Source organism: Ctenopharyngodon idella, chromosome 10 (genome assembly GCF_019924925.1).
Source record: "Ctenopharyngodon idella isolate HZGC_01 chromosome 10, HZGC01, whole genome shotgun sequence".
NCBI lineage: Eukaryota > Metazoa > Chordata > Actinopteri > Cypriniformes > Xenocyprididae > Ctenopharyngodon > Ctenopharyngodon idella.
Genome location: NC_067229.1, coordinates 2,450,001 through 3,287,500, shown reverse-complemented (window position 1 = coordinate 3,287,500; position 837,500 = coordinate 2,450,001). Strand labels below are relative to the sequence as shown.

Genomic DNA, 837,500 nt, shown 5'->3' with positions numbered 1-837,500 from the left:
CTCACCTGCTGACACTAGACAATAGCTCTCCTCATTACAGCATGTCTCAGTGTGGCAGTGTGTGTGTCTCATGAATAATCAGGCTGCGATCAAGAGCTCTCGGGTCCCTGATGTGTGTGTTGTGCCAGACGCAGGTGCAGTGCTGCAGTGCAGCTGCTCAAATCTGCTGTTCTCGAGAAACTAAAGATGAATAAGACAGTGTACTCCCGTCAGATCTTACTACACCACATCCTACTATACTATACTGTGAAAACATTTTCTTAATCAGTATTTTTGTAATCCGTACTACACAACAAACTATCCTGTTAGACTTAAACTGTTTACCATGCTGTGCATTACTATAACATGCTTTTATATGTTATAGCATACTTTATACTTTGCTATATCCCGCTTGAGATGGACAATTTTTACCGATATTTACAATTTTAAACTTATCGGTTTGTAATATTGAGTCTACCGATAAACAGTGATAAACAACCTATTAATCCTTAAGGGAGAAATGTGTAGACATAAGCAAATACAAAGATGAAAATAAATTTGCGACCATTTAAATCACAATACAACTTTACATCAATATAATGGCATAAATAACAACAACAGAAATATATTTAATATTATTTAAAAATAAAAACATTTTAATGTTTAATGTTATTATAATATTTAACTTTATTATATATCTATAATGCTTTAAAATGCTTTTATTAGTGTAGTCTAACAGCATAAATAAAAATAATAATTATTGGCTATCAGACACTTAAAAATTAAAATTATCGGTATGTATTGGTAAAAGTCATTAAAAGGCAATATTCGTCAGTCTCTATAATACTATGCCTACTATACTTGCGATATACTGTACTGTACAAAATTCCACTTCAATCATACCGTACTACAACCAACAATACTGTGGCATATCATAGTACAATGTAAGCATGATTTGGAGTAGCAGAGTCTGGCAATTGCACAGTATACTACAGATACAGAGTTTATACTCAGCTCTGTGTTTTCTGTTTTTGCAGATTTATGTTTCCGACATGTTTGCTTTCTTTTAATCAGATTACAGCCCTTCATCTCCAGAACCGTCATCTTCACCACTTTCTCTGAGCCAAAAGCCCAGTGAGACAAACTCCTCTTCTTTGTTCTTCATCCCTACGGCTGAGCCCGTGGACCCAGAGCAATGGGAGAGTGATTCAGAATCTAGCGGCTTCCCCCTCCACCCCTCACCCGGGCCGTCAAGAGCAGGTGCTGAAGACCACGCCCAATCCACAGCCACAGCAACGCCCTCTGCCCTCGGACTCGCCCGTCAGAAAGAACAAGAGGCCACAGCTGGGCCTGACAAACGCCTGGCGTCCCAGGACCCGTTTGATGATGAGAAGGGCCGTGCAGTCACTCAAGTGCCCACAGCTCCTGAAATCGGGACCCTGCCCAGCCGGGAGCCCCTGCAGCCTGATGTACCACACCGGGATGATTCTGAGGAAGAGGAGGATGAAGAAGAGATGGTGGTTTTCCCCACTGAACCGGATGAGGAGGAAGACGACAACTGGCGGTACCTCACGCCGCTCACGACCGGGCCCTCGTCCTCCCCCGCTTCAGATCTGCCACCCGTGGTCTTCACCGAAACCTCCTGGCAGGGGGCGCCGCTCACCACAACAGAGGATGAGGAGGGGGCGGAGCTTCGTCACGGCGGCACCGAATATCTTGCAGAAACGGAGCTTCACGACTCAGAGCTGTCCCAGGAGGCCGAGCAGGTACTCAGTGACAGAAGATACCAATTAATTGAGCACTAATTTAGTTCAAAGAGATTCATAGTCAGTTTGCTTAAATATCATAACAGTAAAATTTTCTTTGAAGCAGAGAAACAGCTCAAGACCTTCAGAATTCAGTTGTAGGTCAGATACTCTCTGTTCGAAAATAAAAATATGTATCATTGAATATTTTTTTAATATTTTTAAATGTATTTATATGACTATATAAAATATATTTTTAATTTAAAAAAATGTAAATATATATATATATATATATATATATATATATATATATATTTACTTTTACTAATTTTATAACTTAACTGAAACTTTCAGTTAGATGCCAAGGTAATATTTCTAATATTCATCTAAATGTTTTTCTTTAATCCAATATTTAGATTTTATTTTATTTCATCATTTTAGTCAATAACAAGAAGTACAAGTAATTTTTATGTGTCATTTTCCATTACAACTTCGTAAAAAAATGTTGACAAAACATGTTTGAATTCTACAGGTGGTTCTTCCTCAGTTCCTCAGTTGTTTGTTTGGATGAAGTATGTTGTGTCTTGATGGAAATGATTTTACGATTGATTTATCTGAATGCGTTGGAAGAGTAATGCTTTTATAGATTTGTTCTGCAGGCAGCGCGGCAGGTTGTCAGCGAGCGCTTCGGCAAACCACAACAATTCAGTGCAATAAAGTGGCTGTTACACCCTCTTTTTTCTCATTTTGTGCAGGTGATTTGTGTTGACTGGAGCAACCTCGCAGGAAAGGGCTACGTTATACTCAACATGACGGATAACTTTGACTGTGTAAGTCCCTTTTTTGTAACAAAAACTCACCCAGAAAACTCTTGCTAACCCTAACCCAATGTACCATGCATTGTTCTTGCATGAGCACATTTTCTTCATAAAAATCTAGTCGTGATTTTAGATAATTGCACTTAATTAAGGTGTATGTTCTGTTCAGACCCTCATTTCACATACTGCAGCAGAAATGCTGAACGGCGCAGGAAGATATCTGTCTCGGAAACATGCTGACTGCACAACTAACGACATTCAGCACAAACAATGACACACGCTGTGAGCTCAGAGAACATTTGTTTTATTAGCAGCCTGAGCAATCCTCACGCTCTCTGGCCTTTATAGTGAAGAACAAAGAAAAATGTGATTCTTAATCTTATGTACTAGTTAGCAGCACTGCAAAACACACACAGAGGCAAGTGTTCTTGCACAGAGGTTAATCTTGACCTATTGTACTTGACATTTATATTTCATTTAAAGGGATAGTTCATCCAAAAATTAAGTCAGTCAGCAGAGCTACAAAAATGACAGAATGGCATGATAAAAGTGGTACCAGTGTATTAGGGGTGTGACGAGATTTCTCGTCGAGTTGAAAAGCTGTCTTGCGATATTGCCATGATGGAGTGTTAGGGTGAAATTAGGATAGAATAGTCGTTTTGCTTTTTATAGAAATAAAAGCCATTTAAGTCAGTTGGATAACAGTCGCTTCAATCCCATCCAGCTCATCAAACATGAGCTGCAGAGTTGTACGTGGTGCAGCAGGAATCAGAGTTCACAGATCACGTGACGAGATGACTGACAAGACCATGGCGGAGGATTCGTTGCACAACAGAGCCTAAGCGTCTGACAAATGTCTTTTGTAGAATGCGTGCTCAGCACCGCGGCTCCCTATTCAGAGTATGCGCAATCGCGAAAGTAAAACGTGCATTCAAACACGATTTCAGTACCCCACATTTTGAAAGCGGCTCCTTGATGCATGCAAATGTCTCCCAATATGAAAGCTATCTTAGGCAGGGTTGTGTAATTGTAAGCATCTCTCAGCTTTTTGCACTTTGAATATTGAGAGAGCACTTTGATTATGTGTTATTGTTTGCGCTTAAGAAGACTAAGAGAAAATGGTGTTATTCATTTTTATTTATACTGTTTTTATTTCTATGATCAATTTGTGGTTAGGAGGTCAAAAGTTGTGGTTTTACAGTAGGCCACGTTGTGCTAATCCGTTCCCTCGTTTTAATAAATTGTGGCCGCGTTGTGCTAATTTGTTCCCTTGTTTTAGTAAATCGTGGCCATGTTGTACTAATTCATTCCCTCATTTTAGTAAACTGTGGCGCGTTGTGCTAATTCGTTCCCTGATTTTAGTAAATCGCAGCCATGTTGTGCTAATTCGTTCCCTCGTTTTAGTAAATCGTGGCCGCGTTGTGCTAATTCGTTCCCTCGTTTTAGTAAATCGTGGCCGCGTTGTACTAATTTGTTCCCTCGTTTTAGTAAATCGTGGCCACGTTGTGCTAATTTGTTTCCTCATTTTAGTAAATCGTGGCCGCGTTGTGCTAATTCGTTCCCTCGTTTTAGTAAATCGTGGGCGCGTTGTAATAATTAGTTCCCTCATTTTAGTAAATCGTGTCCACGTTGTGCTAATTCGTTCCCTTGTTTTAGTAAATCGCAGCCACGTTGTGCTAATTCGTTCCTTCGTTTTAGTAAATCGTGGCTGCGTTGTGCAAATTAGTTCCCTCATTTTAGTAAATTGTGGCTGCGTTGTGCTAATTCGTTCCCACGTTTTAGTAAATCGTGGCCGCGTTGTACTAATTTGTTCTCTCATTTTAGTAAATCGTGGTCACGTTGTGCTAATTCGTTCCCTCGTTTTAGTAAATCGTGGCCGCGTTGTGCTAATTCGTTCCCTCGTTTTAGTAAATCGTGGCCGAGTTGTGCTAATTCGTTCCCTCGTTTTAGTAAATCGTGGCCACGTCGTGCTAATTCGTTCCCTCATTTTAGTAAATCGTGGCCACGTTGTGCTAATTCGTTCCCTTGTTTTAGTAAATCGCAGCCGTGCTAAGCTAATTCGTTCCTTCGTTTTAGTAAATTGTGGCTGTGTTGTACTAATTCATTCCCTTCTTTTAGTAAATCGTGGCCATGTTGTACTAATTCCCTCGTTTTAGTAAATTGTGGCTGCGTTGTACTAATTTGTTCCCTCATTTTAGTAAATCGTGGCTGCACTGTGCTAATTCATTCCCTCATTTTAGTAAATAGTTTTATTATAAGTATTTTAGTTTTATTTAACAATAGCAACACTGTCTCTGACTCAGATTAGTGCAGTTTGATACATTGTTAAAATCTGAAACTCTAGAGGAGATATATGTGATTACTACGTTCTTTTGCTCAGGAAATACATCTGAGACTTCAGCATATGTCCTTTTGCTCTCCATTGAATCTTACTGCTGTCTAAAAAGATTGTGTGATGATCCTTTCTTTTACATCTTCACTAACACACACATTACTGGCACATACACATTCGCACCAGTGTAGAAGCAGCCAGTTGTCTGTTGCCACGGTAACACTCTAGTGCCACGTAATTGCAGCATGATCGCAAAGAACTTTCCCCCCACTGGCTCTCTGACAGCTGTGCACTAAACCGTCAACGTCTCCTGTGATAGAGCATTCTGAACCCAAGCAGCACTGCAGAGCGATTGATCAGAAACCAATACAGCCCACAGGACGAGAGCTCTCAGCAAGGCGCACAGTCTCTCTGTCTGAATGACTCAGCGCTTGCTGTGAATGGCCTGAAAAAAAAAAAAACAGATTCTGATTTCTGTAGCCTGTCTGATGTGTGTCTGTTTCTGAATGGAGGAAGTCTGTTACTGAGTCTCACTAACAAAGCAAACCAGTTTTTTAGGTGGGTCATCTGTCTGTCCGGAAGCTCCTGATTCAGATACAGGAGAAACAGAGCATGATTTGGCCTCGTATTTCATTTCAAGTCATATTTTATGTTACTTTTCTTTTCTACTATATCATCAATAAGTATTTAATTATATCATCATATTTGATTTTGTTTTCTGTATTACATTTCAATGTGTATTTTCATATGTATGTTTCTTTACAAAAACACAATTTACGTTACAATTATTTATTGTATTATTTATTGATTACACCATTTTATGATGCACTTAACCATTTAGTTTTTTCTTATTTTGTCCACTGTTACATTGAGATGATTTTCATTTTTACATAAATTTTGTGCACATTTATACTCCCATTTTATTGCATTTATGTTTTTGCACCATTGTATGATGTCTTAAAGTATTTCATATAATTATTTATTTTGTCCGCTATCTTACATTTTAATGTGTATTTTCTGACAAATTTCATGTCATTTTTTTCATTTACATAAATAATTAACACCCTATCTATGCTTACATTTTACTGTACTTTTGATCGATTACACCATTTTATGATGTACTTAATCATTTAGTTTCTTTCTTATTTTGTCCACTATATTACTTTGAAATGAATTTAATTTTTACATAAATTTATTACATAAATATATTTTGTCGTTTTATTTTACATATGAATATTTATGATTTTTCGATTGAATCAAAATGAAATACATTTTTTCATTATAGTTTTTTAAATCCCTCCATACAATACAGTGTAGAAGACATTTAAAAAAATCAATTTTTTCATGCTATTTTTCTTTTTTCTCTCCTCTCTTAAGGAATATGTCTTTGTAAGCATTTATTTAAAACAAAAAAATTAAAACAAACTGATTTTGTATGTGCTCACACTGAGAGCAAATATTCAGCATGAGATATGAAAAAGTATAGATTTTACATCCCCGTATTGCTCTGTTTTTCCATTCTATTCCTTTTGTGTCTCTCACAGGATGAGTTTCGTATGGAGAGTGGCGACAGACTCTTGGAGATGCTGGAAAACACTTTCTCCCGAAAGATGAACATCCCACAAGGCTCCTGGCTCATTTTCCTCAGCAAACCCACACAGCAGGACCACCAGCTCCTGATGGCCTTAGCCAGCGAGCAGGGTAACACACACACTTATTCAGGGCCTCTGTGGTTAGATATGTCATGTTTATGGTTTAGATGAGAGGTGTTCATAATTTGTAAGCTTTTAATTTCATGCTCTATATAAAGGATAAAAATAGCATGTTTTATCTCACACATCTCTGTTCGGTGCATTAGTTAGATCTTACAAAGCCCGTCAGAGGTCATATTACATTGCAAAATCAAAAGAATTAAATGAGAAATTATATTTTGCACAAAGAAAATAGAGCCTCTTTAAGTACAATTAAGATGTTATGCATTATGACATTTTAGCAGCATTTTCATGATATTGCCCTCAATTGATATTATTATTGTAATAAAGTAATTTATTTAAATTTAGTATTTATATGACATGGTAGTATTTGTTGTAATTTATGCTAAATTATTTTAAAAATGTAAGAATAATTTTCTCTATCATATTAAAATTTAGATGTCAATACAGAGAATTTGTGCTTAATTGTTATGAAAGCATAATGTCACAATGCCAAAACTATTTATGGTCCTAAAATTTTTTACTTTATTTTCCTCTTTCGATTCAATAATTCTTGATTTGATTTATTTCCTTTCATAAACAACATTCTATAATATTTTTGTCTAATTTTCTGTTCCTAATGTGAAGAAATCATAGCCCCAAAAGACGTCCTATCAATGCTGGGGGAAATCAGAAGAGGTCTATATGAGGTGGGACTGAAATGCACCAAATAATAATGATCCATTTAATTAAAATATTTAAGGTTGTGAACGATTTACGTAGCATGAATAATATGCATAATAAATAATTCCAATGAATTTTCTCAGATTGGAATCCAGAATTATTCAACGGTAAACACGTGCCACTCGAGGCCCAGTCAGACCCGCAGCGACTACGGGAAGCTGTTTGTGGTTCTCGTGATCATCGGATCGGTGTGTGTGCTCATTATTGCTTCTGGAATCATCTATATCTGCTGGCAGCGTCGTTTACCCAAACTCAAGAACATGGTAGGTCGTATCGACAATCGTGTTTCCTTAAATAAATAAATAAAAAACACTGAGGTACGAGTCAAAATGTTCTGTGGTAATCGAGTCTAATACTGTCAATATTGAGCTTGATCGCAATTAATAATGGAACTCGAATGCTCGAATTACTAACCTCAACATTCTCTGAGTGAAGCTTTGGGTTCAGATTAATTAACTATTTATCTTGGTTTTTGGTTTGTCTCTTCTGGTTTATGTCGTGTATCAAGTCGCGAGGCGAAGAGCTCCACTTTGTGGAGAACGGTTGCCATGACAACCCCACACTGGACGTAACCAGCGACAGCCAATCAGAGATGCAGGAGAAGAAACACAGTGCCAATGGTGTGACGGCGGGAGGGGACGGAGGAAGCGGTTGGCAGGTGCTCGTCAATAAGCCCGGGAAAGACGAGGAAGACAACCAAGAGGAAGATACTCACCTTTAATCCCGGGAACAATCAGCAAACGGCATGGGAAAGCAGCATCGCATTAATGACTATGGAGGCAGAAAACATTTTCAAGCTTTTTCGAAACGTCTGCTGTTTAAAATGTGATGTCTTTTGGCTTGTATGACGTTTTTCTTTATCTGCATCACTAAATTCAAACGGACTAAAGTGCTTTAAAATGCGACTTGTGTGATATGGGACAATTTTCAGTGCAGGAGCTAACCATTGGAATTTATTTAAATCGAATGTGTCAAACAATCATGTTTAAAAATGTTATAAGGAAATTGTTTCTTGCACTGTTTAAGCAATAGTTCACTCCTAAACATGAAATATTTCGTTTTACTCAACCACATGTTGTTCCAAACGGTTAATTTTTCTGTGGAAAAAACCCCCACTAGAATTTACATACAATTAACGGTTTATAGTGACCACGTCAAGTTCCAAAAAAGTTGAATATTTGGCTTATTATGTGCTGTATTACAAGACTTCTAAAGTCATTCTGTAGCTTTTTACTATTTTTTGTAAGATACCCCTGATGACCAATGGCAGCGAACCTGACGCGATCTCTATTTAAAAAAAAAAAAAAAAAAAAAAAAAAAGTTGTATGGAAATAACTACATTAAAGTTCTTAAAGGTGCAGTGTGTAAATTTTAGCGGCATCTAGCAGTGAGGTTGCAAACCGCAAGTGATATTAGATAAACGTAGGAGGGCGCGTGTCCTAAAAGGTTGAAAACCCCTGACAAAGAGAAGCTACGGTTGCCGTCTGGCCGATACAAGACAAAGATGTCGTCTAAGACAGCAGAGAGTAGCCAGTCAAGCAATGAGGTTTCTTTTTCTAACAAAGAACGGTCTCTGCTTCTAATAAACCAGATGGCTACTACTACTACTACTACTACTACTACTTCGTATTCAATGTAGTGACAATGCAAGCTGCCTCTATAAACAAGAACATAGTGATGAAGCACACTCTGTAAAGCAGTCCATTGGCTTTTTTTTTTTTTTTTGGCCGATTCGGCATTGAATCGGTGTCGGAGCTCGTCGATCAGTCAGGCTATCTGATCATTCTGATTGACTGTTCAGCTACTGCCACCTGCTGGTACGGAAAGGCATTTCTTCTTACGCAGGCACAGAATGGACGTACTACTTGGCCATCGGCTGTCGAGCGTCGGTTTGGTGTGTCGGCAACTTTGGACCCAGACGCTGCCGACGTGAGCCAACCCCGCAGTCTGCTTTCGTCGCCACTAGTTCGTCAGCGTCGGCTTGGTGTGCTTCGGGCTTTAGGTGACCCACGGTGTATGAGATAGAAATGGCTCATTCTAAGGTAATAAAAACATAACTGTTCATTATGTAAGGTCTTTACCACTGAAAACATAGTTATGTATATTTTATTGCATTTCTGTCAATAGATCCTCCTAAATTTTACACACTGCACCTTTAAAATGTTATTTCATAGAAAAATGACCTACAGGTTTGAAACGACATGAAGGTGATTAAATGAATTTTCATTTTTGAGTGAATTACAGAAAAACACTAATGTACTTGAAGACAGAGAAAAAGATTGTACCAAGGATTTTTTTGTTGTTTTCTTGAAGATGTAGACAGTGTATCTCTAATAATACACTATAATCAGTCATTCTGAATTTTACTTATTTTAATGCAAGTATTTACTGTTTAGCAGGCTGCATATTGTGTTTTTACATGCTGAATGCTGGATGGACGCCTACCTGCCTTGCTCTTTTATTGCGCATCGATCGGAATGGCTGCTCTGTACTGGATTAATGTCGCTATTTGTTAATTTTTTTATATATATATATTGCACCTTTAACGTTGCTCAGCACCAACGGCATCCAAAGCAGAACAAGGTTCTTCTTACAAAAGAATCTTTAATATAGAAATGTGTCGAATGGCGCTAGGTAACGATTTCTTTGTTTTCTACATGTTTTCAGTGTTTTTAAAAGCAAAAGAAAACGATCAAAAAAGTGTTAAATTAGCTATCTTCATGGTGGTTATCTTGTTTATGGTACAGTCTATTTGTCACAATAGATAAAAAAAAGGCTATTCTTTACTCATTTTAAGTGCATGAAACATTGTATATAAGTCTATGCACATGTCGGGGGTCAAACTGATTGTACACAATTTATCAAACGTGAACAGTTCTTGTTAAACAGATTTAAATGGTTAGTACTCCAGAACGCTCTATATAACGTACATGCATTTTTGTTTCTTTAATAAGCCTTGATGTAGGAGAGTTTGACGCCCGTGTAGAACGCTGTTGAATGCTTCTGTTTTGTACCGTTCTGTCCTGGTACGAGAGCTATTAGCAAATTTGCACTTCTCCCATTTTGATTTTGTACCTCAAACTGCTTTATGTATCTGATTGTAAGGAGATTTAGATCTCGTTGTTTTCTGGTATTTTTATGTTATCCCATCTCTTAAAAAAGCTAAATAAATAAATGTTTTGAGAAGGCTTGTCCGGTATTTTGTAACGCACCATAAAGTTTGAAAGGTCACTGCTGCCCCCTACTGGACTTCACATATAAATTGACCAGTTAAAACAGTTTAAATCCATTTTATTTTACTTAAAATGTATAAAGCAATAGGACATTTTAACATCGCATTGATCATGCTTGTGAGCTCTGTGAACGATGACAGAGTTTAACTTCTAAACGATGGCACGAGAAGATTCTTCTGAATTGGATATAACTGCTTTAATACATTCAGTCATGATGATTCTAGAACACTTCACATCACATCCAGAATCTACAATCAAGAGCTACATTAGAAGCATGAACATTAAAATACATCCCAGCATTCCAAACATAAAATTTTGGCAAAGTGTGAGGAAAGAAATAAAAACATTAAAAACAAAATTAAAAAATAATTTTCTTGCCATGGTGAATACCAAGAGCAATGACTTGAACACTTAATCGAAGTAGTAATTTTGTAAGAAGATGCTGTCCAGGCCTTTGAAGACGGGCTGATAGTTGTAAATCAGAGCCTTTTCCTCCTCACTTTGCAAAGAAAAACGATGATGGTTTTTCATTGCTGAAAAAGACGATACATATTTCAGTGGTCAGAATGTCAACTGTTTTCAAAACAAACGTTTTAACACCAAGTTAAGTAAAATTAAAAGGGTAAAAGAAGGTCAAGTTAGCATTGCAACTTCTATTTTTTACACAACCAACCTTCAGAAACAAAGAAGTGGGCAGTGTAGAAACTGGCTTTGATAGCTGAGGGGGTGTGCACCATACCAGCTTTCTCAATCCACTCAAACGGGCTTTTCTCTGGGTGCCATTGCACAGCGTAGAAGGGATATCGAGACGCTACAGGATATATGACAGAGGTTCATCAAACATTTTTGGATATAATTCACAGACAAGTATATAAACACTTGCTAAAAATGTGAACAATCCAATATGTACTTCTAAATGTAAAACAGAGCAGTTAGTTTACTACATCACAGTATTATGGGTGAAAAAGTGGTGTAGTCTAGTTTTTTGTAGCGAGTATACCGCAATTTTTCCCTCCCAGCCTCATACTCACCCATCCCTGAGCGACACCCCATAAGCACCACCACACTCACTAATGCATATAGTATGCATGTGATCTAGGCTACATTATTGAGAGCATTTTGAAAGACTGCTTATGTGTGTGTTATCAACATGTCAATTTATTATAAGCAACACAAGACTTTAACAGCCAATGACATTTACAGCTGGACTGATCTTCTACTGTTTAGTGTCAATCACCAACTAACTCAGCCAGATAAGATCTACATTTAGCCTTATTAGATGTTATATAAATAGGTTATCATCAACTGGCAAGTTTCAATGCACATTTAAGAGTGCAAGTTTCAACTATTATAACAATAATGGAAAGATGAGGCTTATCAGTATGTCATAATATCACCCCGTTTGGATGGTTTGAAAATGGTGCACTGTTTTGCAACATTTCCTGCCAGTCTGTCATCATAGTCATGCATTTCAATTCACTAACTTGCTATTCGATTCTAGATCAGTTATTTTGGAAATACTGTATATCAGGTACAGTACAGGCAAATTTTCTCAAGAGAAAAAAAAAAAAAAAAAAATCTCTAAACTTATGCTGTAAAATATAAATGGGAATCAGTTGGTACTACATTAATATTGAAGGTTAAAATGAACTGATTTGTACACAAACTTAAATTACACTTTTTATAATAATAAAGTTATAATAGGCCTACTAACTTAAATTATTTCTACTCAAATTCGTTTTTTTTTTAAATATTAACATTTAAACAGTGGCTGTCAACTTGACGGATTTATTCAAACGTGCATAATATAGGCTACTGAAGAACATTAAAAATTATAATTAATATGTAATACAGTGCATATATTTAGCTAAATGCTCCTCTCTAGAGTTAATTTTTCTAGCTGACTAACAAGGTTATGGTCACTGAATATATTTGTTCTGAGGTAGCCTAAATTTTGTGACATTATGTGACATTGTTTACAAGCTGTTATTAACGTCTTTCCGCAGTTAAAACACAGATGAAGCAATTACACGAGGCATGATACGGATTTCGGTAAGTTGTAGTGTATCTTTTAACATACCTTGAGATGTTCATTCATGTTTATTTCGCGCTGTAACTGGTATTAAAGCGGAGGAGATGATCAATTTACGTGCGCTTCACGCTGCCGCTTCTCTTCAACTGAGGCACTGTGATCGGTCACGTCACATTAAAGAGTGCCAAAATGGTATTTATGTTTATTTATTTCGAAGTAAAATGGGCAGAATTTTAAATATGACTTTGTTTCATGTCAAAAGCAACAAACTACAAATCTTATTGTGATTTATTGGATGGTTATGTATCCTCGCGCTTTTTTAAGTGGGTATACGGAAATCCTTGACCTTTCCTAGTGCGTATACGGCGTATACCTGCGTATCACGTAGACTACACCACTGGCGTGAAATCAGTTTAATGAGGATCAGCCGACCGTGAGACTGTCTGAACAATGGGTTATATCACACAGATACACACACAAAGAGGTGCTCTGTGATGTACAGAGCGACATTCATACCCTCCATGGTGGAAATGAACTCTTTCCTGCCATCTGTGTTTGTGGTCAGGACTCGATAAAAACGCTTCAGCTTGGCATTGCCACTGTAATTCTGTAAGAGCAAATCATGTTTATACAGTGAATATACAGTGACTAATCAGTATGCAAAAAGCAGTACTGTGGGAAATACAGAAGTCAACGTTCCTGGTTTAAATGTTGGTTCTGTTGCTCCATTTTATGCATTGTGAAATTACTTCTGACAATAATTCTCATATGCATTTAAAAAAAAAAAAAAAAATGAAATTGGTACCTGCATGGACAAGCTCCAGCTGTGGAAATTAGACGTGATGTTTTCTTCTGCCAGAGACTGAAGAACATCCTTTGGAAATTTTTTGAACAACCTGCTGTTTTGGGCTCCTGTAATCAATCGAAATCATTGACCAAGCATTAACTATAGCTGATGCACAAAATTGGTAAACCAGACAACACAAATTGTGGTTAGAAATATCTGTCATTTGACTTTCAACTAGTTTATAGTGGTTCATCTACATATAGGCCCTGTTTACACCTGGTGTTTTAATCCGTCTCTTTAGTCCACTTTCAACCACTTCTGTCCTGAATTTTTCCTCGAGCGGAGGGTCTGTGGGTGGGTAAATGTATGGGCTTTTTTAGACCTTTCCATCTAATGGATAAAATAAGCCTGCACATTTTACATATATGAACGCGATCAGAGATGACAAAAACATACAGAGAGCATCAGCTTTCGTTTCTGCTCTGACAGCCGCAAGACCAGCTGAACGCTGTGAGTGTGTGTTTTAAATCAGGAATGGTTAGAGAACATTGTGCTTGGTATGTTTTTCTTCTTCAAACCAAACTTTAGTCTTCAGCTGACAAATTTTAAATCCCGTCTGGCTAGCACGCTTCCCATAATGTTTACATATTAGGTCAGTAGGCGGAGAGTGGGCGGTAGTGTGGTCAAAAGTACCAACCGAGATACCAAGTCGGTACTGAAATATTAAAAAAATGTGATGCTTTGAGCACTGTTGAGTGGATTCGTAAACACCTCTGATTGGCCACTGTGGTTCACTCACTCAACATATATGTCTGTGATTGGCTACAATGATCAACGTTGTTACTAGTTATCAATGAAGCTCTTCACCGAGCGCTTACACTCGGAAGCGTTTGAAAGCAGGCTTCTATTAGCGAATCGGTCCGCTGATAGACGCCTGCCTTCAAATTCAAACCCTTCCGTGTGCTTTCAAACGCTCCCGTGCTCTGATCATTGTAGCCAATCACAGACATATCTGATGAGTGCCTCAACACAAAGGCCAATCAGAGGTGTTTATGAATCTTCTCAACAGAGCTCAAAGCGTCACATTTTTAAAATTTCAGTCCTGACTTGGTATCGCGGTTGGTACTTTTGACCACACTAGTAGGCGGTGTTTTGTATTGTTCGACCACACGAGCGTTTACAAAGCAATCCTGTTGAATGCGTTTTTGACTACCTCTGAAAGTGGACAAGCTCAAAACATTTTAGATCCTGCTTAGACCTAAATATTGGCCTAAGCAGGGTCGAAAATGTTTTGAAGCTGTATTAAGCACCGTCCACTTGTAATCGATTGACCAAAATGCATCTTAATACCAGGTGTGTAAACAGGCTCATAATGAAGAACATGAAAATTGCACAAGATTAGAAAAAGTGTTGCAAATGTATAAGAGTAGTTAGCCACATCCTCATGTTGCATGTTTAACTCAGCGACTGTCCGCTAGTTTATCATCTTGTTAATAACTGAACATATATGCTTATAAAAACTTATACAATAAAAGTATGCATTATTATATGTTTCCACCCATTAATTGTCAACAGTGCTGTAGAGTTTGCCATTCCAAAATGGTGGAAAACACAGGGTTACCAACCTGGGCTGAAGGTCAACGGTAGGGTGACTGCTTTGGTGTCGGTCAAGGTCAACAAGTTCTTGTTGCTGGTCAGAACCGTGAGCTGCTGCAAGCCCTGGCAGGTGCCCCAGATCGGAAAATAATCCGAAGCATCATTAGCCTGTTGTAGATCATAAAGAAGAACCCTCAACGTACATTCAGATCAATTCAAACAAATTTTCACATATGACTATTTTTTTTAACATACCTTTATTGCAAGTTCATAGAAAATCTTCGCCACTCTGGTAAACTGAGACTTTTCAATGTCCACATTCCCTCCAGGTAGCAACAAACTAACCAGGTAAAAACAGTTAACAATCAGCAGATTAAAGGTGAATCAAAAACCCTTTTGGAAAATCCAGTTTGAAATACAAGCAGTTTTGTAACATGGTATCTGTTCTCTAGTTGGACAAGCTAAAGACCAGCTACCACGTTTATTTTTATTTATTCATTACTTAGCGTGGAACATCTCATTGAGATAACACAATCTCTTCTTCCAGAGAGCCCTGGTTTAAAGGATTAGTTCACTTTCAAATGAAAATTAGCCCAAGCTTTACTTACCCTCTAGCCATCCTAGGTGTATATGACTTTCTTGTTTCTGATGAACATAATCGGAGAAATATTAATAAATATTCTAACGCATACGAGCTTTATAATGGCAGTGATAGGGATCAATGGGTATGAGCTGAAGAAAGTGTCTCCATCCACATCCATCCATCATAAACATATTCCACGCGGCTCCGGAGGGTTAATGAAGCGAAGCGACGCGTTTGTGTAAGAAAAATATCCATATTTAACAAGTAATGAAGTAAAATATCTAGCTTCCGCCCGACTGCATTCTGTATTCAAGCTACGAAGAAACTGTAAACTGGCGTCACATCAGTTAAGCTTTTTCCGTAACTTGAATAGGGAAGGCGTAGGACGTAGCGTAAGCTTTTTGAACTGCTAGAGTTTTCACTTTCTTCGTAAGTTGAATACGAAAGGCGGTCTGGCAGAAGCTAGATATTTTACTTCATAACTTGCTAAATATGGATTTTTTTTTTTTTTACACAAATGCATTGCATCGCTTCGCTTCAGAAGGCCTTTATTAACCCCTCTGGAGCTGTGTGGAGTATGTTTATGATGGATGGATGTGGATGGAGACACTTTCTTCAGCTCATACTTGTTTGGTAACGCTTACTGCCATTATAAAGCTTGAATGCATCAGGATATTTATTAATATTTCTGTGATTGTGTTCATCAGAAAAAAGAAAGTCATATACATCTAGGATGGCTTGAGGGTGAGTAAATTTCATTTTAAAGTGAACTAATCCTTTAAGACAGAAGCACATGTTTTCCTTTACTTTTAAAACTTTAAGGCCTGGTTTCACAGACAGGGCTTAGACTAAGCCAGGATTAAGCCTCAATTAGGGAATTTAAGTAGCTTTTATAAACATGCCCTAGAGAAAAACATCACTAGTGTGCATCTTGAGACAAAACAATGGCACTGACATATTTGAAGATATGTCAGTGCAAGTTGCTTTCAGTTAAAACGGCTACAATATGCATTTTAGTCTAGGACTAGCTTAAGCCTTGTCTGTGAAACCAGGGGTATAGGTCTTCAAAGGAGGAACTGTATTTTTCTCAGTTATTTTTTGCAATTCGTTCCATGCCCAGAGAGCATGAAAAGAGGAAGAAATTTTACCAACTGCTGAATGACTGTAGATCAGATCACCATAATCTAATACAGATAGAAAAGCACTCTGCACTATTTTCTTTCTGGCTCTACATTTCTGCCAGCATATGTCAAACTATTCAGAAACACTCACCCATTTATTGCGTTGAATAGTTTTTCATACTCCTCCTCTGTGCGATTTATGCTGCAAACAAACATATTTATCTGTGTGTATTCTTTATTTTTTTATTAATAGCATGTTGCTTGTGTTGAACGTACCGGATTGGTACAACCCTGGCACCAGCTGACTCCAAGTGTTTCACATATGATGCAGCTATATAAGAAGATCCCTGTGCATGAGGGTCGTCCTCTAGGTTTTCCTGGGCTAAAATTCCTGAAACACAAAAGATAGAAAAAAGGGGATTTAACTAGTGAAGAAAAAAACAAAAACAAGCTACATATAGCTCCTCTTGAAATCACGCTGGCGTTTAGCAGCTGGTTTAACAACCACAAGAGCCCACAACCCCTCGAAAACATCAAACATTACTAATTTGGACAAGATAACAGGCCAGTTAACCACTGACTTGTTTAAGCATTTTCTTTTTTGTCAGCAAGGTTAGGTGGTCTCCAACCATATGTTTAAACCCCATTACGTGTTGCCGTGGCAAAGCATTGAAGAGTTAAAAATAATCTAGAAGAAACGAGAACGTTCCAGCAACTGAGCTGCAGAGATGCTCCGATAGATAATAAATAAATAAAATAATAAATCGCATGACATCGCAAAAATAGTAGATGTAATATCTTAGTATCACCTACCATACACTACTTTACCCGTAAGTACCACGTTAAAAAAAGACAGAAATCGCTTGAATCCACCTCAAAGAATCACTTTTATTCTTACCGATGATTGGTCTGTAATTTAAATTACGAGCGCATGATGCTGGAAACCCGCATAGAATAGCGGCGAACACCGCGAGCACGAGCACCTGGCGATACATCCACCTCAGGTAGCACACCAAAGGACGAAATAAATTAAAGCTCCTTGATGTTATCAATAAAGAAGACAATGTCAGCTCCACTGGCGATGATGGTGATGATATCGGGCTTTTTAACGAAAGCTGCACCCGGATCTGCTAATCCTGCTTTCGTCAGGTTAAACAAACAGCGTCTCGACACGCGCGTGAATTATTAAGGCGTGGATGTTCTTTCGCAAGGATCAGCGCTGAAGAATTCATAATCCAATGAGAGCGAAAAGTCACGACTGGCCCCGCCCACTTGATGCCTCACTTTATTTTAAAATGTTATTAAATTAAAATGTCAGTAAGGCTAAATTATTCTCAATTATTATTTGTTGTCTAATGACGCTTAATCATGACGCCTTTCTTTTTATTATTTCCTAAGTTATGTTCCCATCTATAGAAGGTACTTAAAATCAGCATGCCATTGTAAAACTGCTTAGGCAAACAAAAAAATGAAACACTTATCACCTTGCTCATATACCAACAGCAATATTAATCATATTTAATGAACAGGCACTGCCCAATATTTTGCAAGCCTTTAACTGTTGAATAGTCTACTGGAGAATTAATGACACATGACATAATAAAATGCAGATATTTTGTATTTTACGTTTAATATTCTTTGAAGTGCACAATTTATTTTGCATTTAAAAGGTCTTTTACCTGAGGTAAAGAACACTGTTGACCAGTATGTTTAATATGACACTCACATGAGATGAACGGCTTCAGTATACAGACTTCAGTTATACCAGTTTCCTAGAAAAAGCTATAAACACACTGTCTATACTTAAGTTATAAACAGTGCATATAAAAATACATTTTATTCCTTTGTAAAAGAAAAAAAAAAAAATCCAAAATGCTCAGAAAGAGAGGAAGAGGAGCAAAATCAGAATGATAAAAAATAGATTATTGTTGTTTTAATAGAGAATCAGAGTAGGACTGATGTTGAATTCTGAGTTCTTCTTTTCTGTTCAGCTCTTCTGGATGTGATGTCAAAACCCAAAACAACAACAGTAGCCACGCCCACCAGAGCAGAGAGGACCAATTGGATCACAGCTTTAGTAGAATCACAACAGCAGATACAGTCAGAGTCTGAGTCTGAGGAAATAAAAGAGCAATAAACATGACTAATAAAATGACTAATAATATGCTGCTGACTTAAGTAAATAAAAACTAATATCACCTGAACGTATCTGACAGAGTTCACTGATGTCCAGATGTTGAGTCTGGTTGCTGATGAGATTGTTCAGCACACAGCTGTAGGTGTTTTTATCCTGATATTCCACCTCCAGATGTAAAGAGACGGTGCTGCTGAGATCAGACACACTGATGCTGGACAATAAATTGTTTCCTTTGTACCAGGAGAGAGTCACATGACTCACATTCACAGCTGAACACACCAATGAACATGATGATGATGATGATGAACAGTCTCTGGTGATGACAGGAACAGGAAGATGAGCTACAAAAGATTAGAAAAATCAGTATAAATCAAATCAGCTGCAAGTTTTATTTTACAATAAATTAATGTAGTCAGAAATTTACAGTGAAATTAATGCATGCTGGGTCATTTTCTTATGAATTACTGTTAATCAACAGCAAAATGATGCTGACATCACAGTAACTTACTGCTCTTGTTTTACTCTGAATTCACATGATAAAGTTGTCTTTATCCATGCCACTGTAAGGAATTGAATTGTTTAGTACTGTAATTGTTTTGAAGTCACCATAATGGTGATCAGTGTTCCTCTTGCTTGCGATCTTGAACCTTGTATATTCACATTCAGCCAAGTTAGTCAAACTATTCTTAGCAAGAATATAATTTCGTTTTAGCATTATTTCAGCATGAAGATTTGCCAATATCTTATTTCAAATTCATAACTGTTTGTAGATTTTTATTTTTGAAAGATGTGACATCATCTTGCAACACAAGACTTTTTTTTCTTATAAACATCACCTAATGATACACAGACATCAATACTACAAAACACAACAATGGTGACACTAAACAAATAATAATAATAATAACAATACTGTAAACTCACAGTAAAACCAAGGTTTTTTTTTACAGTACAACTGTAAAAACATGACTGAAATTGGCAGTAAATTACTGTAGATTTTACAGTAAATTTCTGCGAGTGCAGTTATATACAAGAGAAGTCCTACTGTGAAATTACTGAGAAATTAACGCAATTATTAATCCAATTAATAATCCTTCAGGGTGTCGTGGAGGGGTGAGGTGAAGTGTCGAAGTCACAACATCTAGCTACTGGGGTGCCTCAGGGCTCAGTGTTTGGACCACTTCTGTTCTCCATCTACATGTAATCACTAGGATCTGTCATTCGAAAACATGGCTTTTCTTATCACTGCTATGCTGATGATACACAACTCTACCTCTCTGGATGATCTGAGCGTAGCTGCTCGCATCTCTGACAGACTGCCTGACAGACATTTCTGGCTGGATGAAGGTCATTCAACTCAACCTTGCAAAGACAAAACTGCTTGTGGTTTGGCCAACCCAACACTTCATCACAAAAAAAACATGTAATTGTAATGTAAATATAATCCACATTAACGCTCATTCTGACAGCACCCATTCACTACAGAGGATCCATCGGTGAGCAAGTAATGCAATGCTGAATTTCTCTAAATCTGTTCCACTAAAGAAACAAACAAATTTTCATTTTCATTCATTTCAAACAGCTAATTTTCATTTTTGAGTGAACTATTACTTTAAATAACTACAGGCAACATTGTAATTGACATTTATTATATTTGTCATTTATATATAGTGTTATAATTAACACTATATTCATATTTATAGTTTATATTAATCAAATGCTTATTCCAGACAAGTGAAATACTGTGGGACTCCTATAGTCAACATATGACAACAGAGAGAGATCTGTAAATCAGTGTCAAACACAAATAAAGTCTTGACTCGGTAATTAACTCACCATAAACAGTGACATTGAACATTTTCGTTGACACCTTATGTCCAATGATCTGTGCTTTATAAATTCCAGAGTGGTTGGTTCTGATGTTCCTGACAGTGAGAGATCCAGTCTGGGGGTCCAAATGCAATCGGTCTTTGAATCCTTCAGTACTTCCAGATATAGAGATGATCTGGGCTGAACTATTGACTTCAGCCATAGGAGAGTCTTCAGTTCCAAATCTCCATAGTATCAGATCGTCTTTTTGTATTTCCGTGTCAGTGTGTAGAGTGACAGAATCTCCCTCCATCACTGACACTGACTCTGTCTCCGCACCAAACACGCCTAAAGAACAAACAGAAATGGTTAATCAGACAGAGAACTAAATGTTTGATTAGTGTAATTGATTACTGAAGAGATTATCTTACCAACAAGACACAACCAGCACAAATAGAACAAAACAAACACATGGACCATTTTTTAAGCCGTTCACAATAAGTGACCATTCGCTGCATGTGAATTCTCCCCTAACAGGATGTGACACCTCTGCACACACCGGCTGTGGTCGCAGTGATGTAAGAGATGCAAACATGTTTTATTATATGCAGCATTTAACTGTTGGCAGAAAGGCACAGGTAGTTAAAATGGTCTTTTTGCTGGATCCTATATTTTTAAATGTGAAATAAAATCAGAAAATGAAATACAGTGTAACTGAATTCAACTACATTATTTCACTGTAAATCTGTTTTGTTTGATGTCGAATTCGGACTATGATATTCATGTTAGCAGAAGAAAAGACACACTTCACCCACAAACATGTGTGCACACACATGCACAAGCTTTCTGTCCACCCAACAACTAAAACCGCATATTGTTCCAGATAAGGTTTCTCTTTGACTCACAAACTGAACTGATTGCTTTCAGTGAATCATATCCATTTTTTCTTTTTGCTTGACAAAAACATATAGGCTACCTTTTGTTGGTTGATTTTAGATTGCTTAAAAGTAACATTTATATCAAGCACCATTGTGCCTAATTATACAATTAACAAACTTAATTAAAATAACATTTAATTAAATTAATTAAAATAACATTTATATCAAGCACCATTGTGGCTAATTATACAATTAACAAACTTAATTAAAAACACAGTTAAAATCCCTTTTTCACTATGTAGCTCATAGCAAGGAGTTATTAAAACAAGACAAAAAGTGAAATTGATATGACTTAATTTGGGGTGTTCTTGATCAAGTGAAAGTGCACTGCATGTTATATCAAGTGAAGCTGAGGCAAGAGGCATGCTTTTGGGATTCTTGTTTCAAACTCTCTGAACTGCAGAATTTCGGGCTCTCTAGCGACATCTGGTTAAAACATGACATTACAAGTTACTTGTGGAGGGACTGTGGTCGGTAGTGGATAGCCTTTAAAAAAATGTAAATTATCATAGTTGTGTTTGATAGTTTCTCTATTTATAAAAAAGTTTGTATTTCTATATAGGCTATCCGTGTTTTTGTCATTGTCATTGTTTTCATCGAAACATGCATCTTGAAAAAAAATCTGTTAATATTGTAAATTGCAGCTGTTTACAAATGTAGAGTTACCCTGAAAATGCTCGAGCTTCAGGAAATCTGTACTAGAAGAGATTAAAAAACAAGTAAACAAGTATGTGTCTGCAGGAAAGTAATAGCAGTTTCCCGATCGCTCGGTGGGCGATTTCATAACAACTTTAGTAGGTGGGGATCAAACCTGTAATCCTATCTCTAAGCCACCAGGAAGTTTTAATATCACTTTTCGCGCATGTTTTTTTTTCTTTCTTCGTTTCCCCCCCCTTTCACTATTTTTACATGAATAGCCACCAGTGGATCTCATTCAGTATAAAGTTTGTCTGTAATGGGGTTAAGTGTCGTTTTAAATTAATGTCAAACGCTGCATTCTGTCAGTTTAGAAATCAGTTCTGAGCTGCGACAGAACGATTAGCCTAACAAGGAGCAGTCCCGCCTTTCATCTTTTTTACTCAGATTTTATTTAACTTTTTTTTACTAGCGATATGAAGATAATCGTTTTACTATTATTATTACTACACATGCACGGTAAGTGGTAGATGTTTATTGCTTTTGGTTTCTTTTCGCATCGTGTTTCTTTAAGCATAGGCTACTATCAACACCGTAGGCTAATTGCAGGGTGCGAATTACACAGTGGCCTTTTTTTTTTTGTATAACAAACCTCTGCATGACTTTATCTTCTAATATTATAGTATTAGTTTTTTATTGACAGAAACAGTGCGCTCTTATTTCAGTGCAGTGTTGTGGATATTTTCAACAGTTTGCTTCGTTCTTTCAGTTTAACAACGTTAAAGAGAGCAAATGTTATCATTCAGCTCAACTGCATTTTAAACACATTCTTCATCCATATGATAAATACAGGTCCCTGATCGTCTTTAAGATGTCTGCTAAAGATCTGGAAGTCTGTAAAACATCTGCTTCAAACTGCATAGAGATGCAGTTTTACATACATTCTAAAGCATCTAAATGTCTATATGACATCTTACAGGAGACGTCCTAGAGCAATTGCAAACACTCAAACAAAACAAAATACATCTTGCAGATGTAAATGCAGACATAGATATCTCCGAGATGTGTGTGTGCTATCTTGGGAATGTGTGTGTGGTTTTAGCATAGTTAAAGAGTTAGTTAAACCAAAAATGAAAATTCTGTCATTAATTACTCACCCTCATATTGTTCCACACCCATAAGACCTTTGTTCATCTTCGGAACACAAATAAAGATATTTTTGATAAAATCCGATGGGTCAGTGAGGCCTGCATTGACAGCAAGTTAATTTACACTTTCAATGCCCAGAAAGATACTAAAGACATTGTTAAAACAGTTAAAACGTTCTGACATATGACCCAGAAATGCAGGGCTGTATTTACAGAGGAAGACACACGCTCAACATAAAACAGTTCATAACTATGTCTGCAGATTGACACAGCATGAATTGCATTTTTTGCACAACCTTACTTATTCGAATAAAGAATATACAGAGAAGAAACTAAAAGAGATGGAAGAGTCTGCAACACAAACACAACCACAGCCACAAGCTTCTGAAAGACAGAGAGCGATGGAGAGCGTGTGCTGCATTGATTGTGATATTGGCCAAATCCCAAATGGCAGCCTAAACCCTCACAGTCTTCCTCTGAGTCCGCACTTTCGTGACGTAATGCCGCTTTGACTGCCGGGTAAAATCCTCTGCGTAGCTCGCAGACTTGCGGGCTCAACAGAAGTGGGCATAGCGGCCGCAAAGGAGGTGCTCACGAGCACCCATCTGAAAGTTAAAAAGACGAATGGGACACCCTACGGTCTTGCGCATTCAGCAGCGATTGTAAATCCACGAGACCGAAAATGCGCATGAAGTGTGCCATTTTGGCAAGGGCCATTGTCATGCCACAGCTTGAAAGTTTGGATAATCCAGCTCCTGCGTCATCACCACACGCATGCGTCGTGGTGCTCTCGTGAACGCGCATCGGAGACTGATTGTTGAAAAAAGTTGTCATTTTGTTTTTTGGCGCTCCAAAAGTATTCTCGTCGCTTCATAACATTAGGGTTGAAGTCACATGAACTTTAAATATGTTTTTAGTACCTTTCTGGGCATTGAAAGTGTAAATTAACTTGCTGTCAATGGAGGCCTCACTGAGCCATCGGATTTTATCAAAAATATCTTAATTTGTGTTCTGAAGATGAACGAAGGTCTTACAGGTGACATGAAGGTGAGTAAAGCTTCATATTACGAGCAGACTACTTTTTATGACCCTCCCTCCCTATGCATTTTGGTGCTATGTGAAACATTGTGAAAAGTCTTTGGGCAGGGCCAAGGAAGTTTGAAATTTTCATGAAGCAAGTAAATGTATGTCAGGCATTAGTGGGTTGGAGAAATCATGCATGCAGAGCACAAAGACTATTTAATATTGTTATTATTATTATATACACCACTTTTTCCTAATTCATTGATAAACTAAACTACCCAGATAGCAACATTGTGTCGGCCCAGATCCGGCCCACATCTGGCACATGTGGCATGATGATCTGGCCCACATGCTGCACTGAATTACGGTCTTTGTGTGGGCCGCTTCTGTTTGCCAGATCTGACCCACAAGCAGGCAACAGCAATGCCACATGTCAGCTGAGACCAAAGAAATAAACCTAAACTGGACCTTATCTGAGCCACAAAATCTGTGTATATTAAATATAGTCATCTTAGATGAAATCAACTTAAGATAAAAGACATTAAATCTCTCAAGATCTCAACAGAGGATGATTAAACACCTCCACAAACAGCATTACCAGCTTCACTTATTAATAACCAGATTGACTTTTTGTTTGACATTTACAATTCTTTCTGAGAATTAACAGATGTTTAACTCTGTTTCATTTGAAGTCACCATAGCTGTGATTAGTGTTTCCATTAGTTGGACTCTTAACTTTAATTATGTGTTTGCCTGTGTAAAACACATTTGTAATGCCAAAGAAAGCTAATGCAAAATTACATCAATCATGAAATATCTTGATTTCATTTGAATCTAACAATTGTGTTGGGCTATTAATATCTTCACATCATAAACCATGGGTATTTTAACGAACACGAGCACACACACAGACATCAACAATCAGCACATGAATCTCAATAGTGGTGACAATCAACAAAATGTTCAGATAATCATATCAACTCTGGACATCACAAAAAACTACTAAATGTCACAACAAAAACAACAGCAAAAATAAAAGCAAATATTTACAGTTAAACAAAATAATAGGACAATTCAGCTGCATATTCATGCTGCAATGCATGCTGGGACTTTTGATTGTCACCACTGGTGAGATTCATACGCTGATTCTTGATGTCTGTGTGTGTCATCATAGATGAACTTTCAGTGCTCATGTCTGTTAAAATCTTCTAACCGATTGCGGCAGGAACTCATGCTGTAGTAATGCAGGGTTTGTAGTGTAAGTGTATCAATCACACAACACAATTGTTAGATTGTCAGGCTATTTTATGATGACTACAAAACAAACAACAGACAACCATCATCAATTGATGTTATCTTGCTTTAGCTTCCTTTGCTACTGCAAACATGTTTAACAAAAACACTTTCACAGCAGCCAGAAAAGACAAACGTATGATAAGAGTTAAGAACCCAACTAATGGAACCACTAATCACCATTATGGTGACTTCAAATGAAACACTTTAGAGTTAAACATCTGTTAATTCTCAGAAAGAATTGTAAATGTCAAACAAAAATAAAGTCAATCTGGTTATTAATAAATGAAGCTGGTAATGCTGTTTGTGGAGGTGTTTAATCATCCTCTGTTGAGATCTTGAGAGATTTAATGTCTTTTATCTTCAGTTGATTTCATCTAAGATGACTCTATATTTAATATACACAGATTTTGTGGCTCAGATAAGGTCCAGTTTAGGTTTATTTCTTTGCTCTTGGCTGACATGTGGCATTGCTGTGGCCTGCTTATGGCTCAGATCTGGCAAACAGAAGCGGCCCACACAAGGACCGTAATTCAGTGCAGCATGTGGGCCAGATCATCATGCCACATGTGCCAGATGTGGGCCGGATCTGGGCCGATACAATGTTGCTATGTGGGTAGGAGTTGATCACTCCCTTTGCCACTTGATTCTGACCTTTCTTTGATACAGAACAAACACTGATTCTTTGACCACCTGTCTGCATTTCACATACTGATTGTGTTGTGGTTTTGCAAATCAGTCTCTATCTGAATAACCATTTCTGTTTGTTCTTCAGGTGTGTCAGGTGCTGAGACAGATGCAATAGAGTCAGTATCAGTGATGGAGGGAGATTCAGTCACTCTACATTGTGAAATACAGACAGACGATCTGAAAGTGTGGAGTTTTGGACCTGACGATACTGTCATAGTTATGAACTCTGAAATTAGGATGTTTAGAGACAGATTGCTGGTGGACCAATCGACTGGATCTCTTACCATCAAGAACGTCACATCTAATTTTTCTGGAATATATAAATTAAATATTGTCAGGAAGAGCTCATACAAGACATTTAATGTTACTGTCTATGGTGAGTAGCTCAAGTCTTTCAGTGGATTATCTTTGTCGAAACTTTTGATGTGTGGCAATTAACACAAGTTTGCGTTAAAATAAAAATTACTTTATTATTTAAAATTTGACATATCTAAAGGAATTCTTCTTCTTGAAGGTCTATGATATGTTACTTGAGTTGTTTGCCTGATGATCTAAGGACTGTTGTAGACAAAGCCGACATACTGACTGTGTTTAAGATTGCAGTGTTATTTTGATTCTGACTCCTCCCTCTACTCCTCCCAAATGGAAACATACAACCTGCAATAGAGTGGAGTAGGCACTTGCTGCGATAGTCGGTGTTGACGGTGTTACTGGTGTTCAGCCGCAACACCGGTTACGTCACTTGCCCACCGCGACACTGCCACCCACCGTCATTTAGATTTTTTATAGTAATAAAAATAATTTAGTTCAGTTAGAAAACAGACACTGCAATTAAAAACTGAACACGTCTGCTCAATGCAGCACAGATCAGCATCAGGAGTCAGATTTCATTTATCATGAGAGTGAGGAACTGACTGACAAGATGATAGCAGAAGGTTTTTGGTTTTTGCAGTATTTTGGATTTAAACCCAGTGCTAATAGGGAACCTAGGGAACTAATAATAGGATTATTTCTGTTTTTTCTAGTTGTTGTGTTTTTCATTAAAAATAATAATCAACCCACCATTCAAGCAATTGCCACCCCCAAACTGGCACTAATTTGAAAGCGAAAGTAAAATGCGCATGGCTGCAGGGACATTCATAATGGTGCGTGTCTACTGGCATGGACCGTTTTCAGTTCATACCTATGGAAGCTCAAATTCAGCCGTACGCATTTTACTTTCACATCAAATTAGCGATGTAAAAGCGAGGTGCATAAGAGGGAACACCCCCCATCCCGGTGATACCGGTATTAATGGTGTTGTCACACATCGATTAACCGGTGGGAAAATTTCCTCACCGTCACAACCCTAGAGTTGAGCAGGTATGACATCAGAACCCATGGAAGATGCTAATTTGCCGCTGGTTTCTTAGAGATTTTCCTATGGAATTTTCGCATTTTTAAGTGAAATAAAGCCTGTGGTAAACATAACTTGATGATACTTTGACGTTTTGTTGTACACTGCACACACTCACACCCCAAACTGCCTTATATAGTTACTTTTGGAAAAAAACGTACGTTTTCAAAAATCATCATAACTGCTTCAAAATTCACTATGGTGTGTGTAATTTACCTTGTAGAACAAAACGTCAAAGTATTGACAAGTTATGTTTAGCATAGGTTTTGTTTTAGAAATATATTGAAAATCCCATTATAAAACCCCATAGGAAAATCTCGAAGGAACCAGCAGCGAATTAATCTTCTGGGTTCTGACATTATATCCGCACAAATCTATACAGCAATTCTTGACAACACTTAAAAGGGTACTTCACCGCTGGCAAAATAGGCTTTCAATAAAATTTGACTGAATATGCAGGAGAAAGGCTAAAAAAATTGAAATCGGTGCTACACTGCAACCTGACTAGAAAACAGAGAAAAAAATCTCCCCTTTTGCCAAATAGCTAGGAAAACTTCAACACCTATAATGCACTGGACAATGCACTGGACACATTGCCATCCAAAGCCACGCCCAACCAGTCTGCTGTGGATACGCTTACCAGAGTCAAGCCTTGCTTTAGTAGGAAATACTTCTTGGCAAACTTTTAATCATAATGGTGTTGTATTGTTACTTTCTCCACACCCCTATCTTTCGGCACATATACATATATATTACAAGAACAATCCATCGTAGGCTAGACCGTCCCATTTAACAATGCTCAGTCCGACCTTGCAGCCTCTGATTTGGGACACAGCCAATGTGTGGGAAACAAAATGTGAAAGTACAATCTGTAGTTTACACAAAAGCCCTGGAGCTGTCAATAGGCAAAACGCTTCATCCGGCGGACTTTTGATTACAAATAAACATGAATGTCTCAATCAAAATAAAGTAACTCGGAGAATGAGTAAACATATACTTCCGACATTGTAGCAATACGCAAAGTGGGTTGAAAATCAGCAAAGCTACACTTTAAACTTTAAGCATGTTATGATGAGATTGTGATAGATTCACTTACCAAACTGTTTTTAGTTATATCTGTTCTCTCAATTCCTGTTATGACCATGTAAAAGGTAAAAAAAAGCTGGTAAAAGTTTGATTTATCTGTAAATGATCTTTTACCTGTTTATTATCCCATGTTTTCAGCTCCTCTGCCTGTTCCTGTCATCAGCAGTAAATCTTCACAATGTTCTTCATCATCATCATCATGTTCATTGGTGTGTTCAGCTGTGAATGTGGGTCATGTGACTCTCTCCTGGTACAAAGGAAACAGTTTATTGTCCAGCATCAGTGTGTCTGATCTCAGCATCAGTCTCTCTCTACCTCTGGAGGTGGAATATCAGGATAAAAACACCTACAGCTGTGTGCTGAACAATCCCATCAGAAACCAGACTCAACATCTGGACATCACTCAACTCTGTCACACATGTTCAAGTATATACACCCATATAAATATGATACTCCTACAAACTCTTAATTATAATAGAAATGATTCAAAATGAAAAGCTAGTGGAACAAAACAAACACTTTTCATTCATTGCTATCTCTGCTTAGAGACACAGAGGTTGCCATAAGGAACCTGTTTAATTCTGCCCAAGTTAAAGAGGGCCACGGAACTATATAATATTTTTCTAGATTACAAATATGTTTGTTTTTTCTCCATTCTGTAATGCATTATGAGTGTTAGTTGCAGATGCAGTTACGATTTCTGTAGTTTTTGCTCTACACATTGAAACTAAAATAACCATGGATATATAATACTTGGCTATCTATAATAGTAAAAAGAGTCTCACAGCAAATAGTCTTACAGCTTTTGATCATGAACAGGTATTGCCAGGTCCAGTAAACTAACTAATGTCTTTACTTCTCCATATAGCACCCTTAGGTGTTATAGTGGGGGGATGTGTTGGTGCCCTCCTGTTAGTTGGGGGAGTTGCTGTGGTTTATTGCTTCATTAAAAAGCGAAAAGGAAGAGGTAAGTGTTATTTTAAAGCTAATACAATAAAAATGTTCAGATACTTTGTAATCACAATTTAAAAAAATTAGCTAGATTGTGGCAGAATTTAATAGTTCTGCTATATGGACTTACATCATTGTTTAAATGAAGTCCTCATTTTATAACAGAGCAAGCTCCTGAGCCACAAGCTATTCCACTAAACAATGGTAAGGTACTATTTCTTGATATATTGCCGTATACTGATAACTGACTGCTGTGTTTGAATGTATGCGATGTATGCTACATGGCTTCATTCAGTTTACCTATTTCTGTTAAAGACAACAGATTATTTGTCTAAAGAGTTAGAGTTGAGATGTTCAAGATATGGAATACTGGGTTATTGCCATTCTCTGCATTGGTATAATAGAAGGTACAGAGTTAGTACAGTCCAAACCACAATGTGTCGATTAACTAAATGACCATTGGGTCATTCTGTGTCAACTCAACCAGAGGTCCCCAGCTCAAATTTTTGATTTTGTTAATATTTTTTCTGTAGAAAGACTAATAGTGATGAAAGCCAAAATATTAAATATCACAGATGTATATTGACAGAGTAATCCGCTATTTTGTAGAGGGGGGTCAAAATGACAATTTTCACCTGAGCTTTGGAGCCAATTTACAGGGGTGCATTATTTTATTTTTACACAGAGATTGGTAGGTCTGTTAGTAAAGTCTGTTGACTTTAGCCATCTTTGTTTAATTAAATGCCAACAGTGACCATTCAAAAATGGGGAAGAAGCACTTCTTGTTGTTTGTCTCAAGTTTGCATGACTGTAACTCAAGAAGTATTAAAGATATCTTAATATCCTTTTAGATTTTAGTTCTTAACAAACTTTCCTTTTGGTATCTTCATTTTAAAGGCCCTCAGTAGTTTAATCCCAGAGAAATGGAGATCTTAATGTAGCTCCATGAGTAAACTGGTAAATTGAACACATTTTTAGTGGTCAAAAAACCAAATGTGGGTCACTTTGCATACAGCTGATACTTTTTTTTTTTTTAAGAGGAATATCTGAAGATCAAATAATGTTGAAACTAAAAATGTATCTTGTGTTTTCTATCATCTCAATTGCATAGAACATCCCTGATTGCCATAAATACTCCTTTTCCAAAGTTTGCATGCCTGTAACTCAAGAAGAATTCAAGATATCTTAATGTCCTTCTAGATTCTCATTTTTAATAAATTTTCCTTTTGAAATCTTCATTTTCAAAGCCCTATATAGTTCAGTCCCATAGATATGGGGATCTCAAAGCAGCTCCATGATCAAATTGAATTTTACCCATATTTAGTGATCAAAAACCAAATGTGGTTCACTTTGCACACAGATGATACTTAATGCATTTAAAGAGGAATGTCTGAATAATATACATAATGTTTAAACTAGAAATGTTTCTTGTTTCAATCTATTACCTCATATTTGTGTTCTATTGATCAAGTCTGATGATTGTTTGAACAGGTCGAGAAGTTAAAGAAGGTCATAATAACCCAAATAATGGTAAGATGTTGCATTACTTTGTGAACTGGATCTCTCTGTGTGTTTGAGTACAAATCAGATTAAAATCTTTGTCTTCAGCAGGTCTGGAAATGCCCTGTTCTGGAGAGAGCTTTACCAAACAGTAAGTTACTGTAAAACAATGTACATTTTCATTGTCTGTTACAAGTAATCAGAAATAACAACTAATAAATAAATAAAAATAAAATAAAAAAAATCTGTGATTATTGTTCAAACAGGTCAGGAAGAGTGTCATCCACTTATTGATGGTAAGATATTTAAATACTGTGTCCACTGTGTGCTTTTGTTTGTTAAAAAAAAAAAAAAAAAAAATCACCCTTTAATACAGATTAAGATCTGTCTTTTTACTGGACAAATGTCCAATAGGAGAGATATTTCTGAAATGCTCCATTATTTTGAATCAGTTTGACAGAAAGACATTGTGAGTTTTACACCAACAGCGTAGGATTTTGTGTTTATAGAGTGATGTTTGTGCTAAAATGGACTTTTGATCTGGCCATTCATCAAATTAGTTCTTATGATGTATTTATTGTTCATCATTTACATACTATATTTCAAGTACAATAGCAGAGCAAAATGTAAGATGTTCACTGACAATCTTCAGCTCTGCTGTAGCTCTTATACCAAATATGTTGCTGTAAGTTGCTGCCTCGGGTTTAATGATATGAGGTTCACAAGACAAGTGAGAACTGAAGGTGTGTGAGGGCAAAGTGCCATTTTATGATCCATATATGACTTTTGTAGTCAATTTCAATGAATGGGAAGATATTAAGATAAATACATTTAAGTTAAACAAGATCTTCACACAGTTCTATGACATCAGAAGCCTTGTTATATATAGCACACACATACTGTATACTATGTTATTATATCTACTGTTATCATCTATATATACTCTGTGTTCAATGGAAAAAGTCATGAGTTTAGAATGACTTGAGAATGGTTAAATGATGACATTTTTTTTTATTTTTAGATTAACTAACCCCTTTATACACTTGATACAGATAGTAAATATTAGGGAAAAAGAGACCTCTTGTGTGGAAATGAAAAGTGCAGGGAATGTGTAAAAAGTACACTTCATTTCCCAGAATGCCATTGTTGAATTTCTCAGAATTTCAGTAAGTTCCACTTCCTTTAATTCCAATTAAACTTCCTGTGTGCTGTGGCCAATTCACTTCAAATTCAAGGCAGCCTGTTCTTTACCGTAGTTGAAACTTTATTTTATTATATATAGCATTTAGTATAACAGAGAGAGAGAGGATACTTCCCTGGAAACTAAGTTGAACACTGGGGAAATAAATTCTGTTCTGAGCAAAAACATAAAAGGGAAAAAAGTACAACTCTGAAACCACAAGATCCAATTGATATGTTTCATTGAATCAAGTCTGATGATTGTTTGAACAGGTCCAGTTCTTAGGGACGAAGTTGATAACCCAAATAATGGTAAGATGTTGCATTATTTTGTGCACTGAATCTCTCTGTGTGTTTGAGTACAAATCAGATTAAAATCTTTGTCTTCAGCAGATCTGGAAATGCCTGATCAGGAGAGAGATTTATCAAACTGTAAGTTACTGTAAAACAATATGCATTTTCATTGTCTGTTAATCAGAAATAACAAAAAAAATAAATCAGTGATTATTGTTTGAACAGGTGATGAGGAATGTCATCCACTTCAAGGTAAGATAATGAAATCTAGTGATTCACCTCTCTTACAACACCAGCTGTGAGCAACTTTACCATTGCTTGTGTTATGCATCCTCAAAGATGATGTTATCATTGAAAATATCACACTTAGGCCCTGATATTAAAAGGTTAGTTCACCCAAAAATAAAATTTCTGTCATTTATTACTCACCCTCATGTCTTTCCACACCCGTAAGACTTTTGTTCATCTTTGGAACACAAATTAAGATATTTTTGATGAAATCCAAGAGGTTTTTTATCCTCCATTGAAAGCAATGAAATTACCACATTTATGGTCCAGAAAAGTACTAAAGACATCGTTACAATAGTCCACGTGACTGCAGTGGTTCAACCTTAATGTTATGAAGCAACTAGAACACTTTTTGTGTGCAAAAACAAAACAAAAATAATGACTTTATTCAACAAATTCTTCTCTACCTTGTCAGTCTCCTACACTGTTTACGTCCAGCACTTCCGTGTTTTACGTCAGAACGCCGGCTCAGTATTGGCCAAAGCTGATCATGTGAGCACCATGATGCATGCGTGTGATGTTGACGCAGGAGCTGGCCAATAATGAGCCAACGTTCTGACATGAGGGTGAGTAATTAATGACAGAAATTTCATTTTTGGCCGAACTAACTCTTTAAGATGCATTTTGGTTGATCAGATTGCAAGTGGACTAAATACAGGTGTAAACGTGGTCTAAAATGTTTTCAGCTTGTCCACTTTCGACCACTTCCAGAGGTAAACTTTGTTGGCTGAAGACCCAAGTTTGGTTTGAAGATGAAAAATGTACCAAGCACAATGTTCTCTCACCATTCCTTATTTCTAACACATGCTCACAGCGTTCAGTTGGTCTTGTGGCTGTCAGGGCAGAAAGGAAAGCTGGTGCTCCGGTCTTGTTCATATGTAAATTGCATGATATATTTTGTCCATTAGCTCAAAAGATCTGAAAAAGCTCATACATTTACCCGCCCTCAGACCCTCCACTCAAAGAAATCAGGACAGAAGTGGTTGAAAGTGGACAAAAGAGACGGATTAAAATACCAGGTGTAAACAGGGCCTTAGTCACATAAAATTCAGTTGCATACCACCTATACATGTTTAATTCCTATCTTGAAAAAATTATTTTTTTTCCCTCCAGATTTGTTTCATGATGGGAAGGATAAAATGAAGAAAATAAAAGTGGAGCCAGGAGAAACTGTCACTCTAAAATCTGGTGTTACTGACATTCAGAGAAATGATCGGCTACGGTGGAAATATGCTGATCGCAGAATGACTGATTCCACAACCTTATTTAGTGTCATAGCTGTATGCAATAAAATGAACAATAGGTTCTCATTAAGGGATGGTCCTGGTGGAAAATTCAAAGACAGACTGACGCTGGACCATCAGACTGGAAATCTCACTATCAAGAACATGAGAGTCAAAGACTCTGGGCATTTTAAACTAGAGATCTACAGCAACACAAATCCTCTTACGAAAACCATCAAAGTCAATGTCCGTGGTGAGAAGCTTAAGCCAACTTCCATTTTGACTTGTTTTTTGACGCAGTCAACTATTACAGCCATAGTATTAGTAATAATAAGTTAGAATATGTTTCTGTCCACACTTCACAATTGCACAATTTTTTTAATAGCATATATTTGTAGTTTTTTTCCTCCATATAAATAGTAAAAGGGACATTTCTCTATGCTTGTGTTATTGTATGTACAATTATGATATAATTATATAACTGCGATCAGGCAGTTGTAATGTAAAAAACATTGCTGGGCCTAATGCTGAAATCTATGTTTGAAATCAGGAGTCACATGATGCAGATTTGGATATTTAATTTGCTATACAGTGCAATTTAACACTGCTGCTTCTCTCTTTTTACTTTGTTTTTCTTTGTTTTCTTACAGCTTCCACACAAAAGAAAAAGGATGATCCAAATGAGACAGATTTGTCCTTGATACCAGACGAGGACCCCAACAACACCACTACATATACTGTGCAGCCAACGGACCCTTTATCTAATGAGGATGAGGAGTCTGGTGGGGAACGGTGACACAATTTCACATGATAATGCCAGTATGGCAGATGTAGTCTGTATGGATTGTATTCATACTACATGCATACTCACTTTTTAAATGGTAAATGATTCAGCAAAAACTGGCGCACTTTGTGTTGATGAGCTAAAAGTTCATTTGATTTGGCACTACTAGGACTACATACTTATTAACTGACAAAATATTTAGCTAAACATAGTGCTAAAAACACACAAAGTATAATTTCAATACATATTTTCAATATGCTAATCTCTGGACCAAAATGACTCAAAATGCCAGTCCCAAAACATTTATGAACTTTGTATTGTACATAAACAGTATCAGGGTTTATTTGTATCATACATAATAAATTGAGAGTGACATATTGCCATTAAAGTTTGTGTAAATATTTGTGAGCATGTTGTGATATACTGAGTTTTTAATATTCATTCATATCATATTTTAATATTCAGTCCAGTGTTTTTTTACATACTGTGATGTTTGAGAAGCTCTTTGTAAATTCACTGTGAAAACACTCTGTATTTTGAAATATTAAATCATTTTTTTTTTTTCGACTAATAAAACTTCATTGTAAAAACGCTAGTTGGAAGAGCAAAAATATCTACGTTGAACTGGTATTCTTGCTTGGGCTTAGTTAAGAAAAAATATTCTATTAAGTCTGTAAAAATATATTTGAAAAAACATTAAAGTAAGGGTAATTTTCAGATCCAGTGAACATTCAGAATGGCTAATCCAGCCAATATTTGATTAAAGTATCAAGGCCACACTCACACCTAAACTGTCTTATCTAAAAACATATGTTTTCAAAAATTAACATAACTGCTTCAAAATTAGCATTTTCAGTGTGGGTGTGTGTAATTCACATTGTAGAACAAAACGTCAAAGTATCAAGTTATGTTTACCACAGGTCTTATTTTACTCATAAATTTAAAAAGCCCATTATAAAACCCCTATAGGAAAGTCTTGGCGAGAACCAGAAACCATCCCTGCACCTCTCTATAGAAACTTTAATCTATAAAAGTTCATTTGTGAGCTTACACTCTTCAGTTTTAAAGAGTTACAGGGGCTTGTTTAGTCAGTAAATACGTTTAAAATAAATTGTGCAGTATTGCAATGTTTGTTAACTGGAGCAATAACCTGTATATGTTTAATTTGTATGAAAATGTTATAAATGAAGATTGTTATGAAATAAAGGCTAATATGCATTTTCATTTGTGTGTTTTTATGTGACTTATAGACAATAGACAAAAATGAAATTTATCCCATGATTTACTCATCCTCAAGCCATCCTAGATGTATATGTATCTTCTTTCAGATGAACACAATTGGAGATATATTTAAAAATATCCTGGCTCTTCCAAGATTTATAATGGTAGTGAATGGGGCTTGAGATTTTGAAGCCCGACGCTGTTAATGTGAGCAGCACGACGCGTGTGTGAAGCCAGCCAATAATGAGTCGGCATTCTGACGTAAACAGCGTAGAAGAGTGACACAGAAGAGATTGTTGAATAATGTCATTATTTTTGTTTTTGTTTTTGCGCACAAAACGCATTCTCATTGCTTCAAAGGGATAGTTCACCCAAAAATGAAAATTCACTGAGTTTCTTACTTCTGCCGAACACAAAAGAAGATATTTTGAAGAATATGGATAACAAAAAAGTTAATGGACTCCAATGACTTCCGAAGTTTGGAAAAAAATACTATGGAAGTAAATGGGCCCATCAACTCTTTGGTTACCGACATTGTTCAATATATCTTCTTTTGTGTTCGGCAGAACAAAGAAACTCATACTGGTGTGGAACGACATGAGGGTGAACTGTCCCTTTAAGACTTCGCTATGCTCAAAGTTAATGAGGAAACATGATTTTTTCCCCCCAAACCACCAGAAAACCCACCCTACAGCTAATTTCATTGGTTAAGGTTACAGCAATAGGTAGGTTTAGGGATCAGTGTTTGGTGAAGGCAATCAGTACTGTGATTGACATGACCAATAACATGGGCGTGGCTTCTGATATCACACTTGGATGTGGGCCGGGTTGGTGGATGTCCATCTCAGGCGGCAGCAAGACGCTTCTCTCACAAAGACAAAACGCCTTTCAATTAAAACACTCTTAAATGCCAAATGCATTTTTTTCAGAGGCTAACGTGTTTTTAATGAATCATTATGCATAACGTTATGTAAACGTTCTGTTCTTTAAGAGATCAAATTGTAATTGATAATTGCACAAATGCTCTGATTGCAATTATTTTCTACATTTAATACAAAGGAAAACATTAAATGGCATTATTAAAATAAGTCTCTCAGTGACAAACACATAATTCCATAATTTCATAGGCACTTACCACTATTACTTGTACTGTAATGGTGCATCAATTGTGTTGAAAGAACAAGTCAAGTGCACTGGAGAAAGTGTCACGCCAGGAATGTACTGTATATAATGTAATAATAAGCAAGGTTTCAGTAAAAGAACAGGACTCAATCTACCAGACAAGAGTTTTACTGAGGGTGGCTTAAAAAGTAAACTTGTTTCTCAAACAAAGGTGTGTAATGTGTGTAAAGTTCAACGTTTAACACCCGTAGCTTAACTGAGAAAACTTTCTGAACACTGTGGGTAACAACATTAAAGGGGCAATGTCCTGACACTAAAGGACAGGTTCTTCAGAAGTCACAAGTTTGCAAAACTAAACACTTCCTGAGAAACGCTTTCATGCTAACAGGCCACAGAAACAGGTCTGCTACCTACTTTACCAGACCACAAAAACAGAAGAAAATGTTTAGTAAGCATATAGCGTAGATGAAAGAAAAGATGATTGCGAAGTGAAAATATGAATGCACAAGACTCATGAGCTGCGTGCCATGTTGTTTTAGAGGGCATTTATAGAGTATTTAAATGATTTCTCCCAATATTATGCAAAACATAAAAAATAGAGAGAAAAATGTTTTACTGATGATATTCTTTTAAAATTCTTGTTATAGTAAATCAGTTTGATTTCGGAGCTCTGTTTTCCTGTTCAGCTCTTCTGGATGTGAAGTCATAAACCAGAACAACAACAGTAGCCACGCCCACCAGAGCAGAGAGGACCAATTGGATCACAGCTTCAGTAGAACCACAACAGTTGACACATTCTGAAGGGGGAAAAGAACAGAAAATATAAATATATAACATGATTGATATTATGCTGCTGATGTGCTGTTGAAGTGATGTTTTTAGGCTACCTGAACATGGCTGACAGAGTTCACCGATGTCCAGATGTTGAGTCTGGTTGCTGATGGGATTGTTCAGCACACAACTGTAGGTGTTTTTATCCTGATATTCCACCTCCAGAGGTAGAGAGAGACTGATGCTGAGATCAGACGCACTGATGCTGGACAATAAACTGTTTCCTTTGTACCAGGAGAGAGTCACATGACCCACATTCACCACTGAACACAGCAGCACACATCTGGACGCTGATGGTGAAGAAGGACTTTGAGGACAGTAACTACTGATGACAGGAATGGGAAGACGAGCTGGAAACATGAAAGAAATATGAATAAATAGTTTGTGATTTAAATTTCATTTTTAGAGAACGCCAACCTATAAGTATACTCACCAATGACAGTAACGCTGAAAGTTTTCTTTGAAACTTTATGTCCAATCATCTGTGCTTTATAAAGTCCAGAGTCTGTGGTTCTGATGTTTGTGATGGTCAGAGATCCAGTCTGAATGTCCAGCTGCAGTCTGTCTCTGAATCTGTTGTTAGTTTCAGAGATGACTTGGGAGGATATGTTGAGTTTAGCGATACAATAGTCACCGCACGTCCACATTATCAGATCGTCCTCTTGTATTTTATTCACACCAGTCGGTAGGGTGAGAGAATCACCCTCCAGCACTGACACCGACTCGATTTCATCTGCCTCAACACCAAACACACCTGAAACATACAGGCAATCACATAAAGTACTGAAGAACTTTCTGCTGGATCATTAGTTTCAGTTAAAATTGTTGTAGGATTTATATAAGTCATTCTATTTGTATGGAGGCTTGTTTCTGCCATTAAATGATTATATTTCGCAATTCTGACTTTATTTCTTGCTATTGTGAGTTTATATCTCAGAATTTGGACTTCTCACAACTGCGAGTTCATATAATCTCGCAATTGTGAGTTTAACTTCCAATTCTGACTTTATTTCTCGCAATTCCGATGTAAAGCTGATGAAAACTCAGAGATGAGGAAGAATAGGATCCAAATGCAGTTTTAAACAACAATCCAAGCACAAGGAGCAGAACTGAGGACACCAACGACACATCCAACAACGGACAAGACCCAACCAAGAACACTGGAAACACTGGGGTTTGTTTACACAAGGGGTAAACAAGACAACAATCAGGGAACTAATAAACAAGAAAACTACAAAATGGCACTAGAAACAGAAAACAGGAAATGAACCGGTCAGAATACAACCTAAAGTCCAAGTAACAGAAACACAAGGTACACATAACGGAAAACATTTAACATCCGGGTTTATAACAAACAATTCTTGACTTTATTTCTCCCAATTCCATGTTTATAACTCACAATTCTGACTTTTTTCCTCACAATTCTGAGTTTAGATATACTGTAAAGTCAGAATTGCAAGATATGAAGTCGGAATTGTGAAAAATAAAGTCAGATTTTTTTATTTTTTTTTTCCATGGCAGAATCAAGCTGCCATAAATTTGGCATTAATTTAAAAGTTATGTGTAGTTATGGAAGATGTTATAAATGGAAAGTTTAATAAATATGTATTTATTTTCCTAAATGTCTGGAGGCAGTGCTTGAAGTGGGGGAAAAAGTGCCGGTACTCTCACTTTACTGTAGTGACAGTAGGGTTAGGATTAGGATTGGTATTAGGAGTAGGTTGGATTAGCTCAGTACAGCACCTGCTAGGGACACAGAATTCAACACAACACCGGCAACATGTGAGAAGGGGCGGTACGCAAGACAAAGTGAAGGTACGCTATAAAGATTAAAATGTAGAAGTGCTGGTATTGCATACAGGTGTGTACCGGTGTTGTGCCGAATTCTGACCCCCACCAAATTATTAACCCCGTAGTATTGGTAGGTTTAGGATTTGGGGTGGGGTTAGGATTAAGCAATCAGGTAGCGACTTCAACGAGGGGGGTAATAATTTGGCAGGGAGTCGAAATTCGGCATAACACCGGCCCACTTCAAGCACTGTCTGGAGGGTTTCTTAAAGGAACACTCCACTTTTTTTGAAAATAGGCTCATTTTCCAACTCCCCTAGAGTTAAATAGTTGAGTTTTACCGTTTTCGAATCCATTCAGGCGATCTCCGGGTCTGGCGGAACCACTTTTAGCATAGCTTAGCATAGTTCATTGAATCTGATTAGACCGTTAGCATCTTGTTAAAAAATGACCAAAGAGTTTCAATATTTTTCCTATTTAAAACTTGACTCTTCTGTAGTTACATCGTGTACTAAGACCGACGGAAAATGAAAAGTTGTGATTTTCTAGGCCGATACGACTAGAAATTTTTTAACGCCAGACCCGGAGATCGGCTGAATGGATTCGAAAACGGTAAAACTCAACTGTTTAACTCTAGGGGAGTTGGAAAATGAGCCTATTTTCAAAAAAAGTGTAGTGTTCCTTTAAAGAGCATATCAAATCTCAAATGCAAATAAAATCTCAAATGGACACATACTGTAAATCACAGATCTGTTTTCACACTGTCACAGCCATACCACAGAATGATAAGATTGTCATTTAGGACAGCTAGAACTACAATCAAAAGCAAGAGCATTGCTAAAATTAACTAAGGTGTACTACATATAGAGGTTTAGCATAGCTTTTTTAAAAATAGCTTAACAGGGAATGTTCTCAGAGCTAACGTTCTGGCAAGGTTCTATCAAAATTATGAACAATCGTTCTTCCAGTAATGCTTGTTAAGGCCCGGATATACTTAAAATGAAATCGAAGAACGAACTGATGTCATGTCATTTTGAACAAAATCAGGCCAAAACGAAGTGCGTTTTGGGAGTTCAGGCCCCGATATACTTCAAACGAAGTTTTTTTCGTACTTCGTTTAGGAGTTAAACGAAGTTCAAAATACGCATGCAGCAATACTGTAATTGAACATCTGACTCCGCCCACACTGCTGAGAGTGGCGTTTAGATGAATATGTAAATATGTGCTGTGCACTTTCTTCTCAGTAACAAAATAAACACAACAAAAATGAGAAAACAGCAAGTATTTTTTTCTAGAAAGCATAAGAAAAGTGTCTAATCATAACAACATTGGTATGTTAGCACTAGCTCTGCAAATTAGCACTCCAGTCACGTCATGTTTAGCACTTTATTCATTAGATTGCTTAAAAGCAAGCAGCTTTACAGTATCGAACATGAAAAACAGTGTCAGTGCCAAAGCGAACTCTCGCTCCAGTTGCAAAACACCTTCGTACTACCATGGTCCGTGACGATAATGTAACAGGAGGTGTGCGCTGAGGCTCCGCCTTCTTTCACGTGGAACTCTTGTCTGACTCATTTCGTCTGTTGAGGTAAGATCTCCACGGGTAAAAACATGAACACACTGGATAGCCGCTTTATAGTACAAAATGAAGTTGTGCTTATGATGAAATGAGGCACTGACACTGTTTGTCATGTTTGATACTGTAAAGCTGCTTGCTTTAAAGCAATCTATTGAATAAAATGCCATAAATAAACATGACGTGACTTTACTGGAGTGCTAATTTGCAGAGCTTGTGCTAACACACCCATGATCAGATGCTTTTCTTATGCTTTCTATAAAAAAATGCTGTTTTTGATGTGTTTATTTTGTTACTGAGAGGAAAGCACGCAGCACATATTTACATATTCATCTAAACGCCTGCTCTCAGCAGTGTGGGCGGAGTCAGATGTTAGATTACAGTATATCACTACTCACCTATTTCGAACTTCGTTTTACCCCTAACGAAAAAGCACTTGTTTGTAGTATGTCAGGGCCTTAATAGTTCACCTATCAGGTCTTTAATTTTTCACCCAAAAATGAAAATTTTGTCATTAATTACTCACCCTCATGTCGTTCCACACCCGTAAGACCTTCATTCATCTTCAGAACACAAATTAAGATCTTTTTGATTAAAGTCTGAGAGGTTTCTGTCTCTCCAGAGACTACCACTTTCAAGGTGCGGAAAGGTAGGAGTAACATCATTAAAGTACTCCATGTGACTCCAGTGGTTTAACTTCAATGTTATGAAGCAACACGAGTGCTTTGTTTGTGCAAAAAATACATAATTATCCACTTTAGTTACAAAATAATATTATCTAAAATGTTCACGCAACAATGTCAGCTCTCGTGTGAACACAACACGCATGCTTCGTGAAGCTCTCATGAACGCGTGTTGCAGATCAATATTTTTGTAAGTAAAGTGGTAAATAACGTATTTTTGCGCAAACAAAGCACTTGTGTCGCTTCAAAAAATTGAGGTTAAACCACTGGAGTCACATAGAGTATTTTAATGATGTCTTTTTCCTACCTTTCTGCACCTTGGAGTGGTAGTTGCATTGGATCTCTATGGAGGGACAGAAACCTCTCAGACTTCATCAAAGGTATCTTAATTTGTGTTCTGAAGTTGAAGATATGAAGATCTTACGGATGTGGAACAACACAAGGGTGAGTAATGAATGACAGAATTTTCTTTTTTGGGTGAACTAACTCTTTAATGTTCTCAAAATATTAGCACAAAAACATTTTTTATTCATCATTCAATGGAGCATTTTTTTTTTGAAGTTTTTGTTGGGTGTTCGTCTAACATTTTTTAAATGTTACTACTTGTTGTAACAAATGTAACATTCCCAGAATGTTTTAAGAATGATAAAGTGAAACCATAACCTAAAGGGTTTTTAGAACATATTTTTGTTAGCTGGGTAGCTGTAACGTAAGAGAATACCTTTATGAAAATGTTGTAAGGAAATATAAACCCTTCAGTAATTTTCTACAGTAGGCCTTTTACACGATTCTAAACACTGCATGAACTGAAAAGATATAAACACATTTCAACTTACCGACGAGACGCCAGAAGCACAAACAAAAGAAAACAAACCCGTGAAGCATTTTTATCAGCAGTTGGCTGTACGGTCTGAGAGAACATCACCTGAAATGTCACCAAGTGTGATTTCCCCCCTGACACATTTCCACCACCCTCCCCGTGCTCACACACTTAATGTGATTATGTTTGTTCTACTTGCGTGTTAAACTTATTCTAGTCCTTATTACGAATTTAGAATTGGTGGTATAACATATTCTTATTATTGGTTATGGCAGGCAACCATGTTACAGTGTATATGTCAAAATTGCTGACATTTCCATATATTTTACATTACTAGTGTCTAAATGTGACTGAACTTCAAGTTCTCATAATGGTTACATTTGTTTGTATAGTAGTAAATGATCATTGGTAAATGGTGCTGATCATTTTAAATCGTCTATTATTGTTAATGGTTTCACTACTTTAACAGTTAAACTGCATTGTGTAACAGGAAAACAGTCTGAGATGTTAATGTTAACAGGACAGGAAGAAGCCCTTCAACCACATGAGATGTACAATAGACACATACACAACATATTTGTCCACTCAACAGAACAAAACCACATATCTTTGTAGATCAAAATATATGAGACCACAGCAGGTTTCACTTTGACTCAGAAACTGAGCTGGCAGCAGGTCATTAAAAACATACAGGTCATACATTGTACAGGACATACATTGTTAAATCTACTACTGATTTTGTTCTTATGATTAACAAATAAGACCTTTTTTTCATTGGAACATGTCAGTTTAATCTGGGGCCAATTTGATTTCATATTGACACACACCAGCCACCAAGTCTGTTCAAGTCTTATTAACTCCACTGCTGGTCATCAGGTGGAACTGCAGTACAGTGAAATAAATAAATAAATAAATCCATAAAATCCATGCCAGGGGTGTCTGGCATGGATAAATGCCAGGTCAGAACTGGTTATCACATTTTTATCAGTGCAAATCGTCACATGAGTTTGAAATGTTGTAATTTTATACAACTAATTAATTATAATTTATATTAACAAAAACATTTATTATGTATATAGCTACAGAAACTGTCTTTCAAAAAACCTATCCTCAGAAATATTCAAAGAGAGTGAAACAGTAAAGAAATTTGACAACTAAACCATAGTAACTCAATGCGTCATAATTCAAAACATTTTCCATTGATGGATGGAGATGAGACTGAGCCGATATCCCAGGAACAACTTCCTGACAAAATGCCTTAGTTAAATAGGCCTACATTTACTCGAAACGCGGAAATACTGGATTCAGGACATCAGGAATATGATTCCCAATATAATTCACCGATTCTCACTTGGTATAAAGTCTCTCTATTGTTGTTAAGTCGGCTATATATGAAAAGTGTGTCGAAGTCAGAATTGCTAAACGGAGCGCTGAAGGCTAGGCTAACCGTAACCAAAACATTCCAGAAAGCATCGTAAAAGCTTACGAAGTCTTTATTAAAGCGCATTTGACTCAAATCTACACCAAAATGAAGATCGTTGGTTTATTTTTATGCTTTATACTGAAAGGTAAGTCTTTAGACTTTCACTTTCACTTCGCCACATCTCTAAACAATATTGCTCGAGTGTAATCGCAATTAACTCTCATTAAATTATACATAAACATTGAGTTTAATGAGAGTATACTATTTAAGTTTAAAGTGGGTATACAACGGTGCTTTTCACTACTCCCATAGTGTATGTTTGCTTGAAAAAATTTTATTGAACATTGACGGATCAACAGATTTTGTGTGAAAATAAATCATAAAAGTAGTTTGTTTGTTTAAAAATCAAAAGTGGCAAAAGGGCCCTTTAACCCAACACACGGGGTAAAAGGCACACATCGTTTAAACAAATACGTTAGCTAACTTAATATGTTTTGAATAATCTATAAGTTAATATTTGTTCAAAACTATCACTTTAGCAAAGTTTGTACTATTTTCTGTTTATTTTGATAAAGAAAATAATTCATTTTTGTTAAATAAACACTGTCATTAAAATGTTAATATAAAAAAATATTTTAAAAATATAGAAACAAACTTATTTTAAAAAAGTAAACATTCTGAAAACATTGAATGAGATCCCATAATAATTTAATATAGCTTTACAGTAGGAACCAAAAATATATTTTATTATATGATATGATTAATATATATTTTTAAATATGATGGTTTTGTTATAAATATGGTGATTATCTCTAAGGCGGACACCTAACTTAATATATGATATTTACCATTTGAATCTAACAATGTCAACAAATGTAAAAATCAGCCAGCTGTTTATTGTCATATTAATTATTGTGCCTTCGAAGATTAAAGTGCTTTGATTGATTAAACAATAAACACACGACTGCATTATTCTGTGTAAGAAGCCACATCATCTCACAGAAGGATGCTCAACTTTTATTAAATGCCGTCTTTTGTTGGACAAAATGTTGATAAATGCTTCTCATGTCTGGAAAGATGTTTGGCACGTTTTTCTTTTTAAATGTACATTATAAGTGACTCAAACTCGTAGTGCTTTCAGATGGATTAGCATTTGGAGCCATACTTCATTGACAAGCTGCGCATAAAAAAATAATCGCAGCCTTTGCGATTTCATAATCGCACTAAGAATCACATTTAAGCGATAATCGCATTTAAGTTCAATGTTATTTTTCGTATTGTGCGATAAATCGTGCAGCCTTACCAAATACCATACTTTTACATATTCTTCCGTTTTTGAAAAACTGTTGCTTTAATTACCTTGAACAAAAGTGAAAATCATTAACAAGACCTTTGTCTCAAAATACATTCAATAATGTTAGTGCTTCTCATTTGCTACTTAAATCTACAACATTTAAAAAAAAATAAAAAAAAAACATCAAATATTGCATCAAATTAGCACAGAAGCAACTCTTTGCTGCTGCCCACGATCGCTTTGAGGATCAGCCAAATTTCTATCTTGAAAAGTGGATGTTTAGGAAAGTGCTGATTTTGTGCCATCTAGTGGTTTAGAAGAAAAAAAAAAGGTGCCTTTTACCTCGGTGCGCCTTTAGCCCAGTTGTACCCTACTCCGTAACCTAATTTGGATTGTTTCTACATAATGAAAATCTCTCTTTGCGCTCCAGGTGTGTTTGGTGATGAAACGTCAGTGGTGGAGGGAGATTCTGTCACGCTACATACAGATCTTACTAATATACAAGTATATGAACGTATACTGTGGACATTTGGAACAGATAGCACTCGTATAGCTCAAATCAACAACGATGCCAATAAGTTCTCATTATACAATGATATTCTTAATGGGAGATTCAGAGACAGACTGCAGCTGGATCATCAGACTGGATCTCTGACCATCACAAACATCACAACTGAACACTCTGGACTTTATGAACTACAGATCTTTGGCGGACATGAGGTCCCATCCAAAAAATTCAGAGTTATTGTTTCTGGTGAGTAGTTTTGTAGTTGCATTCCAGCTCTGAATCATATTTAAAATACAATATTGTACTAGTCACCTGAGAGACAAATTTAGCCAAATCACAAGTTGTTACTTTGGTAACTTTTTCACTGAGCCCATTCTCATCATCCTGATAATGACATGGATAAGTGTAAAACTCACCTGCACAATGTTAGTCTGCTGTGGGTGTTTGCTTAAAGGGTTAGTTCACCCAAAAATGAATATTGTCATCATTTACTCACCCTCATGTTGTTCCAAACCCTAAGAATTTTGTTCATCTTCGGAACACAAAGAAATCTCATTTTAATTGAATCTGAGCGATTTTTGTCCCTCCATTGACAGCTATACAACTACTTTGACACTTCAAAAAGTTCATAAAGTGATCATAAAACAAATCCATATGAATTGAGCGGTTTAGTCCAAACTTGAGAATGAACCTCATTGGTTCTCGTGGAAGCTCAAACGTGCTGCGTAACACAAGAATGAACCTCATTGGTTCTTGTGGAAGCTCAAACGTGCTGCGTAACACAAGAATGAACCTCATTGGTTCTTGTGGAAGCTCAAACGTGCTGTGTAACACGAGAATGAACCTCATTGGTTCTTGAGGAAGCTCAAACGTGCTGCGTAACATGAGAATGAACCTCATTGGTTCTTGTGGAAGCTCAAACGTGCTGCGTAACATGAGAATGAACCTCATTGGTTCCTGTGGAAGCTCAAATGTGCTGCGTAACACAAGAATGAACCTCATTGGTTCTTGATGAAGCTCAAATGTGCTGCGTAACACCAGAATGAACCTCATTGGTTCTTGTTGAAGCTCAAACGTGATACGTAACACGAGAACGAACCTCATTGGTTCTTGATGAAGCTCAAATGTGCTGCGTAACACAAGAATGAACCTCATTGGTTCCTGTGGAAGCTCAAATGTGCTGCGTAACACCAGAATGAACCTCATTGGTTCTTGTTGAAGCTCAAACGTGATACGTAACACGAGAACGAACCTCATTGGTTCTTGATGAAGCTCAAATGTGCTGCGTAACACAAGAATGAACCTCATTGGTTCCTGTGGAAGCTCAAATGTGCTGCGTAACACCAGAATGAACCTCATTGGTTCTTGTTGAAGCTCAAACGTGATACGTAACACGAGAACGAACCTCATTGGTTCTTGATGAAGCTCAAATGTGCTGCGTAACACAAGAATGAACCTCATTGGTTCCTGTGGAAGCTCAAATGTGCTGCGTAACACCAGAATGAACCTCATTGGTTCTTGTTGAAGCTCAAACGTGATACGTAACACGAGAATGAACCTCATCGGTTCTTGTGGAAGCTCAAACGTGATACGTAACACGAGAATGAACCTCATCGGTTCTTGTGGAAGCTCAAACGTGATACGTAACACGAGAATGAACCTCATCGGTTCTTGTGGAAGCTCAAACGTGCTGCGTAACACGAGAATGAACCTCATCGGTTCTTGTGGAAGCTCAAACGTGATACGTAACACGAGAATGAACCTCATCGGTTCTTGTGGAAGCTCAAACGTGATACGTAACACGAGAATGAACCTCATCGGTTCTTGTGGAAGCTCAAACGTGATACGTAACACGAGAATGAACCTCATCGGTTCTTGTGGAAGCTCAAACGTGCTGCGTAACACACGAGAATGAATCTCATTGGTTCTTGCAGATGCTCAAACGTGCTGCGCAACATGAGAATGAACCTCATTGGTTCCTGTGGAAGCTCAAATGTGCTGCGTAACACCAGAATGAACCTCATTGGTTCTTGATGAAGCTCAAACGTGATGCATAACATGAGAATGAACCTCACTGGTTCTTGTACGTCAACCGAACATGCTTGAGCTTCCGTTTACCACAACTGAAGTGTGAGATGATGAATGTATATATGTGAAATTAATTTAAATTAAATTAAATTTGTTCATCATATAAAGTGACCAAGTCTCTTCAGAAAATGTTGACTAAACAGCTCAATTCATATGGATTAGTTTTACGATCTCTTTATGAACTTTTTGAAGCATCAAAGTGGTAGTTGAATAAGCTATCTTTGGAGGGACAGAAATTGCTCAGATTTTATTAAAAATATCTTAATTTGTGTTCTGAAGACTTACAGGTTTGGGATGACATGAGGGTGAGTAATTAAAGACAGAATTTTTGGGTGAACTAGCGCTTTAGGAATCCAAGTTTCAACTTTCAATGATATCTTGATCCTTCAAGTCTATTTTGACTTCATCAAGGTGTCTATATTTTTTTTTTAGATCTATTAAAGTTGATCTTTTGCCTGTTTATTCTCTCATGTTGTCCAGCTCCACCTCCACTGCCGATTCCTGTCATCATCAGTAACTCTTCGCAATGTTCATCATCAGGATCATCATCATCATGTTCATTGGTGTGTTCAGCTGTGAATGTGGGTCATGTGACTCTCTCCTGATACAAAGGAAACAGTTTATTGTCCAGCATCAGTGTGTCTGATCTCAGCATCAGTCTCTCTCTACCTCTGGAGGTGGAATATCAGGATAAAAACACCTACAGCTGTGTGCTGAACAATCCCATCAGCCACCAGACTCAACATCTGGACATCACTCAACTCTGTCACACATGTTCAGGTACAGCAGTAGTGTTATTAACTGATTTGTTATGTTCTCTACTTGCAGGTCAAAGGTATTATGTGTTGACTCTCTCTGATCTACTGTTTTGTAGTGGATGCATCGAGTTTCAATGCAAAAGAGAGCTTATCCTTCAGTCATGTGATACTGATCTGCAGTGGTATTGTAGTTACTGTAATAGTCTTGGCTGTAGGTGGGATGTTCAGTATCTACAGGAAATATAGAAAAACAGATCAAGCCAGTAAGTATTACTCACAGTTAGTTAATAGAGCAAGATTAGCTTTATTGTGGAAAAGTGTAAAAAAGAAACTTGTTATTTAAGTCTGTGGTTTGTGTTTAAACAGGCCTGACTTCTAATCAAGAATACACTGAGCTGAGTAATGGTAAGATACTGTGTCCAATATGTCATCAAACATAAGCATTGAATCTGCTCTGGTTATTAGTATTAACTTGTTAACTGTCACCCTATTTGGCCCTGTTTTCACCTGGTATTAAAATGCATTTTGGTCGATCGGATCACAAGCAGACGAGGGAGACACATAATCGTTTTCACCTGGTATTTTAATCCGTCTCTTTTGTCGACTTTCAACCACTTCTGTCCTCATTTCTTCGAGGGGAGAGTCTATGGGCGGGTCTATGGGCACAAAAGGAGATGACAGAAAAACACACGGAGAGCATCAGCTTTCATCTCTGCTCAGACTGTGTGAGTGTGTGTTAGAAATCAGGAATGGTGAGAGAACTTTGTGTGCTTGGTACGTTTTTAATCTTCAAACCAAACTTGGGTCTTCAGGCGACAAAGTTTAAATCCCGTCTGGCTAGTGCGCTTCCCATAATGTTTACGAATTAGGTCAGTGGCCGAAAGTGGACAAGCTCAAAATGTTTTAGACCTATATTTAGCAACATTAACTTGTGATCCAGTTGACCAAAACGCATCTTAATACCAGGTGTAAACAGGGCCTTTTTTTCTGAGCACAGATCTGAACTTAAATTTCATGAATGCTTTGAAATACAGACCTTTTTAAAGAAGACACTCAGCAGATTGTTGCAGACGTGAAAGAACTTCAATTAATGATAGAGTAAAAACGTCATAGAAGTTTACTGTAAAGCAAATGTACTATTTTTTTTTTTTTTTTGAAAATAATTTGGACTCCATTGCTATAAAATCAAAGCCACATGTCTAACCAAGTTGTGTTGCAAATTTGAAGTTGATATCACAAAAATTGAGCACACTTTTAAAGCAATGTCCAGTTTCAAAATGTCTTTCACAGGATGAATTTAATCTCTGTATGTTGTCCAGGTGAAGTTGTGGATAAGACAGACGTAATGAAGACAGTGTCAGTGATGGTGGGAAAGTCTGTCACTCTAAACACCGGCGTCACCGACATACAAAGTTTTGATATGCTACAGTGGAGGTTTGGAAAAACAGGCACAGATCAAACAAATCCGTTTTTGGTCATCAACAGAGCGAATGAACTGAACAGTATTGGTTGTGTTGATCATGATAAGAGATTCAAAGACAGAGTACAGATGGATCAACAAACTGGATATCTCACAATCAGTGACGTCAGACCTACAGACTTTGGCATTTATAAACTAATTATCAGCAAGAATGGACAAAATATGATCTCAAAGACATTTATTGTCCAAAGTGAGTAGTTTAAATCTAGCAATATAATAAAGATCCATTCACAGTGTGAACACGTTAGATCCTCTGAAATGTAGAAGTTTTATTGGATTGATTGGCTGAATATTCCTATAATGCATTAAAAATAAATAGCCTATTATTGAATAATCTAGTGTAGGAGACAGCAGTGCAATACAGTGTTTGTGATTTATTAATCATATCAGTATCTTATGGCATGTGAAAAGGTCAGATTTGGATTACAAGAGAAGAAGAAACAAACGAAATCCAGAATTGACCAAATAAATCCTTATGTTTTCTTACAGATTCCTCAGAAAATGGAGAAACTGCATCAGAAGGAACAAAATCACCGCTAATGAATGGCGATGTCTCTGAAACCACTTGTTAACAACATTATCCTTATTTAAAATAAAAATGTTCTGCATTTATGAGCCTTTACAACTGGAAATGTTTAAGATGAATGCTGCATGCTGTTTACCTGTGAAAAGTAACGTGACAAAGCGTTTCGGATTATGTCACAATGTTATGTACACTGCACTTCTGTTACATTTTATAGTGTCAGTTTTAATATTTTGTTCAGTGTTAATGAAGCGTATTCTGCCATCTAGTGGCCAATCTATGTTAAGTTGTACTGTTACAGTTGGATGTGAATGAATGAGAAGCTGCAGTATTGGTCTGAAAATTCAATTTCAACCTCAACCATGAAATATACTCTTTTTTATATAACTGTTTAATACAAAAAAAACTTGTCTTATGAATTTGTGTTGTATCTATGTCAAGTGCTAAAAGCTGCGAAAGAACCTCGGATCATAGGTGCTAAAACTAAACTATCTAACTATTAAACTATCTAAAACCGAACTTATTGAGAAAACGAACACTTGAACATACCTCTGTGTGATAAGAACTACCTAAAATGACAGAAACCATCTTTGGGGGAAAAACGGAAGAGTAATTGGATTTTTTAGTTGGGCTCTTGTTCCGTTCGATTACACACATACAGAGGGCGGGGTTTATGACGTATACTGCAAGGGGCGATAGACATGCTTTGGTTTCACTTTTCAAGACTTGAACAAGTTTGACCTTTAATTTTGACCTATTGATGGCGCTTGCACTTTTTAACAGTCATGTCAAACATTTGATGGAGTCGAGTGTTGTGCACTGAGGGTCTACTAGCCGACGTGGGACTTTCTGGAAAGCTGCAATTGGGAAGTTCTTACTTCCTTATTTCCCAGCATTAAAATGAAAAGTCACCAATGATTTTCACTCTTATAGTCGGATCTATTAACTATGTTAATAATCCTCGCTGTCGTGGTTTAGTTCGTTTACGAACGGTTGGACGTCGAACGGAGTTTAATATCTATAATGACCTTGTTTAACCACCTTTTACTCAGATGTACAGAAATATGAAGATGTTGGTTTTATTTTTCGTCCCGTTACTCGTGGATGATGGTGAGTAGATTTAAGTTTTCGAGACCGGTTCTTCAACTTTACAGACTTTAATGAAATAGACTATAAGAAATGGTGATTATTATTATGCTTTAAATTGCCGAATTAATGTTCATTTAGATATATTTGTGGAACTATAAAGTCAAAAAAAAAAAAAGTTTTGGTGGTGGTAGGTGTAGTCTGGAGAGAAAAAGAAAAAAAACGCCCAGAAGTGTTTACAGGTGCTAGTAGGCCCATTCAAAATGCATGTAACCAACAAAAATACAAAGATGTTAACGTTACTCAGAATTCAGTTTGACTTACCCAACATCTGACTTGATTTTTATCCACTATTTTGTTGTCCCTGTTCTCATAAAATATATTGCTGGACTTGAAACGTGGCCTTGGACCTGTAGACGGGGATTTCGGAGCTAACAGAATTTTGTTGAACGTTCTCTAAATATTCAGTGTTCTGGCAATGTAAAAAATGTCCAGTTTTCTTGACGTTACAGGAATGTGTTTTATAAGGTATAATGTTCCTCAAACGTTCTTTCAACTGAATTTTGATTTAAAATTCAACATTGTAGGAACGTTGATTTGTAACATTCCAAGAACATAAAAATGTCCAGTTTCCTTAATGTTAGTAGAATGTTATTTAAAGGTTAGAATGATGTTCCTGAAACATTCTTTCAAACATTCAAACACCTGCTGTGAACAAACACTGAAAGAAAGAGAAATAAGAACACAAGCTACAACTTTCTTCAGCCACAGCCTTAGATGAACTGAAGATAAAAGACATTAAATCTCTGAAGATCTGATTCAACAACTCCACAAACAACATTACCAGCTTCACTTATTACTAACCAGATTGACTTTATTTCTATCACACGTCTACAGTAGCTCTTATTGAGAATTAACAGAGGTTTAGATGTTAATATTTGGTTGAAAATGTTTCATTTGAGGTCACCATCATGGAGATCAGCGTTTGCTTTAGCTGAGCTCTTGAGCCCTGACTATTGTAGAGTCGCTTCTTTATCAGCAATCACACGTGTTTTCAGAAAACATTTCTGCATTGATAAAATTGATCAACATGTCTGTTTTAATAACAGACAAATGACTGCATTAAAATGGTCTAAAATTAATGTTGATGTCTGTGAATAATACTGTTATAGTTAACTTTTTGTTTCAAACATGTTTTGTGTTGTTTATACACTCACAGACATCAACATTCGGCATATGAAACACAACAATGGTGACATGCTTCGTGCCAGCATACAAAACACATTCATGGCTCCCAACATGCATTGCGGCATGAATAAATTATGCAGATGAATTTTTTTTTATTGTCACCATTGTTGAGGCTTGTATGATGAGTGCTGATGTCTATGTGTGTTGTGTTTAACTTTTAAATAGTTTTGGATAATCTTACATAAATCACTTCAGCGTTACAAATAATTTTAGTCACATCGTTTGAGTTTATTACTTCCTTCTTAAATATTGTTTCGATTCCTAAAATAAGCAAAACTACAGAAAAAGTAATTGTTTAAACCACTTTAACACAGTCACTTGAACATTCAAGCAAGCAGGTTGATCAACTTTATCAATACTGAAATGTTTTCTGTAAACACCTGCAATTGCTGCTAAAGCAGCAACTCAACAAAAGTCAAGGGTCAAGAGCTCAACTAAAGCAAACACTGTTCTCCATGATGGTGACCGCAACAAAACATTTTCAGTAAGACTTCCACATCTAAACCTCTGTTATTCTCAATAAGATCTTCTGTAGACGTGTGACAGAAATAAAGTCAGTCTGGTTAGTAATAAGTGAAGCTGGTAATGCTGTTTGTGGAGTTGTTGAATCAGATCTTCAGAGATTTAATGTCTTTTATCTTCAGTTCATCTAAGGCTGTGGCTGAAGAAAGTTGTAGCTTGTGTTCTTATTTCTCTTTCTTTCAGTGTTTGTTCACAGCAGGTGTTTGAATGATTGAAAGAATGTTTCAGGAACATCATACTAACCTTTAAATAACATTCTAAGGAAACTGGACATTTTTATGTTCTTGGAATGTTACAAATCAACGTTCCTAGAATGTTGAATTTTAAATCAAAATTAATTTGAAAGAACGTTTGAGGAACATTATACCTTATAAAACACGTTCCTTTAGCGTCAAGGAAACATTTTTTACGTTCCCAGAACCAACACTGAATATTTGGAGAATGTTCTTATAACAAAATTCTGTTAGCTGGGTAGAAGAACAGATAATTGCACTTAAAGGGTTAGTTCACTTAAAAATGAAAATTTAATTCATCATTTACTCACCCTCATGTCGCTCCAACTCAAAACAAGGATTTTAGACACAAAATCCACACCAAGCTTTTCCATAAATGAAGAGTGAATAGAATAGAAAACAGCAAGGTCCATGACGAAATATTCAGTTTATATCTGCATTTAAGAAACTGTCTCTGTTTGTTTCATCAGGAGTGTTTGGTGATGATACAGTGAAGACATTATCAGTGATGGAGGGAGATTCTGTTACTCTACAAACTGAAGTTACTGAATTAAAAAAAGCCGATCTGTCACTGTGGACATTTGGACCCGAAAGAACTCGTATAGCTCAAATCAACAGACAGATTAGTAAGATCTCATATTATGATGGGCTTAATAAGAGATTCAGAAACAGGCTGCATCTGGACAATCAAACGGGATCTCTGACCATCACAAACACCAGAACCGAACACACTGGAGCTTATGCATTTTTACAGATCATTGATGGAAAATATGTCCCACCCAAGAAATACAATGTTACTGTTTCTGGTGAGTCATTCTGTAGTAATATTTGATTTAATTGCATTGCAGTATTGAACTATTTTGTATTTGCCACATTTATATTTGTGAACATATCAAACTTGTGCATCAGAGTATTGTTTGACATTTATATTTTTTTTAAATAATATTCTCTCATATTTTCCAGCTCGTCTGCCTGTTCCTGTCATCAGCAGCAACTCTTCACAATGTTCTTCATCATCATCATCATGTTCATTGGTGTGTTCAGCTGTGAATGTGAGTCATGTGACTCTCTCCTGGTACAAAGGAAACAGTTTATTGTCCAGCATCAGTGTGTCTGATCTCAGCATCAGTCTCTCTCTACCTCTGGAGGTGGAATATCAGGATAAAAACACCTACAGCTGTGTGCTGAACAATCCCATCAGCAACCAGACTCAACATCTGGACATCACTCAACTCTGTCACACATGTTCAGGTACGGCAGTGGTCCATTTATTCACAGAGATGTTTTCAGATCCTGTTACAATATTGATATTTTGTCTCTTTTTACATTATAGCACCAGGTTTGTCTACAGGTTATATAATGCTGGTTTGTGTTTGTGCTCTGGCTATGGCTGCAGGATTGTGTGGTTTTTACTATTACCATCAACGGAAGACGTCTAATCAAGCAGATCAAGGCGGTATGTGTTACATATAGCTAATTTAACAAAAATTTCATTAAAAGGTTGAATTTACTTCTACTTCATTCTTTAAATTAAGTGACTGTTTTTATACAGGCCAACCTGATGGAATAGAACTTATTGTTAGTCCAGCTAATGGTAAGATTCAATTCAACTAGAGATGCTCTGACATTTTGCCAACCGAAAATTAAGTGATTGTTTTTATACAGGCCAGCTGAATGGAGAAGAATATACTGTTTGTTCAGCTAATGGTAAGATTCAATTCAACTAGTGATGCTCCAAAATTTTGCCAGCCGAAGTTTTTTAGATGAGACAGCAAAGAAAAAAAAACAATTTTTAAATTGCTTTCAGCCAGAATGGTTTTAGAGGGCCAAAAAGATTGACCAAAAAGATTGACCAAAACCCACTCACTATTGAAACACAATCTGAGATATATTTAAAAATATCCTGGCTCCCTCCAAGCTTAATAATAGTAGTGAATAGGGGGCCACATTTTGAAGCCAAAAAAAAAAAAAAAAATGCATCCATCCATAATCAAAGTAATCCATACGGCTCCAGTGGGTTAATAAAGGCCTTCTGAAGTGAAGCCATGGGTTTTTGTAAGAAAAATATCCATATTTAAAGCTTAATAAATACTGTGCAAGTTGCTTGCACCACAAGAGTAACCAGTGACGCGATGTATGACGCAGGATGTAAGAGTTGTGTAAGCTTAGTCGCCTCTCGCGGTATAAACAAATATGGTTGTGCAGCAAATTCAAGCTTTTCTTTTCTTATATCAAGATCCTCTTACATTTCTCTTCAAAATTTCTCGTTTTAGACTTCTAATTCGTGACCAGTGTTTTATTTTGCTTTATCCTTTGTGCTTCCGAGTTCGTCATGCGTCGGGTCAGGGTTACTCTTTTGCCGCAAATTGATGCATACAGCCGTCTGCTTGAAGCTAGTTATTATAGATAATAAAGTTTTAAATATGGATATTTTTCTTGCAAAAACCCATGGCTTCACTTCAGAAGGCCTTTATTAACCCCCTGGAGCTGTATGGATTACTTTTATGATGGATGGATGCTTTTTTTGGCTTCAAAATGTGGCCCCACATTCACTACCATTATAAAGCTTGGAAGAGCAAAGATATTTTTAAATATGTCTCTGATTTTCATCTGAAAGAAGGTAGTCATATACACCTAGGATGGTTTGAAGGTGAGTAAATCATGGGATAATTTTAATTTTTGGGTGAAATAATCCTTTAATGGTACAAAGACCTTCTATATGTCAAAATATAAAGACAACTTTGATTTCTCATGACCCCTTTAAATTAGTGCTTTAAATTACTTTAAAAAAAAAGAATCATTAAAACCTCTTTCCTCAGATATTTTAAAATTCAATGACTTTGCCTGCTATTTTCTGAAAAACAACTTTTTTTAGGCTGTTGGTCCAGTTTGCATGGATTTTGATATACTGTATGTGATCTGGAGATCCTCGTGACAAAAATTAATCAAAAATATTACGTTTTGTCAAACGGTTTCTAAGATATAAGCTAGGGTATAATTATTGGCCTTTGACGAGTATCTGACTTCAGTGGAAATGACTCAACTAAGTCTCATGTACATGTGTTTATTCCCTGTCTGAGGAACTCTTTCTGTTTGTTCTCCAGGTTCAGTTGTTGAAAAAGATGAAATCAAGACCTTATTAGTGATGGTAGGACAATCTCTCACTCTACACACTGATGTCACCGAAATACAGGAAAATGAGCTGATATGCTGGAAGTTTGCTGATTCCAAAGGATGCCATTGTGCTGAATTTGTTGTCATAGCTAAATGGGATAAAACCAATAATGAGGAATACTTATATAATGAAGAAAGATTCAAAGACCGTTTGAAACTGGACCACAAAACTGGATCTCTCACCATTACAAAAGTCATACCTAAACACTATGGACATTATAAACTACACATCACCAGCAACGGACAGATCATCTCAAAGACGTTCAATGTTGTTGCTCATGTGAGTAGGTTGAGTCTTTCAAAGTGATAGTTATCTTACTGAAGTCTTTAACTGATAAATTATTATTTATGGCAAGTGAATGTGAAGAAGAAACTACTTTTTTGAAATCAAGAGACACATGATGATTGATGATTAGATTAATGGGAACATCATTTCAAACACTTTTCCTGTTTATACCGTCTATGCTTCTTTGTTTTCTAACAGGTTCAAAAGAAAAGAAATCGAACCCAGAGGAGAAAAACCTCTCCTGTATAATGCAAGAGGACCATAAACACTGGAATATTTGAATTCCACGGACAAAAACAAGAAACATCCTACTTTTATTATGACAAAATTCGCTAATGACAGAAGTAAAGTTGAGCATGCAACACAAGCTGACCTAAAACACAGTGTATGTTTTGTCACACCTCTATTTGTGAGGAGACAGTTTCTATTATAACCACAACAGTATTTTAAAACCGTTGGACTGTTATCACACTTGTATGAAAAGGCAAGGTGAAGCGCCTCCTGGAGTCAGTGTTATATTTGTTCTACTGTGTATAACAGCAAAAAAGGGACATTTTATATTTTCTGCATTTTTTTCCCGCCCTGGAAGGGCAACATACATAAAAGTATTTGCAGTTTTCACTGTATAATTAGCAAATAGTAGGCGGTTTAGTTTTTAGTAACTTTTGTAAGAACTGATAAGAATATTTTAGGATCATTGTTTTTCCAACAAGGAAAAAGTAAATCTGGGGGAATAAAATACTTTACCAGATGATTACAACTTACTGTAAAATGGAATCAACTGCAGTCGTTCAGTGTTTTCATGCTTTTTATATGTAAAAACATTTTTAATATATATATACATTTTAAACTTTTTTATATTTGTACAGATTTGTAAATTGTATTTTATTGTAATGCTACTTAAGCTAAATTTTTATATATAGCTATTAAAACCTATTTATTTATACAAATTGGTGATTTTTTCCCCCGTTTTGAAATATATTGAAATATCATGAAATTTGTTTGTTAGGTCCTTAACGCACAGGCTTGCAAAGTATACTTCATTTGACTCTTACGCATACACAGGCATTCGACGCATGCGCAGTTTTGAGCAATCTCTCGCCACGAATTACAACACATGTAAACATCTTTGTATTCTTTCATGCTAGAGTTGTACAAATGATGGTACTTTCTAACCTCTTCACACAATCTCTCGTCTATGTAGGCCTCTATCGTCGCTGTAGCTTGCATGCGTTCCGGTCTGTTCTGTTTATGCAGTTTTTCTTTGACTACCTTGTGAATCGACGTCCCCAGGGCACGGTTGCCACCTTGTGGATAAACTAATTACTGCAAAAACAATTAAATGCGCATGTGTGACCTGCTTGTACAAAGTACATGCGGTTACAAAAATCCGGCGGCTGTGCGTACAGTATGCGCATACTCTTCTGATGACTAAATTTGCGTCACGCGCACTGTACGCTGACCCTCGCGTACACGTAAAAACTATACGCTATACTTTGGGCGTATGTACAAAGATCACACATTTTCAAAGAAATATGTGCTGGTTGTTTGTATCAGCAGCATGTTTTTGACAGCTTATTTTGAGCGTCATTAGTTTCAGACTGCTCAAGTCTCGCTGTATGTGCGAGGGCGCCCTCTGTCTACGAGTATGAATGAATATGTATGCTACTCAATAATGCTCACAACACCCTATTTGAGTAAAAATAGGAATTATAATACAGTACTTCTCTATAAAAAAGTGAGAGGTTTTTCTCTAAAGTAGAGAATTGTACATAAGTTTTTTTTCTCTCTCTCAGTGGATGCATGTGATTTCCTTACAAAAAATTAAATTACCGTCACAGATTTTTATCATATAGATTTTTATATATATAATGGTTTGTTTTTAATATAACTGACAATAACAAAATGACAGAATTTTTTAATAAGAACATTATTGAGAACCATTCTCCTCAGTTGCATAAATGGACATCCTGCATTGTGTTTATCAGTTTGTACTTTTTGCTCACCAGTTCCGTTGACAGAGCAACACTTGAAACAGTGTAATTAAAACTGGTAGTTTAAGTTCACGTGATTACACGCATTAACACGGACGAGAGAGAAGTGGCATAAACTAAGAAAGGTTAAAGTGGCGAAGTACTGCGTCATTTCAAAACATCGCCACTGGTGGTCATGTGAGCCGACAATCCTTCCTTCCTACCTGAGGAACTTCCTGACATTTAACCCTGCTTCCCTACTTTTCCTCGAAACGCAGATTTACAGGTTTACCAGCAATGATTAAGAATATAAGTTGTTGTTAGATATAGCTAGCTTATATTCGATAGAAAATAATGTCAATCGTCGCTGTCAGTTCGTGCGGCGCGTTTAAGAAACGGAGCGCTACTGAAGATAAACACTCCGAGAACACAACTGAACCGATGACCTACTGCACTACATCTTTATTATAGATGACATTTCATCTTGATCTACATCAGCATAATGATCTGTGTTTTATCTTTCTGCTTTTTACTCTTCAAAGGTGAGTACAGAACTTAAAATCCTCTGAGACTTTCGCTTTCATTCTGCTAAGGATCGTTTTTTGCTTGGGTTCAAGCGTATATAAATATCCAATTAAACGATATATTTTGAAAATGCTTTGAATATTGAGAGATACATAGGCTACTTTACTTAATTTAACTAGGCCTACATAAAAAATGTCTAGGTGGTTTAATTGTCCCCAGGCAACAAGTCTCATTACAGTTTTTTTATTTGCTTTGGTACTATTTTCACAAGTAAGGTGTATATTTTCAAAACTCTTAATACAAAACTTCAAACTGATCACACTTCTAACACAGTCATTCATGTTTCATTCTAGTACAGATTTTCATTCTACATAATCACTGTTTTAAAACACAAGATCATTGTGATATGTCATGAGAACATTTGGTTTAATCACTGAAACACAACAGCATTTTCTTCTTTCAGTTTAGTACTTTTAACAGTTCATTCAATAGCAAACAATGCAAGATACATGTTTCAAATCACCCTTGATGCTGAAATAATTACAGTTATACATGCTACAGATGCTACAATTAGAAAATACTCTTACATTACCTAAATTAGCCTACATAACTGGCATAAAATCCATAATGCTTGTAATAGTATTTAGTGTGTTATCAAAAGGTGTAAAATATGACAGGGTCATGAGGTTTTGTGTAGAACAGAGTTTGCTGTCAATACAGAAAATGTTCTCACTATACTATATGACTGAATCTATACTGTAGTTGATCTTTACAGATGAAGGGTGAGTTACAGTAATGTGGCAGTCTCTACCATGGTAATGCCTCTGTTTACAGTGTCACATGGCATACTATAATGTGAAATGATGATTTTATACAGTCTGTGTTCATACATTTCAAATCCCTCTGTATCTGTATCTCTCTCTCTCTCTCTCTCTCTCTCTCTCTCACACACACAGATGTTGGTTTTCCATGTTTATGGGGATTTTCCATAGACATGATAATTTTATACTGTATAAACTGTATATTCTATCCCCTACCCCTAAACCTACCCATCACAGAAAACTTTCTGCATTTTTACTTTTTTATAAAATTATCATTTCATGTGATTTATAAGGTGTTTTTCTCATGGGACCAAAAAAAATGTCCAAACAAGGTCTAAAATGACTGGTATTGCCATCCTTGTTGGGACATTTGGTTCACAACGTTTAGTTGGTGCTTACGTTTCCTGGTGTTTACCAGGACCACACACACTTTGAAAAATGTGGTTATCTAAGATAAATTGCTTATAATGTAAAAAGAATTCATTACATTTGGTTATGAATTGCAAATAGGTTCTTTAGAAACTATGCCAATAGAATCAATACCTATAGAAATCTATAGGTGTACCAAATGATTCATTGATTAACCATTAAGTTCAGTTGGATTAAATAATAGACAAATGTATTAAACTGAACGAAAAGAGATGAAAATGAAAAGTTTGATAGTAATAGCATTATAAAAGGCAGTTACTGTGAATGAAACATTTGTATAGATGAAACACTTATTTTGTGTTGTGAAAAGGATACTTTGTGATTTTGTGTATTGTACTAACACAATTGAAAATATGCTGAAATGTTTAAAAAAAAAAGTGCACTTTTGATGATATGTTGTGATATTAGTTCTAAGAGTTTTGAAAATTTACCAATTGCTTGTGAAAATTGCACCAAAGCAATTAAAAAAACTGTAAAATGCTGATGTTGGCATAACCATTAGGCTATTATCGTTTCTTTAAACCTTTATTATTATTTGCATGTATACAGAAAAAATGTAAAGAACAACAAGCTAAAGAATGATTGGAGAAATAAAACTTAAAGGAATAGTTCACAAAATGACTGAAAATTTTGTCATGATATTCTCATGTCTTTCCAAACCCATATGATATATTCTGTGGAACAGAATTTTGCTATAAGAACGTTCTCCAAATATTCAGTGTTGGTTCTGGGAACGTAAAAAATGTCCAGTTTTCTTGATGTTAGAGGAACGTTTTTATAAGGTATGATGTTCCTCAAACATTCTTTCAACTTAATTTTGATTTAAAATTCAACATTGTAGGAACGTTGATTTGTAACATTCCAAGAACATAAAAATGTCCAGTTTCCTTAATGTTAGTAGAATGTTATTTAAAGGTTAGAATGATGTTCCTGAAACATTCTTTCAATCATTCAAACACCTGCTGTGAGCAAACACTGAAAGAAAGAGCAATAACATTTTAACAGAGGTTTAGAAATGTTTTCTGAAAACACCTGCAATTGCCGATAAAGAAGCAACGCAACAAAATCCAAGGGTCAAGAGCCCAACTAAAGCAAACGCTGATCTCCATGATGGTGACCTCAAACGAAACATTTTCAATAAGACTTCCACATCTAAACCTCTGTTAATTCTCAATAAGAGCTTCTGTAGACGTGTGACAGAAATAAAGTCAGTCTGGTTAGTAATAAGTGAAGCTGGTAATGCTGTATGTGGAGTTGTTTAATCAGATCTTCAGAGATTTAATGTCTTTTATCTTCAGTTCATCTAAGGCTGTGGCTGAAGAAAGTTGTAGTTTGTGTTCTTATTTCTCTTTCTTTCAGTGCTTGTTCACAGCAGGTGTTTGAATGATTGAAAGAGTGTTTCAGGAACATCATACTAACCTTTAAATAACATTCTACTAACATTAAGGAAACTGGACATTTTTATGTTCTTGGAATGTTACAAATCAACGTTCCTACAATGTTGAATTTTAAATCAAAATTAAGTTGAAAGAACGTTTGAGGAACATTATACTTTATAAAAAACGTTCCTCTAACGTCAAGAAAACGTTTTTTACGTTCCCAGAACCAACACTGAATATTTAGAGAATGTTCTTATAACAAAATTCTGTTAGCTGGGAAGGAAATGTCAGCAGAACAACCATCTCGTTCTTTTTCATAGAATAAGAGCAAATGGAGATGAAGGCAGCAAGCTCCAGAAAAAGACCCAAATGATGATTAAACTACTAACCGTTTGAAGTTGTTTAGACAGAAATTATCTCCATTTGAGAAACTGTTTGTCTGTTCTTCAGGTGTGTCTGGTGCTGAAGATGCAGTGAAGACATTATCAGTGACGGAGGGAGATTCAGTCACTCTACATGCTGGTCTTACTGAAACACAGAAAGATGATCTGATACTGTGGACATTTGGACCTGACAGCACCCGTATAGCTCAAATCAACAAAATGATCAATAAGGTCTCATTATACAATGATGCTCTTGATGGGAGATTCAGAGACAGACTGAAGCTGGATGATCAGACCGGATCTCTGACCATCACAAACACCACAAACACAGACTCTGGACTTTATAAACTACAGATCTTTGGCGGAAAAGAGGTCCCACCCAAAAAATTCAGTATTATTGTTTCTGGTGAGTAGTTAAAATATAGTTTGCATTCAGTTTGACTTCATTGCATTGAAGTATTGTTCCATACTAGACATACTATCAGTATATCAGTCAGCAACAAAACTGTCTACTGAGAAATTTAAGTTACCTTGGTAACTTTTCTACCGAGCCCATCATTCAATTATCCTACATGCAAGCTGAACCTGCAGTATCTGGTTTCTATTGTAAAGGGTAAAATGAGACCCGAGTCACAGCCTGGTATATGTAATTTAAGGCAAGCAACCCAAAGAGACAGAGATAGTTTAAATGTTTGGCATTTGAGTAGACGATGTTAAAGGATTAGTTGACTTTCAAATTAAAATTTCCCCAAGCTTTACTCACCCTCAAGCCATCCTAGATGTATATGACTTTCTTCATTCTGATGAACACAATCTGAGATATTTTAATAAATATCCTGATGCATCCGAGCTTTATAATGGCAGTGAACGAGTATGAAGCTCTAGAAAGTGTCTCCATCAATCATAAACTTACTCCACACAGCTCCGGGGGGTTAATAAAGGCCTTCTGAAGCGAAGCGATGCGTTTGTGTAAAAAAATATCCATATGTAACAAGTTATAAAGTAAAATATCTAGCTTCCGCCAGATCGCCTTCCGTATTCAACTCATGAAGAAAGTGTAAAACTCTTGCAGTTCAAAAAGCTTACGCTACATCCTATGCCTTTTCTATTCGACTTGCGGAAAAAGCTAAACTGACGCGACGCCAGTTCCGTTTTTTTCCTAACTTGAATACGGAAGGTGGTCTGGCGGAAGCTAGATATTTTACTTCATAATGTGTTAAATATGGATTTTTTCAAACGCCACTTCAAACGTCATTGTTTGTTTACGCTCTTGTTTCTGGAAGTCAGTCGCTAGTTCCGCCTTCTCAATGACATCATGCACATCGTTAAAAATGGCAAATGATTATTGGCCTGGAAGTAACGCGTAGTCTGACATGCTTATTGTTCACGACACGACAAGAATTTAGGAGTCAAAATTACACAATCTGACAAAGACTATCCCAATAGACAAAAATATTGTGCCGGCATAAAAATAAGTTTGGTTCCAACATTTTTACATGTAACAGAAGTAAGGTGTAACAAAATGTATTAGTATGACAAATTGAAGTGTAAAATAACAAATTAACAAAACCAAAATAACAAATAAAAAGGGGATCAAATTCAGTAAAACAACAAAGAAAGTTCCCTGACTCTCTTTCTACTTAAAACCATGGAATGGCCCATTTCTGCCACATAAGAAAAAAATATCATGTTTCAGGACATTAAAAAGTCATAATTATGAGGTTAAAAAGTCAAAATTGTGAGCCAAAGTTAATAAACAGTTTAGTACTTTAGGTTAGGAATCAAATAAGCACATTTTTGAGACAGCATACCTGGCTTCACTGTCTCACTGCAATAACTCATTCAATTGCTACATTATTCTTCTCATTGAATATCTTGTTTTAGTCAAAAATGCGTCACATGATGGAAGTAAAACGTGTTTGCCAATAATGTAAAATTTCACAGTAGTGACTCTTCCCCTGATTTCCCCTTTCTGCAGTAGTCTGAGTAGTAGAAAGTGTACTTTTATATATGTCAAATTTCTTCAAACTATTTCATAAAGGTGCCTCTATTTAGATAATTATTTATATTTATAATGGTTGATTCACCTGTAAATGATTGTTGTCTGTTTATTCTCTCATGTTTTTCAGCTCGTCTGCCTATTCCTGTCATCAGCAGAGACTGTTCATCATCATCATCATCATCATCATGTTTATTGTTGTGTTCAGCTGTGAATGTGGGTCATGTGACTCTCTCCTGGTACAAAGGAAACAGTTTATTGTCCAGCATCAGTGTGTCTGATCTCAGCATCAGTCTCTCTCTACCTCTGGAGGTGGAATATCAGGATAACAACACCTACAGCTGTGTGCTGAACAATCCCATCAGCAACCAGACTCAACATCTGGACATCAGTGAACTCTGTCACACATGTGCCGGTATGACAGTGATGATTTGTTCTGCTCTACATTATTGATATTTATCAACTATATTTCCAGTTCTTAGGTTTCCCATAATTACAACATCAACATTTTTGAAATCTGCACCATTTCAGATCTCAGTTATTGGATATACTCACAAGTTTTGCGTGGTTGTTTTACAGTGGACTGGTCAACGTTCAAAACAGAAAGTGGTTTGCCGTTCAGTCATATAGTGCTGATCTGTGTCTTTGTTGGAGTAATTGTCCTAGTCATTGCTGCTGTTGGGATGTTTACTATCCACAGGAAATACAGAAATACAAATCAAATGGGTAAGTATGATCTTCACAAGCGACAAGCGATAAAAGGTATCTTTTCCACGTTAATCAGAGTTTTTGTCCTAACCAGTCGCGACTGCGACGCGAATATTCTATTTTAGAAACGGATTCTATTTCTCCGCGACGTCGCGGATGGAACAGCAACACAAAGTATGGCAATGATAATATCAGGTACTGTTTATGTGTTTTATTTAATGTTAAACGCGTCTAACGTGAGTTTGAATATCATTCTGTGTCCCCAGCTTTTTAGCTGTAATGAAAACAACACTGGCTAATTCACCTCAGATCTTGAAAATAAATAAATGGGCACAAGAACGTTCAAACTGTCAACTCAATGCGAACAAACAAGTGTATTCTATGACAAAGATTGGTTCAGTCACTCCGTATGTACTTTAAATAATGTTTAAATTGTGTAATATTTATGAATTTTACTAAGTACTTGCCCATTTCATTATGTCGCTGTGCTCTTGCCGAGAGAGCCCACCCACACTCTCTTCTGATTGGCTGTGGTTATTGATTGATTTTATCGCTTCTCATTTTCGTGTCGCGTCTAGTGTGGACAGTCAAATTGCTTGTCGCTTGAATCTTATCGCATTGCGTCTGGTTAGGACACGGTGTAACTGTTTCTCCTCCATATTGCTTTAAAATATAGTATTGTTTGTGGAATTCAAATGTGTCAGAACGTTTTGTGGTCTGTGCCGACTCACACGTATGATTCGCTCTGTGCTCTTGTGTCTCTGAACCGGAGCAGACTGTGCGCATGCTGCAGCGGTTCACATAACACTAACGCAAAAATGGACTTATATTTACACTGTCTGAATTGTTCCCTATCCTCTATCTAGTGCACTATGTGCCATTCACCATATAGAAACTAGTAAATGTGTGAACAAATGTCAGATTTTAGCCGCAAATTTAAACCGTTTGTTTATAGTGTAGGAGGGGGCAGGATTTCAGATTCTAGAGAGCATTAGTTTGGACAGAAGATTTGATGAGAAGCATGATGTCATGAAAATCCGTGATCCGTTTTAGTGAAAGTGAGAGACTGTAAGTTTTGAACACTTATATCTCCTAAATGCGAATTTTGTCATTGTTTTGGAACACACCAGCTTCATAACCTTAAGGCTAACATGTGCATACTAAAAGCTAAAAAAACTTAAATTTTGATTTCAGGGGGTCTTTAAATAGTCTGGTTCAGTGTTTGATCTAGAGCAGTGGTTCTCAAACCTGTCCTAGAGGAGCTCCAGCCCTGCACATTTTGTATGTCTCTCTATATCTGACACACCCAGTCTCTACTAAAGAGCTCATGAGCTGAATCAGGTGTGATAGATGAGGGACACATACAAAACGTGCAGGGCTGCTGGTACTTCAGGACATGTTTGAGAACCACTGCTCTAGGGCAGGGGTTCCCAACCACATTCCTCGGGCCCCCCAACACTGCATGTTTTCCATGTCTCCTTGACCAAACACACCTGATTCAGATCATCAGCTCATTAGCAGAGACTCCAAGACCTGAAATGGGTGTGTCAGACAAAGGAGACATGCAAAATATCAGTAATATTCCAGGAACGTGGTTGGGAACCACTGCTCTAGGGTATAGTAGTGGGAAGTTTGGATCATTTACTACCTCAGATCTTTAAATCCCGTTCATCAGAATGAACAAATCTTTTTTCAAGTCATTTCAGCATAATGTAATTAAAATGTTACATGTTAATGGCCAAATTCCACAACACATCTACTTACGCAACGTTGATCACATTTAGAATAAGAAAAAAATATAAATAAATAGAATAGGAAAAAAATATGCCACCAAGTCTAAGTAACAAAAACAATTAATTCATTGCTTAGCTGTGTCTTCAAGCTATGCTGTTAGTTTACCTCACCTCCCGATTTGAGTCACTCATTCTTTTGCCACGTCACATCCCCATAGCTGAGCTATGCAGTCTGTCTGTACCAGATACAGAATTGATTAGTTCATCTCTCGAGTCTTCGGGTTTGAGTCGTTCATTCATCCCATGACAGTCCCATAGGCTAAAGCTCTGCAGTCGGTACCGGGGCTGTCACGGGATGAACGAATGACTCAGACACGAACCCGAAGACTCGACGTGAACTAATCATTTCCTGTACAGAACCTATAGGATTATGCACGTGTGTAGTAAACTCAAAGTTAAACACTCTCTGAACAACTTGTTGTTCCCGAGTCATCTTAAAGATTAGTTCAAAATGATGTCCTGGGGTGCTTCTCATTTCTTATTTGTGCATCCTCATTTCCTTTCCTTGCATCTTAGCTCTAACCCCCTTAGGATGTGAGGAAAAGATACACCTGTGTATCCTCGCTCATGACTCCACAGGAAGCTTCCTCGCTCCTCATTCCTCGTGGTGCAGTTAGAGAATTGAGATGTCCTTCACGATGGCTGAGTTTGATCGGTTTCCGGGTCATGGGCTGGGGGACGTAGGAGCGAGGAAATGAGAAAGCATCAATTTGAGTATTGAGAAGCACCCCTGCAGCACCCTATCAGAGTTCCTCTGAAATCCTCCACCTTCCCCAGCTCCATCTGCCTAGATCTGCTATCAAGATATCTATTGGAATATATCTTACATTCTTACAGCAGCGTGTCTGTGTATCTATTAGCAGTAGCAAGTCCATACTTGCTCTGTAACAACAGCAGCATAGCAGATCTAGTCCGCCAAGAACAAATACATTAATATCAGCATATTTAATAACTTGCTAAAACTAGTTAGAGAGTTGCTGAAATATCTGAAATGCTTCCAGTACTCATTTTCTCCAGAATAGATGCACAATACCAGCTGCTCTCTCCCTCTCTCTCATCTCTCCGACAGTGAGTCGACACACAAACCCTCCTCCCCTCACTCACTCGTTTCATTTGCTCCAGATGAATATTGTTGCTGTTACAGGGCTTGAATTTCGGCGTGGGTTTGCGCACAATTTTACTTATTCCCACAGATTTTGTGCTCACGCCCAAAGTGCGTCACATAAAGCCGCCTCTCAGTGCTAAATTGAGCTCTTTTTTTTTTTTTACTTTAAACAGTCAAATACACACAAAATAATGTCAAAATGCCGGTCTTGGTGAGTATTCACGTCAACACAGTCAGTTATGTTTTAAGTGAAGTGAACGTAAACTTTTGAGAAAGAAAACGCATGTGCAACAGTATAATGGATCCGTGCATCAGGTCTTAAAGTGACAGCAAATTATGAGATAATATTAAAAATATCCGTATGGCAGTTTTTCCACATGGTATCGATGTCAAAATTATGGCTAGTGAAAATGCTGAGTGGCTGGTAACTATGGAAAACCACAAGCCACAGAAGCTGGTGAGCAAAAATATATATAAACATTTTTTTCTTACCTTTTGTTTAAACAGGTCAAAGTCCTGGGCAAGACATTGAGCTGAATAATGGTAAGATATTGTTACTGTGTCTATTCTGTCATCAAACAACAGTACACTGTCTAATCTCTATCTCCATTCCTGTTTGTTCAGCTGATGGTGAGAAGGTCGAACTGAAGACAGTGTCAGTGATGGTGGGAAAGTCCATCACTCTAAACACCGGCGTCACCGAAATACAAAGTTTTGATGTGCTACACTGGAGGTTTGGAAAATCAGGTGCAGATGACACAAATCCGTTTGTTGTCATTGCCAGACTGAATGAACTGAACAATAGCGGTTGTTTCGATCATGATGAAAGTTTTAGAGACAGACTACAACTGGATAGAGTAAACCTGGATCAAAACACTGGATATCTCACAATCAGTGACATCAGGCCTACAGACTTTGGAGTTTACAAACTAAATATCACCAGGAATGGACAAAATATGATCTCCAAGACATTTCTTGTCCAAGGTGAGTAGCTCAAATCTGTCAGTGTAATAAAGATAGAACAGTTAATACATTTTACTGGATTTATTGGCTAAATTTGGCATACAGTTCCCATATTGCATTATCGCATTATCATCTAGTGCAGGAGATGACAATTTTCTTAAAGCTTCATTAATCATATCACTATTTAATAGCAAGTGAAAAGGTCATATTTCAGAAAAAAAGAATATTAGAATCATTTGCCAAATATGAGCTAAACATTTAAAAGATGCAGTGATAAATAAAAGTCCTTTTTGTCTCTTTTGCACTGTTTTTGTTCTGTATTTGTATATTTTAGGCATATATTTGAGTAACGGTCACTTCCACACAGATGTAGATGTAACATCAACACGTTTTTTTTTTTTTTTTTTACAGATTCTTCAGAAAGCAAAGAAGATGCATCAGAGGAGACAAAATCTCTGTTGAAGAACGGACAGATCTCTGAAAGCACGTGTCTATAGTGACATTATCCCTGTGTGCTTTTACGAGCCTTTAAATCAATCACCCTGGAAAATGTGTTTGAAATGAATGCTTCATACCTGTGAAAGGTATAACGGGAAAGGGTTTGTTTTAACTTTACACTAACATTTGTTTTTTGGTTATTTTAATGTTGATGAAATGTATTACCATTAACCGTCATCTTGTCTGTTGTGCAGATATTAATGTTATGTATATTTTATATTTGTTACATTGTATGTTGACAGTTACTGTTTTGAACAGTGTTAAAGGGACAGTTCACCCAAAAATGAAAAATTTGTCATCATTTACTCACCCTAACATTGTTCCAAACCTGTATAAGCTTATTTGTTATGCTGAACACAAAGGAAGATATTTGAAAGAATGTTTGTAACCAAGCAGATCTCGCCCCCCATTGACTACCATAGTATTTTCTTTCCTACTATGGTAGAGATCTGGTCTTCCAATTATAATGTTTTCTGTCCTCTAGTGGACATTCAGTATATGTTGGGAATATGGGTTTGATTACGGTTTTAGAATGTGAAAGAGAGGCTGCATTTTAAGCCTCATTAAAAACAAAACACGGATTTATTATTTTTTTTATAACATTTTAATATTAATAAAAAGCTTTTAAGTAATGATACGTGTCAAGTGATGTCTCATTAACTTTCTTAGTTGGTAAGTATAATATATATATTTAATTTTCATACTGATTTAATTGGCAGTAGAATTACTCATGCTAATATAAATGTTCACTTTATGCAGAGTAGGCCTACTTACAATTAGCAGAATTTCACTGTATTTAATTATTTTCCGTAATAATTATTAACCTGCATTTGCCGACATTATAAAAAACATTAGTTTGACTTTGAACTTTGACTTATTGGTGGCGCTTACCCTTTCTAACACACCCATTCAAACACACTGTTGTCAGCTACTTCCGGTGTGGGGAATCCAATCTGATCCATTTAGAAATCCCAATGGACTTGCTTCCTCATTTTTACGAAACGCGGATTTAATAGTACGCCTATGTTTTGCCAGAAGTTCAATGCTTAAGAACGGTCACAAATTATTTTTTCACTCGTGTAAACTATAAATCTATCGATCTGAAGTCGGTTAAATATAATATCCTCACTTAAAAACTGGAATAATGACGTTAATCGTCGCTGTCAGCTCGTTTAGAAAAGGCTCTATCACATCAAACAAACTGAGACTCGACGGAAAACTTTAATAACTGCAATAGACAAATTTTCACTTGTTTTTTTACCCACACGCACAGAAATAGGCTATGCTGTTTGTTTTCATTTTCGCCGGGTTACTCGTGAACGGTGAGTAGATATAAATGGTTCGTATTTAGTTTCACTGTGCAAACTTGAACTAAATATTAATATTCATGTAGATATTTTGGGGTAAGTAAAAATGTGTCTTGGTGGTGTAAAAGAAAATTTTGTATTACAGGTGCACGTTTTTTTTTTTTTAATGTATGAAACCAACATGACTCAAAAGTTTTCTGTGCTGATGTCTTATTCACTACTATTGCATCAACATATTATTATTATTATTTTTTTTTTTTTTTTTTTGTCCAGAAAGCTTATTTTTTTTATATTTTTAATGCAATTTTTTGGAGATTTGTTATTTTATTTATTTACCTTTAAATTAATTTTATCAATAAATAATAATTTAAGCACATCCTTTACATTCTTCACTTAAATTCAAAATAAACAATTTCATGCATAGCCCTTTTAATTAAAGGAACACTCCACTTTTTTTGAAAATAGGCTCATTTTCCAACTCCCCTAGAGTTAAACAGTTGAGTTTTACCGTTTTCGAATCCATTCAGCCGATCTCCGGGTCTGGCAGTACCACTTTTAGCATAGCTTAGCATAGTTCATTGAATGATATTACGCAGCTTCTCTCACAAATGTCTCCATGGTTGCAAGGCACGCTCCCTGTGCAAGCAGGGGGTCACAGGCGCTGCGTAATATCATTGCGCCTGCTGCAGCCATGGTATGGCAGCAAAGTTCCTTGATTATTACGCCGGAATGAGAGTATAGTTCCTAGCCATATCGGCCTAGAAAATCGCAGCTTTTCATTTTCCGCCGGTTTTAGTACACGATGTAACTACAGAAGAGTCAAGTTTTAAATAAGAAAAATATTGAAACTCTTTGGTCATTTTTGAGCGAGATGCTAACGGTCTAATCAGATTCAATGAACTATGCTAAGCTATGCTAAAAGTGGTACCGCCAGACCCGGAGATCGGCTGAATGGATTCGAAAACGGTAAAACTCAACTGTTTAACTCTGGGGGAGTTGGAAAATGAGCCTATTTTCAAAAAAAGTGGAGTGTTCCTTTAAGCTCAATATATCTTACATTGGGTGTCTTTGCCGACCTCTTGTGGAAAAAAACATATAACATGAAAAATATAAAATAATAACATGATATTTCATGACTCTTACCACTAGATGGAGCAAACGAGCTGTTCCTCTGGGTCCTAAAGTCAGTGTCTCTTCAGTATGCATTCAGAGACACATGTAGACATTATAAAATATTTTTTTGGTAAAGTTTTAGCATTTTTAGTTTGAATTTTGAGCACTTTTAGTTTTTTTTTGCATTCTGTTCATTCCTATTGACCTGCAAGGGAAGGATTTGTTACTATTTTTAAATTTCAACCACAAAACCATTTGAATCCAGTCAAATTTTTGTGTGTTCGTGGTTTAAGTGTGACAAAAGTCCTGGGCTGTCGGACTACTCTGATGAACACTCAAAATGACTGAAGGATGAAAGGAGGAATAGTTCACCAAAAAAATTATATTCTTTTATCATTTTCTCACACTCATGATGTTCCAATCGATTCTACTTTATTTCTTCTGTAAAACATGAAACTGAGTTCTCTGTCTGAGAAACTGCCTCTGTTCTTCAGGTGTGTTTGGTGTTACAGGTGAAATACAGTCAGTGATAGAGGGAGATTCTGTCACTTTATACAGTGATGTTACTGAAATACAGAAAGCTGATCTGATACTGTGGACATTTGGACCTGACAGCACTCGTATAGCTCAAATCAATAGACTGGTCAATAAGGTCTCGTTATATGATGATGTTCTTGATGGGAGATTCAGAGACAGACTACATCTGGACAAGACTGGATCTCTGACCATCACAAACACCAGAACTGAACACAGCGGCGTTTATGAACTACAGACCTTTGGTGGAACTGAGGCACCACCGAAGAAATTCAGTATTATTGTTTCTGGTGAGTCATTCTCTGGATGCATTAGGTTTGATTTCATTGAATTGCAGCGTCAATCCATTGTAGAGTGAAACACGTTATTCTCTCATGTTTTCCAGCTCCTCTGCCCGTTCCTGACATTATCAGAGACTGTTCGTTATCAGAAAGATCATCAAAGCAGAATTGTTCATTGGTGTGTTCAGCTGTGAATGTGGGTCATGTGACTCTCTCCTGGTACAAAGGAAACAGTTTATTGTCCAGCATCAGTGTGTCTGATCTCAGCATCAGTCTCTCTCTACCTCTGGAGGTGGAATATCAGGATAAAAACACCTACAGCTGTGTGCTGAACAATCCCATCAGCAACCAGACTCAACATCTGGACATCACTCACCTCTGTCACACATGTTCAGGTACCTCTAGTCTCAGTCTCTCTGATAGGGCTTTATTAATGATATTGTGCAATATCACTGATTCAGTTGCAATACTAATATCTCTCCTTCGATTATAGCACCAGGTTTTTCTGCAGGTGTAATAGCGCTGGTTTGTGTTTGTGCTCTGGCTGTGGCTGCAGGATTGTGTGGTTTTTACTATTACCATCAGCACAAGATGTCGAAACAAGCAGATCAAGTGGGTATGTGTTACCTAGAGCTGATTTCACAAAAGAAACATACAAGCTTTATTGTGCAGAATATAGTTTTGTAAGAGAGTTTGAATTTACTTTGACTTCATTCTTTAAATTAAGTGATTATTTTTATACAGATCAACCTGATGAAGAACATATTCAGCTGACCAATGGTGAGATACAATTTAATATGTGTACTGACTCTTGAGTTTAAGATGTGGCTTTATTCTGTCCACTGAGGCACTAAACATCTTAAAGAAACTATATTAAGAGAGACAAAGTTTATAGATGACAAAAGTCTTCATTGAATTAAAGGCTTAGTTCATCCAAAAATGAACTCACCCTCAAGTTGTTCCAAACCTGAATGAGTTTCTTTCTTCTGCTGAACACAAAAGAAGATATTTTGCCTCCAGTTTCACATATTTAAAGGCTTAAAGTATTAGTTCACTTTCCAGTGAAAATTAGCCCAAGATTTACTCACCCTCAAGCCATCATAGGTGTGTATGACTTTCTTCTTTCTGATGAACACAATCGGAGATATATTAATAAATATCCTGACGCATCCGAGCTTTATAATGGCAGTGAACAGGACCAACGAGTATGAAGCTGAAGAAAGTGTCTCCATCCACATCCATCCATCATCAACGTACTCCACACGGCTCCGGGAGGTTAATAAAGTCCTTTTGAAGTGAAGCGATGTGTTTGTGTAAAAAAAAAATCCATATTTAACAAGTTATGAAGTAAAATATCTAGCTTCCGCCAGACCGCCTTCCGTATTCAACTTACGAAGAAAGGGCAAAACTATTGCAGTTCAAAATGCTTACGCTACGTCCTACACTTTTCCCTTAACTGAAGCAAACTGAAGTTTCCGTAAGTTGAATACGGAAGCCGGTTAGATATTTTACTTTATAACTTGTTAAATATGGATATTTTTCTTTTAGAAGGCCTTTATTAACCCCCCAGAGCCGTGTGGAGTATGTTTATGATGGATGGATGTGGATGGATGCACTTTCTTGAAATTCATACTCATTGGTCCAGTGTGTTCACTGCCATTATAAAGCTTGGATACGTCAGGATATTTATTAATATAATGCAGATTGTGTAATATAATGCTGTCTGATCACCAACATTCTTCAGAATATCTTCTTTTGCGTTCAACAGAAGAAAGAAACTCAATACAAGTTTGGAACAACTTGAGGGTGAGTAAATGATGACAGAATTTTCATTTTTGTGTGAACTAACTCTTTATGTCATGTGATTATTGTTAACATAAAAAAAATTCAAGGAGACACTGGGGATGTTGATCAGCCAAACGATAGTAAAATTACTTTCTCTGGTGATTTTTGGCCTATAATAAGTAATTGACCTATATCTTAAAACTGCAAAGTTCAAACTATAACCAGCAGGATATATTGAATTTAGCGTCAATGATAGAAATATCAAATATTTCCACTCGCAAATTTTGCATCTAGTTCAGTTGATCACGCAAATTAGCCGTGTTGACGGACAAAAAGTTGCTTGGTTTGAATGAATTTTCCACTCTGAAATTTCGCTAATGTGACCGCATATCTTGTTTGTTGTACAAGTGATCACAGCTACATGACAGAGGCTCCTGTTTGTTCTTCAGGTGTGTTCATTGAGAAAGATGAAATTAAGTCATTGTTCGTGATTGAGGGAGAATCTCTCACGCTATACACTGATGTCACCGAAATACAGGAGAATGAGCTGATACGCTGGAAGTTTGCTGATTCAGAAAAACGCCATTGTGCTGAATTTGTTGTCATAGCTAAGTGGTATAAAACAAACAATGAGGAATACTTATATAATGAAGAAATATTCAAAGACTGTTTGAAACTGGACCACAAAACTGGATCTCTCACCATCACAAAAATCACACCTAAACATTATGGACATTATAAACTACACATCACCAGCGAGGGACAGAATATCTCAAAGACGTTCAGTGTTGTTTCCTATGTGAGTAACTTGAGTCCTTCAAAGTAATACTTGTTTTATAACCTGGCCAAGCTTTGGTTGGCTGCTTTGTCAGTGTCCGTTCATTGTGAATAGCACAAATCACGCCATAATATTCCTCAGTGCATCACAACAGTTAGCCTGTTGTAGTCAGGAGGCTACAGTGCAATTTCATTTAATTTTTTCCTGTTTTTACCACCTTCTATACGTCTGTGTTTTCCTACAGGTTCCAATGACAAGACAAGGGACACTCCAGAGGAGTCAAACCCGCCCTTGATAACAGAAGAGGAGCATACAGTATAAACACTGGAATATAATCCACATCAATTCCATCATCATTTCAATTCCCAAATTGAGATAAACCACAATGGACTTCTGTAACAAAAGATGGGATTCTCCATGATTTTGCTTATTGGCTGGCATATTTTTCATTGCAAATGAATAGCGCCTATTTTTAAATAAACATTATTTATATAAAAGCTATATTGAATTGAGAATATTATGTTTATTAATTTGAGGTTCTGATGTACTGTAAGAAAATAAAATGGACCCTTTTCACATTTTCAACTTTTATAACACTGAATGAGAGACTAGGCCTACATTAAATATATATAAAAATTCATTTCATTTAATTATATATATATATATATAATGTATATTTGTTTCCATTTGTGCAAATAGCAAAAGAAAAACTCCACAATAGTGTTTGCACAACTTTCAAAAAGAGGGAAAAAATAGAAAGCGATTGATAATGGCAGTCCGAAGAAAGATGTCATTTTTACCATCAGTCCCACAGCTGCTGTATTAGAAACACCTTCACAGCAGCGTAAACTAGTTTTTTTTTTTTTGTAATTTTATGCAAATGTAATATAATAATAAACTAATTATAGTGTTATAAATGTACATACGTTTTTTTTAAAAAGAAAATACAAAAAAATTTGCAAGATTTACAATATTGATGACCGTTAAAATGCGTCATCACAGTTTGTGAAAAGGGTCTATTAATAGGTGGCGCAAATTAAGTTTATTTCACTTATATTTTAACCTCTTTCAGTTTACGGTATTGAAAACACGCTGTCTGTTGGGCATTTCTAACTTCAAAATCTGTTTACTGAGCTTTACTGTTAAGGTATGGACTCAGTCGTTGAAGAACATGGAGGCTCTGTCGTTTTGCCGTGCAGCTACAGAAGCATTGCACTTGAAGAACTGACAGTCCACTGGAGACACAACGACACCAGGAATGTATATGATATTAGCCAAGGAGAAGTTTCTGTAAAGGATCAAGACCCAGCGCACAAGAACAGAGCTGAAGTTTTATCTGAAGAGCTCAAGAAGGGCCAGATCTTTCTCAAACTCGCCGATCTTCAGATCTCTGATAGAGAAACGAACCTCTGTTTTGTTCCGGATTTGAGACTTTATCAAAGTACTCAACTGGTGGTCAAAGGTGTTAATACTCCTAATTTTATACGTTTGGAGTTTCTATGTGAATGCAATCTTAACAGAGTTGGTTTAAATAGTCAAACATGTACAGTATTGTTTTTGCATGCCAGACAGCACACATATTTTGCTGCTAGCAAAATAACTAATAGTTTTCCAAGTGTATAATTTTTACTCCTGATTTTTTTGAAAATTCAAGAGCAGTTCAAGGAACTCGGCGAAATCAGGAAGTGCTGTCGAGCAGATCTTTAGTGTGAAAATGTGCAAACTTTCCTTCTAATTCACCTTTGAATGATCTAGCTGGTCCGACCATATAATACAATACTTTTTTCCTAAAAATGTTTCTTTTAATTATGAAAACAGTTTTGTTTCTGCCTTTTAACAGTCCCAAATATAACATGTTCTGCACAATGCTGTTACTTCAGCTTCTTGTTGTAGAGTGTTATGTCTCTTGTCACCTGATGCCTGACTGATATGATCTGCATTGAAGTTTGTGCATTTTGTTCATGTTTCAATCTAGGAACTTCACTTTCAAAGTCTGTAACTACTGTCTATAACTACTGTATCAGATGTGATATACACATCACATATTTTCATATATTAACTCTTTGCATAAGAGAACAAGTCCTAATCCTAACATTTATTCCAAAGTCCCTTTTAGGCACTTTTTTTTTTTTTAAGCAGAGTCTCTGTTCTTTCTTTTGATATATTGCATGTTCAGGTATTCATACAACAAAATATTCTGGGTGGCATGAAATTTTTGTGAAAATTAACAAAAACATTGGCAGTGGCTGGCAACTTTAAAAACAAAAATGCTGGCAGGGAAAGAGTTAAATTATCTGATGTGCAAAACCTAGTTATGATTCACAGAAAACATATTTGTTGCTTAGTTTGCATGAAATCAGTCATTTATTGAGAGAGGAGTAAAAGAAGAATCAAAGCATAACAGAATGGCAAGAGATTCATTTTAAACAATAGTTGTAATGTAGGCTACAGTAATATACTACTGTAATATATAAGCTTACTTGTATTTTTTTACTTGTTAAGAAAGTGTGATCGTTATTGTTTAAATTACTGTTTTCTTATTATGAATAGCTCTAACTATTTTGCAACCCTAACTTCAACACGAACCCGAGCTCTGCGATTTAAGCTCTCCCGGAAGGCTCTGCGGATGTGGTCTTCTGAAACTCCATCAGCCACAATGATCTGAGAAATAGTGGTGCTTTCACGAGACGACCGTCTCACATTTCTCTGGATCTGCAGGTTGTAGTAGAGCCGATTGTTGCGTGGGAAGGTGCCCTGCAAGTCAATACGTAGATCGTCAGATCTGATCAGATTAGATGTTGCCCGATTCCTCAGGTATCCATTGTTCCATCGATTGATTAAGTTTTCCGCATCGTTTCTCCACTGTCTGCCGTTTAAGATGTTAGCTGGCTCCTCAAAAAAGGTTATTATACGGTTATTCTGGTCACGCACAGAGTAAAACTCCGTCTGTCTCTTGTTGCGATGTTGAGAGGTGATGTGACTGACTTCTCCAGATTCAATGATCTTCTTGTCGTCCTTCACCAGCCCACAGTATCCCCAAGTAAAGACATTAATTCTGCACCAGTAGTAGTCTTCTCCATGCTCTCCACACATACTGTCAGCTCCGCACTGCCTACCCCAGTAGTCCATGTTTTCCTGAGGTGAACAGTACAAAGTTTGGCTCCTTCCATCTCCATCAATAGTCTTGCACTTGTACTCACCACCGTCTAGCTTGCAGTCTTCTATACATGGTGTTCCAAGATGGGTCAAGAAGGTTGTTCCAGCACTTAGCCACGGTGAACAGAAGAGGAAGAGCAAAATGAGAAAGGTGTGTAGATGTTCCATTCTTTCTGTCTGGAGGAGAATGAAGTGAAGAGTAAGAGGCAGCAGTAAAAGGACATGCTGAAATAACATCATAAATGCATAAGTTTACATACCCTTGAATGTTTGGCCTGATGATATTCACTCACGTTCACAGATCGGCTGAAATGGCTACTGTTAGATTAATTTTTAGGTAGACTATTGAAAGCCTCAATGCTCCTGTGATGTGTGGCAGCAGCAGCTCGAGATCTCGGGAGATTGATCAGGCAGACACAGAGGCAGTGTAATACTATAACATTCTCAAGTTTATTCATGAAGATGGGTCATATTTATACACGCATGATCAGGAAATAACATCCAGGATGTCCTGGGCTTCCAATCGTAGTACTCAGATGTCAAACCTCACCATATTTGGCATATGAAGGCGAGGCATACAGGCTAAAATGCTGTTTTTTCAATTTTGAGATTTTGGGCTTTTAGTAAAGTGTTGTTGTTGTTGTTGTTTCAGACCAGTGGTAAGAAAACATCCAAAATCCACCTTTGTTTTCATTTATTTTTTGGCACTTAAAATACATATTTTTAAAGGCTGTTTTCTCAAAATGAGTTTTTTCTCCTATACACAGCCATATATCAGAAGCACTTACACACAACAAACTTTACAGTTTTATTCCTATCTATATTCTGAAGGTTTTCACAGAAGGATTTGTTCATATTTAATTTGCCAGATTATATACAACATTTTATTTCAAAGAAAAACTGTGATTTTCTGAATTATGGAGTGATAAAAAGTGATAAAAAGCGATACTCAAAATCCCCTCTGTAAAAACCTGTGACCCTAATATGTTCAAAATGCATATGCACCTGACTTCATCCAATGTTGAGATTTTTTTACTAGAAATGTGCATTTTTAAGTAAATAATGCATCATTTGCATATTTAAACATAACATTTGAGAAAACTTGTAATGCAAAAATTTTTGCAGTTCTTATTGTAATCAATCCACTGGGGAAGTATGGTGTTATTTTATAACTGTTAGTTATTTTTTTTACCCTGTCCCCTGTCTCACCTTAAGAAATATAGTAACAAGTATGAGATGTGCGTGAGTAAATGTATATATGCACGTCTTGATTTCATGTGTATCAGTGTGTCCAAGGTCTACTTCTTGTTTTGTCTAAGTGTGTCCACGATGTGCACATAACATAATGGAAAGAAGAAGTTACATACGGGCAGTCTACTTGGATCTGCCCGGGCATGAATTTCGAATGATAAGAAGCAGCTGCTTGATTTTGTTGAGTAAAACCCTCACATATGGGTTACAACATTTACCGACGGTAAGACGGCTTTTCTGGAGTTTTGAGAGTCCCATATAGGCAGAGACTGCAGGATTGTTGGACTGTTTTCTCATGCATTCTGAATAGGAGTAATGTTTAGAATCACAAGAATCGCTTCCTCTGTCTGTGACATTTTTCGACCATTTGAATTTTTAATCAAAGACCTATTTCTTTATCTCCTCCTAGGCAGTCGGTTCACATGGAATGAAATTTGATATGCAAAAACTTATCAAAAGAATTTTAGGACTTGAGTTTGGCCTATGAAGTCCAAACTACAACAGTTATAAGCCGCTATCCAATCACATCCTCTGTTGAGGCATGTGAGTTTTTTGTGTTGCACATCAAGGAATTTATTTGTTAAATGTATTTCAATTGTAGTTAATTCGTTTGTATTCTTATTGATTAAAAACTGATCAGCCTCATATGTCTTCTATCCGCATCTTGCCATTTCCATCCAGTTTTTTTTAAGCAATGTCCCAAAATTGCCACAAAATATATGGATGAAACCATAACTAGCACTACACAAGTTTAACATCCAGATGTGTTTGTGAAGAAAGATAAAATTACGTGAGTATCAGTGATAGAAGGACAATCTGTCATGCTACACACCGACGTTATTGAAACAGTGAATCGAGCCGATATGGTGGAAGTTTGCCGATTTCAAACAGTTGAGTGTACCGAGTTATTGGTTGTTTTCATACCTTTTGCAAGACATGTTCATGCTTTTCATCTTCAGAAAGATCTTTCTTTCTCCCCATATTGCATGAGAACTGTGACTCTTAATAATATGGAACAAAACTTCTGGTTATGGCGTTGAGATAAGTGGTAGCATTATCTTGCGTCGTGTCCAGTTTAATCTAATTTCATAAATAATTGCTCTTGCATTTCTAATAGAAATATATTCATATATTTCTAACAAAAATGGCACCTAAATTGTTGAAAAATAAAGGAGGTCCCGAGACTTTGGTCTACTTCTACTTGTACATGTTTAAATATTTAGATCACTTCTATTATTGATTGCTATTAGGATGTGATGAGAGTTTCAACCAGTATAACAAAAGTGTTTATAAAACAAATTGCTGACCCTACCTTTAATACTTAGTTCAGTGTTAATGAACGAATCAGTGATGTTTGAACGTTTCCTGCCCTCTAGTGGACAATCTACAGTTTTGCTGTTTCAGTTGTATAATGCGAATTAAGAGACTGCAATTTTGGTCTGAAAGTTCAATTTCAGCCTCATTTACCACAAAATATGATTTTTTTTTTATGCAGCTTTTTTAATAATAAAAAACTTGTCATGTCAAGTAAACTGTGAATGCATATGCATAGAATGCTAAAACTTCTGGTATCCTTTTTATCCTGTCATATCTTAATAACTGTCTTTGTAAGTGTAATACTTTTTACCTCAAAGAAAAAAAAAAACGGGATTTTCACTTTAATTCTGTTAAAAAATGATTACATTTTTCCCCCCCAGTGTATTAGAAATTTCACAAAGTTTGCCCTTGAACTTTGACCTATTGATGGCGCCTACACACTTTCTTACACACCCATTCATTTTGTTAAAACGTTTGATTTTTAGTGGCGTGTGCTGAACAATCAGTGTGAGATTTTTCCGGCGCTCGAGCTGCGTATCTACTGTTGTCCTTCGACAGATCCCATATTGCGAACTTCCAAAGAACTCACTTCCTTATCTTGATCGGATTTGTTTTCTGGATCGAATCTGTTTTCATAACATTGAAATTAAGAACTTTGTTAGCGTTTTACTCGTATAAACGCTACCTATTGATTTGAAATTGGTTAAATATGATAAAATCATCTGTAAAAGTGAAATAATGTTTATTATCGTCGCTGTCACTATATGCGGTTTAGCTCTTTTAGAAACGGTTCTGATTGGACGAACCGATCGAACGCTTTGAGACTCCACGGAAGATCCAGTTTACAATGGACATCTTTTACTCATCTTTTACTCATCGTTTAACTACTTAAATGTACAGAAATATGGAGATGTTTGTTTTATTTTTCCTTCCGTTACTCGTGGATGGTGAGTAGCTTAAACGTTTTTGAGAATTTTACTTTCACATTACACTTTTTATGAAATATCTAAAATGATTTAATATTGGTCTCTCTCTCTCTCATTTATACTCTTTTAGTAGGCTAACATACTTTAAATTTCAGAATTAAAATTTGTTTTGTGGCGCTCATTACTGCATTAACTTAAATTAATACTAAGTAACGTGATCTTACCTGTGAACTCCCTTATTCTCATGACCACCTTTCATTTTGTTGTTCCTGTATTCACAAAATAGGACTTGAAATGTGGCCATGACTTGAAGATTTGAATAGGATTAGAAGTAGAAATTATTGGCATGCATGAAGCTAAAACAGAAAACTTTTTACTCACCCTCATGTCATACTAAACCCATATAACTTTATTTCTTCTGTGGGACAGAAAATAAGACATTTGACTATTGAATATCCACACACTGCTCGTTTCCATGCAGTAAGGGTGAATAGAGAAGAAAGCAGCGATGAAAGCACCATAAATTATGACAATATTAAATTAAGACTCTGTGATTTCACTTGGATTTGTTCGACTTAAATCTCTAAAACTGTCTCTGTTCTTCAGGTGTGTTTGGTGTTACAGATGAAATACAGTCAGTGTCAGTGATGGAGGGAGATTCTGTCACTTTATACAGTGATGTTACTGAAATACAGAAAGCTGATCTGATACTGTGGACGTTTGGACCTGACAGCACTCGTATAGCTCAGATCAACAGATCGGTCAATAAGTTCTCGTTATATGATAATGTTCTTGATGGGAGATTCAGAGACAGACTGCATCTGGACAAGACTGGATCTCTGACCATCACAGACATCAGAACTGAACTTGCTGGACTCTATAAACTCCAGCTTATTGGTGGAAAAGAGGTCCCGCCCAAGAAATTCAGGATTATTGTTTCTGGTGAGTCATTCTGTAGATGCATTAGGTTTGATTTCTTTGCATTGCTGTATTGATTCATTACAGACTTAATTCTCACATGTTTTTCCAGCTCGTCTTCCTGTTCCTGTCATCAACACAAACTGCCCTTTATCGTCATCATCATCATCATGTTCATTGTTGTGTTCAGCTGTGAATGTGAGTCATGTGACTCTCTCCTGGTACAAAGGAAACAGTTTATTGTCCAGCATCAGTGCGTCTGATCTCAGCATCAGTCTCTCTCTACCTCTGGAGGTGGAATATCAGGATAAAAACACCTACAGCTGTGTGCTGAACAATCCCATCAGCAACCAGACTCAACATCTGGACATCACTCAACTCTGTCACACATGTTCAGGTACGGCAGCGCTGAATTTTCACTGAGCTAATCAATCTATTTTGGTCATATTCAGGTAAGTCAATAGCAAGTTTTAGCAGTTCCATTACTGACGAGGATTCTCTCCTTCCATTATAGCAACAGGTTTGTCTGCAGGTGAAATAGCGCTGGTTTGTGTTTGTGCTCTGGCTGTGGCTGCAGGATTGTGTGGTTTTTACTATTACCATCAGCACAAGATGTCGAAACAAGCAGATCAAGTGGGTATGTGTTACCTAGAGCTGATTTCACAAAAGAAACATACAAGCTTTATTGTGCAGAATATAGTTTTGTAAGAGAGTTTGAATTTACTTTGACTTCATTCTTTAAATTAAGTGATTATTTTTATACAGATCAACCTGATGAAGAACATATTCAGCTAACCAATGGTGAGATACAATTTAATATGTGTACTGACTCTTGAGTTTAAGATGTGGCTTTATTCTGTCCACTGAGGCACTAAACATCTTAAAGAAACTATATTAAGAGAGACAAAGTTTTTTGTGAAGATCTTGTCTTTGTTCAGCATATTGGTCATGTTGTCGTGAAGCCGATTAGCTCAGAAACAGCATAAAATAGAAACTGTCAGGGTATATCCCAGCTAACAAAATAATTTATTTTATTTATTTATTTTTTTTAATGATCTCTGAATGTTTAAAACATCCCGTTTTCTCCTGGTTGTGCGAAGATTAGAGAAAACATTAAGGGAACATTCTATTTTATAATTTTGCAGTATAGGAATGTTACTTTTGAATGTTCTCTGAACCTTGATGCCAGTAATTATTTCTGAATGTTGAGAGAACCTTGCCAGAACGTTAGCTAAAGTTCTGAAAATGTTCCCTGTTACCTGGGTATATACCAGAGTATTATAAGGTGAGGTTGAACAAATAACCGGAGGAGCAGGTTTATGGATTGTACTCAGGTGAAGGGTGTGACTGAGAGGGAAAGGATAGGTTGTAGGAAAAGCACATGGGAACTCCAAATCCATTACCTCAACACACACTCTCGCAAATTTTTTTTAAGAATGAGCAATTACTGTGTAAATATATTAAATGTCCTGGCTCTTATATCCAGCATATCCAGTCTTCAGTGTCACATGATCCTTCAGAAATCATTCAAATATGCTGATGTGCATACTGAAGCTCTGTGTGCCTGTGTTTGTGTGTTTCATTTACAACAGATTAACATTTGTGTTTGTTTTCACCAGATGGGGACACATCTAATAAGAAGAGAAATTTACAAAATAGTAAGTTACTATATAACTGTGTGTACTTTTCAGACAACAAACACTATTACAAAGAACATTTAGATCTACATTTATTCATTTTTGTTGATGCTTTTATCCAAAGCAACCTAAACAGTTTACCCTAAGTAGGGAGTAACATGAGAAATGCTGCATTGCACAACTGTCCAGTTGCTCAGAAAAGTACAATCTAGAGAAGAAGGCTGGAATGTAAGTCGTCCGGGTCCTACTTGCCCCGCTTTGTGCAGGCCTCGAACCTGGGTCTCTGGCATGGGAGGCAGACACGCTAATAAGGAGTCTAAAGACTCTAGCGTGTCTCTTGAGATCAGGGGAGTGAGGTTTACCTGCACGGCTCACACTAGCTGGCCACCGTTACACTCACCCCCTAAACCTCAATCCCATCCGGGTCACGGCACCAGTGTAACCCCTATGGGTCCTACTTTCCCCGCTCTGTGTGGGAGGCGGGTGCGCTAACAAGGAGGCTAAAGACTCTAGCGTGTCTCTTGAGATCAGGGGAGTGAGGTTTACCTGCACAGCTCACACTAGCTGGCCACCGTTACACTCACCCCCTAAACCTCAATCCCATCCGGGTCACGGCACCAATGTAACCCCTATGGGTCCTACTTGCCCCGCTCTGTGTGGGCCTCGAACCCGGGTCTCTGATGTGGGAGGCAGGTGCGCTAACAGGGAGGCTAAACATGACAACCTTTAACGTGAGTCGCTAATGCGCCTTGAGATCAGGGGAGTGAGGTTTACCTGCACAGCTCTCACTATAGCTGGCCTCTGTTACACCTGGAGAGCTCCATCTGTGAGGTTCAGGATGGAGTTTGATAGTGCTGAAGGCTGCTTGGAAATAAATAAACAGGGCTTCGATAGCGGATAGCGAGGTTGTTGTATGAGAGAAAAAAGTGTTTAGTGTTGGTTAGAAGGGGTCAGAGGGGTTAGAAGAGCACCTTTCATGGGTGGTTATTGTGGGCTCCCCAACACGCGGAGCCCGTCCACAATGCATGTCTATCCGCTACATCACTGGTAGTATATGTAAATCGACAAAGTTTACTCGTTCTTCGTATTACCTGGACTGAGAAATTTGCTCTTATTTGTCAGCAAAAGTCCATTGGATGACACAAAACATCCTTTCGTAAAAACTACAGATTATACTTTTGCATTTTTGCAGAACAGTTATACTAAGGGTAGGTTTATCACTGAAGATTGTGCCATAGTATGTCTACTCTTTAAACAGTGTTACCGTAAAAAGGAACACTATGGCAACAGTTTTTCTCTTCCGTTTGACCTAAAACACGCCGTTCATGGTCATCCAGTTTAAAATGTTGTCTACAAACATAGAGGTTTTTCTGTCACAAAGTTCTCTGCGTATTTATGATACCTTGCAGCATTAAGTCGCTGCCTACAACACGCTGGATCCTTCACTGAAACCGAAATTAACTTACTCCGCTAGACTTTATTCTTTGAATTCTTGCACCCAGGAGCAATACAAGTTGACACCATTATGACTAAAAGTTTGCTAAGAAGTATTTCCTACTAAAGTAAGGCTGTATTTCACTGCAGTAAGTGTATCCTTAGCAGACTAATTCTATCTTGTCACCACTGACTGCTTTAGGGTCTTACTCAGATTGACTTGCAGGCCAGAATTTTTTAATTTAGTCCAGAATTTTTGACAGAACTGTCTCATTTCATGTCTATCAGAAGCTGTTCATCTTCGGGTGTTTTATCTATCACAGCAGATGAGTATGCATGTAAAGGAATTTAACATTTACGGATTTCTTTCCTGTCCAGAGTGTCATTTCCAGGTCTACAGATAGGACCATATGTTCTCTTTTTCCCGGAAATGTCCTGGCCAGAAATGTTCCAGTTTTGGCTTTGTTTTTTTTATACTTGCTGAAGGTTATGACTGAAAAGTAATTTGACCAATAGAGTGTACATAATCGACCAATCGTGGCTTACGAGAAGGTGGGATCTACAGAGAACGGTCAAAGCACTGCAAATATGACAACATTTTAATGCATGAAGACTGTCAACAGGAACAGTGGCGTGCACAGAACTCTGCATGGAAATTGCATTCTGGGGGCACCTCGATACGACCTAAAAGGGCACTTTCATGATTAAAGGGGCAGGATTTAGAAATCCTGGCCAGGACATGTCTGGGGAAAAAGAGGACATATGGCCACCCTACTATAGAGGAACTTTAGAGTCAGAATGAAGCTGAAATGATGAACAGTGTATGAATGAGAAACAAAAACCACAAGTAAATGAAGTGATGGTGAGCTGTTTTAAACAAGTCAGTCAAAGTTAGGAGTGCTTGACCACAAACGGACCCACAACTACAACACGAATTTGTGCGGGAGTTATCACACAGAGAGGAGAGTGGTGTATTTTGCAGATATTACAAATAATCAAACCTGTTTGGTGGGAGTTTGCTTGGGAGAAGGGTGTTGCTGTGTCCTCTGAGCAAATCCAGGTTTCGATGATGAGCTTTACTGACAACTGACTGGCATTTCCACAGTCCCATACAAAGAGAGCGATGAGGAGGTACAGAGAGACTGCAGGCTTGTTGTATCATGTTGTACAGCAGCACAGCGCTTCCTCTGTTCCTCTGTGACATTTGTCCACCATTTCAAATTTTCAGAAAAAACTACTGTTAACAAAATTTGATATGCATGATCTGGAGACCCTAGATTTTTTTCTGTACAGAAAAAATCATTAAAAGCTGTCATGTTATCTGATGGTGGTTCGATCTCCATCTGAAAAAACTGTTTTTGTTTGTTCTCCAGGTGTTTTTGTTACGGAGGATAAAATCACATCAGTGCCAGTGATGGACGGACAATCTGTCACACTACCCACTGAGATCACTGAAATACAGCAAAAGGAGATGATATGCTGGAAGTTTGCTAATTACAAAGAATGCAGTTGTGCTAAATTTGTTGTCATAGCAACACTGTATAAAGCAAATAATGAGGAACACCCATATAATAGAAAAATTTTAAAATTCAGAGACAGTTTGAAACTGAACCACAAAACCGGATCTCTCACCATCTCTAACATCACACCTAAACACTATGGACATTATAAACTACAGATCACCAGCGAGGGACAGATGACCATTCATACATTCTTTGTTTCTCATGTGAGTAGATTGAGTCTTTCAAAGTAATATTTTAATATTCAATAAAGACAGATCATAAAAGTAAGGAATACAGTTTTATGTTCTTTGCATCTTTTTTTGTTTTTTGTTTTAAACCCAGAGATACATTATGCAGTATTTCTGTCAGAGCGTCATATTTCATTGTGAATAGTTAAAAATCACTGTAATGGGAAGACTAATTTAATTTTTAGATTGACAGGAACATTCAAACACTTTCCCTATTTTTACTTTCTATGCTTCTTTATTTTCTCACAGGTTCCACTGCATAGCGAGCAGACCCCAACCCAGAGGAGACAAACCTGACCTTGATCACAACAGATGACCTTCCAGTATATAATCACTGGAATATCATCCACATTTGAATTCCACTGACTAAAACAAGAAACATTTTTCTAGTTTTTTTTTTTTTAACATCCCTAATGACAAAATACCTTATGCTGGGTACACACCACAAGTTAATCGGGCTGATTTCGGGCCGATTTCTCCCCTTCCAACAATCCTAGGTAATGTCCCGATTATCTTGATGGTTCTACAGATTATCTTATCAGATTTTCCTGTGGTGTGAGGTGTGTTAGGAGTGACTGAATCTGCTCGGAAGAACGTCGGAGGCGCCCCGATCATGATTTCTGATCAGAAATCCTGATGTGTGGGGGGAACCCCAAGGACAAAGGCACGCATGCTCTGGAGATTATCAAGTTAAACGAAACACTATCCAATCAGAAGCGAGCTGACAGAAGATGTCCTTTACTTTTTTTTCTGTGAATTTTCGAGATGGTCCTTACTGCAGAACATGAGATCCAGGGGGCAAGGTTGGATCCAGATCCAACTCGTCACACTTTACATATCCCTAAACCTACCCATCTCCAACCCCTAGATCTGGATCCAACTCCTCCCACTTTACATATTCTTAAACGTACCTGTCTCCACCCCCTGGATCTCGTGTTCTGTAGTGAGGGGCTACTGGAATTTTCTGTCAAAATCATTCCAGACACTATCATCGCAATTTCTTCCTGCCTATCGTCTGCCATGTTTATACTAAAGTCTTGAGAGACTCTGTTTTGTGTGTGGTGTGCTGTCTTTGTCACATTACGGCACACCTCACACTATAGGAGCAAAACGGTTAAATCTAGGATTATTTGTCCTCATGTTTGTGGTCTCTCACATTTTGAAAATGTTATAAGATTTTAAAAATCTTGTAGTGTGTACCCAGCATTAATGACAAAAGTAAAGTTGAGAGTTCTGTAAAGCTTATATAAAATGTATGTTTTGATACATTACACCTGTTTGTCAGGAGAAAGGAACTATTAACTAAACACAACAGTTAATATGGTTTATTTTATTTATTATTGTTATATTTTAATTATGTTAAAACCGTTTAACTGTTATCACACTAGTATTTTTAGTATTAATAGTAAAATAGTATTTTTTCCTACATTTTCTGCATATATTTTTTTCCCATTTTAATTTTTTTTTTTTTTTTTTTTGTTACATAAAAAATATTTAAAGGAGTCATGACATGAGAAATCAAATATGACTTGATCTTTTGACATGTAAGAGGTCTTTGTACTATTAAAACATCATACAAGGTTCATGGATTAAAGCGTCCCCCTCATTATAAACAAAGCAAGCCCCAAAAACAGCTCTTTTTGATGCGTGATTTTTCCCCCCAAACGGTTCAGCGGAAATCCCTGCCCTGCAACCAATTTCATTGGCTGAGGTTACAGTGACGGGTAGGTTGAGGGATCAGGGTTGGGTGTAGGCAATTGTACTGTAATTGACTGTAATTACATGGCCAAGGAAATGTTTAGAATCGGCTCCAGGGTGGGATTTCCGCTGAACTGGTTTGGGGGGAAAAAATCATGCCTTTTTGATATTTTGGGATCTGTGATGTCACACGAACACATACATTTGCATATGACTTCCTCCAGAGCAAGACACCAACGAATAGTTATACATCAGCACACCATAGGCCCCGCCCACTGGTGTTCAGTCGATTAGCGGCTGACTTTGGCCTACACTGGATGAGAGCATCACTTCAAAAGCATATAGAACCCATTTGTAATCAAAGACGCTGTATAGCAGTATAGATCTTTATCACTTACTTTAAAAACGTACGTTTTCAAAAATTAACATAACTGCTTCAAAATTACACAGACTGAAAACCCCCACTCGAGGTAAGGGCGGGGCTTTGACTTCATCCCTGGACCTGTATCGCCCTCCTACGAGAGGCGGCGCTACTTTCACTTTAGGGAAGGCGCTTTTTTTAAAAACTTAGTTTGTAACCAGAGATGCAGTATGATGCTGTTGTTGACGGCTAATTCTGAGAGGAACATGTACCGACGGTAAGACGGCTTACTTTTAAAAAAAGTCTCAAATCTATAATCATTAATTTTCAGTCTACAACAATGTACTGGTGAGATTCGGAAGGGTTTTCATGCGTGTGATATTGAACGTCTCAGTTAATGTTTCAGTTAGTCAAGATAGGCCTAGCCTATGGTTTGATGTGCAGTGTGGGATAGAATGACTCTTATATTTATGTACATGTGCAAAATAATTTATTGGGACATTTTTGAATGAAATAATTCAAAATTCTGTTTCATGGCCTGTTTGACACTTATTGACAGACAGAGGGGAAAAAAAATCTAAACAAACCATGTGCACGATGTGAACTGTAAACAAGACGTAAATTCTGCAAAAAGATTCATGACGGTCATTCATTCATTCATTCTATTGAACAAAATAACTGTCAGTTAAAGGACTTGGACCAGTCAGCCAATCAAGTTACAGCCAACATAGTGTAGGCGGGACTTATTTTCAAATAATGCACGTTTAAAAGGATATCGCTGATTTGTTTTTGTTGTCGTAATGATGGCAGAATATTTTGAATTACTTTTTAAGGAGTTGACATTGATCAGCATAATTGCTATTAAAATGTTCTCTCTCGATTTTCAGATGCTGTTTCATCTATCTGTTGGTACTGTTAATAGATACAGGTAAGAATAGATACTGTACAGTAGGATACAGGTTTGAAATGTGTTACTTTGCAGTTTTATGACTTTTTTTTGCCATTACAATTTATTTGCAAAACAATTCCAGTATGATTTAAGAAGATCATTTTGCATTTCAATGGAAGATTATTACTGTACAAAGAGTCACATGATCAATATATATTTTTTTTTAGCTACATTTGCTTTCAGACTTAGAAATTCAGAAATAATTGTAATATTAAATATTTGTGAAAAAAAAAAAAAATCCCTGATTTTCTGTTGTTTCATGCTTTTGGACCCCACTGTATAATAATAGTGAATGATTACATTTATGTAAAACTAAAAAAAGTTGTTGTTTTCTAGCCTCTCTGCACAGGTTGGTTGAAGGCGTTGAAGGAGGCTCTGTCGTTTTGCTGTGCAGCAAAAGCAGCACTGTACTTGAAGAAAAACATCTGACAGTTCACTGGAGACACAACGACACCAGGAATGTATATGATATTATCCAGGGAGAAGTTTCTGTAAAGGAACAAGACCCAGCGTACAAGAACAGAGCTGAAGTTTTATCTGAAGAGCTCAAGAAGGGCCAGATCTTTCTCAAACTCACCGATCTTAAGCTCTCCGATAGAGGAACGTTCCTCTGTTTTGTTCCGGATTTGAGACTTTATCACAGTACTCAACTGGTGGTCAAAGGTGTGTTGTAATGTAATACTCCTGATTTTATACATTTGATGTTTCTATGTGAATGCAATCTAAACAGAGTTGGTTTAAATAGTCAAACATGTTGTAAAATATTATGTTTTTGCATGATAGACAGCACACATATTTTGCTCTCAACAGAATAACTAATAGTTTTCTAAGTGTTTAATTTTACTCTTTCTTTTTTTTTTATGCCTTCACAGAACGACCAGTAAAAGAATACAGAGCAGATTATGTAAAAAGCCATGGTGGAACAAGCCTGGGAAGGACTCTGCACATCCTACTTTTATCTGGATTCATTCTGCACTTTATTTGATTCTGCCCATTCTATTGTAAATTGAAAAACAAAGCAAACCAGGCCATTGGGCCCCATTTTTGTGGTGTTTGTTAATAGATGATGTGCTGCACTTCTAATCTTTTTATACTACACAATGCAAATGAATAGTACAATTAAAATTTTTTTTTTTTTTTAACATAAAACATTATTTAAAGCTATAATGAATCAAAGATTTGTGTTCATTAATGAATGAATGAATGAAAATGTGTCATTTTTAAACCTGAATGAAATTATTTCTTCTGCTGAATACAAAATAAGATATTTTGAAGAATGTGGGTAACCAAAGAGTTGGTGACCAGCAACCCACATTCTTCAAAATATCTTATTTTGTGTTCAGCAGAAGAAAGAAATTCATTCAGGTTTAAAACAACTTGAGAGTGAGTAAATGATGAGAGAATTTTCATTTTTGGGTGAACTATTCTTTTAATGTTAATACATTTATTATTGTTATCTTCCTACAGGTCCATCTGAACTGTTAATTTTATTTTATTAAGTATTTCATTTGATATTGTCCATTTTGTACACTTACATTTATTTTTTATATAAGAAGATACTGTTTATCTTAAAAAAAGTTATTTTAACCGAGGGACCCCCAAATAAAATTCTGCTTAGGACCCTATAGCTTGGGCCGGCCCTGATCCTACTTAATACAGTGAGCTTTACTGTAAGGTATGGAGTCGTTTTGAATCTGACGGTAACCCTCACATCAGTTGAGTATAACATGCACCGACGGTAAGAGTTTCTCAATATAAACTATTCGTTTTTGAGTTTAATAACAGTCTCAGTGGGCTTTTAAGTCTGGGACATTGAGTGAATGTGTCATTTAGACAACAATATATTGGAATCGTGAAAATTAACCATGGTTACTACACTTTTACTACAGTAAAATTTATTAAGGGGTGGTAGAATGATAGTTAATGTTGTCTCAAACATAATGATGACAAAAACTATAAACAAGACACAAGACAGTGCACACTTCTGTCGAATGTCGTGCATAGAAAGTTTCTCGACCCGTGTCATTTATCACTTATTCGAACCATAGAGCTGTCAGCCGCTCTGATCTGGAGCTGTCAAAGTGTGTCACAGATGTTCGGAGTGACCAATCACAGGCGCGTTATTGAAAAAAGAAATAAATAATAATGTTTAGAAATAAATAATACATTACATATTGTGTTGTGGTGGTCAATATAATATCCAGGCCATTTTCAGTGATTTTAATTCATAACCATTTCAATAAATTCAGATAATATGGCAATTTAAAGCATTTTTCACAACAGGATACTGCAAGTTTTGTAAAATACCTAAGTCTATTTATCGTCCATAAATTCTTTTTTTAGTCATTTTACTTGAGCTCCTGAATGTTCAAACCAGAGTTTTTCTAATTTTTTGGTTTGGTTGACAGGTACAACCAACCATTTCAGTGCTTTTATACATGTGTTACTTTATAAGCACTCTCTTCTGCTCTGCTGAAGCTTGCGGTGTGAAACAAGTCATACCATATGTAGGAGTGTGAATGCAAATACTAGCTACACTTGCTTGATTTCACACATTGTGAAATGAATTACCAATATTTGAAAAATGGACGCTATTGCTGTTGCCATAATAGTCTTCTTCTTCATCAGTTTTCTCTAAAAACTTGCAAAATCACTGTCAAAGTACTACATTTGAAGAAGAATTTAGTTTGCCACTAATATAAAAATAGTATATGTTCTATATCAGGGGTGGGCACTGCCCTGCATAGTTTAGCTTCAACCCTGATAAAACTCACCTGCCTGTAGTTTTCTAGTAATCCTGAAGGCAATGATTAGCTGGTTCAGGTGTGTTTGATTAGGGTTGGCGCTAAACTCTGCAGGGCAGTGGCCCACCCCTGTTCTATATGAATGCAATGCTATATCTGCCATTTTTGGCATTGCAATGTAAATTGTGTTGCTTCCATGCAATTTACAAGTCCTCTTCCAAGGCCTCATGGGATAGTAAAGTGTCTTTGTATGTATGTAACACTCACTGCCATATTTCTATTGTTTAGACTCTGCCCTACTAACTACAACATTGTGGTTTGATTCCCTCCTTAACTGATACCATGTTGGACCCTATTATTATTCGATGACTGATCAGCAAATTCATTCTTTCGTGTGACCGACTGTAGTGTGCAATCTGGTGCCTGAAAACTGAAAAGTCCCATCCCACCATGACAAAAGCAGACAGTGGGGTGGGACAACAGAGCTATGGAAGATTTTTGTCTTATCTCCTTCTTTTGACTGATTTTTTTTTCTCACTCAAAGTAGGTCGACAAATCAGTTAAAGGGTTTTAATAACGTGTTTTCAAAAATTAACATACTGCTTCAAAATTACACGTATGTTGAAGACCCCACTCGAAGCCACCAGGAGGCGGGGCTTTGACCTCATCCCTGCACCTGTATGAATCACCCCTCCTACAAGAGGCGGTGGACTTTAACTTTACAGAGAAAGCGCCTTTTAATAAACAATTGTAACCAGAGATGCAGCATGAAGCTGTCCTTGACGGCTAATTCTGAGAGTAACACGTACCGATGGTAAGGCAGCTTTCTCAAACTGCATGATGTAGAGTTAAATCTATCTAAAGTCTATCATCATTAATTTTCAGTCTACAACAATGTACTCGTGAGATTTGGAAGGGTTTTCAGGCGTGCGAGTCACTATAGCCTGTGTATGGTCAAAGTGCAGCGTGGGATAGAATGACTCTTATAGGCTATTTATGTGCAACAGAATTTTGTTTAAGGAGTTGACATTGATCAGCATAATTGTTATTAAAATGTTCTCTCTCGATTTTCAGATGCTGTTCATCTATCTGTTGGTACTGTTAATAGATACAGGTAAGAATAGATACTGTACAGTAGGATACAGGTTTGAAACCACTGAAACGTTTTACTTCGCAGTTTTATGACTTACATTTTTTTTTTTTTTTGCCATTACAATTTCCAGCATGATTTAAGATCATTTTTCATTTCAATTATATGACTGTATAAAGAGTCATATGATCAATGTAATTTTTTTTTTTTAGCTACATTTGCTTTCAGACCTTATTTCAAATTCATAAATAATTGTAATAATATTAAATATTTGAGAAAAAATCCCAGATTTTCAGTGTTGTTTCATGCTTTTGGATGCTAATGTCTAATAGTGAATGATTACATTTATGTAAAACTAAAAAAATTGTTGTTTTCTAGCTTCTCTGCATCAGGTAGTTGAAGGTGTTGAAGGAGGCTCTGTCGTTTTGCTGTGCAGCAACAGAAGCACTGTACTTGAAGAAAAACAACTGACAGTTCACTGGAGACACAACGACACCAGGAATGTATATGATATTAGCCAAGGACAAGTTTCTGTAATGACACAAGACCCAGCGTACAAGAACAGAGCTGAAGTTTTATCTGAAGAGCTCAAGAAGGGCCAGATCTTTCTCAAACTCACCGATCTTCAGCTCTCCGATAGAGGAACGTATCTCTGTTTTGTTCCAGCTGTGAGACTTTATCACAGTACTCAACTGGTGGTCAAAGGTATGTTGTAAAAATTCCTCACTCTACTTTTGGGCTTCAGTTTTAGTGTCTGTAATCTGTGCACTTATTTTGGTCAAAGTATAATAGTTTTATAAGTGTACAGTTTGTTTTTACTCCTAATAGTGTTTTTGTTTTTCTTTCTTGTTGTTTTGCCTTAACAGAAAGATCATTCATAAAATGCACAACTGCTCAAATAAGAAGCCATAGTATAGAAACAAGGCTGGGAAGGACTCTGCACCACCTAATTCTCATAGTTTCATCTGGATTCATCCTGCACTTTATTTAGATAGATGCACTGATATACAATTTCTAGCTGATACAGATTAATATAATTTTTTATATTTTACATGAAACCTGATGTGTTGATATAATCTATGGAGTTCATTTAAAAACTGTTTTCTGTTGTTTTCTTGTATAATGTGCCACACTAATCTTTCTCACATGCACACTGCGAATGAATAGCCACTGAAATGAGAACTGAAAATTATTTATAACATTTACTTAAGTATTTCTTAATGAAACAATTTATATGAAAGCTGTAATGAAGGTTGGTTCAGCCTATGAGGTTCTGATGTAGGTTATATAAAATAATGTGTAGCCAAATTAATGGGTGACGGAAATTAACCCTTCATTTCATATTCATTTTAACTTCTTTTAGCTCATTGAAAACGCGCTGCCTTTGGCCAATTCTAACCTCAGAAACTGAGTGTAATATTCAATAGACCACAAATAAAAAGAAGTCGTATGGGATTGATGGTGCTGGCGTCTTTATTCCACGTGGAGCGCCATCACACACACACACACACACACACACACACACACGTTTGTTTTTGTGAATTTTGGGGACATTCCATAGGCGTAATGGTTTTTATAGTCTACTGTACAAACCGTATTTTCTATCCCCCTACCCTTAAACCCATCACAGAAAACTGTGCACATTTTTGTATGGAGCCGTTTAAGAACACATGTCGACTCCTCCTATGAGAGGCGGAGATTGCCGCGATTATTTGAATCTCAGTGTATTTTCAAACGGAGCGCTGTTTCTGAATCTGACAGTAAACCCTCACATCAGTACAACATGTACCGACGGTAAGACTTTCTCAATTTAAACTGAACGTTGTTGAGCTGGGGGGAAAAACGTAATGAAGACTGTGCATGACGCGAGACGTTTGAATGAAACTGCAAACGAGACACAAGGCAGTGGGACCGCGCATGCAGTGCACACTTCTGTCGTGTATAGAAAGTTTAACGTATCCTGTGTCATTTATTTGATTGAACTGCACCTGTCTGTCAGCGAATGAATGAATAAATAAATAAAGCTGATTGCTTCTGCTGTATGATGCCAGGAGGGATAGCGTTGTTTTTATAACAATGGGGAAAAAAAACGTTTCTGGACTTTTTCTCATGCTTTACAGATGCTGTTTCATCTATATGTTGGCACTGGTAATAGATACAGGTAAGAGACGATCAAAGACTTTAAAGTGGAGTCCAAAGGTTTGAGACCGTTAGTGAAAATTATTAAGTTACATTTTTATGATTTCATTACAAACTATCAGCAAACTATTTGAGCTGAAATTTAAACAGCAAAAAAACATGGAACTGAGAATGCCTCATTTTGCTGTACATTGAATTTTTTTTCTTTCATCCAATTAAAAAAAAAATACACTGAAAAAATGTTTTCATTCATCTAATTAAAAAATGTACGCTGAAAAATGCTTTAATTCATCCAAAAAAAAAAAAAAAAAGTTTCACATCTATATTTTATGACTTGAGCCAATGAAAAATAAATAACTTACCCTAAACAATATTTTATATTTCTATAAAAACTAGTTTATAAAACCTGGCACAAAGTATATTTTTCTTGTTGAAGAAAGTCAATTATTTAAATTCTATGTTTGATCTAAACAAAAAGATATAGATTTAATCAAAACAAAAATTCTCATTTAAGAAATATGTATTAGAAACTACTTGCTTTATCCAATCAAATAGATATAGATTTAATTAAACAATTTCTAATTTTTCTCTTTTTTAAAAATACAAGTTAAAAGAAATTTTGATTTAAACAAACAAAAGGATATGGATTGTTACGTGTTAGCGAGGATTAGGCCGATAGACGACGCCACTTTAATGATAAACACCTGCTGTTAACAAGCAGAATCACTGAAGGAAAGAGAAACACAACTACAACTTTCTTCAGCCACAGCCTTAGATGAACTGAAGATAAAAGACACTAAGTCTCTGAAGATCTGATTAAACAACTCCACAAACAGCATTACCAGCTTCACTTATTACTAACCAGACTGACTTTATTTCTGTCACACGTCTACAGAAGTTCTTATGAGAATTAACAGAGGTTTAGATGTTGATGATTTATTGAGATTAATTTAATGCATCAGTTGTTCTCTGGCTGCTGTAACTGAACATTTGTTATGGCATAAATGTCAAGAGAATGTATGATCAGGTGCACATGGTTAAGTGATGGTTAGTGACCCAATATATTGATCTTATTCAGAGTTTAATTTCTGATTAAATGGGTGATACATTATTAACTATAGTAGAACTGTGATTTTATGACGTGATCTAGCAGTGTTGTGACAAATAGAAAAAAAATTTAAAACCAGTTTGTGCACAAAAAAGTGTTGGTCTACGGCATCATTCTGACTCATACAGACATCAAGAATCAATGTATGAATCACAACAATGGTGACAGTTTAAAAAAAGCTTCATGCTGCAATGCATGCTGGGTACCCACTTAGTACAAACTTCATCCATGGCTCCCAGCATGCATTGCAGCATGAAGTGTTTTTTTTTTTTTTTTTCCACCACCATTGATTCATACATTGATTCTTGATGTCTATATGAGTCAACATGATTCATATTATCTGATTGCCACAACACTGCTGGATCTCATGCCATAGAGTCACAGTTCTACTATAATGAATAGCACAATGCTAAGAACGTATCACTAATTTAATCAGAGGTTAAACTCTGAATAACATCAATAAATCTGGTCACTAAATAACTGTCATCAACATTTAACCATGCACCTGATCATACATTCTCTTGACATTTATGCCATAACAAATGTGTTTTACAAACACTCAAGTTACAGCAGCCAGAGAACGACTGATGCAATAAAGTCAACACTGACCTTAAAGATGGTAACTTGAAATGAATCTCAATAAATCATCTAAACCTTTGTTAATTCTCATAAGAGCTTCTGTAGACATATAACAGAAATAAAGTCAGTCTAGTTAGTAATGAGTGAAGCTGGTAAAATTTTGTAGTTTGTGGAGTTGTTTTATCAGATCTTGAGATTAAATGTCTTATATCTTCAGTTGATTTCAATCTGATTCTGCTTGTTAATAGAAGGTGTTCATCATTAATTCGGCACACGTCCACTGGCTCAACATTGTGATGTCTGTCAGCATGGGCTATGGACGATGGCATCGTCCATCGGCCTAACACTAGCTAACACGTAACAATCCATATCCTTTTGTTTGTTTAAATCAATTTCTTTTAACTTGTATTTTTAAAAAAGAGAAAAATTAGAAATTGTTTAAATATTTATCTATTTGATTGGATAAAGCAAATAATTTCTAATACATATTTCTTAAATGAGAATCTGTGTTTTGATTAAATCTACATCTTTTTGTGTAGATCAAAAATAGAATTTAAATTAATTGACTTTCTTCAACAAGAAAATATTTTGTGCCAGGTTTTATAAAACAGTTTTCATAGACATAGAAAATATTGTTTAAGGCAAGTTATTTATTTTTCATTGGTTCAAGTCATAAAATATAGATTTGAAACATTAACCTACATTTTTTTTAATTGGATGAATGAAAACTTTTCAGTGTCATTACACCAGCTTGATTTGAGATGTTCTAAAGAGCATCTTCAAATGATCTACAAATAATAAAAGTGTAATAATCTTAAATATTAAAAAAAAAAAGTTTTCCAATGTTGTCTCAAACTTTAAGACTTAACTGTAAGTAAATACTCAACAATTAAACGTTTTGTAACACTGAAAAGTTGTTGTTTTCTAGCTTCTCTGCACAGGTTGGTTGAAGGCGTTGAAGGAGGCTCTGTCGTTTTGCTGTGCAGCAACAGAAGCACTGTACTTGAAGAAAAATATCTGACAGTCCACTGGAGACACAACGACACCAGGAATGTATATGATATTATCCAGGGAGAAGTTTCTGTAAAGGAACAAGACCCAGCGTACAAGAACAGAGCTGAAGTTTTATCTGAAGAGCTCGAGAAGGGCCAGATCTTTCTCAAACTCACCGATCTTCAGCTCTCCGATAGAGGAACGTTCCTCTGTTTTGTTCCAGATGCGAGACATCATCACAGTACACAACTGGTGGTCAAAGGTATTTAATAACTCCTAACTCTACACATTGGAGTTTCTATGTGTTTGTAATCTAAAAAATTTAGTTTGAAATAGCCTTAACATCTTCTAAAATTTGTATTTGCATGTCACACATATTTTGGTCATCACATATTAAAGGTGCTGTATGTCAAGCATAAAAATAGCAGCGTATTGCATCCATGGAAGCCAGCAAAAAAGCTAGGTCAGAGATCACAGATTCGACCTGACCTAAAAAGCCTTGGCATCCATCTAAAAAGCTTTATGACCAGAGGCATATTAAAACATGGATAAATCAACTCATCAACTTACAGTGTAAAGCTAGTCGCCTTCCATTGTCATTTGTGCTCGTTCCTATTACGTGTCCTCAATCTGGCCACCAGCATAAGCATCGAGTCTGAGGAGGGCAGGACAAACAACTCTATCTAATATTTTGAATTTGGACAGCAGTACCCATTTCAACCACTACTGTCAATACTGCACCTTTAACTAATAGCTTTCTGAATGTTTATTTTTTAACTATTTTTTTTCCTTAACAGAACGACCATTAACCAAATACTCAGCAGTTGAAGAAAGAGCCCATGATACAGGAACAAGCCTGGGAAGGACTTTCCACCTCTTAATTCCTTTTTCAGGATTCATTCTGTACTTTATTTGAGCAGGCTTTTCTGGTAGTTCTCTTGTCAGTGCAGCACAGAGCAAACCAGACCATTGTATCCCTGAGCAGGCTAAATATGACACAATTCAGGCAGGAGATCATTTTTCTATTTTGTATGAAACCTAATATGTAGATATAATCTAAAGTATTTTTTTTTTAAATCCAGTTTTATATTCTGCAGACATTGTTGAACAGTGGTATCATACATTTTTGCACATTTTTCTTGTAGATTTTTGCACTTTTTAGTACATTTGTAGTACATTCTTATTTTTTTGTGCTAAACAATGAATGATTTAATATATAAAAATATGTGGGCAATATATTATAAATACATTTTGTATACATTATATATTATTCTTATATTTTAAATAAAGCCTATTTTCTATGTCTGATAAGTATATTTAAAAGTGTATGAAAGATGGGTTCAAGTGTACTACAAGTGGTAACTAAATGCATTTTTTTAATGCAGAGAGAGCATGTTAAAAGCACATTTTAGTTCATGTTCATGGTGTCTCAAAATAGCACAGTTGAGTACACTTGGATGTTCTTAATATACTAAAAATTATTCTTTAGTATTTAAGATATAAAATACAAAATTTGTGCATGAATATGAATATTATGGAAGTGTACTAAGTGTACTGAAATAAAGTGTATTTTAGTGCACTTTACAGCTGAATAATGCATTCAAATGAAATTTTTTACAATGACTAAAGTATTTCTTAATAAAACATGATAAAATATATAATGAATGATTTTTGTGTTCATTAATTTAATCAAAAGGTGATAATTAGGATTATCGATTATGTAGAACAGGCAGAAAATGTGTAGATGGTCAGTGAGGTAAAAACGAAAACACAAAGAATTATGGGTAAGACACATGAAAAGCACAGGTTTGTGGCCAGTACAAATTGTATTGTAAGAAAATAATTAGTTTCATTTCTCCATTAAATGCGAAAAACATCACTGAAGACTCAAAAACAGCCATACTAGTAGGCACATGACAGTCCACATGATGCAAGACAATCATAGACATCCAGCCCGACATTCGTTCCATACTTTTCAATCATGACAACATTCAACAGTGGACGTAACGCTTGACTTTAGTATTAAACACAATGGCTTGGCCACTAACTGTATTTAGTCCTACACAAAGCTATTCTGAATAGACATCCACACAGATCCAAAGTGTCATATCGCTTATCGAAATGAAAAAAATGAAGAAGTTCTGGAAAATTGCATTCGGTTATTGCATTCTGGTCCAAGAGGAAAGTGGCTAGGGCTGTATCCTTCCTCCTCCTAGTCAAAACTTGTGCATTGAGTGTTTGTGCAGAAGGAGGATCTACAGCTTAAAAGTCCTTTTAAGATGATCCAAACATCATCAAGGAAACATTCCTCATGGTTGAATTAATTTTTCCTGTTCGTTAAGGACACAAAAAGGTGCAGGACTGTTTTTTTCCTGATGCTAAAAAAGTAAAAATACAAAATCAAGCAACAAACATTGACATGTCAACGTCTGTATGCAGCACAAATCTGAGTCTTAAAAAAGTCTCATTTAAAATCCAATATATTATTAGTATGGAAAAGTGCTAGGGTGAGACAATTCTCTTTATCAGTCACTATGACCATGGCAAGCAGTCACCGCCAATGACGACAACCAATCTAAATGTTCTAGGCTTTGCAACTCAAACTGTATCATTTACGAAAGCAATGTCCGGGTCCGAGAAACGTCGGGAGGAGGTCTGGAGCTCCTGTTTGCTGGAGGTGTCTGAGGCCGCAGTTGAGGACTGGAAGAGGAGCTCTGTTCCTGCTGCGATGTACAGGGACTGGATGCTGTCTTTGCGGCGGCCGGGTTGCTCGCGCCGCTGGATGAGGGTGAGCGACTGGGCTTTTCGGGGAGGGAGGGACTGTACAGCCGGGTGGCACAGGACTCCTGGGGGAAGTTTGACCGTTCCGGGGATGATAGGGTAGCGACGCTGGAGCTGAAGCCTGGGAGAAGACAGTGAAGGAAGAGAGGGGCCGTCAGCCCGTGTGTTGCCTCCCTGGGCCAGGATGACAGACTTAGGAAGGCAAGCTGGTTTGGATAATCTTGGCACTACCATTGGTTGTCCTACAATAGGGAGACAGAACCAATCAAGCCCCAAAGCAGGAGAAACCCCAATGCAGAACCCAAGACATGCCACCAAACAGTCATTGAAAGGAAGGAAGACAACATGCAGTGTCTTATTCCGTCACCGCAACCATGCACATAACACCGAAACACTTGGGTTAGAGGAGATCACAACCTGCTACAGAGTGGACGGCACCGCCACCCTCTTTAAATGCGCCAGGAACATCCCGTCCAGACCTGCGCTACACACAACAGGGACAGGACCCACACATGGGTGACTACTGCAGAGGAAAGAAAAGGAGATTGGTCCGAAACGGAGGCAGTCTGTACCTTAATACTGACCTTCCGTATCCGAACAGACTGCTCGCTCGTCCAGCAGGCTCTCAGAGCTGACTGACGCCTCCGAGTCAAAGTTCTCCTGGTCAGAACCGGGCTGATCTAGTTCAGGTAGCCTGCAGGCGAGGTCCTCTCTGGAAGACAAACACCATTCAAGAGTCATGCAATCTGGCTCGAATGATCACAAGTGGCTGTGTGATTACTTGTGATGAGATTTCCTTTACAACTACATACTTTTCTTGCTTGATGGACTTGATCCGTTCCACCAGGCTTCGCTCAGCTTCATTGTCTGAATCCAGGGCCTCGTTCTCAGGTACAACACAAAGGTCGGTAGCTGGCTTCTCCCGAATCTAGAGTCCAAACAGATAAATTTAACTCAAGATAATGTGACTGAAGATTCTTCCCTCATTGCCACAAAAAAGGAAACAGAAAGGAGGTTCTTCAGTGAAGGTACTATAGCACTAAAAAAAAAAAAAAAATCATTTGACTCAATTCTCTTCCCGTTCAGTTAGTCTATGGCCCTGTTTACACCTGGTATTAAGATGCGTTTTGGTCAAACAGATCACAAGTAGACGAGGGAGACATAACCTTTTACACCTGGTGTTTTAATCTGTCTCTTTTGTCCACTTTTGACCACTTCTGTCCTGATTTCCTCAAGGTGAGGGTTTATGGGGGGGTAAATGTATGAGCTTTTTCAGATCTTTCGATCTAACGGACAAAACAGTTTACATATGAACGCGAAATGATCTGATGGAAAAACATACGGATAGCTGCTTTCGTTTCTGCTCTGAACACGGTGTGTGCGTGTTAGAAATCAGGAATGGTGAGCGAACTTAGTGCTTGGTACGTTTTTCCTCTTCAAACGACAAAGTTTAAATCCTGTCTGGCTAGCGCGCTTCCCATAATGTTTATGAATTAGGTCGGTAAGTAGAGTAGGTGGTCTTTTGTGGCTGTTCGAAGGCATTTTGACCACATGAGCATCTACTCTGTGAAAGCAATCCGGTCTAATGTGTTTTCGACTACCTCTGGAAGTGGACAGGCTCAAAATATTTTAGACTCTGTTAACACCTGTATTTAGCATCGTCCATTTATGATCGGACTGATGAAAACGCTTCTTGATACCAGGTGTAAACAGGACCCATAAAGTAAAAAGGGATGTTGTAAGTTGAGATGTTGGGATGTTGTAAGTGTGGCACAATCATCCCTTGTGCAGAGGAGATGAAAAGTGCTGGAGATGTTTCATAAAAGTAAGTATGGAAGATGGAAAGGTCTCACAGGAGAGAATTTTAACCACTTGGATGTATGTCATATTGTATTGAGGAACTAAATACAAGTCTGGAAGTTTCCATGGCATGAGTTTCAAAGGTTTGTAGGAATCAAAAACAAAGATTAACAGTCAGACTTGACAGCTTATTTTTCTTCATGCTGTATACTATTACTGTGTTCAAGAAATAATTAAAAAAAGATCGCCTGTTTCTTAATATAATAACAGAATGCATATTGCTTTTAAACAACTGATTTCGCATAGCTTTGAAATTCATGCCATTCACTGCAGTGACCACCCAAAACCATCACACAACTACACCGACACCCACTTGAATGTCTACAGCTCTAAAGTGACACTAAAACATGCAGTGGGATGAGTTAGTATTAGTAGGTCATGACTTCTACACTGCATGCACACTGGATGCATGAACATGCCAAACTACTGGGGTTCACAATACCACAGGGGCATACGTACCGCCACTTCTTTGTAAGGAGTGATATATCTGAGAGGTAAATGGCAGCACTACAGAGACATTAAAAAAGAGAAGCAAAAAAAGCGTTGCGACAGTTACTCTTTGTTGGTGCCTTGTGGAAGGTTGTGGACTGTTGGGATTGTTCAAGAGGAAAAATATGGGCATTTTTCACAGGCATCTGGAAACAAACCACTTTCAAATAATGCAGAAATGCATTCTGCTAAATGACAGGTAAGTCAAGTTTACCGTGTTTTTTCTTTTTAGCTTGAGCTGATTGACAGCCAGTGCCTCAGCGTATTCCAGCTGCTCAATCTCCTCCAATTTCTCATTGTATCTCCGGATCTGTTCGTTAAGTAGCATCTCCACACAACTGAGGATAGTAAAAATTCAGTCTGGAGACTTCACTTTAAAATGACACATTCTTATTAACGACACACTATAACTTGCAGTGTTCTTACGTGGTGGTTTTGGCGACGTCCTTCATGCTCATGAGCGGGTCGGCGCTGTCCGGACAGCGGAGAATGCAGGGGGCAAAAACGATGGCCAGAGAGTTTGGCGTCATCCGATTGCTCTTCTCCTCCTTCGCAACCCTGAAACAAAACCAGAGCATTAATACCTGAAGGCTGCACGGTTTTCTACTCAGAGCGTTTGTTTTGTAAGGAATAAAATCATCTGTACCTGACAAGGTGGAAAATGAGTCTCTCCAAGGTGTTGAAGTTTGCTGTTGGAAGCTGTTCCAAAACTTTGTAAATGGCTTGCAATTGCTCTAGCTTCTCAGGCAGTTCTATGAAAGACAACAAAAGTGTTATAGCAAGCATGAGGGATGCCATAAGGGCAAGAAAAAGGTGTCATGGGGACCAACCTATGGCACGGAGGAAGTCGTTGTAGTGCGTGAAGGTCATGAGAGGTTCGGGCAACTCCCTTAGCCACTGTTTGACCAGGCCAGTGACAGCATGGATGGGGTAATCCTCCAAACAAACATTCTCTGGGCCTACACAGACAGGCAGTCATTAAAATTATCTGAGTGGGCAAAGTAAGCTACCAGACTTCAGTAATCAAAAGTCTGGCTACAAGAGGCCATCTTCCCAATGTGCCATTAAGTTCTGGTAATATCCATGATGGCTCACCTGCTTCCAACAGCTGGTGTAGCTCCTTCATGCGATTGGCTGAGCCAGACTTCCTGTAAATGCCCTCTGTGTACAGGCCGTTCATTTCCACGTGTTCCAGCATTATCTCCAGCACAATTGGCACAGGGGTCTTGTTATTGACCAGGTGGCACACGCGCACACCAAAGTGTTGCGATCCAGGCTCATCATCACACTAGACCCAGAGAACACAAAAATCAACCAGTTGAACAAGATGTCAAAATGAATGCTTAGAGGATAGGACTCTTACCTTCTTGGAGCAGAATGTAGAGCAGTCTATGACGATTTTACTAATGCACTTCTTATGGCAAACCATTTTACAATCTGAAATAAAAATTGGTCATCATCAATGACGTCGTCAGTCCGATTGAAGGTGAATCGGTAGGGTAAATATCAGAGATACTCACAACTGCACATGTAAGCCTTCTCCATACCCCAGATGTAGGAGGTGCACTGATCACAAGACTGCATGATGTTGACTTGGTAGTTTGTAAACACATGGTCCAATGGATTCTCCAACTAAATCCAGACAAAATGTTTACATTTATTCACAATGAAGAGTCAGTCTGAGAAGATGGATGGTTGGATAGAAATACTTACACTTTTAGCCTTCTTCCTTCTCATCTTACGACTTTTGGGGGGCTAAGACAGATTTTTCCCAAGGTAAGTTAAAAAGTTAACATGCATTCATATCAAGTTATCAACATTAATAACTGTTATTTAAATCAGATAATGAAAGTCTTGAGGGTAACAGGGGATGCATGAACTTTCACCTTGGCTGGTTCGGCCTCTTCTTTTTTGATCTCCGCTCTGATGAAGCCGTCCAGAACTGACTGGAAGAGATTGACCACCAGCGGTACCTCACCCTTCTGTTTATCTCCAGCCAGACTGATCACTTTATTCTGGTAGGAATTCATCAAAGCCTTATACCCAATTTGTGGTTTCTGTAGGTAAGTGAAGGAAGAAGAAATTAATAACATGAACTAGATGTTTAAGTAATCTGAATACTGTGTTTGCCCATGCAAAGCTCGGATGATGTAGACAATGACCAGGGCTTTGCTTTCTGGTTGCTTAGGTGCTTTTGAGCACATTGCTCTACAGTTGTTAGCATGATGTGGGCGGTTGCTTGTTAGCACAGTTCAAAAGATCTAAAGCATCTCCATCAATGAAAATGTCTGGGACAACAGAAGTTTCATTATTACGCCATTAGATGGCGGCAAAGACTGTCTTTATGAGTGTGTCAGTCAGTAGCGAAGACTTTTCTATTGAACACGGAACAAGACGCAACTGACAAAGGCTTTGACTAGCGCTGTCAGTCACGGGAAAACCCCTTAACTGTTAAAAGGACAAGATATTGCAGCAGACATTTAAACATATTTTTATTATGAACATAGCACTGACCTGAAGGAAAACATAACACATACATAACACAGTAAGTTTCAATGAACAATATCAAATGAGAACAAACAGTTTACATTGCTAAGAGTGGTTGCTAAGGGTGTTGTGTAGTGATACACAGAACCGTTGGGTGAAGCGGTCATAGCCGCGTTTTATCATGAATAAAACACAGCTTTTGACCAATCAGAATCAAGGACAGGAACTAACCGTTTTATAATTTTTTTATATACATTAATTACTCACCCTCATGCCGTTACAAACCCGTAAGACTTTTGTTCATCTTCACAAATGACAATCTTTTTGATGACATCTGAGAGCTTTCCATGCCTCCACTGACAGCTATGTAACTGAAACTTTGGCGCTTCAAAAGGTTCATAAAGTCAACATAAAACTAATCCATATGAAATGAGCTGTTTAATCCAAAAAGCGATCAAGTCTCTTCAGAAAATCTGAACTAAAATGCTCAATTAATATGGATTAGTTTTATGATCTCTTTATGAACTTTTTGAAGCATCAAAGAGGTAGCTGCATATGCTGTCTATGGAAGGACACAAAGCTCTCAGATTTCATCAAAAAAATCTTCATTTGCATTCCAAAGATGAACAAAAGTCTTACGGTTTTGGAACGACATGAGGGTGAGAAAATGATGACAGAATTTTCATTTTTGGGTGAACCAACCCTTTAATGATTTGAGCAAACTTATAACTCAACATGAGCAAAAATAATGCTTGAGCTAACAAATCGATTGATAGGATGTAGAGTATGTGGACTACACTGCAGTTTTTGTGTGTGTTGGTTGTTTTAGCTCTACTTACAGAGATCGAGTACATCCCCTTGATGTTTTCTCTAAACTGCACAGTGGCAGTAATGAAGATGTGCTCCGTTCCTGAAAGCTGCTTTCCCCGTGAGCGCAGGTCATTCACCTACACCGCAAGAGGGAAAAAGAGCAAGTCTGAGAGGTTGCAAAGCCTGTCAGAAATTGTATATATTCTAACCACAAGTCTTTAACAGTTCTTTTTTACACTCTTCAATCGCTACTGCATAACCACACAATCAAACATCTTGCAGTCATATCCATTCTTCATACCTGATTGCCCAGAAACTCATCGAGGTGGCGTAGCTCATTTGTGTTGGTGATCACACGGTTCAGCGAGGCGTTCCACTGCTCAGAGGCCCGAGTCGACGAGTGACTGATCATGATGCTGGGCGTCCGACCCAGTCGGCCCGCATGAGTCTTTGAATTGTGCGGGCGTGATGGAGAAGTAGCTATGAAAAAAGAACAGTAGAATGAATGAAGGAAAAATAAAACGATCTAGATGAATTATGTGTTGTCTTCGCAGTATGCACCTTCTTTTTGATCCAAAAAGGAAGCCAGGCTCAGATCTCCATCTTCTGGGGTCTGAGCTTCTTTATGTGGACGCTTCTTCAGGATCTTTCTGAAAAACCCTGTTGTCCTATGGAACAAAAATGTACCATTTCATGAAGTTAGCTGTAACAAGTTTTGGATTTTATTAATACACACCCTAGCAAAACAAGCTGGGAGGTCCCATTATGCAAGGGATCAAAACACTCAAGAGATCACACACCTCTGCACAAAGTATGGAATTTCAGGAATCTCCCTTTCTCTAATAGCAGATGCCTTGCATCCATATAAAGGAGTCTGTAACCTATGCCAGGAGTCAGACAAATGACTACCCCTGATGTAAGCCAGTGGCGTAATTTTCCCATGAGTTCAAATGAGTCAGATTTCCTGTGTGACCATGTTCTACTACAGATAAGAGTATATGCATTTCGGTTCAAAGTGTTACTAAGCCCTGTATTTTGAGAAAGACAGTCCTGCAGATAAGGCAAAGGCTTGACACATAGTTATGCAAATATATCGAAAAAGTTTTGTTGCATTGTCAAAATGCAGGTCATAACATAATGCAAGTATGCGTTACATTCCCAAGGGATGCTGTAGAGGAAGTTAGAATAGACTGTCCTCTTCTACAGATTTGTCTTGGTGAAGCAACATTTTGAGAAGAATAAAAGGTAGTTAAACTGGAAATACTGGTAGGCTGGACAGTACCTCTCTGGGGTTGACGGCTGGAGAGGCGATACATCTTGCAGGTTGGGGCTGTCATGAACTTTTTCCTTCATCGTATTGGCCTTTGTTCTATCAGGACCAGCACCAATGCTGGACTGTATCTACACCAAAATTTATGAACACAGTAAATGTCTTAGTTCTATACAACACAGTCTAGTATACAGTAACAACCATTTTTGCTGATTGTATAACAATGGGCACTCTGTCGTACTGTAAAGAAGAAAGTTCCTGTATAGATAACACCTTAAAGGAAGCTAAAGTGCGAATGCCTCCCTATATTTATCCCAAACTGAGTAAGTGATTATTTACTTGAAAAAGAATCAAGAATGGAACTTTAATAGACAAACAATATGGAAAGATAGAGGAAATAATAAAGTAAACCAGAGTCTAAATTGTCTGTCAATACTAGTTGAGGTTTTAGTCTGTTATCCCATAAGTCCAGTTTTAAAGCCCACTGAGCTGTCAGAATACAAACTGCAGAGCAAGGAGTTTTATTCAATCAGAGCAAGCTCTACTATGTTAGCAGCTTGACAATAGGTCACTCATTGAAATCTAACAGTACAGAATTTGAAATTTTGCAAAGCTGTGTCCTAAAACACTGTGCCTATTTGATAACAGACTAATGGCATTCAGGATCATTTCTTTTTCCTCAGTGTAGCCCAAGTTCTAAGATATCTGCAATCCCACCCATGATTCCAAGCACTTAATCAACTAGCAACCCACACACCATAGCTCCCCGGACGGCATCTAATATCAGGCTGTAATACAACACCTCAAATGGACTCATGGGGGGCAATGGAAAAGTCCAGTACTCTGCATCCTCCATTTCAACACTTTTAATGGGCAAACATATACGTGCAAGGGCGAGCCGTGGCTTACGTCTTGGACGAGCGTTTCCCTGAATCAGCCAGAGAAGCATAATCACTTAAACTCAAGTGATTGTTTCATTTATAATCGTAAATTACCAATGTAACCAGAACAACAGATTGTCTGGTTGCATACAGAGACACATTAGCCCCATTGGGAATCTTGCAGTGGAACTTAACCAGTTGAACAAAGGCACAGAATCAATATGTTCCTTCACGTTTATTAACCAGCTGAATTAAGTAAACGTTACCTGTGATGAGCCACCTGAACCTATTTTGGATACATCATCTAGTGACATAGAGATCCCACGATTCCTGGTAAAGTTTGGGAAACCAGATGGAAAATATTGTTAGAATCATAAGAGGAGATGAAGAAAGTTATAAAAGGAGAACAACACAGGAATCCATACTGGAGAGTTTTGATGTTCCTGTCCTCCAGACTTCGGGGTCCTGCCACAAGGTTTTCTGGCTGAGTGTTGCTTCTCAATGGTTCCTTTCTCCTGTTGGTCTCTTCTTTGGAAAGAGCAGGTTGAGCAGCGATGGCCGGGTCACTGTAGCCATTTCTTCTAGGCCCGGAAGTAGGGATATCTAACGGTAAGGTGGAGGGTCGAACAAGTTCGGATGGGACTTCTTTAACATCCTTTTTGCCCTTGTCACCTTTCCAAGCCACAAAGGTATACTGATCCAACTCTTTGCTGTCGGACCGCTCCTTCAGCTTGCCGTCTGCTTTTCCTGGACTCTCTGGAGTTTTGCTCTTGAAAGGAGTATCGTCTTTTCCGGCCGAAGCCGCCCGCTCACTTTCTCTCTGGTTGTGCTCTAGGCCACGTTGTCTCCTCAGCTCCCGTTTTTCCTGACTTCTGGATACTGGTAGTTTGGAAAGCGAAGGAGCTCTGTTTTGGCTCTGTCCAGTCGGGGTTTCAGGAGACATGGGTTTACCTTGTGAACCTTCTTCTCTGGGAAGTGTGGATGATTCTTTCTCAGTTTGCTTCTGTTGCTCCTTGACCTCAAGGGGAGGACCAGCCTCCACTTGAGGAATCTTCTCAGAATTATTTTGCTCTTTTGGGACAGGAATTTCATCAACATGGGCCCTGCCCTGACCTTCAATCTCAACATCCACAGGAGCCTTACTGTGCTCAAGGACTAGTGTCTTCTCATCTCCAGGCTGCTTGCCTGATGTTGGTACTGTTGGTTGTTGTAGTGGCGTCTTCTCCTGCTGCTCAGCCTCTAAAGCAAGCCGAGCTTCCCTTTCCTCTTGCTCTTTCTGTCTTCTAGCTGCTTCCTCTTCCTCTCTGGCTTTCCTGGCTGCCTCTTCTTCCTCTTTGAGTCGCCTGGCTGCCTCCTCAACTTCTTTAGCTCGCCTGGCGGCCTCTTCGGCTTCCTTGGCTCGTCGAGCTGCTTCCTCCTCCTCCTCTTTTCTCCTCCGAGCTTCCTCTTCCTCTCTCTTCCTCTTCTCTTCCTTTAGGAAGTAGTACCTAACCAGATCAAATCCAAAACTTACTGAATCATGTTCAATAATCCAAAAATCTATATTAAGGTGATTTCATGATGACTCGTGTTAGGTCTATACCGTTTGCGAGCTGATTGCCCCCTTGCAAGTGCCTGTATCTTTGTGATGGAGGCTCGTGTTTTTTGATATTCAGCTTTTTGTTTGGAACCACGCCATGCTCTCTGGATCAGAACCGCAGCTTGGTAGAACTTCTCTTTGCGGAACATACGCCATGAGCGCTGTAGACAAGGTCAATCAAATATCAGACATGAGTAGATTGCCAAACACAAGACAACTGCAAGAATACTACCCAAACACAAGTTTTTGATATACCTGGATCACGATGGCTGCCTCTCTCATTCTAATAAAGTCCATCCTCTCCATTTTGGCTCTAAACCAGCGCTGCAAGAAAATAATTTTGTGCATGACATCCTTGTGCAGGATGTCCTGAAGCTTTTGCCTTTCAAGCTCTTTGAGATACACCTGTACAAGTGGAACAACACCAGACATAACTGTTAAGAGTCAATAACTAGAGACATTGTCACTTAAAACATTTAAGCGCAAGTTAACCTTGGTTTTTCCAATCTGGTAGGTAGTGTGGTCAAAGCCAAGCTTGTGCAACAGAGATGATATGTCCTCCAGGGACGTAGCGTTCTTTGGCAGCAACACACGAAACTGCTCAGTAAACTCCTGTAATGCAGAAAAGGAGCTTTGCTTATTCAGACAAACCATGTAACACACTTCATTTGAAGGGTTAGGGGTTTATTCCAATCACTAGGTCAAATCTATGCGTTACCTGAAAGGTGTATTTGGCTCCGTAACCTGATCGTCTGATGCGCACCGTTTCCAACATGCCTGTGTACCGCAGCTGCTGCACAATGAGTGCCTCGTCAAAACACATTTCCCTCTGAATGTGAAATACAAAATAATAAAGAAAATTACTTTAGTTAAAAGACATATCTCATATAAAAGTTTTCCTCAAAGCTAATGTGCATATATGAACAGTTCAAATTAAGACTAGGAATGTGTATGATTTCATGTTGACTAATTAGTGAACAGGGTAAACAAGAATGTGTTATTTGCACCTTCTCAGCATTGGAGCGGAGGCATCGGATGAAGAATGGTTCTGCCTTCCCCAGCGTTTCCAGGAGCTTACTAAGAGATGTCTACAAGATAAAGAGAGATTATAAGACTGCGTGGAAGACTAGAAGAGAGTCACACATGATGCCTATTACATCCATTAGAGAATAATATTCTTAGCATTCTCCGATGCTAGCATTTGAAATGTAAGTGCTACAGTTTCCAAAATGTAGGGAGATCTCTGTTGTTCCTTTCTGTCTACTGCCCTAGATAAGCAGCTGTTTTCTATTCTGTCACACCAATAGCTCTTCTGGCACAAAATGTTTATGTTAGCATCTAAGCTAACAGCATGTTACTCTTAGCATAAAAAAAATATTTTTTTTAACCAGTAATTGTATGCAAAGCATACTGAACTGTTGTACTAATAATTTTCAGCATTGAATAAAATGAATGTTCACGCACAAGCACCATCTGGAACAGATTGGTGCTTATGATGCCTTGCAATGCTACCTCCACTAGGTTATGGAACAGAGCATTTGTTTTTAGGCTGAACCACCAAACTTGGCATGAACAGCCAGGCTAATCTAATATAGTTTTTTTTACTTGAAACTGGGCACTGATGCTGGGAGGACGTTTCTTCTTGTGCAGATGAAGCAAAGACTTGGTGGTGCGGTCATGGAGGCCCACTATGAACTTCAGCGAACGAGAGTCCAAAAGGTTCTGCCCAAACACACAAAAAGAGAAAGTGAATTTCTCTCACACAGAGACTTTATTTTGCCACATGAGTGCCATGGGAACATGACAGCATGGAAACTCTCATTCCAGCCAGAGCCTAAGCAGTAGAGTCTTCAAAACATTTACCCTGCACAGCACATGTGACGGAAAGTCATAAACAATCAAATGGTGATGAAAATGAGAATGTACCAGCTGTGCTGCAAATGCTCACAGGTTAAAGATATGCCTGGCTAGCGCGGCCACGTTGACATTACTCTAAGTCTGGTTGAAGTTATCAAAACAGCAGCAAGACACCTTGAATGTTAAAAAACACCTAGTCTGTGATCTTTTAAATAGGCACAGGTTGATCAATTCAAAAATCGAGAGGTTTACCTTGGGAATGAGTTGCTTAGTCTTGGAGTTCTTGCCTTTCCTGTAAGGAGGAAGAGGAAGGTTGATGGTTTGTTGAGATAAAAAAACGAATGGACGCAACTTGTTAGTAGAGTGAGTCATGCATTTGCTTGTGGAACATGAGTAAAGGCGCCTACACACTTGAGAAGCTCAGATGGAGCATTTGACGAAGAAGAATGTAAGATTTGTTTACGCAACGGTGTGGAATATGCCGAGACTACATTCGAGCCCAATCAGCTGTCAAACTCCCCACTGAAATGAATGGATTTGCAGTGTTCTTGGATGTTAAATCTATCATGTAGATGGACAGGAAGATGTAAGATTTGTTGCAGGTGTGGGTCCACATTCCAGCGATTGAAATAGTCAACCATCCCCATCGAAATCCATAGATTCGCAATGTGTTCTCAGAGGCTAAATCTAGCATGCAGACGATGTAACAGCAAAGATGGTTCCAGAGGAGATAGGAACGTCATGGAAGGGGGGAATGATGGACATTTCCCTTGATACACGTAATCTATGGGAGAGGTATTCCTACTTTAGGGTGGATGACGGTTATTATGAGAGGACAAGGTTTATAATTCAACGGGAGTCAATGTCTGTGGTCTTTGTAAGCAATGATTCTGCAGCTTTCCACACCTCATAAAACATTACAGACTTAATGGGTGGGTCTTGAGAACCAATAAGCTCATGCAGCATGTTATTAGCATGTGGATACCATTCCAAGCTAGCGTTAATGAAGATCAAACTGCTTTCAACTCATAAACTCCGCATTCCTCTTACATATGCCGCCAGGGAGCCATCTAAAAATAATTGAAATACTTGTTAGACGGGTATTATTAGAGCAGGGTTAAGGGTGGTTTGAGTTACGCAGTAAATCATAAGGTTAGCCGACAAGTAATGCTGTAAATTTGGGAAAGTTTGATAGCAGGGACTGTTCTGTGAAGATTTCTCACAACTAAGCTTAGCAGAGAGCCAAAAGCATTGGCTTCAATGCCAAGGCATGAAGGGTCGGCAAGGTGGACCCATCCATTCAAGGCCAGAGAGCAGTCAGCGGTCAAACTCACTGGAGGGCGTGACGCGGGAACCGTAGGCGACCCCAGGACTGCAGCAGCTTACGTGGATCTTCCCCGTCCAACTGCAAGTCCTTAATGGAGTTGATGATTTGGGCATGCATGTCCCTGATTCAGCCCGGTGGAAAGGTGGGAGAGTTTGGGGGGGGGGGAGGAGACAGAGGGAGTAGGTAAGATGGGCAGGGAAGGGAAAGTATAGGAACCCAACACCAATGTTGTTAACAGACTTCGGGGAAAGCAAACGCCCTCCACCACAAAAAAGGAATCCATAATGTGGACATGAACAAATGCAGGCAAGTGTGTTAAAATTTTGAAATTAAAAAAACTTAATTTGGTGAACTATTCCTTCAAGCTTCAGTGGTGAATCCATGCTGTTGTTACACTGGTTTTGACCTGACGGGGTGTTAAATGGGGGTTGGCACTCCATTCAGCAAAGGCCTGGATTCATGCACTGGTTGACTTACCACACGGATCAGAACAACAGGAGGTCAAACAGGTAGGATTGGCACTGGGAGCTGGGGACGCACTGCTAATAGCTCCTCCACAAACCAGGAAGTGAAACCGCTTCTATTATAAACATCTTTAAAGGACATTTTATGGTTTCCTTCCCACTTTGGAGCACTTAGAGGTAATAAACCTCACAAGGTCCCGACAGGGATTTATGAGTGCATGTTGTGGATTTCTTTGAACAAACCAGGTTAAACACAAACTCTGACTTGGCCTTTGATCATATAAAGAGAGAAGAGCTTGCACTGCTAGTTTCTGGATTCTGCGAACATCTGAATGTGGTATTTGAGTTTGCTCACAATACCAGAAACCCAGCCTTCCCAAGCTGCCAAGCTCTCCCTGTCTGACCTCAATGTTCTGCTTAAGTCCACTTACTTCTTACTCTCATAACTAGCAAAGATGTCCTCAAAAGCCTCTAGAGGGCGCTCCTCTGAATGATCAAAGGAGAAATCAAGCATAGGAGCATGGCTGTAGAAAATAAACACCACACACACACACAGTCACTCAAGGGCCAACGCCACCAGCAGGTGCTGATCTATGACCAGCTTTATTGTCCATATGGGTTAAACTTTTGTGAAACTGATCATAGGTCAGTAACTGAGGGGAAACCCTTGACAAACACCGGAGGAAAAGCACAGGGACATTGCAGGAATATACTTGATAATTCTCACAAAAAAAAATCAGTCAAGAACACGTCCGGGTCATATTTCACTCCAAAATAAAAAGAAAGAAAAAGGGACTGCATTTTGCATAAATTATACAGACGTGATCACCATTATTGTCATTATATTTTCACAGCCCAGCCAACTTTCATTAGTAAAAAGTGCTAAAAATAAAGTTAAATTGTCTGTAATTTATGGTGATTGGAATGAAATGACTGATACAGTGGTATTTAAATAATTAAAAGATTCATTTTGTCTACTTAATATAGCGTTGATTGTGTTTTTTGTTTTTTAAAATGAAAATATTTCATTTTATTTTTTCATGCAAAATATATTTTCCTTTTTTTTTTTTTTTTTTTTTTTTTAGATGAAATATGACCTGGACATGTTTATGTGACATTCACCCAATAAATACTGTGTTATATTGTGTATTCTTTAATACTGGGGGGGACAAAATGTATGAGATTACTGTGAGAATCGGCCTGCAATGTGCCTTTGTGGAGAGACCGTGGTCACATGATCACCTGCCACACAAAGGCAACGAAAGGACAGGAAGAGATCAAGTTCCTCACAATACTTCCTCTCTCTCTCTCTCTTTCTCTCTCTCTCTCTCTCTTTCTCTCTCCCTTTTAGACACACCAGCTTGAGTCCAAAGCTTACCGGTACATCCTCTCAATGGGCAAGTTGGATCTCTGCAGCTCTCCTAGAGGAACTCTGGAGTTTGGTCTGACCACACCTGTATGTCCACACACACACAGACACAAACAGCGTTGACAGCGTTATTTCAACATGCGACGTAACACCCCACCCAAAAACTCTTGCAAACAATCTTACTCACTTATTTTTATTATCCCTTCTTAATTTATTCATTCAGAAATCCTTCTAAATATGACTGTTTGCGTCACTGGGCAGCTTTCTCACGTGCAGGCTATAAATAACCTTCTTAGACCCTGAGAATCCAAAGTTTTGGGCTAATCTAAAACTAATCCATAATGCTCCATGAGTTACCCGCAGTCTTGGCTGCCCAGCGGCGACCGGCCTCATTGAAGGCGGCCAATGCGCGGACGGTGGCACGGAGGATCCCCCATCGGAACATCGCCAGCGGATCCATCCCGATCAATTGCCGGACATAAGCTCGGTCACTGCTCCGCAAGAGAGCCACGATATCTGGACGCATGTGATCCGTGTTCTTCTCACGGAAATCCTGTTGCAGCCAATTTACATCAACATTAGCAGAGTCATTTTACGAAACAGGTGTCTATTATAATGCATTAATATTAACTAGATAAAATGTTAATATATTAAAATATAATAAACATATCATTTTATTTTTATTAGTATACGTTTAATAATTGATCATTTTACTATGCGTCATTAAAGACATTTTGTAAATATCAAAAAAAAAAAAATTGTCACCAAAAAAAAAAAAAAAAAAATTAAATATCAATTAAAACTATTAAATATTAATATGAATAAATATGATACATTTTTTTATTATAACTTTAACAGCTAATAATTTTACTGTCAATAAAGACATTTTGTAAACATAAAAAAAACAAAATTTATATTATTTGGCTCCTCCTAAAAAATAAAATCAAATTAATATATTAAATACAACATACACAAAATATTTTAATACAGCTTTAACAATTAATAATTTTACTATGTGTCATTAAAGACACTTAAAAAATAAACATACATAACATTTTATTTTCATTATTTGGCCAGCAAAAAATAAATATTAATTAATATAACACATTTTGTAAAGATCAACATTATTTAAATTTTTTAAGATATATTAAATATTAATTATTCTAAATATACAAAAATAATTAAAAATAATGATTTTAATAGTACACGGAGTAAAATTAATTGTTACAGTCATTAATTATATAATAATTAAGAATATATTAATATATTTGTTACAATTTATATATATATATATATATAAAAAATAAATTTAATTATTAAATAAAATAATTTTTTGAAAATAAATGTTGTTGACAAAATGCCTTTAATGACACGTAGTAAAATTATTACTTATATTAAGCTGTAAAAATGTTTTATTGTGTATGTTAATATTTAGAATATTAATATTTTATTTGATTTTTAATTGTTTGGTCAGGCCAAATTATTTTATTATGTTTACAAAATTCCTTTAATTACACATAGTAAAATGATTAATTGTCAAAGCCATGTTGTAAATTTTATTTTCATTTAATTTCAGTTGCCGTTACCTTAATCTGGTATTTGACCTTCCCAGCAAAATGGAGGATGACGAAAGCCGGTTCCATCACTGGAGTCGCCACAAAGTAATGGTTCTGTTGGTGCTGCTGTTTGAACTTGGCCAGCAAGGTTTTATCAGTGGCGTGAGGAAAGCTACAAAGAAAATGTGTTGAGAATATTGACAAAAATACATTCTGGCAATAATGCGCAATGAACCAGTGAGAGATGAATGGTCTTACTTGCTCTCCTCGTCAAGTAAATAGAGGAGTCCAGTGGGCTTCTTGCTGATGAGGTGAAGACATCCGACGTTATCGGTGTAGTCGATGTTGTGCCAGGTGATGCCCTCGGACTGATACTCCTCCTGCAGGTGGACCAAACACATTTCTCATTCAAAACGCCATAGGAAAAGGGCATATGAAGGTTGTGCCCATGCAAACCTGTGTAAAGCCCACTAACCTGTTCAAGTTTAAAAATGTGCTGGTTGAAGTAATACTGAAGCTGCTCGTTGGCGTAGTTGATGCAGAATTGTTCAAAGCTGTTGGTCTCAAAGTCTTCGAAGCCGAAGATGTCAAGGACACCAATAGACAAACACTGAAATAATGCAGAAACAACTTGAGAATAAGACCTTGAACATTATTGAAAGTTTACGAAAAATGGTAATTTCTCACTGAAATGGACTCCTCCATGTCTTTCTTATTAAGCAGCGCATGATTGATCCGCAGGACGATCCAGTCGAACAGGGCGCTGTACAACGACTTGGCCATGGAGTCTCGCGCAGTGATCGCCTGAAGAAACCACACTGGTTTAGATACAAAACATCTGGAAGCTCCGAAAAACCGGCAGAGCGAGCGGCGTATAAAAGCGTACCTCGCTGTGGCTGTAGGGCAGAATCAGCTTGTCGTTTACAGTCACTGTTTTCCTCTTGGTAAGAGCCTCCACCAACAGCACCTCCTTGACCTGCACCAAAACACACGAGAACGTTTGTGAAACCTCATCCACAACATCCAACTACAGAGAGCATGAATCCAGCATGTGAAATCCTTTTTCTCCTTTTAATATGACTACACAATAATAGTAAAAATAATAATTATTATTATTGTTATTAATTATATTTATTAATATTTTTTAAATTATAAAAATTAAAATCAATAAAAGAAATGTATTACTATCGCAATAATACTATTGTAGAGTAAGAAGTAAATATTTAAAAATAATAATAATAATAATATTATTATAATAGAAAATATTTACAAAATAACAAACATTATTATTATTGAAATATTTTCATTAATATCTTGTTTTTATTTTATTATTTACATTATAAACAAATAACCAAAATCAATAAAGGATATATTAATATATTACTAACTATTGCAATATTACTATTTTTAATGTAAAAAAAAAAAATAGTATTTAATAATAAATAAAATGAAATATATATAAAATAATATATATATTCATTATTAATATTCAAACTGTTTTAATTAATATTTTATTTATTTCATTATTTGAATTATAACAATAAAAAACAATAATTAATATTAATATTGCAATAATACTACTGTACAGTAAAAATTAGCATTCAATAATAATATAAAATCTAAATAAACTTACGTATAAAATAAAAATAAAATGAAAAGAAAATATTTATAAAATAATATATAAAATAATGACAATAATAATATTGTTTTTTAATTATTTAAATTATAAAAAATAAAATAAAAAGGAATATATTAGTATATTACTATTGCAAAAATACTATCCTAATGTAAAAAGAATATTCAATAATAATAATAATTAATATTATTCAAACTATTGTTGATGAATATTTTATTTATTTTAATCTTTGAATTATAATAATGAAACAATCAATTAAGAAATATATTAATATTGAAATACTATTGTACTGATAAATAAAAGTATGTATTTAATAATAATAATAAATAAAATAATTATTTTATTTTATAAAACATGAAAAAATAATATTTAATATTTGTGGAAGTATAGAGCTTTTATTTGGGTGTAAAACCTCTAGGAGACCTTAAAGCTTCTCTTTTGTTGACAACAATTTTATAAATGATTCTCAAGACAAATTTGGCAAGGTATCCATGCGTTAAATACATGTATTATAAATGCATTTCAAAACACAGATATTTATGTAATTCACTTGGGTCAAACTTCAGGTTGAAAAAAATCTGGAAAAAAAAAAAAAAGGTCAGATGGAGATGGTCCTCACTGCAGAACACGAGATCCAGATCTAGATCCAACTCCTCCCACTTTACCTATCCCTAAACCTACCCGTCTCCGCCCCCTGGATCTCGTGTGTTCTGCAGTGAGGGGCTACTGCACAGATGGAAAGTTTCAAAAAGACATTTACCTTCAGCAGGTCTGAAAGCGTGGAAAGCACCTCTGGAGGCCCGACCTCCAGCCCTTCCTCTCTGCCGGACGACTTCTGACTGTACGTCACGTTACCCAGGTACAAGATGGCCGACAGGACAGTGAATATCCTACAAGGAACGCAACAACAAACCAAACCTCTTAGATACGAGTCTGCAAAGACATGAGTCCGTATGGTTTGACAGGAGACTCACTGTCTTTTGGTGGCCGGCAGGAAGCCGACCATCTCCATCGCCTGCTGCAGTCGCTCGAAGTCGTGTCGAAGGTCATCCGCATCTTCTATCGTGAAGTTTTGCTGAAAGCGAAGAGCAAAAGACTGTTGCAATTCCAGGCTAACTGGATGTTGTTTATTTGTAGAGCGATGGTGAAGGACTTTGAATGAGCGTATATGAGAGCGTTCACCTGTTTGAGGTAGAAGTATTCTTCGGGCTGCAGGAGCTTGAATTCTCGCCGCTCGTCCTCCGACGCGCCCACCAGCAGATAGTAAAACACGTGGTAGTTCCTGTGTGAAGAGATAGTTTGAAATGGTAGTTTGCAGGATAATCAAAGTAAACAACAGTCAGTACGCCACTTAGTTAGCTATAAACTGCTAACAAAAGGCAGCTAATGACACTGAACTACTGAACTTGTTTTTGGACAAACGTTCAAATGAATCAATTCACTACGAAAAATCCCAATGCTATGGCTACTTGCTACAAAAAGCCATTTTACTATACAATATTTCAGAAACAGCTGTCCTATATTAAATTTGAAGGAGGCGATATGTTGCTTTTGCACCAATATTCATTTACATGAACTATTTGAATGAATCAATTCATTCATAAATAATGGTACTATTTATTTATATTGATTTAGATTAAAATACTCGTAATAAATGTAATACAAAAAAAATATTTATTTAAATTTATTCATATATTAAATTTGAAGGAGGAGATATCTTGTTTTTGGACCAATTCATTTACATGAACTATTTAAATGAATCAATTCACTCATAAATCATGCTGATTTACATTAAAATATTCATTTTAATACAGTTTTTTTTTTTTTTTTTTTACCCCAAAACTTATTTTTATTATTTAAAATTAAATTAAAATACTCACTGTGATAGTTATTTATTACCTCAAAATGTAAATGTATATTTAAATTCATTTATATTTAAAATTTGATATGTTTTTTTAATTGAATCAAATGAATCAATTAATTCATAAAACATGGTAATATTTAATTATGCTGATTTTTTCTCAAAACATGACTATTTATTTACATATATTTATATAGTACATTTATTTATTTATACATCTTGTATGATACACATCTTGTTTTTATTTGGACCAATTCATTTACATTTTCAAATCAACTGAATCAATTAATTCATAAAAAGACGGTAATATTTAATTATACTGATTTTTATTCAAAACCTGATTCTTTTTTTCCATTTATTTAAATGTATTTATATTTTATTTTTATTTATTTATTACATTTGAAAGAGGTGACATCTTGTTTTTGGACCAATTCATTTGCATGAACCATTTGAATGAATCAAATCACAGTAGGCTGATTCACATTAAAATATTTATCATAATACAGTTTGTCCCCCAAAATATTATATATTTACTTAATTCAATGGAAATAAAAATTTAATCTGAAGGAGGTGATATCTTGTTTTTTGACCAATTTCTTTCACTTGAGCTATTTGAATGAATCAGTTCACTGAGGGGAATCCCAAATGCCACATGGTAGTTAGTTTGTAACTCAGAAAGACATTTTACAATATTTTGGAAACATCTTATCTTCTGTCATGCTACTGAAAAATGTTGCTAAGTTTGTAGCGTCACTATTTTTAGCCCTACACCGGTACAGGGTCTGTTTTTCAAGTTCTGCAACCTGACTATCTTCTACAACTACCACAGCGAGCTGATAATCATGAGGTTAGTGCTGCAGAAGATGTTTATCAGGGCGATGGATCGACAGATACACACATTCGTCTGTGGGAACCATCTGTCTCTAGAAAAGTCTGGTTTTCACCGCAAATTAAAAACATTGCAAAAGGTTTTACCTCTCGTTCTTCTCTCTGGACACCAAGCGGGATTTCTCCAGCAAATATTTTTCAACCACAGCCCTGAAAGACAATGAGAAACATTACAAATGTCAGATGCCAGCAGCTCTCTGTCGTAAATCGGAGCTTTAAAGTGCACAGATGTCAATCAATGCGGCAGATGGCCTAAACAAAACCCTCAATAGAGCGCAACAGTGAACGCCCACTTCATTTTCCATCAAAAAGATCTTCGATAAGACATTCTAAGACTTGAACCAAATCTGGGATGAATTCCAATAACACAATCTTAGTTTTGAAGCAAAAGCTACAGGACTGTGTGTACTAGTGTCTAGTGTCCACTTAATGACCGCCATCCGATGAAGTAGGCCACCCTACACTGGGCCAGAGAACAATAGGGTCACTGAAAGCATCCGTATGGCTTTATTGACTTCTCTCGGCCTTTGCTTAGAGGAGCACAAGTACAGCGCAGTCACCATTAGGGGCTTTCGCACCGGGTAGTAATAGGAACTCAGTTGTAGAAACTAACCACCAGGACGGCCCCCTGAGAATGTCATTTTCCCCTAGGGCCGTTTTCGTGGTTGCATTTGCACCACCAGTAGGAACTCTGGAGTGATGTAAGCCGTCTGACAGCGACGTCTTTTAAAACGGTTAGTTCACCAAAAAAATGAAAATTCTGTCATCATTTATTCACCCTCATGTCGTTGCAAACCCGTAAGACTTTCGTTCATCTTCAGAACACAAATGAAGATATTTTAATGAAATCTGAGAGCTTTCTGTCCCTCCAACTACCACTTTCAAGCCCCATAAAGGCAGTAGAGGCATCATTAAAGTAATTAAAGTGTTTTACTACCTTTCTGGGGCTTGAAAATAGTAGTTGCATAGACTGTCAATGGAAGGACTTTTGAAAGCCAATAGTTATAGGAAATATAGCCACGTTTCCACCCCAGGAACTTCCCCCAGGAACTAGGGACTTTGGGGTGTTTCGACAGCAGGGACTAAATGAAGTTCCAGGCAAAAATTTCCCCCTCAGAAAGTCCTTGCTCACGATGTAGTACTTTTTCAAAGTTCAGGAACTTTCAGGGGTGGGACTTGGGTGCTGAACATGCTGATTGGTTGAGTTCACACAGCATTTTGTTCAACCACTATTTTTGAAAGTCTGTCGCGGTGCGTGCAGTGAAGGTGATGATACACAGGGCAACTTTTTGCGCAGCGTTGCCGTGCAATGTTGCTTGGGCACTTTCCCATTGAGAATGGGTAACAAATTTTGATCTAAAGTATATAGATAGAAATTTGTTGCCCATTCTCAATGGGAAAGTGCTCAAGCAACATTGCCCGGGAAGAACAATGCTCAAAAAGTTGCCCCGTGTATCATCAACTTAAGATCTGTTTGCTATTCGAATCAACAATGGAGTTTAAAAATTACGACCGATGGACCGACAACGAGGTTCAGGCTTTATTAAGCTTATATGCGGAAAGTTGTGCACAGTCCTACGTTACCAGACTAATCATCACAGTACTTTAGACTGCAATGGAAACGCAAACAGCAACAGGTCTGGGGGAAAAAATTTCCAAGGACAAATTGTTCCAGGTAATTCAGGTGGAAACCAGCTACGGCTCATCTGTATGGGCAGGTTGGGCAAGAGATGTCATTTATAGGGATAGTTCAAACCAAAATGAAAATTGTGTCATTTATTCACCCTCATGTTGTTCCAAACCTGTAAGACTTTTGTTCATCTTCAGGACACAAATGAGGTTCTTTTTAAATGAAACCTGAGGGATTTCTGTCCCTCCATTGACAGTCTACGCAACTACCACTTTCAAGCCCCATAAAGGGAGTAAAGACATCATTAAAGTAATCCATGTGACTCCATGTCTTTACTCCGTTTCTGGGGCTTGAAAGTGGTAGTTGCGTAGACTGTCAATGGAGGGACAGAAAGCTAAAATCTAAAACTAAAATCGTTCCCAGTTCCTGCGCTGTGAACATAACAAAGAGCCAATAGTTATAGGAATTATAGCTGCTTTTCCACCACATGAACTAGGGACTTTGGGGTGGTACTCGGTGTGTTTCGACAGCAGGGACCAGTTGTCTAAATGAAGTTCCGGGTAAAAAATCCCCCCTCAGAAAGTCCCTGCTCACGCGGTAGTACTTTTTCAAAGTTCTGGAACTTTTGGGGGCGGGACTTGGGTGCTGAACATGCTGATTGGTTGAGTTCACGCAGCATTTTGATTAGTTGACTCTATGCAACATTTTATTTCAACCACCACTTTTTTTTTAAAGTCTGTTGCGGTGCGTGCAGTAAGAGTTGTTTAAAAAATACGACCGATGGACCAACGATGAGGTTCAGGCTTTATTAAGCTTATAAGCGGAGGACGAAATCCAGCGGGAACTGGAAAGTCACACACAGTCCTGCGTCAGCAGACTAATCTTCACGGTACTTTAGACCACGATGGAAGTGCAGACAATAGGTCTGGGGTAAAATAGTTCCTGGGACAATTTTTTCAGGGAAATTTCGGTGGAAATGCAACTTATGAAAATGCTGCTCTGGTGCGAAAGCGCCTTTAGACTAATAAAGCACTTGGACCAAACTGCAGTGGGTGAATGTCACGCGAATGTCTGGTCAAAAAATGTCCAGGTAATATTACCCTAAAATCTCTACTCTATTTTGATTAAAATAAGTAGTAAAAACACCATTTTCTCCAAAGGGAATCTGATTTTGATCAATAACTTATAAACCGTTAAAGACAGCCTTATTGTGAGCGACGAGGTTGTTCATCGATGGTATCCGCATCTGCTGAAGCCATCAGATCGCATTATTTCAGCTTATTTTTAAAATAACTGTTTAACAGCAGAATTCCTAATGAAAAACTACATTACCCATAATGCTGTACAGAAAATTCCCCCAATCAGGGAGTTGAAACAAGCAAAACACACCAAAAGATTGTGTTAGCGCCGCCCACTGTCATAAAGCACTGTGAAATGTAATCAAGTCGATCTACACTCTCAAAAGGAGTGAATAGGAACAAAACAAATAATTAAAAGAAAACTAGACAGTCAGCTTTGTGTCAGTTTCCCAGAATGAACAATAAACCACAAAAGTCAAGCACAACACATGCATTCATCCTGCTATCAAAGCTGCTCTGCTGTGGAGGAACCATGTCAGATCCACTGGTTCCTTAATTGTGTTTATACAGCGTGAAGGAGGAAGTGATGCGTATGACTGGAGTGTGACGTCTGCAGTTACCGCAGTGACACAGCGGCAAATGGCAGGGTGTGTGAGAGCGAACGGCAGCTGATAAGAGCTTCAAAGGCAAGGGTCACTTACTGAAGGCCACAGACTCCTCACGCTGCTCACGAATGTGACTCTGGCCGCAGCACACATGAAATGAAAGCGAAATGAACGGTTTCTCACCCTCGCACCACTCCGCTGTCTAGGTAATTGACCTGGATGAACTTTCCAAATCGGCTGGAGTTGTTGTTGTGGGCGGTCTTTGCGTTTCCAAATGCCTGTTGAGAGAAAAAAAAAAAGCAGAATGTGTGAAAATTTTTGATTTGTATGTTGAGGGAAGACATGCACATTTTGCAGTCATTCTAATCTTTACATTTTGATCTAAACTGAACATTAAAAATGATTTTTTAAAACACTAAATTATATTATGATGGCATTATTAATAATACTATGATAATTATTACAATTTTGTATAATATTATGATCAATTATTAATAATACATTGAAAAAATAATAGCTAAACAACAATAAACTATTTACTTACAGTAAACATCACCATCAATTATGATAATTATTGTTATTAAACTGTAAACAATACTTTTTACTATTTCCACACATTACTACAATAGATACAAAATGATAAACTATTTAATTTAAAAAATACAAATATTTTATTAAAAATTACTACCACTATTTTTTATTATTATCATTACAGTTCTTTTAAAAATAAGAAAAAATGTGCTATTATTATTTCTGTAAATGATCTAAAATAATTCTTATTATTATTATTAATACAAATTAAGAATAAAAATATTAAGAGTAATAGATAAATAATAAACTATTTCAAAACAATAGAAATGTATTATTAATTAAAACATTATTATTATTAATTATGATTATCATTATTCAAATAATAATAACAACAATAATAATCTTACTGTAATTGCCAGTTATCAATAATTAAATTATAAGATATATAAAAATATTATAAATTTATATAATAGCTAAACAATACAAATGTATTATTAATTAAAATATGAATTATGATTATAATTGTATCATTTAAATAACAACATTAGTAATTCTTATATATATATATATATATATATATATATATATATATATATATATATATATATATAATAAATATATAAAATATATAAAATACAATAAAAAATTATTTACTACTTTTTACTAATTACTACTATTATTATCATTACTATTCTTTTACCTATAATAATAATAATAATTATTATTATTTTTTTATTAATAGTAATAGAATTGTTAATAATGGATACATAAAATTTTAAACAACAAACAAAACCACACATACACACACACACACACATATATATATATATATATATATATAAGACAGAGGAACAGATTTGAAAAAGCTTAAATCATAAAAAAGATTAAATCATGTTTCAGATGCAAATAACTCCAGTCCGACTGACTAAAGCAAACAATCAGTCTTTATTTGAGTGAAGCGCCTGATGGCCGTCAGCTCTGTGCTCCGACTCCTGATGTTATCGCCTGTAAAATCACGTCACCTCGTCCTCCACCCGTGCACACCTCCATCTGTGTGAGGACGGTCCCGTGATTAATGCGGCTCTGGTGTGGAAAGCGCCGCGGGCCGATGCCAACCTCTGCCAGAGGGCACAGCGCAGCCCCTTCCTTCAATGCGGGACAGTGTTCGCCCAGATCGGCCAACAAAAGCCCTGCGGCGGGGGAAAGTGGGCTCTGTGCATGTTAAAGAGGGAGGCTTTGTGCCAGACACCAGTGGAAAAACGGCTGGGGAAGGGGGAAGGGCGCTAACCTAATTAAGATTCCCTGCAGTCGACCTGTGACCCGTTTCACAGAGCACACGACCAAATATTGAGGAAAGCTGGAATGTATAGTGTAGCCGATCAGGACTGCCCAAAAATTACGATTCTGTCACTTCTGGAACACAAAACAAGAAACTTCATCCAACTCTTTTCTAACAATAGCTTCAAGCAGCTACATCTGTCAAGCTCTGAATAAACAATAAAAGTATCCAACAGTTGTCCATATGACCAACAGCTTTCCCATATTAATGCCAATAAAGCTATTTTCAATGCAAGGTTTTCCCTCCAGCTAATACACTCAGATGTAAAATTTGTGTGATGCTTTATTGACGCCAAAACTGCCTAAATTTATGTCTGTTCGTCATGAGCATCACATCATATATAGTGCATGACTCGTATGGACTGATTTTATGATGCTTTAACAGTGTATTTGGTCATTTTTGGAGTTTGATGGACATGAAATATCAAAGTACTCAAAAGAACTGCATGAAGATTTTTCAAATAAATAAACAGAAATAAATGAATAATAACAAATTAAATAAATAATAAATAAATAAATACAATAATAAAAAACTAACTAATAAATAATGACCAAGTAAATATATACATATAAATATAAACAACAAATAAACAAACCAAGAAATAAATAGACTAAGCAAAGAAAATAAATAAAAAACAAATAACTAAATATAAATAAATAATAACAAAGTTACTAAATAATGATTAAATAAAAATAAATAAATAAATAAAATAAATCAATAAGTACATAAAAATAAAACTGTAAATAAATAATAACTAAGTACATCTAAAAAAATAAGATAAATTAACAAAAAATGACTAAACAAATAAAAATAAGTAAACAAATAAACAGTCCAAGCAAAAACTAAATAAATAAGTAAATCAAACTAAATAAATAAAACAAAAACAAAAAATTAAATGACTATGTAAATATTTAACATATCCAAAAAATAAGTAAATAAGAAATATGTAAATAAAAATAAAATGAAATTACATGAAAAAATAAAATAAAAAAAGTAAAAATAAATAAAAGTATTATCTAACAAATAACTAAATAAATATAAATAAACAATAACAAAGTTAATGGATAATGATTAAATAAAAATAAATAACTAAGTAAATAAAAGTAAATCAGTAAGTACATAAATAATAACTAAGTAAATCTAAACAATAACATAAATAAACAAAAAATGACTAAAATAAATAAATAAACCACTAAATTAATAGACCTAGCAAAAAACCTAAATAAGTAAATCAAAATAAATAAAATAAATAAACAAAAATAAATGACTATGTAAATATATAAGGCATCCATAAAATAAATAAATACATCAAAAAAAGAATTAAATTAAATGAAAAAATAAAATAAAAGACCAAGTAAGTAAAAATAAATAAATGTATTATCTATAGCAGAAACGATAGTTTTATTTTAGAATGACAATAATTAATCATTTAAACTATGACAAGAATTTTTATTTTTGGGTGAACTATTTCTTTAAGATTCTCAAGACACGACAAAATGAAGCATTTCACTAAAGATTTCTGGGACATGAGATGAAGAAAGTTCAAGAGAACATTGATAAGAAGAAAAATCATAAGATTCATGGGGGAAAAAAAAAAAAACACAGAAGTGAAAGATTTTTCTCAAGTAAGTTGGAAAGCGTCCAGACGAAGTTGTCTGACAGTCACTAGATAAACAACACAACGCATCTCACTCAAGCAGTCAGACAGTTCAGACTCGAACATGTCCTTAGAAACAGGCTGTGATTGGTTGTGGGACTCGAGGGGTATGAGGAAACAACACTGCTACATTTCTCTGTCAGAATGTCGCAACAGCAAACATGCTGAACGCTTTTCTGCCAGACCTGGGAAAGAAAGTAAAAAGGGGTAGGGGAGAAGACAGAAATCTGCCGACCTGTCTGGACTAGTTCTTATTCTTCGTCGTTATTTGGGAGTCAGCAGCTCGCTGCAGATTTCCACGACAAAGCCACAAGTCTCCAGTTCCGTATAGAAACTACAACTTCAACAACAATAAATATCACTCAGGTTAACTCCGATTTGAGCAGAAGCAGGGACCGACCCTCTGAGTCACTCTGAAAACTCACTAAAACAACAGCAGCAGCATGTGCAACTGACTCACCTGCTGCCATACATGAGGTCTGAGAGGGAAAAAATTTAATGTTTAAATATAAATATTATTATATTAATGTAACAATTTAGAATTATTAATTTTTAATAATAAGAAAAATTATACAATTAATAAAATATAAATCATTTATATAGTTCACTATATATTATTTATATTAGATATATACACATTATAAAAAAAATTCTTGTTTACATATAATATTAAAATAATAATTTTTTATATTATATAATTAATATAATTTTATACATCATAATTATATATATATATATATATATATATATATATATATATATATATATATATTCAATTATTATTAACGATTTAATTATTGAATTTTATAAATATATATATATATAATATAAACATTACATTATACATTATTTATATTTTATAATATATATACCCACAAACATATGTACATATACATATTTATTTGTGTGCAACAGCATGCATGCTAAATCCAAGGTTTTTTTTTTATTTTTATATCTATTTAAATGACAAAACAACTGTGTATAACTCTAAACAGACTATTCCTTTTCTGCCTGAACTGCACATCGTTCACCCATCTGGTTTGACAGCCACTGAAATCTAAGCCATGCATACAATGCATCTCGAATCAACAAAGACTTTATAAAGGCCAGTAGAATCCTATTACTCACATGACTGTTAAATATAGCAGCTTCTCCTTTCATTCTCGGCCTTGGAGCAATCATGTCCAAATATCAGGCCAAGACATTCTCGCCATCTCAAGAAGTGAACTGTGACTTCATTCTTTTTCTGCCTCTTCAGCAGACTCCGGGTGGTTTTGTTTGCCATTATGATATTAGCTGGTGACAGCGTGTACGAGCGCTAATTGAGACCACGAACACAACAGCATTTAAACAAACGCCCTTCAGGCAGAAAGAGGCATCAATTCATTCGCTCACAATAACAAACAATATACATTTGTACATTTTCTGGCAAAAAAAAAAAAGTGAAAAAATACAAGTACTCGGAAAAGAAAGTGATGCTTGTCCTAGCATTAGCGCTAATCACAATAGCTATGCTTTTAGGGAATGAAAATGCATAAACATGGAGTGCTCTCAAGAAAAATAGTCTTAAAATAGTTTGCAAATCTAGGGGTTCAATCGATTAATCTATTGATTATTTTTTTATGTTAGTCAAATAATGTAATGACTATTTTTTCCTTGGTTAATCTATTTTTCCCCCCCAGAATAGTTGATTAATCCTAATTTACGCTAAAAATCTTGGGTTATTTTTTCTACCCAAGTCCTGAGCCTTTTGGGTTATTTTTCCAGTGTTTGGGTAGTTTTCGCGTTACCCAGATCCTGGGTCAGACGTAACAACCCAGTGTTTGGGTAGTTTTTGTGTTACCCAGAACCTGGGTCAGATGTAATAACCCAGTGTTTGGGTAGTTTTCGTGTTACCCAGATCCTGGGTCAGACGTAATAACCCAGGGGTTGAGTTATTTGTCGCAGGATTTTTGCGCCCTGTTTAGGAGAGAGCAGAGCAGCTCCGTCAAATTGATGCATGTCTTCGGTAAAATACAGGTTTGTGTATGTTTTACTTTATCTAAAAATTCGTTATTGTTCTGAATATAGTTTAATTTTATGCAAAGAATCAAACAGGGGGCGATGGGAGTCACCTAAATGAGTGTCGCGTCAGTCTTCGCGTGATGGAAACGCCTGATGCCTTGCATAAAACTGTATGATTTTATTCAAAAAGATACAGAATATAAATACTTAGGATGTTATAATATGTTCTCAGAATTGTACACTGATTATTTATGGACAGGTTATTATAGAATTATTAGAATTAGAATTATAGTAAAAATGAATCAACCCATTATGCTGGGTTAAATAAACAATCCAATTTGCTGGGTAAAATTAACCCAACATGTGTTCTGTCCTATATTTACCCAGACCTTTGGTTGTTTTTAACCCAGTGTTTTTTAGGGTGTACCAATAAATAATAACCATAACTAATATATGTATGAACTTTTACCTAATATGTGCCTTTTACCAAATAAAACCATTTATCACAAAAGATGAGGTTTAAGCAGTGTAGGCCTAATTAGGAAAGGTGTTTACTATGCCTGCATTTATCCTACAAGTTACAGACTTTTGGTGCTTGACTACAGTAATAAGGCATTTAGATCTTTAAATTAACAGACGTTTCTTTCCAGGCTGCTGGAAATTGGAGACGACTGAGGTTATTAGGCCTGTAATGACAAAATGGACTCTTGGGGTGTTTCATTTTACAAACTTTTCCAACACTGACACAAAGCCGAGAGATAAACAATGGCCACAAAATAGCCATTACAGCTTCCTGAGGAACAATATGCTGACTCTCAACACCCCGTGCGCAGATTGACCAATGGGGAGCGAAGCCTCTACAGCTACCACTTCCTGTTGAAGTGATCAGCCAGAGGGAACTTCCTGTCTGTGGCCAGCAGAAGTATTACTTCAGAGGACTCATTTATAAGAGCATTACGTGTGAACGAAACCCTTGCAGTTGCTCGGCAATGCCTGAAAAACAGAAAGCAGAGGTGTTTGCAGACATGTCTTCTTGTACAGCTAAAAAAAGCAAGAGCTCAGTGCCATTTGCAGGGTCTGTGGCAAGAAAAAAAAACTCTCCTGTTATCTGATACTCAATGACGTAATGCACTAAAAGCCACTTGGATCTGGAAGAAAACCACATTTTTGGCTTGATGGATTCCAAACTGTTCTCCTGACTCCTGTAGGGCATTTCAAGAAGAATGTACCACATAAATAGGTCACTCAACGTAGATACTTTTTCTAGTATTTAGAATGCAATGACGCCAAGGTCAAATATGCATTCAAACAAAGCAATACGGTTGTTTGTAGGAGGGGATAATGAAAGAGTGTAGCTCCGGTGAAAAGGCGACCAAAACCGGTCTGACGTGCTGGTCAACGACAACTGATGCCAAAGATCTCTGTTTACATCATAAAAAAATATGCAAGTTGAAACTGAGACAATAACGTGCAGCTTTAAAAAGAAAGGACTGCAAAATTACAATTTACTTTGAGTCACAGTCCATGAATTTGCTTGTAATACAGCTTAAAACAAAACCATTTGCTACTGGGTGAGGCTCTTCAGTAGGTGACAATTAGAACCAGTTAACTATTCCACAATTGGTAGAAGAAAACTTGATAACTTGCTAACTGAGACTAACATGCTGACTGTGGTTCCTTGCGGTCCAAAAGGTTAGAAATGGGACTGCAACTAAGCTTAGTTGATTTATCAATCCAATTGTCAAACGAGTAAGGCTGGACTAGAAGAAGGAACTTTGCATTGACCCACATATGGTAACATTTCTCTCTATTACAATGGAAAGAATAATAAATGGAATATTGTGTGCTTTTTTTAACAAATCAGAACCAATTGATAGTCTTGGAAGATGGATGAGGCAAACAAACTTCATAAGACCATAAAAGGAAGAGAAACCTCGATGAGATCTGACTCCTATCATTGAAAACGTCTGGATGGAGCTTTGTTCTGGTCTCAATGTTCAATCGACCCCTGCTTCTCACCACAAGCGCAGAGACGCAGGAATATTCTGTAATGAAGCCTGAAGACACGTCTGCCAAGGGACAATGACTATGCTGACTGCGGGGAAATGACTTCTAGTTTTCAGAAACCACAAACACTGAAGCAAGCGTCAACACAAAACCTGCCATCTTTCATCTCTTCCAGGACTTGCTACGTGAGTGAACTTTGCTCTGATATAAGGGGGCTGAGATAAGATACAGCACCAAACGGTTTCTCATGACATCATCATGTGTACAGGAAACTTTCTCATGTACAAAGAAGAGATGTGAATCTCGGAAGCCGAGTGGGTTGGTTTTGTACCCAAAGAATTGCCTGATAAATGACTTCAAAAACAGCATTTGTATGCAAGTGTAAAATCTAGATAGGGCTGCATGATATATCGAAATGATTGAAATATCGCAGATGTACTCGTCGCAATGGCTTACGATAACTGAATGATTTGAATACTTCAAAAGATTATGGAAAGTCCAAGTTTTAGGTTGACAGCAGAGAGTAGACTGGACACATGACTGTTACATATGTGTGACATGCTTATTTTTAGGGGTGTAACGATACCCTCATGTCACGATTCGATACATATCATGATACTGAACTCACGATACGATATTATTGCGATACTCCAAGACAGTTTGGTAAAAGGATAACAAAAAATATACTGTTGATTAAAATGCTAAATTTGGTATTACATTGAGGGTGGAAATGAATAGGCTTGGACTTGGACCGTACTGGTAACCCAATGCACAGGACAATGGTGATTTATGTTATTAAATGCAGTAAACAAAGTACTCGTGCACAGTAAGCCACCTCTCAGACAGTGTGTGATCCTGAATTCAGTTCTTTTCCACAGCTTTTATGGCCAAAATTACGTCAAAATGCCCATCTTGGTGAGTGTTCACATAAACGCAGTCAGTTATGTCTTAAGTTGACTAAACAGTTGAGAAAGAAAGCGTGCGTGTAACAGTATATTGGATCCGTGCATTAGTGACAGCAGCCTAAAAACCTGCTTCCGTCTGTGTGCTTAATGTTAATCAAACAACAAAAGACAAGGAGAAAATCATTCACTGCTCTTGACTGAATAACTTTTTATTTTTACATTTGATTACTCAATTTCTGTTGTTAAATGAACCTAATGTAGGCCTATACCTGAAACCCTAAACCCCCTTGGTTTACACTGACGTTAAAATAACACTTTTTATGTATCTAATGCTACAGTAGTAGTAGGGTTACTTTCTTCTCACAAAAAGAATGTGAAACATGTATGTTGGTTATATCATTTTCAATTTTTAAATATATTTAATATATAATATAACTCTGTTATCATATCACATATCAAATACTGCATTATTTAACATGATCGCAAGTTATCGTATTTTTCTTCAATATGGAGAAAAACAACTCTCCAAAAATCTGAAGCCTCCAGCTGATAACCCTTGAGCTGTTAAAATTTCATGAGATCCACTCTAACTGTTCTCCAAATGCAGTCTTGCAAGAGTTTCCACAACGCAAGGGTTACCGCTAGCATAAACCACCATGAGATCAGGGTTGGGGAAGGGTTTCTGCTAAAATTTTGCAAAATAACAGAATGTGCTTGAACAGGTTTATGGGACTGAGCAATAATTTTAAAGCAAGAGACATAAAACAACAAGAACGGCATGAGACACAGCCCCCCGAGGAAAGCCTCCAGATGTAGGTTAGCCGGTACTGCAACATAAGCTATGAATATACAGCAAGTTGTGACCCCACGTTTCAAGCACAGGCTTGTGGGAAAGCATTTTGTAAAAAACTGATCTAAAGAGCTACAGTTTACAGTGAAGCCTGAGAGACCTGTGGGTAAGCTGTCATTATGGCCATTACGAAGCATTGTTCAAAGTAGAGTGCTTTTCCAAACCCTACAATTCCAACTAAAGAGCCATTTTGTAGATACAAGTTTCCAAGGACTCAAAGCCATGCACAAAATGAATAAAAATACTACACAAACACCCAACATCGACAATCAAATTTAGAGGTCTTACATGCTATTACCATTTTTGGGGGTTGACAAATTCGAATGTTGTCAACTAAAAACCGCAAACCCATCAAATGACTTCCTTTATCTTCACCCTTTTAATAACTTGCAACAAAACATGAGAAAGATTTTGAAACTCTAATAGCTTGACCTTAGAATCTGCACTGTATGAAATGTAAGAAGACCTTTAGAAACAGTTTTCAACTATCCCATGTTCCAGAAAGTCCTTAAACAAATCTTCTGATCCCCAATTCAATTATTCTAAGCCTGCCTTGTGAATGTACAAAGTACAGTGCTTTTCAACACCCTACAATTACAACCAATGAGCTATTTTGTAGAAGTGAGTCTCCAAGGGTTCGAAGTCATGCATAAATCTAATGCATAATGCTCAAATAAAGATAAAATACTACACAACAAATGCAACATTGACGATTAAATGTGTGGTTCTTACATGCCATTAATATTTTGGGGGATTGACTAGGTCTACGGCTGACAACTGCAAGCCCATCAATTGACTTCCTTTACATTTAACCTTTCAATACACTAAAACATAACATCTGATTCAAAACTCTAGAGACTCAAGCTCAGAATCTGTCAAAGACGATGTTGGCACTTCAGAAAAGTTGTCAACTACCCCATGTCCCAGTAAGTCCTTAAAGGAATCTACGGGGTCTACATGCGAATGTTGTGAAACATGTAACCAAACCCAGTTCATATCAAGGTGTTGGTGATCTTACCTCCAGCACAGGTCCTGCACCCAAGATGGTTCGCTCCACGCCGCTTGCGTAACCCTTCTGACTGAGGGCTGTCAAGCAGTGAATGAGGAAGTTAGTGCTTTGCGTTTTGCCCGATCCACTCTCTCCTGAGATAACGATACACTGGTTGATGTGCTTGCGCAACATGGCATAGTAGGCCACATCGGCAATGGCGAAAATATGGGGTTCCAGCTGGCCCAACTGGTGGTTCTCATACATTTTGACGTATTTGGGGTTGTAAATGGGCAAGAACTTAAAAGGGTTGATGGCAACGAGAATGCTGCCAGCATACGTGTAGATCTTCTTCTTTTGAAAGCGATTTCGAAGGTTATCCAAGATGCTGTCCTCACTGAGGACTGGAAGGTTGCAGAGGTCCTCAAAGTCCTTCTGCTGCGGTGGGAGGAATCCCCGAGCAACCAGTCGCTTGGACTCCTGCTCATTTGCCACGGCAGGCAGGTGCACATAGCGGATGGAACCATCGCAGTTGCGCTCCTGCAAGAGAAAGTAAAACCCCTCGTTTCGAGAATGTTGTTCCTGGGCTTTCCTCGGCCAAAGAAGGACCCTGTGCACCGGAAGGTCGGTCGATTCCAGCACCCACTCCTCCCCGCCACATTCCTTCACCTCGGCCAGGACGTAGCACTTGCTGGTGTCCAGTCCGAGGACCGCTGCCGCATCCTGGATGACGCTAGCTGCAGTGGCCTCTTTGGTGACTCTGAGTGTACAGCACGATGCCGTCTCCAGAGCCAGTCGGGGGTATATCTGAAGTTCGTAGGCCTTTCCATCTTGGCTAGTCGTCCCATCGCCATCTTTGACACTCATTCTGACTCAGGACGAGCCCCTTCAGCATTACGTACTGCCTTCGCAACCACCATCTAGCACCTGGAAAAGAGGACGCAAGGAATTAGGCCTGCAACTAACAACATGAGTGATTAATCGATTATTTCTTTGATTAATCATTCCATTTTGCAAAATAATCACTTCACTTTGAGTTTATAAAACATCCAAATATGAATATTAAAGTAAAATAAGCAACAGACTGGCATAAAAAAACCACCTCTCAACTATGTTGAATCATTGCAGATCACCCCGTGGCCATATTAGGGCTGTCAAATTGATTAATCGTGATTAATCGCATCTAACATAAAAGTTTGTAAATATATGTGTGTGTGTATTAGGGCTGTCAAGCGATTAAATTTTTTAATCTAATTAATTATAATTACATCATATGGCGATTAATTAATCTAATTAATCGCAAATTAATCATGCATCAAATTTGGCTGAGAAATTACCCCCAAAAGATAATTTTAAAGTCATTATTGTGTTAAGTGACAAAAACATCAAATAGACATTACAAAAAAATAGCTTTAGAAAAAAATATTTTACATAGAATATATTACATAAACTTTTAGGCTTCAGCGGTCATGAGGGTGAGTAAATGATGACAGAATTTTAATTTTTGGGTGAACTATACGTTTAATGAGTTTTTATTAATATGGCAATATGAAATCATTTTTTTTAATGAAATGATACTCTAAATAAGAAACTAAAACTACTAGTAAGTGGCGATAAATGTTTAAAGGAGTCATTGAGTGAGTCATTCATTAATTCATTCATTCGATTAGTTCAAACAGCTGATTTATTCAAGAATTAAGTTAATGTCTCTCTTTATGAATGGGCCATTGAATCATCGGGTCACCCGATTGATTCACTCAAAACCCAGATTAATTCAGAAAGGAAACACCACGATGTGTTGCTCAGAGACACACAACAGTTCTGCTCTGGCTTTACAGGTAATATTTTCATTGGCAAAACTGAGCAAAAGCAGAAAAAAAAATCGGCACACCACAGCTCCAAAAATGACCGAAAAATTTCAATACAAGACTCACACGTGTGATTTTTGGAGCTTTGGTGTGCCGACTTTTTTTCTGCTTTTGATTAATATTTTTTGGTCGAGCACCCATCTTTGAGCATATGTTTGCTGGTGATGTGCGTGCTTTTGTCCTGATTTTGCTAAATTGAGCAGACAATACTGTGTCTAAAATATAACACAATATATTAACTTCTTATTTATTGAACTGTTGTATAAAATAAATCATATTTGCACTTGTGCTATTCGTGACAAAAATACACATTACTTGTGTGATATTGCTGAACTATATCATCATTATAATAAATATGAGACAAAAATCATACAAGGGCATTTTTGAAGAACATATGACGAGTTCAATCTGAAATTTGCTTCTAAAATGATCATTTTTATCAGGCTTCACTTTAATGGCAATGAAAAGGACTTACTGATTGCCATTAAAGTGAAATTACTGAACCTAAACATAGGAGCCTGATAAAAACGCTTAATTTAGAAGAAAATTTCAGATGGCACTTCGAGGCTTTTGCATCTGAAATCTTCATATTTAAACACACACACACATTATATATATTTACAAACTTTTATGTTCGATGTGATTAATCGTGATTAATACTTTTTGACAGCACTAATATTTGTTCCTAGAAACATACAGATGTTTACTACAGCAAAGCAACATTTATTGACTAGATGCTTGACATCTAGATGTGTCCTTGACAGCACACAGTGTCAACCAACCAATAATGATATTTTCATTGATTTTATTGATTAGCTATTGCAGTCCTACATTACGTACTGGCCTACATTGTTTCTTTCTATTAACCTTCCACTTTTTGTTTTGAAACAAGTTCCAGCAAGTCTCATTCATCTCGATTAGATCAATCATTTGTAAACAAGAGCTTCAGGATTTAATTAAACGTAGATAAGGTGCCATTACTGGTGCTATTTGGATGAACCTATCGCCCCTATCCCTTATTTTTCAGGCCTGCAGCTCTCCATCTGACCTTATTATTCATGGCGTCTGACTCAGACTAAACAGCTCCTTTATTTAATCTGCCTAAAGCTTGTCCCTGCAATAAACTCTGATCACGAGTGGAAATTGCATCTGTGTAGCAAAGAGTCTCACAGGAAACTGTGGTCACGGTTATAGTCTGTGTTGCAGTGAATTTGACCCATCCTAGCCAGTAATACACAGCACATCTCTATAAATATACAGTACAAAGCCACAGCTGCTACATCATAGGTGTCAATACAGGCAAGGCAACCACATCCCTGCACAGCAACATAAAGGGGTATTTATGTCAACTAAGTCAATATGAAATCAAAACGGACCCTATTTACTTTCTTATTGCACACTCTAAACTTTTTTTTTGTAATTTCAACAAAATGTAATATATTTTTATGTTTCCATATGGAAATAGAAATCAAATCCCCATGGAAATCAAGTCCTGTCAGAAATAAGTCACATTACTGAACTACAACGCTGAAGGTGCTTTACAAGCAGCCCTAACAGGCCACATGCTCACAAAGGCTTCTAGAAGAACCAAAATCTGACCTACCAATCTAAGCTTATCCAACACCGTTCATCTCATTTATAGATTAGTGAATTTTGTCTTGACAGAGTTATTTCTACGTGGTGGAACAGACAATGCAGAACACTGTATGCTTGTTCTAACTGTAAATTTGAGGATGTAAGTTATTTCCTGGTAAGACGAGAGCCAAGTGTCTTAATATAAGTTGACAGCTGTTTAAGCGAAATTAAGTTACTCTGGAAAATCCTAATGAATGAATAGATGTATTTTCTGACGGCTTGTCATAGTGGGGCATCCATTGAGACTAACATTTTTATCCAAGATCAAATCAAACCATGAGGGGTCGATAAACTAGCCCAAATTTTTATGCATTATATTTCTTAAGTAAAAAAGTTCATTAAAAAAATTCTAGCTGAATTTGCTGGTAAAAAATGGCTAAACGTAAACCTAAAAGTCTGTAAAATAAACAGTGCAAATGTCTAAACTTTTCCAGCCTGGTTTCTCAGATGGGTGAAAGTAGGCCATCCTCCTAACTTGGCTGTTGACCATAACCAGAATCAATAAAACTCCAAGGCATGCATAAATGCATAAAGCCTGCGACCACAAAAACAGCATCATCATTACGGCTCATTCTGAGCTGTTCTGAAATAGACCAGCCAGGTTAACGCTTCATAATGCAGAACTTGAGACTAGGAGGAAAAACATGCAACGCCATGGGAAAGAGTAGAGTTTAATATATCTCTGTCAGACTCCTCATGTTTCAGAGAAAGTCGAACATTCCTGAGATAAAAGTGAAGGAGCAGCAGTCTGGCAAGAATAGAGTGCAACAGTCGGGTTCCGGAAATAAAAACTCCATTCATTTTCTCCAGAGGGAAATTGATTTTGAATGATAACTTATAAACCTTTAGGGCCATATCTTACACCTGGCGCAATGTGGCACCAGGCGCGACAAGTGTTTTTTGCTAGTTTCAGCCCGATGCAGTTATCATTTTCACGTCCTGTGCCACATTGTTTAAATAGAAAATGCATTTGCACCCATCTGTTCGCCCATGGGCGTGCTGGTCTGAAAACGAGGTGTGTTCAGGTGCATTGTTGGCGTGTTGCTATTTTGACTGCGCCATTGACCAGCACATTAGTAATATGCGCCTATAGGTGGGTGCACAAGGTGAGTACACTCTACTTATTACACACAGTTTGTGTGCTGCTTAATGATATAAGCAGCACACAAACTTTCCAAATATTAAAAATAAAAGGATTACAATGTAAAAGATTATTATTGTGTGCATAAAGATAAAAATGCTTTGGTGGAATCCGGCTTTTCCCGTAGATGGTCTGCTCACGAACCTTGCACACGAGCAGATCCATTTCCGCGATAGAGAAGCGTTTAGTTTTTCTGCTTGCAGTTCTGCCATGTGAATAGCGAATCCACCAACTGGCTTTTAAAGGGAATGGGAGATGAGACTCTGATTGGTTTATTGCAAGTTACGCCCAAAACACACCCATGATTCATTAAGAGAATAGGAACAACCCTTTTAGACCCTGCGTCTGGCGCGCTGACCATTTTTCCCATCCTTAAACTAGAAAACGTGGATTCGGACACGCCTTAAGTGGACTTGCACTTTAGACCGTGTGCTTAGATCATTAAAATAGGGCCCTTAAAGACAGCCTTACTGTGAGCTACGAGGTTGCTACAACGCATTTAATACTATTATCTAATGGCACAACACTCTTAAAAAGCATAAATATATACACTACACCTAAACAAGGTAAAACAGTCATTTTTAATAATGCTGAATGATTTTTAAAGATACATTACAACATTGAACTTATATAAAAAAGTTGATATTGCCTAAGTATAAGTAGTGTAAAGACATATGATGTCTTCATTGATCATATCATTTTTTTTATAGTGCAACTATTATTTCCATTTTCCGCCATATTGTCTTGCTTTTCAGTTAAAACATCTAAGTATCCTTAAAACAAGATCATTTAGATGCAACAATGCATAAGACATTATGACTTGTTTTCGTAGATTGTCTCTTTAATACATGTGCATTCTGGCAGATTTTTTTCCACTTCTTTTAAATATAAACAATTTAAAAACAAGTAAAAAAATCTGTTGAAAAACTGTATCTATATTCAGATTTCAAACTATGAAAAACTAGTCTTAATATCTTATGTAGTGTTGCTTCTCAAGTAAATGCATTTTTAGATCTTTAAACAAGTCAAAAACAAGATAAATCAAAAACTTAAGAAGTCAAAGGATTGATGCAATCCAGGTTTTGGAACAGATCTGAGATGCTCTTCTCATTTTCATGAAGTTGTTTTTGGCTAAATGACTAGAAAAATCACTGACATTGCAAAAAACTGCAAGACAAAGTCACAAACGAACCGTAAAAAATCATCACCAAAGCCGTTACTTCTTTTCAAAAGATCACCAGGATCATCTCTCCAACACTTTTCTCAGAGAAAGCTCAACTGACTGGCATGAAAACAAAAGTTTTGGCCTCTTTTCAGGGGACAACGGGAGTGATTTCTGATTCGCGAGAGGGGTTGACTCTCCAGCTCCTCACGTTTCGGCCTCCTTTCAACACTTCCTCGGATAGAGATACATTCAAGTTGGCCGAGCTCCCAGGGGAGGGAAGAGAGAGAGAAACCCATGAGGTAAATCAGTCACAGGTTCTTTATGGAGCACAGATGCAGCTGGAGACGCTCTGAATGAAAAGGCCCGTTGAAGTGGAATGTGCGGCTGAAACAGAAACAGGGCTTTTGTTTTAATATCACCTCCATTTAGGAAGCAAGTCTTTTAGCAGACGCGTGGGCAGGGGAAAGACAAAGCTCCACGCGGCGCACAGGCTTCCCTACGGACGACACCTCCATCATCAGTCTCGTCTGCTGGACGTTTTCTTCTGGTTCAGGCCTACGCTGAATGCTTTTCAATCAGACTGAATATGCAAAAAAAAGGCAAGAATCCACCCACAGGTCTCTAGATATGACTTGATTCTTCAGTGCAAGTCTGTGGGATTTTTCACCTGTTTTGGTGTTTAAACCTGACCTCTGAACAATGCAAAATTTTTTGCGGAGTGACTTATGGTAAGGTGCAACTTATTTTCCAGAAAATATAATATACGCTTTTAGTAGTTTCATGAAAGCAAGTTCATGTAATGTAAAGAGGCAGTAGTGGGTCAAGAAACGCCTCCAACTCCTGTGAGAAATCAACTCCAGTCTGAGCGGAGCTCAATAAAACATCGGCAGTAGTTTCCACAGCGGGACACAATCTCAACGGCCGGACCTCCTGCAGACGCACATGTGCGCCAGCTTTTGTTTCACCATCCTATCGCAGTTCACCACAGGAACACGCCGTTACTGGAGACAGAAAAACCCTACAGTCTCGAAAAGCACAAGATATAAAGAAGGCTACAGTGATGCAAATCACTCTTTAATAAAGTCCCAGCTTTAAACTACAGTTTTATTGACTCTTAAGTTACATGAGCTTGAATTATACATGAATATACAACCATGAAATCAAATTTGACAATTCTTGTTTTTTTATGGAATATTGGAGTGTTTATTATAAATGATTTATCCATGCACATTTTAAATTCATGTTCCTCGTAATCTTGAATCAGAATAACTTTCCGCCCCTCTTGCAGTGACATCTCTTCTCTTCTCTGATGACGAAGCCGGGACAACCTGTCACTCACATGAGATCCACCAACAGCAAACCACAACCATCCAGTCAATTCCCCACGGACAAAATCAAGCCCCGCCCTACATTTGTTCTTGTTCAAAAAGCCGTTTCACTCGGATATACGGCACAATATGGAAGAAAAGTCTAGCGCAACTTCTGTTTCATGCCAACTTTATTAAAAGGTCACTCTTTGCACCACTTGCAAGGAGCAAATAAAATAGCATTTTCAAATTGTTTTAAAGGGTTGGTTGATTATGATTTCACTTTTTTTTAACTTTAGTTAGTGTGTAATGTTGCTGTTTGAGCATAAACAACATCTGCAAAGTTACGATGCTCAAAGTTCAATGCAAAAGGAGATTTTTTTCTTATAAATAATTTGCTGTTTAAGGACCACAACAAACAGCTGGTAGGGACTACAACAAGCTTCTTCCTGGGTTGGTGACATCACTAACCCTAAAATTTACATAAACCCCACCCCTGAGAACACACAACAAAGGGGGTGAGGCCATGTTGGGCTGCTTTAGAGAAGAGGAAGAGTTGTTGTAGTAAAGTGTTGTTATCATGCTGTCATTTTACGCCGGACTGCTTCACAAACTAGGATCAATTCAACACTGGATTTGCACAAAAGATTAACATGACGGCACATGCTAGTCGATGAGTTGAATCAACTCCACAGCAACTACATAAATTTATCCACTAACCATTCAGAAATGTCCTAAAAGTTGTAACTTCTTCCTGAGTCTCTCCATCAGTGTCGACTCCGGTTTGAACAATGTAAGGCTGAACACCTGTTACTGACAATCCTCATTTTGGCTGCGTGAGATTCTCCAGCTTTGTTGTTGTTGAGCAACCGAAGAGCGAGCTGTTAAAGCTCCACCCTCTTTTGGAAAGCTGGCCGGGAGCAGCAGCTCATTTGCATTTAAAGGGACACACAAAAATGTGTTTTTGCTCACACCCAAACAGGGGCAAATTTGACAGGCTATAATAAATGATCTGTGGGGTATTTTGAGCTGAAACTTCACAGACACATTCTGGGGACACCAGAGACTTATATTACATCTTGTAAAGGGGGCATTATAGGTACCCTTTAAAGTTCTCCAATTTGAGCCAGCCGACCAATCAGAGCACATTGAGCTTTTCAGAAGGAGGGGCTTCATAGAGACAGGAACTAAACAGAGCATTACTGACAGACTGGGAAGAGAGGAGCTGCAATAATGGAGAATATGTAAAAAATAAAATGTTTCTTTAACATTTATGCATGAAAACCTGTTCTAGTAGAGCCCCAAAACTCAATCTAGGCATAATAGGACCTCTTTAAACTACAAACTGTTCTAAAAAAGAAAATCTCACATTTCATCTTTTTTTCCAGATGTAAATCACTCAAAATTACTCTTTGTGCAGAGCATTAGTTGCTCTGATATAATGGCTGTTCTGAATGTTACTGAATCATTTAGTATCCGACCGCCATTTGCATGCAAACAGTCTCCTGGACGTGCCTGAGAAAACACGGGCCTCCTAAACGCTCCAGGGCAAATCTCTGTATTCAATTCTGACAGAAAATGTGCAGATAGTTAATAATGAGCAGCCCGATATACAGGCTCCGTATGAACCGCCATGACGTCAAACCGAGATAAGCTTACATTTTTGATCCTAAAGGTCACCTCTGTCCAAGGGGATTTCCTGATTATGATCCAAAGAAAGCAGAATGTGCATCTCCTGCAAAACCATGGAAAGAGGTGGAAAGAAAGTCAAGGAATAGTTCATCTAAACTCTTGAGTCGAATATGAGCCTGTTTGTTGCATCTCTAAGATGCATTTAAATAACTGATGTTGTTTTTGGGCTCTAGAACAGGTTTTCATGCTTGAATGTTCATTATTTTCCCCATATTCTCCATTATTGCAGCTCCTCTTTTCCCAGTCTGTCAGTAACGCTCTGTTTAGTTCCTGTCTCTATGAAGCCCCTCCTTCTTAAAAGCACAATGTGCTCTGATTGGTCGGCTGGACCAGTGTGTTGCGACTGGTCAAAAGCTTTGAGCATATATGGGGAAATATCCCGGCCCTTACCATAACCACAGTTTCAACACACTAATAACTAACTCAACCAGGCCCCACCCCTTTATTCTGTGTATGCCTTGGGCGGGAATTATTTAAATTAGGAATATTGTGATGTGTTCGTTCTCAATGGACTACAATGGAGGCATTTCAGGGAGTTCAGAAACAGTGACACTGATTTAGAGAATAACTCCCGCTGGAGGGACTTTGGAAATTTTTCATGCTCAAACAGCAACAATACACACTAAAGTCAAATGAACATGGAAAAAAAAGCATAATAGGACCCCTTTCAAATCTTTTGAATTTTGAAGTCTTAAATCTACAGAAAAACACAAGTACATGCATGCATATTGCAGCTAAATACTCAATCAAACGTACAGGTCAAGGCTGTTTTCGACCAGAAAGCCAATTAGCCTTTAAAAAGTGGTCAAACTGAAACCAAAGCTGCATCATGTCATCTGCTCTGCTCTAAAAACATCTTGAAGAAATTAACTGCTCCTCCTAAATCTCCTGATATTACGGCCCCAGACTCCGTTTGGCTCTTTAAGTGCTTTCCAATCACTGAATGTTTCTGTTGGTCCGCTGCTCGCAGTCATTACACGAGCTCTGGGATTAGCTGGCATATCCAAAAGGAATGTCACGTCACCGGCAGCCTCGCCTCGATTACTTACTTTTGCCTGTGTGGCGTTCAGCATGAGAACACAACCAAAGAAGACCCAAAAGCTCTCTGGTTTTCACTGAGGTTGAGGGTTGATGTTTTCCCTCGGCTTCACAAAGATCAAGAAACGATTAAACATACAATTTACATACATTACCGTAAAAAATTTGGGGTCAGTAAGATTTTTTTATGCTTTTACGAATCAGTCTGTTATGCTCAGCAAGTCTGCATTTCAAAAACACTGTAAAAACAGAAATATTGTAAAATATTATTACAATGTAAAATAGCTGTTTTATATGTGAATATGTTGTAAAATGTAATTTATTCCTGTGATCAAAGCTGAATTTTCAGCATCATTACTCCAGTCTTCAGTGTCACATGATCCTTCAGAAACCTAAATAGCCTAATACCAATAATAATATGCTATATAAAAGTTTGAATTTGGGGAAAATGTGCATAACTGACATGAAAATTTCACAATGCAAAAAAAAAAAAAAGTAGGCTACACTTAATTTGTGTATTCAAAACAACATATTTTTGTCACATGCAGTCATCGTGTTCATCGATGGCCGATTTCGCGGGCTTCAACCTCCTGCGGCGTGTTTACATCAAATGAAGAGGAGAATGGCGCAATGTTTGCCCGTTTACTAAACAAACGGCGTCGATAATCAAGCAAAAGTCAACAGAAACCTCGCAGCTGTGTCGACGCTAACAGCCACGGTTAATGAGCTCTACTCGACTGGCGACGGAGGACTGAGGGGGCGTTTAATGAAGTCTCTCTGGCACTCGAACCGCTCCGGACACTTTCCTCTCAGACCAGGCGCTTCCTGAATGAGATCAATAGGCAGTCCAACATCAAAACCACACCATTACCAACCCGCTGACAGTAGCGCAAATGGAGACTCCCATTCATCTCCGGGACAGTATGAGCACATTGTCTCTCTGACTAAAGGTTAGACAATAAACGCCCCGTTATTCAGATGACCTAAACAGCCAAAAATGTCAGGCTATCGTTGTTTAGAAGGGGTTAATGCAAAACAGCGACCGAATGTGTGTCGGCTAGACTCATTTCTTCATGTGCTCTATAATTAGGGTTATTTATAAACTTGGATCGACTGCGTGCGTTGAACGCGGGGAAACTAGCAAGACCGTCCAAGCTTAGCTTTAACAATTTCCGTCCTCTTCTACCACGTGTGCGTCATCTCGACTGCGCACCGCAAAGTTTGGTCGGTTTGCTTGATGCTTGAAAGCTTTTATCTTTCCTCGCCCCCTCCAAAAAAACGACACACCCATAATGCAGTGCTGTCAGGCTACTTTGGGGCACCTACTAGATTAAAAGCCTGTCTTTACCACAGTGAAACATATGAGTGACCAGACCACGGAGGATGTTTCACTAAATTAGGGAAGCATTCCTCTGCCATCTGCAAATCTTGCAGATTTTCGAGAGGAAGGCGGTTTCTTTATGAACCAGTGGGAGAAAATGGATCTAATTCTTGCCATCTGCTCGTCAATAGTCATTACTGGGCTCTTATGATGGACGGATATGAAGTCACTGGTTTCTAGATCACCAATGGCTTCATATTCATCCATTACAGAAGAAAATAAAGAACTAATATAAGGTGATATTGAATTGAATGTTTACATAGTTTGAATGCAATTAAAAATATAAAACGATAATTAATACTGCAATAATTTAATTTCCCAAATATGCTATAAAATTTTGTAATCCTCTCACAACTAGAGAGAGTGATAACATAAAAAAATACTATAGTAATTTATGTAAATACTATAGTGTTTTTGAACCATACTATAGTAAAGTACTCGAATCAATTTGTTGTGGTAATTCTATAGTTGCTGTGGTAATATAACAACTAAAGTAATATAAACAAATGACCCAATACTGTACTAAGTTTTCTACAACTATAGGGTATAGTATACTATAATACACTACAGTTTACTGTAGTAAAAAACTAAAGTATACTACAGTATTTATTAAAGTTTATCAGTGCACTATAGTTAATACTACAGTATGCTGTAGCATTCAATAACAAAGTGTTGTAAATACTATAATATATACAGTATACTACAATTTACTATAATAAATACTATAGTATTCAATAGCATCTCTTTAAACTTTAGTATCAAAACTAGTATGTTCGATTCGTTTCTGTGAGTAATTGAATCTCGGAAGTGAATCAATTCAAAACTGTAATGCAGCGATTATTTTGCAAAAATTGACTGAAATCTCAGCTTAGCATTTTTCTTAAAGGTTTAAGTAAAAATAGATGTATTGTACAAAATATATTGTGGTTTGTTTATATGCATATAAATTAAATGGTTAAATATTCTTCCAAAAAAAAAAAAAAAATGAGACTTTGTTTGATATGATTGCTCTCGTTGAAGACAAACAAACATTTATAAATATTTCAAAAATTATTGAAGGCCGAAAATGTGCTTTTTTAGGCTACATAGTAAAAGTTTTAGTTGAAATATACGTACAAATACCCCACTATCTATCTATCTATCTAGCTATCCCTTTGTGTGTGTGTGTGTGTGTGTGAGAAACACAGCGCTCTCAGTAAAGAGTCGTGCATCTTCACACTAGAGTTTGCGGTACGTCACTGAAATAGTACAGATCGCTTGACGGAGAGCAAAACTCTCAAGTGCTCAATGTTCAGCGAGTGAAAATATTCTTAAAAACTTATACTTAGCCTCTAACACACACTGACGAGTAAAATCTAAGAATTTATTAGCCAATGGCTAATGATAGTCATTATTGAGTTGCCCAGAGTGCAGTAGTTAATCCAAAGTGCTTTACAGTAAATCAGAATTTAAAATAGAAAAGGAGGTAAAATGGAGATAAAAATCAAGCATTGTATAGGGTTGAAATAATACTGCATCTGTTATATTAGTGCATGTAAATAAAATGAATATATAAACAATTCTTCAGTGTATTAAGTAAATAAAGTGCATTGAGATTTATTTTGCAATGATTTGTTTGAAATGATTACTTTGGTTGAGGACGAAAAAAAAAAACCCTATATATTTAAGACATTTTGAAGCAAAATAGAACTATATAGTAAAGGGTTAGTTCACCCCAAAATGAAAATAATGTCATTTATTACTCACCCTCATGTCGTTCAACACCCGTAAGACCTTCGTTCATCTTCGGAACACAAATTAAGATATTTTTGAAGAAATCTGATGGCTCAGTGAAGCCTCTATTGACAGCAAGTTAATTTACACTTTCAGTGCCCAGAAAGCCTTTAAAGACATATTTAAAACAGTTCATGTAAGTACAGTGGTACTACTTTAATATTATATATTTGTGCACCAAAAAAACAAAATAACGACTGTTCAACAATATCTAGTGATGGCCGATTTCAAAACACTGCTTCTGAGCTTTTGTTTTGAATCAGCGGTTCACGTGTCAAACTGCTGAAATCACGTGACTTTGGTGATGCGAACCACTGATTCGAAACAAAAGATTCGAAGCAGTGTTTTGTAATTGCCCATCGCTAGATATTGCTGAAAAGTCGTTATTTTGTTTCTTTGGTGCACAAAGTATTCTCGTCGCTTCATAACATTAAGGTTGAACCACTGTACTCACATGAACTGTTTTAAATATGTTTTTAGTACCTTTCTGGGCACTGAAAGTGTAAATTAACTTGCTGGCAATGGAGGCCTCACTGAGCCATTGGATTTCATCAAAAATATCTTAATTTGTGTTCCGAAGATGAACGAAGGCCTTGCGGGTGTTGAATGACATGAGGGTGATGAGTAATAAATTACATTATTTTCATTTTTGAAACCTTTCAACCCTTTAAATATTAAAGGCTGAAAAATATTGTGATATTTGTACAGCTATACTGCCCAGCCCTACTTCCAGGTCTCTCATTCAGTGGTTCCCTTTCAATACGTCAGTGCACATATGGTGCAACAAAAAAAGCTTTGTGGGCCGCCCTCTCAACTTCACAATAACTCTTTAAAATAGAGACTGAAAAAAAGAAAGAGAGAGCAAGAGTAAATAGGGCAGGGACACCCAACCGTCTAACACTCCTGGCAACCTGAATTTCCTATGACTACGTCTACATTCATCAGCAAGTATCAACTTCCTGTTCACGTCTGCTAGTCACTGAAGAATTTCTCAATATAAACCCATCCCCTCTATGCTGTTCACTGTCATGTTACAAATCATTAAAGTCAACATGAAACCCAATAATAAAATGAATTTCCGGGATTATCTAAAACAGAAAAACATGCACATGTAGAATTGACACAAGGCCACTTCAGTTAATCGGCCAAATATTGGCCAATATGATTAATATGAAAACAAACATATTTCTATTTGGAGTGACACGCACTTGTGTGTTCACAATAAGACCAGGAACGTGGAATGAAAAAGTACATTCTGATTTCATGATGTCTTTAAAGGTTGTTCAACTCAAAGACACCAATCTTCAGTTGCTTCAAGGCTCTCACGCTACATTCGCAAGCAAAAATAACAGCGTGAAAAACCTTCAACGCTAACACATGACACGCAAAAATTTCTCTCGCTTCCTGTCAAGTTTCTGTTCTTAGTGATGATGGGGTTTTTTCCATGGCTGATGAACACAGACAATAGGAGGATAGAAGTCAATCAGAGTTGAGAAAAAAAAAGGCCAATCCTAAAGTCCAGACAGGGATGACCACAATCCCATTGGTTTTTCCAAAGACAATAATGAGCTACCGGGCTGTACATTGTATTATTACTTTATGATGGTAATATGCAAACACTTTAGGTGATTGTCAACTTAAATGTGACCATAAACCGTATTAGCTACAAATCCCATTGTGGGTCAGAGTTACATGAAAAACACAATGAAGCACAATGCAACAAGTAAGAGGTTCAGCCTGAGATCCCAACAGGGTTTATATCTATTGAATTCATTTACGAAGCACAGATTGAAAACATATCACACATAATTGAGAAATATTAATCTAGAGCTCAGATTTATGTATAAATTAACCACCACAACAAAGCGGGAAATCAAAGATCAAAAGTTACACTGTATCATTGTAACAAAGGCTCAATCCGGGAAGTTCGTTTAATTTTGAGCCTTATCGCTGCGAACGGACTTTTATTCTTTGTTTATGTGACTTTGAGTTACTTTCTAGCTTAACCGCTATTTTTTCGAGATAATATTAAAGTTACTTTGATCAGAAATGTTGGTTGGGGTTTTGAAACAAAAGCCTTTTCACTTCCAGCCACCCGGAAAGTTTATGTTCGCCGCCGCGGAGCTTAAAACGGCTCGAATAAATGAAACATTAAAAACAGCCGGTCAACTTACCTTGATGTGTACATGTTGTGCTGAATGAAGCTTCTCATCTTTGATAAGTTAATAAATGTGGCTACTCGTTTGTCTCCGTGTGTTTGTGTATACGTGTATGCGGCTCCTCCTCTTCATCCAATAGATCGCCTCTTCATCAAACTCATCCAGACAGGTTTATTTCCACCCCAGAGACCTCTTTAAAAACATAACACAGAGATATGAGTCCGGAGAGGACACACGGACATTGTGAATGTGATCTGAGAGCTTTGTGCTGTAGATCTAGACACAGTGAGGAAAACTTATCGTGTGAACAGATGCTGAACAGCGACGCCTGGCGGATGAAAAGCAACTGCTGCCAGACACCAGGGTTCCTTAATTTATTTCATTCTGTTACTTAATTGTATTAGTTTATTATTTTAGTTGTTAATATTAATTACTTTAGTAATATTTCTACATATGCACCGTTACTTTTACGTTACGTTACTTTTTGCTTTACTTACTTATTTTGCATTATTTAAACTGAACTCTACAGGCGTTTTGCAATAAAAAAGCTCAGTATTTGTAATTCAGATAAATCAAAGTAAAAAGAAACTGCAATACTCGTTTCTGAGTTAACGAGGTTTGGTATATGGATTTCTAAGAGCTGTCTGTCTGGTAAAGGTGAGCAGAGAGCAAAGCCTTGTGGTTGGATGCGAGTAGTACAGCCTGTATGAAAAACTCAAAAGTAATTACATTAAACTACAGCTAGATGTCAGTATAAATTTAGATACTGAACAATGCCAAGTCTGTCGGTCTAGACATTGCTTGTATAAAGGCACAATATGTAAGATTGTTGGATTAAAATATGCAAAAATCACTAGAACAGTGTTATACATTTTGTTGACATGTGTACTTACATTATCCCAAATGTTTCCAAGAATGTTTAAATCCAGAGAAATAAGCAATTTTAACCAGGACATGGACCATGTCCGTGTGTCACCTATAAGTGATGTCATACCTGTGTTACCCTCGATTTTATTTATTAAAAACCATGGAAACACCAAAGACACTTTAATATATTACAGGTTTCATTAGACAAAGGAACAACTGTTTGGATACATTTATAGACAGAAAAGTAATTATTGTTATATAGCTCAACACGTTCAGTCTTATTGTTTGAATATTATTTTCTTGATGCATGTTTTCACCAAGTGGCTTACATAGCATAATCAGATGCAGCTTTATTTTTAGTAACAGTAATACAGCATTTTCTCCATCATACAATGTTTTAAAATTAATTGCATGCCATTTATCAACACAAGCCATCCAGCATTTAATATGATATTCTAATATTGATCTAGCTCACTGCAGTGTGCAACAAGTGTCTCACAGCAGCCGCCAAGCGAACACTCAGAGTAACGTTATAACATCATTTTCAAAACACTCAAATGTATGCTTTACCCCACATACGCTTGACTGGAAGAAGTGGAAGTGGCGACTGCAGCATATTAAAAGCTCCACTGCTTTTGAGGCGTGTCGCGCTCGTCTCTCATTAGCAATCGCTCCAGCGGCCTTGTTCAGCTCCAACAGCACTCGGCCCTGCTCTGCTTCATACTACAGTAACATTAAAGGGTACATAACACACACAGTTTCGGCCAATCTCATGTTAATCTTGAGTACCTATAGAGTAGTATAGCATCCTCCTTCATATCTCCGAAAAGTCTTTAGTTTTATCATATTTATAAAAGACAGATACACTGTACCGAGTCTTTCCGAAAACCTTCCCGGAGGCATGCTGTGGGCGAAGCTAAAGAGTGACGAGCACGCGCAGCATTTGCGTAGCGAAGATACACTATATTGCCAAAAGTTTTGGGATGTCTGCCTTTACGGGCACATGAATTTTAATGACATCCCATTCTTAATCCTTAGGGTTTAATATATAGTTGGCCCACCCTTTGCAGCTATAACAGCTTGAACTCTTCAGGGAAGTCTTTCCACAAGGTTTAGGAGTGTGTTTATGGGAACTTTTGACCATTCTTCTAGAAGCGCATTTGTGAGGTCAGGCAGTGATGTTGGACGAGAAGGCATGGCTTGCAGTCTCCACTCTAATTCATCCCAAAGGTGTTCTATGGGGTTGAGGTCAGGAGTCTGTGCAGGCCAGTCAAGTTCCTCCACACCAAACTTGCTCATCCATGTCTTTATGGACCTTGCTTTGTGCACTGGTGCGCAGTCATGTTGGAACAGGAAGGGGCCATCCCCAAACTGTTCCCACAAAGTTGGGAGCATGAAATTGTCCAAAATGTCTTGGTATGCTGAAGCATTAAGAGTTTCTTTCACTGGAATTAAGGGGCCAAGCCCAACCCCTGAAAAACAACACCACACCATAATCCCCCCTCCACCAAACTTTACACTTGGCACAATGCAGTCAGGCAAGTACTGTTCTCCTGGCAACCGCCAAACCCAGACTCGTCCATCGGATTGCCAGACAGAGAAGCGTGATTCGTCACTCCAGAGAACACGTCTCCACTGCTCTAGAGTCCAGTGGTGGCGTGCTTTACACCACTGCATCCGACGCTTTGCATTGCATTTGGTGATGTAAGGCTTGGATGCAGCTGCTTGGCCATGGAAACCCATTCCATGAAGCTCTCTACGCACTGTTCTTGAGCTAATCTGAAGGCCACATGAAGTTTGGAGGTCTGTAGCTATTGACTCTGCAGAAAGTTGGCGACTTCTGCGCACTCTGCGCCTCGGCATGTGCTGACCCCGCTCTGTGATTTTACGTGGCCTAACACTTCGTGGCTGAGTTGCTGTTGTTCCCAATTGCTATTCACATCGGCACAAATGATGTTCGACTTCACCAGTCAGAGATCACTAAAATTAACATTAAAGAGGTGTGTGAAATTGCAAGTACAATGTCAGAAACAGTAATTTGCTCTGGTCCCCTTCCTGTTTGTCGGAGTGATGAGATAGTTAGCAGATTATCATCACTCAATGGCTGGCTGTCTTAGTGGTGTCTGCAGAATAATATAGGTTTCATAGACAATTGGAAAAGTTTTTGGGGCAGACCTGACCTGTTGAAAAAAGATGGTATTCATCCCTCCTGGGATGGTGCTGCTCTTCTCTCTAGTAATATGGCACACAGTCTTAGAGCTAAAACATGACAAACTGGGGCCCAGGTCAGGAAGCAGCAGACAGACTGGCTAAACCGACCTTCTGCTAGCTGTCTCACGTCACAGAAGTCAGATAAATCCCAACACACAGAAACTCTTTCACCTAGATATTATCACATAGAGACTGTCTGTACCCCGAATTAGTAAATACAAAAAACTTCCAAACCCATTTAAGGGTAAAAATTTAGTTAATGTTTAACAAATAAAAAACAGAGATAATACTGATAAACAAATGATAAAGCTTGGGTTGCTAAATAATTAGATCCCTTTCTTCAAAAGCACTCATTGTAAATGAAATTATCACAGACAATAATCTAGATGTGCTGTGTTTGACAGAAACCTGGCTAAAACCAAACGATTACATTACAAGAATTTGCTGATTTTCTATCAGAGGTAGTACTAGCTGCGGATAAAGTCCTTGTTGTTGGTGATTTTAATATCCATGTAGATAATGATAAAGACGCATTGGGATTGGCATTCAGACATTCTAAACTCTATTGGAGTTAGACAACACATGTCAGGACCCACTCATTGTCGTAATCATACTTTAGATCTAATACTGTCACATGGAATCGATATTGATGCTGTTGAAATTCTGCAGCAGAGCGATGACATCTCAGATCATTATCTAGTCTTGTGTATACTACATTTAGCCAAGGCTGCAAAACTGCCACCCTGCCAAAAATATGGTAGAACTATCACTTCTACCACTAAAGATTGCTTTATAAATAATCTTCCTGATCAGTTTCATCTCCTTAGCATACCAGACAGCTTAGAAGACCTTGATGTTGCAACAGAAACTATTGACTCTCTGTTTTCCAGCACATTAGACTCAGTTCCTCCTCTGCGCTTAAAGGATTAGTTCACTTTCATATAAAATTTTCCTGATAATTTACTCACTCCCATGTCATCCAAGATGTTCATGTCTTTCTTTCTTCAGTTGAAAAGAAATTAAGGTTTTTGATGAAAACATTCCAGGATTTTAAGGTTTTAATTTTAAGGTTTAGTGGAATTGCACTGTCATGGTTCAAATCATACTTATCTGACTGTTATCAGTTTGTAGTAGTAAACGAAGAGATGTCATATCGATCACAAGTTTAATATGGAGTACCACAAGGCTCAGTACTAGGACCGTTGCTTTTCACTCTGTCCATGCTACCCTTGGGAGATATCATTAGGAAGCATGGCGTTAGTTTTCACTGTTACGCTGATGATACTCTATTTTTCTTCGAGCCCTGACGAAACTTACCAATTTACAAAATTAATGGAATGCATAGCTGATATAAAAAATTGGATGACCAGTAATGTCCTACTACTAAATTCAGAAAAAACAGAGATTCTAATTTTTGGACCAAAAACCTCTTCACGTAATAACCTAGAATACTGTCTAACACTTGATGGCTGCTCTGCTAAGTCTTCGTCGTCAGTTAGGAACCTGGGTGTGCTCTTTGATACCAATCTTTCATTTGAAAGCCATGTTTCTAGCATCTGTAAAACCGCATTCTTCCATCTTAAAAATATATCTAAACTACGACATATGCGATCAATGACAAATGCGGAACAGTTAGTTCATGCGTTCATGACCTCAAGGCTAGATTACTGTAACGCTCTACTGGGTGGTTGTTCCACTCAGCTGGTCCAAAACACAGCAGCTAGAGTTCTTACTAGAACCAGGAAGTATGACCATATTAGCATACTTCTGTCAACACTGCATTGGCTCCCTATTAAACATCGTATAGATTTTAAAATCTTGCTACTTACCTACAAAGCACTAAATGGTTTAGCTCCCCAGTACCTGAGCGAGCTCTTAATGCATTATAGTCCTTCACGTCTATTGCGATCTCAGAATTCTGGACAGTTGATAATACCTAGAATATCAAAATCAACCGCAGGTGGTAGATCCTTTTCCTATTTAGCACCTAAACTTTGGAACAGTCTTCCTATCACTGTTTGGGAAGCAGACACACTCTGTCAGTTTAAATCTAAACTAAAAACACATCTGTTTAAACTTGCATGCACATAAACCATTATCTACTTCTACAATTCAAATCATGTAAATTGTTAGGCTGCATAGATTAGATCAGCCGGAACCGGGAACACTTCCCATAACACCTGATGTACTCTCTACATCATAAGAAGAATGGTGTCTACGCTAATATTAGTCTCTCTCTGTTTATCCTGAGGTTTGCCGCAGCCTGCCAGATCCAGGCCGTATCCAGAGAGATGGACCTGCATCTAGACACGACGAAAACGCAGCCCTGAAGTGTCAACTAAACTATCCCCTGCGAAGGCCCATTTCTCTTTCCTTTCCCTATGTATAGGGATAAAACGTTATCAAAATTATTCCAGTTCGCATAGATCCGTGGACACAACTAATTTTTCTGTATTGAATTCACTGAGCTCCTGAGAGCAACTCATTCTTTTACAAATGTTTGTAGAAGCAGTCTGTACACCTGTGGCCACACTGTTAGACCTTGCCAGGCTTTTTTACAGTACACTTTTTACAGTATTACTTGCAACACTGTTGCCAGTAATTTACTGTTGATTGTACAGTTATTTACTGTAATCTACAGTATATTACTGTAAAGATACCATGCACTAATTAAAACTCGTGTTATCTCATTTCATTTGCAGAAACCAACTGCCTCAAATTGTCCAACTACCATTTAAATTTACAAACTAATATTTATTATATGCTAATAACATAAGCATAGAGTTCACTAAAAACATTTTAAATAAATAGAGTTTCACTGCATCAGCAACTACACAGTCACCATCTGTTAAATAAAACAACATGCAGCACATCACCAATGTCTCTTGATCTTCTCCTGACCCTAAGCACAGGCTCTACTCTTCAGCACAATGGTGACCCACAAAACTCAATTTTACAGTAAACTACTGGCAACAGTGTTGCCAGTATATAACTGTTTTTTTTTTAAACTTACAGTTTGTTACTGTTAAAATACATTTTGTGGGTGTGTCTTTTTATCTCACACCTTTAACCCTTTCAACCCCACAGGAACATCCTCTAGAGTCCACACTACAGAGTAAAAGTAACATTGACACTGTGTTGCAGTGAGATAATTAAGTTAATGTTTAAGTGATGATTGAGCACTAATGATGAACACCTGCTGTTAACAAGCAGAACCACTGAAAAGAGGAACAAGAACAGAAAAAAATACGAGCAGAAACTACAACTGTCTTCCAGCCATTACACATTATTACACTTATTACTGACCAGTTTGACTTTTATTTCTACAGAAGATCTTATTGAGAATTAACAGAAGTTTAGATGTTAATGTTTTATTGAAAATGTTTGGTTTGATGTCACCATGGAGGAGAACAGTATTTGCTTTAGTTGAGCTCTTGACTCATGACTTGTTATACATCAGTTTTTGTTTTTTCTCTGGCTGCCTAAACTATTTTTGCAAGTCACCTTTGTTATGACAGAAACAAATGTGGAGAAAAAAATCGTTGAGTGCTGATAGTAATGTATTGGCAAAGACATAACCGTCACATAGTCTTTTGATTCACTGAATTCATACTGTGTTTTATCCATTGTTACATCATTAACAGACTAATATTTTACATTATTACCACTGCAAAACTACAGCAAGAGTTCCAACAACAATCAGCTAAAAAGAGTTTAATTTTAAACACCATGCACAAAAAAAAAACAAAAAAAACAGCTGCAGCATTATTTAGATACACACAGATATCAAAAATCAGCACATCAGTCTCAACAATGGTGGCAATAAAAAAGGACCATTCAGCTGCATAATTTATTCATGCTGCAGTGCATGCTGGGAGTTTTGTACTATGCTGGCATCCAGCCTGCATTGCAACATTAAACTTTTGGATGTCACCATAGTTGAGATGCATATTCTGATTGTTGATGTCTCTGCTGTCCAAGTTATGCAGGAGCTCAAAATATTTATGCATTATAAGACTTATATATTCTCCTAAATAACTGATTACTGAAATGTTGCTGGTTCTTACACTGTTGAATCGCAGACCTAGTATAATCAATGAACATAAAATACCCATTAAATCAAAGACTAGACACAGAAAGAGATCAGTGAATTAAACAAGTCCAAGATGATTACAGCATCATCACAACAGCCAAAACACCTGATCAACTTCACGTTGGCTTTTTCCTGCCATAACAAATGTGTTTTATAAACACTCAGTTACAGCAGCCAGAGAAAGCTAATGTGTGGCTGAAGTCAGTTGTAGTTCTTGTGTTTCTGCTCGTCTCTTCTCTTTTTCTGGTCTTGTTTCTCTGTCCTTCAATGATTCTGCTTATCAGGTGTTCATCAGTGTCTGAATTTACCCACTTCTTTTCATTAACTCTGTCAAGTGTACTATATTAGTGAACTAATGTAGGGAATAGCGAATGAGGGTATAGGGTGTGATTTGGAACAGCGTCGACTTTGAGCGCCGTTAACTCACAGTACATTCCTGTAGGCTACTTTCTCGAAAATGACAAATATTACCCAGAATGCATTGTTTTCTACAGTATATTACTGTTTTAATGGAAAATAGTTTGTTACTGTCAGAAGTTGGCCGTTTTTCTACAGCAAGGTTTAACAGTATATGGAAGTGATTGAAAAACCTGAATTCAATGATTTGGAGGGGTGTCCCAATACTTTTGGCGATATAGTGTATCAATGGTCAGCTAAACAAATGTATTTAAACACACACAATACACCATCGCATTATCCATGATAACTTTTGATTCATTATACGTTCGTGTTGTTTACATTATATGCACTTACGTGCCGACTGCCAACAAAACAGACATTTGATGCAGTTTTACATACCACCTGCGGTTTCGACTCATGACCGGGATCATTATCGCTGTGACCGCTCCATCTTTCAGAAAACACGAGATATTCTCCATTCATTTTAACTAATAAAAAAGTGATTGACACGACTTTATCCTTATTTTGATAGTTAATTTAAGGTGATTTCTATGGTTATTTTAATGACAAATGTCGAGAGCGCATCAATGTAATGCGTGAGCACAAATCTCTCAGCTCCACTTAACACTGGGTTCTTCTTTCCCTCACAACCAAAAACACACTTCTTTGGTGACATTGTTGATTTCGTGATCTAAAAACAAAGTGACAAATCTTTCTTGAGCAAGCCCTGTGCAGGGCTGCTGACGACTTCTGTAACCCAAACGAAGTGTGTTTATGGGCGTGCTCTTGCTCTCTCGCTCTGGTTAATGTGCGTGCACGCTTTTCCGGGAGAAGTGCCCGTGCAAGGAATCCCACCCTTTATTATGTAATACAGGGCCATGCTCGGAAAAAACTCTAAAACATGTAGGAAATCTGAAGTAGTGTATTTGGCACAGAAATACTCTGTTATACGTCCAATTTGTGAGGTGAAGACGACATCTCCCATAATTCTGCGCAAAATCTAGGCATCATCAAGCTACACTTGTTTTGAATCGGTGACCTCTAGAGGCGAAACTTTACATATTGTGCCTTTAATTAACTAAATGAAGGTGTCTGAAGAAGAACGGCCTACTTTTCAAAAGCTTTCTACACATAATTCACTCTTTGTTGTATTTTTCATTTTCATTTAAAAGCATTTGATTAAAAACATTAGATTTTTTTTTCTTTGTCCAGATTCCAGCTGTGCTCACTTTAGACATTCATCAACCAATTTCATGAGGTGCATCCTGGGATGCTTTTAAACATTATGAAAGGAGGAACATGTGTGCTGCAGCACTTCATGATGCTTCTGCTTCACTATCCACTGCAACGTATGCATTTAAAACATTTTGTTATGAAATTCCTACGTTCAAAAGATCACAAGAAACATAAATTCAGTCAAGTGCATCCAAAGATTGGTGTATTTCAGAGAGTTTGGTGTCGACGCTGCTATTCTTTTATAGTTAGGGTGATTTTTAGAACTTTATCTTCATCATTATCATTATAGTTATCATCCCTGGTGTGAACAGGTTTTAAAGCATTTTTGCTTGGCGTGCAGCTTGAATATCTCCTGAAGCTGTAAACAACTTGTTTATCACGCAGGTTCTCTTTCTGCTTACGTGATCATGTTTAATAGTGACACACTTTTGCTTTTTTGTGGCTTTCTCTGATAACACTTTTTTATTTTCAGTGTGTTAGTGTCTTCAGGGCGTTGGCAACTGTGAAGGGTGTTGCTTCTTACCTCAGGATGTGGTAGTTTCAGAAGTCCCCCCTCCTTTATCTAACCCCAACATTTACTGGATGGTAATACAAAACAGAAATGAAGAAAAGAAACTGCGTGATTTTACTCAGATGATTTAAAATTGTTTCAGGAGACAGCGAAGAAATGATGCATAGACAAAAGGGGACCAAATCAGGGGACCATAAGTAAATAAAAAGAACACTGAAGTTTCTACTTTATAACAGGTGAGAGATATATATATATATATATATATATATATATATATATATTTATATATAGAACATTATGAAAAATGCAATGGATCATTGCACATCCAAAATATTTATGATCGGCAAGCATTCCCTATTCAGTATTTGAAAATTTAGGATAAATCAGCTAAATTTGTTAATTGAAAATGTAATGCATATTAAACAGACATGTAGCTGATTAAGGTTTGTAAAGTGTGTGTGTATGTGTGTGTGTCTGTGCATGTGTGTCTGAATGTCTGTGTGTGTGTGTCTGTGCATGTGTGTCTGAGTGTCTGTGTGTGTGTCTGTGTGTCTGAGTGTATGTGTGTGTGTCTGTGCGTGTGTGTCTGTGTGTGTCTGAGTGTGTATGTGTGTGTGTGTGTCTGTGCATGTGTGTCTGAGTGTCTGTGTGTGTGTCTGTGTGTCTGAGTGTATGTGTGTGTGTCTGTGCGTGTGTGTCTGTGTGTGTGTCTGAGTGTCTGTGTGTGTCTGAGTGTGTATGTGTGTGTGTGTGTCTGTGTGTGTGTGTGTGTCTGTGCATGTGTGTCTGAGTGTCTGTGTGTGTCTGAGTGTCTGTGTGTGTCTGTGCATGTGTGTCTGAGTGTCTGTGTGTGTCTGAGTGTATGTGTGTGTGTCTGTGCGTGTCTGTGCGTGTGTGTCTGTGTGTGTGTGTGTGTGTGTCTGTGTTTCCACCCAGCTGGATGAGGTGAACTGAAAACAGCAAGGGAGGAGGCCACTTTTACTAGGTCATCTTCCTGTTTGCTGACTGGCTTCTGAGAAATATCAGTTAAAGCAACAAGCAGCAAGCTGTTGTAAGAAAATTTGTATAGCATCAGTGTATTTAAATGGTCTTGCAAAATGTTTTCATTACTGCAACACGTGCGGAGTAGAAACTGGCACAATGGCTTCCTGTAGTAGTACTATATCATTGTTCATTTGTTGCAGTTAAAATATTGCAGATATAATATTGTAAATTGTTTAATAAATTGAAGCCATTATGTTTATATATTTATATGACATTTTTATATGCATTTAATATTGCTTGTATATTTATAATTATTTTTCAAGTATGCATTTTTATTTTTAATGATTTATTTCTTTATTATATTTCACTATGTGTTTTTGCAGGCTGTGCAGATAAAATTCACATAGATGACAAATCTTTCCCAATATGTACAATATTCATTACCAAATCGTATTGCATGCAGTGCAAAATTATTTTTCTCATGGCCACTTTCCCACTTTCTGGGAAGATGTCACAATTATGCATTTTTAGAAACATTGTAGAAACTTAGAATTTTTCTGCTTTCTCCATTGGGTGTGTCAAATATCTGCAAGAATGCTTCCTTCCTTGTTACTGCAGGGTATATAATAGTTCAGAGACCCAGTGCTCGAGCTTTCAGCATCAGAGCATGGCTCAATACCAGTTACACCAGCATCACTAATAAGAGGTGAGTTAAGATAGCAAAATATGTCCTTTGTTTTAATTTAAGAAAAATTGTTTGACTTTTTTTCTTTTTAAATAACATATATACACATATATATATATATATATATATATATTAATTTATTAAAAGTCTTTTGTAAATTATTTAGTAGTAATTTGAACAGAATTTTTTTGCATTTATATTGAGATTAAAACTTTTGTCATTGTATTGGCTTAACATGAACCATACAATTAGTGCTTTTAAAATAAACATTAAAAATATTTATTTGTTTATTGATTGATTGATTTATTGCACGCGTTGGCTCTTTAAACATTCCACGCCGAACTACCCTCTTAACCACAAGAGCAGTACTGAAACTAGATATTTAAATGTACAGTACACGTGCGGAGATGAAATTAGGTCAAGCTCAAGCTTTACTTCTAAAATAACATTTTTAGAACTACATAAAAAAAAAAAGAAAAGATTTTAATTATTCAATAACACTTTACAATAAGGTTCATTAGTTAAACTTAGTTAATGTATTAACTAACGTGAACTAACCATGAACAATACATTTGTTAAAAGTCTTTTGTAAATTATTTGTTACTGTATTTACTAATCTTCGTTAACTAATCTTCGTTAATGAAAATAGTTGTTCATTGTTTGTTCATGTTAGTTCACAGTGCATTAACTAATGTTAACAAGAATAATATATAATAATGTATTAGTAAATGTTGAAATTAACATTAACAAAAATTTATAAATGCCGTATAAGTGCAGTTCATTATTAGTTCATGTTAACTAACGTAATTAACGAATGCTAAATAATGAACCTTATTGTAAAGTGTTACCAATTATTCTTTACTATTCTCAACATTATTCTATATTTTGTGGGCGGTGGTGTAAACTGGCGGTTAAAAATCTGGTAACCGAAACAGGCACCGCAAATAGCAGTTTCTGAGGTGACACCATTGTGCACTTGAGCAAGATGCTTGCAGCGGGACTGTCCCTGTAGTGTGAAGCCACTTCGAAAGCCAGATGGACTTTTATAATCGCATGTTAGCAAGGTTTTACCAAGTAGGATGTGTTCCTGGATTTACAAAATCATAGCATACACTCTTAAAAATAAAGATTCTTTTTTTTTGCCATTTGTGGTTCCATGAAGGAACCATTAACACCCATGGAAACTTTCCATTCCACAAAAGGTTCTTTAGATTATTAAAGTTCTTCACAGAAAGAAGAAAAGGGGTTATTTTAAGAACTTTCACTGAAAGGATCTTGGTTGTTCTATGGCATCGCTGCAGAAACACCATTTTGGAATCTTTTTTTTTCAATAGTGTATGCCAAAATTTTAAACTTTTGATTTTATTCAATTCACAAACCCAATAAAAATGAACTGTGTTCAAACCATTTTCCACCAGGTTATTCAGAGAGGGAAAGGATATTCAGGACTTATTCCAAAGGAGCCGGAGTCTGATTGCCTGGAGTGCGATTGCATCAACGTCTGAATCGACCCCAGTGAGATTCAACTCCACGCTCCTGTCGTTCACACCATGGAGGTCCTACGTTCTTTCAGCTCCGCCTCTTCCTGCCCAGACATGTACAACTGGACTAGCAACAGTCTCATCCTGGGGCATTACAACTTCACCGGGCGCCTCCAACACCGCAAGCCCTCAAAGAGCGGCATCAGCGCCGTCACCATCCTGTTCCTGTGCTTCAGCGTCTTCATCATCCTGGAGAACCTCATGGTGCTGTTGGCGGTACTCTTCCGTGTACGCATGCGTCATCGCTGGATATTCATCTGCATTGCCAACATCGCCCTGAGCGACCTATTGACAGGATCCGCCTACGTGGTCAACATCTACATGTCCGGTGAACGCACCTTCAAGTTAAGCCCAGTTCTGTGGTTGTTCCGTGAAGGACTTTTGTTTGTAGCCTTGGCAGCGTCCATATTCAGCCTGCTCTTGATTGCCGTCGAGCGCTACGCCACTATGATGAAGCCCGTCCACCAGAAAACCGCCACAAAGACTTACCGAATCTACATAATGGTGGGGCTGTGCTGGATAACAGCCTTAATAATTGGCTTCCTTCCGCTGATGGGCTGGAACTGCGTTTGTGACCTAAGAAGTTGCTCTACACTTCTACCGCTCTACTCCAAGAGCTACATCTTGTTCGCCCTGGTCATCTTCTTCATAATCCTGCTCACAATTGGTGCACTTTATTTTGCAATCTACTGCCACGTCCGCAGTAGCACAGAGGCGACATCGGTACGCAAATGCAAGCGTTCGCTGCGCCTTCTGAAGGCTGTCATCTCCATCGTGGGAGTCTTCATGGTGTGTTGGGGACCATTGTTCATCCTCCTGTTGGTGGACTTCTTCTGCTACTCTCGCAATTGCAGTACGCTCTTCAATCCTGAATGGGTCATCGCCCTGGCCGTGCTCAACTCCGCCATGAACCCACTCATTTACTCGTTCGGCAGCCTGGAGCTGCGCAAAGCCATCGCGTCGCTCCTGTGCTGCTGCTGTCTGAAGGCGGGACTGTGCGACCCCAAGACCTTCATGTCCAAGGAGACCTCCAGCACCTCGGGGAGTCGACACAGCAGCTTGCGCAACAGCTTCAGCAAGGTGCGAAACCTGAGCACCAGCCCTCCGCCCGAACTGAGGAACGGCAAGAAAACACGCCTCAGCTCCACCACTTCTTGTTTATCTGCATCAAGCGGTTAGGCAGGTGTGTTTCACCTTCGCCACAGGAACTGCACCTCCTCAAACTCTCCATCATTGTGGCTTCAGGGCTGGTTCAGTTGTTGTGGGTTAAACGTCAGCTGGTGTGAGTTTCCGTGCTGATGGTCAAATTATGCAGAAGGGACTTTAAATGTGAGCAGATATGCAACAAAAACATTAAAAAACAAATAAAAAAATCATGCAACTTGAGAAATGCATTTCTGTACATTTGAGCTGAATGCAAAGCAATGCAATCAGAGCTGTAAAATTCTCAAATACAAACTGCCTTTTTATTGTTGTTTTCTACAAGAATGTAAAAGTAATATAAATATTATAATTTAAATATATAAAAAGTATATTTTCATATTGCACATATATTTTGTACAAGCACATGTAAAACTGTTTTAAAGTTTTCAGGGCAATATTTTAAATGTATGCACTGTCAAAATTGTGTTAAGGAAATAAAAATGCATTGATTGCTATTTGTGATGCAAGATTTCTTGAAGATTTTCAATCAATATAATTCATTGAACACAAGAGGGAGACAATATACAGACATTTCAATGCAACATGCTTCAAGACTGCAAAGGGAATCAGGTAGCCTATTTTCATTTCAAACACCTCAAACTTGTTAATAATAATAATAATAATAATAATAATAATGCATACAATATTACACAATAATATTCACTTGTCAAAAGATACTCAGTGATTCGGGTTAAGGTTTAGAGGACAAAACTTCAGGACTGTGAATTGATACATTCAGATTTATGTAAAGATCCACATTTTGAAATCCACCCCAGCATTCAAGAATCTCAAAAAAAAAAAACTTCAGTGTACATGGGAAACCACAGCCCTCCAAAAATAACATGACAGCCCATCTTAAAACCATCTGGACGATCCAGACAGCGATTGGAGGAATGCACAGTGGATGGAAGAAATTAATATGGCCAGAAATTATATTAAAAGATGTAGCCTACATGTTAACAAATAGCATATTAGCTGTAGTAGTTTCCTTAAATACTTAGGGAAATATACACAAACAATAGATTTTGACTCAAAATGCCCCTGAGTAGCACATACTTGAAGTCTGTTTGTGATGAATTGATGGAAACAACTGTTTACTAATGTGCACTTGTAGGGTGAATGCAGGTAAAGTGAGCCGGTTAAGTTTGATTGTACTGTGCTAAATAGATTTACACTTTCACAGCATGACAATGGTCTTTAATTAAAGAGACACTATTTCTTTAAATGATAAAATAGATTTGGTTGATGCGATATGAAACTGGTGGGTGTGGCCACACCTCAAAGGAGGACATCCTGATGGTTAAAGATAGAAAATCCTCCGACATAAGATTTTGTTTTCTAACTTATAAGGCTGCCCACTAAATGCAAACAAATATTATTTTTGACAGTTCCTGTTTTGTTTGTTACTACAGTTAACAGGAAATAAAATGCAAAGAATAAAATGTTTAAAATGTTGTTAGTTTTCTTGTGTTTAAATATTGCTGGCCCACTTTGGCTGAATGTGTTAGAGTTCATTTTCATCCATTTATTCTGATATTCAGATTTCATCAAATTTAATGTCAACAGAACATTTTCTATCAGTTGTTTTGAATTTTACACATGCATTGAATGAACTGGTAAATTTTATTCATAGCCTATAGGCTATAATATGCATTTAGGTTTGGTAAATATATTGTTGAATTGACCGTTCGCAAAGACCCGCCCCCTTTAGTTACTGTTGCTACGTCCGACAAGCCATGCCGCTCTCACGCCACACATCATGTTCTAACACATTAAAAAATGTATCGTGGAGCAAAGAGGACAACACTTTGACAGACAAGACAAAGCAGGTTACTTTTGATATGAAACAACATCTCAAATTTTGTAATTTTTAAAGAAAATTAAACAATACCGTTGTGGCTCTTTAATGTGTCGTTCAAGTGGCTCATGAACCGATCATATCTTCCTACTAGTTCATTTCAAATAAACATGAATGAACATCAGAAGGAATGTTGTTTTAACCGTGGAAAGATGTCAGTACACACAATTTTTCAAGTTCAAGTCGACCGACGTTAATCTAACTCCCCTGACTGCTTTGTCAGACATAAAGGTGGACGAGACTGTCCTCCTCCAAAAAACGACCCTTATTACGTGCCCTCTAGCTGACGTAAAAATAATGACAGTGTTGTGTTGCGTCTGTCGTCATGAAATGACGTATGACCGTCGTTACCAATCAAAATGCGTGTTCATTTAAATGCAATGTGTGGACGTTTACACAGTCCCTTACCCACCATTTGTCCTATTTCCATTTAGCAAAACTCATTTTATTTGATTAACAACTACACCTACCCCAACCTTAAACCTACCCTTAGTGATTTATAGTGCATATATACTTTATGAGCACATGCGTTCCCTGGGATCAAACCCAATCACATGATTGCATATTGTTGTATATTGCAATGCTCTACCAATTGAGCTACGCGAAATCCAAAATATAACGCCCATAAAAAGGTACAATGCATTAAAATGAAATTGTCCTGTTGTCGATAGAGGTGCAACTTTAGTAAACGCTCCTATGGGTCGTATTTCAGGGAAGTGACAAACGACATATATGGGCGTTATGGTTGGAGGACATGTTGGGATGGACTCTGTGTTATGATTGGTTAGATCGCCTGTCAATCAAACTCCCAGTGAAGGGTCAATTGTTTTATAATATGTGTTAATAAATCTTGTGTTTTTAAGTAATACACAGTGTACTTTACCTCTTTACCAGACCAGCTGGCCCACTTTACCTGAAAATAAATTTGTCGGGATAGCATGACCTCAAAATGTTTATTGGTATATACCTTGCAATTAACACATTATAACAACTGCATTTACATTTAAATATTATAGCTGGATTTTAAACTTAACAAAAGTAGCCTAATAAAGAAAAACAACAACAACAAAAAACATCTAGGTATCTAAATTACACGTTTTAACAAAAAGTGGCCCCATTCACCTGCCTCACCCCTACACAAAGTCAGGAATTAACATCATAAATGCCTGTTCACATCATGGACGACAACTGTAATCTATATATAATTTTAATAATCATTCTATTTTTATGACAAGAGACAGTACACATTTAGATTTATGCGTTTGGAAGAGCTTTTATTCCGAGCATTCAAAGTACACATTTTATGAGTTCTTGCTTTCCCTGCAATGCAAGTCGCTTCGGATAAAAGCGTCTGCCAAATATAGAACTTTAACGATGGTGACACAAAGCAGACGTAGACTATCACTTTCATAACGATTTTTTTCCCAGCTGAGGTGAAAAAAAACAAAACATTGACAGCCAATCAGAATCCACCGGACTTCATGAGCGCGAGCATTTAAATCTTCGGATTACATAACAGCAGCGCGCGCTTTTAATAAACAAAACGTTATTGTCCGTTGGGCTCAACGCTAATATAGTCATAATTCAGGGTGTGAACTAACCAAAAAATGCCACCGCAAACACGTTCCTGGAATGATTACAATTTAGTTTACGACTGCATGACGTCTTGAAGGAAATATGGATGTATGTTCGTCAGAGGGCACGAAGGGTTAACTGCGGTTGCGTGCAGACAAACCTACCCGCCCTGCGTGATTACTGCGCGTCGCCTCCAGGTGTTCTGCAGACAGATAATGACGTTCTCAGAGGGTCCTGGGATCGGGTTTCTGCACATTTGTAGCTGGTTAGCTTGCTAGCAATTCAAACCATTCCCAGTCCATGCAAATTAATTCAACATTAAGTTAACTTATAATTCAGGGCAGAAATAAAGACAAACACAACGTTCTCATTGTCTAATGTCTTATTTAATTAAGAGAAGCGAATCTTTGTGAATAAATCAGATACAACCAACAGATTAGATTAACACGTTCCCGGGTGATTATTGTGATTTGCATTTAATTTCACTGATGTGAATTTGGCTCTGGGCAACATGATTCTTCCCTTTAGGAAAAGAGTCTGCCAAATAAGAAACGAATTATGTGTTTATTGTTATTCAGTTGCTTCATGATTTAACTTGTTTGAGAGATCCTAGAGGATAAAATTAATCCAGTTTTTGCCTGAGAAAACTTCTGTAAATGGGTCAATTACGTGACGGGTTATTTTTCTGTCCAGAGGCCTTAATAATAATAAAAAATGACATCCAAAGTATGTAAGGTAGTACAACTAGACCTCTTGAATCCAAAAGGTTTTAATTATATTTTGCTACATATAAAGGTATTTTAAAGACTTTGAAGTGTCAAAAGGTCATTTGGTTTAACCATCCAAAGGCCAATACAGCCATTTCATTTGTGATTAAAATATCTTAAAATGTAATAAATGTATATATTTTTTATTCTGGCATGATTTTATAACATCATATATCAACATAGTGCAAAATGGTATTAAAATTGTGTAAAAGTCGTTGCTTGTCATTCGGAGTAACCAATATAAAGGGACCATTTTGGATCAAGTCATGCGGTCAGTATCATGTGACAGGATGTGACATCATTCAGACACCTGCAAAGGACCACATGGTCGTGAAGCAAATTAAGTCTAAAAATTCATGTTTTCACTTGCTCATACGCATGTCCCGAAACATCAGGTCATTCGGGTACAACCGCTATAAAACATGGAAAATGTTGTAATATTTAAAAAAAAACTAATACTAAATATAAAATGTTTGATTGTCCTTTTGCCAACTATCAGCCTGTTAGCATTGTTTGAAAATATTGTCATTCGGTATAGCCAAAAGTGTCATTTTTGGTTAAACCAAATGACTTTTTTGGTGACAAATTTTGTCCATCTTGTAAAAATATGACAAAAGCAGTGTTAATTGATTATAAAAACCACATAATCTCATTGTTAACACTTAATAAAACTATTGAATCCATTATGTTTTTTTACACTTTTAAAAACCTTATTCGTCAAAGACCCAAATGCAATAAATAACATCTGCATACTGGAGGACAGGAAAACATGCTGCATGCTGATTGGAAGTAAGGGGTACTGCAAGCTGATTGGAGGACAGATCATCTGTGGCATGAGGACCTCACAGGCATTCATGTGGTTTCAACATGTCTTTAGATTGTATTTTAATAAATACATTACAACCACTTACATTCAGCACAGATGTGAAATCCTTTTCCGCATGCGCTGCCTGGACCGTGACCCAGAAGGATCTACGGACGCCCGGTACTGTTGGTTTCTTTACACGGCTTTGCTGCTTTATTGCACAGCTGGTCTTGTTCAAGTTAAACCAATTATAAAGCGCACAGCTCTGGTCTGGACCGCAAACACACTGACTACATGGTGGCGGAGGGAACAAAACAATATCAGACAACTTAAGGAGGCCACGTCACGAAATCTGGTCAGTCTCTGCAGCACATGATAAAAGGAGTCCGACATTGCTGTGAAACTAAAATAAGAGGCTTTCAGCTTTCATCCCTGCAGCTCCTTCCCACTGATGCGTTTATGACCTATAATTGTTTCTGAGTAGCACAAATCTTTCCAAGTAGCTGTCAATGCTGCGGACTGAGGAGAACGGTTCAAGTAAGGCCGCAAGACCTGCAAAATATATGGAAACTATCCTATATAGATGCCATATAACAGATCAGGGATCAAGAAGCAATCAAATTGTGCAGCTTTTTTTTTTACTAAGTAGTAGTTTTTAAGTAGTTTTTGATACCCTAACACTCTGAAAACCCTAGTAATAATATAGCAACAGTATAAAAAGCATGCAAGCACATACAGTCTTTACCTTAATGGTTACAGGAGCAGCTCTGTTACGATGCAGAAAAGGAAAAGCCAAAGTTAGACTGCAGAAAGTTAACAGACTGAGGTAGATTTATGATCTACCTGAAGCCTTCCATTTTTTATACGCGTAAAAGGAGATGACAGCGCGACCTAAAATAAGGCTCTCGCCGTAATTCATTTTAACTATCTTTAACACGCAGAGACACTGCAGGCGGTTTTTGAAGCGCGGCGAATATGAGGTAAAACCTGCTCAACATACATCTTCATACATTTCAGCAGGAACACTGAAAGATCTCGATATCGTGCGCTCCCATGGCCATGCTTGTGCTGAGAACAGAATGCAATGCTAAAAATACGGATATGGCTTTAATCAGTATGCAAAAAAAGCCATTATCCTCAATGCCTTGACTTCTAATGGTAAACCATTCATATTTTATCAAGGTCGGCTCGCTTGGAAAACATGTTTTATATTCAGTGATGACAGATGAATTTGAAGAGAAGCACACTTCATGCTGATTGGAGGATACTGAAGGACGCTGAATTCTGTTTGGAGGAGAGTAAAGCAGTGGCGTTTAGGACTTCACTCCTGTTCCTGCTGAACTGAGCCAGCACTCGATCAGCACACTGATACCAGTTCAGCAGGCACAAGAAGGCACAGCCCTCAATCGTTTCGTCAAAACCACACCATCGCAATTATTCAAATGATCTGAGAGGATTTGCCTGGACAAGTTGCAGGGATGGTCACGACGCCACGCCTTGTTTGCAAAGACTCTGACCCCAATTTGCAGTTAACTGAAGGTTAAATTTGCAGTTATTACAGCTGGCAAGAGGCAAGAGCAAATGCCTTCACCGACAACCCTACACACCTGCTCCCGTTTTGTTCTCAAAAACGGTCACATTTATCATTTGGTGAATTTTCATGGGCGAAATGCCGTAAATTTAGTAGAAGTCAATGCGTTCAGGAATTTAGTGTGAGGGCAAAATATTTCCCCATGCAGATTTCCCATGCATTCAAGTTGGTCCTTAAATCTATGGATTTCATCCAATGTCAAAAATGAGGAACAAATAGGGATTTATAAAGGTGGAAACACTTATCTATCGTCCAATTTCTTAAAATCTGTATTGACTTCCATTTTTTTGGGTTAAATCCCGCTCTTTATAGACTTCAAACTTAACAGAGTGCAACAATCGAGTTCTGGAAAACTCCACTAATTTTCTCCATAGGGAAACAGACTTTTAACAATAACTTATAAACCTTTAAAGACAGCCTTATTGTAAGCTATGAGGTTGTTAATTGATAGTATTTGCTTCAGCTAAAGCTGCCAGACCACATTATTTCAACTTATTTTTAAAATAAATGTGTTTAACAGTGAAATTCATGGTGAAAAACTACATTACCCATGATGCTATACAGAAAATTCCACCATTCAGAGTCGAAAAAGCAAACAGCGCCACAAGCTTTTTAACCCCACCCACGCACATAAAGCACTGCGAATTACGTAATCAAGGCGATCTTAAAATTTGTATATATATATATATATACGCATATTTTGTACAATAAACTTAAAATAAAGTGTTTCTATTTCTCCATCATTTTTAATTTCATTATGCTGTTCACAATGCTTCATAGGATTGTAGTTCTTTCCCTCACTAAAGCCGTGACAAGACATCTTGTACCTTCGTGTTTTTGTCATCAAAACAAAGTTTGTAGTGTTATGATTCACCTCGTAGCTGATTGGCTTGGTTCAGCTGATTGCACTCTATAGACAACCAAAATGATATAGGCCTAAATATCATCAATGCTGCACAAATAACCACCATACAAGGCTGCATTTAGGAAAATGATACAAATAGAGCCGAACTAAGTCCATCAAAGTGACGGATAATGATTCGTTGTAGCGCAACCGCTGCCCCTGCTTTCCTGGAAGATCTACACCTTTCAGCTTTTTAATGACTGGAGTGAATTTACTAACACACAAGAACTGGTCTAAATGGATTTTAACTTTGTGTGCCAGTGCTTCCATTGAGTTCGACAAAGTGGTCAGAAGCTCCTCTGTGAAATGAAAGCCTGACACATTTGCCTCATCCATCTCAGCTAACAGTACTCAGACCATGGATCTAAGAGCTTAACATACCTCATTTGCGTGCATGTCCTAACTGGTTTCACATTTACTGGCATCCCACCCTTCATTACGCCCTGTTCCTGCCCTGTCTCACTTTGATGCCAGAGCAAGTAGGTGGACAACACCTGACCATGATGGGGCGGGTGGATTTCCCTGTACACATACCGTCATACAGTTCACTTCAGGCACTGAACTTAGCCACTGTGAACAGTATTCTTAAGGGATCAATGCTCACCAATTAGCTAAGCTCTGTGCCTTGAGCAAGTGATGACCTGATGGACCAACTTCAAGATGGAAAGGGTGCGACCGAATGAGGCATATTAGCTAGAAACACGATGTATCTTGGGTAATTACACCTGCTTATTCATTGTGACTTTGCACAAATAATTTAGAACTCTAGGTTTGAATAAAAAAAAAATCTTCCACACTTGAAGCTGACTCTGAGCTGTTGTGGCGTTTTATTCAGGATTTTCAGTCAATCATAAAGTACCGTCTGATAACAGTCCTAATCGCTGTGGGTGTCAAACATGGTTTGAGTCTCCATTTTTTTATGAAACTTGCCAGATGCCCTTTTGCCTTTGCCGATATTCCAGTAAGCCATTATCTGTCATTCCTGAGGAAACATGATATTTCCAGAGCGATGAGTCACTGTTTGTGTTATTGAGACTGAAAAACATACCAAGCAGTTGCACTCACATGAACTAAATGCCAAAGAGGTTGCATAAACAAAGACTGAATCTGAATATGTTGCAGCAAGCACTGCGTAAAAAAAGAGTTTTACATTTTCTGAAGTGGCGTTTGTCACTTTAAGGCTCGCTCACACCAATGACAATAACTATAATGGTAATTGTAATAGTGTTCACACCAACGCACATTAACGCTCAGTTTATTATAAGCACATGCTGCAGTTTTCTCACGAGCTCTTTAAAGCAGGATGGATTCTGATTGGCTGTCAATGTTTTATCATTCATCAACTGAAAAAAAAAAAAACATTCTTAAAGTGATTCCAATGGCATTGTTCCTCTGTGCTTTAATCGTTATAGTTGTGGTGTGGGCTATTCTTTCGAATTTAGAACAATTTTTAAAAACATTATCATTATAGTTTGGTGTGAACAGGCCTTTACTTTGGTTCCTTCTGGGATTTTTTTTCCCACAAGTAAGTTTTCTTAGAAAATTAATCATCCAAATTTTAATTTTAGGCTTTAGGGGTTTGTTTAAAGGATTAGTTCACTTTAAAATGAAAATTACCCCAAGCTTTACTCACCATCAAGCCATGCTAGGTGTACTTTCTTCTTTCTGATGAACACAATCAGAGTTATATTATTAAATATCCTGACGCATCTGAGCTTTATAATGGCAGTGAACAGGACCAACGAGTATGAAGCTCAAGAAAGTGCATTTCATAAGTTGAATACGGAAGGCGGTCTGGCGGAAGCTAGATATTTTACTTCATAACTTGTTAAATATGCATGTTTCTTACACAAATGCATCGCTTCACTTCAGAAGGCCTTTATTACCCCCCAGAGTAAATATCCTGATGCATCTAAGCTTTATAATGGCAGTGAATGGGTCAAATGAGTATAAAGCTCAAGAAAGTGCATCCATCCATCATAAACACACTCCACACGGCTCCGGGGGGTTTATAAAGTAAATTATCTGGCTTCGGCCAGACCGTCTTCCTTATTCAAAAAAACAAAACAAAAAAAAAAATGTAAGTGATGTCGCATCAATTACACTTTTTCCGTAAGGAATACGGAAGGCATAGGACATAGCATAAGTGTTTTGAACTGCGAGAGGCATTACACTTTCTTCATAAGTTGAATACGGAAGGTGGTCTGGCAGAAACTAGATATTTTACTTTATAACTTGTTAAATATCGATATTTTTCTTACACAAACGTATTGCTTCGCTTCAGAAGTCCTTTATTAACCCCCCGGAGCCGCGTGGAGTACGTCTATAATGGACGGATGCACTTTCTTGATCTTCATACTCGTTGGTCCTGTTCACTGCCATTATAAAGCTCGGATGCGTCAGGATATTTATTAATATAACTCCAATTGTGTTCATCAGAAAGAAGAAAGTCATATACACCTAGGATGGCTTGATGGCGAGTAAAGCTTGGGGTAATTTTCATTTTAAAGTGAACTAATCCTTTAAGTCATCAACTCCAAGTATGTACGTTGCCCCTAAAGGGACATGGTGATGGAAAAATATATAAGATGGGAAGAAAAATCACAAATCTCTCACAAATGTTTTGAGTTCCCTCTTAAAACTTTGCGTTCACTCTGAAAATGTTTGCGTCCCCCCGAGAATCTTTGCAAAGTTCTTTGCAAGCGAATGCAAAGATTCTTGGGGGAAAGCAAAAGTTTTACGAAGGAATGCAACATTTCTTGTGGGAAAGCAAAACTTTTTGAGAGAGAATGCGAAAGCATTGAAATATAATCTTTTCTTCCCATCTTATATCACCATGTCCCTTTAGGGGCTCCATAAGTATGAGCATTACTAATAGTCATTCTCTGCTGATTAAAGTAAAATCATTTCCTAGGTGGAGCAAGTACATTTTGATGAATGATAAAACCAGCACAATAAAAGCAGGAACGTGCATTAGGAAATTAAACAGGGTCAGTGTTGACTTTAAGCCACATGCAAACAAGAGCTCTGACAGTCTAATTCAGACAAATCTCTGTGGTTCTTTGTCTGTTGTTAAAGGCTCTCCAAAAACACCCGGTCAGGTTGGCGGTGTAGGTGGGGCACCTGAAGAACTGTGCAGGGGTGGAAATCCCTGGCAATGTGATTTTCAATTCTGTTTATCTACCAAATCACGGTGCCAGGAACCCTCCCCACCACAGCTGCAACTTTAGATCCAAAAGCTTTACAGCTGTGGTCCAGCTGCATCCCAGGGCTGCCCGAACCCTATGGGGAGAGAAGGAGAGATCGTCAGCTTATCCAAACCAGGTCGACATTGTGGGATTCGACTACGGCTGGCGGTCTAAACCACGCTACTGTTTATCATTAACACTGTCAGGGAAGCTACTTTAGAAATGTCGTTTCAAAGGCAAGCTTCTCATAACTTAAAGTAGGTAAAGCTGAAATGTGTAGGGTTTTTGATGTTACTTCTGTTTGTCCCACCAATTGCAGATGGAGTGAGTGTTCAGGAAACCTGCTTGAAAACAGTCATTATTTTTGACAAATTCATTGGGTGTGGCTAGTGATGAAAAAGTAACGTTTACTTAACTAATGAAATTTACAGTGCAGAACATTTTTTTGGAAAAATTGTTTGCTAGATAATGAGAAACTAAATTGAAGCTATGAGAATAATATATTTTAGAAAATTATGAAATAAATTATAATATTTATTAGTTTTTTGACTACTTTTATGACACCGACACCTTTTTTGTGACCTCTGGAGCATGACAGACATGGTCGCTATGAACCGTGATTCAAAAGAGTTCAGATTTAGCACTTCAAAATGTTTAATTTAATGGTACAAAAGAAACGAAAGACACGAGAGTGAATTTTTTAAGTCGAAACTTTCGAAACTTCCAGATTCAGCACATTAGGACCTTAATTGGCCTTTGAGGACAACGGGCTCCACAAATCCCTGATCCTAAGGGGAATACAGTCTGAAAAACACAGTGTACTTAAACCTGGAATGCAATAATCTGCTTCTCTATATAAATTTTCTTGTTTAGCTGATAGACATCGACTGCCTGAGAAGAATCCAACATGATTAAACAGCAGATGTTACCATGCAGACGCCACAGATTCAGCTGCCAAGTCAAAGTTCATCATTTCAAAGCGCTTAGTAGAAAGAAAAAAAAGAAAAAAAAAAAAATTTGCCTGTGTTTTGAATGGCTCAAGACGTGAGCACTGCAAACAGCTACCGGACACATTTGTTCCCAGAATCCTATTTTAAGGGCAGAGTGAATTTAACATTTTTTTTTCTCTATCTTTTCCCTCTTATGGACTGAAATTTCCTCAACAATATAAAACGAGGGGAAAGGGGGTGAACATGTAGAAAAGAGTTTGCTACGGTCCTGTACAAAAGCGGCCCGAAATGTCTCAAGTCCTTTCATGGAGCTGATCGGAACAGAATGATCCATTAGTTTTGGACATTTCAGACTGGAGGACGGAGAACTGAATTTCAAAGCCATGACGACTGCTACTTTTCATGCTGCAGAGAAATGTGATGTATTATTGTTGTTTCCACAGCATTCTTGGGCCACCCTCGTAGTGATGTCATAATGGCGCGATTGTGCTCCTGTCTGATACCGTTTTGCTGAGGGAGAAGAATATATTTCAGTATGTTTTTATTTCTGAATATATTCAGAATTTCAGACTGATAGCAATAAGGGTTTTGCCAAATTTTCCATGACTTTTCCAGCTGATCTCAGATCAGATTCTATGATTTCCATCATAATAAGCTATATACATATATATATATATATACATTATATATCACCTCAGCTATGTTACGTGCATCACTATGTCATGTGCCTGCAACAACTTAATGCAATAGTGTTGGTGTACATTGGGTTTATGGTGTAGCAAGAGTCTGCAACTGTCCGGCTTTCTTCAGGAAATTGCTTACGGGGTTGAGGGTATGTGTCAGTGTACTGTGAATAGAACACAAAGGTGCCAAATTTTTCCAGCCAAGGAAAATGTATGTTAACACCTAGTCCTTGCTTTTTCCGTACTTAATCATGAGTACCATTTGGCTGTCTATATTAAAACGATATTAAACCAATGAATGAAAAGAGAAAAACAGAAGCCAGAAGTTTTACTTCTATGCCTCTGAAATATGGGAATGTGCTGTAGATCATTGCCAAATACATTTCAAAAGGTCACAGTAACGGTCTGAGTAGTAACATGTTTTACTACGCAATGCATCACACAGAGATTACAGTGTAACTGAGCTCTATATTTAAAAAGTGAGGTGTTAAAGGATTAGCTCACTTCAGAATTCAAATTTCCTGATAATTTACTCACCCCCATGCCATCCAAGATGTTCATGTCTTTCTTTCTTCAGTCGAAAAGAAATTATGTTTTTTGAGGAAAACATTCCAGGATTTTCTCCATATAGTGGACTTCACTGGGGTTCAACGGGTTGAAGGTCCAAATGTCAGTTTCAGTGCAGCTTCAAAGAGCTCTACATGATCCCAGACGAGGAATAAGGGTCTTATCTAGCGAAACGATCGGTCATTTTCTTAAATTAAAAAAAAATAATAGTACTTTTTAACCACAAATGCTCATCTTGCACTGCTCTGCGATGCGCCATGCATGACGTAATCACGTTGGAAAGGTCACACTTGACACGGGGGGAAGTACCCATCCAGCTAACGTGCAAAGACTGTCAAACGCCCTTTACAAAAAAAGGTAAAACAATTATGTCGGACGATTTTGAAGTTGGAGGAGAAAATGAGTGCGTTTACATGCACATTCTTAAGCCGATTATTCTGAATAAGCTGAGAACGAACGTGGTCATGTAAGCGCGGTAACCCGTTTTCTTTTATCGGAGTAAGGTCATAAACGGCTTAAGCATAAACCGGTCAGATCAGGTAGTTTTTTGGCTCTTACCCCGATTTCGCGTGGCATGTAAACGCATTAACCTGCTTTCTGTCGGCTTATTGAAGTGTGCACGTGTGATCCGTGACAGAAACGCATCCTTAGTGCAGATTTAAATGCATCCAGACAGAGCGAGCGTTTTGAGGAAAGGAAGAAGAAAATATATCACAAACGCAGACTCTTTCAAGACTCGGAAAATGTAAAAAATTCTCTTGTGCGGCAGAAGTAGAAAAACGCTGCATCTGTTACTGCATGAGAGCATTAATATAAGAGCCGTAAGATTCTCGCTGACATGTTGCAAGCTTTATTTAACGTCACAACCGATATAACGTATGGAATACTCTGAGTCAGATACGCAAATGATTATTTCCGACGTCACTACAGGGAAATAACCCGATTTATTAATAAAGTCATGTAAACACAGTTTACTTGCGTTGTCAGTTTGCATGTAAACGGGGAAAACTGGTTATTTCAATAAGCTAATATTTGTTAGTTATCAGCTAACTGGTAAACGTGCTCAATGAGATGGAGTTTTTCACCCTACCGTGGTACTTCTGCCTGTGTCATGCGTGACCTTTCAACGTGATTATGTAATGCGTGGCGGATCGCAGAGCAGTGCAAGATGAGCATTTGTGGTTAAAAAGTATATAATTTTTATTTATATTTTTTAGAAAATGACCGATTGTTTCCCTAGATAAGACCCTTATTCATCGTCTGGGATCGTGTTTGAAGCTGCACTGAAACTGCAGTTTGGACCTTCAACCCGTTGGTAGCCATTGAAGTCCACTATATGGAGAAAAATCCTGGAATGTTTTCCTCAAAAAACATCATTTCTTTTCGACTGAAGAAAGAAAGACATCTTGGATGACATGGGGGTGAGTAAATTATCAGGAAATTTTAATTCTGAAGTTAACTAATGCTTTAAGTAATAAAAGTAAACCAAAGAACAGAACAGAATAGTATGATCACATATTAATCAAAAACAGCATTGCATTTGCATTCATTGGTGAAGTAGCAAAGGTTATAGCTTTTGTGGAATTTCCATTATTATTTCTATTAAAAGAATAGTTTGCCCAAAAATGAAAACCCTTTTGTCGTTCCAAACTCATATGCCTTTTTGAAGCATAGTCACTATAAACAGTTACATATAGCTGAACTTCATAAAGACGCTTTAAAAATGGTCACTTTTGTGCTCCACAGAAAAAAAATAACAACATACAGGTTTAGAATGGCATGAAGCAAGGCGAGTAAATAATATGTCTTGAATTTTGGGTGAACTATCCCTTTAAGTCAATACTCCAAAGATTGACCGTGCCACACAGCTCATGGTCGGACTGGTTCTGCTCCGGCGAGCAGCCATGCAGGAAAAGGTCAGACAAAATCTCTGAGACTGATTGGATAATGGCTGCATGGCCTCATGTTTGGGAGCCGTTAAGACTAAATGATCTGCGGTAGAAATGTCAGATTCTAAAAACATGTCTGTAGTGCCTTCTACCATATCGGGTTGGATGATTATCACGAATAACAACTCAAATGTGTAGAATGTACACTATTAAGAAGAGGGAAAATATGGGGTTCAAAAGCCTGAGACCATTTTTTCACTTAAACCTTAAGTTATGACATAAAAATGAAGAGGAAATATTTCTAGGTCACTAATAAAAAAACAAGTAAATGAGTGGCATAGATCATCGGACTCTTTGTACAGACGGTCGATGAGGCTCAAGATGCTTTTTGGATCGTGTCAAAAACAAAAGAGATACACTAAATACTAAAACATTCATTTTCCAGGACAATTTTTAACTCAATTTGTTATGCTGACAATATAATTTGTAATGGAAAGTTTGCATTAAATTAGAAAAGCAATTTACTATTGGTCTCAGAAATTTGGATCCCATCCCACTGTATTTTTACATTACATGTTTTAGCACGTAATATTGAACTGCATCCATAAATGACACACATGGAAGCATTTTACTAAATTCACTAACCAGTCTGCTAATATTTCATCCTCATGAGAGGTCACAGACTCAATGATTGTAGAATAAACACCATTTGACTCTAACTTCATTTGAAGTGCACATGACAGAGACAGCTGCAATGAATATTAAAGGGTTGGTTCACCCTTTTATCAATATAGCATATATTTTCCAGTCACATTTCATTGCATAGCATGGCCTTTCTGCCATGGGACGTTTTGTAACAAGTGCGCAATATTTTGTGATAGAAGGGATATAAAACAAATTAATCTATCACGGAAGTTAAAACGAAAGGATTTAGTGGAGACCTGCTGTCTCACAAGGTGTCCGGAGCACTAAAAATGTCACACCCGAAGCCAATGCATTATAGGCCTGCGTCTCCACGTGTGTGAGCTTGTACTTTACCCACCCACAGCAGAACTTTCCAGAGGGTCTGTTTATGGCATGCTTGTAAAGCAAAAATGCAGCAGTCTGGCCTATCAAAATCATTTCATGATGTGGTTTGAATTTGTCTGGCTGCCTGATTCAGTCATTCCAACCGCATCCCATTCATGAAGGACGGAGTTTGAAAAGATGCATAAAATTTCCTTCTACAGCTTCCAAACTTTCCAAATGGGTTGTAATTCACTCTCCTACACATTTAAATATGTATCAGGGTCCCTGGGGTTGGACCTTTATCAATACAGTTTCAATACAGAAACTTTTTAATCCCAATGCAAAGTACATTTGCTCATGTTTACCATGAATGTCTGACGAAGCAAAAAAAAAAAAAAAAAACAGATATCATTGTGAAAATTATCATACATCTGTATTATCATACTGATCTGTACACTGAAAATGAAAACCCTTTGCTATTTGTTGATACTGTAGATACTGTAGATTGATACATACATACATTACATACATGTACATAAAGTATACTACAACATACAACATACAACATCTGTCAAAAAATTAACCAAAAAGTCATTTAGCATACAATGTGGAGACAAAATGCCACTTACCGCATTAATTCATGAATTGTGACCGTAAGGTTCACATGAGGATGTTGGAAGTGAAGTGAACCTCACCAGATCATGTCATTTCACATCAAACTCCGACGCGAATTTACCAATCCTACTATGGCGAGGGTTTTCCTCTTAGTATTCATGATCCATGTATAGCCATTTGACGAATACCAAGCGACGTCAGAAAAACGTAATTAATATGTAAAGTAAAAGCATTTTCTATAGGAAGGTCAGCAGGCGACGTCAGAATAATTTAAATAATGTTTATAAAAGACTCATTTGCCATTGGAAGGCTGTCAGCTACGTCATCACGATCTAATTAATATTCAAAGATGAACCGTTGCCGTGGGACTAGCGTTTCGCGCGCTGCCGAGCTGAGGTACGGAACTGTCCAATTAACAGCAAAAATAACTATCACTAAAACTTGGCGAGTTTGTTCCCAGAAAACGCGAATGCTGTCAATCCATCATCCGAGAGATAAAAAAGTGGGATGGAGGGAGAGAGAGACTGAAACATGTCTAATTATTGTCCCAGAGGATCCTCAAGGTCCATTTATGAATCACCTCAGCGCGTTTCTCCAGCTCCGGAGAATTCTTCACCATGGCAATAACATTAGCCTTATAGCCAGAGGAGGAAGGCTTTTAGTGCTTAATGCTCTCTCTCTCTCTCTCTCTCTCTCTCACCTCCTTGCCCCCTCTTTTTGGCCTCCTGACTGTTTTATTCCTTAAAGGAAAAGTTCACCTAGAAATGGAAATTTTGTCATTAATTATTCATCCTCATGTTGTTTAATACATGGATGTTGTATTTTCCAATACTGGAGCAACATATAGGTAAGTAAATAAAGACTAAACATTTATTTAATTTTAGAGTACACTATTCCATAAATGAACGCTTGTCTATCTTGTCAACTAATCAGAATGTGTGCAAACATTTTGAGCTTCTGCAGTACTAATTTTGGTTTAATTTGCATTGCATTTTAATGCTCAAATGTTTTTCAGGGGGAGAGATGGAAAAAAGCATTGTGTTCCAGATCAAAATGTTCGATGCTAACAATTTCTGACAAGAGTGGACAAGAGTCGTTGTTCTTTCCTTTCTAAATTTACTGGCAGAAAACCTCAAGAACACTTAAAAAACAATCTGAATTTAATAAGGAAATGTTCAGATAAACTGACAATTTAAACAGTCCCATCAGTCCTCTTTCCGTAACGCTGCAGTCAAACCTCAGCTATGTTGGAAAGAAATAGCATGGAGTGATGTGAATGTTGTCTGTGGCCATTTCAGATCTGCATGATGATAACTATCACCACCAAATTTAACTTACCAGCATCTGGAAAGAAATAGCATAGAGAGATGTAAATGTTGTCTGTGGCCATTTCAGATCAGATAACTATTACCACCAAATTTAACTTATCAGTAACTGTCCAAACATTACAATTTTGTGGCAGCCAAACCTGAGATAACATTTTTTTCCCCAACATTTCTTTCAGATTGTCTAAAGAAAAAAAACACTGTATGATACTTGCAGTGACATGGAGCGACGGAACTTTTACTGCCCTTGGTTTGTTTGTTTAGCCGGCCTCTGTGCCAGCGTAGTGAAGAAGAAGAAGTGTGGCTTGTTTTGGTCCGAGTGGGCAGTGGTTGTTCGGATGCCATGCCAGCCCGTTGCTCTGCTCGGAAGAAACGCCCACACACACATATACACACACACTAACACAGACGCACAAAGACACAGTGCCGTGTACACGGAGGCCTTGGTGGTATGTGGCAGACACCCAGAGCTGCAGCCCACTCCTGTGTGCCAAGAAGAATCCCTCTGTTCATGAGGTGGACCATCACAACAGACTAAACAAGGGAAAAAGTCTTTCTCTTGTGTAACCTGAAAAGAATTAAAGACTTTCCCATGGCATAGACTATGAAATAACAAGAATTCTCTCAGATATACAGTAAGTTGCATACAAGTTTTGACCTGATGATTACTTTGAAATTGTTTGGAACATATAATCAAATTCACTGTGCTTTACTAATTTCTATAGGACTACACAAATCTGCAAGGCTCCGCCATGTGGTCAAGATGCAGAATTGTTGCCAAACATAACACAACTGATTCCCAGAAATCTCTACAGGACCATGACAGTCTAAGCTGCACAAGGATGGTTTTTCAGTGTGTACAAGCTGTTATATTTTTAAGGTTTTGTCATTTTTTTTCATTACAACTCACACTGTGCGACATGGATCTTTTAAACTTGGGTACGACATGCATGTAGACTATACGATCATGACACCTATTGACTCGTCAGCTACGATGCAAGTTTCTATAGAAGAATACAATGTCATCAGCATGCGCTAGTGGTAAACAAAAAGATCATGTTGAATCACACTTTGGCAGTTGTAGTTTTTATGCGTGCTGGAAAAAAAAAAGGAAGCGGCAAAAGAAGAAGGGAAAAGAGCTTGAAGTAAGCAGTTTTAAGTTTTAGCACCATGTCGCATTGATTTCATGTCGCATTTTTATTGGCTGGTCAGTAGACGTAGGTTGTAGCAGCAAACGCACTGTGCGATGATCATGCTGAATTTCTGAAAATGATCGTAGGCTATCTTTGGTCTCAAGACCAGGAAAACGGCCGTCTTTGAACCTCTCTCACTGTATGACATAGGACCACCAATTAAGACCCACGATCACAGAAATTGCCACGATTGTTTCACGATGGCAATCTTTCATCTGGGACAGCCAAAAATCGTGCTTTAAATGAACATTATCACAACTGATTACCCACAACTGAGGTGCCCTTGAGCAAGGCACCTGACCCCCAATCACTCCCCCAGCACTGCAGCAAAAATGGCTGCCCACTGCTCCAGGTGTGTGTTCACGGTGTGTGTGTGCTCAATACTCACTGCTGTGTTTGTGCACTTGAATGGGTGAAACGCTGAGCACAAATTTCGAGAATGGGACACCATATTTGGCCACACGTCACGTCACTTTCACTTAAATCTGTATGAATTTGCATGTAAGGCAGGTAAGTCTAGCATATTGTTTTGTCCTTTTTCCCTTTTGAAACTCTTTGCACTTCATTTTCTGTTTTTTTGTGGCAATAATACAGAGCATAACAGAATTACAGCACTAAACGTTGTAAACTGACCACCTTCTATCAAACTTTCAATGAACTCTGGTCTGTTACTCTCTTCATTTTCTTTATTTGTCTATCTTTTAATTATATATTGTGAATGATGCATATGCAGTGAAGCTGAGAGAGCTTGATTCAGAACGATCACATCTGTGGTTACGTGCATCCTTGAGCAGATGAGCATAAAATCCTAAAAGACTGCTTGCACTGGAGGCTCCAGACCACAGATGGGCCTCCACATCTGGCAGCCACCCCTGTGCTCACATCAAAGTCCGATCCTGGATGGTGAGGACAGGTGGCATGGTAATCCCGTTCGAAAAGATGTCCATGGACATCCAGACTTTAGTGGCATATACAACACCCTTCAGTAGGATGGTGCAGCGGTTGATTGCATTGCTTCCTGACACATACCTCACCGCAGCTGATCTGAGATCATTGTTGTGCCTGTTCTGCTGGGTGGCGTGTGCTTCAAACCCCTTCCGCCTTTAAAAGTGGTCTAGACGTGGCCAATTCATCATCTCTCCCTCACCGCTCCATCATTCGCACAGGCAATCCATCAAGACCAGACGCTGAGACAAGGCAGCGGAGAATAGAGCCGCTCTGGATGAGACGCTAATGCTGTCTGCAGCCATTGCTCAAGGGAGACGCTTGACGTTACCACTTTAAGAACTGTGTTGCAGTTTTAATGCGGATGTAGATTATTTCTCAATTATAGCCTTGTCCTCTAAACACTGGAAAACACAGAAAAAGTGTTAGATGTTTAGGAAAGCACTTCTCTGCTTTGTTAACAGCCTGACCTTTGTGAGACTTTTAAACTAGACATTAATCTAGAGTTGCCTTATATATCTATAAGAGAACAATTTGTTCTATTTGTACACGGGCGTCAATCTGGCAACCAGGCTCTTTTTCATCACTTGTGGCTATGTTGTTTCTTCATTTCCTGTGTAGAGCTTTCCAGATTTGTGTCTGGATCACTGACAGCATATCAACAATGTACAAACACTTCCTGATGTCTCCAAATCCTCAGGTAGTCCAGAACTCATGGCCACTAATTAGGATCTGATGGTGTGATTTAAATAAGGTATTTAGTTCTTTTTTTGCCCTGAAGCTAAAAGGATCAAGATCCTCTACATCTTGGGTATTTTTATGAATTTGGTTAAACTGATTACAAAAGAATCTTTTATTTCAAGCTGCTTAAATCACAGTTAATATGAGCCAACACCTTGAAGACAAAAGAAAACCTTGGCTTGAAGATGATGAGAATATTATCCTTAAGCACATCTTGCCATGATTCATAACTGAATCACAAACAAATGCAAAAAGCATCGAGGGCCCAGCAAAATGTATTCCAGTCCTACTTTGCCTGTGCTGAAACATGAAAATAAAAACCTTGGATTATATGTGTGTTATTCATTCTATAAATCGTTTATGCAAAAAGTGAGGGTCTGTCATTCAAGCAGTTCACCAGAAAGATTCACTTTCTGATTTTTTTTTTCAGTAAACCTGTCAGAACTGCAACCATATACACCAGTTGGTGCTTCAAGTTTTTGTGCATTATAAATGCAAAAGTATTTTAGATTAATTCAAGATTAATTCAAAAACACACCCAAAACAAGTGTCATTATCCTTTGGGATCATTCTTCCTGTTTTTGTAGAATGAGATTGACGTACAACGAACAAAATGCACCCTTTTATTCAGTAAATGTCGTTCAGCGAGAACAAACGCAAAATATTTCAGTGAGCCAAACACAACGATTGCTTTCAAGAAACATAAGTGCAGCACTGATAAAATTTATTGCGACACAATTACGTGCCAACAAGGTTATTTTAGTGGAATATTGTGACATTTTGCAGAAGTGGCCTATTTTATCATTGTTTTCTTCTGAAAAGTGAAGTGAAACAAAACTCTTACTCATTGTTTACAATATTGCGTTCCCTTTAGTACTACGCAAGACAAATATGTGTTGCACAGCAGCCAGATTAAATCAGAACAGTTTTGATGCATCATAATACATCTGTGTCATACGCACAAAGTTCGAATTTCTTTAGTGTGTCTTCTGTTTGTCGCTCTAAAGGTCATACACTGATTTAATGTCAGGCCTGAAGCGTTTTTATATTAAAAGGCAGACCACAGACATTGCGTCCTGCTCTTTGCTCTTTTAGAGTAAATGGCTTCTTTCAGAGCCATAGTGGGAGTTTAATTGCAGCATATTAAAGATGTTATTATTACAGTAACTGCCGAGCCCACACACATACCTCTGACTTGCTGAAATCTGTTTTGATGCTTGGCCAGTGGTTTTCCTGCTAAAAAATTAGGTTCTAAGAATGTTTTGTTAATGTTCCCATTAAGTTATGAAAACTTTATTTTGGAATGTTCTCTGAATGTTCAAAATGTCCAGTTTTTTAAATGTTTTAAAAACATTTTTGTTGGTTATACAACCGTTGGCGAAAAAAAATGAAGATATTGTTATCATTCTGCAGACATTATGGTTCTCTGAACATTCTGAAACAAGCAGTATGTATTAAAGGGTTAGTTCATCCAAAAATGAAAATTCTGTCATTTATTACTCACCCTCATGTCGTTCCACATCCATAAGACCTTCGTTCATCTTCAGGACACAAATTAAGATATTTTATAAGGATGAACTAACCCTTTAATGTTTAAAAAAAATCATGCTGGGATCTACGGATCCATTGTCTAGTTAGTTATGCCAACATTAATTTGTGCGTTTCACTCAGCAATGTTAAGTTGACTGAACAAGCACTTATTAAGTAAAGCTGACAATACTCATTTTAGCAGAAACAACTCAGTTAAATTAACTACTCATGTAGTTACATGAGTTTTTAAGTAATGTGAACAAAGGTGGTTTGAGTGAAACTAACAGCAGTGAAAGTTTTTTTTTTTCGAGTAAAGATGAACTTCCAACATTCCATGAACGATGTATAAATAACATTTATGTGCTAGAATTCTGAAAATGTTATTAAAGACTAGGTAATTTTAAACAAATGTTTCAATATGCTTACTGAAAGAACGTTTGTTCATCACATTAGCCAAAGCTCTGGGAACGTTCCCTGTTAGCTGGGTTATCGCATTAGATTAAAGAGAATAAAACATTATGCCACTTTTGTGACGCACAAGAACTGCAATTTATAACCGGTATGTTTCAAAAGAGCTTTGGTCAGCCACATCATTGCAGCATCACAATAAAAAGACATCATGTTCAACATGAAACAGGGTCATGGACTATTTAACTGTGTAATGTATTTTTTTGCATGCACAATTGACAATTCTGTTATTAATGGCAAATCGTCAATTTATCTCCAAACCAAACTATAATGGTAAACAAGATATTAGACTAGAGATGTTTAGCCACATTTGCATTTTCCAAACATTTTGAAACCCATTAAGCACTTCCGAGACAATATCGTATGCACCACTTCACAATATTTTCCTAGACAGAACATTAACGTTACTCTGCAGCCCTCAGAACAATAAGCAGACAGTTTGCAAGCTGTCAAACACGAGCTCTTGTGTTCAGCGGAGGAAGGAGAACTATAAAGAGTTCAGGCCAACCTTCTGGACCCGATGAAATTGATCTGTTCTGCTAATGGACGACACACATCTTCCCCGGTTTAAGGAAGCAGAAAGGCTAGAGGGGATGTTGGACATGCTCTGTGCGTATGGGTCAGCGGAGGCAATGAGACAAAAGTGGCACTTTCATTTGGAGTCCAAACTCTAAATATCAGATAAAGGGTGCCGTCCCTGCCTGCATGGCTTTCAGAGAGCCGGAGCGATTCTGAAACGGGATATGAAGAGATGAGCCGCGTGAGTCTCTCCTGACCGCATTAATGCAATTTAATGGAAACGCTGGCTCCTCCGGGACTACTCCGTCCATTAGCTCTGACTGCGCTGCTTTTCCAGTCCATCAGAATGCAAGCCAAACTGGACAGATCTGTTGATGTTATATCTGCTATGTTTACGTTCACGTGTTTATTACCCAGAACAAGTGCACGTCTATATGTAACCTGTTCACCACAGTGGATTGCACACATGACTATGTCCACTATGTAGACAAGGATTGAAAAAAGAGACTAAAAATATTCAACATTTTAGTGCACCAGTGTCTCCAGTAAGACCAAAATGACTGTGAAGCGCCGAGCGCCTCCTGCTGGAGAGGAGAAACATTCACAGACTGTGATGAAGCGCTTCCACTGTTATTAACATCTATCAAAGTTGATGTATTTTTAAGAATTTTATGTACATTTATAACACTATACATTGCGTTATATTACCTTGGCATTAAAAAATAGTTAATGCTGTTGTAAAGGTGATTCTAATACACCGGCTGTGGGAGTGACGGTAATTTTGACATCTTTCAATCTCTGTTTATTTTTCTTAATTTGGAAAGACACTTCTTTGGATAGAAACACTGTAACCCTGAAAGTGTGAAAAGAGCTCATATGGGGAAACAAACTCATTATATGTATGTTATTCTGTTTTAGAAGTAGTTTATGCCTGAAAATCTTTAAGACATACAAAAATAATCATTTAATAATTAAAAAAATATATATATATAATAATAAGGTTTTCAGTGGTATAAGAAGAAGAATGAGCTTGATAATCATGTAGCCTAAACTTTTACAAATAATGTATTAAATTATGTTTTAATAATGCAAAGCTGTTTATTTTCCTCCAGGGGGCGTCATAGACATATAATGAAACATGGAGAGAATCTTGAACCTCAGACTGAGAAACTTTATTTATAAAGGCAAGCAAATACATATGACAAATACAGCATCTCATCTGAGAGAAATATAAACAATAAAGCCTTTCAAATTTTTAAAAAAAAAAATCTGTCACTGAAAAAAAGCAAAATAGAGAGCTGTTATATTTCAGAGTGTTTATGTTCAGCCAGTAGAGGAGCTTCATTATTATTATTAGAGACGTCTGATCTGAACACCATTAACCAGCTCTGACTGAACAATAATCACAATGAAAGACACACAAGATCCTTTAAGTGTTTAAAGCCCCCAATCAAATATGAAAGATTAGCATGTAAAAAAAAAAAAAAAAAAGGTTAAAAAAAGGAAAGCATGTTAATCTAGTATGAGCAAAGCGATCTTTGGTAATCTTCAGTATATTTATCATGACAAACATTTGTTGCTTTTTGTTCACAAATAATCATCTAGGGTGGAAATGAGCTGCTGATAATTGAACATCGATACCAGCAGATGAATATAAAGCCATTAAAATAAATGAATGATTGAAATAGTTATGAGAAATTACATCATTTAGTTTCCTGATGTGTGAATCTGTGCTTGATCTCGTTCAGCTCTTCTGGATCTGATGTCATAAACCAGAATAATGACAGTAGCCATGCCCACCAGAGCAGAGAGGACCAATCGGATCACAGCTTCAGTAGAACCACAACAGTGGACAGAGTCTGAGGAATAAAAACATCAAACTGAGATCAGATCAGTCAATAAACACTAATATCAGCGCTGACATCAACTAATATTTCTGAATAAACAGACTTATTTTTGGTTTAGTGTTTATACGGTCGCTCACCTCAAACTATTAAATGATTCAATAATTCAATATGTAAACGGTAAATAAGGATGTTTGATGGACAGGACAAATGATCTCTACTCACCATAGACAGAAACTCTGAATGTTTTAGATGAGAATTCTGGTGAAAACATCAGTAGTTCATAAACTCCAGCATGTTCAGTTCTGGTGTTTGTGATGGTCAGAGATCCAGTTTGATTGTCCAGCTTCAGTCTGTCTCTGAATCTCCCATCAAAATCATCATCATTTACAGTGATTCTGTTGAACCGTTTATTGATGACAGCTATTACAGTGTTTCCAAACCACCACAGAATCCCATAATCATCATCCTTCATTTCAGTAAGATCAGAGTTTAGAGTGACTGAATCTCCCTTCTTCACTGACACTGACTTCACTGCATCTGTATCATCAAACACACATGAAGAACAAACAGAAACAGGGTTTGTCACATTAATGCTGTTACATAACTTTTACAATGATCTACTAAATTTAAATTTTAAAATAATATCATAAACAACAAAAACAAACTGTATGAATTCATTTAAATGTTGTCCTTTAAAAACAGGTGAAAGCATTTTTTCTTTTAACTCACCAAAGACAATGAGAATGAAAAACTCAGTCCCACTGTTGGTCTGTAGTTGATAAACTCCAGCATGTTCAGTCGTGATGTTTGTGATGGTCAGAGATCCAGTTTGATCGTCCAGCTTCAGTCTGTCTCTGAATCTCCCATCAAGAACATCATCATATACAGTGAAGCTGTCGGCCCGTTTATTAATTTCAGCTATTAAAGTGTTATTAGCTCCAAACCTCCACCGAATCCAACCATCATCCTTCATTTCAGTAAGATCAGAGTTTATAGTGACTGAATCTCCCTCCGTCACTGACACTTTAACTGTATCATCAAACACACACATAGAGAACAAACAGAAACAGGCTTCAACACAGATTGAAACAGTCATTTACAAAAGTAAATATAGTTTGATGTTTATTAATAAATCATTAAAAAATGGAGTTTGGATTAATAATTGTATCTTTGTGCTGATTAAAATATAAAACAGGTGAAACAAATATTTAACTCACCAATGACATTGAGAATGAAACTCTTGATCACAGTACTGTTGATCTGTAGTTGATAAACTCCAGTATGTTCAGCTGTGATGTTTGTGATGGTCAGAGATCCAGTTTGATTGTCCAGCTTCAGTCTGTCTCTGAATCTCCCATCAAGAACGTCATCATATACAGTGAAGCTGTCGGCCTGTTTATTGATTTCAGCCATTAAAGCATCTTCAAAGAACATCCTCCACTGAATCACATCATCATCCTTTATTTCAATAAAACCAGAGTTTAGAGTGACTGAATCTCCTTTATTCACAAACACAGGCTTCTCTTCATAAGCACCAAACACACCTGAAGAGTTTTTCACAGATTAAAGCTTTAAAATCACTTGATGTTGGTTTGATGAAGCTTCACTAAAATACTTTCATTCATTTAAATGTGAAATTAATAATATTCTGCAGCATAACAACGACAAAAGATGATGAATGAAAAGAGAAATAGATTTAGAACTATATAAAAAGATATTTTAATGTTTAATGTCACACTCAAACAAATGCTGTTGATTATCTGAGCTTCATATTTGTTTATTTATTGAATCTATCCTTAACAACTGAATATAGACATGAATTTTAATTTGATGACAGTAAAATCAGTGTAATTATTTCTATATGAGAAAAACAGTGAATTTTAATCTTCTCTGACTAATTTTATAAACAGTAATTTATCACATACCAGAACAGAAACAACTGAAGTCATAAAAACACATTTAAACTCACCATCCAGACGCCACAAACACAAACAGAAGAAAACTAATTTCAGAAACATTTTCTTCAACGGTTTCAGTCCACAAATATGAAAAGACAAACTCTTCAAAACTGCTTCAGTAATAAACGACAGACATGTTTTTAGTAAAGTGTTGTGAAACTCCACCTTCATCTAAAATAACTGCAGTGTGTGTGACCATCAGTGTTAGTTTGTTTCTTTGCTTGTTTTCTGTTGATAATTTCACACTCTGAAGTGTCACTTCAAGCTCCAGGCTGCAACTTCCAGTAGATCCTGTTCGATGGTGTTATTTTCAAAAGTGTCCCATGAAGTTGAGAAGTTAAAATGTTACTTGTTGAGTCTTAAACTATCATTTAAATCTTGTCATGAGATCATGTGAAATTCAAACCAGTGTTATTTCAGTATCATTGAGATACTGTTATATTTTTTATAATATTTTTATGTTATTATTTTTATTTTTAATTTTAAATTTAGTTAAAGTTTTTTTTTTGTGATTGTAAGTAGTTTTTGTTTTTATAGGCCCCTGTAGTTTTTATTCATTTTTATTTCAGTTTTAGTTATTTTAGTACATCAAGATAAAGTAAATAAACATGAGAAATGTTCCCTTGTCAACTAGCTGAAATAAAACGTTTTTCATGTTTAATTTTATTCCAGTTAACATTTATATTATTTCATGAAGCTAAAATGTTTTTTGCAGTCTGTTGCTCAGCTCAAACTGACTCCATACAGCACTGATGGAGCTTCAGATTTCACTTTGAGGAAGAGGAATATAGAAAGACATTAAAAATCTGGAATCAAAAATCCTGCTCGGCTCTTCTGGGTCTGATGTCATATACCAGAACAACAGCAGCCCCGCCCACCAGAGCAGAGACAACCAATCAGATCACAGCTTCTCCGAGCGTATCAGACGAGTTACGCCTGCTGGGTCATTCTTTACAGTATACAATAACAAAAATGCATATTTGACATAAAATATTACTCAACTTTAATGCTACATGGTTTTTCGTGCATAGATTTACTAAACAATTGTCTAAAAAATGATAAATACTTTTTGAAGCTCTTGACAAATTCCCATGCCCCAATCACGTTTTGTGGGCAGAGTCAGGAAATGTTTAGGTCTCATGTTGAAAGGGTGTTTGTTGTGAATATTTAGATCTGGTGACTTTGTTCCTACGTTCTTTGTTCAGCTCACAGGCAGCATTTAAAAACAGCATGACCACCTGTAGTGGGAAATCTACTCACCTTCTGATAAAAGTGGATATATTTCACATATTTACAATATTTGGAGGGGACTTACATGTTTAAAAATTTGTTGTTGAGTGTTAGCTTATTACGTTTATGTTGAAATTTTATTAATTTAATTTTTACATTTTTCACAATCTGCCTGTAAATGTTTGTATCCCCCAGGATACGTCACTAGTTTGGGGGTATCAGTTGAAAACAGAATGCTTGTTTGGCAGTGCGTTATACTACATATTAGCCAAATTTTTAAAACCATTTACTCATAACTTAAAGCAAACATTCTTTGTAAAATTCTGTTGAACAATAAGTATAATGCCTATTTATGAATATATTAGCCTACTTTATCATATTTAATATGCAAATTTCTAGGGCCTATAATTTATCAGTATGGCCAAAACTTTGCAGAAAATCCTGTCATACTCAATCTACTTCATGCCTTCTGTCCTCTGTGGCCTGTTGCATGAAGCTAGTTGAACAAACTCTGAGTTTCAGAGTAGGTTTGGAGTTGACAAATCCAGATAAATCCAACCTGGTTTAGATCAGGATCAACTGTTGCACAACGCTCGGTATAAACCTTCTCTGTCAACTCAGGTTTAATCCAGAGTTTGCAAAGCGCGTGCACCTGAAAGTGTGACACGTGCGGCAAACAGCCAATCACACGGAACAAGGAGAACGTCAGTTTGATTCACTTCTCACGAGAGAGACGCGCAATTCATGTCGCTTCCGAAGATTAAGAGATCGCTATGAAAAATATGAAATTAAACGCATTTACAAAGCAGGAATAAACACTGATGCAGTGAAAGTTTGAGAAGGCAGCTGAAAGAAAATATCTGACTATATCAATGCATGTGAATCAAACAAATATACTGAATAATTAATATAGTTTCACAAAGAGCTCAAAAGAATACATGTAAGCTTAATCTGTTTAAAAGCTTTATATATTATGCATGTATTATATTTATTTTAATTTAAAAGCAAAGTTTAATATTGTTAATTAATATAATAGGCCTAATATGAATATGTCATAAATTATTCATAATTTTAATTTATTTAATATAAATATAATGAATAATTAACAGCAATTTTGTCTCTAAAATGTTTTCACTATAAACTGCTTAAATTTGGAACGAGAGATACAGGGGGAGTGGCTTTATTGCATCAGATACATGTCACTTTACTCACAGCTGATTGGTCGAGTTTGGGTTTGCGATCTCTAACTCAGAATAAAACCTGCTCCGGAGCAGGTTAGCCGTGAAGTGTAAGTTACCATAGCAATGAACCCCGCTAAAAACCAATCCACCTTCATAAGCCCGAAAAACCAGAGTTTGCTCAAACTAATCTTGAACTTACCTGGGTAGAAACTGAAACCGGCTTTGTGCAACAGGCCACTGATTGATATTGATTTATACTTTTTTCTTTTTTTTTTTTTAATCAAGTAAGGTCTTTTTTTTACTGTTTTTAATTTTTTAAGGTATTTTTTTAAGGTATTTTTAGATCAAACTGGAAGTCCCAGAATTCACGCCCATATCAGTTCCAAGGTAGAGTCAACAAAGTATCAGTCAAGACAGGAGAAAATATTTCCGTACCATCTACAAATGCTCGTCCGCCGACGAAAAAAGCCCTTTTGTTTTCTTTTCAGGCTTTTTCAACTATGGGCCAAAGCTTAATCCTCCTCGCTCTATCGGCCGGTGACAAGTTACATTTTTTTCCGTAAGTAGAATAGGGAAAGTGTAGGACAGGGTGAGCTTTTTGAAGAATACAGAAGGCGGTCTGGCGGAAGCACATGCGAAGCGATCATTTGTGTTTATAAAGCATATACATTTTTATTTTTTTTAGAAAATGACCGATCCGACCCTTTGAAGCTGCACTGAAACTGTAATTTTGACGGAGTTGTACGTCTGATGAAATGAGACACTGACACAGTTTTTCATGTTTGAGGAACATTATACCTTATAAAAAACGTTCTTCTAACGTCAAGAAAACTGGACATTTTTTACGTTCCCAGAACCAACACTGAATATTTAGAGAATGCTCTTGTTAGCTGGGTAGGCGCCTATTGTCAAATATTTGAATGTGTTTTGACGTTTATCATGTCAATTGATCTATAACGCACGATGCACCTGCGTCAACGCCAGCCAAAGCATGAAAGCACGTTTGAATTTAGCAGTGAACGTTCTGATCTTACCGGTATTGTCGTAAACTTCAAAGGTTTCAAATCAATCGAATTTCAAATTTTGAATTTTATGGACATTCTAACTACATTCTATAGGCACACAGTGAGTTGTTGCCCTGCGTCATATTCATCATCAGTCAACTGTATGAATAGCAGATAACCTATGTATGTCTGGGGGCGGGGCAACTGCATTAAATGGGTTAAAAAAAATTTACGCGTTATTTTATCCATAATTAATTAATTTAATTAATGCATTAAATTCCCAGCCCTAAAAAAAATGTTTCCAGTGGTATAAGAAGAATGAGCTTGATAATCATTTACAAATAATGTATTGAATAATGTTTTAATAAATGTTTTTTTAATAAATGTAATAAAACATGGAGAGACTTGAACCTCAGAGTGAGAAAACTTTATTGATAAAGTCAAGCAAATACATATGACAAATATACAGCAGTAGTAGTAAAGTGAGATCTGTGTCTTATCTGAGAGTAAAACAAACAATAAAGCCTGTAAATTGAATTTTAAAAATCTGACACTGAATAAAGCAAAGACAAATATATATATATATATATATTATATTTCAATGTGTTTATGTTCAGCCAGTAGAGGAGCTTCATTATTTAATTACTATTACAGAGGTCTGATCTGAACACCATTAACCAGCTCTGACTGAGCAACCCTGAAAGACACACAAGATCCTTTAAGAGTGTTTAAAGCCCCCAATCAAATATAAAAGATGAGGTTGTAAAAAAAAAAGGTTTAAAAAAAAAAAAAGTTAAAAATGGAAAGCATGTTATACTAACTAATCTAGCATGAGCAAAGCAATCTTTGGTAATCTTCAGTATTTATCCTTACAAACACTCGCATTTGATATTTTGAGCATTAATGTCTAGGGTGGAAATGTACGGAGCCCCTAAAGGGACGTGCTGGCGGAAATTTTTTTTTTTTTTTTTTTCAAATCTTTTGCGTTCACTCGCAAAGATATTTGCGTTCCCTTGTTGTGAGCTCGGACAAACACTTCCTCTTTAATGTCCCGCTGGCTGGCAGTAGTGTTTCAATCAGCTCCATATGTTAATAATGTACACAAATAATGCGCGACTCATAGAGTTTGAACTTGTTGGACTCAAATATAAAGAAATGCAGTCAGTGCTTAAGTCAAGCAGTTCAGTAAAGCTGGCAATATATTCACAGATTCGAGCTTCCGGATCAATAACTCATGGACTAAACGTTGTTAAAACACAAATGAAGCTATTTTCCAATCATAGTAACCTAGACTACAACGAGCTACAACAACACAACTTTCCTCAAATGCGCTTTATAATAATAAATTGGTCTCTATGAGCAGGCGGCGGAGAGACAAGTCTGAAGGGACCGTCTGAAAAGTGCAAAACCCAAAACCCTTTTGCTCATTTTATATTATAAAAATAATCAATAACTTCACTGTAACACACTGTACTGTCACCAAATTCAGTTCATACGTCACTGCTGTCCTGCTGCTTGTACTGAAACACTTAGTTTGATAAAAAAAAAAAAGCATAACTTTCATGATTATTAATTATTAAATAAAATCAATAACTTCACTGTTATTAGTAAAAAATATTACATAAATTGTAATGCCATCAAATTCAGTAAGCAATTATCATGCAAAAGCTGTTGTATGTAAGCTGTGTACCAATATAATTTGTGTAAAGAAGGCCTTTATGTGCTACTTGCCAAACTAAGTGTTGTAGTACCTATAACCAGCAGGAGAGCAGTGACGTATGAACTGAATTTGGTGACAGTACAGTGTGTTACAGTGAAGTTATTGAGTATTTTTTATAATATAAAATGAGCAAAAGGGTTTTGCACTTTTCAGACGGTCCCTTCAGACTTGTCTCTCCGCCGCCTGCTCATAGAGACTAATTTATTTATTATAAAAGCACATTTGAGGAAAATTGTGTTGTTGTAGCTCGTTGTCTAGGTTACTATGATTGGAAAAAGCTTCATTTGTGTTTTAACAACGTTTAGCTCGAGTTATTGATCCGGGAAGCTCGAATCTGTGAATATATTGCCAACTTTACTGAACTGCTTGAATTAAGCACTGACTGCATTTCTTTATATTTGAGTCCAACAAGTTCAAACTCTATGAGTCGCGCATTATTTGTGTACATTATTAACGTATGGAGCTGACTGAAACACTACTGCCAGCCAGCGGGACATTAAAGAGGAAGTGTTTGTCCGAGCTCACAACAAGGGAACGATAATATCTTTGCGAGGGAACGCAAAAGATTTGAAAAAATAAAAATAAAAATCCTCCTATCCCAATTTTTTTACCACCACCACGTCCCTTTAGGGGCTCCGTAGTACATGAGCCGCCGATAAATGAACATCGATACCAGCAGATGCACCCCTTCCTGGTTCTCACCGACCATAAAAACTTGGAATATCTAAAGGCTGCTAAGAGGTTGAACCCACGACAAGCCCGCTGGGCTTTATTCTTTACCCGTTTTGACTTCTTCATCTCCTACCGACCAGGCTCCAAAAATGTCAAAGCGGATGCCCTCTCTCGACTCGACGAACCACCAGAGGAACCAGAAACCATCCTCCCAAAATCCATCCTCGTAAGCCCCATCACCTGGTCGGAGGAGACATTACCCTCCTCCAATGCCTCCACCAACGCTCCGTCGGGTTGTCCACCAGGCTTGCGCTACACCACCAGGGCACAACGCACTCCACTTATTCACTCAGCCCACACGTCACTTGGCAATGGCCACCCGGGGGTCAATGAAACCCTCTCGTTGCTTAAAGAACGCTTCTGGTGGCCCAACATGGCAACGGACGTCAGAAGGTACATGCAGGGCTGTAGGGAGTGCGCCATCTCCAAGAGCCCACGCCACCTTCCATCCGGCAAGCTCCATCCTCTGCCCGTTCCCAATCGACCCTGGTCACACCTAGGAGTGGATTTTATCACCGACCTGCCAGTATCTGATGGTTTCACCTGCATCCTCGTCATCGTAGATCGATTCTCCAAATCATGTCGTTTGATTCCCCTGAGGGGTTTACCTACTGCTATGGAGACCGCTGAACTGATGTTCAATCACGTGTTCAGATACTTCGGAATCCCCGAGGACATCGTCTCTGACAGAGGACCCCAATTCACCTCACGGGTATGGAAGGCCTTCTTCTCGCTCCTAGGTGTGGCCGTCAGTCTCTCATCGGGCTACCATCCCCAGTCGAACGGGCAGACGGAGAGGAAGATCCAGGAGATCGGCCGCTTTCTCCGTACCTTCTGTCACGGCCACCAGAACTCTTGGAGCCAGTATCTGGGTTGGGCCGAGTACGCACAAAACTCCCTGCGTCAGCCATCTACTGGACTCACCCCATGTCAGTGCGTACTGTCACAGACACGTCAGGCTCCACCGCTCACCAATCACAACGCACTGACTCTCCAGAGTACTGATCACCCGCACCTGCACCTTATCAGCACAGCAATCACCACCAACATAAAACCCGCACACTCACACACAGTCTTCGTCCGGTCTCGTTTGCATTACGTCTTACCTGTATGCTTACCTCAAGGACTCCTATCGAACTACTTACCTGTCTCCAGCGTCTCCTGTTCTCCTCGTGTGAATCCCATCTGTGTGTGAGTGTTCCTCGTCTCCAGCGTCAAGTTTCTCCAGCGTCTTCCAAGTCACCCCACGTCTACAATCAACAAGGACAGTATCACTTCTCTGCACTCTCTACTTCATCCATTACTTCACTTTATATTCACCTGCACTGCCGTTTAACTCTTGCTGGTATCAATAAACATCCTTGCCTGTTATATCTGCCTCAGTCCCTTCTGTGTTGTAACAAAACTACCGTCAGCTTAAATAACTGCTCCTCTTTGACAGTGTGGTTGTGTGTGTTGTAAGACTTGATTTTCCTGCTAAGACAAAAACTGAGATCAAGCACCCTGCAATAAAGCAATCAAACTCATCTGGAGAGAAGATCTCAAAGAAATAGCATAGGACAACGCCTTTCCCTCACACATCTACAGGATGCAATAGCCCTCCCCCCAACACACACACACCCTCCTTCCTTTCCCCCTGACTCAAGTCACTGAAAGTTCTCCAAGAAGTATAATGTATTTGGTGTATCTATTGTTTATTCCTTTCATGTTTGGTATCATTTTAAATGTCTCGGTGCGATTGGTAAAACGGTCTCAGTTTCACAGCAGTCACTGGTATTATGAAGAAGATTGAAAACTAAGGATAATTCTGTTCTCCTTTTGGGTGTTGAAAAACCCACTCCTCTCCCCCAAAACAGGTGTTGGTGTAATAAATATTTACATCCCTTTTGTTCTGGTCTGTATATAAGGTAAAGTGCAAAGCAGTCATGTGGGATCATCTGTAGCCAGAAGCCCCCGTGCAGAGATGGGCGAATGTCTGAAGACATTCACACATCACTGTATGTATATGCATTTCTTTGGGTAATTGACGTTATGCATTTATTATTTCTGAATTGGCTTCTAATTGTCTAACTGTAATGTAATTGGCATGATACATTTTTACTTGACAAATAAAATATTATATTTGGTTTATTCTGTATTATTCTTAATTCATTATTTCTAGTAGATTAAAGCGAAGGTATTACCGCAAATCTGTGTTCAGGATTGATCATACGGAAGGTTTAATAGATGGAGCATAGGGCACATCAATTAAGTCCATTTCGATTTCTGGCTATCGCTGCCTTAAATAAGTTGCAGTTTTCGTAAATATATAAAAACTATGCTTTTTGTTACGAGTAAGCAGAGCGCGACCGACTTAAAGGTAGATATTTACCCTGCATCCAATGTTTAAGGTCAGAACTGACGAGTTTGTGTCCGGGAAGAGCACTCAAGTCGGCCGAAGTGACTTTTCTGAAGCGATACCGGGACTGCAGTGAACGAATAATTGAAGATATAAGATAATCAGAATAATCAAAAATCTAAATTAATGCATAACCAATGATTCATTTCTATTTGGAAACACAACCTAAGAATGAGAATCATTTGAAATTGGAGTCAGATTAAACGAGTGAAATTAAATAAACTTCACAGAGGCGCTGAAAAGACATACACGCGTTAACCTTCACCCAGGCCGTCGGATTCCGCTTTTGGGCCGATGCAGGGTTCCTTACAGTGTGACCATCAGTGTTTGTTTGTTTGCTTGTTTTCTTCTGATAATTTCACACTCTGAAGTGTCACTTCAAGCTCCAGGCTGCAATTTCCCATAGATGATGTTCGATGGTGTTATTTTCAAAAGTGTCCCGTGAAGTTGAGAAGTTAAAATGTTCCTTTGTTGAGTCTTAAACTATCATTTAAATCTTGTCATGAGATCCTGTGAGACTCAAACCAGTGTTATTTCAGTATCATAATAATATTTTGAATATACATTTCTAATATTTTGAACCAGTTATTATTTTTATTTTAAATTTAGTTAAAGTTTTAGTAATTTTTTGTTGTTGTTGTTATTGTTAGTAGTTTTTGATTTTTATAGGCCCTTTATAGTTTTCATTCATTTTTATTTCAAAACATCAAGATAAATAAACATGTTCCCTTGTCAACTAGCTGAAATAAAGAGTTTTTCATGTTTCATTTTATTTCAGTTAACATAACTAAAATGTTTTTTTTTACAGTCTCTTGTTCTCAGTTCAAACTGACTCCATACAGCACTGATGGAGCTTCAGATTTCACTCTTTGAGGAAGAGGAATATAGAAAGACATTAAAAATCTGATGATGATGGCACTGCCCCCTAATGCCCCCCCTTGGCGACGGGCCTGATGTCATTCAGAGTCTAAATCTCTGACCATATGCTTGATGTGTAACTTTAGTATTGGTGATTGGAGTGATTTTACAGCTTGAGATCCAGCAACAACATGTGATGTTATGTTCTGTGCCGAGGCTTTGGAGCGTGCCAAGAAATCCCGGAAGTTTTCAGTGAAGTTAGGAATCGAGGCTTGTATCGCAAGCTTACGCAAGTAAGTAACGAAAGTTACTTGAGTGCGTAGCGACCGGCGAGCTTGAGGGCGTAGCGACCGGCGAGCTTGAGGGCGTAGCGACCGGCGACCTTGAGGGCGTAGCGACCGGCGAGCTTGAGGGCGTAGCGACCGGCGAGCTTGAGGGCGTAGCGACCGGCGAGCTTGAGGGCGTAGCGACCGGCGACCTTGAGGGCGTAGTGGCCGGTGGAGGCTTAGGAATGCCAGCCGCTCGTGCTGAAGTCAGCGGTGGATCAGCCACACTGGAACGCAACACACTCCGCTCCCAAACAGATCCAGAGACGTGATGTAATTCTAGAAGATCAGCGGAGATGGGACGTGACTCAGGAAGTTTAACTTGGACTTGACTTGGCTCACGAAGATCAGCGGAGACTTGACTTGGTGTTGTAGTAGTGGTGGCCGCCATTTTGTGCGTGTTCTCTGGCGCGGCGGCCATTAAATGCTTCAGCGAGGTGTCGTATTTCTCCGCAACATCCACAGTAAATGGAGAGCCCACAGTCAATAAAGCAAACTCCAAAAAATGACTAAGAGAGGAACGAGGTCCCTCACGAATCAATTGTGTTTTAAGTGGCTAGTTAACACCCTCACAGAAAAAGTCTATCAGTACACAGTCTGGCAGATCTGAACCATATGCAACATCCAAATATTCTCTGATGTATTCCTCCAACGACCGGGTGCCCTGCTTGAGCCATAATAATAATTGTGCAATGTTCATACCGGGCCAGTGTTCTCCAGGAAAGCCGCTGGATCCATGTGTTGGCGAAGTCTTCTGTAACGAAGCGAGACTCAGGCGGGGATCCATTTGCTGGCTTTATTATAAAAGAGCGTGGTCGTACAGGCAGGGTCAAAGCAGGGGCAAACAGGAACAGCAGAGACAGGCAGAATCGTGGTCAGGATACAGGCAATAGTCAGGGCAGGCAGAAAACACTCACAGAACAGGATACCAGTCAAGGATCAAAGGTAGGCAGCAACGGGTCGACAACGGGTAACAGACAGGATCGGTAACAAACAGGCAGACAGGATATAAACGCTCAGAATTGCAACAATGGTTAACAAGACTTCGCAATCAGGTGGTGTGTGTGTGAGTCTTTTATAGTCCAGGTAGTGTGCTAAGCTGTATGTGGCAACAGGTGATTGGTGTGGAGTGTGCATGTGATTGGCAGGGAGGATTATGGGAAATGGAGTCCAGGAACTGACAGGAACAGACAGTGATCGTGACAATAACATATTGTGTTAATATATTACAATATATTGAATAATATATAAGGAATTGCAGCTTTTCATATATTGAAAAGCTCCTCCTATATTGAGAAAAACATATGTCTACTCACCATAGACAGAAACTCTGAATGCTTTAGATGAGAATTCTGATGAATACATCAGTAGTTCATAAACTCCAGCATGTTCAGTTCTGGTGTTTGTGATGGTCAGAGATCCAGTTTGATTGTCCAGCTTCAGTCTGTCTCTGAATCTCCCATCAAGATCATCATCATATACAGTGAAGTTGTTGGCCGTTACATTGATTTCAGCTATTAAAGTGTTTTCAAACCTCCAATGAATCACTTCATCATCCTTCATTTCAGTAAGATCAGAGTTTAGAGTGACTGAATCTCCTTTATTCACAATCACATTCTTCTCTTCATCATCACCAAACACACCTGAAGAACAGAGTTTTTCACAGATTAAAATCACTTGATGTTGGTTTGATGAAACTTCACTAAAACATTCATTAAATGTGTTAATAAGTTAATAATATTCTGCAGAAGTACAAAAACAAAAGATAATGAATGAAAAGAGAAATAGATTTATATGTGGAACAGTAACTATATAAATAAAGACACTTTACTAATGCTGTTGATTATCTGAGCTTCATATTTATGTTTATTTATTGAATCTATCCTTAACAACTGAATATAGACATGAATTCAAATTTGATGACAGTAAAATCATTGTAATTATTTCTATATGAGAATAACAGTGAATTTTAATCTTCTCTGACAAATTTAATAAACAGCAATTTATTATATGTTACCAGAACAGAAACAACTGAAGTCATAAAAACACATTTAAACTCACCATCCAGACGCCACAAACACAAACAGAACAAAACTAATTTAAGAAACATTTTCTTCAACAGTTTCAGTCCAAAATATATGAAAAGACAAACTGTGAGAGAGTGTTTTTAGTGAAGTGTTGTGAAACTCCACCTTCATCTAAAATAACTGAGGTTTGACAGTGCTGATGTGTGTGACCATCAGCAACTTACTGTAAATCCTGTTTGATGGTGTTTGTGAGGGCCAGGATTTATGCCACACGTGATTATGTTTTCATCTTTGCATTGATTAATAAATGAAAAGACTTTACAATATTGGTGTGTTTTAACATCTTTAATTAGTCAGTGCACGGGTTTAGTTATTTGGCATTAACATTTTTTTACTGGTTTTAACAACTGGTTTTAACATTAAAACCAGTTAAAAACCATCTAAACTGTAATGTTAAAACATAGTTAAAATTGTTAAAGTTCAATTTTGAAAGATGACTTGAAATGTTTGGTACCTGGTGTGTTGTTGGAACGGACCAGCCTAGTGACAAAGAGGTTCAAACAGGAAGTTCCCATGCCCCAATCACGTTTTCTTAACTTCACTTCAAATAAGCGTACATTTCTAAATTAGCAGTTATGTGTATTAGCATACACATTCACTTATTATCTTTGACATATAACACAATTGATTGTGATAAATATTTTTTAATGTGTAAAACCATTAAATTAGGTACTGTTGCTCAAACTCCAGTCCACCCTGTTACCCTTTAAAATGTTAAGAAAATGTCCTAAATCACATGACTTTCTAGAAGTGACATCATTTTCTTTGAGGGAATTTACTCCAAGAACAAAGCATCAGTCATAAACTTTTCTCTCTTTCCCTCATTTTATAAGGCTTATCTAATACCATAAAACATAGCGTGTCCACCTGAACATGAAAATGTTTATTTTATTAAATGAAAATTATATAAAATATTTTCTAAATGTTAATCTTCTGCTAGCATGTCATTCTTTTCTAGCTATATTAATGGGCTATATTAGCTTAAAATGTCCACCCTGTTATGTTATATATTGCATTGTAACAGAGTGGACAGTTTCTACCCTTTAATTCTTAAAGGCCCAGGACACACCAAGCTGACGGTCGGCTGTTGACCGACATCGGGCATCATTGAGCGTCAGCCGGCCTGTTTTTGCAGTGTGTTCTGAAGGCTGTTCAGATTTTCCGTCATCTTACCTGAGCATTTCAATCCACAAAAAAAAAAAAAAAAAGTGGTAAGCAAGAGCTGCTTTGTTTATGGTTTGTATATCTGCAGTGCTAGTTTCGGTTTCCCTTTTTGAATGACGAATATAGACTATTGATACAAACTGATATAGAGATTTATTTCCTCACACAGAATGCACATAGATGGCAGTCGTGAGAAGAAGATACATTCAGCTTTCGCCGCCGCTAGTTCTTTTGATGTGTTACAGCCTTAAGAGTGAAAGTGACTACTACATTTTATTTATTTGTAATGCTGTCAATGTAAAATATTACATGAAATATGCTGTCATAGATAGACAAATATCTTTTTTTTTTTTTTTTTGGTGCATTTATGTCTCCACCAATGTCAAAATCAAACCTATGGCCTTGGATGATCGTGTTGTTTTACATGTGCATAAGCCTCTATCACTTGTTTCTGCTTCTTTTTTTTTTAGCAGTATAAGAAGAATGAGCTTAATAATAATGTAAACATTTACAAATCACGTTTTAAATAATGATTTAATAATGTAAAGCTTTATATGTGGGACTGTGCTGAACTCATTAAAATGTACAGTAGTGTCCAAGAGTGATGTGGGAAATTTGTTTTTAACGAACTACAAGCTTGATTAAACCCATTTTTTTTTACTTTTTTAAATATTTTAAGGGAAGAACAAAACACTAAACATGGTTAAGATCTGACAAAATTATTTAGCAAAAAAGGGGTTTTTATTTTAAAAAGAAAAAAAAAGCTCACAGGAAAATGCATACACTGACTACAACATAATCAGTTATTAATATTGTAAGGACTATACCGTCGGCCCAACGAAACGAAATCTGGCAGTCTGGGTGAAGGTATAATGCAAGGTGAATATTTCACCTTTAAGTAGGTGCTTGCTCATAACAAAAAGTGTATTTTTTTATAGTCACGAAACTGCAACTTGTTAAGTCAGTGATAGACAGAAATCAAAAGGTCTTCAGGTGACGTGCCTGCTGCTCCATTCATTCAGTTTGACCTATCCTGGATTTGCAGAAGCACCAGCCTCCTCATAATCTATTGGTCATAATGATTTCAGGAGAGTCCAGAATGAATCAGATATAACATTTTATTTGTCAGGTAAAAAAGTATCATGCCAATTAAACAATTAGAAGCCAATTCAGAAATAATAAACACATAACATCAGTTGCTCAAAGATACACACAGTGGTGGGTGAGTGTCTTCAGACATTCACCCATCTCTGCATGAGGGCAGAAGGTCCCAAATGGCTGCTCTGCCACCTTCCCTTAAATACCCAGACCAGAACAAAAAGATTTTAAATATTTACTACACCGACACCTGGTTTTGGGGGAGAGGAGAAGGTTAGCAGATATCTTGAAGAGACACCACCCAAAAAGGAGAACAGAGTTCTCATAAGTTTTCAATCTTTCTCATATTATAAGTGACTGCTGTGAAATTGAGACCATTTAAAATGACACCAGACATGAAAGTGAAAAAACAATAGATTCACAAGATACATCATACGTAGTACATATGCATTCTTAAGGCCAGGACACACATACCCGACGTCAAAGAACTAGCGGCAATGAAAGCCGTTGGTGTTGCCGCCTCACGTCGGCTGTGTCAGGGAAAAAATATGTGCTTGAACACACTGAAAAAACTTGAGCCGACTGTCAACTATCATGGTTGACAGCGTTGACAGACAGTTGACAGCGTGTTCTGTGCCAGCTTATAAAGGTAATAACTGTCTATTTAAGCAGATATATTCATCTATATTCTTCATTCAATAAAGAAGCTGTATCTGTGAGTCTGCTGTCTCCTCTTCTGTTTGTGACAGGATTAAAGCAGCATTGCTCGTTTATATCTGTAATCCCCAGGCAGGTAAAACGAACAAAGACATTGATAATGAACAGTGAATCTGATGCAGAAAGAACTGAAGTCATAAAAACACATTTCAAACTCACCAAAAGATGCCAGAAACACAAACACAAACAATTTTCATTCCGCAAATATGAAAAGACAAACTCTCCAAGCCTTACATCACCAAGTGCAATGCAAAGCGTCGGATGCAGTGGTGTAAAGCACACCGTCACTGGACTCTAAAACAATGGAGACGTGTTCTCTGGAGTGACCAATCATGCTTCTCTGTCTGGCAATCCGATGACCGAGTCCAAGGAAAACGGTACTTGCCTGACTGCATTGTGCCAAGTGTAAAGTTTGGTGGAGGGGGATTATGGTGTGGGGTTGTTTTTCAGGGGTTGGGCTTGACCCCTTAGTTCCAGTGAAAGGAACTCTTAATGCTTCAGCATACCAAGACATTTTGGACAATTTCATGCTCCCAACTTTGTGGGAACAGTTTGGGGATGGCTCCTTCCTGTTCCAACATGACTGCGCACCAGTGCACAAAGCAAGGTCCATAAAGACATGGATGAGCGAGTTTGGTGTGGAGGAACTTGACTGGCCTGCACAGAGTCCTGACCTCAACCCCATAGAACACCTTTGGGATGAATTAGAGCGGAGACTGAGAGCCAGGCCTTCCCGCCAACATCAGTGCCTGACCAAATGCGCTTCCCACAAACACACTCCTAAACCTTGTGGAAAGCCTTCCCAGAAGAGATGAAGCTGTTATAGCTGCAAAGGGTGGGCCAACTCCATATTAAACCCTACAGATTAAGAATGGAACGTCATTAAAGTTCATGTGCACGTAAAGGCAGGCGTCCCAAAACTTTTGGCAATATAGTGTATGTACAATTTAACACTGGGGATTTTATTTCAACATTAATTGCTGGTGCAAAAGTAATATTGAACCAACATCACTTTGTAATGTTAATTCAATAAATTAGTATTGATGCATAAACATTGTCATAACAGAGTTTCAATGATTGCTTGCTATCTGGGTAATGTACGTTTTTCAGTACATTTATATAAAAGAAATAGTATGTTTTACATGTATATGTAGTTTATGCAAGAAAATCTTTAAGACATACAAAAATAATAATTAAAAAAATATAAAAGTAATGTTTCTAGGGGTATAAGAAGAATGAGCTTGATTATCATGTAAACATATAAAGTATTAAATAATGTTATAATTATGTATTTTCCTCCAGGAGGCGCTCAACATAAATGTAATAAAACATGGAGAGACTCTTAAAACTCAGAGTGAGAAAACTTTATTGATTAATGCAAGCAAATATAAATAAGATGAAGATGACTGCGAATAACATAAGGTTTATTGAAATAACTCAGAACTAACAAGCAAGACAACATGTGAAACACAAACACAAAAACAACACCAGACCCTGAAGAGTAAACACAGAGGAACTTAAACACACAGTGATGATGAAGGAAGCACTGTCTGTGAAATCCATCAGCCAGTCCTCAGTTTCATTTTCTTCCAGCATTCCCTCAACCTCTGGTGTCGAGGCAGGGGTGCTGTTAATGGGGGTTCAGAGTATCCCAGGCATATGGGCCCAGGACGCTAGGGGGCCCCAAATCACGACTTTGGATTTTTTTTGTGTGTGTGTGTGTGATTTTTTTTTTCTTCTTACATACACAAAAACATTACTTAGGTCAGTAATCCCAACATAAGTCATGGGGAAGTCTGCTGACTTGACAGTTGTCCAGAAGATGATCATCAAGACCCTCTACAATGAGGGTAAGCCACAGAGGGTCACTGCTGAAAGAGCTGGCTGTTCGCAGAGTGCTGTGCCAAAGCATATTTATGGAAAGTTGACTGGAAGGAAAAAGTGTGGTAGGAAAAGGTGTACAAGTGAAAGGAATGACCGCAGGCTTGAGAAGATTGTCAGGCGAAGCCGATTTAAGAACTTAGGAGAGCTTCAAAAGGAGTGGACTGAAGCTGGAGTCAGTGCATCAAGAGCCACCACACACAGACGTCTTCAGGAAATGGGCTACAACTGTGACATTCCACGTACCAAGACACTTCTGAACCAAAGACAACGACAGAATAATCTTACCTGGGCTGAGGAGAAAAAGAACTGGACTGTTGCTCAGTGGTCCAAAGTCCTCTTTACAGATGAAAGTAAATTTTGCATTTCATTTGGAAATCAAGGTCCCAGAGTCTGGAGGAAGAGTGGAGAGGCACAGAAACCATGTTGCTTGAAGTCCAGTGTGAAGTTTCCACAGTCAGTGATGGTTTGGGGTGCCATGTCATCTGCTGGTGTTGGTCCACTGTGTTTTCTGAAGTCCACAGTCAACGCAGCCATCTACCAGGAAATTTTAGAGCACTTCATGCTTCCTTCTGCTGACAAGCTTTATGGAGATGCTGATTTCATTTTCCAGCAGAATTTGGCACCTGCCCACACTGCCAAAGGTACCAAAAGCTGGTTCAGTGACCATGGTGTTACTGTGCTTGATTGGCCAGCAAACTCGCCTGACCTGAACCTCATAGAGAATCTATGGGGTATTGTCAAGAGGAAGATGAGAGACACCAGACCCAACAATGCAGATGACCTGAAGGCCGCTATCAAAGCAACCTGGGCTTCCATTACACCTGAGCAGTGCCACAGGCTGATCGCCTCCATGCCACGCCGCATTGATGCAGTAATTCATGCAAAAGGAGGCCCAACCAAGTATTGAGTGCATAGAAATGAACATACTTTTCAGAAGCCTGACATTTCTGTTTAAAATATCCTTTTTTTTTACTGATTTTATGAAGTATTCTAATTTATTGAGATAGTGAATTGGTGGGTTTTTGTTAAATGTGAGCCAAAATCATCACAATTAACCCTTAATCGGCTCTTGGGGTCAATCTGACCCCGCTGACAGTTTCTAAAAAGTGTTCCCTTCATCTCAGGGACATGAAACTTGTGAATCTTCCTAAATAATCTATCTAAACATGCACAAAAAATCTGGGCTTGATTTGGTTGTTCTAAAGGTGTGTAAAAAAAAAAATCACGATTTAGTCCTTCGGGGTCAGATTGACCCCACATTGAAAATGAATGGGAAAATTAAAAAATGTACTTTTTTTTTTTCATTTCATTTGTCAAAAAAAAAAAAAAAAAAAATCCAGAATAAATCTGAAATGTTCTACATTTCCATAAAGGTCTGGTCCTAGACCATAAACACAAAGTGGAACGAACTTTCTATCTCATACACACACACACAAACACATACATGCGTGTGACTGCAACAGTGGGCATTTTTATAGAAATTGGCAAATAAAATCAACAAAACTGGCCTAAATCTGAAAAATTTTACATGCAAATAAAGGTCTGGTCCTTGACCATAAACACAACGTGGAACGAATGTTCTATCTCACACACACACACACACACACACACACACACATAAACACAAACATACAGTCTCTATTGACCTCTATTGGATACTTGTGGTCATTGCACTTTCTTTCTTTAACTATAATTCCTAAAGTTTTTCCACAAACCTGTAGATCAGGGATGGGCAACTGGCGGGCCATGTCTTTAAATACGGCCCGCTGGACCACTCGGATGATCAATTTTAAAACATTTGAAAAGCAAGTTATGCGTTCAGATTATGATAATACTAAATCAAACCAGGAGAGGTCGCTATTTCCAGCCGATCCCCGTATTATTTACAGCGTAGGATGTGCACGCTAATGTGAAAGTTTACGAAAATTAGCAAAAAATAAACGAAAAATTGACAATAAAAATCGTGTTTTCAGTCAGGATAGTTAACGGATTATCTTTTTACCAAGTTCAAGGGGTCACCAATATGTTTGGGGTTTTTTTTTGGAAACGAAATCTGTAATTAAACATTTTAATGTGAATTGCCATGTCACCATGCACTGCTCTCAAAATCCGCTTCTCCACAATCTGGCTGAACGGTTCTAAGAATGGTAAGGAACGGATCCAGTTGTATTTCCACTTGAGTCTGGTTCGGCACGGCACGATTACTACCATTCTCGGCCCGGAATTAGCCAACCGTGCCGAACCGTAGGCTACTGTTAGAATGTGAGTAGCGACGACGTCAATCAGAAACGGTCACTTGTCTGTTGTCTGGCTGCCAGTTTCTCCGTAGCTTGCTAAACGTGATATTTGAGCAACATGAACACAAATTAATCATGCAATTAAAAGAAATAACTGACCATCCTACATAACGCGGTCACTACATCGCAAATCGTGTGTAAAATATTGCGTTATTAAGGCAACGACTGAAGAGCTCCGTTACGGGCCGGCTCGGATCGGCACGGAATGGAACGGGAAAGCAAAGATAACGGTTTGGCCCGACGGTGGAAAAGCGGCTAACGAGAAGTATAAAAAAGATACACGACGCCAGAGTTGCACTTGTCTTAGACTTCACAAGTAAAATGCATAGTCAACAAAACCTTTTTGCCAAATGAATCACAGAAACGTATGCACTTAATTTGTTCTTATGCATTTTTAAAAATAGCATTTTGGTTCTTGGTAATATGTGAATGTGGATTATGGTCTTTTTTTTTTTTTTTTGAATAAGCCCTTTTTAACTTCTCTCTGAGGTAGAGTTGAAAATGTTCTCTAGGCTTATAATCAAAAATAGGAGAACTACATTGGTTTGTTGCAAATTTACAGATAATGCAATTGAGATGTTTACATTTGCTTGTTGGGGTAATATTGCTTGTCAACTGACAACAAAGTTCCCCATTTGTATCAGCATATAATTGCACATGTTTTATAGTTAATGAAATATTTAAAAACAAGATGCATTAATTATACATTAATTTCCCTTAATAAAAAAGTAAATTGAATAAGACGGTGTTAAAGGTGCGAGTGTGGATTAGTAATCTGGCCCCTTGGTATGAAGGAGAAACAATGTTGCCCCTCGTCACTATCGAAGTTGCCCATCCCTGATGTAGAGGATTCTTGGCCTTCACGTCACTTTCACCTTAAAGAAAAAAAAGAAATAGTGCAATAGTTGATGTTATATCTGCTATGTTTACGTTCACATGTTTATTACCCAGAACAAGTGCACGTCTATATGTAACCTGTTCACCACAGTGGCTTGCACACACACAAACAGATGACTATGTCCACTATGTAGAAAGGGTTGAAAAAAGAGACTAAAAATATTCAACATTTTAGTGCACCAGTGTCCTGCTGGAGAGGAGAAACATTCACAGACTGTGATGATGCACTTCCACAGTTTTTAACATCTATCAAAGTTTATGTATTTTTATGTTGTTGTTGTTTTTTTTTTTTGGAAGTGACTCTAAATTTGACATATTTCTCTCTTCTGACTGCCTTAATCAATCTATTTTTGAAAGTCGTGTAAACACTGGAATCCTGGAAGTGTGAAAAGAGTTCATATGGGGAAACAAACTCATTACATAAATGTATGTTATTCAGTACATTTACATAAAACAAATAGTAATCGGCCTACCCTTATGGAACAAAAATATATGGGAAATTTTCTGCAAAATATAATGTGATATATTACATAATACATTTCCATATATGGGAAACTAGTGCTTATATTTTTCAATATACTGCAATATATGCATTGACCATTTATGGCTATATATTACATTTAAAATATTTAGAAATGAAGACAAAAAGAGCATTACATGTAATATTCATAAAGTTTTATCCTTTATTGTGTACATATATTGCACATACATATTCCCATATAAATGTGAATGTATGCACACACATATACACACACATTCACAGAATGAGTGACAGCAGATTTTTAGTTCCCAGCATGCTTTGCTTCTGACTGTTAAAGGAGAATAAATGTTAAAATTAGGTGCTATTTCATATGTTTTTCTCAATATAGGGGGAGCTTTTCAATATATGAAAAGCGGCATTTCCTTATGTATTATTCAATATATTGTAATATATTAACACAATATGTTATTCTGTATATTTTCAAATATACTGTTAAATCATTTAATATATTGATTCATTCATAGGAAAATATATTTTCTTTGCGTAAGGGTATGTTTTAGATGTATATGTAGTTTATGCAAGAAAATCTTCAAGACGTACAAAAATAATAATTTAATTATAATTTATATATATATATATAGTGGCCTCCACAAGTATTGAGACAGTAAAGACAAAATTGCTCTGTTAGCTGTGGTGTCAAGACATCTACAAATATGATTAAAAGATTAATGAGGCAGAAGTACAGAATGTCACATTTTATTATTGGCTGTTTCAACACTAAATGTTTTACCAACTAATAAGTACAGCACTTTTGGACAGTGGTGTGATGTATCGAAATAATAATACTTCGTTACAGTACTTGAATATTTTTTGGGAGAATCTGTGCTTTACTTGAGTTTTTATATTTCTGTCAACTTTTACTTTTACTCCGCTACATTTCCTAAATAAAATGTATACTTTTACTCTGATACATTTTCCCAAAGTATTTTCGTTACTTACTACAAAATAAAGTCGGAGGAACACAGATTGGTGGGAATTTAATCCCATAGGATCCCATGGGTTTATATATCTGTCAAAATGTCACGCCAAGATTCGAACCGCTTCCTGAACCAGTCAGGCGGAAGCGAGGCTTCAGACGTCATCAATGACGTCACTGGTCTAAAGCGATACAAGCCTCGATTCCTAACTTCACTGAAAACTTCCGGGATTTCTTGGCACGCTCCAAAGCCTCGGCACAGAACGTAACATCACATGTTGTTGCTGGATCTCAAGCTGTAAAATCACTCCAATCACCAATACTAAAGTTACACATCAAGCATATGGTCAGAGATTTAGACTCTGAATGACATCAGGCCTGTCGCCAAGGCGGGGCATTAGGGGGCAGTGCCATCATCATCAGATTTTTAATGTCTTTCTATATTCCTCTTCCTCAAAGAGTGAAATCTGAAGCTCCATCAGTGCTGTATGGAGTCAGTTTGAACTGAGAACAAGAGACTGTAAAAAAAACTTTTTAGTTATGTTAACTTAAACAAAATGAAACATGAAAAACTCTTTATTTCAGCTAGTTGACAAGGGAACATGTTTATTTATCTTGATGTTTTGAAATAAAAATGAATGAAAACTATAAAGGGCCTATAAAAATCAAAAACTACTAACAATAACAACAACAAAAAAAAATTACTAAAACTTTAACTAAATTTAAAATAAAAATAATAACAGGTTCAAAATATTAGAAATGTATATTCAAAATATTATTATGATACTGAAATAACACTGGTTTGAGTCTCACAGGATCTCATGACAAGATTTAAATGATAGTTTAAGACTCAACAAAGGAACATTTTAACTTCTCAACTTCACGGGACACTTTTGAAAATAACACCATCGAACATCATCTATGGGAAATTGCAGCCTGGAGCTTGAAGTGACACTTCAGAGTGTGAAATTATCAGCAGAAAACAAGCAAACAAACAAACACTGATGGTCACACACACAACCACACTGTCAAAGAGGAGCAGTTATTTAAGCTGATGGTAGTTTCACATCACTTTACTAAAACTCGCTCTCATCTCAGCTCGTCTGTCATTTTATTACTGAACCAGTTTGAAGAGTTTGTCTTTTCATATTTGTGGACTGAAACCGTTGAAGATGTTTCACCCTGTTTTGTTCTGTTTGTGTTTGTGGCGTCTGGTTGGTGAGTTTGAAATGTGTTTTTATTGTTTCTGTTCTGGTACCATGTAATAAATTACTGGTTGAATTAGTTAGAGAAGATTAACATTCACTGTTAGTCTCATATAGAAATAATTAAACTGTGATTTTACTGCCAGATCAAGTTTAAATTTAGGTCTATATTCAGTTGTTAAGGATAGATTCAATAAATAAAATAATATATGAAGCTCAGATAATCAACAGCATTGGTTTGAGTGTGACATTAAACATTAAAGTGTCTTTTTATATAGTTACTGTTCCACATATAAATCTATTTCTCTTTTCATTCATCATCTTTTGTTTTTGTACTGCTGCAGAATATTATTAACTTATTAACACATTTAAATGAATAAAAGTATTTTAGTGAAGCTTCATTAAATCAAGTGATTTTAAAGCTTTAATCTGTGAAAAACTCTGTTCTTCAGGTGGGTTTTTTATTGATGAAGTGACTGTGAATAAAGGAGATTCAGTCACACTCAAAATGTATTTTTTTGAAATTCTGGATGATGATGTGTATCAGTGGTTTGGACCTGAACACACTTTAATAGCTGAAATCAATAAACAGTTTGACAGCTTCACTGTATATGATGATGTTCTTGATGGGAGATTCAGAGACAGACTGAAGCTGAACAATCAAACTGGATCTCTGACCATCACAAACACCAGACCTGAACATACTGGACCTTATCAACTAAAGATCAACAGTACTGTGATCAAGAATTTCTTTCTCTGGGTCATTGGTGAGTTAAATATCAGTTTCACCTGTTTTATATTTTAATCAGCACAAAGATTCAATTATTAATCCAAATTCCATTTTGCTTCTGTTGTTTAATGATGATATTCATTTCAAAATTAAATTTCAAACCATTTACTTCTGTAAATGACTGTTTCAATCTGTGTTGAACCCTGTTTCTGTTTGTTCTCCATGTGTGTGTTTGATGATACAGTTAAAGTGTCAGTGAAGGAGGGAGATTCAGTCACTATGAACTCTGATCTTACTGAAATGAAGGATGATGATGAGATTCAGTGGAGGTTTAAAAACACTTTAATTGCTGAAATCAATAAACGGGCCGACAGCTTCACTGTATATGATGATGTTCTTGATGGGAGATTCAGAGACACACTGAAGCTGGACAATCAAACTGGATCTCTGACCATCACAAACACCAGAACTGAACATGCTGGAGATTATGAACTGAAGATCAACAGTGTGAGGATTGAATGCATTCTCACTGTCTTTGGTGAGTTAAAAAAATGTTTTCATCTGTTTTTTTAATGACAAAATTGAAATTAATTCATACACCATTTTGTTTTTGATGTTATGATATTGTTTATTTTAAAATTTAAATTTTAAAGTATTTAATTAACAAAAAAATGTTAAGGTGCTATAGCACCACTGCCATATGAAGAACCCGTTAAGCCCCTGTATAGTTCTTTAAAGGTTCTCTAACTCTATCTTAGTCTTAGTTTAGTTGGGCAAAGGATTGAAAACGACATTAAAATACACTGTAAAAAAATTAAAATAATAATAAACAGTAAATGCATGACAGCACAGGGTGCCAAAAAGTTTACCTTAAATGAAATAACAGTTAAGATAGTTAAAAAAAGAAACAGTCAATGACTGGCTGAAGCGCTCATACTGAAGTGCTCATACTATGGCCACAATGTGAGTTCACCCCAGCTAGACATTTTATTGGATGTGGACTCCAACATCGCTCAGATATCAAATTCTGGTTGAAAATGAAAACTGGGTTGATGTTTAAACATTTGTTTGACGTCAGGCTCCAGCGTCATTAAACAACTTCAGCTTCACTTATTACAAACCAGATCGACTTTATTTCTGTCATGTGTACAAAAGTTCATATTGAGATTAACAAAGATTTAGATGTTGCTGATTAATTGAAAATAATAGTTTGGTTTGGTGTCACCATCATTGTGATCAGTGTTAACTTTAGTTGGGCAATTTGACTCTTGACTTTTTAATGCTAGTTTTTCTCTGGATGGTGTAACTGTTTGTTATGGCAAGAGCAGCAAGAACAAATGTGACCAAATTATGTCAGCTACTTGATGATGAAGATATAATCATCATGTAGTGTTCTGATCAGCTGATGTTGTCTAGACTGTCATATATGTTATTAGTTTCACATTATTGATTATAGTAATATACCTGCAGCATGGGATTCAGCAGTATTTCAATAAAAAAATCTTTATGATATTAATAACACACAAAACATTTTGAGCTACTGCTTCACTCAAACATCAATAATCAGCATATAAATCTCAACAGTGGTGACATGCATCATGCCACAATGCATCACTGATGCGTTTCATATGATGCACTTAGAATGCATTAGCCTCGAGTAACCTTATTGCTTTTATAAAACGGTTACCACAAATGCAAATATTAAAGCCAAAAATATGCATCAATGCTACTTTCATGAAGTTAAACCAGTAAATGCCTTCCTTCCACTGGAAAAAATAGTCCCTGACCTCAAATAAAAACAGAGTAAGAACCTTTCTCAAACTTTTTTTTTTTTCAAAACAAAATAACTGATATTTCCTCACACAAATACAGCTTATCTCTCAGCATGAGAAAATGTTCGTTTCTGTTGCAGCGAGAATGTCGCTCCAGCGCTTTCTTTGATTTAAGTTTGGTTAGTGGTGTAGTGGGTTGGTACGTCAGGTAATCACGTAATTATATAGACACAGGTGAGATTTCAGTTTCCTCGTGGCATTGCACTGATGTGACCTGTTTGTTTGTGTTGTGTATCTTCCTCACTCCTCTGGAAAGGTATGTTTGTCAATTTTAAAGTCGTTTAGACAAAAGGGAATTATAAATTTAGAATATGGGTGTATGTGGGGAAACTAGATAGCAAGCAATGACCGAAATAATGTTAAATCAATGTTAATGTGTCCAGTAACCACATTGAATCAATATCACTTTTGCACCCGCAATTAATGTTGAATAAATGTTGAAATCTCAACAAAAAATCAATGGCAATGGCTTTGAATCAGTTACAATGTGTTCAATATCATGCTTGCACTCTCAGAAAATAAACCACACTATAACTGACTTAAAGCCACACAGCCTGAAAAAAAATAATAAATTACTCTGCTTTATGAGGCTGAAAATTCTATCACTCAATCATGTTGTTTCTGGTTTTCTTTGCAACAAATGATGCGTTTTGGTAAACACTGTTACAAAGACCACAAACTCACGCAAAAAGCCAAGAGTCGAACTGCCCAACTAAAGGAAACACTGATCACCAAAATGGTGACTAAACATTTTCAATAAAACATCAACATCTAAACCTCTGTTAATTCTCAAAAAGAACTTCTGCTGAGATTTTGAGAGATATATTGTCTTCTTTTATCTTCAGTTGATTTCAGGCTGTGTGGCTTTAAGTCAGTTGTAGTTGTGTTTCATTTTCTGAGAGTTCAAACATGAAGTTGAACCAACATCACACTGTAACATTGATTCAATGCCATTGCCATTGATTTTTTCAACATTAATTGGAGGTGCAAAAGTGATATTGATTCAATGCGGTTAACGTTGACACATTAACATTGATTTAACATTATTTCGATAATTGCATGCTATCTGGGTAACTTAACTCATTTTTGGATTAATGTGATTGTTGTTTCATGTAATTTTAGATTAGTCGTGTGCGTCCAGGCATTGTTAGTGATGTGCATAGATATATGTGCCCATTAAGCATAATGACAGTTCTGGTCTATGTGCTTGAACTACTTGTTTGTCAGACACTAATATTTTTTAAAATCTCAACGAGAGTAAGACTGAGGCAATTTTGGACCATTAGCTGTCTCTGGCATCTTAAATCAAGCGTTGGGCTTAGCTGCTCATGTAAATCCATCTGTTAAAAATGTGGGTGTCGTCTTTGACTCTGCCCTGTCATTTGATAAGCAGGTTAATGCAGTAGTCAAATCAAGCTTTTTCCAGCTAAGAGTACTTAAAGTTAAAAACTTTTTAACCCATTCTGAGTTTGAGAGAGTAATAAATGCATTTATATGCATTAAACTTTATGATTTTCAATAAAACATCAACATCTAAACCTCAGTTAAATTCTTAATAAGAAGTTTGTATGAAAGAAATAAAGTCAGGCTGGTTTGTAATAAGTGAAGATGCTGAGATCTAGAGGGATCTGTTAAGCCAAGTTTACACTACAGGACTTTAAACATCGGCAGATTTCTGTGCTGTTCAGACTACATGACTTGCTGTGGAGTCCTTAAGTCGTTGTAGTGTTCACACTACGTGACACTACGTAAATGATCCGCAACAAGGGGTTACACACTACACGAGCTGACAACAACTCTGTCACCCAACGACTTTATTTGAAAATGGATGTTGGGAGGAAATTAGATTAAATTTTGAATTACATTTAATTAAAATTAAAATAACCCTTTCACATATAAGTTTAAAATATTCTGGCTGACACACTATATGACAGATGTATTGCTTTTCTCACCATGTCATCAACTATCTGATATTCCGATTCTCAAATATGTGCAAGTGAGTGTTTTGTCATTTAAATACCTATATAATGACCTTGATCTTAATATATAATGTGAATTCATCCATTTGTGCCGAAATACATGTGGCGGGTGAACTGGGAGAACAATAGAGTGAGTGAGCTTTAAAGTTACTTACACAATGTGTATCTGATATGAATAAACGTCAGCAAATTATATTTGAATGGATTGTTATTGCTGCTTCCATAGACATCAGTGTGTATTTCATTGGCTGTTGCATTGCGACACCACAGGATATCGAGTCGGCCGACAGCTCCAGATATTTAGCATGCTAGATATTTGTCTGGCGTCAGCGAGGTGTCAGCGAGCCTCTTTGATGCGTTGTTGAGTAGTTCACACATAAAGATTGGCGAGTGCCGATCACTCACTGATTTTTCCCCGATCACAGCCCGACCTGTCGGCGAGCTCGTTAACTGGCAAATCGGGCTTAAAATCCTGTAGTGTAAACTTGGCATTAGTGTTTAATGTTCTGTTTCTGTCAGTCATGTGACAGTGTTTTCAGCTTATTTTAATAAGCAGATTTTACTTGAATTTTATGGGTTTTGTTTGGCAGCCATTGCTGTCCGTCATTCGACCATTTTATAATCTGTTTTGTTTTTGTAATTATTGATTATTTTTGTAATTTTACATATATTTGCATATAATTTAAGAAAACAGAAAAATACTGTATAAAAATACAGCAATTTTTCTGTATAAAACAGTGAATTACTGTAATTTGTCATCAATGTCACAATACTTGAAATAGCAGTTGTTAATTTAGAGATAATTTTTGATAAGTTCTGACTACAATTTAAAATAAAAGAAGAAAATCAGTTATTTTCTGTAAAATTAGGATTTTTTTTTTACATTGTATTTCCTGAAGATAGCGTGGTTCTCAACCTTTTTGCCCCTAAGGCCCCCTATAAGGAAATATTCCAGAGTCCCACATGAGACATATGGTTCACCATTTGACAAAGGTGCTGTATTTAAAGTGCTTCCCCCATGATTACAAGCCAATTAACCACTTTTAGAGCCATTTAGCACCATTTTTGTTTAGAGTGTTAAACCATTGTAAAAGTTATTTAACAGCATTAATCTGTGACAAACCCTGTTTCAGTTTGTACTCCTTTTGTGTTTGATGATACAGGTGAACTTAAGTCAGTGTCAGTGATGGAGGGAGATTCAATCACTCTAAACTCTGATCTTACTGAAATACATGACAGTGATCTGATTCTGTGGTGGTTTGAAAACATTTTAATAGCTGTAATCAATAATCAGGTCAACAGCTTCACTGTATATGATGATGTTCTTGATGGGAGATTCAGAGACAGACTGAAGCTGGACAATCAAACTGGATCTCTGACCATCACAAACATCACAACTGAACATGCTGGAGTTTATGAGCAACAGATGTCTTCAAGAGAATTCTTTCTCGTAAAAGCATTCAGTGTTTCTGTCTATGGTGAGTAAAGATCATTTGTCCTATCCATCAAATGTAATAGTTTGAGATGAGAGACCGTATAAACACTCACTTAACACACTGAATCAAAAATAAGTTCATATTTCTGTTTATTCAGAAATATTAGTTGATGTCAGCGCTGATATTAGTGTTTATTGACTGATCTGATCTCAGTTTGATGTTTTTACTCCTCAGACTCTGTCCACTGTTGTGGTCCTACTGAAGCTGTGATCCGATTGGTCCTCTCTGCTCTGGTGGGCGTGGCTACTGTCATTCTTCTGGTTTATGACATCAGATCCAGAAGAGCTGAACAAGATCAAGAACAGATTCACACATCAGGAAACTAAATGATGTAATTTCTCATAACTATTTCAATCATTTATTAATCTTCTTTTATTTTAATGGTTTTATATTCATCTGTTGGTATCGGTGTTTATTTATCGGCGGCTCATTTCCACCCTAGAAAATCATTTGAAAACAAAAAGCAACAAATTCTCACTTTAATGCTCAAAGTATCAAATGTGACAGTTTATCATGACAAATATACTGAACATTACAAAAGATCGCTTTGCTCACACTAGATTAGTTAGTATAACATACTTTCCCTTTTTAACTTGTTTTTTAACCTTTTTTTTTTTTACAGTCTAATTTTTTATATTTGATTGGGGGCTTTAAACACTTAAAGGATCTTGTGTGTCTTTCATTGTGATTATTGTTCAGTCAGAGCTGGTTAATGGTGTTCAGATCAGACGTCTCTAATAATAATTAAATAATGAAGCTCCTCTACTGGCTGAACATAAACACACTGAAATATAACAGCTCTCTATCTTTGCTTTATTCAGTGTCAAATTTTGAAAATCCAGTTTTAAAGGCTTTATTGCTTTATTGTTTATATTTTCCTCAGATGAGACACACAGATCTCACTTTACTAATACTGCTGTATATTTGTCATATGTATTTGCCTGCTGTTATCAATAAAGTTTTCTCACTCTGAGGTTCAAGAGTCTCTCCATGTTTTATTATATGTTTGACGTTGAGCGCCTCCTGGAGGAAAATAAACAGCTTTACATTATTAAAACATTAGTTGAAATTTTCACATAATTATCAAGCTCATTCTTTTTATACCACTGGAAACATTTTATATACAGCATAAAGTATTGAGACAGTAAAGACAAAATTGCTCTGTTAGCTGTGGTGTCAAGACATCTATAAATATGATTTAAAGATTAATATGAGGTAGATGACTGTATTGACTGTATTAAAGGGCTAGAAAAGCATTTCAAAGTGTGAAACCAAGAGTCTGGTGATGTCTATGGGTCACAGACTCGCTACTGCGATCGCTTGTAAGGGATTTATAACTAAATATTAGCTTTTACACATTTACATTTAATTTAAGTTAAACCGTCCTAATACTTAGGCTCACATTAGGCAGAGGGATGGAACTCTAAAAGCAGTGGTGGATAAAGTACTCGAAAGCCATACTTGAGTAAAAGTATAGATATCTTACCAGAAAATGACTTTGGTAGAAGTTAAAGTCACTGTTTAGAATATTTCACTGTTAGACCTTGCCAGGCTTTTTTACAGTAAAATAATGGCAACACTGTTGCCAGTAATCTACTGTTGATTGTACAGTTATTTACTGTAATCTACAGTACTGTAAAGATACCATGCACTAAATTAAAACTTGTGTTACCTCATTTCATTAGCAGAGACCAACTGCCCAAATTCTCTGACTGCCATTTAAATTTACAAACTAATATTTATTATATGCTAATATGAACATATAATTATTATGGACTTATTTCTTTAGAGTTCACTAAAAACATTTTAAATAAAGATATTTTCACAGCATTAGCAACTACACAGTCACCATCTGTTAAATAAAACAACATGCAGCGTATCACCAATGTCTCTTGATCTTCTCCTGACCCTAAGCACAGGCTCTACTCTTCAGCACAATGGTGACCCACAAAACTCAATTTTACAGTAAACTACTGGCAACAGTGTTGCCAGTATATAACTGTTTTTTAACTTACAGTTTGTTACTGTTAAAATACATTTTGTGGGTGTGTCTTTTTATCTTACACCTTTAACTCTTTCAACCCCACAGGATCATCCTCTAATGTCCACACTACAGAGTAAAAGTATCATTGACACTGTGTTGCAGTGAGATAATTAAGTTAATGTTTAAGTGATGATTGAGCATTAATGATGAACACCTGCTGTTAACAAGCAGAATCACTGAAAAGAGGAACAAGAACGGAAAAAATATGAGCAGAAACTACAACTACGAGCAGAACTACAGCTGTCTTCCAGCCATTACACATTATTACACTTATTACTGACCAGTTTAACTTTATTTCTACAGAAGACCTTATTGAGCATTAACAGAAGTTTAGATGTTGATGTTTTATTGAAAATGTTTGGTTTGAGGAGAAGAGTGTTTGCTTTAGTTGAGCTCTTGACCCATGACTTTCTATACATCAGTTTTTGTTTTTTCTCTACTTGCTTAAACTTTTTTTGCAAGTCACATTTGTTAAGGCAGAAAGTTATGTGCTGATAGTTATGTATTGGTGAAGGCATAACCATCACATAGTCTTTTGATTCACTGAATTCATACCGTGTTTTATCCATTGTTACATTATTAACAGACTAATATTTCACATTATCACCACTGTGAAACTACAGCAAGAGTTCCAACAACAATCAGCTAAAAAGAGTTTATTTTTAAACACCATGCACAAAAAACAGCTGCAGCATTATTTAGACACACACAGATATCAGCTGGTTCTTACGCTGTTTAATCACAGACATAGTATAATCATTAAACATAAAATACCCATTAAAACAAAGACTAGACACAGAAAGAGATCGGTGAATTAAACAAGTCCAAGATGATTACAGCATCATAACAACAGCCAAAAATCTGATCATCTTCATGTAGGCTTTTTCCTGCCATAACAAATGTGTTTTATAAACACTCAATTACAGCAGCCAGAGAAAGCTAATGTAAAAGAGTCAAGAGCTCAACTAAAGCAGACACTGTTCACCACGATGGTGACTGCAAACTTCAATAAATTTGCTTGAGCCCCTGCCCCTTTGATCGTGAAAGTGAAAGTGCCCTTTGCGGTCGCATCGCGGTGCCCCCGTGTTCCCATTTCTGCCCCCACCCCTCCCATGGAAGGACATTCATAGTGAGAAAACTTTATTGATAAAGGCAAGCAAATACATATGACAAATATACAGCAGTAGTAAAGTGAGATCTGTGTCTCTTTATTCATTTTTGTATAAGATAGAAATATATACAAAGTCTTAATAAGTTTTTAATAATCTGATACTGAAAGAGAAGAAGCTCAAATAATCATCAGCATTTATTATGACAAAAACATTAAAAGAACAAAAATCACACTTGAAGAATCTTTAAAGTTCAACGTTCCGTTTAGATTTCAATACTTTCTGAAAAAGATGAACATATAAAGCCATTAATTAATAAATCTCACAAATATTAATATATGCAAAATCAGTTTGTGAAAGATGACATCAATCATGTACCTGATGTGTGAATCTGTGCTTGATCTCGTTCAGCTCTTCTGGATCTGATGCCATAAACCAGAAGAATGACAGTAGCCACGCCCACCAGAGCAGAGAGGACCAATCGGATCACAGCTTCAGTAGGACCACAACAGTGGACAGAGTCTGAGGAATAAAAACATCAAACTGAGATCAGATCAGTCAATAAACTCTAATATCAGCGCTGACATCAACTAATATCAGCACTGCCGTACCTGAACATGTGTGACAGAGGTGAGTGATGTCCAGATGTTGAGTCTGGTTGCTGATGGGATGCGATGATGATGATGATGATGATGATAATGAAGGCCAGTCTGTGCTGATGACAGGAACAGTCAGACGAGCTGGAAAACATGAGCGAATAAATGAACAGTAAGTAATTAAGAGGCTGTTTTATCAGTCAGTGTTTGAATGTTTTTATTGAGAGTAAGTGAGTGTTTGATGCTGAAACTGTTAGTCTTCATATTAATTAACTTCGCAAGATTTATGAGATGCAAATTTAACAAGATTACACTGTCAGGAAAATGTCATACAAAATGAATTTTTTTTTTTTTAAAAGGTGAAAGAAAGTAAATCAATAATTGTGTATCTGATATTAAATGAGTGGATTGATTATTTTATAAATATTTATTAAATAATTATTTGTGTAAAAATATTTAAAGAAAATTATTAGTATGAAGTTGGCAGCAGAATGACTCTGTTATTGTGACTCACCGTAGACAGTAACACTGAATCTGTATGTGGTCGTTTTCATGCCTCTGATATTTATTTGATATTCTCCAGAGTCTGTGATTCTGGTGTTTGTGATGGTCAGAGATCCAGTCTGATGATCCAGCTTCAGTCTGTCTCTGAATCTCTCATCAGGACCATCATCATATGTGGAGAAGATTTTATCCTCTTTATCGATTTGAGCTATAAGAGTCCCTGGACGTTCAAATGTCCATGCTATCACATCATTTCTCTTTATTTCAGTAAGACCAGATTCTAGAGTGACTGAATCTCCCTCCATCACTGACACTGACTCTGTCTTCACTGCATCTGTAACACCAAACACACCTGAAGAACAGAACAAGATTTTTATGTTTAAATAAATATATTTTTTTAATAAATGTATGATGGTTAATAAAGTAAATAGTTTAAAATTTACATTTGAAATCAATAATTTCCAAACAACAAAACAGATTAATGATTGCATCTTTCTGGTGATTTTGAATAAAACTCTCATTTCCTGATGGAGGAACTGAAGCTGATTTGATTTTTGATTGATTTGTTTATTAAATAGGGACAATGCATGTTAATGAACATCAGTATAAAATACAAAATGAAAACAACGGATTTGTCACAGATTCAACCTGTTCACGCTCTTTATTAAGAACTGTTAAATACTCACCAGACTTCACACATGCTCTGTCTGGTCTTGTCACTCACTACCGTGTATATGAACTTACCTGACTGCTTGCCTGCCTTGTGGATACTTACTTATCTTGAAGAGGCACTCCGTTCTGGGGAAACCGCTGGGATGAGGAGTGTTGACGTACTGCACCCCTACACTCACACTCCACGTTGGCTGTCTTCGTAAAGAGGAAATCTCTTTTCTAGTGCTGGAGGGCTCCACTGCAGATATCATCCTGGGATGCCTGTGGATGCAAACTCACTCACCACACATCTCCTGGTCGAATGGTGATATCCTGTCATGGAGCGAATACTGTTTCCAGAACTGTCTTGAACTCCCCCACAAACCAGTTAAGAATTATCCTCAAATTTCTCTAAATGCTACCACCATCAAAAGCCCACTCTAACAGCCAAAGTGGAGATTCCTTGTGAGTTCTGGGTGTTCCAGGATGTGTTCAGCAAACAACTGGCTACCAGATTACCACCTCACCAGCCATGGGACTGTACCATCGAGCTGCTGCCTGGAGTCACCTTGCCCAAGGGTAAAATCTATCTATTATCTCTTCCAGCGCAGAAGGCCATGGAGGAGTACATCGAGGAGGCTCTCAATCGAGCATTAATTCATCCATCTACCTCCCCTGCAGCTTCCAGCTTTTTCTTCATCACAAAGATGGACAGAGGCTTGAGGCCCTGCTGAAGCTCAGAGAACATCAGCTGTATCTGTAGTTGGAGAAGTGTGAGTTCCAGCTTCCCTCTATTCACCTTCTTGGCTACATCACTGATGAGTTTGGCATCCAGATGGACCAGAAGAATGTCCAAGCAGTCAAGGATTGGCCTCAGCCTTCATCGATTAAGGAGCTCCAATGCTTCCTAGGATTTGCCAGCTTCTATGGAAGATTCATTGCCAACTTCAATAGAATACCTTCACCATTAACCTCCCTGCCCTGTCACAAGCCCATGTCTCTGTCCTGGGATCCATCTGCCACAGAAGATTTCCACCAGCTGAAAGAAGCGTTCTGTACTGCTCCTATCCTTGCCCGTCTGAACCCTGACTTCCCATAGTAGACGCTTCCTCCAACGGAGTAGGAGAGGTACTGTTACAGCAGCAGGGTAGCCCCCAGTACTCCATTCTTTTCCAAGAATCTGTCCCAGACGGAGTGGAACTACGATATTGGAAATCATGAACTCCTGGCTATTAAGCTGGCTTTGAAAGAATGGAGACACTGGCTGGAGGGAGCAAGACATCTTTTCGAGGTAATAACAGACCATCGCAATCTCGAGTAGCTTTTGAGGTTTCTTCAAGAAGCTCCCCAACTCAATACCCATCAAGCTTTTTGGGTCCTCTTCCTCACTTGATTCAACTTTCACAGTTTTGCAATTATGGCCTACCAAAGGACATTGTCTCAGGCCGAGGACCCCAGTTTATATGCCGAGTATGGAGGTCTTTCAACTGCTGGAAGTTTCCGTGAGCCTATCATCAGGCTATCACCCACAGTCCAATGGGCAAACAGAATCAAAAATCCAAGAGATTGGTCACACGAAATATGGAACTGCTATCTTCCCTGGGCTGAGTATGCTCAGATTTCTACTCTACAGGATTAACACCTTGCCAATGCATACAACGTTTCCAACCGCCCCTACTTCCCTAGTCAGTTGAGCCATTGGAAGTTCCAGCTGTGAACGACTGGTTTCAGAACGATTGGTTGCAGTATTGAGGCACAAGAGCCAGGCCGATGCCGGAAGATCTGCTACTCCTGTTTACGACCCTGGGCAGAAGGTCTCGCCTTCCACCAGCGACATCCGCCTCCAACTTCCCTGTCACCACTACATCTCCATTCACCATTCAGAGACAAATAAACAAAGTCACTTACCAGATGAACTTGCCTTCCATTTACAAAATTGCACCCACCTTCCATGTCTCTCCTCTCAAACCTCACAGTGACTCTCGTCTCTTCTCCCACAGTCTGGCACAGCTGATGTACCTCCTCCAGTGGAATCAGACGAGGGGCACTCGTCACTCAGACATTTTGTACTCCCCATGATGGGGCGGTTGTCTCGATCTATCTCATTGACTGGAAGAGATGGGGGGAGGGGGTACAGTCACAGACTCAGCCCAACATCAGTGGCAGACCCTTCAGCTCCACATACTCGTTCCAACTCACCCAAACTCTGTTAAATACTCACCAGTCTTCACACATGCTTTGTCTGGTCTCGTCACTCACTACTGTGTGTATGGACTTACCTGAACGCTCGCCTGCCTTGTGGATACTTACTGATCTTGATCATCCTCAGCTTCCTTGTATTGACAATTTTCATTCCCTTTACAAAGAGACTTTCAATAACCAGCTAAGTGGTGACTCAGTGACTTTCTCTGCTACAGTTTGCACACCTGATTCATTCCTTGTGTTTACAAGCTACAATAAAGAAGCTGTATCTGTGAGTCTGCTGTCTCCTCTTCTGTTTGTGACAGGATTAAAGCAGCATTGCTCGTTTATATCTGTAATCCCCAGGCAGGTAAAACGAACAAAGACATTGATAATAACAATATACAAATACTCACATACAGTACATAAATATATAGTTCCCCAAGTACAAGAGAAAAAAATTAAAACATGCATAAATAAAAATGATTACAGATTTGAGCTCCACACAATGTCAAACACAGAAAACTCTTTTCCTTAAGATGAGAATCACGTCACACTGAAACTAATGCTGCTGCTGTTTGAGCTTCAGTGTTTTTATAGAACCAACATTTAGAAAAACAAACAGTGAATCTGAAGCAGAAAGAACTGAAATCATAAAAACACATTTAAACTCACCAACCAGACGCCACAAACACAAACAGAAGAAAACAGGGTGAAACATCTTTAACAGTTTCAGTCCACAAATACGAAAAGACAAACTCTGCAAAACTGCATCAGTAATAAAATGACAGATGTGCTGATGTGAGGCTGCTCTGTAATAAAGAGAAGTGAAACAACCATCAGCTAAAACAACCACGCATCTCTAAATGTTAATGCATGATGTGACCGTCTATCTCTATTTTTGGCTGATTATTTCACACTCTGAACATTGACACTTTAAGCTCCCGTAGGCATTAACTTCCTCTAAGTCAATGACATCATTTTCAACAGAAATAAACTGACCAATAATGTGTTAAAAACAACTTAAAGCAACAGTTTCATCTTGTCACGAGATCCTGCGAGTGTTTCGCTCTGCTCTCTCCTGTAAAGGCCCCGATACACTTCAGGCGAAATTGCAGAACGAACGGATGTGACATCATTAAAAAAAAAAAATCAAATCTGATTTTGTTTTTGAAATGATGTCCCATTAGTTAGAAACAGCTTGCTAAAGGCCGGAACACACCAAGCCAACGCCGACGAACTAGTGGCGAAGAAAGCAGACTGCGGGGTTGGCTCACGTCGGCAGTGTCTGTGTCCAAAGTTGCCCTGACACACCAAACCGACGCTCAACACCCGACGGATAAGTAGCACGTCATTCTGCGCCTGCGCAAGATGAAATGCATTTCCGTACCAGCAGGTAGCAGCAGCTGAACGGCCAATCAGAATGATCAGATGGCCCGACGGACCGAAGAGCTCCGATGCCGATTCAACATTTCGAATCGGCCGAAAAAAAGCCGGCCTTAAAGTGAACTTTCCAGAAAAGTTCGCTACGGCTGGTAAACAACTTTGTACTACCATTGGTCCATGGCGATTACGTAATAGGTGTGTGTTGAGGCTCCGCCTTCTTTCACATGGAAATCTTTTCAGGTTTATTTCTCCCGTTCAGTCTTTTGAGGTCAGACATCCGTGAGTGAAAACATGAACACACTGGAGAGCTGCTTTATGGTAGAAAAAAGAAGTTGTACTTCTAATGAAACGAGACACTGACACTGTTTTTCATGTTCAATACTGTAAAGCTGCTTGATTTTAAGCAATCTATTATAAAGTGATATAAATAAACGTGACGTAACTTTACTGGAGTGTCGAATAGCAAAGCATGTGTGAACATATTGTTGCTATGATCAGATGATTTACTTATGCTTTATTTAAAAAAAAAAAAATAGCTGTTTTTTTCAATTTTGTGTGTTTATTTTGTTACTGAGAAGAAAGCGCACAGCACATTTTTACATATTCATGTAAACGCGGCTCTCAGCAGTGTCGGCGGCGTTGGATGTTCGCTAATAGTATATCACTGGTCACATATTTCAAACCTCATTTTACCCCTAAACGAAGAATGAAAAATAACTTTGCAATGAGTATATCGGGGCCTTAACCCTTTAAAACCGGATGGAGCGCCCGCGCTCCCATTTGTATCTCATTAAGAGCCAATAAAAACTGAACCCATAATAATAACCCATAAATAATAAATTCTTTTTGCATACAAAACCAGAGACTTTACAAGTTCAGATCAAGCCTCCAACATGCTTCTGTTGCATTGTTTTCACCCTCTAATGAGTCTGAGTAATATGCGCTTACAACAAAAACAGCACAGCCGCTAACTGAATACAAATATGTAGATTTCACATGCTCATAACTTCATGAAAAATGCACAGATCGTAGAAAATGTCACACATCATTATTTAAAGCAGATTCTTATGATTAAAATGAACCCCAAATCAACATAATATATTGCGATGATCACAAGATATTACTCACAGAATGATTTAACATACTCGGCTAAAAACATCTCTCATCTTTCCAGGATGCATGTGTATCTAATGTTCCCGGACCCATCCATGTTCGTTTTCCAACGTGGAATAACACAAAATAGGTATCATCTTAAAGCTTAGCTTTTTAATGCATCTATCCATTTTGAAAAACTCCTAACGAGTGCTGAGAAGTGCCTCTAAACCGGAGTTTACCCCCCGTGGGCGCCATCTAGCTGCAAAAAAATGAATAACACTTTATTCAACTATACTTCATGCTATCACCACAAAATTTGAACCAGATGCAGCCAATAGCATCACCAAAAAAGAATTTTTCTCCGATCTTATTGCCTTCCTGAATTATTCCATGTCAAATAAAAAAAAAAAGAAAAATTATTAAAAAAAATTATATATATTTTATGTCTTTTATCAGCAGTTTCTCAGCATGAAAATGTCCAAATGTAATGTTTAATATTTTCTATGATATTTTCTATGAATTTTTTATTATATATATATATATATATATTTATATTAATTTAATATATTTAATATTTAATGTTTTTAATTGTTTATATTTTATACATACATATATATATATATATATATATTTGTAATATTCTTATGCATATAATTTATATTTTAATATATATATATATATATATATATATATATATATATATATATATATATTTGTAATATTCTTATGCATATAATTTATATTTTAATATATATATATATATATATATATATATTATAAACTGTATAATATAAATGATACCTACTTTTTGACTCTCCTTGCTACAGTTTTGGAGTTATGAGTCTTTACTTTTGTGTATGTCGCTCAGAGAAAAAAAAAAAAAACTCTAAAAAAGCCAGGTCTTAAAGGGTTAAAGGATTAGTTCACTTTAAAATGAAAATTACCCCAAGCTTTACTCACCCTCAAGCCATCCTATATGACTTTCTTCTTTCTGATGAACACAATCGGAGTTATATTAATAAATATCCTGACGCATCCAAGCTTTATAATGGCAGTGAACAGGGAAATGACTTTGAAGCTCAGGAAAGTGTATCCATCCATCATAAATGTACTCCACACGGCTCCAGGGGGTCTTGCGAAGCGATATGTGTGTAAAAAAAAATATCCATATTTAATATGTTATAAAGTAAAATATCTAGCTTCTGCCAGACCGCCTTCCGTATTCAACTTACGAGAAAAGTTTTGTAAGTTGAATACTGAAGGCATAGGACATAGCGTAAGCATTTTGAAGTGCGAGAGGTGATACGCCTTTTTCCTAAGTTGAATACGAAAGGCGATCTGACGGAAGCTATTTTACTTCATAACGTGTTAAATATTGATATTTGTTTTACACAAATGCATTGCTTTGCTTCAGAAGGCCTTTATTAAACCCCCACCCCCGGAGCCATGTGGAGTATGTTTATAATGGATGGATGCACTTTCTGGAGTTTCAAACAGGTGGTTTCCGTGCATTGTAATTATAAAGCTTAGGAGCTTTGGGGTGATACTCCGACTGTGTTCATCAGAAAGAAGAAAGTCATATATACCTAGGATGGCTTGAGGGAGAGTAAAGCTTGGGCTAATTTTCATTTTAAAGTGAACTAATCCTTTAACTGTCTTCAGCTCGTTTGTTGTTCATTTCTTATCAAATGTCTCAATTGTTTCTCCTCTCAGACTGATTTCAGAGTTTCTCTAATGGCTTTATGGAGCAGGAACAGATCACTGTGTAAAAGTGTTCTCTGGTATTTTCATATGATTAATATTCAAATAAATATGCTCAATTAATACAAACACACCAGGATGTTGAATATCTGTGCCAGGAACCAGAAATATTGCTGTAATCATATCAAATGTTTATTTAGAATAGAATAGAATAGAATAGAATAGAATAGAATAGAATAGAATAGAACATCTTCTAGAGTGGATGTGTCAAAAATCAACAGGTATCTCAGATTTTATCATTTCAAGACTGAAAAATCAAATACTTTTAATCATTTAAATGTGCAGGGAATAACATTCTGCAGCACAAAGACGATGAATGAAAAGAGAAATAGATAAACAGATTTTTATATGGACCAATAACTAAACAAAAAATTGACATACATAAGAGTAATGTCACACTCAAACTAATACTGTTGGGTATTTGAGCTTCATATTTATTTTATTTTATTTAATCAATCCCTAATAACTGAGTATAAACCTGAATTTAAACTGACAGTAAAATCACAGTTCAATTACTTCTATATAATAACAGTGTATGTTAATCATCTTTGACTAATTTAACCAGTAAGAAAATGCCACAGGGATGAGGTTTTGATTGTGGGGAAAGACTCCACTCTAGTGGTCATCAAGGGCACTTAATGTAATTATTTCCTGTGACATTTTTATTCTATATTTTAATACAAACATTATTATTATTTGTAGTAGTAGTAGTAGTATAGTTCAGGGGGCATATTGTTTTATATCTAACCAATAAAATATTAGTTTGATAAAATGACTCATGACAGAAAGTTTATAAACAATGACATTTATTTCGTTATTTATGCTTGTAATTTATTCTTTATATGAAGAATTGTATGCACTGCCCAAATGTAACTGATTTTGTATGTTTTAAATAAATAAATCTGAAAAAGGTCAGATGAGGTAGTCCTTGAATTTTCCTGATGGACCCCAACCAACACCAAAAAGAGGCACATGAACAAGATTTCATAAATTGTCATTATTTTCTAAAATATAAAATGCTTAACTTGCTGTATTCTACGAAATCTGTAATGAAAAAAAAAAGGTAAACGTAGTACATAAATAAAACGTTAGTCTCAGACGTGTAGGTGTCCAATGATTTCGCCTGCCTGAAACTCTCACCACCACGGCGCTTGACAGCTCGAGCGATCGCCGTCAATCATTCATTCAGTCTTTTTTCCGTTTCTCTCCTTCGGAATCTACCGAACCGGCTCCAGCATGTTCGAGGAGGCCAGTGAGGTGTTGGAGAACATGCTGAAGTGGTCGTTTCCGCTGAGTCTGGTGCTGTTTTTGGTGCTGGTGTGTCCGCTGCGCGCGGAAGCGGCGCATGAGTTCAGCGTGTACCGCATGCAGCAGTACGACCTGCAGGGACAAACCTACGGTAATGAACCATCACAACACGCTTTATATGACCATATAATGCTTTATTAACAGCTCTCTCTTTCTATTTAGGACATGTGGTGGCATAGTGGTTTATTAATCAACGTCAGCTGGGGTTTAAACCTACAACCTTTCAGTTAACACCCCGGACTGGTACCATGGTATTACCGTGTTTTTAGGTTCAAAATGTTCTTCAGGGCTCATAACTGAGGGGTTTTTGGTTCAAACCAATCAACGGTTGAATAATAGACTTTTTGATATTTACATGTCGTACTATGTTAAATACCGCGGTATATAAGTACAAAAACATTATTACTTCTTTCAGAGATGTTTGGGGATTAAATAAACGAACTCTTACATTATTAGTAATATTTATGTATTATTATAGTTTTAATTAAGTTTTAATAGTTTTTACTTTAAATTGAATTGGCTTTTATTTTTATATTTTCAGTTTTCGTTTAATTTTTAGTCATTTTGATGTGCTTTTGTCATTTTTACTATTTTATATGTTTGTTTTTATTTCCGCTTAATTTCAGTTTTAGTTTTTATCTGTTTCTAGTTTTAAATTTTAGTGTTTCAACTTTTAACTAATTTCATCAAATATATATTTTGTTTTTATTTCATCTTCACGAAAATATTTTTAATAGTTTATTTTAGTTAACAAAAATAACCTTGCATGCCACACCAAGGTACTCCAGGAAATACCATTACCATAGTACGTGTTCAAAAAAAAAAAAAACATTGGTACCTTAACTTAAAACTTGTGACTCCTTCAGAGCTGTTTGGGTGTAAAGTTTTGATATTTTTTGCAGTGTTATTTTAGTTTAATTTATTCTACTATTAAATTAGCGATAGTTTTAGTCTTAGTTAAGGATAATAACCCTTCATCCAAGCGTCAGATTGTGTCAGCTCTGTTTATCAAACATCTTCATGAGTAGAAGTCATGAATAAACTGGTTTTACAGGTGTTTATGGATTTCTCAGATACTTATTTGATATATTTTGGTGAAGAGGAAGAAAAACATCCGATCATAATGCAATATGAAATAGGTAGGTTTTTGTCATAGTAAATGTGGCACATGCATTAACAAGCCAAATTGATTCGCAGGTTCCCGTAATGCCATTTTAAACACTGAGGCTCGTACGGTGGAGGCCGAGGTGCTCAGCAGGCGATGCGTGATGATGCGGCTCGCCGATTTCTCTTTCGAGAAATACCAGAAAGCCCTCCGACAGTCTGCGGGAGCCGTGGTCATCATACTGCCCCAGAACATGTCTACTATGCCTCAGGACATAGTGCAGGTAAGGCTGTGATCCGTTCAGAGGCACGTGTGGGATGTTCCCACCTGATTGTGGTCTCTTTTCATCCACTGTAGCAGTTCATGGAGCTGGAGCCGGAGCTGTTGGCCACCGAGACCATCGTGCCCGTGTACTTCGCCCTGGAGGACGAGGAGCTGCTGTCCATCTACACGCAGACACAGATGTCCTCGTCCTCGCAGGGGTCTTCATCAGCTGCTGAAGGTACCGGAACATACGTATTTCTGTGGAAAATCGTTTATGAACATTCAAGAGCAAATGTAGTTTATATGAAATGCTTTTTAATTTAATGTTTTTATTATTTTTATATTTTATTTTTAATGTAATATTAATAATATTAATATTTATGTAATATTTTTTAAATTTTTATATATAACTAATATTACAATGTTATTTTTATATAATATTTTGCTATTTTATATTAATATATATTAAAAAAATCCTTTTAATTGTTATTGTATATACAAATTTGTTTATATAAAATTTCTCAATTATAATGAATTGTGTGCATAAATATATACAATTATATTATAGTGAAATATAATATGTTAAAGCAAGAATACATACATATATATAATTATTTTTATGTATTTTGCTATTTTATATTAATATATATATATATATATATATATATATATATATATATATAAATAACATTTCTCAATTACAATAAGCTGTACATAAATAATACACAATTATATTATATTTAAACCTATATAATATATTAAAGCATATATTAATATAAATATGTACAATTTATAATATTTTGCTATTTTATATTAATATTAAATATATTTAATTTTTTATTATATATATATATATATATATATATATTTATATTAACTTAATATATTTAATATTTAATGTTTTTAATTGTTTATATTTTATACATATATATATATATATATATATATATATATATATATATATATATATATTTGTAATATTCTTATGCATATAATTATATTTTATATATATATTATAAACTGTATAATATAATTATAATTGTATAGGCATAATAACATAACATATAATAACATAATATTTACATATTTGTATTTTATGTAGTGCTTTATATAAAAAGTATCATTTATAAAATATATGCTTTATTTTATAATAATATTTTTATACATATTAATAAAAAATAATGTGTGTGTGTGTTTATATATGTAATATGTGTATGTATTTGTTTTGGAACAGTGCTGCTGCACACAGCGACAGCTAATGGTTTTCAGATGGTGACCAGTGGAGCTCAGAGTAAAGCTGTCAGTGATTGGGCCATTACTAGCCTAGAGGTGAGTATAACTGACTCCAGAAAAGACCAGTTTACCCATAAACGAAGGTTTTGTCATCAGTTACTCACCCTTTTGTCCTACCAAACCTGTTTGACTTTCCTTGTTCTCTGAACCAAAAATGATGTTTTGAAGAACATTCAGGCTACTTTATCATCAATTAACATTAATAAACATTAATAAAAGTAGTTCTTCAACTTCTGGACTACAACAATGTCTTCTAAAGTCAAATTTGTGACCAAAATTCAATCCATTATTTGCTTAAAATCGGGTTAAAACCTTTTGACATTAATGTAGAGCTGCACGATTCTGGATAAATTAAGAATCATGATTTTTTTTGTTTAACATAGAGATCACGATTCTGAACTGACAATTAAACAAAACAACATGTAATTAATTACAGGTTCTGACAAAATTTTAATTGCTGCTGTCTATTTAAAACATATTTAAATGATTTACTCACCTTCTAATAATCTAATAATACTCACCTTCATGTCGTTCCAAAGACTTTAGTTCATCTTCAGAGCACAAATTAAGAACACAAATTTATATAATTTAGATATTTTTGATAAAATCTTGAGAGCTTTTTGTCCTTCCGTTGACAGTCTGAGCAACTACCACTTTCAAACCCAGAAAGGTAGTAAAGACATCATTAAAGTGCTCCATGTGACTCCTGTGGTTTAACCTCAATTTTATGAAGCGACGCGAGGGCTTTGTGTGCACAAAAAAACTTAATTTACCACTTTATTTACAAAATATTAATCTTCAACGTGCGTTCACGAGAGCACCATGACTCGTGTGTTGTTGACACAAGAGCAGACGTCATTGTGTGAATGCGCTTTAGAGATGAATATTTTGTAAAACAACAACAACAACAAAAAAATACAACTGTAATTTTGACCCTGTGTTGCGCAGCTGTCTGCGTTTAAAGTGAGATATGGCAGAAATGTCACTCAGTATGGCTTTGACACTAGCTGTCTGCCTTTTTACTCACTCACAAATAGCAAAGCGTGATTTCCATCATATAATCTCTCATTTATGTCCTCAGGGGCGTCTCACAGGTGCAGGAGGAGAAGATCTGCCCACTATCGTCCTGGTGGCTCACTACGACTCTTTTGGAGTTGCTCCGGTAAGGATCTCATGGCCGTTTTCGCTCTCTTTCGCTCTGTGAGATATTGTCGTGATATTGAGCGTGTGTTTTTCTTTCAGTGGCTGTCGTACGGCGCGGACTCGAACGGCAGCGGGGTCGCCATACTGCTGGAGCTGGCGCGACTGTTTTCCAGACTCTACTCCTACAAGAGGACGCATGCAGGGTAACACTTGTGTTTTGTGTAGTAAAACAGATGCTTGAAACAGATTTCTGTCTGCGTGCTTTACAAAAAATGTCTTTTTTTTTTTTTTTTTTTTTTTTTTTTTTATAGATACAACCTGCTGTTTTTCTTGTCGGGAGGTGGGAAGTTTAACTACCAAGGCACTAAACGCTGGCTGGAGGACAATCTGGATCACACAGGTGCGAACGTGGCCTCGCGTCACAACCTACACAGAGTGAGCGTTTCACTCGCATTTGACATTAAGAATAGACGTGAACTGTTCATGAACGTGCAGAGCTAATACAGTTTAAATGTTTAAAACTTAGAATGTTTAATAGTTTAAAAGTTAGAAGTGCTGTATTATAATAAGTGTTATGATAATTTGATGTTTTTTTATTGTTAAATATTATTTATTTAATATTATTTCTTACTTATTAATAGGTATTTATTTAGTATAATAAAATGTTACATATTTACATATATTAAAATGCATATAAATATATAAGCTTTATTATATTATTTGCATATATATATTTATATATATGTTATTTATAAAAACCTTTATTAAAAGTCAGTATTAAAATATATATAATTCCATAATTAAATAAATAAAACACTTTGAAGTAGAAATATATTTGAATCACTGCAGTACTTTTTGTATTCAAATAAATTAATCGTTTCAGTATTTGATACATTTTCATTGCATTCCTAAATAAGTAAATAAATACACATATATATATATATATATATATATGTATTGTTTGTCTTAAATACTCAATGTTTTTACTGTCAAATATTAAAATAGTGATATTAATAAATATAATATTAATAATGATAATAAGCAGCAAATCTGAAGCTTTAAGAAAATTAAATGCATCTGATAAATCTTTATCAGGAATAAAAAAAGTAAAAATAATTCTTGGGGAAAAATATCTCAAGTCCTGCTAAGTTAAAATAATTTTGCTTTTAAATGTCTCCTCATGTCCCGTTATTAAGGGAAGTATTTGATTATTTTTCATTGTGCCCCTGATGTTCTTTTTAAAAAAAAAAAAAATCAATATTTATCTGGAAAAAATGAGAGTCAAGCACTGCTATGATTTAATAATTTGTTTTGTAAATGTCTCCTTTTATACTAAAGAAAAAGATAAATCTTTGATGTATTTTTATTGTGCTCTTAAATGTCAAATTTATATACTATATTGCTTTTTTTTTTTTTTTTTTTAGTTAAATATTAGAAATATTAGTAATATTTCCTACTTTAATATTGTTATTTAGTAATAATAACAACAATAATGATAATAAGCAGCAAAACACTAAGAATTTAATTGAAGAAAAAAGCACGCTAAAGGTTTGTTTTGACCTCTTCCCTGTCGTTCAGATTCCAGTCTGCTCCAGGACAACGTGGCGTTTGTTTTGTGTCTGGACACTCTGGGTAACAGCGACAACCTTCACCTCCACGTGTCCAAGCCGCCGAAAGAGGGCAGCCCGCAGCACACCCTGCTCAAAGAGCTGGAGACCGTAAGACTGTCCTCTCGTTATTTGGAAATGAATACGAAAAAGTTCACCGTTTGCTCCACGTGATGTCAAACGCCATTGGCGGGTCATGGTTATCTCTCATTATTAGGTGGCGGCCCATCAGCACCCCGAGCTGAAGTTCTCAATGGTCCACAAGAAGATCAACCTGGCTGACGACACTCTGGCGTGGGAACATGAGCGGTTCGGCATCCGCCGCCTGCCTGCCTTCACCCTGTCCCACCTGGAGAGCCACCGCAGCCCCGCACGCCACTCCATCATGGACATGCGGTCAGTGTCGTCCTCTCTGGAAGGGGCGGGAGAGGCCACCGCTGGGTGGGTGATGATTGGTGCTCTCTCTCTGTCGCCCCATCGTAGCCACGACCGTTAGTTCCCTCCCTCGCTGCTGATTGGTTGCCGTCATTGATGACGTCTTCTTTGTTTCGTTTCCATGTTCTCGTAGGCCTCACGTGGATCTGACGAAACTCAGTCGCAACACTAAAGTCATTGCAGAAACGCTGGCGAGAGTGATATACAACCTGACAGAGAAAGTAATGTGGCATTATCTTCTTTTGTCTTTTTCTTTGCAAATATTGATATGTATGTAGATTTAATTTGCTGACATTTCTTAAATATACAGTAATTATATAATCGTTGGGTCGAGCTACATGGTTAGAAAATGTAGCGGTGCATGAAAATGGGAGTTTGTTTGAAAATGTAATGCTCCACAAAACATTCAAATTGCAAATTAATTATTTAATTACTATTTATTTAATTTAATTGTGATATTTTTTTTTTTCTTATAAAGATTTTGATATGTCGTGTGCTTTTTTTAAACAGGTTATTCTTTTTATTATTGTTTATATATATATTTATAATATTTATTAAATTTATTAGATATATTTTATTATAGCAATAATAATCAAAATAAGAAATATTACTTTTTTAAATGTTTTTTTATAAAGATTGCGATTTTTTTTTGTTTATTATTTTTATTTTATTATATATAATTTATATAATAAAATATACATATTAACATATACATTATTAGATTATATTTATTACATTTATTAGATATTTTGTCATTTTTATTTCTAAATAACAATTACACAAAATAAGAAATATTACTATTGTAATATTTGACTGTAAAATAAATTATTTAAGAAAAAATGTACTTCTACAAATAATTAATATTTTATATCACAATACAACTGTAAACATTTTATTTTACACACAATATTTATGTAGTTAAATTGCAGCCTTTATGATTTAATAATCGCACTAAGCCATACTGCAATTTTGGTTTTATTTTTATGAATCATGCAGCCCTATCATTTGCCATCATAAAGCTATTAATCATAAAGCATTTAACAGTGTGATAATTGTCATATTTCACTCAGGGTGCCAGCGGAGACCTGGAGATCTTCACTGAACAGATGGTGAGTATGAGAAGATGGACGAATGACATGTTACAGCCCAAAATCTGCTGCCTGTGTTCATCTATCTTCAGTCTGTAATGTTGCTGTTTCGAGCATGAAAAATTTCCAAAGCACAAAGTCCTCCAGCGGGAGTTCTTCTCTATATCAGTGTCACTGTTTCGCCTCCGTTGTAGCCTTGAGTTTTCTTCCGGGAACAAACACATCACAATATTTCTCATTTAAATAATTCATACACAGAATAAAGAGGCGGGGCTTGGTTGAGTTAGTTAGTAGTGTGTTGGAACTGGCGGTGATGGTAGGGGGCGGGACATTTCTCAAACACACTCGACGCGCTTGACCAATCAGAACACACTGGTCCAGCCGACCAATCAAAGCACATTGTGCTTTTCAGAAGAAGGGGTTTCATAGAGACAGGAACTGGCAAGACTTGTCGCTGTAAACTTGGCATGTTGTTCCTGGTGTTTGTTGTTCTTGATTTAAGTGCGCTTCTGCTTTCCCAACAGCAGGTGCAGGAGGATCAGCTGACGTCACTGGTGGACTGGCTGACGGCGCAGCCGCGAGCCGCCCAGCTGCTGGATAAAGACAGCAGCATTGTTAACACGCTGGAGTATTACCTGAACCGTTATCTGAAGGACGTCAAGAGGCATCTGGTCAGAGCGGATAAGAGGTGAAACCACCGTAGCAGTGCTCACTGTTGATTTGACATTAACATTCAGAGGTTAATGATTGTTTTTTGTTTTTGTTTTTTGGCAGGGACCCTGAATTTGTCTTTTATGATCAACTTAAGCAGACCATGAATGCTTATAGGTGAGACTGTCAATGATTTGATGTTTATTTAAATTAGTGTAAGTTTATTTAAGTTTCTAGCATTCTTTTCAAACTTTTGTTAATCCAGGATTATTAAACGTTATATTGTCATGTCTTTCATACTTAAACCTGGGTTAGGTTTCAAGATGAGTTGACATTTTTAATTATCATATTTATATACATATACAGCTTTACAAGTGTGAAATGTTGCTTAACCCAGGGTTAAAAATGCTCTTAACCCTATATTAAAATTGCTGTTTGAATAATATTGTTGCATTTGAAACAAACCAGGGTAAAGCCAGCGATCTTTGACCTGCTGCTAGCTGCCTGTATCGCATCTTATCTTGGAGTGCTGTATTTGGCCGTCCAGGTAAGACTAATATTTTTAATATTCTGAATATAATATTCAGTTTTATATTTCTATATATATATATATTTTATTTTTTTTTTTTTTTTTTTTTTTCTATCAAATCAGTGTTATTTTAGTATCTTGATATACAATTATAGGTTTTATTATTATTTTGAGGTTTTTTTATATATATATTAACTGTTTATTTTGATTTTAGTACATTTTTATTAATTTTATTGTTTTTTGTATTCTTTCTCATGAATTCACATTTTATCCCAAAAACAAAAGCGAAATATATTATATTTTATAATATACATGTTATGTTTTTAGCCAGCTTTATTTTTGTTATATTATGGAAATAATATAAAAATAAATCTATATATGTGTATGTATATATATTTGAAGACAATTGAGCACATTTTCACAACATACTCTCATTACTGTGATGGTATAAATTTGTAATATATCAGGAAAATATGGGAAATAATGGAAATTTTTTTTTTATAGTTTTAGATTTGGTTAACTATAATAACCCTGGGGGGGAAAAAAATATATTTGTCATTACCGTAATAACCATATACCATATATTTAAACATATTTGTCATCACCATAATAAAACCATTTTACTTCTTGTTTTCCTGTAGAATTTTGGACTTCTATACGGTTTCCTGCGTAGAGTCACGGCTCCTCGGGTCAAACAGCACTAACCTGTGTCCACCCGTCTCTTCACGCATCTGCAATACGAGGGGCCGCCCGGCTCTCAGCAGAGCCAAGAGTGTGTTTGCTTTCTTTATATCACACCTACTTTATTTGTTTGATTGATTACTTTTCTGAGACTGAACATTAATTTCCATGCCAAGTGTTTCATCCACTACATCTCCACTAGCCTTTCAAGTCTTCCTTGTCTCGACGTTGCCTCAAGTCCCGTGTCCTTAAAAAATACAATCCGTAATCATTCAAACGGAGCTAATAACGCGAACAAGTCAGTTCCGGTATGTTGCGTTTGTTTAATTGTCGTCATGAACTGTGTGCTTCTTGCATCAATCGCGGATTGTACTTTTAACGGTTTCCAGAAAGCCCCTCCTCCTGTCGTTATTCTTCACTGGCAGCTACTACAAAGTGGGCCAAAATTGTTGCTGGTTGAGTTGAAGTCTGTTAACGTTCAAGATTGATTCACAATCTTCGTAACGTGTGAACCTCAACTCAAACTGCTGTTTCTCTTCGGAGTGAGTATTATGTTGATAATATGATGTTTGGAAACCGTTTGGCATTTCATGTTTGCAGATTCTTTTATCCTAAAGTTTTTCCTCAAAAGAGTAATATTATTAACTCCATGATTCTCAAGACGTTTATAACTCCCATTTTGTTCTTGTATCCTGATTCCACTGGTTGTTTTGACACCCAAAGTCCAGTTCTGCTTTCACTATTTTTTAGGAAGCAGTGTGGTAAAAATTTGCTGTTATTTATGGAAGCTGATGCGCTTCGACATGCACTGATTACATTTTTTTTTTTTTCTCCAAACTGGATTTAACTCTACAAATCAGAGGTACATAAACTTGATTCTTAAGGAAAAGGATGAAGAAAAAAATAAAGGCATTTGTTGAATTAAGAACACATTGCAGTTGTTTTTTTTTTTTGTTTTTTTTTTTTTTTTTACAGTTTTTATTAAATGGAAAAACATGACACGACACAACTTGTTTCAATTCATCAATTCAACTTAAAAATTATCAAAATTGTTCAATTACAATTGAGATAATACCTGTCACTCCTTGTGGTCAGATCAAAATCAAGATAAAGAGTGAATAAATTGTCCAAGAAAAATGTTCAAACAAAACTTGTTTTCCCATGTTAAATTAATCAGTATAAATCCCCTAGTTACCACTTTTTAAAAAATATGTTTCATACAGGGGGAAAAAAATTAAGCAGTAGTAAGAAATTACAGTGCAATTTTAATTAAATAACATTTCTATAACCATGATATAACAAAATACCCCAGGCAAAAACACCTCAAATCCAAAGTTGCTTTGCCGTTACACTCACCAGGGTTTTATTTTTGGCACTTTTCAAGAGGATTAACGTATTTTAAGCATATTCTCAAAGTGATCAAATTATTTCCACTCTCCACACTTGCATTCTGACTGAATAGAGCAGTGTTGAATGGAAATTAATAACAAACGATCCAGAACTTTTTCATAAAAGATCGGTGGAGTGTATGGTGGCGTTTAACGGTTGTTGCGAGTTGGTAACCCAAGTTTTCTGGGAATTTTTTTGCGCATGTGCATCTGACGCTGTCAATCAGTTATCTGAAGAGAATGAGTAGCGAATGCTGCTCTTTTTGCTTATTTTCTCCAAGCAGCTGCGTGTAAATGTCGCAAGAAAATTCTCAGATTGAGGATTACTACCCAAAACTGCATGCAACTACGTTTTGTTCCAGTGATTTGACAATGCTGGGTAAGAAAAGTGGAGAACAGAAACTGACGCTCCAAGAGTACCATCATACACGTCTGCTGTATAAATAATGTGTACACAGGAAAATCTCACATCGGAAAACAACAGCAGCATTTAATTGTCTTCAAAGAATATTTCACCAAAGTGTGCCATCGTTTTGGCTAACACTCTCTTTAACAATGCTAAAAACAAAGTCATAAACGGCTAGCTCAAGCTAGCATTACGAACGGAAGACATGACCACAGCGACGTGCAGACCTCATCAGCATTCGTGCACTAAGATTAAGCATTGTACAGAACAGAACTTTTGATACAGTAGGCAAATTAAGTATTCAAGTATTGCGACATTTTTGGAGTGCTCAATACGTCACGACAGATAATATCAGTTCCATTTCGTCTTTTGTCGTACGGATTTTTTTGTAAAGCATATTCTCAAATCGCATGCGTTCCTGAATACATTTGCATTTAAATACTTTGATTAATTTGTGTAGGTAGTAAATGTTTCTCCATTGTAACGGACTAAATAAGCATCCACAACTAACCATTTCCATCGAGTTATCAAGTTCTTCATCCGTATTTATATAACATGATATATCATCTTGAGCGTATGATTTTTTTTTTTTTGCCAATCTGAAACTAGCATTGATGACGCAATGGATGCTCGAAGAAGAAAAAAAAAAAAATGGAAGGAATGCAAGCAGTATTTTTGTAATCTAAACATTAAAAGCGATTCCCTTTCAGACATCTACATTCAAACACAGTAATACTGTACAAACATGATTTTGATTGATCCAGATCAGGCTGATTTTAGGCCGTTGTAACCTGTGTAGTTAATGTTTAAAAAAAAAAAAAAAAAAACCAAGGCAGCTGATGTACTAGTACAGTGGTTCTCAACTGCTTTTGCTTCAGGACACTAATTTTATTATTGTGTATCATATAAAGGTTTAAAGAAGTGCTTAAACTTGAAATGTTATAATATTACCATGAAAGTATTTTTGTCTCCTTTTTTAGTACAAATATTGAAACATTCTAAATTCAAGATATATCTTGAGAAGCAAAATTACATCTCATTTTCTGAAAAATGTATCAAGATTTTACTTAAAAATAAAATAAAAATAATCTGCCAACAGGGTCAGAAAAATAAACTAAAACAAAGTTTATATTTCTGACTGCATCGGCAGATATTTTTCTTGTTTTAAATGTTATGAATTGTTCAGTAAACAATACTTAACATCCTGTGTAATTTTGCTTCTCAAGTAAATGTATCTTTATTTAGATATTTGTACTGAGTAAGAAAATCATTTTTTGCAGTGCAACAATATGCAGAATTACCAACATGACTTAAACTGGTCAGCACAAACTCTTTATCCTTGTTACAAACTGTAATCTGGATGGGTTTTTTTTAACCTTGCAAGGTTGTTTATCATTTAAGAGGTTGGCATATGTCTAATTTGACATGCTACTAATTATGAACATGAATTTGTGACAAAATACCGTTGAGTGTGATTGGATGTACAGCATGCCCTTTAATGACAACAACAAAAGAACATGGTAAGAATTTCCATTTATTTTACTCTTCTAACTATGCATGATTTCATGGTTAATTGTATTTTATTATTTGCATTAACATTATATGCATTTAACATTGCCTTCCCTTGCTTTACAGAACAGGTCTTCGACCAACCATTTGAGAACCACTCCACTAGTACGACCTACAACAAGATACGTACTGACCCTTTTTAGTGCCTTCACTACTGGAAATAATATACACCAGAAAAACAAAAACGGTCTAAATCTTATCAAACAAAATGTGGTCCCAGATGACGACCACAAAACCTGAATATAATGTGTTCCACTGTTCTCCTAAATGCATGGTATTGTATTTCATGTCCAGAGATATCCTAGTCACTCCCACCATTAGTTCCTGATTTAACAATTAATAGATTCATTTACTCATTTAACTTATAAAAAAAAAAAAACATTTTTAAAGCAATATATGAGACAGATAACAAATAACATTCACAGTGCTATGATTATATTATAATAACAGTGATTAAAAAACAATAGGGATAAAACAAAGACGATGGTCGATTTGTTTCTTATTCTCTGTGTGACTATCCAAGCACCTTGGCCGTCTGAGGTTAGGAATCAAACTAGGTCACATAAGTACCTTGCAGTCATCGTTAAGTGCCTGCAGGTGGCAGCACCTAGATATTATTGATGTTTCTCCTTGGTGGTCCCGTTCTGCACATGTTTCCTAAGAGGAAGGAAGATGCATAAAAAGCACAGAGTCAGGCTAGAAAGAGGTGATCACAGGATGCACGTGGAATGGTCTGATATCACTTCACGGTCAGAGAGATAAGGACAGGACTAATGCCATGATGCTAGTCACATCTACATGAGACAGCACTTTCATCCAGTCGCCATTTTTTTTTTTTTTTTCACAGATCAGGTCGAAACAGACTCTGTGATCTCAGATTGCGTTACCCTAAACCTAAAGATGTCATTGATGTCATCAGGCGTGTGGCACAAATCTGTCTTAACCTGTGGTTAGAATATCTAGAGCAATAACAAATACTGCCCGACTGTGAAACTTTTAAAGAAATGGAGCTCAGATTAAGCAGAAATCAAGTGTAGAAAATAGCCTTGTTTTATATATATCCTTCTGGTCTAGTTAGCTTTATATTTTTTGTTAAAGCAAAACTACATTTTGACAGAAAATTAACATTATGCTGCCTTCAACTTACATTGGAATGAGCATATTTATGGGTTAAGTGCACATGTATACCATCACAATAATTATAATTACCAGTAGGAATAAGCCAAAAAAAAAAAAAAATTTATTCAAAAGAAATAATCTGAACACTCATCAAATTGTTATTGCACCTTCCCAACTCGCAAGTAGATACTTCACAAGGGGACATAAGGACCAGTGTTTTAAGGTAGTAGGCTTTGCAAGTCTCAATTCAGCCTCAACTGCTACTCAACCACATGACTTCCTCTTTATTACATGCACATGGTGTATGCCTGAACCACAGACTGCTGCATTTCTCCACTTACCCTTCAGTAGACATCTGATCATTAGTGTCTGTTCTCTCCTTTAAGTCATCTTCCTCGTACTCCCGGACATCGTTTACTTCCTTCATCTGGCCCGTCAGGACCTTCGCCACAAACAGCACGATGAACTGCAAAAAGAGACAAAAACGGCTGACATTTACAGAGACTTTACATGCAATAACATAGAAATGCAACTTGAACAGGGTAAATGGTGTTAGGTTCTCAGCTAGCTACCCAAATTATGTAGGTTAAAATTCAAGTGGACAGTTAATGGGATCTGTCCAAATTGTAAGTGTACTCCAAGATGCTTGGGATAAAATATCTGCTAGATAGCAAGCTAACATGAACTGATACTACTGATAATAGGGCAATAAAAGCAGTTGTTTCAGTAGATAATTCTGTCTTGAGCAACTGAAAGTCCATTTACTCCTGGGACAGTCCCCCAGGAGCACTGGTCTCTAACCCTGTTCCTGGAGAAACCCCAACAGTACACAGTTTGGATGCCTCCCTTATTTGACACCCATTCAAGGTCTCAGAATCTTGACTGTCGAAGGAGGTGTGTTTGATTTGGAGACATCCAAAATGTGCATGGTTGGGAGTACTCCAGTACCAGGGTTGGGAAACACTACTCTAGAGCAACCTAAGGCCTCTCTAATTGACATGCTCAAGTCTTGTAATGAGTCCACCGTGAGCTATCATCATGGTGATGATAGCTCACGGTGGACTCATTACAAGACTCAAGTTTTGTAATGAGTAATGAGCTTTACTATACTGCCACTGTGTTATGAAACTACCCATTCTTACCAGGAACCAGTAGATATTCATGAGGAGCAGGGCAAACAGGAGTGTGTTGAAGAAGAAGTAGAAAGGAATGTTGGGAACCGACTGGATGCTGGTGACGCAGGAGGCCCACAGCACTTTAAGGGGGAACCAGTACAAACGGAACCAAAACCTGCACAAACGACAAGGATGTATGTCAACTTGTGTAAATCACTTTAAAGTTTGCATCAATAGCAAAGCTTCTGGTTTCTTGATCAACAGGCAAGCCTCACCATGTGATGCTAAAGCTGACGGCACCCATGTTGGACAGGACATCGTTGATGAAGTACTCTTTCCCTCCCCGGATCTTGAAATAAACGTTGACCTTGGTGAATTCCAACTGAATGTCATTGATGTCGTGAAGAAAGAGGACAAGAATGCCAATGTTGTGGTATCTGCGGACAATGTGTTCAAAAACATGAACAGTGGCTTTTAGTGGCATATTATTTGAGTTGACTCTTTGTATCGTTTATTCTTTAAGATGCAAGTTTTTATTGTTGTAACAATGGAAACTAAAACAGGATGTAGAATAACTGTTTTAACAAAGCCCGTAAATTGGCCTGACCTAAAGGCATAGGAGAATGTGATCAGGGCCAGAGTGATGAAGTGATGCACCACCATGACAAGAGAGTCCTTCCTCCATGCGTCCATGTAGACCGTAGCATATATGGAATGGCCGTAGAAGCTGCCCTGGATAAGGTAAGCTATTGCAATATCGGTGGGTACCGACATCCCGCTCTTCCAGTCTAAACCAAAAAGACGACATAAACCAGTGACACTCCACAACCATAAAAAGATCAACACTAGATGGTAATGACCTTGACTTGCTGACAAAAAGTGGAACACTGGCCTCATAAAACAGATGGTTTATGCTGATGCTGATATAGTAGAGATTAAAGCTGTTCATGTGTTACTCAAGGGCTTATCAGACAGCATGGCAGTTGACGGTTTCCGTCAACAGCAATCTTTGGCATTGTGACAATTTTTATTGGGATTAATAAAGTAGTATTGTATCGTTAATGCAAATGAGTAGTGACATGATCCACCAACTACCAATTGGAGCATAAATGGTGATCAGTGTGGTGATCAGAATAACTCGGTTATTATATTGATAAGGAAAATTAGCAAATAATAGCAACTTGTGACCATTAATATTTATTCATTATATTAATCACTCATATTAATGTTTATTTAGTCATTAAACATTTAACACTGACAACAGCAATCACCAACAAACTTTTACGCAACAAATTGGCCTTTTCCCAAAAACTGAACTTTCAAAACTTTCAAGGGTTGAGTTATTCAGGCCTTTATCAGGGTATTCAGGGTTTAATCAAAGTATTACATGCAAAAACAGGATGTGCGTCAGCTTCGGAGCTTACCGTAAAACACAGACGGAGGGTTTTGAAAGAAGGAATAACTAGTGAAAAACAAAAGGTAGGTGCTGTATGACCATGACATTGTGTAGAAGACCAGCTTCCACGCGCTCTCCGGCATCTTTGAAACATCTTTTGATGGGATACAACACCATTGTCCAAAAGGCTGTGGAAGACAAGAGGAAAGAATGAAACTGCAATGCTAGCATTTGCATAGCAGGTGTTCATTTGTCAACGAAGAAGACTTCTAGCAACTGAATTGCAGAGGATCAATGATGCTACACAACGGTACCAGGTAAAATTATCAACGGAAAACCTCATTTACAATGTTGTACACAACTGCAACAGTAAATTTTGACTCATTTGTGCATTAAATTTGCTTAAAAGTGAATGCTCATAATTTACTGTGTATATCTTCCCAGGTGCTGCCTTTGTGATTTCAAATAAAAGGATGAGTCATGAAAAGGCCATTCTGATTAGTTTACGGTAATAGCCTAAAGCTAAAGTAGTACTTCATCTTTGTTAAACTTAAGTACTTTGTTCATATGTTTATGTGTGTGTGCTCACATGCGTTCACCTTATCTCTCCCATGACAGACTATCCTGTGTGCGAGTGATGTGTGGACACAAAAGCCGAATATCACGGTAACTGAAGATGTTAAAGGCTTGTCTTAATCATCTATCTATTCACGAGCATCACTTTCACTTGCAGTTACCTAATCTGCACCCTCCCTCCTGCTCAATACGATAAAAAAATAGGCCACTGAAACTAGGCATATACATTGGCATCATTTGACCTCACACTTGTGTTCATAGTCTCATGGTTGCCTCTGATTGGCCATGAAGCAATATGGCGCGCATTGCAGGATATCCACCACGTGGATTCTGCTCTCCGCCTCCACCCGCTGGGGTTATTTATAGAGGCCAGCTGTCACCAAAATGCCCTACCCCCGTTCCTCTATCACCACCTCTATCTGAGGCCCGAGGTTCAGGCTGACTGCTGCTGATGCTGGTTTCTGCAGCACGGCGGATGACTGCAGCACATGGTTGTGATAGAGAGCACACATCCTTTTTCAGCTGAGCAGCCTGACATTGATTTGCGCTCTAATGGCCACAAGTTAATCAAAGAAAAGTTTGGACGAGTCTCAGACGAAAACCACAAATGAGATATCTTTAACATCCCAGTTGCTTCTTCTAGAAGTTCACTGGAGACTGATTCTGAAGTCTTCTGCTTCTCAGATTGTTGTGCTCTGATTTACCAAGATACAGTATAATCTTCAATTCCTTTAAATATGATTCGGTAAAACCATTTTTATTATGAATTTTAGCTATGCTGTCCACTTAAGTTTCATAGATCTTTCTGTGTCAACTGTTTAATTGGTGTCTCTTGTCATTTCTTCTTAGAAATTGCTGAAGAAACTTCTGATACCTAATTAAACACAACTGAGCTCTCCAATAAGTCTACTGAGCTTTGGAAGAGCAACTTCTGAGCAATAGAAGTTTCCTCTGGGAATGCTTGTTATGGAGGACACGTTGCAACCCATATTAGGCCACCAGCTACTTTTGCCCGCACTCACAGCACGTGAATGGCAAGCAGAAGCGAGGGCTGAACTGAACCCAGCCTGAACCTGATGACTGAATGCGACTGAAACACATTTTGTTCTGGGGTCTTGTACAAGAGCCGACCTATTGAATAAATGTGCAGTTTCCATAGCAACTATTTGAGGATGGCAGGTTGTTTTGTAAAATAAATCAAAGACAAATGACAACAAACACAATGTAAAAGAACAAGCCCATCTCCCACGTATGTAAGCAGCAATTGATCACAAAATGTCATTTCCTTACTGGTTTGTTGCTCTCTTTGGATCTGCATTATATTGAAAGAGCAACTTAAAGGAATAGTCCACCCAAAAATGAAAAATTGTAATTTACTCACCCTTGTGTCATTCTAAACCCATATGCTATCATTTTTTCCTTCATGCAGGTTGTTGTGGTATGGATCGCTTGTGGTCACTATCACTTGCCATTTTAAGAAGTTAATATTCTTCAAATAAAATTGTTCTTCTATGAAAGATTCTTTTGAGTTTGGAACAGCATAAGTAATAACAATGTTCATTTTTGACTGAACTATTCCTTTAAAAGAAACAATGATCAGGACATTCAAACAGAATGTCAATATAGTCTTAGTCAATAAAACACCTTTTCCAATACTTTGGAGAGTCAAGAGTCAGAAAAGAGATAAAAGCATCTCCACATGCCAGATGGAGCCACAGAGCCTCATCTTGTCCTCATTTGACCCTCAAACACCCTCCTCCTTCCAGAGTTGTATTTCCTTGGGCTTTGATTGTTCTTGAAATAACTAGTTTGTTTTCTGCTGTCATTTCAGATGAAGTTGATGTATCTAATCGAGAGATCAGAGTACTTGAAACTGGGCGGCACAAAGAGGAAGGAAGGATGCAGACGACGATGCCTGCCAATAATGGCATGCAATTTCCACTCTGAGCACCAAGCATTTGAGAAATACAACAATACTTGCATCTGACACAGTTCAAGTCATCAGGGGCCTGTACCATGAAGCCGGATTCACTGGCTATCCAGGTAAGTTTCAGATTAGTTTGCGCCAATCCTGGGTTTTAGGTACCATGAAAGTGACTTGGCTTTTAGCGGTGTTCATTATCATAGTAACTTACTCTCCACAGCTAACCTGCTCCGGGGCAGGTTATGTTCTGGATAAGAGATCTCAAACCGAAATTGGACCAATCAGATGTGAGCAAAGTGATACTGACACATCAATGCAATAAAGTCACGTCCCCGGTTTCACTTCCTCCAAATTAAAGGTCACTATATAGTAAAAACAAATATTTAAAGATGAAATTGTCTTGCTTTAATGATTTATAGAATTATTTTATGATTTATATAATTATTATATGATCTATATTATTATTAATCCATTACACACAAGCAATTTTAGTTTAACAGTTATTATTAAGCAATGAATTTAAATGAATATTAATATATACAGATCATATGTAATATGTATTGATTTTACATCTTATTTATAACTCTTTAAAAATGACTACATGTGACCTTACATGTTTGAGTCTATATTGCTATATATTATCGAGCAACTATATAAACTAACTTAACAAGTTTCACTTGCCCTGATAGAGCAAGATCATTTCTTTTATTTTTCCTCTTTCATGGACAAGTATTTTCTTTAGTGTAAATGCGTTTAAATTCTTCATTTTCTTCAATTTCTTAACCTTCAGCAAAAGAGTTTTGAATCGCGTTGACTCTCTCGCGAGAAGTGAATCAGAGTTTCTCTCTGTTGCAAGCCATGTGATTGGCTGTTCACCACTGATGTCACGCGTTCATGTGCACACGCTCCACAAACTCAGGATCAAAGCCTGAGTTGACAGAGAAAGCTGATGATCAGCATCATGGTACCAACAAAGCTGGATTGGAGTGGTTTGGTTTTGTCAACTCGAAACTAATCCTACAACCCTGAGTTTGTTCAACTACCATCATGGTACAGGCCCCAGGTCTCTGGGCGGGCATAAACTAATGAGTGCTTTAATTGCCTTTCAGGGTCTGCACATTTCTAAGGCTTACCTTGTTATCAGTTGGTCACCATAGTTAGATCTTCTGTCTGCATTGGCTGATCAATTTTCCTGCTTGGTCAACTACCATAAGTAGTACTTTTGTAGTAAATATTGTGTTTTTGAAGTTCCACCATATTATTCCAATTAGAATTCAATGTATCTATTGAACATTGCCATTTATATTGCTGTTGGTGCCTTTTTACAGCACAAAAGTAAAATTAGGTTCACTTATACATAAAATTGATTGACAATCTGACAACGGGTATGTAAACTAATAATCAATGCACATGCTCTTGTCCTAATTATGTTTGTGCAGCATGTGTTAGGAATGTAAACTGGTCAAACACATGTCTGTAACTTTACTATCTTAAGAGCTGATGACCTCTGTCTGTATGAACTGCTGTTAAGACACGGAGCTCAAAGGTTAATGTCTGCAGAATACACAGCGTGACACGATATTCCTTTGGCAGCTGATCAGACAGCCAAAGTTTATCATAGTGGTGATGCTGTTTACCAGAACATGATGTTGTTGGGTATTTTGATTTTAGTGAAATGATTACTGAAAAAAAAAAATCCTCTGGTCCAGTGGATCGTGGTCATCACAGTCTTGTCAACGGTCAAAACAGCATGCGTTCGGCCACCCAGCATGCAGTCAACACCTTGATTTTTTACACACACAGTTTTCAGTACTGGCCAGATGGCCTTGTGCTAGCCGTCCATCGAATCTGAGAATGTGAAAGTGCAAGGGAACTTTAAAAATGAATGGGCCTCATTAGATCTAAGAGCTGATGCCATAAATTGTTTATTAGGTAACATGGAGATTCGTTTAAAAAGTAAGTAGAGAGATCATGTTACGTACTGCACGCATATGTTTGTGAGTGCAGGACATAGTCCACAAAACTCTGCAGACTATGTCAGAAATTATCTTCCAAGACAGGAGACAATCTTGTGGCCAAAGTGCGGTATACTAAAACTACAGTACTGAGTTCACACCGCCAAAAACAGTTTCAAAAGGGCTCCGTGTGTCTCAGTGTCTTCTGAAGTCATATGAAACATAATGTGAAGAACCGACTCATATTAAAGTTGTTTATCACTGCAACATAGCATATGTCTGTGTAATCCACGGTGCATTAATGAATCAGAATGAATCATTCTTTTGAGTCACATCTTTACAATGAATACATTCATCCAGTTCATTTACAAAGTTATCAGGTTCTTGAGTTCAACTCACTGACTCAATCATTCCAAGGGTTAAAAGCTCACTGGAGGGGAAGATTATCAGTGAATATCATTGGAAGCTATTCTATGACTTCAATAAAATGCAGAGGTCTAATTTGGGTGAATTATTCCTTTGAAAAAATGACCAACACACCAGAATCCCATCTGGTGCCCATTGATTCATTTTTTGCGTGTGGTTTGATCGAATAGCTATGTGTTGACTTTAATCTTGCAATATGTAAAAGGAGAGACCCTCTTTCATGGAGAGGGATATTATTAGCCAAGAAGCACAAGATAGTCAGGCCTGACACATTGATAAGTGACTAACTGCTGCGCATCTCTCAATTTTCTAAGTCATGCCTGTTTTTAATGACAAACTGCAGTGCTACAACTATATGCCAAGACCTCACACTCGACTACTCAAGGGTTACAAGCCAGACAAGGTCCTGACACGTCACATATTTCCGTATAAACATCACGCCAGCTGCCCCACGCCATCCGTCAGGGTTTCTCCACGTGCTGAGAAAAGAATTTACAGAAGGGGGAATAAACCGCAGCCTAGAGCAAACAGGGATGTAGAGGGCCTATGAATCATGGCGGCATTGATCCCAGTACTTGCAGCACATCAGCAAAGCTCAAACAAGAGTCATTAAAAAAACGTTTCAGGACAGGAAGTGAAACCAACATTTGCCGCATACATCAACTTAGCCAAAAATAAGCAACAAATGCAAAATGTGGGATATCATAGTCTCAGAAACAAGGCAATTAGGTTCATGTCTGGGAAACTTGATAGTTATTGTGACCCCTTTTGCATAGCCATCTTTGTATGTATAATGTAAAATGCAAAGTAAAAAACTATGTAAAACAGCACTTGTGCACATTGCAACTTCACAGGGCGAGTTTCAAGCAAATTTCACTGGAAAGTGAACAGTAAACAAAACAGCTGAGGTCTTTCTAGTTTAACAGAGGAAAAGCTAAACCAAACTTTCTAAAATACATACTTCCACATTCACAGCCAAAATAACGTGTGAACGTTATGCAGCAAGTGTCAAAGCATCTGTTATATTGCTGTTCAGAAACAACAACAGCTATATATGAACTTTATTTTCTGAGGAAATGAGCGGTGTTTGCTTGTGAGCAGCTCACGGGTAGCAGTACTAGTGATGCTTGATTTCGTAAACATCACTATCCTCAGAAAGACACTTTCCCACATCTAGATGCTCAAATGACCTTTAATATACAAATGGTGATGCAACGTCCAGGGTTTTGAAACAACTTCAGATATTCATTGAGGGCGCCAATGTCATGCTTTCAAAACCTAGTGTTTAATGTTAAAATGTTTTCAGGCTACTCCACTGAACTTAAAAGTTTTTCAGTGACCGATACTGAAATATGAATTGTTTAAAAAAAAATGAACACCTATTTTATACAATATAAATAATCAGCCTAGTTGATATCAGCCTGCAACTAGTTGTATTTGCATCAACTGTGGCTTCTGCAGTATATTTACCTCAAAGATGTACACGGCCAGCCCCCTGCGCACCTTCGTCCACATGACCGCGCACATGAAGAACATGAAGATCTCCATCCAGGTTATGTAGGCATGATCCAGCAAGGTTTTACTGGACAGTTCCAGTCCGCAGTCTTTACAGTCTCTAAAGGCACTGAAAATGACTGAATATGCTCTGGTGATGAGCTCTATATAGCCAGGCATGATCTCCATCTCCGTGCCATCGCTGGAGGAACCATCATCCATGTGATTGGTGTCCATTATGCTAGAAATACTATAATAATTGCTATAATAACAAGCCACTTAGGGGCTGGAAAGCAATGGAGATGCACAATGCAAAAGTGCCACCAGCTATAGCTGCTGTAAACCTTAAGCTGATTATGGCCTCTGAAGTGCCCTGTCTGTCTTTTCTTGTCTTCTAAATTAGGGCTTATAAACTACTAATACCAATTAACAAATTATGCCAAACAAACCGATTCCAACTTTAACCCCTAATGCCAAGAAAAAAAGAGATTATTTTATATTCTATAATGCATACATGCCAATTTCAGCCATTGGGGTGTCAATGGATTAGTTTGCCACCATCATCTGCTTAAATATAAGCTGAAATCCTCTCTGTGTATAATATATTGATATTAACACTTCCCTTTCTTTATGGTTGCAAAATCTATTGCACAGTATATTAATCAGCATGCCTGCATTGCCTACTACAGTTCATTTATTATAAATTTAAGCAGATGGCTTACAATTTAAGCATTCTCTGGGCAATTACGAAATGATTAGTTAAAGGCTTAATAAAAACAATAACCATTTTCTATTTGCCTCTTTATATTCCTCGCGATTGATGTGTGTCCATATGCAAAATTCTTCATGTGCCAAAATAGCGCGTCCTCTCCTTTCTGTTATTCAGTAACATCTCCTCTTGGCTTCTTCATCTAATGTCGAGAGGTTTAAAGCAGAAATAATCCTTCAGTATGTCCATATGTGGGTCGAATACAGAAAACAGGTAGAAATAAAAAAGACTAGACTCAAATGAACCTGCGCACTAAACCGCTCAGCATGTGATACATATGATTCAAAAACGCACAATAGGAAAAACACACAAAGACAAAAAAATAACCCAAATGTACCTAAAATCTGTCTCCTGTGAGAAGCGACATTCGCGGCGCGCTGTGAAGAAGTTGAGGTTAGTGCACAAAAAAGCAAATGATCATGTCCTTGTGTTCATGTTCAGCCGGTTCTTTTGAACGATTCTATGGAGTCGATTCGCAAAGCGGCTATGAATCACTCGACTGTAGCCATGGCGAAATTTCTGTAAAAAAAAAACTATACAATCTACGAATGTTGGAAACAAAAATAGAATACGTATCGCAATACATGACAACAGTTTCGAAATGGTACCATTTGGAACAAACACAATTAGCAACTCAGAGAATCAAACTGGACAACGCAAGTAGCCTACATTTACAATAAGAAACACTAATGTATATCAATGATGGAGATAAAATAGTTTCATTTAACAAAATCTTTATTTCATTACGCAAGTTAAACTTCTAAATTGTTTTAAACAACAAATTGTTCGAACAAACCGAATCGCCAAAATGACTCAGATCAAGCAGCGGCCCGTTATCTTCAGATTACAGAGAGAGAGAGAGAGCGCGCAGGAACTTGTTTAAAGTGACAGTACCATAATTATTATGAGTCAGTAGACCAAGTGTTGACTTTCTGCTCAAGACGTGCCTCAGAAAAGGGAAGAAAATTCAAAGATTTTCTTTATTGTTAGCAGGCAATGAGACGTTTATATACTTTTACAAAGTGGTGTATGGGGTAAAGTTTATGACATATCAATGTATTCGAACAACAAATGTGCAATACGAATTGGCAATAAACATACAGAATTCTTCACCCAGAAGACAGGAGTGCACAGGGCTGTAGCCTGAGACCAACATTTACATTAATAAATTAGCGGTGCAGTTGAAACAGCCCCTGGACTCACTCTACAAGACAAAAAAAAAAAAACATGCAAAAAAGATCCCTCAAATTCTGGATGCATCTAAAATCAAGTCCCACAGAATCACTACATTTTAAAGCATTACAAACCCAAGAACTGAACCCCGAAAAAAGTCCCCTCAGTCAGCTGGTTCTGAGACTAACCTGACTAACTCTACTAACACTAACCAGTCTCAGACAGCACTGCTTCTCATCCAAACATCAAACCAAATTATCAAACAATCTAAAAATACATATCTGGAACATTGGGAAACTAAGTAAAGTAAATTACAATTCTATCGAGCTCTAAAGTCAAATTATGAATTAGAAGAAGAGCGTCAGAGACGCATAGTATATGTTTTTATATTATAAATATGTATATAAATTTGTATGCAATTTTTCATATACATAAATTAAATTGATCACATTGAAAAAAAAAAAAAAAAAAGTATATGAAGAAAATTGCTGATATTTTAAAGAGTTTGTCCGTGTTGCTGCAATACAACGTTGTAGCGCTGGGCGGCGCCATCGGGCTGTGTAACCCATAATGCGTAATAGTAATAAAATCATTATTTAAAAAAATGTTGATACATGTAATGCATTAAGTGGAAAATGAAAGAAAATATTATTAAATTTAGAAGAAACATTATTCCTATGTATTATTATCGTACTAGATTTTTCCATCTGTGGTCGCAGGTGTTAGGGCTGTTTATCACTGAAGAGGATGTTATATGGTTTAAGACTTTCTAGTGTTTATTTACAGCCACCGGATGTTTTGAATGTGTTCCATTTATAAACGGAAAAACAGGTCAAAGATATCCGGTGAGGAATGACTATTCAAATCTGTCTTGCACCTTTCTATTTATTACTTAACGTAAAGTTAACTTACAAAAACATGTAAATAATAAACTTCTCAGGTATATTAGCGATGAAATTCTAGGTATTCCTTACGTAAACAATCCAGTTAAACGTCTATAAGGTCGACACAACCATTTTGTTTACAGAAGAAAAATCACTAGTTACGAGAGTTCCCCTTCATTGTTCAACATTATTTCCTCTGGGAAATTTTCAGCCTTGGATTTTCTCAGGATAATGACGGGAAACCATATGGAAGGCTGGACGCACGGGCCTCTCTTCTCTCTGATTGGCCCGTTGGGGAGCCAACCCCGTTTGTGATTGGTCCATTAGAACGTCACTCACCGAGCGCCTAGGACCCTCAAGTTTGAAACTTTTCGAAAAGGTGGAGTCAGGTTACAAACTCTGGTAACCAAACGCGAAAAGAGAGAGAAGAAAACGCTTCAATTATTCACACCAGCGGCTCAGACCCAACACATACCTGTCGGACACATTTTACCGGCCTTATAAGATAGTTTTAAGTCTTGTGTAGGTTGTTTACTGGCTGTTGGTGTGTTTAGATGGAGGTTTGAAGAACGAAAGATATACTTTAGACGCCCAGTATCCGGTTGAAATAGGCGAGAGGTGAGTGAGTTTCTAACTGCCTTCAATAACAGACGTTCTGCATGTCGCACATTCTTAAACACATGAAAGTGTTATTTTTCCTTCTGTGTCTATATAAAAATCAATAATTCTGCATAGAACATGTGCTTGATTGAGGTTATTTTAAATGTTCTTTATTCAGTAATGACATTGCATAAAGTTATTCTTCACAGTGTACTTCTGTTTTTTGGGAATAAGAATAGAAATCATGCATCAGTTGCGTGCATAGACCATCACACTGCAAAATAACAAACCAACATGAGATTTATTAATAGTATGTAGACGCTAATATCTAATTTGACAGCAACTGACACAATGAAATGTAGGCTACGTTTTACATTTCTATGCATGCAAAGGAAGCACACTAGTGTAATAAATATTTGATATGAAGGTCAATAAAATGGAAACTCTATAAGAGTAACAGGCCGGTAACTTATTGACAGAGACAGGAGGATATGACCTTATTCCCTGGACTGCAAAGTTCACTTACATGGAGGCTTTGCTTGTAACCTAGGAAACATTAACCGTCGGCATACTTTCAGTTGTCTGGGATGAACCTTCGTTATGTTTCGTAGCTTTTATAAATGGCTTTTATTATATTTTATAGACCTAAAGCCTTTACCCCCTAAAACTTTGAGACTTTGTTGACATCTTGAATTGAGAGTCAGGTCAATATATGCAGTTTTAGTTCATGAAGGCACAGTGATGCTGACTAGGCATTTTGTATGTGTCTGGAGACAGTGGATTTAGGAAAACCCCTCATCCATCTTAGGCAGTTTAACTTTACTAGTGGTTGACCGATATGGTTTTGTAAAGGGTACAAGCCAATGCTATGACCTAAGAGTAATTTTGAAGTAAAGTTTAAAATAAGAAATACAGTCACATTATGAGTTGCAGTTATGAGGAACAAAGTTGTAATAGCGAAAAGTTGCCAGTCCAAGAAATAAAGTCACAATTACCTTTTTATTATTTATTTTTTTACTCTGTGGTGGAAACTAGTTAAATATTATGTTGCTATTAAATTAAAAAAATGTAATGACAGCAAAAGAGATTGCACTCAACATATGATCAAAAATCACAAAAAAAAACAGACATTTGCTCATCTTTCCGGCATCTCATAACTAATGATCACTAATTCCGTCAGAGAGACTCATAATGAACATTTTAAGCTTTGATAACCTTTGCACAAAAACACATTTAGTCGACCCAAACCCTTATTCCTAAATTGGTTCATGCATTATTAAAGTGTGGAACTATTTTGTGGAACCGCTGAATAATTCATGCCACCGCAGGCTTCTCTAGATCTGTGTGGCCAGAAAAAAAAAAAGAGTGCATTTTTCGTATCATTTTGACTATAGCCTATGAACCCTGCAGAGCAGACGAACATTGAGACAGAATGCAAAATCACATGAAAGACATGCTGCTATTACTGTTTCATGCTGTGGTTGTGTTGTCTCAGTCCATACCTGAAAACAGAGCTAGCTTGAGTTTGGACAGTGGCCCTTTTGTTGGCCTTTCCAGCTGCAGGAAGCTTGTTTCTCGTTTCCTTAAGGCATAATTGCTGAGGAGGGTCATTGGGCGTCAAGAGGGTCTAGTATACTCAGAGAAGGCAATCTGTTAGGTGTAGTTCCAGCATCTACCAGCAGGGTGAAAGATAACAGCCAACCCTACAGGTGAAATCACTCACACACTTACACACCTGAAACAATCAGATCACACAGACAGGCATGGCTCAGTGATCACCAATGTTCTCCATGGTCCTCCACAATCTCTCGCTTTCCCACTCCCCAATCATGGAGAACGTAACCTTATACCTCCAGGAAGGTGAGTGTTGGGCTTCTGGTTGATGCTAAGCAACTGAAAACCTCAGCCTCTTGTTACAGCGTCTTTGTCCACTGGTGAATCAAACACCATGAGCGTTGCTGGGATATCTGTGGTCCGAAGTTGTACGTTTCACACTAGTCTCGCTTGTTACACTGAGCTTTGTGTTTTGCTTTGTTTCCACCCTTGTAAAACTCGCCACTAATGATAATGTTGTGAAGCTGGTTACTGCCCATTGTTGCTTGGCCAACGTTCAGCTATTTTGTTCTGCTGCAGATAGCACTGCAAAACAGAAGAACGTAGATGTGCTTGTATATTTGCATCAACCAAGAAATACATCGATTTTCTTCCAAGACCAGATTTATTTTGAGAGGTTTTAGTGTCATCTGTTTTGTGGGAGTATTTTGACAGCAGTTATTGGGGCCCAAATGCATCTAAATCTGGTTCTAATAATGCTTCAAATATTTACAGCAATGGCTCAAACCTAACATATACCTGTTGGACACATTTTACCGGCCTTATATGGTAGTTTTTTAAGCCTTATCAATGTGGCTGTAGGTTGTTTATTTGCTGTAAGGGTGTTTAGATGGAGGTTTGAAGAATGAAAGTTATTAGTGCCCTAATGAATCTAGATCTGTTTCTAATAATGCTTCAATTATTTACACTAGCAGCTCAGACACAATATATACCTGTTGGTCACTTTATACTGACCTTATAGGACAGTTTTGGGTCATATAAATGTGGCTGTAGGTTGTTTATTGGTTGTCAGGGTGTTTAGATGGAGGTGTGAAGAATTTAGTGCCCAAATGCGTGTAGATTTGGTTGTAAACATGCATAATGATTTTATAATTGACTGGTGGGAATCTGTCAGATTATCACAATCTCACCTTGTCTCTTTCTCAAACAATTTACCTTTGATCTTGACAGACATTAATACGAGGCTCAGCAGCCGATGTGTAATCCTCTCAAAACAACCAGCGTTAGAAGTCCCGCTAACCAGGGATATCCTCTTGTGAAGGTTTTCCCAGGGAATCGACTCGAGTCACATCAAACGTGCCTTTTCAAAGAAATGCAAATGGCATGTGTGCAAAAAGACAATGTTCTAGGGAAGCCGTCGGTGTCTGACCACTCACGGTATCACTTCCTGATGACTTTGTGTTTTAATTAGCAACAATTCATCGCAGTGACTCAGAGTTGAAGACATTCTGTTGTGTGCAGCAGGTCCCCAGGGAACGGTCATTTCAAGAAGGGGAAATTGTCCTGTCAGGCCTGTGCGAGACTTAGGAAGTCCATTATTATGTTAAAGCCTCTAAAGTGTAGTGTTCGCTGTGTGAGAACGGAAATGCACGGATGCTGTATTCGGATTGTTTAGTTGCAGACAAAATTTGTGAATGACCACCACATACATATACGTTTGCAGGAAATGTGCACAAAGAGACCTTTTTATGTCTCGCCTTTTTGATGAGAAAAGTCGGTAAGATTTGTTTCCTCAATGTCCCAAAGCGAAACCTTCATGTAGCATGAATGATTAATGTTTCATATACAAGCATGGTTTGTGTTCCACCTATTAGATTGTGTTATTTGATTTCAAGAGTCAACATTTAGCATGTTTTGACTTCAACGTGGGAGTTGTTCCATATACACTTCCAGGCGAGACACTCAAGATAAACATCTGTTGTCCCAATTTGGATGCATGACTGTTGTTTGGAAGAATGCTAAACCGCGGCTCCGTTTTAAATTTTTCTTGTTTGGAAATCTTATTTTGAATGCCTCTTTGTTTGTGTCTCATCCGTAGACATCATGGACTCGTTCAGCACCAAGAACCTGGCCCTGCAGGCCCAGAAGAAGCTCATGAGCAAGATGGCGACCAAGACGGTGGCCAACCTCTTCATAGATGACACTAGCAGTGAGGTACTGGACGAGCTTTACCGGGTGACCAAAGAGTACACGCGCAACCGCAAGGAGGCTCAGAAGATCATCAAGAACCTAATTAAGATGGTGGTCAAGTTGGGCGTCCTCTACCGCAACGGCCAGTTCAACAACGAGGAGCTCGCGCTGATCGAGCGCTTCCGAAAGAAGGTGCACACGCTCGCGATGACGGCCGTTAGCTTCTACCAGATCGACTTCACCTTCGACCGCCGCGTCATGAGCAACTTACTCAACGACTGCCGCGAACTGCTGCATCAGGCCATCAACCGGCACCTGACGGCCAAATCTCACGGCCGTATCAACCACGTCTTCAATCACTTCTCCGACTGTGACTTCCTCGCGACGCTGTACGGACCTTCGGAAGTGTACCGCGGCCATTTGCAGAAGATCTGTGAAGGAGTCAACAAGATGTTGGATGACGGCAATCTTTGATGACTACCTGTTGTCTTTATGGAAATGATTTGAACATTTTCTTCAAGTGGAGCTTAAGCTCAGAAGATCTCGTGCCTTATTTGTGCATTGGACGCTAAATGAATGTAGAACATAACGTTGTTCTCCTTGGCTCCTGTCTTTTTAGACACGACTCACGAGGTGGTTTACAGCGCAAACTCAAAGCGACCCAATGCAAATCTCACTCCTGTTTGTCTGAAGGTAATTTAAGAACTCAGATTCACTATCAGAGGAAATGAAGGACCATTTTCAAACCTTTTGATGCCGAGAGGAAACATTCATTTCAAGCACTGCAAACACAAAACACACTGGGGGAGGTGTATGAAACGTTTTATCTCTAATTTTAGGAAATGAGCCTGCAGCATCAAACTCTCGCTTCCAGTAAATAGATAGAAACGCTAACTCAAAAAGACTGTTTTTTTTTTTGTTTTTTTTGGACTTATCTGATGTCATTTTGAGGTTGATACTGAGCTATTTGTAAACGATCACCCCTGTGACTTCCAAACTTGGTCATATGTGGTTTACGTTCATCTTATGTTTGTTTTTCACTCCATACCGCCCCCTGCTGATGGGAGGTCTTTACCATGATGCAGTTTCTTGCCGAGGAACGAAGAAATGTGCTAGAATGTCACTGTACTACATTTCAGCATGTTTATTTGCTGTTTTAATGAAGGTTTTATATGTATAAATACATGCCTGAGCCGTTATTTTCCCTTATACTTCACTTTTGATTGTCTTTAAAATATATGAACACAGAATTCAATGTCCCATTTCTGCTGTCATTGTGTTTTAGCTCCAGCAGTTTTGACAGAGATCAATGGAATACTTTGGGTATTATACTGGGTAAAGTTAAGCTCTTTCAACATCCCTTGTGGAACGTTGGTTACCACAACAAAACTGTAAAAGAAATGCAGTGCACTTAATAGAAGTCTTTGCGGCTACTGTGTACTTGTCCCATAGACTGCCATTGTAAGTGCAAATCTGCCCACATTTTTATGTTTGTACATGTTCTTGATTATAACCTAGAATATTCCAGTCTTTTTACAAAATGGTGTAAACTCAAAATAATCACAAAGTTTGGATTGTTTTGGGATTCTTAAAGGCTCTTATTGAACAGTTTAATGTGCGCTCTTGGCCTCAGTTTCTTTATCTATGCACTTATTTTTATTATTTCCTTTTGTAAATCAATAACCGAGGGTTGTTTGAATTTGTCGTCTTGTGTCTAGATTTTTAAGCGAAGCTCGAGCTTACAAATAAAGTATCAAATATTTCAAGGGAAAAAAGTGAAACTTGCGAGCAACTCCTCAGACTTTGGCAGCAGTCAAAGCCGTACCTCCTGATTATCCTCAAACCTCTCAGGGTTCAGTCTTGAGTGCGTCTTAGTCGTGGCGTTTTGGCCAATTTAAACCGATTAAGGACCGAATACCTTGTTTTTTGTTTTGCAGATGTCACCTGAGCATTACAAGACTGTCATTCACATTTACAACATGTTTTTAGAGTACAATTTTAAAGGTTATTTTCGTTAGTCACAAACAAGTAATGTTCATGTACATTGTTTTCTTTGTTTTCTAGAAACTATGTATATAAATACAGTATTTGTGTGTGCGTGTTTGTGTACATATATATATAAATGTCATTTTTAAGAGGCATGTGTTGTTTCTTTAATGAAGAGTACTGCACAACAGTCCAGGAAAAGAAAACAGTGCAAGTAGTATTAGTATGTTTGCCCTGGATTACAGAATGATAATCTTTTTCCGGCATGCAAGATTGTTTTCTTCCAGAAAACCAAATCTGAACTTTTTTGTTCCTCTTACATGGACTGAGCAGCAAGATTGCAGAATGCGTATTTAGCAAGCATTAACATAATCCAACCCCGTGTGACGTATTACTGGTGAAATAATATTCTACGAGGGGGGGGGAAAATGTAGGGTTTTTTTTTTATTATTGATTGGATTGTGGAAAGCAGGCGTTCCATACAGAATGGATCTGCTCTGTATGACAGGTGGTTGGATGAGTGTTTTAGTGATGTAAGCCAAAAAGGACAGTCATTTCAGAAGCATTTAGATTAAAGATTACAAAGACTAATATATTTTATTTTTTTTTTATTTTTGGGATATGCACTGATGAATCTTTCACAGTTAGACCAGGAACATGTAGTTTTTTTATTTCATTTTCACTAAAATTCCCTAACCGATTGATAGTTTTTTTTTTTCCTCTCTCATTCACACATATCTATATATATATATATATATATATATATATATATATATATATACACACACATGTACACAGTGGCAAGAAAAAGTATGTGAACCACTTGCAGAATCTGTGAAAATGTTAATAATTAACAATCAGTCGTAGATCATCCAGGTAACCACACACAGTATTAAGAATCAATGGTTCACAAACTTTTGAACTGGGTCATTTTAATAAATTTAGCTATTTTTTTGTTTTATGGATTATATGTAAACATCTTTTATGTAAAATATCTTACTCAGGACAGTACTAAATAAAAAATAACATGCATTTTGTATGATCTCTCTTATTTTGTTAAAATTTTGCACATTTTCACAGATTCTGCAAGTGGTTCACATAATTTTTCTTACCACTGTGTGTGTATATATATATATATATATTATACACACGTGTTGCTTGAAAGTTTGTGAACTCCTTGCAGAATCAGTGAAAATGTGAATTTTAACAAAATGGATCATACAAAATGTATGTTGATTTTTATTTAGTACTGTCTTAAATAAGATATTTTACATAAAAGATGTTTACATATAGTCCACAAGACAAAAAAATAGCTGAATTTATTAAAATGACCCTGATCAAAAGTTTACACACCCTTGATTCTTAATACTGTGTGTGGTTACCTGGATGATCCACGACTGTTTTATGTTTTGTGATGGCTGTTCATGGATCTTTTCCTTGTTTGTCCTGAGCAGTTAAACTTCCCAATGTTCTTCAGAAATATCCTTCAGGTACAGAAAATTCTTCAGTTTTCCAGCATCTTTTGCATATTTGAACCCTTTACAGCAGTGACTGAATGATTTTGAGATCCATCTTTTCACACTGAGGACAACTGAGGGACTCAAACACAACTATTAAAAAAGGTTCAACAATTCACTGATGCTCCAGAAGGAAACACGATGCATTAAGAGCCAAGTTGAAAACTTGAACAATATGAAGATGTCCAAATTTTTTCCCCCCATTTAGTACTAGTTCTTCAAATTCAAAAAGTTTTCACCCCCGGCTTAATGCCATCTTGTTTCCTTCTGGAGCATCAGTGAATGTTTGAACCCTTTCAAATAGTTTTAATAGTTATGTTTGAGTGAAAAGACGGATCTCAAAATCATACAGTCATTGTTGGAAAGGATCCAAATATGCAAAAGATGCTGGAAAACTGAAGAATCTGGAGGATTTTTCTGAAGAACAGAGGGCAGTTTAACTGCTCAAAGCAAACAAGGGACTCATGAACAACCATCACAAAAAACAAAACAAAGATCATCCAGGTAACAAGAATCTTTTTTTTTTTTTTTTGTCTTGTGGACTATATGTAAACATCTTTTATGTAAAATATCTTATTCAGGACAGTACTAAATGAAAATAACATGAATTTTGTATGAACCCCTCTTATTTTGTTAAAATTATTCATATTTTCACAGATTCTCCAAGGGGGACACAAACTTTCAAGCAGCACTGTATATATATATATATATATATCAATGTCTATAGTGTTGTATTGGTATAACACATCAATGTTTACAGTGTGGTATCGGTATAAAAAGGTAATCCTAATTCTCCCTGGGGTAGTCCTGAGCTTGAAACCAATAGCAGGGATTTTCACAGGCCTGTCGAGTGCGAGACAATATAAAAAGTCTAAAAATGTGTGATGACACACTGGTTTCATTTGCTATTCTTCTCACGGCTGTTTCGATGTGCCGTTCTGACACGGCTTCTTTATTCTATGCTGATGCTCAATCCCCCTCCGGCTGATACCTGAGACGTGACAGTTACCAGGGACTTAAGTTCTTCAACCTGGCAAATTCTTTTATTTTTTTTTCTTCTTTGCTTTTCTCTCCTCTAGAATGTCCTCTGGGGTCTGAAACCTGCTGTGTTTGTTTTCAGTTAAAAGGAAACGTACATGTAAAGCAATTATTTATTTAATAAATACATAGCCTATTTAAAGAAATCATTGATATTCCGTACGCCTCTCAAGGTTATACATTCAGCGACATTAAATTACATCATATCACCTTGTTTATCCTGACTAGAAGTGGAATTCCTGAGCTATTAATAGCTGGCAATGACATCATGCTCGACCCCGATCACCGCAATGTCCTTTCACACCTAACCTGCAAAACGCATGGCTGCCTTCTCTTCTGCCCGTCAGTTGTCTTGGTAACAGCCACCAGAGGTGTAGAAATGAACATCTGACCACAAGACAAAGATGAGAATCAGATATTACAATCAGCTAGAAGAGGCTTGTAAAACCCACTGCTTTTTATAATCAAAATTGAGCACCAAAAATGAAAACGGGCATAGCGTTGGTGCTGCACAGTGTAAATGTCTGAGTTTAAACACCACAGCTGTTGAATAGCATCTGCAGGCTATTTATGTTATATAGTGTCGTCAGACTTGACAGGTATCAGCACTTACCCGTCCAAACTGAATTTCAAATGAACTGCTGCGTTATTCTGCTATTTATGGCTCGCACTCAGCGTGAGAGTGACGTCTCAAAGCACAGTGTTTGCCGCTGCCGTGATGTGTTTGGTGTCAAACAAAAGGCCCTCTGACCAGCACTCTGGGACCGTTAGGTGCTACGTGGATGATAACATCTCTGTGGCTGCTTTATCAATAACATTAAACAGTGACTTTTAGAGTCATGTTTCTGTTGGCTGCTATACACAAATATTTTTATTGCTTCTATTTCTAATTTACTCTTCTTAAAGATGAAATTTCTGCACTATTAGCGTCACCAAATGGAATAGAAAAAGCTGTTTTCAAAATGCATTGTGTGCCATACTGTATCCCATAATGCAATGCCCTCAACTTGACTTTCCCCTTCCCAGTATGATGAATGAACTGTAAAAGTAATTACAGCCAAAATTCAAACATGTTTATTTTTAATCATCATTTGATCAAGATTGCACTTAAATTAGCTGTATTTATTTACAAGACACTAATTGGACAGCTCTTACTTCATACAATGCGATGAGGTCATGAGACATCAATGAAGCATACAGTTGTTTATTTAGCAATATATTACTTTAAAAATCAGTTTACAGTGTATACTTGAAGCTGCAAATTAAGAAACATCAAAATCATGAGTTTAATTATCAAGTAACATACAGAAGGACAAAGTATACTGTAACTTAGTCAGAATAAAACTAAGTGTCTGCAGTTGCAATGTATGTTGTGTGTGTGTTGGATGTACTTTGGTTTGAGTTGATATGAATCAGAGACTGTATCAGGGGGAAAATTTTTGACCTTTCTCAGAGTGATCGGTGAGATTATGTGGAAATGAGACAAGAACTGAAACTGAAAAACCAAAAGCAGCTGGGAATAACAATGGTAAAATTTGTATTTGTGACCTTTCAATCGTGCATACTGTTAATATAAATGTCACCTTTGGACTGTAACCATACAACAAAGAAAAGTGTGTGACTTTCATGTTAATCACATTTTTTAAACAGGATTCAATGTCATATTTGGTGCAAAATCATTAGAAACTCATAAAACGGTTGATGCTGCATAATTACAACTTGAGTATGTGCTCTTTTTGGGAACCCCTCCATACCAGATAAACCCGAAATAAACCAAAGACATGAAGAAGTATTTTCATGCTGCAGTGTGCCAGGTTATTAATTTTAAAAGTCGCATCCTCATGCGTTTTTTTTTTTTTTAGGGACTAGCCCTGCTTGTGCTGCCCCATAAAGCACTAGAGGGGGAGTCTGCCTCCCCCTGGCATCCTGCTGTAAAATCCTGGGTGTAATTGTAGCGTACTGAGGCAGAACAGGAGTAATCAGATCAGTCCCGAGGCTGGGAACATACATGGAGATACAGCATCAGCACTGGATTAAACCCCCCACCACGTCCCCCTTTACTGATTGAGGTACGATGAGTTCCTGCAAGTAGAGAGAGGGAGAGGGAGCGAGGAAAAGCCGTGAGAGGGAGTGGGAGGAAGAATGAACCAGAAAGGGAGGCAGCGCAGTGCGAGTGAGCGAGAGAGAGGGATGGGGAGGGAGTCAAAGGCAGGAAGCGAGCAACAGACAGTGGAACAGAAATGCAAGGAGTTTGAGGGAGAGGGTGGAAAACAGAGGCCGACCGCCAACGAGAGGACGACGGGAGCGAAGCAAGGTGAGAGAGAAAGAAGGGCAAGGGTCCAGAGGAAGAAAACACACCGGGATAACATCAACGGGAGGAAGCAAGACACGGGAAGGTGGGGGTCAGAGTGAAGAAACATGCAAGAGAAAGTTTGAAGGCAGGGCAGATGAGAAAAACATCTCCTGGTAATGACAAGGCCGGGGCACTTAAAGAAGGGACACATCCTCTCGAGAGTCCCCTTCTTAGGCCGCAGAATGTTCTCTGAGACAAAAGGGGTCGGGGAGCAACGCATTCAACCCACCACCCCAACCCAACTTCAACTACAAAACGGACTACAAAGACCTCAAGCTGACCTCCTTGCCTATTTTGGGAATGGGAACCATGTAACGAACACCTGTGGACCAAAGCAGCAGAATTCCCCCCTGAATGGATACACTGCCAAGCAATGTCTAGCCGTTCAGGGGGGTCATGCGCCGCAAAACGTAACTAGCCAGATTTGTCATGCCAGTGTGCAGTGGAGCCGGCCGTCAGGGAAGGGTCTGCAACATAACAGCATCTCTGTGAACTACAGCTTGAGAGAATGCAGCTTTGTGGTCCACCGGCACCAGACTGAGCCACACCCCTTCTTGAGGAAGTGTGCTCTGGACGCGCCAACACAGTTCAGAGGTCATGGAAACTGTGGAGTGCCTGTTTGTGTGGCGGAGCAACAATCAGGCTCTGTGCGAGGGGCCCTGCTTACAGAGCAACATGCATCAAACTGGATGGATGCAAGTGACACTCACAATTCGACCTTTAATAGGGAACTTTGCACTTCTAATGGACAGGGAACTTTACGTCGATGTCTGGGACATGTAATGCAAGACTTGAACGGACCTAGTCTGGTGAACGAAGCTATGCTGTCTACCAAAGATGTCAACAAACCCAATACTGTCGCCCAAGGGGATCTCAATGGACCAGGACGAGGGATTTTCAGCTCTAAGCAGTCGGAAAGAGCTATTCGGGACCAGATCCAAAGAGTTGTTGTGAATCTCGAGGAGGTTTTAACTGGCCTGAAAGAGATACATCTGGAAATGAAGGAGGTAAAGGTTTATTTATCACTTGGGGATGTTAGCAGATGTTCCTCATAATGAGTTCAACAAAGGGCGATGTTTAAATGTTCTGTTTCATTAAATCCCAAACTCTTTGCTATCCATCAACTGCCGGATACTCCTAAACGTCGTACTTTAGATAACACACGGGCCATGAATTTTGAGTTTTCATATTTGTCTTCATATTAATAATTAATACTGTTTATATAGACCCCTGAATTTATTGCACATTGGGCAATTTTACTTCTGTGAGGGGGTAGTGAAACTTTAATGCAGAGAGGAATGGTCAGATCCGCTCCATTTAGCAAATGTATTCAGTATCAGGAGGAATGTTGGCCGGTGGTTTATAGTCCCCTCAGACAGGCTAGAAGAAAGGGCCGCTGTCCACTCTCAGCTTTATGCCGCAGTTTCATAATCACGTAAGCTAAAAATGTGCCCCAATAGAAACTGTGTAGTACTCTACATTTCTAGGAACTATTTGCATTAACAATGCCTTGTCTTCCCCTGGAACTCAGGTGGTCCAGAAGATAGACCTGCTGACGGCTGACATTGATATGGGCAAAGAGGAACCAGGGGACACTTTCAGAGGACGACAGTCAGGAAAGATGGACACTGAAGCGGCGTCCTCTCAAGGAGTCCACTCCGACAAGCCATCCTTCAAAACACCAACTCCATCTGTGTCTCCACCTCCATATCCCATCAGAGATCAAGGGCTGCATGAGGCAGGGCAAAAACTGGAACCCAATCAGAAGATGCTGAACTCTCAAAGACATACATCAGGGACCGCTTCAGGGCGCAGGAGCCAGAAGCCTCCTCCTTACCCTTATGCCAGCACAACGGCAAGAGTGAATCCTAAAGCAAAAGACAAAGGGCAGAAGACGCCACCCTACCCCTTTAAACGGAGACTGCTCTCGACCATTGTTTGAGCAGACCGTGGCCTTAGGATACAAAGCGGAGCATTACTCACTATATGTGGTATACCGTGTTACAGGCACCTTTCTGGTAAGTTTGGTCTTCGCTAGATCCGATAACCCAGAGTACAGCAGCAATTTATTGTCCGGAAAGTCTCTCAGACCGCAGGTGAACCATGTAATGCCTTTTTCGCTTTAGGTCTATAAAGAGGATGCGACAGAAACATCATGAACTAATAAATCTAGAGAGTGACATGGGTGACTGGGGGCTTAGAAATACCGTACGCAAGCCGAAGGTAGCGGGAGATTATTTCTAGCCTTAGATGACATCTGGAGTGGGACGCAATCACAATTCCAATTCCTCTGATCTCCCAGCAACCCCCATCTGTTAAAGGATTATTTTTTATTGCTTTCCAAACTCTGGTCTACTGCTTGAAGTCTTGCCTTAGAAATATGATCTTCTCAGATACACGTCCTGAGGATATTTTACCAAAATCACAATGCGACAGTGCTTAGTATTCAAATGCAAGCACTTTTCAACAGGTACTGAAAAGAAACTAGGTTAAGCATACTTTTACGGCATTATGTCTCCCTCATGTGTGCTGCAATGCTTATTTCAAGCTCTTTGAAGATGTAGGACCGTATAAAGCATTTTCTAGCATAGATTTGAAAGCCACAGAATCTACTGTATGAAAAAAAGTCATGCTTTTGGTTCACTTCCAAAATTGCTGACAATGAGAACTGTTTCAGACACCCATATGTACATCTGTGAAGATGTACAGAGCTGCATTGGACAAATATAACAATATGACCAGAATCTGCACACATAGGAAGATTTTTTAAAATACATTTTACCATATTTAAAGTTCTTTACACAAATCAGAAATGGCAGAAACATCTGCAGATTCTGTTGGCACTGATAGTCCTTGAAAACAGATACTGCACATTTACTTTATGCATATTAATATGAATACAAAAAGTCATTTGATGTGAAGAATTAGCAAGCTGCAAAGTGAGAAACCAAAATGTTCTGATAACAGATTTATTAAAAAATTCCAGTACATCATCTATCAGAAAAAAGCACGATTGCAAATGTAACTGTTTTTCTGTATTTTCCTCCACCACAGAAATAATCAAAGGATTCTGGCATACCCCAAAGATTTTGTGGGAATTCTCTACAAGCGTGCCATTACACCAGCTTAAGAAAGTAAGTACAGTATGAGCATAAATGCGCTCTGGATAATCAGATTTGCAGGTATGAATTCAAAGTCAGGCTGAAGCCCTAAACCCATAAATGCTGCCAAGAATAGAAATCAATCTACTGCTCTGAACTGAATTTGAAGAATCCTTCATAACACCTCAACAAATATGAATAAATCTGCATGTACATTTTTTCCTTTTTGCCCAATAATAGACTTTTCGTCTACCTCATTAGATGATCAGTCCAGTTCGTGGCCATTGGTGTAATGCTGCCTCTATAGGAAATCTCTGTAGTATTTTCTATCACAGGAAGTTCCTGTGCCTTGATTTCCTTTGCTTGATATGTGACAGTAAACAGTTAAGTAGCAGAGTGTCCATAGCTGTCAAATAACCAATGTCCTTGCATGATGGGACAATCCTCTTTTGGATTGGCCAATCAGAGTTCATCGTGGCGTGTTCGACCAATGACAGTGAGCTTGGAAAGCTCGGAATGGAATTTCCCATCTCTGTGGGTCACTAAAAGACAGAATAAAGATGTGCATGATTAGAAACATTAATATTCAGTATTGAAATTGCCATGATTTTATTCATTTCTGTGACTTTTACAGTCTTGGAAAACCAGATTTTAAAATTCACTCATTTTCAGGTTTTTCCACGGCTGTGTGAACCCTACTGTAAGTAGCAATATGCAGACTCACCAGCAGATTCTGACACAATGTACTCCTCTTCCTTCAAAGCAACATCCCTCTGTCCACCCACAGCCGTCTGGGACTGAGAAGAAGAGAAAGCAGAGGATGAGTGACAAGACATTAACGGAGAAGCCTAGAGGAGTGGGCTGAATAACAAAGAGATCTTGTGTAAAAAAACAAAACAAAAAGAGACATGAGCCTATGGAGCGCCTGTTTCAAACATGCTTTTGAACTTTTCTTATTTACACCGGGGACAAGGCCACCAGAACGTCACCGTCATCCCGCTACTGAGAATGTCAGTGCAATCTGAAGATGAAGACCTTTTCACGAAGTCTTGATATGCAACACCTGTACAAAAAGGGCTGACTGCTTTTGATCTGAGAGCGACGAGCGTTAGGAATCTGAATTAAGGTTTGATCTGCGGCAAATATCAATGTCATGACTGAGGATAAATTTTAAACATGCTCTTCAAAAACCTGTGCCAATTATTTTTAATGCGCAAAGCACACAAATAAAAAAGTATCTTCTGAATAGTCTTTGTCCATGAAATGCGTCAACACATTAAAAGCATGTCTCTTCATATTGAATCATATATTTCTACCTATTGCTGAATGTTTCACTCATTGAGGTGGAGTCATGTCATGAAGGATAGCTTAAGTTAATATGATACTTACATATGCGGTGGCGTACTCAATCTTGGCTCCTTTTATCTCGGCTTTGAACTGGGTAAAAAACAAGTAGGACTTTCCTTGGGGCCTATCGTGAAAATGACAGAGAGAAAATCAATATCGTCCCCTCTTTCATCTCAAGTTTCACGACAACGTTTGAAAACACAGAAAACCAAGATTAGATTTGCTTGTAGTTCCGAGTAAACCACATTTTTAGCATTGCATTTTGAGCAGAGCTTTTTAAATGCCTATGTTTTTAAAATTACCTCCATACTGAACAGGAAAACATCTGTTCATCATCACTCAGTCCAACGCTCATTTGCCATTGCTACAGGGAATAAAAGCACAAAGGGTTCACATTTAAGTCCGAAACAGAGCATTTCTGTGAAATCAGGACATTTTACAACAGCGCAAAATTGCTGCAATTTCTCGGGTCGTTAGTGTTGGAGTGACAAATGTCTGATGCAACAACAATAACATTGTCTAAAAATGAAAATACAATAACAGACATCTCAGCACATTGGATTGGAAGCAATGATTAATAATAGATATCTAAATATCAGTAATATCTAATACAATAGTGCAATAGTACAAAGTACAAGGACATAAACATCCTAAGTTTAGTTTGTGCAAATTTTATATTTTGAGAACTCTATATTTATATTAATAAAGCATACGACTTTATAAATGTCTTACCTCGTTGGTTCCTCCTTGAGACGCATATGTGAAGGTGCATTTATACTTTTTCTAAAAAAAAAAAAATAGAAGAAAGAAAGTAAATAGATAAGCAGGTTGACAATGGCAAGCTTCCACCCACGAAATATGCAAATTTTCCAGACTGAACTTCTGAGAATGATTTGAAATCATGTTGACCCTTACAAAAATAACCATAGTTCCTGTCATAAGACTTGCAGTTATTATTACTACAATAAAAAATATACGTTATATAACTAAGAATGACAGCGAGGTGCGCGAGACAAACCAGCCACGAATAAAAACCTATAAAAACTAACTCTTCACACCTGACTTACGTTTGTATATGATTTAATTTGAGAGCTACGACACAGAGCACTATTTTGGTCAGTCCCTCACATAAAACTTTGGCTTCACAAAACTTTAAGCGCGCACGGGTGGTACTTTTATGGAAAACCATTAACGTTACTCGGAGTTTCCTCAAAAATTATTGGGGTTTCACAGACGAAATAAAGTCATACGGGTTTGGAACGACGTGAGGGTGACTAAATAATGAAATTATTTTTATTTTTTGACTAAACTATTCCTTTAAAGTACATTTGAGCCGCTAGGGGGCGCACTGAACGTCAGCGCCTCCACAACAGTCCAATGAGAAGACGACGGGTGGATTTCCTCTCAATGCGTCGCGGTTTTTCAAACACAGTATCCATTCATTACTATAAGAGTTTAATATGAGCGTATTTTAACAGATAATTAGTTCAGTAGGGCATATACTTTCAAATGTAATAATGACTGCGAATGAGAACTGGAAAAAGACTATGTAAACATTTAAATCGAGTCTATGCAAATCATTCAGGAAAAAAAACCCGTTTGCGTTTCAATTCATGAAGACGTGTTGTGTTATAAATATTACGTTGCTACAGTATTAAGGAGCTTTATACTCACAAGTTTAGCAGAGAAAGTCTGCACAACTCCTCCTGGTTTGACATCGAAGTCGAGTGTTTTGGTCCTGTCAGCAGAGGCGCGAGCCGCGCAAAACACCACCAACAGCAGCAGAAGCTTTACACACGAGTTTATGTGATCATCGCATGCCATGATGCTTTATGGATGAGAGAGCTGTGTTGATGTTGTGAATGAAAAGCTGCCAGCACTGTTCCTGTATGTTCTTCATAGGATGGGAAAGTTCTGTGAATCGAGGTGTTGAGCATCTAGTGGACTGGAGTAGAATAACAACTCATTTTTACACTTTACAGTCAAGTCACCTTTATTTATATAGCGCTTTTTACAATGTAGATTGTGTCAAAGCAGCTTTACATTGATAACTGGTACATTGTTTGGCTGCACAGCAGCTCTTAAAGAATAGTGTCAATGCAGGCAGATCAAAGCACTGTTGAATATCAAATGTCAAGTCAAGTGTCCCCAACTAAGCAAGCCAGAGGCGACAGCGGCAAGGAACCCAAACTCCATCAGGTGACATTAGGTGGCAGACAAGTGGCAAATTGGTGTTAAAATGGAGAAAAAAAACCTTGGGAGAAACCAGGCTTAGTCGGGGTGCCAGTTCTCCTCTGGCCAACAGTGGCCCCAAAAATGTATATGAACATTTATGAATAACATTTTCATGGTATAGCTTTTTGAATGTACAAAAATATCATTAATACTGTACATTATTACTGTGATTGAAATATCACTGTCAAAAGTTTAATAGGCTGATGGTTTTTATTAGGGACATGACGGGAAGTATATCTTATTTTATATATTTTTGAAGCATTAAATGTTCTGATTTTATTTCCTAGGAAAGGATATGTACTGTATTCCTCAAAGGTATATATTGCAACACAATATACAAATGTTTTTCATTATAAAAGAGTTGGAAAGTAGCCCAGGTCTTTGTTTACTTAAAGTCCCCTTATAGTCAATAATTTTATCCCTTAAAACTCATCTTTGATTACCAAAGTGATTTTTCGCTGTAAAATAGCCTGACCCTTGCTTCATTCAATATATGCAGATCTATGAATATGCTAAGCCCCGCCTCCACTCACTCGCACAAGCTCAGAGATCCACTTGGCCACCTTACTGAGATAAACGCTGTACAATGGTATCGCTTTTTACAACGTCGGCCACATGGCGGTAATTAATATGATTAGCCTTTTGCTTGACTACATTGCAGCTGCTAATAATGTGTTGCTAATGTTACACAAACCATGTTCCCGTTCGCGAGTCAGACAGCTGTCTTCTAACAATGAGTATCATTAGAAATGCTTTGAACAACTCAGAACGTCAGTGGAGAAAGACATATAGTTCATCATTGTAATATACATCATACGCCCGCTATATTGCTAAATCTACCCGATTTTTCATATCAACAGAAAAATATACCGGGATATATTCTCTTGAGACTCTCCTACTTCAGAGCGGTCAAGGTTACCGATATGCTAAAGCCCGCCGGCACGTTGACGCGATTGGTTACAAGGTAGTTTGTGACGTCAGAAACACCAGCGGATTTGAGACTGTCTTTAGATCACTACAGTTTTAAACAGAAAATACTTCAGCAATGGTGCTGACTTATGAATTTGCACATGGTTTGTCTTAAAGCATATATTAAAAACATGACATAGACATATAAACAACAATAAAAACTTGATTTTCACCACAGGGGGACTTGGAAACACACTGGCTCCTCTCTGTAACTTCTAATCCTGAACATTTTTACAGACTAGTGGGTGATTTGTAATGGATTAACTGTCTGAATTAGGTAATTAAGCATCCCACCATTTATCAGGCATTTTCTTCACTTCTCCAAACATCATGCACCATCAGCATGTGTCGGTTTTTCCTAAAACTAACACTCCTTAATGAGTACCTTGTCTATGATTTACAGTGACCCCCTTGTGGTTTTTTAATTACTCTTGGATGATGCAATCCACAAACACATTTAAATCAAATTTCCCCAAACACAGAATTAAAATTCACACCACATTTTGCTCGTTTTAAAACTTCCAATAGAAGTCTTCTCCATAGTCAACAATGATGTATATATTCCTTCTCACGTATGAATGTTTCTCTGCCCATGAATTCCACTCTGGAATTTCGTTTTCTCGTGTCATTTTAATCGTTCAGACAGAACAGAATGTTTCTGCAGATGTTGTTGCACTCTCAGCACGTTTGGAGATCCTGAACTTTCATGACTCTGATGTCTGGCTGTGTGGATTTGACCCCATAGACCCATTTTCAAACGAGCCATGACCTGAAATACTTCAGAAGATCACAAATATATATGAACCTGTGGTTAAAAAAAACATAAACTAGTAATAAAATCTATTTATGAGTGGACTATAAAAATCTGGCGGACTCTCCCCTTTCTGTACACCTTTGTGAAACACTACACAGCAAAAACTCTTTGCTTGTCTGGCTGTTACAACTCAGTTACAACAGCCCAATCAAAATATAATATTAAAAAGTCAAGGGTCCAGAGCCCAACTAAAGCAGACACTGATCTCCATAACGGTGACTTGAAAATTGTGACCTTTGGCGATTCTGCTTGTTGACATCAGGTATCTTCAATAATGGTCAATCATCACTAAATTAATCACTTAATTATCTCATTAACTTTAACACTGCTTCAGTGTTCATTTAACACTCTTATTTTAACACTTTAACACTCTTGAGTGTGGTCTCGCATATACACCCAGGAGAGTTAATTTAACACTGGAGTTTTTACTGTGTAGTAGATATTCTATTAATCCGTCTTTTTGACCAAACATGCATGTCATGAATGTCATTTACTTTGATTTGAAGGCCACAAATTGCACAAAATCACAGAAATAATTATACATATATATAATGAAATAGAAATAATAAATGTAATTGAATACTTTTTATACTTTACAAAAGTTTAATAAATAAGAATTTATTCATTGTATTGCATTATTGGCACTCATTGGATGTTTAGCTTTAACACATATGTCACAGTCACTTTGCTAGAAGAGTGTCTGTCAAGAACATAAATCTAGATAAGTACAAATAAGTCAAGTTAATGGCCAATCGATCCACAACAATGTGTCTTTGAATGGCGCGTTTGGTTGATTTCAACTCCAAACACCACTGGAGGTTTGGATGAAGTACTGGATCAGTATCTGTGAAATAAATAAACATTGTTAATGTTTCAGCAATTTTAATAAGATTTCTTATTCCACGCCTACTTAAAACTTACGCTGTGATTCTGCAGTTATGCGCTTGGACGTACGACCCCGTGTATCTGACGTCACATCTAACAATGTTATTGGAGAAATCAGACTCTTGCACTTGGAATCCTGGGTTCACGGTCACCTGTTAATGGTTCACATAGTTTCAAAACACGTCTGTAACTTTTGGTATAACAATGCAATGAGTGACTCACCTTTAGAATATAATCTCCAGGAGAAACATCGGTAATGTCAATCCACTGACAGTCGATGTTGGCATGGTAGGTGTCATAGCAGCCTGGGCTCAATCCCTGCTCCAAAAATGACAGAAGTTCTAAACTGGCTGATTAAACAGCTTAATTGTGGAAAAAAAATAAGGAAATAACTTTATTCCCTGAACCTGTGTGTGAGCAGTGCAGGCGTATCTTCTCCTCACACCTGGATCACAGCTGGTGTCCTCCAGACAGAAACTAGCTTTATGACCCTCAGCCACCTTTCTGCCCGTGGAGGCATCCAGGAGGTCGTAATTGCTGAAGGCATCCATGCTGTGATAATGTCTTTAGGATGAAAATGGAGTAAAATAGTAAAATAATCACTTTGTTATCAAGAAATTAATAGAAGAGTCAATTTGAGTTTCTGTAGCTAGCAATGCCAAGGTCATGGGTTCGATTTCCAGAGCGCTTGTATACTTACAAAAAAAAAAAAAAAAAAAAAAACCTGTAATGTAAATAACAGAATTCAATGAACTTTGAAGTATAAAAAATATCTTCTACACTTTAAAAATAAAGGTTCCCAAAATGGAAAACCATTGGGAAAACCAAGAAGAACCATTTTTGGTTCCCCAAAGAACCTTTCAGTGAATAGTTCTTAAAAGAACCATTTTTGTTAGTGTGAAGAACATTTGAATATTCTAAAGAACCTTCTGTGCAGTTGAAAGGTTCTATGGATGTTAAAGGTTCTTCACGGATCATCTGTGTCTGTCTGTAGAAATAAGGTGAATGCTGAATGTTGTAGAACAAAAAGTTGTCAGAAACCTACTGATGGCAGCTGTGCCATTCCCACTGGTGATGTGGTTTCACAGGGAGGAAATCTGCTGTGCCTTGATTTTTGACCCTCTGAGGAAATCGGAGAAGCACTCTGTAATCAAGGTCCCTCACTCTTGAGTCGTACGCTGAACTTGAGGGAAAAGGCAAATATTCCAATTAAAATGGTCAAGAATGGTTATATATATATATATATATATATATTGCTGCTATTGTGGTTTGGTCAGTACCTGGAGAGGCAGTTCTCTTCTGCGGCACATCTTAATGTGTACATCTGCACTCTTTGGATATAAGAAGCAGCTTGGATATAGTATGGATCAGGAATGAGATCAGGCAGTCCTGGAAAATATTAGTCTAAATTTAAATGGACAGACTATAGAATAAACAATAATTTTATATATATTAAAATGGAATTTAGACCGCAAAACCTAGGTTTTTGTTTGTTTGTTTGTTTGTTTTCATTTTATCACTACAAAACGCTCGCGAAAACAGGTTCACCTGTGGAAACCACAGCAAGCGACTCGATCATTTTTCATCGGAGTTTGACAAGTAAATTGCCATTTATCACTTTATTATAGATTTTCGTACGTGTAAAACATTGGTTAAAATCCGTTTGTGCTGATTTTTGGCCAACAGTGGGCGCCAAAAGACACTTTGCGTCGCGCGACAGGTGAACATCATCATCATCATCAAAATGTCCTATAAAACGTACTTTAAAGACAGTCGACCGCCTTTAAAGTCATTGCATATTTCGCATATTGACTAAAAAGTTCGAAATGTTGTCTTACCGTGATGGAAATAGCTTGTACCATGACCCGTTTCTCTCTGAGGAGATCTATTGACACTTCCATTCGGGAGCAGATTATAGTAGAAAGAGTTTCTGCTGTTTACATGAGGATTCGTTGGTTCATCATCAATCATACTGTCACCTCCTCTTTCCTCAACCTGAAGAGGAGGATTTACCGTATTTCTGTTATTAACATATGCTGAAGGTGCAGCTGAACTGGTTCTTGATGAAAGTTTAGAATTATTAGCAGTGTTACTCCCAGTCAAAGTGGAAAGTTGAGGAAGCGGATTCGCCTCAGAGTTGATAGTGGACGTTTTTTCAGTAGTTGCCGTGGGTGATGTTCGTTTTGGTGTGCTGGTAACTAAGTTATGGCGTCCTGGTGCCCTTGAAGCTTTCACTGGTGCCAGTGTAGTTTTTTCAGTTGGTGCTATCCCATAGAGCATGAACTGAGTGTGCAGTGCTTCATCTGAAGAAAGTGCAGTTCTTTTTGCATGCAAAGACAACTGATTATTCCTCATAGGAGATGTAAGACCAGACATCATGTAGGGTCTTGCATCCATACCAAGACTGTGCTCTGGCACAGAGTTTGAATGCACCTCATGCCCAACTGTGTGCAGCCTAGTGTTGGCAGAACGTCCCATGAAAATCCTGCCTGTGAATGTTGGCATCAAATGCCTCGTCAATAGGAATCTTGCATTCCGTTTTCCAGAAACAGGTGTGTGATATTGAGAACCGGTGCCCAGTAAACTGTAAACCTGTCTGTTAGTTTCCCACTTAGCCTTGTGTCTCCAGGGTCCATGGCGCTGCGCGGTGCTAAAACACACCAGGACGCACAGGTGTATGAAGAAGAGAATAAATGAATATTTCATTTCAAAATTATTAAATTATGGGTAAATTGGACCAGGATGCAATAGAAAGTGTGGCACTTTGTGCTCCCCAAAGCTGTTAAATAAGAGCCCAGGTTGAGATGAAGGCGGTACATTGGAGGCGTTTCTCTCTCCAAACTTTCCCACTATTTCCTCCTTGAAGTTTCACACACAACACATTTATAAATGGGAAATGTGGTGCCACTTTAATAGTAAAGGTGTAGTTAGTGACAAAAACATGTATAACAACTAAAATTTAAGTAAAAAAGCCCATAGCCTATTTGTTTTATAGTCTTCCTTAATTGCAGTTCATTGAATAGGACATGTTTTGCCACTAGAGGGAGTGAAAAATGTCATTTTAATTAATTGCACAAGAGTTTATTATTGGCATATTGTAAACAAAATGACTACCTCTTTGTCAGTAAATCACATTAAATGATATGAAAGTCTCAGTCATGCCTCAGTCAAGGCATTATCATGCCTTACAAAATGTTTAAACCATTCCAATCTTCCAATGACGACAATTGCGCCTAATAGCGATGAATGTCTTCACTTTCCCCTTCGAATTATTTCATTGCACAAATATTTGAAGTGAATGAGTAGGCATTTGTCTCATGAGAAAGGGACACTATTAAAAAGCACATAGGCACATTCAACTCTGAATTTAAAGCATGAGCTCAAGGTTTATTCAGGAAAATGTCTAGACAATGTTTGTTTTCATGCAGTTTGAACTTAAGCATAGGCCTTCTTACACAGAGCAATAAATAGTAGAGCTGAGCTGGAACTTGTGTTGGAGTGGAAAAGTTGATTATTTGATTATGGAGATCACTATATACATTTAAAGGTTATCTCTTTATAAAAATAATCCATGGGTTTAATGCGAGCTAATTTGGTAGAAAACAAAATAAGACTGTTGGGATAACTGTAGAAGGGAAAACCATGGACATTATAATGGTTATTTAATAGTTCCTAGTCCTGTTATTTATCTACTAGCGTGATATTCATCTCTTATCTTTAAGTGCACATACCCGTGAAAATAAGTACACTTCCATAATGTACTTAAAGTGCTCTATTTTTGGCAACTAATTTTGTACTCAATATACTAAAAATTCTTTAGTATTTAAGATAACATTAAGAACATCTAAGTGTACTCAACTGTGCTATTTTGAGACACCATGAATATGAACTAAAATGTGCTTTAACATACTATCTCTGTATTAAAGAAATGCATTTAGTTATCACTTGTAATACACTTGAACTTGAAGTATACTACAAGTGGTAACTAAATACATTTTTTAAATACAGAAATATGTTAAAAGCACTTTTTGGTTCATATTCATGGTGTCCCAAAACAGCACAGTTGAGTACACTGAGATGTTCTTAAGATTATCTTAAGAAGTACTAAAGAAGAATTTTAGTATATTAAGTACAAAGTGAGTGTGCAAAAATAAAACACGTTAAGTACATTATGGAATTGTACTTTTTTTCACCAGGGTATTCATAGTATTTGATAGCTTTAACCCCTTACCTTACCCCTAATTTCCTCTTGTTCAGATCAGGCTCAACTGACAATAAAACAGAAATTCCTTTAGAAATGTTCTACATAAAAAAGCAAATAGTCACAACTGGCAACAAATCAAAGTATACAAAGCACATAATACACTATTTTGAAATGATAAAAGTTAAAGTATTATGATAAACACTAACATTTTCATAAAAGGAAGTCCCTGGATTGAGCCTCTGGATAATAAGTTTAAAGAGTTAGTTCACCCAAAAATGAAAATTGTCATTAATTACTCACCCTCATGTCATTCCACACCCGTAAGACCTTCATTCATCTTCAGAACACAAATTAAGATATTTTTGATGAAATCTGATAGTTGTAATACTCAATAGACAGCAATTTAACAACCACTTTCAAGGTCCAGAAAGGTACTAAAGATATTGTTAGAATGGCCAATGTGACTACAGTGGTTCAACCTTAATTTTATGAAGCGACGAAAATACTTTGTGCGCAAAAACAAAACAAATATAACTTATTCAACAATCTTTTGTCCTGTGTCATTCTGCTACGTTGTTTCACTTCCAGGTTCTACGTCTGAATGCCGACTCAATATTGGCTGAAGCTGATCATGTGAGCAGCACGACGCATGCGTGTGATGCTGACGCAGGAGCCGGCCAATAATGAGTCGGTCACCGTTCTGACGTAGAACCTGAAAGGGCTGGACAGTTTGAACCACTGCAGTCACGTCAACCATTGTAACAATGTCTTTAGTACCTTTCTGGACCTTGAAAGTGGTTGTTAAATTGCTGTCTACTGAGGTGTCATACGGCTATCAGATTTCATTTGTGTTCCGAAGATGAATGAAGGTCTTACGGGTGTGGAACGACATGAGGGTCAATAATTCATGACAGAAATTTCATTTTTGGGTGAACTAACCCTTTAAAAACCAACATTATAATGTCTATTTAAAAATAATAATAATTTACATTATACAGCAAAATGTGAAGAATGACAACACATGGTCATTGTGGGTGTAAAATGGAAAGACTGACAAATGTAAATATAAAAGGTCAAAGCACAATGTTTATTGGGCACATGTAAAATCAAACTTTGGAAATTCATTTTTATGTGGTAAACAGAATGGAGTCATCAAGGAGTGCTTTGAAAGAGTCACAAAAACTTAAAAACAACTTAAAATATGGAACACAGTCCTCAAAATGGTAATGCAAAAAAGTTCCTCCACAAGTATTTAAGTTACATTCCAGTCAAAATTATTTACAACAATTGTATGTTAAAAACAAAAATAAACAAGTCCAATTCAAGTAGTATTTGTATTTACAATAATGTACAGATTATGGGCGGCAGCCTGCTCCTGCTGAAAGACAAAAAACGAGACAAGTTCTTTTATTACAGCACATAAACATATGCAATTAATTATTCCACCTGACATCTGGATTGGCTTTCTCACCTATAAGCGATTCAGAAGTGTATTGTGGATGTCTTCGTAAACCTGGTTGTACATTTCGTCTTTTGTTTTCAAGCCATCCAAGTACTCTGTTGAAGTAGATGTGACACAAAATGTTTATCTAACATATTGTGCGTTTTTATTCAAACTTTACCGTTAAAGAACCTAGAGATCTGTACCAATTGGCAAACCGCAGTTCTCCATGTCACATCTGTGTTTCAGGTACATGGGCCACACGTGACCGTCAAAGAGTCCAGGAGGGTCAGGAACAGTGTACTGCCTTGTACTGAAATAAATAATAAATATATTTATTCCAGCTGCTCATATTTAGCACAATTCATGAGTGTCTAAATACTATTTTAACACACCTTCTCCTACTCTTGCACTCCTCGTAAGGGATGGTTATGTAATAAGACTTGTCAAAGAAGTCCAACAAAGGCCTGTATGGGGAGAAAAAGAATAAATCAAGATAAAAAGGTCACAACCTTAAAGTGAACACTCTCTCTAGAACTGTGAGCGAAGTAGTTTGCTGATTAGGGTGCTTCCACATAAGCCGGCTCAGAAATCAGCACATGCAGTTGCATGTGCCCGCCAATAGCTCAGCGTCTCCTTATCTACACCAATGCAGGGCGTCACATGACATGGTATGTACGTCGTGCGCCCCGATGACTCCTTACATACACTGAGCACATGTACCCAAATGTTCCCAGAATCTAATCTTTGCAAATCATGCAGTTCAGGCCACCAAAATTTGCTCACTTGTAGTTGTACAGTAGAAATCCTTCTACGATTAGTATGTGCACTTGGCTCTCGGGGTCGTCCATTTCTGCGGCCGGGGTCAACTGGATGCCGTGAGAGCGGGCGAATTTAACTGGGTTCTCCACCCAGCCCTTGATGGTATTCACCATGGCCTCCATATCCAAAGCTGTGATCACTACAAAAGCAGAAAAAAGCTTTTAAAGCAAGAACAAAACTTCAGGTTTTTAATTTCATTTATAGCAAAGCCACACTGGAGAGAATGAAAATGGGTTGGGAGGGACATTGTAAAATCTTTGTTATGGGAGGCGATGCGTAGAATGAGTTATTTCTCTCCTACAATTTATATTCTTACCATCCCACTGTTTAAAGCCATCCGCTCCGACTGCTATCTGATCCGGCGGCTGAAATAACAGTGACCAGTAAAACACTGCAGCAAATGCCATCATCTACATCTGCCGTCATGTATATTAGAGAGCCGGACCGCTGATCTAGAATCAGGTCTCGGCCATCATAACCTGATGAATACAACTTGACAGACGGGGGCAAACTGATCTTGGATCAGTACTTTTGAGTTCTCACATTCTCATACAAGTAACCAAAGGAAAGATTTATTAAGCAAATGTAAAGAGTCATTAAAGGGTTCATTATATTAAAGTTACTTCTTATTGAAGCCATGCATGTAGTACTATTAACAGGCAAGAAATGAAAGCTACAATTATAATAGCACAGCAAATTAAATATAAAAAAACTAATATATTGTTGAATTACAAAACCGATATTCTAGAAGAGCTCCATATAATAATAATAATAATAATATATAAAAAAAAAAAAAAAAAAAAAATCACTTAGCTGTAACTTTTTGAAAGCCGACACAAAACTAACCAGAAATATTAAATAATATTATATTTAGATGAGCTCACCTTGAAAAAGTCATCCTGATGAACCACACAGCAGTTTGGTAAGGCTTTAATTAACCTGTTCGTCAGGGTGGTTTTACCACCATTAGTCACGCTAAACATGAATAAATAAAAAAGGAATGTTAAAAATAAAACTGAGTTGAAAAAAAAAAAAAAAAGGATTCAAAAAGCAGAACGATTAAACATTTTAAGTATAATCGTGTATTTCAAAAGTTTATTCATGTAAAAATGGCGGGATGGTTTCCTCAGTTCCTCAGCTGGCTTATGACAACAAAACAATATAACGTTGTTAATTACCCGCGTGTTCACTACAATAATCTCTTAAATAATTTTTTACACTTTAAATAAAATAAATAAAAATTATAAGGCGTCTTTACTGTTACGTTAATGTTTCGCCCTTTGTATTAAAGCCAATGATGGTGATGAACAAACACATTACAATCACAAATAATATAAAAAAAATGGCACCTCAACAAGAAAATGAATAAAAAGACTGTTAAATTTACTTTACAAACAACAATAATACGAGACTAATCAATGCATAGATATATTAAGGCGCGAATGTCCGTTAAAAACATTCAGCAACTTCGGCGCGCTCACATTTTTAAATCTCCCGCTCAAAACATAAACAAACGTTTCAAAGCTCGCGATTCTGTGAAAACACGCATCCAACATGTCATGAGTGAGAATAAAAGACAGAAAGAATATAATAAATGACTACATGTATAATATATTATCTTAACTTAAAAACATTAAAAGCCACATGGCTGGACCGTAACAATTGCAACAAGTTTTTCATAATATTACTCTAAAAGTCACTTACCCTCCTATTCCAATGATGTACTTCATCGTATCTGATCGGATTTACGTTGTACAATTAAGACGCCGCAAAAATCCTAAAATAAAACGTAAGATTTAAAAAAAAAAAAACCTACTTATAGCTAAATTTCGCAGTCTTATCTCCTTAGTGACTGTGGTGCGTTATGTGAACAAAGTTTCACGTGGGCATATAACCAAACTGTAACGTCACAGAATGGGCGTGACTAAAGTGCTGTGGACAACCAATCGCTGTTCACTCAGGGAGAACTGTAATCTCATAACTCTGAGTCAGCCTATAAATTACCACGAATTTCCCTGGAAAAATTAGTACCAATTTGTACAATCAGAACAAATAAGCAAAAAGTGTTTTATCTAAATATTGGTTTAGAATCTGCCATGGCAACTGTCCTTTGAACTAACATTTGTGTTATAGGAATGAAAAGCACATTCTTTGAAACGTATATTAAAATTAACAACATGCACTATATAATGAAAGTTTACAGTTTAATGCCACATAATACAATATTATAAATGTGTATATCACAATGACACAGCTGACAAGGATAGTATTACTTAAACTGCATTTTGGGTGTTATTCCAAAATGCTGACTGTTTTTATGGACATCCTCAATGGACTCTCAAATATTTAGGTGAGGGGTCAGAATAATTCCACTTGGTACTTGAAGGGCACCATGTTCTTCAAAGTCTCGTGGGGGCAAAATCACATGCATTGACGGTGGGTAGTTAATACATCACACGTCTTTCAAGCATGTTAATATAATCAAAATTTAATATTCATATGCATTTAAATGTTATTGACTAGACCTACTAAGTGACTCAAAGTCAAAGCTTATGGTTAATAAAGGCAAAATTCATGACTGTAGAATTGTTTCCCATTTCCAAATGACAGTGAGGGTCATTTTTTATTTAGGTCAAAGAGAGTGTGACTGGTCGCTCCGTCGTAAAGACTGCTGATATAATAGTCACATACATACATAAATAGTCTGTCACATCATAGAAATACAAAAATAACTCTATCTTGTGACTGGATGCAAGACTTCTATGCAATTCATTATAGAACTATAAAGGATAAGTTGAGAGGTAATATCCCCCCTTTGTTTTGAATTTAAGCAAGAAATGTTTTACTCTGCGTCAAAATCTTACATTTATAAATTAGTTTTCAGAACACGTTATCAGTGATTCAGATATAAAGATCAAGAATAGACAAAAACAAATCAATATTGTACTGATACACATAGCAGAATGTTTAATTTTGAACTATTTTCATAGCAAACATAAGGCAACATAAAAATACTGCTGAATACATTAATGTCAAAATGTTTTCAGAGATGACTGGCACTTATCATTTACAAAAGCTGGTCATTAAACAAGATGAAAAGGGTTAAAACATTCAAAAAACATCCAAGAAAGGATTTCAGGCAAACATAACTGGCGAAATGGAATAAAGTTACATTCGATTTGAGCGCATACACACAGAGAAGCACAGGAACGGTTGCTTGGAAATCGACATGCACCACCAATCAAATCCTGAGCGGACACATCCGTCAATTAAAGGCATGACATTCTCAAGGGTCAGAAAGCAGGGAACAGCCTATTTAAAAAAGCGATAACAGTAAAGAGGCTACAATGCATGATGGTACATCCTGCTACCGAAAACAGCAACGTTTCTCTGTGCGCAGTGCCATTTGTTGGTGGATCTCAAGATGCTTTTTTAAAATTGTGCCTTTGCAGATGAAAGCGAGAGCAGCTTGCCTTCTCATCCTCCAACTTTTGATTCAAGTTTCTGCTTTGTTGCTGATCTGAAACTAGTTTCGAGTCGTCTAATATGTATATGAATAATTTGGGAATATGAAAAATGGTCCAAGATCAGCAACAAGAACATTCAAGCTTGTCCGCTCAGAGTCCAGGCTCTTCAATCGCTGTTGTCCTGGAGACAGAAAGTTGTTTGAGTATTTTAAATTGGCAAAATGAAAGAATTATATGAAGCAGTCATGGAATAATGATGTGTTATGAATGTTTGCCCACCTCTCTGGATTGGTTGGCTTCTGTTGCTGTTCTTGATGCTGCTGTTCTTTCTGTTCCTGCTCCATTCTACAAAGAAAAGAACATAACTTATTCTATTATCCAATCACAATGGGAGTCTCCTCTTCTAGTTAAACTAATAGGAGCCAAATAAACCAATTTTGAGGAGTTTGGTGATTACCTCTCTTTTCTAGCATTGATTCTTTCCTCTTCAAATCTGCAAAAATTGACAAATTGACCTTGTAAATTGGTATCAGGTTATAGGTTTGCTTAGAAAAGGGTTTTAATATATTTGTTTGACATTTCCTTACTGTAAGATACACTCTGGGATCTGAATATGATCCATAGGGACAATCTTTTCCAGCTCTTCCAAGCTGTGCACATAACGGATCTTATTCATGAACTTCACACTGTAGAGCATAAGATATCATTTATGAGCATGGACAAACTATTAAATAATTATATCCATGCATAATTATCCATGTTTACCTGATAAAGGGTTTGGAAATTGCGAGGACTGTCCGGATAAACCATGAAGGGTGAGTGATGATCAGAGATTTTAGGTTTTTCCTCAGTCTGAGGAAAAAGGTTCAAGATGTTCTCTGAATTCTTCTATAAAATGCATTTATATAAAAGAGATCACTGTTTCCATACCTTCTGTCGATCATCTGATAGCACTTCTTAAGCCAGCTAATGCCGGGCATTTTACTCCGGGGCGTTCCTCCATTCATGTAGATGATCAGGTAATCCTCCGCGACCAGCATCTCCAGACTGCTCACCACATACCTGAGGCACAGGTGTGAGGACAGCGCGAACGTGTGAAGCAAAGCCAAATAAAGAAAAACACAGAACAAGACTGTACTGTACAGTCTGGGTTTGCTGTGTTAAATGTCCTTACAGAAAGAGATTTTCCATCAGGTAATGGTAATCTGGGCAGCTGCTGTCAGGAAGGTAACATGCTGTGAACACAATGATGGCGTTCAAGCCCTCGCCATAGTACCCTAAAGAACAGAGAGAAGCAGTGACCTCAAGACATGGCAAAGACTATATAAACTGCATTAACGATGACTCAGATAATGTGACGTACCTCCATGTGATATGACGCGCAGATAGGGTCTTATGACCTGCATATCGATCCGGTGTTCCTGTTCGCCGATGATCACAGTCCTCCACAAACGGCCGTTGACACCTGTCCCGTCCACACCTTCTCCATCAGCTTCACTGTCAGCAGGGGGCGCTTTGACCGAGGCGACGGGTGTGTCATCTGAAAGCCATGGATCAATGCGTGGAACATCTATCACCTCTCCGTCTATTTACCTACTGATCGATCAATCGATCTATCTGTCTGTCTGTCTGTCTCTCTCTCTCTTTCTATCTATCTGTCTCTCCTGGAGCCATGAAGAACAGCGTATCCTTACCCTCCCACTCCAGGTCGTTGCCGTTGGTTATGAACTCCAGCGAGTCCGTATCATCAGGCGTCTCGATATCATCCACATTAATATCCAGATCATCAGGCGTATCCAGGAAGTCATCTGAGAGCAACGACCCTTCGCTCTGGTCCAACGACAAGTTCATATCCGGCGCCACCAGTGTGCGACGCTTCCGGTGAGCTCCGCCCCCTCCGGCTCCACCAATGAGAAGAGAGTTTGGGGGAGCTGAGCCAAACATTATGATGGAGGAGCATTATGAGAATGCAAATTATTACTTTAAGAGAAATGTTTGCGTATGAAACAAAGCCACTTACAAGTTCTCCCCTCGCTCAGGGCACAGGAAGAGTCCATGTCACCCTCGGCAGGAAGTGGCCTAGCAAGGACAATATTTCAATTCACTTAAAATGCCACATGATTTTTATTAAATGCAAATATCCTTTTGTGTAGGAAAGAAAGCCCTACGTGTTTGGAAAAATGTGAGGGTGAGTAAATGACAAAATTGGTGAACTGTTTCTTTAAGACGGTAGTAGATTGTGATATGCTAATCAGCACCATAGGCCCTCGGGGTCGGTGCACACGCAGCTGATAAACAGAGGGGGTTGTCAGTGCCGGTGGGGTTCACAGCTGCTGCTTCTGTGACTATTTAACTCGCAGTTGTCATTGTTTCCCCATTTTAGACGACAATAACTAATCAAAAGATTTGAGAAAGGCCATTATCAGCGTGACCATGTCAACAAAGCAAAACATTCTGAAGAAATGCATAATAATACTAACATATGTAAATAAATGTATGAATCACAGACTAAATTTGGCACCATGTTATTTATAACAACAACAGCTTCCATGTGGAGCGTCATCATATTTCTATGTCTTACAGTGGCTGTTGGGTATAAAACAATAATGCACCACCTAAAACTGTTTCAATCAATGTGTATTTAATAAAATGTATGATTTTCAGCATGCTTTAAAAAAATTCAAAAAACAACATCCCAAAAAAAGCACAATCAAAGCTGCTCTCGCTCACCTGCTGTGTAAGATGAAGAAGCTTTCTGGCTGCTTTCTGATTCTGTGAGTTCTTACTCCACGCTAGCGTGAAATCTCATGGTCTTAACGCTGTTTAATATTTCAAAAGCATCATGCTGTCGTGTGATGCTGGAGCTGCTCCTCTAAGCCTGACCTGCCTCCATTTTCCTGGTGATGCTGCTTGTGTTGTTGGCAGCTCGCTGCGTCACATGACGTGGCTCGTTTCCATTTAAGGACAGAGCTGCACCTGCTCCCGTCTCCGTTCAGCATCTCACTCAGGATTCGCTGAAGAAATGATGCTCTTTTCCTTTTTTTAAGGCCTGTATCTGTCTTTATAGCCTTCAAACTTTAAGATTTTTAAACTCTCTCTTTCTATCTATCTAAACTATTTCACACTTCAAGCTTTTACAATTAGGATACTTCAAACTTTCAGGCTAGGCTTTGTCAAGCCAACATCAAGGTTTGTCTTTTTTAACTAGTTTATAAATTAAAACACTTAAATGCATCAGCAACTTCAAATTTCATGCATCCCACAAAGACCTGTATTTTAAGCCACAATGAAACCACATTGGGGACACCAAATGTAAAAGTTAACAAAATAATTCGTGTCTGTGGTGGCAACTTATGAATTTTCATAAAAATAAAAAAAAGAAGATGCACATATACCCAGGAAAATCATCATCCAGCCACTCGTCTCTCGCGTCTATCATCTCCATCAGCGGGCCAAAGTCAACGCTGCCCATGCTGAAGGAACCAGGGACCTGAAAAACACAGTCAAATCCTTCCCTCAAGAGTTCAATTGCAAATTATCCTGACGTGTTTTCATCTGAACACAATTATTTTTCATACAAAAATATACTCAGGTCGCAGGTCGATCCCATGGGTGCCATGTGACTCTAGCTCCATCAACCTCAACCCAGTCCATACCAGAGGAATTTTAGTGTGCTACGGATTAATGGGAAAAATCATTTTAATCCCTCTTTTAATCTGTGGCTGAAGTGGTCTACACTTTGATGTGGAGATAATTCCCTTTTGTACACCTTTGAATTGTCTCTTTGAATTATGAGTTTTTTTTTGTCTGAACATTGGAAGAAATTTTACAACAATAAAAAAAAAAACTACTGGGTTATTATAGTTAACTACAACTAAAATGAAAACTAAAACCATAAAGAAATTGTTACTATAAACATTGACTCAAATAAAATATATAAAACTTTATTTTTAATTCCAACTAGTTGTCAAGGGAACATTTCTCATTTTTATTTAGTTTAACTTCATGTACTGTAACTGAAACAAAGACTAAAATAAAAAAAATAAATAAAAAACGATGTATTTTTATTTATTTATTTATTTTTTTAAAGCACCAACGGCTAAAAACAAAAGTACTAAAAATAAAAATATAAAAAAAAGTAATAAAAACTATATTAGTACCTCAGTGATACTAAAGTAAATAAAAAACTTTATGGTGGTGTGGCTTGAAAGCACTAATTCACTATTTTTTCAGAAATTCATGCAATAAATACATCCCATTCAAAACATATTAATTTGTCGAATCTTGCAAAATGTAGTCTTTGATAGGTTAAAATAATATTATTAAGCCACTCTTACTCACATACGGATCAGGTTATTCCTGGTGAACTGATTATTTTTGCTCTTCATCCAGAGCAGAACGCAGGTTGTGTTACTGCAGGTGGTCCTGGAGAAAACACAAGAGTCCTCTGTTCACTGTGAGGGACAGGAAAAACTATGCTCACTCTCCAGGTCACAAACAGACACTTTGACACTGAATTCAGCTGATCTTGTTTATAGAAGAATGTATATTCTGCTGACTTAATCCAAAAATTACCAGTAAGGATGCTTTAGGAATATCCGCGATGCTTTGACATATTCCTTCTCCTCCTGAATGCTGAATGCTGGTGGTCCAGGCTCAGGATGAATAGAGCATCTGTTATTTAGGCACTTCCACATCCTCTAAACACTGGAACAACAGAGCCTTTGAAATCCGTTAAAACCCTCTGAACCCACAGGTGGCGCTAATGTACAAAACATATCTGCTCATTATGGGTGAACCAGACATTTAACTTATTTATTTAAAACATAAAATTTACATAATATTTGTATCCATTTTGTTTATTATCTTATAAAAATGTTATATTATTATAGGTATTGCTAGCTATTCTATATATTATTTATATGAAATATATTTGTACATAGGCTAATATTTCTTATGTAAAACATTGTAATTGTTTTATAAAATATAGTAAATCGGCCATTTATATTTGTTTGGTGTTAGTCATTTATATAGACATTACTCTTGCATGTTGTGTTGTTGTGCAATTGATAAATAAATAAATTACATATTGTAAGTATTTGGACATATTTCGGTTAATTAATAGGCCTATTATTTATATTATAATATTAATACAATTAGAATGTTAATTTTTCAAAGCGGAAAAATTACGCGATAAATTCCGCCTTTCCAAAATCCTGTCATCAGGATTGTTGGTTTACCCACATTATTCAAAATATCTTCTTTTGTGTTCATCAGAAGAAACAACATGAATGTTGGTAAACCAAACAGTTGCGTCCCCGTTGACTTCCATAGTATGAAAAAAATAAAATGGGGACCGGAAACCATTTGGTTACCAAAATTATTCAAAATATCTTCTGTTGTGTTAAAAAGAACAGAGAAACTTATACAGGTTTAGAACAACTTGAGGGTGAATAAATGATGACAGAATCATTTTTTTTTTTTTTTTTTGTGAACTGTCCCTTTAAGTTTTTGGCGGTCTAAATGAATCAAACTTGTGGAAATGGACTCTAATTAAAATTTAAAAAGTATATATTTATATCTTTCTGTCACGTACAAATTAAACTTGAAAATGACGATCTGATTGAGGCGGGTTTTAGTAAAGTTAAAGGCATCCGTGCTTCCCCTTTAAAAAAATAACCATGGTTTTACTACAAATAAAAGTAAAAAACCATAGTTATTGTAGTTAAACCATGGTAACCACAAATTAACCAAGGTTTTGCAACACTAATCATAGTTTAACTATGGCATTTGTAGTAAAACTACAAATGGTAATCAATCTGCCACGTTTACTACACTTTTACTATAATAAAACCATGGTTAATTTCCAGTGTTTATCAAGCATTTGACGTCCAAAAGATACGAAAAAGTATCTATTAAACTATTAAAAATTAAACAAAATCTGACATTTGTTAACTGCATTCTTAATTTGTATAAACAAAAAAATCTGACCTCAACATTTCAGAACACCACCGTAGGCCACTGACAGATAATTACATAAATTAACTAGTTATAGTTATATAATTCTGATTAATATAATAATTCGACATTACATTGGCGGTTTTATTTTTAGGCGCCGCGGGGGGCAGTGGCGCGAAGGTGACCGGCGACGTCACAGACACGTGTCGATCACGTGACCGCCGGAGCCGCCGCTGCTGCTGCTGCTGAAGTTTCTATGATGGCGGCCAGTAATTATTATGGATTCACACATGCAGCTGCTGCTGCCGCCGGCCCGCAGTACAGGTACATTATAAACACATGCGCATGATCACATCGCTAATTCACAGCAGTCACAGAGACTCAAAAGATATTTAAATGAGCTGATGGCGGCCAGTGCTCAAATATCTCCATGAGCTGCTGTTGTTTGTGTATTTATTGATGCTTGCATGATTTTTTAATATCGTGAAAGTGGGTTTGCGGGAATATGCGAGTGCTAGTATAAGTACCATAGTGCTGCCATGCTTATGAACATGTAGCATCTCCCCAGAGTATCATGGTACTGCATGTAAATACCATGGTAAACATATAATTGTTATTTTACCATTTTACTCTAATAAGCACTGTAACTAAATGGTTAATATAAATTGCGCATATGCGTACATAAAAGTGTTTATTTAGTATTATTAAAAGTACCTTTGTAAGTACTCTTTTTCCAATAACGGTATTACCATGGTATTTTGGACATTTGTAAAGGGTCATACGCTACAAAAGTTTGGTATAATTCCTTTTCTGTTTAATGTTTTTGTAAAAATCATTACAATTTAAAATATGTTTTCAATTTTCAGTATATTGTAATTTATTCCTGTGATGTCAACGCTGAATTTTCAGCATCATTATACAGTGTCACATGATCCTTTAGAAATCATTCTATTATGCTGATTAGCTGCTCAATTATTATTGGTACTCAATAGTATTAAATATGATTCTTTTATTATCTTTATTATCATTATCTTTATTATCTTTATTATCAATGCTGAAAACAGTTTTTGCTGCTTTTTTTTAAATTAGGATCAATTTTCAGAAGCATAAGAGACTTCTTTCAACAACATAAAAAATACTGACTAAATTGATTCTGAATCCCAAAATTTCCATCCAGCACCCAGCCGCCTCCAGCATATTCCCACCCAACCACGGGCAGCTATAACGTCCAGCCCGCCCCCGGAGTTGCCCATACGGTGACGGCCTCGTACCCTGCGGCCACCGCCCAACCAGCACGTCCCGCAGTGACAGCCCCCTACCCCACCTACCAGCCCCATCCTGCCCCCAACTACGGCTACCGCCAGCCCGAAACGCCCCCGCAGCCGACAACCACCCCTCAAACCTACCAGGTGTTGACTGAACCGGTTAGTGTTTTCCTGACTCTTCTTACATTAATGATGCATCCAGCTGTCTAAATTTGGCATTGTTGTGATCCATTCCTGTATGAATTGATTCTACAGGAGAATTATACTTACGGCCGACCGCCGTCGGTCAGCAGCTACGAGAACAAGCAGTACTTTCAAACGAGCATCGCACCTGCGCAGCGAACCGCAACAGAGGCCTACTTCCAGACAGGTGAGTCTGATTCCTCTTTGAATGTTGGCAAATGTTTAGAAATAATAATAGCCAAGTGCGTAAACCGACTTATTAAAGTTGAAGTTATGTGTTTTCGAAGACCGTCTGTGTTTGTTAAGGTTATTTTGAAAGTTTAGTTTAGACATGTTGAGCTTTGGCACTTATGCGGGTGATGCAGATTCGAGTTTGGTCTGCAACATTCCCATTCACAAAAACACTCAGTATTTCTTTATGAAGTAAATTTGAAGATAAATTTCAGGATTTATTTTGACTTACAGATTGCTGCTAAATTGTAAAAAGTTTTTTATATATAATATATATATATATATATATCATGCATTTTTATTTTTATACAAATAAAAGTGAAATATTATATATAATGGTCAAAGTTGCATCGCCCAGCCCCAATTAAAATGTTTGTGATATATTTGCAATGATTTTGCTGGTGATCTAAATTTAACCAATGTTGTGGCTATTACATTTATTTTTTGGCCATGAAATTTTATAAGTTTGATTCATTTTTGTGAATCCATTGTAATGAATCAATCTGTTTACATTTGAAAATTTAAATGAAATGTTTCCTATGTGTCATTTATCAGATGAAAGCGTTTTAGTCTGTTTATATCAGTGTTGTTATTGTTTACTACAACTAAAACTATTAAAAATTCTGTTAATTGAAATAAAGTTAATTTAGAATATATAAATATTAGAGAATCAGAAATGTTGCCTTGACAATTAACTGAAATAAAATAAGTTCAAATAGATAAATAACTAAAATTATTAATTTAAGTTGAATAGAAATGTTTGAAGATCAATCTGACAAAAAACAAACAACAACAAAATGTAAAAAAAAATTAAAATGCAAACTTGGAGTAAAAATAAATAAATAGATAAATAGAAATATGTAAAAATTAAATAAATAAAAATGACAAATCATAAATTTAAATTAAAATACAAACAGAAAATATAAAATAAAAGATAATAAAAAAAATATTAGTAGACGCTGTAATAGTATATAAATAATGCAAAAAATAATACTGGTGTAGGCCTATATGTGATTTAATGTTGCTTATGTATTGCTATACTGCCACATATAGATGAAAATAATTAAATATTTGCGTTTGTTCGCGAGAAACCAAACAAATTTTGCGTCTTGGATTAAACGTTCTGAATCTACTTCGCTGATTGGTTGAAATGATGCATAATGTAAAAAAGCTTAGACTCATCTAAGCTATTTCAGAGCAATCAAAACTTGATGATATGTAAAACAATATATGGTTTTCACTTTTGGTTTGGTTTTCATTGTTTAGGTGTCACTGATACCATCTTTGCCTTTTCAGGGCTGAAAAGTGGCTACAGCCCCGTGAGCACAGTGTACAGTCAGCCGCCTGTTCAAAGACAGGTCGCGGCACTCAAACCCCCTCCCACCGCGAGCTCGGTGTCCTCGAGCTACACCATCTATCCCACCTCCACCAGCGTACAGCAAACTCCAGCCCCTATATCCACTTACACCCACAGTTCTTCCTTCAACTCCACAGCTGCTACGTCCTACTCCGGTACGGCTGCGTCTGATTCACATTCACATGCCACAAATAGCCACCAGCTATCGTCTAACGGTGTCGCTTTCTTTGTTGCTACAGCTGGTCTCAGCTATTCCAGCTATGAGTCTAGCGGTTACACGTCCGCACCGTCGTACTTCCAGCCGACGCAGTTGGCGCCTCCGCAGGCACAGCCTCAACCTCCTCTGCAGCAGCCGCAACAGCCGCCGCCACCACCGCCACAGCAGCAAACGCAACAACCTCCCAAACAGCTCGCCAACTCGTCCTGGAGCAACACTGCGGTCACCAGCCCCGCCGTCAACGCGTACAAGAAGCCCATTTTCCACCAGAACAAGATCCAGAAGCCCAAAGGCCCACCTAAACAGCCGCAGCTGCACTACTGTGATATCTGCAAGATAAGCTGCGCCGGTCCGCAGGTGAGCGGTTGCCTGAATCCAACATTTTCAAATGGGATAACTAGGGCCACATGAAATTTTTTCCAATTTAATTTTTTTTCCAATTTAATTTTCTGGATTCCATTTACATTCTGTTTTATTTTTTTCCCCTTTTCCCCCCCAAAATTTGTCTGGATTCAATTTTAATAGTTAAATTAATATTTTGGTAATAAAAAGCATTAAATTAATTGAATTAGCATGTCTAATTAATTGAAATTATGAAACTTATACAATTTAAAAATAAAATTTATATTTTTAGGGCCGGATGAAATCTTTTATTTTTTCCCCAAATTCCTTTATTTTTCTGTTCACATTCGTTTAAATGGTTAAATTATATTTTGGTAATCAAAAAGCATGTCTAATTAATTGAAATCATGAAAATTATACAGTTTAACAACAATTTATTAAAACTTTAACACCAATTACATTTTTTTTTTTAGAGTCCCTATGGTATCAATTTAAATTTTTTAAATTTGTAAAAAATTTTAAATTATTTTTGCTCTAATTTTTCTGGATTTAATTTTAATGGTTTAATTAAATTAATAATCAAAAAGCATGTCTAATCAGTTGAATTCATAAAATGTTTTGCAATTTAGTAATTTATTACTTGTTTTTTTTTTTTTTTTTAAACAATGATAGAGACCTAAGATTTTTTTTTTTTTTTTTTTTTTTTCCCCATGAATTCTGTGTTTTAATATTTCTGGATTTATGATTCAATACAAATGTATTACCGATGGCAATCAAACAAAGGCATAAAAATTAACAGTTTAATCTGTTAAAACAGTCATTTTTATTTTTATTTTTTTATTTTACAAACAAAGTGCTGTACAACAGAGGTTTACTGTTAAAATTAAAACATGAAAGAAATATTATGTGATATTCCTTAAAAAATCTTTTTAATGTTTTTAGTAGTTTTATTATTATTTTTAGTTATTATTTTTATTATTTTTGAAAAGTACAATAGTCATTTATTTCTGTTGTAATATATTTCTGTAACAATTTCAAGTTAAACCGAACTTTTATTTTGGCGGGTTGTGGTGAAGAGCTTTGAGTTTCTGTGTGTATCTGTTTTTCTCAAATTAAATGATGAAATGCTGCTGAAGTGACTCTCAAGAGCAGCTCTGCAGATGAAACACTAGTCCATATCACCATTTGTTTCATTATACAGCCGTTCTTTTGATTTATTCTTCCAAAATTTGCCAAATTCCATGACATTCCAAGTTATACTGTAAATTCCATTTTTATGCCTGGATTCCGCCGTTCCGTCTGTGTTTTCTGCATCACGGTAATCATAGGAGTTGCAGTAAACTTATTCCTTCCTTGACATCGGTTCCTGTGCTCTCTTGCAGACGTATCGAGAACATCTGGAAGGACAGAAGCACAAGAAGAAAGAGGCGGCTCAGAAGAGCGGCAGTCAGGTGACCAACGGCCCTCGCGGCGTCCAGACGCAGTTGCGCTGTGAGTTGTGCGACGTTTCGTGCACCGGCGCCGATGCTTATGCCGCGCACATTCGGGGATCCAAGCACCAGAAGGTGAGTTAAATATTACGACGGCTAACCTTGACATATGAAATAGTAGTCAGAAAATGTTTTTTAAAGACCCTCTGTGGTGAAAAATCAAGTTTTTAATGTTGTTTATATGTGGTGTTAATATGCTTTAAGACAAACCAGTGCTTCGCACACATAGACTTTACTTGGGCGGGCCGCCCAGGTATATTAACGGCCGCCCAAGTATATTTGGAGACAAATTTATGCTTTTATTATTTTTAACCTCTTATACTTTTGTATCCGCCCAAGATACCATCCGTGATCGATTAACTAGTGGAAAATCTCCCCTGGCCCTACGCGTTTCGTATCTGCTCGTTATCTGTGCGGCAGAACTGTTTACTCCCGCTGACATTCGCACGTGCGCTGCAGAGACGCGGTGGATACTTCACAAAGAGCGCTGCATGTTGCAAAGTCACAAGGCGGCGCTGTTGCGTGTTCTACAAGCTCGCGCAACAGCGCTTCAGACTGCTTCAAAGTGATTCTCAATCAATGAAAAGCGCAGATTTATGCCAAGCGATTGCTAATGAACTCAAGTTGATGAATTATGACAATGTCTACTTTATGGCCTTTATATGATATGTTTTAGACGGTTGTAAGAATCTGAAGGATCAGCCCGCAATTGTGTATACATTTCAAAATAAGAGTCCTGGTGTATTTCGGGCTTGTTTATAATTAAAAGTCACATGCTAAGTTTTTTTTTTTTTTTTTCTTTTGGGCATTATTGGTATTTTGGTTACACAATAAATTGTATTTAATTTGATTTCCATTTAATACATAGCAAATTATTGTAGTCTCCCCCACAGGAAGAAAAGACTAAGAACATTATTTGACACGTATATTATTCATTATATAAATTTTACTAGTAAAATCTGTGTCCCATTCACTGAGAGAGACACTATATGACATAGCAAGGAGAACATAGGAAAAGGAGAACCATTTAAATGCTGTAATTTTGCATAATTTACAATGCATAATAATGCATAATATTAGTATGTAATTAAATGTAATAGTATGCTATGTAATTAAAATTAATTTCAATAAATAAAAATACTGTTAAAAATCACACATTATTTGTTTGTCACATGTAGTAGACCATTTTTGTGTCGTGGGAAATAGGAGGATTTTTCACGTGGCTACCACCGCAAGTATATTTCAAACCTGTGGGAAGCACTGCAAACCATATGCAAATTCATGTCAACACCATTGCTGAGTATTTTCTGTTTAAAACTGTGGTGATCTACAGATAATCTCAAATCCGCAGTTTAAAACCGCTGGTGTTTCTAACGTCACAACGTGCCGACGGGGTTTAGCATATCATTAAAGGTGAACTAGCAGGGGAGTCTCAAGAGAAGCCAGATTATCCCTGTATATTTTCCTGTTGATATGAAAAATCATGTAGATTTAGCAATATGGCGGGTGTATGATGTATATTATGACGTTATTATGAACTATATGCCTTTCTCCGCCGATGTTCTGAGTTGTTCAAAGCGTTTGTAAGGATACTGATTGTTAGAAGACAGCTATCTGACTCTGAGATGGCGAATGGGAACATGGTTTGTGTAGCATTAGCAACACATTATTAGCTCTTTGATAACGTAGTCTAGCAAAAGGCTAATCATATTAATTACTGTTATGTGACCAACGTTGTAAAGAGCGATACCATTGTGCAGCGTTTACTTCAGTAAGTTGACCAAGCGGATCTCTGAGCTCGTGTGAGTGGAGACGGGGCTAATTAGCATATTCATTGATCCACGTATATTAAAAGAGGCAAGGGTGTAGAGTTGCATTTCGGCTATTTTAAGGCATGAATATGTTTTTTCTCAGGAGAAAAAAAACGTTTAAATATGTCATTTTGGTGATCAAAGATGAGTTTTAAGGGATAAAATTATTGACTACAGGGGACTTTAAAATCTTTTTAAATTGAGCCTTTAGAAAAAAATGTAAAGTTAATGCATGTGTTTTTTTTCTTGATTATTATGTATGAGATAATGAGAATATGTAGCTCGAGGAGGAAAAATAACCTCAATTTTATTCAGAGGACAAAATTATTTATATGCCAAAAAGTAAGATAAAATTCTGATGCTTGTAATCTAAATCAATGAGATTTTAATGACAGTATAGCGTAAATACTTGCATAAAATGCGTATAAATATCAATATCTGCCAATAATGTCTCAGTAAAATGCTTAGTTTTATGATCAAAGCTCTGTAGTTTTAAAACATATAATATAATGCAGTGCAATACAATGATGATTGAGAGATGAACAAATAAACCTTCCTCAAAAGCCTGATTTGATACTCACATTTGAATATGATTTTTCTACAAAATAATGAATGGATAAGCAATGAAACCTAAGTTGCTTCAGTCCAGAAAGTGCTTGTCTTGAAATGTTACTAACAATGTGCCTTTTACTTTACAAGAATCAGTTTTCACAGCACAAAAACACACAAACCACGAGCTGAAGGTGGACGCTTGTACAGTTATTATTATTATTAAATTAAAAAGTATGAGCTATCAATCAGACAGAAGGCATGTAGTAGATTGTGTGCAACACAAAAGTTTTGATCATGTTGATAACTTAACTTAGAGGTTTGCATATCAAATAAGATAGAGTAGGCTTTATAGGGTTTAATTATGCCATTTCACTTCTCTCCAGCTTTTGAATATGTTTTGTTGGCATTCTTGACGAATCCTGTTAAACCTTTCTTCAGGTGGTGAAGTTGCACACCAAACTTGGCAAACCCATCCCTTCCACGGACCCCGTTTTCGTGAGCTCCGCCTCTGCTGCCACGACGATGACTACTAGTAAAACGGCGGCGACAGCAGCCGCTCCCACCCCTGCATCGGTGGCGCAGAAGACGCCAGTGACGGCTCCTTCCAAACCCGCGTCCACTCCTGTGAAAAAACCCACTGCTGCTAAAGTTGCCATTATCGGTGAGTGGCCTTGTTGTGAAATATGAGGAGACCGAATTTCTGTCTATAATTCGTAATACAATTCGGAATCTATTTTTTATAAAGAATTAATTTTACGATTGATTTACACATAATTCTCGCAATTGTAAATCAGTCATTCGTAAATTAATTCTTGCAATTGCGAATAAATGTATTTTGTTAATGATTTATTGGCAATTGCAAGAACTATTTTACAAATGACTGACGTAGAAATTTATTCTCAGTTGAGAGAATTATTTTACGTATTTTCGTAGGAATTTTTGCAATTGTTTTCTGAATGATTTTTACCTCTGAGGTCATGTGAATGTATTAAAAATTCATTTGCAGTTTTGATGGTTTACATAAGAATGATTTCACAAATTATTTACGCAAAACATTTTTTTTCTGACAGTTTCTGTGAGAATGGTTTTATGAAATGCAGTCACATTTTTGATGCTTTACATAAGTTTTATGAATGATTCAGTACACAGAAAGTGTACTAAACTTACCATTATCGGTAAGCAACCTTATCTGGTCTCATTTGTTAAACTTTCAGTGTAAATCAGTGGTTCTCAACTGGTTTGGCTATGGGACCCACATTTTCCCATGGCCGTTAAGTCACGACCCACTTTTTTTAGGAATTTTATATACACAGTACTGTGCAAAAGTCTTAGGCATGTCAGTATTTTAACTAAATCAAATCAATATTTGGTGTGACCACCCTTTGTGTTTAAAACAGCTTTTGTCCAGGTACACTTGGGCATCATTTTTCAGGTATCTTTTAGAGCTGCACGATTCTGGATAAAATGAGAATCACGATTTTTTGGTTTCAAATAGAGATCACAAATCTCCCACGATTCTGAATATACAACCAAACAAAATAACATGTAATTTACTAGAGGTTCTGACGAAATATAAATTGCTGACTCTAATTGCTGGAAAATGTTTGAATGAATTATTTAAAAAATGGTTTTGAATGAATTCAATGACTCCTTAATAAATACTTGTTTCATTGCTGGATGAATCAGTGTTTTTGAACGAATCTTTTGAATGAACGATTCAATGACAAATACATTTTTAAACAGTCAGTTGTTGCCACCTAGTGGAAATAGATGTAATTGATACAACCATTATTTGACGTGCCAAGTTCGTTTCAAAAGGTAGTTTGCTCTATTTTGATCGCTGTCGTAGACATCGGTGTTTATACTAACTTAAAACTTATATCTCAGTACTTCTGTGATAATGTGAATATTTGTAACACAGAAATAACTAATGTGTGATTCAAAATGGCTCTCTCTGGCAGCACGAACACAGATTTGAACGTTTCGGTATGATTTTGTCAAAGGTTTAATAGACGCGGGAGAATCGTTGTCATTAATAAAGTAGGATCGCGTGGGTGCTTGAATCGAGATCGCGATCTTTTTACGATTAATTGTGCAGCTCTAGTATCTTTGCAGGTCGGTTTCTTCAAGCGTGTTTGGAAATGTTAAAGGTGCTGTATAAGTTTTTGACTGTACTAAAGCATAAAAATACCATATGCTGAGTTCACATACTCGTTTCTCTGAAAACCATTGCTACAGCCAGTTATTTTACTTTAAAATGTACTTTCCGTGTCGGAATGTCTGTTTTTGTTTTGGTCCGTGCAAGGCCGTTGCCAGTTTACCCAATAGAGACGGAGCGCGTTTAGGCCACGCCCACGCCGGGAGGAAAACAATCCAACCATCTCCATTGACTTTGTATTGCGAGGCTGCCTCCTTGTCATTTCTGACATATAACAAAAAACAGAACAATGTCTAAAAGCTGGTATGTGACAAGGTGTACAGCAAACAAGCTAAAAAAAACCGAAAACTAAGTTTTTATAAGCTACCGAACCATAAAAGCCAGCCTTTAAGGAGGAAAAAAGTGGATACAGGCAATAAGAAGTGAAGCATCAGCAGGAAGAATGGGTAAATTTTGGGATCCTGACACTCAGTATGCCTACGTGTGCAGTAAACATTTAGTCACTGATGAGTCAAATATCCAGATGTCAGTTTTATATATTATATTTCCTGTCACTGATTACGTTCCCCTCCAGTGGGCGTAGTTCTCAGTGTAATATAACATGTTGCGCTCTGTCTCAATTGCCTGTATCCACTTTTGTGTCCTTAAACGCTCGTTTTTTGGGTCGACAGCTTCTGGGTTTTTGGTTCTGGGTTTTTTATCTTGTTTGCTGTACACCTTGTCACAAAGCAGCTTTTAGACATTGTTCTGTATTTTGTTATAAGTCAGAAATGACAAGGAGTCAGCCTCACGCAATACAAAGTCAATGGAGACTGTTGGATTGTTTCCCCCCCCGGTGGGCGTGGTTTTCAGATTATGACGCGTTGTGCTCTGTCTCTATAGTATTTCGCTACCGTGGGTTGCCAGTTGCTGGAAAACACAGCGAATTGCAGCCATGGAAGCCAGCGAACACACGTGGTCAGAGATCGCAGATTCTACACGACCTAAAAAGCCTCAGCATCCATCTAAAAATCTCTATAAACGGGAGCATATTAAAACGCAATATCAACTCATCGTAAATCACTAAATCAACTTACAGTGTGTAAGTCTCCTCACCTTCCAGAGTCAGTTGAGCTCGCTCCTGTTGCGTGTCCTCAAAATGGCAACCCGCGTGAGCGTCGAGTCTGAGGGGGCGGGGAAAACAATATATTTGTTTTTAAAAAAACAAGCACATTTATTTCACAATTTTTGACGCACACACAAGAGTACCGTCCCTCTTAACATAAACATAAATTGTAGGAATATGACTAATAAAATATGACTATTAAATAGCAGTCCCTAGTTTTTGTTAATAAAATAAAGTTGGTAAGTTGGCATGAGCCACCACAGTAATTTAAAAATATACAAAATAACACAACGTGAAAATAAAGTGGCATTTTGGGAAACAACAGTTACCATGGTAAATACACAGTATACTAACATGAACCATTAATGAAACATGGAAACTGCTGCTGATGAATAGAACGAACATCATACCTGCATGCAAATCCTTCCCAGCTAACACACGACCTACCAGTTATAGTACTTTACTCTTATCTCATTACTTACTTAAGGACCCCCCAGTTGAGAAACACTGGTGTAAATAATACGGGTGAACTATTCTCGCATACATTTTTGAATAGAACTTGAATTTCTGCAGTCATGCAAATGCAACAATTTAAGCAAGATTTGTTTTACAACTGATGCACACTAGATTTTTTTCCACTTTTGTGACAATTAGTTTAGTAAATGTTGGTAAGATATCACAAACAGGTTTCATTTGTTAATTACAGTGTTGGTTAACTTGAAAAATGAACAACATTACTACAGCATTTATTAGTGAATGTTAATTTCAACATTTACTAATGCATCATTGAAGTTTTATGTTTTACCATTACCATATTTTCAGGACAAATTTTCATTGTTCAGAGAGCAAAAAAAAAGTCACTTTGGTCAAATTTTATATTACATTCAGAAATAATAATTTTTTTTTTTACAAACATTATAAACGCTATAAATCTGTATTTATACTTATATTCTGGAAAATATGGTAATTCATTAATATGAACTAACAGCAACAAACAACTTTTTTTTCCGCCCCCAGTGTAGCGATGATGGTTGTTTTTCTGTTTTTCACTTTGCCTTAATTTCACCATCAGCACAATCAGTTCACACTGATCACAGATAAGGATAATATTTCCTCTTTTATTTATTACTTGCAAACCCGCATTATGAAAATAAATGTTTTACATCCTGTATTGCCGAAGAAGCATCTATTTATACACATTCAGTCGTCATGTTGGCGTAATTTGTCTTTCAGATTGAGACATGACATTTACACAGAAGCCTTGCTCAATATTTCTTCTTTAGAGTTATGATATTTATTCCACATAATGTTACTCAGTAGGTTTTGAGGTAATAGGTTCAGGTAGTAATCATATGACAACCTACACTCAAAAACTAAATTTAAGATTTATGTACACAACATGCACTTTTTTGGTTACGTCGTTACTTTACTGTACAAAATGATTTTTCATAGTTGTAACTAAAACAAAGATGTATGTTTTAGAAGAAAATACTTGTTCAGTCTTTATACAGTACTACTAATACGGAAGACTTTTTATGTGTTTTTAGTCGTTCATTTACATGACAACAGCGTTTTGGGGGCCTGAAAATAGTGAAATCATAATCAACCAACCCTTTAAAAGATGCAAAAGAAAAACTTTTCTGTTTTTTGTACATCGTTGTCATGTAAATGTACCCTAAATCAATGCATTACTTGATATTTCTTTGTAATTAATTGTGAAATTTACTAGCAATTTCTAAGTAAAAATTGTTTCTCCAATTTATGAACAGCCCCGTTGCAGAAACATGAACGTAAATGAAGTAAATTAGAAATAAATTCCCCAAAATCCATTTCTCTTCAGGCAGTAGAGCATCCACAGCAGCTCCGGTAAAGTTGGAGGAGGTGAAGCCGTCCGTGGTCAAGACGGACCCTTCGAGTGATGATGAGGACGGTGACTGTGCAGGAGCTCAAGGAGACATTCAGCCTGTGGGACACGATTATGTAGAAGAGGTGAGACCATTCATTCAAACTCTAAAATATTTCACTGGCCACATATTGTATGGAGTTTAAGGGTATCTTCACACTTGGCAGGTTTGGTTAGATTAAAACAATCTCTGGCCCTGTTTACACCTGGTATTAAGATGCGTTTTGGTCGATTGGCTCACAAGTAGATGAGGGAGACACGTTCCCGTTTCCACCTGGTGTTTTAATCCATCTCTTTTGTCCACTTTCAACCACTTCTGTCCTGATTTCTTTGAGGGGAGGGTCTGTGGGTGGGTAAATGTAAGGGTTTTTTCAGATCTTTCGATCTAATGGATAAAATAAGCTTGTGCAATTTACATATGAATGTGAAAGGAGACGACAGAAAAACATACGGAGAGCAGCAGGAGCTTTCGTTTCTGCTCTGACGGCCGCAAGACCAGCTGTGTGTTTTAAATCAGGAACGGTGAGCGAACATTGTGCTTGGTACACTTTTCATCTTCAAACCAAACTTGGGTCTTCAGTTGACAAAGTTTAAATCCCGTCTGGCCAGTGCCCTTCCAGTAATGTTTACGCATCAGGTCAATAGGTGGAGAGTAGACGGTCTTTTGTGGCTGTTCGAACATATTCAATCATATGAGCGTTTACACTACGAAAACAATCCGGTCAAATGCGTTTTCGACTGCCTCTAGAAGTGGTCAAAAGTGGACAAGCTCAAAACATTTTAGACCCCGTTTACATCTTTATTTAGCATCTTCCTATTGTGATCCGTTCGACCAAAATGGATCTTAATACCAGGTGTAAACAGGGCCTCTGGTGTGATTTCTTTGTTAGTGCGGTTCATATGAATAAGTGTGAACGTTGTCATCTGAACCCTGGTGTGCACCAAACAAGTGGACCGAGACCACTAAAAAGATGGGTCTTAGTCCGCTTTCAAATGTTTCATTTTCTTTTTTGGTCCAGACCAGAAGAACAAAGAGAACCAAACTACAAATGTGAACACACCCTAAATGAATCAATCGAATTGGTTTGCAAATTAGATTTATTAGCCAATCAGTCCTGGAGCAAAGTGGTTTCCTCTAGTAAATGTGTGCGATGCTCAAGGCTAAATGGATATTTGTCATTCTGTTGAGGGCTTTAAGTCTTTGAATCATGCGTTTTCCCTCTTCAGGTTCGAAATGACGACGGTAAGGTGATTCGCTTCCACTGTAAACTGTGTGAATGCAGTTTCAACGATCCCAACGCTAAAGACATGCACCTGAAGGGACGGAGACACCGGCTGCAGTACAAGGTAAGACATCACCCAAAAAAAAACAAAAAAAACATCATTGCACGCCACAATAACAATATGTCTGTTACTGAATAATCCAGCAAATTAAATATTTGACTTATTTGGAACTTAAAGCAAAAGATCAGATTATTCACAACAAATGAATAATAAGTCTGACGTCAGCTTCACATCGTCTTCACATATCAGGGCTGCAGGTTATTGACCAATTTCTTCCCCTTATTGTTTTTTTAGAAAAAAGTGAACCCAGACCTCCCTGTGGAGATCAAGCCCAGCAATCGTGCGCGGAAGCTTCTGGAAGTCAAACTGCGCAAACAGAAGCAGAAATCTGTGCTGAAGAGACAGCAAGAGGACGAACAGCGCTGGCACATGGAAATGAGGTCTTCCTCAGCTTTCCTGCACATTTCACAAGGCCTTTTCATTCCAAGTCAGAATATTTAGCATGAAAAAATATACAAAACGACAACAACATGCATTTCAATTCCTTCAATCAGAGTGTGAAAGCATTTTTTTTTGTTTTTAATGTTAATAACTGGAAGTGTGTCATCGCAGTCTGTGATAAGCATCCAAAATTTTGGTGCAAAAAGTTGTGAAAACATCAAATATTCAAATAATGCATCAAGAATAATTATTTTTATATTCAGGGAAATCTGGAAAAAAAAAGTCTGTATATTTTCATATAATGACTAAATTCTGCACTCTTTAAATAAATGTAGTATAAAAATAGTTTGCAAATGTTATAAATGTTTAAAATACAAAATAATTTTCAACATTGAAACATTTACTGCGCATTTCAGAATTTTATCAAAGCATTTTTTAAATAATTTTGTATCATATAGGCCTCAAACATAATTGAAGTCACTTTGAATAATTAATCTATATAATTTATATTCAGCGCAATATGAAAAAAATACCTATATATATTTTCATATGACTAATTCAGCTTTCTTTAAATAAAAAAAATAAATATTTGCAAATATTATATATAATAATTATAAATATAATAATTTTCACATTTATTTTGTTAAATTTTAAGCATGAAAAACATCTCAATGAACTCCTTCAATAAGAGTCTGAAACATACTTTATTATTTCATGTTTTTTTTTTTTTTTTATCCAAGACATTTTTATTTGAATAACTTTGGTGTGAAAAATTGTGAATCTTATCAATTATGCATCAAATATGATTTAAGTCACTTTGAATAACAATTCATAATTTTTATACTCAGGGCAATCTGGAAAAATATACCTCCAAACATTTTATATACGATGACTAAAATTCAGCAGTCTTTAAATAATTTGTGTAAATATGTTTGCAAATATTATATATAACTATACAATAATTTTTGTATACAATTTGGTGTGGCTTACCGCAGCTTATTTATATCCTGATTTCTCTGTGTTGTCCATCAGGAGATACGAGGAGGACATGTACTGGAGGAGGATGGAGGAGGAGCAGTTATATTGGGGCGAGCAGAGGCGCAGAATGGCTCCGCCCCCTCTAATGGGCCGGCCTAACATGCCGGTGCCGCCCCTACTGGTCAGTAAACGCATTGACCGCAATCAAGGGCATTCGCTGTGGGTTTCAGATAGGACATTTCAGACAGACCAAAACTTATTCTAGATCATTAAATGTGTACTATTTTTTTTTTTTTTTTAATTTAAAAATAGTACACATTCAGTTATCTTCTAGATGTGTACCATTATGTGTACCATTTTTCTTTAGCCTGTGCGGCGGCCAGATTCGCCTGACGACCGCCACATCATGGCCAAACACTCTGCAATCTACCCCGTGGAGGAGGAGCTTCAGGCCGTCCAGCGAATCGTCTCACATTCTGAGCGCGCTCTCAAACTGGTGTCTGATTCACTGCTGGAGAAGGAGGCGAGTGCTGTGGACGACGCCGATGATGACGTGACGGACAAACAGTGAGAACTTTTACTAGCTAGCTGACTTTTTATGCTATTGAATTGTTGCGGGACGTTTAGATTTACGCTCTTCCTCTCGGGCAGGTCAGAGTCTCAGGCTCGTGTTCTCAAAGGAGTCATGCGTGTGGGAATCCTGGCTAAAGGTCTCCTCCTGCGTGGCGACCGCAACGTCCAGCTCATCCTGCTGGCGGCCAAGAAACCCACCGTCTCTCTTTTGAGGACCGTCGCGGAGCAGCTGCCCAAACAACTAGCGGTAAGACTGCCGCCTTTTGCTTGCGTTAAGATGCATGTAAAATAAACATTTGTGTCGAAGCTACTGAAAACCATTATTGACCTGTGAATACTCATATCTTTGCACTTGGTGGTTTTATCTCCGTTTCCCTTCATTCTGGCTGTTACTTGGTGGAAATCACTCGCTTGAGAAATCACATGATCCCAGGTGTCATGAAAGGTTAATTTATAGTGACATGTAGAGTCTGGGGTTGATGTACAGTTTCTTAAAGCTCAGCTGTGAATCTCACAAAGAAATATTCAGGTCAAATTTCACACCAGAATCAGAAGGATTTTTTTTTTTTTTTTTTTAAATTAAATGTATAAATATTTGAATGTATTCAAAATACTTAGAATTAAAATATATTTTGCATCAAGCAATTGAAGCATAGTTTTAGGCCCATTATCATTTTTTTTTTTTATTTGACAAGTAAACATTTTCCCTAATATTTCCATCCACCTATTTTTATGTGCATTTTGGGATATTGCATAAAAAACACTGGATAGAAATACGTGCATAAATTCTAAAAATGCGCATAGAAACATGCGTTCAATTGAGGCTTTTTTTTTCCTTATCCAATAAGATAAATAATAATAATAAATCCCTCGATGCCAGCAAAAAAACTTAACTGACTTTGCCTCAACAGAAGATGTGATTGGATAACTGTACTAACCAGCAGACCAATCGCATCACAGCATCTCAAATGTTGGTTTGGTGGTTCTGAAACACCAGAGCCAAAGTCTGTCATCAGAATAATTTGGTTTAATTCCCTCTAGAAGCATCTCACATGGTTGTGTTTCATCTGCTGCTCTGAGGCACAAGTCATTTATGATGTAGGTAAAAAGAGCCACAGTTTTTTCCTTGATTGCTTCCATTTTTGCTTCCCTGAACTTCCATTTTTATTACAAACATTTAGCGCCAATTTCCCTGGAAGTGGGATGGAAACTGGGTTTATTCGCAAATGTTTTATGCCAAATTTCAATTTTGCACACCAAATTCGCAACTTTGGATGGAAACGTAGCTATTAAAAAAAAAAAACTCATTACCGTAACATACAGACAATTGTCCTTTCCAGCATTTTTTATTAAAATCCAGTTTTTTCTTTATTAAAACCAGCAAAAATTTTGTACAATACTATCATGTATGGAAGCTTGTTTCTGCCACTAAATAAAAAAAAAAAAAAAAAAAAAAAGGTAATTGCTTATCTCACAATTCTGACTTTATAACTTACAATTGACTTTATAACTCAGAATTCTGACTTTATAACTCGCAATTTTGACTTTATATCTTGCAATTCTGACTTTATAACTCACAATTGTTAGTTTATATAGTCAGAATTGTGAGAAAAATTCGCAATTACCTTTTTTATTTTTATTTCATGGAGGAAACAAGCTTCCATGATCATGTGTGAATGTTTTACAAATTACAATTTTTTTCACACATAGTTGCATAGTAATGTGATTGAGAATGTTGTACATTGCGGTAATGACTAATCATGAGGGGAAAATGTGATAATTGTCATGGACATAATGTCAAAAGGCAACAAATCTTTATGATCTTAAAAACATACTTTATTTACTTGATGCAGTATATAATTTCTTATTTTTTTCCCCTTTTAATTATTATTATTATTATTATTTTTTTTTTGGGATGAAATATGACCCAGACACATTTTTGGTCATTTATTGTGTGATCCACTCATATATGTTTTAAAATCACTGCAAATAAATGAGCTTTTTACTTGCTGTTGTGGTCCGTGTATCTTTAACTGATCTTTAGTTCCACTGCCTGGTTACGACACCTACAGAGAGAGACTGGGGCGTGTACTTCATTTACATTTACATCACCATTTATCTTGTGCATTATTCAGCAAAGCCTTTTGAGTGTGGCAATATACCACTGGGACAATAAGGGACAAAATACAGACCCTATATACCCGGGGCCCCTGCCGTCTCCTCTGTAGTAATGCAAAGTGTCCTTTTAACCGGCAGACCTTTTCTGAAGATCAGTATGAGGTGCAGGTACACCCTGAGGAAGCCAACATCGTCATTTTTTCAAGCAAGGAACCAAAAATGCAGGTCACCATCTCTCTTACCTCGCCAGTGATGCGCGAAGACCCCGTCCCCAACATGGAGAAAGGTTAGAGAACCCGTGCTTTCCCTCAGCAGCACTATGTGTTCCCTTTGGTTTAAAAAACAACAAAAAACAAGGATATTTCCATGCAGAAAATTTTCCATCAGTGAATTGGCCTTCCTGTTCATTTTTATCCCCTTCCCCACCTTCATTTTTTTTTTTCCTTTTTTCTTTTGGTGGAGTCCATTTTGACCTCGTTCAGTTTTGCGTTGCTTTCTGAAAGTGTTTTAAGAAATCAAAAACAGGATCTCTGACCTTTCTTTACCACTGTGGCGCAATATTGTACAAGCTGTGTTGTAAGATACATGAAGACTTCAGGATGAGAGCGATTATTTATTTATTTATTTATTTATTTTTTTAGCTTTTTTCCACAAACTTTATTTTTAGCTTTGTCCACAAACTTTATATATATAAATATACATTTATAAATAAAGTGGCAGTTAACTACGTGAGGTTTTGGGAGTGACAATTGCATTTTTTTTTTTGCATGTGTACGGAAAACAGAAGTCACTCCTCCATTTCTGCAAAATTGTAATTGTTGACATTTTCATAAGACACAGTTTCTAACATTTAACACGCTTCAAGAATAACGTTGCTTACATTATTGTTAGTAACAATGTCTATATTAATTTTATCTTTATTTTGTTATAGTAACTGTAATACATCATACAATTTTATGTAAATTCAGTTGCAACTGCCTTAATTTGAGTGAATTAATTTGTTTACTTTTAAATATTTTGTAAAAGCAAGCTATTTTTCATACAGAGATTCAGTTTTAAAATGCATTTGTCACTCCCGTAAAGGCACTGCAATATTTTGGGACTGACGATGTCTGAATAGTTTACCATAGTTTTGCATAGTGGTAACAGCAGCATTTTGGAGATTCATGTCTGTAAATAAGATTAAACTTAAACTACAATTTAACTCGATTGCTGTTAGCTATATTCAACCGAACTGATGTGGATTTTATCATCCACCATGTGGCCTAAAACAATTTCATCCTCTCATCCTGAAGTTTTTGAAGAGTGACCTCAAACAACCTCTGAAATTCCGACTTGTAACCCTGAGGTCATTGTGAAGGCTGTTTTATTTTGTTAACGATATTCTCAATTCTGTTTCTTTCAAACAACCAAACGGTTCTCCATATTTGTCCTGTTTGGGTTTGTTAATCATTCGCCCTCGGCTGCATCAACAGACCCAAGCAAAAATACTTTCCATCTACATCTTTTGCATAACATTGCAACAGTTTTTTTAGGAACCTGGACGTGTTGGAAAAACCCTCGTCTTGTGACATTTCGGTGTTGTCACTTTTTTTGTTTTTCGACGTGTGTTGTAATGATCACATTAACACAACCTAGTTCCACAAATCCCCTAAAAATGTTTTGTTTCATTTACTTCACAGTCATTTTATAACAAGATCTACTTACTTTCTTATTACGATTACTAAAGCATTAAATACAATTGATGACGTTCCCTACGTGTGTCCTTGCAGCGTCAGAGAAAGACCCTCCGGATGTCCTCAACAGGATCAAGTGCCTTGAGTATTTAGCAGCCCTGCGACATGCTAAATGGTTTCAGGTAAAAAAGGGCTTTATGATGACTAATTTAGGATAGGTTTGAATTGTACTTAATATTTTAGGGCAGTACACACATAATCATAACCTTGTGATTAATGTCAGAGAAACTCCTTGGAAATTGTGTTTTGCTACACTACAGGCTACTCATAATAAACTTAAATTATAACATAGTTTCATATAGATGTAACGTGTAAAATTTCTTTCTGTAAAAAAGTAAGAACTACTCTACAAGATACTAGCAAAAAGTAGCTAAATAAAGTACATTTTTTGTGTTGCGAATTCTCGTTATTTCCACAAGGGACGCTAGTGTACGTCAGCCTAAACTAGTTTTCTTATACAGCAAGTATTCTCTCTTAAAGGGTTAGTTCACTAAAAAATTACTCACCCTCATGTCGTTCTACACCCGTAAGACCTTCGTTCATCTTTGGAACACACATTAAGATATATTTGATGAAATCCGATGGCTCAGTGAGGCCTCTATTGAGAGCAAAGCCACTGAACCTCTAAAGATCCATAAAGGCACTAAAAACATTATTAACATTATTAACTACAGTGGTTCTACCTTAATATTATAAAGCGACGAGAATACTTTTTGTGCGCCAAAAAACACAAAATAATGACTTTTATTACAGTATCTCGTGATGGGTGATTTCAAAACACTGCTTCTGAGCTTTACGAATCTTTTGTTTCGAATTAGGGATTCGGATCTCGTATCAAACGGCTAAACTGCTGAAATCACGTGACTTTGGCGCTCCGAACCACTGATTCGATTCGTAAAGCTCAGAAGCAGTGTTTTGAAATCGGCCATCACTAGATATTGTTGAAAAGTCATTATTTTGGGTTTTTTTTGGTGCACAAAAAGTATTCTCGTCGCTTTATAATACTAAAGTAGAACCACTGAACTCACATGAACTGATTTATATATGTTTTTAGTACCTTTATGGATCTTGAGATGTTCGGTGGCTTTGCTCTCAATAGAGGCCTCACTAAGCCATCGGATTTCATTAAAAATATCTTAATTTGTGTTCCAAAGATGAACAAAGGTCTTACAGGTGTAGAACGACATGAGGGTGAGTAATAAATTACATTATTTTCATTTTTGGGTGAACTAACCCTTTAAGTTGACTACTATCATGGTGGAACAACAATTTGAAAGGAATATTGTTATGCATTACTAATTCTCGTTATTTCCACAAGGGACTTTAGTGTGCGTTAGCCTAAACTAGTTTTCTTCTACAGTCAGTTTTCTATCTCTGGTCAACTGTGGTCATAGCAGAACAACAATTTGAAGATAATCTTGCAGGGCTAGTTAGTTAAGTTTATTGTTAACATGTTTGCTAGCTAGCTACCTGAATAGTAAATAATTGTTAAGTATTTTCAAAGTGTCAAATACTTTGAGTCAAAGGTCAGAAAAATACTCTTTGTTCAGAACAATGTAATTTTATTAGCGTTTTAACATTACCATTTTAGCATTATCACTTGCATTTATATCAACTGAAATGAGGCTGTTAATTATGATTGTTGCGTATTAATGATTTTTATCCACAGGCTCGGGCAAACGGTCTTCAGTCTTGCGTCATCATTATTCGGGTTCTGCGGGATCTGTGTCAGCGTGTACCTACCTGGGGCAAGATGCCCGACTGGGTCAGTTAGCTTTGTTTGCTAACGGTGATTTTAGCTTTAGATAATAATAGTCGTATTAACAAATGTGTTGATTTTTCTTTCGCAAAGGCTATGGAGCTGCTTGTGGAAAAGGCCATTAGCAGCGCATCCAGCCCCCTCAGTCCCGGGGAAGCTCTGCGGAGGGTCCTCGAATGCATTGCCACCGGGATTCTCCTGCCAGGTAGGACCAATGTTATATTTATATGCTGTTGTTGTATTTATTAATATTTTAAATTAGCTTTATTAGTTATATTTTTTCCATTTTCAATTAATTTTTAGTAATTCTGTTATCTGCTTGTCATTTTTATTAGTTTTTTTTTTTTTTTAAAAATTTACCTTTATTTTTAATTCAGTTTTAGTAATTTTAGAGTTCAGCTTAAACTTATTTTATTTCGGTTAGTTGCCAAAAGTTTTCCAAGTTTAAGTTTTTGGTCAAATATTGATTTTTGGTTAGTTGCCAAGGCAGCATTTCTAATTTCGTTTAAGTTTTACAAGTTTTTCATCTGATTGTTTATTTAATTTCAGCTTTCTTTGAGTTTGACACCAATTTTTAATATTTTTAATTTGAGTTAATAATAACAGTGGGTAAGATGCAGTAGTTGCCTTGTTTTTGTTTACACTTATATTTAACGCTGCTAAGAGGGTCTTTAAATGTTTCTTCAACCCTCAGATGGTCCAGGTCTTCTCGACCCCTGTGAGAAAGGTCAAACGGATGCTCTGGGAAGCATGTCAAAACAAGCTAGGGAAGACGTGACCGCTAGTGCACAGGTACTAAATGGCTGTGACTTGCCAAAATTTCTATTTACTTCATTGTACCTATTCTGAAAGCGATGTCTCTTTGTTTTTCAGCACGCACTGCGACTGTTGGCTTTCCGTCAGATCCATAAAGTTCTCGGCATGGGCTCCTTGCCGGCATCCAAAGCTGGAGCTCGTAACCGCAAGAGGCGACGAGACGGCAGTGATGCCGGGGAGGGAGAAGCCAACGAAAAGAAGGATAAAAAAGATGATTCTCAAGATCCTTGAGATGTCTGTGTAATCTTCTCAACCTGTTATGTCCTTTAAAATGTATAAATATCACTCAAAGAGGAAAAAATAACACTTGATCGTTCCGTTTTTTTTTCAAAAGGACGAGGAATGGAAAAAACGTAGTCGTTCCCCTTTTATGATGTAATATGTCTTTCTATTACATCTGAGCTGAAAATAGGCTGAAATACTCATGAAGTTTAAATGCAGTGTATCAGATGATGACTGAACGTCGCTACCAATCAGCGACCCACATATAATATAAACAGTTAATGAACGTCACATTAGATCTATTAGGCACTTTCACATATTAATGGCACTTAATTAATTAAAAGCTTTAATCATCCTGACACAGGCCAGTCTTTTTTATGTTTACATAAAATATATAGTGGGGCCCAAAAGTCTGAGACCACATTGAGATTTTTATTTTTCACACATTTCAACATGGAAATAAACAAGTTTTATGATTTTGAAAAATTTAAAACAATTATTTAAACAAAATAAGAAATATTTCAGATCAGAGGTGGCGCCAGGGCTGGGGTTGAGTGTTTTTGTGCATTTATCGGATTTGTACTCTCTTTCAAATGTGTGCTCGCTTCTCGCTTTCATTTTCACTTTCAAATTCGTTCACTTTCAGCAGGGAGCAAGGAAGGGGGGACACGGTAACTCGTTTGGGGGGGCATGGCCCGCTAATGCCCCCCCTTGGCGCCAGGCCTGCTTCAGATTCTACACTATTTCTCGCTAACTAATGAAATTAAGGCAAATTAATAACATTGAATATGTAAGCAGATGGTCATTTATGCAAATTATGCAGAGAATTTAATTAAAAATATATATATTTTTGGGGAAAATGTAAAAGTCTCAGACATTTGGATCCCACTGTATATAAAACAAAATATTTAGACATATTTATAAATATAAGTTATATTCTATATAATATTATTATAATGTATTATATAATAATATTATGTATGATGTTAATGCAAAGAAACTAGTTTCTCTACTGTGTATCTTCAAATGAATTAAGTTTTTAAATTAAGCGGTTAGTAGTATTCACTAATAAGCTGTTAAAAGCGACACGATTCAGCTTTGTGTGGTTGTTTATTAACCCGACACTGGATTTATACACGTTTAAGTATCAGATCTGTAAGCGCTGGAGGACAAAAATAAATAATGTGGTGCGCAAAAATAGACTTTTGCTTCTCTGCTATCATTATTTTTATTTGCATACTGAATAATCGCTCATTTCACAGTGAGAAGCTGGCGTTTTGACAGGGTATCGAACTGTTGTTCTCTAGCGAACAACGTGATTAAACAACGTAGAGTCTGTGGTTCTTCACACGTGCCTGCGGTAAAGATTTAAAGTACTTGAAATGTGAACAAGGAGGTGAATTTCCGGTTCTTCATATTGCAATATAATATAATGTAATACCTCTCTATTCTTAATGTTTTTTATATAAAAGTAAAATCTAACGAGAGATGCACACTCTTGTGCGGTTTGCTAGAAAGATTGCTATTAGTACAATGAATTGATTATTCATATCGCCTGAATTACGTTCTGCCACCTGTTTTATGTATAATGCAATCATTTCCCAACATTTTTAAATGTTCCTGCTGAGTGTTTGTTCTTGTTTTGTAGGACTGTGAAAAATTATAGTGTGATCTTTCATTTGGAATATGTGTAGTGCTGCTTAACTAAATAAACAGAAAAATGATCAGAGTACACGGCTCGTCTGTGTGTGTTTTGGCTCGAGTTGAAGCGAGTTTTTTGCATTATATTTTTGCCATCATGTATGGTCATAAATGGGGTGGAAAAACACGTCAGAGCCGCGACATGCATATCAGGAGGAAGTGAGGGTGTGTAATAAGCCTCTGAGTGTATAACCGCTCACATGTACTACTGACACCAGCAACATTCTTGTGCCATCTAAACAAAGTCCTACTGGTGAGTGAAATGAAACTTAAGCATCAAGAATATCATTTAAGTTGGTTATAATTTTGTACAGCACTGTTACTGGTTTTAGAAATATTTCTTGACGTTTTTATGAAATATATTGTGTGCATTTATGTATTTTTATTTTAACTTCCTTTTGGCTTTTTAAAGTGGTCAATTCAGTTTAGATTTTTTAAACATGTTTTTTCTAGTTTTCTTTTGAGCATTTACATTGCATTTTTAGCTTTTTTCCATTATTATTTATACATTTTTAATGTTTCTTGATGTTTTGGGCCATTCTTTTTTGCAGCTAAGTGGTCTTTTTATGATTAATATATATTTTGGGACATTTTCACATCTTTATTGAGTATTTTAACCATTTTTAAACATCCATTTAATCATTTTAATTTAGTTTTTTAGCATTCAAGGTGTCACGCGGTGTTAAGTAGTTATTGTGTGTAGGCCTATTGTGGGTTTTTTTTTGTGTGTGGTTGTTTTGGGCCATTTTGATCACCTTATTGCTTTTTCTTTTGTTTTTGTTTTTTAAATGTGGTGAGACAAGTCTTTTATTAGTTTTTATTAATGTGTAATGATTTATAAGCAAAAAAAAACGTATTTTACTACCGTTTTTAATCACTTTTAATCAAATGTGTAAATGTATTATTCAATTTAAGTGTGCAACGAGTTTTGTAAATTAACTTTTGTGACATTTATACTTTTTTGCATTTTATTTTTGTGCCTGTGTGGTGTGAAATTCATTTTTAACATCTCGATACACTGCTGTAACATGATGAAAGTACGTCAGCGCCATCTTGTTCGCTTTTTACCTCAGTCTTCTCGAACAGATTCAAGTTCTGACGAGCTGCTGATCTTCGGTGCCCTGTAAAAACATGGCCATGGTAAGCGAGATTTTTGTTAAATGTTAGCCGACACCTCGATGTTCTCCCACCTCACGTCGGTCATTACTTTTTCTAGAAGAACTGGACGGCAGGTACGCAGTGCGTCGCCAAAAAAGAGCACTGCAAACCTAAAGCTGGGGAAATACCGTATCACAAAGGCGACATCTTGACTCTCGTGGGGCCTGGAACGGTAAAATAAGCAACTTTTTTCTATAATGTTTCAATAATCGATCTAATTCTATGAGAATATGGAAGTCTACACATAACGAGACCGACACCGAGGGGAATAAATCATTTTTAAAACTTTTCACGATAAAAACATTTACAGCCAATCAGAATCCACCTGACTTTAAAGAGCGCGAGCATTTAAAGAGGCAGGCGTCAAATGGCGCGCTTGATAAACAACTGTATTGACCGTTGGTGTGGACGCTAGTTCTTGGTGTTAAAGGGACAGTTCACCCAAAAATGAAAATTCTGTCTTCATTTACTCCCCCTCAAGTTGTTCCAAACCTAGTATGAATTTCTTTCTTCTGCTGAACACAAAAGAAGTTATTTTGAAGAATGTCGAATCCCCCCCAAACTATTGAAGTCAGTGGGGCCTATTAACTATCCCTTTACCAGACCTTTTCACTAAAATTTCACAGAGAAAAGGAGAATACAGAGCCAGACATAACACAACAGGAGACGAAGGGCTGGTTTCGGGTTCAAACTTCAGAGAAAGGGAAGCCCTCCGTATAGACCCAAAATTGAGCCTCATGCCGTAAGTGACCAACATCTGAATTACTATGAGAAACAAGCTCATAAAGTTATTGTTGTTATGCTACAAACAGAAAGGATGTGGTTGGTGTCAGCTGGGCTGAAAATAGGTTATGTACACCTCACAATGTCTTAAGCCTTCTCTGATCCTTGCAGATGGTTTCACGGCAAGATATCAGGACTGCAAGCCGTCTGCAAACTCAAGCCCATAGACGACGGGCTTTTCTTGGTGCGAGAGTCCGTTCGGCACCCCGGCGATTTTGTGCTGTGCGTCTGCTTTCACCAGAAGGTCTTCCAGTACCGGGTCATCTTCCAAAACAACAAACTGACCATCGACAACAAGGAGTTCTTCTACAACCTCATCGACATGATAGAGGTGCGTCAAGTGGCCATTTTTAGCCTGCATGTCTTCATTTATCTTGGTTTCCAGTGACACATCTGCGGTGATGGTGTCCTGTGGTTTTGAAGGGGAAACTACAACTAGGGCATTCGCCTGTGTTCATAGTCAGATGTTTTCAAGACTTTGGGGACTTTTTAAGGCTGTGTGATGTTGCATTTATTGTAATTGTTTATTATTATTATTATTATTGAGCCATTTTTTACATTTAAAATTGATTTTTTTGGTTTGCCAGTTTTCAGTTTTTTTCCCTTTAACTTTTTTTTTTTGCAGTTTATTATTTTTGGGCTATTTTTGATCAGATTATTATTATTTTTATTCATGTCTATTCATTATTTTTAAACAATTTTTTTTTTTTTAGGTCATTTTCAGTTTCGTTTCAGTTTTTTTTGGCCATTTACACCATTTATTTCCAAATTTTAGTTTTTCTGCAGTCAAAATGTCATGCGGTGTGAACAAATTAGTATTTCATATAATGTGCATATTAAGGTTTTTTTATTTTTTATTATTTTATTTAGGTTATTTTTGATCACCTTTTTAGCATTTTTTAAAGTCTTTTTTATTGAAAAATTCCTTTTTTTTTCCCCCAGTGATTTTTATTGTAGGCCTAATGTTTTATTTCAGTTTTATTTCGTTTTTATTCACACACATTTTTGGGATGTTTTTCACTTTTAACATGGGCGTTTTCCTTTTCACCATTTTAATCACCTTTTGTGGTGCGACAAATATTCAATATTCAAACATATTGAGTTTGTAACATTTTTTAGGCCATTTTTCCTTCTTTTTTTTGTTTTACTTTTTTTGAGTGGCAATGTGATGTTACATTTATTGTATTATTATTATTATTTTTTTTGTGGCTATTTTTTAACACCTTTTAGCTTTTACAAAGTAATTTTTATTGTAAAATTCCTCCTTTCCCAGTAATTTTTATTGTAATGTTTTATTTCAGGTTCTGTTTCATTTTTATTCACATACAGTTTTGGGATGTGTTTCACTTTCACATTTCATATCTTTTTTGGGGGGGGGACAAATTTTATAATAATAACAATTTGTATTATATTATTATATAATAATAATAATAATAATAATTTGTGGCGTGACAAATTATTATTATTATTATATAATATCTGAACGTATTGAATAACATTTATTTTTAGTCCATTTTTCCTTTTTTTTTTTTTTTTTTTTTGAGTGGCTATGTGATGTTGCATAATTTTTTTTGGCTATTTTTGATCACCTTTTAGGGTTTTTTTTTAAAGTAATTTTTATTGCAATGTTTTATTTCAGTTTTATTTCATTTTTATTCACATACATTTTTGGGATGTTTCACTATCTTTAATCACCTTTTGTGGTGTGACAAATTATTATTATATAATATTCGAACGTATTGAGTTTGTAGCATTTATTTTTAGGCCATTTTGTTGAGTGGCAATGTGGTGTTACATTAATGTTTTACTTTTTGAAACATGATTTAAAGGAAGTATTGCATCATACACTGATTTAACAATGCTGTGTTTGTTGTTGCAGTTTTACAGCAGAAATCAAGGCGCCATCGCTACTGTTCTGCTGAAGCCCAAGAAGAAGGAAGGAACTAAATCTGCCGAGACGAAGCTGTTGAAATGTAAGTGTTTATGCAATAGAGGTCCAAAAATCCTTGAAGATTGATTTCTAGTAGTTTAATGCAGGAAATCTCACTCTGTTTCACAGCCGGCTGGCTTCTGGATCTCTCAAAGCTGACGTTAGGAGAGGTCATTGGAGAGGGCGAGTTCGGGGGTACGCTTTTCTTCTGTATTTACACGTAGTTCTCTCAGAGAACCACTAGAGAGCAGCATTTGAACAAGACATGGGCTGGGATTGGAAATAGAGCACTAACACACTGCACACTAATTCTAAAACATAATATTTAAGTAGTATGTCCTGCAACAGTATTCTACGTTGTGTTGAAATCAGTGAGTGGCGTCCAGTTAGCATCTCAGGAATAAATATGGTTATTTTTTGTTTCCTAAATGTGATCAGTTTTGTGGAAAATGTTGCAATGCAGTGAGTCCAAAAAACATATTTGAGGTTGATTTTATTTACAGTACATTCATATACTAGAAATATAAAAATTATAAATATATAAAATAAATGTATAAATTACACTCTATAAACACCTTTTCAATATTTAATATTTATATGTACTTCATAATTTTAGATATAATTAAATATATATAAAATTGTAATTATTATTATTATTATTATATGTATGTGTGTGTGTGTGTGTGCGTGTGTGTGTGTATATACATATATATATATATAGTTAATTTAATTTAGATTTTTTTATTGTTTATAGTGTATATTGATTAATACTTGATAAGTTACATTAATGTATATGTATATATGTATTATACATTTAATATATCGTAAATGTATAAAAAATAATGTAATTTAAATTAAAAGTATTAATAAACATACAATGTTATATACACACACATACATACATACATATATACATATATATATATATATATATTGTATATACATATATATATATATATATAGTACATTGTATATTTATATTTATTAATACTAAATATTATAATATTAATATAATATTAATAATAAAAAATAATACAAAAAATAAAAAATATATATACACAGGATAAAGATTACATTTATAATAGATACATACATTTAAATTAATGTAATTTTTAATGCGTATATATATATATATATATATATATATATATATATATATATATATACACATACACATACACACACATGCAAATCATATAAACATGGTGGTTGAAAATGTATTTAGATGTCCTTGTTTTAGTTTTATCTGGCATAAAGAAGCTGACGCTCATGATGATATTTCAGCTGTGTTCGAGGGTGAATACGCAGGCCAGAGAGTCGCTGTGAAGAACATCAAATGTGACGTAACCGCTCAGGCCTTCCTCGAAGAGACATCGGTCATGACGTAAGAGCATTTCCTCGCCCCTCACCTCCTGTAGGTTTAAAATATGTACACGAATATAATATCCTCTTTTCCAGAAATCTCCATCATAAGAATATGGTGCAGTTATTAGGGGTGATTCTTCACAACGGACTTCACATCGTCACAGAGTTAATGACGAAGGTACAGCTGTGTTTGTGCGGTCAGAAGAATATCATTTGTCCACATTCAGTCCCGTAGTAAATAAGTACGTGTGTGTTCTGATGATAGTGTGTCGTCACAGGGGAATCTGGTGAATTTCCTCCGCACACGAGGACGTTTCGCCGTCAGTGCGACTCAGCTGCTGCGCTTCGCACTGTAAGAGGTCACATCAGTACACTAACTTCAGATAAAACATTTACATTGCCTTTCATTTTAATACAGTATATCAATGCAACCCTTAAATATAGAAAGATAAATGTCATATTTCACTCAAAATCAAGTGAAAGAAATAAGGAATTACATTCTGCATGAAGAAAATCAAAATGATATATATATATTTTAAACACATTTTTTCCTCAGTTCTCATCACCAAAATGCAAATATTATTTAATAGTACATTATTCTAAATGTAAGTATCATTGAGAAGAGATCACTGAAAATGATGAGATCAAGAATAATGTCCAGACACACGGGATTATTATTATTATTATTATTATTATCATCATTAATATTGTTTTGCAATACAGTAATTAGAATGATATTATTTGGGGGGAAAAGCCTTTATTTTACTATTTTTAGTATTATGGTAGTGAGAATTATTTTATTTTTACTTATTACTATTATTTTACTTATTAATATTATTTTGTTATTTTCCAATTTATTATTATTATTATATTAAGGTAAAGATAATTTTATTTATATCTTAAAACAATTGATAGCTTTTTGTGCTTTTTTTTTGGGATTATGTTAGTAAAAATTATTTTATTTTATTTATTTTCCATTTATTATTATTGTTGTTGTTTTTATTATTATTATTATTATTTTATATTAAGGTAAGGGGAATTTTATTTTTATCTTGAAACAATATATAGCCTTTTTTTATTTTGTGCTATTTTGGGGATTGTTAGTAAAAAATATTTTATTTTATTTATTTAAAATTGTTTTATTTTATTTATTTATTTTCCATTTATTATTATTATTATTATTATTATTATTGTTGTTGTTATTTTTATTATTATTATTATTATTATTATTATTTTGTATTAATGTATTGAGAATTGCCTTTATTTTCTTATTTTGTGCTATTTTTGGAATTATGGTAGTAAGAATTAAATTAATTATTATTATCAGTTATTAAAAATTATTAATTATATTATTTATTTTTCATTTATTATAGTTGTTTTTAATTTATAATAAGAATTTTATTTTTAAAAAGTGCTGTTTTTTGGTATTATGATATTAAGAATATTTTATTTTTATTAAAATAGGCTACATTTTATTATTTTGTATTAAGCTAATGAGAATTATTATATTTTTATTTAAAAAAAAGTACTTTATTTATTTTCCATTTTTTATTATTATTATTTTGTATTAATGTAAAGAGAATAGGCTTTATTTTCTTATTTCGTGCAATTTTTGGTATTATGGTAGTGAGAGTTATTTTTACTTGTTAAAAAAACCTTCATCTTATTATTTACATGCAATCCTCCCATAGTCTCATGTGATTTTTATGTAAAAACTTTAGAAATGAGCTCGGCATATTTGAGCATGTGAATCCGTGACGGAGGTTTTGTTTCTGTGTTTTTCTCAGAGATGTTTGTGAAGGTATGGAGCACCTGGAGTCAAAGAAGCTCCTGCACCGAGACCTCGCCGGCCGCAACATCCTCGTGTCGGAGGACGGCGTCGCCAAAATCAGCGATTTCGGTCTGGCCAAGGTCAGTTCAACGGCAACCGACAACTCAAAGTTACCCATCAAGTGGACGGCACCCGAAGCCCTGAAGAGCAAGGTGAGAGGAACTGGATGAAATATTGATGTCTGCAAAGTCCCTCCAGCAGGAGTAATTCTCTATATTAGTGTCACTGTTTCTGAATGTAAACAACAACAATGGAGAATATGAGTAAAATAATGAACATTCAAGCATGAAAACCTGTTCTAGTAGAGCTCACCTTTACACCTGAACTTGTTTTCCTCTATTCCTGTAGAAGTTCTCCACTCAGTCAGACGTGTGGAGTTATGGAGTGCTTCTGTGGGAGATCTTCTCCTTCGGCCGACAGCCGTATCCCAAGATGGTGCGTTTCTTTCCCTCTCACTATAAAGATATTTCGCCGTCACCTTCATTACAGTTTCATCATGTATTCTGGTTTCTGTGGCAGTCGGTGAGTGATGTGAGGGAGTACGTGGATCAGGGATACCGCATGGAGCCGCCGGACGAATGTCCCCCTGACGTCTACGCCATCATGATGTCCTGCTGGGAGATGGACCCCAAGAAGAGACCGTCCTTCCACAAACTCAGAGACAGACTGGAGAAAGAGCTGAGCAAACATTGTTGAGTGGATCTCCGGCAGGTTTTCACCATGTGTATAATGTAGATTTAATTTATTATTGATCACACTTTATATTTATGTGTCTATTTTGATTTAGTTTTTTTGATTGAGTGAGGGATTTCACCTCGAAATCATAAGATGAACTAAACTTTTGCAGTAAATCGAAGCCTATTTTAAGCCTTTTTTTCCCCATTGTATTTGCATGACAGTTAAAAACATTAAATCCGTCCTTGGAAGTTGTAGTTAATTATTCTCAAAAGTGGTTTCTATTACAGTAATATTACTGATTTAGTTTTTTATATTTTTTATTAATAGACTGTAATGCAGATTTTATTTGATTTAAAATAGTATAAAATAAATAGTACAGCAAATAATATAATGTGAATGCTTAAAAATATGTAATTATTTTACATATAAATTTAGTTATCAGAAGTAGTTCTGTAATATTGATTTAGGTTTTTATATTTTTTTTATTATTTTATAAATCATTTGAATTATTAATACACTGTAAAACAGACTAGATTACAGATTTTTATGATTTTATTTAATTTAAATCAGTATAAAGTAAAACAGTACGGCATTATGTGAATACATTACATAATTTAGTATTATCTTACATATAATTGATTTATTTTTTTATTTTTTGGTGGAAATGTTCTTAATTGTTCTGTTGATTGTTGGTTTTTAAAAATATGTAATTATTTTCACTTCTTAGAAGTGGTTCCTATTGCTCTAATATTTAGTTTTTTTTTAATATAAAGGTTTTTATATTTTTATTATTTTATACATTATTTGAATTATTAATACACTGTAAAAACAACTGTGTTTTTTATTATTTTATTTTATTTAAATCAGTATAAAGTAAAGCAGTACAGTAAATAATGCAAACAATCCCATTATGTAAAAACTTTATATAATTTACCATTATTTACATAAACATTTTGTTTGATTTTTTTTATTTATATTTTTTTTTTTTGTGGAAATGTTCTTAAATGTCATGAAAATAATGTCACAATGGTTTTAAAAATATGTTTTGGTTTTCAGTTAATTTTGGGGTGAAATATGACTCATGTCTGACAGGTTTTACCCAAGCAGTAAAATGTATTATTCCTACACTGTAAAAAATTATTTCCATGATTTATCACAACATTTTTTCATTTGTCAAATCAACTTCAATAACTAATGTGGTTCAGATAACATCATATTTTGAGTTTCTGTTGATTAAACCAATCGCCTTCGTTGGATTAACTCAAATTTTTAATTTTAATGAACTTTAAGGCAACTTAATTTAAGTTAAACCAACAATTCTTTTTTACAGTGTAGAAGATTTCAGTCCTCAATGAGGTCCTGTAGAAAAATGAATGTATATTCAATTCAGAAATGTATTTATTTATTCTAACAACAGTAATAAAGACATCAGGAAATGGATTTTTCTTAAGGACATCTTCTATTCCAATCTTTACAATGTTACAACAGCTTGTTTATTCGGGATTAGTGTTCGGATCTCGTTTAGTGCCGTAATTGTCCAGCAATGTGTCCAGAGACTCAGATTAATGCAGGAAATCTTTTATGGCGGTAAATTTTGCACAGGCACATTTTCTTTAGAAACTGTACAAATCCAGTTGATTTCGAGTGAAATGGCATGTCATGCCATTAATGACTCAAAGGCTCATGGGAAATGATTTTGCATGTGTTTTCACTGCATTGATTTTTATCCAGATTAGGGCCTTTTTGCATCTGTTGTCGATGAACGATGATTTCTGTCTGTAAACCCCGTGTTTATCTGTCACCCGTGAGACCGTCGGCAGATTGAATTTCCTCTTTATTCCGTTTTAAAATCCTCTAACAGGATGACGTGTAATTCTTAAAGATGATTTTAGAGGTCCTGCCCTGTGCCGAGGAGATGATGTCGTCGTTTATGTGAAAAGGGAGTTCAAGGTGCTTAAATCTGCTCTCATAACTTCAGATTTCGGCTCAGTCCTGCTCACACTATAAGAGGCTAGCATGTTTTACCACATCTGAGAAGCACTAACCAAACTTTCTGTGTAATCTAGAGAAACCATTGTGTTTTTCTTTTCTAAGGGTGATGAGTATTAGTCAGATGCACAAGGCAAACGGTTGGAAGATGACGCTGAGGTTTGCTGTTGATTTTACACATGTAGAAACTCTGTCACATGTTGCGTGAATCACAGTTTTGACTGTTGAACATCAACGCAGAAAAATAGCTTTTTTCCCCTTTGATTAAATCATAATTATGATATAAAAAGCCATAATTATGACATACTGTCAACTTTTTCTTATTTCAACTTTTTCTCATAATTTTAACTGTCATAACTTCTACTTTCTCTCATAACTATTTATGACTTAGTATTTAATTAATTGTCATATTGTCATTTATCATAATTATGACTCATACAGTAATCAACATTTGAAGTGGATCAAAAAGTTCAAGAAGAAGGTTTTGATCCACTTCAAATGTTGTAATTATGACTTGTAATCTCCTAATTATAGCTGTCGTCATTTTGACTGTCAGATCTTTATATCATTATTTCAACTTATTTTTTCGTTTCAACTTTCAAGTCAATTTCAACTTGTCATAATTTTAACTTTAATTGTCATAATTGTCTTATCTCATATTTATAACTTTTTGTCATGATTTCTACTGTCAATTTTTATATTGTAATTTCAACTTCTCATAGTTTCAACTTGTCATTTTAAACTTTATCAAATAATATTTTTTAATTTCAGATTAACTGTCATCATTTTCATATCATCATTTCAATTTTATCTCTTAATTTCAACTTTTTATCAATTTCAACTTCAATTTCTTCCTTTATCGCATACAACTCTCATAATTATGACTTTGTATGCCATAATTGTCTTCTCATAATTATGACTTGTGTCATAAATGTCTTATATGACTTAGTATGTCAATTTTTGACTTTTATCTTATAACTATGATTTTGACTGTCAATTTTTTTTAAATCATAATTTCAGTTTATCTCTTAATCTCAACTGTCAGTTTCATCTTGTCATAATTTTGGCTTTGTATGCCATAGTTTTTTTCATAATTGTGTTTTATGTGTCAAAATTGGACCTTAATATGTCAACTATGACTTTTTAATCACATAATTATAACTTTTTGTCCTAATTTCTACTTATTTAAATTTTCTATATCTCAATTTCAACTTATGTCATATTTTCAGCTTTATCTCATAAATATGTAATAAGTTTTGTCATAATTTGGACTTTTTCTCATTCAATGTCAATTTTAACTTGTCATAATTTTGACTTTAATTGTCATAATTGTCTTATCACATATTTATAACTTTTTGTCATAACTTCTACTGTCAGTTTTTTATATTATAATTTCAACTTCTCATAGTTTCAACTTGTCATAATTTCAACTTTATCACAACTTTTTTTTTTAATCTCAGATGAACTCATCGTTTTAACTGTCATTTTCATATCATAATTTCATTTTATCTCTTAATTTCAACTTTTTATCAATTTCAACTTCAACAATTTAATCATTTTGACTCTCTCATAATTATGAATTTGTATGCCATAATTATGATTTGTGTCATAAATGTGACTTAGATAAAAAGTCAAAATTGACATACTAAGTTTTTGACTGTCAATTTCATCTTGTCATAATTTTGACTTTGTATGCCATAGTCTTTTATGTGTCATAATTGTGACTTAGTATGTCAACTATGACTTTTTATCACATAATATAACTTTGTCATTATTTCTACTTTTTATTTTTTTTATATCATAATTTCAACTTATCTCAACTTAAACTTGTCATAATTTCAGCTTTATCTCATAAATATGTTATAATTTTTTTTTTTTTTATCTCATTCTCATAATAACTTGTCAATTTCATTTTTTTATCTCATAATTTTGACTTTGTCAATTTCGAATATGCAAAGTTGAACTTAACTTTAGCTCCATGTTTTTAGAAAGCTGTCTTATGCATATGCATATGGTCAAACGCGTCCATCTAGCGCATGTTCACATAAACGTGATGCAGTGGAATGAAAAAACAAGAGCGTTTGAGATTGTCAAATTATAAGGCAAGCATGACTATTACTGTTCATCTTACTAAAATATAAATTTTTGAGGTTTTCTAAGTAATAGTGAGACAGTATTCAGTGCAGAGGGAGGCTTTAAGAAAGCAAACATTAATAAATTGATCTAATTTAATCTTATTAAAGCAGCCACATCTGTGACTCTTGGCTGATGTTTCCCTCTGCTGGTATCCTCTAGTACTACACTGCAAAATATATGTTATTATGTGTGTGTATAAATGTATTTGAAAACAAACTCAACCTTAAAACACACCAGATGAATATCAGAAGGAGTAGTAAAGCCAAAAACAATTTTTCAGTGAATAATGATATATATTTGTCCCTCTTTCTCACATAAAGCTATATAGCTCACAAGTCAAATGAACTACTGTTATGATACTTCTGATACTCGGAATGACTTGAGGGTGAGTAAGTGATATCGTCTGTTTTAAGTGTTTGTCTATACATGCACCCTGCTTTAATCTCTCTCTCTCTCTCTCTCTGCAGTCATGGAAAGATTTGCCAAGTGATGTCAGAATGGGAGGAGCCTGTGGACCCTTATAGAATAAGGTGGGTGGAGAAGATCTGTTTGACTGACAGGTGAGGCATCAAATCAGCCGATTAAAGGTGTAAGTACGTCAGCGTCTCCCGAGGAATATCCGCTTTAACAATGTTAAGAGTATCAGATTAAGTGTTAAGGAGGAAAGTTTAACCTTGTTCTTCCTGGGCTGTGAAGAGGCTCTAGATAGCAGGAGCACGTAAACTGTCTTTTGATCCTGCAGGGTGAATTGAGGCCAAAAACACAAATTAAGGGCATGAAACAGTCACTGACACAGCAGAAACCTCTGAGATCTGTTAAAAAGACATTAATAATCAACAGTGTGTTACTAACAATTCAACATTTTTATATTTTCTAACAGTGTGTGACATTTACCTATGCGAACATTTTGATGTTTTTTTTAGCATGTCACTATGTGGTTGCTATGCATTTGCTAAGGTATTTTATTTTTAGCCTGTTGCTATACAATCACTAAGGTGTTCATGGTGTTTTTAGTATGTTACTATGCAGATCTGAGGAATCATTCATGTTTGGAGCACAGATGTCTGGACGAGTTACACAGCAAAAGTTAGTGCTTGGTGTGAAGGGTTTGATGAGATCACTAATATTAACTATAAGCACTGGTGATGCTTGACTTGGGTCACCGAGATTTCGCCAAGAAAACATATTTTGTTGATCCTGGAACAACATTCCTGGCTGAAAACATAGTCCTAACCTGAACTAACCTAAAATCAGAGAGAAATTATGTACTGTAGTAGAAGAAATATACTGTAAACTTGTCCCTCAAATCTGATTGGTTGATTGGAATGTTGTTCCAGGATCCAAAAAGATGTTGATCCAGGAACACGTTAGCCCTTGACTTGGCCACTAATTACAAAACCACCTACATAATAACTAGTTTAGCAATTTACACGTTTGACGCATCTAACAACACATTATGCAATTGACCGCTAGTAATTGCGTTGGTTTCAATCTGCAAAAGGTTAGAGAGTTAAGTTAATTTGATTAAATTAAACTGACACACATTTTAAGTCTCTCCCCCACAGGGGTCCCTGTCCCACTCGTGATCAACATGCATGTTTTTTGAGGGAACAAAGAGATTCATATTCATGTGAGAATCTGATGGAAACAACGATGGATTCCAGCGTAAGCCTCCATATGGTTGGTTAATCGCTGTACAGGTGAACTGTATACAGTCATGCATTTATTGGGTTGACAGAGGGGTCTTATGTGCTAATCTACAGATTACTAAAAGATGTCAGGAGAACAGGAACTTGAGGGAGGACATCACTGAGGGATAAACGCATGTCAGTCATTCTGAACAAGATGGGTTCATTTCGGGTCTTGGTACGGCTTTCGGTTTGGGACCAAATTTTGTTTTAAAGGTGCATTTTTTTCTATCTAGCACATATTAAAAGGATGTTAAAAGCATTTTGTTCTGCATTGAGTGGGTCGCCTAATGGAGAGCAGCCATCTTGAAATTACATAACTAGCCGAAAACCACTCACTTCATCCTGGTGACCCACATGTCAATAGAAATACATGGTAATAATTGCTAATAGTGCATTTCCACAGTGGCTTCAGTGACCAAAACACTCCAGGCCACTAGGTGTCAGTGTAAGTCCAATGCGACAGCTATATCACTAACTATCATTAGCATATTCTTTTAGCATATAGTATTTGCTTTCGCCGCTAAGTGTCTGTGTAAGACCAACGTGACTTATATCATTAACTGTGATTAGCATTTTCCGTTTCCATATCACTATCTGTCCATTAGCATTTGCTTTTGTTACACGAAACGTGTACGACAGCCAAATTTCTGCCTCTCATCTTTCTCACCTAATGGAGAGCAGACTTCTTGATCACGACTAGCTGAAAACCATCCTAGTGTCTCCCATGTCACTAGAAATACACTAATCATGCTAATAATTGCTAATAGTGCATTTCCACCGTGGCTTCAGTGACCAAAACACTCCAGGCCTCTAGGTGTCAGTGTAAGTCCAATGCGACAGCTATATCACTAACTATCATTAGCATTTTCTTTTAGCATATAGTATTTACTTTCACTGCTAAGTGTCTGTGTAAGTCCAAGGTGATTGTTATATCATTAACTGTGATTAGCATTTTCCATCAACATATCACTATCTGTTTAGTAGCATTTGCTTTCGTTACACGAAACGTGTACGACAGCCAAATTTCTGCCTCTCATCTTTCTCACCTAATGGAGAGCAGACTTCTTGATCACGACTAGCTGAAAACCATCCTAGTGTCTCCCATGTCACTAGAAATACACTAATCATGCTAATAATTGTTAATAGTGCATTTCGCAGTGGCTTCAGTTACCAAAATCTCCAGGTCACTAGGTGTCAGTGTAAATCCAAGGTGACCGTTATATCGCTAACTATCATTAGCATTTTCCTTTAGCATATAGCATTTGCTTTCACTGCTAAGTGTCTGTGTAAGTCCAAGGTGATTGTTATATCATTAACTGTGATTAGCATTTTCCATCAACATATCACTATCTGTTTAGTAGCATTTGCTTTCGTTACACGAAACGTGTACGACAGCCAAATTTCTGCCTTTCATCTTTCTCACCTAATGGAGAGCAGACTTCTTGATCACGACTAGCCGAAAACCACTCTCTAGGAAAACCATCCTAGTGTTCTCCATGTCACTAGAAATACACTAATCATGCTAATAATTGTTAATAGTGCATTTCGCAGTGGCTTCAGTTACCAAAATCTCCAGGTCACTAGGTGTCAGTGTAAGTCCAAGGCAGCAGTTATATAGTTAATTATGCATTAGCATATAGCATTTGCTTTCACCGTTATGTGTCAATGTATGTCCAAGATGACTGTTATATTGTTAACTATACATTAGCATTTTTCTTTAGCATATAGCATTTACTTTCACCACTATGTGTCAGTGTAAGTCCAAGGCAATTGTTATATTGATAACTATCCATTAACATTTCCCATTAGCATATAGCATTTGCTTTCACCGCTAGGTGTCATTCCAAGCTGACTTTTATATCGTTAACTATGATTAGCATTTTCCATAAGCATATCGCTATCTGTCCATTAGCATTTGCTTTTGTTACACGAAACGCGTACAGCAGCCAACTTTCTGCCTCTCGTCTTTTTCACCTAATGGAGAGCAGACATCTTGAGATCAAATGACTAGCCAAAAACCACACCTTTTCTGACTCCTGTGTCACTAGAAGTACACTAATAGTTGCTAATAGTGCATTTTGGCTATAGCATCAATAACCAAAAAAACTCTGGGCCGTTAGGTGTTAATGTAAGTCCAAGGCAAAAGCTACATCACTAACAGTCCATTAGCATTCACATTCATCTCACTGAATCTCATTTATGGGTCAGGTTTGTACATCTAATGCCCATTAAATAAAGTTTTGTGGATTTAGTCCACAAAGTCTGATAGCTAGCCTTTTGATGTTAGCATCTATAGCTAGTGTGCTCATCAAAGCTGGCAAGATGTAACAAATCAAATTTAAAATCTCAGTGAGTCCTGCTGTTTGCCTGGGCACACAAATGTTTTGTTTAATAAAGTCTGGATCAATCCTACAAATTAGCAATAGCAAGTCATGCTAAAAGCTGGGATAAACCAAAGGTCATTATATAATTAAAAACAACGCAAAAACTGCTCGTCAAGCAAATTCATGTGATCTAATTTTGGAAATATCTTAAGGATTCACCAAATCCATTTCACTCATAATTATCATGAGCTAGTTGTACTGTTGATGAGCTGAATTGCGTGAAATGCTTTTGTTACACAAAATGTTGTGTACAACTTTCTGCCTCTCGTCTTTCTCCTTGCTTCCCCCCGGTGAGCTGACACAGCTCCTCTGCGTTAGCTGCTTTGTGTCTAATAGGATCAGAGGGCTTTACGTTGTCATCTGATAAACCTAATCCTCTTGATAGCTGCGCTGCACCTTCTGAGCCAATTTGTACTCAATTAGCGTAATGAGGAAACAAGCGCAGAGCTTCAGGAACTACATCAGCTTGATCGAATAATTGCACTGTCTCTTGCCCAATCCCATCAAACATCAAACCGAGAACTCGAATCGTTGATGACTCTATGACCAGACTGATAGTGTGGATCAGTGGTTCTCAACTGGTTTTGCTTGACATTCCCCAACACTCCACCACAATTGTTTATTGTACAAAATTGAATTCTGACATATTTATTCTCTTGGCCCATTGGGGTTGGTTTTAATGCAATTTGACTGTCAAGAGGCATTTCCTCAACCTGTCCATGTTTGACTAGCTTCTACAAAGTAAAACTGAATTGCTCTAAAATACTCAAGAGTTTGATTGGACGCATTGCCTCTGATGTCAAAAAAATATATCAGAAGATAAATGGCAATAAGTAGAAGGATCGGAGGATGTATGGATGGACATATTCCCATTCCTTTCTAGGAACTCAGGGATCAACAGGGATCTTGTGCACGTGAGCAGCAGCTGTTTGGCCTATACGGTCAAACTCCAAGCTTTCCAGGTATTTTCTATCTCCGACCTTTCGCTAGTTCTGATCACTAAATTGTCCTTCGAGGATTGCGTCTTGCTTACGAGACTTAGACATTTATCTGGCAACATGTACGCAAACATATGGTTAAAGTCAATCTTAGCTTGAGGCCTTACATTCGTCTTTTCATAACATTTGGTCGATCCGAGGTTTTTTGTATTTCAGTGAGATCCATGAGGTATTTGCAGTCCATTCACCAAAATTTAGACCATTTCTTTATCATTTATGGCTCATCCCAGTTTGGCACAGTATGAGATGCACTAACACTGACCCAAAACAAATGCAGGGATTGAGTTTCTTCAAAGTATCTTAAGACTTCATTGAGGTCAGAGCAAATCTTCAGTCTTCAGCCTCATTGGAGGTGTTGCTGATCAACCTCAATTAGCCAATCAAGGATTTGGACTTCTTCCAATTATTGAGTCCAACATACAAAATGAGATTTTAAAGAATAGTGTCTAAAAACCATTAAATATACAGTAGAAACACTGATCTGACCATATGAAACTTTATATGGTCAGATAAGTGTTTCTACTCTATATTTAATTGAAATTATTGCTTGGGTTGTGTAAATATTCCAAAATAGCATAGTGCTGTGTCAGAATTTAAGCAAAAAGATCATTTTCATGGCTTCATTTGAACGCGGTCAAGTTAATCTTGTTCCGAGGTCATTTCTCTCAATAAGCACCGATCACTCATGAGTTTGCCTGAGTTAACTCTTTAATGAGTTGTTAAATGAGTCTGCGCTCATGTCATTTACTTTAATTACTTGGCTAATTATTCCTGACGTGATAGTATTGAGTATTTACTGTAATACCTGCTGTGAAGCGTGCAGTTTACACAACGATCCAACACACGATCTATGTCTGATGTAATAATCTAAATATAATATTTTGTACATTTTATAATAATTTAAATTGTATTAGTATTTGATGCTATAATTCAACAATATTTAATAAAGCGTTCCAGTGAACAATCAAATTGATACTACAGGCCTCAGATAAAACTTTCAGTTCATCCTTTTGTCTCTAAAACAATTGAAATTTGTAAGGGGAAGGAGAAACGGCTTCATTAGTGTCGCCCCCCTCCTGTGGGGTGAATTCAAGCTCCATTTAGAGCAATTACTTGAGCAGAAACCGTCTGTCAATCATTCTTAAGGGGGAAGAGTCCCAATTAATGAGCTCCTGTAATCCCTTGCTATTATTTCCCTTCTGAAGAGACACCCACACACACCAGCTCTCTGTCCAGCGGAATCCACTGGAGAACTTCTGTGCATTCGTATGATTTCATGTTTAAAGTGAGAGCGATCGGGGTCGGTTGGGACGTACAGTAGCAGGCGGAGGCGTGCTGATCACCCGCATGTGACCCGCTGCAGGGAGGAACAGGTGGATGCTGGTCAGACCGGAGACGGAGAACGCAGGGAACATCTCGCGTCAGAGGTATGTCCTGTACTGCGGTCACTGGGGAAACTTTCTTCCAAAACAATGTCTAGAAATTTTTGACTTGAATTATATGACATTTTTAGGTTTTGATAATAGAATATAACGTTTTGCTGTTTTAAAGATATAAGCTATGATACCCACATGTACATACATTACAATAAATATTTAATACATATAATTCTATAATACATTTATTTAATAATTTAATTTGAATGAAAAATATGAATTTTGCATTTATCAGATTATCAATATATTATAAACAAATATAAATGTTGTTAAAAAAAGTCATGTGCCATTATGTGAATGCAGATATTAAAGTATATTGTGTTGTTGTATGCTGTGATATATATATATATATATATATATATATATATATATATGCATCAGACTACACTAATAAACTAATATTAATGAAGAAATTGACCTGAAATGCCTTTAGTGCACTTGTTGATTTTCATCTCTTTTTGATGTGTCCAACAAGGTAAAACCTGTCCATATCGGATTCCTCCATAAGAACAAGTGCTTTTATCAGTTGGACGGTCTCATCCCAGCATTCGAATGCATTTGTCACTGGACACCATGAACATGGTGGATGACAGCTGTCTTTCGCCCAGCAACTTCCACGAAATGGTCAAAGCAGGGGGCGCGGCGGTGGGCACCCGTGTCCACAGCATAGATGTCATCCTGGGGTTCAACAAGGACCAGGATCCTTTGCTCAACCCTGGAGGCAATGCTGTAGCACACAAAGTTGGAGGGGATGGTCTTGGAGATCCAGGGAAGCAGGACCAGCGGGCACATCCTTACGGACACCTGCCACCCCTCAGAGACAGCTCGGAGCAACCTGTGTTTCACGGTGAGTCCTTCATGGATGAAACTAGTGTTGTTGAGCCATAAATCAGAATTTCAAAGTGTTATTGCCAAGTATGTTTACACATACAAGAATTTTGTCTTGGTGTCAGAAGCTTCCACAGTATGACAGCGACAAGACAGATAATAAAAATAGAATAAAAAATAGACATACATATGTACAGATATGTCATATACAAATGCAACGGAATGTAAATAAGAGGTATGGTGTGCTAAATAAATTTGAGTATAAGTAGCATTGTTTATTGCCCACTGGGGGCATTTAACTGTTCATGAGGTAGATGCCCTGAGGAAAGAAACGTTTCTTGTGCCTGGTTGTTCTGGTGTTCAGTGCTCTGTAGTGCCGACCAGACGGCAGAAGTTCAAACAGAATGTGGCCTGGATGCGAGGGGTCCAGAATGATTTTGCCAGCTCCTTTACTCACTCTGGATGAGTACAGTTCTTGGAGAGTGGGGAGGCTTGTACCAGTGATTGATTCAGTAGTCCAGGCTATCAGCTGTAGTCTTCTAAGTTCTGATTTGGTAGTTGAGCCGAACCAGACCAGTTACAGAAGTGCAGAGCACAAACTCAATGACTGCAGAGTAGAACTGTGTTAAACTTCCTCAACTGGCGAAGTAAGTACAGCCTCTGCTGGGCCTTTTTGACAATGAAGGAGTGTTTATTGCATCATAAATGGTGTTTATTGCATCATACATCAAGTGCAATTACTCCCTAACTCTCTTCATGTGATGGTTAGTACATTAAGTACACTGACACAAACCAAGTCCCTCCCGTAGATGTCAAGGTGAGACTAGCAATGCGCCAGGGCATTATCATCAAACGTCACTTTAAGAAACCTAAACGAATGTATGACATCTTTTTACGTAACTTACAAAACAAATGGCAAGGTTATCTAGATGCTTTCTGTTACCATGTCATCTGTAGTTTCCATTAATGCTATGGACTGTAGAAAGATGGAGACACTATAGACTCATAGACACCCTGAAGGATATGCCTTTGGCTTAGAAGTTGTTATTTCATAGTGCAGGAGAAATAAAGGTAAAAGATTGTTTGGCATGTAATAATTTGGTTTTAGAAGAATCTTATGAGATTGAGATCTCCTTTGATCACCGATTGCTTAACGAGAAGCAGTTGTCCACTTGTCATGCATTCAATCTCTTGCAATATTAGAGAGATCTTGTTTTTTATGGGTCATTTCTGTCTGTGGTAAAATACCAGACTGAATTGAGTCCAAATATGACAGAGCCTTCACATTTTCACGTTACAAGGCCCTGAAAATCATTTGACAGGGGGGCTCATCACTGGTTCTCATCCCCTTGTGGAATTCCCATAATCTTCTTCTATCTTAAACAAGATTGCACAACTGTGCATGCCGACATAATCATTTTTCCATTCTGCGCCAATTTTTTTTTTCCGTTGGGCTCATAATCCATCATGCTTCTTAGTCCTGTGATGAGAGAATATCTCGCATGACCTAGAGTTGACTTGTCTGTTATTGTGACTCAGAAAGGACAAGATCCTTTTGAATAGTTTGAGCCTTTGAGATTGATTGTCCTCATTTGACACGAGTTGCCAGCAAGTCTGAGTGTTTTTATAGGGCTGTCTTAAATCTGACAGGCAGTGTGGTGATCCTTGAACCAGGATTGACCCACTACCATTGTGTGAGTTCAGTCTATTGCCTGTTAATGATGCTAGCTCCACTAACCCAGAACGCTTGTTCTTGCCTGATAATTAAACCCTGTCCTTCTAATGTTGCCAAAGTGAGTTGTGTTTTTATGCTTTGTTTTCGTGTAATCAATGTTTAAGGAGTGTTAAACACTCTAGCTGACCTAAATTGAGATATTGTGCATTTTATGTCCACTACGGGGAAGTGTATTCAGGCAGTCAGAAAGGCTACGTTCATTAGCATACACTTTTCCCAAAGTGTGAACTTACTGTGCACTGATTGCAAGGACAGTCACCCTGGGAAGCTTAAACCTGCGGTTAAGTGTCCTACTCAAGGACACAATGATGAGAGAGGGTCTTTTCACTGTCCAGTTCATTGGTTGATCTTATCTGGGATTAAACCTGTAGCATTTGAGAACTGAAACAACTGTCAGTCATGCATTACAAAAAAAAACAAAAAAAAAAAACACTTCCATATTTGTGTTTTTTAAATATTTTGGCCAATTTAATTTGTGCTTGCATCTAACAAATAAGAGTGTAGTGCTATTTATCATTGTTTAACACCTTTTTAAATCCATTTCTAGATTTCTGCAGATTTTCAGCACTGAACATGTGAATAAAAGTCTGCAGATTCCATCTTGGGGCACATCTGTAACTAACGCTGCCTTTACGTGCTCTCGGAAGTATTGTAAATACGAGTTTCCTTGGTAAAAACTGCACATCCCATTTCGAAACTTGAATGTGAATGCAGCATTAAACATTGCTAGCATTATGCACTACTAGCTGAGCTACCTGATTCCATCGCCAATGTAATGTTCACAGCTTACACTATTTGGCTTGCATGTACACAGTAACATTGCAGCTATAGCTAATGTTCACTTGTTTAGTCAGCATGTGTTCTGACATCACCAACTTAGAGAGTATATCAACAACATCTCGTGAGGCAATGAGTGCAGTAGACAAATTCACCTGCCCTGATCAGATTTTTCTGGAATTAAGTGAATTAGCTTTCCAACTGCCAATGTGCTTCTCCAGTTCACCAAGATAAAGCTTTTCCTAGAAACGCGACCTTATGCTGAGGACATGGGGTAGAATCAAACGAAGCCCTTAGGTAGATTAGGGCCTGGTCTATGGGGAAACTATCAGGGGAATTAACAGGCTACATCTGTTCTACTTGGATTACAGGATGGGAAACACTCAGTGAAAGCCATGCCTACCATCGGTGACAATAAAACTGCTCTAGTCCAAGTCTGCGTATTACAAGAGCTTTTGGCCAGGAGTATTATGGGATTAGGATCTCAGTTTTGGAAACACCATATTAGTAATGAATTTACATGTAGTCACCATCCATAAATAACATATCATATTAGTCATTTTGTCACTACTTAATTTTATTGCAATGGGAAATTGCTCCAGTGGGAATGTTTCTTGCAATAAGTTTGTAGTGCAATTCTGTCAGAACATCATGTGAAAGTCTGTCTAACGTGGACTGTCAAGTCATGTCTTTTGTTCTTGTGTCACCTGTGGCTTTAGATGCTGATATATTCTCCAACAAGTGTGATGGAGAGTTGAGTGACCTGCGGAAGTCCATCGAGAGTGACAGCAAGTCTCCAGACTCTGCTGACGGGGAGCAGCCCAAGAAAAAGCACAGGCGCAACCGCACCACTTTCACTACCTACCAGCTCCACGAGCTTGAGCGAGCCTTCGAGAAATCCCACTACCCTGACGTTTACAGTCGAGAGGAGCTAGCCATGAAAGTCAACCTTCCTGAAGTTCGAGTTCAGGTGTGTTTGAATCATTTTGTGAAATTAAAAGGATCAGTTTCAGAGGAGACTATACCATGTCACTAGTATAAGTTGGCGTTTTGGAAACTGATATGCGTTTCCGCATGAGATGTTTGTGTTCTAGTTTATCCTCACCTACTTGCTCAACCACAGTCTTGCTGACCAGCTTGCTTTAACTTCTAAACTAGCAAGGCCACATTAGTTGATCACTTTAAACAACAAGAACCAGCTTATCCTGCAAGACCATCATGGTCAAGCAGCTTCATTTGAAAGACCAAGCTGCAAAACAACACTAACCAACATTCATGCTGTTCTCAGCTGGTCTGTTTAGTAGTGTTTCTAAACATGATTCATGGGTTAAATCGGACTTTAGTTGTTTCCCAGTAAGTCTGGGAAACAAATCGTCTTACTGCACATATGCTTTTTTTGTGGAACACCATCTTATTGGCATTGGACTGCCATAACAAATTGATTATTTAAAGTCTATGTGTTTGTCCAGGTTTGGTTCCAGAATCGCAGAGCCAAATGGAGGCGACAGGAGAAAATAGATGCCAGCACCATGAAGCTCCATGACTCCCCCATGCTCTCCTTCAACCGCCCGCCTATGCACACCACCGTGGGGCCCATGAACAACTCGCTGCCCCTTGACCCTTGGCTGACATCCCCTCTATCCAGTGCCACTACAGTACAGAGCATCCCAGGGTTCATGGGTCCTACACAAGGATTGCAAACAGGCTATCCAAGTCATGGTTTCCTTAGCCCACCCCAAACCTTGGCCCAAAGCATGCAGCCCATGGCACCACCTCCATACCAATGCCCTCCTCACTTCACCGACAAATATCCTCTGGAGGACGTAGATCAGCGTAGTTCAAGCATCGCCGCTCTGAGGATGAAAGCTAAGGAACACATCCAGTCCATGGACAAAACCTGGCAAACCATGTGCTAAGATAGGGTACATCTCTCTTTGACTGTGGGCTTTCATGTTTCTTGGTTACTAATTGGTACTGAAGGCTAATCAAGAACCATGGTACTGGATGGTTATCTTGTTCTCCAGTTCAGAAAATGTTGGGGCACCGAAATGGCGCTAACTGAATTGTGTGCCATTTATTTATTTTTTGCAACTGGATGTAAAAAAAAAAGCTTCCAAGAAAACCAGCAGCTGTTGAATCTGACTAAAGATTTTGCTTAGCATTTCTGTTCCATATATGTATTTTTTAGGCACACATTGGCATGTTGTCTAACTGTCCTAACAAGTTTAATTGGTTTCGAAATGGTTTCTAGAACCAGAGTTACTGAAATGTGAATGAGACATGACCTCTGTCTACAAATTCACACTTCCTCCTTAAGGACTGGTCCAGATGTTTTGGGTTGACATAGAAGATAAATATGGTCAGTGGTCGGAAAAGACCTCTTACACAGGCAGCTGATTTCATTTATAGCAATCCCTCATTCTGATCACAAAGGCAGGGACAGGGGACAGAAATGATTGGTTTGGGGGAGACATTTGTATGCCTCAGTGTTCATTAGAGGCAAAAGCATATTGGCAGACCCATCTTCTGTACGTGCAGAAGAGCAGAAGGGGAAACTATCTGCCGTCACCCCACCATGACTCCCCCTTTGTTTGGGCCAGCTGATCCAAGTCCGATCTTTGTTTTCACTTTTTTAGAAGGAAAGACAGTCAGACACTGTCACTCTAAGACACCAATCAAAATGATTTTTAGATAAAACACCATCAATGTGCTTTAAGGGTCATTTTATGATTACTAAGAGAATAATTTACCATAAAAACAGACCTGCTTCAAAGGACCACAATTTTGATGTCATGTCCTCTAAACACGCAAGTGGAATTCGCTGCTTATTTTTGAAAGGAAACTCACTCAGTTCATGTTGCCAGAGTTTTTGTAGCAATAAATTTTGTAGTTGTGTTTGACTAATAAAGTTCTGGATAACAAGATATTGACTCCCGTGAGGAAGAGTCTTAAACTTTTGGGATGAATGAATTATTCAATTGAACAAAGTATGCTCACTAATAATGTTTTAAGTTTAGTTGTGTAGAGATATTGAAGAGTGTATAGATGTTATAAAATATATACAGTTGATTTAACTGTATAATTCGGTTGTTTTTTGTTGTTTCTAACAGTTCTGTTATGGGGCAATCTATGATGTTTTGGTAACTTGCACAGTTCGAACAATTGAAAAGCCAAAGTTAGACAGCGATATGACAATCATGGGTAGTTAATATGACTGTGGGTGTGTGTATGATGTTATTTCTGATGTTTGTAATGTTTCATTGATGTTTTCACAATTACCTTTTGAACAGAGCAATGAATGTTCACAAATGTTCTTCAGAATAAACAAATCTAGTTTCTCAGAGCTTTGCTGTTGATTCATCCATTCTTAGAAGGGTTGTTTAGAAGTCCATGTGGTTGAACTATAGGAAAGACTGTCTATTTCATTGCCCCCTCCTGTCTCTGTTTCTCCTGACCGGTGGCACCAAGCCAGCCTGTTAGGAAGATGAGGTTCCAGTCAATCAGCCTGGCCCGGGAGGGGGTATTGGCCCCAGGGTCCGCTGTTCCTTAATTGCCTCCTGACGCTGCTGTACAGGCACATGTTCAGAGTGCCTGGTGCTCGGCTGTATTCATGATGTGTAAGCAATGCTCTTGGACAGATGGGACACTACAGGGGCCATCTGGGGCCCCAAAAAAACATGTGCTGGGAAAAGAGCAAAAGTGGTGGGAACATGTGTTCTTTCCTGTTGTACAGTTTCACATGATGTTTACCACAGTCCAGAATGGGTGGACTTCACTTTCTTTGGTCCAGATTTTAAATTTGTACACTAGTAACTGCTTAGCAACACTTAAAGCATTCTGAACACTTGCGTAGCAATGTCATGGTATAGTGTTTTACATGTGTAAGCACTACTTTAATGTACTACTAATGTTAAAATCTAGTTTCAGTGAAAACACATTAAACAGATGCCATTAATCTTTGTGGGAATATACACTCCTTACTATCTGTTTTCCTGTTCTAAATGCTATCCACAGTAAAAAAAAAAATATATAACTACTGTGGCTGAACTTTATGGTGATCAAGGTAGGAAGTATTAGCGATTGAGCGGATGGGAACGGAGGGTGGGAAGGCTGCTCATCAAGGTTAATGATGGAGAAAATCCCCCAATTAGAGCTTTTTCCCGCAGGCCAGGATGAGTTCAGTGCGAGGATTAGTGCCCAGGCCGAGACCGAACAGCCACTGACCGCTGCACATCTTGGCACACGGGTGGCTGGGTTGAGGGTAGGCATGCGTTCGGCTGGACTGGCACAAAGGAATCATGGGAAAGCAGCAGTTCATCCACTGCGAAAAGCTTTGTTCGCCAGGCTGAGGGAAATGTGCTGTTTTTCCACGCTCATGCTTTGAATGTGGGTCAGTCTGTTGTGTTTAAGGTCCTTTTTATAATCTCACGTTTGGTTCACATGTTTGAGTGACATATATTATTCTGGTAGGTTAGCCGGGTTACAGTTTTGGCTGGATTCACCGACAAGGCTTAAAGGGTTAGTTCACTCAAAAATGAAAATGATCCCATGATTTTCTTATCCTCAAGCCATCCTAGGCGTATATATCACCATCTTCTTTCAGACAAACAATCGGAGATATATTTAAAAAATATCCTTGCTCCTTGAAGCTTTATAATGGTTGTGAATGGGGGCCACATTTTGAAGCAAAAATAAAATGCATCCATCCATAATCAAAGTGATCCATACGGCTCCAGTGGGTTAATAAAGTCCTTCCATAATTACTTTTATTATGGATGGATGCAGTTTTTTGGCTTCAAAATGTGGCCCCCCATTCCCAACTATTATAAAGCTTTAAGGACTATAAAGCTTTAGACTATAAAGCTTTCAAGGATATATTTAAATATATCTCCGATTGTGTTTGTCTGAAAGAAGATGGTCATATACACCTAGGATGGCTTGAGGGTGAGTAAATCATGGGATAATTTTCATTTTTGGGTGAACTAACCCTTTAAGCCTAGTCTGAGACTAAAATGCATATTGTAGCTGTTTTAACTGAAAGCAACTTGCACTGACATATCTTAAAATATGTCACTGTCATTGTTTTGTCTCAAAATGCACACTGGTAATGTTGCTTTTATAAGGCACATTTATAAAAGCTACTTAAATGTCTTAATTAAACTAAGGCCTAACCTGGCTTAATCTAAGCGCTGTCTGTGAAACCAGGTCTTTATGTTTTAAGTACATTTCAAAGATACACTATGTAACTTTTGGCCCTCTAGTGGTTTACAAAAAAACTGCATGCGGAAGAACACTGCTTTGGTTGTGCTTCGGCTCTGCGTGACTGTGCGGATGAATATGGTTATCCTACAGCTCATAAAACATTCACTACTAAGGACTTAAGAGATATAACCAGTTTAGTTGGAAAAGATCTCAAGCTGACTAGCTTTACCCATTAATAAACATGGTACTTCCTTGAAAATGAATTCCAGCACAGTGCTACAACAACCATAAGAAAATGACCCAACAGATAATGCTTTACATTCAACTCTGTTAGAGAGCTACATATGAAAATGTATCTATTCGATAAATTACCTTACGCACCTGTTGAGTAATAAAAACGGCATCATCATCTTTTTCAACATTTCAAATCCCTCAGTACTCGCCATCTCCGAAAAACCAAGCCAATGTTGATTCTTGTTTTATTACAGCTCTGTCGTATTCTCTTTTTGCCGGCAGACTCTCTTCTGTTCACCGTTTGTTTAAAATGGGCGTTTCCCTGGAGGTTGGAGATTTAGCTGCTGCAAGTCAACCTTTCTTGCTCATTGTGACAACTAACCTCTACCCCTCCCACACCACACACGCGTCAAAGTAGCTGGTGCAACTTTTCTTTATTTACGGACATCCACGGACGAGTGACGTATGTATGCAATTTCCCACAAAAACCATTCCAACAGGTCTAAAATATGAAGACTTATAATAGGCTAAACAAGTTTTGGAAGAAGGACTGAGGGTGTATAAATTGTTAATTTTGAACAAACTCATCACATCTGGTAGCAAGATAAACCAAAGGTTAATCCGTGACCTCAGGTAATAAGATGATTTCCTCTGAGCGATGCACGGTCTTCTCATTTGCATTGCATGTGATATTTACCATCTAACCTACTATAAGACTGATTTAGTTTGAATAAGAATATGGACATTAAAAACATGAACATAATCCAGTGTGATTAGAGATGAACAATATAACGGTCACAATATCAGTACTGGATTATAATATATGACAGTATATTCTAAACTAAAATTCATAACAGTTAACCATCTTTTATAATGTAGAAATTTTGCATTAAAAATTAAGTCTATTTGCTACAATTGGACATTATTATTATTATGCCAAAAATCTCAGTACTGTAATGTGAAAAAGGTATATATTTTTAAATGGAAATACTAAAATGATACAATTATTACACAGTTAAAAATATTAATAAATGTATATTATTGAATTGTATTTATATATTAGCGATGTATTAACAGGTTTTTAAGCTAAATAATAAAAATTATCATTATATATATATATATATATATATATATATATATATATATATATGGGTCATTGACGAATAAGGTTTTTAAAAGTGTAAAAAAACATAATAGAGATATAATTATTTTGAAGATTTATTAAGTGTTAACAATGAGATTGTGGTTTTTATAATCAATTAACACTGCTTTTATCATTTTTTACAATATAGACAAAATTTGTCACCAAAAAAGTCATTTGGTTTAACCAAAATTTCAGTTTTACTGAATGACACTTTTGGTTATACCGAATGATAATATTTTCAAACAATGCTAACAGGCTGATATCTAGCTAGCTAACTAGTTAGCTTGCTAGCTAGATAGCAAAAGGTCAAACAAACATTTTATATTTAGTACAAGTTTTTAAAATATTACAACATTTTCCATGTTTTATAGCGGTTGTACCGAATGACCTGATGTTTCGGGACATGCGTATGAACAAGTGGAAACATAAATTTTTCAAATAATTAAAATAGAGTTAGTTACTTTGCTTTACGACCATGTGGTCACTTGCAGGTGTCTGAATGATGTCACATCCTGTCACATGATACAGACCACATGACTTGATCCAAAATGGTCCCTTTATATTGGTTACTCCGAATGACATCAATGAAATTCATTTTTCCAGACATTCTTTCTCATAACAAAGCAACGACTTCTACACATAATTTTAATACCATTTTGCACTATGTTGATATATGATGTTATGATGTTAAAAAATACATACATTTATTACATTTTTAGATATTTTAATCACAAATGAAATGGCTGTATTGGCCTTTGGATGGTTAAACTGAATGCCCTTTTGACACTTCAAAATCTTTAAAATACCTTTATATGCAGCAAAAGAGAATTAAAACCTTTGGGATTCAACAAAAGAGATCTAGTTGTGCTACCTTACATACTTTGGATGTCATATCTTTGTTTTTTATTATTATTACGGCCTTTGGACAAAAAAAAAAAAAAAAAAATCACCCGTCACGTCATTGACCCATATATATAGTAATTTGATATAATCTGAATAAGAGCTTAATTTTCTACATGCAAAATATAATATCTTTTGGTATTCTGCTTGTTTTCCCTTTAAATTTTTTTGTGAAATTTGACCTGGAAATGTTTCTGTGATTCCCCTTTCATGCTTATTCAGGCAAACTATAATACTGGCCATATCAGAAATGACAAATGTAATTATAATTATTTGTAATCACTGTGAGCTGTAACATAAAAATTCAGAGATATTTTGCTGAGTGATCATATGGCTATCGAGTGAGAACGAGAGGGAAAATCCTGACGTTCTGAATCACAGGACACCCCCACAGAGATACTGTATTCATTAAGAACAATTAAGTCTCTAACGACTAAATTAATTGCATAATCTATTATTTTGCTCCCTCGACACAGCGAAGGCTGAAGTTAACAGGCTGATGGAGATGACGCGTTCCTCGAAGGGGATAATACGGGAAGCGAGCGGAATTAATTGGGTTTGATTAAGAGAGGTTTTCAATGGGACGCGGCTCTTTTCGCATGACATAATTAGAGGTCATGGAGAATGGGTGGGAGGTGGTGGGGTGGATTTGAGAGCTGGCGCCAGTGTTCTTCTCATCAGTGGACGTGAAAAGGGTTTTTTGTCATCCTTTGTAAACATGTGGAGTGCTGATGATTAGTAGGACAGATGGAAATGAATCATTTAGTGACATAATAACCTATATGGGTGATTCTTCAATTAGGGCACTTTTTTCTGTCCCCTAAAGGTGTTACATTATATACAATAGCTTTAAAACTTCTACTGAATCTTGTGTTGAAATGTTAAATTTGCAAGGATAAAATGTATTCAGATTAGAAATTGCACTTTTTCATAAAAATTTTGAACTGTGAAGAAAGGTTGAACTCTATGTTTTGTAAATGTCAGGCTGGGACAAACTGTCACGTGCTTTATATGTGGTAATATAATTGATTAATGTTAATAAAATCCCTTTTAATAAAATGAATTTTAATGTTTTTAATTAGCAGTACAATTACAGCGTTCATTATTTCTGTTTTTTGTTGGGCAAAACTTTTTTTTTTCACTATGTTGTGTTTTACTCCTGATAAATATTCTTTGGTGTAAAAAGCGTAACCGGTCTCACTTTAACAAATCTTTTTCACTTACACAAACACATCTGGGTGAATCAATCAGTGCTAGCATGTCTATAATCTAATCTGTAATCTGCATGAGAGAAAGGCTCCAGATACCACTGGAAACTCCCGCGACTAAAAACACAATATATGCCGTCTTCATTTATAACAAGATTATATATGAAATCATCCCAAAAGTGAAGAGTTCGTCCAGTGTGTTGACAGATTGACCCAGTTATGTAGAGCCACCTGCGGTTCACTACATTGAATAGCTTTAGAATATCTAAACTATCTAAAATTTGTATCTAAATCAACACAAAGATTATGAACTGGGCTTATTTTAACAAAGATACTACGTCCTACATACTATGTTAGGATATATTCGGACATACTACTCATTCGATATAGGCCTACTGTTCCTATAATTTGTTGACTATGGATTTGGGAGGCAGAAAGCGCATTAGCCAAAAGAAACAGGTCTGTAATAACAGATAATTAAGATTACTTACAAAGCCAGTTCATTTGTTGTCACCTACAGAATTCAGTCAGCATCAAATAGTCAAAAACTAAACCTAAGTAACGGCCTCCCGACGGCAGGCGACGCTGTGACGCCACGGCTATTCTGAACGTCGCCAGAGCGCACGCGCATCTCCCGCGCCGGAGGAAGTCGTCAGGATTCGGTTTCCCGTCGCTTCATCTTGTGCTGAAACACAACAAACCCAATGCCGATGGTCGCACCAATTTAAAAACGAGTTATTTTGTTTCGCGCCTCAGCGTCATGTGTTATAAATGAATTCCTGGTCTGATTCTAGCGCGTAATCTTGAGAAAGATGGATATTTCCACGCCACCAGAAGGTAACAGTGCGCGCGCGCGCGCGTGAGTGAGTGAGTGAGTGAGTGAGTGAGTGAACTGCAGCGCGAGCGCGAATGAACTGACATTATTATCAAAACTACACTCATAAACACACACACACTTAACACATAAAATCAGCATTTACCTGCTGGTTAGTTTATATTGACTGACTTGTGTGGGTAGGATGGCAAATGAAGTAGCTAAATCGCTTGGCGTGTTTTGATTTACTAGTTTTGTATGAAGCTTTTACAGTAAGTTAAGTGCCGATGCTGGCCAAGTCAAAATGGCATGTTTACTATAGTAAAACTGTAGACACTTGTTTACTATAGTAAAACTGTAGACATTTGTTTACTATAGTAAAACTGTAGATATGATAGGAAATGAGTGAGAGGTTCATTGTTTGAAAGAGTTCAAAAATTTTAATATTTAAAAATAAATTAAAATAATTATTTACATAATCTTTCCTATTAATTAAAAATGATATTATATAAAATATTCTATTTAAAAAATACATTATTTTGTATATTGTGTTTTATCACTTCTCTCTGATTTTTCCCCTCAGATCAAGAGCTGCGAAATGTCATTGACAAACTGGCCCAGTTTGTCGCCCGAAATGGACCCGAGTTTGAGAAGATGACCATGGAGAAGCAGAAGGACAACCCCAAGTTCTCATTTCTGTTTGGAGGGGAATATTTCGGCTACTACAAATACAAACTGGCCATCGAACAGCAGCAGCGTACGTGAACGAACCGCTGCAGAGAATAAGTCACATTTATTTCTGCTAACCAGTGTCATTTTAGTAGTACTACTATTATATTTTTTATTCATATTTTAAAATAGCTTATTTTCAGTTGTCATTTTAGTTTCAAGTAATGTTTATGTTTCAATGAACAAGTGTTTTAAATAGTTGTAGTTAACGACAACAACCCTGCTACTAACACAGGGCATTTGTGATGGAAATGTACAGCTAGATTTGCCTGTTTAACAGCTGTATTGTGTTTATATATATATATTCGTCTTTAAGGTGTGCTTCTCTTCTTTATAGATTCTGGCAGTCATGATGATGAATATAAAATGGAAGGTATTTATTAGACCGATGATCAGAAATGTTTCATTTTGCCTGGTATTCATGGAGTTCTTCTGCATCATCAGTGCTTGAAATGTTTTTTATATTTCATTTGTCATACTTTAACCTGTATAATGAGTTGAAACAGCTGCAAAACACTTGTGGTGGTGTTTGCCAAGCATTGCTGTTACTGTTTCTCATATGTAGGGATTTGAACCAAGTGTTAAAAGTTAAGCACATAACTTTCTGCACTGTTTTTGCTACATACATGACATATAAAATTGTGCAGCTTGCTTTTACTTTTGTTTAATATTCTGGATAAATCTTAATTCAAACTCTTTGGGTTCTTGGTTTCTTCTCCCTCTCAGTTATTTAAAGTCGATTTAGTATGTCATATCCCCATGCTTTCCTTGGCTTAAAATGTTTTCGTCTTCCGTTTGTTCGAGTTTTTCATGCGACTCTCTCCAGACATGGAAAAATCAGAGGGCAACAAACCAGCATGAGTGATTTTCTGCATGTTTCTCTGATCTGAATGGCTTTGTGCTGGGAACGCCCATTCAAAAGAGAGTCACGCTTCCTTTAGTAGCGCTTCCCAGTGTTCCCGTTCGCCCGCATCCATCAGATTTGGACGTAGTGGCCGATGAGAGGTTTGTCACGGTGTACAGTAGGAGTCATGTTTTTTGCGTCTGCGTGTTCTTGTGATTTTTGCAGTGCTCTGTAAGCCTCCGGGTAAAGAGGTCGCTGATGTTCCCGCGACGATGGCGATGCTCGCGCCTCCGCCGATCCCGCCTACGACACCGTCAGTGGAGGAGCTCGTCCAGCAGAGCCAGTGGAACCTACAGCAGCAGGAGCAACACCTGCTCAGCCTCAGACAGGTATGTGCTAGAAAACACACACATGCGCGTGAATTATGTACCATTAAAAATTTGGGGTTGTGAGAATGGTTAATGTTTTTGAAAGAAGTCTCTTCTACAGTAAAATTGTGAAATATTATTGTAATTTAAAATAGCCGTTTTCTATTTGAATATATTCTAAATTGTAATTTATTCCTGTAATGGTAAAGCTGAATTTTCAGCTTCATTACTCCAGTCTTCAGTGTCACATGATCCTTCAGAAATCATTATTGATATGATATGACATTATTGATATGACAAATATGATGATTTGAATTTGTGTTAGTCTTTTTTGACTCTAAAGCATATTTTATTAGACTCTCCTGTTTTAAATGAGGTTAAAATAAAGATTAAAAAATAAAAATTGGTTTATTTTATTAGTATTTATTAGTATTAATTATAAAGCACATATTAATGATTTATTCTGCATGACCATATTCTACATCCCTTAATCCTGAACTTAACAACTACCTTACTATTAATAAGCAGTAATTATGAGTTTATTGAGGCAAAAGTCGTAGTTAATAGTTCATTTAATATTGAGAGTTGGACTCTAATCTAAAGTGTGACCCAGAATTTTTATAAAATATCAAATTGAAAGATTTTATGTAACTGTTATTGTTGTTTTTTGGTGTTTTGTTTTGTTTGTTTGTAGAGATAATATTAAATTATTATATACAATGAATTGAAATATTGTTATTATGATTATTTAAAGTTTTATTACTCTTGAGTTTGCTATGCATATTGCTTTTTCTGATATGGCTTTAAATGATAAATAAATGAATACATTAATAAATATGGTATTTGCTGCTCAAGAAACATTATCATCAATGATAGAAACAGTTGTGCTGCTTCATATTTCTGCGAAAATCGTGATACATATTTTTCAGGAATGTTTAATAAATAGAAAGTTCAAAGAACAGCATTTATTTGAAACAGAAATATGTTGTAATATTATAAATGTCTTTATTGTCACCTTTGATCAAGTTAATGCATTCTTGCTTGTAAAAAGTATTAATTTCTTTAAAAAAAACAGAAAGGTTTGCGTTTTTGTGTGTACAGACGACATTGTTGTGGAAATGATCCCCGTTCACACGGATCCGCGAAAACGACTAAAAACACTGTATTCTGCTGCCGGGCCAGTAGATGGCGATGTCACTTTGTAATGAAACACTTATGACGTCATTGTTTTCACAAATTCACGTTTTTGTAGTTTACACAGAGGAGATAACGGTATCGTTTTCAAAAACTTGCGCTTTGAAACCCGTTTTCAAAAGATTGCATTTTCAGGCCCCAAACCACCATTGTTGTGTAAATGAACAGCCAAAACACGTGTGTGCAGATGGTGTGGTGTAACTGGTGTGTTTGGGCTTTCAGGAGCAGGTGACGGCCGCCATCTCTCTGGCGATGGAGCAGCAGACGCAGAAGCTGCTGGTGGAGACGCAGCTGGACATGAACGAGTTGGACAACCTCCTTCAGCCCATCATAGACACCTGCACCAAAGACGCCATCTCGGTACGAGCCTGAAATCTCACGCCTTGCTCACCACTGATCCGTCTGTCAGATAAGTTATTTTTGGGTTATTTCTCTGTCTCAGGCTGGAAAGAACTGGATGTTTGGTAACGCTAAGACCCCGCAGCACTGCGAACTGATGGCTTCGCATCTCCGAAACCGCATCACCGCGGACGGGGCGCACTTCGAGCTCCGCCTGCATCTCATCTATCTCACCAACGACGTCCTGCATCACTGGTGAGACGCACAGCTGTGCTATGTCACATTATAATGCATTTGAATAGTATCAATAGCTGCAAAACTGGAATATCGTATAAAACATTTGTGAATAAAGCAGCGTTTCTATCTGAAGTGTTCAAGAAAACAAATAGTCACTTCCTGGGAAATTAGAGCAAAATTTCTGTAATAAAAATGGAAGTTGCTGCGTTTTCCCTGCCGTTTTTTTAATAAGAAATCCCAAAAATGGTTGGAAACATTAACTATTAATACACTATCATAGTATTATAGTATTTATTCATATTTTGAGTTAGTTTTATATTTTCCATTTAACTTTTAGTTGTTTAGTTTGTGTTTTTGTGTTTGTGTATTTTTGTTTTCAATTTTTGTTTTTTAGTTTTTTATTTAGTTATATTCATTTATTTCAATTTTAGTAATTTTAGTACTTCACAAAAAAAAATAGAGATGTTGCCTTAGAAATAAATAATTATAAAATATTTTTATAATAAATAATAAAATATATTTTTATTTTATTTCAGTTAACGTTTATTTTATTTCGATTAAATACATTTTAATAGTTTTAGCTTTAGGTAATGATAACAACGCTAGTCGGGTCATTTTCATTATAAAAACTTAATTATGATGAGTTTGCATAATTTTAATTTAATTTGATGCTTTATTTTTACTTAATCTTTATTTTATGTAGTTCTTTTCTACAAACTAAAAAAGTTTAAAAGAAAATAGCGTTATTATATTCAGTTTTGACATTGGGAAAGCATAAAAATGGAGCGTATGTGTCCTGTACACTCGCTGTGTTTTTATTGTGAAAACTCTTGATTTCTCCACAGTCAGAGGAAAAATCAGAAGGATCTTTTGGCAGCTCTACAGAAGGTCGTGGTTCCCATTTACTGCACCAGCTTCCTGGCTGTAGAGGAAGACAAGCAGCAGAAAATCACACGGGTACGATCGCCACAACATCAGACCCATGTGTTTGTTCACAGATTTCAGCAGAAAGTCATGTGATGTATTTATTGGCCATGAATGACTTTTGGTAGATGTGATGGTGTAAGATGGTGTCAGTTTGACTTCTGATAAAAAGCTGCTTCTGTTTTTAGCTACTGCAGCTCTGGGAGAAGAACGGATACTTTGACGATATCACTATTCAGCAGCTTCAGAGTCCTGCTCTGGGCCTCGGGCAGTATCAGGTACAGTACCACTGACGTACAGCTTTCTTTGTCATATTGAAGCAGATTTTATTTTTCCATTTTCATCTTCATTTTAGTTACATTTTTTTGTAATTTTGTTGTTTTGGTATTTTTAAAAAATGTATGTCTATTTTTTTTTTTTTTGGTTGTTGTTAGTTTTCTATTTTCATTATAATTTTAATTGGTTTTAGTGGTTTTGTTGTTTTTTGTCTTTTTTTTTTTTCTTTTTTTTTAAATCTATATAGTTTTTATTGATATTGCGAATCAGTTATTTTTTATTTTCTGTTTTCATTTTAATTAGTTTTAGTATTTTTGTTGTTTTTGTCATTTTTAAGTTTTTTTTAAAAAAAAAAAGTCAAATATTTTGAATGTTTTTTTGATCATTTCTATTTTCATTATAATTTTAGTTTGTTTTAGTGTTTTTTTTTTGTTTGTTTTTTGTCATTTTTAATAGTTTTTTAGAATATGTCTATAGTTTTTATTGATATTTTAAATAAGCCGTTATTTTATTTTCTGTTTTAATTTTAATTTTAGTTAGAATAATTTTTTTTTTTTTTTTTTTTTTTTTGTGGTCATTTTTAATAGTTTTTTTTTAATGTCTAGTTTTTATTGCCATTTTGAATCGGTTGTTATTTTATTATATTATTGTTATTTATTAGTTAGTTATAGTGTTTTGTCATTTTTAATAGTTTTTTTTATGTCTATATATTTTTGTTTATAGTTTGAATCAGTTGTTATTTTTGTTTTCTGTTTTCTTTTTAATTTTAGTTAGCTTTAGTAATTTTGTTGTGTGCTTTTGTCGTTTTGAATAGTTTTTGTTTTTTGAAATGTCTAGTTTTTATTGATATTTTGAATCAGGTTTTATTTTAATTTAAATTAATAAAGTTTTCAGTTTTAGTTTTTTAGTACATCAAGTAAAAGTAAATGAAAATGAAAAATGTTTCTTTGGCAACTAGCTGAAATAATTACGTTTTTTAGATTTTATTTCAGTTAAAGTTTAATTTCAAGTTATGAAAATGTTTTTTTATGATTTCATAAACAGCTCATCCTGTCAAACATAGATGGCATGTTCAGGATGTTTCTCATCCCGTCTCTGTTGTGTCTCCTCCAGGCGTCTCTCATCACGGAGTACGCGCAGGTGGTGCAACCCATCCAGGTGGCCTTCCAGCAGCAGATCCAGGCGCTGAAAACCCAGCACGAGGAGTTTGTGACCAATCTGAAGCAGCAGCAGACGGCGGCCGTAGCAGCAGCAGCGGCTGCTGTCGGTCAGCTGACTCCTGCCGACACCGAAGTGAAGAGCCAAGCGCCCATGAGTTCTCAGCCTGGTAAACGGATATTTGACGTCATCATGTTTTTACAATATTTTGATCATATAAAGGCGGCCTTGGTGAGCAGACGAGACTTCTTTCAAAAACATAAAGAAAAAAATGTATGAAGCTTTTAACCGGCACTTTATTTGCTCGTGTCACTTTCACATCGTGTGTATTATTTGTGGATTTGCTCTGATGATTTTATGGGTGGTCATTTGAAAACTTCAGACATCATTCCTGACTTTTTATATTCTAAGCCGTTTGTGATGTCATACTTTGAGTGCTTTGTTTTTGACATTCGGAAAATGATGCAGCATTCCCGGCCTCTGACATCATTCTGAATTTGACTTGTCATGTTCTACACAAAGTGTTGCCATTTTTTTTATGACGTCTAAAAAAAAATATATATCATTTTCTGATATCGTTCTTGACTCACTGTGATGAATTATGATGTTATTTTTGACTTGATGTGATGTTGTTCATGCTGTTATGTGCTTTTGATTAATTGTGATGTCATTCTTTTCCGTGATGTCATCAGGAGAACTGAAGCCTCCATTGGCCGGTCCTCCACCTGCTGATTACGAAGGCGCTCAGAACCGACCCTCAGACTCGAACCCCTCAGCGTCACCGGACATTCCTTCCTCTAAACCCGGCTGGTTCGAGTCACAGCACAACATGCCGTCATGGAACCCACAACAGCCTGTGAGTGACTAAAACTCTTTAAAATATATAGCAAAATCTCCAACAATAGACACTTCTTTTTCGCCGCGATATATCGTCATACCGCCCATCCATAAGCATTAATATATGCAATGTCTCTGCCTCCAGCCGCCATTCGACCCCACTCAAGTCCCGCCCCCCTGCCCGCCCTGGAACAGCCATGAGGGCATGTGGAACGAGCAGCGGGACCCCAACTGGAGCGGCCCTCGGGACGGCGGCCCCGGAGGCCCCTGGAGCGGCCAGAATGAGCCCCCGCCCTCCTGGAGCGGCCAGTTCGACCAGCCGCCGTGGAGCAACCAGCCGGACCAGCCGCCGCCGTGGGGTCAAAGGGAGCCTCCGTTCCGCATGCAGCGTCCGCCACATTTCCGCGGCCCGTTCCCTCCCCACCAGCAGCCACCGCCGTTCAACCAGCCGCCACCGCCGCCTCACAACTTTGGACGCTTCCCGCCCCGCTTCATGCAGGACGAGTTTCCTCCCCGGCACCACTTTGAACGGCCACCATATCCGCCCCACCATTTCGACTATCCGCAGGGAGACTTCCCAGGAGGTGAGACTCAACTTTTCTATTCAGAAAACTACTAGAAATAATAGGAATTATAAATTTTGATTCTAAGGAGGATTTTAAGTAGGCCTCAACTTTTCAGGTGATTCTTTGCTTTGTTACACATTATGATGTTTTTCTCATTTCAGAGATCGGCCCGCCTCCCCATCACCACCCGAACCAGAGGATTCCCCCTCCAGGAATGTCTGATCCTCCTCCGTGGGGTGGAAACCAGCATCCTGAATTCGGACCGCCTCCTCATGGCTTTAACGGTCAGGCACCGCACATGCGACGGCAGAACCCCGCTCACGTCAGTCAGGACGACCCCAGCCTGGTCCCCAACGTGCCCTACTTTGACCTGCCGGCGGGACTCATGGCGCCGCTTGTTAAGGTTATTTCACGTTTGATGCCAGATGGGAAAGTTGAATTTAGTTAGTTCTTTTCCTAAACATTATTCTTTCTTTTTAATAATAGCTTGAAGATCACGACTATAAGCCTCTGGACCCCAAAGACATCCGTCTGCCGCCGCCGATGCCCCCTAGTGACCGTCTGCTGGCCGCAGTGGAGGCGTTTTACAGCCCGCCATCTCACGACAGGCCCAGAAACAGGTGACGCAAACACAACTGCTTTATTTTTTTTTTTTGGTCGTTTTCATTTATTACTTCAATTAAATTGACATGAAAACTATCATTTTTTTACAGTGAGGGTTGGGAACAGAACGGTCTGTACGAGTTCTTCCGGGCCAAAATGAGAGCGAGGCGGAAAAAGGAACAAGACAAACGCAACAGGTGGGACATAAATGAACTGATTCAATCTATTCTGTGCATATACCAGTGTTATCGTTGACAAAAACTAAAACTAATAAAAACATTCATTAATTGAATTTAAAAAAAATTTAAAAAACCTAATAAAAATTACAGGAACACACAACAGTGTTAATAAAACTAAAATTAAAATGAAAGCTGAAAAAATAAAAATGAATTCAAAATACTACAATAGAAAACCAAATTACTAAAAAAACAAACAAAAAATAAAAACGCATCAAAATTAGTTAATAAAAAAATGAATATAAACTAAATATAAATTAAAAAACCTAATAAAGAAAAAAAAACTGCAATTAAAGTAGTAAAATTAAAAATTTAAATGAAAGCTGAAAATATAAAAATAAAACCTGATTCAAAATGTTTATAAATGGTATAATAGTATAAAAAATTACTAAAACTGAATTAAAAATAAACTAAATAAATATTTAAAAAAAACCTTGTAAAAATGACAAAACAACAATATTAGTAAAACTAAAATTAAAATGAAAACTTATAAAAATAAAACTTAAATCAAAATATTTATTCTATAATAGTTTACTAAAATTACTGAAAATTATATAAAAACAAACTTAAATATAAATATAATAAAATTTAATAAAAATGATAAAACAACAATATTAGTAAAACTAATACTAAATTAAAATGAAAACTGAAAATGTAAAAATAAAACCTAATTCAAAATATAATAGTAAATAAATACTAAAATATCACTGTAATTCACATGACCTAAACAATTTTTTAAATTTTATCTATTTATTTATTTTGGCAGCACCCGAGGAAGTCCCTCCCGCAGTCGGTCGCGCAGCCGAGGACGATCCACCTCGCGCTCCAGCTCCAGGTCTTCCAAATCCTCTCGCTCCAGATCCCGATCCAGATCCCGTTCCCGTTCTCGCTCCTACTCCAGATCTCGCTCCGGGTATTGTGAAAATATCTGCTTTGACATTTAAACCATTTCCCCCCCCCAGTTACAAAAAGTTGTTGAAACTGTTTTTACAACTTTCTCCTGTAGGAGCAGGAGTCGCTCCAGATCCAGGTCCAGAAGCCGCTCCCGCTCCAGATCTCGCTCCAGGTCACGATCTCCAGACAAGCGTCGCCAGGCCGCGAAATCCCGCAGTCCGACGCCACCGTAAGTGGATCTATTTTTGTTACCCAAATCCAGTTCGCATTTGATCCTGTGTATCAAAACTTTTTTCACAGTTAATGTGGTATGGTTATTACTGTGAGGATTAATTATTGTCTGCAATTACGTTTTGTGTTTTTTGCTTAATTCAAAAAGCATTTAGCATGTCTTTGACATGAAATCGTGTCTCTCCGCAGCTCCACGTCTGGGTTGGGTTCAGGTCCTGCCGCGTTACCCGTCGACCTCAGGCTGGGCGAAGAAAACAAGGGCCATCAGATGCTCATGAAGATGGGTAAGTGATCCAGAAGGCTGCATATGAACCAATCCCTTTGCTGATCCAGCGCTAAATATTGTCCCGTTCATCCTGCAGGCTGGAGCGGATCAGGAGGTCTTGGTGCTAAAGAACAGGGCATTCAAGATCCCATCAAAGGAGGAGACATCCGGGACAAGTGGGACCAGTATAAAGGAGTGGGAGTCCCGCTGGATGACCCATATGTGAACTACAGGAGAAACAAAAGCTACAATTTTGTCGCAAGGATGAAAGCACGCGAAAAAGGTATTTGTGTTTTAAGGTGGATTATGCTTTTTTACATCTTCATCTTTCTTTAGTGTGTAATGTTGCTGTTTGAGAATGAAAAATTATCCAAAGCACAAAGTCCCTCCAGCAGGAGTTATTCTCTATATCAGTGTCACTGTTTCTGAACTCTCTGAAATCCCTCCACTGTAGTCTTGAGTTTTCTTCCGGGAACGAACACGCCACAATATTCCTCATTTAAATAATTAATATGCAGAATAAAGGGGCGGAGCTTGGTTGAGGTAGTTAGTAATGTGATTAAACTCGCGGTTATGGTAAGGGTTTTTTCCAAGGCTAGCGTATTTCTCCAATTGTTTTCAATGGCAACGTCGTGTTTTTAACAGCAGGAGCACTCAGCGTTTTTTACCGGTCACCTCAAGTTGAAGAATGTTCAACTTTGGGTAAAATGCAGTGCTCATCACTGTCATTTGACACTTGATATTCAACAATGTTTTTGATCTGCCTGCATTGACACCATTGTATGCGAACTGAACTGAGCTCGACGATGACATCACTGTTTTCTCCAGTGCTGATATATAGATAAATTGAATCAATACTGAATTTAAGCTGGTCAATGACACCATTTTCTTTAAGAGCTGCTGTGTAGCCAAAATTATTTACCAAAATTTTTTTCAAAATCTGCATTGTAAAAAGCGCTATATAAATAAAGGTGACTTGACTTTGTACCCAGCCATCCAATCACAGTGGAGGGGCGGGACAAATGCAACACTGACCAACTGCCACATTCTGCTTGTACAGCATCAACAGATGACAACAAGCATACTAATGGAACAAAATAATTTGAAGCAAGAGCCAGAGCAAATACTTTACATTGTATCAATATTTTACACAGAAACAGTACAGAAACTATCTGTGAAATGAGATACTAGTAACACTTCCGTGGGTATTGATATATTTCGTATCATAGCAAGCATAGCATCTCAACTGGGGAAAAAAAGTGATCACAGCTAAGCGTTTTCAGCGCTTTGGTGGACACACGGCCTCAGGGTTAGGGGTTTCATTAACTATTAACCCTAAGTATTAAACTTTGCACACTTGTATATGTTTTATGTTTTATAATTATGACCAGATATGAATGTGTTTGTGTCTTTTTCGTCCTCAGTAAGCAGAGACCCACAGGAGCCCTCCAGCACTGAGTGATCATCGTCACACATGGTGTTTTTTACTGTAGATGTCATAAAGCTGTTTTTCACATTTGTTTGGACGTTTTATCTCGCCCTCAGTTCATTTTTTTTGTAGTAAAATGTATCAAAGCATCATATTGTAACTCAAAGAAATGTCAGCATCATTGCAACCCTTTCATTTGATTAATCTGAGACTGTGTACAAGCAAAATAAAGACATTTTAAAAAAGGCACAGTGTGTATGTAAACATTTAACTCATGCATGAATCCTTATGCCTTGATTAATGTGAAGCACAATGAACAGGTACTAAAAATGGCTGTTTTATTTAAGCACATGTTATTGCATTAACAATGATTGAACTGTTTTGGCTGTTTACAATATATGGACGATGCATCCAAAAACATTGATCTGTTCATTTAAGGTAATGATAGTCCTGCATTTCCTGTAGAACTTCCTCTAGAGCATCTTCAATACTTAGTTTGGGCGGCCTGTGAGCGCGGATGAACTACAGGAAAAAAAATAGTCCTGTTAGCAACATGAGAGATATTATGATAGAAAAGCATCATGAATATATATGAAGTCTGAGGTCTAGTCATTGCACTAAAATGTGATCTTACCTCTTTAGTTTCCTGTAATGTGGTGTATTTGTAGTCAGGTCCCAGGGACTCGAGCACTGATTTGTAATGGCGTCTGGTGGAGTCGATGAACGATCTTGTGAGGGCCAACTGCTGCCGCAACATGTCGTTGAGTGCAAAAATGGCAGGACTATATGCTGTCAAACCTGTTAGCATGGGAGATAATGAGCTATTTCAACTCCTCTATGAGAAGAAGATATACTCAGTACCTGAAATGTTCTCATGCTTTATAATAACCACTTGAGATGTTTTTTAGGTTCATGTTTATAAGTGTGTTGTTCACATCATATACTCACTCTCTATGGCTTCAGCGCTGACTGTGTGACTGGCTATTGGAGTGGGGTCCACGTACGTCATGCCCAGTGACGGACCAACGGCAGCCCTGCCTGCAAAATGGCCGACATAAACAGGTGGATCTCACAAACACACTTTTTTAACTAAAGTAATGGGAATTTGAAAGGAAAATGTGCTCAAATGTCATGAAAATAGTCACAATGCAAAAACTATTGTTTTTAAAATAAAACATGACCTAGACATGTTCTTGACAGTTTTGTGCGATTTGCCTAAAATGAATTTGTCTCAAAACAAGAACAAAAGTGGTCCAAGGCTATAACCCTGAGGGACACCCAAAACAAATCAAGTTTGAAATATGACCTAGACTTGTTCTTGACAAGTTTTGTGAGATTCATCTAAATACATGTCTCTCACAACAAAACGAAAGTGGTCCTCAACTATAACCCTGAGGGATACCCCAAAGAAATTAATTTCAAAATATGAAATAAGGGCCTTTCACACTAAGTGCGATTAAGCGACTTGGATGTACGTCGCAACTACGCTCTTGAATCGAAACAACCCAAATAAACATATGATTACTGTGATATATGTTCTGTATATATGAGGGGTTTTTCTGTGATTCACCCACATACATTTCTCCAAAAACAAATGTGGCCTTCAACTATAACCCTGAGGGACGCCCCAAAGAAGCGGTGTGGCAGTGCTCAAGTAACAGATTACAAAAACTTACCAGAAGACCATGTGTAGGCAAATCCATCCATCTGTGTCTGTACCGCAACCTCCTTTACGTGACGGTCAGGACTGGGGCCGCGGGTGACCGTCGCATTGGACGAGCTAGACCTCGAGGAAGGGTCTGAGTGGCTGACTGACAGTGATGATCGTGATAAAGTATGGTCATCATCGTTGTCGTCAACCTGGGATTTGTATGAGCTGTACTCAGCCTCGCTGACCAATGAGGCATCTTTGGCTTCATCTGTGAGATGTTCTGAGATCTCACTGGCACTTGGTGGCGTCTCAGATGGGATCTCGCTCTCAAAATCACTCTCATAGGCTGCCGAGGCTTCTTCCGGTGTGGGTGGTGAAGTGACCTTTGAGATGTCATTGGATGACCTCTTGTTTCTGTCTTCCTTTCTGGCATGTGTTTCTTTCTGTGATATAAAAATGATTTTTTTTATTTGTAAACATTAATTTAAAAATAAAATGCATGTTAGACATCCAACAAACCTTTTCTTGTGATATTTCATCTGCTGCAAAAGGTATAGGGGCAAGATCATCCAGTGTCATTACGTTGAGTTTGAAATCTGGGTAAAAAGAATTTCAACATTCATTTTTGGGAATACAAATCTATTTAAGAATAGTTGAGAACGGATATTAAATCAACAGGTGTTTTACCATCTGATACTGCACTCCTCTCGCTCAGAGTGTCATCAGAGTCAGGTGCTGCAGCAACAGGAAAGAGATCATCCAAAGACCGGATCTCACTACGATCCGTTTCAGAGGACACAGAACGTTCAATGAACCGGACCATGCGTGACTCAGACCTGCTGGGGGAAGGAGAAAGGCTTCTATGGTTGAGAACTTTGTGTCTTTCAGGGGCTGCCGAAGGTACGGTGGACTTTTCACTCTGCTTCTTGTATAACTGGAGAAAGAGAAAAGCAGAAAGAAAGTCAAACATGTTTGGAACAACATGAGGTTGAGTAAAATTTGGGGTCAACTAACCATTTAATTGGGTCAATACCTTTTTAACTGGTTGAGGGCTCTTCTGCCTCACTGAATTTTGCAAGGAACTCTCTGACAAGCTAAAAGAATCTCCTAGAAGTCTTCGCATGTCCTGTTCGTCGCTTTCTAAACTGACTCTCCTTCCTTTATTTTCATTTAGACCAGACGTCCTCTCAGAAACCTTCTCCTCTTGAGGTGCGGACACCACCTTCTTCAGAAAGCGACTCCCTGTCATGCTCAGATCGCTGCTGGACTGGACAGATAAACGTGTCTCCTGTGGTTCTGCGAGGAGTGTATCTTTACTGGGGTCGTCGCCTTTGCTTTTCTGGTTTCTAATGCGGTTCTCTATGAGCGCTAGTCTACTTAAAGCTGTGCTTTGTGAACTACGTTGAGGTATGAACTTGTATTCGTCCATTCCTGCAGGAGTTTTACTAGGAGCGGATGACAGTCTGTCTTCTGTGGCATCTTTAGAGGTCTTCTTCAGAAATCGACTCCCGCCACCTATAACAAAACTCTTCGCAAGGTCCTGGTTTTCACTCTGTGATGGTGGGATGTCACTTAGGTCCTGGAAATGGGTCTGTCTGGCCAGTGATGTAAAGTTTTCCTGGATAAACAAGAACATTTCATGCTAAAAGCATCAGTATTGTTACACTAACAAACCAGAAATACAAACCAAAACTTTTCCCCCTTTGGAATAACGTGATGAATCGGGTAAAAACAACGCCAGAAAGGTTAAATAAAGTTCTGTAGAGCAGCTGTGTACATAAACACTAACCACATCTCTTTTGTCCTTTGATATCCCCGTGTTTGAGAATCTCTGTCCAGAGAGATGAGCCATCGCCCGGTCCAGAGCTGAACTCCTCGGTCCTCCACGACTCCCCATCTTGAATAGTTAATAAACATCACCTAAAATGCTACCATAAAGCCTCGTCTCCCTTAAAACCAAGCAACCGGCGCTCTCGTAAAGACATTATAAATTGTCTAAAGTATGCAGTACGCAGAAAGGTAGTATGTTTACAACATGTTTCCCCGATGAAAAGAGAGCTCGAGCTCGTTCACCATGACAACGTCGCGAGCGTTTTGACGTCACCGGAAACAGTTTAGGATCTTTTGGTTCGATTGTTTTTTATAACCATCAGCAAATTATTTTGCCTCGATGTAAATGCGTTTTATAACGAACCATCTGCTGACGTGTAATGCCAATTGAGGTGTGAGGAAACTCATCCTTAGTCTGTCCTTTTGTAAGAAAAGGAAAATAGATCGTTATATTATTTTGTATTTCGGTATTAAGAATTGTGTTCGGTCCCACTTTATATTAAGTGTGTATAATGTACTATGTACGTACATTAATATATATATATATATATATATATATATATATATATATATATATATATATATATATATATATTAATTAGATACAATCATTTTTGCTGCTATTGAAGTGGGATACGAGTAAGGTTGGCTTAAAGGGTTAGTTCACCCAATAATGTCATTTATTACTCACGCCGTTCCAGACCCGTAAGACCTTCGTTAATCTTCGGAACGCAAATTGAGATATTTTTGTTTAAATCCGATGGCTCCGTGAGGCCTACATAGGGAGCAATGACATTTCCTCTCTCAAGATCCATTAATGTACTAAAAACATATTTAAATCAGTTCATGTGAGTACAGTGGTTCAATATTAATATTATAAAGCGACGAGAATATTTTTGGTGCGCCAAAAAAAACAAAATAGCAAATTATTTAGTGATGGCCGATTTCAGAACACTGCTTCAGGAAGCTTCGGAGCGTTATGAATCAGTGTGTCGAATCAGCGGTTCGGAGCGCCAAAGTCACGTGATTTCAGCAGTTTGGCGGTTTGACACGCGATCCGAATCATGATTCGACACGCTGATTCATAACGCTCCGAATCTTCCTGAAGCAGTGTTTTGAAATCGGCCATCACTAAATAAGTTGTTATTTTATTTTTTTTGGCGCACCAAAAATATTCTCGTCACTTTATAATATTAATATTGAACCACTGTACTCACATGAACTGATTTAAATATGTTTTTAGTACATTAATGGATCTTGAGAGAGGAAATGTCATTGCTCCCTATGTAGGCCTCACGGAGCCATCGGATTTAAACAAAAATATCTTAATTTGTGTTCCGAAGATCAACGAAGGTCTTACGGGTGTAAAATGGCATGAGGGTGAGTAATTAATGACAGAATTTTTATTTTTGGGTGAACTAACCCTTTAAGAAATCATCATTCCGCATGTAGGCCAGATGTGGGCCAGATCTGGGCAGACACAAAGTTGCTACCTGGGAACCAAGTTGATGGGCCCCAACATAGTATTTTGGTAACACTTTAGAATACTGTCATTGATGAATGAACTACACAGGATCAAATGAGTAATGCAATATTAACATTATAGTTACTACTATTAACTAATTGAAAACTATGATTAACAAATTAGTAAGTAATTGCGCTCAGTTGAATGAGGTAGTTCACTATTAGCTAATCAATAACTACTATTATTTTCATACCTCACAATCATAACATTAGTTATGATTGGATATTGGTTTGTGCAATAAATCCGGCCTCTTGTTTTCGTGCGCATTCGCGAATTAGTCTGAATGAACAAAATGATGGCGCTAACTTGAAAAAAATGTTGTGGCCTAATGGTTAAAGAGTCAGACTGGCAACCTGAAGGTTCGATTCTCAATACCGGCAGGAAGTGCCTGAGGTGATCTTGAGCAAGGCATCAAACCCCCAATCGCTCCTTGGGCACCACAGCAAAAAAAGAAAATAAAAATTAAAAATGGCTGCCCACTGCTCCGTGTGTGTGTGTGCTCACTACTCTCTGCTCCTAATGTGTGTGCACTAACTTTAAATGCAGAGGACACAATTCAAGAATGAGTTACCATACTTGACCTCCACATGTCACTTTCACTTTTTTGAGTCAAAATGAATCCTGCAGTGTTTTATCTGTACAGAAATGTGGTTTGATCTGCTCGGTGGATAAACAGCTTCTGCTGGATGTTTGTGGTCGTTGTGCATGTCAGTAGTTTGTGGGTGAAGCGTTTTTTTCACCTAGTATGATAAACTCCTGCTCGTGTGCTTTAAGAGTGCATGCTTTCACTATGTAATATTATTACAATGCACAGCCTATTATAATGCAGTATCAAGTCGGTACTGAAATTTTAAAAATGTGATACCAGCATTTCCCCCTAGCATTTTGAGCGCTGTTGAGCAGATTCTTAAACACCTCTGATTGGCCACTGTGGTCAACGCATATGTCTGTGATTGACTACAATGATAAAAACATGTTGTAAAAAGCCAATCACAGACATATCTGTTGAGCTATCATAATGGTTAAGGTTGGATATTGGTTTGTGCGATAAATCCAGCCTCTTGTTTTCATGCGTGTGTACACGCATAGTCGTACACACAGCCTTCTATGTAGTCTATGTAGGCCTCGATTGTCGCTGTAGCTTGCATGTGTTCCGGTCTGTTTATGCAGTTTTTCTTTGACTACCTTGTGAATCGACGCCCCCAGGGCACGGTTGCCAACTTGTGGTAAAAAAGTAATTACTGCAAAAAAAATTTAATGCGCATGTGCGACCTGCGCGTACAAAGTACGCACGGTTACAAAAATCTGACGGTGCGCGTACTCTTCTGATGATGAAATCTGCCTCACCACAGTGTACACAGACCCTCGCATACGCGTAAAAAGTGAACTATACTTTGGGCTTTATTCTGAATTAACAAAATTATGGCGCTAATGGGAAGACTAATTAAAAAGTAAGTAAACAACTCACCCACTCATCACCACTTTGTCACGTTAAAATCAAACTTTTTTTTAGTGAGCAATCAGCTTGGTGAAATTAAAGGTACATATTCGTGTCGGTGACCATGTTTACCGAGCTTAATGACTGATTAAATAAGTTGACTATTAAAAAGAATAGCTGAACATCAGTCGACAAATAAAATATACTGTTTACAGTGTTACTGCCTTTAGTAATTGTTTTGTAACAAATGTAAAAATGCTTAAAACACTAACTTTATGAAATTAACTTGGTTTTAATAAATAGATTTTTAAAGCATTTAGTTTATGTGATAATTATGCATATGGATATTTCATATCGCATTATACATAACCAGTACATTTTCACCTCTGAAAGGTTATCCTCTGTCCATCTGGAATTTATAGCTTGGTGGTTTTTGCAGCCATAGGCTGCACAATCCTATTGATTTGTTAGTGTGAGTGATGAACAGCTTCGTGTTAATTGTTAAGTTGGCAGACGTGTCGACGTGTCTGGAGCGGTCGAATGTGGCATCTACTGTATGTACATATTCATGCTTGGACTGCTGAATGATACTAAATGAATCTGTGTTTTTGAATGAATCATAAACCCATTAATAAATACAGTCACTTGACTCAATCAGCCATTTTGAAAAAATCAGATGAATGAATGATTCAATGACTTCTCATGAAAAATCTCCGCCTAATTCACAACACGTGTGAATTTGTTCTTAACATCGTTCTGATTTTAGTGAATTTGGAGGATTCTAAATGAGCGGCCACATGCACGAGGTTAGTAATTTGCATAAAACACACCCAAACCATCTCCAAACAAGGGCTTTCCTTCTAGCCTTTCGTCACTCGCGTCGAACTTGCAGCTGTTTGCAGACGCTCTCTTGCCTGATCCTCGAGCAATGCCAAGTGTGCCTTTCTCACCAATTCTCACAACAAACACCTTTTATACAGACCCAGATGACAGACCTCTCATTAGCCAGCTGTTCATATACGCACACTTAGTGAATGAGACCCAGTGACTTGACGCCACCTACTTGTGGATTTATTTTCATATTTAAAGTATTATTTTCTTTTTAAGAATCATTTCATGTTTCAGTATTCAACATTTTCTTTTCATAACATTAATCTCATTGCATTACTTGTGCAATTGTAAATTCTGTAAAAATGAGCTGTATTAATCAGTCTGTGTAAATACATCTAAATACCTTCTGTGCCACTTCCGCAGTGCAAAGATGGATTTTGTCCATACAAAATCTTAAATATATTGAGAAATCATTTTTTTGGTTAATATTGCACAGCTCTAGTCAGAGGATTTACAGCTCGCAGCACTAAATAACATCAGTAGATATGGATCTCTAATCCAACTCTCATGCAACATTTCACTCTCCTATTAGTTTACATACAGGGCCAGAAATGTGAGATCAGCAAAAGCTTTGATTCTCATGATGTTAAAGGAGATGGACATGTGAACGGAAACTAACTGAGGTCACAAGCAGATAAATATCACAGCTCAGTCGTGTTTCAGGTCAATGTTTTCAGACATTTTAAGAGTTATTATTGTGGGCTTTTCAGTGAACCGATGAAGAAAATGTTTCTCAAATTAGTTTTGCTCTGTTTCTGTTTGTGGCGTCTGGTTGGTGAGTTTGAAATGTGATTTAATGGCTTTTGTCTTTGTACTGCTGCAGAATATTATTCACTCCACATTTAAATGATTAAAAGTGTTTTAGTGAAGCTTCATCAAACCAACATCAAGTGATTTTAATCTGTGAAAAACTCTGTTCTTCAGGTGTGTCTGGTGATGATGAAGTGAAGTCAGTGTCTGTTCGGTCTGGAAATTTCGTCACTCTAAAATCTGGTCTTACCGAAATGAAGGATGATGATGTGATCCAGTGGAGGTTTGGAAATGAAAACTCTTTAATAGCTGAAATCAATAAACGGGCCGACAGAATCGCTGTATATGATGATGTTCCTGATGGGAGATTCTGGAACAGACTGAAGCTGGACAAACAAACTGGATCTCTGACCATCACAAACATCAGAACTGAACTCTCTGGACTTTATAAACTACAGATCAACAGTGTGATCAAGAGTTTCAGTCTCACTGTCATTGGTGAGTTCAATATTTGTTTCACCTGTTATATATTTCAATGACCACAAACTGTAATTATCAATCCAAACAGCATTTTGCTTTTTTGTTTGTTCTGTTGTTTTATGATGTTACTCATTTCATATTTATATTTCAATCTAAGTAAGTAATCTAAGTTCAAACTCTGTTTGTTCTTCAGGATTATTAAGTTTTACACGTCCACGGAAGTCAGTGTCAGTGAAGGAGGGAGATTCAGTCATTTTCAGAATTGATTTTCTTAAAATTCTGGATAATGATGTGATTCAGTGGAGGTTTAAAAACACTTTAATAGCTGAAATCAATAAACGGGCCGACAGAATCACTGTAAATGATGATGTTCTTGATGGGAGATTCAGAGACAGACTGAAGCTGGACAATCAAACTGGATCTCTGACCATCACAAACACCAGAACTGAACATGCTGGAGTTTATCTACTACAGATCCACCATACGAGGGTTGATTTCTATCTCACTGTCTATAGTGAGTTAAATATTTGTTTCATCTAGTTTTGTCTTAAATTACCAAATACAATATTAATTCACACACCATTTTGCTTCTTTCTGTAGTTTTGTATTATTAATTTCAAATTAAATAAGTAATTTAACAGTATTAATCTGTGATAAATCCTGTTTCTGTTTGTTCTCCATGTGTGTTTTTGGTGATACAGATGAAGTATCAGTGAAGAAGGGAGATTCAGTCACTCTAAACTCTGGTCTCACTGAAATGAAGGATGATGATGTGATTCAGTGGAGGTTTGGATATAATAACACTTTAATAGCTGAAATCAATAAACGGTTCAACAGCTTCACTGTATATGATGATGTTCTTGATGGGAGATTCAGAGACAGACTGAAGCTGAACAATCAAACTGGATCTCTGACCATCACAAACATCACAACTGAACATGGTGGAGTTTATGAACTGCAGATCAACAGTGTGAGAAAGAGATTTCTTCTCACTGTTTATTGTGAGTTAAATATTGGTTTAATTTATTTTATTTATTGCAGCATTGAAGTAAATCTAAAGAAGTATCAAATTACTTTTAATGACTAATTAACTTTTTTTCAGGTTTCTATATCAGATTGTTTTTAAATGTTCTACTTTTGATCATCTTGGTTCCTCTCGATGTTTCTTGAATATCTTCATTCGTCCTCATTTCTCTTTATTCTCTCATGTTTTTCAGCTCGTCTGCCTGTTCCTGTCATCAGCAGTAACTCTTCACAATGTTCTTCATCATCATCATCATGTTCATTGGTGTGTTCAGCTGTGAATGTGAGTCATGTGACTCTCTCCTGGTACAAAGGAAACAGTTTATTGTCCAGCATCAGTGTGTCTGATCTCAGCATCAGTCTCTCTCTACCTCTGGAGGTGGAATATCAGGATAAAAACACCTACAGCTGTGTGCTGAACAATCCCATCAGCAACCAGACTCAACATCTGGACATCACTCACCTCTGTCACACATGTTCAGGTACGGCAGTGCTGATATTAGTTGATGTCAGCGCTGATATTAGTGTTTATTGACTGATCTGATCTCAGTTTGATGTTTTTATTCCTCAGACTCTGTCCACTGTTGTGGTCCTACTGAAGCTGTGATCCGATTGGTCCTCTCTGCTCTGGTGGGCGTGGCTACTGTCATTCTTGTGGTTTATGACATCAGATCCAGAAGAGCTGAACAAGTTTAAGCACAGATTCACACATCAGGTACATGATTGATGATGACATTTGATTTTGCATATAATAATATTTGATTTATTAATTATGCCTTTATATGTTCATCTTTTTCAGGAAGTATTGAAATCTAAAGCAGAACGCTGAACTTTAAAGATTCTTCAAGTGTGTTTTTGTCATAATAAACACTGATGATTATTTGAGCTTCTCTCTCTCTTTCAGATTTTTAAAAATCCTATTTGTAAGGCTTTATTTATATTTCTGTCTGATACATAAAAAAGTGTATAAAGAGACACACAGATCTCACTTTACTAATACTGCTGTTCATCTGTCATATGTATTTGCTTGTCTTTATCAATAAAGTTTTCTCACTCTGATGTTCAAGAGTCTCTCCATTTCTGAATTCGGAACCACATACTACCATGCTATTCTTACTATTTCTGCAAAAGTAGCATGAGTAGTATACTATTATTAGTTTTATTACATTTATAGTCGAGTGCCCCTGGAAGAATACTAACTTTACGTACATTTTAAAAGGTTCAGCAGTGTTATATTATTAAAACATTATTTGTAAATTATTACATTATTATTAGCTCATTCATTTTATTTTTGTTTTTCTATCTACAATAGTAAACAACTTCTCTCAGCTTCTCCTTTAAGAAAACACTGATTCGGGACACATTATAATATACTTTGAGAACACAGTGAAACACATAAACAACATATCAGTGCTCCATTTCCTCCAAGAAGCAACAATAAAGTCTTTAAATCTCTAGTGTGATTTGTCTCAGTGTCTCATCTGAGGAGCAACAGCTCCATCTAGTGTCTCACCTTGAATTGACATGTTATCAGGAGATTTTTGACTAACATAACATATGAGAATGCTTTCACCATTCTGTTCTTGAATCAGTGTGGCCCCTATTTATACTGCCCTCGCAATGGTCTTGGTCTGTGTTGTCTTGTTAAAGTAAATGATTCCAACTTCTGCTTTAAACTTCTGTTTTTCTCTGGTTCTCTGGCTTAAACATGAACCTTTTCAGCGGTTGGGCCAATCCCCTTTTCTGAAAGCAGCATTTGCATGAACACTAGCTTGTTGACATTATATTATGTTGAGTGTCAATCTACAGTCTACGATTTTCCCTCAATACCTGTGAGAGCTGATGTGACTTCATGTTGATTTTTCTCGCTGAATGACGACACTCTCTTGTATTGATATGTACCGTTATGTACAGCAAATGTTGAGATTCCTCTGTGCTGTAAGATCCAGTTGTCTTACAGTGTTTTTGTGTGAGCATCTCACTAATGCAGTGTTCACTCTGAACAAAGTAAGCATTTAGAGCATCACATCAGCATCATAATCTGAATATTAATCATATAAAGATATCAGAGAACACTTTCATACACACAGTTATAGCAGGTCATCTGTTCCTGCTCCATAAAGCCATGAGAGAAACTCTGAAATCAGTCTGAGAGGAGAAACTATTGAGACATTTGATAAGAAATGAACAACAAACGAGCTGAAGACAGTTACAGGAGAGAGCAGAGACAAACACTCACAGGATCTCATGACAAGATCAAACTGTTGCTTAACACTTTGTGTGTCAGTTTATTTCTGTTGAAAGTCACACAATTGACTTACAGGAAGTGTCAATGTTCAGAGTGTGAATTAATCAGAAAAAAAGGAAAATATAAGCGAAGAAAGTTGGTGATGATGACACTTAAAGATGAGCAGTTATTTTAGCTGACAGAGTTTCGCTTCACGTGACTACAGAGCAGCTTCACATCAGCGTCTGTCATTTATTACTGAAGCAGTTTTGAAGAGTTTGTATCTTCATTTTTGTGGACTGAAACCGCTGAAGATGATTCACACAGTTTTGCTCTGTTTGTGTTTGTGGCGTCTGGATGGTGAGTTTAAATGTGTTTTTATGACTTCAGTTCTTTCATTTCTGGTACCATGTAATAAATTACTTGTTAAATTAGTTAGAGAGGATCAACATTCACTGTTATTCTCATATAGAAATAATCTGTGATTTTACATGAAGTTTAAATTCAGGTTTATAGTCAGTTATTAGGGATTGATCAAATAAAATAAATATGAAGCTCAAATACCCAAAGTGGTGAGGCCAGAAATCTCCAAGTGGGTGAACCTCTATTTTTTTGTTTTATATATATATATATATATATATATGATGCACAATTCTGGAATAAAATAACTAAACAAAATAATATGTCACTATAGATTCAGACAAATTGATAATTGCTGCAGTCTAAAAATATTTAATTTGAATTAATTATTAAAAAATAGGTTTGAATGAAAGATTCAATGATTCAGTAATAAAGACTTCAATCGTTTAATTACTGGACGTATTAGCATTTTTGAACTAATCTCTTGAATAAATGATTAAATGAAAATACATTTTTAACAGTCACTTGTCTCCACCTAATGCTGAATCAATATAATTGATATGATCTTTATTTGAAGCATCTACTGTAGTTACTTTCAACTCTTTTTTGATCACTTCCATAGACATCAGTGTTTATATCTGAAATAAACTTTTATCCAAATGTATCATTCTATATTATAGGGTACAGTGGGGGAAAACGCCCCCCTTAAGGAAATTTTTTTCTATGAAACAAAAGTTAAATGTGTCCAGAACAGTTATCATAGTTTTAGTGACAATTACATACATTATAAACCAAGTATGAAAAATGTCCAGAGTTTTCATGTTATCAGATTTTTAGCAAAAAATATTTCTGCCACTCTACCCTATCCAATAATTTTAATGTTTGTTAGACAGAAATGACAAAAAAACTTATATATTTAATATATTTTTTATATATATATATACAAAACGATTCAATAGAATAAATCATACCAGCGCTATCTAGAGCTGACAGTGTTGTTTACCTCCGCTCGCTCGTCAGTATACAAATGTGACATTAAAAACAGAGATTGTGGCGCTACACGCTAATCATTGGAAAAAGTAGCTTTTTACTGGAAAAGCTTGTTTTGAAAGCAGATCTCTTCTCAAAGCTATAATTATTTGGAGTGTCACTAGCCGGGTTTCCATTACAGATTTGCGCAAAACTTTTGCAATATTTTCTTGTTGATAAAAAACTATTACGAAATAATGGTGTCTCCATTAACCAATGTTATGTGACTAAAACATAATTTTTTTCTGCTTGTGGTAAGTCGTTCCAAAAATCATGGCAACGGATGTTAGTAGGTTTAAAGGGTTCATAGACAGCAATATAATCACCACTTTCAAGGTCCAGAAAGGTACTAAAGACATTGTTAAAACAGTCGACGTGACTGCAGTGGTTCAAACTTAATGTTATGACCCAGCTAACAGAATTTTGTTATAAGAACGTTCTCTAAATATTCAGTGTTGGTTCTGGGAACATTAAAAATGTCCAGTTTCCTTAATGTTAGTAGAATGTTATTTAAAGGTTAGAATGATGTTCCTGAAACATTCTTTCAATAATTCAAACACCTGCTGTGAACAAACACTGAAAGAAAGAGAAATAAGAACACAAACTACAACTTTCTTCAGCCACAGCCTTAGATGAACTGAAGATAAAAGACATTAAATCTCTGAAGATCTGATTAAACAACTCCACAAACAGCATTACCAGCTTCACTTATTACTAACCAGACTGACTTTATTTCGGTCACACGTCTACAGAAGCTCTTATTGATAATTAACAGAGATTTAGATGATGTCTTATTGAAAATGTTTCGTTTGAGGTCACCAACATGGAGATCAGTGTTTGCTTTAGTTGAGCTCTTGACCCCTGACTATTATAGAGTTGTTTCTTTATCAGCAATCACAGATGTTTTCAGAAAACATTTTTTTTTACATTGATAAAGCAGATCAACATGATTGCATTGAAGTGGTTTAAACAACTGCTTTTTTTTCTGTAATTGTTAATTTAAGAAATTGAAATGCTGTATCAAACTCAACCAATGGGAAAAATATCATTTGCAATACTGTCACCTTTTTTTATTGTCACCTTCACTGTACTTACTGCGTCACCTGTGTGAGGATAATGACAGGGAAAAGAAGAGACTGTTGAATAAAGTCGTTAATTTTGTTTTGTTTTTGCACCCAAAAAATATTTTTGTCGCTTCATAACATTAAGGTTGAACCACTGCAGTCACATGACTGTTTTAACAATGTCTTTAGTACCTTTCTGGACCTTGAAAGTGTCGGTTAAATTACTGTCTATGGACGAGTCATAAACCTCTCGGATTTCATCAAAAATATCTTAATTTGTTTTCAGATAATTAACCTAATTAGCACAAGTGGAGAGCATTCAGTTAATCAACTCAACCAACGTCAAAGGGTATAAATACAGCAGACTTACCTCTTACTTACGCAGACTTGCTTACCAAATACGCAAAACATTTACTTTATTTAATTATATGTAAATGTGAACTCATGAATATGATAAATGGGAGTGTGAATTGATATTTCCATTGGGTGTATTTTCAATTCACAATTTCAATTTGTGACTCACAGCATTTATAGAAATAGCTGCTGTCTCGACTCTGGAAAGTTTATAAAAACATTTTGTGATATAGCCTATATTTTAATAATACACTTTACAAATTATATACTCAACAGATATGATTATTTAGCAGTTTTGTTTTTATTTCCAGACCATTAGTATGTAGTACTATATTCTGTCACCTTTGATTGGGTGGACCAGCACCACCCTGGCCCTTATGTGGCCTTGCCTCTGGTTTGAGTGTGACATTATTCTTGTTAGTAAGTCTCTATTTTTATTTACTTATTGATCCATATAAAACTCTGTTTAACTATTTATCCTTTCATTCAGCATATTTAGTGTTTGTGCTGTTATGGAATATTATTAATTTCACATTTAAATGGTTAAAAGTATTTTAGTGAAGCTTCATCAAACCAACATCAAGTGATTTTAAAGCTTTAATCTGTGAAAAACTCTGTTCTTCAGGAGTGTTTGGAGTTAATGGTGTTTGGCCAGTGTCAGTAAACCAGGGAGATTCAGTCACTCTAAATCTTACTGAAATGCAGGATGATAATCAGATTCAGTGGAAGTTTGGATATAGAATCACTTTAATAGCTAAAATCGATAAACAGACCAACAGCTTCACTGTATATGATGATGTTCTTGATGGGAGATTCAGAGACAGACTGAAGCTGACAATCAAACTGGATCTCTGACCATCACAAACATCACAATGAAACATGCTGGATATTATAAAGTTCTGACCAACAGTGCACAAAAGAGTTTCGACCTCACTGTTTGTGGTGAGTTAAATATTTATTTCACCTGTTTTATATTTTAATCAGCACAAAGATGCAATTATTAATCCAAACACCATTTGCTTCTGTTGATTCATGATATTATTCATTTACAATTTATACTTTAAACTATTTATTTTGGTAAACCATCAAATGACTGTATTAATCTGTGACAAACCCTGTTTCTGTTTGTTCTGTGTGTGTTTGGTGATACAGTAGTGAAAGAAATATCAGTAAAGAAGGGAGATTTTGTCACTCTACACAATGATCTTACTGAAATGAAGGATGATGATCGGATTCAGTGGAGTTTTGAATATGGACCTTTAATAGCTGAAATCAATAAATGGGCCAACAGAATCACTGTATATGATGATGTTCTTGATGGGAGATTCAGAGACAGACTGAAGCTGGACAATCAAACTGGATCTCTGACCATCACAAACACTGGAACCACACACTCTGGAGTTTATGAACTAGACATCAACTACATGAAGATGATTTTCATTCTTAATGTTGACGGTGAGTTAAATATCAGTTTCCTTGAACGTCATTTATTCAGAATCTTGACTGAAGCAACTTGATATTGTAAGATCCCAAGCTAGGTGACATGGCAGTATATACAATGTCTTGTTCCCTCATCTCAGGGAACCAAGTTTACATGAGTAACCGGTGATGTTACCTTTCAATTCGGTTCACTTCGACATTGCACTTGTATGAATGTCATTCATTTAGAAACCTTTCCTTTAGCCAACCTTCTGCAAGAAGCCTATAGGCTAGATGGACTCATATGTACACTTTGGGTGTTAACACCCAAAGTGTACATATGAGTCCATCTTGCCGGGTGTTAAAAAGTAACACTGAAGCAGTGTTAAAGTTAATGAGATAATTGATTGATGATTGAGTGATGATTGACAATTAGTGGTGACACCTGATGTTAATAAGCAGAATCATTGAAGGAAAGAGAGAAAAAAGGTGTTAATTAATGTTTTATGGAATGTTTCATTTCAAGTCACCATGAAAGAGGTCAGCGTTTGATTTAGTTGGGCTCTTGACGCTTTAACTTTTATTATTAGTTTTTCTCTGGCTGCTCCAACTTTGTGTTTGTAAAGCACTTTTGTTATGACCAGAGAAAATATGATCTGGTCACAGTATGTTTTGGTGATCATACAATGGTCTGATGTCATTTAGAGTCTAAATCTCTGACTGTATGCTTGATGTGTAGCTTTAGTATTAATGATTGTAGTCCTGTGATTTTACAGCTTGAGATCCAACAGCAGTATGAATTTTTTTTTTTTTTTTTTTTTTTTAAAGAAAAATTCATTACGCACAGAAGCTTCTGTGTTTAGACACACACAGACATCAAGAATCAGCATATGATTCTCAAGAATGGTGACAATAAATACAAAATACTGACAAACATCAACTCTGAACATCACAAAACAAGCTACTGCCACAACAAAACAACAGAAAAATAAAAGCAAACATGAACAATCTACGAAAATTACAGGACAATTCAGCTGCATAATTTATTCATGCAGCAATGCATGATGGGAGCCATGGATGAGTTTTGATTGGTGGCTCCCATCATGCACTGCAACATGAAGCACTTTGTTTGATTGTCACCATTGTTGAGGGTCATATGCTGATTCTTGATGTCTGTGTGTGTTTCAAAAAAACTTCAGCTTATAAAAGCTCTGCTGGATCTCAAGCGGTAACAGATTTAGTATTAAGAAATCTATATGACTGTTTAGCAATACTGGATGTCACCAATGAATCAGGCCATTTCACAATGAGAATGTCGTCATCAAAACACAACCGTTATGACTGTGCTTCCCAAAGCATTGCAAACCTACATTGATCAACTTTGGCTTACAACTCTTGTGGGAAATGCAGCCCAGATCACAGTTTCTCTGGCCATAACAAATGTGCTCTACAAACACAAAGTTGGAACAGCCAGAAAAAAATTGTTAATAAATAAAGAGTCAAGAGCCCAACTAAAGGAAATGCTTTTCACCATCATGGTGACTTCAAACTAAACTTTCATTAAAACATTAACATCTAAACATCTGTTAATTCTTAATAAGAACTTTTGTTGATGTATTACAGAAATAAAATCAAACTGGTTAATAATAAGTGTAATAATGTTTAATGGCTGGAAGTCAGTTGTAGTTGTCGTGTCTCTCTTTTTCTCTTGTTGTTTCTTCAATGATTCTGCTTATTAACATCAGGTGTCACTACTGATGTTAATCAGTGGAGATCAGGGTTTGCTTTAGTTCAGCTCTTGACCCTTGACATATATGTGAAAACATAACCAACACCACCTGATCATCTTTTCTCTTTGCTTGTCTGGATGTTTTAACTTAGTTACTACAGCCCAAACAAAATCTAATATTAAAAAGTCAAGGGTCAAGAGCTCAACTAAAGCAAACCCTGATCTCCATGATTGTGACTTAAAAATTGTGATTTTAACAGCAGGTGTTTAATAGTCAATAGTCTATTGTAGTCTAATGTTCAATAGTCACACGATTAATGAATTATCTTGATTGAATGGTCTTGTTTTGTTCTTGGAAGGTCTGGTCTCGACCACACCTCTGGTCTTGAATGGTCTTGGTTTTGGAGGTCTGGTCTTCACCTCTGAAATGAACACAAAGTTGTGTAAATGTATAATATTAACACATTACAGCTGTTCTTGGCTGCACAGATTGTGTTGATGCTGTGAGCAAATACACAGGTTGTGTTCATTTTAAAACTACACATAATATGTGTAAAACATTATGTGTAGTTTCCAACACATTTGGAAACTACACATAATTTCCAATTGTGTTGGAAATTCCAACACATTTTTATGCAATATTGACACAAAATGTGTAAACTAGAGTGTTACACATAATATGTGTCATTTTTCTACACATTTCTTCTTAGAGCCTGTATGCACGCATGAGGAAAATGTGGATTTTTGTGTATTCCTTAATGAATGAAAGACTTTGAACTCGTGTTAGTTCCTGATGATTCATGATATATTAATGTACCCTTATCGTGAAGTGTACCGCTTCAGTAGTATTTGGAGGAAGGGGTTTCCCCATAAGCATTAGCAAATGCAATGTTTCGTTTTGATATTTTTTGATATTATATACTCTCGATATTAGAGTTTATTGACTGATCTGATCTCAGTTTGATGTTTTTATTCCTCAGACTCTGTCCACTGTTGTGGTTCTACTGAAGCTGTGATCCGATTGGTCCTCTCTGCTCTGGTGGGCGTGGCTACTGTCATTCTTCTGGTTTATGACATCAGATCCAGAAGAGCTGAACGAGATCAAGAACAGATTCACACATCAGGTACATGATTGATGATGACATTTCTCACAAACTGATTTCGCATACATTAATATTTGTGAGATTTAATAATTTATGCCCTTATATGATGATCTTTTTCAGAAAGTATTGAAATCTAAAGCAGAACGCTGAACGTAAAGTGTGTTTTTGTTCTTCTAGTGTTTTTGTCATAAATACTGATGATTATTTGAGCTTGCACTCTCTCTTTTTAAAAGTCAATTTTAAAGGCTTTATTGTTTATATTTCGCTATAAGACACACACATCTCACTTTACTACTTCTGCTGTCCATTTGCCATGTTTTCTTGCCTTTATCAATAAAGTTTTCTTACTCTGAGGTTCAAGAGTCTCTCCATGTTTTATTACATTTATTATGTTGAGCGCCCCCTGGAGGAATACTAACTTTATGTAAGCAAGTAATGTGCTGTACTATCCCTCACAACAGAAGGGCGTTGTTAGACACAGCTATAGTCTTTGACTCTATTCACAATACAGCATGCCTCAAATACCTTATTGCTTTTATAAAACGGTTGCCACAAAATAGAAATTAAAGCAAAAATATGAAGTAAAACCATTATATTCCATCCTTCAGCCAGAAAACGACAGTAAACGGCAAGAGAATGTTTCTAGATTTAATGCCTTATCTGATGGAGCACAAATGAAAACAGGAACTGTTCATACGCTGTTTCATTTTTTTTAAAAACACAATATATTATATTTCCACACACTTCTACAGTGGTGAACGGGACACTAGGCTACAGCAAGTATCATTTTTGAGTTTTCATTTGATCCAGTAGCATTTCCATGACTTTACAAAAGGGGAAAACATAGAGAGATTGATTTACAGCATTCAGATGTCAAATTAACCATCACTCTCTCAGAAACACCCTCACAGCAGTGTTTAGTTTTTCTTTTGTAATGTCAATGTAATATAACAGAACGTACAATGTCATAAATATACAATTAAAAGAACTAAAATATAAAAAAATTTTTGATAGATGTGTGATGTTGATAACTGGAAGTGCGTCATCATCCGCCCGATGCTTCACAAGATTTTTTTTCTCTTGTTAGAGACGTTCACTAAAATGTTCAATATTTAGAGTGTATTTATTTTTTCTATGCTTTGTTACGGGTATATAGCCTACATAGTATACAGTTAAACTATGAGGATTATTGTGCAAGCTCATCACACTTGAATTTCAGGAAACATTGATTCAGGCCTCCACACTTCTCAGTTTCTTCAGAAGAAAAGACCAAAGTGTTTGAACTAGAGTTTCAAAAGAGTTATTTTACTCAGATTTGCCAAAATACCAAAGTCTGCAATCAAATAACAGAGATACTTGTTATAAACTCAAGTATTTCTCATCGAATTTCCCAAACATCGAATCTCTCTGGTAACCAAATGCAAATTTCTCTAAATGAATAATTACATTTACATATTACTGTTTTTTCTCATTAATATTTGAGGATGAATTTTGTTGTAACAATGCAGGCAAACATTATAAATGTTATTCACTGGTGTTGGGGTCAAATTGGATGCTGCAACGGTTTTCTTTACAGAAATGTGGTTTGATCTGTTGGGTGGATAAACAGCTTCTGCTGGATGTTTGTGGGTGAAATGTTTTTTTTTTTTTTTTCAAGTACGATAAATTCTTGCACATACGCTTTAAGAGTACATGCTTTCACTGCGTGATGTAGCCTGTTATAATGCAATTAAAATTCCCCCAAACATCAAGATATGAGGATAAAATCTGGATGACTTTTCATATCTTTTTATACTTACTTCATAGGCCCGAGTTAAGCAATATCACATGAGCAAGAGTGCTGTTTTTTCCTGAACATCAGCACGATTGCAAATTTGATACTGATTTTATGCAACAGTTCAACAAACAAAGTTAACATTGCGTTACATTTTAGATGCAATATTGTCTGTTTTTGCTGTTTCACAATGAATATAGTTTTACTACAAACAAGTCCACAGAAGAGCAGTAACGCGTCTCTGAGACACGCACAGCAGTGTTTTGTTATTGAACGTTTTTGAACGAATCGAGTGAGTCAATGATTCAAAGACCCATTCACTTCCTGAATCAGTCAGTCATTTTGAACAAATCGGTTGAATGAATGATTCAGTGACTCACTCATTAAGACAATGATTGCTGCCACATACTGGCGGTTTTAGTTTCATATTTAAAGTATTATCTATTTATTTTTTAAATATTTATGTTTCAATATTCTTCAAGTTTTATTCAAAACATTAATATCATAACATTATTTATGCATTTCCAGTTAACATGCATTTATGCCACATCTGAGCTGCATTAATGCGTAAAAACATCTTCCGTCAGTGTCTGATCTGTGCCGTGACAGCCCCTTATGCAATGCATGCAGTACCAGAAACAGAAATTATTAGTTTGTCTCTCGAGTCTTCAGGTTCGAGTCCTTCATTCTTTTTTTCATGTGACCGCTTCCTGGCTCAGTGCCTCGCAACAAATACAAGATTACATTCGTATTACTATTGATTGTATGTTGTATTATATTTAGGAATTATCATAATTATCAAAGGATATGTGCAAGAAACATTTATGTTATGCCACTATGTCCCTTCTGACCAATCTTTTTATACAAATATTAGACCAATATGTCCAATCTTCATGGGAAAAGGAAGGAAGGTTGTGAATTAACTAATTTCTGTATCCAATACGGCGGTCACGTGAAAAACTAATCGTGGACTAATCATGTGAACTAATCTTTCTGTTTCTGCATTCAGCCTATGGTGACGTGATGACCGAATGACTTCAGATGAAACTAAAAAAATGAGCTTTTTAGCAGCAAACACTCAAGATGGGTTTGGTGGACACAGGGGTAAAAAGTACCCCATGTGTACAATGAAATATACTGCTGTATCTTTAAAGTTGTGGGCCTATTTTTCTGCTGGAGGTCCTGGACATCTAGTTCAGATACATGGCATCATGGATTCTATCAAATACTAACAGATAAAAAATCAAAACCTTGCTGTCCCTGCTAGAAGCCATATAATGGGCCGTGGTCGGATCTTCCAACAGGACAATGATCCAAAACAAACATCAAAACCAACACAAAAATGTGTCACTGAGCACAAAATGAGGCGTCTGCCACGGTCGTCCCAGTTCCCTGACCTGAACCCTAAAGAAAATTAGTGGAGTGAACTGAAGAGAACAAGCACCAACATGGAGCTGGGAATCTGAAGGATCTGGAGAGATTCTGCATGAAGGAATGGTCTCTGATCTCTTGTCAGGTGTTTTCCAAACTCATCAGGCATTATAGGCGAAGACTCAGAGCTGTTATCTTGGCAAAAGGAGGTTGCAAAAAGTATTGAATAAGGGTATGATTAATTGCGAGCAATGTGTATTAGAGAAAAACATCTCTTTCATAATGAGATTTTCCCCCCATTTAAAATTCTTATTCTCCAATGAAAGGTTGGATTTTTATAGATTTTTAAAATAAAAGATCAAAAAGATTAACGATGCAGATTTATTTTCATAGCCTTCTTTGGTCATATTTACCAAGGGTATGAATAATTTTGAGCACGACTGTATATGTATTCAGGGCTTGACATTAACACCCGCCGGCCCGCCAAATGCGGGTAAGACAGCCACTCCCACTAGCCACTTTAGCGGGTTGAATATAATTTCAGCCTACAGCCTAATCAAAGGTAGCCGAGCTCATCGTAGCACAAAATTACAATCCAATTACAATTCGTTATCGATTAACTTGCAGTTAGTGAAGGCAGGATAGGTGGAATCGTGCTGAATGACACACAACAGAAGCAGTACCGTTTACTCACCACGTTTACTCACTTGGGAGGCCCCCGCGATTTCCCCTGAGGGGGACCCCAGCTTCACTTATTACTAACAAGATTGACTTTATTTCTGTCAGATGTTTACAGAAGTTCTTAGTGAGAACTAACAGAGGTTAGATGTTGTTTTATTGTTTCGTTTGACGTTACCATGATGGAGGTCAGTGTTTGCTTTTGTTTGGCTCTTGACCTTAAGTTTTTTTTTCGGCTGCTGTAATCGTGTGTATTTAAGACACATTTATTGTAGTTAAAAAGTCACCAAAAATTGTGCTGGGGTGGTGTTAGTTGTATTTACAATTAATAGTAATTCTTTACCTTTATGTAGCGTTTTTCCAGGTACTCAAAGTGTTTTACATATGGAAGGGGGAATCACCTCAACCACCACCAATGTGCACACACCAGCTTATTGGTGGCGAGGAGACAGAGTGATGAAGCCGATCAGTATATGGATATGATTAGGAGGCCATGATGGACAGAGGTCAATGGGCAAATTTGGCCAGGATGCCAGACCACAGGGTAAGCACCCCCTGCTGGCCTCACTAACACCTCTTCAGTGGGCAACCAGTCTTGGGCTACAGGGTGATATGGCTGCTAGTATTCAGGCAATTCAGCGTCATAATTTATTCATGCCGCAATGCATGCTGGGAGTCATGGACGATTTTTGCATCCAGCATGCATTGCAGCATGAAGCTTCTGATTGTTACCATTGTTGAGATTCATACGCCAATTGTTGATGTCTGTGTGACTGTTAATGATTCAATAATTTCATATGTTTAACACACAAACTGTTTTCAAAATCCTTCATATTATCTGGTTGTTACAACACTGATGATATCATGCTGTAGAATCATGGGGATTCCATAATCTAAATTAGCCTCTGATGAGATTAATGACTTTGACCATTAATAAATAGCTAACCTCATCTGATCACATTTTATTTTGGCTGTTTTTCACCACAGCAAATGTGTTTTAAATACTTTTACAGCTGCCAAAGAAAAGCTAATGTTTACAAATCAAGGGACAAGATCCCAACTAAAGCAAACACTGATCTCCATCATGGTAACGTCAAACAAAACAATAAAACAACATCTGAAGCTCTGTTAATTCTCAATAAGAACTTCTGTAGACGTATGACAGAAATAAAGTCAGTCTGGTTAGTAATAAGTGAAGCTGGTAATGCTGTTTGTGGAGTTGTTTAATCAGATCTTCAGAGATTTGCCCCCGGTTTCACAGACAAGGCTTAAGCTAGTCCCAGACTAAAATGCATGTTTGAGCTGTTTCAACTGAAAGCAACTTGCACTGACAGATCTTAAAATATGTCAGTGCCATTGTTTTGTCTCAAGATGCATACCAGTAATTTATTTTTCTAGTGTACGTTTATAAAAGCTACTTAAATATCCTAATTGAACTAAGACCTAATCCTGGCTTAGGCTAAGCCCTGTCTGTGAAACCGGGCCTTAATGTCTTCCTTTATCTTCAGTTGATTTCATCTTTTTCTGTTCTTGTTGTTTCTCTTTCCTTCAGTGATTCTGCTTGTTAACAGCAGGTGTTCATCAGTGTCTGAATTCACACGTGTTTTCATTCACTCAAGTGGACTACATTAGTGAACTATATTACTACTATATTACTGTTTTAATGGAAAACAGCATGTTACTGTTGTTGTGCTTGCACCGAGAATGAGTGCAGAAAGTGATGCAACCATGACAAGATACAGATATCTAATCCAATATTTCACTCTTCTGCCATTAGTTTTCATACAGGGCCAGAATTAATTTGAAAATGTGAGATCAGCAAAAGCTTCTTGATTCTCATGATGTTAAATGAGATGGACATGTGAACGGAAACTAACTGAGGTTGGGGGAGGATTCACACACAACCAGATAAATATCACAGTTCAGTCATGGTTCAGATCAATCTGAGGGTTTTCAGAAATTTTAAGAGAGACTCTCTGGGCTTTTCAGTGAACAGATGAAGAAAATGTTTCTCAAATTAGTTTTTTTCTGTTTGTGGCGTCTGGTTGGTGAGTTTTAAATGTGTTTTTACGGCTTCAGTCGTTTCTGTTCTGGTACCATGTAATAAATTAGTGGTTAAATTAGTTGGTTAAATAACAAAGGATCAACATTCACTGTTATTCTCATATAGAAATAATTCAACTGTGATTTTACTGTAAGATCATGTTTGGTCTAAACTCAGTTATTAAGGATGGATTTAATAAATGTAAAATAAAATAACTATGAAGCTCAAATACCCAGCATTAATTGTAGTAGTAGGAAAATTCTCTCTGTTTTCTATTTCTTTTTCATTTATCATTGTTTATCACTGTACTGCTGCAGAATGTTATTCACTTCACGTTTTAATGATTAAAAGTATTTTAGTGAAGCTTCATCAAACCAACATCAAGTGATTTTAAAGCTTTAATCTGTGAAAAATGTTGTTCTTCAGGTGTGTTTGGTGATGATGAAGTGTCAGTGATAGAGGGAAATTCAGTCACTTTAAACTCTGGTCTTACTGAAATGAAGGATGGTGATGAGATTCGGTGGAAGTTTGGAAATGAAAACATTGTAATAGCTGAAATCAATGTAACAGCCGACAGCTTCACTGTATATGATGATGTTCTTGATGGGAGATTCAGAGACAGACTGAAGCTGGACAATCAAACTGGATCTCTGACCATCACAAACACCACAATGAAACAGACTGGACTTTATAAACTACAAAACAACAGTCTGATCAAGAGTTTCGGTCTTACTGTCTTTGGTGAGTCAAATATTCGTTCCATCTGTTTTAATCACCACACAGCAAAATCCCCAGTGTTAAATTAACACTCAAAGTGTACATATGAGTCCATCTTGCCGGGTGTTAAAAAGTAACACTGAAGCAGTGTTAAAGTTAATGAAATAATTGATTGATGATTGAGTGATGATTGACAATCAGTGGTGACACCTGATGTTAATAAGCAGAATCACTGAAGGAAAGAGAGAAAAAAGGTGTTAATTAATGTTTTATGGAATGTTTCATTTCAAGTCACCATGAAAGAGGTCAGCGTTTGCTTTAGTTGGGCTCTTGACTCTTTACCTTTTATTATTAGTTTTTCTCTGGCTGCTCCAACTTTGTGTTTGTAAAGCACATTTGTTATGACCAGAGAAAACATGATCTGGTCACAATATGTTTTGGTGATGATATTATCATGATGTCATTTAGAGTCTAAATCTCTGACCGTATGCTTGATGTGTAGCTTTAGTATTAATGATTGTAGGCCTGTGATTTTACAGCTTGAGATCCAACAGCAGTATGAAATTTTTTTTTATTTTTTTTTTATGAAAAATACATTATGCACAGAAGCTTCTGTGTTTAGACACACAGACATCAAGAATCAGCATATGATTCTCAAGAATGGTGACAATAAATAAATACAAAATACTGACAAACAGATCAACTCTGAACATCACAAAACAAGCTACTGTCACAACAAAACAACAGAAAAATAAAAGCAAACATGAACAATCTACGAAAATTACAGGACAATTCAGCTGCATAATTTATTCATGCAGCAATGCATGATGGGAGCCATGGATGAGTTTTGATTGGTGGCTCCCATAATGCACTGCAACATGAAGCACTTTGTTTGATTGTCACCATTGTTGAGGGTCATATGCTGATTCTTGATGTCTGTGTGTGTTTCAAAAAAACTTTAGATTATAAAAGCTCTGCTGGATCTCAAGCGGTAGCAGATTTAGTATAAAGAAATAAGAAATCTATATGATCGGTTAACAATACTGGATGTCACCAATGAATCAGGCCATTTCACAATGAAAATGTCATCATCAAAACACAACTGTTATGACTGTGCTTCCCAAAGCACTGTAAACCTAAATTGGTCAACTTTGGCTTATAACACTTTTGGGAAATGCAGCCCAGACCACAGTTTCTCTGACCATAACAAATGTGCTCTACAAACACAAAGTTGGAGCAGCCAGAGAAAAATTAATGTTAATAAATAAAGAGTCAAGAGCCCAACTAAAGGAAATGCTTTTCACCATCATGGTGACTTCAAACTAAACTTTCATTAAAACATTAACATCTAAACATCTGTTAATTCTGAATAAGAACTTTTGTTGATGTATTACAGAAATAAAATCAAACTGGTTAATAATAAGTGTAATAATGTTTAATGGCTGGAAGTCAGTTGTAGTTGTCGTGTCTCTCTCTTTTTCTCTTGTTGTTTCTTCAATGATTCTGCTTATTAACATCAGGTGTCACCACTGATTGTCAATCATCACTCAATCATCAATCAATTATTTCATTAACTTTAACACTGCTTCAGTGTTACTTTTTAACACCCGGCAAGATGGACTCATATGTACACTTTGGGTGTTAATTTAACACTGGGGGTTTTGCTGTGCACAAGATGTAATTATTAATCCAAACTCCATTTTGCTGCTTTTGTGTCTGTTACGTGGTTTTGTGCGGTAAGTCATTTCAAATTTAAATTTCAAACTGTTTAACTTTAGTTAACCATCATAATGTCTTAATCTGTGTTGAACCCTGTTTCTGTTTGTTCTCTGTGTGTTTGGTGATACAGGACTGAGGTTTGTGACAGTGATTGAGAGAGATTCAGTTACTCTAAACTCTGATCTTACTGAAATGAAGGATGAAATGATTCAATGGAGGTTTGGAAACACTGTAATAGCTGAAATCAATAAACGAGCCGACAGCTTCACTGTATATGATGATGTTCTTGATGGGAGATTCAGAGACAGACTGAAGCTGGACAATCAAACTGGATCTCTGACCATCACAAACACCAGAACTGAACATGCTGGAGTTTATGAGCAACAGATCAACCATTTGAAGACATTTTTCATTCTCACTGTCATTTGTGGGTTAAATATTGGTTTCACCTGTTTTTTTTTAATCACCACAATAAGTGAAATTATTAATCCACACACCATTTAGCTTCTGTAGTTTTATGACATTATTTCAAAAGTAAATTTCAAATTATTTACTTTAGTAAACCATCATAAAGTTTTTTTGAAAGTCTTAATCTGTGACTGTTTGTTCTCTATAGATGTGATTGGTGATACAAAGGTAATGTCAGTGATGGAGGGAGATTCAGTCACTCTAAACACTGATCTTACTGAAATGATGGATGATGGGATTCAGTGGATGTTTGGAACTGAAAACACTGTAATCGCTGAAATCAGTGTAATGGCCGAAATCATCCCTGTATATGATGATTACGATGGGAGATTCAGAGACAGACTGAAGCTGGACAATCAAACTGGATCTCTGACCATCACAAACACCACAACTGAACATTCTGGACTCTATAAAGTAAAGATAATCAGAAATATAGTCAAGCTTTTCAATCTCGCTGTCTGTGGTGAGTTAAATATCAGTTCAGTTCTGTTAACTACAGCTTTGCATTCATTATAAGGAAGTATATCTTATCATTTAGATGTTGTTTTTATTCTTAATTACTAATTAGCCTAATTTTTACATTTATAGCATCCAGGTTTTTATTTAACTTTCTATATCAGATTGTTTTAAATGTTCTACTTTTGATCATCTTGGTTCCTCTCGATGTTTCTTAAATATCTTCATTCGTCCTCATTTCTCTTTATTATCTGATGTTTTTCAGCTCGTCTGCCTGTTCCTGTCATCAGCAGTAACTCTTCACAATGTTCTTCATCATCATCATCATGTTCATTGGTGTGTTCAGCTGTGAATGTGAGTCATGTGACTCTCTCCTGGTACAAAGGAAACAGTTTATTGTCCAGCATCAGTGTGTCTGATCTCAGCATCAGTCTCTCTCTACCTCTGGAGGTGGAATATCAGGATAAAAACACCTACAGCTGTGTGCTGAACAATCCCATCAGCAACCAGACTCAACATCTGGACATCACTCACCTCTGTCACACATGTTCAGGTACGACAGTGCTGATATTAGTTGATGTCAGCGCTGATATTAATGTTTATTGACTGATCTGATCTCAGTTTGATGTTTTTATTCCTCAGACTCCGTCCACTGTTGTGGTCCTACTGAAGCTGTGATCCGATTGGTCCTCTCTGCTCTGGTGGGCGTGGCTACTGTCATTCTTGTGGTTTATGACATCAGATCCAGAAGAGCTGAACAAGATCAAGCACAGATTCACACATCAGGTACCTCATCAATGATATCAATAATCACAAACTGATTTTGTATATACTGTATAAATGTGAGATTTATTAATTAATGGCTTTATATTTTAATCTTTTCCAGGAAGTATTGAAATCTAAAGCAGAACGCTGAACTTTAAAGATTCTTCAAGTGTGATTTTTGTTCTAGTGTTTGTCACTGATTATTTGAGCTTCTCTCTTTCAGTGTCAGATTTATTTAAAATCTTATTTGTAAGGCTTATTGTTTATATTTCTCTCTGATACAAACACATTAATAAAGAGACACGCAGATCTCACTTTACTACTGCTGTATATTTGTCATCTGTATTTGCTTGTCTTTATCAATAAAGTTTTCTCACTCTGAGGTTCAAGAGTCTCTCCATGTTTTATTACATTTATGTCAAGCGCCTCCTGGAGGAATACTTTATGTATATTTTAACAATTTTATTTTATTTAAGTATGTGTTTTTAGTTTCTTTCTGCACTATGGAGCACTTGAACACAGTCAAACTCTTATGCTTTAAGCAGAAGGACTGCTCCCTCGAGAAACATTTGAAGGAATTCCTCAGCCTTGTGCCAGCTACATATTTCCCGGACAACTGTCTCTGCAGCTTCCTGTATGCCGGCCTCAACACCGCCACCAAAGAGCAGCTGTCCAGTGAAGGCCCTCAAGAGAGCTTCGCCAGAAGAGTGGGTGCTGGTGTCCTGTGATTCGCCGCTCACAGTAGACCTCGTCAACGATGACACCAGCCCCACTAGCTACCCAGTGTCCAGCCAACAACACCCATACAGCAGCCCGAGCCCACCGCAGGCAACGAGAGTGAATTCACCGTGAAGTACAAGCCAGTGCATACAAGAGCGACCGAGCTGAATATTACCACGGAGCCTGAGCAACATGTGTCTGACCAGGTGTGTGAGCCGGCAGCTTCATCCATCGCTGAGGGAGTGAATGTGGAATTCGTGGGGATGGAAGTGAGTTCCACCCACCCTCCCGCCACTGAGAGTGAGTGTTTGGCAATTGCACTAGGGGAATGTTTTGATTTTGAAGAGGTTGAATTTCTACCCCCTATGTTACCTCCTGAATTGGTCTGTTATGTTCTGAACTCTCTGGTTCCGCACAGCCTCCCTCTTCCACAACCTCTCCAAAATGCTATTGACACTGCTTTACTTTTTTTGGGATTTTGTACTGCCCTCCAAGTTCCTCTCCAATCCCCAACTAATCCTGCCATCCAATCATCCAGGCTCCGCCTTCTGCATGCTCCACTCCTTCTCGACCTGTTGCCTTGGCACCTGCGCTCCTTCCTCCCTCGACGTCGGCAGGGACCATCAGCCTCTCCGGACTCCCTCAGTACATCGGCTCCACCTGAGTTGGGCATGACTACACCTACATTGAGGACTTGCAGGCCGGTTGTTGCTTTTCGCCCCTCCAACCATTCAGCTTCGGACAGCTCTTCCCTCCCTCAGGCTCCGCCTCCGCCCTCGGTCGCTCCAGCTCGACTTCAGCTCTTCGGATCCAGTGCCTCCAGAACCTCTTCCTATGACCTTGTTTTGCCAGTGGTGAATGTGAGTCATGTGACTCTCTCCTGGTACAAAGGAAACAGTTTATTGTCCAGCATCAGTGTGTCTGATCTCAGCATCAGTCTCTCTCTACCTCTGGAGGTGGAATATCAGGATAAAAACACCTACAGCTGTGTGCTGAACAATCCCATCAGCAACCAGACTCAACATCTGGATATCACTCACCTGTCACACATTTTCAGGTACGGCAGTGCTGATATTAGATGCATTTATCTTTTTTTAATTTTGAGTTCCTGATAGAGAAGACAGTCAGCTTGTTGAAAATCTCAATTCTGTTTTATCACGTTGTTTCTTTTTGAAGTCCACGCCCATTACTGTGATTCTGAAGACATGCTCCGATTGGTTGTCACTATTCTGATGGGCGTGGCTGCTGGGACTGCTATTGTTCTTCTGGTCAATGACATCATATCGGCAAGAGGTTAAACAGAGAAAACAGACGAGACAGACTATCATAAATATTCTGACATATATATAGATTAAAACTCCAATAAATATTAAATATGTGTGGTCTAATTGTTTAGTGACGGCGAAAGGAAGCTTTGCTCACCAATGCTCTCTTCTGAAGTGGAGTGGAAAAGCGTCGTTACCAGAATCTGGTGTATTGAGGCCATCTAGTGGCCAAAACAGTCAATATGCTTTAATATCTCATGTTATTCTTTAATACCATCCTTTTTTTTTTCTGTATTAATTTTTTTTTTTTTTTACTTTTTTACATTTTTTTTCATAAATGTATGCAGCAACCCTGCAAATATAAATGTAAAAATTATTTGTAATAAATCAACATAGAATTAACTGAATATTACATCCATGTATCATGCGCCTATATTATAACTGCAAGGGTGTCATAATAAGAATAAACGATTCAGATTTGAATGACGGTTGAATAAAAACATAGCAGCCTTTATTCTGGACATTTTTTTTTTCTTTTTTTTTTTCTGAGGCCTAATTATTGGATTTTACTATAACGAGTTCTAAACCATTAACCAAACCACTAACCTCCAACATGAGTCACAGCATTACAAATTATAAAAATATGTAAAAATCTGTATAAATAGATTGCATACAAGTTATGGCCTTTATTTACAGAATAACGAAAGAACAATATATTATGCAGTTATTCATATACATAAAAGTGGGCTCTTTGCAAACCAAATTCACATTTTATAAAAGACTTTACATAAACCTTTTAGAACAACAACAAAAAAGGCACTGAAAATATATTGTGTATATTTATTATGCATATAAATACAATAATGATTGCAGAGTAAATTTTGATCTTGAAGGGAAAAAAAATGTAAACAAGAGAAAAGACATATGAGGCAATGCACCCATATTTCAACATTGGTCATGATTCTCTGATTGATTTTTCTTCAAGATCATGGGTAGTGTAGTTCTTCATGTCAGTTAAAAACAGTTTCTTACTCACAGATCTGTGGTAAGTTTACATAGAATCATTAAAATGACACCGTTCTTGAAGTAAAAATCCCATTCATTTTCTCCTTTGAGAAATGACTTCCAAATGTTGATTAACATTATAGACATGAGTTAATGGACAAAGCCTGAAACATCATAAAAATCTTTAAAAATGTCATCTAAATCTTTAAAAATGTAATATGTATTATATAAAACACAACTCAATGTAAAATGCATCTATCATTAGTTTTTCCTATAAATAAACACACACACACACACACACACACACACACACACACACACACACACACACACACACACACACACAAAATTGCTGTATTGTTTTAAAGTGAAAATTGTTTCATTGTACACTCTAAGAAGAAACGTGTAGAAAAATGACACATTATGTGTAACTAGTTTACACATTTTATGTAAATATTGCATAAAAATGTGTTGGAAGAATTCAATTGTTTTACACATTATGTGTAGTTTTAAAATGAACACAACCTGTGTATTTGTTCACAGTATCCAACACAATCTGTGCAGCCAAGAACAGCTGTAATGTGAAGAGGTGAAGACCACACCTCCAAAACCAAGACCATTCAAGACCAGAGGTGTGGTCGAGACCAGACCTTCCAAGAACAAAACAAGACATTCAATCAAGATAATTCATTAATCGTGTGACTGTTGAACATTAGTGACGAACACCTGCTGTTAAAATCACAAAGTAAGTCACCATCATGGAGATCAGGGTTTGCTTTAGTTGGGCTCCTGACCCTTGACTTTTTAATATTAGATTGTGTTTGGTTGTTGTAATTGAGTCATAACAGCCAGACAAGCAAAGAGATGATCAGGTGGTGTTGGTTATGTTTTCACATAATCATTATTTGATCTGAATCTCTGAGTTAGATTTACATTATTGATTACAGCAGAAGATCAGCTATTTCAATACAATATAATCCAAAGAATTTCTTAAAAGTTGTTCTGATTAAATAAATAAATAAATAAGTAAATTTAAAAAAAAAAAAACTTTCAGGCACACACAGACATCAAGAATCAGCGTATGAATCTCAACAACGGTGACAAGCAACATATTATGATAAACAGATCAACTCTGAACATTAGAAAACAAGCTACTAAAAAGTCAGAAAAACAGAACAAAATAAAAATAGTGAGAATAAAGGAAATTACTAAAACAATTAATCTCATAATTTATTCATGCAGCAATGCATGATGGGATCCATGGATGAATTTTGATTGGTGGCACCCAGAATGCACTGCAACATGCTTTATTATTCTCACCATTGTTGAGATTCACAGGCTGATTCTTGATATCTGTGTCTCTAAATGAAAAAGACCTTCTTACTTTAATCAGAACACCTTTTAAGAAATCCTTTGGATTATATTGATAAAGCTGATGTTCTGCTGTAGAATCACAGTGCTGCTGTAATCAATAATGTAAATCTAACTCAGAGATTCAGATCAAATAATGATTATGTGAAAACATAACCAATACCACCTGACCATCTTTTTTCTTTGTTTGTCTGGTTATTATAACTCAGCTATTATAACTCAGTTACTGTACAACAGCCAAACAAAATGTAATATTAAAAAGTCAAGGGTCAAGAGCTCAACTAAAGCAAACACTAAAATTGTGATTTTCTCCTTTGGTGATTCTGTTTGTTAACAGATCACCTTCCTGACAGATTTACAGTGTTAAAATCATCACACAATGAATGTGTCAAAATTAACACAATGAGTGTTGTCCCTAAACTCACACATTGATGTGTAAGAATTTAACCAATTTGAGTCAAGTTTGTTGTTGTTGTTTTCCTCTTTCCTTCAATGATTCTACTTGTTAACAGCAGGTGTTCATCACTAGTGCTTGATTAATGACTTTATGAATTAATGAATTATCTCATTAACTTCCCTCTTGATTGGTCTTGGAGGGTCTGGTCTACCTCTGGTTAACCTTCCTGACACATTCACTGTTAAAATCATTGACTCAGTGAATGTGTCAGAACACAATAAATGTTATCCCTAAACTCACACACTGATGTGTAAGAATTTAACACAGTTTGAGTCAGTTTTAACACATCCTTTCTAAGAGTGTACACAGATGCTGTTAGGATCCTCTTTCTCCTGTAAGAAAAGAATAAAAAGAAAGTAAAAAGAGAGAAATGAACAGTGTTGTTTGCAGTTACAGAAACTCAGACTTTAGAGGTCAAAATCAGACTCGATCTGTCATCTATCACCGAATTAGATTCTGTTTAAAAGGTTTATTTGTCATTTGGATGATTTTGTAGTGCAGGTAAAAATCAAACACAGATCTTACGGTCAGATGTAAAGTCAGAGTTCAGTGCAGTATCTTACCTGTGCTTTGTTCTCGTTTTTCCCCTTATCTGCGTTAAAAAATAATCACATATGCACACAATTAAACACTCAGTATGGAATAATGTACATCCATAGGCTAGTGTACTTACAAGTTGCCATATCAACAATGTATAGAAAAAAATAGTGCTGAAATGTATTGATGAAACAAGACCACATATTTATACTAGACGTGTGAAATTGATATAGATATTATCTGAATCCTGACTGACTGAGAACACATCTATTATTAAACATTTTCTTACCACCATATCCATTTAAACTTCATATGAATTGCATGACAAAAACGTGTTTAATATATCACAAACAAAACAAATCTGGACTTATTTCGTTTATACCTGACATTTAAAGTAAATCATGAGGACTCGCCATATAAATGATAAAGTTACTTCTTTAAAATGACCACACCATGTCACTAACAGACTTTTGGAAGGGCCCTTAATGAAGGTGTTCACTTTCACTAAAAAGGTGTTCAGGCCACTAAAAGTACCCTTTAAGGGCACAAAAACACCATTTGGACTTCAACCATAGAACACTGCTATTGATGACCTTGGAATGTCACAAATAACCGATCAGAATCAAGTATTCAGAGATCTGTTTGCATAAACATTTCCCTCTCCCTACAGTATCTGTAGGTGATACTTGCCATTTTTAGATCTCCTGCGGCGATAGTAAATCACACCAACAGCTGCTGAAAACACCAGCAGAACAACAGCAACACATATTCCTGCTACAGCAGCTGAAGTCTGACCTAAATCAGGAATGATAGAGACAGTCATTAGTGTGAGTGAATCTGACAGTGTGTTTACACCATTTTAAATGAATATATTCTCTCTATGGATACTTTTACATGTCCAAAGTGGAGATGTGAAAGCCTTATTTCTCTGTTAAAATATAGGGACTATTCCATACTGGAACAATTTATGAAATGTGAGTATATTACCAAATGATTTTTCCAAAGGAGAATTAGAAATGAACATCCCCAGTTTTATAACCACACTGTGTAGAAGATCTAATAACATACTGTATGAGGTTGGCCTCTAGAAATTAGAGATACCTTTTCACTGCCTGTGACCTTATTTACATTTAATCATTTAACAGACGCTTTTATACAAAGCAACTTACAAATGAGGAGAACAACAGAAGCAATCAAGAGGGCATCAGTAAGTGCTATTATAGTCTAGCATCGGAGTACAACTGTCGTATTTTGTCTCCTAACATTTGTCATCATGACCTTTAAATTAGTTTGCAAAGCCGGCATGTTTCCGTTTATCTTTCCAGTACCATGTAACAATGGTTTGTTGAACAAAACCTATGGAGGGAGGATGTTATGGGCTTCCCAAGGTTTTATTTTATTTATCTTTTTTCTATTATAACCAGCAGGTGTTTAGGATAAAGTTTGGCAAACGTCATCTATAGATTTATAAAAGTAATATTTTGTGTTCAAATGCTAACTTGTGACGTGATTGACCCAGGTTTGAATCCACCTTTTGGGGTACTTGTGGTCTAATGGTTAAAGTGTCGGGACTTGTAACCTGAAGGTCGTGGTTTTGGTACCGGAAGAAAATGTAGGTGGGGAAGTGAATAAACAGTGCTTTTTTCCACTGTCATTACCCACAGCTGAGGTGCCCTTGAGCAACACACTTAACCCACTGCTCACTGTGTGTGTGTGCGTGTGTGCGTGTACTTGAATGATTGAAATGCGGAGCACAAATTCCGAGTATGGAACACCATACTAGGCTACATGTCACATTCCTTCCACTTACTTTACATAACATTTCTTTCAGTTTGAAAGTTATTCTAGAAAAAAGGAAGGCAGAAAACATACCCGAGTCAAACTTCTGCTTCTCCATTTGTGGTTCTTCATTTACTTTAACTTCATCAGACAGAGAAGCTGGAAAACACAAACAAATAAAGAATAAATAAATAAATACAAAAGAACACAAGAATTGATTGAGTTTGTATAGCTGCATGAAAACCTTTTAAAAACAGGGAATATTCTCCAACGCCACTGTAATAGTTTTAGTTGCATATACAGTTCAACAGAAGTTGTGATCATCTTTTCTTCCATTTTGTGATGTATAACAAGAACTTAAAGACCAGATAATAAAAGGTACACTATGTAACCTTTTTGTTCAAAATTAACACAATTAAAATAAGTCAATGCCTCATGAATCCTTCTTCCAAAACATGTTTTTGACTTGCACTGATTTACATGGTCACTGTAAGTGTTTATATTTTAGATCTGACAGGATGGTGAATTGCATACACTCTAAAAATGCTGGGTTGTTTCAACTCAAATTTTGGAAACCCATCTGTTGGGTTAATTTTTTTCATTAATTTTTTTTTTTACGCAACAGTTGGGTTTGTCCATATTTGACCCAACTTGAAACGTCATCCGTAAATAGAGAAAAGACACACCAGTTTTTCACTGAAAAGCACCTATAATAATAATAAAATAAATGGCTATAACTTGCTTAGAGATTGTTACATGTAGACTAAATTACATCTGGAAATCTAGAACATCCAAATGTAACTTTCTAAAGGAAAAAAATCCAAATTTCAAGAGGTTCTGTTAAAAAAAAAAAATTACATATTTAAATGTTTTTTTTTTTCCTGTAAAATATTTTTTAATGCCTTAAAATAGCTTGAATGCAACTCTACACCCTTGCCTCATTTAATATACACGGACCTATGAATATGATAATTAGCCCCGCCTCCACTGCACGAGCTCAGACAGACCCACTCGGTCAACTTACTGCACAATGGTATCACTGGGGGACTTTAATTCTGGTAAATTCACCCATTCTCAGACAAAATAAATTGGTCTTTAATTGAGCTAGATTTAAACTTCAAGCTATTCTGTTTAAAATTACATATGGCACTTGATGCTGACTGCTATAATGGGTTAGAAAAACAAAGAAAAATGTTCTAGGCCTTTAAGGGTTAAGATATTATATTGAACAGATAAACTGTCATATATAGCTCTCTAATATGTAGCTCTGATTGTAAAGCATTATCTATTGTGAAGGCTCATTTCATTATGGTTGTTGTAGAGCTGTGCTGGAATTCATTTTCAAGGAACTACCGTGTCTTATTAATGGGTAAAGCTAGTCAGCTTGAGATTCTTTCCATCTAAACCAGTTATATTTCTTAAGTCTAGTACTGAATATTTTATGAGCAGTAGGATAACCATATTCATCCGCACAGAGCCCAAGCACAACCAAAACAATGTTCTTATGTAAAATGCATGCAGTTTTGTTTTTTAATTGCTAGGGACAAAAGTTACATAGTGTGCCTTTAATTATTCACAAAATATTTCTCCTGAAACTGACTGAGCAGAGCCAGGTCACATGTATCTACACCAAATGCGACGGTTGTCATGTCGCATCGCGCCGTGCTGCAACAGCTAAAAACTGTCTACACTCTGAACGTGACAAACAAAGTACTTGGACTATGTCAGAAATAGAACGGGGGAATTCGTTTACTGTCGGGAATTTGTTGTGTCGCGTCGCTTAGGTAAACAAGCTAAATAACATTGAGTGACTCACCCATGACGATCAAATTGAAAGTTTTTATGGTGTCATCATTGGTGTTGCTGTTTTTTTGGGTTATTTTTGTGCTGTCACACTTTCGGTTTCGGTTCAAGCTTTGCCTTTTGCCTGACCTTTCGCTCCTGATGATCTCTGCTTCATAACGTCCAGCGTGTTCAGGTCTGGTGTTTGTGATGGTCAGAGATCCAGTCTCATAGTCCACCTTCAGTCTGTCTCTGAATCTCCCGCCTTCACCATCATATAAACAGCTTGTATTGGAATGTCCATTGATTAGAGCTAAGCGAGTGTCTTCAAAGTACCACAGCATCTTGTCATGTTGTTTTTTGGTAATATCAGTGTTTAGAGTGACTGAATCTCCCTCCCTCACTGACACTGTCACCACATCATCAGCAAAGACACCTGAAGACACAAATAAACCGTTACTAACAATATAAAACCTGAAATCAGCCATATTGTTGAGGAAAGCAGACCAGAATAATGTTGCCCTATCTAAATGCAAGAGGTTAGGACTGGAGATAGGCTTAAGGCTATGGGATAGAACAGTGGTTCTCAAACCTGTCCTGGAGGAGCATTTTGTATGTCTCTCTATATCTGAAACTCCCAGTCTCTACTAATTATCTCATGAGTTAAATAAGGTGTGATAGATGAGGGAGACAAAGTGCAGGGCTGGTGGTACTTCAGGACAGGTTTGAAAACCACTGAGGAAAAAATCCCATTAGCTCTGTATCAAAATATAAGAATAGAAAGTCCCTACAAAGACAAAAACAAGCCTGTGTTGTTTAGCAAGGAAATCTTGAGAAATCTGCTAGTCACATGGTCACGTGATTAGTGGTGCTTTCGAAATGCTGCTTTATGAAGATGATTAGTTAATTTGCATTTGATAGATTGTAGGGTACATTCAATAAAACAATTGCAATAGGTTTGTAAAAGGTGTTTTTATGCATGTTCGCTGCATTGAGGTGGTCCTCACTGCAGAACCATAGAGTGCAGAACGCAAGATCCAGGGGGCGTGGTTGAATATAGACCCAACTCCTCCCATTTGACATAGCCCCTACCCGTCTCCGCCCCCTGGATCTCGTGTGCTCTGCAGTGAGGGGCTGCTGGTAAACTCCAGTGGAAAAGCAAACCGAAAGTAAGCGAGCCGTGCCGAGCCGAGCCGAGTAGTAGGCTACCACGCGGTGGAAAAAGCGAAAGCTTCGTTTCTCCCATCACTAGTCTTCATATATTTTCTTTAGGCTACTCGTTTATGCCATTTCCAGAACTAAAATTATTCCCAGAATTAAAATCAGGAAAATAGAACTTAATAATCTTAGTAGCTAGAAATTGAACTTAATATACGTTTTTAAGACGATGTTAATAGTAAAATATATATAATCATGCGTTTAATATATATATATATATATATATATATATATATATATATATATATATATATATATATATATAATTTATATATTAATCAAAAAATATCAAATAAATCAAAAAGGTCTTACCATTGACGAGCAAAACGAACAGAGTGAGCACAAAACAGCATCCCATTGTACATTGATTCCTCCGTTGATTTATTGTAAGTAGCCTAGTTGAGTCTGTCTCTTCCTATCTGACACAAAAACGCCGTCAAGAAATTATTTTATGTCATTAAAGTTGATTGTTATCATTTAGGATAATAAAAACACGACGTATTTATTCAAATGAAATAGTGTGTAATCTTTATGTCTTAGAACATCGCATAGCCTACTGATAATGAAAACGAAAGCGAATAGCTTACAGTGTTATAATCAGCAGGATGTGACAGAGCATGTGGTTGCAAAATCCCCAGTGTTAAATTAACACTCAAAGTGTATATATGAGTCCATCTTGCCGGGTGTTAAAAAGTAACACTGAAGCAGTGCTAAAGTTAATGAAATAATTGATTGATGATTGAGTGATAATTGACAATTAGTGGTGACACCTGATGTTAATAAGCAGAATCATTGAAGGAAAGAGAAAAAAAAAAAAAGGTGTTAATTAATGTTTTATGGAATGTTTCATTTCAAGTCACCATGAAAGAGGTCAGCGTTTGCTTTAGTTGGGCTCTTGACTCTTTACCTTTTTGTTATTAGCTTTTCTCTGGCTGCTCCAACTTTGTGTTTGTAAAGCAAATTTGTTATGGCCAGAGAAAATATGATCTGGTCGCAATATGTTTTGGTGATGATATTATCATGATGTCATTTAGAGTCTAAAAATAAATAAATAAATACAAAATACTGGCAAACAGATCAACTCTGAACATCACAAAACAAGCTACTGTCACAACAGAAAATTAAAAAAAGAGAAAGGAACAATCAGCTGCATAATTTATTCATGCAGCAATGCATGATGGGAGCCATGGATGAGTTTTGATTGGTGGCTCCCATCATGCACTGCAACATGAAGCGCTTTGTTTGATTGTCACCATTGTTGAGGGTCATATGCTGATTCTTGATGTCTGTGTGTGTTTCAAAAACGCTTCAGATTATAAAAGCTCTGCTGGATCTCAAGCGGTAACAGATTTAGTATAAAGAAATAAGAAATCTATATGACTGTTTAGCAATACTGGATGTCACCAATGAATCAGGCCATTTCACAATGAGAATGTCATCATCAAAACACAACCGTTATGACTGTGCTTCCCAAAGCATTGCAAACCTAAATTGATCAACTTTGGAATACAACACTTGTGGGAAATGCAGCCCAGATCACAGTTTCTCTGGCCATAACAAATGTACTCTACAAACACAAAGTTGGAGCAGCCAGAGAAAAATTAACATTAATAAATAAAGAGTCAAGAGCCCAACTAAAGGAAATACTTTTCACCATCATGGTGACTTCAAACTAAACTTTCATTAAAACATTAACATCTAAACATCTGTTAATTCTGAATAAGAACTTTTGTTGATGTATTACAGAAATAAAATCAAACTGGTTAATAATAAGTGTAATAATGTTTAATGCAGTGGTCAAAATCTCAATTCCTGGAGATCCACAGCTCTGCACAGTTTAGCTCCAACCAGCTCCAACTCACTCCTGCTTGGACGTTTCTAGTAATCCTGAAGATGTGAATTGTAAATCACCACTCAATCATCAATCATCTCATTAACTTTAACACTGCTTCAGTGTTACTTTTTAACACCCGGCAAGATGGACTCATATGTACACTGTGGGTGTTAATTTAACACTGGGGATTTTGTTGTGCATTATATTTTGCAGTATGTTCCGATTTTTTTGTTCCGTAAGGGGTTCTTCCATCAGCTGATGTAAACCCCCACTTTAAGGGCGGTGTGAAGTGAATTAGAGTAGCTACCAAATCTTTTATTATGAAGTAACTTTCTTATTTAATAATCGCATCTGAGTTTAACAGATGCAAAGAGCCGTATACAGTAAAAATGAGTAAGCACATCCTACAGATACTATTAACCTAATATTTTAGTATGAAAGTAGAACTGGGGGAAGAATATTTTCCTCAGTGGTGCTTAATAAAAGAAACCAATGGAATATTTTTCTCACAGATAGCTTGAGTTCAATTCAGTTCCATTCAGCTATCTTTACCGTTGGTATAGCCTACATATTGGTATACCACATGTCAGCTATTGCCACAGTGCAAAAACTTAGATAAAACACATTAAAAATACACCATTTTCTACACAAGATATCTTATAAGACACAAAGTGTCTTTCAATAAAAGGCATAGTAATGTCGTATTTAAACAGACCTACATTCTGTATTTAAAGATCTGTCCTAACATGAATATAGGACCTCAAGTCTGGATTCGAATCCAGGTCAGCCAGAGGCACAGTTGCACTATATGTCAGTGGTTTACTTTCACTATCAATTCAACATTTGGAAAGGGGAAAAAAGAAACAGAAAACCCCAGTAAATTCAATGCAAACAAAACCCTCAAAAAAATCACACTTTCCCACAAACCTTTGCAATTTGAACACACACACTCAAACACGCGTTCACTTACAAACGCTCATCCCAAACACGCTCACACAAACACGCACAATTAATTTGCTATAATGTGACTTGAACACACACACAAGCACACAGTCGGGTGCACATGAAAGAAGCCGGACAACTTCTCCGCAGCACAGCCCTACGGTCAAGCCGCCCCACAGCAGCAAAACAGCAACGGACAAATTTCTGCAGCACAATTGACTGGCCTTCAATAAGAGTGGTGAACGATCCACCAATACTGCCTGGATCACGCCTGAAATGCATTGATGCGGTTGAACACCCTCAGGCCCACACCCAGAGTTAGAGAACAATTTCAACCTCCTACAGGTTACAGCGTTTACTACAAGCTCAGTGCTTGACGCACATCAAATAGTTCCTACGACACGATCAACATGCAGCCTGTATACCATGCCGGAGGAAAATGGAAGTAAAGGGAAATCTTCGTGTTTTTTAAAGGAGCCGTGAACTTGACTTCCACCCAGCTCCATCCACCCACACAAAACAAAACCCACCAAAGGGGATCAACCCATTACACATGTATTGTATTGCGTAATTGTGGTCACAGAGCTCTTTCAGGGAAGAGGGGTCAGATCCTGTTGGGGGAGGGTTCATTCACACTTGATTATATCTCACTTCTGTCGTCTCAAAGCAGTCTCATCTCCAGCATTATAAAGTACTCAGTGAAAATGGTTCATGTTGTCGTTTTGTTCTGCTTGTGTTTGTGCAAACTAGCTGGTAAGTAATAAATGTGTTTTGTATTGCATGCATTAGTTTTTATACAGAGTAATTTTGGTATTTTGGATTTAATTTTTAATATATTACTTCAAATTCTGGTTTGGATTCAGAACTGTCATCACAGATAACCAGATTCAGATTCCTTCAACTTTTCCCATTTTTACCTTTTATGTTCATTTATTTGTCTTTTCATTCAGCTTCTTTCCTGTGCTGCTGTTTTGTGTTCTTCATTTCACTCTTACATATACTGTGATTACATATACATACATCCTACTAAAGTAAACCAACATAACGTTATTTGGGACCTTTAATCTGATAGACTCTGTTCTTCAGGTGTGTTTGGTGATGATGCAGTGAAATCAGTGTCAGTGATGGAGGGAGATTCAGTCACTATAAACTCTGATCTTACTGAAATGATGGATGATGTGATTCAGTGGAGGTTTGGAACTAATAACACTTTAATAGCTGAAATCAATGTACTGGAGGACAGCATCACTGTATATGATGATGTTCTTGATGGGAGATTCAGAGACAGACTGAAGCTGGACGATCAAACTGGATCTCTGACCATCACAAACACCACAACTGAACATGCTGGACATTATAAACTACAGATCAACAGTGTGAGAAAGAGTTTCAATCTCACTGTCTACAGTGTTCTGCCTGTTCCTGTCATCAGCAGCAACTCTTCACAATGTTCATCATCATCATGTTCATTGGTGTGTTCAGCTGTGAATGTGAGTCATGTGACTCTCTCCTGGTACAAAGGAAACAGTTTATTGTCCAGCATCAGTGTGCTCTGATCTCAGCATCAGTCTCTCTCTACCTCTGGAGGTGGAATATCAGGATAAAAACACCTACAGCTGTGTGCTGAACAATCCCATCAGCAACCAGACTCAACATCTGGACATCACTCAACTCTGTCACACATGTTCAGGTACGGCAGCACTGAGAGGGTTGATTAAAATGTGGTGAATTATGAAGTGCAAATTCATAGTGTTGACCAATTCTTGACCAGAACTAAATATATAGGCAAAAACATGGCTTTCACACACGCTTCACATTCAGCCTCACTTTCTCTGACATGTGAAATTTCCCAATGCAAATGTAAACATGATTGAGTGGAGTAGATGAGAAGACAGGCAAAGATATGGATCTAAATGCAAGGACTTACTCATAAAACTGAAAGACAGAACAAAAACAAGGACATGGAGAACAGAAACAAAACAGTGAAAATGCAACAAAATCTCATGCATAAAAACAGCTTTTACAAATCCATTGCAAATGTTTTATTGAAAGTATAATCTATCATATGCAATTAACTAATCATATAATACCATTAAATATTAAGTGTCTGTATAATATGTATTCTTTTTATCAATTTTCATGGCTTGTTTTGTTTAGCCTATGGATGAGTCAGTTAAACAGAGACTACTATCTACTATTATTGCTTTTTAATTATACAAATACCTCATTAAGATGTCTACAAATGTGTAAAACTCATCAGAGATCAGGTAATAGACAGACACTTGTTCAATGATTCGCCGCTAGGGGGCGATCTCAGTGAATCCGCATGATTCATGAGTTCACAGAGATCGCCCCCAGCGGTGAACCATTGAAATTTCGAAACGTTTCGAAGCAGTTATGACGTAACGAAGCCACGTTTACTGAAATCACGTGATTTTGGCAGTTTAAAACACGCTCCGAACCACTGATTCGAAACAAAAGATTCGTAAAGGTTTCATGAAGCAGTGTTTCGAAAGCGCCCATCACTACCAACATCACAAGCCAAAATCTCAAAATTTTCACCCTGGCCGGAATTTTCTAAAAAGTTCGGTTTCAGTAGCCTGACACTGCATTTGTGTGTGGACGAACAGCCAAACCGCATAGAAAAAGCTGCAGTTTTGAAAATACCTGTGTTCGTGTGGACAGGGCCTCGGTTCGCCCAAAAATGAAAAATCTGTCATCATTTACTCACCCTTGTTGTTCCTACGGAGCCCTGCACATGATGTACTATTTCATTCTCTCGATTTACTAAAACGTTCGCACAATTTACAATTTCGTTCCCTCGATTTATAAATCATGCGCATGATTTATAAATCAAGGGAATCAATTAGTAAAATCGTGTGCATGATTTAGCCTTCTATTTTTTTTCCTGCATGTCATGTCCGGGACTCCGTATGTTCCAAATCTCTTTGAGTTTAGAAGAACGTTGGTACAGTTGGTAATAGCAATTGACTTCCATAGTACGTTTTTTTTTCCTACTATGGAAGTCAATGGCTACCGTCAACTGTCTGGTTACCAACATTCTTCAAAATATATTCTTTTCACTTATCAATAGATGAGACCGTCACACTAATGATCGTCTCTCTGTATTTTCACAGGCTCTGTATCTCTGATAGTGCTGATCTCTGCTTCTGCTGCTGCTGGATTTCTGTTGATTGTCGCTGCAGTCGGGATATTTTACATGTGCCGAAAATGTAGGAAAATTGATCAAAAAGGCAAGTGTTTGGCAATTATCTTTGTCAGCACACTTTACTCATTTCATTCAAGAAAACAGATTCTGCATTTCTCAAACTGCATCAAAACAAAGACATAAATGCTAATTTGTATTAATTTAATGATAAAATATCTCAATTATACAATCGTATGATTTTTTAAAAGAAACCCTAAACCCCATCACTGGGGTTTAAACAGATCTTATAAAAGAGTGAGATTGTAAAATAATTACAAATTGCTACCAGATTGTGTTGTATTCATATTACACAATTAATTAACCAGAAACCCATGTTATTAGAGACAGCAGCTGCTCGTGTTCACACATGTGCACATCTAATGGACAAGAGACTGAACATGATTCAAGGACATTAAAATGACACTGTTGTTATAGTTTGATTATGATGTATATTTGAGACTATAAACTGTGAGAATATACTTAGAACGATGACCCTCTGTGCAATGATTTATGACTCCGAACAATGCATAAACATTCATTTCATGTGCCATTGAACGAAGAGATGCTGAGCATAAACATCACATCCTTTTGATTTTCCTAACTTCCCAAGTCCCTCAGATACAGGCTTTCATAGACAAACAGGAAGACGGGGAAGGTCTCGTTTTTTAAGTTTCATTATAAGCTGTTCACACATTGGCAGTAAAAATAGAATTACTACATGAAAATCGTTACATATAGCCCCTTCAATGTTTTTTTGACAGCCCTAATAATAACATAGGCCTACATGTGAAAAACTAGATCTAGTTAAGATTGAATTGTTGTTGTCTAACGCATCTATTATTATTGTTGAAACAGTTCAGGCTCCTGAAAAAGAGATCACTTATGCTGAACCAGTGTTCAACACAAGAAATGCACACATAATGGTAAGACAATTTATTTTTAAGTTGTTGTTCATCTCTGTATCAGTTTAGCATTAAATGCATGCTTGTGCAGCGTCTCGATACGTAGAAAAACACAATAGCACATTATCAGATATATAAAAGCCATGAGATCAACAGCCAATGCAAGAAACGCTGACTCATATCCCATAATGTTAAAAACACCCATTAGCAGAATAACAGGTCAACAGGTCCATTTACAGGATATTAGTTCTTATCAGCATGAGTAGCTGATGCAGTGTTTTCGTCTTCAACTGATCATATCACTTTGCAAAAGTTTTATCTTTAGAGGTGCAACATCTTGTGACTAGTGCAGCAGCCTTGAAAGGGACAGTTGTACCTTATTGTTCACTAAAAGGTTGGCAGTATGCACCTTTTAGGCACCTCTAAATTCTTGCACATTTTTACTGTCCTGGGCTGCATTTCACAAAAGCATGATTAGCCTAAGTATAGAGGCCATTTACATTAGGCCAGTGCCAAATCTGATCACTGTTACAAGAAAAAAACATGATATCTGAACTCACACTGAATCTCAAGTTTATCATTGGTAAGTTTTTATTCTAAATATATGTATTTTATTGTTTATGTATGTATGTATGTTTTCTACAGAATGTTAAAGAGGAAGATCAAGTAGAGTATGCACAAATCACCATAAGAAGATAAAATATCACCAGACCTGAACCTCTTGCTACAACCTTCCTCCAAGCTCTTTACAACTTGTGGATGAGTTTTGGGATTGTTATTATCCTGTGAAAATTATCCTGACAGGTCTAAAATATGAACACTTATAACAGGCTTTGTACTGCTAAAGGAAGCATGTATAGGTTAAATTATAGAGGACCCAAAATTGAGCCTTGGGGAACGCCAGAAGAAATGACGAAACGCCTTAATTATTTTAATAAGAAATGGTAGATTAGAGATTGGTCTGTAGTTACTGATCACAGAAGAATCAAGATTACTTTACTTTAGCAGGAGTAGAATCAGAACCAGGGAACTCATATGTATTGTGCACAAAGTTTTAAACTAAATCACAAACACAGAACTGGTTTACAAAAACACACACACATATACACACACTAATCACATGGGTATGGGGAAGTGAAAGTGGCTGAATAGAAGCAGGGAAAATAAAATCATCTTAAAGAACCACCAGTTTCTAATTCAAAGCAAAGTGTACGATAGCTTACAACAAACCTCTGTCTAGTGAAGGGTACGATACTTGCGTTTGCCTTGACTGTTGAACGAGACTCTTGAGAAATCTCTGAAGAAGGTTGTGATAGATCCATTTGATGGCTGAAGTTGCAAGCTCTTGAACTTGCAATGTTATTCTTGACTCTGTTGTGGTTGAGAGAGTCCTCTCTACTGAGTGAGCACATGGTTGGTTGTACAATGGGACCTTCTGGCCCTGCGGGCTGCAGTAGGACTGAGGACCGCAAACGAGAGATGAAAATGCAGAGACTGCCGGGAGCGAAGAGAGAGAATTGTCTGAAGGTTGGCATTTCAGTGATGGTGAATTCCAGGGTTGAGTGAAGACTAACTCCAGTGTTGTTAGTATGACTCTTTATGGGTGAGAGAGGCATCTCCCTGGGGGTGACCGCACACGGCTCTATGTTGAGGCACTGGCAGACGCAGGCACACCCGCTCAGGCCCTAAGTAAGTTCCCCCACATGAGCAACAACCAGAAGACGCAGCAGAAGAGAGGAAGGAACTTATGTGGATGCTTTATAAAGTCTGGGAACGTCACACCTCTCAAGTTTGGCTTGACCAATGAGAAAGTCTGAATTTCTAAGTGGGAGAATTCTCTGTTGGAGGAATGATGGTTTAGTGATCACCAAATTTTTTACTCTTTTACAGTTCTAAGAATTTATACATGCTTCTTTTGTCACATTCTGTTTTTCACCTACTATATAGTGTGGAAGTATGCGATTTTTGACGCAGCCATTCAGTTTGGATGATGCTCACAAATCTGTTTTTATAACAGTATATACTCTTCTCATGTAGCCTAATTGTAATATAATATTGTGTCATATTTATCAAAATACAACTAATAAAATAAATATAGACCCACTTTATTGGTATGTAAATAGTACAGGCATATGTTGAACTTTATTCTTTACTTCAAGCCTCTGTATAATGCATTATGAAAGTATTTTAATGCGGTAATTATGCCTTGTAATGCATCTCATTATGTATTGTATGATCGCATGAATTATTGTAACTACATTTACAATATGCATTACCTTTAGAAAATGTAATGCATTAAAACACACACACACACACACACACACACACATGACCGCGTCTCTACAGGAAATAGTTCCTGCTTCCTGTACTTTACTTTACTCTTTAATTCTCTGTTTCAATTCAGCAAACCTCCCAAGTTGAATCCAGCCAAGGTTGAACACTCCTAATGATGATTTGGCTAAAACACTGAAGTAAACATATGATTTAGTAGAGGTCAGCGCTTGATATGCACAGAGTGGTCAGATTTTGTCACTGACAGCTCAGTTTGTGAGGCACGTTGAGCTGCTGCTGTGGTCGGAATCATTTACAGCTGAGAAAAAAAAAACCTGTTGGGTGGAAAAACAGCTTGTTCATATGTACTGCTGTGGCTGTTTGTGAGTGTGTCACTGAGGTGTGAATAGTGGGTTTGAAGGGCTTTTCCATTCCTGCCCATATGACGCTCACAGTCTACATAAAAACAGCTTCACTACTACCCATTAATAAAGTATAAAATGTGTGACAGAAAAAGTGTGTGCTTTCAGATCAGCAGTTATGAGAAGTCAGTTATTTATAAGAAGAGCCTCTTGAGATCACACGTTTTTTTTTATTATGAAGTTCATATCCGTTTTTTTTTTTTTTTTTTCTTCCCTCAGTGTCTGGGAGTCATTTAAAAAATAAATAAAATGTATGATTTACTGTTGTAATGTTTATATTATCATGCTGATGTTCAATGTATTTAATTGTTACTATTTTTTATTTATTTATTATTTATTTTTTAGTTTTGGTAGTAACTCATTAAAAGTAGTTACTTTTTAATAAATTTAATGCATCCTTGATGAATAAAAATATTAATTTCTCTCTTTTTTCAATCTTACCACAAATGTTTGAATGGTATCATGGTTTCAAGTAAAGTGACTACTGTAACATAAAAATACTATACATATTTATATATTTTGCTATTGTATTTTGGAGTGACACTTTCATAAACTGTTCTATACTCCTCTGATTTTATAATGGTGAATATTACAGTATCATAGCACAACAACAGTGATCAGCAATAATGATAAGCCTAATACTCACAATAAAAATAATCATAGACCATAACACAGTCTCGGAGGTAAGAGGTGGATTATCCTTCACCTGAAATGTTTGTCTTTTCATCCTGAAATGTGAGGCAAATGTTGGATCACAACAATTAGGAACCACAGTTTCCACAAATCCCTTCACTCGATTGGGATGTTCTCTTTTATTCTGGACGGTAAGAGCAGTGACTGTAACATCGAGTGTATTGTTCAGTATTAAACACGTATTTATACCGATTTCGTCAGGCTCTGAAAATTCTTTAAAAAGAAAACAAAGAATGGCCTTCTCAGCTGCCATAGTTGCAACTCTTGCGTCATCAGAACAGGGTGTTCAACCAAAGCCACTGGAAGGCAAGCCTGCAACCTTTAGCCAAAAAAAAAAGCATAACGGCTAATGCTAACGCTCTGCCCCCGGCCGTACGCAGGGAATATGAGACCAGAAGCTGTTTTTTGAATGGATGTCAATGGATGAGAGGCTTCACTATGCTGATTAAACAGCTTTTGTAGGGAAATAGCTAATCATTTAATTAATCTTCAGCATGTTTTACACTAAATAATACTTTCGTTGGGAACTATATGTAGATTTTAGCTTGATAAAAATGCATTTTTTATGAGAAGGCAGACTATAGAATGTTGCGACTGATGTCACTGCCATTCAGGGGCGCCCCCAAGGGGTGGGGTATGATTTTGCAGTATTATTATTATTAATTTACATGCATAATGTAAATTCACAAGTTAATGAAGTGAAAGAAAATAAAATGCCACCAAAAAGACTAGACTGATTGGTGCCACCAGAGTAGCCTAGCTGTTTCACTGCCCCCAAGAATCTAAATAGAAATGTCTACAGACCTGAATTTCAAATGTTATTAATAATTACTGTGAAGAGGCTATGGGTGTGCGATATATTTAGTCTGCGATTTTATCATAATTGTTGTTTTAACGATGCACAATCGATCTGACATCCCTCTACGTGATGTTGTCTTGTAGATTAGACTAGTGTCGGTGCGCATTTACAGTGCACGCTTTCACTATGTGACTTTAATATAGTTAATAAATATCACATGAAGAGTGCCGTTTTTCTCCAGATATCAGCATGATAACAAATGTTATATTAATTTTATACACGTTTACATTTTAGACACCATTGCCTGTTTTTGCACAATTTCGCCAATGAATATAGTTCAAAACAAATCCCTGAAAACGTCCCTGAGCAACAAATGGCGGTGTTTCTTTACTGAATGAATCAGCTTTTTTGAACGAGTCAGTTGAATCAATGATCCCCCAATGGCTGTAGAGGCCATTTGAGTATAGTGAACTCACTGTCATGTTCAAGAAACCAGTTTGAGATGATTTGAGCATTTAAACAGTGCTAAGAAAATATCCTCCACATCATTACACCACCAGCAGCAGCCTGAACCGTTGATACAAGGCAGGAGGGATCCATGCTTTCATGTTCTTTACACTGTTAGATCAGATGGAATCCCCACATCAGAAATATCAAACGTCGGATCTTGTTAAAAGATATCCGTTTTGTCTGGTGTGCAAACCACATTCGGCAATTTAAAAAGTCATACCACAGAGGCTCTCCCAAAAGATCCTCACCCTTGAACTGACACCTTCCCTCTGTGACTGGATGCTGAACTTCTCGACAGACAGACCTCAGAGTAGGAAACCCGACATCAGGCATCTGATCTGAAAGTCTTGATATTCTCACTTTAGTACTGCTGTCTTAGTCATTACCTTTATCAATAATGTTCAAGAGTCTCTCCATGTTGTATTACTAGTACATTTATTATGTTGAGCGCCCCCTGGAGGAAAATAAAACATTGTGCTGTTAATAAGGTAATCGAGCTGTGCTGTATTGTGAACGAGTCACGCCTGAAGGGTGTTGTTAGACACGACCGTATTCACAATACCACACGCCTCAAGTACCTTATTGGTTTTATAAAACTGTTACCACAAAATACAAATATTAAAGCCAAAAATATGAAAATATTACAAAAAATTTAACACAATGTAGAATATTTCCTCACACACACACATATGCTCAGTTATCTCTCATCATAAGAAACATTCAATCTCCTGCATGGGAAGGCTTCATTGATGGGGAGAAGGGTGTGGCCTTAAAATTAAAAATTAAATTGTCTTGAGATTTAAAATGTTGTTGATTCTTTTCAGTATATTCTTTTCAGTATAACCCTTGCTACTGTTATATATGTAGTAAAGAGTTATAATAGCAGGAAACATTGATCCAGGCCTCTGCACTTCTCAGTTTCTCCAGAAGAAAAGTCAGAGGTAAACTCACATGTGTTTCAACTAAAGCTTCGAAGAAATTATTTTGTTGTTTTTGTTGTTGTTGTTGTTGTTTCAGAGGTCAAATATGACTGACAAATCATCACTAAACACACCGTTAGATCTGGATCTCTAATCCACTCATGCAGCAGAAGCTTGTTCATTTTTATGACTTCCTCTGATAAGAAAAAAAAAAAAAAAACTGTGATGTAGGTTGATTCCTGTTTAGTGAGGATTCAACCAGATAAATATCACAGTTCAGTGTTTTCAGACATTTTATGGGTTGCTATCCTGTTTTTTTTTCTTTTTTTTTTCTCTAGTGAACCAATGAAGAAAATGTTTCTCACATCATTTTAGTTTTGTTTGTGGTGTCTATGTTGGTGAGTTTATGGCTTATGGTTTATGGTTATGGCTTCAGTTGTTTCCATTTTGCTACATTTATACATATTATTCCAGTCTGGATGGACACATGTTAGCCCTTTAAATGTAGGAGAAGTATTTCCATCCTAGAAATACAGCCCTCATCCCCAGGCAACTATATGCCACATTGGATAAGGGCCTACACAGAGACTGTGAGCTGGGCGGCCATCCAAGACCAGCATCCGTCATGATAGCATCTGTGCCTATGACTCGCAGAGGGTTGCCAGAAAGTGAAACCCCTGCTCTAGAGCCACATTTGAAATCAGTCTCATATCTGGAGTCCAGAAGACTATCCCCAAGTTTTCAGCCGGACCAACACATGATTGAGCTCAGATCAGTGAGATGATGACCTTCTCTGCAGCCTTGAACTAGACGGCTATTTAAAACAGCACCCCAACCCGTGACGTGGTGTCTATCGAGGTAATCTTTAGACGCAGCACACCCTAAGCGTGGGACCATAAGTGGTACCAGGGTCTTCCACAGAGAAAGGGTACAAAGCATCTGCGTGTAACCCTTATGTATCACAGATAGTTGCTCAGAGGAAAGTCTCTGCTTCTGAGTAACCAGAAATGGCTGCAATATGTCCTGGCCTAACCTGGGTCAGGCCGAGGGCGAATCCATACCAGAAAGCTTTGCCCCAAAGCAAGCTTGATAGTATACGTCTATGGACTCATCCCTCGTACTTTAAGTCTTTAGGGTAGGGGAACTTACGTAAAGGCTCCTACTCCCAAAAATGGCTCCATACTTACCTGGCGAGTATACCATAAAATGAGGTGGACTAGTGCCGAACTAAGTCCCATAACCTCATTCCATGCCCCGTCGATTTCACGCATACAAATGGCAGAATTTACCATTATTTGAAAGCATTGATCTAGGCTTCTACACTTCAAGTCAAGTCATGTCACCTTTATTATTATAGCACTGTATACAAAATTGTTTCAAAGCAGCTTTTAATTAAGAAAATAATGATTCAGTAATGCAAACTTAATTCAATTCTGTTGTAAAGCAGCTCTAAAAATACAATAGTGCTATTGTTCAGCAGAAGTCAGTTCTATTCAGCTATTTTTTCTGACAGAAACAGAAAAGAAAAAAACCCTTGGGAGAAACCAGGTTTAGTCGGGGGGCCAGTTCTCCTCTGGCCAGATGAACGAACATGATGTGATTATGATATTTCATCCAGCCCCTTCTGCTTGAAGATCTGGATACATCATGCCGGCCGAAGGGAGGAGATGAAGCTGGTCATAGGGTCTGTGCAATGGACTTGTCTGGTTCTCGTGGTCTTTGCTGAGGATCTGTGCCGATGGCTGTCTAGTCGACGAGGTCTTTATTAATTTAGAGACATTTTTGAGATGGAAAAAAGTGGTTTTACAAACGCCAGAAATGTGGTTTTCAAAAGAAAGATTGCTATCACTTCTACACTTTGGTAGCAAATCTACACTTCTCCGTTTCTTCAGATGAAATGACGAAGGTAAACTCAACTAGAGTTTTAAAGGAGTTATTTTTCTCAGATTCGCCAAAATACCAAAGTCTGCAATCAAAATGCTTATGAACTCAAGCATTTCACATCAAATTTTCCCAAGACCAAAACTTTCCGGTAACCAAATGATATATCTCTAAATTAACGATTACATGTTATATTGAATTTTGTTGTAACAACAAAGGCAAACATTATAAATGTGATTTACTGGCTTTTGAGTCAAATGGACCCTGCAATGTTTTTTTTTTCTCTTTGTTTTATCTGTATAAACATCTGTGTGCCTGGTTTGATCTGTCAGTGGATAAACAGCTTCCGCTGGATGTTTGTCGTCACTGTGTGTGTCAGCGGTTTGTGGCTGAAGCGTTTCTTCATTTTCTCTCCTGCTAATAAAAAAACTCACAATCTTCCACTCCACACAAAACTGAAATAAAGTCCACAGAAATAAATATAAAGTACACAGAAATAAAACCCATCAACAGTCAAATAAGAGCCATAGGTCAGAGGTCACATATGATTGACAGCTCACAGCACTAAATAACACACCAGTAGATACAGCACAGCAAAAACTCCAGTGTTAAATTAAAGGGATAGTTCACCAAAAAAATTAAAATTACCCCATGATTTACTCACCCTCAAGCCATTCTAGATGTATATGACATTCTTCTCTCAGACAAATACATTCTGAGTTATGTTAAATAATGTCCAGGGTAATCCATGCTTTATAATGGGAGTGGATGGTGCCCCAAAATTTGAAGTCCAAATAATTGCACCCATCCATTATAAAAGAAGCCCACACGGCTCCAGGGGGTTAATAAAGGCCTTCTGAAGTGAAGCAATGCCTTTGTATAAGAAAAATATCCATATTTAAAACTCTTTAAAATTTGGGGCACCATCCACTCCCATTATAAAGCATGGATTAGCCTGGACATTATTTAATATAACTCCGATTGTATTCGTCTGAGAGAAGAATGTCATATACACCAAGGACGGCTTGAGGGTGAGTAAATCATGGGATAATTTTCATTTTTGGGTGAACTAACCCTTTAACCACACTCAAGAGTGTTAAAGTGTTAAATCAGTTCATATGAGTACAGTGGTTCAATATTAATATTATAAAGCGACGAGAATATTTTTGGTGCGCTAAAAAAAAACAACTTATTTAGTGATGGCCGATTTCAAAACACTGCTTCAGGAAGCTTCGGAGCGTAATGAATCAGCGTGTTGAATCCGCAGTTCGGAGCGCCAAAGTCACGTGATTTCAGCAGTTTGGCAGTTTGACACACGATCCGAATCATGATTCGACACGCTGATTCATTACGCTCTGAAGCTTTCTGAAGCAGTGTTTTGAAATCGGCCATCACTAAATAAGTCGTTATTTTGGTTTTTTTGGCGCACCAAAAATATTCTCGTCGCTTTATAATATTAATATTGAACCACTGTACTCACATGAACTGATTTAAATATGTTTTTAGTACCTTTATGGATCTTGAGAGAGGAAATGTCATTGCTCCCTATGTAGGCCTCACGGAGCCATCGGATTTAAACAAAAATATCTTAATTTGTGTTCCGAAGATCAACGAAGGTCTTACGGGTGTAAAACGGCACGAGGGTGAGTAATAAATGACAGAATTTTCATTTTTGGGTGAACTAACCCTTTAAGTTATTAATTGAGTGATGATTGACCATTATTGAAGACACCTGATGTTAACAAGCAGATTCATCATGGAGATCAGTGTTTGCTTTAGTTGAGCTCTTGACTCTTAAATTTTTAATATTAGATTTTGTTTGGGCTGTTGTAAGACAAGCAAAGAGAAAAGATGGTCAGGTGGTGTTGGTTATGTTTGTACATAATCATTATTTGACTTGAATCACCAAACTCATTTAGAGCCCAATCTCTGAGTTAGATTTACATTGTTGATTACAGCAGCACTGTGATTCTACAGCAGAAGATCAGCTTTTTCATTATAATCTAAAGGATTTCTTAAAAGTTGTTGTCTTGAGTGTGGTCTCATATATACTCCCAGGAGAGTTAATTTAATGCTGGAGTTTTTGCTGTGAGATATCTAATCCAATATTTCACTCTTCCGTTATTAGTATTCATTCAGGGGCAAAATTCATTTGAAAATGTAAGATCAGCAAAAGCTTGCTGATTTTCATGATGTTAAAGGAGACAGATGTGTGAGCGGAAACTAACTGAGGTTGGGGGTGGATTTACACTTAACCAGATAAATATCACAGTTCAGTCGTGTTTCAGATCAATCTGTGTTTTCAGACATTTTAAGAGTTACTATCGTGGGTTTTTCAGTGAACCGATGAAGAAAATGTTTCTCAGATTACTTTTGCTCTGTTTGTGTTTGTGGCGTCTGGGTGGTGAGTTTAAAATGTGTTTTTATGGCTTCAGTCATTTCCGTTCTGTACCATGTGATAAATTGATAGTTAATTTACTTAGAGAAGATTAACTTTAACTGTTAGTGTTAGCAACGGTGGCTGTAGTGAAGTGCATGACTCAGGAAATAACTCAAAGAACAGTCTTTAATCTAATGATCCACACAATACACAGGAGAATCACGGGGAGAAACACAACCACGTAACATAGACGATGATAATGGAAGATGAACTGAACAGAATTCAGGGTTTAAATAACAGGGAGATAATTGGAAGAACAGAAACAGGTCTGGGATTAATTAACACTCCAGCAAACATTGGTCCGACGGCAACATTGTGCACCTGGCCAAAAATAGTCACAGTAGGACGGCATAAATCGGTAAAATTATGTAACGAAGAACATTTCCTAAAATTGCATTTAGATATGTTTACATGTCTATAATTATGGGGTTGCATGTGTAATTGTTACTTTGACTTTTAGCTATGTGTAGTTCAATATATAATAATTAATGAGATAACGTCAAAGACGTCCGTTCAAATTTCATTTTGGAACTATTTTTCAACCATGATGGGACGTGTCGGAGGGATGTCTTTTCAACGGTCATTAAACGTCCAGATGTTTGCTGGGTAATGATAGAGAACACAGGCAAATGGAAAAAGAGCAAACAGAGAGAAAACTAAACCTAAACAGAACAAACACATTACAGATAAAAGTGTCTTTGTTAGTTGATGTTCAATATATAAATCTATTTCTCTTTTCATTCAACATCTTTTGTCTTTGTACTGCTGCAAAATATTATTCACTTCACATTTTAATGATTAAAAGTGTTTTAGTGAAGCTTCATCAAACCAACATCAAGTGATTTTAATCTGTGAAAGACTCTGTTCTTCAGGTGTGTCTGGTGATTATAATGAAGTGAAGTCAGTGTCAGTGATGGAGGGAGATTCAGTCACTCTACACTCTGATCTTACTGAAATGAAGGATGGTAATGTGATTCAGTGGAGGTTTGAAAACACTTTAATAGCTGAAATCAATGTAACGGCCGACAACTTCACTGTAGATGATGATGATCTTGATGAGAGATTCAGAGACAGACTGAAGCTGGACAATCAAACTGGATCTCTGACCATCACAAACATCACAATGAAACAAGCTGGAGATTATGAACTAAAGATCAACCGTATGATCAAGAATTTCACTCTAAGTGTCTTTGGTGAGTCAAATATCAGTTTCACCTGTTTTATATTTTAATCAGCACAAAGATTCAATTATTAATCCAAACTCCATGTTGCTTCTGTTGTTTAATGATGATATTAAATTCAAAATTAAATTTCAAACTATTTACTTTTGTAAATTACTGTTGTAATCTGTGTTGAAACCTGTTTCTGTTTGTTCTCTATGTGTGTGTTTGATGATACAGTTAAAATATCAGTGAAGGAGGGAGATTCAGTCACTCTAAACACTGATCTTACCGAAATGAAGAATGATGATGAGATTCAGTGGATTCAGTCTTCATTCACCCTCATTTCTCTTTATTCTCTCATGTTTTTCAGCTCGTCTGCCTGTTCCTGTCATCAGCAGTAACTCTTCACAATGTTCTTCATCATCATCATCATCATGTTCATTGGTGTGTTCAGCTGTGAATGTGAGTCATGTGACTCTCTCCTGGTACAAAGGAAACAGTTTATTGTCCAGCATCAGTGTGTCTGATCTCAGCATCAGTCTCTCTCTACCTCTGGAGGTGGAATATCAGGATAAAAACACCTACAGCTGTGTGCTGAACAATACCATCAGCAACCAGACTCAACATCTGGACATCACTCAACTCTGTCACACATGTTCAGGTACGGCAGCGCTGATATTAGTGTTCATTTACTTCTTTTGTTTTTACATAAACATATGGATATGGATTATTTATGTACATACAGTATGTTGTTGTTATGTCCCATTAGCTCAGATTTGAGTCTTTGTGATTTGATAGACTAAAGAATTAAAATGGATTTGGTTTTGCACTAGTCTGATGAGATCCTCCAGTGTCCGTCCTGTTGTCATTGTAATTGTATCTCATTGTCTTCCTCTGAACCTTTAACCCTCAATCTTCCCAATCATAATATCATTTTCACTGATCTTTCCCTTCAAACCGTGTGACCAAAGTAAAACAAATGCAGTTTCATTATTTGTGCTTTGAGTTGAATTTCTGGTTTGATTTCCTCTTTGATTGACTTGTTGGTCCGTCTTGTCGTTCACGCAGGATTCTTCTCCAGCACCATGTTTCAAATGAGTCGATCTTCCTTCGGTCTTGTTTCTGGATCATCCAGCTTTCGCAAACATAGAAGAATATGAGGGTCTAGTCTCATCTTCGTCAGCAATCTGATGTCTTTGCTTTTGAATATTTTGTCTAAATACTTCATAGTTGTCTTGCCCACCACCAAATGACATAATATTTCTTGAGTGATAGCTGAACCAACGGTCACAAGGGCACCTAAAAGTTCATACTCTCAATTTCTTCTCCATTGAGCTTGAATTTTTCAATGTCATCAGTTGACATGATCTTGTTCTTCCTCATGTTCAGTTCTAGTCCCATCATTTGACTTCTCTTGCGTTTCCTCAGCAGATGTTCCATACAGTATCTTCGTTTGTTTTCAGAGTTGTGTCGTCGGCATACCTCAGATTGTTTATCATATTAATATACATACATATAAAACATCACCTCCTCTGCTCCATCACCTTCTTTGCTGCCTTTGAAATAAAAAAAAAAAAACACATACAATTTGATTTTTACTGTAATAGAATGGAATAAAGTAGATTCTTTGAAATTAATTTAACTGTAAAGCAGCAAAATGATGTTCACTAGATCACACTAATAACCGTCTCTCTCTATAGTTACAGACTCAGTCTCTCTGATAGCGTTGATCTCTGCTGCTGCTGCCGCTGGATCTCTGTTGATTGTTGCTGCAGTCGGGATCTTCTGCATCTGCAAGAAATGTAGAAAAACTGATCAAGAAGGCAAGTGTCAAATTATAAATGGCTATTGAATTAGCAAAAGTAATAAGTGTTATAACAAATAATAATATGCTTTAATAGTGTAGTTCCTTTTATCCCTCGTGTTGTGTTGGATTTCCTTTTTCCTGAAAATGCTATCGAATCACATTGTACTTAAACTCACTGACTTTGCTCTAACAGGGTATAACATCTTCCCCCCCAAAATATACTTTTTGTACTTGTTACACTTATGGTGTTCCTGGTCAAAAAATATGGCCTCCAAAAAATTGCTTATAGTTTTCTCTTTCAGCACAGATTTTGAATTTCTTTGTGGAACAGGTTGATCGTAGGCCTCATTGATCTGTTGATCTTTGAGTGAAAGTCAAAGCGAATCAATCTTTTAATGTAATGCAGCAATGTGTGCATTAACACGTAAACTTTGACAGCCCTAACATATACAGGTGCTGGTCATATAATTAGAATATCATCAAAAAGTTGATTTATTTCACTAATTCCATTCAAAAAGTGAAACTTGTATATTATATTCATTCATTACACACAGACTGATATATTTCAAATGTTTATTTCTTTTAATTTTGATGATTATAACTGACAACTAAGGAAAATCCCAAATTCAGTATCTCAGAAAATTTGAATATTACTTAAGACCAATACAAAGAAAGGATTTTTAGAAATCTTGGCCAACTGAAAAGTATGAACATGAAAAGTATGAGCATGTACAGCACTCAATACTTAGTTGGGGCTCCTTTTGTCTGAATTACTGCAGCAATGCGGCGTGGCATGGAGTCGATCAGTCTGTGGCACTGCTCAGGTGTTATAAGAGCCCAGGTTGCTCTGATAGTGGCCTTCAGCTCTTCTGCATTGTTGGGTCTGGCATATCGCATCTTCCTCTTCACAATACCCCATAGATTTTCTATGGGATTAAGGTCAGGCGAGTTTGCTGGCCAATTAAGAACAGGGATACCATGGTCCTTAAACCAGGTACTGGTAGCTTTGGCACTGTGTGCAGGTGCCAAGTCCTGTTGGAAAATGAAATCTGCATCTCCATAAAGTTGGTCAGCAGCAGGAAGCATGAAGTGCTCTAAAACTTCCTGGTATACGGCTGCGTTGACCTTGGACCTCAGAAAACACAGTGGACCAACACCAGCAGATGACATGGCACCCCAAACCATCACTGACTGTGGAAACTTTACACTGAACCTCAAACAATGTGGATTGTGTGCCTCTCCTCTCTTCCTCCAGACTCTGGGACCCTGATTTCCAAAAGAAATGCAAAATTTACTTTCATCAGAGAACATAACTTTGGACCACTCAGCAGCAGTCCAGTCCTTTTTGTCTTTAGCCCAGGCGAGACGCTTCTGACACTGTCTGTTGTTCAAGAGTGGCTTGACACAAGGAATGCGACAGCTGAAACCCATGTCTTGCATACGTCTGGGCGTAGTGGTTCTTGAAGCACTGACTCCAGCTGCAGTCCACTCTTTGTGAATCTCCCCCACATTTTTGAATGGGTTTTGTTTCACAATCCTCTCCAGGCTGCGGTTATCCCTATTGCTTGTACACTTTTTTCTACCACATCTTTTCCTTCCCTTCGCCTCTCTATTAATGTGCTTGGACACAGAGCTCTGTGAACAGCCAGCCTCTTTTGCAATGACCTTTTGTGTCTTGCCCTCCTTGTGCAAGGTGTCAGTGGTCGTCTTTTGGACAACTGTCAAGTCAGCAGTCTTCCCCATGATTGTGTAGCCTACAGAACTAGACTGAGAGACCATTTAAATGCCTTTGCAGGTGTTTTGAGTTAATTAGCTGATTAGAGTGTGGCACCAGGTGTCTTCAATATTAAACCTTTTCACAATATTCAAATTTTCTGAGATACTGAATTTGGGATTTTCCTTAGTTGTCAGTTATAATCATCAAAATTAAAAGAAATAAACATTTGAAATATATCAGTCTGTGTGTAATGAATGAATATAATATACAAGTTTCACTTTTTGAATGGAATTCAAAGTGAAATAAATCAACTTTTTGATGATATTCTAATTATATGACCAGCACCTGTATGTTGTAAAGAAACAGATCTAGTTAACAACAAGTTTTGCTGTTTTAATTCATCTATTTATTATATTACATCTTATTATTGTTGAAACAGCTGAGACTCGTGAAGAAGAAATCACTTACGTCGAGACGATGTTCTTCAAAAGAAAAGCACAGAAATTGGTAAGATCATTTATTAATAATTCATGTTGTGTGTCTGTGTGTCATTTCAGCAGTGAGTGCACTTGTGCGAATGATCATTATACAGACAAAAACACAAAACAGAAGCATATTAGATATGTATATGTAATGATGGGTCGACAGAATGTGGATCCATTTGCAGCTAGTTTATTAAAAGTACTTACAGAGTAGACAGGGCAAAGGCAGAGGCATAAACAGTAACAGGCAATGGTCGGGACAGGCGGCAGACAAACAGAGTCAGGGTACAGGCAAGGATCAGGGCAGGCAGCAAACAATCACAGTCCAGGAAACAGGCAAAGATCAGGGTAGGCAGCAAAGGGTCGCAGGGAATAAACAGTCCAATCGGTAACAGATAAACAGTCCACAGAAAAACGCTCAGAAATGATCACCTCGGCAAATCAAGACTTCGCGATGTGTGTGTGTGTGAGTGTGTCTTATATAGTGTGAGTGTGATGCGGTGCAGGTGTGTGTGCAATCAGTCCCAGGAGTGAGGGCCCATGGGAAACGTAGTCCGAATGAGAACTGATCAGTATTCCGGTGATGGCTCCCTCCGGTGGTCCGGAGGAGGGGCCGAAGGAGCCATATTCGTGACAGAGCCCCCCCCCTGTGAGCGGCTCCAGACGCGAGGAAGCGGACGCCGGGGTCTACCACGTGGTCGAGGGGCCGGTCTCTCCGGGTGCGTCCGATGAAATTCCTCTGTGAGTGAGGGGTCCAGGATATCATCCGCATTGACCCAGGATCGCTCCTCCGGGCCGTACCCCTCCCAGTCGGCTAAGTATTGTAGTCTCCTACCCCGGCGCCTGGAGTCGAGCAGCTCTCGTACTTGATAGGCTTCCTCGCCTTCAATCATCAAGGGTGGGGGGGAGCGGACCTCGGCTCCCTCTGGCTCCCCTCTCGGACCCCCGGAGGGTTTCAGCAGCGAAACATGAAAAGTGGGAGAGACACGGTAATTAGCAGGCAAGTCTAAACGAAATGATACTGGGGTGATTTGTTTGATAATTTGAAAGGGCCCTACAAACCTGGGACTGAGTTTCCTGCATGGAAGTCTTAGCCGGAGGTCTCTGGTGGACAGCCAAACCCATTGTCCCACGGCGTACTGGGGATTGGGACGTCGGTGACGATTGGCCTGCATCTCCTGCCTTCTTACGGCGCGTTGTAGGTGATGGTGAGCTTGGTCCCAGGTTTCTTCGCTTCTTTGCATCCATTCAGTAACAGACGGTAGATTGGATGGTTCACCAGACCAAGGAAATAATGGAGGTTGGAAGCCCAAGATGCACTGAAAGGGCGTGACACCAGTGGCAGGTTTCTGTAGGGAGTTTTGGGCGTACTCCGCCCAGAGCAGATAACGGCTCCAGTCGGTCTGGTTGCGCTGGCAGTAGGTGCGTAAGAATCGTGTTAATTCTTGGTTCATGCGCTCTGTTTGGCCATTGGATTCTGGATGGTACCCTGAAGTGAGGCTGACGTTGATATTGAGACTCTTGAAGAAGGATGACCAGACTCGAGATGTAAACTGTGGGCCCCTGTCTGATACAATGTCCTCAGGTAGTCCATAGAAACGGAACACATAATTGCATAGAAGCTCAGCTGTTTCGAATGCTGTGGGTAGCTTGGCCAGTGGTATGAGTCTGCATGCTTTTGAGAAACGGTCGATGACTGTGAGTATGGTGGTGTGGCCCTGGGATTCTGGGAGATCCGTGACAAAATCAATGGCTATGTGAGACCAGGGACGTTGAGGAATGGGTAATGGTTGTAACAGTCCAGCTGGCGCTTGGTGTGAAGCCTTGGTGGTTTGACAGGGTGTACAGTTAGTGATGAAGCGGGTAGTGTCGGATAACATGGAGTCCCACCAGAACTGATTTTGTAGCAGATGGAGAGTGGCTGTGACACCCGGATGACCAGAGCTTGGAAAGTCGTGCACGTGATGAAGTAGTCTGTCCCGAAGCTGTGCTGGGACGTAGGTGCGGTCCGGCGGGCATGTTGGAGGAGGAGTGGTCTGTTCGTTGGCATGTGTGATCTCTGTGATAATGTCCCATTGAACTGGAGCCAGCAGTAAGGTGTCAGGGATTATGTTCTCTGCGATTTCTGTCCGTTCCACCTCCTCATGCTGCCGTGACAGCGCGTCTGCCTTGGTGTTCTTAGAGCCTGGTCTATAAGTTACAGAGAACTGGAAGCGCGTGAAGAACAAGGCCCACCTAGCTTGCCGTGGATTTAGACGCTTGGCGGAACGCAGGTATTCCAGGTTTTTATGGTCTGTGAGAATGGTGAACGGATGTTTTGCTCCCTCCAGCCAGTGACGCCACTCCTCCAGTGCTGCCTTCATAGCCAGTAATTCCCGATTGCCCACATCGTAATTGCGTTCAGCCGCCGACATTTTCCGGGAATAGAAAGCACACGGGTACATCTTCTCTGGGTTACCTTGGCGCTGAGAAAGGACGGCCCCTATGCCCGTGCTGGAGGCGTCCACTTCTACAATGAAGGGAAGTTCAGGGTCTGGGTGACGGAGAATGGGTGCTGACGTGAAACGCTCCTTTAGCTCTTGGAAAGCCTGTATTGCCTCAGAGGACCAGATGAGACGTGAGGACTGCCGCTTGGTCATGGACGTTAACGGGGCTGCAACACCGCTGAAGTTCCGTATGAATCGCCTGTAGAAGTTGGCAAACCCCAGGAACCGTTGTAACTCCTTCAGTGTGCGAGGTTGTGGCCAGTCCTGTACCGCCCTCACCTTACTGTCATCCATGGCCACGCCCTCACGGCTGATAATGTAACCCAGAAAGGTTGTGGAGGTTTGGTGAAATTCGCATTTCTCTGCTTTTGCATAAAGTTTGTGTTGTATCAGTCTTTGGAGTACCGCCCGTACGTGCTGAACATGTTCCTTGAGAGAGTTGGAGTAGATGAGGATGTCATCTATGTAGACTATGACCCAGCGATTAAGCATGTCACGGAAGACGTCGTTAATAAAGGACTGGAAGACAGAGGGACTGTTGGCTAGCCCGAACGGCATGACGAGGGTCTCGTAGTGACCAGTGGTGGTGGAAAAAGCTGTCTTCCATTCGTCCCCTTCTCGGATGCGAATCAGGTTGTACGCACAGCGAAGGTCCAACTTGGTAAAGTATGTGGCCTGCCTGAGTTGTTCGAGGGCTGGAGGAACTAGAGGTAAGGGGTACCGGAACTTGATGGTGATGTCATTGAGTCCACGGTAGTCGATACAAGGTCTTAATCCGCCGTCCTTTTTCTTGACGAAGAAGAATCCTGAGGCTGCCGGTGATGTGGACGGGCGGATAAATCCTTTGGCTAGTTCCTCCTCGATGTAGGCTTTCATGGCTGCTGACTCGGGTTGTGACAGGGGAAAGATCCTGCCCTTGGGAGGTGTGGTTCCAGGCAACAGGTCGATGGCACAGTCCCCGGAGCGATGAGGAGGAAGTTCGGTGGACTTGTTCTTACTGAAGGCCACAGCCAGATCGGAGTATTCTTCGGGTATGTTTAATTTCTCGGTGTCAGAATCGTGGAGTGCAGCGGCTTGAACTGGCAGGGGAGTGATTTGTTTCAAGCAGTTTGCATGGCAGTTGGCGTCCCATTGTACAATCTGGCCCTCCTTCCAGGAAATGTGTGGGTTATGGGTTCTGAGCCACGGCAGACCAAGGATCACGGGGTTGTTGGGTGAGTGGATAACGTAGAAGCGAATGAGCTCATGGTGAAGGGCCCCTACTTGTAAAGCGAGTTCGTCTGTGATATGGATCACTTTGCCTCCGCCGATGGGCTTCCCATCTAGCGCCTCCACTGTCAACAGGGAATTACAGTCTGTTAGTGAGATGTTATGACTTTTGATGAAGGCATCAGACATGAAGTTCCCGGCGGCTCCAGAATCCAGCAAGGCGTGAGTGGATAGACGTTGGCCATTTACGGTAATCTGAATGGGAATTTTAAAGCAGTTGGAGTGTGGTGCAGAACTCACCGCTTTGGGATTGGAAGACTGAGGTCGTACGGGGCAGTTAATCTTGATATGGCCGGCCTGGCCGCAGTAGAGACACAGATGTAGTTGTCGTCTCCTTTCTCTCTCTTCGGGAAGTAGCGGAGTGTAGCCGAGTTGCATGGGTTCCAAAGCGGGTCCGGCTGAGGCGGATAGCCGAACGGGTCGTCGGGTGCGTAGCAGATTGTCAATGTGAATGGCCAGTTCGATGAAAGCGTTGAGCGAGCTTCCCTCATCCCGGCACGCGAGTTCGGCTTGTAATTCCAGTGATAGACCCCTTCGGAAAAGCAGTTTTAATGTGTCCTCAACCCAGTTCGTCTGAGCGGCGAGAGTGCGAAAGTTGAGCGCGTACTCAGCTGCTGTTTGTTTACCTTGGCTGAGAGACAATAGCTGATCGCCGACGCTCTTGCCTCCTTCGGGATGTTCGAAGACCTCTTTAAAGCTTCGCAAGAAGTCCTGGAAGGTGGGGAACGCAGGACTGTCATCTCTCCACACCGCGGTGGCCCAATCCAGTGCTTTGCCAGTGAGCAGGGAACACACAAACGATATCCGACTGGATTCGGTGGGATACAGAGACGGTTGTTGGTTGATGAACAGGGAGCATTGGAGAAGGAACCCCTTACATCTGGCGGGACTGCCGTCGAACTTTTCTGGGAGCGCTAGGCGAGGGTTGACCGCAGGGGAGGCCGCGAAGCCTGGATTGGCGGGAACAACGGGCGGCGGTGTGGCGATTTCAGCAGGGCTAAATCGGAGGCCTTGGAGCGTTTTCACCAGCTCTTCGGTAAGAGAAGTTAAGCGGTTAAGCTGATGTTGATGCACCGCTAGCTGGTTGGCCTGGGCAGTTAGTTCTGACGAAATCTGCATGAGGGCTGCTGGATCGCTGATCGGCGAAGTCTTCTGTAATGATGGGTCGACAGAATGTGGATCCATTTGCAGCTAGTTTATTAAAAGTACTTACAGAGTAGACAGGGCAAAGGCAGAGGCATAAACAGTAACAGGCAATGGTCGGGACAGGCGGCAGACAAACAGAGTCAGGGTACAGGCAAGGATCAGGGCAGGCAGCAAACAATCACAGTCCAGGAAACAGGCAAAGATCAGGGTAGGCAGCAAAGGGTCGCAGGGAATAAACAGTCCAATCGGTAACAGATAAACAGTCCACAGAAAAACGCTCAGAAATGATCACCTCGGCAAATCAAGACTTCGCGATGTGTGTGTGTGTGAGTGTGTCTTATATAGTGTGAGTGTGATGCGGTGCAGGTGTGTGTGCAATCAGTCCCAGGAGTGAGGGCCCATGGGAAACGTAGTCCGAATGAGAACTGATCAGTATTCCGGTGATGGCTCCCTCCGGTGGTCCGGAGGAGGGGCCGAAGGAGCCATATTCGTGACAGTATAAAAGCCACAAGATTAGAAACATATGCCATAATACTCACGAGACTCATTCTACCATGTAACTAAACAGTAACAGATCAACATTAGTTAATATTTTCAGTGTTCAAAATGAGCCACTGATGAAGTACTTCCTGTGTCAGTTGATGACATCACAGTCCAAATCTTCAGAGTTTCACATACTGTTCGTGCTTTTGCGATTCTCACAATGCTTTTGGCAAACCAACACAATTCTGTCTATATGCCATTCATACTGAAATACATTTTTATAGTAACTATTATTTTGCAAGCATTAAAAAAGCATCAGGAAACAAATGTCAAGGACATGCATTTATTATTATATATTGTGTTTCTGACAGGATGATAAAGAGGAGGATCATGTGGAGTATGCACCTATTGCCAACAGAAAATGATCACACTTCAAGTACCAGACCAGCGGTGCGATCGCTTTCACAGGAACCTCTGCAGTTTCCTCTGAGCTCTTTAGTTTTGAGTTTTGGTATTGTTGATAGTCAGTGATGGACTAATGAAATCCTCTCTTAAAGAATGCGCTCGTAATACAAGGACTTTTACCAAATGATCTATATCTTGTGGCCTACTGGAATTTTTCATGTTTGACTTTATAAAGCCTATCTCTTTATTCTTTTTTAACAAATCCACAAAACAACAACAAATAACAAACCTTTTGCCTCCTCATTTCAAAAGTATATAAATATATGTGCACGCTAAATAAATATTTGCTATGGTCTGCTTCCTTTGGAGACAGTTTGAGCTAGCTTGATTTACATCTGCACGGAAAAGTGGTTTGATTTGTTGGTGGACACAAAGGTTCAGCATGATCATCTACTGCTGGTTGTTTGTGGTTGATGTTTGACAGACGCACTGCTGACGGAGTCATTACTGTGTGGTTGAAGGGCTTTTTTCTATTCCTGCTCATATGAAGACTCACTCTCTGACTTTAGCTTTAACAAAACAGACTTTACTGTGAGATACTGAATCTAACAGATAAACGACTCTCTCAGTGTGTGATAAAATACAATATCATATAATCAGTTCAAGTCAAATTTATTGTTTATCGCTTTTTACAATACACATTGTTTCAGTGCAGCTTTACAGAAAATAATGAAGTTAATGTTTCTTATATCTTTACGCCTTATAGTCACATTTATCAGATTAGAGCTGGGCGATAATATAGTTTGCATTTTGTGACGATACAAGCAAAAAATAAAGTTGGGCATGCATATAAATCCAACTTTGCATAATAAGCTGGCTGATAATAGTTACATTTTGCGACGAAAAAAAAGCAGTTAAGATTCAATATACAAAAGTTATCAAGCTATTCTTGATGTCAAAGATCATCATAAAGGTCTTTGTCCATGTTTGACAGCCATTTTAAGAATGCATATGTATGATTTACTGTTGTAATATTTATGGCATTTATGTATTTAAACTGATGATGGTTGTCAATAATTTATTTTGTTTCAGTTTTTGGGAAAACCAACTAGTAACACTGCTAACAAATGAATGTTTCTATGTTATACTTAAGTGTAAATATGCTCATATTCAGAACAAAAAGAGTGTGAAAATTCAATTATTTCAAAATTCAATAAAAAAATCACATTTTCAACAAATTGAATACTTTAATTTTTCTCATTTGCAGTTGGTTAACAGACCATGACACTTAAATTTCATCAAAATAAAACATACCATCCCACTATTAACTAAAGCACCATCTAGTGTCCAAAATAAGACTCTTGAACAATAAGAGCTTTACCTGTATAATACACACTGTAAATACACTCACCGGACACTTTATCAGGTACACTTGCTAGTAGCAGGTTGAACCCCTTTTTGCCTTCAGAACTGCCTTAATTCTTCATGGCAGAGATTCAACAAGCTGCTGGAAACATTCCTCAGAGATTTTGCTCTATATTGACAAGCAGTTGCCAAAGTCACGCCCCCCAGTGGTGAACCATTGAAATTTTGAAACACTTATGACATAACAAAGCCACATTTACTGAAATCACGTGACTTTGGCAGTTTGATACGTGCTCCGAACCACTGATTTGAAACAAAAGATCCGTAAAGCTTCAAAGCTTCATGAAGCAGTGTTTTGAAATCGCCCATCACTAGATATTGTTGAATAAAGTTGTTATTTTGTTTTTTGGTGCACAAAATTATTCTCATCACTTCATAACATTAAGGTTGAATCACTGTACTCACATGAACTGTTTTAAATACGTCTTTAGTAGCTTTATGGGCATTGAAAGTGCTGGCAATGGAGGCCTCACTGAGCCAGATTTTATCAAAAATATCTTAATTTGTGTTCTGAAGATGAACGAAGGTCTTACAGGTGTAGAACAACATGAGGGTGAGTAATTAATGACATAATTTTCATTTTTGGGTGAACGAACCCTTTAACAGCGCTCAGTGTTCATATGTGTCCACACTACTGAGTTAAATGTAACACTTAACAGTGCTGGAGTTTATTAGATAATTAAGTGACGATTGAACATTAGTGACAACACCGAAGGAAAGAGGAACAAAGATTGATTGGTGATCAGTGTTTCCTGAAGTTGGGCTCTTGACTCTTGATTGTTTTATTTGTTTTTTGGCTGCTTTATTAGAATGTTCAGAAAACGTGTTTATTGTGTCAGAAGTGGTCTGATTCACTGATCTCATCTGAAGTCTAATGACTGATCAGAAGTCTGGTTTGTTTTTTATTCATTGGAATATTGTGCTACTGACCATGTGATACTCCTGACAATCAGATATACTGAAAAATTATGAAACCATATAGTGAGCATGATGTTATTAACTGCAGTGTCATCTAAACTCACAGACATCAACACAGACATTTTGCTGGAAGAGAAATAAATGAATAAAAGTCAAGGACCAAGAGCCCAATAAAAGCAAACACTGATCACCATAATGGTAACTTAATTTTAAACATTTTCCTTAAAACATCAACATCTGTTAATTCACAAGAACTTCTGTAGATGTCTGACAGAAATAAAGTCAATCTGGTTAGTAACAAGTGAAGCTGGTAATGCTGTTTGTGGAGTTGTTGAATCAGATCTTAAGAGATTTAATGTCTTCTTTTATCTTCAGTTGATTTCATCTAAGGCTGTGGCTGGAAGTCAGTTCTAGTTTGTTCTTGTTGTTTCTCTCCTCCCTGTAGTATTCTAGTAGGACCCGAAGACCTTGATTAGGTTGTTCAGGTGTGTTTGATTAGACTTGGAGCTAAACTGTGCATTTTGTTTTGTTTTTGTTTTGTTTTCAGCTTATCTGCCTGTTCCTGTCATCAGCAGAGATTGTTCTTCATCTTCATCAAATTGTTCATTGGTGTGTTCAGTGGTGAATGTGAGTCATGTGACTCTCTCCTGGTACAAAGGAAACAGTTTATTGTCCAGCATCAGTGTGTCTGATCTCAGCATCAGTCTCTCTCTACCTCTGGAGGTGGAATATCAGGATAAAAACACCTACAGCTGTGTGCTGAACAATACCATCAGCAACCAGACTCAACATCTGGACATCACTCAACTCTGTCACACATGTGCAGGTACGGCAGCGCTGATATTAGTTGATGTCAGCGCTGATATTAGTGTTTATTGACTGATCTGATCTCAGTTTGATGTTTTTACTCCTCAGACTGTTGTGGTCCTACTGAAGCTGTGATGCGATTGGTCCTCTCTGCTCTGGTGGGCGTGGCTACTATCATTCTTCTGGTTTATGACATCAGATCCAGAAGAGCTGAACAAGATCAAGCACATATTTACACATCAGGTACCTCATCAATGATATCAATAATCACAAACTGAATTTGTATATACTGTATAAATGTGAGATTTATTCATTTATTATTAATGTCTTCATATGCTACTCTTTTTCAGAAATGACTGAAATGTAAAGCAGCACGCAGGTTCTGTCAGTTTATCAGAGCTGCATGGAGTCAATCTGAACCGAGCAGAAGGGACTGCTGATTCATTAATCGGTGTCTCATAACCACCGTAGAAGATGATTTGAGAAAAATAGAATCTTTCATATTTGATTGGGAGCTTTAAAACACATGTAAAAGATCTTGTTTGTTTTTTGAGTGTTGCTATCATTTAGTCAGCGCTGGTTAATGAGGTTCAGATCAGATGTCTCTAATTTTAAAGTTTGAAAGGCTTTATTGTTTATATTTCACTCAGATAAAACACACAGATCTCACTTTACTGCATCTGCTGTCCATTTGCCATGTATTTGCACGCCTTTATCAATAAAGTTTTCTCACTCTGAGGTTCAAGAGTCTCTCCAGGTTTTATTACAACATGGGCTGGCATATGCAAAAGTTGGGGGCGTACATATTAATGATCCTGACTGTTGCGTCACGGTTGGTGTTATGTTGAGATTCGCCTGTTTTTCAGTGGTCTTTTGCATGAATGAGATTTACATAAGAAGGAGGAAACAATGGTGTTTGAGACTCACTGTATGTCATTACCATGTACAGAACTTTAATTATTCAACTATGCCAAAGTAAATACAATTTTACAATCTAGGGCACCTTTAATGTACCGAATAATGTACATTAATGCAATGAGTTTGTTTCCTTTTCAGAGGATCTCTCGACGTTGCGTATAGCTTTATCTGACGCTATGGGGAAACACCTTTCACTTGAGAATACTGAATCCTGTTTCGCTCAATGGCTTTCAGTGATCGAGGGTGAGCTTCAAGCTTTGTTTGCCTGCAGGGGACCTGCTGAAAGTTTTAAGTATGCCTAGTAAGACCTTGAATAGACTTGATTAGGTTCAGGTGTGTTTAATTAGCACTGGCGCTAAACTCTGCAGGTCAGTGGCCCTCCAGGAGCAGGACTGGACACACCTGGTTCAGACTCTCTGTTTAGCTTTTTGTGTGCTGCAGCGTCACACCAAAGGCTTGACTGTATTGAAGGAGATGCTTATGCTCAGCTCCCCTCACAATAACATAGCATGAAGTTATACATTCCCTATAGCATCAGCTAAAGCTGTATGCAGGATTGAGAGACCCTTTTGAAAGGCAATGTCTCTGGTTACTAATGTAACCTCGCTCCCTGAGAGGGGAATGAGACATGTTCATGCTTTGTTACCTATGCTCAGGTTTTATTATTTTTTTTTGTTCAGGCAAAAGATGCTCCATGCCTCCGTGTCATCATGCACTTGAGAGCCATTGGCCACTGCAAGGCAATGCTGTTAAACGAATCAGGCTTCAGTGTTCTCCAGAGCTGGACATTCCAGGGGTCAGAAAGTAAAAGTCGTGCCATATTTTTATTCCACCCACTGAAGCAGTGTTAAAGTAAATGAGATATTAATTGAGTGATGATTGATCATTATTGAAGACACCTGATGATAACAAGCAGAATCACCAATGGAGAAAAAAAAAAAAAAAATCACAATTTTAAGTCACCAGCATTGAGATCAGTGTTTGCTTTAGTTGGGCTCTTGACCCTTGACTTTTCAATATTAGATTCTGCTTGGCTGTTGTAGCTGAGTTATAACAGCCAGACAAGCAAAGAGAAAAGATGATCAGGTGGCGTTGGTTATGTTTTTTCATAATCACTATTTGACTAGAATCGCTGAACTCATTTAGAGCCCAATCTCTGAGTTAGATTTACATTATTGATTACAGCAGCACTGTGATTCTACAGCAGAAGATCAGCTTTTCAACATAACTTACTACATAACACATTTATTGATCTAATAAAAAAGGATTTCTTAAAAGTTCATTTAGAGAAACTTTCATTTAGAGACACAGACATCAAGAATCAGCCTGTGAATCTCAACAATGGTGAGAATAATAAAGCATGTTGCAGTGCATTCTGGGTGCCACCAATCAAAATTCATCCATGGCTCCCATCATGCATTGCTGCATGAATAAATTATGAGCTGAATTGTCTTAGTAATTTCCTTTATTCTCACTATTTTATTTTTTTCTGTTTTTCTGTGACTTTTTAGTAGCTTGTTTTCTAATGTTCAGAGTTGATCAGAATATGTTGCTTGTCACCGTTGTTGAGATTCACAGGCTGATTCTTGATGTCTGTGTGTGTCTAAAAGAAAGATTTTTTTTTTTTTTTTATCAGAACAACTATTAAGAAAATACTGGGTCTTCTGCTGTAATCAATAATGTGAATCTAACTCAGAAATTGGGCTCTAAATGAGTTCAGTGATTCAGATCAATTAATGTGAAAAACATAACCAACACCACCCGATCATCTTTTCTCTTTGTTTGTCTGGCTGTTATAACTCAGTTACAACAGCTCAAACAAAATCTAATATTAAAAAGTCAAGGGTCAAGAGCTCAACTAAAGCAAACACTGATCTCCATGATGGTGACTTAAAGTTGTGATTTTTCCCCTTTGGTGATTCTGCTTGTTAACCAGGTATCTTCAATAATGGTCAATCATCACTCAATTAATATCTCATTAACTTTAACGCTGCTTCAGTGGGTGGAATAAAAATATGGCAGGACGTTTACTTTCTGACCCCTGGACTTTCCAACTCTAGTGTTCTCAGGAGAAAGTAGTAACTGTGGAAGTACGTCATCACAGTCTGTGATTGTTTCTCCTCTCGATGGTTCATCCAGCAGGAGGCGCTCTGCGCTTCACAGGAATTTTTCTCTCGTTGGAGATGTTGGTGCACTAAAATGTGTTTTTTTTTTTTTTTTTCTAAGCCCTGCTACTGTTATATACATGAGGATTAGCGCCCCCTGTCTTAGCCTGGACGTGCATGAAAAACTTGGCAGTTTAGAAGCCTTTCTTGGTGCCAAATATGGAACACCAAAAGGGTCATATCTGCATTAAGTTTTTTCTCTCTCACTACCCTCTGTGGTGGGGTGGCAGTGCTACGGGCACACCACCTCTGCCCTGCATGGGTCTTGGCCCCCGGCAAGTCTGTGGAAGGCCAAAGCACTCATTGCATATGGGTAGTTCTGAGTCGGGGTTGAGCTACGCATGATGCAAGTCATAGCGCAGGCCCCTGGCCAGACAATGTCTACCATGGTGGTCCGAAAACACCCCTGGCTAGCCTTGCAGAGGTGTGTCATCGTCTAAGTACGCTTTCTCGATGCTCTCATCTCACAAGCTGGCCTAAAATCCAGCCCGCTCAGCCCGCAGCCAAGCCACTTGGCTAGCGAGAAGCGGTCCTGGAGAAACTGGTGACCTGGAGCTGAGGTAAACAGTTCTTCGGGAGACGATGCCCGCATCGCTCCCTCCCCGGAGGAGGGCCGGGTGGAGAATTTTGGTTTGTTCCGCTGCTGGCTCTCCGGAGACCAGCGGTGCCCACGGAGTAGAACTGTTTTCTGACCCTCCAGGTCCCAAGAGGGCGCGGCTGGCAGTGCGCGAGGCCCCACCTCGCCACTCTCAGCCCCCTCTCACTTCGCCAGCAGGTCCCAGTGTGTTGGTTGAGGCCGCCTCCCATGTGCCATCTCCCATTAGCTTTGGCACTGTGTGCGGGTGCCAAGTCCTGTTGGAAAATGAAATCTGCATCTCCATAAAGTTGGTCAGCAGCAGGAAGCATGAAGTGCTCTAAAACTTCCTGGTATATGGGTGCGGTGACCTTGGACCTCAGAAAACACAGTGGACCAACACCAGCAGATGACATGGCACCCCAAACCATCACTGACTGTGGAAACTTTACACTGGACCTCAAACAATGTGGATTGTATGCCTCTTCTCTCTTCCTCCAGACTCTGGGACCCTGATTTCCAAAGGAAATGCAAAATTTACTTTCATCGGAGAACATAACTTTGGACCACTCAGCAGTCCTTTTTGTCTTTAGCCCAGGTGAGACGCTTCTGACGCTGTCTGTTGTTCAAGAGTGGCTTGACACAAGGAATGCGACAGCTGAAACTCATGTCTTGCATACGTCTGTGCGTAGTGGTTCTTGAAGCACTGACTCCAGCTGCAGTCCACTCTTTGTGAATCTCCCCCACATTTTTGAATGGGTTTTGTTTCACATTCCTTTCCAGGGTGCGGTTATCCCTATTGCTTGTACACTTTTTTCTACCACATCTTTTCCTCCCCTTTGCCTCTCTATTAATGTGCTTGGACACAGAGCTCTGTGAACAGCCAGCCTCTTTTGCAATGACCTTTTGTGTCTTGCCCTCCTTGTGCAAGGTGTCAATGGTCGTCTTTTGGACAACTGTCAAGTCAGCAGTCTTCCCCATGATTGTGTAGCCTACAGAACTAGACTGAGAGACCATTTAAAGGCCTTTGCAGGTGTTTAATAAAGTATAAAATGTGTGACAGAAAAAGTGTGTGCTTTCAGATCAGCAGTTATGAGAAGTCAGTTATTTATAAGAAGAGCCTCTTGAGATCACACGTTTTTTTTTATTATGAAGTTCATATCCGTTTTTTTTTTCCCCTCAGTGTCTGGGAGTCATTTAAAAAATAAATAAAATGTATGATTTACTGTTGTAATGTTTATATTATCATGCTGATGTTCAATGTATTTAATTGTTACTATTTTTTATTTATTTATTATTTATTTTTTAGTTTTGGTAGTAACTCATTAAAAGTAGTTACTTTTTAATAAATTTAATGCATCCTTGATGAATAAAAATATTAATTTCTCTCTTTTTTTAATCTTACCACAAATGTTTGAATGGTATCATGGTTTCAAGAAAAGTGACTACTGTAACATAAAAATACTATACATATTTATATATTTTGCTATTGTATTTTGGAGTGACACTTTCATAAACTGTTCTATACTCCTCTGATTTTATAATGGTAAATATTACAGTATCATAGCACAACAACAGTGATCAGCAATAATGATAAGCCTAATACTCACAATAAAAAATAATCATAGACCATAACACAGTCTCGGAGGTAAGAGGTGGATTATCCTTCACCTGAAATGTTTGTCTTTTCATCCTGAAATGTGAGGCAAATGTTGGATCACAACAATTAGGAACCACAGTTTCCACAAATCCCTTCACTAGATTGGGATGTTCTCTTTTATTCTGGACGGTAAGAGCAGTGACTGTAACATCGACTGTATTGTTCAGTATTAAACACGTATTCATAACGATTTCGTCAGGCTCTGAAAATTCTTTAAAAAGAAAACAAAGAATGGCCTTCTCAGCTGCCATAGTTGCAACTCTTGCGTCATCAGAACAGGGTGTTCAACCAAAGCCACTGGAAGGCAAGCCTGCAACCTTTAGCCAAAAAAAAAAGCATAACGGCTAATGCTAACGCTCTGCCCCCGGCCGTACGCAGGGAATATGAGACCAGAAGCTGTTTTTTGAATGGATGTCAATGGATGAGAGGCTTCACTATGCTGATTAAACAGCTTTTGTAGGGAAATAGCTAATCATTTAATTAATCTTCAGCATGTTTTACACTAAATAATACTTTCGTTGGGAACTATATGTAGATTTTAGCTTGATAAAAATGCATTTTTTATGAGAAGGCAGACTATAGAATGTTGCGACTGATGTCACTGCCATTCAGGGGCGCCCCCAAGGGGTGGGGTATGATTTTGCAGTATTATTATTATTAATTTACATGCATAATGTAAATTCACAAGTTAATGAAGTGAAAGAAAATAAAATGCCACCAAAAAGACTAGACTGATTGGTGCCACCAGAGTAGCCTAGCTGTTTCACTGCCCCCAAGAATCTAAATAGAAATGTCTACAGACCTGAATTTCAAATGTTATTAATAATTACTGTGAAGAGGCTATGGGTGTGCGATATATTTAGTCTGCGATTTTATCATAATTGTTGTTTTAACGATGCACAATCGATCTGACATCCCTCTACGTGATGTTGTCTTGTAGATTAGACTAGTGTCGGTGCGCATTTACAGTGCACGCTTTCACTATGTGACTTTAATATAGTTAATAAATATCACATGAAGAGTGCCGTTTTTCTCCAGATATCAGCATGATAACAAATGTTATATTAATTTTATACACGTTTACATTTTAGACACCATTGCCTGTTTTTGCACAATTTTGCCAATGAATATAGTTCAAAACAAATCCCTGAAAACGTCCCTGAGCAACAAATGGCGGTGTTTCTTTACTGAATGAATCAGCTTTTTTGAACGAGTCAGTTGAATCAATGATCCCCCAATGGCTGTAGAGGCCATTTGAGTATAGTGAACTCACTGTCATGTTCAAGAAACCAGTTTGAGATGATTTGAGCATTTAAACAGTGCTAAGAAAATATCCTCCACATCATTACACCACCAGCAGCAGCCTGAACCGTTGATACAAGGCAGGAGGGATCCATGCTTTCATGTTCTTTACACTGTTAGATCAGATGGAATCCCCACATCAGAAATATCAAACGTCGGATCTTGTTAAAAGATATCCGTTTTGTCTGGTGTGCAAACCACATTCGGCAATTTAAAAAGTCATACCACAGAGGCTCTCCCAAAAGATCCTCACCCTTGAACTGACACCTTCCCTCTGTGACTGGATGCTGAACTTCTCGACAGACAGACCTCAGAGTAGGAAACCCGACATCAGGCATCTGATCTGAAAGTCTTGATATTCTCACTTTGGTACTGCTGTCTTAGTCATTACCTTTATCAATAATGTTCAAGAGTCTCTCCATGTTGTATTACTAGTACATTTATTATGTTGAGCGCCCCCTGGAGGAAAATAAAACATTGTGCTGTTAATAAGGTAATCGAGCTGTGCTGTATTGTGAACGAGTCACGCCTGAAGGGTGTTGTTAGACACGACCGTATTCACAATACCACACGCCTCAAGTACCTTATTGGTTTTATAAAACTGTTACCACAAAATACAAATATTAAAGCCAAAAATATGAAAATATTACAAAAAATTTAACACAATGTAGAATATTTCCTCACACACACACATATGCTCAGTTATCTCTCATCATAAGAAACATTCAATCTCCTGCATGGGAAGGCTTCATTGATGGGGAGAAGGGTGTGGCCTTAAAATTAAAAATTAAATTGTCTTGAGATTTAAAATGTTGTTGATTCTTTTCAGTATATTCTTTTTAGTATAACCCTTGCTACTGTTATATATGTAGTAAAGAGTTATAATAGCAGGAAACATTGATCCAGGCCTCTGCACTTCTCAGTTTCTCCAGAAGAAAAGTCAGAGGTAAACTCACATGTGTTTCAACTAGAGCTTCGAAGAAATTATTTTGTTGTTTTTGTTGTTGTTGTTGTTGTTTCAGAGGTCAAATATGACTGACAAATCATCACTAAACACACCGTTAGATCTGGATCTCTAATCCACTCATGCAGCAGAAGCTTTTTCATTTTTATGACTTCCTCTGATAAGAAAAAAAAAAAAAAAAACTGTGATGTAGGTTGATTCCTGTTTAGTGAGGATTCAACCAGATAAATATCACAGTTCAGTGTTTTCAGACATTTTATGGGCTGCTATCCTGTTTTTTTTCTTTTTTTTTTTCTCTAGTGAACCAATGAAGAAAATGTTTCTCACATCATTTTAGTTTTGTTTGTGGTGTCTATGTTGGTGAGTTTATGGCTTATGGTTTATGGTTATGGCTTCAGTTGTTTCCGTTTTGCTACATTTATACATATTATTCCAGTCTGGATGGACACATGTTAGCCCTTTAAATGTAGGAGAAGTATTTCCATCCTAGAAATACAGCCTTCATCCCCAGGCAACTATATGCCACATTGGATAAGGGCCTACACAGAGACTGTGAGCTGGGCGGCCATCCAAGACCAGCATCCGTCATGATAGCATCTGTGCCTATGACTCGCAGAGGGTTGCCAGAAAGTGAAGCCCCTGCTCTAGAGCCACATTTGAAATCAGTCTCATATCTGGAGTCCAGAAGACTATCCCCAAGTTTTCAGCCGGACCAACACATGATTGAGCTCAGATCAGTGAGATGATGACCTTCTCTGCAGCCTTGAACTAGACGGCTATTTAAAACAGCACCCCAACCCGTGACGTGGTGTCTGTCGAGGTAGTCTTTAGACGCAGCACACCCTAAGCGTGGGACCATAAGTGGTACCAGGGTCTTCCACAGAGAAAGGGTACAAAGCATCTGCGTGTAACCCTTATGTATCACAGATAGTTGCTCAGAGGAAAGTCTCTGCTTCTGAGTAACCAGAAATGGCTGCAATATGTCCTGGCCTAACCTGGGCCAGGCCGAGGGCGAATCCATACCAGAAAGCTTTGCCCCAAAGCAAGCTTGATAGTATACGTCTATGGACTTTAAGTCTTTAGGGTAGGGGAACTTACGTAAAGGCTCCTACTCCCAAAAATGGCTCCATACTTACCTGGCGAGTATACCATAAAATGAGGTGGACTAGTGCCGAACTAAGTCCCATAACCTCATTCCATGCCCCGTCGATTTGGCAGAAATGGCAGAATTTACCATTATTTGAAAGCATTGATCTAGGCTTCTACACTTCAAGTCAAGTCATGTCACCTTTATTCTTATAGCACTGTATACAAAATTGTTTCAAAGCAGCTTTTAATTAAGAAAATAATGATTCAGTAATGCAAACATAATTCAATTCTGTTGTAAAGCAGCTCTAAAAATACAATAGTGCTATTGTTCAGCAGAAGTCAGTTCTATTCAGCTATTTTTTCTGACAGAAACAGAAAAGAAAAAAACCCTTGGGAGAAACCAGGTTTAGTCGGGGGGCCAGTTCTCCTCTGGCCAGATGAACGAACATGATGTGATTATGATATTTCATCCAGCCCCTTCTGCTTGAAGATCTGGATACATCATGCCGGCCGAAGGGAGGAGATGAAGCTGGTCATAGGGTCTGTGCAATGGACTTGTCTGGTTCTCGTGGTCTTTGCTGAGGATCTGTGCCGATGGCTGTCTAGTCGACGAGGTCTTTATTAATTTAGAGACATTTTTGAGATGGAAAAAAGTGGTTTTACAAACGCCAGAAATGTGGTTTTCAAAAGAAAGATTGCTATCACTTCTACACTTTGGTAGCAAATCTACACTTCTCCGTTTCTTCAGATGAAATGACGAAGGTAAACTCAACTAGAGTTTTAAAGGGGTTATTTTTCTCAGATTCGCCAAAATACCAAAGTCTGCAATCAAAATGCTTATGAACTCAAGCATTTCACATCAAATTTTCCCAAGACCAAAACTTTCCGGTAACCAAATGATATATCTCTAAATTAACGATTACATGTTATATTGAATTTTGTTGTAACAACAAAGGCAAACATTATAAATGTGATTTACTGGCTTTTGAGTCAAATGGACCCTGCAATGTTTTTTTTTCTCTTTGTTTTATCTGTATAAACATCTGTGTGCCTGTTCTGATCTGTCAGTGGATAAACAGCTTCCGCTGGATGTTTGTCGTCACTGTGTGTGTCAGCGGTTTGTGGCTGAAGCGTTTCTTCATTTTCTCTCCTGCTAATAAAAAAACTCACAATCTTCCACTCCACACAAAACTGAAATAAAGTCCACAGAAATAAATATAAAGTACACAGAAATAAAACCCATCAACAGTCAAATAAGAGCCATAGGTCAGAGGTCACATATGATTGACAGCTCACAGCACTAAATAACACACCAGTAGATACAGCACAGCAAAAACTCCAGTGTTAAATTAAAGGGATAGTTCACCAAAAAAATTAAAATTACCCCATGATTTACTCACCCTCAAGCCATCCTAGATGTATATGACATTCTTCTCTCAGACGAATACATTCGGAGTTATGTTAAATAATGTCCAGGGTAATCCTTGCTTTATAATGGGAGTGGATGGTGCCCCAAAATTTGAAGTCCAAATAATTGCACCCATCCATTATAAAAGAAGCCCACACGGCTCCAGGGGGTTAATAAAGGCCTTCTGAAGTGAAGCAATGCCTTTGTATAAGAAAAATATCCATATTTAAAACTCTTTAAAATGTGGGGCACCATCCACTCCCATTATAAAGCATGGATTAGCCTGGACATTATTTAATATAACTCCGATTGTATTCGTCTGAGAGAAGAATGTCATATACACCAAGGACGGCTTGAGGGTGAGTAAATCATGGGATCATTTTCATTTTTGGGTGAACTAACCCTTTAACCACACTCAAGAGTGTTAAAGTGTTAAATCAGTTCATATGAGTACAGTGGTTCAATATTAATATTATAAAGAGACGAGAATATTTTTGGTGCGCTAAAAAAAAACAAAAAAAAAACTTATTTAGTGATGGCCGATTTCAAAACACTGCTTCAGGAAGCTTCGGAGCGTAATGAATCAGCGTGTTGAATCCGCAGTTCGGAGCGCCAAAGTCACATGATTTCAGCAGTTTGGCGGTTTGACACACGATCCGAATCATGATTCGACACGCTGATTCATTACGCTCTGAAGCTTCCTGAAGCAGTGTTTTGAAATCGGCCATCACTAAATAAGTCGTTATTTTGGTTTTTTTGGCGCACCAAAAATATTCTCGTCGCTTTATAATATTAATATTGAACCACTGTACTCACATGAACTGATTTAAATATGTTTTTAGTACCTTTATGGATCTTGAGAGAGGAAATGTCATTGCTCCCTATTTAGGCCTCACGGAGCCATCGGATTTAAACAAAATTATCTTAATTTGTGTTCCGAAGATCAACGAAGGTCTTACGGGTGTAAAACGGCACGAGGGTGAGTAATAAATGACAGAATTTTCATTTTTGGGTGAACTAACCCTTTAAGTTATTAATTGAGTGATGATTGACCATTATTGAAGACACCTGATGTTAACAAGCAGATTCATCATGGAGATCAGTGTTTGCTTTAGTTGAGCTCTTGACTCTTAAATTTTTAATATTAGATTTTGTTTGGGCTGTTGTAAGACAAGCAAAGAGAAAAGATGGTCAGGTGGTGTTGGTTATGTTTGTACATAATCATTATTTGACTTGAATCACCAAACTCATTTAGAGCCCAATCTCTGAGTTAGATTTACATTGTTGATTACAGCAGCACTGTGATTCTACAGCAGAAGATCAGCTTTTTCATTATAATCTAAAGGATTTCTTAAAAGTTGTTGTCTTGAGTGTGGTCTCATATATACTCCCAGGAGAGTTAATTTAATGCTGGAGTTTTTGCTGTGAGATATCTAATCCAATATTTCACTCTTCCGTTATTAGTATTCATTCAGGGGCAAAATTCATTTGAAAATGTAAGATCAGCAAAAGCTTGCTGATTTTCATGATGTTAAAGGAGACAGATGTGTGAGCGGAAACTAACTGAGGTTGGGGGCGGATTTACACTTAACCAGATAAATATCACAGTTCAGTCGTGTTTCAGATCAATCTGTGTTTTCAGACATTTTAAGAGTTACTATCGTGGGTTTTTCAGTGAACCGATGAAGAAAATGTTTCTCAGATTACTTTTGCTCTGTTTGTGTTTGTGGCGTCTGGGTGGTGAGTTTAAAATGTGTTTTTATGGCTTCAGTCATTTCCGTTCTGTACCATGTGATAAATTGATAGTTAATTTACTTAGAGAAGATTAACTTTAACTGTTAGTGTTAGCAACGGTGGCTGTAGTGAAGCGCATGACTCAGGAAATAACTCAAAGAACAGTCTTTAATCTAATGATCCACACAATACACAGGAGAATCACGGGGAGAAACACAACCACGTAACATAGACGATGATAATGGAAGATAAACTGAACAGAATTCAGGGTTTAAATAACAGGGAGATAATTGGAAGAACAGAAACAGGTCTGGGATTAATTAACACTCCAGCAAACATTGGTCCGACGGCAACATTGTGCACCTGGCCAAAAATAGTCACAGTAGGACGGCATAAATCGGTAAAATTATGTAACGAAGAACATTTCCTAAAATTGCATTTAGATATGTTTACATGTCTATAATTATGGGGTTGCATGTGTAATTGTTACTTTGACTTTTAGCTATGTGTAGTTCAATATATAATAATTAATGAGATAACGTCAAAGACGTCCGTTCAAATTTCATTTTGGAACTATTTTTCAACCATGATGGGACGTGTCGGAGGGATGTCTTTTCAACGGTCATTAAACGTCCAGATGTTTGCTGGGTAATGATAGAGAACACAGGCAAATGGAAAAAGAGCAAACAGAGAGAAAACTAAACCTAAACAGAACAAACACATTACAGATAAAAGTGTCTTTGTTAGTTGATGTTCAATATATAAATCTATTTCTCTTTTCATTCAACATCTTTTGTCTTTGTACTGCTGCAAAATATTATTCACTTCACATTTTAATGATTAAAAGTGTTTTAGTGAAGCTTCATCAAACCAACATCAAGTGATTTTAATCTGTGAAAGACTCTGTTCTTCAGGTGTGTCTGGTGATTATAATGAAGTGAAGTCAGTGTCAGTGATGGAGGGAGATTCAGTCACTCTACACTCTGATCTTACTGAAATGAAGGATGGTAATGTGATTCAGTGGAGGTTTGAAAACACTTTAATAGCTGAAATCAATGTAACGGCCGACAACTTCACTGTAGATGATGATGATCTTGATGGGAGATTCAGAGACAGACTGAAGCTGGACAATCAAACTGGATCTCTGACCATCACAAACATCACAATGAAACAAGCTGGAGATTATGAACTAAAGATCAACCGTATGATCAAGAATTTCACTCTAAGTGTCTTTGGTGAGTCAAATATCAGTTTCACCTGTTTTATATTTTAATCAGCACAAAGATTCAATTATTAATCCAAACTCCATGTTGCTTCTGTTGTTTAATGATGATATTAAATTCAAAATTAAATTTCAAACTATTTACTTTTGTAAATTACTGTTGTAATCTGTGTTGAAACCTGTTTCTGTTTGTTCTCCATGTGTGTGTTTGATGATACAGTTAAAATATCAGTGAAGGAGGGAGATTCAGTCACTATAAACTCTGATCTTACCGAAATGAAGAATGATGATGAGAATTCACCCTCATTTCTCTTTATTCTCTCATGTTTTTCAGCTCGTCTGCCTGTTCCTGTCATCAGCAGTAACTCTTCACAATGTTCTTCATCATCATCATCATCATGTTCATTGGTGTGTTCAGCTGTGAATGTGAGTCATGTGACTCTCTCCTGGTACAAAGGAAACAGTTTATTGTCCAGCATCAGTGTGTCTGATCTCAGCATCAGTCTCTCTCTACCTCTGGAGGTGGAATATCAGGATAAAAACACCTACAGCTGTGTGCTGAACAATACCATCAGCAACCAGACTCAACATCTGGACATCACTCAACTCTGTCACACATGTTCAGGTATGGCAGTGCTGATATTAGTGTTTATTGACTGATCTGATCTCAGTTTGATGTTTTTACTCCTCAGACTGTTGTGGTCCTACTGAAGCTGTGATGCGATTGGTCCTCTCTGCTCTGGTGGGCGTGGCTGCTATCATTCTTCTGGTTTATGACATCAGATCCAGAAGAGCTGAACAAGATCAAGCACAGATTCACACATCAGGTACCTCATCAATGATATCAATAATCACAAACTGATTTTGTATATACTGTATAAATGTGAGATTTATTCATTTATTATTAATGTCTTCATATGCTACTCTTTTTCAGAAATGACTGAAATGTAAAGCAGCATGCAGGTTCTGTCAGTTTATCAGAGCTGCATGGAGTCAATCTGAACCGAGCAGAAGGGACTGCTGATTCATTAATCGGTGTCTCATAACCACCGTAGAAGATGATTTGAGAAAAATAGAATCTTTCATATTTGATTGGGAGCTTTAAAACACATGTAAAAGATCTTGTTTGTTTTTTGAGTGTTGCTATCATTTAGTCAGCGCTGGTTAATGAGGTTCAGATCAGATGTCTCTAATTTTAAAGTTTGAAAGGCTTTATTGTTTATATTTCACTCAGATAAAACACACAGATCTCACTTTACTGCATCTGCTGTCCATTTGCCATGTATTTGCATGCCTTTATCAATAAAGTTTTCTCACTCTGAGGTTCAAGAGTCTCTCCAGGTTTTATTACAACATGGGCTGGCATATGCAAAAGTTGGGGGCGTACATATTAATGATCCCGACTGTTGCGTCACGGTTGGTGTTATGTTGAGATTCGTCTGTTTTTCAGTGGTCTTTTGCATGAATGAGATTTACATAAGAAGGAGGAAACAATGGTATTTGAGACTTACTGTATGTCATTACCATGTACAGAACTTTAATTATTCAACTATGCCAAAGTAAATACAATTTTACAATCTAGGGCACCTTTAATGTACCGAATAATGTACATTAATGTAATGAGTTTGTTTCCTTTTCAGAGGATCTCTCGACGTTGCGTATAGCTTTATCTGACGCTATGGGGAAACACCTTTCACTTGAGAATACTGAATCCTGTTTCGCTCAATGGCTTTCAGTGATCGAGGGTGAGCTTCAAGCTTTGTTTGCCTGCAGGGGACCTGCTGAAAGTTTTAAGTATGCCTAGTAAGACCTTGAATAGACTTGATTAGGTTCAGGTGTGTTTAATTAGCACTGGCGCTAAACTCTGCAGGTCAGTGGCCCTCCAGGAGCAGGACTGGACACACCTGGTTCAGACTCTCTGTTTAGCTTTTTGTGTGCTGCAGCGTCACACCAAAGGCTTGACTGTATTGAAGGAGATGCTTATGCTCAGCTCCCCTCACAATAACATAGCATGAAGTTATACATTCCCTATAGCATCAGCTAAAGCTGTATGCAGGATTGAGAGACCCTTTTGAAAGGCAATGTCTCTGGTTACTAATGTAACCTCGCTCCCTGAGAGGGGAATGAGACATGTTCATGCTTTGTTACCTATGCTCAGGTTTTATTATTTTTTTTTGTTCAGGCAAAAGATGCTCCATGCCTCCGTGTCATCATGCACTTGAGAGCCATTGGCCACTGCAAGGCAATGCTGTTAAACGAATCAGGCTTCAGTGTTCTCCAGAGCTGGACATTCCAGGGGTCAGAAAGTAAAAGTCGTGCCATATTTTTATTCCACCCACTGAAGCAGTGTTAAAGTAAATGAGATATTAATTGAGTGATGATTGATCATTATTGAAGACACCTGATGATAACAAGCAGAATCACCAATGGAGAAAAAAAAAAAAAAATCACAATTTTAAGTCACCAGCATTGAGATCAGTGTTTGCTTTAGTTGGGCTCTTGACCCTTGACTTTTCAATATTAGATTCTGCTTGGCTGTTGTAGCTGAGTTATAACAGCCAGACAAGCAAAGAGAAAAGATGATCAGGTGGTGTTGGTTATGTTTTTTCATAATCACTATTGGACTAGAATCGCTGAACTCATTTAGAGCCCAATCTCTGAGTTAGATTTACATTATTGATTACAGCAGCACTGTGATTCTACAACAGAAGATCAGCTTTTCAACATAACTTACTACATAACACATTTATTGATCTAATAAAAAAGGATTTCTTAAAAGTTCATTTAGAGAAACTTTCATTTAGAGACACAGACATCAAGAATCAGCCTGTGGATCTCAACAATGGTGAGAATAATAAAGCATGTTGCAGTGAAATTCAAAATTCATCCATGGCTCCCATCATGCACTGATGCATGAATAAATTATGAGATGAATTGTCTTAGTAATTTCCTTTATTCTCACTATTTTATTTTTTTCTGTTTTTCTGTAACTTTTTAGTAGCTTGTTTTCTAATGTTCAGAGTTGATCAGAATATGTTGCTTGTCACCGTCGTTGAGATTCACAGGCTGATTCTTGATGTCTGTGTGTGTCTAAAAGAAAGATTTTTTTTATTTTTTTTATCAGAACAACTTTTAAGAAAATACTGGGTCTTCTGCTGTAATCAACAATGTAAATCTAACTCAGAAATTGGGCTCTAAATGAGTTCAGTGATTCAGATCAATTAATGTGAAAAACATAACCAACACCACCCGATCATCTTTTCTCTTTGCTTGTCTGGCTGTTATAACTCAGTTACAACAGCTCAAACAAAATCTAATATTAAAAAGTCAAGGGTCAAGAGCTCAACTAAAGCAAACACTGATCTCAATGATGGTGACTTAAAATCGTGATTTTTCTCCTTTGGTGATTCTGCTTGTTAACCAGGTATCTTCAATAATGGTCAATCATCTCTCAATTAATATCTCATTAACTTTAACACTGCTTCAGTGGGTGGAATAAAAATATGGCAGGACGTTTACTTTCTGACCCCTGGACTTTCCAACTCTGGTGTTCTCAGGAAAAAGTAGTAACTGGAAGCACGTCATCACAGTCTGTGATTGTTTCTCCTCTCGATGGTTCATCCAGCAGGAGGCGCTCTGCGCTTCACAGGAATTTTTCTCTCGTTGGAGATGTTGGTGCACTAAAATGTGTTTTTTTTTTTTTTTTCTAAGCCCTGCTACTGTTATATACATGAGGATTAGCGTATAAGCTCATCATGCTTAAATTTCAGGAAACACTGATCCAGGCCTCCCCATTTCTCCCCACTAAGCAAAGTTTTTTTGATGTCTTGGCACACGTTGAAAAGACGTCCACTGAGGAGCAAGAATGAAAGTTTTTATGACGTCTTTTTTTTCATGCATGTCCGATATAGACGTTCATGGAACCTCTGTACAAGGTTAAAAAAAAAAAAAAAAAAAAACAGCCACAGATCCATCCATAGGCAGTAAAACACACGTTCACACCTTTAGACAACTTAGCATCTGTAATTCACACATCTTTGGATGTGAGAGAAACCAGAACTGAAGGAAAGACTTTTTTTCATGTTCGTATGTAAAATAAATGTAAATAAAATAAATCATTTACAAGTACAAAACTCTGTTTGGATAGATGCTGAAATGTACAACATACACAGCAAAATACTCAGTGAACACTGATCTGTGTTTATATGAATCCAGTCTACACAATGTTAAAGAAACACTGAAACAGTGTTGAGATAATTAATGATCAAATAACTGATGATTGAGCATTTGGTAAAATCAACTGCAAGTAAAAGACATTAAATCTTTCAAGATCTGATTAAACAACTCCACAAACAGCATTACCAGCTTCACTTATTACTAACCAGACTGACTTTATTTCTGTCACACGTCTACAGCAGTTCTTATTGAGAATTAACAGAGGTTTAGATGTTGATGTTTGTTTCATATGAAGTCACCATCGTGGTGGAGAGTGTTTGCTTTAGTTTGGATCTTGGTCCTCATACTTTTTGCTTTTGCTTTTTTTTTTGGCTGCTGTGGCAAATTCTTGGTATTTCAAATTCGTATTGAAAGTGAAAATGGCTTGCCATATGAATACACCTATTGTGTAAATAAAAAGCACTGTGATTGACCAATGAAATTTTTAGAATCGGCTGCAGGGCGGATTTATGGAATGTGATTCATTTTATGGAATCATGGGGACTTGAGAGCGTGAATCTTTTTGTAATCCGATCACTTCTCAACAACTGTCTGAACAAAGCACTTTGAGAATGAATTGAACTTTCACAAGCTGGGAGAGAGCGGTCTATTTAGGACAAAAAGTAAAACGAACGTTGCCAAAGCCAGTGACCGAGGGAGAATCAGTTACTTTATATAAATAAATAACCTACATGATGTGATATGTGGTCTTAATTATATTCTCATTGCTGAAATCACTGGATATCAGAGTCAGATCTGTACCTCATAAAGAGATTCACTGTTACTGGCACTGGTAAGTATCATTTAGTCATTCAGTGCAGTTTCCTTTGCAGTTTTTCAACATTTGTTGTTTCACTGGCCTGTTTGACAGTTTCCTGATTTGATAACAAATATATTCTGTTTTTTAAGACTGTTGTCGTTATTAACATTAACAATGCATAATAGTCATAATTTTGCCATAAACACTGATATTTCCTGTTTCCCATTTATCAGTCGATCTCTTTAATTATGTCCGCCTGTCATTACAGCTCCGTGTCTGTCTTCAGGTACTATGCAAGGATTACTCAGTTGTTTTGCTCCTTCTATTGTTGGTGGTGTTATTTTTATGCTGGTGACTGGAGGTGTAACGGCTTGTGTGATTTACTGTTGCCATGTCAGATGTGCACAAAGACGACAGAATGGCAAGTATTACATACAGATGATTTAACAAAAAAAATATAAGATTTGATATACAATTTAATGTGCATTTAACTGAGTTTGTTATTATTGTTCAATCAGGCATCAGGATACAGTACAATAATCAGGTAAGATTTATTGCCGTCATACAAAAGATTACAGCATGATTTGGTTTGTCAGTCTGAAGATTTATTAGAATCCCACATTCAGTACATTGTGTTAAAAATATATTTTTGTGTTTGTTTAACTCTTCTTTCAGGAGGATTATGTTGAAGCCTCGCCCCCTAATCTGAGCAACACTTCATTGATGGCTTCTGCTGATGCGACGTCCCCTAATCGCACTTAGACTTGAGACTGAGACGTCGCTGTAATGATATTATCATTTTGAGACTTTCATTGAAGAGAAAATGGAACGAGACCAGACCAAGCTCACAGAGATGTGTACAAATAAGCAAATGAGCATTTGAAGGCAGCTGTCAATCAGCATTCAGGTACTTCAGGTTTTGTTGCTGTTACTGGAAAAAGCAGGTTTTGTCATGTTGCTAATGTTCTTTCCAGCATTTTTAACCTATTTACCAGCATGCCTATCTTGGTCACCCACTCATGCTGCAGCATGTAAATTCAAGTTGATAAAACACTCAGTGATACTTTCTGTGATGTTTGGCAGGAGGAATGTTACAGTCTTTTTTTTTTTTTAACAGTCTTCATATATTTGTATCTTTGGTATACATTTTTATCTTTGGTGAAATGTGCAAAAATGAATCACAATAAACATGAGTATTAAATCAGATCTGATGGTTTATTTCTGTTTGTATTTGTGTCAAAGTGTTTAGATATGCTGTCACTTGTAAATGTTACTGCTGTTTGTTAGCTTTCAATATACGCCACTTCGTTGCATCTTCCCGGGGGCGTGTTTTGCAGGGTTTATGATGTCACCAACCCGGGAAGAAGCTCGTTGTAGTCCAAACTGGTCGTTTTTGTAGGCATTAAACTGCCAGAACTTTAAAAGACAATATCTCTGTTTGCATTAAACTTTCAGTGCTGTAACTTTGCAGATACTGTTTATGCTCAAGCAACAACATTACACACTAACTAAAGTTAAAAAAGTGAAATCGCAATGAACCACCCCTTTAATGGTTAACGTTTGGCACCCTGTGCTGTCATGCATTTCACTGTTATTTTACGTTTATTTTTTTTTTTACAGTGAATAGTAGCCGAAAAGTATTTATAAGACTTATTGTTGTAGATTAATAGTGCACGCACTGTGTGGGGCTACTGAGGGGTTCCTGGAGGCTAAGTGAGGGTTATTGCCCTGTGCATTGTGCACAACTATGTAATGTATTTCCATGTAGCAATAGTAGATAGATAGAGAACGCGTTATACTCGCAGCTTCACCGCGACTGGCTGGACTGAGCGTCAGTAAGCAACCAGTATTTGACTGCTTTAAATGGAATAAACTCACCTAAAACATCAATTATACAAAAGAATAGAGCCATAACAGTATATTTATAACAATAAAATTATATATTTCCATGCAGCGAAAGTGATAGGGAACGCGTTATACTCGCAGCTTCACCATGGCTGGCTGGACTGAGCATCAGTTTCAACCAGTTGAGATCACGGTCATTTGACTATGGAGGTAGATTTGTAGCTAATCTCCAAATAAATAGATTATGATCCACAAATAAATGTAAAGATATTCACAAAAAATAATCGTATCCACAAATGAATAGAATGAGATCCACAAATATATGTTAGGAGTTTCACAAAAATGAATTAAATTCACAAATAAATAAAATGAGATTTGCTAATAAAAAACACATTCACAAATATGTTTTTATGTCACAAGGATAACTCTGCCTGCATTTATTTGTGAATCACCAGCTGTACATTTGTGAATTGCTTTCTGTGCATTTGTGGATCGCTGCGCGCATTTGTGGATCTCTTCCTGCACATTTGTGGATTCTGAAACAATTCTAGCGTCACGACTGCAGACAAATCTCCACCCACCGACTACTCAAGCCAATCAGATAACGTCCACGTTGCGCTGACCAATCGCAGCACACTCTCGCTACAACAAATCACGTTTTGCTTTACATTCGGGGGCGGGAACAGACTCTGAAAGGAGTTCCGTACTATTCCACCATGGGCGCTTCGTTCGAATTGAGCTGAAGGTGTTTGTGTGATAAAAACACCCTGTTTACAAAATGTAACAGAATCGCGATAAAGGCTGCATGAATTATGATCATACACAGATCCCGAGCTATAGCACGTCTACCTGACGCTAGCGGCGCGGCACCGCGCGATGCAGCAAATAGAGGCATTATAATCATTATAAACAAACGGATTACATTATTAGTGTCCATGTACATGCAGCTATATTGTCTACAAGCAGCACGGTGAGAAACAGAAAGTCAGTGGCAGTAAACGGATGTCCCGTTCTACAGTAGCTATAATACCACACTTGCACAATACCATACAATACCAAATGAGCCTGAATGAGCATCATTGATGTACCAGTAGGCTACGAGCCTCGGCATCACTGCAGCTATGGTTTTGGATATTGCAAATAAACGTTGCAATGCTAATATATATATATATATATATATATATGTTTATTTTGGATGCTCTAAATAACTTTTACAATAAAAAAACTATTAAGTCTGACTGGGAAATGCTGTTATGTGACGACAGTTTCGTCTATTTTGCAAACTCGCATGTTTATCACAAGGTTATTTGGTTAGAGGCAGAGTTGTGCTTGTGACATAAAAACATATTTGTGAATGTGTTTTTTATTAGCAAACCTCATTTTATTTATTTGTGAATTTAATTAATTTTTGTGAAACTCCTAACACATATTTGTGGATCTCATTCTATTCATTTGTGGATACGATTATTTTTTGTGAATATCTTTACATTTATTTGTGGATCATAATCTATTTATTTGGAATTTTGCTACAATTCTACCCCCATATTTGACTGCTTTAATTGAGATAAACTCACCTAAAACATCAATCATACAAAAGAATAGAGTCATAATATTATATTCATAATAATAAAATTGTGTATTTCCGTGCTGCAAGAGTGATAGGGAACACGTTACACTGCCAGCCACCAGCCCACCACTGACAGACCTGCCAGAATCAGACTGGCAGCTGCCACCAGGTCATGTGACCTGTCAGTGGCTGCTCCCGCCAGCCAGTTGAAGATTGAACCCCCACTCAATATTTTAATAGGGTGCAAGTAATAAACTATCCCAGATTAGAATAGGTTATTCGCTCATTGTTTGCTCTGCTGTGTCCTTACCTAAATCTGAATGTCTTTAATCAGGCAAAACAGCTCAGACGATTTATCATATTACACAATATATTCATTGTTTTAAAAATGTCAATTGTTGCAGTTAATGCTTAACATTGAATCTTCATTACGTTTCAAAATAATCCATTAAACGAGTTCGATTTGAGCACTAATATGTTCAGTTCCATTCATCTGCGCATTGTCTCAAGGCCACGCCCACAACAGGAGAGATATCATGAATATTCACATATACTCCACCCACTGGAACAGTTTTTCACAGGAACTGAATATTACACAACACCTGTGGCCAATATCGGTTTTTGAGATGTTAAAGGAGATGGACGTGTGAACGGAAACTGAGATTGGAGGAGGATTCACACACAAGCAGAAAAATATCAGTTCAGTCGTGAGAGTTTTCGGACATTTACAGTAACTGTTGTGGACTTCTATGTCTCTTTGTTGATACAGATGAAATATCAGTGAAGGAGGGAGATTCAGTCACTCTAAACTCTCATCTTACTGAAATGAAGGATGATGATCAGATTCAGTGGAGTTTTGGAACTGAAATCACTTTAATAGCTGAAATCAATAAATGGGCCGACAGATTCGCTGTATATGATGATGTTCTTGATGGGAGATTCAGAGACAGACTGAAGCTGAACAAACAAACTGGATCTCTGACCATCACAAACATCACAACTGAACATGCTGGACGTTATGAACTACGGAAAACTGGAGCAAAACAGTCATTAAAATCTTTCAGAGTTTCTGTCTATGGTGAGTAGAGATCATCCTGTCCTTCAAATATTCTTGATATTAGTGTTTATTGACTGATCTGATCTCAGTTTGATGTTTTTTTTCCTCAGACTCTGTCCACTGTTGTGGTTCTACTGAAGCTGTGATCCGATTGGTCCTTTCTGCTCTGGTGGGCGTGGCTACTGTCATTCTTCTGGTTTATGACATCAGATCCAGAAGAGCTGAACAAGATCAAGCACAGATTCACACATTACAAACCTAAATTGTGATGTAATTCTATAATGATTGTTTATCATTTATTAATCTTCATTTATTTGTAATGGCTTAATATATTCATATTCTGGTTGTGATGTTCATTTATCAGCAACTCATTTTCACCCTGAAAGATTATTTAAGAGCAGAAAGTAACATTCTTATATATGCTCAAAGTTTCAAAAGTGATGATAAATTCATTAATATTACAATGCCTTACTTTTTTTAAAACTTATCTTTACAATCTCAACTTTTTACATTTTAATCTTTCATACTGGTGGAGTTTTAAAGCACTTTTGAAATGTACAAGTTTTTTTTTTTTTTTTTTAAAAACGTGAAAGTTTTACTGTTGTTCAGATCAGATGTTGCTAATACTGAAGCTCTTCTAATGGTTGTACATAAACACATGAAAACATGAGCGCTTTCTTTTGCATTTTTCAGTGTCAGGGCTTTACTGTTTCCCTCAGATAAATCAGACAAATTAATAAAGACACACAGATCTCACTTTACTACCACTGCTGTTCATTTGTCATATGTATTTGCTTGTCTTTATCAATAAAGTTTTCTCACTCTGAGGTTCAAGAGTCTCTCTATGTTTTATTACAGTTATGTTGAGCGCCCCCTGGAGGAATACTAACTTCATGTGTATCTTAACAGTTTCAGCGCTCTGCTACATACACACAGATTTACATTATTAAAACATTATTTGTGAATGATAACCTTATTATTAGGCTGATTCTTATACTACTATATTTTTTTAATTATTGTCATATTTAGATAACCACATCCCACATAGCAACATTGTGTTGGCCCAGATCCGGCCCACATCTGACACATGTGGCATGATGATCTGGCCCACATGCTGCACTGAATTACGGTCCTTGTGTGGGCCGCTTCTGTTTGCCAGATCTGAGCCACAAGCAGGCCACAGCAATGCCACATGTCAGCCAAGAGCAAAGAAATAAACCTAAACTGGACCTTATCTGAGCCACAAAATCTGTGCATATTAAGTATAGAGTCATCTCAGCCTTAATAAGCTGTTAACAAGCAGAATCACTAAAGGAAAGAAGAGAACAGAAAAAGAGACGAGCAGAAACACAAGAACTACAACTGACTTCAGTCACAGCCTTAGATGAAATCAATTGAAGATAAAAAACATTAAATCTCTCAAGATCTCAACAGAGGATGATTCAACAACTCCACAAACAGCATTACCAGCTTCACTTATTACTAACCAGACTGACTTTATTTCTGTTAGAAATATACAAAAGTTGTTAATTGCTAATAAAAAAACTATATTCACAAATATGTTTTAATGTCACAAGCACAATTTTGCCTGCATTCATTTATCAATCTTCACCTGTACATTGTGGATCTCTGCATGCGCATTTGTGAATCACCTCACACATTTGTGGATTTTGAAACAGTTCGTGGCTGCATCCAAAAACTGGAAAAAGCTGCCTTCGGAGGACACATTTCAAGGTAGGAAGGCGAATCCAATGTTAGCTTCACTTCCTGTTTCCTGAGATACCTTCATCTGATCGATTTTTGAAGGCAGCATAGAGGTATCCTTCACTGCCTTTGATATCCCACAATCCCATTCTGTGACAGTTGAGCTAGAAAAATAAAGATGGCGTCCAAAAGTTGCGCTTGCTGGTCAGTTTGTGTAAATGTGCATTTTTGACCAACTTTTGATGTCATTTCTAGCGAGAAATTTCTTACTGTAGTAATTAAATATTTGTTTAGTTCTCACCAAAGCTCGTGCTATTTTGCTGTAAATCATTAAACTGTTACGCTGCCTCAGATGTCTGTCTGAATTCAGTTTTGTGAGGTGCCTTCATTCACAAACGCTGCCTTACAAGTCATTGCCTGACAAGGCATCGAGGCAACAAGTCAGCTGCCTAGGTTTTCGGATGCACCCCTAGCATCGACTCCACCCACCGACTACTCAAGCAAATCAAATAACGGCCACATTTCCAATGACCAATCGTGGCACATTCTTGCTAAAACCAATCACGTTTTGCTTCACAATCGTAGGTGGTCTCGTCCTGTCCTGCATTGGCTTAGATAGGAAGTGTAAGGTTCTTAAACACTGATACAGTAAAAAGATGTTTAAAATGTAGATTTCGGTGTGTCAAGCCAAGCCAAACTATTATACAGGTTCTGGTCATATAATTAGCATATCATCAAAAAGTTGATTTATTTCACCAATTCCATTCAAAAAGTGAAACTTGTATATTATATTCATTCATTACACACAGACTGATATATTTCAAATGTTTATTTCTTTTAATTTTGATGATTATAACTGACAACTAAGGAAAATCCCAAATTCAGTATCTCAGAAAATTAGAATATTACTTAAGACCAATACAAAGAAAGGATTTTTAGAAATCTTGGCCAACTGAAAAGTATGAACATGAAAAGTATGAGCATGTACAGCACTCAATACTTAGTTGGGGCTCCTTTTGCCTGAATTACTGCAGCAATGCGGCGTGGCATGGAGTCGATCAGTCTGTGGCACTGCTCAGGTGTTATAAGAGCCCAGGTTGCTCTGATAGTGGCCTTCAGCTCTTCTGCATTGTTGGGTCTGGCATATCGCATCTTCCTCTTCACAATACCCCATAGATTTTCTATGGGCTTAAGGTCAGGCGAGTTTGCTGGCTAATTAATAACAGGGATACCATGGTCCTTAAACCAGGTACTGGTAGCTTTGGCACTGTGTGCGGGTGCCAAGTCCTGTTGGAAAATGAAATCTGCATCTCCATAAAGTTGGTCAGCAGCAGGAAGCATGAAGTGCTCTAAAACTTCCTGGTATATGGGTGCGGTGACCTTGGACCTCAGAAAACACAGTGGACCAACACCAGCAGATGACATGGCACCCCAAACCATCACTGACTGTGGAAACTTTACACTGGACCTCAAACAATGTGGATTGTATGCCTCTTCTCTCTTCCTCCAGACTCTGGGACCCTGATTTCCAAAGGAAATGCAAAATTTACTTTCATCGGAGAACATAACTTTGGACCACTCAGCAGTCCTTTTTGTCTTTAGCCCAGGTGAGACGCTTCTGACGCTGTCTGTTGTTCAAGAGTGGCTTGACACAAGGAATGCGACAGCTGAAACTCATGTCTTGCATACGTCTGTGCGTAGTGGTTCTTGAAGCACTGACTCCAGCTGCAGTCCACTCTTTGTGAATCTCCCCCACATTTTTGAATGGGTTTTGTTTCACATTCCTTTCCAGGGTGTGGTTATCCCTATTGCTTGTACACTTTTTTCTACCACATCTTTTCCTCCCCTTTGCCTCTCTATTAATGTGCTTGGACACAGAGCTCTGTGAACAGCCAGCCTCTTTTGCAATGACCTTTTGTGTCTTGCCCTCCTTGTGCAAGGTGTCAATGGTCGTCTTTTGGACAACTGTCAAGTCAGCAGTCTTCCCCATGATTGTGTAGCCTACAGAACTAGACTGAGAGACCATTTAAAGGCCTTTGCAGGTGTTTTGAGTTAATTAGCTGATTAGAGTGTGGCACCAGGTGTCTTCAATATTGAACCTTTTCACAATATTCAAATTTTCTGAGATACTGAATTTGGGATTTTCCTTAGTTGTCAGTTCTAATCATCAAAATTGAAAGAAATAAACATTTGAAATATATCAGTCTGTGTGTAATGAATGAAGATTTCTCTTGTTTTGTGGGTGTGTCAAAAATGTCAGCCCAATCAGCAGCAACATGTATATAAACCATGCTGTATTAAAGAGACAGCTCACACAATGGGTCATAGACTGTAAAAAAATATGGACGATACACTTTCACTCTCTTCCATTGTAGTAAGTGAAGCCGCCAGTGTGTCTATATGGCGCTGACATCTTGAGTCACGAGTCTGCGCATAGTGAACTTGAAACCCGAGTCTGCGCAGTAGATATCAAGGTCCCGCACAAACTCAGAACAACTTGTGAAATAAACAGTTATGGAAATGTAGAAATTAAAGTTAAAGCTCCAGTCACCTCGCGGAGATCCAGAAAAAAGTTCATTGGCGCCTCAGTGTCAGTGTCACTCAGAGAAGCTGTCAACCTCAGCTGTCAATCATGACGTCTCACCCCTGTTTTTATAGCATCAAATAACTAACTAAAACCAAACTTATTTAAAGAACAAACACTTGAACTTGCAGTGATAAAAACTGCCTAATATGACAGAAATTGCCTTTGAAAAAAAAATATTTGAAGTGTAATTTAATTGTTTTGTTTGTCTAACGTCCCACTGGAATACATGGAGAGGGCGGGGTTTATGACCTATACTGCTTCCAGCCACCTGTAATATCAAGCGTATTTTGCAGTATTAAACACATATTTATACTGATTTCATCAGGCTCAGAAAACTCTTCAAAAAGAACACTAAGAATGGCCTTCTCAGCTGCCATAGTTGCAACTCTTGCGTCATCAGAACAGGGTGTTCAACGCACCACCGTTTCTGTTTAAAAAACATTTTGCAACGTTTTGTCAGGGCTGAACACAGCCCAGAGCTCCTTTCAGGGGTGCAAATCTGTTCCTGCCCTGATTGTAAAGCAAAACGTGATTGGTTGCAGTGAGAGCGTGCCGCGATTGGTTAACGCAATGTGGCCGTTATCTGATTGGCCGGAGTAGTCGTTGGGTGGAGTCGACCTATTTGTGGATTTGTCCGCGGTCTTGATGCTAGAACTGTTTGAAAAACCACAAATGTGCAGGCAGAGAACCACAATGTACAGGTGTAGATTCATAAATGAATGCAGGCAGAGTTCTGCTATTTGTGAATATGTTTTTTATTAGCAAATCTCATTTTATTTTTTTGTGCATTTAATTAATTCCTGTGAAACTCCTAACATATTTTTGTGGATCTCATTCTGTTTATTTGTGCATATGATACCCACATAGTTCACTGAAATGTTGTTGAATCGTCATTTTTTCCTAAAGCCTTGTTGCTGTAATATACAGAGTGAACAGTTCAAATATGAGGATTGTTGTGTATATTTATCATAAATTAACTTCTATTTCAGGAAACACTGATCCAGGCCTCTACTACACTTCTCAGTTTCTCCTGAAGAAAAGACAAAGTTTACTTCTTTGAGTTTACTTCTCCTGAAGTAAACTTACACTAATTAGTTTCAAAAGTTAATTTGTTAAGATTCACCAAGTTACCAAAGTCTGTAATCAAAAGACAGAGATCTCATTATGAACTCAAACATTTCTCATCAGATTTTTTTCAAGACCAAATCTCACAGGCAGCAAAATAACAAATTTAAGTCTTATTTTGGTTTAACTTTATACATTTAAATGCTACTGTTCTCATAAACTTACTCTCATTGACTTTGCTGTAGCAACACAGGTAAAGATGATAAAAGTTATTCGCTAAATGTAGCGTGAGCGGCTCTGTTTGTGAGTCAAAGTTAAACCTGCTGTGGTCTGATTTATCCACATCTAATGTGGTTTGATCTGATGGTGAACAAACAGCTTCTGAATCGCTGTGTCTATTATTAGATGAATGAGGTCAGTGTGTGTCTCAGTAGTTTGTGGCTGAAGCGTTTCTTCATTTGTTCTAGTACTAATATGAACCAAAGAGAATTTAAAAGCATCTCTACATTTAAAGAAAATGATCTTAATTATGAAATCATAAAACATTCATTCACAATCATTATCATATATTATTGATGAATTATGCAGGGCTAGAATTCATTTTGAAAATGTAAGATATAGTAGAAGATTCATTTTCATGATGTCCTGTTTTACAGGAAGTGGTCGTGTGAAAAAACTGTGACAGAGGTTCAGTCTTTATAGAGAGGATCACAAACACACAGTGTGTTCAGTCGAGTTTCAGATCAATCTGAGAGTTTTCAGACATTTTATGAGTTTTCAGTGAACCGATGAAGAAAATGTTTCTCAGATTAGTTTTGTTCTGTTTGTGTTTGTGGTGTCGGGCTGGTGAGTTTTAAACATGTTTTTATGGTTGTTTCTGTTCTGGTATGTAATGAATTATTGACCATATCAGTTAGAGACAATTAACATTAACTATTATTCTCATATAGAAATAACTGAACTGAGAACAAGTTTGAATTCAGCTCTTTATTCACTGTCGTCTAGTAGCGAAAGGTTCATTCATACTGATTTTATTAATGTGAAGATCAAATACTAGCAGCATTAATTTTAATTTTTTCTTTTCATTTATCATTTTTGTCTCTGTAGAACTGAAGAAAATTATTCAAATACTCTAAACTAGAACTATTCATGGCTTAATTAAACCAGGATAAATGAATTATATTGAAGCTTTAATCCGTGACAAACTCTGTTCTTCAGGTGTGTTCGGACTGAATTCAGTGTCAGTGATGGAGGGAGATTCAGTCACTCTGAACACTAATCTTACTGAAAGAATGGATGATGATCAGATTATGTGGAGGTTTTGGACTGAAGACACTTTAATAGCTGAAATCAATGCAACGGCCGACAGAATCTCTGTATATGATGATGTTCTTGATGGGAGATTCAGAGACAGACTGAAGCTGGACAAACAAACTGGATCTCTGACCATCACAAACATCAGAACTGAACACGGTGGAATTTATGTATTGCAGATCCACCATAAGAACATCCTTTTCATTCTCACTGTCCATGGTGAGTTCAATATTATTTTTTTTTGCCTATTTCATTTTTTAATCACCAGATATGATATTAATCCACACACAATTTTGAATCATTTACATCTGTTCTGTTGTTTATTTTCAAATTTATAATTCAAACTAAATGATGATGAAGTTATTTAAAAGCCTGAATCTGTGACAAATCCTCTCTTTCTGTTTGTTCATCGTGTGTGTTTGTTGATACAGATGAAGTGATGTCAGTGAAGAAGGGAGATTCAGTCACTCTACACTCTGATCTTACTGAAATGAAGGATGATGATAAGATTCAGTGGAGATTTGGAGTTGAAAACACTGTAATAGCTGAAATCAATAAACAGGACGACAGCATCACTGTATATAATGGTGTTCTTGGTGGGAGATTCAGAGACAGACTGAAACTGGATCATCAAACTGGATCTCTGACCATCACAAACATCACAAAGAAACATGCTGGAGATTATGTCCTAATGATATGGGGAGCAAAACGATCATTAAAAGCTTTCAGAGTCTCTGTCTATGGTGGTGAGTAGAGATCATTTGTCCTGTCCTTCAGATATTCGTGATTTTAGCGTTTATAGACCTTATTCACATCAATGCCATCTTTGTTTTTTTATGGGAACAAAAGCAAGGCTGTGAGGGGTAGACATACACCTGGGTTGTACTGTTATTTAATGTGCCCCATTATGCTTTTTTGAATATTACCTTTCATATTACTGAGGAGACGCTGTTTTCTTCACTGCACTCAAAAGGTTTTTTTTTTTTTTCTAAATAATTGATATTATTATTATTCTGTAATTCTATAAAACATGCATACAGTTTTAATGCAAACATAATTTTGTCTCTGTATGCCACCAAAATAAAATTAAAATGAAACAATCAAGACAAATTTGAAGTGCAGACTTTCAGCTTTAATTCAGAAGGTTGAACAAAAATATCCAGTACGCAGTGCCAACTTTTTCAGCGGCTCAGACGTAACTGGACAGATTAATATAATCATAAATAAAATGTTCATTTTTAATATTTTGTTGAGAATCCATTGCGCCCAATGCCTGAAGTCTGGAACCCACGGACATTACCACAACTGGGTTTCCTCCTTTGTGATGCTTTGCCAGATGTTAATTGCAGCGGTCTTCAGTTTTTGTTTGTTTTGTTGGTCTTTCTGCCTTTAGTTTTGCTTTAGCAAGTGAAATGCATGCTCAATTGGGTTGAGATCAGGTGATTGACCCGGCCATTGGAGAATATTCCACTTCTTTTCCTTCAAAAACTCTTTGCAGTGCTTTGGATCATTGTCCATTTGTAGGCCTACTGTGAATCGCCGTTCTATCAACATGACAGTATATCCCTATACACTTCATCACACTGCCTCCACTGTGTTTCACAGATGATGTTAAATGCTTTTAAACATGAGCTGTTCCAATCCTTCTCCATACTCTTCCCATCATTCTGGTTCAGGGTGATCTTGGTGTCATCTGTCCAAAGAATGCTTTTCCAGAACTGGTCTTAAGATTTTTTTTTTTGCCCTGAATGTTTATTGTCATTCTAAAGCGGGGCATACACAGTGCAAATTCTGAAGGTCAGAAGAAAAGACAGACATGGCAAAGAGAATGGCTAAAGAAAAGAAAAGAGCATTGACTTTCTGTTCTTCAGAAACAACTCATTTCTGCTTTACGTGTTCCACCAGAAAAAAAACATCTGGCATGTTCATTCATTAAGCTGAACGACGAATATGGCACAATTTGGAATAACAAATTAAAAGTAGAGCTGTAAACTGAAACTGCAAAAATAGACTCTCTGTGGCTGTTTTTTTTATTTCAAGTCTCGTGTTCTGTCTGCCTCCGTGTGAATGCACTGCAGACACGCAAGACTCTCCACAGCACATGCCACTTCAACCACACATACGCACAAATTTAAACCAACAGCATCCTTTTTTTTTTCTTCTTCTTTTTTGATGTTCACAAATTATCATGAGGTCAGGAGGTGCAAGCTGCAAACTCGTAAGACAGTGTACACCTGGCTTAACTTAGAATGCATTTTCGAAAACTCACTGCCTGGACTCATCATCTCTGATTGTCTTCAGCAGTATCTCATTAACCTTGTTTACTATGCCTATATTAACCTAAGGTGCGTCCCAATTTCGCGAACTTATGCACTATTCTATGACATTTTTAAGTACAAATAGTGCGAGTAGTGTGTTCACACAGAACATTCCAAAAAGAAAAAGTGCACTTTAAGCACCTGGATGATGCACTAAATTAACGGAAAAAATGAAGTGTGGAATGTTGGACGCTGCACTCAGCTGTCGCAGCTTTAATTACGTAGTGGAGGGGAAGGGGGTATCGGACTCCGTTCCTAAATGACAAAATAACCTTATACAATTCATGCACTACATGGACATAGTGCATAAGTACATAGTGTATAAGTGCATAGTGTATAGTGTGTCATTTGGGACGCAACTCTAGTTTATTTAGTCATTCATTGTAAAGACTTGCATGTGTAACAACTGCATTTCTGGGCACTCCTTTGATTATCTGTTTTGACCCTGTTGCCTGTTTTCTGGATTTGCCCTGTTTGCCTGTTTGTCTGAGTTCTATTAATTAGCATCATGGCTCTTCCAAGCTTTATAATGACAGTGAATGGCTGGCATGAGTTAAAAAAAACAAGTTTAAAAAAAAAAATGAAATTTTCTAGACCTTGCATATCTTCCCAGATTTTGCCCTTATTGACTTTTATTGTTACAAACTCAATAAACACTTAATTTCAACTCATCTGTGATGGTCACTGTTTGAATTCCTGTATTACATGCTTTTGTTGAGTGGGTCCTCCTTCACTGTTGGAGAGGTTGAGTGCACTTCCCCTAAACATTTGTGGCTTGGCTCAATACATTTTGGAGCTTGGCCCACTATGGATTCCAGCATGTCCAGCATGTTCACTGGTTCTATGATTTCAGCATCTTCCATTCTGGTGGTTCTGACACCAGAGCCTGTACACAACGTGGCTTCTACACTAGAATGTTCAGCCAACATGGCCACCTCGCCAGAGCCTCCAGCCATCATGGAGGCTACATCAGTGTTTCTGGCCAACATGAACATTACATCTAAAGTTACCTAGGAGTTTGAGATGGGCTTCCAGTTTGGAGGACACAGCTAATGTCAGTGTGAGCAGCTAAATGCCTGCTGTGGTATCAAGTCTGGGGGTCTCAGAGGTTCTTCCGCTGTAATTTGTACTCCCTGTTACGGCGATGGGCATTTTGTGTGTCTGGGCAGTGTATGCTTCAACTTCTCCTGACATGGCGGCACCAGATCTAGTTTTGCCCAGGGTGGGCGGCGTCTGCCCACATACTTTCTTTTTGCCCAGACATGATAATGGAGGTCGTCTTTGGGTTTCCCTTCTGCCCTGATGTGACCACGGAGATTGTCCCTAAATTTCATGTATGCCCTGACACGACCATGGGGGTCGTCTTTGAGTTTCCCTTCTGCCCTGATACGACCACGGAGGTCGTTCATGAACTTCCTGTTTGCCCTAGGATGACTACTGGGGTAAACCTGGAGCACCCTGCCGGTTCCGTTATGACCATGGAGCATTCCCTTGAGCTCTCTGTCTGTTATGACACAGCCCCTGAGGCCAAGCCTAACCTCACTTTGCTCTTTGTTACAGTTTTGTCTGATCAGCCGTGGTGGTCTCTAGTTCTGTCAGATCTGCTCTGGGGGTCTTCAGCTCCACCGTGTTTGTCATCAGCTCTGCCTGCTCCATCTTGGTGGTCCTCAGCTTCGCCTTAGTAGTATTCAGCCCCGTCTGCTCTGCTGTGATCATCTACAGTTTTGCTGGGGATCCATGGGGATCTACAGACCCCTCTGCTATGCTGTGGTGGTCATCTGCTCCACTTTGGGGATCCTCAGTCGTGTCTGCCTGGCCATGGTGGTCTTCGGCTCTGTCGTTAGGATCTTCAGTACCATCAGCTCTGCTGTGGTTGTCATCTGCTCCACCATGGTGGTCTCTAGCTCTGCAGAAATGGTCCATCAGCTCTGCCCCGGCTACCTGCCCAGCCTGCTCCGCCCTGACTACCTGCCCAGCCTGCGCCAACCTTGTCCCCTGCCCAGCCTGCTCCACCCTGGCTACCTGCTCTGCCGGCTCCACCCTGACTCCCTGATCTGCCTCACTCTCCAATCTTGCCTCCACTTATGGAACTAGCCTTACGTCCTGCCCCTTCTCCACCTCTCTCCTGGAGGGAGATGGGCAGAGGGCCAGAGGACATTCCCCATTTGTTCGTTGTCAATCTAACATGGACTACATTTTCGAGAACTCACTGCCTGTACTCATCATCCCTGATCTTCAGTTGTGTCTCATTAACCTTGTTTACTCTGCCTATATTTGCCTGGTTTATTCAGTCTTTCATTGTGAAGGCTTGTATGTTTCATAACTCCATTTCTGTGTGCCCAGCGGCGATTATCAATATGTTTTATGGTTTTGACCTTGAATCGTATAATCGCCATTGGGCCATTGGGCAAGAGAGAGAACTCTGATTGGCTATTCACTTTAGTGAATGAGTCGAAGCACGAGAATAATGAGTGAGTAAACAAATCAAGGCGGTACAGAAAGAAGGCTGTTCTAATTTTACATCATGTACTTGAGTGTTCCCAGGCGAATGTTTAATATTAACGTGAGCCGAGTGGAATATAGAAAGTGATCAGCATGAATGATATTCAAAACAGTAAGCATGCACTGCTTTCTTTACAGTTTGTGTATCTGCAGTCTGCAGTGCTGGTCTCCCTTTCTAAATTACGAATGTAGACAAATATATATGAAAAAAATAGACAGCGGTCTCCTTACACGCAGGCGCAGGACACGTGTGCTGGCTGACAGTCGGCTGTAGTTCTCTCTGTGTGTTCACATGCAGTTTTTCTGCCCCGATGCAGGCTATGTGAGGCGACAACACAGCTTTTATCAGTGCTAGTTCTTTGGCGTCAGTTTGGTGTGTCCCTACTCTCTGATGGATTTGTTTTTGAAACCTAACAATGGTTTCAAAATGGTTTCACTTGCATATAGAGAGCTCCCTTGACTGCATCATGTGGTTTCACATCAGCAGCTTTCAAATGCAAAAACTGCACTTAGAATCAACTCCAGACCTTTTACCTGCTGAAATGCTAAAGAAATAACAAAATAATCAATTTAAAGCTTAAATTTAGTTGTTTGGCATATAGTATTTCTATGTTCTCTATGTAATATTGTTATGTGTGTTTCTGTCAATGAAGTTTTCCAACCATAAGAGTTTTCAGTTACACCAAATATCTTTAAAAACACCACACTGTTCTAGTTATTGATATGAGAAGTGTATCAGTTTTTCTTTTTCATTTAGCATTCTTGTCTGTCTGTTGCTAAAGAACATTCAAATACTTTAAACTAGAACTAGTGTCACTTATGGTTTTATTAAACCCGGATAAATTGGTTATGTTGAGGCTTTAATCTGTTCTTCAGGTGGTTTGGGTGATGATGGAGTGAAATTACTGTCAGTGATGGAGGGAGATTCAGTCACTCTGAAATCTGATCTTACTGAAATGAAGAATGTTGATGTGATTCAGTGGTCGTTTTGGATTGAAGACCCTTTAATAGCTGAAATCAATAAACAGGCCAACAGCATCACTGTATATTATGTTCTTAATGGGAGATTCAGAGACAGATTGAAACTGGACAAACAAACTGGATCTCTGACCATCACAAACACCAGAACTGAACATGCTGGAGTTTATCAACTACAGACCCACTATATGAGCATCATTTTCATTCTTGCTGTCCATGGTGAGTTGAATATTAGTTTCACCCATTTGTTTTTTCACAGTTTATTGTAATCACAATATTAATCTATAAACTATTTTTCTACTTTTACCGTTTCTGTTCTGTTGTTTTCTTATATTTCCAAATTTAAGTGTCAAGCTTTTTACTTTAATACACAATTATAGAGTTATTTAAAAGTCTGAATCTGTGATGAACCCTGTTTCTGTTTGTTCTCCATGTATTTGATGATACAGATAAAGTGACGTATGTGAAGGAGGGAGATTCTGTCACTCTAAACTCTGGTCTTACTGAAATAATGGATGATTATGAGATTATGTGGTGCAGTGTATATGAAAATGTTATAATAGCTGAGATCGATAATCAGGCCAAGAGATTCGCTGTATATGATGATGTTCTTGATGGGAGATTCAGAGACAGACTGAAGCTGGACAAACAAACTGGATCTCTGACCATCACAAACACCAGAATGAAACATGCTGAAGATTATGTGGTACTGATAATGAGAGGATATTTGTCATTAAAATCTTTCAGAGTTTCTGTTTATGGTGAGAAAAGATAATTTGTCCTGTTTTCAGATGTTCTTGATATTAGTGTTTATTGACTGAACTGATCTCAGTTTGATGTTTTTATTCCTCAGACTCTGTCCACTGTTGTGGTTCTACTGAAGCTGTGATCCGATTGGTCTTCTCTGCTCTGGTGGGCGTGGCTACTGTCATTCTTGTGGTTTATGACATCAGATCCAGAAGAGCTGAACAAGATCAAGCACATGTTCCCACATCAGAAACCTAATGGTGTAATTTCTCATATTACTATTTTTTTTTTGTCATTTATTAATATTCATTTATTTGTAATGGCTTCATAAATTCATATGTTGGTATTTACTGGTTGTTATTTTTAGGCTGCTCATTTCCACTCCAGAACATGATTTGAGAACACACAGCAACATATTTTCTCGTGCTCAAAATGTCAAATGCGATTGTTTGTCATGATAAAAACTGATAATTGCCAAATACTGCACTGCTTACTCTAGATTTTTTTATATACATTTCTCTCAGATAAAATGCACAAATCTGACTTTACTTCTGCTGTTCATCTGTTGCTTGTTTTTATCAATAAAGTTTTTTCACTCTGAGCTTCAAGAGTCTCTCCATATTTTATTACATTTATTATTTCAAGCAACTCCTGTAGAAATATTAAATGCATAATGTTCCAGTTACCACTGTAAAGCTGCTTTGAAACAATCTGTATTGTAAAAAGCGCTATGTAAATAAAATTGATGTATCTTAACATTTTCAGCACTACTCCACATTTGAAACTTTACATAATTGTAAACATTATTTCTAAATATTTACATTATTATAAAGGTAATTAGGTAAAATCCTAGGTAAAACTAAAATTGATTAATATTCACTATAGCCTAATACTAGTTTGTTTGTGTGTGTATATATATATATATATATATATATATATATATATACAGGTGCTGGTCATATAATTAGAATATCATCAAAAAGTTTATTTATTTCACTAATTCCATTCAAAAAGTGAAACTTGTATATTATATTCATTCATTACACACAGACTGATATATTTTAAATGTTTATTTCTTTTAATTTTGATGATTATAACTGACAACTAAGGAAAATCCCAAATTCAGTATCAGAAAATTAGAATATTGTGAAAAGGTTCAATATTGAAGACACCTGGTGCCACACTCTAATCAGCTAATTAACCCAAAACCACCTGCAAAGGCATTTAAATGGTCTCTCAGTCTAGTTCTGTAGGCTACACAATCATGGGGAAGACTGCTGACTTGACAGTTGTCCAAAAGACGACCATTGACACCTTGCACAAGGAGGGCAAGACACAAAAGGTCATTGCAAAAGAGGCTGGCTGTTCACAGAGCTCTGTGTCCAAGCACATTAATAGAGAGGCGAAGGGAAGGAAAAGATGTGGTAGAAAAAAGTGTACAAGCAATAGGGATAACCGCACCCTGGAGAGGATTGTGAAACAAAACCCATTAAAAAATGTGGGGGAGATTCACAAAGAGTGGACTGCAGCTGGAGTCAGTGCTTCAAGAACCACTACGCACAGATGTATGCAAGACATGGGTTTCAGCTGTCGCATTCCTTGTGTCAAGCCACTCTTGAATAACATACAGCATCAGAAGCGTCTCGCCTGGGCTAAAGACAAAAAGGACTGGACTGCTGCTGAGTGGTCCAAAGTTATGTTCTCTGATGAAAGTAAATTTTGCATTTCCTTTGGAAATCAGGGTCCCAGAGTCTGGAGGAAGAGAGGAGAGGCACACAGTCCACGTTGCTTGAGGTCCAGTGTAAAGTTTCCACAGTCAGTGATGGTTTGGGGTGCCATGTCATCTGCTGGTGTTGGTCCACTGTGTTTTCTGAGGTCCAAGGTCAACGCAGCCGTATACCAGGACGTTTTAGAGCACTTCATGCTTCCTGCTGCTGAACAACTTTATGGAGATGCAGATTTCATTTTCATTTTTCAACAGGACTTGGCACCTGCACACAGTGCCAAAGCTACCAGTACCTGGTTTAAGGACCATGGTATCCCTGTTCTTAATTGGCCAGCAAACTCGCCTGACCTTAAGCCCATAGAAAATCTATGGGGTATTGTGAAGAGGAAGATGCGATATGCCAGACCCAACAATGCAGAAGAGCTGAAGGCCACTATCAGAGCAACCTGGGCTCTTATAACACCTGAGCAGTGCCACAGACTGATCGACTTCATGCCACGCCGCATTGCTGCAGTAATTCAGGCAAAAGGAGCCCCAACTAAGTATTGAGTGCTGTACATGCTCATACTTTTCATGTTCATACTTTTCAGTTGGCCAAGATTTCTAAAAATCCTTTCTTTGTATTGGTCTTAAGTAATATTCAAATTTTCTGAGATGCTGAATTTGGGATTTTCCTTAGTTGTCAGTTATAATCATCAAAATTAAAAGAAATAAACATTTGAAATATATCAGTCTGTGTGTAATGAATGAATATAATATACAACTTTCACTTTTTGAATGGAATTAGAGAAATAAATCAACTTTTTGATGATATTCTAATTATATGACCAGCACCTGTATATATATATATATTACTTCAAACATGAATTAGTGTTTACAGATTAACTTAAATCCTCTAAATCTTTGTAAAATACTCCACACAATCACTAGTTTACATGATACCTTCATTTCTTTTTGATGAGTATCATATTTTACAGTAAACTCATGACTCCTTTAACTTTATGATGACAAAAACTATTTAACCTTATTGTCTTTGTTTGTGGCTCCCTTTTACAACAAATTATGTGTTTTAATAAACACTGTTACAAAGACCACAAACTGACATACAAACCAAGAGTAAAACTGCCCTACTAAACGACACACTGATCATCATAATGGTGACTAAATGATGCACATGCTCTACTTTTGTTCCCTTTCAGTCGGTCACGTTCGACGTACGTCAGTAGTGACCGACGAATTGGGATATCGCTAGAGAGCCCTATCAGCTTCGAGTGAACTACAACAGGCCAATGAAGTTGGCGTGCGATATTTGCATAATGCGCACCGCCCCCGCCAGGTGATATAAATAGGGGAGCAGATGCAATCGCACTCTGTCTTTCGCTTCGGAGCCAACCTGTGTGTTCCTGCTGTTAGTCTGAGAGTGACTTCGCAAGCCTTTGAAGAGCTTTTGTTCTACAGTGCTGGCTTTATGGCACCTTACAGCGAGGCCGCGAGCTTCCCAGAGTGAGCTTCTCGAGCTGTTATACAGCTCTCAACTGCTGTTTTCACAGCATTATTTGCCCCGTTGGTTTGCGATTTGGGCCGGTTCCTCTGTGTGTGTGACTCAGGGAGTGAAAAGTGTACCTGCAGTCACATCGCGGCTGTTCCCTGTGTGCTTCGGCACAAAGAACAAGAGCTTCTAAAAGAGCTTCACAGACAGACACTGCGTCTTTTTCAAGACGTCATTCTGTCTGTGCGTTTCTGGAGGCGGTCGTTTCCTATCCTCACTGACGGCCACAATCACTTTCTCTCATGTCTGCTTAGCGTGCTGAGACTGTGTTTGTGGGTGGTTCATATTCTCTTGTAAAAAAAGAGAGCATGCCCACGTCGGCGCGTTGTTCGTCTTGCCTTTCTCGTAAGGGCTTGAGCGCTCAGCGCGCCGTGTGCCGTCGAGCTGCCGGCTGACAGCGCGCGTTGCCATGGCAACCCAGCGCGTTGTTCGGCGCTCTAGATGCGTGGTCGAGACTCGAGTGCCTCAAACGAGGTGGAGTCCCCTCACCTATTCCCCGATCTAGTTTCTCTTTCTGAATCAGAAAAGTACTACTTTTGGTGAATAAGCCAGGGTGACCAGAGGATCACAGTGGGGCATTACCTGCCGAGCCAATCTCCGTGGGCCCCCCACTCCTCTAGCGCATCGCAAACATGCTGTGACTGTGTTCGTGGGTGGTTTATGTTTGGTAAAAACATGGCCACGTCGGCGCTCAGCGCCGTGTGTCGTTCAGTTAGACGACCACGTTCACTCTCTCACATGGCTGGTAGCTTCTGGGTGGATTGCTGGTCCTTCTCATGGGGGACCTAGCATCTTAGTCAGGGCTCCAGCAGAGGATCAGATGTCGACTGCTACATTGGAGAGAGGGTTGTTGGGCTCTGGACATGAAGATGAGGCTGAGCGTCCCACGGTTGTGATGTGCTCATGCTGAATCAGATTCAGAGTTAACGACCATGCTTTCCCGGGCCCCTGGGGGCGTGGTGTGACGCGTACTCGCCTTGCCCCGCCCCCTGTCTTAGCCTGGACGTGCATGAAAAACTTGGCAGTTTAGAAGCCTTTCTTGGTGCCAAATATGGAACACCAAAAGGGTCATATCTGCATTAAGTTTTTTCTCTCTCACTACCCTCTGTGGTGGGGTGGCAGTGCTACGGGCACACCACCTCTGCCCTGCATGGGTCTTGGCCCCCGGCAAGTCTGTGGAAGGCCAAAGCACTCATTGCATATGGGTAGTTCTGAGTCGGGGTTGAGCTACGCATGATGCAAGTCATAGCGCAGGCCCCTGGCCAGACAATGTCTACCATGGTGGTCTGAAAACACCCCTGGCTAGCCTTGCAGAGGTGTGTCATCGTCTAAGTACGCTTTCTCGATGCTCTCATCTCACAAGCTGGCCTAAAATCCAGCCCGCTCAGCCCGCAGCCAAGCCACTTGGCTAGCGAGAAGTGGTCCTGGAGAAACTGGTGACCTGGAGCTGAGGTAAACAGTTCTTCGGGAGACGATGCCCGCATCGCTCCCTCCCCGGAGGAGGGCCGGGTGGAGAATTTTGGTTTGTTCCGCCGCTGGCTCTCCGGAGACCAGCGGTGCCCACGGAGTAGAACTGTTTTCTGACCCTCCAGGTCCCAAGAGGGCGCGGCTGGCAGTGCGCGAGGCCCCACCTCGCCACTCTCAGCCCCCTCTCACTTCGCCAGCAGGTCCCAGTGTGTTGGTTGAGGCCGCCTCCCATGTGCCGTCTCCCATTCACACTGCCACCTTGCAGAGTCTGACCACACTACGGGCCGCTATGCCGTCCGAGTCGGGTCCAGCACTCTACCTCGCTGCCCCACGCCCGGTACGTCTGTGGTCCATTTGGTCCCGCTGGTTCGGTGTCTGGAAGCCTGGCTAGCGCTTTCCAGCCCGTCCCGCTGGCTCATTTGTACCATCAGACTCGGCTATGCGATTCAGTTCGCCCGGCGTCCCCCGGTGTTCAGGGGTGTCCATTACACTCGTGTGTCCCTGGACAATGCACCTGTTCTCTGGGCGGAGATTGCTGTCCTCCTGGCGAAGGATGCAGTCGAGCCGGTCCCTCCAGCCGATTTGAAGTCAGGGTTCTCCAGCCCCTACTTCATTGTACCCAAGAAGGGCGGTGGGCTACGGCCAATCCTGGATCTGCGTGTCCTGAATCGGTCCCTTCTCAGGCTGCCGTTCAAGATGCTTATGCAGAAGTGCATTTTCAAATGCATCCGTCCCCAGGATTGGTTTGCAGTGATCGACCTGAAGGACGCGTACTTTCATGTCTCGATTCTGCCTCGTCACAGACTCCTACGGTTTGCGTTCGAGGGTCGGGCATATCAGTACAAAGTCCTACCCTTCGGGCTGGCCCTGTCGCCCCGCGTCTTTACGAAGGTTGCGGAGGCGGCCATTGTTCCGCTCAAGGAACAGGGCGTTCGCATCTCAACTACCTCGACGACTGGCTCATCCTGGCCAGCTCGTGGGAGCAGTTGTGCGAACACAGGGACATGGTGTTAGCTCACCTCAGTCGGTTGGGTCTTCGGGTCAACTGGGACAAGAGCAAACTCTCCCCCGGGCAGAGGATCTCTTATCTCAGTAGGGAACTGGATTCGGTCGCCTGGACCGCGCGCCTCTCCGAGGAGCGCGTCCAGTCAGTGTTGACCTGCCTGAGTACGCTCAAGCGCAGGACGGCGGCCCCACTGAAACTCTTTCAGAGGCTCCTGGGGCATATGGCATCCGCAGCCGCAGCCGCAGTCATGCCGCTCGGATTGCTTCATATGAGGCCGCTTCAACACTGGCTCCGCGGCCGGGTCCCGAGATGGGCGTGGCAGCGCGGTACGTTCCGTGTCCCCGTGACACCGAACTGCCGTCGCACCCTCACCAAGTGGTCAGACTCTTCGTTCCTGCGGGCTGGAGTTCCCCTCGAACAAGTGTCCAGGCATGCTGTGGTCCACACAGATGCCTCTGCCACGGTGTGGGGGGCCACGTACAACGGGCATGCAGCATCGGGTCTGTGGACGGGGCCCCAACTGCATTGGCATATCAATTGCCTCGAGTTGCTAGCAGTACGTCTTGCACTGGGCCGCTTCCAGGAGCTGTTGACAGACAAGCACGTACTGGTCCGCTCGGACAACACTGCGGCCGTTGCGTACATCAACCATCAGGGTGGTCTACGCTCCCGCCGTATGTCGCAACTCGCCCGCCATCTCTTGCTATGGAGTCAGAAGCATCTGAGGTCGCTTCGTGCCATTCACGCCCCAGGCGTGCTCAACCGTGCAGCCGACGAGCTCTCACGGCAGCCTCCGCTTCCGGGCGAATGGCGACTCCGTCCCCAGGTGGTCCAGCTGATCTGGCAGCGCTTTGGCGAGGCACAGATAGATCTGTTCGCCTCCCGGAGACTGCCCACTGCCAGTTCTATTCCCTGACCGGCGGCACGCTCGGCATGGATGCCCTGGCAATCAGCTGGCCCCGGGGCCTACGCAAATATGCGTTTCCCCCAGTGAGCCTTCTCGCACAGCTCCTGTGCAAAGTCAGGGAGGACGAGGAGCAGGTCTTGTTAGTGGCTCCATACTGGCCCACTCGGACCTGGTTCTCGGACCTTACGCTCCTCGCGACAGCACCTCCCTGGCCCATTCCTCTGAGGAAGGACCTCCTGACTCAGAGACGGGGCACCCTCTGGCACCCGCGTCCCCACCTGTGGAAACTCCATGTGTGGTCCCTGGACGGGACGCGGAGGTTCTGAGTGATCTCCCGCAAGCGGTCGCAGACACCATCACTTCCGCTAGAGCTCCTTCTACGAGGAACCTCTATGCGCTGAAGTGGAACCTATTCGTCGAATGGTGTTCCTCTCAACCAGAGCGAGAGGACCCCCGATCATGTTCGGTCAGAACCGTGCTTTCCTTTCTGCAAGAGGGCCTGGAGCGAAGGCTGTCTCCCTCCACCCTCAAGGTGTATGTTGCCGCTGTCGCCGCACATCACTATGCAGTTGATGGTAAATCGCTAGGGAAGCACGATCTGATCGTCAGGTTCTTGAGGGGGGCGAGGAGACTAATCCTCCCTGGCCCCCCTCTGTACCCTCTTGGGATCTGACCCTGGTTCTTACATCTCTCCGGGGTCGTCCCTTCGAGCCTTTGCAATCAGTCGAGTTAAAAGTACTGTCCTAAAGACCGTCCTCCTGGTTGCATTGGCCTCGCTCAAGAGGGTAGGGGACCTGCACGCATTTTCGGTTGACGAATCGTGCCTGGAATTCGGGCCCGGTGACTCTCACGTTATCCTGAGACCCCGGCCTGGATATGTGCCCAAGGTTCCTACCACTCCCTTTCGAGATCAGGTAGTGAACCTGCAAGCGCTGCCTTCGGAGGAGGCAGACCCAGCCCTAGCTTTGCTCTCTCCCGTCCACGCTCTGCGCCTGTACGTGGACAGAACGCGAAGCTTTAGGACCTCAGATCAGCTCTTTGTCTGTTACGGAGGCCAGCAGAAGGGAAAGGCTGTCTCCAAGCAGAGGATGGCCCACTGGATAGTGGACGCCATCGCCCTGGCGTATGAGTCCCAGGGCGTGCCTTGCCCGCTCAGGTTGAGAGCCCACTACACCAGAGCAGTGGCCTCTTCCTGGGCGCTGGCGCACGGCTCCTCGCTGACAGATATCTGTAGAGCTGCGGGCTGGGCGACACCTAACACGTTCGCTAGATTCTATAGCCTTCGTGTAGAACCGGTATCTTCCCGTGTACTCGCTTCCACCAGCCGGTAGACGCGAAGAGCCCGTTCTAGTGTCGGCTTGCAATGCCACTCCCGCCCCCTGGGCCGGATACGTGCATCCTTTTTACTCCAGTCGAGTTCCCCGCTTGGCGAACCCTGTCGAGTTCCTCCGCCTCCCCCTTCGGCTCGGACATTGCGGAGTGTCTGATGCCAGGCCAAACCTCCGTCACCGACGTTGACGTTTGGCTGGGTTCCACATGTCGTGACCCCTCCACGTGAGCGGTCCCATGTGTGTATTTGTCCACGGTCAACTCCCTACGGCGAGCCCGTGTCTTTCCCTAGCAGAGCCAGCTCTGCTGTCACCTGTCAGATGAGTCTCCCCCCTACCCAGGTGGAGCCATCCCAGGGACTCCATATGCGTACTGCCCACGGCCAGTCCATATGTGTACTCTCCACGTAAATTCCTCCCCTACAGGTGGGTAGTGGTCTCCGCAGCGTCCCCTACGGGTTCGCTTCCCCAGTGTAGTCTAGTTTACTTAGTGGGTATATCGGAACAGCAGTAGACTCTCTCGGCGTAAGCTCGCCCCCTTCCCCGTCCCACTGGTGCGCCGGGTGGCTAGAGCTTGCGCTGGGCACTGGAAGGGGTTCATACTGTGGCGCTTTATTTGGGATCCCAATTCGTCGGTCACTACTGACGTACGTCGAACGTGACCGACTGAAAGGGAACGTCTCGGTTACGTATGTAACCCTCGTTCCCTGAAGGAGGGAACGGAGACGTACGTCCCGTCGCCACAGTTGTTGTACCCTCGCTGTAGTGCAGACTAGGTTGTCTCCTCAGCGAAAAACAGAGTGCGATTGCATCTGCTCCCCTATTTATATCACCTGGCGGGGGCGGTGCGCATTATGCAAATATCGCACGCCAACTTCATTGGCCTGTTGTAGTTCACTCGAAGCTGATAGGGCTCTCTAGCGATATCCCAATTCGTCGGTCACTACTGACGTACGTCTCCGTTCCCTCCTTCAGGGAACGAGGGTTACATACGTAACCGAGACGTTTTGGTTCCTCTCAATGTTTTTTTTCCCATCTGCTTGAATATCTTCATTCATCTTCAATTATCTCTATTCTGTTTTTTTTTTGCCTGTCATGAGGAAAACACAGAAAAAGCATAGAGAGTGTGAAGCTGGACAAAAAAAAAAATGCTGTGATAGACGATGTTACATTAAAGATATGCATATTGCATATTTAGAAAAGAGACTAAAGCCCAGATAGTCTCCATAAGCTTTTATACATTGTACACATGCACAGTAAGATGATTTAACCATTTTTGAGACTTTTGGAAAACACTTGAAATGTTTTTGTGGACGGAGACACATTACCAAGTCTGTTTATTTCTGCTTTATTCACACTGGTTTTGACATAAACTTTGACTTAAACAGCTTTAGAAAACCTTTACTGATCACCTGAACTTTGCTTTTTCCTGGTTTTGAGTTTGAAAGTGTAGGATCAGCAAAAGCTTGTTGATTTTAGTTATGTAAAAGAGGATGGACGTCTGAGAGTAAACTGAGAGTCAGATGAGGATTCACACACAACCAGATAAATATCACAGTCCAGTCGTGTTTCAGACATTTTAAGGGTTACTATTGAGAACTTTTCAGTGAACCGATGAAGAAAATGTTTCTCAGATTAGTTTTGTTCTGTTTGAGTTTGTGGCGTCTGGATGGTGAGTTTTTAATGTTTTTATGATGTCAGTTATCTCTTTTCTGGTACCATGTTATAATTTAAATTAGTAAGAGAGGATCCACATTTAATGATATTCTTATATAAAAATAATTAAACTGTGATTTTACTGACAGATCAAGTTTGAATTCAGGTGTTGTGCCGAATTCTGTGACTGTATAGACGCTGTATTGAGCTAATTCTAATCCCAAACCTAACCATAACTCTACTATGAAGAGTTACATTATGGGTCTGGTCACAGAATTCGGCACAACTTTTATTTGAGTAAAACTCTCTCTTTACTTCTTTTCTTTTTTATTTAGTTGTTGGTCCACATAAAACACTTCTCCTTTTATTCAAGATATTATTCACTAAACATTTACTTAATTAAACATTTTAATGAAGGCTTCATTGAACTAACTTCAAGTTATTTAAAGCTTAAATCTGTGACAAACTCTGTTCTTCAGGTGTGTTTGGTGATGAAGAGATGTTTATAAATGAGGGAGATATAGGCTTTCTGGACACTCGTCATATTGATATTAAGGATGATGATGAGATTCAGTGGATATTTGGACATAAAATCCCTTTAACAGCTACATTCAACAAAGAAACCGACAGAATCACTGTATACGATGATGTTCTTGATGGGATCTTCAGAGAGAAACTGAATCCGACTCATCGTGGATCTCTGATCATCCGAAACATCGGAACTGAACATGCTGGAGTTTATCAACTACTGGTCAACCAGCGAGTGAGGATTTGTTTCCATCTCTTTGTCCGTGGTGAGTTAAATATTTGTATTTACCTGTTTCATTTTTTAAATCACCTGAAACTATTAATTCACACACTATTTTGCTCCTTTTGTGTCTGTTCTGTTGTTTTATATTAATTTCTAAGTTACATTTCAAGTTTGTAAACAAGTTATTTAAAAGCCTGTCTCTGTTTGTTCTCCATGTGTGTGTTTGGTGACGCAGGAAAGCCAGTGTCTGTGATGGAGGGAGATTCATTTACTCTGAACACTAGTCTCACTAAAATGAAGGATGGTGATGTGATTCAGTGGTGGTTCTGGAATAAATACAATTTAATGGCCGAAATCAATGTAACAGCCAACAGATTTACTGTATATAATGATGTTTTTAATGGGATATTCAGAAACAGACTGAAGCTGGACAATCAAACTGGATCTCTGACCATCACAAACATCAGAACTGAACATGACGGAGATTACAACCTTCAGATAACTGGATCAAAAATTTTGTTTAAAACAATTAGACTTTCTGTCAGTTGTGAGTAGAGCTCATTTGTCCTGTCTCTCAAATATTCTTATTTTATTATGTTTCCAAATTGAATTGCTGAATCAATTTCTAGTTTGAAATGACAGATCATATAAACACTCACACAACACAATAAAAATAAGATTGTTGATTAGATTTGTTAATATTTCTCTCATGTTTTCCAGCTCCTGGCATCAGCAGAGACTCACTCAACATCACTCAACTCTGTCACACATGTTCAGGTACGGCAGCGCTGATATTAGTGTTTATTACAATGATTTATGGAATTCTTGATTCTGATTGGTCAATCACTGCATTCAAATATAATAAACTCATAATCTTTGTCCTCCATACCAACACGGTTTACCTGCAACTTTCATGTCTCTTGAGACTTGTGCTCTCTGGATTCATACATGTCGACCAACACATCAAATTTCCCAGTGTTAAATGAACACTGTTCAGGGTTTATATGAGTCCACACTCATCAGAGTGTTATAAATAACACTGGAGCAGTTTTGAAGTTGATTAGGTAATTAAGTGATGATTGAGCATTAGTGAAGATGCCTGATGTTAACAAGCAGAATCACTGAAGGAAAGAGAAACACAAGAACTACAACTGACTTCAGCCACAGGATTAGATGAAATCAAGTGAAGATAAAAGTAGTGATGGCGAGATGAAGCCTCATGAAGCATTGAAGCTTTTCAGCCAAGTGGTTCACGAAAGGGTTCGTTTCTCGAGGCTTCATTTGCTCACAATACCACCTGGTGGTCAAAGAGTGTAAAACAAGCAGATACATTACAGATGACCTGATGTGATCTGTGATACACTTTATTTTGCGCCAGTTAAGGCTTAGAATAACGGTGAAGAAAAAATCAATTTCCACATAGACTAATCTATTTATATGAATATAATGTGTATTTTCTGGTGGTATATAATGATTGTATAACATAACTGTGTAATAAACGTATTGGCTTCAAATGAATGGGACTAATAAATGTGTTTAAATAAATTCTTTGGTCATAATAGGCAGGAGGGGCGATTATTATTATTCTAAAAACACATTTTGAGGGGGTTCCCATGAGTCGCTTATATATATGTCAAAATGTCAGGCCAATATTCGAACCGCATCCTGAACCAGTCAGGTGGAAGCGAGGCTTCGAACGTCATCAATGACGTCATTGGTCTAAAGCGATACGAGCCTCGATACGCGCTTCCGGGATTTCTCGACACACGCTCCGAAGCCTTGGCACAGAACGTAACATCACTAGATAAAACACATTAAATCTCTCAAGATCTGATTAAACAACAATCTGTGTGTATTTAGATGGTATCCTTTCTTTTTTTCTTTTTAAAAAAAGGTGAACAATTATTAATATTTTTCATTATGATTACCAGTGATAAATATCAAGACTCTGAGTGAGATCAGTAAATGAGACTATTACATGAGGATTACATCCTTATATTCAAGCCAACATCATCTGATCACATTTTCTTTTACTGTTCTTGCCATAACAAACACAGTTACAACAGCCAGAGAAAAAAATAACGTTAAAAAGTCGAGTCAAACTGCCTAACTACAGCAAGCACTAACCACTGTAATGGTGACTTCAACCAGAACTTATTTTCAATATATCATCAACATCTAAACCTCTGTTAATTCTCAATAAGAACTGCTGTAGATGAATGACAGAAATAAAGTCAGTCTGGTTAGTAATAAGTGAAGCTGATAATGTGGTTTGTGGAGTTGTTTAATCAGATCTTGAGAGATTTAATGTCTTTTATCTTCAGTTGATTTCATCTAAGGTTGTGGCTGAAGTCAGTTGTAGTTCTTGTGTTTCTCTGTCCTTCAGTGATTCTGCTTGTTAAAAGCAGGTGTTCATCATTAATGCTCAATCATTGCTTAATTATCTACTTAACTTCAACACTGATTCAGTGTTACCTTTTTACACTGAGTGTGGACTCATATAAACCCCAGCAGTTAGGATTTTGCTGTGTATAGAGGTGCGGTTTAGTTATCTGAAGAATATTTAAGCAGGCATGAAGAGGCCTCTAGATAGGTCTTGTCATGTATGATGAAGCACACGGGTAGACAGCATTGTTTTGTCTGATCGTGTTTGTTTGCCCAAGATGACGAGATGCAGTATAAATACAGGGTGTGTCTCAAAAAACTTTAGGGCACCGATAAGAGAGTCGGCCATTTTAAGAGCAAAATCCTTTCATCGGTGATGGTGATTTTGAAACAATCTTTGAAACCTTTGTAAATCATTTGTTTTAAACCAGTGATTTGGAGCACGTATCAAACTGCAAAACTCACATGATTTCAGTAAACAAGGCTTCATTCAAAGATTCATTCAAAATCACCATAAAGATGCAATTATTAATCCAAATGTCTGTTTTGTTGTGCAGATATTATTCATTTTAAATTTCAGACTGTTTACTTTAGTTATTTAAAAGTCTTACTCTTGTTCTGTTTGTGTGTTTGGTGATACAGATGCAGTGAAGTCAGTGTCAGTGAAGGAGGGAGATTCAGTCACTCTAAACACTAATCTTACTGAAATACAGACAGATGATCTGATCCTGTGGAGGTTTGGACTGAACAAATCACCCATAGCTAACTTCAATAGAGCATCCAGTAAGATCTCTATAAATGATGTTGGTGGGAGATTCAGAGACAGACTGAACCTGGATCATCAGACTGGATCTCTGACCATCACAAACACCAGAACCACAGACTCTGGACTGTATGAAGTGACCATCGAAGGAAAGAAAGAGATCACATACAGATTCAATGTTTCTGTCTCTGGTGAGTCACAATTACAGTGTCATTTGTGCTGTCAGCTTCACAATAATAAAGGATTTTTACACAAATAGTTATTTTTGCAATTATTGAAGCACTTTCTTTACACATTGTTTTTTTTAAATTAGTCTTTCATTTGGTCATTTTTGTTTTTCCTCTGTCACAGTGTAATCTTGTTATATAAAATTGTGTATTTATTGAGCTGATCTCTGTTACAATCCCAAAATACTCAGTTTGCTTATTTGACACTTATAATGATGTTCATGTCCAGTGCATTATCAATCCTCATAATGAATTTCTGTCTTGTATTATTTTTCATGATCAGGTTTTGTATCTGTAACATCAAGTTTATTTTTCTCCTTTTGTGTTTGTGTTTGTCTGACAGGAATCTGAGATGACGGAGGAGACGTACACGTGTTTCAGATCAGAACAATGATCAAACTCTGTCATTCTGTTTCTCACTAATGATGTTCTGATCACAACAACTGCATCTGCCTTTACAATCTCTTACTGTTTCAAATATAATCTCAAAGTTTTGTCATTTATATTTCCTCTAAGTGATCTTTAGTGAGTTTATTGTGATCCTGTATAATAAATACTGTAGATTATCAAAGAATGCTTTAATTATTTAGTATAGCATGCATTTATTTTCTCTCTATGTATCTGCCTGCCCTAATCAATAAAGTTTTCTCCATGTTTTATTGCATTTATTATGTCGAGCGCCCCCTGGAGGAATTGGCCTGCTAACTTTATGACTATTTTAATGTTCAGCAGAACACAACATATAGAGCTTTACATGATTAAAACATCATTTGTAAATGTACATTATTGTTCAGCTCATTACTCCTTTTCTTCTAAAACATTTATTTAATGGGTAACACTTTACAATAAGGTTCATTTGTTAACATTAGTTAATGTAACTAACATGAACTAACCGTGAGCAATACATTTGTTACTGTATTTACTAATCTTCATTAATGTTAGTTAATGAAAATACAGTTGTTCATTGTTTGTTCATGTTAGTTCACAGTGCATTAACTAATGTTAACAAGATTTTAATAACGTATTAAGGCCGGAACACACACACACACACACACACACATATATATATATATATATATATATACACACACACACACACACACACACACACACACTACTTTATACATGAATTAATGCTTAGAGATGAACTTAAATCCTCTAAATTTTTGTAAAATACACAACCACTGGTTTACATACTTTCCTTTGTTTTTAATGAGTATTTTACAGTAAACTCATGACTCACACCTTTAAAATAACAAATATATATCACCTGATCATCTTTGTTTCTGGCTTGCTTTTGCAACAAAATATGCATTTTGATAAACACTGATACAAAGACCACAAAGTGACATAAAAACCAAGAGTCAGACTGCCCAACTAAATGGAACAATGATCACCATAATGGTAACTAAATGTTTTTAATAAAGCATTAACATCTAAACCTAATTAATTCTCAAAAAGACCTGCAGACGAATGACAGAAATAAAGTCAGTCTGGTTTGTAGTAAGAGAGATTTAATGTATTTTCAGTTGATTTCATCTAAGGCTGTGGCTGGAAGTCAGTTGTAGTTCTTGTATTTCTCTTTCCTTCATTATCATCAAGTGCCTTCAATAATCAAATGCCACTCAATTAATCACTTAAGTATCTAATTAACTCAACTTCATATGAACATTAAGCTGTCTTAATTTAACACTGGTGATTTTGCTGTGAGATCTCTAAAAAATTCCTTTGAATATGCTTTAATCACAGCCAGGAGGATCTCAGACGGATTTCAAAGAGAATCCCATGAAAAAAACAAAACAAAAGTACAACAGTTTATAGAATAAGTGCATGACAAAGGTGACATGATCTATTACATTAATTTTCACTAATATATTTGGCTTCTTTATATGTGCAATTCAGCAAACTCTCCTCTGTTACTTGGTAAAAGCAAGTTTGGATTTCTTGATACTTCAGCTTGTCATGAGGTTACACAAACCTAGACAGCTGTCTAGTTCTGTTTCCTCTGTTGTTATTACAACACACTTGGCCCACGTGTTGGAGACGTTCAGTTTTCAAAAGCCTATAAATCTGCATGGAAAAGGAACGTTAGTTGTAATTAATAAAAAATGTACACGCTCTACTTTTGTTTTGGTTCCTCTCAATGTTTCTTCCCCATCTGCTTGAATATCTTCATTCATCCTCAATTTTCCAGCTCATCTGCCTGTCATGAGAAAAACACAGAAAAAGCATCGAGAGTGTAACATTGGACAAGAAATGCTGTGATAGACGATGTTTCATTAAAGATATGCATATTGAATGTTTAGAAAAGAGACTAAAGCCCAGATAGTCTCCATAAGCTTTTATACATTGCACACATGCACAGTAAGATGATTTAAGCATTTTTAAGACTTAAAAAGCACTAGTGTGGACAGAGACACATTACCAAGCCTGTTTATTTCTGCTCGATTTCCACTAAACTTTGACTTAAACAGCTTCAGTAGACCTGTTTGCTGATCACCTGAACTTTGCTTTTTCCTGGTTTTGAGTTTGAAAGTGTAGGATCAGCAAAAGCTTGTTGATTTTTGTTATGTAAAAGAGGATGGACGTCCGAGAGTAAACTGTGATGGAGGTCAGATGAGGATTCACACACAACACAAATATTACAGTTCAGTCGTGTTTCAGACATTTTAAGGGTTACTATTAAGAGCTTTTCAGTGAACCGATGAAGAAAATGTTTCTCAGATTAGTTTTGTTCTGTTTGAGTTTGTGGCGTCTGGATGGTGAGTTTTTAATGTTTTTATGATGTCAGTTATCTCTTTTCTGGTAACATGTTATAATTTAAATTAGTAAGAGAGGATCCACATTTAATGATATTCTTATATAAAAATAATTAAACTGTGATTTTACTGACAGATCAAGTTTGAATTCAGGTGTGCCGAATTCTGTGACTGTATAGACGCTGTATTGAACTAATTTTAATCCCAAACCTAACCATAACTCTACTATGAAGAGTTGCATTATGGGTCTGGTCACAGAATTCAGCAACTCAACTCTGGAATAAGACTCTCTTTTCTTTTTATTTAGTTTTTGGCCCATATAAAACACTGCTTCTCCTTTTATTCAAGATATTTATTGGTGTTTGTAGTGCTGCAAAATATTATTCACTAAACATTTACATGAACATTTTAATGAAGGTTTCATCGAACCAACTTCAAGTTATTTCAAGCTTTAATCTGTGACAAACTCTGTTCTTCAGGTGTGTTTGGTGATGAAGAGATGTTTGTGGTTAAGCTTGAGGGAAAAACAGTCTTTCTGAGCACTGGTCTTACTGATATTAAGGATGATGATGAGATTCAGTGGATATTTGGACATAAAATCCCTTTAACAGCTACATTCAACAAACAAACCGACAGAATCACTGTATACGATGATGTTCTTGATGGGATCTTCAGAAAGAACCTGAAGCCGTCTCATCATGGATCTCTGATCATCCCAGACATCAGAACTGAACATGCTGGAGTTTATCAACTACTGGTCAACCAGCGAGTGAGGATTTCTTTCTATCTCTTTGTCCATGGTGAGTTAAATATTTGTATTTACCGGTTTCATTTTTTAAATCACCTGAAACTATTAATTCACAAACCATTTTTTCTGTTCTGTTGTTTTATATTATTAATTTCTAAGTTACATTTCAAGTTTGTAAACAATTATCAAGTTGTTTAAAAGCCTGTCTCTGTTTGTTCTCCATGTGTGTGTTTGGTGACGCAGGAAAGCCAGTGTCTGTGACGGAGGGAGATTCATTTACTCTGAACACTAGTCTCACTGAAATGGAGGATGGTGATGAGATTCAGTGGTGGTTTTGGATTAAAAACAATTTAATGGCTGAAATCAATGTAACGGCCGACAGATTTACTGTATATGATGATGTTCATGATGGGAGATTCAGAGACAGACTGAAGCTGGACAATCAAACTGGATCTCTGACCATCACAAACATCACAACTGAACATAATGGAGTTTACAACCTTCGCATTATTGGATCAAAGGTTTTGTTAAAAACAATTACAGTTTCTGTCAATTGTGAGTAGAGCTCATTTGTCCTGTCCCTCAAATATTCTTATTTTATTATGTTTCCAAATTGAATTGCTGAATCAATTTCTAGTTTGAAATGACAGATCATATAAACACTTTGTTGATTAGATTTGTTCATATTTCTCTCATGTTTTTCAGCTCGTCTGCCTGTTCCTGGCATCAGCAGAGACTCACTCAACATCACTCAACTCTGTCACACATGTTCAGGTACGGCAGCGCTGATATTAGTGTTTATTACAATGATTTATGGAATTCTTGATTCTGATTGGTCAATCGCTGCATTCAAGTTTTGTCTCATTAACTTTGTCCTTCATAGCAACACGGTTAAAGGGATAGTTCACCCAAAAATGAAAATTTGATGTTTATCTGCTTACCCTCAGGGCATCCAAGATGTAGGTGACTTTGTTTCTTCAGTAGAACACAAATGATGATTTTTAACTCCAACCGTTGCAGTCTGTCAGCCGTATAATGCATGTCAATGGGAACTCAATCTATAAGAGTCAAAAAAACACGAGCCGCAGGGTTTAATTTGGATTTGTCTGTGGATGTTTTTTTGACTCTTATAGATGGAGTTCCCATTGCCATGCATTATACGAGTGACAGACCGCAACGGTTGGAGTTAAAAATCCCTTTAAGCTGCGACTTTCATGTCTCTCGTATCAGCGCAGACTTGTGCTCTCTGGATTCACGTGTTGACCAATAGAGGTGCGGTTTAGTTATCTGGAGAATATTTAAGCAGGCATGAAGAATCCTCTACACGGGGTCTTGTCATGTACGATGAAGCACACAGGTAGACAGCATTGTTTTGTCTGATCGTGTTTGTTCACACATGATGACGAGGCGCATATATAAATACAGGGTGCGTCTCAATAAACTTTAGGGCACTGATAAGAGAGTCGGCCATTGATTTTGGGTGTGTTGAGTCGGGTGATTTTGAAACAAGCTTTGAAATGTGAATCATTTGTTTTTTAAACCAGTGATTTGGAGCGTGAATCAAACCGCCAAAGTCACATGATTTCAGTAAACAAGGCTTCATTCAGAGATTCATTCAAAATCACCATAAAGATTATTAATCCAAATGTCTGTTTTGTTGTGCAGATATTATTCATTTTAAATTTCAGACTGTTTACTTTAGTTATTTAAAAGTCTCAATCTTGTTCTGTTTGTGTGTTTGGTGATTCAGATGTAGTGAAGTCAGTGTCAGTGAAGGAGGGAGATTCAGTCACTCTAAACACTAATCTTACTGAAATACAGACAGATGATCTGATCCTGTGGAGGTTTGGACTGAACAAATCACTCATAGCTAAACTCAATAGAAAGTCCAGTAAAATCTCTATATATGATGATGTTCTTGATGGGAGATTCAGAGACAGACTGAACCTGGATCATCAGACTGGATCTCTGACCATCACAAACACCAGAACCACAGACTCTGGATTTTATGAAGTGACCATCGAAGGAAAGAAAGAGATCACATACAGATTCAATGTTTCTGTCTTTGGTGAGTCACAATTACAGTGTCATTTGTGCTGTCAGCTTCACAACAATAAAGGATTTTTACACAAATACTTATTTAATAAGTATTCATTAAACAATACCACTCTTGCAATTATTGAAGCACTTTCTTTATACATTATTGTTTATAATGTGTAATGAAAGTATTGTTTATATTGTTTATAATGATGCTCAGGTCCAGTGCATTATCAATCCTCATAATGAATTTCTGTCTTGTATTATTTTTCATGAATCAGGTTTTGTATCTGTAACATCAAGTTTATTTTTCTCCTTTTGTGTTTGTGTTTGTCTGACAGGAATCTGAGATGACGGCTGTGACGTACACGTGTTTCAGATCAGAACAATGATCAAACTCTGTGATTCTGTTTCTCACTAATGATGTTCTGATCACAACAACTGCATCTGCCTTTACAATCTATTACTGTTTCAAATATAATCTCAAAGTTTTGTCATTTATATTTCCTCTAAGTGATCTTTAATGAGTTTATTGTGATCCTGTATGATAAATACTGTAGATGCTTTAATTATTTAGTATAACATGCTTTTATTTTCTCTCTATGTATCTGCCTGCCCTAATCAATAAAGTTTTCTCCATGTTTTATTGCATTTATTATGTCGAGCGCCCCCTGTAGGATTTGGCCTACTTTATGACTATTTTAATGTTCAGCAGAACACAACATATAGAGCTTTACATGATTAAAACATCATTTGTAAATGTACATTATTGTTCAGCTCATTACTCTGTTTCTTCTAAAACATTTTTAATGGGTAACACTTTACAATAAGATTCATTAGTTAAACATTAGTTTTAGCGTGACATTAAACATAAAAGAAAAATGTCTTGTTTGTCTTATGTTATATTATCTCTTCATTTATCATCTCCTGTCTTTGTAAATATAATTATATTTAAGTTTAAATTATTATAAGTGTTTAGTAAAGTTTTCTCACTCAGAGGTTCAAGAGTCTCTCCATGTTTTATTACCATATAGACTGTATAAAACATGGATGTAGTGTCCGTGACGTCACCCGCAGGTTTCTGAAGAGCATTTTTGACGCCCAAAGTGGGCGGAGCCAGTCGTCGCCATTTTGGCAACGCGATCACTCCCGGATAAACGAAAATGGGCAAAGAGGCGGGATGTGAGTGGAGCTGAGGTGCCTGGTTGCTGAAACCTCGCCCACCTAGCTCGATGTGACCAAGTTAGCTCAGGCTAAGGAGCTATCTATCTAAGACACTATCTAAAATATTAATAAAGATAACAAATTATACATCATTTGAAAGTTCTAAGGGTTTACTGTCAATCTACAGTGTCTTTTTTACGATATAGATGCTCCAGCAACAATAATATTGTAATTTGTGTCAGGTGTGCCAATGACAACACGCAAAATCAGAACGGGACTTCATACCTTTGCAATGAAAGGTACGCGAGATGAATCCAATCCGTCACACTTGGGTAAAATTGAAAATTGAAAAACATCCAACAGCACTTTTTATCCGCAAAAGCGTTAAATCAATGAAATATTGATATATTGTCCATTGTTTGCATCACATTTCTTCTGAATGATCTGCTCTCCATCATCGTTCTTCAAGAAATGATGCAATCTGAGCAGCGTTTATATTGTAAAACTGTATATGATCGTATACATTAGACTCTTACAAACAAATGAGCCCACGTCCAAAGTATATTTTTCAAAATAGTGCAGCAGTTTTAGTTATAATATCCAAGCAGTCGGATTTTGTGGTGTCTTGAGAGGCATATTCTCCAGCCATTGTCATTGTAGTAAATCTGACAGACAAAACTTTTAGCCAACGCCAAGACGATCCAACAACATGTTTATCTTCTGCATGTGTATGGAAGGCCAACAGAGCCAAAACATATGAAACAGACGTGTAAACGCATAATTACATCTTAACACGTAAATGATGTGTTACTGCTTAAATCACATGTTAAGATGTAATTATGCGTTTACACGTCAGCTTCACATGTTTTGGCCTTGTTGGCCTTCCATACATATTGAGCTACTTGGTCTGAAAACATGAAAGTATGCCTACAGCGACTGATTTGGCTGATCGGATCCCTGCCGCTCACACATGCTCGCATCATTCTCTTTCTATGGACCGTGTAAGCCGCATTCACCGGTTCTAACTCTATAGCTACACAAACTCTATAGGGGTTAACCAGAGCACTGCAATAATTTCACCACACATTGCGCATCTGTTCTCTGCACGGCATTTTATTCTTTCTTCTGTGCGCAGCTTAGAGGGAACAATAGTCTAAACATAGCAGACAACAGGAGCATTTAAAATGGGTGCATTTTTTATTACACGGTTTTGTGTTCCTCTTGTCAGGGTAGGCTATAATCGATGGTCTATTACTGCATCGATGCAGATTCATCCACGTCCACATCGTGATGCATCATAGAAACTATTAATCTGGACACCCCTATTAATCAAGGTCTATGTTTGAGGTTTGCCTCGTATCAGGGAAGAGGACTTCAAACATGTATACATGCTGTTTATGAGTTTTATTTGGCATCCATACCCAGTGAGCTCACGGGATGTGTATTCCTCTGATGTAGGGGAATGCTACAGTATTGTTATCGATAGTCATATAGAGCTAGCAGAGGAGCGGTCTCAATCATTCATCGCTGTTTAAGCCGTCATCCAACCATCACAACTGACGATGCTGGAGAATATGGACTGAGTTAAATATCAGTTTCACTTGTTTTGTTTATTACAGCTTATTGCAGATCTACGGAAGTATCTTATTTAGATGTTGTTTTATCCTTAGAATTATTATACCCAGATCTATTTTTAACATCAGATTGTTTTAAATGCTCTAATTTTAATCATCTTGGTTCCTCTCGATGTTTCTCTGTCATCAGCAGTAACTCTTCACAATGTTCATCATCATCATGTTCATTGGTGTGTTCAGCTGTGAATGTGAGTCATGTGACTCTCTCCTGGTACAAAGGAAACAGTGAATGACTATGTTACACGCCACTGGGGAAATCAGTGGGTTGGCGGGTTTTAATGTCAAGCCCTGTTTATAAATATATTTCCATTGTTTTGTTAAATATTAAGTTGAGGGTACAGAGTTGAACTCTTATTTATTCCTCTTCTTGAAAGAGTGAAATCTGAAGCTCCATCTCAACATTAAGATATCTGATGTTCATCTCAACAGCTAATGACCTGAAAAGCGAAGCACTCGCAGGATCTCATGACAAGATGAAAAAGTTGCTTTAAGACATTTTTAACACTGGTTGGTTTATTTCTGATGAAAATGATGCAATCGGTCTACTGGAAGTTGGGGCACAATTAGACATTGTGAAATCATCAACAGAAAAAGGCTAAAAAAAGGTTGGTGACGACACTTTAAAATGTGTGGTCATTTTGAGTGATAGTAAAATTGCTACAGAGCAGCTTCACATCAGCTCATCTGTCATTTTATTACTGAACCAGTTTCAAAGAGTCTTTTCATATTTGTGGACTGAAACCATTGAAGAAAATGTTTCTCAAATTAGTTTTGCTCTGTTTGTGTTTGTGGCGTCTGGATGGTGAGTTTAAATGTGTTTTTATGACTTCAGTTCTTTCATTTCGGGTACCATGTAATAAATTACTGGTTATTAAATTAGTCAGAGAGGATCAACATTCACTGTTATTCTCATATACTTACTTTACTTTATACTTTATTTGTCCCTGTTAAGGGAAAATTGTCTTGGGCAATACAGGTGAAGAAATAACTGTGATTTTACTGTCAGATCAAGTTTGAATTCAGGTCTACTCAGTTATTATTCATTGTTTGAAGAAAATAATAAAAATATGAAGCTCAGATACTCATCATCATTAGTTTTAGAGTGACACTAAACATTAAAGTAAAAGTGTCTTTTTTATTTAGTTACTGTTCACCATATAACTGTACTTCTCTTTTCAGAAACCATCACCATCTTTGTACTGCTACAGAATATTGTTAACTTCACATTTAAATGATTAAAAGTATTTTAGTAAAGCTTCATCAAACCAACATCGATAGATTTTAAAGCTTTAATCTGTAAAAAACTCTGTTCTTCAGGTGTGTTTGGGTTTTTGGAAGTGAAGTATGTGAAGGAGGGAGATTCAGTCACTCTGAACACTGGTCTTACTAAAATAAAGGATGATGATGTGATTCAGTGGAGATTTTGGATTAAAAAGACTTTAATAGCTGAAATCAATAAACGGGCCGACAGAATCACTGTATATGATGATGTTCTTGATGGGAGATTCAGAGACAGACTGAAACTGGATCATCAAACTGGATCTCTGACCATCATGAACACCACAACTGAACATGCTGGACGTTATAAACTACAGATCAACAGTGTGATCAAGAGTTTCAATCTCGTTGTCTATGGTGAGTTATTTGGTTTTTTACCTGTTGTTTATAAAAAATTAATTCAAACACCATTTTGCTTCTTTTACGTCTGTTCTGTTTTTTTTTTTTATAAGAATACATTTCAAATTATTTACTTTCATAGAAAAAAAAAAGTTATTTAAAAGTATTATTTTGTGACAAACCCTATCCGTTTTTTTCTCTGTGTGTTTGGAGATACAGGTGAAATATCAGTGCTGGAGAAAGATTCAGTCACTCTAAACTCTGATCTTACTGAGATGAAGGATGATTGTCAGATTCTGTGGTGGTTTGTGAATGAAAACACTTCAATAGCTGAAGCCAATGTTACAGCCGACAGCATCACTGTATATGATGATGTTGATGGGAGATTCAGAGACAGACTGAAGCTGGACAAACAATCTGGATCTCTGACCATCACAAACACCACAACTGAACATGCTGGAGTTTATGTGCTAGTACAGATGACTGGAGAAAACCCGTCATTGAAGACATTCAGAGTTTCTGTCTATGGTGAGTAAAGATCAAATATTCTTACCTTATTAACTATTTCCACACACTGGACAAAAAACTTGATTAGGTTTGTCCATATTTATCTCTATTCTCTGATGTTTTCAGCTCGTCTGCCTGTTCCTGTCATCAGCAGTAACTCTTCACAATGTTCTTCATCATCATCATCATCATCATCATGTTTATTGTTGTGTTCAGCTGTGAATGTGAGTCATGTGACTCTCTCTTGGTACAAAGGAAACAGTTTATTGTCCAGCATCAGTGTGTCTGATCTCAGCATCAGTCTCTCTCTACCTCTGGAGGTGGAATATCAGGATAAAAACACCTACAGCTGTGTGCTGAACAATACCATCAGCAACCAGACTCAACATCTGGACATCACTCAACTCTGTCACACATGTGCAGGTACGGCAGTGCTGATATTAGTTGATGTCAGTGCTGATATTAGTGTTTATTGACTGATCTGGTCTCAGTTTGATGTTTTTATTCCTCAGACTCTGTCCACTGTTGTGGTTCTACTGAAGCTGTGATCCGATTGGTCCTCTCTGCTCTGGTGGGCGTGGCTACTGTCATTATTCTGGTTTATGACATCAGATCCAGAAGAGCTGAACGAGATCAAGCACATACTCACACATCAGGTACATGATTGATGATGTCAATTAATTTTTTAATTTATGGGTTTATATGTTTATCCTTTTCAGAAAGTGTTAAAGTCTAAAGCAGAACTTTAATTTCTTCAAATGTGTTTTTTATTCTTCTAGTGTTTTTGTCATAATAAATACTGATGATTACTTGAGCTTGCTCTCTCTTTCAGTGTCTGATTTTTAGGCTTTCTGAAACACTCAATGGTGCAACTTGGACTGTGTCCATGTAGCGAACTACACCATGGATCACCCCTCTTGATCCACGGCCACCTTGAAGCTTTTTATTGCAACTTCTTTTATGTTATTGTTGACTCTTTTTTCTTGTAACCCTCTAATATGAGCACAGTAAAAAAATAAAAAAAAAATCATTCACTCAACGTAACTTTTTGAGTTACGTTTTTGCACTGACTCTGTTCATTTGTATTTACTTAAAATATTAAGCATGTTCAGCTTGACAAATTTAGTTATTTTGAACTTACTGTTTTCAATACCAAAGTTCATGTTCATGTAACCTAATTTGGCTTATTTTATTCATTCAACCAAATAAAATTATTATTTTATTTAAATTGTTATTTTGTCAATTTTAAATAATCCTTTTATTTCAAATGTTTCATCCATGTTCTGGATGAGAAATGTATTCTTATTTAAATTAATTTCTACTGCAAATAATAATTGATCTGAATAGGAAAAGGCACATAAAGCACATTTTTAAAATAAAATGCCCTTCAAAAAAGAGAGAGATTTCCTCAGCATACCACAGCACAACATATTTGAATAGCATGTGCATAGGAGCACAACAGAACGCAATAGAGAATTCTGCCGTCTCTAGCTATTTTTATTTAAGAAAATCAACATATTGACTTTCTCAGGGAGCAAGTCATAAACAAAAATCAACAGGCTGAAGAACACTTATACAAGGAACCTTTGCCTATGGTTTAAAAATACTATAGCAAAACAAAAAACAAACAAACAAAAAAAACTAGGCAATGTAAATTTATTAAAGACAAGTAAAACATTCAGTAATTAAAAAAGGACAAATAAAAAATTAGAAATTAGTCAAATTAGTGCTTTTATAATCTGAAGTTTTTTAATATGTGTAAAGCAGTGAAAAATCCCAGCATGCACTGTGGCATGTATAAATTATCACCACTGTTGAGAACTATATGACAAGTGTTGATGCCTAAGTGTGTATGGGTAGAGGTAGTAGTTATTCATTTTCAGCACTGACAATTGTTTCAAAAATTTGTTTTTACAGTTTTGTTACTCCTGAACCTCAGTCAATAAACCAAAAAAAAATGCCTTACAAGAACAAAATGCTGGTTGGATTTTTGAATCTTTTCTTTCTGCTTGTTAACAGCAGGTGTTCATCATTAATGCTTAATCATCCCTTAATTAATCACTTAATTATCTCATTAACTTTTAGGGTTGGAGCTAAACTATGCAGGAAAGTGGATCTAGAGGTCCGGAGTTGAGGACAAATTAGTGCAATTTCACAGTTTTGCAAATGTGAAATTGCATTTTATACAATTCAATAAACACGTAGTTAATATAAGCGACTTACATTTTTGATGCAATATTGTCTGTTTTTGGCCAACAAAAATTTATTTATTTTTGTTCAGATATCAGAACCTTTGCGCATCTACAAGCAACACACAGCTTTGTTTCGAATGATTCAATGATTCATTTACCCATTTAAGACTCGGTCTGCATCTCAATGTCCATACTATCCATCCTAAATAGTATGTGACATTAGTCATATTCAATACTTTTTAGGGCAGATAGAGTGGATATTATGCAGATTGGGATGAATGAATCAGCCGTTTGAATGATTCACCTGAATGAATAACCCAATTACTTTACTAGATGTACGATGTTAGTTATTGTGTCATCACAGTATTTGAAAAGGGCATAGATTTTATTATAATATTCAGTCAATGCACTTGAGGATAGTGGGTATACAGAACCACCACTGGCCTATCAGTGGGAAACGCAGTAGCCACTGGCAAAAGCATAGTGACTTAAAAGTCAAGGGTCAAGAGTCCAATTAAAGAAACACTGAACTCCATAATGGTGACTTAAAAATTGTGATTTTCTCCTCTGGTGATTCTGCTTGTTAACATCAGGTGTCTTCAATAATGGTCAATCATCACTCAATCAATCACTTAATTATCTCATTAACTTTAACACTGTTTCAGTGTTCATTTAACACTCTTATTGTAAGACTTTAAGGCCCGGATACATAGACAGGGCTTGGCCTAAACCAGGATTAGGCCTTAGTTCAATTAGGATATTTAAGTAGCTTTTATAAATGTACACTAGAAAGGAAAAAAACAACAAAAAAAAACATTACTGGTGTGCATCTTGAGACAAAACAATGGCTCTGACATATTTTTCAGTTAAAACAGCTCAAACATGTATTTTAGTCTAGGACTAGCTTAAGCGTTGTCTGTGAAACCGGGGGTTTCACTCTTGAGTGTGGTCTCACATATACTCCCAGGAGAGTTAATTTAACACTGGAGTTTTTGCTGTGTACCACTTGGCTGAAAAAACTGTATTAATTAGCAAATCCAGGTGACTGGAACAAAATACTGAGGAGGACTTTTACTTTCTGAACCTGGACTTTACTCCTCTGCTTACATAACATGTATCTGGTATGAATATAACGCATCTAATTATAATGGAACGGATTATTATTGCCACTTCCATAGACATAAAGTTATGTTTTGATTGTTTTACTATTACACATTAAGTGTTCACAGTTTTATGTTAAGAAATAATCCTTTTCATTGGATTCAAATGAAATAAGCTGATAGTTCTAACACCGTATAAATACCAGTTTATTTTTTAATGTCATGTGTGTTACCATGATGGTGTTTAGAGTTTGTGTGAATGACATTATGTACCTTCAATTAGTTAGTGCTCAGCTTGTGATGAGCTTTAATTTATCATGTGATTTTCTCATCCCCATTGTTGTTGGTGTGTTACACTTAAAAAAAAAAAAAAAAAAAAAAAAAAAAAATTACTTCATTAGGTTGTTAAATTAACATTACATCAGTAAATGGGTTGTATAGGGTTACTGTACCTTAAACATATTTATGTATTGGTTTAAAGAGTAGAAAAATATACATTTTCTATAAAAATAATGAATAGGCATTATTCATTAAATTATTTATATCATTGTAGTATTGGAGTGATCACCAGATTTTCTTTCTCTCTCTCTCTCTCTCTCTCACACACACACTCCATTACTTTATATACCTAAAATGGAGCCTATGGAGGGCACTGAAGTGTAATCATTATTAACATATATTTTTAATAAAAATAACTCTGTAAATGAGTTCCAAATTACACTTATTTTTGAGCCCCCAGTTTTCAGCGCTCCAGAGCTCTAACATTGGATAGTTTGGACAAAAAGAATAGAGTTATTTCTGAATTAAATGCAACTCTTGAGTTCTCGAGTTCTTATATTGAGCAATTAGTGGTACAGTCTTTGTTAGCTGGGTCTTGAATGGATGGTTCATGCAGTTTTAAACAGCGGAGTATCAACAGAGCCCATAGCTTTTTATTAAATAAAATAAATAAACACACGTACATGTACCTAGGCTATATGCATGTGTGCATTATCACCTCATTGATTACATTCACTGTCAATAATTCACCATGACATCGATCCCTTACGGCATCAATGCACATTAAAGTCCCCATGAACCGGAAATTGCAAACGACTTTTCTCCAGTGTTGTGACGTAATATTCAAGTAAAATGGAATATTGAATAGAGGGCAGGGTTATTCTTTAGCACTCCTCTCCATCTTGTAACACCTCCTTTGTTTTTTTTCAGATGTTACTCTGAAGGGTTCAACAGATTTTTGACATGTACTGAATAAAACCTCTTCACAAAACAAATGATCTTTTAAACCCATTTTATTATCCCCACAAGTGCTTATTTACATGTGCCACAAAGTCAATGAATAAACTTAAGCCAGCTTTCTCTTTTAAATGAGTCAGTGAGGTGAAGTAAACTTAGGTGCTTGAGTTGAAGTGATGAAGATGAAATGAGCTTTATATCCACAAGGTTATTTGAGTGCGATGCAATGTTTGAAGTCCTATGATCCACCATGAGTGAGATAATCGTTCAACGTCATTTGTTGAGTCGCCCACTGTGTGAGTTAAGGCCATGTGCTGTAGCCTACCTACCAGCTTGACTTAAACTGGACTTCAAGGTCTCCTATTACCATTAAGTTCTCTCACAATGAACACCATGATACGACACACATGACATAAAAAAAGTCCTTTCTAGAAAGAAAGCAAATAGCTACCATTAGTGATCTTATTTAACAAACACAACATCAGGAATTCAATCCATACTTACAGTTGAGCAGAAACACAGAGTTCTCAAAGGACTTTAAATGAGCAAGAAGGTAACTTGAGTTCAAACCATGAGGCTTCCCTCTACCAAACAGCTACTTATTCTATGGTGGCCAAGCTTATATGCCTGGTTACCTCCCGGCACTAGCGCCCTCAAACTGCTCTTAGTGGTACTACAAGTGATTTACACACTACACACTAAGAAATCAACAATTATAATGGAGCTAAGATACAATAATAAAACAGGTAACGTCTTGTCCTTTACAATCTCTCGCTCATAGCAGACTAATGGTTGGAGGGGAGTGGTTTAAGCATCTATAACCTAAGCCGTCAAACTGACGTCATCAGAGAAGGAACGTCATTGTAGACCGGAAGTAACTTCTCAGATTTTGATTAAAGATTACCACGACAAACAATTTTTTTCCTTGTAGTAACTTGCACCACAATTGCAATTTTTCACCATGAGACTAATATGTGCTAACAAAGGAAATTTCATGATGACTTTAACTATGTTCATTATTTGTTCTAACCCACGTAGGAGGCGACGTTACATGATGTTGCACAACGTTCCCTAAAAGTTCTCTAATGGTGATGAAAATTCTGAACCTTTACAGAACATTCGGGATGTTCATAAAACGTCCTCTTTTGGTAATGAAAGTGCTGCAGTTCAAAGTTCCTTATATGACTTTAGGGGGACATTCTACTTTGGTTAATTTATGGTCACATAAGAACGTTACAAAGAGGACAATTGGGACATTAACAGAACGTTGCCATATGGTTCCCTGCTAGTTAGATAGGGACGTTTCATTCAGGACTGCGCTGCACTGCGCGACGTATCACTTCTGTGTTTTTCCTCAGACAGCCTATTTACATCCAGTGCTGTAGCAGAAGCCATTGTTCCTTACACAGAGCTTTCAAAATGACAGATTAAGGATCTGCAGACCAAGAACCAGTGTGAAAGAACTGCAGTAACATTCTAGTTTGGTCCCCTAAAAGTTCCTGTAATGTTGCTAAATGTTCTGAAAACATTCAGTAAATGTGACAGAAGAACCTAAATAGGACCAAAAAATAATATTCTAGGTTGGTCCCCTAAAGGTCCTGCAAATGTTATGGGAATGTATTGTAGACACCTAGAGGGAAACGTCCTAGTAATAGTCCCCTAAACATTCCCAGAACGTCCTGAATGTTCCCTGAAGGTCCACCAAATTACGTCCCCCAACCCTTAAATATACTCCACATCATGACTGTCTCTGAATGTTCTGGAAACTGTACTAGGCAACATCCTTAACACCAGTGGGGATGTTCTGAGAACGTAAAATTTCTAGCGGGGAACCCAGAGTCTTGTAGCCATGAACTAGCTCACCTTAGTCAAGTCAAGTCACCTTTATTTATATAGCGCTTTTTACAATGTAGATTGTGTCAAAGCAGCTTTACATTGATAACTGGTACATTATTTGGCTGCACAGCAGCTCTTAAAGAATAGTGTCAATGCAGGCAGATCAAAGCACTGTTGAATATCAAATGTCAAGTCAAATGTCAAGTGTCCCCAACTAAGCAAGCCAGAGGTGACAGCGGCAAGGAACCCAAACTCCATCAGGTGACATCAGGTGGCAGACAAGTGGCAAATTGGTGTTAAAATGGAGAAAAAAACCTTGGGAGAAACCAGGCTTAGTCGGGGGGCCAGTTCTCCTCTGGCCAACAGTGCTTTGTTACAATTCAGGTTGCTATCATAAGTCCAATAGGATCGCAACATTAAAAGTATTTATTTCAGTTCCATCCAATTGAGGATCGTATTGAGGATCACGCCGGTATGGACGGTTGTTGAGGAACTGTGTCGTGGCTGTCGTGTCGATGAGGCCCTCACAGTGGATGATCTAGTTGACTCAATCTCTGCTGATACTTCAGGGCTGCGTTGTGGTCGTGTCAAGGTGCAGGTCCTTGGTCTCACCTGGATACGGCCCGGATCCGGTTGACTACGGTGAACCTCGGGATAAACAGAAAGACTAATATTAGTGTAGATGCCATTCTTCTTCTGATGTAACGAGTACATCAGGTGTTATAGGAATTGTTCCCGGTTCCGGCTGACCTAATTTATGCAGCCTAATAATCCTTTAACGGATTTGAAAATATAAATTGGTAATGTGTTATGTGTATGCCAGGTTAAAGAGATGCGTTTTTAGTCTAGATTTAAACTGACAGAGTGTGTCTGCTTCCCGAACAATGCTAGGAAGATTGTTCCAGAGTTTAGGTGCCAAATAGGAGAAGGATCTACCACCTGCAGTTGATTTTGATATTCTAGGTATTATCAGCTGGCCTGAATTCTGAGATCGCAATAGACGTGAAGGACTATAATGAATTAGGAGCTCGCTCAGGTACTGGGGAGCTAAACCATTTAGTGCTTTGTAAGTAATTAGCAAGATTTTAAAATCTAAACGATGTTTAACAGGAAGCCAATGCAGTGTTGACAGAACTGGGCTAATATGGTCATACTTCCTGGTTCTAGTAAGAACTCTAGCTGCTGCATTTTGTACGAGCTGTAGTTTATTTATCAGGCGAGCAGAACAACCACCCAGTTCCTTACAGCTTACAAGAAAAATATTCACACATAATTTAACTTGAATAAACATAATTTAACTTTGATGAGTTTAAGTACAATGCAGGAATTGCCATAACAAAAATAAACGAAGTAAAAAAAAAAAAAAAAGTTACTTTCTGACATCAAACTTAGTTTTTCTCCTCTAGAATCTGCTGTGTCTGCCACATGGCTCTACTTTCCCGCATGTGGAATAAAGACTAAACTGAGCATGTGTGAAGTGAATCAGGTGATTTGTAATTTGTTCCTGATTGGAGAAATTGAAAGTGTTACGACTAATCTGTTACAACCATCCCGGTCTCCCCCTATATCAGTTTGATAAATAATATTCAGTTTTCTGTTCAATTCTACAGTGATTTATTGGTATGACAAATATTTTTACATTTGTATTTGCGGGGTTGCTGCATATAATTATAACACAAAATAAAAAGAACAACATCACATAAATTAAGCAAAAATGAAAACAGTATAATTAACAGAGAAATGTAAAATGGATGGTATTAGAATAAAAGTAAATATTGCAGAATATTCGTTGTTTTGGCCACCAGATGGCCCCAATACACCAGATTCAGGTAAAGAAGATTTTACGATCCAGTTCAGTTTCATATTGTCTGATTAAAACTCTAATATATGCCACAATATTTTTAATATCTGTTCTGTTTCCTCTGTTTAACCTCTTGTCGATCTGACGTCATTGACCAGAAGAACAGCAGCAGCAGCAGCAGCCACGCCCATCAGAGCAGTGACGACCAATCGGAGCACAGCTTCAACAGAATCACAACAGTGGGCGTGGACTTCTGAAAAAAAAAAATAATGATAAAATAGAATTGAGATTTTCAACAAGCTGTCACAAACTCAAAATCAATAATTCAGTGTATAAATGCATCATTGCTGTCGTACCTGAACATGTGTGACAGAGGTGAGTGATGTCCAGATGTTGAGTCTGGTTGCTGATGGGATTGTTCAGCACACAGCTGTAGGTGTTTTTATCCTGATATTCCACCTCCAGAGGTAGAGAGAGACTGATGCTGAGATCAGACACACTGATGCTGGACAATAAACTATTTCCTTTGTACCAGGAGAGAGTCACATGACCCACATTCACAGCTGAACACACCAATGAACATGATGATGATGATGAAGAACATTGTGAAGAGTTACTGCTGATGACAGGAACAGGCAGACGAGCTGAAAAACATGGAAAAATAAACAGATATATGGATACATTTACACAACAGTTTCAGTTCAGTGTGTTGAGTGAGTGTTTGTACATTCTGTTACCTAAAAAAAAAAATGATTCAATGATTCAAAATGTTGATATAAAACAAGCTTACAGTATGTAAAGGACAGGACAAATGATCTCTACTCACTATAGACAGAAACACTGAATGTTTTATTTGTCAGTTTCACTCCTCTTATCTCTAGTTGATAAACTCCAGCATGTTCAGTTGTGATGTTTGTGATGGTCAGAGATCCAGTTTGAGCATCCAGCTTCAGTCTGTCTCTGAATCTCCCATCAAGAACATTATATGTGTTAAAGATGTGGTTCTTTTCCATCATTTTAGCTATGAGAGAGTTTTCAGCTCCATATTTCCACAGTATGTTGTCTTCTTCATCTCTTTCAGTAAGATCAGTGTATAAAGTGACAGAATCTCCCTCCATCACTGACACTGAATCACCAAACACACCTGGAGAACATGAACAGGTTTTGTTAGTTTATAAATCCTGAAATCAGCTGTAGTTTTTTATTATTTTCATGTGAGCTGAAGAACATTCACAACAGCAGCAGAGACACAAAATGACAGGTGAGACTGATGAACAGATGTTTGTGTGAACCTTTGATCTTTCATTTGTTTTAAAGTTATATTCTGTAGTTTATAGTTTAATTGTGCTGGATACTTCATAAGACACAAATGTACTGTTTTATCACTGTCTCTCAAGCTCTCAGGGTTACTGCACATTTTGAGTTTTGTAGCTGTATTTATAAAATTATATATTTTTAGAAATTTATTTTTTAAAGGATAAAAACGGCCTGATATTTGAAAGCAACTGCAAGGAAAGTTTTGTCTTTCTAAACCTCCATGCAGATCATAAACAGACTTTTACATTCATTAGAGATTTCCATTATTTCCCATGACTTTTAATTTTATTTTTATGACATTTCTAGACTTGGAAATTTCAGTTTCTTCAACAGAGACCTGAATTCAAAGTAAGCAGATCTCACAATATTCATTATTCATTTAGTACATTTAGTACAGCCAACGGAAATAGTCTAATATGCGGCAGCTTTTTCACTAAATTAAACCAAAAAATATATTTATATCTCACCAATCAGCCTCCAGCAGCACAAACAGAACAAAACAAGCATGTGAAACATTTTCTTCAGCTGTTCAGTGTCTGATGAAACTATCTGTTAAAAACACTCAAGCTGGTGTGAATCCTCCCAGAGTCTGACCCTCCTACTTTCACTCGCTGCACTGCATACAATAAAATGTTATAGTTATACATAGTTATCTTATTAAGACTTAACTGTTCTTAATTGATTCTTTATTTTTGTCATTTAACACACTCTTTGTAAATGTCTGACTGTTAAATGGCTAAAAGAATATTGTGTGAACAGTGTATAAACTACACTTCATGGTAAAATAGAGCCTAACTCTAGTGATTTAAAATTTGTTGTGTATATTTGTATATTTATTCAATTGTCAATTTCAGTGTATGGAAAAATGAAAATAAATAGTTAAACCTGTCTGCCATCTCACAGTAGCAGTTTTACTGAAGTTCATCTTCTGAGTCAAACTGAAACCTGCTGCGGTCTGATTCCTGTCTTCAGCAGAGACTCTTCACAATGTTCATCATTATCATTGGTGTGTTCAGTGTTCATTATTAATTGTTTATTCCAGAACAAAACTACACATGAATCTACAGTGTTTTTCGTAGATAGGAGCATGTAAGGGAACAGAAAGATCAATTATCATTTTGTAAATACACAAAAAATGCAAAAACTCAGCAGTAAAAACATGAAAATGCTTCGATGATTGACAATTGGTAAATTAGTAACATTGAAGGAAAGAGAAACAACAAGAGAAAAAGAGAGAGACACGACAACTACAACTGATTTCCAGCCATTAAACATTATTACACTTATTATTAACCTTTTTGATTTTATTTCTGTAATACATCAACAAAAGTTCTTATTGAGAATTAACAGATGTTTCGTTTCAAGTCACCATGATGGTGAAAAGCGCTTTCTTTAGTTGAGCTCTTGACACTTTAGCCTAATGTTTGTTATGAGTTTTTCTTCAGTTGCTCCGGCTTTGTGTTTGTAAGGTAGTGATGGGCAAATGAAGTCTCATGAAGCACAAGACTTTTTTCTCATTGTTTCTGGAAAACATTCAAAGCTTTGAGAGTGTTTGAGCGCCGTCTGGTGTTTAGTTAAAAATAAAGCAGCCAAAACCCTGTCAAAGAAGTTTCGTCGGACAAAGCAGCCACCACAGTTTCGTATTACGTGCTCAAATAAAAGCCCAATAGTGTGCGAGTGTGTGTTGAATTTATCTCCGTGATAAATTAATTTACCCATTAAACTGTGGCATTTAATGCCAGTATGGATATCAATATGATGTAACAGAAGAATAATATATGAATGATTTGTATTCTTCATATTACTTGTATGACTGGGTATTTAAAAATGTAACTGAATAAGTCTGTATGAAAACCTACTCATAAAGTAAGATTTGGGGGTTCAAACATATTCCGATATGCAGAGTGAATCGCGCACGTGATTGGACAGAAAGTGAGGCTTCGTTTGTCATTGGTCACGTAATTTCTACGCTACCAAGACAAGCCTCGAAACGAGGCTTCATCTGGCACGCCCATTTATGCTCGGCACAAGCTCCGAAACCCTGTTTCAAATGTCACATCACTATTGTAAAGCACATTTGTTGTGGCAAGAGAAAATGTGATATGTTTTGATGATGATATTTTCATTCTGTAATGACCTGATTCACTGATGTCGTTCAGAGTCTAATCTCTGACCATATGCTTGATGTGTAATTTCAGTATTGGCGATTGTAGCCCTGTGATTTGACAGTTTGTGATCCAACAACAGGGGTGGGCAAACTCAGTCCTGGTGGACCGCTGTCCCTGCAGAGTTTAGCCTTGATTAGCTGGTTCAGGTGTGTTTGATTAGGATTGGAGCAAAACTCTGCAGAGACGGTGGCTCTCCAAGACAGAGTTTACCCAACCCTGTCCAACAACAATACGAACAATTTAAAAAATCTAAATTATAAAAGCTCTGCTGGATCTCAAGCTGTAACATCAGAGATTTACTGTAATGAAAAAAATAATAAAAAACATCTACTGTTAATAATACTAGATGTACCCAGTGAATCAGACCATTACACAATGACGTCAATCTTTTTGTCAACTTGTTTTCATTAAATTAGGACAGGTTTTGTATTTATTTTTGAAACTGACTGATTGTAGGCCTCATTGATCTGAGCTTGAATGGGGTCGAAAATCAGAGAAACAATTAGTGTTCAGGAGCGTGTTGATCATGTCCATGTTCACATATATACATATGGGCGAGCAAAAATAATGGCCTCGGTCCTCTGCATGTGTGGATACATGCATACTCCTGCATCCCTGCACATGCACACACGTTCATGTACACAAACAAACTATTTTGAGTATTACAGGCTTTCTTTTGCACAGAGATGAAATTTATCCTCAGATCAGTGAGGCTCAGATCAATGAGGCCTGCGATCAATCAGTTTAAAAAAAAACAAACAAAACCTGTCCTAATTTAAAGAAAACAAGTTGACAAAAAGATCCAATATTTGGTAATAAAATAGCGTAACAAGTGATTTATAAGTTATTTTTCTGCAGGCCGGTCATTTTTGACCGGGAACACCACAAGTGTGATTTTGTGCCAGGGTTAAACACAGAAGCTTCTGTGCATAATGTATTTTTGAAATTGTTCATATTGCTGTTGGATCTCAAAGCTGAACAATCACAGGGCTACAATCACCAACACTAAAGTTACACATCAAGCATATGGTCAGAGATTTAGACTCTGACATCAGTGAATCAGGTCATTACAGGATGATAATATCATTATCAAAACATATTGTGACCAGATCACATTTTCTCTGGCCATAATAAATGTGCTTTACAAACACAAAGTTGGAGCAGCCAGAGAACAAACAAATATTAAAAAGTAAAGGGTCAAGAGTCCAACTAAAGAAAACACTGATCTCTAGCATGGTGACATTCCATAAAATATGAATTAACATATTTTTTTTCTCTTTTTCCTTCAGTGATTATGCTTATTAACATCAGGTGTCAACACTAATTGTCAATCATCACTCAATCATCTAATTAACTTTAACACTGCTTCAGTGTTACTTTTAACACCCTGTAAAAGATGATTGGGACCATATAATAATGATTTTGAGCGTGACCTGGATGTACCAGTGAGAATCAGACAATCTCAGTGAGCTTTTACAATATTTTGCACAGTAAGATGATTTAAGCGTTTCCAGATGTTTCAGTGTGGATGAGCAACTTTTGGAAAATGCTTGAAAACACTAGCCAGTTTATTTCTCCTTGATTTACAGTGGTTTTGACTTTGTTCAACTTTGTTCATTGATTGTGTGTTTTGCCTTGCTTCAGACATGTTTACTGATCACCTGAACTTTGACTGTTTCTGGTTTTAAGTTTGAAAATGCAAGATCAGCAAAACCTCATTGATTTTCATGATGTTAAAGGAGACGGATGTGTGAGCGGAAACTAACTGAGGTTAGAGGAGGATTTACACTCAACCAGATAAATATCACAGTTTAGTCGTGTTTCAGATCAATCTGTGTTTTCAGACATTTTAAGAGTTACTATCGTGGGCTTTACAGTGAACTGATGAAGAAAATGTTTCTCAAATTACTTTTGATCTGTTTGTGTCTGTGTCGTCTGGTTGGTGAGTTTGAAAAGTGTTTTTATGACTTCAGTTGTTTCTGCATTCAATGTCATTCTCATATAGAAATAATTAAACTGTGATTTTACTTTTAGAACAAGTTTTAATTCAGGTCTAAACTCTTATTTGAGTAAAAGTCTCTCTTTTCTTCTTTTCTATTTTTTAGCTATTGGTTAATATAAAACTATCTATTCAGGATATTTAGTGTTTGTACTGCTGCAGAATATTATTCACTTAACATCTAAATAATTAAATGTATTTTAGTGAAGCTTCATCAAACCAACTTCAAGTTTTTTAAAGCTGTGATCTGTGACAAACTCTTCTTCATGTGTGTTTGATGATACAGCAATGGAGACAGTGTCAGTGACACAGGGAGATACAGTCACTCTGAACTCTGGTCTTACTGAAATGAAGGATGATGATGAAATTCAGTGGATGTTTGGAAACACTTTAATAGCTGAAATCAATAAACAGGTCAACAGCTTCACTGTACATGATGATGTTCTTGATGGGAGATTCAGAGACAGCCTGAAGCTGGACAAACAAACTGGATCTCTGACCATCACAGCTCAAAATACTGGAGTTTTACATCTATGGATCAACCAACTACTGAAGAAAACTTTCCATCTCTTTGTTCATGGTGAGTTAAATATTTGTTATACCCATCGCATTTTTTATCAGATACAATAGGATCAATTCAAAATAAAATACTATGGCACAATTTGTCGTTTGAAACCTTTCATATACATATCAGTATTTTTAAAGCTGTTGAGATAATTTGTCCAGCAGTTTGTACATTCTCAAATGTTATGGTGGCACAACTGCAAACATGGCTCTTTTATTATAAATTGACAAGGTAATAACAATACGCATGATAATGCAGCATAGAGGATGCTTGTGGCAGAGAGAAAAGGTTTGTAGATCTCTCTCAAATACTAATAAAAATTGTCAGGATTCTGAGAGCACAGTAAATTCCCCGGTGTTAAATCAACAACGCTCTTTGTTCATATGGGAATCACCAGTAGGGTGTTAAAAGTAACACCAAAGCAGTGTTAAGAGTTAATTAGGTACTTAAGTGATTAATTGAGTGATGATTGTTTGATTATTGAAGACACCTAATGATAAAGAGAAGAATCACTGAAGGAAAGAGAAACACAAGAACTACATCTGAATAAAAAATGTTGGTCACCATTATGGTGATCGGTGTTTCCTTTTGTTGGGCAGTTTGATTTGACTTTTTTTCAAGCCATTTTCAAACCATTTTTTTAAAGTATGGTTTGGTACACTTTCCATGTCAAGTGGTACAACCAATGTAAAGAAAATGCTATTTTATCCTAAACTTCTTTATTGTATTTTAAAATATGTATCAACAAGCTAGCCTATAAGCAAAAGCTATTATAGGCATCCAAGTAGAAGCCTGTTCAATGTAGAAATAGTTGCAAAAGTCAGGTGGTGCAACTGCAATGAATGTCCTTATATGAAAAAAAAAAAAAAAAAAACATTATTAAAGCTAAATAAATAATACATTTAAGCTAAGATTGTCTATTATTATTCTATTTTTCAAATTGTTTTAAAATTTTAGTTTTAAGTTAAATATGTTTTACACTTTCAATTATTTTAAAATAAATATTCTTACTTTCATTTTAGTCTAGGACTAACTTAAATGTTGTCTGTGAAACCAGGGGCATATCATACAATTCTGACTTTATAACTCACAATTGTGAGTTTATATCTTGCAATTCTGAAAAAATTCAGAATTGTGAGATAAAAACTTGCAATTGCCAAAAAAAAAAAAAAAAAAAAAAAAAAATCAGAATTGCGACTTTATATCTTGCAATTCTGACTTTATATGTGGTCTTTGTAACAGTGTTTGTCAAAACACATCATTTGTTGCAAAGAATACCAGAAACAAAAATTATCAGGTGATATAGTTGTCATTATCATAAAGTATAACAAGTCACTAACCTCATTGCTGACCAAAACTGGATCTTGAGAGATTTATTGTCTTCTTTTATCTTTAGTTGATTTCAGGCTGTGTGGCTTTAAGTCAGTTGTAGTTGTGTTTCATTTTCTGAGAGTGCAAGCATGATGTTGAACCAACATCACATTGTAACATTGATTCAATGCCATTACCATAGATTTTTTGTTGAAATTTCAAAATTTTTCCAACATTAATTGCTTGTGTAAAAGTAGGGTGACCACCCGTCCCGCATTTTGCGGGACAGTCCCGAAATTGGTAGCTTTGTCCCGCGTCCCGCAAAACTTAAATAGTGTCCCGCATTTCATTTATGTCTGTACTTTTTTCCATCCCTGAAATTACAATACAACAATAAGAAATATAATAAAAACTATGACTGGCATTTAAAAATCTATTTGTGCAGCCGTCATATTTTGGCTGTGAAAATAACCAACCAACACAATCATAGAGAGAGGTTTTCCCACTGATGACAACTGAGTGGACAGAGCAAAGGGATAAGAGCAGGCCTCATCAAAGTCGGTAAACACAACTACACCAGCAAGGATTTCATCTCACATACTAGATAAGAACCTCAAGAGCTGATCAAAGCTGCCCAAATCGATGATTTAAAGCATGTAATCATCCATCCTGATGTTAAATATTTCCAACGAACGGCGGCGACCCAGCTAACAGATTTTTGTTATAAGAACGTTCTCTAAATATTCAGTGTTGGTTCTGGGAACATTAAAAATGTCTAGTTTTCTTGACGTTACAGGAACGTTTTTATAAGGTATAATGTTCCTCAAACGTTCTTTCAACTTAATTTTGATTTAAAATTCAACATTGTAGGAACGTTGATTTGTAACATTCCAAGAACATAAAAAATGTCCAGTTTCCTTAATGTTAGTAGAATGTTATTTAAAGGTTAGTATGATGTTCCTGAAACATTCTTTCAATCATTCAAACACCTGCTGTGAACAAACACTGAAAGAAAGAGAAATAAGAACACAAACTACAACTTTCTTCAGCCACAGCCTTAGATGAACTGAAGATAAAAGACATTAAATCTCTGAAGATCTGATTAAACAACTCCACAAACAGCATTACCAGCTTCACTTATTACTAACCAGACTGACTTTATTTCTGACACATGTCTACAGAAGATCTTATTAAAAATTAACAGAAGTTTAGATGCTTCGTTTGAGGTCACCATCATGGAGATCAGTGCTTGCTTTAGTTGAGCTTTAGACCCCTGACTATTATAGAGTTGCTTCTTTTTTTAGCAATCGCAGCTGTTTTCAGAAAACATTTCTGCATTGATAAGGCAGATAAACATGTCTGCTTTTAATTTGCTGTTTTTCTGTAATTGTTAATTTTAGAAATTGAAATGCTGTATCAAACACAACAATGGTGACATGCTTCATGCCAGCATACAAAACACATTCATGGCTCCCAGCATGCATTGCGGGATGAATCAATTCTGCAGCTGAACATTTTTTTATTGTCACCATTGTTGAGGTTTGTATGATGAGTGCTGATGTCTAAGTGTGTCATTTTTAATTTCTTAATAGTTTTGGACAATCCAACATAAATCAGTTCAGTGTTAAAAATGATTTCTATCACATTTGAGTTTTTTTTTTTTTCACATAACACTTCAATACCAAAAGTAAAGGAAACTACAGAAAAAGCAGTTGTTTATCTGTTACAACAGGCATATTGATCGGTTTTATCAATGCAGAAATGTTTTCTGAAAACACCTGCGATTGCTGATAAAGAAGCAAGGGGTCTAAAGCGCAACTAAAGCAAACACTGATCCCCATCATGATGACCTCAAACGAAACATCTAAACCTCTGTTAATTCTCAATAAGATCTTCTGTAGACGTGTGACAGAAATAAAGTCAGTCTGGTTAGTAATACGTGAAGCTGGTAATGCTGTTTGTGGAGTTGTTTAATCAGATCTTCAGAGATTTAATGTCTTTTATCTTCAGTTCATCTAAGGCTGTGGCTGAAGAAAGTTGTAGCTTGTGTTCTTATTTCTCTTTCTTTCAGTGTTTGTTCACAGCAGGTGTTTGAATGATTGAAAGAATGTTTCAGGAACATCATACTAACCTTTAAATAACATTCTACTAACATTAAGGAAACTGGACATTTTTATGTTCTTGGAATGTTACAAATCAACGTTCCTACAATGTTGAATTTTTAATCAAAATTAAGTTGAAAGAATGTTTTGTGTCTGTTATGTTGTTTCATATTATTCATTTCTAATTTAAAAGTCAAACTATTTACCTTTGTAAACAATCATAAAGTGTTTTAGAAGTCTTAATCTGTGACTAACACTGTTTCTATTTGTTCTCTGTATGTTGTTGCTGATGATGCAGCGAAGGCAGTGTTTTTATCAGTGACGGAGGGAGATTCATTTACTCTGAACCCTGGTCTTACTGAAATTTTTGATGGTGATGAGATTCAGTGGAAGTTTGGAATTGAAGAAACTTTAATAGCTGAAGTCAATAAAAGGGCCAACAGCTTCACTGTATATGATGATGTTCTTGATGGGAGATTCAGAGACAGACTGAAGCTGGACAAACAAACTGGATCTCTGACCATCACAAACACCACAATGAAACATGATGGACTTTATGAAGTAAAGAGAACTGGAGCAAGATTTTTATTTAAATTAATCAGTTTTTCTGTCTATGGTGAGTAGATATCATTTGTCCTTTTCTCAAATATTCTTATTTCATTGTCTATTTACATATTGCATTATTGAATCATTTTATAGTTTTAGATGTCAGACTGTATAAACACTCACTCCACTTTGAACTGAAAATAAGATTACTGATTAGATTTCTTCATATTTCTCGTTATTCTCTCATGTTTTTCAGCTCGTCTGCCTGTTCCTGTCATCAGCAGTAACTCTTCACAATGTTCTTCATCATCATCATCATGTTCATTGGTGTGTTCAGCTGTGAATGTGAGTGATGTGACTCTCTCCTGGTACAAAGGAAACAGTTTATTGTCCAGCATCAGTGTGTCTGATCTCAGCTTCAGTCTCTCTCTACCTCTGGAGGTGGAATATCAGGATAAAAACACCTACAGCTGTGTGCTGAACAATCCCATCAGCAACCAGACTCAACATCTGGACATCACTCAACTCTGTCACACATGTTCAGGTACGGCAGTGCTGATATTAGTTGATGTCAGCGCTGATATTAGTGTTTATTGACTGATCTGAGCTCAGTTTGATGTTTTTATTCCTCAGACTCTGTGAAGCTGTAATCTCTGCTCTGGTGGGCGTGGCTACTGTCATTCTTCTGGTTTATGACTTCAGATCCAGAAGAGCTGAACGAGATCAAGCACATACTCACACATCAGAAACCTAAATGATGATATAATTTCTCATAACTATTTCAATCCTTTTTTAATCTTCATTTATTTGTAATTGCTTTATATATTCATCTGCTGGTATAGATGTTCATTTATCAGCGGATCATTTCAACTCTAGAAGATCATTTGAGAAAAATGCAACACTTTGTAACAGTGTTTGTCAGGATTAATACTGATGACTGCTGCTTCCCTTTCTTTTATTTTCTTTTCTTTTTTCTTTTTTTTTTGTAACAGCTAATCTTCATGTTTGATTGGGGCTTTAAAAAGTACACTTTAAGCATCTTGTCTGGAGCTCCTCTGAGGCTTAACATTAATGTATGAAAAAATAAGTGTTATCTCTTTGCGTTTTTCAGTGTCTTTTTTTCCATTAAATTGGTTCATTTGAAAGGCTTTTATTGTTTTTATTTCCCTTATAAAAGACACTGATCTCACAAACTGATATCCATATGCCATGTATCTGCCTGTAATTATCAATAAAGTTTCCTCACTCTGAGTTTCAAGAGTCTCACCATGTTTTAATACAACACTCTGTCATGAAACTCTAGATGGCGCAAGCTGATAGGCCCTTAACGCAACCTGCTTTCAGTCAGATCATTCTCTTATAGGGCACAGCTGATTGGTTCCTGCTATGTCAGCCAGTGAGCTCAACCTTCAAACACTTGGTTACCATTTGCCTTAGCAATGCAACGCGCTTTCAGAAACCCTCCACCTTCCCCAGCTCCACCTGTATAGATCTGCTATGGGTAATTCATGTATGCTATATTGTACAGCAGCAGCATGTCTGTGAATGTATTGGCAGTAGCAAGTCCCGTACTTGCAGCAGCAGCATAGCAGATCTATTCCACCAAAACCAAATACTTATTGTCATACCCATTACCATGCCAAACACTTAAAGAGTTGTCGTATTCTCCGGGGATGAATTTGCCCTTTGAACTTTTCATATTTGGAATTGTCCTATGACCTTTGGGGAACAATATGACCTATGACCATTTTTTTTCTGTGTGACTCTGACTTAATTCTTTCTGAGAAGGACAAATAAACCCTTTTTAATCCTATATATTCTATAGATAACTACGTGATAAATGTGATTTTCCTTTTATAGGGTTTGGCCTATGTATTAATTCTCTCTTTTGCACTTCTTTGTATTAATGTTTCAGAGTTGCATACTACTGTATGGTCAACTAAAATCACAGGGGTTACATGTTTGGTATCGATGGACACCAACTTTCGTTTTCCATTTGGTAATTTATGTTACATGTTGCTAACTCTGTCACACATTAGTATTATAAGAATAGAGGTTTCTTCTCTCAAGCATCCAATCCAATGTCTATCCTGCTATAAAACAAAGGACCGTAAACTTTCCATTCGGTTCCATTAAAACTTGTGCACAATTTTTTTCTGACTCCCTGTTTGCTCAGAAGTGTCCCTTAAATGATCAGTCTTTTTATCAGCTCTAAGTGCTGTAAATGCTAAGAAAGAATCATTTTTCTGCCATGAAAAAATACCCTTCTCTTAGAATTAATTAATAATCAATACTGAGTGTTCACAGAATGAACTGATTTATTGATTGTAATTTTAATGTAGCTACATCAAGTTAGTCTGATTAACTGAGTCAAATATTCACAACATACATTTTTCAAAAGTCTTTTGAACAAATATTCAGTATGGGTTTTATGACCTTATTTCAGTGACTAAATATTTTTTTCACAAACCACGCTTAAACATCATTTTCTCAAATCTACAAACTTTTACATGCATGTTGCTCACATATTAATGTAGCAGAGATGTGCTGAATACAGTGTAATCAGACTTTAATGTTAAAATTAACAGAAATAAGCACAAGTTTCAGGGACATCTCGAGGGCCAAGAAAACACCTCAGACCCCAGAGGGTTAAGGGTGCATGTTGAAGACATGTAAAGTCTATTTGGTCACACACGAATTAGATGAGTTCAAAATATTTAGAAGTCGGATGTGAATAGTTGCCTCAATTTTTTTGAGTAAAACCAAGGTAATATTTTTTTTACAGTGCTCAGTAAGAGACAATAATTGTGTTCCCTTGTGCTCTAAGAAGAAGATCTTCAGACTGTCTCATAGTTTTCTTTAACTTCGTAAAAGCCAAGGAAAAAGTTGAACCTATATAAACACTATTTCAACTGCATGCTAGTAATGCAGACACTACTGACACACATTCACAAACGGAAAACAACTATACACTTCCAGTAATACTACGTGTTCAAACCTGTTTGTCCACCCAACAGATCAAACCACATTTTTGTACAGAAGTACATGCAAAATATAGATGAGTATCTCACACTACAGTCGAGGCTTCAGCATATGTTCACTTTAACTAGTGAAAGAACTCTGTGAATCTCCAGTGAAGCACAATCAATAATTCAGAATCTGCATTTTTTTTTTTTTTAGGGGAAAAGGTGGTGAAAATGAAACTCTTTCATTTTCTAGCAGTGATCTTGTTTTTACTTGACCACGGTAAGACTATTTATTATCTCTTTTTTGATTCATTTCGAAGTCATTATTACCGTCTTAAGTCGTTGATAAATGAAATGTGTTTGTAAACAATTTTAACATTCATTGTTATGGTTTTATATGCGTTTCTGTGAGTGCTGGGACACAACTGAGAGCTGCCCTTACCAGAAAAAAATTGTAAACTTAAGTAGCCTAAATTGTACCAATGGTCTAAGAATTAGGCTATATGCTTTTGAGAAACACAGTCCTGCGGTTTAAGTAGCGAAATCTAAATGTAGCATTATACCGTGAGTAACTACATGTTAATATTTGATATCAGAGCATAAACTGATCAACAGACCTTGAATACACCATCACTTCATGCAGTAGAGAAGTATTATATTACAGACTTCAGGTGATTTTCAAGTTGAAATTATGCATAACGGATAACAGTGATTGCATTTTTCTTTAGGTATGGGGGTGGCATACACTGTAAATAATTGCCAGGAATTTACAGGATTAAAGAGTATTATTTTACAATAAATTGATGTAGTCAGAAATTTACAATGAAATTAATGCATAGACTTGGTTGGTGTTGTGTCATAGCTGGGGGCGTGGCTTTTGCATGGAGGAAAACAATCCTTTCCCCCTGACTGGAAAAGTATGGTGTTAAACCAGTATAACATATCCAGGATCACTTCTGCCCCTCGATAGAGCCAGATACATTGAAAAACTGAGCCGTGTTGGGTCAGATTGTCTGTACAGTATCTGCGACTGGACAAACGACCCAACGGAATGGCCAGAAGTGTCGTTTCCCGAAATTTTTTTTTTTACCTAATTGAGTCTCCAGGTAAGAGACAGCTAATATTAGATTATTCTATCTGACCATAATGTCAGTATCCCAGGGTAATCCAACAGTCTATATTGTTATTTCATGTTCATTAAAGCTATGATATAAAATACTAGTATGTCTTATAAATATAGTAGTCAACATTTGAAGTGGATCAAAACCTTTCATCAAAGTTGTCCTAAAACCTTCTTCTTAGGACAGCTTAGTTCTTGAACAACTTTGATTAACTTTTTTGATCCACTTCAAATGTTGACAACTGTACATTCCATGCATAATTTCGACTGTAGCGATGTTACTCAGTGCACGTTGTAACGTTGTATTATTTGAGTCTTGTGAAAAAAAGAGCGTAATTATCTAATTTAATTTCTTAATGTAATGTAATGTGACCATATGATTAATCATCCGAATGAAGCATTTCACAAGCTATGAGAGAGAGGTTCGTTTGGGACAAAACAATTCACAAGACATTCACTTCTTAGATGCCATTTTGTTTTCAGCAACAGCTGTTGGTTTGTGTTTCAGGTGTTCCTGCTCAATTGCTGGGAGAAGATGTGACTTTATATACTGATCTGACAGAACCACGTGATATGATTACATGGTATTTTAATGGCATTCTCATCGCTCAGATCAACGGATATCTCAGCTATACCTGTCCAGATGTTCAGTGTGATAATAGTACAGAGACATTCAGAGACAGATTGAAGCTGGATCAACAGACTGGATCTCTGACCATCACAAACAGCAGAATCACCGACTCTGGAGAATATAGTGTAGAGATCATCAACGACGACATCTTCACTGAAAGGCTCTTCACTGTTACCGTCACTGGTAAGTTTACTTCAGTACATTCAAAACATTTTCCTTTGCAGGATTAGAATGCAGTTCAATGAATTTGTTTTCACTGTGGCAAATTCAGTCTTAACACAATATTAACAAAGACTAAGTTCTTATCACAAACAGCAATATTAGTCATGGCTGTGTCCAAAATCGGTCCCATTACCTTATTCACTTGAAGGAGTGAAAACGAGTGAGTGAAATCAGAAGAGTGTGCCAGAAGGCCTGCCGCTTTGTGCTTGCTGTTGTAGTGATTTATGATCTTAAATATCAATATTAATATTTACAATGGGGAAATCCCACATAGCAATGCTTTTCTGGCCCAGCTCCTGTCCACACAGCCCCTTTTCCCTCGTCCCACATATTGCAAAGTATGACGGTCCTGGAGTGGCACAGATCTGGATTACAGACAAGGGCCGGACATGGGCCACAACCGTCCAGAGTCTCAGCCAATAACTAACCCATAACTGGCCCATAACTAGTAAAAACATGGTAAAAATAGTCAACGTGACTACTGTGGTTCAACATTAATGTATAAAGCTTTTTGTATGCGAAAACAAAACAAAAATAATGACTTTATTCAACAAATTTGTCTCTTCCCTGTCATTCTCATACACTATTTAGGTTGCAGCGCTTCCAGGTTCTACGTCAGAATGCCCGGCGTTTCTTCTTTTGAGTCTGTTCACTCATTCTCTTAAAACTCAAAAATTTTCATGATATGATGCTAATATCTCATTAATATTGAAAGAGGGTAGAGGACTGAGCCCTCATCTGATCGTCCTATTGCATTACTGAACTCTGACATTCAATTTTTAATGAAATGATTAGCTAATAAATTAAATAAACAAAATTTCATCCATTATGCATACAGATCAAACTGGTTTTATAGATGGTTGTTTTTTTAAGTGTTAGAAGTTGAACATACAGTATTATATAATGCACTACTGTGGCTCTGAGTTTCGCCAACTAATTCAGTAAATGCTAATTGGCGACACAATGCTTTGATAATATTGACATGTCATTAGCTTAAAGTGTTAGTTCACCTAAAATTTCTGTCATTAATTACCCTCATGTCGTTCCACACCTGTAAGACCTTCATTCATCTTCAGAACACAAATTAAGATCTTTTTGATAAAATCTGATGGCTCAGTGAGGCCTCCATAGACAGCAAGACAATTAACATTTTCAGATGTCGAAAAAGGTACATGTTTAAAACAGTTCATGTGAGTACAGTGGTTAATGAAGCGACCAGAATACTTTTTGTACGGCAAAAAAAAACAAAATAACGACTTTATTCAACAATATTTAGCTTTATGAATCTTTACAAATCTGAGCATGTATCAAACGCCCCCCAGTGGTGAACCATTGAAATTTTGGAACACTTGACTTACTGAAATCACGTGACATTGGCAGTTTCATAAGCACTCCAAATCACTGATTCGAAACAAAAGCTTCAAAGCTTCATGAAGCAGTGTTTTGAAATCACCCATCTCTAGATATTGTTGAAAAAGTCATGTTTTTTTTTTATGGTGCATGAAAAGTATTCTATTAGCATGTACTCACACTTTCAGGTGTCAGGGCAAAGCATGCAACGAAATATAAATCTTAGCCCAGTTTCAGTTAAATTTTTCATTGAAATTAAAAGAAACAGACAATGTAACAATTCAAAATGTGTCAGTTTTATGATGTTGAAAGAAAAGAAAATTCTAAATAAAAAATTAATTTGATTGAACTATTTTGTTTAATTAAGTTAAGTTTTAATTATCAGTTGATCTCTTCTAATAATGGCTTTCTGTCATTCTGTCAGGTACTGAAAGAGAATCAGATGCTGGAACTGTTGCTATCGTTGTTGTTTTAGTGATTGTAAAAGTATGTTTAATTGGAGCTCTGTGGTACCGCAGGTGCAGTCGACTTGCACAAGGAATTCAGAATGGCAAGTATTGCACACAGACGATTTAACAAACAATATGTACTAAAAGATGTTAAATAAAGATGTGGAGTTATGTATTTTTATTCTAATTAGCTAATGTGTGTCTAATTGAGTTTTTTGGTGTTCAAACAGAAATCTTGATACATCGCAATCAGGTAAGATACTATGAGCACTGAATGTGTCTGTCTGCAACCACACAGATTTACATCTGTAAGATCAATTTTACACTGCAAAGATAGCACACATGCAAAGCCAAAAATGAAATAACATAAAAAAAGAGCTATACTGTCATTTTAGATGCAAAGATGAGTGTGGATTTGCAACTGCAAAAAGACACTGATGCGATTTTATTTTTGTGCGCCATTTTATAAAACAATGAAATTTGACATTGCATTAAAACATGTTTTTTCATTAGACTGACGATTCATATTTTTGTTTTTGTGTAACTCTCAAACATTTTCTTTCAGACTGATGTAGAAGTCTGGCCCCTTCATCAGAACGACGCTTTATTGATTACTTCTGCTTATCCGACGTCCTTTAATCACTAGATTTTTATTGAAAACATCTGTGATATTTAGAGGGATGAACAGTAAAAGTCTTATATGCTTATATCGTCTCATATACTGCTTATATACTCTGCTTGACCAGGCATAATTGATGTTAAAATGCATTTTGCAGATACTTAAGTATTTTTACTACATAGCAAGAGTGTTTTGCACCAACTGTTTCATTCAGACAACCAGAACTAGATATGGATTTCACTTTTTTTTTTCTACAGATTTTCAGATCAATGTTGAAATATTGTAAATGATCAGTCTATATAATCAGTTGTTTCCCGTGGGTTTACAAAAAATGTCCAAAAATGTTGCAATCAGAATTGCAACATTTTTGGATGTTTTTTTGTAAACCCACTGTTTTCTGGGAAAAGGAGGGGAACTTTGTATGTTCATTTGATACAGTAAATGCTATTAAAACAGGTTGGATTCTCTCATTAAGGTTCAGATGTGAGTTTGTTTGCCAGTAAATTATTTTTGAGTTTGTACAGGCTTGCAGCGATAGTCAGTATTACCGGTGTTCAGCCGCAACTTGGGTTGCATTGCCCCCCTCCGCCGTTTTGATTTTTTATAGTAATAAAAATCATTTAGTTCAGTTAGAAAACAGACAGTACAATTAAAAACTGAACATGTCTGTTTCAGCACAGATCAGCAGCAGGAGTCAGATTTCACCTCACTTCGCCTCACTCCTGACTGACAAGACGATGGCGGAAGATTTGGTTTCAAAGTGGAATGTAAAAGCATCTATAAGCGAGTTTGTCGTACTGTTTTATTATTGTGTTTTCCATTAAGAATAATAATGAACCCACCATTCAAGCAATTGCCGCTAATTAGAAAGCAAAAGTAAAATGCGCACAGGCATTCATAATGGTGCATGTCCACTGGCACGGAGCGAGTGTTTTCAGTTCATTAATTGAAAACACTTGCTCTGCTCTGCACCAGTGGACACACACCATAAATGATTTAAAAGCTAGGTTCTAAAGAAGCAAAACTTCTAATTATTATGATCCAACATTTGCCTTGCAATTCAGGATGAAAAGACAAACATTTCAGGTGAAGGATAATCCACTTCTTGCCTCCGTGACTGTGTTATAATCTATACGACCTTATTATTTTTATTGTGAGTATTAGGCTTATCATTATTGATGATCACTATTGTTGTGCTATGATATTGTAATATTTACCATTATATAATCAGAGGAGAATAGAAAAGTTTATGAAAGTATCATCACTCCACAATACAATAGAAATATATATAAATATGTGTAGTATTTTTATGTTACATTAATCAGTGTCTAGCACACCATCCTAAGGAAATGATATGGACCAGAAGACATTGCAATTACTAAATGATATTTAGACAGACTTAAAGAAGTTCCAGATCTATACTTGAGCTCTTATTATTTAAGTTATTTTGCCTTTAATGTAAATAAACATTGTGCGAGCTGTCTCTTTAATACCGAGTGGTTTATAAACATGTTGCTGCTGATTGTGCTGACATTTTTGACACACCCACCAAACAAGAGAAAACGTATCTCAAACCCATTGAACACCCTTTACAGGAAACATGTCGTCATTTTTATAAAAAAATTTCGCTATTTTTATATTTTAATCTGGACTGCAACACGCCCTAGATATTGAGTGAAAATGTTTTTATTCTTTATTATTCTTCAGTAACACTTTGCAATAAGGCTCCATTACTTAATTCATTAGTTAACATAAACTGACAATGGAAATTACTTCTAAATCATAATACATTATTAAAATCAAAAGTTGTAACTGTATTATTTAAAGGCACAATATGCAGGATTTTTGGGTTAAAATATCCAAAAACCACTAGAACAGTGTTATATATTATTTTGTTGACTTGTGTACTTACATTGTCCCAAATGTTTCCAAGAATGTTTAAATTCAGAGAAATAAACAATTTTGACCAGGACACGATTGTGTCCGTACGTCACCTATCAGAGACATCATACCCGCGTTACCCTCAGTTTTTCGGTTTTATTTTGTAGAAACCATAGAAACACCAAAGATGCTTTAATATATAATGTGTTTTATTAGAAAGTTGAAGAACTGTTTGGAGATATTCATGCCGCGTCTGCGGCATAATAAAAGCTGTGTGTCGCGCTCGTCTCTCATTAGCAATCGCTCCAGCGGCCTCGTTCAGCTCCCACAGCACTCGCCCTACTCTGCTTCATACTAGGGCCAGATTTACTGCGCAAACCCTCTTTTGGCGTTAAAAATCTGCTGTCAGGATTTTCTAAAGACACGCAGTTAGAGATTAGCGATGAAAAGGCATGGACACAGTTATCTTTGCGGCTGAACGTATTGCATTTGTAGGTCTCCCTTTCAGACGCTAAATTTATGGGAGGACAGTATTTGAATGAATCACGCAACACGATTTACTAAGATTTGTGCTTGTCAATTTACTGGTATTTACCCCATTACTTAACACCCAAAAAGCATCTTAAAACAGACGGTAATTTGCACTGCACGTGGTAGATTGTGTTGGTCATTATGGAAATGAGATGTTGTGTCTGTGTTCTCTGTGTGTGCGCCTCGTCAGTAAATCACACGCAGAAATTTCCACTCCCATCGGCGTTTTTTGGAATTGCGCTCTAACGTTAATTTGCCCTGTTTAGTAAATCTGGCCTAAAATATACATTAAGTTAGTATTCCTCCAAGTGATGCTCAACATAGGCCTAATAAATGTAATAAAGTGGAGAAAACTATATTTATGCGGGCAGGCAGATACATACAGAAAAAAAAAAATCATGTTATACTAAATAGGCCTAATTAAAGCATTCTTTGATAATCTACAGTATTTATCATTCACTCATTAAAGATCACTTTGTGGAAATAATGTTCATTTAACCTAATCTGACTTATTTTCTTAGTTAAACCAAATAAATAATTATTTTTATTTCAACTTTTCTTATGTTAATTGTAAATAATTCTTTTATTTCAAATGTTTCAGCCATGTTTCGGTTGAGAACTTCATTCCCATTTAAATTCATTTCTACTGCAAATAATAATTGATCTGATGTCAGCCAGTGAAATATCAACTGCAAACAATTAAATCTTTCAAGATCTGAACAGAGGATGATTAAACAACTCAAAAAACAGCTTTACCATCTTCACTTATTTAATTATTTATTTATTTATTATTTATTTATGGCTCTAAAACATACTTGGACACTTAAAACACAAGAAAATATAAAAATTTTACTTGATTAGTTAAAATACCAAACCAAATTATCAGTGAACAAATGATTAACAAGGTTGCACTTTCTTTCAACAACAAACTAGTCACAAGATAAATAGAAAACTCATTTTTTTCACATACACCAGAAACAGCATGTAATGAGTACGACTCCAATCAGTCCTGCAAACATGAAGGACATAACTGAAAAGAAAAACAGAAACATTATTTAGATTACACAAATGAATACTTTAAAGTGTACAGAAGCATTGCTGATATATAAATTTTCTTGTAGCCTTTAAATGAAGTAACATGTTTGTGCATTGATACACTGGTACATAATATTTACTTACCCATTTTTACGATATCATGTATTGGAAGGGTTTCCCATGGTTTTTTGATGGGAGGTTTTGGCTTTTCTGAAATGCAATAAGAGTAGTCCAAAATGTTAACTTAATTTTATAAAAGTTAAGGAACTAAAACCATAACTTGTCATATGTAATATTCAAATACTTGTAACAGTGTGACTTATGTTGGGTTCAGACCACACCATTTTGGCCCGATTTTGGCACAATCCATTTGACGTATAAAGGGTGTTGTGGGGATTCGTAAACAATAATTGGTGTCGATATGCAAGAATTGATCATTTTATCTTGCATAGTCTGTCATAGAGGACAACAACTGATGCTGTGTCTGCGGCAACAGATTTGTTGCTAGACGATTGAAAGAAGTCTCAAAGAAGTTAGGGAATTTGCTAAATCTAGCAACAAATCTGCTAAATTGACAGCACTGCTTACATTCAAACCACCTGTCAGCCTTCTTGATGACATCACACACGTCGTTAAAGATGTCAATTGATGATTGGTCAGGAAGCAACGTGTAGTCTCACATCACACAACAAGAAAAAGCACAACAAGGAAAAGTGACTGATGGCTTGGTCCAGAATTGAGCACCATTTACCATGTGTACAATCGCTGAGCTTTAGGAAGCATACGGAGCTGAATCAGTTATGGTAACGGACGTTTGTTTCCGACTTGTGCTGTACGAGGTCGACCAATCACAACAGACTGGGCCGTCTGGCCAATCAGAGCAGAGCAGGCTCTCGGAAAGGAGGGATTTAGAGAGAATGATTCATCTGACGAGCCGTTTGAGAATTATTGAACAATGTGGTGATATGCAATGTATATTATGACTAAATGAAAGTGTTTTTTGACCTTGGATGCATGTAAAGGAGACATCCAATACAAAACTAGGAACCTTGGAAACTAGGAACTCAAATACCATAATAGGGGAACTTTAACTGAGGCATTTGAAATAATAACCACAGATAACCATAGATGGGCCCTGAAGAGATCAGAGTAACAGTGTTTTTCTACTAAACAAACCCTTCAGTTCCTGGAACTAGTTCAGAGATCACGTTCTTTTCCAGTAAATGAATTTATTACAAGCTGAACTAAAATGAAACCAAAAAGAACAGAACAAAAACAGAAACCATTTTAGTAGAGGGAGAGGTATGTGGGTTGTACAGTACAGATGATGGATGATATGCTATGATTTAGAAAAAAAGATCTGCACAGCTGATAGCTGTACGTCACAGTACATCACAGCTTTTTTGAAATGTTTCCAAATTTCAGTGGTTTGCTGTTAGTGGTCGATCTCAGTGAAACTATGAATTACTGATCGCCAACATTAAACCAGTGTTTATGGATTTTACCTGATCTTGGATCAGTTTTACAACTTAATGTATATTAAAAGGATAAGTAGTAGTTAAAGGATTAGTTCACTTTAAAATGAAAATTACCCCAAGCTTTACTCACCCTCAAGCCATCCTATATGACTTTCTTCTTTCTGATGAACACAATCGGAGTTATATTAATAAATATCCTGACGCATCCGAGCTTTATAATGGCAGTGAACGGGACCAACGAGTATGAAGCACAAGAAAGTGCATCCGTCCATCATAAACATACTCCACACAGCTCCAGGGGGTTAATAAAGGCCTTCTGAAGCGAAGCGATGTGTTTGTGTAAGAATATTTAACAAGTTATAAAGTAAAATATCTAGCTTCTGCCAGACCACCTTCTTTTTTCAAATTACGAAGAAAGTGTTACACCTATCGCAGTTCAAAACGCTTACGCTACGTCCTACGCCTTCCCTATTCAACTTACGGAAAAAGCTGAACTGACGCAACACCAGTTACACTTTCTTCGTAAGTTGAATACAGAAGGCGGTCTGGCGGAAGCTAGATATTTTACTTAATAACATGTTAAATATGGATTTATTTTATTTTTACTCAAATGCATCACTTCGCTTCAGAAGGACTTTATTAACCCCCCAGAGCCGTGTGGAGTACGTTTATGATGGACGGATGCACTTTCTAGAGCTTCATACTCTGATCCCGTTCACTGCCATTATAAAGCTTGAATGCTTTAGGATATGTATTAATATATCTCAGATTGTGTTCATCAGAAAGAAGAAAGTCATATACACCTAGGATGGCTTGAGGGGGAGTAAAGCTTGGGGAAATTTTCATTTGAAAGTGAACTAATCCTTTAATAGTCTCTTATTGGCCTTTTCAGACAAACCGTCCATAAAATATGCAAAACAAGCCCTGATAATTAATAAAAGAAAACATATCAATCCATGTTAATGGTATTTGATGATTTGTTAAGTGCATTTAATATATTTTACTTTAAATAAAACATCTGCAATGGGTTTGTAAAAGCTGTTTTATGCATGTTTCAGTGGGAGTTTGCTGCATTTACCCAGTTTTGACCAGCAGGCGGCACCAGCTAGTGTTTCAGTCGCTTCGAAATAGTGCTTCATTTTACAAAACAATTGGTTCATTCTTTTCATTTTATGGTTTATGGTTATCACGATATGTTGCGACACTCCTACTTAACACAATAATGTTTCATTTGTAAATATCACGATTACCATACCGGTATATTGTGACACCTCAAGTAAGATGTCATCAAAATCGTTGATCAGTATTGGCTGGAAGTGAGAGACTGCAAGTTTTGAATGCCCATATCTTCTGTAATTGTTTTGAAGCACACCAGATTATAGGTAATATTAAGGATAGGATATTCATACTAAAAGTAAAAAAAAAAAAAAAAATTGATTTCATGGGGACTTTAATGTCATAACTGATTATTTCAGCTAATGTGTTTTGTTTGTCCCGTGTCCTCAGTGGAAAAGGTGTGCAGCCCAGGAACTTTATCAGAAAAACTCAAATTTTGGTAGTAGTTCCACATTTCATTGAAAAGATGCCATATGGCTTCTATAAAAGTAATCTATAGTATTTGATATGAAAAAAAAAAAAAAAGACCCTAAACACATTTCAAAACTGAAACCGTTAAACTGTAAAAACTGGTACAATTTTTGGTACTAGAAAAGTGTTTAACATTGTTTTATATCAACATAAGTGTTTAAAACATTTACTCACCACCACCTCTGACTTTGACCTGGAATCTCTTGTATACGGTTGCGCTTTTTTTGATAATCTTCATATGATAAACTCCAGAGTGTGTGGATTTGGTGTTTCTGATGATGAGAGATCCAGTATATCTGTCCAGCTCCAGATTGCTGCCAAATCTCCCATCGTCATACGTTTCGAAGACTTTGTTCTTTAAATGGATTTCAGCTAAGAGTGTGCGATGGTCTCCAAACATCCACAGTATGTTATCACTCCTCTTTATTTCAGTCTCACCACTAAGCAGAGCAACATCTTCTCCCTCTTCCACTGAAACTACTTTGACTTTACGTGGCTCAGCACCAAATACATCTGGGGAACAAATATGAACAGTTTTAAAATTGTCAAGTTTGAAAATTAGCTCATCCCAAAATGAAAATTATCCCATGATTTACTCCTACTCAAACCATCCTAGGTGTATATGACTTTCTTCTTTCAGCCAAACACAATTGGAGTTATATTAAAAAACATCCTGGCTCTTCTAAGCTTTACAATGGGAGTGAATGGGGCTCAAGATTTTGAAGCCCAAAAAAAGTGCATCCATCCATCATAAAAGTAATCCACACGGCTCCAGGGGGTTAATAAAGACCTTCTGAAGCGAAGCCATGGGTGTTTGTAAGAATAATATCCATATTAAAAACTTTATAAAATAATAACTGGCTTAAATCCCCAAAGTTAAATACACTCTGCTCAGAGTACATATGGTCCCTCTCTAAATAGTGTTAAAATAACACTGAAGCAGAGTTAAAGTTAATGAGATAATTAAGCCATTAATTAAGTGATGATTGATCTTTATTGATGAACACCTGCTGTTAACAAGCAGAATCACTGAAAAACAAAAAACAAAAACAAATAAACACAAGAATTATAACTAATTTCAGCCACAGCCTTAGATGAAATCAAGATCTGATTAAACAACTCAACAAACAGCATTACCAGATTCACTTATTACTAACCAGACTGACTTTATTTTCACACATGTACAGAAGTCCTTATTGAGAGTTAACAGTGGTTTAGATGTTGTTTTATTGGTCAAGAACAATAAAAGAAAAATAATGACACCATCATGGAGATCAGTGTTTGCTTAAGTTGGGCTCCTGACCCTTGGATTTCTAGGTTAGGTTTTTCTCTGCAACATCATAAAGAGTTTTTCTCTTTATGATGTTGTAAAGCAGTGAGGTCATCTTGACAGATTTTGTTGTCTTTTATATTCAAATGATTTAATCTAAGGCTGTGGCTGAAGTCAGTTGTAGTCCTTGTGTTTTACTTTCCTTCAGTGATTCTGCTTGTTAACAGTTAACACTTAATTAACTGCTTAATTATCTCATTAACTTTAACTCTGCTTCAGTGTTACTTTAACACTATATAGAGAGGGACCATATGTACTCTGAGCAGAGTTGATTTAACTCTGGGGACTGTGTAGAAGAGCCAGCTTGGAAGTGGCAGGAAATTTTTTAATATCATTCCAACTGTGTTCATCTGAAAGAAAATAATTTTAGTGCAAGTTCATTGAGATCTGGCTGGAGATCTGCATTTTCTCATAAGGAGAGTGGCAGGTGTGCAGCAGGTTTACGGGCCGTCACATGCAGGTGTGTACCTGAGATTTCCCCGTCACAATGCTGAGTGAGCTAAAATGAAACTGGTAGTAAGTGGAAACATTCTAAGCAATTTCAGGGAAATGGAATGCACTTGATCGAGATAAAAAGAAATAAGAATACCAGTTCTTTAGTTCACATATGGGTTTCTGCAAGTTTCAACAAGTTAAATTTAAGACCCTTTAGTCCTTTTTTAAGACTGTTACGGATGCAATTTGTGACCTATTTCACAAAATCTGACTTCCAAAACTACCTGAAAAGTAAACAAACTATTTCAACCAAGAACAGCAATTTATATAAAGTTTAATTTTTTTTTTAGAGATGTTGAAAAAGCAGTGACAACTAAGCTATATGTTTCTGAATAAATAAAGCAGTAATCATAAGTCTATTTATTATTTATGTATATAATTATCGTCATAACATAAAAAAAAAAAAAAAAAAAAAAAAAAAAATCACGAACATCCATCCATTTTTTGTGTGGAGGTTGAATCCGCGGACCTCTAAAATTATTTTTACAGCCGTTTAGCGTATAGCCTATAGAAATGAACGATGTAGGCTTTGGATAAAGTGTTTACCATTTTTTAACATTGTTTCTGCACTATAATAACTATAAAATTACATAGCCTATAAAATGTTGTTAAGTGGGTCAAAAAAACACACTGAAGTGCAACCAATTTAATATCAATTTAAAATATAATAAATTAGAATTTAACAATCATATGTAGCCTAATTTTTACTATGTTTGAGTAAAAATAGTAAAACCTAAGGTGAAACCGAAATTGTTAAAACAAATAGATGAAACTCACCATTCAAGAGTAGTAACAACAGAACTATTTTGAAAGTGTTCTTCGTATCTCTGTACAGGTGTAAGTTTATTAAATGATATTGCTCCATCATGTCTCCGTTTCATTCACACATTTACGTTGTGGCAACGTCCAGCTATGGCACATTGCATTTCTACTATGGCAAGGTTGCAGTCTGCGTGCCCACAACATTGTGACAACGCTTTAACAATCTTCACAACGCAACGTAGTTATAGAAACCTTTTGGCCACGTTGTTAAAACGTTGTTAGAAGGTTGTGTCAACGTTCTGTGTTTGTTGGGTTCTCCACATCTGACTGACAGGCTACGCCTCTCTATAGGTACTGTTGTTCAAAGATTTTCGGTTTCTTTTTTCTGTTATACTCGCATATATGAATACTCACGAGTTTCCTAGAGACATATCAACAACATTTCATGCCTTCTGCCGTGTCTGATCCCCACATCGGAGTAACCAAATAACTATAGGCTAATATACGTGACTGCTACTCACTGAAACACGAAGTTTTTAAACAGCTCAAGGAGATCTGAGAAAGTATGGCTGATATATGCGATTATTTCACCACAGGGTGTCACTAATCTACCAATCAGCTACAGCTGTACTGCAGCGTGTGTAAAACCTGCTTGAAGCTCGTTCATCTGGATCAGAACAAAATGTATGTTCTATTTTATTAAATAGCATGCTGAAAGCCCCTTCTGTAGGCTACTGTCAAAAGCCCCTGATCATTTGGAATATGTTTCACTTCACAAACACAATAGGTAGGTTGTATAGCATTTATTTTGTTATCCAAGTACCTAAAATCTGTCTGTCCGTGATGAAAAGCAGTCTGCGCTGCTGGCTGTGTCAGATTACCGTTCATTTTGCACGCTTTTGTGTCGGGTATTTAAATAGTCAGTACCTGTTTCTACCGGCAGGTGGGATTGTTGTCAGATGACAAGCTTAAAAAAAACGCCACTGAATCGTCATTCATTCATTCATTCATTCATTATTAGAAGAGTTGTTGAGAAGTTCCAACTACTAACTAATAGGGCTGGGTATTGACACAATTTTCACAATTCGATTTCTATTCACATGCTTGTAATTCGATTCAATATCGATTATTTTGGATGTAGTATATCAGTTACAGTACATGGCAAATTTTCTAGAGAAAAAATCTCTCAACTAATGCTGTAAACTACACATGTGAGTCAGTTGGTATGTTACTATAATACTGAAGGTTAAAATTAACTTATATACAAACACTTAAAGGTGCAATATGTAAGATTTTTGCAGTAAAATATCCAAAAACCACTAGGCCAGTGTTATATATTTTGTTCACTTGAGTACTTACAATATCCCAAATGTTTCCAACTATTTGTAAATCATGAGAAAATCACAATTTTAACCAAGGCTCTGGGACGTGTGAGGAGTCGCCTGTCAGTTGCGTCATACCCGCGTTACCCTCGGTTTCCGGTTTTATTCTGTAGAAACCATGGAAACACCAAAGACGCTTTAATATATTACATGTTTTAATAGACAAGGGAACAACTGTTTTAATATATTTATAGACAGAAAACTAATTGTTGTTATATAGCTCAAGACGTTTAGTCTTATTGTTTAAATCTAAATTTGTTTGTGAGTACCATGCTTTACCATGCCTCAGAGAAAAACACTATTTTGTGAAGTAGCTAACATAGCATAATCAGATGCAGCTTTATTTTTAGTAACTGTAATACAGAATTTTCCCCATCATACAATATGTTTTAAAATTAATTGCATGCCATTTATCAACACAAGACATCCAGCATTTAATATGATAAACAGAGCTGCGTTACCTCATACTCATGACCGGAAAAGCAGAAGTGGTGCAGGCGACTGTGTCATAATAAAAGTCCCACTGCTTGTGAGGCGTGTGTTGCGCAATCGCTCCAGCGGCCTCGTTCAGCTCCCACAACACTCGGTCCTGCTCTGCTTCATGCTACAGTAACGTTAATAATCAGATCCATGAACATGATTTCTTCCTGAGTCCTATCCCGATTGTTTCCACCGGCTGTGAGGCTACGACCACATGTCCCAAGATTCCGCGCTCAAACTTGGCGTCATAAAGCTACGCCTTTGTTTTGGTTAGGCCTCTAGCGACCTCTAGCGGACAGAAATCTTACATATTGCATCTTTAAATTACACTCGATGATTTATAATAAATAAAGTTTAGAATTACATAATCATATTTCTACTCCAATTTTTTTTTTTTTTTTAAATATAAACATTTAAATCACGGCTGTCATTACTGATTTATTCAAACATGCATTAAGTATTGAAGAACATTAAAAATTATAATGAATATGTAACGGTGCATATATTTATCAGAATGCTGCTCTCTAGAGTTAATTTTTTTTCAAGCTGATTAATGAGTTTATGGTCACTGAATATGTTTTTCTGAGGTAAATGTGACGTTACGTGACATTGTTTACAAGCTGTTTTATTGACGTCTTTCCGAGGTTGAAACACTGATTGAGCGATTACACGAGACATGATATGGACTTAGGTAAGTTGTACTGTATCTTTTAATATACCTTCAGATGTTTGTTTCACGCTGTAACTGGTATTAAAGCAGAGGAGAGGATGTTCACAATCGCTCTGTGCTGCCGCTTCTCTTTAACTGAGGCGCTACAGCGATCTGTCACGCCACATTAAGACAACTTTATTTTTTAGTGTGTGTAGTTACAACATTTACCAGCAGGTGCTAGAAAAAAAGATTAGCCTATACAAAAAGACTGTCTGAAATCCCATACTCTCTGAAGCAGAGGTACTTTTTTAATAAGTAATTACTTAGCTACCTCTAAATGTTCTTTATAGTATGAATGACGTACTACATTCACCATGTTGTTACTGTCACATGACCCACCAGCGTCAGTTGCATCGCTTCACTTCCATTCACAAATCCTCTCCCGTGGCGTCATGGGTTAGTAAAGTGTCCATCGTATGAACACTTCAGAGTCTCAATAGAAGTAGTACTCATAGAGAAGAACAATGGTCTGAAACTTTTTGAAACAGTTAAAGTCTTAATAAGAGCCAGAAGATTGTTGTGATGTAACTAAACACTATGTAACGTATTCAAGATTGTGTGAACTATAGGAGGGTCAAACTCTGCGGTGGGAGGATTCACACCTAATAGTTATCAGCAGATAGTCTTTTTAGGTCAGACACTGAATGGGTGAAGAAAATGCTTCAAATGCTTTCTTTTTCGTTTTTCTTCTGTTTGAGCTGGTGCCGTCTGACTGGTAAGTTATAAAAGCATTATTATGGCTTAATATCTCAGCGTAACAAACTACTGTTAGTTTTCACTTGCTGTTTACCAGAAAATTTTAAAGTCCTGGAAAAAGTCCTGAAAATGTAGTAAAATGTCAGGGAAAATAATGGAAATTTATATACTGAAACTCAGCAGGGGCTCAGAAAGCACTTTTCAAAATGCTTAAAAAAAAAAAAAAATATTTCTTAATGTTTTCAAAGATTGTCACTGAACATACCAATACAAATAACCAATGCATTGGTAGTAATCATGAACAACAAAAGTAAAATATATTAATTAGTCAAAAAGCAACTGACATATAATTAAAAACTACAGGGGCTGATTTAGAGAACTGGATGTAATAAAGTGGTTTTAAGCTTGACCAGCGTTCCAGTAAATATTTACACCTATTGCACCAACTAAAGCTATGAACAGGCACAACTACACTGTGTTTCGAGAAAATACTCATTACATTTAGAGAAAAAAGTTGAAATAAAATGTCAAGAATAAACTCATTTTGAGAATGAAGTTTTGAGAAAAAAAGTATTACATTTCAAGAAAAAAAGTCGAAATAAAATGTCAAGAATAAACACGCATTCGCATGACAGAGTTGGATCACTTAGTCAAGCTATATTTTAGGCTTTCTTTCAAAAACAAAGAAATACTGTTAGCTTAATTATAACTGAATAATAAGTAGGCCTAGCATACAAACTTTAAAGAGAATAATATTACAATTCTCGATTGCCATACTTTTATGTGTATTTGTCCATTCAAGCTCAAGAAAAGTAGGCCTTGATTCTTAAATCAAGAAGCATTTTCTAGACAAGAAAAAAAAATATTGTCATGTTTAAGTCAAAATTAAGTGAGATTTTCCTTCAAAAGACAAGCAAAATAATCTGCCAATGGGGTAAGCAAAATAATCTTATTAACCGAAAACAAGATTATTTTGCTTACCCCATTGGCAGATTATTTTGATAGTTTTAAGAAAAACCTCAATTAATCAATTAACTTATTTTTTCTGAAAACAAGACAATGATTTTTACTTGTCTAGAAAATGCTTCTTGATTTAAGAATGTTTAGATATTTGGACTAGAAACAAGACAAAAACAAAAGCATTTTTTGCAGTGGATGTGCCGTGTTCTCACGTTTAAAGTGGCAGTGTAAAACAGTGAATCTGATCACCATACAGGCAAAAAGTTGATTTAAAAATGAAGAAAGTGACATTGATGTGTTTTACTGTAAATGTGCAGACAGAAACAGAAAGGACATCTCTACATAAGCACAGACTTTATTAAATACAAGACAAATATTGAAAAATGTTAATACATATATATTTGTGTATATGTATATATATTTTAATATAATGTCTTATAAGCCACGTTAAGCATTTTCTTTATAGGCTAACGCGCGTTATGGAGCGTTCATATTCTGGGTTCATCTGTTTTTCTGTACGTAGTATGCTTTATTTGTATAGTCTTTAGTGAGTTTGGTCTTTTAATACCACTGTCTTATTACATTAAACAATGTTAAGCATTTTTTTACGTTAGGCGTTTTAGAATGTCCTGTTTTCTTGCACAAATTACAGTTTTTTTTTTGTTTGTTTGTTTTGTTTTTTCTAAAAAGACCCACATGCTTGCAAATTCTCTTCAAAGTTTTCTCTTTGAAGTTAAAGGTATGCTACTTATTATTCGGTTATAATTAGCTAAAGCTAATATTTCTTTGTTATTGAAAGAAAGCCTAAACAGCCTATAGCTTGACTAAGTGATCTAACTGTGTCATGTCCTCTATCAGTATGCAATGAACATGACACTGATCGAATGCGTGTTTATTCTCGGCATTTTATTTAGACTTTTGTTCTCGCAAATTCAACTTTTTTTTTTCTTGAAAAGCAACGACTTCATTCTCAAAATTTAATGAGTTTATTCTCAACATTTTATTTCAACTTTTCTCAAAATGTAATGAGTTTATTCTGAAAAATTTATTTAGGCTTTTTTCACAGAATTTAACGAGTGTTTTCTTGAAATACAACTTTATTCTCGAAATTTAATGATTTTATTCTCAACATTGTATTTAGACTTTTTTTTTATTATTGCTTGGCCCTAATCCTCTTCCGTACTAACATCATAAGCATATAATTGGTTATTTAAAGTCAGGAATTGTCCCAGTTTATTGAAAGCACTTTTGAGGTATGAGCATACCACTTATTTCACATTGTAGCCTAAGGGATGTGTAAATATGTGTTAGATTATATATATATATATATATATATATATATATATATATATATATATATATATATATATATATATGTATGTACAGTTAATTTAAATAATTCACAGGCTAAATGTCACTTGTGAATGGACTGAAATTATTTCCATGCATACCGTCCCTCTGAGTAAGATGATGCACAGTAAAAACATTGCTGCTAATAATTCCAGATAAGTTCATATTTAATATTTCCTACAGGATTACAAACAGAAATGTCAGTACAGCCATCTTAACAATTGCTATATATCAGTTATCCTGCGCAAATTAACCATAAATATTACAGTTCATGTCCACAATGCCAATTCATTTACAATTAACTCACAGACATGAAAGTAATTTTGTCCGAGCAAGTCGTGCGGTTTCACTTTACACCTACCTTATAAGAGCAAGATTTAGTCTCAGATGTGTGACTCTTAAAAATAAAGGTTGATGGATCCATGAACGTGCATTGAACAGAAGGTTCTTTAGATTTTTTAAATGTCCTTAACACTAAGAAAAGTATGGTTATTTTAAGAACTGATCAGTGAAAGGTACTTCAGGGAGCCAAAGATGTTTTTTCTATGGCATCACGGCAAAATAAATCTCCTTTTGTAACCTTTATTACTAAGAGTTAAAGTCTACGCAGGACTTAAAACACATTTTACATCCAGCCTAGTCTTACCACAGGGTGTACGTCCAGCCAGTCCACCCGGACCCTGGTTTGAAAATCAACAGTGATCTGAATGTTCCTGTTCATGTTCTTCAGGTGTGTCTCCTGCTGAAACAAGTGAAATTCAGTCAGTGATGGAGGGAGATTCAGTCGCTCTAAACACTGATCTTACTGAAATGATGGATGATGTGATTCAGTGGAGGTTTGGAACTAATAACACTTTAATAGCTGAAATCAGTGTACTGGAGGACAGCATCACTGTATATGATGACGTTCTTGATGGGAGATTCAGAGACAGACTGAAAGTGGATCATCAAACTGGATCTCTGACCATCACAAACATCACAACTGAACATAATGGAGTTTATGAACTACAGATCAACAGTGTGTTCAAGAGTTTCAGTCTCACTGTCTACAGTGTTCTGCCTGTTCCTGTTATCAGCAGTAACTCTTCACAATGTTCTTCATCATCATCATCATCATCAAATTGTTCATTGGTGTGTTCAGCTGTGAATGTGGGTCATGTGACTCTCTCCTGGTACAAAGGAAACAGTTTATTGTCCAGCATCAGTGTGTCTGATCTCAGCATCAGTCTCTCTCTACCTCTGGAGGTGGAATATCAGGATAAAAACACCTACAGCTGTGTGCTGAACAATCCCATCAGCAACCAGACTCAACATCTGGACATCACTCACCTCTGTCACACATGTTCAGGTACGGCATATTGCCGGTGATAGTAATATAGTGCTGATATTTGATGGTGTTTATCACACTAATGCCTCATTTTGTCCATTACAGATAAAGCCCTACCTTTATTTTACATAGTGCTGATCTCTGCTGGATCTCTGTTGATTGTTTCTGCAGTCGTGACGTGCTGCATCTGCAGGAAATGTAGAAAAACAGGTCAGGAGAGCAAGCCATTAATGTGTACCAATAATTATCATTTTAAGACAATAATGATAATCAATTTAACACATCTATGATTAATGCAGTCGAGACACAGGAGGAAGACGGAACAGATGCAGCATTCTGTAAACCAACAACACGAAAAACAGTAAGTAGTTGCAAGAAGCTGTTGCAGTCAGTTAGTTTGATTGAAGTTTGCAGAATCAGACAGTGAACAGACATTTGTGGTTTATAGACTCAACCGTCATCATTGCTACATTCAGTGTATATGGAGAGCATCAAAAGGAGTGTTTTTCCATCTTGCAGGACTCCTTTGATACTCAGATACCCTAAAAATGTATTAGTACAAATCAAAACATTTTAGAAGATATCTTAAACTCAGTTCCTGGACGGCCACAGCTCTGTTTAGCTCCAAACCTAATCCTAACACTCCTGATCCAGCTAATCAAGCTCTTCAAGATTACTAGAAACTTCCAAGCAGGAGTTAGTTGGAGCTAAACTGTGCAGGACTGTGGCCCTCCAGGATCTGAATTAAAAACGACAGCCGTAGATAAATGATTATACATTAAAGTGTTAGCTCATCATTCGATACCATGGCAATTGAAGTGAAAATACTCACATTAAAAGAGACCGCAGTGATCATTTAATTAAAAATGTTCAAATCTTAAAACTATGATAATTCTTGCTGTTTTTATGGCTTATCATTTGAGTGAACTGCTGTAATTGCTTCCATTATAGGATAATCAATGGAGTTGCATCGTGATGCGTCTTTAGTTTACGGACAGCCCATTTTTGCTCGGTGATGTGATCTTTTGTTTAAAATCATATGTATTGTTTTAATAACCCATACAATGCCATTTTTATATAATTAGATTGTCATTGGAAAGAAAGTAAGTGTGCTAGAGTGCGTGCTGAAGTGTGTCGTCGAGCTGCAGCTGCTCTGCGGTTCATCTTTACTCTGAGCTCAAATGCAGCTTTTGCAGCCATTGGTTTCTCTGTAGACGAGCTGAAACAAGTATCTTTGCTGTTGCTTTAGTGTGAAAGACAGCCATTCTCAGAGAAAAGGGCCATCATGACACAACTTCAGAACTCTGTTTGATGAGTTAACTGCTAAAAAAGTCAAGACTGATGTCATTTCCTCTTGCTGCTCCATGTTAGCATCAGTTTTGGAGTATGTAGTTTTTCAATACAACAGATTAAGCTTTAAACAGGTTTAATTTTCTGTTGCATCAGTAACATTCCTAATTGAGTGCTTTTTATCCTTGCAGAAATCAAAGACGAATGCTGTGTATGAAAATGTCCCTAAAAACCGGTGATGAAACACTCTCCCATATGCACACGAGTAGTTATTGTATTGTTTAAAATGTTGTTGGTCTGTCATGAGTGGAGCACAAATAGCATCCAGAAACCTAACTAACATTTTCTAACATCTTACCATATGGAAACTGATCTAACTTTCATTATTAAACATTGATCCCACCCTTCTGTTTCTTTTGCCTTTTAATTCCTGTTCATTTATTATTATTATTATTATTTTTACAATATCATACAGACACTGATATATTGTGGATATTTTGGCAAGTATTGCACAAGCACATCATCGCCCTTTAGTGTCCAAATCGGGAAATTGCATCTCTTGAAGAATAGCATTACTTAATAGTCACCAAAGGACTGATATCACAGGGTTCACCCAGTTCACCAAAAAAAAAAACATTCTGTCATCATTTCATCATTTCTTCATATCTGAAGACTCAATCACTTTATATGATGAACAGATTGAAATTAGGCTTTTATTCACATAGAAACATTCATCAGCGCACATCAGATGCTCAAGCATGTTTACTTGATGTGTGAAAACCAGTGAAGTTTATTCTCGTGTTATACAGCATGTTTGAGCTTCTGCAAGAATCAATGTGGTTCAATCTTGTGTTTTTTGAGTGCAGATTCTGATCATAAAAGTGTTATTTTTCTGCTTAAATGGAAACGCAGTTGTTTCACTAATTAAAGTGAGACTAAAAAAGCTGGGAGCCTGGAAAGTAGAGTGTGATGTAATAAAAAAGAAGAAAAAATGATTAAAAAAGATTTTATCGAAAAAGTATTTTCTACTCAAAAGTGTTATATAAAACTTAAGGTTATTCGCAGCTGTTGCAGCATTGTTGTTAGTATTATAATTATCAAAAAATGCCAGCAGGGTCAATACGAGGACGTTCAATTAAGACATTCAGATGCAATGGCCCCTTAAAAAGTTGAAAAAGGTCTATTAACAATTAAATGGCCCAATTTAGCATTTTCAAGCTTGAATCTAAAAGTCTTAAAACAAATGAATCAGACTGAATGCATGTGTACATCCATCCTGTATAATACTCCTCTTTACATCTCTGTACATAAATGTGGTTTGATGTGTTTATGATGGACACATGAACACATGCTGTTACTGGAAGTGTGTGGTTGTTAGTTTGAGTGTGTTGAGGTGTTAGTATTGTCTGTATGAATAGCATGTGGTTAAAGACCTTTGAAAACAATTCAGTTTTAGCTTATCTCAGTTAATTCTGACAACAAAATAAATTAAATGAACAAATTTCAGCCATTGTCAGTGAATCATGTGTTTTAATGACATCTGTACCATGAATGTACAATTCTTTCAAGTTACTTGAGTTTCCAAGGTAAGAAAATAAACCCAGTGCATAAATACCTAGGCTAATGCAAAGTAAAAAAAAAAAAAAAAAAAAAAAGCTATTTTTGTAACAGGCTTTTGTGAAGAGTTTGGCATATTACAATACTTAAGCTCTGATTTTGTATAAAATTTCCATTAAAAAAAAAAAAGGCACTGTGATGACCTTTTTAAATCCTATTGTTCACAGCAGGAACACTGTGTTCAGTAGGCAGCTGATGAGCTCTCTGAACAGGCGACTCTGGGATCCGATAAACAGGACAAATCTGAGAAAGAAATATTTGTACAGTTAGAAGTCTTCCTATTGTTTGGACACATGACATTTAAATTGGGATCAAACATACCTGCTGTTCTCCAAAGCTCCTCAGGAACATGGCAGATCATACTGACCATGCAGAAAACGCAAGTGAAGGCGATCATTTCAATCACACAGTGATAATGTCCTACAACACAAACACATCATGAAAACACAATATTTACATGACAACACAAATAACACAGCAGAATGTGTTTTAGGAATTGAAACTGAAAATGGAGACTATATAATATGAAATAGTTAATATTCACCTTGAAAGTCTCCACTTCCCTCCTCACATGAAACGCATAGACCTCACTGTAAAAATACTAAACATCTCAAATGCTTACAAAAGGCAGCATGATACACTTTACAAAATTTTGTTGCAACAAAGTACAAAGGTGAACATTCAATTTTGCACATTTCAATAACATTGAGTGACATTCAGTAGAAGTAGCAAACATCTGATTTCTATTAAAAAAAACGAATATCGTTTTATCAGTAAACACACATTAAATGTGTGCATGTGTAGCACCAGGAAAAGGCATGAGAAGATGGCAGTAATAGTTAAGCCATGATGAATGATGCAAATAATAATAATAATAATAATAAAATATATATATATATATATATATATATATATATATAAAAAAATACATTACAAAAACACATGGCATTAACACATTTGGCATGATGTTGCTACTTCTTCACAGTGTCTTTCAGTGCTGTTATTACAAGCTCTGTTTCCTGAGGATTCAATTTGATCAAGGATACAATGGTGATATGTCATGGATCAACTCCTGAACTGCCTTTCTTTGTTTGTTAAACAAACAATCAATCAATCATTAGTGTGGACTGTGAAATGTTCAGTTTCTCAAGTATTTCTGTTAAAAACGTCAGTTTACAGTTGACTGGTTGAACAAGTGAGGTTTGGTGGTTAAATTAGTATTAAACACACCAGTATCCAAAAGCTGTTTTCAACAAGAATGCCCCAGCTAAAAAAAAAAACGTTTCTAAGAACGTTTTGCTAGCATTGTCATTTCATGACAAAGATGTTATTTCTGAATGTTTTCTTAATGTTCAAAATTTCATTTAAAAAAAAAAAAAAAAAAGTTTTAACCCCTTGGCATTCGTGTAAAATTTGCCTAAATATGCAAATGTTAAGGAAACAAGTATTGACATTTATAGAGTAGCAAACAAATGTCCAAGTACAACTGTTTTAGGAAAGAAAGAATAAATATTCATATAATATTAAAAATATATAAAAAAGATTACATCACGTGGTAAAGTGTAAACGCAATCCCCAAAGTAACTGTTAGTGACAGCCCTAGTTCACAGCCAGTTATAAATGAACATAAACATTTGACATGTCAAGATCCCGTTTAAGTGCACCCAAACAAATCCTGGATTGTAAACTGATCAGTGGCTCAACTGGATGGCAAAACCTTCCTGTAAACACCTCGGTCAATCTGAATGAGCTTGATCTGAATTAAATTTCCATCGGATAAACACTAAAGTTAGACTAAAAAAAATAAATAAATCTGAATTGTGCATTCACTGAAGTATTCTTCAGAGTACATGAAATGGACCCTTTTCACATTTCACTGTTGTTGAGGTTGATGATCAGAAGAGAGTCATTTGTTGTTACATGTTGTATTAGAATCACTTACTTCCAATTTTCTACAATTTAATGCCAAAGTAACATAATGCAAAGTGTAGTGATACATATGTGTGTTACAATTTTTATGAATATGAATCTAAAAAAACTTGGGCAGATTTACAATGTTAATAATTGTGGAAATGCATCATCACAGTCTGTGAAAGGGGTCCACGTGCATATAAAATGTATATATAAAACGACCTGCAAGGTTTAGGGCTCAAAATCTTGCAAAACTTGAAATTGGATTCATTCAGATTGACTGAAATGAGCACATGTAAACATAAACATACCCATGTCTCATAGTGTAAATGCCACAGCTAATGACTTGAAGAAACGGCAATACTGGCAAGATGGAGAGATAATCATGCACTGTTGCTGTCTGCTAGGGTTGGGCTGATAGATGATGCCATCGTCGATACTGACAGATATCACGATGCTGAACTGGCATTTTGATTCCATGTGATTCGAACTAAACCACTGATATTCAAATGGAGGACTGCAGGATGTTTTCATCCAGACCATGAAACAGAACGGTAGCACCAGTTTGTTTCTAGTTGAAGTGAGCAGCGCATGAAAACAGTGGTGCAAATCACACCACAAGCACTCAGGATCGTTTGTGGTAAAGATATTTCAGCGCTATATCCTCTACTAGTTTTATACAAAGCCAAACGCGCTTCATTTAAGCCCTTTCAGTTCCAGGCGCGTTCCTTCTTTCTCCAGACGTGCACCACATGTGCGTGTCCACTGGCATGGAGCAGAGCGAGAGCTTTTAATTTATTCCAATGAATTAAATCCCCCCACCCTGACGTCATCATCTATCGTGATGTTTCACTGCAGACATTCTCTGATGCCCCTTTTTACAGACATCACCCAACCCTATTGTCTGCATCCTTTAACAGCTGAAATATCATGACTATTTCTCTCTAAGCAAAGAGAATTTCTTCTGATCTATATCCACTCCCTATTTTTCTTCACTTCCCATTTCAGTCAAAAAATAATTTGTTACTGTTTTGTCCCATTAGCATCAATGTGAGTGTCAGCTGATGGAGGAACCATCCCATCAGTATCAGGCAACAACGGTGTTTCAACTGTAGGAACCGTCCCGTCAGTATCAGGCGACAACGGCGTTTCAGCTGGAGGACCCGTCCCGTCAGTATCAGGAGACAACGGCGTTTCAGCTGTAGGAACCGTCCCGTTATGCACCATTGGAATCCTGCATTCTTTTACATTCTAGTGAAAGAAAGAAAGAAAGAAAGAAATTCACGGAAGGGAAACAAATGATCAGGAATGGCTATCCAGTTACAAAAACACAAGATTGCATTTTCGATCTGATGTTTGCTGAAAGCAAAACCAGTAAAACCACACATATTTTGCCGCAGAAAACTCAGAAAGATAGTTCACACATGTCAATCTGTAATAATTCACAGTCAGGCACACTCAGGCACAGTGTACACTAGTGCGTTTATTTTAAAATGCCTAACTTTTGGGTGATATTGATATTACGCAGCATCTCTCACAAATGTCTCCATGGTTACAAGGCACGCTCCCTGTGCAAGCAGGGGGTCACAGGCGGTGCGTAATATCATTGCGCCTGCTGCAGCCATGGTACGGCAGCAGTTCCTTGATTATTACGCCGGAATGAGAGTATAGTTCCTAGCCATATCGGCCTAGAAAATCGCAACTTTTCATTTTCCGCGGGTTTTAGTACACGATGTAACTAGAGAAGAGTCAAGTTTTAAATAGGAAAAATATCTAAACTCTTTGGTCATTTTTGAGCGAGATGCTAACGGTCTAATCAGATTCAATGAACTATGCTAAGCTATGCTAAAAGTGGTACCGCCAGACCCGGAGATCGGCTGAATGGATTCGAAAATGGTAAAACTCAACTGTTTAACTCTAAGGGAGTTGGAAAATGAGCCTATTTTCAAAAAAAGTGGAGTGTTCCTTTAACAATAACATGGAGACTGAACTACAATCATTACTGGCTTTGTTGTCATTTTTAGCATCCATTGTGCAGTTAAACTGCATTTTTTTTAAAACTGCAACTGCCTACATGTGCAAGAGGCAACTGTTTAAACTTGTACATGCATACCCAGTGTGCATGAATGGTCATGTGACATGCATTTTCGGTTGTGTAGCGTAGACGGAAATCTGTTTCTGAAACGTTGTGGAAACACCAGTGTAGATGAGGAACATTTTCATTTTAAAACTAGAACGCACTAGTGTAAATGGGGCCTCAGTGTTCGTAGTATCTCACCTTATTTTCACCACGATTGTCCGTGTTTCCATTTCCTGTTTGAACAACAAGTTCTCACTTTGGTCAATTAGAAAAAAATTACTTTAACATATTTTTAAAGATTATTCTTGGAGAATAAAATCAGTTGTATCATGAAATACTTGCCTTGATGTCGGCGATAGCAAATCACACCAGCAACTACTGCAGCCACAAGCAGAACAACAGCAACAGCAACAGCAACATTAACAATAACAATAATAACCTCAGCACTTATTCCTGCTGCAGCAGCTGAAGACGGACCTGAATGTGGAACAGATAAAGACACACAGTCATTATTACTAGAGATTGACTGATTATCAACTCCACCTATACTTCTGACTGACATTTACACCTTTCTACTTTCAGTGTGATATTGATAAATTGGCACCATCTGGTGTTGTAGGGCAGCTACATCAGCGGCTTTTACAGGAAAACTGACTAATATGCATTTTTCTTGTTAAAGGATTAGTTCACTTCAGAATTAAAATTTCCTGATAATTTCCTCACCCCCATGTCATCCAAGATCTTTATGTCTTTCTTTCTTCAGTCGAAAAGATATTAAAGTTTTTGAGGAAAATTATATGGATGTTTATGGATACTATATGGATATTTCTCCATATAGTGGAGATCAACAGGTTTCAACATGTTGAAGGTCCAAATTGCGGTTTCAAAGGGCTCTACATGATCCCAGAAGACGAACTTTATACTTTAACCACAAATACTTGTCTAGCACTGCTAAAACGGCCTTAACAAGAAAAGGTAAAACAAAGATTTTAAAGTTGGAGGAGACGTCATGTGCGACCTTTCCAACGTGATTAAGTAATGTGTGGCACATTGTAGCGCAAGACGAGCATTTGTGGTTAAAAAGTATATAATTGTTTTTTTTTTTTTTTTTTAAAAAGGCAGATGGTTTCTCTAGATAAGACTCTTATTCCTCGTCTGGGATCATGTAGAGCTCTTTGAAGCTGCACTGAAACTGACATTTGGACCTTCAACCCGTTGAACCCCAGTGAAGTCCACTATATGGAGAAAAATCCTGGAATGTTTTCCTCAAAAACCTTAATTTTTTTTCGACTGAAGAAAGAAAGACATAAACATCTTGGATGACATGGGGGTGAGTGAATTATCAGGAAATTTTAATTCTGAAGTGAACCAATCCTTTAATAACAACAGACATTAAAATTGTAAAACAAAAAGTCAAAATGGTCTTTGATGTGAATGTGAAGCAGACAGAGATGATCAACAATGAAAACATTTACTGTGAGGATTTCAATGTATCAATGCACTGAATGACTACATGATACTCACCAGTGACTAGAATGAATGAATGAACTGAATGTCTTTATGATGCTGATGCTGCCACCTGTTGATCTTCAGTTTATATTCTCCAGAGTCTGTGTTTGTGGTGTTTGTGATGGTCAGAGATCCAGACTGATGATCCAGCTTCAGTCTGTCTCTGAATCTCCCATCATCTGTACAGTTCTTACTCTGATCTCCAGTGATTTCAGCGATGAGAGTGTCATTAAAATACCACATCATCACATCATTTGGGTGTTTTATTACACGAGTGTCAAAAGTGACAGACTCTCCCTCCTTCACTGACTTTCTCTTCATTTCATCTCGTTCAGCAGCAGGAACATCTGAAACACAAACCAACAGATGAGTAAAGGATCTTTTTTGGGGTAAAGATCATATAACATGATATCTGAAAAGCAACATTTATTCACAATTTGTTGCTTATAAACACATTTTGCATCAAATCATCTGCATTTTGAATTTCTTGTGACCTAAACAGAAAAACAAAAACACCAAGTATGATGGATTACAACTAGGGGTGACCCTGAAGAGTCGAAGATTTGATGCTTCGTTAGGAGGAGACTGATTCAACTACCAATCTCACAGTCAAATCTCCGCAGAGGTGTTATGAGACGAGATCATAACACTCAATATCTGGAGGGTGCTCAATATCTGATTTCACACAGACCTACAGGTTTTCTCCCAATAAGTTAATATACAGCCTATTATGATAATGCTGTAAATAAAAATGTGGGAAAAAAGAAGCTTTTAATAAGTATCTTTAATGTGCATGAATAAATCCATCCACCCCGTGACAGAGTCTGGGATAAGAAAATCTAAAGTGTAGAATTGGATGCACTTTGAAATGGTAAAAGATGATCCAAAAAAAGTAAGATGTAAGTTGTGCAAAACAGCTCATGTCCTACCGCTCAACAACAACAAACACTGCGGCGCACTTCTGCAGGCCAACGTTAAAACTGACTAGCACACTTTTTGAAAAGACTCAAACTGACACGGGCAGATCGCGTGAAAGACTGGATTTTTTTCAATCAGGTAGGGTACAAGTGATTTCAAAACATTTCTGCTGGTTCTAATTTGATTATTGGATGTTGCGAACATGTTTAGCTAAAAAGACAGCCACTCCAGTTTACTGTTTCTTATCTCTGCAGTTAAAAAGACTAAGTTGACAATTCTGGCTATACTTTCGTTATTTTAATAATTCCTTTATTTTTAATTTATTAATTGATCACTCAGAGTCACTAATTTAACTATTTGTGGTTTGTGTTTTGAATATATGGTCCCCTGCACTTAGGCATTTTGCACACATTTGTTCTGAAACTTGTGACTTGATTCTGACTATATTGGGTTTTTTAAAATTATTTTTATTTATTAGAACAGTATACTCTGTTCTAATTCAATTCTGTAAATTAATTTTTGATCGTTTTCTGGTCCATCGATGTTGAGCTGTAGATTAGTTAAAGCTTGCTCGTACAGGCAATTTAGCCGATTTATATTGATTTGTCGGTGTTACGGTTTAACTGGTTACCGTGTTATCTGGTGACTTCTTGCGCTTAACTCCAGCTGTGAAACGATCCGCGGCAGATTCGTCAATTCTGCAAACATGCCCATTACAAATAAACGTTCTCACTACGTGATGTTGGTATCATTGAGAAAGAAAAAATAAGTGATTTCATAACTTGTAACAGCTAAACTATGTTTAAATAAAAAAATAAAAAAAAACTTTCTGGTCTCGAACTCGTTCAAACAGCGCTATCAATCACCGTTGTGGCGGGTTAATTAATTGAGCTACTTTGTAAGTTGTTTGAAATAGTTGGTTCTTGTTATTCAAAGCTTTCACAATTTTTTTCTTGTGCGTTACGTTGACAAGCTGACAATCTTAAATTATATGAGATTTGACTGGCATTTTCTTGTCAAAATGCTGCTCCCTCAAACATTATTGAACACATTAGCCTACTTTATAAATTCAGTTCATTAATAATATTATATAATTAATAATATGGCCCCGCGTGTTTCTGTTTATTTGCTTTTTATAGAGGTTTTTGTTTTTCGTGCATCGGGCATGTTTTACAGACAATTCAAATGCAGCCTACATTGATAGTGAGAATAAGTGTTCAAGAAAATAAAAACAGAACAACAGACTATAGTTACAGTCTAGAAAATTTGAACAAGTACACTGTGATTGAACTTGCAGTCTGCTACAAATGGTTACAGATAATACTTAACAACATGGCAAAATATTATAACATTTTTAAATGATAATGTACAATTTTTCACAATGGATAATTTCGGCTACTCTACCAAGTTTTTAAAATATTTTCATGTACACTTGTGCCTACTGTAGGGCTTATGAAGTTTCATTGTTCACTGAAAGACTGATTTATGAAGTAAGCTATATTATGTGATAATATTTTGGGAAGTAGTGTTTTGATGTAAAAATGTAATTCCAAAATAAATACAAAGTAATCAGACGATCAGCTTGTGAGCATAAGGCACAAGTTAACACGGGCCCAGCCTGTTGTAACGTAACACACAAAAATTGTGAATGCTTTGAATATAAAGGATTGATCGCTTCAAACAGTACTTAAGTGGCTCAGTTCGATAATTCGCCTGAATGGCAGTTGTTCGCGTTGTTTTCGGACGAGTTCGAATCCCGAAACGACCAGGTTCTAAAACTTTTATTATTATTATTTTATTAAACGTAGTTTAGCTGTTACAAGATATGAAATCACTTATTTTTACTTTCTCAATGATACCAACATCACGTAGTGAGAACGTTTATTTGTAATGGGCTTGTTTGCAGAATTGATGAATCTGCCGCGGATCGTTTCACAGCTGGAGTTAAGCGCAAGAAGTCACCAGATAACACGGTAACCAGTTAAACCGTAACACCGACATGTGAAATGCATAGGGCTACCTATCTGCAGTGTGGCCTTTCTGCAGTTATTTATATCTATTTTTAAGGTTTATTGATCCAAAATGTTTTTATTCATTTTCTTCTTTGTCTGGTGTTCTGAATGTTTATCCACATTGCCTTTCATTTCAATTTAAAAAATATAAAAAGTCATTGTCAGTTTCGTCTATGAATTGACAGGCAGTTTTGGTCGCTTTCTTAGAAAGTTGTTTCTCTGTGCCGTGTGTGAAAGAAAATAAAAGTTGTCTTAAGGCCCTGGTATAGGCCTTACTTCATTTTCTGCATCCCGCTCCGTCTTGTGCCAGTTGAGCGCACGAGCCTTTCAAAAAAGCCTATACTCCTTGGGCTTACTGACCAGAACAAAACTGACTGATAAAACTAACAAATAAATCAAAATGCTTAAAATTAGTTTTAACTAAATTTATATTTAGAACTAGATTTACTAGGGGCAAAATTAGCACAAGAGCACAATTCCACAAATGCGGCGATGGGAGCAGCAGGTTTTGCGCGTGATCTACTGCTGACGTACAAATTAAAGAACACAGACGCAGTCAAATCATTTACATAATGACCAACGCAATCTAACAAGAGCAGCGCAAATTAGCATTGGGTCGCAAATAAGCAGAGCTGATGATGCTGATGATCTCATCAGGTGCGGGTCGACACGGGCGCAACTCATGTAGGCTGTAGTTACATGTATAATCTTACAAACACGTACACATATATAATATCGTTTACATATACTTGGCAAACGATATGTTCGGATAACGTCTTCCTCTGGCATTCCAAAGAAATGTGTTGGTCTGAAAGAAGACAGTCACATACACCTAGAATGGCTTGAGGATGTGTAAATCATGGGGTAATTTAAATTTTTGGGTGAACCATTCCTTTAAATCATGTTCTATATTGTAGAAATCTCAGTCTTGAGTGCATATGAAATGTTTTTACTGGAATTATGACCCAGATGGCTTAGCAACAGAGTTATAGACTCATTCAGTGGTCAGCTTGTTCAAACAAATGCAATACTACAGCAGGTCTACTGTACAACCCTGCCACTGGTTTTGTGCACCTACTGTACATTACTCATCCCGTCCTGATCGCACTGACCTTTCAATGTGCTAGTTTTCAAAGATCAATAATTTGGTCTGATGTGAATGAAATGCACAAGACTTACTTTTAAACATAATGACTCACCATGAACAGCAACAGTGAAGATTTTTTTTCTGCTGCTGCTGCTGATGATGTTTAGCGTATAAACTCCAGCATCTGTGTGAGTGATGTTTGTGATGGTCAGAGATCCAGTCTGATGATCCAGCTTCAGTCTGTCTCTGAATATCTCAGTACCTTTATTACACTGAACATCTGTACAGATCTTACTGAGATCTCCAGTGATTAGTGCGATATGATCGTCATTAAAATACCATCTAATCTTCTCTTGCTCTTTTGTTTCAACACCACTGTTCAGAGTGACTGAATCTCCCTCCATCACAAACGCAGACGTTCCATCTGGACCAACACTGAAAACACCTGAAGAAGAAAAGAACAGATCATTATGAGCTGAACAACATTGTACAACAAGAAGGTTATTCAATCTTTAAGACTCAAGGTAGAGAAATATGTCTGGATTCATAATCTAATGCATGCAAAAAACAGCAGAACAGCATCATTCACATTAAGTGTATAAATGCCTTCCGTTAATAAAATGCTTTTTGAAGCAAAGCAACAGGGTTTTGAAAGAAACAAATCTTCATTTAAAACTTTATAATCACTCACTTCTGTCAACGGCCATACGCACATTCACAAGAGAGTCAAGATTCTGTGTTTGAGTGACCGCTGACCCAAAGTATGACATAGCGTTTGATGAAAGTGGAAGCGCAGAGGAAGGAGCAAAACAAAATACCGGTCATGAATTAGAAGTCCAAAGGCCTCGATATACTCACAGCGAAGTTTTTCGTTCTTCGTGTAGGTGTAAAACGAAATGTTTGAGAATTGATATAAGAGAAGAGGAGCTTGAGCTTTCGCCCAGTCCACCACGCCGCAATGTCATATGTTGTGAACATGTGTACGGCCGTTGGCTGGAGACAGTGATTATAGTTTATAAAGTTTTATATATGATATGATGTTTTATGTATGATATTTGTCTTATAAAATCAGATTGCTTCACTACAGAAGGCCTTTATTAATCCACTGAAATTTAATAGATTCATTTTTATTAATGATGGATGGATACTTTTTTTGGAACTTTTTGCACCATTCACTACCATTATAAAGCTAGGAAGACCTGGGACACCTGATATAAATCCAACTGTGTTGGTCTGAAAGAAGACGGTCACATACACCTAGGATGGCTTGAGGATGTGTAAAACATGGGGTAATTTAAATTTTTGGGTGAACCATTCCTTTAAATCATGTTCTATATTGCAGAAATCTCAGTCTTGAGTGCATATGAAATGATTTTACTGGAATTACGACCCAGATGGCTTAGCAACAGAGTTATAGACTCATTCAGTGGTCAGCTGGTTCAAACAAATGCAATACTACAGTAGGTCTACTGTACAACCACTGCCACTGGTTTTGTGCACCTACTGTACATTACTCATCCCGTCCTGATCGCACTGACCTTTCAATGTGCTAGTTTTCAAAGATCAATAATTTGGTCTGATGTGACTGAAATGCACAAGACTTACTTTTAAATATTATGACTCACCATGAACAGCAACAGTAAAGATTGTTTTTCTGCTGTTCCCCCTGATGATCTGTAGTTCATAAACTCCAGCATCTGTGGTTCTGGTGTTTGTGATGGTCAGAGATCCAGTCTGAATGTCCAGCTTCAGTCTGTCTCTGAATCTCTCAGTACCTTCATTACACTGAACATCTGTACAGATCTTACTCTGATCTCCATTGATTTGTGCAATGCGAGTGCCATTAAAATACCATATAATCTTCTCTTGCTCTTTCGTTTCAACACCAGTGTTCAGAGTGACTGAATCTCCCTCCATCACAGACACTGACACTTCATCTATACCAACACCAGACGCACCTGAAGAAGAAATAAACAGTTAATTCTAAGCCAAACAAAATTTTACAACAGAAAAGTTCTGTGAAAATAGTTTCTACAGAACATAAATATTGTGAGTAGAGAAATTTGTCTGGATTCATAATGTAACGCATGCAAACAAACCGTAAATCATTAGACAAACATACAGTCTCATGGAAATCTCATCTTGAAAACTTCAAGAACATAATGCATCACACACTGTGATTCATATACAATTCTGCACACAAGTTTACATAACACTTGCTGAATATGCACATTGTAAAAAAAAAAAATGGATCATAAAATTAATTTTTCAATTGTTTTTCAGTTTTACAGCATCTTCTGCATATTTGAACCTACAACGATTTTGAGATCCATCTTTTCAAAGAGACAGACTCATATTTTCACTAATGCTTAATAAAGAAACAATGCAGAAGAATAAAGAAACAATTAGGAGGCTTTTTAAATTGGATGACTGGAGTAAATGTATTTTGCCTTCTAAATAACATGAAAACACCGTAGCTTCTGAAGAGCAGTACTAAAAAAAACTACACTCAAGGCTTGTTTTTGTGCTTCATTTGTCATCAATGTGAAAAAAATGGACTTCAAAATCCTAGTCACATTATCATCAATCTTACGTATTTTGATAAAAATTTCCCTTCCCTATCTGTGCATTCATGCAACCTCAGAATTTCCATATGAAAACTGAGCGATAAACCAAAAAATAAAAAATAGACTTAAGTTAAACAAAAGGCACAGCTGCAGTAATTATACCATTAAGGAGTGGCAACAAAAATGGGATACATGAAATACAGGACGTCAGCTTTATGAAATACAACAAGAAGTAGTAGTGAGGATAACTAAAAGAAGCACCAAAGAGGAAACTATTTTAATAAGATTAAGGGTTGGACATACCATGCTGAATAAAACCTTAAAATTAATACATAAAGATCCAACAGCATTATGTGAGCACTGTGGAATCAGTAGAACATGTTATTTGTGTGTCAAAAGTATACTAATGAACAAGAAACAAGAACGAACTTAGAAAGGTGGGAGTGGATGAACAAAAGCTTAAAAATATATTTACTTATGGATTAGAGAGTTTATTTCTTTATCTCAAGAGAACAGAGCTGATTAAGAGAATTTAGCGTTTTTTTGTTGTTGTTGTTTTTTTGTTTTTTTTTCAGTTATGAAATGGGTAAACTCTGGTCCACACTCCAATACACCTTAACGTTGGTGCCACCCGTCATAAAAAGAAAGAAGAAGAAGAAAAGGCGCAGCAGCTTGCACATTCCAAAAAAAAAATAAAAAAAGTTTTTGTTTTTTTTTACCTCTACACCCTTCATCCCTTCGAAGCTCTCATTCCGGAGGGTAAACCCTTTGAAGGGATTAGGGCATAGGAATGAGCCCTTCCGAATGGAATGCTGGGTAAATGATGTTTTTCATCCTGATTTCTGACTCGCACTGCTTTCAAGGTACATTTGATCAATTTGTGCAACATTTACTCACGCTATGTCACGTTTTTAAGTTTGTATACCAAATCATATGACCTGACCGTTTACAGGGATCTTTTCGATATCTTTCACAGCCTCAGGAATCTAACCTGTGCACTGACTGCGGTTGTTAGGCCTAAATGCGTAATATAATAATAGTGCATTCTTATCTTTGACAACAAGGGGAATTTTAACAAAAAACGTTTTGCCATGGTCTATCAGAAAATACACACTTTAAAATACAAATGATTAATGCATTTCTGTCCGATATAAAGAGATTAGAGATGTTACAAACAACTGCGACAGGTTTGTAATCGACACAACACCAGCAGGAAAAAGAGACTATAAAACAAGCTAAATGTCTTACCTTGACTGAACGAAATACCTATCAAAAAAGTCAAACTAAAAAGAAGCTTCATTTCAACCACTTTCCACATCTCCTTTGGTGTTAGCGGTTGGTAACCTGAAGTTAGTCCACCAACACCGACTGGACTGGAGTAGTGAAAGTGAAAGCTTTCTGCATAGGGGATTTTCCGATCATTTGTCACTTCCAGCTGCGCGCGCATAGTGGTTGCAGAAAAATAGCGGTAGCAGCAAGTGGAGGAAAATGTTTTGTTGTGCCTTGGAATGCAAAAAATATAGTCTTCATTTTTATAGAATACCGTCGCTGAAGACACCCTTTGAAGCTAAACGGAGACGTTTATGTTGCAAGTCACAGACTGGACTGATGAAACATGATTAGCCTACTCTTAATGAATTTGATGTAAACAGTAAGTCTACATAATATTCACATATGAAGTTCATAGGGGACATACATACATAGCAGTTACAGCATGAAATAATATTTAAACCTATAACATTTTACATATATAACTTTTAAACATAGCCTATAACCAGGGGCGCAACTGCACATTTGCTGAAGGTTATGCAAGATCATGGTTTTCAAAAGATTAATGGGATTTTAAATAAAGACATAATTGTATTTTTTTATGTTAACTACATTGTGTTTTGTCTACTTGTGACTTTAATGAATATGACATTGATCAATTGATATGATCAATTAATCCAGAAAATCCAAAGGATTCACATTTTCTCACATTTTTCAATATTCTTGCCACTCGATATCCCCTGTCTTATATATATAAAATGTTGACATTCAACAGTGATCTGTACATAAGATTCCTCTTAATTTGCTGTTCAGTGTCTGCAAGACATGCAAGTACATTTATATATAAAAACAAAACAAAAAAAAAAACCCTGAATTTAAGTTTAATATACAAACTGATCACAGCAGTCAGATCAAGCAGTTGTCACTCAAGTGACCATTTATATTTAACTTTATAAATTGTTGTCCTTGGGGCTATAGTGATTGCCGTCACAGATGAAGCAGTCTGCTGAGCAGTAACCTTCAAACTCTTTGGTCGAGTAAAATGCACGAAGGATTCCTTTCCTTCCATCTCCAATATAGCCTGGTGGGAAGTCTTTAAATAAGTCCCCACAACAAAGGCAACTGGTCACTTTATATGGCACTCGATACATCTCCTTGTAGTCACTGGAGTATGCACTCCAGTTGACAACACCTATTGTAAGAAAGAGATTTAAAGCAATAAAAAGTTCTGAGCAAAGCTTAAAGTGCATTTGCAGATTAAACTTAATGTGTAGAACTGTCTACTGGTAAAAATATAAAAATAATAAAATGAAAACTTACTGTCAAGCCAGGCAAAATGAGCCTCTTTTCTAAATGATGCCTCACAAACAACATCATGGAAAAGCCAGCACGTCAGAGACAGTCTGAAGAAGGCCACATCTCCATCTTCTTTGACCACATTCATGAGGATATGTCTCAGGATCTCAGGTGGCATCTGCTTGAAGAAAAAAAAAAAAAAAAAAAAGTTTATTATTCAATATAAAATACTAGTCAAATAATAGCATACATTTAAAATGTTAAAAATAACATTTGGAATAAGGAAAACTCCCACCTTACTTATGTAATCAGCTTCCATTTCCAATTCTCCTAAAGAAAGAAAGAAAAAGAAAGAAAGAAAGTTCACACCAATCATGAAATATTTATGGAAAAAGGAACTTGAACATTTTATCATCAGTTGTCAGATTAGTTGTTACAAACCTATTTTAATTAAAGTTATACCTGTTTTCATTTCTTTGCGCCTTTTTCTGAGTAGCTTTCTTTCAGCATCTGATCTTAAATTACATTAAAAACAAAAAACAAGTGAACTAGTTTCCCTAGAAAGTATTTACACCACACAGGAAGAAAAAAAAAAACAAAAACAAAAAAAAAAAAAAAAAAAACACGCAAATTAACTATTAAAGAGGATAAAAAAAAAAACTGCTACTACTACTACTACTACTACTACTACTACTACTACTACTACTACTACTACTACATGTTTTATTTATTGGAAGTACTTGGAAATAGGCTTACTTCACAGGATAATTTGTTAGCAGGAGCAAGCACCACCATCTCCTTACTGCAGCCATGTCAGACTGGAAAATATGCTTAATGTAAATCGCAATCACCCTTTTGAGAATAAACTTTTTCCCAAATTATTAGTTTGATTTTGCTGAGGTGAGCTATCAAAAGGCACCTCTCATTACAACAGAGTGCGTACTGTACCATTAATAGTAAGTTACATCAAAACAGACAAACAATAGTAATGAACTTAAATTAAATGATTTTGTTTGATTGTATCAATATCTTAAGTTTGTTGATATTGATTTTGCTCAAACTAAAAAATAAATTACCAATGAAAGACAGCAATCTGACAAAGGTATCAAGGAAAATAAACACTTATTGTTAAACAATTCTTCCTACCATCAACACAAACACTCCACAGTTATTTGAACAATTCTGCCTTGAAGCACCCTGTTGAGTTAAATTGAAATAAACATGTTATAAATATTCAAAAATAAACAAATGTGGTTGAATATTGAAAATGGAATTTAGTGATGGCAACAAGAAAACTGCTTACGTTGAGATCATCACGTCCATACTCTTTCCACGGCCCAGGATGTAGTTGCTGTGCAAGTATTCTACAAAACATTTAAACAACAACAAAAATGGACTAAAAATAATAATGAAATACTAATAAACAAACAAACTGGGGTGGAACAACCCCAAACAAATTCTTGGCTCATTTATCATTGTTTAAACAATTTTATCTTTGAACTATAAAATATAATTCCAGCGATAAGGTAGATTTAAATAGTTTAAGCATCACTGAAAAATGAGCCATAAAACAAAAAACAAAATGCATGCAAAAGGATGTATGGCACAAAACAGAACTACCATAATCCTGAACTTTTGAACTCTTAATATTTTTTCTGAAAAAACGTGTAGGGATCAATGTAACGACAATCGCTGAAGTCAGTGCCGTACAGTGAATCAAGCAAATACATCTCTCTGCTTTTTGGTTTCATGATCTGTAAAACTGGTTCTATTAAATGATTCTTGGAAGATACAACTGTTAGTTATGTCAACATATCTCAGTGTTACTTGCATTAAGGAGAACTAATCATTTAAACACAATATACTTACACATATCATCCAATGGTTTGATGCCCAGGAAGGCAGTAAGATGAAGTCACATTCTGCTATATGGTCCTAATACAGACAACAAACATTTTTAAATGCCACCTAAAATGACCCTAGTTAACTTCTATTAAATATTTCAGTCATACTTACAGGTAAGTTAGCTGAAGGGTCTGCACACAATGGTGGCAACCATGTCACTGTCACATACGAGCTAAAACAATGGACCTTTATGTTCTGTTAGATACCATTTAAAATTACAGTTAATTGGATTGCAAATAAAGGATCACTTATGCACACTTTCTCACTGCAAAAAAAAGGTTCTACAGAGAAGACAGGACAAATATTACCTTTAAGTCAGCAATATCTCTGACCATTGAAAGGCAGGCATTTAAAATCTGTAATAATTTGAGAGAAACCAAATTTAATATTCACTTATCACAAAACAAAAGCATGATATTGCATGTGATGATACTCACAGTCCCTTCAACATCATTTGGATGTCCCAAGGTAATAAAATCTGATCTGTCCAGAATTGTTGCTCCTACTTGAGCCAAAAATTGTTGTTGTGATTCCTTTTCATTTAAAGCATTTTTTATCTAGAAAAACAAAAACAATTGTAAGTATGATTATACACTTTGCATAAAAATGCAAAACAATTCAACATACCATCTTCATTTGGTCACTGCTTTGTGGATGCATCCAGCATGCCCTGTTTGGCTGCACATTTCGTAGGGCTGTCATGTCCATCACTGAACCTTGGCTGGGGTCTGAAAAGAGACAAAATATTATGATCCAACTATATTTATTAAGTGAAGTGAGATTTTGCAAGTGCAGTGTTTATCATGACATTACTTACAGTGTACTTGGTCTATTTGTGTAATATCACTGGTGAGTCTCTCACTATCATTTAGGGACTGTGGAGGTGTACCTTCACATACAACACAAGACAAAGTGATTTTTACAATACGTGAAAAAAATTAATAGTCATTGTAAGATATATATAAAAAAAACAAAAACAAACAAACAAAAGAAACTTACCAAGTACTATCTAACCGTAACCATTGAAGGTTAACTGATCACTTGGTGATACAACTTTTCTTAGGCTGTCCTCCATGTTCTTATTCTGTGCTGTGTTATAATGGTGAATGATGTTGTGCATCAAAAATGTGTGTCCTGATGGCGTGAGCATGTTCAGGAAATAATTGTTTTTGCGCATTGCAGCAAAAGTTGCATTAGGTCCAATCCAAGGAGCCCAGCAATCATAACTTGGGCAAACTACAAAGGGACTTTTCCTGCCACCTTAAGAGAAATACAGAGTGTATAAGTACATTAAAGAAAATTTGTTTCTTTAGTTACACAGACCTAAATAATATTACACATTAAATAACTTACTTGAAAGAAATCCCCGGCCAATCATCTCCATTGTTACGGATTCCCAAAAAGAGACAATGTTTGTATCACCCTTGAAATCTGATGGTGGTGTGGCTATTTCACTGACTGCAAAACACAAATTCACAAATCAGGAACATGCCGTTTTTAGAAAGCATTTGTAATACAATGTACACAACACATACTTACAAGGAATACTGAAGACACCTTTCTTGTGGAGATCCATAATCACCACTTTGGGGTAATAACCACAATTGATGCAGGTGTAAGAATAAACATGGCTGCTCAAGGCTTCAAAGTGAAGGTAACCATGGAGCACTGTGTCTTTGCTGGGGAATTTTGCTTTGGCAGTGGCTTCAAGTATGCTCATTACTCTGCTAACAGCAGTGTGATTCTAGACATATTCACAGAGTATAAAGAAAAAAGATTATGGTACATGACATAATACTTATTACACGAAACAATATCAACACCAGCAGTTACACATATTACCTGAAGAGCATTGTGAAGAATTACACACAAGTGAAGAGAAAGCAGAAGGTGGTCACTGAAGTTATGGATACCACCAGTGAATTCCTGGTACCTGTACATCATGCTGCAGTTGCTACATACTTTGTAAGTATGTAAGTTGAAATTCCTTAATGGAGAGCAGAAAAGTTAAATACAAAATAACAGTACACTCTTTAAACAATTTGAATGTTTTATTTAACAATATTTACCTTCAACTACCCCAGTAAAGGTCAGAATCTTTGCTCGTGAGGTTATAATAATTGGGTCACTTAGAATATGATTACCCTCACATTCGGAGCAGAATGTTTCTTCAGGAATTAGTTGGTGTCTAAATTCACTTCCATGTTGTAGACCACTAACCAAATTTTGAGGAAGGTCCACAGGCAGAGATTTATTTTTCATCAAATAGCGCACCATCCTCTCTATTCCATCATCATTAGGTGGGTACTGATGATCACTACAGTCATCCACACTCTCAGACTGCTGTTGAGGTATCTGCATGGGATCAATCCTTTCGGTGGTCTTCACCTTCTGGAAGAGAGCTCTCTGACTTTAAAATAAATGCCATTTAGCTATTGCTTTGTGAATACATGACTGTTTTGTTTTATTACATGGACAGGCCCATGTGATCTTCTTACTGTCATATACAACAGTCACTCTTCCAAGTCTGCAGTAATAAGACATTTTTGGCTCATACACTGATATAGCAAATATGATCGCTACAGAAAGTGGCACATCATCTTTGTTTGCCATGCATTGCCTTTCGATGCATGCATCTTTCCTACTTTCTCCAAACCATTTTTCTTTCACCATCTCGTTTAGGGTTTCCTCTTTGAGATTAACAGAATTGCCATCATCTTTGGGACAGAAAGCTAAGGACATGAGATGGCAGCACTCAAATGGTTTCAGGCCACTCCTTTGTGCAAAATCAGCACTAGCATTACATTGGTCTAGTTCACACATAACTTTGTCATTCACACCCCAAATCCTTTTTTGAACATGGATGGGAATTGATGGTGCACTGAAAGATTTTGCCACTGCAAAAATTCCATGCTTACTGTCAATGACCTGACAAAGTAAATGTCGTTCTAATGTGATGGCCTCTTTAACTGTGGTGTGCTTTCTTCTAATGTGAACTCGCAAGTACTTTTTATTCAATTCCATATCACAATGATCACATCTGATTCTGTTCTTCTTTGGTTGAGGACGCTTTACTGTTGGTTGGTCTGGTGGAACAAGGACAGAGGAAATAGCCGGAGATGGAAATACTTGGGTGGATGCAGAAAGAGGAAATGGAGCTTCAGAAAGAGGGCACGTTGTCACAGGTTGCAAAAGTTGACATAAGGGACTTGTCCAAGACTGTGTCATTGCTGGAGACTGAAACACTGATGTAACTGGAGATGAAGATGTTCGGATAGCCATGGGGCAAGACAGGGGAGGCGCCTGTGTAATGACATGAGAAGTCTGTGCCGATATAGCAGAAAGTGGAGCAGTGGCTGCTGGGCTATGCAGGAGTGGAGATTGAGCTTCCTGGCCAGGAATAGCCAACTTTTGTTTACATTTTTGAAGATGAGTAATTAACTGCAGGTTTCTTATCACTGTAGCAGGACAGTAACAGCAGTGAAAATGTGCATTTTCTCTACAGTGTAAATTGCACTTAATCACAAAATCTGGGGGGGAAAAGTTACACACATGTGACATGCATTACTCTGATCAAATTTTAAGGCAAAATAATATTAGTAGAGGTGAAATTATACTCACCATCATGGTGTACTGCCAATTTTAGATGATTCTCTACATGGTTATCAATGGATAGTTGTGGTGTGGTTTTGTACGTCTCACAAAAAGGGCAGTGGTACTGGTTACAGCACTTTGTGCACCTTGAAATTACTGGGCAACTGCCCTTTTTAAAGACATTCATCTAGAACAATGTAATAGCAAATAAGTATTCATTAGCCGAGCAAAATCAGGTTAATTTTACATTAGCCCTGCAGTCTGTCCATAGTATTATGTACTTAAGTATAAGATTAAAATGAGAATCGCTGTGAGCATTATACAAGTCATGTCAGCTAAACACGTTTACACCGCTTCGGAAACATAACACTACACAAGACTATACATGTTGAAACAACAAAACATTAAATAAAGATTCCAAAGATTAATTACCTACCGACAAAACAATCACTGTTAATTAATCCACCGTTTTTCTGCAGACTCTTCTTGGAAGACCAAAGCACGTGCGATCGTTTACCACCTCTCTACTGCGCATGCGTCTATGACGTCAACAAAACACACCATCGCGCATGCGCGTAACAACATCCAGTACGTGTTGGATCAGATCCAGCTATCCTCATCGTGCTACAGGCTGCAGCGAGGACAGTCTCATTCTGAGGAAAAAAAGACAGAATAACGAGTATATCTCACAATTCTTCTAAGAAATGTGAGATATAAACTCGGCTTTGCGAGAAAAAAAAGTCATATAAACTTATTATTATTCTTTTATTGCATGACTTCCATTGACTGCTACTGCAGAACTGTCATTTTCTGCTACCAAGTAGGCTCCGCCCACAAAAAAAACGTCATTGCTGTTTGCAAACACAAAATTGGTCTGGCACTTTTTCTTCCGATTATTTGCGGGTCGCACCAACTCTCGCGCATTACCGTCACCTCCGACCGAGAGACTCTTAACCTCTCTGGACTCAATTGTGCAGTAAAATGTCATGTATAATTACATGTGTAAATCCCCTTGAATACAAATTAAGTTTGGTGTGCTTAAGAAAGATTGTTCACAACATTACTTGGTTAACAACCTTTTTGAAGTTGCTAAATACTTCATTCATAAAGAACCCCTCCATCCTTTCCTCACTTTTCTAATGAACTTAAAATTTTTGCTGCTTCTCTTGATGCTCTTTCAAATGAAAAAGCTTCTACAGTTGCCAGTTTCTTCAGTGAGCTAAGTGCCTTATAACTCTTTGCTACCCTTCACTGTTACATATTGTAATTGCAACTATGTCTGTCTTTGAGAATTGTTAATATTGTTTCTCCAATGCCTATTTTGTATGTACGTTTGTTTATTTGCTATTAAAAAAAAAACTCTTAACCTCTTTGCTTTTTTTTGTTGCTTGCTATATTTCTTAAACTAATAAGTTTATAGTATAATTTTACATTATTTTGGTTATGGACAGTAATTAGTCTGTCTGGATGAATAAACATTATTAAACTTTCATGGATACAAACAATATTTAGGCCTACTCAAAGTTATAATATTGACTGTCAAAGTTATGTATTATAATATGTATTGTGTAACTGAGCACTTGATTTTGGCTTTACAGGAAGGCAGAGCTCAGGAAGTGAGGAAAGTGTTACTATAAAAACAGACAAATGACTTATAGACAAATGTTATATTTATATTTTTATACAATATTTTTGTATAATCTAGCACGTCCACGTCATGTTAGATGTTGTAACTACACACTTTCGCTGTAATGAGCATCTTTCTTCATTGACATCAGGGCTCTAAAATATTCTCATAAAAATACCTTAATTTTTTTTGTAAAAATGTGCATTTAAATGAAAATCTAAACATAAATGAGGATAAATATAAGTTAACGCACATTACCAAGGTGTATGTTGTCTGCTACATTCAAAAACACACATCATTGTCACTAGACTCTAGGACAGCCTAAACCCAAGCACAAAAACATAACAGAAACTCTTCTAAATCCTCAACACAACATAATACTAAACTCTAAAATGTTTTTACCTTTACTAAATATAATAAAACAAAATAACAAATGATTTTAACATTTAATCTCCTAATGCAGTATCAAGCAAAGCAATTCAATGTCCAGTTAGTTAACAAAAATAATGTAGTCACAACACCAACAGGCTAAGTTAACCTTACATTTTATAGAATTGTAAATTTGACATTAATTAGTGACACTTTTTCTAATATAATAAATTGAACAAGCAGCAAAACTCATTTTTTTAGTGTATTATTTTGTTTTTCTGTATTATCAGTTTATCAATGTTGCTTGCCGGTAAGAATCCAGACTCTTTGACCTCTGAACTGTGATTCTTCTTTGACTGTGTTTTATACATCAGTTTTGATGGAGTGATTCAGTACTTTATTAAGCAGTTGTGTCTGATGAGGAAGTCACACTGTGAGGTCTATTAAATGCAGGACAGGAAGAAACTCTTCACCTGCTACAAACTCAGTACATCAAACAAATGACCACATACAAAAGATCAAACCATGTTTCTATAGAAATCAGACCGCAGCAGGTTTCAGTTTGACTCAGATGAGCTGCTAGAGCAGAGCTGGGCAACTCTGGCCCTCAAGATCCACTTTCCTGCAGAGTTTAACTCCAACCCTGATCAAACTCACATGCCTGTAGCTTTGTAGTAATCCTGAAGACCTCGATTAGCTTGTTTGGATGTGTTTGATTAGGGTTGGAGCTAAACTCTGCAGGAAAGTGGATCTCGAGGGCCAGAGTTGAGGACCTCTGTGCTAGAGTCTCACCTCCGTAATACTGGTAAAGTGAGATGGCACATGGTTTTAACTTTTCTGCTTTGTTTTTTCATACACAGTAATTGATATTTGGATATTCAGTTGAACTATACAACCATTTTGAAATCAATAAGTTCTTTTAATGCAAGCAGATTCACATAATGTCCTTCTACTTTTGCATATTAATATTAGAAAACTACATTATCAATGTAAAATGATAAAAGAAGAATTTTCCCCACTATTAAAACAGTTAAAAGTTTTAATAAGAGCCAGAAGAACATCTTTAATGTAACTATAGTCAAAGTGACGTGTTCAGATTTGTGTGCAATAGGAGAGTCAGACTCTGTTGTGGGAGGATTCACACCATCTTGAGTGTTTCCAGAGAACAGTCGTATTAGTTCAGACACTGAACAACAGAAGAAAATGTTTCTCATGTTTTTGTTCTATTTGTGCTGCTGGAGCCTGATCGGTAAGTTATAAAAGCTTTTTTATGGCTTAGTATTTCAGAACAGGGTAACAAACTACTGTTACTGTTATCTCAGATCGATCACATTAAGCTGGGATTGTGCGATTTGCTTTGCAGTGTATTTGGCACATAATTTTTCCAATTGATTTGGAGGCCTGTAAAAATGTTTTTAAAAATCAAAAGGAAATAACAGAAATTTCTACACCGAATAAACTCGGCTCAAAAAGTATGCCGCCTTTTTGTGATTTTTAAATAGTTTTCGAGGCTTGTTACTGGACATACTGTACATACTCTAAAAATGATTAAAAATATTTCTGCAGTCATCAACATTAGTAGTAAAATGTATTTATTAGTCAAAAGCCATTAACATAATTTCAACCTCAAGCTTTGTAAATCAAGTCTTAATTTGTTCTTGTATTTTTTTCAGGTGTGTTTCCTGCTGAAACAAATGAAATAAAGTCAGTGATGGAGGGAGATTCAGTCACTCTAAACACTGGTCTTACTGAACTACATGAAGACGACGACATACTGTGGAAATACGGAGCTGAAAACTCTCTGATAGCTAAAATCAGCAAAGAGAAGCAAATCTTCTCCACACATGATGTTCTTGATGGGAGATTCAGAGACAGACTGAAGCTGGATCATCAGACTGGATCTCTGACCATCACAAACATCACAACTGAACATACTGGAGTTTATGAACTGGAGATAAATGGAGCGAAACTGTCATCAAACACATTCAATGTTTCTGTGTATGGTGAGTCGAAAGATCCTTTGTCTTGTCCTTCACTTATAATGTATGTCAAACAGGCAAATATTTGGAGGATTTATTTCACAACTTTGTTACGATTTATGGCATTGCATTGTCATGGCAGAGTAGTTGTAAAATTGGATATAACTTTACAAAGCAAAAGTTAGCAATTGATTTTTCATACAAAAATCATGTTAACACGCATATTGTAGCTGTGCTACTGAAACATTTTAAGATTTGCCCCACATTGCGCCTCACTGTAACCCAGGTTTTTGCTTTTCTGGTGGACAAATGGAAATACATTTTTGTGGTTGAGCTTAACTAGTAATGAACTCAGAAAATTCTTTTATTTACACTGAAATGTTTAATCACGGAAACACTCACTGACCATTAACACACTACAGTGAAAATTATTTTGAGAAATTTCTGCTCTTTTCCATGTTTTCCAGCTCCTCTGCCCACTCCTAACATTATCAGAGATTGTTCTTCACCATCATCATCATCATCAAATTGTTCATTGGTGTGTTCATCTGTGAATGTGGGTCATGTGACTCTCTCCTGGTACAAAGGAAACAGTTTATTGTCCAGCATCAGTGTGTCTGATCTCAGCATCAGTCTCTCTCTACCTCTGGAGGTGGAATATCAGGATAAAAACACCTACAGCTGTGTGCTGAACAATCCCATCAGCAACCAGACTCAACATCTGAACATCACTCAATACTGTTATGTTACATGTCCAGGTATGGTGGTGATTAACTAAGCTTATCTATCATATTAAATAGTGCTGATGTTTGATATGGTTTGTTAAGCAGACACACAGATTCACTCACACTACATTTTGTCCATTACAGATAAAGGTCTGTCTTTACTGTACATAGTTCTGATCTCTGCTGGATCTCTGTTGATTGTTGCTGCAGTCGTGACGTGCTGCATCTGCAGGAAATGTAGAAAAAAAGGTAAGGAGAACATGAAATTCATTTGTCTTTTTTAGGACAGAAATGTTAATGTTTAAACTTTGTCATTTTAAAACCTCTGTTATTATTTTCAATGCAGTCCAGACATGGGAGGAAGACAGAACCGATTCAGCATTGTGTAAACCAACAACACGACAAAAGGTAAGATCATTAATGATAAGAAGCTGTTGTCGTCAGTTAGTTTGCAGCATCAGACGGTCAGTGAACAGACGTTTGTGGTTTATCGCCTCAACAGTCATCATTCGTATCTTCCGTAGGAAGCAGATCAAAAAGCATTGTTTAAGTGTGTTTTTATGATATATGTACACAGTGTATATACTGTTTGCAGACTTAAAAAAACAAAACATTAGTACAAATCAAAAGTATCGCTCTGTCAATCCTTGTGTCTACACTGGGTGTGTGAAGTGTGTGTTATATGACTGAACTAAATCGCTCCCACGAGGGGTGGCTGAATCGCGACACATCTTTAGTGCATGGACCATTTCTCTTTATATTTTTGCTTGTGATGTGATCTGTGGCCTAAATGATCTTTTTTTTTTTTTAAATCATGCGTAATGTGCTTCGTTTTACATTTTTAAATAACCCATAAAAAGTTGTTACTCATGTTACTCCTGCTGAAGTGTGTCGTCGAGCTGCAGCTGCTCTGCGGTTCATCTTTACTCTGAGCTCAAATGCAGCTTTTGCAGCGATTGGTTTCTTTGTAGACGAGCTGAAACAAGTATCTTTGCTGTTGCTTTAGTGTGAGAGACAGCCATTCTCAGTCATGACAAACCTTCAGAACTCTGACTGATAATTGTGTAAAAGGTCATGTGATGATCTGTATTGATGTCATTTCCTCTTTTTGCTCCATGTTAGCATCTGTTCTGTAGTAGTTTTTAATAACAAAACCAAAAATTCCATTATTGAGGTTAACATTCTTAAGGTTATTAAGAGAATAACAAGGTTGTTCAGGTTAGTAAAAGGGAAACCTAAGTTGGTCTTCTATTAATTTTCTATTGCATCAGCAATATTCCTGACTGAGTGTATCTTTCCTTTCAGAAATCCAAGACGGAGTTAGTGTATGAAAATGTTCCCAAAAAAAGATGATCAAGTACTGGAATTAATTAGGGATCCTATGGGTCTCTGCCTCACACCTTTTGCTTTTATTCACATTTATTTTCTGTCAGAATGTCTATATTTGTTTTTAAGTTGTTATTGTTTAAAATGTTGTTGCTCTGTATTAGTTTAATTTAGTGGTGCACCATAGTATCCAGAAACGTAACTAAGCATTTTATGGAAATGGATCTAACTTTCATTATTAAAAACTGATCCCACCCTTCACTATGCTGTTTGTCTATCAGTTACTGTTACTGGTTTACAATATCGCACACACACAAATCCACACTATGCTGGATATTTTGGCAAATGCAACATGTGTAACAAGTACTCTTTAGGGCAGAGGTCCTCAACTCTGGCCTTCGAGATCTACTTTCCTGCAGAGTTTAGCTCCAACCCTAATCAAACACACCTGAACAAGCTAATCAAGGTCTTCAGGAATACTACAAAGTAGCAGGTAGGTGTGTTTAGGGGTGGGTGATATGACCAAAATCTTATATCACGATATGAGTAATTTTATTTCACGATAGCGATATATATCACGATGTAGTTATAATTTTTGCTTTAAATAAGGTTATGATATCAAAGTTTCATACTGTTTCATACTATACTGTTTCATTTTCCACTGTGGGGCTGATAACGGGCCGAGAATGGTTCGTAATCATGCCGTGCCGAACCAGGCTCAAGTGGAAACTGTTACCATTCTAAGAACCGTTCGGCAAAATCCTTTGGATTATATTGAAAAAGCTGATCTTCAGCTGTAGAATCACAGTGCTGCTGTAATCAATAATGTAAATCTACCTCAGAGATTGTGCTCGAGTTTGTTTTTTCAGGTCAAATAATAATTATGTGAAAACATAATTAACACCGCCTGATCATCTTTTCTCTTTGCTTGTCTAGCTGTTATAACCCAAACAAAATATAATACAAAAAAATCAAGGGTCAAGAGCCCAAGTAAAGCAAACACCGATCTCCAAGATGGTGAGTAAAAAATTTAGATTTTTCTCCTTTGGTGATTCTGCCTGTTAACATCAGGTGTCTTCAATAACTGTCAGTCATCATTCAGTTATTCACTTAATTATCTCATAAACTTTAACACTGCTTCTGTGAGTGGAATAAAAATATGGCAGGACTTTTACTTTCTGACCCCTGGAATGTCCACCTCTGAACATAAATAAAGTCAAACTGGTTATTAATAAGTGAAGCTGGTAATGCTGTTTGTGGAGTTGTTTAATCATCTTCTATTGAGATCTTGGGAGATTTAATGTATTTCATCTTCCGTTGATTTAATCTAAGATGACTCTATTTAATATACACAGATTTTGTGGCTCAGAAAAGGTCCAGTTTAGGTTTATTTCTTTGCTCTTGGCTGACATGTGGCATTGCTGTGACCTGCTTGTGGCCCAGATCTGGCAAACAGAAGCGGTCCACACAAGGGCCATAATTCAGTGCAGCATGTGGGCCAGATCATTATGCCACATATGCCAAATGTGGGCCGGATCTGGTCTGACACAATGTTGCTATCTGGGTTGTAGCTAACACTTAGACAGCCCAGGTGACACCCATCTGGGCCCCACATGGCTGTGCTGGCTGGGGATATGTGGCGACTCTAAAGATCAAACCACATTTCAAAAGAAAATAAACCACAGCTGATTTCAGTTTGACTCAGAAGCTGAGCTGCAAGTGCCAGTGTATTTCAGTAAAACTGATCAAGTGAGATGATCTCTCCCTCTTGTGTACTTTGTGCTTCATTTGTTTTTGCCACTCCTATTACTCAACAGGCTTGTACCACCTGGAGTCAATTCCTTGCTCAACAGTGGTGGCTGCTCTGATTGGCTCTGTTGAGGAGTGCTGGAGTTTAAAAGACCTGCAGTACCTTCACTTGGAGAAAGACTGAGGATATTGCCTCCACACAGGGACCTCCTGTCTCCAGATAGAACTGTTAATCACTCTAATTGTTGTTGAAGTGTAGTGGAAGTGAGTTAGTGGCTCACGTTAAATGTCCTCAAATTGATACCTGTTGTATCAATTTCATGGAACGTATCTTTGGTAAGGGAGGTGGAAGCAATTTTTTGTGTCTGAGTTTACCTGTTATCTCCTGTTTATTGGACATTAAGGGAGTAAGGGAAGTATATTGCATCTTAGTTTGGTTTTCTTATTTTTTTCTAGGTAAGTTATTTCTAAACCCCTTTTAGGAAGATTGATTTTTTGTTTGTTTGTTATTTTGGCCTTATCGCTTCCCGAAGCTTTATGTTATACCCACTTATGATTTTGAATAACAAACATGAAAAAGTTTGTCAACTGCAATAAAAAATAATCTACTTTTTTTTTTTTTTTTTTTTCTGCTAAACTCTTGTGGACTTGTGTTTGTTGAACTGGGACCTGGAAATAGAATGGAAATAGAACACTCCTGTGTTCTATCCTTAACTTTTAGTTACCTGCCTTCTATAATCCCTAGACTTTAAGGGGGCTTGTAATACCAATCAGGCATAACATTATGACCACCTTCCTAATATTGTGTTGGTCCCCCTTTTGCTGTCAAAACAGCCCTGACCCGTCGACGCATGGACTCCACTAGACCCCTGAAGGTGTGCTGTGGTATCTGGCACCAAGATGTTAGCAGCAGATCCTTTAAAGGGATAGTTCACCCAAAAATGAAAATTCTGCCATCATTTACTCACCCTCAAGTTGTTCCAAATCTGTATAAATTTATTTGTTCTGTTGAAGTCAAGTCAAGTCACCTTTATTTATATAGCGCTTTTTACAATGCAGATTTGTGTTAAAGCAGCTTTACAGTGATAACTGGTATATAATTTTTGGCTGCACAGCAGCTCTTAAAGAAAATGGTGTCATTTCCAGCTTAAGTAAATTCAGTATTGATTCATTCCGTTGTAAGAATCAATAGTGATTAATTTAGTTAATTTATCTATATCAGCACTGGAGTAAACAGTGATGTCCTCATCCAGCTCAGTTCGCATACAGGCAGGCAGATCAAAACATTGCTGAAAATCAAATGTCCCCAACTAAGCAAGCCAAAAGCGACAGCAGCAAGGAACCCAAACTCCATCAGGTGACATCAGGTGGAAAACAGGTGTTAAAATGGAGGAAAAAAAAAACCTTGGGAGAAACCAGGCTCAGTCGGGGGGCCAGTTCTCCTCTGGCAAACAGCGAACAGTGCATGATTATGATTCAGGCAGCTTTCATCAGTCCGATTGGGATTGCAACAGTCAAAGTATTTATTCCAGTTCCATCTAGTTGAGGATCGTATTCATCACGTCGGTATGGAACGGTTTGTTGGGAATCTGTGCCACTGGCTGTCGTGTCGATGAGGCCTTCACAGGGGATGATCTAGTTGACACAATCTCTGCTGACACTTCAGGGCTGCATTATCATCGTGTCTAGGTGTAGGACCTCGATCTCACCTGGATACGGCCTGGATCCGGTTGACTACGGTAAACCTCGGGATAAACAGAGAAACTAATATTAGCATAGATGCCATTCTTCTTCTGATGTAACGAGTACATCTAGTGTTATAGGAAGTGTTCCCAGTTCCGGCTGACCTAATTTATGCAGCCAAACAATCCTTTAACGGATTTGAAAACATAAATTGATAATGTGTTATGTGTATGCCAGGGTAAAGAGATGCATTTTTAGTCTAGATTTAAACTGACAGAGTGTGTCTGCTTCCTGAACAATGCTAGGAAGATTGTTACAGAGTATAGGTGCCAAGGATCTACCGCCTGCGGTTGATTTTGATATTCTATGTATTATCAACTGGCCTGAATTCTGAGCTCACAATAGACGTCAAGGACTATAATGTGTCTACGGTAATATTAGTCTCTCTGTTTATCCCGAGGTTTACCGTAGTCAGCCGGATCCAGATCAGATGGAGGACCTGTGCCTAGACACGACGACAACGCAGCCCTGAAGTGTCAGCAGAGATTGAGTCAACTAGATCATCCCCTGTGAAGGCCTCATCGACACGACAGCCAGTGGCACAGATTCCCAACAAACCGTCCCATACCGACGTGATGAATACGATCCTCAACTAGATAGAACTGGACCAAATATTTTGACTATTGCAATCCCAATCGGACTTATGACCTGTAATGTTGCCTGAATCATAATCACGCACTGTTCGCTGTTGGCCAGAGGAGAACTGGCCCCCCGACTGAGCCTGGTTTCTCCCAAGGTTTTTTTTTTTTCTCCATTCTTATCACTGTTTGTCATCTGATGTCACCTGATGGAGTTTGGGTTCCTTGCCGCTGTCGCCTTTGGCTTGCTTAGTTGGGGACACTTGATATTCAACAATGTTTTTGATCTGCCTGCATTGACTACACTGTATGCGAACAGAACTGAGCTGGACAATGACATTACTGTTTTCTCCAGTGCTGATATACAGATAAATGAACTAATTATTGATTTTTACAACCGAATGAATCAATACTGAATTTACTTAAGCTGGACAAAATTATTCACCAGTTATCACTGTAAAGCTGCTTTGACTCAATCTGCATTGTAAAAAGTGCTATATAAATAAAGACTTGACTTAAGAGATCGCAATAGACAAACACAAAGGAAGATATTTTGAAGAATGTGGGAAACTGAACAGTTCTGGGGCAGCAGTTGGTGATTCTCAGACTCTAACAGTCTGCAAAAGTATCCTAGGCTTCAGTTCTGCTCATAAGATTCATACTCCTTGCAGAATATTCTCAATTTTAATAATTAAAAAAATAAATAAATAAGAGAGATCTGGGATCATAAAAATTGCATGTACTGTCCTGAATAAGCTATTTCACATAATATATGTTGACATATACTCCACAAGACAAAATGACTGAATTTATACAAATTGCTACATTCAAAAATTGACACACCCTTGAATCTTAACTATCTGTTGTTTCCTAGATGATCAATGACTGTTTTCATGTTTTGTGATAGTTGTTTGTGAGTCCTTTGTTTAGGTAATGCTCAGTGTTCATATGGGAACCACTAGCAGAGTGTTAACAGTAACACAGAGGTAATTAGGTACTTAAGTGTTTAATTAAGTGATGATCGTTTGATTATTGAAGACACCTGATGATAATGAGCAGAATCACTGAAGAAAACTAAAACACAAGAACTACAACTGACTTCCAGCCACAGCCCGAGATGAAGTCAACTGAAAATACATGAAATCTCTCTTATTAGAAACCAGACTGACTTTATTTCTGTCAATAATCTACAGTTCTTTTTGAGAATTAACAGGTTTAGATGTTAAAGTTTATCGAAAATGTTTGGTTACTATTATGGTGATCAGTGTTTCCTTTAGTTGGGCAGTTTGGCTCTTGGTTTTTATGTTAAGTTTGTGGTCTTTGTTACAAAGGAGAGCATAAACCAGAGCAATCAGGTGAGAAGCAATCAAAAAGAAAACTGATTGTCCAGTTCTGTCACTGACCAAAAGCTGTTGTTCATTGTTTTAGTTATTTTCACCAACAGAGCCTTCATGACACAGATCAGTTAATCTGGCAACCTGCAACCTGCCAGTAGATTATTTTAAGGCACAATTTTTTACAGTCATGCCTGGTATGACCAAAATACGCTCGATGTTACAGTCACTGCCCTTGCCATCCAGAATAAAAGAGAACATCCCAATCGAGTGAAAATATAAACAACTACATCATCATGTTGAAATGCTATATTTTTACTATAAAACTTTTATGACAAACATGTCTTCTAATATCTTCAATTGTTGCGTATACCGAGCTGCAGCGGACACATTTGTAAACAACTTTACTGGGACCCGGAAAATGTAGCTAAACGTTGCGCACCGGTTTGAGCTTGAACGTGCCCCAGGACTCAAAATGGACCCCTGTGGGTCATGTGACCAATGCACTTTCATTGATTAGTATTCAAATGCTTAATTTTATTAAAAATAAACTAAAATAGACGGTTGCCTGGATGCAACATGGTACAATAGAGGGTTAAATCACTGTAGTCTGATTTGTCTCTGTGTCTCACCTGAGGAGCAACAGCTCCACCTAGTGTCTCACTCTGAACCAGAATGTTATCAGGAGTTATTTGCTCAGTATCTTGTGTCACTGACTCCATTAGTTCTGTCTGATTGTTTGGAGCAAGTTTAATAATATCATCAGAGATATTCTCCACTCCCTCAATACGTGTGAGAGCTGATGTGACTTCATGTTGATTTTGCTCACTGAAAGATGTCACATTCTCTTGTATTGATATGTTCTGTTATGTACAGCAAATGTTGTGATTCCTATGGATTGTGTTGTAAGATCCAGTTGATTGCGACCACATATCACCCTGTAGCCCAAGACTGGTTGTGCCACTGAAGCTAAGCAGGGCTGAGCCTGGCTAGTACCTGGATGCGAGACCTCCTGGGAAAACTAGGTTGCTGCTGGAAGAGGTGTTAGTGAGGCCAGCAGGGGGCGCTCACCCTGTGGTCTGTGTGGGTCCTAACACCCCAGTATAGCGATGGCGACACTATACTGTCAAAAAACATCGTCCTTAAACTGAGGTCCTGACTCTCTGTGGTCGTTAAAAATCCCAGGATGTCCTTCGAAAAGAGACATCCTGGCCACATTTGCCCATTGGCCTCTGTTTGTCCCCATATATACTGATTGGTTTCATCACTCTGTCTCTCCACCAATAAGCTGGTGTGTGGTGGGTGTTCTGGCGCAATATGGCAGCCGTTGCATCATCCAGGTGGATGCTGCACATTGGTGGTGGTTGAGGAGATTCCCCCTTCCATATGTAAAGCGCTTTGAGTACCCAGAAAAGCGCTATATAAATGCAAGGAATTATTATTTTATTATTATTTCAAATCAATCTTACTGAAAACCGTGGCACCGGCTTCAAATTATTGCTTTATTTGGCCTTCTCATATCCAAGCATTTGCTCAAAACAGCATCTCGTAACTGATTATCTTTGTCAACTCTGAAGTCACAGTCTTTAGCAGCTTGTCTAAAATGTGTGAAAATTTGTTTCACAGTCTCAGTGTTTTTGTGTGACTGTCTCACTAATGCGGTCTTCATTCTAAACAAAGTAAGTATTTAGAGCATCACAGCAATCTTTAGCGGTTGAATATTAATTATATATCTGAGAACACTTTCATGCACACAGTTATAGCAGGTGATTCCTGCTCCATAAAGCCATTAGAGAAACTCTGAAATCAGTCTGAGAGGAGAAACTATTGAGAAATTTGATAAAAAATGAACAACAAATGAGCTGAAGACAGTTACAGGAGAGAGCAGAGACTCACAGGATCTCATGACAAGATGAAAATGTTGCTTTAAGACATTTTAACACATTATGGGTCAGTTTATTTGTTAAAAGTGACACCATTGACTTACAGGAAGTTGACGCCTACTGGAGCTCAAAGTGACAAAGTTCAGAGTGTGAATTAAACAGCCAAAATAGTGTTAATTGGTCACTTGCATTAACACTGAATAAATAGGCAGTTATTTTAAATGACAGTAAAGCTTCACTTCATTTTACTACAGAGCAGCTTCACATTAGCGTATCTGTCATTTTATTACTCAAGCAGTTTTGAAGAGTTTGTCTTTTGTGGACTGAAACTGTTGAAGATGTTTCACCCTGTTTTGTTCTGTTTGTTTTTGTGGCGTCTGGTTGGTGAGTTTAAATGTGTTTTTATGACTTCAGTTTCTGTTTCTGTTCTGGTACCATGTAATAAATTACTGGTTAATTTAATCAGAAAGGGTTAACATTCACTGTTACAGGCCAGGTGCCAGTACTAAATATAATAATTTAGAAAAGAAAAAGTAAAAAACAGAAGAAAAAAAAAAAAAAACAGTAAAACTTACAGTGAGCAGAGTTGGAGGCATTTCACTGAATTGAACTTCTGCAATACATGTTCTTTCCACTAAGTTATTTATGTATTTCTTTCTTAAGTCTTTCTCAAAAGTAAGTTTTATTAAGTGCACTGTAAGAACAGTGAAATGCATGGCAGCACAGGATGCCAAATGTTTACCATTAATGAAAATAACAGTTAAAGATCATTAGAAAAGAAACGGTCACTGACTGAGTCTGCCGAACAAAAACTGTAAAAATTAAGGTAAAATATCTTCATTCAAATCCTAATTTTCCTTAAATGTTTTTCAAAAACACTGTTACTTCACAGATATTTCCTGTATTGTTTTTGTAAAAACTTCACTGTAAAATGTAAATCTCTTACAGTTAACCATTAGCAAGTAACAACACACACACACGAGCTGATATAACTATCACTGCATCAGCAACTACAAATGTATTGCCTTTAAATAAAGCAACATCCCAGCTAACAGATGTTTGTTATAAGAACAGTGTTGGTTCTGAGAACGTAAAAACTATCCAATTTTCTTGATGTTAGAGGAACGTGTTTTAAAAGGTATGATGTTCCTCAAACGTTCTTTTCAAATTTTCAAAATGATCTTTATCACATCAGCTGAGTTTAATACTTTTCAATGCTGCTTCAATTCAGAAAAAGCAGTTGTTTAAACCACTTTAACACAGTTATTTGACCATCAAAACAGCTATGTTGTTTTGCTTTATCAATGCAGAAATGTTTTCTGAAAACTCTTGCAATCGCTGAAAAAAAAAAAAAAAAAAAAGCTACTTAAAAGTCGAAGATGTTTCACCCTGTTTTGCTCCGTTTGTGTTTGTGGCATCTGGTTGGTGAGTTTAAATGTGTTTTAAGGCTTCAATTGCTTCTACTCTGGTACCATGTAATAATGCTAGTTCCCGGTGACCATTCTGGTAAAGAGCCTAATTAAAGCATAATTCACCATAATGGTGTCTTCAATGTTATAACTCAGTTACAGCAGCCAAACAAAATCTAATATTAAAAAGTCAAGGGTTAGGAGCGCAACTAAATCAAACCCCGATCTCCATGATGGTGACTTAAAAATTGTGATTTTCTCCTTTGGTGATTCTGCTTGTTAACAGATCACCTTCCTGACACATTTACTGTGTTAAATTCATTACACAGTGAATGTGTCAAAATTAACACAATGAATATTGTCCCTAAACTCACACACTGATGCGTAAGGGATGTTTTTTGACTGGACTTGACAAAGAGCCCATTGCAAATTTCATCTTCAGCCAATTTGAGTCGGTTTTTAATAAATGTTTTTTGACACATTTTGAATGTCTGTGTTTGACACAGTGAATGTGTCAAAATTAACACAAGTGTTGTCCCAAAACACAAGCACTGATGTGTAAGTGATGTTTTTTGACTGGACTTGACAAAAAGCCCACTGCAAATTTGATCTTCATGTTCAGAAGTAGAACAGGTGTTTTATTTTGTTGTTGTTTTCCTCTTTCCTTCAATGATTCTGCTTGTTAACAGCAGGTGTTCATCACTACTGCTTGATTAATGACTTAATTATCTCATTAACTTCCCTCTTGAATGGGCTTGGTCTCGGTCTTGGAAGGTCTGGTCTACCTCTGGTTAACCTTCCTGACACATTCACTGTGTTAAAATCATTGACTCAGTGAATGTGTCAGAATTAACACAACAAATGTTATCCCTAAACTCACACACTGATGTGTAAGAATTTAACACAGTTTGAGTCAGTTTTAACACATCCTTTCTAAGAGTGCAGGTATTGAGGGATTGGAAAATATCTCTGATGATATTATTATACTTGATCCAAACCAAGAGACATGTGATCACATGTGAACTCATGCAGTCTAACAGGAACACAATATAAAATAAATACTGACAGCAAAACCAATCAGACAGAACTAGTGGAGTCAGTGACAAAAGATACTGAGCGAACTCCTGATAACATGCTGATTCAGGGTGAGACACTAGATGGAGGTGTTGATTCACAGATGAGACCACAGAGATAAATCACACTAGAGATTTAATTACAATGCTTCCCACGGGGAAAACGTTTTCATGTCTGGAAATGTTTAATTTTGTTTTCAAAGAGGGAAAAGAAAAACAACATGTTTGTACAGCGTAAATTATGCCTTGCAGGTATGAAGACACTTTCTTTAACAAAGGACTCAACATCCAACTTAAACATTTGCAGTTACGACATGCACAGAAATCATGTTAGCTAAAATGTAGTGTTTGTTATTTATTTAGAATTCCATAGTTTGTATGATCACAGTTTTGTGTACGTTTTTAAGCGGAAAACGATGCATTTATGCATTTTGGCTGTTCATTTACACGGCAATGGCATTTTGGGGGTCTAAAAATGCAAGCTTTTAAAAACGGGATTCAAAGTGCAAAGTTTTGAAAACGATGCCTCCATCGTCTCCATGTAAACTACAGAAACATGAATTTGTGAAAACGGTGACATCATGTGCATGCATATTACGTGTTCACCCATACATATTACACATGCGTATTACGTTTTCGCTGGGTGTTTCTTGATTGCCAACTACTGGCCTGGCATGCATAATATAAATTGTCAAATTGTTTTGACAATGTTGTCGTGTAAATATACCCTGAGTTGAATAATAAGAGTTCTGTACATGGAAATGACATACAGTGAGTCTCAAACACCATTGCTTCCTCCTTCTTGTGTAAATCTCGTGTGTAAAAACCACAATAGAAAAAAGGGCGCATCCCAACATAATACCTACTGTTACGTAACAGTCGGGATCATTAATATGTACGCCCCCAACTTGCATATACCAGTCCATGTTCTAGGCAAGCCAGTATTAACGTCTGGAGCTGCACAGCCGAATCATCAGACGTTCTGCAGGTATCGTGAAGCAAGCAGTGACAATAGCGAAAATGGCAGATGGATCCATAATAACTGTTCATGATCCATGATATCATGATATATTTAGTGATATTTGTAAATTGTCTTTCTAAATGTTTGGTTAGCATGTTGCTAATGTACTGTAATGTATTCACGGAGACCAGATCCATGTCGTTATTTTCATTTTTGACCCAAAAATGCTTGTAGTCTGTATAATTCATAAACACATCTTCATTCTTATTGAGTCTCTCCAACAGTGTGTAGCTTTAGCCACGTTAGCCGTGCAGCACACTATCAAACTCATTCAGAATCGACTTTTAACAAACATCCACAAAATACATGCCATACTTACGTGATCTGATATGCTGCATCACAAACAGTTTTTAAAGATCCATTTTGAGAGTTATGTTTGCTGTGTGAACTTATTGTATTGTTTATGCAATGTTTAATGGAGTCGCGAGCTTGGGGGCGGGGAGCACGAACATTTAAAGGTGTACACACTCAAATCAGCGCATTTTTTCTCCCACCCCAAAATAGGCAGTTAAAACATGGTATAATAAAAAAATCTATGGGGTATTTTGAGCTCAAACTTGCTGGGGAAAGCTTAAACTTATATTACATCTTGTGAAATGTCTATTCTATGGCACCTTTAAGGGTAGGGACACACCAAACAGACATCAAAGAACTAGCACTGATGAAAGACAACCACGTTGTTGCCTCGTAAAAAAGCAACACTTGAACACGTCGAAAGGACTACAGCTGACTGTCAGCTAGCATGCGCGCTCTGCGCCTGCATATGACGGAGACGGCTGTCTATTCATTCATATATATTCATCTGTATTCATCATTCAGAAAGGGAAGCTGACACTGCAGGCTGCAAATACACAAACATGCTTACCATTCTGAATATCAGTCATGCTGATCACTTTCTTTATTCCACTCGGCTCATGTTAATATTAAAATATTCACCCAAGAACACTCAGGTAAAATGATGTAAAATTAGATATCTGTGCCATCTTTACTCATTTTCTTTCTGTTTTGCATTATTCTCATACATTTACTCATTCAATAAACAGCCAATCAGAGTTCTCTCTCTCACTGACTGCCCAATGCAGATTCTACATGCTGAATCAGCCCCAAAAAAGACCCAACGGCGTCTGACTAGGGCCAATGGTGCAGAACACACCGAAAAACCTAAGCCAGCTAATGCTCAAAAACAGGCTGAAGTTGCCCGGCAGCTGATGGTCAGCTCAGTGTGTCCCGGGCTTAAGATTCATATAAAGTAACTTCACGAGACACTTTTGAACATAACAACAAAGTTCAGGGTGTAAAATAGTCAGCAAAAACAAACAAAAATGGCGATGTTCACACACATCAGCACTGTCAAGTTTCACAACACTTTACTAAAAACCGCTCTCACATCAGCTCAACTGTCATTTATTACTGAAGCAGTTTTGAAGAGTTTGTCTTGGTTTCATATTTGTGTGAAGATGTTTCACACTGTTTTGTTCTGTCTGTGTTGGTGGCGTCTGGTTGGTGAGTTTTAAATGTGTTTTTATGTCTTTTAAGACCAATTAGGTTTATGTCAGAAGAATGTGAAATTCAAAACAATCAGTTAGAGCAGTGTCATTCAAAAAACAATTCCAACTTGCATTAATTTCATGCACAAGAGTAATAGCTGGGAAGATACTACTTTGTTGTATTTAAGTGCGGCGTTTGATGTTTTAGATCATAGTATATTACTTAAAAAATTATGTTGTTATGGATTTGAACCAGCAGCTATTAAATGGATAGAGAGTTATCTCAGTAACCGAGAGTACACTGTGTATTTTAATGGCAGTTATTCTGAGGTTGAAGTGATGAGTTGTGGAGTGCCCCAAGGTAGTTGCTTAGGGCCCCTTTTATTTTCTATCTTTATTAATGATTTTCCTCTGGTGATGGAACATGCCACCATGGCAATATATGCAGATGACATTACACTATATGCATCTGCAAGAACAGTAGATCAACTTAATAACATCTTAAATAAAAAATTGACCTTAGTTACACAGTGGATTAGTGCTAATAGATTAGTCATCAATATAAAAAAGACAAAATGTATGGCAGTTGAGTCAAAATATTTTCTAAAAATGACACCCACATTACATTTGTTATCTGGAGATATTTTGATTGAACAAGTAGAAGAAATTAAATTATTAGGTGTAATTGTTGATAGTAAGCTGTCTTGGAACAGTCAAATAAACCAAATTTTACAAAAAATGGGTAGAAGTATGGCCATTATTAGATACTGTAGGAAGTTCATTCCTTGTTGGACAACAAAACAACTGGTTCAGTCGTTAGTGCTTTCTCATTTGGATTATGCCTCAGTTGTTTGGTCAAATACAAGTGAAAATAATTTACACAGACTTCAGGTTGCTCAAAATAAAGCAGCCCGAATTGTTTTGGGCTGTCCATATAGAACCAGTGTGACTGCTATGCATGATAGTTTGGCTTGGTTAACTGTAAAATTTAGACTTAAGTATTTCTTAGTAACATTTATGAGAAACATTATCGTATCAAAAACTCCAGAAATAATTTATAGTGGGTTGTCCTTTTTTTCAGATACACATAATTATTGCACTAGACAAACAGGTGAGATGCGATGTGTGCTGCCTTTATGCAGAACTCACCAAATACAGCGGTCAGTGTTTTATCGTGCTATGGTGGCATGGAACTCATTACCAGGATTTTTGTTGCTGGAAAATAATAAAAAATGCTTTCAAAAGAAGTTAAAACTTTTCTTGTTCACACAGATTACTGATAATTGTGTATTTTGATTTTTAGGAAGATTGATGTTGAACCTAATGATTTAGTTTTGTTTGTAATTATAGAATATGTATTGTAGTGTATAATGATACCAGAAAATGAGCTGTTTTTCTTTTCTTTGACATAGAGCTGCTATGAACTCTTGTATGTCTTGTATACTGTTATGGTGTGGGCAGTTGTGTGAATGGTGTAAAAAATATAAGTAAAACATGTAATGAATATTGAAGAATAGCTACTGTTGTTTCAGTGGCTAATGGGGATCTTAATAAACAAAACAAAAACTGTGAACCTTTTAGGGCCAAGTAAGGTACAAAGATGTCCTTCTAAAGATACTGCCCAAGTGACAAGCTGTTGTACCTGTAAAGGTGCAATTTTTTTTTCTGTCGTGCTGTAGTTGTGGCACAAATTCAGACAGTTCTGCTCTTAAAGGGGCCGCGTCTTATTCCATTCATTACAAACTTCAGTACTTGCATCAGTAAATCAGTTTTATTCAAAATCACCAGAAATAAAATTAATTTTAAATGTAATGTTCAAACTGTATAAACTTACTTGAAAGTCTCATTGTTTTTCTTTTTGTTCTTCAGGTGTGTCTGGTGATACAGATGCAGTGAAGTCAGTGTCAGTGAAGGAGGGAGATTCAGTCACTCTAAACTCTAATCTTACTGAAATACAGAAAGATGATCTGATATTGTGGACATTTGGAACTAAAGGGCCTCTTATAGCTGTAACCAATGGAAAGACCAGTAAGATCTATGATGATTTTGATGGGAGATTCAGAGACAGACTGAAGCTGGATCATCAGACTGGATCTCTGACCATCACGAGCATCAGAAGTGAACATGCTGGAGTTTATGAAGTTCAGATTAGCGGCAGCACAAAGCCTGATATCAGATTCAGTGTTACTGTCTATAGTGAGTCACAGTTACAGTGTCATTTGCTGCTAGCTTCATACTAATAACTGTATTTCTAACAGTGTTTCTACACAAATTATTTTAAAAACAAAATTCATTTATTTAAAACCTGACCCACACGCTCCTTCACATCCTCATGTCAGGTCCTCCTTCAGGTCCTCCTGTTTCTGTATCTCTGATAATGGTACTGATTTCTGCCACCGCCGCTGGATCTCTGCTGATTGTGGCTGTAATTGGGATGTGCAGGAAACTTGGAGATGCAGGTCAAGTGAGCCTACGGCTTAAAACATCTGTAAAAACAATGAGACTTTTTTTGTGAATCAACAATATTCTACATTTTTATTAAATCATTACAGATGAGACATATGAAGACGAGACTGATCCGGCACTCTATAAACAAATGACTGTAAGTGTTTCTGTATTGTTTCAGTGACATTTACATGCATTCATTTAACGGCTGAATTAACAGAGCAAAATAACTGCTGAACATATAGCAATTATACACAAACACAAAACAATCATTTAATGCAAGGAACACTCACTTATATCCCATGATATTCAATTTGATGCTCAGCTCCATTGCGTTATTAATCCTCATGATGAACTTGCAGCGATTTCTGACATTTATTAAGTGTCATGGATCAGGGTTGTTTTTGACTCTTTGTGTTTGTCTGACAGGAATCTGAGATGACGGAGGTGATTTACACGTGTTTCACCACAGAACACTGATCAAACTCTGTGATTCTCACAAATGAAGTGATTTGTTTTCTCATTTATAGTTCCACAAAGTGATCTTTAATGAGTTTATTGTGATCCTGATAAATACTCTAGATTAACGAAGAATGCTTTAATTATTTTGTATAATGTGATTTTTTTTCTCTATATGTATCTGCCTGCCTGCATGAATAAAGTTTTCTCCATGTTTTAATATACAGCATGCTGAATTCAAATGGGTCTGATACCTTTTGTGGTCTGTGCCGACTCACGCATAAGATCCGCTCTGTGCTCCCGTGTCTCTGGACCGGAGCAGACTGTGCTCGCTTTGTGGCAGTTCATGTGACACTAACGCGAAAATGGACTTCATTCAAGTCAAAGGAAAGCATATTTACACTGTTTGAATCGTTCCCTATTCTCTATATAGTGCACTATGTGCCATTCACCATGTAGAAACTAGTAAATGTGTGAGCAAATGACCGATTTCAGCCACAGCTTCAGCGTCTGTTTATAGTGTAGGAGCCAATCAGTGTCTTTGGTTGATGCTTTCTTGTCAAAGTAAGCAAGGGTTTCAGCTGAAGCCAACTTCTGTTCTTAAACATCTGTTTTTCTCTGGCCTCAACCACAGCATGAACCCTTTCAGCAGTCGGACTATTTTTCTGAAAGCAGCATTCGCATGAACTCTAGCTTGTTCACATTGTATTATGTTAAGTGTCTACAGTCTACGAGTCTCTGCTAGACTCATGTAGTCTCTGATCAAGTGTTTCTTGGTTTGAAGCAAGTATAATAACATCATCAGAGGCATTGTCACTCCATCAATACCTGCGTGTGCTGATGTGACTTCATGTTGATTTTGCTTGCCAAACAATTACATGTTTGTATCAGTACCTTTACACCAAATGTGATGATGCCTATGGATTGTGCTGTGAATTCTAGTTAATCATAACCCCATTTCAGATCAAGATTACGGAACACAGTGGAGCCGTTCATACCTTGAAGGAGCTTGTCTAGAGTTGGAATTGGGTACTGGTCTCGAATTGCTTCATTTGGCCACCTCATATCCATACATTTGCTCAAAACCGCATCTAATAACTGATATCTTTGTCATCTCTGAAATCACAGTCTTTAGCAGCTCATCTAAACCATCTGAGAATCTGTTGCATGACAAAAGCAAATAGAATCAGTCAGTGATGCTGTGGATGCGGTGCGACACAACAATCCTAGACAGTAAACTGATGCCCTATTTTATTTCTGACGAACTCCAGTGCTTTGGGTTTGACACAAATGATGAATGGATTTGAATGAATGGATCCAGTGGGGTGAAAAGACAAGAAAATTTGATGAGGCATATAATCGCCCTCGCCGGTAATGAAGGTCTTAAGACAAGTTAGGAAGGCTAGTTAAGTAGCTAGTACTATACTAATCACAATATAATTTTGCATGAAAATTTGGCTTGAAAATACTCTTCTCTACAAAAGGGGGGCCCGGCAGAAAAAGTTTGGGAACTCTGAAATCAGTCTGAGAGGAGAAACAATTGAGACATTTGATAAGAAATGAACAACAAACGACCTGAAGACAGTTACAGGAGAGAGCAGAGACAAACTCACAGGATCTCATGACAAGATCAAACTGTTGCTTTAAGACACTTTCACACATTATGATTCAGTGTATTTGTGTTGACAATGACACCATTGACCTATAAGAAGTTGAGGCCTACTGTAGCTCAAATTGACAAAGGGCATGAATTATCAGAAAGAAAGTTCTAGGCATTAACACTTAAAGACGTGCAGCTATTTTAGATGTTTGTGGAGTTTCACTTCATTTTACTACAGATCAGCTTCACATCAGCGTATCTGTCATTTTATTACTGAAGCAGTCTTGAAGAGTTTGTCTTTTCATATTTGTGGACTGAAACTGTTGAAGATGATTTGGACTGTTTTGTTCTGTTTGTGTTTCTGGCGTCTGGATGGTGAGTTTTAAATGTGTTTTGCTTGATTTGCCCACCTCATATCCACTAGTAATTCAATAATAGCAGCTGTAAGGACTAATGCTAAGGACATTTACAAAATCCACTACAGACACAAAATAACCACAGCAGGTGCATACAGGTATATCCGTATGTAATAAAATATAGTAAAACTTACAGTCAGTAGAGTTGAAGATGTCGGCATTTCACTGAATTGAACTTCCACAGTACATGTTTTTTCCACTTATTTATGCTTTTCTTTCTCAAAGGCTAGTTTTATCAAGTGGTATTAACAGTGTATTCGCTATTAATGAACTCCGTATCTGTCAGGTCCAACAGTGCATGGTTTTCATTTGGTTTTGTCCAGAAAACACTCATCAGCAGAGTCCAGGGCTGCGAGAGCAAACCATTTCTCCACTCACAGCCTCAACTGTGCTGAAATAAAGACGACAGAGTTTAGTCCCATCACTGTGTACATGTTGTCATACGGTTTCCTCAACAGAGTAATGCTCCATGTTCTTACTCATCGTGCGTTGTCTTTTGTTTGGTCTGATTTCGGCTGGGGCCAGATTGCAGTTAATTCTCCAAAGCTCGTTTTTTAATTTTTAACACATTACAAGGAATTGTTTTCATGGCATTCATCAGTTCAGGAAATTTTCTGAGGGTACACTTAAAGAGAGATAAAAAGAGCCCACTGCCTCTGAACTGTGCTGTACTCCATTTCAGACTGGAGCCATTCATACCTTGAAGGAGCTTGACTAGAGTTAAACTGGCTTTCAAAAAGAAAATTCAAGCAGATCTGCTCCTTCAGTCTTTTGATTCAGCAATGTACAAGTATTTGTTGTGAAACTTTATTGTAATTGCTCAAACACAATCTATTTTATAGACCTAAAAGTTCCAAGAGCCCAACTAAAACAAACCCTGACCACCATCACGGTGGCATAATTTTTTGACCAATAAAACACCAACATCTAAACCGCTGTTAATTCTCAATAAGAACTTCTTTAGACGTCTGACAGATACACATAAAGTCAATCTGGTTAGTAATAAGTGAATCAGATCTTTTAATCAGATCTTGAGAGATTTAATGTCTTTTATCTTCAGTTGATTTCATCTAAGGCTGTGGCTGGAGTAAGTTGTAGTTCTTGTGTTTCTCTTTTCTTCACTGATTCTTGTTAACAGCAGGTGTTCATCATTGATGTTCAATCATCACTTAAGTAACTGCTTAATTATCTGATTAACTTTAACTCTGCTCCAGTGTTACTTTAACACTATTTAGAGAGGGACCATATGTACTCTGAGCAGAGTTGATTTAACTCTAGGGATTTTACTGTGTAAGCATTTTAATATGGAAGCGTCACCTCAGAATTTGCCTGTGCCTGTTTTGGTGTTTTCTTCACGTGTAGAATGACATTGCTTCAGAACTGTTGAAATTGAGCAGACTTGAACTGTGGGCCACAGTCTGATCTGATGGTGAGGGTCAGACTATGATGACTGAAACTTAATTTACTTTATTAGAGGATATGAGCATCACATACTCTAATAGCAGCTGTAAGGAATAATGCGTTGTTTACTTGGAACAAAGTGAGCATTTAGAGTACGTGTTACAGCAGCATCTTGAATATTAATTATATAAAGATATCAGAGAAGACTTTCATACACACACTTACAGCAGGTCATCTGTTCCTGCTCCATAAAGCCATGAGAGAAACTCTGAAATCAGTCTGAGAGGAGAAACAATTGAGACATTTGATAAGAAATGAACAACAAACGACCTGAAGACAGTTACAGGAGAGAGCAGAGACAAACACTCACAGGATCTCATGACAAGATCAAACTGTTGCTTTAAGACACATTATGTGTCAGTTTATTTCTGTTGAAAATGGTGTCATTGATCTACAGGAAGTTGAGGCCTACTGGAACTCAAAGTGACAAAGTTAAGAGCGTGAATTAAACAGCCACAAAAAAAAAAAAAAAAAGCTAGATGGCCACATGCATTAACACTCAATGTGCAGTTATTTTAGATGTTGGAATTTCACTTTGTTTTACTAGAGCAGCTTCACATTTTATTACTGAAGCAGTTTTGAAGAGTTTGTCTTTTCATATTTGTGGACTGAAACCATGGAAGATGTTTCACCCTGTTTTGCTCTGTTTGTGTTTGTGGCGTCTGGATGGTGAGTTTAAATGTGTTTTTATTTTATTACAGTTGCTTCTGTTCTGGTACTATGTAATAAATTACTGGTAAATAAATAGTAAAACTTAAAGTCAGTAGAGTTGAAGACGTCTGCATTTCGCTGAATTGAACTTCCGCATTACAAGTTCTTTCCATTCATGTGTACATTTGTTTCTCAAGTGAGTTGTATTGTATCAAGTGGTATTAACAGCATATTTGTTATCGATGAGCTCCGATCCAATAGTGGTTTTTGTTTGGTTTCCAGAAAACACTCATCAGCAGAGTCCAGGGCTGCGAGAGCTTGCATAAATTTGCTGTTACAGTCTCCAAATAGTGCAGCCATTTCTCCTCAACCGTGCTGAAAAAAGACGTCAAGATTCAGTTTCGTCACTATTTTTGTTTGTCATTTTTGTTTGCCGTGTCAAGAAGTTACAGTATCTTATGTACCACAACAGTAATGAAGCTGAAGTTTGGTATTGCCACTGATCTGTCCTGTAGCCTCAACACGAGTGTCTGTCTCATTAACACAATCATTAGTAATGTTCACCAACATGAACTCATCTCCCAGGGACTTCAGAATAACAAACTGTGTCTAGATGGTCACCAATGTTTTATCTATTTTGTATGTCTCTCTTATTTAACAACTGATTCAGAACATCAGCTCATTAAATGAGAGCTCCATGAGAGACATACAAAATGTGTAGAGCAGTGATTGAAAACCACTGCAATAGATGTAGTTTATGATTAAAACAGTGCATCATATAAATGACCGATTTAACCCTCTATCCACAATATACATTGATCAGTTCATTCAAAGCTGTCAATGAATTGCATACTACAAAAACCTTTTTCCCCAGCGTTGTTTGGCAGTTGCCAATAAATTTGTCCCAAGCGCTCTACAACTGGCAACAGTAAATTCAACCTAGAGCTTTTTACAACATTAAAGTTAAAGTGTCTTTTTATTTAGTTATTGTTCTATATATAAATCTGTTTCTCTTTTCATTTATCTTCTCTCTTTGTTCTGCTGCACAATATTATTCACTTAACATTTAAATGATTAAATGTATTTTAGTCAATCTTCATCAAACCAACATCAACCCACATAGCAACATTGTGTCTGCCCAGATCCGGCCTACATCTGGCCGTTTATTTCTTTTTTACATGTGCCAGATGTGGGCTGACACAATGTTGCTATGTGGGTATAAATTGCCTCTGATGCCTTGTGGTCTGTGACCAGATCAAGCTTACGTTCATACACGTGGGTGCAGACATTCACATGCCCACACCAGGGCAAGTGCTTCACGCTCTATTTGCGAATATCTCTTTTCACACTCTGTCATGCATTATTTTATCATGACACTCTATCATCGGATATATTCTCTACTCTTTCAGTGCTTCCAAGAACAGTGGCTCTTTCATGATGAAGCTGCTTACTTGCTGAAAAAACTCCAAAAACTGTTATTTGCACCTATATATGCCATTTTGAAGTGAATGTCAGGATGTCTCTCGACTCTGGGGTCAATTCCAGCAGATGGTTTGCTGAATATGACTGATCCATTCATTCCTTGCAACAGTTCATCCACAGTGGGAATTAGAAACCTCCCATGAATGATTGTAGTGTTCGCATGTCTAAGCACATCCTTATTTCTTCATTCACTTTGGCCACAATGACAAATGGGTTTTCCCAGAGAGTTACTCGACTGGCTGTCTTAATAATGTCCGTTGTCCAATGCGCTAGCATCCACTTCCAATTTAAACGGACGTGCGAAATTTGGGGCAGCAAGAATAGGCACACTAGTCATTTAATTTACGATTGATTTAGTCTCATCCCAAAGTCACATCGCGTCTGGTTAGGACACAAACTTGGATTTGGGTACCGGCCTTAAATTATTGCTTTATTTGCCCCACTCATATTCAAGCACTTGTCAATCTTTATCTTTGTCAACTCAGAAGTCACAGTCCAAGGACATAAAGCCATTAGAGAAACTCTGAAATCAGTCTGAGAGGAGAAACAATTGAGACACTTGATAAGAAATGAACAACAAACGACCTGAAGACAGTTACAGGAGAGAGCAGAGACAAACACAAGATGAAACTGTTGCTTTAAGACAAACGCTTAAAATAAACTCACCGTGTTACTGCCAAACGCAGTTGCTTTAAGACAAATGCGTTACACAGTAACACGTTGGCAGTAACATGGTCAGTTTATTTCAGTTGAAAATTACATCATTTTTCCACAGGAAGTTGAGGCCGACTGGAGCTCAAAATGACAATGTTCAGAGGGTGTGAAATAACCACTAAGAAAGAGCTAGATGGCCACATGCATTAAAGGTGTGCAGTTATTTTAGACGACGGTGGATTTTCACTTCGCTTTAGAGCAGCTTCACATCAGCTCATCTGATGTTTTATTACTGAAGCAGTTTGTCTTTACATATTTGTGGACTGAAACCGCTGAAGATGTTTCAACCTGTTTTCTTCTGTTTGTGTTTGTGGTGTGTGGTTGGTGAGTTTGAAATATGTTTTTATTACTTCATTCACTTCGGTTAATTTTGTTGGAGAAAATTAACATTAACTGGCAGATCAAGTATGAATTCAGGTCCAACCTCAGTTATTAGGGATAGAAACATGTTTAAGTGATTAAAAGTATTTTAGTGAAATTCATCAACCAACCTTTAATTTGTGAAAAAAAAAAAAATCTTTAGGTGTGTTTGGTGATACAAATGAAATAGTGACAAAGGGACATCCAGTCACTCTAAACTCTGATCTTACTGAAATGAAAGATGATGACGTGATTCAGTGGAGGTTTGGAAACACTTTAATAGCTGAAATCAGTAAACGGCCCAACAGATTCACTGTATATGATGATGTTCTTGATGGGAGATTCAGAGACAGACTGAAGCTGGACAATCAAACTGGATCTCTGACCATCACAGACATCACAATGAAACATGATGGACATTATCAACTGAAGATCAACAGTGTGGTCGAGAATTTCACTCTCATTGTCTGTGGTGAGTTAAATATCAGTTTCACCTGTTTTATTTTTTTATTCAGAACAAAGATATAATTATTAACACAAAACATGATTTTTCTTCTGTTTTGTGATATTATTCATTTTATATTTAAACTTCAAACTATTTACTTTAGTACGCCAAATCGCCATCACAGCCTGACAAACCCTGTTTCTGTTTTTATTTTCTATTTTTCTCTTTTTCTGTGTTTTTGGTGATGCAGATGAAATAACAGTGAACGAGAGAGGTTCGACCACTATAAACACTAGTCTTATTAAGATAATGGATGATGATGTGATTCAATGGAGATTTGGATATGAAAACACTTTAATAGCTGAAATCAATAAACGGAACCACAGAATCACTGTAAATGATGATGTTCTTGATGGGAGATTCAGAGACAGACTGAAGCTGGACAATCAAACTGGATCTCTGACCATCACAAACATCACAACTGAACATGCTGGAGTTTACGAACTTAAGATCAACAGAGTGAGAAAGAGTTTTCTTCTCACTGTCATTGGTTAGTTAACTTTTGGTTTCACCTGTTTTATAATTTAATAAGAACAAAGATACATTTATCAATCCACACATCAGACTACACAACAAGAACAGACTACAAACAACTGCAGAAAAAGCAGTTGTTTAAACAACCTTAATGTAGTCACTTGACCATTAAAGGTGCAATATGTAAAATTTTTGTCCGCTAGAGGTCGCTAGAGGCCTATTCAAAACAAAGGCGTAGCTTGATGACGCCAAGTTTGAGCGCGGAATCTTGGGACATGTGGTCTTCACCTCACAGCCGGTGCAAAAGAATAGGGATGGGACTTGGGAAAAAATCATGTTCATGGATGCGATTATTAACGTTACTGTAGTATGAAACAGAGCAGGACCGAGTGTTTTGGGAGCTGAACGAGGCCGCTGGAGCGATTGCGCAACACACGCCTCATGGAACTTTTATTATGCCACAGTCGCCGGCGCCGCTTCCGCTTTTCCGGTCATGAGTATGAGGGAACACAGCTCTGTTTATCATATTAGATACATTTGAGTGTGTTGAAAATGATGTTATAATGTCACTCTGTGCGTTCGCTCGGAGGCTGCTGTGAGACACTGTTGCACACTGCAGTAAGATAGACTGATTTTAGAATATCATATTAAATGCTGGATGGCTTGTATTGATAAATGGCATGCAATTCATTTTAAAACGTATTGTATGATGGAGAAAATTCTGTATTACTGTTACTAAAAATAAAGCTGCATCTGATTATGCTATGTTAGCTACTTGACAAAATAGTGTTTTTCTCTGAGGCATGGTAAAGCATGGTACTTGCAGAAAATCAAGAAAATTAGATTTAAACAATAAGACCAAAGGTGTTGAGCTATATAACAATAATTAGTTTTCTGTCTATAAATATATCAAAACAGTTGTTGCCTTGTCTATTAAAAAGTGTAATATATTAAAGCGTCTTTGGTGTTTCCATGGTTTCTACAAAATAAAACCGGAAACCGAGGGTAACGCGGGTATGACGCAATTGACAGGCGACTCCTCGCACGTACCACAGCCTTGGTTAAAATTGCAATTTTCTCATGATTTACAAATAGTTGGAAACATTTGGAATATTGTAAGTACTCAAGTGAACAAAATATATAACACTGGCCTAGTGGTTTTTGGATATTTTACTGCAAAAATTTTACATATTGCACCTTTAAAGTGAACATGTTATGAACAAGTGATCGATGTAAAAAATGTTTTCTGAAAACAGCTGCGATTGCTGATAAAGAAGCAACTCTACAATAGTCAGGGGTCAAGAGGTCAACTAAAGCAAACACTGATCACCATGATGGTGACCTCAAACGAAACATTTAAACCTCTGTTAATTCTCAGTAAGATCTTCTGTAGACGTGTGACAGAAATAAAGTCAGTCTGGTTAGTAATAAATGATGGTAATGCTGTTTGTGGAGTTGTTGAATCAGATCTTCAGAGATTTAATGTCTTTTATCTTCAGTTCATCTAAGGCTGTGGCTGAAGAAAGTAGTAGTTTGTGTTCTTATTTCTCTTTCTTTCAGTGTTTGTTCACAGCAGGTGTTTGAATGATTGAACGAATGTTTCAGGAACATCATACCTTATAAAATCGTTCCTCTAACGTCAAGAAAACTGGACATTTTTTACATTCCCAGAACCAACACTGAATATTTAGAGAACGTTCTTATAATAAAATTCTGTTAGCTGGGATTTTTCTTCTATTTTTTTTATTAAATTATGCAGTTCAAATTTAAACTTCATACTATTTATTTTGACCATCTTAATCTGTAACAATCTCTGTTTCTGTTTGTTGTCCGTGTGTTTGTTAATACAGGAGTGAAGTCAGTGTCAGTGATGGAGGGAGATTCAGTCACTCTAAACTCTGGTCTTACTGAAATGAAGGATGATGATGCAATTCGCTGGAAGTTTGAAAAATATTTCATAGCTGAAATCAATAAACAGGACGGCAGCATCACTGTACATGATGATGTTCCTGATGGGAGATTCAGAGACAGACTGAAGCTGGACAATCAAACTGGATCTCTGACCATCACAAACACCAGAACTGAGCACACTGGGCATTATGAAGTACTGAACACCCGTATGATTATAAGTTTCATTCTCATTGTGTATGGTTAGTTAAATATTTATTTCACCTGTTTTTTATTTTAATAAGTACAAAGATTTAATCTACACACACCATTTCTGTTATTTAGTTTTTTGATATAATCTGTGACTAACCGTGTTTCTGTTTGTTCTTCATGTGTGTTAGGTGATGCAGTGTCAGTGACGGAGGGAGATTCAGTCACTCTAAACTCTGATCTTACTGAAATAATGGATGATCATCAGTGGATTCAGTGGAGTTTTGGAATTGAATACATTTTGATAGCTGAAATCAATCAATGGGCCAACAGAATCACTGTATATGATGGTGTTCTTGATGGGAGATTCAGAGACAGACTGAAGCTGGACAATCAAACTGGATCTCTGACCATCACAAACACCACAACTGAACATGCTGGAGTTTATCTACTACAGATAACTGGAGCAAAAGACTCATTAAAAGCTTTCAGAGTTTTTGTCTATGGTGAGTAGAGCTCATTTCTACTTTCCTTCAAATATTCTTGATATAGTGTTTATTGACTGATCTGATCTCAGTTTGATGTTTTTATTCCTCAGACTCTGTCCACTGTTGTGGTTCTACTGAAGCTGTGATCCGATTGGTCCTCTCTGCTCTGGTGGGCGTGGCTACTGTCATTCTTCTGGTTTATGACATCAGATCCAGAAGAGCTGAACAAGATCAAGAACAGATTCACACATCAGGTACGTACCAAATTGATTTTGTCAGTTTTTGCATGTACAACTTGTGAGATTTACTTATTTGTGGATTAATATGTTCATCTTTTTCAGAAAGAATTGAAATCTGAAGCAGAATGCTGAACTTTAAAGGCTCTTTAAATGTGATTTTGTTCTTCAATTTTTTTTCATAATACTGATGATTATTTGAGCTTGAACTTTTTTTAAAAGTCTAGTTTGAAAGGCTTTGTTTACATTTCTTTATAAGACACACAGATCTCACTTTGCTACTGCTGTCTATGTATTTACTTGCCTTTATTAAAGTTTTCTCACTCTGAGGTTTAAGAGTCTCTCTATGTTTAATTACATTTATTATGTTGAGCGCCACCTGGAGGAATACTAATTTTATGTAAGCCATAGTGCCCTATCATACACCAGGCACAATGCGGCACCAGGTGCAACGCAAGTGTTTTTTGCTAGTTAACACAGTTAGCATTTTCACGTCCTGCAAATAGCAAATGCACTTACACCCATCTGTTCGCCCATGGGTGTGCTGGTCTGAAAACGGTTTGGTGGAATCCGGGTTGTCCCGCAGATGGTCTGCTCACACACTTTAACCTCGCACACGAGCAGATCCGTTTCCTCGCTAGAGAAGCATTTAGTTTTTCCACATGCAAATCCCACCATGTAAATAGCGAATCCACCATGGCGTGAGTGCAAATGGCTTTTAAAGGGAATGGGAGATGAGACTCTGATTGGTTTATTGCACGTTACGCGCAAAACACACCAATGACTCATTACAAGAATAAGTACAACATAATAAATACAATATGCATATCAAACATCATAGATAATCATGGTATTGGAATAAAATGCATAATCCAGAGTGAGACAGATAAAATTATCTGTCTAAAAGTCTGTGCAACAGGAGCAGCAGAATAAATATGCAGCAAGCAGTCCCTCGTGCAAGCAAACCACGTCAAACAGAGGCCACAGAGTCCAAAAAGTGCAAACTCCAGGACCACAGAGCCCGATCGAGTGCACAGCAGACCCCAAACGCCACAAAATACTCCCTCAGGGCAGACATTCGTCTGCAGCATCCACACCACAAACACCGCCAGGCAGGCAGGTTGGCGGGTTCAGGTAGGCCAGATGAAACACCCAACAAGCGGCATAGCGGGGCACACCACCTCTGCGCACCAGTGAGAATCATAAAATTAATTGTCCGGTTAAAGTATAGCTGAAGTGTGTAAGATGTAAAAACACATTTTAACAAGACAAAAACAGACAAACAGCCCAGTGTGACAGTGAACGGCATGTTAAATGTTCCTTCCGCAAAGTGAAACCCTGTTAACAAGACACCACTGAAATCAGTCTCATACCTGGAGTCCAGGTACATTGCCTCAGATCTGGGAGATGATGGCCTTCCCTGCAGCCATGAGCTGGATAGCCATTTAAAATTGCATTTGTCGACCCAGATAGCAAGCAATGATCGAAACAATGTTAAATCAATGTTAATGTGTTAACTTTAACTGCATTGAATCAATACCACTTTTGCACAAAGTGTAAAATTAATGTTCAATAAATGTTGAAATTTCAACAAAAAAATCAATGGCAATGGCATTGAATCAATGTTACAATGTGATGTTGGTTCAACATCATGCTTGCACTCTCAGAAAATGAAACACAACTACAACTGACTTAAAGCCACACAGCCTGAAATCAACTGAAGATAAAAGAAGACAATAAATGTCTCAAGATCTCAGAAGAAGTTCTTTTTGAGAATTAACAGAGGTTTAGATGTTGATGTTTTATTGAAAATGTTTGGTCACCATTTTGGTGATCAGTGTTTCCTTTAGTTGGGCAGTTTGACTCTTGGCTTTTTGTGTGAAAAACTCTGTGGCATTGAGCACTGAAATTGCATAAAGTCATACACATTGACATTAACATTCATAATGTCTCTTTTGGCGGTATCCCTGAACATTGTAAACATTCGTTTCATGTGAGAGGCTCTCGGGAGTGCAAGTAAATGTCACATGCTTTTGATTTTCCCGGCTGAAACATCCCAAGCCCTTCAAATAAAAATCAGTCTAATGGCAGGAAGCCAGGGAAGGTTTGGTTTTTTAAGTTTTGTTATGAGCTGTTGTAACGTCAACAGTGTAAAACTGTTGAATAAAGTCGTCATTTTTGTTTTGTTTTTGTGCACAAAAAGTGTTTTCGTCGCTTCATAACAATAACACTGATCCACTGCAGTCATATTAACTATTCTGACACTGTCTTTAATACCTTTCTGTACGTCAAAAGGTGCAATGACATTGCTGCCTATGTGTGGCTCAGAAACCCTCGGATTTCATCAAAAATATCTTAGTTTGTGTTCTGAAGATGAACAAAGGTCTTACAGGCTTGGGACGACATGAGCGTGAGTAATAAATGACACAATTTTCATTTTTGGGTGAGCTAACCCTTTAAATTTAAAGAAACAATGACTGATTGAAAGTTGTATAGAGCATTTTTTTTTTTTTAAAGAATTATATAGAAAGTTAAGAATGAATGTGGATGTAATAAATGCTAGAATGAGCTATTCGTTTAAAGATTAAAATGACATCTAATGGATGAGATACTTCTTTTGGTCTGTTTTAAACTCATGACAAATAATACAGTTGAAACCAATATTAGTGTTTATTGACTGATCTGAGCTCAGTTTGATGTTTTTATTCCTCAGACTCTGTCCACTGTTGTGGTCCTACTGAAGCTGTGATCCGATTGGTCCTTTCTGCTCTGGTGGGCGTGGCTACTGTCATTCTTCTGGTTTATGACATCAGATCCAGAAGAGCTGAACTGGATTTTTGGTTATTGATTTTTAATGTGTATATAGGGCATGCATGGTGTCAGTTTGAACTGAAAACTACAGAAGGAAGGTTGTTAGTTTGAATCTCACAGGATCTCTTGATATCCAAGAATTACATTTTAAAGACTCACTCAACTTCTCTAACTTTTTACTTTTTAAAATAACACCATCAAACAGATCTACAGGAAGTTGCAGACTGAAGCTTGAAGTGACACTTCAGAGTGTGAAATTATCAGAAAACACAAACAAACGGCGATGGTCACACACATCAGCACTGTCAAAGATGTGCAGTTATTGATGGTGGAGTTTCACATCACTTTCCATTTTATTACTGAAGCAGTTTTGAAGAATTTGTTTTCTTTATATTTGTGGACTGAAACCGTTGAAGATGTTTCACAGAATTTCGTTCTGTTTGTGTTTGTGGCGTCTGGTTGGTGAGTTTTTATGGCTTCAGTTTCCGCATTACTGGTTAAATTAGTCAGAGAGGATCAACATTCACTGTTATTCTCATACAGAAATAGTTGAAGTGTGTTTTTACTCTGAGATCAAGTTTGAATTGAGGTCTATATTCGGTTATTAGGGTAGATTCAATAAAATAAAATAAATATGAAGCTCAAATACCCAACAGGATTACTTTTAGTGGGACATTAAACATTAAAATGCTTTTTTTGGTAACACTTTATTTTGATGGTCCCTTTTGAACATTCTGTTGACTATAAGTAACTTTGCAACTACATGTCAACTAACTGTCATTAGAGTATTAGTAGACTGACTGTCTTAATATTAGCTAACTCTTTATTATCATGGTCCCCAACAGACATAAGTAACTTTGCAACTGTCAACTTATTCTAACCCTAACTCTACCAGTCTACTAATACTCTACTAACACTCTAATGAGAGTTAGTAGACATGTAGGTGAAATGTTACTTATAGTCAACAGAATGTGTTAAAGGGACCAGCAATTTTTTTTTTTTTTAATTTAGTTAATGTTCCATATATTTCTCTTATCATTCATCATCTCTTGTCTTTGTACTGCTGCAGAATATTATTTACTTCACATTTAAATGATTAAAAGTGTTTTAGTGAAGCTTCATCAAACCAACATCAAGTGATTTTAATCTGTGAAAAACTCTGTTCTTCAGGTGTGTTTGGTATTCGAGGTGAAGTGAAGTATGTGAAAGTGAAGGAGGGAGATTCAGTCTCTCTGAACTCTAATCTTACTGAAATGACGGATATTGATGAGATTCAGTGGTGGTTTATGAATGAAAACACTTTAATAGCTGAAATCGATAAACGGGTCAACAGAATCACTGTATATGATGATGTTCTTGATGGGAGATTCAGAGACAGACTGAAGCTGGACAATCAAACTGGATCTCTGACCATCACAAACACCAGAACTGAACATGTGGGGATTTATATACTTCGGAAAACTGGAGCAAAACGGTCATTAAAAGCTTTCAGAGTTTCTGTCAATGGTGAGTAGAGATCATTTGTCCTGTCCTTCAAATATTCTTATTTTATTAACTGTTTACATATTGAGTTGTTGAATTATTTTATAGTTTGAGATGACAGACTGTAAACACTCACTGAACACGTTGAACCAAAAACGTTGTTGATTAGATTTGTTCATATTTCATGTTTTCCAGTTCATCTACCTGTTCCTGTCATCAGCAGAGACTGTCCTTCACCATCGTCATCAGGATCTCATCCCAATCCCATCAGCAACCAGACTCAACATCTGGACATCACTCAACTCTGTCACACATGTTCAGGTACGGCAGTGCTGATATTAGTTGATGTCAGCGCTGATATTAGTGTTTATTGACTGATCTGAGCTCAGTTTGATGTTTTTATTCCTCAGACTCTGTCCACTGTTGTGGTCCTACTGAAGCTGTGATCCGATTGGTCCTCTCTGCTCTGGTGGGCGTGGCTGCAGTGGCTGCTGTTGTTGTTCTGTTTTATGACATCAGATCCAGAAGAGCTGAACAAGCGCATATTCACACATCAGGTACATGATTGATGACGTAATTTATCACAATCTGTTTTCGCGTATATAAATATTTGTGAGATTTATTCATTTATAGATTTACATGTTCATCTTTTTCAGGAAGTATTGAAATCTGAAGCAGAACGCTGAACTTAGAGGTTCTTTAAGTGTGTTATTTTTTTCTTAGTGTTTTTGTCATAATAAATACTGATGATTATTTGAGCTTGCGCTGTTTCTTATTGTCAGGTTTTTTTTTTGTTCGTTTTATTGCTTTATTGTTTATATTTCACTCAGATAAGACACACAGATCTCACTTTACTAATATTGCTGTCCATTTGTCATATGTATTTGCTTTTGTTTATCAATAAAGTTTTCTCACTCTGAGCTTCAAGAGTCTCTCCATGTTTTATTACATTTATTGTGTTCAGCGCCTCCTGGAGGAATACAAAAGATCAGCAGAGCACCACAAATAAAGCTTTACATTATTAAAACATTATTTGTAAATGATTACATTATTATTATGGTCATTCTTCTTACTGCTAAAACAGTGCTTTTTTTAAATTGTTATTGTTATTTTTGTACCTCTGCAAGATTTTCTAGAGAAAACCACATAGCTTTGCTTGGACTGAAATTAATTTGGACTGAAATAGTAGATTTTTTTTATGACAACTTATTTTTTTTGTTTTATTGGCCATGAAAAGAAACAATGTCATGAAAAAGGTGTTAAAAGCTAAAGTATTTTTTTATTTGTTTGCAATTATTCTATTGTTGAGGGCCAAAAGTTGAATGGAAAGTATGTATTACTTTATGTTGCATTTTGAATTCTTAGTGGGTGAAAATACAGATGGAGGACTGGCACCATGCATTGGTGTGGAAACTCCAGAGAGGGTAGAAGTAACATCTACTATTGGCTGAACAGGGGTAGAAGAGCACTGATTTCATGACAATGCAATTTTGCAGTCTCCAGCTCTATCTCCCGCAAATGCAACAGCTGGTTCTCACGCTCTTGTCTTTTTGTCTGCAATTCAAGTACTTTTAACCTGATTGCCAACAAAAGATTATATTGAGCAGCAAGAGGACTCGTGTTAGCCACCACTGACACAACAGCCCTCTCTTTAACACCACTGTCCACTGGCAAGATCTGCATGTTCGCCAAAGTATTGTACAACTCAGAAATCGGCAATCTGTCGCAGGTCATCTTTCCTACACTTATTAAAGAGGTAAGATCCTCAGAGGAGAAGAACTTTCAAAGAATGGAAAGAGTGTGTGAGTGAAGGTGGTTGTGAATGTGTGTAGATGTGTGTTAGTTACACTCTCACACGATCAAGCTGCTGATTAACACGAAAGCCCAGGTATTTAGAGCAACCGTTCTGATAATACTCCACACTCCAGACATCAATGTTGAAGAAACCTCATCCCTTCCTCTGGAAGTGAACTTTCTTTAACCTCCACATCCCAGCAGCGTGTTCCTGAGTTAAAACCCTCTGAACCCAGAACACAGAAATACTCATTAAATCTCTCTGGATTATCAGGAAGACGTTGTTTTTTCCTGCTCCATCTCACACTGGTCAGATCATCAGACAGGATGAGACGTGGATTCGCAGTGTTTGGATCCAGAATCCCTGGAACTGATGAGACACAATCAACAGATGCTTTTATTCTGATGTTCATATCTTGTGCTGTTTCACTTCATAATGAAGAACAGGGTCTTTACCTTCAGCAAACATTAGAGGGGAAAACACATTTATGTTTGTGTAACTGAATCATCAATTCTGAACATGTTTTAATGTATGCAAATTTGTTTTCTTTCTTTAAGGACAATAGTGGAGAAGGACTGCACCTTATTTAGACTGAGACACTGAGATGGATGTTGCTATACTATTCTGAAATGGCTTTTTTAGAACTTTACTGGCAACAATAACGCCATTTTGCTGGTTTTAAACTGCAAGTTAAGTGCAGTGCATTTTCTTTAAAATAAATTTAGATTTATGTATTTTTTTTTTTTTTTTACTCTTCCAAAATACCCCTTAGTATCTTCTTTTAAAAGGAAGCATGACTAGGACATGAATTGCAATCATTTAAGTTTAATTAGCTGTCATTTTCCAGTGTATGCTCAAAAATGGGGATGACAGGTAAGAGGCTAGTTTATTGCGCTTTTATGTCGATTTGCTGTTTAATTCTTTTGATTCTTTTCTTTGATTCTTTTCTTTTCTTTTTACAGATTTGTTAGTTGTTTATGACTATTTACTTTGTATTTATGTTATTTTTAGTAAATAACAGTTCATATATGAAAGATAACCCAGATAGCAAGCAATGATGGAAACAACGTTAAATCAATGTTAATGTGTCAACGTTAACCTCATCGAATCAATATCGCTTTTGCACCCTCAATTAATGTTGAAAAAATGTTGAAATTTCAACATAAAAAATCGATGGTAATGGCACTGAATCAATGTTTCCACTCTCAGAAAATGAAACACAACTACAACTGACTTAAAGCCACACATCCTGAAATCAACTGAAGATAAAAGAAGACAATAAATCTCTCAAAATCTCATAAGTTGTTCTTTTTGAGAATTAACAGAGGTTTAGATGTTGATGTTTTATTGAAAATGTTTGGTCACCATTTTGGTGATCAGTGTTTCCTTTAGTTGGGCAGTTTGACTTTTGGCTTTTAGTGTGAGTTTGTGGTCTTTGTAACAGTGTTTATCAAAATGCATCATTTGTTGCAAAGAAAACCAGAAACAAAATGATTGAGTGATATAGTTTTTTGTCTAATAAAGCAGACTAGTTTGCTAATCTTGCTCCAAACCAAAAGTGGTTATTTATTATTAAATAATTATGTTCACCAACAATATTTTCTTGCCACAGATCATATTCTGATTTTTTTTTAAATGCATTATGGGAAAAAAATATTTTCACACACACAGACATCAAGAATCAGCATATGAATCTCAACAATGGTGACATCCTTCATGCTGCAATGCATGCTGGGAGCCACCATAGTATACAACTCATGACTCCCAGCATGCATTGCGGCATGAAGGATGTCACCATTGTTGAGATTCATATGCTGATTCTTGATGTCTCTGTGTGTGAAAATATTTTTTTCACACACATGTCTGTGTATCTAAAGATTTTTTTTAAATTTTTGCACTTTAAAAGTCAAGATTCAGAACGTCTGATCTGTAGCAAGAAAGTATTGTTGGTAAAACAAAATACAAAACAAATATACACTTTTGGTCAGGAGTACAGTTAGTAAATGATCTTGCTTTATGATGATGAAAACTGTATCACATGATCATCTTTGTTTCTGTTTTTCTCTGCAACAAATGATGTGTTTTGGTAGACACTGTTACAAAGACCACAATCTCGCACAAAAAAGCCAAGAATCAAACTGCCCAACTAAAGGAAACACTGATCACCAAAATGGTGACCAAATATTTTCAATAAAACATCAACATCTAAACCTCTGTTAATTCTCGAAAAGAACTTCTGCTGAGAGATTTATTGTCTTCTTTTATCTTCAGTTGATTTCAGGCTGTGTGACTTTAAGTCAGTTGTTGTTGTGTTTCATTTTCTGAGAGTGCAAGCATTGATTCAGTGCCATTACCATTGATTTTTTTGTTGAAATTTCAACATTTTTTCAACATTAATTGCGGGTGCAAAAGTGATATTGATTCAATACGGTTAACGTTGACACATTAACATTGATTTAACATTATTTCGATCATTGCTTGCTATCTGGGGCTGGTGCTTTTGTCAGGCGTCTTTTGTAATGTTGTGTAGTCCAACTGCATATTGGTGGGCAGAAATTGTGTACATAACCTCTGCCAAAAAGGTGGGCTATTCACACTTTGTGTTCTTTACATATGAAGCAAGAGACATTTGTATTACCTTATGTGATGAAACTACTTCACTGATGGGTCTGAATGTGTTGATGTGTTTCTGTGAATCTCAGAGGAGTTCAAGTTTCTCACTGTGTAAACAGCAGATCTCCTCAGATCCTGATCGTCTCATTTCTCTCCTTCAGGAGAAACTTTTTTAATGGAGGATTGTCTTTCGATGACATTCTCCTAACAGGACACTCTTGAGTTTTCTTGGTTCTCCAGAATTGTTGAAGACACTCTTTACAGACACTGTGACTACATGATAAAACAACAGGATCCTTGAAGATTTCATGACATACAGCACAAATATAATCATCTTCAGATTGTGAAGCCATTTTCAATGTTTCAACTCCAGCAATATAAACTTTACTTTGCTGTCTGAATGATGGTTTCATAAATGAATCACCATGAGAATCACAAAGATCTGCTGTCTGTTCAGAAACAAACTCCTCGAAAATCCTTCTTGAAAGGGTTTCTCTTCATTCATTGATCACTTAATCTTTGTTGCTTTTGTCAAGAGTGAAGAAAGTCAGAAGAACAGAAAAGAGAAATAATAAACCAGTCTCTTGCTGGTAAGGGTGGAGATTATGATCATCTTTTGGGTCAAAGAACAACACGATTCCTTTAGGTTAAATTTTAACCAAACTAAGATTGAATCTCTCAAGTATAATGCTTGTATAAACCTTGAATCAAGCATTAAAGGACAAAACATTTTCCTCCTCTTCTCATATATGGCATGGCAGGCCAAACCAAAGGTTACCACAGACCTTAGTTTGGGCACCTCTGCACTATAGGAGCAGCATCGGTACGGTTCTACAGCAAAACATGAACTACGTACCATCCATGTATGGTACGAAGAATGGAATGACCATTTTGAGTGTGACCTGGATACCAGATAGTCTCAATGAGTATTTATTATGTTTTACACATGCAGATTGTGCCCTGAACCTCAGAAAGAAGATCCTTCCTCAGGGGAATCCACCAGGGTCCTCTGAAAGGCGTGCTGTCATGGTCCAATTCCATACCAAGAAAAGAGAAGGACAGCTTGATTTTCTCCCGGTTGACCTGAAGTCCCAGTCGGCTTAGTGCTCGAAGACTGTATGTGTATGAGTGTTTCATTCTCTTCCCATGATATCATGTCAGAGAGACAGAATATCAGAGGAAGTTTTGTGAAAGTAGTAACTGGATTTCTAACATTGATCTAAAGGAAGTTGTGGCCTACTGGAGCTAAAAATGACAATGATAAGAGGATGTAAATTCATGAGAAAGAAAGAGCTAGGCGGTCACATGTAATAACACAAAGATTTGGTGGTTATTTCACAACACTTTACTACAGCAGTATCGCATCAGCTCATCTGTCATTTTATTGCTAAAGAGGTTTTGAAGAGTTTGTCTTTTCATATTTGTGGACTGAAAGCGTTGAAGATGTTTCACCCTGTTTTGTTCTGTTTGTGTTTGTCGCGTCTGGTTGGTGAGTTTTAAATGTGTTTTTATGATTTCAGCTCTTTCTGCATCAGATTCACTGTTTGTTTTTCTAAATGTCGGTTCTATAAAAACACTGAAGCTCAAACAGCAGCAGCATTAGTTTCAGTGTGACGTGATTCTCGTCTGAAGTGTTTTCTGTGTTGTGTGGAGCTCAAATCACTTTCAGAGATTATTGAACTATTTTGCTTATAGATTTAATTAGTCTTTCATTTGGTCATTTTAGTATGACATTCTCGCTGACAGCGTAATAATAAATTTGTTTATTGAGCTGATCACCATCTTTTTTTATTTGTTTACTTTTTTTTGTAAATCAGACTGACACATTCACTCAGACTAATGACTGTCTTTCTTTAGGTGCTACAACATCAGTCCCACGGACCCCTTCACATCCTCCATGTCCTACTACACATACTTCTGCATGTTTTACTTCATGTCTACCATTCCCAGGTCCTTGGATACCGTTAGTGGTGATTTCTGCTGTCACTGGAACTCTGCTGATCATGGCTGTAACTGGGATGTTTTGTATCTGCAGGAAACACAGAGGTCAAGTGAACCTACAGTTTAAACATCTGTGAAAAACATATTCTTTAAGTTTTAACTTACAATGTCTGTCATTACAGATCAGACTCATGAAGACAAGACTTATGCAACTCTCTACAGACTCACTGGACACATGACTGTAAGTGTCTCCGTGTCATTTCAATCTCATTTACATGTATTCATTTTGTTGAATTATCAAAGTAAATGCAGAACATAGATAATATTGCTGTTTAAAACGTGTATGATTGCATACTACAAACTACTTCACAGACTTGATGAACATATTTGGCAGTGTGCAGTATACTACGTATTGTGTTGAACATGTTTTACGGTCTTGTTGGTTTCATTTTTATGACTGTTATTAAAGTTGCTCTTCCATTTTGAAATGTTATAATAAAATAAATGTCCTAAAAACATGAAAGACACAGAGACTACTCCATTATACACAAACACAAAACATACACTGACTCCTATTCCATAATATTCACTGATTTATATCCCATAATTGGCAGCACATTTCTGTTCTTTATGAATTGTCATTGATCAGGGTTGATTTTCTCCTTTGACCCTTTGTGTTTGTCTGACAGGAATCTGAGATGACGGAGGTGATTTACACGTGTTTCACCAAAGAACAATGATCAAACTCTCTGTGTGATTCTTCTTCACAATCACAAATGATGTTCTGATCACAACAACTGCATCTGTCTTTACAATCTATAACTGTTTCACATATAATCTCATTTGTTTTGTCATTTATATTTCCTCTAAGTGATCTTTAATGAGTTTATTGTGATCCTGAATGATAAATACTGAATGTTTATCAAAGGATGCTTTGCTCACACTAGATTATTTAGTATAACATGCTCTTTTCTCCATATGTTTCTGCCTGCCCTCATCAATAAAGTTTTGTCACTCTGAGGTTCAAGAGTCTCTATGTGTGTTTCTCTTTTTTTCTGTTCTTCCAGTGATTCTGTTTGTTAACAGCAGGTGTTCATCACTAATGTTCAATAGTCACACAATTAATTAATTATCTTGATTGAATGATCTTGTTTTGGTCTTGGAAGGTATGGTCTCGACCACACTTCTGTGGCCTGTTGCACAAAGCTAGTTGAAGTTTCGGAGTAGGATTAGAGTTGACAAATCCAGATAAATCCAACCTTGTTTAGTTTAGGATCAGTTGTTGCACAATGCTTGATGTAAACATTCTGTCAACCCAGGTTTAATCCAGAGTTTGCAATTAACTGTGAAGCGCGTATACCCGAAAGTGTGACACGTGCAGCAAACAGCCAATCACACAGAACATGCAGATCGTCCGTTTGATTCACTTCTAGCGAGAGAGCCACGCAATTCACTTCTCTTCTGAAGATTAAGAGATCGTTATGGAAAATATCATGAAATTAAATGCATTTACAAGGCAGGAATAAACACGGCTGCAGTAAAGGTTTGAGAAGGCAGCTGAAAGAAAATATCTGACTATATCAATGCATGTGAATCAAAGAAATATGCCTAATAATTTATAACATAATAATTTATATTAGTTTCACAAAGAGCTCAAATGAATACACATACACCATTTGTTTAAAAGCTTTATATATCAATGCATGTATTATATTTGTCAATTTAAAAGTTTAATATTAATTGTCAATTAATATAATAATAATATGAATATACTATTATATGAATTATACATAATTAAATCATATAATATAAATATAATAAATAATTAGCAGCAAAAGATGAGCAATTTTGTCTCTAAAACACTGTAAAACCGAACCGTGAAATTAGTTAAATAAAATGAGTTTGTTTCACTCAAATAATAACGAAAGTTCATTGTACTTAATAGAAAAAAGTTGCGTAAACTCAAAATTTCTTTGTAGTAAGCTTAACTTAATATGATTGAGTTGAGTTGCCGTAGATTTCTAATTTCTTTGCGTCAGACTGTATAAATAAATGTTTAAATTAAATGTTATTTTGTGTGTTTTTGCACTAGATTATCATAGGGAAACAACAGTGTTTAATGTGTTATGATGGGATTTCTGTTATGTTTGTTTTGTAGGGTTACCATTGTGGTGAAGAGTAGAGCCTGTGGTTAGTTTGAGGATGTGCTGCAAAACTGTTAAGACCACGTATACTGTATGTTATTGATCACGTGCGAGTATATAATGACATGCAGTCTCTTTGATAGTTAAAATAACGTGTTATTTGCTATCTAACATTTAACCAAGATCTGAATGTGATGCTTATGTAAAAGAACTGTAGGAGCGAAGGGATGCCTGACATAATTGTTAATGAGAGACACCTGTGCACCACATTGGACTTGTTCCATTTCCACGGCTCTTGGCCCAGTCCCACTTGTCACAAAAATTTTAAGTTCAACTAACTCGGTGAGTTAGTTTACGTAAATGTTTTGAGGTAATAAGTTTCCTCAAATGATTTGAGTATTCTGAACTTATTGAGTTTTACAGTGAATGTTTTCACAATAAACTGATTTAATTTGAAGCGAGAGATACAGGGGGAGTGGCTTTATTGCATCAGATACATGTCATTTTACTCACAGTCACAGCTGATTGGTGCAGTTTGGGTTTGCGATAGACATTAAAGAACCAAAATGGTGTTTAGATTAATATTGTATGATTGATTTAATGGATTGTATGGTGATTTAATGGCCACCTCAATTTTTTTTTCTTATCAGTGTAAAAGAGACTCAAAAGGGGCACTCTAAAACAAATAATGTGAAAAACACTTAATGTGAAAACAGCTTAACGTGCCTTAATGTACCTTCAGTTATTACTGTATTCACAACACAGCAGCACACGTTGAATACTACAGCTTACATAAAGTTAGTATTCCTCCAGGGGGCGCCCAACATAATAAATGTAATAAAACATAGAAAGACTTTTGAACTTCAGAGTAAGAAAACTTTATTGTTAAAGACAAATACATCTGACAAATGGACAGCAGCATTAGTCAAGTGAGATCTGTGTCTTACAGAGAAATATAAACAATAAAGCCTTTAAAACTGGATTTTTAAAAATATGACATTGAAAGAGGGAGTTCAAGCTCAAATAATCATCAAAAGAAAAAAAAGAAGAACAAATGCACACCTAAACAGCCTTTAAAGTTCAGCATTCATTTCAATACTTTCTGAAAAAGATGAACATATAAAACATAAAGCCACATATAAGAACATTTCACAAGCTGTATATATAAAAACTAACATCATCAATCATGTACCTGATGTGTGAATCTGTGCTTGATCTTGTTAAGCTCTTCTGGATCTGATGTCATAAACCAGAAGAATGACAGTAGCCACGCCCACCAGAGAAGAGAGGACCAATCGGATCACAGCTTCAGTAGGACCACAACAGTGGACAGAGTCTGAGGAATAAAAACATCAAACTGAGATCAGATCAGTCAATAAACACTAATACTGTATCAGGAATATTTGAAGGACAGAAAAAATGATCTCACCAAAGACAGAAACTCTGAATGCCTTGAATAAATTTGTTCTCAATATCAGTAGCACATAACGTCCAGCATGTTCAGTTGTGATGTTTGTGATGGTCAGAGATCCAGTTTGTTTGTCCAGCTTCAGTCTGTCTCTGAATCTCCCATCAAGAACACCATCATATACAGTGATTCTGTCGGCCCGTTTATTGATTTCAGCTATTAAAGTAATTTCAGTTCCAAACCACCACTGAATCTCATCATCATCCTTCATTTCAGTAAGATCAGAGTTCAGAGTGACTGAATCTCCCTCCATCACTGATATTTCATCTGTATCATCAAACAAGCACAGAACAAACAGAAACAGAGTTTGTCACAGATATATAAAATGTTTGAATGTTTACGCAAATAATTTGTAATTTAAATTTAAAAAGAATAATATAAAACAACAGAACAGGCATTAAATAAAAAGCTAATTGTGTTTAGATTATGTGTAAATTAAAACATAAAACACGTGAAACAATTATTTAACCCACCATAGATTGCAAGAATGAAAGGTTTAATCACACGATGATTCTTTACTACATAAACTCCGGCATGTTCAGGTCTGATGTTTGTGATGGTCAGAGATCCAGTTTGTTTGTCCAGCTTCAGTCTGTCTCTGAATCTCCCATCAAGAACACCATCATATACAGCGAATCTGTCTGCTGATACATTGATTTCAGCTATTAAAGCATCTCCATATCCAAACCTCCACTGAATCACATCACCATCCTTCAGTTTAGTGTTTAGAGTGACTGAATCTCCCTCCTTCGCTGATATTTCAACTGTTTCACCAAACACACAGAAAACAAAAAGAAACAGGGTTCAACACAGACTGAGAGGGTTATCTGATGGTTTACTAAAGTAAATCATTCTTTATTTACTTTATTTAATGTAGTTTAAATTTGATAAATGTGATTAATAATATCAGAAGTGGGGTTTGGATTGATAATTGTACCTTTGTTTTGAAAAAAAATAAAAAAATAAAACTGTCACGGGAAATGACAAGGAGTCACTTGCAAATGCAGAAAAACGATTTAATAGAATAAACTTCAGCAGAACAGAGAAAGCATCAGTCAGAAAGTCGTGGGTGCAGATGGCAAAAGTCTCTTGGCAGCACAGGAACCGCAATGGGCCGCCAGTCCTCAGAGTAATATCCAACAGGAAGAAAGTCGACAAACCTGCGAACCATGACAGTACCCCTCCTCCTAGGAGCGCCTCCTGGGGAACCAGGGCAGGCGGATTAATAGGTGAGTGAAAAACAGGTTTCAATTTGGAGACATGAAAAACGGGATGAATTCTCCTGTACGCAGGAGGGAGTTTGAGGCGGACTGCAACTGGGCTAAGAATCTTAGTGACAGTGAACAGGCCAGTAAATTTAGGAGCTAATTTACTACAAACGGAGCGGAGAAGAATGTTCTTAGAAGAAAGCCACACTTTTTGACTAACGATGTAGATGGAAGGTTTTGACTGGTGGCAATCAGCCTGAGCCTTAGTGCGCACCCCCACCTGAAGGAGAGTCCGTCGGGCTCTCCTCCAAGTGTGACGACACCTCTGGATGAGCGTGGGCAGAGGGGACAAGAGACAAAAACACAGCGCCTGAGAACACCAATGATCTGACAACACAGGGCATAAAGCACAGACATTAAATAAGGATCCTCCAGCTGGCGCTGATCAACTAATCATCCGTGGAAACACACACACACACACACACACACACACACACACACACACACACACACACACACACACACACATTATAACAGGTAAAACATTTAACTCACCATAGACAGATAGATCGAAACTCTCTGTAGTTCTGTTGGTCTTTACCAGTTTATAGTGTCCATCATGTTCAGTTGTGATGTTTGTGATGGTCAGAGATCCAGTTTGTTTGTCCAGCTTCAGTCTGTCTCTGAATCTCCCATCAAGAACATCATCATTTACAGAGATGCTGTCGGCCCGTTTATTGATTTCAGCTATTAAAGTGTTTTCAATTCCATTTCTAAACCACCACTGAATCTCATCATCATCCTTCATTTCAGTAAGACCAGAGTTTAGAGTGACTGAATCTCCCTCCTTCACTGACTTAATTTGAAAACCAAACACACCTGAAGAACAGAATTTTTCACAGATTAAAGATTTAAAATCATGTTGGTTTGATGAAGTTTAATTAACTTATTTTAATAATTTAATTTTAAAGTCAGGTGGATATGTCTACATAATAAGACACTTGTACTTTAACGTTTAATGTCACACTAAAACTAATGCTGTTTGGTATCTGAGCTTCATATTTACTATTTATTTGATTTAACAAATCATTCATAATTCACAACTCTCTAGAAATCACGTTTCAGGGTGTTGGATGGTCCCCCTCGGTAGAACTCGCTTTCCAAGGGGGTGGGAGAAATGGGAACGTGAGGGCACCGCATTGCGACAGCAAAGGGTATTTTCTACAATGGCACAAGCACCTGTAATCCGGGAAGCGGAAATTTCCATTCTAAAGGCCCTTTCACACTGAATGCAAAAAATGCAAAAACCTTGTTTTGTGAGAATCATCAATTAATCTGATTGTTTACTTTGCTGAACATAGCAAACGATGACAAAATGAATGTGTGAAATAAGATAAATGGCATATGATTAATTTGACTATGACTGAACATAACAAAAACAGAAGTGTGACTGATCGCGATTAAAAATTGTAATCGATGGACAGCATATATTAATGTCCATGTGAATTTGGGATGTTTCAGTTATAGAAACAATGTAGTGCTGTGCGGTTTGATGAAAAATCTATCACAGTCACAGTTTGTTTTTTGGTAAGATTCTGCCGGTTTCACGGTATATCACGGTTTCATAACTTTAAACTTGGCTAATAAAAGACATTTAGTGTATAGGCACCAAACAAGACCAGCAAACTGAAAACAAGTTTGTTCAGCCATGTTTCATTCACTAATATGTCGAAAAAGGCAAATTATTTTTCCATCTAAACATCAAAACCAATCAGAGTCATTGACACAAGATACTGAGCAAATAACTCCTGATAACATGCTGATTCAGGGTGAGACACTTTCTTACATATTTGATGTAACTGAAATTAAAACTTTTCTGGTTGGAAAAAAACAATTCTGGTTGAAAAACAATATTGACTGATGAAACACAATTAACAATATTATAGAGAATATACAATATAGATAATATAGAAATTCTTTTAATTTATACAAATAAAATTGAATGCTGCTGGTATCTGAGAAAAACAGGCTGAATGAATTAGTTGCTAATATAGAGGTGACAGTAAAATCACAGTTGAATTATTTCTATATGAGAATAACAGTGAATGTTGATCCTCTCTGAGTAATTTAACCTGGAAATTATTACATGGTACAAGAACAGAAACGACTGAAGTCATAAAAACACATTTAAACTCACCATCCAGACGCCACAAACACAAACAGAGCAAAACTAATTTCAGAGACATTTTCTTCTTCTGTTCACTGAAAACCCTTAAAATGTCTGAAAACACTGAAACTCGACTGAACCGACGCTGTGTGTGTTTGTGATCCACATAAAGATTCACACAACCACTTCCTTTAACACATGACGTCATGGAAATTCTTAATGTTCTTCTGTATACATTTTAAAATGAATTCTGGCCCTGCATAATTCATTAATGATGTATAATAATGATTGCCATTGAATGTTTAATTTTAGTATTAGATTATTTAACTTAAGAGATGTTTTGTGGTGAAAGTCATTTTATTTGAGTTCATATTAGCAGGAAGGTAAATGAAAAAAAAAAAAAAAAACCGCTCAGCCACAAAACACTGAAACACACACTGACCTCATTCATCTAATAATAAACTCTGATTCAGATCAACAGATCAAACCACATCAGATGCAGAAAAATCAGACCACAACACAGTCTACTTTGACTCACAAACTGCTCAGTCAATGACTTATATCACTTTTTACTACAACAAAGTCAAAGAGCAGGGGTTACCAAATTCAGTCTTAAGGTCATTGCACACTGAGTCCGAAATTCGCATGCGAAACTTTCACACACTCTTAAAAAGGATGTGTTAATTAATAACACATTTTTTGTGTTTTGGCTATTTTAACACATTTTGTGTCAATTTAAGTTGATCATGTGTAGAGAGAGAGAGAGAGAGAGAGAGAGAGAGAGAGAGAGAGAGAAACAACACTGTGTCCAACATAACATGTGTTAACTATCATCCAATCACATTGCTGCTGCATCACTCCGCAAGCCGTTAAGCAAGTTTGTGCCTCTTTCTTCATCGGTGGATGACTTGTGTTCATTCTGACACATTCATTGTGTTAATGATTTTAACACATTAAATGTGTCAGGAAGGTGATCTGCTGTTAACAAGCAGAATCAAAGGAGAAAATCTCAATTTTAAGTCACAATCATGGAGATCAGTGTTTGCTTTAGTTGAGCTCTTGACCCTTGACTTTTTAATATTAGATTTTGTTTGGGTTGTTGTAACTGAGTTATAACAGCCAGACAAGCAAAGAGAAAAGATGATCAGGTGGTGTTGGTTATGTTTTTCACATTAATTGATCTGAATCACTGAACTCATTTAGAGCCCAATTTCTGAGTTAGATTCACATTATTGATTACAGCAGAAGATCAGCTATTTCTATAAAATTCAAAGGTATTTCCTAAAAAGTTGTTCTGGTAGATTTAAAAAAAAAAAAAAAAAAAAAAAAAAAAAAAATTCAGCCTGTGAATCTCAACAACGGTGACAAGCAACATATTCTGATCAACAGATCACATTAGAAAACAAGCTACTAAAAGGTCACATAAAAACAGAAATCCTTCAGATTATATTGATAAAGCTGATCTTCTGCTGTAGAATCACAGTGCTGCTGTAATCAATAATGTAAATCTAACTCAGAGATTGGGCTCTAAATGAGTTCAGTGATTCAGATCAAATAATGATTATGTGAAAACATAACCAACACCACCTGATCATCTGTTCTCTTTGCTTGTCTGGCTGTTTTAACAGTTACAACAGCCCAAACAAAATCTAATATTATAAAGTCAAGGGTCAAGAGCCCAACTAAAGCAAACACTGATCTCCATGATGGTGGCTTAAAAATTTTGATTTTCTCCTTTGATTCTGCTTGTTAACAGCAGGTCACCTTCCTGACACATTTAATGTGTTAAAATCATTGACTCAGTGAATGTGTCAGAATTAACACAAGTGTTGTCCCTAAACTCACACACTGATGTGTAAGAATTTAACACAGTTTGAGTCAGTTTTAACACATCCTTTTTAAGAGTGTGTATTGCATTCATTTTAACTGGTCAAAAATAGCACATCTGTGACACAAATTGTATGATTTATGACACATTAGTGTGTTAATATTTTATCACTGGCTGTGTTAAGAAGAATAATACACTGGTTGAGTTAAAAAAAGTAAGTCATCCACCAATGAAGAAAGAGGCACAAACTCGCTTAAAGGCTTGCAGAGTGACGTAGCAGCAATGTGATTGGATGATAGTTAACACATGTGTTGGACACAGTGTTGTTTCTCTCTTTCTCTCATTAGTGTGTTAAATATTTTATACCTGTATTAAGAAACAATAACACTCCGGTTGAGTTAAAAGTAACACAAAATGTGTTGTCCTTAACTAGACACACATGTGTGTTAAGATATAACACAGGTTGTGTTGTTTTTAACACATCTGTTTTAAGAGTGCACGTTAAAAAATAAATACGACCTCACGTTATGTCAATCACGTTTACCCACTGCCTCCGAAACTTTCATCGGTCATAAAAATATTCGGATCAGGTTCGATTTTCTGCATTTTTCGCATTCGTACCACGCATTTTGAGAGACGTTTTGACAATTCAGAGCCACTGTACAAGCGAATGCCAAAATCCAGAATGCCATCTGACAAGTTTATCCACGTCGTCTACAGCACAAAGCAGTGAATGACAAACAAAGTGCGGAAAACAAAGAGACAGAATATAAAGACAGATTGTGCCAATAGCAAAAGCATCAAACTGAGCCACAGACATCCTGAAGTAAACTTTGAAACGCTCGGGATAATCACACAGCTCCTTGATGAGGTGGAACTCTGCTTTCTCTCTATGCAGTCTCGGGATTGGATGGACCCAATATTTCCTCTTTCTTTTTCTCTTTTTAAGAAGAGAGATCTCACTGCTTGAAGACTCCATTTTGTATTGTTTTGCAAATTTTTTCGCAACGGATTCATTAATAGCCTACACATCGGACTCAGTGTGCAAGGTCTCTGTGCGTGACGAATTTTTACGAATTTCAGACTCAGTGTGCAAAGGCCTGCAGAGTTCTGCTCCAACCCCAATTAAACACACCTGAACCAGCTAATCAAGGTCAAACTTGGCATACTACACTCAAAGAAAAAAAGATGTAGAAAAATGACATATATTATGTGTAACACTAGAGTTTACACCTTTTGTGTCAATATTGCATAAAAATGTGTTGGAAGAATTCAAATATTTTACACATATTATGTGTAGTTTTAAAATGAACACAACCTGTGTATTTATTCACAGCATCAACACAATCTGTGCAGCCAAGAACAGCTGTAATGTGTTAATATTACACATTTACACATCTTTGTGTTCATTTCAGAGGTGAAGACCAGACCTCCAAAACCAAGACCATTCAAGACCACACTGTTAAAAATGTATTGTAATTTTAAAGGAAATTCCTGGCAACTAATTGCTGTACATTTACACAAGTAATACACAGGTAAGAAGTTGTTGTTGTTGTTGTTGTTGTTGTTGTTGTTGTTGTTGTTTTTTAATACAATAAAGTACTCTATTTATACAGCAAGTTAATTATGTAATCAAGTGATTAACTGAGTGATGATTGTTCTATTATTGAAGACACCTGATGATAACAAGCAGAATCTTCCGGCTCCCATCATGCATTGCGGCATGAAGTATGTCACCATAGTTGAGATTTATATGAAGAGTTTGGTTCCAAAACGCTATAACTCCTTTTTGATTAATTTGAGTAAAAAAAGGTGTTTTTTTTTTTTTTTTAACCAAGAAAGTGGCAAGATGACAACCACTATTTTCTCTTTCAAACTTTCACATAGCATCTTTTGCTTATAAAAACATTAAAAATTCAAATCTACATTTTGATTTTAAAAGGTTTATTATAAAAACAGATTATTTTTTTCCAAAATGCAATAAATACATAAAGTTATTTTTTATATTTAAAATACACAGCAAAGTAAGTTAATCCACATATATGACAGCGTCTGAACTTTGCCAATACTAATCTTATATACAGGCATTTTACTAAAAATACATTCAGCCATCGCTCCCAAAATGAATTCAATGGGTCATCTTGTTAATGTTATAAATTATTTGTCATTACCGACAAAGACTATCTGGCGCCACCGCACGGTTAAATAAACACATTTGCCGAGTACATTGGTATTAAAAACGGCTTTTTAAAAAGGCCTTCAGTGGGTGGAATGGTGCGCTGTGATTGGTTGAGAGCAGATATATCGCATTCTGCAGAGAAAAGAGACTGGCATTTGTCGTGTTTTGGAAAGAAAGGGAGGAAAAATGACAGAATAACACAAAGGAAATTGCATTTTGCGCAAAATTAATCAACTACTTTTCAATGCTGACCAGATACAATACTGATTTTGGCAGAAACTCAATTTTTTGAAAATAGCATTTATGATTATATTCTTATCATCAAGCCAACATCATCTGATCACATTCTTTTACTGTTCTTGCCATAACAAACACAGTTAGAGAAACCAGAGAGAAATTAATGTTAAAAAGTCAAGTCAAACTGCCTAACTAAAGCAAGCACTAACCACCATAATGGTGACTTCAGCCAGAAGTCATATTTTCAGTATATCATCAACATCTAAACCTCTGTTAATTCTCAATAAGAACTTCTGTAGACGTGTGACAGAAATAAAGTCAGTCTGGTTAGTAATAAGTGAAGCTGGTAATGCTGTTTGTGGAGTTGTTTAATCGGATCTTCAGTTCATCTAAGGCTGTTCTTGTTGTTTCTCTGTCCTTCAGTGATTCAAACACAGTATTCATATCATAGTAAATTACAGTTCATATATGAAAGATAAGTATTTATTTCTTTATTTAGTTGGGCGCTATCTAAAATCTCGCTTAGGGCACCAACAGAGCCATGTTTTTCTTTGTAGTTTCTTATAACAAATGTGTTGTTACCTCTAACATTGTGCCTTTTGTGAAGAATTTAAGATGCTGATTCATGTTTTTACTGCTGAGTTTATTTGTGTATTTACAAAATAAGAATTGATCTTTCTGTTCCCTTACATGCTCCTATCTACGAAAAACACTGTAGATTCATGTGTAGTTTTGTTCTGGAATAAACAATTAATAATGAACACTGAACACACCAATGATAATGATGAACATTGTGAAGAGTCTCTGCTGAAGACAGGAATCAGACCGCAGCAGGTTTCAGTTTGACTCAGAAGATGAACTTCAGTAAAACTGCTACTGTGAGATGGCAGACAGGTTTAACTATTTATTTTCATTTTTCCATACACTGAAATTGACAATTGAATAAATATACAAATATACACAACAAATTTTAAATCACTAGAGTTAGGCTCTATTTTACCATGAAGTGTAGTTTATACACTGTTCACACAATATTCTTTTAGCCATTTAACAGTCAGACATTTACAAAGAGTGTGTTAAATGACAAAAATAAAGAATCAATTAAGAACAGTTAAGTCTTAATAAGATAACTATGTATAACTATAACATTTTATTGTATGCAGTGCAGCGAGTGAAAGTAGGAGGGTCAGACTCTGGGAGGATTCACACCAGCTTGAGTGTTTTTAACAGATAGTTTCATCAGACACTGAACAGCTGAAGAAAATGTTTCACATGCTTGTTTTGTTCTGTTTGTGCTGCTGGAGGCTGATTGGTGTATATATATAAATATATTTTTTTGTTTAATTTAGTGAAAAAGCTGCTGCATATTAGACTATTTCTGTTGGCTGTACTAAATGTACTAAATGAATAATGAATATTGTGAGATCTGCTGAAATTTCCAGGTCTAGAAATGTCATAAAAATAAAAATAAAAGTCATGGGAAATAATGGAAATCTCTAGTGAATGTAAAAGTCTCTGTTTATGATCTGCATGGAGGCTCAGAAAGACAAAACTTTCCTTGCAGTTGCTTTCAAATAGCAGGCCGTTTTTATCCTTTAAAAAAATAAATTTCTAAAAATACAATTTTATAAATACAGCTACAAAACTCAAAATGTGCAGTAACCCTGAGAGCTTGTGTCTTATGAAGTATCCAGCACAATTAAACTATAAACTACAGAATATAACTTTAAAACAAATGAAAGATCAAAGGTTCACACAAACATCTGTTCATCAGTCTCACCTGTCATTTTGTGTCTCTGCTGCTGTTGTGAATGTTCTTCAGCTCACATGAAAATAATAAAAAACTACAGCTGATTTCAGGATTTATAAACCAAGAAAATCTGTTCATGTTCTCCAGGTGTGTTTGGTGATTCAGTGTCAGTGATGGAGGGAGATTCTGTCACTTTATACACTGATCTTACTGAAAGAGATGAAGAAGACGACATACTGTGGAAATATGGAGCTGAAAACTCTCTCATAGCTAAAATGATGGAAAAGAACCAAATCTTTAACACATATAATGTTCTTGATGGGAGATTCAGAGACAGACTGAAGCTGGACAATCAAACTGGATCTCTGACCATCACAAACATCACAACTGAACATGCTGGACTTTATCAACTAGAGATAAGAGGAGTGAAACTGACAATAAAAACATTCAGTGTTTGTGTCTATGGTGAGATCATTTTTCCTTTCCTTCAGTTATTCTTATTAAATTACCTTCTACAATACCAAATGTTTAAACATGTCCATATTTCTCTTTATTCTCTTTTTTGAGTTTGAAATTTTGAGTTTGTGACAGTTTGTTGAAAATCTCAATTCTATTTTATCATTGTTTGTTTTTTTCAGAAGTCCACGCCCACTGTTGTGATTCTGTTGTCCCCACTGGTGTTAAGGACGTTGCCTAGTAACGTTTCCAGAACGTTCAGAGACTGTCATGATGTGGAGCTCTTTTAAGGGTTGGGGGATGTAATTTGGTGGACATTCAGGGAACATTCAGGACATTCTGGGAATGTTTAGGGGACTATTACCTAACATTCCCATAATGTTTGCAGGACCTTTAGGGGACCAACATGTTATTGTTTGGTCCTATCACGTTTAATGAATGTTTTCAGAATGTTTAGTAACATTACAGGAACTTTTAGGGGACCAAACTAGAATGTTAATGCAGCACTTCTTTCACACTGGTTCTTGGTCTGCAGATCCTTAATCTGTCATTTTGAAAGCTATGTTTAAGGAACAATGGCTTCTGCTACAGCACCGGATTTAAAAACGCGGAAGTGATACACCACACAGTGCAGCAGAGTCTGGAATAAAACATCCCTATCTAACTGACTAACAGGGAACCATATGGCAACGTTCTGTTAACATTCCAAATGTCCTCTTTGTAACGTTGCTATGTGACCATAAAATAACCGATTTGGAATGTTCCCCTAAACTCATATAAGAAACTTTGAACTGCAGGACTTTAACTACCAAAAGAGGACTTTTTATGAATGTCCCTAATGTTCTGTAAAAGTTCGGAATTTTCATCACCTTTAGAGAACTTTTAGGGAATGTTGCACAAGTTCATGAGAACCTCTCCTCCTACGTGGGTTAGAACAAATAATGAACATAGTTAAAGTCGTCATGAAATCAAAATTGACGCTATACTTTGTTAGCACATATTAGTCTTTAAGAAATTCTTTGGATTGATAAATCTGATCTTCTGCTATAGAATCACAGTGCTGCTGTAATCAATAATGTAAATCCTACTCAGAGATTGGGCTCTAAATAAGTTCAATGATTCAGGTCAAATAATGATTATGTGAAAACAAAACCAACACAACCTGACCATCTTTTCTCTTTGCTTATCTGGCTGTTTTAACTCAGCTATAACAGCCCAAACAAAATTTAATAATAAAAAGTCAAGGGTCAAGAGCTCAACTAAAGCAAACCATGATCTCCATGGTGGTGACTTAAAATGTGATTTTCTCCTTTGGTGATTCTGCTTGTTAACATCAGGTGTGTTCAATAATGGTCAATCATCACTCAATTAATATCTCATTTAACACCGCTTTAACACCGCTTCAGTGGGTGGAATAAAAATGTGGCAGGACTTATTTTCTGACCCCTGGACTTTCCACCTCTGAATACACCTATTTGTTGCAGACTAATAAGTTTAGTTTCAGTTTAAGGCTCTAATTTTCCTGCCTTTACTGTAGTTTAAACCACTTGTTTTCGAATGCAAACTCAAATTAAGATTTCAACCTAAATTAATTAACCAAGAACAATTATCCATTCACATGAATTTAACACAAAATGTACAAAATATATATGAACCAAATAACACTTCTTCCCCCGGTTTCACAGACAAGGCTTAAGCTAATCCTAAACTAAAATGCATGTTTGAGCTGTTTTAACTGAAAGCAACTCGTACTGACAGATCTTAAAATATGTCAGAGCCATTGTTTTATCTCAAGATGGACACCAGTAATGTTTTTTTTTTCTAGTGTATGTTTATAAAAGCTACTTAAATGTCCTAATTGAACTAAGACTTGATCCTGGCTTAAGCCCTGTCTGTGAAACCGGGCCCTTATCCTTATCAGATATATATATATATATATATATATATATATATATATATATATAAGGTCACAAAACAGCAACAGTAAAGATCATGTCCCTCAGTCCATTCAATGAATTAAGTTCAGAAAAATATACCCCAGCCCATTCAATTAATTGGTTCAAGTTAAGGAAAAAATACCTCAGTCCCTCAGAGTTCGAGAGGAAAAACGATAATACCAATAAATTGATGAGAAGACAAGAAGTCAAAGATCCAAACTCAGTCTAGGTGGCTCACCATCTTTCTTTTCCCTCAGCGCAGCTTGATGCATCCACACCAGGCATGTAATTCACAGCAGATAATCCAAATTTCAACATATACAACAAAACTTGGCTCGATGCTTCAGATAAACAAGGCCATACAGGTAAGCTCCTTCACAAAACTTTTCAATTGATCAGTATTTTAGCTTTAAACAACTCTTATCTACATTATTTAGTCCTTGTACAAAAGCTCTTCAGTTATTTTTCTAAAATAACTCGTTCTTTTATCTCAAAATTCTTAAGCTTTATTCACACGCGTTTCTCTGTTTCTTTTCTCTCTCTATCGCTCTCATCTGCGCCTCACAGTGGATGGAGTCAGCATCGCTGCTGAACACACTCAATTTGAAACTTTACACCTGCAGTGCTGATTCCAGCTCTAATTGGGTAAATTTTACTGCAGTAATTTGCATATTACTAATATAAATAATAAATTTCATTTTTCTCTTTTTGTTATCTCTGTCTTTTATCACATATACCAGTTTTACTACATAAATAAGCCAAAAAGATTTTTTTTCTTCTTTGAACTGCAGATTAACTAATTTGAGTCTGGGTTACACACCGACATCAATGGTGGGTCCACCAAACTAGAAGCCAGTCTCAAACTTCAGCTTCAGGTGCAGCATCCATGACGGTTGGAGACTCTGGCGTGGCAGCCATGATTCGTGAACACTTTATTTTTTTCAGATTCGCCAAAGTAACAAAATCTGCAATCAAAACTCATCAAGAACTCAAGCATTTCTTGTCAAATTTTCCCAAGACCAAATACCAGAGGCAGCCAAATTTCTCTGAATGAAGAATTACATTCACAGGTTACTGTATGCTTCATTAACTCTTATTTATGAATTTTGCTTGAACACAAGCAAAAATATAAGATAAATGTAAATAATTGTATGTTGAGTCAAAATGGACCCTGCAATGGTTTTTCTCTTTTATTTTATCTGCTCGAACATCAGTGTGTCTGGTTTGATCTGTCTGGTGGATAAACAGCTTCTGCTGGATGTTTGTGGTTTGTGGATGTGTGTGTCAGCAAGTGTTTCTTCGTTTTCTCTCCTGCTAATAAGAAGCTAACAAACTTTCACTCCACACAAATGTAACCCAGCCGGGGACACTCATAAAATGTCTTGACAGGAGCCCTTCAAGGGGCTACACAAAACATCTTTACACTGAAATCAAGTGAATCCATCAACAGTCAAATAGGAGTCAGAGGTCAAATATGATTGACAGCACACAACACTAAATAACACACCAGTAGATACAAATGTCTAATCCAATATTTCACTCTTCTGCATTAATTTTTGTTCAGGGCCAGAATTCATTTGAAAATGTAAGATCAGCAACAGCTTGTTGATTTTCGTGATGTTAAAGATGACGGATGTGTGAGCGGAAACTAACTGAAGTTGGGGGAAGATTCACACTCAACCAGATAAATATCACAGTTCAGTGTGTTTCAGATCAATCTTTTTACAGACATTTTAAGAGTTACTATCGTGGGCTTTTCAGTGAACCGATGAAGAAAATGTTTCTCACATGACTTTTGCTCTGTTTCTGTCTGTGGCGTCTGGATGGTGAGTTTAAATGTGTTTTTATGACTTCAGTTGTTTCTGTTCTGGTACCATTTAATAATTTACTGGTTAAATTAGTCAGAGAGGATCAACATTCACTGTTATTCTCATATAGAAATAATTAAACTGTGATTTTACTGTGAGATCAAGTTTGCTTTCAGGTCTAAACTCTGTTATTATGAATTGATTAAATAAAATAATATAAATATGAAGCTCAAATACTCAACAGCATTAGTTTTAGTGTGACATTAAACATTAAAGCAAACGTGTCTTTTTTAGTTATTGTTCCATATAAAATGTATTTCTCTTTTCATTCATCATCTTTTGTCTTTGTACTGCTGTACAATATTATTAATTTCACATTTAAATGAATAAAAGTATTTTAGTAAAGCTTCATCAGACTAACATTCAAGAGTCTCTTCATGTTTTATTTCATTTATCATGTAGAGCGCCCCCTGGAGGAATACTAATTTTTTGTACATTTTAAAGAGTTCAGCAGTGTGCCACATAAAAAGCTTTCTGTTTGTTCTCCATGTGTGTGTTTGATGATACAGTTAAAATATCAGTGAAGGAGGGAGATTCAGTCACTATAAACACTGATCTCACTGAAATGAAGGATGATGATGAGATTCAGTGGAGGTTTGGAAACACTTTTATAGCTGCAATTAATAAACGGGCCAACAGCTTCACTGTACATGATGATGTTCTTGATGGGAGATTCAGAGACAGACTGAAGCTGAACAAACAAACTGGATCTCTGACCATCACAAACACCACAACTGAACATGCTGGAGTTTATCAACTACAGAGCAACTTATTCTTTTATTCGTCTCACTGTCTACAGTGAGTTAAATATCAGATTCACAGTTTATTTATTACTAGCTAGATCTAAGGAAATATTTTATCATGACTAATTAGTTAAAATGACTAACTACCTTACATTAACAGCAGGTTTATATTTAACTTTTTATTAAATTGTGTTTAAATGTTCTACTTTTGATCCTCTTGGTTCCTCTCAATGTTTCTTCCTCGTCTGCTTAAATATCTTCATTCGTCCTCATTTCTCTTTATTCTCTCATGTTTTTCAGCTCGTCTGCCTGTTCCTGTCATCAGCAGTAACTCTTCACAATGTTCTTCATCATCATCATCATGTTCATTGGTGTGTTCAGCTGTGAATGTGAGTGATGTGACTCTCTCCTGGTACAAAGGAAACAGTTTATTGTCCAGCATCAGTGTGTCTGATCTCAGCATCAGTCTCTCTCTACCTCTGGAGGTGGAATATCAGGATAAAAACACCTACAGCTGTGTGCTGAACAATCCCATCAGCAACCAGACTCAACATCTGGACATCACTCACCTCTGTCACACATGTTCAGGTACGGCAGTGCTGATATTAGTTGATGTCAGCGCTGATATTAGCGTTTATTGACTGATCTGATCTCAGTTTGATGTTTTTATTCCTCAGACTCTGTCCACTGTTGTGGTCCTACTGAAGCTGTGATCCGATTGGTCCTCTCTGCTCTGGTGGGCGTGGCTACTGTCATTCTTCTGGTTTATGACATCAGATCCAGAAGAGCTGAACGAGATCAAGCACAGATTCACACATCAGGTACATGATTGATACATGAATGATTTTGCATACATTAATATTTGTGAGATTTATTAATTTATGGCTTTATATGTTCATCTTTTTCAGGAAGCATTGAAATCTAAAGCACAGCTGATTTTTTTGTCCTTCTAGTGTTTTTGTTATAATAAATACTGATGATTATTTGAGCTAGATTATTTTGAGATTTTAAAAATCTTATTTGTAAGGCTTTATTGTTTATATTTCTCTCAGATACAAACACATTAATAAAGAGACACACAGATCTCACTTTACTAATACTGCTGTTCATCTGTCATCTGTGTTTGCTTGTCTTTATCAATAAAGTTTTCTCACTCTGAGGTTCAAGAGTCTCTTCATGTTTTATTACATTTATCATGTAGAGCGCCCCCTGGAGGAATACTAATTTTTTGTACATTTTAAAGAGTTCAGCAGTGTGCCACATAAAAAGCTTTACATATTTGAAATATTATTTAAAACATTATTTATAAATGTTTACATTATTATTAGCTCATTTTAGCTCATTTTATTTTTGTTTTTCTATAGTAAACAAACAACTTCCCCCGCAGCTTCTCCTTTAACCTGAGAAAACACTGACTATAATATACTTTGAGAACGCAGTGAAATACATAAACACAACATATCTGTGCTCCATTTCCTCCAACAGGCAATGATAAAGTCTTTAAATCTCTAGTGCAGGGGTGTCCAATCCTGCTCCTGGAGGGCCACCTTTTAGCTCCAACCCCAATTAAACACACCTGAACCAGCTAATCAAGCTCTTATTAGTCATACTAGAAACTTCCAGGCAGGTGTGTTGAGGCAAGTTGGAGCCAAACTCTGCAGGACAGTGGCCCTCCAGGACCGAGTTTGGACACCCCTGCTCTAGTGTGATTTGTCTCTGTGGTCTCATCTGAGGATCAACACCTCCATCTAGTGGCTCACCCTGAATTGACATATTATCAGGAGTGATTTGCTCAGTATCTGTAATGATATCCAGTGATTGTGCCTGTTACTCAAGAAAGCCACTAGATGGCGCTGTGTTAAGTATTATGTGATGAATGCTATGCAATGAGTAATGAATAGAACCACGTTGAAGTGTTTTGCCTGGTTCACACTACACAAACTTACCCCGATTTTGCCACAATCTGCTTGACATAAGGTGTCGTGGTGATTCGTAAACGGCAGTGGGCATCAGGATGCAAGATTTGATCGTTTCAGCTCGTGTAGTGTCATAGTGGACGACAACCGATTCCGTGTCTACCAGAGGTGGACATTCCAGTTGTTCTGATTTATACAAATATAAATAAATAAATATTAATTAATTAATTAATTAATTAATTAAAAATAAATAAAAAAAACCTTTGTGTTAGGCACACACAGACACAAAATTGAAAAAGAAAAATCAAGGATCAAGAGCTCAACTAAAGCGAACACTGATCTCCATGATGGTGACTTAAAATTGTGATTTTTCTCATTTGGCGATTCTGCTTGTTATCATCAGGTGTCTTCAATAATGGCCAATCATCACTCAATTAATATCTCATTAACTTTAACACTGCTTCAGTGGGTGGAATAAAAATATGGCACGACTTTTACTTTCTGACCCCTGAACTCTCCACCTCTGCTTGTGACGCGATTGACCGGGTTCGAATCCACCTTTTGCCGAGATCGCTCTTCTCTCTTTTCCCATTACATATCACATCAGAAAGGCATTTATTTTTCAATAAAAATTAAGGAAGTGTTCTAAAAGTTGAAGTAAATTGCCTAACGAGTGTTTAATAAGGATAAAATCATTATTATTGCATCCTTTTAATGTACAAAAATACTGAGGTGCAAATAGTCGATATGCCAATATAAAGTATAAATAGCATCTAATTACTATTTACACTTATTGCAAAGAACTAGACATAAATAGAATATATCACTATTTTTAAAGCATTTACAGCTATTTGCACTTATTTTCTTACCACGTTGGCAGACAGTTTGCAAAATAAGTAAAATGCACTTAAATTATTTAGGCTAATTATTTATTTATTTTGCCCATGGGATATCATGAAAATTAATATTAGTTCCACAACTTACTGTTCTGCCAGTTTGACTGTTAGATCGTTTACATGCAGGTCAGTCAGCTGTAGTCCTTCTGGTGTGTTCAAGTGAGGCTTTTTTGCCCAGACGCAGGCTTTCATCAGGGCTTGTTCTTTGATGTCAGTTTGGTGTGTCCCTACCCTAATGCTGTTGACTAGGGATACATACATTTACATATATTTATTCATTTAACTGACACTTTTATTAAAGTGATACCAGTATATGCATCTAAGTAACAGAATATTAAACTAATTAAATATTCATGCTTAGCTGCTGTGCACAAGCTGGCAGCTAAATAAGCATTGATCGTGCAGCAGCACAGATGCACAAGCTTGTCAAGTGTATTCCTTTTTTACAGACATCATTGGAAAATTTGTAGTTCGGTTGGATGGCAATAGCTAAGAAAGTAAAACAAGGCACGTTACTAACCTTAACTGATGGTAACTAACACATGCTTTACAAGTTGATTTGAGCTCCACACAACATCGAACATAGAAAACACTTTTACTTCAGACGAGAATCACATCACACTCAAACAGTTTGAGCTTCAGTGTTTTTATAGAACCAACAATTAGAAAAATCAAACACAAACAGAAGAAAACGGTGAAACATCTTCAGCGGTTTCAGTCCACAGATATGAAAAGACAAACTCTTCAAAACTGCTTCAGTAATAAATGACAGATGCGCTGTAGTAAAATGTTGTGAAGCTCCACCCTCATCTAAAATAACGGCACAGTTTGGCAGTGCTAATGTGTGACCATCAGCATTTGTTTGTTTGTGGTTTTTGCTGATTATTTCACACTCTGAGCTTTGTCACTTCAGGCTGCAACTTCCAGTAGATCCTGTTAGATGGTGTTATTTTCAAAAGTGTCTCCTTAAGTTGAGAACTTAAACTTAAACTAACATTTAAAGAGTTAGAAATGAAAATTCTGTCATTAATTACTCACCCTCGTGCCATTCCACACCCGTAAGACCTTCTTCATCTTTACAACACAAATTAAGATATTTTTGATCAAATCCAAGAGGTATATGACTCATCCATAGACAGCAATGTAATTACCACTTTCAAGGTCCAGAAAAGTACTAAAGACATCATTAAAACAGTTGATGTGACTGCAGTGGTTCAACCTTAATGTTATGAAGCGATGAGAATAATTTTTGTGCACAAAAACAAAACCAAAATAATAACTTGCTGGCTCAGTATTGGCTGAAGCCGATCACGTGATCAGCACGACGCATGCGTGTGATGCTGACGCAGGAGCCGGCCAATAATGAGTCAGCCTTCTGACGTAGAACCTGGAAGCACTGGACGTAAACAACATATGAGAATGACAGAGAAGATAAGATATTGTTGAATAAAGTTGTTATTATTTTTGTTTTGTTTTTGCACACAAAAAGTATTCTCGTCTCTTCATAAAATTAACGTTGAACCACTGCAGTCACGTCAACTGACTGTAAGTTTTACTGTTTTTTTTTTATAGATATACCTGTATGACTCTCTGTGGTTATTTTCTGTGTCTGTAGTGGATTTCGTAAATGTTGTACACTCACTGTATAGCAATTGTTTATAGGATTGCATGTTGGGATTTTCTCATATATATATAAATAAGCAGTTTGATCTAATATTTGATGTTTTTTAAAATGCTTTTGATTTAAGTAGCAAATGAGAATCAATTAAATTAATGTTTATATTTTCAGACAAAGGTCTTCTTAATGATTTTCAGTTTTGTTCAAGGTAATTCAAGCAGCAGTTTTTCAATAACGGAAGAATATGTAAAAGAATGGTATTTGGGGTAAAAAGCACATATGCTGTTGGGGTAAAGGGCACAATATTTAACATGATAATAAAAAGCTGGCTGACTTTTCCATTTGTTGACATGACATGATTAGATTCAGATGGTAAATATCCACCTTAGAGATAATCCCATATTAATAATGAAACAATCATATTTAAAAAAAATGGTAATAATCATATCATCATAAAATATCATTTATTGTTACTGTAAATCTATATTTAATATTATGGGATTTCCTTTAATGCTTTTAGAATCTCATTTTATAAATAATAAAAAAATACATATTTTTATATTAACATATTTTAATGACAGTATATTCATTGAACAAAAATGAATTTTTTTATTTATCAAAATAAACAGAAAATAGTACAAACTTTGCTAAAGTGATTCTTTTGAACAGGTATTAACCTAGACATTATTAAAAATATTTATTTTAGCTAAAGTATTTGTATGAATACTGTGTGCCTTTTACCCCACGCTGCCACCTCATACATTTATAAGATTTTTAAACAAAATTAACCATTTTTATGATTTATTTTCTCACAAAATCAGTTGCTCCATTAATATTCAATACAAACATGTATATTTTATCTGCAATCATACAGTTTGAGAGTAGTGAAAAGCACATTTTTTCTTAAGGTGTGCCTTTAGCGCCGTTGTACCCGACGCTGATGTGAAGCTGCTCTGTAGCAACGTGAAGTGAAACTACAGTCAGTTAAAATAACTGCCTATTTATTAAGTGTTAATGCATGTGACCATCTAGCACTTTTTATTGATTAATTCACACTCTGAACATTGACACTTTGAGCTCCAGTAAGCCTTAATTTCCAGTAAATCAATGGTGTCGTTTTCCACAGAAATAAACTGACTAATAACATGTTAAAAATGTCTTAAAGCAGCAGTTTGATTTTGTCATGAGATTTACATTATAGATTACAGCATCACTGTGATTCTACAGAAGAAGATCCAGCTTTTTCAGTATAATCCACAGGATTTCTTAAAAGTTGTTCTGATTAAAAAATATGTATATGTATATGTATATTTTAGGCACACACAGACCAGTGGCGTGCAGTGGTGTTCTGAAATGAGGAGGCACATTTTTTTTTTTTATTTATGAATCAATGTAAATTCATGTGCATTACTCTTAACATTGACACATCTTCCTTGTTAAATGAACATTACTTTACATTACATCAGAAAAGAAAAAAAAGAAACCAAATACAATTCTATTTTGTAATTTTACATTAACAATGTATTGTAATAAATGTTCTATTTATCAAAACCAAGTCAGTTTCATCAAGTTAGTGTTTGAAGCATTTCTACATTCATTCCAAAATAATAACTAAAGGCAATAATAATTTAAACAATATATTTTATTTGTGTATTGATGTTTTTCTTTTGTAATTGTCAACTTAGGCTATTTTGAATAATCAGTCATGCTCCGTAAACACCGTCTGTCACAGACACAAATTGTATTTTTAATTTCACCAAGCTGATTGCACTAAAAAAAAAAAACCTGCAGTCATTGTGTTTTCAGTCCATTTCAAGTTTGATTTTGACGTGACATAAAGCAGTGATATCTAACTGGTTGATCTGTTTACTTACTTTTCAATTAGTCTTCCCATTGACGCCATCATTTGCTCAGTCAAACTGACGCGCAGAACGCGCACGTCAACAAGAGGCGGGATTTATCGCACAAACCAATCATATCCAATCATAACCAGTTACATCCAATCATAGCGCGATGGAGACATTGCCTCCTCTCACATGACTTTACCCCATTCATTCTCAATTACCCCCCACAAAACCCACCGCACGCCGGGGGTCTGATGGTTTTCTATGAGAGCAAAGGGAGGCATGACTCCTGTGTAACTTTACCTGCGGGTGACGCTGTTGGGCAGTGTTCCTTAAGAAATACAAGTGATTTGTGCTCTTTTTAATGTCATAATTTGTAATATTTGTGTTGTTTTATATGTAATATGGATTATTTTCTCATCCTATTTTTTTTTTGAGAAGGCACTGCCTCCCTTGCCTCCTTGGAGGAAACGCCCCTGAAACAGACATCAAGAATCAGCGTAGGAATCTCAACAATGGTGACAAGCAACATATTCTGATAAACAGATTATGTGAAAACATAACCAACACCACCTGATCATCTTTTTTCTTTACTTGTAACTCAGCTACAACAGCCCAAACTAAATGTAATATAAAAAAGTCAAGGATGAAGAGCCCAACTAAAGCAAACACTGATCTCCGTGGTGGTGACTTACAAATTTGATCTGGTCTGGGTATTTAAGGGAAGGCGGCAGAGCAGCCATTTGGGACCTTCTGTAGCCAGAAAACCCCCATATAGTGCTGGATGAGTGTTTTTATCTGATGGCATTTGCTTATGATTAAAGGTTGTTTTAGTTAATGAAGTGTGCAGTTTGCAGTGTTACAAAGTTGTTAGTCCACGCCAGCTTTCTTATATTATAACTGGTGTTTGTAGGAACACTTTAGGATGAATGGGCCATAAACAATCAATAAAACAATGATTTCGATGATAGACTAGTTTGTATTCAGTGGGTTCTAAAGTTATCATTGTGACCAGCTAGGGATGCCACGGATTATCTGCTATTATGTTTTATGTTTTAAAAGTACCGGTGCACCAGTTATTACATTAAAAATGCAATCTCTACATCTTTTTTCAAATGTAGGTTCTATCTAGCTCTATTTGGACATCATTTCTTTCAGCTTTGAGTGGTTTATGTTGCAAAAGCGATAGGCAGAGTGATGACGATCTGATCTACCTGTTTGTCATTCTGCAGTGTATCAGCAAATTCATTTGTTCATTTGCACATTTATCTGATATGTTAAACAAATATATGCACTGGTACTGTTATAACAGTTATAATATAAGAAAGCTGGCATGGACTAACAACTTTGTAACACTGCAAACTGCACACTTCATTAACTAAAACAACCTTCAATCATAAGAAAATGCCATAAGAGTCCTTAGCTGTATTACTCTTTTGTATTAATCAAAGAGGGACAAAAGGATTCTTGTTTTGACGTGTGAATTTCTGTTGTGAAGCTCTGGTGCCATCATGTCTGCTGTTCAGCATTATTTTAATAATGTAAAGCTTTATATGTGGATCACTGCTGAAATTGTTAAAATACACATAAAGTTAGTATTCCTCCAGGAGACGCTCAAATAAATAAATGTAATAAAGCATGGAGAGACTCTTGAACCTCAGAGTGAGAAAACTTTATTAATAAAGGCAAGCAAATACATATGACAAAGTAGTAAAGTGAGATATGTGTGTCTCTTTATTAATTTTTTTATTTTGTATCGGAGCGAAATATAAACAATAAAGCCTTTCAAATTGGATTTTTAAAAATCTTACACTGAAAGAGAGAGCAGAAGCTTAAATCATCTTAAGTAATTATGACAAAAACACTTAAAAAACACACTTGAAGAACCTTTAGCGTTCAGCGTTCAGCTTTAGGTTTCATTTCTTTCTGAAAAAGATGAAAATATAGTTCTACATAAGCCATAAATTAATAAATCTCACAAATATTAATATATGCAAAATCAGTCATGTATCAATCATGTACCTGATGTGTGAATCTGTGCTTGATCTCGTTCAGCTCTTCTGGATCTGATGTCATAAACCACAAGAATGACAGTAGCCACGCCCACCAGAGCAGAGAGGACCAATCGGATCACAGCTTCAGTAGAACCACAACAGTGGACAGAGTCTGAGGAGTAAAAACATCAAACTGAGATCAGATCAGTCAATAAACACTAATATCAGCTCTGACATCAACTAATATTTCTGAATAAACAGACATATGAATAAATCTAATCAACAATCTTATTCTTGGTTCCATGTGTTGAGTGAGTGTTTATATGATCTCTCATCTTAAACTATAAATTGATTCAGCAATTCAATATGTAAATAGTATGAATATTTGAATTACAAGTCAAATGATCTCTGCTCACCGTAGACAGAAACATTGAATGATTTTGATGAGAATCTTGTTAAAAATCTTAGTAGTTTATAATCTCCAGCATATTCAGTTGTGATGTTTGTGATGGTCAGAGATCCAGTTTGATCGTCCAGCTTCAGTCTGTCTCTGAATCTCCCATCAAGAACATCATTATATACAGTGAAGCTGTCTTCAGTTGCATCCATTTCAGCTATTACAGTGTTTTCATTTCCAAACCTCCACTGAATCACATCATTCTTCATTTCAGTACAACCAGAGTTTAGAGTGACTGAATCTCCCTTCTTCACTGACACTGACTCCAGTTCATCTGTCAAACACATATGCAGAACAAAAAGAAATAGGGTTTGTCACAGACATACCGATTATAATGGTTTACTAAATTAAATAGTTTAAAATTTAAAATTTAAATATCATAAAATCATAAAATAACAAAAAAAAAAAACAAAAAAAAATGGCGCATGAATTAATTTTCATTTTGTCATTAAAAACATGTGTAAACGTTTTTTAACTCACCAATGACAGTGAGAAAGAATTCAACCCTCATATAGTTGATCTGTAATTCATAACGTCCAGTATGTTCAATTTTGGTGTTTGTGATGGTCAGAGATCCAGTTTGATTGTCCAGTTTCAGTCTGTCTCTGAAGTTCCCATCAGGAACATCATCATATACAGCGATTCTGTCGGCCCGTTTATTGATTTCAGCTATTAAAGTGTTTTCAATCCAAAACCTCCACTGAATCAGATCAACATCCTTCATTTCAGTAAGATCAGAGTTCAGAGTGACTGAATCTCCCTCCATCACTAATATTTCAACAGTTGCTTCAAACACACACATGGAGAACAAACAGAAACAGGTTTCAACACAGATTACGACAGTCATTTACAAAAGTAAATAGTTTGAAGTTTTTTTAATTTTAAATGAATATTATCATTAAATATCAAAAGCAAAATGGAGTTTGGATTAATAATTGTATCTTTGTGCTGATTAAAATTTAAACAGGTAAAACAAATATTTAACTCACCACCATACTGAAGAATAAGAGTAAAGGGTTTGATCAGACTGTTGATCTTTAGTTGATAATCTCCAGTATGTTCAATTCTGGTGTTTGTGATGGTCAGAGATCCAGTTTGATTGTTCAGCTTCAGTCTGTCTCTGAATCTCCCATCAAGAACATCATCATATACAGTGAAGCTGTCAGACGTTATGTTGATTTCAGCCAATAAATTGTTTTTAAACCTCCACTGAATCACATCATCATCCTTAATTTCAGTAAGACGAGAGTTTAGAGTGACTGAATCTCCTTCCGACATTAACACTGACTTCACTTCATCATCACCAAACACACCTGAAGAACAGAGTTTTTCACAGATTAAAGCTTTAAAATAACTTGATGTTTGTGTGATGAAGCTTCACTAAAATACTTTTAATCATTTAAATGTGAAGTGAATAATATTCTGCAGCAGTACAAAGACGAAAGATCATGAATGAAAAGAGAAATAGATTTATATAGTAAACAAAAACTTGATAAAAAGATGCTTTTAGTTAGATAAGAGTAATGTCACACTAAATCTAGCGGTGTTGGGTGTTTGAGCTTCATATTTATTTTATTTTATTTAATCAATCACTAATAACTGAATATAGACCTGAATTTAAACTTGATCTTACAGTTAAATCACAGTTGAATTATTTCTGTATGAGACTAACAGTGAATGTTAATCTTCTCTAACTAATTTAACTAGTAATTTATCACATGGTACAGAACAGAAACAACTGAAGCCATAAAAACACATTTCAAACTCACCAACCAGACGCCACAAACACAAACAGAGCAAAAGTAATTTGAGAAACATTTTCTTCATCGGTTCACTGAAAAGCCCACGATAGTAACTCTTAAAATGTCTGTAAAAAGATTGATCTGAAACACCCTGAACTGTGATATTTATCTGGTTAAGTGTAAATCCTCCCCCAACCTCAGTTAGTTTCCGCTCACACATCCGTCTCCTTTAACATCACGAAAATCAACAAGCTTTTGGAAATCTTACATTTTCAAATGAATTCTGGCCCTGAATAAAAAATAATAGCAAAAGAGTGAAATATTGGATTAGATATCTGAATCTACTGGTGTATTATTTAGTATTGTGAGCTTCATATTTGACCTTGGATTCAATTTACTTCAGTGTAAAGATGTCTTGTGTGGAGTGGAAGATTGTGAGCTTCTTATTAGCAGGAGAGAAAATGAAGAAACGCTTCACCCACAAACTGCTGACACACACATCAACCACAAACATCCAGCAGAAGCTGTTTAACCACCGACAGATCAAACCAGACACACTGATGTTTGTACAGATAAAGTTATATATATATAAATATATATATATATATATATATATATATATATATATATATATACAGTGGGTACGGAAAGTATTCAGACCCCCTTAAATTTTTCTCTCTTTGTTATATTGCAGCCATTTGCTAAAATCATTTAAGTTCATTTTTTTCCTCATTAATGTACACACAGCACCCCATATTGACAGAAAAACACAGAATTGTTGACATTTTTGCAGATTTATTAAAAAAAGAAAAACTGAAATATCTCATGGTCCTAAGTATTCAGACCTGAATACTCAAGTATTCAAGTATTAGTTGAAGCACCCTTTTGATCTAATACAGCCATGAGTCTTTTTGGGAAAGATGCAACAAGTTTTTCACACCTGGATTTGGGGATCCTCTGCCATTCCTCCTTGCAGATCCTCTCCGGTTCTGTCAGGTTGGATGGTAAACGTTGGTGGACAGCCATTTTTAGGTCTCTCCAGAGATGCTCAATTGGGTTTAAGTCAGGGCTCTGGCTGGGCCATTCAAGAACAGTCACGGAGTTGTTGTGAAGCCACTCCTTCCTTATTTTAGCTGTGTGCTTAGGGTCATTGTCTTGTTGGAAGGTAAACCTTCGGCCCAGTCTGATGTCCTGAGCACTCTGGAGAAGGTTTTCGTCCAGGATATTCCTGTACTTGGCCACATTCATCTTTCCCTCGATTGCAACCAGTCGTCCTGTCCCTGCAGCTGAAAAACACCCCCACAGCATGATGCTGCCACCACCATGCTTCACTGTTGGGACTGTATTGGACAGGTGATGAGCAGTGCCTGGTTTTCTCCACACATACCGCTTAGAATTAAGGCCAAAAAGTTCTATCTTGGTCTCATCAGACCAGAGAATCTTATTTCTCACCATCTTGGAGTCCTCCATGCGGGCTTTCATGTGTCTTGCACTGAGGAGAGGCTTCCGTCGGGCCACTTTGCCATAAAGCCCCGACTGGTGGAGGGCTGCAGTGATGGTTGACTTTCTACAACTTTCTCCCATCTCCCGACTGCATCTCTGGAGCTCAGCCACAGTGATCTTTGGGTTCTTCTTTACCTCTCTCTCCCCCGACAGCTCAGTTTGGCCGGACGGCCAGCTCTAGGAAGGGTTCTGGTCGTCCCAAACGTCTTCCATTTAAGGATTATGGAGGCCACTGTGCTCTTAGGAACCTTAAGTGCAGCAGAAATTTTTTTGTAACCTTGGTCAGATCTGTGCCTTGCCACAATTCTGTCTCTGAGCTCTTCAGGCAGTTCCTTTGACCTCATGATTCTCATTTGCTCTGACATGCACTGTGAGCTGTAAGGTCTTATATAGACAGGTGTGTGGCTTTCCTAATCAAGTCCAATCAGTATAATCAAACACAGCTGGACTCAAATGAAGGTGTAGAACCATCTCAAGGATGATCAGAAGAAATGGACAGTACCCGAGTTAAATATATGAGTGTCACAGCAAAGGGTCTGAATACTTAGGACCATGTGATATTTCAGTTTTTCTTTTTTAATAAATCTGCAAAAATGTCAACAATTCTGTGTTTTTCTGTCAATATGGGGTGCTGTGTGTACATTAATGAGGAAAAAAATGAACTTAAATGATTTTAGCAAATGGCTGCAATATAACAAAGAGTGAAAAATTTAAGGGGGTCTGAATACTTTCCGTACCCACTGTGTGTATATATATATATATATATATATGTGTGTGTGTGTGTTGTCTTTGGAAGGCATAGGACAATAAAATGTTCGTCCAATCATTGGAAACCCGTGATGTTATACTAGGAATGGTTTGTGACTCAAATTTGTGCATTTCAATAGCAACACTATCAACGCCGAAATGAATCTGCAGCAGTCAGGTGGTACAGGTCAGTGCTCTTTAAATTAATTATTATTTTAATATTATTTTAATGTGCTTCGAGACATGAGGTTTAATGCCATGTCTCGTCTCATAACACTTGTCATTGTTCCCTGCTGTATGTGTTCATGTGTTTTGGATAAGGCATGGCTTTGGAGAGCGCTCTGAAGGGAGGGTGGGATCTTATGCTTTCAAAGCTAGCTCGCTACTGCTTGCCTCTCCGAAAATCGCCTATCCTACCATTAAGCAAAATCAGGCAGTACATTAATTACATTTACATTTATTAATTTTGCAGATACTTTTATCCAAAACAACTTACAAATGAGGAATACAGCAAGCAATTTATCGTGAAGAGGCAATTAAACACAAGAATTGCTTAAAATACAAATTTGTGATGATACCACCAGCCGTCACTCATAGGGATTAAAGGAAAGTAAAGATCACAGGCTTCTGGTAGGGATGTAGACTCGTAAGAGTGAGTAGAAGTAGGAGGGTGCTGAGCCGTAGATCTGTAAGCAAGCGTCAATGCCTTGAACTTGATGCGAGCAGCAAGTGGTAGCCAGTGCAGAGAGATGAAGATAGGTGTGATGTGGGCCCTTTTGGGCTCGCTGAAGACAAGACGTGCTGCAGCGCTCTGAATCATTTGTAGAGGTTTGATTGCACATGATGGAAGTCCAGCCAGAAGAACATTGCAGTAATCAAACCTAGAAACGACCAGGGCCTGGACAAAAAGTTGTGTTGCATGCTCTGTTAGAAAAGGCCTGATCTTCCTGATGTTAGTGCAAACCTGCATGACCGAGCTGTCTTTGCAATGTGGTCTTTTAAGGTCAGCTGGTCCTCAAAGATTACTCTAAGAATTCTGGCCGACCTTGATGGAGTAATTGTTGATGAACCATGTTGGATGGTGAAATAATGCTAAAGAGTCGGATTGACAGGGAAGACAAGAAGCTCAGTCTTTGCCAGGATGAGCTGCAGATTGTTCTTTCATGTTTTTTTATCCATGCCGAGACGTCCGCCAGACAGCTTGAGATTCATGCATCTATTGTGGGATCATCTGGTTGAAATGAAAGGTAGAGCTGTGTGTAATCAGCATAGCAATGGTAGGAGAAACCATGTGTATATGGAGAAAAAGAGGGGTCCAAGAACTGGATCCTGAGGAACCCACGTGATGTGCTTTGGATACCTCCCCTCTCCAGGCAACCCTGAAAGACCTACCTGTGAGATAGGATTCAAACCAGTGAAGTGGAGTTCCTGTGATGCCCAGTGATGAGAGGGTGGACAGAAGGATCTGATGATTCATGGTGTTAAAGGCAGCCGATAGATCCAGCAGGATGAGAACTGATGATTTGGAATCAGCTTTCGCAATCCACAGGGATTCAGTGACCGACAGTAGTGCAGACTCGGTTGAAAGTGGAACATAAAGTGTCTGTTGTGGTAGGAAAGATGAGAAGACAAAAGAGAGTGCAGGTTTCATCTGAAGGTACCCAGCTAACAGAATTTTGGGTAACACTTTAGAATACTGATCCTTCATTAATGAATAACTACACAGGAACAAATGAGTAATGCATTATTAACACTCTAGTAACTACTATTAACTAACAAGAAACTCTGATTAATGAATTGGTGAAGTAACAATGAAGTAACAATGAATTAATGAAGTAATAGTGCTCAGTTGAAGGTGGTAGTTCATTATTAGCTAATCAGTAACTACAGTTTTTTCATACTTCCCAGAGAACTGAGAACTACTATATACAGGTTCATAATTAACATGAATAATGCATAATGTATAATTAATTCTAAAGTAAAGGTCATGGTAACCCACTACTAATGACTAAAGTAAAAAAAACATGAAGTGAAAAACATGATACTATCTAGTAACTACTTGAGTCATTGTAAACTTTTGAGGTTTTTGTACAGTTTTGTACAGTATTTCCTTCTGATGTATTTGGTAACACATAAATAATTACTAGTGGGTTACTATGATCTTCACTTTAGAATACTGATCCAAACAAGTAGTAGTTCCTTTAGAATTATGTAGTAACTCTTGAGTTATTACTATCCAATACTTTACAAAAACCTCAAAAGTTTACAATGACTCCAGTAGTTACTAGAGAGTTATCATGTTTTTCACTTTAGAATACTGATCCAAATAATTAGTAATTGCTTCTGAAGATAATACTTCAGTCATTACTAGTGGGTTACCATGACCTTCACTTTAGAATTAATTATACATTATGCATTATTCACATTAATTATGAACCTGTATTTAGTAGTTCTTAGTAGTTCTCTGGGAGGTATGAAAAAAACAGTAGTTACGGATTAGCTAATAGTGAACTACTACCTTCAACTGAGCACTATTACTTACTAATTCGTTAATCAGAGTTTCTTGATAGTTAATAGTAGTTACTAGAGTGTTAATAATGCATTACCCATTTGTTCCTGTGTAGTTATTCATTAATGAAGGATCAGTATTCTAAAGTGTTACTGAATTTTGTTACAAGAACGTTCTCCAAATATTCAGTGTTGGGAATGTAAAAAATGTCCAGTTTTCTTGACGTTACAGGAACGTGTTTTAAAAGGTATAATGTTCCGCAAACTTTCTTTCAACTTAATTTTGATTTAAAATTCAACATTCTAGAAACGTTGATTTGTAACATTCCAAGAACATAAAATGTCCAGTTTCCTTAATGTTAGTAGAATGTTATTTAAAGGTTAGAATGATGTTCCTGAAACATTCTTTCAATCATTCAAACACCTGCTGTGAACAAACACTGAAAGAAAGAGAAATAAGAACACAAACTACAACTTTCTTCAGCCACAGCCTTAGATGAACTGAAGATAAAAGACATTAAATCTCTGAAGATCTGATTAAACAACTCCACAAACAGCATTACCAGCTTCACTTATTACTAACCAGACTGACTTTATTTCTGTCACACGTCTACAGAAGATCTTATTGAGAATTAACAGAGGTTTAGATGTGGATGTCTTATTGAAAATGTTTCATTTGAGTCACCATTATGGAGATCAGTGTTTGCTTTAGTTGAGCTCTTCACCCTTGACTTTTGTTAAATTGCATCTTTTTCAGCAATTGCAAGTATTTACAGAAAACATTTCTGCATTGATAAAGCAACATCTCTGTTTTAATAACAGACTTCTCAACATTTGCCTACGTTCAATTTGATGTTGTTTTCACATGTAGATGATAATTTTCCTCACAGTCTGATCTGATGGTACGGGTCAGAACATGATGATTGAAAACTTCCTCCAAGCTGTCAGTGACTTTATCAGCTGTAGTGGATTTGAGAATCGCATACTCATAATAGTGGCTGTAAGGAGTAATGCGCTGTTCATTCTGAACCAAGTGAGCATTTAGAGCATCACAGCAGCGTCGTGATCCATAGCGGTTGAATATTAATCATATGAAAATATTGGAGAACACTTTCATACACACACAGTTATAGCAGATGATCTGTTCCTGCTCCATAAAGCCATTAGAGAAACTCTGAAATCAGTCTGAGAGGAGAAACAATTGAGACATTTGATAAGAAATGAACAACAAATGAGCTGAAGACAGTTACAGGAGAGAGCAGAGACTCACAGGATCTCATGACAAGATGAAAATGTTGCTTTAAGACATTTTTAACGTGTTTCTGGTCAGTTTATTTCTGTTGAAAACAACACCATTGACTTACAGGAAGTTGAGGCCTTCTGGAGCTCAAAGTGACAAAGTTCAGAGTGTGAATTAATCAACCAAAATAAGAGTTAGATGGTCACATGCATTAACACTTAATAATGAGTATTACTGTATTTTGACAGTTTCACTTCACTTTACTACAGAGCAGCTTCACATCAGCGTCATTTTATTACTGAAGCAGTTTTGAAGAGTTTGTCTTTTCATATTTGTGGACTGAAATCTCTGAAGATGTTTCACCCTGTTTTGTTCTGCTTGTGTTTGTGGCGTCTGGTTGGTGAGTTTGAAATGTGTTTTTATTGTTTCTGTTCTTAGACCATGTAATAAATGACTGGCTAATTTAGAGAGGATTAACATTCACTGTTACAGGCGCCAGGTCAGTACTGATAGAGGGGCATTCAAATTATAATGGACGCAAACCAACAGAAAAATCCAAACTCGGCAGGTGACAAAGTTATTTATATACACTGTTTATATCCTATAAACAATTGCTATACAGTGTACAACATTTACACTACAGACACAGAAAATAACCACCCCAGCTAACAGAATTTTGTTATGAGAACGTTCTCCAAATATTTAGTGTTGGTTGGAACATAAAAAATGTCCAGTTTTCTTAATGTTAGAGGAAAGTTTTTTATAAGGAATAGTGTTCCCCAAATGTTTTTTCAACTTAATTTTGAACGTTTAGAGGAACGTTGATTTGAAACATTCCAAGAACATAAAATGTCCAGTTTCATTAATGTTAGTAGAATGTTATTTAAAGGTTAGAATGATGTTCCTGAAACATTCTTTCAATCATTCAAACACCTGCTGTGAACAAACACTGAAAGAAAGAGAAATAAGAACACAAACTACAACTTTCTTCAGCCACAGCCTTAGATGAATTGAAGATAAAAGACATTAAATCTCTGAAGATTTAGATGTTTAGATGTTGATGTCTTATTGAAAATGTTTCGGTCACCACGATGGTGATCAGTGTTTGCTTTAGTTGGGTTCTTGACCCTTGACTTTTGTTAAGTTGCTTCTTTATCAGCAATTGTAGGTGTTTATGGAGACAGTTTTTGTATTGATAAAGCAAATAAAAATGTCTATTTCAACAGGCAACTGCTTTTTCGGTATTTGCTGATTTAATTGAAACACTTTTGGAAAGTACTAACCTCTGTATCCCTGAGAGTATAAATAACATTGTAAACTTTTTGTTTAAAACATGTTTTGTGTCATTTTTTTTTCCACACTAACATAAAAACAGATATCTTTTTTTTTTTTTTTTTTTTTTTTTGTAGATCTAAAAAGTGTTGACAACCGTACAAAGTCTCATGCCATTTGGACAAAGAGAGCATTTTAATTTCAGCAAACGTAATTTTGGGGTCAAAAAGACCCAGAAGACCACATAAGGGTTAAACAACAACAAACAAAAAAACTTATTCTAGCTTCACGCATCAATGACTGCTTCACAGTCCTGTAGCTTGTTGTGGGTCGATATTTCATTCAGTAACATTAGGCAGTTTTGATTTATATGCTGTTAATGTTGATGATCGTGTTATTTTACACACAGTATGCATCTGCTTACATGTGATATCACTTGTTTCTGCTTCTTCTTCACATGTTTTTTGATCTGGAGATTCAGTACTCTTTCAGAAGATGTGTAATAGCGCCCCTACAGTTTAACAATACAATTTTGGTCAGTTAACCCTTACCTGAGTCCTTAACTTCACTATTCTGATTTGTGAAAACTTTAACACTCAGGGTTTAAATAACAGGGAGATAATTGGAAGAACAAAATCAGGTCTGGGATTAATTAACTAATGATGGAGAACACAGGCAAATGGAAACAGAGCAAACAGAGAGAAAACTAAACCTAAACAGAACAAACACATTACAGTTAGTCTCATATAGAAATAATTGAACTGTGATTTTACTGTGAGATTAAGTTTGAATTCAGCTCTAAACTCAGTTAGTAGTGATTGATTAAATAAAAATAATATAAATATGAAGCTCAGATACCCAACAGCATTAGTTTTAGTGTGACATTAAACATTAATTGTCTTTTTAGTAAATGTTCATATATAAATCTATTTCTCTTTTCATTCATCATGTTTTGCCTTTGTACTATTATTATGTGTATTATTAATTTCACATTTAAATGATTAAATGTATTTTAGTGAAGCTTCATCAAACCAACATCAGGTGATTTTAATCTGTGAAAAACTCTGTTCTTCAGGTGTGTCTGGTGATTATGTTGATTTGAAGTCAGTGATGGAGGGAGATTCAGTCACTCTAAACTCTGTTACTGAAATGAAGGATGGTGATGTGATTCAGTGGATGTATGGAAATGAAAAGACTTTAATAGCTGAAATCAGTAAACGGCCCAACAGATTCGCTGTATATGATGATGTTCTTGATGGGAGATTCAGAGACAGACTGAAGCTGGACAAACAAACTGGATCTCTGACCATCACAAACATCACAATGAAACAGACTGGACATTATGAACGACAGATCAACAGTAGGATACAGTATTTTACTCTCAATGTCATTGGTGAGTTAAATATCAGTTCCACCTTTTTTATATTTTAATCAGCACAAAGATTCAATCGTTAATCCAAACTACATTTTGCTTCTGTTGAGTAACAGAGATACTCATTTCAAATTTAAATTTCAAAACCATGTACTTTTGTAAATGACTGTTTCAGGGGCGGTTTTCCGGACAGGGTTTAAATGAAGCCAGCAGAGGTGGAGAGTCCAGGGGTCAGAAAGTAAAAGTCCTGCCATATGTTTATTCCACACACCGAAGCAGTGTTAAAGTTAATGAGATATTAATTGAGTGATTATTGACCATTATTGAAGATACCTGATATTAACAAGCAGAATCACCAATGGAGAAAAATCACAATTTTAAGTCACCATCACAGAGATCAGTGTTCACTTTAGTTGAGCTCTTGACCCTTTGGTGATTCTGCTTGTTATCATCAGGTGTCTTCAGTAATGGTCAATCATCACTCAATTAATATCTCATTAACTTTAACACTGCTTCATTGGGTGGAATAAAAATATGGCAGGACTTTTACTTTCTGACTCCTGGACTTTCCACCTCTATAAGCCAGGATAGGCCTTAATCTAGAAAAGTTAAGACTTAAAAAATGGCTTTCTGAAACACAGATTAAGTACAGATTACTAAAACCTGGACTATGGAGTCCTGAATTAAAATAAACTAGATTAATTTAAAACCAACTGTGCACATCTGAATTAGCATGAGAGAGGTTGCCTATAAAACATGGAATTAACCAAGAAAAGCTAAAAATTGCATGGAACTGAGAAGCAAATCCAAGGAAAACAATGGCAGCAGAAAAAGTCTGCAATCCAAAACAAAAGAACAAAAAACATTTTACTTAAGTTCTTTTAAAGCAAGCAAAATACATCAGCTGTGAAAAAAAGAGAAATGCCTGGAAATCTGTTTGTATCTATTTAAATAGATGAATTCCACCAATCCTATAATTATTGATGCTTTTGTTTTGTCCATTAGCAACAAACTAAATGTAACTATTTACACACATGATAATTGTGTTGGCACTCTAGAAATGATACTGGTTTGATCCAAAGCACTATCATAGTGGTTGCTTCATCACTCACACTCTCACACACACACAGTCTCTCACACAGTCTCTCACACAGTCTCTCACACAGTCTCTCACACAGTCTCTCACACAGTCTCTCACACAGTCTCTCACACACACACACACACACACACACACACACACACACACACACACACACACACACACACACACACACACACACACACACACACACACACACACACACACACACACACACACACACACACACACACACACACACACACACACACACACACACACACACACACACACACACACACACACACACACACACACACACACACACACACACACACACACACACACACACACACACACACACACACACACACACACACACACACACACACACACACACACACACACACACACACACACACACACACACACACACACACACACACACACACACACACACACACACACACACACACACACACACACACACACACACACACACACACACACACACACACACACACACACACACACACACACACACACACACACACACACACACACACACACACACACACACACACACACACACACACACACACACACACACACACACACACACACACACACACACACACACACACACACACACACACACACACACACACATATATATATATGGGATGGGATGGGAGGAGGGAGGCAAAGCTTGTTAGCAGGTCCTCAAGCACTAGCTCTATACTTCACCACAACGGTAATCTCCAAAAAACACTAACATAACAAAAACTTTTACATAATAGAACAGTAAGAAGTCTCTCCATATTCTCATCTTTCTAAAATATGCATAAAATAACACTTTTTCAACATTTACTCTCCCAATTCAGCCCGGTGCAAAGCATGATGGGAAGTGAGAGTCCTGTTTGATTGGGTTACTTGACTGAAACATGTTATTTCAAAATGAAAACATCAAGTGAGTTCTAGTAACCATTTCAAGTCAATTTAACATGAAGCAATCACATTTGAACCAGAAACAATCGTGTTAAATAAAAATAAATTGATTGAATAAATTGAACAGCATCAAAAAAAAAAAAAGTATATATATATATATATATATACATACACACACACAGTATCGATATCGATATATATCTAAGTAATACATGTGTCTTCTTTGAAACACAACGTTAATCTGAAGTTAAACCTGCCTCTTGGTAGGTTTAATTTAAGCCTCAGTTTAGTCCTGGAGTAGCTCTAGTCTTCATCCAGGAAATCAGTTTATTAAACTCTGGACTAGACTAAGTCTAGGACTATTTTAAACCATGACAGAGAAAGCAGATTTCTGTTAATCTGGTTTAAAGGGCCGTTTTATTCTAGGACTAGACTTAATCTCTGTCCGGGAAATCGCCCCTTTATCTGTGTTGAACCCTGTTTCTGTTTGTTCTCCATGTGTGTGTTTGATGATACAGCTGAAATATCAGTGAAGGAGGGAGATTCAGTCACTCTAAACACTGATCTCACTGAAATGAAGGATGATGATGTGATTCAGTGGAGGTTTAAAGACAATTTAATAGCTGTAATCAATAAACGGGCCAACAGAATCACTGTACATGATGATGTTCTTGATGGGAGATTCAGAGACAGACTGAAGCTGAACAATCAAACTGGATCTCTGACCATCACAAACACCAAAACTGATCATTCTGGAGAATATCAACTAAAGATCAACAGTATGAGTGTTAATTTCATTCTCACTGTCATTGGTGAGTTCAAAAATGGTTACACTGTTTTTTTTAATGACAAAAGTGAAACTAAATCATACACCATTTTGTTTATTTTTGTTTGTTTTATGATATTGTTTGTGTCAAATTTATTCAATAAAACATTATAATCTGTTTATCTGTGACAAACCCTGTTTCTGTTTGTTCTGTGTGTGATTCAGTGTCAGTGATGGAGGGAGATTCGGTCACTATAAACTCTCGTCTTACTGAAATGAGGGATAATGTTTGGATTCAGTGGAAGTTTGGAAACATTTTAATAGCTGAAATCCCTAAACAGGCCGACAGCTTCACTGTATATGACGATGTTCTTGATGGGAGATTCAGAGACAGACTGAAGCTGGACGATCAAACTGGATCTCTGACCATCACAAACATCACAAAGAAACATGATGGAGTTTATCAACTAAATAACGACTATTACTGGAGGACTTCTTTTATTCGTCTCACTGTCTACGGTGAGTTAAATATCAGTTTCACATGTTTTATTTATTACTAGCTAGATCTAAAAAAAAGTATTAGTTAAAATTACTAATTCCCTTCCTTTTTTACATTAATAGCAGGATTATATTTAACTTTCTATTCAATTTTTAAATGTTCTACTTTTGATCATCTTGGTTCCTCTCGATGTTTCTTGAATATCTTCATTCACCCTCATTTCTCTTTATTCTCTCATGTTTTTCAGCTCGTCTGCCTGTTCCTGTCATCAGCAGTAACTCTTCACAATGTTCTTCATCATCATCATCATGTTCATTGGTGTGTTCAGCTGTGAATGTGAGTCATGTGACTCTCTCCTGGTACAAAGGAAACAGTTTATTGTCCAGCATCAGTGTGTCTGATCTCAGCATCAGTCTCTCTCTACCTCTGGAGGTGGAATATCAGGATAAAAACACCTACAGCTGTGTGCTGAACAATCCCATCAGCAACCAGACTCAACATCTGGACATCACTCACCTCTGTCACACATGTTCAGGTACGGCAGTGCTGATATTAGTTGATGTCAGCGCTGATATTAGTGTTTATTGACTGATCTGATCTCAGTTTGATGTTTTTATTCCTCAGACTCTGTCCACTGTTGTGGTCCTACTGAAGCTGTGATCCGATTGGTCCTCTCTGCTCTGGTGGGCGTGGCTACTGTCATTCTTCTGGTTTATGACATCAGATCCAGAAGAGCTGAACAAGATCAAGAACAGATTCACACATCAGGTACATGATTGATACATGAATGATTTTGCATATATTAATATTTGTGAGATTTATAAATGTATGGCTTTATATTTTAATCTTTTTCAGGAAGTATTGAAATCTAAAGCAGAACGCTGAACTTTAAAGATTCTTCAAGTGTGTTTTTTTGTTCTAGTGTTTTTGTCATAATAAACACTGATGATTATTTGAGCTTCTCTCTTTCAGCGTCAGATTTTTTAAAATCTTATTTGTAAGGCTTTATTGTTTATATTTCTCTCTGATAGAAACACATTAATAAAGAGACAGATCTCACTTTACTAATACTGCTGTTCATCTGTCATCTGTATTTGCTTGTCTTTATCAATAAAGTTTTCTCACTCTGAGCTTCAAGAGTCTCTCCATGTTTTATTACATTTATTATGTCGAGTGAACAGTGAAACACATAAACAACATATCAGTGCTCCATTTCCTCCAACAGACAACAATAAAGTCTTTAAATGTGATTTGTCTCTGTGTCTCATCTGAGGAACAACACCTCCACCTAGTGGCTCACCCTGAATTTGTATGTAATCAGGAGTGATTTGCTCAGTATCTGTAATGATATCCAGTGATTGTGCCTGTCGCTCAAGAAAGCCACTAGATGGCGCTGTGTTAAGGATTATGTGACTAATTTGCAACAAGTAATGAAGAATACAACCACATGTTGAAGTGTTAAGAGAAAATAAACAGACATGTTGAGACTGCACAATGTTTTTCTAAAGGAAAAGTGAGACAAAAAGAGCGATCTGTCAAGATGATAGATGAAACTGACCTCAGCGATGCATTCTTCTTCAGCATGGTGACCTGTGAAAACAGCTGGAATCTGAGAACATCCACAGTGGACAGTTATCAGTTAATGCACGAGTCAAGAGGATGCTGTCAAAAATGCAAATGGGAAGATCAGTGGAGCGCTGGTCACTCAAGTTGGACACTCCCAGCTAACAGAATTTTGTGATAAGAATGTTCTCTAAATATTCAGTGTTGGTTCTGGGAACATTAAAAACGTCCAGTTTTCTTGACGTTAGAGGAACGTTTTTATAAGGTATAATGTTCCTCAAACGTTCTTTCAACTTAATTTTGATTTAAAATTCAACATTGTAGGAACGTTAATTTGTAACATTCCAAGAACATAAAAATGTCCAGTTTCCTTAATGTTAGTAGAATGTTATTTAAAGGTTAGTATGATGTTCCTGAAACATTCTTTCAATCATTCAAACACCTGCTGTGAACAAGCACTGAAAGAAAGAGAAATAAGAACACAAACTACAACTTTCTTCAGCCACAGCCTTAGATGAACTGAAGATAAAAGACATTAAATCTCTGAAGATCTGATTAAACAACTCCACAAACAGCATTACCAGCTTCACTTATTACTAACCAGACTGACTTTATTTCTGTCACACGTCTACAGAAGATCTTATTGAGAATTAACAGAGGTTTAGATGATTTGCTTTAGTTGAGCTCTTGAGCCTTAAGTTTAGTTGAGTTGTTTCTTTTTCAGCAATTGCAGCTGTTTTCAGAAAACATTTCTGCATTGATAAAGAAGATCAATATGTTCACTGCTTGTGTGTTTTACATTGCTTCAGACAACCTGTTTGCTGATCACCTGAACTTTGCCTGTTCCTGTTTTTGTTCAGGGCCACAATTCATTTGAAAATGTAAGATCAGCAAAAGCTTGTTGATTTTCATGATGTAAAAGAGGATGGAGGTGTAAACTGTGATGGACGTCAGGGGAGTGTTCACACACAGCCAGATAAATATCACAGTTCAGTCGTCTTTTAGATCAATCTGATCAGACATTTTAAGAGTTACTATCGTGAGCTTTTTTGAACCGAAGAAGAAAATGTTTCTCAAATTAGTTTTGATCTGTTTGTGTTTGCGGAGTCTGGATGGTGAGTTTTAAATGTTTTTATAGCTTCAGTTGTTTCTGTTCTAATCTATTTTAATAATACATGTAACTGTAATTTAACTGTAATCAGTAATTTACCTGGTTAAATTAGCCAGAGAGGATTGAAATTCACTGTTATTCTCATATAGAAATAATTTCATTTTATTTTGATGGTCCCTTTAACACATTCTGTTGACTATAAGTAACATTACACCTACATGTCTACTGACTCTCATTAGAGTCTTAGTAAAGTATTAGTAGACTGGTAGAGTTAGGGTTAGAATAAGTTGACTTGTACTTGCAAAGTTACTTATAGTCAGTTGAATGTCTGTTGGGGACCATCACAATAAAGAGTTAGCAGATATTAAGCAGACAGTCTACTAATACTCTAATGACAGTTAGTTGACATGTAGTTGCGAATTTACTTATAGTCAACAGAATGTTCAAAAGGGACCATCAAAATAAAGTGTTACCAAATAACTGAACTGTGAGATAACACTCTCACTTGAGGTAAAAGTCTCTTTTTAATATAGTTATTGATCTATATTAATATCTGTTTAACTATTTCTCCTTTTATTCAGCATATTTTGTACTTGTACTGCTGCAAAACATAATTAACTTTACATTTTAATGATTCAAAGAATTTTAGTGAAGCATCATCAAACCAACATCAAGTGATTTTAATGTTCATATTAATATGTGAAAAATTCTGTTCTTCAGGTATGTTTGGTAATGAATATTGGCCAATGTTTGTGTCAGTGAAGGAGGGAGATTCAGTCACTCTAAACTCTGATCTCACTGAAATGAAGGATGATGATGAGATTCAGTGGAGGTTTGGAGACACTTTAATAGCTGAAATCAATAAACGGAACAACAGCTTCACTGTATATGATGATGATCTTGATGGGAGATTCAGAGACAGACTGAAAAAAAGTTTGACTGAACAATCAAACTGGATCTCTGACCATCACAAACAGAAACAACTGAACATGCTGGATCTTTTCTACTAGAGATTATTGGAGAAAAATCGATCAGGGGAATACACGTTTTAAACTGTTTGTGTACAAGTGATTTCACTTTCTAAATTAATGCGCTGGTTCCTTGTAACTTAAACACACACATACAAACAGTAGCTCACACATTATTTGCAGTCAGATCGCACGCAGAATTATTAAAAACTTATTGTCAACACTGTCCTGCGATTAATCAACAAATCGATTAGGAACTGAAATAATACATAATCATTATTTGATCTGAATCACTGAACTCATTTACAGCCCAATCTCTGAGTTAGATTTACGTTATTGATTACAGCAGACATGTTTTGTGTCATTTATACACTCACAGACATTCGGCATATGAAACACAACAATGGTGACATGCTTCATGCCAGCATTCAAAACACATTCATGGCTCCCAGCATGCATTGCGGCAGTTCTGATGTTTAAGTGCGTCTCAACTTTCCAATAGTTTTGGACAATATTACACAAATCACATTAAATGTTTATCAACACTGTTGAGTTTATTATTTTCTTCTTAAAAATGCTCCAATTCCAACAGTAAGCAAAACTACAGAAAAAGTAGTTAATACCGCTGAATCATTTGACCATTAAAGCTGTCATGTTGATCTTTATCAATGCAGACTCTTGTAACTGCTGAAAAAAAGGTAACTTAACAAAAGTTAAGGGTGCCACTAAAGCAAACACCGATCTCCATACCGGTGACCTCAAACAAAACATTTTTAACCAAACATCAACATTTAAACTTCTGTTAATAATAAATAAAATCTGCTGTAGACAGAAATAAAGTCAGTCTGGTTAGTAATAAGTGAAGCTGGTAATGCTGTTTGTGGAGTTGTTTAATCAGATCTTCAGAGATTTAAAGGGTTAGTTCACCCAAAAATGAAAATTCTGTCATTTATTACTCACCATCATGCTGTTCCACACCCGTAAGACCTTCGTAGATCTTTGGAACGCAAATTAAGATATTTTTGTTTAAATCCGATGGCTCAGTGAGGCCTGCATAGCCAGCAATGACCTTTCAACTTATATAGTGATGGCCGATTTCAAAACACTGCTTCATGAAGCTTCGGAGCATTATGAATCTTTTGTGTCAAATCATGATTCAGATCGCGTGTCAAAACGCCAAACTGCTGAAATCACGTGACTTTGGCGCTCCAAACAGCAGATTCGACACGCTGATTCATTACGCTCTGAAGCTTCATGAAGCAGTGTTTTGAAATCGGCCATCACTTTAGTCATTATTTTGTATTTTTGGCGCACCAAAAATATTCTCGTGGCTTTATAATATTAATATTGAACCACTGTACTCACGTGAACTGATTTAAATATGATTTTAGTACATTAATGGATCTTGAGAGAGGAAATGTCATTGCTGGCTATGTAGGCCTCACTGAGCCATCGGATTTAAACATAAATATCTCAATTTGTGTTCCGAAGATAAATTAAGGTCTATTATAAGGTGAGTTAATAAGGCTATTAATGAGGGTGAGTAATAAATGACAGAATTTTCATTTTTGGGTGAACTAACCCAATGTCTTTTATCTTCAGTTCATCTAAGGCTGTGGCTGAAGAAAGTTGTAGTTTGTGTTCTTATTTCTCTTTCTTTCAGTGCTTGTTCACAGCAGGTGTTTGAATGATTGAAAGAGTGTTTCAGGAACATCATACTAACCTTTAAATAACATATTTGGAGAACGTTCTTATAACAAAATTCTGTTAGTTGGGTAAGCCGCTCCCTACGATTGGCACACCTTCAGCTTCGTTCTCTGCAAGTTTTTGGAAAGTACTCTGGATTCAGGCTAAATACCGAACTCTCAAGCCCTCTCCTTGGACAGCACACCAAATACGCATACCATTTATTCTATCTAACTTATTTGTAAGTGTGAACTTGTGAATTATTTGTTGAATCGTTTTATAGTTTGAGATGATAGATCATATAAACACTGACTCAGTGTGCTGCTTGAACCAAATATAAGATTAATTTGTTCACATTTCTATTTGTTCTCTGATGTTTCCAGCTCGTCTGCCTGTTCCTGTCATCAGCAGTAACTCTTCACAATGTTCTTCATCATCATCATCATCATGTTCATTGGTGTGTTCAGCTGTGAATGTGAGTCATGTGACTCTCTCCTGGTACAAAGGAAACAGTTTATTGTCCAGCATCAGTGTGTCTGATCTCAGCATCAGTCTCTCTCTACCTCTGGAGGTGGAATATCAGGATAAAAACACCTACAGCTGTGTGCTGAACAATCCCATCAGCAACCAGACTCAACATCTGAACATCACTCAGCTCTGTCACACATGTGCAGGTACGGCAGCACTGATATTAATGTTTATTACCCAGCTTTCTGGAATACTTGATTCTGATTGGTCAATTGCTACATATTTTCTGATATACACCGTTGTCTATAGCTGTATTTAAGACCACACATTCAGGTTAGGCGTGACTTTGATGTCTCTCATATATTACGCTCTCTTGATTCACATGTGCCAACCTATAGACCTTATTCACATCAGCACCATCTGTGATTTTTAACGGGAATGAAAGCGACGCTGCGAGGGATAGACATACATCTCTTCAGTGGGTTGTATTGTTATTTAATGTTTTTTTTTATTATTGTTCTGCTGACAAAATACTGCAAAAATATCTTTCCAAAAACTCCAGACGAAAAATTAATTAGGAAGCATTATACAACTTTTTACAGCGAATGCCATTGAAAACAGTAAGTCTCTTCCTCACAGCCTCTTTCACCTGTCATGACGCTGCTCTGAATAAGGTCTATAGGGGTTGTGGTTCAGTTATTTGGAGAATATTTAAGCAGGTATGCAGGCGTGTGCTTCATCATACACTACAAGATCGTGTTTGTGCACCCAGGATGACGAGATGCAGATATAAATACAGGGTGCGTCTCATAAAAGCTTCCTAGTTCGGAGTCAGACATTTTAAGGGCTGTCTCAAATTGAAAAATCCTTCGTGACGGCTGCTTTCCAAACACGCTTTGAAACCTTTATGAATCATTTGCTTCGATCCAGTGATTTGGAGCGCATATGAAACTTCCAAAGTCATGTGATTTCAGTATACGAGGCTTCATCACATGCCATAACTGTTTTGACATTATTTAACATTTCACTGGTTCGCTGAAGGACCATTTCATGAACTCATGAATGAACAGCATCCATATATGACTTTTACCTGATTTCTGATCAATTTCATTATTTTTGTACAGTTCTTTCTGCATTAGATTCACTGTTTGTTTTCCTAAATGTTGGTTCTATAAAAACACTGAAGCTCAAACAGCAGCAGCATTAGTTTCAGTGTGACTTGATTCTGTGTTTGATGTTGTGTGGAGCTCAAATCATTTTATTGATTTATTCAAAATCACCACAAATATGCAAATATTAATCCCAAACTCCATTTTGCATCTGATTTGTCTATTTTGTTGTATAGATATTGTTCATTTTAAATTTCAGACTATTTACTTTAGTTATTCAAAAGTCTTACTCTTGTTGTGTTTGTTCTTCAGGTGTGTTTGGTGTTACAGATGGACTGAAGTCAGTGTCAGTGATGGAGGGCGATATAGTCACTCTAAACTCTGTTACTAAAGTACATCCAGATGATATGATCGTGTGGACGTATCCTAAAAACTCAATCAGTGATTTTTTGGATTTTTTTCATGTTTTAAAATTTATGAAGGTGGATCCTCAAACTAGATCTCTGACCATCACAAAGATCAGAACCCAAGACTCTGGACTTTATTCATTAAAAATCACCAGAGACAGCAGAGAGATCACATACAGATTCAATGTCACTGTCTATGGTGAGTCCCGATTACACAATAGTGATTGTTTCTTAAATATGTTTACACAATTATTTAATAAGTATTTATAAAACAAACAAACCACTTATTAATTTAAGAACACACAATAATTGAAGCAATTTCTTTTCACAATATTGTTTTTAATTAGTCTTGGTCATTTTAGTATGACATTCTCCTCTCTGACAGTGTAAATTTGTTTATTGATCTGATCTCTGTCTTCTGCTGTAGATCAGACTGACTCATTCACTCTGATTTCTGTCTCTTTTTAGCCACTACAACATCAGACTCACAGATTCTCTCAGGTTCTTCTGCAGGTTCTCCTTCAGGTTCTGCACAATAACTCACAGACTTGTTGAACATATTTGGCAGTGTGCAGTATATTGTGTTGTTGAACATGTATTATGGTTTCCACAGTCACTCTTGTTGGTCTTGCGTTTTAGAATTTTGTAATAAAAGTAAAAGACACATGAATCTCTCCATTTTTTGTTTCGTTTTTATGTCGAGCGCCCCCTGGAGGAATACTAACTATATATATTTTAGCAATTTCAGCAGCATGTAAAGCTTATCATATTTAAAACATTATTTGTAAATGTTTACATTATAATTAAGCTCATTGGTTTTCTTTTTGTTTTTCTATCCACAATAATAAACAAACATCTTCCCCAAGCTTCTCCTTTATCCTGAGAAAATATTGATTTGGGACACATTATAATATACTTTGAGAACACAGTGAAACACATAAACAACATATCAGTGCTCCATTTCCTCCAGCAGGCAATGATAAAGTCTTTAAATCTGTAGTGTGATTTGTCTCTGTGTCTCATCTGAGGATCAACACCTCCATCTAGTGTCTCACCCTGAATCATGTTATCAGGAGTGATTTGCTCAGTATCTTCTGTCACTGACTCCACTAGTTCTGCTGTTAAACTGGGGTGTCGTTTGCTTTCTTGTTAAAGAATTTCTTCACAAATGTAGTGTTACTTCTATATTGTGTTCCTCCGCTAGACTGCATGTGTTCTCTGATCAAGTGTCTCTTGGTTTGGAGCAAGTTTAATAATATCATCAGAGGTATTCTCACTCCCTCAATACCTGTGAGAGCTGATGTGACTTTGCTCTCTGAATGACGACACACTCTCTTGTATCGATATGTACCGTTGTGTACAGCAAATGTTGTGATTCCTCTGGACTGTGCTGTAAGATCCAGTTGATCATCCAGTTCAGGGATGGGCAACTTCGATAGTGACGAGGGCCAACATTTTTTCTCCTTCATACCAAGGGGCCAGATTACTAATCCACACTCGCACCTTTAACACCGTCTTATTCGATTTACTTTTTATTAAGGGAAATTAATGTATAATTAATGCATCTTGTTTTTAAAGATTTTATTAACTATAAAACATGTGCAATTATATGCTGATACAAATGGGAAACTTTGTTGTCAGTTGACAAGCAATATTACCCTAACAAGCAAATGTAAACATCTCAATTGCATTATCTGTAAATTTGCAACAAACAAATGTGTAGTTTTCCTATTTTTGATTACAAGCCTAGAGAACATTTTTAACTCAACCTCAGAGAGCAGTTAAAAAGGGCTTATTCAAAAAAAAAAAAAAAAAAATCAAAAATTACCATAATCCACATTCACATATTACCAAGAATAAAAATGCTATTTTTAAAAATGCATAAGAACAAATTAAGTGCATACGTTTCTGTGATTCATTTGGCAAAAAGGTTTTGTTGACTATGCATTTTACTTGTGAAGTCTAAGACAAGTGCAACTCTGGCGTTGTGTATCTTTTTTATACCTCTCGTTAGCCGCTTTTCCACCGTCGGGCCAAACCGTTATCTTTGCTTTCCCGTTCCATTCCGTGCCGATCCGAGCCGGCCCGTACGAATATGGTTTCGTTTTCCACTGCGGGGCTGATAACGGAGTTCTTCAGTCGTTGCCTTAATAACGCAATATTTTACACACGATATGCGATGTAAATAGTGACCGCGTTATGTAGGATGGTCAGTTATTTCTTTTAATAGTATGATTAATTTGTGTTCATGTTGCTCAAATATCATGTTTAGCAAGCTGATTGACGACGTCACTACTCACATTCTAACAGTAGCCTACGGTTCGGCACGGTTGGCTAATTCCGGGCCGAGAATGGTTAGTAATCGTGCCGTGCCGTGCCGAACCAGACTCAAGTGGAAATACAACTGGATCCGTTCCTTACTATTCTTAGAACCGTTCAGCCAGATTGTGGAGAAGCGGATTTTGAGAGCAGTGCATGGTGACATGCACTAATTTCTTCTCGATTAGGCTACTGCAACTGTATGTTGGCCTACCTCAATCTACACTGTTTCGGTTACAGATGCTCGTTTCAGAACTCGGCAGCCAGATTGTTGACAGGAACTACAAACCCGATTCCAAAAAAGTTGGGACACTGTACAAATTGTGAATAAAAAAGGAATGCAATAATGTACAAATCTCATAAACTTATATTTTATTCACAATAGAATATAGATAACATATCAAATGTTGAAAGTGAGACATTTTGAAATGTCATGCCAAATATTGGCTCATTTTGGATTTCATGAGAGCTACACATTCCAAAAAAGTTGGGACAGGTAGCAATAAGAGGCCAGAAAAGTTAAATGTACATATAAGGAACAGCTGGAGGACCAATTTGCAACTTATTAGGTCAATTGGCAACATGATTGGGTATAAAAAGAGCCTCTCAGAGTGGCAGTGTCTCTCAGAAGTCAAGATGGGCAGAGGATCACCAATTCCCCCAATGCTGCGGTGAAAAATAGTGGAGCAATATCAGAAAGGAGTTTCTCAGAGAAAAATTGCAAAGAGTTTGAAGTTATCATCATCTACAGTGCATAATATCATCCAAAGATTCAGAGAATCTGGAGCAATCTCTGTGCGTAAGGGTCAAGGCCGGAAAACCATACTGGATGCCCGTGATCTTCGGGCCCTTAGACGGCACTGCATCACATACAGGAATGCTACTGTAATGGAAATCACAACATGGGCTCAGGAATACTTCCAGAAAACATTGTCGGTGAACACAATCCACCGTGCCATTCGCCGTTGCCGGCTAAAACTCTAAAAAAGAAGCCATATCTAAACATGATCCAGAAGTGCAGGCGTTTTCTCTGGGCCAAGGCTCATTTAAAATGAACTGTGGCAAAGTGGAAAACTGTTCTGTGGTCAGACGAATCAAAATTTGAAGTTCTTTTTGGAAAATTGGGACGCCATGTCATCCAGACTAAAGAGGACAAGGACCCAAGATGTTATCAGCGCTCAGTTCAGAAGCCTGCATCTCTGATGGTATGGGGTTGCATGAGTGCGTGTGGCATGGGCAGCTTACACATCTGGAAAGGCACCATCAATGCTGAAAGGTATATCCAAGTTCTAGAACAACATATGCTCCAAACCAGACGTCGTCTCTTTCAGGGAAGACCTTGCATTTTCCAACATGATGCCAGACCACATACTGCATCAATTACAACATCATGGCTGCGTAGAAGAAGGATCCGGGTACTGAAATGGCCAGCCTGCAGTCCAGATCTTTCACCCATAGAAAACATTTGGCGCATCATAAAGAGGAAGATGCGACAAAGAAGACCTTCTGCTGGATGTTTGTGGGTGAAGTGTTTTTTTTTTCCAAGTGCGATAAACTCTACACGCTTTCACTGTGTGATGTAGCCTATTAAAATGCAGTTAGAATTCACCCAAACGTCAAGATGTGAGGATAAAATATCTGTTTGACATTTCATATCTTTTTATACTTATGTCATATGACCAAGTTAAGCAATATCACATGAGCAAAAGTGCTGATTTCCTGAACATCAGCACGATTGCAAACGTGATGTTTATTAATCTGTTGCATAAAACAAATAAGCATTTAACACTGAGTTACATTTTAGACACAACATTATCTGTTTTTGCTGTTTTCCACGAATATCGTTCCAAACAAATCCACAGAAGAGTAGTCGCACATCTCTGAGAAACACAGTGTTTTGTTACTGAATTAATTTACATTTTACAAAATATTAAAGTTGGAGTGGGGAGTGATCCATGATGAAATTCTGTGGTGACTAATATGGGACATTAGTAATCCATTATAGTCTGGGTCTACAGAGAGTAGTGGGTTTGAGTGAACCTGAGGTTGAGGACCGAATTAACTGAGCGCGGACTGAGGGCAGCTCTACCTGGATCGGATCAGTTGGAGATGTCAAACAGATTATTTAGGCGCCAAAATAACCACAGACAACAACCATCATGGGGAAGTCCGAGAGTAAGAGACAAATTAAAACTTACAAAGAAAATTATACTAATGATTTGGGAAAAATGGATAAACCATAGTGGTTGAGACAGCTCTGTGGTAAACCAGTGTGGTTAAGAGATTTCTTTGGTAAAAACTAAATTGCGTGGTGAGAGTAGTGAACCCGAGGTCGAGGACGAAATTAAGTCAGGGCGGACTGGAGTGTCAGACATCAAACAGATTATTTAGGCGCTGAGAGAAAACCACAGAGAAAGACAGCCGATATGGGGAAGAGACAAATTTAAAAATTACATAGAACAATATTCTGAGTTAAACTCTCTGACTCTTCAGATAGAAGTATTCTCTGCTTTATTCTTATGTATTTGTTTCCTTTTCATTCCATTTTTATTCTTATGTGTTTGTTTCCTTTTCATGTAAAGCACTTTGAATTACTATTGTGTATGAAATGTGCTATATAAATAAACTTGCCTTAAAAGACACATTAATAAATTCAGTCACTTGCTTTGTTCCTGAATCAGTCAGCCCTTTTGAACAAAATGGTTGAATGAATGATTCAGTGATTCAGTCATTAAGATGGTGACTGCATCCGAAATACTCTCTGAGTAGGTATACCTATTTAAGTATAAGTATACTTATTTTGAATAAGTAATTATTTTGCAGCAGCTAAAAAAGTATGTTCTATATATAGTATTATTGTGTGTAGTATCAGTGTAATCTGGATGTGCTACATCCGCCATTTTGCATTATCACGTGACCTACCAGCGCCAGTTGAGTCGCTTCACTGACATTCACAAATCCTCTCCCGTGGCCTCATAGGGATAGTAAAGTGTCCATTGAACGCACACTTCAGAATCTCACCTTTTCCCCTATGCTGTGAATTCGGATGTACTTCTTTTATCACATATCACATTCATACTACTGTATAATAGGGAAGTATGCAATTTCAGATGCAGCTGGTGATTCGCTGCCACACACTGCCAGTTTTAGTTTCCGGTTGTAGTTTCCTTTATTGCCTTTGTCAATAAAGTTCTCTGCATTAGTGTGTAAATACATTTAAATATCACTTCAGATGCAGCTTCTGTGCCACTTCTGCAGTGCAAAGATGGAGTTTGTAAAAACTGATTTCATTTAATTGATAACAGTCCTATAGTGTCTTCAGAATCAGATTCACCTTCATTGCTAAGTACTGTGGGTTTGCATGTACAAGGAATTTGTCTTGGTGTACTGGTTCTTATTAATAACAGTAAAATACAAGAAAAAATTAATAAGATAAACATTGTGAGGTAAGATAAATAATCTCTGAGTCAGATTTACCTTATTAATTACAGCAGCACTGTGATTCTACAGCAGAAGATCAGCTTTATCAATATAATCCAAAGAATTTCTCAAAAGTTGTTCTGATGATGATTATTGTCACGATCACTGTCTGTTCCTGTCAGTTCCTGGACTCCACTTCCCATAATCCTCCCTTCCAATCACATGCACCAATCACCAATTGCCACACACACCTGCAGATCATTACCTGGACTATTTAAGACACACACACACACACACACCCTTTGCGAAGTCTTGATTTGCTGTGGTGATCATTACTAAGCGTTTTCTTGTGGACTGTTTCCTGGTTTCCGTTTGGATTGTTTATTCTTTGTGATTCTCTGCTGCCTGCCCTGAACCTTGCCTGTGTACTGGACTGTGTTTGTTTGCCGCCTGCCCTGATCTCTGCCTGTGACCCGATACTGTTTGTCTGCCGCCTGCCTCGACCATTGCCTGTCCTTGCTTATGTTCCTGCCTTTGCCCCTGTCTACCTGTGTAAATACTGTTCTTAATAAAGCTTGCAAATGGATCCCCGCTCTGCCGACCCATCATTACAGAAGACTTCGCCGACACATGGATCCAGCGGCTTTCCTGAAGAACAATGGCCCGATAGGAATATCGCACAATTGTTATTAGGACTCACGCAGGGCACACGATCGATAGAGGATTATATCATTGAATATTTGAACATTGCTTATTGGTCAGATCTGCCGGACTGCGTGCTCATAGACTTTTTCTGTGAGGGCATCAATCAGCCACTTAAAAAACAACTCATTCGTGAGGGACCCTGTTCATCTCTAAGTCTGTTTTTGGATTATGCTTTATTGACTGTTGGCTCTCCGTTTACTGTGGGTGTCGTGGAGAAATGCGACACTTCATCCATTCACGTAATGGCCGCCGCGCCAGATGACGCTCACAAAATGGCGGCCACCATAATAACAACACCAAGTCAAGTCAGCGCTGATTATCCTGAACCAAGTCAAGTCACAGTTGACCTCCGTGAGCCAAGTCACGTCTCCTCTGATCTTCCAGAACAACGTCATGTCCCCGCTGTTCTTCTAGAGTCACGTTACGTCTCTGGATCTGTTTGGGAGTGGAGTGGGTTGCGTTCCAGTGTGGCTGATCCACCGTTGACTTAAGCACGAGCGGCTGGCATTCCTAAGCCTCCGCCGGCCGCTTCGCACTCAAGCCCGCTGGCCGTTACGCCCTCAAGTTCGTCGGTTGCAACGCCCTCAAGCTCGTCTGTTGCGACGCCCTCAAGCTCGCCGGTTGCGACGCCCTCAAGCTCGCCGGTTGCGACGCACTCAAATTCTCTGGATGCTATGGACAAGATGGCCGCTTTGCCAGTGCTCACGGGCAAGATGGCCGCCCCGCCAGTGTCTGGGAACATAGGGGTCGTTCCAGCCAGTGAGTCCACTCCAGAACCAGCTCCAGTCCGCGAGTCCGCTCCAACCCGTGAGCCCGCTGCAGCGCCCACAGAGGAGGTAGGCACAGAGCCACCGCCTCAACCATGTAAACGGAGGAGGAGGAAGAAGGCTTCCTCCATCCCTCAAGGCCCGGAGGCCTTCCCAGAGCCCGCTGTAGGCCCGGAGGCCTTCCCAGAGCCCGCTGTAGGCCCGGAGGCCTTCCCAGAGCCCGCTGTAGGCCCGGAGGCCGTCCCAGAGCCCGTTGTAAGCCCAGAGGCCGTCCCAGAGCAATCCGCTCTTCCTGATATGGCCACGGAGGCCGGCGCCGAGCTCCTCGCCCTGCCGGCGCCACCCGAGCTCCTTACCCACGAAACCGCCACGGCCTCCGTTGAATTCCCCAAGAACTTTTTTGGGGGGGGCCATATACCTGAGGGTGGGGAGCTTGTGGGTGGGGACCCTGCACGGCCGCGATCATCAGCGGCCTCCGAACTGCTTGAGCTTGCGGGTGGGGACCTTACACGTGCCCGTGGCACCTGACCCGCCGTGGCTGCCCGTGGCACCTGACCCGCTGTGGCTGCCCGTGGCACCTGACCCCCCCGTGGCTGCCCGTGGCACCTGACCCCCCGTGGCTGCCCGAGTTCCTGGACCTGCATTGGAGACCCCGTTCCCGTCTGCCAACAGGTCTCCAATGTACCCACCCCCCCTCCCTATCTGTGCCATTTACGCCGCGAGGACGCGCCTTCCGGAAGGGGGGCGTTATGTCACGATCACTGTCTGTTCCTGTCAGTTCCTGGACTCCACTTCCCATAATCCTCCCTTCCAATCACATGCACCAATCACCAATTGCCACACACACCTGCAGATCATTACCTGGACTATTTAAGACACACACACACACACCCTTTGTGAAGTCTTGATTTGCTGTGGTGATCATTACTAAGCGTTTTCTTGTGGACTGTTTCCTGGTTTCCGTTTGGATTGTTTATTCTTTGTGATTCTCTGCTGCCTGCCCTGAACCTTGCCTGTGTACTGGACTGTGTTTGTTTGCCACCTGCCCTGATCTCTGCCTGTGACCCGATACTGTTTGTCTGCCGCCTGCCTCGACCATTGCCTGTCCTTGCTTATGTTCCTGCCTTTGCCCCTGTCTACCTGTGTAAATACTGTTCTTAATAAAGCTTGCAAATGGATCCCCGCTCTGCCGACCCATCATTACAATTATGATGATAATCAATAACAAAAAGCTTTCTTTCAGACACACACAGACATCAAGAATCAGCCTGTGAATTTCAACAACGGTGACAAGCAACATATTATGATAAACAGATCAACTCTGAACATTAGAAAACAAGCTACAGTCACATAAAAACAGCAAAAAATAAAATAGTAATAAAGGAAATTACTCACAATTTATTCATGCAGCAATGCATGATGGGAGCCATGGATGAATTTTGATTGGTGGCACCCAGAATGCACTGCAACATGCTTTTTGATGGTCACCACTGTTGAGATTCATACGCTGATTTTGGATGTGTGTGTCTTTCAAAGGAGCTTTTTTTTTTTTTAATGATTCAGGTAAGGATTATGTGACAACATAACCAACACCACCTGATCATTTTTTTCATCTCTTTGCTTGTCTGGCTGTTACAACTCAGTTACAGTAGCCCAAATAAAATCTAATATTAAAAACTCAAGAGCTAAACTAAAGCAAACACTGATCGCCATAATGGTGACTTAATTTTGTGAAATTCCCCAAAAAATGTACAAATCAATTTACCATATTGGAAAACTTAATTTCTGTCACCGCTGAAAACTAACCACACAGAATATGACAAGCTTTGGGAGTCAGCTGTCCATGACATATTTCATACATTTAGCAACATTTTTGTTAACGAAATCTAAACAAAACTCATAATTTTTTTTTTGTCAATATGATCAACTATGATTGACAGGTCACAACACTAATAATAAACCAGTAGATACAGATATCTAATCTAATATTTCACTCTTCTGCTATTAGTTTTCATTCAGGGCCAGAATTCATTTGAAAATGTAAGATCAGCAAAAGCTTTTCATGATTTTCATGATGTTAAAGGAGACGGATGTGTGAGCGGAAACTAACTGAGGTCACAACCAGATAAATATCACAGTTCAGTGTGTTTCAGATCAAGTGTTTACACATTTTAAGAGTTACTATAGTGGGTTTTTCAGTGAACCGATGAAGAAAATGTTTCTCAAATTAGTTTTGATCTGTTTGTGTTTGTGGCGTCTGGATGGTGAGTTTGAAATGTGTTTTTATGGCTTCAGTTGTTTCTGTTCTGTACCATGTGACAAATTACTGGTTAAATTAGTCTCATATAGAAATAATTGAACTGTGATTATACTGTGAGATCAAGTTTGAATTTAGGTCTGTACTCAGTTATTAGGGATTAATTAAAATAAATATGAAGCTCAAATACCCAACTGCGTTAGTTTTAGTGTGACAGTCTTTCTTTTTAATTTAGTTATTGGTCTATACAAAAATGTCTTTTTAACTATTTCCTTTTATTCGGTATATTTAGTGTTCATAGTGCTGCAGCACAGCAAAATCCCCAGTGTTAAATTAACACTCAAAGTGTACATATGAGTCCATCTTACCGGGTGTTAAAAAGTAACACTGAAGCAGTGTTAAAGTTAATGAGATAATTGATTGATGATTGAGTGATGATTGACAATCAGTGGTGACACCTGATGTTAATAAGCAGAATCATTGAAGGAAAGAGAGAAAAAAGGTGTTAATTAATGTTTTATGGAATGTTTCATTTCAAGTCACCATGAAAGAGGTCAGCGTTTGCTTTAGTTGGGCTCTTGACGCTTTAACTTTTATTATTAGTTTGTCTCTGGCTGTTTTAACTTTGTGTTTGTAAAGCACATTTGTTATGACCAGAGAAAACATGATCTGGTCGCAATATGTTTTTATCATCATGCAATGGCCTGATGTCATTTAGAGTCTAAATCTCTGACTGTATACTTGATGTGTAGCTTTAGTATTAATGATTGTAGTCCTGTGATTTTAAAGCTTGAGATCCAACAGCAATATGAACAATTTTTTTTTTTTTTTTAAGAAAAATACATTACGCACAGAAGCTTCTGTGTTTAGACACACAGACATCAAGAATCAGCATATGATTCTCAAGAACGGTGACAATAAATAAATACAAAATACTGACAAACAGATCAACTCTGAACATCACAATACTTTCAGGACATGCAGCCCAGATCACAGTTTCTCTGGCCATAACAAATGTGCTCTACAAACACAAAGTTGGAGCAGCCAGAGAAAAATTAATGTTAATAAATAAAGAGTCAAGAGCCCAACTAAAGGAAATGCTTTTCACCATCATGGTGACTTCAAACTAAACTTTCATTAAAACATTAACATCTAAACATCTGTTAATTCTCAATAAGAACTTTTGTTGATGTATTACAGAAACTGGTTAATAATAAGTGTAATAATGTTTAATGCAGTGGTCTCAGACTCAATTCCTGGAGATCCACAGCTCTGCACAGTTTAGCTCCAACCAGCTCCAACTCACACCTGCTTGGACGTTTCTAGTAATCCTGAAGACCTTGATTAACTGGATCAGGTGTGTTTGATTAGGGTTGGAGCAAAACTGTGCAGAGCTGTGGCCCTCCAGGAATTGAGTTTGAGACCACTGGTTTAATGGCTGGAAGTCAGTTGTAGTTGTCGTGTCTCTCTCTTTTTCTCTTGTTGTTTCTTCAATGATTCTGCTTATTAACATCAGGTGTCACCACTAATTGTCAATCATAACTCAATCATCAATCAATTATTTCATTAACTTTAACACTGCTTCAGTGTTACTTTTTAACACCCGGCAAGATGGACTCATATGTACAGGTGCTGGTCATATAATTAGAATATCATCAAAAAGTTGATTTATTTCACTAATTCCATTCAAAAAGTGAAACTTGTATATTACATTCATTCATTACACACAGACTGATATATTTCAAATGTTTATTTCTTTTAATTTTGATGATTATAACTGACAACTAAGGAAAATCCCAAATTCAGTATCTCAGAAAACTAGAATATTACTTAAGACCAATACAAAGAAAGGATTTTTAGAAATCTTGGCCAACTGAAAAGTATGAACATGAAAAGTATGAGCATGTACAGCACTCAATACTTAGTTGGGGCTCCTTTTGCCTGAATTACTGCAGCAATGCGGCGTGGCATGGAGTCGATCAGTCTGTGGCACTGCTCAGGTGTTATAAGAGCCCAGGTTGCTCTGATAGTGGCCTTCAGCTCTTCTGCATTGTTGGGTCTGGCATATCGCATCTTCCTCTTCACAATACCCCATAGATTTTCTATGGGGTTAAGATCAGGCGAGTTTGCTGGCCAATTAAGAACAGGGATACCATGGTCCTTAAACCAGGTACTGGTAGCTTTGGCACTGTGTGCAGGTGCCAAGTCCTGTTGGAAAATGAAATCTGCATCTCCATAAAGTTGGTCAGCAGCAGGAAGCATGAAGTGCTCTAAAACTTCCTGGTATACGGCTGCGTTGACCTTGGACCTCAGAAAACACAGTGGACCAACACCAGCAGATGACATGGCACCTCAAACCATCACTGACTGTGGAAACTTTACACTGGACCTCAAGCAATGTGGATTGTGTGCCTCTCCTCTCTTCCTCCAGACTCTGGGACCCTGATTTCCAAAGGAAATGCAAAATTTACTTTCATCAGAGAACATAACTTTGGACCACCCAGCAGCAGTCCAGTCCTTTTTGTCTTTAGCCCAGGCGAGACGCTTCTGACGCTGTCTGTTGTTCAAGAGTGGCTTGACACAAGGAATGCGACAGCTGAAACCCATGTCTTGCATACGTCTGTGCGTAGTGGTTCTTGAAGCACTGACTCCAGCTGCAGTCCACTCTTTGTGAATCTCCCCCACATTTTTGAATGGGTTTTGTTTCACAATCCTCTCCAGGGTGCGGTTATCCCTATTGCTTGTACACTTTTTTCTACCACATCTTTTCCTTCCCTTCACCTCTCTATTAATGTGCTTGGACACAGAGCTCTGTGAACAGCCAGCCTCTTTTGCAATGACCTTTTGTGTCTTGCCCTCCTTGTGCAAGGTGTCAATGGTCGTCTTTTGGACAACTGTCAAGTCAGCAGTCTTCCCCATGATTGTGTAGCCTACAGAACTAGACTGAGAGACCATTTAAAGGCCTTTGCAGGTGTTTTGAGTTAATTAGCTGATTAGAGTGTGGCACCAGGTGTCTTTAATATTGAACCTTTTCACAATATTCTAATTTTCTGAGATACTGAATTTGGGATTTTCTTTAGTTGTCAGTTATAATCATCAAAATTAAAAGAAATAAACATTTGAAATATATCAGTCTGTGTGTAATGAATGAATATAATATGCAAGTTTCACTTTTTGAATGGAATTAGTGAAATAAATCAACTTTTTGATGATATATATATTCTAATTATATGACCAGCACCTGTACACTTTGGGTGTTAATTTAACACTGGGGATTTTGCTGTGTAAGCTTCAGTCAGCTTTTGATGTCATCCAGTCACGGCTTTCCAGTTTAAAACTTGTTCTGAATAGTGATAAAACTAAGTATATGTTATTTTCAGGTTCAAAAAAACTTGAAGGTAATTTAATCTCTCTTCAGACTCTACATGGTACCGTGATTGAATTAGTAAAAGAGTACAAATATCTTGGCATCATTGTTGACAATGTTTTATCTTTTGGTTGAAGAAAGAAAAAATTGAAAATTAAGCTTGGGTTCTGTTTTAGGAACAAGTTTTGTTTGTCATTTAATGCAAGAAAGAAATTGGTTTCTGCTACTTTGTTATCTGTACTTGATTATGGCGACGTAGTGTATCAGTTTGCACCATTATATATTCTCTCTACTTTAGATGCTGTTTATCATGGTGCTGTAAGATTTATATTAAATTGTAAATCTTCAACTCATCATTGTGCCTTGTATAACAGAGTGGGTTGGCCCTCTTTGTCTAGTAGGAGAAAAATGCATTGGTACTTAATTATTTATAAAGCCATCTTGGGGATGTTGCCTTCGTATCTTTGCTGTCTTACTCAACAGAAAACCGTTGAGAAATATTTTCTACGTTCTCAAAACTTATACTCTTTCTGTTCCTTTTGCTAGATCTGAATTAGGTAAGAAGGCTTTTGTGTATGCAGCCCCGTTTGACTGGAATCACCTTCAATCGAGATAGAAGTTACAAAATTTGTTGTCTTTGGATAAATTTAATGTAGTCATTCGGCAAATGGAAGTTGATTCAATGAAATGTAATTGTTGTTAATTTTGTTTGTACTGTGTAAATCTGTGTCGAAACTAATTGTATTGCCGCTCATTTTGGCCAGGTCACTCCTGTGAAAGAGATTTTTAATCTCAGTGAGTTTTTCCTGGTTAAATAAAGGTTAAATAAAAAATATAAAAATAAAAAATATTCTCACTCCCTCAATACTTGTGAGAGCTGATGTGACTTCATGTTGATTTTGCTCTCTGAATGACAACACACTGTCTTGTAACGATATGTACTGCAAATGTTGTGAAGATATTAGAGAAGACTTTCACACACTTATAGCAGGTGATCTGTTCCTGCTCTATAAAGCCATTAGAGAAACTCTGAAATCAGTCTGAGAGGAGAAACAATTGAGACATTTGATAAGAAATGAAAAACAAACGAGCTGAAGACAGTTACAGGAGAGAGCAGAGACTCACAGGATCTCATGACAAGATGCTTTAAGATGTTCTTATTGGTCAGATTATTTCTGTTGAAAGTCACACCATTGACTTACAGGAAGTTGAGGCCTACTGGAGCTCAAAGTGACAATGTTCAGAACGTAAATTAATGAGCCAAAATAAGAGCTAGATGGTCACATGCATTAACACTTAATAAACAGGCAGTTATTTTAGATGACAGTAGAGTTTCACTTCACTTCACTTTAAAGAGCAGCTTCACATCAGCGTCTGTCATTTTATTTCTGAACCAGTTTTGAAGAGTTTGTGTCTTCATATTTGTGGACTGAAACTGTTGAAGATGTTTCACACTGTTTTCTTCTGTTCGTGTTTCTGGTGTCTGTTTGGTGAGTTTGAAATGTGTTTATGACTTCAGTTCTTTTTGTTTTGGTACCGGTTCTGATTTCAGGCTGTGTGGCTTTGAGTCAGTTGTAGTTGTTTCATTTTCTGAAGGGTGCAAGCATGATGTTAAACCAACATCACATTGATTCAATGCCATTACCATTGATTTTGTGTTGAAATTTCAACATTTTTTCAACATTAATTGCGGGTGCAAAAGTGATATTGATTCAATCCCAGCTAACAGATTTTTGTTATAATAACATTCTCTAAATATTCAGTGTTGGTTCTGGGAACATGAAAAACGTCCAGTTTTCTTGACGTTAGAGGAACGTTTTTATAAGGTATAATGTTCCTCAAACGTTCTTTCAACTTAGTTTTGATTTAAAATTCAACATTCCAAGAACATAAAAATGTCCAGTTTCCTTAATGTTAGTAGAATGTTATTTAAAGGTTAGTATGATGTTCCTGAAACATTCTTTCAATCATTCAAACACCTGCTGTGAACAAACACTGAAAGAAAGAGAAATAAGAACACAAACTACAACTTTCTTCAGCCACAGCCTTAGATGAACTGAAGATAAAAGACATTAAATCTCTGAAGATCTGATTCAACAACTCCACAAACAGCATTACCAGCTTCACTTATTACTAACCAGATTGACTTTATTTCTGTCACACGTCTACAGAAGATCTTATTGAGAATTAACAGAGGTTTAGATGTTTCGTTTGACCATCATGGAGATCAGTGTTTGCTTTAGTTGAGCTCTTGACCCGTGACTATTATAGAGTTGCTTCTTTATCAGCAATCGCAGCTGTTTTCAGAAAACACTTCTGCATTGATAAAGCAGATCAACATGTCTGTTTTAATAACAGACAAATGACTTCATTAAGGCAGTTTAAACAACTGCTTTTTTTTCTGTAATTGCTAATTTTAAAAATTGAAATGCTGTATCAAATTCAAACAATGTGAAAAAAAAATTATTTGCAGCTCTGTCATGTTTTCTGAAAACACCTGCGATTGCTGATAAAGAAGCAACTCTACAATAGTCAGGGGTCAAGAGCTCAACTAAAACAAACACTGATCACCATGATGGTGACCTCAAACCAAACATTTTCAATAAGACATCCACATCTAAACCTCTGTTAATTCTCAATAAGATCTTCTGTAGACGTGTGACAGAAATAAAGTCAGTCTGGTTAGTAATAAGTGAAGCTGGTAATGCTGTTTGTGGAGTTGTTTAATCAGATCTTCAGAGATTTAATGTCTTTTATCTTCAGTTCATCTAAGGCTGTGGCTGAAGAAAGTTGTAGTTTGTTGTAGTAATTTGGAAATGTGATATTCCAAAGGAATTAATATTTTTGGTTTTGATTTAAGAGTAAAGCAATGAAATGTTTATTTAGTAGTTAATGTTTATTTAGTAGTTAATGTAATGCATATAGGTGAATTAAAAGAAAAAAAAGAAGTCTTGCGTGACTTACGTAAATATACCCATATACATTACAGTGCATGTGAAGAGAATAAAATCCTGCTACGTTGTTTGAAATCAGCTCTAACATCTCCAGTCTATTCGTTGTTTGAGGGACAAGTTATCACATTTGTGTTTTTATTTCTCTTTCTTTCAGTGTTTGTTCACAGCAGGTGTTTGAATGATTGAAAGAATGTTTCAGGAACATCATACTAACCTTTAAATAACATTCTACTAACATTAAGGACACTGGACATTTTTATGTTCTTGGAATGTTGAATTTTAAATCAAAATTAAGTTGAAAGAACGTTTGAGGAACATTATACCATATAAAAATGTTCCTGTAACGTCAAGAAAACTGGACGTTTTTTTATGTTCCCAGAACCAACACTGAATATTTAGAGAACATTCTTATAACAAAAATCTGTTAGCTGGGTCTTTATGGACCTTGCTTTGTGCACTGGTGCGCAGTCATGTTGGAACAGGAAGGGGCCATCCCCAAACTATTCCTACAAAGTTGGGGGCATGAAATTGTCCAAAATGTCTTGGTATGCTGAAGCATTAAGAGTTCCTTTCAGAGGAACCTTCCTTACAGAGAAGCGTGATTCGTCACTCCAGCGAACACGTCTCCACTGCTCTAGAGTCCAGTGGCGGTGTGCTTTACACCACTGCATCCGACGCTTTGCATTGCACTTGGTGATGTAAGGCTTGGATGCAGCTGCTCGGCCATGGAAACCCATTCCATGAAGCTCTCTACGCACTGTTTTTGAGCTAATCTGAAGGCCACACGAAGTTTGGAGGTCTGTAGCTATTGACTCTGCAGAAAGTTGGCGACTTCTGTGCACTGTGTGCCTCAGCATGTGCTGACCCCGCTCTGTGATTTTACTTCGTGGCTGAGTTGCTGTTGTTCCCAATTGCTTCCACTTTGTTATGATACCTCTAACAGTTGACCATGGAATATTTAGTAGTGAGGAAATTTCACTGAATGGATTTATTGCACAGGTGGAAACCTATCACGGTACCAAGCTTGAATTCACTGAGCTCCTGAGAGTGACCCATTCTCTCACAAATGTTTGTAGAAGCAGTCTGCATGCGGGTGCTTGATTTTATACACCTGTGGCCATGGAAGTGATTGGAACACCTGAATTCAGTGATTTCGAGGGGTGTCCCAATACTTTTGGCAATATAGTGTACATCTACAGTGGTTCTTATTGAGAATTAACAGAGGTTTAGATGTTGATGTCTTATTGAAAATGTTTCGTTTCACCATCATGGGGATCAGTGTTTGCTTTAGTTGAACTCTTGACCCTTCACTTTTGCTTCTTTAAATAAAATTTGCTTGATTAAATAAAAGTAATATAAATATGAAGCTCAGATACTTATAGTTTTAGTGTGACATTAAACAGTCAAAGTGTCTTTTTTAGTAAATGTTCCATATATAAATCTATTTCTCTTTTCATTCATCATATTTTGTCTTTGTACTATTATTATGTGTATTATTAATTTCACATTTAAATGATTAAATGTATTTTAGTGAAGCTTCATCAAACCAACATCAAGCAACTTTAATCTGTGAAAAACTCTGTTCTTCAGGTGTGTTTGGTGATTATGTTGATTTGAAGTCAGTGATGGAGGGAGATTCAGTCACTCTAAACTCTGTTACTGAAATGAAGGATGGTGATGTGATTCAGTGGATGTATGGATATGAAAAGACTTTAATAGCTGAAATCAGTAAACGGCCCAACAGATTCGCTGTATATGATGATGTTCTTGATGGGAGATTCAGAGACAGACTGAAACTGGACAATCAAACTGGATCTCTGACCATCACAAACACCACAATGAAACATGCTGGAAGTTATGAACGACAGATCAACAGTAGGAAACAGTATTTTAGTCTCGAAGTCATTGGTGAGTTAAATATCAGTTTCACCTGTTTTATATTTTAATCAGCACAAAGATTCAATTATTAATCCAAACTCCATTTTGCTTCTGTTGTTTAATGATGATATTCATTTCAAATTTAAATTTTAAAACATTTACTTTTGTAAATGACTGTTTCAATCTGTGTTGAACCCTGTTTCTGTTTGTTCCATGTGTGTGTTTGATGATACAGTTAAAATATTAGTGAAGGAGGGAGATTCAGTCACTCTAAACACTGATCTTACTGAAATGAAGGATGATGATGTGATTCAGTGGAGGTTTGAAAACACTGTAATTGCTGAAATCAATAAACGGAACAACAGCTTCACTGTATATGATGATGTTCTTGATGGGAGATTCAGAGACAGACTGAAACTGGACGATCAAACTGGATCTCTGACCATCACAAACACCAGAACTGAACATGCTGGAGATTATGAACTGAAGATCAACTATAAGAGCGTTTATTTCTATCTCAGTGTCATTGGTGAGTTCAAAAACATTTACACCTGTTTTTCAATTACAAAAGTGTAATTAATTCGTACACCATTCTGTTTCTTTTGTTATGATATTGTTTATTTCAAACTTAAATTTTAAACTATTTAATTTAATAAGCCATCATAATCTGTTTATCTGTTTGTTTGGTGATTCAGTGGCAGTGGCAGAGGGAAATTCAGTCGCTCTAAAGTCTCTTCTAACTGAAATGGGGAATGGTCATGAGATTCAGTGGAGGTTTGGAAATGAAGAAACTTTAATAGCTGAAATCAATAATTGGGTCGACAGCTTCACTGTATATGATGATGTTCTTGATGGGAGATTCAGAGACAGACTGAAGCTGGACAATCAAACTGGATCTCTGACCATCACAAACACCAGAACTGAACATACTGGATGTTATAAACTACTGATCAGTTTTTTTAGCAGACCTTACAGGAGGCCTTATTTTTTTTGTTTTACTGTCTACGGTGAGTTAAATATCAGATTCACATGTTTTATTTATTACAGCTAGATCTAAAGAAGTGTCTTTTCATGACTAAATAGTTAAAATAGTTCCCTTACTTTTTTACATTAATAGCAGGTTTATATTTAACTTTCTATTTAAATGCTCTACTTTTGATCATCTTGGTTCCTCTCGATGTTTCTTAAATATCTTCATTCGTCCTCATTTCTCTTTATTATCTGATGTTTTTCAGCTCGTCTGCCTGTTCCTGTCATCAGCAGTAACTCTTCACAATGTTCTTCATCATCATCATCATGTTCATTGGTGTCTTCAGCGGTGAATGTGAGTCATGTGACTCTCTCCTGGTACAAAGGAAACAGTTTATTGTCCAGCATCAGTGTGTCTGATCTCAGCATCAGTCTCTCTCTACCTCTGGAGGTGGAATATCAGGATAAAAACACCTACAGCTGTGTGCTGAACAATCCCATCAGCAACCAGACTCAACATCTGGACATCACTCACCTCTGTCACACATGTGCAGGTACGGCAGTGCTGATATTAGTTGATGTCAGCGCTGATATTATTGTTTATTGACTGATCTGATCTCAGTTTGATGTTTTTATTCCTCAGACTCTGTCCACTGTTGTGGTCCTACTGAAGCTGTGATCCGATTGGTCCTCTCTGCTCTGGTGGGCGTGGCTACTGTCATTCTTCTGGTTTATGGCATCAGATCCAGAAGAGCTGAACGAGATCAAGCACAGATTCACACATCAGGTACATGATTGATACATGAATGATTTTGCATATATTAATATTTGTGAAATGTATTAGCCTAATTTATGGCTTTATATGTTCATCTTTTTCAGGAAGTATTGAAATCTAAAGCAGAACGCTGAACTTTAAAGGTTCTTCAAGTGTGTTTTTTGTTCTTCTAGTGTTTTTTCATAATAAACACTGATGATTATTTGAGTTTTTGTGTTCTCATTTTCAGTGTCAGATTATTAAAAATCCAATTTGAAAGGCTTTTGTTTATATTTCTCTCTGATACGAAAAACACAAGTGAATAAAGAGACACACAGATCTCACTTTACTACCACTGCTGTTCATTTGTCATATGTATTTGCTTGTCTTTATCAATAAAGTTTTCTCACTCTGAGCTTCAAGAGTCCATGATTCATTGCGAGGAATACAAACTTTATGTATATTTGAAATATTTCAGCAGTGTACAATATACACAGCGTTATTTGAACATTTTGGCTATCTGTAAAAACATTTTTTAAATATCACTAATTTGTTATTTTATGCAATATATTCAGGTTTAAACAACATATGCAGCTAAAACATTTTTGTTTTTAAATTGTTTTAACTCAAAAAATTAAACATGTCTAGTTGCAGATATACTTTAAGAAAAATATACAATATACAATGTTAAGTTCGTGTTACAGATCATCGCATATATTTTTCTTGTTTACTATCAAGAATCTCACGATATTTGTTTTTATCTCTGCACACTTCCTCCGCGCTCCCGTCACGTGCTTCGCATTAGCCCCGCCCACAGCGCTGACTCTTCACTCGTGGTCTCCTCTGATTGGCCGCGCCTCCGGCCAATGATTCTCAGCCATCTGTGCAGGAACACAACCGAGCCATATTTCACTGACCCTTAGCTCGAGTAGCATTCATTATTATATCAGGGTTTTCGTCTAATACAGATCTTTTAACAGTGCAGAGATGCGGGTCGCTGCTGCAGTGTGCTTTATATCTGCACTGGCTTTCACTGTACACGCAGATGTGTATTTTAAAGAACAATTTCTGGATGGAGGTAAATTTTTCTTCTTTGATCGTGCATGACATCAGACACAGTCACTATTTCACTGAGATCAAGTGTTTCTTGAAATAATGTCAAAATAATGTCTTTTTGTGTTGAGCTAGTTTACTTTCATGTATTTCTGTGATCAAAGTCTGTTGTATCATTTCACCAGTGTCACTTTCATTTACTGTATTTTCATACTAAACTTACATGTCATGCTAAGAATACATGATTTGTAAAAAAAAAACAAAATATTCTGATTTTTGTCTTAATGCATACTTACTCCTGGATTATGACAAATGAGAAATATCTTTTATGAATCAGAGTGTTAGGTTTTGGTTTCAGTTCACTTTTTAGACTGTTAAAACCTTGTTGTCGTCTTAAAAGCAAATTTAATATAATAGAGTTTGATATCTGTTGTTTTTAACTTACAAATACTTGCATAAATGCAAATATATATCTTATAATAGAGGTAGAGGTATCTTAAAAAATAGTGGTTTCTTTAATGTAATATTTTAAGGTATTGCTAGATGACAGCAAAAAGTAATGTAAAAATAGAAAGAAAAAATAAGCAGCCGCAACTAAACATCCAATATCGATGTATATGACATAAAACAGCAATGATAACCAATATGTTGAGCATTCTTGCTATTTTCGCAAACAGCTGATTAAATTTTGTCTCTCCAGATGGTTGGAAAAGCAGATGGGTCGAATCCAAACACAAATCCGACTATGGCCAGTGGAAACTGACCTCAGGGAAATTCTACGGCGATGCTGAGCTTGATAAAGGTCAGAGGTCACGGCTTCTTTCACCGGAGCGCGATTGCTTATGCAAATGTCTTCATCTGAAAAGAAAATGCAAATAGTCATGAGATGAGACTTACAATGCAATGTTTTTTTTCCCTTCAAGGTTTGCAGACAAGTCAAGATGCCAGGTTTTACGCTCTATCCAGTCGCTTTGACTCGTTTAGTAATGAGGGTAAACCAGTAGTGATCCAGTTCACTGTGAAACATGAGCAGAAGATCGACTGCGGCGGTGGGTACGTGAAAATCTTCCCCGCCGACCTGGATCAGACCGATATGCACGGCGATTCGCAGTACTACATCATGTTCGGTAAGTCATGGTTGGTGTAGATGACGTTTTGTTGGTTTTCTAGGTGGAAAAAAATGACTTCAACAATTACATAGCACAATATTGATGGCATATACTTTCACTTTCACTATTTTTGTGCCATTTTCACTTTTGATCTTCCTCATAGGACCCGACATCTGTGGCTACAGCACCAAGAAAGTTCATGTCATCTTCAACTACAAAGGCCAGAACCACCTAATCAAGAAGGACATCAAATGCAAAGTATGTTTTAAAAACAAAATGTAATTAAACCTGTTGTCTGTTTGAACATAGATGTGAAAATGCACTATCCAAACTTTTTGAATAAGGATCTAAGGTAAAGACATTTTGAAGAAAATTTTTTTAAAAAAGTTGTCGCAGTTTACGTTTACTGTAAAGAGAATTTTCATTTCATACAAAATATATATTTTTACAAAATATTTTTGACTCTAAAATCAAAGCCACAAGTCTAACCAAGATGTGTACCAAATTTGAAGTTGATATCACAAAAATTGGGGTTCCTGTGAGGGTTTGTTTAGGCGCTATAGCAAAAATAGCCACCAGGTGACAAATTTCAACACATTTCTGTCACAATATCACAAAACATTCGGCAAATGTGGAACCTCAAGTCTCAGACCTTTCCAACAATGTGTTTTGTCAAGATTAGAAAACATTTTGAAACATGAAACATGAGACTGCTCACTAGTGGGAGGAGCCTGTCAAAAGGTTTTTACAGGATGAATTTTTAGTGTTTACGCTTTCAAATGATACCTAATTGATATGTGGTAGGGAAAAAGGCAATTAAAAAGTGCACCAAATCACAGTTAAAAGGTTAAAATGTTTCAAAATCACGGCATAGCTGTTATAATTAAGTTCCTCCGCTTGTGCCCATCAGGACGATGAACTTACACACCTCTACACGCTGATCCTGCGGCCAGACCAGACGTACGAAGTGAAAATCGACAACGAGAAGGTGGAGTCGGGCTCCCTGGAGGAAGACTGGGACTTCCTTCCTCCCAAAAAGATCAAGGATCCAGAGGCCAAGAAGCCCGAGGATTGGGACGACCGGGCGAAAATCGACGATCCTGAAGACACCAAACCTGAGGCACGTTTCAATCGATGGTGCACGTTAACCACCATAACCTGATCTGCAAGTCATAGCGTGCAGAAAATCTTTGTAATATTTCAAATAGTTGTTCTTAGACATGAATCCAATGGTGCATTAAAACTTTATATCCCTGCGGTTCAGGACTGGGACAAACCTGAGAACATTCCCGACCCTGATGCCAAGAAACCAGACGATTGGGATGAAGACATGGACGGAGAATGGGAACCTGCGATGATCCCCAACCCAGAGTACAAGGTACAAAACCACAGTCTTCACGCAGAAGATCCTTATATTAAGCTCAACCAAACAAGCCACAAAGTCCTTCAAAATGGTTGAATAGACCATTTCGAGACTAGTTAAACCACTTTAGACTGGTCTTTCCTGCAGGGTGGGCAGCCGGCAGAAGGTTTAAGGTTCAATCCCCAATAGGTTTGGACTTTTTAGGAGTTTTTAAAAGAGATTAATGCGCTTGATCAACATCACATGGACTGTTTCTGCAATTACTGTATTTTAAGTGATCTTAAAGGCAACTAAATTAAACATCTCTTGATCTTCTCGATCAGAGTGATTGTTTATTATGCAGGAGCCAGTTTTACCAGTCGTCTAACTAAGTTCTGTTTATGTAGGGCGAATGGAAACCAAAACAGATCGACAACCCCAACTACAAAGGCACCTGGATTCACCCTGAAATCGACAACCCAGAGTACACAGCAGATGACGCCATTTACAAATTCGACAACATTGGCATTCTGGGACTGGATCTTTGGCAGGTACGGTTTAGATTGGTGTGCTGTTGAATCAACATTGTAATTGAAGTTCAGTTGTAGGTTTTAAACAGATTTGGTTTGGTTTTCACTGGTGACAATTAACCAGACATTTGACACAACTTTTTTTAGGTAATTTTTGCGATCAAAATGGCTGATTTTGTGGAAAATTCCAGTGCTTTTTATAATTAGGATACCACATTTACCATTTTAGGTATGATGTTAGAGCAACAATATCATACAAGTGTTATTTTAGTATCATTGATAAACTATTATAGTTTTATTAATAACTTGAGTTTTTTTTTTTTTTTTTTCCCTCTGCAAAAATGTAGAAAGCTTTTGTATTTTTTGTCTTACCAAATTCTGACACACAACTGTTAAACAAGATATCATTATGTTTGGTATTATATTTTTGGCATTTAAAAATAAGAAAAACTAAGCATTTTACAATGAATCATGGGTACAGCATTGAGACATTAACATGTCAGTAACTTTATATAGTACTACTTTTTTGCGAATTATGCAGGATCCCAAAATTGTGTTGATTTTTGTATCGTGTTCAGTGAAAAATAAGAACCGTGAAGAAAACCGAAACGAAACGTGCAAGTACCACATTGAGTTCTTTTTTTTTCTTATATATAACTGCGCTTTTTGCAGTCATTTTGCGGTTAAATGGCGAATGATTCAGGATTGTTTATTTTGCGTTGTGTTCAGTGATGGCAGATTCATGAAAATCACTGTTTAACTAGTTAACTTTATTACAGGTGAAATCTGGAACGATCTTTGATAACTTTCTGATCACCGATGATGTTGAGGAGGCTGAGAAATTTGGTACAGAAACATGGGGCGCAACGAAGGTAATAAATTGGTATTATAAATATACACTTATAGATATCTGTGATCTATTATTTGATTTATTTCCACAATGTGTTATTTAGCTTTAAATACTGATGATGTGCATCTTGTGTTTACATATCAGGGGCCAGAAAAGAAAATGAAGGACCAACAGGAAGAGGAAGAACGTAAAAAACGTGAAGAGGAGGAAAAGAGCAAGAAGGATGTTGATGAGGAAGATGAGGAGGACGAAGGCGAGGACAACGGGCCAGAAGAGGAAGAGCACACAGAAGAACCTCCTGAGGAGGAGGAAGAGGAGGGTGAGGATGACACGCTCACTAAAGACGAGTTGTGAAGAAGACTCTCTTCCTGAATGATCAGATCTGATGTGGTTCTGATGTCTTTTTCTTTATATGTGGTGTGAATTATTGGCCCCGCCCATGCCCCCCGCCCCTTCTAGTCACATGTCGCATCCCTAAACTTGGATTTCTTTTGGTTTTGCTGCTAGAAGCCTCACCCCAACATGTTCATAGTGCGACCTGTTAAACTTTAGACTAATAGATGTTTGGGTTTTCTGTTCCGTCTCGAGTCGTGCAAGAGGAAAATTCTGATGTTGATCATTTGTTGGATTTGCACTTTTTTAAATAAATGATTTATTTTTAAATACTTGTCTGGATCATTTTTCATCATTTTCTCCTCAGGATGTGGATTTTAAATTGTCTGAATGTTTGGTGGAAATTATGTTTATTTATTAAATGCAAGTAAGTAATTACATTTTAATTCTCACAAAACAACAACAACAACAAAACACTTTATTAAAAGTTTACTGTAAAAAAAAAAAAAAAGAAAGAAGAAAACTATTAAAGAATATTTAAAAAAAAAAAAAAAAAAAATTACAATGATTAAAGTTGAAATGGCTCAGAAAAGGGAGGTTATTCAGTTGTTCAAAATGTACATGACTTGTATATTGGTGAGTATTTAAGTAAATGTATAACTTTCCTAACATCACAATGACAGGAAAAAGTCCCATTAAAATTTTTCTCATAGTTCTGACTTGATTTTGAGTCTTTTGTGAGACTTTTTATGTTTTATGTTTATTTATTTATTTATTTTTTTGTCATAATTTTGACTTAGTATGTCAAAAATCTCAAACTTTTAATCTCGTAATTGTCCAAGTATGTCATAATTATGACTTCATTATAATTGTGACTTTTTAATCTTGTCATAATGTCGACTTTGTCATAATTTTGACTTTTTGTCATAATTTTGACTTAGTATGTCAAACATTTCAACCTTTTAATCTCGTAACTGATGTCATAATTATGACTTAGTTATAATTTTGACTTTTTATGTAATATTGACTTTTTGTCCTAATTTTGACTAGTTTTGTCAAAAATTTCAACCTTTTAATCTCGCAGTTGACCTAGTATGTCATAATTATGACTTATAATTTTCTCACTAGTTTTTTTTTTATTTTTTTTACTTGCCATAAGTGAAAACTAGTAAAAATGGCTATTTATACTTTATATTCGATAAATCTTACTACTAGAAAGGTAAAAAATGCTACTAACTAACAACTGAAATGCACATGAGTGTCTAATAAATAATAGCTTTAAAGATTATATAGTTTAATTTTAGGAATAAATATTAAAACAGCTTGCCATGTTTCTCATTTTCATTGAATGACGATGCATTACGGATATGGACTGTATTATGTTATAAAATATTATTCTGAGCTTATTTTTATTCAGTCAGTTTAATGTGTCTCGGTCATTTAAATGGCTAATGTTTATAATCGTGCTACTTTGCAATCAGTATTTGAATTAATTTGTGGTGAAAATAATGCAATATCATTCTGACCAAGATTGAGCAAAGCAATAAGATTAAATGATTTCATAATTCAGCATGTGCCCACATATATGTTTTTATTTTGGTTCAAATTTTTGGTGGAAATTATGTTTATTTATTAAATGCAAGTAAGTAATTACATTTTAATTCTCACAAAAACAACAACAACAACAACAACAAAACACTTTATTACAAGTTTACTGTAAAAAAAAAAAAAGAAAACTATTAAAGAATATTTTTTTTAAAAAAAATTACAATAATTAAAAGTCGAAATGGCTCAGAAAAGGGAGGTTATTCAGTTTGTTCAAGTAAATGTATAACTTTCCTGAAATCACAATGACAGAAAAAGTCCCATTAAAATTTTTCTCATAATTTTGACTTGATTTTGATTGTCATAATTGTGTTTTTTATCCCATAATTAAGACTTTTTATGTAATAATGTTGATTTTTTTTTTTTTTGTCATAATTATGACTTTGTCATAATTTTGACTTTTTATGTCATAATTAAGATTTACCAAAGCATGATTTTTTTTAATTTTTTTTTTATGTGGCTGAAATGGGCTCATCTTGGAAAACCCCACTTTATCTGGACTTATTGGGGAAAACCCACTTTATCTGGACTTACAATAGATGATGTGTGTACACTGACTCTACTTAAGTCAATAAAATCAAGACTTTTAATTAAAATTATTACGTTTTTCAAAACATACATGTATATAAAGATTAAATTTAATTTATAATAAGTTGGAATGTGTGTTTTAGGCTAGATTTGTCTTTTTTCTCCAAAACATCCCTGTTTGTCACCGACCCAGTGAAGATAGCTCTGAGGAAAGCTCTAGAAAGATTTGTTGGCTATTTTATTCAGGCATTTCTAAATGTCTGAAGACTATTTGGGGTCACTGTACGTCCACGTGTCTTGTCCTATTCAGCAAGTAGATGGCGTCTTCCCGTAACACAGCCGCTCATCCCTGCTGAAGATAGCTGAGTCACATCTCCACACGCGCTCATTCAGGACACTTCTGAGGCTGTATTTCGCGGGGTCTCGCGCTTTAACACAATGCTGACGATCACTCTGAAGACGCTCCAGCAGCAGACGTTTAAAGTGCAGATAGATGAGGAACTGACGGTGAGTGTGCGTGTCTGTGCCCGTGTAAACATGCCAGTGCGCGGGCATGACGCGCTGGGAAACGCCGCGGCCTCCGGCGGCTGATACATGTGGAACGCGCGCGCGGACAGTCGCTGTCATTGTAGAATAATACACTATAATATGTGACGTCACGGAGCCGCACAATCTAACGGTTATTAATTTGAAAATAACGGTCGCGTTGTTCACTTCAACGGTCTGTTTACACTCTCGTCTATGGCAAGCAATTTTAACACCTATTCGTTTAAACTAGCATTTTATGTTACTTATTTTAATGACTAGTCCAACAGTGACTATATTTTGTATTTCATTGGTAACTATTCATTAGATAGTAGAACTAGTAATTATCCCAATCGTAATTAATGCTTATTTATTACTCTAGTACTTGTACTTGTTCCTCTATGACTTACTACTATCCCACTAGTGCCAAGTAACTATGTAATTGTCACACAAATTGTTAAATTTTCCCTTTGGACTCAGTGGGGGTCTGTTAACTATACACTATGAGCTAGTATTGTTGCCTGTTCCTCTTCTAGTTTTACTAATACATATTTATTAGAAAAAATAGCCCACTTCTTTCTATTTGTTATGCCAGTAGTGACTAGTATTTATTCCAGCTTTACTAGTCCTTATTTATTAGATGCTAGTATTTATTTAGGAGACACTAGTATGTATCCCGAACTGTGACTAGTAACATTTATTTTCTTACTAGCTTTACTTGCCATAAGTGAAAACTAGTAAAAATGGCTATTTATACTATATATTCGATAAATCTTACTACTAGAAATGTAAAAAATGCTACTAACTAACAACTGAAATGCACATGAGTGTCTTATAAATAATAGCTTTAAAGATTATATAGTTTAATTTTAGGAATAAATATTAAAACAGCTTGCCATGTTTCTCATTTTCATTGAATGACGATGCATTACGGATATGGACTGTATTATGTTATAAAATATTATTTTGAACTTATTTTTATGCAGTCAGTTTAATGTGTCTCGGTCATTTAAATGGCTAATGTTTATAATCGTGCTACTTTGCAATCAGTATTTGAATTAATTTGTGGTGAAAATAATGCAATATCATTCTGACCAAGATTGAGCAAAGCAATAAGATTAAATGATTTCATAATTCAGCATGTGCCCACATATATGTTTTTATTTTGGTTCTTTGGGAAGCACATGATCATGCCTGGCCTGCTTTCATAATTACTTCATGAGTCTTATTTTGCCCTTTAAAGCACAATATTGAATTGTATTGAAAAGGAAATTTTATCATCCCCAGACTTAAATTTGTCCTGCACACAAAGGAAATATATTGCCAAATATATCATGATCATATCACAAAAAAGTAACAACTTATAAAATCTTAAAATATCCTGAATAAAATCTAAAACAAAACCAAATATGTCCCAGATTAGACTTCACTGTCTATTATTAACATACATATTTAAAATACGTATCTGATGAAATGATGTTGTATATTGTAAATACAGGTAAAGGCTCTTAAAGAGAAGATAGAGGAAGAAAAGGGTCAAGATGCTTTTCCAGCTGTCGGTCAAAAACTAATCTATGCAGGTCTGTTTCTTAATTTTCTCTGTCTTTGGACATTTTCATTTCAAAGCATAAATATTGTATACCATATTTTGCTTTTCCATGCACCATATTCTTGTTTGTTTTGATCTCTTTTATAAGATGGTCTTTGATTTTTTTGTAAAGTGACATTTGTGTTTTTCTCCATAAAATGCAGGCAAAATTTTGAATGACGATATACCTCTAAAAGAATACAAAATAGATGAGAAGAACTTTGTCGTGGTGATGGTTACAAAGGTAAGGCTGTTTTATTTCTCACAATTCTCTCGTTGCCGCCTTCTTCAGGTCTTTGCATTTTTACAGCATTTTTAACTTCACTTCCATTAAAAATCTGATCAGAATTCTTCCTTTTACGTCATAAAGTAAGCTATGTTCAATCTACATATTTTCCCTTTGAAGTTTGGGATATTGAAAAAAAAAAATGCTCAATGGAAATGTTAAGATGTGCTTAAAATCTTAAAAACGTATGCACATAAAAAACGTAAAAATATTTAGAATCATTTTTTTATCCGATAAGAAAACATGCACATAAACTACAACGGAAACACATTTACAGAACAAATTCCACGATACACAAACAAAAAACAAAAACAAATGATTAACAAAAAACTGGACTAATCAGTGGACCAATCTCAAATGTTTTTTTAGTCATTCTTTCATCAAAATGATTGGTATTGTTCCTCACAAAATCGTCTTACACAATTGCATTCGCAAATATACGAACGCAAGATAACATGACAACGATTTTTATTGCGTTTAGTTTGCGCGCAAACCAGTTACGACCATACGGCGCGACACTTGATAATGTTAATCATAGTTTTTGTCCTAACTTCTAGAAACGTTTTTCTATTTTTGCGACGTCATGACTAGAACAACTACATCCATTATGTAGGAAAAAGAGCCAAAGTGGGCTTGCTGGTTGCCGCAACTTCCATTTTTATTATTGATACTTTGCGCAAGTTTCTCAGGAAATGGCGATTTTGTTCTCTCTAACACATGGGATGCTTTATTGTTGTATTCCATTATTTTATAAAAGTTCAGTTTGCAACTTTGGATGGAAACAAAGCTAGTAGTTCTCTGTGCAGTCCTGTGTCTCTTTCTACAGCCCAAATCTGCAACACCACCACAAGCTCCTGCTCCCGTTAGCGCGTCCCTCGCCGAAACCCCCGTCCATCAGCCCACGGCTCCTGCTGCGCCTCCTACTGCCTCCACAGTGCCTGTATCAACCCCTGCTCCCGCTCCTGTAGAACCAGCGGCGTCAGCGGAGCCGGCCACGCTGCCTGTTACAGTGCCCCCTGCTGCCTCGGAGGCTGCTGCGGAAACGCCAGAGCCAGTTAGCGCCACTCCTGCTCCGATCTCAGAAGAGGAGAACCAGGCCGCCCAAGAAGAGCAGGCCATCGCCCAATCAGAGGCCAGGTAGGGCCACGCCCACAAAAAGTGCTTTTTTTTTTTATTGCCAAAAGAATGAAAATCTCTTAATTTGTCTATTTTGCGCAGCATTATAGATGAGTTGGGTCTTTTAGAAGCGGCTGCATCCATACTAGGTAAGTTTGGGTTTTGTATTTTGTTATAAAGGAGACAAAAACTTGACATTAAAATCTGTCATTTTTTTAGTTACGGGTCAAGCATATGAGAATTTGGTGACGGAAATCATGTCAATGGGTTACGAGAGGGAGCAGGTGATCGCCGCCTTACGAGCAAGTTACAACAATCCGGACAGAGCCGTAGAGTACCTGCTTATGGTAAGAGTTACTAATGTTTTATGATTTATTCCCAGAAAAAATGCTTTAAAAAATACCTAGTTTTGCTTAAAGGCAACATGAAATGACATTTGCAACCTGTTTTATTAGGTAATGTGACACATTTCTGAGTGAAACAGGATACTCTGCAAGAAAATAAATGCGCTTTTGCAACTTTTCAATATTGGGTCCATTTGGCTATATATAATATATATGTATATGTATATGTGCGTGTGTGTGTGTGTAAATATATGGGTCAAAGACGAAAAAGGGTTTTCAAGCATCAAAACAATAAGTGTAATACAGCTTTGAATTGTTGTTGTTTTTCAATACATCAGAATGGGTCCTGTTTAATTTGTTTGTTTGTTTTTTCTGAGCAAAAATTAAATATCATACATTTTTACCATGATTTACAGAAGACACCCACCCAGCAAGAATTTTTTACTCACTTAAAATGCAATAAAATTTAGTATGCTCACTTATTCTTTTATATATTTTAATACGTACAGGTCAGAATGAGTGTTTCAATTTTTACATCCATATATATACGCATTACACTAAATAGCAATGGAACATTTTTTTCACCCACATTTTGACTTTTTTTTTTCTCCCAAAACTTATTTGAAACCTCAAAAGTAGATGTTTTACTTGCATTTAATGTGCTTTTTGTGTATATAAAATCACTTTTGTAAATTTCTATTGATGTGGACATCTGAATGTCTTTGACCTATATATATATATATATATATATATATATATATATATATATATATGATGGCATAAATAACAAAAAGATTAATGATAATTATAATTATAATGATTAATACTAATAATAAAATATAATATTGAATAGATAAATTATTTAAAAATGCATATTAAATACATATTAAATTATTAATATTAACATTAACACATCCAAAAATATAGATAATACAAATAAATACATTTGCAACCATTTAGATAATGTTGCATAAACACATACTAATAATGAATGGCATAAATAACTAAAGTAGTAATGCTAATTATTATGATTTATATTAATACTAAAATTAATTGTAATATTAAGTCAATAAATTATTTTAAGTTATTTACATAAATATTAATGAGCTCTGGCGATGACAGTGATGATGGTAAAAAGCAAGTTCCAAAAAGTAACAAAATATGTTTAATTTTATTCTTTTGCATTTGTTATTAAAATATCATGAGTGTTTTATACTATTGCGGCAGTTAGAGTTGCATCCATGTTAGATATAGATCCGGGTCGCTAATGACCCGAATATGTAACAATCATTGATGTAACAAACATTTATGCATTTAAGGGTTAATTGTATTATAATTTGTAATAATTTAAATTATTTTAATTAATAAAAATGGTTGAGAAATTTTTAATAATGGTTGAAACAAGTTTGGGGTCAGGACATTTCATGTTGTTTGGTTTCACATATCAGTGTAATTACTTGTTAAACCACACAAATTCATTGCTAATGTCTGCCGTTCCTCAAGGGTATTCCCACAGAATCCGAGCAGCCGCCACAGGAAGTAGTTCGGCCCACTGCCGTGCCCAACCCCACCCCTCCCGCACCACAGCGACCTCAGCCTCCGCCCACCGCCACAGCCGGTGAGTGACCATTTGTTCAGGACTCATGGAAATAGACGCTGGTTTGCCCTGCAGCTGCCGCGTTCTTGCTAATTCGTTAAAATGTTATTTCGGTAGCACAGCTGATGGAGGAGTCTTGACTATTTCCACTCATGGGCGTCACTTGGACGTTCTGGCATTTTTTTAAATCAGGGTGAATCACTGGTTAAACTATTTACTTCTTCTTGAAATTTGGTGATTTGTTCTCATTTAAGGTCATGAATGTGCATGCAAAATTTTGAGACATAGATGTGTTTTGGAAAGGCTGTAAAAATTTTGGTGACTACGATTGTGTTGGACCCCATTGGTTTCCATTCAATTGTCCAAAAGTCAACACTTTGAAAAACAGCAAAGAAACATTGTAAAAAAATAGAAAACCTTTATTGTAGACTAAAATATGAAATATGTGAGACCTTTGAATTTAAGACTCGAAAGTTTACTTGAAATCGAAGACTTGAATTTGCTGTTTCACAGTCAAAAAAAATATGTTTTTGTTTGTTAGTTTTCTGAATGAATCTCAATTGCTAGTTGCAGCTCTGAAAATAAGTGTAAGAAAAAGTCAGAGTCCATTTATGCCAAGTACAAATAGCGATAAATGCTATTTACACGAAGTACAAATAATGTTAGATACTATTTACACTTATTTGTACTTATGTGCACATCAGTGTTAAAACAGTCCCTAAAACTAGTAGGAAGGAGCAAAATTAAAACAATAAAAATATGTGGGTCAAATTGACCCACAAAACAAATTAAACGATTTTTTTGTAAACAATACGAGTTCATAATTTCTCATATTTCATATATTTTTTTAGTATCTGACAAGCTAGTCATTTTAGTATAAATTTAGTAACAATAACTCTGGCTACAATAGAGGTTTTATGAGTTTACGTGACTTTTTAGTGTTTTTCGTAGTGTTGATTTTTGCTGAATTGAAACGTAAACACGTACCCATATTATCAACACAGACAGTATTAACAATGAGTAAACGTCGAAGTGTAAACACACGCTGACAATATTTTACCCATTTGGAGGCACATAAATTACACATTGTTGCGGAAAACAGTGCAGTACAAAACAAGAAAATGCGTTTTCTTTTCACTTTTCCTTGATTTTGGTCCACCGTGGTCTCGGGCCAGACTCCTGTACAGCCCTTTCTATACTGTGAACAGGTGCGGAGTCCGGAGCCGCGCAGCCGACGGCAAACCCGCTTGAGTTCCTGAGGAACCAGCCACAGTTCCAGCAGATGCGGCAGATCATCCAACAGAACCCGGCGCTCCTGCCGGCACTGCTGCAGCAGCTGGGCCGAGACAACCCGCAACTCCTGCAGGTGGGCGGAGCTTAGCAGAGATCCCATCCAATAGAGTGCTGCGGTCATGGCGCTGTGCGTGCAGTTTACACAAAGTTTACAGTTGTAGCACATAATGTCCAAGTATCGTCAACTTACATTTCCCACAGACCTTATTTTACACATAAATTGAAAAACCCCATTTTAAAAACCCATAGAAAAATCTCAAGGGAACCAGTGGCGAATCAGTTTTGATGTCACGACTTTTAAAGCGGCGTTCTAAAAGTATTTTTTACTTTCATTTTTCCCAAATGGTATTTTTTTTAAAAAAAGTCTTCATTGAAGAGTTGTAAGCCATGAACTTTGCCATTACAATTTTTAATTTAAAGCAAAAAGTATTTGAAAATCAGACAAAAAGACTGTATTTAAATGCTTTAGTGAAGGAAAGAACTACAATCCCATGAAGCACTGCAAATGACCGAATTAAATCCGTGAAATATAAAACTATTCAATTTAAAGTTGTTGATTATGTCTATGTAAACGATTTATTTTGCCTTTATGGCAAATATGCATATATATATGTTTATATTGCGGCTCTAAAGAGCTCTTTTGGCACGCTGTTTGTTTGCCGCGACTCTAGAATTTTCTGTTGAGCATCATGGGTAATGTAGTTTTTCACCACTAATTCCACTGTTAAACACGACTATTTTAACACACTGGTGCATTTCGGTCACTTTTGACTGAAAATTTTCTTACAAATTGTTTTTTTTTTTTTACTTAATCTGAATGGTATGACACTTTTTTGTGGCACTTGCTGTGTGAACAAAAAAAAAACATCATGGACATGATTCGAGAAGGTTAAATGGTCTTTAAAAAAATACTCTTAAGTCAAAAATGACCGCCATAAAATCCAATGGGAAATTAAAAAAAGAAAATACAGAAAATTTTTAAGGGAACAATCTACAAATCAGCCACAATGCTGTGGTTAATTTAAAAATCATTTAAAAAAATACATTAAAAAAATGATGGATTAATTAGTTGTATTCTATTGTAAAATCTGTGGAAACAAATAGATCATAATTATTACATAAATATTACTTCGTACCATAAAATTCACTCAAAATACAAAAATATTAAATAAAAAAATATAATTGAACTTGATTTTACTGTAAAAAAAAAAGTTAACTGTGAGGTGTATGAGTGTGACCCCTAAACAAGGAGCACCAGAGGGTTAAAAATAAATGGAGTTTTCACAGCCCGAACCAGACTGTTGCGCTCTATTGGATGTGTAAATTAGCATTTTTCACATGTGCTTGCAGCAAATCACGCAGCATCAGGAGCGGTTTGTGCAGATGTTGAACGAGCCGCAGCCAGGCGAGGCCGGAGCCGCCGAAGCCCCCGCCGCCCCACAGACGAACTACATTCAGGTCACGCCGCAGGAGAAGGAAGCCATCGAGAGGGTGCGCTAACAATACAATAATTCAAATTGTCACATTTGTTTTGACTAGTTATCCATTTGGTGCCTCTAGTGTCACAGAATTTTCACAAAAAATGAGAAAAATATTAGAAATATTGCTTTGACAACTAGCTGAAATAAATTAAGTTTTTGACTTAACACTTTACAACAAGGTCACATACAGTGTGTGTGTATGTATGTATATATATATATATATATATGCTTTTAATTAATTCTTAAAACCACTTTATGTTTTCTAGTTAAAAGCCCTAGGGTTTCCCGAGGGACTCGTCATCCAAGCCTACTTCGCCTGCGAGAAGAACGAGAACCTCGCCGCAAACTTCCTGCTCCAGCAGAACTTTGACGATGAGTGAACGTTACCGGCGACACTTGGAGGACGACGACGGAGAGAATGCAAGCGTGCGTGTGAATGTGTGCGAATAGGAAGTCGACTGGTCTTCCATGATGGTTGTCATGGAGTCTAAACCGAAGCCATGATGTGACGTTAAATATCAGCACAGCGTTTTATTTTGATAGATATAGCCGATCCTCCACGTTGAGGTGTCCGTTGTCTGTCTGGTTTCTGCTGCTATCACTGCTGTGTGCGTCGAGTGAGTTAAAACCCTGCCAAAAACTCTCAAGCTATCAGAATCATGTTTTTCAAATGCAGTATTAATAATGAGGCGATTTTGTTAGGGTAGATGCCAAATTTAGTTTGTCATTGAGGGATAGATGAACATTTATTCAACCCAATTTTTTTTGAGTTTCTCCACTGGAAGACGTATTTTCGAGTCTGTCAAATTAAATATGGCGTCTACTCTAACTTATGGCACTTTATATCATTTTTAATGTTTAATTTTCCTGCGTTTGTGCAATGGATGCCACCAAACTACTTTGCAATTCATCTGTTCTCCTACATTACTATTAGAAATAAACCCACTGTATGGGTAGGTTGGTACTTTTAAACCCACGTCCCAAAAAAACAGCATTGATGGTTGAGCATTGATCCAGTCGGCGACTTAACTAGATTTTTTTTCTGTTATGTTTACAGTCTAAAGTTCCCACATAAAACCAGTTCGGTATGCAGTAGAAACTCGTGCAGTGGTTTTGAACGGAGCCCGAAATGCTGCAACAATCGTAGGTATTTTATGTAGTGAAGCAACTGAATGTGATCGGGTGTCTCAGCGTGTCTCTAAAACCTCATGAAAATATGCATACATGTAATTTAAATATTTGTACATATTTGAGTGAAGGAGAAAAAGAGTGTTGTCTTGGTCTCTGTTGTACACTTAAGACAGTGCCAAACGTAATTAGAAACTGAAAATGGATGAAATTACAGTGTAGTGCTTAAAGTGGATGCAGAATGCATATATTTTTATATAAATGATGTGTCCTGCTCCTATGGGTTTGCTTTGTATAGAGTTTAAAGTGCTGGAAGGGTGTTACTTTTGAGTTGGATTAAAAAACCTATTGGTGTTCTAACAGGTACAGGAAAGACACGGCCTCCTGTTTACACTATATGATGCAGTTTTGAGTTTTCATTTCAGCATTTTATATTATTTTTTCTTCTCTGAGGTTTTGATGTGTGAAGAAAGTAAACATGGAAGATTTTGGTCTTAAATGCATCTGCACAAAAGGGTTTGCTGAGTGGTTTATGAATGTATTGTTTTAGTGGTGTGTGAAATAAATTGCTTTTAAAAAGCTTCATCGGAGTCTCCAACTGGATACTGCTTCAGTTATCTTTCATTCATTCATTAGAAATGATCCATAACTGGCCATCAAACTGGCCATATTCTTTTAAAACCCTTACACAATGTATTATAATACTTCGATACTATGATATTGAGAGATTCCCATAAAGTGTTTACCTCATACTTCAAAGAATACTATGGTATTACCGTGAAACATTGATAACCCCTTAAAATGTAATGAAGTGTTTCATAGTTTCTTGACGCCATCTACCGGTTATGACAATGGCTTATTCCTCGTTAGTATAGTGGTAAGTATCCCCGCCTGTCACGCGGGAGACCGGGGTTCGATTCCCCGACGGGGAGATGGCAATCTTTTGACAATTCACGGATTTTTCCGGATTTTTTTAAAAATGAAACTTGCCCACCATACCATATTACGTTAGAATATTTTTTTTTCTTTGTTTAAAAGAAGACCTGCTATTTCTTTTGATGTATGAAAGAAACCATGAAAGTTTTGTGAAAATAAACAAAATACTGGTAGTGGTTTTTTTTTTAAAAAAAAGGTATATATATATATATAAAAAATAAAAATAAAAAACGCTGATGGGGAGTTAACAGGTACGGAACAACAGTTTTTACAAACACAAAATTACTTTCGTGTTTTGTTTTAATTTACACAGTTCTTGAGCAGTTATACTTTAGGTTAAATGTATTAACTTTGAATTGCATTATTCTTGTCAAAAATCGTAGTGAAATTAAATAAATGCCAGGATGTATCCAAGATGTAGGCTACAATTGTGCAGTTGTTTGAATTACTTTTTTAAGAGTCAGTTGATGCCATAAAAGTTATTATTCTTACAAAATGGAGACAGGGTCATATCACAAAATGCCAAAAGTTTAATGCATATTTATTGTCAGTACAAGAAACCCTCCATGCAGTGTGTTCTCTAAAGGCATTTATTCTTGAGCCATATAGATATTTAAAACAAAAAAGTTAAAATTCAACATTTCCCGAAGTAAAATACTCATGGGTTAGAGATGTTCAGTTGTCCAACATCTACCCCTTGTGGTTTGTTCTGGTATTGACTTAAATCTTGCAAACATACACATTTTATACCTCGATGTGAAGACTGATGTCAGTCTTGCAGTGTATAATAACAATCCTCAAAAAGATATGTCCTTTAATATATTTGCAAAAGCAGTGTGCTTTTTGAAATCGGGTCTCAGTAGCACTTTACCCAGGATATATTTAGCTCTTGCTTTCCTTTGCTTGCTGACCCCATTCCCGTGGAGAGAAAGTGACAGGCTAGGGCAAAGCTATGAATGTCACATGATATGCTTCAGCAGAGAAGAGAGTGGTGGGAGGGTGAGTGCACAATTATGGCTTGTGGTAAGCAAGAAGTAGTCTGGACAAATGTCCAGAGCCCAGAAACTGAAAAAGATTTAGTTAAGGATCAGCATGCTGTCATTGCCACTCCTGACGTAGTGCTCCAGGTGGAGGGAGAGTCATTCTTTGTGAACCGCAAGCATTTGGCCCAGCAGAGTCCCTATTTCCGAGCCTTGTTCTTTGGCGGCGGTCGGGAGAGCACCAGGAAGCACATTGAGATTAAAGGAGTTGGACTGCAGCAGTTCCACACACTAATGGAGTTCACAAAGAACTTCAAGCTGACCCTGGACAGAAAGAACGTCCTTGATATTCTGGAGGCTGCTGACTTCCTTCAGTTGGACAGGGCTCGGCTACTCTGCTGTAAGTTCTTGGAAAGGCAATTGCATCTTAGTAATTGCTTGGGAATGATGGCCTATGCTTGGCAGCTTGGCTGTCTGGATCTCTACGCTGCAGCAAGGGACGTAGTCTTGACCCATCTACCTGCAATAGCCTCCGAGCAGGACTTTATGTTCCTTTCTAAGGAAAGCATTGCTGACCTCCTCGCTAGCGACAATTTGAGCATTCCAAGGGAAGACTTAGTCCTTGACGTGGCCCTTCGCTGGGCAACATTTGACCCAAGTCGGGAAGAAGACTTCATGGAACTAGTGGGCCTGGTTAGGCCGGAGTGCTTAAGTCTTCCCTACATTACTGATCTTCTGACCAAGATAAACAGCTCAGACCCACGTGCGAAGCTCATTTGCAGACTGAACGATAACTTGCCCAGCAGCTGGACTATGGGCAGGTCTATGCCTAGAACTCGTTCAAGGGAAACTTTGTTTGTTCTCGGTGGGCCACATGAGCAAGAAGAACAGTTGCTGTATCAGTTCCACCCCTACAGTGGAAGGTGGCAATCCCAACCACCCCTGCAAAAGAAGTGTCTCACACAGTACTCCGTGGCTGCAGTAGGTAACAACCTCATCTGTCCTCATCTCAAGTTGTTAGCATAATGACCTATCTGGAAAATGGTTGATCAGGTGTTGTATGTCCTTCCAAATATAAGCCTTTTATGTCAGAGGTGCCCAATCGTTTTCCTGTAGATCTACCCAATTAAAAGTACACTTCTGCAAGAGGGTGAGCAAAGAACAGCATATACCCACAATGCTTTGTAATATGAATAGCCAACCAGAACTATTTACACAGTTATACTTGGTTAAACATGTGATCCTTCTTTGTTCTCGTTGGACTGCATGAAAAATACAACAACTGCATTTCTCAGTTTCAGCCCCTACAGTTGAAGGTGCCCGTCCCATCCACCCCTGCAAAAGAAGAGTCTCACACAGAACTCTGTAGATAACAACAACATCTGGTTCCTTCCAGCAGAGTTCAGTTCCAACCCTGCACAAATACACCTGTTTTGTAACTATCGAGTATTCCTGATCTTAATGAGCTGGTTTAGGTGTGTTTGATTTCGGTTGGATCTGAACTTTGCATTAAGGTAGATCTCCAGGAACCGAATAAGGCTGTTATTTCACATTCTTTGTCTTACTCTCCACGCCATCTAAAATGTTATTTCTTGCTCTAAGGGGACAACATAGTAGTGACTGGAGGCTACTTCCGGGATGTGTTGTGGTACAGCGTGGACTGGGTGAGCATTTACCAGCATGGCAATGAGAAGTGGGTGGACGGCCCGGCAATGCAGAAGTCCAGACACAGCCACTGCTCAGCGGCTCTGGAGTTCAAGCTGTTTGTATTTGGCGGAAGCATGGACGAGGGACCTGTGGCTGACGTCGAGAGGCTAGTGCTGGGAGCGGAAGAATGGGACACCGTCAGCCCCATGGTGCGATCTGTGGAAAGAGCGGCCACTGCCACGTTGGGGACTTGTATTTACGTGGCCTGTGGTCTGGATGAGAATGGAGACGTTTACAGTGGGATTCAGAGGTACAGACCAGAGGTTGATCAATGGGACGTGGTGTCCTATTCACCGTTCCCACGGTGAGTAAACAAAATTGTGTCCAACTTGTTTTAAGACAGAGTTGGACAAATCTGGACCACAAGGTACACTGCCCTGCAGAGTTGAGCTCTGCAAATACATCTGAAAAATCAAGCCAAAGTCTTCATGATTACTTGAAAATTACAGGCGGGTGTGTTTGATTAATATTGAAGCTAAACTCTGCAGGACAGTGGACCTCGAGGGCCAGAGTTGCCCACTGCTGTTTTAAGGCAGGAACACACCAAGCCGACGGTCGGCCGTCAGGCTGTTTTTGTTCGTTGGCCGACTAAGTTTTCTCAGTGTGTTCCGCACCGTTGGCTGAAGTTGGTCCTCGTCGGCTTTTTTCGGCCGATTCCACATGTTGAATCGGCGTCGGAGCTCGTCAGTCTGTCGGGCCATCTGATCATTCTGATTGGCTGTTCAGCTACTGCCACCTGCTGGTACGGAAAGGCATTTTATCTTACGCAGGCGCAGAATGGACGTGCTACTTCGCCGTCGAGCGTCGGTTTGGTGTGTCAGGGCAACTTTGGACCCAGACGCTGCCGACGTGAGCCAACCCTTCAGTCTGCTTTTGTTGCCACTAGTTCGTCGGCATCGGCTTGGTGTGTTCCTGCCTTTAAGGCAATGCAGTGATGCCAACTGAACCAGCCCTGTATCAGTTCTGTACACTTGTAGAATCTTGTTGGATACATGTTCTTATTTTCCAGTTATGACCTTCTTGCAACGGAACTCAATGGTGCCCTCTATCTGTTGGGAGGACAGGCTCTGCGCTTAGACATCGACACAGATGAGTGGACCATTCTTCAAGAAGACTGTCTGGACAACAAATTCTTCACAGGCTGTGCCACAGTGAATGGGCAGATTTACATACTGAGCGAGAGGAAGATAAACAAAACATACCCAAACATGATCCTACTGGACCCTTACATTGACACTTGCTTAGAAATTGATGATAAAATACCATGTCCTGTACCCATAAGAGGATGTGTCACAATGCGTGTGAATCCCTTCTGAAGTCATAATGGTAACACAGTTCTTTCTTTCAGCCAAAGTTAAGGACATTCATTAAAGCCAATACAGAAACATTTTGTTGTGCAAAGTTGGGGATGATTAATTATATAAGGATCATTACTCTTCACATTTTTATTGTTATTCAAAAGGGCACAGAGAAAATGGCAGAGTGAAAAACAAGAATGCAATAATACCACAGTATCAAAGACGGTAGTTCATATATCATAAGAATATATCCCTCTTCTGTCATTGTTACAAGTTATATAACATCTGCATTATGTTACTATTAGCGAAATCAGAGCACAGTAAAATCCCAAAAACCAAAAACAAAAATGTATCCATACAAAAACAATCACAGGTCATTTGAAAATTAAAGTGAAAGTGTAGGACAGACGCACAGCTTTCGGACAAAAGGCTCAGTTCATGGCTATGGTGCAAATAAACAACTTAGGTTAGGTGTGTTACTGTATTCTAAACATGAATACATTTCCAGCCCTATGCAAAACAAAAACACTTTGCCTTTAGCCCTTGGAGCAGATTCAATACTCAAGAAATCAAGGGGCCTACATACTGTAGGAGTCCTCAAATCACACTACCCACTTTGATTTTAAGATTTCAATGCACAAATCATTGTATTTCATGTTGAACAACAAAAAGTACTAACGGACAAAAGACAACAAGCTCCAGTAGTCCCTTGCAACAGCAGCAAAAATCACAAAGACATTTGGACAGTTCACCATTAGATGGCGCTCTAAGTCTTTTCTAATGGTCCACCAGTGACCATTTGGAAAAATAAGAGCCACTGCAGAAAACTCACAGGTTTAAAATATCTAAGACTGAAATATCTATATGTTTTGTTCTATTAAAAGTATTTAAAAAGAGTGCACCTAAATATTGTGGGTATCTCTCATCAGGAGGGCCGACTTGTGTTTACATATCACTGTTCCATAACGAACAGTTGCAGCACATTAGCAACCTAATTTAAACAAGAGCTCAACAATTGTTTATGAATCCTTTTTATGCTCCCCACCTTATTTATTTTGCTGTTTAAGTTCTAAACAGCCATCACACTTTAATTAATTAGACTAACTTTAATTAAAGACAGCACTTTGAGCCTATTTCAAATATACTCTAATGGTAATGTAATAATACAAACAAGTAGTAGTATTTGTTCTACGCAATCAGTGCATTAGGTTCTCCTTATGTTTTCACGCAAACAAACATTGTCAATCTGGAATCAAAGTTGGACCTTGTCAAACAAGATAAGTCAAGAGAGTGGAGGTTATTCAACATGTTTAAACAAAACAAATACATAAAGTAGATTTACTATCTGGCTTTTGGCGTTCTGCTATTCATTTTTCGTCTCTGATTGGTTAAATTGTTCAAAACACAGTTATTGGCCAATGACACAAATTTTGAGTTAAGTGCACCCTTTTTCTGCTCCCAGCTGCACTCTTCTTCTCCAACTTCATCTTCTTCTTCATCAGCCTCACTCTCTTCATCACTCCGTTCATCACGTTCCACCTTAAAACACAATTTTTTTTTTTAAAATGACACTTCCATAACACTTAGAAAATAGTTAAAGAGATAGCAACTTTGATACTTACTTTGCCTAAAAAGACAAATTTGTGAACCATTCGAAGAATCAGCCAAGCCCAGAAGATGTGCAGTGCTTGAAGAACCAGCAAAAGGCCGTTTAAGAAATAATAACCAGGGTACGGAGGAAAGACGTCCAATGAATCCACCACAGCTGTATAGATAACTCTGGAAATAAAGGTTATAAATCTTCAAAGCAATGTTTATACCATCTAAACATCTTATATTTGCGAACAACGTATTCAAAATCATTTGAAATAAATGTTTCAAATGAAATGCGCCTTCATACATGATACGATGAAGTTATTACCTGCATGGGAAAACCACAAGGCGAGTTACCAGGAAAACCGCAGCAAAAACAACAAACAGGGCATCGCAGGTCTTCCTCCATCCAGCGTAATTGAACATCTTGGCAGACTGCAAACCAACAATTAAGATGAAACACTGGTTATTTATGTGAGTGATAAACTGGCGGAAGTCAAGGTAATTTATGTGCTTCATTCTGTTGCTATTAAGGGAAAAAAAACTCATATTTCCAACAAGGGGAATTTGTAAGTGTATAATGTATTTCCGGGTATTTATTTACTCCTGAAGCAAAAAGAACCTGAAACAACTTATAAAATAAATCTAACAAGATCCAAACTAGTAGAATCCTGTTTTACAGTAAAAAACTTCTGTGATGAACAATGTGGACATTCAAATGAACCAAAATCTGAAATAAATGGCAATCGGGGCCATAAAACTATTGTTTTATCAGTGTGAATCCTGAGAGCGATTTACCTCCAGCAGGAAGTCAGAGGAATCGTGGACGAGCATCACCAGGGTACCCACGCGCACATAATTTGCACAGTATGAGAACGCGATGAGGAAAATGGTGGCGATGTGGTGAATGATTTGCTCTTTGAAGTCCTACACAACCGGGAAAAAACTATATAAGCACAATTTATCAATTATAAGATCCTTCAGAGGAGTTCATGTTGAACAAGTGAAACTTACTTTGCGCTTTATGTCCACCGATACGCAGAGCAGAAGCGAGAGGTAGAAGGACAACTCCATGATGTAATACCAGTACTGGGCTTCTGCTATGCCCTACAGATGAAATCAGAAATAATATGACAATATGATCTGGAAAAGCACAACTATGAATTTTATTCCTCTTATTATGTTGGCTTAAGAACATAATAATGAACATAAGAAATAAGAAAGATATCTATATATATCTACGTAATATCGAGTAAACTGAACAGTTAACAGAAACATTTCATCCATAATTTCTGAAAACAAAAGATCTTTATTTTAATTGAGATTATGGTTGATGATTCAATATATTTCGGGCTCTTGTGAGATGAATCATGACTGTTTTGATGGTGTCGTAGGGTGCGGCGCTGACTAGTTTCTCAGATTTCTGCCCAATTTCCTTCAAAGCAGCTCAACAGAGTGAATAAAGTTCCTGGGATTGTTCACAGGAAGTGAGCGTGTGTGGAGAGGCATTTGTTATGGACCTGTCTTGGGTATCCGCTCCAGCATTCCCGATGATCCCAAAACCATGGAGTCTGGAGAACATCATGTGACAAAAATTATTAAACGTAAATGTGTTTGTTATAAATGGCAAAAGCTAAGTTTTGATTACAAAAACACTTCTTTTTTTTCTACTTTGGAGTAACAAGTACCAATTTATCGTTCATAAATGACCACCAATTTTTGTGTAGTAAGTGTATTAGAGATAATGAAGAAATACTAAAAATGATTTAGTATTTAAGTTAATTACATTTTATATATATATATAGAGAGAGAGAGAGAGAGAGAGTTATCTCTATAAATAATTAACTTTAAATAAAATAAATATTTCAACTAAAAAAAAACTTTATTACTGTCTTCACTTTTTTATCACATGTGAATATGGAAAAAAATTAATTTAAAAAAATGTATAGATATCACCATTGATTAATCACAGTACATGAAGACAATTATTTTGTTTTTTATTTTTTTATTAAGTTTTTTTATTTTATGTTTAGATTTGCAAATTATGTGTTATCTAATTCAATATGTACTAATTTAAATACATTTCCAGAGTATTAATCTGAAACCTGGATAAAGCCAGGCTCAAAATTATTGTTTTATTTTATCAACATTTTAGAGTTAAAGGTTTTTACAGAGGGGATTTTGGAGTTCTCTCTTTATCAGTCCATAAATCAAAAAATACTGTCAACAGCCAGAAAAAAATACATTTTCTCCATGTTTCTGGAATAAAATGTTAAATAAAATAGGTGAATTATACTATATCAACAAACCCCTCAATAAAAACCTTCAGAATATAGATGGAAATAAAACTGTAAATTTTGGTGAATGTAAGTCCTGCTGAAGTGGAGAAAAAAACTCATTTTGAGAAAATGATAAAAGATATGTATTTTAACTGAAACCTACAGATGCAAATAGATAAACTGCAGTAAAATAGAGTTATATAAAAAGTTATAGAAGCAAAATAATGCATGTAGTGTCTTAATTTAAAGAACATCTTTTTATAATAAAAATATTACCAAATTATTTCGCAAATGGTGGGAAACTTTGTAAAAACTTGAAAGTTTAGAAAAATGTTTTCAAATGAAAAGCTAAGAATAAAAACATTTTCTGAAATTGTCAGGCACAAATGGCATTTTGTTTCTGAGAACAGAAATCACAGCAAGGTGAAAGTCATTGGAGATACTCACATTAATCAGGGAGATGAGACCAGCTAAGAACGCAATGAGATAAAAGACAAACCTCCACCTGAGAAATGAGAGACAAAATGCCATGTTAATCAAATGCAAACCAATCACAAATGATGATGTGGCCTATTTTTAGCACATTTTAAAGGCATTTTTAGCACATTTTAAAGAAAGTATGTGAACGTACGAAGCTTCGCAGAACTTTCTGGTGTTGCTGGGTCTGTCCTGGTTCCGGCGCTGACGCAGCCAGGTCTGGATTTGGCGCTGAGTGAGTCCGCAGTGCTTCTCCAGAACCACTAAATCATTCTGAACAAAAAACACACAGACAGTAAAACAATAAGAGCCCTTCCTGAAACCTTAGTCATTTTTACCCAAAAATTAAAAGAAATATATTTTGAAATTGAATATGTTGATATATGCAAGTATTTTTTGCACTTTTAGACATTATTTACATGACGATTATGCACATTTTCTTCCCCTCATTATATTATCACTACTATATATATATATAATGAAAAATGAATCCAAAGTTAAAAATGAATACAAACTAATGCTAAGATAAAATACATTTATTAATCAGTCTATCTTAATAATTATTTTAAATCTAATGATTTTCAATGTTTTTTATTAACTATTTAGTGTATTTAAATATTTATTTAATAATTTATTTTTTTTGTAATTTTAGTTTTTTATATATATATATATATATATATATATAAAAAAAAAATTCATTTTTAAATACAATATATTTAAAAATATATATATACTTGTGTATATATATATATATATATATATATTATATAATTTAGTTGATAGAATATATAATAGAATATAATTATCTTACATCATTAATTATCTTAATTATTAAACATTTTGTTTTATAATCATTAATAATGTCTAAAATATTATTTATAAAAAATGTTATAAATTATTAACAATTTATAAATGTTTAATATTATATTCTAATATGTTATGCTGCCTTCTTAAATACATTATTTTGGCCAGTCAGCACTGCATGTATAATTCAGGGAGAAGGCAATTACAGGGCAAAAAAAAAAAAAAAAACACAAGATGAATTTTAATATATATTTGTTTAATACTGAAAAATGCTGATAAAACAGTTATATTTAATTAAAAATGGAAAATTGTACCCAATATTTGCTACATATTTTTATGCTCGTCATCAGCTGCCTATGTAGGGTGTAACAGTGACATCAGAGCCTCAGGTGTAACAGTGACATCAGAGTCTCAGCCTTGCCACACACAGGTGCACATGTGACTCACCAACCTGTGACGGCTGCTTGTTCTTCTGCAGGTAAAACGCCTCCAGCTTCGGGACAGGCGTGACACGAACCCGAACCCTGTCACAGACTCCCAACCATCGGCTGAGCGGCAGCGCCACAACCCTAGGAGTAACAGACAATGGCTTTTGTTAAGAGAGCGACCTTGACGACCTTGCCTTGACGCTTCTCTGCAAACAGATACACTATTGACAGCTTTTGTAACTCAAAAACTTTACGCAATAGCAAGATGCTGTAGACCAAGATGTTAGTGACCATCTGATAAAAAAAAAAAAAAAGGTCAAGTTCTAGTTTCAGGAGGAGGTAAAAAACAGCTGTTGCTGTAACCCAGAGGCAATCGCACCCTTTCTACAGGTCTGCGCTTGACTCGCCTGATCCAGACACACTGCCAAACACACCTGACAACTCCATAATATAAGTGTGAATGTCAAGAGCGGGTCAGGGCATACTTCACCTCAAATCAATAAGAAATTGAATTTTGCATATTTTGTCCAAGCCAATTTTGTTTTGTCAAGCAACATTTTGTTGATTTACATAATGCTGGGTAGCCCCGCCCACAACGAAACTCATTGGTCCAAAATACTGCTTCTCATAAATATGCATTAAACATTAAATATCTTCTTACTGGTTGTCATTGTTTCACATCGCACAACAGTTTTGCGTTGCCTGGTTAAAAAAGTTTTATTCTCATTACTGTAATGAAAAAATTATAAAAATTATATTTTTTGTGTCTGGACAGTATTATTTTTATAATTATAGTGTAGTAAAACTTTTTTTGCATTACGTAAACGAGTGTTTGGTGGGAAATGTGCTCAATTGTCATTAACAACAGATAAATAATAGGGATGCACCGATATGAAAATTTTGGCCTGATACTAATAACCGATAATTCTTTAAAGCCGATAACCGATATATTGGCCAATAAATCTAAATCAAAATTTTTAATTTTTGAGAGCCTGATTACAAAAACAGGAGTCTCACCATTAAAAGCCATGTCCCAAGCACACAATTATAATGTTTTTATTAGAGATGCACCGATATATCGGCCAATAATCGGTATCAGCCGATAAAAGCAAATTTTCGGCCAAATTTTTTTATCTGCCAAATTTTCTTATCGGGCTGATAACGATAACATTAAAAATGAACATATCGGCCAATACCGAAATGGTGGCCAATATATTGTGCATCCCTAATAGATAAATAAATAAATAATATTTATTTATGAAGGACCAATCAGAGTTTGCGCCTATTTAGATGATGCTCTACATTAGTTTCGTTGTGGGAAATTACATAAATTCACATATAATTCGATAAAAAAAAAAAACTATAATATTGATCTTTCAAAAATAACATAAATATACATACATTTTCATAAATATATAAAATGATTAAAAAACACTTTTCATCTGATTTTCATTTGAAACTGTACATTTCTTTTTGAGATTTATCCAAAAAAATGTGATTTTTCTAAAATCAGATGCACTTGTTTAGTTTTCAGAAACATTGAGTATCCAGTCGTAAACAGTGTAAAAATAGCAGCCAACACTGCATGAGTGGAAACACTGGCAACAAAACCCTGTGAAAACAATACTCCACTTTCATTCTGTCAGAACTGACACGCTGATATCCTCGCTTTAATCATTAAAAGACAAACTGTTGAATAATACATCTTAGTTAAAGTTAGAAAGCATCCTAAGCGCACTGGAGAGAAATCCCACAGGAAAAACCAAACCAAGCATTAGTTACCCAATACACTAGTGTTTACAGTAATGTATACGCCAATGCCGAGGAACATACGCTACCCTCCATCCTGATGGACCAATCATTGCGCTTATTTATTTGGACAATGCTGTGCATTAAATGTAATAAATTCAAACATAATTCAATGAAAACATAATATTGATATCGACCTTTCAAAAACAAAACGCAGGGCAATGAAACCCAGGGCCAAAGGCAGGGAGATGAGCAGGTCGCGGGGTACGGGATGCCGACTTCCATCCAATGTCCCCTCTGCGATATCTTTCCATGTGACGCCAGGAGGAAGCCAGAAGTCCTGCCGCCATATCCACTGGTTTACAAGTTCCTCTAGTCTATAAACAGAAGGAGAAAGTCATAAAAGGCTGCTAACTTATTACAGCAGATAAACCATTTACTGATGACACAGTAGAAAATTAACCATGGTTTATTATAGTAAAATTGCACTAACTTTTTTTTTTTGCCATATTGATTACCATTTGTATAACCACAGTTTTACTACAAATACCATGGTTAAACTATGTTTAGTGAAGCAAAGCCATGTTTTTTTTGTTTGTTTGTTTTTTGGTTTGGTTTTATTTGTAGTGAAACCATGGTTAACTTTCTCAAATATCACAAACTCTATATAATAATTAAAGATTTGTTATTTTTTTGATGAACTACTACTTTAAAATGTAAATTTTGAGCGGTTGCTATGCGATGAATACATCACTCTGACAGCCGAGTTTAAATAAAATAGACAATATAACGAGAAACGTATTTTCTAAACGGCCCGACACAGCGATTAGCCGATCGTAGATTTCAGGCCGAATATTTACAACAAAGCAGACTAAATCGCTGTTATATTATAAAAAATATACTGTTTTGAAGCCACATATTAGTCGTAAAAGAATGTAAACAAATCAAACAGGTTATTAATCTACAAAAAACCCGTCAAAATCGTCGAAATCAATAATTATTTGTGATTTATTGCCGTAATAATGATAGAGACATAAGTTGTGTTATAAAGAAAAAATAACGAAGACAGCCGTCCGTACACGCCCACATCAAAATAATCGAATCATTATGTTAGCGAGGAACGCATGATGTATGGTAATATTTACGTGATTATAATTATAATTTAAAAACTACCTGTCCATGCTTCAAGGATGAGAGGCGATAATGGATATCGATTAAAGCAGGACACAGGCCTCTTCAAAGCGTATTTGCGTTTTTTTTTTTTTATTGCCCGTTCTTCGATATAAACAGCATCCAGCATCATGATCGCTCTGAATCGAAATAAAAACAATCCCTCGCGCTGATTCTTCCGGCGAATATTCATTCGTAGGAATGCGCGCGACCCTGTTGACGACGTCAACTCACGTCCACCACATAGACCTCTGTTTTTGTGTCTTTTAGGAGCTTCCAAGAGTAAAATTGGTCCTGCATTCATGAAATTATCCCAGAGTCGAGAGAACCGATGAAAACGCATGAGAAACGGGAGCTTTTAGCAGCAGCCGCAGCATCTCCTCCGTCTTTCTCTCCATCAGGGAGGAAACATGCTGTAAGGTGCTTTGCTTTCCACAAACACCAGTATAGACGCCCCCTAATGACTATTAGATGAACACCAACAATATCTATCTGTCTATCTACAGTTAACTATAGTATCCTAGATTTTTTTTTTTTCTTTTTTTGTAAAATATTAAGAAAACAGAAGGGTATGTGTATTGACTGTGAGAATTTTCTAGAGATATGATCAAGCAAGGTGTGGTTTTGCTGAAATCAAAAGGTTCAATGTCACAGATTATTTCCCCTGTTCCTGTTTTGTGTTTCTGCCAAGAAAATGATTGACAGGTATTTAGAAGCTCTGCCAACTTACAGCGTCAATTAGGAGAGGAGTGTGTGTCAGTCCTGTCTGTCTCGCTCCTTACAATCAACCTGTCTGTTTTCATATCAGCTGGGATTTCAAAAGGAGGAAAACAATGTTGTTTATTGTTGAAAAGTCTCTCAACTATTTCAGCATATTGTCAACAGCACACACTCCATCTTTATGAAAACATAGGTTTGCACAGGTCATTTGTTCCATCTAATGACAGTACATTGCATATGCTTTATTTGGCTTTTAATATGCATGTTTTCCCAGACTGCAGAGCATTAACCTGTGGCTAAAAGCCAATGTAAACATCAAAAGGATGGCCTTAATGTTGTATATAATGTATTCACTCTATGTGAGCTTCCATGGTGCCAGCCGTATTTGGCTTCATAATGCAAATCACTGCACGTTCTCTCTGCTTTTCTAAATGAATTAAAGCTGCAGTCCATAACTTTCTTTGGTTAAAAATGATCCAAAATCAATTTTTGAGCAAGTACATAACCAGCCAGTGTTCAAAACTATCTCCTTACCTTGGCCCGATTCACAACGGTAAGCTTGTAATAATGTTTTATAATAAATCGATACTGGTGGATTTCCGCGGGAAATTCGAGCATACAGCCGTTCGTCTTTGCATCATTACGTCATGTCTGTAAACAGAAAGAAAGGAGTCCCTGCATATAGGATGCTGCTGGTAGTGGATCATTTATAGCCTTTTCTCACAGCAGCTGGAATAATTAAACTTATCTTTTTGATGACGGACTGTAATCCAGAAAGATCCAAATGACAATCATCAGTGACAACTGGCGATTCAGCTGTGGTCAAAAAGCAAAAGACTTCGGAGTGGCTACAGAAATTGAAATCTACAGGTAACGCTCATACACACTAAATACACATAGTCATGCAATGCTGATGTTGTTAACATTAAAAATTTGAGAACAAAGTATAACAACAATAATAATTTGCACGGTTTGATGCAATATGAGCTAAGCGATCGTTAGATTTAATCACCATTGGCAGCGATTTATTGTAGGCCTAATGCTTTTTCACTCAGTTGGTCAGAACAAAAGTTACTTACTTGTTCAGATGACATTTTCCGGTAAAAAAAACTACTTTGGTCATACTTCAAGACTACAATCGGTGATTCCGAAGTACAGTATCCACACCGGTGCGGTGACTGACAGCAAACTTTAGACAATGCACGTAAAGATAATAATTCCGCATATAACTGCAATTGCAGGTTTCAAACAGAGATGGCAACTAAGAGGCAAATCTTACGGACAGCAGCTTGAAATATCTATTATTTAAATATAAACCAACCAAAACTTTCAAGCAACTGCCTAGCAACCAGCCAAAGCACTTTAGAAACTGCCTAGCAACCAGCCAAAGCACTTTAGAAACTGCCTGACAACCAGTCAAAACACTCTAGCAACTGCCTGACAACCAGTCAAAACACTCTAGCAACTGCCTAACAACAAGCCAAAACACTCTAGCAAATGCCTAACAACAAGCCAAAACACTCTAGCAACTGCCTGACAACCAGTCAAAACACTCTAGCAACTGCCTAACAACAAGCCAAAACACTCTAGCAACTGCCTAACAACAAGCCAAAACACTCTAGCAACTGCCTGACAACCAGTCAAAACACTCTAGCAACTGCCTAACAACAAGCCAAAACACTCTAGCAACTGCCTGACAACCAGTCAAAACACTCTAGCAACTGCCTAACAACAAGCCAAAACACTCTAGCAACTGCCTGACAATCAGTCAATACACTCTAGCAACTGCCTGATAACCAATCAAAACACTCTAGCAACTGCCTGACAACCAGTCAAAACACTCTAGCAACTGCCTAACAACAAGCCAAAACACTCTAGCAACTGCCTGACAATCAGTCAATACACTCTAGCAACTGCCTGATAACCAATCAAAACACTCTAGCAACTGCCTGACAACCAGTCAAAACACTCTAGCAACTGCCTAACAACAAGCCAAAACACTCTAGCAACTGCCTGACAACCAGTCAAAACACTCTAGCAACTGCCTGACAACAAGCCAAAACACTCTAGCAACTGCCTGACAACCAGTCAAAACACTCTAGCAACTGCCTAACAACAAGCCAAAACACTCTAGCAACTGCCTGACAATCAGTCAATACACTCTAGCAACTGCCTGATAACCAATCAAAACACTCTAGCAACTGCCTGACAACCAGTCAAAACACTCTAGCAACTGCCTAACAACAAGCCAAAACACTCTAGCAACTGCCTGACAATCAGTCAATACACTCTAGCAACTGCCTGACAACCAATCAAAACACTCTAGCAACTGCCTGACAACCAGTCAAAACACTCTAGCAACTGCCTGACAACCAGTCAAAACATTTTAGCAACTGCCTGACAACCAGTCAAAACACTCTAGCAACTGCCTGACAACCAGTCAAAACACTCTAGCAACTGCCTAACAACAAGCCAAAACACTCTAGCAACCACCTAGAATAGCCTAACAACCAATCAAAGCACTTTAGCAACTGCTTAGTAACCTATCCAAACACTCTAGCAACTGCCACTCAGAACACTCAGAACACAACAACTGAATTGAATTGAACACCCTAGCAACTGCACAGATATATGAGACACTCTCAAAACCACCTTAGATCTCCAGCTGTAGGGTCTGAATGGGTGAATCTGATTTGTTGGATATTTCAGTACATACTTGCAAAGTATACTTTGCAGTTCTGCGTACTGTGGAAACAATGCCTTGCGAGCTTAAAAAAAATAAAACGTTCGGCCACTTAGATTAATGGTACGAAGCACAAGGGCCTTTTGTTTTTTCCCTTCTGCCAATTCCAGCCCAGTTCAGCTCACGTGTCTGAGCCATAATTAAGAGAAAGAAGTCACCAGCGGTATAAAGTAGAGAACTGGCCGCGTGCCAGGATGTCTTTTTGGGCAAACCTCTAATAATGCCAGCGATCCGACCGCCAAGGCCAAACCACTCGGCTGTGAAGGCCAACAACAACCGTACAAGGGCAGCAGGGAATGCGGCCTATTAATTCTGCAGTACATAGTATGTATAGTGTGCACAGAATCCAGTTTTCTACATGGAAGATTATTTCCCACAATGCAATGCTTGCATGACAATACACTTCCAAGGTGATAAATGAAAGGGGAACACTAGTATACTGCACACTACCCAGCGAACATTGAGCATTCTCAGAACTGTGGCTAACATTGTGAACTTTAGCTAACTTTAGCTAACAGAACTTTAGCTAACAGTTATATTTAATAAAGTTCTCAAAACATTAGCACAAAAACACAAAAGCACAAAAACATTATTTATACATTGAAAGTAGACCAGCCAAAACAGAGTGGGGTGAGTAGGAACTGAGGTGAGGGGTTACAGTGGTGCCATGACCTGGATGGGAGTGAGGTTTAGGGGGGTGAGTGTAACAGAGGCCAGCTAGTAAGAGCTGTGCAGGTAAAACCTCACTCCCCTGATCTCAAGAGTCGCTCTAGCGTCTGATGTTAGAGGCTGCAGTCTTTAGCCTCCATGTTAGAGTGTCCGCCTCCCATGCCAGAGACCTGGGTTCAAGGCCCACACAGAGTGAGAAAACATACTTGTAGACAATCAGCAGTAAGTGGGCATAAACACTCATGATGGGGAAGGTGCCTGTGTTGCATAATTGGTTTGTGAATTTGGGGGTGGAGCTATCAAGATAGGGGTGTGATCCTTTTGGGTAGGGGCATGTTTGTTTTGGTGATTTTTAAATATCAACAGCGTTTCTCAGAAATCACTTACTGCACCTTCAATGTTCGCATAACCAATAAAAAAAAAAGTTTTTAAAAAAACTGGACACTTTCAATATTCAGAAATAACATTTAATGGAAACATTAGCAAAACATTATTAGAACATATTTTTGTTAGGTAGTACACACTAAATACTTTTTTTTTTTTTAAATAGTATGCAAAACAGAATAAATATGCATTTAAAGCACACTACTTCAATATTTTGCATGTTTAAAGGATGATAACGATAAAGATATATTTTTTTTAAAATCATTCTAAATGAATGAATAGCCACATCTGTAACGATAATGGCACAGAGGAACGATATCGTTGGAATCACTTTCAGAACTATTTTTTTTTCAACTGATGAACGATAAAAACATTAACAGCAAAACAGAATCCATCGTGTCCGAAATTGCCCCCTATATGCCCTTAAATAGGGCACTATTTGAGGGGACAGCCATTTGTAGTGGTGTCCAAAACCATAGTGGACGTTATCGAGTGCACTTATTCGATCCCATAATGCACCGCAATAACGAGTGTACAACGGATGTACACTCAACGGCTAGAGAATACCCATAATGCACTGTGGGAATCGCATGCCAAATTAATTGTATGACCAGAAGATGACGCCCGCAGCTGAATCATCCATCCATCCATTTTCCAAACTGCTGGTCCAATGTAGCTACAGCATAATATACAGGTATAAATTCCTTTTTAATTAATAGAGATAAATCTTTTCATCTTACTACTGGAGCTGCCATGTTTGCTAAGTTTCAGATGATTATTAAACAGCAAGCACAAACTATGCAGCCCTTCCACTCACTCGTTTTCATTCACTCCTTTGAGTGGACTATATTAGTGGACTAATGTAGGGAATAGCGAATGAGGGTATAGGGGGGCACAGCCATATTTATCGTTCTTGGTGTGAATGGGCCTTAATTCAGTAAGTGCCATCAATTATATTCTGGGAAATAAACATGATTATTTTGCACTCAGTCAGTTTTTACTCTTTGAAGTCTGTAACAATGAGTCAAGAAAAATAGTTAAAATGCAGTCAGTATGATTTCTGGTTTATATTTTACAGTAGAAATGGAAGATCAAATTAAGAGCATTTTATTATGGGATGCAAGCATACAGAAAAATACAGAGTACAGCAGGAATAGTTTGAGTAGTATGGTAGCATGCTATTCTGATCAAAGCCACAGCTTCATTTTTACTGGCTGCATGTCTGCTTTAGGTTCAGCAGAGGGTGCTATGCCACATTTGTTAAGTCACGTTTCTTTGTTGGCTGTTGCATGAAGGGTTTCTAAAGACCTTGCTGTTTGGCTGTTTAATTTATGATATTGGTGTATTACACAAAAACAAGCAATCTTTCGGCTGTCAGCCATGTGTGTTTCTGTAATGTCAAGCCAAAGCGATGCCTCTGATTCTGAGATTTATTTGGTCAGTGAAAAACAAACGAGGAGACCAAAGAGGCTAAATCAATTACATTTTTTGGTCTTTTCCACATCAAAAATGAATTTTGACACAATCTAAACTGATATGGCCCAGTCCGTCTTGAATAAAAGGTCTTTCAGGTTGGTCCACCCGCTCATGTTTCCAGCATGTTGAGCAAATATTTCCATGTCTTATCCTCTCTGCGGAGGCAGCAAATGTCTTGTGGAGGTGTTGAAGAGAAACAGGGACAGGGAAGTGAAGTTCATGGTCCTTCTGTCTCAAAAATATAGACATATTGAAATAATCTAATATTCAGTGACAATTAACACAGACATAAGTAGCTAAAAGCATTAAAGCAGCCTAGAAACACCTAGAATAACCTTGCAGCCAACCATAACACTCTTGCAACTGCCTAGAAACCAGCCAGAGAACCACAGAAACCACTTAGAGCATCTTAGAAACCAACCAAAACACTCTAGCAACTGCCTATGGAGGTTTTCCAGGCACGTCCAGCTGGGAGGAGGCCTCGGGGAAGACCCAGGACTAGGTGGAGACATTATATCTCCACATTGGCCTGGAAACGCCTCGGAATCCCCCAGTCAGAGCTAATGTGGCTCAGGAAAGGGAAGTTTGGGGTCCCCTGCTGCAGCTGCTGCCCTCGCGACCCGATCTCGGATAAGTGGTTGAAGATGGAAGATGGATGGCTTTCAGGATGATGTACAGCAAGTCATGACTCTCCTAATGCAGATGCTGCTGCTGTAACTTCCCCCTGTGACTAAATATGGAAATGCATGCTGTTTTTAACAGCTCTCTCATGATATTTTAGCAGATACGCTGGCAATATAGAAACATGAATTAATCAGACAAAGGCAGGGAAAGAGCAAGAAGCAGGAGACAAAGTGATGACAAAATGAGCAGTTTATTAAATAATCTTAGCACAACTGCAACAAGTGTTATTACAGCAAGACAAACACACACACCCCACCCATATTACACAGTATATGCAAACGTGATTACACACATTGATTAAAAGGCAAGCAAACTTTCATAAATTATCACAAACATGCATTGAAAAGCTTAGTTGTTGTACCAAGTACTGTAATGTACACTTCCACTGGGAAACATTATCAGGAGACATGGAGTGAGCTTTCAGTAGCTGCGTTTCCATTACACTTCAAATTGCACAAACTGAAAATATGGTTAATGGAAACATGTCAATCTCGCAAAAACTCACAAAAAAGGTTTTACGCTCATATGAGGTGGTTTTTCAGGAAACTCTACAGAGACGAGGCAGAGAGAGAATCCACTTGCATGCACATTTAATGACAAAACTCCACATGAATAAACAGGAACATCAGACCCAAAATACAAACATGCTCCACCAATTTTTAACAGCAGATGGCGCTCTAGGCTAGTTTTTAACTGCCCGCTCAAATGCTCACGAAGAAGAGTGCTCATGCGTTCGACTGAGTCTGACAATGTATTTGCACTTCAGAATGCTTTTATGACATGAGATTAATGTAAACGGCCCACTGCGAACACACTTGTAATTCACTTCATCCTTTTCAAACTTTATGAATGATTATTTTACAGAAGGTTCAAGTGTTGTGTGTAAGGAATTGGAAGGAAGCAGAGTATGGCTGTTTCTAAAGCACCCAGCGCCATCTGCTGTTGAAAACTAAGCTCAGAATCAATTCGAGAGAGAATCACGATACATACAGAAAACATCAGAATCGATCCAGAATCATTTCTCAATTTGCGATGCATCGATGTATTGTCCCAGCCCTAATAATTGAAGTATTTTAACCTAATGGACATAATACTTGGCCAGAGACCAGTTGTCACATCGATGAGCACAGTTCTGAACAGCATGGGTAAGACATTGCTAGAGGAAAAAGTTATGTTTCAGTCACATATCATTGGTTAATGGAAACTCTTTTAAGTTTTTTTTTTTTCAATTGTGAATATCCACTTCATCCAGCACTGTTTTTTTTTTTTTACATACAATATTTACATAGTCAAGAAAATTCGTAACATTAAAATATATTGAATTGAAATTTTAAGTGTTGTTAACCCTTATGTACTGTTGCGATTTTTGAGTTGTCGGGAAACATCAGTTAAACTATGTTTTTTTGGTTGTTGTTTTTTGTTTTTTTTTAATTTTGTGACTTTTTCTCATTTAGGGTCATGAACATGCATGTAAAGTTTCCACACGCTGATGTGTTGTGAAATGTGCATACAGAAATTTTATACATTCATACTGTTCGTGGGTCAGTTTGACCCATATAGACAGCCATTCAAAATCAACTGTACAGACCTAAAATACAAAACACTTCTTATTTTCAAAGTTTGTGAAAATAAGAAGTAGTTTTACCTGTTAAATGTCCCACTTTTTGAGCAAAGACATGAAAATGACTTCTCCAACTTAAATTGTTAAAAATCTTGAATACTTCACAGCACAGACTAAAGTTTGGCACTTTTTTAAAGGGAACACTTCACAGATTATTGTAGAAGTAAAAAAAAAGCTGTAAAAGTAAAGTTTAAAAAAAAAAAAGTTATAGAAGTTTTTTATGAAAATTTAAAATATGTAAAATATATATTTTTATATTTTATATAAAATAAATATTTTGCAAAACATGTTCAACATGTTCAAAACTTCAAGAAAATCAAACTTAAATATCTGAACAAGTTCTGTGTCAAATTTTAGGTTGATATCTCAAGAAAATAACTTTCAGTAAGATTTTTTTTGTGCGCAGTACCAAACTGTGACACTAGATGACATCCAGACTCCACCAGTGACCATATAAGGACTCTTCGATTCCCATATATGGTTTGGGTGATCTGAACCATATCTTTTTCATACTTTTCAAAGTATTTATTAAGTAGACATCCTTTGAGCAGTAATGTTAATATTTGATTTGAGTTCAATCTCTAAAACACAAACAAAAAACATACGGAAAGAATCAGAGCGTGTTATAGTTTGGCACCACATCACAAATGAAGAATCTATCGCTATTTATCTATTGCTCTGTCATTTCTTTTGAAAATCAGTCACCAATTATGAAAACTAGAGTAAATCTTTCACATGATATATAGTTTAGATTACTTTAGGTTTAGACTAAGATATTATTGTTATAAATGTATAATAGTAAATGTCCCACAGGAGGGGGGAGGGGCTAAAACATTTTTATAAAACATAAATTCAGATATTTAGTCTTTGTAATGGATAATTGTATTGATATTAAAACTTAGTTATTTGTATCTGATTGTATGTTTTTTTTCATAGTGTGATTTTTGGGGAATTGTACTGAATCCAATTAGGGTCAATTTGACCCGGACCATATTGAGTGTACCCAGAAATCAAACAGTGCATGAGGGTTAAACAAAGAAAAGAAGAAATCCTGCAGGCGCCCCTGGCTCAAGATGACCTAAATGACTAAAAGTAAGACAAAACAAGCTTTAAGACAAGCTAAAGGAACTAAAAATCAAGATATTTCTTATTTTAATTCACCCCTCTCAACATTTCCCACAATCTTGGAAAAACCCAGATATATAAAACAAAAGCTAAATATCTTCTTCTTTTTTCTTTTTTTTTCAAATCTCAGTGAATGACTCTGGTGGGCATGACTTATCTCATCAAACTGAACTTATTCCTTCCTGCCCATCCTCTCTACTTATCAAAGGCTTTGATTCATCGTTGGTATTCGTTGATGTCTTAGTATTTCCAGTAGAATCTGACAGAAAATGCAGAGACAATGAGAGAAATTAACAAAAGAGAAAGGAACAGTAATGCTAGATATACATCTAAATATAGAATGTTACACAATTTCAAAGACACAAGAATTCATTAAGCAAAATTAAAAGTAACACTCATCAGAGCAAGACAAAAATCAAGTCTCAGGAGCTCCAGATAATATTACAATATAAATTGCTACAGATTTTTTTTTTTTTTTTTTTTTTAAGGTTTATGAGAAAAAACGAGTAGGATATTGAGACTTCATTCATCTTCCTGATAGCTTTAGAAGTTGAGGTACATTGAAGGAATGATTATCAGTGAATAAAGACTTAAATCTTAAAGTTTCACTGTAGTGAACATCAAGTTTTTATTGTTGTTTATATGTCTATCTGGTGTTTTTAATATGCTTTAAGACAAACCATGTGCAAATTCATAAGTCAACACCATTGCGGAGTATTTTCTCCTTGAAACTGCAGTAAACCAAAGACAGTCTCAAACCCGCGGTTTGAAATCGCTGGTGTCTGTGACATTGCAAACACGTCAATGTGCCAGCGGGTTTTAGCATATCAGTAACAGCGAACTAGCAGGAAAGTCTTGAGAGAAGCCATGTGTGATGAGCAGGGCGGGCGAGAGCCAAGAGGGAACCAGTTGCACCGGTCTCGAATCTCTCATGGAGGAGCTCCGGAAGCATAAAAGGGGGAGCGACGATAGTGAAGGACGAGAGAGGACCAGGCCTGGACTTATTTTATGGTTTTATTATGTTTGTGTGGCATTTTACTTTCATTTTGTTTATTTTGAACATAATTAAAGTTATGTTGAACGGTTGCCGATTCCCGCCTCCTTCTTCCCGTATCAGCAAACTTTACTACACCAGGTTATCCTGGTATATTTTCCTGCTGATATGAAAAATCGGGTAGATTTAGCAATATGGCGGGTGTATGATGTATATTACGATATTATGATGACCTATATGCCTTTCTCCACTGAGGTGTTCAAAGCGTTTGTAAGGATACTGATTGTTAGAAGGCTAGATGAAGAATGGGAACATGGTTTGTGTAACATTAGCAACACATTATTAGCTGTGTGATAGTCTCGCGTAGCCTGACCTTCAGACTGACGGCAGAAGGTCTGGACTCTATCGCAGCTTTCATTGGCTAAGGACCGCCCAAGAGGACATTAGACTGACATGTAACGCAACCAATCACAGTTTGTTTTGTTCCACGTCATGTTTAGGGGCGTGAAAATGTAAAGTCGATGTCCCTACAATAACAGACTGGCATGCATCTAATAAATTATTCATTCAAAAATGTTGTGCAAGTTTACTGCAACAATGGAGCCGCGAACTTCCCATACTTTTGAAAATCCAGCGTTTATTTGATCCTGATTAGCGCTCATTGTCACAGTTATAAACACGACGGCATACTTCTTCCATGAGGGGGTTTGACATCACGGCATTTGTTTCCAGACGGACCGTTAAAGAACGCGACACACATGTCTCCCGGACATCCTGTTCCAAATTTAGTTGTAATTCTCAGAAAACGTTTATGAAAGTAATAAAGGCAAACTGGTTTGTAATAAGTAAATCTACTACTAATGCTGTTTTGGGGGTTGTTTAATCATCTGCTTAGATTTCGAGAGATTTAGATGATTTGATCTGTAGTTGATATGTTTCAATGGCTGATATCTGATCGCTTATTTGCAGAAGAAATTAATTTAAATGGGAATGAAAAAGTTTGAAATACTGTATATTTGAAATGAATTGTTTAAAATTGAAATAAAAGAATTATTTATTTGGTTGTTAAACTAAGAAAATAAGCCAAATTAGGTGAAGTGAACATGAACTTTGGTATTAAAAAACGTAACTACTTATGAAAGTGATTTTTTTTATTGAAAATGTTTAGTTTGAAGTCCCCATTATGGTGAACAGTGTATGCTTTAGTTGAGCACTTGACCCTTGAATCCTTTTTCCACAATTGTAACAGTGTTTCATTAAAAACACCTTTGGATTGACAAAATAGATCAGCTGAAATTGTCTGCATTTACGACATTCAAATGCTTGTTGTACAGTGTTTTAAATTACAGTTTAAATCATGTCTCAAAGCAGTAGTGAGGTTGAAGCACGACTGAACTGTAAAAATGTGTTTTTAACTAAACAAAATCAGCTGTGATAAAAGATTACCAATGCATTAACACTGCCACTAACTGAGAATGTCTGAAACATCTTTTGTGCAGCAATTTCAAATGGAAATGTTACAGAAATAAATATACTAGTACTATAATAAATGTCGGTCTACTCACCAGTCACATTGAATCTCCTGGTTGTGGTCTGTTCACTGTTGACGATCTGTAGTTTATACTGTCCAAAGTCTTGGGTTTCCATTTTTTTGATGGTCAGAGATCCATTCTGATAATCCACTCTGTCTTTGTATTTCTCACTAAAAGTAGTCTTTCCTGAATCAACTTTAACAACGAGACACTTTTCAGCTCCAAACGTCCACAGTATCAGATCATCTTTCTGTATAATAGCATCATTCTTGAGAGGGACAGCTTCTCCCACATTCGCTAAAAGTTTCTTCACTTAATGTCAGAACAGCACATAGAAACAAAACAAAAATTCAGAAGACATTTAATGAATTTAGTTTGCAATGTAAACATCAGATAGTTACATGACACTTTTTCAAACTAGTTTGACATGTACCAAGAACCTCATTTATATATTGTCATTTAGTTCAGAACCCATTGTATGTGACTTTCATGAAATGTCTGTTATGAAATATTATGCTGTTATCTACAAAATTCAAATATGCTATGAACACACTACAACAAACAGTCTGACAGTTACAGATTGCCTGATTTACTGTAAACTTGTGTTCATTTTAGCTCACTGATATTGCACACAGAGTACTTATATAAAAGATTGGAGTGTAAATTTACACTAAGTGCAAATAGCATCCCTTGTTGGATCCCAACGATCCCCCTATTTACACTAGCTCCGCGCCCCACTGTCTGTGTGGGCCACTCAAGTTTTAAAAAAGACACACAGAACTCAATGTCTTCAGTGGCACAGCAGAAGTGAGTGAGACTAGCAAACCTGGCTTTTAACGCAATCCGCCTTTTGCCAAGCTGGCATTTATTTTCAATAAAAATGAAAATAATGTTCTAAAAGTGGAAATAAACTGCGAATGATTGTTTAATAATATTAAAAGTGTTCCAGCATCCATTTAATAATTTTAATAAATATATTTATTTACACGTTATGATATTATTGCATCCTGTTAATGTACAAAAATACTGAGGTGCAAATGGTATCTGCCAATATAAAGTAGGCTATAGATAGCCTCTAATTACCATTTACTCTTACTGAAAAGAACTGCTAGCCTACTTTTACATGGTGTAAATAGAATATATTGCTATTTGCACTTAGTGCAAATAGCCGCTGCCATAAAAGATTTCGTTTTTACAGTAAAAGATGTGAACTACTCAAACCAAACTCAGTGAATTCATGTGAAAATTATCATGTCCAACTGATCCAGTAAAGCAAGAATGCTTTTGTAGTATATGTTGCAAGAATAATCTCATAGGCCTTTTATGAGAATAAAGTCATATTGTTTTGAGATTAAAATTATTGCATGATGAGATTAGTCATAAGGAGAGTGAAAAAAAAAAAAAAAAACATCAAAGTGAAGCAGAGCCGAGGATGATATTACCTGAATTCACAAATCATAATGTATAATGTGCTGTATTATTTACATGTTTAAGCCATGGTATGATGGATTTATTGCCAAAAGAATTGTGAATTTCAAACCACAAACTATTTATGATTCCTGATCATGCATGCATATTACACATTTTCTTGTAATATTGTGATTCCCCCCCCACACATACACACACACACGCACCAAAAAAAAAAAAATAAAAATTGGTACTTTATTTATGCAATATTATGTCTTTAATCTATTATTTTATGACTTTATTCTCATAAAGTCCTTTTTATAGTAGCATGGTACTAATTAAAGTAATTAAATTTGGTTTATTTTGAACAACTAATGTTATTACTGGTCATCTAAACTGTTCACACAATGCATGATCACTAACACACTGAAAGTCATGATATACTCACCAGTCACGGAAACCGCAATTGTCTTGCGTTTCATTATTTTGCCTCTGTTGATCTTTAGTTTATAGAGTCCAGAGTGAATGGTCCTGATGTCTGTGATCTTGAGATCTCCAGTCTGTTCATTCAGCACCAGACTACTTCTGAATCTCCCATCAGCACCAGAAAATGGCCCCCTTTTTTTTTTTTTTTTATCGATTTTAGCAAGGAGATTGTTTTCGTTTTCATCTTCATCTTCATACCACCACTCTATCACATCATCGTCATGTAGTTCAGTAACATCAGTTTTTAAAATGGTAGATTCTCCCTCCTTCACTGGATCTTTCTTCTCTTCACCCGTCAAAGCGTCACACAGAAACAGAGAACAGAAATGTGCTCATGAGATCAAGTGAGTGTGCAGGTGAACATCTCAGTTACATATACAAACCCGATTCCAAAAAAGTTGGGACACTGTACAAATTGTGAATAAAAAAGGAATGCAATGATATGGAAGTTTCAAATTTCAATATTTTATTCAGAATACAACATAGATGACATATCAAATGTTTAAACTGAGAAAATGTATCATTTTAAGGGAAAAATAAGTTAATTTTAAATTTCATGGCATCAACACATCTCAAAAAAGTTGTGACAAGGCCATGTTTACCACTGTGTGGCATCCCCTCTTCTTTTTATAACAGTCTGCAAACGTCTGGGGACTGAGGAGACAAGTTGCTCAAGTTTAGGAATAGGAATGTTGTCCCATTCTTGTCTAATACAGGCTTCTAGTTGCTCAACTGTCTTAGGTCTTCTTTGTCGCATCTTCCTCTTTATGATGCGCCAAATGTTTTCTATGGGTGAAAGATCTGGACTGCAGGCTGGCCATTTCAGTACCCGGATCCTTCTTCTACGCAGCCATGATGTTGTAATTGATGAAGTATGTGGTCTGGCATTGTCATGTTGGAAAATGCAAGGTCTTCCCTGAAAGAGACGACGTCTGGATGGGAGCATATGTTGTTCTAGAACTTGGATGTACCTTTCAGCATTGATGGTGCCTTTCCAGATGTGTAAGCTGCCCATGCCACACACACTCATGCAACCCCATACCATCAGAGATGCAGGCTTCTGAACTGAGCGCTGATAACAACTTGGGTTGTCCTTGTTCTCTTTAGTCTGGATGACATGGCGTCCCAGTTTTTCAAAAAGAACTTCAAATTTTGATTCGTCTGACCACAGAACAGTTTTCCACTTTGCCACAGTCCATTTTAAATGAGCCTTGGCCCAGAGAAAACACCTGCGCTTCTGGATCATGTTTAGATATGGCTTCTTTTTTGACCTATAGAGTTTTAGCCGGCAACGGCGAATGGCACGGTGGATTGTGTTCACCAACAATGTTTTCTGGAAGTATTCCTGAGCCCATGTTGTGATTTCCATTACAGTAGCATTCCTGTATGTGATGCAGTGCCGTCTAAGGGCCCGAAGATCACGGGCATCCAGTATGGTTTTCCGGCCTTGACCCTTACGCACAGAGATTGTTCCAGATTCTCTGAATCTTTGGATGATATTATGCACTGTAGATGATGATAACTTCAAACTCTTTGCAATTTTTCTCTGAGAAACTCCTTTCTGATATTGCTCCACTATTTTTCACCGCAGCATTGGGGGAATTGGTGATCCTCTGCCCATCTTGACTTCTGAGAGACACTGCCACTCTGAGAGGCTCTTTTTATACCCAATCATGTTGCCAATTGACCTAATAAGTTGCAAATTGGTCCTCCAGCTGTTCCTTATATGTACATTTAACTTTTCCGGTCTCTTATTGCTACCTGTCCCAACTTTTTTGGAATGTGTAGCTCTCATGAAATCCAAAATGAGCCAATATTTGGCATGACATTTCAAAATGTCTCACTTTCAACATTTGATATGTTATCTATATTCTATTGTGAATAAAATATAAGTTTATGAGATTTGTAAATTATTGCAATTCTTTTTTTATTCACAATTTGTACAGTGTCCCAACTTTTTTGGAATCAGGTTTGTACATAAATATACATACTTACCCATTTGCAGATCAGTGATCTTTCGCCGATAGTAAATCACCACGGCAGCTAAAACTGCAGTAGCCACCAGCAGAACAGCAGCAACTATCGCTGCTATTGTACCTGAAGTCAAATCTGAAACAGCTAAAGAGAGACACTCAGACAGTTAGTGTGAACGAATGTGTCCATCTGAATTTTTATCTGAAACTGATTATTTTTTCTCTATAAATCATATTATTATGAGAGAAGTCTTCATTTCCCACAACTAATTATGATCTTCTGATCTTCATATGTCATTACATTGAAAGATTAGTTACTCACCACTGACAGAAAGAAGGAATCGCCGTGGGCTCTCACGGCCTCTGATTTGTACTTCATAAAGTCCAGTGTGTTCGAATTTGGTGCTCTTGATGGTCAGAGATCCAGTCTGATCCAGCTTCAGTCGATCTCTGAATCTCTCATCAGCATCGTTTAATGACGTCTCTTTAGTTTCCACATCAATTTTAGCCAGGAGGATGCCTTTATCTCCAAACCTCCACAGGATCAGATCATCTGTGTGTATTTCAGTATCAGTGTGTAGAGTGACAGGCTTTCCCTCCATCACCGACACTGACTTCACTCCATCCGTCTCATTGACCGCACCTGGAAAACAAGTCATGTTTTACATACAATGTAAGTTTCACTAATTTAATGTCAAAGAACATGTTTTCAGACACATTTGATATGGTGTCTGAGATGGTTTATCATAAACAATAGAATGATATAATTATTAACACAGTGCTAATCCAAGCAAGATCATTATTACATTGAAAGACTCCATACTCACCAAAAACAGTAACACTAAATTGCTTGATTGTAGTCTTTTCTCTAGAGACGGATAGTTTATATTGTCCCGAGTGTCTGATTCTGGTGTTTCTGATGGTGAGAGATCCAGTTTTTTGGTCCACCTGTAATCTGCCTCTGAATCCAGTCTCATCAGTGACAAAAAATGAAGTCAAATCGTTCTTTCTCGTTATTTGAGATATTACAGAGTCTTTAGGTCCAAACATCCACAGTATCGTATCATCGTTCTGTATTTCAGTCAGATCAGTGTGCAGAGTGAGGGAATCTCCCTCCATCACTGACATCTTCTCATCTGTTTCTGCACCGGACACACCTAGAGCATATTCAATCAGTTTTACAGATCTGACTCTACCACAATTGTCAACAATGTCGTGCAAATTATACAATTCTAATAGAATAGCCGGTTCCAGAAATAATAGGAATTTCAGCAAATGCGCTTTTAACAGATGTTTTGTTTTCCAGCAGTTGTCGACGAATGTGACAGCATATAACACGTATTTGCCACATTATTTTTAAATATTGGTATCATTATTAGACGCGCCCGAGAGTGTTTTGTCAGCGTTATTTTTCATTTACTATTTAACGCAGAAGCATTAACAGCCTATGTCTAAAATGAAACCGAAAGAACAGAAATCCATCACTCACCGTCCATGACCAATAACAGTAGAAAGAGCAATAACATGTTCTGCACGTTGTTGTGGAGCTGTGAAGAAATTGATGTAGATGATCTCTGGAAATTATTCAGTTCTGCTGAATCTCCGTTGTGTTTCTGAACAGCGGTATGCACTGCTTCCAGTAAAACGCAGATCGCGGTCTGCGCAGAACCGCATCAGTCGAAGACAAGCATCCGTTTGGGTAGTGCACCAACTTTTTTTTTTTTTTTTTTTTTACTTTTTTTTTTACTTTTTTACTTTTTGTTGAAATTATGACTTACTAAACCGAAATCATGACTTATGAAGTCGAAATTAGAACTTTAAAAGTCATAATCAGGAGATAAAAACCGACATTATGACGTACCCACTTATGACTACTCAAAACTCGACTCTGAATCAAATAAACGAGTCGTTTGTAAAATGAACCTTAAGCCGTTTCGTTGTGACGTCACATTAGCATGTTGCCCGTCCACTTATTGCGCGCGCAGACGCTAGGGAAAACTTGAAACCCGAACCTTGTGCTGTGTGTTCTGCTTCTTCAACCTAAATGCGTTCAACGAGGGATACGCAGGCCGGTTGTTATTAAAGGATGGGTCAGTACCCAGTTTAATTGGACCAGCTCCTTCCTCCTCCGAATCACAACCTGTAAGTACGATTAATAATTGTTGCCACGTTTGACAGACTGACTGTTTTGTAGGAAAGAATGTATAATTCTTTCCTAGAACAAGACATGTCACTCGTATTGTTTTGAATGACAGAAAGTGTAACGCTCAATATGGCGGAATAAGTCCCGCCTTCAAAATAAGAGCCAATCACCGACCTGTAAAGTCATCGCGTCACTGCAGCGGCCGTTAGAAGCACTGGTTTCTATAGAAACAGTCAGAAATGAGGCACAAGAGACGCGCATTTAGGTCTGCGCATGCGCATTAGCTTGATCCAGCCTAAATACTGTTTTTTTGTCATGATTTGAGCGTTTGGAAAAAAAAATTATGAGACAGTTGTTGTTGTCAGATTTCATTGGTGATTTCAAATATGAAATTTAATCGAAAGCTTGGCAAACAGCTTTGGAGAATTTGATGTTTCCCCATTCAAAGAGATAGGAGCTGCATGATGCCCAGGATGCCCGAGAGGCGTTTCAAAGATGGCCGCCGAGTGAAATGACTTGTCTTAAAGGAACTTTGATAATTCTCACAGAGAAAATAATTTAAATTAGTTAAGTTTCTCAGGAGCCAAAATATAAAACTGCCCCCAAACAAAAAGACTCACCTGTTCTGATGTGCAATCCAACTGAAACAGCACAAGAGAAGTCCTCTAAGTAAAAAAATAAAAATATACTAGACAAATATGCGATTAGCAAGGACTAAAATCCAGTGTCTTATGCTGCGTTCCAGGCAGGTGTCTGAGCCCGTAAGTCACGACTTTGTAGCGTTCCAGGCAAGTCACGCCAAACTGCCTGAGCGCAAGGAATTACCTTAACGTTAGCTATGCCCAACATTTCCATGTGGCGATATACTTTCACGACAAACTTATTGTTTCAGACAAAAAAAAAAAAAAACCCCGGAAAAATACGGGTTACGGGTTGCCTGGAACGCTGCATAACATCCACACGGTTCTAAGGCCGCGTTCCAGGCAACCCGTAACCCGTATTTTTCATTAACCTTCTGCCCGTGAAAGTGCACTGGAACGGCAGTCAAACCCGTGACTTCCCACCCGTGAACTCGTACTAGATCTATGTACTCCCAGTTCCGCGCTCTGACGTCACATAGCCCGCGAAACAACAATGGCAGACCCTATGGATGCGGTGTTTATGCAAGTGCACGGTAAAATAACGTAAAATAAAAGGTATAACAGCTCCTCTTGCCTTATGCGCCATTTTTCCTCCTCCGTTTCCCTCAAATAAGCAAGGAGTAAGCACTTTGGCGACAGAAATGATTGTAAATGAGCATAAGCCCCATACGGTCCACCATGCTGGTTTGTTTACACTCAAGCAGTTTGGCGTGACTTGCCTGGAATGCTACAAAGTCGCGAGTCGTTGTTTGAAGTCGTGACTTACGGGCTCAAAAACCTGCCTGGAACGCAGCATAAGTTTCAGTTCAATGGCCTGAGTAGAGTAACGTTACTGGACTGAAACCCTTACGGTTTAGTCCGAACATGTCAGTGACGTCTCCACGTCCAAATTCTGAGCCGGAGTCACCACATTCTCTATATTTGGCCTGTGTGTGTTGTGTATGCTCCGCGCAGCTTGTAGATCTCCGGCTAACCAGCTAACAGCAATATGCATTCGCTCGCAATTGTCTAGAAATGTGTCAAATGTTTTTCGTTGTTATTACTTGGAGTTATGATAGAGAATAGTGCAATACGTTGGTTTACAACTGCAGTGCTTTATCAATACATTTCTGCGTTGGGCTAACGCATATACCATGACTGTTTGGGTGTTTACCACCGAGCTGTGGGCTAGGTTCGTTAACATAAACACAAAACAACTTGATTCCTCTCTGAGTCTTTATTTTTAGAACAGAGCGGAGCACCATCATTATTATAATACAATGTAAGTGATGCAAGCACTGTAGGGGGGAGTGGGGTAAGATGAGCCAGTGGGTAAGTTGACCCACCCCCTGTATCTTGGCAACCGTACCATTTTTATTGTCATGTGACCATATATTTTAGAACCGCCCATCATTTCTGCCAGACTGTGAAAAGGAGAAGCACATGGGAAGAGTGGAATTCGCTTATTTACTTTAAAAACTGTTTTTGGTTTGTCAAAGTAAAATTTTAACATAACAGATGTAATGGCCGTTTCATCAAAGCAAATTTGTCCAGGTCTAAAACTATTTATGATGCATATTGTTGATTTAGCAACGTATAAAACCATGCAAGTCATTTAGCTAAATGTTATTCTGAATTGGTAAGCTAGCTAGCTTTTCCTAAAATGGCAGCTATGGGGCAAAGTGAGCCAAATGCTGTGGGGTAAATTGAGCCAGTGTTTTAACTTACCCCACCATAAGGCAATGAATTTAAGTTAAATCTGAAGTATAAACTGGTGTTATTTCAATGTAATATTACGCAACTGGTTTAGTTTATCTTTATTTTCGAGTTTATTTGATAGGAATAGTGTACAAGTACACCAAATCCTTCTCTGATACGAACCAGAGGATGTTTAATCATATATATCTTTCCACCTGTAGTCCCTAATGGCCTAACATGGTCAACTTTGCAGAAAAACTACCATGTCAAGAACCTTTTGACTAAAATGTTTATTAGTTTCAGTGACATTTATTCATTCTTATTTAGTTTTTATTTAATTTTACTCAACAAACTCTCTGTTTAGTCTGTTTATGGGAAGGTTACATCTTTGCTGTTCAACATATTGTTTCAGAAATGCAAACAATTAAAGATACTGAAATTTCAACTTCATTTGGTTGGTTTTATGTTGTTTAATTTAGCTTTAAAAAAAATAAATGTTTGTAAAATATTTTTACAAAGAATATTTGTAAAAGGATATTTGAGTATTAAATTAGTTTTTAAAATGGGTACATTATCTTTAAAATTTCACATGGGTTTGATTCAGATTCAGTTAGATGGTCAGTTTACACCCACCTACTGACTCGGCTCAACTTACCCCTAACATGGGGTAAATTGAGCCAGAGGAACACTTTTTTATAAGAAGCCATATTTTTAGAACCCTTTGTCATAGATGTATTCTGATCATTTAAAATGATAGGAAACATCCTGAAATTACTTTAAATACTTTCATTGTACTTCTGCCTCATTTCCCCTTATCGTGAGGACCACATAAGTAAAAAATGGCTCATCTTACCCCACTCTGTAGCCTACTCCGTATTAACCAGCAGAAGTCATCTGACCAATCACCACAGATTAGCGTCACGCAAACGAGGGGTTCGCAAAATGAATCGTTGAGTGAATCGTTTGGGAGTCGTTGAGCAAATAAGGTAAAAATAAATGCATATTATAAGACAATTAAAGTGTTTTTTGACCTTGCATGCTTTTAAACCTGCTGTTGGGGACTCCCAAAACAAAAATAGGAACCTTTCAAATGCCATAATACGGGCAGTTTACAGAAGGCGTGAAATTTACCCGTGTCAGCACAGTTTGATAGCGTGAAGGCGGCAATTTTGAATGTTTTTCTTTAATTACATTACGTTAACGTGTAGACAGAAAAGAACATTTTGGCCATGTTAAAGGGATAGTTCACCCAAAAAATGAAAATTCTGTCATGATTTAGGCCTACTCCTCAAGTTGTTCCAAGCCCGTATAAAAAGGAAGATATTTCGAAAAATGTTTGTAACCAAGCAGATCTCGCCCCCAATTGACTACCATAGTAGGGAAAAAATACTATGGTAGCCTAGTTAATGAAACGCGTAGCATAATAACATTTTGAGTTACATTCATTTCTGAACAAATAAAGTAGTAATTGATGCCATAAATACATGAGCCTGATTTTTGTTTTAATTGTGAAAATCTCGTAGCCTACATGACGCATAAAAAAAAAAAAAAAATCACAAACATGATGCTTTGCTTACATTTAATAAATAAATAAATCAATAATAAATTAATATAGTCTACAGTTTATTATGTAATGTAATTTTATTTCAAATGAGGAAAATAAAGTGGATTTAATCCAAGGAGCTTTAAAGGAATTTTAGAATCGTTATCTTAAGTTAACCGAGAGTAAGAATTTTAAACAGATTAATAGCCTACTATCAGGCCTACTAGCCTGTTGATAGGGAGTATGTGTTATTTAAGGAAAAATATAATTAAAAATAAAAAATTGTCATTCTGAAAATATTAACAGTTTGTGGTGTAAAACGCCCCCAGCCACGAGGGGTAAAACTTCTTACTATCATAATTACTGTAATTACTCTGTTCTGAACATTAAATCCTTTGTTTTTCAATCAAATGTAATCTAACTAGGTGGTTAAATAAAAATATTTGGACTTTATATTTAAAAATTACCTCAAGTTAGCATCAGGTAGCTAGTTAGCTAGCAGGTTAGCATCAGCTAACAATATTTTTCAAATAAGATATTATAATTTTATAAATCATAATTATTGATTATATTCTTTTTAATTTTAAGATAAAACTGCCTATACTCTGATTTTGCTGTATATGTATAAAGCAATTTTTTTTTTTAATAACTCCATAAACCCGATCGCTTGATCCGAGCTGATCTTAAACAATAAGCCCAAAAACACTTCATGAGTGATCATGGGAACGAACACAGAAAGAACGTGCTCTGTATGAAACAGGCCATACAAGAGTAAACAAAACAAGACGCCTCCGTCGACTGTACTTTAGTTAAACTGCTGTAAATAATGAGCGTAATACTACTTTGGTCACAATAACAGATACCAAACACGTGAGACACCAGAACGTTAATGGTTTCAAAGCTGTCAGTCATCGCAGTTTCGAGAGTCGTGTTCCATACACACATGTAACGATGGCATTTACAGAAATTCTACCCAGTGTGTATGAAACCGATAATTTAGGGATTCGCTCCTGCATTTAAATGCGGTTGTCACTCCTGAAACAGTGTGTTCGTGGCCATAGTTATCTTTAAGCTGTGTCCAAAATCACCCTACCCTAAAACAAATATTTGGGGACAGCCATTTGTAGTGGTGCGTTATCGAGTGCACTCATTCAATCCCATAATGCACCGCAATAACAAGTATACAACACTTAACGGCTAGAGAATACCCATAATGCACTGTGAGAGTCACATGCCAAATGAATTCATGTGTCTGACCAGAAGATGGCGCCCGCAGCTGAATTATACATCCACCTTTCCAAGCCGCTGGTCCAATGTGGCTACAGCGTAATATCATACAGATATAAATTCATTTTTTAATTGATTATTAAATTGTTTAATTAAGGTTTATTTCATTCCTCCTGGATTTGCCAGTTTGCTAAGTTTCAAATGATTATTAAACAGCAAGTACTCAGTGTCCAAATTCACTCACTCGTTTTCATTAGCCTCGTTTCCACCGAAATTTCCCGGAACAATTTGTCCCAGGAACTTTTTTTCCCAGGAACTTTGCCCCCCAGACCTGTTGCTGTCTGCATTTCCATAGCAGTCTAAAGTACCGTTAAGATTAGTCCGGTGACGTAGGACTGCGCGCGACTTTCTAGTTCCCGCTGGATTTTGTCTTCAGCATATAAGTTTAATAAAGCCTGAACCTCATTGTTGGTCCATCGGCCATATTTTTAAACTCCATTGTTGATTCGAATATCAAACAACTCTTACTGCATGCACCGCAACAGACTTTTAAAAATGGTGGTTGAAATAAAATGCTGCATGGAGTCAACCAATCAAAATGCTGCGTGAACTGAACCAATCAGCATGTTCAGCGCCCAAGTCTCACCCCTGAAAGTTCCTGAACTTTCAAAAAGTAGAGCAGGAACTTTTTGAGGGGAGAATTTTTACCCAGAACTTTTAGACCCTGGTTCCTGCAGAAACACACAGAGTACCACCCCAAAGTCCCTGGTGGAAATGGGGCTATTCACTTCAAGTGGACTATTAGTGGACTAATGTAGGGAATAGCGAATGAGGGTATAGGAGGGCACAGCGATATTTATCGTTCTTGGTGTGAATGGGCCTTAATTCAGTAAGTGCCATCAATTATATTCTGGGAAATAAACATGATTATTTTGCACTCAGTCAGTTTTTACTCTTTGTAGTCTGTAACAATGAGTCAAGAAAAATAGTTAAAATGCAGTCAGTATGATTTCTGGTTTATATTTTACAGTAGAAATGGAAGGTCAAATTGAGAGCATTTTATTATGGGATGCAAGCATACAGAAAAATACAGAGTACAGCAGGAATAGTTTGAGTAGTATGGTAGCATGCTATTCTGATCAAAGCCACAGCTTCATTTTTACTGGCTGCATGTCTGCTTTAGGTTCAGCAGAGGGTGCTATGCCACATTTGTTAAGTCACGTTTCTTTGTTGGCTGTTGCATGAAGGGTTTCTAAAGACCTTGTTGTTTGGCTGTTTAATTTATGATATTGGTGTATTACACAAAAACAAGCAATCTTTCGGCTGTCAGCCATGTGTGTTTCTGTAATGTCAAGCCAAAGCGATGCCTCTGATTCTGAGATTTATTTGGTCAGTGAAAAACAAACGAGGAGACCAAAGAGGCTAAATCAATTTCATATTTTGTTCTTTTCTTCATCAAAAATTAATTTTGACACAATCTAAACTGATATGGCCCAGTCTGTCTTGAATAAAAGGTCTTTCAGATTGGTCCACCCGCTCACGTTTCCAGCATGTTGAGCAAATATTTCCATGTCTTATCCTCTCTGCGGAGGCAGCAAATGTCTTGTGGAGGTGTTGAAGAGAAACAGGGACAGGGAAGTGAAGTTCATGGTCCTTCTGTCTCAAAAATATAGACATATTGAAATAATCTAATGTTCAATGACAATTAACACAGACATAAGTAGCTAAAAACATTAAAGCAGCCTAGAAACACCCAGAATAACATTGCAGCCAACCATAACACTCTTGCAACTGCCTAGCAGCAAGTCAAAATAACCTAAAAATCACTTAGAACAACCTAGCAACTAGCCAAAACACTCTAGCAACTGCCTAGCAACCAGCCAGAGAACCCTAGAAACCACCTAGAACAACTTAACACCAGCCATAACACTCTAGCAACTGCCTAGCAACCAGCCAGAACACCCTGGAAACCATCTAGAACAACCTAGCAAGCAACCAGCCAAAACACTCAAGCAATTGCCTAGCAACCAGTCAAAATACTCTAGTAACTGCCAAGCAACCAACCAGAGCACCCCAGAAACCAATAAATTACTCTAGGAACTGCATAGCAACCAGTCAGAACACCCCAGAAACCAGCTAGAACATCTAAGCCACACCCCAGCAACCACCTAGCTATGACATAGGAACAAGCCAGAAACACCCCTAACAACTTCCTAGCAACCCCTCAGAACACCCTAGCAACTGCTAAGATATATGACAAGCTGTCAGAACCATCTCTCATCGTCTACAGCTCTGGGTTTGAATGGGTACAGCTGGTTTTTGGATAGTTAAGTATGTATAAACTTAAAGTTGCACTATGTAACTTATTTTGTTCATAATTTACAACATTTATATAATAAGTGAGTACATCATGAATCCATCTTTCTTTCACTTTTCTAACTCTTTTCAGCTTGTTTATGGGTTTAATTAACAAGTAAACATTAGCTCGAATCACATGCGTCATATTTACTGTTGAGGGATAATAAACTTCCTGGGGGTCAAACACTTGAAAGTGAATCTCATTCAGCTGATGTTTGGAAGCCTGTCCTGCTTGTAATTTACAAGGAATGGTTGCAAATCTATTAAAAAAACGAATACTTTGTTATTCGGCTCACTTTGAAATCCTCACAGACAACTGAGATCAACTTACCACAGAAAAAAAAAAAAACAGTTCAAGCATCACTTGGTGGCCATCTTGCTAACATCTTCGGGCAACTGTTTTCTATGGGGAAACAAGTACAGCTCCCAAAAGAAAGATATCAAGATCAATCAATAATATAATACATTTCAAATTAGCAATACAAGTGAACAACAATGCTAACATGAATTTGTAAAAAATCTAATTCTGTCACCCAGAACGCCCAGCAACTGCATAGCAACATGTTAAAGCACCTCTAAACAGCCCAGCAACCACATAGCAACATATTAAAACCACTCTAAACACCCCAGCAACCACATAGCAACATGTTAAAGCATCTCTAAGCACCCCAGCAACCACATAGTAACATGTTAAAACCACTCTAAACACCCCAGCAACCACATAGCAACATGTTAAAGCATCTCTAAATACCCCAGCAACCACATAGCAACAAATTAAAACCACTCTAAACAGCCCAGCAACCACATAGCAACATGTTAAAACCACTCTAAACACCCCAGCAACAGCATAGCAACATGTTAAAGCATCTCTAAGCACCCCAGCAACCACATAGTAACATGTTAAAACCACTCTAAACACCCCAGCAACCACATAGCAACATGTTAAAGCATCTCTAAGCACCCCAGCAACCACATAGCAACATGTTAAAGCATCTCTAAATACCCCAGCAACCACATAGCAACATATTAAAACCACTCTAAACAGCCCAGCAACCACATAGCAACATGTTAAAGCATCTCTAAGCACCCCAGCAACCACATAGCAACATGTTAAAGCATCTCTAAATACCCCAGCAACCACATAGCAACATGTTAAAACCACTCTAAACACCCCAGCAACAGCATAGCAACATGTTAAAGCATCTCTAAACACCCCAGCAACCACATAGTAACATGTTAAAACCACTCTAAACACCCCAGCAACCACATAGCAACATGTTAAAGCATCTCTAAACACCCCAGCAACCACATAGCAACATATTAAAACCACTCTAAACAGCCCAGCAACCACATAGCAACATGTTAAAGCATCTCTAAACACCCCAGCAACCACATAGCAACATATTAAAACCACTCTAAACAGCCCAGCAACAGCATAGCAACATGTAAAAGCATCTCTAAATACCCCAGCAACCACATAGCAACATGTTAAAACCACTCTAAACACCCCAGCAACAGCATAGCAACATGTAAAAGCATCTCTAAATACCCCAGCAACCACATAGTAACATGTTAAAACCACTCTAAACACCCCAGCAACAGCATAGCAACATGTTAAAGCATCTCTAAACACCCCAGCAATCACATAGCAACATATTAAAACCACTCTAAACAGCCCAGCAACAGCATAGCAACATGTAAAAGCATCTCTAAATACCCCAGCAACCACATAGCAACATGTTAAAACCACTCTAAACACCCCAGCAACAGCATAGCAACATGTTAAAGCATCTCTAAACACCCCAGCAATCACATAGCAACATATTAAAACCACTCTAAACAGCCCAGCAACAGCATAGCAACATGTTAAAACCACTCTAAACACCCCAGCAACAGCATAGCAACATGTTAAAGCATCTCTAAACACCCCAGCAACCACATAGTAACATGTTAAAACCACTCTAAACACCCTAGCAACCACATAGCAACATGTTAAAGCATCTCTAAATACCCCAGCAACCACATAGCAACATGTTAAAGCATCTCTAAACACCCCAGCAACCACATAGCAACATGTTAAAGCATCTCTAAATACCCCAGCAACCACATAGCAACATGTTAAAGCATCTCTAAGCACCCCAGCAACCACATAGCAACATGTTAAAGCATCTCTAAATACCCCAGCAACCACATAGCAACATGTTAAAGCATCTCTAAACACCCCAGCAACCACATAGCAACATATTAAAACCACTCTAAACAGCCCAGCAACAGCATAGCAACATGTAAAAGCATCTCTAAATACCCCAGCAACCACATAGTAACATGTTAAATCCACTCTAAACACCCTAGCAACCTCATAGCAACATATTAAATCCACTCTAAAGCAACTGTATAATAACATGTTAAAACCACTCTTAACCCTTCAGCAACCACATAGCAGTAGCATCAACATAGTATTTAAAACCACTCTAAACACCCTAGCAACCACATAGCAACATGTTAAAGCATCTCTAAATACCCCAGCAACCACATAGCAACATGTTAAAGCATCTCTAAAGACCCCAGCAACCACATAGCAACATGTTAAAGCATCTCTAAATACCCCAGCAACCACATAGCAACATGTTAAAGCATCTCTAAGCACCCCAGCAACCACATAGCAACATGTTAAAGCATCTCTAAATACCCCAGCAACCACATAGCGACATGTTAAAGCATCTCTAAACACCCCAGCAACCACATAGCAACATATTAAAACCACTCTAAACAGCCCAGCAACAGCATAGCAACATGTAAAAGCATCTCTAAATACCCCAGCAACCACATAGTAACATGTTAAATCCACTCTAAACACCCTAGCAACCTCATAGCAACATATTAAATCCACTCTAAAGCAACTGTATAATAACATGTTAAAACCACTCTTAACCCTTCAGCAACCACATAGCAACATGTTAAAACATCTCTATACACCCCAGCAACTACACAGCAATGCCGTGATATCAATCCACAATACATAGTATCGCGGAAATGTATTTTTCTTTTTTCAGTGTCGTTAAATATAACAATAAAGTGATACAGAAATCAATTTTAAATACAATTTTTAAACTGCATCTGAATTGCAGTTGTCCATTTGAAAAATTACTTATTTACATTTTATTTAAAAAAAAAAAATTCAATAAATTGTAATAATAATTGAAATAATTGAAGATGTATTCTTCGTCTGCCCCATACAGTCATTCAGAAACACCCAGGACTGCTCAGACATGAAGTACTCAATACAGACATGAGGTTTTGTCGTAAACGTTAACTGGTTTGGTCATAGCATTTAACCATCAAAAAGACCAGAGAGACGTAACAACATGCTGTTCCCCCAAGTCTTTCATTGTCCTCAGATGATCTCAGGTCTTCTCTGCGTGAGATCATTGCTCGTTGACATTTCATGAATGATTATCATTATCAAAGGCCGTTAATTCTGTTCCAACTGCGTCATTACAAGGACACACGGGCCTGAGGATAATAGCCACCATGTGTGGAAACGCATTTGTGTTATGAGGATGATTGCAGTCATGCAGCGGCTTTCTGGCACAAAGTCTTTTGTATTACTTCATTAATATAATGAATAAAGACACATTTATAGAATTTAGCAGGTCAACAGTGTTAAGACCAAAGAGTTTCTTATTTAAAGTTGCCCCTATTATACTTTTTCAAATATTATCAACACCATTGTTACCGTTCATATCACTATGTATAAAGTGCTGAGAAAGAGCTGAAATCCAGATATGCTAATGGACTCTTCGTTTCAGACATGCGCTGTAAGCAGTCGACCAATCACAACAGACTGGTCTATCTGACCAATCAGAGCAGAGTAGACCAATCAGAGCAGAGCAGGCTCTCAGAAAGGTGGGGTTAGAGAGACTGAACTCTTTAACAAACCGTTTCAGACACTGTGAGAAAGAGCTGATGCTGCAATGGATATTAAGAAAAAATTAATGTGTTTTTTTTTATTTATTTATTTTTTACCTTTGGATGCATATAAACCTATAATAGGGGCACTTTGTATTCACATTAAGTAACTTTTTCATTGCTGACAACAGAAATGCACCCTTTTTACAAAATCTAGAAAAACAAAGAAATCCAGTAAAATTATAAAAATTTGAGTAACAACCACTGCCACTTTGATTTGTTTTTACATGATGTCACAATAGTTACAACATGCAAAAACCGCTCAATTTTTTTTAAAACTTGTACACAGAAAAAAATGGTGACCTAAAAATGAAAACATCTAAATTGACTGATTTCATTCAAGTCAAAAATATTATTTCATATTGCTGGATCTACTTAAAAACATTCATTTATACCAACAAAATACATTTTTATGAGTTAAATCATGGGTAAAACAAGCAAACAAACATTTCTTTAAGGTAGCAACATTTTTCAATAATCAACATCACTAAATCTTAATATTATTTGCAAATAATTCAAATAAAAATGTTGAAATAAATATTAAAAATAAAAAATAAATGTTTTATAAGATCTACATTTCATTGTTTTAATTTTATTCATTCATTTTCTGTCACAGTCTCATATTTCCTGCAGTTTCACTTTGAACCTCTAGGGGTCCGCTAACCCCTGCTGTGGGTTGGGTGACTCAGGTATATTCCGAAATAGCATTTGATAGTTTTTTCGTGCAAGGTTAGTTTGGTTGCCCTTGGCTTTCTGCAGGGGGTGGATTACCTCAGCTGTTATTGGAAGGTGCTAATCAGTTCCTCATTAGCGGCCACACAAAACATTGAGATGCTGCCCTGCAACAAAAGGCCCAATTCACAACTCCCTAGCTTACAGGCAAACCCCAAATCAACAGGACACAGCATCTATATCCTGCCCCATCTAACCTGCATCCCCCCCCTACTCTTCGTTATGGGTTTCCACAGATTTCTAGAACGTGCCTGGTCGCGGTCAGGAATTCTCTTCACTTCACTGTAAATCTCATAAGGGCCGAGACTGAAATGAAGAAACGGGGTGAGGCGAGGTGAGGTGAGAAACTGCAGGAATCACATTCCTGCCCAATCCTAGAACTAGCCAACGTATACTGAAGCTATTAAAAAGGCAACATTTTCATGTAACTTTTATATTAAAAACTTTATATTTTGTATATAATATAAAATAGATTTTTTTTCCCCATTCATATTGATATAAAGTCACAATTGCAGCAATATAATTAAGACAGAAAGTCAGGAAGTTGCAACTGTATGAAATAAAGTTGCATTTATGAGAAGTAATCACAACGGTGAAATAAAAAGTTGCAATTAGAAAAAAGTTGCAACTACAAGAAATAAAATTTGCAATTGTGAGATAAAAAGTTGCAATAAGAACAGAAGTCGCAACTACAAGAAATAAAAGTCACAACTGTGAGAAATAAAGTTGCAATGGTGAAATAAAAAGTTGCACTTACAATATGAAGACATTTTAAGAGAAATAAAGTTGAATTTATAATAAATAATCACAATGGTGAGATAAAAAGTTGCACTTTTATCTTACAAGTGTGAATTAATATAATAAAAGTTGCAATTAGAAAATAAGTCACAACTACAAGAAACTTTTAAGTCACAATTGTGAGAAATAAATTTGTAATTATGAGAAATAATCACAATGGTGAGATAAAAAGTTGCATATTTAAAATAAGGCACAATTGTGAAATTAAAAGTTGCAATAACAACAAGTTGTTACTATGAAAAATAAAAGTTGCAATTGCAAGAAATAATCGCAATGTTGAGATAAAAAGTTGCATATTAATGATACTAAGTCACAATTGTGAGAAAAAAAAAAGTAGCAATTAGAAAATAAGTCACAACTACAAGAAATAAAATGTGAAATTGTGAGAAATAAGGTTGCAATTATGAGAAATAATCACACTGGTGAGATAAAAAGTTGCATATTTAAAATATTAAGTCACAATTGTGAAATTAAAAGTTGCAATTACAAAAAAAGTTGCGACTGCTAGAAATAAAAGTCGCAATTGTGAGAAATAAAGTTGCAGTTACAAGAAATAGTCATAATGATGAGATAAAAAGATGCATAATTAATATCTTAAGTCACACTTGTGAGATTAAAAGTTGCAATTAGAAAATAAGTCACAATTACAAGAAATAAAAGTCAACTATGAGATGTCACAATTATTTTTTGTTTTATTTTGAGGTGGAAACAAACTTCCATAGGATCTCAGTTAAAATGACAGCATTACATTTTAAACAAATAAATTGATTCAAAATACAAGCACCCTGAGTTATATATCCTAATGATGAACGGTAATATTTAACTACATATTTCGCTAGAAAAGAAGCGACACCCTTTTTTCACGTAGGCCTCTCTCAACTCATCCAAATTTTCAAGCCCCCTTCAATAGTACGTCTTGCTTTGGAATTCGGTCATTTGAGCGCAAGCCACACTTAAACTTAACAGAGCGAGAAGTCTGTTTAGGCATCTGTATGAAAAATTACCTCTCTGTGACTGCAGAGAGTGAGTTTCGCTGAGGAAGAGTGCATTCCACTCCCATCTTAAGTGGCCATGCCCTGCTAAATGTATCCCATGCTGCACTGGGCTTGCTGTGGCTTCCAGAGCCGGCAGAGTGCAATCAAAAGCCAAACTTCAACAACTACCAGATGGCCGAGAGCATGTTTGAATGAGACTTCCCTTTCACGGACCACACACCTTCTTAAACAATCACTGTTTTCTTAATGTTGCTAATGTTGATGCTGGGTATATGTCGAAAATCTCCACGAAGAAAATATTACTGCTCAGATGTTGCTCTTTTAGAGCTCAGAGATTTAATGGAGATTTCATTCAAGTATAACTTAAACCCAGTGCATCAAACCCAAATGAGGTTCTGTGGAAGAACAAACACAGAGAAAGCAGATTCATATTTGTCTCAGATGTTTCTCCTAAACGTAAAAAAAGTAGCTCAGACAGTCATATAGACATTTTGAAACTGTAGACAGAGATATAGAGACGGATGGACGGACAGATAGATAGATAGATAGATAGATAGTGATAAGTCCCAATAAACAATACAAATTACCTGTCAAAGTGAATATATTATGCTCTAACTACATCATACAATGGAAGGTGGTGAACTTCAAAATGATCCCAGCTTGGGGCATCTAACAGCTGGTTGGCTGTAAGATGAACGGATCCACCCCCGTCCACAAACTCCCAAACCTTGACTTCAAAGCATCCGCTTGGGAATCCCACAGAGGTGCCGCTCCTCCATGGCCCTGCCTGACAGGATCGCACTTGCTAATGCTAAGCAAACAGACGTTTGACTTTGAGCGCCGTCTGCTCTCGAGACCTACAGGATAGAAAGTTACAAAAGAAAAGCACTTCAATATCTTGATTTTTGAATAGAAGCAGATGGAGCCGTTTGCCAAAGTTGCTTGCTCTCGCAAAGTCGTTCTTGCTTCTCAGATGTTCCTCCTGAGAAAAAGACCTCCAGTAATTTCACAATTCTTCTTTTCTCCCTTGAATCAACACTGAACTGAATTGAAATAAATAATCACTCCATTTCCCTCTGTAGTGCTGCGGAAATTTAATTTGTTTCTTAATCTATGAACTTTACCAGCGAACAGGGAACGTTCTCATAACTTTGGCTAATGTTGTGGAAAGTTATGAATGAACGTTCTCCAGTAATATTAATAGAATGTTCGTTCAAAGTTAAGTTAACGTTCTCAAAACGTTATTTATACATCATTCATGGAAAGTTTTTACCTGAAACATTTAGTTGGGTGTTCGCCTAACATTTTTTTGAAAGTTTCAGAACGTTCAGAGAACATTCAAAAGTAACGTTCACATAATATTTGCAAAATGATAAAACGGAATATTTCCTTAACGTTCACTTAACCAAGAAAAAGAAAGAAACATTTTTTTTTTTTTTTAAAAACTGGACGTTTTGAATGTTCAGAGAACATTCTGAATATAACTTATAACTATAACTTAATGGGAAAGTTAGCAAAACATTCCTAGAATATATTTTTGTTTGCAACATGAACTGTTATTTTCCTGTTTATTACTGTGAATCTGCTTTGAAACAATCTGTATTGAATTGTATAAATGCGACTAGAAGATAATGTCTCAAGCTGCACTTAATGATCTCAAACACTTCTCATCAAGATTCGTGTGTCAGTTTTTATAGCAGGAGAAACACCAAATACAAAGTTGATACACATTGAGTCAACTTAAAACGTCCTCTTGGATCCAAACAAAGGACTACGTATGTGAACTACGTAGGAAACAACAACAAAACCCAGGCTTTAAATTCTAAACTATTTGCACACTTTATTTCCCTGTGACTGTGTTTGTGCTTGGCGTACTACATGTGTTTGCACAAGGGTGTTGGTGGATTTGATGCACTGGGTTTCCTGCATAGTTGTCAAGATGCATGCAAACACAGCTGGCCTCCTGATTGACTCTCAGCAAAACTGACCCTGTACAAAATGGCGCCAAACGTGACCACACAAGTCCAGGGGGAGGGGGAATGGTTTCTGAGCCAATTTTGATGTATTGAGCAGGATAATGTTGTTCTTACCTTAATCTAGGCTTATCTCTGGACAATTCAAGGTTATCACAGCTTGGTGAAAAAGTACATTCTCTACAGTATCCCTTACTACCCAACTAACAAGGCTAACGTTCTCAGAATTTCAGCTAATGTTCTGGCAAGATTCTCAAAGATTCTTCCAGTAATTTTAATAGAATGTTGTTCAAAGTTATCTGTTCTTTAATAATGTTCTCAGAACATTAGCACAAAAACAGTCATGAAAGGTTTTTTCTGAAACATTTCAGGTGGACGTTCGTCTAATGTTTTTAAAATATCACTTCTTGTTTCAGAATGTTTAAAGAACGTTCAAAGGTAACATTCGCATAATTTTTGCAAAATGGAATGGAACCGTTTTTAAAAGATTTAAAAAACTGGTTGTTTTGAACGTTCAGAGAACATTCAGAAATAACGTTTCCATAACTCAGTGGCAACGTTAGCGATACGTATCATATTTTTGTTAGCTGGGTAAGTACCAAAGTAGTCAACCCACAAACACTGACCTTTCATTCCTGCGCCATGAGCCACGTTGTGTTAAAAACAGCTGCAGGAAACGCCGTAGACCGTGGGTACAGGTAGGATGTGCTGGTTATCGAGCCGTCGAGCATCTGTTCTTTCCGCACGTAATGATATTCCAGGCTGTCCATCCATTTGTCCAGGGTACACCTGCTTTACTTGATTTTCACACCCATAAAAGAGGCTGTTTGGTGCCGTTTCCACAGCGTTGGCTTGTGCTGGAACTAGTCATTTAGGGCTGTTAGTGATTATCTATCAAGCGTGCTATTAGAAACCGTTGAGTTCCAGCTTTATGCTATTGTTGCGTAAAGTACTGGGTACTAAGCAAACCAATATCCAGTATTTATTATATATAGGGTCAGATTGTGTGGGAGATTTCAGGTTTACGCCATTCATCCTTCTTTTTTTTTTTTCTTTTTTTTTTTACATAGTGTACATAAAGAGCGAAAACTATGACAATGAAAAGATGTAAAACAAAAATGGGGGGGGCAAACAACTTTATCTTTCGAACACAGATGGTGATAGAGAGGCTAAAGTTATATGGAAATGTTTGAGTTCACAGCGTCCAAGTATTTTTCATTGCAGACTTTGGTATCTTGGGCAATAAAAACAGTCTGAGCCACTGTTAAGATCTTTCTCTGAAACTCTAGTGGTACGTCACTAGATTAGCAGGGGATTTTTCCTCAGCAGAAGCAGGAGACTCATGCAAAAGTTTTTCCATTTTATCTCACTACCATCTAGGCAAAACATATTCTTTCCTATAGGAGGTTCATACTTTCAGAGCCCAACTACGCTACTCCCATTTAGGAGATTCCTCCAGTGGCATTATATAACCCACTTAGTTTGCAATATCTCACAGCTTTAGCTTCACGTGTTGGAAAAGAAACGTCTCTGTGTTTGCTTTTAACGTCTTTTTGCATGAATTGTGACGCCATTTTCACCTCAGCCATAAGAGGGTCTGGTGGCCACTGGCTGAGACATATTTTCTGGGTCATTTTCAATGTAAACAACCAGCACTGGAGTGACTGAGATGGGGAACTGCTGTACAAATAATCAGAAATCTGGAGCGCGTCCAGGTTTATTATTGCTGAATGACTCCCTCCCTCTGTCTTTCTCAGTCGCAACACCACCCTCTCTCCACCTCATTTAAAGAGGTCCTATTATGCTTTTAACATTTTCAACTTGTTGCTGTTTGAGCATGAAAAAAGTCTGCAAAGTTCCAACGCACAAAGTCACTCCAGCGGGAGTTATTCTCTATATTAGTGTCACTGTAGTGCCTCCATAGTCTTGAGTTTTCTCATCACAATATTACTAATTTAAATAATTCCTGCTCAAGGCATACACAGAATAAAGGGGCTGGGCCTGGATGAGGTAGTTAGTAGTGTGTTGAAACTCACGGTTGGTAAGGGGCGGGACATTTCCCAAACATGCTTGAAGACCTTGACCTAATACAACATACTGTTCCAGCTGACCAATCAGAGCACATTGTGGTTTTCAGAGGGAGGGGCTTCATAGAGACAGAAACTAAACAGAGCGTTACTGACAGACTGGGAAGAGAGGAGCTGCAATAATGTCAAATATGAGAAAAAATAATGTGGTTTTTGAACATTCAAACATGAAAATCTGTTCTAGATGAAGCAAAAACCAAAATCAAGACTTTGTAAAATGCCATAATATGGCTTCTTTAAGAAAGTATTAGATGTATCACGAGCAAGTGTGAGGTAGACACAGTTGATGGGCCACTAATATCATTAAATACCCTCAAAGAGTTAACGTCTGCTTAATGGACATTAGACACTTAAACGCTATCTCGCTGGACTTAAGAGAGGAATGTGTGAGGATTAGGTCCTCAGCAGGACATTGCGCATGGTAAGAGTCACCGTCTGCGGTCAACTATAGTCAAAACATGTTATCCTACTGAAAACCAAAAACGGACCTACAAGACCATACTTGAAACCTGATATCCACATTTGTACACAAGTTCGCCCAAGTTTTAGGGACTGCACACTTCTACCACAGCGGGACACATGCTGACAAAACCGTTTCCCAAATGGAACCAGGTGTTTTGAGACCCAAACGCTGAAACAGCATTGAAGATGATTATGAATTATTACTGGAACAATCTTACATGGCAAGTTTACAGTCAGGTTAAACCAAAAACATTCAGGGTGTACCAGGAAGTTGGTTCCCTGGAGCGTAAATCCGTTCTTTTAGCATGGCTCCCTGTGCACTTGCTCTAGGGATTAGATTTGCGTTATCAAGAAGAAGCCACAGAGATCAGCGTCCTCCACTCTTCGGAATTAACTGCAGATGCAGAAGTTTCATCCAAACCTGGAACTGCACATCCGATCTGTAAAAGATTAATGACCAAATTAAGTAAGGAGTCAAAGTGGTTTTGCATGGATGCCGTTTATCTGAATGAATCTGTGGTTTTTCAGAGGGTGTGAGGCTGAAAATGGATGTGTTCTCTCTGGGGTTAAGATGTGTTTGGACATAGGATGGGCTGTGAAAAACAACTGATGCAAAGTATTTCTAATCAGGACCGGATATTTAGTAACCTCATGACCCAGTGATTCCACGGATGTTTTCCGAAACAGAAGACAGCTGTTGTTGGTTAAGACAGTGTTTTGAAGGTGTAAACTGTCTCAGACTGACTTCAAAGCCATTGTTACATCACATCTGATGATCTAGAACAAATTCAAATGAGTGTTAGTCCATATTTAAAGGAACAGTGCAACCATAAATGTACAAAATCATTATATACTCACCATCATGTTCAAAAGGAAAGTTTTTGTAGACGTCAAAGCTGCTCTTTTCCATACAACAAAAGAGGCTATTACTCTTTAAAAAGGCAAAAGAAACACCATAAAGAGTATCAAAAAAGTAGTCCTCGTGAAATGCACACCTTCTGAAACCATATGATAGCTTTGAATTTTAAGTTGTTTTTCACTGAAAATGTACCCCTCCATCATAGAGCTCTCATTTGTGTATTTTCATATATTGGTTAAAAATAAATGTGGCGCAACTTTATTGACTCACAAGGTGCAAGGGATTAATTCACTGAAAAACATTCAAATATAGCAGAAAACGCGTTCCACCAAGTTTGACATCAACACAAGACATCAACTAGTGATGCGACTCAAAACCTGACGCAACCAATTTTGGCGGGTCACGTTTAAATGTGTGCTAGAGGTAGCAACAAGATGCATCTTATTAGAGATGTTGCACAAACTTTTAATAAACACTTGCCTGAATTCCTTCCTACCTGTGGATACTGAGTGATTTGAACACTGTTTGTCTTTCTTTCAATGTACAAAGTACACAACGGAAAAGAGAGCACCACTTAGAATGAGCAAAGTCTTTGGGTGTAAATGTGTTCAAGTCTTTAATTTTCCCAAATTAGCGTCAGAACGTACACATCTTTAGGTTTTGGTATGGCTGCGTGCAGTAAATTCCTGCCGTTTCTTAGATTCCCATACGACAGAATGTTTTATGTGCGCTTGAGAGTGCAAGACATGGTACATCTGAAATCCATTAGCACGGGGTGCAGACGCTCCGAGCAGCTCTATTGGAATTCCATCTCATTGCCAATTCCCTTTTCTTCATTTACTCAACATTTCTAGCTTTGTGTAGGACCATATATTTGGCTTCTGGGAATTTTCTACATGTCGCAGTGATTCTGAAACTCAGTGATTCTGAAACTCAGTCATCTCTGTCACGCACCTTCACTTGGTATTTTGAGGAAGCAATCACATTTAACACGTCCTATCAATGCAGGAGCCATTCTCACGTGTGCAATTCCCACTCTAATGTCTTGAAGGCACGTGATGGTGTTTGGCATTGGAGCACAGCTTGGTATGTTTTTATTTTTCCCTGTTTTATGGGATGACACAGGTTTAAAACAGCTTGCCTTTGTACTCCTTTCTGCCTTTGAAGTTGTGCATTCTTACCTTGCTACATCACTGGAGGTCTACAGCTGCCTCAGAGGAAGGTGAGGTTAGCTTTGCGGAAACATATACATATAAAAAAAGAACAAGGTGTTTGAGTCAAGAACAAAGGGTTCTCGAGGTATAAAAGCACCAGAAATTAGAGTGACGTAAGAGCTGCTTCCCAAAATAGCGGTGAGTTTAGTTCTCCTCTGATGTTTGGGGGAAATTAACAGAATGAAATTCAAGGACTTTATGAGAGATGGTGGATTCTTTCAACCAATGACCACAAAGTTCCTCAGTTCTTCACCCTTGTGTCGTTCCAAACTTTTCCTCAAAAGAAGATGTTTAGCATAACATGTCTACACTGTTATACTATTAACTGTTCATTTAAAAAGACGATCTATTATGCTTTTTAACATGTTCAACATTATTTAGTGTGTAATGTTGCTGTTTGAGCATGAAAAAGGTCTGGAAATTTCCAAAGTCCCTCCAGCAGGAGTTATTCTCTATATTAGTGTCACTGTTTCTGAACTCCCTGAAATGCTTCCATTGCAGTTTTTTTTTCCGGGAACGAACACGTCACAGTATTCCTCATTTAAATAATTCCCGCTGACGGCATATGCAAAATAAAGGGGCGGGGCTTGGTTGAGTTAGTAGTGTGTTGAAACTGGTGGTTATGTTAAGGGGAGGGACATCTCCCAAACACGCTCGAAGTGCTTGACCAATCACAACACACTGGTCCAGCCGACCAATCAGAGCACGGTGTGCTTTCAGAAGGAGGGGCTTCATAGAACCAGGAACTAAACAGAGAGTTACTGACAGACTGGGAAGAGAGGAGTTGCAACAATGGAGAATATGTGAAAATAATGTGTTTTTTGAACATTCAAGCATGAAAACCTATTCTAGTAGAGCCCAAAAAACAAAATCAAGACTTTGTAAAAGAGCATAATATGGCCTGTTTAAAACATATACATAAAGATGCTTTAATTTATTCAGTCAAGTTGTTTCTTCTACAGCTTTAACGCCAGACCGCAGGGTTACGAACGGGGAGCATCTCAAATCTGAGTCACGCTCCACCCTGACCCCTGTGGTCACCACCACAAACCCAGACCTGGAACCAGTCCAAACCTCATTTAGTGACTCAATACTTCACAAAATAGGGAATTTTATTGACCCTTTATCCGAGTCAAGGCTATAACATCAAATTGCAAGGTATTCATGACCCAAACAAAAAAAGCATTCTCCCTTTTTTTGACTACCTCTGACATGTCCGCTAAAGAAGAAACTCTCCGTAAACTCAGCAACCTGAACATATGTGCGTGCTTATAGTTTGCACAGAACTAATGTGCATAACATTCCCCATGTGGCTTGAATCAAATGTCTTTCCAAAATAAATGACAGCAGTGTCTCGCTTCGGCCTCAGTTGTGATGCTCTTAGACGCAACGATAACGGATTTCAGCTGAGATCTTTCATATATCAGGACCTATAGAAGTATCTAGTTTCCTAACAAAGGAACCTCACAAAATAAAGCAGTTACTCAAAAAAAACTTGTATAAAACAAATCCTCTTTTATAATGCATTTTGTTTCTGAAACAAAACATGGTGTACTTAAAAAAAAAAAAAAAGAAGAAGCAATGACGCAGATACAGAATCTGAACTGAAGCAAATCGAAGCGGCATCAGCAGAACTAATGGAGGAGTGAAATGGAGGCTTTACCATACTAAAAACAACTGGATCTGGATAGTCATCTGGTTTACGTAGTATTTGCCATCTTTCATCAACAGACCATCTCTAGGACAGACTCCAGCCGCAGCACAACACCACCTCAAATCCTGCTCATAATTACTGCCTTTCTAACAAATAAGCAGGCAAAAACAAAGCAACTTTAATTAAAAAGTTCTTTAAAGCATGCATCTTGAGAACACATTTATAGATATTATGTTAAGTTATGAAAACGTAATGTTCTCTGAACGTTCAAAACGCTTTATGTGAACGCTAAGGGAACTTTCCATTTTGCAAACATTTTGGGAATGTTTATTGTTTATATTACTACCTTACTTTTGAATGTTCTATGAACGTTCTGAAACGAGTAGTAACATTCAAAAAATGTTAGGCAAACTAAAGCGTTCCATGAACGACATATAAATGTTTTTGTGCTAACGTTATTAAAGACCAGAAAACTTTGAACGATTGTTCTATTAACATTAATGGAAGAGCGTAACTTTCAGAGAACTTTGCCAGAATGTTCTGAGAATGTTCCTGGGATGACTGCTAATTATTAGATTAATCGAAAGCAGACAGTGTTTATGATTTTAGTAAGTTTATAGTCCCAGGAGCAAAACGACGGTCACGAGATTAGTCATAAAACATCTCATTCTTTGTCATCTTCCTGGAAAGACTGTGCACCGCATGTCGCATCCTCTTTGGGTGCAAACATACTGTTCAACACAACCTGTCAGATGTTGAGAGGGAGTCAAAAGGAAAGGGAAAGTGGGCTCAGCGCACAATGTGGTTCTGTTTAGGGGTGAGCCGTGTGGGTCTCGGAGAAAGATGTCTCTGCCAAGAACATTGTTCCTATCTCATTACGTTGCAAATGCTCAGAGCGCGAGGGGGATCGGAAAACACGCCACAAATCATTTCTACGACCATGTATTTTACATGACATAGGCGATTTAATCACGAGATGTGCTCAAACACAGTTCTGCGTTGATTTCTTCCATTAACTTTTATGACATTGGGAACTAACATATTCTAACACAGTTTTTCACTACTGAGAGATAAAACGAGCACAATAAATGCATGGGTGATGGAGGCTGTTCTTGAAATTGCTCAGACAACAAAAGCATCTATGTTTTTCAAACCTGCTGACTCAGTTTGGCAGTTCCAACAACGTTGTCGTTCGCATTTGGGTTGCGCTCAGCTGTTTGACCACCCAGGTGGCGCGTCGTCCCTTACAGCCAATTAAAATCAGGCAAGCAAGAAAGAAACAGAGTGAGAAAACAAAGCTTTTCATCTTGTTTGGCTAACACTGAATTATTCACCCTTTTAATTGAGCCTGAATGACCTTCCATCAGATTTTGACCTTCCACCTTGGCTTTTGAGCCATAGCAATATATAAAGTTTAGTATAAGAATTAGTTGTAAAACTACTTTGGGCAACTTTTTTTTTTTTTTTTTTTTTTTTTTTCAAAGTACAAATTCTTATATTTTGCAATTTTTATGTAGCATTTAAAAAATGATTATATATATATATTGCATTTTTGTAAATTTTCATTACTTTTTCATTGATTATTTATATAGCAACTATCAATCTACTACTTCAGTTCAATAATTCCATTGTTTGTACAGTAGGAGAAATGTTCTGAATCATATAACTTGGATTTTCTTTTTCATTCACTCTTTCAGTCCTGCAAATAATGGTTGGTTGCAGTGCAAGGGGACAGTCAGTGGGTTCAAACCCCCTCCTCTATGGCTCTTCAACCCAAAGCACCTCCCCTCGACCTATCAGGGTAATTCACTTACTTTTCTCTTTCTCACAAGGGCTACAGTGCAGTTTTCCATTCAGGGGAACATATCCCGTGACAATAACGGACTCCTCCAGGCATTCCAAGACATCTGAGGTATTTCAGCTTCAATATCATGATTATCTATGCATGGTTTATTTGCATCAGTTTCAACGAAGTGTTCATAATATGCACCGCGATTTTAATTTAAAATGCAGGAATGATCGAATTTAAGGGCGATTAAGAAGTTGGCTACTTTGCAAAATTTCATTTGAAGCAGAAAAAGTCCTTGGTGACGTAAACCGGCGTTTATTTCCCTACAGTCTGTTGACCGGCTAACTCATTTAAAACTCACATAAGTATTATACGACTGAAGAGAAATTAAGTTTAAAAAGGTGAGAAAAGTTGTAAAGTTTTGAAATATGGAAAAAAAAAAACACGTATCTTTTTAAAGATGCGGTTAGATATAGCCTACTTTAAATTGTTTAAACGCGTTATATGCAGCTGTTCGTGAAAACAGATTAAAATACAACAATTATAATACTGGAAGCCTATTAAGGTAAACGCGAAATCGGTCTTGATGTGTGTGCATCGTAAACGCGTTTACCTCAGCAAACTCAACTTTTTTTCTAGCGACTTTTTTCTTCTCTCCACAAAGGAAACGCTCACGCGCGGTCGTTTTTTTTAACAGCATAACTAAACTACATGATGTTGAATTGTGTCAGCGTCTGTCGTCTTTAAGAGCGGAAAAGAGGACGATGTATTGCATATACCTTCGAAAGATGATTGTTGTCATTGATGGGTTTTTTTTTTTTTTTTTTTTTTTTTTGTCTTTGTTCGCGCTGCGATTAGCACCGCCCACCTGAAAACTCCTCAGACTTTCCCTCTCAATTTACTAGACCTGTCATCATCAGATGGACTGTGATTTAACCGACTTTATAATAATCTTCTCATTAAACCAACTTTTATAAGTAGACGCAATTTTTTGATGTAAAACAATAGGCCTATTTGATTCATTTTCCACATGCTTTTATCAAAAGCTACTTAATTTATTCGAAGTTTATCAGTATGTATGTTTGTACATACACTGTAAAAGATTGTTCCTCATTGATGTTTTTTTTTTTTTTTCACACAGCAATTAGATCCACCCACTTGAAAACTCTTCAAACTTTCCTTCTCAGACTTACTAGACTGTCATCTTAGATGGTGTTCTGTAATTTAACTAACTTCTCATTAACTTTTTAAGGCTTTGATGTTTGGAAAAGCGACTTGCAGTGCTATAAAGATATATATTTTAATCAGTATTTGGAATACCAATACAAATTTGAGGAGACATCCAGTTTACCTTTGTTAAAGAATGTCCTTATTAAGCAGTTTGCAGAGGTTTTATATTTGCAGTTGTTCCTTAACACAAATATATCATGCTGAAAAGAAAACCGTAAAATCTCATTGCGTTGTTTTGCCACCCCCCTGAAGTTGAAACCAATTTCTGCCATGGTTCTAAATCTTTTGAGGCCCATTATTTACCCTAAAATCTTAGTTTTAATGAGCCAGTTGGGGACAAAACCAGGAGTCCAGTCTTGGCCAGGAGTTGGTTATTTCTACAGCGAATGCACACTAAGACAGTCTAAGTGGGCCTGTAAAAGGATGCGGGGTGGCGCTTAAAGAGTTTGCCTGGAATAATACTACACTTTATAAAAAACTCCATCATCGACCGTGGGTGATTTAATGGCTAAATTTATGAGGGGGCACATTTGTTCGTATGTTCACTGTATATACGCCAAATAGGCTAAGCAGTAAAGGGAATGAGAATGAAAACAAGAATGCAAAGGTAATAGTAAGCTTTTTGACTTCTCTTTTTACAGCCTTCAGCCTGGAGTGCTCTTGGATCACACAAGTTTGCGTCTGAAGAGCTCATTGGAAAGGAAGAGTTTTATTGTGGGTGAGGCACGTTTAACAGCGCTTCAGGAGTCGCACAGCAGGGGCCAATGGGAGTGTGGAATCTGGCCAAGGTGGTGCTCGGATGGGCTGCGGTCTGGTGGGCAGCAGTCTATTCGGTGCAGGCGCAAGGAGATGGAGACATCCAGGCCAACCGATTCACTGGAAAACCTGAGGGGGAGGTGCAACAGAGGGTCCGTCGGAGAGGCCAGGAGTCCCTCAGGGGGTAAGAGCTTTTTCAGTCACATCCTGCTCCTGTTCTCTGTCAGTTTCATGCTTGAAGTGGACATGTTAATAGTTTAACCATATGAGGCGGAGAGTTTAACTCAATTTACCAGAAGTACAGAATAATCATTTCAGGGTTAGTGTATCTTATCCTAAAAGCTTGAATCCAAATCTAGTATTAGTTTCTTCAGACAGTGCAATAAATGCATTTTTTTCTGCAGTAGATTTCTGTTGCAACCTGCTGTGTTGTTTGGGTTAGAGCCAAACTGGGTCTCTAAAAAAGCTACATATGTGATGGAGCCAGCTGCAGAAGTGTTGTGAATCTGCTGTGAAGGAATTTTAAGTACTGAAATGCCTCAGTATGTTGGTCATGACAACAGGAGTGTCATTTCCTACTGATAACGTAAGCTGTTGAAAGACATTATTGTTTGGCTATCACAAATTTTACCTCTATATATCTCCTAGAAGAATGCGAAGTGTTTTAGGTCTCAAGTTTCTGCTGAAAGATGAGGCCAACACACTTAAATATATTGAAAGTGGAGTGATTGCATGATAGATATTTTTACAAGCCCTCCAGTGCCTCTCAAACTCAGCATCTGCATTTGTCTCCACAAAGCCAAAGCTGTGTATTTTTCTCATTTTTGGGAAAACAATGGCTGTTTTGTGTTGTGCGGTCCTCACATGTTTGAAACGGTTATTCCAATCATCCTCTCATCTGTACTTGCTTATAACTCCCTTGCAAACTGCAACAGGAAATGAGGTATTCTGATTACTCTGGGGGCTCCAACAAGGGACATTTGTTTTCAAGGAGGTGAGAAAGAGCATTTCACAGCAGAGACAGTCTCCAATTCTTGGATCCTTGTTTAATCAGGAAAGGGGTTTTCAGCTAACGTCTGAAAGAAATCTAGCAAGGTCAAGATTAGCACCGTGGTTAGCGGTCCAGTATATACTGAATTTCAGAAACAATAGCAACATTCTGTATTGTAAGTGGGACCAATGGTATTTGACCTGTATCGCACCCAAAACTGAGTTAACTGAACATTTTGGCCAATTTTCCAGGCAAACTAAGAGGGAGAATCTGATCCGGTCAGTGAAGCAGAACCTCATGGCAGCAAGTCAATTGAGAAATGTGCCACGGTGCCCTTTTGAGAGCCCATGCTAAACACAAACTAGCCCAAAGGGATGTAGGGACTTGCATGGCTTCCAGATTGTTCCCATCTAACAATTCCTTTTGTTCAAGGCAAGACGCTAAACTTAAGACCCTTCATACAAATGTTGTAGCTGTTGAGTGTTAAAGAACGGTCTGGTCTAATCACTTCTAAGCACTATTTGTAATCCTATTTAACATACCAACACAGTGTAAGAATGCTCCTTAAGAACGCTGATTATGATGATGTTGCACGAAAAGGCACATTTGATCTTCTGCCGAGTCGCCAACCAATCAAGCCAAGTTATCCAGGGTCAGACAGTTTAAGAGCTGCAGTAGGTGATTTGGAGCTTACTGGCTCTCCTTGCTAAGCATAATTTGGCTGTCAGATTGGAGGAGTCTGATCACATTGCATTTGGGGGCCTCTTAAATGAAGGTAAAGTCTGGGAGACTGCTGTAAAAGCAATGGGCTTGGGGTGAGAATATGATTATGTGGTTCTCGTCTATCGATGCCAACCCTGACAAGCTTTGATGAGTACAAAGCCAGCACCGTGCTCAGGGTTGATGTTTTAAGAAGTTTTGCTAGCTTGGCCAGGGTTTCTCTTCATTTGCTCAACATGTCTCTGAGGCAATGTCAGCTCCACTAGACTCCAAAGATGGGCTTGAGTTCTTCCAGAACGCTTGATGTTTGCATCCCCAGAGAGACAGAGTTCTTTGTCTTGGATTTATATTCTTTTAACAGCTGAAAGCACATGCCAGTCAAAAGGAAAACAATCCTTCTTGGACCCCAAAGCACTTGGTTGAAGCCAACAACATTTTGTTATGGAATTGTTCTTTGTAAAAATATATTTGGAATAAGAAAAGAAAAAAAATCGCCTCTGGATATAGGACCAAATTAGTTTTAACATCTCATGCGAGAATAACCCAACTAAAAAAAAGAAAAGCAGTATGTTTTTCTTTTTTCAGTGTGGTTTGTCATCTAACCAGTGGAAAGGAAGATGCAGATCTGATAAGTGTATCCTTATGTGTGCATAATAGCATGCCCAGAAATTCTTATCGTCTTATCAAATGCACTCATTGTATTGTACCAAGCAAGAAAAAACCTAACAGCTAATTGCTTTCTGTTGTTTATTCACGATACCATCAGTCGCTCCAGAACTCCGAAGTGTCTTGTGGACCAGCTTAGGCAAGAAAGACATCATTCCAACATGGTTTTTATGCATGAAATCATATGGAGCGACCCCCTCTTAAAAGTGTACAGTCTATACGGCAGTGTGATTTTGAGTTCATTAGGGTCAGGGGCTTGAAACAGGCCAAGTTGGACAAGGAAAAGGTCTTGGAGATCCAGAGGCTTTACGCACTGGGATCTTTATAATGTTAAAACAACTGTGCCATTAGCTCATTGGCTCTGGACTGGAGTTAGCAGCAATCGTGGGGGCTGGGAGCAAATGTCTCTAAAGTGACCTTTAACCTCTTTAGGAGTGGTAACCGGTGGGATAGAATTGTGCTATCTTTCTGCGCCCTGTCTAAGATATCCCACAAGCCTCAGTGAGAGCTCCTGTTCAGTTTTTACGACCTCACCAAAAACTGGCTGTCAAAGCATCTCGATTTCCTATCTCAGTCTTGCCCTGACCTTTTGCCTTACTGGAATTCAGTTTGTGAGGGTTTTTAGGGCTCAAGAGTCGTAAAGTTGACCTGCTTTATCCGGAGATGTTTGGCAAAGAATTGCTTGCAAATCTCTTGCCCGAGGGCTGGTAGGCCCTGTAAATGAAAAAGGATTTGACCTAGTGAAGTGAAATGAATTGGTCCATCCAGTTGAAGAAGTCACATGGTCTTTTCAGGTATTTGCCTCGTAGCAAAGAACCCGTTACCAATTTATATCTCTCTTTGAGGTGCCGGTTTGTATTTGGGTTCTGTAAATGTTCTGCATTAAGTAGTAGTAAACACACAGTACTGTTGCTAATGCATTTAATAGTTTGCACAAGGATTGCATGTTTGAAATGCATTTTTCTAAGCTCTTTTCTGCTTTCTAGTATTCACCGCAAATGCTTCACAACCACCCAAAGCAGTACTCCAGCTTAAAGAAGTGTGAACACACTGAAAAGCATTGAATTTAAGAACGAAGAGATCGGTTCGCGTCCAGGGATAACCTACTTGGCGTCAATCTGCAGGAGTTTCAGACTTCATTTTTCAGGCTCCAGTTGAGAAATAAGACTCTTTGTTTCCACATTGCTCATAATTCATCATCTTCTAGCCTAATTTCCGCTGCTGCTTTTGTTTTCAACGGCCCACCTCCCAACCCCCCCAAACTTTTCACTTCCACTTGTTTTCTTTACCTCCCACTGCTTTTTGCCCTTTCCCCAGCATTTTCCGTTTTCATGTTCCAACATCTAGCCCTCCATCAGCCTCTACTCTTTCGGTCCCTCCACATCTCTCTTGGTTTTTGCTGTTAGTGGTTGTGTCGTCTGGCAATACGGTTTGAAATCCATCAAAAGAGTCAAACTACAGCTGGTCGTCCCCAGGTGACTGACATTAGTAAACATCTTGACTTGTAGAGGAAAGGAATTTATGCGTGTGTGTAGAAAGACAGATGTACCTTGTGGTTTTTTTTAAAGGTCCATTTACGGCAGGCTTAACTTGGTGCTGATAGAAATAAAACTGTTTTCACAGTGAGTGTCCAGGTTTGACTGAGATCCTAAGGGCTTGTTGGAAAGAAACAGCTAAAACGACACGTTCTGAGGCCGATTTGCCTCCAAGCTGTGAATTACCAGTCCTGGTTCAAGTCATACACACTAAACAGTAAGCCCCACAACATGGTGCAGGGTTTGTTCATGAGAAACACTGAACTTTGGGCTTGGTCCCGTCATTAATCACATATATCATGACTAAGACAGACGCTTTTCTCTGAACTAACTCTGGGTGAGAAAGTTGCCAAAAAAAAAAAACAGCTCATGGATGAGCGCATTTGGGAACGTAAGGGTAAGCTTTAGTAAATATTTCTGTCTCAGGAAGTTTAGTTATGGTCCTACTCAAAACAAACTTTTTTCATGTTGTTTCCCGGGAAAGTCCTTTGGGGTCATTGTATGTATTGAGCCGGATTTATTGCAAAGGGTCAGAAGGTCTTTGAGACTGTAGATATTTCATTCTGTTGTATGTTTCTGAGAAATGTTCATGATTAATATTTGCTTTCTCTAATTTAATGGACTTGTTTCTGTTGTTTCAGGCCCAATGTATGTGGTTCCCGCTTTCACTCCTATTGTTGTCCAGGATGGAAAACGCTTCCCGGAGGGAACCAGTGTATAGTTCGTAAGTATCTGTAGTATTTGTTTTTAAAGCTGCATAACGAAGATGCCATTAAACAATTATCTAACTAACAGTACACTCACCACAGAGTTAGCGTTTAGACTTAGGCTAACTGCGGTTAAGTGCCTACAATGGTAGCAGGGGAAATAATCAACTTCCCAGAGCATCATCATGCTCATTCTGGGGTTTGACCCCAAAGCCTTAAACCACAACACAACCCCCAAGAGATAAAGGCTTTGCTTGGGAAGATAAAGGAAACGCCCACCAAGACCCAGGCTATGTTTCGTGTATATGCATATAGACTGCCTATTTTTATGTCTTTGTAAATAGTATTTGAAACCATATGCAGTGTGCAACAAGCAACTTTTATGACTAAAACTAAATCAAAATTTGCTGTCAAAATTAACACTGCCAAGCTTGTGTTTAGCTGGTCATCCAGAAGGTTCACATCAGAAGTGACTAAAACCCCTCTTAAACCAGCCTGATGAACCAGATATGAGCAGGGTGGAAGACCAGCTAAGACAAGCCAACCATCTTAGTCCTAAAGCTGCATATAATTATTCTTGTGCGCTATCTCTCTGTTTGCATGCTAACAGATCAAAATGTCTTTGCTAAGCACTTCTCATGAATATTTTTGTCTCTCCAGCAATCTGTAGAAACTCGTGTGGGGATGGTTTTTGTTCGAGGCCCAACATGTGTACCTGCTCCAGTGGTCATCTTGCCCCTAGCTGTGGGGCGGCCGCAGGTGAGTTCAGTCATTTCGGTCTCCTTTTGTGGTTAATTAGGAAAAACACATTATCTAAAAGTGACGTGATGTATGGTGTCACATACTTGGAATTTGTGCTCTACAGTGGAGAGTTATGACTAGTTAATTGCTTCTTTGGGAAGTGGCGGGACATTTCCCAAACACGCAAAGCGCTTGACCAATTACAACACACTAGTCCAGCCGACCAATCAAGGTGTTTTTTGAACAGTCAAGCATGAAAACTTATTCTAGTAGAGCCCAAAAATAAAATCAAGACTTAAAAAAGCATAACAGGTAAAAGAGCATAACAGGTCTTCTTTAATGATCCTCTCTACACTGCTTCCTTTGTGGTTGAAGGGCTTGTCATATATTTGAACTTTTCTTTGACATTTTCAGCGATTTATTAGGTTAAGAGTTGAAATTGAGCAGAGATACAGACGGCTGGAAATACTGTGAAATTCTTCTGACAGCGTATAGTGTTTCATCCTTTGAATCATTAGCTAATGTCAAGCTAGGAGTGTTTTCTGTTGAGATATGTTAAATTTGAGACCACATGTGAAACTTTGCACCAAGCATTTTTTGCAAAAAAGTGATTGATTGTGTTTAGATGGTGCTGGGAAAAGTAATGACTGTTGGTAATTCATGGATGAGGTATTTAGCATTAGCACAGGTTTCTCTTACTGCACTTGCTCTCTGCCAGTGGCGTCCAGCCGTTTCTCAGCGAATGCCCGGAATATGTGGTCATAGACAAATAAACCCAAATGCACCAAACCATAGGGTTCGGTCTCGTAAGCTGTAAAACCAGAGTCAATTTATTCGCCAATGAGAAATTGACCATCTAATTCAGCTGCCAGTTCCTTGTCTGTTTGAAAGCAAATGCTAAACATACGCTTGTACTCTGTTTTGGCAGCTTTATGGGATTTGCGAGATCGGTAATGCTGTCATTACGCCTACCCGACCACGTACCGTCTGCAGTGGTTGGGAGCGGCCACATTTATGAGTCAGTTATGAATCTGCAATTACTCCATAAATAACAAGCCGCCACACGGATGTTAGCTGTAGCCATTAGCGTCCAAAACACTGCAGCTGCGCTCAAGATAGCGCTAACCACTTTCTTTTCATCATTAGTGTCTGATTACCATTCGTCTCAATTGTAGCCACTGTTAGCGTCAACAATGGTATTTCAGTATCATAATTATACTATTATAGTATGATTTTTTTTCATTTCATTTTAGTTTTAGTTATTTTAATACTTCAATTTTAGTATCATTGAGATACATCACTATCGTTCGAGAAACTATTAGATTTCTTCTTAAGCTCCACGATGTGAACTTGACGTTGACAGGCCACCGCGAGAAAGAAACGGCCATAAAGGACCTCTGTTCCTAGGCCTCGCTTATGTTTCCTGCCGTCAGCGTGGCTTGTAAAAAGCTGACAGATGTGACTGCTGCATACAGAGGTGCATTGTGGGGTGGGAGCCTCGGGGAGCCCCGTTTTGTGTGTGTGCTAGCGTGAGCGCTTCAGCACGTGCAGCTCACTTAGCATGGGTCAGCGAGCGAGAGTGTCGCCCCTCCACCTGTAGGGGGGCCGTCAGCAGGTCTAGCCGATGAAGTCATTTCCTGTGCTTCAGGAAAACACGGCCAGTGCTCAAACATTTACAGGCCTTGCTGTTGAAAGCATGCCATCAATGAAAAAACATGTTTGATCCCCATCCAGCAGGATTTTTCATGTGAAATCAAATGCAAATTTTTACAACAAACACATTCAACTTTTACCCTCTTGTTTTGGTTTATTCTTTTTTTACATTCATTAGGTCAATAAAAGGATTAGGTCATGGCAGACGAAGATAAAAAGAATAAATGAGAAACTATTATATATTTACATATCTTTGTCTGGGATAAGTAGTAGCTTGAATTATGTGTGGGCTGAAATGTAATGGCACGATGCCTTTGTTTAGACAGAACCAAAGAGCTTGGCAAGAGCAGCATTTTGATGCAACCAATGGAGAACATCAATCTTTTTTAAAACTCATCCCATGATTAGTTGTGCTTATGTCATCTGTGTTTTTTTTTCTGAATGCAATTTTAAATCGCAATATACAAACTCTCTTGAAAGATTCTTCACTAAGTGACTCTGTCTGCGCCGAGAGAATTCCCATTTCGTGAAAATTGCTGGAAAATTAATCTACTCGTTCAGGAAGAAAATAGGTTTTTGTTGGCCGAGTAAAATTGCTCTTACCAGGAATTCGAATTGGCAGTTGCTGATATTGGACAGACAATAAATAAGAAGTATAATAGGTCTTTCTCAAATACATTCTGTAAGTATGACTAAATCAAATAAATAGTGAGAGGGAGTTACAGTAAACTGAAATGTACATCAGTGTAAGGGCATATACACAGTTATACAAGTGATATAAATTAGAGTGATATTTAAGATTTGTTCTCTGAAAACCTACTTTAATAAAAGGGCTGTGTGATATAGCTAAGAAAATGACGTTTTTTTTTTTTTATATATATTTTTGGAGTTGCGTACAAGGGTGATTCGTTGTTTTGTCTTTAAATCCTAGGAATCATCATTTTAATTAAACAACCAGTGTAAAAATGTACTGCAAGAACTATAGTTTGGTAAAAAGTGTTTCTCACACTGTTTTTCATGAAATAAAGACATTTTAATACAAGAAAAATACAGTGAATCAGAGTTTTGAATCAATTCCATTACATTTACCTTTATGCTTTTATCCAAAGTGACTTACAATGAGGAAAATAAGAACACTTTATTAAAGTAATAATTTTTTTCAGAGCAATAATGTTCATAATGAACAAAGCCAAGTTTATTAGAAAGCAATTTGAACTGATCCCTGAAAATTAATCTAAGATTTTCTGCAGTACTGTTTTTAGTTTATTCCTTATTCCTGAAGTAATGGGGCTGGGGTTCTTCTTATCTGCATTATTATATTGAGCACACCAGATGGTTTATAATCACCTCTCTTGTCTTTGTACAGTCCAGTCCTGCAGCGTCAGATGCATGAATGGAGGGGTCTGTAATGAAGACGCCTGCTCGTGTCAGAAGGGCTACACAGGGACTCACTGTGGACAGCGTAAGTGAACTTCCTTTTCAGAATGTCCAGACATCACCTCATACCTGAACAGACACACAGAACAATAGATGATTTCACAAGAGTTAGGCTTACAGACACAAAAGATCTCATTTAAACCCAACTATGTCTTTCTCTAAATGCAAGAGGACTTCAGTTTCCAACCTGTGGATCACTGAACTATAGTATAAATAAATACTGTATAATTTTTATAATATTTATAAGATTTTATTATTTTATTTTTATATTTTATTATTTTAATTTTTTATGTATTACTATTTGATTTTATTTCCAAAAATTCAAAAGAACCATATAGGAACTTAAGAACCTAGCATGTATTTATTTTTCAAAAGTGTAGAATAAAACAAAGTCCAGTTCTGACCAATTTTGCTTTCTGTAGCTGTGTGTGAGAGCGGATGTCAAAACGGCGGCCGTTGTATTGGACCAAACAGATGTGCCTGCGTCTATGGTTTTACTGGACCACAGTGCGAGAGAGGTAAGCCACCGCTATCCTTCCAAAGTTCATATTTTCTCAATTCTTAATTGTGTTGATGTCTGTGAGGATGTGCGGTTTGTTTACTGTCTCAGGCCTGCTTCAAGAATGTGGTAACAGTGTGTCAATGTGACCTAGAAATGCTCAGAAGGGTAATTTACAGTAGTTTTGAGTCGGTGTGCCTTCCTCTTCACTGTAGCGAGTGTGAAATTAATGCTACAGTTTACATTGTGGCCACATCTCTCAGAGCAGGAACAATGAGGTAATCCGGGGCGAAAAAAGGCATCCCTCACGGGTGCTCGAGACGCTCTATCAGAGGTGAAATCCTTGGCTAGAGTTATGAGAAAATGACAGACTGAAAGGACCGTAAAGGCAGTTCCCATCAGGCCATGTGAACTGTGGGAGAGAAGTGCCCCAGGCACACTAGACCGAATACCTAAGCCCTTTTTTGGTACCCCACCCTCCTGTGTCTGGTTCTTTCTGCAACCCCACCCCTTCACGAAGCCCCCTTGTGCAATCGTAGGCCGGTTCCCTTTGAAAACCCAACACAGGGAGGTGGAAAAGTTTGGGAGACATCTGGCAGCAGATAAAGTAGGGTGGAAATGACAAGGGAATGTTTCTGTGTGGAGCCATAGACTTTCCTGACAAGAAAGGGTGGTGGTGGGGGGGGTTCTCTAAGAAATGGAGACCCCAGCTGTGTATACACAGCCAGGCCTGAACTAGTACAAACAATCTCTTTACACGGAGAGTACCGTCCACGGGACACCAGCTGCCCCCCGGCAGCTCCTTCCTGGGCCACCTGACAAGATTCATTCAGTCCAAACCCTCGTCTCCGAGATCCCCAGATTCACCCTCAAGGTCCTTGCTTGTAGGCTGTAAAAACGTCACACCAAACAATTATTCATTTCACCATTAAGGAGCAGAGATAAACTCTTTATGTCTCAGTCACGCCTGTATATCATCAAGGGACTGCATTTCACACAGTTGATGAATTTCCAAAAGATGATGCAAAAAGGCCTGATGTCAGTCTCTCTATTTGTTTCTTACAAAAAAGCCAGAACAGTCTTCCAAGAAAGAGTTAGTAACAAAGAAATTGGATCCTGAAAACCGTGCTGCACAATAGTTGGCTGGCGTTTTTGGAAAGTCAGTCTTCTGCAGAAGAGTTCTGCAAACACAGTGCAAGCTCCGCTGTGAGTCAGGCACGGTTTATAGGGAGAGTTAAGCGAGTTAACGGTGAAAATGGTGTTAGTCCCATCTAATTCGTTTTCCGTTTAGCCACGTGTGCTCTGTGTTATCACTTACGGTGGCCCACACTGAAGAAAGCTATGCATAGTATTCATTTCAAAGTCGAGAGTGACTTTGCTCAAGGCTGTGGCCAGTAGTCCATTTTAGTTACCACTGTTTTGGCACAGATGCTGTTGGTTTTTTTTTTTTTTTGTTTGGTGCAATGGATTCTAGAGAAAAAGTTTTTTCCGAGCAATAAAGCGTGACTAATCTTCCTGTAACCACAAGAGTGTGAATGAAAGTACTAAGGGGATGCTGAGGCTCAGTGGACTCGCTGTGGACTGACTCATTTGGGAGTCATGAAACTGTTGAAACCTTGGCTTGTTGGATGTGTGTGACAGAGATAAGATGTGAAGAGATTGCCTGTCTTATTTAGCCATACTGTAAATCACTGAGCAGTAAAAGAGTTTGTTGGTCCTTCCGAGAAACTTCAAAGCCTTTCACAGGAACGCTTGAGCATCTAATGTTTCCTTTCTACCCCCGTTTTTTTCTTCAGACCTATGCGAATGAACTTCTGCTTCTCCCCAAGAGAAAACACATTTCTTATCTTGGTGTGTACTCTGATTAAACCAAAATAGGTCACAACAAAGCGAGCGACTTTTCCCAGTCATTGACTCTTGAGCACGTTTTTGGCTGCGTTTGAGGTTTCCACCTGCAGCTGGTCCCCGAGGCTTAACGTTCCAGACTAGATTAACTTCCCTTTGGCCGATTCTTCATTTCTTAGAAGGTCTTTCATGACAGTCTACTCCCTTTCGGTCCATTAGCGCTGAGGATGATAAAAACAGGCCAAGTCGTTGGAGTGTGAAGAAAGCTGGAATTCCTCCTGTCAAATTACGCTACCGCCCAATCTTTGGACAAGTGTGGATGCCACACATCAGCTACCTCCTGAGGGATCATTTGTTCCCAACTTGCCTCATGATTCACAATAATCTATGCTGCTAAATAGTTGGCAGACATGGCTGGCAGGGAAACACTGGTGACTAAACGGAAAGTAGAGGTGAGTGAGTGTTTGGTGGGATAGGGTGTAGGTGAATGGTTTTGATCTGACAAGCCACTCAAACTGTAATCAAGGCAAAATTACTTCCGAATGTTGTCTGCATCACCAACACATCCCCCCTTCTCTGGAATATGAGTCTGCTTGCTTCTGGGAAGCAAGGTCTGTGCATTGCTGCCAAGATTGCCAACGTGACATTGAGGTTAACCGGTTTCCCTGTTGACTTGCAGATCTGTTGCTGTTGGAGATTGCGATCTCCTCCATTAAAGTTCTTAAAAGAGTCCAGTCTTTAGTGTGGACCTACCGTGTTACGCTGTGTATATTCTTCTGGCTGTGTGCACGTACAAACGGCGCTGTGCTAAAGTTGGCTGGTTTGAACAAGGCGACGGCTTCCGACTGATGTTGGACGGAGCTTCCAGACTCCAGGGCTCCAGTTTCATTGCAGATCAAAGTGTTGTAAGACAGTCCTGAGCAGCTTAAACGATGTTCTCATGGCAGACATTTCTCAGTACCTTTTTCATTATTGTCCTTCACTTCCAGGCAACTCATGACATACATGTAGTCCTCCAACCTAAACCTAACCCTAACTACATACATGCCTAGAAAAGTCAACCATCTGAGTTTATGTACGTGACTCGCTACTTATATGTGATCCAGTACTAGTCGAAAGTCCCAAGGTTGTTTTTGCTCATAGACACTTTAGCTCACCTCTCAGAATGTATTTGTTTCTTCATAACATAAATCAACAAGATTTTGACTTTATAGATACATCCCAGGCTTTACCCATATGAATATCATTACTCACAGTAAGAGTCAAAGCAGCAATATAGAGAAGCTGATGAATTGGAGTATTGGATATGCATAGACACATCTGGGCCTTAGCTTGTCCCACCATAGTCCTGACCAGGCGCAATTAATCAATCCCAGATGTGCATAGGATGCTCGCTGTGGGTCGCCTCAACTTGGAAAGGACCTGCATTCCTGGACTCAAATCGTCTAGGAGGAACGGTCAGGTCAGGGGAGCGCAGAAGGAATGAGGAGAAGGGACAGTGAAGGGATTTGAAGACACGTGAGGAGGATATCTCTATAGTCCTTCTTCCTTTTTGTCTTCTCCTCTTGACCTACTTTCTTAGTGCCATTTCCCCCCCTCTTGGCTATGGATATATGATTTAGCTTTTGTTTCGCATGCAATATTATGAAGGATACGGAACGATTTGTTCACTCTTTTAAGGAATGATTGGGGAAATCATGGGGTCAGGAACTCATTCATATCCCGCCAGAGTAAACCAACTCTCACAGTATACCCCAAACAAATGTGGGATCTTGTTCAATTACGTTTTCAAAACATACCAGCAAAGACTTGGAAGATGCATCAGGGTATTTGTTTGAGCTTAAGATGAGTTTTATTAAACACAAATGACTGGATCCTAAAATGTACAGTTTATCTCTGTGTCAAATTGGTTTGTTTGAAGCTCAAAACATCGTTAATGAGATTAAAATGTCTCAATTGGCAACCAGCACAAAGAAGGTCAAAGCAAATTGCCAAATCTCCAAATGTCAAAACAGTGCTAGTACCACTATCCCACATTTCGACCTCAGCCAAAAACAAGATGGTTTGTCATGGAAATTGCCATTACTGATACCACCCAGCAATTTCTAAGCCATTATCTTGTTATCCTATTATAAGACAGTGAAAGAGAATCACTGTCAGAGCATTCCCAGACCAACCTCCAGCACAGGGAACAGCTGGATGATGGAGAAGATGTGTCTGCCAACATTCTTTGCTTTCTATACCCGTTAATATGATTTCTTGTCGTAATTTCTCAGTTGGATGTCATAGTGTTTATAAGTGCATGTCTTGTCGTATCATTGAAAGGTTTTGTCAGGCTATGGTGGCCTTCTGGTCTTATCTGGTTTAGCCAATTGGCCAGCTAGTCAAATAAGTACCACCAAACTGGACCAACCTGACTAGTGGAATCTAGTGTCCAGCACACCACTTTAGGCCAGTTTTATGTTGACTAATGGTTTTGAAATGATATCTTACCCCAGGAAAGGCTTGTGTGAAAAAGCTGTTGTAGCACGTCCCAATGTTTTATTCATGTATTTATTGATCTCTCTTCATCTCTCCCACAATCAGACTACCGGACTGGGCCTTGCTTCACACAGGTCAACAACCAGATGTGCCAAGGTCAGCTAAGTGGCATCGTGTGCACCAAGACGCTGTGCTGCGCCACCATCGGGCGAGCATGGGGTCACCCATGTGAAATGTGCCCTGCCCAACCCCATCCTTGCCGAAGGGGTTTCATACCCAACATTCGTACTGGTGCTTGCCAAGGTAAGACATTACCACTAGCATTTGAACAAATAGCTCTTTCCTTCTCAGCGTCTGGCTCACATTTTTGTCGAATTCTTGCCCTAATGACCAGCCTGACGTGGCAGATGACACTAATAGAGGTCATGGCCTGTGTAGGGTAAACTATACCACTCCAGTCCATGTCCAAGAGGACACTTCCCCATTGTGTTTCTTAGCAGCGTCAAATATTTAGATGACTTCCATTTGGAGTACTTTAAATGGGATTACATAATGGCTTGGTACATTTATTTACAATTATGGGCGTATTGTTTGGACTTTCAAGGACATAGTTGGACATAATTTAATTCTGTACTCAAGGCCTGTTATAAGCCTTATTATAAGCCTTACTCATGAATATTCACTAGGTAAGGTAACTATAGCAAGATTAACACTTGCATGTTAACAGAGGCTTTTTTCAGGCAGCTTTTCCTTTGCAGTGGGTGCAAGCGAAACTCTTTTCACATAAGTTGTATAGTTTTATAGTATAATAGTTTTAGTTAACAATAACAACTCGGATTCTGACGCTGTGAAGCTCTTCAAGTCCAGTTGCTTCACCCTCAGAGAACATTTTGCGAGCCAAAATACCAAATGCCACCCTGACTTCACATATCATCTCAAAGACGCCCCCTCCCAGTGATTAGAAATGTCTCGTCTTTAACTTTTCCTTTTTATTCTTTTCCTTCCCTCAATATACAACATAAGAGACAGCTCCAAGTCTGGCTTGGATTTGCCTAAAGACGCAGTGCTTTTGCAAAAGTCTGTCTGGCTGAAGTACAAAGCACACACATGTGGGAGGATTTGTGTACCGTGCGCTGAGCTTTCCAGAGTCTCTTTGCGTTCAATGGCACTTAATAGTAGAAGCTATTTTAGGACTATATTAGCAGACAGACCCGATCGTTTGGTGCTTATTGGATACAGGTTAAGGCCTGTAAACTATATCAACGTAAAGAAAGAGGGCGAAACAGATACATGCCATTTTTGCACACCAGCCAGATATGTAAGTGCTGTCCAACCTAGACACTTCCGAAGATCTGTAGATGTGTCATGAAGTCCGAAGGCGATGACTTCAGACAATGAGAAAATGCCCAGACTGTGAGCAAATAAGATGATACATGTTTAACCTTCTCAAAGATAAAATGTCAGCTATGAGAGATCCTTAAAGTGAGCGAAACTCAGATTTGCAATTAAGAGCATTAGATGCTGCTGTTGTAGTCGAAATTAGCATTTCTTTTCTGAACAAAGTACTGTTCATGAGATATACTAAAAATGCATTAAAACGCTTAGTCAAGTTGTGTTGTTTCGAATGTGTCGAATGTGTTTGCTTACGCTCTTCTCCTCACCCTGTTAGACGTGGACGAGTGTCAAGCCGTCCCGGGACTATGTGCTGGAGGAAACTGCATTAACACCGTGGGCTCGTACGAGTGCAAATGTCCCGCGGGTCACCGACAGAGTGAGACCAATCAGAAGTGCGAAGGTACGTCACTTACTGCACAAAGCCAAAGCCTGTCAGAAAACAGCATGAGAATTATCTCACTCCTGTTCATTACTCACAATTGGAAAAGTCATGCACTTGGCATTTTCTTCAACATTATAAGCTTTCCAAAATGTTGATATGTATGAAATGTTGACGCCAGTTGAATACTGGTTGGAAATAGGCTGATGACATTTACATGTTGGTTTGGCATGTCAGGTGTAGCTGCTTGACTAGTGGTTATTAAATACCAAGTGCCTTTTTTCCTCTTTGGGTCCATCTTTAACAATAGATAGTGTCACTTGAGTGGAATTTAAACAATGCCAAGTGAAAACAAACAGGTGTGTTGTAAAGCGGGGGTCTGCGCTTCTTGGATCTAATCCTGCCCTTTAGGAGTATTAAGATAAAATGTAGAAAGAGAGATAAAGAGTGAGGTAGTGGATTATAGCTTTTTTATACCAGCTAAAAGGTTATTCCTTATCTACCAGATTATTTTATTTATACCAAAATATATATTATATTGCTCTATATTAAAAAAAAAAAATTTTTTTATTTGACGCTATGGTTTCATTAAACTGTGTTTTATAAATCTCAGCAAATGTGAGCATTGATTACAGCTTGCATTTCGCTTTTCCAAGCAGTCTTTTAATAAAAAGAGTCCTGTCTAAAGTGAAATATACTGCTCAGAGGTTTGTTTCATAGCTCCATTAACTTGATGAAGACTTCATTCATGATTCATTTAAGTATCTACTTTGTCTGAGATGTTTGTCGTAAAAATTCCTGAGTAAAAATACAAATGAGTCAGTTGTTGACATACAGTAAGATTACTGATCTTTTCTCATAGATGCATCTGGGAAGCATGAAACTTAAAAAAAAAAAAAAAAAAAAAAAAACTTTCCCAAAGTATTCTACATGTTCAAAACTAAGTATGTAAAGTGATGATTCGACACACTTTCAGTCAGTCAGGCAAAGGGAATCCTGACCCTCGAGGTTATTATTTTAACTCCTAATCACATTTTGACCCCGAATGACGTGGCCATTACTTAAACAACGGTTTGGAGAAGAAGCAGACCTCTGTCTGCAGGCCTGAAGGAAACGAGAGAGAAACTTCTGCAAATTAGATGCTCAAGTGATCACTAAAAACCCTGAACTTTGAGTCTGAATGGCTGGAGTAGAAGCGCTCCTCTGTTATTCGAAGCTGCGTGGAGGGTGGAAAAAAAAAACCAGGTGGTAGTTCTGTGGGGCGAGGAGGGGCGCTTAATTACAAGACAATGGTGTGGTGGAAAAAGTCCCGCCCCGGGCCAGGAGGTAAGGCATGAGGCATACCTCGTACTGCTTACAGGGCACTTTCTGACTCTAAAGGAGTGGTGAGGAGACATCAGCTGCAGCTCGTTTCAGAGAAAGTAGCTCTGGAAAGTTGAAAATGTTTGTCTAAGTTTGCATGTAAACGCAGATACACTCTTAGAAGAAAAGGTTCTATTTAGAACCTTAAAGAGTTCTGTAAGGCGCTTCATTTATAGAACCTTCTAGGGTTTCCCATCATTTAGTTTTCATAAATTCATTTTGTTTTAATTCATGTTTAATCGTAATTAAATTTTATGAATTAAACAGCCTGGAAACATACTTTATTAGTATAAAAAAATGAAATAACCCATTAAACATGAAAGTATTATGCGATCATTTAGGACATTTTTCCTTATATAGAACCTTTTTGGCATAAAGGATTCTTTAAAATTGATTCTTTGAACTTTTTTTTTTTCTTAGAGTGTTTAAAGGTTCCTGCAAAACTTCTTATGTTTTGTGATTCTTTGGATATTCTTAATGTCACATTATAGTTCTTCAGATCGGGATATTAGCTTAACACATCGTCCGTTCCATTATAAGAACTTAAAAAGGTTCTTCTAAGTTCTTGCAGTGTCATAGAAGAACCTTCATTGCTGTAGAAGAACGTTTCAAGTCCTTAAATCATAGAAGAACCTTTTTGTGACATCTTATGAATTTTAAAAAGGCTCTTCTGCGGCATCATGAGAAATTAAAATTTCTTCTATGACATCATAAGAATGTAGAAGTACCATTTTAAGCTCTTAATTCACGGGGAAACCATTAAGTAATTTCTATAATGGCATTATAAGAACTTAAAAGGGTTCTTCAGTGACATCACAAGAACTTAGAGTATAAACTTTGATATCATAAGAACTTGAAGTTCTTTTATGGTATTATAAGAAAAATATTTGTGACATAAAACTTAGAAGAACCAAGTTCTGAAGTCATATAAGAACTATTTTATAATTTTATAAGAACTTAAAAGGTTAGTTCACCCAAAAATGAAAATAATGTCATTTATTACTCACCCTCATGCCGTTCCACACCCGTAAGACCTTCGTTAATCTTCGGAACGCAAATTAAGATATTTCCGATGACTCAGTGAGGCCTGCATAGCCAGCAATGACATTTCCTCTCTCAAGATCCATAAAGGTACTAAAAACATATTTAAATCAGTTCATGTGAGTACAGTGGTTCAATATTAATATTATAAAGTGATGAGAATATTTTTGGTGCGCCAAAAAAAACAAAATAACGACTTATATAGTGATGGCTGATTTCAAAACACTGCTTCATGAAGCTTCGGAGAGTTATGAATCGGCGTGTCGAATCAGCGGTTTGGAGCGCCAAAGTCACGTGATTTCAGCAGTTTGGCGGTTTGACACGCAATTTGAATCATGATTCGACACGCTGATTCATTACGCTCCAAATCTTCCTGAAGCAGTGTTTTGAAATCGGCCATCACTATATAAGTCGTTATTTTGTTTTTTTTGGCGCACCAAAAATATTCTCGTCGCTTTATAATATTAATATTGAACCACTGTACTCACATGAACTGATTTAAATATGTTTTTAGTACATTAATGGATCTTGAGAGAGGAAATGTCATTGCTGGCTATGCAGGCCTCACGGAGCCATCGGATTTCAACAAAAATATCTCAATTTGTGTTCTGAAGATTAACGAACGTCTTACGGGTGTGGAACGGCACGAGGGTGAGTAATAAATGACAGAATTTTCATTTTTGGGTGAACTAACCCTTTGAAGTTCTTTAAATGGCTGTATGATAACTTAAAAGGTTTATTCTATGACATTGTAAGAACTCAGAAGAACCATTTTAAGTTCTTATGTAAGAGAAGGACGTTTTTATGAAATTATAAGAATTAAAAAAGTTACTATATGGCATTATTAGAACTTAAAATATTCTCTTATGGCACCAGAACCCTTTTAGAACCTTTATTTTTAACCATTTTAGTCCAGTTAATTGTTAGCTAGTCAAGGAATCCAAATAATGGTGCTAAAATCTCATAAACATTATGTTTTTTTGATGCTTTTGATCTTTTTTCCTCCTCCTCTTTAAGAGCAGAACCAAACATAACATTTCATCACATAAACAATTGCCTGTGCAATGCAAAAACCACAAAAAGCGCTCTTCTAATGTACAATTACGTGAACACGCACTCCAGCAGTCATTAGCAGCCGTTTCCTTCACGTCCGCCCTGAGTAAAGTCTGGTCCCGCTTGTGGGGCTCCGCTGACGAGCGGGTTTGTTTTGCAGAGGTTTTTATGACTTCAGCAGGGCCGTTTTCAGCTGCTGTGGGACAGCATGACTCCCGGTTTCCACACACCAACACATCAAACACCTAACCGCTCGTCATGCTCTTCCCACATCCCTCCTCAATCTCATGCGACAAACCCGACACACAGCGTTCACATATAATTTTACTAAATAAATGTAATTGCACGTGTGTATAAATATAAGAATGACAACCAACCAAACGCTTTACCATCTGTTGACTTTCGGTTTGATTTTGCGCCCGTAGTCGCGTTATGTGATGAGGTGCCAAGCGATACCAATCGATTCCCACAGGAAAGAAAAACCACAGTGAGATCTCAATTGTTTCTCCTGCTATAGATGTAAATGAGAGTTGCTTCTTAGATGTTTCTCCTAAAAAAAACCAACCCCAGAAATATCAAGTGCGTCTCGTCTTGTTTGGTTTCTACTGCGAAACTTGGCCTTGGTTATCAGACTAAAATCAGTTTACAACTTCTGAAAGAACTGGAGTGTGTGATTAAAAACTTAAAAAGTTTCTTGCGATGAAATAGAAGAAGCTTTTTTAAGTTTTTATGCTGCCGTCAAAGAACACAGACAAAAAAGGAGCAAAAACCAGCGATAAAAGCATTGCGTATGCATGTTGTGGTCCTTGAAAAAAATAAAAAATAAATAAATTCTCAGCTTTTTGTTCAAGATGTTGCTTTTTTATAAAACTGCATGTTTTCGTTTCAGATATCGACGAATGCACAACCATATCCGGAGTGTGCGACGGTGGAGAATGTACCAACACCGCCGGCAGCTATGTGTGCACCTGTCCGCGGGGATACGTCACCAGCGCAGACGGGTCCAGATGTGTCGGTGAGACTCTTTCATCCGCACACACATGCTTGTTGTCATGACCTTACGCTCCTGGGCTGCATCTGAGCCGTGCTTCATATTGCCTGTGTGACTCATAAGATGAACTTGTGTGCGGTCAACTGATTCAAGCCCGGGCAAGTGTGCTCGAGTGTGTATCTTCACCCGCAGTTATTTTTTGAGATCAACTCTGTAATTTTTGCACCACTAGTGGTGCCAAATGGAAGTGCAACTTTTTTGAGCAGCCTCATTAAAAAACTTTTGCTCAACCAATAATGTGAGTTTGAGTTAGGACAGTGTTATTTTAGTTTTATTATAGTTTTATCAATATTCTGAAATAGCTTTAATTTTTTTTAGTTTTCATGTTAATTTTAGTTTACTTTTTAGTAATTTCATTATGTGCTATTTAGGTTTAATTCATTTTGGTTTTGGTTTTAGTTTTTATTTATTTCCAGTTAATAATTTTTGAGCTAAGGCACCATTTCTAGTTTTCATTTACTTTAAGTTTTTCAACTAATATTTATATTTTATTTCAGCTTCATTTCAATGAATAGAAATGTTTTAATTGTCTTTAATTTTTAGTGTTTTACATGTGTTTAATTGTAGTTTTAGTTAAAAAAAAAAATAATAACCCAGGGTTAATAATACATTCTGTTTGTCTAAACCATGATTTGACAATATTTTTGCCATTGTATTTGGTGTTGTTAGAAATATTTATTTTACAAACTGGTTTCTTATTTTGAGAACTTGAGATTTTGAGACATCTTTCAGTGTCAGAATTTACTCGTTGTTCATTTAGGTTTGTGTTAACATCTTGCTAAATTTTTTTGAATTTCTATTGCTAGAAAACTTAAAATACTTGGTCCATTTTAACAAAAGATGGCTCTTCTGTAGCATCAGATAAACTTTAAAAGGTTCTTCTATGAGATAAGAATTCAGAAGAACCTTTTGAATGAATGTGTCATAGAAGAACATTTCTGATATCATTAATGTATTAAAGTAAAGAGTTTATAAGAAATTTATCATAAAAATGTAATTGTTTTCTTTTAACATCAGGCTGTAAAACCCTTTTAAAACCTTGATATTTTTCATGTGAAGTGTCCTCAGACTTTCAGATTAACATTAACACGAAAAAATCCCTTTTTCTGCTCAAGGACATTTCTCTGTGCAGGATATGAAATTAATTAAAAAAGTGGGTGGTCTGACATTTCTTGGGTGAAAGATATCATATTCACGCTCCTCTTACAATGATTGTTCTACAAAAATTATTTTCATCAAAACATTCTGGAAAACACAAGCAGAACCAATTCCTGCATAAATTATTCATAAGAAAAAAGTTTTTAACACTATTATTGTATAAGTAATTTACCTGGAAAATATATTCAGCTTGTTTCATGAATGCAACAACTTATGTACCATTCAATTCAGAAACCATTCTGCCCTTAAAAAATGACTTTTCTGTTCACATGCACTGGCAAATATAAATGTAGCTATAAATGTTGCCTTTAAAAACATGCGCAAAGGAAAGTAAGACTAACTGGTCTTTCTTTAGTTTGAAACCAGACTGGTTACGGAGGTTGTTTGTTGATTTCTTTTGGCGAACAGGTCTCACATAGTCTCTCAGGGGGATCAATCGTCAGAGGATAACGGTGAAAATAGAGCCACATGGATGCTATTTCCTCCTGCTAACATTCCAGTACAGTGAGGCAAAGACACTGTTGACTCTGGCAGTGCTTTTGTCTTTTCTCTTCACTGTCCGTTTCCCTCACACTCCCTTCTCTCTATATATCTGTGTATATCCATCTCTTTATACACGCCGTCTTGAGTTTCTCACTCCTCTCGCCCCATATGTCTCTCGTAACCCCCTGATCTGACAGGTCCCCGGGTGCGAATAAAGAAACGTGAGATATCGGCCCTGGATGACGCATTGACGTGGCCCTCATACATTCCCAGAAACCCGTCTGGATTTGCAGCAAACTTTTAGTGTACATATGGATCCCGTCATGGTGGAGAACGCGGGCAGTCTGTTTGTTTTTACTGTATGTTGGCATACTAAATAAAGACTATAGTTAGAAGCCAAAATGGAGCCTGATGCCATGGGAGAACATTCGAAAGTTGACATGATATTAAAATTGACCCCATTACTATTACTTTCGTGATGGCCGTTATTGCCGGCATTTTTGACGCGCTTCCAAGTGGATACATTTTAAAACAGTTTTCGCTTTGTGGATTGTGAAAATGGGGATATTCGAAAATGATGACAAGTGTTTAGTCATGTGACACGTTTTGTATCCATAGATATTATAGTTATACCGGTATTGTTGTGCCTGCTATTTACTTTCATAGTGTTGTTAAAAATAGTATATTATTAAATTCATGCAAAGATGACAAAAAAAATGGCTAAACATGAGGGCATTTGTGTTTTAGGCCAATAAAAAGATTGTGGCAGAAGAATATATTGCATTTTACACATGCACAGTAAGATGATTTAAGCATTTCCCGATGTTTCAGTGTGGCTGAGAAACTTTTGGAAAGCGCTAGTGTGGACGGAGTGCGTTTTGAAATAAAAATGCTGTTCTCAAATGTGTCCGCAGATGTAGCCATTGTGTAGCCAATTCATCAGTGCAAAGTTATTCCAAAGAAGCTGCAAACGCCAACTAGCTATTTAGACGTTGTTTTAGGCCAGAAACCAACGGCGCAAAAGTTTAGCACTATCTTTGTGTTCGCCCCCTGGCTGGTGCTCTGTATCGCACAGAACCAGGCCGTAGGGAGTCATTTAGCCTGACGCTAATCAGCGTTAATGCACCGCCGAGCCATGTACGAACACGAGAAATCTCACTTTGAGGCTCTAGAGAAGGTCTGGTTCCAATTGAAGCCAGCGTTCCCATCACCACGCTTGCGAAACCCCCCGGCCGGGTCGATCCCAGGGGGTTGTAGTTCTGGAGTGTGCGCCTGGAACCTCCAGACGAAGGGTTTCTTGTGTCCGACGTAATTGGCCAAGATTACTCCACATGGACTTGATTTATGGCAGAGTGCTGGCTCATTAGCTGAGTTAATCGACTTTCACCCCCCTTTTCACATTGTTTCAGACACACTAATGTAGCAGTGTATGCAAACTAGTACATACCCTATCTCAACCAGCCCCCTCGTTGACCTTGACTGGCTGAAACGTCCCATCTCAACCCTGTTCCCAAGCCCGTATGCTTTTAGTCCTCCAGTGGCCTTCGCAAGCTCCCACCTCATAAATTAACTTCCTGCTAGGGGACCGTTTAAAGGGCTCGCATGGACCTGACTTCCTGTGAAGTGTGACTGTACTCTGAGAAAAGCATTTGTGGTATTTGGAGGTTAATGCACAGCTGAATGGTAGAATATATTATATATATATATATATATATAGATATATATAGATATACATATACACATACTGCATAGTGCATACATACAGCATACTGACAAAATTCGCATTGTAAACACTTTACATATTATGCAGAAATAGTATGCTGATCTCTCTCTCACTCTCTGTCACAGATCATCGGCTCGGTGCGTGTTTCTCATCTTTGGCGAACGGCCGCTGCGCGAGTGAATTGTCCGGTCAGTACACCAAGGGACAGTGCTGCTGCGACACGGGCCGCTGCTGGGCCCTCGGACACATCCCAGAGATGTGCCCCGTCAGAGGATCTGGTGAGTAGGCTAACGTCAATCACTAGCAGGGTTTGCTAAGTCAAATGTTACCATCACTATTGCTAATACCAGACATTTAGAACTTTGTCAGCTCTTTTTACAACTTTTTTGAACTTTTTAGATAGATAGATAGATAGATAGATAGATAAGCCAGCTCGGGCATTTCCGGTGAACTGTTAGCTGTTCATTCTGTACTCGCTGTACATCGACACAAAACCATCAGTGGTTGACTTTTTAATGTTGTATTCGTATTTTAAATGCAGTTATCACATTTACCTAATTTGCCAATAAACCAGTTTTATTGATTGCAATAAAGACGAAGCTATTGGGATCGTTTAAAAACGCTGTGTCTGTAATTAGACACACACACATTTTTTTCCAGCACTTCAAATGTTAATTTTAATGTGATGACCACAAACATTACTTGTTCATCCTTCTGAGATTGTCCCCATTGTAACACCGAACGTTTTAAAATGTAGGAAATTCAACATTTGATAGAAAACACTTATTTAAAAATAAAAAAGACAATAATTACCACTTTAACCAGCAGGTGGCGGCAAAGTAGCATTTATTTGCGCATATATCAGCCATTTCCTCTAATCGTTTTTCACCTAGTTTCGTTTTTGACTAAATATTAAACATTATAAAATAACTAGGTTTAAAAGTACATTTTGTCAGTGTGAAGTATGAAGTACTCACAAAATCTCATGAAAAACAATAACTTTTCTTGTGAATGAATTACACAGAGATCGAGCACCGCGCTTTCTCTTTGTTATCACAGCAGCTGTCAGTCAGTGCAGCGCAAGATCAATGATTTCAGCACACTTGTGAGAAAACACATTTTATTCAATGAATCAAACTAAAGTGCACAATAAATATTTAATTTTTGACACTTTTTTTTTTTCACACGAAAGTGTAAAAACTGATGGTAGAATTGAATTTAGCAGAGGAGGAACACTGAGGTATGTCTTTATTTATTAATTTTTTGTGCTGTCTTACGTTTGAACAACTAAATTAATGCTATGCCTGACTATTAAAGTGACTATATTCTGATTATAAACTAAGTATTACACTACTGATGCTCAACACACCCGCAAGTGACATCTCACCGGAAGTTTTCCAGCTGGCTTATATTATTGCGGAAGTTCTAAAGAACGCTCTGTGCATATAACCCATTAGATAAATAGTGTTCCACAATTCCACAAATTCTGAAAATTCCAAAAAGAATTAACTGAAAAACAAAGTGTGGAATGTTGGATGCTTCATGCACTCAACTGTCACAGATTTCCTTATAAGGGAGGGGGAGGGGCTAACAGACAAAATAACCTTTCATAAGTGCATTGTGTATAGTGTGTCATTTGGGACTTGTATCTTTTAGCTTTAAGGCTAACATCTGTATGCTGTAAGATATTTAGCGAGTATTAAAATAAGTATATTTCCAAAAGTATTGATGACATCATCCTGCACTCATGGGACTATTTTGTCCAATAAAATGGTTTCTTAAATGAGAATTTCTCATCTGCCTCTGAATAGTGATATCAAGTAGCTAAAGTTAAAGGCACAATATGTAAGATTTTTGGATTAAAATATCAGCTCTCCCATGTTCTGCTTTATATTACAGTAACATTAATAATCTCATCCATGAACATGATTTCTGATGACAACTCCCATGATTTTGCGCTTAATCTCGGCATCATAAAGCTACGCCTTTGTTTTGAATAGGCGACCTCTAGTGACATAAAATATACATATTGCGCCTTTAATGTAAACTAAAGACGACTGGCTATTTCTAAAAAGGCACAGACTTCCTTTTTCAACATGATGCGCATCAGTACAGAAAGTTTTTGAAGAATTTGTGTGGGGTTTTTTTAAATGTAGTTCTGAACTGCACAAACTTTAAATTACATTATGATCCTGTCATGAGTGTTGACTGTTCTCGTACTGCATTACAACAAAAACATAATTTCAAAGGAGGAATTTCTTTAGATGTTTGACCTTTATGCAGCGCTCTTTGAAGAATCGCTCCAGACGTACTGTACCTCACTGCAAAATCACGATAAACACATGTCAGGTCAGCAGAGCGATCTTCCCTCAGGATAATAAAACGCTCTCTTTCAGTCCCACGTCTTCACACCGGAGTGTTTTACGCTCTTCCCTCCTCTTTGACACAGTCATGTTTCATCCGCAGGAATGTACGAGCCAAGCGGCTGCCAAATCCTCGGCTAACACCTCGATTTTTCTGCTTTCATTCAATGTGCAAGTAGAGCTCAGTAGTCTGCGCATTATGTCGTTGTTTTTCATGTGTTGATTGTATAAAATGTATTAGTTTGCATTTAAAGTAGGAACATACGTAAGAATTGCAACATGACATAAATTGCAATTTAAAAACGATGTGTTTTGTTAATTTCCAGACGAATACAGGCGACTGTGCATCCAGAGGCTTCCTTTCGGCACTGGCAACGGCGGCATCATCCACGATGGCAACGGCGGCCTGAATATCGGCGGTTACGGCAAAGGGCCCTCACAGAACGGGAACGGCGGCGGCTACATTTACGGCGGCGAGCACACCATCGGAAACGGCAACAACGGCAACGGCGGCCAGAAGATTCCACTCAGTGAGTTGAAGTTGCCGGATTTTCCTCTGACTGACTCGCATGTTCAACGCTGAGAAATGAACGCTGTGTTTTCGTTTGTGCTCAGGCCAGCTGAACGAGACCACGATTGACGTGTGCAAGCATTTCACCAACCTGTGCCTGAACGGCCGCTGTATTCCCACGCCGACCAGCTACCGCTGCGAATGCAACATGGGTTACAGGCAGGACGTGCGCGGGGAGTGCATTGGTGAGTCTGTGTATTTTTGTATCTAAAAGTCAGGAACAAAAGTGTTTACTGAACTGTTTTGGATGCAGACATGGTCTAAAACGTCCTCTGCTGCCATCTGTAGGTGGTGCCAATTTAGCCAATATTGATAAATAGTGTTAGTAGGTTCTCATACATCTGTCTTCTACCCTCAGACGTGGAAGAGTGCACCAGTAACCCGTGTGTGAACGGAGACTGCGTCAACACGCAAGGATCGTATCACTGCAGATGTCACGAGGGATACCAGGGAACGCCCACCAAACAGGCCTGCATTGGTTTGTTGCTTGTTATTCTGGTCTAACACCTATTTTACGCCAAAAACATTTCTTTAGGTTCTCATTTAATATTTAATGCTAACATTTTTACATTCAAAATGCTTAAAAAAAAAACTGCTAAAAACAGCCTTAAATAGAAAATATCATTATATTGTTATGTCTCCGTGCATAGATTATTTTTTAATATTTATTATTATTATTTTATTATTATTTTAAGCAATTTCCTTCTCAAACTAAAACAAAAAATGATTAAATACTAAATCGACAGTATTTTAATATCGGGAACTGTTTTAATTTTATGTATTTTTTAATTCTCTAAGGCAAGATGGCTGATGTTACTTATTTTAGTATTTTTACATTTATATTATTTAGTATTATATTTTCAGTTTTTATTTAGTCATTTTGTTGTGTCTTTGTTGTTTATATATATATATATATATATATATATATATATATATATATATATTAAAAATTGTAGCTTTTTATTATTTGCATAATATTGCAACTGCAACTTAAACTTATTTCAGTTAAGGTTTTTGTAATCTAATATTGATATTTATTACCAAATTATTGATATAATTACCAAAAATTAATTTTAATAATTCTTTTATTTTTAAAAACATTTGACATTTTAAAAGTTCTTTTGCATTACTCACTAAACAGAAGAAAAACTGCCAAATAAAGTGACTATGCTCTGTATCCTGCTCTCAAATGACAGTTTAATGTGAACAATCCATTTTCAATGAATTTTCATGGTCAAAGTCAGCACATATTCACTTTTCATGGCCCACCGCCCTCTGGTGGACAACTGTAACAAATACATTCCTGTTGCTTCAGACATTGACGAGTGCATCGTGAACGGGGTTATGTGCCGAAACGGACGCTGTGTGAACACCGATGGAAGTTTCCAGTGCATCTGTAACGCTGGCTTTGAAATCAGCCCTGATGGGAAGAACTGCGTCGGTAAGAGCTTACACTGCGACTTAACATAACATAAATCTGAACAGCCTAATATATATATATATGTTTCCATTTAATGCACACTCTATATTTTTATGTTTTCACTCAGAGATTCACAGTGTTTGGTTGTACACTATAAAGCTTTAAAGCTTTAAACATTAAAATGTTTGACAAAAAAGTTTCAGGGCTGGCGTTTAGGGTTTGTGAAGGGTGTCAGAAGTAGTTTTTCATTAATGATTCTGACAAATACAGTTAGTTCAAGAACACAATTCAATATCCACTGTTTGTTTTATAGTGTAACGGTGTTTTCTTGTCCTCCAGACCATGATGAATGTGCCACCACCAACATGTGCCTCAACGGCATGTGCATAAACGAAGATGGAAGCTTCAAGTGCATCTGCAAACCTGGATTTGCGTTGGCACCCAATGGACGCTACTGCACCGGTGAGCATGTTGGGAGTTACCTTGATGGATTACTAAACCCAAAAGCTATTTACTCGCCCTCACATCTGTCAAGCGCCAAAATATGACCAAATAAACTACTAAATAAATGGCAAGAAAATAGTTTAGTAACTTGTGCACTATATTCTGAGTCTATAATGAAAAAGTCGGTATTCTCTGAAAATCATACTACAGTTTTTACATTTTTGCAAGTTTGACGTCAAATCTGACTTGAAGCGTCTTTGTCAATTAGGTCTTTCATGACCAAAATTTAAGTCGTTCTTCTCTGAAAATCGTTCCCTCAGCGCAACTCTTCAATCTCATGTGCATTTGCGTCTATACGCTATATTTCAAGTCTCCTAAAGTCATACGATAGTTTTGTGCGAGAAACAAACGCTAAATTGTTAATCTCGTTTCCACTTGCTCGTTTTTGAAAATTTGACATCAAATATTATGTGACGCGTCTTTGGTTCTCGCATCAGGTGAACATTTATCAATTAGGTCTTTAATGACCAAAATTTAAGTCGTTATTCTATGTAAATCTATCATATGATAGTTTTGTGCGAGAAACAGACAGTAAATTGCTAAAACCTCATTTGCACTTGCACATTTTTCCAAGTTTGACGTCAAATCTGACGTGCCACATCTTTGGTTCTCACATCTGGTGAACATTTGTCCGTTAGGTTTTTAATGACCACAATTTAAGTCGTTATTCTATGAAAATCATGCCCTCAGCGCTCTTCAATCTCTTCAATCTTCAGTCTCATTTATGTAGCGTCTATACGCTATATTTCAAGTCTCCTAAAGTCATACAATAGTTTTGTGTGAGAAACAGATGCTAAATCGTTAAAATTTCCATTTGCGCATTTTTAAAAATCTCTTTGACGTCAAATCTGTCGCGTCTTTGATTCTCGCATCTGGTGATCATTTGTCAGTGAAGTCTTTAATGACCAAAATTTAAGTCGTTATTCTCCTTGGAAATCGTTCCCTTAGCACAGCTTTTCGATCTCATTTGCGTTTGTGTCTATATGCTATATTTCAAGTCTCCTGAAGTCATACGATGGTTTTGTGCGAGACAACTAAATCGCTAAAATCTCATTTGCACTTGCACATTTTGCTTCGTGACGCATGTCAAGTCAAGTCACATTTATTTATAGCGGTAACTTGACTTGATTGATGCATCTCTGGTTCTTGCATCTGGTGACTATTTGTCAAAGAAATTAAATTTCCCCAAAAATCCCCAAAATCTTATTTGCGTTCACATATATTTGCACGTCAGTGGCGCATGTTTGGCGTCAAATGGCGAAAAGTCATAAGACACAAGAACCAATGATGTTTGTTGTCATTGATGTCAAAATTGGTGCCTCAAGACATATGATGCTAGTTTTCATGTCAGTGAAGTCAGATGTCGTCAGTTGCGCATCTCACGACCATTTGTTATTGACGTGTTGTTTGCTAATGGTTTACGCTATTTCCTCCGTTTCACTCTGACAGACATTGATGAATGCCAGACCTCGGGCATCTGTATGAACGGCCGCTGCGTGAACACCGAGGGCTCATTCCGCTGCGAGTGCCCAACAGGCCTGGCCATTGACGTGGACGGGCGTGTCTGCGTGGACACCCACATGCGCACCACCTGCTACGGCGCAATAAAGATGGGCACGTGTTCGCGCCCATTCCCCGGGGCGGTGACGAAGTCTGAATGCTGTTGCGCCAACGCAGAACACGGCTTCGGAGAACCCTGCCAACCCTGCCCGGCGTTCAACTCAGGTAGACACACCTTCCAGTCCAGAACGATATTTTAATATTAACGCAACATACATTAGCTTTGACTTGTGCGTTAGCGGGTAGCTAACATATTTTAATTGTTCGCAGCCGAGTTTCAGGCGGTGTGCAGCAGCGGACCTGGAATCACTGCAGATGGACGAGGTGAGTCTGTCTTCACTAGTATGCTAGTGCTTCTAAAGCACAGACGTTTGGGAATGCTAAATGCTAACAGACTGTATTCAATTTCTTTGTGAATGCTAAATGCTAACGAACTGTATTCGATTTCTTTGCGAATGCTAAATGCTATCAAACTGTATTCGATTTCTTTGCGAATGCTAACAATCTGTATTCAGTTTCTTTGCGAATGCTAAATGCTAACAAACTGTATTCGATTTCTTTGCGAATGCTAAATGCTAACGAACTGTATTCGATTCCTTTACGAATGATAAATGCTAACGAACTGTATTCGATTTCTTTGTGAATGCTAATGGTCTGTATTCAGTTTCTTTGCGAATGCTAAATGCTAACAAACTGTATTCGATTTCTTTGTGAATGCTAACGGACTGTATTCGATTTCTTTGCGAATGCTAAATGCTAACAAACTGCATTCGATTTCTTAGCAAATGCTAATGGTCTGTATTCAGTTTCTTTGCGAATACTAAATGCTAACGAACTGTATTCGATTTCTTTGCGAATGTTAAATGCTAACGAACTGTATTCGATTTCTTTGCGAATGCTAACGGACTGTATTCTATTTGCTAAATGCTAACGGACTGTATTCAATTTCTTTGCGAATGCTAAATGCTAACGAACTGCATTCAATTTCTTTGTGAATGTTAAATGCTAACGTACTGTATTCGATTTCTTTGTGAATGCTAACAGACTGTATTCGATTTGCTAAATGCTAACGGATTGTATTCAATTTCTTTGTGAATGCTAAATGCTAACGAACTGTATTCGATTTCTTTGTAGACATCAACGAGTGCGCCTTGGATCCAGAAATCTGTCAAAACGGTATCTGCGAGAACTTGCGCGGGAGCTACCGTTGCATCTGTAACATCGGCTACGAGTCTGACGCTAGCGGAAAGAATTGCGTGGGTAAGTTGCGTTAAGCAAGCCCTTGTACGCAAGACGTAGCTTCTACTAATGTTTTGTTTTATGTACAAAATACTTTTTGTATAACATTTGCTCCAACACCTAGTAAAAGTTGTTTCGTAAATTTTTTGCGTATCTTTCAGACATTAACGAGTGTTCGGTGAATCGGTTGTTGTGTGACAACGGCATGTGTAGAAACACGCCCGGAAGTTACACTTGCTCTTGCCCCAAAGGATTCTCCTTCAAAGCCGATTCTGAGACATGTGAAGGTGACTACGATTACAAGCATTTTTTCGCATCTTTCTTCGTAAATTTATATCGTAATTCCATATACAATGAATAATTTTGTGTCCTGCGTTCTTACCTGTCGTTCTTTCGTTCAGACATCAACGAGTGCGACTCCAACCCCTGCATCAACGGCGTGTGCCGCAACATAGCCGGTTCCTTCAACTGCGAATGTTCCCACGGCAGCAAGCTGGACTCCACCAACACCGTCTGCGTAGGTAAGTACAAACATTCGTTTTAGGCTAAAGAACAACATGGTTCTATGCCAACAGAAATGTGTCCATGGTAACAGCGAGTTCTCTGATTGGTGGATCTCTTATAGATAGTTTAGTGGCTATTAAATGTTATTAAATTAAAGATTTTATTACGCTGCATTAACATATGTCAATGTTTATTTCCTTTTTAGAGGTAACATTCTGCTACTTTTATTCATTTCTAGCCAGGCAGTTTTCATTCTCTGTCTTAAACTGAATGTCGTTTGATTGAAATTAATGGAGTATGAAGGCAATAGGTCGCGCGTTTGTGCTTTCAGGATAAATGCCCACTGTGATCCCGTCCCGCTAGATATCCAAGTTGGTTTTTATATATCTGCAGAAATGCATCGACTCTCCGCAGGGGACCTGTTTCAAATGTCACAACGTTCATTTGTCATTGTCACACTCTCTTGGTATTTGTATCCTGCAGACAGCATGAAAGGAACCTGCTGGCTGAACATCCAGGACGGCCGCTGTGAGGTGAATATAAACGGGGCCACGCTGAAGTCCGAGTGCTGCTCTACGCTGGGGGCGGCCTGGGGAAGCCCATGTGAACGCTGTGAAATCGGTTAGTTCATATGCCAAAAAAAAAAAAAAAAAAAAAAAAAAAAATATATATATATATATATATATATATATATATATATATATATATATATAAAATCTTTTTATTTTTTATTATAATTTATAGATTTTTTTTATCATTTGAAAAATGAAAAATTATTGTATATATTTTAAAATTATTTGATATCACTTTTGCTTATATATAATTTTATTTTTATTATGATTTATAGATACTTTTTATTTGAAAAAATTTAAATTACTATATATATTTTAACATTATTTGATATCAATTTTGCTTGTGTATATAATTGTATTTGTATTTTTTGTAATTTATATATTTTTAAATATAATATTTAATATATAACTTGCTTATATATAATCTTATTTTTGTTTATTATAATTTATAGATACTTTTTATCATTTGAAAAATTCAAAATTATTATATATATTTGAAAATTATTTAATATCACTTTTGCTTGTATATAATTTTATTTGTATTTTTTTATTGTAATTTATATATATATATATATATATATATATATTATAATTTTATAATATATATATATATATATATATATATATAAAATTTTGTATTTTTATTATAATTTCTATATGGTTTTTATCATTTAAAATTATTATATATTTTTGGAAATTATTTGATATGTAACTTTTGCATATATATATATATATATATATATATATATGAAACATACATTTAAAGAGGTTTTTGTTTCATTTAGCTGTAATTTTGTCTCTGAAGTATTATTATCTTAGAAACACGCTCACATACAAAAGTAAACGGTATTGACAAGTGTTTTCTTATTAAACAAGTTTTTGACCTGTATATTTTCTACAGATCCTGCCTGCTCGAAAGGTTTCGCTCGCAAGAAAGGACTTGTATGTGAAGGTACGTTCTACCCACAGTCCTTTGCTGCATTTACCTAGTGCACTGCATAACGATGCATCACTTCTGTGCTCCATCTGTAGATATTAACGAGTGCGAGGTTTTCCCCACCGTGTGCACAAACGGCCGATGCGTGAACACACAGGGCTCGTTCCGATGCGAGTGTCCCGAGGGACTGACGCTGGACGGAGCCGGACGAACATGTGTTGGTATGTGAACTGAAAATTTATGTATTAAAGTATATATTAAATATTATGTATTTACAAAAGTATAAACATTATTATGACTTACTAAATCAACTATCCCTAAAAGTAATCTTGATCCAAAACAAACCCTTTTTTTTTTTTTGTAACTAACAACATGTGTGAAGCAAACAGCAGCGATGTAAAGCGGTTTGTGTGTCCCGCAGATATCCGAAGTGAGCAGTGTTACATGAAGTGGGACGAGGACGAGTGTGTGGAGCCGTTACCGGGCCGGTACCGTGTGGACATGTGCTGTTGTACGGTGGGAGCGGCGTGGGGCGTCGACTGTGAGGCGTGTCCCAAACCCGACACGCCCGAATTCAAAACCATCTGCCCACGTGGACCCGGAATCGCCAACCGAGGGGACATCCTGACAGGAAGACCCTTCTACAAAGGTCATTTAGTTATAGAGATGAATGTATATAGAAATCTGGACCGATATGATAATGATCATTGTTTTGGATGATAACCGATATTGCCGATATTATACATCAACATTTGAAAACATTGTTAGAAAACAAGTTTGCTGATATTATCGGCTTCCGATAATAATAATTTTGAAAACACTAATATCTGTAACCGATAATATGGCTCACATTTATTATATTATACCATAAAACATGACAAATTATTTAATTTATAATATAAAATTATATTAAATTTATATATTTTTTAATTATAAAAATTATATATATATTTGTAATTATTTCAGACCAAACTATACCTAAAATAATTTTTTATTTTATCTATATTTTGTAATTATATATGTATATATGGGTTTTACAACTTTTTGAACATATTTTACCTAAAACTTCAACAATCTTTTTCTTAAATTAAAAAAAATAATAATCTAATTCATATAAGTTATATAAAAATTGATTATATATATATATATATATATATATAAAAAATGATATATTAAAGATGAATATGTTTTTAAAATCAAAACTTTCACATAATATAATAATATAAATAATTACAAATAATATAAATAATTAAAAATAATCATTACAGATGCAAACAAACTAGCCTTCATTTTTTTTAATGTTTTTTTATAATAATAAAAAAAACATTTATTTACCAAATTGTACCAGATTTTTACTTTTCTGTACATTTTTTTTCTGCAATTTTGTCAAAGTAATATTTTGTATTTTCAACAATTAATATTTAATTAATTTAATCAAATAACTGTATTCATTTATTTCATTTGTTTTATTACTTTCTTTTATTAGTTAAGTTTATATGTTAACAGAAATAGTATTATAATAAATATAATAAATATATCATACATCATAAATAGTTTACATTTTTTTTATTATTATTAGTAGCATTATTATTACCACCATTTAATTATAAATGGATATATTCAAATTTGTATATAATAGAACATTTTTGTTATAATTAAAAATATATATATTTTTACCAATTTTTGCTTTCTGCACACTAATTTTACTGATTTTCAATTTTTCTGCAATTTTGTCAAAGTATGAGTAGGTTACAATCACACTTATATATGGGACGACTTATATAATGATGTTATAATCAAAGACTAGATATGAAAAGACGCTGCACTCATATTACTATGAATGGGAGATTTCATTGGTTTCAAATATGAAATTTAATGGTAATCTAAACAGCTTTGGAGAATTTGATGTTTCCCCATTCTAAGAGATAGGAGCTGCACTCGTATGACTGAAATAGCGTTTCAAAGATGGCCGGTGAGTGAAATGACTCGCCTGAAAGGGACTTTGTTATAAACCCTGTTTTTCTCTGTAGATGTGAACGAATGTAAGGTGTTCAAAGGCCTGTGCACTCACGGGACGTGCCGAAACACCATCGGGAGCTTCAAGTGTCGCTGTGACAGCGGTTTCGCCCTCACCATGGAGGAGAGGAACTGCACAGGTCCATATCTCACCCGAAACCACATCTAAATCAAACACACGATGTGTTTCTGTGTATCGCTTACATTGTTTCCATCATTCCGGCAGATATTGACGAGTGCACCATCTCACCTGACCTGTGCGGACACGGCGTCTGCGTCAACACGCCGGGCAGCTTCGAGTGCGAGTGTTTCGAGGGCTACGAGAGCGGCTTTATGATGATGAAGAACTGCATGGGTGAGACACCAGAGCCCTTGACATTTTCCCAGGCCTTTGAAACGCTGCGCAGTGTCACAGTGTCTCTCTCTCTGTCTCGTAGACGTGGACGAGTGTGAGCAGAACCCGCTGCTGTGTCGGGGGGGCACGTGTCTGAACACAGAGGGCAGTTATGAGTGCGACTGTCCTCCGGGACACCAGCTGAACACTGAAGCTTCAGCCTGTGAAGGTACAGACACTTCAAACACTCTATATGTGTGTGTGTTTGTATATGTTCTGTGTATCGTATACAAAACCTATTTAGATCATTTTACTTTATTATTAACTCTTCCAGTTAATAATTTGTCCATTTAGTAATATTTCATATTTCTACCTATTCATATTTAATTAAAATAACTGTACTCTTTTATTTTATTAGTTTTATTAGTACTTCATTTAAATAGCATTAAAAATTTATCATACATAATAAAGAGCATTAAAATAGTATTAATATTATTACCACCATTTAAATGGATATATATATTTGTATAAAATATCATAACCTTTTTTCTGTACTATATATATATATATATATATATATATATATATATATATCTTTTTACTTTTTATTATAATTTATAGATTTTTATCATTTGAAAAATTAAAAATTATTTTAAAATTATTTGATATCACTTTTGCTTGTATATAATTTTATTTGTATTTTTTATTGTAATTTAAATATTATGTATTATTTAATATATAACTTGCTTATATATAATCTTATTTTTATTACTTATAATTTATAGATAATTTTTAATGTTTCAAATGATAAAAAGTATTATATATATATTTGAAAATTATTTGATATACATTATTAATTATAATCGTTTACAGATGTGAACGAGTGTCAGCTGAGTGATAACCTGTGTAAGAACGGTCAGTGTGTGAACATGGTGGGAACCTACCAGTGCTCCTGCAACACGGGATACCAGGTGACGCCCGACAGACAGGGCTGTGTGGGTGAGCAAACATACACAAACATCCTCACACATCTGCTAACATTCACAAACATCTGTATACTTCCAGAAACATCCCCAAACATCTGCAAACATACACAAACATCTACAAACATCCACAAACATTATCACACATCTGCTAACATTCACAAACATCCTCAAACATCTGCAAACATTCACAAACATCTGTAAACATCCAGAAACATCCCCAAACATCTGCAAACATCCCAAAACATTCCCAAACATCTGAAAATATCCCCAAACATTTCCAAACATCCGCAAACATTCCCAAACATCCACAAACATTCCCAAACATCCCAAAACATCCGCAAACATTCCCAAACATCCCAAAACATTCCCAAACATTCCCAAACATCCCAAAACATCCGCAAACATTCCCAAACATCCCAAAACATTCCCAAACATCCCAAAATGTCCCAAAACATCCGCAAACATCCCAAAACATCCGTAAACATTCCCAAACATCTGCAAACATCCCAAAACATCCGCAAACATTCCCAAACATCTGCAAACATCCCAAAACATCCGCAAACATTCCCAAACATCCCAAAATATCTGCAAACATTCCCAAACATCTGCAAACATCCCAAAACATCCGCAAACATTCCCAAACATCCCAAAATATCTGCAAACATCTGCAAACATTTGCAAACATTCCCAAACATCCGCAAACATTGCCAAAACATTCCCAAACATCCACAAACATTGCCAAAACATCCCCAAACATTCCCAAACATCCTCAAACATCTGCAAACATCTGCATCATCCGCAAACATTCCCAAACATTCACAAACATCCTTAAATATCCCCAAACATCTGCAAACATCCAGAAAAATCTGCAAACATCCAGAAAAATCTGCAAACATCCCAAAACATTCGCAAACATCCATAGACAAATTATTTTTAATATTTTAAATTTTTTTGTTTCTGTAATTTACTTTGAATTAAATAATAAAAATGATTCAAAATAACAAGTAAATAATTTTACATTTCATTTTAATGCTTAATATCCTTGATTTGTTTTCATTTTTTTTGTGATTTAATTTTAATTAAATAAAAGTAGTAAGTTTTACATCTATTTTAATATTAAGTAACCTTGATTTATATCTTGTGTTCATTTTTTATGAGTTATGTTAATATTTTTGTTTCACTAAAAGTAAATTACACAAATGAACACAAGTAATCCTTTACTTTTAATCGACATTATATGCTGCCTTTTGTAAGGAGACTCCGTAAGAAAGCGTGTTTTGTATCATGGCAGATATCGACGAGTGCACCATCATGAACGGCGGCTGCGACACTCACTGCACGAACTCGGAGGGCAGTTACGAATGCAGCTGCAGCGAAGGTTACGCGCTCATGCCCGACCTCAGGACCTGCGCCGGTGAGACACACACACAAACACACACGAACGCACGAGGCGCTCATGCACGTCCTCTCAGACTGACCCTCGGCTCTTTCCGTAGACATCGACGAGTGCGAAGACTCGCCCGACATCTGCGACGGCGGCCAGTGTACGAACATCCCCGGAGAATATCGCTGCCTCTGCTACGACGGATTCATGGCCTCCATGGACATGAGGACCTGCATTGGTGAGATTTAATTTTAATTAATATTTGATTTTATCAATTTCACTTTTAAAAAATGTAAATAATTTAATGAATTTTTATTGTCATTGCGCTGTTTATTTTATTAATTTGTATGTTGGTATTATTTCCTGACGTTACGGTCCAGATGTCAATGAGTGCGACCTGAATCCCAACATCTGTCTCCACGGTGACTGTGAGAACACTAAAGGGTCCTTCATCTGCCACTGTCAGCTGGGATACTTCGTGAAGAAGGGCTCGACCGGATGCACAGGTACGGCACGGGAACGAGAGTCCAGTCCACCTCGAACCGGATCGAACCGGCTTCAGCTGGTCAGGCTGGTGTTTGGAACATGTGAGCTGGTCTGAAGTGGTTTTGATTGTTTTTCCAGATATCGATGAATGCGAGATCGGCGCTCATAACTGCGACATGCACGCGGCCTGCGTCAACGTTCCCGGCAGCTTCAAGTGCCGCTGTCGTGACGGCTGGGAAGGCGACGGAATCAAATGCATCGGTGAGTGCGGAGCGATCATCAGCGTCACGTTCCTCTCTGAACGCCGTCTGAGTCTGATTCTGTCTCTGCAGATGTTGACGAGTGCGTCACTGAAGAGCACAACTGTAACCCCAACGCCGAGTGCATGAACACGCCGGGCTCGTACCGCTGCTCCTGCAGGGAGGGATTCAACGGAGACGGATTCACCTGCTCCGGTACGTCATGCTGCTCAGAGCTGGGACTCGACTGAAGCTTTTTCTGAGAAATGATCCTATGAAATCAGACATGAATGAGAGCGTTGTTCTGAGACTCTCTCTGTCTGTTGACCTGCAGACATGGACGAGTGCGCCGATAACGTGAACCTGTGTGAGAACGGCCAGTGTCTGAACGCTCCGGGAGGATACCGCTGCGAGTGTGAGATGGGCTTCACCCCGACTGAGGACAGCAAGGCCTGCCAGGGTACAAACACACACACACACACACACACACACACACACACCTCTACAGTAACACATCCACAGTAACACACACACCCGCTGTAACACACACAAACACCTACAGTAACACACACATCTACGGTAACACACACCTACTGTAACATACACACACCCCTACAGTAACACACACACAATCACACACACCTACAGTAACACACACCACACACACATACACACCTACAGTAACACACGCACAGTAACACACCTACAGTAACACACCTACAGTAACAGGCACAGTAACACACACACACCTACAGTAACACACACACAGTAACTCACACACATACAGTATCACACACCTACATGCGCACACACCCCTGCAGTAACACACACATACAGTAACACACACACCTACAGTAACATGCGCACAGTAACACGCACACCTACAACAACACACGTAACACACACCACACACATACACACCTACAGTAACACTCAGACACACAGTAACACACCTACAGTAACGCACACGCACCTACAGTAACACGCACACAGTAACACAATCACACCTACAGTAATACACACACTCTCTCTCACACACACACACACATACACAGTAACACACACTGACTCACAGCGCTGTGTGTTATCCGTCAGACATCGACGAGTGCAACTTCCAGAACATCTGCGTGTTCGGGTCGTGTCAGAACCTGCCGGGGATGTTCCGCTGCGTCTGTGACTACGGCTACGAGCTGGACCGCAGCGGAGGAAACTGCACAGGTGACAAAACACACACACACACACACACACACACTTCAGCCTGCAGATCATCAGCTCATTTCAGTAGACGTCTACAGAAGGGCCTCAATGTGAGCGTCATGGCCACAAATTACATTTTTTATAAGAATGTATTTTTGTTAATTATTTTATTTCTTTGTGTAATGTACTTTTAATTAAATTATAATATATAACTTAATTATATTAATTAACTGTAATAACTCACAGCCACAAATCCCACTGGAAACACAAAGGCCGTGTGGTTTTTCTCAGTTCTGTCTCACACCGTCTCTTTTCCGTCTGACTTTGACAGACATCAACGAGTGTTTCGACCCGGTGAACTGCATCAACGGCGTGTGTGTGAACCTGCCCGGCAGCTACCTGTGCAACTGCCCGCCAGACTTCGAGCTCAACCCGTCCGGAGTCGGCTGTGTCGGTACGTCCCACGCTCAGCGCGCATTACTGCCCATGTACTGCCATAAGTGTGAAACTAAAGAGCCGTAATCCACTTCCCCTCGGACAGACACGCGTGTGGGAAACTGTTTCCTGGACACTCTGGACCGCGGCGACGGCGGGATCTCCTGCAGCGCTGAGATCGGAGTGGGCGTGACCCGCGCGTCCTGCTGCTGCTCGCTGGGCGGGGCCTGGGGAAACCCATGTGAACTCTGCCCTCCCGTCAACTCCAGTACGGACTACACTCCATTTACTGAACTATCTTTTATATGTTCTTATATGTATAAATTACATACATTTTACAATTTTGTAATATAAATATGAATTCTACTGAGCTATTATGTATTATTCATAATGTAAAAACACATGACGATGGAAAATGCCTAACAAAGTCTTTGTGCCATGAGCAAAAACTGCTGAATTTCACCCTTCGCTGACGCTCTTTTGAATTCTGTCTCCTCACAGCGGAGTACAAAACCCTGTGTCCCGGAGGAGAAGGCTTCCGTCCCAACCCCATCACGGTCATCCTGGAGGGTAAGGACGGATTGGGCTGCAGGCAGCAGGATGAGGTCTGGAGTGTTTGTGGTAATGACTCTCTCTCTCTCTCTCTGTCCCACATCAGACATAGACGAATGCCAGGAGCTGCCCGGCCTGTGCCAGGGGGGAAACTGTGTCAACACCTTCGGCAGCTTCCAGTGCGAATGTCCCGCCGGATACTACCTCAACGAGGAGACGCGCATCTGCGAAGGTCCCTAGAATGCCAGTCATTTGAGCTGCTGAAACTGAGATCATATTTTTTTTGATCGATTTAATGTTAATGTTTAGTAACCTTAATTAATTTCTTATGAATTAATTTATTCTTATGAATTTACTTTTAATTAAGTTGTAAAAATAATAAGGTTTTAATTTAAACAATTTTTTATTAATATTTCAATTTATATTTATATTTCAATGTATATTAATATTTTAATAAGTTACTTTTAATTTTTAGTAACCTTAATTTATTTTTTGTATGAATTAATTGATTTGCTTGTGTAATTTACTTTTAATGAAATTATAAAAATTAACTTTTAATTAAACAATATTTATTAATATTTCAATTAAATATTTCTATTACATTTATATTCATATTTTAATTTATATTAATATTTTGATTGATTAATTTGAATGTTTTGTAACCTTATTTTTATGAATTAATGCATGTAATTGAATAATAAAAATAATTTACAAATAATTAAACATTTTATATTAATATTTAAATTAAATATTTATATTGATAATTTAATTATTTCAATTAAATATATCAATATTTTAATTTATATTAATATTTTGATCAATTAATTTTAATGTTTAGTAACCTTAATTTATTTTGTATGAATTAATGTAATTAAATAATAAAAATAATGAACTATTAAACAGTTTATAATAATATTTCAATAAAATATTTGTATTAATAATTTAATATTCATATTTTGATTGATTACTTGTAATATTTAATAACCTTATTTTATTATTAATTCATGTGTAATTCACATTTAATTAAATAATAAAATTAATAAAAAAATTAATTTAGTGATATTAATATTTCAATGAAAATTTTATGAATATTTTAATAATTAAATTAATTTACTAATTAAATTACATATTGAATTTTAATGTTTAGTAACCTTGATTTATTGCATAAAATTATTTTTTATTAATTATTTTATTAGCGTAATTTGAATTAAATTAACTTTTAATTAAATCATTTTAGATTAAATTTATATGAGTATTTTAAATTTATATTTCAACTTATTTTAATTTTTGAATTTACTTTAATTAATTTTATATTTATTGAAGTGTAATGATTAGTAACTTTATGAATGTATTTTTAAGACCAAATGGTTGGAGTCGTTCGAGCGGCTGAATATTGAGTGATATTTTTTGACCGATTCTCGCACAGATATCGACGAATGTACGGCGCACATCGGCATCTGCGGCCCGGGAACCTGCTACAACACGCTGGGTAACTACACCTGCGTCTGTCCGCCCGAGTACATGCAGGTCAACGGAGGAAACAACTGCATGGGTAAGACCTCGTCATCCAGTGCTCTGGCTCTTAACCAGGGCCTTTGGAGTCATTTCGTGTGTTTTTTGTCTTGGATGTGCAGATATGAGAAAGAGTGTGTGCTATCGCAACTTCAACGACACCTGCGAGAACGAGCTGTCCTTCAACATGACCAAGAAGATGTGCTGTTGCGCGTATAACGTGGGCAAAGCCTGGAACAGACCCTGCGAGGCCTGTCCGACCCCGGCCACCTGTGAGTGCCTCTCTCATTGGTCAGCAATACCTGACGCTGCTGCTAGTTTGAATATTCACACGGATTTGTGGTTATTTCTGTCTCCTGTAGCCGAGTACCAGCTTCTGTGCGGAAATCAGGTTCCTGGTTTCATCATCGACATTCATACTGGAAAACCCATTGGTGAGTTTGACCTAAACGTCACATTTCAACTGCATAAAAGGCAGCATGAACCGAACAGATTGTACAAACTTTTCTGCTCAACCTCCAACAGACATCGATGAGTGTCGCGAGATCCCGGGCATCTGCGCTAACGGCGTGTGCATCAACCAGATCGGGAGCTTCCGCTGCGAGTGTCCCATGGGATTCAGCTACAACAACATCCTGCTCATATGTGAAGGTACCGACGCTGCGGACGCAGTTTCACCAAAGATTGTTGTCGTATTCCTCCACTTACACCTTCTGGACTTTCTCAGATATTGACGAGTGCAATAGCGGCGACAACCTGTGCCAGCGCAACGCCAACTGCATCAACATCCCCGGCAGCTACCGCTGCGAATGTTTGGCCGGATTCAAGCTCTCTCCCAGCGGAGCGTGTGTGGGTGAGTCAGTCTCCGCTTTGACCGATAAAAACGTTACAAATCCAGAGGTGAATTTACTAAACTGTGTTTTCTCTCAAAATTCTTCGTTTAACTGTATGTGCTGGTATTATGTTGCAGCATCTGTATTATGAAGTGTAAAATAGCTCTGCCGTTCTTTCCAGGGAAAAACACCTTTTTATGCAAATGAGATTCGTAATAGAATGCACCAAAATAAAATAATTTTAGTAGTCACAATGCGCCATAATTGAATGCACCAGAATGTCAATTTTATAATGCGCCATAATAGAATGTGTCATTATAGAATGTGCCATAATAGAATGTACAATTTTAGAATGCGCCATAATAGAATGTCATAATAGAATGCGCCATAATAAAATGTACAATTTTAGAATGTGCCATAATAGAATGTACAATTTTAGAATGCTCCATAATAGAATTAGCAATAATAGAATGTACAATTTTAGAATGTGCAATAATAGAATGAGCAATAATAGAATGCGCAACAATAGAATGAGCAATAATAGAATGCGCCACAATAGAATGAGCAATTTTAGAATGTGCAATAATAGAATGCACCACAATAGAATGCGCTATAATAGAATGAGCCATAATAGAATGCGCCACAATAGAATGCGCAATAATAGAACGTGCAATAATAGAATGCACCACAATAGAATGCGCAATAATAGAACGTGCAATAATAGAATGCGCCACAATAGAATGCGCAATAGAATGTGCAATAATAGAATGCGCCACAATAGAATAAGCAATAATAGAATCTGCAATAATAGAATGCACAATAGAATGAGCAATAATAGAATGTGCAATAATAGAATGAGCAATAACAGAATGAGCAATTTTAGAATATGCCATAATAGAATGCACCAGAATTCACTATTATAAAATGCACCAGAATGCACTGTTATAAAATGTTACATGATAGAATGCGCCATAATAGAATGCTGCAAAATAAAATAAAACTAAATAATTTAAGCAATAACAATTTAGTAAGAATTTACTAAATTGTTGCTGCACTTTTGCACACAGTTTAACAACTAAATAGCAATTTAAAGAAAAACTAAGATGAGAAAAAAAGACTAATTAAAATAGTTCAGTCATGAAACTCGCAGGCTGACAGGTCCATTACATCATTACCACATGGCACAAGCTGATTGGCCTCTGCTGATCCTACAGCCAATGAGATTGCTTGCTCAACATTTAAACAGTCTGGTTCAGTGTTTTCTATAGGCTAGTTCCTCTGAGCCCCTCCACCTCCCCAGCTCCACCTGCCTAGATCTGCTGCAGGATTTCTGTATGTCTGTTTAAGCAGCAGCAGCAGATATCACATGCTCACAGCAGCGTGTCTGTGTATCTATTAGCAGTAGCAAGTCCATACTTGCTAATCAATCAGATCTAGTCCGCCAAGACCAACTATATTAAAATCACCATATTCAATAGTATGCGAAAACTATTCAGAGTTGTCATGATTGAACTAAAATTAACATCTAAAAACATAAAAATGAAAGCTTATTCAAAATATGACTACATCTGAAATAACTCTTCTTCCCTGTTGGTCAGACCGTAACGAGTGTCAGGAGATCCCGAACATCTGCAGTCACGGTAAATGTATCGACACTGAGGGCAGCTTCCGCTGTCTGTGCCACAACGGCTTCAAGACCACGCCGGACCAGACCATGTGTATGGGTGAGTGAGCGTCCGCGCCGGTTTTCACACGTGAAGCGGTCTGAGGTGGATCTCGACATGTGATGTCATTCTGTCCGGCAGATATTGACGAGTGCGACCGGCAGCCGTGTGGAAACGGCACCTGTAAGAACACCGTGGGCTCCTACAACTGTCTGTGCTTCCCCGGCTTCGAGCTCACGCACAACAACGACTGCATGGGTGAGTCAGACACAATCACACACGTCACACTGACTGGACTGTTACACTCTGACCAGAATATGACTATAGTTTTTCCACAATGAATCTGATTCACTGATTAAAACTTAGTTTTAAAATTTGTAAGTTTGACCATTTAAACTCTTTAAATACATAATTAACAATTTAATATTGTAAAAAAAAAAAAAAAACTAAAATGTTTCCTTTCCTTTAATGAAAATAAAACTTTGCCATTTTAAAATGCACATAAACACATTTATTTTGTATTGCAATTTTTACCATTTAAAGTTTTGAAATCATATAAAAATGCACAATTAAAAATCTTGAATATATGCATAAATTTGCATATGTCAGCAGTAATATAGACCCCACAGGTGTTTATTTAAGACAAAATGTCCAAAGAGAAAATATATTTTTGCATTTATTTCATTAAATATTTTTACAGAAGATATAATAAAATAAATGCTTAATTAAACTTCTTTTTTTAAGATAAAACCTCAAGATTTTATTTTTTTTTTAAAAACATTTACTAAAATAAGGCAGAAAGCATGTGCATTTATTTTAAGACAAAATATGCAAAGAGAAAATATATTTTTGGACTTAATTTATTAAATAATTTTACAAAAGATTTAATATAATGCACATGATTTCAGCCTTTTTTAAAATAAAATGTCAACAGAGAAAATATATTTCTGCATTTATTTTATTAAATATATTTTTACAGATTTAATAAAATAAATACATACTTTCTGCCTTTTTTAAGATAAAATATCCATTAAAATGCCAAAGAAAGAATAAATTTTTTCATTTATTTTATGAAATATTTAGCTTTCTGCACTTTTTAAGCTAAAATGCCAAAGAGAAAATATTTTTTTGTTACAAAATATTTACTAAAAAAGGCAGAAAGCATGTGCATTTATTTTAAGACAAAATATGCAAAGAGAAAATGTTTTTGCATTTATTTTATTAAATACTTTTACAAAAAATGTAATATAATGCACGATTTCTGCCTTTTTAAGATAAAACGTTAAAAGAGAAAATGTATTTCTGCATTTATTTTATTAAATATATTTTTTTACAGATTTAATAAAATAAATACACATGATTTCTCTTTTTTTTTAAGATAAAATACCCATTAAAATGCCAAAGAAAGAATATATTCTTCCTTTTATTTTATTAAATATTTTGTTCTGCATTTTTAAGCTAATATACCAAAGAGAAAATATATTATTGCATATATTTTAATTATTTTTTAGAAAAAAAAATTACAAAGCATTAAGCATTTTAAGACAAAATGTCCAAAGAGAAAATATACTTTTGCATTTATTTTATTAAATATTTTTACAAACGCACATGCTTTTTGCTATTTTTTAAGATAAGATGCCAAAGAGAAAATATATTTTTGCATTAAGCAAAATCCAAAATGTTTTTGAAAAATGAGATATGCGAAATACTGTGTATGAGCAAAGAAATGTGCTACGTAAATGGCAAAAATAATGTAATGTTGGCTGTTTATGAACATTTTGTAGTTGAAGTGGCCAAATATTGCAATATTGATCATCATTCATCTTTGATTCTAATAGCAGCTGTGGATCTGTGTGTATTAAAGCATACATACTTAATCAAGCGGAGGTAGTTTATCATGACGTGTCAGCGTTTTGAAAGGTTTATGTGGCGTGTGTGTGACAGATATCGACGAGTGCAGCGTTCATGCCAGTCAGGTCTGCAGGAACGGCCAGTGCATCAACAGCATGGGCTCCTTCAAGTGTCTGTGTCTGGACGGATATAACCTGACGCCGGACGGCAAGAACTGCGTCGGTAAGAGCCAATAAACCTGCTTTACAATCCTCACCATTGATCCCTAAAACCTTTCTATTGATCCACAAGCCTTTCCTGTTCACCCAGAACGAGTTTGGATAGACTGACCCTGACAGGAAGTTAATTACACACCTACAGATCCATACAGTCCATCCAGAAAGTGCTAGCAGATCTCCAGAGGAAACACTGAGCTTTACTCTTAACAAGTAGAGCTATAGTGTGACAAAATAAGAGTCTCAGTGCTAGTCCCCACACAGCTGCTGCTAGCAAAAGAAATATTAACATTTACAGTAAAATATAATTGTTCATAAATTTTCTTTTGTTTAAAATTGTTATTTTGCAATTGAATTAGATGACAGCGTGTTTTATTAGTTGTAATTTTCAGAGCAGCTTCCTCAACATGAATGTGTGTATAATCTGGTGTACATCTAGTAAAGTGTGTGTTTGTGACGGGTCAGATATCAACGAGTGTGTGACGCTGCCGGGCGCCTGCCAGCCGGGAACCTGCCAGAATCTGGACGGATCCTTCCGCTGCATCTGTCCTCCCGGATACGAGGTGCAGAACGACAAGTGTGTTGGTAAGTTCACAGTCGCTCACGTTCCACAATTAAATATTTACCCACGACCCGCTCTGACCCGTCCCATCTGCCGCCAGGGTCCCGTAGGCCGTGATTTGCATGTCCTTCTACCTTTTTCTGTGTTTTTTCCTCCACAGACATCAACGAGTGCAACGTGGAGCCAAACATCTGTCAGTTCGGCACGTGTAAAAACACGCCGGGAAGCTTCCAGTGCATCTGCCAGCCTGGCTTCGTCCTGTCCGACAACGGTCGCCGCTGTTTCGGTAAGAGATCGCGCTCGGATCAGACCACATACTGGACAGTTATAGTTCCCTAAAATCTGATTGGACGAAGCCAAACTGATCTTAATAAATACATCTGTGTGTCATTTATTGTAGAAATCTGTTTTTGATCTGTTTTTTTTGTTTTGTTTTGTTTTTGTTAGTAACATAAATACTGTATTTACAGTTAGATATCTATTTTATATATTAATCATATTTTATGTTTTATAGAATGTTGCTGTTTATAACTATTATTTGATATAATATTATTATTATTTAATGTGTTTTATTAGTTGTGTAAATTTATGTATTCATAAATATGCTTTTAAGTATTGATTTACATATTTTAAATATATTATATTTTATTATATATATTTATATTAGTAATATAAATATATTTTATGTTTTGCTAACACACATATAATAAGTTTCCATTAGTTTACGATAGTTAATAACATTAAATAACATTTGTTACAGGATTTTTTTTAATCTTTGATAACTGTTCTTTTTGTTTTTGTTTACAACATAAATATTTACAATTAAATATCTATTAATCATTTTTTATGATTTATAGAATATGTTGCCATTCATAACTATTATTTTATGTAATAATAAGTGTTTTATTAGTTGTATTTAACATGAATTTGTTTTACATATAAATATTTCTAAAAAAGATTTTAGATATTTCTAGAAAAGATATTTCTAGAATTTTTTTAAAAATATTATATTACTAATAATTTCATATAATGTTTTATATAATACAAAGCCATTAAATAATACATTTCCATTAATAACTATTATTGTATTCACTTATTATTTGATGTAAATAAAATAATAGTGCTTTAATAGTTGTGTAAAATAAAAATATTAATAAATATACATGTAAATATTGATATTTTGCAATTGAACAGGATGTTTTATGAGTTGTATTTAGCATGTAATTATGTTTTACATAAAATAAGATGTATATATTTTATATAAAGTTCTTTATAATACATTTCCATTTATAACTACAGTTATTTAAAATAATAGTCTTTTATTAAATTTAAATGTTCATAAATATGAATTTGTTTAAATATTGATATTTTGTAGTTTAATTGGATCAAATATGCTCTTTTATTAGTTGTATTTAGCATGAATTTATGTTTTACATATAAATATTTATGAATATACATATTTTAAATAAATTTTATATTAGTCATATATTTTATATGATTTCATATATTTTATATAATGTTTTGGTCTCATTAAATGATGAGACCAAAACATGCATTAAATAATAATGCATTCAATTTGATGCATTAAATAATAACATTAACAACGCAGTGCATTTGTGGCAGTATTTATTCAGTTGTTCTTGTCAGCTCAGGTCCATTAAATTATATTAACAGACATCTTTTAGATTTTAACAATGTTTTAGTAAGAGTTGGTGTTAATGATTGTATTTTTATTGTTAATGTAGAGTATTGATGAACATGAGTGTGTTTTTCATGCCCTCAGACACGCGCGAGAGCTTCTGTTTCACGCGCTTTGAATCGGGTAAATGTACGGTGCCCAAACCGCTGAACACCACCAAAGCCAAGTGCTGCTGCAACCTGCTGCCGGGCGAGGGATGGGGCGACCCCTGCGAACTCTGCCCGCGCGAGACCGAGGGTCAGTCACGCTTCACCATCCACCCTCTGCTGCTCACGTGACGCTCACACATGACCAGAATATTTATTTCAGTTAAATGAATGTAGTATGTTAGTTTGATGTGATGTTTTTTTTATTTAATATTTTGTATTTTTAGGGGATTTTATGGTACCAAATTATATTTATGCTTTATGAGCGTAGACCTGAAAATGAAATCTCGCTTGGCCTCTTTTTAAAGAAGACGCTTGGCAGATTATTAATAAATTCAAATTTAGTAATTACACCGAGAAATCGGACATTTCATGTCTCCATATGTTTATGAACATCAGAATGTCTTCTGTGTGTTTGACATGTTTCTGTCCCTTTCTCAACCACAGCTGCGTTTCACACGTTGTGTCCCTACGGTCATGAGGCCGTCCCGAATCCCATAGGACGCGAAGGTGAGAAAACTTCAACTTCTGTCAACTAAAGCACTTATCCTTCCCGCCAACCCCGGTGATAACGTCCTCTCTGCCTCCACAGACATGAACGAGTGCGTGGAGAACCCGGGCATCTGCGGCAACGGCCTGTGCATCAACACCGACGGCTCGTTCCGCTGCGAGTGTCCCTTCGGCTACAACCTGGACTACACCGGCGTCAACTGCGTGGGTGAGTTCACGTTGAAACTACATGTGCTAAACACGCAACACATTCCCAGCAAGCATTTTCTCTCTCCTCAATGAAAGCGGGAAGGTTGTAGGTTCAAATCCCATCGGTGGATCGTAAACTGCACCTTTACTGATCGTTGTTGGTCCGATGTTTTTTGTCCTCTTCACAGATACGGACGAGTGCTCCATCGGAAACCCTTGTGGAAACGGCACGTGCTCAAACGTTCCTGGCGGTTTCGAGTGTTCCTGTCAGGAGGGCTTTGAACCCGGACCCATGATGACCTGTGAAGGTACGCTAGATATTAGCTAAAGTGTGTTTCACAAAACAGACAGACAGTCACATGGAAACTCTAATTGTTTTCTCGTCCAATCTGTGCTTATTTTGTGTCTCCAGACATCAACGAGTGCGCCGTGAACCCGCTCCTCTGCGCTTTCCGCTGCGTCAACACCTTCGGCTCGTACGAGTGCATGTGTCCCACGGGATACGTGCTGCGCGACGACAACCGGATGTGCCGAGGTGAGAACACACCGCCCGCTGCTTTCTGCCAATATCAGCCATCCACTCGTGTCAACATCACATACAGGCCACGATGTGGGCTTTAAATGCAGTCGATAAGCCATCAATCTCTCTCTTTTCAGACCAGGATGAGTGCGCTGAAGGCCTCGATGACTGTGCGTCCAGAGGCATGGCCTGCAAAAACCAGATCGGCACCTTCATGTGCATCTGTCCGCCGGGCATGACGCGTCGCCCTGATGGAGAAGGCTGCATGGGTGAGAAACCAGCGTGTGTGTGTGTAGGTGTGAATGTGTCTGACACGGCAAACCAGAAGCTCTAAAGATAGAATCAGGCCTCTATGTTGTCAAGGGAAAATACACCGATCAGGCATAACATTATGATCACTGACAGGTGAAGTGAATAACACTGATTATCTCTTCATCACGGCACCTGTTAGTGGGTGGATATATTAGGCAGCAAGTGAACTTTTTGTCCTCAAAGTTGATGTGTTAGAAAATGGGCAAGCGTTTTGAGCGAGTTTGACAAGGACCAAATTGTGATGGATAGACGACTGGGTCAGAGCATCTCCAAAACTGCAGCTCTTGTGGGGTGTTCCCGGTCTGCAGTGGTCAGTATCTATCAAAAGTGCTCCAAGGAAGGAACAGTGGTGAACCGGAGACAGGGTCATGGGCGGCCGAGGCTCATTGATGCACGTGGAGATCGAAGGCTGGCCCGTGTGGTCCGATCCAACAGACGAGCTACTGTAGCTCAAATTGCTCAAGAAGTTAATGCTGGTTCTGATAGAAAGGTGTCAGAATACACAGCTTTGGGCAATGTTCTGCTGGGAAACCTTGGGTCCTGCCATCCATGTGGATGTTACTTTGACACGTACCACCTACCTAAGCATTGTTGCTGACCATGTACACCCTTTCATGGAAACGGTATTCCCTGGTGGCTGTGGCCTCTTTCAGCAGAATAATGTGCCCTGCCACAAAGCAAAAATGGTTCAGGAATGGTTTGAGGAGCACAACAACGAGTTTGAGATGTTGACTTGACCTCCAAATTCCCCAGATCTCAATCCAATCGAGCATCTGTGGGATGTGCTGAACAAACAAGTCCGATCCACGGAGGCTCCACCTCGCAACTTACAGGACTTAAAGGATCTTCTGCTAACATCTTGGTCCAGATACCACAGCACACCTTCAGGGGTCTAGAGGAGTCCATGCCTCGACGGGTCAGGGCTGTTTTGGCAGCAAAAGGAGGACGAACATAATATTAGGAAGGTGGTCATAATGGTATGCCTGATCGGTGTATATGATAATTCAAGCGAACAAACTTATGATTTCCACCTAAAATGGACTAAAAAACATGTCTGCAGACCATAATATTGACTTGAAATTTATCCTTTTTTACTTGAGTCAGTGAGCAACCATTTTGCAGTGAAATCGCAACATCTTAGCAACCACATAGCAACAGCCTGCCATTGTGGTGACAGAAAAATGTAAAAATATGAATTGTTTTTATTGGAGTAACAGTGAATGTAGAATTATTGTAAATATTGTATTTTGTCAAACTATATTTACTAGGATAAATTTTAATGTGGATTTTAAGAATATTTATATAATAATAATAATTTAATATTTTATGCAAAATTAATATAAATAAAAATATATAATAGTAATAATTTATAATAATTTAATATTCTATGCTATATGGATATAAAAGCAAATACAATAATAATATGAATAATAATATTTTTATATAATAATAATAATTACATTTTGAGCAGTATTATGCCGTTAAAATACAGAATATTTTTATTTGATGATCCCTAAACAATTTTCTATATCATGTGCTTGATATAATTTACATTTTCAAGTAATTTTCTCCCTTTTGTATAGTAAGTGTATAGTCTTCAGAAAATAAATGCAGTAACTATTGTATTTTGTCAAATTATATTTACTAGGGTCATTCTTTTTAAATACGCATTTGTAATAATATTTAATAATAATAATAATAATAATAATAATAATAACAACAAATACAATATATAGAATATTTATATAATCTTTTATGTATATATAATAATGTAATATTTTATGCAATATTAATATAAAATAAAGCAAATAAAATAAATATAATAATATTATTTAATATTTTATATATTCATAAAATAATAATAATAACAATCATCATCATGGTAATTAGTCATATTTTGAGCAATATTATGCAATTAAAATCTCTAATATTTTTATTTGATGTTACCTAAACCATTTTCTGTAGATCTCAGCCTTGATATAATTTAGATTTTGCAGTAGTTGTGTCACTTTTCCACAGTATGCAGATTGTGCATTAGCTCGCTCTCTTGTTGCATAATCCGCCTCACTAGATCATCCTTCTCTCTCTCTCTCTCTCTCTCTCTCTCTCTCTCTCTCTCTCTCTCTCCTCCTCTGCATGTTACCTTGGCAGACCTTAACGAGTGCCGCAGCAAGCCAGGGATCTGCAAGAACGGCCGCTGTGTCAACACGGTGGGCAGCTACCGCTGCGAATGTAACGAGGGTTTCGAGCCAAGCTCCACGGGCACAGAGTGCATCGGTAAGAGCGAGCGGCCAATCAGAACGCGGCTGACGGCGACGGGTCACATTTGGGGACACGTGTTCACATGAAACTGAATTCTAAAACTGAATCAAATCACCAACTCATTTCGTCCGCCGTCTAACCATTATCCCGGCACTTGTTGTTGGCAGATAACAGGAAGGGCTTCTGTTTCACGGAGGTCCTGCAGACGATGTGCCAGCAGTCGTCCACTAACCGAAACACCGTCACCAAGTCGGAGTGCTGCTGTAACGGCGGCCGCGGCTGGGGATCGCTGTGTGAGCTCTGCCCTCTGCCCGGCACCGTACAGTACAAGAAGATGTGTCCGCTCGGCCCGGGATACACCACCGACGGCAGAGGTTAGAGAGCTCAGCCAGAATATACTTCTGTATGTCTTTAAAGAGATTTCATAGAGCAGCAATGGGAAAAAATGAAAACATTTGACCAATCTCTCTGTGTGTCAGATCACTGCTTCTTTTGGACCAGTGCGATGATGTGCAGTGGCTGAACTCAATTAAAGCAATTCATTTAATATTTGTATTTTTGTAATAATTTAATGTATTTATTAAACAAAATATTACATAGAAATATGTATAACTTTTCATATTTACAGTACAATTATGAATGTTTTCATTCATGCATTTTTAAAATAATTTAAATGATGTATCATAACATTCTGACAAAATTATTTTAATGTATTTGATAAATAGATCAATTTAGAAAATATTTATATTTACAGTATAATTATGAATGTTTAAATTCATGCATTTTAAAATAATTTAAAACAATAAATTATGTATAATGATGTTTGGACAAAATGTTAATAATTTTGTAATATTCTAATGTATTTGTTAAATCAATTTAGAAAATATTTATAACTTCATATTTACAGTATAATATTGAATGTTTACATCCATGCATTTTTACATAATTTAAAATAATAAATTATCATTAAAATAATTTATTGACAAAATGTTAATTTTTGGTAATATGTATTTGAGTAGATCAATTTAGAAAATATATTTATAACTTTTCTTTCTGAATGTTTACATTCATGCATTTTAAAATAATTTATAATAGTAAATTATGTATCATAATTTTTGGACAAAAATGTTAATTATTTTTAATACTGCAATGTATTTATTAAAAATATACATTTAATCAATATGTATTACTTTTCATATTTATAATAATGAGTGTTCACATTCATGCATTAGGGTTAGAATAATAGGGTTATAATAATAAATTATCATAATTTTTGGACAAGCCAATTTTTTGGTATATTTTGATGTGAATATATTTGACTAGTAATGTACATTAGAAATATTTTAATATGTATATTCATGTTTTTATTAATATTTCTATTTTAATTTTATTGCTAATTAAATTTATAAATCACATTAAATTGAATATTCATATTAATATGTTTTTTTTTTTTTAAGTGCTAAAGATGTTTAGTAGGCATTTCTTTGGTAGATTTAAAAATTTATATTTGGATTTTTTTCCATATTGCATCTGTTTTTCAGACATCAACGAGTGTGAGGTGATGCCCAACCTGTGTAAGAACGGTCAGTGCATCAACAGTGTCGGCTCCTTCCGCTGCCATTGCAACGTGGGTTATACCGATGACTTCACTGGCACTTCCTGTGTCGGTACGTTGTCCACTCTAACTGTAACCCTTATTTAAGACAAATAAATAAAGTGTGATACTGTTCTGAAAGCCTGTTTTTTGATGCCCTATCAGCAAAACATTATGCCTTTCTCATTGATGCTTTCCAATTAGATATGGACGAATGCTCTCAGTCACCCAAACCGTGTAACTTCCTGTGCAAGAACACTGAAGGCAGTTACCTGTGCTCATGTCCCAGAGGATACATCCTACAGCCTGATGGGAAGACCTGCAAAGGTTAGTTCATAATTAATGGGTACCATTCCTGCTTGTAGGGATAAGATCGGATTAGAAATCTGGTCGTAGTAATAATCCATCCCAATGACAAACCCAATGTCAAGACGTGTGCTAATATGAAATATGACTTATTTTGTCCCAGACTTGGACGAGTGCTCAACCAAGCAACACAACTGTCAGTTCCTGTGTGTCAACACGATCGGTGGTTTCACCTGTAAATGCCCCACGGGCTTCACGCAGCACCAGACGGCCTGCATAGGTGAGTGATGTGAACTCAAACCGCCCCGCTAACATGCATAGCCTAGAGCCTAAATAATTGAGCAGGTCATTTGGAGCTAAAATTGCCTCGATGCTTCATCTCTCAGACAACAACGAATGCAGCAATCAGCCAAACGTGTGCGGTTCCCGCGCCTCCTGCCTGAACACCCCCGGCAGCTTCAACTGCGAGTGTCAGAAGGGCTTCTCTCTGGACACCACTGGACACAACTGTGATGGTTGGTTTTACATTTGGGGCCCATATGAAATATTTTTGCACTTATGTGACTGGCACCAATCTTGAGATTGACCCCAGAACCACCCCGGATATATTAGAATCGCATGCCAACCTGAGATCAGTTTTCTTCTATTTTTACAGATGTTGATGAATGTGGCGGAAACCACCGGTGCCAGCACGGTTGCCAGAACATGCTGGGAGGATATCGCTGCGGCTGCCCGCAGGGTTATGTTCAGCATTACCAATGGAACCAGTGTGTGGGTATGTCCTTTGACATGGATGGCACAACAAAAAAGCACAGCGGTTTTACATTGCGGATTTCTCATTCCTGTGTCTTCCTTCCACACAGACGAGAACGAATGCGCCGGTAACCAAGTGTGTGGGTCAGCGTCTTGCTATAACACTCTGGGCAGCTATAAGTGCGTGTGCCCATCAGGTTTCGACTTTGAGGCTGCTGCTGGCGGCTGCCAGGATGTTAATGAATGCTCCATGGGCAGTAACCCTTGCAGCTATGGCTGCTCCAACACAGATGGTGGATACTTGTGCGGATGTCCTGGGGGCTTCTACCGAGCAGGACAAGGGTGAGTATTTAGGCTAGTCTAAAGACTGTTCTCATTTGAACATTGCATGTTAACTCTGAATTAGACTTTTATGCCAGGAGTGTCCAATCCTGCACCCGGAGGGCAGCTTTTATGCAGAATTCAGCCCCAACTTTCTCCAGCAAACATGTCTGGATGTTTCTAGTTTCTAGTAACCCTAAAGTCCTTCATTAGCTAGTTGAGGATCTAAAGTCTGTAGGAAGGTTCTTATTTGAACAATGCAAGTGAACTCTGGATTACCGGAGATTACTTTATGGCAGGAGTGTCCAATCCTGCTCCCGGAGGGCCGCTTTTATGCAGAGTTCAGGTCCAGCCTTCTCCAGCGCAGATGTCTGGATGTTTCTAGTAACCCTAAAAAATTCATTAGCTAGTTCAGGAGTTAAAGTCTGTAGGAAGGTTCTTATTTGAACATTGCAAGTTAACTCTGGATTACCGGAGTTCATTTTATTCCAGCTTTTATGCAGAGTTCAGCTCCAACCTTCTCCAGCGCACATGTCTGGATGTTTCTAGTAACCCTAAAGACCTTCATTAGCTAGTTCATGAGCTAAAGTCTTTAGGAAGGTTCTTATTTGAACATTGCAAATTAACTCTGGATTACCAGAGGTCATTTTATGCCAGGAGTGTGTAATCCTGCTCCTCGAGGGCCGCTTTTATGCAGAGTTCAGGTCCAGCCTTCTCCAGCGCACATGTCTGGATGTTTCTAGTAACCGTAAAAAATTTCATTAGCTAGTTCAGGAGTTAAAGTCTGTAGGAAGGTTCTTATTTGAACATTGCAAGTTAACTCTGGATTACCGGAGTTCATTTTATGCCAGGAGTGTCCAATCCTGCTTCTGAAGGGCTGTTTTTCTGCAGAGTTCAGCTCCAACCTTGTCTGGATGTTTCTAGTAACCCTAAAGACCTTCATTAGCTAGTTCATGGGCTAAAATCTTTGAGAAGGTTCTTATTTGAACATTACAAGTTAACTCTGGATTACCAGAGTTCATTTTATTCCAGCTTTTATGCAGAGTTCAGCTCCAACCTTTTCCAGCGCAAATGTCTGGATGTTTCTAGTAACCCTAAAGACCTTCATTAGCTAGTTCAGGAGGTAAAGTCTGTAAGAAGGTTCTTATTTGAACATTGCAAGTTAACTCTGGATTACCAGAGTTCATTTTATGCCAGGAGTGTCTAATCCTGCTCCTGGAGGGCCGCTTTTCTGCAGAGTTCAGGTCCAGCCTTCTCCAGCACACATGTCTGGATGTTTCTAGTAACCCTAAAGACCTTCATTAGCTAGTTCATGAGCTAAAGTCTGTAGGAAATTCTTATTTGAACATTGCTGGTAATCCAGAGTTAACTTGCAGTGTCCAATTCTGCTCCCCTAGGGCCGCTTTTATGCAGAGTTCCAGTCCAACCTTCTCCAGCACACATGTCTGGATCTAGGTTTCTAGTAATCCTGAAGACCTTCATTAGCTAGTTCAAGAGCTAAAGTCTGTAGGAAGGTGGCCTTCCAGGTGCAGGATTGGACACTCAAATATTTTTAACATCCACTATATAGCCAAAAGTACGTTGACACCGGGTGTGCCTCATGAAAAGTGAAGCTGCGGGCTCTTTGATTGCCCCCTGGTGGCTGGATGCAGTACAGGTCATAAACCTCGCCCTCTCCATGCAAGCGAACGGGACTTGAGTCAAAACAAAAAAATAAATTACGTTTCAAATAAAATTTTCCGAAAGATGGTTTTGGTCATTTAAGGTAGTTGTTATCACGCTGATATATATTCAATTGTTCGTTTTTGTGATAAGTTTGATTTTAGCTAGCAATTTGATGCTATAGAAACGGGGCGTGTCGTCATGATTGACAGTTGTGATTGACAGCTTCTCTGAGGACTGGCGGAGCTTCGAGGGGAGATTGAAGATATATAACTAACTATTAATTTTTGATTTCTGTGTTGTTTCACACCGACAAAATGAGTTGTTCAGCAGTAAACTGTACTGACCGACCTACAGGATCTGACGGATCACTGAACTTTTTTTGGTAACGTTAAATGTGGGCTTTATAAGCGAATTAATAAATGTTATTAGTTAAGATAACACGCCTAACGTTAGCCATGTCGGGAAAAACCAGGTGATTGTTATCTGGCAGTTACTAATTATTTTTATGGGTATAAAATAATAATTAGCAGGACAAAACTAATGATAGCCTACTCTAATTAATTATAGAGCACTGTCTACAGCAATCGATCTCCTGTAATGTTAGTTCAACTTTATTTAAAATGGCAGGACCGTTTATGACATTTTAGAGTTGTTTCTAGTGGCATATTATATTGAGTTTATCTACTGAATTTGCTGTTTCAAAAATATTATTGCTCTAGAAACAGAATAGCCTATTATTTTATAGGTAGAATTTTAAATTGCGTATAATTTATATAGCCTATTCAAAATACACCAATGATGACGCAGTCATTTGGGCGGAAGTTTGATACCGTGACTCCGCCTCCGGGCTCCACTGACGATTCCTTCTGCGCATGCCCAAGCTCCAAACTTACATTTTTCCGTAACATGTCAACGCCCATTGTCGTACGTTTTACATTCAGTTCATTACAATGGAAGGAAGCGGCGTCGCGTCGTCCATCTTTTTTTTTACAGTCTATAGTTGACACCTAAACATTCTTGAGCACTCAGAAACATTGGCAGCTTCCACTTTTCTGGGAAGGCTTTCTACTCAATGTTGGAATATGACTGCAGGATTTGCTTCTATTCAGACAAAACAGCATCTGGTACTGATCTTCGTAAGGGATTGTTTTGCAATTGACATTCCAAATTATTCCAAAAATGTTAAACAGGGTTCAGGTCTCACCTTGGTGCAGGCCAGACCTGTTAATTAAAAGAGGATGTCTACATACTTTTGTGATGTCGTATAGATCCAAATAGTTGACTGAAAGTCCAAGCAATAAATTCCACTCTTAATCCTTGTCTGAGTCTTTAGTCATTGTCCAAGTTTGGTGACAAACTCCCACATAGTCGAGCAGTAGTCTATTGCGGAGTCTGCACCAGCATAGTCTCAACATGGGTGCAAGCACCCTTCTGAATCATAAAATGGGATAGTCTATGATCTTTTGGACTCCATGAACCTATGCAAGCAAAGACAGCAAGTCTATATTAAGTGTGCTATTTGGGGCAAGGCATAAACCAGGTGTCTAGTCACTGAAGAGTTTAGCTCCAACCCCAATTAAACTCACCTGAACCATAAAGGTCTTCAGGATAACTACACAATTCCCCCAAGTATTTTGGGACAAGTTGGAGCTAAACTCTACAGGATGTTGGCCCTCCAGGACCAGGTTTGGAAATTCCTGGCCTAGACTGAGTTACACAGGTGAAAAGCAAGTGTAATGTTTCAACTTTTTCTTTTCTAGGCACTGCATCACAGGAGCGGGCTTCCAGGGTCAGTTCGGCTCGGAGGGAGTGGATGATGAAGAGTCACTTTCACCGGAGGCCTGCTATGAATGCAAGATCAATGGTGACCTGGGAAAGAAAGGCCGTAATAGGCGCAATGCTGGTGATAATGAGCTCAAGGTATTTTTGAGGCTGTGGTTGTGTCGCTATCGCTATGGCCACATACACTCTGCTATCCCTGACCCTAGATTAAAGGGTTATAAAAGTCTATCAAGAGTTTCAACAAATGTTTCCAACTGCTCTGTTCTGCCCTCAGGAGACGGTGAGCATGGCCAGCATGGATGTTCAGACCTCCATCCCCATGAACCTGAGTCTGGCGCAGCTACAAAACAAAGAACCCCTCCTTGAGTTGCTTCCAGCTCTGGAGCCGCTTGAGCACCATGTGCGCTACGTCATAACGCACGGAAACCAGGGCGAACACTTCCGCATCCTGGAGCGCCGTGACGGGAAGAGCGTTCTGCGGCTGGGCCGGAAGCCACCCGCTCCAGGTTTGTACCGCCTGGAGATCGCCAGCATGCGCCTGTTTGGTCCCCGCAAACTTCAGGACCTGGAAGACCAGCACGACAGCGACTACTTGCTGGGCGAGATCGGTGATGCACTGCGCATCAAGCTGCACATCCACCTGCACTGAGACTGACCCTTGACCCCATGCCCTTCACTGCAGGGCGTAAGCTCTGAGAGACTGTGTCCATTTACCGCCATGTTTTGGATTTTTTTTTTATTTGCCGTCCTTTCGTGTCAATGCCCACTGATTCTACCAAGTTTGGTGGAAAATGTACACATACCACCTTAAATTAGCAGAAGTGCGTTAGCACTAGTATTAGCATCCACTTTTACCGGAGGGACAATCAGAAATATTAGTCGCGAGGACGATTTAATTTTAGTATGGCTATTACAGTTGTAAACTGTCAAATTTATCACGAAATGACATTTTAGTCTTTAATGCACTTAAAACACTGCATTAAAGACAATGAAGAAAAATATCATGACTATTCACTCACCTCATTTTCTCAAAATGCAAACTGGGGTCAAAGTTTATTCCATTCAGTATTTAGAGTCATTCGTCACGTATTGTACTGTTAACGATGAAAAAAAAGGTCACACAAAGGACTGACGCAGTTTTTCAGGTTTAAACGAGAGTTGAGCATTCACACAGCTTATGGATCTCGAAAACTGATATTAAACATATACTTTTAGGTTTCTGGGACTTTCTGGAGTGTTTGCATGAGCTGCCACATCGCGTTACCTCATTTTACACACAAATACGTACAGCAGTTAGTACAGGAGTGGTGCTAAACGCTCAATTTGCACTGGGGCTCCTCTGCATTTTTAATCAGGGAAAATTCATTCCAAAAATGGCAACATCCAAAGTGTTTTCGAATATGCATGTGATGTAGAACAAACCTGGCATTCACACATGCAATTCAAACAATTTTCTTCTTCATACTTGTGTGCTCAATGCTCTTTTCGGTGTATTTGACAAAGACGCTAACAGAGCAAACAGAGCACATACGAATGGAGAACTGGAAGCCTGCTGGGTAAACCAACCAGATGCCATTTGTGATTGCAGCTGGAGACGTGCAGTCTCATTGGTACACAAGGATTGTTTGGCAAGCTGTCCTCCAAAATACTCCAGATGTGGACATGCAAACACAACTTTTCAACTTGTGTGGAAACGACAAACTGACCCCCATTTCTTAGTTTCTCAGTAAATCACAAGGTGCTATGATTCCAACATGCTTGATTTGTGGATTTCAAACGTGACATTTTTTCAAAGGTCTTTTGTGTTTTAGTTTTTTATTTTGTGTGATTGTCTTTTGTACTGTCTCAATGCTGAAAAAAAAAAAAAATCAATACTATCAAAGCTTGTTGAAAATTTAAATTGTATATTTTAAAGTGAAATGTAGATTTCGTTTGTATTTCTTTTTGTGTATTCTTGAGCATCAAGACCGCCAAACCAAATATTTACTTGTAAACATTAGATGAATAGCCTTTAAGAGCTGTTGACTTTGTTTTTCCTCTGAAGACGGACAATTAATGATCACAGCGTCCTTAATTAACGGTCACCGAGCACTACGTGACAGACGTCACTGTTTACATGAGCTTGTCCATCGATCATCTAAACGCATCATTTGAATAATACTGTTGTTTATTGCGACGACCTGAAACATTGGACTGTTTTTAAATGCTGTGCCCTGAATTTAATCTTCAGGACATTTGATTTAAACATTTAGGCAATATACATGTTCTGGTGCTAGAACGATGAAATAGTTTCTTGAACATCAAAGTAACTGCACTGTACGACAGCCTGAGCTATATTTATGCATAACCATTTGTCTAACATGGGAACTTTGTATACTTTCATATCTTTTCTGTTTTTGTTGATGCCACTACATGTAAAAGAGCAAATGTGCGTGACTGTACTGTATGTCAAAAATCAGCAGCAAACTTGAAATAGTCATCAATCTAGTGTTGAGTTACGAACTTCAGACCAAAGAAAGTGGACCGGGTCGCTCAGGATAATGTCAGTTCCGATAAATCTCTAAGGTGCATTGATAAGGGCGTCTGTATGAATTTTTTGAGCCATAAAGATCCATGACGGAGAAACCTGAGCACCCAGTACACAGCTAACGAGTAATTCCAAATACATTGTTTTTATACTGTTTTCGATTGGATGCATCCATCTGTCAGATCCAAGTGATCCGCACAATGTTTGTAAACATCTGTACGAAACAACAACTGGCAATAAAACGTGGGTTCTATTTTTAAACCGTTGTCTTTCTGTTGTCTCTGTGCAAAGGCCATTTTTTGCCATGTTGAAGAGATTTAGCGGGTGTATCGAAGTAGAAATGGCTTATTGATCTCGGGAGAGTGGAAGGCAGCCACTTCGGTACACTTTGTGCTGAAGATACTGGAAGCCTTAAGTGAATAAACCCAATTTTATTTCAGACAAAAAGGAATTAGGAAAATATCCAATCTACTTACAAAACTCACAAAGTAATGCAGGCTCATCCATTTCCTGGCACATCAACACTCTTTGCGCATCGGTCCAAATGAGAGCTACAAATTCGAGACGACACATTAGCAAAAAGGGAACTCGAAATCTGAGTCGGGATATAAAAATAAAGCTTTCGCTCATTTCTAAACCTCTCTTAGCTCACGACTCAGAGAGCTTGGCAGATTAGCAAACAAACAACCAACGACATGAACACCTTTGAGATATGAGAACATATGGCTTATATATACATATAGTCAAAGAAGACAAAGGACAGGAAAGATTTAAACAGGAAAAATACAAGGATTTACACTCAGTTCTTAAAGGGTATTTTTGCTCCAAATCCAGAGCATCCTCAGAAATATAAAGTTTAGAACGGGTCTGTCGAAGGCAGCAGGTATACTGTACATCCTAGGGCTTTCCAACAACGCTGAAGATGCATTTTGCACAAAAATATCATGCTAAACAGACAAAAATCATATTTAATGGACCATAATCAGGGAAGACGGCATATTTAATTTGACACAAACAAAAACGAGGCTGTGAAGGTGGAAATGGTCTATAAAACATGAGTAGAACAAAGTGTAAATTGTTTGCAAAACCATTTCTTACGTAATTGTTTGCATTAAAATGCAGTGCTTAATTTAGCCACAGATTTTGGTGTAAATTGTTTGTTAAACCATGGTTACATGAACGAATTGCATAAAAACTTAAGGCTCAATAGGTCTCAAGGTACTAAACCATGTCATTGTTTCATTTATTAACACAAATTTTTTACACATTTTTTTTAAGTTTTTTTTTTTTTTAATTTTCGTCCACTGGAAAGTTTTTGTAAACGCATATTTCCAATGTTTCGTTGGCTGAATGATCGACATGGTGCATTAAACAAACAAACAAAAACACTGACTGATGTACATATATCCTTATTTTCAGCTGCGTTATTTTCGTCCACTGGAAAGTTTTTGTAAATGCATATTTCCAATGCTTCTTTCCAATGGCTGAACGATCGACATCATGGTGCATTAACTCTTTCCCCGCCATTGGCTTTCCGTGTTTTTACTGTTACTCGGTAAGGGTCGCTATTACACATCTCCTGAAAGAGTATAGAGTCAAAACGCATGCAAAAAAAGAAGCAGAAACAAGCGATAAAAGCATTGCTTATGCACGTTGTAGTCTTTGAAAAAACAGACAGTTTTCTTAGCTTTTTGTTCAAAATGTTGCTTTTTTATGAAACTTACCCACAGTGAAGTTTTGATAAAAAAAGAATGCATGAAGCTAGAAAAAAACTGAGTTTTTTGTTAAAAGCAAAGGCTCTGTTCTTTCTTTTGATATACTGCAAGTTCAGACATTCATAAAACAAAATATTCTATCTTGACGGAAACCCTGTGGACTAATGCATCATTTTGTTAATGTAATGTTTTAACATTTCTTCATCATACTTTGCAATTCAATGCAAACAGGTCTGATATGGGATGGGATTGGTTGTGATGTTATTTATGTTTTTTTTTTTTTTTCTTTTCCCCCTTTAATTTTGATTGTTTTCTTTGTATTTGTATAGGTAAAGAGACGTAATCTCTAAGATTGCAAATTCATTTGTAAAAGTTGTCTCCCAATTAAAAAAAAATATTCTGGGGCCATTAAAATTTTGTTCTTTTCAAAATATTGTTTTTATATGATGTCGGGGAAAGAAAAAAAACAGACATACATCTATACTCATTTTCAGTTGCATTACATTAAATATGCCGTCTACTAAGGTCCACTGAGAAGTTTCAGCATCTTTTACAATTAAGATATCTACATCAACAATGAAATATTTACAGTCGCCGACTTTGCGAAGGGTAGTAACAGTTCACAGTGAGTGTCGAGTTGGGCACCTTGAACCACTGTCTTCATGCTCCACGTGTATTCGTTGTAGACCTTGTAGACCGTCCTGAGGAAGTAGCTACAGCAGAAGAAATGGACGACCCTGTTAATTACGATGTGTTGGGAAAGTAGCGTACATTTACGCACTTGGTGTGCGTGACTTTCAAGGTGCGTTCCCTTTAGACCCTGATGTTGTTAGTGCCAGGGTTGGGCCACAGGTTGGGCTAAGGCTAAGGTTGAGGTGGCATTTTGTCTCTCGGTCGTGTGACTACACCAAGGCGTAGTCAAACTGGCCCCGCTCGAAGCCGTCCTTATGATCGGTCCAAGAGGAAGCAGGCATACGGCTGTAGGGATCCAGCAATATCCGGAAGCAACGCACCAACAGGAAAATCAAAAACAGCATCAGGAGACCAACGAATGCAAAGGCCGTCCTTTGCTCGGCGTCCCCGCCAAGAGGTGGGCTGCTGGGGACCCCGACGAACGAAGGCCCCGGCGAGAGCAGCTCATAGTCCAGCGTGGACACATCGCTCATCCTCCAGGGAGGGCGACGGCAGAACTTGCAAGCTGTCTGGAGGGTGGGTTGGATGGAGAGGTTGGCCAGATTGGTACAGTGACCGATGTGGACAATCAAGGCCAAAGTCAACCCTCTCGACACTTTTGCCTGCGTGACGGACACGCAAACTGACACAAGTGGAGCAATCAGGGACTTTGCAGCTCAAAACGACAGGCCTGGTTATTTCAGACCTGTCACATCTGATCTGACCCTCAAGTGGCACGGCGCAAGTCGATGGGACATGACACAACAGGCTGCCACAGTGGATAAAAACAGCAGCGCGTGCAGGGACTCGAGTCACACGCTCGTTTCCCGTTGCTCTTCGCTGCAGGGTTGGGGCTAATTGGTTCCAGATGGGACACGGTTTGCAGGTGTTGTCCCGACGTTGGGAGCCACTTTACGCTAAAGCAAAATCGCCCGGTGGCAAGTTTCCCATTTCTGGCTAGTGCTGAAAGTGGCAGACAGAAGAATTTCTGTCACTTAATTGGTTCAGCAGGGCACTAGATCAATACGTGAATATCTGCGAGCATTAAATGAGCCGTTTGCAGAGCAAGTTTGATTAGCGGGCTGCTGTCTGTTCAGTAGGTGCGCATTAGGTTGATGAGTCAGAGATGATCTGTTCCTTCTTGCTTGCCTCTGAATGCGTTTTTTCACACAGAAACGTCTTGTAAGGTTGGTACTATTGATCGAGTTGGGATCAGATGTAGGCGGACAGCACAGTCAAAGAAATGATGCCTTCGCTGCAGTGTTTTTGGCCTCTGGTCTGTTGTACTTCAGCCTGTAAACACACATATTCAACATTTAATTCATCACCAATAACTGTTCCTACCCAAAACCTCAAAATGAAGAAATATGATATGCTTTTCAAAAATGTATTCACTTTATAGAACTGTCTACTGAATCTTAACACAAAATATATAAAATAAATACATTTTGCATGTTTATTTTTTGGAAATACAGTAAAAATCTAAATCTCCAATCCTCCTTTTTTTACTTCCTCTGCTCTCCTTATATATGATCTCCTTCTATATGTTCCTTTCCTTCTCATTACACCCCTTCCTCTACCCACACCACCACCTTTACACTTACACCTCTTTATTTTCCCCTTCTCTTGCATGTTTTCTTGCTCTATTTATACTTTACCTTTTATATTTTCCCTATTACATAATGCAATTGTGATAAATGTGTAAACATTTGTGAAAACCGCATTTCCTGTGTTATGTATATTATTAATCAAGCAGATATCAGTTTGGGGCTAATTGAAATCATACCATGTGCATTTGATAATAGGACAAATTCCAGAGTTTTGTTTGTTGTGTTTGGACAAATGGTACATACATGTTTGTGATTTGTGTAAAGCCAATAAAAATAGCTGTGATTGTTTTTTTCCTGATATATTAAAATTTTGGTTGGATGTATGAACTATTATGAAAACATAATACAGTGTTTTGAGAAAATTATTCACATGATTCACAATTTGTGTGAAATGAATGAAAACTTACAACCTGTTTAGGACAATTACAAAGTGTTCAGATCACTGAGTTAACTGTTTTGAGAACAGTGATTCAAGTTTGGAGAAATGTGTCAAATCGATTGAGAAAAACTAATCTGAAAAATAAAATATTTTTAATATTTGAACCACATAAATATATATCTATAAATAAATTAACTTGTTAGGAATATTAATACAAATTACACACATGCATACTTTTTCTTTAGTTAGTCCAAAAACTGGTGAAAGACCGCCTCTGCAGAAGAAGATCAACGCCTACTTCTAGATCGCCTACATCCTTACTAGTGTAGCCCCGCCCACTGATTCGCGCATGATAAGTAGCAGGTAAATAACAGACGTGACGCTAACACTGGATCGAGCAACTAAGCGATAAATATTCCTTTGAAGAATGCAAAATGTTGTTCAGTGTCAGGTTGTGGAAAAACACAGATTTGCAGAGAGCCTGAAATTAAATAACAATGCTGTGCCTTCTATATTGGTGTGACGAGCAGGGCGTAACAAGAGCCGTGAGGGAACGGCGCGAGGCCGGTGTGATAACGAGTGATAACGAGCTTTGTTACAGATCATTTAATTGGTGATTAAATTATATATAGAAAGCAAATCAAAGAACGCTCCCTTTACAATCGCTGGAGCTGTCAATCAAACAGCGCCAAAACTCCTGTGAGGATCAATAAATCTCTTAATCACATTGTGTTTGCACTGTTAGTTATGAATATAATGAAAGCATTCATGAGAGTGCAGAAATCGAGTTAAAATGACGAGATCTCTGCATTCGCGCACTCAACATGTCTGTGATCAGCTACATGCTCATCACCGCAACCTTTCATGCCACGATCTAAATATAATGCTATAATCAACATCTTTAATTGGCAAAATTGAGCAAAAATAATATTTTGTCTAAAACATAACACAATATTAATTTATTTATTGAACTGTTGTATAAATTCAATATACATTTGCGGAACAAAAACAGCACTCGTGTGATATTGCACTCGTTGCTCGTGTGATATTGTTTAATTATATATTGTGATATAAATATGGGACAAAAACTCATACAGGGGCATTTTTGCCCCAATATCTTCTAGGGTCATTCTAACTGCATTATATAGACTCCATCACGCAGTGAGCTGTCCTGCTTCATGTTCGTCATCAATCAACTGTATGAATGTAAGATGATTTACACAGGTCTGGGGCGGGACATTAAATACGTTCATTTTTCCCCATAACTAATTAAATTAACACGTTAAATCAACAGCCCTGGTTTTTATATATTTTATATTTATTTATTTTATTTTAAGCATTAAAAAATGCTTTTAAGTTTTAGTTCCAGTTAATTATAATAACCCTGAGTGAAATAAGTAATAATATTCTGGATATATGATATGGGGCCAGATTTACTAACAGCTTGCGTCAGCGAAAACCCTCTTTTGGCGATAAAAAACTACTGTCGGGATTTACTAAAGACACGCAGTGCAAAATTAGCTCTGAAAAGGTGTGAACTGAGTTGTTTTTGCGGCTGACCTTATTGCATATGCATTTTGTAGGAGTTTCCCTTTCAGACGCAAAATTTATGGGAGGAGAGTATTTAAATTAATCCCGCAATACAATTTACTAGTGTTTGAGCTAGTCAATTTACTGGTATTTGTGCCATTAGCCTATTTAACGCCCCCAAAAAAGCCATTTTGCGACATGTCTGCAATTGTTGTTGTTAGGAGGAGAACACTGCAGAGAACAGAGAGCACGTGGTGGAAGGGAGAAAATATTTTCCACTCGTATTAATTTCTTTGAAATGCCAGAGGAAGACGTTATCCGAACATGTCGTTTGCCAAGCCACGTTGGCATATATATATGTACGTGTTTGTCAGATTACATGTGACAAGTTGCGCCTGTGTCGACCTGCACTTGATGAGAGCATCAGCTCTGCTTATTTGCGACCCAACGCTAATTTGCGCTGCCCTTGTTAGATTGCGTTGGTCATTATGTAAATGATGGTGACTGCGTCTGTGTTCTTTAATTTGCGCGTCAGCAGTAGATCATGCGCAAAACTTGCCACTCCCATCGGCGCATTTGTGGAATTGCGCTCTCATGCTAATTTGCCCCGTTTAGTAAATCTGGCCCATGATATAAGAAGTCCCTCTACTTGCTGAAAAGACTAATCCACCAGGGGGCAGAAGACATGAAGATCACATATAGCAGTACAGTGTTGATCATGTTAATGACGTGGAGGCTTTAGAAAGTCATGTATTAAATATGATAGAGTGAATGAATGTTTCAACGAACCCAAGCAAAACTCCCATAATTACCCTGAAATGCTGCGTAATGCTGAAACTGATTACAAAACTGTGATACCAGCAGAACTGGATGTTGTAAATGTCGTCTGTATCCATCAGCGAGGCATTTTAACGAATCATTAGCTGACTGCCGGAGGAAACCAAATAACCATTTGTGAATAATACGAGTATCATTGTCGCTAGTCTGGGATGACAGGAGAGCAAATCTCAGCAGGCGATTATCTTAAACTTGTGAACAGCGGCGACGTGATTAAAGCGATCGGACAGAGACGAGGGGAAAGATTTATGGTGGGCAGAAATCACTGGCGCTGAATGGACGGGCCTCAGCGTCATGATGGATGACAAGAAGATGTGAAGATCTGTGTGGCAGCGCAGACGAAGATACACCTCCAGGACACTGAGAAACCATCTGCACACTTCCTGCAGGATATATCTCGCATCCTGCGCTGCTAGCGCTAGTTCTGACCACTTCATCAACGGGACTCCATCAGACAGCAGCGCAGGGACAAAAGTTCAGAAAAAAAACTGTGTAAAAAGTAATAATGAAAAAAATAAACAAATTACTACTACTACTACTACAAATTAATAATAAAAAAAATGAATTAATAAAATACTAATAATAAAATATGCTATAAATTATATTTTTGTATTTTTTTTTATTCATATAATGATTATCATAATTAAATGAATAAAGAAAATACTAACAATATTGTTATAATACATACACAATATTTTATTTAATATTCATTTAATATAATTTAATATAATAATACATTATATTTTATTCATTCATTTAATAATAATATTAAGATGTATATATATTTTGAAATGATAAAATTATTTTTTATTACTTATTATTATTATTATTATTATTATTAATCATCACTATCAAATGAATAAATAAAATGCCAATAAATACTAATAAATTAATGTTATTCTTTATTATTCATATAATTATTATAATGAAATAAATAAAATCCTAAAAAAATACTTTAATACATACAATAAAATAATAATAATAATAATAATAATAAAATAATAAAATAATAATAAAAAAAAAATATATATATATATATAAATATATATATATATATATATATATATATATATATATATATATATATATATATATATATATATAAATAAGAAATTAAGATATATTTTCAAATTTTGTATTTTTATTGATTCATATTATTATTATTATTATTATTATTATTATTAATCATCACCATTAAATGAATAAATAAAATGCTACTAATAAAATCTAAGTTATAGCTTGTTTATTAGTAGCATTTTATTTATTCATTAATTTCATGATTTCATTATTATTAATATTGAATAAATACTACAAAACATGCTATAAATTATTTCATTATCAGCATTTAATTAAATCATTATTATTAAATAAATACTAATAAACCTGTTATAACTTACATTTCATAATTTCATAACAAATAGTACTAATAAACATGCTATAAATTATATTTCATTATTAGTATTTTATTAATTTCATGATAATCTCATTATAAATTAATAAATACATTAATAAACATGCTATAAATTGATTTGTTTTTATTGATTTGTTACGTAATTGTATAATTAAATAAATACTACTAATAAAAAAAAAAAATGCTTTAAATTATAATGTGTAGAAACATTTACCAAAATTGATTTGGTTTTCTTTATAATAATAACAATATATTAAAACTACTAATAAAAATATATGATGCTTTGCAATGAGATCATCATATTTGGTTCTGAAAACCGCAACAGTCTGAGAGTTTGATGTCAGACGTTAAAGTGAGACGTCTGTCTGCACATGAACCTCGAGAAGAGAAAAGCGAGTCTCTGATGTGACTTTATGAGATACTGTTCAGATATTATAGAGATTGTGTGTGTGTTTTTTATATTTCAGACACTGGCAGTGGAGCTGAAGATGGATTCAGCATTGGGGCTGGAGCAGATGGCGTCCCAGCAGGTCTCCAAAAATCACAGGTCACAATCAGAGGACATGAAAGCATCTGACTGTACGGCTGAACTCACGGCGGCCGACAGAGACGGAGCGGCGACTCAAAAACACCGTTCGGTTTGACTGAACTCACTCGAGTTCGAGTGTTTGACGAATCGCCTGTCAGGACGTCCCAGCGTGTCGCCGCGGTCTCCATGCAAATCACAGAGAAGGACCTGTAACAACATTTATCAGGGCAGGAAAGCATCTTTCTCAAATAACAAGGCTGGTTGCCAGATCCTCAGGCTCAGCATCTCATGATACATCATACTTTCCACTACAAGCCTGTGTGTGAATGAGCAAGACTCACTTTTCTTCTGCTCTTCCTCTGTTCATAATGACTCTCAGTAAACCGGCGAGCCGGCCCGGAGCCTCTGGGATGCTCATTTACTGGCGTTAGAGAGCCAATGAGAGCCCGTGTCGAGGGCAAAGAGGGAAACAAACTGCATTTCATTACCCAGCTCCTCAGGGAGGAAACGCCGCTGTGTTTTTTCTTTCATTTCGGCCTCCGAGGAAAACGACTGAAGCCAGTCCCATTATTCACTGACCACACTGGAATCGTGACGGGCCAAACGCCCGAATCTGTCATTATTTGTCCCGAGAAGCCTCTAGAAAACTAATTAGAGGCCACAATCGGATGACAAATGAAGGTGGTTAGCATCAAACCGAACCGAACCGAGGGCTAAGAGAGAATCTGCTTAAATCTCCTGACAAGTGAGTGTTTATCAAGATAAAGACTTGAGCGAGAAGTGTAAAATTCAATTAGGACAAAAAAAAAATTGAGGTGAAAAATTTAAAATAGAATGTAAAATAATATAATAAATAAAAAACTAAAATAAAAAGGCTAAATAATAAATACATAAAACAGCATAAAATATATACATTTCAAATAAAAAAAAATAATAATAAATAAAAAGTAAAATAAAATGCTAAATATAAAAGCGCATAAAAAAAATATAAAATTTAAATAAAAAAACAAAGTACAATAAAAATGCTAAATAATAAATACACAAAACAGCATAAAATGTCAAATAAAAAAATAATGTAAAATAAAAAAAATGTATTAAAGTAAAATAAAAATGCTACATAATATAAAACAGAACATAAAATATATAATAAAAATAATTAAAAAACAAAAACAAAAAACAGTAAAATAAAAATGCTAAATATTTAACAGAACATAAAAATATATAATTGTAAAATAAAAAAAATAAAATAAAAATGCTAATAAAAAAAAAATACATATAAAACCAAACAAAATATATACTAAAATGTAAAATACAAAATAATATAATAACGTTTAAAAAGTTAAATAATGAATCATACATATAGAACAGATATAAAAAGTTAAAAAAAAAAAAAAAAAAAGATACATAAAACAGAACATAAAAATATATAATAAAAATGTAAAATAAAAAAATAATATAATAAATAAAAACTTAAAAATGCTAAATAATAGAACAGGACATAAAATATATAATAAAATGTAAAATAATAAACGACAATGGCATGATCAAAGCAAACTCTTACTGAGGGCTGAAAGAGAATTTGCTGAAATCCTCCAGCAAGCGTGTGTTTATGAAGATAAAACGGGCGTGGAAAGAAAAAACCATGTGCGATTCTCAGGAAAATGCCTCGAGATGGACCGGATCGCGGCCTGAGAGACGACGCCATCCATCACGGCCGTTACTGCTGACATTCTTTGATTTTTCCTTTTATATTTCAGTTTGTCCGTGTTCATTCATCAATAACGGATCACTATCGCCCCAACGGCAGGCTTGTGGGAAACGTCCCGGTCACCTTGAGCTTGGGACAAAAATCTAAAAAAGTAATAAATTAAAAATTGTAAAAAATAAAATAAAATAAAAAATAATAATAATAATAATAATAATAATAAAAATACATGTAAAGAACAAATTATATCTTTTATTTTATCAAAATTATAAAAATTATATAAAATGTAATAAAGTAAAATAATTAAATATATAAATGAAAGACAACAAATGCATAACAAAATGTAAAAATAAAATATAAAAATAATCTAAGAAATAAAAAAAATGTAAATAAAATGCAAAATAAAAATACATAAAGAAGATATATATAATATATTATCAAAAATAATATAATAAAAATGAAAAAGTAAAATAATTAAAGAAATAAGAGAATGGAAATGTATAATAAAATGTAAAAATTAAAATGCAATAAGAATGTAAAATAAAATGCTAAATAACAACAGAAAAAAATTATAATAAAATGTAAAATATTATAATAAATACAAAGTAAACAAAAAATTAAAATATTAAAAATACATAAACAGAAAAAATATACAGTAAAATAATAAATACGTTTAAAAAACAATTTAAGGTAATATAATATTTCTGATTTAACAAAAACAAAATTAAAAAAAAAGATATGAAATAGAATGTAAATATATAATGTAAAAATAAAAAAATATACATAAAATCTATTATAATCAGATCATATATTATTTTTAGAGCATAAAAATATGATCTAATAATATATATTGATACAATAAAATATATAATAATAATAATAATAATAATAATGTCTCGATCTGATCCCGAATCTAATCTCACTGCTGTCTACACAATATTAAACATATTAAGGAGAATTCATATTTTATTTTCAAATAATATGCAACAAATAATTTGACACGTGTGACAGTTTGAGACACTGTTGAGACCGGAGGAGATCACTGGGACCTTCTTCTCTTTTTCCATCAATCTCATCACTGTCTGAGAGAAACAACTGGGATATAAAATTAATTTATATTCTCTTTAAGGATTTCTTCTGACGGCAAACTGAGCACAGTTTGAGACTGAAACAGAAGAACATGAGCTGATCTCCGTCGAACACTATCGCTGTCTATGAGAAACAATAGGCATATTAAAAAGGGATTATCATTGTGATTTTCTCCCCTGTGGCTGTACATGTACGAGAACGCTTTCAGTCTGTCCTACAATGGGTTTATTTCGGTTCCCAGCCATCATCTCCCTCTCGACAGCAGAAGACTGGAGAGATCTCACCCCACGCGCTTGCTGAGTGGGCAAGACGAGGAGACGCGCGCGAGAAGACATGCGAGACACGCCGTCAAACCGCTGACCTTCCAGAAAACACCATGACAGGAGGAGAGGAAACACTAGTGTGATATTCATGCGTCCGCTCGGGTGTGTGACGCTTGAGAGATGAGGATCGCAGGAGAAAGAAAACGTGTCCATTAGCGTTTAGACATGGTGTGTCAGCTTTACGATCTAAAATAAATATATAGTTTATAATATCTGAAATAATATAATACAATGTAAGATAAAAATGTAAAATCATTTAAAATGATATTTAAAATAGAATTTAAATATAATAAATGTAAAAATAAAATAAGTAAAAATGTAATAAAATGTAAAATACAATACAAAATAATTTGTAATATAATTTCAGAAATAAAATAAAAAGTAAAAATAATTTTAAAAAGTGTATAAAATAGAATGTAAATATAAAAATAATAAAAATTATAAAGTAAAAATGTAAAATATAATTTATAATATATTAGAAATAATATAAGATGTAAAATAAAAATGTTAATTTAAGATATATAAAACCGAATGTAATAAAATATAAAAATAACACTTTTTAAATTATTTCTGAAGTTTTATTACATATTACATTGTCTTTACATTTTACATTCTTTATATGCATTTTTATTATTTTGTATTTATCTATATAATTAATATAATTTATAATATCAGAAATAATACAATAAAAATGTAAAATACAAATGTAAAAGTTTTAAAAAAGTGAAAAAATGTAAATTGTAAAAATATAAATACTTTTTAAAAAAAAGTTAAAAAATAAAAAATAAAAAAAAAGTAAAATAATAAAAATGCATATAATGTAAAAATCAAATAAAATGTAAAGAAAATAATGCAATATAATTTCAGAAATAAAATAAAGTAATATCATTTTAAAATAAAACGTAAATATAATATTGTAAAAATAAAATATAAAAAAATATAAAGTAAAAATGTAAAATTTAAAATTATAAATAATAACTAAAACTAAAAACGTTAATTTAAAAAGATATAAAACCGAATGTAATAAAATATAAAAATATTTATTTTTTTCTGAAATTATATTACAAATTATATTTTCTTTACATTTTATGTTCTTTATGTGTAATTTTATTTAGCATTTATTACTATATAACTTATAATTAATATAATTTAAAATATAATATCAGAATATAATAAAAATGTAAAATAGTTTAGAAAAGTGTCCATTAAGGTTTGTACATTGTATGTCAGCGTCTCGTACTCCTCCACATGTCGTGTCCAGCGCGGACGATCTGTCTCTTTAGACGAGGTTATTAACGCTGGCAGAAACAGTTCTCCACGGTATCACTGAAGAATTATTACAGTAATTCAACACAATAACAGCGTGACTCTGAGCGCCGCGCGGCATAATGAGACGGATGCTTTAGACCCAGCTGGTTGTTCGTGAAAACGGCCGTGCAATTTTTCCCTTAAGTGCCCGTGTCACCGATATCTGTCAGAACCGGGAGCCTCAATGAAGACGGCCTGCTGCTGATGGGAACCATTTTAAGAGCTTCAGCCCTCAGTGTCAAACACACACGTCTGTCCTGCTGCTGAGACGAACACAAACACACAAGCTGCACATAATAACTGCTCATGTATATGAAATACAGGAAAAAAGATGTCTTTGAACTTCTTTACCTGCTCAATAGAGGAATAGAGGGAAATAAATAGTGATATAATATTTTATTTTTATTACACCTGTTTCAAATAAGATTTAATTTTAATATTTTATTGTAATCAAAGTACATTTATATATACATATATAAAAATATATATAATTTTATTGTGTATTAAAATAAAATGATAAAAAAATAATGTTCATTAAAGTGATAAAAATGTAATGAGATATTTTATCATTTTGAATTTATTATAATCCAAGTACATTTATAAAAATAAAAATTTACCAAAATATATACATTATAGTAAAAAACAACAAATAATATAATTTATTAAAATGATAAAAGAATGTAAACAGTGATGCAATATTTATTTTTATTATGCCTGTTTTTAATAATTTTATTTTAATATTTTATTATTAATTAAATGAAATATATATATATATATATATATATATATATATATATATATGTGTATGTATATGTATGTATATGTGTGTGTGTGTGAAAAATTGTATTGTGTATTAAAATAAGATTATAAAAAAATAATAATGTTCATTAAAGTGATAAAATAATAGAAAGAATGTAATGTGATATTATAATATCATTTTAAATTTTTTTATTATAATATTTATTATTTATATATAAAAATATACCAAAATATATACATTACAGTAAAAAAAAAAATATTAAAATGATAAAAGAATGTAAACAGTGATGCAATACTTTATTTTTATTATATCTGTTTTTAATAATATTTTATTTTAATATTTTATTATTAAATATATATATATGCGCAAAAAAGTATATAAAATACAATAATAATAATATAATAGAAATGTCAGTTATCGGCCAGTGCTGTCGTTAAGAGTGAGTTGATAATTATTCATTCAACTGATTTGTTTAAAATCACTGAAGAATTTGGAAAATAAAGGACGGACTGAATCATTATTTCGATTGATTCGTTCAAAAGAACTGATTCATTTAGCAACGAAAACAAGTGGCTGACTTTATGAATGTGACTCAGTGAATCATTCACTCAACCGATTTGTTCAAACAAGAGTCTTTCAAAAAATAAACAAGTGAGTGAGTCACTGAATCACACACTCCCAAAACTTTAATAAAAATATGTGTGGCTCTTTCTTCCTCAAAAATATTCATGTAAAAAACAGAACTCTTTGAAAATATTGACATTTAGATAGAAAAATATTGCATATAGAGTATCGTGAAGTGAAATATCACAAAACTTTGTAAGGACTGCTGGATCTAGATCAGTCTACATGGGTAAGCGTTAGACGGGATGACAGAGGAGCTGGTGTCAGCACTCCTGACGGCTTTAATTCACATCCCAAATCAAAGCATGAATTATTGAGCCGCAGGGGCTGATGATGGACAGAGGAGATGGCCGTGAGTGAGCGGTTCGGACAGCGCCGGTCCTTAGTGGACCTGAATAAATGGACACGGCCGTCTGGTGTCAATCGGGACAGGAAGTGAGGGCGACTCTGAGTGAGTTGACAAAAAAAACTTTTGGACTACATTACTACATACAAAAACTTAACTGAATCAAAAACATTGTGATGAACAGCGACTTTTAAAAAAGTAGTTTTTAAAGTACTTCAATAAAATAAAAAGCTGTGCACCACAAAATAATAGCGAGGAAATTCATTGTTTTATGAACAAATACTCTTTTAAACTGGTTCTTTTTAGCGAGTCAAAAGATACAGCACAATCAGTGTAGTGCAATTCACTCAAAATGAATCATTTAAACTGGTTCCTTTTAGTGAATCAAAACATACTACACTGATTGCGCTGTAAGATTCACACAAAATGAGTCATTTAAACCGGTTCCTTTTAGTGAATCAAAACATATAGTGCTATCAGTGTAGTATGATTCACACAAAATGAGTCATTTAAATTGGTTCTTTTTAGTGAAGTGAATCAAAAACATACAACATACAGCATAGGATGATGTACAAACAAATGACTTACTTTAATCAGTTCTCTTTAGTGAACCAAAACATACAGTGCTATCAGTGTAGTATGATTCACACAAAATGAATCATTTAAACCGGTTACTTTTAGTAAATTAAAACAGTGTAGTATGATTCACACAAAATGAGTCATTTAAACCGGTTCCTTTTGATGAATCGAAACAAGCTACACTGATTGCGCTGTACGATTCACACAAAATGAGTCATTTAAACCAGTTCTTTTTAGTGACTCGAAACATACAGTGTAGTACAATTCACACAAAAAGAATCATATAAACCAGTTCCTTTTAGTAAATCAAAACAGTGTAGTGCGATTCACACAAAATAAGTCATTTAAACCGGTTCTTTTTAGTGAATCAAAAACACAGTGCAATCAGTGTAGTTCAATTCACGAACAAATTACTTTTTTGAGCCGGCCCTTTAAATGAGCCATTCAAAAATAATCACAAGCTCACAAGTTAGTGTTTTAGTATACTTCACTTGTTATTGGTTGTGTTATTTATTATATCTGTTAAATAAATAGAAAGAGGAACTTCATAGTTTTGGGTCCCAATGTTGATTCTGTAAAAAATTAATATTTTGTAATGCATCAAGTCCAAAAGTTTCCCAGTATAAGCAACAGCATTAAAATGTACATGTAAGTTAAAAAAAAAATGCTCAAACGAATTAGAACTGGATCAAATTCGAAGAGATTGAATCAAATCAGAAATCCATCCTTTCTAGCTCTAGGTCTAGTTCTTACCAGCAGGGTCAGAGGTCACAGGGACGAATGTGGGAAGGTCAGCGGCCCAAAATGCAAACAGAGTATAGCCTGAGGTGAGCTGACAAACAAGTACACGCAACTGAATACTGAACAGCTCTCGCTCCGCAGGGAGAGAGATGCTGCGTCACGTCAAACCTCAGCAAATATGAGATGAAAAGTGTGTGATGCTGTCGGGAGGGCAAGATGGAGACGCCGGAGGAGATAAAGTGATTCGAGCCAAATCCTGACAATGGGAGATCCCAGCGCAGATGTACGTGAGCGCGGCTATTAAGAACGGATTATTAAATCACCACAGATGGAAATGAAAATGCTGATTCCAGACAAACGCAACAATCACTTTGCCAGCGCCCACATCCAGCCCTGAAAGCTCAAATTCATCTTTCGACAGAGTCAAAAAAAAGCTGGAGAAAGAGGCGGCAGCGCTGGGGGCAAAGAACAGGACAAGGTTAAAACTAATATCCTGCTTTTCTTTACTATAAATCCTTTTGTCTCACAAATACAATCGCACGCTAAACAAATCTAAAGAAGACAACGTCTGGTCGAACACATACAGGACTGACTTTAGTACCAAAATAACTAGCCAACTAACAAAAATATGTTTAGAGAACATTTTGCCAATGTTCATATTAAGTTATGAAAACATTATTTCTGAACGTTTCTCTGAATAAAAACATAGTTATTGTTCAATTAAATTAAATACGTTTATCATTGTATATAAATGTACCTATTTTTAATTTAAATTTTCCCTGTAAGAACGTCAAAAAATGTTTAAAAAACGCTTTTCTTGGTTATGCAAACGTTACAGAAACATTCAATTTTATAATTTTGCTAAACTAAAAAGTTTCAGAAAAGATAAATGAATGGATAAACAATTTTTTGAGAAGATTTGAAGACCTGACAACTTTAATAAACGTTGCTGGAAGAGTGTTTGTTCATAACTTTGAGGGAACGTTCTGAAAACGTTCCGTTAGCTGCGTAGTTTGCTTCCTAATCTAGTTGTCTAATAATCCTACGTTGTATATTATTTTTGTTACATGTGCCGGTGGTCAATTCATATTTTTTACCGGCCATGAAATTTTAGATACCAGTGAAGATTCACAATTCTCTATTCCATTTTCTATACCACAGCTAAAACTACTAGCCTAACTAATATAAATTTAAAACATTATTAAAAGACAAGTATCAGTAGTCAGGTAGAGACACAGAATAAAGTTATCAAATGTAAAACACTGTCTTCACTGTATAAAATAACAGATTATGCCTTATTAAAGTTTCAAAATTTATTCAGTCAAGAGCAGCAAGTGATTTTTTTTTCTGTCCTTAACATTAAAAACAGCAGAAATATTAGGCTGCTGTCACTTTAACAGCTAATGCACTGATCCAATATACATATGTGTTCTTTCTTTACTTTCACTTAAGGCATATCTGACCATGTTTACTAGGATAGGATTGTTTTTTTTTTGTTTTTGTTTTTTACATAATTTAGTGTAAATTTCACACTACATTAGCGTTCACATTCGTTCATGTTCTCACAACTTTGCATTGTTAGAATTCATAAAAATGTTACCGGCGACTGACACCATTTCATATACTTGCCAACGCCAACTTTTACTCGTATTTGGCGCTTGCCGAGCGAAAGAGTGTTTGCGCTGCACTAAGAGAAGTGCGCACTTCGCTCACACGTCTCAGTTCACAGTGAATGAATCAGTGTTGCCAACTGCTTTCAACTGAAAGTAGCTAAAACTGGTAGCTAAATGTCACTAGATGACATCATAAGGGCACGTTCATTGATCTATAAAAATATGGATATAAATCTGTGGGCAAAATAAGAATCTAGATAAGGTTTGTCCAAGAAGTTGCTAGATTTGTCCCTAAACTTTTGAAGAAAAAAAAAAAAAGTCTCAAAAGGGGCAGAGAAGTCACTAAATCTCGTGACAAAATCCCTAAATTGGCAACACTGGAATGAATGCATCTCTGCATGTGCTCAGTTTAGCGTGCATTTGGAAATGTAGCGGGCAATAGTTATGCATTATTTTCACAGTTGCAAATTAGACATTTACAGCATTTCATTAGATTTCTAATTAAACGAGTATGTAAACTTGTTTTCCGCCAAAATAAAAGCTCGACTGCAGATTCTGTCAAAATAAAAGCTTAAGTGTAGAAACTAATTATGAAAGTTTCATTTATTTTTCAATGTATTTGTTTTACAATATATGGCTATTACTGTCATAGGAATAATTTTTTAACCATTATTATTATTATTATTATTATGTAGTGTAATGTAGACTGTGACACTATATCACAACTAAAAGAGGGTTGAGTTCCCTTTAAAGTCCCCATGTAGTCAATAATTTTATCCCTTAAAACTCATCTTTGATCACAAAAATAACATATTTAAATGTTTTTTCCGGTGAAAAATAAATTCTTCATGCTTTAAAATAGCTTGAATGTAACTACACTCTTGCTTCATTTAGTATACGTGGATTAATTATTAATATGCTAATTAGCCCCGCCTCCACTCACTCACACGAGCTCAGAGATCCGCTCGGTCAACTTTCTGAGGTAAACGCTGCACTATGGTATCGCTCTTTACAACGTCGGACACATAACGGGAATTAATATGATTATCCTTTTGCTTGACTACATTATCAAAGAGCTAATAATGTGTTGCTAATGTTACACGACTCCCTTGCTTCAGATCGGTCATAGTTAATGATATGCTAAAGCCTACCGGCATGTTGACGTGATTGGTTACAAGGTAGATTGTGATGTAAGAAACAGCAGCGATTTCAAACCACATTTTTGAAACAAAATACTCAGCAATGGTGTTGACTTATGAATTTGCACATGGTTTGTCTTAAAGCATATTAAAAACACCAGATAGACATATAAACAACTTTAAAAACTTGATTTTCGCCACAGGGGGTCTTTAAAGTTCTGGTACAAGTCAATGCACAGACTTTTCTTTATTCAATTTGCACACTAAATATGGGTTGGAGCTCTTGATTTTGAACTCTTGAAGTGCACCAGATTGTTAAATTTAACTTTAAAATGTACAAAATTTGTATTATGTACTTTAAAATGTACAAAAGTCCCTAAAGGGACTGAGGCTTCACAAAATCCTGTGGGAAACACTGGCGAGTGTTAATTTTAGGCCCTGTTTATGAATATTGTTGGCTCTTTGACAAATTGCTTTTGTTCCTCTTTTGCAAGTCGCTTCAGATAAAAGCGTCTGCTAAATGCATAAATGTAAATAATAACCTAAACAAACTAAAATAATCAAACCCAGTCCAGGGTCGATTATCAAACGCTTTCAGAGTATAGTTGTGATGAATGTTGTTCATCTTAACTCTGTAAACCACTGCCAGCTGTAATACGCAAATGGAAATGTGAATATAAGTGCATTAACTAATGAAAAAGTGTCATTCTTGAATTCAAATGTGATTAAATTCATATCGCTAGTCTGATCAGGCCTAAAGATGCGTATTATCATACAGCTACGCCCCATCCGTCACATCAAGCTAATTTTCGAGTGTAACTGCCTGACGCTGTAATTAATTTTGACTGAAGCGTGTACTATTTTTGCACCGAAAACCTCATGAATTGTTTCTGCCGTGTACTTGCTGACTAAGATTAATAACACTGAACTTTACAGCAATGCTTTATGGATGTGGGAGACAGACCTAATTGAATAGAAGCAGATCAGCTGCAAAAGTTTCCCAATGAGAAAAATGATCCTAGATCAGAGCGAAGTATCTGTTCTGTGCCATAATATCTCCATTACATCAACTAGACTTATGTTTTATAGTCCTATTTTATTAAAAGCAGATTAAAGCATTATTTTGGAAGACTTTTTGTGCTTGGTTTCAAGCCATATATACTGTATAATTCATGATTTTTATCAGTTAAATTCTTTAGGTTTGATATAGAGCTACATGTAGACAGAATTTCATAACATATTGATTAAATCTCAAGGTTTTTTAATGTACTGTGTGAGAAAAGACATAAATATCAAATGCCTTCAATGTAGAAATACCCTAAAATGAGAGGTCACCCTGATTTAATAGTATTGAAAATGACATAATATTTTTATTAATGCAGAACTATGATCATTTAACTAACTTAATGGAAAAAAAGTGTTGTGGTGGAAACATGCTATATAGTGTATATATGCACCATGGTAAAATAATAAGTGGAAAAATAATATTGTACTGCAATAGTACATGTCCAGAAGAACAGGGTATTACCATAGTACAGTGATAATAATGATAAAAAGATGATATGGGATGGTGACACTATGTACCAATGGTATTCATATTCATGTGCAACAACAAAAACATGCATAAAGTAGTCTACTAAACGATTAGGTACTTCAAAGATACCATGGTACTACCATAGTAAATGTCCAACAAACATGGTACTTTTTACTACTTTTCTGTCAAAACAGAAGCTATAAGCAAATACAACCAGTAATCTTGACTGCTTTAAGTTTAGATTCAATTTTTTGATTCTATATGACCGAATAAATTAAAGTTTCTCTTATGATTTCTAAGATATTTAGTTCGTATTCTGCGTAAAATAACTGATATTTCGTCTTTACTCACGTATATGCTGTTCAAAACGCTTTACATATCTAAATCGCCCTCAGATATTTATTAACACCGATTAAAATGAAATATAAAGACTCACCTGTCTGGTGTTAAGTGTAATCTGTGAGGAGATTCGCCTCCTCTGCGTCTGACGCGAAACTTGGGCGCGTTTAACCACTGCGCGTTCACGCTGCCGCTCCACGGAGAGCGCGCGACCTGCTCTTAAAGAGCCCGCACGCACCACAGAAACCAATCACAGAGGAGAAGAGGGATTTCTCTCATTATTATTTACAGAGGTTGACTTGTTTCTTGCAGGGTGAATGTGGTATTATTTTATAAATATCTGATCATTAATAAGAATGATTAACAGGTCAATGACATTTTAGTTAATATATAGATTAATAAAGCAATCTGAATAAATAAATAACTATATATTATTTTTTATAACTAGCCTATAAATTCATAACAAATATTAATACGACCTATAATAGCCTATATAGAGATATAGAAATATAATATTTGTAATATTTAATACTTGTTTTATTTTTAGGCAGTTTGAACCACAGATGTTTTTCAACAGCAAAAAAAAAAAAATCTGTTAACTAAATTTAAAGAGTCAGCATCAGAGGTTCGTGTGAAGTGTCATAGAAATTATGTTTTGACTGCTCAGAAATAACAACATAACACGTCCCCCTGTGATCACTGTGGCCCCCCATCTGTTCATGACAGCATCGGCCATCTGTTGCCAACAATAAACCACATCCACCCAATTACATAACATGGATATTTCCTAAATGACTAAATTTAACCAAACATGATGCAAACAAAACACAATGAGATCAAATAAACTGTGTCAAACAAACTAGGTTAGAACAAAGCGTGTAAATGAGTAACACTAATATTTTTAAATCTCTTTTTCTGGAAAGAGTCCACGGATTTTAAAGTAAACATCGATGCTAATAAAGAACCTTTATTTTTAAGAGTGTATGTTGATTTTTTCCCCTCAGGTTTCCAGTTTGACCGAAGGCCCTTTGAATCTGTAAGTCTTAACCTTCCAGAACTTATTCCCAGCGCATCGAATCACCCAACCGAAGGTGGCGACTCGGCCATCTGCGCCACCTGCTGCCCTCTACGCCACACTCTGCCAGTCCTCACTTGTGCCAAGACGCCTGCCTCTCCCGCAGGTCACGGTGTCCGCAGACAGGACGATTTGTCTCAGGAACCCTCGCGGTAACGGTCTGTAAGGAGGTGTATTGGCAAGCTCGCGACTAATCTCCTTAAATTACCTTGTCAGTTTGTCTTGTCGTTCATTTTTCTCTGATACCGTTAAATACACAAATTACTCGAGCGCTAATTAACAGCTTCGCATATATCTTCCAAACCTGTCTTGTAAGTGGATGTATTTTTTTTTTCTGAGGAGAGATCAGAATGTTCTCCACTGACAAGCCAGATGGGAATTGATTCATTAGGCATATGATTCAAAGTTTAATTTCCACTGGGTCAAAGTCCAACTAAAAACAACTTTTCAGACATGTACAATTACAACGCCACGGTGTATCACAGCTCTTGTAATATGTCAGAAAAACAGGACAAATCGACCTTTATACCCGTATACAGTGCACTATTTGAGGGGACAGTGTAGTGGTGTCGGAAACCATAGCGGACATTAGTATTCAATCCCATAATGCACCTCAATTACGGTTTGGATGCACTGCGAATAATGCTGCCTTCATGTGCTCTCGGAATTATCGTAAATACGAGTTTCCTAAGTAAAAATTACACATGAACACCCTCCCATTTCGAAACTTGAATGCGATGAGCTCGTAATCACGACTTCAGAAGTGTGAATTATCAAATTTCCGATAGCACGTGAAGGTAGCATAAGTTCCCGCGCCTCGACATAAGATGGCGTCAATAGCACTTCCGTCGCACTCAACGTCTGAGTTTGCTCACTTTTTATTCACTCATTCGTGGAGTAATGGGGGTTATGCCAAAGCCATTTGAGGCAAGCCTGAAACATTACGCAGGGAAGGAGATAAGAGGCCATTTTCTTTTTTTTTTTTTTTTAATGGATGTCAATGGAGGAGAGGCTTCACTATGCTGAATAAACCACTTTTGTGAGTAAAATAATTAATCATTTAATGAATCGACGGTCCATCGGCTAATCTTCAACAAGTTTGCTCCTAAACATTCGTTTTGGATTCATCTATTTTTTGAGTTTACACCGAAAAATGCTGTTTTATAAGAAAAGTGATTGGCTGCGTCCCAAATGACGCACTTCATGTGCACTTTCGGTCTTGTGGACTTACTTGGCCGCTGCGTGCGCGTTTCCGTTAAGGACCGTAGGGTGTCCCATTCATCATTTAAGTTTCAGAAGGGTGCTTGTGAGCACCCCCTTTGCGGCCGTTATGTGCTCTCGATGCGCACTTAAGCAGAGCCCGCAAGTCTGCGAGCTACGCAGAGGACTTTACCCGGCAGTCAAAGCGACATTACATCACAAAAGTGCGGACTCAGAGGAAGACCGTGAGGGTTTAGGGTGCCATTTGGGACTGGGCCAAAGTTATCCATTCTCCAATGGTTGAGTCATGGGCCCTTGTATCCCCCAAAAGACCATTTCTGTTAATGCGCAACAAACTTTACTGCATTCCAGTTAAAATTTTTGTACGTGCTTCGTTAAATATAAAGCTGTTTTACTCAATACCTTAGGAGCGAGCAAAGCACAAACAATGTCTATTATATGCAGACTGATATCTAAAACTTTTTTATTATTATTTTTCTTCCTCTCATTTATATATTTAAATCAAATAAAATGTCAACAATAAAAAGAACTAGCTAGGTTAGTTGTTTACCTTAAAAGTCCATATATCGCCTACAGCCGTTAACGCTTTCTCCGACAAGCGGATGCAGTGAGACCTCCTATTTTTCAGATACTCACACAACATAACATTAACCCTTATATTTATATCGTTGATTTTATATGAATTCTTTCACCCAGCTCACCTGCAAGGATGCCTTAAAATGATGCCTCGCTAGGTTTCTGAACAGAAGTTGGGTGTGTGTGAGAGAGATCGGGCCGGTCAAATCAATAATCTTGATAATGAGATCCATGGGGTGTCATTACCGCACATGCCCATTCTTCCGTAACGAGCGTCGACTTCGTCGAGCGCAAAGCACACCTCATTAACCTTTACAGTTCTCTCCTTTTCCTCAAGATATGTACAGTATCTGGGTTTATACATTTCTTTTAAAATGTGGAATCTGTTAAATGGAAAGAAAAGTCATATCTCAGTTCTTTTTTCCTGACAATTAGATTACACAAATCAAAAGTCAGTACGTAACTTAGCAAGACTGTCAGCCATATCACTCTATGTGACTTATTGTTCAGATGATGAGGGCTGGACCAGACTGTGCTGACAGGAGAAAGGAAGGCGCCTCCGGGTCACTTCCTCTGCATGTGAGCTGCGGGCAATAATGAACTATAAACAACTCAATCACCTCTTTTTCTTCTTATTTTCTTTTACGCAGACATTTGACAGCTTCGCCCTTTCAAAATGTGTTGACGTGTTTCAGAAGCTGTTGTCTTAACATTCCCCAAGTTATGAAAAGGTTATTTCCGAATGTTTTCTTAACATTCAAAACATCAATTTTTTGTGTATTAAGAACATTTTGTCTTGGTTCATGTGAACGTTAGAGAAACATTCCATTTTATCATTTTGAAAATGTTATGAAAACTTTATTTTTGAATGTTTTCTGAACGTTCAAAACAACCAGTTTTTTTTTCTTGGTTATGCAAAAATTTGCATAAAAGAAAAAGAAAAAAAAACATTTTCTCTATGTTATGAGAACGTCCATCAAGTAAAAATAACATTGTAAGTACGTTCCATTAATGTTGCACTGTTTTATGATAACATTATGAAAACATTCAAAAAATATTAATAACACCTTTAAGAAGTCCCAAGAATGCTGTTCTAAGAACATTTTCTCTCAACATTATGAGAACATATATATGGCTAACTATTAATAACATAAGAACGTTCCATAGACATTATTTTAAAAACGTTTTGTCCTAACATTTACATAACTTTTAAAAAACATTAGTGAAAGTTATGGGAACGTTCACTGTTAGCTGGGCTTCCCTTAGAAAACTCAAAAAAAATATTTATATGTAAACTTAAGATTTATGTATTTGAATTGCATATACATTTTCCATCTATTTGGATTACATAGTTTTAACATAAATTAATAAACTAAATGTGATTCATAGTTGTAAGTCACACATAAATGAAACAGGTAAGATTTATGTAATTGTATTAATAAACTGAATGTGATTCATATTTGTCAGTCATACGTAAATGAAACAGGTAAGGTTTATGTAATTGTACATAACAAAACGCCCATGTTAAATTAACACTGCCTAGTGTTCGTGTGTGCACACTACAGAGTTAAAGTACCATTGAAGTGGTGTGGTAGTTAATGAGATAATTAAGTGACGATTGAGCATTATTGATGAACACCTGCTGTTAACAAGCAGAATCTCTGAAGTAAAGAGAAACACAAGAACTACTGACTTCAGCCACAGCCTTAGATGAAATCAACTGAAGATAAAAGACATTAAATCTCTGAAGATCTGATTAAACAACTCCACAAACAGCATTACCAGCTTCACTTATAACTAACCAGATTATCATTCTATGGATGTTTCATTAAAATTGTTCTCACAACGTTTTATGCAAACATTCCAAAAACATTCCGCAAATATTAATAACATCAAGACGTTCCGAGAATGTTGTTCTAAGAACGTGTTCTCTCAGTGTTATGAGAACGTTCATGAAGTCAAAATAACGGCGTAAGGAATTTCCATGAATGTTGTACTTTTTATGATAACATAATGAAAACATTCAGCACATTATAATAACATTATAAGGGCGTTCCAAGAATGTTGTTCTAAGAACATTACAAGAACGTATATATTAACTATTAATAACGTTATAAGAACATTCCATACACATTATTTTAAGAATGTTTTGTCCTAACATTTACATAACTTTTAAAGAACATTACTGAAAGTTATGGGAACTTTCGCTGTTAGCTGGGCTGCCCTTAGAAAATTAACCATGGTTTTACTACAGTAACCTTGGTTTAACTGATTTTTGTAGTGAAACCATTAAAAACGCAAAACCAAATATGGTTATGTGTACTGACTAGCATGCTAACTCTTCGAACGACCATTCCTTCATGCTGTTATGCCAGTTTTGTAATTTTGTGTCTAAATGTTATGCAACTGGCCGAATATTAGAGTGAGTTTGTTTAGCCTAACTGAAAATACAACCAACCAAGATGTTGCAGAGAAAATCCAATCTTTGTTTTTGCAAATTCACTCTTCAGGGCACCTGCAGAGCATCTGAACACCTTTAACGTTTCTAACACAGGGGTTTCATAACAGCCAGCCAAAGGGCTTCATCCAAAAACACTTCCACGAGTGTCCTGCGGTGTCAATGCCCTGCTGTGTGAAATAGAGTCCCGCTATCTGCTCTGAGCTCACTGAATTGAGTTTGACTAATGGTCACTCATTTCCCCGCTTCCAGAAGGCCAGCAGGTATCGATCAATATCCCATAGACATCCATCAATCCCAATATTCCAATGGGAATGGTTTTATTATGAGCGAAACAGCCAGGCGATAAACACATTATGTCTCTCAGTGTCCTTGGGAATTGAGTTTGGAGGATTTATGCGTTGAGCCGCAGAACAAAAACAAGGCACACGTTTTGAAGCCCTGCTCCATCGAATATGCATATGATTATTAATATTGCATGAATGCTTAATGGACGCAAAGAGCCCATACCAGCATTAACAATAATTTGCTTGGTAATATGTAAAAATTAAATTAGGTAGCTCACGTGCTGCAAACATTACGCAAAAGTTTATATCTGTCATATTTTGGGTCCCTCGATATGAAACACGTGTGCGTCACGACTTGATTAAAACCATCTGAAGGGGTTTTTACTCCCCAAACTTTACACAGTCTAATGAAAATAATTAAATGTCACTTTTTTCGTCATTACCGCCACTCAGAGAGCGCTATAAATAATGAACGAAAGTGTCGCTCACGTAATTCTGCGCGGCCATGTGAATTTCCCGCGAACTCGGCTATAGATTTTATGATTCTATTCAATTACGCACGAAGATTGACTTTTGTTAACGTGAGTGACGTGGCCACGGGATCCCTTGGGTTTAAAAAACACATTAGAATCTCCTGAACAAAAGATCAGAGAGATTTTATCATTGTAAGGCAGGTCTTTAATTAGTACCAATAGCCTAGGCATTAAAAATTAAAATTAGATCTGCACATTTCATCAGTAATTTAAAGAGAGAGGGCTGATTTTGATATTTTTGTCTGGGTTTTAAATTTCCTCTCTTTTATATTTTATCCTGGCTTAGCTAAGCTCTCCCCCCTCCTCTTCTCCGTCTTGTTATCTATCATGCGATATGACTTTAATATGCTTTACGGCAGAATTTAGCTCATTTATCATGTAGAGCAGGACCTTGCAGATTTCATAGGCCAGTAAGCGATGCTCATCGTGGGCTGCAGCGACTCTAATGCGACTATTTATCCCAACGGACGCGCCATTGCACGATGCGTCACTCTATTCATTTACAGAGACGCACTGACACATGCACAATTTTAGAAGACATTAATAAAGTCCTGATGACATTTACACCTCAAGTGTGAGCGTCAGTTGGGGTAACGGAGGGCAATGCACTATATGGTTGTTCTAACAGTTTTTAGTCGACTGTCCAACAATTTTTGTAAACATCAATTTTTGTACTATTAGAATGCATAATTATGTAGGCAGGGATTATTTTACACCAGGGTTACACCTTAGTCTTTTTGAGAAAGACTCTGACCAGTCTCAACCCTGCTTAGCTTTATTGGGTGTGTAGGCGAAATCTTCAAGTTGCTTTAATGCAAATATTCAAATATGAAGGGCGTTTAAACGGATGGTTTATTATGCTTAAGTGCCGGCCTTGACCAACCTGTTTCCATTCCAATAATTGGATGAGTAAGGTTTAATGACAAACTGTGATGTTTGCTTGAAAAAGCCTTGAAAAAGATTTCACTCAAAGTCAATAAAATTTTCTAACACATTGCTAACATGTTTCGGCAAGTTATTAACATGTTTTAGCATGGTTTAGCATGCATTATTTGGTACGTTGCTAGCATGTTTCTAGTATAATTTATCATTTTGCTAGTATGTTTCTATCATGATTTAACATATTGATAATGTTTTAATATGTTTGTAGCGTAATTTAACACATTGCTAACATGTTTTAGCATGTTGCTATCATGATTAGCATTTTGATAACATGAGTAACATGTTTCTAGCATGTTGCTAGCATGATTTAACACATTGCTAACATTTTTCTAGCATGATTTAATACATTGCCAGCATGTTTATAACATGTTTTAACATGATTAGCACATTGCTGCCATGTTTTGACATGTTGCTATCATGATTTAGTATGGTGTTAGCATGTATCTAGCATTATTTGACACATTGTCAAAGTTTTAACGTGTTTGCTATAGCATTATTTACATTATGATAACATGATTAACATGTTGCAAACATGTTGCTAATATGATTTAACACATTGCTAGCCTGTTTTAACATGTTGCTAGCATGGTTTAGCACATTATTAACATGTTTTATCATGCTGCTAACATGATGTAGCATTTTGCTGACATGATTAACATGTTGTTAGCCTGTTGTTAGCATGATTTAACACATTGCTGGCATTTTTTAACATGTTGCTAACATGGTTTATCACATTGCTAACATATTTCTAGCATGATTTATCACATTGCTAACATGGTTTAGCACATTGCTAACATGATTTAACATTTTTCTAACATGATTAACATGTTACTAGCATTTTGCTAGCATGATTTAGCACATTGCTAACATGTTTCTAGCATGATTTATCATGATTTTTTTCTAGCATAGTTTAACACATTGCTAGCATTTTTAAACATGGTTCTATCATTATTTAACATGTTGCTAGCATGATTTAGCACATTGTTTTATGCTCAGTGTAGCATGTTTCTGCAGATAGAACGGTTTGGGCACCATTAATTTTAGAATTTTGGTCTTAGAAGAAGCTTAGATCAGTTACCCATCATACTCAAAAGTTGCCATTACTAGCATTATTCCAATGAAAACATCTTCATTCTCTTTTCATCTTCTCAGTGTTCCCTTACTTGTCGATAAACACTTGCTCATCCAGTGCTTCAATGAACCACCTCTTGATTTAATGGAACCTGGAGATTCATCATAAAAATAAAGTCAATTGTTATAGCCGGGCGACGACAGAGAGAGACTCTTCTGTAACTGTTTTCCCAACCTCCAGCCTTCTGATTTACACCCATAGATTAGCTGTCACTTCCACAGCACAAACAAACGCCTGAGAGGGCGTGAGTAACTGCCCTGGGGGTAGATGGGAGGATATATATAGTGCTGAACTGGGCATGCTCACATCTACACCCACTTCCCACAAGGTTTGCCACCCCATTAGGCTTGTTTTCCAGACACTCAAGCCTAATTTCCTGCTTCTTGGATCAGGCTGTTCCTGGAGTCGTCTAATCCAATCTCAGAGTTCCTCAGGGATTTTCAGAACAGGCTCGGTGCAAAACAAAACGCTCACACACCACCCATAGTAGCTAATTTTAACTTAATTGAGTAGCTATATGTACCTTCATTGCCGTTCTCTAGTTTTTACTAGTAGCTTAGCTTGCAGTCTAGCTAACTATAACCCAGCTCACAAAAAATATGTTCTAAAAACGTTTACTAATGTTCTTGGTAAGTTATGAAAACATTATTTTGTATTTTTTTCTTGGTTATGAGAACGTTAAGGGATCATTCCATTTTATCACTCTTAAAACATTATGAGAACGTTACGTTTGAATGTTTTCTAAACATTCCGAAACAAGTAGTAACATTTAAAAAATGTTAGACGAACGTTTCAGACAAAATGTTCCGTGAACGATGTATGAATAATGTTTTTGTGCTAACGTTTTGAGAACGAACATTCTATCGACGTTAATGGAATGATGTTTATTGATAACTTTGAAAGAACCTTGGCAGAACGTTAGCCGAAGTTTTGAAAATGTTACCTTTTCTGATCTTGACAAAACACATATCGTTGGAAAGGTCTCGAGTCTCACGGTTCCATATTTGCCAACTGTTTTGTGATAGAAGTGAGATTTGGACAGAAATTGATCAATTTGTAACAGGAGAATGCATTAAAATAAATTCAATAGAATGTCGGTGACACCCGGTGGCTCTTTTTGGTACAGCGCCTGAACAAAATCTCATGGGAACTTTAATTTTTGTGATATCAACTTCAAATTTGGAACACAGCTTGGATAGACATATGGCTTTCATTAGAGACAAATATATTTGATAAAATATCAATTTTATATGAAATATTAAATATTTAGTACAGTACATTTGATTTACAGTAAATTTAAACTTCCATAACTATTTCATACTTTAATTTTTTTTTAATTCAAGTGAATTCAACAAGTGCTTTCACTTCAGCAATAATCTTCTAAGTTTTTTTTTTTTTTTAAAACAAGGCCAAACTTAGTGCATTTTCATGTCTATTCTCAAAAATGGGGGTGACACTTATATTCAACACAGTTATTTTTGCTAGAATTTTTGGGCCGAAATAATTATTTTTATAATTAGAAAATAATTATTCATTTTAATAAGCTCTGTAAAAAGCCATATTTTCCCTCTTGTTTTAAGAGTGTGAAGTTAACAAATGCTCAATTATCATATAGTTTAAAAATGAATTGTTTTTTGAAGTACAAAGCAAACTTGCGAAAATCGCAGAGATGCCGGCAATCAAGATATGTAAGTTATACGAGGATAAACATCCACTTTTAAGAAAATAAAATACCTTCATGAGTCAAAGTTCCTACATTTTATGATAATAAATCTTGCTGAGCAAACACTTCCTGAGATAAGCATGTATGTACTGAAGAAACTGTACTGCAAATGTTAAAGTACTGGACTCCGAACCAAACCATTGAATTCCAAGTAAAACATCTATTTGCGATCGTCTTGAGGAAGTGTTCCCATGCTGATGACAGTTTTGACAACCTAAGACATTGTTTGCGTGGTTTTAAGGCTGAAGTTGAATTTACACCAGCAGAAATCACCCGCAGCCTAAAGCCCTGACAGAAACGAGTCGTCCTCCACATTAAACCCGTGACAAATTGTCGTCCTGAAAGCCACTAACAGGAGAACCGCAGGCAGAGGACTTACTGATCAATAGAAACCGGATTTGCCATTGTTTTCGTCCTCCAAAACACAGCCATAGATCCTCATAAAGAATCTGCCTTTGGGATGGGGCGATCGTTCATTTCATTTCGAGCGAGGATACGCCAACGCAGCCCTAGACGACCTGCTCATGAGGAGAACGTATGCCGCTCCACAGTGGACACTGCTGAAATATCCATTGATTTGCCACTAATTTGCTGTCTTTGAGTAATCACACGCTTCCTTGACCTCTGACCTTCCGTAAATATATCCAAGAAACTTAAATCAGACTAATTGCTTAGTAAAGTGACAACATGACACATGATTTGAGTCTTTACATGCCATCGAAAACAATTATTTGCTTTCTGCGGTACACAAAATGACTCGCGTTAACAGCCTAAAGGTCTAATAAATGAGCACTGGAGGGGTCTCATTAGCAAGCCATTAACTGAATGCCAATGTTGCAGCTCATTTGCATATGTAAATGAGTGTGCCTGTGTGTTTGCGAGCATATGTTCCTGACAGGTCTGTGAAGAGGGTTTGTTTGGAACGTGTGCAGTAATATAACCAGAGCACACTGTGTGAACATTGTATCCCACAATGCAGTGCGCTTGACCTTCCATTTCTATTATAACAAAGGGAAAATGTATGTATGCATGTATAAAAATGTAACTTTTGCTGGTCCAATCAAATATTGTGTCAAAAATGAGTTGAAATCACATTTAATACTGCTCCAGGTTCATTTGTTTCACTGGAAATGCCAGGTCACAGTACACATACTACATAAGTATAGTAAAAAATAGTATGGTAATATGCAATTCTGAACCAGTATTTAACTGTACAGCCAAAAATCAAGACATTTTTAAACAATATTTGATTAAAAATTGCAGGTCACAGTTTACATACTATACATACTACATACTGCAGGAATAGTATAGTCACAGTATACATAATAATATGGTATACTGCTATTCTGAAAAACAAATAAGCAAAAGTCAAGACATTAACAAACAATTTTCTTAAAAGTGGCAGGTCACAGTATTTTTACTATATATACTACATACTGCAGGAATAGTATGTAGTACTAGTCACAGTATACAAAATACTGCTATCCTGAACTAGAATTTAAATATACAAGCAAAAGTCAAGACATTTTTAAACAACATTTGCTCAAAATGGCAGGTCACAGTATACATACTACATACTGAAAGAATAGTATGCACAGTAGTACTAGTATACGTAATAGTATAGTAGTATGCTAGTCTGAACCAGCATTAAAAAAAACAGCCAAAAGCCAAGACATAAACAAAATTTTATTAAAAGTGGCAGGTCACAGTATTTGTACTATACATACTATATACTGCAAGAATAGTATGTAGTACTAGTCACAGTATGCTAGAATGCTATTCTGAACCAGTATTTAATCATAAAAAAGTTAAGATATTAACAAACAAAATTTGCTTACAAATGGCAGATCACAGTATACATAGTACATACTGCAAGAACAGTATGTAGTACTAGTCACAGTATACATAATAGTACAGAAGAATGCTATTCTGAACCAGCATTTACACATAGAAGCAAAAGTCAAGACATTTTTTAAACAAAATCTCTCAAAAATGGCAGGTCACAGTATTCATACTACATACTGAAAGAATAGTACAGTAGTACTAGTCACAGCTATACATAATAGTATAGTAGTATGCTATTCTAATCCAGCATTTAAACAAATAGCCCAAAAGTCAAGACATTAACAAAAAGATTTTGTTGTATTTATACTATACATACTGCAGGAATAGTATAGTATGTAGTACTAGTTACAGTATACATAATAGTATGGTATACTGCTATTCTGAACCAGCATTTAAACAAACAGCCAAAAGTCATGACATTAACAAAATCTGCTCAAAAATGGAAGGCCATAGTATACATAGTACATACTGCAAGAACAGTATGCAGTACTAATCACAGTATACATAATAGTATGGAAGAGTGCTATTCTGAACCAGCAACAAACAACCAAGAATCAAGACATTTTTAAACAAAATCTGCTCAAAAATGGCAGGTCACAGTATACATACTACTGAAAGAATAGTATATACAGTAGTACTAGTATACATAATAGAATAGTAGTATGCTATTCTGCATATTATTTGCTTAAAAATGGCAGGCCAAAGTATTCATACTATGCACATACTACTAACTACACATACTGCAAGATTAGTATGTAATTATGTAGTCACAGTATACATTGGTTGAATGCTATTCTGAACCAGTATTTAAACAAATTTTGCTTGTGGTGTCTTATATATTTTAGAATAATGCTATCTAATGTTCTGAGGTGGATTTTGTATATTTTCTATAGGCTTGACGGGTCAGAACATACTATCCATCTGCAGATGTAGGAAAACTTCAGGACAAGTGCAAACCTCAGCCCAGGAGATCCATCACCAAACAGATGCGCTTGTCACGGGATGTATGAATGGATGAACGAATAGGAAAGCCTGTTTATCAGGCTTCCTCCACATTTCCAGAGCACAGGCAATAAATCTGACCATGTCAAAACGGCGCGCCCACGTTCATGGACAAGCTCTGCACGTTGGTGAGAATCAACCCACAGAAACCTGAAGAGAACAATTCTCTGAAACATTACATAACACCATTTTTTTCACTCCAAATAGCCAAATACTGCCAGCAATTCTGGTAAATTGGATGCTAAAGTGAATTAGAAGTGTACATTCAAGTCCTACAGCTGTTATACGTTGGCAGAAACACTAGTTTTCTGTCAAAGTTCAAATTATAACTTGCCAAACTAAGCTATTCAATTAACAGTGTAGTTTAAAATTGTAGATAGAGTCAAACAACCCTTTAAACAGTAGTTAGCCACACTTACTGTACAAGCGATTTACAAAATGTGCTAACTGCAATAACGCTACAAACAAAAAACTAGCTATGTACCTTCATTGCAGTTAGCTAATTTTTGTAAGTAGCTATATACACCTTAATTTCAGGAAGCTAGTTTTTGCAAGTATAATTTCAGTTAGCTAGTTTTTGCAAGTAGCTACATACACCTTAATATCAGTTAGCTAGTTTTCGTAAGTAGCTATATACACCTTAATTTCAGTTAGCTAGTTTTCGTGAGTAGCTATATATACCTTTATTTCAGTTAGCTAGTTTTTGCAAGTAGCTATGCACCTTAATTTCAGTTAGCTAGTTTTTGCAAGTATAATTTCAGTTAGCTAGTTTTTGCAAGTAGCTATACACCTTAATTTCAGTTAGCTAGTTTTTGCAAGTAGCTATATACACCTTAATTTCAGTTAGCTAGTTTTTGTAAGTAGCTATATACACCTTAATTTCAGTTAGCTAGTTTTCGTGAGTAGCTATATACACCTTAATTTCAGTTAGCTAGTTTTTGCAAGTAGCTATATACACCTTAATTTCAGTTAGCTAGTTTTTGTAAGTAGCTATATACACCTTAATTTCAGTTAGCTAGTTTGTGTAAGTAGCTATATACACCTTAATTTCAGTTAGCTAGTTTTTGCAAGTAGCTTTATACACCTTAATTTCAGTTAGCTAGTTTTCGTAAATAGCTATATACACCTTAATTTCAGTTAGCTAGTTTTTGTAAGTAGCTATATACACCTTAATTTCAGTTAGCTAGTTTTTGCAAGTAGCTATATACACCTTAATTTCAGTTAGCTAGTTTTCGTAAGTAGCTATATACACCTTAATTGCAGTTAGCTAGTTTTTGCAAGTATAATTTCAGTTAGCTAGTTTTTGCAAGTACCTATATACACCTTAATTTCAGTTAGCTAGTTTTTGTAGCTATATACACCTTAATTTCAGTTAGCTAGTTTTTGCAAGTAGCTATATACACCTTAATTGCAGTTAGCTAGTTTTTGCAAGTATAATTTCAGTTAGCTAGTTTTTGCAAGTAGCTGTATACACCTTAATTTCAGTAAGCTAGTTTCTGCAAGTATAATTTCAGTTAGCTAGTTTTTGTAAGTAGCTATATACACCTTAATTTCAGTTAGCTAGTTTTTGCAAGTAGCTATATACACCTTAATTTCAGTTAGCTAGTTTTCGTAAGTAGCTATATACACCTTAATTGCAGTTAGCTAGTTTTTGCAAGTATAATTTCAGTTAGCTAGTTTTTGCAAGTACCTATATACACCTTAATTTCAGTTAGCTAGTTTTTGTAGCTATATACACCTTAATTTCAGTTAGCTAGTTTTTGCAAGTAGCTATATACACCTTAATTGCAGTTAGCTAGTTTTTGCAAGTATAATTTCAGTTAGCTAGTTTTTGCAAGTATAATTTTAGTTAGCTAGTTTTTGCAAGTAGCTATATACACCTTAATTGCAGTTAGCTAGTTTTTGCAAGTATAATTTCAGTTAGCTAGTTTTTGCAAGTACCTATATACACCTTAATTTCAGTTAGCTAGTTTTTGTAGCTATATACACCTTAATTTCAGTTAGCTAGTTTTTGCAAGTAGCTATATACACCTTAATTGCAGTTAGCTAGTTTTTGCAAGTATAATTTCAGTTAGCTAGTTTTTGCAAGTATAATTTTAGTTAGCTAGTTTTTGCAAGTACCTATATACACCTTAATTTCAGTTAGCTAGTTTTTGTAGCTATATACACCTTAATTTCAGTTAGCTAGTTTTTGCAAGTAGCTATATACACCTTAATTTCAGTAAGCTAGTTTCTGCAAGTATAATTTCAGTTAGCTAGTTTTTGCAAGTATACTATACACCTTAATTTCAGTTAGCTGGTTTTTGTAAGTAACAAATGTACCTTCATTGCAGTTAGCTATTTTTTTGCTAGTAGCCTGTAGTGCTAACTGCTTTTTAAAGAGTATAAACTACTTTAAATGGAATAGCTATGTATCTTTTTGGCAGTTATCTAGTTTTTTCCTAGTAGCTTTCAGTGTAGCTAACTGCTTTTTACATGATTAGCTTAACTGTAGCTACCATTTAAACAGATTTAAATCGAGTAGCTTGTATTTGTTTTAAATGCAATCAGAGCAGCGCTACAACGTCACATCCGAACATTTACACTAGAAAAAAAATTAATAAACTCTTGTTAAATCCAAAACAGTGACATTTGGCTAAAGATTTAACAACATAAAATGTTGTACACTGCTATAATAAATAGATTTATCCAACTAGATCTGCTAAAAGAAAGGCTAGCCAACTTGCTAACCTGTTCTAACTTACTGTATATATTGGCAACAGTTTACTGAAACAGTATGGATCAGCATTTCAATGATTATTAGGCATTTTTAGTTCAATTTTGTGCAATATTGCCTATTGACTTTTAACAAGACAATAAAATGAGTGAAATAAATCAGCATATCAGCACATCTTTCATGGTGAGTGGTGAAGCATGGAATAGTTT

At 37.1% G+C, this 837,500-nt stretch overlaps 47 protein-coding genes, 10 long non-coding RNA genes, 1 other non-coding gene and 1 pseudogene across 154 annotated transcripts in view; 33 read left to right on the top strand and 26 right to left on the bottom strand.

The window, feature by feature from the left end:
- The window catches only part of podxl2 (podocalyxin-like 2), a 21,559-nt gene extending 11,064 nt beyond the window's left edge, over window positions 1–10,495 (top strand). For both annotated transcript variants that reach the window (XM_051907273.1, XM_051907272.1), the window contains 6 exons: window positions 1,054–1,745; window positions 2,480–2,554; window positions 6,419–6,575; window positions 7,214–7,275; window positions 7,393–7,572; window positions 7,818–10,495. In XM_051907273.1, coding sequence (XP_051763233.1) covers window positions 1,054–1,745; window positions 2,480–2,554; window positions 6,419–6,575; window positions 7,214–7,275; window positions 7,393–7,572; window positions 7,818–8,030 — 1,379 coding nt within the window. In that variant the 3' untranslated portion in view covers window positions 8,031–10,495. The remainder of the gene's footprint in view (window positions 1–1,053; window positions 1,746–2,479; window positions 2,555–6,418; window positions 6,576–7,213; window positions 7,276–7,392; window positions 7,573–7,817) is intronic.
- Window positions 10,496–10,583: 88 nt separating this feature from the next.
- On the bottom strand, window positions 10,584–17,862 carry zgc:171566. The gene is made up of 9 exons (XM_051907432.1): window positions 17,560–17,862; window positions 16,938–17,052; window positions 16,813–16,863; window positions 15,213–15,297; window positions 14,987–15,125; window positions 13,380–13,486; window positions 13,091–13,181; window positions 11,216–11,353; window positions 10,584–11,075 (listed from the first exon to the last, which is right to left on the bottom strand). The coding sequence occupies exons 1-9, from the start codon at window positions 17,654–17,656 to the stop codon at window positions 10,954–10,956; spliced, it is 945 nt and encodes a 314-aa protein (XP_051763392.1). The 5' UTR covers window positions 17,657–17,862; the 3' UTR covers window positions 10,584–10,953.
- A 206-nt stretch (window positions 17,863–18,068) lies between these two features.
- On the bottom strand, window positions 18,069–21,191 carry LOC127519856 (uncharacterized). Its single transcript, XM_051907519.1, has 4 exons — window positions 21,039–21,191; window positions 20,635–20,955; window positions 18,861–19,139; window positions 18,069–18,775 (listed from the first exon to the last, which is right to left on the bottom strand). The coding sequence occupies exons 1-4, from the start codon at window positions 21,085–21,087 to the stop codon at window positions 18,606–18,608; spliced, it is 819 nt and encodes a 272-aa protein (XP_051763479.1). The 5' UTR covers window positions 21,088–21,191; the 3' UTR covers window positions 18,069–18,605.
- A 1,157-nt stretch (window positions 21,192–22,348) lies between these two features.
- LOC127520456 (uncharacterized) lies at window positions 22,349–36,260 on the top strand. 8 transcript variants are annotated; one of them, XR_007932123.1, is made up of 13 exons: window positions 22,354–22,700; window positions 26,421–26,711; window positions 28,956–29,243; window positions 29,686–29,784; window positions 29,934–29,972; window positions 31,260–31,298; window positions 31,377–31,419; window positions 31,535–31,564; window positions 32,721–32,759; window positions 32,838–32,879; window positions 32,967–32,993; window positions 33,980–34,505; window positions 34,903–36,260. XR_007932123.1 is itself a non-coding variant. In XM_051908555.1 (10 exons), the coding sequence occupies exons 1-10, from the start codon at window positions 22,658–22,660 to the stop codon at window positions 35,046–35,048; spliced, it is 1,374 nt and encodes a 457-aa protein (XP_051764515.1). In that variant the 5' UTR covers window positions 22,365–22,657; the 3' UTR covers window positions 35,049–36,260. The 8 variants fall into 8 exon arrangements, 2 of the variants coding, with proteins under 2 accessions (XP_051764515.1, XP_051764516.1); XR_007932121.1 differs by having other exon boundaries at window positions 22,355–22,700; window positions 32,841–32,879; XR_007932120.1 differs by having other exon boundaries at window positions 22,358–22,700; window positions 32,841–32,879; window positions 34,143–34,505.
- A 1,032-nt stretch (window positions 36,261–37,292) lies between these two features.
- LOC127520466 (natural killer cell receptor 2B4-like) lies at window positions 37,293–43,245 on the bottom strand. Its single transcript, XM_051908584.1, has 4 exons — window positions 43,094–43,245; window positions 38,644–38,964; window positions 38,267–38,560; window positions 37,293–38,176 (listed from the first exon to the last, which is right to left on the bottom strand). The coding sequence occupies exons 1-4, from the start codon at window positions 43,140–43,142 to the stop codon at window positions 38,031–38,033; spliced, it is 810 nt and encodes a 269-aa protein (XP_051764544.1). The 5' UTR covers window positions 43,143–43,245; the 3' UTR covers window positions 37,293–38,030.
- Window positions 43,246–44,267: 1,022 nt separating this feature from the next.
- On the top strand, window positions 44,268–51,566 carry LOC127520462 (uncharacterized; annotated as a pseudogene).
- Window positions 51,567–51,833: 267 nt separating this feature from the next.
- Window positions 51,834–58,650, top strand: LOC127520461 (SLAM family member 5-like). 4 transcript variants are annotated; one of them, XM_051908574.1, is made up of 8 exons: window positions 51,834–52,261; window positions 54,711–55,046; window positions 55,204–55,491; window positions 55,637–55,696; window positions 55,793–55,834; window positions 55,906–55,947; window positions 57,345–57,694; window positions 57,899–58,650. In XM_051908574.1, exons 1-8 carry the CDS (start codon window positions 52,204–52,206, stop codon window positions 57,947–57,949), a joined length of 1,227 nt encoding a protein of 408 aa, XP_051764534.1. In that variant the 5' UTR covers window positions 51,834–52,203; the 3' UTR covers window positions 57,950–58,650. The 4 variants fall into 4 exon arrangements, with proteins under 4 accessions (XP_051764534.1, XP_051764536.1, XP_051764535.1 ...); XM_051908573.1 differs by having other exon boundaries at window positions 51,835–52,261; window positions 55,574–55,696; XM_051908576.1 differs by lacking the exons at window positions 55,793–55,834; window positions 55,906–55,947.
- A 1,004-nt stretch (window positions 58,651–59,654) lies between these two features.
- Window positions 59,655–221,915, top strand: LOC127520458 (SLAM family member 5-like). 11 transcript variants are annotated; one of them, XM_051908561.1, is made up of 9 exons: window positions 59,745–60,215; window positions 63,278–63,616; window positions 65,340–65,521; window positions 73,804–73,906; window positions 84,157–84,279; window positions 84,408–84,443; window positions 85,262–85,300; window positions 88,087–88,439; window positions 88,713–88,981. In XM_051908561.1, the coding sequence occupies exons 1-9, from the start codon at window positions 60,176–60,178 to the stop codon at window positions 88,758–88,760; spliced, it is 1,263 nt and encodes a 420-aa protein (XP_051764521.1). In that variant the 5' UTR covers window positions 59,745–60,175; the 3' UTR covers window positions 88,761–88,981. The 11 variants fall into 11 exon arrangements, with proteins under 11 accessions (XP_051764525.1, XP_051764521.1, XP_051764522.1 ...); XM_051908562.1 differs by lacking the exon at window positions 84,157–84,279 and adding an exon at window positions 74,005–74,127; XM_051908560.1 differs by lacking the exon at window positions 73,804–73,906 and adding an exon at window positions 83,937–84,039 and having other exon boundaries at window positions 59,758–60,215.
- Window positions 78,408–81,705, bottom strand: LOC127520471 (uncharacterized). Its single transcript, XR_007932131.1, has 2 exons — window positions 79,491–81,705; window positions 78,408–79,407 (listed from the first exon to the last, which is right to left on the bottom strand). It is a non-coding gene; the product is annotated as an uncharacterized LOC127520471 (long non-coding RNA).
- On the top strand, window positions 90,468–93,576 carry zgc:194627 (uncharacterized protein LOC799208 homolog). Its single transcript, XM_051908589.1, has 4 exons — window positions 90,468–90,799; window positions 91,410–91,450; window positions 91,808–92,134; window positions 92,344–93,576. Exons 1-4 carry the CDS (start codon window positions 90,753–90,755, stop codon window positions 92,454–92,456), a joined length of 528 nt encoding a protein of 175 aa, XP_051764549.1. The 5' UTR covers window positions 90,468–90,752; the 3' UTR covers window positions 92,457–93,576.
- On the top strand, window positions 94,897–97,093 carry LOC127520472 (uncharacterized). The gene is made up of 4 exons (XR_007932132.1): window positions 94,897–95,029; window positions 95,290–95,329; window positions 95,684–96,010; window positions 96,172–97,093. It is a non-coding gene; the product is annotated as an uncharacterized LOC127520472 (long non-coding RNA).
- Window positions 101,932–152,293, bottom strand: LOC127520452 (unconventional myosin-IXb). 17 transcript variants are annotated; one of them, XM_051908543.1, is made up of 44 exons: window positions 152,009–152,293; window positions 136,865–137,761; window positions 126,737–126,831; window positions 123,327–123,389; window positions 121,673–121,772; window positions 121,465–121,565; window positions 121,251–121,380; window positions 119,741–119,830; window positions 119,542–119,658; window positions 119,330–119,464; window positions 119,113–119,234; window positions 118,885–119,026; window positions 117,656–117,851; window positions 117,308–117,383; window positions 116,361–116,453; window positions 115,473–115,586; window positions 114,391–114,430; window positions 113,887–114,003; window positions 113,289–113,369; window positions 113,000–113,110; window positions 112,774–112,893; window positions 112,537–112,686; window positions 112,285–112,442; window positions 111,128–112,189; window positions 110,969–111,032; window positions 110,624–110,749; window positions 109,834–109,952; window positions 109,113–109,219; window positions 108,853–109,031; window positions 108,581–108,688; window positions 107,141–107,311; window positions 106,968–107,009; window positions 106,775–106,886; window positions 106,618–106,691; window positions 106,350–106,542; window positions 106,085–106,213; window positions 105,901–106,006; window positions 105,681–105,812; window positions 105,469–105,592; window positions 105,225–105,272; window positions 103,718–103,833; window positions 103,490–103,617; window positions 103,323–103,384; window positions 102,878–103,026 (listed from the first exon to the last, which is right to left on the bottom strand). In XM_051908543.1, the coding sequence occupies exons 2-43, from the start codon at window positions 137,699–137,701 to the stop codon at window positions 103,326–103,328; spliced, it is 6,387 nt and encodes a 2,128-aa protein (XP_051764503.1). In that variant the 5' UTR covers window positions 137,702–137,761; window positions 152,009–152,293; the 3' UTR covers window positions 102,878–103,026; window positions 103,323–103,325. The 17 variants fall into 17 exon arrangements, 14 of the variants coding, with proteins under 14 accessions (XP_051764495.1, XP_051764500.1, XP_051764496.1 ...); XM_051908542.1 differs by having other exon boundaries at window positions 102,911–103,147; XR_007932117.1 differs by having other exon boundaries at window positions 103,010–103,026; window positions 103,478–103,617.
- s1pr4 (sphingosine-1-phosphate receptor 4) lies at window positions 162,343–166,178 on the top strand. Its single transcript, XM_051908580.1, has 3 exons — window positions 162,343–162,361; window positions 162,913–163,000; window positions 164,398–166,178. Exon 3 carries the CDS (start codon window positions 164,530–164,532, stop codon window positions 165,697–165,699), a length of 1,170 nt encoding a protein of 389 aa, XP_051764540.1. The 5' UTR covers window positions 162,343–162,361; window positions 162,913–163,000; window positions 164,398–164,529; the 3' UTR covers window positions 165,700–166,178.
- Window positions 189,947–192,841, bottom strand: LOC127520463 (uncharacterized). Of its 2 annotated transcripts, none has more exons than XM_051908578.1 (5): window positions 192,661–192,841; window positions 191,909–192,235; window positions 191,421–191,720; window positions 190,914–191,228; window positions 189,947–190,703 (listed from the first exon to the last, which is right to left on the bottom strand). In XM_051908578.1, the coding sequence occupies exons 1-5, from the start codon at window positions 192,818–192,820 to the stop codon at window positions 190,552–190,554; spliced, it is 1,254 nt and encodes a 417-aa protein (XP_051764538.1). In that variant the 5' UTR covers window positions 192,821–192,841; the 3' UTR covers window positions 189,947–190,551. The 2 variants fall into 2 exon arrangements, with proteins under 2 accessions (XP_051764538.1, XP_051764539.1); XM_051908579.1 differs by having other exon boundaries at window positions 191,909–192,149; window positions 192,661–192,802.
- Window positions 200,290–204,226, bottom strand: LOC127520473 (uncharacterized). Its single transcript, XR_007932133.1, has 3 exons — window positions 204,160–204,226; window positions 202,155–203,741; window positions 200,290–202,082 (listed from the first exon to the last, which is right to left on the bottom strand). It is a non-coding gene; the product is annotated as an uncharacterized LOC127520473 (long non-coding RNA).
- A 1,635-nt stretch (window positions 221,916–223,550) lies between the features above and the next one.
- Window positions 223,551–228,827, bottom strand: LOC127520467 (uncharacterized). The gene is made up of 5 exons (XM_051908586.1): window positions 228,702–228,827; window positions 225,205–225,546; window positions 224,706–224,834; window positions 224,473–224,616; window positions 223,551–224,376 (listed from the first exon to the last, which is right to left on the bottom strand). The coding sequence occupies exons 1-5, from the start codon at window positions 228,745–228,747 to the stop codon at window positions 224,360–224,362; spliced, it is 678 nt and encodes a 225-aa protein (XP_051764546.1). The 5' UTR covers window positions 228,748–228,827; the 3' UTR covers window positions 223,551–224,359.
- A 4,551-nt stretch (window positions 228,828–233,378) lies between these two features.
- On the top strand, window positions 233,379–243,300 carry ncln (nicalin). Of its 3 annotated transcripts, none has more exons than XM_051908551.1 (15): window positions 233,379–233,667; window positions 234,774–234,964; window positions 235,042–235,183; window positions 236,180–236,274; window positions 237,320–237,400; window positions 237,481–237,584; window positions 237,693–237,781; window positions 238,960–239,099; window positions 239,206–239,429; window positions 239,557–239,644; window positions 240,494–240,532; window positions 241,036–241,199; window positions 241,286–241,339; window positions 241,631–241,709; window positions 242,333–243,300. In XM_051908551.1, the coding sequence occupies exons 1-15, from the start codon at window positions 233,505–233,507 to the stop codon at window positions 242,393–242,395; spliced, it is 1,716 nt and encodes a 571-aa protein (XP_051764511.1). In that variant the 5' UTR covers window positions 233,379–233,504; the 3' UTR covers window positions 242,396–243,300. The 3 variants fall into 3 exon arrangements, with proteins under 3 accessions (XP_051764511.1, XP_051764512.1, XP_051764510.1); XM_051908552.1 differs by having other exon boundaries at window positions 235,039–235,183; window positions 239,206–239,384; XM_051908550.1 differs by having other exon boundaries at window positions 235,039–235,183.
- Window positions 243,301–245,684: 2,384 nt separating this feature from the next.
- On the bottom strand, window positions 245,685–260,816 carry cers1 (ceramide synthase 1). 3 transcript variants are annotated; one of them, XM_051908582.1, is made up of 7 exons: window positions 260,669–260,816; window positions 249,394–249,553; window positions 248,577–248,757; window positions 248,245–248,406; window positions 247,997–248,144; window positions 247,196–247,320; window positions 245,685–246,392 (listed from the first exon to the last, which is right to left on the bottom strand). In XM_051908582.1, exons 2-7 carry the CDS (start codon window positions 249,506–249,508, stop codon window positions 246,350–246,352), a joined length of 774 nt encoding a protein of 257 aa, XP_051764542.1. In that variant the 5' UTR covers window positions 249,509–249,553; window positions 260,669–260,816; the 3' UTR covers window positions 245,685–246,349. The 3 variants fall into 3 exon arrangements, with proteins under 3 accessions (XP_051764542.1, XP_051764541.1, XP_051764543.1); XM_051908581.1 differs by lacking the exon at window positions 260,669–260,816 and adding an exon at window positions 255,717–256,963; XM_051908583.1 differs by lacking the exon at window positions 260,669–260,816 and adding an exon at window positions 256,847–256,953.
- Window positions 258,510–274,153, top strand: tnfaip8l1 (tumor necrosis factor, alpha-induced protein 8-like 1). 8 transcript variants are annotated; one of them, XR_007932126.1, is made up of 4 exons: window positions 266,988–270,811; window positions 271,336–271,822; window positions 272,859–272,938; window positions 273,578–274,153. XR_007932126.1 is itself a non-coding variant. In XM_051908572.1 (2 exons), exon 2 carries the CDS (start codon window positions 262,824–262,826, stop codon window positions 263,382–263,384), a length of 561 nt encoding a protein of 186 aa, XP_051764532.1. In that variant the 5' UTR covers window positions 258,932–259,184; window positions 262,819–262,823; the 3' UTR covers window positions 263,385–265,047. The 8 variants fall into 8 exon arrangements, 3 of the variants coding, with proteins under 3 accessions (XP_051764532.1, XP_051764530.1, XP_051764531.1); XR_007932129.1 differs by lacking the exons at window positions 266,988–270,811; window positions 271,336–271,822 and adding an exon at window positions 258,523–259,184; XR_007932130.1 differs by lacking the exons at window positions 266,988–270,811; window positions 271,336–271,822 and adding an exon at window positions 271,829–272,274.
- On the bottom strand, window positions 272,758–276,173 carry mydgf (myeloid-derived growth factor). Its single transcript, XM_051908590.1, has 6 exons — window positions 275,927–276,173; window positions 274,985–275,035; window positions 274,555–274,616; window positions 274,295–274,376; window positions 273,630–273,702; window positions 272,758–273,447 (listed from the first exon to the last, which is right to left on the bottom strand). The coding sequence occupies exons 1-6, from the start codon at window positions 276,074–276,076 to the stop codon at window positions 273,368–273,370; spliced, it is 498 nt and encodes a 165-aa protein (XP_051764550.1). The 5' UTR covers window positions 276,077–276,173; the 3' UTR covers window positions 272,758–273,367.
- Window positions 276,174–278,850: 2,677 nt separating this feature from the next.
- loxl5a (lysyl oxidase-like 5a) lies at window positions 278,851–284,289 on the bottom strand. 2 transcript variants are annotated; one of them, XM_051908554.1, is made up of 8 exons: window positions 283,660–284,289; window positions 280,994–281,805; window positions 280,436–280,544; window positions 280,201–280,338; window positions 279,563–279,719; window positions 279,378–279,473; window positions 279,192–279,307; window positions 278,851–279,114 (listed from the first exon to the last, which is right to left on the bottom strand). In XM_051908554.1, exons 2-8 carry the CDS (start codon window positions 281,658–281,660, stop codon window positions 279,108–279,110), a joined length of 1,290 nt encoding a protein of 429 aa, XP_051764514.1. In that variant the 5' UTR covers window positions 281,661–281,805; window positions 283,660–284,289; the 3' UTR covers window positions 278,851–279,107. The 2 variants fall into 2 exon arrangements, with proteins under 2 accessions (XP_051764514.1, XP_051764513.1); XM_051908553.1 differs by lacking the exon at window positions 283,660–284,289 and having other exon boundaries at window positions 280,994–282,966.
- A 138-nt stretch (window positions 284,290–284,427) lies between these two features.
- Window positions 284,428–287,522, bottom strand: mibp (muscle-specific beta 1 integrin binding protein). 2 transcript variants are annotated; one of them, XM_051908587.1, is made up of 8 exons: window positions 287,327–287,522; window positions 286,507–286,597; window positions 285,939–285,987; window positions 285,587–285,761; window positions 285,196–285,267; window positions 285,007–285,113; window positions 284,831–284,916; window positions 284,428–284,737 (listed from the first exon to the last, which is right to left on the bottom strand). In XM_051908587.1, the coding sequence occupies exons 1-7, from the start codon at window positions 287,350–287,352 to the stop codon at window positions 284,831–284,833; spliced, it is 606 nt and encodes a 201-aa protein (XP_051764547.1). In that variant the 5' UTR covers window positions 287,353–287,522; the 3' UTR covers window positions 284,428–284,737. The 2 variants fall into 2 exon arrangements, with proteins under 2 accessions (XP_051764547.1, XP_051764548.1); XM_051908588.1 differs by lacking the exon at window positions 285,939–285,987 and having other exon boundaries at window positions 287,327–287,495.
- Window positions 287,523–288,561: 1,039 nt separating this feature from the next.
- atcaya (ATCAY kinesin light chain interacting caytaxin a) lies at window positions 288,562–313,492 on the bottom strand. 8 transcript variants are annotated; one of them, XM_051907708.1, is made up of 16 exons: window positions 313,298–313,492; window positions 305,749–305,816; window positions 293,665–293,851; window positions 293,431–293,543; window positions 292,668–292,763; window positions 292,485–292,579; window positions 291,110–291,168; window positions 290,784–291,020; window positions 290,453–290,629; window positions 290,264–290,366; window positions 290,020–290,151; window positions 289,855–289,941; window positions 289,677–289,775; window positions 289,547–289,582; window positions 289,369–289,434; window positions 288,562–289,270 (listed from the first exon to the last, which is right to left on the bottom strand). In XM_051907708.1, the coding sequence occupies exons 5-16, from the start codon at window positions 292,722–292,724 to the stop codon at window positions 289,240–289,242; spliced, it is 1,179 nt and encodes a 392-aa protein (XP_051763668.1). In that variant the 5' UTR covers window positions 292,725–292,763; window positions 293,431–293,543; window positions 293,665–293,851; window positions 305,749–305,816; window positions 313,298–313,492; the 3' UTR covers window positions 288,562–289,239. The 8 variants fall into 8 exon arrangements, with proteins under 8 accessions (XP_051763668.1, XP_051763671.1, XP_051763670.1 ...); XM_051907711.1 differs by having other exon boundaries at window positions 293,431–293,514; XM_051907710.1 differs by having other exon boundaries at window positions 293,665–293,796.
- Window positions 295,100–319,317, top strand: zfr2 (zinc finger RNA binding protein 2). Of its 2 annotated transcripts, none has more exons than XM_051907696.1 (19): window positions 295,100–295,371; window positions 296,225–296,471; window positions 296,568–296,682; window positions 298,023–298,238; window positions 298,323–298,657; window positions 300,025–300,207; window positions 302,934–303,156; window positions 307,599–307,747; window positions 308,889–309,008; window positions 309,240–309,385; window positions 310,419–310,545; window positions 310,732–310,931; window positions 311,016–311,184; window positions 313,194–313,341; window positions 314,828–314,913; window positions 316,461–316,556; window positions 316,644–316,755; window positions 317,245–317,342; window positions 317,424–319,317. In XM_051907696.1, the coding sequence occupies exons 1-19, from the start codon at window positions 295,304–295,306 to the stop codon at window positions 317,595–317,597; spliced, it is 3,012 nt and encodes a 1,003-aa protein (XP_051763656.1). In that variant the 5' UTR covers window positions 295,100–295,303; the 3' UTR covers window positions 317,598–319,317. The 2 variants fall into 2 exon arrangements, with proteins under 2 accessions (XP_051763656.1, XP_051763655.1); XM_051907695.1 differs by having other exon boundaries at window positions 297,993–298,238.
- A 122-nt stretch (window positions 319,318–319,439) lies between these two features.
- Window positions 319,440–328,474, top strand: matk (megakaryocyte-associated tyrosine kinase). 9 transcript variants are annotated; one of them, XM_051907699.1, is made up of 13 exons: window positions 319,440–319,542; window positions 320,376–320,429; window positions 320,506–320,619; window positions 321,074–321,189; window positions 321,342–321,561; window positions 323,110–323,203; window positions 323,290–323,355; window positions 324,445–324,544; window positions 324,619–324,703; window positions 324,804–324,877; window positions 326,313–326,508; window positions 326,705–326,791; window positions 326,876–328,474. In XM_051907699.1, exons 2-13 carry the CDS (start codon window positions 320,421–320,423, stop codon window positions 327,050–327,052), a joined length of 1,338 nt encoding a protein of 445 aa, XP_051763659.1. In that variant the 5' UTR covers window positions 319,440–319,542; window positions 320,376–320,420; the 3' UTR covers window positions 327,053–328,474. The 9 variants fall into 9 exon arrangements, with proteins under 9 accessions (XP_051763659.1, XP_051763658.1, XP_051763666.1 ...); XM_051907698.1 differs by having other exon boundaries at window positions 319,453–319,542; window positions 320,363–320,429; XM_051907703.1 differs by having other exon boundaries at window positions 319,460–319,542; window positions 320,363–320,429; window positions 320,509–320,619.
- Window positions 328,475–330,543: 2,069 nt separating this feature from the next.
- On the top strand, window positions 330,544–344,351 carry rx1 (retinal homeobox gene 1). 2 transcript variants are annotated; one of them, XM_051907716.1, is made up of 5 exons: window positions 330,544–333,063; window positions 337,438–337,659; window positions 338,144–338,515; window positions 341,728–341,978; window positions 342,478–344,351. In XM_051907716.1, the coding sequence occupies exons 3-5, from the start codon at window positions 338,221–338,223 to the stop codon at window positions 342,922–342,924; spliced, it is 993 nt and encodes a 330-aa protein (XP_051763676.1). In that variant the 5' UTR covers window positions 330,544–333,063; window positions 337,438–337,659; window positions 338,144–338,220; the 3' UTR covers window positions 342,925–344,351. The 2 variants fall into 2 exon arrangements, with proteins under 2 accessions (XP_051763676.1, XP_051763678.1); XM_051907718.1 differs by lacking the exon at window positions 330,544–333,063 and adding an exon at window positions 336,119–336,196.
- On the bottom strand, window positions 332,068–334,421 carry LOC127520001 (uncharacterized). The gene is made up of 2 exons (XR_007931997.1): window positions 334,274–334,421; window positions 332,068–333,896 (listed from the first exon to the last, which is right to left on the bottom strand). It is a non-coding gene; the product is annotated as an uncharacterized LOC127520001 (long non-coding RNA).
- Window positions 344,352–350,318: 5,967 nt separating the features above from the next.
- Window positions 350,319–361,887, top strand: cherp (calcium homeostasis endoplasmic reticulum protein). Of its 3 annotated transcripts, none has more exons than XM_051909545.1 (19): window positions 350,319–350,533; window positions 351,094–351,267; window positions 351,577–351,612; window positions 352,309–352,472; window positions 353,868–354,005; window positions 354,088–354,239; window positions 355,067–355,178; window positions 355,343–355,423; window positions 356,535–356,748; window positions 357,272–357,435; window positions 357,562–358,000; window positions 358,144–358,385; window positions 358,469–358,602; window positions 358,696–358,782; window positions 359,588–359,734; window positions 359,828–359,944; window positions 360,136–360,230; window positions 360,309–360,494; window positions 361,636–361,887. In XM_051909545.1, the coding sequence occupies exons 1-19, from the start codon at window positions 350,509–350,511 to the stop codon at window positions 361,671–361,673; spliced, it is 2,745 nt and encodes a 914-aa protein (XP_051765505.1). In that variant the 5' UTR covers window positions 350,319–350,508; the 3' UTR covers window positions 361,674–361,887. The 3 variants fall into 3 exon arrangements, with proteins under 3 accessions (XP_051765505.1, XP_051765504.1, XP_051765506.1); XM_051909544.1 differs by having other exon boundaries at window positions 355,334–355,423; XM_051909546.1 differs by lacking the exon at window positions 351,577–351,612 and having other exon boundaries at window positions 355,334–355,423.
- Window positions 361,888–361,961: 74 nt separating this feature from the next.
- On the bottom strand, window positions 361,962–365,476 carry c10h19orf44 (chromosome 10 C19orf44 homolog). The gene is made up of 8 exons (XM_051909548.1): window positions 365,081–365,476; window positions 364,325–364,909; window positions 363,979–364,225; window positions 363,811–363,887; window positions 363,317–363,734; window positions 362,589–362,678; window positions 362,275–362,438; window positions 361,962–362,162 (listed from the first exon to the last, which is right to left on the bottom strand). Exons 1-8 carry the CDS (start codon window positions 365,186–365,188, stop codon window positions 362,070–362,072), a joined length of 1,782 nt encoding a protein of 593 aa, XP_051765508.1. The 5' UTR covers window positions 365,189–365,476; the 3' UTR covers window positions 361,962–362,069.
- A 4,243-nt stretch (window positions 365,477–369,719) lies between these two features.
- On the top strand, window positions 369,720–432,197 carry LOC127520844 (SLAM family member 5-like). 13 transcript variants are annotated; one of them, XM_051909486.1, is made up of 11 exons: window positions 373,454–373,815; window positions 376,574–376,682; window positions 376,888–377,204; window positions 377,415–377,717; window positions 380,391–380,534; window positions 386,807–387,121; window positions 388,947–389,243; window positions 389,433–389,747; window positions 390,006–390,293; window positions 390,383–390,526; window positions 390,995–393,801. In XM_051909486.1, exons 3-11 carry the CDS (start codon window positions 377,135–377,137, stop codon window positions 391,231–391,233), a joined length of 2,115 nt encoding a protein of 704 aa, XP_051765446.1. In that variant the 5' UTR covers window positions 373,454–373,815; window positions 376,574–376,682; window positions 376,888–377,134; the 3' UTR covers window positions 391,234–393,801. The 13 variants fall into 13 exon arrangements, 12 of the variants coding, with proteins under 12 accessions (XP_051765447.1, XP_051765446.1, XP_051765444.1 ...); XR_007932216.1 differs by lacking the exon at window positions 376,574–376,682 and having other exon boundaries at window positions 373,458–373,815; window positions 390,995–392,282; window positions 392,402–393,801; XM_051909490.1 differs by lacking the exons at window positions 376,574–376,682; window positions 390,006–390,293; window positions 390,383–390,526; window positions 390,995–393,801 and adding exons at window positions 418,995–419,285; window positions 420,325–420,447; window positions 422,588–422,655; window positions 428,386–429,643 and having other exon boundaries at window positions 373,459–373,815.
- Window positions 369,757–371,365, top strand: LOC127520858 (uncharacterized). Its single transcript, XM_051909520.1, has 3 exons — window positions 369,757–370,223; window positions 370,399–370,719; window positions 370,907–371,365. Exons 1-3 carry the CDS (start codon window positions 369,980–369,982, stop codon window positions 371,290–371,292), a joined length of 951 nt encoding a protein of 316 aa, XP_051765480.1. The 5' UTR covers window positions 369,757–369,979; the 3' UTR covers window positions 371,293–371,365.
- LOC127520861 (uncharacterized) lies at window positions 393,043–410,595 on the bottom strand. Of its 3 annotated transcripts, none has more exons than XM_051909526.1 (6): window positions 408,756–410,595; window positions 399,456–399,857; window positions 397,733–397,798; window positions 396,551–396,655; window positions 395,887–395,915; window positions 393,043–395,655 (listed from the first exon to the last, which is right to left on the bottom strand). In XM_051909526.1, exons 2-6 carry the CDS (start codon window positions 399,763–399,765, stop codon window positions 395,617–395,619), a joined length of 549 nt encoding a protein of 182 aa, XP_051765486.1. In that variant the 5' UTR covers window positions 399,766–399,857; window positions 408,756–410,595; the 3' UTR covers window positions 393,043–395,616. The 3 variants fall into 3 exon arrangements, with proteins under 3 accessions (XP_051765486.1, XP_051765488.1, XP_051765485.1); XM_051909528.1 differs by lacking the exon at window positions 408,756–410,595 and adding an exon at window positions 400,952–401,285 and having other exon boundaries at window positions 399,572–399,857; XM_051909525.1 differs by lacking the exon at window positions 408,756–410,595 and adding an exon at window positions 400,952–401,275.
- An 11,119-nt stretch (window positions 432,198–443,316) lies between the features above and the next one.
- LOC127520852 (hemicentin-1-like) lies at window positions 443,317–487,457 on the top strand. The gene is made up of 5 exons (XM_051909508.1): window positions 443,317–443,389; window positions 444,298–444,618; window positions 444,940–445,230; window positions 486,287–486,604; window positions 486,915–487,457. Exons 1-5 carry the CDS (start codon window positions 443,332–443,334, stop codon window positions 486,920–486,922), a joined length of 996 nt encoding a protein of 331 aa, XP_051765468.1. The 5' UTR covers window positions 443,317–443,331; the 3' UTR covers window positions 486,923–487,457.
- LOC127520866 (uncharacterized) lies at window positions 450,094–450,786 on the top strand. The gene is made up of 2 exons (XR_007932222.1): window positions 450,094–450,124; window positions 450,256–450,786. It is a non-coding gene; the product is annotated as an uncharacterized LOC127520866 (long non-coding RNA).
- Window positions 460,115–467,827, top strand: LOC127520845 (uncharacterized). The gene is made up of 6 exons (XM_051909499.1): window positions 460,115–460,251; window positions 460,624–460,938; window positions 461,151–461,465; window positions 466,416–466,736; window positions 466,967–467,278; window positions 467,371–467,827. The coding sequence occupies exons 1-6, from the start codon at window positions 460,194–460,196 to the stop codon at window positions 467,520–467,522; spliced, it is 1,473 nt and encodes a 490-aa protein (XP_051765459.1). The 5' UTR covers window positions 460,115–460,193; the 3' UTR covers window positions 467,523–467,827.
- LOC127520854 (uncharacterized) lies at window positions 476,728–481,693 on the top strand. Its single transcript, XM_051909511.1, has 6 exons — window positions 476,728–476,919; window positions 477,383–477,697; window positions 477,890–478,201; window positions 478,375–478,431; window positions 480,682–480,993; window positions 481,373–481,693. Exons 1-6 carry the CDS (start codon window positions 476,862–476,864, stop codon window positions 481,378–481,380), a joined length of 1,062 nt encoding a protein of 353 aa, XP_051765471.1. The 5' UTR covers window positions 476,728–476,861; the 3' UTR covers window positions 481,381–481,693.
- Window positions 487,458–489,633: 2,176 nt separating the features above from the next.
- Window positions 489,634–493,471, top strand: LOC127520853 (uncharacterized). Its single transcript, XM_051909510.1, has 6 exons — window positions 489,634–490,173; window positions 490,689–491,006; window positions 491,208–491,516; window positions 491,622–491,918; window positions 492,008–492,151; window positions 492,328–493,471. Exons 1-6 carry the CDS (start codon window positions 490,125–490,127, stop codon window positions 492,339–492,341), a joined length of 1,131 nt encoding a protein of 376 aa, XP_051765470.1. The 5' UTR covers window positions 489,634–490,124; the 3' UTR covers window positions 492,342–493,471.
- A 2,590-nt stretch (window positions 493,472–496,061) lies between these two features.
- Window positions 496,062–497,008, bottom strand: LOC127520865 (uncharacterized). The gene is made up of 2 exons (XR_007932221.1): window positions 496,528–497,008; window positions 496,062–496,451 (listed from the first exon to the last, which is right to left on the bottom strand). It is a non-coding gene; the product is annotated as an uncharacterized LOC127520865 (long non-coding RNA).
- Window positions 497,009–499,449: 2,441 nt separating this feature from the next.
- Window positions 499,450–501,077, bottom strand: LOC127520211 (SLAM family member 5-like). Its single transcript, XM_051908154.1, has 4 exons — window positions 501,047–501,077; window positions 500,487–500,804; window positions 500,017–500,304; window positions 499,450–499,913 (listed from the first exon to the last, which is right to left on the bottom strand). The coding sequence occupies exons 1-4, from the start codon at window positions 501,075–501,077 to the stop codon at window positions 499,786–499,788; spliced, it is 765 nt and encodes a 254-aa protein (XP_051764114.1). The 3' UTR covers window positions 499,450–499,785.
- A 3,783-nt stretch (window positions 501,078–504,860) lies between these two features.
- Window positions 504,861–510,919, top strand: LOC127520857 (SLAM family member 5-like). Of its 2 annotated transcripts, XM_051909519.1 has the most exons (6): window positions 504,861–505,087; window positions 505,431–505,724; window positions 509,421–509,738; window positions 509,925–510,013; window positions 510,110–510,212; window positions 510,302–510,919. In XM_051909519.1, the coding sequence occupies exons 1-6, from the start codon at window positions 505,030–505,032 to the stop codon at window positions 510,316–510,318; spliced, it is 879 nt and encodes a 292-aa protein (XP_051765479.1). In that variant the 5' UTR covers window positions 504,861–505,029; the 3' UTR covers window positions 510,319–510,919. The 2 variants fall into 2 exon arrangements, with proteins under 2 accessions (XP_051765479.1, XP_051765477.1); XM_051909517.1 differs by having other exon boundaries at window positions 509,925–510,212.
- A 1,795-nt stretch (window positions 510,920–512,714) lies between these two features.
- LOC127520863 (uncharacterized) lies at window positions 512,715–516,511 on the top strand. The gene is made up of 3 exons (XR_007932219.1): window positions 512,715–512,914; window positions 514,263–514,568; window positions 516,382–516,511. It is a non-coding gene; the product is annotated as an uncharacterized LOC127520863 (long non-coding RNA).
- Window positions 516,512–520,201: 3,690 nt separating this feature from the next.
- On the bottom strand, window positions 520,202–526,703 carry LOC127520862 (uncharacterized). Its single transcript, XR_007932218.1, has 4 exons — window positions 526,539–526,703; window positions 523,712–524,050; window positions 520,617–520,682; window positions 520,202–520,467 (listed from the first exon to the last, which is right to left on the bottom strand). It is a non-coding gene; the product is annotated as an uncharacterized LOC127520862 (long non-coding RNA).
- A 5,758-nt stretch (window positions 526,704–532,461) lies between these two features.
- LOC127520859 (SLAM family member 9-like) lies at window positions 532,462–535,976 on the top strand. The gene is made up of 4 exons (XM_051909521.1): window positions 532,462–533,052; window positions 533,137–533,241; window positions 533,331–533,392; window positions 534,513–535,976. The coding sequence occupies exons 1-4, from the start codon at window positions 532,473–532,475 to the stop codon at window positions 534,558–534,560; spliced, it is 795 nt and encodes a 264-aa protein (XP_051765481.1). The 5' UTR covers window positions 532,462–532,472; the 3' UTR covers window positions 534,561–535,976.
- A 1,062-nt stretch (window positions 535,977–537,038) lies between these two features.
- On the bottom strand, window positions 537,039–549,435 carry LOC127520855 (uncharacterized). 2 transcript variants are annotated; one of them, XM_051909513.1, is made up of 6 exons: window positions 549,271–549,435; window positions 547,081–547,413; window positions 545,568–545,900; window positions 540,653–541,785; window positions 540,128–540,406; window positions 537,039–539,100 (listed from the first exon to the last, which is right to left on the bottom strand). In XM_051909513.1, the coding sequence occupies exons 1-4, from the start codon at window positions 549,338–549,340 to the stop codon at window positions 541,460–541,462; spliced, it is 1,062 nt and encodes a 353-aa protein (XP_051765473.1). In that variant the 5' UTR covers window positions 549,341–549,435; the 3' UTR covers window positions 537,039–539,100; window positions 540,128–540,406; window positions 540,653–541,459. The 2 variants fall into 2 exon arrangements, with proteins under 2 accessions (XP_051765473.1, XP_051765472.1); XM_051909512.1 differs by having other exon boundaries at window positions 540,128–541,785.
- LOC127520856 (T-cell surface antigen CD2-like) lies at window positions 548,720–562,373 on the top strand. 3 transcript variants are annotated; one of them, XM_051909516.1, is made up of 6 exons: window positions 558,804–559,331; window positions 559,756–560,085; window positions 560,529–560,819; window positions 560,931–561,035; window positions 561,133–561,194; window positions 562,092–562,373. In XM_051909516.1, exons 1-6 carry the CDS (start codon window positions 559,286–559,288, stop codon window positions 562,137–562,139), a joined length of 882 nt encoding a protein of 293 aa, XP_051765476.1. In that variant the 5' UTR covers window positions 558,804–559,285; the 3' UTR covers window positions 562,140–562,373. The 3 variants fall into 3 exon arrangements, with proteins under 3 accessions (XP_051765475.1, XP_051765476.1, XP_051765474.1); XM_051909515.1 differs by lacking the exons at window positions 558,804–559,331; window positions 562,092–562,373 and adding an exon at window positions 548,720–548,885 and having other exon boundaries at window positions 561,133–561,350; XM_051909514.1 differs by lacking the exon at window positions 562,092–562,373 and having other exon boundaries at window positions 559,239–559,331; window positions 561,133–561,350.
- Window positions 549,637–556,711, bottom strand: LOC127520847 (uncharacterized). The gene is made up of 20 exons (XM_051909502.1): window positions 556,523–556,711; window positions 556,114–556,273; window positions 554,562–556,022; window positions 554,335–554,479; window positions 554,032–554,236; window positions 553,846–553,950; window positions 553,492–553,752; window positions 553,310–553,381; window positions 553,120–553,220; window positions 552,930–553,049; window positions 552,801–552,848; window positions 552,604–552,687; window positions 552,457–552,522; window positions 551,891–551,951; window positions 551,734–551,784; window positions 551,344–551,405; window positions 551,050–551,102; window positions 550,883–550,917; window positions 550,612–550,765; window positions 549,637–550,483 (listed from the first exon to the last, which is right to left on the bottom strand). Exons 2-3 carry the CDS (start codon window positions 556,271–556,273, stop codon window positions 554,905–554,907), a joined length of 1,278 nt encoding a protein of 425 aa, XP_051765462.1. The 5' UTR covers window positions 556,523–556,711; the 3' UTR covers window positions 549,637–550,483; window positions 550,612–550,765; window positions 550,883–550,917; window positions 551,050–551,102; window positions 551,344–551,405; window positions 551,734–551,784; window positions 551,891–551,951; window positions 552,457–552,522; window positions 552,604–552,687; window positions 552,801–552,848; window positions 552,930–553,049; window positions 553,120–553,220; window positions 553,310–553,381; window positions 553,492–553,752; window positions 553,846–553,950; window positions 554,032–554,236; window positions 554,335–554,479; window positions 554,562–554,904.
- Window positions 562,374–583,743: 21,370 nt separating the features above from the next.
- Window positions 583,744–639,927, top strand: LOC127520846 (uncharacterized). Of its 2 annotated transcripts, none has more exons than XM_051909501.1 (7): window positions 583,744–583,941; window positions 584,141–584,449; window positions 584,673–584,972; window positions 586,807–587,106; window positions 587,245–587,559; window positions 587,652–587,795; window positions 639,660–639,927. In XM_051909501.1, exons 1-7 carry the CDS (start codon window positions 583,896–583,898, stop codon window positions 639,674–639,676), a joined length of 1,431 nt encoding a protein of 476 aa, XP_051765461.1. In that variant the 5' UTR covers window positions 583,744–583,895; the 3' UTR covers window positions 639,677–639,927. The 2 variants fall into 2 exon arrangements, with proteins under 2 accessions (XP_051765461.1, XP_051765460.1); XM_051909500.1 differs by lacking the exon at window positions 639,660–639,927 and adding an exon at window positions 587,883–588,532.
- On the top strand, window positions 596,206–599,446 carry LOC127520864 (uncharacterized). The gene is made up of 5 exons (XR_007932220.1): window positions 596,206–597,301; window positions 597,431–597,967; window positions 598,336–598,524; window positions 598,602–598,660; window positions 599,109–599,446. It is a non-coding gene; the product is annotated as an uncharacterized LOC127520864 (long non-coding RNA).
- LOC127520850 (uncharacterized) lies at window positions 624,336–627,028 on the bottom strand. 3 transcript variants are annotated; one of them, XM_051909505.1, is made up of 6 exons: window positions 626,899–627,028; window positions 626,119–626,442; window positions 625,610–625,915; window positions 625,089–625,403; window positions 624,701–624,844; window positions 624,336–624,627 (listed from the first exon to the last, which is right to left on the bottom strand). In XM_051909505.1, the coding sequence occupies exons 1-6, from the start codon at window positions 626,954–626,956 to the stop codon at window positions 624,575–624,577; spliced, it is 1,200 nt and encodes a 399-aa protein (XP_051765465.1). In that variant the 5' UTR covers window positions 626,957–627,028; the 3' UTR covers window positions 624,336–624,574. The 3 variants fall into 3 exon arrangements, with proteins under 3 accessions (XP_051765465.1, XP_051765467.1, XP_051765466.1); XM_051909507.1 differs by having other exon boundaries at window positions 624,336–624,604; XM_051909506.1 differs by having other exon boundaries at window positions 624,336–624,600.
- A 1,311-nt stretch (window positions 639,928–641,238) lies between the features above and the next one.
- LOC127520860 (uncharacterized) lies at window positions 641,239–665,921 on the top strand. 4 transcript variants are annotated; one of them, XM_051909523.1, is made up of 4 exons: window positions 641,239–641,482; window positions 644,516–644,806; window positions 646,040–646,315; window positions 646,585–646,786. In XM_051909523.1, exons 1-4 carry the CDS (start codon window positions 641,434–641,436, stop codon window positions 646,653–646,655), a joined length of 687 nt encoding a protein of 228 aa, XP_051765483.1. In that variant the 5' UTR covers window positions 641,239–641,433; the 3' UTR covers window positions 646,656–646,786. The 4 variants fall into 4 exon arrangements, 3 of the variants coding, with proteins under 3 accessions (XP_051765483.1, XP_051765482.1, XP_051765484.1); XM_051909522.1 differs by having other exon boundaries at window positions 646,022–646,315; XM_051909524.1 differs by lacking the exons at window positions 644,516–644,806; window positions 646,040–646,315; window positions 646,585–646,786 and adding exons at window positions 665,019–665,306; window positions 665,396–665,539; window positions 665,632–665,921 and having other exon boundaries at window positions 641,300–641,482.
- Window positions 665,922–666,320: 399 nt separating this feature from the next.
- Window positions 666,321–671,053, top strand: calr3a (calreticulin 3a). The gene is made up of 9 exons (XM_051909503.1): window positions 666,321–666,584; window positions 667,260–667,361; window positions 667,483–667,686; window positions 667,832–667,926; window positions 668,579–668,788; window positions 668,933–669,046; window positions 669,418–669,561; window positions 670,320–670,412; window positions 670,535–671,053. The coding sequence occupies exons 1-9, from the start codon at window positions 666,494–666,496 to the stop codon at window positions 670,742–670,744; spliced, it is 1,263 nt and encodes a 420-aa protein (XP_051765463.1). The 5' UTR covers window positions 666,321–666,493; the 3' UTR covers window positions 670,745–671,053.
- Window positions 671,054–673,110: 2,057 nt separating this feature from the next.
- On the top strand, window positions 673,111–682,817 carry rad23ab (RAD23 homolog A, nucleotide excision repair protein b). The gene is made up of 10 exons (XM_051909504.1): window positions 673,111–673,363; window positions 674,880–674,961; window positions 675,134–675,213; window positions 676,082–676,392; window positions 676,474–676,520; window positions 676,591–676,718; window positions 678,219–678,333; window positions 679,521–679,678; window positions 680,956–681,096; window positions 681,353–682,817. The coding sequence occupies exons 1-10, from the start codon at window positions 673,295–673,297 to the stop codon at window positions 681,464–681,466; spliced, it is 1,245 nt and encodes a 414-aa protein (XP_051765464.1). The 5' UTR covers window positions 673,111–673,294; the 3' UTR covers window positions 681,467–682,817.
- Window positions 682,818–683,074: 257 nt separating this feature from the next.
- On the top strand, window positions 683,075–683,146 carry trnad-guc (transfer RNA aspartic acid (anticodon GUC)). The gene has a single exon. It is a non-coding gene; the product is annotated as a tRNA-Asp (tRNA).
- Window positions 683,147–683,679: 533 nt separating this feature from the next.
- LOC127521712 (kelch-like protein 23) lies at window positions 683,680–688,213 on the top strand. The gene is made up of 3 exons (XM_051911089.1): window positions 683,680–685,115; window positions 685,733–686,141; window positions 686,847–688,213. The coding sequence occupies exons 1-3, from the start codon at window positions 684,107–684,109 to the stop codon at window positions 687,151–687,153; spliced, it is 1,725 nt and encodes a 574-aa protein (XP_051767049.1). The 5' UTR covers window positions 683,680–684,106; the 3' UTR covers window positions 687,154–688,213.
- Window positions 687,268–696,315, bottom strand: cers4a (ceramide synthase 4a). 2 transcript variants are annotated; one of them, XM_051911088.1, is made up of 11 exons: window positions 695,639–696,315; window positions 694,663–694,842; window positions 692,736–692,857; window positions 691,639–691,757; window positions 691,455–691,512; window positions 690,249–690,299; window positions 689,743–689,835; window positions 689,527–689,655; window positions 689,057–689,163; window positions 688,758–688,914; window positions 687,268–688,674 (listed from the first exon to the last, which is right to left on the bottom strand). In XM_051911088.1, the coding sequence occupies exons 2-11, from the start codon at window positions 694,748–694,750 to the stop codon at window positions 688,477–688,479; spliced, it is 1,122 nt and encodes a 373-aa protein (XP_051767048.1). In that variant the 5' UTR covers window positions 694,751–694,842; window positions 695,639–696,315; the 3' UTR covers window positions 687,268–688,476. The 2 variants fall into 2 exon arrangements, with proteins under 2 accessions (XP_051767048.1, XP_051767047.1); XM_051911087.1 differs by having other exon boundaries at window positions 692,740–692,857; window positions 695,639–696,089.
- Window positions 696,316–702,482: 6,167 nt separating this feature from the next.
- On the bottom strand, window positions 702,483–713,742 carry LOC127521796 (uncharacterized). Its single transcript, XM_051911235.1, has 7 exons — window positions 712,939–713,742; window positions 712,277–712,606; window positions 711,772–712,092; window positions 711,472–711,594; window positions 709,439–709,762; window positions 707,617–707,895; window positions 702,483–705,316 (listed from the first exon to the last, which is right to left on the bottom strand). Exons 1-7 carry the CDS (start codon window positions 712,973–712,975, stop codon window positions 705,219–705,221), a joined length of 1,512 nt encoding a protein of 503 aa, XP_051767195.1. The 5' UTR covers window positions 712,976–713,742; the 3' UTR covers window positions 702,483–705,218.
- Window positions 713,743–736,885: 23,143 nt separating this feature from the next.
- fbn2b (fibrillin 2b) lies at window positions 736,886–801,259 on the top strand. 2 transcript variants are annotated; one of them, XM_051910739.1, is made up of 65 exons: window positions 736,888–737,693; window positions 739,442–739,740; window positions 744,110–744,192; window positions 744,836–744,934; window positions 747,936–748,031; window positions 748,429–748,524; window positions 752,937–753,134; window positions 754,501–754,626; window positions 758,951–759,076; window positions 762,602–762,754; window positions 765,166–765,369; window positions 765,455–765,595; window positions 765,769–765,888; window positions 766,726–766,851; window positions 767,170–767,292; window positions 768,784–769,059; window positions 769,165–769,218; window positions 770,029–770,154; window positions 770,295–770,420; window positions 770,535–770,654; window positions 771,121–771,258; window positions 772,111–772,161; window positions 772,242–772,367; window positions 772,568–772,795; window positions 774,177–774,302; window positions 774,389–774,517; window positions 774,600–774,725; window positions 775,370–775,495; window positions 776,774–776,896; window positions 776,979–777,104; window positions 777,247–777,372; window positions 777,491–777,613; window positions 777,685–777,807; window positions 777,926–778,051; window positions 778,687–778,809; window positions 779,120–779,242; window positions 779,330–779,491; window positions 779,725–779,793; window positions 779,882–780,007; window positions 781,202–781,327; window positions 781,410–781,559; window positions 781,650–781,721; window positions 781,813–781,938; window positions 782,015–782,140; window positions 783,719–783,844; window positions 783,926–784,042; window positions 785,729–785,857; window positions 786,316–786,435; window positions 786,573–786,698; window positions 788,196–788,348; window positions 788,705–788,767; window positions 788,850–788,975; window positions 789,145–789,264; window positions 789,369–789,491; window positions 789,614–789,745; window positions 791,940–792,065; window positions 792,218–792,424; window positions 793,592–793,717; window positions 793,849–793,971; window positions 794,114–794,230; window positions 794,337–794,465; window positions 794,606–794,725; window positions 794,814–795,045; window positions 798,450–798,609; window positions 798,746–801,259. In XM_051910739.1, the coding sequence occupies exons 2-65, from the start codon at window positions 739,565–739,567 to the stop codon at window positions 799,118–799,120; spliced, it is 8,619 nt and encodes a 2,872-aa protein (XP_051766699.1). In that variant the 5' UTR covers window positions 736,888–737,693; window positions 739,442–739,564; the 3' UTR covers window positions 799,121–801,259. The 2 variants fall into 2 exon arrangements, with proteins under 2 accessions (XP_051766700.1, XP_051766699.1); XM_051910740.1 differs by lacking the exons at window positions 776,774–776,896; window positions 776,979–777,104; window positions 777,247–777,372; ... (6 more) ...; window positions 779,725–779,793; window positions 779,882–780,007 and having other exon boundaries at window positions 736,886–737,693.
- LOC127521482 (uncharacterized) lies at window positions 747,929–778,800 on the bottom strand. Its single transcript, XR_007932370.1, has 3 exons — window positions 778,665–778,800; window positions 770,516–770,646; window positions 747,929–748,075 (listed from the first exon to the last, which is right to left on the bottom strand). It is a non-coding gene; the product is annotated as an uncharacterized LOC127521482 (long non-coding RNA).
- A 36,208-nt stretch (window positions 801,260–837,467) lies between the features above and the next one.
- The window catches only part of timm44 (translocase of inner mitochondrial membrane 44 homolog (yeast)), a 7,942-nt gene continuing 7,909 nt past the window's right edge, over window positions 837,468–837,500 (bottom strand). The window contains exon 13 of the mRNA XM_051910744.1: window positions 837,468–837,500. This exon is cut by the window's right edge and continues 842 nt beyond it. The gene's annotated coding sequence lies outside the window, so the exon portion shown is untranslated.

Bases quoted from the DNA above. Each gene is read 5' to 3' on its own strand.
- zgc:171566 (XM_051907432.1), bottom strand. From the start codon at position 17,656: ATGTATCGCCAGGTGCTCGTGCTCGCGGTGTTCGCCGCTATTCTATGC. The intron at 13,487-14,986 runs GTTGGTAACCCT...GATTGATTACAG, and splicing joins ACCGTTGACCTTCAGCCCAG to GAGCCCAAAACAGCAGGTTG. The intron at 11,354-13,090 runs GTATGAATGTCG...TATATCCTGTAG, and splicing joins GTTCATTTCCACCATGGAGG to CGTCTCGATATCCCTTCTAC.
- LOC127519856 (XM_051907519.1), bottom strand. From the start codon at position 21,087: ATGGTCCATGTGTTTGTTTTGTTCTATTTGTGCTGGTTGTGTCTTGTT. The intron at 20,956-21,038 runs GTAAGATAATCT...TTTGTTCTTTAG, and splicing joins GTGCTGGTTGTGTCTTGTTG to GCGTGTTTGGTGCGGAGACA. The intron at 19,140-20,634 runs GTGAGTTAATTA...AATCTTTTGTAG, and splicing joins GTTCAATGTCACTGTTTATG to CTCATCTTCCTGTTCCTGTC.
- LOC127520456 (XM_051908555.1), top strand. From the start codon at position 22,658: ATGAAGATAATCGTTTTACTATTATTATTACTACACATGCACG. The intron at 26,712-28,955 runs GTGAGTAGCTCA...CCATGTTTTCAG, and splicing joins ATTTAATGTTACTGTCTATG to CTCCTCTGCCTGTTCCTGTC. The intron at 29,973-31,259 runs GTAAGGTACTAT...TTGTTTGAACAG, and splicing joins AGCTATTCCACTAAACAATG to GTCGAGAAGTTAAAGAAGGT.
- LOC127520466 (XM_051908584.1), bottom strand. From the start codon at position 43,142: ATGCTTCACGGGTTTGTTTTCTTTTGTTTGTGCTTCTGGCGTCTCGTC. The intron at 38,561-38,643 runs GTGAGTATACTT...TCATGTTTCCAG, and splicing joins TTTCAGCGTTACTGTCATTG to CTCGTCTTCCCATTCCTGTC. The intron at 38,177-38,266 runs GTAGCCTAAAAA...TTCCCCCTTCAG, and splicing joins ACTCTGTCAGCCATGTTCAG to AATGTGTCAACTGTTGTGGT.
- LOC127520461 (XM_051908573.1), top strand. From the start codon at position 52,204: ATGTACAGAAATATGAAGATGTTGGTTTTATTTTTCGTCCCGTTACTC. The intron at 55,047-55,203 runs GTGAGTCATTCT...CATATTTTCCAG, and splicing joins ATACAATGTTACTGTTTCTG to CTCGTCTGCCTGTTCCTGTC. The intron at 55,492-55,573 runs GTACGGCAGTGG...TTTACATTATAG, and splicing joins ACTCTGTCACACATGTTCAG to CACCAGGTTTGTCTACAGGT.
- LOC127520458 (XM_051908557.1), top strand. From the start codon at position 60,176: ATGATCTGTGTTTTATCTTTCTGCTTTTTACTCTTCAAAG. The intron at 69,359-69,439 runs GTAAGATATTGT...CTGTTTGTTCAG, and splicing joins AGACATTGAGCTGAATAATG to CTGATGGTGAGAAGGTCGAA. The intron at 69,800-70,189 runs GTGAGTAGCTCA...TTTTTTTTACAG, and splicing joins CAAGACATTTCTTGTCCAAG to ATTCTTCAGAAAGCAAAGAA.
- zgc:194627 (XM_051908589.1), top strand. From the start codon at position 90,753: ATGATGCTGTTGTTGACGGCTAATTCTGAGAGGAACATGTACCGACG. The intron at 91,451-91,807 runs GTAAGAATAGAT...GTTGTTTTCTAG, and splicing joins GGTACTGTTAATAGATACAG to CCTCTCTGCACAGGTTGGTT. The intron at 92,135-92,343 runs GTGTGTTGTAAT...ATGCCTTCACAG, and splicing joins TACTCAACTGGTGGTCAAAG to AACGACCAGTAAAAGAATAC.
- LOC127520452 (XM_051908535.1), bottom strand. From the start codon at position 137,701: ATGAGTGTCAAAGATGGCGATGGGACGACTAGCCAAGATGGAAAGGCC. The intron at 116,454-117,307 runs GTAAGCTTTGGA...TATTTTCTACAG, and splicing joins CCCATTGAGAGGATGTACCG to CCATGCTCCTATGCTTGATT. The intron at 106,887-106,967 runs GTAAGTATTTCT...GTCTGGATTTAG, and splicing joins GAAGGAAGAAGGCTAAAAGT to TTGGAGAATCCATTGGACCA.
- s1pr4 (XM_051908580.1), top strand. From the start codon at position 164,530: ATGGAGGTCCTACGTTCTTTCAGCTCCGCCTCTTCCTGCCCAGACATG.
- LOC127520463 (XM_051908578.1), bottom strand. From the start codon at position 192,820: ATGAAGGTGGAGTTTCACAACACTTTACTAAAAACATGTCTGTCGTTT. The intron at 191,721-191,908 runs GTGAGTTAAATA...TTGATGATACAG, and splicing joins TTTCATTCTCAATGTCATTG to TTAAAGTGTCAGTGACGGAG. The intron at 190,704-190,913 runs GTGAGTAGAGAT...TTTATTCCTCAG, and splicing joins ATTCAGAGTTTCTGTCTATG to ACTCTGTCCACTGTTGTGGT.
- LOC127520467 (XM_051908586.1), bottom strand. From the start codon at position 228,747: ATGTTTCACCCTGTTTTCTTCTGTTTGTGTTTGTGGCGTCTGGTTG. The intron at 225,547-228,701 runs GTGAGTTTAAAT...TCTGTTCTTCAG, and splicing joins GTGTTTGTGGCGTCTGGTTG to GTGTGTTTGGTGTTACAGAT. The intron at 224,835-225,204 runs GTGAGTCACAAT...CATGTTTTCCAG, and splicing joins ATTCAGTGTTACTGTCTACG to CTCGTCTGACTGTTCCTGTC.
- ncln (XM_051908550.1), top strand. From the start codon at position 233,505: ATGTTCGAGGAGGCCAGTGAGGTGTTGGAGAACATGCTGAAGTGGTCG. The intron at 237,585-237,692 runs GTAACACTTGTG...TTTTTTTTATAG, and splicing joins TACAAGAGGACGCATGCAGG to ATACAACCTGCTGTTTTTCT. The intron at 239,430-239,556 runs GTGGGTGATGAT...ATGTTCTCGTAG, and splicing joins GCGGGAGAGGCCACCGCTGG to GCCTCACGTGGATCTGACGA.
- cers1 (XM_051908581.1), bottom strand. From the start codon at position 255,977: ATGGACACCAATCACATGGATGATGGTTCCTCCAGCGATGGCACGGAG. The intron at 247,321-247,996 runs GTAAGAATGGGT...CTCTTTTTGCAG, and splicing joins TGAATATCTACTGGTTCCTG to TTCATCGTGCTGTTTGTGGC. The intron at 246,393-247,195 runs GTAAGTGGAGAA...CCTTCCTCTTAG, and splicing joins GATCAGATGTCTACTGAAGG to GAAACATGTGCAGAACGGGA.
- tnfaip8l1 (XM_051908570.1), top strand. From the start codon at position 260,948: ATGTTCTCCATGGTCCTCCACAATCTCTCGCTTTCCCACTCCCCAATC. The intron at 261,027-262,818 runs GTGAGTGTTGGG...TCTCATCCGTAG, and splicing joins AACCTTATACCTCCAGGAAG to ACATCATGGACTCGTTCAGC.
- mydgf (XM_051908590.1), bottom strand. From the start codon at position 276,076: ATGGCATGCGATGATCACATAAACTCGTGTGTAAAGCTTCTGCTGCTG. The intron at 274,377-274,554 runs GTAATTTTAAAA...TTTTCACGATAG, and splicing joins TTTTCCTGTTCAGTATGGAG to GCCCCAAGGAAAGTCCTACT. The intron at 273,448-273,629 runs GTGAGTCTGCAT...TCTGTCTTTTAG, and splicing joins CATTGTGTCAGAATCTGCTG to TGACCCACAGAGATGGGAAA.
- loxl5a (XM_051908553.1), bottom strand. From the start codon at position 281,861: ATGAAATATTCATTTATTCTCTTCTTCATACACCTGTGCGTCCTGGTG. The intron at 280,545-280,993 runs GTAAGACAACAT...AATATTTTCCAG, and splicing joins TACAAGCTATTTCCATCACG to GACTGCCTGATCTCATTCCT. The intron at 279,720-280,200 runs GTAGGTTTCTGA...TTCATCCTAAAG, and splicing joins GAATGGCACAGCTGCCATCA to ACATTATCACAGCATGGATG.
- mibp (XM_051908587.1), bottom strand. From the start codon at position 287,352: ATGAAGTACATCATTGGAATAGGAGG. The intron at 286,598-287,326 runs GTAAGTGACTTT...ATTCATGTTTAG, and splicing joins TACATCATTGGAATAGGAGG to CGTGACTAATGGTGGTAAAA. The intron at 285,114-285,195 runs GTGTGTTAAAAT...TATTTATTTCAG, and splicing joins GAGTGCAAGAGTAGGAGAAG to TACAAGGCAGTACACTGTTC.
- atcaya (XM_051907708.1), bottom strand. From the start codon at position 292,724: ATGGAGCTAGAGTCACATGGCACCCATGGGATCGACCTGCGACCTGAG. The intron at 290,367-290,452 runs GTACGTCACATT...TCTGTTCTTTAG, and splicing joins GCGCGTCATATCACATGGAG to GGTACTATGGCGAGGGCTTG. The intron at 289,776-289,854 runs GTAAACATGGAT...TATGCTCTACAG, and splicing joins ATTTCCAAACCCTTTATCAG to TGTGAAGTTCATGAATAAGA.
- zfr2 (XM_051907695.1), top strand. From the start codon at position 295,304: ATGATGGCGGCCAGTAATTATTATGGATTCACACATGCAGCTGCTGCT. The intron at 300,208-302,933 runs GTGAGTTAAATA...ACCTTTCTTCAG, and splicing joins GGGGATCCAAGCACCAGAAG to GTGGTGAAGTTGCACACCAA. The intron at 311,185-313,193 runs GTAAGACTGCCG...TTTAACCGGCAG, and splicing joins AGCTGCCCAAACAACTAGCG to ACCTTTTCTGAAGATCAGTA.
- matk (XM_051907699.1), top strand. The intron at 321,190-321,341 runs GTAAGTGACCAA...TGATCCTTGCAG, and splicing joins CCAAAATTGAGCCTCATGCC to ATGGTTTCACGGCAAGATAT. The intron at 324,878-326,312 runs GTAAGAGGTCAC...TGTTTTTCTCAG, and splicing joins CAGCTGCTGCGCTTCGCACT to AGATGTTTGTGAAGGTATGG.
- rx1 (XM_051907716.1), top strand. From the start codon at position 338,221: ATGCATTTGTCACTGGACACCATGAACATGGTGGATGACAGCTGTCTT. The intron at 338,516-341,727 runs GTGAGTCCTTCA...CTGTGGCTTTAG, and splicing joins GGAGCAACCTGTGTTTCACG to ATGCTGATATATTCTCCAAC. The intron at 341,979-342,477 runs GTGTGTTTGAAT...GTGTTTGTCCAG, and splicing joins TTCCTGAAGTTCGAGTTCAG to GTTTGGTTCCAGAATCGCAG.
- cherp (XM_051909544.1), top strand. From the start codon at position 350,509: ATGGATATTTCCACGCCACCAGAAG. The intron at 352,473-353,867 runs GTATGTGCTAGA...TTGGGCTTTCAG, and splicing joins ACCTGCTCAGCCTCAGACAG to GAGCAGGTGACGGCCGCCAT. The intron at 358,603-358,695 runs GTGACGCAAACA...ATTTTTTTACAG, and splicing joins CACGACAGGCCCAGAAACAG to TGAGGGTTGGGAACAGAACG.
- c10h19orf44 (XM_051909548.1), bottom strand. From the start codon at position 365,188: ATGGGGAGTCGTGGAGGACCGAGGAGTTCAGCTCTGGACCGGGCGATG. The intron at 364,226-364,324 runs GTATTGACCCAA...CTCTTTCTCCAG, and splicing joins GCCCTCAACCAGTTAAAAAG to TTATACAAGAAGCAGAGTGA. The intron at 362,679-363,316 runs GTAAGTTTTTGT...GCCATTTTGCAG, and splicing joins TGCCTACACATGGTCTTCTG to GCAGGGCTGCCGTTGGTCCG.
- LOC127520858 (XM_051909520.1), top strand. From the start codon at position 369,980: ATGAAGGATGATGATGTGATCCAGTGGAGGTTTGGAAATGAAAACTCT. The intron at 370,224-370,398 runs GTGAGTTCAATA...TTTGTTCTTCAG, and splicing joins TTTCAGTCTCACTGTCATTG to GATTATTAAGTTTTACACGT. The intron at 370,720-370,906 runs GTGAGTTAAATA...TTGGTGATACAG, and splicing joins TTTCTATCTCACTGTCTATA to ATGAAGTATCAGTGAAGAAG.
- LOC127520844 (XM_051909487.1), top strand. From the start codon at position 377,135: ATGAAACATGCTGGATATTATAAAGTTCTGACCAACAGTGCACAAAAG. The intron at 377,205-377,414 runs GTGAGTTAAATA...TTGGTGATACAG, and splicing joins TTTCGACCTCACTGTTTGTG to TAGTGAAAGAAATATCAGTA. The intron at 387,122-388,946 runs GTGAGTCAAATA...TTGGTGATACAG, and splicing joins TTTCGGTCTTACTGTCTTTG to GACTGAGGTTTGTGACAGTG.
- LOC127520861 (XM_051909525.1), bottom strand. From the start codon at position 400,997: ATGGGATGCTGTTTTGTGCTCACTCTGTTCGTTTTGCTCGTCAATG. The intron at 397,799-399,455 runs GTGAGTCACTCA...TGTGTTTTCCAG, and splicing joins TTTCAATTTGATCGTCATGG to CTTCTCTGTCTGATGAAGTT. The intron at 395,656-395,886 runs GTAAGATACTGC...CTTTTCTTACAG, and splicing joins AAAACGAGAACAAAGCACAG to GAGAAAGAGGATCCTAACAG.
- LOC127520852 (XM_051909508.1), top strand. From the start codon at position 443,332: ATGAAGAAAATGTTTCTCAGATTACTTTTGCTCTGTTTGTGTTTGTGG. The intron at 444,619-444,939 runs GTGAGTCAAATA...CATGTTTTTCAG, and splicing joins TTTCACTCTAAGTGTCTTTG to CTCGTCTGCCTGTTCCTGTC. The intron at 445,231-486,286 runs GTATGGCAGTGC...TTGGTGATTCAG, and splicing joins ACTCTGTCACACATGTTCAG to ATGTAGTGAAGTCAGTGTCA.
- LOC127520845 (XM_051909499.1), top strand. From the start codon at position 460,194: ATGAAGAAAATGTTTCTCAGATTAGTTTTGTTCTGTTTGTGTTTGTGG. The intron at 460,252-460,623 runs GTGAGTTTTAAA...TCTGTTCTTCAG, and splicing joins GTGTTTGTGGTGTCGGGCTG to GTGTGTTCGGACTGAATTCA. The intron at 466,737-466,966 runs GTGAGTTGAATA...TTGATGATACAG, and splicing joins TTTCATTCTTGCTGTCCATG to ATAAAGTGACGTATGTGAAG.
- LOC127520854 (XM_051909511.1), top strand. From the start codon at position 476,862: ATGAAGAAAATGTTTCTCAGATTAGTTTTGTTCTGTTTGAGTTTGTGG. The intron at 477,698-477,889 runs GTGAGTTAAATA...TTGGTGACGCAG, and splicing joins TTTCCATCTCTTTGTCCGTG to GAAAGCCAGTGTCTGTGATG. The intron at 478,432-480,681 runs GTACGGCAGCGC...TTGGTGATACAG, and splicing joins ACTCTGTCACACATGTTCAG to ATGCAGTGAAGTCAGTGTCA.
- LOC127520853 (XM_051909510.1), top strand. From the start codon at position 490,125: ATGTTTCTCAAATTAGTTTTGCTCTGTTTGTGTTTGTGGCGTCTGGAT. The intron at 491,517-491,621 runs GTGAGTAAAGAT...TGATGTTTTCAG, and splicing joins ATTCAGAGTTTCTGTCTATG to CTCGTCTGCCTGTTCCTGTC. The intron at 491,919-492,007 runs GTACGGCAGTGC...TTTATTCCTCAG, and splicing joins ACTCTGTCACACATGTGCAG to ACTCTGTCCACTGTTGTGGT.
- LOC127520211 (XM_051908154.1), bottom strand. From the start codon at position 501,077: ATGTGCAGTAACCCTGAGAGCTTGAGAGACA. The intron at 500,805-501,046 runs GTGATAAAACAG...CATGTTCTCCAG, and splicing joins CCCTGAGAGCTTGAGAGACA to GTGTGTTTGGTGATTCAGTG. The intron at 499,914-500,016 runs GTACGACAGCAA...TTTTTTTTTCAG, and splicing joins CCTCTGTCACACATGTTCAG to AAGTCCACGCCCACTGTTGT.
- LOC127520857 (XM_051909517.1), top strand. From the start codon at position 505,030: ATGAAGAAAATGTTTCTCAAATTACTTTTGATCTGTTTGTGTCTGTGT. The intron at 505,088-505,430 runs GTGAGTTTGAAA...TTGATGATACAG, and splicing joins GTGTCTGTGTCGTCTGGTTG to CAATGGAGACAGTGTCAGTG. The intron at 509,739-509,924 runs GTGAGTAGATAT...CATGTTTTTCAG, and splicing joins AATCAGTTTTTCTGTCTATG to CTCGTCTGCCTGTTCCTGTC.
- LOC127520859 (XM_051909521.1), top strand. From the start codon at position 532,473: ATGGAGGGAGATTCAGTCGCTCTAAACACTGATCTTACTGAAATGATG. The intron at 533,053-533,136 runs GTACGGCATATT...TGTCCATTACAG, and splicing joins CCTCTGTCACACATGTTCAG to ATAAAGCCCTACCTTTATTT. The intron at 533,242-533,330 runs GTCAGGAGAGCA...TGATTAATGCAG, and splicing joins CAGGAAATGTAGAAAAACAG to TCGAGACACAGGAGGAAGAC.
- LOC127520855 (XM_051909512.1), bottom strand. From the start codon at position 549,340: ATGTGGAAAGTGGTTGAAATGAAGCTTCTTTTTAGTTTGACTTTTTTG. The intron at 547,414-549,270 runs GTAAGACATTTA...TTTCTTCTTCAG, and splicing joins AGGTATTTCGTTCAGTCAAG to GTGCGTCTGGTGTTGGTATA. The intron at 545,901-547,080 runs GTGAGTCATAAT...TTTCTTCTTCAG, and splicing joins CTTTACTGTTGCTGTTCATG to GTGTTTTCAGTGTTGGTCCA.
- LOC127520847 (XM_051909502.1), bottom strand. From the start codon at position 556,273: ATGAATGTCTTTAAAAAGGGCAGTTGCCCAGTAATTTCAAGGTGCACA. The intron at 556,023-556,113 runs GTGAGTATAATT...TTTCCCCCCCAG, and splicing joins ATTGGCAGTACACCATGATG to ATTTTGTGATTAAGTGCAAT.
- LOC127520856 (XM_051909514.1), top strand. From the start codon at position 559,286: ATGTTTCTCATGTTTTTGTTCTATTTGTGCTGCTGGAGCCTGATCG. The intron at 559,332-559,755 runs GTAAGTTATAAA...TATTTTTTTCAG, and splicing joins GTGCTGCTGGAGCCTGATCG to GTGTGTTTCCTGCTGAAACA. The intron at 561,036-561,132 runs GTAAGGAGAACA...TTTTCAATGCAG, and splicing joins CAGGAAATGTAGAAAAAAAG to TCCAGACATGGGAGGAAGAC.
- LOC127520846 (XM_051909501.1), top strand. From the start codon at position 583,896: ATGTTTCAACCTGTTTTCTTCTGTTTGTGTTTGTGGTGTGTGGTTG. The intron at 584,450-584,672 runs GTGAGTTAAATA...TTGGTGATGCAG, and splicing joins TTTCACTCTCATTGTCTGTG to ATGAAATAACAGTGAACGAG. The intron at 587,560-587,651 runs GTGAGTAGAGCT...TTTATTCCTCAG, and splicing joins TTTCAGAGTTTTTGTCTATG to ACTCTGTCCACTGTTGTGGT.
- LOC127520850 (XM_051909505.1), bottom strand. From the start codon at position 626,956: ATGAAGAAAATGTTTCTCAAATTACTTTTGCTCTGTTTGTGTTTGTGG. The intron at 625,916-626,118 runs GTGAGTTAAATA...GTGTGTTTGAAG, and splicing joins TCTTATTCTTCAGTATGGTG to CAACTGTTGAAATATTAGTG. The intron at 624,845-625,088 runs GTGAGCAGAGAT...TTTACTCCTCAG, and splicing joins ATTCAATGTTTCTGTCTACG to ACTCTGTCCACTGTTGTGGT.
- LOC127520860 (XM_051909522.1), top strand. From the start codon at position 641,434: ATGTTTCTCAAATTAGTTTTGATCTGTTTGTGTTTGCGGAGTCTGGAT. The intron at 644,807-646,021 runs GTACGGCAGCAC...TTTGTTCTTCAG, and splicing joins GCTCTGTCACACATGTGCAG to GTGTGTTTGGTGTTACAGAT. The intron at 646,316-646,584 runs GTGAGTCCCGAT...GTCTCTTTTTAG, and splicing joins ATTCAATGTCACTGTCTATG to CCACTACAACATCAGACTCA.
- calr3a (XM_051909503.1), top strand. From the start codon at position 666,494: ATGCGGGTCGCTGCTGCAGTGTGCTTTATATCTGCACTGGCTTTCACT. The intron at 669,047-669,417 runs GTACAAAACCAC...CTGTTTATGTAG, and splicing joins TCCCCAACCCAGAGTACAAG to GGCGAATGGAAACCAAAACA. The intron at 669,562-670,319 runs GTACGGTTTAGA...ACTTTATTACAG, and splicing joins TGGGACTGGATCTTTGGCAG to GTGAAATCTGGAACGATCTT.
- rad23ab (XM_051909504.1), top strand. From the start codon at position 673,295: ATGCTGACGATCACTCTGAAGACGCTCCAGCAGCAGACGTTTAAAGTG. The intron at 675,214-676,081 runs GTAAGGCTGTTT...CTCTTTCTACAG, and splicing joins TCGTGGTGATGGTTACAAAG to CCCAAATCTGCAACACCACC. The intron at 676,719-678,218 runs GTAAGAGTTACT...CCGTTCCTCAAG, and splicing joins CCGTAGAGTACCTGCTTATG to GGTATTCCCACAGAATCCGA.
- LOC127521712 (XM_051911089.1), top strand. From the start codon at position 684,107: ATGTCACATGATATGCTTCAGCAGAGAAGAGAGTGGTGGGAGGGTGAG. The intron at 685,116-685,732 runs GTAACAACCTCA...TCTTGCTCTAAG, and splicing joins GTACTCCGTGGCTGCAGTAG to GGGACAACATAGTAGTGACT. The intron at 686,142-686,846 runs GTGAGTAAACAA...CTTATTTTCCAG, and splicing joins TCCTATTCACCGTTCCCACG to TTATGACCTTCTTGCAACGG.
- cers4a (XM_051911087.1), bottom strand. The intron at 689,164-689,526 runs GTAAATCGCTCT...GTTGGTTTGCAG, and splicing joins CCTCTGACTTCCTGCTGGAG to TCTGCCAAGATGTTCAATTA. The intron at 688,675-688,757 runs GTAAGTATCAAA...TTGTGTTTTAAG, and splicing joins AATTTGTCTTTTTAGGCAAA to GTGGAACGTGATGAACGGAG.
- LOC127521796 (XM_051911235.1), bottom strand. From the start codon at position 712,975: ATGTTATTGCTCTTTCTACTGTTATTGGTCATGGACG. The intron at 712,607-712,938 runs GTGAGTGATGGA...AATATGCTCTAG, and splicing joins ACTGTTATTGGTCATGGACG to GTGTGTCCGGTGCAGAAACA. The intron at 707,896-709,438 runs GTGAGTATATCA...TCTGACATTAAG, and splicing joins AATTGCGGTTTCCGTGACTG to TGAAGAAACTTTTAGCGAAT.
- fbn2b (XM_051910739.1), top strand. From the start codon at position 739,565: ATGGGAGTGTGGAATCTGGCCAAGGTGGTGCTCGGATGGGCTGCGGTC. The intron at 778,810-779,119 runs GTGACAAAACAC...TGACTTTGACAG, and splicing joins CAGCGGAGGAAACTGCACAG to ACATCAACGAGTGTTTCGAC. The intron at 794,726-794,813 runs GTATGTCCTTTG...CCTTCCACACAG, and splicing joins CCAATGGAACCAGTGTGTGG to ACGAGAACGAATGCGCCGGT.